This window comes from Ostrinia nubilalis, chromosome 14, assembly GCF_963855985.1.
Source record: "Ostrinia nubilalis chromosome 14, ilOstNubi1.1, whole genome shotgun sequence".
Lineage (NCBI taxonomy): Eukaryota > Metazoa > Arthropoda > Insecta > Lepidoptera > Crambidae > Ostrinia > Ostrinia nubilalis.
In genome coordinates this window covers 11,512,283-12,627,714 of record NC_087101.1, presented here as the reverse complement: position 1 = coordinate 12,627,714, position 1,115,432 = coordinate 11,512,283, and the positions used below count along the sequence as shown (strand labels likewise).

General features: G+C 36.9%; 15 protein-coding genes, 11 long non-coding RNA genes and 2 other non-coding genes across 32 annotated transcripts; 14 read left to right on the top strand and 14 right to left on the bottom strand.

The window, feature by feature from the left end:
* Positions 1-156,015: 156,015 nt before the first annotated feature.
* On the bottom strand, positions 156,016-183,572 carry LOC135078177 (putative ATP-dependent RNA helicase DHX57). The gene is made up of 18 exons (XM_063972764.1): positions 183,388-183,572; positions 183,148-183,307; positions 178,298-178,446; positions 177,197-178,178; positions 176,774-176,983; positions 175,326-175,605; positions 174,891-174,992; positions 174,609-174,787; positions 174,016-174,170; positions 172,526-172,708; positions 171,388-171,638; positions 168,986-169,233; positions 168,353-168,427; positions 160,745-160,951; positions 158,757-158,831; positions 157,776-158,022; positions 157,193-157,281; positions 156,016-156,909 (listed from the first exon to the last, which is right to left on the bottom strand). Exons 1-18 carry the CDS (start codon positions 183,453-183,455, stop codon positions 156,766-156,768), a joined length of 3,804 nt encoding a protein of 1,267 aa, XP_063828834.1. The 5' UTR covers positions 183,456-183,572; the 3' UTR covers positions 156,016-156,765.
* On the top strand, positions 178,463-181,552 carry LOC135078178 (uncharacterized). The gene is made up of 2 exons (XR_010258579.1): positions 178,463-180,638; positions 181,348-181,552. It is a non-coding gene; the product is annotated as an uncharacterized LOC135078178 (long non-coding RNA).
* Positions 183,573-190,687: 7,115 nt separating the features above from the next.
* LOC135078185 (uncharacterized) lies at positions 190,688-193,228 on the top strand. Its single transcript, XM_063972772.1, has 5 exons — positions 190,688-190,725; positions 191,518-191,712; positions 191,823-191,969; positions 192,277-192,356; positions 192,485-193,228. The coding sequence occupies exons 2-5, from the start codon at positions 191,649-191,651 to the stop codon at positions 192,839-192,841; spliced, it is 648 nt and encodes a 215-aa protein (XP_063828842.1). The 5' UTR covers positions 190,688-190,725; positions 191,518-191,648; the 3' UTR covers positions 192,842-193,228.
* Positions 193,229-202,740: 9,512 nt separating this feature from the next.
* Positions 202,741-225,837, top strand: LOC135078341 (uncharacterized). Its single transcript, XM_063972939.1, has 6 exons — positions 202,741-202,885; positions 221,237-221,416; positions 221,822-221,943; positions 222,459-222,699; positions 222,958-223,220; positions 223,630-225,837. The coding sequence occupies exons 1-6, from the start codon at positions 202,741-202,743 to the stop codon at positions 225,835-225,837; spliced, it is 3,159 nt and encodes a 1,052-aa protein (XP_063829009.1).
* Positions 225,838-226,455: 618 nt separating this feature from the next.
* LOC135078190 (inositol-trisphosphate 3-kinase B) lies at positions 226,456-341,390 on the bottom strand. Its single transcript, XM_063972776.1, has 7 exons — positions 341,060-341,390; positions 297,507-298,053; positions 232,313-232,492; positions 230,373-230,445; positions 229,555-229,682; positions 228,631-228,882; positions 226,456-227,264 (listed from the first exon to the last, which is right to left on the bottom strand). The coding sequence occupies exons 2-7, from the start codon at positions 297,969-297,971 to the stop codon at positions 226,914-226,916; spliced, it is 1,449 nt and encodes a 482-aa protein (XP_063828846.1). The 5' UTR covers positions 297,972-298,053; positions 341,060-341,390; the 3' UTR covers positions 226,456-226,913.
* Positions 341,391-355,728: 14,338 nt separating this feature from the next.
* LOC135078183 (uncharacterized) lies at positions 355,729-392,789 on the bottom strand. The gene is made up of 4 exons (XM_063972769.1): positions 392,684-392,789; positions 371,306-371,359; positions 370,503-371,203; positions 355,729-355,862 (listed from the first exon to the last, which is right to left on the bottom strand). Exons 3-4 carry the CDS (start codon positions 371,196-371,198, stop codon positions 355,845-355,847), a joined length of 714 nt encoding a protein of 237 aa, XP_063828839.1. The 5' UTR covers positions 371,199-371,203; positions 371,306-371,359; positions 392,684-392,789; the 3' UTR covers positions 355,729-355,844.
* Positions 392,790-400,255: 7,466 nt separating this feature from the next.
* Positions 400,256-412,733, bottom strand: LOC135078182 (nuclear RNA export factor 1). The gene is made up of 11 exons (XM_063972767.1): positions 412,591-412,733; positions 412,369-412,445; positions 411,485-412,093; positions 411,153-411,343; positions 410,948-411,057; positions 408,946-408,982; positions 408,254-408,501; positions 405,356-405,524; positions 403,875-404,039; positions 402,623-402,780; positions 400,256-402,053 (listed from the first exon to the last, which is right to left on the bottom strand). The coding sequence occupies exons 2-11, from the start codon at positions 412,418-412,420 to the stop codon at positions 401,954-401,956; spliced, it is 1,839 nt and encodes a 612-aa protein (XP_063828837.1). The 5' UTR covers positions 412,421-412,445; positions 412,591-412,733; the 3' UTR covers positions 400,256-401,953.
* Positions 412,734-414,954: 2,221 nt separating this feature from the next.
* LOC135078189 (serine/threonine-protein kinase minibrain) lies at positions 414,955-553,976 on the top strand. Its single transcript, XM_063972775.1, has 12 exons — positions 414,955-415,942; positions 435,679-435,797; positions 438,165-438,266; positions 530,143-530,331; positions 534,957-535,104; positions 535,484-535,657; positions 538,320-538,432; positions 540,601-540,810; positions 543,010-543,098; positions 543,891-544,011; positions 545,009-545,141; positions 550,954-553,976. Exons 1-12 carry the CDS (start codon positions 415,879-415,881, stop codon positions 551,067-551,069), a joined length of 1,578 nt encoding a protein of 525 aa, XP_063828845.1. The 5' UTR covers positions 414,955-415,878; the 3' UTR covers positions 551,070-553,976.
* Positions 553,977-570,978: 17,002 nt separating this feature from the next.
* Positions 570,979-571,050, top strand: Trnah-gug (transfer RNA histidin (anticodon GUG)). Its single transcript has one exon. It is a non-coding gene; the product is annotated as a tRNA-His (tRNA).
* Positions 571,051-571,503: 453 nt separating this feature from the next.
* Positions 571,504-981,126, top strand: LOC135078176 (uncharacterized protein CG43867-like). The gene is made up of 31 exons (XM_063972763.1): positions 571,504-571,798; positions 627,450-627,469; positions 686,081-686,445; positions 694,529-694,685; positions 906,311-906,373; positions 939,158-939,253; positions 939,968-940,156; positions 941,541-941,660; positions 942,700-942,879; positions 945,340-945,439; positions 946,142-946,296; positions 947,804-947,929; positions 948,624-948,735; positions 949,025-949,273; positions 956,032-956,233; positions 957,956-958,163; positions 958,652-958,813; positions 959,343-959,483; positions 960,346-960,490; positions 962,188-962,300; positions 962,668-962,841; positions 967,766-967,888; positions 969,319-969,476; positions 970,424-970,601; positions 972,486-972,641; positions 973,107-973,281; positions 974,542-974,713; positions 976,171-976,300; positions 977,088-977,219; positions 978,096-978,176; positions 978,522-981,126. The coding sequence occupies exons 3-31, from the start codon at positions 686,294-686,296 to the stop codon at positions 978,927-978,929; spliced, it is 4,557 nt and encodes a 1,518-aa protein (XP_063828833.1). The 5' UTR covers positions 571,504-571,798; positions 627,450-627,469; positions 686,081-686,293; the 3' UTR covers positions 978,930-981,126.
* LOC135077895 (uncharacterized) lies at positions 585,477-586,789 on the top strand. The gene is made up of 3 exons (XR_010258542.1): positions 585,477-585,888; positions 586,064-586,416; positions 586,652-586,789. It is a non-coding gene; the product is annotated as an uncharacterized LOC135077895 (long non-coding RNA).
* LOC135078270 (uncharacterized protein K02A2.6-like) lies at positions 754,460-760,304 on the bottom strand. The gene is made up of 2 exons (XM_063972868.1): positions 760,159-760,304; positions 754,460-758,338 (listed from the first exon to the last, which is right to left on the bottom strand). The coding sequence occupies exon 2, from the start codon at positions 758,327-758,329 to the stop codon at positions 754,460-754,462; it is 3,870 nt and encodes a 1,289-aa protein (XP_063828938.1). The 5' UTR covers positions 758,330-758,338; positions 760,159-760,304.
* On the top strand, positions 815,216-815,287 carry Trnam-cau (transfer RNA methionine (anticodon CAU)). Its single transcript has one exon. It is a non-coding gene; the product is annotated as a tRNA-Met (tRNA).
* LOC135077894 (uncharacterized) lies at positions 838,121-838,688 on the top strand. Its single transcript, XR_010258541.1, has 2 exons — positions 838,121-838,188; positions 838,270-838,688. It is a non-coding gene; the product is annotated as an uncharacterized LOC135077894 (long non-coding RNA).
* On the bottom strand, positions 872,872-874,892 carry LOC135077893 (uncharacterized). The gene is made up of 2 exons (XR_010258540.1): positions 873,538-874,892; positions 872,872-873,451 (listed from the first exon to the last, which is right to left on the bottom strand). It is a non-coding gene; the product is annotated as an uncharacterized LOC135077893 (long non-coding RNA).
* LOC135077892 (uncharacterized) lies at positions 876,465-877,733 on the bottom strand. The gene is made up of 2 exons (XR_010258539.1): positions 877,131-877,733; positions 876,465-877,044 (listed from the first exon to the last, which is right to left on the bottom strand). It is a non-coding gene; the product is annotated as an uncharacterized LOC135077892 (long non-coding RNA).
* On the bottom strand, positions 980,535-1,016,715 carry LOC135078174 (uncharacterized). Of its 4 annotated transcripts, none has more exons than XM_063972759.1 (16): positions 1,015,863-1,016,715; positions 993,523-993,692; positions 992,412-992,572; positions 989,795-990,186; positions 989,491-989,714; positions 989,306-989,408; positions 988,979-989,106; positions 988,413-988,703; positions 987,736-988,020; positions 987,111-987,601; positions 986,850-987,033; positions 986,378-986,573; positions 985,488-986,257; positions 985,035-985,227; positions 982,336-982,449; positions 980,535-981,641 (listed from the first exon to the last, which is right to left on the bottom strand). In XM_063972759.1, the coding sequence occupies exons 1-16, from the start codon at positions 1,015,888-1,015,890 to the stop codon at positions 981,571-981,573; spliced, it is 3,801 nt and encodes a 1,266-aa protein (XP_063828829.1). In that variant the 5' UTR covers positions 1,015,891-1,016,715; the 3' UTR covers positions 980,535-981,570. The 4 variants fall into 4 exon arrangements, with proteins under 4 accessions (XP_063828829.1, XP_063828828.1, XP_063828831.1 ...); XM_063972758.1 differs by lacking the exon at positions 1,015,863-1,016,715 and adding an exon at positions 997,355-997,437; XM_063972761.1 differs by lacking the exons at positions 992,412-992,572; positions 993,523-993,692; positions 1,015,863-1,016,715 and adding an exon at positions 992,240-992,306.
* A 4,755-nt stretch (positions 1,016,716-1,021,470) lies between these two features.
* Positions 1,021,471-1,034,525, bottom strand: LOC135078175 (uncharacterized). The gene is made up of 5 exons (XM_063972762.1): positions 1,034,383-1,034,525; positions 1,031,176-1,031,254; positions 1,028,751-1,028,933; positions 1,023,411-1,023,543; positions 1,021,471-1,022,377 (listed from the first exon to the last, which is right to left on the bottom strand). The coding sequence occupies exons 2-5, from the start codon at positions 1,031,245-1,031,247 to the stop codon at positions 1,022,268-1,022,270; spliced, it is 498 nt and encodes a 165-aa protein (XP_063828832.1). The 5' UTR covers positions 1,031,248-1,031,254; positions 1,034,383-1,034,525; the 3' UTR covers positions 1,021,471-1,022,267.
* Positions 1,034,526-1,036,783: 2,258 nt separating this feature from the next.
* LOC135077891 (uncharacterized) lies at positions 1,036,784-1,040,215 on the bottom strand. The gene is made up of 5 exons (XR_010258538.1): positions 1,040,091-1,040,215; positions 1,039,170-1,039,232; positions 1,038,264-1,038,791; positions 1,037,740-1,037,783; positions 1,036,784-1,037,076 (listed from the first exon to the last, which is right to left on the bottom strand). It is a non-coding gene; the product is annotated as an uncharacterized LOC135077891 (long non-coding RNA).
* Positions 1,040,216-1,046,330: 6,115 nt separating this feature from the next.
* LOC135077890 (uncharacterized) lies at positions 1,046,331-1,050,714 on the bottom strand. Its single transcript, XR_010258537.1, has 6 exons — positions 1,050,482-1,050,714; positions 1,049,511-1,049,589; positions 1,049,115-1,049,339; positions 1,047,951-1,048,080; positions 1,047,150-1,047,250; positions 1,046,331-1,046,436 (listed from the first exon to the last, which is right to left on the bottom strand). It is a non-coding gene; the product is annotated as an uncharacterized LOC135077890 (long non-coding RNA).
* Positions 1,050,715-1,051,306: 592 nt separating this feature from the next.
* On the bottom strand, positions 1,051,307-1,059,722 carry LOC135077889 (uncharacterized). Its single transcript, XR_010258536.1, has 5 exons — positions 1,059,606-1,059,722; positions 1,059,337-1,059,415; positions 1,053,227-1,053,448; positions 1,052,035-1,052,164; positions 1,051,307-1,051,452 (listed from the first exon to the last, which is right to left on the bottom strand). It is a non-coding gene; the product is annotated as an uncharacterized LOC135077889 (long non-coding RNA).
* Positions 1,059,723-1,060,216: 494 nt separating this feature from the next.
* LOC135077888 (uncharacterized) lies at positions 1,060,217-1,063,595 on the top strand. Its single transcript, XR_010258535.1, has 5 exons — positions 1,060,217-1,060,326; positions 1,060,780-1,060,841; positions 1,061,559-1,061,735; positions 1,062,379-1,062,508; positions 1,063,254-1,063,595. It is a non-coding gene; the product is annotated as an uncharacterized LOC135077888 (long non-coding RNA).
* Positions 1,063,596-1,065,235: 1,640 nt separating this feature from the next.
* LOC135078340 (uncharacterized) lies at positions 1,065,236-1,066,271 on the top strand. The gene is made up of 4 exons (XM_063972938.1): positions 1,065,236-1,065,565; positions 1,065,649-1,065,759; positions 1,065,886-1,065,972; positions 1,066,123-1,066,271. Exons 1-4 carry the CDS (start codon positions 1,065,439-1,065,441, stop codon positions 1,066,269-1,066,271), a joined length of 474 nt encoding a protein of 157 aa, XP_063829008.1. The 5' UTR covers positions 1,065,236-1,065,438.
* A 13,407-nt stretch (positions 1,066,272-1,079,678) lies between these two features.
* On the top strand, positions 1,079,679-1,080,880 carry LOC135077885 (uncharacterized). The gene is made up of 4 exons (XM_063972427.1): positions 1,079,679-1,079,930; positions 1,080,015-1,080,119; positions 1,080,246-1,080,332; positions 1,080,516-1,080,880. The coding sequence occupies exons 1-4, from the start codon at positions 1,079,816-1,079,818 to the stop codon at positions 1,080,710-1,080,712; spliced, it is 504 nt and encodes a 167-aa protein (XP_063828497.1). The 5' UTR covers positions 1,079,679-1,079,815; the 3' UTR covers positions 1,080,713-1,080,880.
* Positions 1,080,881-1,090,907: 10,027 nt separating this feature from the next.
* Positions 1,090,908-1,092,407, bottom strand: LOC135077884 (uncharacterized). 2 transcript variants are annotated; one of them, XR_010258533.1, is made up of 2 exons: positions 1,091,930-1,092,407; positions 1,090,908-1,091,070 (listed from the first exon to the last, which is right to left on the bottom strand). It is a non-coding gene; the product is annotated as an uncharacterized LOC135077884 (long non-coding RNA). The 2 variants fall into 2 exon arrangements; XR_010258532.1 differs by lacking the exon at positions 1,091,930-1,092,407 and adding an exon at positions 1,091,156-1,091,821.
* A 1,685-nt stretch (positions 1,092,408-1,094,092) lies between these two features.
* LOC135077886 (uncharacterized) lies at positions 1,094,093-1,094,724 on the top strand. The gene is made up of 3 exons (XR_010258534.1): positions 1,094,093-1,094,183; positions 1,094,310-1,094,396; positions 1,094,593-1,094,724. It is a non-coding gene; the product is annotated as an uncharacterized LOC135077886 (long non-coding RNA).
* Positions 1,094,725-1,100,075: 5,351 nt separating this feature from the next.
* LOC135078339 (uncharacterized) lies at positions 1,100,076-1,101,308 on the bottom strand. Its single transcript, XM_063972937.1, has 4 exons — positions 1,101,064-1,101,308; positions 1,100,855-1,100,971; positions 1,100,427-1,100,513; positions 1,100,076-1,100,221 (listed from the first exon to the last, which is right to left on the bottom strand). Exons 1-4 carry the CDS (start codon positions 1,101,188-1,101,190, stop codon positions 1,100,076-1,100,078), a joined length of 477 nt encoding a protein of 158 aa, XP_063829007.1. The 5' UTR covers positions 1,101,191-1,101,308.
* Positions 1,101,309-1,112,821: 11,513 nt separating this feature from the next.
* Positions 1,112,822-1,113,855, top strand: LOC135078338 (uncharacterized). Its single transcript, XM_063972936.1, has 4 exons — positions 1,112,822-1,113,073; positions 1,113,158-1,113,262; positions 1,113,389-1,113,475; positions 1,113,659-1,113,855. Exons 1-4 carry the CDS (start codon positions 1,112,959-1,112,961, stop codon positions 1,113,853-1,113,855), a joined length of 504 nt encoding a protein of 167 aa, XP_063829006.1. The 5' UTR covers positions 1,112,822-1,112,958.
* Positions 1,113,856-1,115,432: the final 1,577 nt, after the last annotated feature.

The window sequence follows — 1,115,432 nt, the reverse complement described above, 5'->3', positions numbered from 1 at the left end:
TAAACAACATCTTAATTTATTAATCGTGCTTGCTTTTATTGTGCTTGCACTTACAGAAATGGAGGCAAGTGACGTAATGTAACCATACTTTCGAGGCGAGGAATAACTTCTACGAGATAAAATGACGAGAGAGTAAGTGACTAATAAAATGGGAAAAAGGTGAAAGAAGGCCAACTACATAACATCTAAGACTCAAAAATAATGTAATTACTTCCTTTACGAAAATGGAATAGTGTCACTATTGTAATTGGGACAAACTTGACCTTCACTGGTTGGGTTTTTGTTGGCGGTCGAGCTGTAGACCATGGCTACACAGGAATTGCAGCGGTGGGAACGAGAAGTGGGAATAGTCCCGATGTAATTGCAGTCGTTAATTTTGATTATATATGCCTTTTGTGAAGGTTTTTACCTAAATATTTTTACGTATGCTACCCATACAACACAACATAGAGTGCTGTTGGAAGCAGGGAAAGTTGTTTATTTTTCAGACAAATAGGTTGATTCAAAGTAAGTATTCAAAATTGCATTGCCCTGTCCCAACTAAGAACAATGTAACTATTTTACACTAAGCTACTGTAATTAACTAAATTTCCAAGTCGACAGAGTCCATAATCTTTTACTACAAAGGTACTTGGAACCTATAATGGAGACAAGTTGGTAAGGAATATTTATTTCTATCGATATCACTTAACTTTAGTCCTTAATTTAATACTAACTAGCCAGAACATAAAAAGAAATCACATAATTTAGGCGGCCATATCGCTAAAAATTTAAAACTCGGGTTTTTAGTGCAACCCAGTTTTTAATGAAAGTTAACACTTTGATAAGTATCTGAGGATTTAATTCCGCATGAGGCTATTTTATGATGATTACTTGTTTTATTAGTTAATCGTAACAATAATATTTAAATACTGATAGATGGCGCTAGTGAATAATACTCGTAGTCTTTCATTATCTTAATTCCTGAATACTTATTACACAGCAAACTTATTTTTATACCTACTGACTTACAATTTTATGGTGACATATTTTTCAAGTTTCCCATTTATACGGATTTTAGTTTTTTATCATTACTAGGTACTTATCCACAATGTTGGTTTTTAAAAAAAATGTTATAATGGAAAAATTAATAACTAATATTATAACCTAATTTACATTCAAGAGGCTGGCGAGTAAATAATAATCTAAATTACTAAAAGTATACCTCTACCATTTACAATGCTATTCCACTCTACTCACCCTTGCGAACTAAGTTCCCGCCAACCGCGGCACCACGACTCTTTGACAACTAGCTCCATCTATCGCCGAGTAGCAGAACTATGTCCAAAGCTCGACCGCTTGTGTGGTCCAAGTTAAAAGAGCTTTAAAAGCTCTGGGTGTAATTTTTATTGGGAGTAAAACGTGAGGTGGAAATATAATAATATTGTTTGTGGAGTTTTACTTTAATTAATATGAAATTAAAATGTATTTTTGTTGACAATTCATTGATGGTTACATTTAAATCCTAGATCTAAAAAATAAATTCCTTGTGGATGAAATGAAATAGGATTCTGTTACTTATTTATAAGCACTATTTTTAATAGTTCATGCAAGTAAAGGAATTTTGACTTTGAATAATGAAACAATTTTTATGAAAATCATAAATTGTAAAAAAGTAGCTCAGTTGGAAGAGCAGTCGCCCGGCAAGCGGAAGGTCGTGGGTTCAATTCCCGCCTTAGGCAGTTCGATTTTTTCAAGTTATTTACAATTTTCAAATTAGTTTGAGATGCGACTCTTGACGCTAAAAATTTAATTTTTATTCTTGTCATTTATTTTAAGAGTAACCTGTCTTTTATTAACCCAGATGATTGTTTTTAATGTAATGTGCCTACATTATTTTAGTTTAATTTTTTAATTTAATTTAACGTTTGGTAACTTTTTCAAGTGACTATTTTTATATCCCGATAAGTTTTCTTTACATTAGGACTACTTAATAATTTATTATTTTAAGTAAGTAATGATATTTAAATAACGGTACTGGATTTGGTTTTAGTGTGTGCTGACATTTTGATTAATTTTGGGTCACCAATCATGAAATTGGAAAACCACTTCACCATAGTGAATTGTCTTATTGGATTTTATGAAGTCTCAATCGATTTTCTGTTTAAGTATAACTAAATTCTACTAGATGGCGCTGTATTAATTAATACTGTAAGTATGTTGTAGATGTCACTAGTAATCATAATTTTCATTTATAGAAATGGTCTGTAATTTCATTGTGGCTAAGTTTTGTATGTTTTAAATAATATTAAATTAGCTATTAAACTAATTAACTGCGGCTATAACAAATAAAAAACATAACGATAAAAAATATTTCGCCGTAAACATTTTGTCGAGTTTTCTATTTAAAGAAGACTAATTGAAAAATACGAGTAAAAACAACATGCCTGTTGTTGTTTTTACTACGACAAAGGCCAAAAAAATATGACATTATTGAGAAACAGCTCAGTTTATAGATTTGGCTTCAGGTGGATAAGGTATTAGGTACCTACTATTAGAAGAAATTGGAATTAAGTTGTATTATCCCAGCCTTGGTTAAGCATAGTAAACAAAAAAAAACAGGTACTAATTACACAAACAAATAACAGGTATTGTACTAAGTATATTATACACTTTGTTTATAAAAGAGATTAAGATAAAAATAAATCAAAACAAAAATAATGTAAAGCGGATAAGCTCAAAATAATTATTTTAATCTTTGTTTGTGTAGATAATTGTAATATTTTCGTTGAAAAGTTTTCCTGAAATCTTTAATTTAGGTAAAGCCCACTTTGGCATGATTGGTAATGTTTTAATTTTTTTTCTTATATGCCAGTAGTAATACTAATGAGTGCTGTTTCATGATCTTATAAGATTTTATAAAACCTTTTCTGTAGAACTAATGTAAAATGTGTAATAGGTACTTACTATGTTTATAAGTTCTTGCAACTCACGAAGGCGAGTGAGCTTTACTTGTGTGTGTTACACGCACATAACGATAGTGTAATTTTTATCAAAACTTTTGAAATAACGAACAGTAGCGAGCCACGACACATGTAAAGCTCACTCATCATCATCATCATCATCATTTCAGCCATAGGACGTCCACTGCTGAACATAGGCCTCCCCCAATGCTTTCCATGTTGATCGATTGGTAGCCGCCTGGTTCCACGGCTCCCCTCCTACCTTTACGATCACAACTTTACGAACAAAGCTCACTCGCCTTCGTGATTTGCAACAACTTTATTTTATCTTTTCTTTTTTTCTTCTTTCTATTGTTACCGCACACATAACACCTACAAATGAGTTCTACTAGGTAAGTAAGTTCTAATAAATTCTAAACTATTGCCCATATACAGCCAAAATACAAATTAGCACCAAAGGTTGTATTAAACTGTAAAGTAACGCCAGAAGTTTGCTCTCCCGGCGCTGGACCAGTTCATAATTCGCGTCCAAGTTCCTATTTTGTGTCCAAGTTTTGTCTTTATTATTATTAGTTATTGCGCAATGCAGACCTGCCTTATTAATGTTTAACGCCTTCTGACCGAGGCCGTGAACTGATTTTGTTTACTGAACTAGATAGACATTATTCTCTTATTTAGATAATAAAAGAGAAACATTATAAAAAGTAACAAAGAAAAGGTAACTTTTTTTTTTTACTAAAGGGTAAATGTCCGCTTAAGCGACGCGTAACAATCCCGTTGGTTATTTTATTTTTAGCTTTAAGAGTTGAATCTCAAACCAATTTGAAAATTATAAATAACTTGAAAAATCGAACTGCCTAAGGCGGGAATTGAACCCGTGAATTGAATTGAAATCGTGGGTTCAATTCCCGCCTTAGGCAGTTCGATTTTTTCAAGTTATTTATAATTTTCAAATCCCGTTAGTCCGAATTGTGCGAATTTGTGCAAAATCATGTGATGCATTTGTATCGGGGAACATGTTTCTAGCTCTTCCTCCATGAGTGTATGTCGTGCAATATTAGGTCTTAGATTAGATAATATTAAGAATAAGAATAAGTATAAGAATACTTTATTCAGCATAGAAATTTAATTACTCGTATGTTTCACAGAATGGTGCTCTACTTTTTAACCGACTTCAAAAAAGGAGGAGGTTCTCAATTCGAGTGTATGTTTTTTTTTATCCACAACGAGGAAGCTCTTGCCCTGTATCTCACCTGATGGTAAGTGACGATCAGGCCGAAGGTGGAAGCGAGCTTCACCCGGAATCCTCAACTACAGAGGAACTGGCTATCTTACCTCTAACTGCCGGAACACAACAATACTGTTTGTATATTATTATTATTATTTTTATAATACAAGGCTTAAAACTATATTGATACAAACATTTTAACTTATTATTAGTTTATTATAACTGTGTTCAGATCCATTACATATCAGTATTGCAACTTTTCATATAAGAAACATTAGAGCCCTCCTTCACTGTCCTCAAAAAATTCCAATAAGATTACACCAACCCTAAAATGCCGCACGTATTCGATGACCGGACAGTTTGACCAATCGGCACTGGGCAGTGGGCAGTTAAACCCCGCCCATGCAAGCCGGACACACGAGGGGTAGTTTAGACCCGTACCCAAAAGTTGAATACTGCTGAAGATTCAAATTAAACGTAAGTTTAGCATTTCATAAATCAATTAATGAGTTTACTTATGTGCAATTCAATATTTTGTTACGTGTGAGCGTTAAAAAATACTTTTTTCATATTTTTCAACCACACTTACCTACTTTGGAATCTCATTTATATCTCTGGACATTTATTGTTTTTTTTGCTAAAGAAACATTTCTAATAATAAAAATTCAAAATGATTCGTGTGTGTAATTTGGAGAGCTGTTTGTAAATTTTGTAATTCACTTTAATTCAGTGAGGGACAAGGAATCGCCATATCAGATATTGTAAGTAACGATTAGGACAAACAAACGATTCTTTAAAGTTGTAAATTCTTTAGATTAGATCTTTAGATTGAATTGTTATATTTATTGTTTAATATTATAATTATTGTTTAATTGCCACACTTTATTCAAAATTCATCATCATCATCATCATCTCAACCATAGGACGTCCACTGCTGAACATAGGCCTCCCCCAATGCTTTCCATGTTACCCGGTTGGTAGCGGCGGCCTGCGTCCAGCGCTTTCCTGCTACCTTTATGATGTCGTCAGTCCACCTTGTGGGTGGACGTCCCACACTGCGTTTTCCGGTACGCTATTCAAAATTGCTCATGGTCAAATAATATTTTACAAACAATTTTATTCTATCTTCAAATAAAATGCCAGCATTCGTTTTATAGAAAAAAAAAACAGTTTAACCAATGTTGTTTTTACAATAAATATTGCGTTGGTGATTACATGCATATGCTTCAAAGATAGCACTTTAAAATGGCATTTTATGCGAGCGATGACCGTTAGATGTTTTATTATATTTTAATATAATAACGTCCGCCATTATAGTTTGACCATCTGCCATTTTTGACAATGCACTTTTTGCAAACTGCATTACACTAACAAAGGGGTAAGTTTCTAAAATAACTGGTTTCAGTTTGCATTCATAAATTTTGCGAAGTTGTTTTATAAGGAGGGAGATATCAATTTTGTCGTAAGGGATTTTATCAATTAAATCATAAATGCCATACATTGTTATTTCAGCTAAATGCCATAATATTATTACAGTCTAGTATCAGTTAGTAAATTATACAAAAAATAAAGCAGAAATATGTATTGCTGTAGTACTAAAAGTCAGTCAGCTACAAGTTCAAATTCCGCTAGGGTCAAATATTTGTATTTTTGTTACAATTCGAATTATCTATCTAGTCGTATAATGAGCGCAAGTAGGTATTCGGATAGGTTCGGATGTTTATTACACTTGCTACTACTAAAATTAATTAATTTCATACACGTGCGTGATTTACAATTGATGAAAAACTCTATGCTCTATTTAAAATCCGAATGACTGAACTAATTTACCGTCAATGACTATATTCTTCTTGTTATTGATCTATGACTTTAAGAGTGGATTCGACCAAACAAGAGTAAATATTAGTCTCAGAATAAACTTGTCATTTCGACATTATTTCCCAGTGAAACTGTCAATGTGCCAGATATACCAGGAGTTATTCTCGGATAAAAGTTTGGTCGAAGTGTTTAAGACTTATTGAATGAATAAAATATCAATGTTCCAACAAATTTTATTTCTCCTATTTGGGTTCTAGTAGAACTAGAATAATGCATGCATAACATTTAAAACAATTGTGTTGCTAAGACAAACTGAATTTTGCACTCTTTCTATACGTACGTAGGTACCTACTCATTTAATGTTACTTTCACTTTAAAAATGAAAACTAAAACTGAAAACATAAAATAAATAACAAACGTATCAAAACTAATAACTTATCGGCACATCAACACAATCAATAAAAATAATAATGACTGTCGACATGTGTCTCACAATAAATAATAAAACTTATTATGTGAAAATTACATTTTTGCCCCACAGCACGCGTTGGTAGGGTTATAATTTTGAGTAAAGCACGGAAACAGGTCGGAGAGGTCACTCCGACCCGTGGGGCCGCATTGAAGGGTTAAAACGCCCTAATAATGGTCAGACGGACCCGTATTCGCCGTTGTGGGGTTGAGATGTCGTTTACAGTTTACATACAGGGTGGGTTGGCAAATGAAAAGATGCTTGTTACTTTTAGGAACACGCGTCGCCCGGTTTGCTCAAGCTTCGGACTGGATAATATTAAATGTTTTGGAGCAGCGTTGTTGGAAATAAGGTCGTTTATTGCCTGACATTTTTTGTAATTGCATGCATAGTATTTTAATTTCAAGTCTGGATTTATTATCTTTTTTAATACTGTTAATTCGCGCATTAATGTAAATCAACGTAATTCAGAGAACAATACTTTAACATAATGGACAACTATCGTTCGTTTCAGCCGAAAGACGTCCACTGCTGGACAAAGGCCTCCCACAAACGACAACTATACTTACACAAAATTTTAGTTTTAATTTTAGTACTAATGTAAGTTTTAATTAGTCCATCATCATCACTTATTTAAGTATTTAAACTTCTTGCACATAACACTGTACAGTGGCTTGATGCCAGGTGGTATTATCTACCAGTCAACCACAGGTCAAGCTTCAAGTCACTTCTTGTATATTCATGTGAACAAATAACTTCATAACAATAAACAATTTATTGTTTGTCTGGGTTTCTTCACAACCACTGTTTGAATTAAAATTTAAAACGAATGTCCAAGTGGCGAAATTTTAACCGCTTAACAAACAGAAAGCCCCTCAAACAACTAGACAATAACACTGCAACTACTTAAGACTCCAAACATCCGAGGCCACGCCTCCGACATTCAAAATCTTCATTAAAGATCATTCTGTAGAATGTAATCAAAGCAATAGACGAAATAGGTGTGCATAGTTACAAAACCACCGGCTTAAATTGACCTTCCCTGCCTCTTTCCACCTTCGAAATTAGTATGAAACCCAAGGCAAACGCCTAATCAGCTGCAGCTCTTGTTCCCTTGGTCTCAAAGGCGGCTACAATCCGAATCAAAATTCAAAACCGCGCTCTCTCTTAATCCGTGTTGAGGATCACAATAAAAGGTAATACATTTTAACTCCTGCGGTGGGGTTACGCGAATTTGAACGTTATTGCGTTGGAGGTGGGCTATGCAGAGTTGGGAAGCCCAAAATAAGATTACCCAAGCGAAAGTAGAAGGTGAAAGGGAGACATTTTGTTATAAGCCGCGGCGTACAGTTGCAGTTCTAAGCATGACAAAGTAATAATATATTTTTTGTAATTTAATTTTTATTTAATAAATATTTTAATGAGTAGGTAAATATTAGGTTGTATTTATAAAAACTTAATTTTTATTACAATATTTTCTCCCTTGGGTTAAAAGGTAAATATCGCTTCTTGTCTCTATCAATGTTGTGTCGTGTACAAATAAACATAATGGATGTATTTCCTAATTCCAAAATTAGAACCATTATTATTTTCAATGTGGAACATGAATTCATTAAGTACCTAACATTCGTCTCGTCTCTCGACTCGTCGAGTTAAATGCAAAGGGTAGGTACTTTTGCCTAGTTCCCATAGACCTTTACTAATATTAATCCAATTCAATCAACTTCTAGGATATTTTTTATTTTTAAAACTTATGTTGTCGTATAGTTATAGGACATCTAAACCCAAAGCACAAAATGAGGATTTGTATGTACTAAGGATATCGTGGATCAAATAATAATTCTGTAAAAAATCGACTGCCTTGCGATTTAAACGCAGGGTTGAAACCATGCATTATAAATTCAAAGTCTCATTTTATTACTTTACCCAACATTTGCTCTATTTTTTTTTCACTCACTGTTCAGTACACGGCGACCTTTCGCCCAGGTGGCGGCTAACGGCGGCTGAACCCCCTCATTTGTGCTTAGCAATTAACCCGCGGATCCGTGAGTGGAACACGTAAGGCCGAGTGTTGCTGTAAAATGATTTCTGGAAGTTTTTGGAAGATTCCAGAATTTGCATGTTAATTTTAAATCTAATAAAGACACAAAGTGCCTTGTGTGGTTGCGATTGGGAGCATTTTGCAACAAAACGCACAATGGACGACACTGTTATAAATTATTTTTATTAAAATTTAGGCCTATTAAGGTCTAAAATCTGATTTGACAACAAAAAATTCATGTGATTCTGTACTCATTTTAATGTAAGACATAATTGCCTCTCCATAGCAATGTGACCTTATTCCTTCTCGTTGCAGTGCCCATAGGTCATTCCGAATATGAAATATTTTAGTAGTGTACTACATTTCAGTATAGAGTAATTTACTCTAGGAATAGTCAGCTGGACAGCTTTTTTAAAGCAGGGTCTAAATTTTTTATCTACTAACACAACACACTTACCCATAACTTACAAAAGAACATCAAGAATTTTCCAAAATCGTTTTAAAATGATAGAGCCTCATTCAAATTATAGAGATCAAATTACTTGTATCACTTTTTTCAACAAATGATACAAATAACACAAAGTAAAAAATAATCTAAATGTAATCGTTGCACAAACAAAGGAAATTCATAACAAAACAATTAGGCATAAACTCCCATAAACCCCCATGACTCATTTGTAAGCAAGCAAGGTAAATAACAAAGAATATATAGCACAAAAGGCTTCCAGGGAGGGAATGTGGACAATTTTACACGACTATTTACAACCCCGCTGTCCAACGGTCTCGGAAAACTGTCGACTAGGGATGGGGCACGTGCGACAAAGTATCGACTAGTATTTATTTCGAATAAAGTATTTTCAGAAATTACGATTATTATGAAAACCAATAATTGTGGACCTCAGTTTTTGTGCATGAGATTAAATGTAACACGTAATGTCTTTTTGCAATGATTCAAATTACATTAGATAGCTATGGCAATCGCATGTAACGGTTCACAAACTCACCCTAGGTAAGTAGTAGTTAAAGCTATGTCAAACGCCTTTGATGTTTCATAGAGTCTAACCTAAGGTAGTAAGCTATGTTATAACAAACCTGCACTTTGAAACAAGAAAAAAGTCCAAAATCTACAAGTAAATCAAACAAACTGGCAGAGTTCAAGTAAAACAGGTTATTCGCAAAATAAGATTTAGCAATTGTCTTAACCTAAATATTAAGAAATGCAATGTCATTACTTTCACGCGGAAGAAAAGTCCTATCGTTTTTGATTACTCAGTGGACGACAATATAATCAAGCGCGTGAATGAAGTGAGGGATTTGGGTGTTTACCTCGATGCCAAGATGTCCTTTTGTTGCCATTTGGATGCTATATCGGCCAAGGCTTATCGTATGCTGGGATTTGTTTTGAGAACTGGAAAGGAATTTAAGAATTGTTCTACGCTTGTTCTGCTGTTTAAGTGTTATGTGCGGTCTATTTTGGAATATGGATCTGCAGTTTGGAACCCTCACTATCAGAAATATATCAATATGTTGGATCGTATCCGAAATAAATTTATTAAGCACCTTCATTTTAGATGTTCTAACAGAGGTACTTGTTCTCACTTGGAATCTGTACCCTCACTCACTGACCGTCGCATTGAAAGAGACCAGATATTCCTATTTAAATTGCTGCACAATTTAATTGACTCTCCTTATCTTTTAAGTGAAATATATCTCCGTTGCCCCCGGCTTAGTGCCCGTAATAGGTGTTAATTTGATGTGCCCCTTCGTAGGACTAATTATGCTTTCAACACCTTTCTGCCTCGCGCTTGCCGTTGCTACAACAAACAATTCCAAGAATTAGACATACTTGGGTCTAATTTAAGTAAGTTTAAAAAACAGATCCGGGATTTGTCTTGTTGTGGCAACTAAATTGCGAGCGTCAGGTGATTTTTGCAGTTCGCTCCTTTATTAATTAGTTGATGATTTTTCTTTTGTCACTTTGTTTACTTTTTTTATGTAAATTTATATTTTTCACAACAAAATGTTCATAATGGTTTGCCCAACTTTATGTGTATATTTTACTGTGGAAACTTAATTGGTTTATGTGTTGTTTTACTGCACCTAAGTTAAATTATATTGTAACTGTATGTTTCCCAAAAAATAAATAAATAAATAAAATAACATTCAATATCATTGCTGTAATCAGCTTTCTAAATAAAACAAGAGAAAATCAAAGACGAAAAAACAACAATTAAAAACAAGTGACATTCAAAAAACAAAAAAGCATCGATAACTTCCACAAGCTTCACCGCCATCAACACCGCATTCGGAAAATCTACACTTAACCAGAGAGCCAGCCCTCCCATTTACCCTTACACTCGCTGTTTGTCCTGCGGCTATGCAACTACACTTTGAAACAAGAAAAAAAGTCCAAAATCTACAAGTAAATCAAACTGGTAGAGTTCATGTAAAACAGGTTATTCGTAAAATATGATCTAAGACATTAAATACCATTGCTGTCGTTAGCTTCTTTGCATTGATTGCTACCTAAACAGAAGAATTTGAACAAAAACAAGTGACAATCAAAAAGAAAAAGCAACAATCAAAAACAAAAAAGCATCGATAACTTCCACAAGCTTCGCCGCGCGTCATCAACACCGCATTCGGAAAATCTACACTTAACCAGAGAGCCAGCCCTCCCATTTATCCTTACACTCGCTGTCCTGCGGCGGCGGGGGGCGCGGCGAGCGGAGCGGTTTGCGACTGGCGATACGTTTTTGTGTCGTTTGGGTGTCATGGTACTTTTTGGGACAGTTTTTGGTGCTTTGGTGGAGTATTATGGTGATTCAGCATACTTCAGATAGGTACTTAGATGATAGAGGCAGTTTCAGTATCTCTTATGCTTGGTAAAAATTAGTAAATCGCAAACAAAAAAAAAAGAAAAACACAGCAAAAACGATGATGTCTTGTTATTGTCATTACTTTTTTAAATTGAAATAAAAAAGTTAATTTTTTTTTCTTTTTACTTACTAATACATGAAATTAATACCAATTTAATGTATTTTATTTAAATCACGTGATACTGGTTAAACATAAAACTACTTACCTCAAAAACAATCACTTAAACCGACCAAAATAAAAGTAACCAAGACAATCCACACATCTAACATCCAAAAACAAAAACCCCCAGTAATTACAGCACACGTAGGCGGGGGCCCCCACCCAACCCCCCAAGGGGTAAGGGGGCGTTCCGGCCCATCAGTCTGGCCACGGCAATTCAGATGATGAATTAATCCAACAAATGTGACGCTATCACTTAGCCCTAATGTAGGGTATAACGTTACCCCGAATTTCGGGTACACTTTCAAATTCGGGGACTTTAATGCGGACCTTTGTTTTGGAGATTACGCGTTTTTGCGGTTGGAATTTTCCATTCTTTTGGTTTAAAGTTATAATCTTATTAGTGACGGGTATATTTTTTACTTTATGGCAGTCTACTACTCCTACAAATTAATTATTTTCTAGGAAAAACGCAAGTTCATCGCCATCAACCAAAAGAAGAAGAGTATTTTCTAGTTCTAGTTTGCCAGAAATTACAACAGGGCGTGAGAGACTAATTAATTGATATTCTATCGCACAGTCTGTTGTTGATGGTCTGATGACACATTATGTCCTTTTACCTTCATGGAATGCTGACAGTCGGTTAATCGTTGATTCCAAAATTTACAAATAAAAATCGAGTTCTTGCTTACTATGTAAGAAATTTCTAAATGTATTTAAAAAGTAGGTATAGAGCTATCGAAATAAGGCTGATCACCTGGTATGTTATGTGTTTTATTTGCTTACAATGAAAATTCAAAATTAGTTATAAAGTGAGGATAATAATGAACGACAGTAAACTGACGTAAGACTGATTGTAATGCTATCAATATTGAATATCTTCTGTAAAACAAGTAAGTATTTAATTAAGAAATACATTTTTATTATGTTTCAAAAGATTTTTATATATTCTCCAAAAAATGTCCCCAAACAATACATTTCTCAACCGCCATCAACTAAAACTCGTTACAAACGCTCCAGAAAGGTGTTGTTTTAATTACATTATCAGGCCGGCACACGCGTGGGACCCTCCTCACGGAAGACATCCAAATAATGGCCCCAGAAAAGTGGGGCGCGGGTACAATAGGCCCCGCAAGTTTTGATTGCGATTCTCCTGTCGCGGTTGAAGGGTTCGATGAATTGTCGAGATGTCTTGCTTCTTACGAAGTTCTAATGTACAGGCGACCGCACATCTGGATATACAAATTTGTTGCAAAATAACACTTAATATGACTACATAGATGTCATCTTGTTTACCTTCATGTGCCTAGTTTACTTGTCCTTAGTTTTGGATATCTAAATAACAGGGAGGGGTCAGATAGGGCAGTCGAGCGAAAATGTTATTACTTTTGGAAGAGGCACTACGTTTCTTTATGAGGTGGGACTCATGATAATAATGAAGCTACAAACCTGTCTAGTGGGTTAAAATAATATCATACTACTATTTCTCTATTTAAAAACTTTATAAGGAATCTCTCATTTTATGTCGGTTATTATGAAAATTAATTATTCTTATTAAGTTATTATCATTGAAAGGTCTGTAGAAAACCTAAATTCATGTGGCTGTAGCCATACAATGAGTTGTGCTCTATCTAGCTTAGACTTTTAGGTGATAGTTTACTGAAAACAACTTAAAATCCAAACGTAAGTACCCACAATTCCATATTTCTCTACATATCTGTGACGTTTATTACTTCAGTTAAAAATGGGTAAGACAAATTTCCTAACCCACACGAGAATTTTAATATCACCGCTCGTTATTGTCACGAAGATAGTACTTGCCAAAATTAAGTCGGGCGCAATCTAACCCCACACGGCCGGGGGACAAAACTTTCCCAACGCACACCACCGCGACAAAAGTTCGCCCGGGGCACGTTGACCAATAGCATGCATTTAACCCTTCAAGGATTAGAGAGCATTGTTTCAAATCTCCCAGTTTCGCTTTAACGTTCGAATTTAGAACGCCGCCATTTTGTTCATTTAAAATGGACGGTGTAACAATGGTCACTATTGTTTCTGGAGAACGCTAGACCGACCGGCTCTGCAGTGCAGTGACTGAACGAACGTTCCATTGTTTTACGTTTTCTAAATTTGAATTTTTTATGCCGTGGACGCCAGCTGGATTCGTGTTGTGGACTGGATAACTAGATAGGAATATCTGATCGGATTGTGGGAATAGAACAGTTGTGCTTTTTGCTTTACTTTTAGTGTTTCTTTCATATAGCAATAGCAATTCAATCTGGGATAGCGATAGAGTGTATTTCATGGCATGTTGTGTGCTGAATTAATCGATAAAAGTCCATCTCCCTATTTTTATTTTTATTAAATTCATCTTTACTTTTTTCACTTTTGTAATACATAAACTACGTAAGGACAATTTAACTTTGTATCAATCGCGATTGAAAAATATATCATACCTATTTAATTAATTAATTAGTCTTTATCATCTTTTGCCTAGATGTGCAATAACCCACATTTGTTTTTGTTGAAAAATAATGAAATTATTGCCTTTTCTAGTAAAGAAACCACGTCATATTTTATTGTGTCGAAAGTAATACCGCTAGAATCCAAAAAATATAATTTTCCCTTTCCATATAAGAAATATTAACCGTTTAATTCTATCTTCCTATCCTGCTTAATATCTATTGACATATTCCCAAACGGCGTAAATTAATCAAAATGGATAGTATTTATTTATTGAGCTTTAAATAACTTGTTTACCAATTTTACAACATTAAAAACATTTACTGCATTCGGTTCAAGCTTAAACTCTCCCTTCAACCCGAATTAAATCAAAACCAGAATTTCTAGTTCCCATTGTCGCTTTTAAAAACGTACAGGGGTCAGTGGAACTAGATCAGTCCTTTGTACGGCCGAACCGGCGGTGGGTTCACAAAAAAATATTGCCCGATTTGAGGTAATATTGTCTAATATTCGGTAATAAAGTTTTGTCAACAGGAGGCGCGAGCCCCGCGAGCTCCGGAGGGTTATTTGACAAATTATTACTACCCAAAATAATGGATCTGTTGATGTTTGGACCATCGATCATTTTAGTGTTAATGTAAACCAAGAACGGTGTTTAAAAGTTGAGTGAGTGTGGTTGAGGCGGACGATCGTACACGTGTCGGGAAAAGCGTTTACTTGTAAAAACATGAGGATATGAAGACTTATTTGTTTTTGTTTTGAAATATCCATGAAATCATTTGAAATAAGTAATTTTGTACTCATTTAACATTAGTTACAAAACATAGTATTTGATCAAAATTAAAACTTAAAATACCTAAAAAATAGCAAAAATAAAAGGAGAGTTGGGGCAGAAACTGAATTTATAGCCTTATATTTTTCAAAAAAAATAATACAAAATAGGCTGTAAATAATATCACTTACAGATTTTGTGATTTGCATATACTTACGGATAGTAATTCATTTAATTACAGGCTATCTTGACAGTCAATAAAGTAGCAAATGACAACTGAAGCCAACAAATGAGTGGATGGTGATCGGGTGGTCTCAGGTGGGCTCGGTGAGGCGTCCTCGATCCTCAAAGGGCCAATCGGCTCTAACGAACCTAGTGCTGATCGCATTTGACTCACTCGCTAAGAGGAACACCAAGAGGTGTAAGCAGATGGTAATGTGAATCATGTATAGTGTTTTAGTGGAGTTGGATATATTTTTAAGATTAAATCAAAATAATCTCCAAAAGACATATAAATTACCCACCTCAAATTAGTAGAGCGTAACCACCTGGCTTCAATTTGTTGTAAAATTAAATTTTTAGTTGCCATGAGGCTGAATGAGATGTTTTTTTATGGAATTTGACAGATTTTTTACGTTTGTCAAATTTAAAGTAAGATGAAGTGAATAACCCTAAGCTCAAACTAGTGATTAATTAACTGAGTAATTAACTGGGTAATAAAATCTAAATTCTATTTAGTCCGTCGGACATAAAATATAATAATAAAATGTTGGACACATATTTTTATTTTTTTTCATAATCGAATAATTTATAGTTAAATTTGAGTTTAAATGTCGCGTGACATCACTTTTAAGTAAAAAATCTACTCAAGCGTGACGTAACACACCATTTAAACTCGATATAGCACTGTTATTATTTAATTATGAAAGAAAATAAAACATAAATGAGTCTAATATTTTCTAATATCTGTCTGACGGACAAATAATTGAAATTTTGTCATCTAGCCTATTGTCATCTTTTTAAAACTATTAATTACTAGCTGTGCCCAGCGGTGTTACCCGTGGTCAAATGTAGCCTATATGTTAATCCAGGGTGTCAGCTAACTTCATACAAAATTTTATTAAAATCGTTCCAGCTGTTTAGACGTGAAGAAGTAACAAACATACACATTCACACAATCACAAACTTTCGCCTTTATAATATTAGTGTGATTTTTTTCTGGTGTCCTGTACTACGTATAAGCTACCAGTGCATTCTCCAATGCTTTATCTCCTGGCTCATAATAAATCTAGAGTTCCGTCGGCCAATAGTCTAGGCCGGTCGTTTATATGCTAATGCTAATTCCTGTGCACTAGTGTGTCCTACTTGCCAGTATCGGACAATCTTCTAAGCTCTGATAACGAGGAACATTTGCATCATGTTGTAACATCCAATATGGTTACAAGTTTTAACATGTGAAAACAGTGTAAAACTGTTTGATACGTCATGACTGTGTTTAATGTAAAACTTGACAATGAAAAGTCGAAAATAATTTACAAATACAATAACACACCCGTATTAACAAACGATACTTGCTTCAGTGAAGCAGCAAATAGAACGCACAGCGTTGATAGAGCTCTGTGATTGGTTCGTGTGTCACCCTTTTGTATGTTTATATCGATGTTTTATTATAATATTCATACATTTTTTTGTAAATCATTTGTCTTCAAATCGACATAAAAAATTTGCTCAAGAAAGACGAAATTTTGGAAGTCATAAAGTCATGATGACTGATGATACCGACAATGAGGATGGTTTCCTCCTGGATAAAAGGGCGTCTACTGCTGGACAGAGGCCTCCCCTAAGGACTTCCACAACGATCGTTTCTTTGCTACTCGTAATACATGAATGTATACGAGAAGCACAGGAACATGAGGTTTGCTACACTGCGTCTTCCCATCCGTGGGCACTACTTGAGAAATTTGCTGCCCTCACTTCTGCGAGCTAAGTGCCCTACCCACTGCCTCGAAAGTTTGACAATTCTGCGGGCTATGTCTGTTACTTTGGCTCTCCTGCGTATCTCCTCATCAGACTTTGGGTGACTTTGAGCCTTCTCATGAGGCCCATAGTGAAGGAACACGTCTCCGTTCCGTACGCCATCACCGCCAACACACATTGGTCAAAGACTTTCTATCAAAGGTCTTGAGACACTGCGGTATTCTTGATAAGAAGATGTCGCGAAGCTTCACGGATGTTGTCCCCCCGAGTAAGATTCAACGATTGTAGTCACGGCTGAGACCTTGGAAGACCTAGAATCAATGCTCAATGGCCTCAGTAGAGGCTCTCAATAAATGGAATTCAAAATAAATAAGACAAGACGAAAAAATTATGTCAAATATCCGTGTTACAGCACTCCTTTGAAGGTTGGAGACTCTAGACTCAAAGTTGTTCTTGGAACAAACAGTCAAGTTAGGTAGGTCTAACTTCAAGAAAGAGGTCTATGATGAGATGAGAATCAAACATAAATAAAAATACGTAAAATAAGACGCTATCTATTTTAAATTTCTTATTATAAATATAAATATTATGCTTATTGATTAAATTTCATTTGTATTTTTAGTGTGATTTGTATTTATTTTGCAACAAAAGCGTAAAATAATTTATTTCCAATATATGAGGCAAAGTATACCTTAACGCATGTAGGGACATATGTGTCCCCGACTGAAAAACACTGAAATACATAGCACTTATATTTTCTGTACTACTTTTATGTTAAATTAGACTAAAATAAATAGATATAACTAAAGAAAAAATAATTTTATGGTTTGGATTAGTTATAAGCGTGTAAGGGTTAAAACAACTGGATTACCATAAATTAAAGTATAAATTTCAAATTACATAACACTAACGATTGCAAAGAAACGTGTACTTTTAACTTTTAAACTAAGTCCCCGTAACAGAATCCTAAGCAGTGCTCGGAAAAACAAGTTAAAAACGCCTGCATAGTTATTGAGAGTCAAAAAGCAGGGCCAATAACAAGGAAGCACTGCAACAGTGTAAATTACCAATTAGGGGATGCATTCAAAGTAAAAAACTTACCTAAACGTACAAAATTTGTCTAGGTTCCGTATATTATTTTCTTTCCCTTGGTAAGATTTTATGTCATAGGCTGAGTTGCACCACCTAGCTTTAACCGTCCTTATAACGATAACCGGTGTTTTTTATTATTATTTTTTTTTTATTATTATTATTGTATGGAGTTTGAGTGCAACCCAGCAACAGAGTTCCAAAGTAAATAGATATTCTTGAAAATACAATAAAATTATGTAGATAAATTTTGTAAAATCTTGTGATTCTGAGGACTGGATTTTCATCATCATCATTTATACTAATCCGACGGATTAGCAAGCTGAAGTGGCAATGAGCAGGGCACATAATACGCAGAACTGACGGCCGATGGGGCAGCAAGGTTCTGGAATAGAGACCGCGTACTGGAAAACGCAGCGTGTGACGTCCACCCACAAGGTGGACCGATGACATCATAAAGGTAGCAGGGTAGCACTGGACGCAGGCCGCTACCAATCGATCAACATGGAAAGCATATGGAAGCCTATGCTTTCGATCTACCTATCTATGGAGCAGTGGACGTCCTATGGCTGAAATAATGATAATGATACTAATGACTAGCTTGTAAAGTCTGGAAACTGACTTAGGTTTAATCCATAGGACAGAAAAAGCCTGGAAACGATTTTACAGATCATTAAAGTAAACCTAACTGATTAATGGTAAAAAAAATGTTTTTTTTTAATTATATCATTTTAACAAGGTACTTTTGCATCGACAAAAGCTTAATTTTGTCATTTAATTTGCAGTCACCCGCCATCAAATGACCTAACAATTAGATGTCTGGCTAAAGATTACAGTTTATAGTGGCAAAAAAAACTAGCTAAGCAACCCTAAAACCGTTGCAGTGTCGGTTTTGTACACGTTAATTAGTACTAGCATTGCGGGAGTTGGCGCGAATTGCCACTCCCCGATTGTCGGGTTTTGCCACTTTCCCCCGATTGTGGGCTTTTGCCACTTAGTTTGCCACTTGAAGTGACGATCAGGTGATGCGTCGATGCTAATTAGTGCCATAAGCACGGCAGACCGTGTGCGTAGTGGTTGAAAGACACGGTTAGCGCGTGCGGTGGTAATGTATGAAGTATCTTCTCTATTTCATTGTTAAGCGTCAGATACGCGTGTCATATAGGGATGATGTAGGAGCGTTCTTTTGTATAAGCATAGGTTATCTAATTGTATGCCTTTTTCCAAGCCATTTTCAGTTTCAAATTAAAAAAAAATACAACACACGATAACAATAAGTAGGTACCTAAATTTAAAGTTTTTAAGCTATTTTACAAGAGAAGGTGAAAAAAGTTTCACCAAAAAAAGTGTCGACCTATAGTTGGGTTGGGCTGATAATTATTAAGAACACGTTTGAAAGTGCGCACATTATACTGATTTGGTATCGGCCGATTCTTCATACTTATTAGAATCGGGGCCAACTATCGGCCAACTAAAAGTCTATTTTTTTAGTTTGCGGAGTGTCTAATGTAGAGATTTTTATACAAATTCAAAAGTTATTATAGCTCTTATTCGCCCTTTTTATCTATCGGGTTTTATAGATAAGCCCTGTATTTACTTGACCTTATAACATAAAATACACATTTAAAATAATCAAAACGCTAAAGCTCTCGAACACTCTACCAACATGACATGTCACAATATGGAAATATAAATGTACGAGTGAAACAAATAAAAATCGTCAAAGATGAACGCTCTCTGAACGGCGCTCTCCGATAAAACCACCTATGGCTTTAAGAAGCGAACAGCACTTAAGGGGGACGGGACTATGCAAGAAAGAGTAAGTAGGTAATAAGAACCTACAAGGTTTTTTGCCTGAAATAATTACATTAGAGCTCGATGATTTAGGATTTGGGTAATTGCCCCTACACACACTTTTGTACATTTCATTGGATACGCTTGGAGTATGGCCCAGCAGAACTCAATTTCTGTATAACTGTGTGTGGCCTTACGGTGTCAAGCATTCATTCATAAAATAATTCTAGTTTTTAGTATGGCGAACATTCGCAATTGAGGCCACTTACCGGCAAGTGGTATGTCCACCTACTAAGTGAACAGAAGACCTCATAAAGTTTTCAGGAAAGCGCTGGATGCAGGCAGCTACCAATCGGCTAATCTGGAAATCATTGAAGGAGGCCTATTTTCAGCAGTCGACGGCCTGTAGCTGAAGTGAAGATGATGATGGAACACTTGCCGATGGTAAAATTTTCCTATGATATTGCTTACCCTTTAAACTTCCTTTACACCAAGAATCTTAGAAAAAAAGTAAACTCATCAAATAAAGTAGCATGATTACTTATGTGAATAAATAATAAAAACATTGCTCGCAGAAAAAACTTGATCTTTTTTATTAGAAAACAGAAATAAATTCGCTACTGCATAAAGCCGTCCAAAGCTGAAGCCAGCGGCGGCCGTCATTAAAAGGCTTTTAATTCTTGATGCTTTCCTATTCACATGCCCGATACACGCTCTGAAACAAAATATAAAATTGTTTGCAATTTCGCAGTGGATGGTTGTATTCGTGCTTGGACCATTAACATCATTGATTTTAGTGTAACGGTGAAGTTGTAGGGTTTTGAACTAGATTTGTAATAAATTGTGTAAATTACGTGCCCTATTGGACCGAGGTATTGCTCGGCTTAGGTATCTATCTACTTTTTGGTCAATGACTGATCATTTGGCAAATGTCTATTTGTAACAGAATAAATGTTTAGTTCGTTTCAGCCGAAAGACGTCCACTGCTGGACAAATGCCTACCCCAAGGATGTTTACATAAGGTATATTAATTAGGCAGTAGCTATAGCTGAATTTTGATACGCAATTTTCATATTTATCAAATCTTATATTTTTACTTTTTAATTTGTTTTTGAGCACATAATAGTTTCCTATAAAATAATAAATAAAACAATATAATACTGAGTTTCTTATTGCATTTATATTGAATATCATGGAAATGTAATAATTAAAGATTGCAATAAGGTTCATTTTCCATTCTTTGTCGTCGCAACTTGCATCATCCCTTTGAAAGCTCCACGCAAAAGGTCTTTTGTCACACCAATGTACAGTCTGCTACAAAAATATGCAACACTTCAGTGGTGATCAGAGGTGGAATTGTGTAAAGCAATCGTTATCATTTGACAGTTCATAACGTACGATAAAGTCAGTTAAACAAAGCGTTTGACAGAATAATCGTACGTTATGAACTGTCAAATAATTATGATTGCTTTACACAATTCCACCTCAGATTGTGTTGCATATTAAAATTTTTCCGAAGCCCGGTTCCGGCTCGAGCGTGTTCATTCTCTACTCAAATACATTCACCTATGAATTTTAAATATTAAATTGATAGGTGAATGAACCTCAGTCATATTTTACTAGCAAAATAAATAAAGCTTTTAATCGTCTTTTTCAGCGAAAAAATTATATTCGTTTTTAATTTAAATATTTTTAGATATGTTTTTGTGTGTTATATTGTATAATATAAATATTGTAGCCTTCATAGACTGAAGAGAAGACTTAAAATATAAATATTCAGACATTTGTGGAACGTAATGAAAGTGCAGATTTATTCACCCAATTATTTATCACCGAGTCACGTTCAAATATTTGACGCATGCCAAGCATACCAGCATATTTTATTTAAACGTGTGCCTGAAAAAAGTTCTTTTTTTTATTTCGTATTTGTTTTTTTTCGTGTCTGACTGTAGACACAGCCTCTCAGCTTTCACGTATCAGTCACAATATCTCTCCGCTTCATTTCCTCCATGTTTCAGCTACAATACGTTTGCTCGTATGGCTTATTAGACCATAATAAGACCCGTAAATGAACATAATGAGGCCAATGACTATTGTAAGGAGAATGCAGTTTTCTTGAAAAAGACATGGAACTGACACTGCAAAGGGAAAAAAGTAAAGTTGGTAGAGAATGATGCATAATTAAATGTTTGCGTCGTTATACTCACTGTTTATTTGATGATAAAAGTGTGCAAATAACTATAACTTTGTTTGTTAAGATATTGAAATTATTATTAACAATAAGGATAGCTTTAAAGTAAAGATCTATCTATGCGCTGGGCCGACCAAGTGAAATCGGCAGTGGGAGACGGCGTATGTGACTGCACCAGACAGTCTGCCAACAGAGAGATGGAGGGAGATCATGCGGAGACCTGTATCCGCCTCTACAACCGATGTGAACACCCCTATTCCACTGTAATCCATTGGTCAAATCCATTAATGGATTAGATTCCTCTTCTGGGTACACTTTAGTCCATCGATGGACTTGTTTCCGCATCAGAGTATACCCCAATCCATCAATGGATTTGATTCCGCTTTTAAGTACACCCTAATCCAAAAAAATTTACACAACTGTTTAAAGTAGGAGTAGAATACCAACATCTTTTATCCATCCATTGGATTATACATTTTAATTCGTGATTTATTTTATAGAAATATAAATAATATACTCGTCGATATAGAAAATACGAACTCATTTATTTTTAAAAGGAAAAGCCCAGGTATTTTAATTATTTAAAAATCAAAATTAAAATCATGACTTAGTTAATCACGTTGGCCTAAGTAGGCGCGCGGTCTTAATCCATTTATAGCACGGACAGCTCTTTTCTGTAATATAATAAATTGGCCAAGTGTGTGTCGACGTGCCACGCGCAGTGTAGGGTTCCGTAGTTGTCCGTCGTTACCACAATATATTTCAGAAGCAAGCAATTACTTCATCGAAAGACACTTTTCATATTTTTTTCTGAGGAATTTTTACTGGTTAAGAAATTGTATAATACATGAGTCAAATGACTATTTCTCTTAAATTAAGTGATCAACCGCTATAGTTTTCCTAGAAAGTTCATGAAAAGCCAACAGTTTAGTTTTTAGAGGGGGGACGCCCTACTCGAGCAAAAATTGACACTTTAAAGTTTAATAATTTGCAAACAGATCCCTAAATCGAAATATAGTCTTAGAAACCCCTAAGCCATTTTAAAAGGCCTATCCAACGATACCATCCACACGATGGGGTAGAAGATGAAAAAAATTCATCCCCACTTTACATGTAGGGCCTACCACCTAAAAAAATTTTTTTTCTCAAAATTTTATTCTACCGTTCTGTCGGCGTGATTAATAAACATACCTTCACAATTACAGCTCTCTAGTGCCAGTAGTTTCTAAGCAAAACCTAGGACAGACAGACATATCGATACTATAAGGGTTCCTTGTCAGGACTACGGAACCCTAAAAAGCTATTTCAAATTACAACCCTCTCACAACAAATAAAAAAACTTAAAGCCTTTAGACGACAAAAATAATTTACCCTTTATTATTGAAATTCTTAGTTATTTCATTTTAACTGTTCCAGAAAATGGCCCACTATTATGTACCTGGGCTTTTTCCTTTAAAAATAAATGAGTTCGTATTTTCTATATCTATAATATTATTTATATTTCAATAAAATAAATCACGAATTAAAATGTAGGTATAATCCAATGGATGGATAAAAGATGTTAGTACATATTCTACTCCTACTTTAAACAGTTGTGTAAAATTTCTTGGATTAGGGTGTACTTAAAAGCGGAATCAAATCCATTGATGGATTGGGGTATACTCTGATGCGGAAACAAGTCCATCGATGGACTAAAGTGTACCCAGAAGAGGAATCTAATCCATTAATGGATTTGACCAATGGATTACAGTGGAATAGGGGTTGTGAACCCAACGCCTCGTGACCACGACCGCTCTGCCAAGAGCGAAACAAAGAAGACGAACGAACGAGTAAGAAGAAGAAAGTAAAGGTACCATAAGAAGAAAAAAAACACTCAAGTAGGGCGATAAACAATACATAGCTGTGTGAAATTGTCCAAAGATTGTCCAAAGATGTGGAGTTTTTAATCAAAGCTGTAATCATATAACTGGCGCATAAATAAATGCAAATATAATAAAAAATCTAAACTATAAAAAAAACAATTAAATACTTTTCAAGCGCTAAAGACTTGCAGAAGGTCCACTTTTGTCGCTAAGTAACTAATTTAAGAATAATATTATACTTGACAAAATTAAGCAGGGCGATAACAGAGTAAATACAAATTACTTTGGCGATAAACAATACATGGCTTTGATGTTGAGTTTTTAATCAAAGGTGTAATCTTAAAACTAGCTCATAAATAAATGCAAATATGTATAATAAAAAATCTTTACTATGAAAAACCAATTAAATACCTTACAAGCGCTATTGAAAAACAGTATTTATCAAAAAATAGTCCTCCAAACCAACATTACATAATTATCCCTTGAAGATCGCGTTACCGCGAACAATAAAACGCACACGAACATCACTATTTACGTCTCCACGTTATAATTTATCACCACGTTACTCCATCATTAAACGCACAAAGACGCCATCAGAACCAGGCTGAAGCCTTTACCAAACTATGAAAACCTAATGACCATGCGTCACGCCGTAAAATACCTAACAAAACAATGGGAGTTTGCGACAGAAATTAATATATCATTATGTCACAGCCATGTATCGCCAGCCCTGTATATCACCATCTCTCTTACTCTCATACAAAAGATCGTGCTGTCTCTGTCGCAGCTAGGGGTGGCAAAGTTCGGGAGTGCGAATCTGTCGTGATTTGGATTTGTTAATCTTGTGAACTATGAAAGTTAAAATTCTAATGTGAACAACGCCGCAGGGCCGCATTTGTTTCATTAGGATTTGCGTGCAAAGTTCCCGTATTAGTTTTCTGGGGTTTTGGGAATAGATAATTTGGAATGACTTGAAGTTTGTTTGATGGCGGCGTTAAAATTAGAGGCTTTTGGTGTCATTTCAAAGTCAAATAAGTCGTAATATCAAATGCAATAATTATAATTATTGCATTTGATATTACGACTTATTATTATACGTCATTATTAATTGATTAATTATAACTTAACTCGTCAGTGCTGGGTATAAACTACCAAATTACTACCAAAATAATTTTTGACAGTTCGAAGGACACCTATCAACCTGATATTCCTCAATTACATTTTATGCTCCGCTTCAAAATGCAAGGCATTATGAAAATAACACACGCAGTAGAAAAATGGAAGAACGGTTTTGTACGGCGTCAAACTATATGCTAAGGTGTACCTTATAAGTACCTACTTTTTTGTAGCATTTCATGTTAAGTACCTATTAGTACCTAAATCGTAGTAACTAGTTTTAAAAATCCAAACAAATCAAGTAAATTCTATCGTCATCTAACTCAATTACTTCGTAAGAATATACCCCCATGACGGCCATGACAGGCAGTTTCGGCGAGTGCCCACCATGTGTTAATGTAGCGATTAGAAACGCTAATTATGCCAGGGAGGGGTTAATATATTATACAATCGATATGCAAGATCAGCGGTTAAGCAAGAGGCTCTTTTGAGACAAAAAATCATGTGACCTAAGTAAATAGGTAAATTTATATCTTACTAAAAAAAAGGTAAATAAATCAATATACAGGGTGTCCCGTAATGTAACGTCAAGCCGAAACTGGGTGTTGAGGCAAGTTATGCTGGTTATCAGAAAAATGTAAAAAAAAATCATTTTGTCAAAATAATAGGCATTTAAAAAAAAAACAAAAAAATCTACTCCCGGTGACGGTCTTTTTACTCGTGTTGCCACAAATCTTCACTTTTTCCAATTTTTTTTTTTGTTATGTAACCCTGAATAATGCTTCTCTAAATTGTTATCAAAATTACAAAACCAGCTGCTCCAGCTTGGATGAAAAAAATACATTAGTCCCAAAAAAATTTTCAAAATAAAAATTTTGCCTAGTTTAAACTGACTGTACTGAAAAAAAATTGTACTACGCGAGTGTGGCAAGTGACGTCATAATTTGGCGCATTTAGTAAGGATTCCAAAATGGTATAACACTTTTAAATTCTTGCTGTAATTCTCGTCAATTTTTGGTTTTTTGGAAATAATCCCGTTTTTAACTTTATGTACTTTGGTTAAAAATTATTATTCTAATGTGCCCAAAATTCAAGTTTCTGGCTTAAGTGAGGTGAAGAAGCCATTTTAAAAGGTATGAGCGGGACGGAGAGGGCCATTTTACCAAGCAGGGATGTTATGGATATCCGTAACCGTAACCGAAACTATCGGATATCCGAAATAAAAAAATATCCATAACCGTAACCGAAACTGATTCAAAAGTTACGGATAGTTTCGGATAAAGGCGGAGTCTCAAGGGTACAATTCCAAACTGCAAAACTCTATGAAATCTGCAGTATACACGCCGCAGCTGCAATGCCGCGCTGCCGATTTCATAGAGTTTTGCAGTTTGCGGTTGCGGCACGTCTTGGAATTGTTCCTTAAATCTTAATATTTGTTACCAACTTGTCTGGCATTCCCTGGCACCATCTAATATGCCAGACTGTTTTACCTTTATCTTACATAGGTGTCGTCTTAGTTGGTACATAAAGTAGCTATGTGGGTCACGCAGCATCTTGCTATTTGAATTATACCTACATTTTTGAAATTCTAATAATTCCGTAACCGAAATTATCCGAAACTTTCGGATAATCTGAAATGATTTCATATCCGTGACCGTAACCGAAACTGGTATAATATTATTCTAATATCCGTAACCGCATCCATAACCGAAACTTCATATAGGGGAGAGTTCGGTATATTGTACCGCCGGGTAAATTGTACCACCCTCATATTTCGTAAAGTATTTATTGAATGTCTGTAATTGCAACACTCAGCGATACACAACTAAAATCAATTAATATCGGCCATGTGGTTTTTGTCGTGACAACAAACACGTGTGTTTTATTTTGAAAAGTATTTTTTCATTGTTTTCAAGTAACTTTTGACAATACATGTTTAGTTTGTAATTTTGTTAAATTTAATCACAGGGTGTTTCTAATATATTATTTAGAAGCGTAAATTAGTGTGGATTACAATTATTTGAAACATTTTTCGGTATTTATAAGCTATATTTTTTACCGAATTTTTAAAAGCCCTATCACCTAGTCGGCTAAATTGTACCACATCAAGTTGTATGGAACTTTACCAAAGGATTTTGAAATTTTTTTTAGTAAATCATATTTTGAAGTTATAATAGCATAGTTATGTTTGAATAACAATAAATGAAAGCATAAGACTGGCAAAGTAGATTAGGTACAAGTGTGCGTTACGATAATTGGAATTACAAAACTTGAACTCAAAATCGTGATAACGTGTAAAACAATATGGATTGTCTATGTTATTAACTACTGTTCCTTTTCGTTTCCTAATTTGTTAAGAATGTATCGCATAATATTTTGCCATAGTTTTTTTATAGGCTTGAAATTTATTGAAATCCAATTTAGTAACTCTGTGGTACAAATTATCGAACCGGTTGGCTAAATTGGACCGAAGCTCTGAACTCGTACTTTTTTGATTTGTGCTAAATATACAACAATCATGTTAATTAATACTTATGAAATAGTAAGTTGAATAATGTATCTTTTATTATATACCATGGACATTAGCAAAAACAAAAGAAAACTATGTGTAAAATGGGATTGAAAAAAACTGGTCCAAATTAGCGGACTCTCCCTTAATTATTATCCCTGTTACCAAGTACAAGTGCAGGCAGAGCAGGTAGTAAAGGCGCGCGCGCACGGGTGACTTTTGTCACAGTATGTCAACTACTAATTTCTGTCATGATGACAAAAGTTTCTGTGACTGACTGTACGGTAGTCAGTCACAGAAACTTGAATTTTGGGCACATTAGAACAATAATTTTTATCCAAGGTAGATAATGTTAAAAACGGGATTATTTCCAAAAAACCAAAAATTGTCGACAATCACAGCAAGAATTTACCAAGTGTTATACCATTTTGGAATCCTTACTAAATGTCACTTGCCACACTCGCGTAGTACAATTTTTTTTCAGTACAGTCAGTTTAAACTAGGCAAAATTTTTATTTTGAAAAATTTTTTGGGAATAATGTATTTTTTTCATCCAAGCTGGAGCAGCTGGTTTTGTAATTTTGATAACAATTTAGAGAAGCATTATTCAGGGTTACATAAAAAAAAAAATTGGAAAAAGTGAAGATTTGTGGCAACACGAGTAAAAAGACTGTCACCGGGAGTAGATTTTTATGTTTTTTATAAATGCCTATTATTTTGACAAAATGCCACATAGATTTTTTTTTTCTGATAACCAGCATAACTTGCCTCAACACCCAGTTCCGGCTTGACGTTACATTACGGGACACCCTGTATACTTATAATATTATAAAGCTGAAGAGTTTGTTTGTTTATTTGTTTACTTGAACGCGCTACTCTCCGGAACTACTGGTTCGGTTTAAAAAATTCTTTCAGTGTTAGATAGCCCATTTATCGAGGAAAGCTATAGGCTATACAACATCACGCTACGATCAATAGGAGCAAAGCAACAATGAAAAATGTTGCGAAAACGGATTTTCACGCGTACGAAGTCGCGGGCACAGCTATTATGGATAAATGTTCCAGGACAAAATGTATCACATAATAATATTATGGGTACCCATAAAATTAAATGCGCACACACAAGCATATCTCTATCAAAGGCCCTCATTAACGATAGTCTACAAAATCTGTAATATCAGTTTCAGCATGTTATGTATGACGTAATACAATGTTCCATGTCTAATTAATTAATACTATTAACGAGAAGATATGATTTTTAAAAATTGTTAAATTGGAGCAACATTTTTAGGTTAAAACAAAAGTTTCGCTTGACACAATAATATTTTTACTGTTTTTTTTAATCTATAACTTTTTTAATTAAGTAATTCACGTGATGTTGCTAATAAAACATTGAGAAAGTCTCTCTCAAAAGAGTTAGTTGCAGTTCAGATCACCTTAACACTCTCAAAAAAAACATATAAACAAACTTTTTGAAACGCAGAAAACTTAAACAAAACGCACCAAGTCGTAATCGCAACGATTCTTCAGACCATAATCTGCTAATGTTTGACACAAAGCCGTCGCGAAAACGGGGGCAATGATAGAGCCGTCTGTGAGCTCCACATCTGAGGCTAATCTACACAAAGAGAGTGCGCTAATTAAAAACCGACTCGTCACAAAGTGTCGCCAGCGGAAAAGTAGAAACGCTACGGTGTGTGACGGCGCGCTTTTGTCGTAAAAGCAAGGTTTTCTTCTAGTTTGTCAATGACGTCAGCTAGTGCGTTTGTGGATTGATCTTTTGAAAGGACTTTAACTATCTCTGGTTGTTTGTTGTGTGTTTTAATTACGTAATTGAATAACTTAAGGCCTCAAAAATTAGAGGTGACAGTTAAAGTGTTTGTTTCCTTTTGGAAGTCCTTTTCAGGACAGTCATGGACGTCTCTATCAAATCTAAATTTGGGTATACAAAATAAGAGAAAAAGCCTAGTGATTTCCTTTAAGTTTCAGTAAAAATGTAACACTTTACCTCACGTGGACTTTTTAAGAGAATTTGAAGTGAATAGTAAGTACCTACATCGTTTATTACTTTTTACTTAGTGAAACAATGAAAAATGCAAAAACGCATGAAATTTTTCTCCTAAAATTTAATTTAAGTGATTTTATAACATTATTTTTTTATAACATTAATTTTAGACGGTAACAAAAATCTTGACTCTATTTTCATTTTCCACCAAACCTCTGCCCTTCCAATCACCCTGACGTTTTAAAACGAGCCCTTCACACATACCTTCGTTTGTACACCGCTTAATGACTTGGCTCGCGGACCTTAAAGGGTGACCAGCGCCGAAAATTTCGGAAGGGTTACCCTAAGTCGGGAATCCGATAATTATGCATTCAGAGACTATACCTACAAGTATTATCAGGCAAAATTGGACTGTAATCTGCGAGTTTAGAGATCGTTTTCGGGTGCTCCAGTAAAATACATTCGGTCCAATTTTATAGTAATAGCAAATAAGGTTCTGGAAGCGAACTTAGGGCAAGTTGTTGATGGATGACACTCAGAGGGCCCATTGCCCTTCCGATGTTTAAAGCGGGAAGAAACGTTGGGCCCAAAATGTTCAGTGTGGGTTCGCTACTTCTAATTAATACGGAAAGTTGGGACTCGAGAGATTTTGTTTTGAGTTATGTTTATAGGCACATAACTCTTCTTGTGATTGTTTATGTGTAAAGAGAAATAGTAGTACTAAAGCTAAGAAGAACTTACGAGTAGCTCCTTAAAATTCTATAGATATTTGGTTAAAAAATCAAATACTCCTTATTTGTTTTCACTTATTTTACTCATTAGGTAGGTTAATGTGCAGACATTCTGCAAAAAAAACCTGCGAAAAATTTTTACAGACTTCTTGTGCAATATTTAATATTAAGTAATTTTAAAAACTCTATTGGCTGAATTTCTTCCGCCACTTCTTCTCTGCACCAGTCCATATGTTTGTAAGCGCCCTGTAAAGGTTTGACGAATAAAATCTTTGACTTTGACTCTACAACTCGCAAACTTGTCTTTATTTTTTTTAAATTACCCACGAATTTTCTTATCATAACTGGGGTCGAATCAAACTACCCTACCTGCTACCAATCTAAACCTACCAATCCTTAAGTACCGTTTCAAGAGATCATCAAACAGACTAGCAATGCTAAGTGCAATACAGGGTGTGTTTATGCAAAATTAGTTTTCCAATACGTCGCCCCTCGGCAAGGGTACGGCTTATCTTTCTACTTGGCACGCCGTAAATTGGTCAAAATCTCATTGGCTCGACTTTGCCACGTACGTGTTAGTCGTAGTGTGACCATGGGGTAGGAAATTAGTTGTCCCCATGGTAGAAGAATTTACGATATAACTACTTGACCAAGAGTGAATCTCCAAAGTTAAAAAGAGCTTGGCGAATACGCATCAGAAAAAAAAATACGAACATCATCATACCTACAGGTAAAAAATTGAGGGCTTGACAAGAAAGCAGTCAGTCAGTAAAATTAGGCTCAGAGTGCAAATCCACTTAATGTAAATACATTAAATTATTATTCAGGTGTTCAATTCAATTCAATTCAAATGTTCCCTTTGTTAAATAGACCACCTGAATAATAATTTCGTTTATCAAACAATAACTTGGGATATCGTAAAGACATCATCACCTTCATAATGTGCTTTTTTAATCAAGATAGCTAATCAGGAAAATAATAATTACCTATAAAAATGCATAATAATTTAGCGATGAAACTTGACAAGCTTCAATGAATTGTAAAATGTACAAGTAGGTAAAAAGTTTTTTTCGTAACAAAACAAATTACACATGTTTTCAGCAGAGTTGCCCTGGCGTGGCAAGTAGTAATGTAATTATATATAAATAATGTAATGCAGGCCGCTACCAACCGTGCGATGTGGAAGTCATTGGGAGAGGCCTATGTTCAGCAGTGGACGTCCTGTGGCTGAAATGATGATGATGATGATGATGAAATAAATAATAAATAAATAAATATCCTTGGATAAGCGCGGGAAGAGCCTGGATGCGGGCAGCGCAGGACCGTGCATTGTAGAAAACCTTGGAGGAGGCCTTTGTCCAGCAATGAACGTCATTTGGCTGAAACGAACGTACGAAATATCCTTGGACATTTTACACTGCGTCCCAAACTAAGCAAAGCTTGTACTATGGGTACTAGACTAATTGTTTATAATGTCTCACAAAACATTTTCTCCGTTATGTACCTAACATGCCACTATTTTCAGGTCCCATTGTCACCCTACTCACGAGTGACTCTAGAGCGCCATCACCGGCCTCTGCTCAACGACTCGAAAGATATTATCAGGGCAACAATATGTTCTGTTATTGGCTTTAGTTGCAGCTACAAACCTTAATTTGAACCCTATACTCTAGCACATAAGACACACCCAGCTGCATAGAACAATCTTAGCTATGTATTTACAATACTATGTAGATTTATTACGTCTGACGTAGAGTGTACTCGAGATGTAGGGACGATAATGTGTATTGTAACAGGAATATGATTGTTGTTGAGATTTGCTATTGGCTGAAGTCAGAAACTATTGTTGATAGTGATATGAGGTCACCCTTACGTAAGTCAATATTCTATTTAATTATATTATTAAAATAATAAACAAAACAAATTCTTGCGCAATTGTAATAAAATAATTTATTCTGCCATTTCTTTTCGGTTGATATATTGTCCCGAACTGGTGATAGAAAAAGCTTTAACTTGGTTTTGTATAAGTGCCCTGAAATTCCTGAAAAGGACTTTAAAACTAATTAAGTTTTAATTTGAATAAACTAAAAAATGTAAATTATTATTTTATATAATTATGTCACATGGGTAAGGGTTGACAGAACATGATATTATTTGTACAGTGACGCCCCGTGAAGGCGTTGCAAAAACTTAAAAATAACAAACTAAGAAATGTGCTGTGTCCAAGAGGACATACCTAATTATGAAGTATGATATTCTCATTGTACAAAACGATAGTAAGTAAAGTATTACTTAGCATTTATGAAACAATATTTGTACCTGGATTAAGCAATTCTTTGTTTTGAGCTTCACTTAGCAAATAAATTATAATTATTTTTGCCAAGATACCAGAGTCAATTTAATAGCCTGATCATTTAACATCTATAGGGCTATTTCCCACGGAGACACCCTATTTTATGGATGATCCCGTTCAGTAGTATACGTCTTTTAATATTAACATTTACATGAACATCCCGTTTGCAGTGTCCCGCAAAAAACCGATCCGTTCCAATTCGAATTCTAAATATATTCACTTGTGTGTACACACGACAGTCCAGACAGAACCCTGCAAAACTGGACTGCATTGCCATAAGACTGATCCCTAATACGAATCAGCACGGTAAATACTTACAACTGGTACAAACCAATGACTCTTAACATTAAATTCCTTCACAAATACGTCACCAAATCCCAACACACTTAATATCAAAAAGCAGAAACTAAGACAAACCAAATACAAAGATAAGGTAACCCCACACAAAGTAATCTTTACAGAGCCCCAAAGTTCCCAACTCCAAAGTTGGAATAACTTTAGAAGACCAAGGGCTGTTTAGAAAGGACCCAACTTAGCCTGCCCTAAAATATTAATGTAGTTTCAGAGAATTCTATATGAGAGTATATGCCTTATTTGCTAATGGAATGAGGTTATATGTAATAAGTTTTATTAATAGTATCTTAGAAATATATTTATAGGTATTTTTATTGAATTACTTATTTTTTGGAACTTCTGAGATTCTCTGAGACTTAATTGAACCACCGAAAAGCCATAATGGCTTAAAGTGCTCACATGGAAACGTAGAATTTTATTTATTATAGCTTAAGCGAGAAACTAGAGCTAATATTTCCTATATTATCATAGTACTCTCACTATGAGTCGCTGGGAATCGAACCCTGAATATCTGAGAGTATCTTTAATCAATCAAGGGAAAAAGCTCATCTCCTTTTTACCTGTAATTTTTTTTTATATCATAATGAGAACGAACTCTTATTGAAAAAAAGCATCCTATACATGTACCTCTATAAGGTTAAATAAGGTACATACTCGTACAATCTTATATTTGAAACAAAAGAACACTAAAACGTACACACGCAATAAAATTATCTCGACATTTAAATCACACAGACTCTCACACACACCACGACAGTTGGAGCAAATTTTCAACATGGCACACCAAGTTAGGGGTGGACTACACTCGTGTCCTTCCTTTTGATTGCAATTAATTCGGAAACTGGGGGGGCGGGCGGTAGTGGGGTGGGAAAGGGTTGGTCCAGCCAATGCGCAGGGCCGAACTTCGGCGTAAGTTTTGCTAGTAGCGCCAGAGTTTGCCATTGTTTTAGTTCCGAGTTCGAAAAACAGTTCCATTTGAATGTCTGTTAGGTTAGGTTTTAGTTTTGGGTGTTAATGGAGATATTTTTCTACTCTACCTCTGTCTTTTATTTTTATTGCTTAGCATCGAGAAAGCTACGGAGCCTTATTTTATTAATGATCAATGAGTTCTAGAGTTCGCGTACTATTTTTTGTTCCATAAACTCTTTTCGATTTAGTGGATATTTTATTTATAACTTTTAGAAACTTTAATATTCTTTGGAAAAGAAGCTGATCAATTAGGGTTTTCGCGATTGAAAAATCCGCTAGATGGCAATACGTAGACGGGAGGTCCAAATGCTGCATGATTGGTTATTTTTGACATGACATTGACAGATATGTCACGTCTACGTATTGCCATCTGGCGGATTTTTCAATCGCGAAAACCCTCATCACCTAGACACGGCATACAAATCTACAGTATATGATGATGGTTTAAAGAACTCATTTGGCAAGAGCTTTGTATCTTTTTGGCTTACATAGATAGAGACTGTCATTGACTAAAATAATTACAATAAGGAAATAGAACCGTCAAATTACTCTGGTAAGTTGACATAAGTGACAAAGAATTTTTAAAATCAAGTGGCAGTCGGCGGACCAAATAAATCGTAGAGCTGATGGTCGTTGGGGCTTAAAAAACTCGACCAGGGGCCGGAAGACATAGTGTAAGCAGGCCCCCACTAGGTGGACCGACGACCTAGTGAAGATCGTGGGAATTACCTGTATGTAAGCAGCACAGGACCGGTTGTAATAGAATATTGTCTTAACCATGTCTTAACTTCTACTTACTCATACATGAACAGTCCAGTCCGCCCCTGCCGCTCAAACGGTAGCCGGCGCGCTCCGTGAAAAATACCCAGACGTTTTTATCTAGCGCTCATGACCTGTTAGAGCCGTTGGCTGACAATTAGCGGCTTACTTTATTTCAAAGACTGTTTACGTTTCGCAGCACAAAGGAATGTTTGATTAAAGAATTTCGAGTGCGTCTCTGGAGAGATGAAAAATAGTATGAAATCAATAAGTATGGGCAGATACTAGGTGATTGTACACTAAACAAGCATTATACGCACGAAGTACGGACTTACTAATGGTTAAATGAGTATCTTGTTCTCGATTACAATTACTAAACTAAAATAAAATATTTTTTCTAGTACCTAAAAGGACTAAAAATATACTGGCCAATATGGAAATCATACGGAAAGTGGAAGACTTACCTTCAACAGTGAAAAATATCATGATTCATGCTGATGAAACGGACTAAAATTTTATTATTATTTTATTTGAACCAGAGAATCAAATGGCTTGAATGTATTATTATTTTATCGGATGAATAACCTACTTTACTTACTTATACAGGACATTTTGGAAATCACGGGGGAAAGCTTATGCTCAGCAGTTGACGTCCACTGCTGACAATATTATGACAATATTATGAATAATTGAGATTCAATAACACAAATTAATTACTTAAAAGGCAGTGAAACTCGGCCCAATATCTCGTCTAAGAACTTGCTAATTGCTGGTCTAGCCCCCAATGTATGTGGATGCAGTAATTTCAAGTGACCTAGGAACTGATGATTTTCAAGAGCTTTCAAGTGTTTAGAGCTGTTTATAGTAGAAACTTGGGTTTTCTTAACGTATGTTTTAATTTTAAGGAACAAAGTGTAACCAAAACATTTAGTATTTCATAGAGGTAAGTCAAAAGTAGAATTATAATTTAAAACTAACAAGTCCTCATGCCAGGTTTTTTATGCATAACAAGACAGGTATTTGACCACAATCGCACCTGGTGTTAAGTGGGAGCAGTCTAGGATAGTACATTCTAGGTCTAGGTGTATATACGTTCAGAATCGAACTACCTAAAATACCAACTAAAATTGATTTTCAACCGACTTAAACTTCAGAATCCATTGATAATTTTTTCATAGCCTAACTAGCTGACAACCAAAGCTACTGCGCCTGCGTTCATTATGTCCTGAGACCAACTACCGCCAAGTTCGCCTTCATGTGCAGACAGACAGCTCGAATGCGCCCTGCACTCTCAAGCATAACATTCAGAATGGTTTTAATGGAAGAAAACACAACTTTATTGCTTTGAAACCCTTTTATGAAAAACCTCTGAAATTATTGATGAAACAGCTGTGAACTGATCGTTATATAAGTAATAGAAGACATTGAATTAAATTCTGTAAATCCTGTAATAAATAAAAAGCTGACAAAGGTGACTAATGCCCGTATTCACAAACATTACTATGAAGTCTCAAAGTGCGCGTGGACGCACAGGGTGACACACGAACCAATCACAGAGCTCTATTCAACGCTGTGCGTTCGATTTGCTGCTTCGCTTAAGCAAGCATCGTTTCTAAATACGGGCGTCAGTTATTTCTGTCACTTCATCTTAGCACCAGTCGATGTGTCATCCCAAAGTAGAGCAAGCTTTATTGGGGACGTGTAATATAACTAATACATAAAAATATTTAATTTTAATGATTCTGTCACAATTATAACATAGTTATTTCGTTTTAATTTTACTTATTTCAAAAAAGCAAAAAAAAATTTAAAAACTTTACCTCCTCCATTCTATTCTTATGATTCTGCTTCACCCTCAAATCAACAAATAAAAAAATGCCAATAACCCTTTTTAACTGAACAAATTTCAAATTCAAATAACAATAATGCGGCACCAGATAAAAATTCACCTGCAGAATATACAGCATCCCTTTGACCTGACCAGATCAAACCAGTTTGACCAATAATGGGCCAACATTTTGACCCATCACTTGACATTTGACACATCTTTATTCGTATTATAATAATACAGCATCCCTCAGGTCATGGATTGTTGGAGATGACCTTTGCACCTGATCATGTGACCGGTTTGGTCAGCCCATCTTATTTTAAATGGTAATGGAGTTTCTGTTAAAATGTTAGGGCGGAGTTTAGTTCTATGGATGGAATTTTATTACACTTTCAAGCACAAACTGCTGGACGGATTTTGATGAAAATTTGGAATGTCAACAATTACTTTGGTTCGAATATGCAACATAGAACAAGACCATTTTAAGTATCAGAAACAAAAAAAAGGAAAATTGGTTAGTTTAAAAAAAGCAGTTTCACTCAAAAGAGTTTGCGTTTCTTTTTAATATAATTTTGTGAAAAGGGGTGACCCCTCAATGTATTTTTGTGAATAAAGGTCAATTTATGTCCTTTTAAAGGATTTCTACTGTCCTTCTTTCACCGATAGGTGAAGAATTCATCCAGTGGTTTAGACCTGAAAAGGTAACAGACAGACTGTCAAACAAGCTTCATATATAGTACTATTATTCATATACTCGTATAGATGACCTTTTCATATAGTTTTCTTATCTGCAATCACCACGAGCCCCCAGTAAATTAATCCGCCGTATCTCGTAGACAGTTCTAAACTAACTTGCCGCGGGCAAGATGGCAGCTGGCTAAACAAACTTGCGTATATTCGTTACATTTATTGCTCGGATCGGTAGTTTGTGGGGTAATTAATACCCTGGACATGGACTAATGAGGTAAGAAATATTAGTTACTAGCTTTCCGACCGCGGCTTCACCCGCGTGGAATTTTGTCTATTACAGAAAAACATTAACGCGCGCGTCCCTGTTTCAAAAACCGGGAGAAAAACTATCTATGTCCTTTCCCGGGACTCAAACTATCTCTATGCCAAATTTCATCAAAATCGCTTCAGTGGTTTTGGCGTGAAAGCAAGACAGACCGACAGACAGACAGAGTTACTTTCGCATTTATAATATTTAGTATAGAAGTATAGTGGGACCAATGCATTTTTAAAATGCTTCGTTATTTTTTGCCTGATTTATGTGGGTTTTTAACGCACCTTTTATTTCTATAATACTTACGCCCGTATTCACAAACGATACTTGCATAAGTGAAGAAGCAAATCGAACGTTGAATAGAGCTCTGTAATTGGTTCGTGTGTCACCCTGTGTGTCCACGCGCACTGTGAGACCTCATTATTTTTCACAGTATTTTTTGTGAATACGAGCGTGAATGACTCAAAGCATTAAGTAGATCAATTTCAGAATTCAGAATAGTTTACTGTAAAAATGACTCCATAGCTTAGTCATCACAACAGTTCTTTCGTAAACGAATGGTTGTGGGTTCAACTGATTGTATTGTTTTTCATTATTAGAAAAAAATAACTAACTATCAATAATAATGTAAGTCAAGTTGATGTCATTAAATATCAAATAAGTAAACACATAAATAATGAATAACGTACATGCAGAATATTTAAAAATGCATTAATGCAGTCCCCACGAGGCGATCAATCACGACCCGAAACCACCCAGCTCTATTCCCTCCCAATAAAGTTTAGAATTAGCCGGTAAAATCTGCGATGGGGTTGACCGTACACACGTATACCCTAGACCCAAACCACAATGGGTAGGACAGAGCATGAATATGCGCTCTAACCCTTCAGGTCCACACGGCAATTATTCAAAGAGAATAGTTTAACAGAAAGGATTGTAAGGACTGCTATCTCCATCCCAAAAAGGATCAAGACTGTTCAAACTTAACAAAATAATCGATTCTATGTCTCAGTAAATAAAGCTGATAGTACGACGGCGCGGTCTTGATACTTGAGTGGGACTTCCAATGAGAGATAGGGGTACGAAATTTCCGTATATTTAGAATATTTATACATTTGTCCGGAGTGGCTTTGGAGGAGACCGATGCGGATGAAGCAGTAAGTACGCGATAGGTACAATGATTTAGTACGGTGCGGAGATTTCGGCGAAATTAGTCTGGTCCGCCATTTTGTTTGTGCGGTCGTTTGTCAAAAGTGGAGATTGCCTATTTGCGTGGGGACGTTTGTTTTGGTGTTGTACTTTGGGTGCATTTAATTAAGCTTAGTCTATTATTTATTAGCATACCTAAAGCTTGATTTTTATAATTTCAGTTGATATTATATATTATATACATTAATAGTGCCTTACTTTCTTAGGCCAATCGACTTAAATCCAAAAATAGCGTTTAAATAATTTCTTCGAAAGAAGCTAATTTGATTGGCCTATCTATTTTTATTGAGATTCACAATTTCGTCGAATTTCCCATTTTATTTTCTTCCCATTTTACTTACTTTCAACAATTATGTAAAAAATGAGACTTAACGAAGTAAATCCATACAAAAATCGAGAAAGGCTTAAAGGCATGCAGTCCTTTACTCAAAAAACTTATTAAATTCAATCTTAACGCTTCAAGTAACACTACAAGACCTAGTTGTATTTCACAGAACACAAATACTGTACAAGACAACATCCGAGACAATAAACCTACGCGTGCGTAGTCGTACAAACTTACATAATTACTGGGAATAATTATTCGTTTAATGTGTTACTGCCGCTTAAAACGAGTCGCGTAAAATATCAAGTGTAGACCCACATTCTGTGCATATCTTCTGCCGCAAGTGTGGAGAGGGACTTTTTCTTGGATATTTTTCATCAGTACCTACTCTTATTGACTGTCTACTCACAAGGTGGAAAGAATAAATGACCTCATAAAGGTAGCAGGAAGCCACTAGATGCAGGCCGCTGCAACTGGCGAATCTGAAAATCATGGGGAGGCCCATAGGCCTGAACATATTCAGCAGTGCACGTCCTGTGGCTGAAGTAATTTATTTCTGGAAATATATTAACTTTTTCGGTACATCAGGCTATATTATATTATTATTGTAAAATCACACCTACCAAGCATTATCACCACGGACCTATTGTAATCCGTGTTTGCTACATAATTACCTTATTGGTAGCTATTTTTTATGAAAGCCACCAGAGTAATTTTATAGTGATTGGATCAAAAACAGTGTAGATAATATATTGTATGTCAAATTTTTGCAGGTTCTCTCAACTATACCTCCTGGAACTTGTTTCCTTATAAGAAACTGAAGCCACCTCCTTACTAACTTAGCTTAGGGTTCCACTGAAATTGTGAAAATGGCAATGACCATGCGGAATAGTAAGCATCAAAATTCCATGAGCGGAACACTATTAGCATAGACCGGGAGGGGGGAGAAGGGGGTTTCCTAATGTTTTTCGCTATATAACCCGGCGGTATGTCGCAGCGGGTCTTATTGGTCACTCGGGCGAACTCATATGGAAATTTGGGCATCTACGTAGTTGACACCTTTTAAGAGAACAGACTTGTGCTTAATTTAAAAGGTTTTTTAGTAGGTACCTAATTACCTATGTGTTTTCATTAATTTATCCGTGTATTACATGAATTTAGGAAATACAGTACCGCTTTTCAGCGCAGAAAATTTATTAGTTTGGGGCTAGCCCCTCTACGCTAACGCTTCTAGAAGCGTAGTGTAAAATTTCCAAGGATATTTGCAGTAGCAGTCTTCAGAATGCATCATTCGATTTAAAAAATGGTGATTCGATATTTGTACACGATTATTTTACTTTCTTAGGTTGTTACCTACATATTTTAAGGCACATTATACATTTTATTGAAGGCCTAATTTCGACTTGCAGTTTTACGTCTATCATTCCAAAATAATAAAGCCCACAGCTGAATAAAACAGGACAACCAGCACTGCATTTCCCATGCTAAAAGTAGAATTTTAAATACACACTATCAGTCCCCTGAACGAAATTATGACAGGAGAATGACCAAGCAAAACGCCAACCACCGAATTCCTTGTCAGGGGACGTACAGGGGAAAGGAGTGAGGGGACCCCCACCCAAGGTATGTACAAATTAGTGCTACAATCTTGGACTAGGGTATTTTTTGTTTTTGGAGAGCTTGGCTTACAATAGTTTCATGGTTGGTTAACATCGTGTATTAATTCTAATAGTGATGTTTTTATCGTAGCCATTAAGTCACATCACCATCACACAAAAAAGAAAAAAGACGATGCATGCTTTTAATGCAACAGTATACAATAAAAAATTTGATTCGTAATTATTTCAATTCAACATTTAAAATACAATTTTTATTCAAGACTAGCTTTTCGCTCGCGGCTTCGCGCGCGTGGCCTACATTAGGTACCTACATATTTTACGGAACCCTATTATTTTCCAAAATAAAATTTAGCCTGTTACTCGTGGATAATGTAGCTTTCGAATGGTGAAAGAATTTAATAAAAACGGTCCAATAGTTTTTGAGTCTATTCATTACAACCAAACAAACAAAGTTTTCCTCTTTATAATATTAGTGTAGATACTTAAAGCACGGATAAGCGGGAGATTCGTTACAATAGGAAAAATGCTTCAGATTTTGAGGTTATTAGCATAACAGAAGTACATTTCCATTTTCTATCTTCTATAGGTACTTATAATAAATCTGTAGAGAGGTCAACTCTGTACATGAAATATATTTTCAAAATAACTATCAGGGGGTGATACTGATGCCAAAAATGCAATCAGTAAAATTTTTGTCTGTCTGTCTGTCTGTATGTTCCTTATAGAAACAAAAACTACTCGACGGATTTTAACGAAACTTGGTACAATTATTCTTCATACTCCTGGGCAGGTTATAGTATACTTAGGAATTCCCACGGGAACAGGAATTAGCGGGAAAATCCTTTTGTATGAAAAATCTAAACCGCTTAAGTTAGACGCTTTAAATTTCGCACGTAGGTACTTTAGTAAACTAATTCCCACGGGAACTGGAATTCGTGGGAAAATCCCTTTGTATGAAAAATCTAAACCGCTTTAGTTAGACGCTTGAAATTTGACATGTAGGTATCTTAATAAACTTAAAGCTTAGTTACAACAGGATATTGCAAAATTCCCACGTGAACGGGAAAAAACATTTGAACGAAAAAATCTAAACCGCGTAAGATAGATGAAGGGGGTAAAACGGGATCCACGCGTACGAAGTCGCGGGCGGCCGCTAGTTGCTAATAAAACTATTTATTGACAAGAATTATATGTATAATAATGCGAATTCCCGTTCCCGTGGGAATTAGTTTACTAAAGTACCTACGTGCGAAATTTAAAGCGTCTAACTTAAGCGGTTTAGATTTTTCATACAAAAGGATTTTCCCGCTAATTCCTGTTCCCGTGAGAATTCCTAAGTATACTATAACCTGCCCAGGAGTATGAAGAATAATTGTACCAAGTTTCGTTAAAATCCGTCGAGTAGTTTTTGTTTCTATAAGGAACATACAGACGGACAGACAGACAGACAAAAATTTTACTGATTGCATTTTTGGCATCAGTATCACCCCCTGATAGTTATTTTGAAAATTATATTTCATGTACAGAATTGATCTCTCTACAGATTTATTATAAGTAGGTATAGATATGTAGGAGAGACGTCTTAATTACACTTTAAATCGTAGATCGATAAAGAACCCCTTTGTCAAACCGTATGAATAGCAGCAAATAGAACTTTGCGTATTGGAAAAATAGGAATGCCTACGGAAAAGCCAAACATTTTTTAAAAAGAAGTTAATATATTTTACTTACATTTAAATCCAAAAATATCTTTATTCCGACCCAAGGGTAAGTAGGCAGTTATGTAGGTATAAATGAAAATACGTATGTAGGTACTTATTATTTATTAATGGTCATGTTCTACATTTTCTATTAAATATGGGTCCAATACATCAATGATGTCGCCATCACAACAAAGTACCATAAATGGTTTAACGAGATTCCGATATTTGTATAGGGAATAAGTTTTTTTTTTGGTATGCATAATTGCTACTTTTTTGCACATAAATGTATGTATGTACCATCCATGATGACAATAGCCTTTCTTTGTGGTAAATCGTTTCCTGGCTTCCCGAAAAGAGACTGGAACATAAAGGTTTCTTTGGGCTACTTCCTCTCTACTAATATGTTGTAACCCTAAATGTGCTGGTACGAAATGTTCCTCCATCATACTGCGTGCTTTCATTACATATTTTGTAAGAGTACTCCTTGAAATGCCAAGTAATGTAGCTATTCTGTCATCTGAATCACCGGTCCTCAGCTTCATTAAATAAGCAACAACTGTAGTAATTCGTGCTCTCTGATAGTATCTATGGCAAAGAAGATCTGAAGGACGAATCTGAAAATAAAATAAAACATCAGATTCACAGTTCAACAATAAGAAGAGCAATATTTATATAGGAAGCTTTCCGCCCGCGGCTTCGCCCGCGTGGAATTTTGTCTGTCACAGAAAAACTTTATCGCGCGCGTCCCTGTTTCAAAAACCGGGATAAAAACTATCCTATGTTCTTTCCCGGGACTCAAACTATCTCTATGCCAAATTTCATCAAAATCGGTTGCGAGGTTTAAGCGGGAAAGCGTAACAGACAGACAGACAGACAGACAGACAGACAGACAGACAGACAGAGTTACTTTCGCATTTATAATATTAGTTGGGATAACTTTCTGGTAAAATTTGATGTCACCTATATTCGATCATTACTAGGGATACCATAATAGTGACAATACACCATAATTATTGGAGTTCAGGTGATATTGGAAAATCCAAGTCCCATAAAATATGTATTTCAATAGAAACCTTGAGTATTTAAGGCTTATTTTTCAGTGGAGAAGTGAGTAGAGAAATCGGCACCACACGGGAGCTTAGAGCTTAGCTTAGGTACTCGTTGAGATGTTTCCTGAAACAAAAAAAAACAGTTATTAATTAGAAATACTATTTAAGTGAACGTGGACATGGTCTAAGAGCACTCTCTCTCTCCCTCTCTCTCTTTTACACTCCAATTTTATCGAATCCAAGTACACAGACAGTTCCGCGCTGCGTTCCTCCCACACCTTCCTATTAGTCGCACTCGTTTGACGCGCTAACCCCACAAATCACAATGCTCGTATTAATCATGCGACATCGGCAGAGGTAAACTCAAACCTTATAATGTATCATCATCGTCATTTCAGCTACAGGACGTCCACTGCTGAACTAAGCAAAGATTTCCAAAACCAGTTGGACCAGTTAGGTCGGTAGCGGCCTGCATCCAGCATTTTCCCGCATCCTTTATAAGGTCATCTGCTCAACTTGTACGTCCCAAAAGTTATTGTTAGTAAAAATAAATCATTGGAATACTGTACCGTGGTGTATGTGTAAAATGTGTACCTATATTGTTGTGCTCTACCTACCGTCTTGGCGTGCATCGAAATAAAACTGACTCGATCTGCTAATTTTATCAAATCTTAGTCGCAAATGGTACACAGGCAGTTCCTCTTTCTGCATAGCGTTCCACCCAAGTAATATATTAGTCGCACTCTTTTGACGCGCTAACCCCACAATGCTCGTATTAATCATGCGATATGGGCAGAGCTCGTTAATAATTTAGGCTAGTTTCCTAAAAATAAAATTTTTAATCCGTCAATTTTAATATAAAAAAATATTGGACACATATATTTTTAATTGTCAATCAAACCATTAATTAAAAAGTTATAGTGCGTTGAAGTTCCGCGCAACGTCACAAAGTGCTGCACTTTAACGCACTCACTGACGTCACGGGCCTTTTCTTTAGAACTTTGGCACGCTTTATCTCTTTACATTTTCATTAGTTTTAAAAAGTTAAAAATACGTGTCGAGTAGTTTTTGATAAGCTAACTGACGGACTAATTAAAACTCTTGCTTTTTTACCCAGGAAACATCCCTAGGTCCCAATGATTCCCAGATTAGGCAGATGGTAGCGGTCTGCATCCTATTAATTTTATGTTAAAGACTATACTACGAAATAAAATTGACTCGCCACTGCGTTATCAAATCAAAATCGTATATTTTAGGTAAGTAAACAGTCTAAAGGCAGTTCCTCTTTCCGCATAGCGTCCCTCCCACGTAATATATTAGTCGCACTCGTTTGACGCGCTAACCCCACAATGCTCGTATTAATCATGCGATATGGGCAGAGCTCGTTAATCGAAATTACTTAAACCATAATCATTATCATTTCAGCCACAAAATGCCCACTGCTGAACGTAGGTCTCTCCCAATGACTCCAGATTGACCAGTTATTAGCGGGTTGAATTCAGCTGCCCAGCTTGTAGGTGTACGTCTCGCAAGTAAAATTTATAAGAAATACTTTGACGTAGCGTAGGTATACATTTTTGTGCTTACCTAGACTACCTTTTTGCCACGTAATAAAACTGACTGGCTACGGCAGCGTGACAAAATTTTACCAAATCAAAAAAAAAACAAACTCGCAAATCTCAAATACACAGTCTAAACTCTGATAGCACTTCCTCTTTCCTTCGCACAGCGTTCCTCCCACGTAATATATTAGTCGCACTCGTTTGACGCGCTAACCCCACAATGCTCGTAGTAATCAAGCGATATGGGCAGAGGTTAACTCAAACCTTTGATGTATCATCATCGTCATTTCAGCTACATAATGTCCACTGCTGAACGTAGGCCTCCTCAAATGATTCCCAGATTAGGCAGTTGGCAGCGGTCTGCATCCTATAATTTGGTGCTAAGACTGCGAGTGCGAGTAACTGCCTCGAAATAAAATTGACTCGCCACTGCGTTATGAAATCAAAATCGTATATTTTAGGTAAGTAAACAGTCTAAAGGCAGTTCCTCTTTCCGCATAGCGTCCCTCCCACGTAATATATTAGTCGCACTCGTTTGACGCGCTAACCCCACAATGCTCGTATTAATCATGCGATATGGGCAGAGCTCGTTAATCACCGGCCCGCAATCAGGACCCTCTTTGATAATTAATCCAAACTTATGTATTGGCGGGTTATGTAAGCATTTTAATGGCCGACTCTCGTCTAATGCCTTTAAGATCTCCGGCTGTGGCACATAATAATATTTTAGAATTCCTATTTCACCATCACAAAAAAATATACAGGTTTTTTTAAATATTCCAGATAAATCATTTAAAATCACACTGTAAATTATAAAGTGACCCGAAATTGAATTTTTGAATTTTATTTATTCGGAATACCAATAGCAAGTGTTGTTTTTGCCTAGCTCTTTACGAGTATTCGTCGAGTACACAAATAGCAAATAAAGATTATCCTTTGATTAAAAAAGACGATTAAAATGTCGTTTATTTACGTCGATTAATAGGTATTATGCAAAACCAATCGTTGCTCCTAATGTCACTGAAATACCAATTTCATTTTTTGACATTCATGACCTTTTAAAAATCATATTAACTTTTTACCATTTAAGTAGAGAATAATCATAACATTATGGCCTTATACAGGGTGTTTGGTAAATGGGTATATGAGCCGACACTAGCCCATGTTAACATGGTCATATAAATGGTATGGTGAAGTCAGAAAATTGATATCTTCATTTTAAATTTTTTAATTTTCATACAAATCGAATTTTATAAAATTTATTTGGTATGAAAATTAAAAAAAATAAAACGATGATATCAAATTTCTGACTTCACCACAGTATTTATATGACCATGTTGACATGGGTTAGTGTCGGCTGGGGTGTCAGTTCGAGTTACCTCCACGTAAAACTGGGTTGTTACTGAATCCACTCTGACATGTCGGAAGGGATATAGTAGCGCCTGCTGCGGTTCATCCTGGGCAACGTCAGATAGTGCTGCATTGAAATCTCATAATGGGATCTCAATGACGCGGTACCTGGCGGCCGAAGACTCGATACCCAATCTAAGGTGTTATCCGTACCGTGCCGAGAGATGCGTGGCTGAGGGGGAGCTCAGTCGCTAACGGTGGGCCCTCGATACCAGGCGACCTCGAGGTGTATATAGCCTTACTCCGGCATGCGGGGCTCTGCTGGAGTGGACCTACTTTCCCTAGCTACTCGTGGGACCAACATGAATAAATGCTCTCCCAAAAAAAGTAACGGTAACCTGGAAGACCTATGCCAGGAACTTATGCCACTGATAGAAGGAGTAGAACAACCGACCCAAATATCAGAGCAACTCAGTATGGAGACAGAGGAATCCATCAGCACGGCAGAAAGGGCTGCTTGCGGCTCACACTCGCTGACTGATGAATACACCGCCTCCAAACCCACTGGCAGGAAAATGTCAAGTGCGGCAAAAAAGCGCTTCGGAGCTCTGAGGCAGCTGGGAGTGGAGCCGAATATGGCTTCAACACTGGCGGTCAAGAGCTTCGCTGAGCTGAAGCAGATGGGGTACAAGTTTAAGGCCTCGCAACCTGAATCTGGGCGCAAACCGGTAAAACGGGTTCGCTCGGAGGAGGAATCGCCAAAGGGACATATTACCAAAGTCCCAAAGGTGAGTGAGACCTTAAACACCTCAACCACCGTAGCCTACAGCGAGGCCGTACGCTCAATCCGGGTCGGCATAAAAGACTCCAAGTCCTTGATGACTAACACACAACTGGAGTCGCTGCGCAACACCATCCTGCAAAGCATTGCCAAATCCGGAAGGGGCGAAGGGCCTAAATTCGTGGGCTGCTCCTTTAAGCCAGGCTGGCTCCTCATCACGTGTGAGGACGAGCGCTCAAAAACCTGGCTTGAGAATATAGTCCCCCCCCTCAAACCGTGGCCGGAAGCAAGCCTCGTTCTCTTGAGCGAGTCTGAAATCCGAAAACCTAATGTGGTGGTGGTATATATTCCTATCTCTGAAGCCAGCAGCGCAACGCGGGCCTTAGAATTCTTCGGTGCTCAGAATGAGGGTCTGAACACCGAGCACTGGAAGGTCCTCAATACGAAGGTTGACAAGGGAGGTCTAACTCTGACCGTATCCCTAGACGACCACTCGTTTGAGGCCCTGAAGATGATGGACCTAAAGGCCAACATTGGCTTCAAAAAGGTCCAGTTCAGAATTAAGGGCCCCATACAGGACTCCAAACCCTCCGCTGAACCCCCGACCACCGCCGCAACCACCACCACCTCTACCCCCGTACCCGCATCCTTAACCACCCCCCCTGAGGGTACCGTGCAGGTCCGCACAGGACCACAACGGGTCAACCCTCCTTCCACCCCCTCAACCTCCACTTCCACATTCCCAAACAGGGGAAGGGGAACGCGGTTTCCTCCCAACAGGGGGACCACAAGGGGCGCACATCAGCCCAGAGGAAGGGGGCAGCACAGAGGACCGTATCGAGGGCGGCGGGGCACACAAGGGCGCCGCGGCTCCCAAGCACAATAGTCCCCACCAACCTCAACGCCCAAAGGGGATGGCGATACTACAGGCCAACCTACACCACGCTATCGCAGCCTCTGCGGTCATAGAAAAGATCTTCAGCGAAGGTGGCCTGGACATCGCCCTCATTCAAGAACCATGGATAAACGCCGACTCCATGGTAGCCGGTCTGAACAACGCTGGTAAGATTCTTGTATGCGAAAAAGGCCGCAAACCTAGGGCTTGTATCGTGTTTAACAAAAATACTAACTTCTTACCTGTTCCAGAACTTTGCAGCGAAGATACTGTCACCGCGTACGTAGAAGTCAAAGGGCCGAACAGGTCCAAAGTACTCTTCTGCTCGGCATATCTTCCTGGAGATAAGCAAGATCCCACTGAAGAACTGACTAACGTCCTGGAATACTCTAGAAGACAAAAGTCGGAACTGATAGTGGGATGCGATGCTAACGCCCACCATACCATCTGGGGAAGCTCGGATACCAACATGAGAGGTGAGTTACTATCCGATTTTCTTCTATCTAACTGTCTACAGGTGCTGAACAATGGCCACACGCCAACATTCGTAACAAAAACCAGACAGGAAGTAATAGATATAACATTCGCAACAGAAAATGTGTCAAAATGTATAACAAAATGGCACGTCAGCAGCGAGAACTCAATGTCTGATCATAGACATATACGTTTTGATATTTCAGGGCTGGTAGAAGCTCAATATCCAAGAGTAAGAAATCCAAAAGACACCTCCTGGGATATGTATATAACCCTGCTCAGTGAGAATCTAAAGGATATACCCAAAACTATCAAAACACCGGACTCTCTTAATGCCGCGGTCAAAATGCTCAATAATGGCATAATCAATGCCTACGAACGAAGCTGCCCCGAAAAAGAAGTAAAATCTAACAAATCACCAATGTGGTGGAACAAGAAGCTAGAAAAGCTCAGAGCCATCACACGTCGTATATTCAACCGTGCCAAACCGTGCGACTGGGACAAGTACGGAAAGGCCCTAACAGAATATAACAAACAAATCAGAAAAGCCAAAAGAGCCTCTTGGCGACGCTTCTGTGAAGAAATTGCACAAACTAACAAAGGAGCAAGAATTCACAAAATCCTCGCTAAGACCCCAAACAACTATCTTGGACTACTAAAGAAGCCAGATAACTCATTTACGAACACCGAGATGGAGACTCTGGATCTCCTTAGGTCTTCACACTTTCCGGGTTCGTACCAAATCAATACACAAAGCAATACCCAAAGGAATGATGAACTCCATAGGGCTAAATGCTCAGACTGGAATAAGGCCTCCAATATCTTTAGGCCTAACCAGATTAGATGGGCTTTGGAAAAGTTTAAACCATTTAAATCAGCGGGAGAAGATGGCATCTTTCCTGCTCTTCTACAAAAAGGTAATAACTTACTTCTCCCGCATCTGGTAAAAATATTCAGAGCAAGTTACGCCTGGGGTATTATACCAGAACCATGGAATTGGGTCAAAGTTCGTTTTATACCCAAAACGGGGAAAAGGGACTACTCACAACCCAAATCCTTCAGACCCATAAGTCTAACATCCTTCCTGATGAAGGCCATGGAAAGGATAATAGACCAGCACATTAGAGCCAAATACTTAGTGAAAAGACCACTAAGCATCAACCAACATGCATACCAAAAGGGAAAATCTACTGAAACAGCCCTGCTCGATCTGGTCGATAAGGTGCAAAAATCCCTAGAGGATAAGCAAACGGCCCTATGTGCTTTTCTCGATGTTGAAGGTGCATTTGACAACACCCCTATAGAAACCATTCTAAAAGGAATGGAGGCAAAAGGGATTGATATAAGCACCATCAGATGGGTAAAAAACATGCTCTCCAACCGAGTAGTAAACATAACCCTCAATGCTGCAAAGCTTGAATTTCTTGCCACAAGAGGATGTCCACAAGGAGGCGTACTATCCCCACTTTTATGGACACTAGCAGTAGATCAACTTCTTGCTAAGATGGCAGAAAAAGACTATGATACTCAAGGCTATGCTGATGACCTAGTGGTTATCATCAGAGGTCCCTGCCTGAGCACAATTTCAAGTCTAATGCAAGGCGCTCTCAACACCATAAGTAGGTGGTGTAGAGAAAACGAATTATCTATTAATGCGGATAAAACAGTGATAATACCATTCACGAGGAAGAGAAAACTGGAAAAACTGGTAAATCTGAAATTAAACGGAAAAACTCTTCCTTTCTCAAGCGAAACCAAGTATCTAGGGGTAACTTTTGACCAAAAGCTTACTTGGAATTCGCACCTAAACAACATCATTCAAAAAGCCAAAATGGCTCTGTGGAGTTGTTGTCGAATGGCAGGGTCAAGATGGGGACTAAAACCCGCAATTGCCCTATGGCTGTACACAGCGGTCGTGAGACCGATAATAACCTATGCCTCTGCCGTCTGGTGCGGCAAGGTCAACCAAATGACAACAATACAGAAATTGAGCAGCCTACAACGGCTAGCCTGCATCACAGCAACCGGAGCACTATCAACGACACCAGGGGCTGCATTAAATGCTCTGCTTGATCTTATACCACTGCATATGCATGTGCAAAAAGAAGCCAAGCAGAGCACATATAGAATCTGCACCCGCACGAAAGTCAGATGGGCTTCTCAAAATCTGATAAGACTCAAGGAATCAGTACTTGAAAACAAACTTCTGTGCATGCCCAGTGACGACATGCATACGGAATGTAACTTCACCAAACTATATTCCGTAAACATACCTCCTAGAGACAAATGGCTAGAAGGCCAAATGTCATTTAAGGAAGGTAGTCACGTCTGGTACACGGACGGATCCAAAAAGGAAAATAATGTAGGTTGCGGGATCTACGGAGAGAGGCCTAAGCTCAAAGTTAGCCTAAACATGGGGACTGAAGCCTCAATCTTCCAAGCCGAGGTCTTTGCCATAAACAAATGTGCAGAGATAAACTTGGAAAGGAAGCTCCAGGATCAACACATCTACATCAACTCAGACAGCCAAGCAGCACTGCTGGCCTTAACATCCTTCGAATACACGTCAAAATTGGTGCAAACATGCACCGAGACACTGAATGCACTGGGAAATACCAACAAAGTAACGCTTACATGGGTACCAGGACATTCGAATATAGAAGGAAACGAAGTAGCAGATGAACTCGCCAGAGATGGAGCCGATAACCCTCAAATCGGCGTAGAACCGTTCTGTGGCATTACCAAACAACGAGCCACCACGCTACTAACCGCCCTCTGCAAACAAGAGGCTATTGAGTGGTGGAAGTCTACATCGGGACAAAAACACTCAAAAGCACTCATTCAGGGATATAGCAATAAAGTAACTAAGGAACTGCTAAAGTTCAAAAGATACAAAGCCTGTGCAGTGACTAGAATACTGACCGGCCACTGCAAACTAAACAAACATAAATCGAACATGAACATGACCGAGGAAACTCTGTGCAGATTCTGCCATACAGAAGAAGAAACGGCCATGCATGTTCTTTGCTCATGCTTCCCGCTTATGAGCAAAAGAAGTATCCATCTCGGGCGACACATCATGCACCCGGATGAGATAGCAGATATCACGCTCCAAAGAATCTGGAAATTTATAGACTCAACGGGACTAAGCAGTGAACTTTAAAGACAAGGGCTGCCACAATAGATCAAACCTGGTCGAGTTGGCGCTAATAAAGGCCCAAAAACCAATAATAATAGTGTCGGCTCATATACCCATTTACCAAACACCCTGTATAAACCATGGAACAAGTAATAAAAAGCATACTCAACTAGCTCCATCCAATCGCCTTTTCCTCTGTTTTCGAATCGAAACTGCCTCCATCCATCCCCATAGAGGTAATCTGGAGCCCTCTGGAACTAACTCGAGTTAGTCTGCGGGCAGACACGTCATTTCCGTCAAAAATCCGTTTAGTCCCGAGTTAAAATAGGCGGTCCGCTCGGCGCGCCCATATCCGCTCCGATCGAACCGGTTTGATTTAGATACGTATGTAGCTATGAAGGGTTGGATGAGATATTGCAGACTAGCTTTTGAGTGAGACTTCGCCTGCATGAAATTCAGTTTGTTAGAGAAAAACATAATCCATTTTTCTTTAAAAAAGCGGGGTTAAACCGATTTTACCGAAGATAGTTTGTGACCCAACAAACTATCTTCGGTAAAATCGGTTTATTGGTATAATGTTGAACAGGTAACAGACAGAGTTAGTTTTACAATGTGGACTTAAAAACTAGGTAAGCATACTGTTCAAGTGTTTACACTGTTACTTTACAGCGTTTACTGATTTTATTACTCAGGTAAGTAGGTGGCACTGGATTGGTCGTTGTAAAAATCCTTGGGAGGCTTTTGTCCAGAGTTGGACGTCTTTAGTTTGAAAAAGAGAGAACAAGTAAGTACAATTAAGGACTAAAATTTCACCTATTGAGATAATATATTAATTTTGTGTTATTGCTCATTAAGCTATGCGAATTTTATTTTAGTAGAGGTATGTCACATTTCTCTCCAAAGTTTTTAGCTAAGCTATCTAAGTTTCAGCCTGATGATGCTTTTTTGGAACCTCCTGTATATTATTATTATTGTTATAGGGTTTTTTAGTATAACAAAAACATCTTAGCCATTGACTGGAACCCTGACAATGGAACTTCACCCACCTTAAGATCTGTAATAATCTCGTTAGTTCCCAACAAAGTTTTAAACCGATACAAAAGAGGGCAGCTTGGAAGTTACAGTGGCGCCCTCACACGCGAGAGGACAGAAATAATGAGGCGACTGTTCTCCACAAAGAAAATTTATTGGATAGATAGAGGACACACTTTATTTCACGGTCCGTGAGTTGAAAATTTGTGTTGTGTTTTGGTCGAAAAATAATAACCTGAGTTTGATTTATAGCTAGACCAATAAAAATGATAGGTTAAAAGTAAGAACCCCATACAGATAGGTGGACCGACGATCTGGTGAAGGTCGCGGGAGGCGCCTGGATGCGAGCGGCGTAGGACCGGTCTTTGTGGAAATCCTTGGGGGAGGCCTTTGTCCAGCAGTGGACGTCTTTCGGCTGAAACAAACGAACGAACGAACAGATTTCTGACTACAACACAATAATGTCCATTGCACAACATACTATTACATAAATAAAATATGTATAATAAAATATTTTTTTCGTATAAATATCAAATTAAATTAAAGGAAAAAAAATCGGATTCTGCTTTCAAAAATGTATTATTTAAACACAACAAGATATTAGTATATTTTTGTTAGGTATCTACAAAACAATGTTTTGCTCACTGTATGACATTCTAATACAAAATCCAATAGGAAACTATTTGTATGGAGCACGCCCATTTTAAATGGCACAGATGACGTCGGCACTGGAGGGTTAGAGTTATGTCGAATATTTTCACACTAATTGGAATCTTATTGCATTTAAAGATATTTTGTTTACATCTGTCAAGTTAAGGTGAAAATTCCTGGATTATTTTGACATGTCGTAGAAAAAATCTATTTAAAAAAGTGCAAGGTGTTTCCTTTATAGAGTGTTCTAAAAAGTGCTGATAAGTCAAAGCCCTTAGACAGAACATCCTTAGAGGTGTCCGATTAACGCCATGTTAATAGTTATTTAATAATTTTCAGTAGTTTTTAATCTATGGGCGTCTAATCTATGTTGTTAGGAAAAACTGTGTTTAATATTTTTCACCACTGTGGCTCAAAAAACTGATATATTATATGCCAGATTTTTTCCGAATTTATTAAAAACTAGAGATCTAGCTAGTCCGGAAATATTCGCATACATAACACGTTTTAATTTATTGTTTATGTATTCCTTCTAATTTATGTACCAACTCCTACTGTCCACGACAATTAAAAAGGTCTATCTTTTGTAACACCGTCGTTAAGGCTGCCCCCACACGTCCAAAACACCCCACGAATTTCGACTCTAATGCTTACATAATAATGACATCAGTATAACAAAACTTTCATCCCTGGACAGCACAATTATACGACACCGTAGACCCTTCTATTCTAACTGGGGGGAGTGTGGGTGGTATGAGGGGGACGGACAGAGAAATTGGCGGTAGTGCGAGAGGGAGGGAAGATCCTAATGAACGGACATTAGAATGGCGTCACATCTCCCGATTAAAAGTGTGAGGTCTGTACCTCTGTATGGGGTTGTGTTCGTACATACAATGCTCTATTGACGTGCTTGTACATACTACGTCATAATGCTACTTTTAGCATTACTTAGCGATCGGCAATTTAGCCGCTTTTTAGAAGCTGAATACAGGAACCACACATTCCAAAGCAAATATTTAAAAGCACTAAACGCGACTTTCCGATTCCAATACTGCATCGATACAGTAGAAAAATCGCCGATTGCTGATGCTAAAAAGTAGCATGTCTGTTGTGGCCCTTAAGTTTTTTGTGAAATACTCAACGAGGAAACTCTTGATTTGCATCTCACCTGATGCAAAGTAATGATTAGGCTGAAGGTGGAGGCCAGTTTCAAATGAATACTCAACCACAGAGAAACTGGCCTCTACCGGACCGAATACAGCAACGCTGTTAACATTATTATTATGGCGACAGACTCAAGTAAGAAGACGGTGGTAGCTAGCCAGGCGTACTCCCGGCGAACGGTAGGACAAGCCTTACCAGCAATATACCGAGCAGAATTTTTCCCCCATTGGGAATCGAACGGATTTTTGGGTCAGGTGGACTTACTATACTAGACCACAGAGGTGATTAAGTAGCAGCTGTAAAAGGTACGCCATCGCAATAAAATTTTATGGCGCTTAAAATTAGACAACTAGTAAATTTAAATTATTTTCCTGGTTTTTCTAAGCTTGAATACAAATTAATAAAGTTTGCCTTTAAAATTTCATACGTTTGACCTATGTCAGTGTGGGATACACGTGTGGGCGTCCGTATGTAATATAGTACACGAGACTTGACTGATGGAGCAAACCCACTCATATGTTCTGCAAATTATACACAGAAAGGGTTTAGGAAATGTAAAATGGCTATTTTTCATTTGTATAAGTTGAAAATTGGAGTGTGGGCTTTTAATAAAAACTTATCACTAATTTCTGCCCATTGCTCCCGTTGACTCGGGTCGTGGTTCACAATTTCATAGGTTTTTTCTGGAACCTTAATTTAATAATCAATTTAATATTTAAATTTAGTTCGTCTAACATCCGTTAAACGTATCAACTTGATAGTAAGAGATATATCACAGGATTATGTCTCAATCATCATCATCAGACCCTCTCTAATTTACCAGAGGTGAGTGATTGGTGAGATGATGAGTCTACTCTACACTCCCCGTTCGTTCGTTTTCAGCCAAATGACGTCCACTGCTGGACAAAGGCCTCCCCCAAGGTTTTCCACAATGAACGGTCCTGCGCTGCCCGCATCCAGGCTCTTCCCGCGACCTTCACCAGATCGTCGGTCGTCGATCGTCGATCGCTACACTCCCCATGTTATGTTTATCTAAGAACAACATTTAATGCAAGGAAAAGCGGTCTTAGTCATCGCTAATCGCTACTTTTGTACTTGTAATCGTAGCTCTCAACAAACTTTCATGAAAAAAGATATCAAACGCTTGAAAAGATTGCTCAGTTTATACTATAAAGTTACTTTGAAAGTTCGTAATCCGTTAAGCAAAAAAGTTGAGCCCTAAGACTTTTAAAATACTTACGGAACAAGGTTGAAGACAGGGATGTGACAATATCGATTGCTTTTATCGATAATATTCAGTAAAATTAAAAGTCTAAACCTATTATTAACCTATTATACCGCGAATAGGTTTATTAGTAAGTAATATAATTTATTGAGGTGAATCTGTCGAATTGGAAAATAAAAATCTTATAAGATTTTTCCATAACTAAATTGAAATTATTATCATCCTTTAATTTCAACATAATTTACATTACATTATTTACGATTTTAAAACATAAACATTTGTATGCATAAATGCCTTGTAAATCTAAGAGTCATAATTCTATTAATAGCCATGTGTGTATTTACGAAGATCATTCAAATACATTATATTATTATTTTAAAATCTAATCTCGAAAGAGTTTATAAGTTAGAATAGTGTGTTATTTAAATAAATTGATTAATAAATATAAGCGTTTTACTTTATTAATCGTAATGATTAATGACTTATGAATATTATTGCTGTAAACATTTCTAATCACGATCGCTACATGTCGCAAATTACATAGGTACTAAACAAATATACTTTTTGTGTAAATTTATAAAAACGTTCTTTTACAACTATCGATATTCAATACTTACTCCATTCAAGGTCACCAGACTATCGACATCTTCTTTTCACGTCACTAGTCAACGCTGAAGTCTGCCTTCACTCTCGCTTTCCAAGTTCGTTGCATTTTTCACTTCGTCCAAGAGAACTTTCGCCCGCGAACTTTGAGCTTTTAAAAGCTTTCATAATGTTTTTATGAGAGTTGACCGCGTTGGAGATTGAATGTTTGAAGGCTGCTGATCGGGGTCATTGACCTGCAGAAGATAGAAAAGAATATCAGACAGTTATCAATATCATTAACACTTTTGTATCAACACGTTAATATTATTAAGTAATAAAAATTGTAGACTCTACTTAATCTAAATCTAGCTAGATGGAAATGTTACAGAAGATATTTACATAAAATGTATGCATTTAATTTACCATATAAGCAATAGGATTGTGTTTACATAAATTTTCAATGTTCACGAATTTCGATTTATAATATAATTTTATAAGATTTATTATAATTTATTTTAACAAATTCATGTTTTTTGCGTAAATGTTAACAAAATACATTATTATCTTTACTTTTAATCGCTAAAACGTATTTTCCAATAAGTAAAGCATCAAAACGTACTTGGTTTCGTTCTTTTACAACATTATAACTTAGCATTGTAAGCTCTACACAACGATACATAGCGCCCCTTGCGGCTACGAAGGACAACACAAACTATTCCGGCGCGCTACTCACCGATAGATGGCGTTAAATCACAACAATATGCGAAACTAATAAGACTGGTCAAGTTCAGTATTATTTCTTATTTGAATTTGATAATTGATTGAATAAAAATTGAAATTAACGTTTTCAGTGTAAAATAAAATACCAGTTGTTCCATACACTTATGGTTATGTATTAAGTTTCTTTAAGTACCTAGGTGACATTTTGTACAAATGGTTTAAATATCGAGTTGAATTACTAGACGGAGACTTTAATAGTGAAAATCACCTTGAGTTATTATTTTATTCATTTTTATCGTAGATAAATCACATTTCTGTTAATATTCGCGTACTTTGAACCAAGCAATTTTCTTATAGGAACTAATTTCATAATTTCATCAGCCATTAATAAGTGTTTATACATTCTTAGCATTATTTGATTACCCACAGTACATTACCATGCCAGATTGAAAGTTTTCGTTAAGATCGTTAATCACAGCAAAGCTTCTAAGGTACTTGAAACTAAAAAATAAACTCTACAATTAAACTTTTCTCTCTCTTGATAATTTCTAAACAGTCGTATTGTTATACCAACGTAGCTTAGTTAAGACAGCTTATCCACAAAAAACTAAGCCTCCACCAAACACGACCGTCAAACAAAAAGTGTCCGAGCTAAAAAGTGAAATTTCTCCACGTCCGGGCTCGGCTCGTTTGCCGCAAATAAGGTGACAGTCGGCGAAAATATCTATTTCGGACCGCGCCGGACCCGCGTCACAGTGACACCCGCCGGGAGTCAGGCCGCGGGTCTACGTCAGATGCGACAGCGTGTAAGTTTTTTGATTTACTATCGTTTTCGGCGAAAATATCTATTTCGGACCGCGCCGGACCCGCGTCACGGTGACACCCGCCGGGAGTCAGGCCGCGGGTCTACGTCAGAAGCGACAGCGTGTAAGTTTTTTGATTTTACTATCGTTTTCGGCGAAATTATCTATTTCGGACCGCGCCGGACCCGCGTCACGGTGACACTCGCCGGGAGGAAAGCCGTGGGTCTACGTTAGAAGCTGCAACGTTTAAGTTTTTTGATTTTACTACCGTTTCCGGCGAAAATATCTATTTCGGACCGCGCCGGACCCGTGTCACAGTGACACTCGCCGAAAGTCAGGCCGCGGGTCTACGTCAGAAGCGGCAGCGTGTAAGTTTTTTGATTTTACTACCGTTTTCGGCGAAAATATCTATTTCGGACCGCGCCGGACCCGCGCCACGGTGACACCCGCCGGGAGTCAGGCCGCGGGTCTACGTCAGAGACTGCAGCGTTTAGATTTTTGATTTTACTATCGTTTCCGGCGAAAATATCTATTTCGGACCGCGCCGGACCCGCGTCACGGTGACACCCGCCGGGAGTCAGGCCGCGGGTCTACGTCAGAAGCGACAGCGTGTAAGTTTTTTGATTTTACTATCGTTTTCGGCGAAATTATCTATTTCGGACCGCGACGGACCCGCGTCACGGTGACACCCGCCGGGAGTCAAGCCGCGGGTCTACGTCAGAGACGGCAGCATTTTTTTTTTTTTGATTGGGTTAAAAGAGACAATAATTTTAGTAAATTTCATAATTACATAATAATCAATTAAAATTCCATAGTTGGAAGAAAATCTTGTATATGTAATTGTATAATATTGTCTTATTGGACTGAATCTTATTGGAAAAATACGATGTTCCGATTTGCTGTTATACTAATAGGTTAAGGACTATTCTGTGACACAGATGTTGTCTATTGTGGCAAAAAATAACCATTACTAATTGATAATCTTATAATAATTGTATTTACGTTTTCTCAATTACAGTCGATCTGCAGTATAATATGCATAAGACAAAATCCAATAAGAATATCTCCGTTTTACATTTTGGTCAATATTTGCTTTGGATCCTAATATAAAATATTAAACAATTTGATTGCTGAAAACAACAATTTTATTACTTTATTGACAAAGAGAGTGATTGTTATGCAATTTTTTTGGCCTCAACAGAATTATTTTTAAGATGTATATTGGCATTGACAAACTACAAACTCGCCAGCAGCATTCGAGCAGTTTTTGGGTAGTTATTTATTAGAATTTTTATCCAGAACTGGACTGGAGAAAACCGAGACACACTCGTAGTCTCCGATCAACAATACCAATTGTGTTTTTGTTAATCGAAACTCGTAATCAAGTATCGAAACATCGAAACCGAAATATCGAAACCTCTTTTAACTGTACCTATTTTTATTTTATTCGCTTACATCTTGTTCCACACCGTACGAGCAAAAGTTAACGTCTCCGGGTTATTTCTCAGCGGCCGCGGGTGTACTATGCTTGTGTACTGTAGCAACTTCGACTCCCATGTAGACACACGTCACTGGCCCTTCTTTTGGATGTTATTTTGAAAGTCATGTTCAATTTTGTTAGTTGTTACATACAACCATGGCACCAACTTGTATGGATACCTATACAAAACAGACTTTCGGGGTACATAGGTGAATTGTAAGAACTCAAAATAGCATGGACTTATTATGATTTGGAGAGCACATAAGTAATACATTGGTCCTATGACCACTATGACATCTGAAAATGAGGTCTTCTTAGTTCCTGTAACCCATACGACATAAGAAGAAGGTAGCCACCCACGATGTTGAATATTACTATCATGGGTCTACAATTATTAAATACCAATTAATTAAACTAACCTACAATTCCACGTGAATGCTAATTCGTTCAATGTTGGATAGTCAGACGGTAATTTTCCAAAATGATTGTTCAGCAAAATATTTACTTACTCGGTCAAGTCCTGAATATCAATTCAAGTAATTTGCATTAGAACTGGCATCTTGAGAGAGCTGAACTAAAGCTATTCGTAGTTCTAGACATTAGTGGTTATTCGTTGGTACAGTCTACAATAGTAGACTCTACATTAAAATATAACTGGATCCCCAAAGAAAAAGGGTTGGTTAGAAAATCTTCTAGATAATCTTTAAATAAACCTAGCTTTATAAAATAAACATACCTACTGGAAAAACTACGCATTTTTATATAATTTGAGGTCCAGTGTATTTTACATTGTGGTGAAATTCTTCAAAACTGATTCGAATCTCATTACTATTTTAGCTATAAAATAATTAATGTCTGTTTATCTTATAATGTAAATACGTAGGTAAATTAAAAAATGACACTGCCTTCTAAGATTGTTAATTAGTGTCATTTTTAGACAGCATTTTGCAATATTTTTCCAATATCTAGTAAACTTATTAAATTAAAGACAACAGTTATTGAATCATAATGTTAAATAAAATAACACAGACTGTAAAAATAACTAAATCAAGTAGGATCATAATATCAAACAAACAATCGTCAAAGGTCGAAACATCTAGTTAGTTTAAACTTCACTAGCTTCTCTCGCCTTTATCTAACTCAAACCTCAACCACGATTTAATGTTACCAGAGAGGTAGAAACTGTTTATATTTAGCCCACAGAAATAAAATATTAACAAAAAAAAGTATCCTAGTGGTATACTATTTTCAGTAATTGTGATAATTAATTTTTCAGAGCAGACAACAACTACCATACTCGTATTTTAGATTTTAAAAAAGATGACAAGTTCAAAAAACTAAAATGAACTACTAACTATATTTTGTTGTAGTTTACGAAGGGTAATAACAAAACAATCCTCGCCTGTCTAATTTGCATCAGCTGTCCTCCGAGTCCAACTGGAGTAGAAACAGGCAAATAAGTTAACTAATTTGATCCCACGAAAAGCTTTGTGATATCTGGGAGTAATGTATGCGAGGCGGATATACCCGGTTTTGTGCCTGGTAATTGGAGAGTTCACTTGACTGAAAATGGCTTTAATTATTAGATTTTAAGTGTTAATGCAAAGAAAATAATGCCTCTAATTATTATAGATCCTTAAGTCATTTTTGTAAATATTAAAAACTTTTTCAAAAAACATAACCCTCCTGCTGGCGCAGGAAAGTAGAAAAAAAATTTGGCTGTGTCGATGCGTCTTTCAATAGTTTTAAAAAGATATATGTATAAATATAGTATTTAATTGACTGTTTAATATTACCTTAGATATCATTTTGCCACTAGCTTAAAAGGAAAACTGTTTGTCCGACTGCTACTGTAATTTACTTTTAGAGTTGTGATATTTTTCAGCTGCGATACAAGTGTGAGCTTAGTGCAGAAGCCGCTGAAAATGTTAAGTCTGTACTACTTCTTAGAAATAAAGCTATTATTTATTTATTATTTATAATTATAGTCATGCTAAAAATAAATTAATCATTTTGAACATGCGATAAAAACATTCTAAAACTATTAAAGAAAGAAATAAAGAAATATTATTTAATTGTTTCAAACAGTTATTACGATCATTTTTATTTATCACGATGTTTTTCTATCGCATTTTTACGCTTCATGATGTAAAAGGAGACCTGCGACGATAAAACTCTAACTGTAGTGTTTCAATAATAATATTTTTTTAAAGTTTACATCAAAGCTAGCATCAAAAGACTGTCAAACTCCATACAAAAAACTCCGGTTATGGCTACTCAAAAAAAAAGGTGCAACGCAGACTTCATTTTATTTTGTTTTTATGATTCCAACGATATTCTTTTCTTCTCAAACCCGGTTCTAAAATCCAAATTCCGACTTGCCAGTTACCACCGGGATACCTTCATTTGTTTTTATGATCAACGATGTTATTTTCTACTTGAACCCGGTTTTAAAATTCGAATTCCAACTTGCCAGTTACAACTGCGTCTAAACGAAGCACAAGCCGGCCGACCCTTTGCGGGCAGTCCACCCTAACCGTGGGCAGTTCCCCCCAACCTTGGGGCACAAAAAACATTACAACTCCCCCCTCCACCCCAAACTAAACCCAACCCTAACACCCAAGTGTAAAGTTTAAAATGAAATACACGATACATTGTGGGCAGTCTACCCGGGGGACGGCCGAATCGACCGGTGCGTACGATTTTGTAGTTTTGATTTTCATTTTGTTATTCTGTGTTAGGATTTGTTTGATGTAGGTGAGCGAGATTATGATAATTTAAGTAAATGTTGTTAATTTATTCATTGAGTATACATAGGTGAAAAATGTGTTACGATACCCCAATACACATTATGAATATAGTGTGGTTTAAGAAAGTAAAATTTTAAGTTATTAAAGAAGATGTATTTTTCATGATGGAGTCGAGTAACAAAATACAAATTACTAAAATATTATTACCAATTTAATTATTTGAATAGATAATGCTACAATACCTGGCATAAAGCGAAAGTGTAATTTAAAACTTTGTTCAGTGTGATATCATCAACATCGGCTATAGTGAAGAACATAGCATGATGTTTAAAAAAGATATTAAAACCCTGTTACCTAAAACAAGGCGTACTTTCCTCATAAAAACAATAGCGACAAAAAACAAATACAGACCCTTTATTTTATTTAGCGGAGGGAGTGACCGTCCGTGTGTTTTAATAAAAACAACATGTTTTGCGAGGAAATGAAAAAGGCCCTCCGCCCCGAACTGGATACGTCTGGTTTCGAGTAGTGATGTAGACTAAATAAATCGGCGACTAAACTAAAATTAAGATTTTTTTACACTATCTTAATTTTTTTTCACTCTCTATTTTTTATATTGTGTATTTTTAGAAATCATTATTAATATCTTCCTTAATTAACTCTATATATACTTAATACTAATCCTTGGGGGTGGCCTTTGTCCAGCAGTGGACGTCTTTCGGCTGAAACGAACGAACGAACGATGCTTAATACTAATTTTATAAATAAAGGACATCCATGTAGTTACAAATCCTGTAACATAATTTTAAAAACCAAGCCATATTGTGTGACTACTTCGTACCACTGTTTATGAAACTGAACTTTTAATAAAACTTGAATTAAACTTAATTATATCACAAAAAATTCGAACACATTTTTTTCGTAGCCAGCGTATGTCACAAACATAATTTCCAGTGTTTTGTTATTATCTAAATATCGTTAAATTAAGTAAGTAAAAAAGAAAGAAAGTAGAAAGAAAGAAAAATAAATTATTTGGTTCAAACACAAAAACAAAATAATATTATAATTTGACAGAATTTACTGAACCAAATTGGCACCCACTCACCGTGTGTCATGCTTTACAGAACATGACGCTGGTATTCTGTAGGAACCATCTTGAAAAGATCTTGAGTTTAGTTGTTGTGAACGCACATCACTATTTCAACCGGTCGTCTGGTAAATAACACGGCGGAGGTGGCCGACGAGGCCGTCGTCAGTTTTTATTACGATTTGACTTGCCCAGAACGCCGATGTGGGACGCTATATTACGCGATATTAGTATTCTAATATTGTCTAAGTTATGCCAGGCTTTGGTGGTTTGTATTCCTAGTGTTGTTGATTCCTACATTAATAAAAGCTATAGGTATATAAACAATTTTTGTACGTTAAGACCACAAAATATAACAGAAGGTAAACTCATGTATGTACCTCGCTTTGCATACCTCTCTCGCTCGCACGCTCGGCCGTCGCGCTAGGGTTGTCTTGTCATGTGTTGCGTTTATTTCGTTATGATAGAAAAATGTTACTCTTAATACTATGCAAGAAAGACAATAACAGATATCCACGTATACTTATTTATATTTAGTACGTTATTATAGTAATAGTTTGCGGGTTACCTACGCCATATCGAATGACAAATGATCGAAAATCAAAATATCGAATACGTTTCATCGAACGATCAAAATATCGAACGATCAAAATATCGAATGCTCAAAATATCGAACGTTCAGAATATCGAACGTTCAAAATATCGAACGATCAAAATATCGAACGCTCAAAATATCGAAAGTCGATTAGACGTTTTTATTTAATTCATCTACCTTGCTCGGCTCCGGTGCATGGTTGTGTTTGGTCGTACAGTTTTGTTTTGCCAGTTAATGTGTGCCTTAAGTATTTTTGTGCCTGAAAAGTTTATAAATTTGGAGAATAATGTCCGTGGGGACCTATTATAAGCCTAGCCTATCCCAAAAAGGAAAATCAGTCCTCATTTTGGAGGGCTTTGTAATGGCAATGAACAAAAATGTTGATGAAACATTCTATTGGTATTGTACACAAAAATATAAATTTAATTGTAGACGGCAATAACAACGCTTCAGCAAGGAGCCGAGGAAGGTAGATGAAAATAAAAACGTCTATATCGACTTTCGATATTTTGATCGTTCGATATTTTGATCGTTCGATATTTTGATCGTTCGATATTCTGAACGTTCGATATTCTGAACATTCGATATTTTAAGCATTCGATATTTTGATCGTTCGATGAAATGTATTCGATATTTTGATTTTCGATCATTTGTCATTCGATATGGCGTAGGTAACCCATAGTTTGCAAACAAATACACGAGAAGGAAGTACCTAGTATTTAGTTGAGTGGTTGACACTATTATCCAACTAATAAGTATTATAAATGCGAAAGTTTGGATGTCTGGATGTTTGTTGCTCTTTCACGCAAAAACTACTGAACGGATTTTGATGTAACTTTACAGTATTATTGTTTATAACCCAGAATAACATATAGGCTATAATTTATGACGATCTGTGACAAACTGAATTTCACGCGGGTGAAGCCGCGGGAAAAAGCTAGTTATCCAATAATTCATAAAACCTCTCTAAAACAATTCGATATTCCTAATAATTGAGTTGGCTTTCAATTTCAATTGAAATTCAAATAAATAACTTATACTTACCTCCCCTAATCAACTGGTAATTAAAAAAATGAAAATTCGGTATTTAATGATGAGTTTAAGCAACCAAATACCGAACAATTATAATACGACTTTTTCTGTTCACTCATTTTCGTCAATTTCGCAAAACAAAATAATATCACAGGCGGTTGACCGGCGCGTGACTCAAGCGAACCACAGCGAACGTGTGGCGAACGTCTGTCGCGCTCGCGCCACGTCGCGCTCGCATTCGTCCAAGACAGTCTTGCTAGAGCGGTGTCTATGTGTGCGTGGCTCGAGCGCGTTTAGTATGGAGTTTGTCTTCTGTTATATTTTGTGTTAAGACTCAGTTAGTAAAAAAATATTGCAAAGACCTTATGTGATCTTGCTAGTGCGTAGGTTGAGAAATTTCACCAGATTGATTCTCATAAAGCAAGATGGATATTGTAACAATGAATCAACCTTTTTTTCTATAATTTCATGCTTTACATTTTATATTAACAGTCACGTCAATACCTTTACAGAAAAGGAGCGAAGAGCAATTTAATACTAGAGACTATTATTTCCTACCCAATTAAATTATGTATTGTATAAGTAAACGTGACCCAAGACTAAATTTTTAGCCTAGGCGCAGACCATCGATTTTTCGTTGTCGAGCAGTTGATCAGTATGGGCTTGTATGGAAGTGCGCACATTACACCGATTCGATTTGGCCGATTCTTCATACAATTTAAAATCGGGCACAATTATCGGCCAACTAAAAGTCGGTGGTCTGCGCCTAGTCTTACTGTTTCGGATTCAATGGCGGTCAACAGTTTAGATTTAGAAATTTGTAGATGCTAGCCTTACAATAGTTGCAGTGGTTTTCTTTTGAGCTCTTTAAATGCCTATAACACTATTAATAACTAAGTACGTCATAACAAAGACGTCCAGAACCATTTAACAATTGAACACGTAACTAGGTCCGCCAAACTCTGCAGAATATTAAACAAACAGGCCATTCCGACGGGGCCAATGGACACCGCAATTTATAAGGCCGAAGAAAGGGTAGGGCAATACTGGTGTTATTGTATCGGAAGGTGGCCCGGCCTAACGGGCTTACACTTCATAGAGTTGGACCGGTTTAGACATGGCATATTTTTATTACAATTAATTTAGAAAGGAAAAACTGAAGCTCAAATTGGAAGTTGTGAACATTTAAAGTATGTACACACGGCCACAGTATTAATTACTATCCATTTCGGTTTTTGCTCTCGCTGTCATCAATGGTGATTCTTTGCGATAAAACGAGACGACATGACCGCCAATGGGTAGTTAACACTGTTGCCGATATTAAGTAGGAAATATTTTTATAGAGCAACAGTAAAGTGTGAATTATTCAATGGCGATAAAAGCATACCTAAAACCTTTTGCAAGATAGAAACATTGTGCATTAGTTAGATGTTTAAAATAACTGAGTTTCTAACTGACTGTCACTTTGCTCACATCATGTTATCCAGTTCAGCCACATAGTTTCCTTTGACGAGGGACAAACTGGCATAGGTAAAAGCTTCATTTTATTTGTCTGTATATTTTAAGTAAGTACTACATACAACTCTGGTCTTATTGTTTCTGGTATTATCTTCGTGACTAAAGATAAATCTTACTTTTAAGCTGAGTTGCACTACGTTACTTTGACCGTAAGTTTAACGTTTAACCGGCGTTTTTTGTATGGAGTCCGACAGCTTTTTGACGTTTGTCAAAGTTAAAGTAAGTTGGTGCAACCCATCCGTAGTTGCGAAAACAATGTTCAGAATCTTTAATTATTTAAAACGCCCAGTCTATTCCATATCTCAGTCTACAGGGTCACATTTGCAAATACAAACGTTCCTTAGTGTTAGTGTGTCCGGACGAGCGACCCTTACGCACACAGCCTTAAAGGGACAAAGGTCACTCCCGCGGCTTTTCTTATATTTGTTTAAGACGTGTATTGTGCCCTAAACCCTTATTTTACTATACATTTGTGACTACCTGACTTTGTGTATCTGTTTTTCCCTTGCTCTAGTTGTGTGGGAGTTTTTTCGGGAGGTGGGGGTTGGTTGTGTTATTTGGTAACTAACTGGACTTTTTTGGATTTTTGTAATGGAAGACATTGAATGGACACTTCTAAGATTAATGATTATAGAAATGTAATTAAATCTAATGTTTCTTCCGTGAAACTTTTGATCGACGTAGGCCGGGTTGCACCATCTTACTATAACTATAACAAACGTCAAAAATCTGTCAAACCATACAAAAAGCACCGGTTATCTTTATAGTTACGGTTAAAGTTAGGTGATGTAACTCAGTGAAACCTTAATGTAACCAGACGAGAGTAAAAGGCAACCCATTTTTGAATTTCAACAGAATTTAATAAATAGACTAGGAAGACAGGAGAAATCAGTGATATGAAATTAGTATGTTGTATGAAAAAAACTTAACTACTACCTGTCTGCCATTGCATGCGCTTTGATTCAACACTCAATTTACCCAACGACTATTTACCTACTTATGTTTTCACCATCAGCCCTTATCAAGTGAACCATATACCAAACATTTAACGCATCTAATAAAATTAAGACTAACCTCTGGGGTTCCATCAGACATATCAAAAGACCTCCACGTCTCAAACGTCTGAGTTAACTCCGGTTAAATAAACAGCATTTGCTAACCGAGTTACAGCAGGGTCATCCTACAGGAGCTACTTCGATACAGGATTAATTAGGGAATAGGGGATATGTGCTGGTCGGCTGGGACGTGGGTAATCGGGAAGAAAAGCGTTTGAAAAAAATATCAAAGAAAATAAGGTTATTACTTAACTAACTTCATTTCTATTTTGCGTAGGCGTAGATATCTTGGATGTACAGTTTAAAAACATATATATTTATTGGCAACAAAAACACTTACATGCACAAACATTGTTGCGTTAGCAACTGTATTAGTCAAGGACTGTGTCGCAGTTGCTAAACAGTTTTTAAATTTAAGATTACGTGATAATAGTGCAGTGATAGTGACAGACAATATGTCTAGTTGTCCAGTATTCTCAAAGGAGCGAAATGATGAGTTAAATGATTTTGTAAATAATGCATTAGTTTTATTTCAACTGATTTTCATATAAAATGCAAATACCGATGGATCATATCTGTAAGTAAAACTAGAGTTTATAATGTAGTTACATATTTGTAGTCCAGTAATTTGTAACTGTACCATCTCCGAGAGGTTCTAGTTTCGATTTCTTTGTGCCTTTGTCCTCCGTTTAGTTTGTGGCTCGAAAAATCTAGCACCTACGGATCAATCTCAGTTACAAGACAACAGAAAAAGTAAAGCCGAATTAGAAGGACTACTAGAAGTAGAACGAACAATACCTTGTAATTATGGAATTTATATTCTAGCATATACAGGGTGTTAGGTAAATGGGTATATGAGCCGACACTAGCCCATGTTAACATGGGCATATAAATGGTATGGTGAAGTCAGAAATTTGATATCATCATTTTAATTTTTTTTTATTTTCATACAAAATAAATTTTATGAAATACGATTTGTATGAAAAATAAAATAATTAAAATGAAGATATCAATTTTCTGACTTTACCATACCATTTATATGAACATGTTAACATGGGCTAGTGTCGGCTCATATACCCATTTACCTAACACCCTGTAGATGACGCCATTACTATTTACGAGTATTTTTATTTATCAATCTATATTCGCCAATCACTTTTGCCATCACCAGTACATTCTTGCAAGTACTCGTCCGGCGGTCGGTAAGCGAATCACCTATCATTTTGATTGAGAGGGCGCCTCCAGGGCCTACCGTGTTTACCTCAGGCTTCGAACTTGCGATTGATTGAATATCTATAATCTACAATGTTTGTCTACACTTTTATTATTTTATAGTCTGGGTTCTGAGAATAGCGAAATTTTATAGATTGATGAGTCCATAATGTCAATAGGTCGTACATAAGTTTTGCGTTAATAGAAACAAAACCACTAGGTAATATTTTCTGAGGTTTAAGTATATGAGACGCTACCAGAGATTTTATCAAACTCAGGTAAGTAGGTAGTAAGAGAGACACGAGAATGGATGCGTGGATGAATACACTTAGTTTGCAAATAATCAATGTGAATTTGAATAGTCAATTGTCTGCATTAACCTTAACCCTCGCTGTACGAGGTGGGGTGTGACACACCCCAGTCCTTTAAAAATAGCCACAATTTTAAAAATTTGCAAGTGCTGAATTTGAAATTCTCAGTAGCTGGAATTATGACACTGCTGCTTCGATCAGAGTTGCAAAATCAGTCCAGCGGTGACTACCAACTGAGTTACATGCCTTTAAAGTGCGTGTGGGTGTCACACACCCCACCTGGTACGGGACGTTGTTAAAAAGTTTAAAAAAAAATCTGACAGTTTTGGTGTAATTTATATATTTTTAGCTTTGTAAATTGAATAAAATTCAATACAAATAATATTTTTCGTGATTTTTACGGTATCTGAAATTTTCAAGCACTTTTAGTCAAATGAGATGACTTTTAGTGCGAATCTGGAAGTTTAGTACTGAGATCCGAAGATGTATGTGAACATACACTTATGGGCTACAATTTATACTTGGTGATACAATTTATGGGCTACTGAAATGGAATAACATATTTTATAAATTTCACATTTAGGCCTACGCGCAGAGTGCATAATGTCGACTCAACGGACGCCACCACCTACAAAATCGACAGAGGGTGCCCTAGGGCAACAAACTGATCCCAAGGCCGACTTGGAGACCGAGCCCCAGGCCTTAACGGCAGTCCAGGACGATCACACTCCTCCTAGCTATGTTTTCCTTCGAAATAGAAGGCCGCGAGAAGAGGAGTTATCACCGTCCCAGTTCGATGACTTTAAACAAGAGATGACTAAGCTTATGACGTCATTTATCGGTGTACAACAAAAGTCTAGCGAGGCCATCACAAACTCACTAAAATCCCTTCAGCAAACGACATCTAGCATCGAGCAGAGCATTTCCCTGTTAACAACACAGAACGAGGAGTTCCATAAGAAAATAGAAAAACTGGAAACTCAGGCCAAAAAGGATCGGGAGTATATAAATACGTTAGAAGAAAAACTAGAGGACTTACAGAGGACATCCCGTAAAGCGAACCTTGAGTTAAAAAATGTCCCCCGCAAACCCTCAGAAAACAGGGGTGACTTAATTAATATGATAACCTGCCTCTCGAAAACTATAAACCTCGATTTGTCTGCGCGGGACATAAAAGATGTATATCGTTTAAAGGTGCGTAATGACAGGGAGACCAGCCCTCCTATCATTGTGGAGCTAGGGTCCACGATCCTCAAAACTGACTTTTTAAAGAAAACAAAAGAGTTTAACATCAAAAATAAATGTAAACTACAAGCAAAACATCTTGGATTCACTACAAGTGCGGACTCCCCGGTCTTTATATCGGAGCAGCTGACTGCTAAGGGTGCTCGGCTGTTCTTCCTTTCTCGAGACCTCGTCAGATCAAACAAGTTTAAGTACTGCTGGACTGCTTTTGGAAGAGTTCTGGTGAGGAAAGACGATCAATCCAAAATTATCTGTATTCAGCATGAGGCCCAGGTAAACCAGCTCCTGCAAGAAACCTGACTATATTTAGCGATTTCGCCTTTTACATATTTTACATACTACTGCAACTGCATGTATTATTTTGAAACTTTTCGTAATATATTACTCATAAATACTAAAACTATTGTAAGCTCGTTTTACATACTTTCACTCACACTACACATCACTATTACTATTTACAAACCCCAACTCTCATACATATTCATAACCACATACACCCACCTCACACTCACACAAACACTAAAAATACTTACTCTGAAAAAATCATGCACACAGTATAACTTAGCTTATTTACTCGTGGACACAGATTGGAAACTGTCTCTTAAAATACTAATCTATTTTACATCTATGAACAACTCCAGTAATGTCCTATGTCTTGAATATTTATTGTATGGATAGTCAACGCCATGCCTCTCAAGAATTAGACAGCATGCAAATATCTCATTCTGTTAGCTGCAATATGAAAGATCTGACTAGCCACTGCCAAAGACTAATGACTAATAAAAACTTAACAGTGGTAACCCAGAACATTGCAAGTATCTATAAGAACTTGGACGATCTACAACTAAATCTCTCAATGCTAAATTTTGAAATTGATATATTAATACTCACGGAATGTAGACTAGACTTAAATAAAAATATACCATCCATCGACAACTATACTTCTTATCAATCAACTAAACTCTTAAATCAAAATGACGGTGTTGTTGCTTATATTAAAACCAACCACAGGGCAAAGGTTACTGACTTACACCTTTCAGATGCCACTGGGCTCCAGATATTAATAGATAACTATGTCTTCCTGGGCATTTACCGTTCTCCCTCTTTCCTAAATGCTGATAATTTTACTAGCTCACTTAACACACACTTAGAAACTATTAGCCATTATAAAAATATATCTATCGTTGGTGACATTAATATCAACCTGCTCCCAACTGACAAAGAAAAGCCTCAATATCGTCGTAATAGGCTTAGTTACTTAGACGTACTGTCTCTGCATGGTATCTTACCTGGGCACAATCTATCTACGAGGAAGGGTTCATGTCTGGATCATATTATGTTGAAACTCGATGTCCAAGCTCATACTGCTTTCGTAGCTGTCGTTAACACTACAATTACCGACCACAACACGGTGTTACTTAGTTTATCTAACCCTACTGCTTGTAAACCTTTAACTAGATCTAAATTATTTACCGATTTTGATGGAACCTTAAAAACCCTTACATCCGCCGATAATACCTATTTAGAAACGTGTACTGATCCTGAGGATTATGCTGACTCACTTATTGGCATGATTATGTCTGCAATAAAAGCGAACTCTAAGCAGATTTACTTTTCAAATAATAAAAAGACATTAAAGCCCTGGATAACTGCTGGCGCACTGAGATGCATTCAACTCAGAAATAAAATGCAACTGAAGCTTGAAAAAGACCCCCACAATATTATTTTGAAAATCACCTACAAACGTTTTCGTAATTATTGCTCAAATTTGATAAAAAAACTAAAGCGACTATACCATAGAGATTTAATTAACAAAACTACTCATAACCCACATAAATTTTGGAAAACGGTCAACGAAATCACTAAATATAAAGCGCCAAAAACTAATAATGTAGCCCTATTAGAAACAAAAGCCGAACCTCAGGCCTCAGTCAACTTTGTTAACAATTTCTTCGTCTGTATTGGCGCAAACCTAGCAGACATAATTACAAAGCAATCCAGATATAGAGACTTCAGTACTTGTTACGAACGGCCTCTTTTGATAGCGTTTACCGCCGACGCGGCATCTGTTACAGGATCGTCATCTTGTTCATCGGCCACCGTTCGAGCACGCATCCTCGCTGTGCAAGCTAAGTTCGCTCGCAGAGCTGCCGACGCAGAGCGAGCGCGCGTGGAAGCGGAACGCGTGCGTGCCGCTGAAGAAAGAGCGCGGTTAGAAGCTGCCGAAGCCGTGGCGAGTGAGCTTGAGCTGCAAGCGGAACTCGCCCATATAGAAGCCAGCTTCAGCCGATCTCGCTCCAGTCGTCACAGCAGCCGCAATCTTACGGAGTGGTTGGAGGATACGGCGCCTTCAAATCAGGCATCGTCTACCAGCAGGTTTGCCTCTCCGGGCGCGCCTATCTCTGCGTGCCCAGGTAAATCTGCTCTTGTTAACGTGCCTATTTCAGGACAACCTGGAGCTGCCACCGGGGATGCGCCTACCTCTGTGCATCCCGGCCGTTCCTTATCTAAGGTTGCTGCGCCCCTTGACCCAACCCTCCTGCCCGCCGGTCCCAGTGTCCCAGAGTGGTTGGAGGATACGGCGCCTTCAAATCAGGCATCGTCTACCAGCAGGTTTGCCTCTCCGGGCGCGCCTATTTCTGCGTGCCCAGGTAAATCTGCCCTTGCTAACGTGCCTATTTTAGGACAACCTGGAGCTGCCACCGGGGATGCGCCTACCTCTGCGCATCCCGGCCGTTCCGTTTCTATGGTTGCCGCGCCCCTTGACTCAACCCTCCTGTTCGCCGGTCCCAGTGTCCCGCAGGAACACCTGTTACCTGTCCGCACTTTATCTGAACGGCCCATAAACAAATCGTTGTGCACCACAGCCATCGGTTCTTCGCCATCTGTAAATAATCATCCATCACAATCTGTAATTATTCTACCAAATTGTGATTATTGTCAACAACAACATTTGATTGACAACTGTCATAAATTTCGTCATCTAGACATTATGTCAAAATTAAATTGGGTCCGTAAGGAAAAAGTTTGCACTCGGCGTTTGAAAAAAGGTTTACATACATATAAGTCGTGTAATCCAAATACTTTGTCAAGTCTCCGGTTGTAAATACAGACATCGACATCGATATCATGAAAAATTACGCGCAGTCGACGTCTCTTGTGCTCCTTCCAGTCTTAATTCTCCTCCATTATCTGGCCCAGGTCTGCTGTCTTCGTACGATGTTTTAATTTTCCGAGTTCGAGAGGATAGAGATTCCTGTTCAATTGCCATCAAGGAGATTAAGATTGGATCCCAATACAAGGACGTACGACACTTCCCATGTTGCGATCTTTCCTATTTGCCGTTTCGATCATCTTTAGTGCTGCATGAGGTGCAAAAGCCAGTGCATTTTAAAGACTTTTGGTTTTCGACTATTCCAGAGGCACCCGCTCTTGTGCCTTCTGAGCTCAAGTTTGTAGATAGTAAATAAGTAGATAGTTTTTGGTTTTATCCGGTATCCCATACCTGATCAGTAGGATTTCACTATTTCTTTTTTGAATATTTGGTTACTAAGGTCAACCAACACATTATCCCACTTCCAATTTATTTTTTTGTATTTGTTATGGCTTAGTACACTTGTTTCCATTAATATTAGAAACATTGTTATTTTTTTGTTTCATTTAGAAAGACATTAATTTATTAGTCTTCATTTTTAGTTCTCACTTTTTGTTGGAAGTCGAAGAGGTTTCGCCATTAGCAACTTCCATTTGCATATTATCGGTATTTAAACCATTCATTTCAATTATCTCACCTATATTATTTTTGTGTACGGATCCGTTCCGTTTCAGCCAATGGCTGCATTTTTTCGTTTCAATAACGATCGCGCATCAGTTCATCAGGTGCTTGTAAGGTAGAGCTAATGTGTGTAAACCTTGCACGCTCCTGGCATTTCAAACTGTGCAATCCTAAGTTTATATTTATTTTTTACTTTAACTTTGGCTACTCTAGTTTTTTTATTTGTCTTAACTTTTGCAAAGTAAAACTTCGACGCGTGGTTCTGATTTAATACCAAGATGGTTATTGTGGCTCTCGGTAACATCTAACTACTTTTGAAAATTGGATGGACACTTCTGTCGTCTTGAGTGGAAGTCTTGGGTGGAACACATCGAGCTAGTGGATTGCAGACGTGTCATGACCACCAACGCCTTGCTCACGGCATACCAATATGGTCGTTGATGGGATTATTGGATACTGAAGCTCCATCGGATTTACGGCTCGCCATCTTTAATTTCGTCATATCCAGAAAGGGACCGTTCGTAGCCAGTTGATGCCAATGGTAGCCGCTGCAGCGTTGACACTCCGAAATGGTTGGAGAATACGGCGCCTTCAAGTCGGGCATCACATATCTACAGCTCTGCCTCTCCGGGCGCGCCTATCTCTGCGGGCCCAGGTAGAGCTGCCGCAGGTTTCCCTCTCCGGGCGCGCCTATCTCTGCGTGCCCAGGTAGACCTGCTACTTCAACTGAACCCGATTTGCAATCTGGAGCTGCCACCGGGGATGCGCCTACCTCTGTGCATCCCGGCCGTTCCTTATCTAAGGTTGCTGCGCCTCTTCCTTAAACTCCGCTGGACGCTGCTTTATCTACGGTTGCCACGCCTCTTCCTTTCTGCACGACGCCTCATCTGTTCACCTGACTGCAAGACTCCACCACCCCCTGACCCGAAGCCAGCACATTTTGAACCACCACGTCACGTCGCAAAGTTAAATGAACTTTTAACTCTTTTGGTAGCCCACCTTAAGGCCGGTCGTATCATTCTCTCCCGCTCTATCTCTTTTTCTTGATATTTATATTATTCTATCATTGTTGAGAGAGAGGGAGAGATGTTACGAACGGCCTCTTTTGATAGCGTTTATGGTTTATACTTTTATATTTTTCTATATGTCATCTTGTCATCTGTCTGTCTCTTCTATCCCTGTGATCCTGTATCTTCCTTTTATCCTTCTATTATAACGCTTTCCCTTCCTTGAGCCTGGGTATCATTTATCCCTTTCTATCCCAATTCTTAACAGTACTCTTGATAGTATTTCTAATCATACCCACCTTTCATCTTTTGTTCTGCTGGACACCGATGTAATGGAAGTAGAAAGAGTCCTTATGAACCTAGACTCGGGTAGCTCACCTGGCTGGGACAATATTAGCACGGCCTTCCTAAAGCATGCTAGATTGTTTACTGTTCCCCACATTTGTAGTCTCACTAATCTTTGCTTCAAGATGGGCGTCTTCCCCAGTTCACTAAAGAGATCAGTAGTCACCCCTGTGCACAAGAGTGGGGACAGAGCGGATGCAAACAATTACAGACCTATCTCTGTACTTACCTCAATCTCCAAAATCATCGAAAAAATACTAAATAATAAATTGGTTAGTTTTCTTGATAAATTTAAAATTCTATCTAACTCACAATATGGTTTTAGGAAGGGTCTCTCGACGCAAGATGCCATTTTAGATCTTACTTCAGTAATAGTCAAAGAGGTTGACGGAGGCAACAAATGTCTTACAGTCTTTTTGGATCTTAAAAAGGCTTTTGACACCGTTTCTGTGCCTATTCTTGTGCGCAGGCTTGAGGATATAGGAATAAGAGGCACTCCACTCCTACTATTTAAAAGTTACCTGGAGGACAGAACCCAGGAAGTAAAAATTGACGGCTTCATCAGTGAAAAAGCAACAGTCAACTTCGGAGTCCCGCAGGGAAGTGTCCTCGGCCCAACACTCTTTTTAATATATATAAACGAGTTATGTAATCTCCGGGATGTTGGGGGGAGGATTTTCGCCTATGCGGATGATACTGCTGTGGTGTTTACTGGCAACACTTGGAATGAAGTTCTTGTACGGACTGAGAGGGGCTTGAATATCATATTCAACTGGCTCAGAGATAACCTCCTAACATTAAACATCCAGAAAACTAATTATATTTGCTTTACTCCATCTAACAAATCACAACCTAACAGTAATTTTCAAATAAAAATTCACAATTGTCGAAACCCTGGTAACTTGAACTGTACTTGTCCCCCTATAGATAAAGTCAATCAAACCAAATATCTGGGTGTTATACTTGACCAGCGACTCAGTTGGTACCCACACATGGAGCTCTTAATCAATAGAACCAGAAAGCTCACTTGGGTCTTTAAGTCTCTGAGACAGGTCATGACAAATAAATTAAACAACAAAATCTACATAGCCCTAGCTCAGTCAGTACTTACATATTGTATCCCAATCTGGGGTGGTGCAGGCAAAACCCACGCTCTTGAATTAGAAAGAGCTCAGAGATCCCTCATCAAGGTCATGTATTCTAAACCTTACCGTTTTCCTACGGATAAATTATATCAAATTAGCGGTCTACTTACAATTAGGAAACTTTATATTTTGAACCTTGTACTGCAATGCCATAAATCTTTAACTCATGTCGACCTTACCCACAAGAGAAGGAAAGATGCTGTTGCGCCTGCCCCCACAATACGTACAGTTTTTGCCACAAGGCAATATTTGAGCCAGTCTGCCTTTGTTTACAATAAAATTAATAAATTACTGAATATTTACCCAATGATAACTCATACTTGCAAGGAAACCTTAACTAAATGGTTATATTCACTTAATTATGAGGAGGTTGAAAACCTACTAGTACGAATTATTTAAACAAATTTCACCACTAAAACCTGACTGTAAAACTCACCATCACGATCCCTGTATGCAGTACATACATTTATACTGATCCCAAGGAACCCACTCCGTAGGGCATACAGGACAGACTCGTGACAAGACACATAGTATTTGAACATGTTCATATTATTCATGCTTTAACGAATACATATACTACACATTCACACCTTCACACTCACATTTACACATTCACACTTACACACTCACACTCACACTCCTACACACAACCACACATAACGAGCATTATCCTATTCTTTTCTTTTTTAATATACTATCATTAAGCGTAAATCTTTCTATGTCAATGAAAGAGAGTCAGTAATCAACCATAACTTATTACAATATACCTACTGCTGTAATTTTCTTACATACCAAAGTAAATGCTTACTTAGTGAACTAATACTCCTAGAATTAATTAGAGATATCCTAATGGGAAGTAGCGAGTTATTCCCAATACAAGTGTCTCTGACTACTTACCGGGAAGACTCGGTAATAACTCTGTACAAGTATATTTGGAAATAAATGAATTTTTATTTATTTTATTTTATAAATAAATAAAATTGTTACGCTCCCATTTTATGCATTGAGCATACTCATTTTCTTTCATCAGAATTGTGGTAAATTGAAAACCGATGATCAGAACAAATTTATACCCTTCCAGTTTTTAATTTACTTTTAAATTATAAGTAAATACTTGTACTTTTTTAAATAAAAACGGTTGTCATAATTAAAGGCACTAATTAAAAATTATACATAGGAAACTGATTCCTAAATTACAAGAACAACGGAAATTGTGTCTTTTTGTTTTTTTATGATAAAAATGTTATAATACATAATTTTCAGCTCAGAGCATTTCTTAAACCTAATTAGCATACGTAAATAATCAATATTAAATATTAAATTCCACCTAAAAAATGTTGAATGAAAATTTTATCACTTTGTATATTGGGGTGTGTCATACCCCACCTGGTACGGGACGTAACTTTTAGTCACCTCGTACACGGAGGGTTAATTAATTTTTAATAAACAGCCATTAATAATCTAGAATCATTATTCTAAGCTCTCTCTATTTTGTGTGCCGCTAGTTGACAAAACCTGCCATACTGACGGAGAAAATTCACAAAATTACGTGCTGTATCTTCTTTCCTTTTAGCTCTAACAATAATATCAGTTTAAACCCCACCAAGTAAAACATTAATGAAGTAATATTGATTACGTAACTAAATCGCTGCAGCCACGTATTATAATATGTGTAAGCAATTAATTCTAAGATAGGTAATCGAGTCCCTGATGCCTGCCCCCGGGATGACCCCACCTAACGAACTATATGTACCTACTTCCCGAACCTCAGGCCACAGTGGAGAAGTGTGCAGTATGCGCGCTTAGCAGTTTTTAGTTTATACCAAACTAAACGTACAATGCTAGTCGGGCTTCCCCTAGGATTTCCACAATGATCAGTCCTATACTACCCGCAACCTACAATAGAATTTCAGTCCAGAATAGCCAGAAAAGCTATTTGCTAAATAATATAATAGAAATAAAGAGCTCATAGAACGGACGACCATTGGGATTGGGGCAGAAAAGTACCAAAAATTCTATTAACTTAAAGATTGAACTGTCTCAGTGATCTTAAAAATAATTCGGTGCCAATAATTAGTCGGCTTTTGTTTTCAAGATTGCTGATTAAATGGCGCACTGAAACTTGAAAATTCCCTCCCCGCAATATTTATACGGGAGGACCGGACATAGAGTGGACATAGTCCACTAGGTGGACCGACGATCTGGTGGAGGTTGCGGGATATAAGGCACCTAGGCTGCATACGGGCAGCACAGGGGGAAGCCTTTGTCCAGCAGTGAGCAGTAGAAATTTTTTTTGAGGTTCTACTTTATCCAGTTATATTGTGGTAATACTTCTCAAACCTCTTACTAACTATTTAATGGATTATTTCGATATTAATTAACTGCGTATAAAATATTCACAGGTAGTGAGTAAAGGATAGTGATTAGGTATAATTAGATTGTTTTAAAAAACTAAGAGTAACAGAAAATGTATACTTCCAAAGTTTCTTTATTATCTTAAATTAGATTATTGATACCTATAAGATTTCTTAAAGTAAGTTGGGATTATTCCACAAACATTTCAAATTTGTAGGGACTCTATTAAATTAAAAACTAATCTTGTGCCGTTTTTATACGAGTACTTTATCGACATTTCTTTGTTAAATTTAATTAGTTCATTAAATTGGCCCAAAACACTAAATACAAAATGAATTAAAAAATTTCCAAACATCAAATAGAAAACACGATCCTTTTTTCAATTACAATAAAACTATCACACTAATGACAAACAAATCCAACGCAAAATCGAAAAGCAATTTTTTAGTTAACCCCCCAGAGACGCGAGTACTCGGTAAAAAGCACCGCTCGGTACCTCAGGCCCGAACTTAGTAATCGATACGGCCTTAGGGTTTTGGTGTTAGAAGTACCATCGATCAGCCGCCCTTTGCCCACCCGGTCGCACTTTGGAGATAGTGTGGGTAGTCAGTGAGTCGGCAAGTATTTTTGGGTCTAAGATGATAATCGGTAATTAGTGAGGAATATAATCGATGTTCACGGACGCAAAAGGGACTTTGTCCTTCGCCCTTTGAAGCGGGAGCAATTTAGAACATTCTGTTTACCCTTTATTAATAAAGGGTAATAATAAAGCCAGAACTATGTCTTGTTTCTTTTGAATGTGTATTTTCTTATGTGAGAAAAGATTATTTCCATGAACAACTTTTTAGAATGAATATTGAACAAAAAAATGCGTGGAATATATTTATTTAACACGAAATTGTACTTGTTTGAAACAATTATTGTAAATAATCCAACAATACTGGGTATTTGCGTAGTTTGTGATCAGAATAACTACCCCGAAACAATTGTATAAATGTCATAAAACTTTATGTTGGTGCGATAAATAGAGCTTTTTAAAAGTGTTTATTGCTATTTTTTTATTTTTTTTACAATTAATCTTCTATTTCAATTTACATCACATGGATTAGAACTACCAAAAGCCTTAAATCCAAGCGAATAATTTATCAGTAGATCTAAGATTTTACCTATATCTTGAGTGAAGTTCGCAGGTAGGCCAAGGAGAGCACTTAACATTTCCTAAAAGTATACATTATTGAGGAGAGCTCTAAAAACAACGTTTTTACATCCCGGCCGTCCGCCGCGCATATTTTATTGCGGGTCCCTGGGATGACCCCGTGTCGGACCATATAGAGTTTGGAACTTTTAGACAGAATAAAATATTAACAAAGTGTGCCTAGGTACATTGAAGGTTCAAAAAAAGTGAAATGAATTTACCTTTAAAATGAAAACTCCGCAAGCAGAAAATCAAAATATGATAAGTGAATCCATATCTATTCCAAAAACGTGTCTTGAATCGCATCTTCATTGTCTGTTTTTGACGACATCACTCATGGATGGACAATTTCTGAAATCGTAACCTACATCATGTTGGTCAATTAATCCTTTTTGTTCATTCGTCTCTTCAGGTCAGTGACCGAAAAGCGATCTTGATCGTTGAATTGGTTGGTCCAAAATTCATCTCTACTTCTTCCATCAGGTGACAAAGTTGACGGCTGATTTTCTAAGAAGCTTGTAGCTCGTTATCTGTAACAAAACAATTTAAATAAGAATTAATTCTCCCAAGGATTGGCTAGTGAAATGATAAATCACAACTTTTCGAAACGTATTCCGAAGTTTAGGTTTCAATTTTAATACAGTGTTGCTAAGAGTATTCGTGCAAATTCCTTAATGATACCTTGGAGGGTATCTACAAAGCGACAAGATCTGTTAGTCTTAGATATAATCTGGGTTGGATTAAAATAGTTGGTGGCAAGTTGCGACAAGTTTTCAGCGCTATTGTTAGCAGTATTTACAGCATCAAAATTGGTTGTAGAAACTAATACATACATCGATTGATTCGATTGTGTAATGACATAACTAAATGGCAAATATGTAAATATACAAAGTGACCTCACGCAAATTAAAAAAGGTCAAAAGTGGCTCCAAATGGTTCGTGTAATATTAAACACGGTGCCGCTCACCAATCCTGTTACTTGAACTTGGCTTGACATACTACCGCGTGTCTAGATAAAGGATTTGAAAAACCTATTTAAAAGCAAACAAAGAATTTGTATTTTCAAATTATGTGAGTGAACCCTGATTCTCAGTCGAGAGTATAATAAAATTGAACCACGGTAATCTACATCATCAGCCTATACTTATGAGTCAAGTAGGTACGAGCGATGATTAGTTTTACGAATTTAATCCTTAAAATTTTTTTTCTCCATAAGATGGCACGTCTATCGCATCTCAGTGCACGAACTACCTGGCCGGTCCCGCGAGACCGCAGGGTCTGATGGACGGACCTCGCCGTGCAAGGGTTAACCTAAGTCAATATAAATATTTGAGGAGCACGGTGCACGTCTTGTACGTATAGGTACTTGTACGTCAGACTTTTGCTACAGATAAAATAATGTGTGCTCGAAAGTTTTTAGTTCAAAGTTTTTGGTTTGACTTGACGTTTTATTTCGGCAAAGTTTGGATAACGTCAAGAATTTAAAAAATCTTCTAGTTTTCGAAGAGCAAAAATCATAGCGATGATGAAAATAAGTTAAATTGTTATGCCGACCAAACTTAGTTACTTAAGCATGTACTTTATATTGACTAGTTAATGCTTAAAACCACTTAATTTTATTGATTAGGAAAACACTTAAACACAAACGCTAACTTGGATATTCGAGTAGGTAAATATTCGTTTAATAGGTTTGGCTTTTTGATTAAATATTCATGTAAAATCTGAAGATAGTAAGTACATTACTTCTTTCAATACAATTAGATTCAGACCCATCACTGAAACCCAGTATCTGTGACCTAATAACCAACAAAACCTAGCCTGAAGGCAAGTTGCCTAAAACGTCTTTGGAAAAATTTCGGCTTTCAGCATACTGAAATTCTGGTTTTCAAACTATGGTTTGTAACTACTGAGTTTTAATGGGGCATTTACTGATTCAGATCCTTTCAACTTTTGTTCTGTACCTACATAATTAAATAGGTAACTATCCCCTAAAGCGGACATATTGGTCCCGTGTATGTGGTTAAGCTGACAAATGGGGGAGTACGTGCGAATTACCCGGAGTTTTATCCCGGGTTCGAACCCCGTCCCTCGGGCAACCACCGTCCGAGAAGTTTGTCCTGGACCCTTGATATTTGTCTAGAGCTGAACATTGATTGTAGACAAAGGACAATCTTCGTATGTACACTTTTACGACATTATTGGTGTAATGTTTTGAAGATTGTCCTACGAGAACGAACTCGTAGTGTTGACTTTAAAAATGTTTTTGAACTGCGTTGTGATCAATGTTGTAATTTAAGTAGAATTTTGCTATGTCTAGGGACGCTTCCTAATGAAACAACACTCAAACCCTAGCCTTATAAGCTTTTGATAAGTTGAAGACCTGTCACAGGCATGAATCTAGGCTACAATACTCGATAATATTGTATTTTCAAGTTCAAAATTAAAGATTACCCTGAGGTCGTTTCCATACCAAGACTGTCAATTGTTTTAGGCAATCGAAATAAAAACTTTTTACCCTCTTTTTTTTACTTTAGACCCTCCTCAGGTTCTCCTGACCTGCATCTTTGTCCACGATTATGGATTAATAGCATCGAATGATGACTGATTAAAGAATGACTTCTTATAATAATTCGAACCATCCTTTACTACCGCTAATGTAGAGTTCAAGAATGCGGGGTATCTACCAGCTCTACAAACACACTCGCACACTCCTCGGCCAGTATCTCCAGTTTTCTTATCTACTTACTTCGCGAACGAGTCTCCGGGGGCTTCCCCGCCTCTTTACGGCCTGTCAATGACTAGTAAATTTAGAACCGGCCCGCCATTGATATAAATGTTTTTTGTTTTCCCTATACGACCCTTCCGATTGTAATTTAGTGGCGCGAACCGATGAGATGTGTTGTTATTTCGTGTTTTACAATATTTTTGGTTGGTTTTCTTGTAAATAGGAAATAGGAAACAAAAGGGTATAATAGACCTTACCCTTTTGTTTCCTAATTCATAAATTTTTGCGCTTAAAATTTCGCTTACGTCTTTTATCAGGTATTAGGAAGAATCCTGTTACAGGCAGTTTGCACGAAGCTATAATATTTTAATCCTTCGATTACTTCTTTATTATGATACACAAATATTGAACTGATATTTATTACCCAGCAACTATAGACGCACAAAGCGCTATACAAAATTTTATAAAAATGATAAGTTTTATCCTAATAACAAACAACCGCATCCCCATTCATACAATCACTTACACGCATTATTCCCATGATTTATTTAACAGGTTTACCACGAGTCACAAAAAACTTGTTTAGGGAGATTCATCTCCGAAAACCATCATTCACGGCCGCCACTAAGTGGCCAATGATGGCCCGTGACGGACGCCCTTTGTGGCCTGAGTACCTGTCCACAAAAGGTGTTGATCCTAAAACCAACATCCGTGGTCCATTGGACATTTATACTGTCTAAACGAAACACGTTTCACGCGTGGCGATGTAATAAAAGAATGACCATTCCCCTAAAACTCGAAGACAAAAAAATCAGTTACGCGCTTTTGGTTTGAACCTTATTCCTTCGTGATAAGGTTGCCCAAAAGACACTTTTCCGGAAAAAGTCAGTTCGAACCGGTCAGTTCGGCACGCGTCTAACCGGTCAGCGATTGGTGTGGGGTGGGTTGTCCGGACAATCGTGATTGGTCAGCCGAAAATCGCCAGGTGTAAATAATTCGCCGTTTGGGTTCGGTGTGCTGTGTTTTGTAGTTTATTTTGTGATTTTAGTTAGTTTCGGTGCTACGACGATCACGTGAACTTACATAAGTCACAATAATTTGGAAAATTGATTATGTTGCGTTAAAAATGTAGGTAAGTAAACTTTTAAGACAAATGTCATGTTTATGGCTGTAATTAAATTAAGACGTCACGACTTATAACGAATGAATTTGTTTAATAGAAAAAGGTTAATGTAATCATCATAATCTTAGCTAATTAGGTTACACATACATACAGTTACTACAAAGTTTTGAAATAAGAAAGAATAAATTATCATGGAAACTTAGTTTACGAGTCTTACAAAAATGCTTGTAATTCCTTTGCCAATCGATTAAAAATATTTTCTTCAAATACCATTAAAGAGTGAAGTTGCATATCTTCGGTTATTACGAACTCTACTGGTGTGAACTCGCAGCTATATTAGCCCTGGCATTCTCCCACGCGCGTGCACGCGGGGCATCCGCGACATATTACATTTCAAGCAGACAAACTCGGTGATGCGGATTTTTTGAATGCGATATTTGTGATATTGTAGATGCGATTTTGTAGTACAGTTTATAACGTTTTCGGTGTCACTCAAATAGTGATTTCAGATCCTACAATAGAATACGTGTTGACAAACAAATCAAATTATTATTTGGACTCAAACAGTTATTTCAAACAAGCATGAAAATCTTATTTTTAATGTTATAACATAAAGTTTAACATAATATTGAGCAGAACCTACGAGTAATTACATTACTAAAATGTACATTTAAGGCAATCCAAAATGATTTTCTTGATTTTTAAAGGACAATGTTCGTTCTCCATACATTGTTCGCCGTTAGATCAACAGTGCCGAAAAAATACTTTCTAGGTTCTAAATGACACAAATCTTTATGTAAGAACAATTATTCCTGGCGGACCAATTCTATAAACTTATTGATAGCAATATTGTTATCATAACCTCTTACTTACTAGTATTGTATTATATTATTTTATGCACATCGATTTGGGAGATGTTCTGTATTGTAGTTGTCGCAGCCAAATTGTATTATAATATTGGACGGGTTTTGGAAATAGCTCGGCGTTCCACTTTTATGATTTACTTACTTACATTTTGCACGTAAATAAATAACATGAATCCTATGTTTACTTTCCACTCTTGACATTTAACACGTGACTTACCAAACTAACTATCTCCATGGTTACCGTCTTATGCTGGATTTCTATATTCAATCTTAATCCAAATTGGACGGATTTGGATTGTCAACTGTCAAATTTAAAAATGTTTTTGGCCAAAATATCTGCGGTTTTTGAAGTTTTTACATTTTTATATTGTTTATAAGGCTATTTAAACAATATTAAAGTGTAAATGCGTCGAACATTTTGGAAATATAATCTAAAATAGAATTCAATTTGACAGTTGTAATCCGGATTTGGACAAGGATTGAATATAGGAATCGGGCGTTAGTCTATGCATGACTAGGGATTGAACAACTTTTAATTGAATATTATTAACAATTCTCGATAATTATTATCGATTGAAAAATATTCGGTATTTGAATCGAAAGATATATTCAATTTTATCAATATCAAAATATTCAATTTTAATAATAAAATAAATATTATTTACTACTACCTATGAAATGTTCTGAACATTGCCTGGAGCGCTCCCCCAATCCTGGGTTTTCCCTTTCCAAGCTGAGAGGACATCTTTTTGGTTCTATCGATACATTATAAAGGTACTTAATATTTGAAATGTATTACCAATTATTGTTATAAGCATTTTGAGCGAATAAAACTTTCAATTCTATTAGAACTTTAGACATTTCTCTCACTTTAAGCGGCATTGGATTTTTCATCGGATTTTGAAACTGTTACAGATATATTAAAGATGATCCCATATTGTTGTCATTGTCTATATCAGTGTTATGATCACAATTCTTTTTATTTTATTCATAACCTTCGACCAGTTGGACACATTAGATAGCTTCTTGTAGTATCGTGCAATATATTTTTAACTTTTAATTAAAATCTAGTCATACTGTAGCAATATGGACGATTTATTTTATTTACAAGATCGGTATCTTATTGTCTATGATGACCGCAGTCAACATCACTATTACATGGATTCCTAACAATGAAGTACGGCATTGCCTTGTGCCGATTTTACATAGATTTTATCGACACAAATTATGGAACTTCATAGGATATGGAGCAGGCCACGCCCTAAAATGTCCGGATGTCGTCATAGTATTATGGAATACATATAAAAGACTTTTATTATTTCATTTTCTAATCCTCAAGTGTCCGTTACAATCTAATTAATATTTAAGTATTCAAAAAGTAAGAGATTAATTTTGATACTTTACTGCTGTGCCCAGGAATCTAAGGCGGTTTCAGACAATGTCCTTTGTAAATACTTCTTTGATATAAGTTAAGCTAATACAATACGAGTACCCTTAGTAATAGTTAAAGTTAACCTTTGTGAATTATTCAAAGTCGCAACTCTATTTTTAACCCTTGGCATCCTGTACGCATCGCGGCATGCGTCCCGTGCATCGGAGACATATTACATTTCAAGCAAGCGATGCTTTATTGATATTGATTGTAATATTTTGCAAGCGATTTTGGATTTTTAATCTAAGCAATATCAATTTTGCTTTGCTTTTTTGCATTAGCATTCATTTGAATATCCAATAAAGGTTGGTGAGAAAATTATGTGTCTGATATAATTATCCAAATCTAAATTAAGTTCGACCAAATGACCAGTGATTATAGGGCGTGAATAACGCACTGTATTTCAATTGCAACAATTCTTTACAAAGGTCTTAATAAACTCTCATTTAATATCAATAAATCCAGGACAATAGATTCCATAATGTTAATTTTATTTCCCACTAACTAATGGTGCAAATTAATCCGCATTTCCATTAGGCCACTGCCGATGCCTGGACCCCGGCCGAGGGCAGAGGGATCGAGGACCACACTCTTCATAATCCCGCCCTAGCGCCTGTCCCCTGCAAAGGACATTTCCATTTATTATTGAGCACTTAATTTATGTGTTTTGTTATGGACCGACAACTGGTGCGCTCACCTCGCTTGAATGGCGGGATTCGCAAAACCACGCCAGATAAAATTGATTCGTATTCTCTTTGCAACAAAACTGAAAGTAGATTGACATGAGCTGGCATTTAAAACTTTTGGATTCTAATTTCAAAAACTGCTTCATCGCACATTTTAAAGTACGTTCTGACAAGCTATTTTGAACTTTCTCGTAATCAAAAGACAGTGGGTTTTGTTTTAGTACCTTTACATTGTCTAAGCCTTTCGGTCAGGCTGGAAGATGGAATTTAAAAAGAAATAAAACTTTAGCCGGCGAATACTTTTGTGCATTATACCCTGAAGTTAAGGTTCAAATTAGTTTGCATGGAATGTGATGTTAGGCCGTTTTTGAGCAAAATTTGGTCACTCAAGAGTTGTTTAGACAATGTACGCAGCAATCGGTATTCGGAGGCAGATTGTTCAAGAAGGGGTGAAATGACATTTGGGATAACAGCAAATCCCTGGGAGTTTGACGGTCATTTTTCAAAAGGATTCCCGATTTGAAATTGCTGACTTTAAAGTAGTTGACGTCACATTTATTATGAAGTTCAATGGCTCGGTGCGTTTCTGGCAATTGGCAATAAAATTGATTCTGACCATTAAAACTTTGTGCCTTACTTTGTCACTTCGCTCCGGCATCATTTTTAGGTAATAAACAAATCTAGTACCTATTCTTGGGAACCCTGCTAGTTGGTCAGCCTCTAATACAGACAATAATCATAGTACTAAAATAAGGAAGTGTTGTAGCTGTACAGAGAACTCGGTGCCTACAAAGTGGTACAAAGTGTTTTGTCACCTTTAACCGTATAAAAGTGTATTATTGGTGACATTGCGATGTAGTTTTAGGACCTGAACGTATAAAAAATAATTATTTTAATATCGCATGTTGCTCGAGAAAAACCTACTTCATAGTCATAGTCATCTACAAACATCAACCTCGAAAAAGGTTTCCTTCCTATCAAATTGTATTTTTAACATGAAACGCAAAAAATTAAATCAGCAAAATAAAAGTAATGAAATAATGACTCGGCAAAAGCTCTAATTTGATATTCCATACGCGAGAGCTCTCAAACGACCGCTTACATGTACAGCTTATAAAAGCGTAAAAAATCAAGAAAATTTCATGTGAACCAGACACATGGCGAATAAACATACGGAGTAGATACTTACAAAAATATGAAATTCACCACAACATTTGCTGGGGACGGGCGGATGCGTAGCGACAGCAAGAAAATACAGAGAGATGGTTAAACTTTGTTTTTTAATAGCTACAGTAAATCTACGCTCTATATTTTTGGCGCACCTCGTCAAAGATGTGATAGAGTGGACATAATCTATACTATCTATCTATACTAATATTATAAATGCGAAAGTAACTCTGTCTGTCTATCTGTCTGTCTTGCTTTCACGCCTAAACCACTGAACCGATTTTAATGAAATTTGGCATAGAGATAGTTTGAGTCCCGGGAAAGGACATAGGATAGTTTTTATTCCGGTTTTTGGAACAGGGACGCGCGCGATAAAGTTTTTCTGTGACAGACAAAATTCCACAAGGGCGAAGCTGCGTGCGGAAAGCCAGTTAGTTATACATCGCGTAATGATTAAAATATACATATCTGCTATGCAGAATTACCTATAATTTCAATAAAAATGGACGCTGCAAGTACTTTGAAAGGTTTCGGAGTTCAAAATAAAGGCTTAGTGCTCACTAGTTAGCACTCTGAAGATTGATTCTTACTCGCCAGTGGTGCATTGTGACCTATTACTTTGAACTCTGAGTCCGACTACTAACTGAAAACATGCTCTTGGGCACGATAGCCAAACCTGTCGATGATATTATATTCCTAACCCATCATTATTCTGACATGAACTCAACGGTGTCTCAACATTTTAAGCGAGAGCCATTTAAATTTCAAAGAAGAACATATTATTATTAAATGTAGTAAATCGGAACAATGATTTTGTGTAACTTTTTTGCAGTCAGTACTTGTTCACTCGTCCATAATGTGAGTTGATAGGTAGATGTATTAAAAAATAGTATACATTAGACGCGAATACGGCATAATATCATTCAAGCACAGATAATAGTACCTACTGTCTGGAACAAGGTAAGTATACCTACCTGGTGAGATTATACTTAAAGAACACGTAATACGTTCCCTATTTGAAGATAGATAACTAGGGACTTTGTTTACTTAACAAAAAATCCCTATTTCATCAATCCATCTTTTGTAAAACAATATTTATTGATCAAAATTCCCAGAAACTTATCCTTTAAGAAGGTTAAGGTAAATCTTAACGGGAAAATGGATTAATTTACAAACAATACCGACAAAAAATCCTAATATTGACTTGTTTAAGTAAATATAATCCAAAACAAAGATTTAAAATATATATCAGCTTGTATTTCAATCGGCCACAACAACAAATTCCAAACTTAACCCTAAGTTACCGCTGAAATGGTACCCGCTCTGGATTTTTCCAGCCTTTTTGTAGTGAATTTCCAAAGCTAACTCCATCAGTCACCGGCCGGTCGTTTGTTACCTATTGACGCAACGACAGACAGACCACGCCGTTTGTCGTTTAATACCACTACCATGGGTTCTTTACTCAGTAGTACTTTCGAATTAGGAATGGTATTTGTGAAATCAACAGAGATTTTAACTCTGACACTTGATAAATTACTGTGAATAAGGTAAATTAAACTCTCTGCTTATATTTTGTGATGTCCTTAATGAAAAAAAACTTAGAATACATCTTAAAAAGAATAATTGACAGATTGTATTGTTGAACGGATTGAATGATCAACCATGACGTTTAAATACTCATTTATCCATATCATCCTAATTAAATAGCAAACTTTACCTATCGTTCGTTTTTTTATAAAATGGAGAGATAAATTCACTTACCGTTACGAAACTTACATTTTTGCTATCGTTCAAAACTATGCAAACCAATGGTATGGGATAAACAGACAACCGAAAAGATTAATGTGGTTTAAAGTTTTAGAGGAACTTGGACTGAGATAGTGAAGAAAGTTTCTCGTTTTTATTTTCATGTACCATTGCTGTGTACCATAAATTTTGTTGAATTCAAAAAAATGCAAATATTTCTAATGCTGACTGCAGAGAAGGGTGACGTACGGAGCGTATCATATTGTCTGCTTGATTGTAAGTTTTTTTAGTGTTTGCCACACTAAAAAAAATCATATTGGAAAAATAATAATGATATGGAAATTAACAAGAGAATAAGTAGATAATACAATGAGAGATAGCTCAAGCAAATAGCGAAAAATAGATTAAGTCATAATAGCCGAGTAGAAAACTTCTATGACAATAATTATTTAAGATCTAATAACCAAACTAAAATCCTTTGCCATTTTTTTTAAATACGATGAGACGAATAAACTTAATTAGTTAGGCATTGATTTAAAAGAGCCAGTAAAAATACTTTCTAGTCTTTCTACCTATTCTGATTCATCAAATTACTTTCACGTGCAATTGTTTAACATAAAACAAGATTCAACGTCAATATCTATACAGTTTATAATAAAGCCATAATACACAACGCTCGTGTAGGTGTAACCGCATATCAAACCCTGTCAGCACTCCCACAAAAACATCTATTCCCATTTTTGCAAGGCCAACAAAGGGTCCAACAGACCCGGCCCATTATCTGCAAGCCCCGCAAACTCATTCCCACATAGCCATGACAAAATACCATCATAAGCCAAAACACGAAAAACTGGACCCGTGTAACTGTCTGCCATTTATCTCGGCCGCCGAAAACGTCTACAACTTAACCCAATACAGTCCTAAGTAAACTTTAGGCCAACTTAAACGGCGCAGTCCCTTTCTTAGCCACATTCTAAATAAATAACATCTAATGGGGGGCATTCATCAGTGTTTCCACGTTTTTAGGTGGGTGCTCACTCCCCTTGCGTCTACTGTTTTGTTGCGAACATTTGCAATAAATCCTTGCACGAACCTTTGCGAGATTGAACTTTATATGTAACTAAATTAAGGCTGAATTTTAATTGTATTTTTAATGGACAAAGGGCGTTAAGGAAATTTGGAGATTAGCAGTGGCGAGTGCAAAGATATGAGGGGGAAGGACGGTGGCCGTCGGGTGGCAGGGGTCCACCCATCCCGGTTTTGTTATTTTTTGTTGCATTTTTTTGCGTGAGCGCGTGCAGGGTTAGATGCAAAGGTAAAGGTAGCGCTTTGTTAATGTACTTTTATTTTTTCGTATCATATCTGTTTGGAGAATGTTTTCATTACTGTTATTTATATTTGCGATTGAGCAATAACCTTTAAAAATGTTGTTGAAAAATATATTTTAGGAGATTTTATACAAATAAGAGGAGATTTAAAAAAACAAAGTGATAAGATTACAAAAAAGACTGTAAAAACAAAAAGGTTAAACTTATTTAAACCCTTTATGTTAACACTGCGGCGCTATTTTATTTTTGTTTTATTTTATAGGTACATTAGTAGTAATTTTCGATTTTGTTGTGAATTTTTTAATCGATTTGGTTGTCTCTATTAAGCTCATATCCCTTCTTTTTTACAAAATAATAACATTTGGCTACAAAGCTATTTTTACTTGCTACCTTTTATTATCAGCGTAATAAGCGAGCGTTATCAGGGCTGCGCCACAAACGTCGCACCGTCGTCACGGCGATAGCCCTGAAAAGGGTCAGTCCTTGTTTACATGCAACTGCGAAAGGTTGGGATTGCTACACAGAAAAATAATGTCTATTTATATTAAAATAAATCTCTAAAGGTCGTCCAAGGAAAAAGTTGAATGAACTTCATAGTTACATGACATAGTTTTGAACGATCGCGTGGCAGGTCACCTATGCGCTGGACAGACCAAGTGAAATCGGCAGTGGGAGACGGCGTATGTGACTGCACCAGACAGTCTGCTAATAGACAAAGATGGAGGGTGATCGTGCGGAGAGTTGTGTCCGCCTCTACAACCGATGTGAACAACGCCTCAACGTGACCACGTCACACAAAAAGAAATTTCTAAATGTGTTGCTAAGCCAGAACGAACTGGACTATTCTTCCATTATACGGACCGAAATCGCAACATTAGAAAGTAAGAAAGGAAAATAAGCATTTTTACCCGACTACGCCACTAGGAGGGTTATGCTTTTTAAATAACAAAATATGCATTAAAATTTTTCTTCAGTAGGTAATTAATTAAATTTTATATTTTTTACGATATTTTTTTAGTTAACTACCCGTTAAAATAAAATGCTACCGTGTTTACCTTTAAGTGCTGTGGACTGTACCGCAAAATTTAGCTCACAATGTCAAGTTTCCAGACATTGTATAGTTTATGGGAAATTCTAATAGACTTGATGGGACAGTTAGAACTTTTATGGGTTCCTAGAGTCCATACTCGATAGACACCCACTTAACTTCTTCACTATTTTAAATGAAATCTCATCATCATTATGATCATTTCAGCCATAGGACGTCCACTGCTGAACAAAGGCCTCCCCAATGCTTTCCATGTTGATCGATTGGTAGCGGCCTGCGTCCAGTGCTTCCCTGCTACCTTTATGATGTCGTCGGTCCACCTTGTGGATGGACGTCCCACGCTGCGTTTTCCGGAAAGCGGCCATTCCACCCATTATTATCAATTTGAAATTAACTTTCAAGAAGAGATCGTACTCTCATCCCAAACGCTGGCAACGCACTTTTTACTCGGTTCATTCATTCATTTGGTTGTCCCCCGGGGTTGTGGTCTATGGGCAGCGGTAATCACTTACCATCAGGTGACTTACCATGAAAAAAAATATTTGTATGTTTGTTACAGATTCACGCTTAAACTGCTTAACCAATTTTGATAAATTTCAGTACAGAGATAGATTGTATCTTGGAAAAGGACATAAGCTTATTTCTTTTCGCAAAAACTATGAGTAGCCAGCATTAAATCCCTAAACCAATCATACTAATATTTCAAACAGAAATGGACCCGAAGCAGAACCTAAACAAAACTGTGAAACATTTATTGCTAGAAAATAAGAATCGCTGTATTGCAGTGCTACAAATTATACAAGTTGCAACTACTGTTTAAATCATCTAGTACAGTCGGCTATAAAACGTGTAAAAGCTCAAAGGCAGTACGAATTTGCGCCGAAACCGACCGGTAACAAGTTGCTCTGTATTTCAGCGAGTTCCGATCACTGGGGTGACTGTGAGTTTGTGAAATAATTTAGAACAAAGGGATACGTGTCTTGTAAACTGTAGAATCATCCTACTATAAAATTATAAGTACGAGTAAATGCGAAAGTTTGGATGTCATGTTACTGTTGTATGTTTGTTACTCACGCAAAAACTACTGAACGAATTTTGTTGAAACTTTACAATATTATTATTTATAATCCAGATTCAGAGAATTTATGCCGATCTGTTACAAAAGCTAGTATATCACACAGAAAATTGTGGGTATGCTCTATCAAGATGAACTAACTGACTTACACGATTTCATGGAAATTACTTGACTTTTATTGCACCTTATCGTGACTTTTTGGATGCAGTGAGTAATGGAATCTTTGATCATAATCTTCACAGGTCCTGAGGTCGTGAGCTTCACAGCTTGAGTGAGGTAGAGAAGCCTTAAAAACAATGATTTGCTCTCACCACCAGATTTGACAATGTGTTGAATTTCTTAGTCAGATAAATATCTCAAAAGCGGCTGTTTGGTTAAGTAAATTAGTATGGGTTACCTACATGAGTGCGACAAACGTTACATCGAATTTTGTTTCTTCGAAAACCTTTCTGCGAAGTTATTATACTGCGACGCCTTGTTATATCGATGCCTTGTTATTGCGATGTTACGTTACATCGAAAAACTTTACTGCGAACGATTTTACTGCGAAGCCTTCTTGATTTGACTTAGCAGATAGATAAAAAAATGAAATTACATACATACATACATACATACATACATACATACATACATACATACATACATAGAATAAAGTGGGCGGTACAAAATTATAGATGAAATAAGTTTATAAATACCTTAAATTTTATTTACTTATCTACTATATAAAAATAAGTCGGGTTTTCCTCCCTGACGGTTTCCTCCCTGATTTTCACGGTTTTGCATTCGTTGGAAAGGTCTCGGGCTCCGTGAGGTTTATAGCAAAGAAAATTCAGGAAAAATTTCAACAGAAAAGCGGGCAAACTACTTATTCTCACGCGTACGAAGTCGCGGGCGGCCGCTAGTCTATATATATAAAAGAAAGTCGTGTTAGTTACTCCACTTATAACTCAAGAACGGCTGAACCGATTTAGCTGAAAATTGTCAGGGAGGTAGTTTAGAGCCAGGAGAAGGACATAGGATACTTTTTATCCCGTTCGAAATTAAAAAAAAAGTCTGCTTATTTATTGCCATTAAGGCGGAACAAAGTTTGCCGGGTCAGCTAGTTACATATATTTAACAGTTACATCTTTGATTAAATAACATAAGAAAAGAAACATAAATATAAATAAATTATAAAATATGAATATAAAATCGTTCGCAGTAAAGTTTTTCGATGTAACGTAACATCGCAGTAACAAGGCATCGATATAACAAGGCGTCGCAGTATAGTAACTTCGCAGAAAGGTTTTCGAAGAAACAAAATTCGATGTAACGTTTGTCGCACTCACGTAGGTAACCCATATCAAATAGCATTAAAATGTATCAATGGTACTTCAAAAAGTCTAGGTATTGAAGGGTGACTCGCACTGTGTGACTTTAGTATGTGACGAGCGGCCAGCTCTCTGACATCGTAAGAAGACTGCTATCAGGATACTCGTAATACTTAGCTGTTTCTCCGGGTAACTAGTTCTATAATCTTTCATAGGGTTTCTGGCAGGCCTCTCGAGGCCATAATAATTTAAACAGATGACGGGTGCCATCTTTGCATGATGGTTTAGTCTTAATTAAAAACCAGGAAGGAGCATAAACTTTAACCACAAAAGTAGCCAGAGGTATCAAAATTTCTATTGGATTTTAAGTTCCTACAATACAAACGTAGTATTAGGTACGCTCGTGTGATCTAACGGGCATGTTACAATTCACCAGGAGAAATTATTGGAGATTTTGTGAGAATACGCCTAATTACCGCCGAGGCAATTTTATGCAAGTTCTGCTGATCAGTACTCAGATCATTGGCCAACTTTTTTTATAACTTCAGTGTCGCTGCGGAGGCAGTTACTCTAAACCGAATTCATTAATATTTTGCATGACTTCATTTAAGCCCTAAAGGCACACACACAATTTTGACTATTACATTACAGTTATCTGAAAAAAAAAATTTTCGGTTCACCCTAATGGCCACCCTACCCATAGCAGCTGCCAAAGGCCAGAGAGGAAACGGTAACTGAATGGAACTAAATTCCGACCGTTTCCAATGGCACCGGACTCTTCGGAATGCTGTTAGAGACTCTAAACGGACTCTACGAGACTATTCGCTATTCGGAGACGTCAAGCGATTAGTTCGAGACTCTATACTTTTATCGGACAGAGAATGTTTGATGTGTATTGGTTTTAAAGGAATTTGATCGATTGCGGTTCAAAGATAGTGTGTTCTGAAGAGATAAGTTGTTGTTATAATTACAGTAAACCCTTCATGCCTCGCATAACCTAAGTACCATAGGTACGATGGACACGTATGATACTTCGGTTACACAAAAAGTATGTATATCTTCGAACGCAACCAGATCTGAGGCTGGTGGCCATAGTAAATGTTGTTCGTCTTGGTAAGACCTTTCAAATGACACTAGTAGCATATCTATTGGAGCCGGGTACCATTTTGCCCATTGTCCTTTATGGGTGAAACATTCTGTAAAAATATGATAAAAAAAATAATCAAGTGTAGAGATCACTTGTTTCAAAAAATTTGATGCGTTGGTAAAATCGATTATTCTTAAAGATAAATAAAATAGATAGTTCTTTCAAAGTTGTTTCATGTATTCTAATTTTATTTATAGTTTTAGCCCACATTCTTCTTTACAGCCCACACCCTCATCGAAAGTTAAAACGTGAAATAAAACACCGTCTTTTGTTTTCATCGTGCCTACCTATAACGAGACGAGATACGCAAAAACAAAAGAAAATAGCTCTATTATGTGAAAACAACGCGCGGGATATGCCGCTATGTTAACCCGCTGGCGGTATTCATGCGATATATTCCACCATCTACTAACCAAATACACTTGACCCCTCCAATCTGATGTCCTTACCCCTTAAAATTCTATAGTTCTAAGAACGCAAAGAGGGTGGGTGTGCCAAGTTACGGTGGGGGCAACAACATATTTTGGTTATCCAAAAGTATAAATTCAGGCATAAGCTATCGACTTAGCCGTTATATTCAGAGGTATCGCTATTGGAATGGGCGCCTGTTTTGAAGACAAACACAGCGTATGAACGTGTGTTTTTAAGAAATCAACGCATAAAGATGTGGGACGCGGGGTACAAGTAAGTTGCGCGGAATAATATACGCAATATTTTCATAAATGAAACACGGTTTTGAATACGTAATCGAAGACGTGTTTTTGGTCCTTTTTGTAAGCGGTTCGTTTAGAAATTACATAGTTTAGTTTAATAATATGGAGTTAGTTAGGTATGTCAGAAAAAAATCAAAACTGCATAGTTGATATCCTTGTATAATAAGCTCTTTTCCTAAAATTGCTCTACCACCAAATACTTAAAAACATCATATCGGCATTAAAAGAAATACTTACATGGGTAGGTAATTAATATGGGTCAGTAGTAGTCATAGTTACTACGGTGTAATTTACGTACACAGTGATGATCACCATTATTGATTTATACAAAAATTAAATTATCACTATTAACGTTTCAAAAACTTTCGTGACATAGAATTCTAGGCACTCTGAGGCCGCCGACCTGTTGCCAAAAAAATTTTCTAACTAGTGTAGCTATGTTCTTAAATTATAAAAATATAAAGAACCATCCATTAAAGCATTAACTAACTAACCCAGGTATTAAATATTAAACATTCAAGACTAAGTTTAACTATAATTTTGTGGTTTATTGATTTATTTTCCATACTAGGCTCGCAATATAAATAGGCAATCCAAAGCTATATAACGTTAAAAAATTTGGCCTAAACCAACCTAATTTCCTAGAAACATTGAAGGATCACCCATTATGGACTTCGCCCAACTGTTGGAACTCCAAACAAAGATGGAATCCCTTAATTGTACCCTGGATATTAATCTATTACAAACTTCGATAATACCTGAAACCATTTTTGATAGACGAATTGGTGCCATATTAAACTGCTTCAGTGTATAATAAGTAATAACAATGAATACACGTTTAAAAATTATAAATAACTTGAAAAAATCGAACTGCCTAAGGCCGGAATTGAATCTACGACCTTCCGCTTGCCGGGCGACTGCTCTTCTAACTCTCCTGTAGCTGATATAAAGAGCTGGTTCATCTTAACTGATAGTTAAATATTTCTGTTAGTTTAAGGGTAGGTATACCCAATATTGATGAAACAAATTTCGACGGGTTCATCCAGTGTCTAAGATCAGTCGCCCGGCAAGCAGAAGGTCGTGGGTTCAATTCCCGCCTTAGGCAGTTCGATTTTTTCAAGTTATTTATAATTTTCAAATTAGTTTGAGATGCGACTCTTAGCGCTAAAAATTAAATAACAATGAATACACGTACCTGCGAAGCTATGTAGGTACTTTATTATTAACTTCAGTACAAACTACGTGGAAATTAAATTTTAGCTTTCATTTGACTGATTCAAATACGTGATCGCAACAAAAAAGATACAGATCGCAAGAAACGGTCACATTGATTTTATTCTAATTTATTCTAGTCTAATTTATTTCCCCCAAAATGCCTATAAAACATTATTGTTCTGTTCATGGGCATGTTTTACGTGCCCGCATTCACAAACATCACTATGAGGTCTCACAGTGCGCGTGAACGCACAGGTTGACATACGAACCAATCACAGAGCTCTATTCAACGCTATGCGTTCACTTTAGCAAGCATCGTTTGTGAATACGGGCGTTAGTCTACTTGATTTCTATATTCGTGTTCTATGACATATTTCAAAAGTCATGTTTATCATCGTAGGGATGTTAATAAATGAATCATAGAACGAACTTTGCTTAGTTTGAGTTAAAATGGCGCTAATTATGTTCTAAGACATTTATTTATTTACTAGACGTGTTTCATCCTCACTAACCATTAAAAGGTCAAATCTATACCTCATAAAAATCTTCACGAACAAAACAAACGAGCAATGTTGCTGTGTAATGTCAATAAAATCTAAGTACATATGTAATATACCCATAAAACTTTCTCCACAGAATATAATATTGAGCCATATTATGGAAACTACGCATTCGCGCGTGAATGCTCGCGCGTTATGACTGCGAACAGACTTTTTTCCAGAAATCGTGATTATAAAGAATAATGCCTGATACCACTAGGGTTTCTTAAAACCATCATGTTTAGTACTTAGTAGTAGTACATACTAGGTACTTTGCTTTTCAGAACCAATACTCGTAGATATTTAAAAATAGAGACAAAATAAAATCAACTTTGTGGTTAAGATATAACAATAGTATTCGGATAAAGGCTTAGCAAAATTTTTGCATCAAACAAAAGAATGACAACAGCAAAATAAATAAGAGTCTAATATTATTAACTAAAATGTTGTACGTTCCAAATTCAGACACAACCAGAGCTAATTAATAATCAAGCTGCTCTATACTTATTTAATTACTAACCAATCGACTATACTAAAACAGTACGTTATAGTCCAGTCAAATTAGACATGAACCCTGCAATAATTCGCATACAGCTGAAAATTGGTACGAATGTTCGGAGCACCATTATGAATTAACTGTGAAAAGTCCCCATCGATCAGACATGTGCTAAAAAAAAAAATCTATGTCAAAGTAAAAAAATACGGATTTTTGAGATTTTCAGCCAAACGGTAAGTTTTATCACAAAAATATGTATGACAAGGTTTAAGACCATACAATTATCTATCAAAATTATCTATACACTTTCTCCTAAGAGTCAGCGTTTCTGAGATTCGATGATCCGAAGAGTCAAAAAAGTGTTTTCTTCATAACGGTCTTACACATAAATCCAATGTGATATCGCCTCGTTCCTGGACTCAGCATTGTATCATGATGTGTTGTCGACGTCGAATATAAAATAATCAACCTCAATGTCGTCTGTCATCTTTAATTATCGAAAAATGGGTGCAACTTTGACGAAGGACTGCACCGTGAGTTTTTAAGATACGAAGTTTTCGTGTCTATTAGGTTTAGGAGCTCTTATATGCACACGTCACTACTCTACTTATAACTCTATGGTCACTCTTTTAGCCCGGTCAAGTTAGAAAATCCAGGTTATAATAATTCGCATAGAGCTGAAAATTTGTGTGAATGTTGAGAACACCATCCTTAATGAAATGTCAAAAGTCCCCAACGATCCGTCATTTGAAAAAAAAAATTACGAAGTCCAAGTTTTTTGCATTTTTCCGCCAAACAATAAACTTATCATAAGAAATGATAAGAAATAGTAGTAGATCATAAAATTATCTATTAAAAGTGTCTTTGCCCCTTTTTCCTAAGAGTCACCGTTTATGTGGTAACGATGCAAAAAGTTGAAGAATTCGCATTCTGTTAGCTACTCCACAAGTCCACAACTTCAACTCTATTGAAATAGTTTTTAATTGAACAGGATAACAAATACATCTTAAAAAAGGCCTACTGGGGAAACCTGGTAAAAAAATGCGCCAAATAACCATCATAGGTGTTGTGGAAACATGTGCATATAACGAGAACATCTTAACTAACTTTTTGAATCGTTCTACCTCATAATCGGTGACTCTTAGGAAAAAGGGGTAAAGATAATTTTAATAGATAATTTTATGATCTACTATTATTTTTTATCTATTTTTATGATAAGTTTACTACTTGGCCAAAAAATTCAAAGAACTTGGGACTTCGAAAACTTTTTTTTTAAATGACGGATCGTCGGGGACTTTTGACATTTCATTTAGGATGGTGTTCTCAACATTCACACAAATTTTTAGCTCTATGCGAATTATTATAACCTGGACTGTCTAACTTGGTCGGGCTAAAAGAGTGACCATAGAGTTACAAGTAGAGTTGTGACGTGTGCATATAAGAGCTCTTAAACATAATAAACACGAAAACTTCGTATCTTAGAAACTCACGGTGCAGTCCTTCGTCAAAGTTGCACCCATTTTTCGATAATTAAAGATGACAGACGACACTGAGGTTGATCATTTTATATTCGACGTCGACAACACATCATGATACAATGCTGAGTCGAGCCACGAGGCGATATCACATTGGATTTATGTGTAAGACCGTTATGAAGAAAACACTTTTTTGACTCTTCGGATCATCGAATCTCAGAAACGCTGACTCTTAGGAGAAAGTGTATAGACAATTTTGATAGATAATTGTATGGTCTTAAACCTTGTCATACATATTTTTGTGATAAAACTTACCGTTTAGCTGAAAATCTCAAAAACCCGTATTTTTTAAGTTTGACCTTGAATATTTTTTTTAGCACATGTCGGATCGATGGGGACTTTTCACAGTTAATTCATAATGGTGCTCCAAACATTCGTACAAATTTTCAGCTGTATGCGAATTAATGCAGGGTTCATGTCTAATTTGACTGGACTAGTTAAATTTATACCTACATTAAAGGCAAAAATAAAGACTGGCCTCAGTAACTCAACAACTAAGGTACGAGTATATACTACGTCCCCAAATGTCCCAAAAAAAACAAAAACTGTACTGCCAACCTAAAAGCAAAAACACAACGCTCGTACAAAGACCTCACAAAGCGCAGTAATGGCCGCGTCCTCTGCCTTAATCTTTTTGTGGGTCTAATTAAATTAACAAAACCCAGGCGAGTGGAAACTGGACCGACACTAACACACACACGAGTACACGTACGCTGAGAGATTGGCAAAGATCAAGATGCAGAAGGTTATGGAATTCTTTAGAAGTGGGTTTCTGCTTAAACGAATTATAGTTGTTGCAATTCACGAAGGCGAGTGAGCTTTACATGTGTTGTGGCTCGCTACTGTCCGTTTTTTTTTTAAGTTTTGACTGACATTACACTGTCATTATGTCAATGTACACGTACACACACAAGTAAGTCGTCTTCGTGAGTTACAAGAACTAAACGCCGAGTAACTTGAGAACTCTATACATTGTGTGAATGTAATTTTGAAATTGACACCTAAAACTTTGAACGATGGATAGGTTTTCTTCTTCATGAAAATGCCTAATGGCTGTGATAAAATAGGTATGTAATAAATATCGGGTTGTATTTTACTAGGCTGTTCGGCTTTTTAGCACGTATTTTAAGGGGTTACCTACGTGAGTGCGACAAACGTTACATCGAATTTTGTTTCTTCGAAAACCTTTCTGCGAAGTTATTATACTGCGACGCCTTGTTAAATCGATGCCTTGTTACTGCGATGTTACGTTACATCGAAAAACTTTACTGCGAACGATTTTACTGCGAAGCCTTCTTTATTTGACTTAGCAGATAGATAAAAAAATGAAATTACATACATACATACATAGAATAAAGTGGGCGGTACAAAATTATAGATGAAATAAGATTATAAATACATTACATTTTATTTACTTATTACATATACATATTTAACAGTTACATCTTTGATTAAATAACATAAGAATAGAAACATAAATATAAATAAATTATAAAATACGAATATAAAATCGTTCGCAGTAAAGTTTTTCGATGTAATGTAACATCGCAGTAACAAGGCATCGATATAACAAGGCGTCGCAGTATAGTAACTTCGCAGAAAGGTTTTCGAAGAAACAAAATTCGATGTAACGTTTGTCGCACTCACGTAGGTAACCCTATTTTAAGATATCCTATTGAGATGTTTATTTATGTCTGTTACATGTTAAGTTCTCTAAGTTTTAAACAACAGCACGTAGGTTTTGAAAAGTTACGTCAGTTGCTTTTATTTACTAGAAGGCAGTGGACAGTTTTCATAAAATTTCAAGCCACTGATTTTCAGCAATAAAATACAGCATCTGTCAAAGGCTTGCATCAATTAAGTAGGCTCTCCTTTATAACCAATACACTCTACACTTTTGGTTTTGTACATCATGCAACAATGTTTATACCTAACTAGGAAGAATAGTGCGACAGCCCTACTACGACGTTGAGCATGTGTGAGTGCCGTAGTTTGCTTCATGTCTGTCCAGTGATACGATTACATTCTAACGATAGGGTTGCCTCGCAAATATAATGTTAGGAAACCGTCTACCTGAACGATTTGCACACGTGTAATTGAAACGTTAAGTTCAAATTGGTAATTACATTAAAAAGTTTTGCCTAGTAAGTAGTTTGTAATAAAGCTCTTGATAGAACAAACAACTGAAGTAACTTTGAGTAATTACATTATTTAATAAGCCGTTTAGTTAAATCAATATTTCGGTATTGTAGCGTTTCAATGGCACCTGGTCACTCATTGTTCTAGTCTCTCTCCTATAGTGTAATTTAATTAATTATTATTATTTAAATATCAATTCGCAAACAAAGCAGTTAATTTCTATACCAATGTTGCATGTTTTATGTTACTTTGTTAATTTTTTACTTTACTCCTGAAACTTACAAATGTGTGTGTAAACAAAACCGCTGCGTCAGTATTCTTCTTGCTAGTGTGCGTCACGTCTGTGGCGTGCGTGTTGGTGTGTGTATTAGTTAAGGGTCGTCATTTCTCTTGGACCCTCCCCCGTAGTGTCCGCAGAAAGGTGAGTTAAGATAGATTGGTATAGAGCTGATAAAACCACAAGTTTAAAATTGAAAGAAAGAAATACAAATGTATTACAAAGGTAAACAGAGATAAAAAGATACATAGACATAATGGCAGCATATAAGTAAAATAACAATCGGATTTAGTTTCACTATAAATTAACTGCAATAATTATGTACGAGAATCACGTCATAAACGATTAAAAGTGAACTTTCATAAATATTTCTTTCTTTCTTTCAAACTTCAGTTATCAAATCAAATCCTCTTCACTTTCTCATTCTAATTTACATAATAATATTATCATGAGATGACATAATGAGCCGTTTCGACAGAGCAGAATATGACCACTCCCATCCTTCAAATGAATTCCGTAAGAGGCGACTAAGAGACAAAATGTGCTTGGACAGCGTGGGACGTATAGGTATGCCATCCCATGGCATCCTTAATTTGCCACTGGTAACTTAGAGGATCGTTGTTCTGCAGTGGAGACTAAATGACCTAATGATGATGATGAGGTTCTCATAACGATAATTTTGCGAAAAAATTTTGCAATTTTTAATTAAAAAATCAAAGTGGTAATATCATCTCCATATGATATATTACAGACAAACAGACATCCCCCGGCATCCACCCTCGGACTTTAATATTGATCAGTGTCCGGTCGCGGTCAGGTAGTGGCGGCCAGTCTCCGCGCATGCGCTGCAGCCTGCACCATGGTGGGTGGTGGGGATACTTTATAGGATGGCATGGTCTTACTCTAGAGGGACCATGCCATTCTGCTAGTCTAGAGCCGCGATAGAGATGAATTGATGAATGAAGGCTATAATTAGGTAGATGTCAAGGACAGGAATTAAAAAGAAATTAAAAACAAAATAAAGATGTCAGACATTCGAACAAACGCAATACGACTTTTTATTATTGCTCTCTTCGTAACAAATTATGAAGAGTATCAGTAGAATTTTTAGAATGGTATAAATTACTACTTTTTGAAAACCTTTATTTAGCTGACATATTGTAAAAAAATCTTTTATCTATTGCCAGGTAAGTATTAGGTACATACTTTATTACTATTCATACGCTACAATTTACCTGTGTTACGTATTTGGAGGTAACTTTTGTATCTAAAAAATAAGTTAATACTTTTTTACTATTAAAATTTTCCATAACTATTTCAGAAATAATAATGAATAATATAACAGCCTAGGTAAACTAACTTGTTCCTTAACTTTCAAACTATAAACACTAAACAACATTATCCAAACAAAACATCAAAAAGAGCCACAACTGTACACGGTAACGTTACCATAACGAAATTTCCCCGATTTAATATCAGCCAGAAGTCCCTAAATTCCGTATCATGTTAAGGAACACTTTCAATATTGGGATTGGTATCCCTTTGGCCGTAACAAGGTTTTATTAGATCCCACTAAAGGGCATCCCCGCACAAAGGTAGTACACGGAACCCTTTTTCTACCTTACTTCAAATATATTAACTGTCCCACTACCTTTCGTGGCAGGGATACAGAAAATATGGAAGCGACACAGTTTTTAAGACTTTTTTGTGAATATTTTGAATTAAAATCATATTTAAGTATTCACAAACGGTTCTTGCTTAAGTGAAGCATCAAAAAGAACGCACCGCATTGAATAGAGCTCTGTGATTGGTTCATGTGTCACCCTGCGCGTCCACGCGCACTGTGAGACCTCATAGTAAAGTTTGTGAATACGGGTGTGAATGTTGTAACACTTGTAACACACCATAATTTTATGACTTTGTAAGGGTCTTGGGATTGTAAAGGTTTTTTTCACTGATACAGTAGATTTTTAAGTTTTCGACAAGCTCCACACTCTTTCAGACCGTTTCAGGTAGTTGCTTAAAAGCTCAATTATATCACAAAGAAGCCCAAGAGACTAGGTACTTAATGTTTTTTTACTCTGCCTTTCTAGTTGTCATAGGTTTTACCTACCACATATTTTACAACGTAAGGCCTTGTTCCTACGGAGACATTCCGTTTTTTGCAGGAGCTTATTTAGTAGTATTTCTGTTTTAATATTAACGTCCACAAGGACATCACGTTTGCAGTATCCTGCAAAAAACCGATACGTTAGAATTTGTAATTCGAATCCTGCAAAACTAGATTGCCGTAGGAACGAGAAGTAATGTATTTAAGACAATATAACATTAAAATGAGATACTTAAAAAATAAAAGAGTACACATCCAGCCTTCTTTATCGCAGACGGGGCAGCTATTTGTATCTCCCTCGGCTTTGTCAAGCCGAATCAGTTCTTATTACCATGCGTTACGAGCTAAGCAGTGTTGCCAGGTATTGGTTGCGATGGTGACCGCCACTCGTTTAGCAGTAGCGTACATTTATGATATATTTTTGAAGACGCCATGTTCTTATTAGTCTGGATTGCTCAGCTTTTGAGATGTTATATAGATAGGCAAGGTATGGGAATATTGTTGTATTAGTGTACTCATGTTACTGAGAAGGAGTACTAGGAATCAATGGTGGATATTTTAAATGGTTGGTATTTAGATAATGCAGCCACAAGCTTGTAAATCTTCCTTGAAAAAAAAAACAAGCCTGAATCGATAATAATTGAATAAGTTTCTACAATTTGAGAGTAGTTTCTTAAAGCCTTAATTTTATCTTATCACAAGGATAGATTTAAAAAAAATCTATTCTTTATGCTTAACAAGGCAGGTATTTAACCGCAATCGCACCTGGTGTTAAGTGAGATGCAGTCTAGGATGGTACATTATCCATTATCTGCCCTGTAAGTGCCTATTCACTCTCGCCTTTAAAAGGCTCGATGATGATTGCTGGAGCAATTAAATTACTCGCAAATTTCATAGCAAGCTATCTACAACCAGACATATGTAACTACTTATACTTATACTGCAGATGCAGCTTCCATTGCAGCAAGCCGAAGTAGAGCATACGGTCGCATATCTCAACAAGTTCCGATCAAATGGGGCATGCACGGGCATGGAATCTTGGCCAATGCGTCGGCCAGTCTGGATAACCGGGCTTGTGGAGTAATAAACATAGTATACAAGTCAAGAAAGGATTATTTAAAGTTTAAACAGTCGACATCATATTGTTATATTTTGCGGCAAAAATTTGTTAACCTACTTAATTATTTTAAACGACTCAAATGATATTTATTTATTTATTTTATTTATTTATTTGGTTTACCAATAACTGTTACACCAATGGTCACAATTACACCAAACAGGACATACTCGTAGTAAATACGAGAATTGTAGGGGTTCACATTTTTGTTATAACTCGTAGGTGTGTATTCATAATAAATTGGTCAGAAACTAATATATCTTAAATAATAAGATAACCTAGAACACATCTTGTGCATGCCCCTACTGAATCTATGACAAGTTGTTTGTTTGTCCATTGTGGCTCGATAAATGTTGCTACGACGCAGCTACGGTGTAGCAGCTCGTAGTACGAGAGAGTAATAGACTACGGTTGCTACGGTGCTGTAATTGTCATGAACTAGACATTGTATTTATTATGTGTATGGCTGTATGATATGGTATGAGTATGAGCTTTAATAATAATATGAACATAGTGTTTTATTTAATCATAGTACAAGCAATAGTGCTAAGCGCTTAGTAATAATTTCGTAGTTATTTTTGTTTGACGTGTTTCGAACTTTTTGACTACTTAGGGCCGATTTCGTACGCGTGGATCCCGTTTTACCTCCTTAGGGGTGGAGTTTCGTAAAATCCTTTCTTAGCGGATGCCTACGTCATAACATCTATGTAATCGAATCATTATTTCCCAAATTAGGGATGTGCATTATTATTTATTTTGGTAACAAATAACATTCAGGTGGGACGCGGGGCAAAGACTTTTTTTTGTGACAGACCAATATTCACTCGAGGAAAGACGCGGGCAAATACTATTTAGTTACCAAATTCTTAAAATATCAACCCAATCTTTTGTCTAATCCTTTCAGTCCAAAACTTTTCTTTTCAATATGAATGAGGCTGTCAATTCCGAACTCAATATAAGTTCGGCCAATCGTGTAATGCGAGACGAACGGCCGATTCAATTAGCCGAACGCAGCCGAATGCGTTCGGACTAGCCAAATCGGTAATAAAGCAAACTGTATGCCCGATGTTCGGGTGAGAGGGACCAGTGTAACGTGACCTCTTGAACTTTCTACCACAGATCAACATAATGCTTGAAAACGATGCTTAGAATATAGTAATTTCATAAAAATCTGCAATCAAATTAATTGAAAAAAGATTTAGAACTTAATCATATTAAAAGTTTTAGCGTAGTAAAAAAAAACTGCAAACTTTTTTTTATCATCCGGTATTCATCATTGGAGGCCAATAATGGATATACAAATATCTAAGCACATTATCTAGTTTAAATATAAAGTAAATCTGTTTTCACGTAGTTATCAGGGGATATGATGTTACTCATATAAATTAAATTACCAATACCTACCACAAGTCATCTTACGAAATTAACTTTTTAATACCGTTAATACCTTTTTAGGCCTCTACACACTAAGCCCGGCGGTTTGATATTCATTGTTTTACCAAAATATCTTGCCTAGGCCAGTAGGTACTTGCATAAATGACCAAAAAAAAACAACATACAGCCAACAATATTTACAGTATTAAAAATCTTGACTTGTCTATCACTATTCTAAAATTAGAAGGAATCGTGTCACAGAAAATACCTTTCCCCCAAAACTGGGAGGTGGGGTGGGTCAAGCTACACTGGCCAGTGTTTACGACGCTATTAGCTTGTTTGCCAATGGCCAAGCATTTTTGCAATGTTAGTTATTGGCTCTGTATGTTGTAAAGGGTGGATTTTTGCTTGTTTCATTATGTAATGGAGTTATTACGTAGTAAAATGGCCGGTGCTCTGGTACTTGTAGAAGAAAAAGTAATATTAACTTCAAGGTTATTATTTTCTTGTTTTTAAACCTACGTATGTCATGTTTTTCATAAAAGTGATATTCAGAAAAACCTAGTCGATATTTTTTACGAACTGTTGACTAGCTCCAATATTGTAACAAAAACAATGTTTACATTTCCAAAAGAAACCGTTATAATGTTCTAACTTCTTTAACTTTAACTTCACCTTGGGTAAAGCAAACATAATAACTGATTAATTTATTTATTTGCAGTTTTTTTTTTTCATTAAGGCAAAATTGTGACATTTATGTAGTAACTCGTCAGGTATAGATCCAGCACTTAACTCAGTTACACCCGTATTCACAAACATTACTTTGAGGCCTCATAGTGCGCGTGGATGCACAGGTTCCCAAAAACCTATTCATAGACGATACTTCAGTGGTGACAAGCACTATGCGTCCCTTAGAATGAACGCAAAGCTAAGGTAGCCAGGGAGCTGTATTACGCAACGCATAGTGTCTATTTACGTCAAAATTTTTAGGTTATTCTCGTTTTTGAGGTTTGTTTGCTTTATTTATGGTTGTATTCGATTAATATTGTCTTACAATGTAGTGCCTGAGGTATGGGAGTGTTTTTGTTACGTCAAACGTAAGCGAGACACATCTCTTTCGGATTTATTTATGATCTGTCACATCATGTCAATGTCACCGCTCTCGTGTCGCTCCCATACTTCAAGTACTGACTGAATTAAGCCCTATAGTAGATGCAATTGAACAAAATCTATAGTCCAGTGATGGCCAAGAGGTCGACCGCGAATACGATTTTGGTAGCCCGCGAGAATAAACTGAACTTATTTTAAAATGTACTATTCGCACCAAGAACACTGACTATCTATCTACCTATAAATATAGGTACTTACACGCTTCGGTCGGTCGTGACGTGGTAGTATTGTTGCTGCTAAAATGTTTTATTTCACTCTTCTAAACTTCTACCTTGCAGTCGACCGCAAGAAATATTTTCGAGCATAAGTAGACCTCACAGGTCAAAGTTTGGCCACCCCTGCTATAGTCTGTCCCTATTCTTAACCGTCCACTAGCTAGGTAGCTCGGCTGACAGTGTAATTTGCCCGTAGCACTGACCGCGCCATTTGTCCCCAACTAAATATTTGCCATCAGAATGTAGCGAAAAAGCAAAACATAACATCCATATTAGCGAGCACAAACATCGTCAAACGAGTACTATCTCTTTACGCCACAAATAACAAAAGGTACAGTCTGTCCCGTCCACTAGCTAGGTAGCTCGGCTGACAGTGTAATTTGCCCGTAGCACTGACCGCGCCATTTGTCCCCAACGCGAACCGACTTAATGCACCCAAGATTAACTACGGGGACTACACTCGCTGGTTACAGGGGACTGGAGAAATTACTTTGTTGCTGGAAACTTAAATACGTTGAGGTTCCTTTATGTCTGCATTTTATGTTAGTATACTCGTATAAATATGTGAATGAATGAAATTTTCTCCACAGAAATAAACAACTTCTTTGTTAACCCTAAATTGCCTTCATCATTTTTAATTCGGGAAATAATGTGTTAATTGGCAGTTTAATAATATTATCAAGACAAGTTTTATCTATTCCTTAGTAAAATTAATATTTTCAAATCATTAATTTAATGATGTCGAAGTACAGTCATATTAATCTGATAAAACAATATAACCTGCTTTTATTACATTTACCAATTTTTAATGATGAAATTATTAATCTATGGAACCAATAGAGTGACCATTGCCAGAATTCAGATAAAGTAATTAAAATTACATTAGTTGCAAAAAATAAAACAAAAACAAAACTCAATCAGAAAATAATTTGAAAATTAATTAAGAAAAAGAATTACCTTTATTACAATTCATCTGAATGCTCAGTCAACCCCCTTTCTGCCGAGGGTGGCTCGAGGGCGGTCCGAGGGGCGAACTGACCACCCCCACCCCCTCCACTTATTTATCGCGATTTATTTGCACATGACATGGCCGCCGTTTCGGCTTGTTGGTTCGATTGATAATGGCGGATTTGGTACGTATTCAAGTATTTTTATGCTGATTGTTTAACAGCCATTTGGATATTAGTATCTACCTAATTTAAAAAATATAATAGTCTCTTGATTTAATAAAATGCTATGATTTCAATTTATTAATCTACTGATATTTTAGTTTAAGTACGCCTTTACTTACTACAATGCTCTTTCAAATGTCAGAATGAGTTATAAACAAAAATATTATTCACAGTTACACCCACACTTGTGTTTTTTAACCTCGCTTTATTAGCTAGACTAATTAACTGAAGTATTGAAATTACTATCGCACTAATTTCCAAGCGCTTTGTGAGTTATCAGGTAGTAAATACTTTTAAAGTAAGTAAATGCTTGTTGTTTTTATATCAATGATCGTTTTCTATTTATCGTTCCTTCCTTCCTCCTCGTCAAATACTTTGTTTATTTCTAAAAATATTCATATCAAACTAAATATTTGCCATCAGAACGTAGCGAAAAAGCAAAACGTAACATCCATATTAGCGAGCACAAACATCGTCAAACAAGTATCTCTTTACGCCACAAATAACTCAGCTAACAAACTCGCATTACAAACATGTCTTCCATAATTGGACTATCCGAGCGACTCGGGAAAAATATCCACTATCCTCAAAATATGTTTCGTACCATTGTCCTTTGAAAAAAGAATGTCGCATGAAGAAGTTCAGTTCCGACTTTATATCAAATATCACGCATGACGCGACGCCCCCTCGCGGACTGAGGGGGCAATAAAAAATAATATATTGGAATATGTTGGAAATAACATCGTATCATCCAAGGACTGTGCTGGGACATCCGAGCTGACGAGTCCGGCCTTTTATTGTCTGAAACTGCTGACGTTTATGTCGTGTTTGTTATTTCGTTTTGTATGAATAAAATTACGGACTGTTTTGTTACGAAATGGGGATGAGGAAAACTGTTTCAGAGATGTGCGCTAACTAGCATCTTGTTGTTTGCATCGGCTTCACGATAACTCTATAATCAAATATAGATTACCATGATATCATTAGCACAGCATTTATAACTTAAGTACCTAAGTATTTTTGTCTTATAAATTAAAGTAGTAGTAGTAACCTATTAAAATAATAGCCAATATGTTTCATTTACTTAAATACCTACACTTGAGTCTCTAACTATCTAAAACTATCTTACTAGCTGCAATAATCTTCATAATTCTACGAAAACCTATAGATATACAGGGTGTTAGGTAAATGGGTATTGGGTATATGAGCCGACACTAGCCCATGTTAACATGGGCATATAAATGGTATGGCGAAGTCAGAAATTTGATATCATCATTTTTTTTTTAATTTTCATACAAAATAAATTTTATAAAATCCGATTTGTATGAAACTTTAAATAATTAAAATGAAGATATCAATTTTCTGACTTCACCATACCATTTATATGCCCATGCTAACATGGGCTAGTGTCGGCTCATATATTTACCTAACACCCTGTAGAGTAAATAGTTTAGTAATAAATTAAAATTTGAATTCTTGTCCACTTACCTCATTTCACTTAACCACAACACTTCCGAATAACCAATCGATCACTTCACTAAACATTTTAAAAATCGAACGCCAAATCTGCGCACACGCACTCCGCTTACGGTTCGCGTAAGGAATGGATCAGGAAGTGATACCGGGTCAGGTAGACGCCAAGAATTACCGCGCGTCAAGGGTTAACCCCTTATTAAAAAGGTGGTATTATTAGACCACTGAGGACAGACAAAGACGTCGCTGGGTGAGGGTTAAGTTGCACGCGTGGTTTGTTAGTTTGAATAATCACTTCTTTGGGTGAACGCGTCTTGTTCCGTAACGGACATTAAGGTAACGATTTCCAAAGACTACTTTGTGTTTGGTCTAGTTAATCTTTCTTTTATTAAATGGGTTGTCCCACTGAAATTTTAAATTAAAACTTCTATTTTTGAAAAAAAAAATACAATTCACACATGTTTTTATAAATGATCTTACTTATTAACTTAAATATCTAGAGTTTTATGACAGTAAATCATTCGTTGCGTTTGAATGTAATTTTAAAATTTTTGTTTCTTGTTTTATTAAGTGTCAAAGTAATAAAAAATCCCGCGCGAATATTACGTTTAAAACGTACAAAAAACCACTCTCTACCTGACTGCACTTTCGCGTGTGAAATTCCGTACTGTCATTTTGCACAATGTCATCTAACCCTTCACATGCCACCTAATGTACCTGAAACGTCCCGACCCAATAATTCATTATCGAACAATGGCAACACTAACTTACTTTCCTAATAATAATAACTAAACCCTTTCTCGCTGCGACCCTTGCGAATTTTTCGATACAAATAAAACACCCGTTGGAACACAAATATTTAAGAAAAAAACGCGTTTGCTTTTAAACTTTGTCTTTGGCCATAAATCAGGCTGGATACAACAAGCATTCGATATTTGAATTGAAGCGTAGGTAAATGATGGCAACGGTGGTTTAAAAAATAGACAATCTGCAATTATTATTTTTTTGTATTTTTAGTACAATTTCAGTTACGAAACAAAAAAATACGTCCTAACAATTTTATGAAATCAAAAATTATAATAAATACCCGATATTCCGCTTTAATACATAATACAATGGCAAATTCCAACTAAAAACCAACAAAACATTTGTCAAGAGCTCTCGCGCTTGTAGATAGAAGAAAGATAAGATTCAGACATAATGATTTCGTACTTGACGTGTGCCGCTGACTAGTGCACTCCAAATTACTTGCCCAATTTGACTCCATTGTAGATTCGTAGATAAGGATAATGGTGCTTGGGTTGTTTGCATATTGTATGCTTTAATTGATTTCTTTGACTTGTGAAAGCATTTAGACCTTAATTATTACCTTTTGATTTACGTATCTATGTACTTATTATTTAGGTAAAATATTATTATTTTGAAGTACAGATTAGAAATACATAGTACATACTAATAATTCAAATGTGTACTTACTTTACAGGGCGCTCATTATAAATAATCTAATTATTAATTTTTTTAAATATTATAATCTGCTATTGGTTGAATTTTTAATAATATTTTTAAATAATCGCCAATTTCAAAAGAAGAAGTAGTCGTACTACAGTTCAATTTCTACTTACAGCTAAAAATACTTCATGGTAAATATCCACGAACATTTCATAATAACTAACACATCTGCCTCTACTACGTGCTCTTTTTAAACATTCTAACAAAACATTAGAATAGGACCCTCTATGCAAAAATTGAATAGCGGATTTGGCGAGCGCTCTATGCCCATTGTCATAGATCAGGTATACGCAAAAATCGCAACATTCAAATTAATAAAATAATAAAACTAGTTGGTGATCTATGCAAGGGTTAAGTCGGTATTGTTCGATGGAATTATCTGCGGCAATTCTATGGTACGGTTTTGAATGAGGATTGTATTTCAAGTTTAATGTAGGCATGGGTTTAATGGATCCGTTTTATATAGTATTCTTCCTTCAAAGTAAAGAATCAGATGGCTGAGGCGTAAATAGTTGTGTAGTTAAAAAAAATCTAGTTCTTAGGTAGATACCTAGATACTCAAATGTTACAAGTCGCACGTAAACCACTAATCATAATTATTGTAGTTGAAGGAAGATTCTAGAATAAGTTTCGAAAAAAATCTAAACCCAAATACAAAATATTGTAATAAATACTCACAGCAATAAATTAAATAAAAGGTCGTTTAGGGTCATGAGAACTCTCGAACCGTATTCGCGGGAATTTCACACTGTTTGCCTCTTGACACTGACAAAAAAGCTGTCAAAATCGCAAACTTCCACACGAATGGGCGCAAAAAATACCCCAATCGCGGAAATAGGGTTAAAACGCGGTGTTTTGGGGTAAAAATGTTTGCGCGATTTGTTGTTTGGTACAAAACTAATTATGTTCGTATAGCTCTTTAGAGGTGCGGGGTCATTTTCAGTTTTTTGTGTATTTTAGTAATTGATAGGGTTAACGTATTTTGTTATTAGTGTTTTTTGTGTATTGTAATTGCTGGTAATTTATTGGTTGTCAATTAAACGATGAAATTGTTAGTGCCATTTTTTTGGATTTTATTGTGTTTTATGAAATCGTTGCTTTCGTTTAGAAGTGAGTGTTATTGAAAGAGTGTAATGAGTTTTTTGTTTCAAAAAAATAACGGGTATCATTATAGAGGTGCTTGGATATAATAAGTTTTCTTCGTTAATCTACAAGTAAATTCCTACTTTTATAAGAATATCTAATCAATTTGTCTATTTTCCTAGAATGCCTCTATATTTCTTGCAAGAAAGCAAAATTACTGAATAAAATGCTTCTAAAAATAACAATACCAAATCCGTACCAACTCGCACTCAAAACTCTTTCAAAAATATTTGCCGTCGCAAAAAAATTACAATCGGCTCCATTTAGTATTTCGGTAGCTTACACTGTTCAAACTTTTTTTTAACGCCGGTCTTTTGTATCTTTTGCCAAAGTCAACGAGTGGATTTTTTTTCCCGGTTTTTTTACCGAATCCTATTTCTCGGATTTAAAGGGATTTAGACACTTTGTTGTGGCAACAATGACGTTCATGGAGATCGATATTTGTTTTGATTTAAAATGTTGTGTATTTTTTGCGATTTCCCACGATGCAACACTTTTGACAAATAGATGTGCCAGTTATCTTTTATGTCGTCTAACAATTACAAAAAGGGTGTCTTTCTTAACGATCTTATAACTTATCGATTTATTTCTTTTCCTTAGATTGAACAGATATTTCGTAAATTCCTAAAAATAAAAAAGTATCTTTAAATTACGATATTTGTCTAGGTATCTACAATATGAAATGTTTTGTGTGTCGTCGAAGCCTTTCAAATGATAATATGAATTGACTCTTATTATGTACTTCAATGTATTCCAAGTAACAGATGGCATATTTACCCGAACTATCTCAAGGTTATTACCGGGAAACATCTAAGAGTAATTTCCCACATTCTTTAGAACGATTCACAATAAAAAAATATTTCCAATCAAAAATCCCATTCAACTTCATACATTAAAAATTCCACGTACGAAAGCAATTCGCGACAAAAGTCCGCGACAAATCCTAATCAGACCACCCCAGCCAATTCCCCCTGGCTTATCAACATTCGGACACTATCCCATACATATTTTAGGGTCTCACCCCTTCTGGTCAACTGTCAGTAATGATTTGCTACCTTCCACCCTCGCGACGCCCCCGTAACTTCCAGCCAGATAACTCTGATCTCTGAATTAGCTGTTTGTGTGCTCAAAACTATCAATATATAGCTCAAGTTATGCTGGTTTATTTCTAGGGCAAAGGGCGATAGGGAAAAGTTAGATTATCTGTATTTTTTCGGACGCGCAGGCGGGGTGGTGCAGGAAATATGGCTTCCTATCGCACGGGGCTCGGTAGTTTCGCGATTTGTTGTGGGCGTTATGCCGAGGTCTGTTTACAAGAATATTGGCAATTTATTTATATTTGTTACGATTCACGATCGCAGATTCAGCTTTCGGGGACGGTGAGGTGGAAATGATAGAGTTCAGTCTAAATCAAGGCGCCTTACTGCTGAAGGTTAGGCCTGGTTTCCATCAAGGCGGAGCAGAGCGGAGCGGAGAAGTATTTTGAATAACCAATCAGATTTCATTATTTCCACTTCTCCTCTCCGCTCCGCTTTGCTGGAAAGCGCACCTTAGATGCTATCACCAGACTTTACCTGCTATTTGAAACCTGCAATGGGCATGTTCTAAGTTAGCTCAAGTACCTATCTTACTTACTTATTTAAATAATTTTAGAAAAAACTAACTGCAATTCCTAAACCTCAAGTCGAAACAAAACATAAACAATTGACACTTTCCCAAAAAGTGGGTCACAGATCAAAACTTTACAGACGGTCCACCGCCCACTTTCGCACACACTTTAATGCCTTCGCATCGGGATCAGTCTGCCATCCGCAGATAGCAAACAAGCATTTAGGCGTATTTGGATAGCGAGCAACGTGACGCCGCCGCTGGCCGATGGATTCGGCGTCGCGAATGTTTGGAGAAACGAACGGGCTATCGAGTTACTTGACGTGTATATTCTGAGATTAGGTATACTTTGGCTTATTTAAGATGGTGTGGGTGTTGAATGGTTTTCAGAGAGTAATTAATTTCGGAGTATAAAAATACAATAGGTTAAAAGTACCTACCTACCTGGACTCTCTACTTTTTTATTGACTCAAAAATAAAGATAATTAAAGATTTTAACTTTAAAGAACTTAATACTTTACGCGTAGAACTTCAAACTGTAATAAACAGTCGTGCTGGTGAAAAATATTTAACAAAAAACGAACATTAGGTCCATCTTCGCTACATTTTCTCCACATACAAAACGAAAATCGCAAGTCAGCATTGCGGCGACAACCCTATATGCTAACCTTGTATTATTGCCTCACCGAAACCGTTACAATACCACTGATACGATACACATCGACGGTCTTTTAGACCTGATAAATTGTGTTGTATAGCAGACCCAGCAATGTACGGGAAAAAAACAAGATTATTTTTTGTACATCAACCCTAAAAAGCGCGTGGTTCGACATTTTTATTGTGTCGAGCACAGCGAAATCATTAATCAGTCTGGCGAGAATCATCAATATAACATTATAGAGGATACGTCCAAGTATTCGATTCGAATACGCGATGTATCGATTACGTATCGTAATTCGATTACGAGAGTATTGTGCGGAGGCAGTTCATCATATGACGAGAAGCGCTTGTCATTGTGTTATTCTTGGATATATTCTTATGTCTGTAGTTCAAAGTCACAGACTAAACAATAAAAGAAGTAAATATGATGTATGAAAGTATCAAATAGGTATTAATTTAAGTAGTTTATAAAGTGGGTTATACATAATAGGAGCATTTAATAAAAAATGTTTGCCTTACGTTTGAATTATACTTTGCATCGTCAACTATGTTCTTCACCATTAGTTCTTTATGTCATTAGTATAGTGAAAATAAAATTACTGATTAATAAATTTATTGGGCATGATTCGACACGGTATGAACCAGTGACCGCTCACTGTGAATTTATCAAAGGGGCAAACATTAATCATAGTTGTTCGTTCACGAGCATGGAATTGCTCGCGTTCGTTCGCTAACGTTCGCCGAACTCAAGGCAGGATAAGATATCGTCTATCCGCGAAAAGACTGTTTATCTCAATAATATGTTTTTGAGTCATTATACAAACTTTTCTTGTCATTTAGTTTTGTATTTTTACACTTTATCTTTCAAAAGCTACATCAAATAAGATTTAATTTTCTTTCTTTACACAAAGCATTACAAGAGGTTATTATATGAATATATTTGCAGAGATAATATCTAAATAAATATAAGTCAAAGGTGACTGACTGACTGACTGACATAGTGATCTGACGGATCCACTGGACGGATCGGGCTAAAATTTGGCATGCTGGTAGATGTTACGACGTAGGCATCCGCTAAGAAAGGTTTTTCGAAACTCCACCCCTAAGGGGGTAAAACGGGATCCACGAGTACGAAGTCGCAGGCGGCCGCTAGTTATAGATAATATTAATAACGGTACCGTTATCTAAGCACATCCTCGCAAGTTAATACTGAGGCATCTTTCAATATTCAGTACAGGATTAATACCATATCAATAACGGCGCCGCTAAGCTTTGAGCGCTCATCCATAAAATATTAGGTTTCATATTTTGTTCCAGATATTACACGTTCCTGTTCCACTTACCTCAGATATTAGCTTAAGCTTTGGTATTTTTAAGAATACAATTTTGTGGTAGGTATCATCCGCATAATAAATTTTATCTTCAAAAGTCGTTACTCGTTATAGAATATGGATAAGTACTTACAACAACAGAAGAGGTACTTTATAAATAGATTTTTTTTAGTATTTTTTTCAATAATTTTGATTAAGAAGAAGAAACAGTTAAAAAGAAATTATAATGTAACGAACAAAAAAGCCAGTAATTATTCTCTTTTTTTTTGCGGAAAGCATCTGCGCCTCTTTTTCCAAACATTTTATAATTTAACCAGTTACAAAAAAATCATATTTAACAGAAAATTTACTAGAAATAGGTGTTAAAAATAATTTCAATAAACAATTTGGATTTGAGACCATTAATTTCCACGGAAAACTTCTATTGACTACTACTAATTTTCCGTAGAAACATGCATTCCGTGCCATTACAATGTTATTCTTAGATTTCATTTAGTCACGTGAGCGGGATCCGCGGACGTTAGTCATCCGCTGAGAGGCGTCCTGTGGGAAATTACGCGGCCGACGGCCGGCAGCGACGGGTTGCCTTTGTTTTATGTTCTGTTCTGTTTTATACGCATCTGTGTCAAAATTTGACCAGCCAAAAGAGTTTTGTTCCTGATAAAGAGACTGAGAATTTTGTATTAATTACTCATAGATTTAGTTTGGTTAAGGGTTTATTCTTAATTCCCCGCAGATTTAGCTCTACTATATGGGTAAAAAAAGCCAGAAAATAACGCTTTCGCGTCTACGTATCATTACTTACAATATTATTCTTAGTAAATTTAATATAGTCACTCTCACATTGATAATACTTACACCGTCGACAGTGGCGGGTTAACGATATGAGAACGGTATTATCAGAATCAAACCGAAGTAAGTAGTCATTTCTCATTATTTTTGGGTTTAAAATTTTTTTTATCAGCTTTTTGTAAATTTGGTTTCTTTTTATTTATCTTTATTATAATAAACATACAGCCAGCCTTATTTGATAATGTAAATTCCTTCAACTTTCGCTCTTTTGTAAGTGCCTAACTGTTTAAGAAACATTTGGCACAGTACCGTTAACATACAGACACCCAATACGCTTCGGCATTTTCCCACAACGCACAAAGGGTTAAAAGGACCGTCTCCACTATAAGAGGATATCTAATTTCCTTGAAAGCAAAATTGGCGTAACATTGCTAAGGTAGTTTTTTTACCTTTTTTGTGCCACTAACCCTTTTTGACGGCGCCTTTGTATATTTTTTTATTTTTTGAGCGCGCAAAGAAAAGGCGGTTAGTTTATATCCGGCCTCTTTGACATTTGGAGGGTTGACCGGTGTTCTGAATGAGTATTAATTATTTGAAGTGGGATTTGGTTTGTGAGTGGATTTGCGTCATTGTGGGTGGATAACATTGACGGGTATTGCGTTTTTTGAGAAGTTTCGATGCTTGGCAGATATTTGCATGTGTTTTTAGTTAAAATGTCTGCAAAGTCTTAATATTGTGGTAATTTGCGTAGAGGTCATGTTTTTATTCAAAACCTGAGCTTAAGCTGAAAAGCTTTCAGTGATATAATTATTATTTCTATTTTATATCAAACGTCCATATTTTAAAATACGATTAAGCCGTAGAAGTGTCAATGACATACATACAGGCAAATGCGCTGTAAAAATATAAATCTTCCTTCACCTTTTCAATAAACTACTTATTAATAAAGATTTACACCAAATGCTGTAGCTGATCACAATTAAAAACTAAAAAAATCACTCAGAAATTGAAAAGTGGCTATTAATTTTCACACCTCATCAGACACCGAATGATCAAAGGATAACTTAAAAAATATAATTTCACGCGAATCAGAAATCATTCGCCGCCACCTGCTTAACCCTTGGTGCATCTGACTCCGGGGTCTCTTAGACCCAAAGGGTTCCTTTGTTTGTGAACAGTTATAATACGGTAAGACCAGGTGGCAGGTAAGGGTTACATCTTCCGAGTTCTCACGATGATGATTTTGCCATTTTTTTGGTTGTGCAACTGTGTTTGCATTGAAGGGTTGAGAAAGGGTCAATCTTCCGGATGTATGATATTTTTGTTTTTAGATTATAACCCTTCGTTTGTCTACGGTTCTTCCTGGATCTAATATAACGGCATTTTAGCTTTTACCGTTGATTTATACGGATTCGAATTTATTAGTAGAATTTTTTTTTTTTTAACTTTAATTATTTTTATAACAATTACAGTACAATTAAGTCATGTTAGGCTTTTGATTTCAAATGATATAATACACTTTAGGGCCACATGGGGGACCTGGAGGCCTGAAATACAGGGTGGCCCTAGCTTAGGCTCCAGATCGCACACTCAGAACAATTATGTTAACTTCCAAAAATTTTTGATGTAGTACTAGAATGAGTGTCTGATAAAATAATAAATTTTATTATTTATTTATTTTCCGCAATATGGCAAATGGAATTTCATACCAGAGAGTCACATTTTCAAATGATCAAGGAATAAGAGTACAATGACACAGCACTTCTGTATACTCTGATTTAAGATTACTTTATCTTGGCGTCTTAGATATAAAATACTGTGACATGCTGCATTTCTGAAATTGAGGAAAATTGTAACATTGTAGGTCCAGAACTGTATATTCTAATAGAAAATAGATACAGTCAGCGTCATAGTTCGTGACACCCAAAGTAGCCAAAAAGTTCTTTGTTCCAGGTTGTGTTATGATTTTTTTTGATTTATTACAAACTATTTGGTGCTGACTGTTCACATACATACCTACACTATTAAAAATGTACCTAAGATAAAATTGTAAGATTTTGAATATTACAGATTTTATTTAAAATTGAAGAGTAGTCTAGTCTTCCTTAAATCTAAAATATAAACTTTATAATCTAAGAAGTTCCAGTCAAAATTTAACAGGTGGTTTATACACAACAGTAAAACCCATCAATGTTGCGAAGATAACAGTTGCCATCACGACTAAAAATGACCGCATAAATAAAGCTAATAAAACACAAAGACTAGACACATAACAGAAGCCATAAATCGAATGGGAATCCAAGAGACATCCATAAAAGTGTCTCGGTGTTCAGGTCATGCGGGGCTTTTATTCCGGTTGACGGAGCGAGCGGAGCGCGCCGAGCGTGCGAGATTGACTGTCTGGACTGGAGCAAAGAAGGTGAATACAGAAGGATCACTTCTTTGAAGGTTGTGAAATGGTAACGGAAATGCTTAAATAAATTAAAAAAGAGAAAGAAAGAAAAGCATTATTTGGTGCAAGTGTTTAAAGCGTTAAAAATAAATAGTAACAACTTAAAAGACTAAACAACAGAGTACAAGCACCAAAATCAGATGCATGTACGCTAACTAAGATTGAACAGAGAGAGACTTATAAAAACAGACAGTTAAGTCTTGTTACTGATAAAGGGTTTTGGAAGAGCCAGTAGTAACTCAAGGCGTAGACAAGTTTTCTTGTGAGTTATTTCACAAGAAAACTGGTATTGAAGATGTTGACTGAACACAAGAGGGAGGACTCCACTTTAGAAAAGCAATCAAAAAGATTCAACGATAAGTACTGTGTTTTAGAGCTTTTTAAGCTAATATTTTTTGGAGCTTGTGCACCTTGCATGTGATAGAAACAGTCAACTCTTGCATGATAATAATGTATGACGTTTGTCATTAAATAATAACTTATTTTTGTACAATTTCAATGAACAGATTTATCCGATTTGAATATTAATATGTTAAGTTTCTATTTCTTAGCAAAAATTAATTCATAGGCATTAAAGAAAACTGAAAAAGCAAGTCAAATCAAGCCAGACACTGAACCTAATCCCAAATAGATAATAATACAAACATGATTTTTACTTGAATCTATTACCATACCCTAAAAGGTCACGTTCAGGACTATGAGTTCTCCGAACCATTAATAATACATAACCACCCACGCAATACAAAACTGTCCTCTCTGTAATATCGTACTCTTTGCTTGTATTTGGGGTCGAACAAATACTCGCATATTTTTTCTTGTACGTTGTAACAAGTTATGATAACTTATTTGCGAAGGCTCAGTAAACTGGGTTGGGCAAATATGTTTGTTACACCAATTTACCATATCAAAGTCCAAAAAATACGTAGGCAGTGTACTATTATGTTTAGAGTTCGATATTCAAAAGTTCCTTTGAAATAATTATTCATGTCTTCCAATAGATCGCATTAGTATATTCAAGTTGGAAATGCTAGATCGCGGTGTCAAAGTTTTTGTCAGTTGGGAGAGCGATTAGTATATCTCAGCTCTTTGGACATACCTAACCAAAGTGAGGCTAGAAACCTAGTAACGAGGATGCTAACCCGCTAAAAACCCACTAATAAACGATACCTACCATGCAGTTTGTTTGCAGTCGCAGCTCGTCAAGTTACTACTGATTTGAACCTTAACTTAACGCTTAACTAATAAAGTTCCAATTAGGAGATACATTTTGCTTTAATTTAGTCTCCTGTACTGTATATACTCGGCCACAAACAAAACCCCAGCACATAGTATTATTCGTACATTATGTCCCCCACCTTATAACCGCACTATAGGAGTCCACCTAACCCGCGGTGACCAAAATTACTGCACAGTGGGTGGTGCACACCGTTCCGCACAAAATTTTTCACTAATTCAAAAGTTTTTGTTGGACTGTCAAACAATATTATTTTAAAATTATTTGGCACGACCAGGAACTGGCAGTTACACTTTATCTCAAAATATATTTCAGAGTACAGTATGACCCAGTATTAAGATAGTTTTATAACTGAAAAATATTATTTCATACATTTCATCACTGACATGGCTGGTAGAGTATAGAGAAACATACGACATTGTGGCTTTCGCGTCTCTTTTTTCGTTTATGTCCCATTGCTCTCTTTTCAAAGTAAGCTTAGTTTATATACAGGGTGTTTCTTGTAAGGTGTCAAGCCGAAGGCAGATGATAGGTGAGGACTAGACCTATCGATTTCACCCCCATGTATGTTCTACGATTTTTCGTAGTTTAGAAGTTATCGTTAATTTTGTGATTTTTTAAAATTTTATGACCTAGTAGGCTTTACATTTTTTTATCTTTTTTTTGGGTTAACTTTTCTCAGATTTCTTTTTTTTGACAGATTCCCTAGTAATTGCAGATGTTTGAAAAAAATAATCACCTTCCTATCTTTGATGCAGGATACAAAATTTTTGCTAGAAAAATAAAAAATATGCTTTTAGCAGAACATTCTAAAATTTTCAACTTAAAAGTTTGAAAAAAAAAAGAACTTCCATAGGTCCAAAATAATTTAAAAAACTGCGCAGTTTTCTACACTTTCATAATAACACAAAAAAACATGTACTTAATAGGCCATTATTTTCTGTAATCGCTCTACTAAAGTAGTAAGTCGGAGATTCCGTTACATGTTTTCGACTTTCTTAGGACTAACTAATGTTTGCAATCCACTAAGTTTACGTTACGTAGAACACGTTTAGAGACAATAACTGAACAGAACATTTTTTATCCACAACGAAGAAGCTCTTGCCCTTCATCTGACCTGATGGAAAGTTGGAAACTGATGGATGATCAGCGAGCTTCACCCGGAATCCTAAACCACAGAGGAATTGGCTGTCCTAAATAGGTAGTCTTACCACTAGACCACAGTGGTGATTGTTACTTTACGATTAAATTTGATATACCTTAGGTAGGTATATCAAATTTAATCGTAAAGTAAGAGTGTGAGAGAAAGGGAAAATGTGTGTGTGTGTGTGTGTGTGTGTGTGTGTGTGTGTGTGTGTGTGTGTGTGTGTGTGTGTGTGTGTGTGTGTGTGTGTGTGTGTGTGTGTGTGTGTGAGAGAGAGAGAGAGAATTTAATTTAAAGTAAATGTTCAAAATGTCCGCCGCTGACCTGAATGCACATTCGACAACGACGCAAAACAATTATTCGTAAATTTACAAAAGCTTCTTGCATTCTAGTATGGTTTTGTGCTTCAGTCAGCTTTGTCCGCAGTTCATCAATATTTTCATATTCCCTTTTGTATACCAGATGAAGAGCGAGAGCTTCCACGTTGTGGATAAAAATAATCTTTTCACTTATTGTCTCTAAATGTGTTCTACATAACGTAAACTTAGGGGATTGCAAATATTACTTAGTCCTAAGAAAGTCAAAAACATGTAACGGAATATCCGACTTACCACTTAAGTCGAGCGATTACAGAAAATAATGGCCTATTAAGTACATATTTTTTTGTGTTATTATGAAAGTTTAGAAAACTGCGCAGTTTTTAAAAATATTTTGGACCTATGGAAGTTCTTTTTTTTTCTCATACATTTCAGTTGAAAATTTTAGAATGTTCTGCTAAAAGCATATTTTTTATGTTTCTAGCAAAAATTTTGTATCTTGCATCAAAGATAGGAAGGTGATTATTTTTTTCAAATATCTGCAACTAATAGGGAATCTGTCAAAAAAAATAAATCTGAGAAAAGTCAACCCAAAAAAATATTAAAAAAAATTAAGCCACTAGGTCATAAAATTTGAAAAAATCACAAAATTAACGATAACTTCTAAACTACGAAAAATCGTAGAACATACATGGGGGTGAAATCGATAGGTCTAGTCCTCACCTATCACCTGCCTTCGGCTTGACACCTTACAAGAAACACCCTGTATGATTTCGTGATCAAGCTACTTTATCCCAATTTCAGTAAAAACGATAATTTTATTTTATCGCATAGAAATAGATATAAGTACCTTATGCTATACTTTATCTACTTGACAGTAGAGCTTTTAGGCCTACAGTGCAATGCAAAAAAAGGCTTAATTATTTTCTAATTACTTTCTTTTTTGTAAGCAATATTTAAATTATTTTTTATGCATACGCTAACACTAATCCGGTTGCTAATAAAAATAATTACCTCGACATATTGGTAGCCAATCAGCCCACAGATAACAAAGCATCCTATTTTACTTAAAAATTAACCGTCGCACTCGCAAGCTGTCGCTAAAATCAATGGGCTCCATTATTAATGGTTAACCCTACCGCGGGGCCAATCGATTCCCGAACCCCGCTCAATACAATGCACATTTTAAAATTTAAAATCCGATATCTGTATGGTGTTTTTTTGTGCACTACGATGCATTTTTAACCCCTTCACCGTATGTCTCTCGCAGTTGTGTCTCTCAAACTTTTTGATCGTAACGTTATTCGCGATTTACGCGTTTTACGATTGTGCAAGGTTAATTTTAATCTTTAGAGGATTTTTGTAGAGTCACTTTTGGGTTAAGAGCGATTTAAATGGAATAGAAAAGCCACGTTAAGGGATATAGCACTAGTCTAAACATACAAAACTATGTAAGGTAGCACAGAGCTTAACTTGCTCAAGTCCGTACAAAAGAAAAATAGTTGACATTTTTTTATTTATGTCTTTCTAATAAAATAAGGCATATTTTATTGTACCGTAAAGGCAAATTGAAAGAAAAATGACAAAAATCCAGCTCATTATAGAATGTTGAGCACCACTGGCCCGGATTGTGTAACCGCGCGGTGTCTGTGCGTGACAATTTAAACAAATTCTGGGCCATTTGGCTTCTGGGGCGGCTGCTTTTTTGAGGACTTATTTTTGAATAAAAAAAACGGCATTCAGCCCAGATCAGCCGGCGGATGCGGGACTACTGTGGCCGGCGCTAAAAATATGTTTTGAATATCAGTTTTAGTTTGCTTAGTGAGTAACTGAGCTTGGAAGGGTTAATATTTTTTAAATAAAAGATCTCCTATAGGGATTTCTATGGTAAGTGTGATTACTACTTCGTAGTAGTTACAACCTTCGGCTAACTCACTTTTTGCTACAACTCTATTTTAAGTGATTTTTTTTGTGTAGTAGGTACGCACATTTAGGCACACAACCACTTGATTTTAGATTCTAATTCACTCTACACAGTGGTTGCCTGACGGTGTTTTATCAATACCAGTCTTATAATACCTGTAAATACCTTGCAACCTCAATCGAAATAAAATTAATGCTCGCAACCGACTCCGATCGAACAATCAAACTGTCTCCACCTCTAACTGCCCCATCCTTTGATTATTTCCAGAAATCTTCACCGGGACTTGACTTGCAGGAGGGAGCGGGATTACTGTAGATCCGGGATTACCGGGAAAAGACTGGATGGACGCCATTGTCGGTAACGGTAACGCATATGGCGCGAATTATTAAATATTCAGTGAGTATTGAGTGGGTTGGGGGAGTGTTTATTTCGTTATGTGATATTGCGTGATGGAAGATAACATAGAAAATTGGGTGGAATTTGATAATGTAAAGCCAGTCAACAAGACGATATTCGATGAAATTTACCAAAGAATACGTGGGTAAAGTATAGTAAAGTAGTATACACTGTATAAGATGCAACAGCAAGAAAGACAATAAAGGGTATCGGAACACTTAAATGTCTTTTAAAATGTTCACCTTAGTCCTGGATCTGTCAATAGGCCGTATAGGCCGCGGCCTAGGGGCGGCAGCGTCCTAGGGGCGGCAGATTTCAGATGACGCTTACTCGATTTCAGAAGATAAAAGTTAAATAAAGATCCAACCCCACCCTAGCCTACGGGCGGCAAAACTGTTGATCCGCCACTGCTTGATTGTGTTTCTTGAACGCATCAAAACGAAAATTGTTTTGAAAGTCAGTAATTGCAGGATCAACATCAATTCGCTAAATAGCATAAAAAGTAGCGCTCTGAAAATGCAACACAAACTTTTAGTGTGTGAATTGGGTGATGCATTTCTCTATTAGGATACATGCTGCTTATAGGTACAACGAATCATATAAAAAAGAACCACCAGCATTTTGATAACCAAAACAAAATCTTATTGCCAATAAAATTACTTTTATTTGCTCTCCGCATTTTTCACCAATCGCGTCCACGCCATCATCTATCACGACCCACCCACAATGCCCTCGCATTCGTATGGACAGACCAATTTATATATGTATAATAACGAAAGTGGATACAGTAATTGAATGTAAAAAATCGGCCATTTGGCGTCGGGCCAGGGGTGCAGTCACGGTCATATAATTTTAATATTAGATCCGTAGCATACTGTACTTTAATTCGTTCGGGTATTCCCTTTGAATTTGGAATTGATGCAATTTTACAATCGATAGAATGGAATTAGGTAGGTACATATTTTTTTACAAAATTTAAAGAACTTTGGTATCGAAAAGCCAGTATCCTAAAGTCAACTAAATACTTAAAACATAAGGTTAATAAAAACTAAAATCTTTACTATTGGTAGGGGCAAAATTGGTGTACTTTAGAGAAAAATCTTTTTCTATTTATTTACCAGGGTTAAAATATAGTTTAAAAGTATGTTAAAATGCCTTTAAGATGAAAAACTTTACGTATATCAGGAAAACTAAATCAACAAACTCATGGCCACTCACAAAAATATTCATACCTCGAAATTTTATCGTAACCGTTTCATATCACAGTCACAGATCAATATCATCCAGATACAAAAAGCTGAGATCTGGCGTAGGTGCGGAACAAACTACTTTATTAAAGCATACTCTATATTCATAACGCCTCACCGACAATATCACACAAATAATATCCCCCCCGAAGATGCATTGAGAAAGAAATGTATCAGAAAATGTATAAAAAAGCCGTATTGGAGATGTAGGGGTAGAAAAGCCGCAACTGGAAGTGGTACATAACATAAGCCGTGAAGTTTAATTAGAATAAAAAGTTATTTGTCTTTTATTATTTGGAACTGTGAACGAATTCCAATTTATTTCTGTATGGCCTTATGTGGGTTGCAGATCAAGAGCTAAGCTAAGTTAGTTTAGCTTAGCTCGCATAGAGGTATTCTCCTGGAGGTGGCCCTGGTACAAGAAGACCCCCGGCCCGCCGTAACGGGTTACGGTCTGCTCCATGCCGCTGCTTAGTCAGCTATGCTGATCAGAGAAGTACCAAGAGCGGCCCCTCTAAGAATGGGCCCGGGCAAACGCCCCGCCAGCGTTAAAAAAACGTATTAGACTGAATGGACCATTCAATGGTACCAACGCCTTTATAGTACCTACTGGAAGACAGTAAATACAGAAGAAAAATTGGCAATTTCATAGATAACACGTAAGTTTAGAACAGATGTCACTTCCAGCACATTTTATCTCTATCTCTACAAGTAGGCGAGTGTGAGAGGTATGACTCCTACATGAAACAGGGATCCACACACGACCTCGCTCCCGCTGCCCACGGATCCCTAACGTTTTATTTGCTTTGATTTTAATATGTTTAACTATTATGAGGTAGATATTTTAGTTCTACTGGATTTTCAGCTGTTTTTTCCTGTTTCATTTCTGCTTAGAGAATTAATACGTACGTATTACGTATTATATGTTTGAGATTTTGATATAATATAAGTACATACAGATGACGGCAGGTCAACGTTACCACTGTAGGTTCTTGTGCAGTTGCAATAGGGGCGAGTTTGCAACAAAAATGGGTAACATGATGTGCTGTCGTGTGTACATATTCTGTTTCATCTGTTTTCAAAATAGTGTCATCTGTTAATTACATAATTTTTAACCTATAATACAATAAAGAGAAGAAAACCAAAAAAAATTTTAAAAAAAGTAAATACAAACAAGGTACCTACAATAAAATGGCTAATTAAGTAAATTGTGATCTTAAATTAATATTGGGCACCTCTCTTATTTATCGTCCATCATCGCTGAACTAAAACATTCTTAAAATAAAACTATTTTTGCATAAAACTGAAATGTCCAAGCCAGTCTGAAGTATGCTTTAAGAAAATTTATTGTGCAACCCATCGCATCCAGGTTGCCCTATTTCTCCTAGTTTTACTACATATTGGTTACATGTAGCATAAACCCCGCTTGCCAGGTTGTACACTCGGCCACAATTTATGACTGAAGCAGTTATTTATTAATAATTTTTCCCTGTCCACAAAATAACGCCCGTACTCACAAACGATGCTTGCTTAAGTGAAGCAGCAAATCGAACACACAGCGTTGAATAGAGCTTTGTTATTGGTTCGTCCACGCGCACTGTGAGACCTCATAGTAATGTTTGTAATACGGGCGTCAGTCTCGTAGTCGTATAGTACGTAGAGCTGTTAGTTGTCATGACAATTATTGTTTGCTATCACAAGAGTTATTCGTGCCTGATGAATTTTGATTCTTGACCTGTTTTTGGGGATGCAGTCAAGCAATCACTAATCGAATCCACTTAAAACATTCTCTTACGATTTAAATTGCATTGGTAGAGACATAAAAAGCTCAAAAGAGGAGAGATTTAGGTATTGATCTGTGGAGTGTTAAATATGTAATCATTTTTAGAAAGGGGAACTTCAAGGAAAATTCAAAATATGCATCACTATATAAAAATGTTTAGTGAATAGTTATTGTGTCTGACAGTACAGGCTTTGCGAGCGACTGGCCGCCCGTAATACTTACTGGATAACTGAAACTGCACTGCTAGTGTGTTTCGGATTATGTTATGAAAAATAGAATACCTAATCTTAATATACCTCACTGTTTATACAACAATGGCCAAAAGGACTAGGCCTTGCTGGGAATCAATAGACATCGCTGATTCTCTAGACTGGTGGACTATTGAATGAACCCACTCTTACCGAACATTGCTCGCTTAATTACGTTCGCAGACGTTCGCCGATTCCTCGTGCGCTTGTATGCTACTCCTCCGATCGTGGACATAGGCTTTTATCACAATCATTATTTATTATTTATTTATTTATTATTCATTATTGAGCAATTACATACATATTTGATTTAAATAGTGTCTTAAATTCTCTTTAGGTTTGTTCTCTATACAAATAAAAACAAACGTTTTAGTATAAATTTGTCATCATTTTATGTCTTAGCTTCATATTTTCATTTCAGATGTTAATTAAATTCTGATCATAATTCTGATCCAACAACTGCTTAAAGTACCTAATAGATTCTGCAATCGTTTTCCGACAGTCTTTTCTCCATTGGACTGATCACCATAGGACGTTTCGTTTTTGAGAGATTCTTCGTCAGAATGTTTCACCTATGGACGTTTCGCCGATTAGATAAGCGTATTTTCGTACTTACAAGTACCAAAATGTTACATAGCGGTGTAAAAGTGTTACGGCCAAAACACACGATAATAAAGAACTAAAATTCCGAATCCATGCGGGGACTCACTACTTTCCCCTCTTTGATATACTCGTAATCGTAAGTACATTTAGTACTTTCCCGTGACTCCGTGGTCACGTATCATTTGAAGTACCAGTCGATTCGTACTTACATACCGCTGATCGTCGATGCGTCGTAAAGAATATCGCTTTTAGCGATACGTCGCACGTGACCTGGCGACAAACGAAGCGATTTTGTTGCTATCCGTTCGCGTTTACGCCCGACTATTTATATTACGATTACCATGTGTGATTTGAAAGAAGTGTAGTTTTTATTGGTCACATGCAAAAATGGGTTAGACTTTTAGGGTTTCAAATACGCAGTTGTTGGAATTGATCGTGTTAAGAATGGGTTCACCACAAAAGTCCAGCTGACGTCATTGAACTCATCATCATCATCATTTCAGCCACAGGACGTCCACTGCTGAATATAGGACTCCCCTAATGATTTTCACATCGCGCGGTTGGTAGCGGCCTGTATCCAGCGCCTTCCTGCTACCTTTAAGAGGTCGTCGGTCCACCTTGTGGGTGGTATTGAACTACCCTTGAATCAGTAGTTCGAAATAGTATATTTGGGCTATTGCCGCCATATTTCAAAGAAAAATGAGCAAACCTCACCAAGTCCTGATCAATGAAAAACAAAAGCACATCGGAATGGAACAGCGCATCAGTTCAGTGCGTAATCAACCCCTGATGGCTGGTCCGACCGCACCTCGCGTAAAAACCGATATATTATTTTATTATCTCAAGCCAGCCAGGACCGGAGACGGCAATATCACCGTATATAGATTCGATTTTCTACGTGAATTCGTTTGACGGCCTTCATAATGCGACATATAAAACTGGGGACTTACGGACCCCAAAACCAATTTCGGGTTATGACCCGACGACTCTCTGATAATATTCCCGGGTTATTAGGTTCGGATAGGAGTTTTTACTATGGCTATTTTTTCCGCTGACGGTGGATTATTGGGAGGTGGTTTACGAGACGCTCCTCGTCGTACGGTTTTGTGCTCGCTTTTGTTTTATGAGTGACGGTACTACGGTAGGGCTGCGGTAATAAGGTAGAATTTCTGCAGCCATACTCCTGGCTTGCATGCGGTGGTTTTGGGAATGGAGGGAACGCATTATAAGCTGTCCTGAAACACACTGCTTATTATGTACTCGTATAGTGCCTGAAGTGTAGAATATATTATGTTGAGTTTCGGCACCGTCGTCTTTAAGGCAATTAGAGTCCTCAATGACCTTGGGCGTTTGACCTTCACGCCGCGAGCAACACCCGCGTACCCCGCACCAAAAACTCCGATTTGACACCGATCAAAAATACACGGGCATAGGTAGATACAGAATAGAAGCTCTTTCTTCATACATTACTGCCTATTATTTTAAACTTAAATTGATGAACCTTGATGTCGGTGTCATTTAACTCAGGCGTAAAGGTATTTAATAAAAATAACAAAATCCATGAACATTTTGTACGGGATAAAATTTTATTTTATTTTTCGTAAATTTTCTAATGCTTTTGTCGGTTCAGTCGTTCTCGAAATTTGAACAAACCCGACTTTATTACAAGCTTTTATTTAGCTTGCAATTTATGATATATGTAGGTAATTACATAAATGTTTGTTCGGGTGGAATCTTGCAAGCTGAATTAGTTAGACCAACTTCCTGACGACAACTAGGCTAGATGATAAAATTTCAACTATTTGTCCGCCAGATAGATAATTAGAAAATATTAGACTCATATTTTTTATTTTCTTTCATAATTAAATAATAACAGTGCTACATCGAGTTGAAATGGCGCGATACGCCACGCTTGAGTAGAATTTTTACTCAAATGTGACGTCACGCGACATTTCAACTCAATATAACACTAAAATTATTCGATTATGGAAAAAATTAAAAAATATGAGTCTAATATTTTCTAATTAATATCTGTCTGACATAGACACCCGCAGACCCAGGGGCGTTACAGGTGTTATTTTTAATTGTGGTCAGTGGTATTTTCGCGAAGAAACATATTGAAAATCTAATTCTAATAAATATAAACAATATAAATTGTTTTCTTCACGTAAATCGATTAAGTTACAGATTCTGACTAGCTCCTAATTTGGATACTGATTGCAAAGGCCTAGTAAATAAATAACGTAATAATTTTTCTACTTCTATTTATCTAGTGCAGTTGTTTTGGAGTCAATTATAGTTTTTTTACACTAATAGATTCTATTCAGGTAGAAAATAGCGTCTGAGCGCGTCATAATTCAATTGTATCGTCTGACTGCACGTACTCTATGAACAATTCTGACATAAAATCTATGGTCGAACAAAAGCTGGGTTGCACCATCTTACTTCAACTTTGACAAGCGTCAAAAGTCTGTCTAACTCCATACAAAAAACACCGGTTATCGCCAAAGCTACGGTCAAAGTTAGGTCACGTCAGGTGGTGCAACTCAGCTAAAGAAAAAATTCATTTTGATCGCTAATGTCAGTTTGCAGCGAGTGACACAACCTCCCCGTCTGATGGCCAGCGGCCGACTGCCGCCCTCACCCCGCGAAGGCCCCCTCAACAGCAAAACGTTCGGAATTTATCAAAAGTAAAATTTATGAATGAAAGTAATGTTCGATTGAAAAACGCAACGTGTCATTTAAAGATTAAAGAATTCCCAATCTATTCGTGCAAAAATCTTTTAAATTAACATAGCCGTTTTGGAGGAGTAGGGAATTTAAGTAAAAAAACGATGTCCCGTATTTATTTCTTTAATCCAAAACAAAGAGACTTAGCGAAAATTCAAACGTCACAAATGTAGTCCTTGAACTGTTGTATAACATATATTTTTTTCAACTATTTCTGTCCAGCAGTAAAAGAGGAGTAGGCTTTACAAAATGCCCATTTGGAGCGGATTGAGGACTCTAATCGTCTTAACTGAGTCTTTAACATAACTACAAGATGATGACATTATACACTTTAATAATATCATATTATGTAGTGCGAGCAATCATTTTATTTCAAGAAAGATATACAGAAATTACTAAGGATAGTAGAGAGAAAATTTAATGTCGTGGATCGTTGTGGTTAGTATTTTTATTATTGAAAATTGGGCAAATGTTCACCCTTCCTGCTTTTAAAAGGCCATGCATATGCATTATGCATACTTGTTAACAATCGGCAAACATTAAGTGATAATGCACACTTAATGCTTCGTTCGAGATTCTTATAAATAAGATTTTTTGCAAATTAATTTGCTTCCAAAATAATTTTCACTATCTCTTCACACAATAAACTTTTATTAGCGAAGTAAGAGTACACGAATGAAATAATATAAAATCTACATAAAACATGTTTTCGTTCCATATGTGCCACAAAAACTTTTTTCATTCCAAAGCGAGTGTTCGTCGTATGCGAGTGAAATAACAAAAATCTTAGAACAAAAACATAAAGTGCCATAAAAGAGATCTTCCTTTGTGCCACAAAAATCTCGGGGATGGGAGTAATCGGGCATTTTACATAAGAAAATAATATATTATTCAAAATCCACAGTCGGTCTCACCGCCCCATATACTTATCGGCAATAATGCTCGCTCTCCATTGCGGCTGAGTGGCATAACCACGTAAGGACGTTTACGCAAAAAGTAGATATTTATAGTTTTAAGATCGGCTGAAGAGTTCATCCTACGTACCTGAAAATGCAGCGTGAGACGTCCACCCACAAAGTGGACCGACGACCTCTTAAAGCAGGAAGGCGCTGAATGCAGGCTGCTTCCAACCGGGCAATATTGAATCTAAACCTCATCTTTACCATGACTCTATCACAGATAATGTCATTTGGTTAGTTTTACTAATTTTGCTTGAAACACAACCTGTCAAATATGTTTAAAATCTAACTGGACTCGGCACGTTCCTCGGAAAAAGTATGTTATTAATTAAAATTATTTTTTTACTTACGCGGTTTATTCTGCGGACACCTACCTTGCGGCTCCTTACAAATAAAAATAGAGACGAAGGCCGCGGCTCCGCTCGCGCCGCCTATTATGATATCTCTTGATTCTTACCACCCTTTACCTAGAGAAAGGTTGGTGTACACTGCATTTAACATGCTAATAAATAAATATTTTTTAATAATTTAAAATTTCATCATCATCATTTCAGCCGCAGGACGTCTACTGCTGAATATAGGTAAGCCTCCCCCAATGATTTCCATAGTGATCAAATTGCAGTAGCGGCCTGCATCCTGCCTGCTACCTTTATGAGGCCGTCAGTCCACCTTGTGGATGGACGTCCCACGCCGCGCAGTCCGGTACGAGGCTTTCATTCACTGTAGAACTATAATTATATGTCCTTCCCATCGCCACTTTAGCCTGCTCATGTTTATTATTTAACAATGTTTCAACAGCATTAATTTAGTTAGAGCCATTGCATAGTTGAAGAATCAGGCATGGAGTTCATTCATTCGTTCGTTTCACTCATAGGGCATCCATTGCTGAAAATAAACCTCCTCCAATTATTTCCATTATTGTCCGGCCTTTTATATGAGGTTGTCGTTCCACCTTGTGGTGCAGTGGCGTATATCCAGTATTCTAAGCAATAAAGTCTAAGTGTCGTCATCATCACTATAAGGTATTTTCAGTCTCCACTGAAGGAGCACGGCATTCTCTATTTTACCAGAGGTCACCTACAATCCCTTCCCCACGCTAAACGAACATAATATTCAAATGCTGAATAATTAAATAAAAATATTACTTTAATAATAATTACTTGCTGTTAAAAATTGATGTAGTCAGCAGTGTACACCGACCCCGTATTCTTGATACCACCCAGAAGCGCCCCCTTTAAGTCTGTCGAGAAGATTTGGACATAATATGTTCGTCCCGATGATATTTTCTCATATTACGCTTTTATACTTTAACGTACACGTGCAGAGGTTTGAAGGTACACGTTTTACTTAGCAACTATCTGGAATTATTATTCCCTTACATCTTTTATGTTTATGAGATACGAGTATGTTTCGCTTAATAAGGCTCGATTGCGCGTAGGTAGGTAGTACTTCTTTGGGGCAGAAAGGTTATGGAATGGATTCTATGTACCAGCAAGCGTAGCGTGGGACGTCCACCCACATGGTGGACAGGAAAACTTTGAATCGGCCTATGTTCAGCAGTAGATATAGCATTCTCCTATGGCTGAAATGATAAAAACAATAGGCTAGATGACAAAATTTCAATTATTTGTCCGTCAGACAGATAATTAGAAAATATTAGACTCATATTTTTTATTTTCTTTCATAATTAAATAATAATAGTGCTACATCGAGTTGAAATGGCGCGTTACGTCACGCTTGAGTAGATTTTTTTACTCAAAAGTGACGTCACGTGACATTTCAACTCAATATAATACTGTAATTATTCGATTATGAAAAATATTAAAAAATATGCTGACGGACTGAATTCGATTTCATTACTCAGTCATCATCCCTATTATAATAGCTAGCCACGTAATGGGCTTCTTCAGCACCTTCAGCCACCTTTATAGTACATTAGACATTAGGCCTTCAGCAGTAGATATAATAATTGTATTAATGACTGAAATTATGATGATAATGATAATGCCAGTAGAAAATTAAATTGACGTGATTTTTAAACTAAGAAACCTTTCAACCACATAAAAAGTCAATTGACTCTTGCTTACAATATTAGCAAGTAAGAACATAAAAAGATTCCAAAAATAAACAACAAGCCTACAGGATGGACGTTATAACACGGCTCATGTGTCCAACAAAACGTATTTATATTTAAGGCGTGAAAATGTAGACACAGAAAGCGTTAGACTACTAAATGGAACAAAAGTTTGTTCTAATAATGAAAAATAAAAATGTTAGGTTCATACATAAATGGTTTATAGCTTAATAAATATTTGCGATTGTCAGCAAATAACCCAGTAACATTAATAGAACAACATTATTGAAGCTTTTAAACACTCGGATGGATGAGAATAATGATGACCTACATTATTAAAAGCTGGACGGAGCCTGCATATTAAATTCACTTTAATATGCAGGCTCCGTCCAGTTAAACATGATTTTAAAACTGTGACCGGTGACGTTGGATTCATGATAAGCACTATCTCTCAAAAACTAGCTTGTACATAATATTGGAAATCTGTTTGTGTCCAATTAATAAAAGAAAAATAAAAAAAATGTATTGCGCAACAATTGTACGAAGCGTCTTCATTTTCTGCTTGACCATTTTCACAAGATTGGTTGGTTCTTTGAATAGCGGAATCTTTTGCAATGCCTAGTGTGGAAGTCTGTCTTAATTTGTTTTGTACTACTTGATCTGGCAATTTTTTTTTTTTCATTTTCTTCATAATGGAAGGATATTTTTTGTCAGGTCTACGACACGTGTAGCTCTACACCATAGCTCATGAGATCATGAATCTTAAACTAGGCGGTGGAATAAAAAGTGTCTGCTGCTGCTGAATTATGAAAACATCGATAAATATTCGGAGAGGATGACGCGATGTATTGCTTTTTACGGCCCGATGAATAACTTCGCTTTATTCTGATTTGGGGCTGAGAGTACCAAATATTCTTATAGAAATATGTATTAGGTGTGGCAGATGATGAAACCACACCAAAAGGTTTATAAAAGGCCAAAGAGTACATTGGTTTGCGTACGGACTACAGCTACGGCAAGTTATGGTCTTCTTCTTCGTGGCCACGCTCTTGGCAAAGTTGTCGTGGTCGTCACACCTGGTTTGGTGGCAAGCTTCACAATCCGTCGCCATTCCTCCCGCATTGCAGCCTTTAACAAGACACGGTACGGTAGCGGATTCAAATCCTGTTAGTTTGATACTTGGAGTTGGAGCTATGGAGGCTTATGGTAAATATATTTGACACACTTATTGTATCCCACTGCTGGGATAAGATCTTTCCCAAATTCTATCAAATATCGTGGACCCGGTGATACATACATATACAATCATCCCATACTTTTTCCCGTGAAATAATATTATACTTACTTAATTTTCTCACAATTAATTTTAACAATTGAAAATTAAACGAAATGAGCGAGAATCAAAATTACTTTGACACTATCAAAGATTGCTCGTTGAATATCTCTACATCATACGTCGAGATGTACAAATACAATTTGGTTTACCCAAGAAAAGTCTAATCCGACCTCTATTTGGGATGTTCTCTATTCCACAAGAGTAGCTTCCAAAATTTAACTTACTACCTATTATAATCCCAAAAATCAGTACACAACAATTAAACTGATAACCAACGGTGCCGGCAATTTGATACATTGTGTAATTGTCTCTATGGCCGCCATAACTGAGGCCTACAGCGAGGGCTAAGGCGATTTGCCCATTAATTTCCGCACGCCCGGATCAGTTTCGCGGTATACTTACGTTTAAGTTGGATAGATTTAACCTTATTTTGATGAAATTAAATCGAGATTAATTAAACTGCCGGTTCTTGTAATAAAGGTTCGAGGGAAATTACCTCATATTAATGACGATTGAAGGCATATCAAGCTATGCTCTGTGGCTTTTTTTTATAGTTGTATCAATCCATACTACGACCTACTTTAATTTTATTGAAAGCTTACTAAGTTTCTTCCATCACTTCTTCTTAGCACCAGCCCTAAGTGATCCAAGAATATATTGTATCAAGGTGATGGTAGAGCAAGCTTTATTTGGGAGAGATAAACAAGAAATCCCGGCCACCGGGCAAGCCTCCCACTAGGTGGACCGACGATCTGGAGAAGGTCGTGGGAGGTCCCTGGATGCGAGCGGCGCAGGACCGGTCTTTGTGGAAATTTTTGGGAGAGGCCTTTGTCCAGCAGTGGACGTCCTTCGGCTGAAACGAAAAAGAATAAAAAAAGTGCCTTTGCCAGAGCATTTTTCGTGTTAATTTTAGTTTGTCATAGAAAAACCCACTGAACGCTTTTCGTTGTAATTTGATCAACTTTCTATTGTTTTAACTTAGATATAGCCTATTTAGTACAAAACTAGTTTAAATCCCATCCTGAGATATTTCAGATATGTAAAGCAAAACATTCATCAGACTCCATCATCAATGTAACGCAAACCGTCTAAGGGCAGTAACTCAAGTAAGTACACGCATTAGGTGCGAGGCTGTGAATATCCGTAGGAAATAGCGCCCGACGCTATCTGGTACATCGCGTTACAAATGTGTACATCAAGACAGTGGCTACCCGTTACTTATCAACGAGATAGGGTTCAGGGCTGCCACAAATGATTTTGGAAAGTTTTTTGATAATTTGGTTTGGTTTTATTTATGTATTTTTATGGACTGTCGTGACGAGGATAGCTAGTAGCTATCGTGCTTTGTGGCTTTCCTACCGGTTGCTTATCAAGCAGAAAAACCTTCCTAAAAGGGTGTTAATTAATTTTGATTATAATAATAATTGTTCTGCTTTTAAATGGATGGCAAAAGTTAATTTAAAAGTATAGTCAAAATTAACTACAACACATTAAAAATACAAAGAACAGTGTAAAGAAATGATAACACCCCAAATAATATCATTTCAAGGATAATAAATAGATCAATCCCCCATTCAAAATCTCACTGACCTCTGATCTCGTTCTACATACAGCATCCACTCCCATCCGCGAACAGGTGAAGGTAATCATCATCAGTATTGAAGTAAAACCGGTTTGCTCTGCTTTGAACTGGTTACAGGTCAGCATCCACGTGATACACTTTTGATCTTGTCCGGTGGGGTGATCTTGTTGACAAAGGCACACTTGTCCCGTGGTTTGTGCCTTTGTTGTTTTTTATGGCACGCTCTCTGGAATTTGACATTTGAATTTGAATTAACTACTAAATAAGATGTTTACAGAACCGGTCGTTATGGAAATCTTTAAGGTAGGCCTTTGTCCAGCAATGGAGTAAATCGCCCCTTTAGCCGAATCATCGAATAAACTAAAGATGGACCGTAATTAATTCGTAAATAAACACAATTAGAAGAAAATACATCAGTAGGTAACGTAACAATAATAGTTTATAGATTTCTTATGTCTCAAGCAACTTTGTCCAGCAGTGGATGCATTTGGCTGAAACGACAAATAACTCCTGCAAGTATCCAACTCAGTAGCTACATTTACAAGAACCAAACTTCAGCTACCCTTATTGAAAAAAATCTTAAAAGAGATATATTCCAATCCACCGACCACAATGCATCTGTAATAAAATCTCTCCCTCTTTCGATTTCGTCCATATTATGCAAATGATAAAACGTGTAAATCTTTTAAAGCCGGCCATTCACAGCATCCCCGTGTCGGCGGCACGTGGGAATTATCTGGATCGAACTGGATGAAACTGGACGGATCCGGTTTGGACAGGTTAAAGGGCAGCATCCACGCGATACACTTTTGATCTTATTGAAAGGTGAGGTTGATTTTTTTTGTTGAAATGAGTGTGGAACTTGGCCCTCTTTTATGTAAATGGGGTGTGTTTGAGATCGATTTCACAATGATATTCATAATAATTTTATTATTCCGGTTGACCGCACTGAATTTGAGATAAAATAAGTATCTCTATCTACCTTCTTACCAATTACTTATACATATAAACAAAATAATTTAGATGTAATGTCTTTATATCTAGAAGAGTCTAGAGTATGAATTGAATAGTTGTTTCTTTTTTAAACTGATATAAATAAATGTTACTCTGTAACAGTCACAAATAGGCTTTTAAAAGTCGCTGTTATACGTCCCACTGTTGCACATTTTAATTTCAGCCCCACCAATAATGATGGGGTTCTTCTGGTTAATAATCTGAGTTAAACCTAAGAAGAAGTAGCGAAAGAAACAGTCACTCTTTCAGCATTGTAGGTACAATCGTTAATTATATTGATGCCAGTTAAGCAGTTGTAACGTGGTTGTAACCTTTCAAAACTGTTCTTTTACAGAATACTCTGTTTTCTCCTAACACTACGATGAAAAATAAAATTCAACTGTATTATGTGGACAGCCCTACCCGTCACAGTTAAACGCGCCATATGTATGTTTCAGGCAGTGACCAAACACCGTCCGGACCCACGGAAATAGGACGCCCAGGAACGGGACTGGGATCGAGTGGCTCAAAATGGTCTGGTATTAAAATAATTTAAATACAGGAAGAGGAAGGAAGAAAGGTTAATTTGTGAATTTTCATAAGCACTACGTTATGCATTTGTTTAATGTAGTTTTAATAAAATACTGGTAGGTATTAACTATAGCATCCAGCTTTTATTTTTTATTTATTCTTGTTTTTACAAATGGTGGACTAAATGCCAGTAGGCATTCTCTACCAGACAACCATCAGGCAAAGAGAGTACATAATTTAATCATCATTAACTGTTTTTGACTCTACCTGTTCACGAGAGCGCTATGTTTAATGTTATTATTGAGATTATAAAAGTATTGCAAATTAAATATAAAGCTTTAGTTAGTGGTTTGTTTGATGAGCTGTAAAAGTCTAATTCTCCTTTAATTTATTAGTTACAATATTTTCAGTACCTTCACAAGAGCTTAAGCAGGCATATAGCACGTTCAATGCCATCGACTAATAGAACTATGGTAAAAAACTATTAACGTTACCACTCCACGGATTCCCTGTCCCAATAAACAGGCGTCCGCACATTTAGCAAGCGGATCCCGGGCGTGTCGCAGTCACTGCTGTAAATTACTCGCCGGTTTATCTAAAAGTAAATTGATTGACCGGTATTCAGCAAAAATAAACTGACAGATTTTTATAGCAAGTAATTGCGAATTGCTCTATGCATTATGTTACTTTTCACACACGTTTTATTGTCTTACGTTAATTTTAATCATCATCAGGCCATCTAGTCTGCGCTATAGGTACCTACTAGTCCTCTTGTTTTTGAATAGAAATCCGGCCAGTACCACACCACATAACTTAAGTTTACCACTAGGTACATAATATAAGATAATGCCTAGGTTTTCCATAAATATCCTTTGAAACATGGAATCATTTGTCATTTGTGACAATCAGCTTGAAGAGGTAGCGATCCAGTGAAGTAATTTTTACTTTCGGATGCTTGAGAATCGAACCAACGATCACCGAGTTGAGAAACCCTAACCATAAAAAACAAGGATTTTCAATAAATTCTTTTAAAATAGATAGTACTATCATTTAAACAAGCTTTGGTTGTGTAAAATAACTATGTTTCGTCGTTTACACTAATCACAAAGCTTCAAAATAAAGAAAAGTGCAAAATCACTAACCACCCAACACGTTTCAGTTAAAAACTCCGAACTAACACCCAAACTAATGACACAATATAAATTATCTGGTTACATCTACATATACGGGATGAAATCTGTTATATCACTTTAAACACCGTCCCTTTTACACCCTAAAGTTTTAGGTCCGACCCGAAAACATATCCAGGGACGGGGACCGACCTCTGAGATACTATATCTGTATAGAAGTACCCCCGATAATGGAAAATGTACGATTTCATGCTCGAATTACTAAGGATATAGAGATAAGCGGACCAGCTTAATGTTAAAGTATTTTATAGGCCTTTATTCATTGTTGTGAGATAATAATATAATCAGTTAACATGTTGAATGGACAAATGGAGTAGGGACAATGTAGAGAAGCGAATGGTTCGTTTACGAGTAGATTTCTGAGTCTTGAGTCCGTATTTAAAAACAACGCTCTAAACGTGATCCACCGGTCAGTATTTAAAAACAACGTTCTAAACTCGATCCAGTTTTGGTCAGTGATTGGTAAATATTGAAATTCAACTAATTAAAAGGCCTATTCCTCAATTTGTGCTTGAAATTCAGGTTTTGAGATCTGTTAAATGGACCTTATTGGATCCTATACATAAAAACTCATTATATTGAACTATGAACTAGTAGGTATGGTTATCTGTCCACCGGGTGGGGAGGCATAGGTATGTAAGTATTATCATCCCGTACGAAATAGAGCATTCAATGGGTAGGTGGCTGTAAGTGATACTTCTGCCGGTAACTTCAACAAAAAAATACGTTTTTCCTCAAAAAAGCGGCTACTTAAATCCCACACTCCGCCTCCAGCAAAAACTACTAATATTTCATTCTGTGCACGAGTGTACAGGATTCGCCAGCCAATGGTCAAGCGGTCAGCTGAGAAAGAGACGGGATTATACAAACTGTTACTAGTTAGAATGAGATAGTAGTTAGGGGTGGCATCCCCAAGGGATTAAGGTAGTTTTTGAACACGATTGGAGTTAGGGCGAGTGTGGATTACGCACGATAGGGATAGAGGCGATTGAATTTTATTTTAATAAAACGTAGCTACATTATTAAAAATATTAAGTAGTAGGTGGGTATTTCTCCGGATCTGGATTATTTAGTTGATTACCCCGACCTTTTTTATTTTTGAATTTAGAGTAAGTTTAGGTAAAACATTTCAAAATAGACATTGTTACGTGCATATTTTTTATATTGGCCCATCTGTAGCAAGCAGGAATAAAAAGTTATGTGACATCAAAATTTTCATGGTCGGGGTAATCAAAGTTGGGAGTCAGAGTAATCAAAAATAAAACAAAATATTTTATTTTCTAAGGTTTTTTTAAGTTATGGTGAAATAAATGTTATTAAAACTAGCCATTTGTTATTCTGATGTATAAACGACAATATTGTAAAGTTTCAACAATATCTGTTACGTAGTTGTTGCGTAAAAGAGTAAAAAACTTTCGCTTATACATATAATATTAGTGACTCAATGTCCTATGTCTCCTATATGGGACAGAAGGCGTCCACAACTCAACAGTCCTCCATCGCATTCGGTTTTGAGCTTCGCGTTTGATCTCGCTCCAAGTCTTGCCGATCTTCTTCGCCTCGTCTGCTACAGTGCGCCGCTATGTTTTTTTGGCGCGACCATGTTTGCATTTTCCCTGGGGGTTCCAATCTAGAGCCTGCTTGGGGATATTATCGGGGTCCCTTCGGAGAGTGTGGCCGATCCAGTTCCACTTGCAGCGTTTGATCTGATGGCCGATCGGTATTTCGTAGCAGCGTTCCAAGAGTTTGTCGTTTGGAGATTTTGGAGAATTCGGCGAATACAGCGGCTGAAGAAGATCTGCAGCTGGTGCGAGATAACCTTAGTGGCCTTCCACGTTTCACACCCATAGAGCAGAACTGATTTGACGTTGGACCCGAATATTTTGATCTTGCGTGGGTCAATTTCCGTAATTGCCATACGGCTCGAAGTTGTGCGAAGGTAGCTCTGGCCTTGGCAATGCGCGAAATTATGTCCTTTTCGGTACCTCCAGGCTCTGACACGATGCTCCCGAGGTAAGTGAAATTGTGGACTCGTTCCACAGCCTCTGCACCAACGGTGTGCAATTCCTCACACCAGATCGCATCTCTTGGGTCTTCCGATACTGATACCCTTGCTTTACCCTTTTTTCGGCACAATAATTAGAAGCCCCTTATGCCAGTCATCTGGGAGTTCCTCTTCCATCCAGATATTTTCGGCGACAGGTGTCAGGACGTCGACGGCGGAGTTTACATCGGCTTTCAGCATTTCTGCGGTGATAAAGTCGAGTCCAGGGGTCTTGCCAATTTTGAGAGACAGGATAGCCTTGGTCACTTCGTCGCGTGTTGGTGGGTTAACGTTGACGTCGAGCAGCCTAGGTGGAGTAGTGTCTCAGGTCCCACAGAGGCTCAGGCGTGGTGGTGGCGACTGTTACACCGGTAAGGCGGAAGATAGGATAAGATATTATTATTAATAATAATATGTATTAACAGGATTTCATATTAGTAAATGGTTATTTTTGCTTATTAAACGTTATTTAGTTAATCATTCATTAGTAAAATTAGAGTTCTATTGATTACCCGGTGACAAAAGTCGGGGTAATCAAGGTCGGGGTAGTCAAAAAATTAAGGTTTATCCTGAGCCCTGCCCAATCTGTAAGTTGAATCCCAAATGTTTTAATACACAAAAAATGCGGTTACATGGACCATTATTCCTGTACATTCTCAAAAACTTTCCATGTAAAGAAACCTAAAAAAACAGGATAGAGTAATCAACCGTGCACTGAACCAAGGTCTGGGTAATCATATTCTTATCTCGATAACTCCGAAATCTTGCGACGAGTCGCATTACCGGACACCTCGGCACGGAGGCCACCACTAAAGGTTCACGGGGGAGGATAGAGCTCGTTTCTAAATTGCGTAGCTAGGGACGTAGGCGCACATTAGCGACGTGTCGGGGTAATCACGGTTAACGCCCGGACACAACTTCAAATAGTTATTTTACAAAACCTTTTAGTGATATAGTTATATCGTATTTAATTTATCAATGTTTATTTAATCAGTAATCGATTACATAAGCATTGAAAGCGGTAACAATAACGGATTAATTTATACGAGCAAATTTGTTCTGAAATCGGGAGCGCGGACACGCCGTGGTAATCAATTTTTGACGACTTACGATTTTTTTTAAATTACTTAATTAACTATTATTAACTATCTCTGTGGTTTAACAACAAGAACCAAAGTTATACTATTAGATAAAAATATTTGTTACTAAAATATTATGATATTCGGGTACTTTTTGGCCCCGGACACGTGATTTTCTTGGCCGGTGGAATGACCCAGGTATACCTACTACAATTTTATACAGCATGGACTGGGCATGAATTGAAAGAGACTTCACACTTAAGATAGGTATAAGTCCTTCTTTTTAAATAATAACCAAGATAAATCATCTTTAATAATAACTATCTTTTTATGATTTTCAATTTCTCCAAAGATAAGTATTAAATCACAAGCATTTGATGAGATACTTCATATCTTATCCCTATATCTGAAGCATTAATTTGATCAAGGTCACCTCATACTGATCACTGGCTTACTAGTCCACTCAAAAAAGCAGTTGTAAAGTGTTTCTGAAGAAATTGCTTAGATACACCTTACACTCTACACCTCATTTTGGGTAATTTTTTGAGAGATACCTATAAGCTTTTCAAAACATTGCTGGTGTTATGATATGTGAAGCTCACAGCAACTCACTTTATTGCAGTTGCCTTCACAGCACTAGGAAAAAGTAGTCATGACAAAACTTCTGGGCTGCTTCAATAGTATCATGGTAAAATAGTATGGAATAGCAAAAAATTTTCATGAATTCATACACTTTCGTGTATTTTTTCCGGTCAGAAAATTTCGTCAGTATTTCTGTGACAACGGTAACGGTAACGATACAAACTAACGGAACAACGACGTGTAGCTGTTATGTATTTTTGCGGCGGATTACCCACGGAATTACTATTGATTTGGGCGCGCGCCCGCTCGGCCGCCTTTCAAATGAGCAGGCCGTTTAGAAGTATATAGAGTTGTTAATACCTAGTTTTATTTCATTTTCAGATATAAACTTATTAGCTTCTTCCATAATGGCAATGTGCTTCTACGTTTGCTACGTCACGTGAGCATAGCCATTACACGGTACTGAACTAGACGCCCGGTTTCCACCAAAGCGGAGCAGAGCGGAGAAGTGTCGGGCTATAATTTTTTTTAATATAATTTGACAGCGGCTACGGCCGGCTCCGCTTTGGTAGAAACTGGGCCTAATAATTTATTTATTTATTTATTTTAAGGACAGCCAACAAAGCATACACCTTATCTAATATAACCTTAATACATAAAACATTATGTGGTGTTGCCTTACTTAAAGGCTGCCACGGCATGCAAATAAGTGTACTAAGTACTAATAGAAGGCAAACACAATTTCAATTTTCTTTTCTCTTTTACATAAATCATGTTTAGAGTCTACAGTTCGTTTCGGATACATAGTCCAATCTTTAGACTATTTATCCGAAACGAACAAGTCATGCAATACAGCTTTAAATTTACGAGGTGAATATGATATCATGTCGATGCTCCCAGAAGATGACCGTGACAGGCGGCTAAACTGCGATTGGATTCTATTGATTGTCGAAAAATGGCCCAAGTTAGTCCTAAACTCTTTTGCTCGGAAAGCCATATACCTAGACGGTCTAGCCAGTTTGTAAGGAGTGTTAAAATTAACCTGAGACAGTAGATCCCGGCAGTCGATTTGCCCATTAATAATTTTGTACAAAAAAAGGTGGTCATAAATTATTCTGCGATTGTCTAAACTATTTAAATTGAAGTATTTCAGTCTGGACTCATATGTAGGAAGGCGCTTTGCCAATCCACATTGATAAGATAGGTGCCAGAGGAATCTTTTTTGAATAGCCTCGAAACGACGCTTATGCACCTCATAATAAGGGGTCCATATTACACTGCAATACTCTAAACCAGAACGCACTAATGAATTATATATTTTTATTTTACTGCCAATTTTTTTGAAGTCCTTACAATTTCGCAATATAAAGCCTAAGAGTTTAAAACTTTTTTTAACTATCCTATCAACGTGGATATGGAAACGGAGCCTATTGTCTATATGGACTCCAAGGTCTCGAATAACTTCAACTTCTTTAATAACTTTGCTATTGATGGTAAACGACTTGTAGTATGGGGACTTTTTTCTAGAAAAATGTATAAAGTAACATTTATCCACATTAAGTTTCATCTTATTGGAATCACACCAAGATGAGAACCGATTTAAGTCTTGTTGAAGTAGAATCTGGTCATTGTCGTTCTTCTGTCGTTTAACTATTTTAAGGCCGGGTAGCAGAGAAAATGGCGAAAATGAGGTTTTCATTTTTCATTTTTGAGGTACTAAACAGTAAAATTAAAGGCTAAGATTTTTTTTGGGCATAGTTGAGGATATTTTCTAGGGCTATTAACGGATGGAAACACGATTTGATGAAGTTGACTCGATAGAATAAATTCCCAAAGTTACCTCTATTCGTTTTCTATTTATGGTTTTATTTTTAAAATAAGCGATTTGAGATTCTGAATCTTTTACTAAACTAAAGTTCCGAATTAACTTGAGGGCTTTTAACGGATGAAATTTTTATATTGCGTCTTATTTAGTTACTATGTTAAAAAATGTGGAAAAAATCGCCCATGACGGCTTGGACAATCTCAATCAGTCGCGCGGTGGCGCTTACGGAGGTCGGACGCGTGTCAGTTTTATGCACGTGACAGTTCGCAATTTGTCAATATTTTTGACAATGATGACTTTGATGAGTCACAGTATAATAATATCAGTGTTACTGGAGAAAGCTAAAATTTTTGATAATTAAGAATTATGAATTTTGTCTACCTTTTGAAATTTAAATCGTTGGCATCCTTTTAAACTAAGACTCTACTCATGAGACATAGTACATTCCTCAAATATGAGACAAAAGCAATGAGTTAAAATTACATTTTAATAGTACCTACATACAATCGTCTTACACTCTTTAGAAGAGCACACTGACACAAATAAATAATAAAAAATTAGGTCAGTGGGTCAAATATAGGGGCAGCTGCACGTCACTGAAAGACGATTCTGTTTACTCGGCATCTGGGCTGGAGAACATGAATCCTTGCTTACAGATGCAGATGTAAATAGAGTTATAAATGGACAAATTTTACATGAAATGTTTAACAGAAATCAGTTTTTGCGTGAAAAAGTAACAAACATCCAGACATCATGACATCCAGACATCCAAACTTTCGCCTTTATAATATTAGTAGGATATTTCACAATCCAAACTAACATTTACTATTTAGCATTTACTTACAGTAAATATTAGTTTGGATTGTGAAATATTTAAAATTAAAAAAAAGAATAAAACAAAATAGGGTTTCAAATTACCTATCTATATCTAATATTATAAAGAGGTAAAGTTTGTGTGTTTGTATATTTTTTAAATTGTAAGGGGTAATCTCGGGATCTACTGAACCGATTTTAAAAAATCTTTCACCAATAGAAAGCCACATTATATCTGATTGTAATAGGTTATATAAAAACCGAAAAATTCCACGCGGGCGAAGCGGCGGGCGGAAAGCTAGTTTATTTATAATTATGTAAGAGCATAATTATTAAAGTCGAAGTCAAACATTCTTTATTTGTGTGGACCTATATTAACGAGAGATTACAATAGATTACAAGGCGTCAAATATTTCAAGAAAAAAATTAAAAACTATTATAAAGCTAAATTTTGCTCTCATGAAGCCTTTACCTACTCTGACAAATTAAGACTTAGAGAAGAAACTAATAATAAAACTATTGAACTGTCCTGCAATGAAAAGCTTGATCGGGTACAACACCTCAAGTTATTTCAGAACTTGATTTCATTAAAAGACTCCGAATATCAAATCGCTTAGGTATCTAAAGTCAAACGATTCTGAAATGTCAAGTGGCATAAAGTTGGGACTAATGAATAACCCATTAAGATAGTAGCGCCCTCCTGTCAATGACATACCTGGAACGATAGAGTATTGGACAACTAATAAAAATGCTTTGTACTAAACGACTGACGGATATCGTAGAGACCTGAAAGTTGGAATGTGTGTTCTTTGTATGACGTAGGCATCTCATAAGAAAAGATTTTCCGAAATGGGGTCATGAAATGAAGGGGGTGAAAAAAGGGGGCAAAGTTTGTATGGGACAAAATGATTCCTTGGTTCGATCTACTTGAAATTTAGCTTAATATAATTCATTAATATAATTCATGAAAGACGTGTGGAACGGTTAGAAAGTAATTTTGGCAGTCATTTTCTTCGAAGTTGATATCAATACTACTTAGTGCCTTTGATTTAATTACTTTTTATTTTTAAAAGTGTTTGAAAACTCCATGTCAGATTGTGTTCAATGTCAAGTGAAATCTCAAATTGAAATGTCTCAATCTCAATGAGGAGACTCTGTATTTATTCCTAGAATTCCCCTAACACCGTCAAATTACCCTTTCGAATTCAAGACAGTGCAGTTTCCTATCAGTCTGCTTCGTAATGACTATAAACAAAGCTCAAGGTCAAACTCTAGGGACCTCTGCTTAAACTCCCATGAGTGCACAGAGGTACGCAGGTAACCCCGTGTGATGCTCATAGTAATTTTCGATACAGAACCCCGTACATACGTCATACATATTATAGAAAGAAAACACCCAGACCAATAGAAACAAATTGTTTCTGCAATTTTACTATGATATTTTTACTTATTAATAAACAAAGAGACTGATTAATGTTATTAACCACATGCAAAGCTTCGTGAATTGCAACAACTATAATTTATTATCCAAGCTCTAAATAATCGCTACTAAGAGTAACTTATCATAAAATGTTTTTCCAATCGCTCAAGCTCCCAAGGGCCTACTGATAGGTCGGGTGACGTAATCTTGAAATTCTTTAAGCCGGCGCAGAACTTCCAGCAGGTCAGGCGACGCCACGGCCACTTTGAACTGTGTTTACTTCTGCAGTTATATTTTATATTTATTCGATTCTAGAATATATTCCCAAAAAGTCTGAAAGGTGTTTTAATTTGTATCACTTGGATATGATTTGTATTAGAAAGTGTTGTGAGTGTGACGCTTGAAGGGAAGGAAGTCAACCTAACCTAACCAACTGCGTATTTCTATACTGTGTAGCTGGAAATTGTGGCGGGAGCTCTTTGGCGCGCTGTCTTCGGCGAAGAATTGCGCGCGCAGATTTTGACAGCACGAAATACCTACTTTAGCAGAAATACCAAGCCTTAAGATCGTCTGCGTATAAGTAAATTTGACAATGAAGAAAACAGGCTGCGACGTCGTTAACGAATATATTGAAAAACAATGGACCCAGATGCGAGCCCTGCGGGACGCCCGAAGATGTCTTAAACGCATCTGATAATATAACGCATATGATAATAACTAAATCGTTGATATAGGTAGGTACTTCGGTGTCGGTCTCTACATAAAATAGGTAGGTATGTCAACAAAGTGATGTAATTGTGTCAATACAATAAAACCATCTGATTTATACCGTTATTTCAAAAATAAATAACACATATTTTAGCCAGTTAAAAATAAACGACACATAATAATATCTGAAAGTAGGTCTGTGTAAAATTAGACTAAATTTTTTTACAATGTCCCTCCTGTACACACTCATTTAGCAAGGTATTTTTGCAGGATTCTAATTAAAGGAACCCACTTTCCGCTTGGAAGGCATCGAAAATATGTCTGACCTTCTCTTAAAATAAAATAAAATAAATTAAAGCATCTACAATAAATTACAGGCTTCATTAATCCTATTTAGCTGTTTACGTACTTAAAAAGAAAGTTACATGGACCACTGACGTAGGTATAAGTTTTCCTTCCAGTTTTCGAAAGCTGAGCACAGAATACCAGCATAATTCTCTAGCTCTCAATCTAGAGCATAACAAATGCTGAGTGGCTGCCATTTTAGTTCAAAATTAAACAAGTTATGTACAGTTGTACACGGACCTCTGTTGTAGTCTTAATAAGGACTTTGGGCTAAAAAACTTTCTTTCTTTCTTTTTCAATATAACATTACATTAAAAAATAAAAACTACTATGTAATATTATCATCTCTATAGCATATCCCCAAGAAAGTTTGCCAGACCCAACCTGAATTTATTAAGCTGGACCCTAGGAAGGTTTGCCGTATGCAGATAAGGGATTTATTTAGCGGAAAGGTCCGTCCCAGGGTTAGCGGAGGCCGGGTCCAAGATGACCAGGATTGGGCCAAATTTATTGTCGGCTTTCGGCTTTCCCGTTGATTTATTCGGCCCTGCGTGAATGGAATGAACGGGGCGATAATGCGGGTGCGTGTTGTTATTTTGGATGGAATATGGATATAAGTTTTTTGTAGGTTGGTAGGAGTTTTGTAGGAGGAGTGATAATGTGGAAGAAGAGAACGTATTTTATACAGGGTTATGATTTGTAAAGAGTTTTAACCTTCAAGAACTATGCTAATTAATTAATTATCAATCTATTGGGTATGCCAATATCCCTACTTTCCAGTCTAGTAACCTTTGGATACTTAAAACTCAAGAAAATTTGTTACCTGGAATGGAGCTTTATGATGTGAATTAATATGTGTTGTAGTAATTTAGAGTTATATTTAGTTAATGAGGCGATTTTCAATGAAAATGTGTTGTTTGGAGAGCACGTTCAATATTCGATATTTCCTTAATATTTCAATGTTGCGACTTATTTCGTTACTTACTCACTCATAGCCATGGTGATAACACCACCCCAGAAATAGTACATTTCCGCCACCGAAAAGAAAGAAGAATTTATTTATTACAATGGACATCACACAAAAAATACAGGCAATTGGTATGTTTCAAAAACTACCAAACTAGCCTCCTATAAATGATAATATACCTACTTACCTATATCTTAGATCTGATGCTAACCTAATCTCAGACCCTTACCATCTGGCGTGTTGATACCGGAACGGCCGGCCGCGGCCCGCCACGTCCCCGGGCCGGCCGTAACGGCGGCAATTACGGCCGGCCCGGACGTGACGCGCGTCAGAATGGCTGAGCGGGGAGATGCCAGGCGGGAATTGTGTGGATAAGCCAAAGAAAGGTAAGGACAAGAGATTGAAAACAGTCAGGACATTGCAAGGAGTCTCGTTGCAATTATTAAAATGATCTCTAACTACGTCTACTGAAGACTGCAGTGTATTTTACAGTAACTAGGGCCAACTGAATGGCGCCGGACGTGACGCGTGTCAGAATGGCGGATGTGGGTAAGCCAAAGGGACGTTAGCTAAATGTCAAATTGGACAAACCTAGGTTTAGATTAGACGACGACCCATCTTTTGAACTAGGACGTAGAAAGTACAAACAGGAACCTGCGAAACCTTAATGGATCTACTATTTTTTCAGTGGAAATAAGAACTGATTCTTATTAGAATCGATCCAATAATCTTATTAGACTTTAGTTTCACTACCCCTCAATAGATGGCGTTACAGACCACACAGTGAGACTACTATCTTTGTGCATGTGGAATTTTACGAAACAGAATTACTTAAATTATTTTCTGAACAATTAGCCAGTGACACGCATGACCAAGTATTCAAATAAAAGACGATTAGTTAACGGATGGCCCTAGTAGATAAAATTCCACAATTTTATCCATAAAAGAACTACTTATTCTTACAATCTTCTTACCCCTGTTGCATCACGTCTTATCCTGCCTATCTTTCGATCTCGGCCGGTCCTTCATACCCCGAAAGTTGGCCCTTTAAAGTACACATGTAGCGTGGCCAAAACACGTGCGTTTTACGATCCCACCACCCCTATTGGATCGCCGCGAATCGAGACCTTTTTCTAATTTAGGGCTCCCGGTGAGGCTGTTATGGGATGGTGAATATACTTGGAAGATGAATTTATCTGTTTGAACCACTTTTATTAGATACCTACCATAGAACAAATAAAATTGAACCTGCATATTTTATTATTTAGGTTATTTTCATGCATTTTAGTTCGATTGTCTTTTTGCGTGAGAGCTAATCTAAGCGTGAGAGTAATACCTGCTGCATTGATAAAATACTTGTTTACTTACCAACTAGCGTTTCGTTGATATATTATCACTTTCTCTTCCACTACTTTCAAGTTTATATTTTTAAGTTTATATTTTTGAACTTTGAAAAAGTTGTGGAAATGTTCTCAAAATGGTAACAGTGTACAACGCCATCTGTAAGCTTTAAAGTGCATTAGTCATTAAAAGCAGGTTGTTAAAATTAAATAGAGTACTATTATGAGAACTGATGGAAACGACTAATAGATGGCGCTGGCAGCTAATAGGTCTAATGAATTTAGCTGAAGCACAGCAATAAAATTATTATAAACTAGCTTTCCGCCCGCGGCTTCGCCCGCGTGGAATTTTGTCTGTCACAGAAAAACAATATCGCGCGCGTATTTACTCACCGTTTAGACCTACCCTGGACTACGACAAACATTTTAAAACCAAAATCAGCTCAATCGGCCCAGCCGTTCTCGAGTTATAATCAGACTAACGAACATCAATTCATTTTTATTTATATAGATAGACTAGCTTTTGCCCGCGGCTTCATCCGCGTGAAATTTAGTTTGTTACAGATCGTCATAAAATACACAGGCCTGCAAAAAAAATTTTTTTTTTGGTGCAGCTCTTTTTGTATATGTTACGGTTAATGTGATAAATTGAAAATTATTAATAATAACCGGTTATTATGAATAATTACCGACAGTCGCGGTAAAAGTGATAAATTAATCACATTTAACAGTGATTATTTAGTAATTCAACCTTAGTACCAACAAATTTCATAAAAGAGAACAACATCTTTTGTACGTGCTCGTGTACAGCCAAACTTTTGAACGTTTAGATATCATATAGTATTAATATAATTTGGCATAATGAGTTTGGAATGTTTCTTGCATAATATTACTTTTCCATGATGCCTATAACATAATGTTTTGATTTAAAGTGAAAAATAGGTTAAGGTGCGGCGGGGGTGGCCCTTGGGCCACCCCTAAGCCGCCTATTTAGTTTTATACACACATAAATGACCTCATATTAATCACATTTACCAAATCATGCGGTGATTATTCACAATAACCGGCGATTATTCATAATTTTCACATTTATCACTTTGACCGTAACATATATACGATCGATAATATGGGTAATCTACAATTACCATTTCAACTCATCAGCTCTAGTTTGTCGACTACCCTCATTTTAGTTTTTTTCCCGTCTTGTTCGCAAATAGTCTATGGATAGTACGTTAGTAATAGTGTTACTATTTAGCTATGGATAGTACGTCCAGATGTTGTGTTAACGATCCTGATTCATTTTGATAAGTTTGTGGTGAATACAACTGAAATATCAGCGTGAAACCATTAAAAACACGGCGAATTTTTAGTATTTTGCTTACTTCGGTATTGAAATTCAATACAAAGGTAAGGTGTAGGTGCCTCAAATTGTACCTATGTATAATGTACGTTGAACATCTGCGAAGATACTAGAAAGGCACACGTTTTTGAGGCTTGGAGTGCCTATGATATGGCAAAAATGGCCAATATTTCCAGTTAATTTAACAGAAATTTCCAAGTTTAAGTACTGAAAAACTAAAAGCAGGTATATTTGATGGACTTCAAATAACTGTATTAATAAAAGACTCCACTAAATTTAAGATTTCTATGAACGATGTGGAATGGTTTGCGTGGAAATCTTTTGTAGCAGTTGTACAAAATTTCCTGGGAAAGCATAAGGCTGACAACTATGTAGAATTAGTAAAGGATGTGCTGGTTCAATTCAAAGATTTAGGCTATTATATAGGTATAAAATTACACTATTTTAACAGTAAACTAGATCAATTCGAACAAAATTTAGGAGAACTAAGCGAAGAACAAGGAAAACGTTTTCACCAAGACATAAAAACAATGGAGAATAGTTACCAAGGAAGATGGGACGCTCATATGACGACCGACTACTGTTGGAGAATCATGCGAGATTGCCCAAGTAAGTTTCATTCGAAATAATCACTCAAAAGACAATTTCTTGATGTTTAATGCTAATAAAAATATATATTTATTGTGAAAATTGTTTGTTAGTTTTCTCGGGAACTAGAGCTGAGAGAGAAAAACTGATTACATTTTTGATATCGCCATGCAAGACATACTTAAAATCAGGTCTTAAATCCCCGGCACCAAAATGGCTGTAGGCCAGTGTTATAGTACGGGACTATTCCCACCTCTCGTTCCCACCACTGCAACTCCTGTGTAGCCAGGATCTACAGCTTGACCGCCACAAAAACCCAACCAATGAAGGTCAAGTTTGTCCCGGGGGAAAGTTAAACTGTCATTGGACCCGCAACGAAATTAATCAGAAGAACATAGGAGGAGTTCGAAATTAAGGTTCGACTTCCCTCCAGTGTTATAGTAGCCTATATGTATTCTGGGTTATAAACTACAATACTGCAAAGTTTCATCAAAATCCGTTCAGTAGTTTTTGCGTGAAAGAGTAACAAACATCCATTCAGAACTTTCGCATTTATAATATTAGTAGGAAGTAGGATGAAATTGTGGTAAAAAAACACCTAAAAAAATGTTACGGCCAGCTCACACTTACCTCCAGTGATGTACGACCGTTTGCGTGTGCCCGGCAGTCGTTAGCCGCCCAGTGATCGATGGCTCTAATATTTCACGCGCTCGGTCAACGCGTCTGTTCGAGATTTGTTAGGTGTGTTCCTAAAAGCGGTTCTTTGTCAGAACGGTGTAACAGAATGAATTTACTTCTTGGCGAAATTGTCTACCTGATGGAGCTAAAAATGTGGCAAATAAGGATCATACCTTCAGGTTCAGAATGTCCAATTCCCAAAATGTCCAACGGTTTCAAAATGTCCAATTCCCAGAATGTCCAATTCCCAAAATGTCCAATTCCCGAAATGTCCATTTCCCGAAATGTCCAATTCCTGAAATGTCCAGTTCCCGAAACGTCCAATTCCCAAAATGTCCAATCTCTATTATGATGGGTTTGTTAAATTAGTCCTCATAGCCTTTCTTAAAAATTAGTAATTAATATATTTATGTACGAATGCGTTTAGTTTTTGCAAAATCGTCATATAAACATAGAAAATTTGCTTTATTTGCAAAAAGTACGTAGAAAAAATTTGTAGCTACTGCATTTTATACTCGTACAAGTATGTATAGTTATTTATATTTTTTTCTATTGACCTAAAAAGGAAAGAATAATTTGTAAATAAATAAATGATTATTTAAATTTAAGTATGGTTATTTATTAAACATTTTTAAGAAAGCCTATGAGGAATTATTTAACAAACTCATCATAATAGTAGATTGGACATTTTGGGAATTGGACGTTTCGGGAACTGTACATTTCAGGAATTGGACATTTCGGGAATTGGACATTTTGAGAATTGGACATTTTGGGAATTGGGCATTCCGGGAATTGGACATTTTGAAACCGTTGGACATTTTGGGAATTGGACATTCTGAACCTGAAGGATATCATAGACATGCATTAGTGATTGATATTATAATTTGAGAAAAAGCAAGAGACCATCCGTTTGAATTTCGTACGATGAAACACTACTGCTATAATAGCTTCTGCTAGCATAATAATATAATAATGACATCACCACTTTATTTGTAAATTCGCCAATAATTACTACGGGACCCTACTTCTTAAACAAACAGACTGCTATCGCATGTAACATAAAATGAAAAATTATTTTAACAAAATAATATATTTTATTTACATTTTAACACAATTCGAATATTCAATTAATCCCAAATGAATCACATTAGTTTTATAAAATTATTTTAAATATTCTAGTTATTTATTTTATTATTGCTTCATGTATAATACTGTTTCACATCCAGATTTTTGACAAAAAATAAATATTAATACTTGACCCCATAAAAGTGGGTGTATGTTATTTTAGCATTATTTGATAACGAAATAACAAATGGAAAGGATAAGGAAAGACAAAAATATTTTAAATGACTATTAGATTAATACTAATAGGATTTTAGTTAAGTTTGATCCTTCATAAAAGAAAAAGAAAGAAAGAAATCGAGCTATTATTATATTTCATTCAGAAACAATAAGATCAACTTCTGGCAACAATATTGTAGCACTACATTCATGCTTATATTTTTCTAATGGAGGTGAAGGTACGGGTATTTAAAAAATCTAGATTCGTATAATGGCCTTGAAATAATATTACATAATATTTTCAAAAATATAATAAATTACAAATTGAATTCATAATTTACATTTCATATTTACAATAGCACATTTGATTAGAGAGACTATTCGTTTAATAAATATTTTACAATAATGTGAATAAACCACAAATATTTATACTAGATTATTGCTACTATAGTCTGGTCGCCGAGCACGTAGAATTTTGTCCAATGACCCCAAGCTACCCATTCTAAAATAAAAAAAAAACAAAATCAAAAATATTTATTTAGTTTAGACCACAAGTGGCACTTATGAACGTCAATAGAAAATAATAAAAAAAGAAAAGGTAGCCCTATGTATGGTATGGGGCACTTCACAACTTCTTGCTCGGCGACCAGACATTAGTTATTTTTAAATTTCGATATTTTTAATTATTAATTTAATTTACTTCCGAATATCCTATCGTGTAAAGAAGCTCTGATTACAGCATTATATCATAGTCATAAGAATCATTTTCCGATGCTAGTCAAGTTTAGTATCAGCCATTTTTATATTATCTGTAGTTTTACGTCATAGCTGTCAAGTTATGAATGACAGGTGTCAATTCTGGAAAGGACGTTTTGTGTATTTTTATCACCAGTTATTTTTTTCTGTAGATATTTATGAAGTTATGAAACCTAAACATACATTTTCAGAAAGTGCTTAGTACGGAAATTTTCTTTATTTGGACTTTTATAAAATGGCTGATTTTCATTCTTGACCTTGAATTACAATTGTAATTATTTCTACATTGTCTAGTCTTTGCTAATAATTTGAACTATCGTTTTAATTATTTTATTGCCCTTTTCGTAATGTAGTAAATTTAAACTGGGGTCGTTTATCTTCTCTTCTAGAAGATTGATCAGTTCTATCCTTATCGTTTTTAGCATTTCGGCCACCTGTAAACAAAAGTTATTTAAGTTAGCTTCACAATAACAACCGCAAAATAACTAACAATTTATAACACTATTTTGTCTCTTTTACAAAATAGTTTATGATAGAAAGAGACAAAGCATCTAAAACTCCACTATGCTTCAGCTTTAGTCGTTTTTATTAAAAAATAACTTTATTACTTAAACAAAGAGTTCCAATTACCAATTCAGGCATTTGTTTCACCAATAAGGATGTAACTCCAATAGTTTCCACGATAAAAGAAAAAGCGGTATATTTATATTTTCTTACCTCATGCTTCTCAACTTGAAACATAATCCAACCGTCTTCTAACGAAACGATGAATGTACCGTTGTGTAGTTCCACCGACAAACTGCAACCTACAAATAACAAATTAATAAGTTCAGTATTTATTACGCTCCGAAAGCTTACGACATACGAAAAATAACAACAGCATATTACATAGCATATAATGGCGCAAGTACACGCGGAAAATTGACCGAGACGAAGCGCGAGCCCGCACACCGAAGTATATAGACGACACACGGCGAGACTAACCGAAGTACGCATTTACACTAAAGTCTGGTCCGTGAGCACGTAGAATTTTGTCCAATGACCCCAAGCTATCCATCCTTATTGCTCGCGCGTAATTATATTGCTGTCGCGACTGTGCGACGGGCGCTCGCAGTGAGTGTGCGAGCGCGACAGCAACATAATTACGCGCGAGCGATAAGGATGGGTAGCTTGGGGTCATTGGACAAAATTCTACGTGCTCACGGACCAGGCTTTATACGCCTCGATAAATTTCCAGCATAGTGTACTTGCGCCACAACACTGAAAAGCAAACCATAGTGCAAAAAAAATCACAACCCACCTGAGAATAGCACCAAAGGCAACTGTGGAACCATAGAGCACTCCCTAATGAAGACCCTCGAAGTTTTGACCTTTTCCTGGTACACCAAGTATGGACTACCAAAGTATCCGACGCTAGAGTTGACGGACGACGGGTGTAGAGCGACGTATCCGTCCGTTTTGGTCTTGAATTTGAGTTCGTCTGGAGTTGGTTGGCGGGGTATGGCCCCACCGGCTTGCATGTGGAAGGATTTCTCTGGAGTTAACACCTGGAAATAGACATAATTATAGATAAGATATAATTTCACTGGGGTTAGCATATGGAAAAATTGATGTTATAGGGCAGGTGATGAAAGGCCATAATTCTAGTCCGAACCTTTTGGCTTTTACCAGGCCTGTTTGCATCGAATCTCCGCGAGTTTGCATCGAAAACAAAACACGCGCGACTACCCCCTCCTGAGATACCTAATCGACAGGACAATCACGAGCGAGTATTGTCGCACGCACGTGTATTATCACCCATTTGCATTGTAAATATAATAAACTGTATGCAAAAACGGTGGTGTAATTAATACAGAGCAGTATTTTAACTGCCTGAATAATAATACAAACACAAAATATAATTCATGCTTATTCATGTATTTCCTCCGCCATTTTCCGCAGTTTGGCACCTCACGTCACACACCATTTTACCGAAGTCAGCCCTATGGCTTCGGCGCAGTACCGATCACTAACGTTTGTCAATAAAATGGTGCCCGACTCTTGAGACAAGCTGAGATATTGTCGAAGGTTTCTTGTAAGTGCCTAAATTACAACGATGTTCAATAAGTGTACATCAGAAAGCGAAATCAAAACAACAAATTCGTACATACCCGCTAACATTATTCGTAGTCATAGACTTAATTTCTTACGATCATCGAACCTTGGCTGAAGGTTAAGGATATAGCTTGCAGCTTCAAAATTAAATAAATTATATTTACTGACATTTAAACATAGTATTTACCTTTACAACATTTGGGTATAATGCAGCACACAAGATGGCAGCTAATAGCTTGTCGTTATTGCCGTTGGTATTCAGCTGTAAACAAAAAAAAAGTTAAATTTAATTTATTGAAAATTATTAAATGCATGTTTTAGTAGATTTCTGACACTATAAAAAGATTCTCAATTCTACAAGGATGGAAAAATAAAATGTTCTTTAAGTTAAGAGTTCCTTAAGAATAGTCTCAATAAGGGCCACATCTAAGGGTCACCGCAGAAGGGCTTCACGCCACAACTACAAAACGCTGCTACCGGGATATTTACATGCAGTGGCGGCGCACTATGGAGCGAAATTGCGAAGCGATTTATGGACATAGCGATTTTTTTCACAATTTCTATTTGAAAAAAATACCTATCGATAGGTTACGTTATTCTGATGAATAAATGCTGCACAAGTTTTTCTCTAAAACCAATAGTTTGACTGGAAAAAAATATTTTCCATTTTCGTTGTATGGAATGAAACATAAAGTGGTCGATTTCGACTAAGCCTTGACAGATCTTGCTTTGAAACTACTTGAGCCTTGTTCTATGGCTTGTTGACTGTAATCCTACGCTATCAGCGCGCATCCAAAGTTGCCCGTTCACAAGTTATGAGGTTCTGAAAAATTAAAAAAAAGTAAGTAAAAGTGACTTTTTTTTGGAATATCTTTAAAGATTTAACAAAAATATAAAGATTTTATACGTTAATAATGTAAATTAACCTTAAATTACTGCTAAAAACACATTTTAATAAACTTAAAAGGAATTAAATCAGCGATTTTTTTTTCACAATTTCTGTTTAATAAAAATACCTATCGATAGGGTATGTTATTCTGATGAATAAATATTATGAACGTTTTTCTCTAAAACTAATAGTTTGGCTGGAAAAAAATATTTTCCATTTTCGTTGTATGGAATGAAACATAAAGTAGTCGATTTCGACTAAGCCTTGACAGATTTTGCTTTGAAACTACTTGAGCCTTGTTCTATGGCTCAAGTAGTTTCAAATTAAAATTTTCATTTTTCGGAACCTCATAACTTCTGAACGGGCAACTTTGGGCGCGCGCTGTTAGTGCAGGATTATAGTCAACAAGCCATAGAACAAGGCTCAAGTAGTTTCAAAGCAAGATCTGTCAAGGCTTAGTCGAAATCGACCACTTTATGTTTCATTCCATACAACGAAAATGGAAAATATTTTTTTCCAGTCAAACTATTGGTTTTAGAGAAAAACTTGTGCAGCATTTATTCATCAGAATAACGTAACCTATCGATAGGTATTTTTTTCAAATAGAAATTGTGAATAAAATCGCTATGTCCATAAATCGCAATTTCGCTCCATAGTGCGGCGTTTTGTGACTGTGGCGTGAAGTCCGTGTGTGGCGACCCTAAGTGATAGTGATCAAATTCATCATCATCATTTCATCCATAGGACGTCCACTGCTAAACATAGGCTTCCCCCAATGACTTCCACATCGCACGGTTGGCAGCGGCCCGAATCCAGCGCCCTCCTGCTACCTTTATCAGATCGTCGGTCCACCTTGTGGGTGGACGTCTCACGCTGCGGCCTCCACTCTAGAACCTTGCTGCCCCATGGCCGTCAGTTCTGCGTACTATGTGCCCTGCCCATTGCCACTTCAGCTTGCTAATCCTTCGGGCTATCTCAGTGACTTTAGTTCGCTTACGTATCTCCTCATTTTAAGAAAGAAAGAAAGAAAAGAAAGAAAAATCTTTATTTGACAACAACAATAGTAGAAAATAGATACATTCATTTTAGAACACAAACATCAAAAAGGAGAAAGAAAAAAGGAAAAAATAATAATAAAGTTGTCAAAAAGGCCACTCACTCAGTAACGTCTTGGCCCGTTGACCAAGACACTGATTTTCAGTTCAGTTTCATTTCTGATTTGATCTCGTAAAGAAACACGGAGCGTGATCAAATTAATAAAACTTAAATCTAAAAATTTCACTTACCACCTCCCCCGTCAGGCTTTCAACCGAGTCCTTCCGCATCTTTCTCCTCAAGTCCGGCATGTCAGGCACAAACCCAATAGACGCTAGCAGCCCTAACAGCTGATGTTTGATATCAGCCATCATCATCAGCGTCTTATGGGATAAGAAGTTCTCAGATGCAAAGACGAGAGCGGCGTGCGTGCTGCGCTTCATTGCTAGCTGCCATTTCTGGTGATGGTGAAATAATAATTAGGGTTAGTAGTCGACATTGGTGTCCCGCCGAAAATTATCGATCTACTGAAGGCCATCTACAAGAAATATTCTTGTAAAGTCACTCACGACGGCCTCATCTCCGAAGACATTGAGGTGCATGCGGGCGTCCGGCAAGGCTGCCTGCTTTCGCCGCTTCTCTTTCTGGTAGTCTTGGATGGAGTCATGTGTCGTGCATATCAAAACCAACGGCGTGGAATAGTGGGGTATAATCGGAGTCTTAGAAGACTTAGATTATGCCGATGACCTCTGTTTGCTGAGCCACACGCATCACGATATGCAATCCAAAATTGATAACCTACATCGAGAGGCGGGCATCACGGGGCTCAAAATTAACTGCCGGAAGACCCAAGAGATGCGATCTGGAGTGAGGAATTGCACACCATTACGGATTGGTGCAGAGGATGTGGAACGTGTCCACAATTTTACCTACCTCGGGAGCGTCGTGTCAGAGACTGGAGGTAGCGAAGAGGACATCACTTCGCGCATTGCCAAGGCTAGAGCCACCTTCGCACAACTTCGCCCCATATGGCAGTCACGGAAACTGACCCGAAGGGTCAAGATCAAAATTTTCGGGTCCAACGTTAAATCCGTGCTGCTCTATGGGTGTGAAACGTGGAAGGTCACCAAAGTCATCTCGCACCAGCTGCAGGTCTTCGTCAACCGCTGCCTTCGCCGAATTCTCGGCATATACTGGCCTGAGAAAATCTCCAACGTCGAGCTATTGGAACGCTGCCACGAAATTCCGATCGACCAGCAGATCAAGCGCCGCAAGTGGAACTGGATTGGCCACACTCTCCGAAGGGATCCCGATCACATCCCCAAGCAGGCTCTGGATTGGATCCCCCAAGGAAAACGCAAACGTGGTCGCCCCAAGCAAACTTGGCGGCGCACTGTGGCAGACGAGGCGAAGAAGATCGGCAAGACTTGGAGCGAGATCAAACACATAGCTCAAGACCGAACGCGATGGAGGACTGTTGTGGACGCCCTCTGCCCCATCTAGGGGACATAGGACCATAAGTCAAGTAAGTCAAGTGGACACTCTAGTCCAGGGATGGCAATTCTTTATGTATCAACGTGCCACTTTTCCAAAAAAAAAATTTAACGTAGTCATTGAGTGCCATCAAATAACACCTAATGCTGTCAGTGAAAGATATCGTACAAGTGTTGCCATCAAGGCACGCGTGCTATTGGTACGCCATCCCAGCCCTAGTCAAACGACATATTTTTAGCGACTCTCTTTTAAATTTTGAATGGCAAAAGGGACTATGTCGTCAATTCAGTCAATTTATTATGTAAAATTATGCCATTAAGGCAATTTAAAATCGGATTTTACAGCTAATCGAAAACTAATTTGATAAGATTAAATTAAAATGTAATAAATAAAAGTCAAGCTTGTCAAAATATCATGTGGAATATTAGTTAATATGTAAGGATGGGAGCTCGGGAGCATAAAGTAAACAACTTCTTCTTAGCTATCTCAGTTTATTAATGAATGATTAAATAGGGATAATCGATATTTATACATACTAATACTGTTACATGCTACACACACACTACATGCCCACCGGCAAAAAAATAAAAATAATGCATTAAGTATTATTTTTCATAACAATTGATAAAGGTTTATTAGAAATATTATTACATATCTTAATAATTTTTGATATAAGTTAAGAAAGATAAACATTTTCTTAAAACTATTGTCTATATGGTCTAGTCCTATTCTTATGTACTAACATTGGTTTCCCCTTATAATCTATTGTTAGATTTGGTTCACAATCTTCGATAACTCTAAATGGTCCTAAGTACAATGGATCAAGTTTGTTTACACTTTGTTCATTCTTTAGTAGTATCATATCACCAACTTTGTATGAAATAGGGTTAGTATAAAGATCATATCTGATTTTCCTTATTTCTTTACTTTTAATTAAATTTTGACGTGCATCATATTGCGATTTTTGTAGTCTGAATTTAAGTTGTTTAGGGTAATCGTAATGGTTGTATAATGGTTCAATGTCAGAAGTTAAATTACTTGGTAAATTACAAGGTTTTCCGAATACTAATTCGTAAGGTGTATACTTAGACTCTGTGTGCACGGTCGTGTTATAAGCGAAGCACCAATAGGGTAACCACACACTCCAATTATGTGGTTCATTTTCCGTTTGTATTCGTAAGTATGACATTAAGTTTTTGTGACTATTTTCTAAACTGCCAATCGATTGATGATGATATGCTGTTGATGTGGTTTGTTTAATTTTGAGGATTTCACACACTGCTTTCATAACTGTCGAAACAAACTCAGTGCCTCGATCAGAAACAATTTGTCGGGGAATACCATACCGTAATATAAAATTATTTACAAATGCTGTCACTACTGAGACAGTATCTTTATTTTTCAAGGGGTACGCTTCAACGTATTTACTTAAATCACATTGAAGTGTAAGAATATATGCATTATTATCACTATCCTTAACTAAGGGCCCAACTAAATCTAAATATATCCTATCAAAAGAAGAATGGCCTGTATCAGTAAGAACCATAGGCTCTTTTATATATCTAAAATGTTTATGTCTTAGACATTTCTCACAATGATTCACAAATTCGGCTACATCTTTTTCTAGACCTGGCCAAAAAAATCGTCTTTTTATATTGTTTATCATGCGCCGTATGCCAGCGTGGCCACTCGTCGGCAAAATATGATAGTCGTTTAATATTACGCGTTGAGTATCGCGATCATCTATTCTCATGACACTATTTAAAATATATAAACGTGGTCCGGACCAATTTTTTGTGTCATTTACAATACGAGTTAACTCTTTTACTTCATAATCATTACTTTCATTTTTTATAATATAAACATTATTTATTTTTAATTCATTACATGTATTTTCCAACTTCCTCACAAAGGCATCTCGTGCGCAATATGATCGGAAAGAAGGGTTTATATTTATAATTTGTTTCTTGGGGTCATAAGCAAATAAGTTACCTTTTTCTGGTGCGTTTCTCTCTATCAGTTTCCATTCACGTCCATTTGCATACCTCAATTCGACACAATCTTTTGGTTTTTTAAGTATTCCCACAACATTTGGCTGATCAGACCGAATGTTTGTAGTACTCAAATCCACCATAGGGTTGTCGCACGCGCCATGCGTATCATCGTCATTCATTCTTTTTCTTTGAGCTCTAGTTAAAACACACATTACATGTTCATTCATCTCTCTCAATTCGTCGCTTGATATTCGGATACGAGACAACGCATCTGCAGCTGCATTGTCCGCTCCCCTGACATATTCGATGACGTAGTCATATTCCTCAAGTAAAAGTCTAAATTTTGTCAAACGACTAGAAGGATTTGCCATATTAAATAAGTAGATTAATGGTTTGTGGTCAGTTTTAATAATAAATTTACGCCCATATAAGTATGGTCTAAAATATTTTACAGACCAAACAATGGCTAGTAGTTCTTTTTCTATTGTTGGGTATCTAATTTCAGCTTTATTTAAGTTCCGACTTGCGAAAGCTATTGGTTTATTGTCGCTATTACTTAATACGGAACCTATCGCGTAGCCTGAGGCATCCGTTTGTAAAATAAAGGTATTTTTGCTATCAAAATTTGGATACTGTAGTATTGGTGGAGATATTAATGATTGTTTTAGTGAAGAAAATGATTCCTGACAATCTGTTGTCCATGCAAATTCTACATTTTTACGACAAAGTTTGTTTAGTGGTAATGATTTATCGGCAAAATTCGGTATAAATTTTCGATAAAAATTTGTAAACGCCACGAACCTTTTGACTTCGTCAGCGTTTTTTGGTACCGGATAGTTTTGTACTACTTTAATTTTTTCCGGATCTGGTTTTATGCCTTCAGTTGAAATAACGTGACCTAAAAATTGCATCTCTTTTCTTAGAAAATCACACTTGTTAGGATTTAATTTCAAATTTGTTTGGCGGAGTCTAATTAGTATGTCAATTAAATTTTTGTTGTGAATTTCCAAGTTACGACCGAAACAAATTAAATTATCCAAATATATAAATAACTTGTCGTATGTTAGTCCCGACATGGCTATTGTCATGAGTCTAGAAAAAGCACTAGGACTAATTTTTAATCCCATAGGTAGGCGTGTCATTTGGTACTGTCCTGACGGGGTTGAAAAGGCAGTATATTTTCTACATTCAGGGCTTAAGTTTGCTTGATAATATGCCTGTGATAAATCTAATTGAGTGAAATACATTGCACCCGACAATGAGTCAAGAATATCGGTAATATTAGGCAGTGGAAATTTGTCATCTAATATTCTATCATTTAGTTTTCGAAAGTCTATCACTAATCTCCATTTTTTAGATTGATCGTCAGATTTTTTGGGTACTAAAAGAATGGGGCTTGACCATTCACTCTTTGCGGGCTCTATGATGTTATCTGAAAGCATTTTTTGAATATGTTTTTCGACCTCGGATCGCTGTGAAAAAGGTAAGCGATATTGTTTGACATAAACCGGGTCCGCATTTGGTTTTAACTGTATTGTTTGGTCGTATAAATGAGTTGTAGTTAATTTGTCGTTTGGTAGGTGAAATACGTCTGAAAACTTCGCACAAATATTACGAATGGAATCACTTTCTTCTTTATTTAAATGACTTAAATTGAGCTGCGAAAACATCTGACGTACTCTTTCTCCATCAACACTACTAGTCTCAAAGTTACATAAGTCGTATTCGATTAAGCTATGTATTTCCGGTCTAAAATAACTTAGGTTCACTTCCGATTCGCGGGTATTTAATATTTGTAAATAAATTTTTCCATTTTTCGGTCTACCTATACAACCGGCCATGAAAACTCCTTCACATAATTCTGCTGGTAAAACAACACAGTCGTCGTCATTACTACAATCTATTGTAAAAATTTTTTCGCATCTCGGTGGTATTGTTAAGAAACTCCCTTTTCCTAATGATCCGTGAATCATTGGTACTGTAATAATTTCATTATTCAAATTATTTAATTTAAGTGTATTATTTTCAAAGTCCAAAACAGCTTGGTATTTCCTTAAAAAATCTCGACCAATAATTCCAAACTGTACACAAGGTAGATAATCGATAACATAGAACTTGTGTTCAAATTCTTTTCCATTTAAGTTAAGTGTGACAGACACATGTCCGATTGATCGTACATTGCCCCCGATACCATTAATGTGTATGCATTCATTATGTATTGGAAGATTCCATTTCAATGCAGTTTCGTATTTCAGCGCTGACATCGATGCGCCCGAATCTACTAGAAAGCTATATTTGGCATCTCCGAATAACAATACCACCGAACTACTATAATCACATGATAATATGAAATTATTATCGAAAAAACTGTTGTAATGTATTAGTTTCTATTTCTGAACCCTGGTTTGATGTCGAAGTTTGAACGGTGTTATCGACTAAATTATTGTTGTCGTTATTCATATAATGAACACTATGACCGCGATAAAAAGACCTATTTTGTCTACCGCCGCGGAAAGGCCTATTTTGCCTATAGCCATAATTTCCGCGTGGCTGTTCTATACCTCGACTTCGTGATTGGTTGGCAAAACCATTTCGTTGGTTACCCCGTGAAAACGAAGTATTGCCATAACCTCTTGAGTAACCCCTAAAGTTACCCCTATAACTACCTCTGTTACCTCTGTGATTCCTATGATAGTTTGATCGTCCTCTTTGACCAAAATATACTGTGGCCTCTGAATTTTGACTACTGCACGAAGCTTCTTCATCTTTCGCCGCACGTATTGTGTCTTTTAAGGAAGAATAATTTCTGGCTGATAAAATGGTACTTAGTTGACGGTTACGCAAGCCGTCGGTAAAACTCTTTATCGCCAGTTTTTCATTTAAAGGTCGCAATATTTTGTGTGCCGCTTGATTACCGTCGGATTGTGATATTGTAAAATTGACAAACAACTCCTCTATTTTACTACCGTACTTATCAATTGACATTCCGTTTTGTCGCATCATTAATAACTCGTTATGAATGGAAGTGCTTGATTTCTTGGTAAGCAAGTGGTCTCGCATATCGTTTATTAAAGTTTCATAGTTATCGTACGACTCTGATAAGCGTAATTTAGCACTTTCATTCAGACGTGTTTTTAACACAAAATTAATTAACATTTTCTTACCTGCACTTTCGAGTGTGGGGCCATATAGCTCTATGGCGTCAATCAAGGATTTGGTGACAGCCTCCTCACCAGTCATAACCGGCAGTAATGATACCGCAGTTTTAAAATCAAAATTAGCCATGGTGCTCTGTGTCGCAGTATTTTCAGTATTTACGACAGTGCACTCAGCTTGGGCACAAAAATGTTCTATTTGTTCATAAATCTCTTTAAATAAATCGCAATATGATTGTACTTCTTCGAGAACTTTACCTTTTATGTTACTTAGCTTAATTTCATCTAAAATTACTAACATACATTCGTCAAAATCATTGCGTAATTGACTGGCCTCATTTAATTTTCGTTGTAAATTATCTTTAGTTCTTTTAGCATAACTTAATTTTATAAGGTTATCTTTAATGTTTTTGAGTTTGGCACATATATTCTTTATTTCTTCAGCCATTCGATTACGCAAAATAAATATATTTTAAAAAGATTATTACACATGATTATTGTTAAATACTAGTAAATATTATGTAAAGTTTATTTATTGTTCATTATTTTCACTTTGACGAGCAAAACCACAAAAAAAAAAAGTTATTTTAACACTTTATTCACCTGATAATACAATCAATGAAAAGTTGTTTCTTACCGATTCACTTAAACACTCACATTTTGTGCACACTGGGTCCTGACGGCGTTGGCAGTTGAAGCACACGCGAGGCTCCCGGGTCGGTCGTCGAAGGGACGGGAGGCGATAGGATCGCCTTAAGTTTTGCGCCAAAATCTCGTTACGGATCCAGCCGTGGTGGCACCTCTTGTATATCAAGTACAGTCCAAATAGTGCAGCAATCGCCAGCATGGTGCATATCAGCGTCAGCACGATACTTATATTGGAAATATGGTAATCTGTAGCATTTGACCCTGAGGAATTTTGGGTCAAAAACACCTCGTCTTTTTCTATATTAGACCGGCACATTTTCACTGAATTTACTTGATTTACTTCACTTTTTACTAATAATAATCGTTCTTATGTTTCGCCCGACCGAACTCCGGCAGCCCTCCAAAAATGGCAGGGTCGCCATGTAAGGATGGGAGCTCGGGAGCATAAAGTAAACAACTTCTTCTTAGCTATCTCAGTTTATTAATGAATGATTAAATAGGGATAATCGATATTTATACATACTAATACTGTTACATGCTACACACACACTACAAATAAATAACTTACCCTATATGCTCTTAACGTTGTCAGTTGATCGCTGTTGAAACATGCAAACTCTCTTCGCTTTGCGTCTGCCTCAGACTGCAAAAAAACAAAAGATTTTCAAAAACTTGTGTAATTGAAATTATTAGACAAGGTTATGTAATCTCAAAAAATCTGCATGTTGACTTTATATGAGGTTTCAAATTGATTAATGAATAGTATTTAAAATCCGACTTATAAAAATTATACAGGGTGTTAGGTAAATGGGTATATGAGCCGACTCTAGCCCATGTTAACATGGGCATATAAATGGTATGGTGAAGTCAGAAATTTGATAGCATCATTGTATTTTTTTTAATTTTCATACAAAATAAATTTTATAAAATACGATTTTTATGAAAATTAAAATAATTAAAATGAAAATATCAATTTTCTGACTTCACCATACCATTTATATGCCCATGTTAACATGGGTTAGTGTCGGCTCATATACCAATTTACCTAACACCCTGTATAGCACTAGCTATATTGCACTTTACCGCCTCCCAAGAAAGCTTCTATTTAACCAATCGTTAATTAATGCAATCCCAAAAACGAAAGTATTTGACTAATCAACAAGAAAAGACGCTTTTGCGGCTCGCATCTATAAAATATTACCTTCTTCCCAAAAGGCGCGACAAACGGGCTCTTATGGCTCAAACAAGCCGCCATAGTCAAAGCCGAGTCCACACAGCAGAATATAGCTCCGAACAGCATCAGCTTCCCTATCCGCACGTCCACTGGCAAAGCGGCCAAGTGCTTCCCGAGCGCAGTCAGGGCGAAACCCTTGTCTAGCGCGCCTACGTCTTGCAAGCGGGCGAGAGCGCCATCTATGTTCGGTTTTGTTGGCGGTTCTATTGTTTTACCTGGAAAAAATACAAGAACGTTATTTTAATATTTCGTATACTGTTAGTAGGTAGATATTCATAGCTAGTCAAACAATAGGTCCTTGTATGGTCATTGTATCTAGTGTCATCAGACTAGTTCAGTTTTGCACAAATTACTAATAGTCCCGTTAGTCTCTCGTACCAGGCCTGTTCATCTCCGCGAGTTTACATCGAAAACAAAACACGCACGATGGCCCCCTATAAGATTACTATTCGACAAGGCCTCGCATACGAGCGAACTCACGCACGCGTATTCTTGTGTATGACGGAAAAAAATAAAGAAAATGGTGTACTAAATACTGTGCAGTATTTAACTGCCTAAATAATAATAAAAACACAATGTACTTTTTTAAGTTGCCTGAAGACACTGAGAGGTAAATAAGTAGTTAATTATTCATGATAATTCATGCTAAATCATGTATTTCCTCCGCCATTTTCTGCAGTTTGGCACCTCACGTCACATCATTTTACCGAAGTCAGCCCTATAGCTTCGGCGCAGTGCCGATCACTGACGTTTGTCAACAAAATGGTGCTTGACTCTTGAGACAAGCTAAATTACACCACATTGAGCTAACATTTTTTTAAATACCTTCCTTCGCGAAGTAAAACTTCTGTACGTAGTACTTATTATTATTATTCTGTGCTCGTACTAAGCTAAATATGCTTGTGTGACCAATAGGCTCACCACAATAGTCGAGCGTAAGCGTCCGCGGTCCTCGGATGACGAGTCACCCAGTCCGATCCCTTCACCGTTCGGCCATCGTGGCTTCTATTATAAGCAAACTTACCTAACACTTCATGCACGCTCATATCTTGAAACAGCGATAGAATCTTAATCTTCAGCACTAGTTGTTCCAGCGGTATTCTATGTATTTCAGGCACGGGTTGTTCTAGTATATGATAGTTGTATCGGTGCGACGTGTACAGATGCACATAGACGCCTAAAAATGCCCTATTTTACATGCAAACTTACCTAAAACTTCATGGACGCTCATATCTTGAAACAATGACAGAATCTTGATCTTCAACACCAGTTGTTCCAGCGGTATTCTATGTATCTCAGGCACCGGTTGTTCTAGTATGTGATAGTTGTATCGGTGCGACGTGTACAGATGCACACAAACGCCTGGCATTTTCCTATTTTTCTCAGTTCTAATAAGCAAACTTACCTAAGACCTCATGCACGCTCATATCTTGAAATAGCGACAGTATTTTAATCTTCAACACCAGTTGTTCCAACGGTATTCTATGTATCTCAGGCACCGGTTGTTCTAATATGTGATAGTTGTATCGGTGCGACGTGTACAGATGCACACAAACGCCTGGCATTTTCCTATCTTTCTCAGTTCTATTAAACGCAAACTTACCTAAAACTTCATGTACGCTCATATCTTGGAACAACGACAGAATCTTGATCTTCAAAACTAGTTGTTCTAGCGGTATTCTATGTATCTCAGGCACGGGTTGTTCTAATATGTGATAGTTGTATCGGTGCGACGTGTACAGATGCACACAAACGCCTGGCATTTTCCTATCTTTCTCAGTTCTATTAAACGCAAACTTACCTAAGACTTCATGGACGCTCATATCTTGAAATAGCGACAGTATTTTAATCTTCAGCACCAGTTGTTCCAGCGGTATTCTGTGTATCGCAGGCACGGGTTGTTCTAGTATATGATAGTTGTATCGGTGCGACGTGTACAGATGCACCCAAACTCCTAAAAATGCCCTATTTTATATGCAAACTTACCTAAAACTTCATGCACGCTCATATCTTGGAACAGCGACAGAATCTTGATCTTTAGCACCAACTGCTCTAGAGGTATCCTGTGTATTTCTGGCACCGGTTGTTCTAGTATGTGATAGTTGTATCGGTGTGACGTGTACAGATGTACACAAATGCCTTGCATTTTCCTATGTTTCTCAGTTCTATTAAACGCAAACTTACCTAAGACTTCATGGACGCTCATATCTTGAAACAGCGACAGAATCTTGATCTTTAGCACCAACTGCTCTAGAGGTATCCTGTGTATTTCTAGCACCGGTTGTTCTAATATATGATAGTTGTATCGGTGCGACGTATACAGATGCACATAGACGCCTAAAAATGCCCTATTTTATATGCAAACTTACCTAAAACTTCATGCACGCTCATATCTTGAAATAGCGACAGTATTTTAATCTTCAACACCAGTTGTTCCAACGGTATTCTATGTATCTCAGGCACCGGTTGTTCTAATATATGATAGTTGTATCGGTGCGACGTGTACAGATGCACACAAACGCCGGGCATGACTCGGCCCGCGCGGCCGCGGCGTTGCTTCGCGTTGGCCCGAGAGACCCACACTAGGTCTAGGGATTCCATGTTGCGGTTTGAATCGAATCTGGAATGAAAGTATTTCTAAAGCCCGGTCTGTGAGCACGTAGAATTTTGTCCAATGACCCCTAGCTACCCATCCTTATCGCTCGCGCGTAATTATGTTGCTATCGCGCTCGCACACTCACTGCGGGTGCCAGTCGCACAGTCGCGACAGCAATATAATTACGCGCGAGCGATAAGGATGGGTAGCTAGGGGTCATTGGACAAAATTCTACGTGCTCACGGACCAGACTATAGATGTTATTACTGCAATGTTCAGAGGGCTGAGTGTGAGTTTTCATCAAACGCACTCACTAGTGAGCGCGTCAAAATATGACATTGAATGTATGACGGATTGTACAGCGCCCCTAGCGGGAAACGTTCAAAAACTAAAATTTTCATACATTTTTTAAACGCGCTCACTAGTGAGCGTAATGAATGATGAAACTCACACTCAGCCCACAGACAAACTGTTTTTGACAAGTCTGACTAAACTGGGTTATTTTCAATACAAAATGTTCATCAATGATACGAGTAATGATAATGATTACGAGTACAAATAAACATGATATGATGCATCATATCAGTTTATTTACTGTTTGTTCTAGTAGCGCCCTCTGCACCGAGTTTTGCATAATTTTGTCGACCAGGCCAGACTGGCATCGAAAAATATTCTTATTTATAGTACCCAGTACTCTGCTAATAATCGATCTTTTGTATTTCATAATAAAGTCACCTTTTCTCCTTCATCCGCCTGCAGTAAATAACGAATATAAATATACAATCTTCTATCGTGACGGAGGTTTTCGCTATGTTGGTAGAGAGCACAATCTTCTTAGCACCGAGCGAAGGCTTTATGACAATAAAAAATCAGCCCTAATTATCTCAGAATAAGTATCAAAATTAAATCACCTTTTCTCCTTCATCCGCCCGCAGTCTATAACGAACACACAGTCGTCTATCGTCACAGACGTTTCTGCTATGTTTGTAGACAGCACAATTTTCCTAGCGCCAGGCTTTGGCTTCTTGAACACTAAGGCTTGTTCTTCGCTGGATAAAGTTGAGTGTAGTGGAACTAAGACGAATTTGCCGGTCCTAAAAAAATTAAAGATAATAAACGTCGAGAGGAAAAAATCTGTATATTTATTATCTTATAAGAAATCGGTACTTGAAATAATCCGCGTATAAAATAATAAAAACATACAAAATAAAGTTAATAAACATGCGCATGAGTTCTTCTCTATTTACTAGAGATGAAACGGATATCCGGTAACTATCCGGTAGGCCGGATATCCGGCCTAAATTTACTATCCGGCCGGATACCGGATAGTAACTCACTATCCGGCCGGATACCGGATATTAAAAAACTACGACAATTTCCTATTAATAAAATGAAATACATTAATCTTTGAGGTAAACATCAATAAAATGGCATAAAATAATGACGGCTTTTATTTATAGTCCAAAAAGTTACAAAAAAGCCATATTAATTAAGACCTTTAAAAAAACTAATTTCTTTTTCTGGGCTATTCACTCTAATGACGAATACATAAATAGTAAATATCTGTTAATGTCGAAATATTGCCAAATAAAATAGGCGATCTTTTTTCACTGATGATGGTCTGATGTCATGATGCAGTTCAGTCAGATTATGCAGCAAGTAAACACACACTCACGATGGCAACCGAAATCGCCCGAATTGGTCTGCCCCCTAGACAAGTGGCAAAATCTGACATTCTATTCGAACTGATTCGATTTTCGAAGTGTGACTACTCTAGTCTACTAATAGACCCACTGATTGTGTTCGAAGCACCTGTGCGGCGCTAAACTCGTCACGACATGCAACGACACAATGGGGCAACTATCCGGCCGCCGGATATCCGGCTATCCGGCCTAGCAGCTGGATATCCGGTATCCGGTATCCGGCCAAACAACTATCCGTTTCATCTCTACTATTTACTTTAAGCTATATTTGTCTCTTTCTTTCACTTCAGAATTCTCTTACAACAAATAGAAACGCAATAACGGTAGTTTTTTTTTACACTAATATTATAAAGAGGAAAACTTTTTTTGTTGATTGGTTGTAATGAATATGATCAAAAACTACTGGACCGTTTTTAAAAATTCTTTCACCATTCGAAAGCTAAATTATCCACGAGTAACATAGGCTAAATTTTATTTTGGAAAAAAATAAGGTTCCGTAAAATATGTAGATAATGTAGTCCACGCGCGCGAAGCCGCGGGCGGAAAGCTAGTCTTGAATAAAGGAAATGAGAACAACTTAAACTATACTATTACAGATTGCGCAGAGGAGAGACGGTTCACAGAGGAAAAGTGTTGGATAAAAAAATTACCTCGTGAATAGTCTCTCGTCTGTTCTATAAATAAACTATTATACTCACTTGGGACTAAAGGTATGGCTCTCAGCAAGCTGATCGTGCAAGGACATGATTTCGGCAATACCAGGCAAGAACACTAAAATAGCGCCCTCTTTCGGCCAATTGTGGTCTCCATTCACTATGTACGTAAGCACGTGTTCAATGAGATCTTGATTTATCTGAAAATGTGAGATACATAATAAATATACAAGAGATTTTCTCAAAATTACTCTTAAACCATCTTGTATAGCAGTTTGAACTGTAACGATTGATGTTGCACAATGTAATTAAGACAATCAATATACAGGATGTCCCAAAATGGTTGAATCAAACTTCTGTGAGAAGTGGGTAGTTTTACCTCTGACTTACCCCGTAGTAGTTCAGAGGTCAAGCTACCTCCCATAGCAGCTTGATTCACCCATTCTGGGACACTTTGTATTATCAGCATTTCTCAGCCCTTGTCATTTCAATGAGGGTTTACGCGATTGAAAAATCCGCCAGATGGCAATACATAGACGCGAGGTCCAAATGCTGCATGATTGGTGGATTTTGACATATCTGTCAATGTCATGTCAAAAATAACTCATTAGATTGATTAAAATTTTGTCAAACCTTACCTTTTCACTGTCCATAAGGTACATATTCTTGCAAGTGGTTTTACTGCATTTGGGATATCGAGCCAGCATCTGAGATATTGTAAGGTTGTCGTCTCGTATAGACTGTTTGGGCGCTTCGTTAGAATCAGCCCGAACGTCAGCTGTTTCTAACTCCGTTTCGAGATCGGCCTTTTTGTCTCCTATAAACATTATTTTGACATGTGTTAATGTGGGTGTATCATAAATTAATTAAGTACGTAAGTCAAACTCAGTTTGGAAATCTAAAATGAAATAAAGTTATACCTTTTTTAACTTTTCTAGCGTAAGGACCGTTTTCTTCTAACACGTAATTCGTTAATTCCATTATATCTTCTAAAAATAATTGTTCTACAGGGAAAGTGCGACCTGAAACAAATAACAAATTAGTACACATTTCGAAAATGAATTTTGATGAAAGTTTGGTTTTATATTAGATTAAACTTTAATCACATAGCGTAGAGCTGAGAGCTGATGGGACAGAAAAGGCAACCATGGGCCGGAAGACGTAGTGTATGCAGGCCTCCCACTAGGTGGACCGACGATCTAGTGAGGCCGCGAGAAGCACTAGAATGCGGGCAGCGCAGGATCGGTCATTGAGGAAATCTTTGGGAGTGGCCTTTGTCCAGCAGTGGACGTCATTTGGCTGAATTTAACCAACGAACTTAGTAACTAGCACAACTAGTAAGAAAAAAGACATACCTGGAATCTCTAACACTGGAACCTTTTCGAAGTACTGCGAAAAGAGGTCAGCGTTCAAGGTCGCACTCATGAGTATCACTGTGAGATCTTTCCTGACTTTGACGAGGTCCCTCAGGATGAGTAGCAAGAAGTCACTCTCTTCCGACCTCTCGTGCACTTCGTCCACGAGTATATGAGTGACGGACTTTAGCTGAGGGTCGTATTCTAACCTCCGTAAGAGTATACCGGTTGTGCAGAATGTTAAGCGCGTTTTGGATGACACTTTGCTTTCTAATCGTATCTGAAATGGATGGATATAATTATTACTCAAAAATTGATGGGGCTAAAGCTTTTAACTCATTAATGACCGGACTGAGCAATTTAAAGAATGAACCAGATATATTTTCCACTTGAAAAATCACTAAAGGTGAGCTATGTAGGCAAGGCCTGCTTAATGTTAGCCTAAAATATTGCATTAATGGGGATGTTGCCTGGGTCAAAAAGCAAGAGTTTTAATTAGTCCGTCAGTTAACTTATCAAAAAATACTCTACACGTATTTTTCACTTTTTCAAACTAATGAAAATTTAAAGAGATAAAGCGCCCCAAAGTTCATAAGAAGAGGCCCGTGACGTCAACGCTTGCTTAAAAATGCCGCACGTTGTGACGTCGTGCGCAACTTCAACGCACCATAACTATGTAATTATTTGTTAGATTGACAAATAAAAATATATGTGTCCAATATTTTTTGATATTAAACATTACGGACTAAAAAAATTTTTTTAGGCAACTAGCCTATTCTAAATGTAATATTACTGTTCCACACGTTACATTAGGATCTTCAAAATAATATTGGATAGTAATTGTGTAAATCTAGAGGCCATTCATTTTATGAAAAACAAGCAATGAGTAGAAAACTGAGAAAACTGCTATTTGGCTGTACAGTCACGGAATGAAAAGGTTCGTCAGTTTTCAAATTGATTCCTTCAACGAATCGCGAGCACATAATACCTTTTGAAACTATGTTACAGAATAATCTCGAGTTAGAGAAAATAATCTTTAACTGTTGTCAGTAAAGTTCAAAATTATTCAGATCAAAGTTGTTTGACGATTTAACTTGTCAAGAAGATTATTATGATTGATAAACTAAAACCTTCTTGTTGGTTCAACCTGCCATTATCTATTAAATAAAAAAAACTACATTTTGTAACATTGCCCTGATGGGATAGAAAAATAAACAAGCAAAACCTTATTCGTTAGCAAACGTCATATTTATTTAAATGTTAGCAGCACTGTTTCTTGCACGGTTATGTTGGCAGGTTTGACTCTACCTAGTGCAAGCGAAAACCGACACTAAGGTGACGAACCTTTTCATTCCGCGACTGTACATTTAGATACAGTTAGATGTGTATTTAGATACAGTTAAATATCTGAGGCTTTATTCTGAAATTTTAATTACAGAATCCCTCACCTGATAACCAACAACTTGCCCAGTCTTCTCCACCCGTTCGTCAGCCACTCTCTCCGCCACACCAATAGCCGATATCCTCCTAGGCTGAGTGCACACTATCTCTACGTGCTGCGGTCCGTCCTTGTGGAACCGTTCCAACCAGTCGTCTAATATGTACTGTGGCACTTGTGTGCTTTTACCACACCCTGTTTCTCCGCTTATAACTACCACCTGGGGAGGGAAGGCTGGATTAAAAATAAAATGGGACTGTAACACAGTTGAAAACTTGTCATGGCATCATGATTTGTCTTTGAAAGTTTTTAATTTATTGGTATTTAGATGTCTACTTTTTTATGCAATAATGAGATGAATAGCAAATGTTTGTTTACTTTACATGTAAGACAAAGCTATTTACTATTATTGAGTTTTTAAACTATATCTTACCTGTGACTTTTTCATAGCATTCAATATATCTGTCCTTTTTTTCCACGCAGGCAACTTTCTTCTACCAGACATCATTTTGTGGTACCTATTGTTGTCAGTTTTCTCCGCCCACATTTTGGCAATGTGTTTGTTTTCTTTCAAAACTTCTTCAAAGTTCACATTGCTCCTATTATCTCTATTTTGACTTTTCTTGTAGTGAGATGGTAACTTTTCTTTACTTAAACTAGAATTTTCTATTAACTGAGGAAACAATGTATCACTCAATTCGGGGAAAGTTCTTGTATCAAACTTAATAAAGTTCAAAATATCTTCTTCATTGTTTAATAATTCGACTAAAGAGTATATGCTAGGTATTCCGTCTTGCGCGAGCGCTTTTGCTTCATCCAACAACCTGGCTGTTACTTTCAAACATGTTAATTCTGGTACAACATTATTCTTATTTTCCATTTTGAAAAACAGCAATGGAGGCTGATATGGATACCATGTTTCTTCCGGAAACCGTATTTCTAATTCGTAAGTTATTTTCACATCCTCTTTGACATCTTCAATAATTTCTTTTTCGGTGTCTTCTTTTCGTTCGTGTAAAAATTTACATTTAGCACCAAATCTACAAGGTCCTTTGAGGTAAAGCTTACACACGTCTTTAGGTTTTGCTTTGAGGTTGTTGTTATAATTTATATTTTTCTTTGTTTTTGGTAATTCAAGCTCTTTATTTTGGTACATTTTTGTTAAATAGTCTAACTCTAATTTAACAATCCATACATTATTGTCTTTGATTCTGAAACATGTGTCGTAAATTGATTCTAAAACAGCTTTTTCGTCTGATCTCATTTCTAGTAATTCTGCTTGGGACGGTATGTTATCTGGTTTTTCTTGTGCTACAATTTTAAAATACTTCATAAATAATATTTCTAGAGCTTTTTCTACGTTTTCTCCTGCTAATTCCAACGCTTCAGCACAATGCGGTTTGTGGAAATTGTATCTAGAAAGAAAATGCAAATATGTATACTTAATAATTTTCACATTTTAGAAGTAGAAGAAAGATAATTTAGATAACTTTTCAATATTTGGTTTGATGTTAAACTTGTAAGTAAAACATACTTCTCTAATTTGGCCAGAGCAAAAGCTCTTAGCCTGGCTTCCGATGACTCAATGTCAGGTTTGATGGTTAGAGAGTAATCGCAGCCTCCTTGCACGATAAGGTTGCCTCTTTCCATCCAGTATCTCTTGCCTAAGTTAGTGCCTTTGTCCTGAAAAGGGTAATTTAAGAGCCATTTTACATTTTCGTGCGAATTTCTAAGATTTTGGAAGCATGAATTACTATCTTAAGCAACACCCAGAGATTATTTAATAACTGCGAAAGATAGGTCAATCCTTGTTGTTGACCATTAATGAAACGGATTTACTAAAACTCTTTTGCTTAATTCACAGTGCCCCATCTCCCACAACCATTTTACGAAAAAATTGCCGCAGACTCATTTTCAAAGTCCTGTATCTATTATTTATGCTCATATAATAAGCTTAAAAATATATAGTAATCATCGGACATATATTCTTGTAGTCCATTAATGAAATAGATTCTTGAATTTCATTACCATTATTGAGTAAAATCTAAAAATAATTTGGCAAATTTGAAGATTAACGTCACATTTTGATCGTGGTTTTTGGTTTAAAAACACAGCAATAACTGCAATAAAAGTATCCCAAAATAAAGAATATTCATTGTAGAATTAATTTCAACAGTTATTGTTTAAATATTAGTAACCACTTTGTCAAAATATTGATGTGAATATCAGTATAAATTACAATGCGCAAGCCGACATCGATTAGTATGGCGCGAGCGCCCGTCAAGGCAGGACCTGTGTCATTTTTCCCGCCGTGACGTTTACGTGCGTTCGTGTCGCAAAGCGGTGATTTGTACGGCGACCAAATACATTTGATACTATGCCGAGAGGCTGTTTCGAGTCGGCCGGCCGAGCAGAAATTGAAATGATGAATTTTAATTTCTTTGACGGATTGGGTGTAACTATGTATAATATGGTAGGTACCATGGTATTTAATTTAATAAATAAATTATAAAAAAGTATATCCATTATGATAGCACCCTTAACACAAGCATATTGGTTGCCTACTTTTGGACTAGATGGCGCTGTGAAATTGTCCAAAGATTTGTTTATTTATTTATCCGCTTTGAGTTTTGTTTCGTGAAGAAGAAAAAGAAGCGTTTTGTTGTTAAATCTATAACTAATAAAAGAGGAAAGATTTAATTGTTTGTGTGTTTGTTTGGAGGCAATAGGCTCCGAAAAAAATTTCTTTCACGATTTAGAATCCTAATTTTTTTCTATGTAGGCTATAAAATATTTTCAAAAACTTTAGTCCAAAATCTTTGATAAAATTCGACGTTTAATAAATAAATTAGATAACATATTAATACTTTTTTTTTCAGTACGATTTTAGTACTTGTTTTTCAGAAATTCTACGATTTAACTAAACTTCTAGTGTTTATATTTTATGCATAATTTATTAACTTCTAAAATATACATATATCCTATTGATAGATGACGTGCTTCGTATTTTATTAAAATTATTACCTGACTAGGTTAAAAAGGTGTGGAATGTTATTTGATGATAACTTGGTTCCATAGAAATATAGAGAGATGCTAAGTAATGCGCTCAGTTCGAAACTCAGTGTCGTATTAGAAATTCACACACACAAAGAAATCAAATAATGTGCTCATTATCCATTGCGGTATCAGTATTCAACGTTCGAATAATCTTTAGTACTATGCAAGCAATATAAACTGTTTACACAATGACGTCGCTACTGTCATCATTGCTTTCACAAGCAATATGTTTCAATTTGTCCCTTGTCACATTTCCCTTTAGTTTCTGTGATCTGTGCTTGTTTCTAAGTTGATATCAATGAAATATTCCTTAGTACTTTTGATTTAAATTATTTATTTTATTTTGACACGTGTTTGAAAAATCAAGGTCAGATTACAATAAAATAACAAGTGAAAACGTAACATTGCATTGCAACTCGCAATTTCGCAATATTGATGAGGAGATTCCATTGGAAAGTCTGTATTCATTCCTAGGATTCCCCTAACACCATCAAATTCAAGAGAATTCAAGAGAGTGCAGTTTCCCATCTCATGCTTAGGGACCACGGTTTAAAATAGTGTGGTTGCATAGAGCCTGCAACGGGCAACCGCGTGCGCAGCTACTCATATTAATTTTCGATACAAAAGCAAGTGTTGGCGCCCTCACGAGTTTTAGCGGAGTTCCATATGGTAGCGGGAGTAGACTTAATGGAAATCTATGCTTCTCCGACGACCAGTTGTATGTGGAATACTCCAGAGTATGCGCACACAATAGCCTGGTGATTTTAGCACCTGAAGGAAAAACAAAAAAACATTGTTTACAAAGAAATCTGCGGCAGGTGTAGTGTTTTAATTTTGTTTTAGAAAGATCTCATAATTTTGTAAGTATTCAAATATTTAAATATAATGATGTGTAGATTTTATATCAAAAAATATAATCATTTAACAAAATTAATTTTCTTAGAATATTTTAATTCTATTAGAACCATTTTCCACTTCATCGCAGAAGAAGTCGCGGGCAAAAAGCTAGTATGAAATATGTAGTATTGCCCGCGGCTTCACCCGCTTGAAATTTAGTTTGTCACAGATCGTCATAAATTATAGCCTATACATTGTTATTCTGGTCGACGCCAGGGATGGATGAGCGTCGCTGTCGCTGGCGACAGAGTCTTCTGGTTCAGGGTTCATGGCGTAGGTCTCAGGCAAAATGAAATCCACTCGTAGAAATTAATAAACTCAGTGTATTCACGAAAATAATTACACACAGCACTAGAGTCGTATCGGAACTGAGTGAACCAAAGGTCTTGCGATAGGAACGTCCGACCCAAGTGATAGTTGAACACAGACTGCCTAGTACTGCTGTACTGTACTGTAAAGTTTCATCAAAATCTGTTCAGTAGTTTTTGCGTGAAAGTGTAACAAACATCCAGACATCCACACAAACTTTCGTATTTATAATATTAGTAAGACTAGTAAAAAGTAAGATAGTAAGATGAATTATTTTAGTTATTTGTTTACTTATATAATATTTATTTATTTATTTCTTAGCTCTGTCTGATAATGGATCTGGAGGAGATGCAATGGCCACCTCCGTAACAAAACAATAGAACCCTATGGAGTTTGGGCTTGTGTGATTCGCCTTGACGAATATTTCGTATCCAGGGTCCGATGATGGAGCTGTAAGGGGGCAGATTTTTTTTTTCACTATGTGACTGTCTTTATTTTGTACTTAATATATTTTACATATTATACCTATTCGTGTTTCATTATTCGTATCCAGGGTCCGATGATGGAGCTGTAAGGGGGCAGATTTATTTTTCACTATGTGACTGTCTTTATTTTGTACTTAATATATATTTTACATATTATACCTATTCGTGTTTCATTATGAATCGAAATATAAAAGACTTAATAAACTCTATTAAAAATTTAAATTAATTAATCAAGTTTGAATACCTCATTCTACCTTAAAATTAATAACTTAAATCAAGTCTTAATACGGTCACGGCTCAAGATTTTTTTGTCCATTTCAGCGTTCTTTTTACTCTTTTGACGTTGCGTTGACAGCTTTTACCTAAATTCGCGCGGAATATTTTTGTGAAATGGCTCTTAAATATAAAAACCAATGAACTTTTATAGATCATTTTAACTGTCAATGATAGTGAAAATAACAGTGTCTTTAGTGCATATTTCTTTAATTCCTTATTTTGTGTAGTGGTGTACTATATTATATCTACAGGGTGTTAGGTATATGGGTATATGAGCCGACACTAGCCCATGTTAACATGGTCATATAAATGGTATGGTGAAGTCAGAAATTTGATATCATCATTTTAATTTTTTTAATTTTCATACAAAATAAATTTTATAAAATCCGATTTGTATGAAAATTAAAATAATTAAAATGAAGAATTGAAGATATCAATTTTCTGACTTCACCATACCATTTATATGACCATGTTAACATGCGCTAGTGTCGGCTCATATACCCATTTACCTAACACCCTGTATATTATTGACCTTTTGAAAACCATTATGATTATTAAAATTTATTATAACTGACAGATACATAATATCAATATCACAATCCCTAGACTTAGAGGATGACATCATATTGCACAACATCAATTAAAGAAAGAAAGAAAGAAAGAAAGAAACATTTATTGCCATGGACATCACAAAAGACAAAAGAGGTAAAATGAAAAAAAAAAAAAAAGCAAATAAGACAGAGGTGACATAAAACATACAATGAATGAATGAATAAACTAAGCAGTGCCACCCTGTCGCACAGCGATGCCCATCGCAATGGGACCCCACTCAGCATATGCCGTGGCCCCCGGTGAGGGAAGCCACGACGCTGGTTTTCAGTGTGCCCCATGCCGAGTGAGAGTCACGGACACTAACCTATACTGCATAAAATATACATACATAAATAATAATAATAGTGCGCGAATAAATTTTAAATGTATATACAGACGTAGTAGAAAATAATAATATACGATATAGACGAAGTAGAAAAGATGTGATAAGATATTTATAAATAAAAAGATAATATTTAAAAAACAAAACTGTGTGTGTGTACATAATAATAATAATAATAAATTGTAATGTATTAAAGTGCGTTTGTGTATACTGTGATTGTGTGTGTCTCGACGTCCGCAAAACAGTCTCGATCGATCGAATCATTCTGCGTGGTTGTGGCTATTCATAGCATCAGTTAAATCAGTTTGGCCCATAATCTTGAGCGCTTTAGTCGCATACCTAAACGCAATTAACTAAACTTCTGTTTAAAAAAGTTAGAATAGTCTAAAAAAATTAGTAAAAGAAGGTCATAAAATTAATAAATACCTTGTAAAGGCTTGCACTGCCCAATTTGAAATCAGGACCATGTATAAACCTCAATGTATCTAGCACCAACTTTTGGGAGTCCGGGTTGAGGCGAACAGTTTGCATTTCCACCTTCAAATTGGGGTGAGGATCTTCCTTCGGCTCATCTTTAGGTCTCCTACTGTAAATTGAACAAACTTTTAAAGCATTCTGATGGGAAATATGGTGTAAACTACGATTGTAAAAGTTAAAAAGTCTAACCTTATCCGAGCGTCCGCAGGCTCTCTAAGGAAGTAGTCTTCAGCCAGTTGACGACTTTGGTAGTCCATGATGCTTGGTTATTGGTGTTGAGGAGGAAAATTTAAAGAAATACGGGAAATAGGACGTGTGCACAAAGTGCATGCAAGTTGTGCTAAACGTCAGATGTCAATGTCATATACAATGTCATTGTCAAAATGTGACACGCTTCGTTGTGTGATGTCATGTGCTACTGGACGAAAAAAAAAACAATTTCTACCAAAAAACGGGTGGATTCGACCAAACTTGAATTTATACACGAGTAACTATTCCAGGAATAATCTATTCCACAATCTTAATCTCGAGTAAATCCATAGTAGTTTCTCCACGTAATTTAAAGTATAGTTGTGCGAGGAATAACAATACGCGATTGGGTAAAACCCGACAAAGAAATGTTGTTTTATAACGGGATGGTGTAAAAGCTTATATGGTATCAACTCGATTTTGCAGTTGTATAGATAGTGTGGTCCCTCCTAATGTCAAAGTACATGTTTGACAGACTAGTGTTGCCGAACTATCGATAGTAAAACTATCGATATTTAAAGTATCGATTATTTAAGACTATCGATAGTCTGTAAATTTGCAATAGTATAGGGTATGTTTTAACGGGCCGTCATATTTAAAAAGAAAAAATATTGCTACCAACCTGAAAAAGAAACAAAGCCTTTTGAAATGGCATATAAAGGTAAGTATGTATAAAATAATAAAAATCCTTTATTTTACACATTTTTCCTCCACAATCTAACAATCTAAACAACTATCTAGGAGTAACCTAATATAATACGATAGATTGAGTGAGACTTGCTTCTGAGCTAGGCTAGGAAGGCTCCTAGATTAAATTAAATTATCTGTAATTCAGGCGAATTACAGATAATTTTATTACCCAAATATTGTAAACGATACTATTGTAAATTGCCAAACTATCGATAGTTTAGAACAATCGATAGTATCGATACTATCGATAGCTTTTTATTCAAAAGCGACAATCGATCATCAATCAATCGATAGTATCGATAGTATTGCACATATTCAATAGTATAGCCTCGTTTTAAGCTATCGATAAGATCGATAGTATCGACAGTATCGATACTATCGATAGGCCAATCGATAGTCTTGTGTTAGTTTGGCTATCGATAGAATATCGATAGACTATCGATACTCGACAATCGATCGGCAACACTATGACAGACACTTCTTGACACTTGGCAGACACTTGCGTTGTGACAGTTGTGTGACTTTGTGGTAGGGTAGATCCGCCGATTTTATTCCGCGGGATTTATTTTACGTTTTTTGAAAAACTTAACAGGGATGCGTGCAAACTAGCTTAAACTGAAAGGTTAAGCAATAAGCTTTTTAGATCAGTGTGAGGCCCTTAGATTCAATCGTGATTTTAGAAGTAACAAGCGTCCAAATATTTTTTCACAAAATGGTAATGACGTTTTCCTAATGGTAATGATTTTATTAAAATGGTAATGATCTTATGTTAATGGTGATGACGAAATATATTTTATAGTAATACATTAAATTAAAATTACTTAAAAACTAAAATTTAAATATAATTGTTTAGCTAAACACCAATTTTATCTATGTTATTTTCCTAGCTAAGCACGTACCTATTAAAGAATGGGTTGGAAATAAAAATAAATGTATTCAATATTTTAATGAATTTATTGAATTTGGAACAATACGGACATTAGTTAAAAATTTTTTACGTTCCTAATATTATTCAGAATCAGAAAAAATATATATTTACACCAATGAGGATTTTGATTGAAAAATATGCCTAGGTACTCTTACTTAGACTTACACAATAGTCAACATACAAGAAATGAATAAAAAAACGTCTTTTCGTAAACTAATAAAAAACCTTCTCATTTAAAAACAAAGCTTAAAGAACAATGGGACAAAACGTCCCCAGAACTGTAGCACTTTAATACCTACCTTGTATGATAGACCATGCTAATACCCGACCGATCTCTCTAGCTACAATCACGGCAAAGGTCCTTGACAGTGTGCTTGACTCTCTACTAGATAAATATTTAAAATCACATAATGCTCAATTCGGGTTTAAGCCTGGACTGTCGACCGAGAGCGCCATCCTTAGTCTTAAGCACACTGTCAGGTACTACACGGATCAGGGGACTTCCATTTACGCATGCTTCCTCGACCTCTCCAAGGCGTTCGATCTTGTGTCTTATGACATCCTTTGGGATAAGATGAGGAGGCAGGGCGTCCCGTCAGAAGTATCACAAATATTCCATTATTAGTATGCTAACCAGATTAACAGCGTAAGATGGGCTAACGTTTTTTCTGAGGAGTATGGGTTGCAGTGCGGGGTGAGACAGGGTGGGCTGACGTCTCCCAGGCTTTTCAACCTATACGTAAATGACCTCATTGTTGCCCTTAGCAGTATGCGTATCGGATGCTGGGTAGATGGTGTTTGTATCAACAACATAACCTACGCTGATGATATGGTACTGCTGGCGCCAACAATGGGGGCTCTCAGAAAGATGGTGGGTGTGTGTGAAGCGTATGCTAAATGCCATGGCTTATTTGTATAATGTGAAGAAGAGCGAATACATGGTATTTAAGGCCGCCAGTAAATGTCCAAACGTGGTACCCGACCTCTTGCTGAATGGGGTAAAGTTAAACAGAGTCACTAAATTTAAATATCTCGGACACTACGTTACTGATGACCTTAAAGATCATGTTGATATCGAGAGGGAACGAAGGGCGCTGGCAGTAAGGTGTAATATGTTGGCTCGCAGGTTTGCCCGATGTAATGACCATGTCAAGATCACTCTGTTTAAAGCATACTGTCAGAGTCTATACACGGGAAACCTATGGACCACGTACTCGCAGAAATCGCTTGGCGTCCTTCGGGTCCAATATAACAACGGTTTCAGGGTGCTGTTGGGCTTGCCTCGCTTCTGCAGTGCTTCGGAAATGTTTGCTCAGTCGCATACTGACGGCTTCTTTGCTGTCCTATGCAAGAAGACTGCCTCGTTGCTCAGTAGGATACGGGCGAGCCCCAACAGTATCCTGAAGACCGTGGCGGAGAGGTACGACTCTCCTATTATCCGACATTTCCTTCGGCTACTTCTTACCGAACGGGTTGGATAATTAGTGGTATGTTATAATAAGTAAATTACTAACATAGTTGTATAAGGCACCCATTTACTAACCATGTGGATCATTGTTATCTTTAAATGAATAAATTAAATTGAATACTATAATTTTATTATATGACAGCTCAAGTGTGACATGTCTCAGAAAAGTTATATCAAAAATAAAAATTCATAAGCAACCCTGAAAAAATACATACAAAATCACTTTTGACCAACTTCAAAGGGCACGACAGCTTGACCCCGGGACAATTCGACCCCTTTTTTTTTTTTTTTTTTTTTAGGTGGTAAAAATGCATTGAGCTGCATACCCGCCGCTGTGGTCAGGCGACGGGTTATGTGGGGCTCTCCCCTCCAGACGGGAGGGGCCTACCCACTAAAAATCCACCAGTGTCCTTCTTTCTGAGCATAGGGGAGTTGCCGGTGTAGCGAACCTTAACCCGAGTTCCACCTATGCTCAGTTAATCCGCTGTGCGGACCCACCTTATTATTACCACAGGACAACTCTAAGCAGGCGCCTATGCGCCTTCCGCCAGTTTATGTACAGCTGTACAATCTTTACAATTTATGTACACAATATATACAGAAATATTCTAAGACTGTACAACTAATTACAAATATTTACAAAGATAGTTTACAAACGACGCCAGCCGAAGGGTGTAAAGGGCCCATCGGCTGGCGCCCACCACGCCTACTCCTTAATAAATTATATATACATAATTTAACCTAACTGACTAGACAAACGACTAGATGTCAGAAACGTCGTGCAAAATCGCGACGCCTCCGACCCAATCTCTTTCGCCGAGCAGGGTCCGCGAGGGGATCCTCCTCTCTGGCTCTCTCGGCTTCCTCCTTTGAGGACATGACCGCCTCGCAGAAGGCCTTCACTGAGTCCCATCCCGTGTCACTACCGACCATAGCTTTGACCACAGCTGGCAGCCTTAAATCACTTCCAATAACTGCACAGAGCTGAGTTCTGTGCTGTGTCCATTCCGGGCAGTCTTCCACAGTATGCTCCGCTGTGTCGACAGCGGCGCCACAGTGGTGACACATAGGGGTCCTCTCGCGGCCGATGCGGTGCAGGAATTTCCCGAAACAACCATGTCCGGTCAACACCTGCACCATCCGGTAGGTGAGGGAGCCCTTTCGTCTTTCAGTCCAGTCTTTAAGGCAGGGCTGAAGGGCAGCAACCGTGCGGTGGCCTGCACTGGGCTCCTCCAGCCACTCAGCCCATTCTTCTATAATAGACTCGCGGGCCTCCTCCCTCCACTTCTCAATTTCGCGGGGTGCTGGGGGGTTCCCACTGCGTTTTGCAGCAGCGGTTCGGTGGTATACATCCGCCAGCACCTTGGCCTCAAGCTCCCAGGGGGGAGTACCCGCGAGGGCGCATGCCGCTTCTCTGGAAACTGTGCAGTATGCACGAACTACCCTCTTAGCGACGATCCGCTGCGGCTTTCTGAGCGCTGATACGTTATCCCGGCAAAGGGAGTCTACCCATATTGGGGCGCCGTACAGGGCCATAGATCTCACGACCCCTGCAAACAAGCGGCGGCACCCCATGTGTGGGCCTCCCAAATTGGGCATTACCCGGCATAAAGCGCCGGACACCCTTGTCAGTTTTGGAGACAAAGCCTTAAAATGAGCCTTAAAGTTCCACCGGCTGTCGAGGACCAAACCTAAGTATTTCATGGTCGCCTCGACGCCGATGGAGACGCCACCCACAACCATTGCGGAGCCCACCGGAGGTCTTCTTCGCGGCCCATGAAAGCAAATGGCCTCTGACTTATGCAGGGCTACTGTGAGGCCTAGGCGTCTGATGCGCCTGACTACTTCCGCCACCCCTGCTGTTGCTCGGACGGCTGCTTCCCGGTATGTCTGGACAATTCGACCCCTGTGACAACTCGACCCCTGCTACAACTCAAACCCTGCGACAACTTGATTTTTTTCAACACTCAACACTTTTAACTTACTTCAAAATAATGGTTTCACGACTGCTGGACAGTGGCGGCGTAGCATGGGTTGGCACCCGGGGCATAGCACAGCACAGCATCCCCCGTCATAAGTCCTTAATGTAAGTAAGTTGGGTATACATATAGTGGGGAGGTAAGACACCCCAAAATGGTCTGGTGCACCCCCTCTTTTGGGTTACCGATTGAATGAATGAAAGGTGTTAGTTCGAATGAGCTATATGATACTAATCGCAACACCCCCCCCCCCCCCCCCCCAATCATGGCATATCCTCGTTATACTAGCGCCAGTGAGTACTAATCTGCGTGACTTTTGTCACCCCCTGATGAGTGGCACCCGGGGCGGACCGCCCCCCCCTTACGCCGCTAGTGGCTGGACCCTACGACTGCTTAACCCTACGACCACTCGAACCCTCCGACAACTTGTACTTGTGACCCTGTGACAAGTCGAACACTGTGACACGTCAACCCCTGCGACTACTCTGAGCATTTATTGTAGATACAGTTCAGGCATTGATTGATGGAGCTAAATGGTTTACAATAAGTATCATAGTTGAATATTTTGGACTTGTCGTAGGGGTCGAGTTGTCCGGGTCAAGTTTTTGTAGGGTCGAGCTTCGTTTAAAGTAGGTTAAAATTAATTTAATCTTGTTATCGCAGGGGTCGAGTTGTCACAGGGGTCCAGTTGTCGAACTGTCGTAGGGAATCTACGACAGTTCGACCCCGATGACAACTATGATACTTATTGTAAACCATTTAGCTCCATCAATCAATGCCTGAACAGAATCTAGAATAAATGCTCAGAGTAGTCGCAGGGGTTGACGTGTCGCAGTGTTCGACTTGTCACAGGGGTCGAGTTGTAATAGAGATCGACTTGTCGCAAGGATCGAGGTGTCCAGGTCGAGTTTTCTTAACGCTCAAGCAGTCGTGATACCGTTTGAAGTAGGTCAAAAGTAATTTAATCAAGTTGTCGCAGGGTTTGAGTTGTCGCAGGGGTCGAGTTGTCACAGGAGTCGAATTGTCCCGGGGTCAAGCTGTCGTGATACCCATTGAAGTCGGTCAAAAGTGATTTTGTATGTATTTTTTCAGGGTTGCTTATGGATTCTTATTTTAGATATAACTTTTTTCTGAGACATGCATGTCACACTTGAGCTGTCATATTATAATAAAATTATAGTATTATCATGTACTATCATATTATAAGGTAGGTATTAAAGTGCTACAGTTCTGGGGACGTTTTGTCCCATTGTTCTTTTAGGAAACCATTCATAGTCATCATTACCATATACAAAGTGTCATCACCATAAGCCTAAATGATATGGTAATGATGTTAATGGTAATGACGAAAACGATTTTAAAATTATATAAAAATAATTGTCACCACTATTGGGACACCTCAATATCGCCATTTTTTTATTGTAATCACATGCTACAAAGTGCTAATTATTAGAAAAATATCGATATATAAAACTTACCAAATCGCACAAAATGGGAATGACGCGAGCCGATGACAAACTGCGAGTGTCTCTCGTTTTCGGAGTTTAAAAAGTCTCGGAGCTGCGTAAATTTTACGTGCATTCTGTTCTGTTACGAGCAACGAATTGAAGAGTGGGACGCGCGGACACAAGCGGGGATAAGTCGCGTCGCGGCCACATTAAAGAACCTTTGATGCTGCCGCGATGGCTATGACGATTTCTCGTGACAATATTTCAATTCATGATTCCATTTTATTGGCTAATACGATTTCAATATAATTTTGTTATTTTGTCACGGTAAATATGTACATTTTAAATTTATAATCAAAATCTGGTCTGTGTATAGGTAAAGTAAAAAAAATTAAAAGACAACGGCAAAGGTCAGTATTTTTACTGTGATGGTAATGACGTTTAGTGCGTGTTTTCTTGATTATCGAAATAACTTGAAGTATTTAATCAATATGGATCATGGCGCCTTATGTGGAAACTTGTATGAATCGTTATTCAGAAGTTTAATTTACCAGAACTACAACAGTTTTTTTTTTATCGATCGGAACATAAGTTTTTTACTGTTTCGCGGATTTACCCGGTAATTTAATTTTGTTTAATGATTTATTGCTTTATTGATTGATATTCGCTACGTTTGAGAGAAATAATATCAAGTCAATGATATTATATAAAAACAAAATTGTATCAAGTTTTGTTATTTCGATATATTTTACGCAAAAAAGCAAGGTTCGTCTTAACAAAATGAGTGAGGATTTAAAGCGTAAACGCAGTCCTAATTGGTTGATAACTGAAAAGGAACTTTTGTTGAGCCTAGTTCAGCTTCATTTTAATACAGTAGAACCTCGATAAGATAAAGACCAAGGGAAACGTTAAATAATTTGAGTTATAGAGGTTTTTACTTACTAAGGGTTTAAGTTAAAGAGTTTTTATCGGTTTATATTTTTACTTACAGAGGTTCGATTAAGGGCTTTGTTTAAGACTAATAAAGATAGACGAGGTAGGTTAAATTACTTTATTTTACATTTAAAGGTAGGTATATTTATTTAAGTTTATTCTGCATAAAATTCTCAGCATAAAATATGTTAATGCTTTCAGTTTTCGTTTTGAATTCATTTTCACTCACAGTGTGCAAAGAGATGCTGCCGAAACGAAGGCTAAAAGATACTGACACAAACAAACAAATAAGTTACTGTACTTACAATTTAGTCTATTGTTTACATTTTGAAGCCATTTGGTAAACACGTGTAAGCAATGGACAATAACAATGGTCTACAGGAAACCTTCTTTGATTGCACATTCGTCTCATTGACAGATGATTGAAGTTACAAAGGTCGTCGTCAGTACAACTTTGAGTTACTGAGGTGTGAAGTCCAAATTATTCGTTTAAGTTATAGAGGGTACGTATTTTAAGTAAAAGAGGTTTTGGACTCCGAGGGGAAGGGAACACAACATTTTATGAATTTATAGAGGTTATTACGTTATCGAGGTTTAAGTTATCAAGGTTCTACTGTATTATAGAAAATAAAAAAACCGATGGAGTGACCATAAAAAGAAAATTAGCTCAGTGGCAAATTATTGCAGACCAGTACAATAGCCGAACAAGCCACGGTACTCGCACAGGAGAAAATTTAAAAGCTCAATGGGAGTGTATGAAAAAGACAGCGAGAAAGGCAGCGAAGCGAAGGAATAGGAGAAATATTATGATTCAAACAAGTTAGCAATTACCTACCTATATCATGCAACAGACATACCATAGAACTGAAGACAGCTGAAAGATAATCCTATGTTATCTTTTACTACATACATTTTTTTTTTTGTTTTAGAAGGTGGATCGCCAATGCCTGAAGAGGAAGATCCTTTTCTTCAGCAAATATTAAGCCTTATATCCACCAGTGCTGTTGGGTTATTTAACACTTATAATAGTGATTCCATTGTTCCTGCAGTGCAAGATCAAGCAATACCTTATAAAAGTTAGCATCCTTTGGTCTAAGTCATCATAGCATACAATAACAAATTACACACATTATAAGTAGTACATGCAATTTCCATGTATTTTATTCTTTAATATTAATGGGCAATTCATTGTAATCTTTACAATGATTGTGCCAAGTATACTTTAATTTCCAGCATAATAATTTAATAACTATCATGGACAATAATATTTATGCTATTTGCTTCTGCAAGGCAAAGCTGCCCTATATTGCTGCCTTATGTACACTGTTTATGTGTTTAAAATTTTGAAATAATAAAGTTATTAATTATAATATACATTTGCAGATATCTCACTGCCTCCAACTGTTGTAGACAACCAGATAAGTGACACAACAGTACATAGTAATGAAGATTTTGTGACAAAGGTAATTATTGGCATCTACATAAACAGCCGTTTTAATAAAATATAGTCTACATTTGAAAGATTTCTTAAGAATTATTATTAACATCAATATTATTTAAACTATTAATAATTTTATAATTTTTGTGTTAGGATTGGGGAGATTACACACCGCAATCGTTGATGACTCCGGTGTCACAGGCCCTCAGAAGTAATGATGAAACAGTAGTGAAAAACACAAGAACAACTGAAAATATAATGAAACCTATTGAGAAGCAGGCACGAACTCGCCAGGCCTGGATTTCTTTAGAACAGCTGCATAAAAAGAAGATAGAAGCGATAGACCTACAAAAACAACTGGCTGCGGAGGAAATGGAAAGGTCAAAGGTTTTACATGACCTAGATATTCAGATTAAAAAACAAATACTGAGGCAAGAAAAAATCAAAACAAATATATTACTGATCAAGCGAAGAAGACTATTAGCTCACAAAAAAAACGCAATACTATGAATGTTTTTATACTTAAATGATGAAGATGATGCGTCTTCCAGCCGTGGGCAGGCCTCCTACTAGGTGGACCGACGATCTGGTGAAGGTCGCGGGAAGAGCCTGGATGCGGGCAGCGCAGGACCGTTCATTGTGGAAAACCTTGGAGGAGGCCTTTGTCCAGCAGTGGACGTCATTCGGCTGAAACGAACGAACAAAGATGATGATGATCCATCCGCTCGATTTCGGCCATGGCGATCGCTCTGACTCCTAGCTGTCTTGGCGGCGCTGGTGTGCCCGAAGATGGCTTACGTAGCCGATCTTCGCGGCAAACCCCCTCGCATATTGAGAGCATCTTGAGTGCGCTGCCAACATAGTTATAGTGAATAAATAGATAAATTTTAAATATTTACCTACATTTTTTATTTCTGTAAACAAATGTAGATGCCCTCATTATACTTCCAAAGCCATTATTAGTTCCAAAGCGACAAGTTAGAATATTAAAATATGATCAATTTTAGTTATTTTTAAAATTGAACGTAGTTTTTACTTGTTCGATGCGTCTTATTTGTCTACATAATGAATTGATTCGTAAAGTTCATCTATACTTATAATAAATCTGTAGAGGGGTCAATTCTGTACATGAAATATATTTTCAAAATAACTATCAGGGGGTGATTAGTGATCGATACTGATGCCAAAAATGCAATCAGTAAAATTTTTGTCTGTCTGTCTGTCCGTCTGTATGTTCCTTATAGAAACAAAAACTACTCGACGGATTTTAACGAAACTTGGTACAATTATTCTTCATACTCCTGGGCAGGTTATAGGATACTTAGGAATTCCCACGGGAACGGGAATTAGCGGGAAAATCTTTTTGTATGAAAAATCTAAACCGCTTAAGTTAGACGCTTGAAATTTGGCATGCAGGTACCTTAGTAAACTTAAAGCTTAGTTACAACAGGATATTGCAAAATTCCCACGGGAACGGGAGTAAGCGGGAAAAAATCTAAACCGCGTTAGATAGATGAAGGGGGTAAAACGGGATCCACGCGTACGAAGTCGCGGGCGGCCGCTAGTCTAAAATAAAAATAGACCGCAATCAAAATTGACTGTGACATTCATTACAATTAATTGTGACATTGTGACTTCCAATGACTCATCATCATTCACAGTAGCACAGTGATGATGAGCTAATACAAATTCCTATTTTACAGTGACCTATTTAAAATATTACTATTACGGTAAATTCTTTTTAACTTTTGTGTGATGTCTACGAACGCGTCACTTGCATGAATTCTCTCTTGGACCAATAATTTACACGTTTAAAGTACCTAAATGCGTAAATTTTGTCTTGACTGATATACCGCGTCTGGTGTAAAACCGTGACAAAATCAGGGTTCGGGTTGACACGACGTATGGATGTACGCCAAGAGCCTCTGTTAAACCTTTTCACACCAAAGTAGCTGAGTAGGTTGAAACTTAAGTTCATAAACTTTTGGGAGACTGGTGGTCTCTATGGCGGAATCAAACTCTTCGTAAATACGAAGAACAGCGTATTCATCCATTTGGTGAAGTATCACATACAATGACAAAATATAGTTTCCGAACGCCAATTTACTTAAAACTGAATAAGAAGAGCCAGCCATTCAGCCATTCAGGGCTTATTCCACTATTCCGCATTGACAATCCCCGTCAACGGGGAATAGTGAACTTTTTGTTCATTTTCAATTCGTCACGTTGACGGGGATTGTCAACGGGGAATATAGATGACCCACGCTGAACTGTCCCGCCAAACTCAATGACAGGGGGGCGCTACCATCGTTCAACTATATGGTTTCCAACACGGCAAAAATCTGAACCAGCGATCCGGTATTGACGGTGGCGCCCCACTGTCAATGTCATCGACAGGACAGTCCAGTATTTTGGAACTATAGTGGAATAAGCCAAGATTCAGTACATGTCCACTGGGACATTATTGCTAAATAATGAAATATCCTAAGTTTTAGTGACCCGCATTACTAGGGGTATCTCGAGGTGTGTGGCTCAGTATCATCTTTTAGCTCTTTGATGATCAACCACAGTAGAGACACAAAATAAAGTAGAGGTCTTGCTAGAATTTTGGTAGTAAATCAAGCTATAATATGCGTGTTTCCTGGTCTTTAATAGAGACCCAAACTCGTAAACCTATCTGCAGTTCGGGTACCTACCTAAGGTGCATTAGAACTTCGAATAGCTTTAATCTAGCTAGGTGTAAACTCTCGGGGTGTTTAGCCCCTAGACTACTGAGTCGCATTAATTACCAAAGGACGTCACCAAGTGCTAATAAAATTCACGTACAACTTTGCTGTCTAATGCAACGGGATGAACCAATTAGAGTGCCATTTACTTAGACGGCTGTACACCAGTTCTTACTGGTTAATGGTTAGATGTTTGAAATTATATTAGAACAATGTGATGTTTTTGTTTATTTATCGAAAAAAAAAAATGTTTTTGCTAATGAGAAAATGATAGGATAGAGAATGGGACTCTCAGCTCGATGCCTTAAAAGTTTTAAGGCTTTTGAGTGAAAACGACGTTTTAAGTTAATAAAAAGAACTATTGGTTTTGGTTAGTTAAATATGTATTTTTAATTTTCTATGGAAAAGATGCTTACCTACAAATTGTAACATTATTTATTTTGCTTCGATCTTTGAATGGTTCTTGATACTTGGTGCGCGCGCTAGATAGAGCTTGGTTAGATTTGACTTCAAGTGTCTCCTTTTGTTCTTTCAATGGAACGTAATGTTTAGACTTTATACTCACACAATACATATTTCTGCTTCAAACAAACAAAAGAAATATGGCAACATTTAAGTAGGTAATTACACCAAATTAACATAACATCAATATGGGCATCGTTCTAATGCCCCTATAATGACAAACATGCGGCAAAAAAGCGAAATACTTGTGCCTTCCTCCATTGACGTCTGTTAAACTATACATAATGTACGGTTATATGTATACTGTAGCTTTTCAGACAAGATAGTATCTAACCCCCTTACTAATAAAACTTACACGCTCGTTGAACAGTGTTTTAAAGTGACATTTAGTATGGAAATGTCATTTTAAAACAGTATTCAACAACTGTGTAACTTTTTATTAGTAAGGGTGTAAGTATTTAAAGATAACGTCTGGTAATTTATGTATAGAGACGCCAAAATCATCTGATTTTAACGACAGTCTTCTCTTTTTGTTGAATATTTCGAAAATATTTCAGTTTCAGGCGTGTTTGTTTGTCCTTTCTAGTTAAATTAGCTCAAACATAGTTATTTTCAAAGATGTAGTTTGTATTTTTATTGTGTATAGCTTTCCGCCCGCGGCTTCGCCCGCGTGGAATTTTGTCTGTCACAGAAAAACTTTATCGCGCGCGTCCCTGTTTCAAAAACCGGGATAAAAACTATCCTATGTTCTTTCCCGGGACTCAAACTATCTCTATGCCAAATTTCATCAAAATCGGTTGCGAGGTTTAAGCGGGAAAGCGTAACAGACAGACAGACAGACAGAGTTACTTTCGCATTTATAATATTATTAGTTGGGATGTAGTTTAACTTTTTCCTAGGGATAAGTAATCGAAGCTCGAATCCATTCGTGTTTTCAGCTAAGCTGTAAATCATGACCATAATAACAGAGTGTAAGTAGGTAGATACATTTTATGGTCACACTGAAAATTTCTCAAATAAAATTGATGATGATTCCGTGCTTTGTGAAATAAGATGCTCACTTTCTTGACTTGGATTTTACATTTTCCTAGCAACCAGTTTCAGGCTGACCTTCATGTGTCATTCGCTGACAGTTCCCTTCTTCACCGGACGTCATGACGTGTCAAATATTTGCCAGCTAACACTGCGACTAATCCACACTTAAGGCTAGATTAGTAAGAAAGCCGCTACGATCCGAAGGCTATTTATTGTCTCATCATGGCTTTAGCGGGAATGTTTGACGACAATCGGACTGTTTGATGTCAGAAAAATTACCTGTACCTACTCTCTGTAGACCTTTTTTTATCCACAACGAGGAAGCTCTTTGCCTGCATCTTGCCTGATGGAAACGGGACTCTTCCCACCTCTCGTTCCAACCGCTGCAACTCCTGTGTAGATCCACAGCTTGATCGCCTAAAACCCAACCAGTAAAGGTCAAGCCTGATGGAAAGTGATGATAAGACCGATGGAAGCGAGCTTCATCCGAAATCCTCAAGTAGGTACAGAGGAACTGACTATCTTACTTCTAACCGCCGGAACACAACAATGCTTATTGTTATGGCGACAGACTTAGGTAAAATGGTGTAGTTAGCCAGGCGGTCTTAGAACACGTCGACACCAACCAAAATGAACAGAAACTTACTTAGAATCGAACCACTAGACTAAAGAGGCGGTTTAACCTATAATGGGTAACTACTAACTATGACTATGACAACGACGAGTCATAGTTTAGCTCATATATATACTGTGTCATAGGTCTTGCCAGTTCGTCACTAAACTAACTATCAAGTAGCTTAAATAGAAATGTCACAGGCATGTTAAGAGTCAGGTTCGCACTATTGTCGTACAGTCAGCGTCAAATAGTTCGTGACACCCAAAGTGGCCAAAAAGTTGATAATACAACCTTATTTCAGTAGTAAGACGTGTTGCGATCTTATTGGCTACTCTGGGTGTCACGAACACTTATTTGACGCTGACTCTACTTCACAGTTTTGGACTGATTACTTATGTTCAGCTGAATGCATTGAATTGTTTGCAATTATTTTTTTCATTATTAGGAATTAAATGTGGTTGACTTAAATAAAAACCTTTTCGCAATAATAACATATGCGGGCAAGACGTTTAATTATGTTGACTGAAATGCATTCTTTCCCCCGTTTTCTGAATTGAGGTATTTAGCTCGAGCTCGCCAATTTTCAACTTAAATTAATGAACTTATACCTTTATAGATAGGCTTAGGTAACTACAAAATTTTCACGCTCAAGCTAAAAATCAAATTCAGACACCCGGGGGCCTTGTTACAAATAAGTTTCCATACTAGGCTGGGTTGCAACATCTAACTTTAGCTTTGACAAACGGCAAAAAACTGTCAAACTCCATACAAAAAGCACCGGTTATTGTCATGTTACGGTTAAAATAAGGTGGTGCAACTCAGCCATAATGTCAATTTTAACTAGAGTTTAACTTTTTGAAATAAGGAGGCGGGAAGTTTAACGTGTAAAGTAGGTTTTTTTCTCAACTAAATTATAAAATTCTGGCTCGCAAGAGTAATTTTCATTTTTATTTAATTTTTTCAACAATAATTTCTGTTTTGCAAAAACAAAACAATAACAATCTTATCGTGGAAGTACAGCGCAGTATCCTTAATCCAAGCACTTGTCTTATTGTCGTCTTTAAACCTAGTTAACCTAAATTACTCCAAAGATAATTCTGTAGGTACAATTCTTTCGAGACATAAACTGAAGGCCCATAAACAGAGGGTATTTACAAGTTTTTTCACAAGCTACGGTGACAAATAAGCACATGGTTAATTTGCAAGGAATACCTAAACCTAGTTTTATTTTTATTATTTACCTTATGGTGACAAAGCACATGTTTGCAAGAATTAATCCCAGTTTTATTTTTATAACTTACCTTTTGTTTTATAAATTTTGTTATAAAAAATGATAACTACAATATTTTGGGCAGCCAAAACTTAAAAAATAACAATTTTGTAAAAAAAAGCCTAGCGTGTCATTTTCATAATGAAAATGTTTTTTAAATTTTATGTTTTTTGCTTTCAGCGTTTTTTATTTTCCCATTTTAAAAATTGAGTTCGTTCTTATTTAGGTAACGCAATTTTAACGCAAAAGTTTTTGTGTCATTCATGATATGACACAAAAATTAAACATAGAGGAAATTATTCTCTAAGAAAAATTATAATGAAGTTTGATACAGTAAGTCACATAATAACTATGACTAGCTAGTTAGTAGATAATTTTATCCAAGTATCATTGATTGAAAAACATTGGAATAAAATTGCCATACATTCGAGCAGTATTAGTAGTCAGATCATACAATTCCTAAGACTACAAACATTGCCAATTGCCCTCAGCACTTCCGATTGAAAAATTAACATTCTGGCCGTTGCTTGCCATCATCTTTGGAAAGGACAATATAAACAGTTGAAAATCAAAAACAATGACAGGTAATCTGACACTTGGGGATTAAGGCCTCATGTATAATTTTCGGGAAGTTGTGACATTAGCTGAATTTTAAGGAAATTGGCAAGCGCTTTTGAATATGACCTTTTGTATGGTGCATGACAATTCTAGTACCTACATAAACCATCAGGCTTCACGCTAAAATTAAGATTCTGATTAACTCTACATAATTATTGTTATTTCAATAATTTTAATTAGAAAAGTTGTGGTCAATTAGCATTTCTGATTTCATGAGGAAAGCATTTTGACATAGCATCTAAGGTATTTCCTCAAAAATAATACACTAAAATTCAAACTACATTCAGTTTTGATTTCAAGCGATTTTCGTATCCCTGAGCAGTTTGGAAGAGAAAGAAAAGATATTGAGGTAAAGTTTTTGAAGTTCCACGCAAAGAAATTTTAAATTAAATAGATCTGTATTATAAACATTCTCGAACACAGAACATTCTAGCACTAAAGGCCTACAGACGTCCCACTAAAATTATTGCCTACTTCCGAATCTGCTTAGCATTCCGCCCGAGTAACTAATGAGCACTTCGAAGTGCAACATCGCTATTTAGCTGAGGAAATGCGGTGAGAATATTAAACTGTGACGCAGGGTCTTTATTTAAGAACAAATTGCTTTTCAATCATGATTTTTTATGCATATCAAGGCAGTTATTTGACCACAATCACACCTGATGTTAAGTGGGATGCAGTCTAGGATATCTGCCCTGTGAGTGCCTATTCACTCTCGCCTTGAAAAGGCCCGGATTATAGTTTTTGCTGTTAGATACAATTAGCATGGGAACGTAGCATAGGACGCCCACGACCTCTAGAAGTTGGTACTACGCTACGGGACCGATCTTTCGTTCCCACCGCTGCAACTCCTGTGTAGCCAGGTTCTACAGCTTGACTGCCAATAAAAACACAACCAGTGAAGGTCAAGTTTGTCCCGAGGGAAAGTGAAACTGTCATTGGACCCGCAACAAAATTAAACAGAGGAACATAGGAGGAGTTCGAAGTTATGGTTTGGTTTCTCTCCAATGCAAAGCGGATGACAGGGGACAAAACAAGAAAAGATTTATGCACCACGGACAGTAAGTATCAATTTATTATCGGGACCTATCTTAGCTATTAGATACCTGGCATAAATGCTATTAGGTAGAGTCTACTTGAAAAAGCGGGCTATCGCACTTTGAGGCGTTCCTTGAGAGGCGTACGTCCAGCTGTGGACTACTACGGGCTGAACGATGATGATTAACACGGGAATTGATCCATTTCATCGCAGGATCGATGAAAGTTGGAGCAAAAAAGAAAATAAAAGGGATCTTGAAAGGAGAACACCTTTTATAAAGGTCATTAAGGTGTACTTTAAATAAGTATAATACTATCGTAAGGGTTACTTATTAATTTTAAACATTGTCACCCAACGTAAGAACAATAAAAACTATGCAACAAAAAATGTATAACAAAGACATCAGTAGGATTTTTAAGTGAAGAAATACAGTGACGTAGGTAAAGTAACCATACTACAAACTGAATTTCAGAATATGTATTTATGGTTTTTGCTAAATCGATTGTTGTACGAGTATAGTGGCAGTACTTATCAGACGATTTTTTGTTGCAAGATCGCAACATATTTTATTCATTAAACACCAGGTCAGGCAGCAGATTATGCTTTGTTGAAAATATTTGTCCTCACTCTCACCAAGTAAGTAAGAGAGTCAGAGGACATAATTCGATGTTTATAGAGAAGGGACTCTATCTATTAGAACAAAGCCTCTTAAGAACATAGATAATTGTAGTACGAGTACCTACATAATGTTATGAATTGAATTTGATGATAGTAGAGTTATTAAACAAATCTAATTAAAAGGGACTTTGAACATCGTAACAACTGTAACCTATGTATTTTATTAAAATGCATTTTTTTAATTTAACGATTTAATAAAGAAATGACATATTTTTTCTAGATTCTGATACCATAATTGACAGGAACAACATGGCTATGTATAGTTATGTCGTAGGTACTCAAGTACGCGGATATTTCCCGTTCAAAATCGCTGGGAACTTTTGTTTCGCCATCGTTCTCAAGACTGAGGTGATATAAAACCATGTAAATGACTACATAACGAGTATCTGACCATTAACATAAATATTAAAAACAATACAACAACATCAATTGTAAAAGTATCCTAATGAGCTAAAAACAATGATCATTAAAATAATACAATAGGAACAGTTTTATTTATTGCTTTTATGATCAGGATCTTAGTTAATAATAAAGATTCTTTTGTATGACTAGAATTGCAACTTTCTGTAGATGTCTTAAGTTAAAATAATAAAATACGGGTTGGTTCTTAAATACAGGGTGTAAAATTTAGATAAGTGATTAATTCACTAAATTAAGGGAGATGAGCTCGAACTCTGTCCCGAACGCGATTTTAATTTTTGACTGAAAAAAATCATTTGTTTTTTTACTCATAAAAATACAGTCAGAAAAAGATATCACTGAAAAAAATGTTTGGTTACTGCTTACACAACAAAAGTGACCACCGAACTAAGTGTTAACTATAACCAAACTAAGTCTAGCTCACTACAGAATTATTTGTTTAATTTACACAACATTTTGTTCCTTATAACCAAAGTGTTCGGTGGTCACTTTTGTTGTGTAAGCAGTAACCAAACATTTTTTTCAATTATACTTCTCCTGAAAGTGATTTCTTTGGCTGATTTGGAGACTACGCTTGATCTGAACTCCTTGATAAAGTTTTTTCTCTACACTGTCACAGGGTGTGATTTTGTAAGAGACAGATGTTTTTGTAAGAGCCGGCTAAACGTTGATTACTGCTCAGTAGCAGTATAGTATACAAAGGCAACAGTTGCTTTTGTATACCTACTTTGCACAGGTTCAACGGTTCCTGAAAAAAAAACAATAATAGATATCTGTAACAATTTTCCTTTTTCAGCAAAGTCATACCTAGATCCGATGAATGAAAACTTTTAAATTAACTTAAAGTCCATTGGATTTAGAAATACAAAATCATTTAACTATTTTTAAAATCCCTTTTCTTCTAAACATAGCAAATAATGACTAAAAGTAATTAATGTTACGTACGTCGCAATTATCTAAGGCAGTTAAACACCACAACATTAGATTGAACTGTTGCTGAAAATTATCAGCCAGTGATGTAACTCTCACCGCGACTATAGTTTTATCAAAAACTGAATCCGAGGTAATCCCTAGTCGTAAAACGAATCTTTCCCCAGTGTTAGCATTATGTGCGTCAGACTCAAGCATATACTATGTCGGCAATAACCTTACATATTATCCTTTACGACGACTTAATGCGTCTCGTTGTCACTCAAATATTTAGAGCTCTCCGTATAAAAAAAGGACGACATCGCCCGCCGCGTACGATTCGCGTGCGCCCGCGCATCTAGGAAAATCATTCGATCGAACCAACCGTTCAAGACGAACGTCCACCTATCGGGAAGTGTCATCATGGTGTAACCTTGTTTTTTTATTTGCAATTTTCTCACCGGCCAGTGCTCGTGTTATCGATGTATCGACATGTGTTTTAAAAGCAGAACAACCGATCCGAGGATCGCGTTCCTCGAATTTCTTTTTTTAAATTGGACGTTAAGGATTCTGTGATTTTTTCACCAGTGATTTTTGACTTTTGACTGTGATAAGTGATTCGAATAGCTAGTCAAGATGATGTCCAAAAAGCAGCTCGCTTGTATGCTGGCCCTCCACATAGTATACCTCCTGGTGGGAGCCAGCATATTTTACCATATAGAGAGTCCGCTGGAGCTGGCTCAAAGGGCCGAAGAAAAACTGGAAAGACTTGAAATCCAAAGTAAGTCATTACCAATGCCTAGGTATTCCTATACGCAAGGCGATTTGACCTCAAACTGGCTAGTTTAAATGATATATCTATGCAATGAACATATATTTCAATATGCGATATGTAGGCAAGCCTCCGATCAGCCGGCGTTTTGAAATAACTTTATTTCTGAACAAAAAATATTTGTAGTAATGAAATAAAATTACCTTTCAACTAAAAGCAACTCATTTCAAATTATCCAAGTGATAATTTCACGTTTATCACTATTAAATTGATTATTTTTATAAAAACAAGCAAAGTCAAAGGAATTGTTTAGGACGTCTACCATAAGTTTAATATGAACTAGTTGTAAACCTAAAAGATTAAATAATTAGTCAAATCATAATTAACCAATCACTTCATTTCTTAGCACAAAATCAACATCCAATATACTAAATATGTTCTAGTTATCTTATACATTCTAAGAAAGCCTCTCTCAAACACCTTTCCTAATAAATCCTTGTGCGTCTCTACACTTGACACTGTCTTGTTTGTTTCCTTTATCAACCACTTAAAACTTTCATTGATCAGCTAATACAGTTCTATGGAAAAAGGACCATGTGACCGGTAGCCTATCAACCTGATAATCTGATAATAAGTAATGCAAGTAGTGTGCAACATCGATACACTTAGCGCCACTTTATGCACTCCAGATAGTCACAAACAAACTAGGCTGCAAATCCTTTTAATAAAATACACTTTTTTGCAATACCTATTTTGTTATCAGCTCAACTTTTAAAATAAAAATGTTTTTAAGTTACACTACAAAAAAATCTTAAACAATATTAACTTGAGACTCATGCGGGCCCCGACACTGATTTTCGGCGATTAATACCCATAACTGCGGACCTGACCTCAACTTAGAAGTCAATAATACCTCTAAGTTCAGGTTCAATTGAAGTCTAATCCCTGGTTAAGGCTTACTACTTCGTAGTAATAAGTGGGTACTACATCTGTCTTGTCCCTCCATGGATGCGATTAAGAGTACTCGTTAATCAGGTACTCGTATGTATTCAAGAATTTTTCATTCGTGATAGCTTACCACAATCCGTAATAAAAGAAAGTTAATATCATTTCCGTAAAGTAATTAAAGGATTACTTTGTTGTTTAGGTACTACCTCTACAAGAGGCCAATCATTCAATCATTTGCGACTGTCAGTGATCATTCGGTCAGTTGTGAAATTCCTAATGCCCGTGTAGGTAAGTACGCAAAGAATAGTAGGTACTAATATAACACTTGAATAATATTATTTCTAGAAGTAAAAGGTTTTTCAGAGCTATAGAGTTTACCCTTTGTAAAGACGGTATAAAATAATCCTGTTTCATTTAAGTACCTACCGTACAATAATCCAGGCCATTTCAAGGCGAAAGAGAATTAAGCACTTACAGGGCCATCCATCCTAGACTGCATCTCACTTAACATTAGGTGCGATTGCGGTCAAATACTTGCCTGCATAAAAAAGTTATTATTTTAAGAGACAATGAGATCAATCGTGTCTAACTCCGGTACTTAAATACTGACACTGCCGTTAGTAAATAATAGACATGTTGACACCACAGTCAATTGGCGTACTTTTTAAAACTGTCAAAACGAAACTCTCCCATAGGTTTTGTATGGCACTACAAGTGACGTCACTATTTTGTCAACACAATTAAACTACTTTTTTCAATTACAATTCGAACAAAAATCGAAATTTAGAGGTAATTTAAAATAAATTAGGTTTTTAAGACCAGAATGAAGTCTTTTTAAAGCAGTTGTGGTTTCGAATTATTGGGGTATGGTGTCAAACTGTCTATTATTATGTACACTCATATAAAAACCCTAAAAATGTCGCGTTGAGACCCGTGTTTCTCTATTTTAGTTGACGCTGAAACTTTTTTTTGTACCAAATCTAAACATGATATCGATGGTGGAAGTATCAATTAATGTAAGGGACATTTTGGCCAAAATGAGTTATATATACCAACGGATTCAGAATTTTCGGCTCTATCGATTGGTATACTTGAAATGTCGATATCTTTAAAAAAATGTCCCTTACCTTAAACATTTTTAGTCGTCTGAATACGACTTTTGGGGAAATAAATGATTTAAAGGACGTAAATTCCTTTTACTAATACAATTCAGCCCTTACCCTAAACTGTTGGTTTTAACTTTTGAACTCATTGAACCTTACTTCATTTTAAACTTTTTGATTTATCATAATTAGGCCCTTACGTTAATATGCTTATAGGATATCAATTACTTTTTTTGGTGGTGATATGCATTTAATGCCTCCCACTCCTACTACACTTATGAACACTATGTTGTCTTGTCTCTATCTTTTTTCTGATCATTTTTACGCAGTTGGGTTTTTGACAGAGGGGCTGAAGGCTCTTCAGAAGCTGTTCAATTCCGTCATCCTCGAAGGAAAAACGCCTACGGTATGGCACAGAAGTGTGGTGATACTCTTCTTCAAAAAAGGCGACAAAACCTTGTTGAAGAATTATAGACCCATCTCATCTCGTAAGCTCGATGACTTCAAGCCTCTCAAACAAGCCGGTTTCCGAAAAGGCTTTAGTACACCACATACATACGCCACGGCAGATTATACAGAAGACCGAAGAGTATAGTCAGTCACTTTGCCTGGCGTTTGTGGACTATGAGAAAGCTTCGATCGAGACCTGGGCAGTACCTACTACAGTTTCTCCAACGGTGTCAAATTGACTATATCGATACATCGAAGTGTTGAAAGGCTTGTACGAAAACGCCACAATGTCGTTCCGTCTTCAGGATCAAGACTCGAAACCAGTTGCAGCAGCAGACAGGGGGAACTGAAAACTCTGAAACTGTTCACCACCTGGAGAACTGCTTCTGGACTGGAACGGATTCGGCATAGATATCAACGGTGAGTAAATAACCCACCTTCGATTCGCACTCTTAAAGGTTGGATACTCTACACTCGGCAGTTGTTGACAATTATATACACCTAGTACAAACAGTCCAGTTAGGCTGGTTATAGTGTCACGCGGACCGTCCAGTGCGGATCCGCTCCACACAGCCGATCTGTAAACTTCGAGGAAGCGTTTTAGAGTAATGCGGTCCGCAGGAATCGCTCGCTCCCTAGCAGTTCATACAGATTGGCTGTGCGGAGCGATCCGCACTGACGATCCGCGTGACACTAAAACCAGCCTTAGGTAGGTCCAACTTCGAGGAAGAGGTCAATCGTCGAATCCAACTCGGCTGGCAACGTTCAGGAAGCTTCGCGATATTCTCACGTCTGAAATATCGCACTGTCTCAAGACAAAAGTCTTTGATAACTTATGGATCTGAGACGTGGTCGCTTACTGTGGGCCTCATAAGAAGACTCAAGGTCAAAGGCGATGGAGCGTGCTATACTCGTAGTGATTGAACCAGAAATGACGTAATCCGCAGGAGAACCAAAGTGACTGACATAGTCCGCAGAATCGCTAAAATCAAGTGTTGTGGAAATCCTTGGGGGAAGACCTTTGTCCAGCAGTGGACGTCATTCGGCTAAAACGAACGAACGATGACTGAAAAAAAAACCTAACTGCGTAAAAATGAACAGAAAAAGATAGAAACAAGACAACTTGTTCACAAATGCAGACGTACGCATCATCAGTGACTAAATGTTTTGTTGGTGATGTGTATTTGATGCCTCCAACTGCATTTGTGAACACTAAGTTGTCTTGTTTCTATCTCTTCTCTTCGTTTTGCTAATGAAAACTCGAATGCAACCTCTACTTACATCAGGTTTCAATGTTAAAATTGTCAAGTTACAATAATATTACTGTCGTATTTATTCTTAAATGTACCTTACAACATACATGACATTCCATACTGTGAAATTTCAACATTGTAAGGTACAGTCAAGCTCGTTTCTTTAATGTAAGGGACATGCTATCTTTTAAACTTCCCGTTTTTCGAAAATTTGGCGTTTATATTATGAAAGAACAGAAAATTCTAAGAAACTTTGCCATATAAACTATTTAAATCGTAACATCACATAAAAAGATATTGAGGTATAAAGAAAAAAAAAATCGTTTTTTGGCTCTCCTGAAAAGTCGTGTTTTGTCCCTTACAGTAATTGATATTTCCACCATCGATATATTAAACATTTCACATAAATTTTTCGTGGATTGCCCAGTAATTTTCTTATTCTGACCAAATTGGTCAAGCCATTCAGGATGCACCTTCACACATAAAGCTTTTCTTATTTAACTAGATAAATAGTAGAGCCTACTTATTGCCTTTTATGTCTATGGAAAAATTACTATCGATGTTTGACATACATTTGCTTACATCTACTCATTATTATATTGCCTAAACAAGGCGTAACTTCGTTTGAGTCAACAATATTGTATAATGACATAAATAAATAATTAAAAGCAATTTTCTCCAATGATAACTCGCGATAAAGGGAAAATGCATTGATGATGAATAGGAAATAATGGTTCATGAATATTAAACTACATACAGTTGGGTTTACGCCATAGTTTAGTCAGTGATTGGGGAAAATTGTTAGTTTTAACCACATTTAATAATGGTGTATATTTTATAGCAGAATGTAGGACATATTTGTTGCAAACTAGCTTCTATGGCAACTGTATTAGATGCCACTATGTAAAGCTTTAAGAGCTATCGTTCGTACATTTTCCGATAGTGATACAGTAGTGGTTATTCAACCACAATCAGAGCAATGAAATCATCAATAAGTATTTTATTAAACCTTCTTATTCATCTGTTTGAAAACTGAAAGTATCTAAGACTATTTTTCTTTCTAAGCCTAGGCGCAGACCATCGATTTTTCGTCGGCCGATAGTTTAGCAGATCAGTATGGGCATGTATGGAAGTGCGCACATTACACCGATTTGATTTGGCCGATTCTTCATACAATTTATAATCGGGCACAACTATCGGCCAACTAAAAATCGATGGTCTGCGCCTAGTCTAAAGAATAGTAAATAATCTATGCATGCACAAACTAACACGTACCCGTACCTCTCTAGTTTATTTGGAAATGTTCCTGAATCGAAAAAATCGGAAAACGAAACATCTACACAAATAGAATAGACAGTATAATAAAATAATTTCCAATTCTAATAGAACATAGTGTTCGAAAGCCTAAATACAAATCCAAGATTTACAAGCATTCAAAAAGAAGTCACTGAATTGGTTAGGAAATTGTAGGTTTTAATTCAGAAGTAACACTGACTCCGACAAGAAAATAAGATTCCGTGTTACGGAGGACATTCTTAACAATTCAGGCGCCGAAGAAGCCCTATTTAAATCTTGTTGCTGTGCATAAAAACAACAATGTCTAAGTACTTACCAATTTGGTGCTAGTACTGAATTGTTACACGAATTGCATTTAAATAGTGCAAGTTTTAGAACTAGGTAAATAAAAAGATACTGTCCAAATTCTATTGCAGAAAATCAAATCGATATAGGTACGAATCAATCGATATAAAAACTATGTTTTTAAATTATCGTGGCAGAATTTTCATAATTTTATTATTACATTTTGTTCGCAGCTCTACATTTTAGTGAAGTTCTCACTAATACTCATAAGAAAGTAGAGTTCTTAATAATATAAGTAAAAGTAGCTACAGTTAGAAGATATTAATTTTTTACCTAATTGTAAGACGGAAAAAACTCCCCTTCACTGTATGGTCTATACACTGTATGCCTAAGAGGCATGATAAACATTTAACGATTTTAGTTCTATTAACATGTCACACGAAACTTAGATTATGTAACCCATGTCTGGGCTCATATTGTTAGTTTATGTTTGGGCTAAATTCCGTGCCGTTAAGTGTAGTGACAAAAAGTTTTGTCGAGCGCGTGCCCTTTTAGAATGCTGCACTTTCTGTAGCGGATGCACAGCAAGTCAATGTGCGCTCACCTTGCTCTAGTGTGTCATCCTATTGTTTATCCATGAGAGCCGGTAAAAAACTGCACAATCGACAGACGACTGTTTAACCGCATCTGCGGGCCATTTTACATTATCACGCGTATTTTATGGAATCGATCCGTTTTCTACTTTTCCTGTGCACGTGAGCTTGTGATAATGAATGTAACAGATCTTCAGTCATAATAAATGTAACATTTATTATTGCATTGTAAGGCGCTATGGATTTTAAAGGTTTTGATCATCTTGAAAAATAGTTTTATTAAATTGAATTCATGCAACAGTCAGTAGAGAAAGTCTAGCCTGGTGGTTTGCGTAAGGATAAAATGCCAGCTTGGTGCTGGTTTGAATTCTGTTAGAGTCAAATAAATGTTACAGATAGAGGTTTTACATCTGGAATCATGGTTTAAAGCATCTAGTAGCATCTCAGACACAGCATAAAGGTATCAGTCGCCTGGCACGCTAAAAACCGTGAGTTCAATTCCCGCCCTAGGCAAATCGATTTTTTCAAGTTACTTATTTAAAATTAAATTTCTTTATCTCTATTTTAAAGCATGTTGTACAAACTTACTTAATTTACATCTAAGTAATTAAATGTTACTAACATTCAGGATTAATTAACTATAGCATTTAATCCCAGTTCATCAAGTCATCAGAAATGCGATACATCTCTGCTGATTGACACTGATTTGACATGATAGGCTTTCAAGAAGGCGCGCCCAGCAAGGATAATCATTAATCGTTATATCTTAATAGCTATGTCCACAGGACCTCAATCCAATGAGGCAAGACCTCATTCTACGCATTCTTAAAGTCTAGTGTTGCGGAAACACTTTTATCGTTATCGACAGTGATTAAATTGTTATCCATGACTAGGGTTTTTTCTCCCTTACCAATTAACTACCATGGAAAAGCTTAAAAATCGTCACTGTAGTTCTACAATTTACAGCGAAAAATTAATAAACCGAGGTCTCTCTCCTACACCTCATGGATATCATAAACCCGTCTGGCCAGCATGGGGAGGATATTGCCTCTATATGAATTTTACAGAGTACGCATTCTAAATATCCAAATTGTATTTTTGTATTTGGGTTTTGTACATAATGTGTACCTACTTATAGGTTAAATATCAGGATCCCGCAAGTATGAACCTAATTCTGCCTGCGATTAATTTCAATCATTGTCTTGCACTCTACATTTTTCTGAAATGATTGATTTTGAAATCATATCGATTCAATACGCTATAACTATCGGTATACCTCCATCACTACTCATACCTTCGATTGCCAATCGCAGATAGCGATGCGTCTCGCAAACAATTACCTCAACTGATAACAAAATTACAACCTCACACTTGAGGGATTTTACAACCCACCTGTAATGAGGTATGAGGTAAAACCAGGATCAATCTATGAAATACTCATACGTGTAATCTACGTGATTTCATTCATGTACCCGTAAATGACTGTTTCGTATTTCAAACCTGAATAATGTTTTATGTAAAAGTCATCATCTTCATTACCATCATCAAATCATTTAGCCTCGATTGAAGGACCTTCTCTAATTTCATCATCATTATCATCGTCATCTCAGCCATAGGACATCCACTGCTGAAAATAGACCGCCCCTAATTCTTTCCATGTTGCACGGTTAGTAGCACTAGCAGCCTTCTCTAATTTACCAGAGGCAAATGTAAGATAGGCCTACATCCCACACGCTACTAGACCAGTTGGGGAACCCCGATATTTACGTTTATCCCTTAGTCACATTAGACGACAACGTCCACGAGAAGAGAGTGGGAGAGATGATGTAGAATTCACTCTGACTGTGTATTTTGGTAGGTACTGATAGTCATAGAGCGGGGAATTAGCTACCTTTCTCCTAATTACTTGGCTACCTACCGGGACAACCTTGGCCTTCACTGGTTGGGTTTTTATTGGCGGTCAAGCTGTAGATCCTAGCTACACAGGAGTTGCAGCGGTGGGAACGAGAGGTGGGAGGCTATAGTGCCGTACTTGGCTACCTTTAATCAAATTAATATATTTTTCACCAAAGAGTTTTTATAAAATGGTGGTTCCATCTATGGGAAATACCTCAAAATGGTTTCCTTCCCCATTTACCATTAGACCTAGAGCCAAAGTCAAGAGTCCAACCGTCTAACCACAAGATTGCTACAAAGGAACCTCTTATGAAACCGATACCAGACATATTTCTACCAACAATTTAACCCAACTAAGAAAACAATAGGTATTACAATGCCGTAATTATCAGGCATTATAGGCAGCTTATATAGCGCCAACTAAGTACCTACGTCACCAATAGCATTATTTACTGGCTGTCGAAACTAAACGACTATTGAAATAACTTCGACTTACAAATCTATTATATTTAATTGGCAAGTAAGAACGTGACGTTCATTTTTGAAACTATGAAAAAATGCTGCGTAAGTCGCGTTGCAAAGTCCGTTGCACTAAAACTCAGTTACTTTTAAGTAGAGAGTCAAGCTTACATAAGGGGCTCTATAAAACATGTCTCCTTATTTTTTGGACCCGACTAACGTTTCGAGACAAACATTACCTATAAATTAATATAGCAAGTGCTGAGAAGAAACGCCGGAACAACCTCACTAATAAATATAGTCACTAATAAAATTATGTCAGTTTTGACTAGGAAAGATTTTTCTAATTAGTTTTTTTAAGTTTACACGCAAATCACAAAGTACAAATTAATTATGTTTTGACATTCAAGTAGTAACAAAGTCTGAAACATAGTTTTTGCTTCAGTTAAAACAATAGAATCTCAGTTATGCATAAATTATCCTGACTGAAACGGCTTCCTGGTGGTTTTAAGCAATAAATAATACAAACCAACACGAGATTATTAGACTGATTTCCGCTTAAGAATGTTTTACTTATACAGGGTGTTCCAGATACCGACACAAATTGTTTCTACCTAAATAAGATTTTTCTATTGTACTAATCAATATCGCCACCTTTCTTTCAGACTTACTGAGGTGTCTGTTATTGTTGACTCAAATTACTAATTTTTTAATGAATCGACTTATTTATGGTGATCTAACGGTCTATTCCAAAATAATCAAAGTGAACTTCAGGCGATACTTTAGTGTCTTTTATTCACCCTAAAACATAGACTGAATTGACCGAATCTAAAGTGTGAAGGTAATTATTTTTGGAAATCAAGTTGAATCAGCAAATTAGCCTTCAAAGAATAAATAATTATTAAAGAGTACCTACCTATTTATAATTTTATAATATGATCTCATTAAACACTTCTGAATGCTTAAACAGGAGCTGAAAAACGTTCAATCATTTGTTTAATTATAGTCTTCACATCACAGAAGGAAGAAATACGTTCTCAAATGGTCAATTAAGACTAATATAGAGTTCGTTAGAACCGTCATTTTGTTTGAACATTGTCGCCAAACGTTTGAAAGCGATAATTTGTACAAATGTAACGTCATTATCGGGATTGCAAAAGTATTAAGGAGCGCATCATCAGCTGACTTAAGTCAGTCATATGCTCGAATGTAATGCAATTACAGTGGCGGGTTTTAGTTTTGTTTCTAAGTAAATAGATTTTTTGAACTTGCCATTGATTGATTTCAATATAAATGCAATATTGTGCCCCCTCTAAGGCATAGTTTTATTAGCTTTCAGTTTAAGCTTACAAGTAAGTTTCTTTATTTTGGAACCCAGCAACTAAAAAGCAATTATGTAGGTACTAAACTTTTCAGTGGTGCGTAGGTAAATACAATAGTTAGTTAAATGGTTACTTAATTTAACCATCAAAGAGACTAGGAAAAGGTATACAAAAAGAGGAATTTATAATACACACAATAACGTTTTATAAGTGGAAATTTTGACGGGGATGTCGCGTCTTGGTAAATGTTTAAAATCAAATAATCTCATCTAAAATTACGCTGTTTTCAGTACAGTCGACAGCACATAAGTTAAGGGTAAACTTGGTAGTATCTTATACAGTTGTGATAGACGCTATTTTGCACCAAAAATTATCTGTTGTCTACTGTACGTAGATAACTCTACATAATTACAACTTTAACCAGAAAGCCGAAACCCAATCTGAGGAGATTACGTTTATGATTTTAGGCCGAGTTGCATCACCATATTTTAACCGTAACAATAACATTAACCGGTGGTTTAATTTGTATGGAGTTTGACAGATTATTGACGTTTGTCAAAGTTAAAGTAAGATTGCACCATCTTATTCACCGCGGTATTCACAAACTATGCTTGCTTAAATGAAGCCGCAAATCGAACGCACAGCATTGAACAGAGCTCTGTGATTGGTTCGTGTGTCACCCTGTGCGTCCACGCGCACTGTGAGACCTCATAGTAATGTTTGTGAATACGGGCCTTAGTGTTCTTTCACTAACTGCAAATATTTATTGACCACTACCAGAGATTATAAATAAAAATGGGGAAAATGATAATAATTAACTTCATTAACCTTTCCTTGTAGATTCACGCATAAAATCAATTTTCCATAAGAATACTTAATACAGGGTGAAACTGCAAGGTGATAAGTAACAGCAACTTGGTAGCAAAAAGCTCTATAAAAGTTTTTGTTTTCTTTGAATTTTTCTGTTAAAGTATTACTATGAAGAAATGCCATAATTAAATGGCAACAATTGAGGTAGAGAGGTTCTCAAGGCGAAACCACGTTACTTTAAACTATGTATATCGATTTCTACAATTGCCATAGAGAATTTTAGATAGATTTGCAAAGCTATAAAATTAAGCCTAGGCGCAGACCACCGACTTTTAGTCGGCCGATAGTTAGGTCGGGCTGTCAGTATGGAGTGATGAAAGTGCGCACATTACACCGATTTGATATCGGCCGATTCTTCATACAAATTAGAATCGGGCCCAACTATCGGCCGACTAAAAGTCAGTGGTCTGCAACTAGGCTAAAACGGATGATCTAAAAGTTGAGTTCTAAGTTCTAAGAGTAGGCGCACACCGTTGATTTTTCGTCGGCCGATAGTTTAGTCGGGCAGTTGATCAGTATGGGCATGTATGGGAGTGCGCACACTACGACGATTCGATTTGGCCGATTCTTCATACAATTTAAAATCGGGCACAACTATCGGCCAACTAAAAATCAACGGTGTGCGCCTACTCTAACTGCTGATAAATTATGACGGTTCGATAGATGAACTATCGTTTGTCGTAAGTTTTCCAACAAAATTTTAACGATGAAAATGTTTTTGGCAAAACCAAACCACAACAAAAAAGTCTACACCAAAGTCACCGACCCGACTCTTCAGTTTGACGACTCAGTATGTAAAGTATGTACCTATCAAGTCTTATCTATCCACATGCAGAAATTATACAGCAACTAGATAACGGATAAATGTGCTGTATAAGATTTTATAATCTATTTGTTTAGAGTTGTAATAATACTATTTATCTGGGAAGGTTATCTAAATATTTTGTGTGCATAAACAACATTTTATTAAGTAATTGTTAGACACAATTAAGCCTGAAAAATACAGGGTGCATTAATCTTCTATCGCCCGTATTCACAAACATTACTATGAAGTCTCACAGTGCGTGTGGATGCACAGGGTGACACACGATTTCACACGAACCAATCACAGATCTCTATTTAACGCTGTGCGTTCGATTTGCTGCTTAACTTAAGCAAACATCGTTTGTGAATACGGGCGTATGACAAATATACAGGATGAAAATTCTCAGTGCACGCTCTAAAAAAGGAAACTAATTTACACGCGCTGCTTCACACACATTTCTGTTCCTCACAGAGAACATGTAGTAACTATTTATGTTTAGGTACTTAATATTTTTTATGACGACTCATGACACTTTATATGACCGAAATAGTCTGTCAGTGACTATTTGGGATTTAACCGTGGAATGACTTCATGATTCATATTTTTCCTGTCCCCCTGAATGTTACGTCTAAACTACGTGATTGTCACGTATCTCTTATAACGTCATAAAATTACGTACCTACATATTACGCAAAAATAACAATTGTTGGTTTCATTCAAATCACGTCCATGTAAATTATTTGGTATTGAAATGACTGGAAATTACTATTGACGCAATTCTATTTTTAGCGATTTTTACATAAAAGTAAATATTATTGCAACCCGAATAAAGATACTTTTTGATGATTTTGTATTTTTATTACATTTGATTAAAAGAATAATATTTTTTTAGTAATTTTAAAATTACAACAATTTCGTTCTAAGTGTTAAATTTTAATGGAATGCCTTCGATCGATTGTTAAAATCATATTTAATTAATACTGTGTTTGTACTTGGATATTTATTTGTTCCCTAGAAAACGGATAAGTATACCTAACGGATGCTTTAAAAGATTGGCACGTGTTGTTTTCTTGATTATTGAAATTAATTAAAGGACGGTTTTAACCACTTATTAATTACTTGTTAATACTTAAACCTACTTACGTGGTAGCATGGAGGTTTTACGACGTTTAGAAATTACCTGGACAGCCTTTACATAAACTTGAGAACTAAGTTAATTATTTTAATTAAGAGGTTAAGGTTAAGAGAACCTGGAAAGTTTTCGAAATTTTTTTTATTTACAAAAAATGAAGTTGGCAAATAAATTTACTTATCTGCGAAATTATTGTCAAAATTTTACTTAGGTAACATGATGTTACATAGGCGATCACACCTTTGTTAAATTAAGGTAAGGTAAGTTAACTGTGTCTTACAACCTTAATTTTAGATTAAATTTTAGATAAAAGGTTATCTTTGTTTATAAAACGTGCTCTACATTTTATAAGTACAACATTAAAATTACCCAAAATAAGGCATATTATGGTTATCACCTCACTTTCCTTAAAAAACATTGTCCGTTATTATTGTTCTAAAGTCGGTCGTAGTGGTTGCACTATTTAAGGTAACACTCTCGATTATAAATCGTAGGGTAATAAATGAGGTAAGTAGGCTTTCATTGGCACATAATTATGGCAGTAGCAGCCAAAATATTTAGGGTGAGTTGCACCACCTAACTTTAACAGACTATAACGAAAACCGGTGTTTTTTGTATGAACTATGACAGATTTTTGATCTTTGTTAAAGTAAGTAAGATGGTGCAACCCAGCCTTAGCGACATTGATTTTGTTTAAAAGTTTTCACAGAATGAACAATATGGTCATACCTAAAGCTCTGAAAAAGGTATAATCCTTTTTAAATTACTTACCATTTGTTTTTAGACAACTCTTGCATTTGTGTAAAATAAAATCATTTTTATATAATCAATTCATTTGCATCTTTGACCAACGCGAACGCGACGATAGATACTTAATTATTCATTATAAGCAATAGGTAGGTTACCTTACGCTACTGGTTCGTCCTGGGCCCTGGCTAAGATATCTGTAGCATCATTCGGAACATCTTGAAGTAACTATATCTTCTATCATACATTTTAGGCCTACCACCAAAAACATGCAACTTCTCACGTTTCCCATAAATATTAAAAAGCCCCGGCGCCACCTCACTTGGACGCCCCTAGAATACCATGCGGTCATCAGACAGTGGTGACTGAGTTTGTTGCGGCGCTTCTTCTCAGCACTTGCCAAATGTTGGTCTCGAAGCGCTGGTAGGGTAAAAAGATTATGAGACATGTAGAGGCTCCTTAAGAGCAAAATGACGATTTGTAAGAACTATTTATTAGTCTAAACAAATAAAGAAATTTTGACTTTGACTTTGACTTTGAAGCCATAAGGAAAAAACCCACTACGAGGATGGAACATTAACGTCCTCATCACCAGGGTTTGCTCTCTGAATCTAAAGATATATCGCCGGAAAATTATAATTTTCCTCCTGTAAGTGCAAGTACGTTTACTCCATCCTTCTTAGATATGTATAACGTGTGATCATGATGAGAGAATGTACATTTTTGTTGCAAAATTGTTCTTATTACAACTGAATAAGATGAAAACTCATAAAACACATTTATGTTTGCAAATAGGCTTTTAAAAAGCACTTTTACACGTCTCGGTATTAACCCTACCACTGCATCGGGACAATAAAATGGGCCAGTGCTGAGAAGAAGCAGCGCAAGAAACTCACTTGCCACAATGATGATAACCTCAATGTGCTGGTTGACTATACGTTTGTGATATTTACCACGAGAGATCCACAAGTAGCTACTTGAAAGTGCCCACAATTGAAATTAAAAGACACGGTAAAAAACATAATAAAAGCTTGTACAGTCAATCAGAGATTAAAGCCCGTTTTCACCATCAATCCCTAATTTTTAAGTGACCCCTGTGAAAACAAAATTCATTACGTGTTACCATAGGGGTCACTTAAAAATTAGGGATTGATGGTGAAAACGGGCATAAAAATCATAAAGAGCATCAAAATACTTACGTTTAGGTATAAGTAGGTGTACTCTCGATTTATCAACCTCCGGATAACTTTTAACGATTGAATTTACCCTAAACGAAATAACCATTCAAGTTATTATAAAGGATCGGTTAACTTTTATAAAAATACTCTTCGTACCTAGCAACATTTTTCTGTCACCATTCGTACCTACAGATCTATTTTTAACGTGTCAAACAACCTATGAGCTATGGAATGTTAGTAATAAACCCAACACGTAACCTACGAAGGCAACTGATTTAAAATACTTGAGTAAATAAATTTATAACATGTAACCGAATGCCTTAAATAGATGTTTATTGTCACATTCTGTTAGGTGTTTAATGCCTTTACCTTGTTAGAGGTTAACAGATATTTGGCTTACCTACGATCCTACGAATCCTTTTACAAAACAAATAATGGATCCGAGAAAAGAAGACTAATTTAGATGTATGAAAAAAAATGGTTTTAAAAAAGTTTTTTTTTATTTTACACTTTTTAGTTGTTTCTCAATCTCAGGATCCTGAACATCATCTAGCAATAAAGTGCTCAAAAAGACAAATCCAACGAACCCAAATTCGGTGCGATTCTGTCGATTCGTTTAGGAGTTCCTATGGCCACCTCCTGACTCCATCATCAGACCAGCTCATGGTACCATAATATTTCAATGTTCCACACGAAAAGCTCCTGGAAAAGCCTTAGTCCAGCAGTGGACGACATTAGGGAAACGACACATGAATTAACCCCGTGCGCCCCAAATTTGCATACCTGCCCATCTAACTCTCAGCTTGATGCTGCATATACGACAACAGCTTGTCTCTACATGAGATTTAATAACATTTTCAGTGCGATTTATTTAAACTTAGTATCGGGATCATTTTACATGAATATGTTTTTGGTAGAATTTCTTATTCTAACTAAACCTAATTTTCCTTTTCGCGTCACCCAAGTATTGACTCAGAAAATTGACAGGCGACATCACGGCCGGCGCAAACACGGCGCACGCGTCGTGATCCAGAAATTAGGCGCAATTAGAACTGTCACATGTCGTAAGTGACACCTACAGTTTCCTAAGTTTGGAGGACGAACCGCTTGTTTTTCACGACATAAATCGTAAAACTGAATCTAATTAATTGGACACAAAACTTAAGTCACGAATTGGTGTTATTTTTGGGCATAAACAAATATTTAACCTTACTTCATGATAACAATATTATATTTTTTATTGTTACTTTACCTATATCTTGCAGGGCAGTTAACCCCTTAAAATAAATAAGATATTAAGATTATAAAGATGCGTATTCATGACCTGTTACTTGCAGTCAAATATTTTGAAATACGGCGCAATAAATTCAGCTTTGGTGTTTAATACCTAACATAAGCTGAAAGAAGTGTCAAATATTTCGAAAAGCCAAATCGTGATATTGATTTACTCGCTGTAAATTATGATCTTAAACAGCTTAACTGCACTCAGGCAGGTATTAAGATACATGGTCAATATTTAAGATAACAACAATCAATTTCACTTTTCTTGTGGTAGGTATGACCACCTGACTAAGATTCAGTGGTCTAAAGTTTAATTCCCAGTGGGGACAAAATTTTCTTACTTATTAATCAGGTCGTATGTAAGTAAATTTACCCTGATTACGAAGGTTCTTTTGGTGTGGAAATCACTCATAGAATCCAATATCACACATACTTCAATATTACTGGCTTTTATTGATTGTAAGCACCTTCTGACAACCTATGCCCTACAATGAGTAATAATCAGGTCAATATTCATTTATTTATGACGTACAAAGCAGGTTACAATCAAAATATGAATTTCTTTAATTCCTCGACAATTTCCGCACTTTCAATACGAGAATCCGGTATCAGCAAGCACTTAACGTTCAATCGAATCACTAAACCAATAACTAATTCACCGTGATTGCTGCTAATCCGCTAATCGTTATATGAATTAAGCCTATTTGCCGTAAGCGCCTGTATGTTTGGTCGCCGATCGTGACTGGCTCATGAGCCGGCCAAATATGGCAGTCGCCGCGTTAATAATGCAACTTTGTGGCTCGTTAAATCAGGAGTTAATTGGTTAAGTGATGGAATTACGGGCTGCAGATCACTTATCAAAACATATTAATATTTAGTTTGTTTTAGAAGATTTACAATCGCGTAATTAACTCGTTTATTTATTTACACAACTATCAATATCATTAACAAAATCTTTCTCATAGTTTAGAAATAGAACGGTAAGTAGCAACACAAAATATAAGATTAACCCCTGAGTATCATACCATAATAATTGTACTTAGGTAACCCATATTTTTGGAACTTACTCATTACTTAGGCTGAGTTGCACCATTTTACTTTAACTAATAAACGTTAAACTTCTGTCAACATCCATACAAAAAACACCGGCTATTGTTATAGCTACGGTTAAAATAAGTTGGTGCAACTCAGCCTTAGAAATTGTTACCTTTCATGATCATAATGATTTATTTATAGTTTTGAGACCATTTATAGTAATTCAAACTGAATTAAAGTGTCTTTTCAGTTTAGTAAAGGTTTTGGAATTATTCATTGTTCAAAAATGTAGCATGCAATGTTTACCAAACATCAAACTATCAATTTACTAATCGATAGTCCGTGATCTTGGCAATGATCGGCCTTGGGCAGAGTTCAATTGACGGTGCACTCTTTTTATGTCGTCCCATGGTAATCAGACCACAATGGCGCCGCTCCTCCTTTACGGGATTACATAAAACCAATCAATGGGCAGTTTTGAATTAAAAACCACTAATGACTTCCGCAAACCGCAAACTCGATTGTGATTGAAGTAGACCGTTAAAATTGAATTTTATTACAAAACGAATTCTGAAATTGTATGGATGATGAATATGAAATTGATTTATTTCAGTTCCTTGGTAGGTAGTTGTCGAAATAGTGAAATCATTTTTCAGTGTAATTTATTGATTTTGATAAAAAGCATTCACGCAATTTCACTTGAATTTGAGTAGAATAAAAACAAAGAAAAACGAGATTACAATACGACTTTTTAGTCAAAATGTCAATGCTCACCTCTTTGTAAATTACTTACGCACAATGAATGAAAAAGCTCCGAAAGAAATCAATGTTTTTGTGATACCAATGGGACAACGATCAGTTTTCTTCTGTCACATAATTGTCGGCAAAAACTCAAGTAATTTGTGTTGATTGGCCCGTAAAATTGCCCTAGGGTACAAAAAGCGAGCGATTCCTAATGAATGCCCTAGTATTGTTTGTTTAATTGGGATGCTTAACCGCTTCATTGACCCTTAGTGGCATACAAAATTATAGAAAACGCCTTACGTCTCCCCAATTTAGCGAAAAAAGTATTGAAATTGACCGAACTATCTTGCAATACGCTTATAGGCATCATTAAATGCTGAACGTAATTAAGTAAGTTAAAATTTAGTTACTACGAGCACCTACTTAACAACTTATACGTGTAAATCAGCCTTAACGAACGCTATGTGACATTGCCCTGTTGAATTATGTCGTTTATCGACATTGCTATGAATAGGTGGGAACTTAAATCCTTTTTAAACACATTTTTTTATTTTATAAGATTTTTTCAGAAAAGCTTCTTCACAAATCTATATATATAAAAATGAAACCAGTTTCGCGTTGTCACGGCATCACGTGTGAACGGCTGAACCGATTTCGATAATTCTTTTTTTTAAATGTTTGTGGAAGTCCAAGGATGGTTCTTACGGAAAAAAATATTAAGAAAATCTCTACGCTAAGGCGGTACGAAGTTCGCCGGGTCAGCTAGTTACTAATAGTCCCGTTAGCCCCTATTACTAAGCTAAATAATAATACGCTTATGTCACGAGTAAGCTCACAATAGTCGAGCGGCGGCGGGGACCGAACCCGCGTTCCCCGCATCACGAGTCGGCCAGTCCGACCCCTTCATCGTTCGGCTCTCGTGGCAACTTTTTTAAATAACATAAACATTCCTGTTAATTCCAGACCTTCTCTACGAGAACTACATCCCCGACGACCCCGAGAAGCAGGACAGCATCCTGCGCAAGCTATCGGACTACTGCGGCAAGTCCATGTTCAACTACACCACGGAAGACGCCGAGCCACCCTTCAAGTGGGACTTCTATCACTCCTTCTTCTTCTCCTATACCGTTGTCAGTACTATCGGTGAGTGGCGGTAAATTATAGTTATTTATACTAAAGTTTACGATACTAACTAGGCAAACGAATCACAAGAATCTAGGTATGGGGTTGAAAAACAATTTCGCGATATTGAAATGATAACATTTTTGACTAGCTGCTCCGGTGCGCCCGTTGTTTGAATTGATTTTGAAGGCTATGTCGATGAAAACTAAAGCTGATTATGATGAAAAAAGAAGTCGGTAAAGTATGAAGACAAATTATTTTGGAAAGAAACACCTCCTTTATTTATACTCTAATCAGTATTCTTGTTATCAGCATCATAACTTACTCTATAAAACAGGTTAAAATTTAGGATTCGTAGAGACAACAAAATTGAATTACTTTCAAAATGAGTTGAAAATGGTTATAATATTCTTCTTCATCTTTCAGGTTACGGTAATCTGGCTCCAACCACTCACCTGTCCCGAATCCTGATGATCTTCTACGGCCTGTTCGGGATACCCATCAACGGTATCCTGCTCGCAAACCTCGGTGAATACTTTGGGATGCAGGTAACTTTTTTACCTATTTAAATTTTTTTCTTAATAATACAAACTTGCAGTCACTTTCCTAACAATGCACTCACTCCATTTTTATTAACTTCTTGATAAAAACTATTTCATTAACTCTGACTTTCTTTTGTTCAAATTGCTTTAATCTTTTTTGTCTACCCGCATTACACTTTTAAAACTAAAAACAAAATAGGCGTCAGGTGGCGCTATAAACTAACTTTTTGCAGATGTTTAAAAATATCAATAGATATTTTGTAATTGCAGCATATTATTACAATCTTAAAAACTAACACATGTTAGTTTTTTTTAGTGCTAAAACTACGCAACAATGACAATGTAATGACAATTGCACAAAAGTTAACGGCAGGCGCCACCACACTGAATAGTATTTCGTCCAATATCTATTGTCATCATCATTATACTACAAATACTACAATGTACCTACGGACAATTTTTACGTCTAGAAAAATATTTTTTCTTTCGTGCTCTCAAACAAATCTTTTCTTCTTTTTCAGCTCATATCAGTCTACCGAAAATACAAGAAACGCAACGAGAAACGTGCAGACAACCTGGACTACTTCTTCAACAACCTTGGCATGCTGGGCCAGATCTTCCTGTACTTGGTGCCAGGGTTCCTGTTCTTCATCTTCCTGCCCGCTTGCATCTTCGTCGTCTTCGAGGGCTGGGACTATGTCGCGTCGATATACTACGCCTTCGTCACGCTCACTACGATTGGTTTTGGAGACTTGGTTGCAGGTAATTTGAAAAAGAATCAGATCTACTCCATGTTTTATGATTAGGTAATGCTTTTTGTACTAGGCTCATATCCTGTTACTACCACACATTGTGCGACCGCAAACTTTATAAATTGAATTGACTTTTTTGAGTCAAAATACAACTCCATCGATTTTCTTTCGTAAAAGTGACTAATTTTTTTATAAGTTGTGCGTATGTTGTGCTTTCAAGTAAATTTTCACTACGACTTTCCCTAATTAGTTTTTATTCATATTCCAGGCACAGTCAACAACGGGTTCAAATACGGCTACTTCTTCACGTACCAGATCTTCCTGATAGTCTGGATCACCTTCGGCCTCGGCTACATCGTGATGCTTCTCGGTTTCATCACCAGCGGTATGAGGTCCGAGCGAGTGCACCGCCTCGAGCAAAAACTCTCCAACCAGTTCAAATCCACACAGAACAGAATCTTGCAAGGATTTACCCGAGACATCGCAACCATCAGAAAAATCATTAACGAAGCAAATCTGATAAAATTAAAGGTCAGTTTTTATGAGCCGCTAAGTTCACCTTGTTTTCCGTAAAAGTAACTTTGCAAATCGTAAAATAGCGAGTTATGGAAATGTAACTGCATCCTCTTAAGTTAATAAAATTGAGGTTGCTATAAATTAGTTTACTTAGCACAATACTGACAATAAAAATCATGAACCTAATTGATTTTGAAATTCACTTAATTAGCAATAGATAATAGATATAAATCAACTAAAATAACTTTCTTATCGTAGGTACTCGATTTTTCCTCGATTTTTCTCAAATGAACAGATCTCGAAAATAATGCAGATACTATTTAATAATATAATTATGATCATCTTCTGTACCTAGTTATTTAGTTGGTTATGTAGGTATATTGTAAACATTTAAATTTTATAAATCATGTTTCTTCTATTCCAGCCTGTCTACGTGGAAGCCGCTCCATACCTTTACAGAAGTGCGAGCTGTCCAAACTTCACATTTGATGTTGAGCCCCGAGTGCCTACATTCAAAAGAAAACGAGCAAATTCAGAAAATATACAACTTTCTGCCAAGGATATGCTTCGAATACAATCCGATACAGATTTACTAGGAATTGATAAGGAAAAAACATTCACAGCCTCAGCAATCGTTAAGCCAGCTGAGTTACTGGCAAGAGTTGTGAATGTTCTTGGAGGCTTAGAGCCGCAGCAAGAAAAAGGAGTTCATATGTTTGATGATGACCACATACTCGCTAGTGAAAGACCACCAATGTTTAGTATTGGAGAGAAAAATATTATCAGCAACTCACCAAAGAGAACTCGAGCCTTGAGCGTGGCTGTTCCAAATTACAGAAAAGAATCTGTAACGTCACCTGTAAATATGGACCACGATTTTACTTGGACAAATGGAGATACAGCGGAGAAGTTTAGAAGAGAAGCTAATTATAGGAGTGGTAAACTATCTTTACCCACACATGTGGCGCCGGAGGTAACTGAGGAGCAACCGAGAAATTTACTTTCTAGACTATTTAGGAAATCAAGTTCAACGGAAAGTCCAGCGGAATATATTAAAAACACAATGAAAGGCAGATCTAGTGGAGCGCAAGAGGAACCTAAATCTAAACCTAGACGTGGCAGTATATTTCCGACTTTCAATCTGGGAGGTGGAGAAAAGACTGAAGAGCATTCTTATATAGAGAAAACTAAACGAGGCCGACACAGCATTTTCCCATCATTCGATTTTTCAGAAGACGAAGATACAGCAGCAGTTAAAGCGTATCAACAAAAAACGAAAAGGCACAGCATTTTCCCTACTTTTGATTTCAGTGAGGACGACGAAGATAGTGCTGCTAAATCTTATAAAGAAAAAACTAGATCGGGTAGGCATAGCATATTTCCCAAATTCGATTTCAGTGACCTCGAAGACTCAGATTCAGCGACACGTTACAAAGAAAAAACTAAACGAGGTAGACATAGTATTTTCCCTACTTTCGACTTCAGTGCTGATGATGACGAAGACGATGATATAATTGACGAGGATGAAGTCCAGAAATATCACAACCGAACAAAGAAAGGTAGACTCAGCTTATTTCCTACGTTTGGAAGGTCTAAAAAGAGTGACGATGAGGCTATGCCTGAAAGTTCTGATGAACTAGTAGAATACAAAAAGAAAACTAGTCATGGCCGAACTAGTTTGTTCCCGACCTTTGGCAAAGACCGCAAAACTAGCGCAGCAGAGGCCGGACCTAGTAGTGATTTAGAAGCAAGTATCAAACAATATCAGGAACAAACGAAACGAGGACGCAAAAGCTTGTTTCTATCATTTGGTAAAGATCGTAAATCAAGCGCAGCTGAAGACGGTCCCAGTGATTTAGAAGCAAGTATTAGAGAATATCAAAACCAGACGAAACGCGGTCGAAATAGCTTATTTGCAGGTGACATCGACAAGTATAGAACGTCCACAGCTGGTGGTCGTGGAAGTTTATTCGATGACGAGCTGGAAAGATATAAGAACAAAACTAAACGAGGCCGCGGAAGTCTATTCGATCCCGACGTCAACATGGCAGAGCTCCCTGAAAAGGAACAGGTTAAAGTTCTCGAACAAACAAGTGTTGCAGATCTTATACGTGCACTAGCTGTTTTAGAAACTGCCTCAGGAAGCGCTGAGCCTGCGGGGTTGTTAGATTTCATAACTGAGCCAGCTCCATCAAATACGAGAAGACGTGGTTCACTGAGACCCGACTTCGTTATGCCTATTGTGCCTAGGGAGGAGCCAGAAGAAGTGGTTGGTCCTCGACGCAGAAGAGTTTCTGCCAGGGCCGCGGCCCCTCACTTCGCGCCAACCTTACAAACCGTGGTTGCTGGGGCTGAATTGCAAATAACTGCAGCAGCTGCCAGAGAGAATCGGATGACCATGATTGCTCCTCCGCCTTACTCCGAAACTGATACAAATAACGGAGAAGAAGCACAGAAACCCCGAGTAAGAAGGTACTCCCCAGCACCTGGTGACCCATCTCGTCCCAGCACTGGGCCGGTACCCAGACTCTTTTCACGCATGCGCAAAGAAAGCGGTACTCCTGAAGAAGGGAGCTCCAGACGAAATAGTCTTACAGACATTGTGATAGACAATAATAAAGACGTAACCTAGTACAACACGTAATCTAGTGCCTTTCTAGTTCAATTGTAGTATAAGTAGGTATTTAATTAAATTATTATTAATATTAATATAAAAGAAATCAATTAAGTTAAATCGAATTATAAGCCGTCCAACCATAATGAGTCTTTTATTACGACCTACAAAACTGCAATCTCCTTTGGTTCGTCATAAAAGATATCTAATGACGAAACTGCATTATATTTGTCAAAACAAGGTTAACACTTAAAAAGTGTAAGAGAAAAGTTGACGAAAAAATTAACTGTTTTCAAAATCATGATCTAATGAACATAATTAATGTTAACACCGATACAGTCTTCGAATCGAAAATTAGCATTTCTCTTGTTCCATCTTGAAGTTTCAATACTTAAAGTAGAGGATTTAGGTATTCAAAAATACAGCGTGTGTTATGTGATATTATTTAATTAGTACCACCAGGTGTATTTAGTTTAGCTCTACATGTGCGTAATGTCCTTTTCAAGAGAGAAGTTACACAGCGGTGGCGCTAGCGTCTATGCAATAATTACTAATAATTAGGCATAGTGTCAATTCACTCGTGCCTATTTAGTTTACAAAAAAATCCGCATCCATTCTTTCGTAAAAAGGACATACAAACTAATTCTAGGCGTTACACTAATATAGTGTATTTACAACAAAATAAATAAGATTTATTTGACAATTCTCAATTACATTCGTATATTTAAATACAATTAACTTCAATTTTTAAATCAATAACTTTTATGTATTTGTGAAACTTTAATTTAACACAGTCAAGTTGATCGATACAGAACTGAATTACATTTCTATGGCAGTCCATGAGTCTAGCTTATATACAAAAAATATACTCTACATTAATTCCAAAACAAACTATAGTATTTATTGGTGGTGAATTACGTACAAACTAGTTTGAGTATTCAAAACTTAATAATACAGTACGGTTTATAATACTAACGCTATTTACAAATCAATATACAATATCGTCGTACGTGATCGAAACGTAGAATTAAATTCAGTCCATACAGACGTATGGAGATTATGTCAAGTCTCTTTCAATTTAGAGATGCTATCAATCAAGTCGCTAAACGGTCTTGTCTGACGTTATCGAGATCTAGTTTGATGTTGGTGTAGCTATCTCTGGGCAGGTCGATTCCGTCTTTGGCGAGGGTTTCGAAGATGGAGATGAGGTTATTGAGTCCGATGAGGTAGCCATCCTCGTGGTTGCCGACCTTCCAGGCAGAGTTGTGGTCGATGTTGACGTTTTCTGGGACGGGGACGGTCTTGGCGAAGTCTATCATCCAGATGGAGGCTCGCCGCTGGTCGTGGACGAAGAGGAGGGAGCTGCCGATGAGCTCGTGGGTGCGGAAGAAGTGAGACTCCTGGACGGTAGCGCGGATGCTCTTTAAGCGCTCTAGGTATCTTGGCTGGAACAAGAAATTGTCTATGAGTAATTACACAAACACTTTGATTTCATCACAATATGTTGATACTGTCTCTGATAGCTTAGAAGAAACTTAACTGTCGGTTAAGTAAAGAAAATTATTTCACAGGTCCTGAATCACTCTGTAGGTACAGTAGAAGTGACCGCGATTACGCCATTTATTCTATTTTGCATATAAAACCATTATAGAGGTAACTAGAATCAGTAGTTATTTTGTAAACATTTCGTGCAGTGAACAATAGTTTTTTTTTTAATTATTTAGATGCACAAATTGTTGTTAATAGGTAACATTGAAGTTTATGTTGCCTAGAAGTTTCTTATTGTGAATAAAATTAGTTTACGTAATTCAAGAGATCATTGGTCATTTACGTCTTAAACTGCGTTCCTTTAACCTATGTTTTGCTTACCTACTTCCATTATAATAATTTACATAAAAGGTCTAATAGTTGAAGGTATAGTTTAATTTACCAAAATAAAAGTAGCTTCAAGAAGAAGAGGATAAATCTCAATATTATTATGGCTTAACTGCTTTTAAGATCTTCAAATACCTGTAGGCTTGAAACTACGTAAGCGGACACCCGTGCGGTTTCATAGTAAACTGCCACAGATCATAGAAGGGAAAAACTGCCCAACGCGGGTGCCCGCGAACTTCGCGGAGCGAAGGAACACTTTCGTTTGAAACCGCCGCGCAGGCGTTCGCTTAAAACACAGTTTGAAGCCGTTTACTATCATACCTATCTATGACAATCTTCAATCTGTCTATCTACCATGTAAATTAGTACTTGTTGCTACTCTGTAACAACATAATTGTCTCAGATTACTGGGAAACAATCGTCTAATTAATAATGACAATAGCAGGTGTAACGTCATCGTAACAACGTAGTTTGATGCATCACATAATTACACATCTCGTGTGACTTTTATACGAGTATTATTGTACGTCTATTTTTGTCCTGTTTTGAGATTCCCGCGCTTTTATTAGGCACTTAAAGACCAGAAAAAATTGTTTACGAACTGAAATAATGCGACCAATTGAAAGCACGACAAAGACGGAGCATCCTTATTTACACGCTTGTATAAGAGCCTTTTAACTCCTCGTTGAGGGTAGTTAGACTATAAATAGCCAAAAAGGAAATTATTGTACGTCTAAGTAGGTAAAGGGCATTTTACAGCAATCCTCTAATCTATTCAAATCAGATTTAAATAATCTGCATTCTCGAGCATTGCATTCTTTACTAAAACAGGCGATTTTGGCCAAAACTTTGAGCTCTATGTAGTTGTTTTATCGGCAACCAGCACAATCACCTCCGTAAAAAATCTATCCCAAAAAAAGAAAAGAGAAAACTCACCACAGAATTTGGAAAGCTGCTGGTGAAATCTTTGAATGCCTCCACTATCTGCTCCCTGGTCTTCGTGGTCTTGAAGTCTTTGGAGCTGGTGCCGTCAGCCTTCTTCACCCCGTCGATCCTGAAGCCAAGAGTCGACGTGGAACTGATGGTCTCTCTCCAGATCATGTACCGAGGCTTGGTGACTCCTTTGCTCCGGTGCTCCTCATCGGAAGGTGCCTTTGGGTCTATCTGGATCATCTTTTCGTACATATCCTGGAATTGAGAGGATAATGAGATTAGTAATGAACTAGCAATAAATAGAGTTGCTTCTTTGCAAGCTGGGAATTCTAGCAAGAAGCATTGTTACATAATAAAGGTCCTTAATTTGGGGCTGTGTCAATTAAGAATATGAGCCATTGGAATAAAAAATGATTCACGTAATAAGATCAGATATGATGAAAAATAATACTTTTCGTAGGAATCACAAAGTTCTAGTAGGTAATGATGTTATTAAACATCAAACCAAAGAAAGTATAGTAGAGACGCACAATCAACCTAGTAAATGGTTTATCTTTAAGGTTTTTTTTGTTGGCCCGACACAATATAATGATGAAAGCCAGCCCTTCATCATCATCATCATCTCATCCATAGGACGTCCACTGCTGAACATAGGCCTCCCCCAATGCTTTCCATGTTGCCCGGTTGGTAGCGGCCTGCGTCCAGCGCCTTCCTGCTACTTTAAAGCCAGCCCTTGCTGAATGCAATTGCTCTCGGTCTATCGTTTCTATCTAAAGAAGTTTAGCAGTAAGTACTTACTCATATTTCTACACTTTGATTCTAGTAAATTAGAAAGGGTTGTTTTTCTGCAGAAAATAATCTGATGATGATGACGATGATGATTCCTACAGTAATGAAGATAAAGATTCTTATGGTTCTGATACTCACTTTCCTCAGCTTGGTCTTCTCCTTGGCCTTGGCCAGCTCCTCCTCGAGATATGTCCGCACGCCGATCTTGCAGTCCATGACGCACGGACAGTCGAAGTCGCTCAGCAAGTCTTGTAGTTGTAAGTATACTGTGTGTTGCTGAGTTAAGGAATTTTTGTGGCGAATGAAATTCGAAATACTTACTTTTGCTTTGTACGAATGATACGCAGATTTAAAGTGCTAATGCCCGTTTTCACCATCAATCCCTAATTTTTAAGTGACCCCATGAAATCAAAATTCCTGTTATGTGTTACCATAGGGGTCACTTAAAAATTAGGGATTGATGGTGAAAACTGGCATAAGACTCTGAAATTGGCTAGAGTTATGTAATAAACTACTCTGTAACATGTAATTATTATCGACAAAGCTGTTGAGTTTTCAAATAAACAAATAAGAAGATCGAATCATCTGATTAATTCAGAAAATTAGAAATGTATGCTACATAACTATGCATTATTATTGTCTCTAAATAGTCTTATGTATTGTCTTATTTATCTGTCTAGTGAATTGACTTGGAACATCCAACAGTAATTAATCACAAGCATAAAATATGTATTATAGTTATTGTTACTTATACTACATTGACTTCTGTCTAACGAGTGTCTTTAAGAAAATTTATTAAGCCTTTGTTTTTATCATAGAAAATGATTCTACTACTCGTTAGTACGTACATGTTTTTTTCTCTTATGAAATTATGAGATTTTGACTTAACAAATTGCGAGATTCGATGTTTTTTTTTAGTAATATAAAGTTTTGTATAATTATTGGTAAAAGGATACGTTCTCCATCTTCACATGTGACTTGGCCTTTGTACTCTGGGACGAATGGTCGCAGAATATCCTTCATCAGTAACTGTAAAGAAAAAAAAACACTCTTAAATAAAAATATTTTAGTAATACTACACTCAACAGAAAGACTAACTAAAGTTATATAAAATCTCACAAAAAAAGTCACGTAACAATAGCGACCTGTACTATAATAACAATGGCGCAAAAGAAAAAAAAAGACAAATTAAAACAAAATTTGACATTTCAAATCCGTTCTAAAAACAATCGAACGTGCCGTGCCGCGTGCCCAAAATTCAGTTGCAAAAAATATTAAGGCCGAGTTGCACCACCTAACTTTAACCGTAACTATAACGATAACCGGTGCTTTTTGTATGGAGTTTGACATATTTTTGACGTTTGTTAAAGTTAAAGTGAGATTGTGCAACCTAGCTTAACTTGTCAATGTTATATTTTGAACAAGGCAAGTTCTCAAGACCAACGACGGCGTCACGCATTGTTAACGGGCATCTTGACGTCAGAGTATTATCTGTTTCATGTAAATTAATAACAATTTTGTTGTCAACTTGACTTTCGCTGACTACGGTGAATGACTTCATTTATTTATAAATGACTTCATTTCTTTAAATGGTGAAGGAAGAGTATGCATTAAAAGTAGTGTTTGTTGTCAATTGTTTTACAGACAGGCTTTTTAAGAAAATTTATTTCTGCGTATCTATTTATTTAAGTAGCTAGTAATAAACTTGGTCTAGTAGACACTTAGGTAGATGATTCAAGTATTAGAGCTGTAATTTTTCTCCAAATGATATTTAAATATTCATGTCTTATTCATAATTTTGCTAAATATGGGATTTTGTAAATAAAACTTACTCGATTGTTGTACTCGATCAAAGTGCCAATTATTTTGAAAACTCAAGCTTTTTATTTAAAAAGATCAAAATCAAAAGATAGTCGGTAATAATTCTAGAAATTACTAGATAATTACAGCTTCCGATTCATTATATTAATAGTGGACATAATATTTACTGTGTATTTTGTAGACATGTGTGTTTCACATACATTATCAAATCAAAGCGTGTAATGACGTTCGCGAATTAATGTAATCAGTCAATATGTGAGCAGTCACTGCTGCACTGTTATATTGGATGACTTTCAAGCAAATGATCACGTAGATACAATATTGTCTGATCATCAATCAGAGATAAATAATATAGAGTCTCTATGACTAGCGATCGAATTTTTCATTGCTTTTCTACCTTAAATGGTGTCCAATAAGGATCATCTATCATAAGCCAAGGCTGTACAGTCTAAATTGTATGGTACCTTGTCTCATATAGGATTCGTTTAGGTAACACATTAGCAGTCCTTAAACTAAGCATATTTTTGAGCACGGGTTCTTGAAATGAGAGTGCGTAGAGAATTCGTAGTGAAAATTAAACGTACAAGTTTGACGAAAGCAGTAAGCGATGTTTCTCTACTAGGTTTATGTATTTAAATTAAATAACTTCACATGATTTGTCGATTGTTAGCAATGGAAGGTACTTCATGGAATATAAATAAACCAGCAGTATTGAGGTAACGCATCGCCTACTGCTGCATGTAGACTTCGACTTCGAACTTGTAGCTTCTTCGAATTAGAATATAGTCGACTTTCAACTTGTAATTTAAGACTGAGAAAATTCTAGGAACTAGGAATACTAGAAACAAGTAGATGTGCAGAGTGCTGATGGAACTAAGATTTTATAAGAAAAAGAAGAGAGAGATGAGGGAACGACCGCGTTCATGTATTTTTGGTAGAGTGACAGATAAACAGTGTATAAAAGTCACATTCAAATATAGCTATAATAATAATATGGAATGTTTGTACAGCCAGCGCTGCAGCGTTGTTTGATTACTTACAAAAGCAGGTTTTTACGAAAATACCAAAGTCTCACCTTAAAACACATCTCCTCTTGCGGGCACAGCTTCTTCAGGATCGTGCCCTGGTCAGGTCCCGCCTTGAAGTTGCCCTGGTGCCCTGCTAGCTGTATCCACGGGTACCTCTGCTTCTTATAGGTCTGGAAGAACGGCGTCCACTGCACTATGTTGCGGAGTTTACGCCATCTTTCTGATTGCTGGAAAGAGATAGAACATTTTTGTTAGACAGTCGTACAGCTAAATGAAAAATGAAAATGAAATATTTTATTCAGCGACACAAAACAGCATCAAAAATATGATACAAAAGTAAATTTAAATAGAGTAGGTAATGTGCTTGTCACCGAAACGGTATCCACTCAGCATCATGCCGATAAAGTAATGCCAGTCATCATAAATACCGATTCTACATTGCTTTTTTGGTTGCAAAGTAGTTCTGCTCTTTACAGAATTAGAATCCCTGATCACTGCAGAATTGTCAGTCTTTAAGGATCTTTACAGTTTCACACAAGAGAAAAAATTAAATTCTAAGGTAGAGTTGCATCATCTTGTAAATCTGTCAAATTCCATACAAAAAACTACGGTTATCGTTAGTATAGTTACGGTTAAAAAGTTATCTTTACTTTTGATGTGGCCTACAAAAATACATTTTATAGACTGCAGGTATAAGGTTTTTTACCCACTCGATCGTCCGTTGGATTTTATTGGTTTATAATGGAGTAATTCCCACATATTTCTAACGCATTTTCCTGGTTACAATTAACAGAACTACCTAAAGCGTCGGATTTTAGTGTCAATCATTATTTCGGGATATCCCGTTAATATAATTTTACGCAAATATAAAAGCCTAAACGTCATTGGTTTTTGCTATAATTAGCTTATGTTATCTGACTAGCCACCCTGTTTTTATTTATGATTTTCTTATCATTAAGGTCGACTATCTTTAAACACTTGACATTGAAGGCAGTGACCAGAGACAGATTACAATTTTTAAGGACGTAGCACATTTATCAACCCGGAAAGGGATTGTAACCGTATCAACTCAAGGCGGTCAGTATTCTTTGTATGAAACTCCATACGCTCCAATGCCTCGCCTCGCAATGAGGGATTTCGCGAATGAAAAATCCGCCAGATGGCAATACGTAGACGCGAGGTCCAAATGCTGCATGATTGGTTAATTTTGACGTGACATTTACAGATATGTCAAAATCCACCAATCACGCAGCAGTCAGACCCCACATCCACGTCCCGCCATCTAGCGGATCTTTCATTCGCGAAAACCCTCATTGACAGCGCACGAAAGGCGATGACAGTTCGCGAAAGGCGATACGGTGTTGATCCCTTTCCGAGTTGATAAGTCTGCTATGAGCTTTATAGTGTCTTTATGCGAAAGTGGAATACTACAGGAATGCTCTTCCAATAAAACCATTAATAGGCAGTTTAAATTCATATTATTTGACAGTGATAATCATCTTACACCACGTTCTTGCAATATATTATGTTCTCAGCTAGTAGGTACTAGGTACCGCCGCTTGACTATTATGGTGTACTTACTCGTAACAAAAGCATTAATTAGCTTAGTACGAGGGATTAGCGGGAATTAAGGAAATGTTTTGGATTTTTGCCGATCTTTTGCCTATCGAATTAGTAATTATGACATTTATCTTGTGAATAAACACAATATTTAACAGTTTCATACTTGTCGAATAGGTATCGTTCGTGACCCTGTTATGTGACTTATAAGCATTGTTCAAAGTCTTTGCGTGGCCATAATAAAACAATATTTTTACTATGATGACGCCAAACTAATTATGAGTTGATTAACGATTTTCCCACACATAAACAGAGCAAATAATCGCAGTAATAATATTGTGATAATAATGTGTTTAATGTTCGGTTTTAATTATTATTTTTTCAAGTTATTGCGACATCCCAAGCTTATCTAAGGAAGTAAATAATTAACAGGTTACATAATACCTCCTATGTACATGTTCAGATTACTTTAAGCCGTTTTTTAGTGAAACCTCAATTAAAAAGAAATCTAGTATCCATCAATCGTTCGTATTATAAATATAAAAACTAAATGTTACTTCTATAATAAAATATTATTTAAAACTCTTTATAACCATGTAATTTATTAATTAAAATTAATATTTAACACTAATTAGCCGAAAATTCATAACAAAACATTATCCTGCAAAGGGATATTAATAATTATTTTATCAAAACAACGTTCCGAATATAACTACATTTATGTCAGTATAAACAAACAAATTGAACTGCGTACAAACTGAAGTTATGAACCCTAATTACAACTATAGTAAACAGGTAATTAAAGTAATCATAAACTGACGTCACAAATTAACATTACTGATAGAGTGCAATAATTATTGAGATTATGTTAGTATTAAACATGATTTCCCTTCAAAATGGCTAAGGATCATCAGATTTTTTTAAGAAATAAAACAAGCGCTGAAAAATAAATTGACCAAGTTTTCAATTTACTGTAAAATTAGATTTTTCATAGAAGAAAATAGTCCATTTTTATTTCGCGAACAAGTGACATAAAAGTTTGTCATCAAAATCTATGGGAGAGTTCCGTAATGACAGCTTATAAAAAAATTCAACTAGGTACTTAGGCAGAGTTGTATTATCTAACTTTAACCGCAACTATAACGATAACCGGTGTTTTTTGTATGAGAAGTTTGACGGATTTTTGACGTTTGTTAAAGTAACATGCAGTGCCGTATTATCCATAAGGCACTTTAGGCCAGTGCCTAGGGGCCCACTATGACCAGGGGCCCAGCACTCCCGATTAAAAAATGAAAAAAAAAAACATAATAATGGTAGATTATTTTTATGCACCAAAACTCAAACCACCTCAAAACTTCGCTTTATTTTGGTTTAAACACATTCAATCGTCTTAGTTCGATATTGTGGAACTTAATTCATTTTCGTAACGTTGGCATTACTGCTTTGGTTTACATGACAAGATTGGGGGAGTCCCTGTTTTTTTAGTAGATTTCTACTTTCTTGGTAGATTAGAGGCAAAGAGAACGATGATTTAGTTAGGCGAGTAGAATTAAACACAAAAATTAATCAAATCGGAAATAATTCCTACAAAAGATTTTATTACTTTAATGGCTTCATTAGTTGCCCATTAAAACTCTCCTAGGTTTTCGACTTCGACGGAGTTATTGTGCTTAAGTGGTGGGGGCCCCCGGAAGGGTCGTTTTTTCGGTTTTCCGGTTATACCGCGTAAAGGACTTATCCTATCGAAAAGTAGTCTTCATGACGGTTGAAGAGCACTTAATCCTGCATTTTATAAGACCAAATTCACATGTTTTAGACAAACCGTTCTCGTGCTTATCTTTGACAAAGGAGAAAATGTACGTATAATTAATGACCCTCTCTACGTTCAATGGCTCGTTACCCGCAGGCTTCCAAGTCTTGAAAAGGGCCGCCTCAACCAGTGTAACCCTATCAAGGCTTACGAGTTGGATGCGCCTATCATTGTTCTTCCCAGCCGTTCCTTAACTGTGGTTGCTGCACCTCTTCCTTGCACTCCCCTGAACGACTCTGTGTTACCTACTGTGGCTGCCCCTCTTCCTTGCACCCTCCTGCACGACTATGTTGCCTAGCCGTATGCCTGGTCCAATGTTCGACGCCAAAAATCAACAACAACAAGTTCATATTAAAACGCTGAAGAGTTTTTTGTTTGTTTGTTTGAACGCGCTAATCTCAGCGGCCCTTTACAAGGCTTAGGAGCATGCAGGTAACGAGCTATTGGACGTAGAGACGGTTATTAATTATACTTACATTTTCTACTTTGTCGAAGATAAACACGAGAACGGTTTGTCCAAAACATATGAATTTGGTCTTATTCAATGTAGGATTAAATGCCCTTCAACCATCATGAAGACCACTTTTCGATAGGGTAAGTCCTTTAAGCGGTATAACCGGAAAACCGAAAAAACGCCCCTTTCGGGGGCCCCCACCACTAAGGCCTCAGCCTCGAACTTAGCGGGCAGCGGGGCGGCGGCGGCGGCGGCGCGGGAGCGGCAGGATCTTATGCGTAAAATCAAATAGACCGGTTCTCGAAAACAGCGGCGCGGCAGCGGCGCCGGAGCGGGCAACGAGCGGGCAGCGGCGAGGGAGCGGGCAACGAGCGGGCAGCGCACTCCTTCTTTTGCCCACAATAAATCGAGCGTTAGGAATAAATTTGAATCGAAATAAAATTGTCGCCGTTGTTCAGACATTTCGTTTGCGAATAAAAACAAATATCTCGACAACACAACCCCGAACACAACACTTCGCCGCTAAAGCGCCGCGCGAGCTGCCCGCTTGTTTCGAGAACGGGTCTGCGTTGCCCGCCCCGCTCCAGCGCCGCCGCCGCTCCCACCCCGCTGCCCGCTAAGTTCGAGGCTGAGGCCTAAAGCACGGGTGCGCCAAAGTTCACCTAAATTTTCAACTCCGAAAATTGGAAGTCCGAAAATGTTCTTCCTAAAATTTTTCATCCTAACAATCACAATTCCTAACTACTCTGTCTCTAATGTTCATAATTCCGAATCATTCAACTTCATAATGTCATTAGCAATAAACATCTATTACACTTTTATTTGTTCTCCTAGATTTTCTAAACATAACCATATTTTACACTATTATTCAAAGTCATATCTTTTTTGTTTAGATTTCTTTCTTTAACAATATATTAAAGTTCAAGTTTGTTGGCATTAGCACGTATACTTGAGTCCCGCTCCATTCATTCAGTCAAGTTCCAGAAACGAATCGGTCCTATCCCAACTAATATTATAAATGCGAAAGTAACTCTGTCTGTCTGTCTGTTACGCTTTCCCGCTTAAACCTCGCAACCGATTTTGATGAAATTTGGCATAGAGATAGTTTGAGTCCCGGGAAAGAACATAGGATAGTTTTTATCCCGGTTTTTGAAACAGGGACGCGCGCGATAAAGTTTTTCTGTGACAGACAAAATTCCACGCGGGCGAAGCCGCGGGCGGAAAGCTAGTTCATAATAATTGGTTTAGGTTAGAACTGTGACCACAACGCACCAGCCGAGCGAGCGAAGCCAGAGTCCCGCTCTCCAGTCATTCAGTCAAGTTCCAGAAACGAATCGGTCCTATTAATAATTATTGGTTTAGGTTAGGTTAGAACTGTGACCACAACGCACGAGCCGAGCGAGCGAAGCCAGAGTCCCGCTCCAGTTATTCAGTCAAGTTCCAGAAACGAATCGGTCCTATTTATAATTATTGGTTTAGGTTAGGTTAGAACTGTGACCACAACGCACCAGCCGAGCGAGCGAAGCCAGAGTCCCGCTCCAGTCATTAAGTCAAGTTCCAGAAACGAATCGGTCCTATTCATAATTATTGGTTTAGGTTAGGTTAGAACTGTGACCACAACGCACGAGCCGAGCGAGCGAAGCCAGAGTCCCGCTCCAGTTATTCAGTCAAGTTCCAGAAACGAATCGGTCCTATTCATAATTATTGGTTTAGGATAGGTTAGAACTGTGACTACAACGCACCAGCCGAGCGAGCGAAGCCAGAGTCCCGCTCCAGTCATTCAGTCAAGTTCCATAAACGAATCGGTCCTATTCATAATTATTGGTTTAGGTTAGGTTAGAACTGTGACCACAACGCACAAGCCGAGCGAGCGAAGCCAGAGTCCCGCTCCAGTTATTCAGTCAAGTTCCAGAAACGAATCGGTCCTATTTATAATTATTGGTTTAGGTTAGGTTAGAACTGTGACCACAACGCACCAGCCGAGCGAGCGAAGCCAGAGTCCCGCTCCAGTCATTAAGTCAAGTTCCAGAAACGAATCGGTCCTATTCATAATTATTGGTTTAGGTTAGGTTAGAACTGTGACCACAACGCACGAGCCGAGCGAGCGAAGCCAGAGTCCCGCTCCAGTCATTCAGTCAAGTTCCAGAAACAAATCGGTCTATTCATTATTATTGGTTTAGGTTAAGTTAGAACTGTGGCCTTACGTTTTATTCGCGAAGAACGTACTTCTGTACGTAGTATTTATTATTATTATTCTATGGTATGAGTGAAAATATTATGGTAATGTTTAGGGATAAAAGTGTTATGATAAAAAACAGTAGGAGTTTAAATATATTAACATAAATAATATTATTAATTAAAATTTTCGGAAACATGAGTGTTATGAACATCGCCGGTAGCACTACAAATAGTATGAATGAAAACTTTAGGATGAAAAATTTTAGGAAGAGTGATCATTCGGATTTAAAATCGTTAGGAAGAACAATTTCGGGTAAATAACTTTAGGTGAGCCAATATGGACCCCTAAAGCACAACTCAATCAAAGCCGAAAACCTAGGAGAGTCTATTAAGCCCATTAGGGCAACCAATGAAACCACTAAAGCAATAAAATCTTTTGTAGGAATTATTTCCGATTTAAAATCTAATTCTACTGGCCTATAACTAATATTAAAACATGCTTCTTAATCAGTACACCTACATTTTTATTATGTTTATGTTAGTTTTATAAAAATATGCAAGATTTTCCTATTTTTTGTTTCATTTGTAAATGACTCCGATACTTCGTCTTGAATCAAGGCGTATACTTTTGCAATGTGATGACTGAAGTCAGTTGTTGATGATGATGGTACTTTCATTTTATTTCATAATGACAGTAAAAAATTCCAAATTGCGTTGTTGTGGTATGAAAAAGGGGGGGCCCGAAACGAGCTGTGCCTAGGGGCCCCGAGATGGTTAATCCGGCCCTGGTAACATGGTGCGTTAGTGGTGGCGTTTTGTAAAATCAAATGATGACAGATCTTGATACTTTACGTGAAGTGACAATGAACCTTCCTAACTCGTCATGCCAATGTCTACGTGACTACGTTAATAGTAGCATTGTCATCAAAACAATTAGCCAAAATAGGGCATATCACACATACACATACTAAGTCTTTTAAAGTAAATTGCGTCACTGAAGCCAAAATCAGACATGTTTTTGTTTCTAGTAGTACCTGAAGCAAAGGTCAAAAAACAGTAGGTAACTATGCAATTAAAACGATAATTAATTTGGAAAGGGGAAACTCTATTTGGCAATTAAGTGGCAATGGGCAGGGCACATAGTACGCAGAACCACAGATAATATTATTATAATACAGAACTGACGGCCGATGGGGCAGCATAATATAATACAGAACTGACGGCCGATGGGGCAGCAAGGTCTTGACGCAGGCTGCTACCAACCGGGCAGCATGGAAAGCATTATGGGAGGCATATGTTCAGCAGTGGACGTCCTATAGCTGAGAATGATGATGATGATAATGAAACTCTATGTAATTTTATCGAAATTTGCCCCAAGGGAAAATACATTTGGAATTGCACTTCTTCGTAAGCGAAACGGGGAAACCGCTATTAATAAATCCACAGCGCAACTTTATAGGTGCTGATTACGTGACATTTAATAATATGATATTGTTATTGACGTCACGTCAGGTGTTGCAGTTTCCGCCAAATTGATTTTTAATAGCTATCAGTTGCAAGAATAACTTGTCATCATAGGATAGCGAATACTATTTTAGCTCTTTAAAAACCTACTAATTCATCAAAATAGCCCAAACTCAACATTACTGTAAGTAGATGATGATGAACAGCTAACTTTAGCAATATACGTCACGCTTAATAGTTTTTTTGGAAACAAAAGAGTAATTTTTCTGTTACAGGAAACAAAAACCCATGTCATTTGGAGACAGTAAAGTTTCCTAATGGTAAAAGTTATTTTTAGCAAATCATTAACTCTAGTAAATATAACTATTATACCTTCTTAACATTGCACACATAGGCACAGAAGACCACATCCACAAAATCCTCGATCGTAAAATTGCAGCTTTTTGAATGCATCTTCAATACAAAGTAACAACTGATCCCACTAAACTTCACGTATTAAAACAAAACACTGTAACCTCTTTAGTTTAAAAAAACAAAACACAAAACCTTCACGAACTTTTTAAAAATAAAAACACGTGTTTCCAAATTCAAAAGTTTGAAATTCAACGGTTCGAACTGCGTGGTGTTTGGGTAAGCACTGAGTGGAGTCACGTAACATTCGCCAATATAAGCCACGGTATCGGTGACTCAACGACCACAACACAAGTGTGACGTAAATCAAACGTTGTACTTTAAGTCAATGCAACCCCATTGGTGGATGCTACGTCTGCAGGCGTGAACTAATGGAAAACGCAGTTTCTATACGCAGACGGTTTCACAAAATTTGAGCGTGATTCACGGTACAGTAACTTATCGGTTTGGACTTTGTTTTGAACCTATTTCGTAGCTCGTGGGAACATTATTACCAAATGAGGAATATCTCTAGAGAATATTTTATGCAAAAAAAAATATGCCAAAGTATATTAATATTAAAAACATTAGGCGAATGGAATTCGGGGGATAACCCCAATGACCGACAGCGACTCGAAGGATCACGATGAGATATTTTTAAATCGAGTAATTTTGCCACTTTACCTAATCGGAAAAATTATATAAGTTTTGTAATATAAAGGTACATAATACATAAGATTAATCTACCGATTGATGATTTAACGTGCCCTCCGAAGGCTCTGACTGAAGCTTACAGAATCTTATTTCTTTTTCAGATACTCAGGTAGATGCCTGAATTATACTATTCAAACTGAATTGTAGAGACGATGCGCTAAGAACTAGAAAGAATGTATCCTTAAATTGTTGAATAAACTTTATCTCAACATTTTCTTGTCTTGTGCACATGTCAAATTCCTGATAAAATAACATATAAGCTTTAACTAATTGGTAATTAATACATGTAGCAGATACTACATAACTGTTCTTTATTACGATTACCGTTTCCTATTATTAATAGTGCCGTTACGGTACAATACATACGGACGACTGCACATCAAGCTAATACTAGTAATAATAAAGTTGTAATAGGTGTGATTTTGATGCAAAAAATTACCCGGCTATATTTAAAAAACGGGAAATTGGAAATGTTTTAATTAGTATTAACAATCTGTGCACAAACTATACATTTTTAATTGGAGTGCAGTATATCTTACTTAAATTATATGAGTAAATTCAAAAATAGCTCTAAACCTAATTTTTCAGTAGTTTGAAAAGAATTTTCAATTGTCTTTTGAAAACCTTTATCACTAAAACCTTTTATCACTAAAAAATAAATTACTTAGGTTATTGTTATCTTTTTCTAGGCCCCTAGGGCTAAAAGCACCAACAATGTTATGTACCTAGTCTACTGTTAATTGCTATTATTATTGTTTATTTTCGTTATGGTTAAATTATTTTCCTTTAATTTTACAATATTATGATACTAAAATTTATCCGAATTAAACTGCTTACACGATTACTCTAATTACAGGAAAACTAATGGAAATATTTTAGATACAAAATTCATTGGAGCGTTAGAATTACCGTTTCTGAGTAGTGGCATACGTTAGTAATAAAATGTTTTATTGTGAAGTCATCAATTTTAAAATGCCGCGCGTAAATAAGTAGACAAGTCTATTATAATTTACTGTAACAAATTTTCACAAGATTCGTCCAATATAAATTAGATTTTCACGGTCTACAAGTAATGAAGTACATCCGTATAATAAGAGGTATAAATCAACAGATAAAGCCAAGTTAATTAAGAAAATATTGGGAATCGAACATCTCTAATAAATTAATAATCTAGAGTCAGCTTCTAAGAAAATTTGGCGCAATTTTGTTTGTTCGAGATAATATTAGTAGCTGTGGTAACTATACATAAGAACAACGTCACATGTGGATCCAAAGTCAATAGCAAGCGTCAGCGATTAGGGAATTACGCTTAATAAGTGTTAAAGTCCAAAATATTTACGTTATCATCAAATATGTTCGTTAAAAACAACCGTTATCTGTTTGTACTCCACTGCCTTGGGCAGGATTTCCTTAGTTTGAAAATTCGGATCAACATTCCAGCGTTAAACTCTCTGGGGTTATTGAAAAAGGTACTTACTCATTTCATAAATAAGTAATGAGACGATTTCAGGAACTGAATTTTGAAAATGAAGGTTAAAAAGACGGTTTCTTGAAATATCAAGACTGATCGGATTCGGTAATCATGTCTGGGATAAATCAAAGCATTTGAATATAAAAGAAATAATGAAAATTCTTTATTGTTCGTTTCAGCCAATTAACGTCCACTGCTGGACAAAGGCCTCCCAAGGCTTTCCACAACGACCGGTCCTGCGCCGGCCGCCTCGCACCTTAGGCGAAAATTCTTTATAATATCCTAACTTAATCAAAATTTTGGAAGATCCGCCTTGTAAAATTTTCAAGGTTTATTAAGTGTTAAAATTTAAGATTTAAGAATACTAAGTCAACTGCATCTTGAATGTACAGCACGCTAAAGGAAGTGCGAATATTCATATTTGACTGATATTTTTGCCGATTACATAGCTGAGAGTTCGTTCGTTCGTTTCAGTCAAATGACGTCCACTGCTGGACAAAGGCCTCCCCCAAGGTTAATTACAATTAACGGTCCTGCGCTGACCGCATCCAGGCTCTTCCCGCTTTCCCGCTTCTTTTGAGCTTAGAGTAAAATTAAGATATTATATTATCTACTTGTACTTATACGAGTATTCTAGGCTCTTAATCGCCTTATGTAAAAATTAGAAATCAGGAAGGGAGATGGAGAAATCAATTTAAATATTTCGTTCAAACCGAAAGAAAGAAAATCATACATTTACCAAAGTTTTAATTTCAAGGCAAGACGCTATCTTTTTGTTAAATGTAAAATCAAACATGAGTATGTTTGATTGTACGAGTGTACATGAGTATTACCTAGTTACTGTAGTTACTGAGTATGTAAGTAGGTATTTTGATCAGTTGATCTATGCTTCAATGCAAAGTATTACATGTAGTGGTGATAACAATAATGTTTTCCAAAAAAGACTGTTGGAAAATCCCATTTTCCTCATTTTTAACGTCATTGCAATTGTACAATGCTATGTTCTTTTTAATACAAAAAAGCATTATGCCCATTCCAAATGTTCAAATACATGTGTAAGTCAACGATCTTTATTTTTTTATCAGGTACGAGTAGGTATAATAATGATCGAATTATGCACTTATCTACCTACACTTAATAAGTATTAAGACAAAAATACAGTACAGTGAGTGAATTTGAAATCAAGTGGCAGTGGGCGGGGCACATAGCTCGTAGAGACGATGCGATGGCCGTTGGGGCAGGAAAGTTCTCGAGTGGCGACCACGGGCTGGAAGACGTAGCGTGGGTAGGCCTCCTACTAGGTGGACCGACGATCTGGTAAAGGTCGCGGGAAGAGCCTGGATGCGGGCAGCGCAAGACCGTTCATTATGGAAAACCTTGGAGGAGGCCTTTGTCCAGCAGTGGACGTCATTTGGCTGAAACGAACGAACGAACTCCTGATCTTTTAAAACGAAAATTTTAAAAGATCAGGAGTATATAAAAGTGTATAATCCACCGGAAGCAGAGCGAGCCCAATAATGACTCTGTTTACCTCGCAATACAAAAACGCATAATATCTATTTCCACCAATAAAGAGTCGAGCGAAAATGACAAAGAGGCAAAAAGAGTAAAAATGAGCTCTCTCATCAAATCAGTAATCCTCAACATTTTCTCAGTGGAATCCAATCCTATTTTATGTACACGAAGACCGCTCCGCTAGACGTCCCTAGTTAGGTACTCTTTTGCAGTGGAAAACGGACTAAAAAAGATTTTCCAAAACAAGCTAAAAATCCTATCTCGTTTCAGCTGAATGACGTCCATCATCATCATCATCATCTCAGACATAGGACGTCCACTGCTGAACATAGGCCGCCCCCAATGCTTTCCATGTTACCCGGTTGGTAGCGGCCTGCGTTCAGCGCTTTCCTGCTACCTTTATGATGTCGTCGGTTCACCTTGTGGGTGGACGTTCCACGCTGCGTCCGGTGTGAATGACGTCCTTTGCTGGACAAAGAGCATAAACTCGAGTAACTACTTAAAACCACACACGTTTTTTCGTTCTTTAAACCCAAGATAATGGCATATCATCGTCATACAAGTACTAGTTTACTGTTTAACCAGACCGCAAATTATCAACCAATTACTGAAGTCGTCACCAACATCGTTTAATTATAAAGTCTACTTCACCGGTTAGTGCCGCTGTCGTTACTTTATTACGCACAATGGTTCTGAGTTAGACAATTCGCAGAAGCTTTGGGTAAACGAACAGGAATTTTGTAGAGGTAAATGAATGGCGTATTGAAGATAACATTAATGTATGGTATAGGATAGAATGAACGTATCTATACTAATATTATAAATGCGAAAGTAACTCTGTCTGTCTGTCTGTCTCTCTTTCACGCCTAGCCTAAACCACTGAACCGATTTTGATGAAATTTGGCATAAAGATAGTTTAAGTCCCGGGAAAGGACATAGGATAGTTTTTTTTCCCGGTTTTTGAAACAAAATTTTTCTGTGACAGACAAAATTCCACGCGGGCAAAGCCGCGGGCGGAAAGCTAGTATTTTAATATAGAGATAATTTTAGTGGGTTATTTTGTACATGAATAGTTTCGATTTTGGATTGAGTTTATGGAAATGATGTGACGTTTCCGAGAACTCGTCAAAAAGCAGTCAGTTAAACAGGAATACAGGACATTCCTTCCTCTATATTCCATCATTTATAATCCAGGATCTACTGCTTGAATGTCAACTTAACCCACCAAAGAAAGTCGAGTTAGAACTGCGAGAAAATTAAACTGTCATTACTTTCGTTAATTAATCGAATTATCAACGTTATTATTCGTAAGAAAATAGGTAGGAGAATGATGCAAATTTATTTTACGTAGGTACTCTGAATGTTTGGATAACTAGTCACTACTTTTTATGCTCTATAAAAATAACACAAGTTTAACAAAAACTTTAGCGGTTTCACAGATGAATCATAGTCACCTCGTCACTATGATGATGCTTTCATACTTCATTTTATGAGACCACTGATCATTACGAACCTGTGCTAGTTGTCCATTAAAAATAACCCGAGTAGAAATATGATGCGGTAATATTTTCTAGTAGGTACGATTGGAGTTATTAAGTAATCGAAGAACAGGAAAACCGTCATAGTTTAAAGTAAGAATGTTCATTACACCGATATTTATTACAACGTCATCATAGCTGATGACAGATGACAGGGTTACCTTAGAACCTAGATTTGCAGTTTCCAGTTCACCAAAAATCTATTTCGTTTTCTTTTCATTATTATTTTTTATTATTAATCCGTTTCTACTACGAGTATGTTGCAATGCAAAAAGATTCTTAATTGCATTATCGTGTAGGTTACAACGCAGTTAATATTACTCGTAGAAATTTTAATGACTAACGTTATGTAATGACGTGCATTTTTAAAGTCAACGAAAAGTGTAATTGTTTTAACATGGCGCTTGCAACAGTGCCGAAATATCGGAAACTCAAAATTAAGGTACATGGTAGCAATCCCGTCAGTAATAATAATTATGTAACGAAAAGTGTAGTTTCAAAGTTAAGCCTACAATTTTCATCAAATTAATATTCCCTTACATCATTTACTAAGCTGTCATCAAGAATCCTGACTCACAATGGCTCAGATCCACAGTCGTGACGTACTATCCTTAATAAGGGCATAGCGTAACCGGACAAGACATCGTCAGAGTGTTGGTCATAGTTTACAAGAACGTCAGCAGAGAACTTTCTTATGCAAACTTTCAGAATCAACCAATAAAACAATGAAGGATGCCCCTAGCTAGAGATGTAAATTGACTGAATCTGGCCGGTCACGATGGTCAAATACCATAAATGACCGGTGAAAAACGGTCAAATTCAGTCAATTTGACTCAATATTACTGTACAACCACCGAATAATTTATTTATTTAGGTACTCAATTTATATGCAATTTTAAATGAAGGAACGTTATATTGTAATAAATTATGAGAGAATAAGACATCATCAAACTTGACGCGAAGCGATGCGACATTGCCATTCACCTATAATGCATGTTAGCGGGGTGTGAGGCAATTGTATAGGGAAAGAAAGAAAGCACAATAAATCATTACAAACCACCTTTTTATTTCAATTATGATGTTGTAGACCTTTTTCAATCACAAAATCTAAGAAAAACTTAAAAAAGTACTTAAATATTACTGAAATCAAATTTACCGTTTTTGACAGTTTTTGACCAATTTGACCGTAAGTGACGGTCAGTCAAATTCAGCCGCTTTGGTCATTTTCAACATTACCTCTAGAGAGAAAGAAAGAAAGACAGACGGGCCTGACGAATATAGTACGCAGCACGCATTGGGTAGTAGAAAAACGGGCAATCGTGCTCTTTGGCTTTGCAAAACAATGTTTGGAATTGAAAGATTGTAGGGGAAAGATTATTGATGTCCGCGGCTGAACCATTTAAGAACCTAGTAAGGGACATGTTTTCAGATTTTCGTTTTTTATCATAAAGCTACATAATATTAAGGTACCTACCGAATACAAAGACAGAAATTGCGATCAAACAACTAGAAGCCTAAAAGGCAAGGGACTCCAAACCTAGTAACTACACCACAAACCCAATTTGACCATTTTAAAAAACCAGTAAGTAACATAAACCATTTCGAAACCTAGTAAGTGCATGAACATACTAGGTTTTATAATGGTCAATGTGCCTTACTGGGAAATGAAAATACGTGTCCACCCCCCTACCGACCATCACAAACCTAGCATCACTGGCAACACACACTGATCAAAGACTTTTGTCTTGAGACACTGCGGTATTTCGGACGTGAGAATATCGCGAAGCTTCCCGAACGCTGCCCAGCCGAGTTGGATTCGACGATTGACCTCTTTCTCGAAGTTGGACCTACCTAACTGGACTGTTTGTGCCAGCTATACATAATTGTCAACAACTTCGAGTATAGTGTCTCCAACCTTCAGAGGAGTGGGTACAACACGGGCATTTGACATGATTTTTATCTTGTCCATGTTCATTTTAAGACCCACTTGTTGAGAGGCTCTACTGAGGCCATCGAGCATTGTGCTTAGATCCTCTACGGTCTCAGCCATGACTACGATATCGTCCGCGAAACGAAGGTGGGTGATATTTATGCCAAATCCGCTCCAGTCCAGAAGCTTGAAAACATCTTCCAGGGCGGTGGTGAATAGTTTCGGACGTAGACATGGCTCAGAAGTGAGATAGTTTTTCAAGATTTTGTCGTCTTTTTTGAAGAAGAGTATCACCACACTTCTGTGCCATGCCATAGGCGTTTTTCCCTCGAGCTCTATCCTTTTACCGGCGTTCCGCCTGCTTTCAGAAGCTCAGCCGTGATTCCATCATCACCCGGTGCCTTGTTGTTTTTCAGCTGTTTGAGAGCCATTCTAATCTCGTACAGACTGATGTCCGGGATATCTTCGATGTAGTGTCGGGTCAATCTAGCTCTTGGCTCTCCGGCTAGATTTGTGACAGGTGTACATACAATCGTAGTAGTCCGTAGAACTTCTCAACCTCTTCCAATAACTCAGGCCACAACGAGATGTCTCTGCCATCCTCGGTCTTCAGCTTGGTCAGTTGGCTTTGGCCAACAGACAGATCCCTTGCGAACACTGTAGAGCCTGGTAATTTGGTACGCTCAATCGCCTCTTTAATACGATCTGTATTAAATTGGCGTAGGTCGTGAGTCAAAGACTTGGAGATCTGTCTGTTAAGATGCCGATACTGAGCAGCATCTTCAGAGGATTGCAGAACCAAGTTCCGTCTCTCTTCCATAAGTTTATTGGTGAGGTCAGAGATCTTTTTGGTTCCTTTTGAACGACGGGTTTTAAAGAACTTTAAACCCAGTCGTTTGGACAATTTCCACGAACCTGTCATTGTATCCGTCCACATTTTCACAGTCTCCAAGGCATTCGAAACAATTTTGCAACTCGAGCTGAAAGGTTTCGGGGTTTTGGAGTTGGATGGGCGCTGGGTGGAGCGTAGACTTCATCAGTCGACGCCTCTTCAGCTTGGGTCTGATATTCAATGTGCCTCTTACCATTCGGTGATCACTTCCTGTTTTGACCGACCTATGGTAAGATTGAAATGGACCCTGACCCCAATAACCATTTTAAAACCTAGTAAGTACGCTCATACTAGGTTTGGATTCTGGTTTTTTCGAAGTAAAAAAAAAAAGAAAACCATTTGAGTGTTAGTAAGGGCCATAAAACTTGCTATTTAAAAGTTAATTAATTAATTTATTGTAAAATATATAGTTAAATTATTAAGCTTCAAAATAAACATCAAAAAGTTTTCAAAAGTTTGAGTATACCAGTATGGTAAACGAAAATGTGTTTTTTCGCGCTCCTGTAAAATTTACTCCGCTGCTCTTACTAGGTTCTTAAATGGTTCAGCTGCGCTGGTAAACTATACGCTGGTTATAGGTAATATTGACTAGGGAAGTGGTCAAGTTAACATTATAGGAAACATTGAAAGTAGAACGGTTTTTGTTTCTTTCCTGTATATTTAAAGCTATTGTATGTACCAATTCAGGGTAAAATAGCACATTTTATGTATAATACTATTGTTCCATGTAACTATACTATTGTTACTCAGTTATGCATTTTTGTGGTCAGGAAAATACCGTCTTCAAAATTTCGCTTCACTTTCACATAAACTTATGCAATTATCCTTATAATCTATTAAAAGCTTCTTCCAACTAATAGAGACTGACACATATCTAAATATTGTTCTTTTCGTCAGCGAGAAAATAGTCTTTACACCACCTTATTCTCTACCATTCTCGTGCGTCTTCCTTCTTTTTTTTCAGCAAGAGCTGAAACTTAGTGTTCTGCTTCTTTTTAGAGCAGTGTCTACACTGAGCTCTTTGCTTGTTTGCGTCGCTGCGGCAAACACCTTAACGCAGGGTTTTCTTTTTTTATTGCTTTGTAAGTAAAAATAGTTTTTCTGTTACTCCTGTGTTTATTACTCTTACTTTTTGCTTATTGTGCGTCAATATGTTTTGCGAATAAACTTTTTATCTATCTATCTTAAAATCTTGGCCTGTATCTCACCTGATGGAAAGTGATGACTAGGCCAAAAGCCTAGGCTAGGCAAGGAGAGCCCCACATAACCCTTTAGCTGTCCCTGTGGCAGGTAGGCACACCATGTATTTTCCTGACGATAAAAATAATTAAAAAACTCGTGGGATGTTCACAATCAATTTTGTTAATCAATGTTGTGGGAACTGTTGTTATAAGTAATCTGCCGGTCACGTGAGCCTCAATTGAGTGCGCTGATAAGATTTTAATCATTAAATTGCTTTTAAGCGCTCGCCATGTGCTGTTGTCTATTATAGCAATTAGGGTTAAATTACATTTATGGCTGAGACCACTACACATTGTTACCGAAAAACTTTATGTATACAGGATGAAATTGCAAAGTGTTGTCAATTTTTTTTTGATAAGCTCTATAGAACAATATAACAATATAACTTTATCGTAATTATTTTTAATCGTTGTATTTTTCGAGAAAAAAAAAATAGAAAGTTTAATTCGCGGTGCCTATCGTAAGTTTTAAAGGCTAAGGCTTCTTTTCGCGCACCATAAATTATTGTCTATTAAGCTTTGCAGTTAACTATCAATGCGTATTTTTCTATGAACGAATTAAATTATCCACGTAAGTCAATTTTGAAACCGCACGCAGCGGATAAATATAATAAAATATGAAAAAAAAAATGTTTTCTTTACGTAAATCGATTATCTTACTGATCCTAAGTCGCTCCTAAAAATTTGGCAACCCTTTGCAATTTCACACTGTATGTATATCGAGTTTTTAGGGTCATCATCAGGTCATTTAGTCCACTGCAGGATCACAACCCTCTCTAATTCACTAGAGGCAATTGATGGATTTAGCCTTCTCACTAGTTCTCACCTTACGCTGGCTTAGACCGCACCAAACTAATGGGGAGTAAGGCATTAAATTCCAATGAACTTACACCTTACACGTAGTCCTTTTACCGTTAACATTTTTCAGGTAAAGCTGGTCTTTGTCGCTCATACCAGCGATTAAAGTAAGAGGGATGCCACACTTTAAAGATATCGTATCGCTCTGATTTACCTTTACACACCACCTTTTATCTTTCCAATAAACCCATATCATTAAGTCTTTATCGTGATGATTAAATTGCTATTATCAATCTTATGAAAATTCCATAAATGGTCATATGAATTTAATATCAATCTCAAGAAACCATAACAGTAATTACCCTATTTTGCTTCAGTATTAACGAGAAACGATAATGATATCTACGTGTATGGTACTCCTATTACATATTTCCTTTAATGCTTTAGTAATATTAATAACTTGGAATGTTGATTCGTCATCGGTTAGATTCCCTTAACATGCTGGTTCTTGGCAAATTTAGAATATAGTTTCAAACTAGCTTTTGTCCGTGACTTCGTCTACATTTATTATTACGGTCCATCAAATAAAGCCTTTCATGCGCCTTTTCTATTTCGAAAAATCAGGATGAAAACTATACTTGGAGTTTTTCGTTGGTCTCAAACTCTTTTTTTTTAAAGAATATTAGGAATTTGTATTGCTCAAATTACTTATAGTCCCATTAGCCCCTCGGTAGTTATTACCAAATCGGTTCAGAGGTACGTGAAAGAATAACAGACATCATCCTTCCAAGTATCCTCACAAACTTTTACATTTATTACTTAGTAGAAATACGTTAATTGTATTAACTTTTCCGGCTTATAGTTACCAAGAACCTGCAGCAATCATCGCTATTATAAATCCCAAAAATCCATACCAACATGTCACGTCAAAACTTGATGTATGATTTTCCGTTTTCCTTCCCGTTGTGGGGAAAGTTTCCTAGAAAAGTGAATGTTATTATTTGTTGTAAAACTTTCATGATAAATTCTGTTGATTTTCAGGACAAAAAAAAATAAGTATGTTTTTTGTATATTTATGAGAGTCTCTGTCCTATTGTTTTCAGCGATAACCAGCATAGTTACCTAATTATTTAAATGTAAAAATAACTTTTGGTTGCCCAACAAAGAAAGCCTATGATTTCACAACTTCTGCTATATCTACTGCGTCAAGTACGAAAATGACGCACACACCGTCTTTGAACACGTTAACAAGCGAAACCTTTCAATGCGCGTGCGCACACATATTGTTTGCTTGTTAAATTCATAAATGTGGCATCTTGATCATTTCTGGAATATCGCATACAGGTTGTGCTTTAAATAATGTATTTTGTACCACTTTAAACATCGACTTAATTTTAATAACAAAAAAGAATAAATTAATTTAACAGTTGTTTAAATTAATTCTTAATTTATTCAGCTCATTAGACTATATTTTTGTTGAAATATAGCACCTATTACAAGCACATAAAACACCATTGTGTTTTACATACTTTTTAAAACAAACATGTGCAGAGAAACAAATAAAAATTATCTGTCACGTTTATGACGGATCCTCACTTGAGTACGGTTTGATTGATTTGGCTAAATTATTTTTCTCGTAACTTTAATAACAAGCTGTTTTATTATATTAAAAAAAGTCTTCAACAAGCCAAACCCCACATATTTGCAGCCCAAAACAAAAGCTAGTTTGAATTACATAATAAATACGATTACCTATGCCTAAACTACTTGTCACTATTTGCGTCAATTTCAAATTGTTTCTCTCTAATTTATTATCTAAAATTCACGACAAGTTCAATTAAAATTAATTTATTTATTATGTACTATAGTACACAAAGTCCTTGAAGGTTCTCAATTTACCAGACAGCCTGTATAGAAACAGATGAAAGATAGGACTCAGCCTAATTGAATCGCAGGAAGTTAATTTTACGCACACAATTTTAATGAGCGTTTGTTAACATCCTTCAGTCTATATTTGGAGTCATTATTTTATTATGACAGTCACTTAAAATGACACTGGATATCTGTGAAATTATCATACAACTAAACTAGAGCCAGACTCGGGGCCCAGGTTCTAAATATGGAGTCCGGATTCTGGATGATAGAGTTAATTAATACCAAAATACCTACTTAAATTTATGTGTATTTAAAGGACATAAGTATTATAAAAGATAATTTTAATTACCATCAATTCCAGCATTGAGGTAAATGAGTGACGAAATCACGGAAACTTACCCTCTGTGCCCTCTTACTAATAAAAAGTTACACGTGTAACTTCAAAATTACATTTCCCTAAACGTTTTTTAAACTTGTGCTCAACGCGCGTGTAACGTTTATTGGTATGGGGTTAAAGTTTATTTTTTTTCTACTTACTTAATTGCGCAAAAAGTCTATTATTAGTACTGTCGTAAAATGACAGCTTAAGTCATTCACCTGTGACAGGCAACAACACATAAACATATCGTGTACTATAGTTTCCATAGGCATGATTTTACAACAGAAATGTAACATTGAAGCCACGATAGCCAAACTGTGAAGGGATCGGATTAGCTGACTCGTGATCCGAAGAACTGACGGCCGATGGGGCAGCAAGGTTCTGGAATGGAGGCCGCGTACCGGAAAACGCAGCGTGGGACGTCCACCCACAAGGTGGACCGACGACCTGATAAAGGTAGCAGGAAGGCGCGGAAAGCGCCGCTACCAACCGTGCGATGAGGAAGTCATTGGGACCTATGTTCAGCAGTAGACGTCCTGTGGCTGAAATGATGATGGTAATGGTGATCCGAGGAACACGGGTTCGAACTACTATAATAGTGGTGGATCCTCTCATAACGCAAGCATTAGCTTACCACGAGGGATTAACGGGCTTATTTTTTTAACGTAACGTAATTTGTATTTACAAATTGCTAATACTTATTCTTTAAAAAAGTGTGCTGGTGTGACAATGTACATACGATTACGTACATATTGCGTGACAACAAAAATGCGTTATTGTTAGTTCTTTTTATAGAAACTACCAAGTACCTACTTCAATACTATTTATACATAATATCTTATTTATGTCCCATGTCATGTATTTTTTTTATAATCGCTTGCGCATCCATCTAGGTATCTGAATTCACGATTTGTATTTTGATATCTGTATCACAGGTTACAATAGTAGATATCAGCAAATCAGTGTCATGTCCTTGTAATAATGACTCTTGTCATGTTACAGTGGAAATTAATACAGAAATACAACAATTTCTTAGGACAATGACCATGATACACAGAAAGTAAAAAGTTTATAATAAACACTTGACAATGATTCCCCAAAAACCCTGTGTAAATGTAAATGTAAAAATTCCTCTTGTTGATCTAAGTATGTAATTATTATAAATAGAAATAACTATCGCAAATCCTATTAATAAATGAAATAAATGCTACTCAGTGGTAATTTTATCCGCTCATGACTGTACTCATAGATAAGGACTTATTTTTTGTTTCTTTTATGTCTATGAAAAGACAAGTATGATTTAAAGTTAGGCGGGTCTGAGTCACATCCAATCCGAATTCAATAAAAAAACGGCCTTGTAAGGGTGACGACCGATGGAGCATCATGAATTCTGAATTAGTCTTTCATAGATATTCAATACAATGAAGATAATGAGAACTCAAGGATGGTGAAGTACGGGTTTTACTATTCCATGTTTTCTTAAGCTTCAATCATATTTTTTTGGGTTTTCCACTACACTACATCTAGCAGTTGAGGGTTAATTAGTCAGTTAGTTAGTCGTTAACTGTTAACTTATGTTTGTCCCCATTTGAAAGAAAATATTTATAACTAGCTGTGCCCGCGACTTCGTACGCGTGAAATCCGTTTTTGCAACATTTTTCATTTTTGCTCTACTCCTATTGATCGTAGCGTGATGTTGTATAGCCTATAGCCTATATAGCCTTCCTCGATAAATGGACTATCTAACACTGAAAGAATTTTTCAAATCGGACCAGTAGTTCCGGAGATTAGCGCGTTCAAGTAAACAAACAAACAAACAAACTCTTCAGCTTTATATTATTAGTATAGATTTTTATTATTTTAGTTGTGAACTTATTATCTTATCTTATCCTCTTATTTATTACAGAAAAAGTCTCTTATGAACATTCGTCGCATCGCGTGGGATTCGTTCGCCCACCCAAATGCACGTGCACCTTTACGCGAATTGTCAGTGTTGCAGTTTTCGTCACGTGCACACTTGACACATTTCCAAAGGACGGTACATGTCCGATTTGTAAAATTTGAACCTCAAGGCTGTGTTGGGAAATGGGAAACATCTTGTTTGAAACTTCTAAGAAACACCCATGTTTGCAAAATAGTCAAAGGAAATACTAATGAGTAGTAATTCATCATCATTATGAGTAAAGTAAATTTTCATGTAACTTTAAATGTAAATCTCATTAATTTTCCTTTAGTCCAAATATTTCAACGGCTTGTGTCATCTTGAATGTCATAGTACAGTTGAATATTCATATTATGTAAATATACTTCAGAATTCATCCAATTACTATAAACTTCTTATCATGGTTGAACATCTTGAAAACTATAATTTAACAATACATGGTGCTTTCAATTAATTATGTACTTACTTACTTATTTTTTATAGTAAAAAAATGATACAAAGTGTATGTATAAGACTATAAATAATGCATTATTTTTTGTTATATTTGCGTCGTTTGCTGCTGGATTTATTATTTTAATGAAACCAGTCCACAAACGAGTTTATGGTCGGTTTTGTGTTGATCTATTTTTATTACGCTAATAACATGTTGTAAAGGCTAAAGCGAGTAAGTATATCAAAATAATTTGTGACAGTTATTAAATTTCTAATTTCATTAAAATGATTTAGGTACTGTAAGTTTCTACTAGTTTTATAAAGTTACTTAATTTTGTAGAACGTAGAAAGAAAATGTGATGTTTTTGTGATATTAAAATAAGCGCAAAAGTGTCTTAAAGATCTTAGTTCTTTGCGAATGCCAAATTTTATGGGATTGGAACATCGAACTGTTACTCGCCTTAGGTTTAGTTATGTATTTCATTTAAATGATTTTATGTAAATCTTTGAGAAAACGGCGGAGTTGCACCACCTTATTTTAACCGTTTCAATAACACTAACCGGTGCTTTTTAAAGTTAAAGTAAGATGGTGCAACTCAGTCTAAGAATCTTTAACCGTAAGTATACGTTTCGTTTTTGTTCGACGCTTCTATGACTGTAAGAGGCCTTGGAATTTAACTAACAGTGAAAAAACAGTAAAGTACTATTGTTTAAGCAATAATGAGGGTGGCAAAATGTATCAGATTCAACTACATTATACTTCAAATTCCTCAAAGTATTCCTACACTTAATTACACGCACTAAGGCCTATCAGACGCCCATCAGTCATACAACTTATCTAAATTGATATCTGTGTAGTTACAGTACTATTAGCTGGTACCTTTTGGGAACGACTGGATGGAGGCCTGCCGCTTTTCGTAAATATAGATAGACGTCAAGATAACCGCTTATAGGGGAGTAGAGTCATAGTCGGATAAATGGGCATAGAAATATTAATAGGTAAGACCTTTATGATACGAGTGAAGAAATATCGTCTGGGAAATCTCCACCATGCATTGAGATTATTAACAAGAGCTCTAAGCCTCATCATCATCATTTCAGCCATAGGACGTCCACTGCTGAACATAGGCCTCCTCCAATGCTTTCCATGTTGCCCAGTTGGTAGCGGTCTGCGGAATTCTCGCTATACCCGTTATCCTCGCCATGCATTTTGGCAAATGTTTTCTTAAAGTAGGCGCACACCGTTGATTTTTAGTTGGCCGATAGTTGTGCCCGATTTTAAATTGTATGAAGAATCGGCCAAATCGAATCGGCGTAGTGTGCGCAATCCCATACATGCCCATACTGACCAACTGCCCGACTAAACTATCGGCCGACGAAAAATCAACGGTGTGCGCCTACTCTTACTCTATACCCGTATTTACAAACGATGCTTGCTTAAGTGAAGCAGCAAATCGAACGCACAACATCAAGGCTTTTCTCTACACTTCGGGTGTTATTGTGGTCTAAAGCTAGCCCCTCAGGTAAAAAGATTATCACCTCATTTTATCGATTTTGCGCGATAAGCCCATACATTTATCGTTTTATCACGGCGCGCATCCTAGCCCGGCTGGTTGATACCCACTACCCACGTTTGCTTAGTCATTTAATGTCCTGTATTTAACGATTGTAATGCCTCGCCGGCCCGTCTCGCCAGCGTGGGAAGTGTAGCCCAAAATTGGAGAAGGTCCTGTAGTGGAGACTTAATAGCTTGATGACGATGATGATAACTAAATAACTGACTTGGATTACATCGTTTAACGGTGGGAAAACTGTTGTGCGATGATATCATAGATTTGGTAGAGTTACAAGCAAAAGTTTAGGCTGGATTGTATCATCTTACTTTAACTTTAACTAATGTCAAAAATCTGTCAAACCTACAGTTACGGTTAAAGTTAGATGGTGCAACCCAGCCTAAGGCTTTAACTTTGACAAAAGTCAAAAGTCTGTCAAACTCCATACAAAAACACCGGTTATCGTCAAAGTTACGATCCAAGTTAGGTGGTGCAACTCGGCCTTAGTGTTTTTTAATATGCATCTGAAGTTTTTACTTACGTTTAACATATTATTTTCCTAGTTTTGTTAGACATTCTGAACCAACGTGAACAGCATATTTCGATGGATATGGCGAAAACACATTTTCCAATCACGAACCACGTCTTAACAGGTCGTCGTACCGATTGCCCTTATATGGGCATCGCCGCTTTTTATAGATCATGTAAATGTGGTCTCATGTTGATACATTTGAATTTAAATTAAGCCGATGCTTAAATTACTAGCTCGGCTAGTCTATGGATAGAGATAATTTGCTGTGTCATGTGGTACAGTTGTCTATGGGATTGGCATAAAACTTTGTTATAAATCCATCATTCATTTCATTATTATTTATAAATCATTAATTAAATTACACCATACGTCACTTACCGTAATAACAGGTACTTGAATAATGACTCATCTTGGTATTGTTGTAATTACCTGAAAATAAAAGAACATAAATTAAAAACAATCACATTACGTCGCAGGATGTAGGCACGACGAATATTGACGTGAATATAAAAATAAACTGCAGAGTAAAAATAGTATTTTGACATAAATGCAATTGCGTAAATTGTTCGTAAAATTAAATTAAATATACCTATCAACAAAAATCGCACATGAGTATACAAAAATAAATGCCTACCAATGACAAAATTAACGCTTGAAAATGATAATACCTTGAAAATAATAACCATACAAATGATGTAAGAAAGTACATTTGGATTTAAATAATTCTTATTTTTGTCAAATCGTTTTGTAAGTTTTCTAACTAAATGACGTAAATCAATACCGGAAATTACAATGAAAAAACGACCTATTGATCCCGGCTCATGCGCATCGGATTAAAAAAATGTCAGCGGAGGACACGGCAACTGTGCACTTTGAATTTGAACGTGTAAAGTAAAAAGGTAAAATAAAGAGGATTATAATGTATGTATAAAAAAGATTTGACTTTTGCCCACTGTGCACTTTGAAATTAAATATAATATTAAAGAGGAAAGTCCTGGCAAGGATTTGTCTGTATAAAATGGATCTCTACACGTATGTGCTGGCATAGGCCAGTCCATTATGCGATCTTTTACTATTTTTACTTTTACCCCTTTATCCTCTACCAAAAAACCATGGTTAATGTTGCTTAGCGTAGAGTGGTTAAAAGAAGTCGAATCTATTACTTAAATTGGTTTTAAAAAATAAATCCTAGCTACAAATATCCTAGTGCAAATAACAAACATAAAATAATTTTAGATCAAAACTTGTTTTGTTTGTGTTAAATTCAAGTTTATTTATAATGCCTTGTTTTACATGGTAATGTAATGATACTACGATAGAATGTTTTTCACTTTAAACAGAAGCCTTGAATGGCCAAAACGACGCAATCTAGATGCAAGCAATAAAAATGGAAACCATAAAATAAGAATAATACATTTATTTGTTGAAGACCTTAGTTAAAATATTATCATCAGTATTACGTGTTTTATGCAACAGTGACATTGGTATCGCACGCGGTATTCGTATTTATTGAATAACAGTTTTTCAAGGATTTTATTTAAATAATGTGAAGTCGGCAAAGGTTAATAAAGGTTGAACTTTGTGAATATGTTACGGTCAAAGTGATAAATGTGAAAATTATGAATAATCGCCGGTTATTATGAATAATTACCGCATGATTCGGTAAATGTGATTAATATGAGGTTAATTTATGTGTGTATAAAACTAAATAGGCGGCTTAGGGGTGGCCCAAGGGCCACCCCCGCCGCACCTTAACCTATTTTTCACTTTAAATCAAAACATTATGTTATAGGCATCATGGAAAAGTAATATTATGCAAGAAACATTCCAAACTCATTATGCCAAATTATATTAATATATGATATCAAAACGTTCAAAAGTTTGGCTGTACACGAGCACGTACACAAGATGTTGTTCTCTTTTATGAAATTTGTTAGTACTATGGTTGAATTGTCAAATAATCACTGTTAAATGTGATTAATTTATCACTTTTACCGCGACTGTCGGTAATTATTCATAATAACCGGTTATTATTAATAATTTTCAATTTATCACATTAACCGTAACAAATATATTGACAGCATTTGTTTTTTCGCTTTGCATTTTATAGGAAGTAGAGACAAACGAATAGTTTATGATACTCATTCATCCGTATGATATTAATACGGTAATTTGTATAATGTTTTAATTTATTTAAATACTTAATTATTATTAATGCAAAATTACTGGTTTTTATTTATTTTTGGTTTTCATGTTATTTTCGTGTAGAGATAGATACAAAGGATTTGTAGCAAAAATAATATTATTATATTAATTACTATTCCGTCTCGTTTGTCTGTTTCTGAGGTGAAAAATTGTTTCCATGACAATATAAATACCTGCAGTAAAATCCGATGAAAAATTAGATTAAACTGGTGGTTGGACACCGGCAGGTAGACCATCCTTTTTATACTAGGTACTAGGTACATACCTACTTAATATTTTTTCATTCTTTTTTTATGTTTTTTTATACCTTTTGTATTTTATTTTACCTTTGTTCTTTGTATTTCTAATTTATTAACGTGTTTATACGATTTTTCTTATTCCCGCGCTAGGAGTCTTCCAGCGACTTGGCTCACTTTTAGCTTGGTCCACAAGCCAAAATATTTCAAAATTCAAGCCAGTGCAGTAACTTGGCCCGTAGACCAACCAAAAAGTGATGGGACAGGCACAATTTTTCATCACAGGACCTAACGTCTCTAACACTATGGTTGACATTGCATTGACAGAGCCCTTCACGGTTTAAGCACCAAATCGCATTATTAGGGCGACAATGACGAACTAGGTCACCGATGACGTCAGCGACAGCGTGGCGTAACGAAGCGATCGCCGGCGGAACATTAACATTGTTTAACTTACAAGTGAATTTTGATTGAGGTTGAACTATTTTTTTGGACATCTGTAAGAGGACAGACTGTCTGACGGCTAGCAAACACTCTACAGTGATTCTGTCTTGTTTTTGCAACGTTACCTACGTTATTTATTTTTTTAGCGTTAAGAGTCGCATGTCGCATCTCAAACTAATTTGAAAATCATAAATAACTTGAAAAAATAGAACTGCCTAAGGCGGGAATTGAACCCACGTAAGGGTAGGTATACGGTATGACCCAACATTGATGAAACAAACGCTGGCCGTAACAGCGTATTACACTTGAAAATTTCGACGGGTTCATCCAGTGTCTAAGTAGCTCAGTTGGAAGAGTAATCGCCCAGCAAGCGGAAGGTCGTGGGTTGAATTCCCGCCTTAGGCAGTTTGATTTTTTCAAGTTATTTATAATTTTCAAGTTACCTACGTTAGTTTCAGACAAATGACGTCCATTGATGGACAAGAGATCTCCGCCAAGGATGTCCTCAAGGACAGGTCTTGCGCTGTCCGCATCCAGGTGCTTCCCGCGACCTTTACCAGATCGTCTGTCCATCTATCGAGAGCCGCCTACAGTACTTCTTAAAGACAAACCTTGACATCTCCACTGCAACGTGTTTTGGTTGATTTAAGCCAGTTTATATTAACAGTAACTTCTGTAAGTAAACAATAAATGTGTTTAAGTGTAAACAGCAATGCTTGTTTTATTTCTACAAACTTATAGACGTCATAGCATGTTATGCCTAATTAAAACGTTCCACTTTGAGTCATAAGAGCTGACAAATAATAACAAATAGTGCAGTTTTGAATCCTATTGCAATCGCTATAAGGATCATACAAATCGGAATGTAGAATAAAATTTTAAGAATTAAAAGTGCAATAAGCTGAGTAAATAAATTGTTGTAGTACAGTCAACCACATATTATGGCATTTAATTCCGGTTATGTTGAATAATATCGTTTAACTTGTAAGGTACATTTTTGCACACTTTAAGTACTAAGTAGGTATTTAAAACCATATAAATTCAGACAGGTGTAATATAGTTTTCAAAGAAAGAACCCAAGTAATATAGTTTACTCAATATTTATGAATAAGTTTTATAAGTATTCAGTTTACATTAAGGCTGGGTTGCACCATCTTACTTTACCAAAAGTCAGTCAAACTCCATACAAAAAACACCGGTTATGGTTAAAGTCACGGTTAAAATAAGGTGTAGCAACTGCCTTAAACTATATCATAGATTTAGATGAAAAAGAAATCGTTCTAACCGCTACAGACAAAAATTTAAACTTCATTTCACGGACATAAATAAACAAAAGAAAAAATATCTTTCAACGTATTCATCTTTATTGTTCGGCAGCTATTAAAATAGAAATAAAATAGGCACTAAATATTATCTAAATAGAATAATTACATGAGAATTGTATGTGTGTGTATTTAAAGGAAGTATGATACGACAGGTCAGATCATTGGTCAAAAGTAAATCTTCTTGAACCGGATTTATCAATTGCCCATACGCTCGTATATCTAGACTAGCGGCCGCCCGCGACTTCGTTCACGTGGATCCCGTTCACGAACACGATCCCGGAGTTTCGTAAAATCCTTTCTTAGTGGATGCCTACGTCATAACATCTACCTGCATGCTTAATTTCAGCCCGATCCGTCCAGTGGTTTGGGCTGTGCGTTGTCACTATGTCAATCAGTCAGTCAGTCACCTTTGAGTTATATGTATCTAGATGACTTCAATCTATTTTCTTTGCTTGTGCTGTGGTTAAAAAAATAGGTGATAACTATTCGAGTTATAAGTCTAGCACTTTATATTCTAGGTTAATTGCTAATACTGTCATACAGTTTTCCACATTGTCACCTGCCTCGATAGCCGACTAAACTGTGAATTAAATCTTGTTTATAACTTTGAACTAAATAAGGCGTTTGTTCATAAAATCAATGTAGAGTTTCCGATATAAACAATTAAAAATTCCAACTAAAATGTTATTTACAAAATCCTTTAATCAATCTTAAACTGACATCCGGATGTTGCTACTGGTCAGTGATTCACGAAATACCTAAATGATAGAAATTAATCGATTTTATGAAAGGATCATAAAAACCCGCAGTTAATCAGTTCTTGGAACAAAAACCACAAAACGATCTTTTCATCCTTGGGTGATTTACTTACATGTTTGATGATTTGATTAGATGATGATAATGTTTAGATGTCTTATTCTTAATATTTTCCCACCTTTTTAAATTTTCTCCCTGATAACTTTTATCGACGTCAAAACGTATAGGCAAAATCGATAAAATGGCGTGATAACCGATATCGCGGCGCATCCTAGGCCTACAGGTGAATGTTTCCTATCTCGTCGATATAATGTAAGGATAAATTGATATCGTGTCGTTAATGCTAGTGCTAGGGCAGGGCGAGAGAAATATTAATTTGATCCTTAATGAAATCATTGGGCAAGGTTGTTTTTTTGTTGTTTAGCAGTATAGCTGAAAATAGAACAACTAATCGCAAAATATTGTCAGTCTCTTCAAGTATCATTTGTTGGAAAGACCTACCGCCAAATCCTCTCTATTTACTGTCCTACAAAAAAGTCATCAAACCCTATCACTCTAATCTTCCTGCATTATCATGGCGCTAGTACTTCCGGTGATGCGCAAAGGCAGCCATTCATTAAAACAAGCTTTCTCCTTTGTCGTCATGGTTATGCTCTTGAGCATTAAGACCTATTAGTCAATCAACGTAGGATATGGTCATATCATTATATTGTTCGAAAGACTTAAAAGGACCTGTCGCCAAATTATTTCTTCTCCGGTGATACACGGTCAGTGGCAGATAATTTAGTACTGACGACAGCGTTGCAGTGCGGTGCTTCATAGAACATTGTGTTCATTCGTACGCTCGACCGATGTACGCGACCGACGTCAGCGTAGGAGGAAATCAAGCCTTAAAAGGACCTGTCGCCAATTTCTTTCTATTTACTGACCTACAAAAAAGTCATCAAACCCTCATCATCATAATTTCAGTCATAGGACGTCCACTGCTGAACATATGCCTCCTCCAATAGCTTCCACAATGACCGGTTGGCAGCGGCCTGCATCCAGCACCTTCCCGCCACCTTTATGAGGTCGTCGGTGCAGCTTGTGTCGGTCAAACCCTATTATAATATTCCGCTGCATTATCATGGCGCTAGTGTACTTCCGGCGATCCTGCGCCATTCATTAAAACAAGCTTTCTCTTTTGTCGTCACGGTAATGCTTTTGCGCATTAAGACCCATTAGTCAATCAACGTAGGATATGGTCATATCATTATATTGTTCGAAAGACTTAAAAGGACCTGTCGCCAAATTATTTCTTCTCCGGTGATACACGGTCAGCGGCAGATAATTTAGTACTGACGACAGCGTTGCAGTGCGGTGCTTCATAGAACATTGTGTTCATTCGTACGCTCGACCGATGTACGCGACCGACGTCAGCGTAGGGGGAAATCAAGCCTTAAAAGGACCTGTCGCCAATTTCTTTCTATTTACTGACCTACAAAAAAGTCATCAAACCCTCATCATCATCATTTCAGTCATAGGACGTCCACTGCTGAACATAGGCCCCCAACGACTTCCACAATGACTGGATGACAGCGGCCTGCACCTTTCCGCCACCTTTATGAGGTCGTCCGTCCACCTTGTGTCGGTCAAACCTTATTACCCTAATATTCCGCTGCATTATCATGGCGCTAGTGTACTTCCGGCGATCCTGCGCCATTCATTAAAACAAGCTTTCTCCTTTGTCGTCACGGTAATGCTCTTGCGCATTAAGCCCCATTAGTCAATCAACGTAGGATATGGTCATATCATTATATTGTTCGAAAGACTTAAAAGGACCTGTCGCCTAATTCTTTCAATTTACTGACCTACAAAAAAGTCATCAAACCCTCATCATCATCATTTCAGTCATAGGACGTCCACTGCTGAACATAGGCCTCCTCCAATAACTTCCAAAATGACCGGTTGGCAGCGGCCTGCATCCAGCACCTTCCCGCCACCTTTATGAGGTCGTCGGTGCACCTTGTGTCGGTCAAATCCGTATATTATTCCGTTGCATTATCATGGCGCTAGTGTACTTCCGGTGATCCTGCGCCATTCATTAAAACAAGCTTTCTCTTTTGTCGTCACGGTAATGCTCTTGCGCATTAAGATCCATTAGTCAATCATCATTGGATATGGTCAGTGTCGCCAGTAATTAGCGGGGCCTAATTAGATTGTCTTTGGAAATACACCACAGATAAGCTGTCGAAACTTTTTGGTTTGACGAACCCAGTGGCGGCGTAGCATGGGTTGGCACCCGGGGCGATCTCACCTCCCCCACCCGTCATTAGTCCTAAGGCACCCCTTGGTACCCCCCAGGATTTTGGGGTTACCTACCGATTCGAAGATGAAAGATAATCGCACCCCCCGTATCATGACATAGATCGTAGACTTGCCATGCAGATGCGCCAGTGAGTCTGAGTACTAATCTGCGCGACTTGTGTCACCCCCTGATGCTTGGCACCCGGGGCGGACCGCCCCCCCCTTACGCCGCTACTGGACGAACCCAGTTCGTACGTTTCAGCCAAATGACGTCCACTGCCGGACAAAGACCTCCTTCAAGGATTTGTTGATTGTTGGTCCAAAACGACGGGTCTTGCGCTGCCTGCATCCAGGCACCTCCCACGACCTTCATCAGATCGTCGATCCACCTAGTGGTAGACGAGCCTTGACTTTTAGTAAATTTCCAAGAAGACTGATGGGAACACTTTATTTAAGGCATTTAAAAACATTTTTTTCGTCGCTCATGATAAACATTTATGCATCGTTTTAGATAATCTTTTAACCTCGCACTCTCCTATGTTTTTGGTCTTAATACGTAACCTACGTCATAAAATACCACAATGACATGCATATTTTGATGTGTCTTTTAAATAAACCTATTTTAAACGAGGTCGTTGAATCCGCTAACCACCTTGTTACTCAAATAGTTTTATTATATTTGTCTTATCAATCTAAAAGATACACGGTAACATAGTCATAAAATGTTAAGAAAATATTTGGATACGTCTAGGTTGGTTGATGTGACCATCTCTACATATTCAATGTAGATCAAAATAGTTTATGACCCAACTAGAAATTACATTTTTATACAGCCAGCTACATTTTCGACCTTAATTTCGAACTCCTCCTATGTTCTTCTGATTAATTTCGTTGCGGGTCCAATGACAGTTTAACTTTACTCCGGGACAAACTTGACCTTCATTGGTTGGGTTTTTATGGCGGTCAAGCTGTAGATTCTGGCTACACAGGAGTTGCAGTGGTGGGAACGAGAGGTGGGAATAGTCCCGTACCTTTTCGAATCCGTGCTGTTAATATCTTTAGTATATTAATGACATTAAAGACGCTACATCAATACAAAGTGGGTCCAACGGCCACCCTGGAGAGCTCCATATCCGAACACTACGTGACATATGTCACAAACGACCGCACATCACTTGAAAGGAGCGGGCAAAAATAATAACTAGACAGTACGTATGAACTGCATTGTACTCGTAGGAGTACTTGGTACGACGTAGTTAAGATATCATCAATCAAATGACGTACTTTTTGAACTGTCAAAACGCAATACTACCTATTTTGTATAGGAATAATATGTGACGTTACTTATGTACAAACTCAATTTAAGTCTACTTTTTGAGTCAAGTTTAAACTCTACTTCAAGAGTTAGTGCGACTGCGATATGGTGTGAATAGAAATAGTAGATATTCTCTAAAATAACGGACTTTTTCAATCAAATAAATGTTCATTTATTGATTTTGCCAGGAAATAGTAAACCAACTATAACATTTCCAGTTTAACAAGTCTTAAAATACACTCAAATGGACCGTTATGTTTCATGAAAATAACTCAGGTAGTAGTTTACTTAAAACAATTAGCATTAAGCTGACTAGTTCACTCTGATTCACGCTGTTAAACATAGACTATACAAACAGAAGAACATCTAAATTTTCCGCTGTAAATAGTGCCGCCGGTTTATCGGAATTCGGGACAAATACTAAAAAATTGGGACAACTGATAAGTCTTAAGCTTATTTAATAAATAGCCAGTTATTTCATGACTAATCTATATCACACTACTTACAGTCATTACATCATTAAAGAATAGCGGGTGTAGTTTTATTTTATAAATCTTCATTCACTAACGCTCTGTGCATGTATTTTATAAGGATTACTAATGTTTGGCCAAAAAACGTTTCCCAAATTATCACATCGCAAACAACGTTTCGCAAATTTTCATTTGGCAAAACAACTTATTGCAAACTTTTAATTCGCAAATGTCGTTTTTGGCATATTATTGTTTAGCAAATTATTGTTTGGCAAAGTATGTTTTGCCAAATGTTTCATTTGGCAAAAATATTTCACGATAAACTATTTACAAAACAATTTGATTGGTGCATAGAATGGAATACAAATTAGCTTGTGGTTATTATTTTGTTTAGTGGGTAGTTAATATAAAAAATTTTCTAAATTTTTCATATTTCATTCTTTTTATCGAAATTTCCAAATGATTCATTAACAATAGAGATGATTCTAGCGCTCGGCGGCCGCTGCCGCGGCACGCTTCGCTCGCCTTCGCGCATTAAGGGTCACTGTTCTAACCTAACCTAACCTACTATTTTCTACAATACCTACTTTTTGCAACCATACTATTTTCTGCAATCTCTCTGTTTTACATAAAATTATTGTGAAAACCATGACCATGTGCCTTATGCTTTGATTTGTGGGTAACGGTGGGTACTCGTAAGTATGTGAAGTGTCAATTTGACCAAGCAAATTATTTGGGACATAATATTTGGCAAAATAAAACATTTGCTATATAAACATTTGCCAAGTAAAATTTGGCCAAATGTTAATTTGACCAAATGAATTAGTTGCGAAAAGTACAGTTGCTAAAAGTTTATTTGGGAAATGAAACTTTGGCGATAAGTTGTTTGCGAAGTGAAATTTGGCGAAAAGTAATTTGGCCAAACGGAAGGATACCATTTTATAATCATCCAAAAAGTATATGCAAGATGTCATAGCTATCAAAAAAAGACAATCTATACTTCTCAACTTGACGTGCCTCCTGACATACGGAATCATTTATCTAATCAGACTATTGATCCAAACCCGCATCATCATCAAACTCAAGAATCATTTCATAGTTCGCAATCGAACAGATTCCAATCACTTCGATCCGATCATTGTAAGTTTCGATGAAGCCAATTTTAAAATATTCTTATTTTTGTGTTGCTATTGTGAATTTACCAGCTCCTACTGGAAATCGGGACAACCTGAAATTTATGTGAACTCAGCATCACTACAAGAATGTACTCTTACATTGCGAATAAACAGATATACTTCGGACTGTGTTTATATGCTGCAGTGAACTATGTACCGTAATTAATACTGCTTGCGAAAATAAGCAATAATTGATAGTTTCGAATTCCTTTAACGTTATCTATTAGATATGGAGGTATTATGTAACGAATGGAAATTATATACATAGTGCCGTATGATTCAAATTCATATTAAGTGTGATATTGACACATCCCGAATAGAACTGAAATACCTACTACCATATTTTCAGAACAATAGTAGGTAATTGTATCTGCTGGTGAGAGAAAAAGGGTCACAAGAAACTCTTCTTGTCAAAATACATATTATACTACCTCAAGTAAAGTCCACATCGATTTCGTTAAGAACTACTTTTCTTTAGTTTAAACCTTATGTAATAGGCATTTAACAAGAGAATATGAGAGATAGAGAATATAAGTAACAGAAAACAAGACATATGTGTGTTTTTAGCATGCAACTATTCATAACAAGTATAATTAGCTCATTACATTATCTCCTAAAATACAACTGTAATCTAAATGTTTCCTAATCTTGTTCTCATAGCTAAGTGCATGCAAATATGCTGCTGTAGATAATTTCTATGGTAAACAGGCTCGTTTCAGATACCAGCAAGAGTAGTTAAAATCGATTTTGAATTCTTTTACCATGTACATAAGTAAAAAGTTTAAAAAATCCAAACAAGAAGGTTGATGAATGTATTTGTTACAGTCAAAACTCATAATCGGTCAAAACCACTTTTGACCGCACAAATCAGTCAGCAAAAGTGGTTTCGCTTGATTTAATACCAATCGGTCCAAAATTCATACAAAGTAATGATTCTACTTATCTGTCACCTGATGAATACCTAGATTTTTTTAAAATATGAGAAAAATTAAAAAGAACATTTACTGGTTTACCTAAGGTGGTTAGGTGTGATAATTTTGATTTTGTTTTTTGGCTGATTTTAAAATAATATTCCAGGTTAAAGTGGTTTTGACTAACGCCCTTGGTCTATATCACTTTTGACTGATTTTTCCAGTCAAAAATAGTTTTGAACGATTATGACTTTTGACTGTAACATAAATAAGTAAAAAAGTAAAAAAAAACTCCAAACAAGACGACTGATGAATGTATTCATTGAATAAACCGTGTATTTTAATCGCCTACGCCTACATACGTCAAGTAAATGTTCTTGAAGTGGTCTGACCATTTTGAGAGCACAATCTCAATTTAAACGTGTATGAATACTGACACCTCCATATAAGATGTACTGACGTGATTCTGATAATATTTTTATAAGAAAAATGCTTAAAATACTCTCTCGGAGTGCGAGCATTGGATTAAGTTATGTTCCGTTAAAAACTGTCATTTAGCTGTATAAGGCGAAAATATAATGTGCAAACGTCATCGGCTTTAACTGTAAAAAGAAACAACTGACAGTCTGAAATTGGGTTTCGTTGTCATGTTATTTTTTAATGTAGAGCAAAACCACAGAACAAAGGTCTCACCCAAACTATGGAATGATTTGGGCAGCAGTTTTATTTGGTGCAGGTTTATCCAAAAAGATGTCATTTAACCCAGTGTTCATCGCGGGTTTAACTTTTTGTAATAATAAGTAAAGCACCAAATCCTTAGTCATTATAACAATTAGAGCTACTAGCACCTCTTATAGTAGTATCATACTATGCCTAAATGTTGTTTGACGTAAAACTTTTTTCGCAAAATCGGCAAAGGCGTTATGACGTGCGTCTTTGACGTTTTTGATCCGATATTGCAACCGCAGTGATTTTGCCAATGTCAAGTGAGACACTTGGAAATATGAAAAGGCTGCGCAACGACATAATGTAGGCATCATCACAATGTTTTTAATGTATTGACATTTTTATATTATGCACTTATATCGCACAGTTAGTGCCTTATGGATATCTATGTGTTGGTCATCCATTAAATTAATCTAAATATTATGCAATCATTTGAGAGTTCCTATTTTATTTTGATGAAACGTAAGAAAATGACCCAAATGCCGAGACTTTGTGATATTACTGAGCAATAGCAGTAAAATGACGTAGTAGAAGAAATAACTTGAAAAATAAGCCATGAAAATTGAACCCGGCTTCGGTTTGTGTAATTTTACTTTACTTTTATTATTATCGAATTATTTGACATGTGTCAAGTGCATGTAGTCTCGCACAATCTCGCAAGTCAGGTCATGACGCACATAACCTCAGTTAGGCACGCGGCATGCGCTTTCACCGCTTTCGATTAAAACTCAAATATTTGGAAGCGTGGGGCCAATTTGGCACTCACTTATCAAAAGGATATGATAACACATAAAAGAAAAGCTTTCTTTTCTTTAGTGGCTCAAATGTGGCATTTTTTCCATACATACATTATAGAGGTTTTTCCGGAGCCGGAAATCCACAGTTGAAATGCTAGCTACTCTAAAACCATTAATCGATTTATTTGAGACACTAATAATAATGAAAGTAAAGTTATTTCCTGCAAAAATAGGTTTTAAGAAGCCCTTTCACCTGTCCCAGTATAACTTTAGCCCACCAAAACTTCAAAACATTAAATAGACCAGTAATGAGTAGTAGCGCAAGAAAATCAGCTAAATTACCATGCCCAATGTTTGATACGAACGCAAAAGCTAATTAAAATTTTGATACAAGCTTATCAAACAAGCTATATTTGTAAAGATGTAAAATAACAGTTGAATGTTGTTTGACATTTTCACGCGCATTCTTTGACGCTTGAAAGTGGTTTCAATTGTTTTTTTGACATTTAATTTAACGAATTTGTATTTTGAGCATATTTTATTAAATTGCTATCTCAACAATGTTATTAAATGCACTTAATTGCTTGTTCCAAAATGGAGGCAATTGACCTTATGCAAACCTATTTCAAAAGATTTAAGATAATGATCAACAAAGATCAGTTAAACATTGTAACGGTTCGACATTTAACTGTCTGTGTGTTTAACTATTGATTGCTTGAAATTATCTTGTTTCAGTTAAAGAAGAACGGTCATCTGTGACCCAGGCCCGACAGAAACGAGACATACCTCAGTTTTTTTGTCATGTCTTAATTAGTTAAATTATATATTTTTTATATTCGAAATATATGTACAACACCAAAATATTACCCTTTGTTTTTGTTCAGGCGTTATACAAAAACTAATACAAAATGCCTATTTATCACCAAAATTGGTACCTAAATGTCTATTACAGCTGCTATGGAATGTATCTAGGTGACCTGGAGATACAACCGGATTATACAGGGTGAAAACAATAATAAGTTACAAAATCCAAAAATTCAATGTTACCAGCTTCCATAATCTGTACTCTATTATTGGTACTATTTGAAAGAGCTCGTGAAGCACTTTCAGAATCAGTTACTAGTTTTTCGATATCTTGTATAGTTTAGAAATAATCGAGTGAGATCACTTATCGTTTCCACCCTGTATAATCCGGCTGTATCTCCAGGTCACCTAGATACATTCCATAGCAGCTGTAATAGACATTTAGGTACATACATTTACCAATTTTGGTGATAAATAGGCATTTTGTATTAGTTTTTGTATAACGCCTGAACAAAAACAAAGGGTAATATTTTGGTGTTATACATAGATTTCGAATATAAAAAATATATAATTTAACTAATTAAGACATGACAAAAAAACTGAGGTATGTCTCGTTTCTGTCGGGTCTGGGTTTTTTTTGTATGGGGCGTGACCGTTCTTCTTTTATCTTTTAAATCACCAAAAATCACCAGAAAATGTACTGGTATATATTGTAAATTAATTAAGTAATTATGTAGTTAACACTTGGCATTGGCAAAATTAATGTTCACTATTAAGTAAACAACTTTGTTGCAATAATAGTTACCTACTTAACTAAATATATTTCCATTTACAAATCAAGAAACTAAACATAATCCTGCTAAATCGATGATATACTGATACTCAGGCTGGGTTGCACGGTTGCACCATCTTACTCTAGCTTTAACAATCGTCAAAAGACTGTCAAACTCCATACAAAAACACTGGATTTTGTTATATGAGTACTTACGGTTAAAGTAAGTTGGTGCAGCTCAACCTTAGACTTAGTTGCATCATCTTAACTTTAACCGTAGGAACTATAATTATTACAACCGGGATTTTTGTATGAAGTTTGACAGACTTTTGACGTTTGTTAAGTATACAGGGTGTTAGGAATCGGACTTTATAAAATTTATTTTGTATGAAAATTAAAAAAATTAAAATGATGATATCAAACTTCTGACTTCACCATACCATTTATATGACCATGTTAACATGGGCTAGTGTCGGCTCATATACCCATTTACCTAACACCCTGTATAATTATACCTAGTAAGATGGTGCAGGGTTAGTTTGCAAATTTATACTAGATACTACTTTAACATTGTAAAACAAGGTTTAATTTAACAAATATAGAGCTCACTGCTTTATTGTTCTGATTTTTAATTTATTAAGTACATTAAAATTTTAATAGTAATTTTGTGTTCTGGATTAAACCACGGATTTGCTCTCCCTTATCACTTTACGGTAAATTATAAATGCTAACTTACTGCAGACACAATAAGGTCGACTTTGCACTGGCTAGCTGGATGTAGACCAGACGGGGTCGGGGGTTATCAGCACTGATAAGGTGCAGACGACATTGCGCAATGTAGTCTAGTGACACTTTGATACTTGAGTTATTTTAGCGTCGGAGATAAAGTCAATATCTACGAGTATTTACTCAGAACGAGTTGTAACTACACTTCACTGCTCTACACTTAGAAAACCATCATCATCATCATCATCAATCCCCTCCTCCCCCAATGACTTCCACATCGCACGGTTGGTAGCGGCCTGCATCCAGTGTCTTCCTTCCCACACCCGAACCGTTGGACCGAAAAACATCTCTGAGACAAAAAGGTATTTTGACGACAAACTAAAATTGAATCAGGTGAATTCCGCGGGATTCAGCCAGAACCTACCAGTTTGGTGTTTTTCTATTCATAATTTGAATACCAATACCAATATCTAAGCTGAGGTAAAAACACTTTTGCAAAATCACACGTATAATAATTACTTCAGTAAGGTGCCAGACTTTACTTTGATGTGCCGTCCTCGTCCATTTTAAAGTACAGTCAACGCCAGCATCAACCTACCACCTTTATCCAAGAGGATTACGGTTTAAAATCCACTACAGAAATCTGTCTTATTATGGCAGATTGATCTTAAGGCGACCGTAAATGCAAGCTAATAAAATGTTTTAGTATAAGTACGTGACAATCCATAATAATAGTCATTAAAGTTAAAGGCTTGGTTTTTATTACCATGCCAACTAGCAATTGACTAACGAGAAAATCTTTACAACATAGGGGACGTGTTTTGGAAACGTTCGAATTTTATTCTATATCGCATACGAATTTGCACAATTTTCATACGATTCCCTGAAAAAGAAACCTTTGTAATTATTAACACTTACTGTAAATCTTTTACATGAAAACTAATGAGATCTCTGGTTTTTTATTTCTCTATGTAAAATGAAAACTGTCAGGAAGGTGCTAGAGTTCGATTTGAGAATCTAAACTACTAGCAATACCTAATTACGGCTTCTGTGTTCTAGTTATTGTCCATCGGGACCTTGCCCTGGATTCAATTCCCAGTCAGGTCAAAGATTTAATCAGAATATTTGAGACATTATTCGAAATTGTTTACAAAACATACAAATTATTATACGTAATTGGAATTAATGAAGCCTGCTATAATTAATTGTAATTAACAGCTTTGCCATTTAAACTCGACAGTGCCAAAATTATGTTTCGCCTGTCAATCGCGGTCATACACCGGTATCGATTTCGTCTAGGTGTAATCGATTGCCCAAGCTCGATCAAACTGGTTTCGCATGTTCATTCATGTCGGTTAATGTCAGAGTCATTTTGAATGAAATATATCCTTTGATGGCAAAAAAGAAACGTGAAAAAAAAAGACTTTTTAGCGTTCATTTATATAGTAAAAACCAAGATCTCTGATGTCAAACTTTTTGAATCCCTACAGTAAGCTGACATGATGACTTAACCGAACTATACAGATTAACATGCCCACAAAATCACGCGATTATTTTTCTTCTCAAAGAGACAAATTGAAATAAGCAATATCCTTATCAAATTGAGGCATTCTTCGAAGCGCACCCATTTTGAGGCGCACATAATGAAGCGCACCTAAACTATTTCTTTTCAATCATCATCATCTCCTGGATTCTTCCAGGAGATTATAGTAGATTCTTCCAGTTCAGTTCCAGGAGATTCTTGTTGTAGCGTAGTTTTAGAGAAACATGACACTGCAATGATCTTAAAATTCAATCAAGTCTCGCCACTGGATCTCTACAATACCGCATCATGGTTAATCATGACAAAGCATTGACTCGTTCTGACAAAGACAATCAACTCTGTAAACACGGCTTATTTATGGTCAATAATAATACACTGATGATTTCATCTCTCGAACTGAACACAATGTTTTCATTATTTTTGTAAGAAACCTTCTAGAAGCTCTTCACCAGCATCTAACATGATAGATAGAAATGACCAGGCCAAAGATGATAGCGATATTCATTCGCAATCCTCAAGTACAGAGAGCTATCTTACTTTCAACTGCCGAAACACAACAACACTGTTAAAATTTTGTTATAATACCTATGTATTAAGCGCTTGGTCCTTGCCAAACTGTGCACTTAGACCCGATAGTATCTACTATAAATACATCTATGGACTTATCTACTTTATAGCAGACTAGCTGTGCCCGCGGCTTCGTACGCGTGAAAATAGTTTGAATATAATTTCCCGTTCTTGCAACAGTTTTCTCTAATGCCCCGCCCCTTACGGCTGTAGAGTGATGTTATATAGCCTAAAGCCTCCCTCGATAAATGGGCTATCCAACACAAAAAGATTTTTTAAAATCGGACTAGTTTCCCTTCAAGCAAACAAACACTTCAGCTTTAATATTAGTGTTATAGATCTGAAACAAACCCATTTTGTGTGTAATTACTATAATCGAATGTATTATATCAATTAAAGCAAACAAAGTTGTCACAATCAATCTCTTTTCCAAGCTTTTTGTGATAGCATCGTCTCTCGCTTCTGCCGCAAAAAACTGCCCACGCGCATTTTAATTGCAAGTAATTATCAGATGTGAGGCTAATTATAAGGCGTACAAAAACTCTTTTATCTTCACTCCCACTGTTAGCAAGTAGTAATTAAATACTCTTTGTAACGGTGGGTGGATACTGGATATGGCAAACGTTAAACATTTTCTTCGATATTATTTAGACTGAGTTGCACCACCTTACTTTTACCGTAACTATAACTATTATAAGAGGTGTTTCTTGTATAGAGTTTGACAGACTTTTGACGTTTGTCTAAGTTAAAGTTTACGTTAACCTTAACAAACGTCAAAAATCTATCAAACTTCATACAAAAAGCACGGGTTATTGTCAGTGTCACGGTTAAAATAAGGTGGTGCAACTCAGCCTTAGACTTTTTATAATGGTTTTTCTACCAGTGTTTTGTGCCACAACCCTAATATACGAGTAGAAAAGACCGACCGATAGCTAGAGAAGTTTTGTGTTTGGTTCAAATACATAACTAGTCTAGATATTTAAAATAAATAATTGATAAAGTTTTTGACAGTTGTTGACAACATTTGTGTTATCAAATTTAAATTTACAGATGTAATAAACATGTCTGCAATCTGCCCACATACGAAAGATAAAATGACTTTTAAAGGGCATTTGGACAAATCTGCAGATAATAAAAAATATTTTACTCTTAATACATAAAAAACATGTTTTTACGTAGTGTACCTTGTAGGTACTTATTAAAAAAATATACTGTTCCTTACTTTAACAAATATTGAATATTAATTCGACTCGATAACAAAACATCTGTTTTATAGTCTTCAAAATGCACATGTTTAAAGATGACGTCACATCAACCTGCACACTGTCATCTATGTCGCTAGTTGTGACAGGTGCTATTTTTCGACAAAATTTAGTCAGGTGCTGGCAAAAATACCTACTCTACTGTCTTATCAAACTAACTAGCAGTTTTCATTTCCAGTAAAAAATAAGAGTTCATTCACACTTAAGCTATCAGTCGATATGACGTCCATGTTTGTCTCTATTACGTTTACTAACAACCCAACATGAGTGAAGAGACTGGAACCGATAACTCTATGAAATCGAAATCGTCTTTTAGAATTTGCACAGTGTTTGCACAGTCAATTGTCCACTTCTAGCGTTACAAAAATGTAGTCCAACATCTATGTTTATCCCTCTTATTTTACCAGCAACCCAACTTGAGACAAAAAGACAGCTGGAATCGAACTCTATGAAATCGAAATCGTCTTCTCGAAGTTGCACAGTCTTTGCCCCGTCACTTGTCCATCTACTCCAAAGTCTATGTTTGTCTCTCTTATTATTTGAAGGAAAGGGGCTGCTGAAATCAATCTTTATGATATCGAAATCGTTTTCAAGAATAGGTCCACAGACTTTGCACAGCAAGTTGTTAACACTTATCTGCGTTACACATGTAGTCCATTACGTATCACGATTCACGACATTCGAGATCACCAATGATGACCAAGAATAGACCAATTTGAATTCATTTGAGGGACATTGAGTCTTGAGACTCGACCTCTACCCAAATGGCGTGGGAAAACGAGTTTTTGATAAAAATCTAATCATGATGAATTTGTTTTTGTCTACCTCAGTGTCTTCTTTCCGTGCATTTTGCACTTTTGCTTAGAGCAAATAACTGCTCGTCTTTTTGGATGATTTGATGTTGGTAATAGTTTTAACCCTTCATTTGGCAGTGATGCTTTTAAGCAACAACCACTTTGAATATTTCTACAGCACTAAATAATAAGTTTTGTGCAAATCATTCGATTTTGTTACGAAGCTTAGTTCAGCAAAATACTAGTAAATCGGTCGTCGACTGAGTTTTGAGTGATTTCATATCCATATTTCTGTCAGACGCCAAGATGACGCGCAATGAGAATAACAAAGACTTTATGATTATGATTTTATACTATTTTATGATCTACAATTGTTTTTGTTTTGTCTAAATTTTGTTCATAATAAATCAAACTAATAATATAAAGCAATATTTGGCGTAGAAACTGTGTTTTCTAATACATGACATGCTTCCGAACCTCGATGTTGCCTAGAAGCATCAGTGCCAAACATCTAACAAAATAGGTTTAGCTTTTTGTCAATACAAAAAAGTGTCAATACCCAATAAATCAATCATGTATTACATGAATAATGTTAAAGAGATGGTGTGGTAATTACTTTGGATGCAATTATGGACCCTGTCGGGCACAGCATCTTAGGAGAGAGGAAGAATTTGCTGTCTGTCTCTGTGTTGTCTGTCTGCACGCTTATACCGCTGAACTGATTTAAATGATAAACACATTTTTCTTGCGTTGAAGTCGACAACTATATCAGATAACGGTAACATACCAGTTTCAGAAGCTTAAGAGAAAATAAAAAGCCAACCTTGGCTCGGTATATTGATCGTGAAGTATGATGACATGAGTCATCTATCAAATGTTGGAGAAAAAGGTTGCTGTCGACTTTGCGAAAATTGCCAAAAAATATTTTAATGCATAAAATGTGAAATACGATTGTTTTTTTTATGATTTTCATATTAAAAAATTAATTCTATAATATATCTCAATGTTTCATTTAAGTACCCCTATTTGGCAATGTGGTAAATAAGCAACAGTCGTTTTTCGCGAAAATACCAACCGAATATTTTTTTTATTATTTTTCTTAACTTTATTTGATAGTAAAAATTAGGTCTAAATAGATTTTATTAAAAAAATCAAACAGTTTATGTCTTGCCAAATGAAGGGTTAAAAAAATGTTTTGCACTCTACTACCTATTTGTTAATTTAGAAATTCTAGTCTTTTAATGCTTCGTTTGGCAAAAGGATCCGTATTTTATAATTATTTAATTCGTTATAAACGTAGTGACTCTATCATTCCAAATATTGCAATACTGCACTGTTGCTCATAAAACCATTAAGTATGTGCAAAGAAAGACATTAAGTTACGAGTTTTTTCATTAATTACAAACTAAAAACTCATCAAGTAACGTAACAATAATGAAAAACTTAATTACGCCCAAAAATAATGCTTTGTCTGACGTAAAAGTGCATTCACTAATGGAATGACATTAAACGAATTCAATTAACTAAATCACGTGCTATAGTGACGTGGGGACAATTCGATAAGTATGTAATTAGAATGTCAAATTAGACGAATCGGAAATTAATGGATATATAATCGATTACATTGTAGTGTCTGACGTCGGTGATGCAGTTTGCTTAACGATGTGCGTTGTTAATGTTGTACTTTATAATGATAATGCTATTGTTATAACAAAGGAAATAGGAAGAACATTATTTATGCACTTAATTTACAAGTTTAAGGAAAGTTCGTGATGTAACAACAAAACAATCGCTAGCAAAAAATATTTATTTGTTGCTAAAAATTTGGAGAGTATCTTTAAATCTTTCGGGAGTTTAACTTTTTACCAAACCATATTTTTGATGTCTGTCGAGTTAATTTAGTATTTTAAACAACAGTTCCAAAGGTAATTGAGTCAGTCATATCTATGACAGATGTAAGAACAATATCTTGATTCAAAACCACAATGTTATGAACGTGTGTTATTCGCACCGCTTCAGAAACGTATGTTTGTATTCACACTACCTACGCTAAATATAACGCGCATAGCAAACAGATAATGGAGTTGGTCTAGAAATGTTACAAAAGATCGATAATTTCACGTGTAAGATATTCAAATGTTAGAACTTTAGTTCCACTGTCTGAAAGAAGAAGAGGCTATTTTAAGCCAGATTATTATAAAACTTGCGAAACCTTACGAATGTACATTGTAAAGAAAAATCAGTGGAAGGCTTCCTTTGCTTTGAATTTTGGAAAAAGTTAGTTAGGTACTTCTCTTCTCGCCTAAAATATTTTCGTCAAATGAAATACATATTCATGGCACAGTCCTTTATTTCCACAGTCGTGACCCAATTAGATACAGCAGTTTGGGGCCAGTACGCAAAAAATAAAGTATATCAACGTTTCGAAATGCGAGCCACATAAGAACTTAATGTGACAGGATTGACAAGTGCAGCTACTGGATTGGTTAGTGACATAGACAGTTACGACGACGCAGAGATATTTACGACCGAATGAAAATGAGCAAACACTGGTAGTGCATGGTAAGATGTCAATGATGAAACGAAAACAAATCAATAAAACTTTAAACTAGCGTCTACGTAAAATAGAGAAAACGTAGGTAATCTACATTAAACCAAATTGTAACAGATACGAAACCCAATTACCAACCTAGATCTACATATAGAACTAGAAATCGATGCTAGATGGCTAGCTATGGATGGATTAAGCAAAACAATAGCCATAGACTTTCAAATGAACCAGCTAATTCAACCAAAGCAAAAAAGGGTAATAGAACGATTGTTTGGCGTAGCAGTAGGCTACGCTACTTATCTGCAATATGAATGGAATACCATACACCCATTCAACATGTCTAAACAATGGCCGCCAGATGCATGACCATAATAAGGTTACTAGCACGCTTAACCGGGTAACGATATAATACGACAATTTGAAATCTGCAGCGGATAAAACAGGGAACTAACATTTGTCCGTACTGGAGCTTGTCTTGCGCGTTGATGGTGGCGCCCCCGATTTTGACGCACCCATAGCAGTGAAAGCTGTACTTATCACTGCTATAAATGATCGATAGATTATGTCGTCCACTCGTCCGATCGTGGCTCAGCAGGTATTAATATTGCTTGGACCGGTTGATAAGTATTTTAACGAGTCGACTTGTACTGTAGATCTGTACTAAAAGCAGCCGACAAAATCTACAGCATCTCTAAATTGTTTCTTGGAAAGTTTGTGGCTTGCACCAAGGTATACAAAATCTTTGTTTTGCTACCAGTGCGAAAAACACAGCGCTATAAGAAAACGTCAGCGAAATTAATCAATAAACGCATATTACGTATGTTTTTAAAATAAATGACAAACGAGTGTGTTCTGAAGTAATTTTTTATTGAATCATTTCTCTTACCAAAAACGAAACCTAGAGAGTTGTAAAATAAATCATTATTATTCATCTTCTTTTGTAAAAGATATGCCGAATTGGATTCCAATATTTAATTGCATAGACTTATAAAGAGTGCCAAATGCGATAACTTGTTTGGAACACATCAAATGATACACAAACTAAATGTACACGAACAAGGTTATCTTCGAGCAAATAAAGAGAAGTATTTTTGAATGATTGGACTTCCAATGAATGATTGGTCCAAAAATATGTCTTCTGATTGACAAATATGTAGTACTGTTCTTTTAGATGGATCAGCAGCTACCTTACCTCTTTATTGACGGTAACTACAGTATATTTTACTTGTATGTAGAATACCTAACCGTAAAAACCATCTCAATAAATTTAAATATTTAGGTGACATTATCTAACGCATGGCAAATATTCTTCACCTTTTTTATTGATACTATCATCAAATACGTCATTCCCATTAAACTAGTTTATTCAAACAGATATTTTGGTATTCAAATTAACTGCAAACTGGTTTGAATGATTTAAAAGGTTCATAACATTACTTATTATTTTCCAGAACGTGCAGAAAACTACTAGACATCGTAAAACGTGTCGTTTGTAAACAATACAGCTGTGTGTGTTTTGAAATTTGATATTTTGTTTTTGCCATTTTAGAAAAATGCTCTACATTTTTGACGTAACTTTTTCAATGATCTGTTTGCCTCAAGTCTTCCATGTGTATGGTATGTTTAAATTATTTACATTCAGTGTGTATATAATTTGTTTTACACACTATCCAAGCAAATAACCTCTGACGCTGATTATATTATTCATTCAAACGCTTCCAAGGATGGATCTCAATATTCAAAGAAATGTTAATATCTACGGTAGGTAGGTAGGTTTCACACGAATTTGTGTAAATTGTGTATCCTAAGCCTGATTACATTAATTTCTGTTCTGACGTCAAAGTCACGAGTACCAACATGAGCCTTTTGTAACGGTGTTTTCAATAAGAAATGTTACCTAATTATTTCAATTATTTCGCTTTCCGCTCTTGATAGGGGTTTATATTCTGTTTCCTGAATTTTTACTAATTTCACTAACCGCTATTTTTACTTAACATACATATTTGAGAGAGAGTTTTAGGCTTACCACTAATTCATCTTGTAAACACAATTTTAACACAAAAACTGTTTTGTTTCTTAACATCATCAATATTTAACAAGAAAGAGTGACAGCATTAGCTAAAACGGTGTCCTAAGACTATTTAAATGTTTTTATGAATAAGAGAGCTAAATAACAATAATTTTATGCTTGTTTTCAAAATTGTTTGAAAAACGGAACTTGACAGATGTTTGTACAGTGGTTTGGAATGAAAGTAAGAATATCGAAATAATCACAACTGAAGATCGCCGGCTCGAATAAACGTGATGTCGCAAAAAGTGGAATTCCAATGACCCAAATCTAATTAGTAGGTTTATAAATAGTAATTCACAAGGATAACGCAATAGCTTTTAAAACTGAAGGTCTTGTAATAGCAGGATACAATCATTACGACGTAGCTATAGATAACATAAAACAACAAGTTGTAGTTACGGAAATTCTATCAAAATAAATTACCTTTTGAACAGGACGCGGGGGCTCCGGCACGTCGGAATCCCACTCGGAGCTCAGATCATCACTCGAAGCTTCGGTGTAATCCTCTGTCCACGGCACTTCTAACAACGAACTCTTCATCTGATCGTAACCAGGAGACAGCGTCTGAGGCCCATACCCTGGCGGCAGAGGACTCGACGCTCTACAGTCCTCACAATTACACGGCTTAGGGCCTAAAGTGTCCTTGGGAGGGGAATCATCTTTCAAATCAGTCTTAGAATTTCTCCTGTTATCACGCTTCCTCGCACTCCGGGGAGATAGTCTGTTATTGCACTGAGGAGGAATGTAATATCTGGTGGGCTCCGAATTCCTCCTGCCGCTGTCAGGAGTCTCTATCTTTACAGGGGTCAGCAGAGACATCTTCTTCGTCATAGGCTGCTGCCTCTCGCTCTCCGATTGGTCTTCGGGCTCCATCGTGTAGCGGATGATCGGTATGGTGAAGGTAAACTGATCCGTCCACTCTGGCATTATGAGCGTTTATCACTTCCCGTGGAACTGCCTCCGTAACGTTTGGAGGTATAACATCATTTTATATAAGATTATTACTAGTTTTCGCAAAACACGCACCGTTTTTCCGACAGAGCGACGCGGGCGCAACGCAAGCGAGCGCCGAGAAGACTGCGCATGCGATGCCTTGCGCGCGTGTTGCACAGTTACAACAACATCGTTAAATAATGTGCTTTACGCGTATCGTAATAGGGATCATTAATTGATGATTTAGATGCGTTGTACGTTTGAATGGCGCATGGCGCCTTCGCGTTTTATTTTGACCTTTATACATAACGAGATAAGAACATCCAAGTCCTCATATCTGCGAGCTATTAAACACTAAAATACACTCATTTGTGAAAACGGTTTGCGATGATGCTATTTTTGATAGCGGTTTAATATTCAGCAGAACTCGTCCGAACGCTAAGTCTCTAATAAAAAGAAACATGACACACAGTTAATTAAAATCTTACAATGGGATTGTTAATTGTGATTTATTGTTTGTTAGTAGCCTTGAAAATGGCGTAAGAATAATATTTTGATTGCGATGCGGTTGCTATGATCAGGCCTTATTTGTTGAAATTAATTGAGCATTTTAATTGAGATGACAGTGGGCTTCTGATAAATGATGGTAGGGTAATTGCGCCGGTTTTCCGTCCAGCTCCTGTTTTCGTCCATTTGACCGACTTGCCACAAACAAATACGGAAAATTAGAATACAAACCTAACTTTCCGTGCAAGTTTGGACTTGTTACAATCTATATTATCTAAGTAACAGTTCTGCCTGCATGAAAATGTAATTTGACAAGTAATAACTCCAAAAAAATCTACGGAAGTTGCTGCTGCACACAGGTGAATGGAAAACGTCGTCAAGTTAGAAAAAAAACGTGCCGGTAGGGAACTTTCATGATATGTTTAATTACTGTTTTAGCTACTTTACGTAATGTTTTTGGCACGTATGTCTAATTATTAGCATAATAAACACTATTTTAAGGGTTTATTAAAGTTTTTGTATATAAATCTTAGATAATTAAGTGGACTAATACTAGCATAACAATTTTGCAAGATTTTGGTTTTCGTCCACGTGGACGGAAACCCTGACACCTAGTTAATATTTTTAATAATCATTTTACTTCAATGGACCTACAAAATACAATGTTTTTTCTTCCAATATGATCTTTATTGCTATTACATTAAACATTTTAGTTTACGTCCACTTTTTAACAGTGATAAACCCATAAAAACCGTTAAAAAGATGTGGACGAAAACAAAAAACAGCTTTAAACGTTGTTGTGTTTTCGTCCATGACGTCATGAGCAAGCACTGGGGTGGACGAAAACCAAAATTAGCTATTCCTGTAGATTAGTTTTCGTCCATTTGTCCTTCGACCTATTGCAATATTTTCCTAAATTTAGGTAAGAAACTTATTTAAATCTTTTTGATATCATTTGAAAGCTAACAAAATTCCCTTTCAAATGATATACCACAATCCATAGTTACTGTATTGTAGAATTGGTTTTAAGTTAATAATTCAACTGCAACCTTTTTTCTACACAGTGGTCGAAAAATAGCGTACACTAGGACGAAAACTGATTTTTTTGGACGAAAACTAGTGAAATCGCCTCTTTTGCATAAAATATTTTTTATAAAAAAACCCGTGGTATTTACTTATTGTTATATAATATTAACGTAAAGTAGACTATATAAGGACTAAAATGACATATGATACATATGAGTAAGGGTATTTTAAGATATTCATTTCGCATCACAAAGTTGGCAACTCCGATAATTGGACGAAAACTAACGCACTTACCCTACCTACCCATGACCATGATGCCAAACTTTTTTATAAATTTCGATAAATTGATTTTTCCCATTTGTTTTTTGTAGACGATATCAAATGATAAAATATCTAAATTATGAAATGTAAAAAAAATGTTTAAAAAATTAATACCCTGAACTATAGTAGTAGATGGCTTGTCTAATGAAAACGCTCATCATCTTTATAGCTAGTAGCAGTCCACTTTATTGTAGGTATGTCTGTCTTCTTAATCAAAGAGCGCCACAAAGCACAAACTCTTGCTTTTTTAATCCAGCTACTGCCACCAGCTACCGGCTATCTTCTAACTAATGGATTACCATATCAAGCATCTTCATAAACTTGGTCTTGATATATTTTTGAACTACTACATACTCTTAAAAGTACCCCTGCTTCTTCATTGAAAACATTCGCAGAGCTCTAATTTTCAGCTCTATAATCTTATTAGAAGACAAAAGTGGTTTCAGCTTGTAAATAATGTTCTGACATAAATAGGTACCAATAAATATTTCGCAACAAATTAAAGTGTGTTTCATATTTTTATTGCATAATGGGAATAATTATCCGATTGTTCCTCCCTCATTTACCTACTACTTAAACTATTCATAAAATAATTGAAAACATTTAAATTACCTTCCTAAGTAGACACCTAATTTATAATTACATGCCCTAATGAAGAACTGCTGCGCGTTGCACTGACCTATGCAGCCGATGCGATGACGTCAATCTATCAACCGTGACCGGCTGCGAAGTTTTCCTTTTGTTTTGAACTCAATTGTTTTCTAATTTATTTGTTTCCTTTAATTGTTTTACAATCTACCTGACCCTTGAAGGTTTTTATGGTTTTTCTTACTTATTTTTACGAATTATTTAACAAAATTGATAAAACTACAAATAACGAAAGTCAAATGGACTCTATTAGGTATATGCCATTATGAATTCACAAACTTCCTTACTAGAAATAAATAGCGAAAACCTGTTTAGAAGCAGATAAGTATGCGCGATAGTAGACTAAAATGATAATAACTAGAAATAAAAGGAGGACGTTATGGTACACAGAAATAGATAAGTGTTTGAAAAGCACCACCAGTGCGCATTCTTCACTAGAAGTAAAGAGAAAATAATGAAAATGACAGAAATGGTTCCTATATGAAATCACGGTCACCATTTCAAGAAACAATGGCCTTGGGAATCCTGAGGCAAAACATTATGGCCCACGCGAAAACACCACACAAACAACTCGCCTTTTTGTGCACTAAATTCGCTGGAATTTTCCAAACTAAGAAGTCAATAAATGCTTAACGTAAGTACGAGTGCTCGCAATAAATTGAACTTTCTCGTTAATTCAGCAAATTCCGGGTGCATTGCTTTCGTTGCATTCGGAATGAGACCAACGGGCGCCTGCGCATGCTGAGAATACAAAATGAAACATTCTGCTGACATTATTGTATTTCAATGCGAAAACATAATAAAATACTTACTGAATCATGTTGACAAATCATGTCATAAAGATTTTGCTCTATAAATGCATATCACTTGGAAAAAAACTGGCGTGGTGACTGAGAAGAAAGAAACAGAAAAATCTCCATGTGTGATATGTATTCAAAATCTGATGTATCCTTAAAATATCATGAAGATTTTATAATTGTAAAATTATACTGTGATGAATACCATGAATGATTTATGAAACAAGTGTCGGTATTAATTACATAAATGCCATCATGCCGATCTTGTATTAAACTGACTGATTATTAAAACTTTGGTAACCTATGAAATGAAAATGTCTTATTTCCCCTCTTAGGCTGAGTTGCACCATCCTACTTTAACTTTGACAAACGTCAAAAATCTGTCAAACTCCATACAAAAAACACCGGTTATCGTTAAAGTTACGGTCAAAAATAGGTTCGTGCAAAGTTTTTCTGAGCGGCTGTTCTAGTTCAATGCAGTCCTAATTCCAACCGGTATCGATTTGTTGTGATCGCCACCATATCACAGTTTGAATCCGAGTCCTGCATCTATTAGGTTGTGCAGTATCTTTTGGGAGCAATATGTTGTACAGGGTGTTTTTTTTTAGAGGTATACAACTTTAAAATGAAATAAAATATGTAAAAATATGTTTGATTCACATGGTATTGGTTTTGTTTAAAGGATGTTCTTATGCCATTTATGCTTCAAAATGATTTCGGGCCAAAGGGCGCCACGGTTGGCTCAAATGTAGCGTAATCGAGATGTCCAATTTTCAATTTCTTTTTCGAGCAACTGGGGCCATACATCGGGAATAACGCGACGAATGTTGGCATTGAATTCCGTACTTTATCTGCGCAGTAGTGGACTTCACATACCCCCAGAGAAAATAATCCATATGTGTGAGATCATTCAATTGTGAAGGCAAATTCAAAGATCCATCGAGTGAAATTATGCGCTCATCGAATGTTTCCCGCAATAAATTGAATGTGTCGCGTGCTGGTTGGATGGTAACACCATCTTGTTGAAACCATAGCTCTGCCACATTAATATCATTCATCTGAGGAATGAAAAGTTACGAAAATTACGTCGACCGTAATATGGACGTTTGTATGGAAAAGTGAACCATGATTTTTAAAATACATTTTTGCACAATTTGCAAACGTTGTTCTGAAGTAATTCTATTTAATTATGAAATGGCAAAACATACTGTCCACATATGTACCACCAACTATCAATTTAAATATCACTTGAAACAGTGTAACCAATTTAAAGTTGTATACCTCTAAAAAAACACCCGTTATATCCTGAGGGCTTAGGATATGTTTGCTTACGTTAAGCTACGCTTGCGCATCATAGGTCCACAGTCTGTGAGTCCGCATGGCGTTTCACCCCCCTCATGGGACATCCTAAACATTCTTGGTTTTTCTAGAGCACTTCGTTCGTTCGTTTCAGCCGAAAGACGTCCACTGCTAGACCAAGGCCTCCCCCAAGGTTTTCCATAAAGACCGGTCCTGCGCCGCCCGTATCCAGGCCTCCCTCGACCTTCACCAGATCGTCGGTCCACCTAATAGGAGCCCTGCCCACACTACGTTTTCCGGCTCGTGGTCGCCACTCGAGAACTTTTCGGCATCAGACAAGTAAGTAGGTATAGTTACTTGTCTTTTTCTCTATCTGTTCTATCTAACACAGTTGTGTCATTCGTCCGTTCAGAAGTACACAACCTGAAGCCAATCGGTTTCAAGGTCCGTCATAAGAACATGCTCAAACGTACATCGAGTCTGTTTTCATTTTTTGCCTGCTTAGCGACGCTGTGCTAAGTGAAACGAATGACGCACGGCCCGTTCGCAAATTACTTATTTTATGTAGGTATCTTGCTATCAATAAATCATTAAATTAGGAAAAACAATTCGTTGTTATTTAGTATGTGGGTACTGTTTTGGTTATTGACTTCTATTCCTTCTTCAAAGTGATTCCACTTCTTTTTCTTTAAAAAAAGTTGATTTTAAACTAAGCACAAAATATTTTGTTCCAGCGAGCTTAGGATCTCATAAAGGGAAAAATACTGAATTACGTTATTTGGCCGAAGACCAAAGTAATGGACACAGTCCAAAAAACGTAGCAAGATCAAGGAAGCGAGCAGAACCGATGTAAAGTAGAGTTAAGGTTTCTTGAATGGAGATGGAGACCACGTCTGCCCAAACGTAGATAAATAGATACACTTTATTATACGCTATACAAGACAAGAATAAAGAAGAAAGTAATACACAAAAGAAACAGCACAATTTAGGCGGTCTTATAGATATGAAGCTATCTCTTCCAGACAACCTACAGGATTTAATAGGGAACAACGTAATGTAGGACACAAAACTTATTTGTACGATGGACCCATGACTATAAAAAGACAAATAATATAAAAAAGCTTCAAGAATAACAACAATATGCCATAGATAGACTTGTGTGATGCTGATGAAGTAAAAAACAATTTATTTAGTAATTTGTCAAAGTTGGATATTTACACTTTTTATTAACGCGAACTGTAGAATGACAAACTCGTGTGAGCAATAGACGCAAACAACGCAAAGCAACGCAAACGCAAACCTACCTGTGCGATGTGCTCTAATTTCTAAGCTTCTGTCTAAATATTACGAATAAGTAATAATTGACTGACGACCTGATAAAGGTAACAGGAAGGCGCTGGATGCAGGCCGCTACCAACCGTGCGATGTGGAAGTCATTGGGGGAGGCCTATGTTCAGCAGTTGACTTCCTATGGCGGAAATGATGATGATGAAATAATAATCCAAAGTGATCTGAAAACAGCATGACTCGACATTTTCTTACAGCAATATTTACTCAAATCAATATTGGACTTCAATCTAATTAATACCTTAGAATTATAATTAATTAATTTAACCCCTTGACGGGCGCAGTCCAGACTTCACAGATAGGTTAAATACCGTGATTATTTACAAAATCCGTGATCAAAGATGTCACAGTAATTTATACGAGTAATATAGCTGTAATTAAGTGTAATTTCCGAGATTGGCCGATAATGGCGCGTCTTCGCTTAATTCGCGCTAAATTATCTCTCGCCCGATGAAAAGCCGCTGGCGGATTGTTTGCTATTTCTCAATTCTCGGTATGGTAGGTGTATTCGATGCTCCTTTATTAATTCGACTAATTTAATTTCTATAAGCGCGCGGAAGCGCTGGACGCAGGCCGCTACCAATCGATTAACGTGAAAAGCATTAGGGGAGGCCTATGTTCAGCAGTGGACGTCCTATGGCTGAAATGATAATGATGATGATGAATTTCTGTAAGTACATAGCTAAAACCATTAACCCTCCTTCTGGCGCAGTCGGGTATGCTCCCGATTACAGTAGAGCGGTCACATGACAATATCAACTCATTGGTTAGAAAAATAAACAAGAGACTGTAATATTTTTATACTTAGGTACCTAAGTATAAAAACTTATGTCTAAATAAAATAACTCTACTCATAATATCCATGACAGCTGATGACGTTTTACCAACATAATAATACTTATGTAAGTTACTAATGAGATATTCAGTATCATAATTGAACACGGACGTGCGTGGATGGCTGTGGTTGCCGCTGGTAGTAGGTATGTTACTCTTTCACGCAAAAACTACTGGGGAGGTTAATGAAATGAAGGTTTTTGAACTTCACGCAAACTAACTCACGCGTCAACTACATGTTATTGCCTCTAATATCTGAATAAGTATAAACAAGTATTAGTTACCTATTTATTTCTCACTTAGTTTCTTAAACAAATTTATTAATAGCATCATCTTAGGCTGTAGTTTTATCCAAATCATGCTTGAAGTCTTATGATTTTTTTTACCTCTCCTTTTTTAACAACCCACGTGTCTCAAAACGGGACTGTTCCCACCTCTCGTTCCCACCACTGCAACTCCTGTGTAGCCAGGATCTACAGCTTAACCGGCAATAAAAACCCGACCAGTGAAGGTCAAGTTTGTCTCAAGGAAAGTTAAACTGTCATTTGACCCGCAAAAAAAAATCAGAAGAACATAAGAGGAGTTCGAAGTTAAGGTTTGACTTCCCGTGTCTCAAAAGTGTCGAATGAACCAACATAAACGGAAAACCAACCGGCGAACTATAATTTGAGACTTTAGTTCTTTTTTGGTTGTAATTTTATTGGCATTTCATCGCCAGTTTAAAGACAGGCGCCAATTTTCACTTATTACCGCGCCCTTTGCGTCCGCAGGATACAAGAAATCACGAATTGCTGAATGCCTAATTGGAGATAATTTTAACTTTAAATCAACGTAACAATGTTCAAGTATTTGAGGATCGTTAAAGATATAAGTATTCCTTTATAAGCTTTCGCAGATAAACACTGAATACAGGTTTCAAAAGATGTGGACGAAACAAAAATAAATAATCATTTTCCATAGAAATAGTTTAGTACATAAATGACTACGATAACTTAGTGTGTGTGCTCCAAATGTTTAAAAAAATTAAGAACTCTGAATTACTTAACAAGAATTCTGATAGAAATACGCCACGATACAATGTCTTTAAAAACATTAGCATCGTTTTAATATAAGACTCTACTCATGAATGATACGTTCCCAAAATATGAGGCCAATGATTCAAATTTTACCCTCTACAAGGTTATCATAAATATTCTACTCTACTACATAAGTACATAATTTTATCACGGTAACTACCTACATATGTGCTTACTCTCACAATCCTATCAGTTTGCTTAAACACCCCAAAGATAAACTCTATCTACGACTTCTTACATCATTTCTCCGCACAAAAATCAACATTCAGACGAAACAGATATCCGTGACAATTATGCTAAGTGGGCAAAACATTGACTTTCATACATTTTAAGTATAAGTTTAGAGAAGCGTGTCCTTCGAAAGTTCTAAAGGTTCCGTATCAAAGTTCTATAACATATGTATTACAGAATGTTACAATCCAATGTATTTAATTCTTCCATCGGACAGTGGTTTCCACGTTACTCTTACTCTTACTGTAGCATGGTTTTCGTGGAAATCTTCAACACCTTCATAAAGGGAGGTTGCACATCATTAAAGTACTCCACGAACTCCTCCTATGTTCTTCTGATTAATTTCGTTGCGGGTCCAATGACAGTTTAACTTTCCCCCGGGACAAACTTGACCTTCATTGGTTGGGTTTTTATGGCGGTCAAGCTATAGATCCTACACAGGAGTTGCAGCGGTGGGAAGGAGACGTGGGAATAGTCTCGTATTAAAGTATTCCACGAACACACAAACACACTTACAAAAGTGGGAAAGCTATAGCTTAGTCCCTATGGACTTAACTTGTTTCTTTCCCAGGAATTAAAAAATACATAGACCATATTAATAACTTACAAAAATTGAATCTTGTCTTCATCTCTCTATTTATAAGAAACCAAAAGGGGTTTTTTCTACTCCTTTCAAAATATTGAACACAAACCAAGAAGAAGAACCAAAAAAGTAAATCCAACAGACCAAAGTAAAATATTATCCCACCAAAAACATTGTGTAAAAAACTAGCCAAGTCTCGATGGAGCTGCTTGTTTATCTCTAAAAAGTAATGAAATCTAGACAAAGTCGTGCCAAGTCTATGGTTCCTTACTGCGATTTCTTTATTATTATAGTTAATGTTGTGTGAGTTGGCCGTTGAAGGGTGACAAAACCAGGTGCTCCATGCATGACACCATTGCACCAATCTGTCGCCAGAACCGCTACTCATTGAAGATGGAAAATTTCCACTTGGAAAACGTTGATTCAACAATAACCAGTCAATTGTAGGTTTAATAAAGCTGCGTATTTCAATAATACTTATGTATGATTATCTTAATAAAGATTGTTCAACGGCCAAGTCACACAACATTAACTATAATAATAAAGAAATCGCAGTAAGGAACCATAGACTTGGCACGACTTTGTCTAGATTTCATTACTTTTTAGAGATAAACAAGCACCTCCATCGAGACTTGGCTAGTTTTTTACACAATGTTTTTGGTGGGATTTCACTTCTTTTTGTAGAAAATTATTTAACGTCGTCGTTTTATAGACATTTTTTTACGATATTAAACACAAATAAACTCAACGACATTTAAAATCAGAATTGTTTTAATAACATAACCTTAGCGAACCTTACAATATAATAAACGAAATCAACGAAATGCAAATTACACAACATTCAACTTAATCGACGGGGGGCTCTAGAAAGGAAAATAATCTGGACACCGCTTGCTAGTGCTAGCGCCATCTAGCGGTGAGCGATACAGGCGAACACCACGGTGCCGGAGTAGTATTGATCATGAATGTGGTGTTACTTCAGATCTTCGATTTTCCTAGTTTTTATAGTTTTCCCTTTATGTGGCCATTAAACCCTAACTCTGTACCAAATTTCAGCTCTCTGAGTTTATGGGAAGTACTAGTTCTATTTTGATGATCATCAGTGAGTGAGTGAGTGTCGTAAATGCGAAACTTTGCTGTCGCTTAACTTCGGAACTAAATGACCTACAGACTTGAAATTTTGGATTTTAAGTATGTGATTATAGCTTACTAGATGACGAAAATTTCTGCGTTCTGGTTTTATCCAGAGGTTCTCAAATAGGGGCCTGAAAATGCGGCGAAATGGTTCCAGTAAAGGATGGTACGGCAGTGTTTGCTTCGCGCTCGACTTGGCGGGGGCACTGCCGTGCCCCCAGATATTGACGTCTCTACATCGACCTTGCAGAACAAACACGCGCAGCAAGTTCAACAAACTTTAAATCCATAACATCCATCTGGATGTATCTACATCACGCCAAAACTGAAGAATCCCAAAAATGGCGCGAGAAAGGCCTAAAAGGAAATGCATTACGTATCATCCAATGACGCACTCGCGCGCCGCTCCAGCGATCTGACGTCACTGCGGTCGTCTGCGACAGTTTTGAGCCACTCCAAAGCAATGTGGTCCTTGTGGATGAGCATAAAGGGCGACTTTTGCATGGGTTAGGGGAATAGGTAGGCTCCGTTGGATCTATGTGACGTCAATGCGTCAGATCACCGAACCATATCGTCTAGGGCTGGTGATCTAACTAGCTAAAAATTTCGAACAAGATAAAATTTAATTTTGCTGATAAGTTGCTCTTTTCAGAATAAGTTAAGTAATACCTTATGAATTTTCATTCATGTCAAAAAAATATTTTCATTGAATTGATTTGCTTCGAATATTCATCACAGTGCATGGTAAGTAAAAAATGGGCTTAGTGAATATTCATAAATCTCTCTCCAACCCGTCTGATCAGCGTAGAGTTTAGCCCAAATTGTCTATTTGCCTCTGGCAAAGAGGGTAATTATGCGAAATCGTCGGGTAATATGGTTTCTCACTCAAAAAACCTAAACCCTCAATTTTTCTGTTTCAATCATCATCATCAACAGCCCTTTACAGTCCACTGCTGGACTGCTGAAGAGGAGGCTCATATCCTCTACTATAGTGGAGGGTTTTGCCATAATCCCCACGCTTGGCAGGCGGGTTGGAGATCGCAGTTTAAAAGATTGATGTTTTTCAGAGAGCGCTGCTGCCCGTTCTCTGTTTGATATGTAGTCCCTAAGTCGCCTTTTACTACACCCGCGGGAAGAGTGACAAATGTATTCTTTTCTGCCGTCACACCACGGCTTCAATCATTCTTCTTTTATTGCAAGTTCATTATCAAAAAACGTAGTCATATTAAATAAAAAGTCTCTTGGCTCTTTATTAGAAACTTAGAAAGATATAAAAGACACAAAAGAATCCCAATGATACAAAACGTTATAACACATATGACAAGGAATGTGGCAGCCCTAAGTTATAGGAAACGCATTTTAACAACTTAATAAAAGTTCCGTGACTGCCGCCGATTGCGTAAATGAATGCAATCGGTCTATCTAGAGACACATTTACATTCAAATTGTGGTAGAGTCATAGTTTTGTAACTGTTGGACTCACAAAATGACTTAAACTGTTACGGTGTCCGATTGATAGCATTTTTCTTGGTATTTTGGTCAAACTATGATTTAGGAAAGATCCCGAAGAAAAAAGAATGATGTGATTCATGCTTGATTTTTTCAAAATAGCTGTATGATTTACCTTGTAAACAGAAATAATAGTAAGATCGATTGAACTGATAGTAGGTAGATCGTTATAAGGAGGTCGATCTGACTATATTATACTAAAATTCTTAAAACATGGGTACAAACATTGCGTATGTTGTCCATTGTCATTGTGAATAGCTTTCTCACTATTATTGTTGCAAAAATGTTTGCACTGAAGCGAAAAAAATTACTTTCTATCAATACTATAACGACAATATCGTACGTTTTCTATACAGTTTTACTAGGTAATAACGACCATCTATCCAATTTTATTTTATGATCCATAGTTGTAATTACATTTGGAGTAGGCAGCGCGTGCGCATCCTGCTCGGATTGACGTCACGAGCGGATGCCACCTCACAATGCAACTTAATTTATTTTACGTACATTTAGAATTATAATTAGCCCGTATTGACTCGGAATTCTTAAAATCCAAACGAATTTTGTATACAGGATGTCTTAGACTAATGTTTACAAAATGGGTAGAAGGAAAACTTGTTAAATTATTTAATTTTAAATCTATTTTCATAATAGGTTAAAAACTTTTAAGGTTTCAAATTAAATAAAACCTTTTCAAAAAAGCTTCTTATATCTGATTATTTTCAGATTTTTCTATTAAGTTAATGTTATAAAACATTTTTTTTTCTGGAATGTTACTTAACTAATTACTCAAAGTGTAGTTAGAGTACGAGTATTGCAAGTTTGATTAATTAATCCAATGATACCCTGTCAGTCAAGTTTAGTATGACAGAAACCTATAGGTAGCGGCTCTTAAAATAGTCTGACATGACAACAAAATTGTGAACTCAGATGTTAACAAAACAAAAAAGACTCCATAAATGTCTATATTTCTACTAAACTTAATTTAGGACACCCTGTATGTTCCGTGAAAATCTACATACAATAGTTTCATGTAATTTATCGCGTTCAGTTTGGACAAACTAAATTCGTTTTGCACGTTTGACGTCACAGCAATAAATCATTGTCATTTGCCCAATGGGAATTAACAAAAAGTTTGTTGCTATGTGAACATAAAACATATAAGTATTTAGTAGTCAAATAAAAAAGATTGGTCGGGAATTTAAAGTGGTACCTATTTTTCATTTTCTATAATGACTAACCTACCAAAGTAGGTAAAAAAGAGCTCTGACTTAAAATATAATATAAGTAATACATAGGTACATGGTACATACATAAACACAAACGTCCATATCTCCAAAATGAGGATTTGAAGCCTCGATAGCCGAACGGTGAAGGGGTCGGACTTGTCGACCGTCGCACAGTAGTTTGATTTTAAAAATAGGTGGACATACGATCGAAAATCATAATTTCACCGAAACAAAAATTGTTTTGGATAGCATTTTGAATGCTGATCAACATTTGTTATTATGTATTTTTCGTAAAAACGAGCTTTTCATGCTTAAAAAAAATATGACAAAAAAATTTGTATGGAGAAAAATCGTTTTTATTTTTTTTCTGGCCACTGTTGCAAACTGTAGCGGTCAAACCTTTGTAGTCGTAAGTACCTATGGTGCCTAATATTACTACATAAAAATTTTATGCGGGCACGCGCGGCGAAGCGAGTAATGGACATGCAAAATTTTAAATATTTTTATTTATGGATTATTGATTTTAATGCACTGAAAGTAATTATTAATAGGAAAATAGACTTAGTCTAACTAGGTACAGCCCCCTATTACCTCATTTCACACTAAAACCTTTCAAACTAGAACCTAAGTTTTTAGGTACTAGGTAGCCTAAGTCGATTATTGACATTATAATATTCACTACTGGTCTATTGGTTATGGTGTAAGGTGGATTAGGTAGATATGTACCCTTTTACCAAGGTATATACCTACTTCTTGGCACGTATAATACCGACAGACATGATCAAAAAAAGTCTTCAAGCAAAAACCCTTGACTTCAATGGTTATGAAATATATTTTAACTTTCTAAAGTAGCCCTGAATAGATCTTTATATCATTTTGACTGTCATAATCGATTACAGTAGGTAGTGGGTTCAGTAAGGGTTGAACGGTTATAGTAAACAATACATTTTTATCACTCTCTATAAAAGTTAGTCGAATAATTCTAGCATAAATGGGAATACCCGCAACCCTGTTCCACACATTATTCATCATCCATCATCATTTCCACAATGGCCGGTTGGTGGCGACCTGCATCCAGCGCCTTCCTGCTGTATGAGGTCGTCAGTCACCATGTGGGTGGACGTCTTACGCTGCGCTTTCCGGTACGTGGCCTCCACTCCAGAACCTTGCTGACCCATCGGCCGTTAGTTCTGCGTACTATGTGCCCTGCCCATTGCCACTTTAGCTTGCTAATCCGTTGAGCTATGTCAGCGACTTTAGTTCGTTTACGGATCTCCTAAAAAACGGATCTCGTAAAGAAACACCGAGCATAGCCCTCTTCATAGCACGCTGTGCAATTTTGAGCTTATTTATAAGGCCTATATTGAGAGGCCACGTTTCCGAGCCGTATAGCCACACATTATTGCAGATCCATTTTGTTCACCTCTACCTATAGTTTTATATGCCAGCTAACGTACACAAACTGCTGATACATGGTGCAGATAATGTGATAACATTTTGGTGTACTGGCTAAATGCCTATTGGATTCTTTCGGAAAAAGTATGTGAGTGACTTAGATTATTTTGAACACTCTGTTCAAGATAAGTGAATAGGTTAAAATATATTTTTTGATTGTTTTTCGAACGAAGATAATAATTGAAGACATGAATGGAAGAAGGTGATAAATGTCGGATTTCAGAATTTTCTCTGTTCGATGCTTGGATAAAGGTGTTAAATATTTCAAACCTTAATATGTTTGAGGCTACTTGATGAAGGTGTTATGTACGTTATCTTTTTTAATAGACGAAGGAAAAGGAACTTACAACTCTTTAAAGGAGCCAAAAAAAAGAATCACTTTTTGCGAAAGTATAAGTTTATAACTTATCAGAAAACTGGAAATTACAGTTATATCAAAATTGAAACTATCCCGCTACCTACTGTAATCGATTATGACAGTCAAAATGATTTAAGGATCTATTCAGGACTACTCTAGAAAGTAAAAAAAATCTTTCATGACCATTGAAGTCAAGGGTTTTTGCTTGAAGACTTTTTTAATCATGTCTGTCGGTATTATACGTGCCAAGAAGTAGGTATATACCTAGGTAAAAGGGTACATATCTACCTAATCCACCTTACACCATAACCAGTAGACCAGTAGTGAATATTATAATGTCAATAATCGACTTAGGCTACCTAGTACCTAAAAACTTAGGTTCTAGTTTGAAAGGTTTTAGTGTGAAATGAGGTAATAGGGGGCAGTACTAAGTTAGACTAAGTCTATTTTCCTATTAATAATTACTTTAAGTGCATTAAAATCAATAATCCATAAATAAAAATATTTAAAATTTTGCATGTCCATTACTCGCTTCGCCGCGCGTGCCCGCAAAAAATTTTTATGTAGTAATATTAGGCACCATAGGTACTTACGACTACATAAGGTTTGACCGCTACAGTTTGCAACAGTGGCCAGAAATAAAATAAAAACGTTTTTTCTCCATACAAATTTTTTTGTCATATTTTTTTTAAGCATGAAAGGCTCGTTTTTACGAAAAATGCATAATAACAAATGTTGATCAGCATTCAAAATGCTATCCAAAACAATTTTTGTTTCGATGAAATTATGACTTTCGATCGTATGTCCACCTATTTTTAAAATCAAACTACTGTGCGTCGCGACTCGTGATCCTGGGGAACGGGTTCGAAACCCGCCGTCACGACGCTCGATTATAGTGATGAGCCCACTCGTAACACAAGCATATTTAGCTGAATACTAGGGGCTAACGGGACTATTAGCAATTTTTGAAATAATTAATAATGTTCTTAAAAAAAGATACTCGTGCTTATCATATCAAACAACGTCTAATAAATTAATTGGATTAAAATATTTGCGTTTTATAGACATTATATTTTCTATAGTTCAATTTTATAACATTGACGCGAGCGCCATCTGTTCGCCACTCACCGAATTAAGTTTCATCGCGAAGCCTTCAAGCCTTATGATTCATAGATCTTTCAGACCGAACGCCAGCACAAAGTTCCCAGTGGTGTCTCTAGATGGCGCTACTATAGAATCGATTTTCCTAAAGCTACGTAAATGAAAATACAAACAATGGAATTGCCTTATCTGAGTAGGAAGATTTTATGCATAACTCATACAAAAGTATGTCATTAGAAATGATAACAATATTCATAAAAGATAATAAATATTCTGAGGTGACTCTACATTTACAAATTAATATGACGAGCGTAAAATCAGCTGACTCTTTGTTTAGGAACTAAGATAATTGTTGTAAGTAGTAGGTACAGTGTAGAAAAATTTATGGCCATTTTTAAATATTTTCTTATTAATTACATGAACCTATGCATAAAAAAATAAAATATTACCTAAAAATCCAAAAAATATTTTTAGAAATTCAGCTGCAAATTAATATCATATGAACGTACCTTTTTCAATCCTTTACTAGAATCAGGACTTGGCATATAAAAGTCCACGATGCCAAGCAGACAGTCGTCACAGCGGCACACATCACTTGGCAGCGACGACATCGACCCGAAACTGCTGCAGCTATCCATAGAGTCGGTCCTGACCAGCTTCCCCGTGCTTAGAGCTTCCATTTTGGCAACCAGCAGCGACTCCATCAGCGACCGAGGTCTCCCAGGAGAGCGCGACCGTCTCGCAAGGTCAGGAGAAAGAGGTCGGTAGCGGTCGACGGGAGACAGAGTCCGGTGGCGCGCGAAGTCGATGACGTCAGGGGACAACGCGCGTCGCGAGACATCAGGAGACAGCGCGCGTCTCGACACGTCAGGAGAGACGGGAGTTTGACAGCCGACGAGCTCGGTCGACGACGCGCGCGATAACGGCGGCGTCACACTACGACAGTGCGACGACGTCATCTTCGTAGCCCGCATTTGGAAATCGTTCACACTTAAACCAGCATTAGTCTGTTGACAGTGTTTTGTTTCGCTCAATGGGTAACTTGGTTAGCGTCCACTATGGAATAAATTTAAATTCTAATTAGGCTTTTGTGTGATTTGTAAAGAATTTGTTTTGTGTATGAGCTGATTAGAAAACCTTCATACAGTAGCAAAGATAAAAGTTAAATGAAAATAATTTATAGGCACGTTTAGTTCACTCATCGCATCGATTCTAGTTTGTACTGCTGTTAGCGGATGACCTACTAGTATCTATTGAATGAGAGCTCTTACAGGCAAATTACATACCCCCTTACTAATAAAAAGTTACACAGTTGTTGAACACTGTTTCAAAATGTCATTTCCATACAAAACGTCACTTTAAAACACTGTTCAACGAGCGTGTAAGTTTTATTAGTAAGGGGGATAGAAAGCATATACCTACCTAATGCAATGTTAGAATGTTCACGAGTAATCATGAAAGCGAGCGAATATTGTAAAAATATTTAAATTTTCAGGTACATATTTTCTCGACTGACTGTACCGAGTTCTCTGTCGCGTTGCTTGTTTATGGCGCAATAATTAACATGTTCTAGCATAATATAGAGACTAGAGGTTGCAATCGAATTTTCGAATATTCGAATATTCGAATTTAGATTCCAAATTTAATATTCGAATAGTAAATTAACATGTATTCGAATATTCGAATATTACAAAAATAAACAGAAAAGATAGAACGAAGACAACTTAGTGTTTGCAAATGTGGTCGGAGGCATCAAATACATATCACCAACTAAAAGAACTAGTCATTGATGCTTTCGACTTCATTGGTGAACACTAAGTTGTCTTGCGAAACCAAGGTTCCAAATTACCTGAAAGAGACAACTTTATTGAGCAAAGTCAGCTAACGATGCTGAAGACGGCGGACGGTAATGTCAACAAAAGCCGAGGTTCTGGGTGAGATCGAAAAGATTTATGGACAGTTACATACCTCCAAACCTGTTAATAACTTAGCAACAGATGCAAGTGCTAGGTTAACGCGACACTATACCAAAGACATCCCGTATATCAGCCTATAGGCTATTAGGAAGGCTCTCAAACAGCTAAAGAACAACAAGGCACCGGGTGATGACGGAATAACCTGGGTCCTGGGAGCTTCTGAACGCGTGTGGAACACCGAAACTTGTCCCGTCTTACTCTAAGGAACAACGCCAGAGGCATGGGATAGAAGCGTGGTAATGCTTTTCTTGGACTATGAGAAGGCCTTTGATTCGATCGATACTACAGTTAGGCAGTGCTACATTCTCTTCAGCGGTGCCGTATTGACTATCGGTATATCGAGATGCTGAAATGCCTGTACATAAACGCTACCATGTCGAGCCGAGTACAGGAGCAGAGCACGAGGGCGATTCCTCTGCAGCGAGGCGTGAGGCAGAGAGATGTTATATCTCCGAAACCGTTGACCGCTGCGTTGGAAGACGCTTTCAAGCTCCTTGAATGGAAAGGATTAGGCATAATAATTACCTTTCAATAGCGAATACTTGAAGACCTCGGCACAATGCTCGAAGACCTTAATCGAGTCTCTCAACAGACAGGCCTTCGGATGTACGTGGACAAAACGAAGCTTAGGTCCAACGTCCATGTTTCGGTTGGAGCTCGATTCTTGAGACTGTTGACAAGTATGTCTTCCTCTGACAAACGATTCGGGTAGGTAGATTAAATTACGAGAAAAAGGTAAATCGTCGAATCCAACTCGGCTGGGCAGCGTTCGGGAAACTATACAACACCTTTTCATCCAAAATACCTCAGTGCCTAAAGACGAAATTCTTCAATCAGTGTGTGTTACCTCTACTCAGTGATGGCACACGGCTCGGAAACGTGGCCTCTTACAAAAGGCCTTATAAATAAGCTCAAAATTGCACAGCGTACTATGGGGAGGGCTATGCTCAGTGTTTCTTTACGAGACAGAATCAGAAATGAGGAGATCCGTAAACGAACTAAAGTCGCTGACATAGCCCGACGGATTAGCAAGCTGAAATGGCAATGGGCAGATTACATAGTACGCTGAAATGATGGCCGATGGGGCAGCAAGGTTCTGGAGTGGAGGCCACGTACCAAAAAGCGCAGCGTGAGACGTCCACCCACAAAGGTGGACCGAATACCTTATATAGGTAGCGGGAAGGCGCTGGATACAGGCCGCTGCCAACCAGTCATTGTGGAAGTCATTGGGAGAGGCCTATGTTCAGCAGTGGACGTCCTATGGCTGAAATTATGATGATGATGAGAATTTTATAACTGTTTTAAAAACTATATTGTTAAATAGTTAAAATATATAACTTTATTATAGTTATAACCGCCTCTGTGGTCTAGTGGTAAGACCACCTGTTTCAGACGCAGAGGTCCCGGGTTCGATTCCCAGTGGGGGCAGATTTTTCTGTTCGGTTTGGTTGGTGGTAGGGCTTGTTCTAAGTCCGCCTGGCTAGCTACCACCATCTTATCTAAGTCTGTCGCCATAACAACAATGTTAACAGCATTGTTGTGTTCCGGCAGTTGGAGGTAAGATAGCCAGTTCCTCTGTGATTGAGGATTCCGGGTGAAGCTCGCTTCCACCTTCGGCCAGATCATCACTTACCATCAGGTGAGATACAGGCCAAGAGCTTCCTCGTTGCGGATAAAAAAAAAAAAAAAAAAATATAGTTCCTAAAGCAATAAAACCAGCAATAAAACATTGATAATTTAAGTACTTTTTATTTTTTTTGAAAGTATTCGAATATTCGAATAATATTCGAATATCACTGAAAAAATATTCGAATATTCGAAATAGAAATCTATCGAATATTTGCAATCTCTAATAGAGACATAAGTAGTTCTCGGAAAACGCCGTTGTAAGTTTTCAGCCGGAGGCTGTAACTCACGCGGACTATACGTGCGCGACCACACCTGCGTTTAGCAGCTTGCACTAAAAAGACGTTTATTTAATTATGAGTAAAACTATTTTAATATTAGGTAGGTATATCTACATTTAGTTTATTTTACAAGGCATTTGTCTATTATCACACCAAATTATAACAGTGTAAGATGTAACCATATACCGACATAGCTCGCAGAATTGCTAAAACCAAGTGGCAGTGGGCGGGGCACATAGCTCGTAGAGACGATGGCCGTTGGGGCAGAAAAGTTCTCGAGTGGCGACCACGGGCTGGAAGACGTAGCGTAGGCAGGCCTCCTACTAGGTGGACCGACGATCTCGTAAAGGTCGCGGGAAGAGCCTGGATGCGGGCAGCGCAGGACCGTGCATTGTGGAAAACCTTGGAGGAGGCCTTTGTCCAGCAGTGGACGTCATTTGGCTGAAACGAACGAACGAACGAAGATGTAACCTTAGGCGTCCAGTTAGTGAATATACTGTATAGGCCCAGCAGATCTTAGCGTTCGGGATAAGTATCAGCAGGCAGCTAGTTTCAATACAAATCTGTTAGTTAAGTACTTTCAATAGAAGAAAAACTTAGAGATCGATTCAAGAACCTCTTGAAGTGGGTCACATGCAAAATTAATTTAAAAGTGAGCTAAAAAGAGAAGAAAAGATTTATTAAGGAAAACTCACGCCAGGAAATAAAAATAAGTAGAGTTCCAGAATAGTAAACCATGATTTTGGAAGTCTAATGCCCGTTTTCACCATCAATCCCTAATTTTTAAGTGACCCCTATGGTAACATATAGCAGGAATTTTGTTTTGATAGGGGTCAAAACGAACATAAGCTTGCCGATATATGTATTTAATACGTAGCCGCTGTCAGAAGGTAGTTGTAAATAAGTAATTAATATAATTGTTTTGTTGAGCCCTACAAATAATAAGACCTTGCTTAAATTGTTTACGTCGAGTCCCATGTTGGTATCAGTCAAATTACGTGTTGTCTTGTCAATCATGCGCAGGAGTCGATATTCCTCAGATCATAGAAGGGAATAGATGTGAAACGGGGGCGTGGCGCGTGTCTCCGCGATATGCCCAGAAACGAACATCGCCCGCGACGCCAGGTTAGTCGCGATTCAGTCGTACTGAGGAAATGTTCTCCGATATTGTTGGATAATGCGTCGTAACGTGCAATAACATAAGTGAAACGAAGAACTACAGGAACAATGAAGTCATTTACCACATGTAAGTATTGCAAATCCATTGGTATTTTGCTTATAAATAAAAAAAACTAAACATTTTTACGAAAGAATTCAGTGCCGTGACATTTACTGCGATATCGAAATTAGTGGTGATAAAAATTCAAACACGTTGTACATTGACGATTTAGTTAGCAACCACTTTATGTCATGCGTAACTACTGCGCAATGTATTTTATTTCTTCCGATATCCACTGACGCGTGAAAATACACAGTACGGCCGCATGTGCCGGTCGTAACATAGTGCAGGGCTCGTGTTCTAATACGGTTTCCTATTATCGATAAATAGAAGTAAATTATTATTTTCTAATTTTGAATGAAAAAATCATGAGTTGCTTGCGATTTTTAAGTTTTTACAAAATAAATAACAATAGTAGTAGAAGGGATTAGTAACTGTCAACTATGTAATGACTATAAGAGCTAGTTGAAAGCCTAATATAGGCATTATTTTTGATAAACATAGGCGGTACGAATTTCGCCATAATTAAAAAGTTAATGCGCGATAGTAGTTAATAATAATTACAGTGATCCTGTTAATACTGGTAAAAATCGCAAGTACCTACTTAACCCATGACTTTTCGTACAAACTTTGTCAGTCTATAACTTCTATACTCCATCGATAACGACATTGAGCTTTGGTTGGGGTAAATTAATATAAGGTAACTTCATTTAGTCCCAATAATTGATTCTGAGTTTTTCGTCCATACAAAATGGAACTGACTCCTTTATGCAAAAATCGTTAAAGAACATAATAATAACGTATAATAATAAAAAGGTTTTCATACAAGCATTTTTTAAACCAATTTCGAGCCTTGCCCTCAGGATTTAAAGTATCGATATCTTATCGATTCCATTTTATCTTTCTTCTCTCTAATTGCTTTTTTCAAAGTGTGCGTCACGTCACGCGACCATTGATTGGCCATAAGGCACGCCTTCTGGCCAATCACAGCACTTTTAAGCCGGTTGCACATGTTGTCGTAGACTCTCAGTCGCTTTGTTTTTACACAGTTGAATGTGTGTGTGGGAGCTGTGGTGGGGGAAATGTGGGGACACTGGTTCTCGTTGTAGTTACGCGCGACTTCATATCTATTCTCTTTCTATGATCTGAGCGATATTCTGATGCACAGACGACGGGACATCATGTTAAACACTATGACATCTTATGTAGTCGTAATAGGAACTATTTTTCAACAACATTGTACAGTTTTATGTGCTGTCAACTACACATTAATGAAGCAACTTATTTTTTATGTAAATTCACGAACTGCCTCTGCCAATTTTAGCAATGGATGGCAGTCGTTAACGTTAATGTTTATATTAAAAACTTTTTGTCTTCTTAAATGACGTTTCGTAGAACAACTGAATTGTTTTGTGAATCGTATAATAAAGCTACTTTCCTGTTGTACAATTTATAGGTACAAACTTACTTACAATATGTCTATTTCGGATGATAACATTGAAACGTTACGTTTTATAATCTTGTTTTTATGTTTCTAGTCTCATAAGAAATAATGATAAGAAAGACTAGGTTTGAAAGGGAAAAAACTACTTAAATAGTGTAGAAAAAACTTTAAGGTGGTGAATTAATGGGTAGAATTCACGGGTAATACACTAAAAAGAACTTAAACTTTAATTCAAAAGTTCCTTTGAAGCAAATGATGATGATGATAATAGATTCGTAGTCGCTACTCGCTACTGTATTTTATTTATCGATTCATAATTTAGCTTCATAATAAGATTAAACATCAATGCCTTCTCGTAGAAAAATCAATAGTTGTGCAATTAAAAACCTCGTAAATTTTCACCTCATTGCCATGCGTCGACTCACGAGGTGGTCGGCCCACCCATAGCGTTGATCGGTTTATTAATTGCATTCTGCTTAATTGAAACTAATTAATTATAACGCTTTCAACACTCCTAAAACTAACGGCTCTAAATAATGTGACAATCGTTACTAAATTGTCGTGTACGTTTAAGAGTAAAGTAGGCGAAGGGAAATCTAAAACGAAGGTAAGTAATTATTACTTTAAAACGTTCGCGATGCAACCTGATCGAAACATCTCATAAATTAAAGGTCTTTTTCCTATTCCCCAGATCTTTAGGTGCGTATTTTCTAAATACGGCCCTGCTACAAGCTATAGGAACATTTTTTTTTATGTGACAGGAGGCAAACGAGCAGACGGATCACCTGATGGTAAGTGATTACCGTCGCCCATAGACACCCGCAGACCCAGGGGCGTTACAGGTGCGTTGCCGGCCTTTAAGGTGAAGATACGCTCTCCTCTTGAAAGCTTATAGGTAAGTATAGCCCTACAATAGAATAGAAACACCTGCCTCTCGTGAATATCTTAAGAGGTGAAAAGGGATCACGCCAACCCGTCTGGCCAGGGGTAAGTGTAGCCAGTTCCTACAGTTGCATTCACTAAATTATCTAGAGTACTAAATTATCTACAGTACTAAAATTATGTAGGGATTGTCCTTTTGCAGTTGAGACTAAATGACCTGATGATGATTGCTCAACAAAAATCTTTAGGAGAATCACCTCTTACGAGTACAATCCTTTACTTTGTTTCTAGTACCTTTACAGCTAGTTAAACTAAAGTGCTAATTCACGTTTTCCCAACTTGGAAACATACATATTTAAGCCCCCGATTGTGCCTTTGTTTCGATAATAAAACATTTGTATTCGGCTCTGTAAGGAGAGACTTAGTTTGTTACAAGCGCGTAAATTAGAATACAATGTTGGGTGTTAACTTGGTGTATTGCTTCAGAGCTGTTGTAAAGTATGAGGAGATTTTATCTTATGGCTAGTAAACCTAGATTCTAATCATGTGTAGAATAAGTTTTATGTTCTGACGGTCCTTGTCGGTTTGACGATATATTGACGATCGATTTAGAGTGCTTATTTTAAGTGCTACTTTATAGTAAGATTATTTAATGTGGTGAGAGAATTAGGTAGGTACGCATGAGTTGGCGAGTTCGATCACAGTGCTGTATAAACATGGCGCAGGTGTAAGAACATTTCACGTGTGCAATTTATGTATGATGTATAAAATTAAAAGCATGAAATAATAACCCTCTAGGTAGGTTATTTCAAATGAAACCTGTTAGGTTCTCTTTCGCATTCGCAGCTTTGGGTATGTATTTCTGTAATTTTGAACCTATTTTAGAACCATCATACTGATTTGCATACGGAATCACACAGATTTTATACGAGTTCCATACAATTTGTACAGATTTGAATTCAAATTTGAATCCTGGTTATACTCAACCGATGAAATGACCAAGGTCCAATTACTTTTCTTCGCTTTTACTGGTATAATCGAAGAACGATAATAATCTGAGGAAGCCCAAATCGTCTCTCTTTCATGTCAATTTAATGTTCGTTGAATTAAGTATTTCACAATTTTAGAAAGCATAACAAACTGGAAAACTAGAATGCTCACAAAAACATATGGGAAATATCCCACATACGCCGGGCGTTTAGGCTCAATTAGCCGAGCTCAGAGAATGCCCACAATATTCCATTAATTAAGCCACTTCCAGCTAATTATTGCAGATTTAAGTTTCCTTATTTCAGTTAAACTTGTTAAAGCTCGTAAAAGAGAATCCTCTTAAAATAAAAAACGCCTGTGTCCCCCTATTTACATTAGTTTTACTTATCCTAAAAACCGGGAGATCACTGTTTTACTGAATAGAATAGAATAACTACTTTTATTTGACAGAAAGGTTACTAAAATAACTAATGCTTAATATTTCAATAATAATTAACACTTCAACTTAACTTTGCATTAGGGAAAACAAAAAGGAACAAAATGTCTCAATAGTCCAGTCAATGAATGCCTTAACGACGGTGTAGAGAGAAATCCGTGGAACACAATTTCTGACCTCGGGATTTTATTTAGCCTAGTTAGGTGGTGAACATAGCAAAAGTCCCCGCCCTTAGCTCTTGAGCCGGCGGGGAGAGGGGGGTTTAAAGGTACCACTTTTCGGTTTTTCGCTTAATCCTCGGAAACTATGCGTCCTAGTGACATGACTACTATGAACCAAAAAAAGCTTATTCAATTTGCTACAGGTGAGACCGTCAAGTTTTTCTATATCTTGTATAGTTTTCGCGGCATCTGCTCTAGAAGGTCTGTAAAATTGGAAATTTCATTGTTGTCTTACATGTTCCTTTCAGGAGAAAATCAACTAAATCAACATTGAGCAAACACTATAGACATGCGGGAGCATGTTAAGCCTAGTTCCATGGAGGGGACTGCACCGTGCGTATATTTAGACGAACCAATTAGAGCCACTTTTGACTCCTCATCATTCAAAAACTACTGTGCATTAACACTTCAAATTTGGCTCATGTATTCAGAATTGCCAGATATACATCAGCTTCAAATTTCATAAATATACCTCAAACGGTTATTTAGGTATTGACGTTCAAAAATCGATATTTAGAGCACTACTATCTATCTATAACATGTGAAATGTTAAAATTTACTGGTTTTTTATTTGTTCCTTTGTATTTACATAACTACCTTTCTGGATGCCAAATTTGAACCTTCGAGGTCATCTGGAAGTGGTTAGAATTTGGTCTATAGGTCAGACATGTAGATTTTTGGACGTCAATATCTAAAGAACCGTTTGAGACATATTTATGAAATTTGAAACCGATGTATATCTTGCAAGTCTCAATACATGAGCCAAATTTGAAGTGTTAATGCACAGTAGTTTTTGAGTGATGAGGAGTCAAAAGTGGCTCAAAGTGATTCGTCTAAATATACGCACGGTGTAGTCCCCTCGCTGGAACTGGGCTTAACATGCTCCCGCATGTGTAGAATGATTGCTCAATGTTGATTTAGTCGATTTTCTCCTGATGGGAACATGTGAGACAAAAATAAAATTTCCAATATTACAGACCTTCTAGAGCAGATGCCGCGAAAACTATACAATTTATAGAAAAACTTGTCTATCTCATCTGTAGCAAATTGAATATGCTTTTTTTGGTTCAAAGTAGTCATGTCACTAGGACGCATAGTTTCCGAGGATTAAGCGAAAAACCGAAAAGTGGCACCTTTAAACCCCCCTCTCCCCGCCGGCTCAAGGGCTAAGGGCGGGGACTTTTGCTATGTTCACCTCCTAACTAGTCTAAATAAAGTCCTGAAGTCAGAAATTGTGTTCTACAGTTTTCCATCTATAATGCTTTATTGACTGGACTACAATACAACCCTTGCTCTTACAAATCAGGTTTTAAAAATATTCGACGGAATCGACCTAAAATGCTTTTAACCGTTGCTGCTATGTAATGTATGCATAGTAGTTTATTTTAATTAAGTTAATAAGGTAACTAGACTTAAAAATCCTACTAATATTATAAATGCGAAAGTTTGGATGTCTGGATAGATGTTTGTTACTCTTTCACGCAAAAACTACTAAACGGATTTTGATGAAACTTTACAATATTATTGTTTATAACCCAGATAGGATAACATATAGGCTATAATCGGCATAAATTCTTCTGTGACACTAAATTTCACGCGGGTGAAGCCGCGGGCAAAAGCTAGTGATTTTATATTTTGACTAGGTAGCCTGTTCCACATGTGTCCCTCGATACGGCACTGCACTGCTATGCAGTATTGCAGCAAAACATTATGGCAGTTATATTCAAATTACAAGCCTTATTTAGGTCACATCACGTGTTAGTTAAACAGCTGCGAATATTATAACGCAATCATATATTTATTAGCACAATCATATCAGACGTAGAGCGCAGATAAATAATATGGTACCCACATACATACTTTATACGAATTTATTGGAAGGCTGTTCTATTTCAATTCAACTTAGTTAATAAGATATAGAAATAATAGTATTTTAATATTGTGTTAACACGATCAGTACGATCACTGCTGAAATCTTTTGTCGGCCGTTTGGTGTAGTCAGTGTAGTGGTTCGAAACGGACTACTATTCCGGTTCGATTCCCGCACAGTACAAACATTTGTGTGCATGAACATATGTGTTTTCTATGTATAATAATTATGTATTTACAAAAAAAAAGTATTTAAGTATGTTTATATCCGTTGTCTAGTACCCATAGTACAAGCTTTGCTTAGTTTGGGACTAGTATTATATTATCTGTGGTTTGGGACTAGAAGCGCAGTGTAAAATGTCTAAGGATATTTATTTATTTATTTATAATCACATACGAGTGTGTTTTTTTTATCGCAACGCCTGTGCGGCCGAACACGTTTTACGTGTTTTCTTAATTTTCGTAGTTAAGCAAGACGAATTATTGGGAAATTGAGTAAATTATAATATGTACGTATTATTTCATTAAATAATTTTCACTTCTCTTACTTAATACATAGGTACGTATAGTCTACTTTTAGAACTTTTAACTGCTGTAAAAAAATTTCATGATTCAGAATCAATAAAGGCTATGGTGGCACATTTTGTGCCCATTTGTATTTTAAGATACAGGTTCTCGATATAAATAGGAAGACTGGACGATTGACTAAAAATCAATTTTCATTTGTAAAATAATAATAATATGCAATATCTTCTTTTAAACTAGTTATCTTCACAAAATATCTTCAAAAAATAACTTGAAAAAACTTAAAAATCTGACAAGCATAACTTACACTGAGATTTTTGCGATTTTTTCTTCTACTAAATCTCGATGTTCCAAGTAAAGTTAAGCAGCTATGAATAAACATCTGCTCGAGCGGTTAATGTAAGAATGTTAATCGTTCAACTCGCGCCGGTTAAGTAACACTAATTACCCAACGTCGTGACCATACGTTTGATTAACTTTGGTTCCAAGCTTGGACCAACTAGCCAATGATGAACCAAACTACTACAACAGAGTATAGCCAACAGGATTTTGAGGTAGATCGCAAATAAAATTCAAGTACAGTCACGGAATGAAAAGGTTCGTCAGTTTTCAAATTGATTCCTTCAACGAATCGCGAGCACATATTACCTTTTGAAACTATGTTACAGAATAATCTCGAGTTAGAGAAAATAATCTTTAACTGTTCGTCACTAAACTTCAAAATTATTCAGATCAAAGTTGTTTGACGATTTATCTTGTCAAGAAGATTATTATAATTGATAAACTAAAACCTTCTTGTTGGTTCAACCTGCCATTATTATTTCTATTAAATAAAAAAAAAACTTGTCAATTGGTCAATGTCATCATTGCATTGCACTGATGGGATAGAAAAATAAACAAGCAAAACCTTATTCGTTAGCAAACGTCATATTTATTTAAATGTTAGCAGCACTGTTTCTTGCACTGTTATGTTGGCAGGTTTGACTCTTACAGTACCTACCTAGTGCAAGCGAAAACCGACACTAAGGTGACGAACCTTTTCATTCTGCGACTGTACATTATAACCGGAACAGCTTTTACATTATGTCTTTAAACTTAATTTTTAATAAACAACTTAAAAAATCGAACTTCCTAAGGCGGGAATTGAACCCAAACCCTTTCGCTTGCCGAGCGACTGCTCTTCCAACTGAGCTACTTAATAAGTAATAGACACTGGATGAACTCGTCGAAATTTTCAGGTGTTATAGCCGCTATACGCTGTTATGGCCGCGTTTAATTTCATCAATGTTAAACATCCAACAGAAATACTGTTGTCTTTAAACTTGAATTGCAGCTTTTAAATAAAAATTATCCAATGATACCTATTTATTTATTAAACAACATCTGCTTCGTTTTGGACTAGAAATTATGTATTTAGATTTACTCATTAATTTATTGAAGTACATTATATGCACCAGCCCGGACTGTACCTATTTGCTAATACCAGTGGTTTAAAGGACTTGGAATTTATTCCAAACAAGCCAGTTTCGTTGAATTAAGTTTTTGTTATAAATTGACATAATGCCACCCTTATTTCAGACTCAAACATTGGTATTTTGGCTCCAACAGGCATTGCATTGGTTGCAACTTGCAATAACCAACGTGTGGCCATCGCGTTAACACTAATTGAGATGGATTGGACACACGCCGAGCTTTTATTGGCGATTCAACGTGTCGTTAGATAGTTTTCTAGAAAATCATTTATTTCTATTTCGGCTTTATTTGTGCTGTTTTCCTTCCTTATTCATAATTAAAACACAAAAAAAAATTTGCAACAACAATGTAAAGGCTGATTTGCTGTGTACAATCTAACTTTATGTAGAGTCATATGGGTATCTCAAGTAATACTGCATTTATAATAGGCACTTTCGTTCAGATAGATCTTCAAATCAGGCTAAGTACCTACCTTATGTCAATTGTAGTAGATTTTTTTCACTACTCACATTATAAACAGTACAAAAAAGTTCAAATAGCATTCTAACTAACTTTTTGAGATAATTGTACGTTGTATTTTGTAGTTGACTATATCCACATCTTTCACCGCTTGTCAGGTCTCGTTCTCAGCCAATAAACACATAAAATGTATAACGAAGCCTGTCACATTCTATTTAGAACGAAAATTAACTGCTAATTAATAACTAAGCATTCAAACTAATTATCTATACAATGAGAATCTATTATTAAATTATTATGTATCAAAACATGTCAAGTGCGAATCGAATTTTAATTAGGTGCTTTTAACGAATATAATGCATGTTACCCACCTGTACCTCTAGCATGAACAACTTTCGTCTTCGAATCGTTTGCGTATTCGACAAAATTCGAATTTAACACACTTCAATGTTAATTTAATGTGAAATGTGTCATTAATTTTTTGCTCTACTTATTCTTTTATTTTTAGTAGGATGGTAAAATCAATAATTTGATATTACGATCTTATACAAGACAGAGTCAGCCTAGAAAATATCTAACTGTTCTGTTAAAAATGTATGGCGTCATACTGTCAATATTTAATTAGGCTTATTTTTTAATTCTACATACATAATTATAAACATTTTTTAAGGACATTGTTGACAATTTAATTAGGTACATTTGTGACAAAATTTTATGCTGTACTTGTTTTTAATGCACTTGCAGACGGCTGCAAGTCATGCTATGAATAACAGATCTTGTGAATGTGGTGTGCTGTTATTGTACAAAATACTTATTTGGGTTTTCTTCCACTCCAATGATCTCCAAAAACAAGTTGTTAGTGTGAAGGCGGACACCAGTCCAAAGATATTATTACCATAATTTAGACGTCATAAAGTTTTTATGGCGTTATCGTTTATTATACTAAACCGACTTTTATTGTTATCGCCCGAAAGACACGGTTATTAAATAACCATTCGGCAAAATACACGTTTAAATCAATTTCTTTAGATATAATTCATGAAACAAAAAATATACGAGTAGTTTATGCACGAGCTTTTATCAAGTAACTGTAGCTATTGAGATTTGTTTTACTTTTCTAAATAGTGCTGAAAAACTACATAACACAGACGATGTATTCGACAGTATATTTACTCATAGTGTGAATTAATTTCTTTTACGTTTAGAAATTTTTCAGGAACCCTGTAAAATCCACTTTGAACCCTATGTCAAATGGACATTCGATAAATTTATGTATGCTTTACCCTAGAATGCCAGCCTACTTGCATAAAATATTAATTGAAATAGTTACGTATGTAAGTATTATATCTTTTACAAAACTCTACATCAACTAAATTATTCCTGCTTTTCCATTGGTCAAGGGTCTGTCGCGTCGTATTTAATACGCTAAAATGGTTCTGAACTTAAACTTTTCACTCACGAGTACCAATTACACTTATCTTTTAATTGGTTTTTGCATCAGGCAATAAACTGGAGTACCTCTTATTACCCCGCCAACTTGCAAAACATAAAATTTAAAGGCAATGACATTTTTCGACTGGTAACCTAATTGACAGAACTTCAAAGAACCTCTGATTAACTGTTTTTAAACTAAAAGCAAATGAATTAATAAAGTAGCAATAAAATTCAAAACGCGTTGAGTTTCACAAATAAATCGAAATAAATTGTCGCTTGAGGCGCAAGATCGTTTTGGTACAGTCAGGAGGAAAATTAGTCATTTAATTTCCGATGCATTTAAGTTTGTGCAGTTCGTATTTATTTCGTGATCTACCCCTAGTCTCTACGTTAGATCATACTGACAAGCTGAAGTAAAGAAATATTCTGTTTCTATTTAAGTTTGTGAATTTGTTGCAAATTTTAGTTTAAGAGTACTAATAATAACTATTATTAATTGTCTTCCCCGGGCGGATTTGTAAAAGAACTAACATTTTATATAGACACAAATCGTCTGTCATTGAATAAACTGGGGCATAAATCAAGTAATTAAGTGTTTTTATTTTATTTGGAATGGTTTTATAGCACTTATCATGACGTATAATGTACACAACAATTATTTTTTATACTTGCAAAGAACCATGTATCTGAACGAACGCGTTAAATCAGGCTGTCGTATTTCTCTGTATAAACAAATTAAGGGCACCTCATTAAATATTTTACTTTATTTATCTTTAAAAAATAACTGGATTTGCATTCGTATGATATTTTCGCAATACCTCGTAATGAGTGGCCAATGTATTTTTTGCACACCGGCCTATCTGTCTGTCTGACATCGTATAGTATTTGTGTTAATCTTTACTACTAATTAAGACCGAACCAGTTCTGTGTTTACACGTAATGACGTTGATTATGTCAGGATTATCAATAAAATAGCAGTTCACAGTTGTAATAGACATTATAAAACTAATTAATGATTTGAATTGAATGTTTTTTGTTTCCTGCTTTTATTTACATATTCATATGAGATTGAATGGCTGAATAGAATAATTTATGCACAGACTAGCTACTGTTTGCGACTTTTCCTGCACAGATTTCGATCTGACTCAAAAATTCTTTCGTTTCAGGTAAACGACGTCCACTGCTGGGCAAAGGCCTCCCCCAAGTATTTCAATTACGACCGTGAGGCCCGAAACTGCCCGCATCCCGATACTTATCGCTTACAAAAAGTCTTTGTCGCACGGTAATTACAATCGAAAGATTCCAGCTAATGTAAAGTACTCTTTTATAATCTATCAAGCCTAAATAAGAATTTCCACTTCTCACAAGTTACACAAACTTGACCTTCATTGGTTGGATTTTTGTGGCGGTCAAGCTGTAGATCCTGGCTACACAGGAGTTGCAGTGGTGGGAACGAGAGGTGGGAATAGTCCCGTATAAGTTACACATTTTAAGAAACTATGAACTTTCCACCATATGTAGCTAATCAATGCAGATTTCACAAGATAAATAAATCTTTAATTGAAATAAAAGTAACTTGGATTTGTATATTTGTTAACTTTTATTTATTAACCCATTAGGATCGTGTAAAAAGTCTATTACCTTTTAAAGCTAATTCAATTTGAAGATGCGGAACGAGTATTCGAAATCAGATAAAGTAACTCGCTTCTCGTTCGCTATAACACTTATTTGGCACGTGGAAACTGCCTTTTTTGGATTGGGCTAGTATATTTAAGTATATCTATGGGTACATCACTAACAGCCACCTGAGGTTAAGGGGTCTACACTGTAAATGATTTCGATCTATTTGTGACTCTCTACCACATGAAGGGGACATGCAATTTTTTTTCTTTTTTGTAGTTATCGTTAACCAGAGATCGGGTGAATGACTCCTCCAAATGTTTCCAGTTATTAGCTAGAATCTTGGTAAAAAAAAACCAATCTAACGTAAGGTCTATTTCTGCTACTATACATACAAATATGGGCAATGGTCAATGGTTAATGGTTATGTTATGAAAAAACTTCTTTCTTCTCTTGCTTTTCCCAGCAACTGCGACCAAATTATTATGGTCAACTATACTATAGTGCTTGGCCACACAGGAGTTGCAATAGCAGGAATAAAAAGTAAATAGTCCAATTTCTTAATCAAAATAATTCGAAGAGAGAGACAGGTACAGCCGACATTGGTTTTCGCAGTAGACCTCACACATAGGACGACTGGTTTTAAAGTAAAAAAAAACTATAATAAATCGCTTGTCAATTATGGGTGCTAGATCTGATAGTTATGCTAAAACTAGCTTCTGAACATGTTAATGTCGTTGCTTCTAAGAATTTAAAACAGCATTCATAAACGTACTGTTCACATTCACATTTAGTTTAATATACTTGATTGGTAATAATGAATGTAAAGACTAATAACGAAGTGATATGTTTAAAGTACACAGGTAGAGTTAATATAAAAAATGAAAGACACGTTTGGCATGAAGTACAAAATGGCGTAAAAATAGCTTAATTGCCATAATTATATTTGCTATGGTACGAGATTTTTTGAGATACACCAATTGAATTTATTCTAATGTCATCATGTCATTGATGATACAAATACCTATATTATCACTAACTTCAAAAGACAAACTCTTGCAGACAAGGTTTAAACACCTAGTATGGCAAGTACTCTAAAATTAAAAATCACCATTATTCAAACATTAAAAACAATAAAAAACCGCAATTGCTCAGTTCGACTTTTTACTGTCTTGTTAATCTGTTCGCCTCATTACATACAATAATGTAATCGGGGAAAGTCGCCATTTAAAGTTCAATTTAATCGTAAAATTATATGACAATTGCAATGACATTTAAGTATGCGATTCTTCGAATAAAAACGCCTTTTCGAGGCGGATTAAAAAGGGTTCCGCGTCAAAGCCGACCAATTATGTTTTATTGCCCATTGACGTGCTCGTTATACATTTTAAGGTTTTTGCACGAAGGGTACTAAATAGTCTTTATCGAGAGTTTAGATTTTTAAGACGCATAGTAAAATATTACACATAGCCCGACGGACTAGCAAGCTGAAGTGGCAATGGGCAGGGCAAATAGTACGCAGAACTGACGGCCGATGGAGCAGCAAGGTTCTGGAGTGGAGGCCGCGTACCGGAAAACGCGACGTGAGACGTCATATCATAAAGGTAGCAGGAAGGCGCTGGACGCAGGCCGCTACCAACCGGGCAACATGGAAAGCATTGGGCCTCCCCCTATGTTCAGCAGTGGACGTCCTATGGCTAAGATGATGATGATGATGGTGAGTAAAATATAGTTTCTATTGTCAGGTTTTGAGACACTTAAGTGGTTAACAGAATATAGTTAAGTAGTTCATTAATTTGTAGAGACAATCTAGATTTTATCAATACAAAACTTGTTATGCACAACTGTCATTTACATTTTTAATTATACAAAGATGAGTAACCATGACTAATACGGATCTGAAGTAGACGAGTCCGATTCACGCTTGACGTTATTTTTCAATCAAAGGGTATGCCAAAAATATAACAAAAAGAACGAGTCTCAAATTGTTTGAAAGCAAATCGCTACAATGAGGATCATTTCGATTTTTAGCTGTGAATGCAGATTTATAGGGCTAAGAAATCCTTAATACACAGTGCAAAAATTTTTGTTCTACGACAAAAATTGACGAAGTTATGGCCAAATTACTAAAAAAGTTCACTGACCGCCCGGCGCGGGGACGATGACGTCATTATATCCGATCCGAACGCTGCCGGCGTACTGCGTGGATAGAAAATATTTTTTTCTAGCCAAATTATTAGTTTTAGAGAAAAACTTGTAATGACATTTATTCATCAGAATAAAGTAAGCTATCGATAGGTAATTTTTAAAAATAGAAATTGTGAAAAATAACGCAAAAAATCCATACGCTCATACAATTCAATGGCACGCAGAGACGCGATTGGGGTCTCTGCGGTGGTATATTTGGCGATTTATTCAAATAAAGTGTTCATAAGTGTTGTTAGAGTCATATCTTCTTCCTAGTAAAATATAAAAATGTATAAGTATTAATTTATTTACTTCTAACAATAAGGTATAGCTGAGGCAGATACACTCTGCCTAGGCTAAAAGACATTGCTATGAAAATCATTTCGATGTACACGCAATACCTACCTGTTATTTAGTTTTTCTGAATTAAACCTACGCACCTACCTATCTATTCGCCGTTCCCATGGGCGGGCCAGCTGCTGCAGGAAAGGACAGCCGCTCCGTGCTGGAAATCTATTTGATCTTAGCCTAGAAGCTGGGTATGACTACCAGAAGTTGGGTATGATTTACCCCCCCCCCCGGCCCGAAACTGGGTAAGACTTGACCCCTCCCCCTCCCCCCAGGCCAGAAGCTAGGTAAGGCTTGCCCCTACCCCCAGGCCATAAGCATAAGTTGGATATGACTCCCCTTCGGCCAGAAGCTGGGTATGACACCCCCCCAATGCCAGAAATGACAGAAACTGGGTATGACTTGACCCCCCCCCCTCCCCCAGGCCATAAGCTGGGTAAGGCTAGCCCCTCCCCCCAGCCCATAGAAACTGGTTACGACTTGACCCCTCCCCCCCCAAGCCAGAAGCTGGGTAAGGCTAGCTCCTTCCCCCAGTCCATAAGCATAAGCTAGGTATGACTCCCCCTCGGCCGGAAGCTGGGTATTACTTACCCCTCCCCCCAGGCCAGAAACTGGGTATGACTTGCCTCTCCCCCCTCCCACCAAGGTCAGAAGCTGGGTAAGGCTTGCCCCTCCCCCCAGGCTATGAGCTGGGTATGACTTATCCCCCCCCCCAGGCCAGATACTGGATATTAGCATCATATTATGTATTATTATGTTCAATACAAACAATCATTAAGTTACACTCACCCCAACCGCGTCTCCGCATTGCATCGAATCCTATGAAAATGTGGTTTTTGGACATAGCAATACTTATTTTTCACAATTTTTATTTTTAAAAATTACTGGTCGATAGGTTACTTTATTTTGAAGAATAAATGTTATTAAAAGTTTTTTTCTAAAACTGATAGTTTAGCCGGAAAAAAATATTTTCCATCCCAATAGTATGCCGGCTGCGCTCGATTCGGATATAGTGACGTCACGCGGCCTTGCGTACGTTGACTTTTAGCGGCAAAAACGGCCTATGTTTATTACTTAATATCTTCGTAAGTAATGGTCCGATTTGGATAATTCAAAAAGATATATCTTTCTTATGTCTTAAAGATTAACGTAGATACTAGTTTTATTGAATTTTCTACAACAGTACTGATCCTCATTTGTACGGAATGGTAATGTTGCAAGAAAATATTGACAGTGTAATAAATATTTGAAGTACTTTTTAAACTGGAATTTCAGTTATTTGTTTAAAGAAGTAGAGACTGAGAAACAATAAATTGAGTAAGGAATTTAAGCCATTTACTAAAATAGCAAGATAAAATATGTATGTATGTATATCCGAATCAAACTTATGTATAAGGTAGCTTATGTAACATACGAACATAGATAGATCTCTTTTCTCAACTCTCAACAATTCCTCAGTATAAAGTCTACACGCATATTTAAATTAATAAAACCAACATTAAACAAATTAAAACAAACACGCTCGTTGAAACAGGTTTGCGCGGAAGTTATAATGGATGTTGGTAAACAAAATTATCAGAAACACAATATTAATTGCGCGCGCGCTATCTTGCGGTGATTGATCACGCTGATCAAATTCCAGTGAATCAAGGTCACTGGTGAAATTTGTAGTCTACATCAACCTACTACAATGTATGGAATATCATATTTGGAACCTTTATCCAAAGATATAAAAGCTAAAAATGATAGGGGAAAATTGTATTTTTTCTAGTACGTTTATTTGTTCCTGACCTTACCATTTTTACGTCGGGAAATGAATGAAAATGCATACGTACTAATCCGCGAAGAACACCTTCCATCTACATATACAAGAATTGAGAGAATTACTTAATATAAAAGATTCAAACAACAAAAAAAAATAAATGGTACTACTACTCGTAGTAGCTAACGCGTTGATGTCGTTTGGGAGACCAACGACGAAGACTTGTATTTTCGCAAATAGGCTAGTCTCCTAAAAAAAATTTTTTAGTCCGTCAATTTTAATATAAAAAAATATTGGACACCTATCTTTTTAATTTTCTATCAAACAAATAATTACAAAGTTATAGTGCGTTGAAGTTCCGCGCGACGCACTATGTGACGAAAGGCCGATCTAGATGGACAATATTATTTGACAATATTAATTAGCTTTAAAGGCGGTATCTATTGATGATTTGACTATATATAGCAAAAACAGTCATAATTGCATTCAGTTTTGGTACATTTAACGCTATAATACATAAACCAGTATACGTTGATACACGGTTATAAAGAATTACTACCTGATAGGAGGTCAGCTTAAAATGGACATGTTTCTAAGAAGAAAAACAAAGCTGAATTCTTTTTGGCAATTGAAAATAAATAAAAAGGATGAGTGAATAAAAATATAGAATGCCATGCCAGCCACTTTCCAGCCAATTTTTACAACAAATTCGGGAAATGTTCATTTCAATATTTCATAACTCCTCCGTTACCTCGTAAGTTTCGTATTTTATCGAAATATTCATTCCGCTTATTTTTTTCATTTTTGGGATATTTTATCCATTGTTCGTAGAACTCCCTTCGGGATATAAATATTACGTATTCCGAAAAAAAAAAGAACGTAAAAAAAATTTTGGCATCAGCTTTACTAAAAAAATTGACAAGGTTCCGCACCAGTCCGCACTTTCTAATTTACTTTGATCAATAGAATATGAATGAGACTACAACATATATAAGTTGCAGCCATGGTACAACAAAGTACATGTAGTTTCTGGTCCAACAAACACAAAGTTCGCATTAAAAATGTAATATCCATCACATTCGACAGCTATGTTTTCGGCAACTGTAAAGTTATTTGCAATGTGAATGAATAAAAATGGTAGTTCTTACCATCAACCTCACGATCCATCACTAACTTTAGCACAATTAATTTTATAAACACTTTAAAATAGCGACAGACCAAATGCAGAAAAGTGAATGATTTCTTCATGAATTCCACCCGTAATGACACTTCAAAAATATTTATTAATTTATTGGAGGGTACTTGCACAAAATTATCACCATAATTGTGACCTCCAGATTGTCGGCTATCGATCTTGCTAGTATTATTGGAGATTTGAGTTAACCCTTTTTGTCCATCTAGATCGGCCTTTCGTCACATAGTGCGACGTCACAAAGTGCTGCACTTTTACGCACTCACTGACGTCATGGGCCTTTTCTTTAGAACTTTGGCACGCTTCATCTCTTTACATTTTCATTACTTTTAAAAAGTGAAAAATATATAAAATATAATTAAAACTTTTGCTTTTTTACCCAGGAAACATCCTTATTTTAGTTTTTATTTGAACTCAAGCATTGATTATGTAACTAGCTTTAGCCTGCGAAGTCACAGTAAAATAAAATCCTTTTTGTTTCAGCTCTAAATTCACGCACCTACACTTGGCAACTCACAGTAACCTTTTGTAACTTTTGCATAATGTAACTTTTGGTTCATAATGTAACTTTGGTTTTGGTTCAACTTTTAACCCCATAATAATTTCATATGATTCATAATAATTTGTTGAAATATGGTAGTTCAGCGATTTAGATGCGTTAAAAAGCACACAGACAATTTCATAGTTACTTTTGCTTTTACATTGTAAGTAGGTATAACAAAAAACTTACCAGTTAACATGTTACATTAAATCCACAACTAAATAAACCTTTATTTCGCTCAATCACTACATTTACTTTTAAGAACAAATACTTCACATTCCCCAACTTATCCATATACGGTCATACCCAACTAAACGTCAATTTGTATTATTAAAAAAACCTTTAACTGCACAACGTAGCATTCCAACCAATTAATTTTCCCTTATGTTAACATTAATCATTGTTGTACAGATATAGCACATCAAGCTTGACACTGTGGTTTCTTATGTAGTTGTGATAAGGGCTATTTTCCAACTAAACAGCTTGATGTGCTACAAAATCTTTTTTTGCCACAACCATGCGCCGGCGGCGAAGATATTTGTAAATTGACAGCCGAATGTATGGATCCAGTTAAACAAATAATTCATTAGAGTAACCACGCCCAGTCCAATAAAACAGATAAGTGTCAGTTATATTGATTTCCATAAAATGAACGATATACAACTAAACATTTGAATAGCAGGTTCTCACCTACTTACATGTGTCAAGTTTTTTTGTATAGGAAAAAACACAAAAAGCTTTTGTAATTACTAAAGGAGCAAGTGTCCAATGGACCGGCATATCTGAGTGGAGTAGTACAACTTTCTTACATCTGAACCTCGGTAATAAAAAACTTATAAAACTCATTTATTTGCAAATAGGCTTTTAAAAAGCACTTTTACACGTCCTAGTATTAACCCTACCACTGCTTCGGGACAATAAATGGACCAGTGCTGAGAAGAAGCAGCGCAAGAAACTCAGTCACTATTGTCAGCCTCCTTTTCAAGGGTTTACAGTCTTTAAAATATACAAAAGTCATAAGTATTGATGCGAGCTAGGTAGTTAAACATTCCAAACATTTTTATCTTTTTTATAATCTTCAACTTTATAGTAGTATAGCCCTTTTCCATTAAGGTGTAATATAAACTTAGCCACAGTAGTATTCTTCTCTATTTTTTTTTTTTTTTTTTTTTTTTTTTTTTCTTTGTACCTCTGACGTTTGCTTATCAGAGCCTTTTGTATTATGTTTGGTTCATTTGTTTACTGTGTTGTTTAGGGTTTTAAAGTTAGTTGTGTGAGTTTTTGCGTTTCTTAATTTTCTTTTTAATTTATGTTTTCTTTTGTAAAGATTCTCCAATGTGCTGTTTTAATTTAGATGTTTTGAATTTTCGAAATAATACTGTTTTCTTGTTTCTAAATTTTGTGTTTGCTATTTATTTTTCTGCTATTTTATATATGTTCCTTGTTACCTGTTTTATTATGTTCAATGTGTATTTTTAATTTGCTAAAATGTTTTATTTCCAAATTTGTTTGCTATCGGATTTTGTGCTAAAATGTTGATTTTCTATATTATCATAATATTGAGTCAACATTTTCTCATTTTCTTTGCTATCCAATTTTGTCATTAAAACGGTTCAGTTTGATCATCAAATTGACTCCGGTTTGTGCTATGACTTGAGGTGGTAATTTTGAATTTTGAATAATACTATGTGGGGTAGGGTGTCCCATAATTTTCAAAGTTTTAAATTTGTAACGCATAGGTCTTAGTTTTGTTTGTTTGCCTCTAAAACACTCGGAAATAAATTTTTACTTTATTTGGAGTGCGATAACCCGTGCCGACTTGCTTCGAAACATGTTGCACGGCAGTAGCGTCGCGTATTCATTTGTTCTCAATTAATCATCACGACCAACTTACCAGCTCTGATGAAAGCCTTAAGGAACTCTTGACATCCACTTTCCAAAAGGTATATGAGAGTGTTGACAAATTGATTTCCAAAGCAGCCTTGAGCAAGTTTAGTCAACATCTTTGTTACTTCATGTCAGAAGAAATTGCCGTTTTATCACTCTTTGATGATGAAGGTAATGAACAAACACCGTCAATACTGTAGTAAAAGTACAAAGAGAGAGTATGTATGATTCTGGGAAGATATACATTCCATCTGAAGAAGGTATGTTATTTCTATGGTAAATAGGACTAGTACTAATTTTTTTATCATGTTTTTAATGAATTGATAATAATACTGCCTTATTTATTGTTGCTGGAAACCCATTGAGTGATTTAGTGTCTGTCAAGACTATACATTTATTTTTCCCATTGAAAATTGATAAGAATTTTCCCCTGAGACCCATTTCTAAATGAGATGAAGATGTTGCCTATTTTAAAGCAAAAAAAGTGCTTTCTTTAAGGGTAGTTAATGATACAGCTGAGAGAGCTATAAAGCTTATGCAAGATTTTCATTGTTTGATCACTGCAAAGGAAGAGAAAAAGCTATTTTTGCTACGCACAGTATAGCAAAAATCAGGCCAATATTCAGGAGCATGGAAATCTGTAGCCAGAATGTAAAAAAGGGACCCAAGGGGGAAAATATATTGTCTGATATCTTCTTTATACAGTGTGAGTCACGTTAAAGTGTACATATGAAAATAGATGAAACTAGACCTATTTTTATCGACAAAAAAGAGGTCAAAAAATTTTTGAGATTTTTTTTTTAATTTTTTATAGAATTTTTTTTCTTCCAATTACTTATTGTAAAGAAAACGTAATAACTTTTAAACTAAGCGGTATATCCTGATAAAATAAAAACAGTAATAATGCTAAATAACAGGCAATACTAAAAAAATACATAAAATACACAAAAAATGCCAAAAAATAATAAAAAATGATACTTTTTGAAAAAAATCTGCTTTTAAATTCGTGTTTTTTTGGTTATTTGATAAATTTCTCCAAAAAATGCCCCTATAACTGGTGGTTTTTATTACTTTGTATTATTTTTTATCGGATTATCTTTGTAAAACCAAAAATTGCATGTCTCTATCCCTATCACAACATTTGCTATGATCGTTTGAACAAAGGCCTGCCACAACATTATTCTCCGCTACAGGTAGAGACAAATTTTAATTTTAACTAAAATGCTTATTTTACTTCGAAATCTTTTGTTTTTATTTGAAATCTAACTTGTCTATCAAAATAACAAATCTAGAGCCATTTTCAGTTTCGTTGTTAACGAAGCGTTGAATGGCGCGCCCGGAGAGGCTTAGTTCAAACGATCATTGCAAACGTTGTGATAGGGATAGAGACATGCGATTTTTGGTTTTACGAAGGTAATACGATAGAGAATAATACAAAGTAATAAAAACCACCAGTTATAGGGGCATTTTTTGGAGAAATTTATTAAATAACCAAAAAAACACGAATTTAAAAGCAGATTTTTTTCAAAAAGTATCATTTTTTATTATTTGTTGGCCTTTTTTGTGTATTTTATGTATTTTTTTAGTATCGCCTGTTATTTAGCATTATTACTGTTTTTATTTTATTAGGATATACCGCTTAGTTTAAAAGTAATTACGTTTTCTTTACAATAAGTAATTGGAAGAAAAAAAATTCTATAAAAAATTAAAAAAAAATCTCAAAAAATTTTTGACCTCTTTTTTGTCGACAAAAATAGATCTAGTTTCATCTATTTTCATATGTACACTTTAACGTGACTCACACTGTATAAATATTTTATAAAATTTAAATATTTTAATTGATTAAGCTACATAACCAAAGGGATAAAGTAGTATTCTTCTCTATTGGGTCACACTCTCTCTTGCCATGGATTCCGAAAAAGCCTAAAGGAAATAATGAGAACATCAGTGTGCTTACCATGAGGTAGGTGAGCTCGCTAGCGAATACGTCAAAAAATTCTATGAAGATTTTATTTCTTGAAAGTAGCCGTTAGGGGCGCTGCACAATATGTCATACATTTAAATGTCATTTTTTTACGCAGTCGCTAGCGAGCACACCTAACGTAAACTCATGGTAAGCACACAGGCCAACTCCTCTAACCAGTAAAGGCTGATTCCTCCATTTGCCTCTAGCACCTAAATAAGGCCGAGTCCGCACTACAGCTAAACGGCTGGGGTTTTTAACCACGTGATTTTATAACCAAGTAAAACTAATGCAAGCGTCCACACTCTGGCTTTTTCCCGCGGTTTACCGCTTGCGTGAAAAAACCGTAGTGCGGACTCAGCCTAAAATAGGGTCGTCCTTCTCCAGTGGACACTACGTGACCGAAGATCATGATTATGATGATGATGACGTATCTCAAAGGCATACAGTGAGATTACTGTATTTACATGTATTATGGCTTCACTTTTCCAATTAACCACAGTAAATCAATCGAAATCGACGTCTAATGGCACCAGGCCAATAAAATCCTTATACCTAATCACATATGTAAATGTGAGCGTGACTCAAAATTTATCTATTACACTTTTAAAAAATCGCAAATAAATTAAGATTTAATGACACTTTCCGTGATATTACGGGTTGATTAATTACCTACATAAGATAGTGTACTGTCACTTATGTAAGGAACTACTATTAAATAAGTAATTGCTACGAGCAAACTTTTGGCGAATAATAATAATTTAGTTTTTCACTTCCATACGTTTCCAAACGTTTCATTAAAACAGACGTGAAAAATCGTATTTATGCTTTAACGAAATAACTGAAGACTGTACTCTACAAAATCATGCACTTATACATACGAGTACAAAATGTGAAATAGTACCTTCATTCCCTTAAACAATCCCAATCCGTTTGTCTTTTAATCTCAAGTGTTGATGAGGTGAAACCTCGTAGGTTATATTGTCATAAAAGCCAACAATAGGATTCCCTTTCAATAGCGATGTAAGTACTTCAAACAAAAACTAATCGGTAAAGTAGTGCCAAGTTCTTATAATTATGTTACTAGCTTTCCGCCCGCGGCTTCGCGCGTGTGGACTACATTATCTACTACATATTTTACGGAACCCTATTTTTTCCAAAATAAAATTTAGCCTATGTTACTCGTGGATAATTTCGAATGGTGAAAGAATTTTTAAAAACGGTCCAGTAGTTTTTGAGCCTATTCATTACAACCAAACAAACAAAGTTTCCCTCTTTATAATATTAGTTACAACAACCAAACAAACAAAGTTTTCCTCTTTACAATATTAGTGAAGTAGATGATGGAAGTAATCAAATTCTTTCAAATTCGTCACTTACCTTACATAAGTTAACATTACCTTCATATATTAATTTAAATTTTTTTGCGTCTAAACACGGGAATTTTCTCCCACACCACATTTTAAAACTTGCAGACAAATCCAGATTCTAAAGTATGGTCATAACATACAATTGTTTCGTCTTGGCCTATTATATCAATAGACGTTTCATAGAAAAACTTGTATCACCTATTTTTAGTGACCGATACCAAACATGGCCCAGCTCTGCCGTGCGCCGCATAATTATGTCGACAAAGCATACCTACCGATCCGATTGCGAGTTCATCTCGATTGTCCTCACGGCGCGTCTCGATTTTTATTACTCGATTGTTCAAACTGCCATCTCCTGTGGTCCGGGAATACTAATTTGAAAGAGTATTTTCGTGGAATTTTGTCTGTCACAGAAAAACATTATCGCGCGCGTCCCTATTTCAAAAACTGGGATAAAAACTATCCTATGTCCCGAGACTCAAACTATCTCTACTTTCGCATTACGATTACGATTAAGTTACAGCTAGGTTCGGGGTACGCGTTAAAGATTCAACATTAACTAGGCAGTTTCCCTTTTCTACTCCCGTACATCAATGCTTAGTTGCATTTTCTCGTCACCTAGACCTGAAATGCACAGTCTAGCATGTTGCAATGGTTATTTATTAATTTATAATATCAGAAAATCCCTTTGATTAATTTTGTTGCATGCTCAAAGACAACTTAAAAGGAAACTACCAATCATAAGTGTATAATTTGATCTAGAGCAGAAACATGCTCTACACGTTGAAATATTAGCTGCTGTCGGTACAAGTAGTACGTCCATAACCAGGCTGTATGGGAAAAAATACGGTCTGCACACAACGTGTACATAGCCTGTGCGAGGCAGCCAGGCCAGCTCATTTTTAATCTGTTGTCTAAAATCTCTAGGTACAAAAATAAAACAAGGATGTACGAGTATAATAATATGACCCCAACATTTGTATGCATTATTTTTAAAGGTAAAATTTTGTAGAAACGCTTAACATGCACTACTTTCGTGCATGTTAAGCGTTTCCACAACAGTTTCGTTCCACACAATTTCTGAAAAATTTAGGTAGCTCGTCGGTTTTCATAATATTTAGTTACACTAAACCACCATATAAACATAGTTATGTAGAGTTTAAGGTTATTTGGCTGTTTTAACTTTGCCTGACTAGAAATTAAAAAATTCTGAGTGTTATTTTGGTTGATACAAAAAATGTATGGAGTTTGACAGATTTTTGACGTTTGTCACAGTTAAAGTAAGATGGTGCAACCCAGTCTAAATCATCGCTTTGGCTTTTGAAATTAAACTACGAACAAAAATAAGGAGTTTTGAGTTAGTAACTTGAGCTAGAGCTAAAGCTAGCGGTTCTATTTACGCTATGACATCGTACGGTTCGTGTAGAATACATTCCTGTCGAAAACCTTAAAGGCATGTCTCATAGAATTCAGATGATATCGCCGATAGCTACTAAGGGCTCGCTCGAGCATTCGAGTGCGAATGCACTGAAAAGGGAATTGTTTGGAATGCTACTGGCAACCCTGACAGACGTTTGTTTGCTAAATGAGGATAATAATAATGTTCCCATAATAATACATAGGGTTAAAGTACATGAAGCCCGATCGCGTGGCAGTGGCAGGTCACCTATGCGTTGGACAAGTGAAATCGGCAGTGGGAGACGGCGTATGTGACTGCACCAGACAGTCTGCCAACAGAGAGATGGCGGGAGATCGTGCGGAGAGCTGTATCATCCTCTACAACCGATGTGAACAACGCCTCAACGTGACCACGACTGCTCTGCCAAGAGCGAAATTAATAAGAAGAGACATGAGGCCCTTTAGCAAGGTGGAGTGACCACTTGCAAAATATCTCTAGCAGAAGCTGGAGCGAAAAGCCAAAGACAGGGAAAAATGGGGAGTGTTGAAGGTCTATGTCTAGCAGGGCTGTGGTGTATTACCACCTTATACAGGTTGTCCCAAAAATAGCTTTCTAAAAATGGGTCGATCCAACTATTGCAATATCGTTTTTATAATTATCTTGTTTCAAGACCATTTAAAAAAAATTAAGGGGAACATATTCTCATGATTCTCATAGTGACCAGTTTGTCACTGAATTATTTGCAGTAGGGACCAATTCTAATACTAACTTTAATTTGAAGGGTAGCATTTGCCAGTCGGCCTGGATTTATGTCTACACCGTGACAGGTAATTGATCGCTGTGCAGGAGTTTGTGCGCATGATAGGCGCGGGAGCTCAAAGCGTTTTTTGTTTTGCCCACTTAGCGATATCATATCAGGCAAGGCCTATGGCTTATTGATTTATCAATGGTTTAGTTACTTATGAATATAGTTATTTATTTATCTCCTAAAGTTTCAATCACCAGATAACTTTTTCTGCATACCAATTATTTAGTTTGGCATAATGTATGGGAAATATGTCGATATGACTATTTTTCGATTAAATATAAGTTATTAAGAAATCTTATAAGTATTTTTTAGGAAAAAACCTTGCAAGTTTTTATAGTAACTAAATAATAAATTAACAAAACTAACACGCAGGTGCTATCTAAAATTAATAAATCATTCAGTCAGTTCACTTAAAAAACAGAATGTATACAAGTGACGTCAAACACGGTTATTGCAAATTATATGGAGAAATAACGTTTTGATAGCTCATCCCTACTAATATTAAATATAAAATTACTGTCAGTCTGTGTCGCTTTCACGCCTAAACCACTGAACCGATTTTGTTTAAAGGCATAGAGATAGTTTGAGTCCCGGGAAAGGACATAAGATAGTTTTTATCCCGGTTTTTGACAAACACAATTTCACGCGGGTGAAGCCGCGCGCGGTAAGCTAGTATTTTCTAGCGAACAGACAGTACAAGCGCTTCAATTTCCAAATAATGTTGCAATAAATCAACGTCATGTCATACGACAACTTTTCGACATTGGCTCGAAGAGATTTCCCAGTTCAGGCCAATTAAATGGTAATCCAAACCTATTACATAGCGTAATTAAAATTCAAAAGCTTAACCTCAATCAGTTCTAATTTATATCTTAATTTCATTAAAATAAGGATCGAATTAAAAGAGCTTGAAACGTATAAATATTCATAAAACATGAGCTATTCAAGCAATTTGTCCAAACCCTTTTCCAGGTAAGATTGATAGCAAACTCATAGAAGCACTTTTCCATTATCTAGCTGCCATATTAGAGAGTGATTGCTTTATCTTGTCTAGATCAAAAATATGCTATAATGATAAATATTTAGCCAGTCTGAGCCTGGACTTTTAAGGTTGTAAATATGTCCGCGGAATTCAACGCTGGTCTACCATTTTGTTTTGCCTCAATTTTCCAGGGGAATGTTGGCCGTTTTAATTTATTTAGGTTTATTACCAAATCAAATAAGCGCACGCGCTAGTTATTGGGACGTATACTAGGATACTCATAGCTTTGAAGATCAGTTCTGGTATGATAGAGTCAAAATCTACAATCTTCAAGCTTATGACCATACCCTTGTAAAAGAGGTTGACAAAAGTGACTGTGTTTCTTACGCTGCTTCTTCTCAGCACTGGGCCATTAATGTCCCGAAGCAGTGGTAGGGTTAATACTGGGCCTAATTGCATAAATAAAAAATAAGTTTTAGTTTTTTTTAGTTGTATGTTAGGAAGATGCTATTCGGGATGATGTTGATGATTGTTTTATTATATTCCAGGTACCTATGTGTTTACAGTAACCATGGTACAGTAGCATTGCTTACACAGTTTACTTTTGAAGTGGTGAGTAATTGGAAAAAAATATTTTTGTTATTTTTATTTCATAACTCGACAAAGCATTGCACGTACATATACCGTAAAGAGCATCAGTTTCAATTGTAAAAACACTAATTGACAACTCGCATTCAGTTCCGAGTATCGATTTAAGGCCGGGTAGCAGAGAAAATGGCGAAAATGAGGTTTTCATTTTTCATTTTTGAGGTACTAAACAGTAAAATTAAAGGCTAAAATTTTTATTGGGCATAGTTGAGGATATTTTCTAGGGCTATTAACGGATGGAAACACGATTTGATGAAGTTGACTCGATAGAATAAATTCCCAAAGTTACCTCTATTCGTTTTCTATTTATGGTTTTATTTTTAAAATAAGCGATTTGAGATTCTAAATCTTTTACTAAACTAAAGTTCAGAAATAACTTGAGGGCTTTTAACGGATGAAATTTTTATATTGCGTCTTATTTAGTTACTATGTTAAAAATGTGGAAAAAATCGTCCATGACGGCTTGGACAATCTCAATCAGTCGCGCGGTGGCGCTTACGGAGGATGGACGCGTGTCAGTTTTTTGGCCGTGACAGTTCGCGATTTGTCAATATTTTTGACAATGATGACTTTGATGAGTCACAGTATAATAATATCAGTGTTACTGGAGAAAGCTTAAATTTTTGATAATTAAAAATTATCTATTTTGTCTACCTATTGAAATTTAAATCGTTCGCATCCTTTTAAACGAAGACTCTACTCATGATACATAGTACATTCCTCAAATATGAGACAAAACCAATGAGTAAAAATTACATTTTAATAGTACCTACATACAATCGTCTTACACTCTTTAGAAGAGCACACTGACACAAATAAATAATAAAAAATACTGTCTAAGGTCTGTAGCTAAAGGTCTAAGCTGTAAGATAGAAGAATCTTCTAGCCAAAAAGATGGCAGATGCAGCAGATGTCAACGGATTTAAAACTGGAGTTCATATGACTCCTTGTAGACTTGAGTCTCTAGAGCGTCCCTTCCTCCACCATGCGTAAGAATTTTCACAAAAATACTGTCTAAGGTCTGTAGCTAAAGGTCTAAGCTGCAAGATAGAAGAATCTTCTAGCCAAAAAGATGGCAGATGCAGCAGATGTCAACGGATTTAAAACTGGAGTTCATGTGACTCCTTGTAGACTTGAGTGTCTAGAGCGTCCCTTCCTCCACCATGCGTAAGAATTTTCACAAAAATACTGTCTAAGGTCTGTAGCTAAAGGTCTACGCTGCAAGATGGAAGAATCTTCTAACCAAAAAGATGGCAGATGCAGCAGATGTCAACGGATTTAAAACTGGAGTTCATATGAGTCCTTGTAGACTTGAGTCTCTAGAGCGTCCCTTCCTCCACCATGCGTGAGAATGTTTCAAAAATACTGTCTAAGGTCTGTAGCTAAAGGTCTAAGCTGCAAGACAGAAGAATCTTCTAGCCAAAAAGATGGCAGATGCAGCAGATGTCAACGGATTTAAAACTTGGAGTTCATATGACTCCTTCTAGACTTGAGTCTCTAGAGCGTCCCTTCCTCCACCATGCGTAAAAGTTTTCCAAAAATACTGTCTGAGGTCTGTAATAAAAGTCTAAACTGCAAGATAGAAGAATCTTTTAGCCAAAAACATGGCAGATGCAGCATATATCAACGGATTTAAGACTGGACTGGCACCACCTTGCAATGTCATCCTCTCATTGTTATCTGTAATGGAAATTATTTTTAAAATGTATTTAAAAAATAAAATGTTCGTTTTATTATTTCAATAATCTGACCTCTCAACTCAACTACACTACACAAACACCTTTGTTCGCAACTGTACTGACGAAACCTCGATATTATACCGTTCATTTAAGATGGCAAGCTTTTTGCTGCGGTAATGCACTCCAGGTAACCGTGTGTGATGCTTATTGCTCATAGTGATTTTCGATACAGAGCCCCGTACATACGTTATACATAAATTATGGAAAGAAAACACCCAGACCAATACAAACAAATATGTATGCAATTTTAGTATGATATTTTTATTTATTAATAAACAAAAAGACTGAACAAAATTGATGCATGTACTGATTAATGTAATTAACCACATGCAAAGCTTTGTGAATTGCAACAACTATAATTTATTATCCAAGCTCTAAATAATCGCTACTACGAGTAACTGATCATAAAATGTTTTTCCAATCGCTCAAGCTCCCGAGGATCTACCGATAGGTCGGGTGACGTAATCTTGAAATTCTTTTAGCCCGCGCGGAACTTCCGGAAGGTCGGGTGACGCCACGCCTCTTTGAACCGTGTTTACTTTGGCAGTTATTATTCTATATTTACTCGATTCTAAAATATATTCCCAAAAATTCTGAAAGTTGTTTTAATTTGTATCACTTGGATATGATTTGTATTAGAAAGTGCTGTGAGTGTGACGCTTGAACGAAAGGAAGTCAACCTAACCTAACCAACTGCGTATTTCTATACTGTGTAGCCGCGAGAGCTCTTTGGCGCGCTGTCTTCGGCGAAGTATTGCGCGCGCAGATTTTGACAGCGCGAAATACCTACTTTAGCAGAAATACCAAGCCTTAAGTATCTTGCTTGTGCTTCATTCACTTAAACAATACCGGGCTGGGACAGTAGTCTCGTATAGTCAAGTAACCTCCGTTATTCGGCTTTACTTCTATCAACCAGCCCTTCTATGCTGTAACAACGCAAAGGTCAACCTCTAGGTAAACACTTGAAACATGCCTTGAGAAGTACGGAAGCATTTTCATTCTTCTGTACAGAAAAATCGAATTGATATTTATTTACAAGCAACATCGGCTCATGCAAACTGCAACAATCACTTTAACTATCTACTTTCAGCCCACTAAATCCTCCTAAAATAAGAAAGGATGATGGGAGATCTTACCTACACTACCTACTCTTTAAAGTTATTTCTCAAAGATCTGCCAATCAGAACTTGCTGAATACACATCTATTATGTGGCAAGTATCTTGTTGATTCGCTTAATTGTTGGCACGGTATTTATTGATACTTTTATTATGTTTTTGCCGACAACATCGTGGGAGATCTAGGCATTGACGGAGGCAATAGATGGAATGCGCTCGCGCATACCTCGCACATCCTTGTGACGATCTATTTCATTGCATTTTAAGTCCATTTATTTATTTATTTATTTATTTTATTTGGTGCACAAAACAGGGATACAACCATAACATACAAAGCTTTTAAAGCAGGCTATACAGTAAAACTTGTTGCAGCTCCAATAAAAAGTGCACACAACATACAATGCTATTCGAGTTAACAATAATTATACATAATACATAAATTATAAAAATAATTATTTAATGTTAATTAATAATGGAAACAAGTTATTAATAAATATAATGAAATTTAAATCAATAATTCTCTAAGAAATAAAGATGCAATGAAATGTTAAATACAAATGTTGAAAATGCAAATGAAAATGCAAATGTTAAATACTATGCGAGTCTTATGAAATGTTTTAGATGTTTGTATGTTAATAGATACAATAGTTATTCGTTACTTGAATAAAACTCATACACACAGTTTTTGAAGGATTAATGATAACTAGCGGAAAAGTATTGACAGCAAATGAAACTACTGGATTATAAGTTCGTATAGTAAAGTGTCGTTTGAGTATTGTTTGTGTATGAAAAGGCTTGCCATATGGAGTGCATTTAGGAATGTTACTTCGCGTAGCGTTGCTGCTTCACATAAGCAAGCATCGCTTGTGAATACGGATGTGAATATCAAAACTATTTTATAAAGGAACAGTAGTAATTGCGTTTAAAAATTAAAAAATCGGAAGGAACTATCATAATCTACTTCTACTTGAAACTTAAAACTACGAAGACCATTCTGCTGACCAGTTTTCAACAAGTTTCTTTATTATAATTCAAAATCCTGCGTCATTCTTCGACATTGTTGTATTATTTAATCATAACGCAGCTGATTTAAAATCAAAAATGGTAATCTTACATCTGAAAGTGCTTTATTTCTGTGCAAATAAAGTCCTCAGTGCTCCTGCAAAGGCCACAGCGATTGCGGTTGCTTTATAATCGCCATATAAACCGACCGGTCGCCTTCAAGGGAACCGTCGTAACTTCATCAGATCTATATCGTGTGTGATGTAATATGCCAAAATACTTGCGTTTTCACTGTTAAAGTAACTGCTAACTAAGGCTGAATTGCACCATCTTATTTTGACTTTAACAAACGTCAACAAAACTTCATACAAAAAGCACCGGTTATTGTTAAAGTTAGGGTCAAAGTAAGTTGGTACAACTCAACCTAAAAGTTCTTAAATGATGAAAGATATCTTTTGTGGCTCTTTTCATATATGATTTTTTTCGGTTCCTGCTGTCACAGCACATCCATTATCATGACAATAAATTATTCCTAAACTAAATTTAATTAAACTCAATTTTAACCGACTTAAAAAAAGAGGTTCTGTGTTCGACTGTACGTATTTTTTCTATGTATTTTCACCGATTAGTGATAGTATTAAAGTGATACCTTAAGATCTTACTTAATTTTAAGGATGTTATTTATGTATCGAAAGCCACATTCATCGCGATTGTGTTCGAGTTGCCATGTAAATTAACCGGTCGCCTTCACTTCAAGGGAACCGCTATAACTTCATCTGATACGGCTATGGTGGTTTTATCTTTTGTGTTGTCATTCGCAAAACATACTTGCATTTTATGAACATGTCCCCACTGAAAGTATCATTGTCACTTGAATTATGCAGTTTTTGGTATTCTCAAAGTGAATGGTGGATATTTTTTTAATTCGTTTGTACAGTGAACAGCTCAACGGCAGATCTTTTTGTTTGTTGCGAAACAAAACTTAATATAACAATATAAGATTCTATGTAGCTTTATGCGCAGTCGGACTTGACTGCATTTTGCATGGTAGAACCAGTTTTGACATTTATTTGTTATTATTAAACTGTCTTAATAATAAACCACGTCACACGATGCATTACTTATGAGTAGAATTCACATAATTTTTAAATAAGCTAAATAATTTATTTTACATTCTTCTAACCCACACAGTGTCAGCCCAAAACTCCGCTACAAGAGTGGCGTTGTCAGTAGCATTCATTAAATCTTCCTGCGTGCAGTTGTTTGGGCACGCAGGGCACGACATCATGTGCTTCCGCGACTGGGGAACACAACCAAAACTTGCACTCCGAGTTTGAGCCATCCGAAAATCCCCTGAACTGATTGTCCAGGACAGGGCAGCGCAGGACCGTTCATTATGGAAAACCTTGAGGGAGGCCTTTGTCCAGCAGTGGACGTCATTTGGCTGAAACGAACGATTATCCATGCTACAGCCGACCTGCCTTAAAGATTTCCAGAGTTCTACTTTATTACTTTATTTTACATTGAAAACACAAAAGTATCTTGTCAGATCGATCACACACCTATCATTCCATCATCGTAACTGCAATCAACATAAAAATGTTTTAGTTATGTGTTTGAATTATTCATTGATGTAATTCCCACTTAATTCAATAAAAAATCTACATGCGTATTAACGGGTCTCAAAGATTCCATATGATCATGCTAATAACGTGCGTACATTTAGACCTGTATTGATAAACGCATCTTACTTGTACTATATCTTTGCACAGATGAGATGAATCTCAAATCGTTCCTTGAAGGAAAGAAAAGGAAAATCTTTTGTTTGTTACCAAAAGACAGTCATCTGCTAACATTAAGCGATGCTTTAATAAAAACGTGTTTTCCATATTAACATCCTAAACATTTCCACATTTTCATAACGAGTTTTATTTTGGAACAAAGTAATAATTTTTGTTGACATATGACATCATCAAAATTTTGTTGGTATTCTTTTTTCCACAATTGTGTTATTTGTAAGCTTTTAGCCTTATTAGCAATATTTATGATTTCAATCTTACAGAAAATGCTTTCATCGTACTTTTACCTTGTTATAGAAATGGACTACGTTTTGTCTCTCACAAAACACTCTGTGTTGAATGTGAACTGCATATACGTAGAAAAAATAACGAATGTAGATCACAGCTTGAGTTATCCTTTAAGATCATCCCCAAAAGCGTGATCGGCTTATCAATACGGGGTGTATAGACAAAAACTTGCAAAATGAACATGTCCGTACGTCAACCCTACCACTGCCTGTCGATTGTCCGACCCAGTGGAGCAAAAAGCTGTTAATGTCATTCTGGGCTGCGAACAAGACATGTTCTGATAGACCATAGACTAACTGGATTTGAATTGGTGCATTAGTTTTGCATTTGGGGAAAGTCATGACCTAACGGTACTTCAAGCTAAAGATGATGAAAATCATCATCATCATCATCATCAGGTCATAGTCTCCACTGCAGGAGAACGGCCTTCTCAAAACCAGAGTAAATGGAGAATTTGGCCTACAGTCTCAACTCCACGCTGGCCAATCGGGTTGGGGAGGCCTGATGTTTGCATACTTGGAACTTAGTCACCTCTTACGATATCCACGGGAAGGGTGGTGGTGACATCCTAAATAAGGTGCTATTATACGATATTTTGCCGTGTTGTTGTACAATACTGTCGCTGTATGTTTTACAATAGTGATGGCGCATCAAGAAAAACTTATTGACCTTGCGACCGCGATTTTTGCTGTGGAACTGTCACTCTTGATGTGCACCTGACAGGTGCACTTAGCAAGTAATAAACATCATGAATAGTTAAGTGGCATTATTAATCCAATGTCAGAAAGATATCACTTTATCGGAGTACCACGGTTTGATCTAACTTAAATAAAAAGTTTGTCCTCAGTTTCTGTTACTAAAATCGAAAAAGATACAACTGGTTCTGTTCATTTTCATGCAGTAAGTATGTAAATGACATCAGCTATCTTAATATTTTTGTTTAGAATAAATATTATGATTGAAAAAACGTTTCTGTATACATAAACGATATACAAGTATATGGAAGGTGTTAAAACAATTTGCATGTTGTATTTGGTAGTGTCACACTCGGCATTTTGATTTATTTTTGTCTGACATACAGCAAACTGTTTACAAATACGAGGTGCAAAGTGCGTAGGAGGAATTGTTTAAGCACTGATAAAAATATTGTTATTCTATTTCCTTGTGTCAAAAATTAAAAAAAATATATTATACCTACTCACTCGATTAATAATGCAATGTATATTCAAGGACCGCTCTAAATATGAAAACCCAAAAAAAGGTAAAAAATTCTTGTTGTTTTTCCTCCTGGCTTGAATTTCAGAATACGGGCTTTCTGAGCAAGAAATATTTTTCAATAAAAAACTTGATTGTTCAAAACCCTAAAATCATCTAGGAACCTCTACATAGAATCCAAACCGACTATAACTTGTCAAAAGCCAAATTTATGTTTCAACATCACACCATTATCACGGTCGGTTGATGGAGCTATTGTCAGTCCATTCAGCTTATTATACTCGTTAAAATACATGATTCGACTCGATAGACGGAGCATTGTGGCGTGATCCGTACCCGTGACTTAACACTTGTGGAGGATAATTCCTTTCTATTTGAGGATTTGGTAATAGGCACTTAGCCAATGCATTTATGCATTGGAAAGCAAAGACGAGGGATTGACGGTTTGGTGGTGAACCCTAAAGTCTGATTGAATTCTTGATCGAGTTTACTTAACTTTTTTATTCACGAGGAAGCTCTTGGCTTGCATCTCATTTTATGGAATCCTCAATCGTAGATGTTAACAAATTAGCTTGTATGTATAAGATGTAAAATGTAACCAAACGCAATATTTTACTTATGAAGTACACGAGTACCTACTTACAGACGTTTTGAAGAAGCATTTTTCAGTGCTTTTCAGAAAGTTAACGCCCCAATGACATTAAATTATTTACTTTAAACATTTCAAGTTCAATTTAGTCGTATTCTCAAATTATTTATACATTCAACCTGTGGAGCCTTAAAGTGGTTTAAACGTGAAACGTTCCCTTTGAGATTCGTCCGATAGCTCGAAAACATTATTCAAGGATAACTGGAGTTATTTGGAATGTGAAATGTCAACTTGTATATTGTTTTGTTGTGATGTTAAGTAAAGCAATAATTTTTAAGACTAAAATGAAACTTTTTCCTTATAGTATTGCCCATTTATCCATACGGAAAAGAAAGGAAAGATTTGTATTTTTGTATTGAATAGGCTCAGAAACTTTCGGGCCAATTTAAAAATATATTTTATCATTATAATTTTACATTAGTTCTTATGAACATAGTTATTTTAAGAGGTACGAAGATCGCCGGGTCTACGGGCAGTAAGTTAATTGAACCTGGATGATCATTTTAATCTGATTTTATATTAAATTTCGTTTCCGATTCATTTACCCAGGTAAATAAGTATAGATTATATTTTTCGGCATATTTCATCGATTTGTACTACAATGAATAGCGTAGCAAAACGTCCAATAAAGAATATTTAAGAGAACCCGAATTATTCTGTTCCGACTATTGTTTACTTGTCCGAGGTCTTCAACCTTCAAGACAAAAAACATTAATTTGTTTAATAAAATGTAAATAACAAAGTAATATAACTGTCATTGGAAGAATGAAATCAATTTATAAATAACAACGTCATCTATCTAAACCAAGATCTGAGTAGGATAATAGAGTCATTAAAAAGCATGTCACACTTTTTGCTCATAGCTCATGGTTTAATTGACTGATGCTATTGCCCTCTGAGCCTTTGACTCTTTGCAAACCTCAATTATATATTCGTAGAGAAAAAAGTCGCAGTCGAATTGAGAACCTCCTTCTTTTTTGATGTCGGTTACAAATATCTCAAAAATGTGTTACATTTCTGTAGGATCGGATAAAAGGCATCAAAGCTCTTTATTATTCTGTTGAAATATTATGATCCTGTTTTGCAACAAACATAGTATATTTTCTGACGTGCATTGGCTGAAAAAAGGAAAAATATTGTTTTTAACACCTTGCAAAACATAAATGAGTATTTTTTAATTTCATTGATCCCAAGAAATAGCTTGGTTATTTACAAACATAGCTATCTTGGTTGGCCGGTCTGATCGCCCAATCTCACATGAAAAATCGAATAAAATCATTACCTTATCAAATAAGTTTTTAAATCTTTCCAAAGTTTCAAAAGGAGCTCCTCATTTGAATTACGTCCGTATTCACAAACTTTACTATAAGGTCTCACAGTGCTCGTGGACGCACAGGGTGACACACGAACCAATCACAAAGCTCTATACAACGCTGTGCGTTCGACTCGCTGCTTTTCTGAAGCAAGCATCATTTTGTGAATACGGGCGTTAGACTGCAAAATAAGTCCGACTGCACCAAGCCTCGATCTATCATATTATTGAGAGCACTACAAAATATTCGTGACCCTACAAGTATATTAATTACCAGGTCACACTGGTTGCATTTATCCTGAGTATGATTTACGGCCCGCGGCCATGTTGGCCAGACATGGGCCATAAAACATCCGACCGCTTGAAAGGGAAAATTATATTAACCAGGACGTGTTTGATATCATTCGTATATCTAATATGCTTATAGAAGTACGAAATTCGCATATAAATCCCTAGGAATACTATCTTTTCAAATGTTTTTGATACATTCTGCAATGAATTCTCAATACTGTTTTAAAAATGTCTAAGTAAATGTAGAGGCCGCAGGTATTTTAATTTTTCTGTAACAAGTCAAGTGAAAACCGTTGATTTTGTCATTCGCCTTTCTTTATGGTTCCACATAATAACTTGTAATTTTCTTCAGGCAATAGGCATGCCTAATGCAATTTTCCAAAAAAAGGACAGGGCTTTAAAAAATAAAATTGCTTAGGATATTTAGGATTTTCAGTCAAACATAGCCGTATAATATAAGCTCTCAGTCGAGTGACTGTCAATTTAATTAAGCACGAACTATCAACTAACCAAAATTGGTAAGTAAATTGAGAATACTGGAATACGAAATCTAAATGGAGTCGGTCGTACATATCTTGTACTTTTACTTTAATGGTCACGACTCTCATCATTGAAGGACTTGACTACTGATTTTAGAGCGACTGGTTGAAGCTTCGTGCAACTGTTACGAACATACAGTATGAAGGAAAAGCTTAATATTAAGTTCAATTATTGAAATCTAGCCTACAGTATTGTAACAATTAGCCTTATGTATATTAAGATCACCGCAAAGCCAATTTAACATATTCGTATTCCATTAGGAATGTAGTAAAGCAATTATTGGGAATATGTACCTACAAACTGAATATTGTAAACAAACAAAATAGACTTACATTTTAGGGTTGTCAGAGGAACGGAAAACCAAAGTTTTTTAATTTTAAGTTAGGTTTTATATGACATTGAAGAACATGCCAATGCATGAAAGGAAACTCAGAATAAGGAGGGATTGAGAAAACAAAACAGTGTAATTATAACGATTGACATAAAGGAATCAAATCGAGAAAGTAAAAAAAAAACTAGTAAAAGCTCTGTTACAGGTTCTACGAAAAAAGTTTTCACTATTAACCTTATCACTGCCGCGGGACAAAAAATAAAATCAACATTAATTTGTAGAAAGATCCAAGTTCGTGTTAACCCTAAATTGATTCTGACACATGTGCAGATCTGTGTACACACTGAAATTCGTGTACCCCGGATAATTTATAGGCTTGTTTACACTGCGGCGTACACGGCGTTAATTACTTCAAAATGGGATTTGTGAGACCATGCTGTAGTTATGTCGTGTGATTAATTGCTAGTTTATGTTTTCAAGACACTAATCCTCTTAGTCAAATATTCGGTATAACGATATAAACTCAAAATACTGTTTTTCAACAAAAAATATTTTTACCAAATGCTTGAAAAAGTCCTGAAATTGTAAGCAAAATCCGTGACAAACCAAAATCTACGTGAGCGAAGCCACCGACAAAAGAAAGTTGGAAAGATAAAAATCTGTATAAAATGCACACGATCATTATTCTAACAGTGTTTAAATTCAAATTTTTTATTAGAAAATATCGCTATAATTAAGTGCTCTGAAGCACTTATTAAAGCGTACGTTCCAATATGGTTCTCGTTACCAATAGTTCAGGAATATTTACCTACGGTGCTGACAGCTTGTTTAGAAACATAGTTTACAAGATATTTAGTACATTCAAACCCGGAGCCCTCAATACTAAGGCATTGGAATTACAATTTGCCAACTGCAAACCAAGTGAGGCGTCACACTCCATCATAACTTGAAAGAATCTGATTGAGTGATAAAACAGCGCTTTTCAGACGCTTGCGCACCTTATCATCGATCTTATTAGATCATTCACACTCGATTCCCGAGCTTCCAGTACCGATTAGAATCGAGATGTGGCATCGATATGCTCGGCAATTAGCGTCATGGGCAGCGCGAAGATCTATCAATCGATAAAATCAATCATAGTGATAGTCGCGAATCTGACATGCGCAATAGTAATTAACAAGGCTGTTTGTTTATCATTAACGGTTGTAGTTTTTTGCTTTTTCTTAATTTAACAGCTGAGTTGGCTAGTATAATATGTTGAGATTGGTACACCATGAAAGGAAATAGGAAACAGGGTGATCCAAATTCTTAAAATTATTAATTAAGTATGACTATACTTATTTTCGTCGCTATATAAAATGTGAGCGTCACTAGATATTGTAGCTGATTATTATGTAACAACTAATTATAGTTACGTGACACAAAATTGAAGAAAAAATTAAATGAACAAAATCAAAAAATTACATATTTTTAGAACTGCAAAATTCAAACGGTATTAGTTACTTACAGCAGTCATATCTCTTACGGACAACTCAGTTTTTAAAAATTTTGATAACAATCTAGTAGTAATGCAAAAGCATTCATAGTCATATTATTGAATTTATTGTCTAAAGTCAATAAGAAACCATAAAATCAATATTCAATAGGTATTATGTCCACTGCATTAAAAAATTAAATTAGGTATTTAAGCTTTTGGAAGGCTTATAAATTCTTCAAGGTGAATATTGGTTTGTTAACTTAATTTTAATTTACGAAGTATCACTTTTAATTAACATGAATAATTAATGGAGTGTTGTTTAAGTTGTTTTAGTATTTCTTTTAATCATAACAATATTTTTTTATGTGTGTAGGTCATTAACTTAATTAAGTTTCAGACCTTATTTAAATTACGCAGACATATTGATTTGTACTCCTAAAGGACAACTTTTACAACACAAAAATAAGTCTGCGATATTTTTTTATTGATTGAATGATTTGCTGTTGATTTTGAAATAATGCTTTCAGTAATCTGAATATATTGTGTAGTTATGAGGAAAAGGTATTTAACACATTACATTGCTGGTATTACCAACGTAATTAAATATACCAAGGAAAGTACCTGCATCCTATATGAATTATATATGGTAATACATAGTACATTTTGGTATTCAGATGCCATTTGCACACTATGAAGCATCGATACCTATTATTAACGTTAACGTTAAAAGAGCAGCTCGACATTTTGTGTTTTATGCTAACCTGTTACCCATAAAGTTCACGGAACAACTTCAACTTGAAACACTAGCACTGATTCTCACTCACTGACACTTAATTCACAATTTAATTAATCGGTTTATCGATAACACACACGTCACTACCGAAAGCATATTCGATTTTCAAAATGCCCAATCCTGTCACAAAAAAAGTCCGCTTTCATTCTAAATTTGAAATTCGAACGACGGATTCTAGTCAATAGTGTTGTGCAATGTTTTTATTTGAAGTTTATAGATATTTATGAGTTGGTTTTTTGTCGCAATGATCGATTGATATTTGATTGTAAGCGACAATCTAGAACGTGTAAGCGGTTCGCCGGTTTTTACACTACTGAGACGGACAGGCCGCGTCGTAAGCTGCGGACAACACAAATAAATAAAGCCGGTGTACAGACGGCTGGTCTGCGATTTATGTCAAAAACATACATGGTTGTATGTGAATTTGGTCGGAATTTTCATGGAACTAAACTCAAAATGTGGCACGAATAATAAATAATCTTCATTCATTCATGATTACTGAAAGAATGCTTTATTAACACGTTACGTATTTGAAGCCGAGGCGATCGAGGCTCTATTACTGTGTAGAGTGTAAATTAAAATAATTAAATTTTAACAAAATTGAAGCAACAATTATTAAGCTTACATGAACTCAGCTACAGCAGGATCCAAACAGGCAAAAGCAGTTGGCATCATTTGTCGCGTAACGCGAGTACTGCGATTCGAATCATCATCATCATCACAGCTATAGGACGTCCACTGCTGAACATAGGCTTTCCATGTTGATCGATTGGTAGTGGCCTGCGTCCAGCGCTTCCCTGCATTTGAATGTTCTCCCAAATTATGACCTAACTTTTTTCTTTATTTTCTTCCGCACATTGTTTGTTGGCCGTGTTTAACCGAAGACCTTTGGACTAGAAAACACAATCAAACTCTGATATTGCGGTGATAGTAGATTGCAGAAAAGAGAGTACAAAAAATTAACAAAAAATATCCAATTTAACTTAAAGGGTAATTTGTCTGCTGTGACCCAACCAGACACCGAACCATCAATTTGATCGTTAAATTTAATATTGTCGCCATAAATCGTGCGCCTGCAATGCATAATGTGAGAGGCATCATTCGAGTGCAAATCAACAAGTTAATGGCTTTTGATTTTAGTGCTTTTACGGAGACTTGCATAAGGTCTAAAATATTAAAGAACATAACATAGTTGAAGGTGGACCTACGATCTGGTAAAGGTCGCGGGAAGAGCTTGGATGCGGGCAACGCAGGACCGTGCATAGTGGAAAACCTTGGGGGAGGCCTTTGTCCAGCAGTGGACGTCATTTGGCTGAAACGAACGAACATAGTTGAAAAGGCGCTCTCAGTATAAAAATTACAAAAATCGAAACCTTTCATAATGTTCATCATAATCATTATTATCAAGTCATTTAGTATCCATTACAGGACCACGCCTCTATCGTAGGATTCGCTTTGTACATTCCCTACGTAATTATCTCTCACTGAATCTTGTACAATAATGTTTAGAAGAATTCAGTAAAAAGCTGCTTAAATACATCATATTTAGATTTTAAGAAAAAAAAATATCTTTAAGTGTTTAGGTCCCACGTTGCTTTTTCCGGTACGTGGCCTCCACTCCAGAACCTTGCTGCCCCATCTGCCGTCAGTGCTGCGGACTATGTGCCCTGCCACTTCAGCTTGCTGATCCGTCGTGCTATGTCAGAGACTTTAGTTCATTTAGGGATATCCTCATTTCTGATGCGATCTCGTAAAGTCTCAAATATTAATTAACAGTCTCAAACAGTAATTTGGCTCCAAAAATCTCTACATTGGTCCACGCCCATAATGATTAACTGCCTCATTAGTACGCCAGGTGATTTGCGGTTTTTGCGCCAGTCCGTTTGTGACAAATCCCCGCCATTGCGATTAACAATGTGCCAAACGTAATTACCGTTATCAGAGGCTCTTAACACCTTTGCTGCGGCAGTAACTTTCTAATACTTTCCATTCCTTCGGTACAAGGTCAGTAAACCTGGTATTAAAACTTACATTGTGGCGGCACAAGGCTTAAAGACCTTGTAATATTTAGGATATATTAATTTTATTTTTGGCTTCATGTTAATAGATATTGTGTTTTTTTTCTTTGAATATTAATAATAATGCATTTATTGACATACACCTGAAGGCGTTCGTGAATAACTTGTTTAGTATAAAAATTATAGCTATATACAAAATACAAGGCTTATGCACCCTGTGCCGCACTGAAGTAGGGAAGTATGGTGGGTATTCTAGGGATGTGAAATACAAATATCGATAGTTTAAATTAAGTTTTAATAAAAATTTAAAACAGTAACAAACAAAGATGTTTTAATAATTTAGTCTAAATATTTTACAAATAAGACATACGTGCATAAATACTTAAATAAGCTATATTTAAAGAAAACATAATATTTAATAACATTTAGTTACAACTTCAAATGTTTGTCACGAAAAACATTATTTAAACGTGAAGCAAATTAAATAATAATCAATTTGCAGTTTTGATTTTGTTTGTTTCTCTTGACGCCATGTCGACATGTGCGTTTCTTACGAATGCGAGGCAACACTGGCTGCACGAAGCTAGCGTGGGGTGCGGTACCAGGTGCGCAGGGTACAAGGTGCTTCGACCTGGTTTCGCATTGTGAAGACATTTTATTACTTCCGTGCGGTACCAGGTCTAAAAACCTGGTATTAAGGTAGGTACATCATTGGATTCTATTTTAAGAATACATCATAGATATATATTCATCACTTTCCTACACCGGACCCAATTGAAGTTATGCCTTTCGCACGACAAGGAAGACTATAATTTTCTTAGCCGCACGGTAAGCGAGACGTACACAAGGTCTATAGACCTGGTTTCGCACTCAACGTGTTAAAAGCTTTTTTACGATTATTTCTTATAGGGTCAAGTCACCTGTTTGCGTCCACTTACTTATACACTTCCAAACGACTAGGTACTCTTCAAAATAGGCCTGCCGAAACGAAACCGAAAGCCTTATGAATTTCTGTATGTATGATTGGGTGATGCTCCCAAGTATTTTCTACTAGACTTAACTGCGGTGACTTGACCCCACGATTCGAGTTGATTTTGGGTTTTGCGGTTTGACAAGAGTGACCAAAATGAAAAGAAAACTGTAGACAGTTTGGATTATGTCTTTTTTTGTTTAGTACGTCAAGCTAAACACTATACTTTTCGAAATAAGTAGGATAATAGTAATAACGACGACGAGTAAATAGAATTGTTGTATTTTGCATTGCGGGTAAAAGACAAAAATCGTGCTTATTTTAAAAAATGCCAGTGGTTTTTACCTTAATTTTAGAAAATATTATTATCCTACTTTTATTACATAATCAGTAGTTTTGGTCATGTTTGTTTTCCTGTATAATCTTTTATTACGAGTATGTCAAGCAAGGTCTCTTCATAAATTATTCATTTTAAATTCTTTTCAAATTAAAAATAACGTTAACAGTGAATTAATAAATGATGTGTCATATTAAAGTAACACATGCGACAGTCATCAATAATACAAAAGAATAAGATCTCTATTCCGATACGTGTCTGTTGAGATTTTTTTATCGTTATCTTCGTCTTATGATAGACAAAGGAACAATCGATCGATGCATCATAAAATCGATTTAATCAATGGATGCGGAAGTCGTAGAGTATTTTGATAAAGGTACGATCGATTATGTGTACGAAGTGTAGTGAAAATACAGCTGTAATTAAATCAGTGACGCACTAACCGTAGGCCATTCTCAAGGATAATTTAAAACTAAACAGAAGTTAAATCTATGCGAAAGTAACTCTGTCTGTCTGTCTGTGTTACTTGATTAGACATAGAGATAGTTTGAGTCCCGGGAAAGGACATAAAATAGTTTTTATCCCGGTTTTTGACATGGGGACGCGCGCGATAAAAAGTAGTATCTTATTTCACAAAAAAATTTACCTATCACAAAAAAAGTAAACGATTATTTAATGTCAAGAGTGCGTGGACTTTACCTGCCTAGCTTGCACTTATTACGTGTCATGTAAGCTGTTAAAACTGTATTTGATTGAAAAAGAGGCTGACAAAGGTGACAGAGTTTCTTCCGCCACTTCTTCTCAGCACCAACCCATATGTTGTCCCGAAGTGGTGGTAGGGCAAGCTATATTTGGGACGTGTATGAGTGCCCTGAAAAAGGGCCTTTGTACTGAATAAACTATTTTATTTTGTTTATTATTTTTTTATTGTAAAAAAATATAAAAAAAAAACAGAGAAAGCTATTTTTATCCTACTTTAGGACGATTTTGATGTCACTCACGTTACGTTTACGTTAAGAAAAAATTGACGGTACATAAAGCTTAATTGTGTCACCTTTCAAAATCAAAATCAAAAAATATTTATTCAGTTTAGACCCACAAGTGGCACTTATGAATTTAGTAAGTGAATTTTGGCAATAAAAAAAATAAATGGTCTGATATGTTATCGACGGTACAATAATATATTTCAGGAGAAAAAATAATCAAAACGTTCTCTTTTTAATTAACTATGTATTTAAAAACAAAGTATATAAGTAGTATATCCGTTAAGCTAGCACCCATAACACAAGCATATTAATTGCTTACTTTGGGGCTAGATGGCGCTGTGTGAGATTGTCCAAAGATATTTATTTATTTATTTAACTCCCGGGTGGTCCGCAAAGAAAGCCTTTTAATTGTGAAATAAATTAAGTGGAATGTTTGGTAGTGGCCGTATCTTATTCAGAATTTTTCCTACTTATTGAACTTTCACGAAAAATAAGCCGACAAGTTCACGCTCTGGCCCTATAAAGCTTTTGGTGACATTATGCTATCATATCACTACCACTCCTACTAGGTGGACCGACGATCTGGTAAAGGTCGCGGGAAGAGCCTGGATGCGGGCAGCGCAGGACCGTGCATTGTGGGAAACCTTGGAGGAGGCCTTTGTCCAGCAGTGGACGTCAATTGGCTGAAACGAATGAACGAACGCATGAATGCTATCATATGGAGCTATCTCCACTTACACTTGTAAAAGCTCAAATGAACAATTTTTTATTATCTTTGATAAAATTATGGTGAACAGTTACTTGTATGTGAAACGAGTAACTAAAAGTTAGAGCATCAAACATCTTGTTCCAATACGAATCAAATAACACTTTTTTCCGTATTCTCGGATCTATCAATCTCTTACTCATGGTAATATTCTGGCATGAGCTATAGTGATCGTTAAACGCGAAATAACAGTTAACCGCGTTATAGCAGCCTTTTTATCTAGAACTTATTTGACCGTAATCACAACAGATATTAAGTGAGATACATTGTGGGGTTACAATCTCTATTCATGTAGGATTTCATACATTTTGTGCGATTTCCAATGCTACGAAAATATTTTACATCATAACCACAAAGGCAACCAGTATTCCTGACAACTGCCAAAATAATCATTAATTAAACCCAGTTACAGTTAACTTACAATATTACTTTTTACATGGCCTCGTCAGAATTGTGTCAAAGTGGATCGCTCGGTATCGGTTCGGCAACTTTCTTCGCTAGCTGCGCGTGCGCACGAGGTAAACTCGACTCCATCAAATTAATTACATGCATGCACTAGCAACGACTGGCTAAGAAAGGATGGAAGAGGAATTTGTACAAGAATATTACCAGCATTACTATAGGGAGAGCAGAGTTTTAAACATCATGAAAATAGTTCAAGGTTGAAAGGCTTTGTCTATCTCAGAGCTAATTTTGAATCTTGAAAGCTATTTTAAATTGTAGAGTTTCTTTGAGCCTATGATAGACATAACCCCCTTTTAAATTATAAAGTTCCTACAGGCCCATGATAGAGTGCAATCAAGCAGTCAATGAAATTTTTTAGGCTTTATTTTATCCATGAAATTTTATGTCTTGTGTGAGTATTTACGTACTGCGCATTTCAATGTTTAACTATTGCACTCCTCTATATGCCAAAACATCGTTTCTTCTTTCTTGTTGCTACTCGTAGATAACGTATTTAGAAGAAAGATTGAGTATAGAATTTTGCCATACATTATTTTATTTTCTTTCTTACCCAAAGTTAACACTTAGGCTGAATTGCATAACCGTATTTTAACCGTAACATTAACATTATCCGGTGCTTTTTGTATAGAGTTTAACAGATTTTTGACGTTTGTCAAAGTTAAAGTACAATGGTACAACTCAGCCTTAGTATAGTAGAGTTATATTAAATAACATCTAATGTACCACATTCTGCAAATAAATAATTTGAATTTGAATTTGAACAAAAATGCTTCAGCAGTCCATTTTAGTAGGTACTTTTTTGCTACGTTTCAATAAAGCCACCTCCACACATTCGAGCGTGCGCGGACGCCGTGCGTGTCGCAAACGGCACAAACCGAACCGCGCCAATAAATCACACACTGACACCTCATATATCTCCGCTACTGACTTTGTTTTGGATATCACAGGACCGGTGCAGGAGCCGCATTGGAGAGAGCGAGAATACTCTGATATACCTATTTGAAAAAATAACGTAGGTAAATAGGGAAATGTTTTTCGTAAGAGGAGTTCTTTGTTGTGTACTTATGATTTTGTTATGTTCTATAAGCAACAATAAATCTATAATAACTTTTTATAATATGTCTTCGCTATTGACAAATTAACATTGGAAACTTTTTTGGCTTATGAATAATCTAAACTTTTCATGTACCTATATGTGATATAAAAGCTGTATGTTTCTTTCATTAAATAAATAAATCTATACTTAATATTATAAAGCTGAAGAGTTTGTTTGTTTGTTTACTTGAATACTTAATCTCCGGAACTACTGGTCCGATTTGAAAAAATATTTCAGTGTTAGATAGCCTATTTATCGAGGAAGGCTATAGGCTATACAACATCACGCTACGACCAATAGGAGCAGAGCAACAATGAAAAATGTTGCGAAAACGGGTTTTCACGCGTACGAAGTCGCGGGCACAGCTAGTTCTACAATAATACGCAATAATTATAATGTACACTGGCTGCGTCTACGCTTATGGAGACAAGTAAAATTGGTGTCAAATACAAAAAAAAATGTTGCAAACTGCTGTAAATATTTAAGTGATGCCTGATTTTAAACAATTTATTTCGTAGTGACACATCGATAATGTTAACAAATAATAATTATAATGATTAAAGAGAAACAGCCACTAAGAGAAAGCTTTCCTTACTATTTCCCTATAATTTAAATCACCGAAATTCGAAACAATTTACCTTCAGGCATTTTTGAGTAGGTAACTCGTTTGAAAAGATTTTTTTTTATCCACAACGAGGAAGCTCTTGGTGTATCTCATTCTCACCTGATGGTAAGTGACGATCAGGCCGAAGGTGGAAGCGAGCTTCACCGGAATCCTCAACCACGGAGGAACTGGCTATCTTACCTCTAACTGTTACTCAAATTTTTCCAATGCCGAAAACTAAATAATTTTAAACAAATAAATCGATTCTTAAAAAAAACTTATTTATATTCTAAATTCGTTCCTGGACATATCATCAATATTCTCAAAGGATCTCCCAATATGAATCTGCGAACCGCATACCAATTGGCATTACTAAAGTCTTGTGTACTTTATGTTTTTATTATTTTCAAACTTTTATGGAAAGGCTGACAAATATAACATACTAACTTCTACCCGCGGTTTTTGTCAAAACGGTCTATTTTCGATTTCGACTGAGACTTTTTACTACAAAAAACTACTGAACAGATTTAGATGAAACTACAGTATTACTTTATGTATAAACATCAGAATAAATAAAGGCTGTAATTATAACGATTTGTGACAAACTGAATTACACGCGGACGAAGATTTTAAACTTTTTTGAAACACTATTAATTTTCTATCAAAAGCATTATTTTTACAGGCATAAACTAACAACTTGTATAATTTTCTCATAAAACCTTTTCCCGAAAAGTAACCATATTACGTAAGTTCATCCAGGTTTAACCTTATTGTTATGTCAAACATTTAAGGCGCGAAAACCTTCAAACAGACTAAGTGACTTACTTTCCCAGTTATTAATATGAGTCTCTATCACTAGTTTCGATGCATAATTCATATTACCAAAGACCAAATTAAACATACCTAGTATACTATGTATTATATCTAATGCCCAACCTATCTCTGACAAATTGAGTTGCGTTTAGGCGCCATGTTTGGACAATCCATAACTCTAGTTTGTTGACTTTGATATAGTCATTTCATTTATGTTCATTTATGAATTTTGTTTATTATTGACAAGTATGTATTAGGCTGGGTTAGTTAAGTTGTGATTACTTCAATTTAAATGTTGGTTAAAAGGATATTTTGTAAAACAGGCTATTAAACCGACAAGTTTAGACTAAATTAATAAGAAATAAATATTAGCTCTAGGAAAATTGGTTGGTTGCACTCTATTTCACTGAACAAGACTCACTCATTAAACAAGTGTTTAAAAATGCCAAATTGTATTTTATTTGTGATTTTTACTTTTATACTCATAATATTAATTTCTCCACATAAAATATACAATAACTGATTAATAAAAGCTAACTATTTACTCAAAAATAAATGTGAAATAACTCTACATTGCCTTTCACAATGTCAATATTCTTATGGCCTGAGAGTAAATCGTTGCAGGTCTTTATAGTTCAGGCGTTTAGTAGCCTATAATAATATTGTCAATACCGTTAATTTTCCATTCCTTACTGTAATCTTTGAATCGTTTTCTATAAACCAAAATTAAGCATGCAAAAAGCACCTCGCCACAAAAAACAGTAAAGCTTCCATTATTTTTCAAAAGCTAGGTAAGTAGGTACTCAGCGCTTAACAACAAACTTCTTTAGTAAAAAATTAACGATTAACAGAGCAGTTATGACTGTTTACTCGTAATAACTTTGCTATGATCCTTAAAAAGCAGTTAAGGCTTGGTATTACTGCTAAAGTAGGTATTTCGCGCTGTCAAAATCTGCGCGCGCAATACTTCGCCGAAGACAGCGCGCCAAAGAGCTCTCGCGGCTACACAGTATAGAAATACGCAGTTGGTTAGGTTAGGTTGACTTCCTTCCGTTCAAGCGTCACACTCACAGCACTTTCTAATAAAAATCATATCCAAGTGATACAAATTAAAACAACTTTCAAAATTTTTGGGAATATATTTTAGAATCGAATAAAAATAGAATATAACTGCCAAAGTAAACACAGTTCAAAGAGGCGTGGCGTCACCCGACCCTCCGGAAGTTCCGCGCCGGCTAAAAGAATTTCAAGATTACGTCACCCGACCTATCGGTAGATCCTCGGGAGCTTGAGCGATTGGAAAAACATTTTATGATCAGTTACTCGTAGTAGCGATTATTTAGAGCTTGGATAATAAATTATAGTTGTTGCAATTCACAAAGCTTTGCATTGTGGTTAATTACATTAATCAGTACACGCGTCAATTTTGTTCAGTCTTTATGTTTATTAATAAATAAAAATATCATACTAAAATTGCATACATATTTCTTTATATTGGTCTGGGTGTTTTCTTTCCATAATTTATGTATAACGTATGTACGGGGCTCTGTATCGAAAATCACTATGAGCAATAAGCATCACACACGGTTACCTGGAGTGCATTACCGCAGCAAAAAGCTTGCCATCTTAAATGAACGGTATAATATCGAGGTTTCGTCAGTACAGTTGCGAACAAAGGTGTTTGTGTAGTGTTGTTGAGTTGAGAGGTCAGATTATTGAAATAATAAAAAGAACATTTTATTTTTTAAATACATTTTAAAAATAATTTACATTACAGATAACAATGAGAGGATGACATTGCAAGGTGATGCCAGTCCAGTCTTAAATCCGTTGATATATGCTGCATCTGCCATGTTTTTGGCTAAAAGATTCTTCTATCTTGCGGTTTAGACTTTTATTACAGACCTCAGACAGTATTTTTGGAAAACTTTTAGGCATGGTGGAGGAAGGGACGCTCTAAAGACTCAAGTCTAGAAGGAGTCACATGAACTCCAAGTTTTAAATCCGTTGACATCTGCTGCATCTGCCATCTTTTTGGCTAGAAGATTCTTCTATCTTGCAGCTTAGACCTTTAGCTACAGACCTTAGACAGTATTTTTGAAACATTCTTACGCATGGTGGAGGAAGGGACGCTCTAGAGCAGTGGTTCTTAACCGGTGGTCCCTGGAGGCATTCCAAGTGGTCCACGATGTGCACTTGCACACCTTGGTCAAAACCACTTTTAACTGATTTTTGCAGTCAAACTGGTTTTGACCGATTATGAGGTGGTCCCTGACAAGACAGAAATTTGGTAAAATGGTCCCTCATGACTTAAAGGTTAAGAACCACTGCTCTAGAGACTCAAAACTACAAGGATACACATGAACTCCAGTTTTAAATCCGTTGATATCTGCTGCATCTGCCATGTTTTTGGCTATAAGATTCTTCTATCTTACGGCTTAGACCTTTAGCTACAAACCTTAGACAGTATTTTTGTGAAAATTCTTACGCATGGTGGAGGAAGGGACGCTCTAGACACTCAAGTCTACAAGGAGTCACATCAACTCCAGTTTTAAATCCGTTGACATCTGCTGCATCTGCCATCTTTTTGGTTAGAAGATTCTTCCATCTTGCAGCGTAGACCTTTAGCTACAGACCTTAGACAGTATTTTTGTGAAAATTCTTACGCATGGTGGAGGAAGGGACGCTCTAGACACTCAAGTCTACAAGGAGTCACATGAACTCCAGTTTTAAATCCGTTGACATCTGCTGCATCTGCCATCTTTATGGCTAGAAGATTCTTCTATCTTGCAGCTTAGACCTTTAGCTACAGACCTTAGACAGTATTTTTGTGAAAATTCTTACGCATGGTGGAGGAAGGGACGCTCTAGAGACTCAAGTCTACAAGGAGTCATATGAACTCCAGCTTTAAATCCGTTGACATCTGCTGCATCTGCCATCTTTTTGGCTAGAAGATTCTTCTATCTTACAGCTTAGACCTTTAGCTACAGACCTTAGACAGTATTTTTTATTATTTATTTGTGTCAGTGTGCTCTTCTATAGAGTGTAAGACGATTGTATGTAGGTACTATTAAAATGTAATTTTAACTCATTGGTTTTGTCTCATATTTGAGGAATGTACTATGTATCAGTAGAGTCTTCGTTTAAAAGGATGCGAACGATTTAAATTTCAATAGGTAGACAAAATTGAATTGAAGCTTTCTCCAGTAACACTGATATTATTATACTGTGACTCATCAAAGTCATCATTGTCAAAAATATTGACAAATCGCGAACTGTCACGACCAAAAAACTGACACGCGTCCGTCCTCCGTAAGCGCCACCGCGCGACTGATTGAGATTGTCCAAGCCGTCATGGACGATTTTTTCCACATTTTTTAACATAGTAACAGACGCAATATAAAAATTTCATCCGTTAAAAGCCCTCAAGTTATTTCTGAACTTTAGTTTAGTAAAAGATTTAGAATCTAAAATCGCTTATTTTAAAAATAAAACCATAAATAGAAAACGAATAGAGGTAACTTTGGGAATTTATTCTATCGAGTCAACTTCATCAAATCGTGTTTCCATCCGTTAATAGCCCTAGAAAATATCCTCAACTATGCCCAATAAAAATCTTAGGCTTTAATTTTACTGTTTAGTACCTCAAAAATGAAAAATGAAAACCTCATTTTCGCCATTTTCTCTGCTACCCGGCCTTAACATACAAACTTTCTGAAGTAGACAATACCACGTGTAGGAAGTTATTTACTTATCTGACTGCATTAATTTTATTTATTGCATTACGTAAACTTACGTCAACAGTATTGTAATTACATCCCAATGATGTAACCGAGCACAGAACTGTATTTTCCGTCAATATTAATCCTTACTAATTTAATATTATAAATGTGAAAGTAATTTTGTCTGTCTATGACGCTTTCATGCCTAAACTACTGAACCGATTTTGATGAAACTTGGTATAGAGATATTGGAGTCTCGGGAAAGGACGCAGGATAGTATTTATGCCGATTTTTGAGATGTGGAAGCGAGACATTAAGGCTGGGTTGCACCATCTTACTTTAACTTTGACAAACGTCAAAAATCTGTCAAAATCCTTAAAAAAGACCGGTTATCGTTAAAATTACGGTCAAAGTTAGGTGGTGCAACTCAGCCTAAGTTTTTCTGTGACAATCTAACTTTGACATGATCACGTTAACTTTGAAAGTTTAGTGTTTTTAAATTATTTAGTACACAATAATGTAATGAAATCGTTATGCAACGGCTTTAAGCTCACGTATACGTAACTAACAGACACATAAACCATACTTATGTCAACTCCAATTCATAATTCATAATCCCCTTTGTACAGTTAAAAATAGCTTTCGTACTTGTGATAAATAACTGGGACCTACTTACGATCGAACACAATATCTACTTTTTCTATACACGTCCCTTTCACACTGTGAGCGTTGAAGCGAGACGGTTGTTCGAGGTCGATTCGGACGTCATAGTTACAAGCATTTTGTTGTAAAGGGCATCTCGATTATTTACCGAAAACATGTTCGATTGGTTAACATGGATAAATTAGATAGAACACACAGAACAAGACAAGAAAAAAAGAGAGAAATATACAAAAGATACAGCACAATTTAGGCGGTCTTATCGCTATAAAGTGATCTTTTCCAGACAACTTAGAAGACAGTTGTTTAGAATAGGTAAAAAGGGAAGGCGGTAAATTAGGTAGGTATAATTAATTATTCTTTGCGATTAAGCGTTAAGAGCTTTTTAGACGTCTCAATACAAAAACAATGATTTGCACTTTCAGGACCACTTCTGAGATGAAGCCTAAGAAAATCATGTCATATGGTAATAATACAGTGTTACTAATTTTAGTAGTTTGGCTATATTGTTTTTAAGTTATTTTCATTGTCCCTATTTTATTATTTTATTCTGTACATATGTACCTACTAACTTTATATTTACACAAAAAAGAAACACGAACAATTGATAAAATTTATTCAGCATACATACAAGTATGTAAATTAATTAAAAGTACAATCATAATTGGATTTCATAATTGATAATCTGACGTCACAGATCATGCTTATTAATTTATAGCATTATGGAATGTTTTCACTGGTTATGAACAATATTAATTAATAATCATAATAAGTAGGTAATAAGATTCACGTAAGATTTCAAGCATTATTATAGACTTTAAACCTACATCTATGATAATTAGTTTCAAAATTATGAGGAAAATAATCAACAGAAACAGTCATATAATTTAAAAACATAAGTTCATAAATGTAGAAACTACAAAATAATCATAATTCATCCTCTCATAATTTTAACAGAACTTATTCCTAAAAGCAATGATATGTTAGTATTCTTCAAATATTCTTGATTGTTTTATCTTTGGAAATAAGTAATTAAATAAAAATATCTACACTAACGCATAATACTTCATTCGGTAAACGTAAGTATGATAAACAATAATCATAATAAAATTAGCGACTTAACTGTGCTATTATTAAACAATTATGAGAATTATAATATTATTTGGATTAGTAAACAATTCTAGTAAAAATCTAACGAGTACATGTAGAATCTACATTGCCATTAGTTAAATGTACATTTTAAATTACTCTCCAAACAATTAAAATAATAATAATGAGTGTTTATTTATATCTAACAATGAATTAACATAAATAACAACCTCACTTAAGTATTTAGATAGTTTAAACAAAAACAATAAGAATGTCTTTGAATATCACATGCTGATTAATGAAATTACATAGATATTATGGGACTCTAAAATTAATTATAATAAAAGAAATATCTTAAATAAATAAATAAACTAACATAATAATAAGAACTGAGTCATAATAATATATCTAGAACTGAGTAAAATTTTAACTTGCGTTATTACAAACATAAGATCTCATATTTTTATGACCATGTGCATTGTGCATGACATGAGAAAAGCTGCAAACTTTAAAATAATCTATTAATCATTTTAACAGATTATATTTTTTTAATTTTATGCAAGAATTAGAATACATAATAATGAACAACAAACTAATTAATTACCAAGTAAACCTTGGAATAAATAAATTAAATTTAAAGATGCCATACTCAATAATACAGAAATTCTTTTTAAATTGAAGTAGGTATAATAACTAAAAATATTTTTAGGTAAAGTTAAGGAAATTTTATTCAGGAAAAGTCACAGCAGTAATTTTCAGTGATGCTTTTCCAAGATCAAAAACGAAATGGTCATCAAAGTCATCATAAATTATGGGTTACTTAGACATAAATACAATTATGATATCCTTATTAAGATAATGCGTCTTGGCAACCTTTTTAAACAATCAAAAATAAAATAACACTGTCCACAGTGTATGTTGTTCTTGAAAAACAAAAACTAGTCAAAGAATTTTTACTGATGCGTTCTCTTTTCCAAAGAAATTTCCTTTCTTTTCGGATTTTTACAGCAAATTACTTTGTAAAAATAGACCCTTTTTATACTGCCGAATTAGAGAACTATACAATGTTGGTACTTACAACATTAATTACTCTACTAATTAAATGTTTTTAGCAAAGTTTCCCTGGAAAATTTTCCCTGAAATTGCCAAGGCGCATATCCCGTCCTACACTGGTCCCGACACCCACCCAGCAGCCCTGCCTCCCAGGTCGCTCAGGTCAAGGTGCCCTCAGTCCGTGCTTATCATCTGGAACAAGTAATTTTACTCTTTAAGTCAATGGAACAGGGTAGAAAGTCCTGAGCGACCTGTTTTAGGAACCGAAGACAAAGATTACCAATTTTAAATTCCAGTCAGTAAAATGACATTTAAACTTTTTTAAGTTTAAGGCCGTTAAATATTTCTATACAGCCAGTACTCTATTATTTTAAATTCGATTCAGTAATATTTCTTTTTTTTTTAGTTTACCGGCGTTGGATGTTTCCATGCAGCCAGTTCTATTTCTTGCTGCAGTTTCCACGCAGATATTAATATATTCTATGTATTTAAACGTCAGTTTACTGACTCAAATTAAAAAATAATTAAGTTAAAAATATTCGTCATAAAACAGCAATTCGAGCATTCGATCTTCTTTGTCTTCGATTCTGTTTGAGAACATCGTCGCAAACTAAAAAGTTAGTAAAATAACTAAATAAAAATAAATACTGTTAGAGGTTATGTTAGTATCATTTTTGAAATAAAAAATATAGGTACACTATACCCTATTCATAAAAATAAAACGTTCCAAATGGGTTGAATGTTGATTAAAATTATGACATTCTATCAATTTTGATAGAGAATGTTCCCCAATCCTTATGAGATAAAAATAGAGCTTAGTAAAAGGAGTATTCTATTTCTGTTTTCGTATTTATAAAAATAAGGAAGTATTTAGTTGTTGGACGAGTTTTACTTATACATAAGTAAATAAGTACAGTGACATTACATCAGGCTATAAAAATAGTTGCAAAATCGCACCAATTAGAACCACATAGAAACCACATTGTAAAATGTGGCGTCGAGTCCAAAGGGCCATTGACACAAAAGTTTAATTTGACTTTTATGCCAATGCATTTGTGTCACAGTTATTTTAGGCATGCTGTTACGTTTTACGACTGCATGCAGTTTGCATGTTAGTTGTTTATTAACTGTCTCTACACGAATAATATAAAGTACCTACTTTCAACAAAGTGGTAAGTCAAGTTCCATTACAATGTGTTTTACGACAAAGGTTTGTATAGTGTAACAAAGAGCTATTTTAAAATAAGGCAAACATATTAAACTATCTACTCGTGTAACCGGATTTGCCTCACGAATAACAGGATCTGTTCAAAGTTTAAAGCTAGATAAGGCTAAATATAGCTATCAGTTGCCAGAACTTTCCAGAACCTTTGATAAAAAAAAATGTAAAAATTTCCGTTCTAAATTCAAATTCGTGATTTTAATCGGCCTTCTACTAGAATTTTGCAGTTTTCGCACGCAGCTGTACAATAGTTACATTAGATACGACGAGAACTTAGGCTGGGTTGCACCACCTAACTTTAACGGCAACTATGACGATAAGCGGTGCTTTTTGTATGGAGTTTGACAGATTTTTGACGTTTGTCAAAGTTAAAGTAAGATGGTGCAACTCAGCCTTATTGTATGTACAGTCACCAGCACAAGTCTAAACAATTTTAGAGCAAAATAGTGCCTATTACAACAACGAATTATGACGTCATAGTGAGCTATCTGTACAAACTAAATTGCTTCATGATCATAGTTTTAACATAAAGCACTCCTCTGGTCGTAAGCTTCCACAAGGAGCGCCTTTCTCCCGCCTTTTTCATTCAGGCTGGATGAAAATGGACTTCAGCCTTTGCCTGGATGATTCAGTTAAATGTCAATGTGTATGTTACGGTAAATGTGATAAATGTGAAAATTATGAATAATCGCCGGTTATTATGGATAATTACCTCATGATTTGGTAAAAGTGATTAATATGAGATCATTTATGTTTGTATAAAACTAAATAGGCGGCTTAGGGGTGGCCCAAGGGCCACCCCCGCCCGCCGCACCCTAACCTATTTTTCACTATAAATCAAAACAATATGTTATAGGCATTATGGCAAAGTAATGTTACGCAAGAAACAGTCCAAAGTCATTATGGCAAATTATATTAATATATGATATCAAAACGTTCAAAATGTGTGGCTGTTCTCTTTTATGATATTTGTTAGTTGCATTATTAAATAATCACTGATAAATGTGATTAATTTATCACTTTTACCTCGACTGTCGGTAATTATTCATAATTTTCAATTTATCACATTAACCGTAACATGTACGCTTTATAATTTTCACATGTTATACCTAATTTATCGCTTACTAGTCTAAATACTTAATTTAATGTTTAAGTAAATGCAAACTGGGTGCAAAAGAGCAATTTCCAAACGCAAATATTTCAACTGCCTACTAGAAACTTAAATATTTGTCCTAACTGATAAGTCCGTCCAGCCGGTGCAAGCGTTCGGTGCATATTTGCATGGTTACCGGCGCGGGCGCAAGATTGCGCGCACACATGCAAGAGTTTAACTGCCGCAGTCCGTGTTTGGTGATTTGACACTCGGCGGCTAGGGTTGCCAGTGATGGTCACAGAAATTAATGTTCTATTCCAAATGGCTTTTTAAACCAATAAAAGTAACAATGATAGTGATTAGTTATTATCAAATTAAACTCCAGTCTAACTGGCAATAATTTTTAACGAAATTATCTACCTAATGAAATTCCCAGACATCATAGTCAGTTACTACAGAAATAATTTTCCTAATCATTCCAGATAACTTCGAGAATCGGGGGACATACAGAAAAATATAACTAAATGAGAAACCTCCTCCTTTTTTAAGTCGGTTAATAAAATAAGTTAATCATGAAAATAGATTCCGAACTGTGTAAAATTCATTCAATCGATTCTGATTCGATATAAGCAATCACAAAGGAAACAAAGGTCAGATTCAATCGGAAAAAATAAATCAATCTGTCGGATCGGCCAACCGTAAATAAAATTAATGTTACAAAAGCAACCGGTAATTTTGAACAGCCTTCGCTACTGAAAAGGTGTGATAAATTACGATGATTCTTAAAAGGGAACTTATGGAAAACATACAAAGATTTGTATCATAAATAATCATAAGGTAGGGTTAGTTATTTCGATATTTTTCTTTTGTGTATGTACATAGATGATGTTACCTATATTCCACATCCTCCAGGGTTCGCCGATAGGTTTTTTCTTGCTACTTATTACATTTATTTCATCGATATTATATTACTACCATAGTCAATTGAAACACTCTTTATGAGCAGTAAAAGAGCGACTCTACCATAGATTTTGTTTAAGGAATAATGTCACTAATTTGCGAACTTAACTACTGATGTCAAAGGTACTGAAAATCCAACTTTACAGCAGCTTTCGGCTAAAATGAGTGTATAAGTTCCCTAACTCGCGTTTTTAACTGCCTACTTATTTATTAAATAGATTGTAGTAAAAGCTAGAGCTACTTAAAATCTAATGTTCTTCGAAATCAGTGCTTTAAAGTGTCTGGAACTTACTGGAAAATGGTGACAGAAACCCAATTTATTAGCATACGTATTGGGTTTAAATTCGTGTGCGAATTTAAATTCATACGGATCAAAGATAGCGTCCTGCCGGCCCTGCGCGAGCGCACACAGCCCGCATGTGAACCGGTCGATTGACGTCTCAGATCATAGAAGGGAATAGATGTGAAACGGGGGCGTGGCGCGTGTCTCCGCGATATGCCCAGAAACGAACATCGCCCGCGACGTCAGGTTAGTCGCGATTCAGTCGTACTGAGGAAATGTTCTCCGATATTGTTGGATAATGCGTCGTAACGTGCAATAACATAAGTGAAACGAAGAACTACAGGAACAATGAAGTCATTTACCACATGTAAGTATTGCAAATCCATTGGTATTTTGCTTATAAATAAAAAAAACTAAACATTTTTACGAACGAATTCAGTGCCGTGACATTTACTGCGATATCGAAATTAGTGGTGATAAAAATTCAAACACGTTGTACATTGACGATTTAGTTAGCAACCACTTTATGTCATGCGTAACTACTGCGCAATGTATTTTATTTCTTCCGATATCCACTGACGCGTGAAAATACACAGTACGGCCGCATGTGCCGGTCGTAACATAGTGCAGGGCTCGTGTTCTAATACGGTTTCCTATTATCGATAAATAGAAGTAAATTATTATTTTCTATTTTCTTATTTTGAATGAAAAAATCATGAGTTGCTTGCGATTTTTAAGTTTTTACAAAAACAATAACAATAGTAGAAGGGATTAGTAACTGTCAACTATGTAATTACTATAAGAGCTAGTTGATAGGCATTATTTTTGATAAACATAGGCGGTACGAATTTCGCCATAATTAAAAAATTAATGCGCGATAGTAGTTAATAATAATTACAGTGATCCTGTTATTATTATTAAAGTAAATAATAATATTACCAATATTGTAAATACTGGTAAAAATCGCAAGTACCTACTTAACCCATGACTTTTCATACAAACTTTGTCAGTCTATAACTTCTATACTCCATCGATAACGACATTGAGCTTTGGTTGGGGTAAATTAATATAAGGTAACTTCATTTAGTCCCAATAATTGATTCTGAGTTTTTCGTCCATACAAAATGGAACTGACTCCTTTATGCAAAAATCGTTAAAGAACATAATAATAACGTATAATAATAAAAAGGTTTTCATACAAGCATTTTTTAAACCAATTTCGAGCCTTGCCCCCAGGATTTAAAGTATCGATATCTTATCGACTCCATTTTATCTTTCTTCTCTCTAATTGCTTTTTTCAAAGTGTGCGTCACGTCACGCGGCCATTGATTGGCCATAAGGCACGCCTTCTGGCCAATCACAGCACTTTTAAGCCGGTTGCACATGTTGTCGTAGACTCTCAGTCGCTTTGTTTTTACACAGTTGAATGTGTGTGTGGGAGCTGTGGTGGGGGAAATGTGGGGACACTGGTTCTCGTTGTAGTTACGCGCGACTTCATATCTATTCTCTTTCTATGATCTGAGATTGACGTCAATGGTGGGCGGGCGTATAAAAAATAAAACTATCGGTTTACTACGGAAAAGAGACATATATACATACATACATAACCATAACAGACCATTGTTTCGACTCAATCGCAGATAATGGATGCTTTAACCACTGTAGCGTGATACGCGCAATTAGAATACGCAGTTAAGGATAACCAGTTTTTGCTGGTTAGGATTAGAATGTTGATAGATTTTAGACTTATTAGCCTAGCTTTTGCCCGCGGCTTCGCTCGAGTTCTGGTTGTTATAGAAAGACTTTATTGCGCATTTGAAAAGGTGATTTTCTTACATTGAAACCCGGGATTTCATAAATCAGGATAAAAACTTTCCTATATCCAATTCCATTTGAATTAGTACAATGGTTAGGTTTAAGCGTGAAAAAATATGGGGCAAACAAACATAGCTACTTTCATAGGTATTTATGATATGAATACCTACTTCCACGGTAGGTAACCAGATCACTGGCAATATGGACATTTAATTGATCTCTTATTGTTTATATCTGTCACTCGTCTAAAATACACGGTTCCATCTTCATCATTCTTCTTTTTCTTCAAGAACCTTAATTCCTCATCTGCACTCTGTAACTGGGAACCTGGCTCCTACCTACTTTCTAGTATTACGGACTTATAGCACACAGTAACTACCTATTACATCTTAAGCTACGACCGTTACAAAAGATGACGTTAGTAAATATTTAATCGGTTGTAGTATTTAATTTAACGGTGTAACCATAACTCGAGACGTCACGGTATTGTTAAACTTCACACCAACACTGCGGTTATGTGGGAAAGGCAGTGTGGTTAGACATACGTTATCATTGAATATTTCCACTGGTATTGGTAAATAATAACGTATTTAGACAAAGAACCACGATGATAGTTCATGGATTTTAACTTCAGCCAGTTAACTGTAAAATAAATGAAAATGCTTCAGCAAAGAAAGCTTGGATTACTAAGTAAAGCAGTTCTTAAATCTGAAAGCAGACAGATGTGTCAGGCCCAGTATATTCCTCCAAGTTCTCCAAAATAAATAGTAGAGGAAGCGAAGTACCTATTCATAATTCTCTGAGGCGATTTTTAGTTATAATTAAAGAAATCAATGTGTTTTTTAGCACAGATCTAACATGATTCTAAGTAATCGGGAAGTTCCCTAAAGTTTTTGATACCCTTGCCAGTCACAGAAAGAAAGACAGTTGAACAACGAACTGACCCTACATGGCCTTTTTTTCCTGTTAAAGTGCATTATCCCAATAACAATGCAAACAAGCTAGTTTTATTAAAAAATGCATTACATCATTGCATTCCCCGGTCACCCGCGGTCATTGCTTTTGCCGCGCCTTACCCAATTCTTATGTTCTGACGCATTTCGCGTACAAAAAGAGCAAAACGCAAACCCAATGACTCCTGCACAATACCGACGCCGGCGCATCTGTCCTGACCACCGAATCGTGACGTCAATGCCGTCCATTACTGTCACAAGTTTTGTGGGCTGTGACATTTTTGTGGTATATGACTTCCGTATCAATATTAACTTAACTTCGCGTCTCTACATGCGTAACTGATCTCAGTAAGCATTCTAAACGTAGAATAATTAATTACACTAAGGCTGATTTGCACCACCTAACTTTGAACGTAACTGTAACGATAACCGTCGTTTTTTATATGGAGTTTGACATATTTTTGACGTTTGTCAAAGTTAAAGTAAGATGGTGCAACCGAGCCTTAGTAAATCCTACTTATATTATTATTATAAATCCTCCTAATTCTTACTAATATTATAAATGCGAAAGTTTGGATGTCTGGATGTTTGTTACTCTTTCACGCAAAAACTACGGAACGGATTTTGATGAAACTTTACAGTATTATTGTTTATAACCCAGAATAACATATAGGCTATAATTTATGACGATCTGTGACAAACGAAATTTCACGCGAGTGAAGCCGCGGGCAAAAGCTAGTATAGAATAATTACATTAAGTAGTAATTGTGTATAAATTATTCTAAGCTGAAATGTGAAAGAACTGTAGCCTGGAAACCAAATCTTGGTGCAAAACTGGGGCCCTAATTAAGGTTTAACTGTAAGTTAAACTGTAGGTTTTATCGAGTCACAATTTCTATAAATAAGGTTAATTTTTTTTTGAGTTGCTATGTTTAAAGACGTGTTACACCTAATTTGTTAACATTCCGATGGTGGGACCATTTTTAGGTGCTTAAAGGGTTTTTTAGCTGATGAATTTAGCAAAATTCGAACAAACGTCGCTGTCTGCGTATGATACACAATCTGACTGAACTATGACAGATAGGTACTATCGGGGACTCTTCCGCCTGACCACTTTGTAGAAATTTTAGCGTAAGCGCATCGCTCCGGTCACGTGCTCACCCCGTCTCTAATTGGTTACGCATTTTACTATATTTTTACTACGACCAATAAGAGACAATCAGGGCTTAGGTTGCAATACGAAATACCATTGTGCACTTTATTGTCATACGGTTAAGGTTTAAAACGAAATGTTTCTTTTTCTTCAATCTTTCTTAGTTTTAGGCTGAGTTGCACCACCTAACTTTGACCGTAACTTTAACGGTAACCGGTGCTTTTTGTATGGAGTTTGACAGAATTTTGACGTTTGTTAAAGTTAAAGTAAGATGGTGCAACTCAGCCTTAGAATTTTAATAATAGAATTTGGTTACAAACAAATAGATATGTATTTTTTTTAATATTGTGTTTTTATACGAGGTCTGTCTGCTTTTTGCTTTGGCGATCTGTCGACATATTCTCTCCTTTGTTTTTTTGTGAAGTTTCGTGATCAATAACCGATTGATTTGTGTTGACCCGTGCTAGTAATTGGACTGTTTGATTGCCTTTTTATTGACCTCCGCTCGATTACTGAACCATGCCTCTCAAAATAATTCTTATATTTACTTACAAACTTATCTACATTGTTAACTGTTTAAGTATTATTTAGTTTGAAGTTTAATTGTTATTGATTTAAGACCTTGTGTAAAGACACTTAATGTGCAATAAAAAATTGAATTTGAAATAAATAAAACTGAATATTACAATATTTACGATAACCAATTACCTGGATGTGAGATGTTCCGTTTTAAAGATAAGTGTTTCTTTAAAACGGAAAACAAAATATGCATTAAAAATAAATAGAAACCTATTATAAGTTTTTATTTACATTCAAGGATTTAAGAAAGTTATAGCCAGATCTTACAATAATTGTTTTAAGCCACAAATATTCCTTAACTCTTTGCTAATTAATTCAATAACATATTGTTTAAATAAGTTCCGAATAAATTAAATACCTATTAAATAAGTAAAATTCGAAAGCAACTGTATGATTTTGTATTTCTCGCCCTAACTAGCTAAACTAATATCATGAGATTTACACTCATAATATCAACAATAATTGTAGAAAGGGCTACTTTTTTCTCGGGAAATTGCATAGTTACCTCGGAATGTGCGATAGCAATTTTGTGACCCGAGCGGGCAATCGCTAGTTCAAATTTTACACGAAGCCTCATATAATATTTTGTAGCGATTCTTTATTGGGTTTCAAATTGACTAAAATGCGACGTTGCCAAACGAGCGCTACGAATGCGGGTAATAAGCAATACTCAATCCTAATTGCTTTACATAGAGCTTGGTTTGCTAGGGCAAACATCTACAGTGGTGCGCCGACGCTGCTTAGACCCGAAATATGAATGAACGGGGGCGGAGCATAATCGAGCGTGTGTGTGCAAACAATTTAGGCCCTTAAGGTGTCAAGGCGTTCGAGTCCCCGATAGTACACTTGTGTGTTTTGATATGTTCATAATAAGCAATGTGGTTTGCGATTGAATTACATTATATTTTTTTGTTTTGTGGACTTTCTGGTAGTTTCCCTAATCATTATTATTCTGATCACACTTTCCTATGAATAAAATACGTCGAATTCCCCAGAATTTTCCAAACATTCAATATTTATGACTGCACCCAGTGGAAATTCACGGGCAAAACCTACATATTTGATTTGACGAATTTACATGCGCGTACGACTGACAATGTAACATTCATCTCGCTTCGGTGACGTCTTCGCGTGACATAAATCACATGTGAAACCATCTCGTTAGTAGACATGTTGAGATGTGTGTGACACGAATAATCGATGTTTCATTTCATTGTGTTCAAAAATAGCGCCACTAATCACATCTATTTTGCTCAAAATAGGTAAGGCATAGCTTTTACTATTCATTAGACATGGAACATTTCATGAATAGCAGGTGAAAAATCATACGAAATGAATTTCATTAATCACACCTGCTATTTTTCTTCACATAGACTGCTATAATTTCACAGTCAACGAAATCACGAATCACATGAATTTCATTCATTCATTCGAGCGAAGTCCGAGCGAGTAAGAAGGAATGATTTGATCATGTGCGTGTTAGAAAAGGACGAGAGATGTGATGACGGACGAAACTGGGCATTTTAAATATGAACTTTAAACTCAAAGGTGTAAGGTTTAGATTTCCTTGTCATGATTCGTATGATTTCATTAGATAGCAGGCAGATGAAATGAATGATTTTTCACTAGTCGCGCGGTTAATGATTGTTGCATACGTGCTGTGAAACTGTTTGTTTTTTGTTGTGTATAACATGAAACAAACATAAAATGAAACTGATATTATTATTGTTACATTTCATATTTTAGTTAATTTTAGTTAATTAGCAATCGTTCATCATAATTCATACTTCATTAAAAGTAGATGAAAGAGCTATATTATAACACTGCGAATAAAAATCATTGTCTGTGAAATTTCGCATGTGAAATCATATGAACAAAAATCATCATTTCATAGAATGAAAATGAATGAAAAATAGCAATCATTTCCATGCCTACTATTCATTAATATTTGAGAACTAAGTACCTATACAGGGTGGAAACGATAAGTGATCTGACTCGATTATTTCTAAACTATACTAGATATCCAAAAACTAGTAATAACGAGTGAGATCACTTATCGTTACCACCCTGCATACAAAAATGTTGACCAAAAAATTATTAAGAAGTATATCATTTCAGCTGTCAATACACACTACTACATTATTATTATCCTAATGATCTACAATATTTTATAAGAGACGCTATTTATACGAGGAAATTCAAACACCTATTCAGTTTGGAGGGCTTACCCAATTTCCAAGTAATAGTTGTTGTGCGTAAAAGAACACAATGGAAAATCTAACTTCAAAATCGGGTAGGTGCAGAGCAACCTTGGTCTCCAAGAGACGGATGGATGACTGCTATATTTGGGTCACCATAGCACTTTTTCCATTCAAATCTATCCATTATAGTTTCTGGGAAAAGTTTCCGTGAAAAACGATCTGAAAAAATGCCACCTGGCATTAAGTCCGCCACTGTACAGTTTTATGTGAAAAAGTATAAATAAATAAAATAATAAGAAAATGTTAGAGGAGTTCCGTTTGCCAAATAAGTGCGGAACCCTAATAGTGCTAAAAATTTCCACGTTATTTAAATTATGCAGTTTACTACGAAGTCAGTTGTATCTGAATGCACATAATTTGGAAAGGTTTGTTTATAACATTGGATGTAAAGCAGCTGTTGCGGTCTCTATCAATGCCAACTTGAATTTATTGAGACTTAGTTAGAGTCCGTACTTTCGTTTTAATATTGTATTTATCTGTCCTTACAGATACGATCATATTTATATTAAGATCATCATTCATCCTGCTACTGCTAGATATCTTCTCGAGATTATCGGTTCATCTAGCAAGAAGACGTCCTACGCTATATTTTTCAAGGTGTAGGCTAGATTCGAATATATTTAATCTTTTACCCCACAGGCCACAGGCAAGCATTCGCGACACGATTTTATATTTTAATTTAATTCGCGGCCCCATAAGTAAAAATATCCTACAAACACGACCATGGTATTAATTGAAATTACCTCCTGCAAAACTCATTAGCAAGTCAACGCTGTTATCTGCGAGTTTATCGGGACAACTGCACCATAGCAATACAGGATACCGTCGACAGCATAATATCAAAGTAATCGTTTGTTGCAAAATAAACTAACAAAATATGAGTAGGTACCTAAGGAAATTACACGATAGTTTCACTCTAAATATTAAGTAACTTGACTGACTAAAGACTCATAATGGTAAATTTTATGATATTTGTGGATGCATAAATATATGTGTCTAAATCGAATTTGGGATTATATTTAGCCCATTATAAGATTCTTTATTTAGATTTAACACATTTCTTCAAAGGAAACTCTATTGGGTTGCATTTTTTTCGAAGGAACTCTACTCCACATAGACGGCGACTATTTCATCGCTATGCCTATAATATTAGTGAAACAAAACTCAAAGTTTAAATCAAACTCTCAAATCTCTCTATATGCTTGAGATTGATACTAGCTTTGATGGTCTTTTCATAAAATGAGCTTATATAATATAAAATATATTACTTAATATTACGCAGTAAACTTTGCAAACCCAACTCATGTTTTAAACATGATTTGTTTACATCGAACCACATTAAAATACATTACATTTACATAATATTTTCTTCGAATCGTAGCACAATCTCCGAAGTAAATCACAGAAGTAAAGAAGCCTTCTGTATTCGTTTCTAGTATGCTTAAAACTGCACACATGAATGGATCAGTTAAAATAGACCAGTAATTATAGCCCGAGTCTACTATTATGTCTGTTAAACTACAGTATTTATCAATTCTCAGAATTAGAACGAGTTTAAAGGAAAATTTTGAACGCACTGCCCATCAGTTTATTGTATTATAAGTTATTGATGTGGTCCAGATGTTCCTATTTTCTATGCAAAGCCGTAAAATTAAGTGCGATGATGTACGCGCGAAAACACTTTTGAAGTACATCGAGTAGATGAGAGGTATGAAAACAAACATTATAATGATGATTACAATCTCCAGAAAAGTTACGGTTAAGCCACAGAATAAAGTCTGTCTACAGATAGGCACTATGTTTGACTAAGGCATAGAAAATGCACAATTTAGATTGCTTATGGTGAACTTCTTTGTAGATTTTTACGGTAATACAGTGATGGAATTAAATTATCATCGATAGGATTCCATTTCTTACTTGGTGTTCTGGTAATTTACAGAAAACAATAAGATTTTTTAAAATAAATTTTGGTCTTAGGTAATTCTTATGATCCGCAGTTTAATTGTCATTCATTAAAGACGTTGAACACGACATTATATTTGGTACAGAGTTTGTTAAGTCAGCAAGTTCATCAATATGTAGAGCCCTGCAGAGTCAGTAGCTGATTTGGTTTCTTCAAAACTTATCACCTAATGTAGCCATTGCAGTCTGCCCAAGTGGGCGTTACGCATACGTCACCAGTGTCTGGTGTCAGAGTGTCACAGCGAATGTCAGCAATAGTAATCCACTCCGCTCCAGTTGGCCCGCACAATCAACACGCGCAAATGACGGATGTCGACATCCGTCCCTCATATAAAATAACTACACGTCTGTCTGTTTATCCAGCTCCATAACTATGCTAATGCCTTTAAGTGGAACAAGCGGTCGCAAGTTTTATGAATGCATTTGAGCAGTTGTATGTTGGGAACTGAATTATTCACGACGTAAAGAAGAGTATTGTAGTTATGTGAGTTAAGTGACATAATAATAAACGATGTCATGGTAGAATGATTATGAAATATTGGTATTTAAAGGTGTTCAACATAAATATCTGAATTAATGAATGTTATTTAAATCCTCAATTCAATAATCGTAGCTTTACACTCAATAAATTACTTGTGTTTAAGAGTCTATTCATATTATTTACCGAAACTTATTATTTTATGGCTAATTATTTTCCAGCACTTTCAGCAAAAGTCATTATTCAGCGTAATTTATGCCATTCATTAAAAGAGCATTCGTAAATATCGCATTTTTTACCCATGTCCAGATTCTATCAACTGGTGTAGAATGACCATCATCTCTCATAGACATTGGCAACACAAGGAGATTGGTAACTCCTGGATTCTTTCAAGAAAAATAGCTCTATAATAGGAGCAGAAGTATTTTAAACCATATTGCGCAAGGTTAAAGGTCAAGTTTGAATGTGACCTTATCTGGTCAAAACCAGGATACAGTTGACAGAGCATCAACCGATAACAATTATCATTATTATTATAGTGATGTAATGGAATTTTTGCTGTGAAGCATCCTGTGTTTGTATTCTATTTTATTAGTTTAAATATCCTGCTAATTATGAGACACATAAACCAAACGATTGAAGACTATTATCCTTCTACTTCTTGGGAAATTTTAATGAATGTTTTACCTTTCGATGGGACGATATTACGTATAAGGAATACCAGTACGTAAAGATTTTCTGACATCACAAAAATTTAAATATCAGAGTAATAATTACATACTGACATCACCAAAAATTCAATAGCAGAATATTTTTTCCTTTCAAGCTAGTATTTAGTTGGTATTTTCTGCAAATAATAAGTTTTACGTAGATACTTATAAGTAAGTAGTTGGAGAAAAATCATAACCCATTGTAATAAATAAACACTAGCTGGTTCTTCAACTAATAGTTAGCGATCTAAATGATCCATAGCTTTAGATTTAGCTCCATTATATTTTGGTCTTAACTAGTTTGTCGTATATCCTATAATAACGCAAACAGTATAAGTGAATCAATACAATAAGTAACACGAGGTTAATTTGTGCTGAGACAATTTAACCAATGAGTTCGTTTAAACAATACCGTCATAGAATACTGTGTACAGTCAGCTAACAAAACGAAAGAACAAAGCCAAACAAACTTAACTCGTATCTCTTAAAGCACAGAGACAATTTTTGTAATATATTCGTGGTCGACTGTCCGTTGATGAGCAAAAACACGCTTCTGGTGCGTGACTAGGAAATAGAATAATATAGAGTAAAATTTCAGTAAATGGCTACCAAAAATAGAAAATAAACGTACTGTTTAAGTGGATAAGCTTCCAATTTGAATGACAGACGATGATGATACAGGCGAATAATATCCAAAATTAGTAAACTGCGTGATAAAACTTAACGAAAAAAGAAAAGTAATTGAGCCTAATGATAAAGCAAAGATACCTAATCCAATAGATAATGCTATTGCTGATCACATCGAACAGGCCATTAATAGTTTAATAAATAATAATTATAAATTATGTTAATAGAAACAACCAACACGAATTTACTTGACCGTTAAACTCATAACAAAACTAAAGATGATAAATATCAATAATTTGTAGCTTTCATAAAACTAACATTCTCAATAGCTATGTTTATTTTCGTTATCGATCGTATTATAACTAACAATAATAATATTAATAATCACGACGAAGAGAGCGCATTTCATTCCATTGACGTAGGTAACGCTCTTTAATGACGTAAAAGCTTTTGCTAATTTACTTCTGACAGTAAATATTCAAACCGATGTCAATGTGTATTTGAAGAGATTAGCATCCAAATAGTAGAATTATTCGTTGTATGTATTACTATAGTAATGGAATTATACTTAGCAGCACATTTAATAAATTTATAAATTACGAAATGAAATCAGACGGTAACATTTAATTATAACTACTAATTGGTTAATTTCTACTTCAGTAAAACTGCATCAACAATCTTAGCTAAACATACTAAACGATATCATTAAAACCAAAATACACAAGAGAAAACTGACCTTTTTTGGCATAGTCGGGGACTCGAACTCCTCATCGTCGCGACTGGATAACGTGGAGCACGAGGAACAGGCGGAGTCGGCTGACAGGGACCTGGACCGCAGCCAGTCCACTTCTTCTTGAGTAGCACCGACGGCCACGCCATCGGAGTAGTCGCTGACGACCACGCTGGGCGTCCTCACGCATCGCCCTCTGGTCTCACACCCCTCACTCCCCCTCCGTCCCAACTCCACCACGTGAGCCTCAATCAGAGTTCTCTCCCGTCTCGGGGACATGGCGTCAGGAGGCGGAGTGATGTCCCTCGGATGGGAATGCCTCCGCAGCCGCGTCTCCAACTCCACAGCGGAGTCGTCGCTCAAGTCACGGCTTCGCCGCCTGACAGCGGCTCTGTCGTCGTCATCTGATGATGAGATGTCCTCGGGAGGAGACGTGGCCCGCGGCGGGCGGAGATACTGCATGGGTCGGGGTTCGAAGCGCCGCAAGAGCTCGGAAACGCGGGGCTGCGCATGCCGTGTGACGCGGCCAGCCGGCGGCGCGCGCGCAACCGCACTGCCGCTCATCCTGCGCGCTTGCGACTCCCGCGCGTGCTGCGGCGACACTCCTGCGCCGAGTTTCAGATAAAACAGACTGTGGCTGAGCGCTTTCTCGCGCAGGACCCTACGGAAATCCTCCGGCGGCGATTGTTCTAGACGAGGCATTGTTTCTGAAAAAAACAACATAAACCATGAGGATAATATAGGTGACATTGATTTATTGATGACACTATAATGCAATGACGTGTGAAGTGAATTAAACGTAAACAAACCTGTTGTGAAGACTTGTTTTTATCTGATTCAGTTGCTCACCATCTCCAAGCGATCTGAAACAAAGAACAATTAGGTATTTACAATTTTTCTTACTACACTTCATAGCTAATGTTTCCTTCTTTATTTACGCTACTTAATTTTGAACTAACTAGCTTCGGTTTGCTGCAGACGTGTCCAGTTTATTCCGCAATCTCCAAAGGACTAAAGAAAGAACAATAGTCGGTCGAAATTCAAATTCCCTAATCCATGTAAATAAAATCTTTTTCGTACGTCATTTAAGGAAAACAGCAACCTGCATGAGTGGTACGCGTCTATCCTGCAGATTTATTGAATAATGTTTGTGATCGCATGATGCAGAATAATTTTGAAAGAGATGTATTCAACGTTGTGCATCATTTGACAATTACATGAACAAGACAATTTGTAATCATCAACGTAAATCACTGACAACTAATTGCGATGTACCATGTCAATACCGTATTAAAAATAATTTTGTCGTTTCGACTGCATTTCATTATGTTTGATTGACATAATAACTATTAATAACTTCCTGCTTGCATTCAATTACATAACTCGTGTTATCTTCAAATGTATCCCTACCACTTTTAGTTACAAACGTTGTCATACATTCGCGGATCATGTTTTCCTAGAACTAATCGGGTAACTGAATGGAAAGCCTTTCCCGTGTGAACTGTTTACAAATAATCTCGCTCACAAACAACTCGTTGAAACGCAAATTAACCATGCAACAGGCTTATTTGAAAACTGTCTTCGCCATTCGAATCTTGTAAGCAAACAGAATTAGAATAATTTACCGTTCCAAGGTCTTTGATTTCATTACGATGTTTGTCAGAAAGAATAGCATAATTTTGGAATTCCATCGGTTGGGATTTGCTTTTGGGAATTGGCATTTTCAAAAAATACACATCATTATGAACATCATCAGAATTATCTATGATGTAATCCGTAGTTCGGATAGTCCCAGGAAAAAACCGGTGTTTTAGTTGTTGTTGCATTTAAGTGAAATATGGGTAAATTTGAACTACATGACGTTTTGCATAAAGAATGACTCCAACGATATTGAAGTTTTGTGTAATATTTGAAACAAATAATAATTAAATAAAAAACCTACATTCTGCAATGACTAATGTTAATAAAAAGATTACATAATTTAATTCGTAAAAGAATGCAGAAACTAGCTTTGAAACTTCTAGATAGAGATAAAAGGAAAATCCAGGCCAAAGTTAATCAGCTCCACATTAGCTGAAGATGTTTACTTTAAGATGAAAAGCGCCCACGAATTTTTATGAATGGATTGATTGATCGAACTAGATCATCGAAGTATTAGATCCAAGGTTTGTTTTCTTATTCACATCTAGTTTAATGGTGTTGATAAGAGTAATATTATTGTAATATATCAGTCCCTTTAACTAACATAAGTATTGTTTCAATTTATAATTCTATAACTATAGAAAAATATACTTTGTAATAACTTTCTTGCCGATGCGTTCAATTACTTTAAGTAAGAGATCATTAACATTTATGTTTATTGCGTTTTATCACCTGAATAAAACGACCTGACTAGATAAGACAAAGACATCACAGTGCTAAGCTTGATGTGCCTCCATTTAGACTTTGCTTGGTTTAGGACCAGATAGCACTACAAAAAATATTAGTAATGACTGCTTCCTAAAAAAAACAATATTTACATTCCAAACAATTTAAACTATCATCTAAAGCTACACTATGTAAGAGCACGTACCTAAACTACCAGGAATAATTATTCCGCTTGTTTATGTGTTTTGCCATAGAAAAAACCACCGTGTTATCAGCAAGTACCGCATCAGCGGGCAATCAGTATGGGAGGCGTGTTCTGCTCATTACACAAGTACGTGCAGTGTGCGGCTACCTTTACTGCCGTGGAGGTAAGATATATGGATGTGGTATCTAAAATTATGGGATTGGAAAATCTACCACCATATACGGTTTGGGTATCAGATGAAAAGTAATTAAAATTTAATAATTATGAAACCCTTTATCGAGTCTCATGTTTTTCTTCTTTCTTACTTATTCGATCTTCTAAACAAAGTGAAATTCGTGAATCTCTGTTACTACTCTAACTTAGGTAGGTACTTACAAATGCTCACGCAAAAAGTAGCACTTTAGAAAAAAACATTGGCTAATTACTGACGGAGAAAATCTTAAAATTGGCTATTGACGGAGGCTATTTCATGACAGAAATTTCCGTGAGCGAAGCTGTGGGCAGAAGCTAGCAATCTTTAATCGCTTTCTTATCCATGCTACAAAAACTTGGTAAAAAGATCTACGAATCGCGAGTCAAGCGTAGTTGTCCGTTGAAACGGAATAGTTAATCGGCTGGAAAGGACCGTGGCCGTGACTTCGACGCTGCTCAAGTCAGGTGAAAACTTTGGAAAATATACTGAAAATACTACTTAGAAAGTAGGAACAGTAATCAGTCCATTTATTACTTTGGCCATAAAAACGGTGTTAAAGAGATTGATGATGATGATGACAGTAAAATATTGGCAATTAAATTCATCGATGCATCACACTCATACCTAATTGATTGCATGAAAAAATACCTTCGTAGAAAAATTCGTAATAAATTAGTAGCGGGTTACAAAACATCCCCTGGGTAGGGTTACAAGGTCCAAAAACACAAAAGCCGGACAAGTGACCGGGGGGGGGGGGGGGGCAATTAGTTTCATAGCTCACGAGTGAGTACTATCATCGGTTGCCCAACGTCCTGATGCGTGCGCTTCATATTCATATTATTCTGTGGCTTGTCTTTCGCCTGGCGCGGCAACCAAATAAAAAGCCTAACAAAAGCCGGACAGGCCGGACAAGACAATATTTGGCCGGACAAGACCGTAAAAAGCCAAACATGTCCGGCTAAAGTCGGACACCTGGCAACCCTACCCCCGGGACTACTCAACGAGGCCAAACTTCTTGTAAATGAGTTACAGTAATGGGAACGAGAAGCATGATTAGTCTATTTTAATAAGAAAGTGACTTGCTATTCGTATCATCATCTTCATTTCAGCCCTGTGCCATCATCATCATCATTTCAGACATCTACCATTGAAAGCGACTTCATTCAGCACCTTTATGCAACCTTTAAAGGACATCTGACGACCTTATGAGTAGACAGATGTCGACTTTCTACCAGCTCGCAGCTACTAAGCGTTACGATGACTCTTTTATAAGACTGGAATTCGCTGCCTGCTGGAATCTTTCCCGAAGACTTATAATCCGGATCTTTTCAAGGCGAGAGTGAATAGGCACTTACAGGGCAGATATGTACCATCCTAGACTGCATACCACTGCGATTGTGGTCAAATACCTGCCTTGTTTCGCATAAAAAAAGATATCGTGTCCATTATGTACGTAGGTACATTCCCCCAGAGTGACTTGTAACCACTTCGTTAAGTGTCGTGTCCATATTCCCCCAATAATAGAACATGCATGGCGCAATCCCGCCACGCGACCTCAATCGCTTGTGACGTCAACGCCAGCCTTGTCGCGTGGTAAAGGCATCACCGAAAACTTAATGTGGACTAGCCAAAGGTGCTCAAACTTCTATTCCCATTAAGATATTTGTCACTCAAATAAACAAAAGAAAACTTTGAAGTACAATGCGGGACTCCACGAAGAATTTTTTTTTACGTAGCATAATTTTCATTTTAATTGGGCACACAAAATGAACGAATTTGTACAAAAATCACAAGCTACAATAAACGTCATAATACAAAGATCACAATCTGTCCTTCAAGGTTTGACTAATTGGCAAATTGGTTAAACTACCTTTTTTGTATACTTAAACCTACGTAGGTAAGTTTATAGTTTCTGAGTTTCATGGGAAGTAACGTGGCCTCTCACCATAGGCCTCATAAAGAAGCTCAAAGTTGCACAGCTATGGAAAGGGCAATGCTCGGTGTTTCTTTACGAGATCAAATCAGAAATGAGGAGATACGTAAACTAACTAAAGTCACTGACATAGCCCGCCCGACGGATCAGCAAGCTGAAGTGGGAATGGGCAGGGCACATACTACGCAGAACTGACGGCCGATGGGGCAGCAAGGTTCTGGAGTGGAGGCCACGTAACGGAAAATGCAGGGTGGGACGTGGTGCTACAAGGTGGACCGACAACCTGATAAGGGTAGCTACTGATTCAATTTGGCAAACGCGGTGAGGTGAACAGTAAGTGCGAGGTAGAGTAGCATTCCAGCGAGGTGCGCAGTTGGCTCAATCGGGTTGTAGTCATCATCATCATCATCTCAGCCATAGGACGTCCACTGCTGAACATAGGCCTCCCACAATGCTTTCCACGTTGCCCGGTTGGTAGCGGCCTGCGTCCAGCGCTTTCCTGCTACCTTTATGATGTCGTCAGTCCACCTTGTGGGTGGACGTCCTCATGTAGTCATCAATATAACCTGTATTTACTACCTTAAGCAGTTTGAGAGACTACTATAATAACCAGTTTGGGAGACTATGGCAGACGTTTCCCCAACAGATTGTCTCGATTACCGACCACGCGGCTCCGCATGGGTGTTGAGCGTTTCCGCGGTCAAGCAAAATGACGAGAGCTATATTTGGAGGCAATTGTTGATACTTTATCTTATGCTCTTAAGGTCACATGCAATCCTCTTGGTGCAATTATCTAAAGAGGTTTTTAACTCGATGTTACCTCTGTAGACGAATGGTTAAAGGTGCTTGGTTCGATTTCCAATTCATACACACTGATGCGTGCTATGCTCGGAGTTTCCCTGCGTGATCGAATCAGAAATGAGGAGATCTGTAGGAGAACCAGAGTGACTGACATAGCCCGCAGAATCGTTAAAATCAAGTGGCAGTGGGCGGGGCACATAGCTCGTAGAGCTGATGGCCGCTGGGGCAGGAAAGTTCTTGAGTGGCGACCACGAGCCGGAAGACGTAGCGTGGGCAGGCCTCCCACTAGGTGGACCGACGATCTGGTGAAGGTTGCCTGGATGCGAGCGGCGCAGGATCGGTCTTCGTGGAAATCCTTGGGGGAGGCTTTTGTCCAGCAGTGGACGTTTTTCGGCTGAAACGAACGAACGAACACACTGATGAGGTTGATAAAGAATACAATAAGAATAGAAGAAAGAAGAAGGAACCATACTGAAACGCATGTGATGTGACCTAGTAGACACAGAAAACTAAATATTCTGCTCAAATAATAAAAGGATTATCCTAGAGACTCCACCGGTGACGATAACACCTGTCGACCCAGTTATCAAAGATAAGGGCGAATCACTAAGTGTAAACACGGTGACAGATTAACGCTGCCTATCTGAGCTTTTAATAAGCTGGCAGATAAACGCCTGATTAATTGTTTAGACCTTGCCAGTAGTTAGAGACTTGACAGTTAAAATTATCGTGTTATCTACTTCACACCACTGAAATTACACTGTCAGAGTGGAATATGACATTTCTATTCTTTTTGAGACCTCTAAGAGTAGGCGCACACCGTTGATTTTCAGTCGGCCGATACTTTAGTCGGGCAGTTGATCACTATGGGCATGTATGGGAGTGCGCACACTACGCCGATTCGATTTGGCCGATTCTTCATACAAATTAAAATCGGGCACAACTATCGGCCAACTAAAAATCAACGGTGTGCGCCTACTCTTACTTTTAGTGATGTACAGAGGTAAAAAGAATACCTATAAGCACGCATACCTAATGTTGGTGGTGGTGCAATAGGCTAGTTTCCTAAAACAAACTTTTAGTGCGTCAATTACATTATCAAAAATTATTGGACACGTATATTTTTTTTATCTGTCAATCAAACAAGTAATTACGAAATTATGATGCGCTGAAGTTCCGCGAGACGTCACAAAGTGCTACACTTAAGCACGCCTTGATGTCACGGGTCTCTCCTTTTGAATTGGGTTATTGACACAATAAACAAATAATTACAATTATTTCCATAGCATACTTAAATTTTCCAAAAATCATTTAATTTATTGTCCCAATCAGTTCTACATTAAATCAATTAATTTAGACAATTGAGTTCGCTAAAAACCTGTTATTTTCTGGTTCTGAAAGCTTTAATTGAGTCAACCACACCCTTTGAAATTTTACTTTTCACTAACTACATAGTTTCTGAAATATTTTCGCTCTCTCAGGTCCCATCCAACAACATAATAATTAATTAACACAAGGCAAAATTAATTAGAGCATAGAATAACTTGCGAAGTTAATTAATAACGGAGGTCAAAGGAAACTAAAATTGCTAGAAAGGTGCCGTCAGTCTTATTAACTTTTAGCCTACCTATGACGCAAAAAGTTTGACACCGTAACTTTATCAGTAAGATATAAGAATCGTCCATTTTAACAATAAACATAGCTCCACAAATTCACAGCAAAATATTATGAATGCGAAAGTAACTCTGTCTGTCTGTGTGTCTCACTTTCACGCTTAAACCACTGAACCGATTTTGATGAAATTTGGTATAGAGATAGATTGAGTCCCGGGAAGAGACATAGGATAGTTTTTATCCCGGTTTTTGAAACAGGGACGCGCGCGATAAAGTTTTTCTGTGGCAGACAAAATACCAGGCGGGCGAAGCCGCGGGCGTAAAGCAGTATGACTAATGACTATATTTCAGTAGTCGCTATTGAATTACTGAAATTAGACAAATACTATGTCATAGACAAAGATCTATTAGAAATTGGCAAAGTGTGTTTCCACGGAGGACTATTGCACTAGGTATTTTAATAGGTATTTAATTCTGCCCTGTGTCGTAAACAAAACATTAATTAATTAGTCCCCCGTTTTGATAATGAGCGTAGTTATAATTAGGTGCTAATGCGTCAAAACATAGTTGATGTGACGTCAATTCATTTTTCAGTTTCCAAGTATTGATAACTTTAGCTTTAAATGTAGATCTAACTAGTGTTTTTACACAAAACCATTATTTCCTTTTAATGTGTATTGAAAAAAAAAGGGCTAATTATTACAACTGCAGTTGTGCTATAGACTTCGCACATTGTTATTTGAAAAAGAACAAAATGTGTATGTTACTTAATTACCTACGTACTAATCGCCAATTCAATTAACTATTTATAGATACACGTCAAAGTAATATCTTATTTTATAGTTAATTGAAAACTAATTGGACTTTCGTGGCTAAAATTGTGTTTGAAAAGTTGTTCCTGAAAATTATTATAATGGCGTCAAATACGCAATATTGAGGTATTGCCTAAAGAATATTGTTTTATTATTATTATTTCTTGCGCTGCTTCTTCTCAGCACTGGCCCATTTATTGTTGCTTCAGGAAGCAGTGGTAGGGTTAATACTGGGACGTGTAAAAGTGCTTTTTAAAAGCCTACGTACATAAATAAATGAGTTTTATGAGTTTTTTATTCTATTCTAAAATAATAGAGAACAACTGGCCTGATCTTAGAAAGGTGTCAGTATTCTACGAAGTACCTCGTATGCAAGTGAGCGAGGCGTTAAACGTCACGGTTTCTAGTTTAGTTAATGTTAACAAATGTAAACTAATTTACGCGTTAACATCGCTATTGCAAGCCAAGAACATGTGAAAGTTGAGTAATTTTAATGTAAAATTATAATAGGTGTTATAGTCAAAATAAAACTACTAGTAATGAGAACCCGAATCAAATCCAATTTATTTCATTAATACGTAGGCCCTTTTAGAATATTCTAAATGTTAGTAGATCTACTTTATGATATTGCATTATTTAATTTAACTAGATTAATCATGATATATTTTCTTTTAAATTTTCTCTCAAAATACAGCTTTTTCAGTCGATAAAGTTAGATTCCGAGTAGGTATACCAAAATTGGAAAAATCAAACAGACATATATGTATAACTTACCTACGCAAGTTGTATGATGTTTTAATATAACATGTCGAGTTTTATGACATTTTAATTATACTTTAACTAATTATTAACAAAACATTAAATTACGTTTAACGTCACCACATTTGATAACAAATAATAGAATTGGTGATAAAAGTCCTCATTAAAAATGCAACTGATCATTAGCTGGTTTGCGTCATAACGTAATCAATTAAAAGTTAATATCAATTTTTATTCACAGAACTATGTAAAGAGAAATTTCTTCGAATACAGTCTACTCGATTCTTATAATCTCTAAAAGATTCTGCAAGCGTGCTCCGACAGTCGTTTCTCCAGGACTGATCACCGTTTCGTTTTTGAGAGATTTTGGAAAACATGACGTAGGTATATTAACTTGAGAAGCACCCTGGTTTTGTACGGGTTCTATAAATCTTTCCTTTTGAATCACTCGATCTATTGCTGAAAACTGCATTAAAATCCGTTGTGTAGTTCTAAAAGACAGCGTGTTGTGTAGTTCTATTAATACCTATGTAATGATTAGCAATAACATTTTATTTAAATTAACAATGAAACAATTAACTATCTGCGATTCATCTATTCTCTTTTCACCACAATAATATAAAACCTTCTACATTTTGGAGGACTTTTACGCTTCTAATGCTTTTCCAGCATCGTTTGTTCTGACAATGAGTGATTTCATCACACACTCGCATGTCCAGAAACAATGAGTTAATTGCAACACCCAGACGAAATATTAATTGCCCCAGATCTTAGATCGATATTGCACTCGTATGCATGACGGATAACTGCGAAGTTACTCAAGGATGGAGAAACAAAGAACATTTAACTGAAGTTTGTGAGCTCTTTCCGACACATTATTATTATCTGCTATTTCAGTTATTTTCCATTATGGACGTCGCAAAACAATATGTGCTCCTATTGACCATTAAGCTCAGAGATGCTCTATTCCCTTGTAATTTTAGCGATTTTCCATTATGGACGTCTCGCAAAACAATATGTGCTCCAATTTTATTGACCATAAACGCAGAACTCCTGGACGCCTGGTTGGAAATTGATAATGATTCATCTACATTCCTAAGATTTCTTGACGATCTTTAGAAAATCTTGCTATTTTGGGACAAGGTCAAGGACGCTATCATCATCATCATGAGTCTCCACTGCAGGAGAACGACTCTCCTTAAGTTACCACCGACAAAAGGGGGGATTTGAGTATTTGACCTACACTCCATATTATTATACTGGCCAGACGGACAGACGCAGTCTTAAGTCGTCAATTACGACTTCCATGGGAAGAGTGGGGATGGTCTTATTCTCTCTGCCGGAACCACAACAATACAAAAAAAATAGATCACAAATGCATCTGCTTTCTCTGGCCTAAATATCCAGACTGAATAGCCAAAGGACTTAGAAGACAAAGAATTAAAGCAAGTAGAACGTATGAACCGCATCTGAAAAGGTAAATTCCCTTTTCCGTGAATTCCCTTACCGTTATCTCGCGACAAGTGCTGACGTCACATGTGGCGCAACGCCCATTATTCAATGCGCGGGCGCAACGTTCGCGCTCAATTTTAGTTTGATTCGCCACACTTATGGGAAATGCGTGTGGTACGGGTCACGATGTGTTGGGAAATACTATTTACATGTGTAATTGGCACATGAGTGCATGTACACGTATACTGGATCAATACCGAATTTCATCAAGGCATTGTTGTTGTTGAATCTGCTGATCACCAAGTTGGCAATAAAGAGCCACGTCGAAGGTACAGGATGAAAGTTTCTTAGTGGCGACCAGGGACTGAAATAAGTGTGGGTAAGCCTTGAAACCTGATGGAACAATAAAATTGTGGGAATTGCTGGATGCATATTCCATGGGAAATGCCTGTGTCTAGCAGTGAATCGGAAGTCCCTTCAAAAGAGATCCTATAAAAAGGAAGAGGTTCAAAGTTTACCCACTTCATATTAATCACGATTACTTTTAACTTGTTTGTTTACGAAGGTCCTCGTGATCCAAGTCACATTTTACAACACTACACACGATGTCGTTATGTAGTTAATAGCTGATAATTGGTGAAAATTACTTCCATCAAGTAATGCGAATTTAATCCGTATGACTATAAAGTGGCAGTATATGAAAAGAGAGTTAATTTTGAAGTTTACCAGCGCTAAATTAGCTAGGTGACGCCTACCTACATCGTTTGTTTGCATCAAGTAGGTATGATATACTTAAGTTCAGGTTCATTACTGTATTAGAAAAGGGACGGCTGTTAAAGCCTTAATATTTAGTGATATTCTAAAAATAAGCGCTTCGTCAGTGGCAGTTGTTGCAATCTTTCCATCAGAGCTTCTGGTCCAGATGGAAACACGAATACCTTAACTCTTTAACGCAACGCGCTAAATGGACAAATATTATTAAAAAGATTCAAAACCATTAGCTGTAGGATCGATGGTCATCATTAAGGATGACAATCGTGCGCCGTTACACTGGACCCTCAGTAGTAGTAATTATAACAAAAATCTATTACGAGGCGATATTTTTCTAAATAGTCTAGCAGGTAATTTAGTCGTTAATAGTGTTAACCATCTTAAATATGTCGTTTTCTCCTAGTTCAGTTAATAAACTGTAAAGAAAAACCAGCCGTTTAACTTAACGACGGCCATACAGCACGTTACGCGATAACCACGTAAGTAAAGTGCGGAAGTAACACAGTTTCCCAGGGAAAAACGCGGACAAAGTCGATGCTGTCGCTATCGAGTATCGAGTAGAAAGCCGACGCATTAGTGCTCCTAGTTTTTCTCGAACGTCACACGAGTCACGGTGAGTACGTTTGACGATAAGTGTAATGTATTGATTAGATTGGTTTTAATTTATGCCAGACTTGAATGCGCTTCTCTTGGATGTGAAAAACAGTCACGAATAATGTGCAACTTAAGTGCAAATATAACCAACCGGGCAACATGGAAAGCATTGGGGGAGGCCTATGTTCAGCAGTGGACGTCCTATGGCTGAGATGATGATGATGAAGTGCAAATAAAACATTGACAAGGATTTTTTGTATCTCTACCTAGAGATAGAGTAAACTTACGAGTATCTTAGTTTACTGCCGTTCAGTTTGGAAGAAATTGTTCCCTGTCGATGAAAGCATCTCCAATTTTGTATTGCTTGTAATTGCTAGGTATATGAGACGATAGCAAATTGTTATTTATTGCATAATCACACCAAACCAAGCTACCTAGATTGATGTGATAAAAGAGAATCTAGATTAACCGCCTCTGTGGTCTAGTGGCAAGACCACCTGCTTCAGACGCAGAGGTCCCGGGTTCGATTCCCAGTGGGGGCAGATTTTTCCGTTCGGTTTGGTTGGTGGTAGGGCTTGTTCTAAGTCCGCCTGGCTAGCTACCACCATCTTATCTAAGTCTGTCGCCATAACAACAATGTTAACAGCATTGTTTTGTTTCGGCAGTTAGAGGTAAGATAGCCAGTTCCTCTGTGGTTGAGGATTCCGGGTGAAGCTCGCTTCCACTTTCGGCCTGATCATCGCTTACCGTCAGGTGAGATACAGGCCAAGAGCTTCCTCGTTGTGGATAAAAAAAAGATAAATTACATTTTAAAATGCAATCCGGAACACGTTGGTATCTATTGAGATAAAAGGTTGTCGTCCGTGGATGTCCATAAACTATGATGATAACTGTTACGATTCACGACGTAACCGTTTCACGATTTAAATCAAGACAAACAGCGTTTAAATTGGACGAATCGCTGCAAACGGTACGAAATACCTAAAATGATGCACTTCCTGCCCACTGTGCAGCTCATTGTTATTTATAGTGTGGGGTCGGATTAGCGTCGCCAAGCTAAATTGACGAACCACGCGTTAAGTGGCAACACAAGGACGTTACAAGGGCTGAAAGACACAATCATCATTTCAGCCATAGGACGTCTACTGATGCGATGATGGAAGAGACATAAATGTACGTCTATAAAAATGTAGGAATGTCAAGTCAACAAAGTTAGTGTAACATATTTTTAATTTCGATTTGATAGGTTTATGTAGAGTTGGAGAGAACTTAGGACTTTTCACATAAGTACTCGTAAAATATAGTCTTTATTTCAAGGAAATACCTAGGTAGGCTAGGTACTTGTAGTCTTGTACAAGATCCATCTATCATTGCCTTTAACGAAGAAAGTGCTGCAACATGGCTGCACGAGCAAAAATCGTAACTTTGACATTTCGTAATTACCACCAATCATGCTGCCACTGCCAGATAATCATTGAACTAAAGAAGAGCTTGACGGTCTAATTGACGGATTCAATAGAGGTTCGTGTTTATTTATAGCCTGGGACACGAGATTAGTGTCAGTCAACTAACTGAGACGACTCAATTGAGGGACTGTAGAGGCTGAAGTAATGGTTTAAACCGCAATGATGCGGGTCACAAATAGTTACAATTACAACGATATTATTGGAATATCAGTGAGAGTGGCGTGGGAGTAGTCCCGAAGATTGCGATTATTTTGACATTACAACAAATGCATGTACATTCTCTACCAAAAAACTTAAATCAGTCTTTGATTAGATTGGAAATTATTAAGAAAACAAACACAAAACTTATGTTTTCCACTAATAATTATAAACATTATTGCATACAAAGAAAAGAGAAATTACACTTTCAGGTATAAATACTCAATTTATGCAGTTAGAATTTATTTCAGAGCTTGCACGAATAAATTTCAAAGGCAGTATCTGAATTGTTCTTGCAAAATAGGTACTTATCATTAATTTGTGCTTTATGTAGAGCTTCCAGTAAATAGATACTACTTTTACGCAATAGAAGAATATCGTACACATTACCAAAAATTAACTACGTGCATTGAAAATATTTTTACATATTTTAATTTAAGCGCTGACCTTTGATAATATTGTTCATTAATTATGATAATAACAAGGTGGAAGCGAGGTTTCCCCTCCAGTTGCAGTAATTTATCTTTGATCATATCTGAATAATTACCTAAATTACAGATACTTTTGCTTGATATTGCGCATCCTTTTCCTGCTTTCGCGAGCACTCAAGATTTTTAAATAATTTAATTCTTGACCACTATCATCAACACAGGTTATTTAGCCTCTACTGCAGAACAACGACCCTTTCTAATAACCCTCCTTCTGGCGCAGTCGGGTAAAAATTTTGAATTTTAAAATAATTAAAAAGTAATTTCGAAAAAGAGTAAAAATATCTATTTTAACTTTCAAATATTTACCAAAGGTAAATGAAGCATGAGGCCTACACCCACGGCTGGCCAGATAGGTTAGAGAGGCCTGATGTTCGCATGATTTTTTTATCCACTATGGGACTATTCCCACCTCTCATTCCCACCGCTGCAACTCCTGTGTAGCCAGAATCTACAGCTTGACCGCCAATAAAAACCCAACCAGTGAAGGTCAAGTTTGTCCCGGGGGAAAGTTAAACTGTCATTGGACCCGCAACGAAATTAATCAGAAGAACATAAGAGGAGGTCGAAGATAAGGTTCGACTTCCCTCCGTTGCAAAGCGGATGACAGGTGACAAACAAAGGTTTAGTAACCTTTATGAAAAGATATTTTTATCCACTAGAACCACGCGTCAAGGTCAGGTCAAAACTGCACTCCTATTGAGTGCATTGAGTCCACTCTCAGATCATCTGAGAGTCCACTCCATGAGTGTACAAGGAATGAAAGGAACAGGAATGGCGACGGATTGTGAAGCTTGCCCCCTAACTAGACATGATGACCACGACCACTCTGCCAAGAGTGTAGCAACGAAGAAGAAGAGAGAACCACACGTTTTAAATATTATTATTAAACGTAGATTATAATCCTCGTAATAGTAGCAGCATGTTAAACTTTCCAGCTATAAATCGAGCTATTCCGTGATTTGCGCAGGCGCATCTGGAAAGTACGAGAGATTTCATCTCAGTTTGAATTACGAGCAGATGAATATCAATAGATGTACACGCTACGCTCATTATGCGGACGTGTTTAGCGCTTTTAGGGTTCCGTAAAAATTGTGAAAAAGGAACCCTTAAAACAACGTTCGTTCGTTCGTTTCAGCCGAAAGACGTCCATTGCTGGACAAAGGTCTCCCCCAAGGATTTCCACAAAGACCGGTCTTGCGCCGCTCGCATCCAGGCACCTTAAAACATCAATTAAAAGTATGTTTTATTACAAGTACATTTTCTAATTATTATGTTTAACGAAAAACTGCGTTATGCTTCCACAAAAAAAAGCATTTAAAAATGTTTATTAATATAAAGGCCCTTTCTGTGGCCCGGTTTCCACCAAGGCGGAGCAGAGATGTGTTTTAGAATAATAAATAATAATTAATAATAGCAAGAGTGTTTCAGAAGTATTAAAAGTCATATTGATTTGTTTTCTTATTAATGTGCTTTATCAATTTGGAGAAAAATACTAATATACCTCCCATATCATGTAAAAAGTATTCTCATTCGTTCATTCGTTCGTTTCAGCCAAAAGACGTCCACTGCTGGACAAAGGCCTCCCCCAAGGATTTCCACGAAGACCGATCCTGCGCCGCTCGCATCCAGGCACCTCCCGCGACCTTCACCAGATCGTCGGTATCGGATCGTATTATCATTAATTTAATCTAATAGTATCAGAATAATATGTAATGCAATGAAAATGTTATACGGAATCCTCTTTACACAAATATAACTCACTCACGAATGCTTTCTTTATTATGCATACCATTTGTTATTGTTTTAATAATAAAACTTGTTTCGCTTTTCTCTTCAGCAATTTCCAGAACTGTATTTATACGATAATTTGTAGTCGTAGACGCGTTGCGCGTAACTTTTCCTACATAAATCATGTATGTAGGTACGAGAACAGAATAGACTACAATATTGTTATATTGTTGGTATTGTGAAGTTGTTCCTTAGAGGAATAGGTAATTTTATCCATTTGAGTATCAGGTGAATTAATTCAATGATTCATCATCATCATCATATCAGCCATAGGACGTCCACTGCTGAACATAGGCCTCCCCCAATGCTTTCCATGTTGCCCGGTTGGTAGCGGCCTCCGTCCAGCGCCTTCCTGCTACCCTTATGATGTCAATGATTAAATACTTTTTAATCAAACATCCACTATAGGTACATATTTAGGGGATACCCACTATACTATGGGAGAACATTACACTATACAAGGTCTATTTCAAGAGGATAAACAAACACTAAGTTAACAATAATTTAAGTTCTGAGAAGCAAAATCTGATACGGTAAAGTACTGGACTTTTTTCCCCTGAAATTACACAAAATTCTGACAGTGCTATAATGCTATCTAAGTGTCACAGTGTATTTTATGTACCTACTGTAGTTTTTTTTCTCTATTACATGTTTTTTTTATAACTGTCTTAATTTTACGTCAAACCATCACTATTAATTTTTATTTACTAATCGGTGTTTACCTTAAATTAATTGTGCATTTAGTTATTACCACTATTGCTGGTACACTGTGTAAGCATCAATGTAACAATTTCTGGTAAACCAAATAAAATAAATAAATTTAAAAAATAGTTTTATTCTTGTCTTTCTCTTTTACTTCGCATTACAGGAAAAGACGAATTCCAGTACAACCAGTATTATCAATCAGACAATCATAGCCGTAAATTAAAGCATTACATAGCCTTTATAAAAAAGATATAGGCTATAATATAATGTGATTGATAGCCGTAAATATCAGATATAGGCTTAAAATAGACGGAAGGACTGATCGACAAACCGTCCAGTTTCCGTCGCTTGCGCACGCGATCCACAAAACCACCGATTCACACTTCCGTACGTGCTGGTTATCTACTACAATTTGCTTAATTGTTATTCGAAAGGTGCCGTGAAAAATTGCCCGAGCTTTTTGCGAAACAATGACTGTAGAATATTCATAAGGTTTTTTGTTAAGTAATTGGACTCAAAAAGATGTGGTCATTGTACGAACGGTTTAAAAGTTGCAAAGGTCAACTCTTGGAATAGGAGCAAAGTTCGTAATAAGTAGTGGTAATAGCTATAAATTCTGATTTGATTAGCTAAACGTCACAAAAACTATAAATTCTTAATTGAATTAACGTCGCAAAAATTGAAGTGTTTTTTAAATGTTTCTATTGTACAAAAGGAAACAAATAACTACCTACATATAAAACTGTCATTAAAAGATGTTAAAAAAGGCTGTAATAAATTGAAAAAAAAAGTTCTGTTCACTTGTTTTAAAAATGCACTTACTTAAGCTTTTTAATATTAAATAGACCTTTAATATTATTTTATACCAGCCAAACGCTTCCATTATTCTCCGCTGAGAAAACTCATGGAAATGTATGGAAATACGCCTTGAAAAGGAGACTTGTTCAATTCCAAGAAATCACACTTATTGCCTTCTTAGTTGTTTAAGGAGTTAATGAGCAATGAGCATGATAAGATTTTATTATTTTGGATATTGTAACATTATGTTTTCAACCTAAAACCAAACAAATCTCTCAAACTTACAGGCACCCGGGAAAACCGGGAAGACAGGAGTTGGGAATTAAGATACGAGTTCTATCCAGGTTATTAGAGAAGTTTTGAGAGATCTATTTCTTTGTAGATCATGATAAAATCTCTGTCATAAACTGCACCGATATTATTATAGGTACCTAGCCTAGGTCAAGTCATTGTCATTGACGCAGAATGTGTGAATTATCAGGTCATTCATAGTCTCCACTGCAGGGGCACAATCCTCTGTAATTTCAAGAGGCAAATAGCTTAAGCAAGAAAGGCTCATGCATAGGCTTACACAAGAAAACTAATTTAACCCTTCACGCACCAATCTACGAGTCATCATCATCATCATCATTTCAGCCATAGGACGTCCACTGCTGAACATAGGCCTCCCCCAATGCTTTCCATGTTGATCGATTGGTAGCGGCCTGCGTCCAGCGCTTCCCTGCTACCTACGATGTCGTCGGTCCACCTTGTAGGTGGACGTCCCACGCTGCGTTTTCCGGTACGAATCTACGAGTATGATAGAGAAAATAACGATACTTAACGGAAAGTATACGACATTACGACAGTTCCTTATTCGCACGCATAATCTAAATATCTCCGATCTGTTTCCGATGCGATGGAGAAACGCAACAATCGCTCTCGTAGAGTTTTCCGTTAGATTGTATAATGATATTGATTCACAACAGTTTAAGCGGTTTAAGTTGTCGTTTCGGGAATCTGGAAAATGGAAATTCCCGGGATAAAAAATAGGGAAAATTGCTAGAATACTGTATTTATTTCAGTCATAAGTAGTCATTAGCAGTGGACGTCCTATGACGGAAATGATGATTGATGATGATGATGACTGTATTAATGTGATACTTTCTGCAGAGATAACATTTTTGAAAATCTGTTTGCAACTTTTTCACTCCTAAACTGCTGAACCGATTTTGATATAAGATAAAGATAGAGCTGCGGAAATAGACAATAAAGTAGCAGCTGCTTATGTCAAAAAAATCTTGAAGGAACGACTTTTTTGCCAAAAAATTTACGTGACATACCTACAATGTTAAAAAATCATTAATTACTTACGCACACTAACCTTAATTTTATCGAAACCAAACTTGTACGTGTTTAGGCTAAGTTTTTATACAGTAATAAATTTATTCTTTATTCTTTAATGTTAAAAAATCGTAACCCAGCATGCGCTAACATTGGCTACAAACCATAAATCAATGACGTCAAAGGTCATAATGTAACATTTCTGTAGCAGCTTTCTAATGGACAACAAACAATTTCACTGATGTATTCGGGTCTTTAGAAGAAAATGATACTTGACCTTTTTCCGCTCTATGATTCTCTACAATATCTCACGACGTAAATCGTCGGTAATAGTATGTAATTCACAAAACGTGGTCATTAAAGTATCTAAATCATTTGAAGAAATGCTTAATGGGTTCCAATCCACGATCCGCAAAGCTTATGTTATGAGTAGGTAATACTAATTGCAAGTCAAGAAGGGAATTATTATTTACCAATTTATCTGACACAATAGCGACTGAGTTTCTTTCGCTTCGTCTTCTCAGCACTGGCCCATTTATTTATTGTCCCGAAGCAGCGGTAGGGTTAAAGTAATACAGGGACATATAAAAGCGCTTTTTAAAAGCTTAATTGAAAAAAAAACAAATGAGTTTTATGAGTTTTTTATGAGTTCAATTCCCAACCAAACTTAAAAACCCTAGTGAAACGTAGGTAGGTATAGGCTTAATAGAAAATATTGTGTCCTACTTTTATTGTTCCTATAATTTGTATAGATATCTGGATTAAGAGTGGATTGACTGACACACACCTCGTTCTGGTGTCCATGTACGCGACCGTAGGCCTACATTGCAAAGGGGCAATTATAGAAAACGGTACACAATTAAGCAATTACAGAAAACCCAAAGTGGAACGGCATACATTTAGTAACCTTTATTCTGTCACATTTCAACCAATTGTTAAATTCTGGTGCTTATTGGAATGTATCTGGTAGAAAATTGAGAGGAGGGAAATTTCCATTTTATGGCAACTTCCCAGTAATTTTTAGCATCATTAAACGGGAGGATGTAAAGATGACTGTTACTTTTTCATATGAAAACTACGGGACGGGTTTTGATAAAACTTTGAATTTTCGTAGCTTTTATACATCAGAATAACACATCTTAATCTAAGACTGAAGCTGGTAATAAACATTATTCATTGCCTTTTTAAAATTAATGCTTTTCGCTTTTTAAAAATAATGACTAATGGGCTCATAAATAATAAACAAAAAAAGATGAATAAATTGTCAATATCTCCTTTACATTAACAACAATCCACACGAAAAAATAAGAAAAAAATGGTTACTGCTACGTTTTTAGTAAATACACTCAACATCAAATAAACCGCACCTTCCGCGACGCGAACTTTAAAGATTTTCTTCTGACACCATCATGGTGCCCCAACAATATTGGTGTTATTTGAAAGCCCAATAAATATCCTTAAAGAAAAACACATTTAATTTCTAAATAAATGATTATCATATAGGTACCATAAATGTGACTTGAAAAGAGACCTCACTTTGGGCTCACCTCTGGGATCAATTAGACCAAATTGTATGGTTATAAAACCAAATAATGATCACACGTGTCCTCTTTAACAGATGTATACCGATTAATCCCAACTTAACAGTTTTATAACCATAAAAGTTGGCTCAAGCGTAATAGCCTATTTTTTGAAGAAGTGCCTCTGGATCCTTCTAAAGACACATTTTTGGGGTAAAAACCTTTCCTTTAATGAAATGAAGCTTAGAACTAGGCTTTTAAATGGTGCCAATATTGGTGGGAAGTGGGGATGCATACGTTTGAAAGTGCTTGTTGCGGGAGGTGCGATTTATTTGATGCTGAGTGTATTTTAACGTAAGTATTTTAATAAATCTTTTAATTATTCTGAGTCGTGAGAAAAATCTGACATATAGGTATTAATTAACTCATAAAATATTAATATTCAAACCACTTTTGTTGTAACTTAATCCGATAATATCGTCATCATCAGAAAGAAAGAAAGAAAAAAAAAATATTTGGTACTAAATGATACACATTGATATTACAAAGTAAAAATAATAAAATTGTTGTACCAAATTGGTCTCTGCTCAGTATGAGGCCATAACGTACTCGGGAGCACGTTACCACAACGTTACGGCCACTGGTATTCTGCAGAAACCATGAGAGAGGGGCAGGTCATTTAGTTTCCATTACAAGACTCTCTCTAATTTCCGAGGGAAATTGAATATTTCCCTACACTCTCCTCGCTCTGGCCAGACAATCCGAAGGAAGTAACTTTTTAACTAATTAGCAATTACTTATTCTGTGCTTATAGCACAGAGTAAATACTAGTCCTTTAGTCAACCCGTTCAATTCCCGATGGATCACAAGGAAAAGAAAAAGTATTTAAATCCCCTTGTATCATGAAAAATTTATAATATAGTATGATGTAGCTGAATAATATTTCATTAATAAATTGTGTGATCTGTATTACGTACAGTATGCAATAAAAATATTTCATTTGATCCTCCTAATTTATTTTTCACTAGCAGAAACGGGAAAAAGGCTAGCATTAATCCATCAACACTTTTTTTATAATGGCTGGCGCGGCTTAACACTCAGTTTAACTACACGTTATAGTTGAGTAGGTAATGTAATAACGCCGTTAAATATACCGTAATTCCGGAAGAAAAGTAATAAACACACTTACATATTCCATTATTTCCTACACTGGTCATTTGCTTGAACATTCACATGCATATTTTATAGCATGTTTTAAAAAACGAAGTTGGTGTGAGTAAAATGATTTTAAAAAACTTGATAAAACATTTACTATCGAAGACTTCCTTAATACTTAATGTTTATGTTAATAATGCACTTTAAATGTTTTTTTCATGAAATAAAAATTAGTAAAGTACTGATGTTATTGTCCTGAAGCAGTGGAAGGGTTAATGGAAAAATGTATTGGTACTTGAAGGAAGAAAGAAAAGAAGCCTAACTGCTTTGAAATCACGATTGTGGAAAATTGGAAATGATTATGAATGACTTATGATACAATTCCTTTTTATATTAGGTAGGGTAAACTGCCAGTCATTGGACACTTAAGAAAGTTATTGGACAGTTATTTACTGAATTAAAAACAGCATTTCTATTTAAACAACTGAGAGATTCCGACTGATGGAGATAAAAGGGGTTTTTTTTAAAGGAATATTCATTGTATTTGAAGGAATATTCATTGTAAGAAAATTCAATGTTGTTTTGTCTAATGACTGGCAGCGTCCAATGACTGTCGGTTTACCCTATTTACTATTTTAATGTCCATATAATCGTTATCGGGTACAAAAGTGATAAAATTAGTATAAGTACTACCCTCTTCAAAATTATCAATGACTTATTTATGTATGTGCATTATTTATGATTCCTTCCTATGATAGCATTTTTCACTGATAAAGATTGTTTATACTTGGTATTTCTACAGTCATAATATGCATAAAGTAAAAATTAGAACTCGGACCATTTCGTTTGGTCCAAATATTTAAATTGTAGTTCAAGCAGTTAATACAATTTGCAACGATAAGTGCAATACTTATTCAAGTAGGTAAATATCGCTTGAAAACATGTTGCACTTGACCAATATTAAGTTCGATATAGTAACACCATCATTAATCTGTAAAATCAATCAAATATATCTCCACACATCAATGAAAACTTACTGATTTACGCGTTACCTGTTCCCTTAATTTTGGTAATTACCAATTGATTACTTTTGCATTAAATAACGGTGTACATTTCGTAATTTATTTACAGCTTGGACAGCATAAACTGGTGAAACGAGTAATTTGAAGTACAGAGGTCACAGACCGAGATGAGCGACCCAATTCGAGATGCGAAAGGGCTGCGCTTGCGCATCCAATCTCACCTGTAGTGCCGACCGCTTCACTTATACCGTTAACACTTCACTCACTCACAGCACTAGAACAAATGACGGTGCGACCGCCAACGACCGCTGGCAAGCAAGAACTGCCAGTGCGCAACGCACCCACCTTAGATAAGTAAGTCTAGATAGTGCAAGGTAAAAGCATAGCAATTTGCTTTAGGCCGGCCTCACAATAAGGAGGGTACATAAAGATTTGTTGAAATTGTGTATTGCAAACTTTTTAATCACAAACAAGTAAGTTACATTGGGCGATGAACTCTTTTCATAAAAGTAAAATTGCCAATATTGCATGTGCATACCTACTAATTAATTTGATAAAGGAACTCATTACAATTGATCAGAACTAAAATAAAATTACAAACAGCAATATTTATTTCAAACTTAGAATATTGAATTAATATTTATCTAGACTGTGCCTAATTGGGATTGTATTAATTATTATTACTTTCAATTTTGTATTCTACTACATAATTATTTGGATTCTTTACATTAGCTGGAGCTCGATTTAAAAATAATCACGAACTAGTTAAATTTACTTCAACTAATTATTATCTCAAAACAATTTAAAGTATTTGTAAGTAAGTAATGCACCAATTTGAAAGTTAATTTAGAATGAATTATCTTTTTACGAATAATATAAAACAAAGAACATGAATATAAACCAATCTGAAAGTGAATAAATATTATTTTATTACAAATAAAATAAATATGTTACTAAATAGTTACTGATATATATAATATTTTCTTTATTACAATAAACCCGCTTTCACTTTTCGTGCTTTTAACAAATATAAACAAAATTAAACAAATAACGTCTTGTTTGTTTTGATTTGTAGTTTTCCTGTTGTTTTTATTTCTATTTCCTTGTTTTTAATTTGAATTCTATTATAACAAGCTTTAGGGTAGTTTTTGCATATTTTCCGACGTTTTTGCAATTTTTCGCAGTCACGGAATCCGAGATTGCTTCTTCGATGCGCACGCGTCGGTCGATGACTCGATCGCCGTGGAAAATGTTAACCCGATGTTCGAATGTGCAATTCTTCTTGAAAATAGTGATAAAGCGGTTGTTTTATTATTGTAATGGTAACCTATATTTAGCTATGAAATAGTAAGTGGAATGTAAGTTGGTACGTGGTAACTTTGAGCGGTTAGGATATTTGATTGTTCTAATGTAAATTAGTTTCATTTTTTTGGCCGTCAACATGTTAAATTGTTTTTTGTATTTTTGAGAAGTGTCTTGGGATTTTCATCATATCTTTTGTAACTAATAACCCTTCCACTGCTTAGGGATTACCTAAAATTAACACAAGTAATGACAAAAAGTAGCGCAACAAACTCTTTTATAATTTTACAACCTCTATTTTAAGAATTTTTATTATATGGTTTTATTAATCCATGACTTTTTTTGCTATTCAAAGACGATCAAATTAACACACGTCGCAGTCTGAAAATCATGTGTTTTTACATTACATAGTCTCCTGCACATGGTCTCCTATTGATGTGTAGGAAGGTAAACGATATTTTATGCCTCATCAAGATCAGGGAAAATACAAAGATGAACCATCTGCAAAATGCGTCAGTCCAGGACACTGTGCAAAGTAAGTAAACTGAGGCAATTGTCAAGCTTTAGCCATAACCGGCATGTGCAAAGAAATTTGTAATAAGGTACTTGATACAAATAAGGCCTACCTAACTTTAAATGCTTATATTTCAATAAATATTAACGCCAGTCAACAAAAACAAGGTTTATTAACTTCTTCCATCCTTTAATTTTTATAATATTACAAAAAATAACACAATTTTTAACTAAATCTATTCAAAATAAGCAAATTACGAAACCACTGATTTTGGCTTTATTAAATCACCTACACGGAATAAGGCCTATATGATTCAAATGCCTGTAGACCTTAAAATTGAGGTTGTATTAAACAAAATGCGGTCTTATAATATTAAACACGTCGATTTGTTTGCGTTATCAAAATTTTACATACCAAGTAAACAGAAATATACTGTATATCTCTAGATAAACTTAAGTTCTACTTATTAAGAATAATACATAAATTATAGATAAAATTAAATATTCATAGTAACAACGTAATGATTCTTTACTTAAATTATCAAAAATAATATCAAAAACAAGCAATATTATTTTTTTGTATAGGGCTTATTAAAACACCGTGTTCGAATAAGGCCTACACATAAAACCTTTTAAATAAATCAAGTTAGGAACATCATTTAGTCTTGATTTTTTGTAAACAAAATGAGATCTCAATTTTTGTTAGAACCAGGGCTTATAAAGGCTTCTGAATCATCTTTACGAACTCCTACACGATCTTTATGATACCACCAAAAGCAGTCCTTTATGGTAGATATCTGCTACATTGTCTTCGAGACAGGCATGATAATACCAGCTTTGATTCTCCTATCCTTTAGAATTATACATACGGCTTTTTTTTCTTATTTTTTATTGGTTTTGTATTTTGTTTCATTTTTTTACAGGTTTAGTAATTTTTTTTTACTCTGTTTTCTTTTTATTTTCTGTGCTGTTAGTAACATTCTTATTAAATAAATATTTAGTTACTCTTTGACTCATTTAGTTTAATGAATTTGTCCGTAATCAGGTGTTGACATAAGTATCCAATATGGCCTACCATGCTGAAATAAGGCCTAGGCCTTATTAGATTCTCGCTCTTGTTGTCTTTAAAAATTTACAAATAATGCATCTATAGCCAGTAGTACAAATTAAGGTAATTATTAGCTAGTAAGAAATATTTAGAAACGATTACTAAGAAAAGATTAATCTAAAACAGCGTTATTTTACCGATAATTTAAGATGAAATCGCCAGATTTTTATAAGAGAGCACGACATCACCCACCACCTTAGAAGAACGCGTGCCAATTGGTGCTGGGATCGTGGATCGGGACACTCTTGCACTCTACCGGGTTGTAGGGCATATGAGTACGTGTCCTTGAAGTATTTTTCCGGTTGGATTTATTTATCTGTGTTTTCTGATGTATAGGCCTTATTAGAACGTAGGCCTTATTTGTATCAAGTACCTTATTATCATTTAAAAAAATCAAAAGGTAACCATCCTGCGCCAAAAACATACTAGGGCGTAACCATAAACGTAGATTTCTAATCAATATTTTGTTGGTGTTTTCTGTGTTGGAATACTTCGAACTAGGTACATAATTTTTACTAAGTAATCTATGAACTGTAAAATGTTGAGTGGGTGACATCTAGGTTTGATGCTTCAAGAATTCGGAAACCTCAACTCGTGACGCAGGGTAATGTACAATATTGTACTTGTTAGTTGACTATTTACTTACTTGATGTAAGTACTGACACGTAATTTAAAGTAGTTACGTAGGTACTAACTAGAAAATGACTGTCATTGCGTCAGAAATTTGCGGTCAGAAGACGCACTTTGACAGGTTTACCTACTACGAGTACATAGGTATACTTACTTGATTTCCTAAGTAATTAGTGCAATAATTATTAAGCATATTTTTAAGTTAAGCCACCGACGTATAAGGCCTAAGTAAGTAGAGAAACTAAAAATTGTGCCTGCCGAAAACGGAGGATACAGCAAGATTTATATTTTTTTCTGGTGCATTTCTTGGTGTTTCCAAAATATTTTCTTTAATTAGCAAAAAAATTGAAAGGTTTTCTACTTAAATCACGTTAATTAAAGTGCTTACTTTAAGTATGAGGTTCTAATTTATGTCCCACGAATCACTTTTCCATTGAATTTTAGCAATTCTGCGAGCTATGTCGGTCACTTTGGTTCTCCTGCGGATCTCCTCATTTCTGATTCGATCACGCAGGGAAACTCCGAGCATAGCCCGCTCCATCGCCCTTTGGGTGACCTTGAGCCTTGATCTGGTGAAGGTCGCGGGAAGAGCCTGGATGCGGGCAGCGCAGGACCGTTCATTGTGGAAAACCTTGGAGGAGGCCTTTGTCCAGCAGTGGACGTCATTCGGCTGAAACGAACGAACGAACGAATCACTTTTCTAATTATGTTCTTACAATAACAAGTGCAACGACCCATAGCTATATTTTGAAAACACCACTTTTATCCGACTTATCTGGCGAGGTATCTACAAAAGCCGACGATTGCAAGTAGCGCGGGCCCGTTACGTTTCTTTGTTTCGCAGACACGTATTGTCTGCGCCAAATGAGACTGTCAATTGTGGTAACCCAATGCATGAGGCATTTCGCACCACGAGTGGTTTGAACCGCAGTGTGAAATCGCCCAGGTGGTATTTTTGAAGTAGTCCGTTTAGTTCTATTAGTAGAACTAAACGAACTTTTTCGTCCGTTTAGTCCTACTAGCAGCACTAATTGATAGATCTAAACGGACTACTTCGTATTTTTGAAGGGGCTGGGGGTCTTCCACAGCGTCCATGTGAATCGTCCAAGGAATTTTTGTAACGGGTCGATTCAGACCGTAACATTAGCAAAACAGTTCTCTTTTGTATGGGTTGATTCGAAGAGAAAGTACTAGGTACCTGCTAAGTAGTAATACTTAAGATCTACTATTAAGCGACAGGAGTTGACAGGACTCTACATTTTTCTCTCTCAATATCCATAATTTTACGTAACATTGCAATCCAAATTAGGTTTTAAGGTTTACTTAAGTCACAGGTACTTTTACTACTATTATTTGTTGCAAAAATTGCCAGTTTCTATTGGCGCGGACTACAGATGCATTCAGCCACCGGAACAGTTTCTTGACTCTTGCAGCAAAAACTAGTGAGTATTTAGCCAGTTTAGACGATTTTTTACACCTACGGACAACAAAAGCCGTATTTTTTACCTCAACCATACGAAGTCAATCATCTAGTAGGTACTTAGCTAGCCCCAAACTTTTTAGGCTTAGACTTAACCAATACCTATGTCTGTCTGTCTATCAATAGAAGCTATTTAGAAGAAAATGTAGAGAAAATAATTACCATCTCTTGGCTTTTAGACAATCTAGAAACGAGAGAACTACTTAGGTAGGGTGTTTGTATGTAGGTATTTGAATTGAACCAAAACACAAGTAAGAATCGGTAAATTTTATTACTGTCCTATGACAGACTTGCCTATGCAAGTAACATTACAAAGAGCGACGAGGATTAAACTCATTAACTCTGCTTTATATGTATAAATGTAAAGAAGAGTTAAGATTACTGGGGAAGGAAATCCCCATCATGAGATTACCTAAGTATAGAAAAGGCCAGTCATCCAACGGATATCTAATGAAAATAAACAAAGCTAGAATCTTAGGTGCTTCACCTATTAAAATTTGGCTTCCATCAAATTATTTGCGAAATATAAGATAGGTAGGTAGGTAAGTGGTCCTACTTAATTGATGATTAAAAACTAAAGGACTTCAAAGACCGATCTTTCTGTACGTTCGTTTCAGCCAAATGACGTCCGGCCTCCCCCAAGTTTTTCCACAATGAACGGTCCTGCGCGCGCTGCCCGCATCCAGGTTCTTCCCGCGACCTTTCTGTATCGTATTATATTCATGGAAAAACTGACTTAAGTATTTGGCCATATTATGATAGTCTAATACGTGGTAGGTATTAGTTTATAAAAATTGTAGACTTAGAGTAAGTACTAGACAGATAAAATTCCACCCAAGCCCGTAATGAAGTGACGCCAAACAATAGTTATCTTGTTTACAACTGAATCAGTGCGTAGATACCTTACAAAGACCTAGTTATTTCCCATGATGACACCATGTCGGCACTTGTATAATTACCGCGATCAAATAAAAATCCGGGTTAGTCAAGTCATTGAGGTTGATTAGCGGCTATTAAACACAAAAAACTGCTATGTAATTAAAAGATAAGTAAGTTATTTTCGGTAGCTTCCAACTAATGATTTTACTTTTGCATGTTGGTGTGGTAGGCTTAGATCAAGAATTAACTGAATTGAGGAAATGGTCCATACATAACTAAACACCAGTTTCCAAATAAAATATTTTTTTCTTCTTTTGGATCTTATTCGCCTAGTTAAAAACTCAAAGTCATTTATTTTTGCAAATAGGCTTTTAAAAAGCACTTTTACACGTTCCAGTATTAATCCTACCACTGCTTCGGGACAATAAATGGGCCAGCTGAGAAGAAGCAGCGCAAGAAACTCAAGTCACTATTGTCAGCCTCCTTTTCAAGGGTTTACACTACAGTCCATATCTGTGGTTTACAGTATTTAAAGTCTTCATGAAACAAAAATACGCCTGTACAATCTACTGAAACTGAGCTGAACTCGAGGCATAAAGTAGCGTAACCCTTTTCTATCTCACTGAAAAATGAAAAAAATAATAATCGTAAGACGCTCGATCAATCTAGGTAAGAAAGTAATTTGTCTGTATGCGCTTCTTACAAGTTGGAGGACAAATTTTCAGAAAGCGATGAAACTGAAATTGTTTCCTCGCTAATAAGGCTCTCACAGCAATAGGTACAGTGCTAAAATTACATTTCCTCAAAATCTAGCACAACCTCAATCTAAACTCAACAACGCCGTAAAAACCGTCGAAGATTTATTACAGTGACGTCTGTGTTGCTGATAAGAGCAGCCTTATAGGCTCCTGTTATCAGGGAGAGTAAACAGTTCATCTCGTGATGGGATGGTAAACAGTGCTATCAAATTCTACTTTACCTAAGACAGTGTTCCAATTAAGAACTTTATTCATCAATGGTTGAAATGAGTCTTTTTGCTTGCAGGACAACCAATGAAAGAATGCCAGTAGAAATTATTAGGACGTCAATCAGGAAATAAAATAAGTTTGGACTAAGAAAAAGATCTTGTTTACGAACACTATCTAATGATAACATTATATCATAAGGACAAAAAGACAAACTTATCACAGGAAATTAACAATGCACACGTGTTGTAACTCAGACGATATTATCTTTGTTTTCCAAGCTGAATTTACTTTCCTATATGTACATTTCATGAGGAAAGTTTACAGTCGCAAATATGAGGGGGTGTTGTTCTAGGAACCATGGGGTTTACCGAATCCATTTCCTCTATTCGTCTTTTTCACTCATCCAAGGCGTCAGTTTGAAAAAGAGGGAGCGATAAATCAAGATGAATTAACGATCACGCTCGAGACAAATCCAAATTGAATAGCTTAAGTTTTTGACAAAATTAAAAATATGTAAAAATAAATAAATTAGAGAAAGATCATTAGTATGATGTAGGCGTTCATAAAATATAACAAACTAGCTGACCCCGCGAACTTCGTACCGCCTTAGCGTAGAGATTTTCTTTATATTTTTTTCCGTAAAAACCTTGTACAGAGTATTAGAAAACTACAAAAAAAAAATCAGCCAAATCGGTCAAGCCGTTTTCATGTTATATCGTGACAACGGAAAACGGGTTTCATTTTTATATACATATATAGATATTATATAGATTATAGGACATTCTTTTGAAACCAGACAAAATATACAGCCGGTTTATTTTTTTGCCACAATGTTGAACACCACTGGCGTAGTCTCAAAGATAGCGTTTATCAAAGTAATCACCGCAATAAAAGTAAACAAATAAAAAACATGTTGGAATTAATATTTAACATTTATTTTATCTAATTTATACAGTCTTAATTCTTACTTCAATGTGCCCTAAGCCCCCCCAGAGACCAAAGTCAGGACCGACCTTTCTCCTTATAGAAAAATCAGCGGAGTTCTCGTCAAAATACGTCCATGGTCCTCCCACAATCCACGCGACTAGCCCACAGGGGTCTTCCTCAGGGGTTCCGTCGCGGCACGGTCCACACAACGACCGCTAGCGACCATGGAACGGCACTCAGGCCCTTATGGAACCCTCATTGCCAATCTGAACCGAGAAACTCGCTCCTCAATGGATACCAAGCCGTGCACCCGACAACTAGTCTCTAACACCCTTTGCGAAAAAAATATTTACAAAATCCAGTGTATAATCCAAATTGCTCATTCTTCTTACTTTTATATGTACATTTTTTTTTCTTTTCATTTGGTTGTATTCTTTTTTAGAGCATTTTCTTTTTTTTAAGTATATTGTAAACTAAATAAATCTTCTCAATAAACAGAAAACTTAGACTACAATCAAAATATGCTATTCGAGTAGCATTCAAAATTATCCTATTTCCTTAAATGGCTCACATTATTTCGACAAAGATTTTATTACATTCAAAATCCCTAACGCTAACAAATTGATAATATGCATCTTTTTTCGTTTACAAATATCTATATACAAAATATTCGAAGTAAATAACAATAACACGTTATTACGCACGAGTTTTGAGTTGATTTGAGTTTCAAAGAACGCTATGACATCGTAAAATTAACAATCAAGTTACACAGCTAATCATGACTACAGAGCGGTTGAATATATTCTACAAAGTGGTTGAATATATTCTACAAAGTGGTTGAATATATTCTACAAAGTGGTTGAATATATTAATTCTGTAAATATTAAATAAGTTATCTTGAATGCAAAAATTATAAGTACCAATAAGGTTCACATTCTGAAACGTCTTTCAAATATGAATTTATTCACGTATAAACCTGTGATTGATCTAAATATTGAAACCAATCACAGATTTGAATCATTTTTTGAGTTTCATCCAACTTCAGAATACGAACCTTAAAAATTCCAGAAATACGTATTAGTAGAAACCTTACAATTTAAAGATTAGTCGTACGTTATTTATAAACAAACATCTGCAGATACTTCTTAACGAATTATTTTATACAGAATTTTAACATTGTATATGAAAATCAAAAATCCTTTACATAATATTATGTAATCTTCGAAATAAATACTATCATTTTACTATGCCAAAATAACTAAGTGACTTTTTCCTGCGATGCTGATTTCACGTTTCATTATTTCATACATGTTTTTCATCTTACGTGGGCTACAAAAACGTAACCAGCAGCGTGATACGCACGCCACAGATTAGAGAGACAGTGCCGAAATCCGCAACATAGGAAAAAGGTCCTTACAATCATTTTATTAGGAACAACCAATCAATTACAGAAGCCAATCCCAATAGATTATTTTAAGAAAATTCTCAAAAGGAAATCCTCAAATATTTGATTAGATACAATGGGAACTAGTGACAGTCTCACAATAAGAGATAAAATACAACAACCAACACAAATGTGCTCTTAAATCAATGCAAAGTCTGGACACAAACCGCGTTGTCTTCTCACAAGTATATCTTCTTAATTAATATGTACAGAGGCCAGCCCGGATTCTCCGAAAAATGATCACTTCACGAAGGCATCTGGAGGTATTTTGCCTTCTGAGTTCAGTTGGTTGAAGATGAATAGCGCCCTTTGTAGGTCCCAACCGGTCTCTTGAAGGCAGCTGGAAGAGATATGAAATGTTATACTCATGTTGGTTCAAGGTTTTGGGCAAGCTTGGTCTATTGTAGGATAATATCTAAACCGTGAAATTAATTCCTTATAAAGTTTCTCTGGCTCGTATTATGAAACGAAGTTCAAAAGATGCTTGAATGAATATCAACATTTTGAGATTACATGACGTGTTAGGTGAGGCCCTCATATTGGAAAAGAAAGGAAAACATGTGAAAAGTGCCTAACCAGTCAGCAACACAAAAAACATAATATAGTACATAGCTAACCACAAAAGTAAAAATCATTTAAACCCTGAAAATGTCTTAACATTTTGTCCAGTCTCTTTTTATCGTTTTTAAAACCGGTACAGTTGAATTTTTATTGGAGATCAAGCTGTAGATTCTGGCTAAATAAGGGGTGGCAGCAGTACGACATGTGGAAATACGCCCGTATTCACAAACATTACAATGTCTCACAGTGCGCGTGGACGCACAGGGTCACACACGAACCTATCACACTTAAGCAAGCATCGTTTGTGAGCAAGTTATAAGCAAGTCTCGTGACAAAGTTAACACTTACTTGACGCTCCAATGCTCGTTCATTCCAGTCTGCTGGCTGAGCATGGCGAGCATGGCTTTCTGGGCGTCCGGCGCACCCGGCACCGCCATGGGAACAGCCATCGCCGCCGGCGCCGGTGCGGGCGGCTCGGGAGCACCCGTTGCGAAGGCTTTCTCCTCCTGTGGGTGATGAGCTCAATTAACAATTTGGCTACGAAAAAGACCATAGTCGAAACCACTGATCAAATGACATCATTCGTTTCAGCCAAATGACGTCAAACAGTCTGCCAATAGAGAGAGATGGCGAGAGATCGTGCGGAGAGTTGTATCCGCCTCTACAACCGATGTGAACAACGCCTCAACATGACCACGACCACTCTGCCAAGAGCGTAACGAATAAGAAGAAGAAATGACGTCCACTGCTGGACAAAGGCCTCCCCCAAGGATTTCCACAAAGACCGGTCCTGCGCCGCTTGCATCCAGGTACCTCCCGCGACCTTCACCAGATCGTCGGTCCACCTAGTGGGAGGCTTGCCCACATTACATCATAAAAAAAAACTCATAAAACTCATTTATTTTTGCAAACAGGCTTTTAAAAAGCACTTTTACACGCCCAGTATTAACCCTACCACTGCTTCTGGACAATAAATGGGCCAGTGCTGAGAATTAGCAGCGCAAGAAACTCAGTCACTATTGTCAGCCTCATCATCTCATCATCATCATCATTTCAGCATTCGCAGCATTTCGAAGATTATGATACCGATTGAAAGACAATCGGTATCATAATCTTCGAAACCAACCACAGACTTGCCATGCAGATGCGCCAGTGAGTACTAATCTGCGCGACTTGTGTCACCCCCTGATGCTTGGCATCCAGAGCGGATTTCCAAAACCTAAATCATTGCCAATAAAAAAAGAATGTTTGGCTTTGGTTTGGCGCCACGTATCGCCTCCAGTATTCTTTTTTCCTGTACCTCTACATGTATTAGATATTATATTAGAGATATTTTTCCTTATTTGTTCCGTTTTAAATATCGTTTCGTTCGACATCGTTCTAGAAAGAAGAAAAATTGTTTATTTGGTTCAAACATAATAGTTTTACACAATTTAAATAATATACAAAATTTATTGAACCAAAATGGCTCCTACTCAGTGTGTATCATGTTCCATTCAGAACATGATGCTGGTATTCTGTAGGAATCATCTTGAAAAGAGCACACATTTCCCGTTCTTGACCAGCTCCTAAAGGCACTGAAGAAAATAAGTTTACACACCTGTTCTTTAGTAGTGTTCGTGATGAACAGCATATCGTTGATGATGCTGAACCCGCCGGCGGCGTTGGGCACGATGACGAAGGTGCGGTGGAACGAGCGCGTCGGGTTGCCGTTGGTGGTGGTCTCTTTGAACACGCCGTTCATACTTAGCACGATCATCGCCGGCTGGAAGGTTAACATCATGATTAGCATTATCCATCATAGGTAATAGCACAGAATAATAATAAGTACTACGTACAGAAGTATTACTTCGCGAAGGTATTTAAAAAAATGTATGCTCAATGTCATTAACAATATGGTGTAATTTAGCCTGTCTCAAGAGTCAAGCACCATTTTGTTGACAAACGTCAGTGATCGGCACTGCGCCGAAGCTATAGGGCTGACTTCGGTAAAATGATGTGACGTGAGGTGCCAAACTGCGGAAAACGGCGGAGCAAATACATGATTTAGCATGATATTATCATGAATAATATTAACTACTTATTTACCTCTCAGTGTCTTGAGGCAACTTAAAAAAGTACATTCTATGTTTTTATTATTATTTAGGCAGTTAAATACTGCACAGTATTTAGTACACCATTTTCTTTATTTTCTTCCATCATACACAAGAATACGCGTGAGTGAGTCAATTTTCGCTCGTATGTGAGGCCTTGTCGAATAGTATCGTGTAGGTGGGCCATCGTGCGTGTTTTGTTTTCGATGTAAACTCGCGGAGATGAACAGGCCTGGTAGTATCCAAGGCCTGGTAGTATCCACAAGTCTAACCCTCGCTAATCGGGATCCACACTATGAATTTATACCGTCGCATGGTCTTTTGTTAAGAGTCTTGCCTGTTTTCACCATCAATCCCCAATTATTAAGTGACCCCCTATGGTAACACATAACAGGAATTTTATTGTCACAGGGGTCACTTAAAAGTTAGGGATTGATGGTGAAAACGAGCATCTTGCTATTAAAAATTAGGTTACATTTACAGAGCGACCATGGCGCCATCTACGAAATTTACCAGAGGAAAATGGAGGAGGACACAGGACCGATCGTTGTGGAAATCCAACAGTGGACAGCATTTAGTGGCGTACGCTGACCAGACCAGGCGAATAAATAATGTGGGAACTCTCGATAACTGTCTACGTGGTCCAGTGGTAAGAGTATAAGGATTTTAATTAACACATACCTATGAGATATAGTCTGGTCTGTGAGCACGTAGAATTTTGTCCAATGACCCCAAGCTACCCATCCTTATCGCTCGCGCGTAATTATGTTGCTATCGCGCTCGCACACTCACTGCGGGCGCCCGTTGTACAGTCGCGACAGCAATATAATTACGCACGAGCGATAAGGATGGGTAGCTTGGGGTCATTGGACAAAATTCTACGTGCTCACAGACCATTCGTATTCTCACAGACCGGGCTTTAGCAGAATACATTCTGAATGCAAAATAAAGTACCTATACAAATAAAAGTTTATCCTTATTAACTCACAGTATAAACCAGCAGATCAACAGCGAATCCCATGAGGTCATGGGTGGTCTTGGGGAACTCCGATAATAATGTAACAACTTGTAGCCGTCCGGTTTTGAGGTAGCGCCGCCGGTACTCGCGCTCCGTCATCCGGATGATGTTGCGACTGTTTGGTAGGTAGGAATTCAGTCTGGAACAAATTATTATGTTAAATTAGAACGAGCATTTCTAATAAAAGAAACCATTTCTCCTAAGGATCTACTTTCTGATTCGATCACGTAGGGAAACTCCGGGCATCATCAGTGACTTTGAGCCTTCTTATGGGTCCCATAGTAATAGAGCATGATAATGTCTCCGTTCTGTACATCATCACTGGCAACACACATAGGTCAAAGACTTTAGGTACTACTGGTAGGGTATAAAGATTATGAGACACGTATATGTTACGGTTAAAGTGATAAATGAGGATCATTTCGATTTTTAGCTGTGAATGCAGATTTATAGGTCTAAGAAATCCTTAATATACAGTCCAAAAATTTTTGTTCTACGACAAAAATTGACGAAGTTATGGCCAAATTACTAAAAAAGTTCACTGACCGCCCGGCGCGGGACCGATGACGTCACTATATCCGATCCGAACGCTGCTGGCGTACTGCGTGGATAGAAAATATTTTTTTCTAGCCAAACCATCAGTTTTAGAGAAAAACTTGTCATGACATTTATTCATCAGAATAAAGTAAGCTATCGATAGATATTTTTTTAAAATAGATATTGTGAAAAATATCGCAAAAAATCCATACGCTCATACGATTAAATGGAACGCGGAGACGCGATTAGGGTCTCCGCGGTGGTATATTTGGCGATTTATTCAAATAAAGTGTTCATAAGTGTTGTTAGAGTCATATCTTCGTCCAAGTAAAATATAAAAATGTATTAATTTATTTACTTCTAACAATAAGTATAGCTGAGGCAGATACACTCTGCCTAGGCTACAAGACATTGCTATGAAGATCATTTCGATGTACACGCAATACCTACCTGTTATTTAGTTTTTCTGAGTTAAACCTACGTACCTACCTATCTATCGTTCCCATGGGCGGGCCAGCTGCTCCCTCCTGAAAATCTATTTAATCTTAGCCTAGAAGCTGGGTATGACTCCCCCGTCCTTCTCCTCTCCCCAGGTCATAAGCTGGGTCTGGGCATGACTTCCCCCTCGGCCAGAAGTCGGGTATGATTTACCCCCCCCCCCCCCCCAAGCCAGAAGCTGGGTAAGGCTTGCCCCTCCCCCCAGGCCATAAGCATAAGCTGGGTATGACTCCCCCTAGGCCAGAAGCTGGGTATGACTTACCCCCCCCCCCTAGGCCAGAACCAGAAACTGGTTATGACTTGACCCCCCCCCCCCCCCCCCCCTCTCCCCAGACCAGAAGCTGGGTAAGGCTAGCCCCTCCCCCCAGTCCATAAGCATAAGCTAGGTATGACTCCCCCTCGGCCCGAAGCTGGGTATGACTAACCCCCCCCCCCCCCCCCCTAGGCCAGAAACTGGGTATGACTTGCCTCTCCCCCCCTCTTACCAAGGCCAGAAGCTGGGTAAGGCTTGCCCCTCCCCCCAGGCTATAAGCTGGGTATGACTTATCCCCCCTCCCCCCCCCCCCAGGCCAGAAACTGGGTATTAGCACTCATATTATGTATTATTATGTTCAATACAAACAATCATAAAGTTACACTCACCCCAACCGCGTCTCCGCATTCCATCGAATCCTATAAAAATGTGGTTTTTGGACATAGCGATACTTATTTTTCACAATTTTTATTTTTAAAAATTACTGGTCGATAGGTTACTTTATTTTGATGAATAAATGTTATTAAAAGTTTTTTTCTAAAACTGATAGTTTAGCTGGAAAAAAATATTTTCCATCCCAATAGTACGCCGGCTGCGCTCGATTCGGATATAATGACGTCACGCGGCCCTGCGTACGTTGTCTTTTAGCGGCAAAAACGGCCTATGTTTATTACTTAATATCTTCGCAAGTAATGGTCCGATTTGGATAATTCAAAAAGATATATCTTTCTTATGTCTTAAAGATTAACGTAGATACTAGTTTTATTGAATTTTCTACAACAGTACTGATCCTCATTGAAAATTATGAATAATGGCCGGTTATTATGAATAATTACCGACAGGCGAGGTAAAAGTGATAAATTAATCACATTTACCAGTGATTATTTCATAATGTAACCTTAATACTAACAAATATCATAAAAGAGAACACCGGCTCGTGTACAGCGCTCATGTACAGCCTCACATTTTGAACGTTTCGATATCATAATATAGTTATCTATTCATATAATTTGGCAAAATGAGTTTGGACTGTTTCTTGCGTAACATTACTTTGCCATAATGCCTATAACACATTGTTTTGATTTAAAGTGAAAAATAGGTTAAGGTGCGGCGGGGGTGGCCCTTGGGCCACCCCTAAGCCGCCTATTTAGTTTTATACACACATAAATGATCTCATATTAATCACATTTACCAAATCATGCGGTAATTATTCATAATAACCGGCGATTATTCATAATTTTCACATTTATCACTTTGACCGTAACATATAGACTCCTTAAGAGCAAAATATTTGACGATTAGTAAGTACTATTTAAAAATAGTCTAACAAATAAAAAAAATTGACTTTGACTTTAGTCGTGTTAAATGCACTTGCTAAATGTCTTTTCTTCCTATTACGCATAATATGCGTGCCAAAATCCGCAACGGGAAAAAGGCTAAACTTTTACTTTTAAAATCAGCTAAAAAAATAAAGATCCAAAAACCTTTTTAAAACAATAAATAGCTATTATTTTCTCTTCAAATCCAACAATAAAGAAAACCAAACCTACTACAGACAATGTAAATCAAGCCACACTAACCTGGTGATATTAGAGTTCCTGTTATCATTGCTCAAGTAACTACAAGTCAAGGACATTATCGCATGCTCATGGTAAGCTTCCAAAAGCGCTTGCCGCGACTCGGAATCATATATCGCGTAGTATTGCGTGAGGAACTCTCTGACCAGGTCTTGGCCTGATGGGTTCACTAAGAATGATTGCTGGCGAGGGGGCAGGTTGACGTCATCGGCCACGTCGAATCCAATCGATGGGGGCAGGTCCGCTCCGTCCTGTGGGAAGAATGGGGATTATGTCGTGGAAAAGGCTCAAAAACTGAACTCCGACAAACGTTACTTCGACATTACGTTACTCCGACACTACTGAATATCGACATGACTTTACTTCGACACTATACTACTTAGACAAACGCTAATATCCTTTGTCGGAGTAGTGTAGTGTCGAAGTAAAGTCATGTCGATATTCAGAAATGTCGGAGTAACGTAATGTCGAAGTAACGTTGTTTGTCGGAGTTTACTTAGGTAGCCCGTGTAATTTAATAGAACTCTAGATATTATAAAATCCTTTGCAGTAGGTACATAGTTTGATATGAGACAAAGACAGGTGATATGAAGCTACTGTGTCAACTATGTAGTTGTAATTAGTGTCAGTTTTCAATAACAACAAATTATAGTCTGATGAGACATACACATTAATTTTTTTCAACAGGTACTCACCAGTCTGGTCAGCTTGGGGAACTTCTTCCGCACATCGCTGGAGACAACAAACAATATGGCAACAGAATGCAAATGTACCTCTGAAACTCACATGGACACGTTAGTTTCAGCACAAAATATTGACGTTGAAGTACCAAACCCATTTATCTTACACAAAATGTTTCAACAAATCTGTTTTGAGTTATGAGTGCATCGTTCTTTGGATCTTTTACCATGGGCTGTTGCTTTTTTCATAATAATACAAAAAAAAATAGAAAGTTAAAACAATTTGTGTTACATAGGAGATATTAGTAGGTACTTCAATGTCCATATGAAAGGCACTTGGAAAACTAAACGTGAAAATAATTGTGTAGTTCAAAAAGTAATGAGATTTTTTTCAAATATGTTTTGTCTTTTATAAAATCTAATTTGTAGGCCCAAGATTTAATAATCTATGTAGGGTTCTTTCTAGGCAGAAAATGTAAGACAGCATTCACATTATGACTAGACTAGGCAATTTTATCTTGTATGAAATTAAATTAATTTTAAGTATTTTTCACTGAATATTGCTGAATATAAACTGAATTAATCTTTATATATCCAGTCAAAAAAACATGAAAAGGTCCATAATGTGAACGATGTTTTACATTTTAATCGATTTTCACCACAGAACCACAGAATATTTTCATTTTAGTTCTTCCAAGTGCAATTAAATTAAATACATTCAATTATAAAACAAATATGGAAAATATGCTAACACATACACATATTTATACAGAAAATACAAATAAATAATGTGAATAAAACAAAAAGATAAAAAACACATCCACACAATTTCAAGTTGAGGATCTTAGACAGTTATAATATAACTTGGGCTAAACATAAAATTATGTAGATGTGTTCATTACTAATTCGACAACACATTTGTACATACTTGTATTTATGTCACAGATTACTATTATCATATTAAATTAATAGAAAAATCAAGTATAACTATGTTGAATTTTACAAAAAAAAATCTTATAAAACAATAATAAACCAACAGGATCCATACTGTCCTTTATCATGTGGAATAGCAATAAATTGAATTTAAACAAAATTAGTTAAGTTCTATTTGACCTATTTCTGACAATGAATCACTCTACGTCAAAAAAAAATATAATTCGTAATCTGTGACAAACAAATGGCACACAGGATACTGAGTCCTGCGATTGTAAATGCAAATGGGATATCGCAGGTGTAAAGTTGGCACCCACCCACTCCTAGCCTAGTGGGTAACCCAATAGGTAGAAGATAGTGGTTTCTGAAAATAACAACAATAAACATAGAAAAATAGGAGCAAATATTTTACGTTAAGTTACAGTAAAATTGATAAGACATGAAGTAGATAGGCAAGCTTGCTGCGTTGATGGAATTGTTAGCAAGCCTATCAATACATTAAAAATATTTTTATTATGTTATAAAAAAAGGTTTTAAATAAGTTTAAAAAACATACAAAAACTCATTCCTTTGCTCCAATTTTTCTATGAACATAATAACAATCACATATGGTAACAGGAAATACAGTGCATTCTCAATTTTTAAAATATCGTACATTCATCTTCACACACAAAATTCAATTGAGTTAGGTACATATTACATAATATTGATTACTTTGATAAATATAAAGCCCCAATATATTGTTGTAGTCCCAATATTATTGTTCGATTAAAAATATTGACAATAAAATGCCCAAATATTGTTGTTCGATTAAATATGCACCCAAATGTGTGCTGACTCTTTATAATTACTTACAAATTGTCTGCTTCCCAGCCATACCATGTCATGCAAGGCCTGTCTCACTTTCTCAAACGGAACTGACTTACCATAAAGATAAAGACAAAATAGTTAGTGTAGCACTTGAATTTAGCTTTTTTTTCTTGTTCTCTAGTATCTAGAGTTCCGAGACCAGTGAAACAGGCCATTTTCTTCTCTCATGCCTTTGCTAAAGCGCTTCCATCACGGTTCACAAGATGTTTATTACCTGACATAAATTTCGTGATCATTAAACCTGTTCACCAAGGGATTCCCTTTCAGGTACAGCTCGACCAGAGGCAACGCTTTCAGGGCATCCAGTGACCCCAGAAATGGTATCTAAAATATTACAAAAGCTCGTAATACAAAATTAATTCTGTAGTGGTATTTTAATCGTTGAACTATTATACAAAAAACTGTTCACTAATACTTACCCTGTTGTCTCCCATGTATAAAATCTTCAAGCTCTTGAATTTACTTGATAGAATCTTGAGATGTTCAATTCCATGCAGCTTGTTGTCATTCAGATTCAACGCTTCAAGATCGGGAATGTTCTCAGCGATAATGTCTATTGCAGCCAGCATTATCATTGGACGGGAGAGGGCACAGAATATGTCCGACAAGTCTGCAATAAAAAATTTTTTGATTGCAGATTAATAAAGTTGCAGCAACTCCTTCATAAATAGAGAAATTGTGAACTAGAAGAAACCTATGTATTACAGAAAATGCTAATAAGAGAATCATTGAATAGAAAAAGAATTCTTACCAGGGTCAGCATGAAATTTCGTCAAGTCCAAGGCCTTTGTAGCAGGATTATATCTCTTGGCCATCGTAAGTTTCATCTTCTCTTTCATGTCATCATCAATGGACACATTCGGAACTGCATTCCTTACAATCACCACCAGTTTGAACCCATCGGGCATAGTGATCTTTCGGTCTGCGTTGAACAGCTTTTCAGCAATCTTAACATCGTCCACATAAAACACAGCCGCATTTCCGTTGATTTTGTAGTAATGTGGAATAAATATTTCCGGAGAGATGAAACTCAATAAAGTCTTCAGTATGACATCTTTGTCATGCTTGGCTCCGTAGGGGATGATGATCTGATACCAAGGTAACAGGCCAACAATAAACCTTTTCTTGGGTACACCGCCTCCTCTTGGTATTGGCGAGTTGGCTCCACGACCTCCCCGACCTCTATAATGACTCTTCCTGTTGTTAGGACCTTGCCCTGAATTTGCTCCCATATCAATGTCATCGTCCAAGAGATTTAGTTTCGCATCATTCCAGTTACGAAACTTCTGCTTTCCTTTGTTCGTACCAGGCTTGAAGCTGACTCTCCTTGTATTGCTTGTTTGTATTCTATCATCATGTTCTGTACATAAAAAGGCTAATTTGAAACATTTACATACTTTCACTCAAATATACTGAACATTTATCAAGACATGAAAATGCTTCACATGTATTTTGAGGAGAAACAAATTATTCATGGACTAGAAAGATTCACAAACCATACCAAGAGCACGAATTACAACATCATATCTCATCTTGCACAATAAAATTAGATAATTATTTTATTGTGTTACAACAAGTGACACGACATACATAACAAAAATACCATGCATGGCATTAATGAAGTAATAAACTCACCAAAGTGTTCATCCTTCCAGTTCCTAGGCCTTCCTCCTCCACGTTTAGGCATATTTCTTCAGGTAAAATGCGATTTACTAGAACCAAAGCACCAATAATTCACAATGAGTAATCAAGGTTACAAAGGAGGAAAATGAACATTGCTCGCACTCCACACCACACAGACGTGCGTCACTGGCTTGAAGGGTTATCCGATTTAGCACACATTTAGTTATCAATTACCTCACAAGTTTTGGTTTTGATGAATATTTGTTATATACGTCTGCACAAGCTCAATTCTTTTGATAAATAACTTGCAGCATTTAACTTTTTTGGTTTTACAAAATTCACACGTAAAACGTCACGAAAAATACCACATTTGTTTGTTGACCATAGACACAAATATGTTGCCAGATGTAGAAATAATAATCTACTAAAATTAATACCTTTCGTGGATGAAAGAGGGTGCTGCAGTTCTGTAAACTTATTTATTTATTTATTTATTTATTCATAATTAATATTGTTTAGGAATTTTTATGCTGACATAGCCTTAAGCAGTAAAATCTTCTGTAGGAATTATTTCTGATTTAATTCATTTTTGTGTTTAATTCTACTGGCCTACAGTAGTGTTTCCAAAATATTAATTTGATTGAGATAAATCAAAGTCAAAATCAGTATTTTTTTATTTATATGGAAAAGACTAGCTTTCCGCCAGCGGCTTCGCCCGCGTGGAATTTTGTCTGTCACAAAAAAAAATTATCGCGCGAGTCCCGATTTCAAAAACCGGAACAAAAACTATCCTCAAACTCAAACTATATCTATGCCAAATTTCATCAAAATCGGTTTAGTGGTTCAGGCGTGAATGCAAGACAGACAAATAAATAAATAAATATTCTTAGACATATTTTTACACTGCGCTTCTAGTCCTAAACTAAGCAAAGCTTGTACTATGGGTACTAGACAACGGATATAAACATACTTAAATACTTTTTTTTTGTAAATACATACTTATTATACATAGAAAACACCCAGTCCAATACAAACAAATATGTTCATGCACACAAATGTTTTTACTGTGCGGGAATCGAACCCGCTACCTCCGGAATAGTAATCCGTTTCGAACCACTACACCAAACGTCCGAAAATTATCGCGCGCGTCCCTGTTTCAAAAACCGGGATAAAAACTATCCTCAAACTCAAACTATCTCTATGCCAAATTTCATCAAAATCGGTTTAGTGGTTCAGGCGTGAAAGCAAGACAGACAGAGTTACTTTTGCATTTATAATATTAGTATAGCTAGTCTATAGTAGTAGTAGATAGATAATAAACGTTACGGGACTATTCTCAGTTCTCACGCACGTCCCACCTCTCATTCACACCACTGCAACTCTTGTGTAGCGACAGCCAGGATCTACAGCTTCACTGGTTTATCTACCAGTGAAGATAAAGTTAAGCCTGCAAAAATTTTAAGGTTCAATTTCTCTCCAGGGCTAAGCCGATGACTGGTGACAAATTAAAGGTTTCAGTAACTATAAATATGTAAGTAGATGATAGTGTTTACAAATTGCCAAATATTTTAATAAAAGACCATTAATATTAAAAAAAACATACTGGTTTGGAGCCTTACTTAATTAAGGCTCTTCGAGACCAATATTTGGTTTCTTTCTGCGATATAGGTACCAACATAGTTGATACTTAGTAAACTGGATGAGAATGCCTTATGGCATTAAGTTCGCCTAGTGTTAAAATTTTGGCATTTAAGTAATAATAATAATAATAAAAAGCATTTATTTCTTTCTTTCACAATCCAATAATACAGTGAAACACAAATTGCTATGTACTAATTGAACAGGGTAAGATTGTGAGAGAACTGGAGTCTGAACTAGGCGTGAAGCCTGTACTACAGAGCGCCAGTACTCTCCTCTCTCGATAATGGCCGGAGCACATAGAATTTATTAAAGTTATTTTAAAACTAGACAAAAAACTAGACGAGTATTGAAAGAGTGTTTATAAATAAATATTTAAATAGTTTTACTTTTTATAAACTATACGCGCGTTTTATACTTTGATCTCATGGTCCTTCGAGCTAGATTATAGTTCGAAAATAAAATTAAAAAGTAACCAGGATGAGGAAAGTTAAGAATCAAAGAAGTTATAATACATAAAATACATTCAATAATTAATTAGAATGAAGTACTTAGAATAGGTACTTGTACCGTAAAACATCTATTGTCCCTCTATGAAAATAATACACTATATTTCGCAAATGTAAGAAAATCTACTATTCAAACATAATTTTCATGAAACTAGCAATACTAACAAAAGACGCATCCATTTTTTTCATAGATTCTTGTCTCTGGTTTTGCGCTGTGAGATCCGTTTTACGCAGCACCACCTTATAATTTAATATTCAGTCGTACAATAATATCACTTAATTTTAAAAAAGGCTTTTGATACTATTTCGTATAAATAATGTTTATTGCTCAAAGTTTCACAAAAACTGATAAAACTATGGCTACTGAAGTTATATTTCTAAAATATAAACACAAACAAAATAAAAGTCTTAGAACGGAACGTATTAGAAACCATAGCATTTAAAAATAAAACGATCACAGACAAAGTTCGTGTGCTTTTCGAGTCTGCCATGTTTTGTCCTATTTGTCGCGCTTGATCAACGCGTTCGTCGCGTTTACTGTTTTAAAACTGTTATTTTCTGAATGTATTACGGGCTGTGTTTTGTTTACAAATAGTGTAGTTGATGGTGTTGTAATTAATTTACTAAAACATTTGGTCAATCGATCATTTTGTTACCTCTGTGTGCGACAGTGTAATTCGAATTTCAACAATTTTATAATCGTCCGCTAGCTTGCTTGTGTCTGTATTCAAAGAAATTACGTCGCGTATTCGAGACATTCTCATCAAACGCAGTGATTTCTTAGCAAATTGTGTCGAGCTGTGACGCAACCCACGTGCACATAATACAGTGAGCATCTCATGCACATTTGTTATTATTTTGTTCACGAGTTCGTGGTGCGTCGCCCGCCGCCTTCGCGTTCGCCCGCTCGATTAGGCATCTGAGTATTAGACGGTGATTTCTGGTGCATTATTTTGTGCGGGCTAGTGTTGGTGTCGTCATTCGGTGCAACGCACACGTGACTCGGGACGAGTGTTTGGGTGTCAGTCGACTGCGGTTCGCGAGCGCACGGGCACGAAACAGTCCGGCAGCACTCTGCAGTGCGGAGCGCGCGATTCTGAGGTGAATCACCGCGCGTTGTTGACCGTGCTTCGCCGTGTTTACCCGCGAGTGCATAAGTGCGTGTAGGGAAGTGAATCAGGCATGAGCGGCGCGTTGCGGCGCCGATGACACCGCCGTCCGGAGAGACGGCGTTTTGATCCCGTGTGTGTGCTGTTATGGTTGTTGGGTTATGAGTGTGTGACAAATTTGTAGTGCAAGGACACTGGAGCCCCTAGACGGAGTTGGGCCCGCCGGGGCGGCCCTGGTACTTTTGGGGGCTCCTCACGAAGGCAAGATGGCTGCGTGGAACCGCCACCACCACTTCAACATGCTCATGGATGAGAATGCCAAAAATAAATGTAAGTAGCAAGATTTATTTGTTATTTTTTTCAGTCTCCATTAGTCATTTTCAGTGACATGAGTTCGAACAGGTTTTTGCATTGATTTGAAAAATCTCTGTAAATAATATAACTGTAATATTTACAATTAAAAAAATCTATTCAATTCGTAAAAATATTGCTTAAGAAAAAATTTGTAACAATCCTAGTAGGTACCTACATCTCATTTAACTAATAATTACCCACATAACTCTAGACATTGTCTACTTTAAAATTATTAAATGCGATACACTAAAAAAGTGTTTCTACATGCGATAAACATCCATCTGGCCTTCTTAAAATATTACCGAACTCTTTTTTAACGCTCAATTAATTCAATCACTAATAAAGTCTATCTTACATAGCAACATACCTATTACCTATCAACTGGTAAATCTGGAAATCATTGGGGGAGGCCTATGTTCAGCAGTCGACATCCTGTTCCTAAAATGCTGATGAATTATGCTCAGTCGTTTGGACAATCCATGCTGCATAAAAGTAAACAAAAATGTAGTTCCTTCCATTAACATTGAATGCATACCCAACAATGTTCATAACAAAATTGATTTGACAACCTTATTCTTTATAAAACAAGTTCACTAGCATCAATCACTTTCATTCATTTGAAACTATTCAACATAGGAAGACTAGTGCATCATCCGAGACCTCTCTATATTCCTGGAATCGAGAAAATAGCCTTAATTTTCCCGAATTGCAATCAGAATTCTCAGTAATCCAGCAGCAATTCCAGGTATTGGCTGGTACAAGCCTATTTACAAACAAACTCATTCTTATTTCTTTAAACTTATGTGTTTATAAACATTTCACTTGGTAACTTCTAGTTTAGTTAAATGTTTTAGTGTAAGACAGAAATCTAGGTACAAATGTTATGTTTTGATTTTCATCGTGCCACAAATTATCTACCTATCTAGTACATCTATTATATTATTGTTGGCATGTGCCACAGATTTAGTACTGTTACTATGTGATAGGCTATCTAAAACGTTACAACTAATCACAAACCACAATACAAAAGGAGATAAGCAGCTGAGCTGACTTTTCAGTTAGGTACTAATAATATTTGATTATTGTTATTGTATTGTTATTACATAAGTTTCTTTGGGTAGGTTATTTAATTAGTTTTAAGTAACGTATTATTAGGTAGGTTCCTTCAATATCCCACCATTTCAAACTTTTATCTCATAATGCTTAGAAACTGTTGAAGCTAATAATTTCTTCCTCTTCCTACAATTATACATCTTGACCCTTTTGGCTGATACAAGGGCAATAGCTCCTTTTGAAGTGACCACACCATTTGTAACAATCAAAGCACCTAACACGGCCCTTGATTCAATGGACACAATACAATTTTCCGCCTATCACCTTTACGTGCGATAGGTTTCCATGGCCCTGTGTGTGTATATTGTTGAATGCACACAACCCTCTGTGACCTACCTGTGGAATACACCCGCTGCCCTACATCCCTTCACCTTTATTTAACGTTTGTCATATTTAAAATTGATATTTTCCCGATATTATTTCGACCGTGCGAAAAATGCGACGCGCAAAAATGCTATATTCGGTCGCCTGAAAGGACAAATTTCTACAAAACTCTTTCACTGAGTCAAAACTTTTACATCGGTGTTTTTTGAAACTTTATAATGACAATCTATACTAAGAAATAATGCGATATTATCAAAATATAATTCTGCTACATTAGACATGAATAAAAGTTGAAAAAAAGTTTTGATACTGCACTTGGGTTTTGGCTTACCCAAGTTTCTTTCTAGCTCAGTTCATATCCACTTATTAATGTCGTCGTTATGTATTCAAAAACACTGAATGAATACAATGTCTAACTTATGATTACTGAATTCCGTTGTTACGTTTTGTATTGGATATTATTATGACATTATGTCCATTTGAGTCTTATTCCGAACCATCAATCACCAAGTTTACATAACGGTGGACTACAAACATGCAATTTGTTGAAAAGCAGCTATTAATGATACGGTAGCCGACGTTGTCGCGAAGAAAATTGTATTGACGTAATTTGTGGTTTATTATCAGTTCATAGCGTCGGCCCTAAAGTTGTTTAACGGACGGTGACGACCCCCTAATCTTCGGACTAATTATGTTCAACCCTCACAGATGGGTTCCTGCATTGACGCTTTATTAGATGTAATACGTCTTTTATGTCCCTATTCAAATTATTTGTCAATATTCAAATTCAAATTCAAAATTCAAAATTTATTTATTGGAAACAAGAAAATTTGTACATGAAAAAGCGTGTACGATAATAGCCGCAATAGTTTCAGAGAACTGTGGTGCGACTACTAACGCCCACTTCCGTAAAAAATATTCCATAAACATACTACTTTAGGCGTGCTGTATGTATGTGTGTGATGTGTGTATGTGTGTGGTGTGTGTATGTGTGTGGTGTGTGTATGTGTGTGGTGTGTGTATTTGTGTGTTGTAAGAGTGTGTTGGCTTTAATAATATAGAATAGAAGGAACCCAAGTTACCCGTTTAAGAAATTTTCAATCTCCTGATAAGTGAGCGTATGAAGCCATTTATCAATCACAATTTTACATTCACGCAAGGTAAGTTTGTAGATGTTGAGAAGTCTATTAATTTTATTATATAATTTAGGACTCAGGAACCGATATTGTCGACTCGCCACTCCAAGTACGCAGGACTCCAATCTGCACACTTTGTCATGTCTTCGGGTCTTTTCTTCCCGGTTAGGTTCGAATACCAGACCAGCGTGTTTGCGGAGTACAGTTTGCATGATAAAAGAGTGTCTTACTCTTGGTAACCTACACAAAGCATATAGTTCGTCAGTTGGAAAACGAATGGGGTTGTGAGTCATGACTTTTAAGACAGCTCTTTGTGCCCTTTCCAGACGTAGGAAAGAGGTCTTACAAGCGTTACCCCATGCTGTGATACAGTAGGTCAGTACTGAGTGGGCAAGAGCATAGTAAACAGTCCTGAGGGTGGTGAAGTTGGCTGAGGTTCGTAAGTTTCTAAAAACAAAAATCAGCTTTCGAACCCTTGCAACTAGTGATGTGATCTGACAGTTCCAGGACAACGTACTATCTATCATTACGCCTAGGTATTTAATGCTATTAGTTCTGGAGATACTTACACAGTTGCAGCTCGCATTTACAGCAGATATTCCACACTTGTGTGCAGTTATATCAAACAAAGAATCAGGTTGGGAAGCAAGTCTAGGAGCAAAGGTTATAAATTTGGTTTTGTCAGTATTGAGGGTAAGCAAATTTACTGATAACCATTCCATGACTGTCTTCAAAGCAGATTCCGCACGAGTACGCGTTTCTGACCAATTAGATCCCTGAACCAAAATCGCAGTATCGTCAGCATACGTAATGATTCTGGAGTGATCCAGTGACATCATACAAAGGTCGTTAATGTAAATTAAAAACAGAGTAGGGCCAAGAACACTACCCTGAGGAACACCATAAGTGATACATACATCTTGACTGGTAAAGTTATCAATTTTTACTACCTGAGAGCGTTCACTTAGATAACTCACGAAGATGTCAAGAGCCAAACCTCTAACACCTATCCTCTCCAGCTTTTGAATCAAAATCGGGACCGAAACAGTGTCAAAAGCTTTTGACAGGTCAAGGAAGATAGCAATAGTCTTTAATTTTTTATTTAAATTTGATGCCACATCGTCAACTAACGCCAGTACTGCGTCTTCAGTACTTTTGCCGGACCTGAAACCAAATTGATTATCTGCTAGGATATTATGTGAAGTTAGAAAAGCAACGAGTCTTTTGTTGATGATTTTCTCTAAAAGTTTAGACAAAATAGTAAGCACAGATATGGGTCTGTAATTATTAACACATGACGCATCTCCACTTTTGTGTATCGGATGTACAAGTGCTTTTTTAAAAACTGAAGGAAAAGTACCGGTCAAGAGGCAAAGATTAAAAACATGGCATATAACAGGCACCAGGATGTGTCTAGCGGCCCTGATGAGTTTAGAAGGGATCCCGTCCCACCCCGTAGCACAATCTAGGTTAAGTCCAAGAATCAAACACTCAATTTCGTTATTATCCGTTGTGAAAACAGCCATGGAGTCAGAGGGTGAGGCTAGTGAAGACGGTTCAGGTACAGTAGGGCAACGTCTGGTGGCCACGATTCTGGACGCCAGGTTTTTTCCCACATTAGCGAAAAAGGAGTTTACAAAATCTACCGAGCGAGATGGACTTTCGTTTACGGATAACAGTTTAGTGGCAGTTGACGATGTCTGTTTCAAATTGGCGATTGATTTAATTAGATTCCAAGTGGCTTTGGGATTTTTGCTGTATTTCTTGAATTCTGCACTTTCAAACTCTCGTTTAATTTTTTTAAGTAAATTGTTGCAAAAGTTTCTATATCGTCTGTAGGTGATTTTCAGGTTGTCGTTATAGGGGTCCCTCTTAGATTGATGGTGAAGTCTATCTCGATTTCGTATACAACGTAACAGTCCCGGCGTAATCCAGGGTTTGATGATAAGGTTTCTACTTGAAGTCCTATGTGTACGAGTGTTATTTCTGACCACTTCGGATAAAATACCAACCAAAAGAGTAGCTGCTTCAGTTGCAGTGTTGGTGGCTAGGACTGGTGAGAAATCAGTTGTTTCGAGGTCTGTTACACATGCAGGGATGTCAGTACGCGTAGCAACTCTTTGGGTCCTTGAGGTTACTGATTCAATATTACAAGCCATGAGCATTGGAGCGTGGTCAGTTATAAATGAGTCAAGGATAAGTGTAACAGCCGTTGACGCTTTATTAGATGTAATACGTCTTTTATGTCCCTATTCAAATTATTTGTCAATATATTTCAATTTGTATTAACAATGCGTGCACGTGCCTGGTATGTTTCTTTTGTACTTTAGGTGATTCACTGACTTAGATAGCTTAGCCGCCCTGACTGTACACGAATGATTGTTCGTAAATAAAATTTCATTCGGATGTGATTGTGATCAAGAGGCTATATTCACATACGTTTTGAAATTATCACAGTTGCAGATATGTAAGGAAACCTATTATTTCTGTATATTATTAACCCATCGAACACCAAGCGGTCGCATAAGACCACATACATTTCTATCGTCTCGATTCGCGAAGGATCATATCATAAAATACTTTATCATAATGCCTGCCTGACCCGATGAAAACCCATACATATTTTACACTCCGCCGCTTGAGATGAAACTAAATAAAAAAAATTTAGTTTCCTTGTTGGGTCCACTAAGCCGCGAAGATCCTGAATCTACTCATAAAAAATTTCCTTGCAATTTTCCTTCCATTTTGGTCAGATTAACAGTCACGTTCTAACATATCATAGAGTCATAGACTGTTGTCATTATTAACATTTTATCCTGTGGATAAAACCTGTTACTAAGCACAGAAGTGTGGATTCGTTGGAGTGACGAGCTGCTGAAACTCGTACCCATCCGTTTATTCAATTTTCCGGTAAAGCCCGCCGTATCACTTCCCACGCTTTTGGCACTACACTGGCGATCGTTGCATTCGCGAGTTCTAAATAACACAAAGATACTGCTCTTAATACCCAGTTCTGGGGTATCCGGGCAATTTCTCGGTATTTTATTACATAATTGAAAACCACAACACTTGCTTTCATATAAATTCAGCTCATTACTTGTTAATTTGCACCCCAATCCATGTAGTTACACGCTGAAAAGGCGTAATAACTTACTCGCCTCTCTCCTTTTTCTTCAGTCTTTACTGTGGTCACTAATGAATTGTGACCGAATCTCTTTAACTTATGAGAATAAGGATAAAGATCTCTGACAATTTTGTTAACAACCTCTTTGAAATTCATGAATTCAGAATAAAACATGCTAATTTATTTCAGTATGGTCGAGGAAACAAAATTTTACTCGAATAAATTAGTACAAGGAGCGAATTCACCCCGCGCCATAATGTTACAAAAACTGCTCAGAGCTGTAATGTTGTTTTTAAAAATTCGGTGCCCGTGGAATGGCAATGAAAATTACATGGTGGCGGCTTTGGGTCACGGCGGGAGGGGTCGGAGTGCCAAATATTTACGACGGTCGACGGCGATGCCGGAACCATAGGTGAATTCGCATTTTTCGTATCAACTTTCATTCACTGTCTGAAAGCTGGTTGCTATGCGGATGCTGGCCTCACTCTGTCATTAAGCCAGTGCTCGTGCAACGCGGCGTTATGTAGATAATATCGTACTCTTTGGAAAGTATTTTGCTTTATCTACTTCGGAATATAATAATTCTTATTATCTTGTCATCTATTATGATTTGGGATACTCGTGTTTGCGATTTATCGCGACATGCTATTTATTTTGTATTGCTTTATTGCGTTTCCTTAGCGATGACGAAACTGTGTTTGATTGGTTAATTGGATTGAGTTTGTTTATTTATTTATTGTCAGTAGCATTGCGGTTAGTAAAGTTTATTCGCTATGTATTATTGGATTTTGTGTCTAATATTATTTTTCAGTCATAGAAGCAGTTGGCACAGTATTGTTTTGTCATAACGATCGGCCAAAATGGTGTGATGACTGATAGTTATTTAAAATGAATCGTGGTGTTATTTATGGTCTTCGACTCGCTAACGGTTGGTGTTCCACAGTCAACCAGTTATCCCCATGTCTGCGAATCGAGTGCTTCGCTGTGGCCGGTGAATGGTCACCTTTCACCGACACACTGTCTAGACGACTTCGTTTCGACTCGTGAATGAATTTTACATCGGAATGCGGAACGACAATTCATCGTGCCCCACCAAAATGTTCGGTGCGCTTTGCGAGTGAAATCTCGAACGTTTAGCGAAGCCGGCTCTCGGACGTCGTCCTCGAAACTACAGGAAAGGTTCCGCAAGTTACTCGAGTTAACATTCAAACAAGAGTTGTTATTAAAATGTTAGTATCATTTGTTCAGGGTGCTTGTTCAAACACCTGGACAAAGCGTGGGCAGCGCCGGGCGGCGCTGTGTGGGCATTCAGGTACCCTATGCAAATTGTTAAGATTTCTCCGGCGAGTACTGAGTCGACCCATTATTTCTGAAGCCGCCACGATTTCATTGCGCACCAACAATTTGCATTTTAATTGGACGAAGTCTCGCTTACAGATCATAAGCGCGCTTTGTAGTACACCACAAACCCCTTTGTACCGCGATTATTGAGCTAACAACTCTCAAATACACACAATACTCATATAATTACTTTAACTTTCACTCAATTGTTGTTTTAATTAGAAAATTATTGAAATTATGAAGTAAGTTCCACAATCGTAAACACCGGGGCATTATAATGGAGTATTATTTCTAGTGGTTTCCGCCTATCAACAGTTTTGGAAGGAAAATAAAAACTTATTTTTATTAGTCACGAAGTTGTCGGAGTGTGACGCCTGACGAGCCAGCCCTAAAGTGCCTCTTGGTGTCATCGACCGGCTGTGAAGGTTTTTGCACGTCCAACGGTGCTGTTATTTTAATAATTGAATGAGTATGGAAAGTAACGTCACAGACATTCCTTCAGTTAACGGTACGCCTGTTGTACTGAGCACATACAATGAGACTAATTTAAATTGACGATCTATGTTGGTACCTTATTATTGGTTGATGAAGCACTTTGCCAAAACTAAGTCCCTAACATTTAAAGTAAAATGTACAACTAAGTAAATATGTGGACAACAACCCCGTGTTTCAGATTTCCACGTAGTTCCAACGCATATTTTGTACAAAATAACTTATTGCTAAAGGCGACAGACATTGGCTGGCGTCGAGGTTACCTTATTTCGTAGCCATTGGGTTCATTAATGCTTTGTCCTTAACCTTGAGGCTAATCGATTTCGTTGTATTCCGTTCTATCCAGCTCTTCTACTCATTCTAACATGAATGGGATACTGATAATATAGTCCGGATATCAAACACTTCTTGGTAGTAGAGTTATTCAGTATTGAATACAAATGAACTTCTATGGTTGCTTTGCTTGTATGTGACTCCCCAATATATCCTAGAAACCATTTTCAGCCTTTACATTCCGCTTAATTTATTTTCCGATAAAAGGTGAAACGAAGACGCCCAAAGACTTCGAGAACCTCCAGGGAAATAAGTTATTCTCGATCAAGAGCTGCCTTTTACTACAGGAATCTCACCATCATTTCACCGATTACCCAACGTCAGAATCTAAATATCTAAAGTTGCCATGGCCACACGCTAATTGTTTTGGCACAGAGAACATCAACAGAGCGCTAGGAAAACCCGTCGTGCTATAAAGTATTAAGTTTGCGATTAATGTCGAATTTGGTGGTTCGCACCCCCATCGGGCCCCGCGTCGTTGACCTGTAGTTTTTGCACACCCAGTTACTGCCGGCCCCGCTAACTAGATCACCACGCAAGTCTACGTCGCTCGTTGAACAAAGCAAATTGCCCGTGGATTTATATCTCAACTGATTCTTGCCTTAGTTACGGAGGCAACGTGATACTCGAATCAAGATGAGCGGTGAAGATGTTGCTTGAAAGATTTGCGTTATGTGCTTGTGCAGCTTTCAAGCATATTGTAAAAGTCGTATTGGCTGAAGGTCTCAATGAAAACAAAGGAAGGCAGACGAAGGTCACAATGATTAAACGACAGCAAATACACTCATAAAAATCTGTTACCAGATTTATGAATTGGCCACTAAGGAATATTTATCTGATCATTATTCCTATTTAATTCCACAAGAACAAGTCCGAAGATTCAGCTCAGTTACGTGGGTGAGCTAAATAAAGTTATTTCCAATAGTCGACTAGTAGTTTAGTAGGCAGATTACGCAAAATGAGACACGTTTCAAACATAGAATCGCTTCGTAGCTGGATAGATAGGGGTCATTCCATCGTTTCGGGTGTTACGTTCGTACACACATATTCAACAATTTCATGTATTTTGAAATAGTATTTTAATAATGTTAGTGCCTTAATCTGTCCGTTTTTAGTTGTTTCATCTAAATAATAAAGTTTGTACAGCTTAGAATGTAGGATAACGAAAATATAAGTCGAAAAGTGTGCGTTTCGGGCGTTACGAGATTTTGCCTCTATGTTCTGACTGTTGCTGCATTTACTCGAAATTTAGCGAATTTTCTTAAGGAATCATACCTAAAACTTACAGGACTTCTAAAGTATGAAATTTACAAACCATGTAACATACAATCAATGTTAAATAAAACCTTTTACTATTTTTTTATAAATTTTTTCTTTGTTTCGGGTGTTACAATGGTTTTGTTTCGGGTGTTACGAGTACGAAAATTCAAAGCGTTTTATCGATAAAATCGGTGTTTTATTAGTCTGTAGGTACTACAAAATAAGGAGTACAACAAATAAACACAAATGGAGCGAATTCTGGTTTGAAATTACGAAGCAGCTTTTTTTCAAAAATATACAAAGTTCATGTTTAATTTTTCCTCAGAATATAGCTTTTTCTATTGTTTTTGGCTTGAAATAGCATTACTTTAATTTTTAATTACGATATTTATTGGAAATGTCAAACATCGACACTTTTTGGCAATACCTTAATTTTAGTGTTAAGTCGACATTTCAAAAAAGTCTTAAATTGAGAAATATGACTCCTTTTCCGATGCCAGCGCTAGTGGGAGGTCAAAGGACCCTCACAGTACATAATACTTTTTCACTTCTCCAAGCAATATACACACAATATCGACATATAAATAAAAATGTAATACCCGAAACGTTTCGGGTGTTACAGTTTTTAATCAAGAAAGAAACATACTAAATTAGTATCATGCTCAGATATTAGTTAGTATTTGAAATCATTACTACCATGACCTTACTTTTACCAAATATTGTTACCCTAATCCATGTGTAAGGTACAATAATAAAACAAGTACCTGTTTTTCTGTTTCGGGTGTTACATCGCCGAAGTAACAAGAAAACACACTTAAAACTTGATGATTATCATTTTTTTGGGACTATGACGCTATCTACCAATACTATGATAAATACCCTCGAATCATATAGTGGCAAAACGTTTCACAGATTGATAGTTTTTTTAAAATCGTATTACCAATAATTAGAGAGAAAATGATCATTCAGACAGTTGACTTAAGTATAGACTTTGAAGACTAATAACTTAAAAATTACTTGTTTCTTTCAGATTTTTTTTGTTGCACATTATAATTTGGAATGTTTACTTTCAAAATTCATCAGATTTAATGCGAATAGAACATATTTAGTTTTTCACCCTCGGTAACATTTGTCATGGAATGACCCATAGGTATTTTGGCAAAGTTTGCATTTTTCGTGGCGCCATCTACTGTTACGCTTTGTAAGTTCCCAAACGTTGGTACTGATAACGTGTTTGTGTCCTTCTTCAGTTTATTGACCTCCGAAGGTACGTGCGAATTATCATAATCGTATTTTTTACTAATTCAATTAGTAACTTGAAGCAATGTGCCGCATAATGAATCATTTGGATATTTTATCAATTTATATTTAACCCATGTGGTTATTGTGGTTAAGGAATCTGGAGCACAGAAAAAAATGAATACAAGTTAATTGAGCAATAAAACACTAAATTGAGACAACTTCGATAAGTTTTGTGTCAATTATTTCACAAGAACAGAATTTAGTTAAATTCATCTCTGAGAAATCATTTAATACTTTTATGGTCACTTAACTGTCATAAATAAAAGGTAGTAAAATATGCATTTCAACTTGTATTTGCAGTTTTCTTTTACAAAATCTATATAAATAAAAATGAATTGCTGTTCGTTAGTCTGATTAAAACTCGAGAACGGCTGGGCCGATTGAGCTGATTTTGGTTTTAAAATGTTTGTCGTAGTCCAGGGTAGGTCTAAACGGTGAGCAAATAAGGAAAAATTGCGATGGCTTATTTATTGCCTTTAAGGCGGAACAGAGTTCGCCGGGTCAGCTAGTTGAAAATAAAAAAGTTCATTACGTTGGCACACGTTTCACGTCATAGAAAGGTCAGCGTGCATTTCGTGTGCGCTGTTGCCACCGTCGCGAGCGCAATAACTCTGTTTACATTATATCAGTGATACGCAATGCTATCGTGCATCTAAACTCGAAGGTATCGGCCGATAGCGGCGCGGGCGCGCAGTTTTCGCGCACTCGCGTCCGAAGCGCCCCCGCGCGGGCCCCGGGTGAACGGCCAGACAGGCGGGCTGCCGGCCGTTAAACCTGACTCGGACCAGTCCTGCGGCCTCGCAAACCCAAAACGCTGCGCCAATGTCACCTCTCACACCAACACAATAAAGACACACCAATCATCCTCATCTAGTTGTAAAATCCACCAATTTTACTGCCCAACAAATTATTGTTTATTCCAAACTGAATTCCATAAAATTGCAGTATCGATTTTATCTACCGCAGATAAATTACATCGATCATTTTATCAAACATTATCAATTTTTACCTACTTTTGCTAACCGTTTCTAGGAATACTGTGGCTGGCGCCAATTGATATCAATTGTTATCAGTCAAAGAATGCGAATTTGTTTCGCTTTGTGATTGGAATTTTTGTTGCTAATCGGATATGATTTTCATTTACTTATTTTTCTAAATGCTAATTGGGTTTTTTAAGCCGCTTTATTGGTAGGACGCATTAAAATGCACTCGATTGTATTTTCTCCTCCGGCCGAGTGCCATTCGGGCCAAGGTGATGCAAATCGGGTCTCGGCGACTTCCCTGTGTGTTTATGTGACGACCCGACCGTCCCAGGCACTATGAAAATCTGCTAGATGCATTATTCTTCTGCCTAAGTGCTTAATAGAAAACGTGCTGAATAATTCACCAGTTGAAGACTGCTAATAAAAGCGTGCTCGACAAGATGGTGGCGGTCGATATGTAAAGAGATGAGATCTAGGAATAATATCCTGGTGAGATTGTTTACGGTGCGGCTCTCGCCGGATTGCGCCGTAACGGTCGCTACTTGTAGTTCCCGCAGCTCAGACGGGAAGGGAGCACACAGGTGGTGCGGGCGAGCGTCTGCGTCCTCGGTGCTTTTTCATTCTTTGTTTGCGCCGAGGATTTGCATACAATCGGAGAAATTGCGTGGCTGGCAGCAACCGGGAAAAAAGGAATTCGTGTAGTTTTATGCATATGACTGCACTAGGTGCGAGCCCTGCGCTTTTTAATACTCCACCACTCACACTTCAATTGATGGGGCATTGTGACACGACCGAAACGACGTAGTACTTACGTCTACGACGTATACTCGATCTCAGTGCAGAGTTTACCATCGACGTGTTTGTCATCTGAATCACGTGGCCTTCCGCTCGGTTATTACTAGTCGCCGCTGGGTTAGCGCGTTAGTTGTGTCGGACTGTCCGCGCAGGCATACCGTCCTTATCGGCGCGAACTCAAGTACGCATCAACAACGCCACGTGTATAAACATTGTTTCACAACAATAACACGCGGTGACGCGCGCAAGGACGCGCCGGCATCGAAGCGGACATACCCCGTACCAGCCGATTGATTCTCTAACGTTTACTGCGCATCAAATCTGTAAAAACACAATGTCTAGCCAACACCAGACACCAAAAAAACTTGAAGAGCGCGCTTGCTGACTTGCCTCGGCCGACAACAAAATGAATTTTACCAATGCACGGATGCTACAAGTGCCCCTTTGTTTTAATAATCAACTATCCGACTTGTGTGGTCTTTATTGCTCTTTTGTTTTAAGACACAACAATCGTGTTTAGTGATAGTGTTTTTAAATATCAGTTTAGTGTTGTTAAGTGATGTCAGCTCCGACAGAAGACGAAACGGGCGACAGTAAGTAATTATTAAGATCAATAGTAGATTCTATTTTTCTAAACTGGTTTCTAAGTAGCATCACCAGCAGAATGCGTCAAGGAGACCGTCTTAATGGATTCCTTGAAGACTCGGTCAGAGAATTACGCAGTTACTTTGCATCGAACAACCATCGCTCGTTGTAGAATTTACTTGAAACTTCAGGCCATGGCTTTTATCTGGCCTTGTGCCGGTTACCAGTTGGCAGTAACTAACAACGTACATAGGTTTTTACTGGGTTTTTTGTTTTGTGGCTAATACTTTGTTTGATATTAAATCTTTCTTACCGTTTGGTAAAATATAAATGCTACAGCTGTATCGTTTGTTTCTTTGTCTCAAGAGTTGCTATCAAATCAGCGCTGAGCGCGCGCGGTCTGTTGTCATCTTACATAATAATCTCAATTATTATGACTGTGTGCTATGACTGCTTCGCTTTGCAAGCCTAACTTCTTTATTGGCATAACAATCACATTATCATTGTCGTGATTACATTAGTCATACACGTACTATTACTGCTTACTCACCAATATGATCTAATTATCCAATCATCTCAATCTAATGTGATAAGTAAACCTGATACGTATTTACATAATGGCGGTAATTGATTCTAGTTGGGCGCTAAACTTGGAATGTTTTAATTTCGCGAAATACATTACGTTTTTGACTTGTTTATTGTTTAACTATTAATAGAACTGTAGCGTCACTGTTTCTATGCCAGAATTTATGTGTTACAAATAGTTTTCCTGTTAGTTTCGAGATAAAATGATACTTTTGGTTTTAAATTATGCCTTAATTTGAACAACAAAGGGTCCTTTTAAATAAATAAAAAGTACCAAATCATTAGCTAAATATTATGTGTAAATATGTCCCTTAGTAGATTAGATGTCTTTGTTGGTGTTATCACTAAAAACTGCATTGCGGTTCGTAAACAGTGAGCATATCTTGCACCTCCCACGCCAATCGCCGGCGACTAGTCGCATTCCTCGCATACCTGACGCAGGTTGTCGGCCGGACCGCGGCCGGTTCCGAACGGCTCTGACGTAGCGTTAGAGGCCTAACGACTCCGCCGAGTCTACGCGTTCGAAATTCGAACTGTGATTTGATGTTCTACGATGTTCCATCATGGCATTTTGCGGCCATAAAAATTTATGACAGACACGTCATCGCGGACCAAAATAACCACATCATTTGTACATTAATTATACATAATACACCACTTGTCAACTATAAATAAACCCATTTAAGCTATTCTGTGATTGTACAGTGAATGAAAATTATTCTACGTCATCTACGCACTTCTTCACAACTTGTTCGGACTTATCCACAACTACCGAGCAGTTCAAAATTATCTGCCAATTTTTTTAATAAAAATCTTTTCCTATGGGGTTCTTTTCGCAAGAATTACACACTCTTTCTTTGGTTTTGACATTGTTGCCGTTAGTTTACCCGCCATAAAACAATGGTTCCCCCTCCGGCGACGAGTTATCTAGCGGAGGGTCGTCACTTCGCATACCTCCCACGATTGCTCTATCGAGACCACTCAGCTGACTAACTGTTTATTTAGTCTGTGTATTACATTATTTTCTATGACGCCGTTAACGCAGACGCGCCAAGCACTCTGGCCCGAATAGTCCTTAGGGTGGACGCATTTGAAAATGATTTTGTATTTTTTTACTCTTAATTGTATTGCTATTTCTCATATAATTTTGTGCAATTACCAATGAAAAGCGACAACCATTCAATTAGAATATAATATGCTATAATAAAATAAGCTTTGCATAAGGTGTTAATGTCCGGCTCGAAGGACCAGAAATAAATTTTATTTTCAATTCTAATATATTATGTTTTCTGAAATATTCTCTCTTTACAATTTGGTAATGTGAACAAAATAGTATTATCTGGAGTAAAATAAACATTTAGTTGTATTTACCTACGTAAAACATTGTTTACACCACTATAAGCCCCTTAATTATTCAGTAGCGTAATTACACCAACAAAGAACAGTGCCGATAATTCCATATTCGGTATTGTTTCCATAGACAAACAAGCGCCACGAGTATCGATGTTCCTGAGACATTCAAAAATAGATCTCTTATTTGAGAACGCACAACGAAAACGTTTTGTCCTGAACACGTTTTTCGTCTAGATATTTTTTGGTACAGAACTATAATTAGATTTCAATAATGGTGATTCACTGGTAGACTTTTTAAACCCAGACTGGCTACACAACTTTTCAGAATAATTAACTGGATTGTTAAGAATTTCCAGTTAAGATCAAAGTGGGCGATAGACCGACAAACAGACAGTGGTTAACCTGTATCCGTTATATAACGTACGGAACTCTTAGTACGTTTATAATGCTAATAGGCGGATGCGGCCTGATTTTCAATCGGCATCGCTCAGTCATACCCTAGTTATCTTGTGTTCATAGGAATAAAGACTAGAATCGATTAAGAAATGGTTACCATTTGAACGTTCTATTCTTGTTTCTTCTGCATAACTCAGTATTATCCGGATGTTCATCATTGTATGTTTGGGGCTGATGAGCTGTGCTTTTGGGAATTGGGTTATTCTGTAATTTTGTATTGTTTTGGCAGTTGTATTTTCATCACGTAATATTGATAATCCATCGTTGATACTCTAACGATTGCACTGCAGTATACAGTGCATCTAAAATTTTAATTTGGTAACGTCTCCGAATTTTGCTCGGGTATCCCAATCCAATAGATAACATTTAGGTATTCGTGTTGTGGTTTTCGAATGATAATGTTTACCTGTGGTCAAAAAGCCTACATGTAGGTTTGTTTGTAGATCCCTTTTTCCCCATAAAAGACTAAAACATGGCAGTGGCATGCTATCAATTTGAAGGGAATCGAATATTGTCAGAAGGCGGATCATCCACTTTAATTCCAATGCTACATTTGGCGCCCAAATACATCAATTTTCCTTTGTCAATATTACTTACTTCGCGCAACTCTGAAACCGTTACCTCCTGCACCGAGTATTGCGCTTCAGTTTCACAACAAACTACGCAGTTGCATGCGGCCCGCGGTGCGCATGTGTGCATGACGATAGTACAGCGCGTGTTGAGCGCATGTGCTGCTTGTTAGCGAGGCCTTCGCACTTGACGATTATAGACTTGTCATACTTTTTGGACATTGTTTACGTCTAAAAATAACTTACATTTTATTCCGTTGCGTTATTTCACTTTCTTTTTTATTCCTTTACATTTTGGCATTTGGTAATTTCGTTGTGTTTTCTGCAGTAGGTGCAGTAATTTATGTTTATAAGTTCAATCAACTGAGGCGTGTCAATGACTGGGAACTGCGTTGACAACATAATATGTTATAGCTTTATAATCAGAACTTTATAACATTTGGAGTTCAAACCCTTATTCGCGTTTCCAAATCATAAACTTTCATTTGTAATTGAACTTTGTTTTAATATTATTAAAAGTAAAATCTAGTATCGCGCGTATTAACATCTTGTGCTTACTAATTATCAAAACTTATTAATCAGCACTAATTTTGAACTCTCGAGACGTTCAACAAACTTCGCTACACAAAAGTCGGCATGAAACAAATAAGTGAGGCAAGTGAGCCGCTATTTTATTATGAAATGTCACGTTTTGCCAGACGGTACATAAATAAGACTGAATTAACTTGTCTGCGACCTCGGGAAAGTTCACATTCACACCTTGGATTACGGGCAAAATACAAGTCTTCGAACAAAGTTTATTTGCTGCAAGAATTGTGTGATTTGTTCAAATTAGTTTTCACAAAAAAATGCGTCAATGTTGCTGGTGTTTTAAAAAAATACTATCGATCGAAGCACGAATACATAAATAAATGTAACACTGGATATTTTGCTTCCAACCCCAGAAAAAATATTATTTTCTTACCTAGACCCTTACGTAATTGAAGACTGAAGTCGAAGTACTCTTCTTTATCAATGTATTATAATTATGTCATATGTATTATAATTATGTCATATGATGACACAATAGAGCCCAATTACGAGCGTCTGATTCTAAATTTAACAAATTCAGTCATTGAGACAGCCCCGTAAAATGTTTCACCTTTTCCAGACGAACATGACGAAATTTACTGTCTGCGACCTTTGAATTTCAAGTACCTAGTAAACGTTCATTGATTGGTTAACCCGTTGTTTGATAAGATGGTTCAAAATGTGGTGGCAAACAACTACATGGCTACACACAAATATCTTAGAGGCAGTTGTTGTTTCCACTCTGGTTAAAGTACTTATGAACTATTTCGTCAGCAATTCAACATGTTACGGGTACCTAACTCTGGTATGTACGGTTTGCGGCTTATCAATACACACTTCTGAATTTTAAGTAATTGTAATAGACCTTATTTTGCTACAGAAATGTATAATTGTACACACACCGAATGTTATGTTCCACATTACTTATTTACTCACAGAAAATTACGGGATGTATGTCAACCGTGAAATCGTTCTAGTAATTACAATTTAATGGAAATCTTTTACTGACAATACGAAACTACATCGACGATCAGAGCAGAAGCTGTTCTTGTTTTTTTTTACTTTCATTTGTCTTTGTAAATATTTTAACAAGAATGAACGAGTGTCAATTAATTTATCAACATTTGCGCTTAAAAATTAACGACTATCCGATCAAGTTGTAAAAAATGCGTACCCATAATGTTGTCGAGGATATTTTAAAGCATCCTCATTGCGGAAAACGTTTTATTTCCTCGGGGCACTTAAAATTACACTCACTGAAATACATTTTTATTGCGTGACGAAGTTAACGTCAGAATTTACCATGTGTGTTGAAGCAAAATGAGTGCCCAATTTACGTGTTTGAGCGACGGTTTAATGATATTCAGTACAGCTTCTTTAACATTTCATCAGATGAGTTTTACTTTAAAATTGAGAGTGTTACATTAAATCACTTTTACGCAGAATCGGTGGTATTTGTGTCACGATAATTCAGGTTTTTGATTAAATTGTTCATTATTAACCGTTATGATTCTTTTAACCAGCTTTTGTGGTACTAATGTGTGGTGTAATTTATTCTTCACAAGCGATTCGGTATCTTATTTTGCTTTACTGCAATTAAATAAATTGTATTTAGGGTAGGTACTATAAAACACCCTATATCCATCCCAAGTAACGTTGCTTACCTACGTTGCTATGCGAAAACTTGTCGACCTACCGGTAGTTACCAAGTCGTTCCTATATTCCTTTCAAACAAGCTGAGACTACAGGCAGCGTTGGGAAAGTTTGTTTTAGATAAAGTAATAGCAACACGAAATGGCGAAATCGCTGCTTGTAGTGAAACTTTAAAAATGAATAGGAAAACAAACATAACATTCTCCCACATTTTAAAAGGAAATCTGCTATAATTATCGCTGTCTGAAATCATCACGGAATTGGCGTGACGTAGATATTAGTCATAAAAATCGTCCAATGACTCATGCGTTTAATATGCAACATAAATGGAACCAATAACCAATGTGTGGGTGAACAGGTGAAAAAGTTTGTTCACATGGCAATTTGGGCTATTATGACATCAAGTGGGTTGAAATGCCCGCTCGACGGACAATCTCCTAACGACCGCAATGATTAGTTGCCAGTTTGTTAACACGGACCGATAACTTTGGGTGAACTCAATCATTTATCTCTTAAACACAAGACAATCGCATTGTTATGTAAACGTTGATTGATACAACGTAGTAGTATTCAAATCATTCATATTACATTAAATTATCTATCTAACTCCGCATTGTTTATAATTTGGCGCCAGATAAAGTTGACATTAAAAACTGGTTCACAATCTTATCTGTGAACTGTACTCAATGTAATTCACATTTATATTTATTAAGCATGTTATCGTCACGTGAATCCTAATACTTAGTTATTTTATTTCAGAGAAAGAGCGAATAATGTTATTATGATACGCAGAAGTTATAGTGTGGGACGATACCTGGAAATTCATTATAATATTTTTAGATGTAATCAAGCAAAAATTTAGCTAGGTTCAGTGGCTAAATGAGCTTTTATTTCACGGCATTCGCTTTAGGCAAAAAAGTACCTACGTAAAAAGGCTCATCATGAGCAAAACATTGATCTATTTCGTTTCATTCAAATCATAAATCGATTTAATAAAGGAGCTCTACTCTTTGTAAATTCAATCTAATCTAAATATTTTGATTTAGAATTTAAATCATCAAAAGCAACAATTCTTACCAATAAAATGACTTGATTTATTGGATAATTAAAGTAACACACAGCATGACACCATTTAGGGATTTATTCGGATACATTTAGCCGCGGCATTGTAAATCAAGTTGAAGACAGCCGACTGGTCGGCAGTTAAACTAGAAATAAATAATATCTTTCACCCAAGATCTGATTGATATGGAACAAAAGCAAAATGTTGCCTATTTTGCTTTTGTTCAATATCAATTACATCTTTTTAAGTACTCACGACAGGACATCTAGCTAAACACTGTGGTATCTTATATTGTTGTATTAGGGGCGAATTTGCAACAGAAATGCAGTCTGGTGGTGTATGTTATGTCGACTGTATGCCTATTTTATCCAAAGACTAGCTGTGTCCGCGACTTCGTTCGCGTGAAAATAGTTTGAACAATATTTCCCGTTTTTGCAACATTTTTCCTTACTGCTCCGCTCCAATTGGCTGTATGGTGATGTTAATAGCCTAAAGCCTTCCTCGATAAACAGCCTATCCAACACCCTATTTTTTCCAAATCGGACCAGTAGTGACCTAAGATTAGCGCGTTCAGTCAAACAAAGTCTTCAGCATTATAATATTAAGTATAGACTATGGTATAGATGTGTTCTATGTAAACGACAACGACATTAATCTATGCTTGTATTGTTACAGTGGGCGTGGTCGGAGGCGGCATGCCGGAGGCCGGTGGCGAAAGGCGGCACGTTCCCCTCTACGGGAGACTGGTCGCCGAAGACCAACTGGCCTCGATGAGCGCCCCCTCAGACATTCAGGTGAGCTCCAACGAGCGCACCCAGCGGGCTTTCTGCCGCTACTGTACCCCTAAGGTAAATGATGCACGAGGCAGTTTGCCGGGCGCGGTGACGTCACTAACTCTAACTCGGACGTAGGTGGTGCAGTAGGCGTGTGCGGCTGTGATTCGTCCTTCAGTTATATCAATTTCGTAGGTTTGATTTGACTACTAAAAATATGGACTTATCAAACTATAACTGTAGAAAGTAAAGCTTTTTGGTTAACAGATCGGTGAAGATAATGTAGCTAATATATTATTATTGTATATCAAAGAAAGAGTCTTGGCCCTTGACAAGATATCCTTACAAATACAACATCACTGTTATATTTGTTATCATAATATTTTATCTCACAAAAATTGATTTTATTCGGTTAACATATCGGTGGAGTCGTTCCTTATACCGATTCAGTACTATTATTAGATATCAAAATAGCTTCAATAGGCGAATCACAGTTGCCCATTTCACTAACTCCTCCGAATACTAGGAATCCGTGTACATATTATTACAATGCCACCATCAAGAAGCCTTCCTTCTAAATAAAAAAAACTAACTGGTGGATAATGTTCTTCTTCAGCTCTGTCCTATTTACCCAAAAACCTAAATTATATTGTAAGATACTTTTGTGACATGAAAAAAGATCTTTGTATTTTTTTATGAAGTGGCAATACAGGGTTACAGCCATTTTCCGGCGTTGACAACTTTACGACCGGTTACAATGTAGTGCATACTCGAAGTCAGCATTCATTACAGTCGGACAGACAGTTACAATGTGCTAGCTTACTGAATTAGGAAACTTTGATGGGAACACTTCAAAAGTGAATCAAACCCGGTGCGGACGTGTGTCTTGCTTCATTTATAACTCGAGGGAATAGTTTACACGTCCTTTACTTTGTTTAAAATTTAGAAATTAAAAAGGTCTTCAATTACTTTAGAATTTGTTCTGTCACCCCTGCTCACCGAAGTTCAGTATAAAATCCAGCATGAAAGCTTTAGTAACTTTACTAACGTAACGTTTAGAGTCCCAAAAACTGAAAGTTTTCAATCCTTACGTTAAGAGTTGCCTCGACTAGTAACGTGTGCGCCACGCCTATTGTTTTATTAAAAGGGCCATTAACTACCCGCGTCTAGACATTACGGCAAGTAAATAAATTAGTCCGTAAACTGTCACTAATTAAACACTCACTGGAACTAACTTTTCTTTCAGTGAGAGCTAAATGTACCGACGGCCCTTTTCTGTGACATGGGAATTGTTTACCTTTGGAACGGGGTTAGAAGTAGAACCTATTTATTGATCACTTTGCTTGTGGTTTGACCGTTTACGTGTCTTTTGATACAAAACAAATTATAATATTTATGTTTAATAAGTTTCTCACAACTTGTACGTAATTATATTTTACACGTCTTTTACTCGTACATTTTAAAACAATATGTTTTTGTTTGTAGACATTTCTTATGACATCGAAATCCTCCATCTTTCAGTACTTACCATGAGGTGAGATTGAGATCAAACCCATAGTCAGTTCCAAGTAAAGAAAAAAAGATTTTTTCAAGGGTATATTCGATTTTGATCGTGGCAACACTAAAATTTCTCACGGAAAATGAAATAGAAACATTGTTAGACTTTAGTAATGCTGTAGGTGCGGGTGCGATTGTGTCAGCCAGTAGTACTTAGTGCAGATATACGGTTAACTCCGATGATTGCCTCAGGCAAATAGGGTTGCTATCTTTTATGAAGTATATTTTATCTGTGAACTACAGAATAAACAATATTGTATTTTTATGTCAAAAAATCGTTGCTAAGAAAGAGATAATATGGCGATTCGTTTTCCGCTTCAAAATTTTGACGTATATTTTCATAATGTACTAATAGATGCCAACCCTACTTATTACGTACTTACCAGGGGGCTACTCCGTAAGGTGATACCTGTATTTTGGACTCTACCTTTCTCCCTCACCTAAGAAGTTTGTGCAAGAGCGACGACAAAAGACTCGAAAATTTTGCAATCCCTAATACAAACTGTCTCGTGTCTCAAAGTACCGCACACTTGCTTTCCTTTGATGTACTACATCTTGAACTTAAGTTTTGCTTTAGTCCGTTAAGTCTGTTTGTAGTTTAGATTGATTTATTGTTTATATTTTGAGATCCCGCATGAATCATTCACTCGTCTTGTTTTAAAGTTCCATATTTTATTGGAATTTCCAGTTTGGGTATAATTTATGTAATGTTTGGGTGTAGGAATTGTGTAAATATATTTTAGTGTTTATCACATGCTTAAAAACTTTGCTTATATGTTTCCAACATGAGTACTTATTTCGGAAACTAACGATATTTTCTCACTTGCCCAGGCGATGCAAGCTCGAATACCACATCACTTTCGGGACCCCTCCACGGCGCCGCTTAGAAAACTCAGCGTAGACCTCATTAAGACCTATAAACACATAAACGAGGTAAGTCCATTCACAATATATTTTAATTTACTACCTATTGAAAACACCACCACGTTCTGCAGCTCGGCCGGCAACGGATAACAATCGATCATATCGAATAACACCCGATTGTTCGATTAATCCGGAATTAACCGGTGTCATCTGCGGTTATTAATTAACTTCATATGCAACTGCCATTGTCGATTTTCGCTCGCAGCGATTAAACTACAAGTACAATACTTTTGTAATTATTGTTTACATGTCCCATGCGGATAAATCGGTCGTACGTAACGTTTTTTAATGCTGTGGATTTTCCGCCGCGTGTCGGTATATTAGGTCGCGTTTAAAAACAGCACTTTGCAATATCCGCACATTATAAGCGATGATGGTGGGTGTACAATGGTGCCCACATCGACCTTTTTCGATAACCGTGGGTGCCCGTTGCTAGGAGGCGGCCGGCCGCGTGGGAGAAAATTTATGGCATCGTAAATAAAAAACTTCTCAATGAACCAGCGAATGCACTACTCAATGAAACGTGTGACCGTGTTAATCATGTTTCATATTAATATTCGACCCACATTATTATGTACAGTCAGCAGCGTAATTGCAAAATAGCGTCTATTAAAACCGAATAAGATGTTACAATGTTGTCAGTACATTCCACTGAAAAGTCGAACTCGTATCGCATAACGCTTCTAGTCGCTCTCAGTCGGCGGCCACTTTGTAAACGGACCGTATTAAATGTTATTAGCTGTTTTATAATGTTTTCGGAATTTAAATAAACACGTAAAATTTTGCTGTAACTGGACGTTGAGGAATTCAAAAACAGTTGCCGACATGAAAAACAAGCAATTCGTTATTTGCTTGAAGGAAATTACGACAGCTAAAGAAAACAAGTGGCAGGATTACGTTGAAATTGACAGCAGCTGTATTTTATAGCTGTAGGAGTTGCCTTTTATCTTTTATATTATATCTGTAATGAAATATACCTTCTAAGAAACACTACGGGAATAATGCTTTAGACATATTCCCTGAATTGTTTGCGCCAAAAAACTAGATCAGCTTGAAGAAAGAAAAACATTGTGTTGCGAGGGACCACAATGGTTTTTACTTGAAATTCATATGCAAACCAATTTAGAAAAGCTCAACCTGACTAGTAATCGAACCCTGTCGAGACATAAAGCTCAAGGCTACCCACCGCGCCACTGCGCCATGAAGCCGTCTCCACTAAAACAATAAACCACTTAACAACGTACATTTCCATGAAATGCCCTTGGAAAAATTCGCGAAAGAAAGAATACAAGTGGAAATAGAACATTACGTTTGTTTCAACCTTCCAGCATTGTTGGTCCGACCTTTGGTCACGTGGGGCAATTTTCATTGACGTGTCGACGCCGGCGCCAGTAATCACAATTTCCAAGTACAAACGGCACATCAAGCTTACAATGTGGTATCTTATGCCGTTCCAATAAGCGCGGTTTTTCAACAAAAATGGTAAGTCTAATATGCTGGCTGAACAGTCGACAGCGCATCAGACTATTATTGCTGCAAAATAGGTGCTATTACGACTTTATAAGATTCTTTGGTGGTTTTCATGAGGTGCTGTTGTTCGTTCTAGAAAAATGACGTCACTAGAAATTACATGGAAATCATTATGTCATAATACTAGCTAGAAGACGAATGGCCCTGATTCCGTGACCTTTAGAAACATTAGGCGATACTGTCTCTTTCCCGAACTAAGTAATGAAAAGGACAGGCCACTGTCAACACGATTGATGTTTTCATCCAACCGGCATTAATTAATTATGCTAATAAGGCAACTCGCTAAGTTTGACTGTAACGTAGTCTTGTCCTTTTTCATTTTCTTTAGAAAGACAGAGCTGATGTTATATAGGTTGTGAATGTCAGGCAATTGAACTCATTATATTCACTATCGCACGGGTCAAAGTTGTTCAAAGGTATGTGTGAACGATCGAGATCTTTCGCGAACTCCAGTAGTGCGTCATAGACGATCATAGACTCATAGTGGACGCGTCATCTAACTATGACGATGATACTGCTGGAAGCGTTACGTAAAATGTGCTACGGCATTTGTTGGTGTCGAGTCAATATTCCAATGCTACCGGTCGAAGTCTACGATGTAGAGTAGTTTTCATTACAAATATGACGACACAGTTATTTCTATTATGGATATTAAAAAAAAAGAAAAATCATTACTACGACTTCACTCAGTAGTATCGTCCCATGTTGTAACTTATCGTTTTTCTAAGAAACACGTTTAAGCAATTATTACGCTGCTAAAAACTGAAAAAAATATGGCTGAACGAACTATTTTCGGTATGATCCAAAAATAACTCGAAAATACGAAAAATATTTGTGGTGAGCTCAATACTCGTCAAGTTAATTGCCGGTTCGCAAGTATTTTTTTCTAATAGAGACCTCTAATTTTTTTCGGTCTATTATACGAAAATAATATAGTTTTGCTTGTCCATATTATAAAAATAGCCGTTTGTTTGTGTTGACAATTAAAGTAGTTTAAGTGCGGGCGACCTTAGTCACGTGGGCAGTTTTCACTGGTGCGCCGCTCGGCTATCGCGTCACACTTTCCTACACGCGCTGCGAGAAAACGCGGAAAACCGCGCGAGATGTGTATGTTTACGGTCAACAACTTCGCCGCTATGCCACAATATACGGGGTGTCAGGCAATAGTAATAGTAATTAACAAATTCTTAAAAAATACATTTTATTGGTTATTCTTTTATTACTCCTGAATATCAAATTGTAAATAAACATTTCATATTTCACAAACAATAATAACTCCGTATAAATATACTGACGTAATACATTTTGCCCGCGCCCTAAAAATATTAACCGCCTCATTTTTGGCGTCACAAATTCTCTTCCATTACCTCTAATAACGCTTTTTTTAGACCACTCTATTTTTATGTAAACGACACAACAAAGCAATTGCATTTTATGTTTGTTTTTATTACGTCATAATATTTATCTAATGAAGGTAATGTTGATAGTGTTTCATATTGAAAACATCAAAGAGTATATAGAATGTTATTCCAGCTTCTAAAATACTTCTCTTTGTGGGGTAATTAATTTGAAAGACACGTGGAGCCTCCGTCCCCTCCACAACTCCACATGCGTTTAAAATTAAACTGTTTATTATTAGAATATTATCTAAGTGCTATTTGCGTTTCGTTCGTGGTCGTTGCCCTATTTGGTGGTATGTTTACATGGCTTTCTGCCAGCCAAGTGAGCTATGACGTGTGAGGTGAGCGCGTGAAGTGGGAGAGAAATAATGACTTGCAAGAGTTGCAAGTATCCACATAAATTCAACTTGCAACTTTTTACAAACACGCCCTGTATCCTTTTTCTGAGAAGGTCTACAACAATAAGATTGCCAGACGGAAGGTTATTCCAAGTAATATTTCTTATTCATGGAGCATTAACGAGATAAACTATTTTTAGCGGATTCTGAATACTGATGTTTGCTTTGTTCGTTGGATCCGAGATTTATAATAATAACATAATAATATTATTACGTGGATGCTTATTTTTTTGGATTTAAATAAACGAAAAAATTCGTAGAAATTTCTAAAAATATCCGTAATTTTCTTCACGCATTAGTAGTATTCCATTACTGCACTTGATGCAATTTCTGTGATAGAACGACTTGCATGGATCAAACAAATAAATTGTATGTTATTTTATGGGCAGAGATAAGGCAGTCATTAAATAGGCAATATGGACATTAATTACAAGACATTGTCCAATAAAGCAAAGTTACAGCAAAATGTATTGTGAGACAACGTAATTTGAAGTAGGTTTACCCGCCATATGATTGAAAAACCTTTTTAAAGTTTAAAATTCGAAAAATTTGCCTTTAATTTAAGTAGATTAAACTAAAGCTTTCGTCTGAAGGCTTTTTTGTAGATGATAATGATGTAGCATCTTTTAACAAGTCTTGATATGTTCGTTTTAACCATTATTAGTTAAGTTTTAAATCATAATTTTTTTACTGTTGAACGAAGTAATATTGGTTTTATTCTTGGAAAAAACATTCAATTTATTATTCCTACGTCAATGAAGCCTGCTGAATGTTTTTCTCTTTGTCCGCGTAAATTACCAGTGCATTCGCATTATGCAATCCTTTGGCGCCACTAGTACCGACACGATGACTGTACTCGTTGCAGTTCTAAATCGAACAAACATCGAGAAACCATGATTTATTTACACGTGGAAAACTACTTCTTACGATACATCATAATGTAATTTGATTCCATTTTAAAACTTGCCTTTTTGCACCTTCAACCGATCGTTATTTTACCTTAAGGTTTATTTCCTTAGTCTTCAGTCCAATATTGTAAAAAAGCACAAGCAATATTATTTTAGAACAAAAAAATAATCCATAAAATACCCAACAGCATTCATTATAAAATCGTATATTATGCATAAGAAGTTTCTAAGGTCAAGCTTTATGTATAATTGTAGTTATTGATATAAATAAATTGCCGGCTATTTTGGTTAATTATCATTGGAATAGAAAGAAGTATATAAGTTTGTCATTGGAATAGAAAGAAATATTTTATTCCTTTTCTGAATAGTTATTACTATTAGTGTTGATTACTCTCGATTCCCCTTGTCTATTAGTAGCCGTCAACTGACCACAATGTGGTTTCGCCGACCAACTTATTGGTTTCAAATGACCTGGTTGCGTCATTGGCATTCCAGTGACAATAGATTTGCCTGGCGTAACGCAAATCGCCAGTTGACAAATATTTAATCGCCTATGATTGACGTTTGCACAACTAGTTTTTATAAATTGGAATTACGACACCCAATTTTATGCCTAATAATCCAAATGCAATCAAACGCGTGACAGGTTTCATGTACTTCTACTGAGCTCGCAGCTTAGTTCAACTTCCTCATCTCAAATTGTAAAGTTTACATAGCGTTGTTTTGTGTTGATATCCCCAAATTATACCAACGCTATTTCGGGAGATCTTCTTCGTCGCTACACTCTTGCCAAAGTGGTCGTGGTCGTCACACCCGGTCCGGTGGCAAGCCTCACAATCCGTCGCCATTCCTCCCGCACTGCAGCCTTTCTTGTGCACTCGTGGAGTGGACCATTGAGTGCGGTTTTGACCAGGTCAGTCCAGCGCGTTGCTTGCGACTGCTCTCCAGCGTGCAGTTATATTTCGGCATATGGATACAATCAAGACCAAGATGATAACTAAGCTATCCCGTGAAACTGATGGTGCAGCAAGATCCAAAACTAGTTCGCAACAATGTCAATCAAACGAGGTCGCGAAACGGACTTACAAATTACATTGCGTAATATAAAATGATCAACAAACATGCATACATTGAATTGAAAAGTGCATAACTGGTATGTAGCAACACATGCACTAGATTCGACTGCGACAATGACTAACGCGCCAGCGCGGGCGCACTCGTTTCGTAATACGTCGCCTATGCCAGCGCGATTCGAGTCAAGGAGATCGGAATACACGGTTCGGTCAACTGTTGCAATCGCCTTATCTTAATGAGCCGTCTGCTGATAAAGGATTTGGTTTTTTAATATTTGGTTCTGATTTATGATAAGGTCTCTAATGTGTACTGAATGATTTGATGAATTAGGAAGTAAAGCAGCAGGATATTGGGTGTCTCTTTTGCTGAAGAAGCAGGAGATTCTTATGATCTTGATGCTCAATAATATTGTCTGAATGAATTTTATTCTTCAATCTATGTAATTGCGATCCAAGTAAACAATTGTTTATCATTGTTAATAAGAGGCTAGCAAGATCACAACTTTCCAGATACCAATCGTTAAAATATCTCAAGCATTATCTAGCATCACGCTTTCGCCCCATGAGTATCGTGTTGATACGAATGGCGGAGCATCAGCTGTTCGAGTTATCTAGCAATTAACTGCAATATCGCCCATTCATAGCAACGGTTAGTTTCACAAGAAAACATTCATGCTCTTTCTAGAACGCACGATAGCCCCGCTAGTCGCTTTCGTTGTACACATTTATATGTTGCTCGTTATGACAATTTTAATGTCAAGTTCATGGCAGTTTCAAGTGTTACTATGTTGTAAACAAACCTTCAATTGTTTCCTACAGTATACATCTTTCAAACGTCACCTTATCGTTGCTAACCGCATCTAGAACCTTCTTCAGACGATGATTAGAGACCGAGTTACATGACTGGGAAACTGCGGTGCACCGATAAGTACCCCTGTAACTGAGCCCACGTATCACGTAATCACGCGTTGATACCTACGCGGTTGCAGCCGTCTGTGACTATCTAAAGATGCACGCATACATGTACGCATCACACGCGCAAAGAATTTTCCTTGTTGATTTTTCTTTTTTGCGCTAGGAAAACGCGTCACAGCTTACTCCATGGGCGTGGGACCTCTATGGATTCCTCCAGCGATGTGTTTCCAGTGTGTGTGCTCTTGCTTTGATCAGCTGTGACGCTTGTGACAGCACTGGCGCCATCAAACTGTTCAGCCGGCAACGGCACCGCAAGTCATGTGATGAGAATTACGTACGGGTTCTAGACTAATCACGAGTACACGGCTAGCAAACAGTGTAATGCAAGCGGGCCAACTAAAGTGAGTCAAGGTGAGTGCGCGACGTCACGCCCGTTGTTGCCACCCGGATTATTGTGGCCGCCCGCCGCCTGGCGCCGCCTGGGCGGGGTGCGGTCTGCCTCAGACTACAGTTTTCCATCTAGCGCAACGATCTGTTGTCAAGCAAGCATCAATCAGAAAAAACTAACGCAGTCTCAAATAAAAAGTCACCCGTTTAACAGCAATTGCTCTACTTTTACTCCCAACTGCTCAGGTGACCACATCCTACAGGATATTATTTGTCACTACATAGAAAACATGACGCATCCACTGATTCATATTGCACCTGACCACTAAATGACATTTTAAAACAAGCGCAAAAATATTTATCTTTCCCACACATATGATTTACCAATTTTGTCCATGTAGCTATTTTAGTGTGCTGATAAATTGTTAGAAACAATTGGCTTGGTGATATCTAAAAACGTCCAATAAAAGATATCAGTATTATCGCAGTCAGGGCCTCAACTAATTGAGACGAAATTTGATAATAACACCCAATCATAACAGCAATAAATCAAAAATAGCATCGGCAACAATTAAATTATTTAAAAGAATTGGCGTGGCAACGACGAAGTTCGGTCGTAGTATCGCAAATTGTTCGTAACCGACAGATTGCGTGCTAAATAATGATCTGCGTTTGTTACCGAAAGGCCTATTACCGAAAAAGAGCGCGTTAAGCACCCGACAATAAAACTATTCGCGGCCTCCTTAAATATCGTATCCGGGCCCTGCGTCGGTCTGCGGTGAACGGACTATGGCTGTAAATGTTACTGGAGACAAGAGCGTCCCTGAGCGGCCCAAGCGATCGGTGCCAAGGTGTTCGCCGGGTTACTAATTGCGTGTTAAAATTTACTTGACATCGCTCAACCTTCGTCAGCTGCCGGCTGCCGACCTACCTGGAGGTCCATTGTTCTCGCGCTGTACAGAGCCACAATGAGCGCTTGTGGCTCTTCGGATGCTGGTCATCGGGCACACGATTTACTCGGAAACGTTGACGATTACGTCGTTTCTCAGACTGTCCTCTGCCTACAACCTTGTCACAGTTAACCCCGATACGGCGGTATTGAAAGTTACGCGGGAATGGGGACGCGGTTGTCGCTTCACTTCGTATAATTACTGTATCTTTGGCCGGTCGCTGTGTTTAATCAAACTGAGTTGATGATAAATCTTCAACGTGCACTCAATGCTCTCTCTCTGCGTTTACAGTTGTTCCTTGCAGTATTAATTATTATGACGTCATAACTGTCTCAGTCTTAAAGAGTTTACGCCACTTCCTTGATCGTTTACTGATTTATTGATATCTCTCTTGTAAAAATTAACTCGCACAGTCAATTCGTAATAAAACTTTTAACCCAATTACTTTGACCCACAACAGTGAGCCAAAACAAATAATCAGATCAATAAACAACACGCAAAACAATTCGGCTTTTCTGATGAAACTTTTTTTAAATATTTCAATATTCCCTGACATTTCGTACAAAACCGGCTACGTCTACAAAAAATGTATGTCGCGCCCATCGCCCATAAGCATGTGATAATAAAGTGTTTCAAGGAGACGATTAAGTAATTTTATGACTTGCAGCGCTTGCGGGCAGTTTAAACAGTTGTTTATTACCATTTACTCAAAGTCCATTTTCGGCCATTTATTTTTCAGATGGCTATACTTATCTGTGTTATGTAATGTCATAATGACAATACAATTAAATAGAATCGGGAAACACATGTCAACTGATTGTGGGGTACACTGCTAAGTTTTTAACTCTGAAGGTAGTGGGTACTTTCAAGTAATCTATTCTAACTAAAGTATTCACTATTGTAGTAAAGCATTCATGTTTCTGTGTTGGTTTCACAACGCTCGTAATTATTTGTAAGGGCATTTACAATCTCACGTCGGAAGTAGAAACCACTAAGAAGTTCTAATGATACATTAATTACCATGTAAAAATTCTACTCTGTAATTTTACAAGGTTTGCGTAACGAAAATTGAAATAAATTGTACGTATCGCTGGCGCAGATGAATAAATGCCGTGTTATTAAAACAAATAACAGAACACGGAAACAATTACCCAATCAGCTCTTGGTGTACTACTAAGTAACTATAATCATGCAGAGCAAAGCCAAGAACGAACGATATCTTGACGGTTTTCTAATCACAATTAAATAGGCCAACGAGCTTAGTAACCGCTGAAGTTGTACACTAATTAAACTGAAAATACTTCGCGAAATGTAATACGATAAATCATCCGGAAAACTTAGCTACATTTCCCAGTCTCCACAAATTAACGTTTATAACATCATTGCAGCTTTTATTTCGCCCCTCCGTAAATGATGTCTGTATTAAATTCGAGAGAAATATAATTTGTCCTACCTTAATTAATTTCTAAGTTTGTAAGATATTATTGTTCCACTGAGTAGCGTCAATTCAAAATTGTCGACCTTGAGACAATAGGAAATTCGCCCCTCAAACTGTTCGCTGCGGTAAAATCATTGTTTGATTCATTCAGTTTGATGTGTTCCGATGCTAGGTAATTATTTGCGTCGGTTATAGTCCATTAATTGGATTTTTAATGTGCCTTTGAAATAGACCGCTAGTCATTTTATTTGAAGCCTTCAAAATGCCGTCTCATCGACATCATCAATATTTTACAAACTGTTATTTCAATCATAAAACGTATGCTCAATGTATTCACGGTTAGAAATACTGTGAAACAGAAAACCCTTCGAAACGCAGTTGCCCATTAGTAATTGGATTGTGTTGGGAATTATTGAGCTCACTCCCGGCGATAAAGGTATCTATCTCTACATGGAGGGAAATACAGCAAGCCTTTTTGTTGGCCTAAAAAGATTTACGCACCGTCCGATTTGTTACGAAAGACGTACAGAGCGATTAAACGATACTCTGGCCGACTGAAACCAGCTTTACTTATTTGCTTCGCTGAAAGCACTAATTTCTGCTAAATTGCCTTAGATTTGAGTAGTTGTGGTAATTAAACAGTAACTAATGTTTTATACCTGTTCCGGTAACTTAAAGACAAGAAGCACACACCTGAAGAAGTTGAATAAAGTCTTACAAAAAAATCAAAGGAACAACTTCCATTACTGCAGCATTATTAATTGCTCAAAGATTTGTTCATACAAAATGCCATTCAGACCAAAACAAAAACGTGGGGAATACAGCACGAATAAGAGGGCTCAGGTCAGCGTCCGAGCGGTAATCTAGTTGGATGGTTACCGGCAATTAACCACCGCCGGCCCACGATCCGACCGGCACCCCGATGTTGTTCCGCACTTGTCTCCGCCGATTAATTGTGACTAGCTCTTAGCCGCGGATACGCACGTGTACGTTTGGATTCGTCAATGTCACTCCGAACTGAATGTTCTCTGGTTAACCACCTGTGATGATTGGCAATGGTGTTATCTGGTGGTGGTGGAAGTGGCGTCCGAGCGGTAATCCAGTGGGATGGTTACCGGCAATTAACCACCGCTGGCCCGCGATCCGGCCGGGACCTGATGTTGTTCCGCACTTGTCTCTGCCAAATAATTGTGACTAGCTCTTAGCCGCGGATACGCACGTGTACGTTTGGATTCGTCAATGTCACTCCGAACTGAATGTTCTCTGGTTTACCACCTGTGATGATTGACAATGGTGTTATCTGGTGGAAGTGGCGTCCGAGCAGTAATCCAGTTGAGATGGTTACCGGCAATTAACCACCGCCGGCCCACGATCCGGTCAGGACCTGATGTTGTTCCGCACTTGTCTCCGCCAATTAATTGTGACTAGCTCTTAGCCGCGGATACGCACGTGTACGTTTGGAATCGTCAATATCGTCAATATCAAGTTCCGAGTGTCATTATGACACTCGGAACTTAATGTTCTCTGGTTTACCACCTGTGATGATTGGCAATGGTGTTATCTGGTGGAAGTGGCGTCCGAGCGGTAATCCAGATGGTTACCGGCAATTAACCACCGCCGGCCCACGATCCGGTCAGGACCCGATGTTGTTCCGCACTTGTCTCCGCCAATTAATTGTGACTAGCTCTTAGCCGCGGATACGCATGTATACTAGGGTGGTCCTTATTCCTACGAAAAAAAAAATTTTTCTTATATTTTGCGGGGCACCACGTAATTTGAATATATACCATATGAAAGTCTTTCATTATTTTTTTTTTAATTTTTAAAAGACATTTAGGGGTCGCTACCAAGGTTTGAATTTTAAGTAAAAACACAAAATCTATATTTGTTAGATTCATTTATTTTTAGCCAAAGCCAAATAAAATATTACAAAATTATTGTTGTTGCTATGAACTAAGATATTATGTACAATGTACATTATTTGAATCAATTATTTTTAAGATATAAGTGTTTACTTGTTAGTATCTCGACACGTCGGTACCATGGGTCGGTACAGAAGAGGGGTTGAGGGGAGAAGGGGACAAGAAGCGATTGTCTATTCTATCTATGCGATGTTCATTTGCACCTAAAATGTGATATAAACACTTAAATAAAACATTTCTGAAACCATGATTTAAGATCTTCAAAGCTTTTTGTAAATATTTTGACAGCTGGTAGCGACCTCTAAATCTTAACCAAAAAAAAAAACAAAAAAAGCTAATTTCATATTTGGGTGTTTCTCTGCTATTTGGAAAATCGTCCATACAAGGCTGTCCTGAAGTAATTTTATTAAATGTTGAGAAATTTTGTTAACGAAATTCAGGGCAATAGTAATTTAAATACATATCTAAAAAAAGCCCACACATTTTCTTCTTAGTTTTTGAGTTATTGGTGATTTTTCGCAAAATTGCGACAGGGGACTGTTGCATTGCAACCACCCAGGGGAATGTATTATGGACAAAAACAATTAGTATTTTTCTTTGAGTAAACAAACTCTTTATTTTTCTTTGCCATTATAAAAATATGTAAGTTTTTGAAACAAAAAATATTATTATTAAAACAAATATTACTAATTTATAATGACTTTTCTTAAGCCTAATAACAGTAGCATTAAACTTAATGAACAATTAAGTTTTAAGACTTAAATTGTATGACACTAAAGTCAGTCTTTATAATAATCAAAAATGTAGTATCCTGCATTTTAAAACAGAACCAAAAAAATACAAAAAGTAATAAACAAAAAACATTATTACTGCAAATTTTTGTTTTTTGACCCCGTTTCTGGTGAATGTAATATTGAAACGCTATTCTTGTTATTTCGTGTTGGGTCAGATGATCTTAAAGGCGCCTGTTGTTCTTCTGCGAAATCTTCTGAATCAGATGTAGGTATTTTCCCTTCCGAAATTATTTGTTCATTATCATCATCATCATTTCAGCCATAGGACGTCCACTGCTGAACATAGGCCTCCCTCAAAGACTTCCATGTTGATCGATTCGTAGCGGCCTGCGTCCAGCGCCTTCCTACTACCTTTATAATGTCGTCGGTCCACCTTGTGTACCGTAAAACGCAGCGTGAGACGTCCACGCGGCCTCCACTACAGAACCTTGCTGCCGATGGGCCATCAGTTCTGCGTACTATGTGCCTTCCTATTGCCACTTCAGCTTGCTAATCCGTCGGGCTATGTCACCGACTTTAGTTCGTTTACGGATCTCCTCATTTCTGATTCGATCTCGTAAAGAAACACAAATTATTTGTTATGTCTTCATGACTTTCTTTTTTGCACGAAACTTAGCACAGTACTCCCTCCAAACCTTTTTTACAGCCTTATGCTCACGACAACTCATATCTTTAACTGATTTTATTTAAAGTTTTTCTTTTTTCTTCTTTTTTTCAATTTTTCTTTTAGGGTAATGTTTCAAGTCGATGATATCATAATTGCAGCAGCTATACGTTTTTGTTCTAGAAATTCTTCTCATGTTTCGCGTAGCCTCTTTTTTGGTGAAATTTTGAGATAATACCTACTAAAAAGACGTTATTTTAGTGGTCAAAACCTAGGAAAACAGTAGTATGAACAGTCCCCTGTGGTATGAACAGTACCCTGTGCTATGAAATGACAGGGGAATGTTCGCCAGGGGAATGTTATTTTTACGTGAATACTTCATAAAACAATATCATTTAAAAACATTAAAATAAACGCAACTTATGCGGCTACATACTAGAAGATTAATTAATTTAAACAAATTGTCGTTACTAAAACTCTTAAAATAGTAAAAAAAAGGCTCACCAGGGGAATGTTTTCACTGACGGCCGAGACGCGTGGTTCACCAGATGACGCAGTAGTAGCATTAAACAAAATAGCGGCTGTCCACTAGCTACACAACTGAACAACCTTAACACCTATTGCGTTCCGTTTCGCGATCTAAGTGCTTTGCGCCAAAACTAAATATGACTTTAAACCGGTTTTAAAATTTTAACAGGGGAATGTTTTAATAATTTGAGGACAGCATTCTCAGAAGGATATTTTGATTAAAATTATATTGTAAACATTGTTTGTGATGTATTAAGATGCTAACTGTTATTGTTAATGTATTTGGATATTTTTTATTCAAATATCAACAGCAATATAATAAACATTTGTAACAAAATGTGTAATTCTGGAAAAGGGACGTACCAGGGGACTGTGATTTGAGACGTTTGAGGTTATTTATTCGAATATTCCATGATTAAATTACTAAATATGCTATGTCATGCTAAGAATACCTAATTCTATGTCGGTATTGATACAAAACCTGAGAAATTTTAAGGTTTACTACATAAATTTAGCTTGGGACAGCGATTTTCCATTTAGTGGAGAAATGCCCATTTAGAGGTATATTATTATAATCGAATGAGAAAGTGCCCCGGGGAGAATTCAAAAGTCGAAAAATAAGGACCACCCTAATGTATACGCTTAGATTCGTCAATATCACTCTCCGAATTGCATGTTCTCTGGTTTACTAACTGTGAAGATTGGCAATGGTGTTATCTGGTGGAAGTGGCGTCCGAGCGGTAATCCAGTTGGGATGGTTACCGGCAATTAACCAGCACCCCGATGTTGTTCCGCACTTGTCTCCGCCAATTAATTGTGACTAGCTCTTAGCCGCGGATACACACGTGTACGTTTGGATTCGTCAATATCACTCTCCGAACTGAATGTTCTCTGGTTTACCACCTGTGATGATTGGCAATGGTGTTATTTGGGGGAAGTGGCGTCCGAGCGGTAATCCAGATGGTTACCGGCAATTAACCACCGCCGGCCCGCGATCCGGCCGGGACCTGGTGTTGTTCCGCACTTGTCTCCGCCAATTAATTGTGACTAGCTCTTAGCCGCGGATACGCTTGGATTCGTCAATATCACTCCCCGAACTTAATGTTCTCTGGTTTACCACCTGTGATGATTGGCAATGGTGTTATCTGGTGGAAGTGGCGTCCGAGCGGTAATCCAGTTGGGATGGTTACCGGCAATTAACCACCGCCGGCCCACGATCCGGTCAGGACCCGATGTTGTTCCGCACTTGTCTCCGCCGATTAATTGCGACTAGCTCCGTGCACTAACACTTGGTTTTGTTAGCAGATATCACACCCCAGGTCTGGTTTACTAACTATAATGTTAGGGAACTGCATTAGGTACTTGGGATTGGGCCAGTTTTTTATTCTAAATTAAAGGCTAGACATAAAGTTGAAGGAGAAGACAAAATTACGATTATAATATCGGTATAATTACGAGAAGTGCGATAGATATCAATTCTCGAAAATGAAAATGTAAAAATAATATATTTCTCGCGCTCAAATCAAATCTCTTAGAACGAAGCGATTCCAAGAACTTCCCCAACTAAAACAATATTCGTTCAGTATTTCCCCCGCATTCCAAGCTGTTTAATTAGTCCAATTGAATCATGTTACGACAACTGACACAGTAGGCAGAGTTTTATGGTGTCGATTTTATGATGATTACTTAGTTGCTAATATACGTAACTGTTATCTCGGCGTATCTCTCTAATAAAATAAGTCTATTAGTGGTGTTGTAAAAGGAATGGCGCAGCGGTGGTAAACAGAGAGCCATCCTCGTTTAGTGCCTCTACACTGAGCGTTAATCTCGTTTTTCGCAATTAGTTCGCGGCTGCCTCTATTGCCCACCCCGGTGGGGTAAATTCGCTTCATCTTTTTACTCTTATTTTATATTTTCTTTTTAAACCAAGTGTTTTTCATGTCTGCCGCGTCTCGGCTTTGTTTCAAAGGTTTTTGTTCCGTTTGCAACTCGCAGCTCTAAATGCTACTAAAACTTTGCAACGTTTTTCCACCATTCAGTTTCTTATCTTCCAGTTTCCTCCAAGAAGCTGCTGTCAAAGATTCCTATTCAAATATCGTCGCTCACAAACTTCCCGATGATTCGACTTAACGAATTTGGTGCCCGTGAAATTTTTAATGTAGCAATTTTTACTTGGCGCCATTTTCATGCCTGTTTGGTGTCGATAAAACTTTTAATCCTTCTTTGACTTTCGTGTAAAGTACTTCGCCGTTGTTGAGTTTATAAACTTAGTGACGAAAAGGTGACGAAAAATAATGTTGGGTTCGACGAACTGTTTATTATTCAAACGTGGGTCACCTTCGGGTCGCCGATGTCACCTTGCTTCCGAAACTTAATCGACGACAGTTATCGCATGTGCTCACATAGACGCTGACTTTCATTCATCATTGTTCTGTTACGTTCGTGTTCAGTTCATTTGTCAATTTGTTGTTTAATATTATTCTAGATGGCTGAATACGTTTTTTAATTCTCGCTGCAGACGTTTGAGGGACTAGGAGGTAATTAGTACAACCACTTAGTCTCGCAGTCGGTGCATGCAAGGTCGCTTACCCGTCGAATGAATCAGATGGTAGACATTGACTCACTCCATGCAATGCCACCACACCTTGGATTGTTTTAACAGCTGACTGGACGATTGTTAAATTCTTAGAACGCGTGTCCATTTGGATGTTATCAAAATATACACTTTGAATGTAACCAGTCATTGTTTTTAAAATGTATTTGGTCATATTCGACTGACTTGTAAGGAAAATTCCAAATGTTCGAGAAGAAAAACTTAATCTATTAATATCACGCGTAGTATCAAAGGTCGTTCCAAACATCTATTTATAGCCGGCACTGCAACGCGCACTAAACAAACAATTGCCGAGGTAAATGATTACAATAAATACATACACGCGCCGGCAACATCCAGCGCAAAGCATGAAAATAGGTTTGACCTAGCCGCTACGTAATCGCGTGGGACTCCGGATGTGTCACACGGGCTTACCCGGCCGGAAAAAAATTGTTACACACCGCTCTATTGCCGTAATAAAACGTTGAGGCTTACACTAAAATTGAATTCAGGACTGGCCTTGTCAGAAGTATCATCAACAACGTTAATTACAAATAGCCTGAAAAAAAAATGTCGGCGAGAGCGAACCGGGAAGTCATTGAGAGCAAGCCAAGTGAAACAGTGAAGTAATTCCTCATTATTATTCCCAATAGGCCCGATAACAGTAGCTGATTTGTGTGTAATTTGTTTATATTTAGCGTGCAAAACGTTTTCACGGCTTGTGTCTTGATTAAATTGGAGGACGTAGTGGGAAACAATAGATTTCCCATTCCCACTCGCCGCGGTGCCGGCAGTCAATGAGTCAGCTGATGTAGCAATGGCCTCTAGTGACTCATTGCTGATTTCGCAGAGATACGAAATTTGAATGTGGAGGCGGCATCCAAATAAGATTCTTTAACAAAAAATCCCAGATGAAATGACATTTTATTGGCGAAGTTTATTGTTTGTTATATTTGAACTAAAAACATCTCCGGAACATTAAAAAAGAAAAATCTACATTTATCATCTCGTTTCCTAAACTTTAGTTTTATTTTTAGACAAATAAAAACCTGTTTCGTTCAAATTTTCCTCACAATAAAGATTGACGCTAAGGAGTGCTCAAAGACCCCTGGCAGAATCAGGTTTACGTTATATTTCGATACACTGTCAGCCTGCGAGCTATATTTAGCCTTCCCGGTTTCGTGCACCGTCATTTCGCAACAGGCGAGTGCGTCCGCAGATTTTGCCGCGTTCTTGCTATGCTTGTTGTTGCGTTGCTTTGGTTTTTTACTGTCTGAACCAAGGTCTTTGATAATCTCTGTTTTAGGTACCTCAACATATTCCTGTTTAATTTGTTAAATAAAGCATTTGAAATATTCGCATTATGTCTTCAATGGACTATTTTTATGCTTTTCATGCTACAACAGACAGACTAGAATGTCCACAGTTTTTGTCACGCCTGTCGGTGGCGTTATTTGAACTGTGAGCCAATTGATTTGTTTACCAACAAACCAATCGGCTCATATCGAACAGTTGTCTATTTGTTCAACTTTAATTAAATAACGTAAGTACGACTTAAATGATTTAGCGATAGTTTTCTATTTTAGTTGTCCGCCACCTAACCTCCACTAAGTCTTGCAGCTTTGTTAATTTATTTTTATTTTCAAGTTAACCCATCAGAACTAAGGTTCACTTGTGTAAAGTCATAGCAGAATTTCATCAGCATGATGCAATGATGCAATATTTGCAAGAAAATAAATAGTTTAGTTTGATTTGATAACACCACTACATAAAAAAATTATCAACGCTCTAGAGTTACGTTAAATCTTTCATAGAAACAGTTGACGTTTGACGCAGCGTGACGCCTGCGCTCGCGCATAATATACTCCACTTTCGTTAGTACGCGCATACGTCACTGATAACTTGATAAGCTCGAGTCGCTAGCCAAAGTACCATTAGATTAGAATGGCATGTTTACACTGTCTCTAACTTCTGGCACGTAGGCACGTTTCGGATTTTCCATTTCTGAAGTTACGCAAGATTAATTTGTAATGAGATTATTTAATCAGTCTTATATTTATCATGGATGGATGAGTGGGTACTGGATTTAAGTAGGTGCCAGATTTTTACTGATTATAACACTAACGTAACATTTATTCTTTAAGTCATCAATTAAATATCGATTAATTACGCAATAGTGACTAGTTCTTTTTAGTCTGATAAGTGTCGGAAACTTCCAGTTTAAAAATACACTTCAGTAAAGGAATTTCCTGTCCAGACATTCCAACGGTCGTCGAGTGGTTTATTTTTGTCAGTGTGGTTTTCTCTTGCGGGATATAACGATATCGTGATGATTGAAGAAGAAATTGCTATTGGTTCAACAAACTTGAGATCTGCGTTATCTTCCACAAACATCCGTTGCGAGCAGACCACCTTTGCAGCGATTGGCGGTACAAGCAACGGCCGGGGCGGACCGATAACCGATAGCGTCGTATTTACATTTATAATGTGCTAACTATTACCGTCACAGCTCTTATCGCCTCTGATGCTAATACAAGATGAGGGCCTCAAATTCACTCATTCATAGCTGCATATGCTGTAAAAACAATCATCATTCCTTCAGCTAATTGCAACTATGACGGTCAGGTCACTGCTGGAAGCATTCCATATAAAGCGCTAAAGAAACTATTTTCTATAGGCCGTTGGCAGTTTTATTGAGCAAGGCCTCGGTCATGATCCTCTCTTAGATTACTTGCAGAGACATGGTCTCCTGTTCTCCACCCGAGAACTCTTTTACAGATGTACTCCTTTCATCCGTTTTGCAACCGAAATAGCCGGCCCACTGCGTATTGCTGACTGAGTTTAGCATTATTTTCAACATTATATTGATCATTTTGGAAGCTAGTAGATAAAATATGTCCAGTTGACCGTATTATAAGGATCAAAAACTTTAGTATATTGAAAGAATTTGAAAAAAAAAAGACACCCATGCTTTGTAATGTGGTAATTATTCCAGCGCGTGAAAGAAACTAAAACGTATGTTTATTTTATGCGGCGGCGCTTGAAGTTACTGAAAGTCGCCAAGATAATACAAGGCAATTTCTTTATCTTGTTATATTCAACACTGGCGCCCCTCCATTAACAACACGTATTCCAATGAATGAAGAATACCTACATAATAGCCTGCCCGTCTGCGACAAACTCGTTCTATCGATAAATGACAGTTAATTCGTATCCGCTTTATACATACCTTTATCGGCATTTCGACGAAACATTAGTTTTAGCCAGACATCCGGTAGGTGTTGTTGCAAACCGGTACTAGTTCAATTCAATTAGTGTCTGACATTCGCGCGTACTTAACCGATAGGTAAATGTTTTAACACGCAACGCGGTCTTTGAAGTAGATAAATCAGGTTTTAAGTAATACATACCACACGGTTCACCATTTTCTGTTACTGATACTTTACATCCAACTATTTTTCCTTTAATTAAGGAGACACTTTCTATTTACTTTTTTTTTCTTTTAGTTTAACATTAGATAATAATTTATTGTCTTCATAAACCTAAAAAAGGGGTTACTGAGCTTTCTAGCAGGTACTATTGCAATGGTAGACTTGCGTCAGACCATCAGAGCAGTGGAAATGCTTCAAAAAACTGTAAATTTTATACGCTGACCTCAGAAAAGGGGCATTAATAACTAAATGTTACTGAAACATACATTTTCTGAATTCAAATTTGTTTAATCCTATTCCAATATTGGAACAATAGGACACATGGCCAAACATCCGGTGCGTTATCGCGCGTAAAAGTTCGATAGCAAAAATGACGTATAGTAATCGAGTATGAATGAACGGATTTGCTTTTTCAGTTTTTTTTTCACCAGATGTTTTCTTTCTTGCAAAATGTAACACATTGTGTTTGATTTCATTCATGAATTCACATTGCAGTGCAGTTTTGTACCGAATGATTAATCAAATACTGGTTGTAAAATATTATTTATTTTGACAGTCACAAATGTCACAAATATCTAAATTGATAATAAGTTACCCTTTGCAATACTGCTGTGTTTTCTGGTGTGCCCAAAGTTTGTCCAAAAGTGGCGCTATGTCTAACTGTTGTACGTATCAATAAATATGCAGTTTTGTGTATGTTTTCAGCTCGTTCAAATAATGAATAATCCCCTTAATTAGCGTTGATTAACGCCAACGATCAAACGATATGAGTTAATTAGTATAATCAAACAATAACTCCCTTTTGTAACGACGGTGTATATCTAACTAACGTTTGGTTGGCAACAGCTGACGAATATGATGGCCGTTGGTATTCGGAAGCGCACTAGAATCGGTTGCCATGCGCACAGGCGGATGAATGGCAGCCGGCAAGCGCGCGAGTGGTTCGCGTCGGCCAGTGACGAAACGTCGCGTCGCGCGGACCGTTGCCGACGCTGGACGCGGACGGTATGCAAAATAAAATGAAATATGCGCCGGCGCGCAAGGTATTCTGAACTTACGGTCTTGCGCTCTTGATCGGCCGACCGATATGTGTATGTTACAGGAAATGTATGAATTCTAGGAATTGTATACTATTCCTAGGAAATGTATACAATTCCGAAGCTATTTAGGAAATGTATAAAATATTGCTTCAGAGATTTTTTAATACGCACATATCCTAGGAAATGTATACTTTTCCTAGGAATTTTATAGAATTCCAATATTGTATTAGGAAATGTATAAAACTAAGCGGCACAAGCGCGGTCGCGTGATCGGGTGCCCCTCGGTACGCCTAAAATTTCATTTAGCCAAACCACATTGGCCGGTAGGTACTTTTAACTCACAATTATTATTGTTTAGCCTGACAGTTGTTTTCGCACTTATTATACATTGGCTGAAAAAAATATTTGCCTACTGGCATCCTTTCTTTCGGCATCACGCATATTACGCTGAAGTATTTGAAATCCCTAATTTTAACATCTCTTTTATTAAACTTATTGGCATGAAGGTTTTAATACTTCTGTAGCTGGATAACAAAGTCTCGGTTAGGTTAGGTTAGACTTGCGACCTTACACATACACAGCTGCCGCGGTGCGGCAGCGCCATTTAAGTTTCGGAGAAAAAAAAGTGGCGTAATAAAAATAATTTTGTGTAAAAAAAAATTTAGGCTTAAAATTTGTGTGCCATAGACAACTAGGCGTGAAAAAAATTTACGATTCGATAGAGATCCCGCGTAATCGGATGATGCAATATCCTCCCCTCGCACCGTATGTCCACGCGTATTCATTAAAATCTTAATTACATTTCCGATTGCTGTTTAGGAAATGTGTAAATTTCCTAGGAAATGTGTCTAATATAATTTACATCACACATTTCCGGGTGATTTTAGGACTTATACACAATTCCTAGGAATTGTATACAATGACGGATTTTATACATTTCCTGTAACATGTACACTTTCATCGGCTAAGTTTACTAAGTATACACATGGAAAACAGAATTTCAAAATGAAAGGTTTCTCATCATAGATTTCTTAAAAGATGGCCTTATCATTGTTGCTAAAGCGCATAAGCGCTGCGCACATACAATGGTCCTAGTTTATTTAACTAACGTACAACAAATTGAGTTAGAATTTGTTACAAATATTCGGAAAGATTGGAGGGCCTATGTTCAGCAGTGGACTGTGGACTGAACGTCCTTTGACTGAAAATGATGATGATGATTCGGAAAAACCTTCTTCATAATCGTTCTTTTGATAACGAAAAAAGTTTAATAAAATACAAATTGACAATCGCAATTTTTAATGCACATCCTATAATACTTCACTCGCTCACACCAAATAACTTTTCCATCCGAAAGTTTCCTCATCAACATCGATTGTATGACGAGAGTCGACGGTGTGACGATCCGAGGCACCTTCGGCCCCCCTAAAAGGTCTGAAGTTGAAATGTGGATTTCGGCTTTATACTTTTACAAAGGAAACCGACGGATTGATCTTGATTAATCCACTCTTTATTAAATTCCAATCCTACCCTCTGGATTAAGGACAGCTGAACTCGCGGTGCATTTTTCCTTACTCACTGCCACTACCTACCCTCTTGCCCTTTTCAGCAACGCAAACTGACAGTAATGAAGCGGTTTATTAAATGAACACGATAAAGCTATTGGTATAATTGAATCTTGTTTTCGTTTTATTCTACACCTTTTTTTGCTATTACACGCATGTAAAAGGTTACTTGCCTGTATCTTGTTTACAGCTAAGTATTTTTCGATACATAAAAGGAGCTTACGTATGTCTCCGCCCTACGTCTCGTGATTCAGTGATAATGTCATCTTAAAACTTGAGTTTTATGTGACAGTCAGTAAGTCCCTACTGGAGGAGATTTCTCACGGCCCGTCAAATTTTATACTCATGTGTGACATTTTAAAGTGTCTGCCGAGAGCGGAACTCTATCGAATGTTTACGAACAACGCGAGCACGCAAAAGCAAACTTTGCACTTTATTTAGTTTAACTGTTTCGCTCGGGCCAATAAAATGCATTATGTACGACTAACTAGCAAATGTTTATCATTGTTTAATATTTGTTTATGAAAACCAGTTGTAATTGAGTCAAGTTTACATCGAGAGGTTACACTCAACAATAAGTTGTAAAAATTTCTAATTTTCGATAGATCATTCTTTAAATGCGAGCACAAGTAAATTGTGTGTGACATGTAACAAATGTGCTGAAAAGAAAATCAAAGATTTATTAACCGTATTAAAATGTAATATTAAAATTACTTTTACGCTCTATTCCGAACACAAAAAGCAGGTGTAATAACCTCTTGGTCGTTGCCGTTTTGGGGCCCAGGTAGCAAAAACAGGTCACTCGCAATCCAATGGTGAACATTACTTCACCATCAATGCGGGCATTACCATAAAATCACAATGTGTGTATATTCAATACCATCTGGACTCCTATTGTGTTATAACGACCATTTTTATCCGTGAATCTTTTGTGTTTCGTTTGCGTTGTGACGTGGCTAGGGTACCAGGAAAATATGCGCGCCAAATTGGCACGCTATAACACAAAAATATTGCAAAGGGGGCCGATGCATTCCTGGAACTGCATTGACGTGGACTGTATAGGATGCCCGATCGGTCTATCTTACCGCAGCCGTGCCGTTTTCGAACTTGCGCTCTTTACAATTTGGACTTCTTTTAGCTTGCAATGTTAGAACTCGCAGTGGGGCGTTGGCCTGTTGAGAATGTTTGCCGCTGACCTAAGTGGTCAATAATGATCTGGTTATATATACCTCGTGTTTTCTTCACTCTTCGATAAAGCAACAAAAGGTTTCGTGCATTTATAAGTTTCAGTCATATTTGATTTAGTGACATCATATTTATTCGTGTTTTCAATATACGATGCCGTTACCTCCATTTCTCGGAGTTCGTCTGTAGTAATTAAAACGGCATTGCGAGCGAACTTCATTAAGGAACTTAATCAGTGCACAACACAAAACTGCCTTAAAATGAGAGTCGGCGGCGATGGCGTCTCGACTGATATCAGTTCATTTTGCAGTGAATAATGTGCTTAATTAGGTCTTGTTTAATTTTTGTGACGTTGTTTTTATTGCATCTGAAGCTCAAGGAAGAAAAAAAAAGGAAATATTAAAATGTTAAGTTGGTACAGCATTTTATCGCAAGTGTACCGCAAGCTCCGCGTCCTAGATTGTCCGTGGTGGGTGGCCATTCGATCAGAGTGGGATTGTTCTCGATTCGCCGGTTTTTACTTGCGACTGCACCGCCGATGAAAATTCCGACAATGGCCGCCGCCTCCGACTTGGCATATTTTTACTGCTCCACCTCACCACTAACTCAAGACAAGTGCATAGGAAATTAAAATCCAACGATTCCTAATCAAAACTATAAAAGTCGAAGTATAAAAGGCTATTTTAATAACCTTTATAGTTCGACCTGTATTTGTTCGACGTCCGACGGTAAATTAGCGGTTAGTTGTTCTGTCGTTAACATTCTGATCGTTTCCTTATAGCGAACGCTTTTATCGTGCTTTACGGTGTATTTCTCGTTATTTATTAACTGTAATTATTATTAGTTGGCGGAACAGGTTTCGTAAGAGCACCCGTGGTAAATATGCCCATTGTTCATTATACTTACAAGAAAAGTCAAGGCTCAGTGTTTTCTACATCATCATGTTAACTGGCACGCGGGTCAGAAACAATTCTATTTCCATTGTTTTGTGACCTGTTGACGCCTAAACTTAACCATTATATTACACGTTCAACCCTTAATTAAGAGTTGACGGAACTCTACATTTTCGTATATTATCTTACAAAGTCATGTGCCCCAAAATCGGATTGTAACCAGTTATCAGAATTTTCGATACGCTTCCGCCTCCACAGAGAATTATCTTAACGATAAAGTTGTTCCACAATTCGCGAAACGCTCGTGTAATATAGCAACTTTCCTTTCGGGGAGCAGGCTTTTCTGGCGTACACTTGTTGAATTGTAAATAAGCTTCAATATCCTCAATGTTATTCTTCAATTCACCCCTCTTATAAACAAAGTACTTTCTAAGTAATTTAATTCTATGGTATACTTGCGGTCTGAAATAAAATTTACACGTTCTATGTCACGTTACTCTTATTTACTTATACATTAACAACCTTAAAGCCTAGGTAATTTAGATTAAATATTCAGATGACAGGGTAGTGAGAGTGACTCGCACTACCTAATTATCCGATCCGTCGGCTCTCATTTATCATGAACACCAAAAGGTTTATTTTCTTATTCAATCCAGCCATCTAAGGGGCACGTTTTCATCCCATAAATAGAAACTGCCCACAGGATTTTTTTCAAGGACGACCTTCTGATTGAAACAGATACTGAACTGTAACGAACGAGAGCGAAAATATCCAAGTAAACCGAGCCATACAACGCGTGGGCGTTGCCATGGGCTACCTTTTCTGTACGGAACAAACATTTTTAGAACTGAAATCGCAAAAATAGATTAGCTGTGGTGGCATTTGTCTATTTTTGCACGTTTGACTGTCTTATTTGGGTCTAAATTAGGTCTACAATAGAATGAAATTAGGTCTAAAGTTACAGGTTAATTACAGGGATAAACGCCCACCGTCATTAGAGGGTTCAGCGAACTCGTAAAGATTGGTGAAACGCGTATTTTTTGCCTAAATTATTAGGAGGAATACCGTCCGTAGCTTAACAAATTAACCCCTGATCTCTTCATAATCATAAAAAATAGACTATCTCGGGGCTCTACTCTGACATTTCGGTTTCCTTAACTAAAGAGATGTAGGTATCTCCTGTGATTCTGTATATTCCTACTCATTATTATCCTGTTTAGGTACTCTTTGTCTAGATTTATACATTTCATTACACAGAATTGAACTGTCATAGAAATGCCGAGATACCCCTCCTCACAACATGCAATGTGACCGAGTATCCTTTTGAAGGCCATTGAGGGACAACCACGTGCTTCAACACGTGGTTGTCTACTGAAGTTAAGTGACTGAATCAAAAGATGATAATTTATTCACTTACTCGTAAAGACACGTCAACTGCTCTGACCTTCCGGTTCCACCAGACAGAAGAGCCAATAATGACTCGGCAGGTCATTTGACGGTCAAATGGTACCCTCAAACCGTCATTGACCGCCTTCTAATCCCATTCACAGTCGTTGGTGTCGTTCCGTCGAAACACAGTTAGATAGTCACACAGTAGGCTTTTACTAATAAGCCAAGTTTTTTCAAACGGATCAATATTGTGCCGAAATGATTGATTTTTTATCGATTAATTGTAACATTTTCGTTTTCATTGCATCGATCTTTTTATGTTCAATGAAATAAAAACCTACACGATGATTTTGGAATTTACATGGTATGAGTCACATGCAATATTATTACATTTCCAATTGTTTATAATTTTTTTAGACAAATAACAAATCAACGAACAACGGTTGTCAGAAATCCATTGTAATTGAAAAAAAAAATCACAATGGACACTGGCCGCAAACATGGCGCTAGCAGTGGCGTTCTTTTTTTAATTTCGGATTGTTCTTGTCCAAAACAAGATAAAACTGCTTTGGTAGATAGCATTTGGCCGCACACACAGCACTGAGCCCGGAGGTTTCCGGCGACTGGGACCGCAATTAACTAGGACCGCGGTCCCAATCGCTGGATCCGTTAAAATTAAATAATTTTCTTCCGGCGACTGGGACCACTCATAAATTTTAGTACTGTACCGATTTTGGCTCGAATAATATATTTTTAAGTTATCTATGAGTGGTCCTAGTCGCTGGAAGAAAAATTTTAAATTTTTATGGATCCAGCGACTGGGACTGCGGTCCCAGTAGTCGGAAACCTCTGAGCCCGTGCTGTACTGTGCCGAAGGAGCCGCGTGGGCGCGTGTAGGCTTAGCTTCCGATTTCGAATGTGCGTCATCGCGTCACACTCGATAACGGTGACGTTGGAGCTTTATCTTCCATTGCCCTTTCATTGACAAGGGCGATACTTTGACATTGAATGGGGCCTGAAAGTTTAGGACAGAAAAACAATGTTGATGACACCTATTTTGATATTTTCCTGAACAGAAAAACAATATCGATTCCAAATAGAACATTTTATTTTGTAATGAAGTACGATAAAAAATTCCTGTTTACCAGAAGTTTTTACCTAAGTGTGGAAGAAAACTAGTCAGATAATAATTGGTCATGTTATTGATGGTCGAATCCTTTCAAGAGTGACGTCATTTTATTTCTCATAATATAATGATAAAAGTATAATGATTGTGTTTTCTGCTTCGACAACCAATCAACAACAGCAACTCTAGGAGCAGTATGTCGACTTTGAAAGGCGGCATGAACCTGGAGTGGTGTTCGTCCGCGATCGGCGGATAGTGAAGTGACTGCATTCTTAAAAAAAATTATATTATGTACAATTTATTGCTTAATAAAATTATTTTGATTACGAATAGTCGTTGATTGTAGTTTTGATAAAGCTATAAAATATTATAAAATAACACTTTGATAGACAAGTGATTTATTATAATTATATGCATTATGCAGTCCGGCCAATGTCATTCACTCGCTTCCTCGTTGCACAATTGACTCATCATACCTACCTATTTAATTCTTTGCGTTTCTAATTCAATCTATCTACAATTAACTGGCTAGTACGGCAAACAGAATACCAAACCAACCCAACACAAACTATGTATATTACTTATCCAACGACAAGTATTAAGTTCAAAATCAAGGTTAATCGTGATTTTGATGTAACTTACAACGGATCTGCTATTAAAATTTCAGAAGATGCCAATGTTTAGTTAGCTTGATCTGCCTCCTTCAATACAAAATCCGATTACATTCCAAGTAGAATAACAACAAAATATAAATTGTCATCATTTCTAACTATTTTTAACTCAAAATTACTTGTCATCGTTACGTCCCTATCAGTATCGATAATGACTAAAAATCGGGTGATATGTGCAATCTGATGATTAGCTTTTTTATCTAATAACCAGACGAACACGCGTAAACTAAAAATGCGCTTAGTCACTGCTATTATTATTTAAAAAAATAAGCTCTATGTTAATAGTAAACCAATAGAGTAATAAGATTTGCATCTAGTCCAAAATTGCAGTGTTACCCTAACGTAGGTTTTAGTCAATTATCCAGTTGCCATCCCTGCATTCATTGACGTCACTACACCTTTTTTGCGTTGTATTTTTGTCATAACGTATTTATGTAAAAGGAAAATTTACGACCAACGCAAATTGATTCGCAGAATTCCTAAAACAATCCTTTGATAACTGATTCGGTCTCCTGGAATAGGGTGCGTATTACGAGTATATGTGGATGGTGTGGTTCAACTAATATCATTTGTAATGATTGTGCACTATAATTAGGTTATGGGGTAAATGACGAACACGTCATCAGGGTTGACAATCAATGAAAAATCGCGCTATATTTTATTTTCTCATCACGAGTAGCTCATTTTATCATAGTAGTGTTATAGTGGATAACAAACAGTTTACTATTAAAAATAATTTAATATGTTTTTTAATCCTGTCAAGGTGATAACCCTGCTTCACCCTCCTTTTATTGTGTACCCTAAATGGACAACACTTATCGATACTGAGAAATCCAGAATTCACTGAAATCGCACAGTTGGTTTATTTTAACAATAAGTAGTCTCGATACGATATCACACCGCTCTACAATAAAGATTTCATATGTTTTGTTACCCACCGACAATTTATTAGTTAGATAATAATACACTTGATAATTATACTCACAAAACAATTACATTTTCCTTTTAAAACTGGTTTTCCTTTTGATAACGAGCTCGTTATTATTGCCTAGTAACAGGACGTCACTTAGTAACACGTTCGCAAAGTCTGATTTATCTTTAGCACCCTACAAAGTAGCGGTTATCGAGTGCGCGTTCTTTTCACTATACAGTCAACAGTACATTTTAATATTTCTTGTAAAATAGCTCTTATTACAACCAAATAAGATGCTACATTTTTAGCTTGATGTTATCTCGTCTGTACATTTACTGTCCATTGTAACAACAGATAAGCCACCCAATTAGCTGGTCGTGAGCATTGTTTAATTTAATCAGTTCCTCCACCCCAATTTGATGACGTAACGTGTAAACATTGGCCACCAGCTCGTTGGACACGAGTCCAGACGGGGCAATGGCTAAGATATGCAAATAGTGATGTAAACGCGGTATTGTAAGATAATTGTTCCGCATTACTCTAGTTCGCATTCGACCGGTTGGCCAAGACAAACACTACAGTGGGGCTGCTCAGTAATGTTGTCCACACAAAGTGTGCGCCGTTCACTGGTTCCTTTTACGCTAACACTTCTAGTCCTTGCACACTCTCCCTTTAATCGCCTTGCATTTGATCCGATAGGCGTTGATTACTGAACGTAGGCCACGATATTATGGCCAAGGTTTGACCAAGATCGATACACATAATGGTTTATTTACTCCAATAGGTACTAAAGCCCGTATTCACAAACATTACTATGAGATCTCACAGTGCGCGTGGATGCACAGGGTGACACACGAACCAATCACAGAGCTCTATTCAACGCTGTGCCTTCGATTTGCTGCTTCACTTAAGCAAGCATCGTTTGTGAATACGGGCGTATATCTTCGTAGAAATGTTACCAATTTGTGGACACGGCATAGGCATTTCCGTATTTTCGAATCTATCTCTTTCATTCCTAGAATTACTTTGAAGAGTGACAGCGACAGATTGAGCAGAAACTGTCCATGGCGTCACGAAGTATCCTCGCCGAGACTCACAATAATAGCGTGTCAACGTTTCACCAATGATGCGAACTTTACGGCTAGCACGAAAAACTTTCGAGTTCAAATCGTTTGCGTGCTCGAATCGTCATCAAAAGATTTAGTTAGAAAACTACAACAGCGCCCTTGTGAACGTGTCGGAAAGTGAACTTAGTATGAGATGTGGTTGCACGAAACTTATTTTGAGAATCAAAATTGTCACGTTATCGTTTAATTCGAAGATTGAGTATCGAATTTTATCGAATACGCAAGCGATTCGAAGACGAAAGTTGTTCATGCTAGAGGTACTGCTCTAGTTAGTGAATATCGCGAACTCTACACACAATATACTAGAGTCAAGGTTATAATATTGTACCACACTACTTGAGATAGGTAATGTAACTGTGAGTGAATTACAGATATACGTATCTTACTAGATAATAATGGAAAGTCGTGGGAATGAAATGATCTGATTAAAGTAATTTATATTACACGAGATTATCGTTTTAATACGCCGCGCGGTGTTTGTTCTCCGAGATACGTACTTAATTGATCTTGTTAACATGTTTGTTTCTTTACTTTTATGAGATATCGCCAGTCATTTGTCTTGGAAGACTGTTGAGATGAGCTGTTAAACGATAATAATATTTAGGCGTTCCGATTTGTTGGTAACCGTTAACGGAATTTTGTTGTTGCTATGTGCCCCATCCCCTTCCGAGCGGCACATAGCTGAAATCCGTACATTCGTTTGTTTATTCCGTGAATTATTTAGATACCCCCCTCATTTAGAAGCCACGAGAGTCTGTCGCTAAGGATACAGGATCAAGTCGTATTTACGCGTGATGAAAGCCGAAAGCGTGACCTTTCGCTGCGGTCGTCCGGCGCTGTGGACGGAGTGTGACCTTTGCTAGCGATGTGCGATTCACCTGATTCGAGTACCGACTCGATTAACTAACGCCCACTACGCAGGATCGAGTGCTTCACGAGTTGTACACGTGTGAAATTGTTTAGGTGGATTTAATTAATTGTGTAAATAATCACTGAACAGAGACAAAGTTAGTGACAAAAATGTTTAGATTAATAGCGTCGATGAATTTTCTTTTTTTAATTAGTCAGACTCATTCGGCTGTTCGCAACATTCTGGCCATTTCATCTTGAATTTAAATATCTACACTCGAATCAGAAAATGGCGAGTTTACCACATCACTACTTTATGCGGCCACGACCAGGCACGGGCGCTACATAAATAATAAAAAAATATGATACATAAGCACATAGCACAGCCAACGGACTCTGGTGCAATGGCCTCGCTTAGGATAAACGCAAATTCGAAGCTTGAAAATGTAATATTTAAGAACGAGCCGTTAGAGTTTCGGTGGTTTGCGAAGTGAACTCATTTTAAAGAAAAGTAAACAGTTTTTTAGAAAATGCATTTAACTGGAAAAAGGCTGCCTAAGGTTTGCTAAATCATGGCCTATGCGACTGCTCTCTCTCATCTTTGTTGCACTGAGCTACCAAAAGATTGGTTCCTCTGTCAACATTGTCTCGTTCGTTTCGGCCAAATGACGTCCACTGCTGGACAAAGGCCTAATAATATAATATAATAATAAATTATTTATTTTTCTCCCATACATAACAAGCTTAATACTAACATTAATAAATACTACAGATATGCTATAATATTGTATATGGGAGACTGGTACCCAAACTAGGAAAGACCTGTGTCTTGGGCTACCAGGCTTCATCCCTGCCAAGAAACAAATAAATATGTATACCTACATTAACAAGTCTGCTATGTAATTCGTGCCTAAAACAAAATAAAGCTTTCAAAAAATGTCCATTAGAAATTTCACATATGTGTGTGAGTGTGATATTGTGTGTGAGTGTGATATTGTGTGTGAGTGTGATATAAGGATTCCCATAACGATCGGTCCTGCGCTGCCCGCATCCAGGTTCCTCCCGCGACCTTCACCAGTTCTTCGGTCCACATTCTCTATAAAAAAATTATTTAACCGTTCAAGTGACTGTAAAAGACGACCACTAGACAAGATGTATGAGAAAAAGCGTCGTCTAATCGTTCCATCACAGATTTACATTTCATGCTGTTTACAATAGAGACAACTATTAACCCATCCACATTACGAGCATTTTAATTAATCCAGCTTAAGATATTCGTTAAGGCCTATTCAAAAGTGGGCAGGTCGTCCGGAAATTCTGCGAACGGGCCTCGACCGCGGTGGTGTGGCGTTAATATTGCACGCCCCCTGTTACTCCGGCGCCGTGGAAGGAATAATGAAGTTGGATTTAATCCATAAACTACCTTTGTGTACGGTTCTGTATTTACGAACGGTTTCATAATATACCACGCGAGATCTGGGAGATCTTGGGAATTGGCGCCGATGTTAATCTGCTAAAGATTCTATTGTTAAACTTATTAAGCTATTAGATGATAATAATTGCAATTTACACGAATTACTGCAAATCATTATTTGATAATAGTATTTTGCTTAATGGCAGTGAATTTGTTAATTGTTTTCAAACATACTTCTTGACAATTAATTAATTTGTTCTGCAGCAACCTTTTTCACTAATTTTGATTTAATCATCAAGCAATAAATAATAAGTATGGTATACTCAAAATGATTTCCCTTACCTCAAGTAATTTACCTAACTTTTTGTGTAAACTTATAAAAAGTTGACAATCAAATGCGCGATGTCACGGATTGTAGTGGTGGTAGATGCATTTGCGTTCTAGGATCTCGCGGTCTCATTAATTACTTAATTGATCAAATACTTAAGTATTGTTTTAGTTACAATTCGATTTAATTAACAATTTTATCTTTGTTTCAGGTATGTGCATATGACAAATACGCAATAACATCTGCTGATACTGAAGTCTGTGGTAACTAACTAGTTGTGAAACTTTCCTATTAGTTCACTGTTCCATAGATGATGTTTTGTACACATGAGGTATGTAGGAAGTAGGAACTGCGAAGTTACCGTCCGGTGAATTTCCACCGATTAATTTTTCAATGAAATCCTCTTTTGTTTCCTTAACTGGAAGGTCTTAGTTATCGAAACAAAAGGGTTTAGCTTCCTTATCAATTGTTTGGTAGTTAGTGAGATTTGGAACGCTCTCAAACATACCTTTGTCCTCCAATATAGGATCTGTCTAGTACTCGACGACAATATAATCACAATCAGTGTTGTTGCTATCGTCTTATCGCTGCCATTAATTATTCCGGGAACTCGTAACGCGGTCATTTTTATACAGATATCAATAAATTCCGGTCTTTTGTCGATATCGATAGGCGAAAGATACGACGTGACTCACGGTCGTTTGTGTTTATCGACTGAAACCGCGCCCTGTCTCGCTCGTTTGGACTCTAGGGCCCGGGTCACATTGATTCAGTGCCAATCCAATGTAAGCTTTGATAGTTCGTTAACCTGTGTGCACTGTAATATCATCAGTTCATCACATTATTACGCATTTCTTTGGCCCTGATTTGCGAATACAAACCTTATCGTCATTAGCAATTACGACTCACAATACATAAAACCGTAATTAATTACGATATGTTATTAAAGCACAACAATCTTAATGACATAAATCTCAAGTGATAATTGGGGAACTACTAATTATCACTTACAGAGATAATTAGTAGTTCATGACAATGCATTTATCTTGTGTAATGTACACACGTGGCTCTGTTTTCATCACTTTCTCAGACAATAATTTATTTCTGAACATTCATCATAATTTAAAGATGATGTAAGATATACACACAGTGCCGTAATTTTCTTTAATGGCACATCTATACTGACTTTTACTTGGCCAAAACACATTTTTATTTTTTAAATTTCTAAATCAATTCATTAAACTTCTTCGTATTTTTTTCGCAATAAATTCTTATAGATTTATTATTAAATACCGCTGCATTCCACCCTTTCTAGGCGCGCTGCGTACTCGCTGTACGTCAAATCGCCCGAGGGAAATTACGTGCCACCAAGCAATTCCTACGCGCGGCACTATTAGAAAATGTAATTAATTTCGTACACAAAACAATGAGCGATTTTCAGAGTATGACTTCATTGTATATTAATTAGATTTGTTACTAAATTATTGTCTTTGATCTCGTTCTGCGACAAGTCTGTTCTTGATTGGATTTTTAAAGCAATAACAAAAATATGTAGTTAAACAGCTCTTGGAATAACACACTGCGGTTGCCAATTTGGGATAATTAGACGTCAACTTAAATGGCCGAGGAGAACAGAGTTAAGGCAGTTGCAATTTACTGAAATAAACATAAAAAATGCCTCCCGTAGCTCTAGAGACACCTGTCTCTAGGAACAGGTTTGGTGCCGCGACCGTGTGAATGGACGTGATGGGTCTTCTCATATCCACCCAAACTGGTTTTGTGTGAATATAATCAGCATCTTTAGACAATAAGCTCAACGGCCAACAATGTTCTTGATAAATCATTCTGCTATGGCTAATGTATGAATGAGGAAATATGCAGAAGTTTAAAATATTATTTTAGTTTTTGATTTATGTTCGACTGTCATTGCCGGCTTCTAGTATCGTATCGTATGAACACAAATAGGTACATTTATCAACAAGTATTCGTATCACCGATTTCCCAAAACAAGAGCGAGTAGTGGTAAAGAAAAAAACTAAAACCCATAATTACCACCCAAGCCTAAATACCAAGCACTTGGTAATAAACGAAAGAAATTAACAACATCGACCGCCCAGCTTTCAGATCACATCGTTGGGACGCGGCATTGGCCCTAATTACCTTTTCGGCGGTGTTACACGTGGGAGAAAATGAAGAGAGACCATCTATCCGTCTTCCCGAGCGGAATACTAATTGTCGCACCGTACAGTCGACGGCACATCAGACTATAATGTACATTTTGGTTCCAAAATCACCCCTATCACAAGTCAATAAGAGGCAGATAGTTTAGCTTGATGTTCTGACGTCTGTACAAATTAACTCCGCATGCACCGGCAATTGTACCGGGTCACCGAACGTTTGGTGTCAATTTAAGTAAATACTGCCATGGGAAAGTGCGATTTTGTTTGTAAGCATTGTTTGGGCCGAACGTGTGTGAATCTGCCTTATTTAAGGGACTGATTAACTTTCTATGTCATTCTTTTACTTCGTAGCGAGCTCACAGATGTATTCTGTGAAATTCTTCCTCCAGTTTGACACGAACATAAACTTGATCTTACGAAAGACTTAAGTTTGAATTCTGAGAAAAGTCGTCAAGATGGCTGTCGCAATACAAACACTTCAGATTATAACGTACACAACATAACAAACACAGTCGTTAATAAACCACAGAGAGGTAAAATGCACGTGCATCACATAAAATACCTTCAGGGAATCCCCTAGCTCGCATTCGTGGCGTGACCGCCCTATTCTGGCGCACACCGCACACGCAACGTGTTTCCAACCGTAAAATTAATATATATCACCGCACAATCGTGCTTAATTGCCAGAAATTATATCTTGACACAATTAGTATTATGAAAGAAACGGCCAATTTGTGCGTAGAGTACGGTACCTCGGTACAGTTGGACTCTGTCGCAATCGTATTCTACACCGGGATGCCTTATATTTACAATGTGAGGTAACTAAAATATCTGACAATCTTCTGCATATTCGAGTTACGTATTTTCTTTCTTTTATGTGATTCAGTCTCTCTCGTAACTTGTAAGCAAATAGTCTGTCATATAGTCTTATCATTGTCATTTCCAATTTTTGAATTTGTATTGAAAAGTTGAGTTATTCGTCATCTCGCACCTCTAAAGATGCTAGTTGGCACCTTCTGTTTTTTATGTCATCAACTCGCACCTTTTTGAAATCTGACGTGTTTATGTATAGTCATCTACAAAAATGTTTTAATAAATGACTTAAAGGAATGTGTAAGCCACTTGCAATGAGTTGAGTTTAATAATAAAACAAAATGTACTTTTCAGGTAGGTTTATATTCTAAATCAACATGCTAATAAATATAAATCGGGAAGAAACAAATTATCAACAACTAGCGACCGCGTGAACCTCGTTTAATTACTAATGATGATGATAGATGGAGTTTCATGGCTTCCCCCGCATGAATAATTTACGAACGTCAAATTTTTTGTCCAGCGCTGTAGATTTTGACCAGTGACGATAGATGGCGCTTTTTACCCACGTCTTATTTATTTATTGAAATTTGTCACATATCGTCATAAATTATAGCCTGTATGTTAATCTGGGTTATAAACAATAATACTGTAAATTTTGAACAAAATCCGTTCAGTAGTTTTTGCATGAAAGAGTAACAAACATTCAGACATCATGACATCATCCAAACTTTCGCATTTATAATATTAGTAGGAAGTAGGATATCACAATGTCCTGAGGATACCTAATACCTAGTATGTAAACTGTCTACTAATATTTAAGTAGGTATATTTAAAAACAAAGCTAGATTTCTAGCTATTTAGTAATGGCGATAATTAAATGCCACCTAAATATCCCAAAGAAAGTGTCAAATGAAGAACAACAATTATTATTACCAATTTTACAATTAACTAACAATTTACATTGTACAGCTTTAACAAACAATCCTAAAAAAATAGTTCAAGCTTGAACTAGAGAACATCAAATCTTATAAATTTAGCTTCTGAAATAATACATTCGTATTCTTTTAACATGAAAAATGGCCAGGCAATGAAAATGTACAGAGGGAAATGCTTGGAACATAATTTTTTACATTGTAACTTTGTTTGGATTAGCTAGTTAGGGGATGAACATTATCAAAAGTTCTCCACCGCAGCCTTTGAAGGTCCCATTTTTGGGTTTTTCGCTTATATGTCAAAAACTATCTAAATAAAAAACCAAGCATCCTAGCGATGAAGAGAGAAGATGATGAGAAGTATTCACTTCTAGAGAATTAAAATTAATTTAATTTGTAAGTCAAGTTTTGTATATCTTGTATAGTTTTCGAGATATCTGCTCTTCAAAGTTTTGTAAAACAAACATTTTTGCCTTACATTTTCAAACTATGAGGAAATAGTTGCCATAATTTATTATTAGATGACAAGTTTGGGTTAGGGTTAGGACAATGTTGTTTTAATCTACCCACAAAATTTAATAAAATTTGAATTTGTGGTTCCTTAAAAATTCACAAAAAATGTTAGTATGAAAATAATCAATTTTCGAAAATGCCCGACACACTGAAAGTTTTTAACTTTTTAGTTTCAATTCGTTTTTATTTGACTGTACTTTTGAAAAGGTGCGAGTTGACGAACAAAATAATAGGTAAAATCGGAATTTCCCAACTCGCGCCTGCTAGCGAGTTTGACAGGTGCGAGATGACGAACAACCCGAAAAGTTTTTTTAAATAATAAAACTAAATAAGCACCAAGAAGTCGTATAGTTAACACCCCAAACAATGGACCCTAAAATGCAATGAAGTAAAACAGTTAATTCGGTCGTATCACTTACCATCAGTATAATAGGGTAACATCACGTGTCGCCATCTCACCGATATACGATATCGACATCGATATTTTTTCGACAATGGCCTCTCACGTTACGTGAATATTTATTGGGGCTTCTCTATCTATTCGGTAAGCGTAAGCCATCGTTATAACAATAAAAATGCGTTGAATATTAGGAATAATGTTACTTCATTCCCGCCAAATGGAAACTTGAAGCATCATTCCAATAAGTAGGTGCTTTACCATAGCCTACAATTAAAAGTATTTGTTCGTAGAAGCATCATAATATCAATATCTCCATCATCGTTAGTCTATAGTTTTCCATCTGGAGTGGACATAATCCTCCCCCAATACGCGCCCTTTTTATCTGTCCTTTAGCTTTACTTTTGGCATGCCTCTAGGTCCTAGAGGGAGTCTTATCTTAACTACCTATTTATAAACACCTATATCGAAGCAATGAATTAAATTTGTGCTCCATAAACGCCCTGAAACCCGAGTTCCACTCTCGACAATCTCCAGAATGCGCCTTTTGCGGAGTGGTCCGGCGGCCACTGGGCAAACACTTCCCTTCGCCCAAATTGCCTTCACTTGTCACACCGAGTGTGTGCTCGCGTGACTTACCGAAAAAAACCTGTATTACCTCCCTTTATTGGCACAATTAGAGACCCATTTAAACACAATTCGGCCTACTGGCAACGCATGACGCGACTCAATGTTGGCCCAGTCGCGTGTGTTGAAATAAATTTTGGGAGAAAAAAGAAAATGTTTATTTATTTTGGTTTTACCTTAAAGCTGAAATTATTAATAGGCTACCTGCGGTTGCGGATTCGAATTCCTTAACAATGGATTTATTTAAATACTCCTAATAGTGACTTAGTTTAGAGCTTGGTACATAAATTGATTCGTTTCTTGGAAGAAATGTTTAAAAACACAACGGTCTCAAAATAAGCCATCATGGCATGGCATGACTAAGAAGATTATAACTACTTATGACACTTACCCTAAAACTCTTTAGAAGTTTTGTTAAATTTTGTTGCACAGTTTTTGTAACATTGACACCGGCGGCAAGGAATCCCGATTGACCAGTTTTTACTTTCGATTACCGATGACAAAAAAAACGTTTTTAACGTCTTTTTTGGCGTTTCAAGACCCAGACCGACCTTCATGAATCTTGTGAATGGAATTTTACCTTATGACTGTTTACACCTTTGCAGACCTCTACAACATTTTACAATACTGACTTGGTATTGCTCTCGAATTCTGTAACACATTGCAAAATGTCAGTTAAAAAGTTTTCCTCAAATCTTTCAAATTCCTGCGGTTAAATATTCTGTGAATAATTTGAATATATTTTCCGCAAATCCTGTTGCAATATTATTATTGGTAAGACCTGCATTCGCTCATCGAAATATTAATAGCCAAACCGGATGTACGTATCAATAGAGCGTTGACATGGCGACACACAGGTGCGTCGCGCTATGTGCATAATAATGCCGGTTGATTGGTGACACAAACTGTTTGGGTACAGTGGGCGCGATCACAGCGGAGATAAACAACTACATACCACGTTTTGTGAAGTTTTTACGATAGTTTTCTTTGCGGTTTACTCCCTATTTATTAGTATTGATGTTTTATACAAATTACCGACGCTTTGCTGGTCATAGCAAAGAATGATCTATGACAGAGACGGGGTTGATGAGAATTGTAGGAAATCCATGACCATAAAAAATGTAATAATTTGGAAAGTTTTTGCATTTATTTTAAACCTGTAAAACGAGACATAATCAGCATCATTTCATCATCTTTTATTTATTTGCCATTACTTCACCGAGAGTATATTAATTTAGCCTTAAAAGTGGAGCCTAAAAGCCTTCATACCCTAGTTTGTTTGGTGTTACCGTGCGAGTCTACTACCTAGCATTCATTTGGCAATAACGACCGTGACTGTGATGTTCAGAGCCAGACGCGGAGACTACTCGAAGATTGTTATTTTGAATTCCTGATTTATGAGAAATAAATTACAACCGTCTTAGCTATATGAATATTGTAATTAATAGTGATTTGTAATTTTTTTCTATACTTAAAATCACTGGTAAAAAATGTATAGAAAACAGCACTTTTGAAATAGTGAAATTCTTTGAAATACAGACTCTACACGAACATCCTTTAATATAGAATTCGTAAATTTTATTAACAGAACAATCATTATATTTTTATGGACAAAATAAAGCAATTTTAATTCACGCTAGAGTGAAGATAATGCTTATTGTCTTAATACATAAGTCTTACCGATTTTTTGGACCTTGGAAGCCTCATATTAAAAAAACGTCTCTAGATTCCCTAGTTGATGAACACATAGATCTTATACTAGTTTAGCATTTACAGAGCAGTTTAAAATAAAAGGACTATAAGACTAAAACGGTACCAACTACCAAGTAGACGGGTCTGTCTCCCGCAGCGTATCGATCTATCGCGGGCACATTCTGACAGAAGCGGTTTTATCACTTGCCCTTGACTGGCCGGGGTCGATCAAATTCAGCACACAGACATGTAATTCTTCAACTGTACAAATATTTTATTGTAGACGAAATTCCGCTCAGTAAAGTATTGCAGATCTTGCTTGAACAGGCGCTTGAAATTATACCTGTCAAATTCAAGATCTTCTTTTATTTTTTTTGTCAATGATTTGAGTCTTGTCAATTCGAGCTCTTCAAATTCAAGATAAAAATCTGTCAGTTTCGAGCTCTACATTCTAGAATATTCGATAAGACCCTCTAACTAGTACACGTCGACCATATCCATTAGCTGGAGTGCCCACAGCATTCGTCAAAACTCCCCAGCGAAAGCAAAGGCCTGGCCAAGAGCATCCTTCAATAAAAAATGATCGAATCGAGTGAACATCTCCCCGTATCGATCTTTCGCTCTCACATTCGAATAATGGCGCGGTCACACATTTGACATTACTACAACCATAAACTATGTGCGTCAAATCAATTTGTACGTGGTGGGTGGTGACCATGGTGCCCAATGTTGATGGAACGGTGATTTGGTTTTTAATTATGTGGTACATATTTAGATGAGCTTCCGCGCACTTGATGCCTCTTTGATCCAAAGATATGGTGAATCAATGTTGCTATGAACCGCTATTGATGAAACAGATGTCTCATCTTAAAATTCCTAAAATCCACGGTGAATGTTCTCCGAAGGTGACGGTCAGTTAGACGAGCAGGCGCCAAACAATTTCCGACGTCCAATACGTCAATACTGACCAATTAATCTTGGCGCCAAACTTGGCCACAGTTAATCCCCAATGTGTCCGCGGCATAACAGTTTGTATCTCTGTCGCTGGGCGCGCGCGTCCTTGACTCGGCGGGGTCGTTGACGCGGCGCCGCGGGGAGGCGGGCCCTACATTATGCACACGCGACACCGGCACAGTATATATATGAGCTAAAGCAGTACGGAAACTTAGCCCTTTCGGCGAGTTAAATACCTACACTTCGACTGAGTGTTAGGGTTGGCACTCTTAATCTTTATAATATTAATAGGGTTCTTACTTACTTATTTATTAAAACGTTTATTTAGGTTTTTTAATTATCAAATACCTAATGGAATAAATTAATTGACTAAGTAGTTAACAAAAAAATAAAACGTTCATTAGGTTCTATAATGATCGAATACATAGTCGAATAAATTGATTAAGTACTATTAGAGGCCGTTAGAAGATCTATTCTCATAAATAAAATACTGGATACTTACTTTCACATAGTACCTATTGCCTCATTTTAAATACAGTTCATCACTTAGTACAAAAGCGTGGTGCGGAGCAAATTACTTTATCAAATAGAACACATAAATTGTTAAAAAGCATAATTACGTAATTTAAAAAGAACTATTACAAATCAGATGTAAGCACTTTATTTAAAAAGTAATATTTAATCATTTTTACAATTCAGAATTATTACGAAGTTTAAAAAATAAAAGTTCTGGTTTTGAAGATGCCGAGTTCAAGCAGCCGTATACTACGCAATACACTCGTGGCATATTTTTAAAAATACAGCGGACAGTGCATGCAATAAAATTATTATTAAAAACTCAACGCGCGCGACACTCGCGACGGATGGACTGCGAGGTTCGCTTAGAGCTCGTGTAAAGCGTGCGTCTGTGTGCGTGAGTCTGATTTCGAGCGTTTGTATGAAGCTTCCGTACTGTTTTGATTTATCTACTGTGACACCGGGCTCCCTACAAGACACGCGCCGAACCCTATCAGTAGGGTTACTGCAAAAAAAGACAATTCCACCGATTGGTGGAATGGTGGCCCGTGTTTTGAAATTTTTTTGCGAACCGCCACTCACATTCTCGTTCAATTTGGACCCCGTTGCACAATTGAGTTTGTTTTGGGGGCAAGTTGTGAGTGAGCATACGTAAGGTTGTTTACTGTTGTGAGCGAATTGCAACATAAAGTCACTTGCAAAATAGGGGGCTACTAAACGTATTAGCAGATATAGGCGCTAATAAGCACTAATTTAGGCTCATTGTGACAGAGCTCTCGACAGCCCTGTTAACCCGTGTGTGACTTAGCTTAGAAAGTGCATTGGCACATAAATAAATACGCCGCAACGGCACGCGTAGCTTTAGAGACGCGAAACGCCGTAACCACGTCTGGGGCATTGTATTGTTGCAAAATATCAGTATTGCGAACTAGCGTGACTGAATCACGGTGTCTGCATCGATGCAAAACAGATATAGACGGTGGTGTATTTTAAAAATATTCGATATTCCAACGGCGAAACCACTGAGACGGTTGAACAATGACGATGCAGACAAGATAGAAATGTTTACGAGATCTGTCTGTAATGCTCTCGGAATTTGGTATGAACTGAGGACATCGAACGGCTTAACAATATCTTTATTTGTTAAAAACAATACTTACCGGTACTTACTGGTTTTAGATATGGCTAAAAACAAGTAACTGGACCTTGGGCTTTTTAACTTGTTTACTGTTTAGCCATTGAAATGTGTACTGTTTACACATCTTAGTGGATTTTCTTGTTGCATTTTGTCTAAAAAGTACACCTGTTAATGTGAAAAATAACATCAGGCGAATATTCCGATACATTTAAATAAACCGCGAAATAAATGTTCCTCATTTATTTGCACAGAAATGACATGACAATAAAACGTAATTACTGTTTAAACTGCAAACTAGTTTTTAAACCTATTAGGAACATTGGTGCATTCTTAAAATAAAAAGTGCTAAAGTGCAATCGCGGGTAATAACTCTCGGAATGTTAATGAAACATTCAAGGCAAATTGCCCGTTCGTGGTCCCCTAAGTAATGAACTAACGACTGAGATGATTGAAGCGTGGACATCGGTGCAAACAAAAACACAACTCTACATAATGTGTGTACACTGATATTGCTCAGGATAGACAAGGACTTCCCGCCACCATCCCAGAGGAAATTAGCTTCTTATGTTTCACGCGTCTTCCCTCCCTCCCTCCGCTGGCTGACAATTGAATCTCCACGTAAATTGGTATTTTTTGCGACTAGGATTTGCCCGCTGCAATTTCTTTAAGGTCCTGAACACACGGCCTGCGTTAAGAAGTGACGCTGGCGGGACTGCATCGCGACGCGCTAGCGATACTGCAGTCGTGACGGCCCTGAAAGGGTTATTATCAATTCGTCACAAGTTTTTATGTGTGATGCATTGATAGTAAATTCGTCATTAATGTGAAAACGCGTCTATTCATCGCGAGAAGTACCTATATGACCGAGTTATCGTAAAGCCTCGTAAGATGCGTCAAAATACCTAATAATTTTGACTAAGGTAAACCTTTTACTTCTAAACCAGATCACTCTGTGGGTAGATTAAAGTCCAAAACCACATCATAGTTGCCCTACCGTGGGATACCATCAGTTTACTCGCAGTTTCTTCACAGGTTCAGTAGTGTAACATGCTCAAGTGTGCGAACCAAACTTGCTACGTCATTGGCCACTTTTTTCGCAAACTTCTAACCTACATCGGCGTAACGGTGCCGAGTTCAGTTAGATAGCGATTCCATATTGAATTGAATCTTTGACAATTGACCGCCTAGATGTTATCCGAGTCAAAGCTCGCAACACGATTCTTTTTAACGCTGGCTGTGATCGATTGTGTCTATAAGGAAAATAGTTAAAATAATTATTTAACTGTCTTGAGTAGATAGTCTTTCTCACGCTTATACTTTTTTATTTAAGTATCAACTCACATCAACGCTACTTGCAGTCATCGCACTTTTTTGTAGCGGAGCGGAGGCTTCAATCAGGTTACTCGGGCGCCGAAGCGTTTGATCAATGCATGTTACATACCTCATTTTATGGTTAATAAATTATTTTTGTTCCGTGAACCGTCTCAAAATATCGAAATAACCATACGATAATCGATTCAGTGCGCATGTTACGTGTTTCAGGGACCTCGTAAAGCTGTGTTTCCGCACTGCGCCTATTATAACTGTTTTACGACTGTCGAGTAGGTATCCTCGTGCACGTTACCCACCAGGTTTCGAGTGCCCGATGTCTTGATGCTAAACATGTTGCAGTTTAAAAGTATAATCACTCGTGTTTTATGACGGTTATATTCTGGGTAATTGCACCCCGCAAAGCCTTAACCCGACCAAGAAAACGCTACCTAATACCGCCGCTGCAACGATTTCTTTACAGCCAAAATTAGATCCACTAATAAGCTTCAACAGCGATACTAATCTTTTAAACTAGCTTCGATTATACAAGCTCCGTTAGAATATTATTTTACATTGTATGTGGCTCAGTAACAATATATTCTGTTTGAAATATTTAACCCTTTCACGGCGAGGAGGGCGTGTTATGTACCTGATATTTATCGCGAATAGATCGAGGTATAATGGCTCTTGCAGGGCCGGCGTACACGTTTGACCGCCCGGGCACTATATCAAAGTGATTGCTGAAACATTAGGTCGGGCTACGGTCAAGTTTCCCCCGTCTAGACACTTACTAACTTTTAACTTGATAGCTGTTTAACCGTGTATTTGGCCTCACTAAAAATTGTTACGTAAATCTTAATTATTCTTTCGTCGCTTTTGGATTGTCGGACGGGTAATGTATGCGACAAAAAGGTTAAAGAAAGTTCGGCAGCTATTTATGGCATGCCTATTGGGAAATCCTGTACAAGTCCGAAACAACGGTAGGGATTACGCACACACCATTAGCATATAATGGTGTTATTTGCATTCCAACACGGCGGCTTATTTTACGCCCGTTTATTTTTCAGAAATCCAACCAGTTCGCTGCAACCTAGTAATGTATGCAAAATACCGCACATGATTGGACGTCGGCCGCTTTTTTCATTTACTTACTTCTCCTTTTTGACTTGTACAATTTTTATTAATGAATTATGTTGTTAAACAAATGTATAATATGGTCATTAAGTAAATAAGTAAGTTTAATTCTGAATAAATTACTGATTTGATTAGCATTCATCGTTTGAATTAGAAACGAAAATATCGTAAAAAACGTTCAGTCCAAACATAACAACAGCGTGTAATCTCTTAAAACAGTAACTGTCCCCATTATTACAGTAATGCCATCACCCAAACTTCCTTAAATCGATTTAATAACTCAAAATTCTGAATTTCATTGTCAAACGAATACGATATCGAGTAACTCGGACGACTCTAGGCGAAGACGAAGGCGGGAAAGAATTTCAATAAGTTGTTTTCATTCGCAAATTGCGCGCCACTGCGACACCTAATGGAATAAGAATCTAGGGGGCGCATGCCGGCCGTCTGTGGAGACCCAGCCTATATTGGATTATAAAGAGCTTCTATATGCACTAGGGCATGCAAACCGGTTAACCGGATAACCGAAAAACCGGATAACCGACACAATTTGGAACTCGGTTTTTGTCAGTTATAAATCCGGGTTTTTCGGTTATTTCGGTTTTTCTTCTACGATTTTAGATAATTTAATAACTCATACAAGAACATGCTTCTTTAGTCATATCAATAAAAACAATTATTGTAATGCAATGTGAATGAGTAGAGTATAGTCTATGGCTACGGTATTGAACTAAAGTACCATGTATCTTAACTAAAGCTATAAGCGCGCGGGCGCAAAATGGAACGCGCTTTGTATTTGACCATTGCCGCCATTATTTTTGCTTTGCTAGTCTCTGTCAGTGTCAACTTACATATTATTTAATTAAGCATAACTATGACCAAAATGTTCTTCTTCTTTTTTGATGATGTTGGCAATACACGTCAAGGTCGACTTGATTTGTGCCATTTTCTAGTTACAGAGTGTTAGGTAAATGGGTATATGAGCCGACACTAGCCCATGTTAACATGGGCATATAAATGGTATGGTGAAGTCAGAAATTTGATATCATCATTTTATTTTTTTTAATTTTCATACAAAATAAATTTTATAAATTCAGATTTGTATGAAAATTAAAATAATTAAAATAAAGATATTAATTTTCTGACTTCACCATACCATTTATATGCCCATGTTAACATGGGCTAGTGTCGGCTCATATGCCCATTTACCTAACACCCTGTATAAGTGATACGAGTTACAAAATGAGATCAAGTAATGATATAATGAAAGATGATAGATGATATACCCTTTCCCACCCTTTGAGTCTCAGTAAACTTGTGGTGCTTTACTGAGACCTCCTATGGACAACTTGAGAGAACCAGAAGAATCACGATGCACTGTTTTGCTTCACTTGCCCACACCCATGGACGTTCACGAACACTCAATGGTTAATAATCCACCATTATTACACATTAATAGTCGCCCACACACGAATTTGAGGAAATAAAACAAAACCGCTAACATGACGCTTCAGATTCCCGCCAAGAAGTCCTGACCAAAGGTTTTGCTTTGCTAATGAGCGAAGTATCCTATTGTTGATCTCTTTATATTTGATTTTTAAATAAACTATTCAATTGATCTCACAATGTATTATGTTCAGAACATGTAACTTCATCTTGTCAAACTAAAATATAAAAGAAATAAAATGATTTTTATTATAATTTGCAGCATTTTTATTTACTTACAAACAGTCGACCCGAAAAACCCGAAAAAACCGGTTTAGTTCGGTTTTTAAAAATAAAAACCGAAAAAACCGGTTTTTCCAAACCGCTCGGTTTTTGCATGCCCTTATATGCACGATCTTGTTTTTGAGAGGCTGTGGCCGGCGCCGCGGCGGGCCCGCTTCCTTTTTACTTTTAAAACTCTTCTTCCTTATTGAAAGTCTCTGGAATTTTTCGCGTCGGTTTTGTTTATCTATAACGGTCGAAAATAATGATCCATTGGTCTTTCTTTAACGTCTATCTTATTCCCAATCCTGTCGATGTATTTCAAGACGTTTTTACTTTCTAAATGAGTCCTCTACAATATAATAGTGCACTAAATTACTTGTATGAAATATGCTTGGCTGATAATTGCTCACTAAAATACAAAGATAAATGAACGGTAACTATTAGTTTATTTCCACGAAGGCATTAATTCTCGCGTTGCCGTCACTATGGTGTCGATGAAGAAGGATCTCTGGGACGGTGGTGAAAAATGCGCCTGCCGCGTTATTAGCATCTTGAGGACAAATTGGTATGCTGGAGTCGCTCTCCTCAACCGCCATTATTCATTTATTCATGGGCCCCATGTAGTGGGGGTCGCTCGAATTTACTTTGATATATGAAATTACATTGTCGGGTAAAGTTGGAGGGCACTGAGATGCGAAAGAGTTGGAATTACACGGTACTTTTTACGTAGAGTTCAATTATTTCAAATGCTATTGAATGTTTGTGAATATACTCGTGTGGTTGTTGGCTGGTTGGTTACATAGTTGTGTTACTAAAATTATCACAAAGTTTATCTCTCTTGAGAAGTTCAGTCTCTATCAGCAATGAATATATTTTACAGTCTATTTATAACGTGATTAGATAATTTTCAGTGCAAAGTATCTTTGACCGTATGACGTAACTTCGCAACATCGGTAATAACCGATTTTTGTTGCGAAGTGCGTAGACTGATAATGACCTAAATTCCATTGCGGTGTGGTCACTAATTAACACTCGGCAACTGAGCACAGTATGCTGCATTCTTTCACATGTACTTGCTTCGTTGTGTACCTAAATACATTTTGATTTGAAAAAATAATAAAATGGTTTCGTTACTTTTGAGTTAAGATGAAGTGAAAGCCTGAAGTAATGTCCTAAATGCTACATCATTGCTAAATCTCTCATACTCAATATAGGAGTACACAATTTACTAGTACAGAAATCTCAATTCAATAGTCACGCATATCCTTTTTTGGTAGAAAGGCGTAAGATGTTAAAATAGCCTCAGAAAGCGGCACAAGACAAACTTAGCCACGGCTGTTCCGAAGTCTTTGAGGAAACTTAATCTATGAATAGTAACCACTGCCTGAATATAATGAATTTACCAAAGCATTATCCGTCTAAATAATCAAGGCCAGCCATACATTTGTCAACTATTATGCAAATACGCTAACGGTATTCTTGGTGCGAAGGAATGCGGAAGCGTGTTTTCCAATAAAGCGGGCAATAAACGCGTTCTTGCGACCGCGAGCATTCAATATTTGAAACATGTGGATAGTGGCTGAAATGAAAGAATGCACACACACACAGAGAGCTCCATCAACATTGTCTGGTAATAAGTCGGTGCGCTAAGCTCATACTCCCTACTATTAGTCGCTGAAATCAAAACCGAGCCAAAATAAAACAATTGAACAGTCAAATCAGTCACGGTTCGTTGAACTCTGCACTTTATATGGTAAAATTAGCAATAAACTTTTAATAGACGACATTAAACGATCACCATGACAACTGTTGATGTTATATCACCGATCATCAGACGACATTTTATGTTTATTGGCTTCTGAGGACGTAATTTATGGTATCTATTTAATTCAACTCTCGTCTATCCGTCTTGTGTCGTTTCGTCGCGTTGGCATTACGTTCAAAAATTTTAAATGGTCTCTGCTGTTTCATTCTCTAATGAATTTAGTTGGTAGGCTTACGCTAATTCATTCATTACATTTTAGTAACTGTTATTTGGTCCAGCCAGCCTACCGTGAAATTCAACGCCGAAAGTTGAAATCTCTCATATATTAACGTATATTCTTGTAACAAACTATTTGACTTTATACAAGTGTAAAACGGTATTTTTCTGCTTTAACACTAATTGAGTTTCTTGAATATGTGTTGACGAGCGGCTGCTTTTTTTACATTAAAATGAGTCCGCGTTTGACCTCAATCTCACCTGATAGTTAGTGATGATGGGGTCTAGACGATACATGTTTAATTACAGTCTCGCCTACTAATTGATTCACTTTTGCCTGTAAAGTCATTATAAGTTAGATTTTATTACAAAGGGAATTATGCACCTTTTCATTAATAAGTTTCCGATTTTTCGGCTCAATTACATGCGCTATGAACACAGATGAACTGAAGTAACAGCGGGTGGGTATTTATTGGCAGATCGCTCTCTGCTCCGTCTAAGTCTTTTATTACTTTCGAAAGCTCTACCACTGTTCACCAACTCTCTTCTCTACACACCCCACTTACGGTATTCGATCTAGTAGTGGTAGTGCTCTTTGTTTGGGGTGTGCTTTCTTTTGGGAATGCGGGAGGTCAGTCAAAAAAACATTACTATGCCGAATTAAATAATAACACATAAAAGCAATCTACAATAATTGCTATATCAAAATGTACATCAAGGTGATAGTCAATAAATGCTAATGCTATACCCAGAAAAAAAGCTATCGTGACAAAAACAACGCGTCCTTATGTAAAAACGCTATCAAAACACGATCTTTTAAGTCGAACATTGACACACAATACACCCTTTTTATTGTAGTGGCCATGTATTTTTCATAACATAATACGGGTATATCAGGGGCGGGCCGTAAACATGTCTTCAATAAGGTCCCGGAATGACCCGCGCGGCCCCGGGCGCCGCATTGTTCCCGCTTCATAAAATTACGCGGCGAAAGAGTGAGCTCCTCAAAGACTTATACATAGGGATGCAACTGTATCGGCCGGCCAATAATATCGATAATACCCGAAATAACGGTATTTTATCGATAGTTACTGAAAAAATCAAAATGTAATGGGTTTTATTTAATTTCTTTCTTCTTAGAAGTTAAAATTCTTAATGAAAATTTTGGATAAATGCAACCAAATTATCAATAAATAATATAGATGATCGCCCCGTTTCGAGATTACCCATTATTATTGTTATTTTGGTGGGGTTGAAGAATATCGATGTTAAAAACATCTCGCATCACTAACTACACCGTGTACTACAACAGTGTAATATGTAAAGCGCCGGCACCGTGTTTGTAAGCACGCCGCATAAAACTGTTGTTGTTCTCCTCTCCTCTACTGTTTAAATTCTTTAAATTCCTTTTATGAAGTGCAATGTTCTGCGCTGTGTATAAGCAAGCTGCGCTTTTTCTTATTTCGTGGCTTTTAACTCGAGTCTTTGAGCAGCAAACGGCGTTAGTTAACAAACACCATTTTCTCCAAGTTAGATTATTTGTATCTAGAAGTTTAATTCAATTTTTATACAAAATTATTAAAGTTGCATCTTTTGATAGTATGTTTCTGCGCTAAAATATTGCTTAAAAGCTTTCTGAGCCACGTATTAAACTAAAACATTCAATGGAAAATTACTCTGGATAAGTTCAATACCAATAACGTTAACAAAATATGCGCACCTGCTCTACAACATAGCCCCGCTAATTAATTAACAATGTCTGGCCACAACGCAAAAGGCCACCACTTAAACCCGACTGCATATACCTATGTAAATAAGAACGCTCTTTTTGCGGTGCATCGTCGGCAAACAATTTCTCAAACGTCGGGAGCTGACTGCATTCTATACTGACCTCTGCCAGCTGTCAACATAAATCATGCATCCTTATGCGGTCTGCGCAAGATTCAATATCGCACATTAACAAACGTTATCCCGCTGCGTTATTCAATAGAATAATTTAAGATTTCCTCCAACCAGTCAATGTTATGCTACAATAAGATCACGTCATATGCCGGTTCCGGGCCCCTACAATACAACTTTTATGCAGTTAACGAGCTCGAATTATAATAGATGTTTACTCGGGTTTGCTTGCACTTGGTGCGAGATAAATTTGTCGAACAGGTGCGTATCCCTCAGATATAAATAAAAACCGGTCGTCCACCAGCCGTCAGGGTCATATACGACCTTACACGGCGTGCACTTTATTAATATTCACAAATATAGTAAACAATTTTATGCTGGTTTATTTTTAGGGCTCAGAGAAATAAATAAGTACAGCCTTATTTATTGTAAGTATTAAAATGTTAGCTGTTAAACAGTGTGTGATCGAAGTGAAAAAAAGAGTGCACAGAATAAAGTGAAATGTAGAGCGCTTATGAATTTTTACGTCTCAATGTGCGTTAAAAAGCTAACAAGACACGCACCGGACCCGTATTTACACGTCCACATTTATTATACCGCATACGGTATAATGATCTGGGAGTGGATGACGTCCAGCCCTACGGAGTCCCGGCTCTATAGCGGCTCCACAAAAACGCGCAATAAATTACCAAAGGGATGTCGTTAACGATATTAACACCCATCACCGTATAATAACCATCTCTTATCGGTATCAATCGAATGTCGTTACTGTGAAGTGTCAACAATGAAGTCCGGCATCTTCGCACATGTTAATTTATTAACATGTTTTACAGCCCTTAGCAAAACATCAATACACCGAAGCTGTATGAAAATATATTCTTCCATTTATTTATTCTCTAAATACGTTTAATCTTTGAAAGTTAAGTAAAGTAAACCTCGGTTTATTCATTTAACGAGGTAAACATTTTATTGAAATCGGTTTTTGAATTTTTTCCAATTATAGTCTGTACCAGATTCAAGGGGAGCTTTCGTGCTCTCGCATAATATAATTTATTTCCAAATAAACAAATGGTTGTCGGCGTGAAGATAGTAAATTCTCTGCAGGTTTGTTAAAAGTAGACAATGCATTTTGTCTTCAAGATGTAGATTTTAATGGGTGCCTTGTGACTACTGTGTCTCGAAGACGTCGGGGTTGCGTGACATTCGCGGCGGCTGCTAATCGCCGCTGCGGTCGTTACCGGAGCCTTGTATCGAGTGTGCTTTGCCACGGATTTCTCCGTCTGCATCTGATTTGAGCCGATGCAACTTTCGCTCCGGGCACGATCTCGTTCATCGTCTAACAACGCCGCGCTGCAGCGCAATTTCTTTTTAATCTCCTACCAGCATTGTTTTCCTTTTAGCGGTATATTAACTTTTCTAATACCGCTAAGCTGTTTACGTTCAGAGTAGCCGGCCAGTTTTCAGTTGGGCAATATAAATATTAAAAGAGTTACAACACTCGTCCGGGATTGTTTGATCGGCGAATACGGATATGGTTTCGCTCGACGCAAAGTTGAGTTTTATCGCAAATTCGCCGGCGGTCCTTGTTAATTTCTAGGATTTCAGGTAACAGACCTGGAAATGAAAATAACGGGAATTCAAGTTCAGCACGTCCTCATACTTTTCGGACTATGTACCGGGCACGTTTAAATATTGACTTGAACTTTTCCACAAGGCCAAGTTTAAATAAAAAGATGATAATCACGTGGCCAAACATTCGGCAGCCAACACCGGCTGAGGTACGCGACTCTGTCCAAGAATTTCGACAGCCCTTGCCCAACCGGCTCAGAATGCAACTGACCTCTGAGACGGTTCTCCAAGTAGGTCGTGACGAGTGCCTAAACACGTCAGAATATAAGCCATTTGGATATGCTCCCATATTCCACATTACTAAACACCAAACCATTACTCGATAGTAAAATAATTTATTTACTTAGGAAACGTATGATTAAACACAGTCGAGCAAAGCAATTATTCACAAGATATTCTAAAAGGGTAATAAGTAGTTAAGCCGAGCTTCCTATTTACTCCGAAGCGTTAAGATAAAAAATGCCAGCACCTTTGTATTTAATTATCCATCTGATTAAATAGCCGCTTAATAATCCCGCTCGTTTCTTAGTTAAAAAGCCATAATCCGATTTGCAATATTCCTTGCTATTCGTAATTAGTTCCTGTATGATAATGAGTTCGATAAATTACAATATTGTTTCTAAAGGCCAGCGTTACGGCTCATATACTACACGCCAGGTTACCAGCCGTCTAGCAACCGTCTATTATTATAATACGGTGCTCACTTATAAATAGATTGTAAATAGATTCGCGCCTCGGTTCAGACAACCTAGCTAAGCTAATTCTATTCAAATTAGGAGTTCGATAATCTGTAAGTGGGTATACTCGTATTCATTGCGGTGAGAATTGCCCGTGTATCGGTATAAATTAGCGGCTTGCTATTGAGTATTGACACCCGATTGGGCTTTTATCTTTGACATATCTAAACTTTCACTAGCGAAAGCAGGTGATTTCGTTCCCGGGAAGCCCCAAATTTTAATTCCATTTTCAGAGGGAAGATTTAATTTGAAGGAAACCCTGTAAAATTTCAAGTTACTATTAAAATAGACGAATTTTCATATCCCTAGAGTGTGATTGGTCCACGGAAAAATTAATCCCCCATTTCCTAAAAGCTCCAATTCTCTAAGTAAAAGCCCGAAAACGTTACTGATAAACAGAGTTACTGTCGTATTTATAATATTAACCCGGCGTCAATGACGCTGGGTCATATTGACCCGAGGCATTTTCAAACGTTCATAATTTTTTTTTGCGTTCATTTTGTGGTTCGATCGTTCGTATAGCTGGAGATACAACCTCCCTAAGTCCATTCCGTTAGTTAACTCAGTGTGACTTCGCTTGCGTAGCAAGATACACAGGCTTCAAATTAAAACGGGTCATTATGACCCGGCGTCATCGGTGGCGCGGTGATTTTGTGGCTTACTTTTATTCGCTTATTTTGTGTTTAGTGCTAGCTTATGTTGTTATTTTTTAAGTTTTGGTCAAAATGACTTTGTTAAATGACCCAGCAAGAATGAAGCGCTGCTAGAAGAGTCTGATTCCGAAAGTGAAGAATTTCAGGCTGTTATAGCCAAAACTTAGAAATGGCAACGAATGTGAAAAATACGCAAGTAATGTGGACTCAGTCTTCGGATAATCTCGAACTTGCATTAGTACGACGTCGGCAAGTGCGTCATGCCACTTTTACATGCCCAGACCATTTGATTACATACTGCACCAGTTGCAGCAGTTCCATGACTCTGAATGATGAAGTAGGAGACTGATCTCATTGTATCTGCATATAAGAAGTTGATTTTCGGCCGAATACTGAAACGCCATTTAAATATTTGACGGCTTCTCAAATAGTTAAGCAGCTCCTAAACTTACATTTCGCATACTCAAAACAATATCTGAGCAGTTCTCAATTTTTAAGCACCTCTCAAATTAAGTTGCACTCAAACGCCACTTAAATGAATTTTCGCATACTGAAACGCCATTCAACGCTAAGCATTACTCAAACAACTGTCAAATCGTCTTAAGCAGCTGTTAAATTTGAGAGTGCTTGCGCGGTATCTTAAATCCTATTGTTATACCTAAAACGACCTAAATAGTGGTAAATAATGTGTGTCATCGTTATCATTTCTTTCGAGCCTCGAGGAAATACCTAGATCTAATCGCAGGAACGCAATAAGGCTGAACGCTATTGAAAAATATTATTATAATGACATGCAATTCCGAGCGAGGTTCCGCGTCTCTAAAGAAACGGTGTTGTTTCTGGATTCATAATTTGGAAGCTCTTTGAAACCCCTCACCAAATGCCATACAACCAGTGGACCAAATACTTATTATAACCCTACTGTTCTACGCAACGGGAAGTTATGAACGTGTACCAGGTGATATCTTCCACATCTAACAGCCAACTGTGCATCGTATAGTGCACGAAGTAACAACCAAAATAGCTGCTATGAAATCGCTTTACATAAACATGCCTATTTCTGAGGATTAAGGGGACATCGCATAGCAGCATTTCCAAGAGTTGTTGATTTGTCAATTTGATGCTCTGTCAGTCAACAATGATAAATGTCAATTGTGGTTACGTTTCGGTCCACGATCGCCACTTAATAGATTTCAACAATAAAAAGTATCATATTTAAAATTATTTTTTTAATTAAATAAAAATGCAAGCATTATTATTTTTATATGATAAAACGAGATTTATATATAATAGAAACTAAAAATAAACTGTTCTATGTTAAGTTGATTGAGTATATTTCCATAAAAGACAATACATAACCAAACGATGCTGCGTGTAATGGATAAAAGACGTAAAGTTATCATTTGTGTAAATGAAAACATACTTTTTTTGGTAAATGTTGCCATTATGTAAACATTTGAGAGCTGCTTAGCTGATCACGGCTTCAAATCCGTTGAGTAGCGTTTGAGAATACCATTTAAAATTGAAGGATACTTAAATTTAGGAGCCCGTCAGCTGAGTGACAGATTTGAGTAGTGTTTCAGTATTCGGCCGTTTGTCTCTTTTTCTACTATATAACATTGTTGATTCCTATAAATACTAAAAATATTTACCAAAAACAAAAAATATAGACTCATTGTGTTTTTATACATGATTTTTTCATGTTTTGTTTAAAAATTTATAAAAAATTGATCTATATTATGTATTAGTATTATTTTTGTTTTATTAGCTCAGTAAAGAACCCTATAAACATAGACAGTAATTAAAATTAAGATTACTTGTTCAATTTCCTGAAAAATGATCGATGAAGTATGGGTCAATATGACCCGGGGTCATCGTCTTTGCAATTATTTTCACGTCATTGGCGCCGGGTTAAGAGACGTATCGCTGAAGACATCTTGTATTATGTCATCGATCATCCCACTTATGTCTTTATTCGAAGATTTTAGTAATCAAGTAGAGGGCCTGATTAAACTATTTACTACTCGTAGCACATTTCGAATTACGATCAATAGAATCTATTCAAAAGGTGAGATGTCGCTGAACTAAAGGACGCTGAGATTGAAATGTAGAGGTAAACAAATATAGATGGAGGCGTATCGACGCGATACAGTTTCATTGTGAATATTATTCCTCGGGGAAAAACTTAAACGACGTAGCTTGTACTCCTCAAGGAAGTGATTGAAAGTTTCTAGTTTTGATATCGCAAATCGGCATCTCTGCCCGGGGCGCGCATAAAATTCGAATATTTAGTAGTCCCGTCGAAGTTTGCTCACTTAGCGCGAACATTGTGCTTCCACTCCCGCGTCCGTATCTCGGCCAATAATGTTTTTTTCTTCCCCACAATCTTCAACGATAATAATTTAAAACGTGTTTGTGTACACAGCGATCGTAGCGCCGCCGACCGGAAGCGAGAGGGAACTGCCCTCAGGTCCACCAAGGGAGGGATTCTTTAATGTTGGGGAATAAATTTTAATGATATTAATTTCCAAAGAGCCTCCATCAGAAGGTTCGTTTATCGGAGGAATGTTTCATAACGACTTCCTTTGAACCGTAAATGTAAATAAATGTAATTAGGTGTTTCTGTTTTGTGTTTTTATAGCTGTAGTTGTTAAATGCTTGATTAACTGTTACGATTACAATATTTAATTTATCTGCTAATTGGTCTTTTAACATTGTTATTCTAGTCACACAAAACAACATAAAGATACTACAAAATCCTCATAAAAATGTACAAAAAGAAAAGAAATAAACTCAACATCAGCAAATTTAATTGCGTAGCGTACTACAGAAATGTTTTTTAATAATTCTCCATCGGAAAGTACGTGTTTACTTTGTTTTTCTAACACGGCAAGTGCGAATTCATAGAAAATTAATTATCAGCACTCGTATCGAGTGTCAATATTATTGATGATTCCCTGAATATTCACCGGGCGGTGATAAAACTTGGTTTCCGCCATTTCCACCGATTACACTGAATGCGCGCCCGCCACAAATGCATCGCAGTTTCTCGGAAACGGCGCTTGGACTGTTATTATTGTTTCAAATCAACCTACATGTCGGCGCGGACATTCAAAGAAATTAAATAAACTTTATCATTTTTATTCCGTACTCGACATGGCTTATTATTTTCCGACGTGTGTTCAATTAATCAAATCAGTGGCAATTAAAATGTTGTATTTTTTGTAACCAGTTGACTTTTGTCGGCTTTTCTCTCGCGTTTCGACTACGTTTGCGTTGAAACAGTGAATGAAGTGTGTAACTGGTTTTTGCTCGAGATTCAACGAGGTTTTTTATTCGCCAATGGAAAAGATTTATGCATAGCTCAGACTTTGGGTGTTCATAGAAGAATAGGTGAAGGAACTATCAATTGGTGATATCAGATCAAAATCTAGAGGCTTAAACATGTTTATAAATAAAGTCCTATACATTACTTACATTTTAAACTGTTCAGGTGATCATTTATTGTATTTCAAGAGACAGTTAAATTATACGTTGTTAGTTTGTATGTTTATGTCACACGTCTATTGTAGTCGACCACAAGTTGATGTATGTAGAAAAAGTAATTGAAATCGAATCCGATTTTTTTGCCTGAGCAGTTAATTACTAAAGTTAGGAATAGCATCCCCCGTATTCTGCCTCACGGACACACGTAATTGATAGATGTGTTGGAACTTTGTTTTCGTCACTTTGCTTTGTCCTTTTAGATTAATTTCATTACGAAGCAAAAAATATATCTGTGTATTCATTGTGTAGGGTTTAAGTTGCCAGACTCTTTTCGTCTTGACTTCAAATTCAAAGAATATTTCTAAGATATTCAATTTAAAAGATTAGTTTTTCTAGACTCAGCATCTAGTTTTACCAAATTTCAAATAACCCAACCATGCGACTGTTATTGCTGATTGCAACCGCTCACCCGTTTCGGTCGATCCTTTATTTAAATTTAAACAATAAAAGATAATGAATTGTAGAAAAATAATGGCGTCTAAGGACTAAGTCCCGACTTGTGTACCTGCATTAGCATAATTAACTGGTCCCAGCTAGCAACAACAAAGCGTGTCGACGCTGCTGCGCTAATAACTTTCTCATTGTGGCGGACTGACCGTACGAGACTGGGTATAGTGGGTATCTGGGGGCACGGCAGTGCCCCCGCCAAGTCGAGCGCGAAGCAAACACTGCCGTACCATCCTTTACTGGAACCATTTCGCCGCATTTTCAGGCCTCTATTTGAGAACCTTTGGATAAGACCAGAACGCAGAAATTTTCGTCATCTAGTAAGCTATAATCACATACTTAAAATCCAAAATTTCAAGTCTGTAGGTCATTTAGTTCCGAAGTTAAGCGAAAGCAAAGTTTCGCATTTATGACACTCACTCACTCACTGATGATCATCAAAATAGAACTAGTACTTCCCATTAACTTAGAGAGCTGAAATTTGGTACAGAGTTAGGGTTTAATGGCCACATAAAGGGAAAACTATAAAAACTAGGAAAATCGAAGATCTGGAGTAACACCTCCTTCATAAAATCACTCGCCTGTACTCACCGCTAGATGACGCTAGCACTTTGAGCGTCGATTTTCTGCATCGTGGTGTCAAGATTTTTTTTCCTTTCTAGACCCCCCCCCCCCCCCGTCGATTAAGTTGAATGTTGTGTAATTATTTGCATATCGTTGATTTCGTTTATTATATCGTGAGGTTCGCTAAGGTTAAATTATTAAAACAATTTCTGATTCGTTGTCCATTTTAAAGGTCGTTGAGTTTATTTGTGTTTAATATCGTAAAAAAAATGTCAATAATATTAAAAGAAAAGACGACGACGTTAAATAATTATGCCACTTTCTACAAAAAGAAGTGAAATCCCACCAAAAACATTCTGTAAAAAACTAGCCAAGTCTCGATGGAGCTGCTTGTTTATCTCTAAAAAGTAATGAAATCTAGACAAAGTCGTGCCAAGTCTATGGTTCCTTACTGCGATTTCTTTATTATTATAGTTAATGTTGTGTGACTTGGCCGTTGAACAATCTTTATTAAGATAATCATACATAAGTATTATTGAAATACGCAGCGTTATTAAGCCTACAATTGACTGGTTATTGAATCAACGTTTTCCAAGTGCAATTTATTTCCATCGTCAATGGGTAGCGGTTCTGGCGACAGATTGGTGCAATGGTGTCATGGAGCATCTGGTTTTGTACCCTTCAACGGCCAAGTCACACAACATTAACTATAATAATAAAGAAATCGCAGTAAGGAACCATAGACTTGGCACGACTTTGTCTAGATTTCATTACTTTTTAGAGATAAACAAGCAGCTCCATCGAGACTTGGCTAGTTTTTTACAGAATGTTTTTGGTGGGTGTTTATTGTGCGTATTCTATTAGCCGCACGCTAGGCCACCGGTGGCTGCTACGGTGAACCAATGGCCACCAATCATTCATTTTTAGGGTAAAAACGATACCCTATCACTAAGGCTGAGTTGCACCACCTAACTTTAACGGTAACTATAACGATACCCGGTGCTTTTTGTATGGAGTTTGACAGATTTTTGAAGTTTGTCAAAGTTAAAGATGGTGCAACTCAGCCTAAGACTTCGCTGTCTGTGTACATCATCGACATATATCCAACGTTCGAGTGGCCTTTTGCGAGTAACTTCGAAATCAGATTTTATGAGGTCTTAAAATAATATTATCACAGGCACGTCACAAAAATATAAGATTTGTATGACTGCAGCAGTGTTAGCGTATGTAATGCGGGTGTCATATCCTTCACACAGATTTTGAAGAAATTGGGTCATACAAGGATGAAAAAATAAGTGGCTCTCACTTATTTTGCATCAAATGCCAAACCTAGGTGTCCGCCAGTTTATAGAGATGGTGGACGTCAAGGTTTATGTTTTAATACCATAAAATTGAAACGCGTGCCAGCACCACTCAGTAATATTCATAAGGAAAAAGTAATTTATAAGCTGTATGTGTGATTGGGTAAAACCTATGACCTACAGCGTTTTATAAGGGCGACAACTTTAACGACGTACTTACTTATTTCTCGTACAGAGTTGGAATTTTACTAAACATGGGACACCACGCAGGAGTTTTATTTTTGTTTCGACAAATGATGGGAGAATACAAATCTATAAATGTTTACGTACACACAGGCGCGTCGCCGTTCCCATAAATCTCTGGTGATAAATTAGGCAATTCATAAGATAGGGTGTGCACGCACGCCTTTAGGCAGGCCTGGCTCACTCCGCGCGGTACATCCGATAATTACCTACAGCGAAGCGCCCCGCCGGCGGGTATTATATCAGTCGAGTGTCACACGCGCGCTCGTCAGGACGCTGGCGTGCGTTGTAGTAGATACCTAATTCTATAATCGAAGTATTATTTAAAAATGGACATAAAGAGAAAAAAATATTGTGCGGCGTTCGGGTGTTTAAATTCGGAAAGAAATCTACCGGATTTATCTTTTTTTTTCGCTTCTCAAAGATGCTGAAAGGTATGTTGGCCATGTAGGTAATCAATAATTCTTAGGATAGTATGGAACCTAACCTACCATGACTACTGCTCAGAATACGTTCGTTCGTTTCAGCCAAATGACGTCCACTGCTGGACAAAGGCCTCTCCCAAGGTTTTCCATAATGAATGCGTACTTACCTACATACGTACCTCATTACAAATAAGCAGATTAATTATTTTTTCACTAGACAGCAACCCTAACAGCGTAAGAAGAGTTCAGAGGCACGCGATAGAAAGAGACAAAACTTGTAGGTGAATAAAATTGTAAGTACGTAGTGCTGTGCGAGCTGAATTCCACTGTATCGCGTCGTAGCAAGACTCGCATTTATTTAAATCGTCTTGCGGAGTAATCCTTCTGTACCTGTACTATTACTTATTCTGTGCTTTAGGGCAGGCGGATGATTTGACGCCAGTGCAGGACTGTGCAGACAATTTAGGGAGAATCTATGACAATGCCACAATTTCAAATGTAATTCCACCTTTACGCGGTCAGAAAAACTAACTAGTAGCAGACCAGATAAACATATTACGTAGATACGTAGTATCAAACATAATTAAATCAATGAACTACGTAGCTAAATTAAATTTTAATTATGATAATTTAATGATAACTAATAATATTTTTGCTTAGAACTAAAAGTAATAAAGCTTACACGTGTCTCTATTATCAATTACCGATTGTGATACCTTTCCAAAACAACCAAAACCTTGGTGTTCTCATTTAACTTTAATTGTAACCTGTACAATTTCCGCTTTAAATTTTAATGTAAACACAGCGGCCACTTTTAAACAGTTTCACAACAATATGGGCTATAACAAACTTCTTAGAATTCCTTAAATTACCCGCAGTTTTAACGATCACACCATAAACCTATTTAGTGTTAATCCTAACAACCTAAAATACGTTATTGCTTGCTTAATCGTTAATTATTTTATTACCAATAATTGAATGTATCGCCATTATTATAGTTCGGAAGCTTTTATTGCCAACGAAGGTGCGAAGATGATTTAGGTAAGGGACGAAGTTAATTTATCTATTGCTTCGTTTTTCTTACCTGGAATAAAGTTAACTTGGGACCGGCTTACTCTTTTATTCGGAGCGAATGTTCGTAGAGCCACGCACACATTTAACGTTTGTCCCATCTTTATTATTATACTATTTCTAATCTAACAAGTTTTCAAAATGATTAATAACAATTTTAGACTGGATTATCGGATTAGCAGTTTACATCACAAAATGACCCTAAAATAGATGACCCCTAGATTAGAATATAGTGATGATGTTAATACCGTCCTGTTTCCAACGGTATTTGTAATTTGTATACGATTGATTGTTTAAAGACACCCGCGACACGGGCACCGTTTCTAATGCCGATACACTTACGTCACGAACAGCTGGGACTGACACGATTTATCGTAATGCGAACGTATTCACACTAAACGCTATTTAATTCGATACACAACGCCGTACAACGGTTCTGATGTCGCATTTAAATAATTATTTTTCTATGTGAACGAAATTGTAATCGGTAAATTCATCGATAATTCGGGTGCTTCTTAGAAATCTTTATCACGTGAACATCGACATTTTGTATTCAAGGAGGGAGAGAAGTGTACTGCCGTTACAACTTTTAGTTGAAAAGTTTATTTTGAAAGCTTGATTACGTTTGTGTCAAACCTGGATCTTGTTTATGTTTTTCCTTCTCCTCAGTAGGTGCCAAATCAATGATTGTATTTTTAAGAATCACCTTTTTATGCCTTTCCAAAAAATTGTAGTTTGGTCTTCCTCCAAATCCGACAGTGAATTTCCCACGTATTTTATAGCTGTAGAATTTACGTCATTTTACGCGGTGCGTCAAAATGTTGACGACCTCGATGACTTGCAGGAATCGCCTCGTGCTCTTGTATTGAGGCCGATAACCCATTCTTCATACCCTTCCTGAACATAAACATTAGAATTCTAAAGAACTTACGAAATTGTTTGTTTGTTTTCAGGTAAGAACAATATTTTTGGCTGATATTATCGCGTAAGGATATTGGTATGTATCGAGGAATTTGACCTCTGATTCAACGTTGGAGGAAAACATTATTGTTATTCATTAATGTTTTATTAAAACTTTAGGTGTATCTTTAAAAACGAATACGCAAAAGAGCGCTATAAATTTTTCTAAAATCGTTCCACTGAAACGGTTCCTGAACCCAGTGAGAAAGGAATATGACCCCTAATGGAGGAATACAACGCACCGTTTAAGGTCGTTTGGGGTTATTTCGGACGAGCATGTCACGTGGTGAGCCTGGGTGGATATTTCAATCAGCCGGTCAAGGAACTATTACGTCGCAGCACCATTATCTTGGCAAGGAGATTGATGGCCCAATATTGCGATGGACTTTGCCGCGTACGGCCATCGTCCAGAAAGTATCCGACCTGCACCTAGTGCCTTCATACAAATACAAATATTTTACCTATTTAACAAACACTGTTTACTCATACACATTCAAATACAATTAGAAACAATAGTGGGAGCTTTATTCGGTAAACATTATAATATCATAATCACATTTGCCCATTATGAGATTACTTACTGGTTTTATGAAAATGCAACATCAAATGTGCAGAAAAAGGTACTCCCTGTACCTTATTAAATTTCACGGAATTTAAAAAAGACTGGGAATGCACTTTTGATGAAATATTTCTTTGGCAATTAATAGAAACTTCGAGCTTAATAAGTAAGATTCTTCGTATCAAAGCCTACGGAAAAGTTCGTAGAATTTCTAATCAATTATTCGGATTCTTTGCGGACAGTCCTCCGAGCACAAGGTCTAATGTGCACTAATAAAAGTAGCCTTGTTTTGTCTTTCGTATGCTCTATGCATCGGCTAGATTGTTTATGGTCGTAATAAAGCGGAGCGAAATCAATCTAATGGATTACAGGATTTATGTTCCAATCCGAGCGATAACGTGAAAATATTTGTGTTGTCTTTATGCAAACAAATCTCTTGTTGATTGTTTCGGCCTGCGATATAATTGGGTTGTTTGTAGATGCTCGGGTTCCTTAGGGCTGTGCCAAAAAAGTTTCCAAAACCTTTTTAATACCGGTCTCTAGCTCGTTGTCATAAATGGCAATTCTTAAGATTTGTTTGAATGACGTTTCTTCTTTTCTTTTCATAAATTAAATAACTTCGTTACGAGGAAAGCTTCAGAAATCGTGTATAACGAATTCCGCCTAACAAGCCGCTTTCATTCCTAATAAACCGAATTAAAAATTGTGACACGTACGTTAATTTCTAGAGATATTGTAAAAGTTTGCTCGTTTTAAATTCTCAAGAATTCTCCCAAGTTTCTGGACTCGTGCCATTATAAAAGCGTCGTTTAAACGGTGTATGCTGTAGTGACGTCATCAATCAGAAAAGTGCACTGCGGGTGCGACACATTCTTCCCGCTATCCGAATAAAATTTATGGGGAGGCCAATACCGTAATGCGAAACACGGGGCGTACACTCGCTGGACGTCTATTTCGAGACCGTATCGCCCGACCGATCTGTTTGATGGACTCGCCAGCGCCGTACGAAATAACCCTATGCATTTGCTAATCATGTAATGTGATCTAACTGGACGTTTTTTAGTCATTTCGAAAATTGACCATTCGTCGTATAAACTATTACGTTCCCATTTCGCGGCTTGAAATGTCACATGTCAACTCGTTTGAGCAACACCGCCAACTAATCGATAAATAATGCATAACGCAATCAATATTGTCTTGCAGCCAGTTCAGCCGTGCAACTTATACTTTATGAAATTGTATTTACAGTTGGCGATTTAAATTTCAAAATAGACGTGTTATAATAAAGTTAGCGGTAGAGTGGAGCGGTAAACCACTGGGGAACAATAAAACTGCGCACGCGCCTGGCGCCGAGACGCTCCAGTTGCGCGCGTCTGAGCGAGATGCGAAATCCTAAGCTTACAGATAAACGATACGCTGCGCTTTAAAATGTTCACCGAGGTTATTTTTTTCGGACGAAGACAATTCAAGTGCCTCCAACAGCTGACTGTCGTGTGTATTTCTTGTAAAATGACTGTATTTCGTTCGTTTAATTTGAGTCAACGAAATAAAATCACATACGGTACAAGTGATAAAAATCGAAGTGAATGGTAATTAAGAAAAGAATCAAGAAAATCTCCGAACTAAAACAAAGGCGCTCTATTTACAATAATAAACATTGTACGCGAGTGTGGTGTTGCTCAAAAATAGCCGGGCGCACGTTGACACGTCTAATTTGAGAATTATCAGTTTAGCATCTTAGTCATCAGGTGTGCATGTCCCTCGTATATTGTACACTCAACGCCCTCTGTCATACATCGCTACTCCTGACACCTAGAGATGTTGACCTATCTGAAAAACGTAAGAACTCTTTCAATATAATAATTCGTCGCTTTAAACAACCATAAATCACAACATAACAGTCGCCTTTTAATGAAAACATATCGCACCACATAACCATTTCGAATTCTTGACACTACAAAGAAAACACATTATTAATCATTTAAATTACTTGTCATTGTCACTTAAACTCCATTGGGAAATTCTGGACATAAAAAAAAATAGCTGGAATCATAGTCAAGTCAAGTCAAGTCAAAATTTCTTTATTTGTTTAGACTAATAAATAGTTCTTACAAATCGTCATTTTGCTCTTAAGGAGCCTCTACATGTCTCATAATCTTTTTACCCTACCAGCGCTTCGAGACCAACATTTGGCAAGTGCTGAGAAGAAGCGCCGCAACAAACTCAGTCACCACTGTCTGCCGGTTAATATAAATAAATAGAAATAGCAGTAGTAGGTACATTCGATTCAGGAGCAGTTCACTGAATTTACCATGCATTCTTGTATAGTGTATCTTATAAGAATGGGTATACAAAATTGCGTGGTATATTAAACAAGGTAGTGACGTGCTAATATCTAGACTTACAGATTACATACTTAAAAACTTGTAGAAATGACTCGCATACATAAGTTGGAATAACTTGGATTGACCAGTCCCCGAAAGCAGCGCCTGTTCACAGACATGACGAGTGAACCAGCCATCGCTTCACTCGACCATATTAGAGGGAATGTAACGACCCGCCTCACTACGCCACCACCCCAGAGACATTTTAGTGAGAATGACAATACCAAGTTATCTCTTAGAGAAAAAAAAAAAACAATAATAAAGCTAAGTAACAGTTACAGTAACATAATTTTAATAACCCATTAAAGCATTTTGGATCACGCTTAATAATATGAAGTCGGTTAATAAAACGGACGCCACACGACAAGCTTTAAAACTATAAAGGAAGGTGGTGAAATTGCTCGCACAAATAAAAATAAGCCGCATGTTTGCGTGTGTCATTTTTCGTAACAAAATATTTTTGTTCCGCACTGACCGCGATACGATTTTAATGGACTAGACTCTGCTCTCGTTTTTTAGCAAAACAAAAGTTAAATATTAAGAAACCTGCACGTAACAAATCTATTTGGAACACGGCTCATATGACGCTTACTTGATTTATCTTTTCCGGGATTTAAACAGCTTTGCGAGGAGACGGAGACTTCGCTCAATTAAACGGTCGTTGTGTGAGAAGTATTAACAACTCGCCAACTGTGCATCGTTATTATTGTTTGCGAATTGTTGACACAATTTGTAGCCAAGTTCCGGCTCCTTGTGCACTTTTTTGGAGTCGACTTCAAAGGAAAGCAAGCCTTCTGCTCTCGAATCGCATCGGCACAGCATTGAGTGCATTTTAAATCATTACTGTTTCAGTTTGTGCTAACGGTTCTTCTGTAAATTGTTGCATGTCCTAAATGCCGCAAGGTGCTTGCCGCGGACGTTGTAAAAATTAACTAGTGCTATTTATTGCCTTGCCCAAACACTTTCATAACACTACATCATGCATGATCCCTAAAAGATACCAAGCTACGTACATTGTATTGTGTTAATGCAAAATTAAAATATTTCAAAATTGTTTACAAGGAAGCTATTGAATTTAAGTTAATATAACATGGTTCAAATAGGTGACAGTGTGGCGCTTTCCCAATGACTTTTGATCTCACAAATCCTAGCTTTTCAATTCCAATGCAGTTCTCGAGTGTTCTCGATCGGTCTTTCATGAGCAGTGTCGAATGTGCGACATATAATAAAGAGGGCACAGGTCGGCTTGCGACCTTGCGGGTGTATTCTGAGCGGGCGCGGGCTCTATTTCGGCTCGACAGCACATCGATCCGACGAATCTGGAGCAGCCACTTTGGCACCTGCGATGCACCAAGCCAGGCCAGTGATTGCAAGATCGATCCTCGCCGATTTTGTGATCGTGACTATTTTCGGTTGTACTGACGTGAGCTCAGTTCACACAATCTCAATTTGCTTAATCGAGAATACCTGCTCAGACCTTCCCACACCCTTTCAAGGTCTGGGACCTGTTACGTTTATATACCTGGCACATATACCTACTTACTATGTTGAATTGCCAGCGGGGTGCCACATAAATCAAGTACCAATAAGATACCATACAAGCCCTCGCAGCGTCGCACTCGTAAAAACATCCGTGAGAAGTTTTATAGTCGTACAGAAGCACCTGTAGCTTGTAGAATACCGACTTCTTTGCTTTTCAAAAAGTGGTTAGCGTTCCGCGGGTAATGAAAATGTTGAAATCCTTCTACCCTGAAAGCGTTACGTGTGAAACCTAATTGTTTGAAACCCGAGTCCGCCGGCTTTTAATCCTCTTAACCATTTACGAGCCGATCGTGTGACGTAATTAGCTTAAAAACCGTGTTAGCATGGCGACAATGGCACCTCAACGGCCAGGCGTCTTGTAGCGGCCTGGTAACAGACGCGCGGAGACAAATTAATAATACAAATAAGAATCGTCGGCTGTGCGGCAACGCGTAAACGTGACGCAATGACGATTCCATGGACGACTCTAGGGTCAGTCACGGCAATTGATCGTTCTAGGTTGTTACTTTGGAAAACAATTCCAGCACGCTCCCAAATGATCACTGGAAGCGAGAAGTAAATTATCCAAGTATGTCGAAAGGGTGATTGAGGTCGCCCTAACGAAGTACCACTTATTTCTTCCAATTCCAAAATGTTCATTTATTTTAGGAATGATACCTACTTTCACCGTGCGATATAAGTAATACAAGATGATAAAAAATATAAATTACGTTTCTGGTATTACTGGAAAATACAAAATAAAGAAAAATCTTTCTTTTAAAAATTTTTAGTAAACAAATATAGCTTGTACGTAATAGGTCATGTTAGTCTCATTGTCACAATGTTATGTTATTTGCTTTAGCCGTGGGAATTACGTGCTCCGCAGTATCAAGATTGTCTCCCGGCCGATGAGACGGTATCTACGTTGAATACCATTATTCATTTGTATATTGAGTGTGAATTCGCTTAATACTGGGCAGATACGAATTATTGTCGTTTATCTATAATTTAATCCAGTCGCCTGATTACGATTTTAATTCCAGAATTGGCCCTGAAGAATAGCCTTGTTTTTCATTACAATACTTAACCGGACCGTACTTGTAGTGTATACCGTAGATCACACTAATGTGTGGTATACCTACTGGTAGAGTACCTAGACTGCACAGACTAATCCATTAAGTGTGATGCCCAGGACAATTAACTTTGTGGAAAGATTCTTGCGTTAAGTCCCGCTAAAAAGTTAAGAACATGTGACAAAGTTAAAACAATAGCATAAAGTTCAACGCCTCAAAGAGATTCCAAAATTTCCAAATAAAATATTCCCGTCGCTTCCACCTTTACATGGTTAGGGCATTCGCACTAGCGCACGTAAACCAAACTTCGTTAAGGCGATTAGTGTCCTCAATCCGCGCCAAATGGGCATTTTGTAAAGCCTACTCCTCTTTTACTGCTGGACAGAAATAGTTGAAAAAAATATATGTTATACAACAGTTCAAGGACTACATTTGTGACGTTTGAATTTTCGCTACGTCTCTTTGTTTTGGATTAAAAAAATAAATACGGGACATCGATTTTTTACTTAAATTCCCTACTCCTCCAAAACGGCTATGTTTATTTAAAAGATTTTTGCAGGAATAGATTGGGAATTCTTTAATCTTTAAATGACACGTTGCGTTTTTCAATCGAACATTACTTTCATTCATAAATTTTACTTTTGATAAATTCCGAACGTTTTGCTGTTGAGGGGGCCTTCGCGGGGTGCGGGCGGCAGTCGGCCGCTGGCCTTCAGACGGGGAGGTTGTGTCACTCGCTACAAACTGACATTAGCGATCAAAATGAATTTTTTCTTTGGCTAAGTTGCACCACCTGACGTGACCTAACTTTGACCGTAGCTTTGGCGATAACCGGTGTTTTTTGTATGGAGTTAGACAGACTTTTGACGCTTGTCAAAGTTGAAGTAAGATGGTGCAACCCAGCTTTTGTTCGACAATAGATTTTATGTCAGAATTGTTCATAGAGTACGTGCAGTCAGACGATACAATTGAATTATGACGCGCTCAGACGCTATTTTCTACCTGAATAGAATCTATTAGTGTAAAAAAACTATAATTGACTCCAAAACAACTGCACTAGATAAAAACAAGTAGAAAAATTATTACGTTATTTATTTACTAGGCCTTTGCAATCAGTATCCAAATTAGGAGCTAGTCAGAATCTGTAACTTAATCGATTTACGTGAAGAAAACAATTTATATTTTTCATACTTATTAGAATTAGATTTAAATATGTTTCTTCGCGAAAATACCACAATTAAAAATAACACCTGTAACGCCCCTGGGTCTGCGGGTGTCTATGGGTGACGGTAATCATTTACCAACAGGTGATCCGTTTGCTCGTTTGCCTCCTGTCACATTAAAAAAAATTAAGATAAAGTGGTAGGTATTGAATTGTTCTATAGAGCTTATTAAAAATTTGGATACTGATTACAAAATTAGCCATTTTCGGAGTCGGTGTCGGTGTCCTACCTTTTGGTGATTCGTTTTGGAGTTGGTTTTAATTTTTAGTGAAATTAATCTATTTCATGCCTTTAGTAGACTATAGGTACCCAGTAGACCTTGTTGTTGCCACTGAAGGTGCATAGGTACTCAGTACATTGATACCATATTTTTCATGTTAAGTGCAAATAAACTTCCCTAAATTACCAAACCATGAAACGTACCTATATATATAAAGTTTCGCAGATAAAAACTGAAATCCTCTTATAAGGTGATGAATTTTAGGAGCATGTCATGAAACCAAAATTATTAGCATACAAGAGCTTGTTTTAAAAAAAATCTTTAGCGGCGTAGTAGGAGAGATTTTCCGTTTGTAGATCGTAATAATTTCGAAGAATAGGGATGTTTCGTGGATAAAGCAAGAAAGTAGCAAGAGTTTGAATAAGACCGTCGGTGAACTTACCAAAAAAAACTCTAAATGTATTTTTCACTTTTTTAAACTTATGAAAATGTAAAGAGATGAAGCGCACCAAAGTTCAGAAGATGAGGCACATGACGTCAAGGCATGCTTAAAAATGTGGCGATTTGTGTCTTCACGCGGAATTTCATCGCATCATTATCTTCGTAATTACTTGTTTAATTGAAAAATAAAAATATCCTGTGTCCAATATTTTTTGATAATGTAAAATTGACGGACCAAAAGTCTTTTTTAAAGAAACTAGCCTATTCCTATGGCCACATTCCAGCTCCATCATCAGACCTTGCAGTTTCCCTTAGAGAATTGAAGACTCATGATTTTCAAAGTAGCGTAGGCCTACTTACATAACATTAGGTACTTGCTTATACAGGGTGTCCCAAAAACAATGGATAACCCTTTAACCATCGATAGGCCTCGCCATGGTCTCCCTAACGTCCAATTTTGACCCCAGTAAAAATATCACCGTTTTCAAGATTTTTAAGTTTTTGTGCATTTTTAGAAAATTGTAATGAAATTATTTAGGTATAATAATAAATAAATACAAATCAAACGAGCCTAAACTCGATGGAATCGTTTATTCCCGGAGTTGCTATGGGGCCACTGGCATTCCAGCTCTACCATCAGATCAGCTCCATGTCATCACAATATTGCATTGTCACCCGAATTACATGTACATATATCCGAAATTTGAACTCAATCAATTGATGAAGGATTTCTAATAAAAAGACAAATACATTTTCAGTTTATTCTTCATAAGTGATAGACAAAAGCAGAAACATTTGCTTTTTTAGGCCATAGACAATACTAGGTAGGTACTAATGCGTTCCAATAGGGATGATGACTGGGTAATGAAATCGAAATTCTATTTAGTCCGTCAGACAGATAATTAGAAAATATTAGACTCATATTTTTTAATTTTTTCCATAATCGAATAATTACAGTATTATATTGAGTTGAAATGTCGCGTGACGTCACATTTGAGTAGAATTTAAACTCGATGTAGCACTGTTATTATTTAATTATGAAAGAAAATAAAAAATATGAGTCTAATATTTTCTAATTATCTGTCTGGCGGACAAATAATTGAAATTTTGTCATCTAGCCTAGTTGTCGTCAGGAAGTTGGTCTAACTAATTCAGCTTGCAACTGAATTAGTTGCAAGCTGAATTAGCTTGCAAGATTCCACCCGAACAAACATTTATGTAATTACCTACATACATCATAAATTGCAAGCTAAATAAAAGCTTGTAATAAAGTCGGGTTTGTTCAAATTTCGAGAACGACTGAACCGACAAAAGCATTAGAAAATTTACGAAAAATAAAATAAAATTTTATCCCGTACAAAATGTTCATGGATTTTGTTATTTTTATTAAATACCTTTACGCCTGAGTTAAATGACACCGACATCAAGGTTCATCAATTTAAGTTTAAAATAATAGGCAGTAATGTATGAAGAAAGAGCTTCTATTCTGTATCTACCTATGCCCGTGTATTTTTGATCGGTGTCAAATCGGAGTTTTTGGTGCGGGGTACGCGGGTGTTGCTCGCGGCGTGAAGGTCAAACGCCCAAGGTCATTGAGGACTCTAATCGCCTTAAGGTTACATGACATTGGGCACATTACGACCGCTGGATCTAGCTAATCTCCAAGCGCGGGGTGACCGACTGGTGCGTTGACTTGACATCCAGACGACTTTAGCGGCCGTCGGCACCTGCTTCGACTTCGAAGTTGTACCACGCGACCTAGCATTGTTTGAGAAAAATGTTGGCTAAATAGGTATCTTCCAGCTCAGCAGGCTTGATTGCGGTCTGAAACGAAGTAGTAAGGCGAGCTTAGGCTCCTGTTAATGATAAGAATATTTTTAAAGGAAACTACGTGTCCCCATCTTCAAATGATTTAGACACTGTCTTACAAGAATAAAATACTGTGTTGGTATTTTAACCGTAAATGGTTTGTTTTCAAAACAAACGTAACATACATAATTTCAATAGAAATTACAATATGTATCTACTGTCAAGAAATCAGTCGCCAATAAATCAAAATAATGTTTATTTATTTACGTTGAGAACAGCCGCTCTTCCATGATTTGAAGAGATCAAGTAAACAAACTCACTGAAATTACCTATTATTTTGCACCAAGTGTCATGAAGATGTCAGTTTTACATAATAGTTTCCCGTCTATGACGCCTATAATTCAGGCCATCGTGCACGGAATCCGCACCGAGCCCATGGAATTCGGCCGTCCGGAATTATAATCGTCTTGTCCGAACACTGTCCGGCCCGAATTGCGGATCTGTCGTGCGACCCGCCCGATTGGACGTCAAGCTACCAGACTACCAGTTGCCACAGTTCCACGACAGAAGTTGGTAGGGTCGGCAATTAATATTTTCACTATACCATATTCTATTTATTGCTGTAATTCTCTTATCATATATCTTACATAATATGTTTTATTCATACATCTTAATTTATATTTTCCATATCTTGGATCAATAAATGCTTCCTATAAAATATCCCTCCTGTCTGTTTAATAGAGGAGGTATAATGCAGCAAAACTCTTTGAAATGTCCGACACATTGATCTCGGAATGGTACAAGATTATTATTCGCACGCGTTTTTCTCCGAGAAATACGTAATTTCGCGACAGATGTTCGCCGCACGCACGCGTGTGTAATCGCGCGTTTTCGAATAACGCCACGCTAATATATGACGCGGACAATCGTAGCATTGCGAATATGCGATACAAAATTATTGTTGTACTCTACTCTGAACATAGCATTCAATTTATGTAACTCCAATATATTTGTAAATTGTTAAGTATAGTTTTCCCAGTTTGTTTCGCTCATGATGAGCCACAATGCCCACAATACGTCCGAAGCCATATTTCCTGAAAATAACATCAACCTAAAGTATGTTTGGGCCTGAGTAATAAAGGCTGTTTCTTTTGCCAACCCTAGATTTGAGAAGACCCGTCGTGGCCCGAATGTCCGAATATTGTAACGGCTTGACTTATTGCATTCTTGTCATATCGCAATACAAATGGTATCTCCCGAAAATAGTCCATCACAATTATTACTGTGGGCCTTGCTTGAACCAGTTCGTTTGAACTTTCAAAGTTCAAACTTTAACCTCCTATTAACGAATAATTAAGGACTGTTTATCTTTCGAAATACGATCGGAAGTTTTTTCTTGGCAGCTCTATAATTGTCGCCAACTTTAGTGCGCCTTTGGCCCGAATTCCATGCGAATCGAGGCTGATAAAATCGCGTGTTAATTTAAAACAGCTTTCGGAACGATAACTTCATAAACAACGTTGTACATACCCCGAAGGTTTATCTCCGAATGCGAGTTGTCTCGGTTTCGTGTCGAGAACTGTGATTATCGCCCGTCCGACTCAGCTCGCCGGCCGGGTGCAGCGAAGAACTCTATTAAAACCCAGATGGTATCTCGGTTGTCGCGTGATCCGCGACGGCTATCCGATTCGCATCGCTGTTGGCTCCACATCGATGGCTATCGATAGTAATGGACAGACTTAAAACATAATTTCGTCTTAATAGTTGGAACCTAACAATTTGTAGAGGTGTATCATAGAGATACTTTTCATAATATGAGATTCTGAATTAAATTTTTGTCTTTGCTAAAAATATTATGTGATTCGTCTATTGGAAACAAGGATTGAATTCGTCCCAGTTCAAATTCAGGTTTTTAATATTACCTTCACTTCAATACTGATTACCTTTTTGGCGGCTATAATGCAACCGCTTTCGGAATTGATAGCAAGTGGTCTTTTTCAACGTTCTTGATGGCAACCCGGTTGTCTTCGTCAACACAGCCGGGGGCGTCGGTCGCGGGTAAAGGGAATAATGGAAATTACACCGCGCGTCGCGATCGCGAGCGGTTATCGACGGGGCCAATTTGCCGAATAAATGGCCCGGTAATGATCGGCCCTCTTCGCCGGGGACTGTTTGCATACGCGGGAATTGGCCCTAATCATACACCAGTGCGCTGATGTCAATCGCAGATTGATTCATATGTCGAACGCGAATGCAGTGACCGCTTGCATGAGTCATAATATTATGTATATTTTTATTAAAAAATACTGTTCTTTGAGTTTGCTTTTCATTCGTATTTGTTATTTTTCAGAGTTTAGAAAAACATTAACATGACAACAAACAAAAAACGAGCCCTAATTTGGTTATGACTGGTTTCATATGCCTAAATTGCCCCGATAGAGAGAGACCCATCATGTGGGCCCCCGTACGATGACGCGGCGGCACGTCAGCCCCCACCAAATATTTTGACACTAATTACGAGTTATATCCGCCGCGGAGCCGCCGGCGAAACGGACATCGTTAAGCTCACTTCCTTGTGTGGACACGCCAATTGTTCACGCGACGCCATAAGCCGACTAATCGTTTTATGACAATCGATAAATTCACCGCGTTTGACTTTGTGGGCCAACCAATTTAAATGCTCTGACATTTGGAGGTAAGAAATATTTTTCAACCATATTCACTACTCCATTGTTCGGTAAAATTAGAGGTCGCCGAGTCAATACAGACAATAAGAAACGTCGAAACGAAACAAACATTAGTTACTTAGAAACGATAAGTGATTTATTATTGTCCTTTTTTATTGAGTGTCTGAACACAGTCTGAAGCTAACCCACGTTTTAAGACAAAAATATTATTTTTTCTGTTGTATGTTATAATTGAAATGGCAGACTTCATTGACCAGTCGATAGAGTAAATAAAGCTTCTCAAAAACAAGTATTTTACAAATAACTCCGAATTCGAAATGTCTCCAGGCACGGAGCACAACAAAACGTGGGCAATATCTATTCTAGATCAATTGCGCTTCGATTATGTTCCGCGGCGACTGGGTCTCATCGAAAATTGGAATCCGTTTAATCTAACGCGGGTGGAATGAAATTCTCTTAACTGCGTTCTTTATCTGCGATGGTTGTCGTTGCAATACACCCCACTGTGCAGGCCATTCCTGTTTATGCACCGTGTGGGCGCTGTAAAACTAGTTACAGACCTTGTAACTCCGATGCTAGACTGGAAACTGCTGGAATTACATCATGAGATCGGAAGAAAATTCCCCTCAACTTTGTTATTTATCTGCGATATACCCAGTTGCAATACGCTCCACTGTGCACATATCCCTGTTTGTGTACGTGAAATTGCACAGCCGCAGTTGTAAAAACTTGCTAACCTTGTAACTCTACTAAAACAGTGTTGTTGTTACAGCTTTAGATCGAAAAATAAAGTTGTAATGATACAAACTGCAGAAGTAGTTTCACACTCGGAAAACGTTAAATTCCGCGGGTTAAGGGATGTATGAAGTTATTTATCTGTCGTTTACATTTTGGTACTTAAACAAACATAGAACCCGTGCAAAAATTTAAATTACACAAACTCGCGACACATGGAAATTTAAATACGTCTCCGTATTTGTTATCGTGTCAGTGTAAATAACATAACAGAGCCCGCCGGAGTCAAGTTCGCCGCGATCTCTACTCAACTTTGATCGTGTGAAGTGGGAAATATTTTGTTTACAAATAATCCCGCGGTAAAACAATTTCGGCAAGGCGGAACACGCTTTGAGGGCACGAACGCTACATAGATAAGGGAGAGGAGAGGTTCAAACGCCGGCAAAAATTCCCAGAATTTGATTATTCTCTAACAGCATATTGTCGTTTAGTCGAGAGGTGCGCGGCTTTAGTGATGGAACCTCTTTGTATCCTTGGTATTAGCAAGCTTTACTCTAGTGACAAATATATTTTAGTTAGCGACAACGTTATTTCGTCACACATTTACAGCTCTATCTACTTAAATACATAATTAATTTTACGTATCAATCAACAGAAATAATTAAATTACGTAATATTTACAGTGCATTGCATCAACACATCAAAATATGCACAAATATAGCAAACTAGTAAATTAACGGTAAGAATCAACGTAACCGAACAAGCAAATACATTGTTGCACGAAAAACAACCCACATGCACCAGTTAGTTACCCCTTCGTATCCAGTTAGCCATGTCTGTAATTTATCTCCGCCTGCCCACATTTAACCATACAGTTAAAAACAAACAAAACGGTGATAAAGTCACGTGAAACGATTGCAAACAAAGTAAGCTTGAGCTGTGTACTTGCACCGCCGAATGACAGGCTAATGACTCGGCTACAAGCACCGGTGCCGACTTAAATGTTATTATCGCCATTAAAAACATAAGGCTGCATTTTGTGCACATTTAGAGCCTTATTCTTAAAGAAAATGGACGTAAATGTCCTTTTATGGGCTTACTTAGCTTCGGAAATAGTAACTCTAGATCACAGCACAGCTCTGCAGTGTCTGTTCAAAATCAATTAACAGCAGTTTCAGGAAGAAAGGCCATGATTTGTGTCCTAATGACACTGGAAAGAAAATTATTGTTTTTTTTGTAGAGACTATGTAAATATCGACTTAAAGTCTTTGAACGTCATTAAATCCTATAAACAACTGTAACTAAAAAGTTAAGCCCACAAAGACAAGTAATACAAGTTGTGTTTCCAAAGAAAACACCGATTTACCTCACAATTTCCATGAAACATGGACGTGTTTTGACGGAATGCGGATTGCATGCAATTCCGGAAAAATGCCCCTGTCAACGACCGGACACCAGATATAGTGCGGACCCGTTACCCGAGTGATCGACCTGGACTCCTGCCACATCCCGACGCGGCGGCTAATTATAACAACGACACATTATACAATAAACAATTCCATGCTAATTGTCACAAGGGAGAAATTCCCTCACCCGCGCTCTACTAGGATACGATAAATTAGACTTTAAGGACCGATGTATCAGGTATTATGATACAGACGCGCTAACGTATCCTATCCGATGTCATCTTTTATCTTAACGCTATCGAAGATAACCGTCAATGTTTGTGGTCACTCAAAAAACAAATCAATCCCCCTTGACGCAAACACACAAAAGAAATGACTGAGCAAGAACTGTCAGGGAACCCCGACAGTAATTTGTGTCTTCTGGAAGTGATATACGAACGCAAAATTAGTCAGCGGTATTTTTAACAATAATCTCTCCACAACATTCCTTCCTACTATTTCTGGAGCGGTAAAAGCGGTGATGTAAAAAATGTGCCTTGATGCTGGAGTAGGGGAGTATTTGGGACGCACGTCAACAGATCAACGAGGTCGGATTTATTCACGTATGTGGAATAGTCTACTCGAGCCGAAGAATAGTTATCGTGCCGATAAAAGGCCAGTCGTTTTCTCGCAGCCGATTATTGCGGTCCTGTACCGGTGAGAAGCTGAGTACGTTTTGCTCGCGCGTATTTCAACTACTAAACAAACTGTCAGAGCATTGCCAGTTTGTCCCAACCTTGCGTTTAAAACTGTCAAGGCGATCGCTTGAGTGGTATCATGTGGCGTGTATGAAGCTCGGGGGAGCTGGCCAGTGCAGTGACCCACCAGCGGTGCGTGAAGTCGGGACGATGGTACGCAAAGGGGAGAGGTCCACGCTCGCCCTGCTCAGGACTCTGGCCGACACGCTTCGGTGGCAATCTCTCCGCGTCGTCGCAATGGTACGTTTGGCGAGCAACTAATGTTTTGCTTGGACGCACTGCCCTGATGCAAGGCTGTTCTCTGTACACGTGTGGGCAACAAGTAATTCCAGCAATTAATTATGACGCTTATTTTTTAATAACAATAACAATATGAACGTAGAAAACTAAATGATCACCGTATTTAACATTAACCGTGAAGATGTGTACAATATTATCTTGAAAATAATCAAGTTTCAAGATAAGAAGCACCTAAAAACATCCAATCACTTTTTATTATAATCTATATTTTCCTCCACTTTGGTTTACTTTTCTTATTATTTGTGAATTTTATAAAATTGTGTTAAAGATATGTTACAATTCAGGTTAAATCAACGATATTATCACTACGTCGCATTCACAACATCGTCATAGATAAAATATCAGCAATAGTGTTCATAAACACTGCGCTTATCGATAGACGTGTGCCCTAGACTGTTTTGACATGTGCCCGACTCACGATGCGATCGTGTGACCGGCTCTTTGGTACACGTGCCGTTATCGGAATCCATCGGAATCTGTGACCCCAAGGCCAGAGGTCACGTTGTGACACGAAGCCGATAGCTCGCACCTCTTCCCGTATATAGCCAATGTTTGTAAACGAACCTTTGATGTAATTGCCGCGATCAATCAATGTTTACTCCTGTGAAGTTGCGCTTAAATAAATACCTCCAGATGAAAGCTGCTTTCGGTGTTATCGTGAAAATATTCCATTGTAAGACTTTGCTGTAATAAAATTTTAATACGCGATAAATTCAAGGAACATCAACCTATCACAAGCTAATAACCTATCCGTCGGGATGTACTCGGCGGGAAAACAGAAGCATTGATAAGTTTATAACCAAACAATGATAAAGCCGTAATTAGCTCTTTAAATGTGTAGACGTCACAAATTGTGATATACATAGCAGTTTAGCAGCGAACGTATGCGTGCAACAATATTAACTGCCGTTTAATACATTCGCCACACTTAATTACACATTTAACATGCCAAAATCCGAATAATCGTTAATTGAAGAAATATAGCTTTTTGAGTAATTTAACGAACCGATAAATTGGGTTAAATAAATATCAACAATGCAATAAAGTAAAGAGACGCATAACAATTTGCTTACGTGCATAAAGTGCAAATACACAGGTGCGCCGAGTGTTGTGCTGTTTGGCTTGGCGTTTCGCTGACCCACTTCTTGTATGGGTGGCCGCAAAGACTTATGTGTACCACTAGACAAGCTGTATTTAATATTGCCAACCAAAGTAACTATGCTGATTAGTGATTACTATCTCACAACCTCATTTAGCCAATCGCCAACGAGCGGGAGTAACAAATATGCCGTGAAGCTCGCGAAGATTGTAGTTGACAAACACTTGATATTTTGTCGTGATTTGATTCTTTAGTAGTTGATGCCGTTGATCAAAGTCACTTTACGTGACCGGTACAAGCACGCCCTTTGATAAAATTTCAATTCTAAAAAGCTTTTCTAGTAATAACACACTCAGAATTAGAAGTCTTTATGAGGCTATGTCTTATAACTTAGAAGTATTTAGCTGGCCATATCTATCCAACTTAGCTGCACTATGCATGTACGGCCACCAGACAAGAACTACTCTTCTTTTCTCGTCCAGTTTGTCGGCTAATCATGACAGTGCTATCTCCCCGATGTTACCGGTAGCTTTGCCCATTGTCACTAATCATATACGAGTAATAGATTCATACAAGTCTTATACGATCGTATCTATACGATTAGCTGCACTATGCATATACGGCCACCAGACAAGAGCTCACCTATGCCCAGCCCCGAGGGGCTAGTCTTCTTTTCTCGTCCAGTTTGTGGGCTAATCATGACAGTGCTATCTCCCCGATGTTACCGGTAGCTTTGCCCATTGTCACTAATCATATACGAGTAATAGATTCATACAAGTCTTATACGATCGTATCTATACGATTAGCTGCACTATGCATGTACGGCCACCAGACAAGAGCTCACCTATGCCCAGCCCCGAGGGAGCTCTCTTCTTTTCTCGTCCAGTTTGTGGGCTAATCATGACAGTGCTATCTCCCCGGTGTTACCGTTAGCTTTGCCCATTGTCACTAATAATATACGAGTAATAGATTTATACTTAGAAGTCTTATACGATCGTATCTATACGAATAGCCGCACTATGCATGTACGGCCACCAGACAAGAGCTCACCTATGCCCAGCCCCGAGGGGCTAGTCTTCTTTTCTCGTCCAGTTTGTGGGCTAATCATGACAGTGCTATCTCCCCGGTGCTACCGTTAGCTTTGGATTGTTTCCTCATTGTCACTAATTACATAATGGATTGAGCGTCACCTATTAATTAAAGGGTTACAATTTGTTAGTATTCTAGCTTCTCTGCTTTTCTTTGAACCTGCGTTTTTAATACTATACTTACGAGCAAAAGTATGGAACCACCCCCTTGTGTTTTGTTCCAAGCCATCCTAAATGCCTATGAATGTATCTATGGTATCAATTTAAAGTATATAATATTACCTTAAAATGGTACATATAATTTTTATTTATCTTCTATTAGTCATTTAGTTCTTACGGTCGTTCGTAACAAAGAGGGTGATTCCATACTTTTGCTCGCGAGTGTAGATCTGCTTTACATTAACAAATTAATAAATTGCTCTGAATATTCTATAGTAGGTAAATATTTATGCAATCAATGACGACTTTTCCGTAATGAAATGGAGTTCAAGCATGTTTAAAAATTACGTAAATATGTTGATAGAGTAACCCTAACTTTGGTTATTGATAAATATAGAAATACGGCTGTTTACTTGGCTTCAAATAGTTTGTGTCGTCTCATAAGCATAATAGGTGAAGCTTATCCTGCCCGATCAAGTGGAAGGGAAGCTCAGTAGAGCAAGAGTCCCGCCAAGGTAGAGCTATGTAAAACATCAATCGATGGGCGTCTGTGTGTCTTGGAGGGTAGTAGACGTAGTAGTGTAGTATGGTAATGAATGTTGTTCGAATAGTTTACTAGCTTAAATGTGTATACTACTTACCCAAATTGTACTTGAAAACTACATACCAATTTCATAAAAATCTTACTTGATGGGAATGCAAATATCATTAATTTCTCTTGAGAGCAATAAAATAACACAATTAGATACTATACCTTACTGGGAAGACTTCTATTGAGTATAATAATTGTCAAGCCAAAGTTATTTAAAGCGTACCTGCTTAGAATTTACATTGGCTTATTCCAAGAAGCTCAGTTATCCAGACTTTGCCTGTAGTGGCATAAAGTTTGGAAATACGCATCTTATACCAATTGAAGGATTATTTGGAAGAGCAATCAATGTCAGTTTTGGTAAACTTTATGGTAGAAACAGAAAACGTTTCTCGGCGGCATTGCTGAGTAATAATTTATGTATAGTTTAGATAATATCTAATTAAACTTGGCGCTTTTACAAAATTTGATAGGCAACATTACAAAGAAACTATAGACATAAAAATCTCATTTTTATTTTTTTTGTCATTGGTGGTTCTTCCAAATGACCCTTCAATTTCGAGTTAGAAAACAAAAGAAGATCGTGGAAGAGCAACAAACATGCTGCATCTACCTCACAATTTTGCGCTTACGAAATTAGTAGAAAGAACGCATCATTTGCGGACGATTGTTTTTCTCAGAACGCTGTATGAAAAACAGCGTCACTGTCCTCATTATAGCCTGTAAGCAGACAATAACATATGAATAGTGGATGCCGTCTCAAAATACGCTGTTTTCGCATAGCAGCAAGCAGCGCCGGGGCTCAGCTGTTGTGACGTCGCCGACGAGACGTTGTTAATACGGCACTTAGGCGTTTTGCACACCCACGACTTGCTTCGCCGTTATTACACGTCTATTTGAAGACATTTATTAATATGGAACTAGTTTGATAACCTAAATTGTTCCAATAATCTAGTTTACTTACCCCTTTATTCATAAGAAAAATTGACACACCTAAAGCCGTTTCTAAATAGAGCACTGTTTTCTCTCTGGTCATCATAGGGACATTAATAATTGACAGAAAATTACTAATCATTCAATGGTTAAAATTAGGTAAGTAACCACGAAAGGTTTCTCCTGATTCAGGAGCTTAGGAGTCCTGAACTCTAAATAGAATGGTTGTGATGCCTATTGGAAAGAAAAGAAGCAGGGGCTTTATTAATGTTATTGTTGGAATACGTGGTGACCAGGAATAAAAAGGCATCTACTTAATAGATAGTTTTATAACTCTTCCTTCTCACAGAGTATTGTCATAAGCACTTATCCAAATATTTACAATAAGTTTACGGAGACTGTGTATTGTTCAATTTTATTATAATATCATTGCTATTCAACTGAAACAACACGACACAGATGTTGTGACGACGCCAGCGCGCCCTATTAATAAAACTTAGGCCCACTGCACACCAACAAAAAAGTCGCAACTCTCAAAGATACCATGAATTTGTTCAAATAATTGAGTAGGCATGGCAATCACGTGTATTGTAGTTAACAGAACACTTATTCTTTCGGTGTATAATATCCTAAAAAGTTTTGACCCGCGCGACTTCTAAACGTGATCATTAGCAATTACTGAATTAAGAAAAGTTAGTATTTAAACTTCAAATTACACTTAACTGTTAAAACGAAATTTAATTCCGTTACGTAAAAAGAAGTAGGTCATGCGCATTGAATGCATATGCAAATATGGAACAAACAATGACTTGGACAAGCGGCGAAAATATCGGCTTTCGAAACCATGAATATATCGAAATTTACGAAGTCATCAATGAATAATTGCTACTTATTTTTTTCTTTTCCTCTCCTATTACAATATTATGGCATTGGTCTTTGCGGAGACCGTCTATTAGACCAGACTACATCTCTTACCTTCTTAACTAGATCTTCATTTATTTTCGGATCATATTCTACAGCATTTGAGTCTAAATACTTTGCTGTACCGATGTTATTATTCTCAACAATTTGTACTCAAATTTAATAAGCATGACAAGCCTACAGTAATTTGTAGTAGTTTGATAAATATGGGTTGTGGCGACATGTACCCTGGCTAGAGGCTAGACGGAAAAAGTAATCACAGTAAGTTTTGTTGTACAAAACGAATTACTAATGCTCTTGGAAAGCTTTTTCAAGGTTTTCACGAAAATTGGTGGTAGTTTATATCAAGCTTCGTTATGTAAAAATATGTGGATTGATGGTGATTGAGCCTAACTTAGGACCAAAGTTATGTATGTGACTAAAATATAAAGTTAGTACAAAATATTATGTTATTGTCTTTGCGGAAAGATGTCCCCTTTTTATACTAGAAACAAATACGCAAACAATAGAAAAACTTGTTGATACAAAATGCTTGTTCTTTTAACGAACTTTAATAGTTCCGACCGACTGAATAGTCTCCTTTAAATTAGTTCTGTAAGCTCTCCCCTAACTTCATCCGTAGATTTTCCGCTCGCAATTGCAACTTTCCTTTTTATGTAAATTGTAAAATGTGAATCCAATCTACTACGAAATAAAACAGACGACTCCGTTACGGATCTTTGATGGTTGGCAACAACGCAGAAGTTGTCCTTTCATTCGTGTAAGTTGTAGGATCGACTTTACTCGTGCCATAAAAGTGTGCAAGCTTAGAAGTGGTATATTGGAATTGCATCGGGGTGATCAGTGTTCGCTTCGTTATCGTGTCGCACAACGTCGCGGTAGCGCTGCGGAGTCTCGCCGGGACGACGTCGGCGGCGTGTCGTATCGGAGCCGCCATCCGCAGAGATGACTATGCCCGCTCTCATTCATTAGAGGGGCGGAGGGGCCGGGGCAAGACGTCGCGCGCCGCCCGACTATATCGATTTTGTACCACCAGCCCTCCCCCCAGCACCACACGCCCGCGCTCTCAGCATCCGACCTCGAGTGCTCTTCTCTCGCGCCTACTGGACACCTCCGACAGAAACTACGCCTTAACGACATGACGCCACAGCTCAAAATTCCGATCCCCGACCTACGCTCGGCGGCCTCCCGACGATCCCTAATGGACCCTCCGAGCGAAAGTCACTCGGTCGAGATTGCAACGGCGCCGTCACCGTCCACACCGATGGAAAAAATCAGCTTTTTGTTACAATTAAAATGGTAAATCAAACCAATTTTAGTAATTGCGAGGTCAAACTTTCAAGTGGCGGCGCGCGCTCTAGGAAAGATTTTAAACGCGCATGATTATTAAAGGGAAGCTCAGCATATCCATTAGGACACCTGAGATACTCACCGTTCAAACATATTATCTTGGCAATTTCAATAAAATGATAAAATTCAACCCATTTTTTCTTCTCCCTAAAGAAAGAAACAGGTTCGATTTTTATACATTTTATTTTGGGAGACTCAAAAATTTAATTAAAATAGATGCCTCTTATTACGCACTAAATTACATTTCATCTTGAACGTAAAAATAAGGAGCTGTATGTTAATAACATTTTGTATGAAGATACAAGTCACGTGGATGCCTTAGAAGATCAGCATTTGATATTAGTTCAGTTCCGAAAATCCTTTCTACCAGCCGCACCGTCTTATTGTTGCCCAAAATAGATCTTCCGGGGTCCCTATTTATGTTTGTGTGTAGTCAAGTGTACGTATAACTTTGTACTTACGGTCATGATTTCCAAATTGAACCTTATTTCTAAGTCCGGTAAGATTGTCCCCCATTGAAGTTATCTAAACTTCTATTATCTTCCATGCTTGTACAATGTACATAAAAGTTTTGGTAGGAAGGATAATTCCTTGATTTAAACAGACATTCAAGCTGACTCAGATTGAGCCATGTCATAAAGCTATGGTGATTGGTGGTTTATGAAATTCAATGGTTATCCTTGTAAATGCGGTCCCAATAAAAGAGATACAAAATTCTGGCCATGATTCCTTGAACATAGGTAAAACCCTCCTATACCAGTATGTTAGGCACCATTCGACTGCATCCAGGAAAAGCAACTTGCATCAAATATGCAAAACTTAAAGCTCAAAGCCGAGCTCGTGATTACACATTCACTCCACGCAATGCAATTCTTATCTATACTGCATTTTCTTAACGAGATCGGAACGCATCGAAGATACACGAGTGTGTATCTTTGCACTGCCAATGTTTATCGCATCGTATAAAACATCTTATAAGTTGAGTGATTACAATAGAATAACAGTTCAGCAGAGCAATTTTCTATCATGTGGGCTGTAACGATGTCTCGTTGTTGACCGTGGTCAGATTTTATGACCGATTCTGTAATATATTCCCAGTCCCATTATTTCAAATATATGCTTTAGGGAATCTAATTTAACTCACTATCTCTATTTGGGAAATTTATTTCATGTAAAAATCCGATCAATGTTTACAATTATTGGATATAGACTGGCTTTGGATTTCTGCTGCCGTCGACAATTGATACTTTATTCAAGATGTGGTCATCAGACCTTCAGATATTTATCAGAATTTCACAACCGTTTCAATTTCCTAAGACGTACATTTTCCGAAGTTATTCATGTCACTTATAATGTTCCTAATTTGTCCCCCTCAGCTGCAAACGCTAACGATGTAATTAAAACATGCAATATTAGTAACGGACCAGTAGCGTAAATTGTAAGTTTGGTATCTGACCTGAGGGATAAGGTGGACAACGTTGCGGTAGGTCTGGCATTCTGTGTACATCCTTTGCTGATCGGCACGCAGCGCTGGGTGCGTTTTGCATGTATGCAGCCCGTCATTGTGTGCGGCACTGGGTGGATCAGGCCCATACAAAAGGAGGACTGGACGGCGCCCGATAGCACTGATTGCAACGCTAGATTATGTATTATGCTTGTACAAATGTGGATATTAACAGCTGGTTTGTGATTGATTATGGCACGGTACTGGATCTTTCGGAATTAACCCATTTACAAGTTTAAAAACTTTGACATTTTATGTTGTAACAAGTGCTATTTTGCAATTAATTTTGCACTGTATTTAATTATGTTTAATTGTTAAATTCATTGTTCTGCGGCAGAAATCTTTCACCATTCCGATTTCCTTATTAGAGTGATCGTTAAATAGTAAATTTTCCAAAAAGCTAGTAACGTAAGGCCTAACGTTACTCGAACTATTTCCAACAAATGCAACTCCGTCGTATCCCGGACCAACAAATACAGTCGTATATGACACAATTATAATAGATTATAATAGTTTCTAGTTTGTTACCTTCACAATGTGTACGCGGCGCGCTTCCACGTGCGACGCAATAAATGTAAGCCTGTTACTTCCGATGCCGACTATAAACATCCTATTGATCTCCTGTCACTGGGACACACTCGTAATCCTGTTAGCCAACTTCGGTTTGTGCAAACAAATCGTGCTTTGTTGTTGATTAGTAACGAATTTGAGTAAAAACCTAATAAACTTAGAGCTGGTGAACGCCAGACCTACGTCGTTTTGTAAAAGCTGAAAGTTTGTCAGCACATGCTCCCAATGTTGGTGCATCATGAAGTTTGTGTCATCGTGGCTTTGGCAGCTACCCTCAAGAGATTGTCTGGCAAGGAGTTACAGTTTTGACAGTTTCAAATCCTTGCACTGAATGTGCGCTAGGTCAACCTCTAGTTGACACTTGATCATCATCAATTGACGGCACATTGCAATACCCTGAGGCATTTTATTTACTCTAGGTGTGAATTTGCCCCAAAAATGTTGTGCTTACTCGGAGGTCTACTCCACCAGAAGTTAAATGGTGCGTAATGAACCCTATTACAACTATTATTGTTTCGATTATCGCTTAAGGGAAGGTATGATTTATTATCTAATCTCTTACTCTTAACATCATTTTAAACGATACCTTTATTTAAATACCATTAAACTAGGTTATTGCCATCATCATCCATCATCATCATCATGTAAAATTACGGAATCTCGTAAAAATAAAAGCCTTAGATTGTTTATTATTTACTGGTGAATAGATCGAAGTTATTTATGAAAAAAATCCATTTGACATCGTTTGCATTTATTTGACTTTAATACAGCTCTACATTGGAAATGACCCCTCATTAAACAATTTTCTAGGCGTTGGTAAACTTTTTAAAGCCGAGTTTCAACACGAACTTTCAAAGTATGATAACTAAGTAATGTAAACGTACTCTGTGATTTATGAGCTCTTCAATATATTAGACGTAAGAGCTTTTAATGTAGTTTCAAAGACTATATTTACATACACTCGACGATAATTTACATCAGATGAAATCAGATCAGACAATCTGTAACGTGTTATTCAACGCACATAATTGAATAACGAATCAATTACACATTATGATCGTAAATGTTGTGATTAATAATTTCATTCCCCGACGTGTTTACAAATGAAGTGTAAACAATGTGGCGTACCCATTTTATTTATTAGCGAGTGATAACTGGTCGCTTAGTTATTATGGAAATGGCCGATCAAAGGCGTCTGCAGATCGGCCTCAACGAGGGGAAAGCTTGGGGTAGGTTATGGTATTGCATCCGACGCTTTGCAGGCTGCAAGGGTGGTTTGGCATAAGTATAGCCCGCCTATAGCACGCAGCCCTCAATATGTCTGTCTAGCCGCTGGATTTATGAATGCCGCGCAGTAATTATGACGTTATGTGCGTGTGCTTATATCGCCGCCGGTGATTTACAAACACAAACGTACAGTCTTCGTTCTTTGAAACGCCGTAACGGCGTGATACTACACGACACCCCACTTTAAAGTTGTCAAGTATCGATCACATAGCCATTTTAGTTTGTTATACATTTTTAATCGGTTATCTCGACCTGTGCCGAGTCGAAAATAAACCTGAGATCGATATGGTCCCGTCCGGTCCAAACTCAAGCCGCCGTTGTTTCTGTTCCATCGCATCCGGACGTCCGGCGGAATTTACGAGCGTCTCCATCTAAATCGGTGCGTTCTTCGTCGAGCTATTGATGTGTCGCTCCCGGTGTGCTCGCGGGCTAATGCCTGGTGATGATTAAAAAAGCGTGCGTGCCCACTTGACGCAGTGTGTTAGCTTTTTGCATCGGTGTGCGGTGCGGTGCTGTGGCACTAATGAAACGGGCCCGCCGTGCGTCGGCCGCGGCCTACGTACGCGGGCCTTGCATTGGGTCGGGTCAGTGAACCCGCCCGCCCACTATCGGGGTAAATATGCCGAATGCACACAGATGCGCGCGCCGCCCTCAGGCCCCGTCGCCGCTCGCTGCACTCGGCACGCATCCACCCCCGACCCCTCTTAAAACTCCTAATTGATTGCACAAATTTTCTCGCAATAACTGTCTTTTTATAGTGTTAATGATGTAAACTTGCGCTGTTCCGACGCTTTAATTGATACTACGCTGCGGAGACGGCTGTAAACCACGTACAAATGCATAACGATGCTCGTTTGCCTATCGCGGTGTCGCCGGCTAGACTGTGAAAAATTAATTAACGTATAAACTCGCTTTACGGGATTCCCCTTCTCCTTCGACTGCGACTGCAAACACTTCACAAGTTTCGAAGTCTTATTCAGCGGTTCAAAGTGTTTGTACTAGCAGGCTCTGTAGGGCTTTAACATTTTTATTTGAACACGATTGATGCTCTTTTTTACCTGATTAACCTTCATTAAATTATTCATCTCTGCTTATTGTAGTCCACTTTCATTGGTGAACATTATGCAGGTCCCAGTTCAATGACCGTCATCGAAAACAATTGATAGGGAATCCAATATCTCCCTGCAGCTATCTTGGTAATGGTCAGTTCTATTGGGTATTCCCTGGAACTTCAAAATGTGAAACCCACGCCGTTTATCTGCATACCACCAAGAGCAATACTCCTTCTCAATGACGATGATCTCGTCGCTCGCTCATCGGGTGCACCGGCTGATGTCACGGTGACGTCACCGCTATAAACACAAACACCGCACGCCGCCATGCCAACAGCCCGATCCGCACATAACAATAATTCACTATACAAAGCTAGCATACAATTGCAGCACATCATAACTGCGCGCTTTTGGCATCATTGCCTCACAATGCCGCATCTTTTTTGCATCCCCTGATTTATTCACTACGCCAGCTACCATTAATCCGTGGAACGTCTTTATACAATTTTATTTATTAGGTGCACTTAAGATGTAGTTGACATTGGGGAATTTAGGATCGAATTTATTGAGGCAGTTTTAAATTCTCATGAAATTGGCCTTTCTTTTAGAATGTAATCCAAAATTTTATATTATTTTTGGTTTAACAAAACATTTTCCGAGAAATGCAGTTGAAAATTTTCTTTCAAATATAGTAGAGTAGCAAAAAATTGCATTGCAGCACTTAGATCAAATCTAAACGACTGCCAGTGAATTTATGAAACAATTTTCAGCAGAATTCAGAAAATTCTTGTATTCATTTCTAAATATACTTCTTGTAACAAAAAATAACAAGCCACTTCGTTATTAGAGTGAACACAAAAAACCCTTTTGAAATACAATTATTAATCTAAAGGTCAGTCAACCCTCACCACGTGCAGGGCTTTCGGCTAATATTAAATCTTAGACAAACTAATATGTGGAATGTACAACATGAAACTTTGAACAAACTACAGGTTGCTCGGGCTCATACAAAATAACATAAGTTTATATTGCTTTTGAACGTTTTATGTTTATTTGCGGATAGTACGGATAAGCGTTTGCTTGCTTTTATTAAATTCTTATTATACTGTCCGTATTCCAATAACAATTAGTTTAAACCGTAATGTTTTTATGAAAAAATGTTCTTCGTTAGAAAGAAAAGATTCAACTGAGTGCAAAAATTCTGAAAAGCCCGTAACGATATCCACAAAAATTCAAAACAGTCCAGGAAGTAAAGGAAGAAAGAGAATAATTAGGACACACAATAGCATGACGCGGCCACGTCTCATTGGTGGGCCGTAATTGAATAACCGACGACAGAGGAAACCGCGGAATAAGCGGTAGCTGGAAGTGCCCTCCGATCACACCTCGATGGTGCTGCTCCGGTCACTTACCTGCTCGCGACACCCTGAGTAGCCACTTGCCACGGCGTACACCTAAGCGTAGCCACGTTTACGTGCACGGAAAGCCTAGTACACACATTTACGCCACACGTAAACCAGTTGATGCACGGACGAGATTTTCATTCATTAAACATTTATGTAGTGAGCAAACATTTGAATTTACTATAATGTAACTTTATTTGATGTTGCGTTTCGTTTGCTTCTATTTACATTCTTTTGAGATATTTATACCGGTGAATAATGGTCGGGTTTCCCTTTTAAAATAGATTCCATAAATACTTATTCATTGATCTCGACTCGGAGTTACTCGGGTTGTGTAACCTGTAAGTCTACAAACGCTGTACCAATCAAAGCGTATATACCGTGTTACGAAATGGTGATTGTTGTTACCGAAATAGTATCACATCTAGTGTCACTCTATCAGTCGGGGAAACGATTTCGCCCACACGAGGACGCGATCTCCTCCGCTGATGATGCAATGTCGGAACACTTTAGTTAAGGTGCGTATTTCCAGCTAATAGGTGTAACTTAACTGGGTATTGCCTATTACAGTTTAAGCACGAGCGAAGTTTGCAAAGGATAAATGTTATTGTCTTATGATAGAAGTTTTCCAGGATGATGGTGGAAAATTTCTAAAATTGTCGATTACAGTCAAAACTCAAAATACCCTTACCCTTACTCTACTTAAAGTATAGTTGGAAATATTAAGCAGACATAAATCGATCAAACTCAAGAAGTGACATTACCATCGCATACTTCTATTTCGTTGAATTGATGAAATTAATAGGATTATGTTCCGCTGCCTTAGCAGAAATTTCTGTTGTTGGATCGAGTTCAGTTTTTATGGCTTGCTCGGTATACATTTTCCCTAAATATCTTGGACTTAAGGGGAGTCGGATGTTTACATTTTATTACAATCCATATTTTTACGAAATAAGGCTTCACATTCTTTCTAACAGGTTTCAAACTACAAAAAAGTTTATAAAATCGAATCAAAGTTCATACTTAATACTTCGTTATGGCTTCTCGATGACAAAAAGCTCTGTTGGAGCTAATTACGTTTTTATCATTAATTTTCCTTAATAAGTCGTTATCAAGCTAGATTATCTAATAAAAAACATTGCACACACTGAACTTAGTCGTGGGACGGTTCTCTGCAACTTATTCACTTCTTGCTCCTCTAATGGCTGTGAAGTGCATTGGAATAATTATGCACGGATAGAAAATACTTTCCTCACGTTCACTACACTTGTTATCTGCAGTATCTAGCAGATAGGTTGCGACAGTCTTAATTGGGTGTTGGTATAACACGGGGCTATAAATCACGCCGCACAGTGGGGCGGTAATGGAGAGCTCAGCTTATATGCACTGCTTATTTCATCGGTGCAAAAAATATATAAATAAAGTCTTCTTGAGGCAGGCGATTGCTGCAGTTTTCCTGTTCGACTTTGGTCAGTTTTGCAAACTTCGTCATTTAATGTTCGTTATTTATTAATTGGTAAACTTCCTAAGATTTAGAGTATTTTATGATCAGTGTGTGTTTTAAGTTACATGTTTGATAATGAGAATTAGTGCGAGAGAGAATTGTATCACCCAATGAGGCGCCTCGCTTATGAAGCCAGTTATAGTTCGCCGATTTGAATTGAGCCGGAGTTACGGCGACAACTCCGCCGACTATGTAGGTGTACTGTTCCATCTCCGACTTCGTTCATTAGATAGTTAACCGGCGACCGAATAGTGGATCACGTCCCGCTATCAGGTGCGCTGCAAACAAAACGTTGAATAGAGGCCGGGTTAAACATGCACGACGGGTGTACGGGTATAATTAAAGTTTAGGAGACGCTCACGTCGCCCGTTAACCTCGTTATCGGGCGCTGGAAGTGGGTGAGACGCGGCGGGGCGGGAGCCAAGCTAGGGGTAGGGGCGAAACGGGGAAAATCAATGACAGCCGCCGCGCGCCGTCTCTCCCCGGCCCGACGCGCTCATCTCGCGACCACGTGCCGCGGTCACTGACTCACCACCACCACCACTAAATCCCTCGCAGCTACCCGCGCTGATTGATCATCCTCAATCATCCCACGCACAACTCTCCTTTCACCCCCACCCAATAAAAATACCCACGCCACAACTACACGCGGAAATCAAATACCCACTCCGTTTAACCGCACAAAACGACCCGTTATTTTCTTATAACCAATTCTGACTTACCAAAGCACCGGTCAACAATATATTGGCGCGCAACATATACCAAGCCGAAGCCTCGCCGGCTGTCGGGACGCGCTCGGTCGCCTGTAAAATACACTCTCTAATATGTAGGTCGCTGTCAGAAATTTGGGTTATCGTTTGGCCGCGTCGATATGCGACGCTTCCGCACCACCAGGCTGCGAATGCTATGCAGTCTATATTATTGCCCTAACACATCCCGAGTTACGTAAAGGCCGCTTCTGAATGCCAGATATCTGATCGCGTGACGACGCTCTGACGCGACGCCTCTCTTGTTCAGTTTCATGTTCCCTTCCAGATCTTAATTCAATTTGTTATTTATGCTCCCCAAGATGATCTCCTCGCTCATTATGCTTGTGTAAAGTTTTAATTGTTAATACAAAACCATAAATCAGAGCGTTCATTACATCCGAATTAATTGTTTGATCGATGCCCATTACCGAGGACATTCACACGGCATACCCGTGTTACCTGCGCCAGTGAGTCATATCTAGGCGAGTCTCGCGACAGCGCGTAAAAAACCCGTAGCAACGAACTTCCTAGTCCCCGATCCGTGCGTTGTAATGTTTTATTATGGGCATATCGCGGCCGTCGTCGATCAATGTCAACCGCATATTTGGGTCAACGGCCGTCAGCCGAATTCCCGCGCTCGTCTACTCTTCATTTCCTGTAACTATTTGGATGACTTCATTGTGCTTGCCCGTCTAATGTGATGCTATGCGGAATTTTGGTCACTGAATTATGATCAGTCGCAGATTTTAGAAACCGATTAAAATTATTTTGCAAAACTTTCTCAATAACTTTCTAGTTTATGGACTAGGCATAAAATAAATAATATGGTCTTCTGAAAGTAGGTGAAATTAGTAATGTAATAACAACTTTTTCAATATTTGCATGACACCATGGATCTCTCTCTGTCATAAAAATAGTTGTCAAAAATGTCAACCACTTCATGATTTTTAATAAATAAACAAAAACTGGGAAATTACATAAATAAATCAGCCGTTTCGTTGTATGAGGTAATGTGTGCACCATAAAATGCAGTCAGTAAAAAATAGCAGTCGATTAAATCAACTATCTTCAAAGTAAACCATTAATCTTTGTTATTTCATAATAGTGAGATGGAGTCGCTTGTTAAAAAGTGTTTAGTATCACATTAAATTCAATTAACCGAACTTACGTTCAGCCTACGGCCCATAAAAACCGTGTTGCAAGAAATCCCGCCACAAAATACGTATGAAACAGCCGTACTTTCAAACTTATTATGGATTCCCCAACCAAATGTCTGATGAAGATGGAGTCACTGTCTTCAGCCTCGGAGCTATTATGAATATTGCGTAGTCAATAAATAATATACATAGCCAAATGACTCAATAGCTGAAGAGTCCAAAAGGGGTAGATCTATTGACACAACAGATAATGCTCATGGAAAAGTGATTCTCCTAGATGACGCAGATTAAAGCCAAAATCTTCCGAAAGGTTATGCAAGCTACCACCAGATCACTGCAGCGAAGATTGCATACGATGTCCTTGGAAAGTTACGAAGAAAACAATATATCAAGATAAATGTTACTTAGCGGTCACTGTTTAACAAAGGACTCCTCTCATGTAATTAGATTTTTTTTTCTGAAAACATCACCAATGCAATTGGGTAACCAAGGTTTTTATTACCACCAGGTTCTTTTGCGTAATCCTTTCAAGGAATTCTAGGCTGCATGGTATATTTTGATATGACCCTTCTACAGCCTCTTTGCTTATCGAAAAGCCAGAACCAAAAACCGACATCTGGTGAAGTAAAGATTTGCATAATTTGCATCCGACTAAATTTTCCTTTCAAATTGTTCCAGGTATATTATGCAAAGAAGAAACGGAGAGCGCAACAGTACCTGGGCGAGGACGGCTCGCACAAAAAGGAGAGGAAGCTATACAATGACGGGTACGATGATGACAACCACGACTACATCATCAAGCAGGGAGAGAAGTTCCTCGATCGGTACGAGATCTCTTCACCTATTGGGAAGGGCTCGTTTGGACAGGTCAGTTACATTTCTAAGTTTGTTTTCCTTTTGGTTAGCAAATATAATTTGATAAAGTGGGCATAACCACTTAGTATGGGACCTTTGGCCTGAGGTGGACAGACATTACAGCATGTAATTTCTTACTTATTAAATAGTCTATACCAGTAAGAAACAGAATATAAATATCATTTTGTATCCAAGTCCTTAAAAAATTTTTTTTTTGCTTAAGACTGGAAAGGTTAGAAGCAAAATAAAACATCATTTATTTTAATCTGACTCATGGGTCAATAAAATATTGTCTAGGAACTAGGCAGGTGGAAATACATGTTCCTGATACCTTGCCCAGCTCAAAAACCACAAAATTGTCATAACATAGCACAGCAACCTACTGTTATTCGGCCAATATCAGGGCAAATGAATCCTCGTCCCATCATGTGTTTGTTGGGGCTCCACAGCATGTGTAGCAGCTCGATCAGCTCACTGCCACTTAAGGATGACATATTTGGTCAGATCCCCGCAGCTGAAACAAAGAAATTAATTATGGTATCATTCAAAATTCATTCTTTAAGATATTGAGATGTGATGTCAATTTTTATCTATCAGTAAGAAGTATTTGTATAGAAAAAAATATACACTTTGTTCAAATATAAGGTGTTATTTTTTGTACTGATCATACTTTACCAACGCATCTAATAAAATCATACAAATACAACCCAAGTGTTTTTAAAAAAAAATTCAGGCTAGTTTTTGTTTTTACTTTTCCTAACAAAAAAAAGATATTATTTTTACAACCATCCTGTCTTCACTCACTGCCTCTCTCTCTTTCTTTACTCATTTCATTCATACGAGTACGAACAATGGCCGCGCGCATTCATTCAACGTTCACACACATAAAGGTTAGATTACACTAAACCTACGTTACCAAAAATTATCACTCGTGAGTATGTACGATGTTACGTCATGTTAATAGGTACTACGCGCTGGGAGAAACAAAATCTAGCTACATAAGTAGGTAAATAAGTGTATTTTCATTAGTGTAATAGCGGGGGACTTTTCCAACGAACCGAGGCGAATCATCCGCGTTAAACTAGAAATTTAAAAAAGGATAGAAATTGGAATTCAATATCTACGGTTTCGTAATGCCTACGCAATTTATTTAGAGACGTAATAAAAAATTGATAGGTACATACCTATTAATACTTCGCTTCGCTTCAGTGGAAATGCACCCTAATATTGAATATGAATAGGTGTTGTAAATAAAACTCACTGATCAATTTTCCTGGTTTTAATTCCTAAATTATGATTTGCCATCACACTTTAGATTCATTGATTTTACTTATTCACACATTTACCTATTTTGAATGTTGTTATTTAAAGTTCCTAGGTTATTATTACACTAATCACAATACATTTTGAACGTCAAGCCTTTGTTGAATGTTCACGTAAACACTGTCTTGCACTGTCTAATCTAGCCACGATCGAATTGAGGTAATGCTTTCGGGCTGCACACTTGCTTGCTGTTCACTAGACACCACGTCGGATGTTGTATTCACAATTCGCGCACTAACTTTTTTACGGAAAAAGTCCCTTTCGCGTAAACAAGCACTCATCTGTCCAAATCACACTGTAGGTATGTACCTAGGTAGACTTCCGCAATAACCATCGATAGAACTAGGTCGCGGTCGTGGCCCTTTGGCAACAACTCCTTGATAAGGCATTCCGTATTTTTACGCAAAAGCCGCCGTCTGCGGCGCTCGCATCTGGGTACCGCCAGCACTGTGCCGGTGATTGAAATTGAAATCCAGAACTTCGTCCTCGAAGCGCACGGAATCTCGTCAAGTCAGGATACGGCTGCGCTCCCTGAAGCGCTGCGCGGCTCCAAACAAGCAATGAAGGTTTTCGACTCGTCAATGTTTCTCGTCGGCCAGTTAGTGTGCCCGAAACATAATTTCACCTGCGTTTTGTTATTGATCAAGCGCGGCATTGTAATAAATCACACATACACTGCAATACGTTTGGGCGCATTGGACGGACTGGGACGATTATTTATGTTGTTGCGCTCCCGCATGCCGATCGGCGGCTCGGCGCGGGCTGTGGGCGCGGAGCGACTGGCATGGCAGCGAGCGATATCAATATGGCCGACTCACGCGGCGCGGCACGTGGCAGGTCGTTGCCCTCGGCCGGCTACTACGATAGTGCGTACAAACGAATACTCACCGCGCTCAAAGGATGATTTATTTTTTATTTTTTTCGAAACATTCTTTGTCGTTTTACTCGAAAACTAGCCTGATTTTTTTTTTAAAAACACTTGGGTTGTATTTGTATGATTTTATTAGATGCGTTGGTAAAGTATGATCAGTACAAAAAATAACACCTTATATATCAAGCCAATGTCTTTAATAAAATATAATGAAAATAATTATAAAAAAACTTACTTGACGAGGTGAAATCTGTTCCATTATTACATTATTTTCGAATATGTGATTCTCTTTCCGTGTTAATATGCAGTCTATGGAACGTATTTGTAACAAAGACAATCCACGTTAACTGTGACCAGTGCTAGTGGTTGCTTCTTCATTTGAAATATTATTTGTCCTTGATTGGTGCAGAACCACACCGTGGCCACTATCCAACATGAGTGACAACATACACTGTTGTTATCAATCTAAAAAAAAAGTTTTTTTAGGATTATGGTAATCTACGGTGAAGGTAGTTGATCAAATACATTGTAAAAGGTATTCAACAAGTCCACACGCTCATTCAATAACTTACCAGCTGAGGAGTCATCCACTGACATTATAACCAACTGAACCTAATAAGCTCTAGGCTATGTCGCCTCCTCTGCATCATGTCAGCTATACAATTGATACATATCATAGGTTCTTCATGAGATTGAGGAATTGCTAGTTGCATTATCCAAAATCGGGCTGGGGTTAACATTGGGGCTCGGGTCGGAGTCCATACGTAAGCCGTGGTCGGCGTTTAGGCAAGGTTCGATGCCCGAAAGTGAGCCATTGGTCATTGGTTGAGTGAGATTCGTAGTTCGAGAGTATGCCAGGGTCATCGGGAAGGGAAGCATCGAGGACCATGGTCAAAAAAATAAAGACGTCAAAAGGGAAACTTATACAACACTCTTCTGCTTTTATTTTGGCAAAGACTTGGTTTTGAGAACTAAACAACACTCACGATGAAAAATACAAAACAAAGCGAATGACAGATAACAGCTGTGACAATATTTTCAGTGTTGCCATGCTAATAATGTGGTAATGAATAAAAATAATCGATATAAAAATCGATTGTATTTTTTGATGACTCGAAATAAGGTGTATAATAAGGTGTGTGTGAAATAAGGTTTCATTTAGTAATTTAAATATTTTTGGTAGTGTTATTAGAATATTAAAAAGGTTTTATAAACGTCATTTTAATGAATACGTATTTAAAAAAATAATAATTGTCATAGTCGAACAACAATCGATATGAATCGATTCTTACCGATAAGATTCATTTTGGCAACACTGAAATGAGTGTTAAAGACAGGAAGTTGTAATTATCACATAAAGTACTATTTAAATTGGATTTTTATAAAGGCAAATTGATACAAAGTTAAACTAAGTGAATACTTTAAAAAATAATTAAAAATTTTTGGCAAATTCATATTTTCATTAGCAGCTTGTCCACGCCAGGCCAGAAATGAACATTGTCCTTTGTTCTTTGACCATTCATTTCATATTCATCATTCATCAAAGAAGCGTATCTAAATGTTGGCTTCATATTGCTCTGGCAATAACATTTCCATTTAGAATGACAATCGCCTCGAAGCTTCTTTTTCATGGAATTTTCCATCTAATTATTGGTATTCCGTTTATTTTAAGATCTTGCTTAATTCTTGATTACCTGAAGTATTTATAAATATAAATCCTCGGTCTCCACTAGCTTATGAAATAAGAATTTTTAAGGAAATTTCCATCTAATAGAAAAGCTTTTTTGGCGCGGGATTCCAGTAATTTATTTTGCATATTTTTAAACAACACTAGACAGACACGACCTAGACGGAACGTTGGCGATTATGAAAGTAATCCATTGGATGAAGGTTAACTGTCTGGTTGTGATGGTAATCTTTGGGTCATCAGTTAAGCGAAGTCTGAGCATAATTCAAATACCCAACATTATCATGCTCACAATCAGGGACCTTAATACGGGGCTTTCCATTTAAAGTTGAAACCGTTTTCTTTGTTCGGTATTTTAATAGTATCAGGATATATTTAACCGAACCACATGAAAGGACTATTTTAAACTTTCTTGGAACAATAATTTTACGACGGAGATATCGGGATTCATGCGTGGGCGGGTATCAGTTGGCCTTTAGATACAATTTTTCCAATAATTGTAAAAATACACTTTGGTAATTCTATCAATAAAAGTATTATGAAACCTTTGATTTGCGAATAGAAATGTAAGTAAACAAAAAATGGACATTGAAATTTCTTTTCGTCATTATTTTGGTTGGCAGTGGGTTGTGAGTGGGTATTGCTTAGTATTCATCTTTTTGTTTCATGATATTACCTACCTAAGGCCAATAATACAACTTGTCGACTAGATCACGGTTGAGTACTTGTTAATGAATCTATTGTTTTCTTTTCCAGGTTGTGAAAGCGTATGACCATGAGGAGCAGTGTCAAGTAGCGATTAAAATAATTAAGAATAAGAAACCCTTCCTAAACCAGGCACAAATAGAAGTCAAGTTACTAGAAATGATGAACAGAGCAGATGCAGAAAATAAGTATTATATAGGTAAGAGATTTCTATTAATAAATGTAAGTTAAGCGGTAATAATCGGCCCTTGAGATGTTTACGTATTGAAATAACTTCTGTTATACAAAGTTTCACTTTATCTGGAGCGACCCAGTTAGATATAAATATTATAATCTTATTAATTGAAGAAGCTTTACTGGTCGATCAGTCTAGCCAGACAATTAAGATTATTTAATTTTATTAAGATGACCTTTTTAGTTAGACGACGGCACATCCAGCTAAACACTGGATCTTATGCAGTTGTAAATAGATGTGATTTTGCAAGCAAATTCAAAATAGTAACGTGCTGTCGACTCTACTATCTGGAAGGCAATAGCTTGTGAACGAAACGTATCTGATCGCCGTTTGTTTGTTGCAGTAAAACTGAAACGTCACTTTATGTGGCGGAACCACCTGTGCCTAGTGTTCGAGCTGCTCTCGTACAATCTCTACGATCTCCTGCGCAACACGAACTTTCGCGGCGTGTCGCTGAACCTCACGCGCAAGTTCGCGCAACAGCTGTGCACCGCGTTACTGTTCCTTAGTCAACCTGGTGAGTGTTCTTCGTGGTAGTAGAAGAAGTGGTAATGGGATGAACGAACGTCTACTGATAGTTGGTGAGACAGGAGGACTACGGGACTATTCCCACCTCTCGTTCCCACCGCTGCAACTCCTGTGTAGCCAGGATCTACAGCAAGAAGTGGTAATGGGATGAATGAACGAGGGATGTTATGGATATCCGTAACCGTAACTGAAACTTTCGGATATCCAAAATAAAAAAATATCCGTAACCGTAACCATAACCGATTCAATGATGACGGACAACTATTGGAATCTACACTATTGTATTCTATACATAGCACAGATATCGTAACCGAAACTTTCGGATATCCGAAATAAAAAAATATCCCTAACCGTAACCGAAACCGGTATAATATTATTCCAATATCCGTAACCGTATCCATAACCGAAACTACATGTCCATAACATCCCTAGAATGAACGTCTCCTGATAGTTGGTGAGACAGGAGGACTACGGAACTATTCCCACCTCTCGTTCCCACCGCTGCAACTCCTGTGTAGCCAGGATCTACAGCTTGACCGCCACTAAAACCTAACCAGTGAAGGTCAAGTTTGTCCCGGGGGAAAGTTCAACTGTCATTGGACCCACAACGAAGGGCGAAATTAATCAGGATCAGAAGAGACAGGAGGACTGTTTGTAGTGGCGTGAGTTTACCATACGTGATGACAGCTGCAATCATGTTCGATACATATTACCTACTGTATGTAAGAACGTGATCCGTAGTCGCGACGATTTTTAAATCTTAATAGACTTTATAATTAAACTTTGCCAAAAGGACACGCGAAATATTTTCGGCCAACATAAACTTACTAAGAAAAAAGCTTATTTGTACAGTAAGGTAATCAGAAATGCAATTAGACACTTCGACCTTTCGCATGGTTAGTAGACCACTGCAAAAAAGCTAAGGTTGAACTTGTTATTTCTGAACTACCGCAGTACTGTACCCATTAGCCAAAAATAGTTCCAACTAGGCAGTTAAATTGGCTTCCTTTAACCTTTTCATATTCTCCAATTAAGGAGAGGTTATTGTTTGTCTCTTTCCACTAACATTCGTGCCCGACTGTGTGGGTGTTTTACGTCACGCGTGATGTGTTTCTTGGAAAATTGTTGTTATGTTTGAATTAAGGTAAACAAGCGAAAAATTGGTAAAACAAACATCTACATTCCGATATGACGGCATTTTGTTATTATACTTCGCTTAATTCAGCATATTATAAGTGGAACACACAATTGCATAACGCAATACAATGCAACATCAGGACGTAATTCGATCTAAGGTATCATGTAAGGCTGAGGCTATACAACTTCTGGATTCGTGCTTAGTCTAGCAAAAAGCTAGTGGACCTAATCTTGAAAGAGATCTACCCTACAACCTTGAGGTCCATAAGATGAAAAATTGTGTTTCGTATTGATGTGCTATCATAAGGTGTAGCAGATCACAGCAGATGTGTTTTTCTGGTGCTTCAGACATAAACGACGCTATTCAATAGGCATTGTGTACATCATACTTTTGCTTGGTCTCGTCACAACATTATCAGATGTAAAACAAAAAGCTGTCCGCTACACATGATAGCTAATACAAACTTAGTATCATCATCATCATCATCATCATCATCATCATTTCAGCCATAGGACGTCCACTGCTGAACATAGGCCTCCCCCAATGCTTTCCATGTTGATCGATTGGTAGCGGCCTGCGTCCAGCGCTTCCCTGCTACCTTTACGATGTCGTCGGTCCACCTTGTAGGTGGACGTCCCACGCTGCGTTTTCCGGTACGCGGCATCCATTCCAGAACCTTTCTGCCCCATCGGCCGTCAGTTCTGCGTACTATGTGCCCTGCCCATTGCCACTTCAGCTTGCTAATCTGTCGGGCTATGTCAGCGACTTTGGTTCGTTTACGGATCTCCTCATTTCTGATTCGATCTCGCAAAGAAACACCAAGCATAGCCCTCTCCATAGCACGCTGTGCAACTTTGAGCTCCTGAACTTAGTATGATCGCTCCTAAATTCCTAATGATCTATCGCCTAGCTTCTAGTCAACAATGGCGCAGTGTCCAACGCGAGTGTGACCATGGCTTTAAGAGCAAAGACCACTATTGTGAACAGTGTCGCAAGTGATCTGAGCAGGAACTGCGGTGTCCATAGTGCTAGCCCCAAATCAGTTGCCGCCGTTGCAATTATGCAGATATTGTGTCAAAACAATGACCTATCGACGCAGTTAGTCAAGACCCTTGAAGGGAGATTTCGTTTACTTGTAAACTACAGAGCTCTTTATTGAGCATTACAATAGATTAATGATTGCTTGATTGGTGGACCATTAAGTCAATCACGGCTAACATGAAATTCAATAGGTTGGACCACCGTGATTCGTCGTAAATGCGGACCCTCGGTGGTCTACTAAATACGATTTTTTGTGTATGTAGTATGTACTACATATATTGAAACTTGTGGCACTAAATTAATGACCACACTAAGTTCTCTTGCGTAGATAAACAAATACACGTATTAAAATATTATTGTAGTCGTAAATTCGTAATAGTCATAATGGTTAGTAAAGTGGAGTTCACTATCCGCATTTAGGTGCTGTAATTGCATTCTACCATATTAATGTTAACCTTCTTTTTTTTTTCAGAACTAAATATAATTCACTGTGATCTAAAACCCGAGAATATACTACTATGCAACCCAAAAAGGTCAGCCATTAAGATTGTGGACTTCGGAAGTTCGTGTCAACTAGGTCAAAGGGTGAGTCTGGCTATTCCATTTATATTCCACTACTGTTGAAACGTTAGCGTAATTTATAAATAACATACTACGGATGCGATGCTAGATACACTGTATTAACATATGATGCAACCAAGGCTCTTTTTTCTGGGCCGAACAAGTTAAGAAATATTATCGTAGGTATGTATTCTGTTTAAAGGGAATATCAAGTATCCCCAACCTGTCTGGCCAGCGTGAGGAGTGTTGGACAAATCCTCCATTTGTCTTTGTTAAATTATTAGTTCTTATAATGACGATGCATTTTGAAATTCGTTCAGAAAAGAGTCAAGCTTGTGGTTGGTCCACAGGACGTCCACTGCTGAACATAGGCCTCCCCTAATAGAATTTCCATATTGACCGGTTGGTAGCATTTGTTTAAATTCAACCAATGCTTAATAAATTGTTCGATTAGCGTTAATACATCATACGGTCTGGAGATCCGCAGGAGAACTAAAGTAACCGACATAGCTCGCAGAATTGCTAAAATCAAGTGGCAGTGGGCGGGGCACATAGCTCGTAGAGACGATGGCCGTTGGGGCAGGAAAGTTCTCGAGTGGCGACCACGGGCTGGAAGACGTAGCGTGGGCAGGCCTCCTACTAGGTGGACCGACGATCTGGTAAAGGTCGCGGGAAGAGCCTGGATGCGGGCAGCGCAGGACCGTTCATTGTGGAAAACCTTGGGGGAGGCCTTTGTCCAGCAGTGGACGTCATTTGGCTGAAACGAACGAACGAACGAACGGTCATAAAACCAAAATTACTAAGCTATCTAGAAAATATTTGACAAAAGGTAGCACCTATTACCATAACATTAATATGAATTGATTTCTTTTGTCTCCCGCTCCCATATCACACCATCAATTGCAATGTCTCGTTAGCAAAATTAGTCGTACACTAAAAGCTAAGCGATAGCAGAAGCAAGAGAATAATACACTAATTTCTTAAGATAATAAATAGAAGGGCTTTCTGAAATATGTACACAACTTCTTAAAAAGTCTAGCATGCCATATAAAATCTAAGAAAGAATGCTTTATAAAATTTGAAGTCAAAATTTTACTTTTCACCAGGACTTGCAGGCTAGGTGATCTATCGCAGAGGGATTACCCTAGTTTAGACGCCAGTCTCTCACAAAGAAGAGCAAAATAAGCATATATTTATTATTATTATTCATATTCAGAGCAGTTATGCATTCCAATGAAATTTTCCTCATGAAAAGGGTATATTTTAGCTTCCCATATGGATCAGATCCTAAACGAATGTGCCGATTTATAGAGTCGGTACCCGGCATAGGCTAATTGCGCGTATAAATCACACGGGGGGCGTGTGATTCAGCGCCCGGGGTTATCGACTATTGCGTCTCAATTATAATTATGGCAGGGGTGCCAATTTGGGGAAAAAAACTATCGTCCCTAGCAGATTTCACTGACGGATTAAGTGTTTGGCATATTTCTACTAGCAGAATTCACTGACGGTTTAGGTTTTAGGGCGTTTTTCTGCTAGATGATAAGGGCAAGGTGAAGACAAAAAGGACGTTGACATCTGACAACAAAAAAACATTAATTTGCATAACTAAAATATTATTAACTTATTCGCCTTTAATGAAATACAATTACAAATCTAATATTTTAGTAATTTGACGTCTTATATCTTAGAACATAAGATCCTTATATCTTAGTCAAAATTCATAATAGACATAGATAATCATGAATGACGCAAGAGCAACTCCTAAATTGACAGCCCTAATACATTCTTAATAATACTATTGTGTACTTGGAAATGGATAAATCTTCGCTATCAGCACTGTTCAACGTCGAAACGATACGAATTCGTGTGCGAATATTCTATCAGAAGACAACAGCGTTCAATGAAACGTAGCCCCGAACTTTAGATTGTGTTTAGGCTTTGATTAACGACTCGTCTGTCTCGATGAGTTTGTAGAATGAGAAATCCATTTCAGATAAGCTAGGATGTGACGCAAACGCTGACACTATTGTGTTTACAAGTTTAGAGCAGACTAATGGAACACGAATTTGTGAATGCTTGTAATGAGAAATAATATTGAGAGAGTCATAGATAAATGACACCAGCAATGATCTCGAATATTTTTAATTGCTAGGAGAACTATAGTAATAAAATTGACCGTTCTTTTCCAGATATACCAATATATCCAATCAAGGTTCTACCGATCACCGGAGGTGTTACTCGGCGTACCCTACGACCTAGCGATAGACATGTGGTCACTGGGGTGCATACTCGTTGAGATGCACACTGGCGAGCCACTGTTCAGTGGAGCCAACGAGGTCGACCAGATGAACAAGATCGTCGAGGTGCTAGGCATGCCGCCTGATCACTTATTAGACCAGGTGAGCGAGTGTAGTCTACTCTCTTAGTGTTACTCGTTATGCCGTATGACCTAGCGATAGAAATGCGGTCACTATGGTGCATACTCGTTGAGACACTGGCAAGTCACTGTTCAGCGGGGCCAACGAGGTTGACCAGATGAACAAGATCGTGGAGGTGCTAGGCATGCCGCCTGATCACTTATTAGACCAGGTGAGCTCGTGTAATCTACTCTCTTAGTGTTACTATGCCGTATGACCTAGCGATAGAAATGCGGTCGCTATGGTGCATACTCGTCGAGATTCACACTGGCGAGCCACTGTTCAGCGGGGCCAACGAGGTCGACCAGATGAACAAGATCGTGGAGGTGCTAGGCATGCCGCCTGATCACTTATTAGACCAGGTGAGTGAGTGTAGTCTACTCTCTTAGTGTTACTCGTTCTGCTGTACAACCTAGCGATAGGCATAATGGTCGATGGGGTGCATACTCGTCGAGATGCACACTGGCGAGCCACTGTTCAGTGGAGCCAACGAGGTCGACCAGATGAACAAGATCGTCGAGGTGCTAGGCATGCCGCCTGATCACTTATTAGACCAGGTGAGTTCGTGTAGTCTACTCTCTAGCTGTTACTTGGCGTGCCGTAAGACCTAGCGATAGACATGTGGTCACTGGGGTGCATACTCGTCGAGATGCACACTGGCGAGCCACTGTTCAGCGGGGCCAACGAGGTCGACCAGATGAACAAGATCGTGGAGGTGCTAGGCATGCCGCCTGATCATTTATTAGACCAGGTGAGTGAGTGTAGTCTACTCTCTTAGTGTTACTCGTTATGCCGTATGACCTAGCGATAGAAATGCGGTCGCTATGGTGCATACTCGTCGAGATTCACACTGGCGAGCCACTGTTCAGCGGGGCCAACGAGGTCGACCAGATGAACAAGATCGTGGAGGTGCTAGGCATGCCGCCTGATCACTTATTAGACCAGGTGAGTGAGTGTAGTCTACTCTCTTAGTGTTACTCGTTCTGCTGTACAACCTAGCGATAGGCATAATGGTCGATGGGGTGCATACTCGTCGAGATGCACACTGGCGAGCCACTGTTCAGTGGAGCCAACGAGGTCGACCAGATGAACAAGATCGTCGAGGTGCTAGGCATGCCGCCTGATCATTTATTAGACCAGGTGAGTGAGTGTAGTCTACTCTCTTAGTGTTACTATGCCATATGACCTAGCGATAGATATGTGGTCACTGGGGTGCATACTCGTCGAGATGCACACTGGCGAGCCACTGTTCAGCGGGGCCAACGAGGTCGACCAGATGAACAAGATCGTGGAGGTGCTAGGCATGCCGCCTGATCACTTATTAGACCAGGTGAGTGAGTGTAGTCTACTCTCTTAGTGTTACTCGTTATGCCGTATGACCTAGCGATATAAATGCGGTCGCTATGGTGCATACTCGTCGAGATGCACACTGGCGAGCCACTGTTCAGCGGGGCCAACGAGGTCGACCAGATGAACAAGATCGTGGAGGTGCTAGGCATGCCGCCTGATCACTTATTAGACCAGGTGAGTGAGTGTAGTCTACTCCTTAGTTGTTACTTGGCGTGCCGTAAGACTTAGCTATAGACATGTGGTCATTGGGGTGCATACTCGTCGAGATGCACACTGGCAAGCCACTGTTCAGCGGGGCCAACGAGGTCGACCAGATGAACAAGATCGTCGAGGTGCTAGGCATGCCGCCTGATCACTTATTAGACCAGGTGAGTGAGTGTAGTCTACTCTCTTAGTGCTACTATGCCGTATGACCTAGCGATAGAAATGTGGTCGCTATGGTGCATACTCGTCGTGCACACTGGTGAGCCACTGTTCAGCGGGGCCAACGAGATCGACCAGATGAACAAGATCGTGGAGGTGCTAGGCATGCCGCCTGATCACTTATTAGACCAGGTGAGTGAGTGTAGTCTACTCTCTTAGTGTTACTCGTTATGCCGTATGACCTAGCGATAGAAATATGGTCGCTATGGTGCATACTCGTTGAGACACTGGCAAGTCACTGTTCAGTGGAGCCAAAGAGATCGACCAGATAAGATTTTTTGAGTTTCCAATGTTGGCCCCATACATAAACTAGTTCTATTTTAGTACCAGATAACTTTACAATACGTTACCGTATAAATGGTATGAAACAGGTGGAATATTAATATGTATTTCTTTTCTTGATTTCAGGCCCACAAAACGAGAAAGTTCTTTGACAAATTACCAGCGTCAGAAGGCGGTGGTTATGTATTAAAGAAAGTCAACGGTAAAGATGGCAGGTAAGTGTTTGACGTAATATTCATTTGTTTCTATGCAAAATGCACGTCAAAATATGCATAAATAATGAAGTTTTTTGCTAGACATCTAACGCTATAGGCTTAATGCCTATAACCTTTGACTTTTTTTTGGTAAGACGTCAGGCGTCTTTGATAATAAGTTTCTCTATAGTCTGTTCACCTAAGACACGTAACATCAAAATTCATATTTAATTTTTATTAATTTTGCATATCCAATAAGTTGGTTTACCTTACAAAATTACCGTTCTCAGTTGTGCTGTGTATTCGCATTGCTACTAAGCGTGACTATTTGCACCCCTTAGACACCGCGCCGGTGGGGTTATTACGAATCTTAGCAACCAGTGAAGAATGTACCAATTTATGGCATTAAAGATTAAATAAATAAAAATGTACGGAAACTAGCGCCACCTGTAATTGAACGCAACGCTATCATTGTTGGCGTAGCATTCGCGTTGCCGTACAACTAGCAACTGGTTCCTAAGATTCGTAATATGCATGCCAGTCGGTCGGTGCAGCTTCTCAGCACTTGCCATATGTTTGTCTCGAAGCGCTGGTAGGGCCCAAAAGATAAGGAGACATGTAAAGTGCCCAAAGGGCTACCTTTTCTTTTTATTGTTTGCTATATTTGACGTTCATAAGTGCCACTTGTGGTCTAAACTGAATAAATATTTTTGATTTTGATTTTGGTGTCCTTACAAATTGCGGACGCTATATTTGCAACGTATCAGTACAAATACACCTTTAGTCCTGTACTAACGTGAGCAGTGGTTACAGAAAGTACCGGGCGCCGGGCACGCGGCGATTACACGACATACTGGGAGTGGAGGGCGGAGGGCCGGCCGCGCGGCGTCGCGGCGAGCCCGGCCACTCCGTGTCAGACTACCTCAAGTTTAAGGTACGTGTCAAGTTACCTCTAGTATAAGGTGTGTGTCAGACTACCTCTAGTTTGAAGGGGGGTCGGCCGCGCGGCGTCGCGGCGAGCCCGGCCACTCCGTGTCAGACTACCTCAAGTTTAAGGTACGTGTCAAGTTACCTCTAGTATAAGGTGTGTGTCAGACTACCTCTAGTTTGAAGGGGGGTCGGCCGCGCGGCGTCGCGGCGAGCCCGGCCACTCCGTGTCAGACTACCTCAAGTTTAAGGTACGTGTCAAGTTACCTCTAGCACGAGGCATGTGTCATACTACCTCTAGTTTGAATGGGGGCCGGCCGCGCGGCATCGCGGCGAGCCCGGCCACTCCGTGTCAGACTACCTCAAGTTTAAGGTACGTGTCAAGTTACCTCTAGTATAAGGTGTGTGTCAGACTACCTCTAGTTTGAAGTGAAAGTACCGGGCGCCGGGCACGCGGCGGTATTAGACCACCTCAAGTTTTAACGCCTGTTCGCGTCCACCACCCTATTGACGTCTAAGTGACGGACCACTCCTCAAAACCAGTGGATAATTACCGTGCCGATGCACGTACTATGCTGGACACGAATAACCAGTTCCTCTGTGGTTGAGAATTGTAGATGAAATTCGCTTCCAATTTCGGCCTGATCATCACTTCCCCTAGCTGGCCAAGACCTTTCTCGTTGTATACCACAACAAAAAGAGGCAGGTTACCTCAAGTTTGATGTGTCAGACTACTTTCATGTTAGGTATAGTTCCAAAATACTGAACTGTCCTGTCCATGACATTGACAGTGGGGCGCCACCGTCAATACCGGATCACTGGTTCCGATTTTTGCCATGTTGGAAACCATATAGTTGAACGATGGTAGCTCCCCCCTGTCATTGAGTTTGGTGGGACAGTTCAGCGTGGGTCATCTATAGCAACTCTTTTGAATCTAGTTACTTTTCAGTGTCACATTACAAGTTGCAAATAATAGCTAACATTCTCCATTCGGCACATTCCAGGACCTAATCCTCCGCATGCTGGAGTACGAGCCGAAGCAGCGCGTGACGCCGTACTACGCGCTCCAGCACAACTTCTTCAAGCGCACCGCTGACGAGGCCACCAACACGCAGCAGCAGCAGCACCATCAGCACGGTACGTTACTGTAGGAGCACTATTAAAGTGGTTTAGGGACGGGTAATATTGGCAATACTGGTCGGGAATACTGGCAATATTGATCGGGAATATTGGTAATATTGCTCAGGAATGTTGGTAATATTGCTCAGGAATATTGGTAATATTGCTCAGGAATATTGGTAATATTGCTAAGAATATTGGAAAATATTGGTTATTGGTAACAATCAACTGCAATGGTTACTTGGAAACGAGCAATATTCAACGATAATGTTGATAGATAACTAGTAGCGATCAAGTAATAATATTGAACATGACATTGCTTGGCAACATTGTTATTGTGAACAGTACGTTTGAGACTCTTATTTTCCCAAATGATTAAAGAAGTTAGCATTGCTTGCTGACAACATTGTCGCAAAGATATCGCTCGTTTAGAAGACCGTTATGATAAATCTTTCTCTTAACATCTCGGCACTAACCGGTAAAAATAAGCCAAGTTCATGGTTCACTTAGCCCGCGCGCTGTTTACCTTTGAGAGGAGTCAAAACGTTTCAAAACATTGCATTGGCGATCATTCTGTTGCGCACTTCATTATATTGGTATTCTTCCTTTTACTCATCAATGAGTGAAAGAGACAGCTATTAAAGTTGTATTGTGGTAGCTAAATTCCATTTTCATTGACCTATCTTAAAAGAGTCTAGTGCTAAGATGTTAAAAAGGAGATGAACCTTATTCTTGAACTGCTGGGGTTAGGTTTTGATACCGAACACAAATAAATCTTCAACCACACCAACGCGTCCAGATCGCCATTGCCGGCGCGATCAAAGGCCAATGACAGGTCGCGCGACCTTTGACAGTTCACCCGACCTGTCATTGGCCTTTGATCACGCCGGCGATAGCGATCTGCACGCGTTGGTGTGTTTGAAGCATAACAAAACATTTACAAATATTTCATTGGGTACTCACCACACACGTTAGTAATATTGATACAAGATGCACATAACTAACTTCAATTTCAGATATAACTCTTTCCTAACGATCAAAGTTTTCTGATTAAAAATAATGATGACATTAAACGGGTCCATATTGGCTCACCTAAAGTTATTTACCCGAAATTGTTCTTCCTAACGATTTCAAATCCGAATGATCACTCTTCCTAAAATTTTTCATCCTAAAGTTTTCATTCATACTATTTGTAGTGCTATCGGCGATGTTCATAACACTCATGTTTCCGAAAATTGTAATTAATAATATCATTTATGTAAATATATTTAAACTCCTACTGTTTTTTATCATAACACTTTTATCCCTAAACATTACCATAATATTTTCACTCATACCATAGAATAATAAATACTACGTACAGAAGTACGTTCTTCGCGAATGAAACGTAAGGCCACAGTTCTAACCTAACCTAAACCAATAATAATGAATAGACCGATTCGTTTCTGGAACTTGACTGAATGACTGGAGCGGGACTCTGGCTTCGCTCGCTCGGCTCGTGCGTTGTGGTCACAGTTCTAACCTAACCTAAACCAATAATTATGAATAGGACCGATTCGTTTCTGGAACTTGACTGAATGACTGGAGCGGGACTCTGGCTTCGCTCGCTCGGCTGGTGCGTTGTGGTCACAGTTCTAACCTAACCTAAACCAATAATTATGAATAGGACCGATTCGTTTCTGGAACTTGACTGAATGACTGGAGCGGGACTCTGGCTTCGCTCGCTCGGCTCGTGCGTTGTGGTCACAGTTCTAACCTAACCTAAACCAATAATAATGAATAGACCGATTCGTTTCTGGAACTTGACTGAATGACTGGAGCGGGACTCTGGCTTCGCTCGCTCGGCTCGTGCGTTGTGGTCACAGTTCTAACCTAACCTAAACCAATAATTATGAATAGGACCGATTCGTTTCTGGAACTTGACTGAATGACTGGAGCGGGACTCTGGCTTCGCTCGCTCGGCTCGTGCGTTGTGGTCACAGTTCTAACCTAACCTAAACCAATAATTATGAATAGGACCGATTCGTTTCTGGAACTTGGCTAAATGACTGGAGCGGGACTCTGGCTTCGCTCGCTCGGCTGGTGCGTTGTGGTCACAGTTCTAACCTAACCTAAACCAATAATTATGAATAGGACCGATTCGTTTCTGGAACTTGACTGAATGACTGGAGCGGGACTCAAGTATACGTGCTAATGCCAACAAACTTGAACTTTAATATATCGTCAAAGAAAGAAATCTAAACAAAAAAGATATGACTTTGAATAATAGTGTAAAATATGGTTATGTTGAGAAAATCTAGAAGAACAAATAAAAGTATAATAGATGTTTATTGCTAATGACATTATGAAGTTGAATGATTCGGAATTATGAACATTAGAGGCAGAGTAGTTAGGAATTGTGATTGTTAGGATGAAAAATTTTAGGAAGAACATTTTCGGACTTCCAATTTTCGGAGTTGAAAATTTAGGTGAACTTTGGCGCACCCACATTAAACAAGAAGGATATAAATAAATAAGGCTATGTGCAACATAAAATGCAAGGTTTCGTTTTGGTCATTATAATTATTCCTTTTTTCCGTGGTATATGGCAAATTGACAAATAGTCTCCATCAAATCAAATTGATATGTGATTGTTCATCGAGGTGAAGCTTCCTTGTATCTTTATTTGATTGACTTGTCTAGTGGCTAAAATGAAGTCTTGTATAATAAACTGCTCTTCAGAAGTTGTTTATTTTATTGATCGATGTTACAATATATCAATGCAACAAGACGAATGTGAAAATCAGACAAATCTCAACCCCAATAATATCGTTATTATACTAAAAAATATCCAACAATAAAGTTACAGATTGTATTTATTTGGCCAACTATTGGGTTTGTTTTTTGAATGAACTGAATGTCCCGATGTGTATTATATTTAAGTACATACAAAGAATACATCGTCAGCTTGTGTCGTGTTCTTCGCTAACACATAACGCTTTTGTCATCGCATTTATTCAATTAACACAATACTCATAACTTGTTAAGAATAATCATGGAAGTTACCTAATTATGTGTCTGTCTTAAATATTTGTAACAAAACACAATGCTCTTGTAGTTCCAGTCAGTATTTGTTGCGTGCGAAAGAGACAACGCTACTTATACAGAAACTGGTAGCGCGCCGTCTCTTTCTCTTATACTACGTCAACATAACTGCTGGAACCTATGTGTATTTATTTTATGCATAATATGTTCATGGTTACCGTTAACATTACGTCAATTTTCGTCAATTAACACATTCAAATTTAATGTTTATTACACAAAAAAGTAGATATGATATTATGAAATATTTAACGGTAACTACAACAATAAGAGCTCATACTAACAAACGTTTTGAAGTAACTAACATGGCCGTATGGTCTTGTTAAACGTAAGCATTATTCGCTATCTCTATAGGCAAAACAGTACAAATACTTGACATACCCCCACTCTAAAGTAGAGGGGCGTGACTTAAACATTCTAATTATACGGGTTGCAAATCGAGAGCTAAGCTTAGTTTTAGCTTGCATAGCTGTCGCAGGTTTCCATAGTTGTGTGCTAACTGAGAACTATACAAACACCATGGAAAACTGCATTAGCTATGCGAGCTGCTTAGCTGTAAAGATCTTTTATATGAGTTACCAAGAGCTTTCTTGGTCTGTAATGGTGCGTCCACACCGGGCGAACAGGCTCGCGCGGCAAACTCGACGTCCTGCTTACTCTGCTCTTGAGTGAGCAAGATGTCGAGTTTGCCGCGCGAGCCCATTCGCCCAGTGTGGACGCACCATAAGGCCCTTTTCACACGTCCCGGTTGCCGGCTAACCGGCGCCGGGTATCCGGTGGTCAAGTGTATGGGCATGGTACGTAGCTTTCACATGTTCGGGCGTAATTAATCCGGCATGCCCATACACTTCACGACCGGGTACCCGGCGCCGGTTAGCCGGGAACCGGGACGTGTGAAAAGGGCCTAAGACTGTAACTCATATAAAAAATCTTTACAACTTCATTAAGTTGCCTATAGCATCAGCGAACACTGCTCACGTTCCCGGTAACTTCCATACGAATGGTCCATAATAACCGTGTGTTCGATGGCAGATGGCCCGTCGGACCCGCGATGACTAGAACGGTCCGGCGGCCCCGCCGCGAGGCACTAACGCCGCCACATAACGTTACCTGCCAGGTCTGCGTCTTGTTCTGTCGGAATGTATTACCCTACCCTCGTCCTACCGTACTCCCGCCGTGCTGGGTGGTTCCCATTCGGTCTAGACGTGACGTCAGCGACATACGTAAATAAAACGAATGAACTCTTTACATATTAGTCGTGAGGTTCTTTCACAGGACTGTTGAGTTAATACCAACACGGGACTATTCCCACCTCTCGTTCCCACCACTGCAACTCCTGTGTAGCCAGGATCTACAGCTTGACCGCCACAAAAACCCAACCAATGAAGGTCAAGTTTGTCCCGGGGAAAAGTTGAACTGTCATTGGACCCGCAACGAATCAATTAATCAGAAGAACATAGGAGGAGTTCGAAATTGAGGTTCGACTTCCCTCCATTGCAAAGAGTTAATACCAACAGTTAAATGACAAAATTGGTATATGCGAGCAAAATACATTCCCAGAGGGTTTAGTGTGAGTTTACATCAAATCGTCACTAGTGAGCGCGTAAAAAAATGATTGTACAATGTACAGCGACCCTAGCGGATACTTTCAAGGACTAAAATCTTCATAGATTTTTTTAAACGCGCTCACTAGTTATGACGTTTGATGTAAACTCACACTAAGCCCTCAGATTTCATTACCAATAGCAGTTTTTGACTCATTTGTCAACTGAATTGAAGATCTATTTATTGATTTAAAATCATACAGTTTTCAGTTAATTTAAAAGTAATTGGGTTTCAGTTTTTGAAAGATGTTTGGTCTGGAAATTATTGGATGTCACCTCCTAACCTACAGCAAAATATTTTCATAAATTATTCAAATACATTTATAAGAGTAATAATACATTAATCATAAAGAAAAAAATACTCTTCTGATTCAATGACGTCACGTTCCATAGCACAAATGGGAATTACCCCGAATATACCACTCCATTGCATGCGGTTCGATGTTGTTCATGCATGGTCTTGTTGAAATCTGTTTGTCTACCATTTTTTAAGTGTTCATCAATAAAAATTTAAAGAACTCAAAAACTATACAGGGTGTAAAGTAAACTGATACATTAAACTCTCAGAAATTAAGGCAAAAAAAGTATTCGATGTAGATCGCAATAAACAAAATTATAGCAAATTGCTTTTATTAGACATACAGATTTTAACCGTAGGTTGTCCTAACTTTTGTCGTTTGATTTCCGCCTTCAATATTATTTTAACATTCTAGATCTGTTTAATATTTTAACGCTTTTTCTCGACACAATATTGATTTTTACAAACAAATTGCTATTTCATTCATAACCAATTGATATAATAAATTTGTGTTGATAAATAATGCTCATAGATGTAACAATAGCTTGATTAGATAATGGTTCAAGCAGTGATCAGTTTTGTTAAAAACATACAAATTAAAATGTTGAGACTTAGATGTGAAAAGAGGAATGTTGAGACTCGATTCAAACTCAAGCATAGACCCGAGTTTGTGATTGGTCAAATTTTATTTTAACAAAACGCAGTCTGGAATCTATACTTGAGTTCTAATCGTTTAACGTGAAACATTATTTATCAACACAGCGTAGCCTAGTATAGCTCGTAGCGACCTGCCTACCGTCACCTTGGTTGCCGTCGCCAGGCGTCTAACGTGACCTTTTGTACGCAGTGGGCGGCGCGCGACTGTGGGGCGGCGCCGAGCGAATGGACGTCGAGAACGTTCGCCGCGACGACGAATTGCTGCCCGTATGCACGCTGCAGCACAGCCCTGTCGCCATCCACTAGCCCACGGCGACTCGGTGGCTCGGTGGCTCGGTGGCCCAGCGGCGCGGTGGCCCAGTGGCTCAGTGGCTCAGACTAAGTGGCAGTGACCAGTGACCCACAGTGCCCCACGGACAACTCGTTAGCGCGCCCCGGGGCCCACCCCCTGGACTGAATGAACCGTATTTATAATTCTATATTTTTATTTAATGCGATAAGTCTGACTGTAAAAATATAATGGTACGATTTGTTACGTTGTAACGTGTATTTTGTTCTTAATCGCTTCACTCGACCGTACTTATAGAGCGTATGATGACCGCGATCCCGTCACACTCCGGATGCGTATGGGCATGAAAGCTAGGTTTTTTTATTGTTACGCAATGCATATCAAGAACGCAATATGGTAGTAAATAAATATTGTATATAAAATTTAGGAAAACAGACTAATGGATACAGACTGCAATTTAAACTGGATAATCTATAGTTTAGTTACGATCTTTGCTAGTTAGGCTTTCATTCAGTTTTAATTATCGCAAGCTTTATATTTTTAAAGTGTCGGCAACTGATGACTGAAATTCAAAGGGCCAATGAGAATTTGTTTTAACACAGACAGAGAAATAGAATTAAGTATTTTTTGATGCACAAAATGATTAATTTGACACCACCCGTTTGACTGATTCGTTAGTCGGAGTCATGAACAGCCCTCGCGCCGATTGTACATAGACGATGTTCACGACCTCTGATGCTTGTGATCCGAGTCTCAAGTATTATTTTAAAGCATATACGTTATTTTTGACCCATTGGAATATTCAGACGATGTGTAAAACAGATAGTGTATAGGTAATTCTATAAAACACAAAATGTACTTGTAGGTTACGAGAATGTTGAATCATATATAAAAATTTTTGGGTATTTCAGATAGGAATTAATAAATTGAATTACATAACTGACTTGTTGAACGTTTTTGGATTTGAATCTACAATAGACTAACCTCATTGCAACAGACTGGTCGAAACTTTGTAACGGAGATATTTTGTATAGCAATACACTGAATCACTGCCTTATTGTGCCGGAACTTTATACGATAAGACCCGCTACTCATGGTAGGCTTTTTGTCGCAAGTGACGTCATCCGCTGCCGCGAGTGCGGCCAACCGATATTGTGACAGCAAATGTGATAACTATACATTGTATGCAATTACTATTTTACTTTACTAATAATTAATTACATATCGATTTGTGTAACTCGGCTAGAAAGTATTGTATTTATTCAATGGTACTGACCTGACGGAGAAACTCACATGAGCGCTTACACGACCGACGACGAGCAAAGCTCTAAAAGTTTGAGTGTCCGCGCATATTACCGTTCGGTAATACAGCATTTTAGACAAGTAACTGCACTTCGAATATATATTTTGACAGTTGTCTATCACGTTGGGACCATGCTGATATAGGATAAAATATTCACATAATTAAAATGTCCAGTTTGATGTCGATGAATCCGTACAGACCTTTTGTTTCGTGTGCGCATAATGGAATGCACACTGCGACGTCTTGTAACATTTGACGTTCACATTTCCGTAGGAAAATGTACTTGTGTATGTGGGTCATGTTTTTATATAGATAAATATTGATTGTATTGTAAATATGGACGGCAAAGGTTACAGACTTGTACTGCAATAACGGGGAAGGATTGGCAGGCGGCGCGTACGCCTCGATCAGAGCTTACTCGGCTCTATTTAGTTGAAGCTTGTGATACATAGTTTAAAATTTGCACATAGTGTTAGTGCAAGGTTTAGTTTAATAAGGTATTAGCTCGGGAATACCTAATCTCTTCACTATATTAGTGTAATTGAATGGCATATTATGGTGATGTCCAGTTAAGTGTATATGGTACAGAAGTCACATAAGTAGCGGGTCCACGCTTAGCAACTTTATTCTGAACTTAAGCTTAGGAAAATATTTTTATTTGAAATTATTTTTAGTTAATTGTCGACTGAATGTACGCAAGTTCAGAGTGGAGCGGCTAATGAGACGAGGCAACATTACCGCGATGCTGCGTAATGTTGCCGTGAATTTTTATAAAAACACCCTCGATTATGTAATTATTTTAAAATTTAAATAAAGCGTTTGTAAGGTAAAAGCTATTTGATTTGGTACATGAAGCATGAAAGTATTTTTCCTCGTTTGTTTCTTATAGTGCTGACGAATAGGTTCACCCATTTCATTGTAGATTTGAATCTATTTCTAATCTTGCTGTTCTGTACTATAAATTTTTGAATATCTGTATAATATTTACTGTAATACTTTTCTGCTTCATGACGTTTATAGGATTGTTAGAAAGAGTATAAGAAATAGGTATGGGACATGTTTAATTTTGATGATAGAGCAATAACATTAATCTACCGGCGGGTTTCCAAATGTTAGAGAATAATAAAATATATTTTTATGTGACTATGTAAATTACATGTTATATGAATATTTTTGTCAGTTTCATTTGTATTAGAACATCAAACAGTATTAGATTCTGATGTTAGAATTTTAATTAGTTTGTATGTTTTTGATATCAAGCATGTATTACCTGTAAAGTCGGAAATCTGCCGCAACATTGCTATTTTTACATAACAACTAGTCGGAGAGTTAAGTGATAACCAACACGTAAAACACCAACCTATTTGAATAGTTCTAACTAAATCCATTACTCAAGAATGGCCCTAGATGTTTGCGCTTGAGTATGTAATATACTATACTTACTATTTATTTGTACTGTGACAGTATGGAGTTATGTGAAGTGTGTGACATGTGCTGATGCGCGATAAGCTAAAATGTTTATTTCCTATCGGATTGTCAGTTCGCAGGCACTGTAACAATAAAAGGATAGAGCTTTATGTCACTAAGTTTTGTATTTTAAATCAATAAACAATAGCAATGATCTGTGTATATTTTATTCCCTTATCCCTTTATCCCACAACATTAAAAAAAGAGTCCTTGAACACAGTATATTTGATTCTAGGCCAAGTCTCGGCAAACGTAATGAGGGTTGTTCCTCTAGCTTCAGTAGTACGGTTGTTTTGTCCGGTCCCGGACACTGATACTAATAAAGTCTCATCAGTTCGGTTAGACGTCATAACCTAACTGAACTGAACTGTCCTATCCATGACATTGACAGCGGGGCGCCACCGTCACTACCGGATCGCGGTTCCGATTTTTGCCATGTCGGAAACCATATAGTTGAACGATGGTAGCGCCCCCCTGTCATTGAGTTTGGTGGGACAGTTCAGCGTGGGTCATCTATACCAGGCCTGGCTCACTCCGCGCGGTACATCCGATAATTACCTACAGCGAAGCGCCCCGCCGGCGGGTATTATATCAGTCGAGTGTCACGCGCGCGCCCGTCAGGACGCTGGCGTGCGTTGTAGTATGATTATAATTCTATGATTGAAGTATTATTTAAAAATGGACATAAAGAGAAAGAAATATTGTGCGGCGTTCGGGTGTTTAAATTCGAAAAGAAATCTACCGGATTTATCTTTTTTTTTCGCTTCCCAAAGATGCTGAAAGGTATGTTGGCCATGTAGGTAATCAATAATTCTTAGTATAATATAGGAACCTAACCTACCATGACTACTGTTCAGAATTCGTTCGTTTGTTTCAGCCAAATGACGTCCACTGCTGGATAAAGGCCTCTCCCAAGGTTTTCCATGATGAATGCATACTTACCTACATACGTACCTCATTACAAATAAGTAGATTATTTTTTCACTAGACAGCAACCCTAACAGCGTAAGAAGAGTTCAGAGGCACGCGATAGAAAGAGACAAAACTTGTAGGTGAATAAAATTGTAGGTACGTAGTGCTGTGCGAGCTGAATTCCACTGTATCGCGTCGCAACAAGACTCGCATTTATTTAAATCGTCTTGCGGAGTAATCCTTCTGTACCTGTACTATTACTTATTCTGTGTCTATACTAAGACTAGACTCAGAGGATGTTGTTGTAGGCCGTTATAGGCAGGGGTCTACAATTTTTTCGAAAGGCCTCCCAGCGTTTGAGATGGCTAAAAATAACTTGCGCTTGTAAAAAACAAAATTTTTTTCAAAAACTTTCCATTTGGCGCCCGTCAGGCTGCTGTTCCGGGGCAAACGCCCCGATTTGCCCCCCTCCCCTAGGACCATGTCTGGTTGTAATCCTAAATTCTTTAGAAATTTCCATCGATGCACAGTATGTTATGAGACTGTATAATCGGACATTCTCATTTATTTGATGAACCGTATAGAGCTCAGTTATACAAACATGATAGTAAAACTCCCGTTTGAAAATTCCAAATAGTTTTCGCGGTATAAAAATTCAAAGTTACCTATTTTTTTACTTCAAAATTATGCAAAAATATTCTCACTCGTTAACTAATAACATTTAATTCAGAATTGTTATAATACTTCATAGAGCTCTTAAAACTACACGTAATAAGCGTATTAAGTGCTTCGTAAACGCATTCAGTTAATTAGGAAAAATGATTTTAGTGATTTTTGTTTTTATTTTTTTTCTCAATTATACCTTAATATATGCAAACATTTTTAATTGCAAGATATAGTCTGATACTTAATCTAATTGTATAAAAAAAATCAGCTTTAAATTCCGTGATATATTTGAGGAAAATCAAATTGAAAATATGCGCCATATAGAATTGTAAATTTCCCATCACTTTTTAATAGCAATATTTCTTTTGGATGTTTAAATATCATCAGCTCGATTGTACCAAATTATTGTATTGACATTCGATTTACATAGGTTTCAAATCGATGAGAAAATTATAAAAGGTAGGATAAATTCGACTTCCTAGATTTGTTTACATACTTTTTTAGTTAGTTACTTACATACAACTTAAGTTAATATAAGAGTGTTAAAAAAGAAAAAAGACTCGACTTGAGAACCTCCTCCTTTTTTTTAAGTCGGTTAAAAACAATGTGAATGTGACTTTTTAGAACCTTCAACACTATGCACATAACAGGCGGGATTTGAAACTTTTTAGACATGAATTATTCCTTTCAAAATTGTCGACCCTAGACTCGTAAAAAATTTATTAAGACGTTTTATGTTTTTTCTCAAATATATCACGGAGTTTAAAGCTGATTTTATTAATACAATAAGATTAAATATCAGACTATATCTTGCAATTAAAAATGTTTGCATATATTAAGGTATAATTGAGAAAAAAAATAAAAACAAAAATCACTAAAATCATTTTTCCTAATTAACTGAATGCGTTTACGAAGCACTTAATACGCTTATTACGTGTAGTTTTAAGAGCTCTATGAAGTATTATAACAATTCTGAATTAAATGTTATTAGTTAACGAGTGAGAATATTTTTGCATAATTTTGAAGTAAAAAAATAGGTAACTTTGAATTTTTATACCGCGAAAACTACTTGGAATTTTCAAACGGGAGTTTTACTATCATGTTTGTATAACTGAGCTCTATACGTTTCATCAAATCAATGAGAATGTCCGTTTATACCGTCCCATAACACACTGTGCGATGTAAACAAACACTTGTGCATACAATTACACTATAATACTCACGTTTTCTTAATATCATACACATTATTTCACAAGCTCATGAAACCAACTTTATTCTCATGATGAAACAAATATGAAATCTAACATTGAAAACTAAATATTTTAACAAAATATTTGGATGGTGAAAATTTGTGCTTCATGTTAAAATGTCAAATTGACATTTGACGTTTAAATTTAGGTCCTATCTCTGGAAAATCTGTAAGTCATAGACAATATTCATAGATAATAATCTGTAAATTTTATCGATTTTATTTCAAGTATTCAATTATTTCAATTACCAATTACTTTGATAATATTAATTTAAAATAAAATATAAACGAGGTTATATTCAACAATGTATTTTTTCTTCATTGAATGCAACAACACACTTTGCGAAGAAGTCTTTGAATTCAGCTTTATTATACAGACGAGTGTCACATAAAAAAATTATAATAAAAAAAACTTTTTTAAAAACAAGCTTTATCCTGAAATGCAGTTGTACTAAAACGAAAAAAATATTTGTATGCTTGGTTCAAAGAATTTCGAAAGCTTGTATCGCGCATGGAATTTATTCCTCTTTTTTTCTGTTTGCGCTACAAGCTTTCGAAATTCTTTGAACCAAGCATACAAATATTTTTTTCGTTTTAGTACAACTGCATTTCAGGATAAAGCTTGTTTTTAAAAAAGTTTTTTTTATTATAATTTTATTTTACACTTTTTAGTTGTATCTCAATCTCTGGGTCATTATTTAGCACCAAAGTGCTCGAGAAGTCGAATCCAACGAACCCAAACTCGATAAGATTCCGCCGTTTCGTTTAGGAGTTCCTATGGCCATCTCCTGACTCCATCATCAGACCAGCTCAATGGTACCATAACATTGCATTGTCATCGTACTTACATAAGTATACCAAATTTCAGCTCAATCGGTTGAGGAGAAGTGGTCTTAAATTCAGTTGCAAGATTTGTCCCACACATACTAACAAGTGAAGTCAATATAAAGCTTGTAAAAAGAGGCCTTTTCGACTGGTTTACAATTTATTGTGCACTTTGTCTAGCTAGACCCACAGTATAATTTAAATTATAATTATTTCCTAAACAAGTAAAAAAGGGAAAATAAAATTTTCTTTGATTAAGAAGATCCTATTTTGACGATCACATTACTGATCTCAATATATCAAACATAAGAGGGATTGATCTTAATAATTATACAAACGATCTTTAAAAATCTAATAATCGTCTGTTGCAGTCAATGATGACATTTACAGAATTGCGATTAACGAGAGATTTTGTCGCATCACTAGTAGATCAACTGACATAGACTAAAAATTCGTCAATGTCAGTTGGCCATATTTGTTTACATTTTCCTATGTATTACTTTTCTCTATGGTTTACATTTAGGGAAATTTCTAAAGAACTAAGGTATAGGAAGGGACTACTTACTATGGATAGTTGTCTCGGCAAACGGGCTAATAGCGAAGAGCTTCGACCAACATCTAAAGAAGCTCTCGCTAGATGGTTGGCTCAAGGGTCAGATTCAAAAGGCGGTGATCCTCAGCACGGCACGCATTGTCCGGAGGTTCCTCAGCCTGTGACCCTGACCACCGGTAGCTTGGGCCCTGCTCCGCTACCAGCGGATTAACTATTTTTAAGTTTTTTTTTTATAATGTATTTTTAGTTTTTTTTTTTATAATTTACATTGTAAAAAAAAAATTAAAAATAAGAAGGAAAATGATAGTACTTATTATTATTCTGTGCTATGATTGTGAATGTGAACCAACGACCTCGAGAGATACTCTTAATAATATACTCAACATCAAATAAACCGCACCTTCCGCGACGCGAACTTTGAAGATCTTCTTCTGACACAATCATGGTGCTCCAACAATATTGGTGTTATTTGAAAGCCCAATAAATATCCTTAAAGAAAAACACATTTAATTTCTAAATAAATGATTAACATAAATCATAAATGTGACTTGAAAACAGACCTCACTTTGGGCTCACCTCTGGGATCAATTAGACCAATTTTTATGGTTATAAAACCAAATAATGATCTCACGTATCCTCTTTAACAGATGGATAACGATTAATCCCAACTTAACAGTTTTAAAGCCCTAAAAGTTGGCTCAAGCGTAACTACCTATTTTTTGAAGATGTGACTCTGGATCCTTCTACAGACACATTTTTGGGATAAAAACCTTTCCTTGATTGAAATGAAGTTTAGAACTAGGCGTTTAAATGGTGCCAATATTGTTCGGAAGTGGGGATGCATACGTTTGAAAGTGCTTGTCGCGGGAGGTGCGATTTATTTGATGTCGAGTGTATTATAATCTTTTGTTGATAGTGATTGAAATGAAAAAAGCGGGCTATTTTGTGCATTCCTTGGAACAGCATCCTAGGAATGCTTTAGAACATTCAAAAGAGTTAATAAAAACTCTTAGGCCGGCAATACACGGACAGCTCGAGCAGTTAGTCAGTGATCAACATACACGGGCCGCTCTTGCAGTCAAGAGTCAACAGCTTGAAGCTGCCAGTGATAACTGCTCGAGCAGTTGGTATTAAATGCTCAAAAAATCACAAGCGCGCGCGCCGTGGAATGAAGAAAGTGGGCGGAGGTAACTGCGCGAGAGCTGTCGACAGCTCGAGCAGTCAGTGTATGGCTGGCGACTGCTTGACCGCACGATGAAAATTCCCCGTGCTGTCGACCGCCCGAATCAGTTGCAACTGCTCGAGCGGTTCGTGTATGTGCGTCCATAGAACTCTGCAGTTCACTGTGCAGTCGCAGCTTGAAGCTGTCGACCCTGACTGCTTCAAGCGGTCCGTGTACTTATTGCCGGCCTTAGGCTGTGTTGCACCACCTAACTTTGACCGTAACTTTAACGTTAACCGGTGTTTTTTGTATGGAGTTTGACAGATTTTTCATGACTTTTGTCAATGTTAAAGTAAGATGGTGCAACCCAGCCTTAGATATTGACTGATCTCTCGACTCTCGCTCAACTTCAAATGGGGGAGCTAAAAAGAATTTCTCTAAAGTACCTAGTTAGTAGACGAAATAAGTTTGGGAACCATTGTGACTGTGCATTATCACAGATATCTGTGGGTGTTATGATTTTAATAATAATAATTGTTTATTGAATGAATTTAATCTCCTATTTATGGGAAAATAAAATGCATTTAACTCTTCTAAAAAATGTGATCGCAACTTCAAAATATTAAAAATTAAAATCACTTATAAAATTATAAAAAATAATGTATTATCAGTACCTACATAATGACTAGTATTAGGGCCAGCCAGCACTTATTTGCCAATGACGATGAGTTTATACTCATCGTCATTGGCAAATAAGTGCTGGCATGAGGAGCCCTACTATTATTAGTAGGGCTCCTCATGTCTATCAATGTTCCATACAATTAATGATATTACTTTTTGTAGTTGACTGAAGTGACTTATTTTGTTTTGTTATTTCGATTTATGTAAAAGCATATTATTATTACTTGTTTCATTTCATTACCTACCCTTAAATTTTAATAATTACTTGGCTAATATAATAGTGTTTCTTCAAATATCATTTTTAATGTGAGCTCATAACACTTTGTTCATTGTAGTATTTTTCAGTGGTTTTTGTATTTGAAACACTTCATTTAAGATAAAATGCCGCTCAGTATAAAAAAAACATTTGCCAAATATTGAAAATAATGCAGGACGTAACGTTGGCGCTCAAACAAATATTAGGTCGCTCAAATATTAAGAAGCATCTCATTGTGTATTTTATGTACCTCAAATTAATGTTTGTTAGTTGCTGTTCTGTTGATTTCTCATCTTTCGCAGTCAGTCTCTCACTTAGTAATACTATAACCTAAATTAATTATTTTTGACACTTAAAACTTTAATTTACAGTCACTCGTTTTAATACTACCCTTATATTATCTGTGATAACGATTATCCTGTTTTCGCCTCCGAGATTTATTATACCGTGTAGTACCCCTGTACGACAAGCCAATCCGCACACAATATTCAGCGTAGTAGTAGTAAAAATCAAAAGAGCGGGCAACCCCACCCCTACCACGCTGTGGGCTCGGTGTCCGAGCGGTCTCATTCCTTTGTGCGCACGCGCAACGACCGCACGCAGTATAAGAAAAATGCTTAAGTGACGTCACCAGGACGTTTTTACCGACAAAAAACGTAATTATTTTAAGTTGTGCAGTGTAGTGACGAGAATTAGACCCAACACAAGGTTGGTTGTAACAACTATTTTGTGCAAGTGCTCGTACATTTTTATTATAAGCGTTGTGACACGACGCGTAACTTTGACCCATTTTTAGCTCCAAGTTAACGTGCGATGTTAACCAGTAGCAATTTTTTGCTCCGAGGTAATGCGAGATGTTACCCAGTAGCCATTCTTTTGCTCCGAGGTAATGCGAGATGTTACCCAGTAGCCATTTTTTTCTCCGAGGTAATGCGAGATGTTACCCAGTAGCCATTTTCTGCTCTAGCGAGTTAATACGAGATATTAACCAGCAACCACTTTATATTCGGTCATTTTTGCGGGTCATTTTTTAACCAGTAGCGTTCATACGAGATATTAACCAGCAGCCACTTTATGTTCGGTTATTTTTTAACCAGTAGCCGTTTTTTGCTCTAGCGAGTAAAAACGAGATATTAACTACCGAGATAGCCAGGTATTGTAATATTATTCACTTTTACGAGTTAAGTATCTTCTTTTCGGCCATTTTTAAAAGCCGTAAAAACAGAACATAATGAGCTCATACAGAAAAATGTTGCGTTTGTACGAAACTACCCACATTAAGAGCTTGCCTTCCCTTACACCTTATGAACCATCAACCGTCTTGGAGCATGATGACCCGGCGCCGCGGACGCACTCGCCCCAGTCGAGCCTCCGCCTGTTTTTATAACGACCGATGACCCTGTGGCCATACACATTGTTCAATGCTACAAAGGGTAACTGAATAATTTTGTTGTTTCGTATTTTTATACATTACACCAATCGATATTGGTCTAAATACAAAGGCTAGTAAGAAAGAAATAAGTATCAGATCAAAATTCAAAGTGCATTTATGTAGATTCATTACTTGCTATTATAAGGTCAGAATAAAAGATCCTAAATAAACCTTAGGCCGGTTTCTTGACCGAACCGAGTTGAAGTGGAAATAAATGCCTACTTTATAATATATGAAGTATGACAATATGTCGTTTTTTCTATGCAACGACTCATATTAACTGACATTGTGATTGTGAGTACTTATCAGTCTCACATTTTTTTGTTGGAAACTTACAAAGATCTTTCTACATTTCCGGTCGGTCGACCAATTACATCGACGGTCGACAACTATAACTCATTATAATCCTCTAAAACGGGAAAAGAGGTATTTATTTGATATGACAACTAATCCAGGCTGCTGCACTGAATATATAATTTAAGCTTTAGCCGTTCGCATAACTGTGTGAATCAAGGCTTTATACAGAGGCCGTACCGACAAGCTACGCCCTGCTGTATGGTATGATGGGCTAAGACCTATCACCCGCCCGCGGCGCAACCACGCCGCCTTCCACAAGCGCAGGCGCCGTTATTTACGCCGCAGCGCCGCGCCGCCGCCGCCGCATGCCCAGCGCTGCCAGCGCAACGCGGGAAGCGCCATTAAAGACCGACCAGAACACCAAGGTAACCCGCGTCCCTAGACGACGCGCCATCTATGTACACAATGTACAGGTATGTGCTGGCCGCTTAAAATATTGTTATTTTAAATGCAATGTACCTATTATCCGGTTACATAATTTATTGTACCGAGATACCTATTCGATTCCCGATTCGAACCCAGATGATTTTTTTCATAATCATCATAACCATGCGAGTAAACATAATTAATTATACATAACAAATAATTATACACGTCGGCGCAGAGACGTTGATATTAAGAATATTCTTAATCGCATCCGTCGACACGAGTACATTCTGAGATTACCCACTTGTTAAAAAAAAAAAAAAAAATGTTCCTAGATGGTGGACTTAGATAGCGTCTTAAGATGCTAAACAAAGTTTATGTGGTTTAAGCACTTCAAAAGGGATGATATTTTAACCGCAATTAAACTTTTACCAAAAGATTCATTTATGGTTTAAAGAAACTTATTAATATAATAATATGTTTATTACATAAACACGATAGCCACTGAAAAGCAAATAGAATTATGGTCTTATTTTAACGGATGTTTGTTTTGTATCTGAACAAACAGGCAACATTTTTGTTTGTCTCTTTGCGGCCTTTCTTTAGCCCTGATATTTTTACAAAGTTTATTTTTTTATTCATGACGTCTCACCAGCTTGTATCTATAAATAATAGATAAAATCTAAGAGCTTCCTTAAACTGTATCGGTATCGGTACATAACATGACGTAATTTTTTCTTGTATTGGAAAACATTATTATGTAGGTTTGTACCTACTAATCAATGTATGATTAATGCTAATTATACTATTGATAGTCTTACAAAGTAAGGCTTCATCATCATTATTATTATTTATTTACTAAAAAAAAAAAAAAAAAAAAAAAAGGTCAGTTTTAACTCCATGTACTGTTTTACAATTGGTTCGTATAAATTATTTATGTATAACGTTAGAATTCTCATAAGAAGAGATGCGACATCATGAAATACATTGAATCATTTCTTATCTTGCTAAATCTTTTAGACAAGCAAAGTATCTTATTATGCGTTAAAGCGATAATAACTATGCCTTTATAAATATAACACAATAATAATTACATTGTAATCAATGTAATATAAAATTATTGACACATCAAAAAAGAAATCGGGCCGCTTGTAATAACAACCGGACTAGTGGACTTTGGTCAGTCAAAGAACGAATTAACCACATAAAATAAACTATGTATTATGTAGGTACCTATCAGTACTACCACTACTTGTCACCTTTAGTTTAGATTAAGGACATTTTTTAATAATACCAAAAAATAATGCGATATTATTTTACGAATCGATAACGCTGCCACAAACTCATAATAATGAATGAGTCTTTCTTCCCTTTCTATGAAGTATAAATTGAGAATTAGTATTTTGTTATTTTTTCTTAGCATGATTATAAAAATTCAATCATCACAGTCATAATACTGAAGCTGACTGAATCAAGGTGTCTGAATAAAGACACGGAGTAGGAGCTTGGTTTAATATTGTCTCAGAAAATGTTAGACGCTTTGGTTTCAGTACATGACATAAACCTATTTTTTGTTTCTTGAACTTTGTTTGATATTCAGTCATAATTCATATTTTATCGTCTGGCGTAGAGATTTCTACACGATTAACATGAATTAATTCCAATTAATTCGCCTTAGAATGGCGACCATTTTTTTTTAGACGTTAATACGTTTTTTCACTAAAAAAAAAAAATAAAAAAAAAAAAAAAAATAGAATGCTGGGGCAACAGGTACATCAGTAGTACCATATTGCCCATTTAAGCTTACCTTTCCCTGGCAGTGAGTTTTGTATTTGGCAGTCGTGGATCAAACAAAACGTACCAGACTCCGCTATGTACACTCCGCAAATAATAAATAAATATCCTTCCTTCGACATTTTACACTACGCTCCTAGTCCCAAACTGAGCAAAGCTATGGGTCCTAGACAACGGATATAAACATACTTAAATACCGTTTTTATATTGTACATATCGTCACCGTCGTGGCAGAATTAAATAACTGACACTTTTTTCAAAAATCACTTTTTCCACTTTTTGTATAGCAGAAAGTGTTACCTATATTTTGGTCTTACTCTCGTGCCAATATCTACGATATTTCCAAAGATATCTTCAGTTTAGTGAAACTATTGACCATAAATTACAACTCTGTTTGTTGTAGAATTTACGTGGCAAAACTGAATAAGTGACGTTATTTAATTCTGCCACAACTTAATGCAAAACATTGCTTCAAAATACTTGTACTAAGAAAGTCAATAAGTGACTTTATTTAATTTTGCCACAACTCAATCCGAAACATTGCTTCAAAATACTCGTACAATTGTGTTTTTGATTTATTTCATCTTTGTAACATTACTTTAAATGTTACTTTTAATTTCAATGTTCATTACTCAGATGTTGAATCTGGATAGTTACCTTCATCATCATCATCATTTCAGCCATATAGGACGTCCACTGCCGAACATAGGCCTCCCCCAATGATTTCCAATATGACCGGCTGGTAGCGGTCTGCATCCAGTGCTTTCCTGCTACCTTTATGAAGTCCACGTTGTGCTTTCCGGTACGTGCCCTCCACTCCAGAACCTTGCTGCCCCATCGCCTGACAGTTCTGCGTACTATGTGCCCTATCTCTTGTACAGAAAAACTGAGCATAGCCCTCTTCAAAGTACGCTGTGCAACTTTGAGCTTATTTATAAGGCCTATAGTAAGAGGCCGCGTTCCCGAGCCGTCATCAGTGGTAACACATACAGATTGTAGATTTTCGTCTTTAGGCACTGAGATATTTTGGACGAAAGGATGTTGTGTAGTTTCCCGAATGCTGGCCAGCCGAGTTGGATTCGATCTTTTTCTCTACCTAGCTGAAACGTTTGTCCGAGGTAGACATACTTGTCAACAATCTCGAGATTCGAGCTCCTAACCGAAACTGGGTAGGGCGCAACATAGACATTCGACAAAAGCTTCGTTTTTCCATGTTGTTCACCCGAAGGCCTACCTTTTGGGAGATTAAGGTCTTCGAGCATTGTGTCGAGGTCTTCCAGTGATTTTGCCATGACCACACAATATCGTCGGCAAACCGAAGGTGAATGATGTATTCGTCGTTGATGTTTATGCCGAATCCTTTCTATTCAAGGAGTTTGAAAGCGTCTTCCAATGCAGCGGTGAATAGTTTCGGAGATCCGGAGATATAACATCTCCATCGCGCCTTGCTGCAGAGGAATCACCCTCGTACTTCACTCCTGTACTCGGACCAACATGGTGGCGTTTCTGTACAAGCACTTCAGCACCTCGTTATGTACCGATACTTTTCAGAAACCGGCTTGTTCGGGAGGCTGGAAGTCATCGAACCTACGCGCGAGATCATTCGTGATAACTTTCGAAAACAGCTTGTAGACATGACTCAGAAGCGAGATGGGTCAGTAATTCTTCAGCAAGGTTTTATCCCCTTTCTTGAAGAAGAGTACCACCACGCTTCTATTCCATGCCTCTGGCGTTGTTCCCTGGAGTAAGACGAAGTTAAATGGTCTCTGAAGGACTTGACTTCAATGTTCAGAAGCTCCGAGGTTATTCCATCATGACCCGGTGCCTTATTGTTCTTTAGGTGTTTGAGAGCCATCCTAATCTCGTATAGGCTGATAATGCTGATATCCACAATATCTTCGTCGAGGTATACAGGGTGTCCCAAAAACAATGGATAACCCTGTAACCATCGATAGACCTCGCCATGGTCTCCCTAACGTCCAATTATGACCCCAGTAAAAATATCCCTGTTTTCAAGATTTTTAAGTTTTTGTGCATTTTTAGAAAATTGCCACCTGCGATTACTTTTTCTCATGCCATTTCTACAAATGAGGATACTTTTCAATCTAGTTTTTTTCCTTATCACAAGGGATAGTTGGGCTATCAAAAGAAAACATTAAAAATCAACAAACTAATTTAAAAGGATGAAAATTTTAAGAAATTACAGAAAAGAAGGAAAAATTAATTCACTATCTTGCACTTTTGATCAGCCATCGTGTAAAAAAAATGTAGGAAGACCATCGTGCCCATTAGCTTAAAAACTTCCTTGGTTAATTGAGATTCTAAAAAGGTATCACAAGCCAATGTATTCTGTATTATTTTTATCTTATGGCTACTTGAATAGCAACTAGTATGAAAACTGCAAAAATGAGTTTTTCTCGGAATAGTTAAACTAGGACTGCATAGTGGCATTCAATACAAATGGATAATTTTTAGCGTAGGAATTTAAATAAAGCAACATTTTATCATCATCAGCATTATCATTTCAGCCATAGGACGTCCACTGCTGAACATAGGCCTGTGCCCCAATGATTTTCATAATGATCGCTTGGTAGCGGCCTGCATCCAGCACCTTCCTGCTTACCCTTATGAGGTCGTCGGTCCACTTTGTAGGTGGACGTCCTACGATGCGCTTTCCGGTACGTAGCCTCCACTAGAACCCTGTTGCCCCATCGGCAGTCAGTTCTGCGTTTTTGTGATTACTTATTTTTTGTTTTAAACCTTATAAATGTGCCTATAGACAGATACCCGTGATGATACACGGCTCGGAAACGTGGATTTTTTGCACAGCGTGCTGTGGAAGGGGCTATGCTCGGGTTTCTTTACGAAACCGTATCAGAAATTAGGAAATCCGTAAACGAACTAAAGTCGCTGACATGGCCCGACGGATCAGCAAGCTGAAGTGGCAATGGGCAGGGCACAGTAGTTCGCAGAACTGAGGCAGCAGGATTCAAGTGGAGGCTACGTACCGAAAAGCGCATCGTAGGACGTCCACCTACAAAGTGGACCGACGACCACATAAAGGTAAGCAGGAAGGTGCTGGATGCAGGCCGCTACCAAGCGGTCATTATGAAAATCATTGTGGTACAGGCCTATGTTCAGCAGTGGACGTCCTATGGCTGAAATGATGATGATGATGATGATAAAATGTTGCTTTATTTAAATTCCTACGCTAAAAATTATCCATTTGTATTTAATGCCACTATGCAGTCCTAGTTTAACTATTCCGAGAAAAACTCATTTTTGCAGTTTTCATACTAGTTGCTATTCAAGTAGCCATAAGATAAAAATAATACAGAATACATTGGCTTGTGATACTTTTTTAGAATCTCAATTAACCAAGGAAGTTTTTAAGCTAATGGGCACGATGGTCTTCCTACATTTTTTTTACACGATGGCTGATCAAAAGTGCAAGATAGTGAATTAATTTTTCCTTCTTTTCTGTAATTTCTTAAAATTTTCATCCTTTTAAATTAGTTTGTTGAACTTTAATGTTTTCTTTTGATAGCCCAACTATCCCTTGTGATAAGGAAAAAAACTAGATTGAAAAGTATCCTCATTTGTAGAAATGGCATGAGAAAAAGTAATCGCAGGTGGCAATTTTCTAAAAATGCACAAAAACTTAAAAATCTTGAAAACGGTGATATTTTTACTGGGGTCAAAATTGGACGTTAGGGAGACCATGGCGAGGTCTATCGATGGTTACAGGGTTATCCATTGTTTTTGGGACACCCTGTATAGCTTTCCATAAAACTTTTCAATCTCACCCAGAACCTCGGCTTTTGTTGACGTTACACCACCTTCCGCAGTCTTCAGCTTCGTCAGCTAGCTTCGCCCAATAGAGCTGTCTCTTACGAATACTTTTGAGCCTTGGTTCCGCTCTATCGCCTCTTTAATATTATTTGTATTAAAGTTGCGAACATCATGTCGCAAGGACTTCCATATCTGTCTATTGAGCTGCCGATGTGCCTTAGTGTCAACGGAGATCTGCAGTGACATTGAACGTCGTTCTGCCATGACGTTGAGGGTAAGGGATCCCTATGGATCCCTAGGGAGAGATCCCTATTACAGTTTTATTGTTTTTGGATTATTTTTATTTGATATTCATTTTGATGTTGGTTCTTTCAATTTAATTTCAATGTTATAGGAATCTGATGTTGATGATTACCATACCAATTTGTTAAACATTTATAAGTATTAAATAAGTAGTATAGGCGTATAAGTAGGTTTTAACTGGTTTATTCACTATAGACAATATTATAAACGTGACACAAGTAGATTTTACAAATTACAAAGCAGAAAAGACAAAATAACAGTGAGAAACAAAGCGCGCCGGCCCCGCGGCTCGTGACACGCGCACCGTTTGCCTTTCTGAGACGGACTGGCCGACGAGGGGCGCCGGAGTTTATGAGCGCGGTGTGCGTAGGCGGGGCGAGCGGCGGAGCGGGCTAGTGGCAGTCACGGGAGGCACAGCACTCCCAGTTCGCGGTAAAACATCGCGCGCTATAGTAGGTATATTCTAGTATTATTTAACAATTTTACAGATTTTGACTAAAATCGCATTAACAAAACAAATAAAATAAAATGAATAAATCAACATTTGGGTTTATAAAAGTGTGGCAAAATTAAACAAGTGTACTTATTCAATGGAAATATTCGTTTTTGTAATACCTTGGTTGTGACAAAACTAAATAAGTGACATATAAAAACTAAATAACTGCAACTTAGTTGTAAAATACGGTTGTGGCAGAACTAAATAATTACATTTTTATTTTTTTTATTTAAAATAATACAAAGTAACATCATCGAAGAATATTGAATTAATAAAGGTAAATTTTCTGTATAAAATATCAAAAGACCGACGGTAAAATATTTTTAACCTTAAAAGTTATCGCCATTTTTAACGAAAAAAAACACAAAAACGTGAATATCTCGCAACTTTGGTTTTGTCAGTTATTTAATTCTGCCACGACGGTGACGATATTATACATAGTAACACCTAGACCCATCACAGAAATTAAAATGTATCAATTCAATTTCTGCCCGGCCGGGGATCGAACCCGGGACCTCTCGGCATAGTAGTCCGTTTCGAAACCACTACACCAAATGACTGACAAATAAATATTTTTACAATGCTCAATTACATCATTCTACCTACCTTACTCTATTTTCTTAGCATATTCTAAAGTCGGGTGCATCCTATAATAACATTAAATAACCACCGCTTAGCAATATCGTTATTGAAATCATATAATTTATTGAAATATATAATTATTTAAATAAATATTATACTTTATAGGTCAGGTTTCAAGAATCAAAAGATTGCTATTAAATAGAAACCAAACTTTTTCCTCGCAACAGTGTTACTTGGAATCCAAATTAATACTGTTTTGGAATACTGGTCAAACTGTATCCAAATAAATTAATAAGTTTGAATTAACCACATTATTTATTTATTTAATTAAAATGCAAGTGAGCTTATATTTTAGAACAATCAGCTGTTAGCCTTGCAGTCACTGTGATCGATTCGGTGTTAACCACTACCGTCGTCAAGCTCAGTTCTGAGATGAAACTGGATAAATATAGGAAAGGAGTGTCGACACGAGGGTGTTCGGCCCACACAGCACGCGACACGCACGCGGCAGTATTGCCTGCGATTTGCGCCGCTGTCAACGTTGACACAATTAGCCAGTGTGCTGGATAGACAGGATGCTCTGTCAACTGTCTTGGCAACTTTTTACAATCAGTAGTCGTACTTAACAGTTAATAGAATTACAAATAAATTTATATAATAATACTCTATAATGAACAAAATCTTGTTGAGACCGTGATACTTGTTATTGTTATGAATAAGTGATGCAATACGATTGTAATACAAAAATATTGCTTTATTATGTATTTAGTACATTGACATTTACTCTCTTAACCATTTAACATGGACATTGATCCATGCTCTAAACATCTACACGGTAAAATAAATCTCGGAGGCGAAAACAGGATAATTATATGATCAAACGAACTTACCAAGTGAAGTTCGATCTGAATTATCCTGTTTTCGCCGAAGAGATTTAAGGTCCCTCCCAACCCGAAGATTTCTATATCTTCTTCCCTGGAGGTAAACGTCAATGTCATCTCTTCTCTAAATATAATGAGACCGCTCGGACACCGAGCCCACAGCGTGGTAGGGGTGGGGTTGCCCGCTCTTTTGATTTTTACTACTACTACGCTGAATATTGTGTGCGGATTGGCTTGTCGTACAGGGGTACTACACGGTAAAATAAATCTCTTCGGCGAAAACAGGATAATTCAGATCGAACTTCACTTGGTAAGTTCGTTTGATCATATAATAATAAATAATTAACTTTAAAAAAAAATAAAACCGACTTCAAATGCGTGAACACAAAAAAAACTAAAAATTAAAAATATTGCGTATAAAAAAGTTCATCCCCAATTTTCCACCCTTGGGGGTGAAATATTTTCTTCAAATTCGCATGAAACCACCCTTTTGATAATACCTATTCAACAAAAAAATAATCAGTCAAATTGATTTATAATCGGCGGAGATATTGCGTATAAAAAAGTTCATCCCCAATTTTCCACCCTTGGGGGTTGTTTTTTCTATTATTAAATTTAAATGGGACCACCCTTGAGGTATTACCTATACGCCGAAAAAAGATTTGTTCAAATCGGTTCATAATTGGCGGAGTTATCGCGTAACAAACATAGAAAAAAAAAAAAAAAAAACATACGGGTCGAATTGAGAACCTCCTCCTTTTTTGAAGTCGGTTGAAAATAATCTTTTACTTATCCACTCTACCTAGAAAAGTATCCACAATTTCGCCCTCACCTCCATGTGCTCCGATAGCCGTGATCGTCTAGTGGTTAGGACCCTACGTTGTGGCCGTAGTAACCCAGGTTCGAATCCTGGTCACGGCAGTGAAAAGTCACTGTTACGGCGGAGCCTACTTTTTGTGTTTTTTTTAAACATACTTAATAAATATTACTGCTGTTAATTATGAAAAACAAAACAATTACGTGAGTAGACAAAAGTATTCCTTAATGAAGCATTTAATTTTATTTATTTGGAATGTAAGTAGGTAGGTAGAATACACAAAAATATAGTTTTTGCTATAAATATTAAAATTGTAAAGTCAATTTTTTTTAAAATAGAATCTTCTTTGTAAAATGTAGGTACAGTCGAACTATATTTTTCTCTAGCTTTTTGTAAAACAGCGCCCTCTAGGCTACGGTTGCCATATTATCTTTCTGTTTGATCCGTATGCAAAGTTACGCTATTTTACTTACAAGGCCACAAGTTTGTCCAGCTGTGCCAACAGATGGCGCGAGCAGTTTTTGTTTTGGTACAGTAACCACGCAGCTGTTCGCTATCACAGAAATACGTGAGAGAAAAGGAGTGGTGATTAGGCCTGTCTTTGCCAAAAATTACGTTTTTTATATGGTTCGCGGACGTTTTACACCTTGTGCTTGTGCGACATGCATTTAGAAGTTGTGTTACATGTCTCATATCGTTTGTAGCTTTGGAAAACAACGATTATTGGTGCAATTCGCGATGTAAACGTTGGTTATGACGTTTACTACGGTGTTTTTGTGTGTGTGTGTCGTGACAGCATTGGCGCTGCCGTTGAAGCGAATCTTGTAACGGAATACTCGGTGAATGCTTTCGGTAAGTTAGAAAATATTTTGTTTTGACATAATAATATTAAGCGGCTAGCGTTTGGTGAAATATTGTATGCAGGCGTGCAATGACCTCGTTTCATCAAGCCGTAATTATTTTTCTATTGAGAGGCGATTTCTCGCGCTCCGTATTATGTTTTTTAACTGTAATAATCAGTTCCGCATCTGTGCGTTATTTGATTAATTTAATTCCTTATTACTCTTGCCTTCCTTAATGCTTTTAAACAGCGAGTCAATTAAGGCTATTCTTCGTGATTGAACTTTTTTATCACCTTTATGCCGGTGGTAATAAGGTCTACAAAAATGTGTTATTTACAATAGATAGGACTAATTTGTTAGGTCAACATATTAATCAAAATTTAATTTAAAAATAATTTTCGTAGGTAATAAAATTTGTTACTAAGGTTTTAACTTACTTATAAAAGATAAATAGGTTAGGTAAGTAGGTAGATAGGTCCTACCTACCTACTCTCGTAAGTCGTAAGCAAGAGGATGGGAATTTAAATAGTAGGTCCCTAGCTCAGGTCCTTAGTCACTACCTAAGGTAGATAGGTAAGTAGGTAGGTAAGTAGGTAGGTACATATGCAAGACTTATGCCCGTTTTCACCATTCTCTAATTTTGAATGTATTGAAAGTAATATTCTTGTTATATGTTACCATAGGGCACACTTAAAAATTAGGGATTGATGGTGAAAACGGGCATTACTTACCTACACAACCACATAATTATTAGGATTGGTAACTTTTTTTACGTAGGTAGGTACCTACCTACCTACCTGCCTACATAGTAGGTAGGTAATTATGCGGTAGGTAGGACCTACATACTTCTTGGTAGGTAGGTAAAGAACATAACGTAGGCTTAGCCAAGATATTTTTCAAGATGCATTTATAATCTCACGAATCTTAAGAGTAAATAGGCTTATGCCCGTTTTCACCATCAATCCCTAATTTTTAAGTGACCCTTGGTAAAAAAATACAGGAATTTTGTTTTCAAAGGGGTCACTTAAAAATTAGGGATTGATGGTGTGAAAACGGGCATTAGTTCTTATTGTAGGCAGGTAAGTAGGTATCTAGGTCCTACCTACATCTTAATTAGGTAGGTAGGTACCTACCAATAAAACATAGCCAGTGAAGTCAGGTTCCCCTGGGGGAAAAGTTAAACTGTCACTGGACACTGGACTTGCAACGAAAATAGAGGAAAACAAGCCAGAGTTCACAGTTTAAGATTGACTCCACCAGACCTAATTCATTGAGATCCTAAATAGGCCTAGGTATTTTTTACCCGACTGCGCCAGAAGGAGGGTTATTTGAGTACGAGTAGAAGGTCTTGATGGTACGGGTAGACGAATGATGAGTTGAAGGACTAACTGATGTTGTAAAGTCAAGTCTCTGAATCTTGCTTAAAAATATCAACTTTTGCCAACTTATAAAATATTTTCGTAGATAGAGTGAAAAGTAGGATAATCTTATTATCTAGATACCTACCTACCTACCTACTTGATTAAAGTTCATACAATCATCAGTCATCCACGTAAACGATCAATCAAGCTGTGATTGATGGGATTGCAAGAAATTATAGAAAGAAAAGAAGTTAGTATTATTTCTGGATAACAAAGGTGAGAAGATAAAATATAACGATTAAAATGATAAAAACATACCTAACTACAAACGATCTAGGAGAATCGTATTGAGAACGTCATCCTTCTTGAAGTCTTGTCTGTCTAGATAATATTTTATGTTAAGTCCACCCTATGGACTAGGTAGGTACCTACTTACATCACAACTACACACACACAACTACACAAGGGTGAGCAAATAAATAATGCATGTCGTTGCCAATCTCCATAAATGAAAAAATAATTATCTCTTGTGTTTGTGACGTGCACAAACTTAAGCAATAAACAATAAAAATTGGGAAATAATTAAAAAATAATCATTTTTATATGGCTGACTGTACTTCTTAACCCACCTATTGCGGTGGAGATGAAAAGATCCGTTACTCATTGCTCATGCATAGATAGAAACTCATAATAAACCTGCGCACCTCATTTATGTATAATAGGTAGGTACTGCTATGATGTATTCTGTGATGAGTTCATTGAACTGCAAATTATCCAAAAACGTTCGCAATGTAGTATTTTTAAGTATGACTGATAGATTAATCTTAGCAAGTAGTGTCGCATAACAGTTCAGCTCTAGTTTATTATTTATTATCTAGACATGTTACCTAATAAATTATTTTGCAATTTCTGTCGTAGTTAGGCTAGTTAAATTTTTTATCAATACAGCATAGTCCTACTTCGTACATACTTTCTTCAGTTGCATTTATGTATAAACAGGTGCGACATAAAAATACCTTTTGCAGGTTTTATTCAACGTTCGTCTGTCTATCTTTATTACGGCGTACCTATTTCACTTAGTCCTATCCTATCGTAAATACCAAATTAAACTCATCAAAACAGCATAGTTATACGTAAATACTTGCTTCAGTTGCATTTATGTTTTAACAGGTGCGACATTAATACCTTTTGCAGGTTTTATTCAACTCGCGGAGGTTCGTCTGTCTATTTTTATTACGGCGTATTTCACTTAGTCCTATCCTATCATCTACCTATAGAGCTTTATCAAATTGGCGAGTGGGTGCGTCAATCGGCTTACGTGGGACTTGGGAGGAATGATTGGCCGTAATGCGACGCGGGTACTCCACAGTTCCACACTCCTGACACTATTTTGATGTTTCAGAGAAACGGAAAGGTCGGTCAGCTTCCGGCAGACCCTTAGCTATACATTGTCATAATGAATGTACTTAAAAATTAACATATACGCATAAAAGTAGCTGTGTATAGGTTAAGTAATTATAATGCAAGCTAATGATTCTGGTTCACGGTTCTGCCATGTTCTGTAACATTTTTCATTTAGTATTCAACCTTATTTTTGAACATCAAAACTTGCCAAGGGCATAAATAACACTAATGTAAAACCTCTACGGAGTTTCGTAATGAAGATTTATTTTTACAACAGTCACGCAAACGGCGCAAACTTCATTTGGAAAATGACAAACGTCACCAAACAAAATTAAACTCCAGTGTTATCCTAAACCAGCAAAATTTTCCGTAACAGGAGCAAGTACTTTACGGGCGTCGGGAGAAATGTTTTAAAGTTGTTCAAGCGGTTGTCTGTTACGATGGCTTCTAAGAAGCCTTCCGTAAAACGAAGCCGCGAGCCAAGCGAGAAGAGTGTTGACGCGCTTCCCGACTTGGCGTTAGCGGCTATTGCGTCATACAAGAAGCAGAAAGAAGTGAGCGATTTCATAAACTTCCTGCTGGGAGCTCTCGAGCGGAACTCCGACTGGCTGAATACAGTCGTCAACAAGCAGAACAACTTCCGGTGCGCCTTCATGGCGGGCGCGGGGCCCAACAGATTCCAGCTTCAAGAAATTATCTATCCATCCAAAGAAGAAGACATTAAACTGGAGGTAGAACTCAAAGATTCCGAAGATCACGACAAAATCGCCATCGCCGCACTCCTGAAACTGTCCAATATGGACATAGACAACTTGTTGAAGTACATAAAGACACGTTTGTTTGAAAACCCGATGTTGAAGGAAGATTTGTTGAAGGGCAAAGCCATGGGTGTGAGTTTCGCGGTGCTCAGACCCTTTTCTGAGAAGCAATACCGAGTGATGGAGAGAATTGTGATCGGGAGCGTGATGAAGTGTCCCCCGTCCCCCATTAAAAAGCGGCGACGCGATGAGAAATTATTCCTTGGCCCTCCAATAAAGAAAACAAGGCGGGTAGTGTAGCTGCTCATTACTGCTCGACCATCGAATACCAAAATATCGCGCGGCAGAATGGCCAGTCGTTATGGTGCACCACAGTGTCATGTAGAATGTAATGGCAGCAATTTGGAACGACTGTAAAATGCGAAGCTCACAGTAAATTATACTCATTTTTGCAATGATCGTTTCCGATTACCTATGATGGATGGGGACGCATTTGTGGCGGAATGGCACATTTTGACGAATACTCTACCGTTATTACTTTTATTCCTCGTGCTATTGTTATTAAAAGAGCTATACAAACACATTTGCATCGTTTTAGTACCTGCTTTGCGGTGGAGGAAAGGAACGTTAATACATTTCTGTGGCGTAGTCATTAACACTGCGGTAGTATTCCACCTTCCTGTTTGCTGAGAAACTAACTTGTAAGTTGTTAAATTTTGAGTCGATTTATTGCATATTCTTAGTTCGTGAGGTAAAAAATTAAAGCAAGTGATATTGTAGAATAACAAAGCAAATGACTATGCGTATTGCTATCGGCCGCTCTCGAAATTAGTTCTGCCCGATTATCAGTAATAGTGTTAGGTCTATTTCATCGATAAATGCCTGTGAAACTCGTCGATAGCTAATTAAGTTCAATAGTTGTGCCTGAGCCCATGCCCGCCTGCCACCGAGCGCGGCCGACCAGCAAAGATCAATATCTCGGGAATCAGGGCAGCCGTGCGCAAACTTACAGCCTCAAATCCATCCACCAATAACTTATTACAATAGCATTCGCTACTCGACTGTGAAGAGTGAAACAATAGTTTTTCCTGCTTGCTTCGTGGGATCCGGCCTTCCGAAAACGGCCGCGTAACTTCCAAAGTTCTCGATCTGCTTATCGGTAGGCATAAATCAATTTGAATCATGGCAGAGGCTGAGTATAAGTTCGGTCCCTCCTGAGCCCTTTTTCTAACTTGGGCCCGACCATACGGATTAAGGGACCGCTGACCGTTGCGTAATTGGCGTAATAGTTCTGTGATTTATTGGATTTATGGAATTCATGTTCCGCGTTTGCAATATTTTTATTGTATTTGTATCCTTTGCTGAATGGTAGTTTCTTCAGAGAACAATGGCCCGGAGGATAATTTCGATCTTGTTACGAAATAATGTTGCTTTCTAGGAACTTTTATTAGTATTATAGCTGCCAAACAAACATCCAATACACAATGCATGCTATTACTTATTAAAAGTGGGTTACACGATGTCTCAACTTCAATATCTGGAACAACAAAAGGTAAAAGCTCTAAAGTACCTATACATGCATCAACAACGTGCGCTTCCCTCACAAGACGTACGATTCTTGTTTTACTTCGTCTAAAGATTGAAAACAAACTTGATGTACCATTGTGGCGAGTTGCAATTCCTTCAGCGTTGTCTGGGGAGCGATACATTGTGTTGTTGTCGTCGCTGTGAGCATTCTAGTTCTTTATGACTGCTGAAATATGATGCATTGTCGCCTCTGCAGCAAATATTCGCTCTCTAAAAGTGGTATTAACCCTTCACTGCTAAATAAACTTTATTGGGCCCGCGCGGCCCCAATCAAAATATTCGTTTTAGATCTTTATCTTTTACAGTCGTGTTATTGAAACTCATTAATGTAACTTTAAAAACATGTTATCCGATATTTTGAATGTGTTCCTAGGTAGGTCCTATAATGTAATACTTAGTCGAAAGTTTCATTACATTTTCTAATACCTGCTTGTCCATTTACGAGAGTTATTAGAGATTAGGAAACTTTTTCAACATTTTGCTGTCACAAATATTCGCAATTTAAAGTTTGACTTCGAAGGAAGGAAGGAGGTATACATAATTAGAATTTTAGGAATACAGGAAACATAACGCGCATGATACCAGTTGAGGGTTAAAAGAGTTTCAGGCAACTGCAATTTGTGCGGAATAAAAAGTGAGCCAAGTTGGATTCCCAGCGGTCTGAGGCGCCGAGATTCTGACCACGGTCCAGATTTAATTTACATCTGCGATTCACGTCCAACATTCCTTTTCCTACGAAATTTCAAGCATTTTTCTCAGCGGGCTGTTAAAGGCATGTATTTTGCGGTTATTCTATTTCGCCGCTGAAATATGGACTTAACGATTTCTATTGGTATTTGAGAAATGTTTCACCATTTCACAGAGTTTACAGATTCTTCCTGAAACTTTATAGACGTAAAGCTCTTTCAATATTAAAACAAACCCGAAGTTTAATGGCGAACATCCGAGGACCTGATATAAACGGGGTCGTTGAAAGAAAGTACGAAATTGTGTTAGGAGGTTATAACAATGTTAAAAGCAGAAATAAATGCATCTACGATACCGGCGGACATAAAGAACGTTCATAAAATGAAACTGGTTTTAGGGTTAAATTTTTATTTTAAACATAGGAAGGGATTCTGATGGCCCTCCCACGTCGCTGGTAAGCATTATCTTGAGATTTAGGGCTGGTGGGCAATAATCATACCGGTGGTTTTGAAGCATGGCGGTCGCGGAGGGAATGTGTCATATCTGTGATTTAGATGTGGCTTCTCCAGGAATTATGGCAGACATCGATACGGGCAAGTGAATTCGTATTCTGGGAGAGACAGATGATGATGTTGTTTTGGACAAGTATTATAAATGAAGTAAGTAGGTATATAACTATAAATACACACTAATATTTGCTAATGCTACAAAATACGGTGTAATAGTCCGCGCCAATACATTTGGATTGTGCGCAAAATATGATGAAAATAGTTTCAAAACAGAAACTGAATTAGGTATGTGTGATCTTAACAATATTTCAATATGGAAGGCCTGGAACATATTATACCTATTCTACTTTTGTAATTGCGTGGGCTGTTTGAGCTGTTTCATTGTAAAATACTACGTTCTAAGTAAAATTTTAATCAAAATCCAGGCACAATAGCTATAACATTTCATAAAAATATCTGTCTGTAGGCGTCAGACTTCTTGAGAAAGACGTCTCGAATTCACAATACAATACGCCCACAGATACTTCTTACGCAATTCACAAAAATATCTAAAAAAAAAATGTGCCTTAGCCTTCCAAATAATGCCAAGGATATTTTTATACGACATTGGCTATTCGAAATATTCTCAAGTTAAACTCCCGGCACAATTACCGATACGTCCCCGGACCCCTATTCGACCCCCGATCCTCCTACAATTTTCATAACGACACTTGTTTTCGTAAATAACTCAAGTTAATGTGCCCTGAGTGACGCGTCCCCTAATAAAACTCTACTAGATTCAGATTAACTGCATTTAAGTGTGTCATTAGGCACACCTAATACGATAATTTCAAACATTGAACGTTATCTGGAAGGGTGTTTAGATATAAGTAAAAAACTGCAATTTTTTCCATTTCTCTTGAGGTTTAGAAAATTAAATCTTCCCCCTTTCTTCCTTCCTCTAGTGAGGTAGGTACCTATATGATAAATTATTTCACCTGATGTTATATTGTGTGTAGATATTGTATTACACAAGACCAATTCAATCAAAATATTGTAATCCTACTAATATTATAAATGCGAAAGTTTGTGTGGATGTTTGTTACTCTTTCACGCAAAAACTACTGAACGAATTTTCATGAAACTTTACAGTATTATTGTTTACAAACAAACAAAGTTTTCCTCTTTATAATATTAGTGTAGATAACCCAGAATAACATATAGGCTGACGAATACTGACGATCTGTGACAAACTAAATTTCACGCGGGTGAAACCGCGGGCAAAAGCTAGTTTAAAATAATAACACCCAGATTCCCAAGTGTGTAACCTGAGGTTACAGGAAGGTAATTATAAAATTTTTGTTCGGAAACTTCATATCATTAAACATCACAATTTTTTACTTAATGTGATGTCGTCCTTTTGTTTGTTACTGTGGTTTGTTTGTACAAAAGTTAATTATGCCTTAAAAATTCGCCTCCATCACTGAGTTTGTGGCCATTAGAGATTAATCACTTGCCCTTTCTTTCTCACCCAGGTGATGATCCCATTCCCGCTAATGTATTGCTTATTCGCTCACACGTATGACACCTTTCCGCACTTCCATAAAAGTTGGATGAGCGCGGTGACCATGATTAGTGACCGACCGAATATTCGTTTTCGGCCATTTTCGGCCAAAAAATGGACATTCGGCCATATTTTCGTTTTCGGCCAAAAACCAGCCGAAGCTTCGGCCAAACCGAATATCAGAAATACGTGAATAAGATGGTGACGTTTATCGTTCCGATATCTTCGGGAGTGAATCTGATGCACTCATGGTTCCAATCAGACTTGAACGGACGCGGTATTGTCACACTCTTTTGAAGTTTTATTTATTTTATTTATTTTATTTTTCTTTATTCAGAAAACCACAGCTCTTTATAATAATAATACAAACAGGTATTTTTGTTCTTACAGCCAATAATGGATTCTATATATTATTACAATCTCGTAAAAAACAGTCAAAGGGGCAAAAAAAAGAAACATAGGCTTGAACATTGAAGTGAGGTTACATTGTAAAGGGTGTCCAGCGAAAATTTTCCAAGTTCAAAATTGAATACAAATAAAACCAAAGAGTTTTCATTAAGTTTAATTGTTTCAAAATAGAGTCTAATGCGGATTTGAAATACGCCATGAGTCACTGGTCGATGTGTATTGCTTCACAGCAAGAAGGTGTCTCACCACACACGGAGAGTACCTCGATGGAGACACTGAGGACTATTTTTTCTAGCCGCCTCGGTCATCAGATCTCACACCATGCGACTTTTTCTTGTGGGGATATCTCAAGTCAAAAGTTTACAGCAAAACAATCCTTAAATAATTCAGGTTCTGTAAGAAAATATCCGCCGTAAAGTTGCAGGAAAATTATTAGCGCGATTTGCTCTCGCATAGTTGCGAATGTAAGGGTCCGGCTGTGAGAGTGCCTATAGTAAAACGGGCATCATTTAAAAGACATTGCCTCTAAAAAAATAAATCCGCATTGTTAAACTCCAGTTTTCATTAGTAATAAATAATAAAAAATCATTAATTTATTTGTATGAATCATTTTTGAAGTTGAAAAATTCCCACTGGACACCCTTTATTTCTTCCTCACTTCCCAATATTTCAATATACACCGGAAATAATATTCTACTAAGAATTCATAATTCAATTTTTTGTGTTTTAATGCCGGTTTTCTTTAATCAATCCTTATCAAAAACAACTGTCAAACATCATTATGTTTTTGGTCAAAACATTAACGGTTTTCAAAGTTTTTACATAATTTCAGATTGAAATTTGAGAGTTGAAGGTCATTTTCGTTTTCGTTTTCGGCCGAAAATGAGACTGCAGCCGAAGCTTCGTTTTCGTTTCCGTTTTCGGCTGAAAATCCATATTCGGTCGGACACTAAGTATTTAATATATTTGGGATAAAAAAAACGCGTAAAATAATGCCGATGGCCTTTAAAATAATTTAATTAGCTGATAATAATTACCCAAAAGGCAGTGAAAAGAACAACCTTATTTTACTAACATTTATAATAATAATATGAATTTGTTACAGAGTTACCAAAACATTAAAAGAATCAAAAAACCTCACACCTAATAGTTACACACAACGGTCTACAGAGTTTTTTTTTATCAATCATTTTTGTCTCCATCTTATAAGTTTTTTTCCTTTTTTTTTTATTAGTTTCTTAAGTTAATCCATTTTGCAAAAATATCGTAAGTCACGTCTTTTCTCGTCGCCTACTTGGTCACCGCGGCCGCCATTAAAAACCGGGCGATGTGTCGGCCCACATCTGTCGAGGTAATTCATCGGCCCTCCAGCTGTCCACCTGCTCCCAGCCCTCAGTGTGTCAGCCGGCTTAAGGCGAATAAAAACGCTCTGTTTATTTATTAATATGTAGGTCTGCGAAAATGGCTTGTGAATATGACGTGGGAGATTTTGGGGTTGAATTTTTGAGACATAATTTTTACTGGATACCTACTTGAAGGTGCTGTATAACATGTATAACATGTATGGATGCAATAAAGTATTGAGTATTGAAACATGGTTCTGTCAACCCAAAAGTAAATGTCGCCTAATGTTTTCTATTCAGCATTTTTTTAATTAACTTACAGTCATCATCATAATCATCATTTCAGCCACAGGACGTCCACTGCTGAACATAGGCCTCTAACTTACAGTATTAGTTAGTATTTCCACCTTAGGGAGTTCGATTTTTTCAAGTTATTATATTTTAGTTTGAGATACAATGTTAATAACTATATATTACTTTTCAAATAGCTCATCGATAATTCCTAATGTGACTGTCCTTTACATACATCAAGCTTAATGACTCGAACCTGATTGACATTCACACTCAAGTTTCCCCAAAACAAAAGTTCACCCTCACGCCAATTTCACCCCACATAACCTTTTCCATTTTTTGATAAACGGGTCGCTTGATCGAACCGAGGACGGATCCAGTTTGATAATATCTCGTGGTCGGACAAATTTGTATGTTATGTCGGCTCAGGACGGCCTACAGATAAAAACCTTCAGGAACTTATGCTCCGGAGTGAAATAGGCACAGTTTGGGAGGATTTTTAGGATTCTATATGACAATCTCGTGAATCAAGCAAGATACATGGAAATGGAAGAAGTAGGTATTGCGTTATGTCACCAAGCGCGTTTCGCACTTTCGAAAACAATTTCTTGACGACTCTTCTTTCAATAACATTTTATTTGCCTTCTATTCGAACCTGTCTAGCTTCCATTACTTTTAAAACTGAATATTTTATACTATCCATCATAAATAAAATGCGAATAAAGACTTCGCTCTAATGCCGATTATGTGTTTTCAACGAAACGAATACCATTTCACATAAACATCTCCACGAAAATGGTTCTGTTATCGATTCCGTGCGTCGTTCGGCAATCTGTCCCCCATAAAACATCCAAACTTTAAATATGAAAGGAGACAAGAAAATCGCGGTGCTTTTTCAGGACAGCCATAAATATTGTTAGATAAATATGTATCATTGTCCGCTGTCACGCTCGCGCAGCGCCGCTATGAAGACGTGCTCGTATGGGGTTAAAATTCAAATAGTTTCCGAGTTCAGAATAAAGGGAGAGAACTCTCTGATTACATTCCTCAAAGAATACTCCTCCTTTCATGTTACGTGTCGATTTGATGTTACTCAACACCTTGTTTTTCGTGGTTCCCCACAAAATAATGCTTATTTTCCTTTATACAAAACGGGTGATTTGTACCCGTGTATGTAATGGGCCGACTTATAAAAATAGTGCCTGACCTACATACATTCTGTAGAGTCACGTTTTTAATTAAACCGATTCTGTTAAACAGGGAACAAAAGTGGATTCTTTATGCAAGTCACATATTCGTATGTGAGTTCGCTGAACGTTTTAGCGCCCGTATACTAGTCTGAATTGGCGCCCAACGTGGGGCTTAAAATGTTTATGTATTTTTTTTTAGTATTCCCTTGGCCTACCTTTTTTTTATAGAATATTAATACATATGTCCTAACCTCATGAATAAACCAGTAGAATAAGAAATGTTCGTGTAAATAAATCTGTAAGCGGATACAAGTTTATCCATCCTTTCAAAACAGGGTAACACAGGCGCGTCCGTAGATCTCCGAAGTCAGATGACGAATGCCCACATCTTCGCCCCGGGACGGGATATATAATGCGTAAAATTACCGGCTTCAACTATCTTCATATATTTCACGAATAACGTTCGTGCAATGCAAAATACATGTTTGATTTTATTACGACCATCTCAATTTTGAGCGCACTTTAAATTAAACATACTAGCGCGTTTGTTGTATTATCATTATTGTTTTAATAATTTGTTTGAATAATAACTTTGCTATACTATAACAGTCATCTTCAGAATCTCAGAAACGTTTTACACAGAATAATTGCTTCATAAAGCGAGGCTCTTATTTTAAGATTAAGTTGTATCGTTGCTCTTAGTGCGCGCTGTTGTTATTTAAAGGAGATAGTGTAAAGAAATTACAACCATATATTTTATCTTTCTACCGCCCGTTGAGATATCGCCTGATGCATGCGGGGCGAGCCGGGGGTGGTCACGTTCAGCTACTCGAGTTTAATTACGCGGTGATTAAAGTTCTAGAGCGGACTACAACGGAGCACAGTCACTCGCGGACTCCGAGTCTTTGGCGCCCAACGTGGGGCGACGGTTGTTATTTAACTGAGCTAATAGATTACAGAAGCTGAGAAAACTTTCCGCCGAAGAATTAATCAAGTAAGACGAGTTACAAAGACTTTAAAGTCTTTTGTTTCGTAATATCCTGTGTCGTTGGAAATATAAATGACAGGTTTGTATTATGCTGCATGTATAAAAAATATTTCATGCAAATGTTTGTCTGCTGTAAGCTTGGGTGCGGCTCAAAAATGTTGATTAAGGTGACTTCATTATCACGCAGTACATTTTGCCTTTGAAGGGCCTTGTTAAGTGCATATTTGATGGATATTTGGCCCAAAAAAGGCGGTAGCGTCGCACGTAAGTCTTTATTAAAAATTCAAATGCCGGGGATGAAGTCGCTCGTGGGTGAGGGATGGGAGTTGATCTCCGAGATCATGATTGAACATTTTATATTCACTTCGGCAGATCGATGCGGCAGATACGTGAATTATGGAGCACTATATTAAACTTAAACAAGCTTCCTCAGTGTCGGAAGGAATCTGTGGGCTTTAATGTTTATGAAATTCATGATAGTTTTACCAAAACGACATTCTGCGAACATGTTTTGAAAGATATCATCGCTGTGAATCGATAAAAGTAAAATTATTCTAATGGATTCCATAAAATTACCAACTTACAGTCGCCGTAATCAAAGATTCGGCCAAGAAATAAAGAAATTGCCCTAAATTAATGGGGAGGCAGTCTTTGAACATTTTATTTAATAAGGCTTTGTGCAGCCCTTCGTACATAATTGTAAATTAATTGCGATCTCAGGAAAAGGGACCTCCTAATAGCTAATTAGACAAACGATAAATTATATTTTACAAGCTTGTAGGTGGCACCTCAAGGTCCTACGTGTTCTTTGTGTAAAGCTAATATTATATTTTAGGTTTCCACTTTTGTTCCCAGCTGAATGTTGAAAGGAGTTTTCGACTGTAATACTTTTGTGACGTTAGCATTTTTTAAAATGAGTTTCCCAGTATTTCTCAGTACAATCTAGAAGTTTTCTCATCTACCATTCGTACCACGGAGCAATCTTAATAGACAAACAAGAAAAAGGATGAAATATTAGATTTCTCACGGCGGTGCGAGGTTTCAATCGCGGCTTGATTTAATTAAACATGCCTCATGGGGTTTCCTCGTTGCTCTTTTATATAAAATGCTTTATTTTCTGGTCTATTTTCACTAGACGCTTACGTCGAGACGCGATCTATATTGCTGAGGGAAATATCGTCTTATGACGAAGCTGAGCTATTAATATTCATAACAGTATTAAAGCTACTGAAGCTCTTTCATGGTCATAAAATGAGAGTTTTCTATGTTATTTCTTTTGGTCGGTTTTGATGTCTTCCGCTTGGTAGGTCAACGATGGCTTACGGCCAAAATCTTATTTACCCTCGTTCAATATTATGATTGGTATTTACCTACCTACTTACCGAATCGCTCTCGTAAAAGGTTTAAGGTTTTTACAAAGCAAATAAATTGCTGCAGGATTTAGAGACTACGTTTTGGAGTTAAAAATGTACAGATTTGGCGATTTATTTTCCGGCGGTATAGCGCCATCTGTCCTGTTTTGCGCGCAACGTCGCGTTTATCTTGCTAAACGTTTTTCGTGCGAATGCATTCGCGCACGACTTCCGGGGTTCCGTGTTCAGTAAGGATGTCAGTACCTCTAGTACGAAAAACTTTCGAGTTCGTTTCGTTTGCGTATTCAAAGTGCCATCGAAAAATTTTGTATGAAAAATTAAACAGCGCCCCCTATAGGTCATAAAAAGAAAAAAACACCTAACTTTCGATTTTCTTTCGTATCGAGTTCAAATACTAGGCGTGACGAAAGATGGATTTTGTATGAAATAACGTAGTACGAACCTAATTTTGACAATCAACGGTCGTTTCGTTGTCGTTGAAATCATCGAATGTTGTGTCACTGTCAATTTTGTTGTGAGAAGATTACGTTGATATAAATTTTACGTGTTTTTGAGGCTTACATGTGGAGATTATGTGGTCGGCGAATTTATTTCCTTGTTTGGCATCATTTAGATTGTTTAGATGCTTTAAGTTAAGAGATTAGGAAGCATCCCAACAGTGAGTAAAAAAATATATTTTGTGGACATTTTTCCTAATGTTTGTTTATTTCATATCTAATAGGGCAACATAATAAGGAAAAACTTAAATCCTGATGTTGTGGTTGTTGCAGCGATACCGCCTCAAAGTCAATAAACCTGCATTTTAGTAGATTTTTTTTTTTATGCATAACAAGGCAGGTATTTGACCACAATCGCACATGATGTTAAGAGGGATGCAGTCTAGGATGGTACATATCTGCCCTGTAAGATACCTACTTATGTGACAAATTGCCGGAAAGATAGTCTTATGGCAACAAAAAGAGTGTCCTTGGAACACAAGGCAAGTACATAATTTATTCATACATTCTGTCTACTCTACATACCACATGATTTCTTTGTCATTTGATAGATAATAATTATTACAGGTTATATTATGTGCTATGCATTAAGATGCATCCAGTTCATACCAAGGCACTGATGGTATGAAGAAGCATTTGGAATTACTTAACCAATGCTCTCAATACCCCCAACATACTCGGAGAAGTAGGTAGGTACTCATGCCTACATAAGATTTATCCATGAACTATTTTATACAAATGTCATAATATGCATTCAGTTCTTAAGATCATACAGAACAAAACACAACAGGGTGATTCCATACCTTTGCTCGTAAGTGTTTTAGCCAGAAAGTTTTAGATCTTAATAAACTTATTTACCTAAACTAATAACTATAAAATTAATGTTATAGTATTCTACTCATCAACATTTATTAATCATTACAGGTACCTACCCTACCCAAACCTTACAAAGATCCAGCTCCGGCACAGAATAAGTAATAGGACTAAGGTTCCTAGGCACACTTAAGAAATACCATCAACACTTGCGGGCAAATAGACATTAATGGGATTAAAACAAAATATATGTGTAACAATTTATTTAATAAATACTTATAAAACATTAAACAATATTTTGAATTTCAATTAAAACATAGGTACCTAACAGTTTTAATTTTCTATTAATAGGTATGATACATGATTGGTAATCAATCAAAATTGTTATTCAAATTGCTGAGAGTTTCAATGGCTGGCTGCTCATGGTTTCATATATTATCATCTGGCTACTCGAGTTTCCTCTGTAAAAGAAAAAGTAATGTTAATTAAATACTAATTTAACTTGCCATCCTAACAATCAATATGAAAGGGCATAACATTTCAGTTTGTCTAGAGAATGAATAGGTAAGTACCTACTTAAATAATAAAGATTCAATTATTGCAATCAACATACCTTTGACTATTCTTTTCCTGTCTTGTTAGGTCCAAAAAAGTGAGGCTAAGAACTGCAAACCGCTGCACTTTGCCTTTGGACTTCCACTCGCCAAAAGCGAGATCTCGATGCTCTTGCAGGATTTTTGTTAATTTCTAGCTGTTAAATCTTCTCCTCCATTCCATAAAATCTAAAACAAGATAGAATTACAATATACATATTTAACTACATGATTTAACTAAAAAATCTTTTCACTTGCTAATTTAATTTACTTACCGATGTCTCATCATGTTAACATCGTTAAAAGGTCTTTATTTACTTTAAAACATAGCTTTATATTCAAATTATTTTATTACGACTTCTAATAACATTCTAAGAGGTTAGAAAATACGTCAAAACAAGAAAAATCCCTGTCTTTTCAATGTCAGACGTGTGTGAGCGTGTGGCTGAGTGTGATTTTACAGTAGAAAAATAGAAGATAGATTTGTCCACGAAATTAATTTATTACAACAGTAGGAATACACAATGGATAGCTCTTTTTATTTTCTATGACACAAGTGACAATCAACAGAACATTGTTTCTATAGCAACTTAAATTTATTCATAACGCCGCTTTGCTTGCCAGCTACATTAACAAGACGAAAGATGTTCCGAAATTTGTTTACCCAACAATATAAATATTGATTGGTAATAAATAATAATGGTTTTAAATACTTACATATTAAACAAACAATAACACAAAAACGTATAAACAATTAATGAGGCGTTATGAGCATTATTCATCTTTGTAACTTATTTTTTAAAATTTAATAACAACATCTTAAAATAACGCAGCATGTTTCGGACGGAACACACCATTCCATGTTAAATAAAAAAAATCTTGTAAAATACTCTATGACTCGTCGAAAGAAGCTTCTTGGCTTGCGTGCCGACGAAAGAAATTAGAAAGTTAAGCTAACGAGTACGATCCTTAATAAAACAAGAATGAACGTTTCGAGTTCGAACTCGAAACGTACAAAAATTCGTCCTCGTCTTGAACTCGAAAGTTTTTCGTACTAGAGGTACAGAATAAAATGATAAACGTTACATTAATTTTTATCGATATCATTATACTCTTTAATGCACTATGGACTATGTGATGTGCACTATGATATGATGCATGCCACTCAAAATCGAAAAAAAAATAGTGGAAATATTTATTTATGCTATAAATTAATATTAAGTGCGATGAATTTACACTTTTCGTGACGAACCGACTTTGTGGCAAATCGACAATAACCCAATTTAGGCGGTCTCACATTGATTTGTGATGTAGTCAGAACCAGAACAAAGATAGAATATAGGCACTATTTTCGAAAGTAAATTAAAAATCATTCTTGCATAATTCAGATACGGTTGAAAAATAAATTGTAGTAGGTATATTCAGTCATAACGTCACGGCGTCGATAAGTCCGTACGTCCCTAGTTCCGTGTTCAGGGCGGTTATTTCAGCTGCAAAATGTTTATAGCCGCTGGATGCAATGTTGATTAAGTTGGAGTTACGACCTCTGAAAAGACGAATTAAACGGTCACGAGGACTGTAACTGCCGGTTACAACGGTTCGTGTTAAAAGTGAATCAAATTATATTTTTAGGAACGTGTGAAAATGTTTTTACTGATGTTTAATGCAATTGCCAGTGTACTGCAGGAAATGAAGCATGAAAGTTTCAAATAATTTCCTTTATTTAACAAAATATGCCGACGATAAAATTTTTACAAAAGAAAAATGAATTGGTTACCAATTTGTATGATTTTTTGTAGTGTTATTTTAAAGTACACACAAGATACATGAAAATTTTGTATTTCGTATTTCGTATATTATAGTGAACAATTTAGGCAACTGTATTTTTAACCACGAGAAGCTTTCTTCAGGAAGCTTTCGATTTTTTCTATGCCGGCTTCCCTAAAATCAACGATGCAAATTAAAAACTAACATTAATAAGCCTGTGCAAACTAAATTGGTTTGCAGCTAAATGGCCGTCTATTAAGAGGGTATTTTTACTCCATTTTTAGGGTTCCGTAGTATTGATCTTACAGGTTTTTTTTTCAAGGTCTGCGGTCAAAGTGGATGGGATGTTATTTTTTAATTTGGAGCAGGATGGCAAGTCTTGTTTGATTTATTCTTATTATTGAATGATGATGAATCAATCTTGGTAGGTTTTTTGGTTTCTTTATTTCTCAATAAACTGAGGCTTTTGGTTGGTTTAATTTCAATATTTAGACCAATCATAGGACAGGCAGACACATCTAATTTTTAATCCAGCTTTGAGCATTTTTTATAATAAGGGCCTATTTAAGCTCTTGTTGAAGTCTTGTTTTTGAAAACCCGGTTTTTCCAGTATTTAAATAAAATCAGCACGTCTGGGTCCCCTAGGCCAGGGTTGCGCACGCTATGAGTTATTGTAGCGGCGTTTGTGGGGTTGGGGTATTACGTAATTGTGAGGAGCGTTTTGCATAAACTTAGCACTAACTTTACCATAAATAGCTTATTCGAACGCAACTGGCGAGGAAGAGAAAAAGCTATGCAACGAAAATAGAAGCTCTACAATACATAATGGGTCTGACTCTGAATACAATTCTTCTTTTCAAGTATGGGTGTAAGAAAGGTTAGTTCACTAATTCTGTAGAGTTCAGTCCCGAAGAGTGTCTGTCACCTAGAGTTACCTGTTAGAGTAGGCGCACACCGTTGATTTTTCGTCGGCCGATAGTTTAGTCGGGCTGTTGATCAGTATGAGCATGTATGGGAGTGCGCACACTAAGCCGATTCGATTTGGCCGATTCTTCATACAATTTGAAATCGGGCACAACTATCATCCAACTAAAAATCAACGGTGTGCGCCTACTCTTAAGGTTCGACGTATCAGGTCTGATACAGCATAGCTTTGTTTGTATACTCACATTTCCCTTTGTATCATGTATTAGACAGATCGCTGCATGACTGGTAAATGTTTCATCTTGAAGGCAAGGGGTTCATATGATAATATCACCGATTGAGATTAAATATTATTTTTTTCGGTAACCCTTACCCTAGCTACAATGAAAGCTACCTTTCTCAGGGGCAGACGGATTCTTATTTTAAAAAGAATCATGGATAGTACACTAATGAGGATCAGTACTAGTGTAGAAAAGTCAATAAAACTAGTATCTACGTTAATCTTTAAGACATAAGAAAGATATATCTTTTTGAATTATCCAAATCGGACCATTACTTACGAAGATATTAAGTAATAAACATAGACCGTTTTTGCCGCTAAAAGTCAACGTACGCAGGGCCGCGTGACGTCACTATATCCGAATCGAGCGCAGCCGGCGTACTATTGGGATGGAATTTTTTTTTTTCCAGCTAAACTATCAGTTTTAGAAAAAAACTTTTAATAACATTTATTCATCAAAATAAAGTAACCTATCGACCAGTATTTTTTAAAAATAAAAATTGTGAAAAATAAGTATCGATATGTCCAAAAACCACATTTTCATAGGATTCGATGCAATGCGGAGACGCGGTTGGGGTGAGTGTAACTTAATGATTGTTTGTATTGAACATAATAATAGGTACATAATATGATCCTAATACCCAGTTTCTGGCCTGGGGGGGGGGATAAGTCATACCCAGCTTATAGCCTGGGGGGAGGGGCAAGCCTTACCCAGCTTCTGGCCTTGGTGGGAGGGGGGGGAGAGGCAAGTTATACCCAGTTTCTGGCCGGGGGGGGGGGGGGGTAAGTCATACCCAGCTTCTGGCCGAGGGGGAGTCATACCTAGCTTATGCTTATGGACTGGGGGAAGGGGCTAGCCTTACCCAGCTTCTGGCCTGGGGGAGGGGGGGGGTCAAGTCATAACTAGTTTCTATGGGCTGGGGGGAGGGGCTAGCCTTACCCAGCTTCTGGCCTGGGGGGAGGGGGGGGGTCAAGTCATACCCAGTTTCTGGCCTGGGGGGGGTATGTAATACCCAGCTTCTGGCCGAGGGGAGTCATACCCAGCTTATGCTTATGGGCTGGGGGGAGGGGCTAGCCTTACCCAGCTTCTGGCCTGGGGGGAGGGGGGGGGGGTCGTCATACCCAGTTTCGGGCCTGGGGGGGGGGGTAAATCATACCCAACTTCTGGCCGAGGAAGAAGTCATGCCCAGCTTATGACCTGGGGAGAGGAGGGGGGCGGGGGAGTCATACCCAGCTTCTAGGCTAAGATTAAATAGATTTCCAGGAGGGATCAGCTGTCCTTTCCTGCAGCAGCTGGCCCGTCCATGGGAAAGGCGAATAGATAGGTAGGTACGTAGGTTTAACTCAGAAAAACTAAATAACAGGTAGGTATTGCGTAAGTACATCGAAATGATCTTCATAGCAATGTCTTGTAGCCTAGGCAGAGTGTATCTGCCTCAGCTATACCTTATTGTTAGAGAAGTAAATAAATTAATACTTATACATTTTTATATTTTACTTGGAAGCAGATATTATGACTCTAACAACACTTAATATGAACACTTTATTTGAATAAATCGCCAAATATACCACCGCGGAGACTCCAATCGCGTCTCTGCGTTCCATTGAATCGTATGAGCGTATGGATTTTTTGCGTTATTTTTTACAATTTCTATTTTTAAAAATTACCTATCGATAGCTTACTTTATTCTGATGAATAAATGTCATTATAAGTTTTTCTCTAAAACTGATAGTTTGGCTAGAAAAAATATTTTCTATCCACGCAGTACGCCGGCAGCGTTCGGATCGGATATAATGACGTCATCGTCCCCGCGCCGGGCGGTCAGTGAACTTTTTTAGTAATTTGGTCATAACTTCGACAATTTTTGTCGTAGAACAAAAATTTTTGGACTGTGTATTAAGGATTTCTTAGCCCTATAAATCTGCATTCACAGCTAAAAATCGAAATGATCCTCATTGTCTGGGTTGACTGACTCGGCGTCTTCGCGAGACTTTTATTCGTTTGAACGAAATTATTTCATTCTGTAGTTGCTACAGTCCTTTGGCTGTAAAATTTTCCAAGGTTGAGGAAATGTCACGGATTACCTTACCTTTTCTAATACTTTTCGTACACAATAGCATTTATATTATGGCTTTTATAATCATTTTATATTATGGTTTTCATTGTATTTAATTTGCCGGAAAATTATTTTTATCTGGAACTTATCTAGAAAGTTTTCTCAAATTGTCTCTTGAACTCCAACATACAATGAATTAACAACGCAAATAAATATCTTTGTAGGTAGGTTCTCTTACGCCGAAGTATGTAACCGAATCCGAGGGATCTTACACGGAACCCTAAAAACATAAACTCCATGAAGTCACAAATGTTGTTTGTCCATCGTAAAAACTTTAGTCTCCACTCCTGCTATCGGTTTGTATCGAATGTGATACTTCGCTGAAAAATGACCATCCGGGGCCTATTCACTAAATTCGTTTCAGTTTAGTGAGATAAACGAGCTGTTGTAGGCTTGTGACCTACATAAGTGCTAAGCTAAAAATATTCTTAAACTTTAAAAGTACTTTTTATCTTGTTTTTGTTTCATTTTATATTGAAAAATTTTGTAAGTTGGTAATACTTTCTCTTTCACTTTGTCAGATTTTTGATAATGTGATATTTAATTTTGGGGTAGAAACATTCTTGATGGGCAGGGATCTCGAAGTTAAAGATGCAGTGTAGGCCGACTCTATGGACTGATGATAGTTGGGGTTGCGGGATCGGGAAGCTTCTGGAAGAAAATGCAGATTATTATTTAAGTAATTCTACTTGCATAGGCTAAAACTTTGCACATTGACAGGCAAATTAGTAATTGATACGGAGATGTGGTGGGTAATTTTTTACAAGAATACTTTCTCTGGTGAATTTACAATTTTTAAAATCAGTTCAATTCTGGAGATTACATTTCTACAAACAAACTCACTTACGAACTTTACCTTTGAACAATTTGCGTGATATTTATAAGCCATATTTAACTAATAACTATTTTTTCTGCATAACCCGAAGGTAAACTGGATGAGAATGCCTTATGGCATTAAGTTCGCCTAGTGTTAAAATTTTGGCATTAAATTATAAATAAATAAATATTATATCTCCCCCTGTGCTACATACCCGCATTTATTAGGGCTGTCCTCTGTGTCCAGCGGGCCTCAGGTGGACCAATTGTTTTAGTCGGGAACATTTACTACGAGGTGCTCCCTCAAGGCTACATTAGTTTATTTATTTAGCCGGCCTTTTTATTCGGCCCTTTGATTGATAAAGCCTTTGTCGTGGACCGTTGAAGTAAGGAAGTTGTGAAGCGATGTGAGTTTTATTGTTGTCTTGAGGATACACGAGGAGGTACGGGTTAAAATTGCACGTGCCAGCGGCTGGCATTTGTTTTGTTCGAAGTAGGCAGGAGATTCTTCTTTCATCATACAAATATTACCAAACCTAAGCAAACTTTCCAGATCACTGATACTTATAATATACTTTCTTATTAACAGAAATCTATAATAATTTAACATATAGAGAAAACACTGACCAATACAAAGCTTAATATTTTAATAGCATAGAGACTAGCTTTTAGGTACGATAGCTACCTTCCGAAGCACTCCATAAAAAACCGCGTTTTCATAACCCATCCAACTTCTAACAACGAATACCCATGCTAAACCATATTATTAATATCAAAAGTATTCGAAAATCTCAACCGAACCACTCATCTAAAAAATGGAAGGATTTATAAATTTGTATGTTCACCTGAAATCGAAATATAAAATATGTTTGCACATCATCGAATCCTCTCATCCATTCGATTAACCTCTCAGGAGTGCGGGATTGAAATGCTTTATATCTTTTATTGCCATTATATCTCGATTTTTCGGTACATACGCCTCGAGTCCTATGTGCTCCTTCAGCGGGCTCTGAGGCCCTGAGAGAACTCTTCAACTGAAAGAGGAAGTTTATGCCAAAATCACCTGAAACACCACTCCTGAAAGTCCATTTTACTGCAGATTGTAAGGTTATGAAAAGCGAAGATTATTTCGATTTGATTCCTTTGTGAATTGCTTATGAATAGTATTGACAATTTTGGGAGAAGTTCTAAGTTTTGTGTGTATGAAAAAACCGAATTTTCTATTTGGGAGAGCAATTTAATACCGATTGTGAGTTCACAAAGGATTCTTACCTAACTTGCTCTAGAGATGCATGTTTGGTTGGGATATTTTTTTTTATCCCACATTTTCTACTTAAACCTCTGTGTGGCTAGTGAGCTAAAAATTAAACGTTCCTGATTTCATGCTCTTTTTTCAGTTTTTAATCCTTTTTGTATCTTAAAACCAAAGTAGGTAACCTCATCATCCGAATCATCTACATGAACTCGGAAACACTATTCACCCTTTTGATTTGAATTCCACTGGAGATACCAGAAAGGGAATCCCTCCAAATGAATTTCGACCCAAACGCTCTCAAATAGCAATACATAAGTTATCGAATATCGTGCGGGTTTACCCGCGGTTATCGTTTGAATGTATGTCACATCTGTTTATTCTACCCCCTTCTAGCGTGGAGTGGTTTGGACGAGTGTTTACTATTTTTTGATGTATCCACGCGGCTGTTTCCACATATTTTGACTCGCGTTTTGGTATGATTTGTTTTGGCGTTGATCAAAAATATTCGTGAAGGGATATTGTCGTACTTTTGCCCTCAGCTTTGCCCGCGTGAGGACAATGTATTCTATTTTGGCCTTAAAACGACTATTCATGCCAATTTAAAATGTCTCAACTTTTTTAAACATGTAACTTTGTTGTCATTTATAGTTTTATTCTTCTTTTAAGTTCTTTATAGTTCTCACCGTGTCCTTTAGAGAGATATAAAGAAATGATCGCATATTATATTTTATAAAGGCGACACATTCCGAATGTGCTGTGAATTTCATTCAGCTGCGAATCTTTTGTCAGGACTTAGTCGAGTGTCGCTAATGGGTTCTTTTAGAGAACCTTTTTGGAACATGGATGAATTATTTTGGCTCGACGCTTTTCAATAAGTCTTTAAAATTATTTTCGAACAACATATGAAAGTATTTTTACTACTTGATATTGAAAATTGTAAGAGTATGTCCAAGAATTCATCTGCGCTAAGTTTTGGTTACCTTGATTTAAAGTTTTTAATTTTAAGTAAACGAAGTTTCGTCCGTATTGTAATTTTTTGGTATTTACGGAATTTATTACGACATTTTAGTTTATTAAATCTTTCGCTACTTGACTCATGATAGGTTAAGGTTAAAATAGGTCATTCAACTCGCTCCCCGAAACATTTGAATGAGACTTTATATCTAATCTAATCATTTAAAATAAATCCTCGCTCTGTCGATGAGAGCGAACTTTAAAAACTTTTCAATACTATTCTCAATAGCCCTCATTGCCACAGAAAATAAGTTTTCTTTAGCCCGAGTTTAAAATTGGATTTGCTACTCTATGGACCCGAGTTGGCTCGTCTCTTAAAAATATTAGCTCTATTCTAGAGACAGCTCGGAGATTTCAATATCTCCAGCTTTCTTTTGCGGTTTTCAAGCAACCATTGTATAAATCCTTAGAATGGACGCTTTTATCTGTCTTCCAAGTAAATATCGGATTCTTTGAAACGAGATTCTTCGTTTGATAACCGATGAGGAATTAGAACTTGGACACTATTCTGATAGGGAGATGAATCAATTTTGAGGAGCAGCGGCGATTGTAAAGTGTGGCCAGAACCAGGGTTATCTTTTGTCAGGGTTCGTTCACTCATTTGTCGGCTAAAATTGTCCGAGAACCGACTATTGTGTGGAGATAGTGGACTAGTGTGAACTGGGCCTTTGGTCGTCCATTAACTTATTATTGTTGTTCTACTTTCAATCACTATCGAAGTGTGAGATGAAAGTGGTTTGTAAATAAATGAAATAGATTTTCAACCGACTTCAAAAAAAGGAGGAGGTTCTCAATTCGACCCGTATGTTTTTTTTTTTTTTTTCTATGTTTGTTACGCGATAACTCCGCCAATTATGAACCGATTTGAACAAATCTTTTTTCAACGTATAGGTAATACCTCAAGGGTGGTCCCATTTAAATTTAATAATAAAAAAAACAACCCCCAAGGGTGGAAAATTGGGGATGAACTTTTTTATACGCAATATCTCCGCCGATTATAAACCAATTTAAACGATTATTTTTTTGTTGAATAGGTATTATCAAAAGGGTGGTTTCATGCGAATTTGAAGAAAATATTTCACCCCCAAGGGTGGAAAATTGGGGATGAACTTTTTTATACACAATATCTCCGCCGATTATGAACCAATTTGAACGATTATTTTTTTGGTTAATAGGTATATCAAAAGGGTGGTTTCATGCGAATTTGAAGAAAAACTGGTCATGGTAGGTACAACTCCTTAATGCTTAGGAGTTGTAGGATAATTCTTTAAATATTATAAGTACAAATAGACCAACAGTTGTATTCTTTCATGTTTTTAAGGTGGGCTGACGGTTTAAGGTCTTTTTAGGTTTCCTATATGGTAACCTGTATTTTGTAGGGAATATTATTTTACACTAGACATTAAGACTATGGTCTCAATGTACTGCCTACCTTCAGTGGTAACATCAAGGTAATAATTAGTTAACTAAAAAGCAAGAAATAAGTAAAATTTTATAAAAAAAAATAAAACCGACTCCAAAAAACCTACACTAAAAAGTAGAAAAATAATTACTAATTACCTACTTATTTATTAGGACGAATTATTAATATTTATGTAGGTATACCATGATTGATACTTTTGGAGTCGGTGCAGGCAAACTTTACATGTTTCTTAATCTTGGCACCGACTCCAGAAGTATCAATCATGGTATACCTACATAAATATTAATAATTCGTCCTAATAAATAAGTAGGTAATTAGTAATTATTTTTCTACTTTTTAGTGTAGGTTTTTTGGAGTCGGTTTTATTTTTTTTTATAAAATTTTTCGTCATGCAATCGAACTTGGAAAGTTTAATGTTTTTCTTTTCCAAAATCAAGTACCTATGTGCATATTACTTTCTCTTTCAGATTTTTGAATGTATGTTCTTTATCTTAAGATCTAGAGTTTTTTTTCTAAATAATTTCTATCATATACCTACCTACTTGCTTACATCTATCTTTTCGAGGTCTTGCAATTAACTGTTGAATCTAATAGGTACACTTTTAACTTTGTACAACATAATATGACAGTCTCAGCAGTCCTCAATTTGACCACCATTACGTATGACGTAACAAAACTTTTATTTCGTGATATTAAATCATGATATTCATGACTACGGTGTAATCTCCGCAATGGCGGAATAAAGAACTGTTATGGACCCTCTGGGAGGCCTAATGACCGAGGCTAATGATGAAGGGAGATAAACAGGTATAAATATCGTGCCACCTTACTTTTGGGGCAAGCCATTAAATTTTTTAATGTTTTGTGAGGATTTTTGTACAGTTTGTAATGAGTGTGACTTTTCTTGTCTAAAAGCTTTGTTTGTGATCTCTTCACAACGTATGTTAGAATGCACTCAAAATTACATAAATTTCTGGAAAAGTAAAGCTGTCCCAGAATGATGCCAGTGACATCCAGTAGGTCTACCAAGCAAAATGACATACTCGTACGACATTGCGGACGAAACGATACAGGATACAATAATGATAGTGACTTATTGTTACATTTAATACTCTATACCTACTTCAATTGGGTCCGGTTTACCTACAAACAATGGTCTTTTCAATGGGTTTTGTTTAGTTACTTATACAGGGTGTTAGGTAAATGGGTATATGAGCCGACACTAGCCCATGTTAACATGAGCATATAAATGGTATGGTGAAGTCAGAAAGGACATTGTCAGAAACCGCCTAAAAAACCGCCCAAAAACATTAACCCATCATAATTATTTTCTATTTTTTTTAATACATTAAGCACCCTTTCATTCTAATGGACACTTAAGCATTGAAAAATTAAATAAATAAGTCTTTTAACGTTTATTCTATAATACTATTACAACTTCCGGACGTTTTGGTGCGTGGCATGGTCTAAAACCTATCAAGTTCCATAATTTTTGCCGATAAAATCTGTACGAGGCATTACCGTACTTTATTGCTGGGAGTCCATGTATAGTGATGTTCCTGCGGCCATCATAGACAATAAAATATCGATTTTGAAAATAAAATAAATCGATTAAACTGCTTTGAAGACTAGATTTGCGTTAAAAGCTAAAAAGATATTGACAGTTTGACACTATTACAAGAAGATATCTAAAGTGTCCAACTGGTCGAAGGTCGTAAATAAAATAAAAATAATTAGGACCATAAACTGATATTCATGGTATCATAACTGTAAAAGTGTCAGAATCCGATGTTGAATCCAATGCCAGTTGAAGTGTGAGAAACATATATATTTTTTTTTTATGTGACAGGAGGCAAATGAGCAGACGGATCACCTGATATCAACCTAGTATAGTTGCCAGTCTCTCATAATCTATGCCAATGAGGGTTTTCGCGATTGAAAAATCCGCCAGATGGCAATACGTAGACGTGAGGTCCAAATGCTGCATGATTGGTTATTTTTGACATGACATTGACAGATATCCACCAATCATGCAGCATTTGGACCTCGCGTCTACGTATTGCCATCTCGCGGATTTTTCAATCGCGAAAACCCTCATTCATAGCACATGTATAATAATAGACCAAATGAACTTTTATAGATTGTGAAAGAGAAGATAAAGATTTTATTATTTTATTAAAATCTTGCCACGAGGTAGTTTTTCAGTAGAAACCAGGATTGGATAATCGCTACAGGCAAGTATCAGAACATTTTATAAATATTTTTAATCGATTATATCCATGTGAATCGTTTTAATAAATTGTCATTTTACTTTTTCAATTAAAACTTTTTCAATCCCTAGTCTTGTCAAACTGTCATAATGTCAACAAATTATAAATGTCACGTCAGTTGACTCAATTTCAGTCTTCTGTGCGTTTATTGTATTTTTATTTCAATGAAATAGTGCTAAAGGGTTAGTACTAAAACTGAAAGCCTTTTTTCAGAAAGAAAACCAATGTGGTGCCCTTATTATTCATGCTGTTTGAAAGTTACAAGTCAGTGATACAGAGTTGCCGACATTATAACTCCGTAGTGATACCATACCAAAGAAGAAGTTTTCCTAAACACTTGTGTTGTTTTTATATGTGATCGAATAAAAAGGATTAATTCTACTGCTCAAATGGAATAACTTATCCCAAGAGACCGAATATAAAAAAAACCTCTCCATAGAAATTATCACCATCACGAGGATGTGAATTTTTTTGAGAATTTGATATTGGTCCTGTAAGAAAAGTAGTTGTATTTCAGTAGTAGAATCAACCCTTCTTGTTTCATCAGCAAGAGTAACTATAAAAACGCCCTGTAGGTAGGTATTATTAAGCTGAAGAGTTTGTTTAGTGTCAAAGACTGTCACACAGTGTAACTTAAATTGGCATATTATGATAATGAACATAAAAACTTAAATAAATATTTATGTTAATATTTTTTCTATTTATTTATTTTCCCAAAGCTTCACAGTGACAGCTGAAACAGCAATACTGTTAACAAAACAGTAAAACTAAACTTGGAACAAACTGTTACAAATATGAGGGGTTTAATATTTTACAAATTAAAATAAAACCGCATGTTGCTTTACTTTCTCGTATAGGTAATAAATGTAATTAATGGCTAGATTATTAATGTTACTTTGTTACCCTCAATAGTGAGGAAATCTTATAAAATGGTAACCCTGATTTTTATTGTCATTCAAGTGCTCTTTCTTCGCATAGGCTTCTGTGATTTGGCCAAGGGCCACACACATTGCGATAACATTATGCGACATTGATTTGACAGCAGCAGAGTGAAGTCTTGCGACTATGCAAAATGATACCCTGTTATCGTAGCGCATACAGACATAGACGGGGCGGGGCACATAGCTCGTAGAGCTGATGGCCGCTGGGGCAGGAAAGTTCTTGAGTGGCGACCACGAGCCGAAAGACGTAGCGTGGGCAGGCCTCCCACTAGGTGGACCGACGATCTGGTGAAGATCGCGGGAGGTGCCTGTATGCGAGCGGTGCAGGATCGGTCTTCGTGGAAATCCTTGGGGGAGGCCTTTGTCCAGCAGTGGACGTCTTTTCGGCTGAAACGAACGAACGAACGATACGTATTACCACTATTTACCAGACATTACTATTTATTGCATACTCGCCGGATTACACGTAGGAGCACGCGCGTAACAGCTTCGGCCTTGCATTATTATAAGATCTTGTTCCGCCCTTTTACGAACTTCCTCCGTAGGATATCCCCGCCGAATTCTATGATGAACCTATCAAAAGTCATATTCTGCAATGTCAACCCACCACAAGGTGGACCGACGACCTGATAAAGGTAGCGGGAAGGCGCTGGATGCAGGCCGCTACCAACCGTGCGATGTGGAAGTCATTGGGGGAGGCCTATGTTCAGTAGTGGACGTCCTGTGGCTGAAATGATGATGATGATGAAGAAATGAATGAAAATGACAAATCTTCGAACGTGTATAATACCGTGCCAAAGTAATCATATAATTTTGGCACCTTAATAACTATTGCCGTTTTTGTTGTAAAGATCATGCAGCGCTACTTGCGGATATTATTGGAAAGAAAACTATGTGGGCTCTAGATCTGAAGCCGCTTTAACGAACACGAAGTGCTCATACAATGCGGCGTATTTTCTTCCAGTCTTTAGTCAGGACTTTAGTCGAATTAAAACCCCGGTTGAACGTGATATAGCCGCACTAGAATACGATGCTTTTTTGCATAATCGCAAGACTTCGTTCCGGTGTCGACCGAATGTTATCATGATGTATGTGGCCCAGGGGTTACCGTAGCCGCTAAGGTTTGAAACTTCTTGCTTAAAATATTGTAGTCTTTGGCATTGACTACGATGGTAGTCATGGAGATAGGAGTTTGTTATCTCGTGTCAGATGTAAATGGTGAAAAGAAAACTCATGATTCGTGGTATTTTTATGTAATATGTAGGTATTTTATAAAAGTGGAACCCCGAGTGATCTCCAAAACCCATTCTATTATTATATACGATTCGGCTTCGATATCTATAATACAATAGGAGTTTATTTCATGTGTCAGATGACAAGGGTGGAAACAACCTACGATTCATGTTGTTTATTTACGTGCAATATGTGGGCATATTGTAAAAGTGGAATGCCGAGTTGTATTTCTAAAACTTGTTCTATTATTTTATACTATTTGGCTGCGACTCGGCGTGACGACAGTACAAAACATTTTTCGCGAATCGGTGTTCATACATTCACACAATACATTAGACGCCATGTTGTCATAAACGACATATTATAAAATCGCTGTGATTTAATATTCTTAATCATTAATTTTATGGCAAGTGTCCATCAGGAATCATTGTTCTTACACACAGAATCGTATTATTTCGCTTTCGGGTAGTAATATGTCAAAATTGTTGGTTCTTTAGGCGAACAATGTATGGAGAACGAACATTGTCCTTTGATATCATCACTTTAATTTTTTTAATTTTCATACAAAATCAAATTTATAAAATCAGATTTGTATAAAAATTAAAATAATTAAAATGATGATATCAATTTTCTGACTTCACCATACCATTTATATGCATATTTTAACATGGGCTAGTGTCGGCTCATATACCCATTTACCTAACACCCTGTATACCTTAGAAAAAGTTCGTTAGATCGGATTAAGGTAACTTCAAACCATGTACGACTTTTTGTATTGTGAAACTTTTCTATCGAACTTGTTTGTACTTGTTGGAATCTAGGTGCTCCTGTTTCTGTGTAGTTTGTTTGATTCTAGAATAGCTGAGCCCGCAGCTTTTTACGTGAAAATCTTTCTTATCCTTTTCCAATTAGTTGCTCAGAGAAACAAGTTCTTATTTTTGGCTTGAGTGTCCGCACATCCAGACATGATTCTAAGAACTGAAAAAAGACAGCGCTACATTTTTCTCTTTTCAACCAATGTACTCGTACAAATGACGGCACATCAAGTTAATTTTACCATTTTTATACCTATCTTGTTCGGTGGTAATAAGCACACTTTTGCAATAAAAGTGTGTTGGTACATACTGTTCTCGAAATTTTCATTTTGTAAACAAACTGTAACGACAATAGCACGGTAATACATATTATCGTGACAATATAATCAAACTAGCAGCCGCCCGCGACTTCGTACGCGTGGATCCTGTTTCCCCTTTGGGGTTGAATTTTGCAAAATCCCGTCTTAATGAGCACTAAAAGGAACCCCCATGCAAAATTTGAGACTTTTAGCACTTGTAGTTTCTGAGATTTCGTGTGAGTCAGTCAATCAGTCAGTCAATTAGTGACCTTTTGCTTTTATACAGGGTGACTTTGAAATCGTTGGCATCCTTTTAAAATAAGGCTCTGTTCATGATACATAGTACATTCCCCAAATATGAGACAAATCCAATGAGTTAAAATTTCAGTACCTATTTAAAATCTTGTACAGACGACAGCACATTAATTTTAATACTGTGGCATCTTATTTCGATGTATTAAGTGTTATTTTGCAACAATATATATAGGCTGATGTGCTGTTGACTGTACAATAGTTTTAAATTCTTCTTAAGAGCACAATAATACAAATGGATAGTAAAAATAATGACAAAAAATCTCATTGGATTAGTCTCATATTTGGGGAATGCACTATGTATCATGTGTAGAGTCTTATATTAAAAGAATGCCAGCGATTTTAAAGTCACTCTGTAGATAATGTCATTAACAGCTGCAGCAGTTCAAAATATCTAAAACCGCCCGATTTCAGCTCACCGCTCTCTTGAAGTTTCAACTCGCTACGGAGCCTGAAATCGGTTGCGGTTCGTAGCAATAAGCAAACAAGTCAGATGCCTCCGGCTACGAACTGCTACGGACTACGGCCGACTACGGGGAGTTACGAACAGCCAATTAGTACGGACAACAAGCGGTCTGGGGTCATGGGCCTTTTGATGTAAGGAAACCATTTTGGATTTGTAACATTATTTACGATATTTATTACATATTAGCCAGATTATTTGATGTAACAAAATAATCGGTTGGCCAGATAAGGTAAGTTCCTTATGGGCTATAATGAAATCAACATTAAATAACCTTCCGTACTTATCTTGCTTCGAAACCCTAAATATACTAGGTACTTACCTATACTCGTAGTAGGTAAAACGACTGTAATGAACACAGTCATCGTGATACTAAAATGATAACAATAACTCAATTTATATGTAGACAAATGTCTCATAAAATTATAGCGACGCGAATTGTTCAAATTCTTTTTAAATTATTAAAAGCAAAAGCTTACCAAAAAATACCGCAGCAAAGATCTTGCCACCCTCAAAATTCACCTCTTTCATAATATCATACCCTGGGACATACGTAGTTATAATAAGTCCTGGAACATTTGCCTCTACCTAAGTTAATTTAATATTTGCAAGTATGTAAGTCAGCTGCCGGCGCAAGTACGAACTGCGAACCTTGGGCTGATTCCACACTGCTGAACATTGCCTTAATAAGTAGGGCGACGAAATATTATGAAGGAGTAGAGACTTTATAATTAGACTAGCTGTGCCCGCGACTTCGTACGCGTGAAAACCCGTTTTCGCAACATTTTTCATTATTGCTCTGCTCCTATTGATCGTAGCGTGATGTTGTATAGCCTATAGCCTTCCTCGATAAATGGGCTATTTAAAACTGAAAGAATTTTTCAAATCGGACCATTAGTTCCGCAGATTAGCGCGTTCAAGTAAAGAAACAAACAAACTCTTCAGCTTTATAATATTAGTATAGATTTAAAATATTATGGAGTTTAGTTTTCATATGAATGAGTATTTACTTCATCTCCGTCAACAGACGCATCTATTTGCAAATCTCATTCTTATTTTCACCAGGTAAAATTACTATTCGCTGAACGATACCTTTATTTATTTTGGTTAAAACTTCAAAATTTCGCTAACCAAGATGCATTCATGACTGACTGTGACAAATAAAGAACCAAATTGTATGAATGAGGCGCTAAATATTAACCATAACGATCAGGCATTGTTGACTTAAAAGGTATACAATATTGCTCCGCTTGCTAATTTATTATTTAAAATAACGTCATACAGCTTTTCAGTGAAATACACGAGTCTCCTGTTATGAAATTTGAATTGCCATTTTTATTGAGATAGGTGTTAATCCAGTGTTATCTCAGAAATTATTCAAGAAGACTTGAGAATATTTTTGAATCCATATCATACTAGTTCGTCTGTGCATCCTACGTCGACTTGAACCGAGGTGAATTTGCGTTAAATTATGAAGCTTATTAGCCATTGTTCCCCAGTGTGTCGTACTGGCACAATGAAAGCGTTGTGCCTCATCTCCGCCGCTGGTGAATTATTTACGTCTCACCATAACTCCATAAGCAACTGTGGTGAGATCGTCTTGATTAATTTCGCCATGGACAGCTAGGGTTCGCGACAATCAGAGATTACAAGGGGTTTGTAATCTTGGAAGTGAATGCAGTTTTTGTGGTGAGGTTGTTTGTATGCTAATGATTCTTTTGATGCGCTATGCTTGATGAAGTACCTAAATTCATCTCTGTTGGGCTCAAAATTTTTCTTCCACGCTCTTAATATATTTAGCGTACTAAATATTGGTCAATGTATTCTAGAGCTAGATATTTATTGAGAATTTTGTTACATTATTTTGACCAGTGGCTGTATTTCTTTATCGATTTCTTTATTTCTTTTCAATCCATTTTCAACGAATTTTCTATCTCATCCGTCCTTAATTGTCTTTTGATTTGGTCAGCATAGTCGTTTTAGTATGCAAATAAATTAATTTATTAACACACTTAAAACTACTATAAAGTTTCAAAGGCAGTTTGAAACGCCATTGATTTGAGGATTTCAAGAACACTTTACGTGAGAGATCTCAAAACTCCGCAACCTTCAGCGAATCGAGCAAAGCGTTTAAAACTTTGAAGAATGTATTAAACCTCCTTGAAATAAAATAAGATTTAACTGCGCAACTTCTCCTTTGTCTATGTAATGGGATCGCCTGACGTTTTCAAACTTTGATTCTGTTTACCTAAGATGTTTTTATAGTATAGATACGTTATACCCGCTCAAGAATGGCAATGCAAAAGAGATACAATTGGACCTCTTGCATTCAGTCGGACATGATCGGTTGCCGCAAACAGCCACGAATGCACTTCCCGATTGCCTTCCTGATTGATTGATAATATGCCTTCGTGTGTTTTTAGTTGATGTACAAATTACACTGCCACTATTATGAACCAGAAAAATGTGTCATTTCATTCTTAAATACAGTTTAATTAGTAAAAAATTAAATTTTTATTTTTATTCAATTTGACAAGGGTTGACGGTTGAATTTGACATGTGAGCTAAAATCTAGAGACCACTGCCAGGGGAAGTTGGGGCGAATATCTATCACTTAAGAACTCTGCATTTAACTCACGGAATTGTTTTTCTCTAGAAAAGAATATTATTATAATTATGTATTCCTGTGTTGACACGTATTCATCCGAAATCGATAAAATCAATGCTATGGCTATTATTACTGTATGATTATAATGATTTATGATCAAACGAAAAAGACTTACTCGAGGAACAAAATTATAGCAGAAACGAATAATAATAATTATTTATTATCCTTGGACATTTTTACAATACGCTTCTAGTCCCAAAGAAATTTGATGTACCTGTATAAGTTTACAGTCTGCTAAATCAAAACTGTGGTTAATCTGAAAAATATGGGCGGACTATGTTTTCCTATCGAGGATTACATTTCAAAGCCTACAGTCAGAAATGCTACTTCCCGATCCCAAAAAGATTGCAATTTGTATAAATAATCGAATTTTAATGTCTTTTTAGGGTTCCGTAGCCAAATTGCAAAAACGGAACCCTTATAGGTTCGTCATGTCTGTCTGTCTGTCTGTAGCTAGCTAGAGAATATTCCACTTTTAATCTCAGGGTACAACCTCATAAATTTTGCACATAAAAATAATCCGGATTTGAAAACTCATTATAAAAGACAAAAAAGGCATAAGACTCAAGTTGATTTAAGGGAAAATAATAAGTTACGTTTTTTCTTGCTTTTGTTTAAATATTAGTTTGATAGTTCGTTCGAAAATACAATTTAGGTTCTCTATATCTGTGAGGTTCACTCTACCCCATTCTCCTTTTCTGTGCAAAATGTCAAAATGAATAGCTGTCATAAAATAGGACTACTTGCGCCATTTTAAAATACAATAATGTAGGCGCATAACGTGTCTATTTATATGATATGTCATTGCTGTTTACTTTGTAAAATTTTATAATTTTTTACTGTTCCGTACCCATTTTTGTGATGTCTCAGGATCAGTGTGGGGACGGCAAGCATGATGACTCTGATGATGAGGACAAAGCAGATGGAGAGCCGACCACGTCGAAACTGGACACACTGCATCCTGAACAAACGTCTCATAACATGAACGATTTGAAAACACTGGATTTTAATTCTGCTGATGAGATCAGGTTTATATTTTAGTTACATTCTGTTCTTGTTGGTAACACAGCAATATTATGTTACCTTTCATTGATGATACCGATTTTTAGACCTTTAGTTTGAGGCCAATTTTTTGACTGATGTAGACCAGACCACAAAGGCGTAGATAATCTAAAAAGCTAGGTTTTTCACTATTTTTATAAATTGCAGACAAACAATGAAGGCCGTGTTTGCTTCAAAAGGACCTCACGAAGACCCAGACCACACCACGTGTCTTAAAGCCAACGTTGGCATCGAAACGAACTCAGTCAAGCGAGCCCAAGGGTCCACCCAGAGTCCGAGCATCAACCAAGCAAGGCAGAGAACTGTGCAAATCGAGGCGAAGGAAAATCTATTCCAGTGTATTAACCCTAAAAACGAAAAGGGGAATTCGAATATCCGCAAGAAAAGACCGGGGAGACCACCCAAAGCGGGGACTTCGAAGAAAATTAAAAGGGCTAGTGTGAGTGCTTTGTATGTGGGAAAATTGTCCAACGTAGTGCCGTTTAAACGATGCCGGTATGCATCAGAAAGCGAGTCCGATGACCTGGACTCTCTTGTCATTATGTACTGATCGTGAAAAATATTTTTTTGTAATCTTTTATACAATTTCCACCTTTTTTTTTTAATTTTAACAATAAAATCGGTGGCGTTTATGAAGTCTTCTCTGATTTCATTAAGATTTATCAGCGTTTAAGTTCATGTGTAAGGTTTAAGTTCAGAAATACCATGAAAGCGGTTTAATTACGACTCTATAACATTTTTGATAATCGCGTGTAAATCAAACAGCAAATTTGAAATCTAGCTCAGTTTTCAGGACTAAATTGAAGTGTCTTTTTAAATAAGTTGTGTCTAGGAATAACTACTTAATAGTGACGACTGTCTGACTAATAGGAAATACTTATGTCTTCAAGTTTGTTTATATCCATGTTTACTTACTTATTATCTTTCTTACTTATCCAGTGAAAGTTCCTCAAAGGGCTTCGGGTAAATCTCCCAAAGATTTCGTTTAGCAACTTGTGTACCAATCTCTTAGCAGATCGTATCGTGGCGGATATTGAATGTCCGACCAGATCGCACCAGGCTGCCGTTACGGTGATGTGTACACTCGGCGCAGTATTTCAAATAGGCTGAAAGAAGTATGGTTGAGCAGTGTTTATGATGATGCTGTTTTGTTTTGATAAAACCTTGATACTTGAAGTTGTGGTTGGATGTTGTAGTTTCTTAGAAATAAAATGAGGTGATTGACGCTCTAGTCAATTGACAATATTGACATACTTTTAGTCGGCAGAAAGCGAATTAGCCATCGATTTCGTATGGTAAAGATTAATGTCACCAGTTAGCGAACTCAATTGACAGCAAAACGACTCAATTTTCAGGATCCAATCAATTGGGAGTGTTTTTTTTAAAGAAGTTGTATCTTGGGATTATTGGGTAATTGTGTCAATTACTCAATTAAATTCACTTGGGTAAATGAGTCATTTCCACTATCATACCAATTTGCAGCTCCCAACTAAGGTAGAGCGTGTCTAAGACTCTAAGTAGCTCAGTTGGAAGAGCAGTCGCCAGGCAAGCGGAAGGTCGTGGATTCAATTCCCGCCTTAGGCAGTTCGATTTTTTCGAGTTATTTATAATTTTCAAGGTAGAACACCTTCCTCTATTAAAAACAGCTGTCCTCTCTGGGCTGCCTGTAAGAGATGTTTTGTAGCGATAGAAGAGATATGGCGACTTTAAATTACGAACTCAATAATCTTAGAAAAATCGACATTATTTTAGAAATATAGAATACAAACACTTGGGTAATTCTAACAATGCACGAGCACGGAGACTCAAAACTGAAAGTGTCAGGCGTTCCGGTTGACGGCACTCTAGAAAGTCTCGTGGATATTATTTACAGATACGTGAATCGAGTCTCACCCACCTTCATCTAGGGTTTGTATAATCGATCCGGTTTCTGGAAATTCGGTTACCGGTACTGGGGTCTGGACCCAGTTTTGTACCTACCGGCACTCCCGGTAATTTTTGTAAAGAATAAGAAACCTCTCGAAATGAAATAATCCTGATCAAATTTTTGGCCTAAATTGTAATATTTTTAACACCACAACCTTATTATTTTACGCCCGTATTCACAAATATTACTATGAGGTCTCACAGTGTGTGTGGAGTGTGGACACACAGGGTCACACACAAACCAATCACAGAGCTCTATTCTACGCTGTGCGTTCGATTTGCTGCGTCACTTAAGCAAGCATCGTTTCTAAAAACAGGTGTTAGACAACTTTACAGATATTATTATGCTTCATCGGTTTTACTTAATATCAATAGATAATACCTATTAGCAGGACCGGTCCTTATCGTTATGGAAATCCTTGTTGGAGGTCTTGGTCTAGCAGTGGTCGTTATTAAGCTGAAACGAACGAACTACATATTCTATTAGATAATCTCTATTTAAGAGGACCGGGACCACACTATAACGGTATCGGTTTTGATTGAAGTACCACGTTAGTACCGGGATTTCCCGGAAATTTTAGATCCGACAATTTCCCAGGAGCAAGCCCTACTCGTGAACATGGCCGTGCCTGTCCCGAACATGTTTTGACGTCTAATGTAATATACTGCCTGTTTCAGCCGAGAGGTGTGATGGCGGGATGAACAAATTGTTGCGTTAAAAAGATTGGCTACGTGTTTGTTATCAACCAGCGATATGTTGTTCTGAGGTTGATGAGACTGAATGGATACTGAAATAAGATTTTTTCACACATAAATATTTATTTATAATCGGACGATGGACCGACGACCTCAGGATTATGTCTGGCAGCGGCTAAATGAAAAAGTGGGATATCGTGCTTTTTGACGTTCCCTGTAGTAAGTATTTATTTTATGAGCTTAAAATTCTATTTTTGAGTACAAATTCATACTTCAATCTAGCCTAGATGACAAAATTTAAAGTATTTGTCCGTCAGACAGATAATTAGAAAATGTTAGACTCATATTTTTTATTTTCTTTCATAACTATATAATACATCATCGTATATCGTATTGTATACATACATCGAGTTGAAATGGCGCGTTACGTCACGCTTGATCTGTCTGACGGACTAAATAGACTTTCGATTTCATTACCCAGTCATCATCCCTATTATCGTATTTATCTTTTTTAGGATTACCTACAGTCTCTTATACGAAATTATTAGAAATATACTTGCGGTGAAAGCCATAGAAGAAAGCTAGCAGTCTAGCTCCACTTTGTCTTGTCTATGCCCAAACTTTAGCCACAGTATTGACATGATGCATCGCCTCATACTCTCTACTCTATGCACCCCGCGGTGGTGTTTACGAGTCGCGCCTGCATCTAGCTTTATTAATTATTTATTAATTAATGCATCAGACAAGTTTCTAGACTGCCGGAAAGTTTAACCTCTAGACGATTGGTGCATAATGTATGCTATTGCTACCCTTAAACATGGCATAATAAACCCTAAGTTTGTACCAGTAAGGTTCAAAAGTAAATGCGGTATGAGCCATGTTTCAACTGACGAGTTACTACCCTTTTGCATTCAAAAATAACCAAATTGTTGTAAATGAACCGTGAGCTTAAAGAATAACTTACGTGGACTTTTTATCTATTTTTATTTCATAGTTATCTTTTTGATAAAATTAATGAGTAAATCTTTCTTTGTAATCGTGATAATGAAACAAGCGAACTTATTAGGAAAACATTAAGATTCAGCACCAACAGTAGTAAATTCAAGAATTGGGAAAATAATATTATTATTTAATTTTAACTGTACAAAATACCTACCGATATTTTCAGTAAATCCATCGTTCATTTCTAGGAAATATTACTCCCGATCTTCTGATTGGATCTGACCTAGATAATGTCGAAGAAATTATTTTCGACGAACTATATTACTTGAAGCAACAGGGCTATATCTGGGCCTGGGATTTATCTATAACAAGGAAGTGGCTTCTGACCTAAAATGATTATTTTTGGATTTACGTTTGGTAGGATTTCAGCTTCGACCCATTTTTAGGTTCTATGCCTTTAATAGACTTACTCATGCCCGTAGTCCGTAGAAGTGTCTAGATCAACTATTTTGGTTATTTCAATGTGCTCTAATACACTTAGTCTCTAATGTATTCATCACAGTGGTAAATACTATGTTTAATTACCTACTTAAAAAAGGGGCTTGATAGAATATAGGTATTACTTAGGTACTTACTTGTATGCACAGTATTGCACAGACAACCCATAATTCGCTACCTGCTGCTGTCTTAATCCGGGCCTTTTTAAGGTGAAAGTGAATAGCCACTTTCAGGATAAGTAGATATGTAGAATCCTAGACTACATCTCATGTAACACCTTGTATTATTTGATTTTTCACTACCAAAATACAATTTCTTCTGCGGTTGTACAAGACAACAAATGACTTCCCAACCCGTTACATTGACCCCTGCAGGCCTAATACCTTATGGTCACCATAAAACATTCCATCAAGTCACATAATGCTGTACTCAATACAGCCTTCCCGGGATATGAAAAATTGTTTACTGCGACAGCGACACGCAACGGGTTCCGTACTAAAAAACCGTAATTTCCTTCACCCTTTCATTTATACCCGCCAATCTGAAGGCCTGCGCCTTATTTATAGGGGTCCGGGCCTTTGATGGGTGGGAGTCAGAATGTGTAATGATAAAGGTTGTAAAAAATTGCCGGGCAGACTTGCGACTGAGGTGCGATTTGTCGCACGGTGTTTTTGCCAGCTTAGTGTTGAGCCAGAACTGGTATAAACGCGGCTAACCATAGACGACTAGCATGATTATGTTTTTTACATATGATTGTTTTTTTTACCGGTAGTTCTAAATGTAATGTAAGTAGTTATTATGCCTGCTAGCTGTTAGCAAGGATATTTTTTGATATCAATAGTAAATTGTAATTAAAATTAGCATAATTATCAATAATGATACTTCCACCTGAATGGGTTAGATAAGGAAAATTTAAAACTCCACTACTGAAGTAATAAATCCCCATGACAGAAGGCATAATTGAAAGACTAGTTTATAAATCTCTGTGAACTATTTACAGGTAAAATGAGTGTTAAGTAAAGTGACTGAAATTTTAAAATCTTTAAAATAAGTCGCTCGTCTGCCCTCGCGGAAGGATAGCTCTGTTTCTATGAACGACTTTACGAGTGTTGTACGGCGCTTGTATGAGACTATGATGTGTTATCGGTGCTCTCAGGGAATCCGGATGCCAGTCTTATCTATGGGCTTTTGTCAGGGCATGGTTCGCGATAACACCCTAAAATCTTTTGCTATTTGTTTACTCGTGAAAGTGGCTCGAAACAGAAATTCTTCATGATAAACCACCATGGAACTATCGTCAAAAGCTATCGTCAAAACTTGCGTCAAAAACCTGGGACTAAAATTCGCTGCCTGCGCAGCTGCTGTCTTCCCCAAACACTATAATCCGTGCCTTTTCAAGGCGAGAGTGAATAGGCACTTACAGGGCAGGCAGATATGTACCAGGTGCGATTGCGGTGAAATACCTACCTTATCCTGTATAAAAAAAATCTGTATTTAAGTAGTATCTCCACCATTCCTTTGACTATGGATTATTGTGGAAGTGACGCCTTTTAAGACGCCTTTTTCGTCTGACATAGCTTTTTGACTAATGTTTTAGCGGACCTATATTCTTTTAGGTTGGTTCTAATATGTTCTTCATTTGACCAAAACCCAATAAACTGTTTCTGATGAGTCTGAACCATACTAACACTATAATTATCTTACTAATAACTGTTGTCAAGGCTTAATTTTATTGAGTAAAATAAAGAACACACAGTAACGAATACACTTAAAAAAGCTGGCGAATGATTATCACCTTTATTGCCCAACAAAAATTACTGGCAAAGTAAAAACGCCGGGCGTTATCCCAAACCCTTTCCTTTATCCCCCGGTAAACATAATTAAATCCAGCTTTTAAATTTTCCTCGACCACCCTCAAATTTAGTCTGAAAGTAATTTGAACGGATTTCGTGAAAAGGTCGCACTTAATACATTATAGCGTGAAGACCGAGAAAAAACGAGTAAATACGGGGCTTAGCCCTAGAGAAAAATGGCTTTAAAATTTATAGTCGTAAAGAAACGGATTTGCCGGTTTTAATTTGGGCCAAATAAAATATGATCAAACGGCGGAGGGCGCAAGATGTTCGTGATGAATTTTTAATTTTCGTGCTTTGTTTTTCACCAAGTTTGTGTTTGAGACGCGTAGTTATGTATAATTGTAACAATACGTCATTGTTCGTAAACAGAGGATTCTACATCATCTTGTTGATTGATCGAAACGTCATAGCCACTAGGCGAGTACTTAATTAACTCAAAACATTTGCCATATACAAACTCGTACACACTATCTTTGTCTCTTTAATCTACGCTTGTGTTTAGGACCCATTTATAGGCTAGGCTGTAATGTATAGTTACAAAAAACCCATCAAATATGCATCGTAGGCAGTAGTAAGCAGGCACGTCTCTACGTTCTTGAAGATTAGTTTACAAAAAGTATGGAACTGCCAATAGGTACTATTAACTTTCTTTCTATCTTACCTGATCTAATTTAAACTAAAACGAGAGTCAAAACGAGTATAAAGGTACAGGGAGTAGGCATAAATTTTTATCTTCTTAACTATTCTGATCTATTTTCAGACGCCAATGTACTCTATCTTCGTTTGAAGTATTTTGATCAATGTTCGGAGACGTCAAAAGCTCTATCGATGAAAGGGCTTTGTATACAGGTGTGTATGCCCTTAAGGCGATTAGAGTCCTCAATGACCTTGGGCGTTTGACCTTCACGCCGCGAGCAACACCCGCGTACCCCGCACCAAAAACTCCGATTTGACACCGATCAAAAATACACGGGCATAGGTAGATACAGAAAAGAAGCTCTTTCTTCATACATTACTGCCTATTATTTTAAATTTAAATTGATGAACCTTGATGTCGGTGTCATTTAACTCAGGCGTAAAGGTATTTAATAAAAATAACAAAATCCATGAACATTTTGTACGGGATAAAATTTTATTTTATTTTTCGTAAATTTTCTAATGCTTTTGTCGGTTCAGTCGTTCTCGAAATTTGAACAAACCCGACTTTATTACAAGCTTTTATTTAACTTGCAATTTATGATGTATGTAGGTAATTACATAAATGTTTGTTCGGGTGGAATCTTGCAAGCTGAATTAGTTGCAAGCTGAATTAGTTAGACCAACTTCCTAACGACAACTAGGCTAGATGACAAAATTTCAATTATTTGTCCGCCAGACAGATAATTAGAAAATATTAGACTTATATTTTTTATTTTCTTTCATAATTAAATAATAACAGTGCTACATCGAGTTGAAATGGCGCGATACGCCACGCTTGAGTAGAATTTTTACTCAAATGTGACGTCACGCGACATTTCAACTCAATATAATACTGTAATTATTCTATTATGGAAAAAATTAAAAAATATGAGTCTAATATTTTCTAATTATCTGTCTGACGGACTAAATAGAATTTCGATTTCATTACCCAGTCATCATCCCTATTGGAACGCATTAGTACCTAGTATTGTCTATGGCCTAAAAAAGCAAATGTTTCTGCTTTTGTCTATCACTTATGAAGAATAAACTGAAAATGTATTTGTCTTTTTATTAGAAATCCTTCATCAATTGATTAAGTTCAAATTTCGGATATACATGTAATTCGGGTGACAATGCAATATTGTGATGACATGGAGCTGATCTGATGGTAGAGCTGGAATGCCAGTGGCCCCATAGCAACTCCGGGAATAAACGATTCCATCGAGTTTAGGCTCGTTTGATTTGTATTTATTTATTATTATACCTAAATAATTTCATTACAATCTTCTAAAAATGCACAAAAACTTAAAAATCTTGAAAACGGTGATATTTTTACTGGGGTCAAAATTGGACGTTAGGGAGACCATGGCGAGGCCTATCGATGGTTGGTGCGCTTCATCTCTTTAAATTTTCATAAGTTTAAAAAAGTGAAAAATACATTTAGAGCTTTTTTTTGGTAAGTTCACCGACGGGCTTATTCAAACTCTTGCTACTTTCTTGCTTTATCCACGAAACATCCCTATTCTTCGAAATTATTACGATCTACAAACGGAAAATCTCTGCTACTACGCCGCAGTAAATTCCCCATCATAAATAAAAAGTTTTTTTTTAAAACAGGCTCTTGTATGCTAATAATTTTGGTTTCATGACATGCTCCTAAAATTCATCACCTTATAAGAGGATTTCAGTTTTTATCTGCGAAACTTTTTAATAATATAGGTACGTTTCATGGTTTGGTAATTTAGGGAAGTTTATTTGCACTTAACATGAAAAATATGGTATCAATGTACTCAGTACCTAATATGCACCTTCAGTGGCAACAACAAGGTCTACTGGGTACCTATAGTCTACTAAAGGCATGAAATAGATTAATTTCACTAAAAATTAAAACCAACTCCAAAACGAATCACCAAAAGGTAGGACACTGACACCGACTCCGAAAATAGCTAATTTTGTAATCAGTATCCAAATTTTTAATAAGCTCTATAGAACAATTCAATACCACTTTATCTTAATTTTTTTAAATGTGACAGGAGGCAAACGATCAAACGGATCACCTGTTGGTAAATGATTACCGTCACCCATAGACACCCGCAGACCCAGGGGCGTTACAGGTGTTATTTTTAATTGTGGTATTTTCGCGAAGAAACATATTTAAAATCTAATTCTAATAAGTATGAAAAATATAAATTGTTTTCTTCACGTAAATCGATTAAGTTACAGATTCTGACTAGCTCCTAATTTGGATACTGATTGCAAAGGCCTAGTAAATAAATAACGTAATAATTTTTCTACTTGTATTTATCTAGTGCAGTTGTTTTGGAGTCAATTATAGTTTTTTTACACTAATAGATTCTATTCAGGTAGAAAATAGCGTCTGAGCGCGTCATAATTCAATTGTATTGTCTGACTGCACGTACTCTATGAACAATTCTGACATAAAATCTATTGTCGAACAAAAGCTGGGTGGCACCATCTTACTTCAACTTTGACAAGCGTCAAAAGTCTGTCTTACTCCATACAAAAAACACCGGTTATCGCCAAAGCTACGGTCAAAGTTAGGTCACGTCAGGTGGTGCAACTTAGCCAAAGAAAAATTTCATTTTGATCGCTAATGTCAGTTTGCAGCGAGTGACACAACCTCCCCGTCTGAAGGCCAGCGGCCGACTGCCGCCCGCACCCCGCGAAGGCCCCCTCAACAGCAAAACGTTCGGAATTTATCAAAAGTAAAATTTATGAATGAAAGTAATGTTCGATTGAAAAACGCAACGTGTCATTTAAAGATTAAAGAATTCCCAATCTATTCGTGCAAAAATCTTTTAAATTAACATAGCCGTTTTGGAGGAGTAGGGAATTTAAGTAAAAAATCGATGTCCCGTATTTATTTTTTTAATCCAAAACAAAGAGACGTAGCGAAAATTCAAACGTCACAAATGTAGTCCTTGAAATGTTGTATAACATATATTTTTTTCAACTATTTCTGTCCAGCAGTAAAAGAGGAGTAGTCTTTACAAAATGCCCATTTGGCGCGGATTGAGGACACTAATCGCCTTAAGCCGGTATGCTCCAGTGTTCACCTTTCTTTGGCCTAGATACCGCGTCCTTACGTTTTGTGGCGCGAAGGGCGCAGACGTCATGGCAGATAACACTCGAGTTTGGAAACATACGGCGGTTTAAACCGAGTGAAACTGGTGCGATTTCATTAATTTTAAATTTAAGAAGTATTTTTACATTGAAATCCTTAAGAGGTAAATAAGACTCGGACATTAATAAAATAACAAAATTCCACTTTTTAAGGTTTTATATGGCATAATGTCGGCAGTACCCAGTCTCTAATAGATTATTATACTTAGAACGGATCGAATCTCTAAAATCTTATGGGTGTGGTGGGTTCCAAGAGTGTTGAATATTTTTCAGGACAAGTCGTTGACGGATTGGGTTTCATTTGGTTTTCATTGCGGCTAAATTGTGGGTAGATCCTAGCCACAAAGGAGTTGCAGTGGGGGAAAACAAGGTGGGAATGATTAATTCCGTAATTCGCAGAACATGAAATCCATAATTCCTACTTCTCGAAACAACGGACAGTACCAATGAAGTAGTTTAAAATAAACACGCCGCGTTCGCGGACGCAACATGCGCCCGTATATTTCCCCTGGGGGCGCAGACATGACAGGTCTAAGATAAGGCCCTGACAGACAGGAGGGTGATTGCAGATAGCCTTCCTCTTCGATAGGAGGTTTTCTCTATCGTGACGTTTTAGAGTCGCGACGGAATGCCGACGTGTGCGCATTCCGAGGGTTTATTTTGGAGTTTTGGAGACGATCGGACTTGTCTGTCAAGATAAGAACAAAGGTTTTGGGTGTTTTGGTCCTTTAGTTGGTTTTGGTTTGATTACTTTAATGGTATTTGAAAAGGTTTGCAGTGTAACATGGGATGGTTTCTTCTTACGACTGGTTCTGAATATTTGGCTCTTGAGAAACTTTTTGTCTACTAATATATCCAATAAAACCGACTATAATTGTATTAGTTAGCAACAAGCCTAACTTCGTTGTTTTTGGATTTTGCATATTTTCAACAATCTGAAAATGAATTTAAAAAGAACCTAAGCTTCATTGGGAAAAATGCCATGGGACATAAAATTTACCTTGCGCTGCCATACAATAAAGTTTAGAAATGTATTTTGTCGATTTTCCTTATTAGCCGTCAATATTGCCATAGAAATTGTGCTTCTATATTCTTGCCCGTTTCTAAAGGTATTGAAGGCATCATGCAACAAGTTATTGAAAACTCTTTAGAAACTGCTCGCTTGAAGTTGAAAGATGAAGATACCATTATTCCTAAGTTGGACGGCGCTGGTTGTGTGTCTTTCGGACCATTAATTGTTTCCAAGACAAACTGCGACTTGCAGGTCTTGGCTAGTGTCTGAGGCAATATTTGGTTAAAATATTATTCAAGTTTTAGACAGACTAGTTACAGACTTTTTGACGGCCGATAGTTTGATCGGGCTGTTTATAAGTAAGGATGAACTTGAACATGTATAGAAGTGCGCACATTATACCCATTTGGTATCTGGCGATTCCTTATACAAATAGGAAACCGACCAAATTAAAAATTTCACATGTACCTAATAAAAGTCACCTAAGTACTTCAATCAGTACTCGATAACTCTAAATTCCACTTGTTAAGTACTGCTTAGAGATTTATTTAAAAACTTTTTTGAATTACTTTTAAGAAGTAAAAATTAAAGTAATAAATTGGGTTTTACAAATCTTATGTTTCACAAATTTTGGTTTTAGGTTGTCAAAAGTTATTGTAAATAAATGGAGTAGATTTACTTAAGGTAGCTTATTAGATTTTACGAGAGACGGGAACCTTATGAAAGGTAATAAGTAGAGATGAGACGTATTTACTAGAACAGATCCACACACTAGGTATTTTACAGTACTAGGCGGCACCTATTCCAATTTTTTAAATACTTGATCCACCGTGTAATTTATAGTATTTTATAAATTACACGATTTCCGACCCTACCATCAAAGTAATAGAGGTTATTATTGCGTAATCCGTAGTCGTGTATTACGCGCACCTAGTTTCTCGCTAAGCTTATGTGCGAACGTAGAGATTCGCTCCGTCTCTGTCTGACCAAACAAATTTGAGCGCGACGAAGCAAACGCACACAAACGTAGTCAAACCATATTCATGTAAATAAGAAAAAATATGTAAATATTTTTATGAAATTGATATCTTTAAAATACGCCAACTTTTAAGTTGACAGTCCAAAGCCTGTTGAAGTATGAAGGGAGGAATTATTATTCAATTTCAAATTGCATTATTCATTGTATCTTTAAAAAAAAAATATTTTAAAGTCATATTACGTGGATTAGTCCGCACTAGACGCGTCAAGTATGCTAAATTACTACGTACTAGGTGGAATAGGTATTTGGATCGAGTATTAATAAATACTAAACTAACTAATAAATACTCGGAACAGGTGCACCTAGTATCAAATTTACCAAGTATAACCCATCTCTAGTAATAAGACTTGTAATATTGTGTAACTTTATGAAATAGTTGTGTAAACAATTGACGAGCGCAATTACTTGTTACAGCATTAAAACACGTTATTCTACTAACTTTAGTTCTAGTTCTAAACCACATCATACTTTAGATGGAATCACGTACATTTATGTTGCAAATGATAGCAATTTTCTGCAATTCCATTCCTCTTTGTGTTTGATTGAAGCTCCAGCTCATTTCGCGTGAATGGGTTTAATCAACAGCTTTTAATGAAAGCCCTCTGTGAACGCTTGTGCAGCTTTTCAACCGACTTCAAAAAAGGAGGTTCTCAATTCGACCCGTATGTTTTTTTTTTTCTATGTTTGTTACGCGATAACTCCGCCAATTATGAACCGATTTGAACAAATCTTTTTTCGGCGTATAGGTAATACCTCAAGGGTGGTCCCATTTAAATTTAATAATAGAAAAAACAACCCCCAAGGGTGGAAAATTGGGGATGAACTTTTTTATACGCAATATCTCCGCCGATTATAAATCAATTTGAACGATTGTTTTTTTGTTGAATAGGTATTATCAAAAGGGTGGTTTCATGCGAATTTGAATAAAATATTTCACCCCCAAGGGTGGAAAATTGGGGATGAACTTTTTTATACGCAATATTTTTAATTTTCAGTTTTTTTTGTGTTCACGCATTTGAAGTCGGTTTTATTTTTTTTTAAAATGTAATTATTTGTGCACCGTTTGAGCTGTGAATGAGCTTATAAAAGCTCTATTTTTAGTATGTAAAAGGTTATCGGAACTGCCCACTTTATGTACTGTAAAGTAAATACACAGTGGTTATTATTTCTCTAACATAAATCAAGTATAGGTGTGTGAGTAGTGTTACAATCTTTTCCGGAAATCTAGTTTCAAATGAATAACTCTGCGATGTTTATTTAAACTGGAAACTTAACAGCATTTTCACGTTTAAGATCATTTGGGAATTGTACTTACCTAATTTGAGAATGAGTTGTAGAATCGGTCGAGCTATATACTCCTTTATCAATTAACGCATTGAAGCGATGCAGCTGCTGGCATTTTGTTGTATCTATCGTAGAAGCAGAAACCTCCCGACAAGAAGAACAAACAATTTCGACGATACTCAGAAGCTTTAAAAAATAAAAAAAATAATTAAATGTCTTTATTTGACTAATGAATTAGTACAAGCAAATCGTCTTTGGCTCTTAATTCATTAACGCCAGCCGTACTATAAATATTATAGTACTTACACAACTTTACGTTACGATAAAAATACTTAAGGAGCCTCCAGTACTATTTGTCTGTTGTGCCTTTACATCTATCATAATTTTTTTTCCCTATAGGTAGTCTTAGTATGTATTATAGTTCTCTTACCACATTTATTTTAAAAGACAAGGCAACTAGATTGAACAAACAGTATCCATTGTCATCCACAAACGCGGACAAGGTCATTTCAATAGCTCCAATTGCACCAGTAATATAACCCGTCAGTTACATATGGTCGTCTAGATCTTCCTTCTTTTCTTCGGCCAGTGGCATATGGTCGAAATTCGTATTACGATTTGTTAAGTTTATGATAGCCGAGAAAAGTTATTAGAATGGTTTTGATAGAATTTGTTTGAGTTTGAACCGTAACCATTCCCATCCATCGATCAATCATTAGAAAAAGACTACACAATAATTTTCACCCTCGTAATTGTCCATTAGTTGTAACAATGTGATCGTTAAAAGTAAGATATTTCAGAACGTGAGGTTTTCCTCCATTTCTCATTCTGTTGTTCTGGTGTTTCTTCTCAGGACTTGCCATATTATGTTTTCTCGAAACGCTGGTAGAGTCCAAAAGATAAGGAGATATAATAGTGCCCCTTAAAGGCTACCTTTTTTATATAATTTTTGACGTTCTTAAGTGCCAAAATACGGGTCAAAATTGAATAAATATTATGGATTTCATTAGATTAGATTGTGGAATGTGTAGTTAGGAGTGACGGTTTAATTAAGTTAAAACTAATGCATCCTATATTGTTCTTATAGCTTCTATTATTATTAAAATTTCTTAGCGATTAGTCGCTTCACAAACTAAATTATAAATAATTTGAAAAAATCGAACTGTTTAAGGCGGGGATCGAACCCATTACATACACCTTTCAATGAGGCAGTTCAATTTTTCAAGTAATTTTTAATTAAGCTTCTATTTTGTTACAAAACTGTGACGTCCGTTGTGCTGGTGAGACCAGACGTCGTTGTTTCCAGACTTCTATTAGCCAAATTACCTTCAAAGGTTACCTTAGATTAATGAAACCTTTCTGTGCTAAAACATTTCTAATTTTCAGTATAATTACATACAAAATTAACTCCAGCGACCCTAGTACCTTTTATATTCCCTAGATTCCAATGTAGAGTGAAAAATGAAAAACTTGATTAACTCATTCGGTTTATTTGTGGACTGGGAGAAGGTTTCAGTGGAGTTGTGCTCTGTTATTTATAAAATACCTTACTTTAAGCATCCGGTTTTTGGAGTAGCATTGTGGAAATGAAAATGAGTATTTGATTAATTAATGGAAATGTTCAATTTTGTACGGCTTATAGAGTTTGGTCTTGTCTTGTCCTGAGGGATGATTTATTTCCAATATAAATAATAATATAAATACATAATTCTCGTGATATATTTTCGAAGTAATCTACGAGTATTCGATTCGCACACGAACCTGCCACATATTCGTGAGCAATTGAAATTCTAGTGTTTCAATAATTCATGCCTTGATTGATATTAACGTTCCAACGATGTTATTTGAATTTACTTAGATATTGGAATGTAGAGAGTCTATATTATGATGCCTCTGATAATAATCAGATATAAACAGTATAACATATTTATCCACGTTAGTGTGAGGCTATGATTATAATAATGTGTTAATAACCTCTATTTTACATAATAAAATAATGACCATTTATCCTTCATATCCGCTCGATTAGCATAGAAAGAGGCGTGAACTGTTGACACAACTCTTCCAGCTGGTGTGAGAAATGGGCCCGATGCGTGTACTGAGGGTTGCCAGGCGTCCGGTTAAAACCGGACAGGACAGGCATTCTTTTGATCGAGTGTCCGGTCTGGTGGCTTTTTACATTTACCATTCACTCACGCACGATTCATTAGAATTTAAGAAGTTTTATGGTTATGATAAAAATTCTAGTAGAGTTTTACGTAAAAAAATCTCGTATTTATTATTAAGACACAAAATCCTTAATAATTTCTGGTGTCCGGCTTTTTATAAAAATGTCCGGCCAAACTGGCTGGTCTGTCCGGCTATTAAGTTGAACGATCTGGCAACCCTACGTACAGCACTTTTGATGTACGGTGGCATGCGAGACACGTCCTTTAAATAATATATCCGTGACGGTACAGACAGTGGCACTTCAAGCTAACCACTGTGTCTTAGGTAGAGGTAATAAGAGCGATATTGCAACAAAAGTGTGGATTCTGATGGGCTCTGTGTAAATTGTACTTACTGTTTACGCCTGCCTAAACGTGTAATACATTGTGTGCAACCAACCTGGGATGTTTGCGCCAATGTTGGTAAAACGCGCCAAATGTTCATTTGGAGTTGGACCAAGTTAAATTAACGGGGTGTAGGCGGGGTTTAACTATCTTTAGTTTATTAGTATACTCGTTCTTTAACTAATAACTTATGTACTGCTGATACAATTGAAATACGTACATACTATCGTAACTATGAAGTTCGAAAAGTCCGTTCTGTAAAAACTGATTCGCAACTAAGGAGTTAATTAATGTGTTGTAGATTTTATACAGTAACAGTTGATAAAACATTAAGTATCCTCAAATTAGTAAAACAATATAACTTTATCGTGGGCCTATACATTCTTAAAAGATGCATATTCCTATTTTTAAAAAAATCTACATGATTTATTGTGAAAAAAATCATTATTAGAAAAAATCCTTCGTAAATTTTATGAAATACATATCAGCTAAACATACACAATATAGGTCCTTCACCTGTAACTCTAACCTTCGTTTACCCAAACAAAGCTTTGCATTCTCATATGAAAGTGTAATGCGTATACATTTTACATGGCGGTTTCTTTGATCCTTCCATTTGTCCCTTGTCCGCATTAACTCCGAAGGATTGCATAATGTTCTTGCGGGGCATTAGTGGTCCACAGCGTTTAGTCCCTTCAACACTTTAAGGGTCACTGAAGATGAAACTGGCACTATAATTGCCTTTAAGTCCACTTTGAGAAGAGAAACGACTTTCGAAAAGGCCGCAGTCAATAACAACTAAAGAACAGTCCCAACTTTAAGCATGGAGGGTTCCTCAAGCAACAATTATGGAGATGCAGTGCTATCCAAGATATCAAGGAAGACTTCAAATACGAGTATTACATATGCTATTGGAATCTAACTAAGAAGTACCTTTAAAATTTTATATTTTGAATCCTAGACGCTGTAACATAGGGTGTGATACATTATGAAGATACTATTTGCATATCACACAAAACTAGCAGCATGTACAAGAAATATCGATCAAGAGCGATTATTTCTAGACAGAACCTTGAAAAATCTTCCAAAACTTCACAGCTGATTGTCAAAATAAAAGTATCAGATATTTACCAACAGCCAACAAACGACTTCTCAAATGGTTATGTCACAGTTGCCCTCCGCATAGAAATAACAAATGTCCCCGCAGAACTTTCATACAACTTGCACATTATCTGAGATCTAGGCCATTTATATTCCGCGGTATATTGTCAGCTGTAAAAAACTTTCTACGACATCTGCCAAATGCCTATCTGATTCGTTTCCACGCGATGCAATCCTATCCTCGTATAAAGTTTTTATTCCCCCAAATCCCTTTAGCCCAACTTTTGCAGGGCATAACCGTACATGTATCTAATATACAATTTAAATTTTGTCCCCAACACGTAAATGTAGCCCTCGAGTTATTGGACCCTATAGTTTTTACGGTTCAATCTAAATAACTTGTGTGTTGAAGTTTGATGAACAATTTACATTATTTGCGGTCATTTTGGATGGGTTTGCAATAAATATGGGATATCAGATTTTGGGGTTATTAAGGACAAATCGACGATAGAGGGGGAAATAATGGACAGATATTTAAGGGAGTTCGCCGAAGGTTATCGGTTGGAAAAATGCTGCTTATTTTGGGGGTACAAATTTTATCGCACAAGGAAAATGCTTTTATTATTTTTAGAAAAATTTTTGGTCGTGTTTCGTTAAGTTAGGAAGTTAGAAACTGTTGTATGTTCTTAAGATAAGGACAAAGTATCATGCTGTATTTTTGATAAACCAAGCAAGTAACAAGTTCGGATTATATTATGAACTTTCTCATTTAAAGTTCAAGCTACAGGGAAACATTTAACTAATTGGAAATTGGGGATCCAAGAATTCCCGGATCCTCTATGGCCATATTAGCTATCCCACGGGAACTAATAGGGGCCTAATAATGCTAATGCAGAGTGCATCCTGGCCGTGAACTTAATAATTAGTGGAACCGCGAAACTTTGTCCTGATAGCCGGAATAATTAAAATATAGTTCTTGCGCGCTGCCTCCTTGTTTCAAATATATGGCCCAAGATGTAACAACTAGAGGAGCTGAAGATAATGTTTTTCGTTTATCTGGCGTGCCATCTAGTTCCAGTCTGATCCTGGTACGAATGGAGTCATATTCGGGATCAGGACCAAGAATTGTGGTTTCTTATCTGACTTTAAGAACGTTTTCTTCATGCTCAGTAGCATAATAAGCGTAGTCTAACTTAAAGTAGGATGGAGACTTGCTTGTATAATATAACAGAAATAAAGCCGTTTATTTAATGAGACTCAAATTCAATTCTTCTCATAGTTTCAGTGGTTTTAGGTAACGACTTCTGCTACATTGTACAAATAAATAAAACAATTAAATCTTTTGACGAAATCACTCCCTTTAAAATGATCATAGAGACAAATAATGCATAAAAGGCCATTTAAGTACATAATATATTGTTTAAAACTTTACAAAAACGCTGCTGCTTCCAACACGAACCCTCAAGAAAAGGGTAATCCAGGACCCTTTCGCAAAGTTCGTCAACTACATCCCAGGGAGCGATATCTGGAGTTCAGTAATTTTAACTAATGACACTTTCTGAAGCTGTCGAGAGCCGTGTTTAGACTCCGGCCACAGCTCAGAGTGAACGGTAAAGCAATGTAGACAACATTGCATTGTATTATTAGCAGTTCACGGACTTTTGCTACGAAGTCCAATTTACTACATGCTTCAATTTTTGGTGCAGAAGGAAATTTGTTTTTCATTTATAGGTTCTTAGGGATCATGATAATTGGAGTTGATTTACGAACGATATTTTTTATCCGCCTGCGCGACGTAGAAGGTAATGTGTATTATGTTGCTACATCAATAACTCATCGCCATTCGTATAAAAAATACTTGCATTATGGTAAAACGTTGCTTAAAGATATTTACATAATATCAACTTTGGCATAGCGTACACGTAAGTGCTTCTGTCTCTTTTGGTCTGCCTGTTTTAGTCTAATTTTTTAATGCGAACAGCTAGGAACTGGAATTCGCTGCCTGCTGCTTTCTTTGCTTACAGGGCAGATATTATGTACCTTCCTAGACTGCATCTCATTGAACACCAGGTGCGATTGAGGTCAAATACCTGCCTTGTTATGCATAAAAAATATACTTCTTTCCCGGGCATAGCTTTTGGTCTGTCTGTTATATTTCGGCTATGCCCCATCGTGGTCCGTGGGTTTGAAGGATTTGTCTAAAGACTTGAGATATGGCGGCGCGCTTGTAACTCCGAGCCGAGTCACAAATTGTGCTTCAAGACGACTAATGTGTTCATTAGAGGAGGTACACGTGTCAAAGAAACTTGTTTCAGCTAGTTCTGCTCTACGTAGTCATGAAGGTAATAAATTAAGGGTTACAATTCGTGAAACTTGCCTGCTTTGTACATTTAAGTATGCTTAACGTTGAGATGTGTTGCATCGTGGTTTTGTGTTACTCAAGTATTGCAGTGTTTCGACTTTATGATAAGTTTGTTAGTACCGTAATGATCTCAAGAGTAAAGCTCGTTGGTTTTCAAAATCTTGCACAAAAATATGATTATTTCGTTTATTGAAATAAGTGAGGTTCATTTGTTGTAACCACATTACGATACGATACGATACGATAGTGCTCACCCAGCCAGGACGAGGCCTGCTCCGGTCAAACCGGCATACCAGGAGGCACGATTTTAAGGAAAGACGCTCTGGGATGGGAGAGGACGGCCGACTAGCCGCTGCGTCTTTAAACCGCAACCGGTCGACCACAACCAAGTAGATATGCATCCTGAGCCTGGTCTAGGAAAATAGGTAAAGACGGGTTATCGTTGATAGGACTGAGCGTTGATGCGATGAGATGGGCGGTCTGGCCTTTGATGAGATGGCTTTGGTTGTTCTTGGTTCATGTACTGCTGCTAGACTAGCCTCGTTGTTCTCTTGATATCTGCGGTACTACGTTTTTGTCGTCTCTGTATCTTCCAGATTAAATATTTCTTCTACTTCTTTTCGTAATGTCGTTGGAAGGACTAAACGCGTGGTGCGATGAGATGGGCGGTCTAGCCTCAGACTTTATATACCAGTAAGACAATGGCTGAATCGAAACGATTGCCTGCATGGTAATTTTGTATTTTATTTTTGTCGATTATCAGGTATTCAAGCCTGCGATGTAAGCTTTTAAAACTGAAAATACCGGAATGAAAGCTTAAATGAGAAGATACCACTCTTACGAAAGAAAATTTGACAATTAAACTGCGAAATCTCTTTATTAACTTCAAAATTTAATTTTAATAATATTATTGTATAAGTATTAAATATTCAATATAGCCTTATGAATATTCAGAGAGCAACTCAAAATGTCATTAATAGCAGAATCCAGATGTTATACCTCGAATTGGAGACACGGCTAACCCGTGATACAATGAACTTCGTCAATTTACATGCAAATAAATCGCGACAGACCGAGGCCAGTTTGCCGAGTTCTATTTGATTTAAATACATAATTTGATTCAGTTGTATCACTTATGTTGAGGTAACTAGGTACAATTTTGGACTCTATCATTTAAAAGGCCCATCTCCAAAGGCTTTTCGTGCTAAAAATAACGAGTATTTTTGTTGATATCCAGTTTACATGCAAAGAAATCGCGACAGACCGAGGCCAGTTTGCCGAGTTCTATTTGATTTAAATACCTAATTTGATACACACGTTTCGGTTGTATCACTCGAGGTAAGAATAAGGATATACCATTTTAGACTCTATCAAAACTTAAAAGGCTCAAATCAATTTACTCGTTATGTTTTAAAGCAAGTGCAAGGCGTGAAAACATTTCTGAGAAACTCAAAGTATTTTTGAGATCTAATTTTATTAGAATGAGTTAGAATGTAGTTCTCATTCAATTAATGGTGGGTCTAAATTATTTGAGAATTATTCTAATTTGGGGCTTTGTTTGTTTCAGATGGACCCGTCGCGGTTACAGTAAGTGCAGTTCTTTTTCTTTACTGATATTCTTCTTTAATCAATACACATTTGTTTGTAATCTTTAAAATTAATACAGCTCATGACAGAATTGTAAACTAATTAAGATTCTCCAAGCCCTTCAATAAACAGAAAAAAGAGTAGTAGTTGCAATCATAAGTTTTGAAATGCGTTTAATGTTAATTTTAACTTGTAAACTCCTGATTGGCAGATAGACTCTCCCTAATTGCCTATATGCACCCCTGGAACATTAATTAAATTATATTTCCCGCCAATTTATCTAATCCAAACAAAAGACGACCCGGACCGGACTTCAATTGTTTACCGCAAACGTCTCCGTTTCCTTTGTAATGAAAAATGTCCGCAGTTGTCCCGTTTTATGGCGCAACTTCTTGGCTTAAATTATTTTAAGTGCGGCCATTCCGCGCACGGCTTGTGGTTATCGTCGGTTGATTAATGCGGATTCGCTGGATCTTCCTTATTAGGAGAAAGAAGGGGTATTTTGTCTGGCTTCTAACTGTTGCATATCCATTTATACTAGGTATACTTCTTGGTTTACTTAATTTATTACTATTAAGTAGCAATTCACTAGAATGAAAGCAAAGATTATTAATTTTACTTGGTCAACTACTTAAGTTCAACCTTCGCGGGCTCAGCGACTTTATCTATCAATATTGATCGCTTATCCCAAACTTTGGTAATCGGACCCAGAGCTTTAAGCTGCATATAAAGATCTAAATTACTAATTGAAATAATATTTGGCCCCGAGTTTCTCGAAGAAGTTTATTGCAGATTCCAAAAAAGTTTTCTTGGACTCAACTGGCCCTAAAATAAGACCACGTCTCTATTTTCTTCCAATTAATGCACACAATCGTTTCGTTCCGTTGTAATTACAATGTGTAATTGTAATTACCTATCCCTAGAGTTCAAAACAACATCACCTCCAAAGCGAATTTAAATTTAAATAATTCCATTTCAGTTTCAAATGCGGGGTTCGTAAATATGCATTAATTAAAACAACAAAATAAAAACCCGACTGCGCTTGCTTCGTTACTGGAAGTAAATGCACCAGCAGATAAGCGAGTTTCATTTAAAAAGCTTTTTAAAACCCACCGTAATATTGTTTCTACTGAATTCTGGCGTTATCTAAAGGTTTTTAATTAAGGCTCCCCCGTAAGCGAGTTTCTATACAAACGTCATGCTTTAATTTACAAACAATAGAGATCTAAATTAGATTGTCAAAAGGCTGAAAAGAATGAATGAGATGTTGTTTAATTTTTCTGTGCAATAAAAAAGTAAAAAATCTTGTGAATTTATTTTAATTAAGGCCTTATGTATTTTTTTTGTATTGACATTTAGTGATAGGCTACGCTTTTCCTAAATTATTTTAAAAGCCAGGGATAAAACTAATAATTCAATAAGGAAACAGGAAATAGGATCTGCCTAAAGATGCTTTCTTCAATCCTACAATTAATAAAAATCGACTGTCAAAATTGTTATTGTTACATACGTTGTTTCAAAATTGTAGCGAACGGAAGCCTCTTAACCATTTCAACTATCAGATGAAAATGGGGACTTTCTGTAAAAATACGACAGTCGTAAATTTTTTGTTTCTTTTCTATTACCCGCGTTTGAGCTATGTAAATATTCTAAATTAAACTGTGTGTCGTAAAATCTCGCTTTTCCCAAATCAGGTGGACTCAGTGGGCTTATACCACGTTGTCTCTGACTTATGATTCATTTGGACAAAATGGCTACATGTTTAGAGTTGTGAGATAAAAAATCAGGATACTAGCGATAGCTGATATTAAGTCATCATCATCATCATCATTTCAGCCATAGGACGTCCACCGCTGAACATAAGTAGGCCAATGATTTCCATAATTGCCGGTTGGTGGTGACATAATATACGAAGACAAATCAAGCTCAAATCTGCGACATCTTATGTGAATTGTATTTACCCAGTAGGCTATATTTTGAGGCAGAAATGTGTAGTGTAGTCTAATGTTCTGTCGACTGTGTTTGGACTAGAGGTTGCAAATATTCGATAATTTTCTATTTCGAATATTCGAATATTTTTCCAGTGATATTCGAATATTATTCGAATATTCGAATACTTTCAAAAAATAAAAAGTACTTAAAATACCAATGTTTTTATTGCTGGTTTTATTGCTTTGGGAACTATATTTTAACTATTTAACAATATAGTTTTTAAAACAGTTATAAAATTCTCATCATCATCATCATTTCAGCCATATGACGTCCACTTCTGAACATAGGCCTCCCCCAATGACTTTCACAATGACCGGTTGGCAGCGGCCTGTATCCAGCGCCTTCCCGCTACCTATATGAGGTCCTCGGTCCACCTTGTGGGTGAACGTCACACGCTGTGCTTTTTGGTACGTGGCCTCCACTCCAGAACCTTGCTGCCCCATTGGCCATCAGTTCTGCGTACTATGTGATCTGCCCATTGCCATTTCAGCTTGCTGATCCGTCGGGCTATGTCAGCGACTTTAGTTCGTTTAAGAAAGAAGGAAGAAAGAAATATTCAGGATCTCCACATTTCTGATTCGATCTCGTAAAGAAACACCGAGCATAGCCCTCCCCATAGCACGCTGTGCAACTTTGAGCTTATTTATAAGGCCTATACTATTCTCGGTTGCCCAGTCAAGTTGGATTCGACGATTTAGCTTTTTCTCGAAATTTGATCTACCTAGCCGAATCGTTTGTCAGAGGTAGACATACTTGTCAACAGTCTCCAGAATTGAGCTCCAACCGAAACATGGACGCTGGACAAAAGCTTCGTTTTGTACATGTTCATCCAAAGGCCTACCTGTTGGAAAACTCGATAAAGGTCTTCGAGCATTGTGCCGAGGTCTTCAAGCGATTCTGCCATGACCGCAATATCGTCAGCAAACCGCAGCTGAGTGATGTATTTGCCATTGATAGTTATTTATGCCGAACCCTTCCATGCCTTGAATGCCTTTCCATTCAAGGAGCTTGAAAGCGTCTTCCAATGCAGCGGTCAACGGTTTCGAAGATATAACATATCCATACTTCACGCATCGGCGATGCGATGCGGCATCGCTGCAGAGGAATCGCCCTCGTGCTTTGCTCCTGTACCCGGACGGACCGACATGGTAGCGTTTCTGTACAGGCATTTTAGCACCTGGATATACCGATAGTCGGAGAGACTGCAGCAGTGCTTAAGTCTTGATCGAATCAAAGGCCTTCTTATAGTCCAAGAAGAGCACCACCACGCTTCTATCCCATGCCTCTGGCGTTGTTCCCTGAAGTAAGACGGAGCTAAAGAGTCTGAGTATCGGTGTTCCACCTGCGTTCAGAAGCTCTGAGGTTATCCCGTTATCACCTGGTGCCTTGTTGTTCTTTAGCTGTTTGAGAGCCTTCCTAATCTCGTATAGGCTGTTATACGGGATGTCTTTGGTATAGTGTCGCGTTAACCTAGCTCTTGCGTCTGTTCCTGAGCTATTAACAAATTTGGAGGTATATAGCTGTCCATAAATCTTTTTGATCTCACCCAAAACCTCGGCTTTTGTTGACGTTACCGTCTGCCGTCTTCAGCATCGTCAGCTGACTTTGCTCAATAGAGTTGTCTCTTTCAAGTTATTTGGAACTTTGGTTTCGCTCTATCGCCTCTTTTATACTATTTGTATCAAAGTTGCGAATAATAAAAATATGATTGAAAAAACAAAAAACACAACTACGTAAAAATGAACAGAAAAGACAGAAACAAGAAAACTTAGTGTTCACAAATGCAGTTGGAAGCATCATGACTAGTTCTTTTAGCGGGTGATATGTATTTGATGCCTCCGACTGCATTTACAAACACTAAGTCGTCTTTTTACTATCTTTTTTGTTTATTTTTGTAATATTCGAATATTCGAATACACGTAAATTTACTATTCGAATACTAATTTGAAATGAAAATTCGAATATTCGAATATTCGAATATTCGATTGCAATCCCTAGTTTGGACACGAGGCTTGCTAAGCGTGGGTATCGCTGTGACCACTCTTAAAGTAGTAGTAGTATAGATCGTTTCATCCACGAAGACGCGCCCCACCACTTTTTGATCGAGAGAAGCATGGGGCGCAGGGAGTTTGATCCGAGCAATCCGAGCGTCATTATTATAGTGTGTGTGTGTGCACTGGATAATTTAGCGTGTACCGATAACACTCAAACATTAGCGGAAGAATGGTGGGGCGCGTCTTCGTGGATGAAACGATAAATAATCGATATTACATGAAAAGGTCCACCTGTTGCTGTACTAGCAAGGACCTTCTGAATCCCACTGCATTACGTCATACCGTAGTACAAGCGGATCGAATTAAATTTTTATTCCTGCAATTCGTCGGGGCCCATATTATGCCGTATTTTAATAAAACCGGATTGCTAAGGACGGCTGTAAAATGAAGAGAGTTAATGTAGGAAAGTAAATGAGGCTGAGGGTTTATGGGGCAAGTTTCGTTAGTGTATAAAACGATTATTTCCTTGAAGGAATCGAGAAAACTTTAAAGGAGAAAACCTGGAATAGATGCGTCATAAAATTTAGATTTTTTTTCTACCAACTCAAAAAAGCTTTTACTTAATTTCGAATCAAATTAACGTATTAATATTCAGGGTTTTATTCTTATGAAATGTTACATCCGAACCAACTTAATAATTTTACTAAATTTTGAATTAAATTACCGTACATTTTTGTTTGTTTTAGAATGTCAACACAGTGTTTAATAACACTATGAATTGTGCATGATTTATTTTTGAAAACAGCTGTTATAACTAGCATTAGGTAGTCATTCATAATGTGGATGTTATGGCCTAGTATGATCTACTACTATGGGGCCAACACTGTTATTAACCCTAGTGCCAGCTACCATAAGCATAAGGTCTATTTGAAGAAATTAACAAAAGTTTTGAATATTTTCTTCGTAAATGTTGAGAGGTTTCACCTAAAAAATACGGCGCGAAGTTAGCGTAACTGAATTTGGCTGTAAATACGAAATTTTAGATTTTTCAGTAATTTTTCTTAGGAAGTGGCCCATATTTCTGGCTATAAATTAGAACAGCCGTAACACATGTACTGCAGCGCGCTATTACGGAAGTTGGCTCGTACGTCAGCCGAACAAAGCGCTACACGGTATTAGCGTAGCGCGACGAGAACGGCCAGCTCAGTGCTAATTAAACGGATGCTGGTGTTATGTAATTATAATATAATTAAAATACAAATTAGTCAAAGAAACAATGCTTAGACAAAGAAAAATCCTTAGTCAAAGAAACATTGCTTAGTCAAACTAAACTTTTAACTTTAATTATTTAAAGAAAAAGTTTTTTTTTGGTAAATGTCTTAAATTATATCAGATACAACAAGATTCCAGTGTTTTGCTATAAGCAGCTATAATTGGTTAAGATTGAAGAAGTTTCGTTCAGTAACAAAAGCGCGAGAAGTTTTTAGGAACTTTCATGTTCACCAAAATAAGTTAGTGAAATGAACATTTTGTTACATCTAAAAATGTAAAGCACTATTCCTCCTATAATTTGTAACTCATTAATCCATGTAAGTAACTATTTGAACAGATAATTATAATACATTTGTGCTGGCTGTGTTTATTAGCCTGTGTCACTGGTCCTTTTTATCATCGCAACTATTCAGAGCAATTTACCGACTCCCCCGAGACTGGGGGCAAACAATTATGGCTTTTCTTGTTTTGTTCACACAAACTTCATGCATTATTTACTTTGGATGGCTGTTCTGTTTAACACCTATTCATTGTGCCGTTTAGTTGATGAGTGTGATCGAATAATCCTATTGTTTGGTAGGAAATGTGTTTGGTAACACAAATAATAGTAGATTGAGTCAAATCAAGTGTTGTGTAATATTGATAAGTATTTCTGTTTGGTTAGTCCAATTTTTGAAGATGAACGATGATGATTAACCCTCCTTCTGGCGCAGTCGGGTAAAAATTATAATAAATTTTCCTTTCACAAACTTTAATATTATGTAATAGTTATAATAATTTGTTAAGAAAAAATTGAATTGCCTAAAGTGGGAATCGAACCCACGACCCTTCGATTACCAGGCTACTGCTCTGACTTCTGAGGTATTTAGAAGATTTGAGTTTCAACTCTTAATTCATGATAAAATTTTTAACTATAATAATATTTTGTTCACCCACATCACTTTTGAGTTCAAACTCTGACACTTAAAAGTTGAAACTTTTAATTGGAGTTTAAAAACTTTTTGCTCCAGCACATGTGTAGCCAAAAAATGCGAATTTAAAACTGTTTCTTGTAAACTGGCCACCAGTGGAAAGTTTCCAGAAGTTTCCAGCCGAGTCTGGAACTCGCAAGTTGTGCAGTTTCGTAGGATTTCCCCTTATTGTTGCACTCGCGATGCATGTAAGAAATCTTATGCTGGAGTTAAGGTTTAATATTAATATTATAAATGTGACAGTTAGTGAGGGTGGATGAATTTTGTTCTTATTCATGCAGAAACTACTGACCGGATTTTTATGAAACTTTATAATAATATTAAGTATTTCTGTGGCGGACTGAACGCGGGTAAAAGCTAGTTTTGGGTAAATATTAAAAAGTAGTTTTTTTTTGCGTTAACGAGTCGCATCTCAATCCTTTCATTCTCATGAAATCTCGATTTTTTCAAGTTATTTATAATTTTCATATTAAAAAGTAATTTATAGATTTTTGTCGTGTATGCCGTTATGATACCCAAGATTTCTTTTTTTTTCGTAAAATATTTTTGTCACAAAGCTCTTTCTATGTAAGTTAAACGTAGGTCACGAGTTCACCTTCAGAACACAATGCCAGTACGTTTTCACGAATTTATTTGTACAATCTTTGTAAAATCATACTTCAATCGGTGAAACATGTTTACCAAACCACAATATTACACATTTTTAGAAAACCAAATCGCAAATACCTATTCAACCCACAACAATACAACGTACGTGTATTGTGTAGAATGTATACGCGCTAAAATTGTTCTACGTGAAAAATCAACACAGCCCTCCCAAGAATCACAAGGTCCTTTCGGTACAAAAGCGTCACAGTAGGGGTGGATGGAATAGGCTCTCTTGGTAACAAGGGTTAATGTATAAACAAAAAATAAGAATTTCTCTCTCTCTCGCTCATAAACTCGCTGATAAACATAATTATATGGAATTTAAACTGCTCTCAAACTAGATTCGAAAATATGCTGACAGTAGAACCTGAGTTTTTTGTGCTACTTCTTCTTAGCACGGGCCCATATTATAGTCCCGAAGCAGTGGTAGAGTTTATGCAAAAAACTCTATTCATCATTATCTTCATTTCAGCCACAGGACGTCCACTGCCGTACATAGGCCTCCCATATCGCGCGGTCCACCTTGTGGGTGGATGTCTCACGCTGCGTTTTCCGGTACGTGGCCAGACTCCAGAACCTTGCTGGCTCATCGGCCGTCAGTTCTGCAATGATTAGTATAATCTTAAGAAAAGAGCTACTGAGCCAATGTCTGTTGCAGAATTACGTTTGAAATGTACAAAGTAAATTGTATGAGCTCTGCCCGCCATTCGCAACATTTTAAATTAATAAGGGAACGACAAATTAAACGTAGTTCAGAACGACTGGACTTGACATACGAGTACAGTGGTTTATTTGTGCTTTACGAGCTTTGTGGAGTTTATAAAGTGTTCTTTTGCAGTCACATAGAAGTCTAAGCTATAGGTATATATGCATCATAAAAGATAGAATTTAGAAGTATACGTTTAGTAAAAAGTGAGTATTTACATCTTCAAGCTTGTAAAAATATTGAAAAGGAGCCTAGGGAGAGATCTCCTTAGCCAAGAATTTTTTTGCGCTGCTTCTTATCGGTTAATATTATTGCCCCGAAGTAATTTATTTATTACCAGCTGCGATACATTAATGTTAGTTCAAAATTTAGATTGATAGGTACTGGGGGGTTTATTGTTAAAAGAGTTAGGACACGTAAAATATAGTGGGAATGAAAAATTTGAAAGAAATCATGACTATAAAAACATTTACATGTGGTAAACGACCACAGTTACAATCGTATGATTCGCTATCGTATCTAACTTATTATATGTATAAACTGAGCTGAATATACTGTTTACTGACATTCCAAATCTACCTCCAAGACCAATTTGTACCCTGCAATCGTATTGTAGCACCAAAAACGTTCGAATAGCAACAGATTCCCACCCGGTCGGAATAGAAGAAACAATGGGGTAAAGTTCCAAATTTATGCAAAATACCAGCGAGATAAATTATCCAAATTGTTGTTCTGCATGAAAATGGAGTAGTGGCAAGTTGGCGGGACATAGTACAATGAGGTACACCAGCTCACTACACAATGGAGGTACAAAATTGCTACTATGCTGCTGTGAATGCTTCAGTCTAGTTGCGATGCATAATACAGGCGCAGACCAAGAGCTAAGCCAAGTAAGTAAGCTTAGATCGCATACCTAACGCAATTTCCCATGGTGTTTTTAGGTATGATTTGCAGAAAACTATTGAAAACTTTTATGCAATCTAAGCTAAACTAACTTAGCTTAGAATAGGTGAATAATTCTAACGAATTTTAACGTGGATTTGGTTTCGCACTAACAATTTACTAAGGTTTTATGTTTCGTATAAAACAATAAATAACGTGCATATACAGGGTGTTAGGTAAATGGGTATATGAGCCGACACTAACCCATGTTAACATAGGCATATAAATGGTATGGTGAAGTCAGAAATTTGATATCATGATTTAATTTTTTTAAATTTTCATACAAAATAAATTTTATAAAATCCGATTTGTATGAAAATTTAAATAATTAAAATGAAGATATCAATTTTCTGACTTCACCATACCATTTATATGAGCATGTTAACATGGGCTAGTGTCGGCTCATATACCCATTTACCTAACACCCTATAGAGCACACCAGAGTAATATTTTGTTAAAATAACATTTAACTACATAAAATACTACAGTGTTAGCAGTTTCGGCTTTTAGAGGGTCTTATTATGTAAACTGGCGTTTTTATTTTAACTGTATTCTTTCGCATGCGCTACATTATGTGTTCATTATGATTTAAACGTTGCTAGAACCACAGTAGATAAATCAAACAGTACGGAAGCTTCATACAAACGCTCGAAATCAGACTCACGCACACAGACGCACGCTTTACACGAGCTCTAAGCGAACCTCGCAGTCCATCCGTCGCGGGTGGCGCGCGCAAGTCGCGCGCGTTGTGTTTTTAATTTAATAATAATTGTATTGCATGCGCTGTCCGCTGTATTTTTAAAAACATGCCACGAGTGTATTGCGTTTAATGAAAGGTGAAAATAGTTTGATATTACTTTTTAAATAAAATGCTTAATTAATTACGTAATTACGCTTCTTAACAATTTATCTGTTCTATTTGATAAGTAATTTGATTCGATTTTGATTTGCTAGTTTATATGTAACTTCTTATACCTAACTAACAAAAAAATAAAGACATCGTATTTATGTTGAATTGTTGAACGTTTTTTTTATTACCTTACACATTTTTTTAAAAACTAAGTACTGTTAATGGAGAAAAATCTAAAACGTTAAAAAACGGTATCGTTATAGCCAATGAGCTGAATGTCTAGTCACTCTAAAAACTTCAGATAAAGGGACGCGCGCGGACGATTCCGCGCGACAACCCTCACACTCAATTGAAGTGTAGGTATTTAACTCGCCGAAAGGGCCTAGTTTCCGTACTGCTTTAGCTCATATATATACTGTGCTAGAACTATGCTAATTGCCGTGTAAATTGATCATCGTGCTGGAATGAAGTTATTTTTCAACATCAAACTGAATATGGAAGTCGGATCGCATGTTCATTCACAAGCACGTCAGATTATACAGTTTTGTTGCAAAATAACCTCTATTGCAACGTCTTAAGATGTCACTGTGTTTAGTTGGATGTGCTGTCGTTCATTAACACAGCATTTGCATTTGTTTGATCTAGAACAGTATCATTATTTATACATTTTCTGAGGTTTTAAAAATCAGGTAAAGTTATTTCAAATATGAGACTCCAACACATCAAAGTATGTATAATTAATGTTTTTTGGCGATGGGGCAGCAACGTTCTGGAATGGAGGCTGCGTACCGGAAAACGCAGCGTAGGACGTCCACCCACCACAAGGTAGACCGACGACCGCGACATCATAAAGGTAGCAGGTAAGCGCTGGACAATCAACATGGAAAACATTGCAGAATAGCCTGTATTAAAACGAGATAAGACGCCACTTTAGCTTGATGTGCATGTACATTGTAGTTTTCGCATTGTACTCCACTACATGTAGCATTTTAGAAACTTTTTACGTATTTACAAAATGGCTTTCGATAAAAGGTCTATCTAGGTCCTCCATCGCACCAGCAATTTGGTATTGAATTGTTGATTATTCGTTTAATTGTCGTGTTTTTATCCACGTTTCGGGCGATAAAGCGCGCGCGCCGTAAACACGCGTATCGTGCGTAATGGCCGCGTAATTAAGCGAGCGATGTCCGAATACGGCCCACGTTGCGAGTAGGACACACAAAGGACACTTACGCCCGTATTCACAAACATTACTATGAGGTCTCACAGTGCGCGTGGACGCACAGGGTGACACACGGACCAATAACAGAGCTCTATTCAACGCTGTGAGTTCGACTTCGCATAGCGTCGCTGCTTCAGTTAAACAAGCATCGTTTGTGAGTACAGTTGACAGCACATAAGAGTAGGTTATTGTTGTAAAATCACCCATGTTTCTTATTTAAGATGTACAAATAAAGGTTGTTTGGTTTAGGCATTATGCGTTCTTTGAGTATTCCGTAACAGTGAAAGACAATTATTATTTAAATGACTAGAAGGTTACTGTTCATAATGGGCTGTATGTGATGTAATAATTTAACTGAATGTGGTGACATTGACTGAAAACCAATGCGTGTAACTATATTTTTTTGTATAAAATCTAATCTCTCGCGTATTTAAATTAATACAAACAAATCAAAAATACTTCAGACTTTTGCAAGTCATTTAAATAAGTGCCCAACTTAGTTTTCTTACAAGTATTTAATTCAATCTTATTAAATTTTAATTATAAACCAAGATTAAAGCAGTCGAAACCCTTTTCTTTGTTAAACTTTAAAATATTCAATTAAAAATGGCACGAAGGAATTAGTAAGTAAATGAGTCTGCGTTTAAAAATGCTTTTGTTAAAGGAGTTAACTGAAGGTTTAGTCTTCGGATAAACAGGGACAAACTGAGGAAAAGTTTAATTGTGTTACTGGAGGTGCCTCCGGCTTGCCTTGTTTTCATTGTGACAAGAGAGTCAAATAAAAATAGACAATCTCCTTTTCTAGTGAGAGTTGTTGCAATTTAGCTCACAATCTTTAGTTAACTCGGATTCGCGTAATTCATAAAAGTTTTGATCGTTATGTGAATTAAAAATGCATTACTCTACCTACTTTTTCGTAGCACATAACTTACCAGCCGGACTAGGATGCGCACCGTGATAAAATTCTTATCGATGATTTTCGACGACAAATTTATGGACTTATCGCGCAAAATCGATAAAAAGACGCTATAAAAGGTTATCGCAGCGCGCGTTCTAGGCCTACAGATTGCAAAATATCATACTCGTACTAATGATATTTTGAACCAACTACGACATTCTAGGATTGGATGCAGATGCAGTGCATAATCGCTCTTACATTCGTCATTACAAATAGGTACTGATGGATATTTAAAAAAAATAACATGATAAGATAGTTGTTAAAAGCAGCGACGCCTCTAGGATTTGGTAGACAATGACGGATGCGCGTCTGCGGGCTTATCGTCTCCTTAACTTGATAGGAATTAGAGAAACATTTGCCTTTTGTTTACGATAAAACATTTTTGCATTAACGGCTTAAGATAGGTTACTTATGAATAGGAAATAGTTTACTCTAGATATATTTTGGTTGAGATTGTCGTCGCTTTATGACTTCATCTTCCATACGTTTGAATTTTGATTGTTATAATACATCATCCGCTTACAAAAACAAGGTATACTGTAACACTTACTTAATACTCGAACAGTCGGAAATACATAAAATTAGTTGCCCCGACAAACATTGTCTTGTACAGTCAATGTTTGTGATATTGGATTCCGTGGTAACAAAAACCCTATCGAAAAAGGACGTAGGTACTTATAGTTTTTTTCCGAATTTGAAACTTTGCGGGACGTAGCACCAGATCCTATGGGCGCATTAGAGAAGCCAAATAAATTGTGCTTGGCTGATCGCTCTTAGAAATATTTACTGGTCTTCCTTCTACGTATTTTCCAAAATTTCCACGTCTTGACAATCGGAAAAAGATTGGTCTCTAACTTCGGACCACAGGAATAAATCACGAATCCACAGTTCTAAGTTTTGGAATAGATACTTAACAATAGCTTAACATTTCGTATGCAGAAAGTGCACAAAAGTTTTGTGCATTTCCATCAATAGTTTGGGTATGTATGCAAAGTGGTGGTGGGTTTGTTCAATCGCTGTTATAGTTAGGATAAGTATTATTTCGTAAGTAGAACAGCAATGTTTTTATTAAGCCTCTTGACCTTTTGAAAAGCTTGTAGAGGTCAGTGCTATAATTGAATATTGGGTTTTAACAACTTTGTAGTTTAGGGTCACACTACAGTCATATCTTTAAAAAACACATGTCATATTGTTCCTGGAATATAACCAGCAGGCAGATAATTTCAGTAACTAGTCATCAGACGACATCCGGCAGCAGGCTGGAGGGAATTGGATGCGTGTGGCCAGGGACAGAAGTCGGTGGAGGGTTGAAGAGGAGGCCTATGTTCGAAGGCGAACCCCCTAAAGGCTCCTATAGGTAGATAAATAGATAGATAGCTAAATACCGACTGAGAAGCCACTTCACTTATAGTATTAGTACAGATCCTTACTTTTTATCTGTCTTGTCTTTCAAGAACTTTCCCTCCCTGTTCATGCTTCGTCAGCAGAAAGTTTAACATTTTCCTGCTTCGAGATTCAGTGAAATCTGAGCTTTGTTTGCGCGCAGTTTTTCCGAAGATGGCGTCAAAACAAATTTTCTGTCTTTCAGGGTTTCATATGAAAATGTGTTTTCCTATTTGTTGGCATTCTGTTTGAATTTTACAAATCTTTGCTGTAACACACATAAAATTTAACAGTCTTATCGATTTTGAATCATTTAAACTCTATCGGAATTACAAATGCTTTCGCCAGTGACGCAAAATGAATATACTTACATATTTTAGATACTCGTACCTTACATAATATTTATTGAAGATGAATGAATGAAAGATTTTCTACGTAATTATTTATAATACTCTACTAAAGCGTCCATAACTTCAGTTGTTAGTGTTTAGGTATATCATTCATAACACTATCGTTTGCCCCCAGCGGCAATTCCAATCTGCTAGCGTCGTAGTCCAGTACTTACTTATGTGAAAGACTGTACAGTAAATATCAGTTTTTAAATTCATGACTATTTGTACCGTAAATTTTTGCATTGCTCACATTTTAGTTCATCCCTCCAAGGCTTTTACTTTGTTTGACAAAGCCCTCTAAACAGTCGACTAGACAATAAAAGGATAACGCGTCGGGAATAATTCAGTGACGTTTATGCAAAGTGCGTATGTTCGCGCCTGTTCGCCGCGCCGCCGCGAACATCTTGAATCTCGCTCGTATTCAAATTGTTTTGTTCCACAAGTTTTAATATTCAGATAAGTCGGTACTACAAGTTCGCGATTAGATTTGTCGTTGTTATGAAAACAGATTGCCAAGCGTAATTGTTTTGAATTATTAAGACGAGTGAGTTTAACTTGTTTTGGAGTTTTGACGCGGTTTGTTATAGGATAATACGTTTGGGTGATGCGATTGTTTTATGTTTACGATGCTCTTTTGAGTTAGGATAGGAAACAGTTAATTCGTTTTTATCTTTCCAAATGGGTGCAATTTTACTAATGTTAGATTAAGTTCGCGTTTTTAACTTACTCCTAGCGAGTTAATTAAGAATGAAGTCTAAGATAAAACACGCTAAAGCAGAAAGTACATATTCTCTGATAAAGACACAAAAAAGGACGCTATGAGAGAATTTCAACAACAATAGAAATAACATTTGTAGATGAACCTGAAGAAATGGATAAGGCACTGATCTTCACGACTGAACATTCTTTTGAAAGCGTGGCATCTTCATTGTTCTCAGGTACGTTGAAATATTTGATTATAGGAATGTAATAATATAAAGAGTTCTAAAGATCTCTAGATTATTATTTGTCGTATTTGTGGTTAACCCATTACGTAAAAATTCTGCCAATACATAAAGTCACACGATTCTGAAACGTAAAGTGGCAAAAACTGGAACTTAAACTCAGTATTGATAGTAGGGCCCTCTTATCAATGTCATACTTAGTTGGGATGGTTCAGTGTTCGACAACTATAATAATAATAATAATAAGAAGAACTTATGGACTTCGAGTAAAAAAAAGCCTAAGAAATAATAATAATAATAATAATAATACACGCCGGAACACCCCTTCAACTGAACAATATCCAATACGACCCAAAACTGAAAATGCTCAAAGACGAACAGAAAATAGAAAACTGGAAGAAAAAAGCACTACATGGCAGGTATCCACATCAGTGTGCCTACCATGAGTTTACGTTAGGTGAGCTCGCTAGCGAATACGTCAAAAAATTCTATGAAGATTTTATTTCTTGAAAGTAGCCACTAGGGGCGCTGCACAATATGTCATACATTTAAATGTCATTTTTTTACGCAGTCGCTAGCGAGCACACCTAACGTAAACTCATGGTAGGCACACAGTTAGAACAAGATCACGTTGACCAATCTGCATCATCCACCTGGCTTACAAAAGGTAACATATTCGGCGAGACTGAGGGCTTTATGGTGGCAATACAGGACCAAGTTATAAAAACCCGCAACTACTCTAAATATATACTTAAGGAAACAATTGAAACCGATAAATGTAGATTATGCAACCAAACCACAGAAAACATAGACCACATCACAGGAGGATGCAGCGTACTGGCCCACAAAGAATATACCCACCGCCACGACAACGTCGCTAAACATATACACCAACTCCTGGCTCTTAAATACAAACTGCTCGACACACATACTGCCTACTATAAATACAAACCAAGAAATGTCTTAGAAAACGAAACTGCAAAACTTTACTGGAACCGAGACATCATAACCGACCGAACCATACTAAGCAATAGACCGGACATCACGCTTACCCTCAAAGACTCAAAAACTACTTACCTCATAGATATTGCCGTCCCAAACACCCATAACCTGAAACAGAAACACACAGAAAAAATCCAAAAATACCTTCCTCTAGCTGATGAGATAAAACAAATGTGGCACCAAGATATCGTGAGAATTGTTCCCATTGTTATCTCGTCTACCGGCGTAGTCCCAAAAACCCTCAGTGCTGCTCTTAAATTACTTGAACTCCACAAAAACACGTACATATCGCTCCAAAAATCAATAGTTATAGACACGTGCTCAATAGTACGGCGCTTCTTAAACCCATCCACGCTTACACTACAAACCTCCTAAGACATCAAATGAACCAGGATACTTGGCATAAGCCCGTACCTGTTTCATTACTGCCGACTACGGTCGAGATCAAAATTCTTTTGAAATAATAATAATAATAAATATTTATTCACTTAAACAACCCAGTAATTTACAATATAAAGTAATTAGTAAAACTACGTTACTCTAGGGTTAGTTTTAATTTTTAGTGTCACAAAAACTTGGACCCCTGACCCGGAAACTAGTAAAAAACTGTATTATCAGGGTCAGTGATTCCTCAAACGGATTTAATTTAAAAAAAAAAAAACACAGGACAGTGTTTAAACAACCAGGAAGTGGGTTACTGAGTTACATAAAAAATATTAAGATAACTAGGTATACAAAGAGGGAAAAGATAAAAATAAAAACAAATCATTAATTACCAAGGCTGAGCTGCACCATCCTACCCTGACTTGGACGAACGTCAAAAATCTGTCAAACTCCATACAAAAAGCACCGGTTATTGTAACTGTTACGGTAAAAATAAGGTGGCGCAACCTAGCCCAAGTATACATGAGAGGATATATTTGTTAGTGTGAATGTGTTTGTATGTGTGTGGTGTGTATGTGTGTGTGGTGTGTGTATGTGTGAGTGGTGTGTGTGTGTGTGTATATGTGAGTGATGAATACTACGTTCTTTTATTTATTTATTTTAGAAGATTTTCGGTGTCTGCATAGGATAGGTTCTGGAGATATGTTGTGGCATTCTTAACCACTTCATATCTATTTAAGTTGTATATGGATGTGAATTTATGCAGTGTATTGTACAGTTTACAGGAAAGGGCATCGTACTGGCGTACATGCTCGTTGATTCGAGTTTCATTCGTGTTCGATTGCTTTCTCAAGATCGAGTTTAACAAGTACGGTTCAGGGACCTGCGTGACTGTTCCGTTTCGCTGCCATGTCTTGAATTAAATTAATTGGTGTCTATATTTTACTCCTAAGACGCTCCGAAATATTTATTATGTCGTATTGTACAAATTTGTAAGTTTACGAAACGTTGGAATTGTTTTATTGGCCTTGTTACGCGATTTCGTAATGTTATCATAATTTTAGAGAACTGTTTAGACTTTAGAACTTTAGAGAAAAATTGTTTTGAAAAGTTTATTGTACAGCGCAGCGTTTTGTGTAGTTTTTTTGGCTTCTGAAACTCTTCTTTGTAAGGTTTCCGAAATTGCAAAGGAAGAATTCTTTGCCAGAAAAAGCACCTCTTTTATGCTTTGTTTCTATTAATAGGTTTTTAAAATTACGTGCGCATAAGTCCTTAAATAAATGTTGATTCTTCTTCTTCTTGACGAATTTAGTAAGTTAGAGGCAATAACATAATTATTGCTCAGTAACAGCAGTGCATGAAATTGGACAGAATTGATTAATGATGATTCATATGAAAGAAAGATTGATTATTTTACTAGTGTAACGGACCGTATACTTATTGCTTTAGAATTGATAATATTAACCATGCGTAAATTGAAATATGAGCAATATACATTCAGATGGAGAAAACAAATAACTGGATTTTTCCGGTTTGAACCAGTAAAATCAAGAATTCACGCGATTATAATAATATCTACTTTCTAGTTTCTGCGCACGTAATGTTTATTTTTATTCTAGTATATTATTTAACTCAGCCAATGCGTTGTTGTCACGGCCCGATTGCTATCTGGCGGTTATGACATCCGACTTTTACTTCGCCCTTCGTGTCGTGCCGTAGCGTCGTTAACACAAAAACAATTATAGTAATTTGTGGGCAATATCTAGATACGGACCCACATTTATCGGTTATTTGTGTCCTGCCAGCGAATAATTAAATAATTTTTGGACGCTCGCGTGAATACGGCACCAAATGGCACTCAATTTGATTGAGAGTGCTTTTAGAGTTTGTTTTGTGCATTTCTGATTATGATTGAAACTGTTGGAATAGTCTGTTTTCAAATATCACTGACTGACTGACTGACCATAATTCGTATCATATAATATCACAAAACGATACTCTTTAAATGTAAGCTCACCCATATTCCAGCTTGCATCTCACACATTAGACGAGATTTCGGTCATTGTTACCTCTCTTGCTGCTTAAAAAAATGTTAATGCGATTGGTAAACCAATAATTTGACTTGAATTTTTCTTTGATTTTTATTCGGACGTGGAATTTCAACTGTTATCTTAAGTTATAATTTCTTAGTAAAAAAGCTTTATTAAATAAAACGCTTTGTGTAACCTCATGTTATAAATTGATGGGTTTTATGACCATCATCAATCATAGTTAGACATATATCTTTATCGTCAAAATGAGGGGGTGTATGGATCAATTGAGTAGTTTATACGGTTAATAAGCCATTGTCTTAATGATACTTTGTATGGAATCATTAATCATCTTTAATGAAAAAGCCTGTCATCAATTTGTATTGGTGAGCGATAAAACTAACACGGTTAATATTTAATGCGTATTTTACGATGTTAAGTGATTTGTCGTTTACGTCAGATTTCCTATGCAAACAATTCACTTAACCATTTCACTGCCGGCTCTAGAACAATGATCTCAACAACAACAATCAAACAATTGAACGGTTCTGCGTTAATACATATTACATCAGACGTGGTTAGGGTTGAGAAAATGGTAGTTAATTCTTGAATGGAAAATTTAGTGGTTTTTAAGCATGAGTTGTCGTGATGGTAGCTTGGTCCACCGTAGGAGAGAAAGGAACGAGCGCCAAAGAGCGTGATTTCCCGCTTTTTTCATTCAGCCTCTGTATGTTAAATCACTATCATTCAATGGCACTAGAAAACTAAAAAAAGGTTTTATTTTTAACTAAATCCTCAAACAGTTTAAAATAACTGTAAAAACAGATACAGTTACTTTGCAATCAGGTCAGATAGATGATATTGCCAACAGGTGCCGTCACGGTTACCATTATACAAAATATATGGTGGAATCGCGTTATGAAAGTTCATAATACAAAATTGGTGATTGGTGGTGTTAATTACTTAAAAGGTTTCCAATCCCAGGTTCTTATGGATTAAAAAATATCCTGGATCATAATATTTTCGACCAATCCTAGTCATTCTTAACCCTTCAGCGTCTGAGTGGTATGAAAATATTCGCCGCGGCAAATCTCAAAATCGCGTATTGTATTGTACTCTGATATTTCAATTCGTCTGCGTCCCGGGGGCCCGTTCCAATGCTCCCTTTGTTTCTTATGCGAATAATAAAATCAAATGGATGCGGTGTGTGATAATGTCGTGTTGTGCCGTTAGACGATCGTTTTTATGGTACAAAGGCTTTTGGATGTGACGTACTATTCGAGATACAAATGTTTGTGGATGTGGCATATCTACTTATTGTTCTTGCTCACTGAGACATCCCGTTTTTTGCAGAAACTGTTTTTGCAGTATCCCAGTTAGTAGTATACGTGTTTCGATATTAATATTCACACGCACGCCGCAAATTACCTTTGCAGTGTCCCGCAAAAATCAGATCCCTTCTAGAATTCGAATTTCAAACACACACGAATTCTAGAACACACGACAGTTCACACGACAGTTCAGTTTTGCGGAATCACTACTGGATCCCCCAAACTGGATTTCCGTGGGAAAGGGCCCTTAATTATTAAGAAAAGGTTCCTTTAACATCAGTCCGCGACAATATGCTTTAGTTGACACCTTGCAAATTAGTGCCTGAACATACGTAGCATTCAGATGCCACATCCTATTCTTCGTCACTGAATGTCAATTCTATTATCGAGCGAAGCCTGCGCCTGACTGGTGATTAGATGAGCGGAATCGTAATGAATCACTGACGTTCTGTTGTTTAAAACACTTCTCCTATTCATCCTTTGGTTCCGGCCTAAATCTAATCTACCAGATACTCTTTAGGGTTAGGGGAGTGATGCCACAAAATTAAGATGTAATCGTTTAGGAAGCTGAAAGTCTTAAATGTTGACGGTTTATTGTGATCAACAAGTATTTTTTAATTCCCAAAAAATATTTGGTGGAATGATTTCTTAGTTTTCTATTCTTCTTTTGTTTCTTTTTGGAATCGTTATTGTTTGTTGGCTTTAAACTTAGCGCTTCCAAAAATTACTTATTGTTTTATTCATATTCAGCCAGAAATACGTTATTTAGGTGTAAAGCACAAATTCATTAAACATGATATAAAATATGTAGCTGGTTTAATGTTTTATGAATTTCTCATTACATTATTATCATAGTTAAACTACGCCAGGTAATGTCAGGTTTATCCCATGTCTGGGGTTGTGTTACACCGCCAAGGCAGGTCCAATTTGTGCCAGGATTATGCTCCGCTTCGCTAGCCCTTGCAAATTGCATATCTGTCTAATAGTGAAATGATAATTGTTATTTAGCATATTTTGGATGTAGAAGGTTACGTTTTGTTAATGAAGTAGGGTTCAAACATCATAAAAAATATGCAGACTTTCTTGTAAAATATCCGTTAGTGAATAAAAAACAATCGAATTAAAAGTCTCCTCTTTTTTTTAAGCCGATTATGAGGGCGATGAAAATGTTAACCAAACCACAGTTTTTTACTGTATTGGATTCTAGATACTGCCTCTGTAGTAAACACATGTCAAAACCACAACAAACCAAATGATCTATGCAGATCCGAACACCTGCTTTCCCATCCTATTAGCGTCTCCTTCGCCATTTTCACAAAATTGCATAAAAATAGCTAACCCTGCATAAGACCATCGCGTGGTGTATTGCACCTCAAAGGCAGCGTCAATTTGTCTCGGAGATTACGCGCGCAAATTGTGCAGCTGCCGTGCGCTTGCGGTTGCTGCGTGCCGTTTCTAGAATATTCTTTTATAATATGCAAACTGCAAACAAATGCTTTATAGCTTGAAATCACGCGCGATGCTAGTGTTAAAGAAGAAAGTCGAGCATTGTTGAAACGGTTGGATCAAAGTGAGTGTGTGTGCAGTTATACTTGGTAAGTAAGTAGTTGGTACTCATTTAGTCTGAAATAAAAATGCGGGAAACGAGATAATTTCAATGAATTCAGAAAGTTCATTAATTATTGATAACGGTAAAGTACTTGTACCTACTTGTACTCAGGTCCTTGCTTTAAAGAGATTTTGACGAACTACACACATGAAAACACAACATATAAAACAAAACATGATTTTGAACAGCAATGAAATGTTTGTACATATATACAGTACCAATGAATTTCAGTGTCATAAAAAACCAACTGCAATTGAATAAACTTTTTAAATTCGCAAAATACGAAACGGCCGGGCCGAAATGACCAATTTGACAGTGCCGATCGCGCGCGGTAATGCGGGCAATTCCGCGCGCGAGGGGTTAACAAACGAGGGCCAAACAAATGTCATGCATTCGTCAACGCGTTTATTTGCGTCGGTCTACTCGACCACTTTGTCATAGTGTTAGGCACAGTGTAATTCGGGGTTAAGTATTTTATTATGGAATTTTTATTAGCTTAAATGATGTTATTTGCATTAACTTCTTTGTTAAAACACTTTAAATCTAATTAGGTGAAAAATAAATGGCTGACCAAAAAATCATAGCGAGTTAGTGTTTCTTTTGTGTTTTTTTCACCAGAGATTATATTTTCCTTAAGTTATAGGTACATTACTAACCCGGGCAAACTTGGCGGCGCACTGTAGCGGACGAGGCGAAGAAGATCGGCAAGACCTGGAGCGAGATCAAGCGAGAAGCTCAAGACCGAACGAGATGGAGGACTGTTGTGGACGCCCTCTGCCCCATCTAGGGGACATAGGACCATAAGTCACATTACTAATATAATTTACAGATGAATTTGGTTGTGAGTCGGTGCAATAGACTGGGTGCCTCTATCAGTGACATCTTTTGAGGTCAAAAACTCCCTGTATATCAATACAAAGGAACTCCAGTGTACAAAGTTTCCGAGTTTCCACTTCAAAAACGCATGCAGCCTGAAAATCTCTCACTACCTACTTTGGAAACGTAAGAATTCCGAAAACATTTTTAATTTAGAAACCGGACGCGTAATGGAAACGTCGCTTTAAACTTATTTGCCGCTTTTGTGTTTTTACTACTCTGTGCCGGCCGTAATAGGCTCTCGTGTAGGGCTGCTAGGACTGGAAGATTAACTTATGCAACTTATTTCATTTATTTATTTGAAAAGTTTTATTTATCACGTTAAAGAACACACAGTTCTTCTTCTTGTCGTGTCGACAACAAACCTACAGCCCAAAATTCTGCTACAAGAGTGGCGTTGTCCGTAACATTCATCAAATCATCCTGCGTGCAGTTTTTTGGGCACGACGATACCATGTGTTTCATCGACTGGGGAACACCCACACAATTGATACAAGTAAAGAACAGAGGAAACTAATAAACTAAACTATAGGCTTTGACCAACTACATTGTATCTATGCAATTTATATATTTGTAAGCTGTTTGTTTTCTGAATAAAACAAAATAAATAATAATAAAATAAAAAAAGTAAATAATGATAACTAAATTGTCGCATTTCAAAAGAACGGCGTGGTTGTCGCCTTATCAAAATAGTTACAAAAACTACTACAAACTTTTAGACTCATGAAAAGAAAAGTTAGCGGACTTCAATCGCCCAGCAAACGAAGCTCTAGGGTTAACGTCCGAACGGTGACACAAATAAAATCATACACTTGATATAAGTAATTAAATATGCCACTACACTTAACGAATTTAGTCTCTCTGAATATTCAGCAACCCTAGCTCGCGAAATATAGCATTATAATTTTTCATACTACACAAAATGCTTCCTCCATAACTTACCGGCGATTTTTGTAATGCGCTTTCATATTTTAAAATTGCAGCTGTATTATTTTATAGTTTGGTTTTTTATGATATCTGAATTTAGTAAATAATATTTTAGCAGACGCAAAAGCTACAATATCCATCGGGAATTTTTTATCCTTTTCCAATATACAGTGTATGAAAGAGACGAATGTATGCAATTAGATGACCGGATGGCTGTACACGTGCTTTTGTCTTCTAGAAGGTAAGAAAGGGAGCAATAAAAATTGCATTCAAGTTAAATAGCGCGTACACTGTACTCCTATTGTTCTGGACTCTACTTTTTGCATCATTTTTCCTTTGTTCAGCCGAAAAATGGATAAAAATGGAACTTAAATTTTCACGAAATTAGTTGTTAATTACCGATGCGTTTCTTCATGTACGGATTCATCACGGATTTCTAAAACAATAACACTTTCCCGTTTACGAAAAAACGACCGTACAGTTAAAGGCATGTTAGCTGCACACTGAGGCATCTTTTTCAGTCGTAATAAGGGTTATTTTTCCACAAAAAAAAATGTGCTGTACTGAACATTTACTTTTTACCCATATAGCCGACAAAAATAATTATAACCTGGGACCTATTAGGGAGTTAGGGACTCTATTACCCTCGGCGTTTCCGATGGGCCATAAAACCGATGATTTTTCCTGCAGACAAGTTACATATAGACGCCAAATCTTTGTTTAAAAAGTGTGAATTATAAATACACACTGGAAAATAATAAATGAGTACTAGTATTTAAAATGAGATAAGTTACACGACTTGGACGTTATTATTTCACATTCATGATGGTTGTAGCTCTGACTGTATTTATTATTAATTAAAAATATTTTCATAGTAATTTGTTCAAAACAAACAGGAAAAATGCTAACTAAATACATGAATAGTTTGGATTTTTGGATGAAAGGTTTTCAGACGGTTTTTTGGTTGTTTCTCACCTATTCCATATTTCCTTGGCCATTCATAGAAATTGAAGATACATTTATTTATTAATAAAATAAAGGAGAAAAATAGCACTCGTAGATATAAATTTTGAAAGATCTTTCTATGTTATGTGTAATGATATTGAATAAATATTATTTCTATTTTTCTAAATAATTTCCATTTATTACTAAACCGTCTGTCTATACCACAATCTAGTCTGCGTTCGTTCCACAGCTGGGCCTGAGGGCTAATTAAAATTCCCTCAGTACTCTACGGAGGAAAAAGGAAACTATTTTCAGGTCGCCGTCGTATTTTCACTCGATAGCATCGCGACATGATTATTTATGCGGACATTAGGGGAACTAACCCCATCGATATGCCTCTTTATATGCGGTTTGAGGACAGTCGGCGGCGAAAGTGTTAAATTTTTTACTCTGTACTTTAAGTGCTTTATTACAAAAAAGTTGTTTGAAAAAAAAAATTAACACTGGTTTAAAATGACATTTTCAAACCAAATGTCAAAGCGAGTTTAACTATTAGAATAAGGGGCCATACTTACTGATCCTGAAAATGCTTCACGAGCTCAAAGGTTTTTACTCCAATGTAATGTCTTCTGTAAATTGTTTATTTTGGTGAGCTTAAACTGCGTTTTTGGTTTTATAAACTTTTAAATAAAATTTAATAATTTCCGTTAACACTTTCGCGCCCGCCTGCCCCCAGGCCTAAGAGTCAGATAAGTTTTTCAGTTCATTCGCTAAGTGGCCCTGAAACGGTTATTTACGGCGTCTTAACGGCCGACTGATAGTGGTTCCCATTCGAACAGAAACACCCAACAACACAAATCAACCATCCACAGGAATGTGTTTGTTTACTTCGAATAAGGGTAGCAATAATAGGCTCTCGCGGGTTAAATTGAGGTGGTTTTTACTCTTTAGATAAAAAGAAAGAATGAAAAAAAATATATGTACTTATTTGACAAAAAATTTTAGATAGGTACGTGTCCTATAAATTCAATTCCAAATCAAATTATCTTTTTTTATTATTATTAATCAGCGAAAAATCATCTCCTCGTCTAATTTCGGCGGCCTGAAAAATGTATATGTAATTAATTAATTGTTTTAATTTTAACTGAAGGTCCAGATATGTGAACATTGTAGGTTAGGTACTTAGGGTGAGTTGCACCATCTTACTTTAAGTTTGACAAAACAAACCAACAATCCACAAGTACGTTTCGTTGCTTCAAACTTTAGAACTAAGTTCAGTAAAGTCGTTGCATGCGTTTTGTTTATAAATTAGTTTCTAACATTGGCATTGGGGATCGAGGATGAACATGCAATGGAGTTATTTAAAAAAAGGGTGATTATAATCATTATTATGATCACAATGAACAATAAAGTGTGTTCTATCTATCTATCATTATTTGATAGATTAATGAAATTATTTTTAAAGTGTGATGTGGCTTGATACAGTGAAAATGCATAAATTATTAAACTATATTCGTCCCATATCTATTCTGTTTACACGCTTTTATAATCGTTTCGTTATGTCTCTAAGATAGGTAATAGAAGAGCTTACTTCAAAAAAATGTTGTCTTACATTTTGTTTGTCTGTAAACAATGCCACATTATTTACAGGCACAATAATTCACATATCCCATTTTCAGATCAGTATTTACGATATTTGCTTTTTAATTACGTTTCGTATTTCCTCATTGTATTTTATATCTTATTAATTCCTTCCACAAGCCGATCGTAGATAATATTCAACATTCGCCTGAACAAAGGAAAAAGTAATTAATTGCTTTATAATTAATTGTTCTGTCAAAAACATTTCGCTGAGCGTTGTTGTTTCACTTGTAATCAAAGCACGAATGTTGGTTTTAATTTCATATCGGTGGAAATTTCTGGGCCACACGTAATTTAAGCAAAACATTTCGGTACAAGTGTACTTAGATAATAATTTAACGAAAGAAAAATTTATTACCTACTATTTTTTTATTATTTCTAGCGTTTTTAGGGTTGATATCGCATTTTGCCGGCCTCTCAACTTTTTTTGTGAAAATAAAGGTTTCAAAAAATAATTAAATAACATTTTCTGCTATTAACTAAGAGAAGCATACGAAATCTAGTATAAATTATTCGATAAATTAATAAATATAAACGATTCTAGGTACGTCAGTAATCATTAGTATTTGAAGTCTGAGTTATCGAAAAACTATTTTCGCGTTCAATTACTACGCAGCAGCGTTAACCCTTATAATATCTTGGGGTACAATTTTCACACCAGCTCATAATCTATTGAAAAATGATGCGGTACATTCATTAATTTTCTGTTATCTACTGCCAATATTTTTGTTCTTCGTGAATTCTTATGAGAAACTGCCTGTTCATACATCTAACATAGGAGTAGAAATTTACAGAAAAAGCAGAGTGTAGAATAAATTACTCAATCCACGAGAACAATGGCGTCCTGGAAAAAACTAATCTTCGTAATGAATACTTGTTCATGTTGTTTTTTGCTGGAAAATAGGGAATAGATGGGACCCGACAATTGTCTTGGGATAATGAGGGGAATCATCGGGGGCCGGGGATTGTGAAGGCAAAGATGCATAAACTTCCACTAGGGGCAGAGAAAGTACTCGTATACATCATATTATGGAAGTATGTATATTATTATGTCAACGTAAAATTGTGAACTCTGTGAGTTTATAATATAACGCGTGAGATTGTAAACTAATTGCGTCAGATTATAATTTGACGGAGTTTACAATTTGACAGTGACTTGTCTAAAACACGGGCAAATAACCTGAGAACGTTGTATTCTTGAATGTAATAGCTCCGAATTTTTTTATAGTATAGTAGTGTCCCTGGCCTACATTACTCCTATAAGAAGTGGAAGGGTTAAGTATTTACTGACAGGTAAAACAGCTAGTTCTAATTAAATGCATGTATCCTTAGTAGATCATTATTTTATTAACTTTGATTGATAGCGTCACAATACCTGAATAATAATTCAAAGGTGACTGACTGACTGACATAGTGATCTATCAACGCACAGCCCAAACCACTGGACGGATCGGGCTGAAATTTGGCATGCAGGTAGATGTTATGACGTAGGCATCCGCTGAGGGTAAAACGGGATCCACGCGTACGAAGTCGCGGCCGGCCGTTAGTACTTACATAATTTATTTAGCGTCACAACATACTCACATAATTACTTGAATTTAACTTCACCTGAAGTACTATCTACCTTACAATACTTTGCAACAAGACTATCACGAAACTCAAGCTAAAATCAATTTACTGAAGTTACCTGGAGATTTGCGAAGTTGGCAGACGCTTAGACGTGTGAGATACGAGTACGTTCCGTTCGGGATGCGACACTTTTACCTTGTTACCGGGGATGTCCCTAATTAATAGGATGGGTTTATGCCAAAGTGAGCCCAAAAATGTCTTAATTTTATTAACAAACTATATAGTTAACTACATTCTTTCTTTTCGTGTCGACAACAAACCTACACAGTGTCAGCCCAAAACTCCGCCACAAGAGTGGCGTTGTCAGTAGCACTCATCAAATCCTCCTGAGTGCAGTACATTAACACAATGAAGTTAGTCTGCTAGTGACCATGGAAGTTTACATACGCAACAATATACAATAAAATCTGTTTCTTATTATATCTTAATAAACTCTGTTTCTTATTATATTATTGACAGGGTCAATGCTTTTGATGAATGAATTAGACAAGAGAAAATTTTTCGTTTCAAAACATAAAGTTTTCACTTTAAAACATAAAGTGATCACAATCTCGAATCTACTGAAAAAGAATCGTTATAAATATTTTATTGTAGCTACTTTTAAAAGTTTCAAAGTTTGTCTAAATCTAATCGAATTAAGTCAAGTTATGGCAATTTAGATCTATTTAGGTACGGAAAACTTTAAAACTATTTCTATCTTGTGCTTTTTATTAATGAAATGCTTCATTTCTGAATCTTTGATCGCCAAAGTTAGTAGACAGTCTGATGCCTGCGTGTCTAGACAAAATTCTTAAGATTAATCCAAAAGCAATGAGACAACTTGGCATTAGGTGGTCGTAAATCACTCTAATGACATGACATTCCTAAAATATATCCAAAGGCGGTCAACCTCTTAACCTTTCTATCAAAAAGGTACAATAGCATTGTCATTCAGCTGAAAATATCGTATCCCTGAATGAATAAACTCGTCGTAAATCATCTTTATGCGTAAGTTAGAGGACACCTGCGGTTTTACGCGTCCATTTTTCGTGTTTTCAATTTCTTGTCGCCGCGTTTTGTTGGGTTGAAAATTCAATTTTGCTACAAGCCTGTTTGACTTTTAGAAGTATTGAAGTATTGATTGCTTTTAGGAGTCAAAATGAGATGAAATCATTATCGAAATCGTGTAAAAGTTACATTTTTTGCTTTTTTGACCTTTTGATTGTAGCCAGAAATATAGATTTTATTACTTATCTTTGTCTTGTAGGTCTGTATTCGCACACAGAACCTCTTAATCAAAGAATAATAGCTTTGACTACTGATTCATTGAGATAAAGTTAATTTAGAGATTCACTTTAAAACTTCAATAAAACGCCCTTTAGCTATGTTTTAGTTTTGCCTGAAAAACGTTATTATTATACTGACAGTTCTTGGCCATCCCTTTCGCTACGTTATGTCAACCTATCATTTTCATAACATTTAATTCGTATAATTAATTAATTGCTCGTTCTTGCATTACACGATCACAGAATCCGTAGAGTATAAGAGCCTTGCAGATCCTCCCCCTATAAATTACCGAAACTGCTTTAAATAGAGATGCTAATTTCCTCTCTACATTACGCCTGCTTGCACTTTTGTCTTGCTCCATGATTTGTGGAATTGGTCTGGAATAAAAGTTCGCTTTCTGGAATTTCCTGGAATACTCCTAAATGGAAAAGCGGTGGGATGGATTCCTTTTGTGGGAGCGGATTGTTTGGTGTAAACAACTAAAGTACTTGACATTCTTTTGTTTCTTTCTTTCGGTTCTCTATTATTATTTTGGGTTGTATTGTTAACTTGTTGTTTTAGAGAGGCTTCCGGCGACTGGGACCGCAATTAACTGGGACCGCGGTCCCAGTCGCCGGATCCTTAAAAATTAAATAATATTCTTCCGGCAACTGGGACCACTCGTAAATGATAACTGAAATAAAAAAATGTACAGTCACACGTAAAATTTTTTAGGTGAAATAATTGAAGAAAAATCCTTTTTAATTTAAAAACATCATTTATTAATATAAAATGTTTATTTAAAAAGAGCTACTTGACCTTTAAATCGACGAAGCTTTATACGCCATAGCTTGGTTATACTGATTTAATAAAAATATCAGTCGTTTGATTTATAGTACTTATAGTAGATTTATAGTGGATTTATAGTAGATTCTAAGTGGAAAAATAATAAGCATTAAAATACATGAAATTCAGTAAATAATAATTTACTGGTAGAAAATGTTTTAAAGTATTCGGTCCAATAGGTACATATTAGTATTTGTATTAATGTATGTAATATGTAAAAATGGCCTAGCTTAATCTACTTATTGCTAAGCGCATAGTATAAAATCATGTCTAGAACAAGTCAATGATGATAATCCAAATAAATAAGTAATTTAGAATTTTTTTTTCGTATGACTGTACCGATTTTGGCCTGAATAATATATTTTTCTAAGTTATCTATGAGTGGTCCCAGTTGCCGGAAGAAAAATATTTATTTTTTACAGATCCGGCGACTGGGACCGCGGTCCCAGTTAATTGCGGTCCCAGTTGCCGGAAGCCTCGTTTTAGACAAAATATGTATATACACTTGCGAGCAAAAGTATGGAATCACTTACATGAAGTTGTTTCCATGCGATCTTGTGTACTAACCAATTTGTTAGTAACAAAAAAAGTAGCACCATTTTAAAGATTAAATTTTTAACTTTAAATTGATACCAAAATCATTTAAATCACACCAGTATTTAAAAAGATATCCCGGCTGATGTGAAGAAGTAAGGAAAAAGACATGTATGAACTGTTTGATACGTCGCGAGTTGTGGCCTATTTACCCCCCATAAAAGCAAGTGTTTTCGGATTTTTGCTTTCACACGTTGATCCATACACATCTCCGCTTCTTTTGACACTTTACCTGGGATTCTACACCTTCAGAAGCAGCACAAATCGTTGCACTATTGCAAGAAGGGCTCAGCCAGCGGGCTGTCGCACGTCAGCTCCACATAAGCCAGTCCTGGGTTTCGAAAGTTTGAAGACGCTTTCGGGATACCGGTGACTTTATCCCGAGACCAAGTTCTGAACATTGCCGGTGCACATCGCAGAGGGAAAACCGTTTTTTCATGTCAACTTCTCTACGAAATCGTCATTTGACTGGTATCGACGTCCAGCAAGAGCTCAGAAATGTTCGTAGGATAGCTGTTAGCAAGTGGACAGTTTGTCTAAGATATAAACAATAGAATTTGACTCCAAAAAGGCCTGCCACAGGCTTGAAACTGACGGCAGGTCACCGATAAGCACGCTTTCAATTTGCTCCTACACATCTCGATGGGAAGTCGAGCAAGCCACCCCCAGAAGCCAATGTTTTAGCGAACCAGCACTGCACAAATCGCTCCCCAGGCCGTCTATAGACTCGACCTCTTCGACTGCTGCACTGCAAAAACAGTCTGCATTCATCGGAGAACAAAACTCGCCTCCATTACTTGCCTTCCGAGTGCGACCTAACTGAAAGCGTGCTTGTCGGTGACCTGCCGTCAGTTTCCAGCCTGTGGCAGGCCTTTTTGGAGTCAAATTTTATTGCTCATATCTTAGACAAACTATCCACTCGCTAACAGCTATCCTACGAACATTTCTGAGCTCTTGCTGGACGTCGATACCAGTCAAATGACGATTTCATACAGAGGTTGACATGAAAAAACGGTCATCCCTCTGCGATGTGCACCGGCGCTGTTGAGAACTTGGTCTCGGGATAAAGCCACCAGTCTCCCAAAAGCGTCTTAAAACTTTCGAAACCCAGGACTGGCTTATGTGGAGCTGACGTGCGACAGCCCGCTGGCTGAGCCCTTCTTGCAACAGTGCAACGATTTGTGCTGCTTCTGTAGGTGTAGAATCCCAGGTAAAGTGTCAAAAGAAGCCGAGATGTGTATGGATCAACGTGTGAATGCAAAAATCCGAAAACACGTGCTTTTATAGGGGGTAAATAGGCCGCAACTCGCGACGTATCAAACAGTTGGTACATGTCTTTTTTCTTACTTCTTCACATCAGCCGGGATATCTTTTTAAATACTGGTGTGATTTAAATGAATTTGGTATCAATTTAAAGTAAAAAGTTTAATCTTTAAAATGGTGCTACTTTTTTTGTTACTAACAAATTGGTTAGTACACAAGATCGCGTGGAAACAACTTCATGTAAGTGATTCCATACTTTTGCTCGCGAGTGTACTTATAAACCATCATTGTCTTATTCTTATTCTTCTGCTTCAAGCTTTAATTTAACTTGCACTGTTTTCGTATTGTGTCACAACAATTGTGGTCACACCTGTCAACAAACAAACAACAAATAAATAAATAAAAAAGTGAACGCCCCTAGCGGAAACTTTCAAGAACTAAAATATTCATATTTTTTTAACGCGCTCACTAGTGACGCGACGACGTTTGATGTAAACTCACACTAAGCTCTCTGTTCTCAGACTATGAGCACTAGCATGTCTTGGCTCAATTAGGCCGATGGCTTAACTTAAGCTTTGTTAAGCTATGCTAAGCTTAGCTTTTCAAAGCTCGAACTCATGTTTTTTCTTGAAATTTAGTTCGTTAAGAACAGTAGATAAAATATACTGTACTAAGAACCTACATATTTCAAAATCCCAAGGATGCCATTATGCGGAATTAAGCCCGTTCAATACATTTTTTCTTTATTTGCAAAATACTCGGTAGTTTTTATCGACGATATAAAATAATGATAATCTGTTTATGAATGAAACATGGGCGAGCGCGTGTGAGTAATTACCCGCTCGGTAAGCTGCACTCAGACGGGATTAGTGCTGCTACGCCACAGCTGGACGAAGACAGCCAGGTTGATCTGCGATAAAAAGAAATAAATACAAATTATAAATACTCTACTTATCGTTCGTTCGTTCGTTTCAGCCGAATGACGTCCACTGCTGGACAAAGGAATTCCTCCTGGATTTCCACAACAACCGGTTCTGCGACGCCCGCATCCAAGCACCTCTCGCGACCTTCTCTACTTATATTTGCAATAATCTAGTCACCTTGGACGACTGCATGAGATTTCGTCAAAGGGCTAAGCTCACGAGTACTTTCTTCGATTTACATTTTACTACGTTTCATAGCTGTTAAATTAGACAAAAATATACCATTTGGTGCAGCACATCAACTATGAATTGAGTGAGATTTCAAAGAGAGTAGTAATTTGCTGTATTGTTTTGGGCCGTAACGTCTGATTGAGTGAGTATTGTAAAACCCGTACGAATGTGTTTTAATTTTGTGCTGAATGTGATGGTCCAAAATGTGTATGAGCTGTCTGAGCCATTTTGAGATGTGACCTCAGGATTGGACAGCTTCAGCTTAATTGAAAAAAAAAAGTCAATAATTATTTTGTAACAGCACAATACGTGTTTCATTTGTTTTTCATGAAAAAAATATTTATAATTAACAAAACGAGAGTTTTGTGGCCTAATTCACGTAGATATTTGACACAGTCAAAATTTCGCTGACGTTCAGAAGTCGTCCCATTGAAAAACAGTTCTAAATCCGTATTCACAAGGGTCATTTCGATAGAATGATTACTCGATAGGATCGCAACTCAGCGATTTGTTGTCGTTGAAGTTTTGTTAGGCTACTGGTCGTTTTTATGATTTGTATACTACCTATCTATTTTTACATTTTTCTATTTAATCAGTTTTTCTCGCTAATTTTGAATTTTCTCGCTTCTCCCAGTAAATGATCGAATCCAATTCCATCAGATTTTCTTGGAAATTTTCAAATTCTCGCTATTTTACTAATGCACTCCAACTCAAGGCATTTCTGTATTTATTCACTTCAAATATTATTCTTGGGCACTGAACCCAGACGTCTCTCAGGCAATCAGCTGAAGTTTCCATCGTAGCTTTCATTTTACTTCGTGTTCAATTTATTATAGAGCTTTCTAATAAATACTTGTAAAAAGTATCGCTTTTAAGTTTCAATAAAAACCTTCTGGTGATTGCTCAGTTGCAAAAAAATACATTGAAAAGGACTTGTATGATTGAAAAGTGCTACGTGTTGGAAAAATTTCCAGCGAAAGATTTCACTTCTAATACTAATAACAAATTATTCTCATACTTACTATGTACAATGGGCCACAGTTCTAACTACCCATTTCCAGTCATGTCGTCTCGTTCTATCGCAAAGAATCATCATTTGATGAGAGCGAGAGAAACAACGGAAATGGGTAGCTGGAACTGACAGTGGCCCTCTGTACTGTTTTTGTTTTTTTTCAAATTATAACTTTTTACCTAAAAGTATCTCCTATTATATTTCAGGAATAGAAACAATAGAAATAGGTAAACCAATCCAAAAACAGATTACTAATGATAAGAATAATAAGAAATGTACTATTAAGGAAGCAATAAACGTATTGAGTACCCCACACCCCGCCTAGCGCTTCCGTTTCAACCTAGATCCGTTTCCGGTGTATCAGCTGTGCGGCTGAGCTTAATTTTCGCGTTTTAATTCGGCATTCTATATTTGAATGTGTTAGAAATAGTTGGTGACGTGGACAGGTCGATGACCGATGAGAAACCGATATTGCCTTGAAGGTCGACTGGTCTAATCACTTACCATCAGGTGATCCGGCTGCTCGTTTGCGTCCAGTCACATAAAAAAAAAGTAAATGTGGACCGACGACATCGTAAAGGTAGCAGGGAAGCGCTGGACGCAGGCCGCTACCAATCGATCAACATGGAAAGCATTGGGGGAGGCCTATGTTCAGCAGTGGACGTCCTATGGCTGAAATGATGATGATGATGATGATGAAATGTGGAGAGTTGACGATTTTAATTGTAGAGTCAGCTTCACATAATTCGTGACACCCCAGGTAGCCAATACGTTCGCAACACGTCTCTGTTACAATTGAAATAAGGTTTGTTATCAACTTTTTGGCCACTTTGGTGTCATGAACTCTCTGACGCTGACTGTACCTAGGCTTTTTTGATTAATTAAATGCTGATGGTCTGATCCTAGTAAATCTGAAAGTAAAATGACTATGTGAAATTACGTAGTCGGTACTAACATATGTAAGACGATTATCACACTGCACCGCGCTCCGCCGCGGTCCGCGTGATTTCATATAAAAAATCCCGCGCGCAGACGCGTTGTCAGTGTGTTGTGCCGCGCGTGTTTTCTATACAAACTGAGGTACTTGCATACAATGATTAAATCTGTCGTCCCGCGTACCGCGGCGGAGCGCGGCGCAGTGTGATAATCGCCTTTCACTCTCCTCCGTTTACCTACCTGAAAATCAAATTGTAGATCTAGCGCTTAATTCAGTACCTATAATCAGGTACTCTACAGCATAATTATGCTCTGTCACGTCATAATATGTCAATGTCACCCATCCTGTGCCGCTCCCTTACCTCAGACACTGGCTGAGTTAAGCACTGAACCTGTCTAGTTTTCAGTCTTTTTTTTCACAGATTTTTGTTTATCTGAAACTAATGACTGAATGGCGTTTTGAAAAGTTCTTGAACGAGAATGTAGTTAATACTCAGTTCTTCACTCACTCGTCAGCAGTGGGGCAACGGCACAGCTTACCAGATTAACCAATCTGTCTTGTCATCAGTAAAATACAATCCATCTAAAATCCAGGCCATATTTATTTCCGCTGCAAATTGGAGCAGATGGCCGCCATTCCGTGCGTTGCTTAACTCCCTTCTGCTGGCGATGCGGATTCAATTAAAGTGGCGAAATTCGTTAATGTATCGGCCGGCATTATCTGCCAGTTGCCTGTCAAACGCTGGTGCCCGTAAACTTTAACGCTCGGTCGGTGGGGCCATTGCAGTGGCGTTTTATTCCGCTTAACTATTAAGTAGTTAAAGCCCGTTTTTACTATTACACAAAATTTCTGTTTTGTGTTACCATATGGGTCACGTACAAATTAGGGATTGATGGTGAAAACGGGTATTATTGTTTTATTTGAAGTCTAAGCTTTTATTCAGTACTTAGGCCCTTTCAGCGCTTATACACAGCCCAAATAAAGCTTACCCTACCACCACTTCGGGACAATATATGGGCTGGCAGGTACTGAGAGTTACGGAAGAAACTCAGTAACCTTTGTGTGTGTTTTATAATGTATTGGTCGAATCCGCATCTGTAACAAAGCATATGTATACTTTGGTCACAATATAGCACTTATTGCAACTATATAAGATACTGAACTAGAACTAAGGACTATCAATATTTTGCTGCTCACAAAGTACTATAATCATTATCACAATTCATTAACCAGCCGCGCCAATGAAACATCTAAACCCAGTAGGAAATTATGTGACATTGATCTCTCCATTAAACTTCCGTTATTTTAACGAGCAGTAGTTATCTAAATTATTACATCGTTTTGATCTTAAATTAATAATGAATGTTGTACTTATTATTTAGAGGCCCAATCGTCGATTTTAACTGAGATATCACAGATTTTTTCAGGGCATTTAAATGTACCGGATGTAAAACGCGTCGCTCTTTTCGTGGCTCCGCTATAACGGGCACCCTCATCAATCAAGGCGTCTCGCGGACAGTGTAAACGCCGCTTAATTTTAGCTGTCGCCCAAATTAACTTTTACTCGGAACAGAAACGTTATTGGCTTTATCATTTCGCATTTAACGGATTTGTATGGATTTTTCAAATGGGTAAAATCAATTTAATGAAAATATCTAAATTAACTCGTTTTATTCCCGGAATGTCTGAAATAGATCGCTCTCTAGCGATAAGACTGCGTGAATTGTATCGTTCCAATTCATTTCTTTCTGTATCTTTTCAGTTTTGTGTGGAAAAAATAATATAGGGAGAAATATGTACAGGGTTGGCCGATGGGGCAGGAAAGTTCTCGAGTGGCGACCACGGGCTGGAAGACGTAGCGTGGGCAGGCCTCCTACTAGGTGGACCGACGATCTGGTAAAGGTCGCGGGAAGAGCCTGGATGCGGGCAGCGCAGGACCGTTCATTGTGGAAAACCTTGGGGGAGGCCTTTGTCCAGCAGTGGACGTGATTTGGCTGAAACGAACGAACGATGTACAGGGTTGAATGTTAGGCATACATCTGGCTAGACTATAAAAACCTACAATCTTGAGTTAATTTTTCTCACAAATACGTACCGCTTTTCTTACGGTACCAATTACGTAGTGAAATGAAGAAAAAGAACACAGTCTCAAACATTAGGCATGAAATAATTAGGTAGTTTTTTTTTCTAAATAAGTACGAGTGCTACTTATTTAAGAGGCCGCCTGCTGCAATCAATGACGATTTTTACTTATTATTCAAATTGAGTTTTCACTAGCAAATTATTTCTATATAGCTTCGTCCGTTTTGCATTTGTTTTTCATTAACATGGTTAAGATTAATGTTTGCATAAACCGAGAGTTCATAAATCCGAACAGGTTTTACAATTGAGTCAATATTAAAACTTTAATCATGAATAAATTGATATGGAAATGTCCTGTTTGTCGGTCTGTGGGTAATCAAACTTACAAGTTGAATTTGACCCACTTTCCGTAGTCGATTTCGCTGAGAGTAAACATATACGCTTTTGTTAGGCAGACAATGTAGTACCATAACAACATATTTTCGAAAACATTAGATAAATTATCGAATTCGTAAGCGAAAACAAAAACACATAAATTTGTAGTCTAGGGTTGCGTAAAAGTTTTAGCCTAGACGCAGACCACCGATTTTTAGTTGGCCGATAGTTGGGCCCGATTTTAATTTGTATGAAGAATCGGCCGATATCAAATCCGTGTAATGTGCGCACTTTCATACATCTCCATACTGATTAAGAACCCGTCTCAACTATCGGCCAACTAAAAGTCGGTGGTCTGCGCCTAGCTAAAAGTGCTTTATAAAATACAACGAATTGCAAAAAATAAATAAATTTTATTGTTTAGAGAAGATGAATTCTAGTCCTTAGTTGATAGCAATAGAAAATAGTTATCGACACTTTGTGCGGGCAGGTGCAGGGCATCGAATATTGTCTATCTTTTTCCTTTTTGTTTATGCGTTATTTATTTCTACTAGCCTACTGCTCGATCGTTTTGGGTATAGTATGCGATTTTTGATAACGATCGCTCTAAAAATAACTTCCGTTGGGCTAGGATTTGTAAACGGTAAAATTTTTGTCCTGGTATTTTATTATGCCTTTTTGACGACAAATGTATAAAGCTTATCATGTTTATCGACAAACGTCTCGATATAATATTACTAATATTATAAATGCGAAAGTAACTGCCTCTCTGTTTCGCTTTCACGCCTAAACCACTGAACCGATTTTGATAAAATTTGGCATAGAGATAGTTTGAGTCCCGGGAAAGGACATAAGATAGTTTTTATCCCGGTTTTTGAAACAGGGACGCGCGCGATAAAGTTTTTCTGTGACAGACAAAATTCCACTCGGGCGAAGCCGCGGGTGTAAAGCTAGTAAGATATAGCATAGCCTTGCTGATCTGAAAATGAACCCAGAAGGTGGCTGAAAAACCTTTTATCTGTGCGTAATTTAAAAAGTATCGACAACCTCTCGCCGGCACGTGCCAGCACTGCCACCTAGCGGTGCGCCGTCACGTTTTAATTACGACGATGTGTATTAGTTTAGTACCTACAGTATGTACTTTAAAGTATAATAAAGGGACTACATCGTCGCTTGCCTCTCTAACTGACGTAACTGACATTTTGCAAAAATTTCAGGTGATTAGACAGATCGATTCGTCTTGCAAAATTGATTATAAATGTGTAGATAAGTCAGTTTCGAAAAAAATGTCAGATACGTCAGTTAGAGAGGCAATTTCAAACAGTACCAAAAAGCGTCTCTTGGTCTGATGAAGGTGGCTCAAAATCCTTTTCATATGTGCGTAATTTAAAAAGTATCGACAACCTCTCCGGCACGTGCCAGCAGCGCCACCTAGCGGTGCGCCGTCACGTTTTAATTACCGCCATGTTTGAGTTTCATTTGCTGCGGCCGTACGACCGTACTATTAGTTAGGGTTGCCAATCTTTGAATCACGAGAAAATAGTCATTGCTAGAGGAAAAATAAAACAGAAAAGAGAATCGCTAAGCTCACTGATCGTAACAAAAAAAACCCGCTTTCTATTTTCATGTATCATCTCACACCTATACCATAATATCTACAGAACGTAAAGTATTGTCTACGAGTTCTGAAAAAAAAAACAGTCCTGCATTCAATGATTTTCATACTTTCATTACCAACTGATAGAATCAGCTTCAGCCGTTCAGTAATTAAATTGCGAAAGCGCGGTGGACATGGTTCGTGTTCACGTGAAAATCAAAAATAATGTAGGTATTCATAGTAAGTTAGCTCTTAAAATGCACTTTTACACATTTCAACGTCGCAGTGTACTGTCGGCCGGACTGGTATTACTTTAATTATTCATTTTCAATGCTGTCAGTCAATAAACAGGTTTGTAAACCTGAGTGTGAACATAATTATTTATGTACAATTAGGTAAGTAACCAGTATTCTTTGCTATATTTGTTATGTCTATAAATGTAGTCTTAATTAAATAGTGGTTTCTAGAAACTTTTGAAATAAAGTCAGTCAGAGAATGACTGCCTTACCTTAAGTTAAAATTGTTGTGTTACGTGTTCACTAAATTGATAAGTATAGGTAAGTAGTTTTGACTGAAATTTGGACGGATATTTAGACAAGATTTAAAACAGTAGATCGCTCCAGACTGAAATGATGACAACGCCTGTTTAAGTAGAATCTTCGAGGAAAACAGTCAACTGCCACCCCTAGACCTTATGTACGCAAACACGCGCTAATTGTCGTGATTATTTGCTTTGCACTACTCTGTCATCACCGCCGTGCCTCATTCAGACAGGCTGTACTCAAATATCTGCTAGATACAATCGTTAATACGTTACTTTGCCTGTAAAGTTTGCTTTTCATCTGCGCTTTCAAATTATTATTTGTTCGTGAGTGGAGATCACGTTTTAGTAAGACTCAAGCAAGATAGAGTTACGATATTATTCCCAAATACACTTAGTATTATAGTACCATAATTTATTGTGACATAGGTACTACATAAAACATAAATATGCACCTATTGTAAATGGTTTGAAGTAAGTAGAGTCATCGTCCAGCTCATTTTGTCTACCCCACATGTGGTCTACACTGCAGGAGCATTCCTCCTAATTTACCAGAGGCAAATATGTAGGATATAAGTATACTTTTGATAATTCAGAGGTTGATCAAGACGCTAAGTTGGGAAAACTTGCACATCTTGTAAAATCAGACGAGAAAAAAAAATCTCATTTTACCAAATCCAAGAAATTACATATTTGACCAGGTGCTGTAACAACCCTAAACTTCTGTTTTACTTTCACAAAATAAACAATTTGCAAAGTCGGTACATAAAAAGTTACAATGTTTCCCCACACTACTCCGCAGTACACAAACATACAACCCAACATTAAATAAACGTTTCCAAAACTAGATTGATACAGCAAAACCCTTGACGCAAACGTAACTCGGTAATACAGTTAACTTTAGTTAACTAAGCTACAATAAACTTGTTCGCAAACACAACAATACGGGATCTTTGCTGAACACACTGACTCGAAATGCATAACTCGGTGGTAACTCCCCTACTATTAAAATAATGTGTTCGAATATCTTAATTGATCAAAACGTCACTAACGTTACAAAAAGCTGTATTTCATAAGTTACATCAAATGAGTTAAGCCTATAATATGGTAATAGCGAAGAAAAAGTTCATCTTAAGCAAAATTTCGTCAGTAGCTTTCCCTTCCCTTTCCCCAATTTCTTATTTATGATTGCAATACAGTAAATAAATGAATAATTCACATTAATACCTAACACAAAAAATAGTAACATGGACAAAATATGCTCGTGTCTACCACAGATAACATAATAGTAGGTCACAATTTTTCCTAGCAGAATTTTATTCAAACCTGCAACCGCGCACGAGATGATCTAAGGGCTTGTGTCTTTTATTATTATTGAAAATACTTAAACACTATTTATATCATTAACTTATTCAAATAAACTCAATATTATAATATTTTAAGCCTGTTAATTTTTTTCATAGAATTTGACAGACATTGTTTCGGTAACAACTACACTTACAGCATTTTTGACGCCCAATTTTGCGACATTTCATCCACACTTGCTCGCATTATGAATTTGTAGTAGGGCCCTTCAAAACTAGCTGGTACAGGAAAATAGAGAAACACAATGGCAGACTGAGGCTCGCAATGCCCGGGGCAGTTCTCGTAATTAAAATCTGCCTTTTGGGCTGGGGTTACCGTCTGGTTGTGTATGAGATACAGTGATTAGTGATGGGCATTAACTTGTCGATAGTTCTTTTGCAGAAGAATTGGTTGGCGTTTTAAAAAATCCTAGTTTAATATCTCGCTTTGTGGTGGATGAAAAATGATTCCATGGTTTGCATATTGTTTAAGTTTTGTAACATAAGTTACAAGCAATGATGATATTAACAAATCCGGAAAGCATACTATTATTTGGAAATTGTACGACGATAGTTTAAGTTTAAGATACCATATCTTTTTACCGATATAGTCTTGATACTGTTTAAAGATGCAACGAACAACGATCGCTGCATAACAAACATTAGAAGATAGTCACTAGTAATCTAAAGGCGGTAACGACGAGACAAGTTAAACTTGTGTTTCCTATCCCGAAACTTAATATTCATTTACGTCAAAGTTCCCTTAGGCCAGATAAGATTACAGCAGAAGTAGGTCGCAGACTCCAGGACATGGCGTCGTGCCAAATCGATTGCTTATGGCGTCCTGTCGTGCCGGGCCTAGCTTGCGGCTTGATTAAATTGTAAATTAACCTCTTTTTGCGATCGCACGAACGCCGTTTTGGTTGGTGAAACCATTTGTTGTAATGGGTCCGCTAGGAAATTGTTAGGCGTTCGGTTGAAGAACTGGATTTTAGGTTACGTTAGTTTTTACCTTTCTTAGATGATGTTTTTCAGATTTCCTTTTATTTTATCTAGATCTTGATATCGGGACATTTAGGTTACAAATACAACATAAACGCTACAACATTCGTAATAATAATTGAATTCTCAGAAATCAAGATATAAAATATCGATATACAAAAGCATCGACAACCCCATCCCCAAAAATCAGAAACATGTAAGCGAAGATTCGATGGAAACACGCCTGTCCTGCGGTAGCCCGTAACCTTACCTATGTTTAATTCATCCGACATTCTGACCCTTTGAAATATTTAATTAAGGCCTGTCCCCACAAGAAAGATTCCTGTGGCCGTTGTTTACATGTTAGGGTCACTTTTAATTTGCTTTTAAGGGTTAAATCTGATTGACCGAATCTTTGAGTTTTGTTGTAATTGCCGCGTGCGGGAATCTTGTTACTTTTGTTTGTATTATTTACATAAATGTAGATAACAAAAACCTCTGATACTACACGTAGAGTCGCTACTGTCGGTTCTTCTTGCGTATGTTTTTGTCATGAATCTGTCAATTCATTCGTTTAATTTATATCATCCATAATCCGTAATTATAGGGTTATCTCGATAGGACTAGAAATCAATTAACGGTTTCCTAATCCTCAATTCTATGATGAAGCTTCTCCACTATTTAATAATATCATATTGAAGCTGGGTATCAGCAGATACATCAAAGCTATGTCAAAATTTAGCTCGTTCACAGCCGAAAGAAAAGGCTCGTTCCAAAACAAAAATAGAACGTTTTTCCGCCATCCAAGTCCGAGCCGTGATTCCTGCGTCAGCGGCAGCTATCGTCAATCTCCCAGACGTTTTGTAATGGCCGCGCCCTTGTTCATTATCCGCCGGTTTTGTCAAATCGAACCTACGGGCGCTATTTAAGGCACATGCCACACTGCTGTTAGATTGGCTCGCCAAATATTTTCTGAGCCACATAGAAGTATAAGACGCAGACAAAGGTTAAGAAATTACGCTTAAAATCGCACCCAGTTTGATGAATCATTTGAGGTTTGAGTGCCAGAAAATAAAAGAAAAAGAAGAAGAACATTTTGGACTTTAAAGTTTGATATGGTACTAAAAAAACTAACTTCTCAAGATATTTTTTTTGCACAAAACAATAAGTTATTGATGGAAAAGATGAAAATAGTGTTTGGGAGTATGTATTTTAGATTGTACAAACATTAAATTATCGAAATCAACCCGGACAAAGCCGCATCGCCAGAATTAGTTATTCTTATGGCATTTGTAAATGGGTATGCTTTTCTAACTTGATACTAGAACCAATTGAAAAGTATAGACAGCACACAGAGCCGACAATTACAAGACACACAAAAGGTATTAAAACAAATCGGTGCACTTTTCTCAGATCGCCTGTAACAGCTGGAAACAGGTGTGCAATCTAGTTCTCAGCGTGAAGCCATTAAAGTCGTGCCCAGGGCTTGTGCCACCTCTGATCGGACCACCTGTGCGCCAGTCAAGTGGCAAATGAGCTTAGGCAACCAATTGAGCATAGGATGTAAGAACGATATAATGCTAGGATTACGTGGGATAGTGTTGTAACATTGGTCTTGAGACAATGCTCGCCAGACATTGTGTGTTCACATTATTAAAGTGCGAACGGTTGAAAAAAGGGTTAAAACTGAGACGCGGTTTCGTTAGCGGCTTTCGGCTTACTTTTCAAAAGCATGAATTACTTAACGTCTAGTTTGCGTAAAAAGTCTCTACAGGGTGTTAGGTAAATGGGTATATGAGCCGACACTAGCCCATGTTAACATGGCCATATAAATGGTATAGTGAAGTCAGAAATTTGATATCATGATTTTATTTTTTAAAATTTTCATACAAAATAAATATTATAAAATCCGATTTGTATGAATATTAAGATAATTAAAATGAAGATATCAATTTTCTGACTTCACCATACCATTTATATGGCCATGTTAACATGGGCTAGTGTCGGCTCATATACCCATTTACCTAACACCCTGTATAAGTTGTTTTTTGTTACAAAAAGTGACTAATGCCCGTTTTCACCATCAATCCCTAATTTAGACCCCTATGAAAACAAAATTCCTGTTCTGTGTTACCATAGGGCTCACTTAAAAATTAGAGATTGATGTTGAAAACGGGCATAATATTCTTAAAACAAACGAATCCTTTCAAACACTATTATTTTTAACCACTCACCACGAGCAAACATTGTTCGTTCTTTGTTCAAAAACCCCGTTCAATCCTTAAACCCCAGCCATCCACAATCGCTTATTAGTTCACTCACGTTATCGTCAAAGGTAAATGGGGGGCAAGATGCGGAGAAAAATAGACTCCCCGTATCGCCAGATATTTAGCCAGTTCTAAAATTAGGGTAATCGATCCTTCAGATGGGGTAACCCGACGTAATGTGGGTAATTTGGAGGGATCCATGACGGCTTTATCGGGGTCTTTTTAAGCTGTATGAAATGACGGCCTGATGATGTTATATGCCTTCGCATAATTATGCCATCAGTTTTTTAACGTGTTTAAGTCTGCAGTGAGTGATGTTCCACCGACTCCGAAAATAACAATCATGGTCTATAAATGATCTAATAAGTAAATAATTTCAATTATTTGTTTGATAAATATTGACAGGAATTATGAATCCAATCATTATTTTCCAAATCATTTTATTTATAACCGAATTAATAATACCAATTAGTCTTAACGATTAATTATCTTCGTTTCCTCAGTTTTCTTTCCGTGTTGTCATACATCAGTACAATGAACAGGAAAATATTATTTTTGTTTTACTGAACTGTAATCGGAAAATGCGGGCACAGTCTGATAGCTGTACGGCTAGCACGAAAATTTTTCGAGTTCGAATCGTTTGCGTATTCGAATCGCCATCAAAAAATTTAGTACGAAAACTGCAACAGCAGCGCCCTTGTGAACGTGTCGTAAAGTGAACTTAGTATGAGAAATGGTTGCACGAAACATATATTTTGAGAATCAAAATTGTCACGTTTTCATTTAATTCAAAGGTTGAGTATCGAATTTTATCGAATGCGCAAACAATTCGAAGACGAAAGTTGTTCATGCTCGAGGTGCTGTGCTCAATGATAATAAGTCACTTTTATTTTCGGATGTACTTTTATCGTATTCATTAGGAGAACACACGAAACGTTATAAGTAACGACTCGTGCCATACGTCGGCCATTTTGGCGTAAAAAAGGCTCGCCAGCCATTACAAAGACGTAACGAGGAGCATCCTACTAAGGTTGGCAACTTTGGCTGTACGCGATGTGTTATGTTTTACGAAAAAATATTGCAGGCATCTTCCACAAAATATCTTAAAAAGTTGTTTCGTTCGTTCGTTTCAGCCGAAAGGCGTCCGCTGCTGGACAAAGGCCTCCCCCAAGGATTTCCACAAAGACCGGTCCTACATAAAGTTGATTATCAAATTTAGATTGGCCTAATCCTGGTATCAATTTCTCTGTATGTATTTATCCTCGACTGCATACTTAACATTAAGGTTTCATTGCAATAAAAAAATTGTGGAGTAAAACACATAACAGATATCTCTGTGGTGTTAGAGTTGGTGTAATAAATTAAGCAACGGAAAATATTTTTTTTTTGCATCAATCCAATACTCAAGTAAAGCTGTGAGTGTATAACATTTTAGATTCTAAACTGAATTAGTGTTAATATTGCAATTTATACCCTTTTGTCAAAGACATCACTATTAGATTTGATTTTCTCGAGCATCAACTTGAAAGACAATAACAAACAAAAAAAGTTTTCCCAAAAGTGCCAACCCTAATCCAGACAGACGTTAATGAGCTGTTAGCGGCACAAAAACGCCCGTCACAATGCGAGCGATGATGTCGACAATTAGGTATAAAATAGTGATATACGAGGTAAATACCCACTAAAGAAAACAGATGTATTTTTGCTTACAGAGAAGGCGAACACTCGGTCAGCAGTAAAAGTAACGGTTGAAAATTACCGCCGCTTATTCGCGCCTGGCTGTAGCGATTGTAATGCTGGGCCATAATTTATTTAAAAATCAAACGTTATGTAAAAAAATAATTGCACGTTTTATAATACCTGTGGCGATACGTCAATTTTCAAACGGAAATTAGCCGTTACTAAAATTGAGTAACACAATTACTTATTATATAAAAAAATACTAACGTATTGTATTTGTAACGCAAGTCGCCTTTACAGACGAAGCATAATATTACGAGCATGCTATTATTGTTAATAATAATCTTCTATTATGTAAACTTATTATTATTTATGTTCATGTAGTTACATGACATATTGCTTATTTCCTCCGTCAAGCAAGACAAACCATGTTATACAGGGTGGCCCAGAAGAAAATTCACTTTTGAAAATGTAAGGAAACAAAAACTATAAATTTTTGTAGAACTTTAACTATTGCAATTTAAAGGAAATTTCATGCAAATTATTTTTAAATTTACTTTCTTTTTTAAATTTGATCGTACATGTGATTCCCTTGACGTTTACAACATTCGGTCAACATGCACAAAAATTTTGGAAAACTTTCGTTAGAGTTACCTCGAAATGGATTCAGGATGGATGAATGCTGCAGAGTTTTTGGATTATTATTAGAGTATACTCTGCTCATAACGTAACCCACAAAAAGAAGTCTGCTGGAATAAGATAAGGGCTTCTTGGTGGCAATGAGATTTCACCCCTGCTTAATTGGTTTGTTGCATCGAAAGCATGATTAATTTTTCAGAGCGCTATACTGGCATGCTGAAAAGCTTTTTGATTTCAAAGTGGCAAGATTCGCAAGGCTATGACAGGAGCACTTGGTTTCATTAAGATGGGGCTACGTGTCACACTTCAAATGAGAGCATTTAGTTGGTAAAAGACATATTCTCACAAAAAAATAATTTCAGGCAGGGGTGACATCTCCTGGCCATCAGGAAGCCCTGACCTCACTCCCGAAAACTCCTTTTTGTGTTGTTACCTCAAGAATAGAGTATACTTTTATAATCCAACAACCATGCAACAACTGAAGCTCAACATTCGGCAAAAAATGGAAAATAGGTTTCGAGGTAATTCTAACGAACGCATTTCAAGATTTTGATGTAAGTTGATCGAATGTTGTAAGCGTCAAGGAAATCTCCTGGACGATGTAATTTAATAAAGGTAAATTTCAAAATAAATTTCATTTAATTTTCTTTGAATTGTAATGAATGAAGTTCTACAAAATTACATAGACTTTTTTTCCTTGAATTTTCAAAAATGAATTTCTTTCTGGGCCACCCTGTACTAAATACGTCCCAAGCTGCCTTTCCTGAATGGCAGAATATTTTTTCCCATTTACCCAAATCGGTAAAAGCTTTGTCAATACGTCATTATAAGAAGGGACCGGAGGCTGATTTTAATGAAAATGTCAAGGAAATGCCCTAAAAAGGAATGTGATTGGATCCGAAATACGCAATTAAGAAATATTGTTTTGTTAGTAAGCTCTCTGGGCTAATTAAAAGCTCTTATCAGTGATGTAGAACTTAAAAACTTTGTTGTAGGTACTTTTCAGGAGATTTCCAGTGACTTGGCCCACTTTTAGCTTGGTCCACGGGCCAAGTCGCTGTATTGAACTTTTAAATATATTTTTTACCATTAATTGTCGCTGGAAGACTCCTTTTCAATAGGTACACAAGATAAGGATTTTTTTAACACGCGTATCTCATAATTCTGAGCAAACCTTTTGTTCAGAAATTCACAACAGTGAATTCATAAACATTATTTTTAACTTTTCCAGCAAAATGTCCAAACAGTTGATCAACTTCTGTGTGCAATGTCCAGATTTTTGTGAACTCTCTAAAGTTGTTGAGCGAATATTTTTCAGGGTGTAGTTCACTTACTTCCTGAAAATGATAAAAAAATCAAAATTATCTTTATTCGTGTAGACTAATTAAGTAAATTAGTTTACAAATCGTCAATTGCTCTCTTTCTGCGATAAAAATGTAAAGTGAAACTGTCAAAATACGAGTACATAATTATGCTGATAATCTAGGCTCTAGTATTTCTTATAGTACGAGAGCCCACGACCAAAACCATGTGTCATAGCAATACGGCAAAAACCCTATAAAATCGTTAGATTGTATGATTCTGAACCCGACTAGGTGTGTAGTAACGGTCGAAAGTGTAGCAACTGAGTGGGAGGCCATTTCTGCTGTGTCAAAAAAAAAAGACAGTCGGTATTATAGCAATACGTCTGATAGTGAAAATGTACATAGATTTTATAATTGTATTACGAAAAAGTTTGTTTTCAGACATTTTGCGCGTAGCATATAGCCTGTGCGCATTTTTGAAAATGTCAACAAATTTAGCCGACCTGTATCATAGCAATACGGATAATTATTTTTTTTAACTTTTCGTATTGCTGCCATGATTACCAAAAACCTGTTTTCAGACACTTTAAGTGTATCAAAAAGTTGTATGATAGAGAAGGTGCTACACTTAATTTGTCTGATATAAATTTTTTGCACATGTGGACAACTTATTTTATCATGTCCAACAATTTTCAGACATATTGCTATGATACCGATCGGTAAAATTTGTTAACATTTTCAAAACGGTCTCAAAATTTAATGCGTTCACATTTCCGTCTGAAAATTGTTTTGTTCGCATCAAATAACCAAAATTTACTAATAAAAAAGATTTTCAGACGTATTGCTATGAGACATTTTTTTTGTCTCATTTTTAATTTTTTTAAGTGATTTTACGGGTTTGCGCTACACCACTAACGTCTGAAAATAATGTTTCCGGTATCTCAGAACTATCATTCAACTACAGTCTGCAAATCAGACATATTGCTATGATGCAGTTCGGTAAAATTCTTTGACAATTTTGAAAATTCGGTCAGATCAAACGCTACGCGGAAAATGTCTGATATTGGTATTTTCGAGTTCAGGATAATCGTATCTATCGATTTGATGCGGTTTTGGCCGTATTGCTATGAGACAAAAATTTTGGTCGTGGGCTCTCGTACTATTAGGTAAGTCAGCCATTTTTAGATCGGAGCCATACTTATTAGCTGCTTTTGTGGACTTCATTCCGTGATGGATTCCATGGCCTCAGTTGGTGCAAGTGCAATCCATAATATGACGGATGAAGAATCATTTCTTAAGATATCTGAGATGCAACAGTACAATGTAATGATGCAAATAACAAAATTGATATTGGTGGCAAGTTATTAATTAGTAATTGTGCTATATAATACCTACTATCAAATAAGTTAAAAATATTTATAGTTCGTCTATCTATCTATATCTCACGCGACAGTCTCGAGACCACTCAACACTGCAAGTCGTAACTAGCAAACTTCGCGATGGATAGTTCCCACTTCCCACATCCAGTCTGGGAAGTATTGCCTACTTATTTCTAGGGACAGTGCAGTTTTCTCTTGGAAATAAAGTTTCAGTCTTCACAGTAATAGCTGGCGAAGATTTTGATACTTCCAGTGCGGTATATTCAGAAGTTTCTTATTTAAGTGTCTCTTGTCAGAAAATCTATTTTGCTTTTGAAATCTTACAAATTCTGGAAATTTTAATTTCGGATTAATGAAAGGGTGTAACGCCCGTATTCACAAACGATGCTTTCTTAAGTGAAGCAGCAAATCGAACGCACAGCGTTAGATTTGCTGCTTCATATATAGATAGAGCTCTGTGATTGGTTTGTGTGTCACCCTGTGCGTCCACGCGCACTGTGAGACCTCATAGTAATGTTTGTGAGTACGGGCGTGAGCCGCTGTGGAAATCCTTGCGGGGGGATGAAATGAAGAATTCATTCGTAGGCACGTTTTTAATTAGTTTTACCGTTAATTTAGATTATTTATTTGTAGTGTAGTTATTTTTAGGTATCCTACTTCCTACTAATATTATAAATACGAAAGTTTGTATGGATGTTGACATGTTTGTTATTGTTTCATGCAGAAACTACGGAATGGATTTTGATGAAACTTTGCAGTATTATTGTTGCAATAATCTATAGTCTTTCTTGAATCATATAGGCTATAATTTATAATGAACAGTGACAAATTAATTTCACGTGGGCGAAGCCGTCATCAAAACCTAGTTTGTTTGTTTGCTCCTGTTCCAAATTCCTCAACAGTTTTCGATCTAATCCTTTCTAATTGGGATGGCACAGACAGCACCCGTGACGTCAGCCGGGCAGGCTTACCGCAAGGCCCGATCGGAACTTATGGCGGCAAGATTATTGGCTTTGCCGCGCTGGAACTGCACTGGACAATTATGGCCGCGTTTTGCAAAGCTTGTTAGTTGTAGGCACGTTCACAGATATAATTAGTTGGCTGTACCTGTGGCTGTACTGTATATAGTAGTGGGCCTCTGTGTATAGTTCCAAAATACTGAACTGTGTTATCGATGACATTGACAGTGGGGCGCCACCGTCAATACCGGATCGCTGGTTCCGATTTTTGCCATGTTGGAAACCATATAGTTGAACGATGGTAGCGCCCCCCTGTCATTGAGTTTGGTGGGACAGTTCAGCGTGGTTCATCTATAAAATAAAATGGCAAATGAAAACTTCAATGTACCATAATTATGCGCTATGACTATTACACTACAGAGTACCCCCTACAACTTCACAAACTCACAAATCTTATTAAGTATAAATAAGTTTTGATTTCAGGACAAGATTGGAATCGCTTCACTACCTGCCCGTATAGGGCCGTATACAACTTCATCACAGTGTAATAATAGCAAATATTATTACACTGCATAGTCAAGTAGAGCCAACGCAATGCATCGACAAATTCAATAAAAATGTTTAATGGTGGCTTCATCTATGAAAATGGCCTAAAATGTTGACTCTGAAAACGTGAAAAAGCTTTTAAAACTTTATTTAATAATGTCATTTCAATTCTTGGTCTAAAATGTTACTTATTCAAATTCAAATCATACTGATATCAAACTGCCAATGTATCGAGTTAATAAACTCTAGTTAGTGTATATTAGTCGCCTAGTGCTCATGATACGTGCCAAGCAGCGCGGGAATCGGCTCGTTGCGCAGCTAATAAACTAATATTGCAGTCTCAGCACAGGGACGGACTAAGGCCCGTATTAAAATATTTTAGTATGAAGGCTGTTTTCTGAGCAGTTAAACACGTTCTAAATATTTGTGGTTTACTCTACTATCATTTCGAAACGTCAATCGGATTCTTCTTCTTGTCGTGTCGACAACAAACCTACACAGCGTCAGCCCAAAACTCCGCCTCAATAGTGGTGTTGTCAACTTTGTCAGTAGCGTTCATTAAATCTTCCTGCGTGTAGTTGTTTGAATACGCAGAGCACGACATCATGTACTTCGTCGACTGGGGAACAAAACCACACTTGCACTCCAAGTTTGAGCCATCCTAGAATCCCCACCTGAAAAGATTCAGATACAGAACTACAATCGGCTGAATAGTAGCGAAAGAAACTTAATTACCTACATTTGATTGTTTTTTTTTTGCCCGTTTAGTTTAGTTAACCTCTCGTGCTAAGCTACATTATATGCTTGTGTTACGAGTGGGTTCTCCACAACTGTTCAGCAGCGATTGGGTTCGAACCAGAGTTTCTCGGATCTCGAACTTTTCTGCCTTATCGGCCATCAACTCTCCGAGCTATTTGCCCCGTCCACTGCCACTTTAGCATTCTGCGGGTTATGTCGGTCTCCTACGGATCTCCTCATTTCTGATTCAATTATGCGTACCTATATTAATAGAAAATCATAATCATCCCAGGTCCGGCCCTGTCGTCAAGATACAAACGGGGATGTAATAAGCCGTAGTACACACCGCTGCATGTAGCATCTCCCAGATTGTTGAACTTCGCGATAAACTTCGAATGCACTGGGGCTACGGTGTTCTGTGTCCGACGCATAATTGACGGCTTGTATGCAGGCTCTTGTTTCCCCGAAATAACCTAATTAGCAAACGAACTTATAGAGTTAAGCTACTGTGTTTCTGTGACGTATTAATTGTATTATGGACAATAAATGATTTATTATTATGTAAATCTGTTAATTACAAAGAATACTTAAATAAAATGCAGTTACTTAAAAGTCGATAGTATAAAACTTTGTGCAACGCAAAATTTTACAGAATAACATACTGTGCTACCACCACGGCACCACGGGATAAAATATCGACTGATCAGTCACTCCAAATAGTTCTGTGTGCTTAGTGCGAGTTTGCATTGAACGTCTTCGCTAGCGAGTGCGTCAAAAATTTTTCTGAAGAATTTTAGTTCTTGAAAATATCTTCTAGGGACGCTGTATAAGTCTCATCAACAGCCCTTTACAGTCCACTGCTGGACTATGAGCCTCCTCCACTATAGTGGAGGGTTTTGCCATAATCCCCACGCTTGGCAGGCGGGTTGGAGATCGCAGTTTAAAAGATTGATGCTTTTCAGAGAGCGCTGCTGCCCATTCTCTGTTTGATGTGTAGTCCCTAAGTCGCCTCTTACGACACCCGCGGGAAGAGTAGGGGTTGGTGACAAATGTATTCTACTCTGCCGTCACCATACGGCATACAAATGTATTCTACTCTGCCGTCACCATACGGCATAAGTCAGTACTTATGTACTGTATAAGTCTATCATAATTTAATGTCATTTTTATACGCAGTCGCAAGCGAAGACGTTTGATGTAAACGCCACTAAGCCCCCTGTAATGTTTATTATTCTAATTTGTATGAATTTTTAAACAATCTCAACCAAATTTTATCTTTCCATCTCGACCTCCAAAGGATTAAATAAGGTTATCAGTTACATCTAATATTGTTAGAAAGTTAAACAAAATACAAATTATTGTAAATCACGAGTTGGGAAAGTAATTAGAACGAAACGTGCCTGAGTGTCCTAAAGCATTTTTTATCTCAACAGCATCGGACCATTCACGAAAACATTGTCAAAGTACAGTCAGGTGAGAAAAAATCGGTGTTATCATTTCTTTTATTTAACCTCCGGTTTCTGAATACAAATTTTAGCTTGAGCGTGCTCATTTTCTACTTATGTATGAACTTAAAGGCTACTTCAGTACCTAGCATGAAAATGAGCATGCTTGAGTATGCTAAAACTCTCAATACAGAAACTAATACTGAGCATAGCTAATAAATACATACATAAGGCAGAGTTGCACCATCTTACTTTTACTTTGACAAACGTCAAAAATCTGTCTAACTCCATACCAAAAACGCGGGTTATCGTTATAGTTACGGTCAAAATAAAGTGGTGCAACTCAATCTTACTGTATAAATAATTTGAAAAATAGTTTTGCCTGTATTTTTTTTTTATTTTTTTTTATTTTTTTGCCTGTATTTTTTTTTGCCAAGTTGGCTAGCGTGGGGAGTGTAGCCCCAATTCTTCTTTCGTCTCCAGTAAATTGGAGTGGATTGTGGTCTTGCTGTCGATAGCAAGATCAAGGCGTTAAGGCGACCAGGGTTTTCCAAACTATGGGTTGCGAGCGAACATTGAGTGGGCCCTGCTTGTAGAACGACACACCACCCTACAGATCCGAGTCCTTTATTTAGGCATAATGGTAACGGTTAAATTTCCTATAGGTGGGTCCCGAGTTTGGGAACTTGTATTAGATGAGTCGTAGCCCAGACAACTTTGGGAACCACTGCTCCAGACTATAGCCGTGATAATATGATGATGATAAAGATACAAAAAAAAATCCAAAAAAAACCTTGATCTATTTCAGATAAATCTTCACAAACTAATTTCACCGACTGTACAAAACAAACCTCGCAGATAATAAGCTGATAGATAAAAATGTCTACGTAGAAAAAGGGTTTGACCCCAATTCGGCCCCCAGATAGCCTGATAACATTAATCAAAGCGTAACTCCTGGGCAGGGGTCTGTCGCCAATTTTCTGGTCAACGACCTTTTAATTTTCGAAGTTAAACGGTTTTCTGTCGAACTAACGTGGAGCTAATGTGGAGAATTGAAAACTAGTACTCAATGTGTGGCCCAGTGACTCCTGTTCCTACTACAATGTGCTACTAGTCTGTATTCTTTCCAGTTTGGTTCACATTTTGAAAGCGTGAATATAACTCGAACTAGGTAGTTCGAAAAAAATAAGTGCACGTAAATAGAAAACCTTAATCCCGAGAATACCCAGATTTTATTGGCAAATGTCACTAAGGAGAAAAGGTACCAAAACTACCAATATAAATTATTAAAAATTAATATAAAAACATAACCCACCTTCTGGTGCAGTCGAGTAATAAGAGGAAAACGTGTTCTTCAGGAGGAAATTTTCGCTGTTTATCAACCAAAACGTAATCTGAACTCTCAGTTAAAGTTTTCGACATCCTGTCTACTACAGCCTGTATAAGTTGATTGAAATTCTAAGCTACCCCAACTTGGCTTAAGTTAGGGACGCTTTGGGATGTTTTGTTCAATATGGATAGTATTTTCAAATGTTTGGATTTCCTGACTTGCTGAAGGTTTTGCTTTACGTTGGAGATCCAAATCTCTTTTGAAAGGTTTGGTTTTATATTATATCAAACAGCTGCCTTGCTCAACCACAGCGAGGTATAAGGTTTGAATCTTGCTAGAGAAAAGAAATGTGTGATGAAAGTTTATTACTTATTTTTATGTGCAGAGTGCAAAGATTGAAAAAATAGAACCAAAAGTAAATCTATTGTAAAATAGAGTATTAGAGCAGCTACTATTTTTCTAGAGACGTACCTAAGTAAGGAGTTGTCCCCTACTTAGATAAAGTAACATTCGTGTTCGTGACAGGTTAAATTTCGCGATCGCTTCACGAAATGAAAAAGTTAACAAAGAACGACGAGTTCATCTTTCAAAGCTGTCACAAATATTACTATAGGTAGGGGTATAGTAATATCAATACATTGCCATTCCTGAACAAACTGTTTTCGTATCCACAGCTTCATAACAAGATATTTAAAACTTTTTTCCTAACCCGTCTTCCACACTAATTGCCTTTTCATTCCAGTTCTCATTTCATGCTCCTCCACAGTTGTGTTCCATATATCATATTTTCATTTGCCATCAAAGACCTGACCTCGCAATAAAGGATGCAATTTATTCTGCTTTTACAGTTTTAACTTTATTTTATTCCTTTTAAAGCGCACAGCGAACGGATGAAGCATTTATCTGTTATATCGGTTATTTGAAATAGTACTTTTTATTCAATACTGGCACCAAAAGAAATAAAAGCCGCTTTGAAATACGCTACGTTGGGATATCTGTGAAAACATAGAAGAAACTTTGTAACACATTTTATACTCTGAATTCAATCGAGTCATCGTAACATAACAAACATACCTTTTATTAAAATAGTAAGACACGGGTCTAATGTTTATTAATGAGTTACGTTATATTAATATTTTAGTTGAAATGGAACGCGAAAGTTTAAAATCTTATAGCTTTTATTATTTATCAATTACTCAATTGTGACAATTCACAATTGAGTATTGCATAAAATTATACTCATAATATTTTTTCGCAACTATTATTTCTCTTGGCAGATAAATTACAGACAAGAACGTTCGAAAGAGAATACTTCCCGTTCATCAAATTGCTCTATCTAATGATAGAGAAATGCTAGGCAAGGTTGTTAAACTTACTTATAATCTTAGTTTTTGTTAAGAACCTACATCATAGTGAACAACTTTAACTTGAATTTCTTAATTTAATTAACTTTAACTTCAACATCTAGTGCCTCTATCACCTCTATTGTTTTTAGGTAGGAAAAGATGTCTTTGCAGCGATGATACAAAAACTATAAAAAGCTTAAGACGTAGATTAGACAATAGGAAATGTAATAACATTTCCTATTGTTTCAATATCTATGCTTATTTCGTTCTCGTGTTCACGTACGTTTTGGATATGTGCTTGTGCGTATAGAAATGAAAAACAAAATGGGCATTCAAATTCCACTTCACAATTTCAGCGTTGAAATTTTTTGTGTCGACAAGAATTCAATAGAAAATGGCTGCTGTTTGAAAATTTGTTTCGATTGTAAATAATCGGGCTTTTCAAAACCTATTTGTTTGTGAACGTATCCAATGTAAACTAGTTTCGTTTTGTTTGAAAACCAGTATGAATTGTGATTGCCTTTGTAGTAAACTGAATGCTAAATCATATCTTCTTTCGCCACTTCTCAGCACCAGCTGATGTTGGTATGATGTGCTACCAGCTGATAGCACATCATACAAGGCAAGCTATATTTGGGTCGTGAATAAGTACCTATCCTCAAAAGGGCATATACATATTTAATATCTGTAATTAAATTCCAAATCGCCCTGTTGATAGATCTTGATAGTTGGTCGATGTGGAAATCATTGGGTATGCAGTGGACGTCCTGTGGCTGAAATGATGATGATGATGATCTGTAAAATTTTCTTAAACTGTAACTGATATTACTACAATCGCGGCTGACCATCGTTGTCTATTTGATTCCTTGTAATAATAGTTTTTAGGACGTGAATTTCCACTTTAGAGCATGGATTTTCAGCTGTTTTTTAATAACATAGTCAATATTTTAAAACAACATTATCTTCTGATCTGCTTGATATTCAGGAGGGAACAGTTGTGAAACCCTTTACCGAGAATTCAGAAGCAAATTTGAGAAGCAAACTCATCTAGCGATCTAATTTGAAATATCAAACAGCTGTATGCTGCGCTGGTGTTTTTATTTATCGGTGCTGACTCTCATTTACGCCATTTCCCGTCAGGTTTCGGTATTTCTGTCCTTTGAAACGTAATGATTTAGATGCTTATTAACATAATGGTGCGGCAAAGTTTCGTGTTTTGATGTAAATTAGTGTTGGGAATGTAACGAGGTAGTATCGATATTTTTTGTGGATAGGATGATCATTAATGGATTTTTGGTTTAAGCTTATTTGCTTAAATTAATGAACTACTTTCCAAAAATAAAGAACAGACTGGCTGATTTCATCGTCAGTCGATGTCGAAACTTAGCACGTCCTCTAGAAAAGTGTTGTGAAGAATTATTAAATCCTGAACTAAGATGACAAATCTTACTAAAGTCCTATGCTTCTAATTTGAATTCAGACCTTGACCCTCTGGCACACTCACAGTGTAAAATTAATGTCATCCCGCGCTGCATTAATGCCAGAGGTTTACAGGTGATTTACACTATCATCAAAGTCTGAATAATATCGATATTACGACTGATTAGAAACACAACACTAGTAAATTGCGGAAGAAGACACTCTGTAGTTATCATTAGTGTCGGTTTTATGTAAGCGTGAACACCACGAAGATTTGTAAAGACGTTCCTTTTGATGGATGGCTGTGTATGATACGTATGGTCTCGTTAGATGAATTATTATCCCTACTTCCTTACTAAAATAATTAAAATGGAAAGTAATGTATAAACTAATAATAATTTCTCAAATGTTATAGTGTCATGCTTCTCAATCTGGACTGTTACTTAGCTTTATTATTAGTTTTTTTTTTAAAGAGATAACTTGGAATTGTCATTCTCACTAAAATGTCTCTGGGGTGGTGGCGTAGTGAGGCGGGTCGTTACATTCCCTCCAATATGGTCGAGTGAAGCGATGGCTGGTTCACTCGTCATGTCTGTGAACAGGCGCTGCTTTCGGGGACTGGTCAATCCAAGTTATTCAAATTTATGTATGCGAGTCATTTCTACTAGTATCTTAATATGTAAGTCTAGATATTAGCACGTCACTACCTTGTTTAATATACCACGCAATCTTGTATACCCATTCTTATAAGATACACCATACAAGAATGCATGGTAAATTCAGTGAACTGCTCTTGAATCGAATGTACCTACTACTACTATTTATATTTATTTATATTAACCGGCAGACAGTGGTGACTGAGTTTGTTGCGGCGCTTCTTCTCAGCACTTGCCAAATGTTGGTCTCGAAGCGCTGGTAGGGTAAAAAGATTATGAGACATGTAGAGGCTCCTTAAGAGCAAAATGACGATTTGTAAGAACTATTTATTAGTCTAAACAAATAAAGAAATTTTGACTTTGACTTTGACTTTAATATTATAAATGCGAAAGTAACTTTGTCTGTCACACTTTTACACCTGAACCACTCAAACAATTTTGATGAACTTTGGCATAGAGATAATTTGAGTCCCGGAAATGGACATAGAATAGGTTTTATTCCGGTTTTTGAAACAGTATTTCTTTGACAGAGAAAATTGTACGCGAGCAAAGCCGCAGGCAAGAGCTAGTTAGAAATAAGTGTTTATAGAACTCGTTTGCAGTTCGCTTTTATCTTTTGGGAAGCTTAAATGCGTTGTAGTTCCGGTGATAATAAATTAACGAACTGCGAAAGAGTCTATTCAAAGAACATAAAGTATCTAATCATCTTCCCAGTAGAATTCTATTTATTCACGTAAAATAGTTTTTACTGGTTGACTAACTTATCAAGGCACAGCCAAAACTATAGAAAAACATAACCATTCCTTGGCAATCGGGTGAAAAATAACAGTACCTGACATGATTTGATGAACTTCCTATATTGTATAGGTCCTGCGACATTTTAATAGTAGTCACCATAACAGCTATAAAGCGAGATATACTCGTAAATCTAAGAAATTTAAATAAAACGATATGAAAACTACTTTAAACATTAAAAACAGTGGTAGAAACAAGCTATAAATGGGAACCGTAGATTAAATTTTTATTGCCATAGACAATAAAACTCGATTTCGGTTAACGATCATCTGTTTAGAACATCCGGTAAGCTAACTCTCCGAACAGTTGTGATTTACCCACCAAATTGGTATAATACAGGGTTGTCACTAATTACTAAGTCAGGTAAAAAGGTACTGTCGCATTTCTGTTGCAAAATCGTACTTATCTAATATTTGGAAGTAGTAGATATGTAGATAATAATTCGGCCATTGAAAAGTAGGTCTAAAATATTGCATGATGCGTGTTATTAATATAGGTATTTATAAGTAAGGCATTATAAAAGTTACAAGATAAATTGTCATTTGTAATCTATACTTCATTTGTCTATTTTAATTAAAGTTATGTGCTTCATCATCATCATTTCTGCCATAGGACGTCCACTATAGAATAGAGGCCTCCCCCAGTGATTTCCATGTTGATCGATTGGTCCAGCGCCTTCCTGCTACCTTTATCATGTTTTATGATGTCGTCAGTCCACCTTGTGGGTGGACGTCCCACGCCGCGTTTTCCGGTACGCGGCCTCCACTCCAGAACCTTGCTGCCCCATCGCGCATCGGCCGGCAGTTCTGCGTACTATGTGCCCTGCCCAGGTCATGTGCTTATCTGGAAAACTTTTTAGAAAATCTACGATTTTTCAAAGATGTTAGATCTGGCAACCCTATCCCCAGCCAAAAGTCGTTAATGTACTCCAAAATAGTTTTACGGCTGAGTAGGAGTTATTAAAACTTTGGCGGTGATTGTAAACGGTTTTATTGTTAATTATATTGTCACTTTGTTGTTATATTAAACGAAATACTGCTTTCTTATTATGTTTTGATACTGAAATTCAGTTGTTTTTTATTAAGTCATTCGCTGTCCACATCAGTAAAACGTTGTGTTTTTATTTTTTATTTTGTAAGGAATGAGCTGTATTAATTTTCATTTTGAAGTTATTTGTAAGAATGAGTCCTAGAAAATGTGCCTTTATAACACTAAAAACCAAGCGGCTTTTGTTAATAATCCTTTTAAAACGACTCATTTACATAATGGCCACAAAGAAGTCATGAAATCCTATACAAATCCACGCCCCGTTTAAGGTAACTTCTTTTCTTAGAGCTGTCAACACTACTCAAATAGACTTCCGTTAGACGCCGCTTTTGTGTTGACATTAATTTTGTCGCGTCCAAAGCTATTCCGTCCTATTGGCGACTAATTGCCTCACCTTGCCTAATCTCTCACCTACTCGTCTAACCTTTGTTTTTCTTTTTCAGCGTTCTAAAAACGGCGCGCGCAAAGCTGTGAAAATCACAATATGGCCGCCGCGTCGTTAGCGCGCCAAAAGAAACGTCAGAGCGCGCGACATCTACCGGGCGTAGGCGCGGAGTGTGTTCCAAAATCGAAATAGTTCAGTTGTGATTTAACTGTGACACTGTGGTGTCGTGATGTGATATATTTGTTAGTGTTGTGTAGTGTTAAGTGTTATAATGTCTGAGGAGCGGTCGAGGCGGTTGTCGCAGATCTTCGACCCTCTGGCGAGGTTCACCGACCTGAGCGGGGCTGGTCACTCGGCCAGTACGCCGAACAGCCCGCGGCTGATGCCGAGGCGGTCGAGGGAGCCGCCACCACCGCCACCTAGGTAAGTTGTTGCGAACTAGCTCGTTGATCGTCAATAGCGCGTGATGATGGTATGGTTGAGTGGATTGTGACGTTGACTGAAGGTAGTGGTTGAGGGTTCGATCTCCGCAAATCTATTGTTTGTTTTCTTTTTTTTAACAATGACTTGGGTTTTGGAAACTACGATTTCACCAATGGTTTTTAGAGTGGTGAGAAGGTCAACTTTTTCAAGTAAAAGTCATGTTTAAAATGCTAAATACCTATGTGATTTTTTAGCATAATAAATGCAGGAATCCTCACAAACATCACCTAAAATTCTATTTTGTAATCTTAAGTGTAAGAATAATACTTGTCCATTTGTCCAGTCAAGTTTATCGGTGAGTAATAGGTTTTCGAAGCCACGATAAGCGTGTAGATAATTTGCATACTTTTAACTTGAAATGTTTTTAAGTATGAGGATGATTAGCTCGTTTCCCAAATTAGTTACGTGATGTCAGAAGAATGTACGGAGTAACAGTGTTATTGTAGAGGTATGTTTGTCAAGATATTATTGAATATGATATGGAATAAGACGGTTTAACCACAGTAATACTTTTAAGGCTGCAGTTACGCGATTTATATGAAGAAATAGTTTTAACCTATCTCTACTAATATTATAAAGCTGAAGAGTTTGTTTGTTTGTTTATTTGAACGCGCTAATCTCAGGATCTACTGGTTCGTATTGAAAAATTCTTTCAGTGTTAGATAGCCCATTTGTCGAGGAAGGCTTATAAGCTATAATACCATCACGCTAAGAGTAATAGGTGCAGAGCAAAAATGAAAAATGTTGCGAAAACGGGTTTTCACGCGTAGGAAGTCGCGGGCACAATTAGTCGCTATATATGGTGTAAACAATAAGTGAATCTGATTCAATTATTTCAAAACTATTACTGATCCTAAAAGTTGATTGAAGTTTTGGATATATCCAGTTTATTCTGTAACCTATTATTGATACCGTTGGATAAAGCTCGTGAAGCATTTTTAGGATCAGTAACCAGTTTTACGATATCTTGTTTAGATTAGAAACAATCGAGTGAGATCACTTATCGTTTCCACCCTGTATACAGTCCGATCGTGATTTGCTATGACGCAATGTGTGAAACAGTAATGTTGGTAATTAAATATGTTACGAAGATTAACTTAAATTGGTTCCTCACTCCATAATTGTAGTGATTGTCTAGTGGTTAAACAGCTGAAATCCAAAGGGCCTTAGTTGGTTTCCCAGAGGAAGAACATAATAAATTACACTATCTAGATAGTTTGGATGGGTCGCAACTCCTGGCTCTTAACAACCAATTGTGTAAATTGTGAATAATCTGACACCAGGATTGCAACTTAACTTCTTAAAACCCACACGTTAGAAGACGAGGATTTTTTTACTATTTGAAAGTAAAACCTTGGAGGGAGGTGGACGTCTTTCGGCTGAAACGAACGAACGAGTGACTTGTCACAGGTCATTACTTTTTTCATAATACCGTGCGTGTTGATTGAGTACCTATTTATTACTTATATGGCAAATTTACTGACACTTCTGTGTTTACAACATACCCTCTCCTCTTCCATCAAAACTTTCACCTAACTATAGGCCCAGTGACATAAACCAGTTTATATTGAAACCGTCAGTTAACATGCTGTTAAACAGTTAATTGATCGGGCTGCACTTCCATCCAATTAATAGAACATATTGCTTGCGAGTTGAATTATGCACAATGTCCTGCCACCTCTATCAGGATTATCATAATGATAGGATACACATATTATTATAATAGGATCATATTACAATACGACAGCAATACCTACTATTGATTTAGTAGATGCCAGGCTGCATTGCACTTAGGCTGAGTTGCACCACCTAACTTTAACGGTAACTATTACGATAACCGGTGCTTTTTATATGGAGTATGACAGATTTTTGACATTTGTAATAAGATGGTGCAACCCAGCCTTAATGTAACGTTTCCGTAGCTTAGCAACATCAATTTAGTAGCTTAACTATGACTTAACTAACTTAAAAGTAAAAAAATATATTCTGGGACATTTTGCGCATCTTCATTTAGTCCCAAACTAAGTAGAGCTTGTACTATGGGTACCAGGGAACGGGTTAAACATACTGAAATACTTTTTTGTTTATACATATTTTACCTAGTAGTCCAGTCAATAAAGCATTATAGATGGAAAACTGTAGAACACAATTTCTGACTTCAGGACTTTATTTAGACTAGTTAGGAGGTGAACATAGCGAAAGTCCCCGCCCTTAGCCCTTGAGCCGGCGGGGAGAGGGGGGTTTAAAGGTGCCACTTTTCGGTTTTTCGCTTAATCCTCGAAAACTATGCGTCCTAGTGACATGACTACTATGAACCAAAAAAAGCATATTCAATTTGCTACAGGTGAGATAGTCAAGTTTTTCTATAAATTGTATAGTTTTCGCGGCATCTGCTCTAGAAGGTCTGTAATATTGGAAATTTTATTTTTATCTTACATGTTTCCACCAGGAGAAAATCGACTAAATCAACATTGAGCTAATATTCTAGACATGCGGGAGCATGTTAAGCCTAGTTCCAGGGAGGGGACTGCACCGTGCGTATATTTAGACGAACCAATTGGAGCCACTTTTGACTCCTCATCACTCAAAAAGTACTGTGCATTAACACTTCAAATTTAGCCCATGTGTTGAGACTTGCAAGATAAACATCAGCTTCAAATTTCATAAATATACCTCAAACTGTTCTTTAGATATTGACGTCTAAAAATCTACATGGCTGACCTATAAGACCAAATTCTAACCACTTCCAGATGACCTCGAAGGTTCAAATTTGGCATCCAGATAGTTAGTTGTGTAAATACAAAGGAACAAATAAAAAACCAGTTTTTAACATTTCACAAGTGATTGATAGATTTTAGTGGCTTAATGTCGATTTTTGAACGTCAATACCTAAATAACCGTTTGATGTATATTTATGAAATTTGAAGCTGATGTTTATCTTGCAAGTCTCAACACATGAGCCTAATTTGAAGTGTTAATGCACAGTGCTTTTTGAGTGATGAGGAGTCAAAAGTGGCTCCAATTAGTTCGTCTAAATATACGCACGATGCAGTCCCCTCCCTGGAACTAGGCTTAACATGCTCCCGCATGTCTATAGTGTTTGCTCAATGTTGATTTAGTCGATTTTCTCCTGATAGGAACATGTAGGACAAAAATAAAATTTCTAATTTTACAGACCTTCTAGAGCAGATGCCGCAAAAACTATACAAGATATAGAAAAACTTGACGGTCTCGCCTGTAGCAAATTGAATAAGCTTTTTTTGGTTCATAGTAGTCATGTCACTAGGACGCATAGTTTCCGAGGATTAAGCGAAAAACCGAAAAGTGGTACCTTTAAACCCCCCTCTCCCCGCCGGCTCAAGGGCTAAGGGCGGGGACTTTTGCTATGTTCACCACCTAACTAGGCTAAATAAAGTCCCGAGGTCAGAAATTGTGTTCCACGGATTTCTCTCTACACCGTCGTTAAGGCATTCATTGACTAGACTATAGTTATTAGTAAACAAATGCTTGTATTTATTATCTACTATCACTACTCAAAATTACATTATTTATCTGTCCTTGTCATTTGGTGAATAAATTATTCATAAACCTAGATAATATTTTCAAACTTTCACCTACATTTGAAACATTTTCACCAAATTGCAATATAATTTCGGGACTAAAGTCCCCATAAATTGGTTTAATTTCTCTATCGCAAAACCAATGGTACATTCGACCGTCCGAATTAATTATTGAAAATTAATAATCCCTCAATTGTGTAGGGTTAATCCAACATGTAGTGGGCCACGGTTAAGCCGTGTGCAATGAATGGCCAAGTATATTGGATTTTAAATGAAAATGGGCATTCCGTAAAATACAGGGTGGAAACGTTAAGTGATCTCACTCGATTATTTCTAAACTATACAAGATATTGAAAAACTGGTTACTGATCCTGAAAGTGCTTCATGAGCTCTTTCAAACGGTACCAATAATAGGTTACAGAATAAACTAGATCTATCTGAAAATTCAATGTTTCCAGCTTCCATACTAAATGTATGCCAGACACACAATTTAGGAGTGTGTTTTTTTTTATTGAATAATAAACTCTTAAAATAAACTCGTAAATTGTATTCTTCTTTAAAATTATTCATGGAAAACATTAGTTTTAGGCTTTACTTGCTATAATATTGTCAAGAGATGAGTGTCATGACTGTGGTAGTACTAAATGTATGGAAGACGGGAACATTGAATTTTTGATAGATCCCGTTTATTCTGTAGCCTAATATTAATACCATTGGATAGAGCTTGTGAAGCACTTTTAGGATCAGTAATTAGTTTTACGATATCATGTGTAGTTTTTAAAATAATGTGACTTTACCAAATGTATGGAAGCTGGAAACATTGAATTTTCGGATAGATCCAGTTTATTCAGAAACCTATTATTAATACCATTTGATAGAGCTCATGAAGCACTTTCAGGATCAGTAACTATTTTTGTGATATATTGTATAGTTTAGAAATAATCGAGTGAGATCACTTATCGTTTCCACCCTGTATAATTAATGGGCTTGCTGAATTTATATCAAACAACAATTTACTGGGTGAATACAATAACAAGCAGTAAATTGATGGTAAGTTAATGATCGTGTTTGTTGAATTAAGTTTTCTTTGGCATATTTATGTGTTACCTTAAATATCCAGTGCTTAATGTTTAGCTTGAATTGTTGTAATAATGAGATTAATTTACCGTAATCTTGTGGCTATGGATATTCATATATCCAAAGCAAAGAGGGTTTAAAGTTGGGCTTTGGATCTCGGTCCTAGATTTCAATCCCATGAAGCGGAGACACGCGGGTAAAATAAGTGATTTGCAATTGTTTTTTAGTCAGGGCATTGCTCATCAATCGTATAGGTATAGTGTTGGAACATAAATACGAATATGATTCTAGGAGAACAGCCTAGATCACATAATAATTTAGTAGTAACTACACACAACTTAATTTCGTAGAGCTGACTGGGCCACGTCAGACGAATGTGGCGGCTTATGTGACGTTTGGTACCAAGTCTGAATTCTCAGTTACAACCTCAATGCACAGGACAGAACACTAGAACTTAAGGTTTAACCTCACCAAAGCGTGCAGATCGCCATTGCCGGCGTGATCATAGGCCAATGACAGGTTGCGCGACCTATGACAGTCCGCGCGACCTGTCATTGGCCTATAGGATCGCGCCGGCAATGGTGATCTGCAGGCGTTGGTGTGGTTGAAGTATTAACGTTTGGAATTTCAGACTACCATATTTTGCGGTAGCGTTCCAAAGGGCGTAGCAGGATAGTCTTGGAAAAAGTGCCCCCAAAGCCTGAAGCTCGAAACTGTGGTCAAACGATACTTCGTATAAAGATAGTATATTGTGCAAAATTTCGCCCCCCCAACACCCCCCAGAGAGCCACGCCACCCATCTATACCTAAAACTGTTTTATTTTTTTTCTCCAAAACTATGTAACTGACGAATTTAAATTTTTGCACAGGCATAGTTGTGTCTCATAGTAATAATATAAAAAAACAACAGCTCTATTACTGCCTTCCATGATGGAAAAAAATAAAAAAATAAAATTGTAACACCCTGTATAATGATTTCCTTTAACTGCTTAAATTACCCATTTAGGTTGTTATCATTAAGGTTAACATGAAGCTCAGTGAACAATATATTGGTTGCATTGTGCAAAGTGGCTTACTAATTATTGAAATTTAATTAATAAGCTTGCATTTGAAGTGGGCTGACGCCGCAAAACCGGGGCATGCTGAACTATGAATAAAGTTTGCTGTTGACGCACAGACTACTCTGTACAGATACTATGCTTCAACTTCAATAATTGTTTTTATAAGAAATAGAAGTTTAATTAATAAATTATATTATACTTTTTCGTTGCTGGCGGTTCTCTATTATTTTTTTCTATGAACTTTTGGCCAAGTCTTTTCTCTTGGCAAACGGTGTTTATCAGTGCCCTGAAATATTTTTCTATCCGTCTCCAATAGTGGTCATACCACAAGATATACGGTGACCGAGCCCTCTTTCTGTTTTCAAGACTTTGATGGTCAAAGCTGTCAATGTTCAATCTTCAGTTACATCTGTTATATAGGATCATTTTAAAAACACATGACACATGTGTGTCATTCTGAAAGATATAAATACGTCGTCTTGCATTGTACCAGTCGTACCGTCCATGGCAGGCTTTAAAAGCATACCGTAGACGAATATTGTGATATTTAAATTAATGAACTGTATAGAATATTTATGGTGGAACGTTGTAGCGGCATCGATGCATTTTTGAAGCAAGCCCGCGTATTTTACGATTCCAATTTATTACATTGACAGTGTTAATGTGTCTACTTCACAATGTATCATCGATATTAAGGCTTTATGGTCATTGAATAGGTGTCAACTGATAAAATGATATTTATGGCTTGATCATGGATTAACGCGTAAAAGCTCGATTTTTGAGATGGGTGTGAAAATTACTGCTGTATGTGAGAAATTACAACTTTCGAGTCAGATTCAATTACCCTTGACCTAGTCTAGTGGTTATGGGAATTCCTGGAGGTCCTATGGGTTTAATTCCCAGATGGCAAACATAGTCCCACATGAAAGCTTTTGTTACAACCTGACATGGTGACAGGCTATAAGTATTCGTGTTTTAATTGTATGTAATTAATTAAAGCTTTAATTTTACCTCTTTAGTAGTTCGGCTCCTTTGTTTAAAGAAAATATTTATTAATTCCATATTTTGTCTTTTTTGGCAGAAAAACATGCACAGTTTTCTGAAATGAAAAGTTTTCTAATTGTTCCTTGTGTTACCTGTCAAAACTACTGTTATTCTTCAAATATTATGAGTATGATATTATTCTTTGGTGGTGGTGTGGTGTTCGTCTCTCACTACACCTGCCAAAATTGGTCCGTAAAAAGGAACTTTTTTCAATTACGTCCAACTTGTCAAGGTTGAACAACCCTTAATTGTATGAAATGACGAAAGAACAGAGATTATGCTTCAATATTGACGTGGGTAATTGTATTTGGTTGCCCAGGGACAAGGTTTATTGCACCCGAGTCACTGAACGCGGTTGAAGGATTTCAGACGAGTTGTATGACTTTTTGAGTTTAATAAGTTTGTGATGGGTTAATAAGGGGTTTCATGTATGCATACTTCAGTGGCTTCAGACGTTGCAATTTGTAAGTAATCACTGAAAGGTGCATTGTTTTTAAACTTACATCTACCGCAAGCATAGGTACTTGTGTGAATTCGAAAGTCAAATGATTGATTCTAATTTTAGCGATGAACTTTGACAATGCCTTAGGTAGGTGTAATCGATTTCACAATTCACTGAAAACAAACTTACGCCTGTTTTCATCATCAATCCAAAATTTTTAAGTGACCCCTATGAAAACAAAATTCCTGTTATTTGTTACCATAGGGGTCACTTAAAAATTAGGGATTGATGGTGAACATGGGCATTAGGTACGCATACCATACTTAGGCAGTAACCTAAACTAAACAAATGAAAGAAATAAAAATATAATAAATGTTTGGCATCAAATAACATAAACAATATAAACAAATGATTGAATTGTACTTTTTTTTAATGCATAACAAGGCAGTTATTTGACCACAATCACATGATGTTAAGTGGGATGCTGTCTAGGATAGTACATATCTGCCCTGTAAGTGCCTATTCACTCTTGCCTTGAAAATGCCCGGATTATAGTCTTCGGGAAAGACAGCAGCAGGCAGCGAATTCCAGTCCCTAGCTATTCGCATTATAAAAGAGTCATCGAAACGCTTAGTGCGAGCTGGTGGAATGTAAACAATATAGGGATGGTACGCTAACCTGCGTCTGGTTCCCCGATGATGGATGGTGGCTGGTGGAATTAGTTTGTGTAATTCTTTCGCACATTCTCCGAAGTGTAGCCTGACTTTCATATTATCCTTCTTCCACAACATTTAATATATTCTATTATCTACGTACATGACCATGTTTCTCTCCTCCAGACCGATCGCCCACTCCTCCCGCCTGGACCCCTTGGAGTACGAGCTGGCGGCGGCCGACGCGGCCGTGAACTGGCAGGAGCGCTGCCTGGAGCTGCAGCTGGAGTTGCACCGCAGCCGGCACCAGGCCACCAGGGTGCGGGACATGCTGCGAGACAAGGTCAGTGAACTATAGAATAATAGAGATCCTATAAATAAACAACATGACGTGGTAATATAGTCATGAGGAAGATCCGCAGGGATGTCGTAGTAATACATAAACCGTAGAACAGCCAAACTTAAGTGGTAGGTAGGAGGTAGTGAGCGGGGCACATAGCTCGTAGAACTGATGGCCGTTGGTAAAGAAAAGCTCTCGAGTAGCAACCATGATCCGAAAGACGTAGTGTGGGTAGGCACTAGGTGGATAGGCAATCTAGTGAAGGTCGCGGACAATACTTTGGATGCGGAATTGCGGACAGAGTAGGACCGGTAGTTGTGGAATGGAAACCCTTGAGGGCGATCTTTGTCCAGCATTGGACGTCATTTGGCTAAAAAGAACGAACATACGAACGAGTCGTGTAGCTCCTGCAGTGTAGAATAGACCCGCTTCCACTTTTTGTACATAAGTTGCCCACCCCTCCCGCCTGGATCCCTTGGAGTACGAGCTGGCGGCGGCCGACGCGGCCGTGAACTGGCAGGAGCGCTGCCTGGAGCTGCAGCTGGAGTTGCACCGCAGCCGGCACCAGGCCACCAGGGTGCGGGACATGCTGCGAGATAAGGTCAGTGCACAATAGAATAATAGTGATTAGTCGTTTGGCTCCGGCAGTGGAGAATAGGCCCCCTCCCACTCTTAAGTGACAGTAGAGCTCGTAGAACTGGTGACCGAATGGTGGAAAAGTTCTCGAGTGGCAACCATGATCCGAAAGACGTACTTTTTTAGTGTGGGCAGGCACCAGGTAGACCGGCAATCTGGTGAAGGTCGCGGACAGTACTTGGATCCGGGCAGAGTAGGACCGGTCATTGTGGAAACCCTTGAGGGCGACCTTTGTCCAGCTATGAACGTCATTTGGCTGAAAAGAACGAAACGAGTCGTGTGGCTCCTGCAGTGTAGAATAGACCCGCGTCCACTCTTGGTGTGTACGTCACCTGCTTCTCCCGCCTGGACCCCTTGGAGTACGAGCTGGCGGCGGCCGACGCGGCCGTCAACTGGCAGGAGCGCTGCCTGGAGCTGCAGCTGGAGTTGCACCGCAGCCGGCACCAGGCCACCAGGGTGCGGGACATGCTGCGAGATAAGGTCAGTGAACTATAGAATAATAGTGGTTAGTTGTGTGGTTCCGGCAGTGTAGAAGCCCCCTCACACTCTTAAGTGACAGTAGGACGTAGGGAGTGGCAGTAGACGTAGTTCTTAGAACTGATGAACGAATGGTAGAAAAGTTCTCGAGTGGCAACCATGATCCGAAGATGTAGTGTGGGCAGGCACTAGGTGCTAGGCAGTGTGCACTCTACTACGTTCAATTTTTGACTCTCTATAATTTAATATCTCCTCGTCCATTGTTTCCCTATTACAACTCTTCCCCTTTTGGGGCTTACTGCACGTCGGCACTGTCCGGTGTCGGATCCACCGTCGTCGGTCTGGAACCAAATCATCGTCCGCAGGACGTCTGCTGGATAAAATATTTACACAACGAACGGTCCTGCACTGCCCGCATCAAGGTGCTTCCAGCAACCTTCATCATCAGTCCACCTAGTAGGAGCTCTGCCTATAACTACAATAAACTAATTTTATAGAGCAAATCTACCAAAATAGAAATTAGAATAAACTCTCGCTTTTAACTTTCTCTCTAGCTAATTTATTCTAGTAACAAATACTCACAATCCCAAGGGTACTACAATAGCACATCAGACTATACATTTTCGTTCCAAAATAGGGCCTATTACAACTAGATAAGGTATCACAGTGTGAAGCTTGATGAGCTGTTTACATTGTTAGACTTTAAACGCTGACACTGAGGCAGGGAATTCACGTATTCCCTTTAATTACGAGCCTCCGTCAAGTAACGTTTGAAATGTTTGTTTATTCAGGAATACCTACATGTTACCAGCCAATTGCTATTTGGCTAAACTAGTACCTACTTAATACATTAAATACAAACCTTAGAGGCTTACAGGCTTTAGAAAATAACATACTATCTGTTTAAGATGAATCGAAAATTAGGATTCAGAGATCAAAGTAGGTAGGTACCTAAGGAATATGTACTTCTCTAATTTTGTAGAGTTACCTAAGGTGGCATTCTCACTTCTACCTCTCACCATATTGTAAGTCTAGCCGGGCTACGTTGCGCGCCGTGATAAAATCTTATCGATCCTCGATAAATGTATGGATTTATCGCCTAAAATCGATGTAATGGCGCGATAAAAGGTGATCGTGGCGCGCATCCTAGACCTACTGGTGTAGCCAAGGATGTAAATTCGGTTGAAGAGGGCTTTTGTCTTTGTCCCAGGGGAAAATAAAACTATCAATGGACCAGCTACGAATTCTTTTAACCAGAAGAAAATTAGAGGAGTTGGTAGTTAAAGATGAGTTTCTCCAAGCGCAAAAATACAGTAAGGGATTTAAATTCAATTAATTGTTTTGTTTATCAAAAGCCTATTATTAAAAGAAGTAGATTTATGCGTCAGTATTTTCTTGTGTAGCTCTTCCTATCAATGGATTAGTTAATTATGTACCTTATATAAATACGATTTTCCTTCTTAGCCAAATAACAAGCTTATTCATCTCATAGACGTTTTACCGAGAACTGAAGATAGTTGTTACGTCACTAATTAATCGCAAATGAAACTAATTTACCACGTAATCTCGTGAAATATCTATAGTTTTGTGACGTTATCTGACGTAGCGTTGATTTAGGTAGATTATCTGATTAAACTGACAAAGTAATATTATTACAGTATGAGTAATTTATCAGTGACACATCTCGTGTGATATCAAAAGGGATGTGACAAATGTCCTGAAGCAGTGGTAGGGTTAATACTAGGACGTGTAAAAATGCATTTTAAAAGCCTACTTACTTGCAAAAATAAATGAGTTTTTATGATGTGAAGAAGTGCGAAGGAATTTTATATCCCGGTTTCCACCAAAAAGGGGAGGATAGGAATCTGTCACCGATCGATCTGATGAATCATTCAGGATTTCATAAGGCAGTAAGTATGGTTCAAAGATTAATACACGAAATAAGTTTTCACGGTGACAATGTAAACCGTCATATTTTATGCATCGCCTAATCTCTCTTATTGACTTGTGGTTGACTGGCCGAGAATGCCACCTGGCATTAAGTCCGCCACTGTACTGTATTATGTGGAAAAAATATAAATAAATAAATGTCGAAATTATATTAATTTAGGCTCTTTCTGGATATAATATCATTGCATTTGGACTATTTCGGGCTGACGAAGCTCGGAGAAAACCAAAAGTTGTCGCGGAGTGTGGCACGTCATCTGTTCTTTATAGCCCTTTAGTTTAGGGGATAGGCTGCTTTTTATCACATGATACACAAAATCACAAGATAAAGTAATAAAACTTATGAGTAGGCAATTAAAATTGATTCGAGAAAAATAAATAAATAGATATCCTTGGACATTTTACACTACGCTTCTAGTCCCAAACTAAGCAAAATAAAAGAAATATTTCAAAACATTCTTACTCTTATGTATAAATCGATTTTAAACTAAACAGTGTGCTTACCATGACTTTACGTTAGGTGTACTCGCTAGCGACTGCGTAAAAAAATGACATTAAACGTATGGCATTTTGTGCAGCGCCCCTGGTGGCTACTTTCAAGAAATAAAATCTTCATAGATATTTTTGACGTACTCGCTAGCGAGCACACCGAACTTGAACTCATGGTAAGCTCACTGAACTCCATTCGAATTCACTTACCTATTTCATTGAATGGCATAATTTTTAATGCTTCTCTATGTAATTTTTAAGCCTGCAATTACTCTTTTTGTTCAGTGTCGAAGGACTTGGTGCCCTAGCCTACAGGATTTAATTTCGCATGACATTATTCACGTCGCCGGTAAGTTTTTGCAGGATCCGTCGAAAAGAGTTTATGATAGATGACTGATCCATTTTTCATTGCGTTCGCTTCGCCCTAAATGCGGCTGATGTAATAGTTGGCCAGGGTTAGATAGAAGTTTTCCGTAGATTTATGCTGTGCCCCATATTTCGTTAGTATCATTTTAGTTCGGACGTCTAACTTGATTGTGTCTGAGTTGCAATAGCAAGAGAATGTACTTACATTTTCGTTTTTTATTCTCTGATAGATTTGGCTTTGTTATCTTTAAATCATATTAATTTATGATATTGCATGGTGTTACCAAAAATGTTACCCAGAGATATCAACATGACACATTGCTATTGCTACACGACCACTAAGATTCACAGTGGTTGTACCCAAGTCTCTGAGTTTGTTTTTAAGAAGTAGGTTCGTCATAATTATCTGGAAACTTCAGATCTGATTTTGTTATTTTTCCCCATTGAAGTAATATTACATTATAACTCAATGTTTTTCCCAATAGAAAGCTAAAATATTTCAAAGTGACATTAAGCTATATATTTGTATGGACTATGGCAGACAAAAATACACGTGCACCAAGCCGTAGGCAAGAGCTTTAAAAATAAATTAAGCAACTTTAACTGGCGAGTATTTTGCGGTCTATACCGTAAGCAGGTGGTTTGTCCGCGCTTGCAATGCTGACCGCCGCTTAATGTAAATAAAGTATAAAAGAATCTAGGATATTGCTTTAGAATTTTATACTATAGTCTCATAAGCTTCGAAAGCGCTGCATATGCTTTACGGTATCCCCAGAATTTTCGTTGAAGAATTTGTTCATACGCTCGCTAGCAGCCAGATTTTAAGACTGGGCAATATATTACCAAAGTGCGGAATAAAGCCCGGTTTCCACGGAGACGACAGGAGATGTATGGCGAAGCTGGCAGGCTATTCCACTAAAGCGGAGCGGAGAAGAGCGGAGCGGTGAGGAAACGAGAGGAGATTTGTGGCAAAGCTGGCAGGCTATTTCCACCAAAGCGGAGCGGAGAACAACGAAGAAGAGTGGAGCGGTGCGGAGACGAGAGGCAATGTGAGCTGCGCGTAGCTTTCAGCTGTCAGTCAGTCTATTGCTATCTATGAAACACCGCACCGCTCCGCCCCGGCCCCTATCAAATTCTGTAGAAAAATTTCTTAGTGATTAGAGTCGCTTCTCAAACTACATTTTAAATAAATCTAAGTAGCTCAGTTGGAAGAGTAGTCGCCCGGCAAGCAAGTCGTGGGTTCGATTCCCGGCTTAAGGCTTGGTATTTCTGCTAAAGTAGGTATTTCGCGCTGTCAAAATCTGCGCGCGCAATACTTCGCCGAAGACAGCGCGCCAAAGAGCTCTCGCGGCTACACAGTATAGAAATACGCAGTTGGTTAGGTTAGGTTGACTTCCTTCCGTTCAAGCGTCACACTCACAGCACTTTCTAATACAAATCATATCCAAGTGATACAAATTAAAACAACTTTCAAAAATTTTGGGAATATATTTTAGAATCGAATAAATATAGAATATAACTGCCAAAGTAAACACGGTTCAAAGAGGCGTGGCGTCACCCGACCTTCCGGAAGTTCCGCGCCGGCTAAAAGAATTTCAAGATTACGTCACCCGACCTATCGGTAGATCCTCGGGAGCTTGAGCGATTGGAAAAACATTTTATGATCAGTTACTCGTAGTAGCGATTATTTAGAGCTTGGATAATAAATTATAGTTGTTGCAATTCACAAAGCTTTGCATGTGGTTAATTACATTAATCAGTACACGCATCAATTTTGTTCAGTCTTTTTGTTTATTAATAAATAAAAATATCATACTAAAATTGCATACATATTTGTTTGTATCGGTCTGGGTGTTTTCTTTCCATAATTTATGTATAACGTATGTACGGGGCTCTGTATCGAAAATCACTATGAGCAATGAGCATCACACACTGTTACCTGGAGTGCATTACCGCAGCAAAATTTTTATAAATGTTGTGCTTTAGAGAGTCGAGAGTACAGCAGATAATTAGTCCATCGTAAGCAGAAATTTGTCCACTAATAGCAAAATTCGTTCAAATTATAGTTTTAAAGTTATTGGCTAGAAGATTCTTTTATCTTGCAGCTTAGACCTTTAGCTACAGACCTTAGACAGTATTTTTGAAACATTCTTACGCATGGTGGAGGAAGGGACGCTCTAGAGCCGTGGTTCTTAACGGTCCCTGGAGGCATTCCAAGTGGTCCACGATGTGCACTTGCACACCTTGGTCAAAACCACTTTTAACTGATTTTTGCAGTCAAACTGGTTTTGACCGATTATGAGGTGGTCCCTGACAAGACAGAAATTTGGTAAAATGGTCCCTCATGACTTAAAGGTTAAGAACCACTGCTCTAGAGACTCAAAACTACAAGGATACACATGAACTCCAGTTTTAAATCCGTTAACATCTGCTGCATCTGCCATCTTTTTGGCTAGAAGATTCTTACAGCTTAGACCTTTAGCTACAGACCTTAGACAGTATTTTTTATTATTTATTAGTGTCAGTGTGGTCTTCTAAAGAGTGTAAGACGATTGTATGTAGGTACTATTAAAATGTAATTTTAACTCATTGGTTTTGTCTCATATTTGAGGAATGTACTATGTATCATGAGAAGTCTTCGTTTAAAAGGATGCGAACGATTTAAATTTCAATAGTTAGACAAAATTGATAATTCTTAATTATCAAAAATTTAAGCTTTCTCCAGTAACACTGATATTATTATACTGTGACTCATCAAAGTCATCATTGTCAAAAATATTGACAAATCGCGAACTGTCACGGCCAAAAAACTGACACGCGTCCGTCCTCCGTAAGCGCCACCGCGCGACTGATTGAGATTGTCCAAGCCGTCATGGACGATTTTTTCCACATTTTTTAACATAGTAACTAAATAAGACGCAATATAAAAATTTCATCCGTTAAAAGCCCTCAAGTTATTTCTGAACTTTAGTTTAGTAAAAGATTTAGAATCTCAAATCGCTTATTTTAAAAATAAAACCATAAATAGAAAACGAATAGAGGTAACTTTGGGAATATATTCTATCGAGTCAACTTCATCAAATCGTGTTTCCATCCGTTAATAGCCCTAGAAAATATCCTCAACTATGCCCAATAAAAATCTTAGCCTTTAATTTTACTGTTTAGTACCTCAAAAATGAAAAATGAAAACCTCATTTTCGCCATTTTCTCTGCTACCCGGCCTTAAGCAGTTCGATTTTTTCAAGTTGTTTGTTAAAATCTGTAGAATAAGAATTGCGCTCGACACTTCTCCGCTCGATCCATTTCCACCGAAGCGGAACGTGCGGAGTGGATATGTGCAAATAATGGAATCTGATTGGTTATTCAAAACACTACTCTGCTCCGCTTCGCACCTCTCCGCATTGGTGGAAACAGAGCTTAACGGTGCACCTAAAATCTCAGGCTGAGTATTCAGAGCGATATATCGCCGCGAGTTGTTATCGCGGCTCCTAGTGACTTACTGCTTTGCAAAACCATACTTTACGTTGACGTTTATGTTGGAGAAATGAGCGGGAAGAATTTGGGTATCGTGTGTCTTGTTTTTGGGCTATCATCTTCTATCGTGCTTGTGGTCTGTCAGTTCACGTGATCACACAATCATGGAGTTATTTTGATTCACGCCTGTAGGTAAGCTCTAAACTTGGAACAGTTGATTCTTTTACCGTTTTTACAGTCAGACTATCTCGGTTATGGTGATAAATGCCTATTTGTCTATTGTTATACCTAATTTTTTAAATGAAACCTCTCGTTGTTTTTTAACGACAGATTTGTCCATTGATAAGACCGAAAAAAAATCGTTCATAATTATTTGCTTGTGAACAATAAAAAAATTCATCAATCCATCTACCCTTCCAAATATTTACGATAGAGATCCTTATTTAACAAAAAGCAAAAAAACAAAAATAATTAAATACCTACATTTAAAGTGTGTAAAGTAAAATCTGACGTCATCAAATCGCTTTCAACTATCGATTCAGCACAAAAACAGCCCAATCGAGAATCGACCAGAAGTCGCTAAGCAAATTGCCGTCTGTTGACAGTCGTTGAAACTTTACAACCGGTCCCAAACGACGTTGAGAGAAATACCCCTTAGTTAATTAAAAGTTCCCTCTCAATCCATAAGTTTACGACTTTGCGCTAGTTGCCATTGTGTTGCTAAAAGGTCACTTGAAATAGCTGTAAACTATGTATTGTAAAATTGATTCAAACTTAAGTAGAGATCCGATATTACTAGTAAACAGTTACTTAGTTGTACACAAGTATTTATCGTACCTGTTCTGTGGTTGTACAAGCAATATCAAATAGTTCTTGACAAACTTAATGGCTTCTTTAGGTGTACGAACTATTTGACGCTGACTTTACCACCATTTTGAGCTTTACGGAAATTATAAATCATTCCTTTGAAAACTCCGCCTTACCCTTTATACTGAGAACAGAGGAGACCAATCCTAAAGAATCTACCGGAATCGTAGGTATTTATAGCACGCCGTTATTGGCAAACATACACATACATTTTTCGTCTAAAGCTCAAAATAATGCAACGATAAGATAATATCATGTCTTCTTGTAGGGCTGCATCACAGATCACAGAAACTAAAGGGAGATGTGACAAGGGGGCGGGGCCGGTGTCGCAGCAATATGCCCAAAAACAGAACACATTGCTGCAGACATCATAATGAAAACAGTTTACATTGCTAGCGTAGTACTAAAGATTATTCGAACGTTGAGTACTGATACCGCAGTGGATAATGAGCACATATTTTGATTACTTTGTGTGTGTCAATTTCTAATGCGACACTGAGTTTCGAACTCAGCGCATTAGTTGGCATCTCTCTATATTATCCCTATGGGCTGTACAGATGATAACCCTATATTTCTATGCAATATTCCTCCTTTCCCACTCAAAAAACTCCATTATTTTTACGCGATCGTGAATCCAAGTGAATAGTTCTCCTCATTTCGTGCTCTTATCTGAAGCTTCTAGATGGGTGGTTTTTATGTGACGTCACAGGCTTCAGAACTTATGGTGTGACGTCTTCACGCGCCATTACCCTTGAGACCCAGAGCCTTGATAAAATTATGCTCTATGCATGAACGAAGTTAAATTAAATCTTTTGACGTACGGTAATATTAAGAACCATTTTAGTAGTGCATTTGAAGATAGGTAATTTTGCATTTATAAGGTTTTTTAGTGAGTCGTCTAAATGTTTCTAAATGATTAACCAAATCCTAAATTGGCTTTTTGCGCATTTCTACATGATGATTCATCGAATATTAATTCAGTGTTAAACGTAAAGCCTTCCTCAAATATTTTATCAACCAAAAGTAAATATGTTTTCAAATTAACATTATAACGTCATCATACAAAATACATACAAAATCATCAGTATAACAGGCTTTTTCAGGGCACTATTACTCGTCTCACAAATGCTTGCTCTACCACCATTTGGGTCTTACCAAGATTTTAATTTAAGCATGTTACGTCATCAATAATGAGGCATTAAACTAGCAATTTATTCACACATCCAAGGATAACTCATCAAAATGCAACACAAAAACCTAACGAGATCATAGAGCCAGCGAGGACAGTGCAGCGCCATAACCGTTTCAAATCTCGTGCTAGAGAGATACTGCAAATGGAATAGAGTTCGACCTGCTTCATAGAGCCGGGAGATATTGCTCGGTTACTGGGATGCTCTATATTGGCTAGGATTGAGATTTTACTCTGTGTTAAACTTAAATCGGTATGTCTCGTTTGGTTTTAAGGATGAATAAGGAAGGATACAGTGTGCTATCACAGAATAATAATAAGTACTACGTACAGAAGGTTTACTTCGCGAAGGTATTTAAAAAAAATGCTCAATGTCATTAACAAACGTCAGTGATCGGTAATGCGCCAAAGCCATAGGGCTGACTTCGGTAAAATGATGTGTGACGTGAAGTGCCAAACTGCGGAAAATGGCGGAGGAAATACATGATTATGCATTAATTATCATGAATAATATTAACCTCTTATTTACCCCTCAGTGTCTTCAGGCAACTTAAAAAAGTGCATTCTGTGTTTTTATTATTATTTAGGCAGTTAAATACTGCACAGTATTTAGTACACCTTTTTTTCCATCATACACAAGAATACGCGTGCGTGAGTCAATGTTCGTTCGTATGTGAGGCCTTGTCGATTAGTAATCCTGTGAGGTGCCATCGCGCTTGTTTTGTTTTCGATGAAAACTCGCGGAGATGAACAAGCCTGGTGCTATGTAGAGGCAAAAGCATATCAGACTATACATTTTTGTTGCAAAATCATACCTATTACAATTAGGTAAGGTTCCACAGTGTTTACCTGTATATGAAGTCGTCTTTACAATAGTTTGACTAGTAGTGAATGCAAGTTATCCATCGATCATCATATTAGTAAGATCGATTCGTCCATCGAGCAATCTTCCCACTTAAAATTGCATATCAAATTAAACAATGTCACATCTTATCCAGTTGCAATAGAAGCTATTTTACGACAAAATTGTACACTGTAGGTACATTATGGTTAAATGTAATCACTTATATCTCCCGTTACGATCAATAAGTATACCACCATGCCAAGTGTAGGTGGAAATATATTGCCATGACTTAAATGTCGCACATAATTATAAGATTTACTCTGCGAATGTATTGAACCTTATAACGGTAAATAACATAATCCCACGGGCTTGCGGTTTAATTACGGTGCTATGATTTACGTTTTTTTGATTTACAAGATGCGAATTAAACAGATGACGCCCGTAATTTCGCCCATGTGTAGTTCAAAAACTAATTTCATTTTGTATTTCTCTTATTTGTCAGTTTTGTGTCGTGCAATAAAAATAATATATTTTACATTAAGCTAGGACGCTGTGAACTTCGTATCGCCTATGTTGATCAGAAATAATGTAGGATCCAGATTTCGGAATTGAAATCTGTTTAGTAGTTGCGGAGATTATCTAAATATAATATAACTCAAAGGTGACTGACTGACTGACATAGTGATCTATCAACGCACAGCCCAAACCACTGGACGGATCGGGCTGAAATTTGGCATGCAGGTAGATGTTATGACGTAGGCATTCGCTAAGAAAGGATTTTACGAAACTCCACCCCTGAGGGGGTAAAACGGGATCCACGCGTACGAAGTCGCGGGCGGCCGCTAGCTCAATATAAACAAACAATTAAAGCTTTCCTCTTTATAATATTAGTATAAAGAAGTATTTTGCAACACAACGTGACATGTTCCAACCAATCAGTCTCAGTGGCACTGATTACTGTTGCAACGTTCCTTTGACACAGGCTGATTGACCGCAGATGGAATGCACTTGCCTGACAAGCCTGTCTCGCAAATTGATGGACGTATGCTGACTGTACCTATTGATAAATTAGTACCTCAAATATATTGGCTGACTATACCTATTGATAAATTTGTACCTGAAAGAGACACGTCACACATGACACGTAATAAATAGCTAATAGACTCGCATAAAAATTTAAGATCTTATAAACAAAATAAACCTCTGAAAGATATCTTTTCGTTTATAGTTTCAACCATTTTTGTTCTAGTTACCAATCTTATAGTCAAGAATAGAGTAATATTAAAAGAAATTTTGGTATAACTTCATTAAATAATTGCTGAAAACCCCATCGCAACTTTCTTCCTAAATTTCTCATAGTCCACGTAACGTTGTGAAGATTTCACCGATATTTGCAGGTGCAGGTTATTTCCTGACTCGGGCCCATGTTGCAGCTTCAACAAATCGCACCTCTATCGAGGTTAAGCTGTGCAAGGCATAGAGCAGCTAGGTGTACAGAGGTTACTTGAAATACAACTATTGGAACTTTTTCAAGGATTCGTTTAAATATTTTAAGCACATTAATTTCACAAATATAGGTAATGCAATTAAGGCACGTTCATCGTGGATTACTTAAAGGTGGCTTATCAGTGTTTTTTATGAAGTATTTTTCAAGTAGATAAGTTGTCCTTAACTTTGGTGTTGAAAATTTTATGTGATCCCGGAAAGATTAGCTGGATACCTTCATCACCATCTTGACGAAAGCCAAAAAGCTAAGATTAAGTAAACATGGGAAAAAACCATAGCGTGTTAGAATGACTAGAACTAAATTCGAATCTTGAACATAATTACCGAAAATCCTGAAGGACTATCAGTGCTTCTATCCTGAAAAAATAACGTACTGTTTAATACAAAGCTAAATCCACAACGACGCACAGCTAGGCCAAAAACAAACTGTACACTCTGTCCCTAACTACTCTGCCCAAATCTCGCCTGGGCCATAGATCAGCCAGTACTCACTCGCAGGTACGGATAAATCAATCGAGCGTGTATGACCGCTGTTGTATGGCGATGACTTATGTGAGCGGGGTGAATAAATTCGTAAGGGTCTTGAATTTTTTTTGGTAATGTATATCACGTATTTTTCTCACGTATTTATTGCGGTAAGATGTCTGCCAAGATGACCGTAGACTGTAGCTTTATGAAAAAAATCATTTTTAGATATTTGTACATTTAACTAATTTAATGTTTAAAAAGTTTGCAATAGTACGCAAAGGAAAATTATATAAATAATTGAGGCTATTGCCTCAAGTAACATTTTTATGAACCTAACTGTCCCATTTCTTGCTTTTGAATACTATAAATGCAGGGTACATTTGGTGGACCTTATAAAAAATAACGTTTCACCGAATCACGTTTGACCGACACAATCGTTCATCGAATACTCTATCAATATTAGTCCACCTTATATTCCAGATTTAAGGTCCAATTAATTTATAGTTATTGTCCATTAATGCTACATTTGGGGACAAAATATATCCACCAATTGTGGTAAATTGATAGCTCATAACTTGCGCCACAACTGTGTGCCGGCCGCTGACCGCACTGTATGAAAATTTATACGTCCTGCTGTTTGTATTGCCCGATGCACATTGCACATATTCTTTTACGAGTAAAGGTCATAGCACACTTATCAACCTGGAAAGGGATCAACACCATGTCGCCTTTCGCGGCGCTGTCAAACGGGAGGTGAGGTAACGTTACGATGCGGATAAGTGTGCGTTGCAGTATGGAGTTTCATACAAAGAATACTGACTGCCTCGAGTTGATACGGTAACGATCCGTTTCCGGGTTGATAAGTGTGCTTCGTCCTTAATACGTAATGAGGTTGTGTCGTATAGTCGTAGCCGCACGATGCGTTGTGGCCTGCTCAGAACGTCGTGACATTTTCCATATTATTTGGAAATGGCTCTGAGAAAAAGGAATGGTGTGCCCGTTTATGTTGTTATTATTCCCCCTTTAGTAAGTTTTAACTACGTTTTTAAACGCCAGTCGTTTTCACACACTAATTTTCGTGGTATCGTCGGGTAAATACCATCTGTACGAGGTAGGAGGGTACGAGACAATGGATAATTGTGTGCTGCAGCACTATTTCCTATATTTTTAAAATTGCGTTTTATATTTAAACTAAACACAGCCCAATATAATTTATGCTTGAATTTACGTACAATTCTTTAGATTGTCTAAAATTTCTAGTCTTAAACAGATACGAACTTTTTTTCTCTAAAATAGCCAGGCCACAGCTGAGACTGGGACTTTATTCGTACGTTCACAAAATGTGTTTTTTGTAGCAGGAAAAAAAATCCTAGCTAACAAGCTTGAAATTGTAAATTTTTATCGGGCTTTTATACGAATTTCTTTCGTTGTTACAGATTTTGGAATACTTATATTGAATTTCCTCCCCAATCGAAAAAAAAATATCGTTCAGATTTCAGATGAATTAAAATCAAAGATCTTCCTAAGAGACGAATTAATAATTTAGTTTTTACAAATCATTGAATCAGTAATTACTCGTAATAATTATGAAATAAACTTATCATATGCCACAAACCATTAAATATATATCAGACAATTATCATACGTCCTATTTCATTCAAAAACAAGTGGCAATCTCTATCAAATCGTAATCGCCATCTGCCAGTATCTATCAACACTGCTAGATTCTATCAAAACCCCCGCCGCTTGTGCCTCGAGTCACCCACGCGGCGACTGCGCTGACCGCAGGGCATGCAAATTTATACGTGGTGCGGCGCATACCCTCTTAATTACAGCGCTTAATGCTTTTTCGATGGCCGCGGCGGGCCTTCATTAGAGAGGATAGTTTATTGATTAAGAGTTTAACGCGGTGACGTGTTTGAGACACGTTAAAGGTATTTACGCCCGTATTCACAAACGATTACTGCTTAAGTGATGCAGCAAATCGAACGTTGCGTTGCGTTGAATAGAGCTCTGAGATTGGTTCGTGTGTGACCCTGTGAGTCCACGCGCACTGTGAGACCTCGTAGTAATTGTTAGTGAATACGTGAGCCTTGTAAGACTAGAAAATTACTCCTTCATATGCATAATAATGCATCAAGTAGGTAGGTAATTGATTCATCATCATCATTTGAATCACAGGACGTCCACTGCTGAATAAAATTGCCTGTAGGAGGGGCTAAGTGTGTAATTGGTTAACAATAAAGTAAGGTATTAGTTTGGCAGCAAAATATTTGTTCGATTGGTTCTATTATCTGAAGAACGTACAATAGCACAAAACAGGTAGTGTCAGGTGATTTCGGCCATAACAATTAAAATTAGTATAATAATTAGAACTGACGGCCGATGGGGCAGCAAGGTTCTGGAATGGAGGCCGCGTACCGGGAAACGCAGCGTGGGACGTCCACCCACGAGGTGGACCGACGACATTGTAAAGGTAGCAGGAAAGCGCTGGACGCAGGCCGCTACCAATCGATCAACATGGAAAGCATTGGGGGAGGCCTATGTTCAGCAGTGGACGTCCTATGGCTGAAATGATGATGATGATGATGAATTACAATTAGTAGGTAATAATGAAGTCTCGTATTATTTACCTATTTGATCTCGAATTAAGCAGGTATGCTGTAATTGCCTTCAGTGCCTAATTAATGTATTTATTCGTTAAATACTTTGTAAATTGTTGACATATTAGACTCTTAATTAAAGGTGCTCTAAACGTTACTAATCTCGCTAGGTAACGCTTAAGTTCAAGGCTAGAAAGCAGTAATTAAGTCGGTTATTAATGAGCATCGTTAGTATGGGGTCACGTAAGAGAAAATGGCTAAAAGTGATATAAGCTTTATACTTTAATTTACACCCGTATTCACAAATGAGGTCTCAGAGTGCGCGTGGACGCACAGGGTGACACACGAACCAATCACAGAGCTCTATCGATTTGCTGCTTCACATAAGGAAGCATCGTTTGTGAATTACGCCCTTAGTGTGATAAAGTGTTTGTTCCGGCGTTTCTTCTCAGCACTTGCCATATGTTTGTCTCGAAGCGCTGGTAGGGCCCAAAAGATAAGGAGACATGTAAAGTGCCCCATAAGGGCTAACTTTTCTTTTTTATAATTTTGACGTTCATAAGTGCCACTTGTGGTCTAAACTGAATAAGTACTTTTTGATTTTTTGATTTTGAGTGTGTTAATGTATAATAGACATAGGTAAAGACATCATCACATAAAGGTAAACACTGTCACTATTTGCTGCTGTAATATGTGAGGTTCTTCTTCTTTTCGTGTCGACAACAAACCTACACAGTGTCAGTATATGTGAGGTGCTATCGTGCAAGAAAAATGTACTTATGGCCTGATGTGCTGTTGACTCCTACTATCATTTTCCCTGCTGTGCAAAGACAAACTTGGAAGTAGAAGTCTGTGGTTAATAATAGAGTCGTTGACATCACCAGTCAATTTACTGTATAATATTTTGTTTGGTCAAGCTATGACGTCCGTTTTTGCCTCTCAAGTCTCAGTTGAATAACTTTTGTTGCTTACAAAGCCACTGAAAGTCCTATTTTACAGTTATTTGCATCTTCAGTGCTACAATTTTTTTTGTGTTAAGACTTTTGGCTTGAAATTATTGGTTAACTCTGTGATCTACATAATGGTATTTATTCATGTCAGTTGTTTGAAAGTTACTTTATCAAGTGACCAATTTAATTCGTTCTTTTTACACAAACACCGCTCAACATTCCAACTTACATTATAATCTCACCATCGGTGGACATAATAAATTGGCTTTGTCAAACACTCGTAATCTAATCGTTGGTTTCATAAGTAACGGTTAGCGGTACATTAATTACAAAAATACCAGTCGCTGGTGAAATTAGCGCTATCGCTATGGTGTGACAGTTATTTATTGTGCCTGAGCTTGACCTGGTGGATTAAATACAACTGTCATAGATATAGTAGCGTCTACAAATAGCGCAGGGTGAAAATTACAGGACGTAATAGGAACTATTTTTGTTATTTAACAAGAAGTTCGATTTTAGATATGAGTAATCTAATTAGTGTGTGTAGCATGAATTGATACATGTGAACTTAAAAAATATTGTGTTTGTTAAGTAATTTTTCCAAAGATTGTTAGTTTATTTTGTCGTACTTTTTGTTAAAGCAATTAGGTAGGTTAGTCAGCGTCAAATAGTTCGAAACACCCAAAGTGGCGAATAAGTTTACAGCACAACCTTATTCAAATTGTCGGGTGTCAAATCAAATCAAATCAATAAATCATTTATTGTCTTAGTTATAGGTATTACAATAACACAGATCTTAAATGTATATGTCACCGTAATATTGTGAATTCCGTCAGATTATAATCTTACGTAGTTGGATTACAATCTAAATTCTAACCTAACCTAACCCACTGTTAGTTTACAATCTCACGCGTTATATTGTAAACTGACGGAGTTTACAATTTCGCGTTGACATATACATAAGTCCGCTATAACCTGCCGATTGGGCGTACAATATTTTATTCGTATGAATACAGACTACGTAGTTGCAACATATTATAACTACATAACAAAACAATAAACACATAACAAACTTTAGAACAAGTAACAATCTTACATTTTAAAATCTTGTAGCTTAAGGTAGGCTAGTTAAGACTAATTAAATAAATAACATCAATAACTAATTTTATCTTGTAAATATTCATTTAAAGAGTAATAACATTTTTTGACTAAAATTTCACACAGTGCTGTCTTGAAGTTTTTATAATTTAACTCTTTTAGGCTGTCAGGTAAATGGTTAAAAATTTTAGGTGCTAGGTCATGAACTATTTGACGCTGACTGCATAAAAGTTGACCTAATAAGAAGAATTTTGCCATGTCACACCTTTTCACTGAGGTGTAGAGTTAGAGTTAGGGCATGTAGAGTTATACTATAAGCTTGGGTCTTGAACTTGACTTGACTCTACATGAGATCTATTTACTTTTTTACTGTGCGAGCCGTATGGTTCGTCTTGGCAACATAATTTTCATGGAAATAATTTTGATGGGATCCTACCGTTCGTATTTTTGTTGTGCAATGATGTCCTAGACCTCACATTCTTTTAATCTAATGTCACAATGAATTTATAGTATTTTTTTCGACTGCTGCACCGGTTTCGGAGAAATGTGTCTGACTAAATTAAGGGGTCAAAGATCTAGATTTTGCTTATGAATGTCTATTTTGTGTAGCTGGTTTTTTGTAGGTGGCAGGTTTATTGATTAATAACTTTTGTTTTGTTATAAAATCAAAATCAATCAAAATTATAAATATTTATTCAGTTTAGACCACAAGTGGCACTTATATGAACTAATTATAATTTAAATAGACAATTAATTCACTGTGTCTCCTAAAGTAACGCCTGTTATGATTAAAATGAATGTTACACAACAGATTCAAATCTATGTGAAAATTGTTAAAAACTATCAACACATAAGATCACAATTTTACCGGTTTTTCTCCTGGAGCATGGCCTGAGAACGACACACGTGATAAAGTAAAATCCGGAAATTCTGTAACACTAAAAACATTTTAAAATGGAGGTAACATTTATAATTGGTCATGGCAAGTCCGCTTCGTGTCGCTGTCATGTCGCGATGTCATGTGAAGATCGCGATTAGTGACTACACACGGACATAAAGAACAAACAGCAATTATACTGTCGACCGCAGATGTAATATTGTCGTTTAAAGCATTCGTAGAGACGATGGCATATCAAGCTAAACACTGTGGCATCTTATGCAAGTTGTAATTGGTTCTATTTTGCATCCAAATCATCAAGTCGAATGTGGAGCACATAGAGTCATCATGATTAGGCTGCTCGTAATCCGTAATGCCGTTTACATAATTTCAGATCGATCTGACATTGTCGCTTAAAGTTCGGCGAAACCAACGCGTGCAGCCTGCGTGCGCGATGGCGATCAGACGTTGTGAATGAATTTGTAGCGATGAGTTTTCTTGTAGCTGTAGGTAGCAGCGTCTATGCACGCGCAGTGATCGCCATCGCCGACGCGAGCCGAAGCTTTACGTTGTCATAATTAAATAAATACTAAGAAGAAAGCAGGAGTCCTATTCCTACAAAATAAATAACAGTAGCAGTACCTATATTTATTTTATACTAGCGTTCCTTACTACGTTAATTATTACGACGAGTACTTTGTCGATGTTTACTATCCCTTACAACCTTATGTCGCCTTTGTAGGCCCGCACGAATTTGTGCCATAGCATGCCTTTATATTCCGTACGGCTTTTGAATACTAATTAGTTAATCTAAGTTTAATTCTTTACAGGTCGTTAATCACTGATGACGTGCTTCATATTTTTGTATGGAAATTACAAATGTTTACAGCTGAATGAATTACTGATTCTAATTTAGTGGAAAGGAACGTTTATTTTAGCTAATACCCTAAACATAGTTCATGGCCGTGTTAATTTTAATTATTATATTATATTAACCGGCAGACAGTGGTGACTGAGTTTGTTGCGGCGCTTCTTCTCAGCACTTGCCAAATGTTGGTCTCGAAGCGCTGGTAGGGTAAAAAGATTATGAGACATGTAGAGGCTCCTTAAGAGCAAAATGACGATTTGTAAGAACTATTTATTAGTCCAAACAAATAAAGAAATTTTGACTTTTGACTTTTGACTTTTGAATTTTTGATAAAAGGTTAGGGTAAGATTAAAACATAATCTATACTAATTTTATACAAAAAATATCATAATATCTAAAACGTTACCTAGCTTGCAAGCAAGCCTTGTTATTATGTCAAAAAGCAAAAAAAATCCTATAACGTCCACTGCCAAGTGTGCAAGGTACGTGCCATACTCCAACTGTGGATAGATTAGATAGACATAACACACTTAATTGTATAGGTACACGGTACACCACACAAGACAAGAAAAGAAAGAAATAAACAAAAGATATGGCACAATTTAGGCAGTTTTTAATTATTTATTTTTGCATTTTGTTTGTGCTGATTTCATAATTGTCCAATTAACGTGTCATTAACATGGCTCCTGTAATTACCTATTTCATTCTACCGCCTGCAGCTGTTTGGCACAAAAGAGACTAATTTCCCCCAAAATTCCTTTGATCTGCTAATTAATGTGATTTCAGATCGTTTTATAAAGGAGAAGGACAATTTATAAGCAAAATATCATTTATTCTTTCAGGTCTTTTAACAGGTTTTCGTAAAAACTGAAAATTACTTTTGAATAAAACTGAAAATATAGAAACAAGACAACTTCAGTATTCACAAATACAGTAATAGGCATCAAATATCTACTACGTTCCATCATCAATGACTAGACTAGTTAATTAAAAAAAACTTAAGCTTAGGCTGGGCTGCACCATCTTACTTTAACTTTGGCAAACGTCATAAATCTGTCAAACTCTATATAACACCGTATTGTTACGTTTAAAGTAAGATGGTGCAACTTAGCCTTACTATTAGAAATGTGTGACTTACCTATTACTTAAATAATAATAGATTGATTATAAACTAGCTAAAAATCTTTCAGCGGTTTCCATTTCCAAACTCAAACAGTTTGCCACGTCGAAGAAACACGAAAGTCCTAAAATCCAGTTTTCCATCCAATCACACCCGACCGTGAGGTGGGAGAAATTAAAAAACACGCCAAAAGAACGTTCCCCCGTCAAACGTAAGCCAGCTCACGCTGATTGAATTAGCACAACTTTTAGGCCTGACAAATTTATCGCCATAGGATTTTTGCCTCGTAAAAACCAAGTTTAACTTTCGAATTACGTTTTTATTTTATTGGGATACCGCCTTTTTATGGTTTCAATTTAGGCGGTTCTGCAACGCGGGTGTGTTGGTCAATGTTATTATGAAATTTTTTGGGTTTTGGAATATTATGCTGATATTACGGAGCAGTTTTGAGATATTTGCGTAAAAAAAAAAGCATTTGAATACTAACGAGTTATGTTTCACGATATTGTAATAGTTTTACGAGTTGTTACGAAGCTTGCATTGTAAAAATATCATTAAATGAAGTACATTTTTTACATCATAATAAAAACGTCTTCAAAACTCCAATAATTTGCTTTAACCACTTTCTGCTTTGAATAATACCGCGTAAAAACGCGAATAATTCTAAAATCATCGTGTTACACAAAACTTAGTTAAGTTTTTAACAAATACTCGGAAAATAGCCATCCATCTATGTTGACGATGTTCTGACAGTAATTACAGCTGAGGGTAAACAAATAAACAAGTCAACCTGCAATTGCTAGCTACTGTATAAACAAATTAAGCGATTAGAACCACAAACCGACCCCAGTTGTCAGGCTAATCGTCGAAAATAATTACCAATCAAACCGCCCTGTCTTTGTACTTTTGTACTGACGTAACAGCTCAAATATAAAAGCCAGCTCAAACCTCCTATTATCATTTAACTGGGTATTGTAATATTTGGCTTAGAAATTAACCGCTTGAGTCCCAGACGGCATTAATTAATGTCATAACAATTGATTATTATCTATTGTGTCTAGATTCGCGGGCCTTGAAGGATTAAGAATCACTTTTATACTGCTACTCTTTTGATAATTCGTGAATTAAATAAAACTCCTAACATAAAAAAAAATAGCTTACGACAAGGGGTTAGCAAAAAAAGCATTGCAGAGCAACTTTATGCTATGCGAAACCAATTTTAAGGATGCTCTATTAAAATGTATGGTTAGGTGGAGATATTTGGAGCAGTTTAAAAGAGGCGTGGTTAAAGGCAAAAAATTTACAAAGCAGAGCGCAAGAAATTAAATATGAATGTAGCTAAGAGAAGTGAAATCTAAATTTACGCTTCAGGAGTAAAATGCAAAAAGATAATTTACCAAAATATTATGCTTTACTTGTGATTATTGTTCTTGTTGATCTACATCGTAACGGAGGGGTGACTTTTTTAACTTTTTCGCGTACAACCAATTATGAAAATTTATCAATCTTTCCACGACATTTGAGTCGTTCAAATCGTGCCTCTGCTTTCTTTATTTCGGGGAGATGTCCCCCTCAAAGGGAGAGGATATAAAAAAACGCTCCTTGCTTTAAGAGGTCGGTCATTAAACAAGATCGCTATCATAATTGAATTAAAAATTCCAACACGCGGCTCTTTTAAAGGGGACGTAGCAAGAGGATTGCAGTTTTCACGAGCTTCTAAATTCTTTGGATAGCAAAAGGTAATAAATGTTGATAAAAATCGGACTGAAGGCTAAAATAGGCACAACATAAAAATAAAAATTACAAAAGGTTTTTAAATCATTACCACGCTACGACCCATCTATCAATCTATATGCTACACTTTCTTTGACAAAAGATAAACAAAATAAAAAACCTTTTAAATCTATTTGATTGATCATCGTCACTTATAGTTTTGATATAATTTGAATTTTCAATAATGTCCACTTGATGGTTACATGATTCTACAAGTAATTTATCAGACCCTTTTCATTGTACTCGTACTATCGGCAACAGTGTTAACTGCCCATTGCCAGTCATGTCATCTCGTTCGATCGCAAAGAATCACCATTTGATGAGAGCGAGAGCAAAAACGGAAATGGATAGTTAACAGTGTGGCCGTGTGTGTGTACCTTTACAATCACCGCACCAAAATATTAATACGAAAAAATTTCGCTACTTACGAAATACCTCCAAAACCCCAATCATACTTGTTTTGCCTAATAAATTAGGTTCAAAGAATCTCTCTCAAAGAACCAGGGCCAAGATATTTACATATTTCGCCACACTATATGGAGGGAATATTGTTAAGGCGCTCAAGGGTCGGCGGGTTGTGCAAGTTATGAAAATTAGATTGCCCTCAGCTTTTATGCAGTGTAACAGCCCTTTACAATGCTGGTACGCTTTAAAGTTCCTTCTGAGCTAACTTTGACTTGATCGTGCTTTGGAGTTTTGGTATATGTGAGCTTGAAAATATTTGGGCAGATTATAATCTACTTAGTTGATAATACCAAAAGCAACCAAACTTTTGGTATTTTACGCCTCCCACAATGTCCGGTTGGTGGCGGCCTGCATACAGCGCCTTCCCGCTACCTTTATGAGGTCGTCGTGGAGGACGTCCTACGCCGCGCTTTCCGGTAGGTGGCTTCCACTCCAGAACCTTGCTGCCCCATTGGCCGTCAGTTCTGCGTACTTTATGATGATGATGATGGCATGTCCACTTCGAGAAATAGTTTAGGTGCGCTTCAAATGGCTTCGAGGTACCTCGTTATTTTATAAAAGCTGAAAGTTTGTCAGCACATGCTCCCAACATATGTAGGTAAGAAGAACGATGGACGACCATGAAGTTTTGTTTATCGTGTACCATATCGTAGTAGCTATGTTTAACTTGCTCCTTACGAATATTTTTGTGACCTACAAAAAGAAAATTGGCTAAATTAACAGCTGCCCTCATTTTTTCTAGAACCCTTATTTTCTCCAACTTACAATGTGAACCAGACTATTGAAGTATGGCTTTACATTGCCCTTACAGTTCGGTGGCCATTTTGTGCTTGTTCAGTCATAAGCACAAATGTAAAACCACTCTATTTCAAACCTTCCTACCTTGACTTAAGGACTTAGCAATTATTTTGCGCAACGAATCGCGGAGAGTTCACTGAAGTGTATGTTATGACTAAATGATTTTTCTTTCGGCTAGCCTCGTATTTTACAGAGTTTATCAAATAATTTAGAGTAAGCAAGGATTTTCACGTGCTTATATTTAAAGTCTCTAGATGCAGAGGTTCAATTCCCATATGGGTCACAAAAATTGAAAAATTATCTTCCCAGTTTGCTTGTGACATTGCAAGTTAAATTCCATTATACGAGAAGAAGTTTACGTTGTAATCCTGTAGGTACTTTTGTAGGATGATTAGCCTTCGATTAAATGAATTCGTTGCATACCTACAGTGAGTTTTTCATACATGAATATGTCAAGTATTTATTTTAAGTCTAAGGGTAAAAAAGAAGATAAAGTTAAATAATTAATTATTTAAGTAAATTAGTAGATTAGAGACTATGACCGTGACAAGCCGAAAATAAGGCGTAGCCGCGGCACAAATCTAGTTGTTTTACATTGTAACTTTCAAACGAACATTCTCTGAAGATAAGAAAATTAATTTTCACCGACCTGACTTTACCTTCGTTATCAACGATTCATATTTCGATATTTAATTAATTACTTCTAATGCTTTTGAAAGCTTTACCGTGAAAATGATTTTGTAAGAGATTTTGAAAGTTCAGAAGCTTGACCTCGTTTTAGTTAATTATTTAATAATAAATCGTGTTGTTAGAATTTTCATACGATATTTTACTTGAAAGTTTTGTGATAGTATTGAAATAATATAAATTCTATGTTTAATTAAGTAAGCTTATTAGTTTATAGCTTATAATATGTACTAATAAGGAAGCAATAAACATTTTGAATATACTTATTATATTTAAAATAAATGAATTCTTTTATTATATTTACTCTGTTCGATTTGATAATGCGTAGGAATCAGCAACGTCAAAGATTTTAATGCTTCATAAAATATTTATTAATTACTTTTAATAATTACCGAGAAAACATTATATTTTTGTTTTATAAGCCAGCTATTTAAAAAAAATAGTGACACATTTGTAACTTTACAAGTTATCTAAAGAGTAACCACTATCATCTAGCTTATTGTGCTTCTTCTTATCCTTATATTAATAAGATTTATTACAAAAATAACCATTTATTTTTTAATGTAAATAATCTGAATAAACAGGTAGCGCCTTCAATATTGTTACTCCACCTCCATCCTAATCAATTAAGCCGAATTTTTGACATCCATCAGATCTCTCCCAATTACTTTCCCGGAGCGTTGGCGGGCTTCTAAATACCTCTCCAGGAAATTCACTTTCAAGGATTTGTGACATTTGACGCAGCTAACAAATTCCAAATGGAATTCGCCAGTTCCAATTAGTAGGAATATTCTGGAATGTCGCTCCTTACGTTTGGCTTAACGTAATAACAATTTGACGTGGCGCCCTGGTATGGTGTGGCGCCACCCTTGCTGTGGATTTCATGATGCAGGTAGTGTGTAATCTCCTTAGGTGACGCGTTCGGACGAAAAGTGTGCAGTTTTGAGATTATTTATTGTAAGATGTCTTCTCAAGTGATTATAATTTTAGAGTTTTAGTTAGGTCCTACCTTTCTCCAGAGAAATGGGAAGGGCAATTTTGAGAGTTGCCAAGGAAAATCTCTAATAGACAAAGTTACAAACGAGCTATTTTTGTGTAGCTATTTCGCTACGTGAGATTATTTCAAAAATAAAACTATCAATAAAGTTTTATTTTCTAGATGTAAATCTATCGGCGGCAACGTCGACATGTACTCATGTAAATTCTGAAACCATAGCGAAGGTGTTTCTTCAAGCGTAAAACCATAGTAAAATCTAGATATAATAGTGTTCCATTGAAGACATTTCCCTACCAATGGCCTAAGGCGTATAGCCTTAATAAGTAGGTTTATAAGAAAACTTTGAGAAAATCATTCTTATGCCTCTTTTGCTAAGTCAAAAAAGTAGTGACTCCATAAGGGTGCACTCTCACCCGTCCTATCAACTGTAACGGTGCTCGCGTCACGTGTACGTGTTAATTTAGGGCCGAATCAAAGGGCCTTGCTCGAGTTCGTTTGGGCTGCAATAACCGAACTTTTGTTGCTCGCTCATTAACGTGGTGTGTTTTGTTTTGCGAACTTTTTTATTGGTTGAACAGGACATTGGGTGAGAAGGGTCTTGGCCCTTGGGCTATGTATCTACTAACACCCTTTTTCTTGAGCACACCGTACCAAAATTGTGCAAAAAATCTTTAAATGGTGTCTAGGAGCACATTCTATATGAAGTATTTCATAAGTTTATATTGAAACAAGATTAGCAATTGTTACTTATTTGTGAAGAAAATAAAGATTTATTTATTTATCGATAGATTTATTTATTTATCGATTTAATAAAGTTATACTTACATTAGGCTTCGATAATTACATTTAATTTTTAATAACCATAATTACATGTAATGGAGGATCAGATTCGGTCAATTATTTTAATTTACCCAAATTATAATGCAATTTAATAATAACATAATAATGAATGTAGCTTGACTTCAAACTGAAAATCATTTAAAACTTAGGGTGTGTACACACGTGCTTTTGTCATCTAACTTGTCCTGACCGCGACTAGTCGCTTGCCCATTGTACTGTGTTTAAATTAAATTCCCCTATTCCCAGTGTCCACTGTTCACTATCCAGTTTAAAGACAAAGTAATATGTGCGAAGTTTCTAACTTTTATTTTTATTTTGTTTTTCTTTATTCAGAAAACCACAGCTCTTAATAATATTAATACAAACATTAATTATGTAATCATTAATGTCCAATTCAGTATTATTTCAGTCACTTTTACAGTTGGTTTTGTTCTGTATTTTTTAATTTTGTTTGTCTTGTTTTTTCATATTTTTATTTACGGGCCTTATATTAAACTAGTTGCTAATAATAATAAAATTATTAAATCAAACGTTTCCTTCGAAAAATCTTATCAAAATCTGTGTGAATTCATTCAAACACTATTGCATTCATTGAGCCAAAAGAAAAATCGGAAGCTATCAGACAACAATTAATAAAACTAAAACCATTAAGCTCTCTCCTTTAAAAGCTACTCAAGATCCAACCTTCTATAAATTACCACTTCAACGCGACCGTCTGACGTTTTAAATTCTAGAACCAGATTGAGAGAGTATTCTTTCAGAGATTTTCTATTTAATCCTTCGTTCTAAAATAAGGACCTTTCCACGTTCATCTATTAAAGATTTCAGACTGTATTTTGGCTACGTGGAAATCGAGATGGGAATTTCAGTTTAACTTATACAAGATTTAGTGGAAATCGCTACTCGATTAAATTTTTATTACTGTCTCAAATTATTCCTGCTTGTATTTTGAGAAATGTTAATCGATAAAATTTATACAAAACAATCACTGCCATTTTTCTAAGGATTGAGATCAGCTGCCAATGAAAAAAGTTAGTTTACATTTCGTTTCCAAAGGTTACAAAGTTTTTGCTTTGTTCGACAAAACTTCAACCAAAAACGACTAACGCAATAGTTTAGTAAGGATTTAGTTGTTACTAAAATAGTTGTCTTACTTAATAGTAGTAGATAGGCAGGAATAGTCAATCTTGTCATGCCACAGATGAAACATTTTTCCTTTTTATCATAATTGTGCGGGGATCTTACCCGTGACCGTGACCTCTAGCATAGTCAGGTATGCCATTCAGATTATAATAATTATAATAATGTTATGTGTGTGTGTTTAATATCAACGCCACGTAGACTCCTACTTGTGTGTAATATTTGGCCAAAAGACTGTCTAAGGGCGCCCGCACACAACACGATTATCCGCCGAAGCCGACACGTTCGCTCGGGGCGTTTGGCTTACAAATTGAATTCTCGGGGCGTACGCCGCGTAAACTACGCCAAGTGAGATTGGGTTATATGAGGTTTTAAACTTTTGCGTAGATTATCTTATACTACTCGGAGACACGGATTCTTTGGCGGTTCGGGGTTGACAATACCCGTGTAAATGACAGTCCCCTGAAGTAATTTTGGTAAATCGACTTTGAAGCTCGCGTCTGTAAGTTGTCACGCTGAACGCGGGCTTGGCATTGCACGAATTGTCTTCTTCTTTGCCTGGCCCATTCCCATTTTATTTGGGGTTGGCCCTCCGCGTCATGCGCCTCCAGTATAAGAAATAAAATAAAAAAATAAACGAGTGTACTGGAAGTTTAATACGTTTAACCTCTTGCATTAATTAATTTAAATGCATCAAAAAATAACATGAATTTTTTTTTGACTATTATTGCATCGTCTGTCGCTATCATATCTAAATAAATAAATATTTGTTGTCAGATTTTTTTTATTATTATAACATTGTAAAGTTCCTATCTGCTCCGAATTCTTTATTTGCGTAAGAATGATAAATTATAATAGGTAATTTATAAAGGTTTAATAAATCAATTCCGTTTTCTTAAGCTCTAAAACTAAATACCAAACCCCGTCATCTCAGACCAACCGCAGTGTTTAGCTTCCAAATTGAATTCCACGTTGAGCGCGTAAACTATCCTCGGATGAGGTTATGCAAATGCTGCAAGTCAACAAGTTCGTAAGTTGTTCGAATTAAGTTCGAGTGTCCTATCAATTAGGTTGTTTACACCTTTGATATTCGGGCGACCGAAGGCAGTGAAAGTTAGTAAATATAACCTAGAAATTAGAAATAAAATATTTAAACTACCACGTAGATCATAACGGCGATTTCTTTATCACGGAAAAAATATTGTTAGGTACCCCTATTGACACTTTATTTTAGAACCAGAGAGTGGTAAGTTGACTGAGTTTGTTTTGTTGTCTCTTCTCAGGTCTTGCCAAATGTTTGTCTCAAAGCGCTGGTGAATGATAAAAGTCTAAAGGCTGCTTATGAGCAAAATCTGATGATTTTTGAATTTGAATAGTAAACCTTCTACCACAGCGCAGGCAATCTGGCAATAAATCATTTGTAATTTTATTTTGTACGTTACTCTATCACACAAAATAATGTAAGCTCGTTTCGCTAAGAGTAGTCGATGGGCCGGCAGAAATCCTGCAAAAATGGTCAACACGCTGCTATCATTCGAATTCAAACAAAATCAAAAAAATCAAAATGAAAAATATTTTTTTCAATTTAGACCACAGCTGGCACTTATGAACGTCAAAATATAGTAAATAAAAAAAGGTAGCCCTTATGGGGCACTTTACATGTCTCCTTATCTTTTGGGCCCTACCAGCGCTTCGAGACAAACATATGGCAAGTGCTGAGAAGAAACGCCGGAACAAACTTAGTCACCAGAAACGCCGGAACAAACTCAGTCACCGTCAGTTAAACTTTTCTAGTAATAAAACCTATTATTTTAACCTACTCTGTCAAGTGATACCTTTAAGGTAATCATTTGTAGCTTAGTCTTGGAATAGATTGAATTTCATTTAGCACTAGAGATGTGTTCGAACAAAGCTTATTTCTTAGTCTACCTACATCTCGATATTCGGCCCAAGTAGAATCCCTTCTTAAAGGCGCTTACACATCGCATTGTTTAGCTCGAAATTGAATCCCACGTTTCGCGCGTAAACTATCCACTAGGACGAGGTTATGCAAACACGAGCCTGTAACGTAATGAGCTGCACGATTTGGGAACGAGAGGGCGCCACCTGTTCCTGATAACTATGTAAATGGTTCGAAAAGCATGCGGGCATTGGAATTGTATCGCTTAGAGATAATGACGTTTTCATCGATATGTTTGAAAAAGAAAATTAACATTTAATAGTGTAAGGAAAGGACGGAGTCGAGGCGAGAGGAGTATATTGTGTTTTAAACAACTGACATTTCTCTCATATTCAGCATCGGTGGAAAACATATATCATACTAGCTTTTGCCCGCGTCTTTGCCTACGTGAATTTTTGACTTTCACAGAAAGTACATCATGCGCGTGTGCCCCATCCAAAAACCGGGATAAATATCTTCTTGTAAACAAGTATTTCATTTAAATCGGTTCATTTGTTTAAGCGTGAAAAACTGAAAAGGTAACAGACAGGACCGAGTTACTTTTTCATTTATTATTATAAATACGGATTTGTATGGCGCGATCGAAGCGTGGATGTTTTCTGTGCTTTTCAAACCTGAAATATCCCAACCACAAATTCCAAGCAACTCCTAATCAAGTGAAAGTATTTTAATATGCACTTTATGGCTTCAATCACTCATCAATCTCCCCTCCGCCATTCAAATTCGAAATTCGAATGTCTTATTCGTAATTTGAATTTGCATTCCGTCACGTCAGCCGTTCATTTAATCGCCCGAGTGTGACTCTGCATAATGAGAGGGTGTAACGCACGTGTGTATGCGGCTTTATGTCCGAATGTTCATGTATAGACAACAGCTCTTCAAGCTTTATAACAAATGTATGGTCTGATGTACTTACTTGTCTGTACTATGCTGTATCAGCCAGCATTGATATAACGACATGTTATGGCAAGGAAAAGGAACATTTTAATCTTTCAAATAGTGCCTTAAAGACCTTATTTCAAGTTTGATTTGATTTGATTTGAACTCGTAACATGACAAGTGCTATTTCCGATTATAGGTAGGTAGCCTGTCCGATGTCATTGAAAAAGCTGTAGCTCACTATATTTCATGAACTTATTTAATAACTACAACCAAAAGTCTAAATTGCAGGAACCTGTAGAACCAATTATTTTATTTTGAAGTTGTTACCTAAGTTACTAAATACCTTGCAGGACGATATACTTACTGTGTTTAAAAGATTAAATGCACACAATCGCCATTTTGTCATTCGGACATCGTTCGTGTCTCGCGTGTGACTGCGCATAATGAGATCTATCATCCAAGTGTTCTCTATTGAGGGGCATCTCTATGTGATCTGACCATTATACAGGGTGTTAGGTAAATGGGTATATGAGCCGACACTAGCCCATGTTAACATGGGCATATAAATGGTATGGTGAATATTTTTTTTAATTTTCATATAAAATACATTTAATAAAATTCGATTTGTATGAAAATTAAAATAATTAAAATGGAAATATCAATTTTCTGACTTCACCATACCATTTATATGCCCATGTTAACATGGGCTAGTGTCGGCTCATATACCCATTTACCTAACACCCTGTAGACGCTTTTAAAGGGGGATTAAATGCACTTAAAGCTTTTAATACCTATAGCATTCGATATAAGTAGGTATAAAGATAGTAGTAACGAACTTCAATAATCTTGTAATACAATTTGGCCGACAAATATTGGCACCGAACTTTGAGGGTTTTCTGACGATTTTAGTAAACTTTTTTAGCAAGTGAGGTAAAGTTGAAACATAAAATATGTATGTCTCAGTTTTATTTCAGTTTCAGTCTATTTTTATCAGTTGTTGTTTACAATTTATGCAATAAATAAAAATCTGCTTGCTTTATACTCTGTTGCATAACGATGAAGAAAATTTATGCAAGAAGTCTAAGCCTAGCCTAAAGTTTCAATGTTTCTAATGTCCGTTTTCACCATCAATCCCTAATTTTTAAGTGACCCCTATGGTAAGAAATAACAGGAATTTTGTTTACATAGGGTTCACTTAAAAATTAGGGATTGATGGTGAAAACGGGCATAAGACACCTTTTTGTTAAAGTTATATTGAATTAAACGCCAATTTGTAACCCGTTTAAGCGACATATTCATTACACAAGACCCTAAATTCGTTCCCGGAATAAGGTTGACATATTTTATATTAGGTCATCATTGATCCTTTAAAGACGCGACGAAGTACCAACACTACAATCAGTAAAGTAAACCTTACTCATATGGAATACGGTACAGTTTAGCTTGGCCTAAATAATACGAAACAATGACAAGGGCTACCGACGAAGGAATTTGAACTTTGGAAGATTAATTGAATTAAAAAACGTTTTCGGTAAGTTTCATTAGCGATCTTCCTGATTGACCTGACAAAAACAGATCGTTGGCGATGTAAAAGTTCGAGGCAATTTTCTGTTTTTGATTATTTAATGGGATAATTAAACAAAAGATAGGAAAAGAAAAGTAGACCTACCTATGGAATACTTATATCAAAAATTTTCCATTGAAATATAGGGTGTTTGGAAGAGAGTTAGACAAACTTGTTGTGTGTATTTCTCATTTTTTTCCAGCTAAATAGTTAATAGGTACGTCTAAAATCTTGTAGATATGATCTTGCAACAAAAATCTACTGGTACTGTACATACTGAAAATAAAATCTAGAAAACTATATTTTTTGATTCCACTGCCTCGTAAACAAAAAGCGCTTTTTAAAAGTCAAATGCAGAAAATAAATGACTTTCATATATTTTAAACAATGTTAGCACTACTATCTTCTGACATTCATAGTACTCGCAGTTGTCTCCGCAAACAATAAGGCTCCTAATACCACTTGCAGGGAGATTTAAAGCGAATGCAGAAACGCATAATATAGTGAAATAACTTGCCCGGGGAATACGTGCATTCCGCGACACGTGGAATTCAATAAGGAAAGGATTATCTTCTTTATACCAGCACAGGGGAATTAGATGTGGTAGGTTCTTACGAGTCTTTAAAAATGTCGTACCTACATATCAAATGCTACGAAATAGTGTTTTTTTAATCTCAAAATATCAAATGCAACAAATAGTATGTTTGAATCTTGCTAGGGTCAAATATTTATGGCTCAGTTGCACTCGGCTTGCTTTGAACATAGTAAATGTCAAAATTTCGTCAAATTCCATACAAAAACACCGGTTATGGTTAAAGTTACGGTTAAAGAAGGTGGTGCAACTCAGCTTGCTTAAGTCTTGGTCCGTTTGTTAGTTTCAGTCAAATGACGTCTACAGCTGGACAAAGGCCTACCCCAAAGATTTTCACTATTACGTCTTAAGGTTCGGCCAAACCAACGCGATCACACGCGATCAGCCGGCGTGCAGCGATGGCGATCAATGTATTTAGGTCTGGTCGTCATCGCTTCGGTCGGGTTTGGCCGAACCCTTAGAACACAATAAAAGTTACGATCAGTTTCAAAATCGCTTTCAATGATATTTAATTTTTGTGCAGTTTTAGGTCGAACTTAAAAGAACATAGAATTTTATCAAAATCGGTCCAGTAGTTTTTCAATGAACTGTGAAGAAGTACAAATATCTACCCGTCCAACTATGATTACTAGTAGATACAATATGGTGGACACTAGGTGAAATATAAAACGGTAACTGCTAACTTTATAATTAAGACAAATCGTTCTAACAAGTAGCCACCCCCACTATGGGGATCCCACTGTATTTTTTTACGTTGTGTCTACAACACATCATTTTATATCTACTATCAGGACAGCTCAGGCAGTTCTCTGCCCTATCCCATCGAATATAATGCTGTAAATCGCATGATCGGAGCTGATTGTTATTAAAATCAATATTCGAGGAATTATGGCCCTGTGTGCCCGTATTTAAAGTTGCGTCATTGTTCGGAAGAACCAATTTAAGTACATGCACGGAGATTACGTTTTAATCAAAGAGATTTGAGCTTAGATCAGAAAATGTTCGGAAAGTTGGTATGCTTGGAAATTTTTCACTTATCCGAATGCGTACATTTTACATAATACGTACATAAATTACCGTAGGTAACACGGCCACCATAGGTAGGTACCTAAGTAGTAAAAACGACGTTTTGTTTATTTAATAAAAGGCTGTTTATTTAACTAGATTTCTGAACTAGAAGTTTTGAAGTGTACCCTATTGATTAGACACTATTCCCACCTCTCGATATCGCTGCAACTCTTGTATACCTATCCAGGATCTGTGACTACTACTTGACCGCAAATAGAAACTCAATTGGCTCTCCTGGGAAAGTTTATCCTTGGACCCGCAACGAATTTTTTTTAATTCAGAATCACACCTGATGTTAATTGAGAAGCAGACTAGAATAGTACCTAGCCACGTGCCACACAGTGCCACGTATTCACTCTAGCCTTGAAGAGGTCCGGATTAATCTGGAGAAAGCCATTATGACCAAGTGTTTTATTTGTGAAGCATTCCTTCTGTCCAACTACAGAATTAATTTATTACGAGTTACACATCAATAAAATACCCTATGCCTTATACATCAGTATACCCACTGCACTCAAACGCATAGCCCGATAAATATTTCAGGCGGCGCGATGGGCTGTAATAGGGCCCATCCGTCACTAGAGCCGTGTAAATCGTCTAGAACTTTCGATTGGTGCCCGTGGGATGTGGGGGACAAGTCACGTGACTACTGAAATGAGAGTAAGAGCGAAAACAATTGTATTTGGGTAATAACATTGAGTAGACGCCTTTTGGAAAGAGGTAAGTTCTCTCGGAGGTCCTGGGTCAGGATGGCCACATACCGTAGCGTAGTGTAAAATCACTGACTATTATTTTCCCGTAATGGTTAGGATATTATAAGTTCGAGTGCTTCTGAAGACAGAATAAGCTGTCGGTCCAGTGGAGATGTCAGACGCCTACGTCGGCCCATTGAGTCTGACATTAGGTTTGTGTCCTTAGTTTCCATAAACAAGCTCATCAGTACTCATTACTTTCGAAAAAAGGAAGACTAATTAAAATCGGCTTACAAAGCTTTCCAATAATGGCCTTTATCGGAAATAAGGCCCACGCAGCGTTAAAACACTAAGAACTGTGAACTTGAGATTCGTTCTGAAACTCGTTTCATAAATCTAAATGTTAACATTTTTGTGACAAAACAACACCTATAACACTTTATAAAATGCCTGATATCTATAACTATTTTATAAAACATTTTAACCGTGAAGTTAGCTGCTTAGCTGTGTCCTGCTTTGTAGATATCTTTAACAAAGTTTAAACTGTATTGTTTTTTGCTAAAAGAACACCTTTGTTGAACGAAAGTAACAGTAACAGTAAAGTGTATAGAAAACGGCAGAGCGATTAACACCCTCTCGTGGAGTCTACCTCCTATAATAAAGAGGGATGCGGTTGAGGGAAACTTGTGGGAATATTGGAGGAAAAACTTTGTGGGCACTTGATAAATATACTACTCAAAGACACTTTATATTCTCAAACATGAACGTGTTTCGACAACACATTGATACATTTTTGTCGGATAATATTACTTACTAATATTATTTATTTATTTATTTCAAACTTTTAGTGCCAAATAAATTTGTACTTAAGGCGAACTTAATGCACTAAAGCATTCTTGACCAGTTTACCTTTGGGTTGATGAGAAAAGAGTTTATAAAGCTGACGTATTTGTTTGTTTGCTTGAATCTCAGGAACTACTAGTCTGAATCGAAAAAATCATTTTTCGGATAGCCCATTTATTGAGGAAGGCTATATTAGAACATCACCCTACAGCCGATAGGGGCGGAGCAGTAAAGGAAAATGTTGCAAAAAGGGGAAATATTATTCAAACTATTTTCACTCGTACGAAGTCGCAGGTACAACTAATTACAGAATAATGCCACAGTGTCTAACTTGAACTCCCGATGGGACAGCAAGGTTCTGGAGTGGAGGCTGCGTACCGGAAAACGCAGCGTGGGACGTCCACCCACAAGGTGGACTGACGACATCATAAAGGTAGCAGAAAGGCGCTGGACGCAGACCGTTACCAACCGGGCAGCATGGAAAGCATTGGGGGAGGCCTATGTTCAGCAGTGGACGTCGTCCTATGGCTGAGATGATGATGATGATGATGATGATGTCAAATTTGATATGCTCGTCACACTAATGATTCATGTCTAAAAGGACACACTTTTTGGCTACTTCAATGGCCGAGTTCACTATTTAGAAAACTCGTTCTAATTCACATTATCGTATTTCACCCTACTTTCTTCAACCAATAAAACTACACTTTACATAAACACGAGTGCGTTCTCTACAAACACTTCAATCTCTATAAAGGTGCATGCAATCACCCTTTTACCGCCTCGCTTGCGTAAATATACTGCAGAGTGTAGCACTTACGATAGTATTTACTGGCGTGGCCGTTGTAGATCTAGCCTTGATTGCGAGGTTTAGTGCTCAGAGAAGACGTTGTTGAATTGGTTTTAAAGCCTTGGATATACGAGTATTATGGGGATATGTCATGGAATATGGATTGTATGTGAAAGATTTTGCACGTGCATAGCAACTAGAAACATGGTCCGAAATTCACGGCTTGTGCTCATGCACATGATGCTGACAACGTTGCAGCGTCATGTAAATGCGTTGTGCGTCATTTTAGGGAACCTTTTGTTTGGTAGAATCTTTGTTCTACTCAACATTTACATGAATAATCCTCCTTCTGGCGCAGTCAAAAAGGACCGTATAACGCCATTCCGAATAACGCCTAATCGATAAAACTGTTCATCGAAGCCACAATTCATCGATTAACGTAAGCACGAAATAACTCCAGGCCGATATACTTTCCCTCCTGTGGTGGCATTACAAAATTCCCTGTAGAATAGAATCTAAGTTTTAAGCAAAAAGTATTAATAGTGCGAAAAATTGTAAAGTAAAAAATCGCTTGTTCTCCCTTTTAGTGTGATTTAAAATTCATCACAAAATTACCATTCCTTCAAGATACTAAAATCACTATTTTCTCTTCCTGGAGCCTCATTACCAACACCAACCCTTGAGTGTATCTCAAACTGGAGCTTTCAAAATTGATAACTGCCATTTATACGATGCACCCTCCTGTTTACATGGAGTGAAGTGCTCTCAATCCAGAAACAATATAGCTAAAGTATTCATGACAAATCGCGGTGTAACGAAGAGAAATAACCGCATAAACACCCAGTATCTTTAGCTTGGGGTGCGTGGTGTGGGCTGAGTTGCAGCGATTGTACAGGTTGCGCCAAACGTAAAAAAAATACTAAAATACACAAAAAACACGATGTTTCATGAAGCTTCATGAAATTATGCACAATTTACCATCACCCACGTCTGTATCTCGAATCGTTTTAGAGGAATCAATTGTTGCTATTTGTAAAATTTTTTGACCCAGCCTGCTGTATTTTGGGATTCAAACGTTTTTTCAGATAATGTCTAAACTATCATTACGCTGGATTCAGTTTTATTAATTTCTGATCATACTCACATGTCGCAGATTAAAAAAACCTATCTGTATTTTGAAAAAAGTAAGATTGATGTGCAAAGCAATAGTGCTTTGTGAATTGAAGAGCAGCAGCAGAGCAGCACCACTTCTACATATTGGTTTACTTATAGTTCAGAAAAGATTCTCTTTTGATTGCGCTGATTTGGTCTTCGAAAAAGTCGTTGTATTATTATTTATTTATTTATTTGAACACCAACAAGGTTACATTGAGGCTTCACAAAAGTAACTATAAAAAATGACACTTGTTAAATGCAATCTTAATTATAGGTGAAAACATCATGCGTTAGAGACTAAAGCAACAGCAATTAGGGGTTAAAAACTAAAAATATTTAATATGGTGTAAAGAAGTCCCTATGCTTGTTCAAATCGGTGAGATTTGTCCAAGCATGTGGACTTGTATTTACGTAAACTAAGGAAAAAAATATCAACATTAACATTATTGGACCTAGACAGGGCATTGTATTGATTAAACATTCTATTTAAAGTTTATGTTTTTTTCTATGCCATTTAATGCAGATTCTCTTAGTGACCTCATTCAAGAATATTTGTTTAACAAATTACTTCATTAATTTTATCTTTACGATACTTGCGCCAAGCCCCAAAATGGCGACCCCAAGTGGGGTGCGTAACTACATAACGCCGTTTAGATTGATGGCTGATGCAATTTGCGACCGGCTTGGATTTATCGACGCTGATAAAGCTGCGGCGTGTTTTGATAATGCGCCGCCCGGTGGCCGTCGTTAGGGCAGCCGCAGGTGTGTTTTGTTTGGTCTGTTATTGTTTTTGTTTGGAAAAGAAACGAGATAAATGTAAGGGTGCGGGCGCCCTAATGAAGGGACGAATGTTTCTTGATCTGTGGATGGCTGAGACTGGCTAATTAGTTGAGGTTTTAACGTAAAAAATAAAAAAAATCAAAAGATGAGAGTATTAAGTTAAATGGCAACACAATAAAGGCTAAGTGGGCTCAAACTGGCAGGTATCAAAGTTTCATAAAAGTAAGTCTGAGAACGTTCTTCGCTTCCCTAAATCTTCTACTTAGTAGTAATATTTTTTAGGATTCCTATATTTGAACTGTAAAATAATTAAATATTTATTATGAAACTCGGAATATTTATGTTTTTCATTTCGTTGTCTCTCTTGACTTACTCTTTGGGTATTACATTTTCATTCAAATAAGCAACTCATAAAAACTGCACATACCATAACCACCTCATAAAACAAAAAAGTGCAATAAAAAAGCAATCGCATCAATTCGCCTGCATACTTAATCGTCCCCTTCAATCCGGTAAGTAACATTTCAATTCAGTAGTAACGTAACCGTCGCCCCCATTACCTGCGGCTGCTACTATTTCCTAATCGTTACTAAGGGAAAAGAGACAAATCACCAACGTACCGTGCAGTCGGAGTTCCTTAGGGATATGGCGAAGTGTCCACTAGAGTTAAAAGGGATAGGAGATAGCGGGCGAGAGTGGACCAAGATTATTCATTGTTTACTATTGCATTCAGGTGCTATTTTGCGGTCAAATATCTGCCTTGTTCTGCATAAAAAAACTTCCAAGTGTCTTTTTGACTGTATTGTGTGTGTTATATTTTATTGTCGATCAGTTTTCAAAATGTGTGCGATTTTTTTATCTGAAACTGGGCATGTAGGCCAGTAGAATTAAACACAAAAATGAATCAAATCGGAAATAATTCCTACAAAAGATTTTATTGCTTTAATGGCTTCATTGGTTGCCCATAAAGACTCTCCTAGGTTTTCGACTTCGACGGAGTTGTGCTTAAGTGGTGGGGGCGTTTTTTCGGTTTTCCGGTTATACCGCGTAAAGGACTTACCCTATCGAAAAGTGGTCTTCATGACGGTTGAAGGGCACTTAAAACTGCATTAAATAAGACCAAATTCATATCTTTTGGACAAATCGTTCTCAAGCTTATCTTTTTTCGATAGAGTTAGTCCTTTACGTGGTATAACCGGAAAACCGAAAAAACGCCCCTTTCGGGGGCCTCCACCACTTAAGCACCACTCCGTCGAAGTCGAAAACCTAGGAGAGTCTTAATGGGCAACCAATGAAGCCATTAAAGCAATAAAATCTTTGGTAGGAATTATTTCCGATTTAAAATCTAATTCTATTGGCCTATTAGGCTGAAAGAAATTTCATAATTTTGCATTGCATACTTGGTGATCATCATCAAGAATCTATCATTGTGATGTAATTATTCACAAAAAGAACTGTTCCCTTAACAAGAGCTGTACCTAACTTGTCTTCTGTGACATCAGCTTTTAGTAGTCCACTGCTGGACCCCCAAAAGGCACCATTTTACCTATCTTCGTCTTAAGAACTTGTTGAGGTACTCCAGCGGTAATCGAGGTAAAAACAGTCTAGGATAACTCCATTTCTAATTCTATACCAATAAATTATAATTGAGTTTTTTGACTGAAAAGAGATCAGGTCACATTTTCTACGACTACCAATTGATGTCGCTTCTGACCTGCACCACCCACCTCTGGGACCTCAGCAAATTGCGGCAAAATGGGTCGGCAAGCCCCGCTGCAGACTGACGGATGCACCCTGCAGGTCTGCGCCCTGATGCACCGCCCTTATTGATGACTACCAGATTTGGCAGTTAGTGCCCCATTACGAAGATTGGGGTCTCGGTGGTTAAAAATTTAGCGCGGGGGGTTTGGAAACATTATGGTGGTATTTGAGCAATAAGATCAATATTATCGGATCTAATCTTTCGTCATTGGGATGGCGTTTGGTGACTCCTGTTAGATGCCTTTTGGTCACATAAGACACTTGAAATTCGTTTTAACCATGACATTCTAGTCCTTTACCTTCACAGAAACATTACTGCTTCGCTAACTTAATACTCTAAATAATTATTTTAAAGCAATAAAAGTTAGAGTGGCCATATTAACATTTTGTCCATATTTCACATACATAGTTAACTAAACTGTGTGTCGTATTGTGTCAGCCTAATTTAGTTTTAGAGTTCAGAAAAGCTGTGTCTAAGAAATACTGGTCTAAGCTGTGAACCATTCAATTGTCATTAAACGCTATAGAGCCGGTGGAATATCACGTCACAACGCCCCTGCACGCGCAAGACATTGATTGATGCACCTCAGTGCACCCCCAATAAGGTAATGCGCCGCCTTTATTGATGTACAACAGATTTGCCATTCGGTGCCCCACGGACATGCGGTCGGATCAGCCGGAGTTAGGACCAGGGATGTTAAGGATATGAGGTTTCGGTTATGGATTCGGTTACGGATATTAGAATAATATTATACCGGTTTCGGTTACGGTTAGTACGGTTACGGATATGAAATGATTTCGGATTATCCGAAAGTTTCGAATAATTTCGGTTACGGATATTAGAATTTAATAAATGTAAAACTCATGTAGCAAGATGCTGCGCAACCCACATAGCCACTTTATGTACTATGATGACACCTATGATAAAGGTAAAACAGGCGGAGATACTATATGGTGCCAGGGAATGCCAGCCAGACAAGTAAAAAATATTAAGATTTAGACTGCGCCTTTATCCGAAACTATCCGAAACTTTTGAATCGGTTTCGGTTACGGTTACGGATATCCATAACATCCCTGGTTAGGACGTATTTGTTTAACGCCAGGATTATTGGGGATTTAATCTTGTGGGGTGTAAAATTGGACGTTTTATTTGATAGTTTAGTTAATAAATATTTAGGGATGAAATTGGTTCTGCCTAATAGTGTGCTAATAGTCTATTAGGGATATACCAGTCAGATGTAGACGGAGTAGCCCGTGCCAATAAAAACTATAGTATATGTGTTATAGTCAAACCTCGAAGTTCCGGCACTCCTAGGTTTGACTAGTCAATCCTCAGGTCTGACTAGAAGTCTTAGTCAAAGCCCAAACATTTCGGCCTTTGACTAAAGAATGTTAGTCAAACCTAGGAGTAACTAATTTGGTCAGGCAAAGGTCGAAACTCAATTTAATGAAATCGGGGTTTGACTAGTCAAACCTCAATTAAGACTTTAAACTAAACTAAACTTCATTCTGATCTCGAATTTATTACATAGGCGTTACGGTCGGTGAAGGTACGAGTAACTAAAATTATTTACTGCGGTTCTTTGTCAGTGTTTCTAGACCGATCTTGAAATTACTAATTTTTAGGGTTCTGTTACCTTAATGTTGTCTGTCACCAGGCTCGTATCTCATGAATCATTTTCAAAAGATTTAGTTTTTTAATTAGATACTTTAAAAATAAATAATTCAATAAAATACTTAAATATTTAAGGGGGCTCCTATACAGTAAACGTGACTTTTTGCAGTTTTCTGCTCGATATTAAAACGTAAACATGTGAACCCTTGAAATATTTACATAATATTTAGTTGCATATCTACTTTAAAAATAAATCATAAAATTAAAATAAAATAAATATTAAAAGGGGGGCTCCCATACAAGAACAGAGTCGCACGGAATCCTTCGTGAACGAATCCGACTCGCATTTGGCCGGTTTTCTATTTGCTGTCTACTTCTGACCGAGTCTGCCAGTCGTTTCTAGGATTGACTAGGCAAAGCCCGATACAGATTATTTTGGTTTCGACGTTTGACTGAACTGTTTAGGCACTTCTAGGTTTGACTTAGTCAAAGGCCGAAATTAGAATTCACTTCGGGGTTTGCCTGAAGGCCTTGGTCAAACCTAGGAGAAACCAGTCATTCCGCGAAGAGACTGCATATCGACCTTTGACTATGACATATGTATAATATGTATTTATTATAATTTAAAAAAATCAAGTCAATGTAAATTTCACTGGATCAATATCCGTAACATTTATTTAGTTTGTCATCAAAGATTTTTCACTAAACCACTAGATGAATCTCGGTGTTATTAATGAAGTATGTACTGTCCCCTTTTTCTATTATCGTGAACTAAACTAATAAATTTTGGTTTTTAAGGTGTCTTAACGATCTGGCAGATATTTATAGGAAAGTTTCTGTCTTATAAAACTTTACCATAGTTCGACAGAAAAACGCACACGTCTCATTTCTTGTCCAAAATAGTCGATAACGAGGACAAATGAGAGACAACGTTGAAAAATCATCGGAACAATCACCATAGACAAGCGCATCGCTGATGCATCGTTAGGGTGGCAGGTAACAGGGTGTTTTACCCTAAGGGGAGATGGGGTAAAAGCGACAGATTACGTGTTCAAAGTAAATTTTGACGAACACCGTCGGTGTACTGCGTTATAATTTACAAAGCTCATAGTGGTAGATTAGAATCTTTAGGCTGGGTTGCACCATCTTACTTTAACTTTAACGAACGTCAAAAATCTGTCAAACTCCATACAAAATGCACCGGTTATTGTCATTAACCGTAACGGTTAAAATGAGGTGGTGCAATTCAGCCTAAAAGTTTTGTGGATGCGATGACCGACAGTTATAAATGGACTAGGTTTGATCAATTATAACCTATGCTTAATTATGAAAAATTGTAAAGATTGATCAAATTGCACCTTGTTTTTGCGTTAAGATAAAACATCAATATTGTTGCTCATGCATGACTTCATACTTTTTAAAATATTATAATGGTGTATAAATCAATTTAAAGAAAAAGACACAAAAACCCTGCAAAAGGATTTGTTTACATCTGAAATCTTAAGGTTATTTTAAGAGTAATTTAAGTAATTTATTAAAGTACCTGTACACAATTTGTTTATTAAACCGAAAATAAGTCTGCCCGACCCTCATCCACAAAGCCTAACCGTCTTGTTATTTCCCTTTTAAAAATACCTTTCATCCCTCACCGAGCAATTTCCCTTTAGGGTTCCGTACCCAAAGGGTAAAAACGGGACCCTGTTACTAAGACTCCATTCTGTCTGTCACCCACCAGGCTGTATCTAATGAACCATGATAGCTACACAGTTAAAATTCTCACAAATTATGTATTTCTGTTGCCTCTAAGTAGGTACTCTAGGTAGGTACATAATAACAACAAAATAATACTAAAAACAGAATAACATTAATATTTTTTTGCCATCTTTTCCTAAAACCCTAATTCCAGAAACAAACTATTTACTTACCTACGGAACCCTGGGTGCGCGTGTCCGACTCGCACTTGGCCGGTTTTTTCCACCCTTTTGCCGGGCCGTTGAAAAATCATCGAGACAATCCACACGGACAAGTGCAATGGGCTCAGGTGCACTTGTAAATCAAGCCCAGCGTTGGGCGTGGGCTCAGCTTGACGCATCGCTGTGAGAAAAACGATTGCGAGGCTTGAGCGATGATGCAGGGTAGTAAGGGTTTGGTGGTGGGAAGTGAACATGAGTAAAACAACAAAGTAGAATATAGTATCGCTAAATTACTAAAGGTCCCTAGAAGCCACCAAGTTTTAAAAATGGTAAGGTGCATACTGAAGTAGAGTCCATGTGACTTTTAATGGTGTTTTGATACCTGTTTTCTTCCTAGAAATTTTAAAAACGTCCGCCGCTTAATTTATGGTGGAGAAAAGGAAAACAGTATTACTGTCATTTTCTGTACAAGTGGCTGAAGGAATGTATTTTATAGTGATGGGCCAACTCGGGAAAAACAAAACTCGATTTAACCCGAGTTAAAATCCACGTAACTCGGGTTGAACTCGAGTTACGTAACTCGAGTTAACTGGATGGACAAGTCCGTTTTTTACTTATTTTTACCAGTTTATTCACTCAGATTCGTATTAACATTTAAAAACATATCATTTATAACTAAAGTAAGAAAGAAAAAATTATTGTTTGAAATATAATAATTTATTCATGGATTTTTGGCTTGAATTTTAATGTAAAAAAATATTTATATTTATTATCACTTGGCATTTTTCAAAAACAGAACATAAAACACGAAAATCTACAACAATAACCGGCAGTTTAAAGTTAACTTCAAATGAACATAGTCTCAACACTCAAATGATCGGCAATCTTCGGTCCATGTCGGATCCATTCGGTTTACGATACGAACTCGAGTCAGAGAGAATTCAACTCGAGTGGATTCGAGTTACGCCCAACTCGAGTTAACTCGAGTTACTTACTCGAGTTGACCATCACTAGTATTTTATTTATAGGTAGCTTTCGGTCTGCTTAAAAGCAAAGGATTACCTTGTTACAGTAAAGAAACTTATAAAACTGTAAGGTTTTCCTGTACTGAAAACACATTCAAACAAGAATTACTAACATCACATACTAGGAAAATCCGAGATGCCATAAAAATGTGCTTTACTTCATTAGTTTTTACAGCTGGTTGCAAATTGTTTGGCCTTGCCTAGAACGTTTAATTAACTTTGCAGAAAAATCTAGACCTACATTTTCTAGCTTAAACCGTACTAAACATTATATCCAAGTTATGGTTCTATAAAATTAAACAGCAATATTGTAAATTAACTCGCCTGGACTGTAACAAATGATTTTTCTGTCGCTTACGCCATGTTGCTTTAGGTTACGGCCACACTGTAGTAGTAAGTGAAGGTAATAGGACACGTGTGACATTCAGATGTGATAATGTCAAATGTCACAAGAACGTGACATGTCAGAGTATGCCAAGTAAGGCGATTAGCGAAGCGTAATGTGTCTGATATTTATTTTATCCGAGAAAGTGTGTTGCACTTACCTGAAGTACTTAGTAGTGGCTAAATCTTACGCGAGTTACTTATATTCTTGGTCATCTGTTAAGTTAGTTGTATGACCTGATGCTAAGTTGTCTCCCAAAGGATGCCATAAGAACAATGCATCCATCTCTACGGATGGCCTTGGGATGAGTCTTTTGGCAACTAGGTTCATCTCCCTCATACCTTACCAGAAATATCTAGGTCTCTAGTCAAGTTCTGGGTTATGCAGCTGATGAGTATTTTGGCAACTAGGTCCATCTCCCTCATAACGCTAGAATCCTAAAATGAGTGACTAAGACAGAGTTTAGACCTGATTATCACCAGCTCAGAGAGTATTGGTAACTTTGAGTGAATCATCGACATAGAATCAGATGTTAGGTAAACTCTAGAAGGTTTTTCCAATAGTGGAAGTGCATAGATCCTTATCTTGGATATGGTGGTCTAAATGTCCAGCGATTGAGTCCGATTCCTTAAGCGCCCAGCTGTGTGCCCTCAGCTTTACTTCCAGCGGCTGTGGGTCCCGTCGCCATGATGTATAATGCTGGCAGTTTGTTTTATCGTCCATTAGTTAACTGCTGCACGCCAGAGATATATTTGCGGATTTACTGTGCACTACGTGTTTTAGTGACGTCTGGGCTGCTTGTCAAGTGATCCGGGTTGACCTTTTTTGTCTGTAATCCTTTTACATTGAACTATTTTCTTAGTGTTACATGTTTTTGCAATGAGGGTTTTCGCGTATGAAAAATCCGTCAGATGGCAATACGTAGACATAAGGTCCAAATGCTGCATGATTGGTTAATTTGGACATGACATTGACAGATATGTCAAAATCCACTAATCACGCAGCAGTCAGACCCCACATCCACGTCCCGCCATCTAGCGGATCTTTCATACGCGAAAACCCTCACTGTCATCGCACAAGGATGACAATTGCTGCAGGGCTAACATGCGCGCCATGATAATTTCTTATCGATACATTTATATCGATTTTAGATTTTATCGTGGTGGGCATCCTGGAAACATTACATTTTCGAATAGATCCAGTTTATACTGTAACCGTTTGATAGAGCTCGTGAAGCACTTTCAGGATTAGTAACCAGTTTTTCGATATCTTGTATAGTTGAGGAATAATCGAGTGAGATCTTATCGTTTTCCACTGAGCTTCTTGCGCTGCTTCTTCCCAGCACTGACTTCTTATATCCACGTTTGGTAGGGTTAATATTATTCTAAGTCAATGGTGTACTCATAAATGGGTTATAAAATTCTAAGGCTGGGTTGCACCATCTTACTATAACTTTGTCAAACGTCAAAAATCTGTCAAACTCCATACAAAAAGCACCGGTTATCGTTATAGTTACCTAGAGTTCGGTGGTGCAACTCAGCCTAAATGAAGATTTATACCTAGTTTAAAGTTGCTTCTGGTATATTTTTATCTCAAAAATCAAAGTTAAGGCTTGGTATTTCTGCTAATGTAGGTATTTCGCGCTGTCAAAATCTGCGCGCGCAATACTTCGCCTAAGACAGCGCGCCAAAGAGCTCTCGCGGCTACACAGTATAGAAATACGCAGTTTAGAAATACGCAGTTGGTTAGGTTAGGTTGACTTCCTTCCGTTCAAGCGTCACACTCACAGCACTTTATAGCCTGACCAGGAACATAAAAACCCTGGCATAGAGGCGCGTCAATTGCATTTGATAGTGCAACACTGGGTACAGTCGTACCTGTATTAAATTAATAGGCTAACTTTATGTATCAGGATTCAGGATTATAGGCTAATTTAATATTTTCATAAATTAACAAAAAAATATTATATTATAGGTAAACTGGTTTAAATAAATTTAATGAAACCATCAATCGAGCAAGTAGGATTTTATTATTATTGATCAATAATCAAATTCTGAACTTGAATATTCAACTGCAATGTTTGCTCATGAACGCTTCAAACTCGGTACTTCTTTCCCAATTCCATAAAATTCAACACTTACAAAGTGACAAAAAACTTTAAAATAGGTAGTTGAAACAAACCACAGCTAATTTTCATAGTTGACTGTACTATACGATAAACATGTCAGTCAATTTGACAACCTTTGTCGGAAACATTATTCAATGAAAACATATTTTTTTTTTTTTTTTTTTTTTTTTTTAAATAAAGATTATTAGTAATTTGTTATTACACAAATTACTAATACTCCCGTTAGCCCCTCGTACTAAGCTAAATATGCTTGTGTCACGAGTGAGCTCACCACAATAGTCGAGCGGCGGCGGGGACCGAACCCGAACCCTTAGTATTTCTCTTCGACAAATACTTTAACACATTGTGAACCACTTTTCTTTCACGACTATAAAAGTTTTTAGCAATTTAATTCAGAAAATCAATTGCACACATTTAAAATAAAGTTTGTTTACACTTTGACAGCAATAGACTGACATGCAAGGTGACATGTCAATGAAGTTTTCAGTTACTGTTGCCATTAAAAGAAATTAGTACCATTAATTTTCCGCAACATGGCGAGGGTTTTTATGTTCCTGGTCAGGCTATAATTCTAATACAAATCCTATCCAAGTGATACAAATTAAAACAACTTTCAAAATTTTTGGGAATATATTTTAGAATCGAATAATATAAATATAGAATATAACTGCCAAAGTAAACACGGTTCAAAGAGGCGTGGCGTCACCCGACCTTCCGAAAGTTCCGCGCCGGCTAAAAGAATTTCAAGATTACGTCTCCCGACCTATCGGTAGATCCTCGGGAGCTTGAGCGATTGAAAAAACATTTTATGATCAGTTACTCGTAGTAGCGATTATTTAGAGCTTGGATAATAAATTATAGTTGTTGCAATTCACAAAGCTTTGCATGTGGTTAATTACATTAATCAGTACACGCATCAATTTTGTTCAGTCTTTTTGTTTATTAATAAATAAAAATATCATACTAAAATTGCATACATATTTGTTTGTATTGGTCTGGGTGTTTTCTTTCCATAATTTATGTACGGGGTATGTATTTATATAACGTATGTATGTACGGGGCTCTGTATCGAAAATCACTATGAGCAATTATAAGCATCACACACGGTTATCTGGAGTGCATTACCGCAGCAAAAAGCTTGCCATCTTAAATGAACGGTATAATATCGAGGTTTCGTCAGTACAGTTGCGAACAAAGGTGTTTGTGTAGTGTAGTTGAGTTGAGAGGTCAGATTATTGAAATAATAAAACGAACATTTTATTTTTTAAATACATTTTAAAAATAATTTACATTACAGATAACAATGAGAAGATGACATTGCAAGGTGGTGCTAGTCCAGTCTTAAATCCGTTGATGTATGCTGCATCTGTCATGTTTTTGGCTAAAAGATTCTTCTATCTTGCAGTTTAGACTTTTATTACAGACCTCAGACAGTATTTTTGGAAAACTTTTACGCATGGTGGAGGAAGGGACGCTCTAGAGACTCAAGTCTAGAAGGAGTCACATGAACTCCAAGTTTTAAATCCGTTGACATCTGCTGCATCTGCCATCTTTTTGGCTAGAAGATTCTTCTATCTTGCAGCTTAGACCTTTAGCTGCAGACCTTAGACAGTATTTTTGAAACATTCCTACGCATGGTGGAGGAAGGGACGCTCTAGAGCAGTGGTTCTTAACCGGTGGTCCGCGGACCACTGGTGGTCCCTGGAGGCATTCCAAGTGGATGCAATAAAGAATTGAGTATTGAGTATTGGTCCACGATGTGCACTTGCACACCTTGGTCAAAACCACTTTTAACTGATTTTTGCAGTCAAACTGGTTTTGACCGATTATGAGGTGGTCCCTGACAAGACAGAAATTTGGTAAAATGGTCCCTCATGACTTAAAGGTTAAGAACCACTGCTCTAGAGACTCAAAACTACAAGGATACACATGAACTCCAGTTTTAAATCCGTTGATATCTGCTGCATCTGCCATGTTTCTGGCTATAAGATTCTTCTATCTTACGGCTTAGACCTTTAGCTACAGACCTTAGACAGTATTTTTGTGAAAATTCTTACGCTTGGTGGAGGAAGGGACGCTCTAGAGACTCAAGTCTACAAGGAGTCATATGAACTCCAGTTTTAAATCCGTTGACATCTGCTGCATCTGCCATCTTTTTGGCTAGACGATTCTTCTATCTTACAGCTTAGACCTTTAGCTACAGACCTTAGACAGTATTTTTTATTATTTATTTGTGTCAGTGTGCTCTTCTAAAGAGTGTAAGACCACAGAATATTAATAAGTACTACGTACAGAAGTTTTACTTCGCGAAGGTATTTAAAAAAATGTATGCTCAATATCATTAACAATATGGTGTAATTTAGCCTGTCTCAAGAATCAAGCACCATTTTGTTGACAAACGTCAGTGATCGGCACTGCGCCGAATCTATAGGGCTGACTTCGGTAAAATGATGTGACGTGAGGTGCCAAACTGCGGAAAATGGCGGAGGAAATACATGATTTAGCATGAATTATCATGAATACTATTAACTACTTATTTACCTCTCAGTGTCTTGAGGCAACTTAAAAAAGTACATTTTGTGTTTTTATTATTATTTAGGCAGTTAAATACTGCACAGTATTTAGTACACCATTTTCTTTATTTTCTTCCATCATACACAAGAATACGCGTGCGTGAGTCAATGTTCGCTCGTATGTGAGGCCTTGTCGAAGAGTATCCTGTAGGTGGGCCATCGTACGTGTTTTGTTTTCGATGCAAACTCGCGGAGATGAACAGGCCTGGTAAGACGATTGTATCATTGTATGTAGGTACTATTAAAATGTAATTTTAGCTCATTGGTTTTGTCTCATATTTGAGGAATGTACTATGTATCATGAGTAGAGTCTTCGTTTAAAAGGATGCGAACGATTTAAATTATAATAGGTAGACATAATTGATAATTTTTAATTATCAAAAATTTAAGCTTTCTCCAGTAACACTGATATTATTATACTGTGACTCATCAAAGTCATCATTGTCAAAAATATTGACAAATCGCGAACTGTCACGGCCAAAAAACTGACACGCGTCCGTCCTCCGTAAGCGCCACCGCGCGACTGATTGAGATTGTCCAAGCCGTCATGGACGATTTTTTCCACATTTTTTAACATAGTAACTAAATAAGACGCAATATAAAAATTTCATCCGTTAAAAGCCCTCAAGTTATTTCTGAACTTTAGTTTAGTAAAAGATTTAGAATCTCAAATCGCTTATTTTAAAAATAAAACCATAAATAGAAAACGAATAGAGGTAACTTTGGGAATTTATTCTATCGAGTCAACTTCATCAAATCGTGTTTCCATCCGTTAATAGCCCTAGAAAATATCCTCAACTATGCCCAATAAAAATCTTAGCCTTTAATTTTACTGTTTAGTACCTCAAAAATGAAAAATGAAAACCTCATTTTCGCCATTTTCTCTGCTACCCGGCCTTAATCTTAGATTTTTCTTGAAACTCAGTGTATTGAGACGTTGCGTTATTGCTCCGTGGATATTATCAAGTGCAGGCGGTACGTGGTTCTAGCCAGGGCTGCTGCTTTCTTATGTCTAATTTGCAAATATTGTTCTTAATTTTTTGTACCATATGTCGCAATCTGATTCAGTTGCGAATTGTCGAAGTACGATCTAACAAAAGCTCGTAATTTGAACACAGCGATTATTTCACTTTGCAACTAAAATAATGTGCAAAAGAAGTAGTTAGATAAATGCCTTTTTAATTATCCTTTCGTAATTTTTATTCTTAGGGAATTAGAATAAATATACTCTTTTCAGAATTACATCTCCATTCTAAACGTAACGTGCAACTTTTGTAAATTAGCTTTTTATTATTATTGTATTTTTCGCAATGTTTTATTATTATTATTTTAGTTTACCTAATCAGAGGCAGCCCTGTAACGCGGCGTATGTTTCCCATACGATCCCGACAAATTGCATTTACGTCACTTGCCATCGCACTGATTTAGCCGCGAGAACGCTATTAAATATCTTACAGGATCTAAACTTGACTTTGCCTTGGAAAATTGGCCACAATAAACGGTTTATTCGGATTTTTTCCCATGAAAAATATGAAATATAAAGAAAAATATCGACATGGTACACTAAGTTTTTTTATTAATTTCACCTACTCTTGAGTTAATGAACATTTGAGATGTTTGAATAAATAAAAATGTGAGTTCTCGGAACGCGATTCTTCTACATTAGTCTGGGTTGCACCATCTTACTTTAACTTTGACAAACGTCAAAAATCTGCCTAACTCCATACAAAAAGCACCGGTTATCGTCATAGTTACCGTTAAAGTTAGGTGGTGCAACTCAGCCTAATTGTCTAGATAAATTAATAAATCTTTGGACGATTTCACACAGCGCCAGATGTAGAAGATGAGTGATTATTGAGCGGCCATACAATGCGACTTATTTACTAGTTTTGAGGAGGACTTCCACTACATAGAGCCACTTCTTCTGTATCCTTTATTACATTCTTGCAAAAAATAAATATTTCAGTAAACTCAAAGTGGAATTTCCCAAGTGCAGAGAGTGTAGCAACACTGATTCGATATTCACCTCTATGGCTTCAGATGGAGGTCCTTTGAAATTGCAATAAAGGTGCAATCACACGTTCGAAGCATTTTGAGTGTTATAAAGCCGGCGACGTTTTGAAAGAGGTGACGTGAGAGACATGAAGAGAGGTAGATGAGGTATTGCAGATGGGAGAGGTGATAAATATTACCTTATTGTATATGAACTGCTTAGAGGAGTTGTGTACTTCTCAATCATAGCGTTTATAAGTCGTTCGCTCTACAAAAGTAGATGTTGTTTAATCACAATTTCAAAATAATATGAACAATATTATGGTGTATCCGTTTCCAAGCGTTTAGCTAGAAGATAAAGAAGCTAAACGCTTGGAAACGTTCGTATTTTTACTAACCTGTCTCTGTATGTATTTCAGAAATATCTCATGAAGGTCACGTTTCTAAAATACCATACTTACCATATCCAAAATTCGTCCATCGTTTTTCCCATCCGGCTGCTTTTGGCATGGTAATGCGAAGATGCACCAAAGAATTGCATACCAGATTGCATGTAAAATGCTGATCCAGCTTTTGTCATCGCAGACTTTCTCCGACGTCCACTTTAATATACATTAATGACAACGCGCGTATTCACAAACATTACTATGAGGTCTCACAGTGCGCGTGGACGCACAGGGTGATACCCTAAGGGCTATATTTCACCGGGACACCATGGCGGCGTAACCAGTCGCCGCTACCAACAAAATGTATTCAGCTTTGCGCAACCAAAACGGACACCAGGTGAGTAACTCTCTGTAGAGCTGAATACGTATTGTTGGTAGCGGGCGACTGGTTGCGCCATGGTGTCCTGGTGAAATATAGCCCTAACTGGCAAAAGAGAGCTATAAGGTACGGACCTACCTACTACAAAGTAAACTCAAAACTCGTTTTAAAATAAGTCATAGATTCAGCTCTATGATTACATTTTTAAATTGATAACCAAAAGCCTCAATCCACCTTGAAATTGAATATAGTTTTGACAATTTAAGACACAGCATGAAAATGAGATTTAAAACGAAATTCAAATCAAAACAAACCATTATGAATAGACTCGTTATTAAAATTTAACCCTTTAATAACGGGATTAGTAAAGACAAGGCAACTTAACGAGCAAATTCGATTTTATTCTGATAAAAATCTACCTGTTCATTACGTTTTCAGACTATCACAGACATTAACCTATTCTTAAGAAGTAAGCGCCCTCTCAGAGGATTTGAAGTCGTTTTTGATAAAAAACACTAAAGGAGATAAACCGTATTGAAATATTTCAAGAATACTAAGAATATAATTTATTGACCACAGTAAGCACAAATTATAAACAATAACAACACAAAACGAATATAGAAAATAGTGGGCCACTGCGTCAATAGGCTCCCGCTCAGTATTTATCATGACATGCTCGTAAGGGCATGTCAAGAAACTGGTCTTCCGCGAGAGCTTAGTTTTTATTTCGCTACCATGTGGAGCCGTGTCGCAAGTTTCTTATTAACGTAATAAGATTTATTGACTTAAAATTGTTTAAATTCATTGCTTACGTCAAGGTCTAAATTTCTAATTCCTCTGGGTCCTATAACAGCCCTTCGGCAACTTGAATTAAACTTGTGCGAATACCAGTGGCGCCAGTGTCGCGTGTCATTCAAGATTGAACTGTATGTCTTTGGAGTAGGGGTCATTAATTTGGTCTGGTAGCATAGCTTTTGAAACTGGGTGTAGAAGTCCATAACTCGAAAAGTTTGGAATGCCGCAATGGAAGATAATGTAGTGGGGAAACATAGTAAATGCGAATTAAGTATCTTACATGCTTACTTTGATTTCGATTTTTCTCCACGCATTGGCTTGCTTAAATGCCACAACTCACTAAATTGTTAGCTCTCCAGAAGACATCATCAGTAACATCAGTAACTGAAATATACATTGTTTTGTTTATTGTACAAAACTTATTTTTTTAAGTAATTAATATATCTAGCTGTCCATCTAGTCTAGATAACGTGAGCCACCCGCTTAGTAGAAAAGCGATTTCTAGGTCTTATCTTGGAGAGAGGGACCTATAGTCTTCTGGAGACGGATATGCCGACCCCAGAAGACCCATCCTTGTTCTAGCTAATGCTCAGTAACTTTTTCATGAACTCCGCATGTTCTCTGCATGCTCGATTGCGCCCATTTTTGATTCGTGGCATAGTGCCCTGGTTCCCGGGTCTACTTCAACCACTTCCCCTGTGCCAGTGCGTTGTTTCGCTTGACGAATCGCTCCGGAGGGTTAACTCAATTTACTGTTAAGATTTCGCGTAAGTGTGTATTACGGGTTGATCGCTCAATTCGCTCCCCATTCAGTTTAAAGTCGCTTAATTACTTCCTTTGAAACAGTTCCATTTCTTTCCAGGAGATTTAAGGCTGTGACCCTTTTATTGCCGTAGAGTAATTAAAATTGTTTATCGGTGCTCGGTGCCAATTAATTATTTCCTAATCTCACAGCTGAAGAACTAGCGTTTTCCGCAATTTAAATTTTCGACTGCATTTCTTTAATTAACTAGCTAGGGTTGCTTTGTATTTGCAATCGTTTCCAATTTTAATGGGACTGATTCTGTATTTGGGTCTTGGAAAATAAGGCTTCTATCGGATCGAGTAAAATGGTAAGTTTCGCGTTGCTTTGAAAACCAACCACTAAACTGTATTATAGGTAAAAATCACACGGCAAAACGAAGACACGCAAAAACAAGAGTGTATTTTCAGAAATATCTATTTTGGACAAAATGCAAACCAGTTTGTAAAAACAAAGCGCGCCCAATAATGGGAGATGTGCTCCTAAAACAAAGATTATATGGGAAAATATCGAAACGTGCGGATATTCCCATGGAGCCCCACAAACAGCGGGTTATTGAAAGCAAACACCATTAGACGGCGGCCTCCAGCGTTATTCTTTCAAGCTACATCTTCAGTGTGGCTACGAAAATAGCGAATCTTTTCTCGTATGCTGAAACTCGAAAACAGAATAGAATAATATTTTTGGGTTCCAATAACAATACAAAAATGGTGTCAAAATCCATTCAGGTTCATAAAATCAGGGCGCACCCAAGTCTGTGTGTGTGCAATGAAAACGGGACTCGAGCCTGGGAAATCGTGTATGGTCCACTTGACACTCTTCTAGTACCCTGAACATGGCCTAGTAAATTCTTGGTAAAATTTTCCGCACTTTTAATTCAAATTCTTTAGGGCGAACTAAGTAGCTATTGTAATACCTTCACTTTTACCACCAAATAAATACTATTACCAGAAAATGCATAGTTACTTTTACTTTTTGACTCAATCTAAGCTCTTTTCGAAAATTCTGAGATAGCGTCTATTCAATAGATGGACAAACTAGTCTTTTAAGGGTTGGGGCTACAAGACCAGCGTTTTAATATAGTGCCTAAACATCCACAGGCTGCAGCATCGTGCATACTTTTGACGTTATATTTATCAGTTAGTAAACAAATAAAATTTGTAAAACTTGGATTTTTTGGTGTCACAGCAATAATAATATTAACAAACCAATTTCATTCCCAGCTCGCCCTTTACCCTACTTTTTAAATACAGGGTCACGTGAATCTATGATGTCAACATTATGCAAATGGAGACATAATTAATGTTCCTTAGGAGGGTAATTTGTAAGTGAGTGAGGGCAACTAAATTTAAGTGATATTCGCGTTTTTGTAATGGCCGGCGTGGGCCGCAAACAGCGTGGACGCACGACATTGTTAAATAAGCTGTCGGAAAAGCTGAAATTGTGACGGTAGATGTGAAAAGTCAATTAAAACGAAACGGTAAAGGAATGTGGAGAATTTCAAATTTCAATGTCTTAATTACGGGTACAGTTGACAGCATTGCAGACTATCCCCCTTATTAATAAAAATTTACACCTAGGACGACCTCTGGATTAAAATTACATTTTCATACTAAATGACAATGTAAGCTAGAGTTCAGGGTCAAGCTAGGGTGTAACTTTTATTAATGAGGGTTTATTAATAATAGGTACATTTTTCAAATGTGCAAAATGCGTAATACTTGTTGAATAAGCCATAGTGTTGAGCTCAATGCTTGAGCTGATGATCTTCACCCGTAAAAAAAATTTAAGCAAATAAATTATTTGTATTTCGATTATGAGAAATGAGTTTGTACTTTTAAAAATTGTGGAACATTTAAGCTGAGTTGCACCATCTAACTTAACCCGTTGGATGGAGTTTAACAGATTTTTGTTATAGTTAATTAAAGTAAGATAGTGCCACTCAATCGATTTGATTTTCTCGAATGAAAATCAAGCTACGCTATACGAATGGTGCGGGTGACGACTCTATTCGAATCGAAAGTTTACTTACCCTCCAAAAATATCGACTCAAACTCTTGAAATAGCCTCATTAAATGAGTTACCTATTGCATTTGTATCATAACGTATAATAGGCTAGTTTCCTAAAAAAAATTTTAGTTCGTCAATTACATACCTACTTAAAAATATTTGACAAGTAAACACTTATTTTTATTTGTCAATCATTTACGTTTCCGCGTGACGTCACAAAGTGCTACACTTTTAAGTACGCATTGTCGTCACAGGCCTCTTCTTATGAACTTTGACGCGCTTTATATCTTTCATTAGTTTAAAAATGTGAAAAATGCCTATGTGTCAAGTATTTTTTATAAATCAACCGACGGTCTAATTCAAACTCTTCCTTTTTTACCCAGGAAGCATCCCTATTGTACAATATTCTGAAAATAAATAATGATACTGAAGAATAATAATAACATCATTATTTTAGCCACAGGACGTCCACTGCCACAGGCCTGTCAACGTTCGTTTAGTTATATTTAATTGGATTGGCTAATATTTTATGTATGAATGTCATGCACGAAAACTGCCTAGCAAATAAAATAGGATATTTAATTGAATGACAGACAATTTATGACTTGTTTTTGTCAAGTGCTACTGGGACTTGTTTAGTAAAATGACAAGACCCATGGGACTCATTATGGTGTACATGACTCGCACTGTACTACTGTCTGTTGGCTTATTAGAAATTTACCTATTGAATAGGCACGTTATACTCGCTATGTATTTTTTGTAATTTCAGGTCTCTTAAATTTTGTTTCGAGCCTTCTATACTCCTGTTAGAGTCTGTGTGTACGCTTACTCAATAAAAATTAATAAAATTACTTTAAAAAATAATAAATTACCAGCTTAGGCTTCATTAACCAATGATTTTATTGGAGGAGCAGCTGTAGAAGGCTACACTGGAGTTTTGATAGAGTGGAAATAGTCCTGTACCACCCTAGTTAGTAAGGGTATCTATCAAATATATTTTTTACAAAACACTTCTGCTAGTTGAATATCAAACACACAACCTCAAGGATTTACGTAACGTTTGGGATCCGCAACATCTGTCAAAAAATTGGTTACCGAAAGTAAAGTTTGCTTTCCAAAAACACAATATTACATTTTATCCTGTATTTGTTTCGCATAGATCTTGTTTGTTCAAATAATAAGTAGATAAAATCTGTTGTCACAGAGACTTCCTTGTTCCTTGTTGACAGTTGGAGCTTTAAACATTTTTTTGCCTCGAAAACTGAGCGTTTGAACTCAGCCTATCTGAAATCAATAAAACTTTCGTCAATTTTGTAAGTAATTGTCAAAACTCATATAATCGGTCAAAAGCACTTTTTCACTGATTTTTTGAGTTTTTACTGTTTGTTGACACATAATATCAATATCAGAATTACTTGCAGTGTCATCGCCGTAAACACCTACTTAGATGAAAGTATTCCCCGTAAAATTTTCACGCGACCACACCTTAGGCGCAAATGCGTTTAAGGCGAAATTTCGTCTGAAGAGTTTAACTCCCTTAACCACAGATATTAATCAACGGTTAGCTGCCAGAGCTTTATTGCACACAGCATACGGAATTATGAGCCGAAACAATTTCGAGTTGAGCTGTGTGCATGCGCCGAATGCCGATAGGGATGTGCGGTTTGAGAAGTTGGTCCGATTTTCGAAAGATCGATGACGAAAATGCCCACTACGTTACCCAAATCTGCTGCCTACATGCCTGTTCGGTGCTTTAACCAAATTGCATCGCTCTTGTGTATGAAACTTTCAGATGATTAATCAACACAAAAAGTGATCATAATTCGAAATCGATTGATAGGTACATTTTAAGCTCAAGTCCTCTACAGTGACGCATTCAACTTTGTGATTACTTCGCTATTCTCCCCGTTAGTTCCAAAACAGTAGACTTATGTCGACCACTGTACAAAATGTAGTGTTACATTTCAGATACATAATTAAGATATTGACTGGTTCATTTCCCATCGATAGAGTCATTAGATTTAGAAATAATCATAATTTTAGTCTATCTTCGTCGATTAAATTACAATGCTGTCTCTGATACATCTTTGATATGCCAGACAAATAATCGTAGTTTAATCGATCCGAAAAATCGTAATATCGGTTCAGGTAGGCGCATCCCTACAGCGCACCCCGTTGCCTCGTAAAAGCAAATTGTCAATTTAAATTTAATCTACTTTATGGGGCGATGTGACGCCCTACATACACTATGAACACTTGGTAACGCACTTTTATTCGAGAGATATGTAGATGGTATGCTTCCCTAAATCGTTGAAGTTTTTATGTCATTCGCAGAATTAGTTTATTCCACTATAAAATAAGATGAAAACTGCATTTTTTATTGTGTCCTATGTGTCCATTTTTGTAAATGCTTATAATTATGTTTTTGTTTGTTACAGGTAAGAAAATTATTTAAACCAGTCAGTTATTGAAGTAAGAAAGCACTTTTTAGTAACTTTACTTATTAGTACTATAGTTTAACCAAATGCTGAAGCTGAGTTACATCACCTTAACATTAACCGCAACTAAAAGCTTAGCCGGTGTTTTTGTACAGAGTTTGACAAACTTTTGACGCTTGTAAGTTAAAGTAAGATGGTGCAACTCATGCTTAGTTAAATATTTAAAGTATAGTAAATAAAAAAAATATTAGCAGTTATTTTTATGACGCTGATATTTTAGCAGTTATTTTCATGACGTTTCCCTCCTTCAACAAATCATGTTTCACTAAGGCTGGGTTGCACCATCTTACTTTAACATTGACAAACGTCAAAAATCTGTCAAACTCCATACAAAAACCACCGGTTATCGTTAAAGTTACGGTCAAAGTTAGGTGGTGCAACTCACCCTAAATCTTGTTAAAGTAACAAAGAGAGAAAGAAAATGCTGTTTGTCAGTCTAAATATGACTTGGCTGCGATCTCACAAGTCAGTACTTACGTAATATATTTGACAAATGTGGCGCCGTCGGCTGAGAGACACTTCGATCGTGGTTTTGTTTGCTGGCAATATCTAATATTATTTAGGATAAAACACGATAAATGTGAAATTTACTTATTACACAAACAGACAGTTAGACCTATACTTACTTTCGTAATAAAAAAAAGACATAATTGAGGTTATTAAGTTTTAAAACTTATGTTGTTGAGATGCCTCTCTATAATGCAAAAATCTTAATAAAATTATTATGTAATTCAATTGTTTTCCAATGTAAGAGAGGTGAGAACATTCTTCGATATGTTCTGTATTACTGTTAGTACGTATAATTAATACACTTTTACGACATTAGCATTGTAATATCGACCCAGGCAGCCCTGAATTTCAACAGAACTTTCAGCTTTTGAAGCGAACAAACAGATAAAAAAGTGGTGTCTCTATAAACACGTAGATAGTCCCTTCGCTGGAAATAATCGCTACTCAGTGTTACAGTGAATTATAATTATCCTTAATGGAATAAAAGATTCTGAATCATTCTGCAATAATAAATGCCAGAGCCAGAGAGCCTCTCAATTTTATCCTGTACCCGACGACTGCCTGCGTTTTACGATCCTATGGACAGAGGCGTACTGTGCATAAGTATAGGCAGTTAGTGCCTGGTTAGTAAACTTTTTATCGATAAAATCTATGGTTTGAAAGTGACACCCGTATGCACAAACGATGCTTGCTTAAGTAAAGCAGCAACGCTATGTGAAGTCGAACGTACAGCGTTGAAAAGCTCTGTGATTGGTCGAGTATTGTCTATGAATAGGTTTTTGGGACCCTGTGCGTCCACGTGCACTGTGAGACCTCATAGTAATGTCTGTGAATACGGGTGTAAGCCTATCACTAATAAGACAAATGCCTGCCTCTAAAACATTCAAAAATCGAACAGTTTATAATACGATCTATTAATTAACAATTAGTTATAAGTAAGATAAGTTAATTTGTTATTTTATTAAACACACACATCCCAGTCTCACCAGTGTGTTGTCGGGCACTTGTGCAACGTTCCCGAACAATTCGCACGTCAATTGTTTCGCATTTCTTTTATTTTTTAAATCTATTTTAGCATTATCTTTAGCTTTTGACATTCCTCTTCCCCAAAAGCAAAAGATCGAGTTTTCACTGCGTCCGACCTCATTATGCTAATGAGTCTCGATTGCCCTCCCCCACGATTCCTGGCCCTCATTGAGTTACCTGTAAAATTGATACACCTGTCTTAATTAGTTTCTTTTACATTTTAAGTGGTAGGCTCTAGGGGACAGGAAGGTATCATTGTTTTTGGCGAATTCATGTTTCACTTGACAGCACAGAGTACAATTTTGTTGCTAAGTAGCTCGTATTACAAATACAGAAGATGGCACAATGTTTATTTGACATGCACCAAGCTTTAACACTGATTTTAAACACACTGTTGCACTGTTGTCTACTCAATACCTGGTGTAAAATAAGAGGTTGGAGCATTGGTACGAAAAGTTGCTTACAAATAGGTTCGATTGTTATTTGGTGTCACCATAGCGCATAGCATAACCAAATAATAACATAAATCCTAATAGTGACCATCTTTGTCTACATGTAAAATACAAGTACTTTCTTACTTTTGTTCCAAAATAATATTTCCAACTCATTCCTTAGGTACCTACACAAAATCAAATAGAACTAGGGTTAGTTCTAACTTCTAAGTTATTTGCTTGCTCTAACTTCGGGTTTACTATGTGTAGTGTACACTATTGTATGTTATGTTGAATTGGTAAGTCGAACCAATAACACCAAGCAACACTGATAACACGGATATCGGCTCGCAGCAAGCAACAACGCGTCTTCCCTTACGGCGGTCGGTAGGTCTGCCTCACAGCTCCCTCCCGCCCCGCGACCCCGCGCGCGTGCTTCTCGAGACGACAGAGTTAAGGTCATAGCATACTTATTCACAACTATAAATGTCTATACACTACATCCCTCCCTTGTTATTGTTTTTCATAAAATAATTATACCTAATGAAAATGACAAGTTAAGGGCCAGGGATAAGGTTAACGTACAAATGAAATACATTCATAATAATCACCAAACTGTATTGTCATTAGATGAACATTTTCATTTTCCATAAGTATCTATGCATCATCATCATTACCAAGTACAATCAGAAAGTCCTTATTCCAATTATATTTAATCTCCCATTATTCCTCATTATCATCCCTCAGTTTATCCACCCGAGTTGTGATTGATTTACATCGCCACTATCATTTGTCTGAGCATCACTGGCATTATTCTCCTCATCTAACACCTTCCATTGTCCTTCCACACGTTTGAGGTGTACGACGTTTCGTCTGATCCGCTGACCAGTTTCATCGTTCCGGAGACTTACGTCTCCTCCTTTGTTCTCTTCGACGGTATGTGTCTCGGGTTCGTAGTTCAAGCTCAACTTGTTTTGTTTAGTCATATTTTTGACATATACCTTATCTCCAACTTCCAATTCACAACCAGTAGCTCTCCTCTTCATGTCCGCATATTCCTTCCCTTTTTCTTTTAGTTCTTTATCTCTATCCCTCATTTCAAGGTCCGCCGAGGAATGCGTCATGTCTTGAATCATAGGCAGCTTGTCTCTAAATTGTCGTCTAAAGAACAGTTCCGCAGGTGTTTTTCCTGTAACTGTGTGAGGTGTACTGTTGTACATCGCCATGTACTCAAGAAGAGCCTCCTTCCAGTTCTTTTTTTGCACTTGAGAAATTTTGAGGCGTTTGAGAATGTCCCTATTCTGGCGCTCCACCTCTCCATTCTGTTGTGGCCAGTAGGGAATGGTATTATAAAGCCGTATGTTCCTCTCTGCACAGAACCTCTTAAAGTCTTCGCTGGAAAATTGTCTCCCGTTGTCTGCTGTAAGGGAGACCGGATTGCCAAGCCTGCTAAAAATATCTTTAAGCATTCCGATTATTTCAGAGCTTGTTATGGTCCTGCATGTTTTTACCTCTTTATATCGGGTGTAATAATCCACAACAACCAGGATATAATCTCCACTAGGCAAGGGGCCCATGAGGTCAATTGCTATGTCAACCCACGGTTCGGAGGGTAAGTCTCTTCTTTTTAATGGATTTGGGGCGCTGGGTGCAGAGACCAAGATGCATCCTTTACAGGCTTTGCATATGTTCTCAGCATCTTTGTCGCACTTAGGCCACCATACCTTGGTCCTCAATCTGCCCTTCATCGCGACTATCCCTGGGTGGCCTTCATGCGCAGCTTCCAGAACTCTTCTGCGTAATTTGGTTGGGATTACAATTTTCGTCCCCCTGAGGAGGATATCGCCATGGAAGCATAATTCGTTCTGGAAAAGTTTATAGGCTTTAACTGTTTCATCCCAGTTTCCATCGTAAAGGCCCTCTTTGACCTTCTGTATCTCTGCATCTCCAAGGGAACTTTCAGTAATATCTTGCAATGGGATGGCTACTGGTCGCGCAGATTCGGTAACCGCCTGAACATAGTCTCCAAATATAGCCGTCGGGTTTGTTGCCACTTCACAGAGTCTCGATAGTGGATCGGCTATATTGGTCTTCCCCGGGCTATATTTCACCTTGAAGTTGTAGGATTGTAGTCTTAACACCCACCTTTCAATGCGAGCGCACGGTTTTGCCTTTGGACCAAATATTACCTCCAAAGGCTTATGGTCCGTTACTAGATCGAACATCTTGCTATACAGGAACATGTTGAAATGTTCGACTGCCCAAACTAGGGCTAAGGCCTCTTTTTCTGTTTGGCAGTAACGACGCTCGCAGCTGCTGAGGGTTTTATTGCCAAATGCAATAATTCTCGGTCCGTTCTTATTGATCTGCACCAGTACTGCACCCAGACCCACTGGGCTTGCATCTGCAATCACCACAGTCTTATCATTTGGGTTGTAATAACCTAATTTTGGTACCTTCATTAGCGCCGCTTTCAAATCATTAAATGCTTTCTTTTGGGCGTCTCCCCAGTCCTCTTGAATGTCCGTGTTTCTTCCGGTTCTTTTGCGTAGCAGTTGTTTGAGGGGTTCTGTGACTGTTGCTAAATGAGGTATCCATTTTCCCACATAGTTTACTAAACCCATAAAGCTCTGCAATTCAGCGACATTAGTCGGGGCTCTGAATCCTTTTATAGCCAAGATATACTTATCTAGTGGTTTAACTCCCTGTTCCGACAGTTCATGTCCTAGGAAGTGAACTTTCTGTATTCCAAAAATGCATTTGTCGTCTCTCAACATCACGTTATTTTCCTTTAATACTGTCATAACTTTTTTAAGCCTTAATTCGTGCTCTTTTGCGTCTTTGCCAAACGTTAGGATATCATCTATAAAGTTGATGACTCCTTCGCAACCCAAAAGGATTCGTTCTAGTGTTTTCTGGAAAATCTCCGGCGCACACGAGATACCGAACATCATCCTCTTGTATTGATACAATCCCTTGCTAGTAATGAAGGTCGTTATATGTCTTGAATCAGGGTGAAGCTCGATATGATGAAACGCGTCTCGTATGTCCAGTTTACTAAATATTTTGGCTTCTCGAACTTTTGGCAACAGTTCTTCCATCGTTGGCAGTGGATGGTTTTCACGTTGTATGGCCGCATTTGCTCGGCGCATATCGACACATAATCGGATGTCCCCTCCGTCTTTAAGCACAGGAACTATAGGCGAGATCCAGTTAGAAGGCCCTTTCACAACTTCAATAATGTCCCTTTTCAGTAGTTCTTCAAGTTTCCTCTCTACTTTTTCTTCGAGAGGGATGGGAATCCTCCGATACGGCTGAGCAACGGGTTTCACTGAATCGTCAATCGGGATGGTAACTAAGACGTCTTTGAATTTGGGAAACGCCTCAATTTCAACCTGGTTGATATCCAAATTGATTTGGAGTACTCCCAAAGCGGTTGCCGTCTCACGTCCAAGTAGGTCCCGTGTGCCGTTTTCGATCACGTAGAATGTTGTGCTGTCCTGTGATGTTCCGGAAAGTTTTATCGTAGCTTTGAATGATCCTAAAAGCTTAAGCGGTGTGGCACTCCCATAAGCTACGAACGTTTTCTCAGGATTCGGATCTTGGTTGGTGACTTGGGCGTTATCTTTCTTCATTCTTTCCCAGGTTCTGTCCGTTATAAGATTGTGCTTGCAGCCGGAATCTATCAACATCTCTACGTTGCTTCCACCTATGTTACACTTGGCTTTTACGTCGTTCTCAATATTGAAAATGTAGTCAACTTTTCTTTCATCCGTGCTTATGTTTGCAGTTTCTTCGATGTTATTTGTTGTCCTGCTTTTCTTCTTTATTCCCTGGCTGTTCGCTGATGCCTCTCTTTCCATTTTCCTCTTCTGAGTTGTTCTCGTCCGGCACTGATTTTTGAAGTGTCCTAATATTCCGCATTTAAGGCAAGCCTTTCCTATTGCCGGGCAGATGTTGTCACGGGCCATATGTCTAGTACTTCCACATCTGCTACAAATAGTTCTGGGTGGCTTCTCTTTCCATCTCTCTGTACTTACTTTATTGATTGACTCGCTTTCTACCGGTTTCCTACCAAAGTTTCCTAATTGACGATCTATGGCTTCCAATGCATTCGCTTCTGCAACTATTTCATCCAACGTGATCTTGTCCCCTGTTTTCAGTATCTTCTTTCGGAGTTCTTCTGTCTTGCCCTTTTCAGCAATTTGGTCTATGATATGCTCGTCTTCTTTATCCTCAAACTGACACTTCTTGGCCTGAAGTCGAAGTCTGACAAGAAATTTTTCAAATTTCTCATCCTGTTCCTGTTTTAGGAGACGAAACAGATGTCGCTCATACACTTTGCTCTGCTTAGGCGCGAAGTAGTTGTCCAATTTTTCAATCGCGATGTTAAAAAGTTCGCCTTCAGTTGCATTAGCTCCCGGGATGTTGTAGAAGATTTCTTGTAACTCTGTACCACCGAAGTGTAAAAGACTGGCTCTTTTCTTTGTCTCGGTGTCTATGCCTGCCGCCTCGAGGTAAATGTTCAGACTTCTCTTCCATCTTTCCCAACGGACAGAGACTGAACCAACTTCTCCTTCACATTCAAACTTCTCTAAGGTGTACTGTGCCATTGGAGGTACCTGTTGACAATGTTGGTTATAAGCTTTTTTTTTCCGCAATTTAATGCATAGTCGCAATTTAATGCACAGTCGCAATTTAATGCTTAAGTTATAAATAACTCTCCGCTCGCAATTTAATGCTTAAGTTATAAATAACTCTCCACTCGCAATTTAATGCTTAAGTTATAAATAACTCTCCACTCGCAATTTAATGCTTAAGTTATAAATAACTCTCCACTCGCAATTTAATGCTTAAGTTATAAATAACTCTCCACTCGCAATTTAATGCTTAAGTTATAAATAACTCTCTGCTCGCAATTTAATGCTTAAGTTATAAATAACTCTCCACTCGCAATTTAATGCTTAAGTTATAAATAACTCTCCACTCGCAATTTAATGCTTAAGTTATAAATAACTCTCTGCTCGCAATTTAATGCTTAAGTTATAAATAACTCTCTGCTCGCAATTTAATGCTTAAGTTATAAATAACTCTCTATGCGCAATTTAATGCTTAAGTCATAAATAACTCTCTCACCACATTACCTACTCACCGCACAATACCTACTTCCTGTAATTATCGAAGAACATTAATTATTTTATTAGCCATAGTCCTAGTTCCTTTATTTCATAAACAATAATAACCGTATTGGAAGTAGGTATGTATGGTTTGGTTGACAAGTATTGAGGTATGTCACTCTCCTGAAATAAACTAATAGAAACCACAGTTACTTAGAATGCGAAGTAAGGAATACCTACACAACTCAAAGCCAAATGGATACCGGAAATAATTTTCAAATCAAATCAAATCAGTTTCAACATTTTCAATTCCTTCTTTCTAAGTCAAAAATAATTTTTTTTTCAACATTAGGTAACTATAATAACAATAAACATACACTTTATTTAAAGTAGGTAAGTAAGTATTATTATTAGTACTTAAAGACTAACTGATCTGTGTGCCGTTAGATAAGGAATTTTTTTTTTTTAAATTTAATTAAAGTAAACGGGATTTATATTTATTGACAATATGTCATTTATTTTATTGTTTTTATTTTAACCTTAATCAACTGTAAATAAATTTATTTGTTACTGTGAATGTCACAACATGTGACATTCTTGAATAATTTACATACTATTTGAACTGATTCTATTGACATCCGGCAATTGAACATCAATAATTCCAATAATTCCATTATAAAAATGTTTCTTCTTGTGACTTCATTATTTGACTGAAGACATAAATTATTACTATTATTATAGGCTTAGACAAAAATTTAAAATTCAAATTAAATAATTTGTTACAGTTTTAACTTTGTATATTTCATCACATACATATTTACATTACACTGAAATTAACCTTCCTAGTAGCAGAGTAAAAATTTTATAGGAATCTAAATTACCTAGGTAGGTAGGTAGGTAATTCGTGAATCTCTTGAGATTCGTTTTACTTATTAACTTTCTTTTGCAGTTATAGGTTATGTATTTTATTTATTGGTATTTGGGGATCAAATAATCCCCGCAGACTGCCAATAACCGGTCACATAAAACAAGGCAGCTAGAAATCCGCAAAATTTCATGTTTATGTTTAGTAATTACTGAGACTCGAACTCAAGTAGGTAGGCACAAGTTAACTTGTAGGTTACGCCGGTTACTCGCCGGTCACGGTATTTAACTACGAAATAAGATTTGTGACGAAACCCAAAGGGTACCTAGTTACTTACTTAGTAATAACTTTGCTTTACCAACGATTAAAATCGTGTTCCTAGTTAAATTTGTTTATTTGTAAAACTTTTTCCTCCATTTTGTTTTGTTATTAAATGTATAAAAAAATCCTTAAAACTCACAGTTTACCTCGTCGCCATATGTAGTGTACACTATTGTATGTTATGTTGAATTGGTAAGTCGAACCAATAACACCAAGCAACACTGATAACACGGATATCGGCTCGCAGCAAGCAACAACGCGTCTTCCCTTACGGCGGTCGGTAGGTCTGCCTCACAGCTCCCTCCCGCCCCGCGACCCCGCGCGCGTGCTTCTCGAGACGACAGAGTTAAGGTCATAGCATACTTATTCACAACTATAAATGTCTATACACTACACTATGTAACAAATATTGTAGCAGTCATTTGGGTTTTATGTGTGTGCCCAATAGTTGAGCTTTCGCAAACTTTGCTGAGCCAATCGCGAGCAAACAAACGCTTTCAGTTTGTTGTTTGAATTTGAACTATAACTGGTACAGCAGTAGCTACAGCAAAATTAAGTTTGGTTCAGTGAATTTTAATACTTTTGAACAACAAAGGTTCAAACTTGCTAGACTCCTTCACTGAAATTGTCGTGTAGGTTGGATCTATTACCTGTCTGCCATTTAAAAATATTTAAGATAAAGTAGTATGTTAAATTGTTCTTTAGAGCTTATTAAAAAAATGTTAATACTTTTTACGAAATCAATGTGTGTTTCAGCCAAATGACGTCCACTGCTGGACAAAGACCTCCCCCAAGGTTTTCCATAATGAAAGGTCCTGCGCTGCCCGCATCCAGGCTCTTCCCGCGACCTTTACCACCCTGTATAGGTGTAAATTAACTGCATCACAACTCATTACAATTTTACATAAGGTAAGATTTAAACCAAAAGTACACTTCATTCTACAAAACTCAAGAAAGTGTCTTCACGTTTTCGCTTTTGTATCAGCACGACCCAATATCAAAGGCAAAGGTAATACAAACGCTAACGATTTAACCATTTCAATAATCTGTTTTCAAAGCTAGTCCATAAAATGGAAATTTAAATCCTGAAAATAAGTCATTTCGCGGCACGTCTAACTTTAAAATCCTTGACATAGTTCAGAGAGCAAGGGAACTGTACACACTGACTCAATTTAATTTGCCCGTAATGAGAAAAACTTCGGCGGCGCGGCCCAGACCTAATCGGAGGTTTTGGGGTTCTGGTGGAAAATAAATGTTTTGATTTTTTTGACAGTTGGTTGGGAAATATAGAATATTTGTGTTTCTTTAACGATCAACCTAGTGATCTTATTGCAATGCATACGAGTAGTCTAGGAGGCTGGATGGCTGTATAGAATAGAATACATCAGTAATCGTCTAAATTTACATTCTCTCTCACTTTTCTGCCCTATTTAGTCCTCAGTTTAGGTCATGGGCTAAATATACGAAAAAAATCCTCGATCTCAATTTTAGAGTTGCGACGTGATAATGCTTCAAACAAACAACGGTACCTACTCACTGTAATTTTTCGCAGGTCAATCATTCATAATCTCACCTGGAAAATGATCATTAATTTCAGCTCTACAGAACCAATTATCCTAAGAACTAGCTCTTTCCTTTTAGTTACGACATCGCGCGGGCCCAGCCGGCCTACAATTTTCCGAATTTATAGAGATCTCACACGCACGAGTGTGACTCGGCCCTGTTTGTCATTTAACCTATTCGCCCATTGGACGGAACCCGCCAACTTTTACAATAATTATGCCCGTTTTGGGGCCCAAATTTTTGTGTAATTGGTGTCTGTGTGGTGGGGTTGGAACGGATATTGGGCGGGAACATGCATGGGGATTAAATTTTCTTTGTTTCTTTACACGGGGTAAAGATTTTGTTAATAAGGATATACTTAATCTGCTAGAAAATCCAAAATCAATCAGTGAAAATTATTCACGTAGAGATAATCAATAACTTGAATCAAAAAGAATTATTATGAACGCTGTCACATAAACCTAATAATAACCCTGAAAAAGCTGCAAAATTCATACTTACACAAGTCTTTAATATTGTGATAATAATTATTGTCTAGTTAGCATTAAGACTAAAACTAAAAAATTTCTACTTTGGATTTTTTTTTAAATTAGGTTCAAAAACACGAATAACGCTACATCTAAAAGCTACTCGGATTCCACTCAAGGGCGAGGACAAAAGAACACCCCAGTAATTCCATGGAATGGCTGAGATATGTCTTGGAACGAACTCGGCTAGGTGGATCATGGTTGGAATTTTTCACGACGTAATCCTGTGAAACTAGAAGCCGCATATGCGTTCTTCCCTAGTCTTGAGATTAGGCCTCGAGGATTTGAGTGACCCGTTATGGATTTGACTTTTTGTGGTGTGTTATGAATGTTTGAACAGCATTTATTCAGGCCGAAAACCATTAAGTTCAGTTCTTAATACGTTTCTAAACTCACTATTAGAGATGTAAAAATTACATTTTTTACAATTAGCAACGTGCAAATAATGTGTAGATTTACTGGGCATTATCTGAGAACTTATGAACACCTTATTCCAAGCAATACAGAAGATCGTCAGAAACACAATTTGCTAATCTTAGTGTCAGTTGTTTCAATAAGAAAATAGGCCATTTATTGGAAGGTATTTGGTATTAAATTGAAAAATACATGTTTAGGTAACATGAAATAAAAGCGATGCCTCCACTGCAAGGATGACAGTATTTCTAAATACAAAAGATAATCACCATTAAAAGAGGGAAAATCTCAGCTGTATACCTGTAATTATACCTCTGTAGTCACCCCCGGGTCTGCCGTTTGTAGGTTTATTTGATCGAGTCGTCCTCACTGCCATTCAATCTTCCGAAATCCTGCACTTGCGTCCTGTCGTCTACCTCTATTAATAAAGATTTTCTTACCAGCGGTCCCCTAATGCCTTCCGGCTGGGGCTCCACTGAGAGCGATTGCTGGGGCAAACAAAGTGACGTTGTAGCCATTGTTTGGAATGTGGATACGTCGCACTTGCAACTTGGAATCGGAATCCTTTGTCACTTTGTAAATACTGATTTCACTGAAATAAAAAATACACTGATTTTCAGTCGTCGGTTAACCTACTCAAGAATAAGTTTGGCACATTGACAATATCAGTCTGAGAAAAGTTAAAAAGACATACGACGATTGAAAAAATCGTCTTTAAAGTCAACTATGGAACTTTTAAAATAAATAGATAAAGTAAATGTTTAGCATTTGATTTGATTATCAACTTGAACATTTGCATTTCATTGAGCTTGATAGATTGTTGATTGAGCTACTATCTGAAGTTCAAATTACTACCTACCATTTTAAACTCGTAGTTAAATGTGAGGATAAAAAGTTAGAAAACGTAAAAATTAAAAACCAAAACGATATTTAAATTCAAAAGAACATCTGTCCCATCTGTCTACAAAAGTCATTATCACCTTCGACCTCAACAAAAGGTATTTCAAGAAAGGGTACTTTCCCAGACCGCAGACCGTTAATCATCCCAGTCTATTCATGTTATTCCTCTTTTTCCATCGATTCGAAATTCCACATTGAAAGTTCAACGCTCCGAAATGTCCACATCTTAATTGGACGCAAATTCCAGGCTCATCTTTTTCTGGTGTAAAACCTGGAACGTGGAATTAGCAGAAAGTTTCTTGTTTTTAGAAACAGAGCTTTGTGTTTTTAATGTATCAAAAATGTGAGACTGTTCTCGATTTTCCTAATTAATTTATTTTTGTCTTGTTTCCGAAACTCTTGAAACGTTCTGGCTCTAATTTTCTTTAGACGCGATTTTTCTTATGTGCCTTTATCTACTTACTAGGTATTAAACTTTTGTTCGCCGTCTGTCTATTAATTTATTGCACATAAAACAGGGTACAAAAGGTTTTAGTTCCTAGGATTGCCTTGATCTGACCATTGGGTCAGAAACAAACCTGACAAGATCCCACCCTTAATTTCGTTAGCATGCGATCTTCATGATTTGTGATCTCTTGTACAATTAATAAAAATTATTAGCGGTTTGAGCGAGAATTTGTTAAGTAAACTGAGAGACAGAAAAAGCATTGGCAAAATTAGTAAATCTATAATGTCGAACTGATGAAATAATATAGCAATAAGTCTCCTAAAACCCATCGCTAGAATCCAAACCACAGCCTTTATTTCTAAGCCAGTCCCCCACTTATCTGATTGTGCTAGTGTTGTTATGTTATTTACTTTATGGTTTTACCACAGTGGGGACCTGGACTTAAATACGGTCACCCGGCGGTCCTGGAGTGCAGTCAACAATAATCCTGGCTGCAATTTGAACTTTATTATCATTACAATAAGAATCACTGTTATAAGCTCCTGTAAATATTTGGTTTGCAATACTGAAGCGGAAGCTCGCAATTTATGTTGCATTTTATTGTTCTTGTTTTTGACGTTATTTATGAACTGCCGTGGAAATTATTGACTGAATTTTCCGATCGTATATTTGGTTAATTCGCAGCTGCATAATCTGTTTCAATTTGCTGTTACTATGAAATAGAATTTATTATGAAACTGCGTTGTAATGGCCATTAAAATTTTGTTCGTTTGGACTACTATAAGAGTGGCTTAGTTGCAAATCCCCATACCTTATTTTTGATTCCGTTAAATCAATAGAGTTACATATATGAACCATGATACAATAATAGTACGACAACAATAGTAGGTCATTAAATTCAGATAATTATTTAATTAATTACAACAGTCATATTATTATTATCAGTGGATTCAATGAACTACGAATAGGCAAAATAATGGTATTTGTGTTTATCAATGTACTAAATGCTAACAAATCAATACTTTAAATTAACTATGACTTTGATTGCATCGTATTTGTTTTTACAACGATTTATTAAATAGACATTTTTTTGCTTAGGTGTTTCATCTATTTAAATTTTCATCAATTTTCTTTAATCCTTCAAGCTCCGCGAATCCAGACACAATAGATAATTAATTGTTACGCAGTAGCCGGCTACCGCTTGGGGCTGAGAGGTTAACATGCCGTAACATCAATTTATTTATGTGAAATAGTTTTAAAAGAAACAATTAAACAACCTTAAACTTTATTACTATGGCAGTACTTATTATTATTCTGTGCTATGGCGCATACCAATTTTCCTCTTGTACAATTTTTTCAGCTGATAAGTTATTTAGTTTAGTAAGCAATCGACCATTACAACATCTTTGCCTCTTTAACCTTTAACCAGTGACATGACTATTTTATAACACTATAAGGGACATGACGTCTCACAGGCTACTACTTCGAAATCAAAAAATTGACAAAATTGCATGTGGATTACTTTAAAATTGTATTTGTATTTAACTATTGGTATGTCAATAAAACAAATGTAAATGAATTCAATCATTTTTTTTATAATTACATAGAAAAAAACTATAATTACCAATTAGTGGTAAATTTCAGCCTCAATTGATATGAGGTTCTTTTTTAGCATTTTAATAGACTTTATATAAATTCTATGTCAAATTTAATACTTTTTACTAAAAATCTAATAATACAGAAACCGAAAAAACATAAAAGCCACTTCTGAAAACTGAAAATAAAAATTCTGACACCCGCTCAATTTGGCATAAAATCAATGGCAATTTTTGCAGAAAAGGCGAGAACATTGCAAACATATGGGATTGCAACACCCCAACACAAGTGTACTGTGGCGGCGTAGCATGGCCTGGCACCCGGGGCGACCCCTTCCCCCCCTCCTCACCCCTCATAAGACCATAAGTTGGATGTTCATATTGCGGGGGGCTAAGGCACCCCAGAATGGTCTGGTGTCCCCCAGAATTTTCGGGTTACCGATTTGAAGCCGAAAGATTTTAGTACTAAGTCATGAGCTTTATTATTATGATGAGATGATACCAATCGCATGCACCCCCTTATCATGACATATCAGATGCGCGACGTCCTTGTCATGCAGATGCACCTGTGGGCACTAATCTTCGCGACTGAGTTGTCACTCCGTTGTCACCCCCTGATGCTTGGCACCCGGGGCGGACCCCCCCCCCCCCCCCCCCCTTACGCCGCCACTGTCCGCTGTGTACACTGTCATTTTGTGTAGTTTAGGCAGACAAATACTGCATGCCCTTTGCTTGGCTTGACTTGTTTCAGAATGGAACAGACGGTCCATCGTTTGAACCTTGACGAGGTTCAAAAGGTTCAAACGATTGACTGACCGTTCGTAATATTTTATTATTTGATGAATTCGTGGGCTGGAGTTATCATTTCCTAGTCTTTTCTGCCATTTTGCACTTAAAATAAAAAGTAGAGTGTAAAAGTTTTTGTATGACAACTAGGGACATGTAGCCTCACAGGCTACGATCGATTTTCTAATTCGTATAACTTACGTGCAAAACAACCGATAACACGTCTGCCTTCTTCTGTGGTCGTTTTAGCACTAAAATAAAAGCTACTAAGACGCTGGGTCGCTGCAAGCGAGGGGAAGTGGTCAATTCTAAGAATTTGAAAAACATGAGACGCCTGTGAGACTACGTGTCACTGGTTAAAGGTTAAGCCGCCTTTGACAGCTGACGTTTAAAAAGAGTCAACAAGTCTCAGGCCACAGAGCAAGAATTTGTTTTACAAATCGCAGTGGAAACGTCTCACCTTAGCTGTTAAGTTATTTAATTAGTTTAGTAGATTTATTAAACTACTACAACATCTTTGCCACTTTAAGCCGCCTTTGACAGATGTCAGAGTCAACAAGTCTCTCAGGCCACAGAGCAAGAATTTGTTTTACAAATCGCAATGGAAACGTCTCACCTTAGCATAGATAAATAAGCAGTCGAGCTCCAGTCGTGGCCGTAAATCCCCAGTCTCCCTCAGGACAGTTTACTGTTACGGCCGCTCAGCGCTCTCTTACGAGCTCCTAAGGAATTCACACGTTCTCGTGATGCATAGATGAGTGGGGAAAAGTTTGAGCTAGATTTTACAAGGTTTTATCTGGGCTACGTTTGGTCTGGACACCTGTATGTGGGGAAATAAATGGTTGTATTTTTGGAGTTGGATTTGTACGGCTTGTGCCTTTTTCCATGATGGAAAGGAAAGGTAAATACATCCTTAAAAATAAAGTGTTGATTCTTTAAGGCCCAGAACAGACGGTGAAACGCAACTGCAACGAAACTGCAACTTTCTGATGATTCTGATGAATGAAACTGAAACTGAAAGTTTCAAACTGGTTGCGTCATGTGTGGTCTCTCAACGGTCGCTATGGCAGAAACTTAGATGCAACTCAAAAGTAACTAGCAGTTGCAGTTTCGTTGCAGTTGCGTTTCACCGTCTGTTCTGGGCCTTAGTTTTTTAAATAAAAATAACGTTAGTTTGTATTTTCGTTTGAAATAACATTTACTACTGGTAAAAAAAAGCCTTTCTCAATGATTTCTACGACCGGTCCTGTTTTGCTCTTATCTAATCCAGGTGCTTCCCGCGACTTTCACCAGGTCGTCGGTCCACCTAGTGACACTGCCTACAAGTTTATTTCCATTATTCCATACATTCAAATTTATAGTCTGTAATTCAGAGTCAGTATACTTTAGTGTAACGATAGATGACTGATGTGTTTTTAAAAAGCAGTTGCTTATACAAAATACATTATTTTTCATAAATATGTATAATTATTATCTTTTACTCTCATTAATCATCTTCTTAATTAGTTCCGGGTCTCTCGGCCTTCATAATGTAGTCTGTAGCTTTCAATCTTTTGATAGATTACTCAAAATATTACTAAAGATAAAAACTGTGTCATCTTATTTAGTTGCATTAAGTGCTATTTTTCAACAAAAATCTGCTGTCGCCTGTACCATACAATAACTTATTATTTTCTTCCTCACTATTAAGATTTTCGGAGCTTCTTAGAAACTTAATATTTTTTCCTATCTCAATAAGCCTCATAAAATATAAGGAAAGCCGCGATCTTAATTATTTTGCTATCTTCTCATATTTATTATATTCCTGGAAAAAACCAGTCTTCGTTATTGTGGAGTACGTACTTCAGAACCTCTGGCTTATTTACTTGCAAGAAAAATCAAGAGCTCTTAGAAATTTGGAGGACAGGTAAGGTTGGGTATTATAGAAGTTTGTCTGCTGTGAGATTAATATTAATACGATGTTATTAACTTATAAGTTCTAAGAAATATAAAAAAGTCTACGTAGTTAGTTATGACCTTTTCATTGTCACTAGCTTGTAAAATCGTAAATTGAAGTACCGTCTAAAGCAGTGCTAAAGTACCTATCCGAAGATTCGTGATCCAAGGAACGCGGATTCGATCCCCTTGTGGTGAACCCACTCGTAACAAGCATATTTAGCTTACCACGAGGGTTAACAGGATCATTAGTAATTTGTACTTACAAAATGCTAATTTCTTAAAAAAGTATAAAAAAATTGAGATATCATGAAACAGGTAAACACAATATTAACTTCTAAAACGTCATTTTTCATCATATTTTTTTTCGTGTGAACATTCTGCATAGTTCAGCGCAATTGTAGTGTCATTGTAACAGCATACAACTGAATATACATTCAGTTAGTCAGATATTGTCATGTATCATGTATGTTTTATCTTGAAGAAAACTCATTCCGTTTAATCAAGATTACATAACAAGCGGCAAATTGAATCACAAGGCCACTTGAACCAAAGCAGCCTTCCAATATGTCCCACTCTCCCCTAGTTCCAATCGGAAATCTATATTAATAGTGGAATCGAAATCCTGTGACTAACTCGGCCAGCTTAGTTGGACCCCTGATCATTTTATCGAGTTACGAGTTAGATACCAGTTTTGGATGTTCGCACAAAGGTGCAGGGGTCAGGTTATGGTGGTAGATGTCTTTATGCCTGACGATGCATTCGGCAGATTATTGTCCAGGATGAAATTTACTGGCAAAATCTCGGGGCATCGTTGGAGAGAAGTTAATTTAGGAATAATTGGTGCTTTGGTGGAATGGAATTATTGGATGCTATACCTTGCAGGCTAGAGGATAGTTTAGTGGTCCATTCTGCGGAATGGAGTGCACTCGGATGCTCTTGAAATGTGGATGCGCATATTCTGGAGATTCGAGATGATAATGTTATGGAGTCGTAAGGTTTTGAGAGCTAATATTTAGAGCTAAGTATGGTTAAAGATATTTATTTCTCAAAAAGATTACAATGCAATCACTTACAGAGAAACATTAATTTGTCTTAATAATAATAAACAATACTAAGTATAAATATTATTCAGCTGGAGTTCTAGTATACCTATCTACCTATTGTGTTTTTGATTTGAATATGACTCTTAAACTACCCTCATGCGGTTCGAACCTATGAAAGTTTTTTTCAAAGAAGTAACCTAATTTTAGATGTTCAAACAAATTCTAGATATATAACATTTTACATAGATCTAAGAAAAGTCGTTATTCTAACTAAAGTTCGCTTTGATTTTCAAATTCAAAAGAGTCTCATTTTCACTTGTTTTTAAAGCTTATTTCACCGAAACCTTATTTGAATGCGGAATTTCCACAAAAGTTTGCGGTAAGCTATTCTAAGCGAGCCACCGATTCCTAAGTTGGCCAGTGGCCGTCTTACGCTTTTCTTTGCTTTGGAACCAACTTAGAAACTCTTCAGACTGCTTGTTTGGAAGCCCTTTGTTGTTTTTGCGACTATATTTGGAATCCGAAATGTATTGTTAGGAATTTGCGACGATACGGCATTGTTGAAAAATGTTGTTGAATTTTACCCGTCTGCGCGAAGGAGGGTTATTTTTCACAAAATTATTTGTACAAAACTTCTAGATAATAAACTACTGATACGAGTATAATTATAACAATTAACTTGAATTAATACTTCAAAGATAATTAAGAAAAGTTGTACACGTTTGGTATTTCTTAGCTCACATTCTATCATTATCATCATCATCATTTCAGCAACAGGACGTCCACTACTAAACATAGGCTTCCCCCAATCATTTCCACATCGCCAACTTGGTAGCGGCCTGCATCCAGCGCCTTCCTGCTAGGTAGCAGGAAGGCGCTGGATGCAGGATAGGGATGCTGGATGCTGGATGAAGGCTAGAGGTATAGCAATTTGAAGGTCAGTGTATAAGTAGAAGTCAGAAGTTTACTGTTTCAGTGTTTGTATCTCCATTAATAGCTTTGTATTTATCTGACCTACTGAGCAATGTAAACAAAATTGTAATTTGCTAAACGCTTAAAATGATCGCATTAATGAATCACCCGCGACAGCCACTTCAGGGATTGTTAGCAACTGTCATTTCAATAATACAAACAACTTAAGTCCTCCAACAGACGGAAATTCGACACAACTTTCAATTTGATTTACCCGTCGCCATTAAGGCTCATTCAACTGATTATCAACCTTAACAGGCTGTAATAAGATTAAGAGTGGGACGCGAGAACAATGCGCCCACTTCATCCTAATGTCCTGTAGCATTATTTGTGTAAGACCTTAGTCCCAAGATTTTGTTAGTGAAGTCTATCCAGTGAGCGTTGACCTCCCCTGCCGCTTGGAAACTATGGGTTGCCAGGGTTTTCGGGTGGACGTTGATGTTGTTAGAGGGGTCAAAGATAATGGGTGATAATGTAGTATCGTGTGTATCCCTTAGGGGCGTTTAACACGGAATTTGGGCCTTAACGTCGGCTGAGTAATTACGAAGCATTGTTGGTACGTACTTAAAGGGCATCGCACTGTGTCACTAAGTCCTACGAATTGCGGATCCCCAGAGCTTGGCTTTGGTTTGGTTCCGTGTAATTTATCGTTTGAATACCTCACTGACCTTAAGGGTTCCTTGAAATGTTAAGAGGGAGATCAAAGGCTGACAGGGTCTTGTTGACTTTGATATAAATTTTCAGGTGTCTGTTACATAAGGTGGCTTTGAGGTAACATAAACTTGAGCATTTTCAGCGTTCCTTGGTTATAGATAAATCATGATAGTTGTTTTGTTTATGTACTTGTCAAAACACCTCTAGTTGTAGTTAACTTATACATTTCTAATGAGTTTACATCAAACGTCCTCACTAGTGAGCGTGTTAGAAAAAATGTATGTAAATTTTAGTTTATGTCTATCCAATATAGCTTGATTAGAATGACAGCTGCCATCAAAAGTAGGTAACGACATAACTTTGTAGTAGCGATCAATGAGAGCTAAATATTGGCGGACGTCAAATAATTCACGTCTGACCTACAAGCAATAGTTTCGACGACAGTGCTTCCAATAAAAATGTTAATTTCGTGTAAATGCAGCGTTAAATTACACCAATAAGTAGTAATTCGAAATCATAAAAATCAAGCTAGATTATTAACGACGTCTCTACAAGGTTATCTCGAGTTACAAAAATGTTAGTGATGGGACATATCGACAAATGTCATATTAAAATTAAAACTAATTTTTTAACATATTTAAGTCAAGTTATACGTTTTTCTAAATGTTCACTATTAAAAACCATAAAACATTTCATTCTTAAATAAGCAAACATCGGAAATCAAATAGCATGAATACCCAAAAAATTACCGGTGATTGATTGTTGCTCTAGAAGAGATGTCCACCGCCCTCTAGCGAGAGGAAAAAACCACTGAAGAACACTGATGATGATGACTACGACTTAGGTTGTACACCCTTGACATGCATTTTAAATTTTACTGTCTTTAAATATAAATTTTAATTTTAATTTTTATGAATAAAGATATGAAGAAAAATTGGGTGCATTTTTTAATATAATTTTTTCGAAAACTTATCGATACATCTATGTGAACCGTACGAAACATACCCAGCACTAGTCACATTCGTTTGAAAGCTGTCATTCTAATCAAGCTATATTGGATAGACTATAGTTATGGCGCTGTACAATCCGTCACATTTAATGTTATTTTTTACGCGCTCACTAGTGAGGACGTTGATGTATACTCACACTCAGCCCACTTTGTCTTTTGACAATTTAATAATCTCCTTTTGGATGTCCGCAACTAAACATATAAATAAATAATTAAACCTGTAATATAATTCAGATAATTGCAGAATAACACAGAAAAAATATTGACTTATTTTGTCCAAACATAGGAGTACTTCTTTCTGAAGCTTCCGTGTTGTGTTTCCTCAAACCTCGCAATTATTTGTCGTTGGGTAAAACAAACCACATAAAGGAGGTAGTTACATAATGTTGCTAAGAGGATTGTCAAGATAATGTGTATTGTGTCGGGCACAATCAACGGATTACAGCTGGCGTTTTTATCTAATTCCTTTAAGCGCATTAGTGGCTTTGCGGAACTCATAGACAAACGTATTGAGTTGAACAGACGATTCTTCTAATTTTCTACTCTCATTGTATGTTTTTTATTTATTTATTTATTTTTTATCCACAACGAGGAAGCTCTTGGCCTGTATCTCACCTGATGATACAGAAGTCTGAATACAGAAGAAGATCCAGTTAGACCCTGTGGCAGCTTATGTAATTGAGGATATATTGTTTGTAAGCACTATTCAATAGTCCATACAAATAAATAAATTTTTAGACTTCAACAAAAATATTGTATAGTTGACATAGTTTACAGTTCATAAACTGTCTATCATCTTTTATCGCGACTTCGTTCGAGTAGAGTAAAAAGGAGTCCAACTAAATATAGCCTTAGAATCACCTTACAATCTGAATAGGTCACCTGTATTATTGTAAAGTTACATCAATCACAGAATAATAATAAGTACTACCACAGAATAATAATAAGTACTACGTACAGAAGTTTTACTTCGCGAAGGTATTTAAAAAAATGTATGCTCAATGTCATTAACAATATGGTGTAATTTAGCTTGTCTCAAGAGTCAAGCAAGTTTGTCAGAAGTTTTGTTGACAAACGTCAGTGATCGGTACTGCGCCGAAGCTATAGGGCTGACTTCGGTAAAATGATGTGACGTGAGGTGCCAATCTGCAGAAAATGGCGGAGGAAATACATGATTTAGCATGAATTATCATGAATAATATTAACTACTTATTTACCTCTCAGTGTCTTCAGGCAACTTAAAAAAGTACATTCTGTGTTTTTATTATTATTTAGGCAGTTAAATACTGCACAGTATTTAGTACACCATTTTCTTTATTTTTTTCCATCATACACAAGAATACGCGTGCGTGAGTCAATGTTCGCTCGTATGTGAGGCCTTGTCGAATAGTACTCTTGTAGGGGGCAATCGTGCGTGTTTTGTTTTCGATGTAAACTCGCGGAGATGAACAGGCCTGGTACTACGTACAGAAGTTTTACTTCGCGAAGGTATTTAAAAAAATGTATGCTCAATGTCATTAACAATATGGTGTAATTTAGCCTGTCTCAAGAGTCAAGCACCATTTTGTTGACAAACGTCAGTGATCGGCACTGCGCCGAAGCTATAGGGCTGACTTCGGTAAAATGATGTGACGTGAGGTGCCAAACTGCGGAAAATGGCGGAAGAAATACAAATTATCATGAATAATATTAACTACTTATTTACCTCTCAGTGTCTTGAGGCAACTTAAAAAAATACATTCTGTGTTTTTATTATTATTTAGGCAGTTAAATACTACACAGTATTTAGTACACCATTTTCTTTATTTTCTTCCATCATACACAAGAATACGCGTGCGTGAGTCAATGTTCGCTCGTATGTGAGGCCTAGAGATGGGTAAGTGCTAATAATCCGATTAATAGCAATTGGCTAATAACGGATTAAAAGCAGTTATTAGCCATTAATAGCCAATAATAGCCGATTTCAGATGGTAACCCTGCTATTAATGTTATACTAATGATTAAACATATCCCTTCATAGTTTACAAATTTAGCACTTGAAATTTGGAAGGGACGTAGCTTAGGTACCGTAGAGGTGCATTAAGAAAGGAATACCCGAAATTCCCACGGGCACGGGAATTAGCGGGAAAATCCTTTTGTATGAAAAATCTAAACCATGTAAGATAGACGCTTGAAATTTGGCATGCAGGTACCTTAGTAAACTCAAAGCTTAGTTACAAGAGAATATTGCAAAATTCCCACGGGAACGGGAGTTAGCGGGAAAAACATTTGTATGAAAAAATCTAAACCACGTAAGATAGACGCTTGGAATTTGGCATGCAGGTACCTTAGTAAACTCAAAGCTTAGTTACAAGAGGATATTGCAAAATTCCCACGAGGACGGGAGTTAGCGGGAAAAAACAGTTGTATGAAAAAATCTAAACCACGTAAGATAGACGCTTGAAATTTGGCATGCAGGTACCTTAGTAAACTCAAAGCTTAGTTACAAGAGGATATTGCAAAATTCCCACGAGAACGGGAGTTAGCGGGAAAAAACATTTGTATGAAAAAATCTAAACCACGTTAAAAGGAGAAACTGACTGACTTAGTGACATATCAACACACAGCCTAAACGGCTAAACGTATGCACTTGAAATTTGGAAGGGACGTAGCTTAGGTACCGTAAAGGTGCACTAAGAAAGGAATTCCCGAAATTCCCACGGGCACGGGAATTAGCGGGAAATCCTTTGGTATGAAAAATCTAAACCGCTTAAGTTAGACGCTTGAAATTTGGCATGTAGGTACCTTAGTAAACTGAAAGCTTAGGTACAACAAGGAATTCCCGAAATTCCCACGGCAACGGGAATTATCGGGAAAATCCTTTTGTATGAAAAATCTAAACCGCTTAAGTTAGACGCTTGAAATTTGGCATGCAGGTACCTTAGTAAACTTAAAGCTTAGTTACAACAGGATATTGCAAAATTCCCACGGGAACGGGAGTTAGCGTTAAAAAACATTTGTATGAAAAAATCTAAACCGCGTAAGATAGATGAAGGGGGTAAAACGGGATCCTCGCGTACGAAGTCGCGGGCGGAAGTCTTTCTCAAGACTCATACTGTACTAGCGGCCGCCCGCGACTTCGTACGCGTGGATCCCGTTTTACCCCTTCATCTTTCTTACGCGGTTTAGATTTTTTCATACAAATGGGTTTTCCCGCTAACTCCCGTTCCCGTGGGAATTTTGGAAAATCCTGTTGTAACTAAGCTTTAAGTTTACTAAGGTACCTCCATGCCAAATTTCAAGCGTCTAACTTAAGCGGTTTAGATTTTTCATACAAAAGGAGTTTCCCGCTAATTCCCGTTCCCGTGGTAATTTCGGGAATTCCTTGTTGTAACTAAGCTTTAAGTTTACTAAGGTACCTACATGCCAAATTTGAAGCGCCTAACTTAAGCGGTTTACTTTTTTCATACAAAAGGATTTTCCAGCTAATTCCCGTTACCGTTGGAATTTCGGGTATTCCTTGTTGTAACTAAGCTTTAAGTTTACTAATGTACCTACATGCCAAATTTCAAGCGTCTGACTTAAGCGGTTTAGATTTTTCATACAAAAGGATTTTCCCGCTAATTCCCGTTCCCGTGGGAATTTCGGGAATTCCTTGTTGTAACTAAGCTTGAAGTTTACTAATGTACCTACATGCCAAATTTCAAGCGTCTGACTTAAGCGGTTTATATTTTTCATACAAAAGGATTTTTCCCGCTAATTCCCGTTCCCTTGGGAATTTCGGTAATTCCTTTCTTAGTGCACCTCTACGGTATTTAAGCTACGTCCCTTCCAAATTTCAAGTGCCTACGTTTAGCCGTTTAGGCTGTGCGTTGATCTGTCACTAAGTCAGTCAGTTTCTCCTTTTATATATTTAGATTATTTTTTAACTACAATGTCGTTTATATAAATTACATTGATGTTTTTTAATATTTTAGTTCTTTTTTGTTTCTTTGAGTAATATTTGATTTTAAAGGTGGAAGAAAAAACGTAAGAAACTATTAATAGCAGGGTTACTAGCCAATGGATGGCTAATAATGGCTATTAATAGATAATAATCAGTTATTATCCAAACTAGCTGGCTACAAACCCATCTCTAGTGAGGCCTTGTCGAATAGTATCCTGTAGGTGGGCCATCGTGCGTGTTTTGTTTTCGATGTAAACTCGCGGAGATGAACAGGCCTGCATCAATATCCATCCAATACTTGTAGCGTGATTTGAAGGAGTAACAAACATCCATCCATCCTCACTTATCTAACTATTCATAATCAATATTCGTTTTTATCTCTCGAAATTGCCAGAAAAAACTCTTAAGAAAATGTTGCCAGCAAACAAAAATCTCCAAGTTGGCAACATCAGCTCTCGTGCACGCACAGCCAAGAGTCCTAAAATCCTCAACACGTAGTTGAATTAAAATACCTCGTGACCCTTTTTCATTAATAAGAGATCTTCGCCCCCACACTGAATATTTATGCTGGCTTTGGGTGGTGCAAAGGAAAAGCGGCTTTCGGGAAGGTTCTTTGGAGATCTTAATGAAATATTGCTATGTAGATAATTTTTAAATTCAATGGGATCTTCCGATCACTGGTTTCTTAAAAGGCAGTTTAGGCGACTTCAGGTAAAGTGGCACGGCAATCAAATGTACGAGTAGACATAAATGGTAAACGCTGAATTTAGAATTAAGGCACTTCATTATTAATATTTAATGAACCCTTGTGGCTTGTTATGAAGTTTCTAGGTGTTATTTTGCAGTAAAGTGATGTAGTTTAGTTTCATTCATCACGTCTCTAACAGTGAAAATTTTTGATGCAGATGCTAAACTTATTGTCTTAGGTATATCTTCAACTTATCATTATTTCTAAATTAACATTTAAACAAAGTTCATAAATTCTTTGTAAATTATGGCTTTTGACGTCAAGAATGTATATGTATCATCTTAAGACATCACCTTGGACCACACGTCCAAATTGGAGACGTGGAAGCGGTTACTTGATTTTTCTGATACATTTTCATGAGGTGTGTATGGCCCTTTCTGTTAAGATTGGGCTTCTAAACGTGTTAGAACAGGGCTCGGCAACTAGTGGCTACATGAATATAGTGGCTCATGTTTATTTAGGAGTTCAAGGTGCTTAAGGGGTGGATGTATGTGAAAGTAAAGTTTTCTATCACTAATTTTATTCGATTTGCAATAAAATGTCATTGTGAAGGTTTCCCACACCTGTAAGGTAAAAACTTAAAAAGCAATATTACTTTTTAAAGTTCGAGATACAATATAAATAGCATTTTTTTCACATGCTACATTAGATTCTCTTGTAGAGGGACTAGATAACTGATAGATATGTATTACATAAACAGATACATAAAACTCAGAATTTCCAAGTGTTACAATACCGATTCCCTAAATCCTAAACCGAAGAGATCCTAAATCCTTAAGATGACAACTGATAAGTAATCTACTTTGATATTATGTCAAGTTTAATGATTTATCGATTACCGTTTATACGCTTAATCGAGCAATTTTAATAAGTACCTAAATAGGTTTCTTAATATCTATTCTCACACCAAATTCGCTTAGATATTTAAGTCTCACGCAATGAGGTCCATTGTAAATAATAATCTTATCCAATAAGCCCAGTAGATGAGGGATGACACTGATGTATTATATCTAGTGACAAAATAAGCACTAGTAAAACATACAATTACTAAATTCCTACTCCTTTTTGCAATGTTCGGCCAATCTAAAAGTCGGCTGCCAAACGCTAACAAATAAACAAGTAGGACCCTACAACGTTCACAGGCTTGCAGGTGCAAAGCGACTTAGTTCCAAAACTGCACGAGTATTGGCGCCCCTTTCGCGTAAACGAGTTAGCGCTGTCAATTGCAAGTTAAACATTTGCAACTTGCGCTGGAGTGCAATGACGACGGTTCGAAATTTGAACAAGAATTCGGTTACCTTTGAACATTTTAGACAAGCATTTATCTGTAGTGTTTTGTTTATCTCTACATGAAACAAATGCTCGCTACTTTTTCTTCTTCTTTTCTGTCCTTTCGCTTTTGGCAGAGTAGTTGTGATCATGTTGAGGCTACTTTATATATCACAATAAACTGTAGTTCATGCATCTACCTCATCTCTATGAACTAAATATTTATTAATCTTATTCACAAGTAAAATGTACTATCTTGCAACAAAAATGTTTGCCGGTATTTTTTTGGGAAATACAATCACATATTTTGCAAGATTTCAAAATGTCACTTTTCCACCACCATCGAAAAATATGGTCTAAGTTTAAAAAAATACCTGGAACTGGAATCGAATCTTTCCTCTGAAACTTCGTTGGCGATAAAGCACCTTCAATCCAGTTACGAGTTTAAAGAGTTCCGAACTCGCATTAAAATGAGATTGGCGATGACTAAAGCGACAAATAGAATTTTATTTTGTCTCGTGGTACGGGAAATTGGCAGTTGGGTTTATTCATGACTCTAATTGAAAATATGAAAAGGTATTTAGGAAATTTTCAAGGCACTCGTACATGTCTTAAACATATCCTTAGTCATTACATTATTTCAGGACGACATAGAAATTTATCATGATTCGTTGATAGATATTAACATCATAATTAATGTTTATTTTTCGACGTCAAAAAGCTAGAAATTGAATGATGATCGTTAGTTTATACGCGGTCTCGTGGTACGGGGTAATTTAACCAATCATGTACGGATGACGGACGACACGTGAAGCTAAACAATATGGCATCTATGGAGTTGAAATAGGTGTTGTTTTGCAACAAATATTTACAGTTTGGTCTGCAGGCGATTTTACATCGACGAGTGATCGGGATACCGCGAATTTGCAAGTTAACGCTAGTGGCGTTGTAATGGTTAAGCCCACAGGTAAGCCTTTGTTCAGTGCACGTGTACCGGTTAATGAATCATGCATTAGGCGTATCAAAACATCGACGTTAGGCCGTTGGTTTAGGCGGTTTGTCTGGTCTAGTGGTTCGCAAAAGCGGCTTCGGGACCGATTCAGACAGGGGTTAATGATAGTAACAATTTTATCAACGAGTTATAAATGAGGTTATGTTTAGTGGTTATAATTTTTAATGCAATTCAGGTGCTTAAATTAATTTTCTCGTTATAAGCGCTCGATCACACTATAAACGGTAACTGTCAGTTGGCACTAACAACGAAATAAGTTCTGTTTTCTATGTTGTCTCTCTACTTTGCCTAACTCAAAAACTAACCAAACCAATACTTTTTAACAAAATTTCTCCAAAATAAAAAAAATTACAACATAAAAACCATTTGACAACGTTTAAATATTCGATGCTATAAATCCAAAGAGCGGACGCAAGAAATATATCACTGCGGGCGCAATCTCGGCCCGCTCCAAGTTTTCATATTACTGCCCGAACTGCTGGATGTAGCCTAGATAAAGGAGCTGGACCTACATTCTGTGCCCTACCATTGGTTCCACGATACTAGTTCCACAGTTTTATTAATAGACATGCTTGATAAGCGGGGCAGTTGATCAGGTGAACACCAGAGATACTCTACGGAGCCTAATCGTGAATTGAACTTTACATGTGTGGTGGCTCGCTACTGAAAGAAAGAAAGAAAGAAAATAACTTTATTTTGGCAACAACAAATTCAGGCAACATAGACAATTAGACATACACAAAAAAAAAACTAAGTTGCCAAAAAAGGTCACCCACTCAGTAATATCTTGACAGTGTGACTGACAAGACACTGATTTTCAGTGTACTGTTTGCTTTTCAAAAGTTTTGATAGACATTACACTATCGTTATGTAGTCCACACGTAGTATATCATTGCGGTCTCGAAAATAGAAAGGGCTGGATGAAAAGAAGATACTTAGTGCTTGGTGACGTTTCTTGGAGAAGGCTTAGGTTCAGCAATGAATGGAGTGATAAAGCATAGAAATAATTGACCTAGTTGTATAACAAACAAAGTTAGGATCGGGAAAACTCAAGAGTCAATTTATTTGTTTTGCACAAAACAAAATGGCATCTCTCAAAGGGAAACAAACCCATTAAAATATAAGACAAACTACCATTCACTATTGGTGTGTTGCAGCCTTGCAGCTAAATTATTATTTCTGTCGTTTTAAAACCGCGCCTTTTTGATAAACTACAAACTGTAGTACTTAGTCGAACGTTTAACGCATTTTTACAAACGAAACATAATAAGTAAGGAAACTTATGAATAACTAGCGGCCGCCCGCGACTTCTTACGCGTTGATCAAGTTTTACCCCCTTTCTTAGCGGATGCCTACGTCATAACATCTACCTGCATGCCAAATTTCAGCCCGATCCGTCCAGTAGTTTCTACCAAGATGTCAAATTGCCTGGTTTTATATTCTGTCTGCGACATTTAAATGACAAAAGAAATAACCAACAACAATTTGCTCACGCGCAATTAAACCCCCTTCCGATTCTTTCGGTTTTACCAACTTTTGTTTTACACGAGTTGCGATACTTACAGTTTATTTCTAAATCGGTTATTTGGCGTTTGGCCTTTTTAGGTCAAATTTACGGGTCACAAACGTTTGATCCAATTGTTTTTATGTGTTGTGTCAAGAAAGTTTTAGATGGAGGTTAGTTATTTGTCTGTTAGTGGGGTGATCACAACACGATCTTCGTAGGTACTTACTGATATTTTAATTATACAGGATGAAAAAATCGTTGGCATCCTTTAATATTAAGACTCTACTCATGATAGGTACATAGTACATTCTCCAAATATGAGACAAATCTAATGGGTTGAAATTCACTATCTGATATTTGGGGAATATACTATATGTATATCATTTGTAGAGTCTTATATTAAAAGGATGCCAATGATTAAAATTTCACCCTGTATACTTTTATTTGTTTCATGTTTAAAAATTCCATAGCAACAAGTACATGTATTAATATTGGGATAATAGAATACAATAGGAAAACTATTTGAAGTCAGCTTAATACCCATGTTAATAATTATTTAGTTTCTGGTTTTGACTAAATTTTAATGTAAAATCAATGCAAAGGCATATTGAAAAAAAAAACTGAAATTCGCAATATTCAGGTAAAATACCGTGGTAAGGGCTCCGATGCATTTCGGTCACATAGCCGCTCCGGTCTTATTCCACGGTAATGTTTTAAGACTCCAGCCCGAATGGAGTTCGAGTGGTAAAAATGGGGCCACTTTGAATAGGTATGCCATTCTCAGCTGCACTAAATGGGACATGCCATCTAGGCGTACAGGTAACTTATAGGTCAGATATCTAGCCAAATATGTGCCACAATTTATTTTGGTATTGTATTTTTGTACAATTTGGAAAGAGTTCGTGGATAAGCTACTTTAAACTTATTTCTATAATATTACTTTAACTTATTTGCAAATCTTTAACTTCATGTGGAATCAGGGCTTGTGCTGCAATTATGCAATCAATTTAACCCTTTTAACACCAGAAGAATTATCAAAATAGTTGAGAATTTGTCACAGAATGCTAATCAAAAGCTCATTTACCCTAAAACTTTCAACAAAAGAAAACCACCACAAATGCTACTGAAAGCTGAACATCAAATATTCGCCAAATCACAGCCTCCAATACCCGCCGCAAACACGCAGTATACAGGCTGTACAAACAAACAAACATGCACGTAATAATCACTCGTTAGACCCGGCTTCCATCAAGGCTGAGAGGATCAGAGAAGTGTTTTGAATAACCAATCAGATTTCTTATTTCCAGGGATGTTATGGATATCCGTAACCCTAACCGAAACATTCGGATATCCGAAATAAAAAAATATCCGTAACCGAAACCGGCATAATGTTATTCCTATATCCGTAACCGTATCCATAACCGAAACTACATATCCATACTTATTTCCACATCTCCATTCCGCTCCGCTTCGGTGGAAATGGATCGAGCGGAGAAGTGTCGAGCGGACTTGTTTTTCTATAGAATTTGACAGTGGCGGTTGTGCAGAGCAGTGCGATGTTTCGTTGGTAGTTAAACGATTTTGAAACGTCAAATGGCAAAAGTCGGAAAAGTAACCCAGCTTTGATAGAAGCATCCTCCTGCAAATGACATTTCAGTGTTTTCCAACGTGGCTAAAATCGGAACTGGCAATCCGGTATAGACAGTAGTGCCCCCCTGTCAGTGTCACGGGTGGGACGATTCAGTGTAGGATATCTATTAGCAAAAGACTGACAGCTAACAGCTACGCATAGCTCACAGTCATCTTCTCTCGTCTCCTCTCCGCTCGGCTTTGGTGGAAATAGCCGTTCAGCTTCGCCGCACATCTCCTCTAGTCTCCGCACCGCTCCGCTTTAGTGGAAAACAGGCCTCACATGCGTGTCGCTCCAGCATTTACATTTCAAATGCGCGAATCTATTTGAACTGCGCGCACCTGTATTCGTGCGTCGGCGAATTTAGTTACACGTATTTTAGCACAATTAGTGGGGTAATTATTTGTTTTCCTTTGATGGTTTATTTGGAAACAGTTAATTAGGGTTTTAGTTACAGTAATTTCAAAAATACCTTTTGAATTGAGGTTACTCATTACGTTTCTACTTCACATCCACAGTTTTTAGGGGTGTTTTGTTGTTGATTGACATACTTATGTCTTTTAACTTCTGCGAGATCAATAATATTTAAATTGGTACTAAAAAGAATTGTTACATAATGGCACTAGCACTAGAAACATATTGTTACATAAAAGCACAAGAATGAATGCCTTCATCTTTCTATGTATAAATGAAGCCTATTTCCTCCGCGTATTATTCAACGTTGCCCTTGTTAATACTAAGATAACATTGTCTAGATTGGCGCCTAGACTACATCAATGCTAGTCTTGATAAATGTGTCTTGTAACTATAATTCCGCCATTTCTTATTCCAGTCGGCTCTAGTCAGATGGAACGCAAGAGTAATGGGTATCGCTTATGATACTTTTGGACACGAGCGAAGATATTATGTACCTACTTGGAATCGTGTCAAGTGTTTTTGTTGTTACATTTGTGATATCATCACAGCTTGCTATTTATGAAAAGTAGACGATGCGTGCCAAATGACCCTTATCAAAGTCCTTAATAGGACGAATCGTCAATAACTTTTATTTTAATAATGCCTTTCCAACCCGTCTGGCCAGTCATATCCTTAATTTGTTTCTGGGTTTGAGGGGGTTGTCCTCCTGCATGCACTGACGATGATGATGCTGATGGTGAAATGACATTATGATGATGATAATAATGTCAAGATGTAGTTATATGTTATTAATTCGATCTCGCACTGACTGATTTCCTTTTTATAGAGGCTATAAAACCTCTAGGTTTATTTTACCCATGTGAAGAGGGAGATTAATAAAATTATTATTTCTGCCACCTTACCTACGTCTACGTCATGTCACACACCTAATATGGCATTTCATAAAGTAGACTACAAAAAGAGTTGCTAATGAGTGAGAGAGAAAGAAGAAGAAGCGCTACATGTAATAAACTCCAAGAAATCTTTGATTCAAGTTAACCAAAAATTAAAGCAGGTAAAATTAAAAAGCAAGCCTTTAATGTCAAAGAAGATTGCACGGAGGGTAATGAGAGTGCCTATAAATATTCAGATACGTTTATTCTAACGAAAACGGCTGTTTCATTCAAATTCATGTGAGGGCCGCCTTAATGACTCGTCTCGTAATCAAGTGTGCGGCGGCCTTTAATTCTTTGACATGGGAAGTAGGGTGGCTTGTCCTAAAGGGGTCTTTTGCATTTTGGGTAAATAAATTAGGAAAACATAAAAAGGTCACGTCCTTGGCAATCTGAGAAGAAATCCGAGTCCTAAAAATTCTTCTTCATCTTTATTTCAATTTTTTTTTCAATCTGAAATTTCTTAGTCTTTAATAGGTACTTATTTGGAACACAGGAGGATATTTGTTTTATTTCAAGGCAGTTTTCTAATCTAAGCACCGAAAAGTTCAGGCACTGCACCGCACACCTCTCTAAAACGAGCTTAAAATTCCATTAAATATTGTTACGGAACGAAAAAAAGGAAAAAAAGTATTATCAAAAGTGAACATCCCAACTAATATTATAAATGCGAAAGTAACTCTGTCTGTCTGTCTGTCTGTCTGTCTGTCTGTTAAGCTTTCCCGCTTAAACCTCGCAACCGATTTTGATGAAATTTGGCATAGAGATAGTTTGAGTCCCGGGAAAGAACATAGGATAGTTTTTATCCCGGTTTTTGAAACAGGGACGCGCGCGATAAAGTTTTTCTGTGACAGACAAAATTCCACGCGGGCGAAGCCGCGGGCGGAAAGCTAGTCCCAATATAAAAAGAAAATTTCCAACTCACCGTGCCTTATCCTCAGCCCTAATCAGATCCTCCTTAAATTATAGATTAAAGAGGTCCGTAAGCGGATTACCCCAATTTCACTTAATCATCCCCAGAATTACTGATGTGGAGGCAAAACGTTTTCTATTGTGCGATTAAGGTGACATTTCCTTATAAAATAAGAAAATAAGTTAATAGAAATATTGCCTCTAATAATGTGGAACTGTTAAAAATACATTACATAACTCGTATTACTCGTATCAAATTTGTCTAATAAAGGACAGATTAATGCACATCAAGCTTAGAATTGAGGCATCTTTAATGAAGCTTAACTGGTTATTAAATAATAGCTGGTTTTAGCTACGATACCTATAAAAATTTACCCACAAATATTACTTCGTATTTATAACCCTGCCCGTCGCCGAGATAGTAAGATATTATTATCATTACAGCAATATTAGAACCTTAAAAATGCCCGTAGAAAGCCCCTATACAATATAACGATCTATAACTCATCATGAATGCCTTGAACGGCTAGATGGCGCTAGCGTCGTAAACAAGCAAAATGGCCGACAGTTTCCGGTGCACCGTTGGCGCGCGTCACTTCCGCCCCACGGCCTTTCATAAAATACATGCAGCATCTGAATGAGTTTTAGAATATGTTGTTGGTAATTTTATAGCAATATGTTATCCGCCAGTCTTTGCTATTTTGAATTTCAAGCGATCACGACCTCGTACCCATGAACTTTAAAACGAAGATATTTTACTTAAAAAAATAACCCTGGGAAAATAATAAAATATAAATTAATTAAATATAGGCTTACTTACACTGTATGAATAAATATTTTTTTTCAACTCCACTGATAAAAGTTATTATTACAATGGGTCTTATCTTTTAACAATGTTGCTAATAATTTAGTCTTATTTCTTTGTGGCATTTTCGTTATTCGTATCCTTATTTCAAATGTTTCTAGCGATTTTTAACTTTAAGCCCATTGACATAAATAGACATATTCCTGAACTTTTCTGTTCGCTGATAAACAGATGATTCATAATAGGATCTAACAATATTACATTAGGTACATTTGCTGTTTTATACAAACTTCATTCACAACTAACTCATACGGCGAGAATATTGTGTATTATTCCGTGATACAGAGTAATATTACGGCCATACAAAATGTTCTATAACCTAGTTTTCGTTCTATTAATTCCAACAACAGTGACGTGTTTTCTAAATTGGGGATATACAGAAGAAGCTTTCACTGTAGGCGGCGATCCGTGTATGACAGATTGTGTCAAACGAAAATGCGTGGTCAATTGGAAACAGCACGTGAAGTCCTGTACACCTACAGGAAAACCTTCTCCTATTTACTTCACGAGTCAGAAGAAAGACAGAAGCAACAATCGATGCTTGAGCAACTGTGGCTATTTCGGATACAGCTACGAGTGGTGTATCACGACTCAGCTCAAAAGGTGGGACTACTGCAGTTCAAACGTTCGGGGAGACATTTATACCTTGGGTGTTTATCCTAGAGCGAAGACCACTCGAGGTGTGCTGTGTACTTCAGACTGGAGAGGGTACAATTACTGCCTAAAGAACCAGAACACTCCTTATTATTGGTGCAACACAAACGGGAAAGGAAAATGGGACTACTGTGCTCCAGCAGCGTCTACCAGGATTCCTACGCTGTCGACTGACTTCAGAATAGGATCTTACGTTTCTAGAGATGAATGCCCAATTAACTCTAATTCCGATAATTTGGACTCCTACACTTCAACTGTGCCGGACGATTATCTGGAAAACACAGTAAAAGTGTTACAAGAGGAATTCACGACATTGGTGAAAGTGATCAGTGACCCAAACAATACTGTGACCAAGTATAAGTTGACTACAGTTGATATGCCGAAACGTTCTTCAGTGCCAGTAGCAATTCAAATAAAAATTAACAAAGATACATTGAAAGGCAAAAAGTTTTTGCTCTTAAGAGAGATTATTCTAAAGCATTTGAAAGAAATGAGAGCACCAGAAAATAGTCGTATAGAACCGGGAGATCTAGAACTTGAAACCGATTTTAAAAAAGAATGTCGAATGTTTCTCAGTCTTCATTGGCTAGCTGTGGAATTGTATGTCAGTTTGTTTGGCGAAACGGTTGAAACTGACGTTCTTATAGTAATATTCTATGAGAATTACGAGAATCCAGTACCTCAAGCGATAGGAGTGTCTGCGAAGAAAACGTATTCCGATGGGAAGAAAGAATATTGTTATGGAAAAGTGTTCTTCAATGGACGCCCAGATTCGCGATATGTTGTATAATCTTCATTTGTGAAAATTTCAAAAATCAATTCAGCCCTTAATAATTTATCTTCTTTTTATAACATTCAGTGTACTTATTTGTCTCTTGTAAATTATAGTTTGGCAATAAACTATGTTCTAGTTTTTTTTTCTTACTGTGAACGAGTACACTCTTGAGGCCGGGTAGCAGAGAAAATGGCGAAAATGAGGTTTTCATTTTTCATTTTTGAGGTACTAAACAGTAAAATTAAAGACTAAGATTTTTATTGGGCATAGTTGAGGATATTTTCTAGGGCTATTAACGGATGGAAACACGATTTGATGAAGTTGACTCGATAGAATAAATTCCCAAAGTTACCTCTCTTCGTTTTCTATTTATGGTTTTATTTTTAAAATAAGCGATTAGAGATTCTAAATCTTTTACTAAACTAAAGTTTAGAAATAACTTGAGGGCTTTTAACGGATGAAATTTTTATATTGCGTCTTATTTAGTTACTATGTTAAAAAATGTGGAAAAAATCGTCCATGACGGCTTGGACAATCTCAATCAGTCGCGCGGTGGCGCTTACGGAGGACGGACGCGTGTCAGTTTTTTGGCCGTGACAGTTCGCGATTTGTCAATATTTTTGACAATGATGACTTTGATGAGTCACAGTATAATAATATCAGTGTTACTGGAGAAAGCTTAAATTCAATTCAATTTTGTCTACCTATTGAAATTTAAATCGTTCGCATCCTTTTAAACGAAGACTCTACTCATGATACATAGTACATTCCTCAAATATGAGACAAAACCAATGAGTTAAAATTACATTTTAATAGTACCTACATACAATCGTCTTACACTCTTTAGAAGAGCACACTGACACAAATAAATAATAAAAAATACTGTCTAAGGTCTGTAGCTAAAGGTCTAAGCTGTAAGATAGAAGAATCTTCTAGCCAAAAAGATGGCAGATGCAGCAGATGTCAACGGATTTAAAACTGGAGTTCATATGACTCCTTGTAGACTTGAGTCTCTAGAGCGTCCCTTCCTCCACCATGCGTAAGAATGTTTCAAAAATACTGTCTAAGGTCTGTAGCTAAAGGTCTAAGCTGCAAGATAGAAGAATCTTCTAGCCAAAAAGATGGCAGATGCAGCAGATGTCAACGGATTTAAAACTTGGAGTTCATGTGACTCCTTCTAGACTTGAGTCTCTAGAGCGTCCCTTCCTCCACCATGCGTAAAAGTTTTCCAAAAATACTGTCTGAGGTCTGTAATAAAAGTCTAAACTGCAAGATAGAAGAATCTTTTAGCCAAAAACATGGCAGATGCAGCATATATCAACTGATTTAAGACTGGACTGGCACCACCTTGCAATGTCATCCTCTCATTGTTATCTGTAATGTACATTATTTTTAAAATGTATTTAAAAAATAAAATTCGTTTTATTATTTCAATAATCTGACCTCTCAACTCAACTACACTACACAAACACCTTTGTTCGCAACTTTACTGACGAAACCTCGATATTATAGCGTTCATTTAAGATGGCAAGCTTTTTGCTGCGGTAATGCACTCCAGGTAACCGTGTGTGATGCTTATTGCTCATAGTGATTTTCGATACAGAGCCCCGTACATATAAATTATGGAAAGAAAACACCCAGACCAATACAAACAAATATGTATGCAAATTTAGTATGATATTTTTATTTATTGATAAACAAAAAGACTGAACAAAATTGATGCGTGTACTGATTAGTGTAATTAACCACATGCAAAGCTTTGTGAATTGCAACAACTATAATTTATTATCCAAGCTCTAAATAATCGCTACTACGAGTAACTGATCATAAAATGTTTTTCCAATCGCTCAAGCTCCCGAGGATATACCGATAGGTCGGGTGACGTAATCTTGAAATTCTTTTAGCCGGCGCGGAACTTCCGGAAGGTCGGGTGACGCCACGCCTCTTTGAACCGTGTTTACTTTGGCAGTTATATTCTATATTTATTCGATTCTAAAATATATTCCCAAAAATTTTGAAAGTTGTTTTAATTTGTATCACTTGGATATGATTTGTATTAGAAAGTGCTGTGAGTGTGACGCTTGAACGGAAGGAAGTCAACGTAACCTAACCAACTGCGTATTTCCAAACTGCGTATTTCTATACTGTGTAGCCGCGAGAGCTCTTTGGCGCGCTGTCTTCGGCGAAGTATTGCGCGCGCAGATTTTGACAGCGCGAAATACCTACTTTAGCAGAAATACCAAGCCTTAAGGTAATGTTTAGCGAAATAAATAAAGAAAATCTGTAGGTAGGGTGCAGAATCCAATTATGGGGCTCATCATATCGATGCATCTTTCATTCATAAAGCGTTATTAATCGCGTCGAGAATTCTTTGGTTGTCATGAATCGCGTGCAAGGTGCAAGAATACATAGGTTTAATTAAAAGACCCTAGTTTGGGGAATACACCCTTAAAATACTCGTTATTGTTCTGTAAGATTTCTATGGGGTCGAATATAATGCGATGCTGTAAAGAATACCAGTTACCTATTTGATAAACGATTTGTTTTCACAATTTCTGAGTATTCTTTATTTATCTTTATCTGACATTTGAACAAAAACATGAATATTTTTGTAAGAGTTTTTTTTATTTGTTACAGGTAAACACATTATCATATCAATCCAACCGAATTTTTTATTCGTAAGTACAAGATTTAAATGCCAACATTTTCTATTCTGCTATAGGAGCAATGATAAGTAGTAATCTTCTACGAGTACTTACTAGTATTTATTCTCCTTAGAAGCGAAAACTGTGGCTTCTGATGTAGTAGTTTTCTGTTTTTCCTCGGGTCTTAGGCTGGGTTGCACCATCTTATTTTAACTTTGACAAACGTCAAAAATCTGTCAAACTCCATACAAAATACACCGGTTATCGTTAAAGTTACGGTCAAAGTTAGGTGGTGCAACTCAGCCTTAAACTATCATCTCTATAACATCGAAATCGTTTTAGCGTAGAAGGTAACATTAATATTAGTACTGATGTATAAAAACCTCAAAATCCAATGGAACATGTTCCGTTGCAAAAACTGAAAATAGCAATTTATCAGTGTTTCAACGAGGATTTATTGTTCTGCCGCGGTAATAATGAGCTCAACATTGCTATTCTCTTTTTAATAAGGTCGTAATTCGCGATGATTCATTATTCAATTAACACGTCCCGTATGATGCGCATGTGTTTTGTGACAGTTAATGATCATTGCTCGCTTGTTTTATTGAATTATTTTTGTGTAATGGCAATTTACTCACAAACTGATTTACTCAAATCCAGTTTTTGCATTACTGGATCCGAACTGAACCAAAATTCCAAGTTCGATCGAATCTGTTTTTTCTGCTGGACAGTGCGAACGCCTACTTACATAATAAAAAAATTACATGTGGAAACAATTTTGACCTTTCCTCCTTGTCTTTTTGCGTATCTACCGGACGACGAAAGAAAGAAAAAATCTTTAATTGACAACTAAAATTTTAAATTATACATTATACTCGTATGTATAGATGAACTAAACTGAACTGTTTAAAGATATTTTGGACTCAAAAATGACAGACGAAATCGTTGACTGTTCAGATACACTAAAGTTGTTTTGTCTACTCTTATCGAGACCAAAGCAGCTCCTCACATAATAATAACACAAATGTTTGTAGGTATGTAAACACCGTGGATCTTATGTACTTTCAATAGGTGCTATTTTCGCAACAAAAATGTATGCTATCAACTGTACCTACGTACAAGCCATTAGCAATGTATTCGTATTCAGTCTGAAGCAATAACACGTTCGCCGTAAACTGGCGCGAACGTTCGCGGCTCGTTCGATTCACCGCTGTAATGGGAAAGTGCATATGGGGTATTGTTGGGAAGATAACTACAGTTTTAGGTCTTTTCGATGCAGCTAAACTATTTATTATGTAGCTACAGTATGAACTAACACAAAATATCTGGGTATTATACTTTTGAAGGTTCCAACTTGTAACCGAATGAAGTCTTTATGAATTTGAAATTTTTAGCTTGATTTCAGATTTTCAAGTTAAACTATTCGGAGAAATCGGCGGTCAGATTCTTATGAGCTTCCTTAGGTCTCTTAATTTATTGAGTAAGCTTCTGAGACATGGTTGATTGAAGCTTCAACCAAACCAACGCGTGCAGCTCGCCATCGCCGGTGCAATCAAAATCGCGACCCATGAGAGTTCACGCGTTAGTGTAATAGGCTAGATGACTAAATTTCTATTATTTGTCCGTCAGACAGATAATTAGAAAATATTAGATTCGTATTTTTTATTTTCTTTCATAATTAAATAAACAGTGCTACATCGAGTTGAAATGGTGCGATACGTCACGCTTGAGTAGAATTTTTACTCAAAAGTGACGTCACGCGACATTTCAACTCAATATAATACTGTAATTATTCGATTATGGAAAAAAATACAAAATATTTATCGAATATTTTCTAATTATCTGTCTGACGGACTAAATAGAATTTCTATATAAATTTCTATTGAATAAAATATATGTAGCAAATAAGGTCCTGTATTGCAACAATAAATAGTACTTTATCTAGTGCTTAAACATGTTAACACTTCTATCAAGCGATTTGTTCAGGAAAACCTCACTTCTTCCCACCACTACAACTCTAGTACTCCCAATGACTTCACCGCAAAAAATACCAGCACTCATATTAATGTCAGACATTTAAGAAACACTTTCTCCCCATTTACCAGCCTCTGCGCTTCGTACTTACACAAAGCGCTTCGTAATTGACGTCACCTCAACCTGTCAAAGGGTAAGCGAATATCCTATTACATGAAGGAAGACGCAAAGTGCCTCTTTGCGAACGCTTAAGTGATAATAATTCTTGACGTTATTATGAGAAAGATTAAAATTAAATGACGTTTCTGGAGTGAAAATAGTGTCTTGCTTGAACTTTCTTGCGTACCTACGTGACTCTACCTTCGTAACAATTTAAAGAATAGAGTGGAATGGAATAATAATAATATTGTTTTGTTTGACAGAAAGCCGTACAGGGAGAAATAAACAATGATGCACACAAATGCTTATATGGCTCTCTAACAAAAAAAAAAATACCCGCTCGGCACACATCGAGATTGACTGAAGCATGTCTTGAAACTGATTTTCAGCGGGGGAACTTTATGCCTTTCACTTACCACTTTATGGTCGAAATTCGTCGAACATTAATAGGGTTGAAATGGACAAACTATTCTGCTTGCTTATAAAGTAGTATCTAAACTACGAAAATTTGTAACTGATTTCGGTTTTATATTTAATTGTGGCAATATAATATAGTAAGTACAGTCCTCCCCAAAAAGACTTTTCTGTACAAATCACCCATTTGCTTAATCGAGGAAAATAATATAAAATGCCGTTCTAGCCCAAGCAGTGTTGATTGATACTAAAATATTTATGTAGTTAGGTACAGTTGGAAGAATAATATGATTTAAAAAATGCATTTTATTCGCCATGACAAAACCAGATACTAAATCGATACCCTGAAACCCATTAATGTACATAAATGTATTTACTTTTTCTTTTCGCTAGCACCTCTAGCTTCCTCAATAGATTTCAAAGATTGGACTGTAAAATTACATCAAATTCTCTATTTTTGTATGTTATCTCACTATGGGTGGATACGACCAAACAAGAGTAAATATTAATCTCAGAATAAATCGTCAGTTTTGACGATGTGGAAGTCATTGGGGGAGGCCTATGTTCAGCAGTGGACGTCCTGTGGCTGAAATGATGATGATGATGATGATGATTTGACATATTTCCCATACTGAAACTATCAATGTGCCTATGAGTTATACCAGGAGTTATTCTCGGATAAAAGTTTGGTCGAATCGGGCCTATATGACTTTTCTACGAAAATGATCAAAATTAGCATCACGCAGTCGGAAATGACACTTTGTTAGACGTTGATGTCATACTGTATCTCAGTGGTTTTGCTACGAGAAATTTGAACCAAAATCTAGGACATAATTATCATTAAAATATTACGAAAGGATAATGTTGAATCGTACATAGTAATTATGAACTCCCAGGTCATGCCTTTCCAGATGACCGCGCGTTTTCTGCCGACCGTACCATTAACGGCCACCATTTTTCCTCCTCGCCATCACTCAGTCATCCAAACGCACCTAATTCCACACATCTACGTTATATCGTCTGTTGATGCGATTTACACTGTCCTACTGTGACAGATTTGGTGACAGGCAGGTGGATTGAAAAGACATTCCCGTGAACGAAGTGGATTTCATTCGTTTTTAAAATGTTGTGTTTACTTAGTCTCTACAGTCTATTACATTCTTGTTACTTGTTTTAATAAGCAGTAAGCACTACTTAAGCAACCAAATTATTAGCTCGACGTGCTGTTGAATCTCAGATTCAATTTTTGATAGTTATGACGAAGTAAGATTAAAGACTCAATACTTTATTGCATACCGTATGACTCGTTTCTTACTTTAGAAATCGTTTTTAAAAAGTAAATTTTTTAGGCTTCAGATGCGACCAATCAGGGTAACCAATGTCTCTGTAGTTAGTGGTTTGGTTACATACACAGTAAGCTTATGGTATAGTCGTAGGTGCTGCCACAATGATTTTCAATTGCAATAATCCCATTAATTAAGCAATCTACAATCGATAAATGGTCAATATAAAAAACGCCTTAATGTTTGGCGAAAAAGAAAAAGCAAATCATGGCGCGACTCAAACGGTGTCTCGACATCTAAACAACAAACACTCGTCTCATATAAAGTGGATTTCGGATAACACATCGATCGTCACATGTAAACAGGCCTCCGTGGATAACACCATTAGTTAATGTCGCCCTCGGCCTGTGACCAAGATATTGATATTTCGAGTCCTATGATAAATGGGACTGCGAACTACGAAATACCGGCTATGACGGGGCCGGCCATATTTTCAAGATTTTCGCAAATCGTGACGTTTATTTGTCACGACCTAGTTTTGGCGAACTTTCTCGTTTTTGGATAAGTCCCGATATTTATGACGGCCAGAATGGATTCCGGAGTTCAACGGCTGATCGTTTTGTCAATTTCCGCGATACTTTACGGATTTATTGATACTTTGCCGAAAAAATGGTACAAATGATTTGCCGTGTCTTTGTGAAACAAACTGCTTTGTGGAACGAACTGAAAGCAAAAATGGTTCATAGATTTTCTTAGACTAAACACAGTAAATATACGTGAAGTTAAATAATTTATTTATTTGCCTTAATTGTATGAAATTTACCATTATTAAAAAAAATTGGAACAATTGTGAGGCGTGAAATTGTTAAATAAATAATAAAAGTCATGTCGATATTCAGTACTTTCGGAGTAACGTAATGTCGAAGTAACGTTTGTCGAAGTTTATTTAGCTAGCCCAAATTTATGTTGTTATTGGCATTGACATACGTAATATCTATCGATCTTTCTATTAGGATAGCTCTAATAGCTCAATTTTATAGCGCCTTTTTGTTTTAAGTAAGTGTGTAAAGTTTATTGTGTGTAAACTTCAATCACAATTTAGTTAACTTCGTAACAGCAAAACAGTTTGGCTCAAGATGAAATACTACACGGTGCTATCTGATCTTGCTAACATGCTGCCGTGTTGTTCTGACATTCGGAGATTAAACTACTGATTTATAGAGAGAGATGTTTACCACTAACAAAAACAAACATAACCACTAACAATAGGGCACAAGAACTATCATTGTTTGTCCTTCGAAATCTTGGTTAGAAAATTATACAGGAGAGAAGATGACAAAATCGCAAAATAACTTGGCTTTTACGGCCTTTATGTTAAGGTATTTTAAATTGTATTTGGCGATATCGTCGCGACAAAGAAATATTTTCGTGCTTTTTGATCATTTTTCGAGTACGTTTTATCAAGGCAAGGAGGCCTTTTAATATGCTACCAACCGAATCATAACTGTAACACTAAAGTGAAAATCCTATAGTGGCTGAACAAGTTTTTATCAACAAAGGCAAGGATATAAACTAGTTGTTGATTTCAATCAATGTATTTGGGTTGGATAAGCCTGCAGATAAAATATCAATTTGATACCCATCTGAAACAAAAAATGTATTTAATGCATCGCGTCCATGTATTCATCAGGCAACATTTGTTGATAAACACTGTTTATAAACTGTTTCATAATGTTATGATACATGTAATTGTTTATGATACATGTTGCCGTGCTCCCCGCTATGAGTGGAGATCAAGTGTGGAGTGGACGGCCAAGTTTCAGAAACCTGTGATTATGGTAAACTTGTTTCACACTAGTCATAAACAGTTTATCAACAAATGTTGCCTAATGAATACATGGCTTTAATGTCACTAATGTTTTGCACTGACAAAATAAAAGGTAGCTTTAGCTAACTAAGCGCATAATCACTTATTTATCCGGGAAGTCTTCGCTGCTAAGACAGATTTGGAGTCGTATTTTCCACTGCATGCACAATGCCACAGCCTGTATAGAACAGCATAAGTGTAAAGTTTAGGAAGACTACTAAACAGTAATTAAAATTACTGACGGCATTCTTACTTTTCAACGTGCTCTGAATAAGAAAGCATCTTGATTGCTTAGTATTCTTGTTCAATGTAATTGCTATGGTAGTCAAAGATGTGGCTCCTTGAAATTAAAAATAAAGTTGTTTTTTAGTCTCATATAATCCACCCTGCACCTACACCGATAATGGTCGTAAGAATAAATTAAACAAAAATGAACAGTTTCTTTCCAGTTACTGTTTGACTATTTCTGTTCTATATTTACTATGACACAGCTCAACTTCTCACTCTCCCCTCAAAAGAAACCATCCGAGGTACTTAATCAACACAGAGATTTGCCAGCAGGGGACCGCTGATCTACAGGCTGTTCGGAATATAACGACCGAGGAGATTTCGGTAAGCGTTTCTTATGTGGCTGCAGGAAGGGAGGAGAGACTTCTTGGGTCTTGCCTACATCTCGAAAAGCCAAAACAAATGAAAAGTCACTGTCGTGTCGTGATGTGTGTGACTGTTTGTAGATTATTTCTAGTTACCCGACTGCGCTAGAAGGAGGGTTATGTTTTTTCAGAAAATATTCTTTGGAAATGTAGTTGTTAAATCAAAAAATAACTGCCACAAAACAAGTATTAACGATGTATTGTCTTAAACTTTCGTGGTCACTAACATTAGAATTAACATTATTTACGAATTCACCCACTAGATCTTCAGTTTTTTTTCTGGCTCGATCTAAATATTATTAAAATAACTTGAAAAAAATCGAACTAAGGTGATTAGTAGGTAAGCTAAGTAACGCCCGTATTCACAAACGATGATTGCTTAAGTGAAGCAGCAAATCGAACGCACAGCGTTGAAGAGAGCTCTGTGATTGGTTCATGTGTTACCCTGTGCGTCTACGCGCACTGTGAGACCTCATAGTAATGTTTGTGAATACGGGTGTAAGATTAGGCAGTTCGATTATTTCAAGTTATTTAAAAAATAATTAGATCTTCAGTTACTCCGTGATCATGGCGCTTGCAACAGTGCCGAAATATCGGAGGCTCGTCAAAAAAAGGTACAAAGTATTAACCCACAATAAAGCCAAACAAACATCTTGACCGCCATCACCCCGCAACCGTAGGTAAGTTGTAACTAAGCAATAAGTAAATAAATAGGCGAAGTTAACCCCACACAACTTGCTAATGAGATATCCTGCACCGGATTTGCTGTTTGGAAATACATTCGGGTAGTTGATAAAGCCGGGAGGAGATATGAAGATATATTAATTAGTAAAGTTGAATCTCATATGATCTGAGAATTGAATGTGATTCGTAGGACTCTCAATAACGTACCCTGCGTGCCCACATTAAATAAGCTAAAGGCAATCGATGTTGTCATACCTATAGCAATAGTTGGTCACCTTAATTATTATCTAGCTTTTGCCCGCGGTTTTACCCGCGTGACATTTAGTGTCACAGATCGGCATAAATTATAGCCTATGTGTTAATCTGGGTTACAAACAATAATACTGTAAAGTTTCAACAAAATCCGTTCAGTAGTTATTGCGTGAAAGAGTAACAAACATACATTATGACATCCTAACATCCATACAAACATTCGCATTAATAATATTAGTAGGATTATGTAGGTAATCTTATGGCAATGCTTAGTAGTTTTAATTTAATTAAATAATCATGCTGTCTGGTAATTGACTGGAAGTGTATAATTCTGTGTTACGGACAGTTTAATCTAAATTGTTCAAACCTCCACGCTATGATTATCAACAGGTATACTGAACCTGCAATCACACGGAGTACTGCCATAATGCAGAATTGCACCGAAAGTTCAATATTAATAAGATGAATAAATTAACTATCAATCCATACTAATGTAAGATTTTATGAAAAAGGGCACTGCTAATAGGCTGATAATGATGATGTTACTTTTCATGATTCTTAAATCATATCGCTTGAAACATTGTTTCGAATAAAATAACCTAAAGCACGATACACGGCTGACAATAGTGACTGAGTTTCTTACGCTGCTTCTTCTCAGCACTGGCCAATTTATTGTCCTGAAGCAGTGGTAGACTTAATACTGGAACGTGTAAAAGTGATTTTTAAAAGCTTGCAAAAACTAATGAGTTTTATGAGTTTTTTAGTTTTTATACGCTCATCAATTGTCTTTTGACATAAGTATGATATGAATAACGTATACTTCTTCTCAGCACCAGCCTATATCTTGGCCTGAAGTGGTAGGGCATGGCAAGCTACTTGGGGCGTGTTTATGTGCCCTTAAAAAAAGGCCCACATGCTTTTTTTTTTTAATTTGTATCTTTTGGGTACACATAGAGTCAATACTGTGTCTCTACTGTTGTTACGGATACTGTGGTACTATTTCCATTAAACATTCCCCATTGAAACTGGACGTACATAGTTAACTACCTCGACCATAACAAAATGACGTAAACGCTATGCATTCTAAAATGTGTTTTAAAACATGCAGGATAAGGCACGCATTTTAGATTTTTTTTTTGTTATAAAGTAAAGCGCTCTCGCTGCATTTCGTCTGGAAACATGTACCGTGCGTTATGCAGTTTTTAACTTTGTTAATATTGCTCCTGAAGCATTGTTCCCGTTCTGCTTGTCGGTACAATATACATAGTTTTTCAAACAATGGAATATCCAGTCTGCTAGTCAGCAAGGTTCTGGAGTGGAGACCGCGTACCGGAAAACGCAGCGTGCCACGTCAACTCAGAAGGTGGACCGCCGACATCATAAAGGTGGCAGGAAGGCGCTGAACTTTGTGTGTATTATAAGCTGTGTCGGTGCTGTGTCGGTTATTCGCTTTTTAAAGGCTATTTATTAATTAGCAATTTCAAACCACAGGCACAAATTTAAGATACAGTTGGTCAAGCAGGACAATCTGCTGTTCTCCAGTGAAATTGAAATATCATTGTGAATGCATTTTAGGCTAAATTTTTTAACAAACAGAGAACTACCTCGCAAAGGGATTCGCACTTCAAGGATTCAATTACAATAAAGTTCAGTTAAATGAAAAAAAATTGGTGCTAGGTTGCACCAAATAGAAAAACAAAAGAATCTCAGTAAATCAACATTCCCAGATTTCACTCAAGTCAAATTGGGGGAAAAGTGAGAGTTATTTCGAAGGATATTATTGCTTGAATTCGTCAGATGCTTTCGAGGTGAATTCTTTCGATTTCCTTCAAGTTTCCTAATTTCGAAACGCTCAAATGTCAGAAATTTCATTATTGACAGGCGAATGTGCCAAAAGTGGCAATTACAAAGGGTTTCCAAAGTGGGTTGGGATCATTTAAGTGTTTGGGATGCTGATAGATGGATTACCTTTTCCAATTTTCTATTGCCCAAGGAGGAAAATTGTAACAGTGGACTGAATTTTTCGTAGTTATTACATAGGTGTTTCATTTTGTAGTACAGGAGCTAAAGCTGCATTCAAACGCACTAGTGAATCTCCAATAAAAAAAGACGCGACACTAACTAAAATTCAGAACAGCAATTTATACAAGTATATTAATTTAAGACACATTCATGAATGTGTAAAGGTATACATATTTTCTCGAACAAAGCTAATATTCTATCTGATAAACATTTTCCCCATTATTTTTGTTTCAAAGTAGACCATACACCAACAAACTTTAAACCTTATTTTCATCAACAGCCCACCCCTTTTCTGGTAGGCAATAACTGCCTAAATGCAGCACGCCCATGATAACAAGCGCCCAAGCACTTTGCATACTCTACGTCGCTTTTTCTTTCAGCCCAGTAATGTGAAAAATATGTCGGTGGGTGTCCATCATAAATCACTGCCTACAGGTCTGGACTGCCCAAAACCGGCCCAAGAGGGTCCCATTACTGAATCACTCGATATTATGACGTGCGGTCGTTAGAGTAAATTATGTGCTTGGGAAAACTAACAACATGTTTTTATTTTATGTATTTACTTAGTTTTTATTGGTTTGATAGAAATTAGAAATCTCTTATTTTTATTATGCGTTTTTATACCACTCTGTTTTATCAGGTTAATTACTATAGAATGTTTGGACAATTCAGATTTCGTTATGAAGTACCTAACTAATGAAACTGTTTAATTACTGATAATGTCAAACAACTTTTAGTTTTCATCATGCAATAAAAACATGCCGCATTTAGTTAACATTTAACTAATGGGGGCTATCGTTTTTATACTTAACAGTTGGCACCCCTGGCGATTGACAGGAACTTACTCTACAGTGGCGCCATCTTGATGAGTGCAAATGCGATAGTCCTCCTACCACTTTAGCGCTTACCAGTTGGTGCCACTGTCTTCGCGACTAGCAAGTGACAGGACCTTACTCTACAGTGGCGCTAACTGGTGAGCGCTAAAACGATAGCCCTCATTGAGCTGTAGTCTAGCTACTCGGCCGGTCTAACTACTATAATATTTTCATTAATGTTGCTAATCGGGCTAGTAGCCTGACTTTCCATTACTTTCAATATCTATACTAATATTGTAAAGCGAATATTATAAAGAAGAGTTTGTTTGTTTACTTGAACGCGCTAATCTCAGGAACTTTTGATTTTTTTTTGTCCTCGATAAATGGGCTATCCATTTATCGAGGACGGCTTTTTAGGCTATATAACATCGCCCTACAGCCAATAGGAGCGGAGCAGTAAAGAAAAATGTTGCAAAAACGGGAAATATTATTCAAACTATTTTCACGCGTACGAAGTCGCGGGCACAGCTACTCGATGATAATGTTCCATTGCGAGTGACTTTGCCCTTTGGCCCCGGGCGCCTAAAATGAATTTTCAAATCGATGCTACCTGCTCCCAAATATTCCGGCGAAATCCCGACCGGCCAGGGTTTTATCATTGGAAATGCGCGGATTTATTTCGTGAAAACCTTTAACATTGGTGACTGTGAACTTTTTTAGGACTTTAGTCTATGTGTTTTTGTATACCTGTGTTTTTTTAGTCCCATTAACCCCTCCTGGTGGTAAGCTTAATATGCTCGTTTGCTTATGAGTAGGTACAGGGTTGGGTTCAAATATTACTGGCAGCGCTTGAAAGTTAAAAGGTTCAAATTAAAAAAAAAATTGTGGATATAAAAAAAAAATTAAACGAGTTCACGTTTCCATAAAACTTGGTTTAATCCTCCTTAGTTTACCGAATATTTTATCTTTTATCGCAGTAGCTTATCTTTATTATTTCCAAAGCTTATTTTCGTTAAATGCCACAACACAAAACTTTTAAACTTCAACTATTCCAGCATTTGTTGAAACGAACCGTAATTTGCTAACATTTTTATCGCGCGCTGCCACGAATAAATATCGTCGAAATTCAGCCAACATTTCATGTTAACACCATACTAAAAATAAACTCTCGTTTGCAAAACAAAAACCGTACCCACTACACATTTCTTATGAAGCGGTACAGCGCATTTTGTTAAGGTATCCGACAATTTTGTCTTGAGCTGTCGCGCGTGTTTGTTGAGCTCACAGACGAGCGACAGTATACAGAGTGTTAGGTAAATGGGTATATGAGCCGACACTAGCCCATGTTAACATGGTCATATAAATGGTATGGTGAAGTCAGAAAATTGATATCTTCATTTTAATTATTTTAATTTTCATACAAATCGGATTTTATAAAATTTATTTTATATGAAAATTAAAAAAAATAAAATGATGATATCAAATTTCTGACTTCACCATACCATTTATATGACCATGTTAACATGGGCTAGTGTCGGCTCATATACCCATTTACCTAACACCCTGTATAGTCGACTTCTTCGCGAATACCGCCGATGGTCGCTGACAGTCGCCGTTGCATCGCGACTCTCGAAGAAGGGCAGTCGCTAACGTATAGTCAGAGTGTCAACATATTATGACAGTGAAAGTTACGATTCAGCGACTGTCGCCTACAGTCGCTGATCGTCGCCTACCACAATCGCAAGCAGCCGAAATATTGCTCGTCTGTAAACTCTCTAACACCTATGGCTGTACAACAGCTCTCTTTAGATCCTCGATGGGTCAGGATAAGACGGCTTCGTCGAAGCAGACGCAGTACCATAACTAACCATCAAACACCCCTCGTACTTAGAATAAATTTTCAATACTCTTGAACACGGGTCGTTAGCTACAGTTGCTTATGGTAAGCTCCCGCTCTCTATCTCTCTGGTAAAGCGAAATGATCCATAGATACAAGAGTTATCTCTTAATGGCATTTTAATACTGTGTTTTGAAGTATGATTGATTTGGAAGGGTGCTTTGGAGCTTATGATCGCGGGCAGATGGGATATTTCATCGCTTATTATTTTTAACGTAGTTTTTGAATGGTCTTGTTTAACTCTGTTAAAGAGCACACGATTTAAAATCATATCATCAATTACACACTCATACTCCTTTTATAAGACCTCTGGTGGTAGCCTTTACAGAAAAAATGTTTTTCAAAATATTTCAATTTGTTGTAGAATATTGTCTATTTATTTGTTGTTCCCGTTTTTAGGGTTCCATAGTCCTGACAAGGAACCCTTATTATGAACATAGTGTGTAATATTCTCATGCTGGCATCCATTATCAGTGATAAGCGTACAGCCAAGTCTAGCGGGCGTAAGACGCGCCATAGCCATATTTTGCATCAGGTGTGTGGCCTCGTTAGTGGGATTTACATAGGACGATTTGTGCCGCATCATTAGCATGCTGGAACTGGATTTACATCCCCTCATAGACCGTTGCATCTAAATCGCAAATGTGAGTGCGTTTAACATTGTAGCTGTGACAAATAAATAAATAAATAAATAAATAGCTGTGTTCTTTGTGCGTAAAGAAAAACTAGGAAACACATCGTCCATTTGCGACGACACTGTGATATATCAAAAACAGTGGTTTTCCAGAAAACGACTTTTTAACTTTTGAATGACCATAACTCTTAAAAGAAGGTTAGGATTACCTAATTGTGTATGAAACGTTTAAAGATTAACTATTAATGAATATAAATATTTATAGTAAGGCATAAATTTGCGTCTAAATTGATAAAATTATAGCGATTGAAAAAAAAAGAGACAACTTATCACGTTGTTCTAGTAAAAACATAATATTTTGAAGATGGTAAGTTCAGTTGTCACGTTGAAGATGATGTAAAAAAATAAATTTATATAAGTCATTATTTAGATAAAAAGTTGATCTTGAAATTTTTTTTTTTATTTTAAATACATTACAATCAGTAAAAATGAGGTAATTATTGGAACAGGCGAATATTTCGCTTTGCTATGTTAAATTGCACTTATAAAAAATATTATCTAAGTAGACAGACAGTTGTGTAAATACAATATTTAAGCTCACATTAAGTTTTCTTATTCTAAAAACTAATGCTTATCAAAATAAACGAAAAACTCTCAAAAGTAAAATCTCGTAAACTACTACAAAAAAAACCACAGTAAGAGAAACTGTACTAAGTAGGTATGTATGTATGCAGAAGAAAAAATTGTAGGTACCTACTAGGTTAGTAAATAGATATTTTATAACAGACTAGTTATGACAATCTAATCGTAAAATTATCAACGCAAAAATCGCCGTCCCCGGCGAATAAAATGGCAAAAAAGCGACATGTTGGTACCTTTTAGGGTGTTTTAATTTTTTATACTTATTTAAAATTAAATTTATAAAAGATAATTATTTAAATAATGTACCTATTAATAGAGAAAAATAACAACCACTATTTATAAATAATGTAGCCATTTTATTGGCGTAGTTTTTCTGAAATAGTTATATTGCAATATTATTATACAAAACAATGTTGCGCCCGCCAAAGTATATTTGGGCAATAAGCGATAAAATTCAGTCAATTGCTGATGATCTGTAATTATATTAAACATTAAAATACCTTTTTTGCAGAAAGCAAAACATAGCCAATACAGCTAAGTAACATTGAATAATTACATAATAATAAATAAATGAATATCTGGGGTCATCCAACGCATTACTATTCTAGCATACTTCTACTAATAGATAATTTTGTTAGCTATCGTCTTAGATTAAGCTAATCTAAGGCTATCGTATGATAATATAAAATATTTTGCTTGTTGTGTTGTGTCTGTAAAAACAGACAGTCGTATAAGTATGTTTTATTTGCACTGTATTACTAGTATTTGAACTATTCTTCAAAACGAATGTATGTTTATCAGTCTACATCTACTCGTATTAGTTCCGACGGTTGTAGCTCAAAGAGAACCTTTCACAGCGCTCGCATAGCGCTGTTAGTCATGTTGTCGGATTAGGTTGTGGAATTCCTTCAGGCAGTTCATCGCCACAAATGTTAACCTTTGCTTTTTTGCATTGCTAGTCCCCATCTGTAATGATATCTGGAGTTTAGTATTACTGTTTAGCGTATACAACGTGACAAGTAGATATACCATTCAATTTCAATAACATGCATTCTGCAATAACAGAACATCAACAAATGACCTACAACATATTTCCAAGATAGGAAAAATTTTCATCATCTACAACGTTACTAGTTAAGATGTCCCGATGATACTTCGATTTTCTTACAAGAATAACGTGACATATAAATAATTTCTCTTTTACTTTGCTTTTTGTTTTAGAAGAACATTGTGATAAGTATGACGTGCCACATTGTCGAATAAAATAAAAATATTTTAAAAACTTACCTTTGTCATCAATACCGCGGTATCCTCGAGATGTCACGTTTTTCTTAAAAACGAAGAGCACCTCACATCTCAAAGCGCAGGTGGCAACTGAGCTGTCACAGTGTCGAAGCCAACTAGATCGCCGAACGAGCCAGCGCTATAACGTAATATTTTGTCTCTTTCTCTCATAGTATTGTTGTTTTTGGAGTAACAAATACCCTGTTTTTGGAGATAAAAGAACGCAAGATTGCGGTTCAGAATTTCGGTAAAACAAAAAATCGTATATCTCGAGATGTCACAGTGTCGTCGCAAATGGGCGACATAGTCTTAGCAATAATTCAGGTAACGATTTTTTTACTTAAAAGAAAGAAAGTTATCCTCCTTCAAGTATGATAAAAGTGTCGATCGACTCTGTCCATGGTTTGTTTAGAAGATTATTTTCGTAAATGATATTATTCTATTTTCTTCAATCACACTATACGATCCGAGGCTGACAATGCTGACTGAATTTCTTGCACGGCTTCTTCTTAGCGCTGGGTTATTATTGTCTTAATTAGGTTAAAATAATACTGGGACGAGTAGTAGCGCTTTTTGAACTCCTATTTGCTGCAAATAAATAACTTTTCCTGTGGAAGGGTCACTTTGGTTCTCCTGCGGATCTCCTTATTTTCGCCTCCTCCTCATTGATTTGATCACGCAGGGAAACTCCGAGCAGAGCCCGCTCCATCGCTTTTTGGGTGACCTTGAGCCTTCTTAATAAGGACGCTAACGCTTAGGGACTTTTATTAAAACGCCACGTATCTTTCAGTAATAGTCATACAAAAAAACCTACAGCAACTTAAACTTATATCGCGCTTTATAAACCCCTCTTCGCGGCAGGAGTGAGGCAATGAGACGGAATAAGGGCACACCACGAAGTTTTCATGTTATGACGCAGTAACGAAGGCGGGACGTATGAGACTTGTCTTAGAACGTGTTCAGGAAATATTGCTGAGTTAGTAAGAATGTATTTTTCGTATTGTTATAAAAGGGTAGTATTTAAACGAGTGACTGTAAATTTATGTTGTAAGTGTCAAAAATAATTAATGTGGGCTAAAGAATTACTAAGTGAGCGACTGAGTGCGAGTGACGAAAAATCAAAAGAACAGCAACTTACAAAAAAAAATTGAGTTCCTTAAAATACAAAATGAGAAACTTCATAATATTTGAGCGACCTAATATTTGATTGAGTGTCAACGTTAGGTCCTGCATTTTTTTCAATATTTGGCAAATGCTTTTTTTATACTGAGCGGTATTTTTAACTTTAATGAAGTGTTTCGAATGCAAAATCTACTTTGAAAAATACTATTATGAGCAGCGTATTATGAGCCCACATTTAAATAAAAAATGATCTTATGAAATAAATATTTGACGGAACACTATTCTAGTAGCGAAAAAAATAAATCATTAAAATTTAAGGGTAGGTAATCAAATGAAACAATGTACCTATTACGAAAAATGAAATAAATTTGTATTTTCTTAAATCGAATCAACAAAAAAAAAACAAAATAAAATAAGTCGCTTCTGTCAACCCAAAAAAAAAAAGTAATCTTATTAATAAGGTTCATTGATTGGTACCTATGAGGATTGAGGAGCTCTACCTACTCATCGTCACTGTATGATAAGTGCTGGCTTGGACTTAGCGGGCCGGCCTCGTTTTCTTTTTTGTCCAATAGGTATCAGCTTTGCTTCCAGTGGCGGTGTTGTTAGTTTGAGCCGAATTGCTAGACCCAAAACGTGTTTGCATACATATTTTGTTAAAAATTCGGGACAGTCGCCCCGCCCCCATTCGAATTCGCGCGCTGTAACAATCTGCAGTTTTCATTAATAAAGCGTATCAAAATAAAAAACATGAGACCTCAAATATAATATCAGTAACCAATAATCATTAATAAAGCAGCTCACAAAACTTTGCTTAGAATTAACTTTTTTGTAGTTCGTTCAGTAAAACCTCAATTAGAAAAATCTAATGTATCTTCATATTAAAGTTGCCCTCTCTGTATTTCTAGTCGCTCACTTAGTAATTTCGTCGCCCGGATAGTATTTTTATGTCTGAAATGTAATAATCAAAACCCACATTTTGTAAGCTCGTTCTGGATTTTATTATTGATCAATATTCGTCGTTAGTTTGGTTAATTTTTCGCTTACTTAAATTCATACCGCTCAAGGTATTAAAACAGTAGGCCATCATCAGTCGCAAAGTTTTTTTTTAGTCGCTCGTTTTATAATTCCCCGTTATAAAACTACTAAGTATCTGGACCGACAATTTGGTGAAGGTCGCGAGAGGTACCTGGATGCGGGCAGCGTAGGACCGGTCGTTGAGGAAATCCTTAAGGCAGGCCTTTGTCCAGCAGTGGACGTCGTCGTGGCTGAATAAAACGATAAAAATACGAGTTCGGGCATAACCCAATGCCCAATACTAGCAAGCGATAAATGGATACAGCGTGAGGCAACGTCTTGCGTTTCATTGCGTCTAATATAATGTATGATGGGAATGGGACCCAATGGACGGATGACTTCTTTATAACATGCATAGTAAATCTTCTAGAAAATTCTTTATTGATTTTTGAAATGTTCTCAGGCGACTTATTCAAGGCTTTAATATGTATCTTATTAGTATAATCATAATTTTAATCAGCGCTTGAGATTAATAAAGTTTTACCACACATAGATATTACCTAATATGTCTCTTATTAACCCAAGAGTTAACGAGTATTAAATCGCTGTTAAGATATAACTGAAGTTGAACTATATCGTTAACAAGTTTCACTTGCAATTTCCGCTATACATGCTAATCAAAGTTAGTAAACTGTCAAGCGCTTGCTGAGATAATTGCTCACGTTATAGTAAACTCACATTTAGACGGATTATACATATACAAGAGAGAGAACATTAGACTATAAGTTTTTGATGTAAAATAGTCCTTATTGCAATTACATAAGATGCCACAGTGCTTGGCTTCATGTGCTTTTGTCTGTACTTCAAGTACAATTTCCAACCGCAAACTATACTATCAATTGAAATCCGCCCACCCGTGAATCCTTCACACTACCCTACATTTGAGTAACGACCTACTCAACTCCAAAGCAAAAGCGACTTTAACTCAACAGTGGTGTAAGTCCAAAATCAAATGGCTAATTTGTGAGATGTGACGCTCCTCTATGGTAGGGGAATCCCGGCTTGCTTGCTACATTGTTTGCTTCGTTACTGTTTTGTTTTGATATTAATTGTTCGTGATTTAGCATCGGTTTCATAGTGCTGGGTTTAAATCTGTGTTACGAATGGGAAGATATTGTTACATTGTATATCTACTGTATTTGTAACAATAAATGAATCAATTAGACTTGCCTTAAGGAAGAGCAAATAAAACAGGAGAAATGCCATTCAGGTTGTGTTCAAAGAATACTTTGACAGAATAACTAATCTTGTCTTTTTAATGGATTCAAGGCCCCATCTGGCAAACTTATAAACACAATTTTTCTAATTGACCATTATCAACTTAAGGCGAAAGCTAAGTCTGGCCACAAAATAGGTATATTTTTAGAACTTAGATGCTTTTATGCTAAATTCATGATGAATCATGATGGATTTCATGTTATTACCCAAGTTATTGTCAAACAGGCAGGCTAAAAATAGTATAAGTACAGACATTTACCAAATAAATACGCCCGTATTCACAAACATTACTATGAGGTCTCACAGTGCGCGTGTACGCACAGGGTGACACCCGAACCAATCACAGAGCTCTATTCAATGCTGTGCGTTCGATTTGCTGCTTCATTTAAGCAAGCATCGTTTGTAAATACGCGTTGCGTATGCGGTATGCGTTACTCAATCACATTCACAGTACTAAGTAAGTCACATTCACAGTACCTATCTCTAGTAGGTAATAATGTTCCTTTGTTTCTTCTACTAATTACATTCAGTATCTCTGCATTTGTTTAATCTATGACACAGAATTGTGGATTCAGGGAAACGTTATTCCACGCTATTTGCTTTAAAGGGTACGTAGTTCCTAACGAAGTTGAGTGCATCTGCATTTATGAATATACTAGCTGACCCGGCGAACTTTGTTCCGCCTTAATGGCAATAAATAACGGGATAAAAAGTATCCTATGTCCTTCTCCTGGCTCTAAACTATCTCTCTGACAATTTTCAGCTAAATCGGTTCAGCCGTTCTTGAGTTATAAGTGGAGTAACTAACACGACTTTCTTTTATATAATAGATTACGCATTCATATCTGAAATTAATTATGCAGAATATCTGACCGTGTTATTGCTACTGCTGAGCAAATGTACCGTTGTTTATTTGATTAAGGCTGAGTTGCACCATTTTACTTTAACTTTGACAAACGTCAAAAATCTGTTAAACTCCATACAAAAAGCACCGGTTATTGTTACGGTTTAAATAAGGTGGTGCAACTCATCCTAAGTTACGCTGTTAGTAATTGTATTAATACTCGTATATCACAATGAAATAAAGACTGTATGTGTAGTAAAGTAAGTACCTAATATAGTAATTCTTAGCTGCAGATACATTTTAAAGATTTTTTCCTCTACTCAACATAAGTGTACCTAATTTAATCATATTTCTTGACCAACAACACTACTACTACAGATTACTGCAGACCATGAGCTTACTCATTAGAACTGCCACTAACGTCTTCGTTTGATAGTTTCAACCTATCTCTTACTAAAATTTAAGAAAACAGTAATTCTAAAACTTTATTACTTGGTACAGCACATCAAACTACACATTTTTGTTGCAAAATAGCCTGTATTACAACCAGATAAGACCCCCCTGTGATTAGCTTGATGTGTCGTATTAAAGTTGCTATTTAATTATTTGATTATAACCATAACATTTTAGTCCCTAAACCAAATATTACCGTCCAGCTTTCCAGCAAATTACTTTACCGTACCCTTTACCAAATGAAAGCAATAACTCCTGAACATCCCCCGTGCTGTCAACCGAAGAAAATACGAGACAGCGAATATATCACGCGACGAAAACCATTTGATTGCAGCCCTGATAAAACTGCAATCGGAATGCACCGCATCGGGAATGTAAGGCTGCGTTCAGCTTGGAGGGTAGAATTGGTTAACAGATCCTTTCGTCCTTCTAGAAGTCCCGTGCAAGATGTAGAGTTTAAACGATGGAACGCTACAAATCTCGGTATTATAAGTCCTATCATTGATCGCGCGTCCTGTCATTGGCCTATGCACGCGCAGTGATCGCCATCGCCGACGCGATCTGCACGCGTTGGTTTGGTTGAAGCTTTATGCATCCAGTACCTTATAGTATATCTAGGCATATAAGCCATTCTCACCAGGGATACTCATGGTCTATACTAGCTATTTTAGCAGATATTTTTCGCTTTTGTGAGGAAAATGCCATAATATCATTGCGTTTACTTAAATGGTTTTAACATCTCGATTCTCATCGCAAGCTGTGAACGTCATCGCACTATAATTAGATTTTGATAATTTCTTGGACGAAAATAAAATAGTACCTTACTTATTCTTTTTGCACATCACACAAAAAATCATCACACTCCTGAAAATCGGGAAAAGGGCAGTTGTTTAAAATAAGAAGAAAGGAAGGTGGGCGGTTAAGAAATAGGACCATAAAATTAGTACCTAGGTATGTGTATTTCTAGAATCTAGGGCATTATTCATTTGTTTGCTAGCTTTAGTTAATCCTTTTTTCTCCAACCGATTATTGCCTTAAAAGTACCAAACAGATTATTTTCGTTGTCACTGTAAATCCCGCAGACGAGTATAATCAAACATTAAAGGCAGTGTCCAGGCATTGTCTGCCGCCGCCATAATTCAGGCTATGCAATTAGTGGTTTAGGTGATAACAGGGCATTGGGCGTTGGTGGTCCGCTTAAAATACATTATTTAAGGGGCGAGTAGGATTCCAACTTAGGTATTCTATTTTTTTTATTTCTTTCCTAAAATAATGACCTCAACGAAATATGACAGCCAAGAAACAAAAAAAAGGTTAGAGAGACATTTTTTGTCAATTTTAAAGCCGTAGAAATTCGAATTGACTGACTGATTGACGAAAAGGGTTTCAAGGCTAGATCAAGGACTGTTTTTTAGGAAAGTTGGGCATTGAAATCATCAATTTGTATGCACAAACATGATCATTTATGTAATAGATCATAATAACCCACCATCTGGTGCACTCGGGTAAAACATAGGACGTTTATTGTTGTCACAATGTCGATGATTTTGATTTTACCGTATTCTTCTCTAGCTCTACAAAAAACTTGTTACGTATTTTATTTATTTATACGCCATTATTATCAATGCTTTGTAATTAGCATGATGATTGTTTTATCCACAACTCACAATACAATTAGGGTTAGGTAATAATAACGAATTGCTGTTCCGCGCAAAATTCATAATTAGTGATTTATAGCTGGTTTTTCGATTATTTATTTGACTGTGGATTGGATAACATGAAAGGCATAATAGGATCTTTATACACATGTAATATGTACATAATAATATGTGTATTATAATTTTAGTAGATGACTCTACAAACGTCATTTACGCCTAGGGGTATGAAAAATAGAAAACTTAGAAAGAATCGGTCAAGCTGTTTCGTTATAAACGCTGTAACGAGAATTCTTACAGATATATCATCTTGTAAAAAATCATACCAACCGAATTGAGAACCTCCTCCTTTTGTTGAAGTCGGTTAAAAAGGAGACAACAAGACCATAATGTCAGAATATTATGAAAAGTAACTAACATATTCTCAGAAGAACAAATCAAATGAATAACCAAAAATAAAATACTTACAGACACTACACTTTTTAGCTCATATTGCAAAGTTCATAAAAATCTTTAACAAGTAGCTTTTGTAATGCTCCAATAAACTTACGAGCACAAATTGATCGCGCGAAGACTGAACCTTCAACCTTGCTCTAAAAGTAAGTGGGACGGCATTATACGAGAGGGAAACATGACACCTCCATTAGTAGCTGCTCGCTGTAGATGGCGCACTAAGCGGCGACTCCTTTCTAGTGCTCCGAGAAAAATGTGTACCTAACTGCACGACAGTTGTTGAATATTGTCACTTGACTTTTGGTGAATAGTGAATAGCTGGCACTTTTTTATATTGCTTATTAGAATAAAACAATATTAATTTTAATCTAATAAAATTTTACACACAAAATGTATTATTAGGGTGGTTAAAATTTACTATTTTATTCATCATTGTTATGGTACTCCATTATAACTAGACGATTCCGCATTAAAACTGTCTTGTAATTTTGCTAAATAAAATTCTTTATTATTAGTATGCAAGCCCATTTAAGGGCATTTATACGAGTACACGTCCTAAATATAGCTTGCTTTAACAACATTGTTCCACATTGTTCAAATACAGATTGAACTGCCTCTGTAGGTATCCTCAACTTTATTTCGCTTTTTGCAATACAGATTTAAATGACTGGAGACATAGTATTATGAGTCTACTATCATATTTGGGTTTCGTTCGTTCGTTCGTTTCAGCCAAATGACGTCGACTGCTGTAGCTGGACAAAGGCCTCCCCTAAGGATTTCCACAAAGTATTTGTGTTTATTTGTAAACAATATTGCCAGTTTCTATTACCGCGGTGTATGTATAACCCAAACAAACGTGTACCACAGATTACTCAATAGTTAATCCTACTCCCATTCTCTCAAGTGGCGGGTCTTTGAAGCTGGACACGTCCGCGAACAATTAATATGCTAATCCGATTAGTGCCAGGTGTGGGGCGCTAGTGGATCCACAATAATCTGCAAACAATCATGTTACGGTGTTTTGAGGCACCGGTTATACATTAGGGTGAACTTGCCGTGTGTAGTTGCGATTGGTGTCAGTTTGCAAAAAATAGTTTTACCTATGGTCAGGTCGTCAGTGTATTTGTGTTGTTGTTGTTGATGAGAACACGAACAATAAGAAAAATTGATATGTTTTACTGTAGTTTAATGCTCGTAATGAAATATCGATTCATAATATTATTATATGAATCCTTTACATACTTACTCGAATTCCAATGGGTTATTGTCGATTCGCCACAAAAGATTCCTTATATTGAAAGTAATAAGACGAATTTACACTTGCTTTTTTCATGTATCGATTTTTTTTTGGCAAATCGACAATAATCCATTCCAATAGCTCACCGACCCAAAGTGTGTCTTGGCCTCAGATAGGAGATGTCGCCATTTGCTACGGTATTTTAAATAAAAAAATGAAAGTGTAAAAATATACCATTGACTTTATGATTTATTTTTGTACAACCAACTAACCCCCCTAGCGCACAAAAATTTATCAACCGAGTTAAAACGCGCGGAAATCATAAAACTTAATTTACATGGACGCCATATCGCACATATTGGGCTATATATTTTTTTCATTTCTATTGCTACGGTCGGTTAAAGCCTTGTGTAATTGGGAGTTATGGAAACGCCAAATTTTCCCTTTTACGACTGGGGGTGCACAGTTAAAGGATTTTGTATGCGTAACGAATATAAAATTAAACATTCGGATTTTAAAACGGTGGCCCGCTTTACTATGGCAGGGGTGCGAAAGGCTCGAGTGACGACACGTTCGTCTGACACCCCTGGTTGGAAACAAAAGAGGAATATACCGCCAGAAACTTATTCGACTTTTAAAATTACTTACGCCTAAATTGTTATGTTCAATGTGTTCACGCAAAGAATAATTGCGTGATAAGATATTGCAGGCGTTTTAAAGACTCATGTCTATTATACATATTCTTTATCTATATTTTATCGACATGGATTTACTTGGCATTAGCCGTCTTTATTACCTTAAAACAAAAGATTCCAATCAAAAAATACTTTAGACGTACATTCATCGTGATAAAAAAGATTTTAAATATATTAGGACGTGGGATTAAAGTACCCAGCATTATCTTTACAGTTCAACTACATTATCGCAAATTTCTGAATCACTGGTCACTAAACGCCAATATCCGTGGACCCATTTGACTAAATACATTCTACGTCATTCGCCAAGTGGCGGGGGGTCTGCATATTTTGGTTGTTTTCTGACCAGTTTTATTAGAACTATTTGAGATGTATTTTTTCAATGGATACTGAACGTAGTGGTGGGTCAGTTGAAAGTGGACGAGCATTGGCTGGGAATGACACAAGAAATGAAGTGGAAGTGATGTCTACCAATGGATCCGTCATTTGCAGCGGTCAGCGCTACGCTAAGTACGGTTCGTTGCATATTTCATAACAGAACATAATGTAGGTACCGATTTACAACTGGCACAATAAAATTAGATGTCGTTGCAAATTAGACCTACCTTAAGAATGGTATTTTACGCAGACGCATAGTCCATAAAAAAGTGTGATATCAATGACTATGAATTAGGTGTCAGTAAGAAGTACCAAAAACCTTTATCTGTTGTTTTCTATACTTATAATAAATCTGTAGAGGGGTCAATTCTGTACATGAAATATATTTTTAAAATAACTATCAGGGGGTGATTAGTGATCGATACCGATGCCAAAAATGCAATCAGTAAAATTTTTGTCTGTCTGTCTGTCTGTCTGTCTGTCTGTCTGTCTGTCCGTCTGTATGTTCCTTATAGAAACAAAAACTACTCGACGGATTTTAACGAAACTTGGTACAATTATTCTTCATACTCCTGGGCAGGTTATAGTATACTTAAGAATTCCCACGAGAACAGGAATTAGCGGGAAAAAACACTTGTATGAAAAAATCTAAACCGCGTAAGATAAATGAAGGGGGTAAAACGGGATCCACGCGTACGAAGTCGCGGGCGGCCGCTAGTCTTTAATAAGCTTAAGACGAGTATCCTACTGTGTTCTTAACAGACGATTTCCAACACCTCTCCCAAACCTCTTAATAACCACTAAAAGACTAACAATGTCTGCAAAAAAGTTAAAAAAAAGGCATAAACAAAACCAAACAAGAGTGCATCACGTTGCCTATTCGCATTACCCGGACAGAGCCATTAAAATTCCATGTAAAGATATATCTTCCCATTACAGAGCGGGACAGGTGTTGTTATTTTTGCGCGGGAAATTGGACGGCCACTTTAATTTTGGATACATTACCTTGATACATGTGTCCTGCGGCGGGAGGGGCTTATGCTAGACGGAGCAATCTAAATATAACTCAAAGGTGACTGACTGACTGACATAGTGATCTATCAACGCGCAGCCCAAACCACTGGACGGATCGGGCTGAGGTAGATGTTATGACGTAGGCATCCGCTAAGAAAGGATTTTACGAAACTCCACCCCTAAGGGGGTAAAACGGGATCCACGCGTACGAAGTCGCGGGCGGCCGCTAGTCTACTTATAAACTGGCACTTTTGTAAATGTAATAAATAGGGAAAAAAATTGACTTAAAATGAATCTCAACTGAACTGTCTCAGTTTAACACTGACTATATTATATTTGTGTTTGAAGTGTAAAAATACTTTTTCTCAAATCACTAGATAGATTCAAGCCTGTGTCAATGTTGTATTTGTCATAAGGATTTATCTATTGGCACGGACTACTATGGGTAGTGGGGTGACTGGTGATAGAGTTATGGTAAATGGCATGCCTACAGATTACAAAATTTTATTCCTTTCTGGTTTATTTTGCGCCAAAAAGTAGCCTAGTCCTTCTTTCTTCCTACCCCTTGTACAAAAATTTACGTAAATTATTTCAGCGACTCAAGTGAAAAATTGCAAACAGACAAACAAATTAACTTTCGCATTAATTTTGGTATCGATAAATTATTTCGAATGACAATGCATTATTTTACAGTTTTTTCATAATGCTTGGCTATTTACGGTATAAACCCTTCCCTGCCTAAAATCGCATCCGAAGTCCTGCTGGCCGACTGAAAAACAACACGTCATGCTCACTCTTGAATTCTCACTGAACTATTTTCAATCTTATGTGTTTGTTCATAGAGTTCAAAAATGCTAATGTATTTATTTGTTTGACTTTGAGCGGGAATTGAGAAAATATGAAAAACATACTTTGTGCTCATTGCAGTAAGGTTTATAATTGGTTGTTATTTTTGTTGATTGTCATAAAGTAGAAATAGTGCGGATTTAGATTTTTTCTGTTGCTTGTTGTCTAAATGATATATTACTGAGGTATTCCATTGCTAAATATTTTTCTTTCTTTTCAGGTAAGATATCCAAAACGAGTTGTAAATGATCGCACCAACAAAATTACGGAAGGTAATAAAAAACACTAAATAAACTATTAATTATATTTTTTTTAATAAATAGGTAGGTATTTCCTTTTTAATAAAATTCTAAAAATAAACTTACCACCAACTTGGGCTTGGCAAAAAATTGCTTACGAAACGTCGCTGTGACGTCACACTCGCCGCGCGTCTATCAATGGCTGGCGTTAGATAGTAGCGTACTATTTCGCCCGCTCTCACAACAGCAGAGTGGCGCAGTGGAAGCGTGCTGGGCCCATAACCCAGAGGTCCGTAGATCGAAACTACGCTCTGCTAAAAATGGTGGATACTTTTTGCTTTTGTTTTTATTTTTGTGTTCTCATAATTTATTATTATTTAGATTTTTTTTATTTTGTCAAAATTTAAAAAAAATTTAATGAACTAAACATATTTTTTTAAAACGCTTACTTTTACTGCAAGTAAATTATAAATTGTATTTATTTAGGTATAAATTAGATTTTAGAACCTAAATGGAATTTAACTTTTTTTTATTACACATAATATTAAATATCATTTTGCAAGTACGGACGACAGCACATCAACCTAAACACAGTGGTGTCTTATCCCGTTGTAATACAGGCTATTTTGCAACAAAAATGTATAGGTCGATGTGCTGTCGACGTACAATACTCGTTATGATAAATTTTTATTTAAAATCAACTAAACTCAACAAAACAGTTATAAAAACCAAATAAATACATACGGAGCTATGAAAAGATTGTGTATTTTTATGTGTATGTATTATGTGTATCTATGTATCTAGGTATTTATGTAAATAACTATAATTGCAAGTTGACAATGATATTCACGAAAGCGTGCCGTTGCTAGGCAACCGGTCGGAACTTCTAATAAGCTCTCTCGTTTGGATTGATCAATGGATTTGTTTTAAATTGTTACCTAATCCATACTCTTAACGCCCGATTCCCATATTCAATCCTTGTCCAAATCCGGATTACAACTGTCAACTTGAATTCAGTTTTAGATTATATTTCCAAAATGTTCGATGCATTTACACTTTAATATTGTTTAAATAGTCTTATAAACAATATAAAAATGTAAAAACATCAAAAACCGCAGTTATTTTGGCCAAAAACATATTAAAATTTGACAGTTGACAATCCAAATCCGTATAATTTGGATTAGGATTGAATATAGAAATCCAGCATAAGAAAAACAAAATTGTTAATGTCATCTTTGAATTTTCTTACAAAAAGTATTCAAGTATGTTATTCAAGTGATAATAAGTTTGGGATCATACACCGTTATGTCTAAGGATGTTGATTTACTAATCAATTCTAGATAAAGGCTAATAAGATCTACTCATTCAAATTCAAATTCTTTATTATTATGTAGCGCCTTTGATCACTTTTATTATACTACTTTCCAAATATACTTAGCTTGCTTGCTTTGCTCTACATACCACTACTTCGAAACAACATAAATTAGCTGCTGCTGAGAAGTTGTGAAGGAAGAACCATAGTCAGCCTTTTTACATTGACATAATGTAATAATTGCGAGCTAGGCAGGTAAAGTGCACTTTTGTTATTTTCCGCATATGCTTTGACGCTGGATCTCTTGTCATTTAACGACTGATTACCTATGCTTTGTCTTTGGATTAAATACGTTGTTAACAAACATCTGTTTAGTTAACTAACCGCGAACCTGGTTTAGATGGCGACAGATTGGTTCTGTATTAACTATGAGCCTGTAATAAGAGCTTGGCATATACATACATACACACGTTACATGAATATACACAGGTTTTGGAGAACAGCCAACACACCATCGTTAGATATCAGGTGTTTTTTTAAAGCTTTTAAAGGCAGTTATCTCATTATTGAATCGCAAATAAAAGAAGAATTGGATGTTCATAAAACCTTTAAAAAAATTACGAAACCATTCATAAGTTTTATTTTATGAAAACGTTGCATAGAAGTCAGATCAAGAGTGAATAAAAAGTAAATTACTTTTATTTAACCTTGTTCTGGGCCATATCTCACATTTTCATCCTAGTGATACGCCAGTGTGCTTACCTTGAGTTTACATTAATCAAACTCACTAGCGACTGCGTAATAAAATATAGACTGATTGTATAGCGCCCCCGGCGGTTACTTTCAAGAATTAAAATCGTCACAGATTTCCTTAATCTCTCGCGTTTTGTGAAAGCTCATAGTAAAGCTACTGATCTCCTTTAGCTGTGACCAAACGCGCTAATGGGAATTGATTTCAAGTTGCAAATTCATTATTAATGACTAACCAACGACTATCGTGCGATTAACATTCGGTTACACAAACTGTTAACTTGATAAGGCTGGGTTGCACCATCTTAATTTAACTGTGACAAACGTCAAAAATCTGTCGAACTCCATACAAAAAGCACCGGTTATCGTAATAGTTACCGTTAAAATTAGGTGGTGCAACTCAGCCTAAGTGTCCGTAGGATTGGCCCTTAGAATGTCTAGGTCCATTAGAAGGCTGGGCGGAATCTGGATTACAAAGTTTGCTGTCAGTGTGATAGAGACGCAAGATTCTAATTAACGCTTGTGTGGTATAGTGGTTAGTTCGACGAGGTCTTGAGTTCGATCCCCAGATGTTACACAAATTGTAATATCAGTGAAGTAATTGTACACAGTTCGATTAGGACCTCTCAAAAGAGATTTTGTTACCATGTTTTATGTTTAGCTGTTTGTCCTTTTAGGGTATGTTACACCCGTTTTCACCATTAATCCCTAATTTTTAAGTGACCCCTATGCTAACACATAACAGGAATTTTGTTTTTATAGGGGTCACTTAAAAATTGGGGAATGATGGTGAAAACGGGCATTAGACACCTAAAGTACAAGTAGTGTGTCAAACAACTTGATTTCTTTTTGCACTTTATAAGGAGAATAAAGGAGATCCAATTTGACATAATGTATAGACTTAAAACAGCATTTCAATCGCCCGTATCCAATACAGCGAGTCTGAACAACTATTTCAATAAAAAAAAATCGTAAATATAGACGACGGCAAGCGAAACAGTTTGCAACCTTATCCAGTAGTAGTAAGTGCTCTTTTGCGACAAAAAAGTATGATCTGATGTGCTGTTGACAGTAATTTAGAACAAAAGTTTGGGAACCACCAGCATTGTACTAGTTTCCGCGCCACCTATCGCCAATCACTCGCTCGAATGCGTGACCAGATGTTGACAGGCCTCTGCATGCATTAATTATTTATCGTCATGTATAAAAGCGGTATGTATAAGCTGTAGGTACTAAAGCTATCCTCTTGTATAAAGGTAACGATACTAATTAATTAATAAATAATTCTGAAATTAAAACAAACGATTTCCCATGACAGAGGTAACATTAATTCACAATGATTGGATTGGAACAGTACTGGTCTGTCTCTGACTCTAGTCTATGTTTACTTTGAATACAATACTTAGGCTTAGTATTCGGTAAAAGCTGTTTGTATCTAGGCAGTGATCATTAACAATTAATAATATAATAAGCATCATACGTTATTGGAGGATCTTGTATTTATACAATAACTTTAGCACACCGTTGTCTATAAATGAAAACATGCAAGCAACATCCGAAATTCTGGAAAGTCAACACTGAAAATCGTCGAGACGAATCGGGAAGTTTGCTCAGACAGACTGTTTACGAATCAAACGAGATGCGAGCTGATGAATGAAGGCTGCATAAAACAACCTTCGAGGACTCTCATCAATTTAAACGTAACATCACGCGTTCGCAATGTTACAGTCAAAACTCATAATCGGTCAAAACCACTTATGACTGCAAAAATCTGTCGAAAGTGGTTTTGACTGATGCCCTTCAATATCGCTTTTGACTGATTTTTCCATTCAAAAGTGGTTTTGACCAAGCGCGTTAGTCAAAACCACTTTTAAGTGCAAACATGTTATTCATCCGATCTAACAAATTGATAATCTACTTATCTTTTACCTGATGAATACCCAGATTTCTTAAAAGTAGTACCTAAGGTAGGTCTGATCATTTTGTATGTCACACTTTATCACAAAAATGTTACACTTTAAAATGATTTTATAACACATTTTTATGATTTCCAAGTAATTTTCACTAATCCTAGCACTTTGTATAAATTTTGACTGATTGGTAAAATTTTAAATCAGGTAAACCACTTATTGACTGATTTTTGCAATCAAAAGTGATTTTGACTAACGCGCTTGGTCAATATCACTTCTGACTGATTTTTCCAGTCTAAAGTGGTTTTGACCAAGGTCATCAGTCAAAACGACTTGACTGATTTTTGCAGTCAAAAATGGTTTTGACCGATTATGAGTTTTGACTGTAACAGCAATACAGAATACACCCCGGTGGCTACGAGCGAGCGCATGGCTACGCCGTAGTCGTCGGCTGCTATAGTAACGGCAGTCTTCGCCGCGACACCGCTACGCGTAGACGCGTCACGCTACGAAAATCCGCGGACTCCGACTCAGTCCGCATTATCGCGAACGAAAATGCTTTATGAATCCGGATTTAATTAATGTGCCGTGTTTTTTTTGACGTCGTGTGAATTCGACTTTGCGATTTCGGTGTTTACAATTTTTAATTTGTACGTCGTACTCGTGTAGTGCTGTGTTGTGACGGTACGAAATTATTTCGCAAAACATAACGAACTAGGCATTTCGTGTTGAGTTTTTCATAACCGTGTGCAATTAATGTGCATATTTTAAATTAATTAGTGCCATAAAATATTTAGTCAACCAATATTTTGATGAATTAGTGCTAATGGGAGTGCATAATTAATTCTGCATACAGTGCAATAATAATCCTGGGTCTCTACGTAAGTGGTTAACAATAGATTCAATAACCAACACATAACGTAGTACGCGTTAATAATTTAAGATGGCATTGTGTACAAAGTTGGGTGCTTTATGAAGGCTTTGACGTGTCGTCTATTTTGAGCTTACAACGGGCTTTATCTGAATAGCTTTCAGTTATGTCACGTATGAACTCCAGATAGCGTACCTACTCGAGATATGAAGTATGAACTGGCAAGGGGCAAATGAATATTAAACATTTTGAGTTAAGAGGGGTTGGTATGAGTAGGTATAGTTGGACATTGCAAATATCGTAAAATTATAAAATTACTTACTGAGCTAATAAAATAATTATCTGAACTTATTAAGTATACTTACAACTACTTAGCAGTATGTTTCGCTTAAAAATCTAATGCTATATAATATTATATTGTAACAAAATTTAAAAAAATCATATCAATATTTTATTATATTAATTAATGCCATTTGATGATAAAAAAGCTTTAAACTAAGACAATAAACAGTTCAAGTGAAAGAGCGTACGTAAATTAGTCATAAACATTATTTTCTCTAAAACATTTTAACATACACATTGCAGGAACGGTAAAACTGTGTCACTGTCATTAGATCTTCAGTCTTACTCCCTCATCTTTGTTTACTTATTTTATGCAGAACAAGGCAGGTAATCGCACCTGATGTTAAGTGAGATGCAGTCTAGGATAGGACATATCTACCAAAGTGCTTATTCACTCTCGCCTTGAAAAGGCCCGGATTATAGTCTTCGGGAAAGACAGCAGCAGGCAACGAATTCCATTACCTTGTTATGTTATGAATTCCTCTCTTATATATTTTGATCAGTTGTAATACCAACATTATTAGTAGGTATACAAACTATTATGTATTCTGTGGTAACTAGTCTACGCCCCCGCCTGACCTGGCCTTAACAGAACTGTGTCGTAATATCCTGTCTTGAGTTGGATTTGATGGAGTAATCAATGTGATTCCATTGATAAGGTTTAGGTTTGTATATGTCAACGTGAAATTGTGAACTCTGTCAGTTTATAATATAACGCGTTAGATTGTAAACTAACAGTGGGTTAGGTTAGGTTAGATTGTTTTTTTTTTTTTTTATGTGATAGGAGGCAAACGAGCAGAATTAATTGTAATTTAACTACGTCAGATTATAATCTGACGAAATTCACAATTTTACGGTGACATATACATAGTTCACAATGAGATAAATATTATTTTCTAGACTAATATACTCAACATCAAATAAATCGCACCTTCCGCGACGCGAACTTTAAAGATTTTCTTCTGACACAATCATGGTGCCCCAACAATATTGGTGTTATTTGAAAGCCCAATAAATATCCTTAAAGAAAAACACATTCAATTTCTTAATAAATGATAAACATATTTACTATAAATGTGACTTGAAAAAAGACCTCACTTTGGGCTCACCTCTGGGATCAATTAGACCGATTTTTATGGTTACAAAACCAAATAATGATCTCACGTATCCTCTTTAACAGATGGATAGCGATTAATCCCAACTTAACAGTTTTATAGCCATAAAAGTTGGCTCAAGCGTAACTACCTATTTTTTTAAGAAGTGACTCTGGATCCTTCTAAAGACACATTTTTGGAGTAAAAACCTTTCCTACAATGAGATCAAGCTTAGAACTAGGCTTTTAAATAGTGCCAATATTGGTGGGAAGTGGGGATGCATACGTTTAAAAATGCTTGTCGCGGAAGGTGCGATTTATTTGACGACGAGTGCATTATAAAGAGGAAAACTTTGTTTGTTTGGTTGTAATAAATAGGCTCAAAAACTACTGGACCGTTTTTAAAAATTCGAAAGCTACATTATCCACGAGTAACAGGCTAAATTTTATTTTGGAAAAAAATAGGGTTCTTTAAAATATGTAGATAATGTTAGTCCACGCGCACGAAGCCGCGGGCGGAAAGCTAGTATTTGATAAAATTGTCTTTTGTACTTTTACAAATTTTAATCTGACATTTATATTGCTGAGTGATGGAAGAATGAGTAACGATGACATCTAGTGTGATAGACTTTGTTCAGTAAATATTTATTTAATTGTAGCTTATCTAAAGAGGTAATGACACTGGTTTTAAAGGCTTAAGAGTTTTATAGGATAATTTCATTCCTTTGCAGTTACGATTGATATTGATAAAATTAAGATCTACATAGTTTTGAGAGTTTATTTTGATCTTATACATACGAGTAAAGTGGTAGGACGTATCACTGTAGTGTTTGATTTTTCTTGACAGCTAACCTGCAGGCCTTTTAAAATACTTCGTGTTGAAAATGTGTTGTGTTGATTGCAATTTTAACATACTGTATAAGATAATATAATTTAATCTATAAATACTTGTGGAAATTCTTGTATAAGCTTATCGTAATAGAGGTCAAAATTCACCAAAAGAAAGCAGTTCTAACGTCTGAAATTTCGATTTCATTACTAAAAGCCGCTTACTCGGAATCCTTCAATAAAACAAAGGGTGCCTCAACAATAGGATTCTTGCGGTTCCCAGCATAATGGTCCGTCTGATTCAATTCAGACCATTCTCGGACTCTTTGAGATATTTTTAATCAATTGTCTAGGAGAGGAAATGGTAAACAGGCAAAGACAATGAGGAAACAAAAATCACAATATTTTCTGTAAAACTTTTTTCTTTTGTCATGCTTATTGCGCGTCCGTGTTCGAAGTAGGTACTAGTTGTATAGGTAGGTACTACAATTATTGGTTAGCATCGGTAGATTTTGCTTCGATTCCCAGTTAGGTCAAGCATAATCAAATCAATTTAATTATCAATGGCCCATAAGTATGGTTATTGGTTCAAGTAAATTGCGTTCATAACAAAACTTATGTTCCAACTTTTGTATCGCCTCAATTAAACCACAGTGAACAAGTTCACAAAAACAATAAAAATCCTTTCAAGACACAGAACAATATCATATAAAACCTTATATGCTGTAAAAAGGCCATTTTCTAGTTGCAAAACCGTAAAAGCCAATAACTGAAGTTAGCAACATTATGCAAACACACTTAGAAGTCGAAGTTAAAAGTTTAGCTGTAGTTTTATAGCTCCCACACATGCATTTCCATTTGTTTTAAATGTAATGGTCTCATGTTAACAGACTATAACCTTTGTTACTTCAAATACAAGAAAACTATAAGATACCTATGGAACGAATTTTGTTATAATAACATGTAGGTAGGTCTGTTTAGGTACATATCGCCACTAGTAACCTTTTCAGTACTACGTCTATACTTCTACACTTTAATAATATATTATTAAGCTGAAGAGATTGCTTGATTAAACGCGCTGATTTGAAAAAATCTTTTTGTTTTGGATAACCCTTTTATCGAGGAAGGCTTTAAGCTATATAGCATCACCCTAAAGCTAATAGGGGCGAAGTGGTAAAAGAAAATGTTGCAAAAACGGGAAATATTTTATTCAAAACTAATTGTTGGTATTAAAACAATTAGTTTGCTTGCGTTAGCTGCCATTGTATTATAGTAACAGCGATTTAATAATGAAAAAAATGCATAGAGTAGCTATGTCTACCTACTAGATTATGACTTATTCTTATGAGTAAAATAAGTTGAAAGTAAATTAAAATTATAACAAGTCTAACTCCACGCCATTTCAACTATATGAACTGTGTACGTTATTCACACGGATGTCTTTTATAAGAACTTCTAAGTTAGGGACTTTTGAACTTTAGAGGGTTCCGTAGTCGAAATGACGAACTTAAGCACACGCCATGTAGGGTTTGTATTATTTCGTCGCGAGGCAGCAGGTATGCAGTTTGAGTGCTAGGATGACCAGTAAACGTTATTCATGGATAATAATTTATGTATTTATTTATAATTGGCAACCTGCCCCTGCTTCGCACAGGTGCAAATTATACTTAAAAACCTTCCTCTTGAATCATTCTATTAAAAAAACCGCATCAAAATCCGTTGCGCAGTTTTAAAGATATAAGCATACAAATTCAAATTCAAAATTCAAATTCAAAATATTTATTCATAGCAAAATACATTGCGTTGAACAAGTTACAAAAATACATTACATTATATTTCAATTAACTAACATGTCATTTTAAATAATCATAATAAAAATAAAAAATAAATAAAAATAATTCAATTAATATACGATAAAAATGTCATAATTTTTTAAATTGCAATTAGTCAAAAATATGTCCAGCTATTAAATATTATACTTATCATTAATATATTCCGCGACAGAGTAATAACACTTTCTCAATAGAAATGATTTTAATTTTCTTTTAAAAACCGATAATTTGTTTATGGTCTTCAGTTCCATCGGGAGCCCATTATACAGACGTGATGCCTGATAGTAAGCACTGTGTTTAAAAATGTTAAGTCTCGGCCAATCTGTGTTACCTCTAGTAGGAATGTCTTTCCTCCTGGTGGTAAGTCTTGTTTCTCTTTCCAGGGGAGTCTCCACTTTGTTTGGGTGTTTAATTATGTCGCAGAGCGTGACGAATATATAGAGGCATGGGACCGTAAGAACTTCCAGTCTAATAAAGTAATCCCTGCAGGACTCTAGTTGGGGAAGACGAAAAATTACCCTTATCGCCCTCTTTTGTGCTACAAAGGCTTTATTGATGTTATATTGGTAGCTATTTCCCCAAAGTTTAATGCTGTAGCGAAGTCTTGAGTCCACTAAAGCGTTATATGCCATCTTTAGCTGCTCAATCGTAACCTCATCTCTAAGGCTCCTTAACACATAGCAGGCAGAGCTAATTTTACTTACAACATTCTCTAGCTCTTTCTTCCAATTCAGAAGTGAATCGATGAAAATCCCCAAAAACTTGACATCTTTCACTGCTGCAATGTCTACATTATTCAATGTGCATTCCACAGTATCATTTTTTCTTGATGTCGATTGGAATAACATTACGTTCGTTTTTTGGCTATTGATGAGTAAGTCGTTTACGCTAAACCACGTCGAGAACGCTGATAGTGCCTTATTAACTTTAAAGTTTAATTCTAGTAAATTGTCAGCTGTGATAACAGCGTTTGTGTCATCTGCAAATATTATTGGTTTGACATCCAGCATCTCTGTACTTATAAAATCGATAAGGTCATGGGGACAGACAGCGGAAAGCAACTTTGTTTTATACTATGTAGTGATTCGCGAAAGGTCAAAAGTATGCCTCAATTTAAAGTTTCTAAAAAACGCGTTAACTCATAATTATTTGTAGGGAACTTCAGACAAGTATTTAATAACATTTTGTGACCACTAGCTGATATTTGTACATATCGCCAGTAACTAAGTAGACACAACAATAACAAACAATATTAATCTATATTTTGATTCAATTAACTTAACATTTTATTTTGAAATTGGCTTGATGTAGTACTAGATTTTGGGATAGGGTAATGAATAGATGGTATGGTCCGCCATAGTTAATACAATTCTAAATGTAGGAATTACTTCTAAATAGGTATAAAACTTGTAAAGATGTTATTTTGCGTAGCTAGCTAAAAAGTAAAAACTAACGCTCGTATTCACAAACGATGTTTGCTTACGTGAAGCGGCAAATGGAACACACAGCGTTGAATAGAGCTCTGTGATTTGTTCATGTGTCACCCTATGCGTCCACGCGCACTGTTAGACCTCATAGTAATGTTTGTGAATACGGGCGTAACAGTCAAAATAGGTCTTACAAAATCTTGTACAAGTAGATTTCGTCCGAACTTTCCCATAACCCGTGGCCACTCTACCAAGAGCCTACGAACTCTAGCTACTAACATTAATTGCAGTGCTGAAAGTTCCACTGCACTTCCCAGTCCGTATTTATTGTGCGCTCCACAAACGATTCCCAACTAATTTATCCTTTCTTGATATTTTCAAACTGCATAAAATAAAAACTGTATACTGAGAGAGTTTTTCTCAGTAGGTAATTAAATTAAAGCTAAATGATATTATGATTAAAATGATGGTATTATTATTTTACTTAATCACTTCACTGTATAGATGAAAACCGCGAAAACGCTTGAGCTGTGAGATTTGTGGAATTTATTGTGCTGTACAAAATAGATGGAGCAAAACTAATAGCAAAAGTATGCAGGCCTAATTAGCCAATACTATAAGTGTGCCGACATCTATCAACGTGCCACTACAAACTGGTGGTAGTCATCATCTAACTAACAGATTCCCATATAAGTAAATCAATATGTATAAAAGCGAAAGGTCACTGACTCACTCACTTATCACGAAATCTCAGAAACTACAGGTGCTAGGAGTCTCAAATTTTGCATGGGGGTTCCTTTTAGAACGTAGGTGCTCACTAAGACGGGATTTTGCAAAATTCAACCTCTAAGGAGGTAAACCGGGATCCACACGTACGAAGTCGCGGGCGGCTGCTTGTACGAGTAATAAATATAATTGTCTGAGTTTTTATAAATGAAGATACCTTGGTTCAACATGTTTCTTCCTTTCCCTAACTGTGTATTTGAGCCTGTAATTCTTTCTCAATCAATTAATCTCTTTTTGAATGATTGCAAGAGTATGATTTCTTTCTCAAGTGTAAATGAATAGTCCTGCCCAGTTCGACTTCAGGCACGTAACTTGCGAACAACCCTCCTCTGATTAGGATCGGGCCTACATAGTACAGACGGCATATCAAGCTATACCCTATAGCATCTTATGTCGTTGATGTAGAAGCTATTTTGCAACAAAAATTTATAGTCTGATGTGCTGTTGATTGTACGAGTACGTACATAGGAAGGTACTTGGTTGGGTGCGTTTGTAACCGAGCCAAATTCCAGATCGATCGTGTATGGTTAACCGACGTGATATTTATTAATTCAAATGTAGATGTAATAATACCTCTAATTTAGACCTTAAAGTCCAAAGTTGAGTTGTGAATGAAATGAGAAAAACTCGCATTATCACAGCCTGCATTAATAAGGTAGTACCTATCTAAGTTTTTACTCATGAGCGTTCCAATCTCGCTATTTAGTTAAAAATTAATGGACTATTTGTATCTACACCTGCATGAACACCGTATACCTAATATGACGTCTCTAGAGATGTAATCAAATCTACATTTGCTATCAAAAATAAAAGGACACCGTTGAATCTGTCACAGTAGATTTTCGTCCAACAAAAAATGTGTCCACGCGAGCAGAACCGCGGGAAAGGTCTATTTATTCTATTCTCAGAACAATGGCTGCCGTTATGAATGGTGGTCAATTACAACACTACTTAGTAGTCGGGCAGTGTGTGACGCATCCTGACCACGTGTCGCATACGACATCGTGTTTGAGTTAGGGCTTAATGGCATAATAAACACCTGACGCGTATGATAAGTGATGTCGAGCGATTTATTTGCGAGTAGTCCAGGCTGGGACGTTTTCCAGGATAGATAGAGGATATTGACCAGTTAAGCAAGAGCTCTCATTTGTTCGAAGCTGTGTCCAGTAGAGGGGTCTAGTTATATCTCAGGTTCTAGGTTCGTTCTTTCGTTCGTTTCAGCCGAAAGACGTCCACTGCTGGACAAAGGCCACCCCCAAGGATTTCCACAAAGACCGGTCCTGCGCCACAGGTCAGGTTCTACGTAACTATTTTAAATAAGAGGTACCTTTTAAGTTAGGTAATGTGCTATGAAACAATATTAATGAAATAAAAACCGCATAGAGTATAGTTTCGCACTATTTTCACTAAAAAGGAGACGCATTCAACTTTGTTAAAATTAAATGGAATCAAAACAAACCATCGGAATCACACACGAAGGGTGTCGTCCCATCGAATGAAATTGAATCTCCTTTAACCATTCTTTTATTAGCCCAAAAATGCAGACAGTGGAGACTTAATACCTACCTTTCGGGCCCCGTTGGCAATTCTTACTAACAAAACCCGAAAAACAATGGAAAATCTGTATGTTAATCCGATGGGTCAGTCAGCAAACTCCTGCCTAATAATTCACAGGCCAGGTTATATTGGTTCTAGCTGTTTATTGCCCATGTAAACACATTTGGCAGGCGCCTTGGCCTCCGTCCACGCACATGTGAGCTGCATTACGGCATTGGTTTAGAATCGCCCACGACACTTGCTTAATACTCGCCAAGGCTGCTGCAAGTAACGTCTGGCCTATAAACATTAGTAATCAAACGATTAAAACGTTATGTACCGTTTTATAAGGTTGAGTAATTAAAAACCTTTGTGCTTACCATGAGTTTACGTAAGGTGTGCTCGCTAGCGACTGCGTAAAAAAATGACATTACTTGTATGACATATTGTTCAGCGCCCCTAGCGGCTCCTTTCAAGAAACAAAATCTTCATAGAGATTATTGACGTACTCGCTAGCGAGCACACTTATCGTAAACTCATGGTAGGTACACTTATCAGAATTACGTTGTCACTTTTATAATAACAAATTATGCTTGTTCAGAGTCGCGACGGAATCTTGAGACAAGATATTGGTTTTAGTTTGAAATAGGTTTTCAATATAAGGCTTATGTTATGCTGGATTTGTTACCTTAAGCATTAATAATTTACACCAAACTTAAGCTTGCAACTTAAATAAAGTTTTGAAATGTTTTACAGTAGAAGCTTTAGTTGGATTGCCATAAGCAAACATACATTATAAGAGGCATGTAAATACTCGTAAGATAGCAAAAGTATAAGGGCCGATTTTTCAATCTTCAGATAACTTTTAACTGAAGATTAAAATTGGCACATTGACAGTTTCAATGTGGGAAAAATGTCAAAATTAACAAGTTTAATCTTTAGTAAAATTTCTCTGACGATTGAAAAACCAGCCCTAAGTTAGGCTTTTTAAGTCCTCATTGTTTATTTTGTATGTCAGCAAAACAATCGGCTATTAAATTCTAAACATTGCCAAAACCAGTTCAACAAATTTAATGCAGTATTATGTCCATCTCACATCACTATCAAGCCGACATTACAAGTAATTCAATATGTTTTATTCAAAGTTCATTACCACGTCGGTTACATAACGATCCATTGTCACACACAATAGTGTCGGGTTTCCTTTTTAGCGTGACATTAGAATTAGAGACGTGGGCGTGCGCTCATTGAGTGTAACTGTGAGTAACACATGCTAGGTTACAGACTGTTTATATGACTGGCAGAATAGAAATACTTACTATAGTTTTTTTCTTTGCTCTACGTGACCAACGCCCGTATTTACAAACATTACTATGAGATCTCACAGTGCGCGTAGACGCACTGGGTGACACACGAACCAATCACAATGATGTGCGTTTGGTTTGCTGGTTTACTTAAGCAAGCATCGTTTGTGAATAGGTACGGTCGTATGAGTAACACATGCTCGGTTACAGACTATTTTTAAGACTGGCAGAATACAAATACAGTTTTTTTTAATCCTTGCTCTTTTCGATAACTAATTTAGGTTGACCTTTTAGGTTGACCTTTTTTTGGTAGAGCAACTTTTAATGCGGTTCTGAAGATTTAGTCATAGCCGTTACGTTTAAAAATGCAGCAACTCTTTCTAATAGTGCAGTGATAACGCTTATAAATAAATGGTTTTATGAAGGGTAATAAATTGTTTTAAGTAATTTATCTGGGCCTTTGCCCAAGTGTAATTTGTATGCTTTATAAATCGGCTACATAATATCGTTTACTTGAGCAGTCCCGTAGCAGTTCAAATTTCAGAAAGAATTAGAATTAGAGGAAGAAGATTTCAGTTAAACATTTCAGATTGTATACCTGTCCCTTTTATTTAATGCAATATCAGACTTATGAAATTCAAGGAGTTTAATAGAATTCAATAATAACTAATCGGAAAGAACTTCTACCGCAAGATTTTCTATGCATTTTTAATATTTTCACACCTTGTTGCCCATATTACTTTGTGGCAAACATTTCATAGTTGGATTGAGATATTCCGTGCAGTATGTATGAGATGGGAGTCGCTATCATGTGAACAACCCATTCCTGGTTCCAGATTCCGCATGGGAAATTATGCTTCACTCACTCCTCACATAATCAAAATAGACATACATCTTTGTATGGAATAGAGACACAACTTTGGCGGCACTCTTTTAACTCATTAAACTCTATAAAAAAGGAAGTGTGATTTCCATATTGACTTTAAATCAAGTCGGGAATCTATTTAAAACCAATAAAGTTCATTTTTCCTTTTTCAAGATGGAGACTAAACGGGACTATACCCATCGAATTCAAATAACTGCAACATCTTGCTTGTCTTTTCTATTCTTCTTATCAGGGTTATGCAACTAATCAGTAGCAAGGTCAAACCCACGTATCCAGACGGAGAAACTGTTTTATAATATTACGTAATCAGTTTGTTTTAATACTTGTATGTATTTGTTTGATCAGTGTTTTTCAACCTGTGGGTTGCCTTTATAGGGGGGTCACAAAGTATTTTTTCTTGCTAGGGGGGTCGTGTCATGAAAAAGGTTGAAAAACACTGTGTTTGATAAATGAGTAACATAGAAGATATTGCCAGTCAGTTGTTATTTTAGATATTATGTCAAAATGCTATTCCCTCATAGAAAAGATACAGACGAGCAGACTAGCGGCATTGTTGCTACAGAAATAAACTTGTCATAATTAATTATTACAAATTAAATGTTTTGGAAATGTAGTGTATTATGAATGACTGATTAATGGTATCTACTACTAAGTTCATACTGTACCAAGTAGGCAAGTTGGTAATAGATATTACAAGCTACTGACAATATTGTGTGTCAAGCTGCAATTCAATCTGTGCATTGCATTGACAAAATGCATGTCCGTGCGTTGCGTGCCACTCGGGTCGATGACCTTTGGCACGACTGGCGTAGTGAAGGTGCTAGCTCACTAGGGCTTTATTATGGAACCTAGAGCTATATAACGCTGGGAACGAATCAACTTGAATGAGAATGCTCGTAATACAGTTCTGATGTCTCCTTTTAATTGTAATTTTATCAACCTAATCGTAGTAATATGTAATTCTATAAAGGTTTTAATATCTATCGAATACTCAGCTTTGTTAGGATACAAATCCAATATCATGCTTTTAAAGTATTAGGAATCCCAAAAAAAAGGTTTTCGCTTTTTGAAAATACCTGAAATTACTTGTACTGTACCCTTATTTGAGACAGAAGCTGAAGCTGGAAACATTGAATTTTCTGTAACCCTTTACTTATCAATACTCGTGAAACTTTCAAGATCAAGATCACCAGTTTTTAGATATCATGTATAGTTTAGAAATAATCGGGTCAAATCACTTATCATTTCCACCCTGTATAATTCACAAAACATGCTGCTGACATGAACCGTCATTCCTGATTAGCCTAACCATGAATCAATATGCAATTCGGCTTTCGTCGAAATAACGCGGTATTTCATTCTATTCTGTTTCATTGGCCGTTATTAAATTCCTATTTCGACCACAAATTCTGATTTCTAATTCATTTCACTGGTCGGGTCAGCCATTTGTTGGACAAATGACGTTATTATGCGTTCGTTTGTGGCTGTAAATCATAGAAAAGAGGTCATATTAGTTTGTAAGATTGTAAGTCATCTATTCTACATTCTTATTTCAAAAAGCTTTTCACAAATAGAAAACTGCTTTTCCTCTGCGAAAATTCCTGCTGATGTATAACTTTGGTGTCTTTCTTTTATCAAGTAGCTCAAGTATCTGTTTATTTACGGATCCTCCTCCATCTTAGATCTCATAATAACTTCCCATAAAATAAGTAGGTAGCAGTAAACTTGCGGATAAGACGAGCTTTTCGTGAAAATTCATTGAAATTTTATTTAAAGTTGGTTTAAACAAGTTGGTTTGAAAATTATTAAACTTGAAAACGGTTTGTCCTAATGTCATTCGATACTTTGAAATGTCAATTCAGAAAATCATCTGGCGATTATTGTTGCGTAGGGCTTTATTCATCTAAGTTTCGTAGTTAGATCGTCATTTGTCTAATTTATAATTAATCATCCTTTGTTCTTCGTCCCCAAAGTATCACATCCACAAGAGCTCACCTCAGGTGGAGATCGTCTGTTTGCCCAGGAAACCCTCCAGTGTGCGCAGCATAATTGTATTTGCCCAGCAAAGGGTTGTTTGCCGGAGCCAAAATGGCCTGGGAAAATGAACTTTTACCGTAACTTTTATCAGCGTATCTTTCTAAAAGTAAAGAATCCAGAAAGAGTATGGTAAACTTTCCTAACAAACAGCCGTTATATTGGCGCCGGTTTCTTGCAATTTGTTTTCCTTCCGACTGTAATTTTCGTTTGAAATGTCTTGGAAAAGGTTATACCAAAGTGGTTGGCAATTGGACTGGTTCAAAGAAGTGATGCTCAAATTTTAGTAATTATAGCAAATTGCTTGTGTTTCTAGCATTTTTACAGTACCTACATCATACAAAACTCGCTTTCAACGTGACTTAGCTCGCGTATAATATCGATTGATCTTGAGAACTCTATGTAAAAATAAGAGCATTATAATCTGGACCTCTTCAAGGCGAGAGTACATACAGGGCAGCTATGTACCATCCGAAACTGCACCTCATTTAACATCGAGCATCGAGGTACGAATGCAGTCAAATAGGTAGGTACCTCCTTATATAAGTGCTGCATAAATGAAGTCGGTTAAAAAGTGGTAGTATTGACGCCCAAATAAACATATTATTTGAAAACGCCACAATTCCATCGTTCCCATCTATGATGATCGTGACAAACTGACACGTTTCCATTTCTGTTCAGTATGTGCTGTGTGGAGCGCAGAGATAAGGTCACGGCAGTCCCCGGAGCGCGGGTAATCTGCATCATAAACGGAGTACTCAGTATTAACATACCGCTCAAAGGAGCATTACAAATTGTCTTGGATGTAGAGGAAAAATACGAGCGTTGTGTGATTGCATTAAAAGAATTAGTTTGTGGTTTTCACGTGGCAAGATAGGGCACTGGTTATGACACAGAATAATAATAAGTACTACGTACAGAAGTTTTACTTCGCGAAGGTATTTAAAAAAATGTATGCTCAATGTCATTATCAATATGGTGTAATTAAGCCTGTCTCAAGAGTCAAGCACCATTTTGTTGACAAACGTCAGTGATCGGCACTGCGCCGAAGCTATAGGGCTGACTTCGGGAAAATGATGTGACGTGAGGTGCCAAACTGCGGAAAATGGCGGAGGAAATATAGTTCCAAAATACTGAACTGTCCTATGCATGACATTGACAGTGGGGCGCCACCGTCAATACCGGATCGCTAGCTCCGATTTTTGCCATGTTGGAAACCATATAGTTGAACGATGGTAGCGCCCCCCTGTCATTGAGTTTGGCGGGACAGTTCAGCGTGGGTCATCTATACATGATTTAGCATGAATTATCATGAATAATATTAACTACTTATTTACCTCTCAGTGTCTTGAGGCAACTTAAAAAAGTACATTCTGTGTTTTTATTATTATTTAGGCAGTTAAATACTGCACAGTATTTAGTACACCATTTTCTATATTTTCTTCCATCATACACAAGAATACACGTGCGTGAGTCAATGTTCGCTCGTATGTGAGGCCTTGTCAAATAGTATCCTGTAGGTGGGCTATCGTGCGTGTTTTGTTTTCGATGTAAACTCGCGGAGATGAACAGGCCTGGTTATGATTCGATTGAAGCGTTTCATTTAGGACTAGTCACGGCTTGAAAATGTCCTTGATTGTATGACTGTCGAAATATTTGATATTATGGTATTTCAATGTGAAACTGAGGTTGGATAGTAGTCGACGACGATCGTAATACTGCTTTCCAACTACTCATTAAATCCCAGTTAATGTGAGTTCATTTGAGTTTATTAACTTAAGCACAAATAAGTGTAATTACAATGTCATATTATTATACAAAGCTACCTTTGTAATTTCAGAATATCTAGTTTCACAAAATACATTGTAGTCGTACAACTTAAGCTAATGAAATCCCGTTGCAATTTTCAAATGCAATTATTACAGCAACAATGTTCAGAGCTTTAGCATCGTGTAATTTCATTCAGAATATCGCATTAAACATTTAATATATCGTATAAGTATACCAATAATGTTAATACCAGTTTTGCATTTGCCTCATTTAGAATGTTTTGAACAGAATTTCTTATTCTGAGGATTTAGCTAGCCCAGGCTTGTACAGGCAACCTAAGCTTTTGCAATATAGCCTAGTTTATATTCACAATTAGTAGAACCTAGGTTTTATGTAGATTTCATTATGTAGACTTGTATAGACCAACTTAATACCGTTGATTAGAAAGGTTGCTCTGTGTGGGAGTGTGAAATAAAAGTAGGTACCTAATAGGCATTTTGTATCACAGGGTTTTATACTATTAATAAAATACAATACTCTATTTATGAAAATACAATCTTTAATGTATACTTTACACTAAAATAACTACGAATAACTAAAACTTGTTACTACTGCTCTCTCACTCAGGCAAACGTCCAAAAACATAATGAATATTAATGAAATATTTAATTTGTTTGTCGAATATTGCAGAAGATTGAATACTGTAGGTATACTGACAGTAGGGGTAGGATCTGACACCTTAAGTTTATTTTTCAAACATTATAATAATTTTGTATTTTTCCACTTTCCGCCATCCCAAGAGGTGCGAGAGAGATGAACGAACCAGATTATACAGAAATTCAGTTTTCTGGTCAAAGAATCTACACTTTACACATTTAGATCTGTGTTCCCTTGGAATAAAAAATATAATCAATATTGAAAAATGTTTATTTATACTTCTTTAAGGCATTATAGGAGTGTGCCTTCTGTGCTCATTTCATTTGTGACGTACTCGTCCATCAAATTTTCGGCAGAACGTCGAAATTTCGGCAAACACAATCAAGCAAGTGAGCGCTCACAGAAAATGTAATTACATTTTAGAGTTCGTTAACGAATGTGGGTAAAGACAAACAGCTATGGCGGATTGGGAGCGCGTAATGGGAGACATTCGGAAGATGCATGCATTTGCATGTTTATTTTATAAAGAATGAAATACCTATATGGTTAAAATTCAATGTTTTGGACCATTCTGTCTATCTGTGAGTAGGTACCTTCATATTAATACTGATTTGCATAGAATATAACAGATTCGCGTTGTTAGAAAAGTTAATTAAAAACGCACGAGTGTAATCTGGGACGTCCACCTACAAGGTGGACCGACGACATCGTAAAGGTAGCAGGGAAGCGCTGGATGCAGGCCGCTACCAATCGATCAACGTGGAAAGCATTAGGGGAGGCCTATGTTCAGCAGTGGACGTCCTATGGCTGACATGATGATGATGATGATGATGAGTGTAATCTGAACTTAATTGCAATGATACTGCAAAATCGAGGAATCGTATTTAGACAGGTTATAAAGAATATAGTACTTGTTTGTCAGTTAAGTGGTTACTACAAGCTGCAAGCAAGGATTTTTTAATTTGTCTAACTACAAACAAAAGCAAATCAATATTGACATTAAAATGTTCCCTAAATAGTGGCTACATACTAGACAGATACCGATCATTATGCGTTTCCAATCTGTCATAGTCATAAAGCAGTATCACCTAGTATCACTCGTCACTTAACGCTCGTCACTTATTTACGGAGCAAATGTATGCGCAGTCACGCCTGTCCTGCCACGTAGCTATCGCTGTTTGAACAGTTACCACACTTATTTCAATGGGGGAGGGGGTACATTCGTGTAATTGATATGACGGGACACAGTGTATTGTTAGTTAAAATCAGAATTAATCCGAACATGGCTGGCTATCTGTAGGTAATTCTCGTAGCGCGTTACGACCTCTTTCGTTTGACCGGGTTGTACTTACCAACTGTTTTTTATTAAAATTCAAATTACAGTCTTCTCACAAAATATTTCTACTTTGTGGACTTCTGTAGATTCTCTATCTTAGATGGACAATCAACTATAATTTTATTGCGATTTATCGCCGATATGAAGATTTTTGTACGCTCTTTCTGCACTGCCATCATCCAACAGTTCAAAATAACTTGATTACATAAAGAATCCTTAGTATTTTAAGCCCTTCAGTCAAAAGAACCAAATTATGTTATGTAAGTCTTATTTAATTTAGTTTATTTCGTTCCGAACATCAAAGGTTCCAGACGCAAATACTTTGCTGGAGAATTTTATTTTAAATATACCTTCATATTTTGCGCAATATTCTTAAGCTCCTTGTTACATAATTCAGACGCTTTCATCTCTGAAATTAAAGTATTCTTAGTGCTTCAACTCCTTTCGTATACTTAATTGATTTATTCCAATACAGATTTCTAAGTCTTCCGAAGATTCTAGTCAATAAATACCTAGTCCTACATCAAAAAGGCTTAAATCAGTGAAGTGCGTTTCCACTACGTCGAATGTGACACGAGTGTATTGTGAGTGGAGGTCTACCTAAGTGGAATTCACATGTGTCCGAGTGGTGCGAGGTGGGGTGCGGCTCACCTATGACGAATAACAATAACGGTGTGAACGGCAGCGCGGGCGGGGAGCCCGCCTCCGCCGATATGGATTCCCTTGAAGAAATGCTTCGTAAGGTAAGCAGTAGTTAATGTGTAAAGCTTCGGCCAAACCAACATGTGCAGATCGCGTCCGCGATAGCGATGGTGATCACTGCGCGTGTATAGACCGCCGCGACAGTTACTATAGTTTGTATCCATCATTGCTGTATACTAGAACATGCATAGAGCCTAAAAGAGCCTCTTTGAAACATTAACATATTATAGTAAATTCTGGTGAAATTCTTAGATACTATTATAAAAGGATGATAATTATTTGAATATAATAAATTACAGTTTTTTTTTTACGTAAAGCCTTCGAGCTAATCATCTACTTATAGTGGTAAAAGCACTTTAAAAGAAAAACAGAAAGTGTCTTTTACTTTTTAACATTGCAATTATTGTCTTTACAGTGCTTTCAAAATTACAAAAAAATAGAATAAAAAATATCATTTCAAATGATAGTCAAGGTCTTTATACGACGAATATCAGTGACAACGGTGTCACGGTGTGCTCGGTAGCTTCTGAAGCGCCTCGTCAGGTAGCGAACAGAATTTTCCCTGTTATTTAATATCGCGAGCGCGCTTAAGAATTCCTCCTTTATTTTTTACGTCGCCGTCGAAGTTACTCTGTCTTCAAAAGGTTATTATTCTGTAAAACGTCTATTTTTGTTACCGTCCAAGTTTCGTGTATTTTATGTTGGGGACTTGACATGCAGTTAGATAAGTTTATTACTTTGATAAACTAGGAAAAGTCCTAGGTACCTACTATAAATTACCTTTCGTTCCCACCGCTGCAACTCCTGTGTAGCTAGGATCTACAGCTTGACCGCTAATAAAAACCCAACCAGCGATGGTCAAGTTTGTCCCGGGGGAAAGTTAGGAAACTGTCATTAGAAACGCAACGAAATTTAGAAAGAAAGAAAGAAAGAAAGAAAATAATTTTATTTTGACAACCACAGATTCAGGCAATAAAGACATTACATAAAAAAAAAAATATTACTAAGTTGCCAAAAAAGGTCACCCACTCAGTAATATCTTGACAGTGTGACTGCCAAGACACTGATTTTCAGTGGGTGCCTTTTTGCAGCGCTATTTATCAAAAACAGAAGAAAAAAGAGTAAAAAAATAATAATAAAAATCATAAATTAAGCATTCAATACATTGATCAATTATAAAAAATTTAAAATTAAATAATAACAAGATGCATAACTAATTAAATTAAAACATAAGTAGCAATATTAATAATACATACATAGACATGTCACAAACAAAAACCATTTCTACTGCACGGCCATAAAAGTCGAGGCAGAGACAGAAGAGAAAAAAAAAAAAAACACATTAAAAAAAAAAAAAAAAGTATCACTTGTCAAGTTGACTTGACATTTGCCACGTCCACCAGCCACGTAACAAAAATAAAATTAACAATCGGTTTCTAATAAGTAATCTGTGATCGGTTTTAGCAATAATGTACATAGTTATTAACTTAACTTTTATAAAATTGTGATTAAATTCCATTGAGTAGAAATTATAATATTGTGGTTAAAATAAATAAAAATGTCAATCAGGTGCCGAAAATTGATGAACATGATAGGTGAGTGGATTTTTCTAACCTTGACGAATAATCCCGCGTGTCTAATTAAACAATTACCCACATAAATGACATATTTTCAGGGTGTTCAGTAGGGGAGACCTAAATACATTTAATTGGGATCTCATTCAACCACCCAACGAGAACATCGGAACGACTAAGGGCATATGGTAAAAGGGAATTAAGAAGAGCAGCGTTCTCAAAGCCGGAACGACGCCAAAGCCCAACGAACGACGTGCGTGCTCCGATGGTATGCAAATCAGTAGATTTCATTTTGTAAATCTAATAAATGCTTCTTCAACTGTATTTTAAAGGTGTGTCTCACTTTCAGTGCACGCAATGGTGGGGGCAAATCGTTCCAGCATCGAGACGCTGCAAATCTAAACGATCCTCGAAATGCCGCTGTACGATGTCTCGGAGTGAGGAAGACGTGAGTAATCACCCTTCTCTTATGCTCACTGCGACAAGGTGCACGGACTAGCTTGTCCAAGAGATATTGCGGCCGTCCTGTATTAATGACGCCGAACAACATTGTCGCCAAGTGCAACTTTCTACGGGCCTCCATCTTCATCTGATTGGCTGCATTGAGGAATGGCGTAACATGAGACCGTGGCGGGACATGGAAGCAGAAGCGAGCACATGCATTTTGAACCCGCTGCAACAACTTCGCTGAACTTGCTAACAGACAGGGCCCATAAACTGTGTCACAATAGTTTAGCTTAGACAATACAAGAGCCTCACAAAGAGTTATCCTAAGCTTTTCACTCAAATAAGGTCTTATTCTGTACAGGAGCTTCAACCTATAAAAACAATTTCTTGCACATTCAGTCACATGTTTTTCAAACCTGAGATGGCTGTCAAACACCAGTCCCAAGTTCCTGGCTTCCTCAACCAACATTATGGGCTCCCCATTTAGTTTGACAGTGAAGCTGTCAATCTTAGCAGTGTTTTTTGGAGTCCCTATTAGCATAAGCTTGGACTTTTTGGGATTTAAGGTGAGGCAGTTGTCAAAGCACCAGGCCGAAATGCTAAGTAAATCCTTGTTTAGCATAGCCATAGCTTCGCACTGGTCAGAAGGAGCGAATGAAAGGTATAGTTGCAAGTCATCTGCATACAAGTGATAGCGACAGTGCGCAATATGTTTTACAATATCAGCACTGTACAAGATGTAAAGAATTGGCCCCAAGATCGAACCTTGTGGGACCCCGCGACTTACCGGCAGAGAGCGTGAACGAACTTTTTTTCCATTGCTCAGCCTCAGTTCGACATATTGACTCCGTCCGCTCAGATAACTATGGAACCATTTTACAGTGAGGTGATCAAGACCGTAGTAGCTGAGTTTCGACAGCAACAACGATGTGTTGATTGAGTCGAAAGCCCGAGAAAAATCAAGAAGCACTAATGCTGACACCATCCCCTGATCTTGACCCGCAAGAAGGCTATCCACAACGTCCGCCAAAGCGGTCGCCGTGCTGTGTCCCTTGCGGAAACCTGATTGTGAACCAGGTAATATGTTGTACTTCTCCAAGTATGTGGTTAGCTGCTTGCATACTATTCTCTCCAAGACCTTGGAAAGGCATGGAAGGATACTAACAGGTCGAAGATCCTGCACTGATGCCGGCTGGTTGGTCTTAGGTAATGGTGTCACCGCTGCCACTTTCCAGTCCTCGGGAAACGTTCCTTGCTGTAGTGAGCAATTAATAATAGCTGTCAAGGTCTCGAGTGAGTGCGGCAAGGTGAGCAGCAAAGCATCCAGTGCCAGGCCATCGTTTCCCTGTGCGTTCGACCTCAGCCCCCCAACAACCTCCATCACCTCCCTGCTAGTTACAGTTTGGAGTGAAAAAACAGCCTTGGCATTATACCTATTATGCTCATAAAAAGATAATGTAGAAATCGATACTTCGTTAGAGCCTGGTATGTGTAGAAAGTGCTGATTTATAACATTAGGTTCATTGAACTCTGGTGGCAGCTCATTGGTCCTCTCATTATTTGGAAGCACCGTATTTTTTAAATTCTTCCACAGTTTCTTTGAGTTACCTATGTTAGTATTTATATATTTTTCAAAGTAACATTTTTTCTCCCTTTCCATCGCCTCAAGTACTACCCGTCTCATTCTTCCGTAACATTCTTTCAAATTTGATGTTTTGAGTTTTTTATATTTATTGTGATACTTATCCCTAATACGCATCATTGTTTTGACAGTGTCTGTTATCCACGGGTGGGGAGGATGTTTAAACTTTTTGGTAGTTATTGGGGCATGTAAATCCATCAATCCGACAGTGCATGATGTGAATGCCCGTACCAGATGATTAACCTCATTAATTTTCCTAAAATTGTTCCACTGAATGGCACTGAGGTCCGAATTCAGCCGTTCAAGCAGAATGTTCTTAAACGGTCTATATGTCACCCATCTAGGACTTGGTATGTTCACTTTAATCTTGACTTCTGCCAGTATCATGGCATGCCCACCTCGATCTGGTGAGTGCCTAACTGTCAGATTTGGAACCCGAACATCCGTGCACACAACATCTATTAAAGTGGCACTATGGTCTGTGAAGTGGGTGGGTTCTTTGACAATTTGACTTAAATTCAGACTCTCAATGAATTGTGCGAAGGCTCTATACCCACGGCCGCTGACATCAAGGAGATTGATGTTGAAGTCTCCCACCAATATCAAGCCGTCAGAGTGCGAGAAGGAGGTGACCGATTCAGTGATAGCGTCTAGGAATATATTTACGTCTAGCCAGGGTGGTCTATAAAAAGTTAAGTAAATTAAGTCTATTTAAAGTTAAGATTCGACTTCCCTACAGTGCAAAGCGGATTACAGGAGACAAAACAAAGGTTTCAAATTCAAATTCTTTATTGCTCCAATGTTGGTATACAAAGGTTCATACATAATACATATAGACATAGACCCAAACCATGGACCCTGCTAGGGTATTGCAAAAAGGTACCTATAAATTGTCTAAAAGATTTATTCATAGATTGTTTGTAATATCATAGCTTAATACTCTACAAATATGCACATACTACTAAAAATCCTTAGATCCAGCCGCACTGAGTGGCGGTCTGCCTACGCCGAACCAAACTGGATTAATTAAACACATGTTTGCCTTAATAATTGGAGTCCTGTTTGTCTAGGCCTCGGAAACTAATGCCTTACGCCTATCAGGAAGCACTAGACGATCTAATGCTGTGCAAACGGTTCATTAGAGGGTCTGGTAATTTAATTAAAGTTAACTGTGCAGTTAAACTAATAATGTAAATGCATAATGTATTCAAAAGCTCAAATGCGAATAATACATGCAAGGGAAAATATAGGGTGTTAGTTCTATTTCTGATAAAATTACGTATTTAAACAGAATTAAAGCTAGAAATATTAAAAGCTGGCAATTAACTAGATTCTTAAGAAATAAAATAGTACAGTTAACTAAAAAGAAGTCAGTTAATTACAACCTGAAAAAAATAGAGTTTTTAATTTAAAAAAAACTGTGCTGACTTTTTAATTAGTTCATCTATGTATTGGCAAGTAGGTATGGCAAGCAAAAATAACAAACCACATGTGCTTACATTATACATTGCACACTGTCCTCGCGTCGCACGTCAAAATGAAAAACTTCGCAAAAAACGAGAGGAAAGTCTGCAAAATGACAAAATATGGATCAGTTTTTGTTCATCCGTTCACAGCTACGAGTACAACGGACCGAATGGAAAGAGCATTTTAATGACGCCGGGACAGCTCGTGATTTATTGAAAAGCTTTTTTGTTACTTGCTAATGTTTGTACTGTCTAAAAGTGAGTAAGAATCCGACTATATTACTAAATGTAAGTACAAACATTAATAGATTTATTCATTTTGTAATACCATATTTTACATATGAGTTTACATAACGTAAGTTTGACAGCAGTAAAACTTACGCTGTAATTTTTATGTTAAAATTCATTGGACTTCACGAGAAAAATTGAGCTTCTCACGAACATCAATTACATCTGCAGATATTATTTTTTCTCAAATAACAGTGAAGATTTCAAAAATGTATTTTACGTAGGTAAATGAGTTGCCTCACATACATTTTATTATGTTAATTCCATCACATTCTCCTTTTATGTCTGCGGGTACAGTAAAAACACAATCCGCTGTGCATGCCGTACTCACTCGTTAAAATGAAATACGTCGCGTTGGGTAAAAAATAACGCAGTGACGAAATGCATGGGACGCATCGATACACTGAATGCTGATGTACAGTCAAGGCTGTACCATTTTGTTAAAAATCGCACTTGATACAACTACATACGATTTTGGATGCTTACCTTGTTGTATCATTTGTTCTCACCCTGTATAGTCGAACTACCGAGTAGATGAAAATTCTTTCTGGCAAGGTATGACGACAATTTGTGTTTAATTTTCTTTGCCTGAATTTTTTCGGCTTTTGTTTTTGGGATTTCCTCTCCTTGGAGTTCGCGACATGGTGACGTCTTAGGTCTTTTATCATAATCATCATCATAATTTCAGATCATCATGCGTCTGCGACGAATATAATAGTCGGCCGTTTGGTGTAGTGGTTCGAAACGGACTACTATTCCGGAGGTAGCGGGTTCGATTCCCACACAGTACAAACATTTGTGTGCATGAACATATTTGTTCGTATTGGACTGGGTGTTTTCTATGTATAGTATGTATTTACAAAAAAAAAAGTATTTAAGTATGTTTATATCCGTTGTCTAGTACCCATAGTACAAGCTTTGCTTAGTTTGGGACTAGAAGCGCAGTGTAAAATGTCTAAGGATATTTATTTATTATTTATTTAATAATAGCACGGTAATACAAGGGTTGAGATTTGGCTCTAATTGATCTACATCGTCTTGTGCACATTTTTAACGCTAGCTCTTCAGTACAATACGAACAATATTTCCAGCTCATATTTGTAGAGTCCCGATCTAATTAGCGCCGCGAAACAGTCGGGCTTTTAGCTGATGAGCGCTGGATTTTTCTATTTTCTTTATTCTCGATGCGAGGAGTTTGTTTAATAAGCTGAACGGGGCGAAGTGGTGGCGCCAGTGACAGCGGGAAGCGGGCTGCAACAGTTATCGTAGTTTTTTTAGAGATTAAATAAAAATTAAAAAAATTGCCAGGCACCAAAAACATTCTTAGGAGTAACAGATAATTTTAATTTCACTGAATTAATGGAATATTCATACAAAACCATACCCAAAAAACAGCAGCAGGATCAGGTACCCTTGGTATTTTAGCAAACCATTAGCCTCAAATCAAAAGCTTGTATGAACGTTGCATTGCGGTGCCGCTGCGGTGACGTTCCGCAACGTCAACGCCCGTGTAGCATCTCACTTCTTCTTCGTCACTTGCCAGAGTGGTCGTGGTCATCACACCCGGTCCGGTGGCAAGCCTCACAATCCGTCACCATTCCTCCCAGACTGCAGCCTGTCTTGTGCACTCGTGGAGTAGACCATTGAGTGCGATTTTGACCTGGTCAGTCCAGCGCATGATCGACCTGCCGCGCGCTCATACTGCTATCCTTTTTCTAACTATACATTTTCATCCGCTGATCGCTGCGCTCATGGACACACACGAACACCTTTTTTGCCGTACTCTCAAGAGGGAAATAATACCTGTATGTGAACATAATTAAGATAGTTAATTTTAAATATTACTGCGCTTGTAACAATTAACTTTAATAGAGTTGCGAAGAGAGCAATTTTGCAGTTTACGGAATATAAATGGAGTTGGAAAAATTTTCACTTAGAAAATACTTCGCTATTCGCGAGTCTCGTGAGTTATTGTTCCATAATAATATTATAAATGCGAAAATAACTCTGAGGAATATATTCAAGCTTAAACCACGGAAACTTAACTTTAGCGAGACGAAATTTGCTAAAAGTAGGTAGGTTTTGGAAAGAGGACAGGCTCGTAGTAAATATTCTTTCTGTATATTACTGAAGCAGAGTGTAAAAGGTATTTCTACCCAGGTATTTAACTTGTATAGAAGATTCACTTGCTAGCGAAATACCGCTAAAATTAGCCGTTTAAATTTTTGGGTTTTCTTTGACACCCTTTATTGTATGCATTGAAGTATTTGAGTATTGTATTGAAAATTTAAAAGTATTGAAGGACCGGTCTTTGTGGAAATCCATGTGGGGGGCCTTTGTCCAGCAGTGGACGTCTTTCGGCTAGAACGAACGAAGTATTTAGTTGCTATTTTTCCCCAAAAATGTAGTATGATGTGTTGTCGATAGAGAATACAATCCCGGGATCCCGATTCCCGGGATCCCGGGATCCCGACCCTTTTCTGATCCCGAAAATCCCGGGACTGTACTTGGCTAATCCCAGTATTTTCGGGATTGATTTAAACAGGTCTATTTTGCATTATCCGATCCGTTGCGCCTTGACTATTACCTTGCCTAGATTATACCTTAGCATAAAATTATATAACGATAAAAAACAAACCTAAGGTACGATACGGATACGGACTATACAGGGTACAGCCCTAATAATATCTTTTTCGTAGACCTTAGAAGGACTTTCCCAATCGGAATACTTTAATAAGGTAATTCCCCTTCTCTTAAGGTAACTCCCCGACGGGCTAACAGGGGAATCACCCGATCACCTCGTTTGTTGTCTCTATTGTTGCGGGGTAATTCCCCTTTTCGGGGATTCCCTGTACGAAAGTATAAATACGCCAGGCAATTTTTTTTTCATTTATTATTCTGCCAGTGACAAGTTTACGTAGGTGACGTCATTTAAATTTAAAAGCAAATTATCTGAAATTAAGTATTTTAAACGGCGGCCATGGCGGGAGACTTTGTTAAACATAAAAAAGACAGTGATACGTCATCAGTGTGGAGTAATTTTTTAGTTGCGAAAGACGGGAATAGTGCTAAATGTAAGCGATGCCCAGCCATTCTCAAGACTATGGGTGGATCAACTAAAGGATTACATACACATTTGTCATCAAAACGTAACATCAAGATTGTATCAGCTAACGTTATTCGTACAACAGCTTCAACAAGTCAAGCTTCTGAAAATCTGAACTCGGCACCTCCGCCAGCCAAGCGAAAGTTGGATGATTATTTTACTAAAAGTACCAACGACGATAGCCTGGATGATGTTTTAGCAAAAATGACTGCATTAGATGGATTTCCATTCAGTGTATTTATAACTTCAGACGATTTGAGAAAATTGCTGTTAGCAAAATACACGGATTTACCAAAGTCAGCCGTCACGATTCGAAAACGTGTTATGAATTACAGTGAAAAAATTAGAAAGCAAGTAACTGCAGAACTGAAACATTTGAAAAGTGCAGGTGAACGATTCAGTCTATCTTTCGACGAGTGGACTTCAACGTCCAATAAACGATACATGGCAGTCAACGTTCATTCATATAAAAAATTTTGGAGCTTAGGACTTGTTCCTATTTATGGAAATATGACAGCTGAAAATTGTCTTTGCATATTAAAAGAGCGTCTAAGTAAATTTGATATTTCCCTGGAAACTGACGTCGTTGCTATTGTAACCGATGGACCGAACGTAATGTTAAAGGTTGGACGGCTTGTTTGCACTGAACAACAATTGTGTCTCGCTCATGGTATCAATTTGGCCGTCTGTGATGTGCTTTACAAAAATAAAAATTATATGCAAGACAGCCCTACCGCAGATGATACTATAAATGAACCAGCTGTGACTGCTGATTATATGGACGACAGTGATGATGATGACCATTTAGAAGACTTAGAATCAGGTTTAATCTTAATGTCATCAAATGATCTTGCGCGAGAACACATACCAGAGTTAACAGAAGATGAAAACATTAATGAGCTGATAAAGAAAATCCGCAAAGTTGTAGTGTATTTCAAAAGATCACCATTAAAAATGAAACAGTACTTCAAAAATATGTGAAGATTGAACATGGAAAAGAGCTGTCACTCCTTTTGGACTGTAAAACCAGGTGGAACAGTCTTTTAACCATGCTGGAGCGATTTTCTCTTTTAAAAACCTGCATTCAAAAATCTCTTATAGATCTCGATCATCCAATTCGTTTAGAAGATGGTGATTTTGAATTGTTAAATAAAATTGTTGATGTGCTGGCCCCAATTAAATTGACAGTAGAAGCAATCTGTCGGCGAGATGCTAATTTATGTACTGCTGATGCCGCCTTAAAATTTATTATAAAACAACTATACAGCAAAAACTCAGCACTTGCCAATAAAATGAAAACGTCCTTAGTAGAACGTATAAAGCAACGACGAAGTAATGATTTAACTGGTGTGTTGAATTATTTACAAAATCCACGAAAAGAAGATGACGATCAGTCATTATCGGATTTCGAATGGCTTGACTTATTTCCAGCTCCTACACAGGCTTTAGTGAGGAAGCAAATAAAGAGTGTTGTTAAAAGACTTCATGGACGAGATGACACGGAAGAGGAGGAAAGGTCAGGATCGCAAGGTAACGAGCTAACTCCACAAACCTCCCAACCCCAATTGACACTAAAGGAAAAGTTGCAGCTAGAAATTGATAAGAGTATGAAATGCCCAGATCCTGAAGTACAACTACAAAGTGAATCGGGCTTGACAAATAGTATCAGACGTGAAATGAGCCTGTTTGAAAATGGAGGAGTTCGTGGATATCACTTAGAATTAGCATATAAGTATCTATTATCTATACCTCCAACGAGTGTAGAACCCGAGCGAGCGTTTTCAGCTGCTGCTTTTGTTGGAAATAAATTCCGAAGCAGGCTAGGAAGTCAAACATTGGATGTTTTGATATTTCTAAGATTCTATTTCCGAAATTCTAAATAGTGCTTTTGATTTGTATATTTTTTAATTTTATTAACCGACTTCAAAAAAGGAGGAGGTTATTTTAGTATTATTGCAACTAACAATATTAAAAACATCTTTTGAGAAATTATACTAAGTTTTTTTTTATTAGAACTCAATTCCCACATAAGGCTGATCCCGGGATAGTCCCGGGATCCCGGGATTACGGGATTTAAAATGGGTAATCCCGGGATCCCGGGACTATCCCGGGATCAGCCTTATGTTGTTTGAAAAACATGCTCGGGATTGTATTCTCTAGTTGTCGACTGTACATAATTAAGTTTTTCAATTGGGTCATAGGAACGAGTAATAACATTTAAATATCTGCGGTAGCCTGAGTGTACGTAGCACGGTTTTCGAACAAAGGACGTAAAAGCTGGTCATTATAAACGTCGTAAAAGTGAAATTAAAAAAATAACAGGCGTGCGGAAGGCATGAAAAAAGTAGTGATGCGATAGACCGAGTCGAGTATTATTCGTTATTTCATCTGTAATTCGATTAATCTATTCGACGAGTTACGACTAATAGAAAGAAAATCACAAAATAAATATTTATTAGACCCAAAAAGTCACAAACTACTCAAATCACTAGAAATATCTTGAAGAGAGCTTATTTTTAACAAAATACGAGAAAAATATTTTCTTGATTTTCATTGATTTAATAAATTACTGGGTAACTTCGTACGCATAGAATCGTATTATAGCTTGTCACATACAGACATTTTTGGAATTTGGATGCTAAATTACGACCAGTGGCAGTGATTATTTTTGAGTTTCATATTTATAGAGAAATCTGATTTACATCTATTGGATATACCATTCATATTTTTGGGTTAGGCAATCTACACATTGCAATAACTAAAACCCATAAAAATTGCACACTATAAATATTATTTATGAATCCGATTTATGTAACATCGATTGCCAAAATTGCATTTCCCGGTCACCTAGGGCGGGCGAGGGCGCAAAGTAAAAATTTCCATGTAAATAGTCGTACGGTTGAAAAGTTGCAAATCACCGCCCTGGCCACACACGGAGGTTTATTCTGGAAAGGGTATGAGCAAATATTAGAGGACGTGACTTTTGGAAGTAAATACATTTTGGATTAGATCATGTGTATGACTTACCTACTTTATGGGATATGCTATAAATATAGACACGTACTTCCAACACAAAAGATCCGGGTTTAGTCTAGACTAGACTAACCGCTGCTAGTATATCTCTCTGGCAGATAATCTCTACTTTTACTCTAATAAATAAGTATTTAAGATCTATCGAGCATGCCAAATCTATACTTATAATAAATCTGTAGAGAGGTCAATTCTGTACATGAAATATATTTTCAAAATAACTATCAGGGGGTGATTAGTGATCGATACTGATGCCAAAAATGCAATCAGTAAAATTTTTGTCTGTCTGTCTGTCTGTCTGTCTGTCTGTCTGTCCGTCTGTATGTTCCTTATAGAAACAAAAACTACTCGACGGATTTTAACGAAACTTGGTACAATTATTCTTCATACTCCTGGGCAGGTTATAGTATACTTAGGAATTCCCACGGGAACAGGAATTAGCGGAAAAATCCTTTTTTATGAAAAATCTAAACCGCTCAAGATAGACGCTTGAAATTTGGTATATAGGTACCTTAGTAAACTTAAAACTTAGTTACAACAAGGAATTCCCGAAATTTCCACGGGAACGGGAATTCGCGGGAAAATCCTTTTGTATGCCGTGGCAACCTATAATTAAGGCAGCACTTAGATTAAGTTAAATACGTTGTAAATATTGATTGTCTTCCAGTGTATGTCTTGTTGGTTGTCCTATTAAATAAATAAATAAATAAATAAATAAAGTATGAAAAATCTAAACCGCTTAAGTTAGACGCTTGAAATTTGGCATGTAGGTACCTTAATAAACTTAAAGCTTAGTTACAACAGGATATTGCAAAATTCCCACGTGAACGGGAGTTAGTGGGAAAAAACATTTGTATGAAAAAATCTAAGCCACGTAAGATAAATGAAGGGGTGTAAAACGGGATCCACGCGTACGAAGTCGCGGGCGGCCGCTAGTAATAACTAAATTGCTACATATTATAGCCGATAATAATTTACAACCTGTTTTACATCTATTGAGGGAAAGACCATTTTCCAAATAAGTAAACATTTAAAAAGTTTTTGTTTTAAATAAGCTGGAAACATTGAAGTTTTGGATAGATCCCATTTGTTTTGTAAAGTATTATTGATACCGTATAATAGAGCTCTTGAAGCTTTTTTAGGATCAGTAAACAGTTTTTCGACATGTTGTATAGTTTAAAAATAATCGAGTGAGATCACTTATACACCTTGCATAATCAAGATACCTAAAAAGCAAGGGAAAGTTTACCTGTGTCCAGAATAGGTGCGCCAACCGGCCGCCATCGATTTTCAGCTCAAATGAACAATTTACCCTTCAAAATATTCAATTTGTTGGGCGAACGCTTAATTTTTTGCATGATTAAAACTTACTCATAATTGCATTAATTATTGCACATAATAATGCGGCTGGACGAAACGATGAACGCTGATTTTAATTTGTAATTAATTATAATTTATAATTTGGGACGCATTGGTATGTGTTATTATGTAGTATTTAACAATGTATTTAATGTTTTTACTTTTTTGATTCAAAAATCTATAATAGGGGAGAGTTCGGTATATTGTACCGCCGGGTAAATTGTACCACCCTCATATTTCGTAAAGTATTTATTGAATGTCTGTAATTGCAACACTCAGCGATACACAACTAAAATCAATTAATATCGGCCATGTAGTTTTTGCCGTGACAACAAACACGTGTGTTTTATTTTGAAAAGTATTTTTTCATTGTTTTCAAGTAACTTTTGACAATACATGTTTAGATTGTAATTTTGTTAAATTTAATCACAGGGTGTTTCTAATATATTATTTAGAAGCGTAAATTAGTGTGGATTACAATTATTTGAAACATTTTTCGGTATTTATAAGCTATATTTTTTACCGATTTTTTAAAAGCACTATCACCTAGTCGGCTAAATTGTACCACATCAAGTTGTATGGAACTTTACCAAAGGATTTTGAATTTTTTTTAAGTAAATCATATTTTGAAGTTATAATAGCGTAGTTATGTTTGACTAACAATAAATGAAAGCAAAAGACTGGCAAAGTAGATTAGATACACGTGTGCGTTACGATAATTGGAAATACAAAACTTGTACTCAAAATCGTGATAACGTATAAAACAATATCGATTGTCTATGTTATTAACTACTGTTCCTCTTCGTTTCCTAATTTGTTAAGAATGTATCGTATAATATTTTGCCATAGTTTTTTTAAAGGCTTGAAATTTATTGAAATCCAATTTAGTAACCCTGTGGTACAAATTATCCAACCGGTTGGCTAAATTGGACCGAAGCTCTGAACTCGTACTTTGTTGATTTGTGCTAAATATACAACAATCATGTTAATTAATACTTATAAAATAGTAAGTTGAATAATGTATCTTTTATTATATACCATGGACATTAGCAAAAACAAAAGAAAACTATGTGTAAAATGGGATTGAAAAAAACTGGTCCAAATTAGCGGACTCTCCCTTAAGTAAGTACAATCAGCGTCAAATAGTTCATGACACCTAAATGGCCAAAAAATTGACAACACAACCTTATTCCAATATCGTAACAAAGAAGTTGAACTTTTCGCCTACTTTGGATGTCACGAACTGTACCTAATCTAAATATGTACAGTCGCGGAATGAAAAGGTTCGTCAGTTTTCAAATTGATTCCTTCAACGAATCGCGAGCACATTATTACCTTTTGAAACTATGTTACAGAATAATCTCGAGTTAGAGAAAATAATCTTTAACTGTTCGTCAGTAAAGTTCAAAATTATCAGATCAAAGTTGTTTGACGATTTAACTTGTCAAGAAGATTATTATGATTGATAAACTAAAACCTTCTTGTTGGTTCAACCTGCCATTATCTATTAAATAAAAAAAACTACATTTTGTAACATTGCACTGATGGGATAGAAAAATAAACAAGCAAAACCTTATTCGTTAGCAAACGTCATATTTATTTAAATGTTAGCAGCACTGTTTCTTGCACGATTATGTTGGCAGGTTTGACTCTTACAGTACCTAGTGCAAGCAAAAACCGACACTAAGGTGACGAACCTTTTCATTCCGCGACTGTACATACTTTAAAAATTTTGATTGGAAAATGACTCAGATCTACAGTTAAGGACATCTACACACCGCTGACAGCCAGCGGCTTGGTGTCGGCGGCTTTATTTCAAAATAATTATGTCGACCACTTGTACATACTTTCTACGACTTTTGACAACATGTCCATAAGTAGTCGACGAATCATGTCATGTGGTAGCTAACTTGGAGCCGTAGTCGTAACGAAACATCCACGAGCTTGAATCGAAATCTCATTTTCTACGGGCGCCATTATGTTACGGCTTTCATAAACTCATAATCCCACGGGATATTTATTATATACAACTCGCGTAATAAGCGCTTTATTTGCTTTTCAACTCGTTAAAGATTCGGCCCAATTTTGAAAATGTCAGTTAAATATTCATTTAAACACGTCAGTCGGTTAAGCCAGTGTTTGATCGGTGGATTGAATTTTTAACTTCGGGTTAGCGGTTTTAAATTTTAACAGGTGGGTTTGTTTATTCAACGCAACGAAGTGGTATTGAGTTGCATGGTGAAACTTGAATGGAACGGATTAATTTTCATTACTTTTGAAAAGAAGTACGGGTCATGTAAACCAGGAAAAAGAGTGTTTTTTTCTGTAATTTACTGAATTATAATTATAAAGTTTTGTTTTTTATTTTGCCTTTCTATTACTTTTCTGTGTTTTAAGAACTTTGTTTTTATGTTTTATCGTGTTCTAAAGCACATTTAAAACATCTTAAATTAAGAGATTTAAGAACGATATCATGCACGAGAGTATTATGTTTATTAAAAATCCACATTTAGGTAGGTATATTGGATGTAGTAAGTACACCTGTAACGGTGTAGCAAACGACACAAAATTAACCACTTGAATGGAAAACGTTTCCATATTGCCGTATTTAGTTCCAACTTCAGCCACAAGACTAGATAACTTTGTGGCGCTATAAGCCCTTAGACTCTCATCTTAAGTGCCACGACATTGTTTTAAGTTTTTTACGATCCAGGTTAAAACCTTCGTTAGTCGGCAACTTTGTAGTTTATGTTTGTGCTCACGGCATAATGCTGCGATTAAACGTAAACTTAACCGCGGTTAAAGTGAAACGGTATTTCGGAAGGTTAGTCTGCAGTTTACCTTAAAATTAACCTTAATTAATTGATGCTAAGTTAATGTTTAAGTATTACAGAATTGAATCGTGTTAGAAGGTGGTAATATCTGGAGTATTTTAGTTGATGGGGTTTTGAAAACATTAATTTAGATTTTTTTAGATGAGACAAACTAAATACATTATGTTTTACTGATACTCGTACTAGTAAAACGTTGTTATTACCTATTTATTTACTTGTGGTTTTTTAACACGTCGATTATTTATTTAATAAACCATAGTTCAAAGTTATTGCCTCAAAAAACGTCAAGTTTTCTATGGAAAGGAATTATGAACTAGCGTGAAATGGCTGTGAAATTTTTATAAAGGAGCTAGACTAAAATTTCCTTACTTCCACGAAGTTCTTGTCTTAGATACGATATAATTGGAAGGGATTATCGGGTAATATACTACCCTGCAGTGCAGCCCAAAATGGGGGGAGGGTAAATCGCAACCCGCGCACTTGGCGTAAAAACCGATTAATGTTTTCAGTACACGCAACGGTGCAGTTAGGGAAAATAAAAACAGGTGAAGGGTGGGCGTTGTAAGGGTTAAGGGTCCTGTATAGGTTTGTTATGTTACTTAATCCCAGATTATGAAGGCGTTTATACGTAGGCGTAGATGTATGTTTATCTTATTCTAGTCATTTGTCGTAAGTGCACAATTTACATGCATAATTATAATTGATAAGTGCATGTGCGTTCATGCCACACTGATATTAGAATGAAAACAATAATAAAGTGTAAATACTTACATGTATTGTTTTTTTTCCTAGATAATAGAATAGAAAAAAAAAGAACAGAACAGATTTTTGACGTTTGTTAAAGCTAAAGTAAGATGTTGCAACCCAGCCTTAGTTATTTTAATTCATCTTGTACTGGAAAATGTAATCTAGGAATACTAAAAAATACGCTTGTCTTATATAACATACAAACCTTGCGCGATTTTGATAGTTAGATATTAAAAAATATAAAAATAATTGTTTTATTTAAACAGAACCCTAAAATCTACCCCCGGCATAAGTTACGGTCATTTGGTCATAACATTATTATGTCCTGCCAAGTTTTTGCCTTGTTCTGCGTGCTTGGCCAGGTGTCGTTACTTGGCAAGACTAATGATGTTATAATATGCAGACGATGTGCATATAGCGTGAAAAAAGTTACATTAAATAATTATACAATGTGCCCATATGAGAAGTGACCAGCCAGTCTTAAACTGATCTCATATACATAAATTAAGCGATAAATAAAGTATAAATATACTGAGAAATAAGTTTTACAAACACAAATTACTAGATATTAGGTACACCTACATAATATGATCTACAAATATTTTATAAGAAGACATAGGAGAGCCGTCGAAAGATATAAAAGGTGTTAAGCACGGAAAGCATAAAACATTCCATAAATATTAAATCTTCTTTATTTATTTTCATAAACACGTTATCATAAAAACTGCTTAATAAACATATCTCCCAAAATGGCCGACGTGGCAGGTCATCAGGATTTTACGGAGTCACCAAATGACTGGCAGGCATTTAGTGAAATTTACGACGTTCTGGAAATCGATGCTCAGTATCGATAAAGTATCGAATGGTGGCGATTCGATACCGCGGCGATCCCTCCAAAGATTGCCGCCGTAAAAAGTTAATAGGCGTTCCAATTTATGTTACTTTTACGTTCCGTTGCGCGGAATGCAATTTTTAATTTCGACGCGAAATGTGTCGAGTGTGATGGTAAAATGTTTCAATGGTTATTGTTCGACAACATGCCGCTATTAACAACATCCAACCAAAAGGTTAAAAAAAATTAAGGACTACTAGGTTGCCTTAATCTATGTACGACCTCTACGTGCATGTTTATTTATTTTATTTATTTAAACTTTAATGCCAAAATAAATTTGTACATAAGGCGAACTTAATGCACTAAAGCATTCCAGACCAGTATACCTTTGGGTTGAGCAGAAAAGAAATTTGTTTGTTTGGCGGTACTTCTAGTGCAGGAAAGAAAAACAAATAATGCTACATACATACATAAATAATATATAAAATATACAATAAATAAATACATACATAAAATAGATGATTGAGTTAAACTGAAATTACAATTCATGATTGTTTATATGTGGTCATTAATACGAATGCTTTTATCCTAGTTATCTATTCGCTGCTCTGCTTATTTTCGTATTAGTAGATGATCATAATATACCTTAGTACACTGACGCATGGAAATCCTTGGAGGAGAGGCTTGTCCAGCAGTGGACGTCATCGAAACACTGAAAAATAGTTGCAAAAATATTTTGTGATGTTTTTCTTTTTTCTCTGTTACTCTATTTTTAACTAATTGTACTGTAACAAGTCGTTTGCTGCAATGTAATTAATCGAGCGTTTTCAATAGACCTCGTCGTTTTGTTTTTTTATCTGAGCTTTGTATACTATAATTAGCGCCAAGGAACTCGTTAGTATGCACCAGATAAATAATAAAACTACATAATTTGCATGTGTGTTAATGCGGTTGTGGGTATAATGTTCTTTGGGGCTTAATAACTAGGTCACTTTCAACGCTGTGAAGATGTAAGTTTTTATGTTAAGAATACTTGTGAAATTATTCCAATAGAATTTTACAGTTTTGTAAGAAAGTGAAAATCTAATGAGACAGATAAGAATCTGTCTCAGGCGCGTATCATGAACGACACTAACGCCCGTATTCACAAACATTACTATGAGGTCTCACAGCGCGCGTGGACGCACAGGGTGACACACGAACCAATCACAAAGCTCTCTAATAGCAATGCTGTGCGTTCGATATGCTGCTTCACTTAAGCAAGCATCGTTTGTGAATACGGGCGTTAAACTCGATTCAAGAACAGATTCAAGCTTACGATAACTTGATAAATCATTGCGACTGATGAAAATTGAGACCATGAAGTTTCACTTACCCTACGACTGCTCAGAGCCCTTTGAAAAAAACCTACTTAGCTTCAACTAATAGTTTATTTTACCCATAATACCATATTTTTGTAGCTCTGTAAGTGGAAAGCAGTTTTTCGATTCCCATAAGCGATTCCTTACATCATGGGTTTTTTAACATATTTTATTGGAGGGCCAAGTCATCAAATAGCGACAATGGGGCGAAACCAATTCCATATTAGTTTATGTGGCACTTACTACAATTATTTACGACGTTATATGGGATTGCAATGGCTTTCTGTGACATTAGACGCGATGGGACCAAACTTCAACCGAAGTAAAGTCAGCATTTCAGACATTTTTGTTGCAACATAGCACTTATAACAAACTTAAGTTATATGAAATAAGCTTTAACCTGTTGGTGGAAATTATTCATGAATATTTTGCATCATTTTAAGGAGCTGTGGAATTTTTGACCTTTTCATCTTTAATTATTATTGCACTGCATACTTATTACGTTATGTCTAATAAGACACAAGAATGCAAATATAGGACTCGGTGGCATCTTTCATATCGTTCTGTGAAAATGCTGCATCGACACTACTGCTGTCATTGCTTTTTATCAAAGCATGTTTTCAATTGAACTGAAAAGATTTTCAAATATTTTCACGTGCAGACCATTGCTATCAAAGACTCAATATTGCAGCCCAAGCCGATTCACACAGTCCGACTCCGTTGTAATATTATGGCCCCGGGCCGATTCACACTGCCCGACTCTTTGCAGTAATAGCCCGCGGTAACGGCGATCCGGCGCGCTGCCGATATTAAAACCGTACGTTTTTACCGATCGATATAGGATGTTAAGTTAGAACGACCTTTTATGCACTTTTATGACTTTGTCTCGTTATTAAAAAGAAGGATATTGGAATATCAATTAATAATGTACAAAAGTAGCCCTGCGGTCCTGTGATGTATGTTTCTGTACTCAATACGCAATAGTTTAAATTTTGAGTCTAGCTAGATGGAAGCGTAGAAGAAATAAGAAGTAATGTAACTTCAGTATTTTTTAAAGAATATGGTTATCTAATTCAAAATAACAATCACTTAAAATCACCCAAAACCATCTACTTACTCGGTACAATTATAGCTTTCTTGAGACCGCGACCGCGAAAATTTTACAGCTTATTTCCACTTAACTCCGTTCGCGGTCTGACTCCAATTGGCCAGTTTATCAGGCCCGGCGGGCGCGTAAACGACTCGAAGGTGAATTTACACTACCAAACATTTAATCGTTTCGTATGAACGCCAGTAGAAAGAAGTGCCTAGTGATGATAACTTAATTTTACCTTTTTATTTTATTTGTTATGGGAAATGATACATTAATTCATCATTAGTGTTATGGTTAAGTTACAATTTGTAGATAATTTATATTAAAATACAGTGAGAGTCACGTTAAAGTGTACATATGAAAATAGATGAAACTAGACCTATTTTTATCGACAAAAAAGAGGTCAAAAATTTTTTGAGATTTTTTTTTAATTTTTTATAGAATTTTTTTTCTTCCAATAACTTATTGTAAAGAAAACGTTATAACTTTTAAACTAAGCGGTATATCCTGATAAAATAAAAACAGTAATAATGATAAATAACAGGCGATACTAAAAAAATACATAAAATACACAAAAAAGGCCAACAAATAATAAAAAATTATACTTTTTGAAAAAAAATTGCTTTTAAATTCGTGTTTTTTTTGGTTATTTGATAAATTTCTTCAAAAAATGCCCCTATAACCGGTAGTTTTTATTACTTTGTATTATTATCTATCGTATTACCTACGTAAAACCAAAAATCGCATGTCTCTATCCCTATCACAACGTTTGCAATGATCGTTTGAACTAAGCCTCTCCGGGCGCGCCATTCAACGCTTCGTTAACAACGAAACTGAAAATGGCTCTAGATTTGTAATTTTGATAAAGACAAGTTAGATTTCAAATAAAAACAAAAGATTTTGAAGTAAAATAAGCATTTTAGTTAAAATTAAAATTGTCTCTACCTGTAGCGGAGAATAATGTTGTGGCAGGCCTTTGTTCAAACGATCATAGCAAATGTTGTGATAGGGATAGAGACATGCGATTTTTGGTTTTACAAAGATAATACGATAGAGAATAATACAAAGTAATAAAAACCACCTGTTATGGGGGCATTCTTTGGAGAAATTTATCAAATAACCAAAAAAACACGAATTTAAAAGCAGATTTTTTTCAAAAAGTATTATTTTTTATTATTTGTTGGCATTTTTTGTGTATTTTATGTATTTTTTTAGTATCGCCTGTTATTTGTCATTATTACTGTTTTTATTTTATCAGGATATACCGCTTAGTTTAAAAGTTATAACGTTTTCTTTACAATAAGTTATTGGAAGAAAAAAAATTCTATAAAAAAATAAAAAAAAAACTCAAAAAATTTTTGACCTCTTTTTTGTCGATAAAAGTAGGTCTAGTTTCATCTATTTTCATATGTACACTTTAACGTGACTCACACTGTATAACAAGCTAAACAATAGTAGCTGAATTAACATAAGTTAGTACATAGTTTGAACGAAATGTCTTTCTAAAACACAATTTTCAATGATAAAATTGCAGTTTATTGCTTTTCTTTGCATTAACATATTTTTTTGTGAAGTAAAATAAAAAGGATGTAGAATCTACCAGAATCATAATATTACTTAGACACTTAGGTATTTCATTCTCAAAATCGTAAAAATGTTCCCACTAACTCCATTTTTGCTTTACCTTCAATTGCCATTAAAGTAGAGTTTACACTTGCGGACGCAATAAATCGTTCCGTGTGAACGCCACTTAAAACGAGTGCTGAAAGGTGCACGTTTTGTGCGCTTAAGTAGAAAAGGAGGTATTAAGTATCAACTTAGGTATGTATTTATAACCTGAAAGTGCCTTATCGGGTTTCAAGGAAAAACGCTTTTTAGGATTTTGCAGTGAAATTATTTTTAGTATCAGGCAATCGCTAGCAGCCTTTTAAATTGTTCTTTAGTATATTTATTAGAATTTTGGTATTAATGATGCAAAATAATTTCGTTCGTTTCAGCCGAAAGACGTCCACTGCTGGACAAAGGCCTCCCCCAAGGATTTCCACAAAGACCGGTCCTGCGCCGCTTGCATAATTTATTCATTCCAAAAAATAATACCTCAGATGAGACGTAAATCAATCATTGAATGTCTCCATAGCTCAGTAGTCAGAGTAGTAGCCCCGCAATCAAGAAATTGTGGGTTCAATACCCACCTGAGTCAGCTGATTTCTTGAAATGAAACATGTACTCAATTAAATGTGCCTATTAGTTATATGGCTAAATAACTTCCTACATTTCATGAACATCACAATGTGTCTTTACTAATTTTATTCTTTCGAATACAAAAGGTAACTTGCTAATAGTAAAAAATCAGCGTTTTCCTTTTACTTAAAACTTCTATCTAGACTGAATTCCAGGTAATATTTCACCGAGTCCGCAGAAAGCTCAACCGGCTTCGTGATTGCTAACTTTTAAGCTCTTTAATTTAACTACATAGATAATAGTTCTGCTTGTTTCATATAATTTACGTTCATTCGCTTTTAGCTCGGTTTGTGCTTTGCTGTTTCTATTTGAAAATAGTTAAAGTTGTTTTATGTTTCTGCGAATAAAATTGTCTTAACGACATATCGATAAGGGGAGAGCACTTAGTATTATTTGGTTTTACTTTGTGTAGTTTTTGTTTGTATCAAGTTCTCATTTCAGTATGTCAGATTTATATGAAACTAGCTTTACGGCCCGCGGCTATGCCCGCATGGAATTTTATCTGTCACAGAAAAACTTTATCGCGCGCGTACCTGTTTTAAAAACCGGGATAAAAACTATCCTACGTCCTTTCTCGGATTTAAACTATCTCTATGCCAAATTTCATCAAAATCAAATCGGTTCAGTGGTTTAGGCGTGAAACCAAGACAGACAGAGTTACTTTCGCATTTATAATTTTAGTAATTAGTAATAGTATAGACTAGCTGCGCTCGCTACTTTGTACGCGTGAAAATAGTCTGAATAACATTTGCCCCTTTTGGCTGTAGGGTGTAATGTTACACAGCCTAAAGCTTTCCTCGGTAAATGGGCTATCCAACACAAAAATATTTTTTCACATCGGACGAGTATAGTCCCTAAGATTAGCGCGTTCAAACAAACTCTTCAGCTTTATAGAGGTTATTAGTATAGATAATAACAGAAAACTATCTCCACAACGTAACGTATATCTCAAGAAAACGCAATTCTGCGCTGTTAACTCGATTTAAAACAATTGGATGGAACCTTCGGCAGGGCATAGTTACTGGCTGTCGGTCCAATCGGCGCCACAATCGACAAAGCAAATCCTTTTACGTCGAGTATAGTGCCAGATTGATTTGCTGTGTCTTTGCTATCAGCCTGCACTGTTTACCAGCCATCCAAGTTGGTGCTTAGAATGTAGGCAGACTTCCACCTAAGCGTCCTAAGCTGAAAAGGTGTAGAAAATCCATTACTTAACTATGCATGAAGCTTTTGAGAATGGATTGTTATTAAACAATTATACATAGCTTTCTCTCTCACTCAACTCAACGGGTTCTCTTGATCTTAGTATGGATCAGCATGTATTAAAATGTTCATGTACAAATTCCAGAGTGCTTGCGAAGAAGAAGTATAGGTAAAAATATTTTTCGATAATTTTGAAGTAATGAAATAAACCAGAGAGTCCAAATCTCTCTTCTCTTAGGGCTGAGTGTGAGTTTTCATCAAACGCGCTCACTAGTAGTGAGCGCGTCAAGAAATGACATTTAATGTAACCTATAACGGTTTGTACAGCGCCCCTAGCGGGAAACGTTCAAAAACTAAAATTTTCATACATTTTCTAAACGCGTTCACTACTTAGTGAGATGTAAATTTTTGTTTTTAAAAGTTTCCCGCTAGGGGCGCTGTAGAATTCGTCAACTGTATTTCTTCTCTTTTCTAATCGTTTAGAATTACAGTCTCAAATATTACCTATACAGATGTTTAGTCAAAGTCAATATGATAAATGCGTAAACCCCAGGTACGCTGTATTTCGCCGGGAGATTGGTCCGGAATAAATCTGAAGTTTTGATCGAAATCACTTGCTGACGAGAACTTTTATAAATGAAAATATTGCCCAAGTTTGCAGAGATTTCATGTCAGGTGATTTGTTTCGGAGAACGTTATCGTGGTTCGTAAAAAAGTTTCCGTTGCTTACTTTAGTAATTGAGTAAGCATATGACGTCAAATATTAAGGGTAGCTAAATAAAATCAATGCTTATTTAAGGACTTCGTGATTATACACATATTTTTGCCTTGTCACATTAAGTTTCTGCTAGCACATTTTCGCAAATCGTGACTTCGCCAAGTTTCTATGTAATGATGATCGTTTATGAAGTTTATATCAATCCACTTTTCATTTCCTTTCTTAAGTAGGGGAAGCCCGGGCAGCACGGATAACTTAAGAAAAGTGGCAAAAAAAACACATAAATATGCAATCAACAACAGTCTCTTAATTAATAATTTGTATCTTAGGTAATCATCTTTGGAATTGTAAAGAATAAACTTGGAAACTTAAACAAATTCTACAATAAAAATTAGAGATGAAACGGATATCCGGCAACTATCCGGTAGGCCGGATATCCGGCCTAAATTTACTATTCGGCCGGATACCGGATAGTAACTCACTATCCGGCCGGATACCGGATATTAAAAAACTACTACAATTTCCTGTTAATAAAATGAAATACATTAATCTTTGAGGTAAATATCAATAAAATGGCTTATAATAATGACAGCTTTTATTTAAAGTCCAAAAAGTTACAAAAAAGCCATATTAAGGCTTTTCAAAAACCCAATTTATTTTTCTGGGTTATTCACTCTAATGACGAATACATAAATAAATAGGCGATATTTTTTTCACTGATGGTCTGATGACATGATGCAGTTAAACTAATTTAATTTTCGCTATTCACACACGATCGCGATGGCAACCGAAATCGCCTGAGTTGATCTGCTCCCTAGAAAAGTGGCAAAATCTGACATTCTATTCGGTCGGACGGATTTGATTTTCGAAAAGTGTGACTAGTCTAGTCTAGACTAGTCTAGACCCACTGATCACGTTCGAAACACCTGTGCGGCGTTAAACTCGGCACGAAATGCAACGAGACAATGAGCCAACTATCCGGCCGCCGGATATCCGGCTATCCGGCCTATCAGCTGGCCGGATATCCGGTATCCGGTATCCGGCCAAACAACTATCCGTTTCATCTCTAATAAAAATGTCATTAAAAAAAAAGTTCCAATTATCCATTTTGCCCGACCCCCCTGGGCAAGACGGATATGTACAGTAATAACTGCTTTAATCATTGCAATCATCACAATAATAACTGCTTATGCCTGAATATAAGGTACAATTCTCGTGAGGCCACTTTTTGCATTGATTGCACTCTATCCAATCCTCGGTAGGTGGTTCAGTGTATTCTTCTGAGCACACAACATAAATATTTTGTTTTCTCCATCTGATTTTTGTTTTTGGTAATTTTTCCTCTTGACAAGTTTTGTTTGGAAGTTCTTGTTTTCAGATGTGTGGTTTTGTTAGGGCCTGCTATTCAGTTATGGCTGTCTTTACCTATCCGTTTTGCCCATATCCGTCTTGCCCAAAGCACCAATATTTAAAAGTTGTGTACCCACCCGTTAAATTACTACCGGTGAAAAAAAGCAACACACACAAATTAAACTTAATTTAACATGCAGTCAACTAAACAGAGTCTATAAGTCAACACTTAATACGTAATACAAGAAATCAACACATATACCTTGCCAAAAATCGTAAGAAAACAGCCAAAAACTTTTGATTTCGAATTGACAAAAAGTTCATACACGTATTGTTTTGGTGGAACTATCATGGCGTAGCTGTGTTGCTGTTTTACAGACCCGCAAACGTCCAGTAGCGCCATGTGTTGTAGGTTTTTAGTAAAATCGATTATTCTTCTTACCCACATTATGCTTCTTGCCCGGGCTTCCCCTAGATGTGATTGGCTGTCAATATTATGTTTTAGCTAATCATCTAAACTAAAGTGGTAGCCATCTTAATATTCATTTCTTCCATCTATGAAAACAAACGATTTAAAAGATTAAAAACAAAACACGACCGAATTACGAAGTAACCAGAAAATGCGAATAATCATGCGCGGATACCGGATAAAACCGGCCGGGGGCGGAAAAGACCGCTAATGTATTCGCGCCACGTCGAACGACAGCCGGTAAACCGGTTAAGGTGAAGATATGCCCGGTTAATCTCGCCGCTCTTTGATTTATGAGTGTCACATTCTTTTGTTGTAACTGCTAATTTGTAGATGACGTCATAATGAATGGACAACAATTTTTTAAGAAACATTTGAGGTTATTTACCGTGTACGTAATCTCGGTCAGTGGGTCGCCGGTGAACTGTGAGAACAAATTGCGGGGAAAAGAGGGAAAACAAAAAAGTTTTAAAGGTTTTAGCGAAAGTCGAAAAAATACCGCACGATTTCGCGGGCAGTTTTTCAAGGTGTCAGGAATTTGGGTGCCTTTTGCTGTGTCGGCGATTCCTTTTGGTTCAGCGTTTTGTTATTTTTACAGTCACTTCATTTAAGGTTCTTATTATTAGAAGTGATTGTGTAGACGTAGAATAGAATTGTTTTAGAAATACAAAAATGATGGTATTATATCAATAGGTGATTATTTTAAAACGTTGTCTCTGAATCATGAATCCAATACTTCATATCCTTAAAAAGCACATACAAAGTTATATCCTGTAAAAGGATGCTCTAACTAACTAAGAACCACCTATGACCTAGCCTAAGGTAGATAAGTCAGACTTAGGTACTTGCTCTCTAGGTCATAAGCAGACTCAATGACTTGACTAAATGCATTTTTACTTGCAAAATATATTTGATTAACCCCTTAACTTCTTAACCAAACTCAGAATCTCTGACTGGTAAATTCCGACTAACCTCGGCCACAAGAGATCGACCTCAATTCGGAATTATAGCAATAGGCGTGGTATAGATCCTTCGATCTATGGCGTAGTATTAATTTACGGTCGTTAAGCCGCCATCAGCCGGCGGGGCACATTGGTCTTGCAGTCCGCAGTTCTTGCTGGCTTCTATTAGCTCCAGATTGCTAATGGACGTGTTAATCGATTTCGTGACGTATTGCGAAGGAGATAAGAATTGTTCCTGATGATTGGTTTATCTTACAGGAACATGCCTACTGGCCACTAATATCCTATAATGTATGTACTAAAAAGAAACATCTTCCGATAAAGTTACTTACCTAATAAGAAAGAAGGACCGACCAAAAAGTAAATTAATAAAAAATATTGTTACGTTTTATACATTAATGCTGTTGCTATTTGCTAAAGTAAAGTTTATCTTCATCCATATTGATTAAATCCCCATACCTATAAAACCAATACCGCTACTATTTTATATAGGTATTTGAACAAAAAACAATTAATATCGCTTGCATGATTTAAGCCGCGTTCACGCAAAATTGATCGGTACTTTTGATCAAAGTTGTTTTTTGTGCGGCACAACGATAAATACAGGTTTAACCTTCATAAACGGTTTGGAATATTCATGAGAGCAATAATGCGTTATGAACTGAAATGTACAGAGCGTTCGCGGACTAATCTGGCCCGGTTAATGTATGCGCGCGGCATCGCAAGGGTTAAGGCGTACCCGTTTTAAGGTTATGTAATCTACCTTCGCTTTTGTGTGGAATTGCTGTTTCGGTGACAATAGTAACAATGTAGTATTGTGGGTAAATTGGTATGATACTCGTAGATTCATCATCTGAACTGAATATATCAGTTTAAGTACTTACAGAGGTCTAACTGTAGGTACTCTCGTATTTATTATATGACATTATTCTGAAACAAATGAAGAATTATGTAAATAGTGACTTAGTTTCTTGCACCAAGTTTCTTAATGACACTTTTCTTTGTCCTATAATTAAGTAAAGAAAACTATAATAAAGCAAATTAACATTCTTCTCGGGCGTTTGGTGTAGTGGTTTGAAACGGACTACTATTCCTGAGGTTGCGGGTTCGATTCCCGCACAGTACAAACATTTGTGTGCATGAACATATTTGTTTGTATTGGATTGGGTGTTTTCTGTGTATAATATGTATGTATTTACAAAAAAAAGTATTTAAGTATGTTTATATCCGTTGTCTAGTACCCATAGTAGGTACAAGCTTTGCTTAGTTTGGGACTAGAAGTGCAGTGTAAAATGTCCAAGGATATTTTTTTATTATTATTTATTCTACTGCTACGAGTATACTGAGTTCATTGTTATTTGTTGTAGTAGTAATTACCGATATCATAATTAACACACTTGGAACGAACTAGGTTGTAAAATCTAAGAATCTACACACGCACTTCTAACTATTGTAACATAATAGTTAATTGTGATATGTGAGAAAATCCATTCTAAAAATCACACACGTAGGTATACGAATAATGTGAAAAAAAAAACGTCACCATTTTATATTATTACACACAAAATGCCAACACATTTGTGTAACAAACAATATGTGCATGTTCAGAAATTAAAATAAAGCGGAACGAGGTAAGGAAATACTCTGAAAGTTTCCTCCGAGCTCAGTTTCAGCCCTCCGGCTGCTCTTTGATCAAAAGATTGATTCAATGTAAAATGCACGAAGCATTTTTATTCTTTGGAAGTATAGAAATTCGCAAACAGAGGGTTTTGATGTAGAGCACCTCGGGCTATTCATTTTTTGTTGGAAAATAGCTCCTATTACGAGTACATAAGATGCCATGGCATTTAACTTGATGTGCTGCTTTTACCAAGGTTTTTCCTATACCTCTTGTCATTTTGCTGAAACATTCTGAAACTGACGATAAGATTGATAGGGGTTTGCCTGTCAAGATTACATGGGAATTTCATAGGAATTTTGTATTCCTTTTGATCACATTAATTATTTCTTAACTTTAATCAACAAGCAGTTTAGGGAATTGTACATTTACGGAACCAATTTTTTTTTTAAATCATGATACCAATAAGATCTGTCGTTAAATAGTAAAAACAGTAGCCGGGCAAGCCACATATAGATTCTAGACCCACATCCCTATGGCTAACATGAAAAAACTGAATGCCCTCATTCAGTTTTTTCTAGTGAAAAATAGTGCTAGCATTTTCAGGTCAAGTTATAGTTTTCCAGTTAACCCCATTTTCATATCTGATGTAACTTGACTACAATATTTACTGTTTCTATGACATAATATCTCATTATAGTTACTTACTTGACTTATGGTCCTATGTCCCCTAGATGGGGCAGAGGGCGTCCACAACAGTCCTCCATCTCGTTCGGTCTTGAGCTTCGCGCTTGATCTCGCTCCAAGTCTTGCCGATCTTCTTCGCCTCGCTACTATTTCACTTCCTTTCTTCGTTTATTTAGTTACTTCCTTGATTATTATTATTTATTTCTTGTTCGACCTACTTCGCCAATTACGCCATCTTTCATAATAAACGTACCGTAATGACATCAGCTTGAGATGGATGGCTCGGACCATAAGAAAGGTGTTACACAATAACAATGCTGACCTGCGATACGCTGTATATCTAATATTCTTCTGTGGTTAACATTTGGAGTAAATAAAAAGAAATTCATAATATTATAGTTGATAGTTGTATCGGGCTGTTAATCAGTATGGACATGTAATATGAAAGTGCGTTCATACACCGATTTGGTATCGGCAGATTTTTCATACAAATTTGAATCGGGCCCAACTATCGACCAACTAAAAGTCGCAGTCTGCGAGAAGTCTTAGGTAATTTGTACAATTTGAATAATAAATCCTTTTATTTTCTATCACATCACTGTTAAACCGTTGCGACGTTGCAAACAAACTTACCTGAGCTATCATAGCTCCAAAAATAAAACGTCATACTGCAGCAGGCTATTATAATAAACTAGAAAATAGACAAATACTACGTCTGGAAGAAATATCGGTTGCTACTACCGGCACCACGGGAATTAAGTGTTCCTATTTGTTCCGATATTGTCGATTTACCGGGGATAGAACCCCTTGGCATCGTCGATGGAGTAATTTAGATCCTTTGTGTGTGAATATAAAAGAAATATTACGATAAATATTACGTAAGGCCCTCAATTAGGATGAGCATTTTTTGAACTTAATACAACTTGCCGTGATGTCCTCGTATAGTTTTAATCTTGTAAGATAAGATTTAAACTTATCTTAGATATCAATGAGTGTTACGTGATTAAACTAAATAATTAACATTTTGCAAGTAAGTAGGTATACAAATATTGTTTTATCTTCAGCTTGAGAGATTCCTTATTTCTTAACCTCAACATTTACGGGCAGTTAATGATAGATCGCCCGGTGCTTTGTCCTGCTGGAAGCTCTTCTGGAAGGACTGGTCTTTTGTTCTAAACGTCCTGCCAGAAGATTATCGCAAGTCCTGCCCGCAGTACGCAATTTGTACGTGTTTGCTTGCTGGTCCTTCCAGCAGTACGGTGACCTTCAAATTTGAACTCATCCTCACCAGAAGTAGTAAACACTTGGTTAGTGTTTATTAAATAAAAAGTCATGTCGTAGAATCATTTTGTTTAACCAGTATTTTACTTTTCTTAATATATTATAAACTTGTTTATCTTCTTTCAACTTAACTAATAGGAACTATAATAAGGAACTTTAAATTAATTACTTTGGTACGTCACTTTGTATTAGAAATTACACCTATAACTTACAAATACACTACAAATTAAAAACAAAAACAAGAAATAAATTATAAATGTTTGATTAGGCTGGAATACTTCACATTCATTATAATATTATCGCCAAAATGTTGCCGACTCCACGCCCGGCGCGTCAAAATGTGTCGCGCGAGCGCGAACGCGCTGCCCCCGTGTATACTCGTGCGCCATCGGGCTCCGACTAACGGTTAGTCGCGTTTTTCGATCTTGGGCACTATTGGGTGAAAGAGAGAGAAACACTCTATTTTTTCGTGTAAATATGAAATTTGTACAATGTATACTTACGAAACTGTGATCTTTTAATTTTGCGTCCTACCGGAAGTACTTTAAGTCCTGCTGGCAGGACTCCGGGCGATCTATCATTAAACTGATAACTTGAACTGTCGTAGGTACATCCAAAAAACTGACAGTGTAAGTGTAATTGAATGAGAACTTACTATTTCGCACACATGGTCTTTTGGATGTAGGTACTTGAGTTCAACTCATCAATTTGACTAACCGTGTGTATCCAGCTTTATTTTAATATTTATTGCCATATTGTACACTCCCGAGCTTACACAAGTACTTAAAAGACTTAATTAATTCGAATTGAGAACCAAACAAACTGGCAGCTAACTCGTCTCAACAAAACATTTGAATTTCATATTTAGAAGTAAAACAAAACAGGATCGATTACCAATTAATATTTTACAGAAACTCAGGCTCGAACTTCTGAGTTACGAAACTCTCCCAAAATAATGAAACCACGCAAGTGAAATTCAATGGAATCGAACAATTGGGTGTTAACAAAGCAGTTTTAATGACTTACGTCATAAGAGTGAATTTCGAGTGGAATTTTGGGGGAAACTAGAAGTTTGCATCATGAGCCCAAGTTACATGGCTCGACTAAAGTCAGCTGCTCCGAAGTTTTCCTCGTGAAAATTAATCACCGTAATAATTCGTTAATATTCAATACTTCTTGTGAATTAGGTAATTCGTAGAACATCTATTATTCTTTTGTTTTTCAAAAAGGTTTAGGACTGATTTTTCAATCGTCAAATTACTTTTAACTGAAGTGTAAGTTATTTTTTATTCATAGCAAGGCAGGTATTTGACCACAATAAGCGGCACATAGACAGTTTCAGCCGTGGTTTCAGTATGGGAAATACGTCAAAATGACAAGTTTATTCTTCAGTTATAAGATATCTGACAATTGAAAAATCAGCCCTTAGTCAAGTTTTATTTTTGTTTTAGGTTTAGACAATGCAAATTAATAAGCATTTTGTTGCCTATTGAAAACAAATCACCATGAAATATTTATAATTACCTACTCTTATTTCTGTAATATCGAAGAGAAATCAATATGATTCGGTTTTCATCGCACCAACTGAGATAGTCCCAACCCTTCATAAATCAATAACGTTATCTCATAAAGACGTCCGTCCTCCCTGACCGTCAGATCTTTAATGACGCGCTGCATAGGAAATTGGGCTGGAAATTACGTGACGCGACCGGAGGTGACGTCACTGAGCGCGTTGCGAACTAGCCAATCACAGCGATTCAATTACTTGGCTCGCGTTAATCCGATTTGATCGTTTGCTAACACATGTAATGTTGTTTGCAGGTACGAACGATGGGTGTTTGGACGCTCGCACTATGGGTAAGAAGTAGCTATAGATTTGCAGAAGGGACATAAAACAAATTCTAACGAAAATATTTATGTTGTGTACAAAAGTATCTACTTACTTATCTCTATTAAAATTAATCAAACAACAGAAAATTATATTTATGTCATGAAACTACATTAATGTGGGATCAAGACTGAAACAAGTTTTGCCCGTGGAAAAGGTTTATTGTCTTCTTCAATAACTTTTACAAAAACTACACTCTTCTTATCGTTCTATAACGGCATCTTTTAGCAACTCACTAACCATTCCTCAGTCATACATTCCTATCGTTTATTCATCGTTAGCCTCACTTACTCCATACGTTCCATTCCACATAAATGACATCATTATCATCATTTCAGTCACTCCTGTGACTGAAACGTCCACTGGCCTCTCCCAATGACTTCCACATCGCCCGGTTGGTAGCCCGATTTTTATCAACCGACTTCAAAAAAAGGAGGAGGTTCTCAATTCGACCCGTATGTTTTTTTTTTTTTTTTTTTTTCTATGTTTGTTACGCGATAACTCTGCCAATTATGAACCGATTTGAACAAATCTTTTTTCAGCGTATAGGTAATACCTCAAGGGTGGTCCCATTTAAATTTAATAATAAAAAAAACAACCCCCAAGGGTGGAAAATTGGGGATGACCTTTTTTATACGCAATATCTTCGCCGATTATGAACCAATTTGAACGATTATTTTTTTGTTGAATAGGTATTATCAAAAGGGTGGTTTCATGCGAATTTGAAGAAAATATTTCACCCCCAAGGGTGGAAAATTGGGGATGAACTTTTTTATAATATACATTAAGAATATGGTCTCAATGTATACTGCAGGCACCTTCAGTGGTAACATCAAGGTAATAATTAGTTAACTAAAAAGCAAGAAAAAAGTTAAATTTTATAAAAAAAAATAAAACCTTGATACTTCTGGAGTCGGTGCCAAGATTATGAAACATGTAAAGTTTGCCTGCACCGACTCCAAAAGTATCAATCATGGTATACCTACATAAATATTAATAATTCGTCCTAATAAATAAGTAGGTAATTAGTAATTATTATTCTACTTTTTTTTTAGTGTAGGTTTTTTGGAGTCGGTTTTATTTTTTTTTATAATTTTACAAATTACTTTACGTTTTGTAACATTTTTTTTGACAGTTTGTTATATGGTTTGACTGTACCATGTGCATCGTGCTGTTTGTACGAGCACAACGACAAAAACTTCCAATCCAAACATTTTACACGTAATCCGTTTGAAATCGCCATTAGTACCGTCCCACTTATTTCATTAAGGCTTGGTATTTCTGCTAAAGTAGGTATTTCGTGCTGTCAAAATCTGCGCGCTCAATACTTCGCCGAAGACAGCGCGCCAAAGAGCTCTCGCGGCTACACAGTATAGAAATACGCAGTTGGTTAGGTTAGGTTGACTTCCTTCCGTTCAAGCGTCACACTCACAGCACTTTCTAATACAAATCATATCCAAGTGATACAAATTAAAACAACTTTCAAAATTTTTGGGAATATATTTTAGAATCGAATAAATATAGAATATAACTGCCAATGCAAACACGGTTCAAAGAGGCGTGGCGTCACCCGACCTTCCGGAAGTTCCGCGCCGGCTAAAAGAATTTCAAGATTACGTCACCCGACCTATCGGTAGATCCTCGGGAGCTTGAGCGATTGGAAAAACATTTTATGATCAGTTACTCGTAGTAGCGATTATTTAGAGCTTGGATAATAAATTATAGTTGTTGCAATTCACAAAGCTTTGCATGTGGTTAATTACATTAATCAGTACACCCATCAATTTTGTTCAGTCTTTTTGTTTAATAATAAATAAAAATATCATACTAAAATGGCATACATATTTGTTTGTATTGGTCTGGGTGTTTTCTTTCCATAATTTATGTATAACGTATGTACGGGGCTCTGTATCGAAAATCACTATGAGCAATGAGCATCACACACTGTTACCTGGAGTGCATTACCGCAGCAAAATTTTTATAAATGTTGTGCTTTAGAGAGTCGAGAGTATAGCAGATAATTAGTCCATCGTGAGCAGAAATTTGTCCACTAATAGCAAAATTCGTTCAAATTGTAGTTTTAAAGTTATTGGCTAGAAGATTCTTTTATCTTGCAGCTTAGACCTTTAGCTACAGACCTTAGACAGTATTTTTGAAACATTCTTACGCATGGTGGAGGAAGGGACGCTCTAGAGCAGTGGTTTTTAACCGGTGGTCCGCGGACCACTGGTGGTCCCTGGAGGCATTCCAAGTGGTCCACGATGTGCACTTGCACACCTTGGTCAAAACCACTTTTAACTGATTTTTGCAGTCAAACTGGCTTTGACCGATTATGAGGTGGTCCCTGACAAGACAGAAATTTAGTCCCTCATGACTTAAAGGTTAAGCACCACTGCTCTAGAGACTCAAAACTACAAGGATACACATGAACTCCAGTTTTAAATCCGTTGATATCTGCTGCATCTGCCATGTTTTTGGCTATAAGATTCTTCTATCTTACGGCTTACACCTTTAGCTACAGACCTTAGACAGTATTTTTGTGAAAATTCTTACGCATGGTAGAGGAAGGGACGCTCTAGACACTCAAGTCTACAAGGAGTCACATCAACTCAAGTTTTAAATCCGTTGACATCTGCTGCATCTGCCATCTTTTTGGGTAGAAGATTCTTCCATCTTGCAGCGTAGACCTTTAGCTACAGACCTTAGACAGTATTTTTTTGAAAATTCTTACGCATGGTGGAGGAAGGGACGCTCTAGACACTCAAGTCTACAAGGAGTCATATGAACTCCAGTTTTAAATCCGTTGACATCTGCTGCATCTGCCATCTTTTTGGGTAGAAGATTCTTCCATCTTGCAGCTTAGACCTTTAGCTACAGACCTTAGACAGTATTTTTGAAACATTCTTACGCATGGTGGAGGAAGGGACGCTCTAGAGACTCAAGTCTACAAGGAGTCATATGAACTCCAGTTTTAAATCCGTTGACATCTACTGCATCTGCCATCTTTTTGGCTAGAAGATTCTTCTATCTTACAGCTTAGACCTTTAACAACAGACCTTAGACAGTATTTTTTATTATTTATTTGTGTCAATGTGCTCTTCTAAAGAGTGTAAGACGATTGTATGTAGGTACTATTAAAATGTAATTTAAACTCATTGGCTTTGTCTCATATTTAAGGAATTTACTATGTATCATGAGTAGAGTCTTCGTTTAAAAGGATGCGAACGATTTAAATTTCAATAGGTAGACAAAATTGATAATTCTTAATTATCAAAAATTTAAGCTTTCTCCAGTAACACTGATATTATTATACTGTGACTCATCAAAGTCATCATTGTCAAAAATATTGACAAATCGCGAACTGTCACGGCCAAAAAACTGACACGCGTCCGTCCTCCGTAAGCGCCACCGCGCGACTGATTGAGATTGTCCAAGCCGTCATGGACGATTTTTTCCACATTTTTTAACATAGTAACTAAATAAGACGCAATATAAAAATTTCATCCGTTAAAAGCCCTCAAGTTATTTCTGAACTTTAGTTTAGTAAAAGATTTAGAATCTCAAATCGCTTATTTTAAAAATAAAACCATAAATAGAAAACGAATAGAGGTAACTTTGGGAATATATTCTATCGAGTCAACTTCATCAAATCGTGTTTCCATCCGTTAATAGCCCTAGAAAATATCCTCAACTATGCCCAATAAAAATCTTAGCCTTTAATTTTACTGTTTAGTACCTCAAAAATGAAAAATGAAAACCTCATTTTCGCCATTTTCTCTGCTACCCGGCCTTAAGGGCCACTTCACACCGCACGTGCGTGCACTCTGAACAAGGATGACAACTTTACAATTTTATATTATTTAACTTGCTTTGCTTCGTGTAAGCAAAACATGACTGAACATTTTTCTGTGTAACATCTGTATATACCGTGTTTTAAGCAAATAAATGTATTCTTATTCTTAACCGAATTCAAAAAAGGAACTTCGATTATTTGGACCACAGATGAAGGTGGTTTGCTTATGAACTGATTTAAAAAACAACTTTTGATTAAAAGGAAAGTTAAAGCCCTTTTTAATTTTATGAAAATCAACTTACAGGTTCAATTTTAAAACCCAAGTAACTGGAAAAACTTGCGGAATTCGCTTTTCTGTTGCAAGAAAAGATTTTTTCCTGGCGGCTTGGTGACTGGAATTGAACCGCCACCGGTGCAGACGGAGAAGATGGTGAATTGTCTGCACGTGAAAAAAGAGGTTGTCCGGCTTGCAGAAATTTATATAAGTTACCGTTCCTTGTGTGTAATTAGAAAAATGTAAATAAAACAGCTCCCTCTCAATTGACACAATTTATTTTTATCTCGTATGCTCGTATAAAGTTAACAATTACGATATTATAATAACTACTGTAATAGTGCCAATCTCAAGGGATTCAGGGTCGTTAATTAGGTTCGGTTTGGTGAATATTATTGCCACTACAAATTTCTTAAAACTCAGCCTAAATATTAAAAGACTCTACTAGTTAAGATAACTGCGCGATGTCAGGTCGGAAAGACTCCTACTTGAAGGATGGAAAAGTGGGTACCTTGGAAGCCATGCGGTTATAAGCCGTTACCCTGAACGTTCCTCTCTTCTTCCGGGGTCCAACGGGTCTCGCACACTTTTAGGTTACAAGCAGCGTCCTCCACGGCCTCAAGCGTGCAGTGCCAGATGAAGCTCTTGCATCTCTTTGACAGGAAAGCGTTCAAACTCTTGCAGAGACAGAGGTTTGATGACAAGGAGGAAATGCGAAGAGATCAGCAGTTCAGAAAGGAGTAATAATTATAGAAATCAATATGAAATATTGAAATATCTAAAATATGAAATGTAAAATCGTAAAATATGAAATATAAAATATAAAATTTGAAATCCCGCATCTGAAACGAAAAATACACTGTCAGCATCACATGTGGAACGTGGCATGAGGTTATGAAAAACCCCGCAATGGGAAAGAAATACTTACGAAGGCTGTTCACTAATTTGAGCTTCGCTCGCAGCCCTCAGCAACCCAATACCCTCATCCGAATAGAATTTAGGGAATTTCTGAAAGAAACCATCACATAAAATACCACGTACTGGAATACGAAAAATATCAATCACGAAAAAATAAATAAATTCTCCGACGGGAACTTACCTCATGTGTGATTATTTTAAATTATATTATGAAATTATCGTGGATGCATTCTGCAACACACGATTTAAAACACAGGGGATTACATCCCCGAAAATAATAAAATTGCGGTTGCGCAAGATCGACCAAAATTCCAAAGTGATTTGACAGCTCAACTGACAGCCTGCGAGTCATCGACATCGCAAGACGTTTCGTTTCGCCGCTTAGGTAAAAAGCAAATACTAATAAAAACCATGATGAAAACAATCTCCTGAACACTGAAAATATTCTATTAAAAAATAGAATAATCAAAACAAAAACATTAGGAAATGTTTCAATAAAATATATTTGAATTGACTGAGCAAAAAGCGCCATCTATTGCAAATTAATTCAATATCACGCCAATAGATGTCGCTAGTGGTATCCTAAATCCAAATATCCAGTAAGAAACTAAATTTGTGAAAAACAGCAAAACTGCAACGCTACAATACCCTCCCCCCTAGACATTCGCACGGAGAAAGAATCTGAGCTGCCCTCAGCGAACTACAAACTGAAAAAGAAAAAAAAATGTGTCTAAACGCAGAAAGACCTCAAAAAAAAAAACGTTCCAGCAGAAACTTCAACTGAAAAAAAAAATCGAGAAAACAAACAACGAGTTGTAGGGTATGCTGACATAACAGGAACAAAAACAAACTGACTTTTCACTAAGCAAAACAAACCAGATGAAAACCAACTACCAGGACTGATGTTCTTCAAACCTAAAACAATCTCTGCTGTCCGAGCATAAATGAAACCCAACACTAACATACAGTCATCTTTCATACCTCTCTTTCATACCTGTAAGCATCAGTTTCAAATTATACTGCTTGCCACCTGCATTCAAAATTCCCCATAGAGTCCCAACTGTGAACCAGTGGTACTCGAATCCCCAGTAACGTTGTAAGGCTATTTCGGCCATTACGAACATATTTTCTGGAATAGCCATCCAGTGGGCCCTAGGGAAAGTGTATATTTCAACACATGTCATCCCTAGAAAAAATGTCTGGGTTAAAAACCACAGAACAAAAATGTCGCTGGCCACAATATAAATTGGACGTCATCGCAACAAAACACAAAACACAGGGAATAGTGCATAGAAGCACATGATGTCATCCCTGGAAAAGACAAAACAAACGAGGCATGTATATAGGAGATACATAGCACTCAAACAAAACTAAACAAAAAACACAGAGATAAAATCTCTGGAAAAAAATTTCTGAACTATAAGTTACAGAATAAAGCACCGAGGCTAGTAAGTATGTGACAGTTACCCGACAACTCGATTGTGTCCTAAGAAAAAAATTTTTGCTATAAAACAATCTATCAAATTCCCAACAGAAAAACTACACAATACGATTGTGTCCAAAAAAAAAAAAAAACTAAACTCATAAGTTAGTTACCAAAGGAAAGTACCTACCTACCCAGAAATAAAAAAATCCTAAGTCCTAAGACTGAGAACCTTGGCATAACAATAATTTAAAAAAAAAAAAATTCCTTAAAGAAGGTAGCCTAATAAAATTATTTTTGAAAAAAAAAAAAACTGTGGCAAAAATATTTTCCAAAAGTTAGTTGAAAATTTATTATTATTTATACAAATTTTAGAGAATGGCACTTTACTAAGAATTAATAACTTTGAATTGTTATCACTATCAAAACAATAATCAATTAGCTAAGTTATTCCCGTATAAAAATTAACAAGTTAGTAAGTGTACCCACAAACAACTCACTAGCCAGTAATAACATTATGTACCAAACCTTATAATACACTGCAGTATAATGCCTAAATAACTAATAGGAATATCTGCCACAAGTTATCAAAATTAAGCCAAATTAAATTAATTAAAGGTTATAATATTATGCTAACATTATGTAATACAAAGTAATGTGTACTAAGTAACATGAAATAAAAGTTATATGTCCATGGTGACACAAAAGCAATTTGTTACCTTAGTACATAAACAACGTTAAAGTTATCAGTTAGCATTATGTAACAAAACATCCGGGTAGGCACTTTAAAATACATTATGTACTCACTTATTATGAGTACAAATTAATAAACACTAAAATTAAAATTAAAACTGTGTTTGTCTTGTATGAAAAAACAAAATAATTAAAGTAAGTAACTAAAAGTTATAAGCTATAAAGCCCAAAAGCAATGTAGGTATAAAATAAATATAACCTAACAAAAAAAATGTTACTTACTTGTCCCAACATAATGTAAAAAATAAGAGTTGCAACACAAAAAATATGTAACCTAACATCATGTAAACTAACCTCATATAGAGTAGTACGCTCTGTTATAATGGTTAACATAATAATATGTAAGTTGACATCCTAAATAAAAAAAATTATGTGGGCATCACAAATAAAATAAACAACAAAAAATAACAAGACAAACAACAGCACACACATGAGAGATTCCCTAATAAAATTTATTAAACAATAAAATAGAAGTGTATGAGCGGATAGTCAGCACACAATGTTGCTTCTATTATTGGCTTTCCACCCATAAACTTCATAAAAAAAAATGTGGCAATAATAAACATCAAAAGATGGGCGCCACTGCAAGAAAGGATTTTTTCCTGGCGGCTTGGTGACTGGAATTGAACCGCCACCGGTGCAGACGGAGAAGATGGTGAATTGTCTGCACGTGAAAAAAGAGGTTGTCCGGCTTGCAGAAATTTATATAAGTTACCGTTCCTTGTGTGTAATTAGAAAAATGTAAATAAAACAGCTCCCTCTCAATTGACACAATTTATTTTTATCTCGTATGCTCGTATAAAGTTAACAATTACGATATTATAATAACTACTGTAATAGTGCCAATCTCAAGGGATTCAGGGTCGTTAATTAGGTTCGGTTTGGTGAATATTATTGCCACTACAAATTTCTTAAAACTCAGCCTAAATATTAAAAGACTCTACTAGTTAAGATAACTGCGCGATGTCAGGTCGGAAAGACTCCTACTTGAAGGATGGAAAAGTGGGTACCTTGGAAGCCATGCGGTTATAAGCCGTTACCCTGAACGTTCCTCTCTTCTTCCGGGGTCCAACGGGTCTCGCACACTTTTAGGTTACAAGCAGCGTCCTCCACGGCCTCAAGCGTGCAGTGCCAGATGAAGCTCTTGCATCTCTTTGACAGGAAAGCGTTCAAACTCTTGCAGAGACAGAGGTTTGATGACAAGGAGGAAATGCGAAGAGATCAGCAGTTCAGAAAGGAGTAATAATTATAGAAATCAATATGAAATATTGAAATATCTAAAATATGAAATGTAAAATCGTAAAATATGAAATATAAAATATAAAATTTGAAATCCCGCATCTGAAACGAAAAATACACTGTCAGCATCACATGTGGAACGTGGCATGAGGTTATGAAAAACCCCGCAATGGGAAAGAAATACTTACGAAGGCTGTTCACTAATTTGAGCTTCGCTCGCAGCCCTCAGCAACCCAATACCCTCATCCGAATAGAATTTAGGGAATTTCTGAAAGAAACCATCACATAAAATACCACGTACTGGAATACGAAAAATATCAATCACGAAAAAATAAATAAATTCTCCGACGGGAACTTACCTCATGTGTGATTATTTTAAATTATATTATGAAATTATCGTGGATGCATTCTGCAACACACGATTTAAAACACAGGGGATTACATCCCCGAAAATAATAAAATTGCGGTTGCGCAAGATCGACCAAAATTCCAAAGTGATTTGACAGCTCAACTGACAGCCTGCGAGTCATCGACATCGCAAGACGTTTCGTTTCGCCGCTTAGGTAAAAAGCAAATACTAATAAAAACCATGATGAAAACAATCTCCTGAACACTGAAAATATTCTATTAAAAAATAGAATAATCAAAACAAAAACATTAGGAAATGTTTCAATAAAATATATTTGAATTGACTGAGCAAAAAGCGCCATCTATTGCAAATTAATTCAATATCACGCCAATAGATGTCGCTAGTGGTATCCTAAATCCAAATATCCAGTAAGAAACTAAATTTGTGAAAAACAGCAAAACTGCAACGCTACACTGTGACATTTGAGAGGCGTTTATGGTTATTGTTACAGTTAACAATAATTAGTTGAAATTAATGAATATTTTATTACACAGTTGTTATGTTATAATTTATAATACCTTCACTTATTTCTTGCGAATTAAAACTTCTGTTGAAAATATTATTTAAGCTGATAACCCTGGCCCCGAACAGAGAGCCGCTCTCAGAGGCTGTTATTAAATTTTCGCGAACGTATGTCGCTTTGGCAGCTTTTATGGCGACTGTCTTCTATAGCAGCACAAGGAACGCCCGTGGCTTTGTCTGCGTCAAATGGGTAGAAAGAACGGAGATAATTGGGCTGAGTGTGTCAGAACTGTACATATTTACTTGTCTTATGCCCGTTTTCACCATCAATCCCTAATTTAAGTGACCCCTTTGAAAACAAAATTCCTGTCATTTTGTTCCCATAGGGTCACTTAAAAATTAGGGATTGATGGTGAAAACGGGCATTATTCCAGTTTCTAAGTAGTTCAATTTGTGGATATGATCCCAATATGTGTCCAGTATTTTTTATTTTGTGTGTAATTTTTTCCAATGTAACACAATATTAAAGATTTTAAGATATCTGGACTACTTCCATGACAATTTAGATTACGTTGTTAAACAATTGACAGACTATAGTAGCGGCTTATAAAGACCCACGCGATAAAAAAAAACAAAGATTTCGCAAACTCTGTCTCAAAACCTATCAGTCTAATACACAGTTGGATTAAATTTTAAAACTCGTATACAATTCCAACCGCTAATACCTCGAATAAAAAGAGCACTTTGCATTCTCCTCGACACAAAATGAGCAGCTTAAACCTATTTCTCTAGCCACAAAAGAGCTTGATACCAAGTCCGACCGGTATAGCACTCCCGTGCTCCTGTAATAAACACGGTATTGCGAATTCAGCTCACAAGCGTGCTTGAAAATTTTCAGCCATTCCCAGAAAATAGTTTTCCTTAAACCCTCGAAGACAAATAAGGGATTGCAGCGATTTGATGGGCCCCGCTTTATTTGAACTCCATTCAAGGTGTATTGAGTTGATCATTTTTATTGAATGCGCTGTTTTGTTCATTGTCAGCGTGTTTGCAATAGTAGAAGTTTATTATTGACATAACAAAAAAGGGATTGGACTATTTCTTTTGTTCTTACAAGAGGAAAATGTTTTCGTATAACAAAACGTGTTTGCGAAATAATTGGATACGAATTTCATTTTAGATACATAGGTACGGAACTTAAGTACTATTACAGGATTAGAGCTTTCAAGAAGAGAGCGTATCTTCACCTTAAAGGCGTGTCACATAAAAAAAAACTTAGCACAAAAGCGCGCGGAGTCGCCCGCTCGCGTCCCTCTAATCTGACGTTTCTAGTGTGACAATGACAGTACTCAGTACCTACATAGTTACCGAGTTAATGGATGTTGAGGCGACTTCTGAAAAAAAAATGTCTCAAAACCATAAAATTAAAAATGATTGTTTTGTCGGTTCATCCTAGTCCATCTTATTTCTCGTCACAGACCGATTCTGACAAGATTTGCGGTCGGTCAGTCCGTTGACATTCCATATTCTGCTAGTTTATACCCTTGATAAATTCTCTTTGACACGCCGAGGAGAAAATTCGGCGGCCTACATCGCACAAAGGATAACGTGGCGATCCGTGACCGGACTGTAGTGTAGTGTAGTGGTCACACTTGACGAATTTAATTGAAATCTTGCAAGTGTTTGTTGGAAATAAGTCGACTATTGTATGGTTGGAAGTGGTGAAGTAAAACAACTGAACTTCAATTTATAGGAGTGTATCATGCAATCAAGGTTCAATCAAATCAATAAAATAGTAATGTAATACCAGCAACAGCTTCTCTTTCTACAAGAACACTTCATTGTAAGCCTGAAGACCTAAATATTTTTCAGTTTATTAAATCTAAAAAAATATATTTTTAGTTCGAAATCATTAAAATTAATTATTTAGTCAAGACATGTTAAAAAAATTACGTCATACGTTTGCAAAACGAAACAAATAAAAAAGAGAATAGCGTTTTAACAGGAACTTTCCATCACCAATACCGATGTGTTTTGACAAACGCAAGTGTTAACCCAAACGTCAAGTAGTTAAAACGTCAAACTTTTGGTTAGCCCTATAAACCCCGATGAAACCACTGTAACCGCTGCAATATCCATGCGAACCACTTCAGTTACGGTCCTATCGGGCACCTAATAGGTGTTTTACAGCATCGAGCTGTAAAAAGGCGCCATTATTCCATGCTTTATAACCCCGTAAAGTTTATAATAAACGACCAGCGGTAAAATGGCAGTAAACTCTTCATATTGCGTGCGAGTCCCACACTTATGATTTCGGATCGATAGTTTATGAAACGAATGTTTGCTTATATTAAAATTGAATCCAATGAAATGATTTGAATTTCATTTGGTTTTGATTCCAATTAGATTCTAGTCAAAAATGGGATCAAAGAGTAGATTCCAATTTAATACAGAAATCTGACCTAATTACTATGAAATAGAAATAAATTCCCGCAGCAATTAAAGGATTTAAATATAGTAATTGATGCCAATTACTTCATTTTTCCTTTGGTAAAATAGAAAGGCATTCTGCTGCAAAAGAGATTAAATGACATGATGATGACAATCAGACTTTTAAGGTAACCAAACGTGCTTTAAGTATTTTATTTAGCTATACAAAATACATTTTTAATCAAGCATATGTTTGAATCCCACAATTCTTGAATATTGTAAAACATGGCGACCCAGGACGTATTAAAGCGCAGATTTATATTTGACACGCGCCGCCTGAGAGCGGGTTTGCATTTTAACGCCCGGTATTACACGGGGTATTAGTCCGCCCGCACACTGAAGACTTTAGATTTAAGGCTAAACTATTTCAATAATATTTTATCGGCTCTACCCATTTGTTAAAAAGTCTGCAATATGAATAGAATCGAAAAATGTATGAGATAGATGATTTCGCTTCAAAAATCAGACAGGTTGAGTTGCACCATCTTACTTTAACAGTAACTATAACCATAATTGGTGTTTTTGTATGGAGTTTGACCTCTTTTGTAATTAAAAGATGGTGCAATCCAGCCTTAATCTTGTTAAAAATCTTAATATGTGACCAAGACCTTAATCCAACCTATGTAGTTCTCCGCTAAATATACCCCTCGCGTATTGGATGTATCTTACATCAAATTTATTTATTTTTAATACAGCTCTAGTTTCAGATATTTATATTTTTTATTTAGTTCTCTATTTTAACAGACAGTGACCGATTTTCATGATTGTTTAAAATTAAATAAAAATATCATTAACTTGCGACTTTAATCCATCACTTTTATCCGTAAGTGTGCGGTGGGCGCTCGATTATTTATTTAACACCCGCAATGCCGCTGCTCTGATGGATCGGACGGGACCTCTAAATTGAAATAATGAATTGAAAGCCTTTAATGAACAGTAAGGTGTCGCTACATAAGTTATTAATAAGGTAGAGTTAATTTTAAATAAAAGCCATTTCTCTTCAGTTTCCTTTACTGAAGGCGAGAAAAGTTTAAATAAGGCAGGTGTCCTTTTTTAATCTCAATTTTCTTTTAAAATTTATTTTACTTCTGTTAAAAAATAACACTATTCCGCACGTGTAATAATGTAAAATTCGTTAAAGCACTTCTCTTCTTTCACACTGCTGCGACTCTTGCATAGCCAGGATCTACAGACAGATTCTACAGCATGACTGCCACTATAAAAACCGAAACTAGAAACCTAAGGCTGGGTTACATTAACTGTAACAAACGTCAAAAGTCTGCCAAACTTCATAAAAACAACGGATGGGTCACGGTTAAAGTAAAGGTTAGCCAAATGTCTCGTGCAGGTAAAGAAAAATATTTCTATAACCCAAAACAACCCAAAACTTGCCTCTACATAATTGGAAACAACCACAAACATCCAATATCCACCATCGGATACAAGATTAATCCACCGTCAAAACACTTCGAAAACATCCTGTCAAAACCTCCCAGCGATAGGCATATTTTTATTATCGTCCCTCAAAACGAACCCAATCATAACATCAAAGGCGCCGGCGACTCGATCCCTCTGTCTTGAAAATCAACCTTGTTAAAAATTTATCTCAACCCCCCAAATCGGATATGGTAACGCGATCTTATGATCTGAAAAGAAAGCCCGAAGGTTCGACAGGGAAAGGGTTAATGTTGTTTCCATTTATTGAATTGTAACCCTTCCAAAGTTTTGACTAAATTTAAATATCCTACTAATATTGTAAATGCAAAAATTTGGATGTCTGCATGTCTGGATGCTGGATGGATGTTTGTTACTCTTTCACGCAAAAACTACTGAACAAATGTTGATGAAACTTCACAGTATTATTGTTTATAGCCCAGAATAACATATAGGCTATAATTTATGACCATCTGTGACAAAATAAATTTCACGCGAGTGAAGCCGCGGGCATAGCTAGTGTAATGATAAATTACTTAACCCTTTACCTACGGGGCCCTTGGAAACCAAAGTCGCCTCTCAATACGGGGTATTTTAACCTATAAAATTGTTTGCTCCACTTTACATCAAGATATTTTAAAAAGTATGAGGCTTGCGGTATTGAAATTTGGAATATTATATTTTGCAACTAATGTAGTTTCATAATTACAAGCGCATTTTACACTTAATTTGCAATTTTATTGTTTTTTTGTCGTAAACCGTGATTTAGTATTGGCTTTGCTAAAATAACAATAGATGCCACCCGTATTGAGAAGTGACTTTTGACTTGGCAACTATATGTGCCTCCCGTAGGTAAGAGGTTAAGCTATCACACCAATTTTCTAGCCTCAAACTAATCTAGGTGATTAGATAAAGAATAAATATGAACACTTTGACTGCATGTGAGACCTAGCTAAGATTAATAATTTACATTTAATTAGCGAAACTGCAAGATCGTGAATAAACTAAAAGGTCTGTCCGTCTAACATAATAACTACCCTAACAGATATAGGTGTACTCCTAGGTATTAAGATTTAATTTCAATATGAGAATAAACTCAAACTTATAAATAATGTTATTACAGCGATAGAACACATATTTTTTTACTTATGTAAAAATATTGTTATTTTGACATGTCAAAGTATAAAGTACTGGCTGTAACTTTGTGCTACGAATACATAATGTACTTCATACGTATGTAAGTATGTACTTCAAAACATGCTACGAATTCTACGAATGCTACGAATCTCGTAGTCAGTAGTCATTGTTGTAGGCGACTACGAACGCTACGCTTTCTGTTGAAAAGCGACTTTCACAGTTAGGTAGACCGATATTTCTGCCCATAACATCTCACCAGGTTCCTCAGTTACTCCGTGACCATGGCGCTTGCAACAGTGCCGAAATATCGGAAACTCGAAACTAAGGTACATGGTAGCAATCCCGTTAATAATAAGTATTAGACTTTCTTAGCTACACGGTCATACTACACCGTAGCAGTTAATTTGCCCACCTACCCTCATGTTCAACTCACCACTTCGCCGATTCGGCTCATAACTCATTTCATGCGCTGATGAGTATGGGAACCCACGCCAATGGGCCGTGTGTTCAAAGACAAAAATAAACTGCCTATTTACATTACTGTTGGAAACTCATAACTAAATTAGAACCGTCACTCATTAACCGACTTCAACAAAAAGAAGGTTTTACACCGATTATTTTCGGGTTTCAAAAAGAAATCTAGAATTCAGCGTTTTCACTTGATGCAACAAGTAGGAATGTGCTGAGAAATATTTAGAGCAAATCGTGAAGCGAATTAAATTATTATGAAACTTTTATGCTGTGTATTTTGTAGTTAGACTTCAAATATATTCTCTCTCTGATTTCTGTAGGTAGGTATCTTTCGCCCATATTCACAAACGATGCTTGCAGTGAAGCAGCAAACCGAACGCACACCGTTAAATAAAGCTCTGTGATTGGTTCGTGTGTCACCCTGTGCGTCCACGCGCACTGTGAGACCTCATAGTAATGTTTGTGAATACGGGCGTTTCGGTTAATAGCAGCAGTTTGCCTTGAGATGCGCTGTTAGAAGAAGTTGACGAGTATACAGAATAATTTAAATTTGGCTATTTGATATTATTTTAAACTATAATAAATCAATTACAATTTTCACAAATACAATCGTTTATAATTTACATAATATGTTCTTATGAATACAGTCCATCTTAAGATTGCAATGGACTGGCGTATCTGCCCTAGCCATGGCCAAGTCGTTTATTCAGCCTTTGAAGTCGATCAAAGTATCTCGTTTTGGCGACGTCAAATCCCTGATGACTATGCTAATTTGCTATTGGCTGACTCTGCTCTCTTGCTTATCTGAGTTTCCCATTTCTTTTTGTCTTTGTAAAATAAATACAAGTGATCTTACATCTAATACGAAAATCGATGTTTTGTGAGTTACTGTTATTGCCATGTTTATGTTTATTTATGCGGCATTTGAAATAGTCTTTGTCATCATCATCATCATCATCATCATCATTTCACGTCCACTGCTGAACATAGGCCTCCGGCCTCCCCCAATGCTTTCCATGTTGATCGATTGGTAGCGGCCTGCGTCCAGCCCTTCCCTGCTACCTTTACGATGTCGTCGGTCCACCTTGTAAGTGGAGTCCCACGCTGCGTTTTCCGGTGCGCGACCTCCATTCCAGAACCTTGCTGACCCTTTGGCCGTCAGTTCTGCGTACTATGTGCCCTGCCCATTGCCACTTCAGCTTCAGCAGTCTTTATGTAAGTTTAACTTATGTAAGCAGCAGTTGTATTTGCAAAATTGTTTGTTATCCCAAACTAAGTAAAATAAGGGTCTGTTTCGCCACTTTGCTTATAAAATCCATGATAATAGCCTATCAGGAACTTATCTTACAGCTTAACTACAACTTTACAGGTGTCGGATAGATCGTCAATAGTAAGTTTCTAAGTTAGACAGAGATAAATGCAAGATACATTATGAACATTATCTGAAACTAGCAATAATTGATAAAACTGGTCCGTATTATGCAACAAGCAATAACTTCCAAATACAGCTCACTGTCTTCACCTTTAAGAATATACTTAAATATCTTTTCCCCACTGTACAAGTACTAGACACTAAGTGTTGAGATGAGATGTGAACTGAGCGCAGGTGCGCCTCTGAGTGGCCGCATGATGGGCCAACTTTCAGATTTACGGTACTACTCCGCGGAGTAACTAGCAATTTTAAACCTTATTATTACAACCTTAAAAGCGTCGAGATAACTTTGTTGCAAGCTTGAGTTCGTCAATCGTGTTAAGCTAAGAACTCACGGTACGCCTTCGCGCCCTCGGCTGTGCACGTAAATAAGAAATGCTGAAATGTTTTGTCAGAGTCAAGACAGCGGCTGTTACGGGCTGGAAATAGGTTGTCGTGAGTGCTTCGCTTTATTTTTATATGAAAATTCTCATCGATGAGGAAAAATTGTTATAAAGTCGCATGATACTTATTGAGAAACTTTGTTTTATTTGATTTTAAAAGCCTTTTTAGGCACTAACATTTTCAGTTTTACTAAATATTAGGAATGGTAAACAGAGATGGAACTACCGACCCTCGAATCAGCAGTCCGATGTCGGCACTTGTGCTATTTTCATACTACTTCTGGCACATTATTATTCTGCGCTACTGGGTAGAATATATTTAGCTTCAGAATTAGTTTATGTTTAGAAGCGAGTCTATTTTTCCCTTAGCAGTAAATTCGTGGAACTACTCCAAATTATCTGCAAACATGAACAGAACAGCGTACATTGTGATCCCACAAGTTCCATAAAATCTTCACAAATCCTCTCGAAACTGATTATTGTCCCATTCCATCACCGTTATCGACGGGGCCTCATATGTCCCGGCGCGTTTCCGTCCGAATGTGCCATCGTCGTAAATGGGCGTGTATTTATTAGGGTCCCAGCCCCAGCGGTGGGTTGACGCCACTGTTACAGTCCATGACGTCATCGACGGTCGTTTGTCACGGACAATCGAGTCACGCCTCCATCGCGTTTGGAAATCTCATCGGTTCAGGCTAAATCGTAACGTCTTGGAAAAACAAGGAAAGCTTTTCGGGGAAATGATGAATTAAGTAACTACTGGCACTATTTATTAGAAGCTATACTCACTAAAGAAATCAAATCAAAGCAAATCATATATTTTGCGAAAATGGGTTTACATCAGTAGGTGTTACAATTTTTCAAGTAGGTATCTCCATCTTCCACCTTTAGGCATGCAATATTATTACTGTAATTGTCATTTACATTCATTAACAAAATAGAATTCACATTTATAATAACTAATGTCAGACAACTCAGGGTCAATAAATACATTAATGTCAATTCAAGAACTGAGTTATTGAATAGCTAGCTCACCTAAATGGAAATATGAAAGCTAACCGGAAATATCATGAAAGATATGTTTCAAAGTTTCACTATTTTTGATTGAAATCATTAAAGAATTTTAAAAGCTTGTAAAATAAAATTACCTAGACTAATCATGTCATATTAGTGCTAAAAACAAAGCTGCAGAATAGGTGTGGGCAATAAATCAAAAGTTTAAAAATAAATGGCAAGCAGGCAGACATTTACCAAAAAATATGACAGCAGTTGAACATTTTTTTCACGAATGAAAAGATTGTAAGCGTTTTCCTCTCCGCGATAAATGATGACGTAACTGACAAGCTTGTTTGGTGTTACTCTATATTATGTTAAAAAGGTACAGTCGACTAGAAAATTCTAATGAAATTGTGCTAAATTAGGATAGGGATTAGGACCTTTTTGGATTTAGGTTTAGAACTGAACAGGCGTCCGATATAATAAATTTTCGGTGGAGAGACCATTGCTGAAAAACAGCACCTATTGGATTAACATCGAAATTTCATTAAAACTTTACCTAAAATTTAATTTAAACTTCACTCATACGGACTTCTCAAAATGTTAACGGCATTACCTAGTTTGTCAACAGTTTTGAAAATCAATCAATCACAAAACATCGACATGTTGTAATTTTGTTTCGATTATCCGGTGCGAAGTCTAAGGTAATGAGTCTTAGGTATACTTTTTAGATGAAACCATATTTCTTAGATGAAATTTAATTCATTTGACAGTTCAAGGAAGTGAACTATTTTATATTTTACTGGCATTTCAATTGGTATTATTATTTTTTTTCATGCAGCTTGTCCCCTAAATTTCTTTTAATTAGAAAGAAAGGAACACAATGTCATACATTTGACGGAATAAAATTTAAAAATTTAATTAATTTCAAAGTTAAATAGACTGACAAGTATTTAATCCTCTAAGCTCCGTTTCTAATATCTCTATTTTCGTCCCTAACTCTATTTTCAGTAAATAACTTTATGAATGCTAAACACATTTCCCCACCTGACTGTCCTACCCACGCGTCAGTTTGGCCTACTTTTTAACTAATTCATATTACAGGGGCGCTGCGAGCCGGGGATGGAACACTTGGAACACTTCAACCTTGTACGGAACACTTCAACCGTACGGAACACATGTTTATTAGCGTGTAGCCAAATGAGATATGTGTGTACTAAGCCTGGTGAGCTGGAAAGTGGGTTAGAACATGCTTTTGTAGTATGGGGCTTTGTTGTTTTATAACGTAGTCCACTCATTTAATATTTATACCTAGTACTAGTTGTGCCCGCGACTTAAAATATATTAGTTTAAATAAAATTTTCCGTTTTTGCAACATTTTTCTTTACTGCTCCGCCTATATTGGCTGTGAGGTGATGTTAAATAGTCTAAAGTCTTCTTCAATTAATGGGCTATCCGACACAAAAATATTTTTTCAAATCGGACCAGTAGTTCCTGAGATTAATAAAACAAACAAACTCTTCAGCTTTATAATATTAGACATAAATTAAAGTACTTAGATTAACAACTTTGATAATATTTCAACGTTGGACTTTAATAATATTCTCACTATAACAACCCTGATGTTCCAATTGGGTTTCGAGTATAAGTTGGGTTTAACAAAAAATCATTCTTCTTAATCTTACTTAGGCATTTAAATCTCCACACTAAGGGCTGATTTTTCAACCGTCGGATAACTTTTAACTGAAGAATAAGTTTGGCACATTGACAGTTTTAGTACGGGAAATATGTCAAAATGACAAGGTTATTCTTGAGTTAAAAAATATCTGACGATTGAAAAATCAGCCCTTAGAAAATAATCAATTAATCAGAAATAATTAACAACGCTTTTAACACCAGTAATTATACCAATGTATCATTTCCCTACCAAACCACTACTTGTAATGCATATTCAAATTACCCAACCATAGGTGCGGTCCTAATTAACACAAGAAAAAACATGGCCGCCAGCAAAGTTGAAAAGTGCCGCCAAAATGGCCGATGCGCCTGACAAATGACGCCGGGGCACAAAGGATACCGGACAATTATTTAAACAGCTAGTGATGTGCTCGTTCACATATTAATTACAATCGGACAATGCCGTTTTTGTGACTGAATTGATGGAAACAATTGACTGCGTGTTTAAATAAACGTTAGCTAACACGTTTTTTTGAAAATTCAATGGAGACTTTTTAACAATGGAGCGGTGTAGTTTTTATTGAAACTATCCTAATAGGAAGGAATGTTTGTGATGTGACCCGTACGGGCCTTGGCGAAGGAGAGTTCCTATAGCATTAAATTTAAATAAAATACGTTTATGTATCTTACCTAGCATCTTACAAACTTCCCTGCAAATGCTATAAAGGTCTTAATGTTGTTAAATTCCTAAAGAGCAGTAAGTTTGTCTGTGGCAAAATGGCTTCATTTGGCAAATAATCTAGTAAGATCAGTCTAACAGTGCTTAGAACCGTATATATCAATTACCTTCTATTTCTGAGAAATATTTAGAAATAAAAAGATCTCCGTAACTTAACAAATTTACGTAAAGCGTACCCGAAAATACCATGAAACACCCCTAAATACCGTAAACAAAAAAACGGAAGAACAACGGGATATGTCCTGCTGAATAAATCGTCGCGGGTACCTACTGCTTAAACACAACCCTCGAATGCAGGGACGGTCCGGGGTTGAAATAAAAATCCAACTTCAATTGAAGTAGGCACCACCGGAAATCGAACCCTGGTCTTGCGCTGAGCGCGACAGCACGCCACTGCGCTATCTGTCAATGTAAATCACAAAGCGCTTTCAGATAATAAGTAAAAAGTTGCATTGACCATCAGAATTCAGTACTTAATGAAATTTAATTGATGAACTGTTTTTTTTTTTTATAAGCCAATGAGCGCCCAAAAATATTATACGCCAAGATGATTCTATCAACTTATTAAATCAATTTACAATCGTTATAATAATGAACGAAGCCTTCAAAAAGTTTCAAGAATAGTTGATGAGGTTCAAAACTTTTTTATTTCAAACCCTTAAATTCATTAGTTTAAGATTTGCTGCAATTTATTTGTATATTTCAATTAACTTTTCAATGCCAGTAGTTAACGCATTCTAATGCGAGAGTATGTATTATTTATATGCTGCCTTTAAATTTAAAGGATATGTTTTATTAAGTTAAAACGAACATTGATAAATACATTAACATAACCAAATTGGCCATCATGTTGTCTCGCTGATGTAATACCTAACGAACGAACAATACGGTAAGCACCCTATTGTCTACTCCGAGGAGGAAATAAGGCTAAGCAAGCGAAAACGCGGTCCTGACACAAAACAGACAGTAACAGAAGACAATCCTGTATGTATGTATACCTAGTTCTTATAAGATTTTAAACTTTCGCGTTTCATTTTAACTAAAATAAAGACCGTTTATTAATGAGTTACATTATGTACTCACGGCTTGACGTTTCGGCTGCTATGGTCACAAGCAGACTGGCGGCTCGCGGCGTCGTCCGTTCGGGCGTTAAGACCCGTGTCTTATTTTACCTAGTTCTTGCAACTCACGAAGGCGAGTGAGCTTTACTTGTGTGTGTACGTGTACTACATGCACTTATCTATAGTATAATGTCTGTCAAAACTTTTGAAAAACGATCAGTAGCGAGCCACCACACATGTAAAGCTCATTTGCCTTAATGAATTGCAACAACATGCGTCTTAAGCGGGCAGCATTTGCGCTCGCACTGGTTTAGACTGGTTTGTTTTGTGACACTACGCGCGTGTCGTATCCGTGGCCACTGGGAAATGTCTACGTGTGCGTTGCCCGAGCGCACTTTGTTTTTTTTTATTTATTTACTAGAGTTCCGCGCCCGCGGCTTCACCTGCGTAAAATTTTGTCCCTTTTCCCTGTTTCAAAAACCGGGATAAAAAAAAAACATCCCATGTCCTTTCCCAGAACTGTACTATATTATCTATGTCTTTCATCAAAATCGGTTCAGTGGTTTAGTCGTGAAAGCGACACAGACAGATAAGAGTTACTTTCGCATTTATAATATTAGTAGGGATGGTGCACTAAACAGAGATACAGCCATACCATAACATAGTACAAAGCAAGTTATACAATTTATTGTTTCAGTATGTAGATTGTCTTCTGCTCCTATCTACTTTGTGGTCCTGACGAGTCTCTATTACGTCCTAATGAAGTCCACGACGCGTTTAAATTTCCCATTAAAAGCTCTCAGTAGATAACGGAAAGCTTTTCTGTGTGAGCGGAAGCTTAGCGTTATTGAATACGCTTTGCGGAAGGTCATTTACTATGCGTTTAGTTTTCTGTCTAAGCTTTTTATAAAAGCAATACCTATTCATATTTATAAAAGACTTTTCTGTAGGAAAAAAATTAAAAATTTAATGGTAGGATTAGAGATTCATTTTTACCATATTAAATTTTTTTGTTCGTTCAAATAAATATTCTCACCTTCGGTTCATGCATGTCTACATCACATGTGTATTGTGTATTGCAAAATAAAAGTCATTTATTTTATTGAACAAGTAGCGTTGCATTCTTATATAAAAATCATTATTGATACCTACTCAATAATTAGGTAACATCTCCTAATTAACTAAAATCAATTCCGAATACCCACAACTCAAGTAACGTCACAAAACAGCAAACGTCCATTCATAAAACTATGTAATTGAATCACTAATTAATCATTTTCCAGTGAAAACTTAAAAACTAACGACCACCATCGATCATAGGGACTATGACACACAGCAGATGCGCAAAAGTTATTTTAATTGGTTTTAGCCAGGAGTTGCCAGTTGATGGATCACCCACTCCGGTGATTGGCGGTTAGATGTGACTTCGGTTTAGGAGTTAGGGATCCGCGGTGAAATCTGAAAACCGTTTGCGATTTTTCTAATATACATATTTTTGATGCGCCACAAACATAGCGATATTTTGGTCTTTTTGGTGTGTTTGTGTGTAGTTTTGGTGTACTTTAGATTCCCTAATAAGGTTTTTATTAATACTTACAGTATTTAGTACTTTAGTGCTACTTGTTTATCTAAAAGCTATGTAAAGAAGACAAATGGCATACCTAACTAATAACTTATGGTAAATTTGCACAAAATGCGATTTTATGCCATTTTAATTGAACGAGCTATAACATTTTCTTCCCGATGTTATTTTCAACTAATTCACTCCTACCTAAGTGAATCAAGTTAAAATTGAAATAGTTACTTTGTTGGCGCGTGCGACCATCAATGTCAACGTTTTAAACAAAACTAAAAACAAGTATTTCTTCGAAGAGCCAAGATAACTCCAGAGAAACTGCAGAGAAAGTTGACTAAAATCAAGAATTCTGACAACTATTACAGACCCACAAACTTAGACAGAATCACGCTTGAAGGCTTTTACATTATCTGACTGCGTCTCACCGCAATGGAACGCTCTTAAAGTGCTCTGAAAAGTTTCTCAAAGGGACGTGCATTTAGTTAAATGGAGAAAACTGTTGGTGAATCATATAGATTCTCATTTTCAGGACCAAAATGCATTAGCATATTTTTAGTAGAACTCCACTGGTATGCAATTTCTTTGCATTTTGAGTACGAATACGAGGTGTAGTTTCGGTTGTAGTTTGTGAATGTTATGCTTTGAGGAGGTTCCATTTCTAATTCCTTAAAAGGGTCACCACTAATCTGTGCACTTTTATTGCTTTTCTCGTGTCATGTTTTATTTATTTTAACAGTTTTTTCACTTTTAAGATAAATTCCAACAAAAAATATAGAGATTACTTATCAGTGTTTAATATACATTAGTGTATTGTATTTGCTTTGTAACATGGTTTTGTGATTAACTAAAGTTAAAAAGCAACAAGAACAAGAAAATAAAAGTACGGAACAGTATTATTTTTCGCCTTTTCAATTTCACCCTTTCTAGATCGGCGAAAATGTCCGTCATATACATTTGTAGATTGACAGTTCAGTTGATTGGCGGTCGCACAGGACCGGAGCAGGTTTTTTAGATTAGCTTTTACAAAAGAAGTTAAAAATGATGTGCATATTGATTAAACGAATGACTTCTTTGTTTTATATGCATTTAAGAATGAATTAAAGCAAAAATCGTAGTTGTAAATTAATTTATCTGATTATTGTTTTAGAACACGCTGTAGGTACTTATAAAATCACTTCATATTACCACAGTTTCGAAAATGTAAGCTCTGTAAGCGGGAAGAGCCGTTATAGAAATCGTTAGGCCTCCTTTAAAAGGCCTCCCGCTTTTGTCCTAGCAGTGGACGTCATTTGGCTGAAACGAACGAACGAGCTCTATAATGTCTTCAGACTTCTTCTTTCTTGTTGACATTGGACTCACCACCAACTTGGTGAGACTTTGTGCCATCTCTACAGTTGATCGATTTATAGAGTGATAAATTCTCACACTCATATCTATTCTACAACATTGACCTACTGCGAAGATTCAGCGCGAAATAACGCTTTATATCTAGCTTTATCCATGATTTTAGTCCTTCCATTACTAAGCTAAAGGTCAGATCCTGTCACATCTCCCAACGCTCCGGAATCAGTTGTCGAACGGATCTGCCCGTAATGGGTGGAAGCTAAACTGCAGCAGGCTTCGGGAATAATTTATTAAAAGCCCGACGCCTTCCGTGGGCCACGCTTAGGGCTGGCAACGAGAGAAAATGGGTATTGAAAAGGCCATTTTCACTGACATAAAGTTTCAGATAGGTAAATGTCAGAAAGTGCTATCTAACAAATAAAGCTCATATTAAGTTAGGTACTGTCAATGTCACTCGCTCGGCTTGTGGTCGTGAATCGCTTGAATGCAGTGGGTTCTGGAGCCGACTTATACAAAATTACTATGCAAGAAATATTATTCTTAATATCATCATATTGTTATGCTAAAATCAATATCTATCAGACATTAGTATGACCACTGCTGGACTTAAGCCTTTCCAAAGAGAGATGTGTTGGTGTTGAGTATTTCGAGTTTTATTCGTATTATAGAACTATAGTTTAACAAACTTTCTACAATACAAATACTTGAACTCACGTATCTAAAACATACCCGTAAAACTTACATAAAACACAAACAAAGATAAAGGTAAATCTTGGTGCTGAAGGATACGGTTTTATTCGTGTAAACTTTCTCTCTAAACATGTTTTACAGCGCTACAAAACTAAAACTATAAACCAGAACTATTAAAACAAACTATTTGCTAACCTTACCTTTTCATTTACAACTTAGGAGCAGACGCGGGGTCGTTAAATCTAACTTGACTAAAACTAAATGTAGGTGTGTCAGATTTAACTAGGAATGTGTGTTTGAGTACTCTAGGCCACACACATTTCATCATACTAATAATATACTAATACTTACTAAAATATCGTAGATATAGGATTTTTTATGAATGCCTATAATGATAGGTATAGATCATTTTCCTTATCGTTATTTATAGTAAGTTGAATTTTTAACTCGTTGAATGTCATTGTCTCTGTCATTGTCAAACCTACTTTTCCTTCAACCCATTCAAAAAGAAATAAATATTAGATACAGACACAGTACTAAAACATTGAAAGCTGCAATAGTTCCAAAGCCGTTTCGATTCACCACAGACTTCAAATCAAATACTATTACACTTGCACCAGACAGAGACCAGTAAAATCAAAATTAACCGAGTCAGTTATCTCGTAACGTTTACAATCGCGGGTAGTTGCTGAATAAACCATTAATCCGATTTGAATCGCAAATCAACGGAGGCAGCCCTGCGGCTTTGATCAATCATTTAAAGATGGCGCTAGCGCAGCTGGTTTAGTTGGTAGTGACGGGAAAATTGCTGGTCTTTAAATGGTAACAATAGAACCATTATTGTTTATCAATGGATAGGAAATATCATACTAAATTATAGTGAAATAGTTATTTATCAGTCACAGGTTACACCTTTAGTTTCGCGGACTACAATCCTGCCAGATGCTGCAAAACATTTGAATTGAGAAATATATGAAAAATATGCGCATTGTTAGCCGGACATTCATGAAGTACTAGCAAATATTGAATGATTGTTTTTTATTCATTGCAAAGTTTCGGTTAATAATTCAATTAACACTTCAACAGATATAGGTGTACCTACTACCAGGATGTACATTTTCTTCATTTGAGCTTGCTTGTTAGTGGGACACATTTTTTTTTGCAAAATGACTGACAATAATAAAAAAAACTATAATTTATGGCAGCCAAAGCATTGGTTGCATTATGTTGTCAACTGTATTTTAATGAAACATTTTCATTTTTCACTGTACAAAACAAATCGTGGGTTGAATCACGAAAAGGCGTAACTGATTTTTGTCAATTTTACAGGAGCGACGTTTAAAGATAATTTGAAGTATGGAAAACTGCATTTCAGGCCCTTTTTACCTTTCAATACTGGCTTCTTGAAAAATAATTCAGTTACGATCTTTTGTAAGGTTGCATGTTTTTTAATAACATGGTGTGTTCAACTCAAAATCGCCATTTTGTTAGATACACCTTTTCGTGATTCGACCCACGAAATGCAAGGGCTGCGGAGTGGACGACACTTATGTCAGCGCCATATTGCTTGTCGCGAGTGTCATTCGCGATTAGGGTTGCCATCTGACCGGATAAAACTAGCTTTGTCTTTTAATAACCCTCCTTCTGGCGCAATCGGGTAAAAAATAAATAACGTAAATAAGTAGAGGGACTATTTTATAGACTTGGTTTGTTTTAACTCGACACCCCATTTTTGCAGAAAAAATAAAGGGTTTTAAACATTTTATGACCGGGTGACCGAATTGTGACCCTGGTTACCCTATAAGCGCTTAGTTGATTGATGTTCGCCGAAACTGCGCAGGGTTGCCCTTCTCAAGTTGCGCTTTATGCAATGATTAATTAAAGTTTTGACAAGTTTATAATGCTTAATTTGCGCGATTAAGTTTCTTTACGAATTTTTATGTTGGTGAAACATTTTCTGAAGCAGCAGGATTTTGGTTTGGCTTTACAATATTAGGAACTGCTTAGACATTAGAATAACATGTCGCTTATAATTTATAATATTTAGTACACATCGCGATAAGAGTCAAATTAGTCCGTCTCTCTGTGACAAACGAATTTTCCCGGGTGAAGCGAGCATAAGCTAGTCAAAAGCCCAAAGTTACTGAAACAATAGAACATTAAACTGCACATTTATCTATGCATACAGAATGAACACAATTTAATACCGGACTATTTGTAAATGTCACGTAGACAGGTGTCCAGCCGTGGATGCGGCCGCGCGATGTCAACGCGCGCTGCTCACAAGCCTACGTATGATTGATGTGACGTTGCACAGGGTTATCACTTGTCATAATATATTGCAGTAGATGACCTCGCGAAATATGACACTAGCCAAGGATGCCACTTTTCACAATTGCACACTAGCTAATCCTGCGACTTCGTACAGTCTCTCAATGTATGTTCATACATACTATAGTATGTATGTAGCTGTAGCTAGTTGACAGGCCGTGGATGCGACCGCGCGATGTCAGCGCGCGCTGCTCGCAAGCCCACGCATGATTGATGTGACATTGCACAGGGTTATCACTTGTCATACATTGCAGTAGCTGACCCCGCGAACTGTGACGTTTTTCAGTGCTGCTACTTGTCATATATTTTGCTGTATGTAGCTGGCCACTAAATCCCGCTAGCTTCGTACCGCCACAGATAACATAACACTAGTGTATCGCTTAACAATTAATTAATATCGTATTGTTATAGGTGTGTAGAGGGCGTTAAGTGTGCTATAAAATAAGGAAGATGGCATAGTTGGAAATTAAGAAAAAGCTTTTCTCTTTAACTTGGAAGTTAGTCTGCCATTTGTTGCGGAGACAAATTAAATAACGTCCTTAGGTTATGAAGAACCATTTTCTTTTTCTTTTAAAAGTACGAAACACCTTTTACAAACTCGTTCGGTTATACTAAATGAATGAAAATTTTCCGTAGTAACTGAACCTTTAAAAAAAGTTCAGTCTCCGTTAGCAGGTTGGCAAATAAGATTTCCGGGGAACTCAAAAATATGAAAGTTGTTTCCTTGTTTGCGCGACTAACTCCATTCATTAGTCAGCTTTCCCTTGGCGGAGAAAAACATATTTTTCGTATAACCACAGTGAAAACAGAAAGGGGCTTCTGTTATAAATGGAATAAGGAATTTATAATTAATGTAATTTCTTAATCCGGATCCACACCTAAAAGTATTAATAATACAGGAGCCTAATATAAGACCTTAGTTAGGCTGATTTAATTTTGTCTACCAATAAAATATACCAAACTGCATTCGCTTCAAATAACCCGTGATGATGGAAACATCAGTAGGTATCATTATAAAAGTGTTACTAGAAATGTTAGTCACCTAAGAAAATAGAAGGTAAGATACAATTTTCTTTAGCTGAAGTCACTTTATTGTAACCTATAATGTATTAATTGCAAAGTTCCTTCTTGAAGCAATGAAGCAATAATGCAATTTGTTAATTGCTATCAAGAAGTACCTAAGTATTAAATGTGTTTAGTCACAGTTATAATATTTTCATCCAAAACACAATGGAATTCCATTCTTCCATTTCTTGAAACTTCTAAAATAACAAAATTGGGGTGCTCAAAACGTAACCCGAGCCGGTGCAGCTAACTCGATAAAGTCGCTAAGTAGCGCCCGCTTCACCTGGGAAATGAGCCGTGGTCACATAATAAAATTAGAGACAAAAGCAAGCGCTTGGTGGCTGGCTGCTTGTAGTCGTTGATTCTCAAACTTTTTGGACGCCCACTAGGCGTTAAGCTAGGCAGCGTTCGCTTCACCTGGGAAATGAACCGTGGTCCTAAAAATTCTGAGACAAAAGCAAGCATTCTTTGGACGCCCACTAAGTATTAAGATATGCAACGGTAAGTAGCCCTCGCTTCACCTGGGAAATGAGCCGTGGTCACATAATAAAATTAGAGACAAAAGCAAGTAAGTGCTTGGTGGCTGGCTGCTTGACTTCGTTGGTTCTCAAACTTTTTGGACGCCCACTAGGCGTTAAGCTACCTACAACTCTAAGTAGCGCCTGCTTCACTTGGGAAATGACCTGGGGTCACACAATGAAATTGGAGACAAAAGCAACTGGCTACTCAAAATCGTGTGTTGAAACAAATTTTATTGATTCAATTTAGATGGGGTCTTGGGGTTTCAAACAAACAGTTTGGGAAGCGCTGCCTTTTACGGAATTCGCTTTGTGAACAGCGCTGCGACTGTCAAGAATCCAACCAACAGTGTGAACTGAGGGAGGTGGAATGTGCTGGTGTGTTGCTATGGGTGGTATACTATTTTGCAGTAATTAGAGTTGTTACCAAGTTTACCTGCATTTACGGTATCTACTCTATGCAACGCTGCGGTAACTTTTGTGAAATTAATAGAGAACTTTGTTAACTTTTGTTCTTAAATATTTTAGCTACTTTAACAATTTCAATTGCACGATTGCTGAAATCGTCTAAGGCATTATTCGAAGTCTGTCAGATTAATTTAAAGCGTATGGATATTAATTATTTATTGACCTAAACCCTTTAAAAGAAAGTCCATTAAATGTGAAACTTTAGTCTGTATCTACTAATCTACTTACACTTTGTCTCTTAAAATGAATCGCTGTAAAAATAACAATACGACAAATTCAATGAACCGATGCGTTTAAAAGATAAAACCGCACTCGAAAAATAAATACGAGTAGGAACTGCACTAAACCAAACCACTCCACAAATATCGTTAAACAGAGACAACGCCGCAAGATCGTACTAAAATCAAAGCGGGAGACATAAACCGAAAGTGTAGGGATCCTTGCGATGGCCGGCCACATTTAAATCGCCATAAAGGAGGGTAGTTTGTTAATATTTGAGCGCGCCAGTCGCGTTGCGCCTTTACAGCCATTCGTTGTCCGGCAGTCGAGAGGAGCGGACGTCTCAGTAATGTTATTGTTAAGGTTATTGCGGAGAAATAAACGGGAGATGGGAGTTAATATTGTTTGGGAGAACGCTGCGCTGCTCATCTTAAATGTATTTTGAGATAGTGTTTGCGGAATTGATAAAATAATTTATGGAAACGGACTTCTGTTAGTATAAAATAGCTTACTTATCTTTGATGAAATGTTCGGTTTAAAGAATCTTTATTCTCATAAGAACAGGGTAGTTCACTTACATGAGATTATAATAATTTACAACAATAAAATTGTCTTGTGACGAAGCATGCGCAAAGCCCACAAACAAAAAATAATGTAGGTACATAAATAATCATTAACATTATTTCGAATAAGTAAGCATCAGATCTGCAACTCCGTTGACACAGAAATAATGGCCCTCAAACTAACTATCATTTACTCAGTCAGGACTAGGTAGGTGTGACTAGGTGTAGTGAGTAAGTATCCACCTACTAAATAAATAAGATTGTAAAAGAATACGAGATTTTATTTTTATTTTTACTGTTCGGGTACTCGTAGAAAACTGTGCGGGAGGGATAGTGTTTGGTTCGCCCAAGTTGGCAAGTTAACAGTGAGCATTGGAGTTGTGTAGTGTAGGAGACAGTGTACCAAAATTCATATTTACAAATAGTTGTTTAGTTATTATATTTTTGTAGTTTATATTTCAAAATAAGTTTATATATTTAATTTATTAATTAATTTATTTATTTATTTAATGTATTTTATGAGTCTTTCTACAGATGAAAGTTTCATAATTAGATTGCAAAAAATAATAGAGGATTATGTATTTTAATTTATTGTTTTACGTTTTATTCACTTTATAAGTAGGTGTAAGATTTAGTTTTTAAATTAATTTGTCATTCAAGTAATAGTTAGTATATGTTCTTTGAGTTTTCGTTTGTAGATTTGTATACTTTCACTATTTTTGATTGAATCCGGAAGTTTATTATATAGTTGAACACCTTCATATATTATATTCTTTTTTCCATACCTTGTTGTTCTCGGTTGACGAAGAAATAATTTGTTTGTGTTTCTTAAACTGTGTGTGAATGTTGACCTACCTACTCGTAAATATTTTAATCTAATCACGCTATAATTGTAATCTTAACATAATATCATATTTTTTCTTATTAAAAAGTAAATTAAACAATACACAAGCACAAAGGGCTGTAACTGAAACTTGTTCTTTTAATATCTGTCCAACAAGTTTTTTCTATAAACATTTTATACTATTTGTTTGAGATAAGGATTACTGCATTTCATAAAGCACCATACATTTATGGTAACATTTGCATTATTGAGTTAGGAAGGCATGATTGACGCTCGGGTGTAATTGCGAGTGATAATTACTTTATCGCCACTGCCCAGTCCTGAGGGTGACATTATGGGGGTGATTATGGAATTTGACCAACTGGTGACTATTGATAGGTGAATTATTCGGATTGATAATGCAGGTAGGCTGTGATCTCACTGTGTTTTCCAAATGAAGTGATTTCGCGTTGGTGGTAACAAATGTAACTAAGTACAAGTAGAAACGAAATGTTAAATAAACCACTTAAAAAATCGAACTGCCTAAGGCGGGAATCGAACCTACGATCTTTCGCTTGCCGGGCGACTGCTCTTCCAACTGAACTAACTTAGACACTGGATGAACTTAAATTTCCACGGGTTGAGTTTGAGAAGCGACTCTTATCGCTAAAAAAAAAATTGAAACGGACCTAAAATTACTCGTTTTAGTGTAGATTTTGGTAGTTTCATCGCTTTCATCAAATCGTATTGGAATTTTCGTTTGTTTTACTTCACGGCACATCAAGCTTATTTCTACATTTTATTGCAAAAGCATCTCTATGACAACTGCATTATAATAGTGTTTAGCTTGAAGTACCGTCGCCTGTACCTGTATATACCAAGCCTGAAATCCAGCTATCCATGCGGTCTTTGAACAGACATCGTGCGGAAAATAGCTGGGATTGAGTCCGCTCGCTTCGGGGACTGCGGTTTCGAATCACAGTATTGGAGGCATGAACGAACAAGCGGTTATTGTAGGTTCACTTGACATAGACTAGCCTTTTGAATTTGATTCCAATAGCTGTTTGAATTTGATAACAAATAGCTGGTTGTAGAGCTCTTGCGGCTGTGAGAGAAAACTGAGTCTTACCTAATCATTATTCAAGCGAGAATAGTAATTTAATGCAGGTAATTTAGAAAAGAAAGCTCAACGTTTACTACCTAGGTACCTACTTCGTGTCTCTCTAGTAGTAAAAGGTTTATTTATTGATCCAACTCTATAAATAAAATTGCAAAACTCACAAGTTATTTACATAAGTAACATAGGTACTATAGCATAACGTATTTTCATAGAATACTCATACAAAATGATACACTACGAATACGTGACTGAAAAATTATAATCTTGAAATTGTAGGTACGTATTTTTCCGAAAAGAAATCTACTGCTCTTGTTATAAAGGTTTTTGCCAACATGTGCCTTAATCCTACCTACCTTGTTCTCCACATTTTTCATTATAGAACTTCCTATCTCTTCATTTACACATATAAGCGAGTAACTAAGGAGTATACTGTAGATTCTCACTCGCCAATTCTATCAAGTATTGTACACGTTCACTGAATAAGAAACAAATTGGTCACACCTATTGCAAGTGTGTGGCTAAACCCGCCCGATGAAATCTTAAGCCGGGCCACCGTGTAGAAAATCGAAATGGATTGAGTCGACGTACGGTCTGCTGGATTAAGCTCGATTCACACATATCAGTGAAGCCACAGTTCCGTCACAGTGTCCGCTCAGTTCAGTATCAGTGCTACAGTGTTGCGTCCGTGATCCGACAAAAAATATGGTCCTCAACAAATACGTCCGTGATTGCCGGTGTCGGCACTGACACTGGGAGCACTGTGTCGTCACTGACACTGACAAGTGGGGATGCGTTCATAGAAACTGTATGAAAGAATATTTCGCACTGTGCCGGTACTGAGCCTGAACTGTGACTTCACTGATATGTGCGAATCAGCCTTTATGGTATATTACGGTATCGGGGACTCGATGGCGAACACTGGAGTGTCTTTGGATGATTTGTGTTCAGTGTTCTGTCTGAGGTTGGAGGTAGCAGAATTGTGAAATGATAGCGTTTGAATGGACTTTCACAGTGGATTGAGGTACCCCATTCTTTTATGCAGAACAAGACAGATATTTGACCGCAATCACACCTGTGTCTAGGATGCCATATCTGCCCTGTAAGTGACAGACAGTAGGTGCAACGAATTAAAATTACAATAACTGAATGCAGTTTCAGTGGTTAGGTATATCTGTACTTTGTATTTCACTGTGTTTTACTTCACATTTCAGTATCTTACTTAGGATTAAATGCGTTATTTACATAACATTCTGTCTGGTAATAGATTTGGATTTACCTACTTATCTTAAAATACTTAGATAACCTTCGATGGTTACACCCTGAAGTTAAGTGTACATGTAAAGTAGTCACAGTTCTTGCAGATCAAAAGGTTTATATTTTACACAAATTCAAAACACGTAAACTAAAATCTTTGAATTCTGAGTTATTTTAAATCTTAAACCAATACAATCCAGTTCAAAACCTTTCAAGATAAATCAAACGTCTGGTGCATGCACTCGACGCCATCCAAATATTTGCTTTTCATATATTTTGTATCGCAACACATACAATCTGCCTCACTTCAATACAGTCCTAATATGAAAGAAGGAAGACGTAAAATGGGATACAGCTTTTGGTGGACTGTATCTTATGATTTGATGCACCAGCGAGCAAAGATTTAAGCTGCCCGCCGATGGAAGCTTCACTCGGGCATAAGTTCTGTCAAAGGAAGTTAGAAGCCTCAAAGAACTTTGAGCTTTCGTTACAAGATAGAGCTTTGATGTCGTGTTGAAAGTGCTATTCAAGGGAAGTGAGAAATTATTTTTAAGTAGATTTTAATGTATTGCACTTCAATTAGCTACTATTTTATTACACGGTAAAATTGAAATTACATTTAATTGCCTCCTTACATACTATTTCTTGTATTAAAACAAGTCTATGTAGCCTGGCAGTATACCTAGATGGTTATCTATGTTTTGTATGATTATGTTGTTGGACTACCAAAATAAACACGTACAATTACTTCCTTATCCTGTTGCCACAATAATAAGTCATTTCTTTTTAATTGGTTACCAAAAAACAACAAACACTGCGTAAAATTCAGCAGCAACCTTTTAATCTTATGTTAAGGAGGATAAAATTGTAATGTGACGTCAAAGTTCACTCCGTCCCAGTGACCTAATAAACTGCCTCTGTCGTCATGCTCATCCTAATTTCCCTATACAATATCTCGATTTTAAGGAAATTAATCCCTGACATAAATAAAATATTCCATTAAGGGTGGATTCGACCAAACAAGAGTAAATATTAATCTCAGAATAAATCGTCAGTTTTGACACATTTCCCATACGCATATTGAAACTGTCAATGTGCCAGTTATACCAGGAGTTATTCTCGGATAAAAGTTTAGTCGAATCGGGCTTTAATTAGATTTCAGCAATTAAAAGGCTTTGCAACGAGATTAAGTTTACGTTTGAATCTGTAAATTAATAACCTACGCATGCAAGTAAAAGATAACTCTAACCAGCTCGTAATAAAGCAGTAAACGTTACAACATTCGCTAAACCAAATATCAATAAAAGTGCCATCACACTCGAAAATTGTCACTGACCCAAATGTTGATGCTGTAAATACACCGACCGATGTAACATGAGCTCTCAAGTTGTAACAAAACCTAAAGGATTGTAAGTCCTTCGAGGATCAAAGCAATTGGAGTTGTCAACGCATGTGTCCAATATAAAAAGACCCTTCAACTGGCAAGGAAAATGTCTCAACTGAATGTCTTAAAGAGGTCTTGTTATGTGGTGTTGCTTGGTGCCATCAGGACGATTTGGCGGTGATATGTGAAGGGCGAAGTCACGTGCGACGCCTAGTCTAGCAGCTCGTAAACGTTATAGATTTATTAGGGCTCTAGATCTCTTCTTAGTTTATTATTTGCATATTAAATACGATAGCAGAAATTCTTCAAATGAGGTGATTATTTTCTAACTACATAACATTGCGATAGTCACGTCTATGATATTGTCCATTATTGTATGTTATGAAAGAAATTACCTATTATAGTTATCAGAATGGTTCTATTACTAAGCACAGATTTTGTTTCCTCCTATGGCTTATGTAGAAGTGCTTTTTAAAAGCTTATAAACTTGCAAAAATTAAATCAGTTTTTTAAGTTTTTTTTATAATCACCAAAATTATCATAAAGACCCTTTTATAGATACATTTGATGTTTGTCTGGCGCTAATAAACTAATATTATGAATATGTTTTAGTATCTCAAAATTGTTTATTAAAGATGTTGTAGAGCTTATTTCAAAATGTTTGACGGTATTAAACTTAACCCTTCAAAGCGAAATCCCCGTATCGACGTGGTCCGTAAGATGAGATAGGCATCATAATTACGTAGGTATCTCGTATTGACGTTCCCTTTGAGGGCTCTATCAACCCGTTAATTGATTGCTCAGGATACAATCGCGGTCGATGCACTGTGATCCGTCTGGGGTTAATGAAATTGCCCACTATAGGTACCTAATCTTGGGCTAATGAAGAATCTGTCTTGTTATTTTACTGTCCACAAGATCATTTTATAAAGCATGTAGCTAAAACCCCGTAAACATAGTTCAATTTTGAATCAGGTAATATTTGTGGCAGAAATTAAAATTGGCCTACTTATTCGATTTTATTTTCAACACACTAATCATTTACCCAAATAATTCGGTAGTTGAGACCATTAACTCGAAAGCTTAGAATAGCCCTGAAAAGAATACCCAGATTTTTCTTTGCCTTGAATTCTAGTTATTAAGATGACCAATAAATGATTCGACAGCTTTCTATTCGTATTCTAATCTTAGATATAGGTAAATTGCGTTTTGGCAGCTCATTATAAGTACGTCAATTGAATGTTGGTGAACAACCCCATGTTTCACAGCAATTTTCTTATACATCGAAAGTAACTCTGTCTGTCTCTCTTTCACGCCAAAACCACTGAACCGATTATGATGAAATTTGGCATAGAGATAGTTGAGTCCTGGGAAAGGACATAGGATCAAGGACGGTTTTTGAAACAGGGACGCGCGCGATAAACTTTTTCTGTGACTGACAAAATTCCACGCGGGCAAAGCCGCGGGCGGAAAGCTAGTATTTGTATACTCTTACACTTGGTCGGTATCCAACACAAGGGTCCCAGTATCTCGGCTTATCAGCCTTAAAGGCATCTTCGCAATTCGACTAAAGGGGTTAAATAAAAATCTCAACGTTCTCAAACACATTTTTTCGTTTGAAACGAGATCTGTTACATTCCCCAGCTTTTTGTTGGACTTTTAACGGTCGAGTTACATAGGATACGGCCTCTGGAAAAGTTCAATGGTTTTGTTATTTTATATTTTTTGTAGAATTCAGCCGTGTTCAAATAGGACCGCTACAGATCTTCGTGTATGAATGTTGTAAAATGCGACTAAGGGGCAAATAATACGAACATCAGGACTCCTCAATCCATCTGGCCAGTGTGATATCCTATGCCTCTGGGTTTGTGAGAATCTTGCTCCTTCAATGGAGACAAAATTACTTGATGATGATGATCTATAGAGTGCAGTACCCGTAAAAAATTCATGAAATTGTCAGTTGATAATCACAATAAAAAATAAGTTGGGACGGAATAGCTACATACTACGGACCAATGCACATCAAGGTATCATCTTATGTATCTAGTTGTAATAGTTTGCGACCATTACGTTGTCTGATGTGCTGTCGACTCTACAATGTTAGTGTCACGTATCCAACTTTAAAGCAATTGGAAAACAAAAATGCAATATCTCTACATTCTACATTTCTCTTCCATCTTTCCACTAACGAACGAAGCAAAGCTTTGTGTATTTTACATTACCCGTATAGAAATTCAGCGTCGGATGTCAAAGGAGAACGTCGGATATGCAATAAATCAAATACAACGTTTTACTCCGTCTTGAAAGATTCGCTTTGTGTATTTTAAATGGAACGAATTTTGAGCCGCCATGCGAGGCACAATTCAATAAACTGACGGTACGACTGTTCAAGCTCATGGCTTAGGCTTGAGGATATAAAGACAAATGAATGGTAATATTAATTTTTACTTACAACTTAAGTATTTTCAAAAGATATGTCAAGAAATTAAAGAAAACAATAGTTCATAAAATGGTTAAAATAGTAAAAATAAAATAAAGTCATCTGCTGTCTGTACGCTAGTAGCTCTTTTAAACTACGCAACAGATTTTGATGCAGTTTTCAGCAATAGGTAGAGTCATAATTTTAGTAGAGAATCTACGTTGGGGAAAATGAAATGACAGCACAATATACCACACTCTGAAATTATTGAAATGACTCATTCACCCCGTTGTATTAAATCATGGATGAAGAAATTAAGTACAAAGTATGTTTACTGCCAATTAATTTGTTTCATTTCAAAGCTAACAAATAAAAACCTCCCTAAAGTTACAACTCATAAGGGCTACGAAAGGCGAAAATAATCCCGGCGCCTCACAGAAATAAACCTTCAATACAATCTAAGTCCTGTTTTCACGCACATATATCACAGCTATAACATTTGCAAGTAGCATACACCCTTTCACGAACCGATTCGCCTCCCCGCGCCTCAGAAACCGCACGAATACTCTCTCTTACATAACAATAATACCTTTTCTACAGGCTACAGCCTCTCTGATAAATAGCTCGATATACAACAGTGCCTATAGTTAGCTACCCCTGCAAAGTAACCACGTGGTTCAATAAAGTATGCGCGTCGTGACAACGCCATCTGTTGGGTGGTTGCTGAATTAAATACTCGCGCGAGCACGCGGAAAATGGTCCGCGTAGACTCTACACTGTACTTTTCAGCGATACAACTTTTTGTACTGAGTAAGCTAGAGATGGCGCTGCCAGTCCCGTTTTAAATCTAAGTTTAGTTTCTAGTATTACTATACTAAATTATGTTGTTTTTCTTTGTTCCAGCTCTCAGAGCTCGAGCAACGGGTTCTGGAGGCAGAAGGCCGAGCCGAAGAAGCGGAAGATAAGGTAATTTCATTTTTAGTATAAATTTTTCTTACATCTTTTTCGTTTCAGGCAGACACTAGGTATTATAATTTTGTAATGTTACTCGTACATGTATTAATTTCTTCCAGAATAACACTATTTAAATCACTGTTTTTTATATTTGATTAAGTGAATCTTTATAAAAGAAACACTTAACTACATTGACATGAATTGCATGGTTCTAAAAAAGAGGAAAATCAAAACACTGTAAATAAAAGTGATTTTCAAAAATCATCGACCCCAATCACGTACCCTGAGTAATCCCAAACTTGTTTTTCGCGAAAGCTGTTTTTCACAAAAGCCTCCTCACGCTGAATAGGGCCTGTATTGTGCAAGTCAGAGAGGTCAGCAAAAACGAACCATTAATAATCTGGAGGTCTCTGAACATACCGTCGTCAAATACATGGGTCCATTAGTTTTAGAAATGAAACTATACAATTACTAAAGGTACTTTTTGGCATGACTCGTAAACATTACTTAACCTTTAGGGCACAGTATGTTAAAAGATTTCATTGCTTTTCGATCTTATTATAAATGAAAAAGGTTCAAAGTTTAATGGATAGCACTGCTCTCTGAAGTCTTAGAAGAACGCTACTATTAATAAAGTATTATTTTTACAAAATTTATTACAAAAATATTCATATTTTACAGTCAAGAAAATCATCGCCAGAAACCCCATATATTTTACCGATATCAATATTCAAGACTAATTATTAAATTATGCAGTGGCTTTCCGTCGCAATACGCATTTAAAGTTTCCCAATAAATTAATTAATAAGCCATCTAATTAATTAAGTACGGTCGGCAGTGGATTACAGTTCAGTGCATTAAAACGGCTTTAATAACATCGTTAGGGCATTTTAATTACTGTTCTCTTGCAGTCTGTATGGGGTGGAGAGTAATGATATATGGACAGATACATACTTAACAATGCAAGGGTCCAATAAAACGATTCGTACGATATGAGATATAACCGTAGTTAGGATTTTAGTTAAAGTTTGATTGGCGCTGTGGTGCATCTCGTAGTTGTTAATTATAAAACAAACAATGAAGTCTTAAGACTATAACAAGCTTAATATTAAATAACACTGATATAATAATGTAGTTCCAGTATCAGTTTGATAGTATACGAACTTTTAGCGTAAAAACGCGACTGAAACTGTAATCACGTTGATGCAACCCCTCCATAGATGGCGGTACTAGTTTTGTATAGGTGGTAGAGCTAGTGTTTATGATAATTCAGTGAGCTTTACTTATACATTTTTACAATATTTTATTTCTTAACAATTTAGGTATCACTATTCAGTAGAGATATCCGTTTTTCAAAATTGTGTTCATTTATTATTCAGTGCAAGATTACCTATGCAGAAATTGCAAAATTATACTCAGTTGCAATGATTGGGTAAGTAATTAACACTAATCTAAGCCTGAAAACTGCGTTTTTCAAGAAAAGTTCAGCATTAAACTGAGTCTCACCTTTCTAACCGCTAAGTACCTAAACAATTGTTATAAATAACAATGTTTTGAATAGGTAAACTCTGAAAATATTTATTTTCAGATTTTAACATTTAAATTGATGAAAATGGTAATACATAATTCTAAAGTATATTTTTGTGTTAGCATAAAAATGAAAAAAATGAAAAATGGCACCATTTCATTTAAATTACATCAAAGCCCCGCCATTCAAATTCGGCCAGTAACGTTTTCGCGGCGTCAGAGGGGTCATAAAGCACCCTCATTTGGGAACATTTGTTAGAATACACGCTGACAACTGAGATGGGGATCGAAATTATGGGGTGGGTGTAGCGATAGCAAAATAATCATTAGAATTTACGAAAATAAGTTTTAAAGATCAGTTGGTTCGACAAGCTGATCGTGCGATTTGTGTGAAGCTAATTATAATTCGTTTGTGTTTGTGGCACAGAAACGAAATAAGCCCAAAGATTTTAATTGCTTTCCCCAAAAACTGCGTGAAAATAAATATTCACAATCCCTTAATTACCTGCTTACTTAGTCTACCTAAGTTATCTTCTATCTAAATCTGGCTAAAAGGCTATCTTAAGCACTTTACAAAGGACACGGTAAAAAGTAATTTTGTAATGCCTTTGTTTCTAAAAGATTAACGCAGTTTTCTAGATCTAATTAAAAAGATTGCTACATTTAACCCAGTTGTATGAAAACACATAGCCAGTCTAAATATCAAAGTGGCCTATTGGGTAATTTTCATAAGCTCTATATTCAGCTATCAGAACTCCATCAGATTCTCCGAGAGAGGTAGATAAACATTTTGAGCAAATAAAATCATGTTTTTTAATAACCGTTTAATAACTTTGTTTGCTATCGCTCCTCAGTCGTACGAGAGCAGTGCACACAAGTGCACCGCTCGGGATGCCTCTATCGATTTTCTCAATTGCAGGATTATGACTCATTCCGGATTTTTTGCTTGTTTTGCTAAACTAAGCTGATTGGTATTAGCCTGTTTGCTGTTCAGGCGAGCTTCTAACTAACTCTGCGTTATTTGGAAGATACAATGAACTTAGCAAAGAGAAACGTTTTCAATTTTGTTTCTTTTCCAAACAATTATGGACAAGGCGTAATACAACTATAATACCCAAGGAATAATGGTATTTCAGTTTTTTCATAGGAAAACGTTTGTGGATATTTATAGGCATGAGATACGCTAGATCGTCTTTGAAATTTTTTAAAACATTATTACAGTCAGCGATTACGCTTACTTAAACCTACTTATGAGTACCTAGACGAAGTACTATGCCTAAGATTTCCCAAAATCAGAACGAGGTTTATATTATGTACATATCTCACGACTCTTTGTACCAAAGTCCTTTATGGAGATAGTGTGAAATCTGTACTGCTCCATGTAAAGATAAAATTAAGCAACAGTCACACGTTTATCGTGTTTTACCAGAACGATGACATAATAGCCTCTGGATTATGGCCCTCAGGTACAAAAGTACAAAGGTCCTTGATCAAAAGGACTCCTTTACAAACAAACCTCGACCCTACCGCATTGTAATACAAACGATTGACCTTTTTGTTAGTTTTATACGATTTTTTCCATCACACGTCTGGTCGCCGACAATAGGCAAGTTCGCCCTTCTTAATTCACCCTTCCACGCATGCGTACGGCCGGCTGCAACTTCACAGCAGTCACCCAAGCTATGCGTACCAACTTCAGCTCGCTACCTGTATATACATAACAATTTCTCCTCGAATAAACTGTAAAATATAAAACAAAAAGTAACCCAAATCCGTCTGTAAACATAAAAACTAAAACCCTAGTGTGTAACAGTTAAAAAACCGCGTTCATCATAGAAAACAGACCTCGGACCTGCCACACAAGTGATACTTTGATCAATAGGAGCTATTTATTAATTTATTTGTGTTCTAGATAAGAGAGCATCGCTTTATACAGAGAGCGTTTTGTGATATCATTATAGTGTTACAACGAATATTTTGTAAGCTTTAAGTGTAAGCTATAGTGTTTATTTTCGTAAGTCAATTGGCATTTGTGTGATTTTGGGTTAGTGATAGTGGTACTATGTCGAAGCCTAACACTTTGAAGGCGCATAGATTGAGTGCTGAGTTCGCGGAGAAGAGGAGCCAGGCCTTGAAGAAGGCAGATCCGACGAACTCATAGCAGCCACCCGTGAGTACCTACTCTAAGACTATTGGAGGTTAATCGACCAGGTCCATCAGATGTCAGGAGGCAGTAGGATCTTAGCCTTCTCTAATATCTGTCTTTCTAGAGTTGGATGAAGTGTAGCCCCATTAGTGAATAACATTTAGAGGAGACTTAAGAAAAGATCGACCATGCGCTTTCATTTATAAAAAATCATCCAGTTATGTTTATGAATCCCTCGTGCATGTTGACTTTCAAGTTTCATGATATAGGTATGTAGTTTCCTTTCAATTACATTCTAAAACATCGTAGTCTCAAGCTGAAAAGGAATATGAAAGCTACAATAAGCTTATCAAAACCAGCCTGGTCTGTAAAAATACTGAAAATGTATTCGAAAGGTAGTACTTTCTACATACTTAAGACCTAGTAGTGCCGTATTTCTTATACCCCAAAAAGGCATAAAGTTTGTGCATGTTTACTATTTTATGTTCTAACTTGTAGATAATGTTTTATTAGGTAATTAGAAAACAAAAAACAAAGAACGCGGCTATAAATCGCGGCTGCAATGTTACATTCACACGCAATTATTCCTATAGCCTTATTTATTAACTTCTTTAACACGAGATCAGATTAAAAGTGTATATTAATTAAGTTTAGTGACCTAAGGCTCCGTATTGCCGATAACATTGTTAATTTAATTCCGTTTTATATTCTTGGTCAAAATTACGTTCTGCCTTGAATATTTTCAGAAATAAAAGTGCCTTCAAATTATTTTCCACGATTGTCACGATTTTTAAATGGATCCTTAATGTTTTTCATTCAACATTTAAAGGGTTTCTTTGTGTAAAGCTCAAAAGGTGCCTCTACTCGTGTTTCGTAGTAATTTTGACAGCTCTGTCAACAGTGGCGCCACCTCTTTGTTAACCTTGAGTATTTACTCTATGGATAGTATCATTTTCAACCCCTTTTACTCGTACTGACTTTGGTTTTCTCGTACATTAGTCGTTTATTAAACAAAAACAAATGAAATTCAGGAATATTTGATTCGTGAATTCAAAAATCGAATGATACTTGAAAATACAAATTCCAACATGGCTGGCAGGAGCCAGCTGTTCCTCGTACGCATGCGCCATGCGTTTCCCGCCATCTTTGGATTTCGTTCTTTTAGCGTGCCCTACAAAAGAGAGGTCACGTGGCTAGTTAAATTTTTAATGAACGACGAGTTTTCGGATCCCTTTAATATGCTATGATAGCGTCGAAACGATATAGGTCGATAAAATTACTGCTGAATTAATAATGAACTTAAATATTCTGTTTGGTGGCTAGCAGTTATCGAACTGAAACTAGCAGACATTTCTACAATATTTTCATAATGTTTTTGTCTATCTTCTCCTGATCTTACATTACCTTGAGTCTATTGAATCATTATTTTTCTGTCATCTATTTAGTTCAAGCAACAAACATAAATCGTAGTTTCATCCAAGATTAATAGGCCCTCTTACCGACACAAACTAGCAATGTCTACGTTTAATGACACTTTTTTGCATTATCCAGGTTATCCTGACCCCTACCTTCCAACAGATTTGTTTCAGGTTCAGCTCTATGCATTTTTGACGGTGTTCATTACTAAGTTGCCAGGCACTCCTTTGTAAAGTTAATTAGGTATTTGTAAACGTACTAAGCACGAAACACGCTAGTCCTGTTGCCTAATTGCCATGCACGACATGTTTAGCTTGTTAAACTCGGAATAACATACAATAATACATGCCATCTTACACATGTAAGCCTTTGATCTGGAAAATATGGGCTACCTTGCAAGTTGTTCATTAAAAGTAGCCTTGAATGTGGATGGATATTCTTAATTACCACATGTTTCTCTTACCATAAAATCTCCCTCTAAAATATTATCTGCATTTCTAAAGAAAATACATATAACTAGAAGGTTTTACGTAATAAAACGGTAAAATTTTTGGAAGATTAGATTTTGATTGTGCTATATCCATGACCTTTACAGCCATGAGATGACGTTTTAATTTAGCACAGCTCTGAAAATGTGTCGTGAAAACAATAGAGACTGTTTTAGAAACACTTGTCTACAAAGTTAATTGTGAGGTCAGAGTACGTTGTTATACAGCTTCGTTAAAGTTTTCACCTTTAATAGAACTTTTAAAGAATGTCTTGGGCTCATTTTATATTACCAAATATAGGTAAAGCTTCTTTTCTGTGGTAAGCTTTGAAACGTTTTCATATACTAACGTTTTAGTTAAAAAGCAAGTCTTTAATCATTCATTTTCTGTAACGTAATTAACGCGAGGACAAATTAAAAAGAAAACTGTATTGGATTGATTACTTCCAGCTCTTACCAATCAGCTTCATTGATCAATTGATCACTTGATCGGACGGCACTGAGTTTCGCTGGAAACGCGTCTCTCTCGTTTGTCAGAAATGATTTAGAAAGTTCGTGATGCCCAATCAGGAATTACACTTCAGCGCTTATTGCGTCTCACCACATGTTACACTACCTTTTTATCTTTCTTGTAACGTTACTCATATACTCATAATAACTTACCGTAGGCGGTCATCTATCACCCTACATTTTGAGTCATAAGTCAGGAATAGTATTCTGCTTATACTCGTACAGTCAGCGTCAAATAGTTCGTGACACCCAAAGTAGCCAAAAAGTTCGCACACGTTTTTGTTACGTATGAAATAAGGTTGTGTCTGTCTTTCTTGGTCACTTTGGGTGTCAAATAGTTCCCAAACACACTTTGGGTGTGTTTGGGAACTATTTGACTCCGACTGTACCCCGTCTTAGGTGCGATTTTAGGTAAACTGGCGAACAGAATCGATGTGGCGGGTTGCGTAGTGAGTCACGGTGCATTAACCTCCCAGACGGATGGCCGGGATCGTGTGGACTGTGGACTGTGGACTATGAGTACGAAAGGCAAAAAGCGAAACTTAGAACATAACTTGGCTCAAAGCAGGATTAAACTTCCTGGGTTAGAATGGTCATTATTTTTCCGTCGGTAAAGTTTTTCATCGCTTATTTCTCGTTATACCTTTTAATGGAACATTCGGAATATTTTGACCACATAAGCACGAACGGCAGAATTTGGAAATGATGTTTTATGGGTGGTGATAAATGCAATGGATTTGGTCATCATTGTCATAAAATCTAATAACTGAGGAAACAGATTCTACTTAGTTTATAAAGTATCTCTGAATTGGTACATAAACTCTCGACCTACTCGGATTCACAAATTATAAATTTTGCTTAAGTATACGATTATGAGCCAGTCAACAATACCTACTAACCCTTTGGAGCGCTTTTTATCAAATGGTTTCCATTTAAGAACTTTTCTTCGTCGGCCATAAACAAATGCATTCTATTCCAGACACCTGATTGGAAATGAGACAGTCCTGAGCTGAAACGGGGCAACTTTCAGGAACCTAATAGCTTCATTGCAAAAGCCATAGTGTACCAAATACGCTGGAGGGAACTTTGACAGTTCGGAACATTCAGCTAGCTCACATTAGTCGGAACAAGTTTGGGTATGCCCGAGGGTGTTCACTCATTTCGGAATTTCATATCAAGTAAACTTATGTTGACTCCATTTTCAAGCATTTATTATCAAACGTTGTTAAGGTGCCTTGTTTCCCCTATCGCCATATTTATTGTTGACCCTATCACCATAATATAAAATATTGTTGTGTAAAAAGCCGAAAGATTTGTCATCATGATCACTTTTACAGTCATATATACTTTGATTATTGTTTTAATAATCAACAAAATGAGTGTAAATAGGGTTATTATCCTTCAGCGCAGTCGTCGGGTAAAAAAAGAAAAATAAGGTGATTGCTTGTTACGAGTTATTGCAAAAGTTTGAATAGATCTAGGCTTTATGGCTTTATTGTCCACATTTCTCTTGATCCAGTTAAAATCTTCTACCTCCTTTATTTCGTCTTTAGTATACCACAACAAATGACTGTTTACTATGAACGTTTCCCATAAACCTATCAAACCGTCGGCGCGCTCAAAGCCGTTTGTAATGACGTCGTCTGCATAAACTCTGCTTGCATTGACAGGGTTGTCTGTCAACATTTGATAGGAAAGATGCATTTGATAGGAAAGATGCATTTGATAGGAAAGATGAATTTGATGCCAGGCTATAAACAAGAGTGAGAGCCAATTTGGGTTGACCGCTTATACTCTATACAACAACTCGCATAGGTAATACCTGAATCTCACATTTGCAAAAACAGCAGAATTTAGTTACTGTAATATTAAAATACCTACATTTTTAGACAAAGTCTACAGACATAATATTTAGCCCAAGTACTAATTACAGTTTCATTCATTTAAAGAATCTTCAGTGATTTAAAATTATTTGATATACCTATGTATACCACCTACGATTATCAAAATGGAAAACTTGAATTAAATGCGATTCTAGCTACATTATTATAGCATTTATACCACAGAATAATAATAAGTACTACGTACAGAAGTTTTACTTCGCGAAGGTATTTAAAAAAAATTATGCTCAATGTCATTAACAATATGGTGTAATTTAGCCTGTCTCAAGAGTCAAGCACCATTTTGTTGACAAACGTCAATGATCGGCACTGCGCCGAAGCTATAGGGCTGACTTCGGTAAAATGATGTGACGTGAGGTGCCAAACTGCGGAAAATGGCGGAGGAAATACATGATTTAGCATGAATTATCATGAATATATTAACTACTTATTTACCTCTCAGTGTCTTGAGGCAACTTAAAAAATTACATTCTGTGTTTTTATTATTATTTAGGCAGTTAAATACTGCACAGTATTTAGTACACCATTTTCATTATTTTCTTCCATCATACACAAGAATACGCGTGCGTGAGTCAATGTTCGCTCGTATGTGAGGCCTTGTCGAATAGTATCCTGTAGGTGGGCCATCGTGCGTGTTTTGTTTTCGATGTAAACTCGCGGAGATGAATAGGCCTGTTTATACCTTGATTTAGATTCGATAAAAATCATAACTGAGACGTAGCGAAGTGACTACGATCTCGAAGCTACATTGTCTAGTCTACCTACAGGCTCTGGTAGCCCTGGAGGTCTCCATAATTCATGAGTATACTGTGTAGTATGACGCATTGCGCATTTACATACATTTCCACACTTGCCCCGTCTCATCGGACGCATCTGTGCCACTAATACATTTTTTATTATTTCTTCGTGAACTGAAAATAGATTTTTTTTCTCTCCTCTATCGGCGAAAACGCTGAAGGAACGGCGAAATACATTACGTGTAATGTCTGTAGGAAATAGGGCATCTGACAATAAATTTTCTGTTAGCAATGTCTATCCTTCCTACCTAATACCTACTTTGGATACGAGTAGAATAATTATTGAGTAGGTATAATAATAATTATGATAGCATTAAAGAACCATGTCACATTTTACCAACAAATGAACATTACAAAGAAAGAGCATGAAAACAATTTCATGACTTTATTATCCGAAAAAATCGTCATATAATTACGAATCGACTATTTCGAATTTTAGGAAAATACTAGAAGCATGCCATAATAAGCATCAGTATCATCAACGAATTTCCTAGTAATTAGCTAAGTATCTTATCGTACCTACAAATTATTAGTAGGTACCTAGGTACCAACTTACTGTAGCACAGAAAATCTTAGTAATCCGTAGTATCGTGAGAAGGAACCTAACCCTAAATAAAGTAGGTAAATAAAAAGACAGACTAGATTGCTACAAATTACCAGAGCTTTTGCTTTTGTTCTTATTCGGTAAATGTATCGAGTCAGCATTTCTGAGCAAATTGACTTTTATTTGGAGTTTTTTTACTGTTACCTACCTAACATCTTTCTGGCGGGAAACCAGTGTTCTGGAATAATCTATTGGCTATTGGATTTGATTGATTTGTGGCGGTCTTGAAGAATAAGTAATATGATTTGGAAAAGATTTATGCAGGCATCTACGGGTGGGATCAAGGATGATTTAGTTTATTATTCCGTTCAATCGAGCCGGATCAAGTAAGCTACTGTTTTATAAATTCCAATGTCTTGCTAGCGCTCGTGAATTAATTAGGTATTTAGGAACGAAAACATATTTTTGAATGTTTAAAGAGGTTTGACAAAATATAAAATAATTACTTCTTGGATTTCCTCAAAAAATAACTTTTAGTAAAGATTAAAAACCAAAAACCTGACCTTAACAGTTAGAACCATAACCCTAACCTAATCTTGCCTTGTACGAGTCGAGTATTAGGTATTTAGGTTCACCTAGTAATTTTCTAAAATGATTTTCCATATTTTGGCCTCATTGTAACTATCCATGTTTTGATTTTTCATATTCATCCACTTTAATTGACAGTCAAGTTTGCGATCTCAAGAGAGTCCAAATGATACAAGTTAGACGGTAAGTATAACAATTATGTAGATAATGATTAAAATCTAATAGGTACCTACTTAACTTACATCATCATCATCAATGCATGTGTCTCTTACGACATAAATGTTTTTTTAGATGTAAGTAGGTACATACGGCATTTTTAACATGTCTATTTATGTTTATATTCATCAGAATGTGTTTATTCCTAAATCTCATATTCATATTATGCAATAACGCAGTTTCTGACAGGAAGTCACGTATTAAAAACTAGCAGGAAACTTCTCGATGCTTCCTTTGTCTTCCTAATCTATATTCGGCGGCTGTCCGTCTGTCTGTCACTCGTAATGAGCTATGTTAAAGCTGTTCTAGGTATGACACTTGAAACTTGTTTAATCGAGCGATATTGTTTTCAGTTAGGTAGAGAGCGATTTCTTATTGTACCCTAATGTTAACAGATCTCTTGATATGTTTATTTAGGAAACTTATTTTATTTAAAAAACATATTTCACAAAAATGATGCTAAGTAAATGCATTCTCCGCCTGTTTGGTTGAAAAACTTGGTAGTGGTCTAATAAATTTTCTTCTACTTATCGTCCGCCTTTGAAGAATGTAGGAGGCTCTTCTTCTTTTTAATTTTCTTATTTTTATCCTATAAAGATTTTGCTTTCAAACTTTCTCAAAAGGTTTCAATCAACCGTACACGCATGGTTGAATTTTCACAAGAAAATAGATTAACCGTGTCTAAACAATTTCCCAGACAAAAAAAAATCGTGTGCGTGTTATGGTGCCATTACACGGTTTGAGGACCCATTTTATACACCCATGACTGCAGCCATATGTTTTTTATCGCTAAAATTCGCACCGCATGTAAGTTTCCCGCACATCAGAATATAGTTGCAAAATATAATCTATTCCTACTATAATAAGGTGCCACAGAGTAAGCTTGATGTGCTGCCGTATAACTCTGGAGGATACCTCAGTTGCGGCATAAAGTCGGTGTTGGACTCGCGCCAACCACTGGCGCCAAGCAGTTGTCTTTTTGCCGATAGGTACAGATTAGCGATATTGCTTGATCAATTATTGGCGGTTGGAGACGTAGTCGCACTTCGGTATGGCTTTATTTTAGTCTGCCTGGATTGCTTGTGACACGTTTCTGTAATGTAATAAGATAGTGTACACGATTAGATGTATTGGATTTGTACCATAAGCTCTAACTATAAATCGTTAGAAGATGTAGAGCTATACTTTACCTTATTTTGACTGTGATTGGAATCACGAGCTTCATGACACATGATGTCCTTTAAGTACTTACTAGCAAGCAAGAAATGTTAGCACTACAGTTAATACTCGTTGTAATAGTAATTTAAGCTCTCCAAATTGCTTAGATGCTACTTACAGGTTTATAGTTATTATCCTTTGGTCAAACATCAATATAAATAACCAGATATTATCTGGTTTATCTAAAAAGTATTGGTATGATGGATTAAATAAAATACCCATGAGATATCAGAAAATTACACACTGTATGCAAGACAAAATGCTGGCAAAAATAGGCACCATAGATAAATTAACCATAAATAATGAGCGCAGCATCCATCTCATACAGGATACAGGTATCCAAATCAAACAAAGCAAGTCATGCACAGGACTAAAACAAAGCATAGACAAAACAAAGCATAAGCACACAACCGGGCAGCTGAAACTGAGCTACGCCAAACTATTCTCGTAGCCGTGGCGCAGGTAACCGCAAGACTCCGTTGCCGCGTTGCACAGACTAAACGTACTGTGACCAAACCAGAGACTTCTATGTTGTATTAGACAGGCTAGCTGCTACTGAAATGAGGTAGTACCTATTGTTCACTTACGTTGATAAATTTCAACATCTCACTAAGACGATTGCGAGTGAAAGGAGCAAACCCGCTAACGAAGTACGCGAAAGTTTTTGTCGAAAACTGAGGGTCAGTTTAGATGAGTCATGAGGTCATCATCATCATCAATCATCATCTTTATCTCTAGATGATGGGAATATGAGATGGTATATCGTTGTCAGTTTACGTGCGCATTTAAAAAAAGCAATTTTTAGCACAAAGGGGATACTTTAGCCCTTTTTGGTTGCGGGTAGAAAGGAGCTAGGTACATCCGGAATCCTCATTTTAAAGTTTATTTTATTACTGGATTTAAAGTTATTTAGCACACCTGCTGTGTTACATTTATTATTCAGAACAGCTGTTCTAGTAGTTTAACTAGAACTCTTTGACTGTGACTAGCGCTTTGTGGCGTGTTGGAGCTTTACCGAGCCGAGGTATGTGGCGGACAGGTATTAACTATTTACCTACATAGTCTGTCGTATCAGTATTCATTAAGAATACTAAATCGTATTATTAGGTACACAAGTCTTCACCATACGTTCCATCACTAAAACAACCTGCATGGTTTACTTAGTTGGTTTTTTGGACATTTTTTGACGGACAAACCTTGACGTTTTTCACAATCTTATGTGAACTTATTAAGTTATAACATAACAATTAGTTCATATTCATTTATCTCTTGTACCGGAACATCCACACGTAAGTAGGCAGGTATTTAAAAGGCTAGGCTTTGTAAGTCTAACTTTAGCCAATGCAACCAACATATAAAAGAAAACAGAAAGATGCTTACATTGCTTACCTATCTGGACATTGTAATACGTCTTCCGTAATCCCAGTGCTCTGTTTCTAACACTAATTTGTCACTAGCAGTCCTAGTGCCTGTTTTGTAGTCGTGTAGCAGCAATTTAAGCTTAACAAGCCATGCTTCTTGACATGACTAAATGGACGGGTCTGACTAGCTAATAATGTTACAGAGGAATAACAGGAAATATTAAACATTGATTCAATAAAGGCCGCTGAAACACACCGTCTGATTGAAATGGCACAGCATTTAAACTCGTTATGAGCTGAGAAGGTTTTAAGCAAGAACACTACATATCCAAATTGATTTACCATAGAAAACTTACTTGGAAAAATCCATTCTGCATTACCTTCTCCTGCATAAACTTCCAATGTAATTCCCAAAACACAATGAAGATGTTGGTAGTCTCAGGAAACTTGCACCAAGTTCGTAACAGCACTTTTACAAAGTACCTATCTTCTAAAGTCATTTGTACTTTTTACTAGGTATTCCCAGTTCACTGTAGAGCGCAAGTTCGGTATCTGTTGGCTCTAAATAGAGTTGTCCTGCGAGTTATTGAGACCAAAGTTTGGGCGCCATTGTTATATCCGTAGTATTGACTCGAAACCTAAAGTTTCGAAGTTGATTTTGTCGATTTATAAGCGAAGCGTCTCCGATTAAATAATAGTTCCGACATTCAACTGCGCTCTAAGTAGCAGAAGTTGTAGGACGAACTAAACAAGAACTTCGTGCGAATTTCGCTAAACGATCAAAACTTAAACAATACTTCTACATACCCTTCTGAAGGCTAATAGGTGATATAAACTGGTACCTATATTCGTTGATTGTTAATTACCGAAGTCAAGTACGAATGTTAGTTAGGTATATACCTGTATCTCGAGATATTTTACTAGTCAAATACAATATGTACTACCAATTCTAGAAGTACCCTCATTTCCCCAAAAAGCTTTCGACAACGTTACATCTCTACTTACTCGTCGTTTTTCACTCTAACACGTCTGCAGTTGGAGCCGGTCCAAATATGCCCCTTTTGTTTCTGAGCTAATGTTTCAGGCTATCGGGACAACAAAACATACCAAAAACAACGATATCGCACCGGTGCAATGCGGTTTTGGAAAGTGATCAAATTCCTTATCAATGCATGTAAATAATACGGTTGGAAATGGCATGTAGTTTTTCGGATTTCCCTGTGATCAGTTCATTTGTTTATATTCTGGTTTATTGCCCCTATTCCCCTATAACCGTTTAAAAGTCGGCATCTAATATTGTTTAATTAAATAAATAAATAAATCTAGATAAGATGAGATGATGCTTACACTAACGTCTAATACAAATACTCAGTTTTTAAGTAGAGTCAAAAGAGTATTTGTATTTTACTGGACAATCCAAAAGATATGGGTTCCTATATTAATTCTTTCGTCATATGTCATGGGTTTCCCCTTTAATGGCTTCATTTCCTATTACTACGTGAAATGGCATCAAATGAGTCACCATTCTTCGCCTATCAATTTAATTAACTTTAATCTGTAACAATCAAATATTTAGGTAAAAGTGTGTTAAACAAATCCGATATGGTCCAAAATTGTGTACCAAATCAGAATCAGTTTTCAGAAAAATTGCGTGTAATATCCTTAAAATCCAGGCTATAAGGTTGAATATTGTGGAGATAAGTTTTGGTCAACCAGGTGTTAGTCACACTTCCTTTAGTTCCGGCCATTAGTGTGAAACACCGTTTAGGGCGCCACAACAAAACACAATTTTTCATCCGGCTTATAAATATTTTGTTTTTCTTTTCAGTCGCCATTTACCTCGGTCCACTTTTGATTTATTGGGCGTTTTTGAGGTTACTTACAAGAGTTTTGTGAGATAGCTACTTACCTTTAATATAACAAGTAAATGTTGCAAGAAAATCCTTATTAGTTTAAAAACTGAGGTGGAATTGTGTAAAGCAATCGTTATCATTTGACAGTTCATAACGTACGATTATTCTGTCAAACGCTTTGTTTATCTGACTTTATCGTACGTTATGAACTGTCAAATGATTACGATGGCTTTACACAATTCCACCTCTGTTCTATAATTACTTTCTTAAAGATCCAATCTATCTTAGTTTTCAAATTACATACCTACTTCATATTAGTTTTGAAGTTAACGCATGTAAATGTAGCTTTAAACTTTTATCGTGGCCGATTCTCATTCTTCAGACTTTAAGTAGGTAGGTATTTATTCAGTATCGCGCATTGTCAATCTTAATAGCAATATTTACTAACCACACCGAGCGACAATCAGAGCGTGCAGACGCATCGATTGGAACGATCCACAAGGGCCAATAAATCGATTGTTGCTGCAATCGATAACCTAAATGAGAACTGTACCTTTTATGTTCTTTTATTAAAGTCTGCCCTCTGCACAGCAACTTGCCACACAATAAAGTTAGGCTTCATATACCTGAGCCTGAGGTAGTCACTTCATTTTGCTTAATAAAACTCTACATCTGCGTTTTTTGATTGCTCTTGTATTGTAGGAGATAAAGATAGGTCTCAATTTGTACAGTCAACAGTATTTTATTTCAAAGTAGCACCTATTTCTAGTAGAGACATACGAATAGCACAAAAAGGATTCCATTCTAGGAGTCAGGTAACTCGTATACACTAGTAATACTTTAGCAAGCACTAGCTTGCTAAACCCATAGTTTATTTCATGAATAGTTTTCAGTCACACTCGTTTCATGCGAGTAATGTGATATCCATAAACTTTTTATCCTTTGCACGCGCTTCAACTTGTACAATCTGTCCTTTGGAAAAATTAGATTTTATGCAGTCCAACAAAGTACAGTCGCCTCGCAAAGTGATATTACTTTCGCAATTTATGTTCAAAGGCGGTGCAGGTGTGAATAAATTTAAAACATCCCAGTGGCTCTCTTTGACTATTAATGAGACCTATAGAATATTTGAAACCGAAAGGCTTTAAACACCTGAGCAGCTTGTGCGTTTGATTTCTGTGCCACCTTTTGTTTTAAAGGGTCATCTTTTATGACAATGGGTCATCAAGATTTATGATCTCTGACTTTATTTTCGAACAATATGATTATATCTTTTTGGATTTCATGATTTTTTTTTAGTTCGAAAAAACTTACTATTGGGTGCCGTTTCTGTATTGCTTCTACGAGGAAATAACATTAAATAATCACAATGTAATCTATAACGGGGTCTTGGTAAAACTCCTTGGGTTACTTAATGCATTTTGGCTTCTAAAATGTCAACAACTACAGATTGAGACAAACACATTATGCAGAAACTGAAGAAATGTTTATGTTTCTAGACTTTTAAGGCAAAGGTCATCTTCATAAACTTAATATGTATTTTCATACAGTTTCAATCCTCAATACACAACGTGTTCTCGCCTAGCTGGCGCCGTGTAGGAGGACAGTGCGTGGGTGAAAGAACGCATTACTGTCTTCGCCATTAGAGGGATTTACAGGGTTCGATTTGAGCTAATAATTGTCAAAGATGGAGGAAGCAGGATGAGGTGATATGATGTGCAAAGCATAATGAGATCCTCAATAAAATGGATTAAAGTTCTAATAAACAAATTATACGACTAATTAATTATACACTGTCAGCAGAAATTAGATGCTTTTCTGTTCATCACTTGCACACTATGCTCGAAATTTCCATCGCTTAAAGTTCAAAAACTCCAAATACCTAACTCAAAAATGTCCAAACAAGCAAATACTAGCTTAGTTAGTCGAAAAGGCAATTAAATAATTTGTTTGTACGAGTCCGTAGCTTTAACATTCAGTAAATCACACAATATGCAAAACATGAAAACTATTATAAGTTATATTTAATCGTTTCATGTAAATGGTACTATCGGGTAGCCTTAGTGGTTAGCTTCAACTAAGCGTGTGTGGTTTAGAAAATACGCAGCCAAGGTTGTACGCAACTGAACCTACGTGAACGAGACCATTCGTTGGCAATAACCTGAAATAACTTTATTATGCTTTGCAAACCAATAAGATAAAAACGCGACTGTATAAAACGTGAAATTCTATTGATAAATGCATGTACCTATAGTAAAATTATGAGGTGTCTTCACTTCAAGAGAACTGCTGCCGACAAACTGTGTCTCAGTTTGGCAGAAGACATTAATGTACCTATACCTACTGTGTAAATAAATAAATTAAAAAATAATAATAAAAAAGAAATCAGCCCGCCTAGACAAGTTGCACTTTTTAATCGAATCGAAATTCGAATCCGTCAAAACAAAACTCCATACAAAAAAAAGCTTTTCGACCATTTTTCGACTAATTTGCGATTAAAAAGTGCACTTTGTCTAGACCCACAAAAGATATATTTCTACTCTTCGTTAAATTTATCTACCTACCGACATTGAGTCTAGACTCTAGCTAGACAGAGTTTGTCATAACTTAATTAAATCAACAAACTCCAAGGCATGTGGAGCTGGACGTCACCAGATCCTAGCCCACTTTAATTAAACAATTCCAGGAGTTTCTCCCGCCACAAGGCCAGGGGTATTAAACATTTATTAATATCCTGTCTACCTTGGCATTCCCATCGGTATTCTCAAAGTAAAATTATTTTACATTTCCTGAACTGAAGACGCCGTTAACGCTAACAACTCAGCCGGAGGAGCCCCTTAGGCAAGATGCTTACGCACATTTTTTATTCGTATTTTCACTTTGCTATCATTTTCCTTCTTATCGAATGTGTGTGCATTCACCTTTTGCATCTTGCAATGCCACAGGTGAAGTATCGAAACATAAGTAAGTCTAAGTATAAGGTGACTGACTGACTGACATAGTCATCTATCAACGCACAGCCCAAACCACTGGATGGATCGGGCTGAAATTTGGCATGCAGGTAGATGTTATGACGTAGGCATCAGCTAAGAAAGGATTTTACGAAACTCCACCCCTAAGGGGGTAAATGGGGATCCACGCGTACGAAATCGCGGGCGGCCGCTAGTAATATTATATGAATGTCAACGATATTACGGTAGATATTCATTTTTTACTTGCAGTGCCGAATACGAGTACTTTAAAATCTATACTTAGGGTTTTTACCTATCTATCGTAAATGAAATTGCGTGTGCTCGAAACAATAAAATATTAATAAAACCGCAAACTTCGTCATGTCCAAATATTTAATCACCTTGCTAAAACCACTCACTTACACATTATTGCAAAGGAAATCGAACGACCATAATAATAGAGTTGAAATTATCTTAGCATTTAATTGATGCCTTCAAGTGAGTCAGTGTGGCATCAAAGCAGGGGTGCCACACCCTATGTTATAGGGGTAGAGAGTAATCGATAATTCGGTTCCATATTGTAATACTAAACGAATTTTATATGGGTCATATGCGATACATTTTATGTTGTTAGGTATTATGTTCAGATTAGATTAGTTTAAGAAAAAAAAATGTCGTATTTTTATGAAATACCAACCCTAATTTCTTCCAAAAATTACGAAACTTCTGCTTATAAAAGAGTTTTGACAAAGGGCTACATAAACAAAAGTGACTCAAATTGTTTACAATTTCTGATAAAAAAAGTTTCTAGCCTATTATTGAACTGTTGCTACTAAATTTGAAACTCATGCTACGCTAATATTTTACTCTAAATAAGCTTGCTTCCAAACTTCCAGTATAGATTTTCGATGGAGTTTTAATTGAAAACAAAACAAACGGGAAACAGGGGAAACTTCTATAACTCGAAAGACATTTGCACTGAATGCAATCAACTTGTTAAAGTAGCAAAGAGAAAGCAAGCATTCCTAATTGGCCTCTAAAACCAAGGTGTATGCTTTCCAACTATCTATCGATGAAGATTAACTTCACTTTTGCGGATTTCCTTTCTTTTTCAGTACATTATTTATGTATGTACTCCCCAAACTTTAATAAACATCGCTTGTCCTGTTACCATTACATAGAATGTTTTTTTTACAACATGAAAATGAAATTTGCTGAGTGAAGAATGCTGAAAATAGTTGATACCGAAATGCAAAACTAAACATCTTGTGCAGCCAACAGCAAGAATAGAACTTTTTTGTGGCAAAATAGCACAATTTGATAAGACGCCGCGCCACTATGGAGCCTTATTAAGCCTGACGATAAATAGATCTTAGTTTGTTTTGTTGATAGCACAAACTAAGATAAAATACCTACCTACATTTCCCGCTATGCGTACCTATTCGGTCGAGGTCCACCAAAACAAATAACTTACTCTTGGCACCGGAATGCCTCATTTTTAAGATTATTTTCAAGGCGAAGCTAGCCTTGGCACAAGCCGTCCTCGATCCCTGGACAGTATCCAACGCGTCACAAGCTCGTGTATATCCACCCTATAATAAAAATTGCGGATAGTTTTCCATTGTGCTAGACGCGAAGCAATAAAGAAGATGTGACGCCATTTTAATGTCTACGATTTAAATCTGTGGACTTCAATATTTTTAAAGAATTATAGTGTTGTGCTTTCGTTGAGAGTGGAAGTGAAGTTTTTGGAGTAGTTTTTGTTTTAATTAACACTGAAAAGTCACATTCAAGTTACTCCGCAACAATAATTGCCAGTTATGTTAATCTGTGTCGTTACTTCGTTCGTATAGAAAAAAAAATCTAGTCATGATTCAACATTGCGTCATTATAATAATAATAAATAATAAATTGTTTATTTCTCACCACATACAATACATATAAAACAATAAGAATATTATTAACAATTAAGAAATTGTGGCAGGTTAATACCTGAATTAGGAATATTCCTGTTGCTCAGGATATTAACCCTCCACCCCATACAAGAAGTACCTATTAAAGTTTATATACCTAATTTACTGAGCATGAAATAATCTTTACAATAAATTAAATTAAATAAAATTAAATTAAAATCTTCCAATCTTATACTTAATATATATATAAGACATTAGATATTCACATTTAACACATTTACAAATAATTTTACACATTTACAAATAATGAGGGTACTTAGGTACTATGCAATTTTACTAATTAATTATTAATTTTACTCGCAGCATATCAAAATACTTTCTGTTTCGGTATAATTTAGTTCATTAAGTTTAGTTTTTAGGGTTGACTTCAAGCTTGTCCTACACATGTTTAGAATTTTATATAAATCATTAAAGTGTCTATATAGAAAAGGCCCAGAGAAAGACGTTTGTCTTCGACCAAAATTTGTTTTGCAAGTGGGTACTTGCGTACGCAGACGTCTCTTATTTTGCGGCAGTTTTGCAACATCTACCGTCTTATGGTATCGTAGAACCGAGTTGAGGTAGAACAACTGTCTTACAGTCAGTAGGCTCGCTTCCTTATAAAGATTTTCTGTTGGGTATCTCCTCGGTTTACGACGCATGACCTTAATTACAGCTCTCTGTGCACGCTCAAGTTCTATGAGGTAAGATTTAGCAGCACCACCCCAGACCGGTATGCAGTATGTTAGGAGAGATTGGCAGAGGGCAAAGTAAATTTTGGTTATGAGATCATCGTCAGCTGAATCTCTCAGATTTCTGAAAATGTGGAGCAATCTGCGAATTCTGGTACTAACCATTGAAATGTGTGGTCCCCAGTTTAAGTTCCTGTCAATGATAACTCCAAGATATCTATGGGTGTCTGTCTGGCTTAGGAAGGGGCAGCCACAAGAGGTCGTCGAATTGATGTCTAGGGTACAGTGTGAGGAGTGAGCTACAATAGAAAAAGAGTTTGGAGGTTTTGTGGCTTCGGAAATTCTAAAACAAATGTATTTGGTTTTTGGAACATTGATTGTCAGTAAGTTGTTATCTAGCCACGTCAAAACGCTTTTTAGACCACTTTCAGCCGATTTACGAACCAGAGACCAAGAGTCGCCACCAAAAACCAAAGCGGTGTCATCAGCAAAAGCAAGCGTGCGACCATTGTCAATTTTAAGTTTACATAGATTGTTTATATAAACTGAGAAGAGTGTAGGTCCAAGAGTGCTTCCCTGCGGCACGCCGTAGTTAATAGGCAAGCTAGAGCTGGAATTATCAGCGACCCTGACTGTCTGGGTTCTATTTTTCAGATAATTCCCAAACCAATCCAGCGCCACGCCACGAATCCCAAGGTCTTCCAGTTTGAGTAACAGTAGGGGGATAGACACGGTATCGAAGGCTTTTTTGAGGTCAAGGAAAATAGCAACACACTTAGTACCTGCATCAAGGCTTTTCGTAACCAACTCGGACAGTTTCACTACCGCATCTTCGGTATTTCTACCAGAACGGAATCCATATTGGTTGTCCGCTAGTTGTCCCGTACTTTCTAAAAAATGAGTAAGGCGAATGTTTACGACCTTCTCAAGAATTTTACTTAGTGTGCTAAGCAAAGATATTGGCCTATAGTTTGACACCGAATCCTCCCCACCACCTTTGTAAATAGGGACTACGATAGCTCTCTTGAATATAGCTGGGAATATCCCAGAGGAAATGCTGAGATTGCACAGGTGGGCTATCATAGAACAGAGAATAGAATGTGAATTTTTTAGTATAACGGTGGGAATAGAATCCAAGCCTGGTGCGCAGTTAGTTTTAAGGTTGCAAATTATTTTGTCTATTTCAATAAAATCAGTTGGATACATAGACATTGAGTGAATATTCCTATCCCTCTGAGCATGCTTTATTAGCGAAGCCTCATTCGTCTTTAGTTTGGTCATGATATCGGTTGCGAGCTCTTCACCAATGGAAGTGAAGTAGGAGTTAACAAGATCGAGAGACTCACTTGGCGATGGCAACAAAGTAAGCAAAGCAGTATCTGGGGAAGGTTTTCTTCTGATGTTGCACAACTCCTTAACTACTGTCCAAGTTCCTTTATTGTTTTTGTGATTTAGATTGAACTTGTTCCTATAATAATTAGCTTTTAGGTCTTTTGCTAGTTTATTGCAAACATTACGATATTTTATAAAAGTATTTTTAAGGCTAATATCATCTGGATTTTTTCTCACCAATAAATGCATACGGTTTCTCCTTTGGAAACACTTAACGACCCCCATTGTAATCCATGGTTTCAGTGGTCTTTTTCTTTTGGTTATGTTAAACGTATTGGAATGACGGGCCACCAATTCCTGGAGAGAGTCTACTAATGTAACAGCAGCAAGATCAGGATCCGTAATAGCCAGAAAAGGATTCCAGTCAACTGTTTTTATTTCATTAGCAAGCGATTCATAATTTATTCTTGTTCTGGAAGTTAGAGTGGGAACTTTAGAATTTTTAGTGGGTGGTGATAAGATGGATAGCAGCAAGGGGTAATGATCAGTTATATCTGACATTAACACATAGGATTGAAATGAGTCGTCCAATTTACACATGATATGGTCCAGACATGTACGTCCATGAGTTGGGATATCAATAGTATTTTGCAATCCATGTGACCCCACTACCTCAAGATAGTCTCTGACATAAGAATTAGAAGTATCAAGTGTATTAACATTAATATCGCCTGTGATGACAACGTTACGTGTTTTAATATTAGTTAGATGGAAATCTAAGGAATCAAGAAAGGCAGTTGGATTCTTGAAACAAAAGGGTCGATAAATACCCAAAACAGTCATGTCTAAAATTTGAGCAGCAAGACAATTAGCCTCGCTTAATTCGAGTTCATAGACAGTAGCTTTTATAGATTCATGAATATACATGATTACTCCATCGTTCTGATTAAAAGTTCTTTGGCTATAGTAAATGTTGAAACCATTAATTATTGGAGGAACTGAGTTTCCGTCACACCAACATTCAGAAAGTACTATTATTTGGATATTTATGTTTAGTGTAGCAATGTAAACAAGAAAGCTATCCAAATTTTTGTTTACACTCCTTATGTTAATGGAAATAATGTTAAGTTTGTTTGCATTTGTTGGTGTAGAATTGATATCTGATTCAAGGAATTTGGGGTCTTCGATAAGTTTACATAGATTGGAACAGGATTTGTCTATTTCGTCGAATAAGCTATGATTATCCATTATTATTGGTACTAATAACTTTTTGGTTTGATAAATGAGGATTGTAAAACAGAACATAATTGTACATTGAAGTCACCCGAATTACAATAATGATAGCTGCAAAGATAATAAAATTACAATTTGCAATATGATATGCAATAACAATAAGATACACGTGTAGGTTCATTTTATGTGAAATGACAACAAAATAAGATATGTTGACGACTTTGACAAATTTAGTGTTAAATTCGATCTTTGATTGGTGTGCTAAATTACCAGGTTGGCTAGATAGTCATTGTTTTTTTAAGGCCTGAATTTGATCCTCGGATTTAATTAGTATGTAAGGCTCACCTTGTTTTTTACGCAGGTAAACCAGTCCGTTCGAGGTCCAACAGTAGTCGTATCCCATACTTTTACGGAATTCACGTGCAAGAAAATATAAACGAGAAGCAAGCGGCGTTAGATGCTCCGATAGATATATCTCCGTCTTGGCACCTTCAAGTCCGATGTGTGAAGAATTAAGTTGTTCTGTTTTGTATCGGTTAGCCGTCAATTTGTAATTCTTCGCAGCCGTCAAAAAGTTTGACCGAAGAAGAGTTGAAGAAAATTCAGCAACTATGGCTGTAGTGGCTTGTTCGTGTTTTGCGGGTAAACGATATACGTCTCGTAGCTGGGTTGGTTCCATATTTACTCCAATAGTAGACGATAGCTTTTGGATCATATTGAAGAGCATTTCTTTACTCTCAGCTTGTTGTCTTGGTACGTTTCGTATCTGGATACTGGTTTTACGAGAAAGTCTTTCTAAGTTATCGCACTTGCCCTCAATATTCGATATCTGGGATGTAAGTTGTTTCCGTTCCTCTTCCAGGCGCCCAATTGTGACCTGAATATCATCCACCTTTGCTGTGACAAACTCAATCGATTTCTCAATGTCACAAGTTTTCGTATGGGTTGAATTGTTTTGGGCTTTTATATCAGCGATATGTTTCTCTAAGACATCCAAACGCGAGTTTTGTTGAGATTGCAGGACTCCTAGCATTTCTTGCAGCTCCTCTCGTATAATAGTGCGAATGTCTGGAGTCTGAGGGTCGGTGTCGAGGTCAGGGTCGGACAACTCGAGGTGCCCTTCTGAAAGCCGGCGACGCTTGGAATCACGTTGAGTTATGTGTGACGTTTCCACAGTGGGGGTGTACACCATCCTGTGAACGTCTGTCTCCGACACACTGTGCGATTTATCAAGAGGTGAGCGCTGAAGATTAGGCATTTTGTATCGATGACACTACTGCACCGTAGACTACACTGTGGCAACGAACCTGTGTACGAACGGCGAATGTTGCTCGACGCGATGACGTAAGCGCAGCGCACGGAGCTCGTAAAACTATTGCGGTCGCTGTTTGTGTCCCTTTCGCTCGTAAGTGTGGGGACAGCGCGGATCGGCACGTCCTATCGCTTCCGCGGTCCGGGGTGAAGAGGAGATTATAGAGAGCAATCAATCAGCTTTCGTAGACAAACTCCTTATTGATACGAGTGTATCGAATCTAGTGATTGTAGTGCCTGTAGATTGTAATGAAATGTATCTTGATCAGATCCTAGATGTAGTCATCCAGGATTTGATGAAACTACATTTCAGGTTGTTTAAGCATTTATTACGATAAATTTCCACTATATTTTTGGACTAATGTTAATTTTCTAGCCACTCTACAGAATCACATTTCATAAAAGACGATTTGATCGTATCGGAGGCGACTAAAATATCTTTACAGTAAAGTTATGGTAAAACATTCAGCCCTGATAAACATTGTAATTAAGCGTGAAATTTCCCTGAATCATGTATGCAGTATTAAAATAAGTTCATTAATATTTCAGGAATGTTGTTTACATACATCAAATGTAATTTCCATAAACGACGTCTGTAACGTGTGTAAACTCCCTTGTGAACAGCTTTTACTTGAATTATAAATTATTTTAATATTGCCATAATGCGACCATGTTTGTGTCAGCATGTCGGGTCGTAAAGATATCAAGAGATGCGAATATTTAAATAACTTGACTTCATAAAGTTAGAGAGGGTGTTTATTTGACGCTTAAATTTTCATGCGCAAGGCATTCCCCTGTATTTAATTAATTATGATGAAATATAAGGAGGAAAGTTAGGTTCTAGTTTTTTAAGTTCATCGAGTTATTAATAGATGTCTTAATTAACTTACTAATCAAAAAAATCCAATAAAAACATCTCCCATCCGGTAAGAAAAAAGCTACCTAACTTTTTTAACGTTCTAACAAGCTTTTTAAACTTAAACTTTAAACATTTTAAAATTTTCAGTCTTCTTCTCCTTAGTCCTTAGGAAAAAAATTACTACATAGAAAAAAAGAACCACTGGGGCAAACCGTTCCCTTTGGTCCTCCATGGAGTAGCACCATTTCATCGAATTAGTTATTCACAAAGCGAGGATTACCGTTTCCAGTCCACGCGCATTATTGGTATGCAGCATTCAACGAGTCTTGGGAGTTCTTTGTTTAGTCGGCTGGCTAGTTTAATTTGGTCACTGGTATTTTAAGCCCTTGACAAATTAAGAAGGATATAATAAGCTTCTAAACTTGTAAAAAGAAAATACGTGTTCTTAATGGCTAGCCTAAAGCACTAACTAACATATTGGTTATCATTTATTGTACAACTTGGTAGGGGAACGGTAAACTAAAAGAGTAAGATTTTCAATTTTAAAACTTTATAATCGGTCGGCGAAACCGCCGAAGTTCTCAAGTAATAAACGACACGCTAAAGGAATGTGGCGAGCAACATCAGCCTACAGCTCACGTCTCGTATTAAAATAGTTTTTAACGACCAAACAGTTGCATATTAAAAGCACTATGTAAATATCGATCCTCATAAGCAAAAGCGGTACGTCCTGTAGGATATCCTCGGTCGGTTAGTTCGCTTCCGCGCCGCGTGGAACGCGCACGTTTTCGTCCCGGGAAAAATGTACGGTCCAACAAAAAGATCGTGGTGATTGCAACTCTATTGTGTGTGCACTAAGCTGAATGTGTGATTAAAAAGAAAAACTTTTCGCGCCTATTTGGTGACAGTTTTATGTTTTAGTGATTAGTGGAAAAGACTTGCAAAGATGTATGTGGATAAAGTATTTCAATATTTTTATGAAGTTTGGCTTCTTACTTTTTATTTGTGTATCATTTTAGGCAATATCTTCAGTGCTTTTCATGAAATTATGCAATTTTGAAATACGGTTAGATTAGTGTTTCTACCATAATGTAATTAATCTATACTTATAATAAATCTGTAGAGAGGTCAATTCTGTACATGAAATATATTTTCAAAATAACTATCAGGGGGTGATTAGTGATCGATACTGATGCCAAAAATGCAATCAGTAAAATTTTTGTCTGTCTGTCTGTCTGTCTGTCTGCCTGTCTGTCTGTCTGTCTGTATGTTCCTTATAGAAACAAAAACTACTCGACGGATTTTAACGAAACTTGGTACAATTATTCTTCATACTCCTGGGCAGGTTATAGGATACTTAGGAATTCCCACGGGAACGGGCATTAGCGGGAAAATCCTTTTGTATGAAAAATCTAAACCGCTTAAGTTAGACGCTTGAAATTTGGCAAGCAGGTACCTTAGTAAACTTAAAGCTTAGTTATAACAGGATATTGCAAAATTCCTACGGGAACGGGAATTAGCGAGAAAAAACATTTGTATGAAAAAATCTAAGCCACGTAACATAGACGCTTGAAATTTGGCATGCAGGTACCTTAGTAAATTTAAAGCTTAGTTACAACAGGATATTGCAAAATTCTCTCGGGAACGGGAGTTAGCGGGAAAAAACATTTTTATGAAAATATCTAAACCGCGTAAGTTAGACGCTTAAAATTTGGCATGCAGGTACCTTAGTAAACTTAAAGCTTAGTTACAACAGGATATTGCGAAATTCCCACGGGAACTGGAATTAGCGGGAAATTCCTTTTGTATGACTGACTCACTGACATACCCACGCACAGCCTAAACGGCTAAACGTAGGCACTTGAAATTTATAAGGGACGTAGCTTAGGTACCGTAGAGGTGCACTAAGAAAAGAATTCCCGAAATTCCCACAGGAACAGGAATTACCGGGAAAATCCTTTTGTATGAAAAATCTAAACCGCTTAAGTTAGACGCTTGAAATTTGGCATGAAGGTCTCTTAGTAAACTTAAAGCTTAGTTACAACAGGATATTGCGAAATTCCAACGGGAACGGGAGTTAGCGGGAAAAAACATTTGTATGAAAAAATCTAAACCGCGTAAGATAGATGAAGGGGGTAAAATGGGATCCACGCGTACGAAGTCGCGGGCGGCCGCTAGTTAGTAAATAAGAACAGTTAGTTCGATGTCTTCTCTGAGCTTACTTCTCAAACACAGATCATGCCCAATAATGGTGTTATCGGTGGACTTTGTGGTCTCAAATAAAGTTTTGTTTTTAACTTCTAAACGTAAAGTGAGACGGCGCGTGCAGTCAATTCACTTAATGGAACGACTATCGTCCATCGCCCATTTGCAACAAAAGGGGGCTGCCAATGCACTCCTGTCTTTAAGGAAACTTTACACTTGCTTTAAAAATCGTTCGTATTTTGTATTCGCCACGGTAACGATAAACTCCAAAATCACTATACCGGCCCAAGTTTTAGCTTCTTATTATGAGCATGAGTGTAAGTCTTCTTACTAATACCACTAATACATCCTAAATTCCAAAGTTGTTTATCCCTGTAGAAACAAGGAACTGGTTTTACTGGTATGATAACACCAACACTACTCCGTAAAACTCTAAGTTAAACTCCAAACTCGCATAAATCCTCCTTGGCTAATTGGACCGTATGTGTAGCTCTTGGCACCGAGGTAATATTAATTCCGCTGTATACGAGCACCCTTTTATCCACAACTTCTTACATCTCAAGTTCTAATTAAGTTTACCTAAGTAAACCGAGCTCGGGCGCCCACAGATAATAAATTAGAAAAGCGCAGCTCGAGACTGCATGGTATTGTAGGTAGGTACGAGTAGGTAATGTTATGCGGGAACTTTACATTTGCAGTGGCCATTAATGTGCAGTAACATAAAGACACTTTTAAAACGTTTGTTTTTATTATGCCGTACTTTGCTAGTTAGTATTTTTTTTAATAAAAAATCTGTGTGGCTTTAGCTAGTATTTTTAACAAACGAAGCAACAAATAAGTTTCTGGATTGCATTCGCCCGAGTGTACTTTTTGTCACTGTTTGTGATGTAACAACTGTACATAAATGGAAATTACAGAATATGTTTACTTACCATCATTGATGGAGTTTCTCTTTCGCTTCCGAGTGAAGCATTGGTCCGATTAAAAAAGACGATGACAGAGAAAAGAGAGATGCCTTAGCCATGATAATGAGTTACTTCTTGAATCCTGAAACCTGTCTCAAGGATCAATTAGCCATGCCAGAAACGAGGTGCCGTTTTGTTATACGGGCCGTACCGTGCTTCTTGCGATCCATCCAACTTTTGTTTGTTTGCCTGCCTGTAACAATCTTGAGTGTTCACTGTTTACCGGTGTCGCACACGTCTCCCGAAATAGATCAAAGTCGTTGCGATCGCCATCGAGATTGGAGCGGACTCGGATGCGAGACATCCGGAGTTCCTTGTATTTGGGTCGCCAGGAGTTATAAGGAATTCGACGCGTGCGGCATTAGCACTTGATGATGTGAAGTGAGGACTTGTTTATGGATTTACTCGGTTATTATTACCATTTGCTCGGTCCCATAAAAGCTGTTTGGACAAGAACAAGGACAACTTTAGGTGTAGTCTGAGGAGAGAACTTAATATATTATTCGCATAATCGCATTGCATTTATAATTTAACTTTTTGATTTTATTACTGCAATTTAGCATTTACTTTGGTACTTACTCACTTAGGTAAGTAACATACCTACTTAGGTACCTATTTTTTTATTTTGTACAAACATTACTTATTTACTTCCTTATAATAATATTATGTAAGTAATAAATGTAGGTACCTATTATCTTATGGCGGATTTACACTGCGCGGAAATTTGCCGAGTCAAGTCAAAAAAACAGTGGGGTGGGGATGAAAATCTTTCATTTTTCATCCCTACCCCAGTTTTTTTTACTTGACTTGGCTAATTTCCGCGCAGTGTAAATGTGCCTTTAGATTAACTTCATATTTTCTTATTAAACTTGTACTAAGTAACTTACCAATTTAGGTAGCTTCATTAAGCTCTAATCTACCAAAAACAACCCGCACACACAAAAATAATATTACACATTAAAAATCTCAAAAAGAAAGAAAGAAAACCAAACTTAGAAACAAAATAATTAAAACAAATAAAACAAAAACAAAAGATGGCTGAACCGCCTCATCCGGTGGCGCTTACCGATGCGTTCAGTGGCGAGTTATTTTCAAAGCACTAAATCAATGCGGTTCGTTTGGTCCGATGACTAATCTGTAAACTGAATTGTTGATCACATTATTGATATTTTCGAAGCTAAGTCATTCATCAATAAGGATTTTTAGGCAGACGGGGCTTTAAAGCTCAGTAATAGTATAAAATGTTCTTGGTCCATATGAAAGAATCACTAGGATTACTCGTACTCACATTTACTGTTACCTAATTAGGTAGTAGTTTCTTATGCAAAAGCTTTGCCTCTTGTATTTTCAAAATAGTCACATTAAAAAAAAATGTTTTTAAGTTCTCCGAGAAAACTTAGAAGCATACATTGTTCGTTAAATATAAATAATAACAACATGCTAATTATAATTATGACTATGTAGAACCCATTTCATTAATTAGCTCCATAACTCTATGAGTAACACAGATGTCACAAAATTAAGCACTGTTAACTACTGGTGTTACAAGGAAGTTGGTTGGCCAACAGTTTAATTAGACAGCGCTTGGTAATGAACCGAGTCGAGTTAACTCGCACGCGCTATTACACTTGACCGCAACATGCGCTAGTCATTTCATGACCGGCGCTTTCATGTCGGTTTCATAGTCAATTTATTGTTTCTTATTATAATCTATCAGTGCTAAATGAAAGAAAGCTTAAACTATGAACGGTAGGGATTAAAGGACGAAGTTAATTTATTTTGATTTGAATTTACTACTTATGCGTACCTAGGTATAACAAACGAAAATTTTTAATTGAAATTTTTACTTGGTTCTTTTTGTGGTGTTTGAAACAAATATTAGTTTTTTAATGTTTTTGAATCACTATCACTGTTTGTGTACCTACTTATCTAGATTGTTGTAATCCATTATTGTGTTGTATATTTTAGTGTAACACTTTATGTCAATAAGGAATTTATTTATTTATTTGAAATTCATACTGTGGTATGCAACCACAGTATGAACAAAAAGTCTCAATGTACCTACTGGACCACTGTAGCATGTCTCTTGTTTTTTAGCTGCTCCCTCAGCAAGTGCTAACTATTGCTTATTTTTCCTCGCCCGTCTAAGTGTTACCCGATTTAGAAGCTCCGCTCCCGTCCCCTCGTGTCGTGAGTCAAGCAAATTACGGCTTTTGTGATTAATGCGTGCTATTCCTGGATAGATCCTTTGCCCATTGCTTTACCTTTCTTTGTTCCGAAACGGTTATTATAATAGATAAAAATGGTGTATCGCTATAATGCATGACGAGTATTAGCAACTTACGTTTCGTGTAGCGTCTAAAACCTCAAATAATCGTGAATTGCGTAAATTTACAAAGCCGAAACCTTTTAACAGCTGATAAGTATAGGGGCATAATGTTGTTTAAGAATTGGTCAAAGGGTTTAGTTAAACCACACATGAATTCGAATTGCTTTTAATTTGACGGATAGATAAAGCGCTTCAAATTATTGACTGTAAACACTTTATAAGCTGAGATAAATGTTTAAGTACGAATATAGTAGCGAAGCGTCTGGGACAGTGACTAGATTTCCAAATAAGGTGAAATCGGTCAGTGAACTGAGGTAGTAAAGTAACTTGTGTTTAATGCCCCGGAAACCATGTCTGTGTGTGATGAGGATTATAGCCTGTAAACTGAGCTAGCGTCGATGATTCACCCTCCAAATTCTGAGACGTGAAGCCAACGGAATGCTGTTGTATAATCGTATACTATGACAATCTATAATGTTTAATATCACTTATTTTATTTGATGAATTAAATTACACCATTAATACCTTCAATACCCCTATAAAAATTTAATAATGCTCCTACATAATCAAGTCAGTGTATATTGGATTCAAAGGACATCATCCATTTTGGTCCAAAATCAAAAGTGCCGGCCAAAAAATAAAAGTGCTGTATTCTGATAGAATACGTCCGCCTTAGTATTTATTACTATGGCACCAAAGCTGTAGCACCACTGTGCATCGTAGTATTTGAGCTCTAAAAATATATGAAACGACTGACTTTGATCTCAAATACTACGACGCACAGTGGTGCTACAGCTTTGGTGTCATAGTAACAAATGCTAAGGCGGACGTATTCTGTCAGAATACAGCACGTTTTTTTTAATTGGCCGACATTTTTGATTTTGAACAAAAAATGTATGAATCGTCGATGAATTTTAGATCTCAAATACTCGACGCACAGTGGTGCTACAGCTTTGGTGCCATAGTAACAAATGCTAAGGCGGACGTATTCTGTCAGAAGACAGCACTTTTTTTTATTGGCCGACACTTTTGATTTTGAACAAAAAATGTATGAATCGTCGATGAATTTTAGATCTCAAATACTCGACGCACAGTGGTGCTACAGCTTTGGTGCCATAGTAACAAATGCTAAGGCGGACGTATTCTGTCAGAATACAGCACTTTTTTTTTAATTGGCCGACCCTTTTGATTTTGAACAAAAAATGTATGAATAGTCGATGACTTTTAGATCTCAAATACTCGACGCACAATGGAGCTACGGCTTTGGTGCCATAGTAACAAATGCTAAGGCAGACGTATTCTGTCAGAATACAGCACTTTTTTTTGTTGGCCGGCACTTTTGATTTTGGACCAAAAATATATGAAACGTGGATGATGTCCTTTAATAATGCAACGTATCGTTGTGAAATAAAATTCCATGAGTTCATTTGTGGTAAAATTTCATAACAGCATTGAAGCAGGTGTTAATAACTTTCTCACTATTATACAAAGACGTGCTCAAAGAAAAGTAATTTGCTTTAGGCATAATAATATGCCTTACAGACAGCTAATGAACAATATTAAAAAAGTTATGGCCGTGTCATTCCTAAAGTCCAGTGCTTCTGTATGGTGTGTGGACCAACCAAGGGTGGACATAATCCGCATGGGGCGAATCACTGCTTGTTTCAATTACAAATATTGCTAGTTAAGCCCCTCATGCAACGTGCCCGATTGCCTAGAGCCAATCCCTATACCCCGATCAAATTGAAAGCACGATATTTCAAATTGTTTGCGTTGCCGACGTGGTACTTTGGGCTGTATTGATTACTGTGGAATACTGTGGATTAATAAATTGAATTGACGAAGTGCATAATTGGTCAGATTTGTGCACCTGCGGTTACTAATAAACTGACACTACCTCGAAAACTACATTAAATTTAATTCTAAGTTTAGTTACAATTTGATTATTTTTTAGACCAAGCAAACAAACTTAAATATGTAGGTATATTAGTATTCTACGAGTTTAATCGAGATTCATATTTTGATTAGTTTAGATGGTTGAATTTTATTTCTAAACAGCTTTAAATAATATTCTTCGACAGTTAATAGTTAGTGGTGTCGAATCTAATCCTGCAACGCGATACGTGTTGTAGCAACATGCGGTTAGCTTAGCTTTGATATTTGTCACTCATGGACAGAAGTATTGCAACCAGTAAGTCGGCAAGCCTTGCGGTTTGTATTTGCCTTCTTGTTTCATAATACTGCGGTTTGGTTGCAGTCAGCCTTTAAAATGTGCAAACAAAAACAGTTTTGAAAGAGACTGAGAATGTACTTTTTTTAAGAAATATGTATAATATGGTTTAATTTAATTTTCATAAAAAAGGTCTTTGTCCGTTACTTAATAGTGTTTGTTGATTGTTTCAGGTCCGCGCCATGGAGCAACGGCTGTGTGAGTGGCCAGCGGGCGCTGAGGGCGCGCCTAGGGCCATCTCGCGGCTAGAGGGCCAGATTGAAGAACAGGTTTGTAATAAGGTAGCATACTTGATTAATGTGACATAACTAGTCCGCTTGATTTAAGGCATATTTTTAATTTTGTTTTAATGCAACTTAATGCTTTGGTTTTAAAATAATCGTAGAGATATTTTTTTAAATAAAATTTAGATAATATGAACGTATTACTTTTAGGACGTCACTTCCGGAGTTTGATAGACGTCACTACTACTGTCAAACTTTTGTTGTGACGTGCGATTACGATCAATGTTTTTGAAGATGTTTTTTGTAAAATTAAATGATTTCTGACTGAATATGGCAAAAAAATCGATGCGAAATGCAAATATGCAGAACAATTTACTTATCTACAACTCTTTCTGATAGATATGATCAAAAATATGTGGATTAATTTTGTTAGAAAGTAAAGCGTCTATTTAACTCAAAATGAAGGTAATTTGTGAATAAAAACTATTGTTTAGCTGTACTTACTTAATTGGGTATTTGTAACATCTTATTATGTAGTTTTTGATTTTAAGACATGCCTATTCTTGTGATAATCCATTCAAAAAAGTATTTTTAGTTGGATTTTATTGGAATCATAATATGCTTGCCTTAATCAACTAGCTTCAATCCATAATACTTTTCCTTTTGTATATCGCACGTTGTAATAAATATTACTTAAAGAATTGCTAAAATATGGACACTACTTTTCTCTGTTTTTAAAATTTTAAAAATGTATTCCAGAAACAACTAAGACTCCAAGACGCGAAGCAGGTAGAAGCGAAAGCGGCCCGAATCAAAGAGTGGGTGACGAACAAACTCCGGGAGTTGGAGCAGCAGAACCAGCTCCTCCGGGAACAGAACGACCGCTGCAACCAGCAATTAGAACTGTTAAGGAACCACATAGCAGCTCAGGGAAGCAGGAATTGTGCTGTAAGTAATAACCATCTCTATTATAATTACTATTGTACACAAAGACTAATGAAAATGAAGATTAAATGAAAGGACATCATCCATTTTGGTCCAAAATCAAAAGTGCCGGCCAAAAAATAAAAGTGCTGTATTCTGATAGAATACGTCCGCCTTAGCATTTATTACTATGGCACCAAAGCTGTAGCACCACTGTGCATCGTAGTATTTGAGTTCTAAAAATATATGAAACGACTGACTTTGATCTCAAATACTTCGACGCACAGTGGTGCTAAAGCTTTGGTGTCATAGTAACAAATGCTAAGGCGGACGTATTCTGTCAGAATACAGCACTTTTTTTTTATTGGCCGACATTTTTTATTTTGAACAAAAAATGTATGAATCGTCGATGAATTTTAGATCTCAAATACTCGACGCACAGTGGTGCTACAGCTTTGGTGCCATAGTAACAAATGCTAAGGCGGACGTATTCTGTCAGAAGACAGCACTTTTTTTTATTGGCCGACAATTTTGATTTCGAACAAAAAATGTATGAATCGTCGATGAATTTTAGATCTCAAATACTCGACGCATAGTGGTGCTACAGCTTTGGTGCCATAGTAACAAATGCTAAGGCGGACGTATTCTGTCAGAATACAGCACTTTTTTTTTATTGGCCGACACTTTTGATTTTGAACAAAAAATGTATGAATAGTCGATGACTTTTAGATCTCAAATACTCGGCGCACAGTGGAGCTACGGCTTTGGTGCCATAGTAACAAATGCTAAGGCAGACGTATTCTGTCAGAATACAGCACTTTTTTTTGTTGGCCGGCACTTTTGATTTTGGACCAAAAATATATGAAACGTGGATGATGTCCTTTATTACTTAGTATTGAATTAAACATATTAAATGTAATCAGTTAAATAATAATACAACCTACTAAAAGTAGAGTTCATCAGACATTTAACTAATAAAGTTAACTGGTGATGACTAGTATGGCTACTATTGCTCCATTAAATAGTCAACCCTTAAGGGCTGATTTTTCAATCATCGGATAACTTTTATCCGAAGAATAAGTTTGGCACATTGACAGTTTCTGTATGGGAAATAAGTCAAAATGACATGTTTATTCTTTAGTTTAAAGATATCTGACGATTGAAAAATCAGCCCTTAATCATCTTAATTAAAAATTAATATTAAAAATAACTAATATTACAACAATAAAATGCCTAGTATAGACGACGGCACATCAACATTAACACTGTGGCGTCTTATTTAATCATAATAAATGCTATTTTGTAAAAAAAATGTATAGCCTGATGTGCTGTTGACTGTACATCAATAACATATTATATAACTTGCTTCTAATTAGATAAGTCCCTATAACAGAAATTAACTCCTCAGTTTCTGCCAACTCGAGCGAGCCTATCCCTCGAAGTGAGGACTGAGGAGGGCTCGCCCCGATCCACAGCGAGCCTCTTGGCATCAAATCGCAGGCGTTCAGAGAGCCTCGAAGGGCCCCAGGTAGCCTAGATGTCCTTAGGCGTAATGTTCCTGTGTTAAATTCTTTTGCTAACCTTGTTTCTGTTAATCTATGTGTTGCAAGAGCGGACAGCAAATGTAAAAATCTTTGTAAAAAAAGTCATATGGTTAAAGCATTTAAAAGCACTGTAAAAGTTTTCAAAGTATAAATGATAACTTTTCGATTCTGCTGCCAGCTCTAAAGGAAAATCACTTATTATTACGAATTTTTTAGTTTTTCACAGCCTATTTGGTAGCAGGGTAAACCGACAGTTATTGGGCGCTGCCAATCATTGGACAAAACGCCCTTTGAATGTCCATAAAATGAATGAATACTTATTCCTTCAAATGCAAATTACAACTTAACACCCTTTTAACTCCATCAGTCGGAATCTCTTAGTTGTTGAAATAGAAATCCTATTTTTAATTCAATAAATAACTGTCCAATAACTCCTTTAAGTGTCCAATGACTGGCAGTTTACCCTATTTTAAACTTATTCAAATCTAGTTCTTTGGTTTTGTATTTTTTATAATGACTTGATTTATGTGTTTTATATTTTTCTTTTGGAGCACAAGTTAATTGTTAATATTAATTTGAAACTCTTCCTAAGCTTTAAATAGGAAAATATGTATCTCTAACATTAAACACACTTAACCAGTAGAGTGCACGCCATCACGAATGCCTTTAATTTGTCTTAAAACTCCTACAGAAACATAATATTTTTAATAAACAATCCATGTAACCACTAGCCTTTCTGCCCTGTATTACCTCCTACATTTTGAATTTTTCTTCTTAGACTAGAGTTGGTTGTTTGTTTAACTTTAACAAATAGATGGTATACACCAGATCTTATTAATATTAAATACTTTAGGTAACATTTCCATTATGTTGATTGAGTTGTTGCAAGACAATTTTGTTAAAATGACAGGGGTTAATGTAACTTTCACTTATTAAAGTTTTCGAAAGAGACTTCTCATAATAGACGGCATTATTCGTGTCTACAGTGACGGATCAGCTTTTAACTTACCTCCTCTTTGCCAGCTTCCAATCAACTCATCGGAGCCCCACTACAGTACGCCAGTGAGGCACAGGCGGAACCTTTCCATCGGTACTACCAACCTAGCCACCACCGTCAGCACTGCCAACCAGACGGCCTTGAACACCATGAATAGAACTATGGATGAGAGGACCACTGCCAGTCTACTGGCCGATGATTTAGCGGTAAGTTTGTAGAGATAACGCTGTATTTAGTAAAACACTGGAAACATCATTTTGATTTTAACATCTTGCAGCTGAGTTTCTCTCTTGTTCTAAGATACAAGAAGATGCTTACTTCCATGCTGCATTCCCTATGTGTATTTGTGCAGGAAATAAACATTTGATATTTTCTATTATACATATTCAGCAATAAAGTTTAATTTTTGCATTAGGTCTACATGTATCGAGTTACTAATCTATTTAGACTAGATATCTAGAAACAAAGGTATTTTAAATTACGTACTGTTCTATAAAGTACATGATTGTAATAGACCCCAAAGATGTTGATCGCGTAATATTTAAAATTTGTTCCAATACCTCCACCCCCTTGGCACGTCGTCTGCAGACATATTTCCGTGTCCTCCCCCCTCTTTTGAGAGCGTGACGTAATTTTTGGATGACCCTTGAGCCGTTTGACTCGCTGACACGCGCAGCTTTTGGGAAATAAATGCCCCATGAGATATAAACATGGGAAACGATAAGTTTTATTATGATTGTAAGTGTTTAAAGATGCGTTCTTTTGGCCTATTTAGACAAATGAGAACCTTGTTAATTTGTTTCACTACATGGTATAATAAAACAAAGTCGCTTTCCGCTGTCTGTCCCTATGTGAAGTGAATAAAATGAATATGAATATGTATACTTAGATCTTTAAAACTACGCAACGGATTTTGATGCGGTTTTTTTAAATAAGAGTGATTCAAGAGGAAGGTTTATATGTATACTTAGCACCTGTGCGAAGCCGGGGCGGGGCCTAGTTAAATTATATTAATCTGCATAGACTAGGTATCATAACACTGGTCAACAAAAAAAATAAAATTGTTTGTTTCCTGTGATTTTTTTTCTGTTTCTATCTCAAATTGACGCATATTTTTTAAATATGGCAACAGTTTTTCTCTAACAGCTTTTGTTTTTAAGTTATAGCTCTCTACCCTCATTTAATATTTTTACTTAGATTTTTGATTTAATTGGACAAAAAAATATATTTTGTTGGTGTTTTCGATATTGCTTCGTTATGAAGATGTTGTGTACTTAATCCAGATGGCCTCTGCTATGTTTGTGGTAAATATAATATTTGAAAAACATCGAAAACCTCTATCGGACTTGATGAAAACTGCGTAACATCGACACTTTCATATAAATATTTGAAATTAAGTAATCAAGACCACAAATGGGTCATTTGTGTTCTGAGAATAGGTAACATCTTTTAGGCCAACAAGGGGGCTACACAAAATTCTCGTTCCATGTGTCTCTGGAATAGTCGTAACAAACAATAGCATTGGTTATAAAAAATTTGACCAGTGCGGCTTCCCGCACACACAACTTTTAGCTCTTCAGCTAAAGTTGATACAAACAGTTTTATAAACGTGCCTTTAGTCAGCCAAGACCGTATCACAGTACTTCCACCACTTTATATTAAGCTCGGCATCTTGAAAAGTTGAAACAGTTTGTGAAGGCGCTTGACAAAAGTGACGAATGTTTTAATTTTCTTTCACGCAGTTTTTCAGGATCAAGCACAGAAAACTTAAAAGCTGGTAATTTTTGAAGGGACTCACATTAGGCAACTGGTGAATGATCGTAATTTTAAGAAATCAATGAGTGAAGTCCAGTCCTAAGCTTAAAATGATTTTTTTTGGTTATAAGTAATTTCCTAAGCAAAAAGAGATTGTTGAGAGCATGCTATCCAACTTGCAAGAGCTAGGGTGCAACATGGGCATAAAAATACACTTCATGTACTCGCATTAACACCGATTTCCACAAAATGTGGGTGATTTTAGTGAGGAGCAGGATAAAAGTTTTCATTGGAATTTTCTGACAATGGGAGAAGGTTATCAGGGGCGTGGTGCTCATATATGAATGGCAGACCATTGCTGGAGTTTGCAACGAGATCTACTCAAACTTGCCTATTCAAGGAAATCATACAAAAGATCATTTGCAAGTGTTCAATAGAAATTTTATTAGCACAATGTATTAATTTTTCGTATTTTTTTGTCAAAATAATAAAACTCTATATTTTAAAAAGTAAAGCTGTTGGCGATCTCCCAGTATTATTTTCATAATCAGGGCCATAGAAATACCCAATAACAGAAAAAAAATTAAAGGAAAAAAACCATGTGTTGACCAGTGTAATTAATGAATAGTTTGCACTACTTTGTGGATTTTGGGACTAAGATTTTCTCGTAATTCATGTAATGTGCACATTGACTTTATGCTGCTCAATAAAAGCTGGGTACCAACAGGTTTTATTATGGAACTATGTAAACTATACGTAATTCATTTCGCTCGTAAGTCAGGCGCCAAAATGTCAGAAGGATAGTCAGTGAAAGAGTCGTTTGTCTGACTATACAAAATGGCAATGTTTCGAGCTTATACCCAATACTACCTAGGACCTATAGCTAATTTAGTTATTCTTCTTTTCTTCAGACGGCAGTAGAAAACTTAGTCGTGCTTCCAACGACGCCGAATACATCTACAGACGGCGACACAACCCATGACTATGCAGAGATATACACGCCAAGCAGAGGTAAGTTTTGAAACATACAAAATCTGTTTCAAACAATTTCTAATTCCTGATGTCATCTTTAGCATGAAACCTTGCTTATGAACTATGAAGTGATCAATTGTAAGATCTGTAGGCCTAAGATGCGCGCCGTGATAACTTTTATCGACGTCAAAATGTGTGGGCAAAATCGATAAAATGGCGTCATATCCGCTTATTGCGGCGCGCATCTTAGGCCTACTGGCCACAACATCCGTATATCATAAAATTACTACATCGACCTGACAGTCTATTTTTTTGTTTAGTGTTACTGCATTCAACGATTTCCCGAAAATATTCGAACATTCACTAAGTACGAGTACCATACTATTTTTTCTACGTAAATAAAATAATTTAAGATTTCATGGTTTTCCTTTCATTTGATTTATCAAGTTTGTTTGAGAGATTTCATCCTTATAATGAACCCTAACGATCCATGCGTTAAAAATACAGAGTGTAATTTTTAACAGATTTTAGTCGTTTCGTTTCTCGGGAGTAGCAAGCGAATTTTCGAAAATCTTTGAATGCAGTCCTTTCTTTTCAAAAATATAAAAATTTTATTTTCTTTGAGTAAAATTTTCTATCTACAGTATTATGAGTACTTTCCCTTAAGGTGGCATTACAAAATTCCACCCTGTATAACTACATGGGTAAGAACTGTATTACTATCATGTTATGTGTCCACAGAACGCACGCCCGCCTGGCAAGGGGCGGTGAACGTGGTGGTGCAAGGCAACAGTCGAGGAGGCTCCTCCACCGGGGACAGCTCGGCCTCCGAGCAGCCGCGCCCGCCCACGCCGCCGCTGCACCGCTTCCCCAGCTGGGAGGCCAAGATCTACCAGGTACCTACGGTGCTGCTACAGCCCTTTCTGCTTGAAGATAAAGTGCAAATTGGCTCGCTCCTAAGGTACCAGGTATAAATCAACCAGCACCGTAGGTAGCTGCTCTTTTTCCTTGGTAATTGTGCCGGACGGTATTGGGTTGCAACCGTGCGGACCCTCAAATCCGTACGCCGGCACGGCGCGATGCGGGGTGCAGCGCGAGCGGGAGAGCGAGACGAAGGGGGCGAGGAGCGCAGAAATGAAAACTCTGGGTTGAGTCTGTGACCGGTTCCTCGGAGCAGTGGAGATAGCTTGGTGTTGTTGCTTGTTGAGGAGAAAACGCAGAACTGTATTTATTTAGATTGAGATAAACTATTTCTTAACTTTAGACAGGTAAATAAAGGTACACAGGTACAAGGTTAACTACAAATTATGAATCCTTACACGAAATTGGGCTCATTTGGCCACACTATTATACACTAATTGCCTTTATGGCTAATTACGACTATTAATACTTAAAGGTAAATTACTATTAGAAACTATACATAATTAACTTTCTTATGTACATATTACGAATACGATCACTTATACATAACAATATGAAATTACACGTTTAATTGTTATACATAAAACAAATGGCTATTAGACTATACATTTCAACTGTTTTCTAAAATAAACTATTAATTATACACCTCAATCATCATCCATGTGCCTACTAATTACTATTTACTACTTAGAGACCTGATACGTTAACAATTACGAACAAACCATAAGAGAAAGTGGACTGTATTACGAAAATATCGAAATTTAACTATTTACAAAGATTTTACATTATGTTTTCTATTCGGAGGCCGTCCGTCGTGCACAGTAATAAAGGGCAAAATCGCCCGTTCAAAATGCCGCCGCATGCTCCAACGCCGCAGAATCGTCAATTGTTACTAGCAACAGAAGAAGTCACTAAAGAAATAGATGTTCTTTCTGCTTGGCCATAGAGTGCAAACTTGCTCGCTCAAAATGCCGCCGCAAACTCCATCAACCAATTCCATAGCATCGTCAATTTTTTCTAGTGAGAGAAGAACAGGTATCCTCCATCCTCCTAACTGATGCCACAGGATCGTCGTTTGTTTCTAGCAACCGATGATATTGCATAAGGATAAGCAGCACTTTCTTCTTGGCAGTAAAGTGCACACTTGCTCGTCCATCTTAGCCACTGCATAGGTGGGAGACTAAAACATCAGATCGTCAATTGTTACTAGCACTACAAGAAGTCACCTAAGAAATAGCTGCTCTTTCTGCTTGTCTATAAAATTCAAATTTTCTCTTTTCAATAGAAATATGTCTAATGCTAGACAAAGACCTCGGGCTACCTCACGCCGCAGCGGAGGTAACAAGGTTTGGGAATATTTCCAGTGTCCTCGCGCTTTTTATGACATTTACAAGGTCAACTTGTTGCTGTGTAGTGTCAAATACATAGAACGTTTGTTTCACATAAGATAGAAAATTATAGTGATTGAATTTTTGTTCCCAGGTTGCAGACGATGGCCTCCAACAATCGGTGGAAGGCGAGCTAAGCCCGCCGCCGTGCCCGCGGCCCATGCACGAGTCAACAAGCTACCAGGACATATCCGTCCCTGTATACGCCACTGTTAAAGGGGTGAGTGAACTAATGTCATCGTATTTTGAACTTTCTTCTTCTTCCTTGGTCTCTCACTTATGAGGATCACGACCACATACATACTTTGAACTTTACATAGATTTAATAAGGTGCTAATATAACTTTTCTATTCAAATCTTCTATTATTATCGTTGAGTCCATCATCTACCTACGCCATAAATCTGTCCCTGTATATGTGACTGTCAAAAAAGTAAGTTGACTAAAGCCTGGTCCGTGAACACGTAGAATTTTGTCCAATGACCCCAAGCTACGCGGTCGCACACTCACTGCGGGCGCGCGTCGCACAGTCGGAACAGCAATATAATTACGCGCGAGCGATAAGGATGGGTAGCTTGGGGTCATTAGACAAAATTCTACGTGCTCACGGACCAGGCTTTAACACTCAATCAGGTAGTGGCTGAACCATTACTGTAGTATGGATATTTATCATAATCTGGTCATTTAGTCTATTGTGCAGGCAGGATCACAAACCATAATTTACCAGACGTTAAGGCTAAACGGGTTTGGGAGTCCTGATGTTCTATTTTTTGTCCCTTAGTCGCCTTTAAATCACATGCATGGGAAGAGTAGGTGTGCTTCTTTTCAATTGTGCCGGAGCGACAAGCCTAGTATTAGCAGCAAGTTGATACTTAACTTGAACTACGATTTAAATACATACTATCTTTTGTTCTAGCGCGCTAGTCAGATAAGGTCAATGCCCTTCACGGGCGATTCATCAGACGATTCGTCGGATGGCGAGGAGTCAATGGGCGTCACTGTACATAACACCCCACACCATCAATTTGGTAAGTTCAATATAAATGTAACTATATTCATTCGTTGTTTGTATTTGTTTTTGAATGTTTTTGGTCAAATAAATAATTATGTGATGTCGTTTGATGTAAAAAAAATAACTTAATCATTACTATCTGATATCTAAGACAGTATCAGTCGCCGCATTTAACTTTAAATCTCTTAGAATCACCAATTTACTCACCTCAATTCTTATTTAAACAAATAATAATCGATCATTCAATACTGTCCGAATCAGTAACCGTGTTTTACTCATGTAACTAACAACTAACATCACCCCAGGTGCGCAAACATCAAGCCAAATGAACATGCCTATCAACAACGTGAATCTCACAAGCGTATTGCCAGCCTCCATACAACAAACGTCGAGCCATCCTCTAGTACTGACCAACAGTGCTAACGGCCAGTGCAGTTCGTCGGACACCAGTTTGAGTGCAAGCAGTCCGTCGAAAAGCGTCAAAACAAGTTCCAGTTTGAGTCCAGCGAAAAGGTCTAGCAGTGGATCGCCAAGTAAACAAAGTAAAACTAGAGGTAAGTGTCATTTTTGTATATTTTCTCTATACAGCAGGCTTCCAGCCATTCTCTAGTACTGACCAACAGTGCTAACGGCCAGTGCAGTTCGTCTGACACCAGTTTGAGTGCGAGCAGTCCGTCGAAAAGTGTCAAAACCAGCTCTAGTTTGAGTCCAGCGAAAAGGTCTAGCAGTGGATCGCCGAGTAAACAAAGTAAAACTAGAGGTAAGTGTTTTTATATAATTACCTCATACAGCAGACTTCCAGCCATCCTCTAGTACTGACCAACAGTGCTAACGGCCAGTGCAGTTCGTCTGACACCAGTTTGAGTGCGAGCAGTCCGTCGAAAAGCGTCAAAACAAGCTCCAGTTTGAGCCCAGCGAAGAGGTCTAGCAGTGGATCGCCGAGTAAACATAGCAAAACTAGAGGTAAGTGCGATTTTGTATATTTATCCCATACAGCAGACTTCCAGCCGTCCTATAGTACTGACCAACAGTGCTAACGGACAGTGCAGTTCGTCGGACACCAGTTTGAGTGCGAGCAGTCCGTCGAAAAGCGTCAAAACAAGTTCCAGTTTGAGTCCAGCGAAAAGGTCTAGCAGTGGATCGCCGAGTAAACAAAGCAAAACTAGAGGTAAGTGTCATTTTGTATATTTATCCCATACAGCAGACTTTCAGTCATCCTCTAGTACTGACCAACAGTGCTAACGGCCAGTGCAGTTCGTCGGACACCAGTTTGAGTGCGAGCAGTCCGTCGAAAAGCGTCAAAACCAGCTCTAGTTTGAGTCCAGCGAAAAGGTCTAGCAGTGGATCGCCGAGTAAACAAAGCAAGACTAGAGGTAAGTGTAATTTTTGTATATATTCTCTATACAGCAGGCTTCCAGCCATACTCTAGTACTGACCAACAGTGCTAACGGCCAGTGCAGTTCGTCTGACACCAGTTTGAGTGCGAGTAGTCCGTCGAAAAGTGTCAAAACCAGCTCTAGTTTGAGTCCGGCGAAAAGGTCTAGCAGTGGATCGCCGAGTAAACAAAGTAAAACTAGAGGTAAGTGTCATTTTTGTATATTTTCTCTATACAGCAGGCTTCCAGCCATTCTCTAGTACTGACCAACAGTGCTAACGGCCAGTGCAGTTCGTCTGACACCAGTTTGAGTGCGAGCAGTCCGTCGAAAAGCGTCAAAACAAGTTCCAGTTTAAGTCCGGCTAAGAGGTCTAGCAGTGGATCGCCGAGTAAACAGAGCAAAACTAGAGGTAAGTGTTTTTATATATTTAACTCATACAGCAGACTTCCAGCCATTCTCTAGTACTGACCAACAGTGCTAACGGCCAGTGCAGTTCGTCTGACACCAGTTTGAGTGCGAGCAGTCCGTCGAAAAGTGTCAAAACAAGCTCTAGTTTGAGTCCGGCGAAAAGGTCTAGCAGTGGATCGCCGAGTAAACAAAGCAAAACTAGAGGTAAGTGTCATTTTGTATATTTATCCCATACAGCAGACTTCCAGCCGTCCTATAGTACTGACCAACAGTGCTAACGGCCAGTGCAGTTCGTCTGACACCAGTTTGAGTGCGAGCAGTCCGTCGAAAAGCGTCAAAACAAGTTCCAGTTTAAGTCCGGCTAAGAGGTCTAGCAGTGGATCGCCGAGTAAACAAATCAAAACTAGAGGTTAGTACATTGACCTTACAGTTGCAAACGATTCTTCATAAGTGTCACAATATAATTCTTCCCTCTCCTAGATTAAACTCAAGTAAACAGAACAAATTGATTTTAGTTCCCCTCTTTACCCAAACTACGTTAAGAGCGTTTACGTCTAGCGTGGCATGTCAAGTTTAGGTATTTTCGATGCTATTTTTATTCACACTAAAATAATTGTGACTGTGTGCGTGTTTTCACGCTCTATAGTCAAACCAAAATACTTTGATCCACCATCGTAAAAGTGTGCCAGGCTTAGGGTTGCCAGGTCCAAAATCACAAAAGCCGGACTTTGTGCTTCATTTGGCCGGACATTTTACCCTAAAAGCCGGACATGTGACGGGGGGGGGGGGGGGTGCAATTAGTGTCAGCTCATGAGTGAGTACTATCATCATCGGTTGCCCAACATCCCGATGCGTGCGCTTCATATGATTCTGTGGCTCGACTTTCACCGCGGCAACCAAATAAAAAGCCTAACAAAAGCCGGACAGGCCGGACAAGGCAATATTTGGCCGGACAAGTGCCTAAAAAGCCAAACATGTCCGGCTAAAGCCGGACGCCTGGCAACCCTAGCCAGGCTGTCAAGTGACAGCTCAAGGAAACTATAAAGTCTTCAAATCTTCCAACACCGACTCCATAATTATAAATCATGGTATACATTAGTCCTAATCAATAATAAATACGTAAATTCTTTATCAAATAGTAAATTGTCAAAGGTTTTTTACTATTTTGAGAATATTTTATACAGCCTATGTTCAGCAGAAAAAAAATTGAATTTTATTTATTTATTTATTTATTTATACTTCAGCACATAAAGTAACAAATGCACTGTGGCGGACTTAATGCCGGATGGCATTCTCTGCCAGTCAACCACGGGTCATGCAGAAAGAGTAAGGCGGTGCAAAAAATTAACATTTTTGATAATAAACCTACTTACATAAGATTACATAAAATAAATAACATAATACAAATAAATATAATAGACATACACATAAATACATAAACATAATAATATTATAGATGTACACATCACTCATGTCTGAGATAGCGAGAAAATTGAGAAAAAAAGGTCATTCCTTGAAATGTTTGCGCAGTGCCTTTTTGAAAGTAAATTTGGAAGAAGGTTTGCGTAATTTGGCCGGAAGGCCGTTCCAGAGCCGTACAGCGGAGACTAAGAAAGAGTTGGACATGAAGCCAGTGCTGTGATGAGGGGTGGCAAGCTGAAGAGACTGACTAGAGCGAAGATTTCTATTGTGAGTGGAGTGGAGGTACTGAAATTTATCTTTTTAATTTTAATGGTGAGAGATTTTTTCAAATCGGTTCTATTCAAAATAAACTTTTCCTGTTAACTATTCTTTTTTTATCCGGAAAATGCATAACATTTCATACCCACCAGCTGCGGGGGCAGCTAGTGGGTTATGTGGGGTTCTTCCTACCAGAAAAGGTGGGTAGCCCCTACACCCACTAATAACCTGACTGTTTCTGCCATGATCCATATGAGTGATATGAGGGAACGCGGGACATCGCCGTTGGTTGTTGCCTGTAGCATTCGTCCTTAGCCGCCACCAGACACCTCCATGTCTAGCGACCGAGGCCTGTTAGGAAGGGACAGTTGGAGACCATAAGCTGTCCTCTTGCGCCCAGGGCGGCGGAAAACCGGAGTGTCGGCTGAGGCCTCTCGCTCCCCCTTTCCACTGCACACTATACCATAAGATTATTTGTGTCAGAAGAATATATTTTATACTAATGTAGATATTGTTTCCGAAAGCGAGCGGGTTCATTCCGTACCTGTACGCTTTATGCGTTCTCTAGCAAAAGCTGAAAATCAGTGTTCTGCCCTTTTGAGGGTAGTGTTTATACTGAGCTCTTTGCTTTTTACATCGCTGCGGCACACATCACTCTGATGCAGGGAACTATTTGAAACGCTAGTCATCTTTATCTTATGTTGTTTTTTCACTTTTGTTATGTTGCAACTGTTGAAATTATTACTAACCTGTGTAACAAAATACCAGTGTGTCTGTGTGTCACCTAGTGTGTTTCTTGACTAACTAACTTTATTTCGATATTGAATTGAATTTCAATAGCAACTATACATAATGTGTGTGTTAAAAGCATTAAAAAAAGTGTGTTAGAACAAATAAACAATTTATCTATCTATCTCACGCCTCTTCCCGATTGGTAGGGAGAGGTCATTTCCAACCGCCACTCGTTCGCTTAGGCTGGGCACTGTTGGAGCGTGTCAGTCTGCTGCGGTGACTCACGTGCCAAGACTGCAGTGTTAACTGACAACCATCTACAGGCTCTCGGCCTATACGTTGGAGGAATGGCCCGAAGCACCCATGGCCCGGTAGAACCTGGGTCGCCCTATGTGTGAGGCGATCATGCCGTCGCACCCACTCCTCTAATACAGGGAGAACTGCCTCTATGGTGCGACGTAAAATTTGGCTGACGGCCAGGCGTACCCTTCAGCACTCTAGGGCCTAGATCCTCAAGCCTCTACCTTTTGGTTTCCACCTCTCGTGGTGCACGTACACGTACATTTCCCCTTGGGACCTATGGTCACCTCGCAACTGGCGTCTATTCTCGGTTGTCGACACTAGCTTTGTCGCCACTGAGGATAAATGGCATAAATAATATCGATTGTCACCAGTGGCGACACATACTTTCCCAGTTGTAGCTACAGGCTTTCTCACAATTTATGGCAAATTAGAAAAATACATCCCAATTATGCCTAGTGGGGACGTACACAAATATTGACGCAAATGTCATCGTGCATGACATACGTAAAGTAAAAGTCAAGTAAGACCAGATAAATACAAATATTATTAATTTTATTTTGAACTAGCGGCCGCCCGCGACTTCGTACGCGTGGACCTCGTTTTACTCCTTAGTTCGTAAAATCTGTTGTTTGACATCATGTTGATAGATGGCGTTTCACGGCTTCCCCCGCATGAATATTTACGAACGTCAAAAACAGTAGTTTGTCCAGCGCTGTAGATTTTAACCAATGACGATAGATTGCGCTTTTTAGACACGTCTTATTTATTTATTGAAATTCATTTGTCACATATCATCATAAATTATAACCTATAATTATGTTAATCTGGGTTGTAAACAATAATACTGTAAAGTTTCAACAAAATCCGTTCAGTAGTTTTTGAGTGAAAGAGTAACAAACATCCAGACATCCAAACTTTCGCATTTATAATATTAGTAGGATTGTTATACGTCGCCACTAATGACAATAATTTTTTTCCCATTTATCCTCAGTAGGGACATAGTCAGTGTCCACAACTGGGAATAGACGGACTGCGGATACTATGCGGTATTCACGAATTACCTCAGCCTGTGCCTCAGTGATATCATGCGTTGCGCTTTTTTCAACAGTAGGATGCTCCACGACTACACAGCACTGTGCCATAGTTGAGCCCCATATAGGACCATATAACGCGCGACGCAAAAGTATAGTCAGCGACTCAGTGCGGCCGGGCCTCCGAGATTAGGCATCAACCGGCTTAGTGCGCCGGCGGTAGCCAAAAGCTTAGGGGTGAGACGATTCAAGTGGCCGTCAAATGACCACTGACCAACTAACTACAATCCGAGCTACCTACCGCAAAGATTTTCCGACTGTAATATGTTGTGTACGTTCCCCCTACAACTAGGTGGGACCCTGCTGGCAGAGCATTCCTATTAACTATTATGTAACCACCTATTTATGGCAAATAAATTATTAGTATTATTCCTCTATAATATTAGTAGGTATACATACATAACTTGCTGTTCCAAATTTTCGTCATTCGTTTTCGTTTCATCGCTAAAAATAACTTAATTTTATTTTTCACTAGCGGCCGCCCGCGACTTCGTACGCGTGGACCCCGTTTTACCCTTAGGGGTGAAGTTTCGAGTTTTTTAGGGTTTACCAGGAAATTATTCAAACTTTTCTCGCTGTAAAAACCATCCTTGGACTTCAACAAACATTAAAAAAAAAGAATTGGTAAAATTGGTCCAGGCGTTGTTGAGTTATGCGCTTACCAACACATTTTGCGATTCATTTTTATATTATAGAAGATTACGTCTGAAATAGAATTTGTAGTAAAAATAGACTGTAATGAAAAATAACAATAAAATATTTTAATTACCACGTGATCGCAAAATCTACCACCAAGATTTTGCGGATACACTATAAAAGTCCAGCTACCTGTCAAAGATCAACGTACGCGTGACACATGTCAGCAGAGCACCGAGCGACGTGACCTCACTCTGGAACGCCTCGAGGCGGACTGAATTTGAACGATTCGTGCGCGGCGATTTATAGTAGTTTTCAAATACTCATAGAAAAAAAATTACAATGAATTATTTTAAATTTCAAAGTAAATATTTTAGATAAGATATTCTTCTATTATATTAAGCTATTTTTGTGTTGAATAAAGGAAGAATATTGGTGAAAAAATCACTTTGATTTTTGGGTATTTCACGTTCTTTTAATTTGTGATTTCTTATTGTAAAATGCTTAAATCTAAAAATTTTCTCAGATAACTATTTGCCCAAGGATCTATGCTATAGGATATAAATGTTTGTTAAATCGTTTTCACAGTATTTTTATAAAAATTTCAGCTTGTAAACTGACGCTAAAGTGGAAATTTACAAAACCTGTGTGGACTTATCTTGATAGAATTCTTAAATACTAAACTAATCGCAATATTTTCTCAATTAACTATTTAGACGACGAAATTGCCTAACTATTTATGCCTATAACATATTTGTAATATTGCTGGTTAATGATTGTAACGAGTTGAAAAAGTACTGTTTTTGCGCCAAACGGCGTAAACGCTCTTAAGCTCTTACTAAAAATCCCTACCAAATGCCAGATACGAGTACATTTTCTTAAATGTACTCGTATGTATTTGTATAAACCACCTAGAATAATGCAAATTACAATATTTTTAAAGGTCACGTAACCAAAAATTACGATCAAATTAAAATACAAAATGACACTTGAACCTTGATAACACTACTAAATTCACACCCAATTTGGTATTCACTTATGTCTTCACCATCATACCAGGTGCTCATCATCATATTTCTTCCCCAGACACATCATTCGAGTCCGGAATGTCTGATGACTATGCCATCCCACCTGACGCAGTCTCGTGTGACAGTATGGCGTCACCATCTCTGGCATCGTTATGCCGGGCCCCACCTGCCACTGACTCGCCAAGACGACACGACGCGTTGGAGAAGAGCGGCCATCTTGCCAAGCTTGGCGGGAAACTGAAGACTTGGCGGAAGAGATGGTAAGTGTTACCTAGGCTATACGGGTCGGGTGACTATGCGGTATCACGCAGCAATATGACGTCACCATCGCTGGCGTCGTTATACCGCGCGTCGCCCGCCACTGACTCGCCAGACGACACAACGCGTTGGAGAAGAGCGGCCATCTTGCCAAGCTTGGCGGGAAGCTGAAGACTTGGCGGAAGAGATGGTGAGTGTAACCTAGGCTATACTAGTCGTGCGACAGTATGGCGTCACCATCTCTGGCGTTGTTATGCCGCGCGCCGCCCGCCACTGACTCGCCAAGACGACACGACGCGCTAGAGAAGAGCGGCCATCTTGCCAAGCTTGGCGGGAAGCTGAAGACTTGGCGGAAGAGATGGTGAGTGTTACCTAGGCTATACTAGTCGTGCGACAGTATGGCGTCGCCATCGCTTGCGTCGTTATGCCGGGCCCCACCTGCCACTGACTCGCCAAGACGACACGACGCGCTGGAGAAGAGCGGCCATCTTGCCAAGCTTGGCGGGAAGCTGAAGACTTGGCGGAAGAGATGGTAAGTGTTACCTCGGCTGTACTAGTGCGACAGTATAGCGTCACCGCGCCACCCGCCACTGACTCGCCAAGACGCCACGACGCGTTGGAGAAGAGCGGCCATCTTGCCAAGCTTGGCGGAAGAGATGGTAAGTGTAACCTAGGCTATACTAATCGTGCAACAGTATGGCGTCACTGCGCCACCCGCCACTGACTCGCCAAGACGCCACGACGCGTTGGAGAAGAGCGGCCATCTTGCCAAGCTTGGCGGAAGAGATGGTAAGTGTAACCTAGGCTATACTAATCGTGCGACAGTATGGCGTCACTGCGCCACCCGCCAGTGACTCGCCAAGACGACACGACGCGTTGGAGAAGAGTGGCCATCTTGCCAAGCTTGGCGGGAAGCTGAAGACTTGGCGGAAGAGATGGTAAGTGTTACCTAGGTTATGCTAGTCGTGCGACAGTATGGCGTCGCCATCGCTTGCGTCGTTATGCCGCGCGCCGCCCGCCACTGACTCGCCGAGACGACACGACGCGTTGGAGAAGAGCGGCCATCTTGCCAAGCTTGGCGGGAAGCTGAAGACTTGGCGCAAGAGATGGTAAGTTTAAACGGCATGGTGTCACCACGACATGAGCATTCCCGCAATCATGGAGTCGTATCCGAAAGTCGCGGTCGTATCCGAGAGTCGCAGTTGACAGAAAACTAGAGGCTTTAGAAAAAATTGGTAAAATCTTGGTACATAAGTCAGTATAGACCAGCGGTTCCCAAACTTATTTAGTCTACTGCCCACTTTGAGAATAAATTATTTTTTAGCGCCCCCCATTTTTGTAGTCAAGAGTCAAGCTCAGTCGGTGTCTAAGAGTCCTCCTAGTAGATGACGCCTCCCAAGCCTTTTTTTTGGGTCTCTTACCGCCCCCCTTTAAGCCTGCAGCGCCCACAAAGGGGCGTTATCGCCCACTTTAGGAAAGACTGGTATAGACGATCCTGCTTATGCTACGACGAGGTGGAAATGGGAGTTACATCTGTCATAATTTGTCTCTTTTTGGATTGATGTTCCAGCACCAACAGGGTTACCCAGCCCCCTGCTGGTTAACAAATAAAAGGTCTATTAAAAACTTGACTTTGAATTTTCTTTTAGTATTTTTACCCCTTTACCTTTTTTGTAAAACCTAAATGAAATTAAATACTCATATAAAATCATTACTTTTTACAGGTTTGTCCTCAAAAACGGCACGCTATCCTACTGGAAGTCTCAATCAGAGGTCAACAGGAAGCCGCAAGGTCAGATCGGGCTTGGCGAGGCGTGCAAGATATCCCGGAACGAAGGCGCGGCTACCTTTGAGATTTTCACCGGGAGTCGGACCTACTACCTGACTGCTGATAGTATCGCCACTATGGAGGATTGGATCAGGGTGCTACAAGTAAGTTACTTTGTTGAATGCTATTAACTCGTTAGTAGGTACCCTATAAAATTGAACCAATAATAATAAGAATGTAAAAGTGCTTTTTAAAAGCCTATTTGCAAAAATTTATGAGTTTTATGAGTTTTTTATGATGTTCCATCATGTTAACTGGATTCTATACCCCTAATTTGTTTTGCTCGTGCTTGAAAAATGGATGATATCAATTAACGACGAACATCAAATTATGAGAGAATACAGAGGAAATACACGCCGCAGAAATGAAATACAGGCCGCTACCAACCGTGCGATGTGGAAGTCATTGGGAGAGGCCTATGTTCAGCAGTGGACGTCCTATAGCTGAAATGATGATGATGATGACAGAGGAAAAGTAAATCTATAGACTGTATAAAATATCCTAACCACAACTTGCCTAACAAACACTCTTTAGTTTTCTATTAACTTGGCTTTGATGCCAACACTTAAACCTCCTTTTTCCATCTTTCCAGAACGTCCAAAGGCGGAACGCGACCAAACTGCTTCTCAGCAAGGAGGACAACAAGCCCACCATTCAGGGCTGGCTCACGAAAGTCAAGAACGGCCACGCCAAGAAGAGCTGGTGCGTGCTCATCGGCAAGATGTTCCTGTACTTCAAGTCGCCGGGAGACCAGGTAAAAACTACTGACTGAGAAAGAAACATTTATTACAATATGGACGTCACACAAATACAGACAATTACCATAACAGTGGCACATAGGAAATAATAAGAAAGAAAAACAAGAGCGCACTAAGCAGTGCGCCACATACTCACAATAATGATATCCACTGCAGTCGCGTCGGTACGGCATAATCTGTCCCCCCACTCAGCTTATGCCGTGGCCCAGGGTGACGAAGGTCAAACGCTGGTTTTCAGTGTGCTAAATCGTTATTTTGTAGAATCTGTCCACGAAATTATGTAGATTGTGTGTACAGTCTGTTAGATGGTGCTACCTTAAACTTGATTTTCTCTTATGTCGAAAGCTAAGGAGTAAGTACCTACGTGATTAGATATGAGATACTGGATTCCCATCCCGACGCGAGGTGAGCGAAAATTTTCGTTCCACGAACCTAAAAGTTTTTGGTGATACTTGTTTACAAGTAACTTGTTTATGTAATGTATTCAGCGATCATGCTCATCAGAGCTGTTTCCTTTGTTTCTAGAACCCAACCGGCCAAATCAACATGCGTGACGCGCGAGTGGAAGACGTAGAACATGTTTCAGACTCGGATTCAGAAGAGAAGAACGATGACACGCGCAACCACCTTACTGTGGCTATCTACCCGCAGCATCAGGTAACTGCGGTCAGTGAATAAACCATATATTATGCGTGGTAGTTCTATAGTTACTGTAGTTGTGAAAGTGGACACTAGTAGGCATGTACTCTTCTTCAAAAAATCTAGTAAGTGTATCTTCTGCACGGTTATTAGAACAAAACCTTTGTACGCACGTATGACGATTATAATAAGAACGATGACACACGCAACCACCTTACTGTGGCTATCTGCCCGCAGCACGAGGTAACTGCGGTCAGTGAATAAACCATATATTATGCGTGGTAGACAATAGTTGTGAATGTAGAAACCAGTAGGCATGTTGACTATATCCCTTCAAACAATAGCGACTTGAGCACGATTATTTGAACAGGACCTTAATTAAACAATAAGTGTGAAGACATTCGTGAGAATTTCATAGTTCTTTTTTATCCACAACGAGGAAGCTCTTGGCCTGTATCTCACCTGATGGTAAGTGATTATCCGGCCTAAGGTGGAAGCGAGCTTAATCCGGAATCCTTAACCACGGAGGAACTGGCTATCTTACCTCTAACTGCCGGAGCACAACAATGCTGTTAACATTGTTGTTATAAATATGTAGCACCTGGTAACTGTGATTAATAAACATGTCGAAGTCCTAGAAGAAATGTTAGAAAGCCTACAAAGAGCCACAAACCTTCCTTCCTTTCCTCTTAATATTACAGTGTGATATTTTAAATGTAGAGATGTGATATTATAATTTTTTAAAGCATGTTTTCAAAAAACCAGTAATAGCTGTGGCACATGGTGTTTTACACAAAAATCTTTTCAAATCAAATCCAAGCTTGCCCAACCTTCTTTCACACAATCCCCCACCACATTAAAGCCTCATTCGCCCCCCATCTTGTTGCAGGGTCCAACGTACCTATTATTCGAAAGCAAAGCAGACAAGGACTCCTGGTTATACCATTTGACCGTGGTTAGCGGAGGCGGATTGAGCCAGGGCACGCATTTCGAACAGCTGGTTCAGAAGCTGATGGAGACAGATGGTGATCCCAGTAAGTGAACTTTTAGCATCTTAACAACATGTTTGACTTTCTCATTCATTAAGCGAAAGAACCGATGGTACGCTGCATTCTAGTACGCTCCTTGAATTAATCTATATCAATGAAAGCAAAAGGTCAGTGACTGGCTCACTTACTCATCACGAAACCTCATAAACTACAAGTGCTAGGAGTCCCAAATTTTGCATGGAGGTTCCTTTTAGAACATAGGTGCTCACTAAGAACGGATTTTACAAAACTCCACTCCTAAGGGGGTAAAACAGGACCCACTCGTACGAAGTCGCTGGCGGCCGCTAGTTTTTAATAAAAGCCATGGCCAATACTTTGATTCCATCATCCCTTGATCCTTATTTTATAAATGAGGTTTTATTCCTTGTTCTGATTTCATAGTGTTGATATAGGTAGCAGTAGTCATAAAGCTACAATAATTAGTGACCGACCGAATATTCGTTTTCGTTTTCGGCCAAAAAATGGACATTAGGCCATATTTTCGTTTTCGGCCAAAAACCAACCGAAGCTTCGGCCAAACCGAATATCAGAAATACGTGAATAATATGGTGACGTTTACCGTTCCGATATCTTCGGGAGTGAATCTGGTGCACTCATGGTTCCAATCAGACTTGAACGGACGCGGTATTGTCACACTCTTTTGAAGTTGTGAAGTGAGGTTACGTTGTAAAGGGTGTCCAGCGAGAATTTTCCAAGTTCAAAATTGAATACAAATAAAACCAGAGTTTTCATTAAGTTTAATTGTTTCAAAATAGAGTCTAATGCGGATTTCAAATACGCCATGAGTCACTGGTCGGGAGCCTACAGAGCGTTCGCAGTTGAGCAATAAGTATTTAAATTGTATTATCGAATGATCGATGAATGTCTGATACCACACCTGCAACTGCATCCCGGACAACTACGGAACTTTATTTCAGCAAGGTGTCTCACCACACACGGAGAGGACCTCGATGCAGACACTGAGGACTATTTTTTTTTTTCAAATAAATGATCAGCAAGTACAGGGACATACCCTAGCCGCCTCGGTCACCAGATCTCACACCATGCGACTTTTTCTTGTGGGGATATTTCAAGTCAAAAGTTTACAGCAAACAATCCTTAAATAATTCAGGTTTTGCAAGAAAATATCCGCCGTGAAGTTGCAGGAAAATTATTAGCGCGATTTGCTCTCGCATAGTTGCGAATGTAAGGGTCCGGCTGTGAGAGTGCCTATAGTAAAACGGGCATCATTTAAACGACATTGCCTATAAAAAATTAAATCCGCATTGTTAAACTCCAGTTTGCATTAGTAATAAAAAATCATTAGATTTATTTGTATTCATTTTTGAAGTTGAAAAATTCCCACTGGACACCCTTTATTTCTTCTTCACTTCCCAATAATTCAATATACACCGGAAATAATATTCTACTAAGAATTCATAATTAAATTTTTAGTGTTTTAATGCCGGTTTTCTTTAATCAATCCTTATAAAAATCAACTGTCAAACGTCATTATGTTTTTGGTCAAAACATTAACGGTTTTCAAAGTTTTTGCATAATTTCAGATTGAAATTTGAGAGTTGAAGGTCATTTTCGTTTTCGGCCGAAAATGAGACTGCAGCCGAAGCTTCGTTTTCGTTTCCGTTTTCGGCTGAAAATCCATATTCGGTCGGACACTAACAATAATACTTTTAATTTTGTAGATTGCGTGCTATGGCGGCATCCAACGCTGCTGTATTCGAAGGAGAACATCACATCCCCTCTGACGTCACTCAACTCCGAAGCGCTGCAGGCGGAAGCATTAAAACTATTTAAGGTAGGTTAAGATTAACTGTTTTCACGTGAGGTTGAAAATTTGAAATAGAGGGAAACTATCAATCAATCAATCAATAAACCATTAATTGTGGTAGTTATAGGTAATACAGTAACAGTAACGATAATCTCACTACGTTATTTCTAAACTATACAAGACATCAAAAAAAAAAATTTTGCTGGCCTGACAGACCACGCATGTTTACGCTCCATTTTAATAGATGGTGGCGCTTTAATGTCATCCAGAGCTTCGTTAGTCATAAAGTAGTTGTGGTTCTTTCTTAAAACGCTCGTCACAAGTGTCTTAAGATCATTTAGATGGCGTTGCTTAATTTTGGCACTGACTATACGGGTACTTTTTGCCATTCCAGTGCGTCCAACTCTTCATGTCGGTAGCCGTAGAGCACGCAGGCATCGACTACCACGTGGTGCTCGCCCAGAATGCCCTCCAACAATGCCTGGAAGTAGCCGAGCTCCAAGACGAGCTGGCGTCAGCGTTGGCCCGTCAGACCACGCCTCACACGCACACCAAACACGGCGTGCAGGTAACGCCCGCGACTGCGCGACGTAACATAAACGTTAAGGCCGCCAAGCTTAAGAATGTAAGTTGGGTTTCAGTTTGTTTGTGTGGGGGTGGCGGTTGATGGTGTTGTTATTAAGTATATTTTTTGTTAAGAGATAGTACACAAACAGTACACAAATAGTACACAAACAGTCAGAAGATAAAATATAGTACTCGAAAAGGCACAATGTAGTAAGATAGGTGTTATTTATTGCATAGCACACAATCTTATAGGCCAAATCTCTCATTTGCCTGTGTAAATCGTTCTCCTGTAGTGTCGAGATTAAATGACGAGGTGGAATAAAATTGTGTAAAGCAATCGTAATCATTTGACAGTTCATAACGTACGATTATTCTGTCAAACGCTTTGTTTAACCGACTTTATCGTACGTTATGAACTGTCAAATGATTACGATTGCTTTACACCAGTGTTTTTCAACCTGTGGGTCGCGGACCCCCATGGGGGGTCGCGGTACCTCTTTAGGGGGGTCGCAAGAGCTCGTAAAAACTACCTCAGTAAAAAATCAGAGAAGTTTTAAAGCTAGATTTATCCGAAATCTAATTATGCAAATGCATAAATGTTGTATAGATTGAAGAATTCGATCCCTACAACATCTTTGTAAGAGGCATGAAAAAAAAAGCGAACGGTCGGATGGTCGCAAAAAATTTTTTCATACTAGGGGGTCGCGTCATGAAAAAGGTTGAAAAACACTGCTTTACACAATTCCACCTCAGATGAGCTGATAAAGAAATAATCTAAAGTAATGAATAGGCAGTAGACAATGATTGAATACGTAAACTTTTGCTGTTTGCTTTAGATACTGATTGAATGCGATTGCATCTTGTATCTTTTATAGTTATAGCATAAAAATATGATGGCCAGATTAAAAAACAATAGAAATGTTTTAGCATCCAATTGGAAGCATTATAATTTATGCTGTTTGTTATGTTTTATTAACGTGTCTCAGATCAGTTATTAAAGAGTTATACTTTTTGATTTCCCCTATATTTATAAAAAATATTATGCATCAACCGCCACTTCCATTTCTATAGCTGTTATTTGGTTGATTCTTGGTTCTCCTAAAAATATAAATACCTACTTACTATAATTTTGAAATTAAAAGTTAAGTATTTTGATCATAAATTAATTAATTAAACAGAGAACCAGGATTGAACCAAAGATTTATGTTTTTATTTGCTGTCCGTCCCCTGAACATTTTCTATTCAATATAGAAATTGTTCTTACTATCGAATAAAATGTAGCATGGCTTTTGGTGTTTCTAAAATCATTGTAGACAAACACCAATAACTAACTTCTAGATTTCAAAAATAGCCTTTGGTATTGATTTCCAGTAAACAAATAAGTTTTTTGCCTCATTCCTATCCCAGTCTAATCTAAATCTAATAAAAATGCCCAATTAAGAACTATAATAATGTGCCGACCTGAGTAAAAAAGAACTAAACCTAGTTACACACTGTTCTTATTTGAAAAACTGATTTAAAATTAAAAAAATATCCATGAATTTCGTTGGTGTGTGACATTAGTAAATTTCTAAATCGTTAAGTATTTTTTACAGAATATTAGTAATTATTTTCATCGTATTTAATAACAATTTAGTGTTTTATAGTGGTATAACGGTAACTCCGGTATGTATCATGGTATAATTACAACAAAACGCTTCATTTCGCAAAAGCTTCAGCTAAGCGATACGCTTCTACGCTTTTCTCATATGTCGGTACTATACAGGGTGTTAGGTAAATGGGTATATGAGCCGACACTAGCCCATGTTAACATGGGCATATAAATGGTATGGTGAAGTCAGAAAATTGATATCTTCATTTTAATTATTTTAATTTTCATACAAATCGTATTTTATAAAATTTATTTTGTATGAAAATTAAAAAAAATAAAATGATGATATCAAATTTCTGACTTCACCATACCATTTATATGACCATGTTAACATGGGCTAGTGTCGGCTCATATAACCATTTACCTAACACCCTGTATCCATCGTTCACAAGGTTTCTACTTTCTGCATAGCACATAGTGTAGAGTGGGCATTATAAAAATATGGTTTTAGTATAAATACTCCGAAGTAACTTTCAGTCGTTATTTTTTTTATTATAACGAGAAATAAATGACGACTGTAAGTTACTATGTAAAGACAAGCAGACACAATACTATTGCAAAGAAAATTGACTGTATAAAAATGAAACATGATTCAATATAAAATCTTTGGCTATACAGACCATTTTTCTTGGCAATAGTGTGCACTGGGTATTAGTTTACCTATAAAGGTATGTTCATATTGCTACGGGGCGTACGCGGCTCGTTATATGGACTTGTTTAATTGATTTTTCATGGAAGGACCCGCACACGCCCCCAGTTAATGTGAATAGTAAAATAGCTTCCATATCTAATATTACTTTGCGTTTATAAACTGTAAATATACACTAACAAACCATAAATTACTGAGTACTAGCTTTATGTGTGGCTATTGAAGTAAAGACAAATGCTTAAAGTGTCGTGTTGATCAATTTGGAATTGTGTATGTGAAAAGTTGGCTTTATTTAATCGCAAAATTAAAATTGTTATACTCATTGGATTGTTATAATACAAAATTATGTAATGTTTGGGCAAGAAAGAGTTGTATTCCAACTTGATCTCCTAGTTATGGCAACATAAAAAAGTTAAAGGTGTTTACAGAACTGCACACTTTTTTAATCACTGTTTTATACAGCAATTTTAATTAATGGCAACATACTGGACATTGTACATTTTTTAGTGTACTGACCAGTGTAAAACTGTTATGTATCCACCTTTATAAGTAATAAGATGTTTACTACAACTAGAATTACATATTATTTAGTTGTAATTTCGTGTAGTCGAAAGTAAATGTTGCCATAGCGAAAAAAAAACAGTTTGCTTAGTTGCAATCTATATCAAATGGAATGTTGGTGTAAATTTTCCCCGATTTTTAGTTTTTTCCGAAGTTTTCTTCCAAGAATGTCTGACCCATGTCCTATAGTTTTAGGGAATGATCTTTTTGTTGTTATATATCATCCATACTCTATCATAGCTAGTGTTTCCTACGCACTTAAACTCCTTTGTTATGAAAGGTTGATGTTGCAAGTTTTAGTCTTACCCATATTTAATCAATACTTATAAGATATTTAAAGGTGAGTATGTAGGTGTAAATAGGTTAAGTTGTGGTATAACTGCATAATAAATAAGCAAGTGATAAATCATCGTGAGTGTACAAAACATCAATATCATTCAAAATTCATAACGTGACTACATTTTAACTATAAATATGTGTGTCCGTGTGTAAATATTGAGCTTACAATTCGCTCCGCTTTACTTTCAACCATACTTTGGTGAACTTACTTCTACTGAACTATGGCAAAAGCTTTTTGTTCTGATTCATGAACTTATTTTAAACAATCATCGGCTTTGCTCTGGCATATCAATGTTAATGTATTCGATGGAGCTGTACATTTATATTGACCTCCCTTTATCGTACCTACCTATATTCTTCTTCTTTTTCAACCAAAGCCGTCCACTGCTAAATAAAGCCCTTTTCCAAAAATAAATCTTATAAAGCATGTCTGTTTTCTCTTTCAACATTTCTTATCTAGTCTAGGACACAAAATCATAATTTTCTTGTAATGACCACTATGAGACGGACTTATAATTTCAGTTGCAAGAAATGATTACATAAAAGTTTTGTTTTATACATAAATCATTGCAATGGAATACCATCTACAAGATTAGGCGCACACCGTTGATTTTTCGTCGGCCGATAATTTAGTCGGGCAGTTGATCAGTATGGGCATGTATGGGAGTGCGCCCACTACACCGATTCGATTTGGCCGATTCTTCATACAATTTAAAATCGGGCACAACTATCGGCCAACTAAAAATCAACGGTGTGCGCCTACTCGTAAGACGTGTCTAATACAAACATATTTGAGTACTCACTTGAATGCTGGAATTATTATGCAGTTGTACTACTTGTAAATGTTAAGGATACCTATTACCTACACTGCACTACAGATACTGTATATACCTTCAGGGATGTCTTTCAGGGTTCTTTCCACGGCTGGGATATAATCTACACACACATATGCAATCGCACGTGCACTAACAAAATATAGATCAGCAGATGTGTATAGCAAAATAGTATGAACTACGATTGTGTCTTTTGTTCTTCAAAATTAAATGAGTCAAACTATTTAAGCGGGCCTAATGTATCTATTTCTTCAGTATTTACAAAGGATTAAAAATAAGGTGGGAATCATATGCTATTGCCTATTAGCGGTCAAAGAACCAGAATAATTTTGTACATAATAAAAATGCTAGTCATGTCAGGTGGTAAATTGTTTTTTAAATGTACAAATTTCAACTTATTCATTTTATCACCATCAAGTAAGAGTTTGATAAGTATTACAATCAGAATGTAAAGACACTGTTTCCTATTTACAATTTTATACACTTTATGAAAAAAAGGCACAAAACACCCCTACTTTTTCTGATACAGGTTCAATTTAATTATTTTTTCTGAATTTTATCTACAGCTTGTTGGAAAGTATCCCTGTGACTTTTAATCCCAAATTATTAAATTCTCCCTTAATTATTACCAAAAGAGTGTAAATTAGATCTTATGAGCAAAATTTTAAAGGTCACTTTCCTCCTACTCAAGTATTAACAGAACTAAAAGCTAACCTCCCACAAATCTATAATTCCCCTCACAGTCAACTCAACCCAATCAGAATTTTTACTAGATCTTATGACCAAGAAATTAAAGTTCAATCTCCATCCCACACAGTAAGTCCCCACACAGTTATTAGAAATAAAGCCCCCCGCATACGGTCCGACGAACACCAACATTTCATTTGTCCAGCAACTGCTACTGTGCGCGACTCAGTCGCTGTTCACTTGCGACACGGGTGCATCGTCGGTGGGCAGCGATAACAAGAGCGGGGACGTACAACCTAACGCCGCGGGCTCGCCCAGCTCGATACAGGTAATGTTTAAGACAATCCGCAGCAAATATGCGATTAATCGCGCTTTGAGGAGCTGACGAAAATCTTATCGTGGTTCTGTATCGATTTTAGACGGCAAATGTGTAAGTTAAAGGTCTGAAATCGGTAAAATGCTTCGATAAGATTATGTCGTAGCGCATCCTAGCCTTGCTGGATGTATTTTGAATTGATATTTACAAAGTAAGCTTTATCTAAACCCTCATCACCACTTACCATCAGGTGTGTTTGAGTTCATATTATTATAGTGTTCTGAGGAGTATATTCCTCTCCTTAATCAACATCATCATCATCATCAACAACAGTAATTATTTGTAACGAAAATTGTAGTATCAAATAAATTAAAGAATACGGAATTCTTAAATAGGTATGTAAGAATTCTACAAAACAGAAAATTCAAATCGCTGCGGATTGTCGATGGATGTCTTAGTTTTGTTTAAGGCAGAAATAGGCTGTATTAAGGTAACTTAAAATTGTTATTATGTATTTAGTTTATTTGTGATAATTTGTATTTTAAAGGAACAAGTTCCAAGAGACCACTTTCAAAATTATAAAAGACATGTAAATAAATAAAATAAAATTCTACCTTTAAATACTTAAACAAGTTGTCCATACACAAATGATAGTTATTTTTGGTGCAACATTTTTGATTACTAAAAAAATTGTTTAGTTTCTACAATAAAAGTATTCCTTGTGTGTAGGTATTTCACTTGATAAAGCCACAAAATATTTCGATAGAATTTTGATTCGGGCTGTATTTGTGTTAATATTATGCTATCTAAGTCTTATTTTAAATTAATTTACTATTGAGGCAAAAGAGATCAAAATTGTATCGATATAAAATCCTATAAAGAACTGTAATGCCCTTGTTCTAATGATAGACGATGTAGACACACATTTTAGCTGTAGGCAACTATTTAACAAAACATATGAGAAATGTGTAAAGGTATTGTAAGTTTCATCAGTTTTGTAACAGTTCGTTATGTCCCGGACATTGTATTTACTTTTATGTATCCAAGATAGTAACTGCATAGTACTAGATACGACACAATTTATATGATGTTCGAATATCTCTGCCTGTGTAGGTATCATTTTAAATACATGTGCATTAATTAAGAAAAACTATTGAGCTGTATAGGTACATTATCGTATCCTATTCAATGGTTTTTTAATGTAAGTTAGTGCGATTTGAAACTAACCTGTGCGTTCTGATATTACTGTGTCACCATACATTTTGTGTCGGTCTTTACATCCAAAACAGTTTACAATATTGTGAGATAATAGAATTCAAAGTTATCGGTTATCGCATTGACAATCGTAGGTCTTCAACATTACATAACATTTTTTTATAGCCTTTTGTAGTCTATAATCTAGTTTCTTTTTCCAATTATTCGACGACTCCGGACAATTCCAGGCTCCGCTCCTATCTGTGGACTGCAAAAGCAACCCGCCCACGTACAGCTTCGTGCAAGGCTGGCAACTCCTGGCGCTGGCGGTGAGCCTCTTCGTGCCACGGAACAATCGCTTGCTGTGGTACTTGAAGCTGCATCTCAGCAGGCACTCAGATTCCAAGTGAGTTATAGAATAGAGCTTATAGGACAATAAGCTGGTAAGTCTGATTCCAAATGAGCCGAAAAGATTATTACTTTTCGATCTATCAAAATTTTTGATCCATACCATAGACGTAGCCGCTACCTATAGATAAATACGATTGCATATTAGCTATTCAACCGAAGTTTAGAGAGTAAACGAACTTCATTCATAATGTATAACTTCTGTTACTAAATAAAATTAAAGATTTTCTTCGTTTTTGTCTTCAAAGGAAACAAACATTTTTGGACCAAAAGTAGCCGGCTGAAGAAAATTAATTACATAAAAATTTTTACGAATATATCGTCAACACAACTCTCCAAGGCTTATTTAACTCCAGATTCTTTTGGAGGAAACAAATAACCTATGAAAATAAAATAAATGACGCTAAACGTCCTCCTTCTCGTAAAAACTGCGAAGAAGAAACGTTTCGATCACACATTATAATGTATCTCAATGTCTTAGTGGTGTCTAATAGAAAGATTTACCTTCGAAAAATACTAGAACAGCCTTTTGACAGCTCATGAAAAAGTGTTTTAGTTGACCATTAGACCCTTATAATAGGGATGATGACTGGGTAATAAAATCGAAATTCTATTTTAGACCGATAATTTAATTAGATAATTCTAGTCCGTCAGACAGATAATAAAATAATTTTGGAGGCCTTTTTTATTTATTTTCATAATCGAATAATTACAGTATTATATTGAGTTGAAATGTCGCGTGACGTCACTTTTGAGAAAAAATCTACTCAAGCGTGACGTAACGCGCCATTTCAACTCGATGTAGCACTGTTATTATTTAATTATGAAAGATAATAAAAATATGAGTCTAATATTTTCTAATTATCTGTCTGACGGACAAATAGTTTAAATTTGGTCATCTAGCCTATTATTACTACATTCTTATAACGTCTCCCCTCTTCCAAGAACGGAGTGCGGCAAATACGCAGCGTACTGCGCGCGCGCACTCGAGCGCACCATCCGCAACGGAGGCCGCGAGGACAAGCCCTCCCGCATGGAGGTGCTGTCCATCCTGCTCAAGAACCCCTACCACCACTGCCTGCCGCACGCCATACCGGTGCACATGCTCAACAACACCTACCAGGTATGTGTACGACACTAGAGGTAGATAAAACGCGACACGGACAGCTTAGTGACTTAAGGTGGCGGTTCGCAGCGCGACAGAGACACGAGACCGAGACGGGAGACCGCGACAGTTATTTGGCTAAGGCAGAGACCTGTGTCTCTGTCCGCTTGCGAACTGTCGCTTATACATTGTCTAAAGTCGTAATTTGAGCGCACCATCCGCAACGGAGGCCGCGAGGACAAGCCCTCCCGCATGGAGGTGCTGTCCATCCTGCTCAAGAACCCCTACCACCACTGCCTGCCGCACGCCATACCGGTGCACATGCTCAACAACACCTACCAGGTCTGTGTACGTCACTAAAGGTAGACAAAACGCGACAGGGACAGCTCGGTGACTTAGGGCTATATTTCACCGGGACACCATGGCGGCGCAACCAGTCGCCGCTACCAACAAAACGTATGCAGCTTTGCGCAACCAAACGGACACCAGGTGAGTAACTCTCTATAGAGCTGTATACATTTTGTTGGTAGCCGGCGACTGGTTGCGCCGCCATGGTGTCCCGGTGAAATATAGCCCTTAAGGTGGCGGTTCGCACCGCAGCAGAGACAGGAGACCGAGACACGAGACCGAGACGGGAGACCGCGACCGTTATTTGACTAAGGCAGAGACCTGTGTCTCTGTCCGCTTGCGAACTGTCGCTTATACATTGTCTAAAGTCGTAATTTGAGCGCACCATCCGCAACGGAGGCCGCGAGGACAAGCCCTCCCGCATGGAGGTGCTGTCCATCCTGCTCAAGAACCCCTACCACCACTGCCTGCCGCACGCCATACCGGTGCACATGCTCAACAACACCTACCAGGTCTGTCATCATCATCATCATTTCAGCCACAGGACGTCCACTGCTGAACATAGGCCTCCCCCAATGACTTCCACATCGCACGGTTGGTAGCGGCCTGCATCCAGCGCCTTCCTGCTACCTTTATCAGGTCGTCGGTCCACCTTATGGGTGGACCAGGTCTGTATACGTCACTAAAGGTAGGCGACGCACAGGCCCCTCTTTCCCACTGGGCACTTTGGGCACGTGCCCAGGGCCCCGCGACCGAAGGGGCCCCTGTCTACTCAAAAGACCTTTCTCCAGATGATATAGGTCCCCCTTGATCCTTAAGTGCTAAGGGTCCCTAGTAGGTTAAAGACGGCCCTGGCGACGCAGGACAGGGACAGCTCAATGACTTAAGGTGGCGGTTCGCACCGCGACAGAGACAGGAGACCGAGACGGGAGACCGCGACCGTTATTTGGCTAAGGCAGAGACCTGTGTCTCTGTCCGTTTGCGAACTGTCGCTTATACATTGTCTAGTAACGGTCGCGGTACCTTTAGACATGACGACAGGACGACAGTTCAAAGCTTCGCATACTTGGCGTCTAGTCGCCGAATCGCCTGTCGCGTGTCGCCTGGTGTACGCCTACACTGCACTGTAGGTCGCGCAGGGAGAGTTGAGGCGATCAACACAAATATTTGTGTCTGTATACGCTCGCCGCGCCTCAGAGACCTCAGTCTTGCTTATTCTGATTGACAAGTTCTTTCTGTCTCGTTTGCACACTTAGCACGGGCGAGGTAGCTAGGGTATTCGATATTTGCAATTTAAGTATCTTGTGTGATCTATATTCTTCAGTGTAAGTACCGTGTTCGCCTCAACTTTCGCTGCGCGTACGAGTATGGATGGGATTCACTCTTTCACTTCGTATTGTGAACAATTTTTACTTTAGGATCACCAGTTACAGCGAGAAAATTGTCTTGAGTAAACTCTTCAATAGTGCAAGCAGATAGCATTCGTGATTTTCGTGATTAATCGGTAATAAATAAATAGTTAATAAAATTTTTAATTTAAAAAAAATATTACAGGTCATAAGTTTCGACGGGTCAACAACAGTGGAGGAGTTCCTATCGACACTAAGTACGGAGCTGGGCTGCAGAGAAACGGGATTGTCCGGATTCGCACTGTTTAGCGACGACCCCATCGAAAAGGACTTGGAACATCACATTAAGCCTGATAAAAAAGTAAGTGTTGATTATTTAAATTTAAAACATCGCATGATTACGTCAGAGTCCTTGGTTGCTGTAAAAAGTATGTATGTAAAAGAATGAAATCTCTTTTGAAAGAAAATTCTAACCTCTTTACTAATAAAAAGTTACACAATTGTTGAACACTGCTATAAAATGACATTTCCATACTAAACGTCACTTTAAAACACTGTTCAACGAGCGTGTAAGTTTTATTAGTAAGGGGGTAAGCCTTTAAAGGTACTACTCTTAATTTCGGATTAGATGACGTTATCTTAAAAGTACAAAGATACTTATTTGCTCGATTCTGAATTGTGTTTCCCAATCTCAGTGGTTCAGTTATATCCATTGGCAATACCATAAAGAGTTCAGTATAGTCTAGTCTAGATCATTCCAGAAAGATAATTCAATGAATATGAAAAATTAAAGCCAATCATCACAATATACACTTTATTTTTCCAGTTATGTGACGTCATATCAAAATGGGAGACGGCGCTCCGCGAGAAAGGCTCGGGCAAGTTCGAGAATTCACGCGTGATCCGGCTCACGTATCGCAACCGGCTCTACTTCAAGCATTCACTGCGGACTGAAACTGACAAGGAGCGGTTACTGCTCTGCTATCAAGTCAACCAGCAAGGTATGTTAAGGAATGAAATAATGATTTTTATTTTCCACTAGCTTTTGCCCGCGGCCTCACCCGCCTGAAATTTAGTGTCACAGATCGACATAAATTATAGCCCTTATGTTAATCTGAGTTACAATTGTTACAAACAATAATACTGTAAAATTTCAACAAAATCCGTTCAGTAGTTTTTGCGTGAAAGAGTAACAAACATCCAGACATTCAAACTTTCGCATTTATAATATTAGTTAATCTGAGTTACAAACAATAACACTGTAAAGTTTCAACAAAATCCGTTCAGTAGTTTTTGCGTGAAAGAGTAACAAACATCCAGACATCCAAACTTTCGCATTTATAATATTAGTAGGATTAGTAGGATAACCAGACCTAGAGAAGTAAGCGAAGCGAAGAGTGTTAAGACTCAAGCATTTATCTCTCCCCTAGGTGATTACCACAAAAGTCCTAGAGATATCAATACCATTGTTTTTATAGCAACATACTTAAGTAAGATGGAAGTAGCCAGCCAGACGGCCTCAGAACAAGCTCTACTTACTACCTACTAAGAACTAAAATGAGTAGAAAACTATTTTTTTTTGTGTCTAAGTTCTCTGCTGGTCTGGTTGGTTCTTTTTAGTGGCTCAGTTGGAAGAGAAGTCGTCCGGCAAGCGTAAGGTCGTGGGTTCAATTCCCGCTTTAGGCATTTAGATTTTTTCAAGTTGTTTATTTAAAATGTGCTTTTATAGACTCAAAATTGAATTAATCTTTTTTTTTTAATAAAGAGTTGGAACTTAGAATGTCGCTACCTGTAATGAATGCAGTAATATTGATGCCATTATTACTGACTAGCGGCCGCCAGCGACTTCGTACGTGTGGATCCCGTTTTACCCCTTAGGGGTTAAATTTAGCAAAATCCCGTCTTAGCGAGCACCTACGTTCTAAAAGAAAGCCCCTTGCAAAATGTGAGACTAGCACTTGTAGTTTCTGAGACTTCGTGATGAGTAAGTCAGTCAGTGACCTTTCGCTCTTATAAAGCCAGGTCCGTGAGCACGTAGAATTTTGTCCAATGACCCCTAACTACCCATCCTTATCGCTCGCGCGTAATTATATTGCTGTCGCGACTGTGCGACTGGCACCCGCAGTGAGTGTGCGAGCGCGATAGCAACATAATTACGCGCGAGCGGTAGCTTGGGGTCATTGGACAAAATTCTACATGCTCACGGACCAGACTATAGATATAGATGGTGTGTAGTTGGCTAATATTTTTTTTTTACGCAGTGGTGGCGGGTCGCTTCCCGGTCACGCGTGAACTAGCAGCAGAATTGGGCGCGTTAATGGCTCAACTTGATATGGGAGATTACGCGGCCGCCAGCTCGCAACACAACCAGCCGCTCGCGCACCGCTTCTACCCCTACCGCTACCGGGCCGGCCTGAGCAACGACGAGCTGAGGTTTTTTTTTTTTTATGTGATAGGAGGCAAACGAGCAGACGGATCACCTGATGGTAAGCAATTGCCGTCGCCCATGTACACCCGCAACATCAGTGAAGTCACAAGTGCGCTGCCAACCTTTTAAATCCCATTCCCCCCCAATTGGGCCTCCGGTATCCTCACTCACTCGGCGAAACACAGCGCAAGCGCTGCTTCACGCCGGTTTTTTGTGAGGCCGTGGTATCACTCCGGTCGAGCCGGCCCATTCATGCCGAAGCGTGGCTCTCCCACGGATGCATAGGTGGTACGGTGTCGTGACGTCACGCGCGAGCTACATGGGCACTACGCGGCCGCTTCTACCCCTACCGCTACCGGGCCGGCCTGAGCAACGACGAGCTGAGGCACGGTGTCGTGACGTCACGCGCGAGCTACATGGGCACTACGCGGCCGCTTCTACCCCTACCGCTACCGGGCCGGCCTGAGCAACGACGAGCTGAGGTACGGTGTCGTGACGTCACGCGCGAGCTACATGGGCACTACGCGGCCGTACTAAAGAACCAGCTACTGCCAAATTATTCAAAAAATTCAAAATTATTTATTTATCGATAAATGTCTTAACAATGATGTTGTGAGTCTCATTCTTTTAAGTTTGTAAAACTTGTGTTAGAATGAGACTGCAAATTATGTTCCCCCAAAGAGCGTGATATTATGCTTTTTTCATCTTATTACCAGCTCATAAGCTCAAAATGAGGGCTATCGTTTTTATACTTAACAGTTGGCACCCCTGGCGATTGACAGGACCTTACTCTACAGTGGCGCCATCTTGATGAGTGCAAAAGTGCGATAGTCCTCCTACCACTTTAGCGCTCACCAGTTGGTGCCACTGTCTTCGCTACTAGCTAAAACGATAGCCCTCATTGGACAGCCTGCTATGGAGAGGGCTATGTTCGGTGTTTCTTTACGAGATCGAATCAGAAATGAGGAGATCCGTAAACGAACCAAAGTCGCTGACATAGCCCGACTGATTAGCAGGCTGAAGTGGCAACGGGCAGGGCACATAGTACGCAGAACTGACGGCCGATGGGGCAGCAAAGTTCTGGAGTGGACGCCACTTACCAGAAAGCGCAGCGTGGGACGTCCACTCACAAGGTGGACCGACGACCTCATAAAGGTAGCAGAAAGGCGCTGGATGCAGGCCGCCACCAACCGGCCGTTGTGGAAATCATTGGGGGAGGCCTATGTTCAGCAGTGGACGTCCTATGGCTGAAATGATAAACATCAGTTCAGCTAATAAAGTCCGTCAAAGAATGCCAAGGAACCGGCCACAGCCAAATTATCTTTCCCCAAAGAGCGTAATAACCTGCCTTTCATCTTGCTCTTACCAGCTATTTTTTTTACATCAGTATATTGGAAAATTCCAGTAGTAGTCGTTCAAATTACTTGTAGATTTCTCATTGTAATATTTGATGTTTCAACAGGGACGTTGAAGAAAAACTGCGGTCCAAATGGATAGCGCTCAAAGGACGGAGTACTGCGGATTGTGTTCGAATATACCTCAACTGTACGAGGAAATGGCCTTTCTTCGGTGCTACGCTGTTTCAAGCTAGGGTGAGTGTTTTCTGTAATACGTTCCCAAATTCGTAACTCGAATAAAACATTTGAAGTGAATTCCGATACAAATTACAGTAACTGGCCCAGCACCATCATTCAGTTGGTTCACTCACTCATTTGAAGTTCAATTACTCACTCGCTCGTTCACTTTATTATGATTCGAGTAGCAGACAGTCGCTATCTAACTTCCAATGCGAACGGGCGTCTCGAGGCAAAGTTTCTAAAGTGTTTTGTGTTGTGCACACACAACGATCATAAAGTATTATTAGTTGTCGTTTAATTGCGAATGGCGCTAGTTTCCATACCTAACCAGACGCAGTCGTGTTGATATTGTGTAAGTAATTAGCAACCGGTTAGCAAGATCGGCAGTCTTATTAGACTGCCGATCTTCGTATTTTTGTGGTGACGTATGTGTGTGTCCTTAGATAAGAGGTCTATGGTGTGGCTGGCGGTATCTATTAGTTGGTGGATCCCTTTATATTCCTCTATAGCTGTTCCCGCGACTTCGTACGCGTGAGAATAGTTTGAATAATATTTCCCATTTTTGTAACATTTTTCTTTACTGCTCCGCCCTTATTGGCTGTAGGGTGATTTTATATAGCCTAAGCCTTCCTCGATAAATGCTATCCAAGACAAAAATATTTTTTTCAAATCGGAGTTCCTGAGATTAGAATTGCGCGTTCAACCAAAGAAACAAACAAACTCTTCAGTTTTATAATTTAGTATAGACTAGTCTTAACTATCCGCCCTATGTTTGTGGTGACGTACAACTTGCTGTCCATAGATAAAGCAGCCGGACTTGTCTATGGTGTGGCTGGCGGTGTCGGAAGAGGGTGTGACGGTTCTGGAGCTCGCGTCCATGGCCGTCATCGGCCGCTACGCGCTCAACTCCATCGGGCTCTTCGGGGGACTACAGGTGAGCACCTGTTCAACGTCTAAATAAATAGGCAACAATAACTTAAAAGTATGTGTCGCACTCCGCCGTCCGCTAGACTTGTGGACTTCTAAGACTACCATGATTCTCTACCTCCCTCCTAAGACCCCGCGTACAAAATTTTGCACTAAATAAAATGCCTTTGTCAGTCACAGCTTTGTAATAATGTTGTAGTCCTAAAGGCCCACTGTGCAATTTTTTGGACATATTCTTTAAAGATTTCTATTGTTTTTTCAAATCTTCCCGCGACTAGTTTCACTCAAAATTACTTGATTAGTCTATATTGCCTATGGCATCAATGCCGCCAACCAAAAAAAGGCAAAAACTGTCAAAACCAGCTGTGACGAACGAAGAAACATGCCGTTTTGCATGCCGCGGCCTCATGGTAGAAGAAACTTTCTGAGTCTGACAGCAATAAATTAATTTGTGCATAATTTTGTACAGTTTTAACGACTACCATGTTATTTCAAGTCTGGGTCTTAGGAGGACTTCAGCTTACCCCAGGGTAGCATACTAGGCCCCACATATTTAGATAACAGCTAAGCTAGCTGGATGAGTTAGTTAACCAGACTACAAATTACTATTCTTTAAAAAAAACAGTACAGTGTTGAGAGCGCCCTTTCGAAGTGTCAATGATAATCGTATGTCAGCCTCATCATGTGTTGGGTTTCTATGGATGCTCTAAATATTTTATCAAACTACTTATGTATATTATGTCGGCCCGTGTCCCCATAAAATCTAATATAATTCATGTAATTTAAATTAGGTATTTTTATAACTTTTTATTCCAATATTTAAGTAATTTATACTTTTTCTGCTGCTACATGCAGGATATAACATGCTTGTTTCTTCCACCAGGATGATCTTATGATGCTGATAGACGGGGATGACGCGGCCAGTCCGGTGCACAAGATGTTGATCAGCCTCAACAAGCCAAAAGTAAGTCATTCGTATATCCTTTACGTAAATAAAGCTGTTTTGATCCTAAAGATCATTAATAATTTTTGATTCATACTGTCAGTCAATTAACAAATAGCAATTATTTTACTCGTTTTGTTAAAGAAGCAAAAAAGAAACTGGGGCAATGATAAAGTTATTTAAAAAAAATATTTCCAAAAAAAGTACACTTTAGTTGCATCAGTTAACAAAGTAGGTATTAAGAGGATTTCATGTGACTTATTAGTAGTCCCCAAACTAGGTAGTCCTGTCTTTTGGGGACTTGAGCTTGGTACATTGTGATTGATATAGTATATTATAGTAAGCAACCTCAACTATCTCTCCCAGATGGCGGAGCTTACACACCTAATAGCGGACTACAAGAACGCGGCCTTACGCGCGGCGCCCGGCACTCCTCAAATGAACTCGCTAACGCGCCACGCCTCCCACCGCTGCCTTCGAAAACCCTCCACATTACCCCATTCCTCCCCATCTACCCTCCCCCACCATGCCCACACCCACCCCCACGCCCACCACACCACCGGTCATAACACCTTAAACTCCCACGCGACCACCATGACGCTGGGATCAGACCGCAACGCTACCCTAACCCTCAGCTCACACACTTCTACCTTCAACCAACACGTCGACGCAAGAGTCGTCTCCCATGGACAACCAGATATCCTAAAATCGACCCCCGACCACCACAGATCAGACAAGAAACGCAGCCACACCCAAGACAGCGGCGTCGCGTGAAAATAAACCGTATCCGTAGGTGAGTAGAGACGATAGTGTGATACCTCGTTTGTAGCGTCTGAAGCTCTTATGTTTTGTTACGGGAAAAAATACTCAATCGACCGTTTTTAGAACCGACTTTGCCTTACATTTTTTGCTGTACGTTTTTAGTGACACCTTCGTTTGTTCGGTTGCGTCTTTTTTCTCAACTTCGACATGTATGGATGACGTAACGCCAATTTTATAGTAGCTACGTACGCATATGTGCAGGGTATGTTTAACGCTATGTAGGGATCGATCGTAGAAGTCCACTCAACCAAATAATAGACGATTTTAAAGTATAATTTATCCAAATACATACAAAATAGTGTAAAATAGGTACACACGTTTTATAAACTATTTATTTTTAATGATCTTTAATATTATTATTGTAGTGATTTACATCAGAAACCAAATTAATTCAGATCTGATAGTGTGAATCTCCTTTTTAGTAGCCTTTACAACTATTTAAGTTTATTTATAAAAAGTTATGTTTACATTTAATTCTTAATACTCTTGTATACTCCATCCAAATACTACCTACCTATCATCACAAATGACATCAAAATGAAGTTACTGTTTAGTTTGACTGTGTACTCATCTCAAGTAACATAGGAAATTATACACTTATGTAAGTATAGTACATTTCGCTAGTGTGTACTGGGGCTAGCGGGGACGATCTCGGACTGATACTAAATAAGTCCTCAACGAATAATAATATCTTCGGTGTCGATAATATAGGTTGCTATTGCTCACTCGTAATAATAGTACTACACGTTAATTTAAATAATTTCATAATAAACACTCATCAAAACAGATTATACAATGAAATATTGTCTATCTGACATAACTAATAACATTTGATTGATATTTAATTTCGTAATTGAAACGGCCTTTTAGTAATTTTTGTTTTTATAGACTTCAATAAAAAAATTACCACTGTGGATTTATACTCGTTAGCGAAAACTTCTAAAAATGCGTTATCATCATAAATAATATCTAGGCTACATTTAATCAAATATATTTTATTATTTTACGGGCATTTTATATAGTATACACAGCGGATATTTTGTATATTTTTGCCTTTCCTTTTTTGGGTTCCGCCACTGTAATAGAAAAATATACTCAAGACTAGGGATTTTCAATTTTGTATTCTACTTAGTTGTATTATTGAGATGTCTAGTCCACAGTGCGGGGCCCGAGCTAAATCGGTGTATAATTTTGTACTAGACTAGCTTTGATAACTGTCAATTTTATACAAAGACGTTACCATCTTACTATTTTGTGATTGTTTGATTACTTCTTTATAATAAAGAAGGCAGCAATAATCAAATCAATATTTTCAATTTGACATTCCAATTAATTGCAGTTAGTGTTATTTTATCAGTTAGATTGAGTTTTAAAACCTTCTTTATTATCAAGGAGCAGCCATTACGGGCTAAGTAAAGAGCTACAGAAGAAACTGCAACAGAGTAGAGTAGATGTATTACTCGTAGGTTTAAATAGTCCATAGGAGCTAATCCTTCAGTAATATTGTGTAATATTTTGACCAATTCGCTTCAATGGCCAATCTAGCCGTGCAAGCTGTTTGGGACGCGCAATTATAAACTCTAACACAGAGTAGTTTGATTGGAAATCAATGATTCGAACTGTAAGTTCTAATAACTATGTATTTAAAAGTTTACATTTAGTTGACAATGATTCAAAGTGAAGAAATAGTTAGGAATAATTTAAATTAGTTTGTAATTGCATGTCCAAACAGCGCACAGTCCGCTACCTAGTTAATAATAATATTGTGTATAATAATGACATTTTGGATTGCACTTTTTGCATTACACAACTGTTGATATAATTGTATAGACTATTATAATGTATATTTTACATTTAAATCGACGAATTTTCTTATTTAAACGTTTAAGTGAATTTAATTTGTATAGAATCGGTAATAATTTAATGAATAAGTATTTATTTTTTCAATGGTTTATTGTTTTGATCGGTTGTCTGTTTATAAAATTAACACTCGGTGTCGATTTTTCGGTATTTTTAATTTTTTGATAATTCAGGCCTAATTCAAAATGGATAATACGCGATGGGCCTAATTATTTTTAACTGTTCTGTAATTTTGATGATTTACTAAATTATTTGTTTGAAGATGCGAGAATAAACATGTATTACTGAACTATGACGTATTTTATTCTAAGGATAGAACGAATTACAATTCAAATAAAATAAAATCAGAAATACAAATCAGTAGTAAATAAATACAAATACTTATCAGTAGAAAATGTATTTCATAAAATGACACCTTTGTAAATTGGTTTCTCAACACAATGGGCCGTAGAAATTGATTATAATGACGATAAAAAAAGATGAGATGCGACTCTTAACGCAAAAATTTAAATAACTGATAAAAAAAACTTATAAAATTACACCCATATTTAATAAGTATTTAAGATATCAAGGTGTTGAGTTTGATGTGCTTTCTTTATTTTGAAGAAGAAACTTGCAAACAATTAAAGTTATCCGACGCAACGTAGCATAGTAGAGCAAAGTGTAATAAAATTGAGAGAGTTAAATCCATTTTAGAAAATTTTGGAAGATTTGATCATCTGCAATGATTACTTCATGAAAACACCATCTCCTCCAACTTCACATCCAAAGCTTTTACTATGGACTCTGTGTCGTTTGGTATTGCTGAAACAAAAAAATTATGTTCAATGAATGAAACAATATAATATCCTACAATTCTGTGCAGTTTTTACAATCGGTGTGATGTCCACGTGCAATAATATTGCTATTACAATTTACAATTCTTTTTAAATCATTAGTCTATAGCAGGGTTTTTTTTATAAGGAAGTGCTATTGCAATGAGGGATTTCGCGAATGAAAAATCCGCCAGATGGCAATACTTAGACGCGAGGTCCAAATGCTGCATGATTGGTTATTTTTGACATGACATTGACAGATATGTCAAAATCCACCAATCACGCAGCAGTCAGACCCCACATCCACGTCCCGCCATCTAGCGGATCTTTCATTCGCGAAAACCCTTCATTGGAACTAGTGGAGTACTCAAATTGTAAGGCAGTGATTATGATTATGATTGATTAAGTTTTGTTAAAATCTTTTAGACTGTTAACAATGTATGATAGTACGTAGACTTTAAAACTATGTTGTGTCTTCTTTCCTGGTAATTTCTTTAAGATTGTAGGGGTAAACATAGGCGGCCAAAGTGGCATGTATTTAGGCACGCTACAGGCTTTCGCTAGCGACCTTTTTCAAGTTACTCTACGCTTACCGAATCACTGACCCCATCCAAAAAATTGATTAGCCCAGCGGTTACTTATTGGTTCCTTTTTATAAATGGTTGATAAAATTACTGACTTACCAATATTAACCCATTTTGAATCGTCATATCCAGAGTCCTTTCTCGACTCGTGAATGCATTGCCTTAACGCCTGCGTCACTCCGTGCGCGGTGCAAATTCCCATTTCTCCAACCGCTGCGATAATTTAAATACATATTATTAAAATGTCCATGTCTCCTGAAGATAAATGGGCAGGTTTGTAATAGCTGTCCCCATGAACTCTGACATGACTGAACCTTGTAATGCCTTATATCAGGGATGGCCAACTGGTCGATCGCGAATATTACGAGGGGCGGCTGAAAAGTTCGCGGCCTAAGGTACTAAGCGATGAGTAATTAGCTTGTTACTCATGTCACTAGTTGCGACACTCAGTAGTATTATAAAAAGCAATCACTAATAATAATTAAGTTTGCACTGATAGTTCAATTTCTATCGAACAAATGACATCACCATGTCCGCCGAATCTGGAGATTTGCGGAATTTTGACACCGCGCGCCGCGGACGTAATTCCTCGTAAAGAAGGAAAATAGACCGAAAGAAATTTTTGAAGAGATGTCATTGGTTCTTCAGGATTCTAGACCTTCATATACCATGGTTAAAAAATGGGCCCGACTATTTCAACACGGACGAGAGACCTGTGAAAACGACCCCCGCTCTGTCACGATACTGAGTGAAGGAAACGTTCAAAAGTCGAAAAAATCGTTCCGGCATTAAATCGTGGCAGATAGCTGAAGAATATTTCTTTATGTTCGCGAGGCTATTGTACAGAAATGACGTGGGAAACTGACACGCGCATTGCTCTTTCTGCAAGACAACGCGCCCGTTCACGCCGCACGTGTTGCGAGGCCAAGCCCTGAAAGACACCGGGTTCTCAGAGATTGACCACCCACCATATAGCCAAGACCTATTACCTAGCGATATTTTCCTGTGTTTCGATTTAAAAAGGACTTACGGGGCCGGAGATATGCAGATGACAACGAAATTAAAGCTGCGGTTGGTCTTCATTTTGAAAAAAAATTTTTTGGGTGGGTAAAAGGCATTGTATGCGAGATTTAAGAAATGTATTTCTTTTGAGGGAGATTATATTACAAAATAAAAATTAGAAACCATTTATTTTATTTCATTAAGTACCTTAGGCCGCGGACTTATCAGCCGGCCCTCGTAGTCCAGGCGATCGTGGCAAGGCAAAAAATACTACATGATTGTGTACTAAATAGGGTTTCTGATTTCTCGACCTATTTTTTTTCTCGAGTTTCGGGAATTCTCGAGGCCAAAGTCTCGAGTTTTCTCGGGTCTCGAGTCTTTTAATTAAAACTGTTGAAATCGGTTGAAATTTAATAAAAATCCAGGTTTTACAATCGAATATACCTACTTTAATGCATAACAATCAATATTAGAATTTAGTACCACTTATTTTGGTAAGGAAATAACAAAAAATTAAATCTTCTTTCATAATTAATATTAACTAATAATCATAACTTAGTTATTAACTAAAGGAACTAAAGTCATAAAGTCGCGTGTACTTAAGGATAAATAACAATAAAAAATCTGGAGCTACAATTGAATCACTTGTTTTCCAAAGAACACAAGTCCAAATAGCAAAATTACGATTAATAGTTTTTTTTTATAAACAAAAAAACACTTCTTAATAATTTTTTAAATTTCTTAAGGATAACGACTTGAATAAACTTTACGAGCAGGCACGAGTACCTAACCTAACAGACAGTTAACAAATTTTTCGGTCTTTAAATCAGTCAGAGTTAAACATAGGCATAATAAATAGGTATACCATACTCATAGGTAAACATTATTACTTAGTTTCGATTGAGATCCTTACTTGCAAATCAAATCAGTTAAAAAAGGAAAGACTAGGCCAGTCTAAAAGCAACGTTAACCTATGAAATAATCAAAATTAAATAATGAAACAAAAGTAAGTTTTTTACTTTTGTCTAAGAAAACAGGCTTTCAAGAGTATTAAAGCTTCAAAATCGAAACTCGAGAATTCTCGAGCTCCGGCAATTTTTTTCTCGTCTCGAATGAAGCCAAATTTCTCGAGTTTTCTCGAGTTCGAGAAGGCTCGAGCAGAAACCCTAGTACTAAACTATGCTGTTTCATTTAAGATTTCAAGAAGTATGTAAGTGGTAGATCGCCCTGGGTTTCGTTAGTAAACAGTAGATCTTATGTCTAATCAAGTTGGCCACACCTGCCTTATATGGTCCTTCTTCTTCTTCTCAGTCATTACACTCTTGACAGTGTGGTCGTGGTCGTTAGGAGTGTGTGAATAGTTGTGGGCGGATGTTGCTCGCCTTACGATGTTCGCCATGTTATTATGGTTACTTGATTGCCAATAATTATAGGTTTGATTATTATTGGAAATGTAAGGAAGGTATCACTCAAAACTCAGTTTTGCGAGCGTTTAAAGTTACTTGGGTAATATTGTTGAAATCGCGTGATTAGCCCACATTAACACATGAACGGATTTTATGTTAATTAGGTGATTACAAAAAGTATTGTTACCTATGTGCGAGCAAGTCGTTTAAATACTATAAGAAATGTGCACGATTTTCAACTTCATAAAGATCCTTTTAGAAGAAAATTATACGTAGAGAATATGGCTTTGAATCAGAGTTTAGAATTTCAGTAGGTACTACAATTGTTATACGTAGGATTTGAATACTTATTGTCAGCAGAAGATTATCTTTGAGAACATTTTGGTTTACCTTTAGAGCCCAGCACGCCCTTGGGGTTTTTAGAGTTGTACCGCAGTTTGACGTTGAACTGAGCCGGTATGTCCCGAGCTAAGGGCACGTGGTACGTCAGCGATCGGTTGGTGAGCAGCTTCCCTGTGACCTGGTTGTAGACAAACTTCTCGGTCGTGTAGTACCCAAGTCCTTGGACGTAGCCACCTTCCACCTAAGACATGATTAGGATGTATAATGCTCTTTTAAATAAGTACTGCCTGCCCCAATGGTTGGTATAATCTGTCCAGTATCCATGTTAGAGACAAAAAACTTGTTAATCGTGTGCTAATCTTTCAAAAAAAACCCAAGATTTAAAAAATCAATACAAAAACTAGCTTGATTTGAGCTTGCTAAGTTCGACCATAAGAGTCAAGGTTTCTGATACGATAGCACATAAAATTAGTCATAGGTATCTAAATATTGAAATCTTACCTGACCAACATCTATGTTCGGATTGGCACTCAACCCGACGTCTTCCAAAATATCCACTCTTAGTAACTCGTACCTTCCCGACAAAACGTCCAATTGCACCTCCAGAATGGCCACTGCATACGCATTGTACCCAGACAGATCTGATTCCTTATCTGTCATCATGTATATCGCCGTCAAATCCACTTCTTCATCGCTAGCTTTTGTGATCAACTCCTGCCATGTAGGATTCGTCATTGTGCTCTTTACAGGCTCCAATCGATCTTTCAGCATTTCACAAGCTTTGATCACAGCGTAACAAGTAGACTCACTCGTGATGCTAGAGCCTGAGAAGACGTTATTAGCGGCAACAAAAGAGTAGTGGGGTAAAACTGAAATGTGGTCCAAAGGGATTCCAAGCTCGTAAGCGCAGACTTGGGCAACTTTGGTGTTCACACCTTGTCCCATCTCTATACCTCCAGTAGTGACCGTCACGGTGCCATCTCCTCTGTAAATGCTGACCATGGCACTGTAGTTGCCATAGAATATCACGGGGAAGCTCATGACAGCGATGGAAATTGCCTTCTTCATCCATCTGTTAGCGTTGTTGAACTCCTGAACCTCTTGTGATCTTTTTTCGTAGTTTGTCTCCTTTTTGTAGTCTGCTATGAGGGTTGGTAGGTCATTGTCGTCTTTTCTCATGTTGAGTAGGCGCACCTCCGTTGGATCTTTCTTTACTTCGAATGCTATACGTTCCATAATATGTTCGATGCATGAAATGCCCTCCGAAGTTCCTAAAAGTATCAAAAATGCTTAGTATAGTCATATGAGGTGATAGCAGTGCAGTCCTAAAATGAACATGTGTTATTTCCAAAGAAACTGTATCTGAACCTTATATGTAATTTCTCAAATACCTGGTGCTCTCGCAAATGTGTTGGAAGGTAGATCAGTGAGGACAGCAGCTGTAGTGACATTGTAGGTGCTGACATCGTAGCAGTTCGGAAACCCGCCGACAGTATAGGCGAGGATGTTCTCGTTGTGCGAACAACCGTCGTCTTCAATAATCTTCGCATTCAAGTACTGAATCTTGCCTTCTTTGTCTACCCCCACCTACGTAAGAATAGATAACTTGATGAGGGTTGTTCTAATTCAGTTGAGTCCTTGCAGACTATTGACAATTCTGGCTAACCGACACAAATCTTTAAAGTAGTTATTGTAATTAGATTTTGTCCAAACTAGTAATCTGGTAAGATCAGGAATAAGGCGAATTTCTATATGTCGGATTTCGTATGGGAATTAGAATTTGAATGCTTCAAAAATACGTCTCAGGACCTTAAGCGCTGACGACAGCCAAATGAAATTATAGCAAGATAATATTTGACATACCTCGTAATCACATTGGCATGGCAGTCTCCTCCCAGCGATGGTGAGGTTAGTTTGCAGGGGCAGCACGAAGCGACATGGGAGATTCATCTTCTTGGCCACAAGGGCGCAGGCAGTTGACGCTTGGACGTTGCGACTGATCTTACCTCCGAAACCACCACCGATTCGGCGGACATACACAACGACACTAGAAGTTAAAAAGAAAATGTTATTTACATGACGATGAACATTCTCACCAAAGTGATGCAGTAAGTAAATACATACTCGCTTTCTTTTATAGCCAAGCATTCGGCGATAGCAGCTTGAGTGAGATCCATCCATTGCGTAGCATCATACACTTCTAGCCCCCTGTCCACAGGCACCACCACACTTGTTATAGGTTCCATATAATAATGGTACTGTGCCTCGATTTCATACACACCCTTTATTACTTTATCAACATTTTCCCCTTTCGCTGTGGGCGTGATATTATCTGGATATGCTCTGTATCTATTACTATCTTTTTTTGCTTGATCTATTGTTAATACAGGTCGATCTTTGCTCACGTTCTTGTATTTCACTTCAACTTTTTTGGCAGCACTAGCTGCCAACTCTTCGCTGGTAGCCACGAGTATTGCTATAGGTTGTCCGTAATATTTGATATCGGTAGCTAGAATTTCTTCCACTTCAGTCTGTAGTTGGAATCCGGGGCGGGAGAAAGAATTTTTGCCAGGTATGTCGTCCGGTGTTAATATAGCTAGAACTCCTGGAGTTTCCTGTAATATAAGTGTTTTAATTTAAGTTTTTGGATTTTACCTCACAATACCTCTATGATCTGAGCAATACCCCTTTGTTTTTGGATTTTACCTCACAATAACCTTAGCCCCGTGATACTTGTGACTAAACTCACCAAAATCTTCTTCACATTAATTGTATCAACGTTTCCTCTATGCACAGTCGACTGCACGAACGCTCCGAACACTTGTTTAGGGAATTGTGGTACATCGTTGGCAAATTGGGCCTCACCGGCACTTTGTATCATAGCCTCTAGTTTGGGCACTGGTTTATTCAAAGGGTACAATGAGGTGTCGGTAGTGAAGTCTTGAGTTCCATTCGAGACCGGCCGAGCAATGAGTAGACCGCCTGAAGAGTTGCGATCAGAGATCTGGTTCGAAGGAGCGATGCTCAAAACGAACTGCAAATAGAACAAGACTATATCGTCATCACGTCAATGCTACTGCAACTTTTCCAGTTGTAGCGAATCGAAACATATTCGCAATCAAATGTTAGATCGCATACAGCTAACAAATGCTTTTCTGAAAACCGTATCAATATCATTCACCAACCGCGAGATAATCGCGGACAAGCACAGGTCAAACTGAGAACGTCCTTCTTAAAAGTCGATTAAATGAGTCAAAAACAGTTTGTTTTTTCAGTAATCAATTAAAAACAAGTGGTTAACGATTTACGTTAAACAAATTAACTTATCACTTAATTTCGTTGAAACTTACCTATACCTACTTTTTATTTACGTCATTTATTTACCAGAGTAGACAGTTACGTTAGATCATGGAAAACTTTACCAACCTTGTAAAAGAGGCCTATTGCCAGTTTTTTCCTGCACTCCTTCGAAGGGTTTGGAGGATTGTCCACAGGATTCACTTCTTTGTTTAGCAATTGGATTGCCTTTTGTAAGACATCATTGTTGAACACATTCTTCCCAATGAGGTATTTCTCAGTTTGTGTGGCATGCACGAAGCTAGCTGATATGTTACCATAAACGATCCTCGCATCGCTGATTATGTTAGTGCTGGGATTCTTTACTAAGAGGAAACCAGCGTTTACAATAGCGAGAGCGTTTTGGTTGCGGGGCATAATCTGAAATTTTAGGGTCCTTAATAATTATGCATCTACTTGTTACATTTTATGGAATCATTCAGATATTCGGTTATTATTACTTCATAGTTGATTAACAGCAAATTAGTAGAGATGGAATAAGATTTCCTTGATCTGGTTCAGATTGAGCAATTTATTTTATTTACTGCTTACCTAAATTACCCTTGAGTGTTAAGTTCTTCTAGTATTGAAGGTGCTCAATATTGTAAAGTGTGTTAGCTAACTCGAGTAATTACATAATGTGGGTTTGATATTACCTTGTAACTTTTAAATATGTGCGAAGAACTAAAAGGTGGCAACAAAAAATTGACGATGAGCTTCTTTTTCATGTCGAATTTGAGGAAATCTGTCATGCTCAGTGTCTTAGTTCTAAGTCTTGAGGTACCTACAAACATGAAGAACGATTTAAATTAGTCATAATCTGCAGGAGTGATACAAACAAATAAGTAAGGCTGAGTTACACCACCTCATTTTAATCGTAACTAACCATAACCGGAGTTTTTGTATGGAGTTTGACAGTCTTTTGACGTTTGTTAAAGTAAGATGGTGCAACCCAGCCTTAATGTTTTGCTGTTTTTACTTACGAACAGTGACATAAGCTCCAACGGTCTCTAAAAGCAGAAATATATCAGATTGATAATCTGGCATGGCATGCTTCAGCATCACATTTCCAGCAAGCGAAGCGATCTAAAAAAGAAAGAAACAGGTATGAAAGATTTACCCAAAACCTACACTATTAGTAAGTACCTATTACATTTAGATACTTTACCTTTCTTACAGGAATATGGGCCACCAATTCTAAATGCTTTGCCATTGTCTCCAAATAAGAAAAATCTGCATTCGATTTGGCTATATCTTCAAAGATGGTGATGCAATCCTCTATGGATATATTACCACCTAACACCAGATTTTGGTCGAAACTGTACTTCTTCAGCGATTTCACTTCACTTATATCTATTAGTACGCGGGGATATTCGAAGATTTCATATACTCCTAAAAAACAAAGCAAAAAAAAAATAAAGTGAGTTAAATCTCCAAAATTCCTGAAATTCGTATTTTTAAAGAAGCTCTACCTTTTCCTGTATTTCCATCAATGAGCATGTAAGAATCATCTCCATTGTTATTCAAAATTCGAAAGATTTCCTCTTCTTTGTAGACCTTGAAGAATTGATGGGATTCTGTGTCCAGAGATATTGTGTCTTCATTCGTTTCTTTGGGCTCATCTAGGACAATACTCCAATCACTGTCAATGCTCCTGACAGAGCATTTTCTGTTACAGGGTTCTTTGGTTTTCTTGCAAATGGTAAGTTCTTCAATGTCGAGGGCTTTCTGGCAGAGTTCTGGACTAGCGTCCACGGCAAAGGACTTGACTGTGTCCATGATAGGCCTAAAGCCGGTACATCTACAAGTGTTGCTGCCAAATGACTTTTCCATCTGTTCCATTGTAAGGCCTTTATCTTGCAAGCTAAAACAATTGGTAATAGAAGTGGTAGAGTTAAAATAAGGTAGGTATTTTTTTAAACATAATTGCAAACATGGAATTTGACATTCAACTCGTCTCTCATCTGGTTCACCTCATTAATTTTCCAAGTAATTATTAGCATTTTAAATTAGTGTAGTAAATTGATTACACTTAATAATTTCGTATTTTGTTTTTGTAAATTTTCCCAGTTTTCTAAAGTAAAAAGTTTTGTTTTGTGTGCTTTGAATAATTATAGAATACCTCGATATAACTTACTTTAAATTATCTACTATTTTACCTACTTCATTCCAGTGGATTTAAAAAACGTTAGGTTTTTTATTGTAAGAACGTGAGTTCACCATGTTGATCCTCGTGACTCAGTGATACTTATTTATTAGTACAAATTAATAGATATAAACTGTCGCATCTAACGCCCGTACCTATTCACAAACATTACTATGAGGTCTCACACTCCCACAGTGCGCGTGGACGCACAGGGTGACACACGAACCAATCATAGAGCTCTATTCAACGCTGTGCGTTCGATTTGCTACTTCACTTAAGCAAACATTGTTTGTGAATACGGGCGTTAGTTTCTTTGTAACATCATCGTGTTTACCACAATTTGAATACTATTGTGTGAAAAGTAGAGACTAGAGTGAGGCATGTACTATATTTTAATTTTCTAGAATACTAGAACTTCTAAACCATTAGCCATTCTAAACACCAGGTTATGCAAATTCAGCGGTTCATTCTTATGGAAATGTAGATACACAATGTTTAGTAATGTTACTCATGCTACAAACAAACTCTTGAAATACTTAAATTCAAATGTCGAGAAGATAATACTTGTGATAATACTATAATTGGATTTGAATTACAATGAGACAGAATTCACCTGATTAAATATATTGTAAACTGAAAAAGTATGGCTGACAAAGGTGACTCTTCCACCATAATTCCGCATTGATCTAAACCATTTCTGAACTTATAGAGAAAAATAATTTCTTTTTATACATATGTGCATACTGCATACCTACTCGTATACTCGTAATGTTGTCATAGACATTTAAATTGTGTTGACACAGATATTCAATGTTTTAACAGTTGCAATGTAATATTATGTAGGTTAACACTATAGCTGGTTGTTATTTTATAAGTAGGTAGTTACAGCTTACTTTATTATTGACTGCACAAACTGCACATTACCTGTATAAGTACGTCGCCCTTCAAGGAGTGCAATACCCGCACTGGGTGGCGTTGAACCCCGCGATTCTTTTCTATGTGTCGCTGTACCCTCGGGCGCGGTATTCGAGGGCCTTTATAGTGCTGATGTCTTTTATTAGTACCTACCTACAGCTTTCAGGTCACCGAGTGCTTTAATCGTACTGTTGTCTTTTATACAGGGTGTTAGGTAAATGGGTATATGAGCCGACACTAGCCTATGTTAACATGGGCATATAAATGGTATGGTGAAGTCAGAAAATTGATATCATCATTTTAATTATTTTAATTTTCATACAAATCGGATTTTATAAAATTTATTTTGTATGAAAATTAAAAAATTAAAATGATAATATCCTATTTCTGACTTCACCATACCATTTATATGCCCATGTTAACATGGGCTAGTGTCGGCTCATATACCCATTTACCTAACACCCTGTATATTACCTGTACAAGTGCATCGCCCAGCCAAGAGTGCAGTACCCGGCATGGTATGAATTCTGCGATCCCCTTCTGGACTTAAGGATCGCGGGGTTTAACGGGGTTCCAGAAGAGTCTGGATGTTTCTGTACCCAACGTATGCAATCGCCGAGGGCTTCGGTCGTGATGTCTTTAATTAGTATAGCTTAGTTTCGTTCGTTTCAGCCGAAAGACGTCTACTGCTGGACATAGGCCTCCCCCAAGGTTTTCCACAAAGATCAGTCCTGCGCCTTCCGCATCCAGGCACCTCCTGCGACCTTCACCAGATCGTCGGTCCACCTAGTGAGAAGCCTGTCCACACTACGTCTTCCGTCTTCGTCTACAGTTTATTATTGTCGGAATATATTACCTGTACAAGTGCATCGCCCAGCCAGGAGTGCAGTACCTGCAATGGGTGGCGTTGAACTCCGCGATTCTCTTCTGGATGTCCCTTTACTCTCGCGCGCTGTTTTCGAGGACTTCGAGGATAGTGCTGATGTATTTTATTAGTACAGCTTATTTTATAATGTCTTCACAAGTACCTGTACAAGTGCATCGCCCAGCCAGGAGTGCAGTACCCGCACTGGGTGGCGTTGAACCCCGCGATTCTCTTCTGTATATCGCCGTAACCTCGCAAGCGGTCGCCAAGGGCTTCAATCGTGCTGATGTCCCAGCCATGACAAGAGTACACCAGCACCAGGCACTGGGGAAATGAGAAGTCTAATTAAATATTTGAAATTTCGAGCTATTTTGGCAAACAGGTCCAAATTCTAAAAACATTTTTTTCCCGTTTTAAGAACCGAGTTAGTAGACAAGATCGAAGGTAATCTACTGCAGTTACACGACTGCCAAATGGAGAATGGATGCACTTCCCACCCTGGACAGGTGGGTTGTGTTTGGGGCAGCCCGATGCTCCTAAAGTTGGCATTAGTCACTTTTTATAGCATCCATAGTAGCTATGTGTACGTATAGCGTGTTTCTTTAGGAAATCGAATCAGAAATGAGGAGATCCGGAAACGAACTAAAGTCGCTGACTTAGCACGACGGATTAGCAAGCTGAAGTGGCAATGGGCAGGGCACATAGTACGCAGAACTGACGGCCGATGGGGTAGCAAGGCTCTAGAGTAGAGACCGCGTACCGGAAAACGTGGGACGTCCACCCACAAGGTGGACCGACGACATCATAAAAGTAGCAGGAAGGCGCTGGACGCAGGCCGCTACCAACCGGGCAACATGGAAAGCATTGGGTGAGGTCTATGATCAGCAGTGGACGTCCTATGGCTCAGATGATGAGTAGCGGTGGTCTACTGTGCTGGAACCATACGGCTAATTCATTATAGAATAGAATAGGACTACGCTCTTCCCGTGGATGTCGTAAATTATGTTCCTGCAATGGAATGCCACATGGCATTAAGCTCGCCTGTTGTACCACTGTATTTTTATGTGTGCAATAAAGATTTTAAATAAATAAATGGAGACTAAATGACCAAATAATGGTGGAATTGGACTATCCACTTACAAATGACGTCCACTGCTGGACACAGGCCTCCCCCAAGGATTTCCATAACGACCGGTCCTGCGTTGCATCCAGGCTCTTCCCGCGACCTTCACCAGATCGTCGGTCCACCAACGAACGGTAACGAAACCACTTACAGAATTGACAGAGAACAGCTCGACTCTCCCGCTAGGCTGGCGGCGCGCGCGCACTGCGACGACGCACGCGCCGCAACCGCCCTCGCGGCACATGGCTTTCGTGCCCGGCAGCGCCAGCGCATAGCGAAGGTACGCGCTCAGCGTCGTCAGGCATGGCACTCGCTCGTCCACTGAAAATGCAACATTTGAAAGATTCATTATGTGGATAATCTTTTCAAAATCAAAATCAAAAGTATCTTTATTTGTTTAGACTAATTAAATTAGTACTTGCAAATCGTCAAATGCTCTTAAGGAGCCTATACATGTCTCATTCTTTTTTTGCCCTACCAGCGCTTCGAGACAAACATTTGGCAAGTGAGAAGAAGCGCCGCAACAAACTCAGTCACCACTGTCTGCCGGTTTGATGACAAGAGCATAACTACTTAGTAGCAAATGCGTCCTGCCAGGGATTATTCCACTTTGTTCACCTGAGTGAAAAAAGTGGAATTTTTAGTGTCCAAATTTCACCTCGGAACCATTTCACATAGTTTCTATTTCCAGGTGAATGGAGGCGACTAAAGTGGTCGCCCCTACGGGGAAATACATTATGTGGCCCTCTGTAGGACTCTTATACAAAGGCCCTACGGGGAAAAACATTATGTGGCCCTCTGTAGGACTCTTATACAAAGGCCTTAGCGCTCCTGCACACGACGCCGCTACCGTGCCGCCGCTAGCGGCGTCGTGTGCTGGAGCGCTTACCGGGAAACACATTATGTGGCCCTCTGTAGGACTCTTATACAAAGGCCTTACAGAGAAATATTCTTATGTGGCCCTCTGTAGGACTCTTATACAAAGGCCCAACAGAGAAATATTATTATGTGGCCCTCTGTAGGGGTTTTTACATAGGCCTTTCGTTGTCGGCCCTTCACCAACACATGCGGCCAAATCTAACCGTCGTCCAATCAAAGACTAAAGACATATTTTCGGCCCAACCAAATGCCTACCAAAAATGCCAAAAAACCTAATTAATATCAATTTATTGCACCTCATGTATTTAAAAGTAAACGTTTAATAAATAAAGCTAACCATTTATTTAGACTGTTAAACTATTACCTATACTAATAAATTATTAGTATACCTACTATGAAATAATTACTATTATTTAATACCAATTAAGAATTAGGATTATTAGAAAAATAACAGCATAATGTATTATAATGGAATAATTACCGTTATTATTTAATGCCAATACCAATTAAGAATATGATTATTAGAAAAAAACATCCACTATCCGTATCCACTATCCACGAAATCTATGAACGCACACAAGAGCTCACCACATCGTAAAATTAATCATTTCAATTTCTACAAACAGTCGACTGCACATTAAACTAACCATTTTTGTTGCAAAATCACCCCTGCTACAACCACATAAAATGCCACAGTATAAGCTTGATATGCCCCCGTAATAACCGCGCATTACACGTGATTCGCTTCAACTCAAGGGCTACAAAATTACACAGTCCGTACGAAATAGCAGCAATCATATTGTCATAAGTCTTACAACGTTAATGACTTAGGCTGAGTTACACCACCAAACTTTAACGGTAACTATGACGATAACCGGTGCTTTTTGTATGGAGTTTGACAGATTTTTGACGTTTGTTAAAGCTTAATTAAGATGGTGTTACCCAGCCTTAGTATTTACAGTAGATAGCACGTAAACGTACCACAAAATACGAATTTTTCCAGTAGATTGTTTACTGACAGACCTAAGTCTTAAGGCTAAGATAACGATGCAAAACAACGACGACGCAGATGCGGATTAATTTGCTTATTCTATAGGTAGGTAGGTACTTCCCTTTAAACCAATTAGAGCGGTTTTTACTTAACTATACGAAAAAAAAATTAAACAATAAGTTGTTTTTTTTTTATTTCACAGTCAGATTCATACTTGTCCATGGCAAACGCAATTTTCTTGCAGATCTCATTGGTGGTATGTTGATAAATAAATATACATTTTAGGTCTACGGCGAAATATGTATCTACGTACACCACCGTTACTTAGGTAGGTACTAATAACTTTAAATAATATTATGTAGCGCTAACACACCTGTGTACACAAAAAAATTATAAAGCACTTGTTATTAAACTTTATTGTTCAAGAAAATGTGCTCCAAAAACCTGTTTAAAGTATGTTTAAAGTTTACTAACTTAATCTTAATATTCATTAAATAGGTACTAAATACTTTTTCTACGCCGTCACTTGTTTTGAACAATCCTTAGTAGTACCACAGAATAATAAGTAGTACCTACAAAATAATTTTCGAAGTAATTTACGAATTTTTGGTCGACGGGTTCATCCAGTGTCTAAGTAGCTCAGTTGGAAGAACACATTCGCCCGGCAAGCGAAAGGTCGTGGGTTCGATTCCCGCCTTAGGCAGTTCGTTTTTTCAAGATGTTTACAAAGTCATGATTCTACAGTATAGTTATTATTACTTTAGGCTCGATGTCTATAGTATTTGCTGTATAGTAAAGAAATGTCTAAAATTTTCAAAGCAAGGATACGTTACACATTTATTTAACTAACTAGCTTTCCGCCCGCGGCTTCGCCCGCGTGGAATTTTGTCTGTCACAGAAAAACTTTATCGCGCGCGTCCCTGTTTCAAAAACCGGGATAAAAACTATCCTATGTTCTTTCCCGGGACTCAAACTATCTCTATGCCAAATTTCATCAAAATCGGTTGCGAGGTTTAAGCGGGAAAGCGTAACAGACAGACAGACAGACAGAGTTACTTTCGCATTTATAATATTAGTTGGGATGTGTACTCTATTTCCATGTCAAGGATTTCGGTCTACACGTTTTTGTGCTACTTATCTCGTAAGTTCTGTTTCCGTAACATTAAAATAAAATGTAATGTAAATAATAAATATAATAAAATGTTAAGTAGCGTAGATTAATATAAGAGCAGTAGAGCATGTGCATCACATCAAGGCATATAATTCTATGTACCTATGAAAAAAGTGTTTCCGTTTTTCAGTATAAGCAATGGCGGAGCAATGTCCATTCATCCATGCCTCTGTGTTCCCGAACACAATGCCTTGAAGACACAAGTAAAAAACTGGGTAAACTCGCTCTATTATATTCAATTTAAATAGATAACCTAGACATAATAATGGAATCGGAATTATTTGTATTTTTAATTACTGAATAGAATAGAATAGAATAATTGTTTATTTGCATAAAACATGGTATACAGTTGAACTGAAATGTACTTTATTAAGTACCTATATTTCTACGCTTACAATCAATGGCAGAATATGTTGAACTATGTACCTATTTATGATCAAACCACTGTACCATCTGCGAAGATCAATAGGAGTAGATTCTTATCAAGAGCAAGTCTAAATTAGGGAAACTATAGACTCTACCAACCCCTTTTTAACCCTTAGAAGAGGATACTTTGCTAAGTATTTTCCTCTTCTACCTTCAACTTAACCTTCCAGAAACCAGAAATGTTTTTGATAATAAAATGTCTGTATGTACTTATTTAATGTAGCATAAGGCTTTTTTGGTTTAAGTCTAAGTATTACCGATGTCTAAAAATAGAAGTGAATGGACGTTAGTATTGTTGAACAGGAAGGAACCCATAATTTCATGATTTCAAAAAGCCATATTTTTCTAAATAGTTACCTACTTGTTATTTTAGACTAACTCCCTGAAACTAACAAAATGCTTCCAATACCCTTTTCAGTACTAAAGTTTTTCACCTCTACACATCTTTTTGCACTGTTAACAAATATTTTTTTAAACTCTTTCTCACTTAAAAATATTAGTTCACCAAAGACTCACCGACACATTTGTTTCCGTTAACTGTGAACTCAATACAAGTCATCGCGTGCGCTTCTTTAGAAGGCGCGTGGTGAATGATGAAATGATCCAACCACCAACACCAACGACGCTCTTGACTTGAGCGCCTTTTATTATCACTATTAAAACCTGTTGTTTTGTACGTTATCTTCATTTGTTTTACCTACCTATTTACCTACTAACTTTGAAATTTGGATAAAAACAAACTTGATGTTTTCAAAGTCGTCTAGCATTTCCTTGGAACTTTACTACTACTAATGTACCTTTGTAACTCGGAGCTCTATACCTACATCTATTAACTGATGTTTTTGTGAAAATAGATGAGTAATGCAATGCGAGAAGATAGATACTTATAATGTATTGTTAATGTGATGCCTACTACGTGTGCCTACTAGTGTAGATTGAAGGAATAGTCGATTTCATTTGTGTATTATACTCGTATAAATCACACTAACACTGCGGACTGGAAGACGTAGCGTGGACAGGCCTCCTACTAGGTGGACCGACGATCTGGTAAAGATCGCGGGAGGAGCCTGCATGCGGGCAGCGCAGGACCGTTCATTATGGAAAGCCTTGGGGGAGGCCTTTGTCCCGCAGTGGACGTCATTTGGGTGAAACGAACGAACGAACGCTACTAAGTATAGATTGTAAGAACGCCTCCCATGGTCATGTTTCATTCTTAAGACGGGTCGAGCGCGTGTTTTGCTCTACATAATCAACATAAAAATTCCAACATTAAAAAAATGTTCAGTGTTGACATCATTTTGTTGATTGTGTTAGAGCAAAACACGCACTGAAGACCCGGCTTTATGTTGAGTTTCCATCAAAGCTGCAAATATGTGTTGCGAAGATGAGGAGCGAGGATGTGTAGCGACGCTGTGAAACGAGTGGGTTTAATCCTCCGTAAAAATTATATATTTGACCATTGGCTACTTGTTTAAAAATTCAAGGTAACCAAGTAATTCAACATGGAAAATATTGAGGGAGGCCTATGTTCAGCAGTGGACGTACTATGGCTGAAATGATGACGATGATGAAGTAATTCAAAGTCAAAGTTTATATATTATTATCATTAAGTTTATTGCATATAAAAACAGTAAGTTTATATTTTTATTTTGTTTAGAGTTAAGTTTGCCTAAGTTTTAAAAAAATATCTTTTTATCTACAGGGTGGAAACGATAAGTGATCTCACTCGATTATTTCTAAACTATACGAGATATCCAAAAATTGGTTACTGATCCTGAAAGTGCTTCACGAGTTATATCCAATGGTACCACCAATAATATGTTACAAAATAAACTGGATCTATCTGAAAATTGAATGTTTCCAGCCTCCATACATTTAGTAAAACCACATTATATTAAAAAACTATACAAGATATTCAAAAACTGGTTATCTACTGATCCTGAAAGTGCTCCTCGAGTTCTATCCAACGGTGCCAATAATAAGTTATAAAATAAACTGGATCTATCCGAAAATTCAATGTTACCAGCTTCCAGACATTTAGTACTGCCACGGTCATTAGGGTGGAGCGTCATTGTATTGTTAAAAAAAAAAGTTACGTAAACGAACTTGAATACCTGCTAAAAGTTGCATGAGAGCAAGATAATAACAAGGATATTTTTATTTTATTTTTAAAATGTATTTTTTAGCCCTCTACCGTCGTTTTAATTTAATTATTTTTTATTGTATGGCAATTTTCTAAAATCTCTGTATTATTAAACAGAATAATAAAAAAGGAATTAATTTAAATGTGTTTTGTAAATAAAAAATAAATTTTATGAATTAAAAAGTTTTATTCGAAAAAACACTATTAGAAATAATTAAAAAATATATGGAAAAATCACAAAATTTAGATTTTTTTGAAATTTTATTTAGAACATTGCAATTCTATTGGTATTGAAAGATGCCATTATATTGCTCGTTCAATTGTTTCCAAATCCATCTTTTGCTTTAGAAACATTCACTATTTTAAAATTAATTCATATCAATGAAAGGTTAACTTCGGATTTTTGAATGCTCTAATACTCCAGGTACTTTGTTGTCTTTTCTTGCTGCCATTATTTGTCTCAAGCTCTCTGATATGCATAATTGTTTTTCATAGTACATCAAAGCTAACAAAAGATGCTTATGGAGTGCAAAAAACGTGACTCTTTGAATAACTCGTTTAATAATTTTCTTAACATTTGATTCCAAAGACTAATAATGTAATCAATTTCAGTCTTGCTTTGCTTGATCTGATCTAAACTTCCTGTTGCTATTTTTCTAAATTTTTGATCTAGTGAAAATGCTCTTTCTAATAATGTTACTTCTCATCTTTTGGACAATTACAAGTGCTCAAATTACTAGATTTATAAGAAAACTATCTAATAGTTCTTGTATGATTTTTTTCCATTGCTGTAGTTTAGCGTTGAAGTTATCTGATTGTTTTGGTTATGGAAAGCGAATGAAATGTGAATACTTACCTATTAGAACAACACTTTAACAATTGTTTTATTCGTTGTATCGTAACAACAGGCTAAGAAGTCTTAGTTTCGACTAAAATTTGAGAAATACAACGGGCTGTTTACCTTTTTTTTATTTTATTTCCGATTATCGACCCGCCCCTGCTTCGCATAGGTAGGTACAACGTAGGTAATGTATTATACTTAAAAACCTTCCTCTTGAATCACTCTATCTAATTTAAAAAAGCAGGTGTCAAGTGGTAACACTGTTTAAGGTACAAAACAAATAAGGAGATCCTAAAATAGGTCACTACGAGTGCTTAATTTCGATTTTATTTTGACTTTGGAACAATAAAATTAGACAACGCAATTACGAACTATCTACTTGATTAATATCAGTCAACTAAAGATAAAGACATAAGACAAAGGTAGAAAGAAGAAAATAGGTAACTGGACTAATTCTGATGTCAACAGTTCAAGTTGCAAAGTTACGCGCTGACTGTGAGTTTTGCTTAAAATCGGCACTTTTAATAATGTATTGTTTTAAGTTTATGACAAGCTTATAATGATATACAATTATTTTTTACGATGTGTATTAGGGTGGTCCTTATTCCTACGAAAAAATTTTTTTTTCTTATATTTTGCGGGGCACCACGTAATTTGAATATATACCATATGAAAGTCTTTCATTATTTTTTTTTTAATTTTTAAAAGACATTTAGGGGTCGCTACCAAGGTTTGAATTTTAAGTAAAAACAAAATCTGTATTTGTTAGATTCATTTATTTTTAAAGCGAAATCCAAATAAAAATATTACAAAATTATTGTTGTTGCTATGAACTAAGATATTATGTACAATGTACTACATATTTGAATCAATTATTTTTAAGATATAAGAGTTTACTTGTTAGTATCTCGACGCGTCGGTACCATGGTCGGTACAGAAGAGGGGTTGAGGGGAGAAGGGGACAAGAAGCGATTGTCTATTCTATCTATGCGATGTTCATTTGCACCTAAAATGTGATATAAACACTTAAATAAAACATTTATGAAACCATGATTTAAGATTTTCAAAGCTTTTGTAAATATTTTGACAGCTGGTAGCGACCTCTAAATCTTAACTAAAAAAAAAACTAAAAAAACCTAATTTCATATTTAGAGGTATATAATCGAATGAGAAAGTGCCCCGGGGATAATTCAAAAGTCGAAAAATAAGGACCACCCTAATGTGTATTATATTTAAAGTTACAAAAATATATTATTTATCCAATAAAAACTATTCTAAGGTAATTTATGATTTTTGCAATAAAGTCCTATTTTTTCATTTTTATGAAATATTCAAAAGCCAGTAGAGGGCTAAAAAATGGTCGCAATATTTTTTTATTTATTTTTCTCGTAACCGTTGCAACAAGATGCAACTTTTAAGAGGTATTCACAAACGCAAATGTAAAAAAAAAATTTTCGCTCCACCCTAACGGTCATGGCACTCATGTCTTGATAATATTTTAGCAAGTAAAGCCTAAAACCAATGTTTTCCATGAATAATTTTAAATAAGAATGCAATTTACGAGTTAATTTTAATTGTTTATTATTTAAAATAAAAAAATAGCACTTCTAATATTGTGTGGCTGGCATTGTGAGTAAGATAGATGATGTACTATGCACATTTAGTATGGAGGCTAAAAATATTGAATTTTCGGATGGATCCAGTTAATTCTGTAACCTATTACTGATATCGTTTGAAAGAGCTCGTGAAGCACTTTCAGGATCAGTAATCAGTTTTTCGATATCTTGTATAGTTTAGAAATAATCGAATGAGATCACTTATCGTTTCCACCAAATATCTGTAGAGAGGTCAATTCTGTACATGAAATATATTTTCAAAATAACTATCAGGGGGTGATTAGTGATCGATACTGATGCCAAAAATGCAATCAGTAAAATTTTTGTCTGTCTGTATGTTCCTTATAGAAACAAAAACTACTCGACGGATTTTAACGAAACTTGGCACAATTATTCTTCATACTCCTGGGCAGGTTATAGTATACTTAGGAATTCCCACGGGAACGGGAATTAGCGGGAAAATCCTTTTGTATGAAAAATCTAAACCGCTTAATTTAGACGCTTGAAATTTGGCATGCAGGTACCTTGGTAAACTTAAAGCTTAGTTACAACAGGTTATTGCAAAATTCCCACGGGAACGGGAGTTAGCGGGAAAAAATATTTGTATGAAAAATCTAAACCGCGTAAGATAGATGAAGGGGGTAAAACGGGATCCACGCGTACGAAGTCGCGGGTGGCCGCTACTTCATTCAAGGCCAACACAAAAAAAAAAAAAAAACATGTGTGAGCTACTCCGTCAACTCTATTTGAACAGCTGTTCTCAGTTTAAATAATATTTCGCGTTTTTGCGACATTTTCTTTACTGGTTCGCCCCTATTGGCTGTTGGGTGATTTTATTATAGACTAACGCCCGTATTCACAAACGATGCTTGCTTAAGTAACGCAGCAAATCGAACTCACAGCGTTGAATAGAGCTCTGTGATTGGTTCATATGTCACCCTGTGCGTCCACGCGCACTGTGAGACCTCATAGTAATGTTTGTGAATACAGGCGTAAATAAACTCTTCATCTTTTAAATTAGTAGGTAGGTAGGTTCAGGTAGGTTCATTACTTGTTAAAAATTCGCATTATTAATTGTAATAACAAGTTATATCGGTTTGTTTAATTGTATTATCTATACTATCTATAACTTGTGTGCCTACCTACATCTATACTAATATTAAAAATGCGAAAGTAACTCTGTCTGTCTGTGTCTTGCTTTCACACCTAAACCACTGAACCGATTTTGATTAAATTTAGCATAGAGATAGTTTGAGTCCCGGGTAAGGACATAGTTTTTATTCCGGTTTTTGAAACAGGGACGCGCGCGATAAAGTTTTTCTGTGACAGACAAAATAACACGCTAGCGAAGCCGCGGGTGAAAAGCTAGTAAATAAATAAACAGAACATCGAATTGTTATCGAGTCACGTTTCGTGGAAATTAGTTTCATCAAAACTAAATAAAATTCAAAATGTAAAATTATTCGTGGAAAAACAAAAATAATGTTTGATAAGACGTTTGATGAAATTTAACAGTACCTACACAGTATTTGATAAAACAGAGGGGCTTCAATGTCAAACTGAACAAAGAAAAGTCTGTATAATAATCTTATAGCGCGCGATGTTTTACCGCGAACCAGGAGTGCTGTGTCTCCCGTGACTGCCACTAGCCCGCTCCGCCGCTCGCCCCGCCTACGCACACCGCGCTCATAAACTCCGGCGCCCCTCGTCGGCCAGTCCGTCTCAGAAAGGCAAACGGTGCGCGCGTCACGAGCCGCGGGGCCGGCGCATTTTGTTTCTCACTGTTTTCTTTTGTCTTTTCTGTTTTCTAATTTGTAAAATCTACTTGTGTCACGTTTTTTCAATTGTCTATAGTGAATAAACCATTTAAAACCTACTTATACGCCTATAAATGGCGCATCCAACGAGTGGCTTCGAACGGTGAATTGAACTGTGTTGTGAACTTGTAAAAACTTTACGAACATTATTAACTGTTTACGTCTTTCCACTGAGAAGTCAGTCTAGTGCAAGTGTGCGTTTATCAGGCTCGACTTACATTATCCAGTGCACGTAAGAGTTTTGTACAGACTGTGACATTAACTGTTATTGTTTTATAGTGTGTATATAGTAGGTTAGTTAGACTATAGACCAAGTGACTTTTGTAAATCTTTTGTACATAAACATAAACATTAAGTGAAACTGTGAGTCTGTGAAACAAACAATGCTTGCTTACAAGTTTCCGCGCGTAAGTACCTCGTACGTCGGTCGACGCTAGGTTCGTCCGGTACAGGCGTGACTGTGACGTCACGCGAGTCATCGTCGCGCAACCCGCTCGCTCAGGCGCGCTTCGTCCGGTACAGGCGTGATTGTGCATGTTAACCGTCGACGTCTTCGGCCGCCGCGAGTGAGTTTGAGCGCGTTTTGGACAAGTTAGCTCGCAGTGACTATTTGATTTTCTAAACGCATAAACAATTTTAAAGTAATGGTGCTAACGCGTTCGCGTGCAAACAGTATGAACCGAAGTGCTTCTACTACCGCCACGTCGGCGGATGTGGCTTCGCCACCGCTGCCTCGGCAGGACTATAGTCCGCCAGGCGCTGCTGCCGCGACGTTGGAGGGCATGCACGAGCCTTCTTATGGGGCAACCACTACTGTTGCCGCGCCTCCTGCTGCTGCTGCGGGGTCAGTGACCCTAACCAACGAGCAGTTCGAGTTCCTAATCAGTAGGTTGACGCGCGATCCTGTGAGTACAACACCTTATTCTGGCAATTTTGCGAAGTGTACTGCGCGGTTTGACGGAGAAAAGTCAAGCGACGTGCGCACGTTTATTGATGCCATTACCACATACAAAGAGTGTGTAGGTATGGAGGAGGGCATAGCTCTCAGAGGCCTGCCTATATTGTTAACCGGCCTAGCTGCGACATGGTGGCTTGGTGTGAAATCCACTGTACATTCGTGGGCACAAGCAGTAGAGCTGCTTCAGCAAACTTTTGGTCCACGCTTACCTCCATACAAATTATACAGGCAGATATTTAGCAGAGAACAAGGCAATAATGAATCGACGGATGTTTTTGTTTGTAACCTTCGGGCGCTGTTCGCTCAGTTGCCGCCACGCTCGTTGAGCGAAGAGGTACAACTTGATATGGTCTATGGATTATTGCATCAACGCATTAGGGAGAAGGTTCCTCGTAACATGTTTTGCACATTTGGCGAATTATTAAGCGAAACCCGCCGAGTAGAGGACCTTGTGGATGAGATTCGTCCAACAGTCTCAAGTAGTAGACCATCATCATCATCCACATCAGCAACACATCCTGATTTGCCTCCTTTGACGGAAAGCAAACGCCGTCCACACTGTGCGTATTGCAAGCAATACGGTCACTTGAAGGAGGATTGTCGACGGCTTGCCACCCGGCAGCACTCTACCGACACTTCGGACAGGAGTCAACGACCCGGCCCTAAACCTGGGCCGTCCTCAGCGTTGACGTCGCCGCCTATTTCGTGTTTCGGGTGCGGCACTCCCGGTGTAGTGCGTTCAAAGTGTGCTAAGTGCTTAAGTTCAGTGCCTAAATCAGTGAAATCAGAGACAGTTTTTCAATCTATTGATGTTACAAAAGGTCTTGATTCACGCATGCGACCTGTAATTGACATTAAAGTGTTCGGTGAAATAGGACAAGTACTTGTAGATACAGGTGCTAAACATTCAATCGGTAGTAAAAGCCTAAGAAATCACTTAACAAATAATGGTCAATGTTTTGAAAGCATTCTAGTTGAACTAAAATTTGCCGATGGGCGTATTTGTACTAATTATGTTGATGTGGCCACGGTCAACGTTACAGTGTTAAACATAGTACTCCCAGTGAAATTTGTGATGTTGCCTGATGCAACTGAGAGTTTGCTAGGTATGAACTTTATTAAAGACATTGGCATGATACTTGACTTCAATGAGGGTACGTATTCTATTCGGAATGTACGTACAATTTTTCCGATGATATTTGAGAAAAATACAACATCTCAACAGGTATGCAGCTCGTCGTTAGGTCTTCGCGAGGATGAGGGCACTAATTTGGGTCCGGGTGACCGTAGCAGATTATCTGAACTCCTTAGTGTCAATGAAGATATCTTCAAACCAGGGGGAGGACCGACGAGTTTTGCTGTTCATCGCATAGATACGGGAAATGCGCTTCCTATTTCAGGCCCGCCTTATAGAGTATCACCTGCTAAGAAGGAGATAATACGGGCTGAAATTGACAAAATGCTGGAACTGGAAATTATAGAGGAAGCAGAGTCCGAATGGGCTTCTCCGGTGGTACTAGTGCCGAAAAAGAATGGCGAGACTAGATTTTGCGTCGATTACAGAAAATTAAATGCGGTGACTCGTACTGATAAATATCCGCTTCCCTTAATCGACGACATTTTAGCTACTGCCAAAAGCAATTGCGTTATGTCCACCATAGATTTAAAAGCTGGATATTGGCAGGTAGAAGTAGCTCCTGAAGACAGACACAAAACTGCTTTTGTTTCACCATTTGGAACGTTTCAGTTTCGACGCATGCCGTTTGGCTTGAAAAATTCACCGTCGACGTTTCAAAGATTAATGGACCGTTTCCGTTCGGGCTTAAATGACATTCGCAATAGTGGATCAAAAGGCATGACAGTCGTGGCATATCTTGACGATATTTTAGTTATCTCGGACGACCTTGACTCTCATTTGCGTGACTTGCAGTTGGTTTTCGACCGTCTTCGTCTGTTTAATCTGAAAGCCAACAGAGAAAAGTGTGTTTTTGCCAGAGAAAGGGTAACATACTTAGGACATGTAATTACCACTAAAGGTATCGAACCGGATCCCATGAAAATCCAAGCTATACAAGAAATGAAGCCTCCTACGAATTTAAAAGAATTACGGACTTTCTTGCAAACCTGTGCGTGGTTTCGGAAATTTATTCCAAGGTTTTCAGAAATCGCACAACCTTTGTCCGATTTAACCAAGAAAAATAAACCATGGAAATGGGAAGAGAGAGAGACTGCAGCCCATGAAGCTCTTAAGAAGAGTCTTTCATCAAGTCCAATCTTACGACAACCAGACTTTGATGAACCTTTTATTCTGCGTACAGACGCCAGTGCCTATGCACTTGGTGCAGTATTAATGCAAGGTCCAACTCCAATGTCTGAGAAGCCTATTGAATATGCCAGTAGGTTATTATCGTCAGCCGAGCGAAATTACTCGACCACTGAAAGGGAAGCATTGGCTGTGGTATGGGCCCTTGAGAAGTTTCGAGGTTACCTCGAAGGTGCCCAAGTTCGCATTGCGACAGACCACCAACCTTTAAAGTGGCTGCTGTCTTTGAAAACCCCAAGCGGGCGACTGGCCCGGTGGGCTCTGAAGATTCAAGCTTTTAACCTTGATGTTGAATATACTCCAGGAAAAGTGAATGTAGTAGCAGATACTCTTAGCCGCCCTGTGTGTTCTGAACTCGAAACTGACGACAACACCACTTGTGATATCTGTCCAGTGTCCATTGATCTACCTCACCGTAGTTCTGAAGAATTACGTAAGTTACAACTGGAAGATCCGGAAGTTCAGAAAATCCTTTTGGACTTTGAAAATAATGACGACTCTTCTAAATGGACGGATCGAGGTTATTATCTATCACAAGGAGTTCTTTTTCGTTTTGATCCAGATGGAGAATCTGAGGAACCACAATTGGTAGTACCAGAATGTATGCGTGCAGAAATTATGAAAGAACTGCACGCTGCTCCTACAGCTGGACATTTAGGCTTAGAGCGCACATTGAAGAAAATCAAGGAAAGATTTTATTTTCCCAATATGCGGCAATATGTATTCAAATACCTCAAAACGTGTGACCTTTGCCAGAAATTTAAGCCGACTAATCTCAAACCTGCTGGTCTTCTGCAGACACCCGCCCTACAACAACGCTTTGAAGTCCTCGCCATGGATTTGTTTGGTCCTTTGCCTGAAGGCAGCAAGGGTGAAAAGTGGATATTTTTGGTGGAAGACACAGCGAGTCGATGGGTTGAACTTTTCCCCTTAGCCGAAGCTACTGCTGAAAACTGTGCCAAAATATTGATTGAAGAAATTTTCTTGAGATATGGATTTGCACGCAGAATCATCTCTGACAATGGCACCCAGTTCGTATCGGCGGTCATGCAGAAAGCAATGCATGTCTTGGGAGTTCAACAGAACTTAATACCAGTGTACCATCCTGAGGCCAATCCCGCTGAACGGAAGAACCGCGAGATGAAGCAAATGTTGGCAATTTTAATTGATCCCGAGCATCGTCGTTGGCCGGAAGCATTGCCAGCAGTCCAATTCGCGTTAAATACTGCTCCTAACCAAGGTACTGGTCATACCGCCGCATATCTAACTTTTGCACGTGAGTTTCGATCTCCAATCGAAATTAATAATGATCTGCGAGCAGTCGTAAATCAAGAAAATTATGTGCCTCAGATTACACCCTACTTAGAAGATTTTGTACGTCGCCTACAAGATGTAAAATGGCGAGTTGAACACCAGCAAGATCTTCGCAAGGATGCTGCGGATAAGAACCGACGAACTGGACCCATCTACAACGAAGGAGACCTCGTTCTTATAGAAAGTCATCGCCTTAGTCATGCAGCAAAAGGATTTACGAGTAAATTTGCTCCTAGGCGCGAAGGTCCCTATCGTATTTCTAAAGTAGTTTCACCTACCACCTATGAAATTGTAGATAGAGATAGTAACCCTCGAGGGAAGTATCATGCCAGTCTACTCACACCTTATGTCGGTGATTCGAATACCGCAATCGTGCACGGCCGTAAGAGGGGAAGACCGCGGCGTAAAGTAACGGTTGCCAAGCCATCCTCGATGTCTTCTGATGGCTTGGAGGGGGAGGATATAGCGCGCGATGTTTTACCGCGAACCAGGAGTGCTGTGTCTCCCGTGACTGCCACTAGCCCGCTCCGCCGCTCGCCCCGCCTACGCACACCGCGCTCATAAACTCCGGCGCCCCTCGTCGGCCAGTCCGTCTCAGAAAGGCAAACGGTGCGCGCGTCACGAGCCGCGGGGCCGGCGCATTTTGTTTCTCACTGTTTTCTTTTGTCTTTTCTGTTTTCTAATTTGTAAAATCTACTTGTGTCACGTTTTTTCAATTGTCTATAGTGAATAAACCATTTAAAACCTACTTATACGCCTATAATCTGCCTGTTAATTTAAGAATGTTATGTAATAATGAATTTAAAAATGCACTATCTAAATTACTAATTGACAAATGCTATTATAATATTAACGATTATTTAGATGATATCTTGACATTCTGATTTATTTATATTTTAATTTAATTTAATGTAACGTAATGACTGACTAATAACGAACGGACGAACTATAATTTAATTTCAATTGTCAATTAATAATAATTGAATTTGATTATGTATTCTGACGGAAGTCACAAAATAATTCATGTACCTGAATAGGTTAAGCATAGAGCTCACTAATTATAATTATCACCCTTTGTACCTATGTTTTATGAATAAATATATTTGAATTTGAATTTGAAAAAAAATAAAATATTTATTGCCAGATCAACTAGTAGGTACAGTACAGGGTTTCTCGAAGTGGGGTATTTGACGGCACAAGATGGCACGGGTTAGCTACAAAACGGCAGAATAAATGACCAAAATTACTCCTAAAATTGACTTCATTTGTGAGAAAAAACACACCATCAGCAACAGCATCAATATTAAAAAGACATTTCTTTGGCACTTTATTTGGTAAGTAGGTACCTTTTATTGAAATTAAAACCTGATTTTCTTAAATAGTAACTTTTATTATTTTCTTTTGGGTTTTGATGATCTAGTAAGGGGTTCGCTATCACTTGAAAACTTGAACAGGGTTTCGTGGAGCCGAAAGTTTGAGAAACCCTGAAGTACAAAAACAAAAAGACAGACCTCCACACAGGCATTGTCTGTCCTGTGGAGGAAGGAAACTCCTAGATTTCTCCCACGAAGAGTTATAGAATTTCGTTATATTGGCCGTAGCGTGAAGTTGTGAAGTAACAACCTTTCTTATTATTTAGGATATTAATATCATCAAACACAAAAATATTTTTTCAATTCGAACCATACGATACCTGCTACCTTCTGATACCTTCCTGCGATACCAGTTGTCCCCCTCTAGCGCAATTCGCAAGGGAAAAAGGGAAGGTCCTTGCAACAAATAAATAAAACTAGTACGCCATCTACACTGGTTTTGGAATGGAAACCGCTGGGAAGGGGTATCTTTATTCAACAATTAAGTCGAAACTAATAGACGTAGACTAATAAATTTACATTCGTTTTGTAGAATAGCTCAAATACTAATAATACAATGCAAATAAATCATACCTCACCGACCTGGTTTTTCTTGTGTTGGAAAATAACTGAAAAAGAAGTGAAAAAAGTAATATATTTTTCTAATTAAATCCAATCTTACTCCCATAAAATGTATGAAACTTGTGTCTGCTTTCTTCTTCTACTAATAGATAATTTTAGTGGCTATCGCATGATATAAAATATTTGCCTATTAATGTTAAGCTACCCACGCTTTCACTTGTTTTTTAAAGAAGAGGTGTAAACTAAAAATTAAAAACTTAAATCGATGTAATTTTTCGAGAAATGGGTCAGGCCCCAAATTTGAAGTATTTTCATCGATAAAATTGTCCATAGATTACGCCCTTAAAGTTTGATCACTACATGCCCGGACACACTGTATAACTGTTTTAGTAGGGTAAATGAATCATACTGTAGAGTGTAGGCAATGGATTCTTTAATTATATACAGTTGGCTCCTGAAATACAGTTTACACAAGAAACCAACGTTTCAATATAAAATATACAGGGTGTTGATTTCAATCCTCGCCATATTTAGGGAGTTGATTATGTAGCTTATTCTGATCACGAATCAGTAAAAAAATTTAATACTACTAATATTATAAATGCGAAAGTTTGGATGCCTGGATATCTGGATGTTTGTTACTCTTTCACGCAAAAACTACTGAACGGATTTTGATGAAACTTTACAGTATTATTGTTTATAACCCAGAATAACATATAGGATATAATTTATGACGATCTGTGACAAACGAAATTTCACGCGGGTGAAGCCGCGGGAAAAAGCTCGTTTTGTAATAATCCAGTTGGCGCCACTGTCGAGGCCTATCACTCGCCAGTGGCGCCACCTGGTGAGCGCAATAGGGAAGCCTTCGTTGTTGGCTTCTGAGAATGTTGTATGAAATTAATCTTAACTGATTGGAGATTCAGTTTTTATTTAAGAAATAACTACGATAGTAGGGAATTTAGTGCAAGAACCCCTCCACTTTGGTATAGAAGGCTCATTTTTACAACAGTGGTTCTTTGGGTGCTCCTGAGTGGATTTCCGTCGGTAGACATCGGGAGCCCCCCCTGTGGTAGCAGGGGGAGGGGGGGCAAGTTTCCTTCCGCCGCGCTTCACTTTAAGGCCCATATCTTCAAAACTATGGGTATTATGGCAAGTGTGGTATCATTTTCGGATAATTAAAGGATGGCGAATTCATTTCTAGAACAAACTTTTTGCCTTTTCATACAAAAAAATTGAAATATTGAGTAAAATTCACAAAAACCAAAAAGTATTTTTTTTAATAAACGTCGTCTACTTTTAAACCACTGGAGATAATCTAATAACAAAAATATGACCTGAAAGCTACATTTATCAGGATTATAAAAATATAACATTATATGGTACTTTTTTCGCAAAAAGTAGGTGAAAAAAATTTTTTCTTCAGGACACAGCGGGCGAATTTTATTGCGCATCGGAAAAAAATATTTATTTTATCCATGAATTCATACTATTTGGTTCATAAGCAAGCAAGGATTATTATTTTAGAATTTATTTAGAGTTGCTGGCACATCAATCTACCATAATTTGTATTTTTTCGTCAATTGATTTTGAACTCTATGTGTGAGACATAAGGTTGAAAATAGCTTAAATACATTTTAATATTGAAAATATCATAAGAAGAAAGCACTATATAAATAACTTTAATTTGTCTAAACGTCTTAATGATTATTATTATTTTAATTAACACTTTTATTTCTACATACAATTGTACCAGTGATTTAACGGAAAGGTAAGTGTGAGGAAAATGATGTTTCACAATCATAGTACAGGAATATTTTTAGCACAAAGGTTACGGCTGTGACCTTTTTAGTTGTTTTTTTCAGACAGCACCAGCTTCTGCACTAGTCTACTTCTTGCACTTACATCTCACCATTTCCAGGCGAGCCTCGGCAGCTACGGGAAAACCGGTCCATGTAGGCTCCATCTTGCTATCGGCTCTGGTCCACCCCCAACCAGTCGGGTAAAGGGAAGACTGAGTCGGTTGCTTGCAACTAATCCTATACGCGAACCCCTTGGATTGATCTAATAAGTAAGTGGATAGATCTTGAACAAGGGACGACTAAAAAGAGGACCAAAATCCCAACAGAACAGCCTAATCTGGTTTACTGATAGCTCAAAGTCACGAAGACAAAGAACGCCCCGGGTGCCAAGCATCAGAGGGTGACACATGTCGCACAGATTAGTACTCACTGGCGCATCTGCATAGCAAGTCTGCGGTCTATGTCATTGTCTTTCAATCTTGGAATCGGTAGGTAACCCCAAAATCGTGGGGGTTACCAGAGGGTGCCTTAGGACTTACGCCGCCACTGTAAATATGGCCTTGGGAACGGGAACGGGCGTCTACTGTAAACACTTCGAACATAGTGAACGCTTAAGGAGGTTTGCTACAGTGTTTCAAGCTGAATTCTACGCTATGATATGTGTGCACTAAAGAACAGGGGTGTAAAAAACGCAATATTTACATAGATAGGTCTAACAACAGAAGACAGCTCTCGAGCATGTGGAATACATGTGGGGTCCATGAATCAATACTGTAAGGATGGGTCTGCTTGGGTCAGCATATCCGGCATCAGAAGACTTAGAAGGCTTTCACTCAGACGCTTAATTCACCTAATGGATAGGAATTTTTTGGATGATAGGGAATAAAAAAACGGAGCATAAAGATACTAATGGGTCGCTGTGGACTACGCTTAGATCTAGCTTAGCTTAGGCCCTACATAAGATAACCCAGACAGCAGCAGCAGCTTTGTATCAGCCTTGGCTACTGGCAGTATATCAAGGGATTCGCGTATAGGATCAGGTGCAAGCAACCGACTCGAGTCTTCCCTTTACCCGACTGGTTGGGGGTGGACCAGAGCCGATAGCAAGATGGAGCCTACATGGACCGGTTTTCCCGTAGCTGCCGAGGCTCGCCTGGAAATGGTGAGATGTAAGTGCAAGAAGTAGACTAGTGCAGAAGCTGGTGCTGTCTGAAAAAAACAACTAAAAAGGTCACAGCCGTAACCTTTGTGCTAAAAATATTCCTGTACTATGATTGTGAAACATCATTTTCCTCACACTTACCTTTCCGTTAAATCACTGGTACAATTGTATGTAGAAATAAAAGTGTTAATGAAAATAATAATAATCATTAAGACGTTTAGACAAATTAAAGTTCTTTATATAGTGCTTTCTTCTTATGATATTTTCAATATTAAAATGTATTTAAGCTATTTTCAACCTTATGTCTCACACATAGAGTTCAAAATCAATTGACGAAAAAATACAAATTATGGTAGATTGATGTGCCAGCAACTCTAAATAAATTCTAAAATAATAATCCTTGCTTGCTTATGAACCAAATAGTATGAATTCATGGATAAAATAAATATTTTTTTCCGATGCGCAATAAAATTCGCCCGCTGTGTCCTGAAGAAAAAATTTTTTTCACCTACTTTTTGCGAAAAAAGTACCATATAATGTTATATTTTTATAATCCTGATAAATGTAGCTTTCAGGTCATATTTTTTTTATTAGATTATCTCCAGTGGTTTAAAAGTAGACGACGTTTATTAAAAAAAATACTTTTTGGTTTTTGTGAATTTTACTCAATATTTCAATTTTTTTGTATGAAAAGGCAAAAAGTTTGTTCTAGAAATGAATTCGCCATCCTTTAATTATCCGAAAATGATACCACACTTGCCATAATACCCATAGTTTTGAAGATATGGGCCTTAAAGTGAAGCGCGGCGGAAGGAAACTTGCCCCCCCTCCCCCTGCTACCACAGGGGGGGCTCCCGATGTCTACCGACGGAAATCCACTCAGGAGCACCCAAAGAACCACTGTTGCAAAAATGAGCCTTCTATACCAAAGTGGAGGGGTCTCCATACAAATCATTGCACTAAATTCCCTACTACGAGCATATCTATACTAATATTATAAAGATGAAAAGTTTGTTTGTTTGGTAGAACGCGCCAATCTCAGTGTAGGCGATGTAGGTCGATGGGTGAACGTAGGTGATGAATGAAAATGAAAGTCCAGGTAGGTACGTTGAAAATGAAGGCGCGTCCGGGTGTGCGCACTAGTACGTTCGCAGAGGGTGAGAGTTCGACGACGACTGGCGGCTCTCGGCCGCGTGTGCGGCGCGGTGAGCCGCTAGAAGCTTCTCACCATAAAAGGCGAGAGGCCTCCGGCCAATCAGCGGGCCGCATTGCTAACGGCTAGCTCGGAATGTTCTAGGCGCGCGATAATATTATTACCTACGCGCGCACCCAGATTCGCTTACTTATTTAATTATGCCATAACACAACAATACAACATTTAGGTAAATGTAGCAAACATTTAGACATTATTGGCTTAGTTAGATATAGGTAGGTAAAGATATAGATTACACATTTAGGTATTAAATAGATTTCAGGTTATAAACAAAAATACTATCAGGTAAGTCACAGGACTTAAGATCATATAACAGTCAGTAGTTTATATTATAATGTACAAAAAGTATAACATTACGTCGTTCTAGTTAGTTAGTACCTACTCTTGGTGGCCATCGTCAACATCCTCCCCCCTAGTGTCGCTTTGCGACACTCATAACCAAAGTTAAAACTACGCGCGTCACTCACTGGTCACTTCATCACACCCGTTGTTGGTCCCAGACCATAGTGCCAGTTGCCTCAAGCGTGGCTTAGCCAAACGTCGCGCGGTTCTAACAAAGTCTCCATAAGTAGGTAGGTATTAGGATAGGACGATGTCGTAAAAAAACAGTAAACTATAAATAAAGTAACATTTTCAGTAGCACACAAAGAAATTCTTACACAACTAGTAATTAAAATGTTCATCAAACAAAGTAACATCAGTAGATATTTCCGTTAAGTAGGATCTTGCGGCCACAAGGCGCTCTCTTTACGGAGGAACAAATGACTTAAAATGCCATTTTTCAAGCGGTTAACATTTTGATACGAGTTCAGCAATCTAGTAACGTCAAAGTCATGCTTCCACAGGAAGTCCTCGGTAAAAAGACCGTCAACAAGTTTACCAAAAACTTCTAAATTATTAATCACATAAGTAAATCATCTTTATATTTACACTGTTTAATTATTCCTATCGATTCCAATGAGACATAATTTCTAACTAACTCATGCAACTGAAGCAAGTCATGTACACATAATATCGATCATGTTCCAAAAAAATTAACAAAGCTATTACTATTGTTATTACTACATTCGACAGTATCAAATGTTCGCGGCAACGATTCTCCGTTCGTACATTTCGTAACTAAACAAGTTGATAAATTCTCTACATTGCCTAAAATCTCGTCGTCGCAAGTAAGATCGAGCGCGCGCGCCGCCGCGTAGGTATGTAAGCGGCGTCCGCAGACGCGTGGGGCCCGAGTGGGGGCGGCTCGTACGCAACGAGTGCGAGCGGGACCGCGCTACCACAGTAGAAGCTCATATATATGTTACGGTTAATGTGATAAATTGAAAATTATTAATAATAACCGGTTATTATGAATAATTACCGACAGTCGCGGTAAAAGTGATAAATTAATCACATTTAACAGTGATTATTTAATAATTCAACCTTAGTACTAACAAATTTCATAAAAGAGAACAACATCTTGTGTACATGCTCCTGTACAGCCAAACTTTTGAACGTTTTGATATCATATATTAATATAATTTGGCATAATAAGTTTGGAATGTTTTTTGCATAATATTACTTTTCCATGATGCCTATAACATAATGTTTTGATTTAAAGTGAAAAATAGGTTAAGGTGCGGCGGGGGTGGCCCTTGGGCCACCCCTAAGCCGCCTATTTAGTTTTATACACACATAAATGACCTCATATTAATCACATTTACCAAATCATGCGGTAATTATTCATAATAACCGGCGATTATTCATAATTTTCACATTTATCACTTTGACCGTAACATATATACTGTGGCGCTACCGGCCAGCGCGTCGGTATTATTACAACAGGCGGCGACGGTTTGAGTTGGTTCACGGGATTCAAAACACAAGTTTGTGGTAAAGCAAACAGATGAATCAATTACCTTTTTTGTTGTCCCGTGCACGCACCATCCTAGGCACGTCTTTGTCATGTATGGCTCACCTGGATTTCCCCTTATGCACTCAATAGGAGCAATTAAGTCGCAATTGTCTTGCCCGATTAGTAACATAGGCTGGGCAATACACTTACACAAATCAATATTTACACATTCATATTTACAAAAATCAACATTAACTACACTTTGCATTGGCAAATTGAGTTGGGAAATCTTTCTAGCTTGTAAACTGAAACGCTTATTGTCTCTATTCGCTATTTCAAAGTTCACTATTTCCGTATCACATGATAGTTCATTGTCCCATGCACCACGAGCGCGCATGGTATGAGGCGCTCCGTGCAGTCCAACCTCATCCGCGAGTCGCGACGCGATTAACGAAACGGTCGAACCGTCGTCTAGCAAGGCGTGCGTGTGCATACTGCCTTTCGGACCGTACACTGTAACCGGCACTATTCTCAGTAGTACTTGGGACTCGTCGTTGCACTGAAGCGCGGTGGTATGGTTTACGGTTTCGCAGTCACTCTCACTGAGACGCTGTCCGTCGCGTTCTGATGCCGTCTGCTGCTGGGGTCGCGGGTTCGACCAATGTAGAAGGCGATGGTGGCCGAGTCCGCAACCTTCGACGTCACACTCGGGGGCTGTGCACGTAGTATCGGCGTGTCGTGGTAGTAGGCATTGAAAACACAGTTTCTCTGTACGTGCGAAACGCCAGCGATCCTTTCGTAGGGCTCGCTTGAACTTTATGCATTGTTCAAGTGAGTGTGTTTGTGTTTTACAAAAGTTACACTTTTCGTTGTGGTCGTAGTTGGTAGACACAAGTACATTTTTGTGAGAGCTTCTGATGTACCTACTCTGGCTTACGTCTGGCTTCGTGTTGGTTGTGTACGAAGCTAACACCGGCCGCGGCTACTTTTTGTGCTTCTAGGTATAGAAAGTCTGATAAGCTTAGGTAACTTAGGTTTCTCGTGTAACTCGCGGTTGGTGTAAGCGTAGTCAGCCCACTTGGTCACGAGTAGTGTAGGTAACTTAGACACGATGATGTTTACGAGTTCGGGGCTCTGTAGGTACTCGCGTTGCTTTATCGCTCGGGTGGCTGCTACGTGGTTTTTGATGGTTATTGCGAACTGCACCAATTCAGTGTGGTAACTTTCAGCTAGTGGTTTTACTTTCTTCAACTGTGACACAATTTTGTTTATTATAATTTCGGGTCGGCCAAACCGAAGCTCTAACATGTCGATTATTTCGTTAGGTGACGTACAGTCAATAAGTAGCGATGACACTGCATCTTTAGCTTCGCCTCGTAGGCATTTACGAAGGCGCCACATGTTTTCCGTGTAGGTATATTTACAGATCTCGGTGGACTCGAAGTATGCGTTCCGGAACTGTAACCAGTCGAGGGGGTCACCGTAGTAAATGGGTAGGTCTTTAGAGGTGGCCAATCTTGACAACAGTTGGTCGTTTTGGTTCATTGCAGCGGCGTTGGAGATCGCAACCCAAGTAGCAACAGATTATCTTCATAAGGCATTGAAGATATCTTGAAGACTAGTAGCCTAATTCCAGCCGTTGTCTTGGCCAAGACAATAGTCGCACTCAAGAAATCTTGAAGTTATGCCCCAAGACAATGGTAAGCAAAAAAGGGCACAATCCTTTGGAAATCACTGAGACAGAGTTAAGACAACGCTTAAGGCAGACTTAAACCCTAATTAAGAGTGTAGTTTTAAGAATTTCTAAACAAGTACTATAATATAACTTGTAGTATGACTGTAGACAAGGAAATAGAGTTGAAGATATCTTGAATACTTATTTAAGAGTAATAATTATTTTTACAGCTAACGTTTATTTAACTTCATGAAGAACTATGTAAGACACTTTTTATTAAAGAGGAACTTTAATTTAGTAAACATTGTGATCTTTAACACTAAATCAACTTAGATAAAGGTTAATGAAAATGGCGATTAAATTATTTTAATAACTAATTTATATTATGTCTAGAATAGACAGTGAATGTCATTTTTGCATAGGAAATATAAAACGCATTGGGGTTTCTCGTGTAAAATCAATGGATAATGTTATAAAACAGGAGGGCCTTGAAAAAAACCTAATAAGATAAATAAAATATTACGAAATTGTATTGTATAAAGAAAACTTTGAGGTTATAAAATAAGATTTTATTTTATGCAAACGTTCTTAGACATTTATGCAACTAGAAAAAGTGTTACAAAGACGTACTTCAATTTAAATGTCCTCTTGTTATGATATTATTGGTCAATTTCTGATTTATTTTTTGTTACACATAGCTCATAATGGCGGTAATTCTAATTTGTCTTAATGTAGCAAGAGTATAGAAGATTTTTAATTTGTAAGTTTAGTGAAGAAAGAGTTGAGTCAAGTTATACTTTACATAGTATTAGTTTAGAAACATTAGATTTAACTTACACTTAAAATTCACTTGATGAAGTATTACTTAAGTGCATATGGTATCAAGTAGATCTGTAGTTTTATTTAGTTAAAACTATATAGTTTTCATTCTGTCTCAGTCTTGCTAAATTATTGGTCCTGCTATACATTAAAGAACAATTCATTTACTAACTAATTTATTAATTACATGATTTCTCCCTCGGATTGTCCGTGTGGAAGTCGAAAATGGTTCTAATAGGATTTTAATTGGTTTTTACGTTTTTAGTTTTGTTATAACATATAGGGCGGGTAAATTGCACCGCCCGCATATTTCGTAAAGTATTCTTTGAAAATTGCGACACTCAGAGATAAGCAATGAAATTTATTGAATATCGGCCATATGATTTTTGCCGTATTAATGAACACATGACGTTTTCATTGTGAAAAGCTTTTATTTAATTGTTTTTATGGAATTTTAACAATTTGTGATTTTGTTAAATTTAATCACACAGTGTTTCTAATTTATTAAATGAGAAGATTGAGAAGCGTAAATAAGTGTGGATTACAATTAATAGAAACATTTTTCGGTAGTTATTATGTTAAGATTTTTTTAAAGGTAGGCCTACTGTCACCTAGTTAGTTAAATTGTATAATATCATGTTGTACCCAACTTTACCATACAATTTCGAAAATATTTTAGACAATATTTTAGTAAATCATATTTTGAATTTACTTATCTATAAATCTGTAGAGGTCAATTCTGTACATGGAATATTTTTACCTATGTAATTGAAAAATATGAAAAATCTAAACGGCTTAAGTTAGACGCTTGAAATTTGGCATGCAGGTATCTTAGTAAACTTAAAGCTTAGTAACAACAGGATATTGCAAAATTCCCACGGGAACGGCAATTAGCGGAAAAATCCTTTTGTATGAAAAATCTAAACCGCTTAAGTTAGACGCTTGAAATTTGGCTTGCAGGTCTCTTAGTAAACTTGAAGCTTACTTACAACAGGTAATTGCAAAATTCCCACGAGAACGGGAATTAGGGGGAAAATCCTTTTGTATGAAAAATCTAAACCGCTTAAGGTAGACGCTTGAAATTTGGCATGCAGGTATCTTAGTAAACTTAAAGCTTAGTTACAACAGGATATTGCAAAATTCTCACGGTAACGGGAGTGAGCGGGAAAAACATTTGTATGAAAAAATCTAAACTGCGTAAGATAGATGAAGGGGGTAAAACGGGATCCACGCGTACGAAGTAGCGGGTGGCCGCTAGTAATAGCATAATTTAGTTTGCGGGCGACCGCACGTATTTTGTATCATAAATTACTACAATAAGCTGCGCACGCAGGTGCATTACCTTGAATTAATAGGCGTTATCCTGTTTTATCGAAATCGTCCCGTTAAGAGTATTTTTTCTCAAAATGTACTAATTCTAGTCAAAAAGTAATTAACTTAATCTTCAGAAAACTATTTCTAAGACAATGGTCTTTAAAAAGTCTTAAGTAAATCTACGAATACTTTATTTACTTTGCAACACTTAAATAATACTTTATCTATACTATTTAGTATTAAGTGACCATACAAAAAATCTTAATTTAGTAAAATAAGTTTTTTTTAACTTAAGCTAAGAATAACTTAAGACCAAATTATCTAAAGAATACTTAACTTGGTTTTGGGTATTCTTAATTTGCTTAAGTAGCGCTCGATGAAGAATATAAAGTCTTAAAGAAAAAAATCTCTATTCTAAGTTAATTTGGTTTTAGCTTAAGTGTAAATTTAGATAGGGTTAAGACAAGTAAGATTTTGCCATTAATACCAATTGCTACTTGGGAACTGTGAGTGCAGCCGCCAGCTCTTGTATTTCAGTACGCTGCTGGGGCGCGGTGCAGGTGACTTTCTCCTCCCGATGTGCCGTTGCAATGTGTGATGTATCAAGCCAGGCCTGAACTTTCTCCGACGATGATATCACACTCCTCCCCTCCGAGCCCAGCTCGGCAAGGTCGGCGTTCAATTCTATGTCAATGAGCGACTTACGAATTGCCGCTATTTTAGAGGCGGCTTCCGCGGTGGCTTTCGCGGCGGCTTCCGCGGCGGCTTTTGCGGCTGCTTCTGCGGCTTCGATCGCTTCGATCTCAATTTCCGCCCTCTTACGTGCAGCTTCAATTGTGAGTCGCCGTGCTGCAGACGATGTGCGCGTGGACTGGCTGCCCTCACTCTTCAACACTTCACTAGCGACTTTCACTTTGTTTGTCTTGTCTTCGTCCATCATTTGTCGGCGTGTTTTAACAGCGGCGCCGCGGGGGGAGCGAAGCAAAGACATGTTGGCGGATCACTGTGTTCACAATTCACAATCGATGATTCGGCTCGTAGGACCACTTTGTAGGCGATGTAGGTCGATGGGTGAACGTAGGTGATGAATGAAAATGAAAGTCCAGGTAGGTACGTTGAAAATGAAGGCGCGTCCGGGTGTGCGCACTAGTACGTTCGCAGAGGGTGAGAGTTCGACGACGACTGGCGGCTCTCGGCCGCGTGTGCGGCGCGGTGAGCCGCTAGAAGCTTCTCACCATAAAAGGCGAGAGGCCTCCGGCCAATCAGCGGGCCGCATTGCTAACGGCTAGCTCGGAATGTTCTAGGCGCGCGATAATATTATTACCTACGCGCGCACCCAGATTCGCTTACTTATTTAACTATGCCATAACACAACAATACAACATTTAGGTAAATGTAGCAAACATTTAGACATTATTGGCTTAGTTAGATATAGGTAGGTAAAGATATAGATTACACATTTAGGTATTAAATAGATTTCAGGTTATAAACAAAAATACTATCAGGTAAGTCACAGGACTTAAGATCATATAACAGTCAGTAGTTTATATTATAATGTACAAAAAGTATAACATTACGTCGTTCTAGTTAGTTAGTACCTACTCTTGGTGGCCATCGTCAACACTCAGGAACTATTGATCCGATTTGAAACTTTTTTTATCATCACAGTCAATAGGGGCGGAACAGTAAAGAAAAAACAAAAAAAAATATTCAAATTAAAATGTTAAAATATTACATTTGTTAAATATTCATAAAATAAAAAGTTTAATAATAAATGTAATATTTTTCAAAATACTTACGGTGCCATGTACTTGTAATCTAGTTAAGTACGTGCTGACTCGATTTAAAAAGAAAACAAAATAAATATAAAAACATATTATTTATTAGTACACAAACACAATCGAATTATACCTTCTAAATAAAAGGAAACTAAAGCTAGGTTTAATCATAGTCAAGAATGCTTTTCATTCTTAGAGCGATATACGCAGTCACACAAACAAAATATGGCATCAGGCACAAAATATTATATGACTGCTAAAACAATGAGAATTCAATGAGATTCTTTATTTGGCGCCACTTGAAGGTCCTATCACTTACTTGGCTAAGACACTGGCGCCAACTGGCGAACGCGGTGAGAAATGGTTAAATTATCGGCCATTTCGTCAAATGTTGAGTATTGTTGAGTTTAAAAAAATATAAAGAGTAGGTAATAGGGCATTTTTGTTTTAATGGCACATGTTTCTGAACTGGCTAACCGCTCATTCAACTGGATTTGCAAAAATATTCTTTTTTACACAAACTTATTAAACGAATTAAAGTATTTCGGCGCAAAGAATACAAATTAGGTCGCCGCTTATAAAAAAGACTATAGACTTTTAGTAGGCCGATAGTTGGGCCCGATTCTAATTTGTATGAAGAAACAACCCAATGTGTGCAAATTCATACATGTCCATACTGATTTTTACAGCCCGACCCAACTATCGGCCGACAAAAAGTCGGTGGTCTGCGCTAATAGGTAATATGAAAATATAGCATATAGGTTATATGAAAAAGGAATAAGTAAGTAATGCTCGTTTTCACCATCAAATAGGGGTCACTTACACTAGGGATTGATGATGAAAACGGGCATAAATGCCTATCCCGAGACCCGTTTATGGTCCCTTAGCAGTCAGCGTTGTAGAGAGGCCTGTGCCCGCCGGCCCCGTAGACCTCACCCGCCAACATCTTCTGGTGAGTCAGGTTGATCATGTGCAGTATCAGCGCATACACACCTGGAACAAGTATACATTATCTAGATCATATCGAACTTCGTATTATATGTTTTTATTCATAACTAGCTTTCCGCCCGCGGCTTCGTCCGCGTGGAATTTTGTCTGTCACAGAAAAACAATATCGCGCGCGTATTTGCTCACCGTTTAGACCTACCCTGGACTACGACAAACATTTTAAAACCAAAATCAGCTCAATCGGCCCAGCCGTTCTTGAGTTTTAATCAGACTAACGAACATCAATTCATTTTTATTTATATATAGAAGATAACCGGCGATTATTCATAATTTTCAATTTATCACATTAACCGTAACATATACCTACTCAAGCCTTTGTTTATTGATATACTAGCAGCCGCCCTCGACTTTGTACGCGTGGATCCCGTTTTACCCCCTTAGGAGTAAAGGTTCGTAAAATCCGTTCTTAGTGAGCACCTACGTTCTAAAATGAACCCCCAAGCAAAATTTGAGACTCTTAGCACTTGTAGTTTCTGAGATTTCGTGATGAGTGAGTGAGTCAGACAGTGACCTTTCGCTTTTATAGATAGTTCTGGGGCCATGGAATAATGCCCGGCAGCGAAGGTGTCGGTACAATACAGGAAAAGATGCTCATCACGCCTCCAAGTTGTTAGTCAAACCAAAAAGTAGGAATAAGCGAACTGTGCTATCTGTCTGCGATAGGTACCCCTGAATAAATACACAAATACTAAAGCCCGGTCCGTGAGCACGTAGAGTTTTGTCCAATGACCCCTAGCTACCCATCCTTATCGCTCGCGCGTAATTATATTGCTGTCGCGACTGTGCGACTGGCACCCGCAGTAAGTGTGCGAGCGCGATAGCAACATAATTACACGCGAGCAATAAGGATGGGTAGCTTGGAGTCATTGGACAAAATTCTACGTGCTTACGCACCAGACTATACCGTGCAATAAAGAATTTTAATTTGAATTACTTATTTATAAAAAAAATCTAGCGTTAAGTCGCATCTCAATCATCTACCGTTAGTGCGATTAATTTATCGGAGAAACAAACTCACCGATGACAGCAGTTGCCATCGCACCAATGATGAGATTACCCAAAGAAATGACGACGCCCACGGCAGCCAAGGACAACAGCACAACCACCACCACGCCGTAGATGAAATACGCCTTGACGTAAGCCGTCTTCTTCTGCAATTAAAATTACCAACTATAAAGGAATCATCGGTCCTGTGGTTCCAGCAGAGTAGAACATGGAGTGCAAGTGTGGTTTTGTTACCCAGTCGACGAAGCACGCACGCATCATGTCGTGCCCTGCGTGCCCAAACAACTGCACGCAGGAAGATTTAATGAACGCTAACTGACAACGCCACTCTTATGGCGGAGTTTTGGGCTTACGCTGTTAGGTTTGTTGTTGACACGACAAGACGAAGAAGCAGAGTAGAATAAGTAGGTAGGGCAACTCTCACTCGTCATGTGGATTTTCATCCAAATTATGTATTAAGAATAAAAAAAAATATGCGAAGACTATGTATTAAGTAGATACGGTTGATCCAACTCAACAAAGAAATGTCGCTAAGGGACTCCCCACACTAGCGTCTTATGAGCGTCGTAGTAACGACGTCGTCTCGCCAGCGCCTACGCACTGCGACTACTGCACTGTCGACGCGGCGCACCAACTCTTTTACTAAACATCGCGACGCCAGACGCCAGCGCTGCGTAGATCCAGCGTTTGGCAGCCGCTAAGCATTGGCTGCGTGGACACTGGCAACGTCGACGCTCGAATGACGATAATGTGAGGGCCCCTATTTTTTTATTTTTTTAGATTAGAACGAATATTGTCGAAAATAAGTCAGGTTGCGAAGAAAAGCCACAGAACAGTGCATGCAGTGTGTTGCAAATCTGAGTAGCTTCGTGTGGTAGTGGAGCGGTGCGGGACCCTGACATGTGATGATTAAGAACGCTTTCACATTTAGGCGACTTTAGCAGCGCGACAAACGCGCAAGAGATGCGCTACCGATAATTCCATACTATATGACAGCGGATGCCTACCTTCACATTATAAAAACGTCGCTGCCGCGCTGCTGTCACGTTTCTCAAGCCCTAATGTGAAATCGGCCTAACTGTCACAGTTGTAGTACATCTAAGGTATCCATCTTACTTTAACTTTGACAAACGTCAAAAATCTGTCAAACTCCATACAAAAAACACCGGTTATCGTTATAGTTAGTCCCAGAACATACGGTGAAACGCAATTGCAACGAAACTGCAAGTTCTAGTTACTTTTGAGTTGCATTTAAGTTTCTGCCATAGATTCCGTTGAGAGACCACACATGACGCGACCATTTTAAACCGGTTTCAAACTGGTTTCACCGTGTGTTCTGGGCCTTACGGTCAAAGTTAGGTGGTGTAACTCAGCCTAAGACTTGCAGCATTTGACTTGACTTAACAAAAACACAACTCTCCAGCTCACACAGCTCTACTAGATATTACCCAGTTATTCACTATGACTGTAATGAGAAAATCATTTGAGGATTGGATAGTTGACATCGCTTAATATCCATTCTTTTTTAGTTTACATAATAATACACTCGCGAGCAAGTATGGAATCACCTGGAATCACTTACATGAAGTTGTTTTCACGCGATCTTGTGTACTAACGAATTTGTTAGTAACAAAAAAAGTGGCACCATTTTAAAGATCAAACTTTTAACTTTAAATTGATACCAAATTCATTTAAATCACACCAGTATTTAAAAAGATATCGCGGTTGATGTGAAGAAGTAAGGAAAAAGACATGTATCAACTGTTTGATACGTCGCGAGTTGCGGCCTATTTACCCCTTATAAAAGCACGTGTTTTCGGATTTTTGCTTTCACACGTTGATCCATACACATCTCCGCTTCTTTTGACACTTTACCTGTGATTCTACACCTTCAGAAGCAGCACAAATCGTTGCAATATTGCAAGAAGGTCTCAACCAGCGGGCTGTCGCACGTCAGCTCCACAAAAGCCAGTCCTGGGTTTCGAAAGTTTTAGGACGCTTTCGGGAGACTGGTGGCTTTATCTCGAGACCAAGTTCTGAACAGCGCCGGTGCACATCGCAGAGGGATGACCGTTTTTTCATGTCAACCCCTCTATGAAATCGTCATTTGACTGGTATCGAAGTCCAGCGAGAGCTCAAAAATGTTCGTAGGATAGCTGTTAGCAAGTGGTCAGTTCGTCTAAGATATAAGCAATAGAATTTGACTCAAAAAAGGCCTGCCACATTTAGAGAAGCATCGCACTAAATAATTTAATTTACACGTGTTTTCATGCGATGGCCAAGTCAATATATTTATGTAAAACGTTAAAGATTTCCTGGCCTGGACTTGGTATTACATGGATCTCACAACTTTTTACCGTAGAACAACTGAGTTGCGAGACTTGGTTTTTTTGACAAGTATTGTTTTTAATGGGATCTCATTTCTTTTTGTATTTTGTAGACAGCAGTTATGTATCTAGAAAACTGGACCGAAATTGAAAAATTTTACTCGACTTGGCGGTTGCACTACCGTGCCCCCAAATCTCATTTCTTTTTGTAGACAGCAGTTATGTATCTAGAAAACTGGACCGAAATTGAAAAATTTTACTCGACTTGGCGGTTGCACTACCGTGCCCCCAAATATTTTAGTTATTCCAAATTTGAAGCTTCTAGGTCTGCTAGAAGTGCCTTAGAATTTTGATGATCGGTGAGTCAGTCAGTCAGTCAGTCAGTCAGTCAGTCAGTGAGTGACAAAATTAAGTAACTTTGACCCGTTATAATTCTTAAACTACTGGTTCAAATTGAATGAAATTTTAAATATACTGTGTCTTTACAATGCCTGCATAGCTAATGAAAATTCAGCCTTCTAGTTTTATCCACAACGAAGTTACAGGCGGTCGAAAATGGCCTGAATTGCTTCGAGAAAAGGATGGTACGGCCGTGCCGCTTTTTTGCTCGACTTGGTGCAGATTCAGCGTTACATAACAAAAAAAAATTTTGAAAAAGTGAATATTTGTGGCAGCACGAGTAAAAAGACCGTCACCGGGAGTAGATTTTTTTGTTTTTTTTTTAAATGCCTATTATTTTGACAAAATGCCACAGATTTTTTTTTTATATTTTTCTGATAACCAGCATAACTTGCCTCAAAACCCAGTTCCGGCTTGACGTTGCATTACGGGAAACCCTGTAGGTATGTCTTCTTATGTGCTTTGGTTATTGAGATGTTGTCAACTTCATAATGGAACTGATAATAAAATACTTGACCTTTTGAACCACAGATCACAGAAACCAAAGGGAGATGTGTGATAAGGGGGCGGGGCCGGTGTCGCAGTAATAATTACTAGTATGTCCAAAAACACAACACATTGCTCGTGAAAGCAATGATAATGATGTTGATGACAGACAGCAGCGACGTTTACATTGCTTGCATATTACTAAAGATTATTCGAACGTTGAGTCAGTACTCATAACGCAGTGGATAATGAGCACATTGATTACTTTGTGTGTGTGAATTTCTAATGCGACACAAAGACTGGGTTGCACCATCTTACTTTAACTTTGACAAACGTCAAAAATCTGTCAAACTCCATACAAAAAACACCGGATAAGGGCTCCTGCCCTGATAATTTCGCCAGCGGCGCGGCGGCGGCGCGGCAGCGGTGTTCACGCGGCTCGTATAAACAGTGTAGCGGCGCGGCGACGGCGCACTGTGGTCAATTTTCAAACTTTAGCGGTAGAAAATTCAACTTTATCAATGTGCAGGTAATCCGAAAAATAAACGATATTTCTATTTTAAGGTTAGTTGTTTACATTATAAAGAAATATCATCAGTGTACTCTTATCGGTTCCTAAGATTCATTAATTTAAAGTTAATAATCTGTGTGTTGTAGTATTTCTATTTTAAGATAGACGGATTTGTGCGAGTTTTCTTTTGTTATTTGCTAAATACCTATCCAATAGTAAGTTTAGTAAAAAATGGTGATAATTAGTGAAGGTCAGTACATTCTATTTTCATATTAACAATTTAAAATCTGGCAGATTTTCATATCATAAATAAATAGGGAATTTGACTACCGGTTTTATACAAATTTAGCAGATAAAAAGGAACATACGTTTTTAGGAACTAATTAGAAATAAAAACTTTTGTTATTTGGTCATAGGCTGAAGTGTTACCTATTCAAAAATATCAGTTTTATTTGCAGAAATTTGCAGTTTCATTTGATTTTTTCAATTTTTTAGGCAATGGAAGTGCTATCAAAAACATGGAATTATTTGAATTATTATCAAAAAATCCTCCGATGAAGCTGATGTCCCAGAATAGCAAAGATTTATTGTTCAACTTTATTTTAGACTCTATTGGAGTATCAGAATTGAACATAACAAACCAAAAAAAATTTCAAAATGCAATTCATAATTTTTGTACAATTACTTCAAGATTGTGGCTGAAATCAGCTCAAAACAGTAAAAAATTGCGAAATATCACCTTCACATGCCTTCATAGGATTTTATGAGTGTCTGTTACATATTTCGTAAAAAATACAATAAGAAATAAACAAGCTCGTGGCGAAATAAACAAGAAAATTGTAGCAGAAAGAAAAGTACACATTCAAACTCAATTCAAGGAGTAACTTGGTTTGCTAGTTGATGTTCCTAAGCCTGGGTTCGGGAACAGCAATGATGGCAATACTGCTAGATGCTTCTTTGCTAATCCGGGTAAGTATATCGTCAAATATTACCGGAATCAATAGCGATCTAATTGAGAGGTTCGGTATCATCTTAAAAACCCTTATCTCTGGTTACAAAATAAATAGCGTCAAATTCGGAGAATATGCCAAAGACACTGCTATGAAATATGTTGATCTTTATAATTGGTATTCTATGACACCAACCGTTCATAAAGTTTTAGTACACGGCAAAAACATCATAGACAATTTCATACTACCAATCGGCATGCTCGGAGAGGACTCGCAAGAAAGTCGCCATAAAGACACCAGAAAAATGACCAGACAACTAAACAATGAAGATCTCATTAAAATACTGCTTCTATCTTCAGATCCCATCATGTCTAATATGAGATCTATAACCGTGAATAATAAGAACACCTTGTCAGCTGAAGTTCTAAATTTGTTACAAGAACCAGAAGTCGTAATCATTGAGGGATGACTTTCACATACCTAAATTATGTATAAAATAAAAGTATTTAACGTTTAAGCATGATATTCCATATAATATAATTAAGTACCCCTAAATTCTTAAAATTGACCACTGTGCGGCGCGGTGGCGGCGTCGTGTGCAGGAGGGCTAACGTCAAAGTTAGGTGGTGCAACTCAGCGCATTAGTTGGCATCTCTCTATATCTCTATTTTGAACCTTACCTCGTTGACACCAATGCAGAGTAACACAGAAAACGTGAAGGCTATCGCCGATTTCATCAACCCGAAAGCCAGGCCCACGTTCACTCCTGCTTGACCATAATTTCTGTATTCACTACAAGAGTTGGCAACGTTAAATCCTGTGATGTAAACGATGAAGAAAAGAAATGCTGCCGCATTTATAACCTGAAATAGAAGAAACATTAATTTGGCATTATTTCATCCACGAAGACGCGCCCCACCAATTTTTGGTCGAGGGAAGCGTGGGGTGCAGGGAGTTTGACCCTAGCAATCCGAGCGTCATTAATGTAATGTGCGTGTGCACTCATGGATAATTTAGCGTGTATACGATGCGATAACACACAAACAAACATTACTGGAAGAATGGTGGGGCGCGTCTTCGTGGATGAAACGATCTAATAACGTTAATGCAAGAGAAGAGATTAGGTCTATCTTCTACTATATAAGGTGTTATTTTTTGTACTGATCATACTTTACCAACGCATCTAATAAAATCATACAAATACAACCCAAGTGTTTTTAAAAAAAAATTCAGGCTAGTTTTCGAGTAAAACGACAAAGAATGTTTCGAAAAAAATAAAAAATAAATCATCCTTTGAGCGCGGTGAGTATTCGTTTGTACGCACTATCGTAGTAGCCGGCCGAGGGCAACGACCACTGCCACGTGCCGCGCCGCGTGAGTCGGCCATATTGATATCGCTCGCTGCCAGTCGCTCCGCGCCCACAGCCCGCGCCGAGCCGCCGATCGGCATGCGGGAGCGCAACAACATAAATAATCGTCCCAGTCCGTCCAATGCGCCCAAACGTATTGCAGTGTATGTGTGATTTATTACAATGCCGCGCTTGATCAATAACAAAACGCAGGTGAAATTATGTTTCGGGCACACTAACTGGCCGACGAGAAACATTGACGAGTCGAAAACCTTCATACCTTGCTTGTTTGGAGCCGCGCAGCGCTTCAGGGAGCGCAGCCGTATCCTGACTTGACGAGATTCCGTGCGCTTCGAGGACGAAGTTCTGGATTTCAATTTCAATCACCGGCACAGTGCTGGCGGTACCCAGATGCGAGCGCCGCAGACGGCGGCTTTTGCGTAAAAATACGGAATGCCTTATCAAGGAGTTGTTGCCAGAGGGCCACGACCGCGACCTAGTTCTATCGATGGTTATTGCGGAAGTCTACCTAGGTACATACCTACAGTGTGATTTGGACAGATGAGTGCTTGTTTACGCGAAAGGGACTTTTTCCGTAAAGAAGTTAGTGCGCGAATTGTGAATACAACATCCGACGTGGTGTCTAGTGAACAGCAAGCAAGTGTGCAGCCCGAAAGCATTACCTCAATTCGATCGTGGCTAGATTAGACAGTGCAAGACAGTGTTTACGTGAACATTCAACAAAGGCTTGACGTTCAAAATGTATTGTGATTAGTGTAATAATAACCTAGGAACTTTAAATAACAACATTCAAAATAGGTAAATGTGTGAATAAGTAAAATCAATGAATCTAAAGTGTGATGGCAAATCATAATTTAGGAATTAAAACCAGGGAAATTGATCAGTGAGTTTTATTTACAACACCTATTCATATTCAATATTAGGGTGCATTTCCACTGAAGCGAAGCGAAGTAGTAATAGGTATGTACCTATCAATTTTTTATTACGTCTCTAAATAAATTGCGTAGGCATTACGAAACCGTAGATATTGAATTCCAATTTCTATCCTTTTTTAAATTTCTAGTTTAACGCGGATGATTCGCCTCGGTTCGTTGGAAAAGTCCCCCGCTATTACACTAATGAAAATACACTTATTTACCTACTTATGTAGCTAGATTTTGTTTCTCCCATCGCGTAGTACCTATTAACATGACGTAACATCGTACATACTCACGAGTGATAATTTTTGGTAACGTAGGTTTAGTGTAATCTAACCTTTATGTGTGTGAACGTTGAATGAATGCGCGCGGCCATTGTTCGTACTCGTATGAATGAAATGAGTAAAGAAAGAGAGAGAGGCAGTGAGTGAAGACAGGATGGTTGTAAAAATAATATCTTTTTTTTGTTAGGAAAAGTAAAAACAAAAACTAGCCTGAATTTTTTTTTAAAAACACTTGGGTTGTATTTGTATGATTTTATTAGATGCGTTGGTAAAGTATGATCAGTACAAAAAATAACACCTTATATAAAAATAAGTCGGGTTTTCCTCCCTGACGCTATAACTCCAGAACGCACGAACCGATTTCCACGGTTTTGCATTCGTTGGAAAGGTCTCGGGCTCCGTGAGGTTTATAGTAAAGAAAATTCAGGAAAAATTGAAAGGGAATAAAACGGGATCCACGCGTACGAAGTCGCGGGCGGCCGCTAGTATGTCATAAAAATGCAACATGAAAGTTTAAAATATCATAAAGCTTACAGAGGCTACGATTCCGAAGACCAGCGATCCTGTCTCCAGTTTCATGCCACAGTTATTTCCTTTGAGACACATGTTTGTTCTGAAATTAGAAAAGCATTAAGTAGTACTTCGATAAAATAATACATAAATAAATTGATGGTGTACTTATTAATAAATTTACATAAAAAATGTATTAGGTATGTATGGGTAGACGGATCCAAATCTGTGACCTGTTTCCTCAGATCATAGATGATCTGAGGGAGAGCCCCATACACGGCATAATAGCTTAGCGTCAAAGGTTAACTTTACATATTCACAGTAACAAAATAGGCTTTTTAGTTATACATATATCACTTTTAGGATGTGTAACAATATTGTAAATAAACGTTACAAACGCGTGTTAGCATAAATTCCCATCCACAGAATACTTTTAAAGGTACTAGGTAGGTAGTGTAGGTACCTACCTACCTAGTACATAAATAAACTTTCTTTCGGAAAATCTTTGAATGCAGTTCTCTTTCTTTTTAAAAATAAAGTAGGTACCTAATGTTTTCTATGAGTAAATTTTTTATCTACCTACAGCCTTATGAGTACCTACCTATCTACTTTCGTAGTACCTACTTTCCCTTCGGGTGGCATTACAAAATTCCACCCTGTACCTATATTTTAACAGAACAATACCGTCAATTTTCAGATAGGTAGTTGTCAGATATAACGGGATATGTTACACACACACATTTACCTACCTACCCTACCTCCAAATACGCCGTCTATTTTAATAATGCTAAACATAATGAAATGTTTTCTCTTGGAGCACGTAGTTCTACCTACTTATAAGAGTGTGAATTTCATGGAACTACTTAATAATGATGTTATTCAACCAACAGTTAGTTCACTCATTCGATGTTTCACACAAACAGCACATCCGTCGTGTTAATGTGGGTGTGTCATGCTGATAAATAGGTAGGTACAAAGTACAATATAGATAATATTATTGTGTCCAAAACAATGCAATTAATATATTCATGGTTTATGTGATGGTTTACAAAAGTATCGCCTCACAGTCACACTTATTTGCTAAGTTGAAGTACATACCTACACCTAGGTACTCTTTAAAAATTACCAACCCACTAAAAGAAAGCTTGTCTCTCAAACGCATGGGTGACTTTTTCCACCGTGACAATAATGTCTCTTTTTTTTTTAAATGTGGTGGCGACAAAAATATCACCCGTGTACCTACACGCGCCTTTACTTTCACGCCTGAACCGATTTTGATGAAATTTGGTATAGCGATACATAGTTAGTTTGAGTCACGATTTTTTAAACACTGACAGCGCGCGATAATGTTTTTTGTGCCCTCAAGTGCGCTGTTAATTTCACGAATAACGTAATTTTTGCGCTGACCCGATATTGATCGAATAGAAGTAAGTAGGTACCTACGTAACCTAATAAAATAAGAACCTAGGTACAATTTGGCATCGCCACTTATCGTTTCGGGTTACCTTCTTAAAGACGGTAATGTGAATGTGTTACAAACAACTTCTCAGAAACTTTAAAGTGGAATGTCCGTGGATAAGTAGGTACCTATTATTCATGTTACCTACACTATAATCCGCCTTTTCAAGGAGAGAGTGAATAGGCACTTACAGGGCAGATACCTATACCATCCTAGACTGCATCTTACTTAACCCGGCGAGGATGTGGAGGGGTCAATTTGACCCCAACCTTCCTATTTTTGAGTACAGTTATTTATCCCGTAGCTGTGTGCTGTTGAAGGTCTCAGTAGCTGGAGTAATTGAACTCTGCTCCCTTTTGAACACCACTATTCAGTCGATAGTCGCCGGTGAAAGAAAATAGACGTCCGCAAACCCAAAAATGTCGAAATTTTGCCAAAAACACATTGCTCTATTTTATTAACAATGAGCCGATTTGTACCTTACAAGACTAATTATGAATATTTAATGATATAAGATAATGATTAACAGAAAATACTAACTAATATTTGAAATATGATGAAATTGCTTTTTTGTTACAAATTAACTCAAATTTCACAATTTATTAGACTTTTAGAATAGCTGTATTATTTAAACATGTAAATGGCTATTGGTGAATTTTTCGATTTAAATCCTTTAATTACTAACTATTAGGTACCTACTTAAGTTTCTTGATAAATATTATTTAAATTATCACTTAGTAGGCAAAAATCTACAAATCAAATACAGGGTCATAAAGACCCTCCACATCCCCGATGTATACTTTTTGTACCACATCCTCGCCGGGTTAACACCAGGTACCTACCTACCTACCTACGATGAAAAAAATGTCAAGGCTCAACCCCAGGCCCGCGGGCCACTGCGAAAGAATTTTAAGTGGCCCGCGCAAGTACTGTTACGTTTGAAAATACGCAGCAAATACAAAAATCACAGTACCTAACTGAAATAGGAAATGTAAGTGGCCCGTCGTTAACGACTGAAGCACACTGTTTGGCCCGACTGTTAAATTTATGTGTCGCCAGGCCTACGAGATCGAGTGGCCCGTGGTCGACTTGGCCTTGTTATAAGCTGACTGGATAGATATCCTTTATTCAAGTGTATGGAATTAGAGCTAATTAACCAACCTTTTTTTGTTTTTTTAGAAAGTAGGTATGGAGGATCTGAGTTTACATAAAATATTAAACGGGGCTCTTTAGTCTACTGAGGCTGGTCGTAATAGTAGGTACCTACTTACCTATCAAGGTAAGCAAAACGACGAACAATGCAAGAACCATGCAAAGAAACCGTTCTTGGTTTCTTTACTCTTAAAGAGCCTAGGTACCTAATTTAAACTTAAAATGTAATTGATACCTACATCCCGCCTAGCAAAGCAAGCACCTAATGATGCACAGATAACTCTAAGATAAGTAGATTTTATCACATATGAATTAGGACCTTACTTATAGGTAATTCAATGTAAGAATCTTAGATTAATAAAGGTATGAATATAAAAAACTTAGGCAGTAAACGTAAGTTCCTACTTACACCATACTTACACAAACAATATCAGCTGGTAGTTAAAACAATTTAAAGTTTTAGCCTACCATAAAATAGGACCTACATATTTTGATCAACAGCAGAGTCAACACAAAACACACATCCCCATTCCTCACTATCGAAATTATCAATCCACAGGTTATTTCACTAAAATGTCGTTACTTAACTACAAATATTAAGTCAAATTGATTAAACTTACCAACAAAGCTTTCCAACACAACTAAACTGGTGAAATACAAATCTAAAATCAAGTTAAACTGAACGGATACAAATTACAAAGCTCAAGCACAGGCTCAACGGCTCAAGCGTGCAGTGCAGCATAGAGAAAAGTAATACATAGGAAACAGTGCAGCGTTGTGTGTGTCACAGATGAGACATGAGACAGGGACAGATAGGAAACGGCCCTATGATTGGTCCGTTCATAGTAAAAGTTCCGGCATCTATGGACTTCCATTGGGTAGCGCTAAAAAAAAAAAAAAGATCATAACTTTTTAATAACGACTGCCTTAGCGACGTTGCAGTACCGCTTTAATATATTTTATAACGGGTAACGTTACCGCACCAATAACGGTACGGATACATTATTATTTCAAATTATTTATAGAAATAAAAAACCATAAAATAAGTTTTATTAAAAAATTTATTTCATAAAAATACAACTTAAAAACAAATGCATACAACTATCGACAAAATTACAAAGGTGGTCCTATCTTTTGAGCACTTGAGTCTGAACATGAAGTACATCTTAGAATTATCTACACGTTCGAAGATAAATACCAACCGGATGATTTCTTATTCCGTAAGGAAAATTACAAAATAATAATGGAATAAAAAATCATCCGCTTAACTCGATAATTATAAGTAAGCACCATAAACTTAGGAAACTACGAAATACTATTAGTAAGTAAAACTATACAGCCATTAATTCACAGAATCATCAACTGCGGGTTTTTAAGAAAAATAAAAGAAAACCTACCGCGCCAATAGAAAATAAAGTCTGGTTGGGCTTTATTTTCATCAATAACATTGAGACTGAACTATTTATGAACATAATATTTAGTAACTAGCTGTTGCCCGCGGCTTCACACGCGTGTAATTTAGTTTGTCAAATATCGTCATAAATTATAGCCTATACAGGGTGGAATTTTGTAATGCCACCTGGAGGGAAAGTACTCTTAATACTGTAGATAGAAAAAAATATCTCAAATGAAACATTCCTTTATTTTTGTAAAGAGCATTCAAAGATTTCCGAAAAATTTTGCGAAAATTCACCACCATACCATACAATTTTCCGTAAATAATTACAATAATTTAAGATTTCACCTTATACTTAACTTTAACGATCGGTACAATAAAATAAAGGGTGTAGTTTTTTCGCAGATTTTAGTGTGTGGCAAGCTAAGTTTTGGAAATCTTTGAATGCAGTTCCATTTCTTTTAAAAAATAAAGAAATGTTTTCTTTGACTACAATTTTGTATCTACAGTATTAAGAGTACTTTACCTCCGAGTGGCATTACAAAATTCCACCCTGTATGTTAGTTATTTTGGGTTTTAAAGTATAATACTGCAAAGTTTCATCAAAATCCTTTCAGTAGTTTTTGCGTGAAAGAGTAACAAACATGTTAACGTCCAGATTCCAGACATCCATACAAACTTTCGCATTTGTAATATTAGTAGGAAGTAGGATTTGAGGAAATCTATCTTTAATTGCCAAGTAAGTAAATGTTAAAGATTCTTAGTTAATTTATCTCTGTTTGAGTCAATTTTAGTCATAAAACCCATTATTACAAAAAAAATTAAGCCCGGGATGAACCTTAGAGAATTAAACCTCCTCTATGAATGGGATGAACACTGGTTTAAAATTACAATTCCATACTAAATATCAAATTTTACCTAGAGTTTAACTTTTTGTAATAAATAGGTACCCACCATTGAAGCCAACAGAACAGAATAATATAATTATTAACTTTTTGCAATAATTGTTTACAAAATTTCAAGCGAGCGAACATTTCTATTGTCGCAGACTATAAATCCTACTAATATTATAAAGGTCAAAGTTTGTGTGGATGTTTGTTACTCTTTCACGCAAAAACTACTGAACGGATTTGGTTGAAACTTTACAGTATTATTATTGTATCCTTTGATACCCTATTATGTTAATCTGCATAATAGGGTATAATTTATGCCAATCTGTGGCACTAAATTTCATGCGGGTGAAGCCGCGGGCAAAAGCTATTTATAAAATATAAATGGTACCTAATTAATTTATAAAATATAAACGCTGTTTACAATAAAAATGATGATTACCTGTAATTGCGTAACACTAGACAGCCATTAACAAAATGAATCATATTTACCGTATTTGCATGTTTATAAGAAACTAGCTGACCCGGCGAACTTCGTACCGCCAGTAAAAATCCGGTTTTAGCCTATCTTCATTAGGGAAAATGAAGGATTCTAATTGTGAAATAATTTTTCAAATTGGTCCAGTACTTAGTTTCGGAGCCTGTTCAATATAAACAAACAAACAATCATATGTCCCCTTATAAGTAAAATTTGTGTAGAAAAAAATATACTACGATTTTCTTTAACTTGCGTAAAACTACAAAAGACCTACTTAACAGTACAATTTTCCATAATAAATTATGGTATTAACAAGTAATTATCAGTTTCCAAAAAGTGAATAATGTACTGCAAGTTTCTAAGAAAAAAAAAGACGACAATAAAATTTACCCTAATAGATTTATAAATTATTTGTTTATACAACAACTACGATTTTCTTTGACTCAAGTAAAACTATACAGCCATTAACAAAGAAATTCACAATAAGTACATTCTTGAGGCAAAAATAACAAAAAACTTTAGTTGAAAAAACTATACACTGGGCCGGAATCTGAAACAATATGAATTACATTATTATGATTCTTATTACAAATCATAACAGACTGAAGAAGCTGTTTATAATAATAGAAAAAGAACTCAAATTGGCGACTTGTATCCACTGTGTGCACGTGATGTCTGTCGACGCTTATTCCATTCATATTAAACCAGATTAAATTTGGTGTAACATTTACAATATTATTAAGGATAATACCAATAATACTACTACATACTGGGTGATTCTTTTAGGTGTTGCCATTTTTTTATCATTAGACTCACTCAGAATTATTAGTAACTTAATCGATTTACGTAAAGAGCAGATTTTTTTATTTATTTCATAATTTATTATTATCAAAACCAGCATGCGTGAACTTATCCATGAAATCACAGTCATTATGGCGCACGAAAATAAACCTTATAGCCTTTACAACTTAAGGTATAAAATATGCACACGCGCATTATCAACAGATTATAGCGCAGTAGCGTAGTCAATACTGCGTTACCGCAACATATTTATGAACAGCTTATGATTACATTTGTCTGAATTTGTTTTAGATTTGTATGATCGTTAAAACACTTACAATATTTTTTAAAATTGGCACTGTGCTTATATTTATGAACTCGACTGTACATAATTTATATTTAAATGATATTATTGAGCGTTTGTCAAACCTACCAAATTTGGTGCTGTATGATTGGGGCAGTTTTTTCACTCAATACCTTCATTTTCTTGATCGTTGCGCAATAGCTCATACGCTTTCGGGCTCCGTTTTAAAAAAAACAAAGAGTCCACCTTTTGTTTGTATGTACCGCCTCTTGACTTACTTCACTGCAACAGTTAACTACTTTACTACAACAGTCCTCCATCTCGTTCGGTCTTGAGCTTCTCGCTTGATCTCGCTCCAGGTTTTGCCGATCTTCTTCGCCTCGTCCGCTACAGTGCGCCGCCAAGTTTGCCTGGGTCGACCACGTTTGCGTTTTCCTTGGGGATTCCAATCCAGAGCCTGCTTAGGGATGTGATCGGGGTCCCTTCGGAGTGTGGCCAATCCAGTTCCACCTGCGGCGCTTGATCTGCTGGTCGATCGGAATTTCGTGGCAGCGTTCCAATAGCTCGACGTTGGAGATTTTCTCGGGCCAGTATATGCCGAGAATTCGGCGAAGGCAGCGGTTGATGAAGACCTGCAGCTGGTGCGAGATAACCTTGGTGACCTTCCACGTTTCACACCCATAGAGCAGAACGGATTTAACGTTGGACCCGAATATTTTGATCTTGACCCTTCGGGTCAATAAATTTTCCGTGACTGCCATATGGGGCGAAGTTGTGCGAAGGTAGCTCTGGCCTTGGCAATGCGCAAAGTGATGTCCTCTTCGGTACCTCCAGTTTCTGACACGACGCTCCCGAGTTAGGTGAAATTGTGGACTCGTGCCACATCCTCTGCACCAATCCGTAATGGCGTGCAATTTCTCACACCAGATCGCATCTCTTGGGTCTTCCGGCAGTTAATTTTGAGCCCTGTGATACCCGCTTCTCGATGTAGGTCATCAAGTTTGGACTGCATATCGCGATGCGTGTGGCTCAGCAAACAGAGGTCATCGACATAATCTAAGTCTTCTAAGACTCCGATTATACCCCACTCTATTCCACGCCATTGGTCTTGAAATGCGCGATTCATGACTCCATCCAAGACAGTACTGCCTCTGCTTGATGAGTTTATTTGCAAGCTGAACCTGAAATAATTAATAACAATAGTATAATACATGTATTAATCATATTATAAACGCTTTCTTTTAAAATTAATTATCTACTTTGAAAAAAGCATCAAAATGAGACTGAAATACTTAATATTAATAATTGTAGAAGAATACTAGCGGCCGCCCGCTACTTCGTACGCGTGGATCCCGTTTTTCCCGCTAATTCCCGTTCCCGTGGGAATTTCGAGAATTCCTTTCTTAGTGCACCTCTACGATACCTAAGCTACGTCCCTTCCAAATTTCAAGTGCCTACGTTTAGACGTTTAGGCTGTGCGTTGATATGTCAGTCAGTCAGTTTCTCCTTTTATGTAATTAGATTTGAAATTTAATAAATTAAATACATTATTATGATACCTTAGGACGCAGCAATAATATTATCCATAATGTGGCTCTGATGTAGATGGCAGGATACAGTTTCTGAAATATTTTAATAAAACATAATTAAAATTTATTACATAATTAAAAAATTAGCATAAAATAAACCTATAAAATTAATTAAGTATGATGGTATAACCTGTGGTATAACTATCTAAAATTAATTAAAAAAGATAGTTTTGTAAGATAGAATACTGCAACCTTTACTAAATATAAAGTATATTGGAAAAATCCTGTAAAACTTAATGTACAATTAATTATCAAACAAAACAATATAATTTAAATAACTTAAGAAAGTTTTCTTTGCAGAACAAATTTAAATGTTCATCATAATAAATACTGCTTACAAAACATTACAAAAGAAAAATTACTATCACAAAAAATCTGTTTAAATTACATATTGAAATTATAAATTATGTTCGAAGAATATTGTAGGTGAATTTCAATTTAAAAGTACTTAGGTATATTTACAACTGAGTTGAACACAGCATTATCTAGCAACAACATTGAATTGAAGTTATCTCTATTAGCAGCTAGAAAGAAAAAAAAATTAACAATCATCTATTGCAACATTCTGTATTTAAATCTTAAATGTTAAAATTAATGTTTCAATTTTTAGTGGTAAGTTACTGTGTTAATAAAATAATTTATGTAGGGTGCCTAATCCAAACAAATAGAATAAGGATAATTTGTTTTACTGATATGTAGTAAAATATCTCTTTCTATTTTAGTTTTATTAACTACGTAGATTGATCATCAAATAAAAGTAATGCTTATTAAGAACATTGTTTACTTTTTTAGTCAAATTAAAAAATTAAAATATCTTTATTCGTATAGACTAATTAAATTAGTACTTGCAAAACACTTTATGGTTGAATCTAGGTATATACTTTAACTTACTGGATGAACTGATCAGCAACAGCTTGGATGGTCGCCGAGATGTTATTATTATCTTCATGGATGAATAAAAAATAGGACATCCATTCATCATAACCAATAGATTGTTTTGGATTTATTTATCCTCAAAATGTAATTGGCAGACCTGAAACAAAAATCAGTCAGTTCAGTCCTAAAGAAATTGCAGCAAACTTTATAGCAATTTGGAAGGTTGTTTAATAACCTAAAATCACTTGCCTTTCTTTGACGAAGTTGCTCCTTTGTCATAGATCCTGATAAAGGATTTGCAGGCAGGAAGTACTGCATCTTGGTGTGTGTGTGGGTGGAATGAAATCAGTGTTGCCAGTCGGGTCTTGTCAGAAATAACCAGAAATATAAAAAAAAGTAACCTTCATACGGGGGGGGGGGGGGGGGGGGGGGGGGGTGCGGAGCGATTGTGTAAGGTTGTTCATGCATGGAAAATGAATACAATTGATCATCAATCGTTTACCTAAATTCGAAATTTTGACCATTCCATGACTGAAAAGTGACCGGTCGTATAAAAACGTTTCATGGATTTGCGTTTTATTATCGAAAAACATTCACTAAAACTCATTTTTTTAAACAAATAATAAATCAAATTCATGTTTAAATGCAGTTTGACATGATTTTTAAATTGTCACTCTATTAATATTTTTTACTGAATAACTTGTAAAAGTTAATTCTACAATTTCTGAAAAATCACCTAAAAGTAACCTTTTCATTAGTGTAACCTAAAAGTAACCAATGCAGTTCAAAAGTAACCTTCTGGCAACACTGAATGAAATTTTAGAACTATAAACATCATAACAAACTTTGTTTTGTGCGATTTGGTTGGCTTCTGGTTTCACGACGATAGCCGAGAGTCGACCCGAAGTGCGCCGAACGATGACGTAAGAGGATGCAGCGAGCGAGTGAAGAAAAAATAATATCGAGTACCTACCTGGGTTCCGCACTTGTGCTTAGGGATCATTTTTACTCTTGGTTGCTCGTCGCTTACAAAAAAAATTACAAGTGTGCCCTTGCATCACATACTTTAGTAGGTACTTAACCATCTGTAAGTTTGTTGTAAAAATATCTGTATAATTTAATAATTTGTAAATAAAGTCCTTTGTAAGTCAATTTATTGATATTTTGACGTAGGTACCTGACTGATGCGACAGTGTTGGGCGTATTTAATTAAATAGGTAACCTACCTAATAATTTTAATAAACATAAATTTATACAGTTAACTAAACTAAGTAGTTTCTGATAAGTTTAAGATAACCAGTGATCGGTCGGATGCATAAATTTACCTAAAGTTGAGGTATTGACTTTTGTATTGAAAAAATATTTCGCAATATAAATCGGATGTAGTGTAGGTATATTTACTTATTTAAATTTTGAAAAATCTTTTAAGAAGCCGCTTCCAAGATTTCTTAGCAAAAAATTGACTTTAGGTAGGTAAATAAATATGCATCCGATTATCCGATCACTGAAGATTACAAACAATGCATGCAAATTGTTTTACTGCATAACCCTTACACTCACACATGCAACAAAGGAATGTAACGCTTTAAATGAATGGACTTTTGGGAATCCCCCAGCATAAAGTCGCTCACCAATAATAAAGCTGGATTCACTTCGCTAGCATGTTTCGTGTCGTGTGTGATATGTGATGATTTCCTCGTATATTAATTGAATACGAAAGGTTTAAATTTAAATAATTAAATATTGTCTTTATCTTTATTAGCAAAATATAATTTACTAATAAGCCCGTGGGTTTACCCGCGTATCTATTATTATTATCGTTTAATTAATAATTACCTAATTAATACTATTTACTGTACCTACAGTGTGCATGTTATGAATCATATGTTCATTAAATAATATGATAAACGGACCAGATTATCAGTAATAAAGTCCATTCAGCGTAAGACAGTTCATTTAGTGAGGCGCTCCTTTTAAACCTAATCGATATTTTTTAGAATCGAGAATATTTTCTTAAGAAATATAATCGACTTTTTATTTTTTTGATTTTTATTTTAATATGTATTGATCAAATTCAAATTCAACATTTTTATTGCATATTAAGTGTTTACAATTGGGTCTTAATCTAAACAATGAGCTTATAACTTAATAATAACCCGTTAATGGGTATTGCAATATTAGTGGTGAGAGAGGACTAGTCTAAACTTAGGTCTAGAAACTTACATTATGAGATACTTATCTTAAAAGTGTTTGTTTACTATTAAAGAATTCATCTACTTAATGTGTAAAAGCAGTTGGGAATTAAATATTTTTTTAATTGGTTCTTGAAAATTTTGAATTTAGTTTGGTTTTTTATCTCTATAGGTATTTTATTATAAATTTTTACCGACATAAATAGTGGGCTGCATCAAAATTATATCCACGAATTTTAATTATATGGATATGGAATAAACGTTGTTACACAATAAATCACAAATAATTAAATATTATGCATTTTATTCTATAAAAACAACAAATAACAATAACAAACAACTCGCGTAGAAATCGCTTAAAACACAACCGGCCATACAAGGAGGCAAACGCACACGTGCTGACTGACCTTTGACCTGCCTGAGAGTAGGCTTGTTTTTACTCGGACACTGAACGGATCGCTCCGAACTAGTACAATCGGTCAAATGTACTAGTTCGGTCTTCTAGTACTATTAGTTCATTTTAGTACACTGATTCTATTAGGTAGATCGAACGAAAAAGTCTTTATTCCTATGTTTTTATGGTCCAATATCGAAAAATACTCGTAACAGAGTTACAGAGCCATAGCCATCTCACTCGCGCTCACATGTCACTAATCTCACGTCTCATTCTAGCACTATTAGTTCATTTCAGTACATCGATTTTTTAATCAGATCGGACGAAAAACGTCTTTATTACTATCACCTTATAGTACAATGTCGCAAAATACTCGCAACACACTCACAGAGCCGAATCCATCTCGCTCGCGCGCGCTTGTCACCAATTTCACGTCTCCTTCACACTTATTCATTCGTGATCGGCTGTACTAAAGTGAACTAAAAGACCGATTTGAACTACCAAAAAGGAATAGTTCGTTCTCGTTCACTTAAAGGAATTGCTTCCTATTAGTACATAGTACATGTAGGTACTACACAAGCCTACCTGAGAGGATAATTGTGATTCGATGGTGAGATGACCACCATACCGATTATTGATTGGTTGCGATTGTTCTTGTCCATCCCTATGAGCAAAAGTTCCGATTGACGCATTATGCATTTCATGTAATTATTTTTTCACAAATTTTAATAAAAAGTAAACTAATTATAGCCTGACCAGGAACATAAAAACCCTCGCCATGTTGCGGAAAACTAATGGTACTAATTTCTTTTAATGGCAACAGTAACTGAAAACTTCATTGACATGTCACCTTGCATGTCAGTCTATTGCTGTCAAAGTGTAAACAAACTTTATTTTAAATGTGCGCAATTGATTTTGTGAATTAAATTGCTAAAATCTTTTTATAGTCGTGAAAGAAAAGTGGTTTACAATGTGTTAAAGTATTTATCGAAGAGAAATACTAAGGGTTCGGACAATATTTTCATTGAATAATGTTTCCGACAAAGGTTGTCAAATTGACTGACATGTTTATCGTATAGTACAGTCCACTATGAAAATTAGCTGCGGTTTGTTTCAAATACCTATTTTAAAGTTTTTTGTCACTTTCTAAGTGTTGAATTTTATGGAATTAGAAAAGAAGTACCGAGTTTGAAGCGTTCATGAGCAGACATTGCAGTTGAATATTCAAGTTCTGAATTTGATTATTGATGAATAATAAAATAAATTCTACTAACTCGATTGATGGTTTCATTTAATTTATTTAAACCAGGTTACCTATAATAATATTTTTTCGTTAATTTATGAAAATATCAAATTAGCCCGTAATCCTGAATCCTGATACATAAAGTTAGCCTATTAATTTAACACAGGTACGACTGTACTCAGTGTTGCACTATCAAATGCAATTGACGCGCCTCTATGCCAGGGTTTTTATGTTCCTGGTCAGGCTATAATAAGTATTTGAAATTCTTGTTTAGGTTAATTGAGAAAGATTATTTATTAATTGTTATTTTGGAAGGATGAAAGCACAAAAAAGTGATTGATTTTTACACCTCAATATTTTTATTTTTAGGAAGTTGGATTCATGAAACGAAATATTTGAACTGTCTAAATCACCATCATAAGCTGAACGAACCTTTCAGTAATGATATTTTAAATCTTCCAACATAGGTACAAAGAAGAACGGTCATCTGTGACCCAGACCCGACAGAAACGAGACATAGCCATTGAGTTAGTTAATACGTTACTTCAATAGACATAGCTCAGTTTCTTTGTTAGTTCTTAAATAGTTAAATTTACATATTTTTTATATTCGAAATATTATGTTTAACACCAAAATAATGCCCAATGTTTTTGTTCAGGCGTTACACAAAAACTAATACAAAATGCCTATTTATCTCCAAAATTCGTGATCACTTATCGTCTCCACCCTGTATAACCCAGCTCTATCTCCAGGTCACCTAGATACATTCCATAGCAACTGTATAGACATTTAGGTAGATAAATAGGCATTTTGTATTAGTTTTTGTGCAACGCCTGAACAAAAACATAGGGCAATATTTTGTTGTTAGCCAGACAAAAAAACTGAGGTAACTATGTCTCGTTTCTGTCGGATCTGGGTTTTTTTTCTATGGGAAGTGACCGTTCTTCTTTTATTGTATATCATTATCACATTAGCTTTTGCCCGCGCCTTCACCCGTCACAGATCATCATATTATTATAGCCTATATGTTATAAACAATAATACTGTGAAGTTTTATCAAAGACCGTTCAGTAGTTTTTGCCTGAAAGAGTAACAAACATGTTAACACCAGACATCCATACAAACTTTCGCATTTTTAATATTAGTAAGAAGTAAAATCATTGTTAACTGTCATTCTTTCATTCTAACAACCACATTTTGTCAGTAGAGTAATAAGTAATTTAATAATTATAAATTCAATTGATGTCATTAATTAAATAGTGTCTGTTTTGCTTTCGTTCGTTCGTTCGTCTCAGCCGAATGACGTCCACTGCTGAACAAAGGCCTCCCCCAAGGATTTCCACAAAGACCGGTACTGCGCCGCCCGCATCCAGGCACTTCCCACGACCTTCACCAGATCGTCCGTCCACCTAGTGGGAGACCTGCCCACACTACGTCTTCATGTTTCGCTTTCATTGTTTATGTCTCGTTTACGTGTGAACATTGTACCATGTCTTATTTTTTCTTACAAAGGGGTGGACGTAAGAACACAAAATTGGGCAAAGTTAAAATAAATACTTTGAAAACCGCCTCTGTGGTCTAGTGGTAAGACCACCTGCTTCAGACGCAGAGGTCCCGGGTTCGATTCCCAGTGGGGGCAGATTTTTCTGTTCGGTTTGGTTGGTGGTAGGGCTTGTTTTAAGTCCACCTGGCTAAGCTACCACCATCTTACCTAAGTCTGTCACTATAACAATAATGTTAACAGCATTGTTGTGTTCCGGCAGTTAGAGGTAAGATAGCCAGTTCCTCCGTGGTTGAGGATTCCGAGTGAAGCTCGCTTCCACCTTACCATCAGGTGAGATACAGGCCAAGAGCGTCCTCGTTGTAGATAAAAAGAAAAACCGCGAGCAACCGCACGAGTGCCGACTTTTGCACGGATCCGTTATAGCGACACTTTATTTTTTGGTTTTCAGGAGATAGAAAAAAATACGTACCTACCTAAAGGGTACAAAAGGAATATTACTTGCGCATATAGCAGCTATTTTCACAAAGTTTGATTGCTATCTAAAAAGAAATATCCACGCGAAATATTTTAAGCATATTGTATGTAGAGTTTGTAGAGGTATTGTCACTTCACCCATTGGACCCTCGCCTCCCGGGAATTCCCCGCTTGTGTAGGTACTAGTCGTCAAACATGTACCTATTATTTTTTTCCTTTAGATTCTTACGTAATAAAATATTAAACAGGGTGGGGAGGGGCTCGGTGTATTCTTATTTTTTCTTATAATAGGGGGGAGGGGGTCAACAACTAGCGAAAATAGTCTTACGTAAATAAATTATTGGCCCCTACTTATTCAGGATTCAGGGGTTAATCAACTCAGAGCGAATGTAGACTGTTATTAAAATAACTAATATTTTAATACACAATTTTATTTTTTTAACTGTAAACCAAGGAATATTACAAAGTAGTACTAATAATACAAGAAACTATAATAACTATATTATAGGCCAGAATTTCGCGTAGCACCGCGCAGAATTTTCCCTCCTATCGCACTGCAATAAAATTTTTTGTTACATTAATATTATACAGGGTGGAAACGATAAATAAGTAATCTCACTCGATTTATTGTAAATATTTCTAAACTAAGTAGGTATACAAGATATCGAAAAACTGAATATTGATCCTGTAAGTGCTTCACGAGTTCTATCAAACGGTATCGGTTACAGAATAAACTGGATCTATCAGAAAACTTTATGTTTCCAGCTTCAATACCTACTAAATGTACATGCCAGCTACATATTATTAAAAGTGTATTTTTTTAATGAAATAAACTCTTGAAATAAACTCGTAAATTGCATTCTTCAATTGAAAATATTGATGGAAAACATTGATTTTAGGCTTGACTTCATTATCAAGAGATAAGTGTCATAACTGTGGATGTGGTTGTAGTAAATATAATTTTTGGATAGATCCAGCTAATTCTGTAATTTATTATTGACACCGTTTGATAGAGCTTGTGAGACACTTTCAGGATCAGTAACCAGTTTTTCGATATCTTGTTACCCTACTTAGTTAGAAATAATCGAGTGAGGTATATTATCGTTTCTACCATGTAGAGTCACCGTCGTTAACATTAAATTAACTATAATAGGTACTATAAATTCACGTAGTTTTGAAAATTTAAAAAATAAATATTAAAAATTAATGTAAGTACAAAACTTATAACTTATTATGATAGACGGCTGAACATTAATTAACTACGTACCGTTAAATTGTAAAAACTTAGTCGTCACTGAGGTGAGGTGGGATTCGACATCGAATTCCTCAGCCTCCTAACCAAGAAGACAAGTATGAGAACATAGAGAACTGAAACAAGTCATTCAAAATTAAGTATCATTTCAGCCGTAGAACGTCAACTGCTGAACATAGGCCTCCCCCAATGACTTCCACAAAAGCCGGTTGGTAGCGGCCCGCATTAATATTTTTTTCATACTAGGGGGTCGTGGAAGTGGACGGGACACCTAATGAGGGAAAAGAAAGAGAAATGGACAAGAGCCGTAACGGAATGGTATCCCCGTGAAGGAAAAAGAAGCAGAGGCAGACAAGCAAAAAGATGGGAGGATGATATCCGCGAATTAGCAGGGCCATTATGGCCACAAATGGCTAGAAACAGAGAAGCATGGAGATCATTGGAGGAGGCCTATGTCCAAGGACAAACTGGAGATGAGTGCAACTAAATTGTAAAATGAAATGTTAATGTTAAAAAATACCTTGTAATTCAGTAGGTAATAAAGGCTTATATTATTATTATATTATTAGGGGGTCGTGTCATAAAAAAGGTTGAAAAACACTGGTGTAGGCAAATTAAATCAAACTCCAAACCTAGTAAAGTAACCACTTTTTTACTGAAACTCAAGAAAAGTGGAGCGATAATCATCTATCATTCATTTTAATATCAGCCATCACAACATGACTAGAATCTCAGATCATAGAAGAAACAAAGATTTGTTTTAACTACTACGACACAGGCTATGTACAAACTGCTCAAAATCATAAAAATACTCACCGGTTATTATCAAAGCCGATATTGCCATAATTATTTGGCCTTGAACGAACATCAAAATTGCACCAAGACACAAAAAAATCGTCAACACTATGCCAAATATATAGTAACACGTGACAAATATTTTCTTTCCCTGAAATCAGAGAAAAGGATGATGGGCATATTGGGCGTTAAACCAACAGAAACAAAAAGTGTACTAAATTAAAACTTAATACTAGTACTTTATTTAATTTTCATAGTATGACAACAATCCTGAAATACGCGGGGATACGGAGATAGAGGTCATTAAATATGCAACCAGATTGACCAGGCTGGCTGGTCCGTGTGTGTAGTCCGTTTAATAGGAAAAACATATCGCACCATGAGAATGAAAGCGATTCATTTTAAAAAGGATAGTGCCAATCTATGCATGGAAGTTGGACCAAGTGCTGTCCAGAATCAGTATCGAATTCCATACTCCACATTTTTTAAATCAGTCGCTTTCATGCTCATGGTGCGATATGTATGAATGAAATGTTTAGATTCAGAACTCTTTCAAATTAGACGATTTTTTCGTCCATTTGCAGGACCGCACACTGAAAATTGTATTACAGCTGCGTTGAAATCTCAGATCATAGAAGGGAAGTTGAAATAGATTTTTATCAATTACTTACCAACCGAACGCAAACGCACGATTGACGTCCTGCTCAAAACGCCTAATTAGAAAGAGCCCTTATGGGGGGCTTTAGTAAGTGAAAATGGCAACATTGACTGCTCTATTAGCTGTTACCTAAAGAATTGACGATAATAATTTCGCACTGAAATTTTCAGCCTCTGTATTATTTACAGAACGTATGTGTGGTGGACACAGATATGGATGACGTTTAAAAACGGCACGCTCGTTTTCATACTTTAACCATCACGAAATCTGAATTTTCGCTGATCGCCTAACCCCTCTTAATGTTAAATTACGGAGCGGAACCGCTGCAACGCCCGCTGCGAACGCCGCAACGTCAACGCCCGTGTGGCTTAGTATGCCATTTTATGGAATTGGAATTGAATTGAACTATTAAGGCCCAGAACACACGGTGAAACGCAACTGCAACGAAACTGCAACTTCTAGTTTACTTCGTTGCAGTTGCGTTTCACCGTGTGTTCTGGGCCTAAATGTTTATCTGATTCAATTACCTTTTTAATTCCAATGATAAGTAGAATAGAGAATATAATGGCTATTACAGATACTACTATTTCCCCTATGATTTGTGGTTTGGATGCCCCGCTTGAACCATCTCCCGCGTCTTTATTGATCGGGCCGATAACCATCATTCGATATTTCTTCCTACCATGTTCTCCACCACCACCCGATCCAGACATTAATATGAAATTAGCAATTATGTCGTAAAGGGACCATATCTGAAAAAAAGTGATTGATAAACCGATTATGAATTTCGATGACAATGACCGTATACCAGAATGGATCACAACGGGCAAGTTAAATTTGTTTAGTCAAATTGACAAATAAATCTTCATAGATTGAAATTGATTAAGTATGAAAGTAATAATATAATTAAATTTTAAACTTACTATATGTACTACTCCTAAGACATAGCCCGCAATTGGCAATTCCAGATAACAACATTTTGTTCCAGTACACATCCTCAATCTGTTAAAAGAGAGGGAAAAGCAAAAGTTACAGAAAAACACCTTTAAAAAAATTTGGATCCAGATACCAAATTTTTTTTTCTTTCTTTCAAAAGTTACCGTAAAAGCTAAGCTAACGTTATACTTATACGATCAAAAAATATGTTTTTATACCTACAAATAATTGCCATTAAATGGTGTGGGGTGTATAAATAGCCACACCAAGGCAACGGGAGGAGAAAAATGCGGGGGGCGACTGGTGACTCCACCAAACAACTCAAAATTACAGCTGCATAAAATGGTAACCACCAAACTGCGGACCTGGAGAGGCACGAGAGTCGAACCGTCGAAATATTTAAGTAGGTGCGGTTTTTTCCAAGAAGAAATTCACAACAGTTTTTCATTTTATGTCCATGACAACCACTCAAAACATAAGTGCGCGGTTTTGCCGCGCGGAGGGTGCACATTGGCCAGTGAAATTGGCTCCAGCGAAGGTGCTGGTCCCGAATATACGATAAACAGATCGGCGTGAAACCAATTTATGCTGCTATTAAATAATATATTTGGAGTCTATTGAAGGAAAGGAAGTTTAAGAGAAAGAAAAAATGTTTTGGACTACTTTGGGCATAGGCCCAACCAATAATATTTGGGCAACAATTAGATATTGTTCCCATCAGCCAGAAAGTTTTGATCGTTCTATCTCATGGCAGACGAGTATATAAGGGTGGCTGCCAAAACCACGTTATTCCAAACTTTATAATGGTCCAATGTTCTTACTGGTGTTGGGTAGCACGTTCTGAGCCTCTGAAAAACTTTCAGCTTTTTAAAATAACGAAGTTCTGGCGTACAGGGAAGAGCCCTTAATGTACCTTATCACATCTGGTCAATAAAAACATAATAAGAAATTGTCTTACCAAATCTTTCTGTGCCTGTAGTCAATTAATGTTTTTATGTAAATATAAAATCAAAAACTGCGCTGAACTCTTTGAATTGAACTATCAATAAAATGTTTAATTTATTAAAATCATGTATATCGTCATGCTGTCAAAATATTATGCTCCTTGCTCTTTGATTTATGGCAGACTATGAGACTAATCAAGGAGAATTAACTATAAAAACCTACACTGAACATATTTTCTTTGCACTGAACCGTCCCAGCCCGTATCCCAGCTATGTCATTGACAGGAGGGCGCTGCTATCTATGCTGGCTTATTAGTTCCGATTATTGCCACGTTCGGCAACCTTTGTGACATTTACGGGAGGGCGCTACTGTCAATACTGGGTTGCTAGTTTTTGATTTTGTTTTATTTCAACGTCGCTATAATTGGGGCTAAAATACAGTAAGATAGAAAGCGCCCTTCTGACAGTATCATAGCTGGGACGGTTCAGTGTAGGTCATCTATAGCAAGTGTATTCGTTATTTTTGAACTTAAAATGTTATTATGTTTGTGTCATGAGCGAGTTCACCATAAGTCGAGCGGTGAGGTTCGAACCCGCGTTCCTCGGATGTCGAGCGGCCAATCTGACACCTTCCCTCCCTATTACCGTGCCTTCACTGTTCGGCTATCGTGACTTTAAAGTTTTGTAGTTATTAGTGTTGTTGTTTGTGTTCTATAATCAAATACCTACATATTTTATTATTACATCAGTTTCGTTGGTTGACCTATACCTAGCTACTGAACAGTGAAGTAAGAACTTAGTTCATACCAAAAGTAATGTTATAAATAATACTATTTATTTTAATCGTTATTTTCCTTTATTAATCTTATTCGAAGAAATACAGTTAAGTTGAGGCTCACTTCTCTTGACCTGCATTGCATATTTCAACCGCCCATCTCATTCAAAAACCCCTTGATAACGAAATGAAGTATGATCACATAGACAACTGGAACAAATAATTATTAATTTTTATGCAAATTAAATATGAAACAATGCTAGTTTGAAATGGTAAACTAAATACTGCAACAGACAAGTAGATAAGTGCAAACTGTTTTGTAGATAATATTTATAATTACCTACTTAGGTTTTTCTTTTAAATGTTTTATCTTGTAAATACTATGCCATTTGCCATAAGGTAAGATGGTAGAAGCTAGACAGAGGGACCTACCTCTAAGCGATTCGAGTAGAAAACTTTGAAACCACTGGGAATCGAACCCGGGATCACCTGGGTCTGAGACAGGTGAAGAACATCTTCAGTTTTGTGATCTCAACTATATTAATATTATAAATGCGAAAGTAACTCTGTCTGTCTGTCTGTCTGTTACGCTTTCCCGCTTAAACCTCGCAACCGATTTTGATGAAATTTGGCATAGAGATAGTTTGAGTCCCGGGAAAGAACATAGGATAGTTTTTATCCCGGTTTTTGAAACAGGGACGCGCGCGATAAAGTTTTTCTGTGACAGACAAAATTCCACGCGGGCGAAGCCGCGGGCGGAAAGCTAGTCACAAATAAAAAATAGTAACTCACTCAGTGAAATAAGTGTAAAAACCGCGGCCAAAATTTCTCCTGAATAAAACCAGACTGCAACAAATACAACGCTGGCTATCACTGTCAATATGCCATAGACATAATATGTCATCACCAAACACCGATTGTCCTGTAACCAAAGATTTAATAGTCAGGGCTAGTTTCGTAGGCTTCTGATAAAGTTTCAGATAGGCTATAGTGCAACGATTCTGAAAAAGTGGCAAAAATCAGAACTAATAACCCAGTGATGGTATTGTTAATAGGGGTGTTACCTGGGTAAAAAAGCAAGAGTTTGAATTAGTCCGTCAGTTTACTTATCAAAAAATACTCGACTTTTTCAAACTAATGAAAATTTAAATAGATAAAGCGCGCCAAAGTTAAAGTTCATGAGAAGAGGTCCGTGACGTCAAGGCCTGCTTATAAGTGTAACACTGTATGACTTCACGCGGAACTTCAATGCACCATAACTTCGTAATTACTTGTTCGATTGACAAAATCTATACTTCTATACCTACTATAATAATAATTATAAATGCGAAAGTAACTCTGTCTGTCTGTCTTGCTTTCACGCCTAAAGCACTGAAGCGATTTTGATGAAATTTGGCATAGAGATAGTTTGAGTCCCAGGAAAGGACATAGGATAGTTTTTATCCCGGTTTTTGAAACAAGGACGCGCGTGATAGTTTTTCTGTGACAGACAAAATTCCACGCGGGCGAAGCCGCGGGCGGAAAGCTACTAAAAATATAGGTGTACAATATTTTTTGATAATATAATAGACGGACTAAACGTTTTTTTTATAGGAAACTAGCCTATTGATAGTAGCGTAGCGCCACAAAACAGATTTTGTGGTAGCGCCTGTAAAGAATTTGCCACACTGGAATGCGTTCTGCGGTTACCGGTCCGGTCAAATAAACCTCAGATTTATCTACTGTGAATAAACGCAGCCCGCATCGTGTAGAACAACATTGTTGGTCAACTTTCCGTCATCCTAATGTGATAAAGCCCGGTCTGTGAGCACGTATAATTTTGTCCAATGACCCCAAGCTACCCTCGCACACTCACTGCGGGCGCCCGTCGCACAGTCGCGACAGAAATATAATTACGCGCGAGCGATAAGGATGGGTAGCTTGGGGTCATTGGACAAAATTCTACGTGCTCACAGACCAGACTATAGGTATGAATAGTACTTGCCGTCGCAACACCAATGATGAGCAATAGCGCCATTAGAGCGCCTATCGCAGCTGGCACCAAGAACATCACAACCATTGTAGCTATCGAAGTGGTTTTGTCCACCGAATCCTTCTTAAAGATTGGTGCGATCGGTGACATGAGGCTTTTACTAGCATCATCCGGTTTTTGTGCTATTTGCACTATCATTACAGTGATAATAATTCCCATCGCAACGTTTAAAATCTGAAACATCGATGCACGTTAATGGTATAGTAAAACGTCTTAGTCATCCCCCTATATTAAATAGCATTAGTACCTAAACAATACGTAGGTTTAATCACGTTTAAGTTAGTAATGATCTGGCTGATTTCTATTAACACCTTCGCTGCCAGCCTAAAAATGGCACTGTTCCGTTCGGGCCATGGGGGACAATGATGGGCGACACTTTAACTTTCCGTTCGGGCCGCGTCGGACAATGATGACCGCGAGTCAGACCTATGTTTAAACCTCTGTATTGAGCCGATGGACAGCATTTCTTCAATAATTCTCATATAAGCTGACCCGCGCGGCTCCCAAGATTAGTGTACGTCACTTGGTTCTCAGGTAAAGCTCGGACTTAGAAAAAAAAATGTGGATAACGGTAGCGCAATGAAACATGGTAATTATACAATGCATTTTTGCAAATTTATCAACTTTTTAGCAAGATAATAACGGTTTATTAATTAAAACATATCGTTTACTTATTTTATATAATTTATAATATGCAGGACAATAAAAAAAATCACTTTCATTGTTGAACAACCACTTTGTATGAAGGGTTGGTACAGGTACTAAGTTCTTTGTACAGCTACAAAACTTATGCCATTTAAAACCTTATTAGTGGCATAAATTATTGTACTTATTAGATGCTTACACCTAGCAGGATTGTCGAGAAAAATAGATTTGTTTAATGTATGAAAAAACATTTTTTCTCTTATCGATACTCTATTCTAGAACTTTTTTTATTATTCATGTAGGTCAAATTATTGGCATGTTAAATCAGCTATGTCATTATAATTATTTTTAATTTTAAGTATATTTTTAAATAATTATTATTTGTAGATATACTGACAATTCAATATTGTTTTGAAAAAAGAACCGATCGAAAGTGACACTACAGTGATGGATGAAAAATTCAAAATACAGTCAAACAATTTCTAAAACGTCAAGTCGCAAAAATTGGATTAATAACCCAGTGGTTAGTAGCACCTTCCTGTAAATTTCATAATTATATGGCTGTCCAACGAGGCAAAAATGGGAACTAATAGTTCAGTATTGATAGTAGCGCCTTCCTGACAATGCCATAGCTGGGACGGCTCAGTTTTGGACAACTTTTATACGAATTATTGATAAATTAAATTTTTTAAATAAATTTTAAACCTTTTTTAATAAAAACAATTTGAAAAAAATCACTTTTAGCGTTCCTTTTACGGTATCATCGATTTATTTATTATTATTTTTAATCACTATTTAAGACTTATCCTGCTAGTTTCGTTTCTCATTTTATACCTTATAATATTCCTATTTATGCGTAATATAATATATCAAAAACCTACCAATGTACAACTCTTTATTTTTTTGGTTGTTCTCCTTTTTTTTTGGATGCGAGCGGGGATGGTCGACAACATGACCGCGCGGCCCTACGGAACGGATTTTCGAATTTTCGCTCGCTGGGGCCATGGGGGTCAATGATGTCCGACGCTTAATAATTCGATGTAGAGACTCAAAAACAACTATATGTTAATAAAATCCTTTATTTATGTTTATAATGTAACGATTTAACAAAAAAAAACAATCGACGAAAATTGAAAAAAATTGAAATTTTTACTTGGCCTGGTAGGAAAGTGCAGTGTCGGACAACATTGACCGCGTTGGCGTTCAATGTGTTAAGTTAACCTGTATGGATAAGATGCGCGCCACGATAAGCGGTTATCACGCCATTTTATCGATTTTGCTCATACATTTTGACGTCGATGATGCCTAAGATGCGCGCCGTGATAACGGCGCGCATCTTAGGCCTACTGGTCGTTGTATTAATTACAAGCTTTGCTTAGTTGAAGATAGTTAAATTGGCGCTAAATGTAAGTTTCAGCACGTCTAAAATGTCGTGGTAAGAACGCAGGATGTATTGAAATAGTTTCACTATTCACATGGTTCACTGTTAGGGCATGAATATCGGAATCTCGGAATCTCGTAATATCGGAATCTCGGACTGCGAGATCCGATATTTCAATTCCGATATTGAGCGACCCAATATCGTAATATCGGAATCAGATAAAAGTTTTAATTGAGATTTTAAACAAAGCGTTTAAACTCGCCACAACCTGCCACAAAGCCCAAAGTACATGATTAGCAAAGACCAATGATTTTCTCATGTCTCTCACCATCACTTTTTGTTCCACTGCAAATATTTTAATATCTTTACTATTTATGGTAAATTTAACTTGTTCTAAATCAATTTTAGCATTTGCCATAGGTACTTGGTCAACAAAGAACGACATCTCAACTCCCTTTCAAACATTAATTTTACTGGACTATGGATCGTCAGTCCTGCCCATTGCCACTTCTGCTTGCTAATCCGTCGGGCTATGTCAGCGACCTTAGTTAACGGAGCTCCTCATTTCTGATTAGATCTCGTAAAGAAACACCAAGTTTATCCCTCTCCATAGCACGTTGTGCCCTATATTCAAAGGCCACGTTTTCGAGCCGTATATCATCACTGGTAACACACACTAATTATTCGACGATTTACCTCTTTTCCAAATTCATCTAACTACCTAGCTGATCGTTTGTCCGAGATAGACATACTTACTTGTCAACAATCTTTTAAAAATTAAAAAAAAAAACTGGGTAAGGAGCAACATGGACATTCGACATAAGTTTCGTTTTTTCCATATTCATCCGAAGGCCTACCTGTTGGGAAACTCGATTAAGATCTTCGAGCATTGTGATAAGGTCTTCCAACGGTTCTGCCTTAGTACGCAAAACAGACGGACGATGAGGCAGCAAGGTTCTGAAGTGGAGGCCACGTACCGGAAAGCGCAGCGTAGGACTCATAACCACAAGGTCGACTGACGACCTCATAAAGGTAGCAGGAAGGCGCTGGATATAGGCCGCCACCAACCGGCCATTGTGAAAATCAGCATCGGAGCCTGTGTTCAGCAGTGGACGTCCTATGGCTGACATGATGATGATGATGGCTCGTGGTTTTGTGAGTTCATCGATAATCAAAAAGGAACAAATTACAAGCATATTCAAGTTTTTTACCACTCTCTACAATTTTTGTAACACGTGATTTGAATGACTCTAAAATTCGTTCCGCAAACATAAAACAGGGTAGGTAATATAATGAAGGAGTAAAAGTTTGTTTGATACCGGTGATTTTCAAAAACACTAATTATATGCTAGTCAATATAGGCTCATTATCAGTTACCATTCATTATCAGGTGATCCGTCTGCTCGTTTGCCTCTTGTCACATAAAAAACCAAATGCAATGGATACCCATAACGTAAAAATGGTTTTAAAATACTTCAATTTTATGAAGTGCTGTTTTGTACCAAATTAAAGATTTTAATTAAACTCATTATATTGTAAACAATCCAGAATTCTTACGAATATAACTAAATATTAATTTTATAGTACATGAACTCAATTCCGATATTAATATCGGAATTCCGATATTGAGATCTAATATCGGAATCCAATATCGGAATTGAAAACCTTCCGATATTACATGCCCTATTCACTGTCAATGTTTCACAATTATGAATATACACAGTGTCCCAAAATTTAACGATAAGCCGGCGGCGTAGAGTGGACATGGTCAAGACTACTTATCTTTAAAAAAATAAGAAAAAAAAATCTATTCATCGATAAGCCGGCGCCCTAGGGTGGACATGGTCATGACTACGTGGGACACTATTTAAGTTGTGAGCCTAACTATGAAAACAAAGTAGTTTATTATTAAAATGGTATTGATTGCGTTTATTGGTATTGTCTTTTATGATTTATGTACTTTTCAATGTGTCCGAAACACTTTTCATAGCATTTTTTCCACTCAGCTTGAGGCACCTCCAAAGCATGGTTTTTGACCGCACCGACAGTTGCTTTTGGCTACATAAATCGCTGTTCACGCATTTAATTTTAATATATGGGTACCAAAAGAAGTGTTTAGATTCCAAGCAAGAATTTTGTAGCGTTGGACCTGTTTATTTCATATTTTGAGTGTTCGTATAATCCGTTGTTTGACGAGACGTGTAAAAGCTCACATTTTCGTCACGAATGGCGATTCGACTAAGCTGGTCAGTTTCCCTTATTAAACTGAAGACATTTGGAAAAAAAGTGGCTGTTTACTATTAAGAATTAACCATTCTAAATTTCTCTAGTGACGTTTCTGTCATACAATCGGATATTTCGGAAAAATAGGCGACCGTAAGTTTCAAAGTGTTCCGAGCGCATGGGACGTTTGTTGGAATTGGTTCATCTTAAAACACCTCCATAGTCGATAGCTGTTTATTTTCAGGATCATTATGCATAGATCCTTAATTCGTCAACTGTCACAATTTTAAAAACGGCTTTTAAAGTTTCTTAAACGTATTTATCAAACATTTCCAAGGACTAAACGACACAAGCGTCCTATTTAGCGTTTGAAAAATTTTGTGACATCCAGCGAGAAAAAAACGTATTAACCATAATTATGGTCATACAATATTTTATTACTGCTAGTGGAATTAATGCCTAGAATTATCTCAATCATACGATATATCACATGACGAGGTTTCTCTTCCATTTTTCTGACAACATCAATGTTTTCCGCCACTATTAGTCATTTTGGACGACTTTCGCAAAGTTCACTGGTGAGCCAATGACATACAATATTATACTTCTTAAACTAGCGTTTTACAATGGTAAAGGACAGATCTTTATCACCAAAAGTGAAATTTAGCTGACCGCTTCAGTTTTGTACTGATTAACCACGTCGAAAGTCATAATAAATCTTCGCGCGAAAATTTCCGCAAGTCAAACCATGTTTTTGTAGTCAAGATAATTTTCAATTCAATGTTAATAATACAAAACGTGCTCAAATGATAAAAAGTTTTGAATTTATAAGGTAGTAGTAAAAAATTTCAAACTTTTCATTAAAAGTATCAGATGTCGTCTAACAACACGTTATGTTGTCGAGGCTCACAACTTAAATAGTGCCCTAGTACTTTAGGAAAATTAAGAAAAAATCTTTTTTTTTTCTTATTTTTCATACGGTATGTATGTAGGTACCTACCAATACACTCGACATCAAATAAATCGCACCTCCTGCGACAAGCACTTTCAAACGTATGCATCCCCACTTCCCACCAATAAAAGCCTAGTTCTGTAGAAGGATCCGGATTCCAGAGTCACTTCTACAAAAAAATGGTATTTACGCTTGAGCCAACTTTTATGGCTATAAAACTGTTAAGTTGGGATTAATCGTTATCCATCTGTTAAAGAGGACACGTGAGTAATTGTGAACGTGAAACGTGAGTTAATTGATCCCAGAGGTGAGCCCAAAGTGAGGTCTGTTTTCAAGTCACATTTATGGTATGTTAATCATTTATTTAGAAATTAAAATGTGTTTTTCTTTAAGGATATTTATTGGGCTTTCAAATAACACCAATGAGGGCTATCGTTTTAGCGCTCACCAGTTAGTGCCACTGTAGAGTAAGGTCCTGTCACTTGCTAGTAGCGAAGACAGTGGCACCAACTGGTGAGCGCGAAAGTGGTAGGAGGACTATCGGATTTGCACTCATCAAGATGGCGCCACTGTAGAGTAAGGTCCTGTCAATCGCCAGGGGTGCCAACTGTTAAGTATAAAAACGATAGCCCTCATTGATATTGTTGGGGCACCACGATTGTGTCAGAAGGAAATCTTTAAAGTTCGCGTCGCGGAAGGTGCGATTCATTTGATTTTGAGTGAATTTTACACCCTACGGCGCCGGCTTACGGAGACGATGTAAATTCACAATTGTGAAACAATGACAGTGAACTACGTGAACAGTGAAACTATTTCAATACATACTGCGTTATTTATCTACTATGCAATAGCATTACTTACAAGGTGTATGAGTCCAACGACTACAGCTGCTGTTCGCAGCGACATGAAACAGAATCCATCTGCTGTGCACATCTTTAACCTGATTTTAAAAGAAAAAAAGTGTTTTTAACTAGAAGAAGACATTTTATGTGTAATGAATTATATTAATAGATAATGTTTCAATACAGGTGAATGTATTGTAATCATCAATTGTAATGACTCAAATATGTACCTTGTACCTACCTAATGCAATTTTTTATTAAAAGTCAGTTAATCACACAAAATCTTACCATCATAAAATAAATTATCCAAATTTTCTTTCTTTCTTTCAAATATGTTTTTATATTTTGTCCATATTTTATTTAAATTAAACAATCTTAGATTAAAACAACAAAATAAGCCTAAAAATTATCAAAACGTAGAAAAAATCAATCAAATCAAGATGACAATGTCAAATCAACAGGATCAGCCAGAGCCTGTGCCAGAGCGTTGAAAGTCCAAAGCAAAGAAAATAAAGTTCCAAAATACTGAACTGTCCTATCGATGACATTGACAGCGGGGCGCCACCGTCAATACCGAATCGCTGGTTCCGATTTTTGCCATGTTGGAAACCATATAGTTGAACGATGGTAGCGCCCCCCTGTCATTGAGTTTGGCGGGACAGTTCAGCGTGGGTCATCTATATTTACTTTCTGACTTCTTTTAAGTCTTTATTTTGGTCCAAAGCCGTTATAAATTTGACAAGAGAAATATTTGTCCAAACCATAGTCCAATGTCCAACGATTTTGAAACGTCAAGAGGTAAAAATCAAAAACAACCCATAGTAGCGCCCCCTGTAAATGTCATAATTATATGGTTGTCCAACGTGGCAATAATCGGAACTAATAATCCAGTATATATAGCGCCCTCCTGACAATGTCATACAATGTCATAGCTGGGATATATTTTTACGATTTAAATAAATAAATTACTAACTTCATTGTCGCCGTGCGTATTTTACTAATATTGAACGTAAGTTCTTGTTTTAATACTGTTCTGATTGATAATTTTATTTATCCCAAAAACTCTTACTTAAGTTCCTGGGATATTAGAAAAATTATGGCTTCTTGTACACGCTACACGCTAAGAAATTTTACCGTATAGCGCGTGTCCCTGTTTCAAAAACCGGGATAAAAATATCCTATGTCCTTTCCCGAGACTCAAACTATCTCTATACCAAATTTCACCAAAATTGGTTCAGTGATTTTGGCGTGAAAGCGTGACAGACAGACAGAGCGAGTAGGAATAGGGATTTTACAAGCTTTGTAGGTACGTTTGTCTGTGCAAGTTTTTTGTTACTCATAGTAGATACACTATAACTAGGTACCTACACTTTTTAGGAACCCCGGTGAAGCACGAACCTTGTTTAGAATCACTGAATACTTATCACCAACAATAAAAGTTTAATTTAGTTTTAATTCACAGACATAATGGAAAACCAGGAGCACATTTTGAATTATGCTCGTTTTGAAGCCATTGCGAATATTGTAAGTATTATTATTTTCGTTTTGATGTGACAAAGCAGGTTTTGGTTTTCAAGTAGTAAAAACTGATGCTAAATTAATGCAAACTCGTGAACACACACATCAGACTGTATTTTTTATTGTAGAGACGCTTCAATTACTTATAGGTAACTACTTACATACATTACGTACTACTGAGTTTGTACAAACGTATGTACCTACTTACATAGAGTTCGTACCTACTTAGAACGCCAACGTGCTGTGATGTGACGATTCGTAGTTGGCTCGGTGTACGTACGATTACTTGGTGGGTCATACGGGTGGATCCCATTTTATCCATTGCGTAGGTATATCTGTTTCAGTTAAAACTCATAATCGGTCAAAACAACTTTTGACTGCAAAAATCAGTCTAAAGTGATTTTAACTGATGCCCTTAGTCAATATCACCTGTTTGACTGATTTTTCCAGAAGTGGTTTTGACCAGCAAAAGCGTTAGGCGATTATCACACTGCACCGCGCTCCGCCGCGGTACGCGGGACGACAGATTTAATCATTGTATGCAAGTACCTCAGTTTGTATAGAAAACACGCGCGACACAGCACACTGACAACGCGTCTGCGCGCGGGATTTTTTATATGTAATCACGCGGACCGCGGCGGAGCGCGGTGCAGTGTGATAATCGTCTAAGTCAAAACCACTTTTGATTGGAATCGCTTATCGGAAATCAAATTTTATTTTCAGATCTTGGGCGTCTGTGCTGTTTTACTTAGCATTGCAGTCTTAGCTGTATATGCTATGTACGAAGCAACGCCTGCACTGGATGAGGAATTTATGAATATTTTGACGTTGAGTGTAATTTTGGTAACTGGAATAATTATGATTGTAGTCAGTGTGCTCTTCCTGAAAGGAGTTAAAGAGGTAAGTATAATCATTTCATTTTTTTAGTCCGCGATGTAAAGTTTAGTAACGCTACTAAGTTCGTTACCCGCCGAAATCTATATATCTTATCTATATATACAGGGTGTTAGGTAAATGGGTATATGAGCCGACACTAGCCCATGTTAACATGGTCATATAAATGGTATGGTGAAGTCAGAAATTTGATATCATCATTTTATTTTTTTAAATTTTCATACAAAATAAATTTTATAAAATCCGATTTGTATGAAAATTAAAATAATTAAAATGCAGATATCAATTTTCTGACTTCACCGTACCATTTATATGACCATGTTAACATGGGCTAGTGTCGGCTCATATACCCATTTACCTAACACCCTGTATATATAAAAGAAAGTCGTGTTAGTTACTCCACTTATAACTCAAGAACGGCTGAACCGATTTAGCTGAAAATTGTCAGGGAGGTAGTTTAGAGCCAGGAGAAGGACATAGGATACTTTTTATCCCGTTCGAAATAAAAAAAAGTCTGCTTATTTATTGCCATTAAGGCGGAACAAAGTTCGCCGGGTCAGCTAGTATAGTATAATAATGAAATTACTTCTAAAGCTTTTTCACTCTTTGTGGGTGAATTCACTTAATACATAGTGGTTTTTTTTTTCAGAAAAGTGTAGGAAAAACGAAAGCCTACCTGTACGTTACCATCGCGCTATCTGTTGTTATCCTTGCGTTGGGTGTCTATGGTCTCATAATGAAAGAATATCTTGTAGGTGTATGTTTTATAGTCCTTGCTCGTAAGTATGACCAAAAACTCTTATCTGTGGAAATACACTCAACATCAAATAAACCGCACCTTCCGCGACGCGAACTTTAAAGATTTTCTTCTGACACAATCTTGGTGCCCCTACAATATTAGTGTTATTTGAAAGCCCAATAAATATCCTTAAAGAAAAACACATTTAATTTCTTAATAAATTAACATATACCATAAATGTGACTTGAAAAAAAGACCTCACTTTGGACTCACCTCTGGGATCAATTAGACCAAATTTTATGGTTATAAAACCAAATAATGATCACACGTGTCCTCTTTAACAGATGGATAGCAATTAATCCCAACTTAACAGTTTTATAGCCATAAAAGTTGGCTTAAGCGTAACTACCTATTTTTTGAAGGAGTGACTTTGTGGGTAAAATTTTATTGGGGTAAAAACCTTTTCTATAATGAAATGAAGTTTAAAACTAGCCTTTTAAATGGTACCAATATTGGTGGGAAGTGGGGATGCATACGTTTGAAAGGGCTTGTCGCGGGAGGTGCGATTTATTTGACGCCGAGTGTATTTTATTTTATTATTTGTAATCTAGGTATTATTAGCATTAGTATAGATTTGGTACAAAATACTGAAGAAATATACAAAGTTCATTCTAGGTCGTAAAAAATGCATTTAATACTTGACATAAATTGTTAGCTTAACTTGTGTTATGGCTACGCTAACGCTTGTTCCTGAAATAATTAACCGTTGAATTTTCTTGTTTCAGTTCTCTTAATTTTCTGTACGTGGTATTACAACTGGAAGGTGGTGAAAATGTTTTCCGGTAGAAATTAGCTTTACATCTAAAGTACACCAGAGACTTTACTAACGTCAGTAGTCGTTAAACCTGTTCTCTAACTTGATATCCTACAGGGTAGAGAGAAAAAAGGCAACGGTTAAACAAATCATTTTGTATGTAGGATTCTGTTTATATTTTTATTTACTGTGAACTGTTTTAATGTTACATTATTGTGGTCTTAAAAATGTGTTTCATTGATTGATGATCAACCAATATATTTTGGGACCTGATGGTACATTGGACAGTAATTAAACACTTAAAGAATTAGGCAAACTCACCGGCTACCTACTTAGGCGAATATCCTTTGCCTGAGTAGGTAGTGTAGTGTCGAAGTAAAGTCATGTCGATATTCAGTAGTGCCGGAGTAACGTTTGTCGGAATAGCATTTTATAGCCGATAAGCTTCTTTTCTCAAAGCTTACTAAAGTAGCCTCGTAAGAATCAGGTACTTAACTCTTTCACTACATGTTACTTGCGTCGTTAAATGTCAATTATTATACAAACGACTTGTTTTCGTCGAAATCTGTGCACAATAAATCGTTTACCTAACGACGAAAATATAACACGTCTTAACGATTTTAGCAACAAACTTTCAACTAGAGTTTTACTTTTTGTGATAAGGGGGTAAGTGTATTTGGATGCGATACGAAAATTTTAAATGTGGTTGCGTTTCTTAACGCTGTAGCTTAATTTTGTAAAATCATCTACACTGTGTAGGCTACGCCGCGTAGCGTGTAGTTAGTTCGTAGCGCGTCAAGCAAGCAACTACTGACGTGAAGTTATTCCAGAAATGTTGTTTATTAAGTCTACTGAACAATAACTGAGGTCTCCCAGTGATCATAACATTATGTATTTCATTTTATAATAATTTTCTGTTCCAGTGAATTTGCCAAGTTGCTTATTGATAACAAACATTGTAAGGCCAAATGAGGAAGTATAGTTGTAAAACAATTGGTTTAATTAACGTTGGAACGTTATTGTTTTATTTCTTCCTTTTAAGCGGCTATATATTAAAATTTCTTTAATACACAATTAATATTGATTTTATAAAAATTGTTTGATAGCGAAGAACTTACTAAAAAGTCCTGTAGAAATATCAAAATCATCCTAAATTAGTCCGATTTTTAATTCGACGGAATTCTGACAGCTGTCATTTTTTGACAATTCAGATGTAATAAGCCTTTTTTGCTTTGAATTAATAATAAATAATATGAAATGAAATTTCATCAAGTACAACTTACAAGAATGAACTCTTGTTTGTATTGTGAATTCAATGTACACTAATTATTATGTACATTTTAGAGATTAAATAGAAAAAAACGTGTTTTTAACACAGTAAAACAACATATTAACATAAACGAAAATATGTATTGATCATCAATCATCATTGTCGTCATCATAATCAACTTGGATTATAAAATTGGCATCTTGTTAAATTGATTATTTTATGAAGCTAAGATTTTATTAACAAAAGGATTTTCATAAAAAAGGTTTGTAACCCATGGATTATTGGCCAGGGATTCCAGTAATAGAAAAATAATTTCCCAATTATTTTTGTAACTTCCAAAATATGATAATAAAAATTCAAATAACCATTTTGAAATTATCAGTACATTTTTCAGCCTTAGTTTTTCAAGTGAAACCTTAAATTCAAGAAAGGATTATTTTTTAATTTGTGAAAATGCTCTCCATTCTTAGTGGGAATGTTTCAATGTTGACAACACTTCTGAAATGTCAAAATTCCGTCGAATTAAAAATCAGAGTTTAGTCATTGAAAGAAAGAAAGAAAGAAAGAAAGAAAAAATATTTATTTGGTACTAAAATAATGATACACATTGAGATATTATACTAAATAGGTACTTATTTATGATAATTTATAAAAATAATTGCAGAACATTTATGCTAATTACTTTATTCTTGAGTAATCGCTTATTGACAATATTATTGTTAATGAAGTCATGTCCATTAGGGTTCATGCTTTGTTAAGTCAAAACAATAGTGACTCAGCCTAGCGCCGGGGCAGGCAGAGACGCTCCGTTGCAGGTACTTAAGCGCCGCGAGGAAAGCTTGTCAGCCAGTCGAAGCGCAGAGTTCAGAGTGGAAGGTTGTCCAAAATGTTCCCCGATTACGAATATTTCTTTTACCAATACAAGGGCATGTGCCCTTTCACGTGCCTGCCCTTGGAACTGGAAGATTTCCAACCGCATGATTTGGCCGTGCCCGCCTATAACGTTGTGGAAGGTAATATTTTTTTATACTTTAACACTGCATTTTTTATGTTGCAATACGTTTCTCATTCTTTAATTTTTATGTTGTGTTCGCAGAATGTGAAGTGATAACAACGGAGTCTTATCAAAGCTCTGGAGATGAGCCTGATGAAGATGACACGTGGACCGAGACCTACCCTGTCAGTCCCGTTGCCTCACCTATCAACGGTAAATATTACATACTTTTATATTATTAATTTTATGATGCGCAAGAGGTTAAACTAGTGCGAACCTTGGCAAGTTGCGTATAGTGACTACTACTTATCTAATGTGGTTATTTTAATTCATTTTTAGAGCCGCCGTATCATTGGACTCAAGCAGTTGCCACGAGACTCGTGCCTGTGGCAGCTGACTTCAAATTCTCATTCACGAAGACATTCAGTAAGTATTTTTCACAATTCACAATGAAATTTTCGCCTCTATAATCTTATTAGAAGCTCTTTCGACCCGGACGGAGGTCCTGTGTTCGATTCAATTTCCCAAATAAGTAGTTAGTCCATGTTGTCTAAACAAATTGAATTATTGTTACAGGTACTGACAGTGACGGTACAGAAACCGACGGTGACGATGTATGTGAGCATTGCGGTCCTCTTGGCTCTACGCCGAGGAGGCAATCCCGAAGGAGGCTGATTATAATAACCAAAATAAGGAAAATTGACTTCGACGTGCCGGAGGAATAATTAGAACGAATTTTTCCATGTGTGAACCTTAACTGTTTAAGTTAATTTTAATCGTATTGAATGTAAATATTTGTGCTATTTAGTGTGTTAGCTTCTTCTGTTGTAAAGTTTTTAAAAGTTGTATGTTTAATGGTAAAATAAAATTAGGTATTCATAATATCTGCACTCTTTTATTTTATTAAAGCTTTTAAATTAGAAGTTATCCTACACTAGAGTTGCCAGTAATAGGTACCTTTAAAAGTCCCTCAATGGGTTTTCAACTTTACAATTCAATCAATGTCTAAATAGATTAAATAAAAAGAGCTAAGTACTGAGATTGTTACTGTGAAAAGCATAATTGCACATTATTATAATTGTTTACATATTATATAAAAACATAGCACTAATTGAGTAAATCGAAAAAAGGTATGTTCTTTATGCATTTCTTTTGGACTGGCTACAAAATCTTATATTAAATCGAATCATTAAATATCAAACATAAAACAGCAACAAAGTAAAAAATGTTGGTGTGTACCAGCCAATACCTAAAATACAAATTATATTACAATATTATCACTAGCTATAGTAACCACTTGTTTATCTACCTACCTAAGCCCGAGACAAAGATTCAAAATTCTTAGAAACACCAGTAATCACTTTTACTTTTTGTATACAGCCCTCGTGCTATTTTTGAGAGAGCGATAAGGCAGCTGCTGTGCTATTGTTTGTTTGAAAAAGATTAGTTGTTTGTAGTACCTTGCAGCACTAATTTTGTGCTTGCAGTCTTTTAGACATTACAGGTGTAAAAGATAGTAGCGAACATAAACAATAAATATTGTGACCCATTTCCCACACACAGATTAGCGATAACGAAGGTTCTATAGTTTATGAAGGATTCCGTAAGCTTGGGGGCAACAAAGATTTATTGTTTAACGGTAATTTCTGCTAACAACTGAGTGATAAGAAAGGTTATTTTTATGACCAATTTATTTTTTATATGCTTAACTAAAGCGATTACATATCGTCGACTTAAAATCCCCTTATAATTACTCAATAATAGACATTAGTTTAGTAAACATTCTAAATCTGACCAGTAGCCCAAGTTGAGTGTTATTTTGAAGAATAAGTTGGCGTAGAAGTGCTGCTTCAAAATGTACCGTTCAACAAACAAGGCAACCAACCCAGACATTAGTAAAGCAGGCGAATGAAGCACTATAACTACTCGAAGACGTAAGGATGATGACGACTTCTCGAAAGTTTTCAATACTTTTACCACAGAGGGAAATTCCAAAAGAAAAAGTACCAAAAGATCTTAACAATAAATGAAACACATTTGTGAAGGAAAGTAAAATCATTCGGGCTTTTATTACGTGTGTATAAAATGATTATTACCAAACACAAACAGAAGGATTACCTACCAGGTAAGAGTTAAACATGTAGAAGGCAAACAATAGAACAATAAAGACCAATGGAAACAAAAGATGCTTGAATATAAAAATACCACAAAATAATAATAAAATACTTAAAGTGAAAACTTATGACAGGATATTGGTCAACCAACTTCGACAAGACACCCATTGAAGGAATACAACTTTGTTTCAAGTTTGAAATATTTCTTATCTTAAAATATTAAAACCGACTCCTAAAAACACATCACGAAAAAGTTTTTTTTTTTTTTTTTAATCTCCGGCTGAAATTGCCGGAGTTCGGTTTCAGACAAAACAATTTGTTGAATATTAAATCAATAATGTATTTTTTTTTTTTGGAGCAAATGGTGGTAGTTTCTCGCTAATGTCTACGAGCAAACTTGTAGTCTCCATACTTAAAAAGTAGAAAAATATTTTATATTACGACAAAATATACTAACTAACAATGCAACTAACTAGCAATGTAAGCAATGTAAAAAATGTTAAAGTTGTTAAATAAACTTTTATTTTATTTTATTTTATTTATTTTTAACTAAAAAGTAGAAAAATATTTATATTACGACAAAAATATCAATCATGATATTTTTGGAGGAGTTTTTAACTTCAAAACCCATTGATGGGAATTTTTTTCCTACTATGTTCTAATTGAAAGGTTTTAATAAAATAAAAGAGTACAGATTTTATGAATACTTAATATAATATTATCATTAAACACACAACATTAAAAAAATACAACAAAACAAACTTACAAACTAACTACAAATTAATATTTACATTCTAATAATATGTTCTAAATTAACTTAACCAAGGATAATTATAGCTATTCCTCCGGCACATCGAAGTCAAGTCTTCTGGTTTTTGTTATTATAATCAGCCTCCTTCGGGATTGCCTCCTCGGCGTAGAGCCAAGAGGAGGCAGGGGCGCCGGTTTGACCGGGGCTGGAGAGCTTGGACAGCTGTCAGTACCTGTAACAATAATTCAATTTGTTTAGAGTATGCAATAAAAAGGAGATTTTCAACTCTAAGTACGACAAACAAACAAACAACAGGGGAATTGAATCGATCACAGGACCTCCGGGTCAAAAAAGCTACTAATAAGATTATAGAGGCGAAGATTTCAATGTTATTGTAAAAAATACTTACTGAGTGACTTCCTAAATGTGAATTTGAAGTCAGCTGCCACAGGCACCAGTCTCGTGGCAACTGCTTGAGTCCAATGATACGGCGGCTCTAAAAATGAAATAAAATAACCACATTAGATAAGTAGTTGTCACTATACGCAACTTGCCAAGGTTCGCACTAGTTTAACCTCTTGCGCATCATAAAATTTTTCTTTATTTATATTAGGAAGACCAGGGTTTACATAATTAATTATTTTACAATTAATAACACTTGATAACCACTTATACGAGTAGGTCCCCACAGAAACAAATGTGGTGGATGAACCTAATGTTATATTAAAGAGAGTAATTTAACCATATTAAGACTTCGCGTAACCTCAAATTAATAATATAAAAGTATGTAATATTTACCGTTGATAGGTGAGGCAACAGGACTGACAGGGTAGGTCTCGGACGTGTCACTTTCATCAGGATCTACTCCAGGTATTTGCAAACATTCCGTAAATTCCGTTGTTATAACTTGATATTCTGCGAACAAAACATTTTTAAAATTAAAGAATGAAAAACATAAATGCAACATAAAAAATGCAGTGTTAATAAAGTATACAAAATAAATTACCTTCCACATCGTCATAGTCGGGCACGACCAAAATATCCGGTTGGAAATCTTCCAGTTCCAAGGGCAGGCACGTGAATGGGCACATGCCCTTGTACTGGTAAAAGAAGTACTCGTAATCAGGAAACATTTTGGACAACCTTCCACTCTGAACTCTGCGCTTCGACTGGCTGACAAGCTTTCCTCGCGGCGCTTAAGTACCTGCAACGGAGCGTCTCTGCCTGCCCCGGCGCTAGGCTGAGTCACTATAGTTTTGACTTGTGAAAGCATGAACCCTAATGTGCATGACTTCATAAACAATAATATTGTAACCAAGCGATTACTCAAAAATAAAGTAATTAGCATAAGTGTTCTGCAATTATAAATTAGCATTATAAAGGACTTATAAAGTTTACGTTACGTAAGTTCTTCGCTATCAAAAAAATTTCATAAAATCAACTTTAAAAGACTAAACATTTATTACATTAAAACTTTACAAAAAAAATATAAACCCAGAACCCTACATAACAAATGATTTGTTTTAGCCATAAATAATAATTATATGTAGGTAGATATACCACATGCCAACATGCCAGCGAACTATTCGAAAAAACTTCACACCTCAAACAGATTGTTTCACAATTTTATTTCTTATAAAATGTTTGTTATTAATAAGCAACTTGACAAATTCATGAAACCGAAAATTATTACAAAATTAAATAATGTTATGATCACTGGGAGACCTCACTTGTTTAGTTTAGACAATACAACATTTCTGGAATAACTTCACGTCAGTAGTTGCTTGCTTGACGCGCTACGAACTAACTACACGCTACGGCGTAGCTTACATAGTGTAGATGATTTTACAAATCTCTACAGCGTTAAGGCGATTAGAGTCCTCAATCCGCGCCAAATGGGCATTTTGTAAAGCCTACTCCTCTTTTACTGCTGGATAGAAATAGTTGAAAAAAATATATGTTATACAACAGTTCAAGGACTACATTTGTGACGTTTGAATTTTCGCTACGTCTCTTTGTTTTGGATTAAAAAAATAAATACGGGACATCGATTTTTTACTTAAATTCCCTACTCCTCCAAAACGGCTATGTTAATTTAAAAGATTTTTGCACGAATAGATTAGGAATTCTTTAATCTTTAAATGACACGTTGCGTTTTTCAATCGAACATTACTTTCATTCATAAATTTTACTTTTGATAAATTCCGAACGTTTTGCTGTTGAGGGGGCCTTCGCGGGGTGCGGGCGGCAGTCGGCCGCTGGCCTTCAGACGGGCAGGTTGTGTCACTCGCTGCAAACTGACATTAGCGATCAAAATGAATTTTTTCTTTGGCTGAGTTGCACCACCTGACGTGACCTAACTTTGAGCGTAGCTTTGGCGATAACCGGTGTTTTTTGTATGGAGTTAGACAGACTTTTGACGCTTGTCAAAGTTGAAGTAAGATGGTGCAACCCAGCTTTTGTTCGACAATAGATTTTATGTCAGAATTGTTCATAGAGTACGTGCAGTCAGATGATACAATTGAATTATGACGCGCTCAGACGCTATTTTCTACCTGAATAGAATCTATTAGTGTAAAAAAACTATAATTGACTCCAAAACAACTGCACTAGATAAATACAAGTAGAAAAATTATTACGTTATTTATTTACTAGGCCTTTGCAATCAGTATCCAAATCAGGAGCTAGTCAGAATCTGTAACTTAATCGATTTACGTGAAGAAAACAATTTATATTTTCAATATGTTTCTTCGCGAAAATACCACAATTAAAAATAACACCTGTAACGCCCCTGGGTCTGCGGGTGTCTATGGGCGACGGTAATCATTTACCAACAGGTGATCCGTTTGTTCGTTTGCCTCCTGTCACATTAAAAAAAATTAAGATAAAGTGGTATTGAATTGTTCTATAGAGCTTATTAAAAAATTTGGAAACTGATTACAAAATTAGCCATTTTCGGAGTCGGTGGCAGCCTACCTTTTGGTGAGTCGTTTTGGAGTTGGTTTTAATTTTTAGTGAAATTAATCTATTTCATGCCTTTAGTAGACTATAGGTACTCAGTAGACCTTGTTGTTGCCACTGAAGGTGCATAGGTACACAGTACATTGATACCATATTTTTCATGTTAAGTGCAAATAAACTTCCCTAAATTACCTAACCATGAAACGTACCTATATTATTAAAAAGTCTCGCAGATAATAACTGAAATCCTCTTATAAGGTGATGAATTTTAAGAGCATGTCATGAAACCAAAATTATTAGCATACAAGAGCTTGTTTTAAAAAAAATATTTTTATTTATGATGGGGAATTTACTGCGGCGTAGTAGCAGAGATTTCCGTTTGTAGATCGTAATAATTTCGAAGAATAGGGACGTTTCGTGGATAAAGCAAGAAAGTAGCAAGAGTTTGAATTAGTCCGTCGGTGAACTTACCAAAAACAAACTCTAATAAATGTATTTTTCACATTTTTAAACTTATGAAAATTTAAAGAGATGAAGCGCACCAAAGTTCAGAAGATGAGGCACATGACGTCAAGGCATGCTTAAAAATGTGGCGATTTGTGTCGTCACGCGGAATTTCATCGCATCATATCTTCGTAATTACTTGTTTAATTGACAAATAAAAATATCCTGTGTCCAATATTTTTTGATAATGTAAAATTGACGGACCAAAAGTCTTTTTTTAAGAAACTAGCCTATTCTTATGGCCACATTCCAGCTCCATCATCAGACCCTGCAGTTTACCTTAGAGAATTGAAGACTCATGATTTTCAAAGTAGCGTACTTACTACTTACATAACATTAGGTACTTGCTTATACAGGGTGTCCCAAAAACAATGGATAACCCTTCAACCATCGATAGGCCTCGCCATGGTCTCCCTGACGTCCAACTTTGACCCCAGTAAAAATATCACCGTTTTCAAGATTTTTAAGTTTTTGTGCATTTTTAGAAAATTGTAATGAAATTATTTAGGTATAATAATAAATAAATACAAATCAAACGAGCCTAAACTCTATGGAATCCCGGAGTTGCTATGGGGCCACTGGCATTCCAGCTCTACCATCAGATCAGCTCCATGTCATCACAATATTGCATTGTCACCCGAATTACATGTATATCCGAAATTTTAACTCAATCAATTGATGAAGGATTTCTAATAAAAAGACAAATACATTTTCAGTTTATTCTTCATAAGTGATACAGAGAGAATGACAATAGACAAAAGCAGAAACATTTGCTTTTTTAGGCCATAGATAATACTAGGTACTAATGCGTTCCAATAGGTTTGTTAAAATTTCGAGAACGACTGAACCGACAAAAGCATTAGAAAATTTACGAAAAATAAAATAAAACTTTATCCCGTACAAAATGTTCATGGATTTTGTTATTTTTATTAAATACCTTTACGCCTGAGTTAAATGACACCGACATCAAGGTTCATCAATTTAAGTTTAAAATAATAGGCAGTAATGTATGAAGAAAGAGCTTCTATTCTGTATCTACCTATGCCCGTGTATTTTTGATCGGTGTCAAATCGGAGTTTTTGGTGCGGGGTACGCGGGTGTTGCTCGCGGCGTGAAGGTCAAACGCTCAAGGTCATTGAGGACTCTAATCGCCTTAAGAAACGCAACCACATTTAAAATTTTCGTAACGCATCCAAATACACTTACCCCCTTATTACAAAAAGTTAAACTCTAGTTTGAAAAAATTGGCCAAATACCAACCCAGAAGCCTACATACTAAATGATTTGTCTTAGACGTTCAAAAGGAACGAAATATTACATTAACATACCAAAGAACTATTCGAAAAACTTCACACCTTAAACAGATTGTTTCACAACTATAGTTTCTCATTTGGCCTTAAAATGTTTGTTTTCAATATCGGTCATTCTCACGATTAGGCGTTCTCAGCCTAATTACCATATTATTTTTGAAATTTGGCTTAATTGACTTAAACGCATTTAAATATAAAACACATGAAAAGTACGAATTTAACAATCGTAAAGGCGTCAAATTATTCAAAGCGGTTTTCGCGTAAATGAGATCCAAAAATTTGATGGTCACGGTAATTAGATAAGGCTAATACTTAATCTAACGGTAATTAGACAATATATGTAAAATAGCAAAAAAACAACATCATGCATCGATACATTTGTACACAAATAATAACGTCATATAAAAAGCTGTAGGTACTCTTAGTAACGATTTGCAAAAATAAAAACACTAATTTCTATTATTTATTGTATCATTATATTTTCAGTACACTGCAAGAATCGAGGCTAAACAGGAACACTTAGTTTCAGTAAGAAGGGGCTATGTGTCACATTTAAAATGGGATCATTTAGCTGAATCAGAATCTGAATTTTGCAATTTGCTTTAAATGTGGTACAAACGATGGATACAGATAATGGATCAGGAAATTTGACTTTTTGGATATGCATATATCGAAAAATGTATTAATGATACTAGTGTTTTTTCCTCTTTTTAATTTATCTGTGAACAGCCATCACCCATTATCAGATTAAATTGAATTTGTAATAATGACAGTTCCAGCTCTGCATATCCCATGATTTGTCACCTCGATTCTTTTACAATAAGTTTTCAGATTGATGCTATTCGCTTTCTCCTGCGCCTGAATGCAGAATTCTCAGAATTTAGAAGGGATGCAGCAAATAGATTTCATGACGGTCTAGTCTTTGTTTGTAAGCTTTACAGGAATTTTCTACACCCTCTTTAACGTTTGGTATCACTTCAGTGGACTTTGTAAACCCGTCGATGCCATATGTCTACATGGGTCTTAGGATGCATTTGTATTTCGTTTGTTCTCCAAGCTTCTTCTGCCCAGTATCCATTGCATATCACAAAGTTTTTTTTCTATGCATGCATAACAAAGTGCCTAAATACTCTCGTCTTGAAAAGGCCCATTGTCTGTTCATTTGTTCCCTTTTGTTCTTAATGACGTGATCACGCCAGGTAAGTGTTACTGTTGGACAATCTCATCTTCTTAGGGCAAAGTTAACATGGATAGATTTTAATGGTATTATATTAGAATTAATTAATGATTTAACATGTTAATATCAATTATATTAATAGTAAAAATAAATATCTGGTACGAGACATGTTTCACGCAGGGGACATCTCCTGGCCATCAGGAAGCCCCGATTTCACTCCAGCTAACTTTTTTTTGTGGGGTTACCTTAGGGGTTAAAATATACTCTAAAATTCAACAACCACGCAGCAACTGAAGCTGAACATTCGTCATGAAATTGAATCTATTTCGAGGTAACTATAACGAAAGCTTTTCAAAATTTTGATGTCAGATTGGAAGAAAAGTCCGTAAAGTTGTTATGCGAAAGTCTAGGTATTTTATAATCATACTTATTCAATCGTGAGTGCAATTTGTAGGCAATAACTTCATACAACGGTGATTATAAATACAGGGTGTCCCAAAAACAATGGATAATCCTGTAACCATCGATAGGCCTCGCCATGGTCTCCCTAACGTCCAATTTTGACCCCAGTAAAAATATCACCGTTTTCAAGATTTTTAAGTTTTTGTGCATTTTTAGAAAATTGCCACCTGCGATTACTTTTTCTCATGCCATTTCCACAAATGAGGATACTTTTCAATCTAGTTTTTTTCTTTATCACAAGGGATAGTTGGGCTATCAAAAGAAAATATTAAAGTTCAACAAACTAGTTTAAAAGTATGAAAATTTTAAGAAATTGCAGAGAAGAAGGAAAAATTAATTCATTGTCTTGCACTTTTGATTAGCCATCGTGTAAAAAAAATGTAGGAAGACTATCGTGACCATTACCTTAAAAACTTCCTTGGTTAATTGAGATTCTAAAAATGTATCACAAGCCTATGTATTCTGTAATATTTTTATCTTATGGCTACTTGAATAGCAACTAGTATGAAAACTGCAAAAATGAGTTTTTCTCGTAATAGTTAAACTAGGGCTGCATAGTGGCATTAAATACAAATGGATAATTTTTAGCGTAGGAATTTTAATAAAGCAACACTTAATCATCATCATCATCATCATTTCAGCCATAGGACGTCCACTGCTGAACATAGGCCTGTACCCCAATGATTTTCATAATGACCGCTTGGTAGCGGCCTGCATCCAGCACCTTCCTGCTTACCTTTATGAGGTCGTCGGTCCACTTTGTAGGTAGACGTCCTACGATGCGCTTTCCGGTACGTAGCCTCCACTTGAACCCTGTTGCCCCATTGGCCGTCCGTTCTGCGTTTTTGTGATTACTTAATTTTTGTTTTAAACCTTATAAATGTGCCTATAGACAGATACCCGTGATAATACACGGCTCGGAAACGTGGATTTTTTGGACAGCGTGCTATGGAAGGGGCTATGCTCGGGCTTCTTTACGAAATCGTATCAAAAATTAGGAGATCCGTAAACGACCTAAAGTCGCTGACATACCTCGATGGATCAGCAAGCTGAAGTGGCAATGGGCAGGGCACAGTAGTTTGCAGAACTGAGGCAGCAGGGTTAAAGTGGAGGCTACGTACCGGAAAGCGCATCGTAGGACGTCCACCTACAAAGTGGACCGACGACCTCATAAAGGTAAGCAGGAAGGTGCTGGATGCAGGCCGCTACCAAGCGGTCATTATGAAAATCATTGGGGTACAGGCCTATGTTCAGCAGTGGACGTTCTATGGCTGAAATGATGATGATGATGATGATTAAATGTTGCTTTATTAAAATTCCTACGCTAAAAATTATCCATTTGTATTTAATGCCACTATGCAGTCCTACTTTAACTATTACGAGAAAAACTCATTTTTGCAGTTTTCATCCCAGTTGCTATTCAAGTAGCCATAAGATAAAAATAATACAGAATACATAGGCTTGTGATACCTTTTTAGAATCTCAATTAACCAAGGAACTTTTTAAGGTAATGGGCACGATGGTCTTCCTACATTTTTTTTACACGATGGCTGATCAAAAGTGCAAGACAATTTTTCCTTCTTCTCTGCAATTTCTTAAAATTTTCATACTTTTAAACTAGTTTGTTGAACTTTAATCTTTTCTTTTGATAGCCCAACTATCCCTTCTGATAAGGAAAAAAACTAGATTGAAAAGTATCCTCATTTGTAGAAATGGCATGAGAAAAAGTAATCGGAGGTGGCAATTTTCTAAAAATGCAAAAAAAACTTGAAAATCTTGAAAACGGTGATATTTTTACTGGGGTCAAAATTGGATGTTAGGGAGACCATGGCGAGGCCTACCGATGGTTACAGGGTTATCCATTGTTTTTGGGACACCCTGTATATGGTAATTAGTACATGGAAATTAGAAAACGATAGTTTTTCTTCAAAATTTCCAAAATCTGCAGGATATGCAAATACTGTCTTACTATAACGTATGAAGGCCAAAGTACTGATTCTATTTAAATCAACAACGTGGATCTACCTTCAAAAATCTAGTTTAAAAATAAGGACATGGTAAATAGAAAAATTGAAAACCAAAGACATGGTAATTATACTCCTACGCAATTCATCGACGGTACGCCAACGCAATAGACGTCTACTTGCTTACAGGTCATAGAATTAACTAAGGGCTCGCGCCGCACGCGTAAATGGTGTGTCAAATATTATTATTTAGGCTTGTGTGCCCAAAAACAAAAAACGTCACGGGAATTAGGATTTTCGCTCGGACAAGCAGTTTTTTAATTCTAATTATTTACAGAATGGTTCTATTGAATAGATATTTTGCTATGCATAAGACAATCTTTTATACTCTTTAAAATGTTGAATGGAGTAAACCAAATCTTTACGACATAAAAACTACAGCCAACTTTTAACATTAAGTCGGTGTGCGGACACGTCACGGTAATTAGAGAACAGGGTTTCATGAAATTAATTTGGACACAAATACTTAAAATAAAGGCCTATGATTTAATGCACAACTGGATATGGTTGTTAAGTAACATATAAAAATACTTGCATATCTCTAATTTGTCATTTTTAACGATTTAACAGCCCGGACACGCAAAAACTAGCTCATCTGAGAATGGCCGATATGCAACTTGGCAAATTCTGGAATAACTTCACATCAGCAGTTGCTTGCTTGAAAAGAGATGGAGAGCCTTGGTAACTACCAAGCAGCATTCCTAGAACACAGATCCACAGAAGACCACATCTTTACGCTTTGAAGAATTCTTGATGAAAAATGGAAAGAACACAAAAACGTACATTATGGCAATTGACATAGAAAAAACATTCGACACTGTAGATTTAAATGTCCTTAAAGATATTCATGTGTCCAGAACCAATAAGACCCTGACCAATAGGATCATTAAAGCTTGCATGAATTAATCCACATGCATCAAATGGTACGGGCAGCAAACCAGGTTCGTCACCAAAGGAAAAGGAGTAAAACAAGGCTGCCCACTGTCACCCCGTTTATTCACCATAGTAATAGATGACGTCCTTCAGACACTCCAAGAAGAAATATCAATACTCCGGCTAAATCAAGATTCGTATAATATTAAGCTTCCCATTTGCCTAAAATCCACGACACAAAAAACAAAAATCCTTCTCCTGAATTTCAGATAAAGACGGCCTCGTGAAGTATCCACGAATTTAGCCAAGAGTCGAAACTTATTAAAGGTACCTAATTAACGACAATCAAAATGTCTTTGTTTATTCCCTACGATATTTTGACAAATGAAATAATATTTATTCCAGATAATTATACTGTATTGTCTAGTAGTGTGTAGTCGACCGACGTAGTATGTAGGCTTCTGGGTTTGTATTTTTATTTTGCTGTAAAGTTATAATGTAACAAATGTATATGGTCTGGAAATAACTTGAAACAACGCCGCCTATAATTGCAATATTTTTGTATTCCCATTCAATTATTATCACCTTGTCATAGTGGATTGACCATAATCTTGTCATAAAAATCACAAGAATTTTTTAGGTATTCATGCCTCTTCTTTTGTTTTCATTGTTGTTCTATTGTTTGCATACGTATTCATATTTTTATCTCTTACCATTACATGTAGAAAATCCTTATCTCTCTATGCGTGGTAATTACCAGTAACATAGAACTTTCTTTTATCATTATTTACTTTACAATGTTTCCAACCATTTGTAGGTGTTCGTTTGCTTTTCGCTAATACCAAGTAGTACTAATTCGTAAGTCTTCAACCTAAGCTTCTGTAATACGTAGTTAATTCAATAGTTTATTCAAGTTGATGAATACGAAGTCAAATTCCTGTGCTAATGAATTTAAGAATGGGTGATTAAACAATGATAAGCTCTTTTTCTCAAAACTTACTAATGAAGCCTCGTAAGTGTCAGGTACTTAACTCTTTCACTAAATGTATTTGCGTCGTTAATTATCAATTATTATACTAACGACTTGTTTTCGTCATGCAATCTATGCATTATAAATCGTTTACCAATCTACGAAAATATAAAACGTCTTAACGTTTTTAGCAACAAACTTTCGGGGCTTTATACAGATTTCCCTTTTTTAAAACTAGAGTTTAACTTTTTGCAATGGGGGTAAGTGTATTCGGATGCGTTACGAAAATTTCAATGTAGTTGCGTTTCTTAACGCTGTAGAGATTTGTAAAATCATCTACACTGTATAAGCTACGCCGTAGCGTGTAGTTAGTTCGTAGCGCGTCAAGCAAGCAACTACTGACGTGAAGTTATTCCAGCAATCTACTGAACAACTGAGGTCTCTCAGTGATCATAACATTATTACATTTTATAATAATTTTCTGTTCCAGTGAATTTGCCAAGTTGCTTATTGATGACAAACATTTTAAGGCCAAACGAGAAAATAGTTGTGAAACAATTGGTTTAATTAACGTTGGAACGTTATTGTTTTATTTCATTCCTTTTGAGCGGCTAAAACAAATCATTTGGTATGTAGGCTTCTGGGTTTGTATTTTTATTTTCTGTTAAGTTTTAATGTAATAAATGTATGGTCTGGAAATATCTTCCTACGTCTAATAAATTTCTTTAATACACGATTAATATTGATTTTATAAAAATTGTTTGATAGCGAAGAACTAAAATTTAAACTTACTAAAAAGTCCTGTAGAAATATCAAAATCATCCTAAATTAGTTATTGAGATATTATACTAAATAGGTACTTATTTAGGCTAATTTATAATAATAATTGCAGAACACTTGTCTTATGCTAATTACTTTATTTTTGAGTAATCGCTGAGTTGAGTCATGCACATTTGAGTATGAAGTCATGCACATTAGGGTTCATGCTTTGTTAAGTCAAAACAATAGTGACTCAGCCTAGCGCCGGGGCAGGCAGAGACGCTCCGTTGCAGGTACTTAAGCGCCGCGAGGAAAGCTTGTCAGCCAGTCGAAGCGCAGAGTTCAGAGTGGAAGGTTGTCCAAAATGTTTCCCGATTACGAGTACTTCTTTTACCAGTACAAGGGCATGTGCCCTTTCAGTTGCCTGCCCTTGGAAGTTTTCCAACCGGATATTTTGGCCGTGCCCGCCTATGTGGAAGGTAATGTATTTTTTATACTTTAAACACTGACTTTTTTATGTTGCTTTATGTTTTTCATTCTATTAATTTATGTTTTGTTCACAGATTATGAAGTGATAACATCGGAATATTTGCAAAAAGATGAGCCTAATGAAGATGACACGTCGATCGAGACCTACCCTGTCAGTCCCGTTGCCTCACCTATCAACGGTAAATATCACATACTTTTATATTATTAATTTTATGACGCGCAAGAGGTTAAACTAGTGCGAACCTTGGCAATTTGCGTATAGTGACTACTACTTATCTAATGTGGTTATTTTATTTCATTTTTAGAGCCGCCGTATCATTGGACTCAAGCAGTTGCCACGAGACTCGTGCCTGTGGCAGCTGACTTCAAATTCACTTTCACGAAGACACTCAGTAAGTATTTTTCACATTGAAATCTTCGCCACTTTAATCTTATTAGAAGCTCTTTCGACCCGGAGGTCCTGTGTTCGATTGAATTCCCCACATAGTTAGTCACTGTTGTTTGTTTGTTTGTAGTACTTAGTTGAAAATTTTATTTTTATTGCATACTCTAAACAAATTGAATTATTGTTACAGGTACTGACAGTGACGGTACAGACACTGATGGTACAGAAGCCGACGGTCACGACGAGCATTGCGGTCCAAAACCTCCAGCCCCGGTCAAACCGGCGCCCCTGCCTCCTCTTGGCTCTACGCCGAGGAGGCAATCCCGGAGGAGGCTAATAATTATTACAAAGGTCAGGAGAATTGACTTCGACGTGCCGGAGGAATAATTAGAACGTCCACTGCTGGACAAAGGTCTCCCCGAGGATGTCTCACGCCTGGCCTGCGCCGCCGTACCCAGGTGCTTACCATGGCCTTCATCGGTCCATCGAGAGGAAGGGCCTAGTGGAAGGTCTTCTGGTCCGTAACGGAATATTTTGTAATTATTGAACCAAACAATTGTAATACTCGTACGTTTTTCCATAAATTATGTGAACCTTAGTTAAGTTAATTTGAAGCGTATTAGAATGTAAATATTTGTAATTAGTTTGTAAGTTTGTTATGTTGTAAATTTTAAAAGTTGTAAGTTTAATGGTAAAATAAAATTAAGTATTCACAATATCTGCACTCTTTTATTTTATTAAAGCTTTTAAATTAGAAGTTTAGAGCTGCCAGTAATAGGCACCTTAAAAAGCCCCTCGATGGGTTTTCAACTTTACAATTCAATAAATGTCCAAATAGGTTAAACAAAAAGAGCGAAGTACTGAGATTGTTACTGTGAAAAGCATAATAATTGCACTTAAATCATAATAATATAAATAAATAAAGAGTAGCACGTAACTTTTGAGTAAATCGAAGGTAGGTGGGTACTTCTCATTTACACTCAAATTTGATGGTCACACAATAATAGTTCATAAACGGTATAAGTTACAACAATGACTTTGAAATCAGATGATAAAATATCTATTTAGCTACATACAAAAGAAATTTTATCGTAATAGAAGCAAAAATAATACGAAAACATCACATGAAACGATAAAAAACGGGGTCATTTTTCGCGTTCTCATCGTGTCACACCCTCGGTTGCAATGAAACATTTGGTTACTGCATTCACAAATTTCATTCAATTTGTGTGTAGCATATACTAAAATCATCGTAATTAAATATACTTTCCACACAATAGTAAAAAAAATATCTTCTTATAATTATTTCGAATTGAGAAAGCGAAATACGTTGGTCACACGATTTTAGGTACCTAAAATTTTGAGTAATAATACAAGATTGCCGTTAAACCGAACACCAGTAACCAATCACATCATTCTATTCGGTTAACGTCAGTCGCGCTCCGGCCTTTGGGAAGGTGAGATAGGTCGATCGTCGCTCAGCGAAAAAAATACGTAACTTTTTGTGATTATCCATAGACATACCGTCGCTTGCTTGAATAATATTTTCTACCTCTAAAATTTAAACAATTTAATTGAAACTTAGGCCATTGAAAACTTAACATGTTAGACTTATTTGTGTAGTATTCGACTTGAACCGTTAAATTCAAATTTAAGGATAATTCATAAAAAACTAAAATTTTCGTCACCTTCGTGGCATCACCTTCGTGGTGTTTTATACACGAAGGTGATTTTAGGCCACGAAAGTGATTTCTTACTTTGGTTTATTTTAAAATATAGTGACTGGTGTTTATGTTTTTACAATATTTTAATAACTAATAAATTATACGTGGTAAGTAGAGTTCAGTACATCAATAAAAAATAAGGGCCTCGTATTTTTGTTGTCTGTCTGTATGACTGTATGTATGTCTGTATATGTGACTGTGTACCTGTGTATCTGTTTGTAAGATAAATTTAATCTGAAGTTTGAGTTAAAAGTTGTATAACATCTGGCCTCAATAAAAAATATATTTTTGTTGAAGGACTGATAATCAGTTAGAGTTCTTTTTTATTGTGGTACTGATAATCCTTTTTTTGCTTCTTTAGCATTTCAGAATGCCACCAGTGTCACCCTTAAAACCAATTGCGTAGAATCTTGTAACTTAGTAGGTGACATTATAGGTAAAATTTTATCTTGTAAAGGTAAAGTTTTATTTTATTTAGGTAGGTACCTATTTATTCTCGACAAGGAAAAGTGGCGTAAGATTTATTTAAACAATATTCTATACATATATACCACTAAATATTAACAAATAACTACTCAACTAAACTATAACTAAATAAAAAAGGGTAAAAATTAAAATATGTACAAGCTTTAAAAATAAAAAAATTGCTATTTATATTATGTTATTGCTATTTATCTATGAAAATAAGACAAAATATATGTTCTATAAACACTTAAGAGTCATTTACAGTAGTAAAGTTTGAAAAAAATTATTGCTGTGAAGTAAAGAATCACTTTCGTGGCATCAAAAAATTCAAAACGTTAAAGCTTCCAAACGAGACTCACTATTTGACTGATTTACTGAGGATATAATCTTCACATCAAGCGCTACAATTTTTGTTTACAAAAAGTTGAAATAAGTTAGAAATAAAATTTGCCACGAAGGTGACGATGAGAACCGTGGCGATGAGAAATACCCAGGTATATTCTATTAGTATATTCTATTAGTATTAGTATTCCGTAAGCTTGGGGGTAACAAAGGTTTATTGTTTAACTCTAATTTCTGCAAACAACTGAGTGATAAGAAAGGATAATTTTTATGACTAATTATTATTTTTATGCCTAAAGCGATTACTATCGTCGACTTAAAATATAAACATGCCAGCGCCCTAGTATTAATCATAGATTTATCAGCTCGAGCTCTTTTGAGAATGGACGTGTTGTAGGTTAAATCCTCTTATAATTACTCAATAATAGACCTTAGTTCAGTATACATTAGCTCTCAATTTGACCAGTAGCCCAAGTTAAGTGTTATTTTGAAGAATAAGTGTGTAGAAGTGCCACTTCAAAATGTACCGTTCACCAAACAAGGCAACCAACCCACGACATTAATAAAGTAGGCGAATCAAGCACTGCATAACTACTCGAAGACATAAGACTGATGACGACTTCTCGAAAGTTTTCAATACTTTTACCACAGAGATACGTAGTACTTTAAATGACTGGAAGAGGGAAATTCCAAAAGAAAAAGCACCAAAAGATCTTAACAATAAATTAAACACATTTGTGAAGGAAAGTAAAATCGGGCTTTTATTACTTGTGTATAAAATGATTATTACCAAACACAAACAGAAGGATTACCTACTAGGTAAGACTTAAACATAAATGTAGTATGCAAACAATAGAATAATAAAGTCCAATGGAAACAGAAGATGCTTGAATATAAAAGTACCACAAAACAATAATAAAATACTTAAAGTGAAAACTTATGACAGGAATTATTGGTCAACCAACTACGACGAGACACCCATTGAAGGAATACAACTTTGTTTCAAGTTTGAAATATTTCTTATCTTAAAATATTAAAACCGACTCCTAAAAACACATCACGAAAAAGTAGAAAAATATTTTATATTACGACAAAATATACTAACTAACTAAAAAGTAGAAAAATATTTATATTACGACAAAAATATCAATCATGATATTTTTGGAGGAGTTTTTAACTTCAAAACCCATTGATGGGAATTTTTTCCTACTATGTTCTAATTGAAAGGTTTTAATAAAATAAAAGAGTACAGATTTTATGAATACTTAATATAATATTATCATTAAACACACAACATTAAAAAAATACAACAAAACAAACTTACAAACTAACTACAAATTAATATTTACATTCTAATAATATGTTCTAAATTAACTTAACCAAGGCTAATTATAACTATTCCTCCGGCACGTCGAAGTCAAGTCTTCTTGTTTTTGTTATTATAATCAGCCTCCTTCGGGATTGCCTCCTCGGCGTAGAGCCAAGAGGAGGCAGGGGCGCCGGTTTGACCGGGGCTGGAGAGCTTGGACAGCTGTCAGTACCTGTAACAATAATTCAATTTGTTTAGAGTATGCAATAAAAAGGAGCTTTTCAACTCTAAGTACGACAAACAAACAAACAACAGTGACTAACTATGTGGGGAATTGAATCGATCACAGGACCTCCGGGTCAAAAGAGCTACTAATAAGATTATAGAGGCGAAGATTTCAATGTTAATTGTGAAAAACACTTACTGAGTGACTTCCTAAATGTGAATTTGAAGTCAGCTGCCACAGGCACCAGTCTCGTGGCAACTGCTTGAGTCCAATGATACGGCGGCTCTAAAAATGAAATAAAATAAACACATTAGATAAGTAGTAGTCACTATACGCAACTTGCCAAGGTTCGCATTAGTTTAACCTCTTGCGCATCATAAAATTTTTATTTATTTATATTAGGAAGACCAGGGTTTACATAATTAATTATTTTACAATTAATAACACTTGATAACCACTTATACGAGTAGGTCCCCACAGATACAAATGTAGTGGATGAACCTAATGTTATATTAAAGAGAGTAATTTAACCATATCAGGACTTCGCGTAACCTCAAATTAATAATATAAAAGTATGTAATATTTACCGTTGATAGGTGAGGCAACAGGACTGACAGGGTAGGTCTCGGACGTGTCACTTTCATAAGGCTCGTCTCCAGGTATTTGCAAACATTCCGTAAATTCCGTTGTTATAACTTGATATTCTGCGAACAAAACATTTTTAAAATTAAAGAATGTAAAACATAAATGCAACATAAAAAATGCAGTGATAAATAAAGTGTACAAAATAAATTACCTTCCACATCGTCATAGTCGGGCACGACCAAAATATCCGGTTGGAAATCTTCCAGTTCCAAGGGCAGGCACGTGAAAGGGCACATGCCCTTGTATTGGTAAAAGAAGTACTCGTAATTAGGAAACATTTTGGACAACCTTCCACTCTGAACTCTGCGCTTCGACTGGCTGACAAGCTTTCCTCGCGGCGCTTAAGTACCTGCAACGGAGCGTCTCTGCCTGCCCCGGCGCTAGGCTGAGTCACTATTTTTTTGACCTGTGAAAGCATGAACCCTAATGTGTATGACTTCATAAACAATAATATTGTAACTAAGCGATTACTCAAAAATAAAGTAATTAGCATAAATGTTCTGCAATTATAAAGGTCTTATAAAGGTTACGTTACGTAAGTTCTTCGCTATCAAACAATTTTCATAAAATCAACTTTAAAAGACTAAACATTTCGCACCCTTAATAATATAGGGGCACAACTCAAAATTTTTGGTTTTTTACTTTTTGTACTAGAGAGGCATATTTTCGTCAGTTCTACAAGATGGCTTTCACAGAAATCGAAAACAATGATCAGATTAAAGAGTTCTACATTTTGTGCCCCTTCCATACTTTCATCTATCTTCCCGCTAGAAGGGCTGAATCAGAGACATGCCGATATTTGTCGAATCCGGCCCCCGCGACTGTGGTCCAATTTGGAGTTGTGCCTTTGTGTGACAAACTTTTAAGTAAGTGTTAGTGAGCTAAGTCTAATTAATTCCATATACAGGGTGACTTTTGTATCAGTATCCAAATTTTAATATAATAATCTATGAAGCGAAAGACAAAACACGTATTTTTTATTTTTGTATCGTCCAGTACAAAAATGTCAAAATAAAGCACCCAGAAACAGTCTGAAAAAACACTTACACCGTGGTCACGGCTCACTCGCTTACGCACGCACACACGTACGCGCCTGCCCGCGCCGCATTTCATTCATTGCGATACGATTTATAAGTTGTCGATTTTCCCTTCATACTTTCACGGGCTTAGGACCGTCAAAATGCAAAAGATTTCAAAGTGGTAATTAGTTTTAATTAAACAGACTTACTAATTTATGGTAAAAAAATTAAATACCTACGACAATAATTACGCTATCAAAAAGAAAATAAAATCACCGAGAGCTAACACTACTTTTCTTGTGTACCTATTCGGGGGTATTTATCGTTATTTTCATGTGCAATAATTGAGATTGCTTACCAAATCTACCTAACCTAACAACAAACTAACAAATTATGAGTACCTAGTTATTTTAATAATTGCCCAAAGTGCATACCATTTTTCTCCAGACAGACTTGCACGCTTTTGTACATTGTCTTTGAGTTTATTTAAAACTACAGTGTCATTTCGCACTTCGCGTCTCGTGTAGGTACTTACCTACTTGCTCGCGGATCTCGCTTCAGTTTGCCGCTAAAATCGTTCACCGGTTTGGCACTGTTGGGTTTAGTCCTTGGTTACGAAGTCGAGGTATTCCTCTGGGCCCGGTTCAAACTCTCTCCACTTAAAATGTAGCACCGAATCATTTCATAACACTCGCGCTGCGAATACATCGTTACGTTGACCGCATGACGGAACGATCGGCGCGCGCAGCGATACGCGCGTCTCGTAATGGGTTGCGCGGGCGACTGATTGAAGCGCCGCGCCACAGCCGCGCGGCCAGGCCGGCCGGTCGAGCGTTGCCACACGTTGCCAGCTCTCCGCTCGACCAGCTCTCCCGCAAAATGTTTACGCGCTAAGCGCGGTAACCACACTACGTGATTAATTGGTTAGGAAAAAAATAGTTGATGTTAAAATTTGACCTACCTATTTTTTATTAAAAATGTCGTCTATAAACGATACCTAATGTCAGGAAAAAATTTGGATACTGATACAAAAGTCACCCTGTATTTCTAATAATATGTTACATTTTCATTTTTATTACATTGATAAAGTCCCGTTAATCATAGAAAATTATAAAATATAACTTTAACTTTAGTTAGGCGGACCATGGATGGGTGTTTGTAGTTAAATTTATAACTCTCCTATAAAAGTAATTTGCTTCTTGGTATTAATTTTCATACCTATTGGTTGATTAGGAGCCTATAGAATGTTTTATCGCGATGCTAAGAAATAAAGCGGTGGTTATGAAATACTTCCCGACAAATAAACTAATGATTTATAAAATAAGAGACATACCTACGTGTTAAGGCTATTAACGTTCGCTCGGGGCTCGGGTTGGCTTTTTTCTTTGTTTATTTCATGAATAAACGCACTAGTCAGCCAAAAGGTGAATTACTTTAATATGTTAGTGTTATAATTTATAATTATATTCTTTAATTTATTACGGTCACATAAATTGATGCTAATTAATCACTCAGATTCTGAGGACTGAGGATACATCGAATTTATTTTAAAATTATCTTTTCACGTATTAAGTTACTACAATTTTACTGATCAGCTATTAGACCTTGAAATTTTCAGTTTGTCTAAATTTAAGTTCTAAAGTGCTTTTTGTCTTAAAAATGTGAGTTCGTAATGTAATCTTGTGTTAACACCAGTTTTTATTAATATGTGGCAAATATTGTACACAAAAGCAAAGAAAAAAGATCACGGAGTTTGTGATAACAAACCAAGCATACTCTGGGATAAAAATTGTACAAAATAATAAATATTGGGTGTCCAATATCGTCGTAAACCTTGTGTACCTAGACTCTTTGCAATACTGAAGTCAAGCAGGACGTAAAGGGCTTCTATTTGGAGGGCCAAAGATATGTATTGAGCTTTCTAATCACTAAAATGATCAAAAGCAAAATGATGATGAGTACGAAAAAATTAAAAGCAGCTATCTTCGATGGACTGCAAATCCGTGCTCTTATAAAAGACTGTATTTGTAAACCATATAACACAAATTGAATCTGAAGTATGGCTAAGGTGCTTTAGTAGTAAAATATTTTTGGGGAATGTTAGAACACCAGAATAGATATTCTTGTGTTCAAAATTGGTTGCTAAAATCCTTCAAAAATTACACACGCCAATTTGAGTATTAAATTGTTTTTTTTACAATAGCCATTTGAACTGATTCCCACATAATGTGGGTGATTATAGTAAGGGACAAGGAGAACGGTTCCTTCCACCAGGACAGCAGGATAGTGGAAAAAAGATACCAAGGTACTGGCTGTTGGACAAATCCATAACAGAAAACCTTACAGAAAAAGTTTTTGTAGGTTTTTTCTTTATTTGATAAAAAGCATATTTTTTATAGGGTAAGAGTCCCTATCTGTCTTAGTAAAAATATTTTGAATGCATAAAATTAGTATTTTCATGTCGGTTTTCTCAGAGAAATAGCTAATAGTCTTTTATTTTAATCTAATTCGACATATCTAATAATTTTCTAGTATTCAGCACCCTACTCTTATACTGAATTGGCTATAAGCTACTATACCGCACAATAAACTGTCCCCAATGTTATTGGGCGTAAATCAATATAAAAATCGAATAATACACTTATTTTTAAATATTAGAGAGCAATATTAGGGATTATGCCATATAAAACAATTCAGCCTAAGGATTAGATGGGCACAAGTACAAGTAATACCCAAAATCACAACAACAGAAATAGTAAAATAAAGGCCTAACTTTGAAATATTTTTTTAAACAATTTTTTTACATACTCATAATCAATATTTTCAAAAACGTCTCATGTCAAATTATATAACAGATACCAGTGATGAAGTATGCTTAATTTGAAAGTTGTAGCTGATAAAATAAAGATTTTAGAGCCAATTATGTAAAAAACCGGGATCTGCCGATTGGTTTTTTGGCTTTTCCCAAAAAACTGAATTTTGGAGTTGTGCCCATTCATTATTAAGGGTGCGATTTATTACATTAAAACTTTACAGAAAAAAAATATAAACCCAGAACAAATGACTTGTTTTAGCCATAAATAATAATAATATAGATATACAATGCCAACATGGCAGCGAACTATTCGAAAAAACTTCACACCTCAAACAGATTGTTTCACAATTTTATTTCTTATAAAATGTTTGTTATTAATAAGCAACTCATAAATTTGAAACCGAAAATTATTACAAAATTATATTAATGTTATGACCACTGGGAGACCTCACTTGTTTAGTTTAGACTATACAACATTAAAATTTCTGGAATAACTTCACGTCAGTAGTTGCTTGCTTGACGCGCTACGAACTAACTACACGCTACGGCGTAGCTTACACAGTGTAGATGATTTTACAAATCTCTACAGCGTTAAGAAACGCAACCACATTTAAAATTTTCGTAACGCATCCAAATACCTTACCCCCTTATTACAAAAAGTTAAACTCTAGTTTAAAAAAATTGGCCAAATACCAACCCAGAAGCCTACATACTAAATGATTTGTCTTAGACGTTCAAAAGGAACGAAATATTACATTAACATACCAAAGAACTATTCGAAAAACTTCACACCTCAAACAGATTGTTTCACAACTATAGTTTCTCATTTGGCCTTTAAATGTTTGTTTTCAATATGCAACTTGGCAAATTCTGGAATAACTTCACATCAGCAGTTGCTTGCTTGAAATGAGATGTAGAGCCTTGGTAACTACCAAGCAGCATTCCTAGAACACAGATCCAAAGAAGACCACATCTTTAGGCCTTGAAGAATTCTTGATGAAAAAAGGAAATGGCACAAAAACGTACATTATGGCAATTAACATAAAAAAAGCCTCCCTCCTCCGTTAATGTAACAAATGTATATGGTCTGGAAATAACTTGAAACAACGCCGCCTATAATTGTAATATTTTTGTATTCCCATTCAATTATTATCACCTTGTCATAGTGGATTGAACATAATCTTGTCATAAAAATCACAAGAATTTTTTAGGTATTCATGCCTCTTCTTTTGTTTTCATTGTTGTTCTATTCCCAAGTAACACGCAATCTGTATATTCACTGAAGTTAAGATTGATTTACGTTTTAAAGTCAGACTATCACTTTAAATCAGTTTTGACTTAGTTTAAATGCTTTTGAGTAGAATGCGGTAAAATTTACAATGCATGAAGCTATTATATGGTCTAAAAAAATTAAGTTAATTGGCTTATAATCATACTAAAACATTAATTACTTTTAATATACAGCACCTTTAACAGCATTTACACTAACACAAAGGTTAAAACCGTATATTAGTAAATAAGAAAACCTAATGCATTAAATAAACGTTGTCGAAATATTCTATAGTGCATTCAGATATATTAACACATTTTACAGATTGAACGCATTTTTATGATCTTTTCTTATGCTTATTTACTGCTCAGCATTAGCCAAACATTTACTAAAGTTTTAGCTCTGTTATCTTCTTATTTTATTGTTACTTTAAAGCTTTTAGCACTATTTAGATAAATTAAAAAAATATTTTATTACTTTAGGTCATAATTTGGCCATAAAACCACGAGCCGTATGATTATATTCATTTGTGCGTTAGTAGGTCCTGTATATTCATTAGAAAATTTATGTCGAACGTGTCACGTTATTGACATGAACAAACAGTGGAAAAAGACTTAAGGCCGGGTTGCACCAACTTACTTTAACAAACGTCAAAAATCTGTCAAACCCCATACAAAAAACATCGGTTATCGTCATAGTTACGGTCAAAGTTAGGTGGTGCAACTCAGCCTAAGAGAACAGGTGGAGTAAAGAGAAAGATAAAGACGGAATATTCAAACTTTATATTTGGTTTAAGAAATGCAAAACGTGTTCCAAAAAATGATACACCTCATACACAAAATACAGTACAATCGGTTGTTGTGTGAGTCAAGAAGTTCCGTAGAACATTCCTTCATCCCTTTCGGTCGTTTGCACTATTTTAAAAGGCATCTGAAAAAAAAACAAATAAGCTTATTTATGACTTAATAGAGAAGTAGTTACCTGAAAACTAAATAATTACCCGTATAACGCATACCCTTAAAAAAACGACTACAGCAACACTACTAACTAGTTACAAAAAGTTCCTTTAAATTATTACTATTACAATGAGCGAAAAATAAGATAGGTAGCTATATCGTGTTTCATTACAAATTACATTTGTAGTGATAATGATTTTATACTTAACACTTGTCAAACTAGGTACCTACCTAATTGGAGACAGATAAAATTGAAAGACGTGGAGTAGGGGATCATGACGTGATTAAAGGATTCTAAATTATTGTTTCGGTACCCTGATTAACACTAAAGCAATCCATTTTTATGACGTTTAAACCTAATGAACATTATAACATACCTAAAAAGTGTTACAGTAATGCTAAAGATATCACTTAGATATTTTATATGTAGGTTGAATGACTTAACCATTTTCTTTTTACTATAATAAGACTGACAACATTAAAAGACACTAGTTGAAAGTTTAAAACATTAATATTATCTGACGCCATTTGCTTTCTGTTTTCTCTAACATAGAAAATAAAATTATAATACACATATGCATGAAATACTACTTATTATCCTTTTCTTACAAGCGGAGTATCGATAGAAGCAATTTTATAAGTTAAAATTAATCAAATCGTTAAAAAAATCACAAAAAGTGTCATATGTCGATTCTAAATTTGTCCCTATTTTATTAAAAAAAGGATTTCTGCGAGGGCGCGTGAATTATAAACCACAAACATATATATATTTTCACATAAGACTAATACTCCCAGCTCATTTTCATTCTTGAAACAAAAAAAAAGATACTTACCTTATGATAAATTATTTTAAATAAAGACATTAAAACATCTCCTCACAACACCATTGCACTGCAATACTCTAAACGAAAAATAATCAAATCGGACAATAAAATGCGATAAGTTTTTTCGAATACTTTCAAACAAACAAAATAAAACGTTCAGCCTTAGAATAAAACGTAACTTTGGCATTGTAATTCTGAAAGCTGTTTCAAAGCTGTACTAACATCTAATAAAATGCTTTTTACATTAGAATATGCTGTCTAACAACTTTACTAATGTCTGTCTTCAATAACATTATAAGCGCTGGTTAGCAGCACTAATAATATTTAATAATGCTCAAAGCCGTATTATTTGGGGCCCAAATTGCGCTTACAAGACACTTATAGACTTTTATACGGCTGATATAGTGCTACATATGCTGCTCATATACTGCTCTGCACGTAGGTTCATGCTGTTGTACGCTTCTTATAATTGTGTTTTGTGTTACTTGGGTTGTTCATACGTATTCATATTTTTATCTCTTACCATTACATGTAGGTAATCCTTATCTGTCTATGCGTGGTAATTACTATTTACATAGAAGCTTTGTTAGTGAAGAGGTTTAACTTTCTTTTATGAATATTTTACTTTACAATGTTTCCAACCATTTGTAGGTGTTCGTTTGCTTTTCGCTAATACCAAGTAGTACTAATTCGTAAGTCTTCAACCTAAGCTTCTGTAATACATAGTTAATTCAATAGTTTATTCAATAGTTTATTCAAGTTGATGAATACGAAGTCAATTTAAGAAAGGGTGATAAACAATGATTAAGCTCTTTTTCTCAAAACTTACTAATGTAGCCTCGTAAGTGTCAGGTACTTAACTCTTTCACTAAATTAATGTATTTGCGTCGTTAATTATCAATTATTATACTAACGACTTGTTTTCGTCATGCAATCTATGCAGTATGCATAATAAATCGTTTACCAATCTACGAAAATATAAAACGTCTTCACGTTTTTAGCAACAATCTTTTGGGGCTTTATACAGATTTCCCTTTTTTAAAACTAGAGTTTAACTTTTTGTAATAAGGGGGTAAGGTGTATTCGGATGCGTTACGAAAATTTCAATGTAGTTGCGTTTCTTAACGCTGTAGAGATTTGTAAAATCATCTACACTGTGTAAGCTACGCCGTAGCGTGTAGTTAGTTCGTAGCGCGTCAAGCAAGCAACTACTGACGTGAAGTTATTCCAGCAATGTTGTATAATCTACTGAACAACTGAGGTCTCTCAGTGATCATAACATTATTTCATTTTGTAATCATTTTCTTTTCCAGTGAATTTGCCAAGTTGCTTATTGATAACAAACATTTTAAGGCCAAACGAGAAACTATATTTGTAAAACAATTGGTTTAATTAACGTTGGAACGTTATTGATTTATTTGATTCCTTTTGAGCGGCTAAAACAAATCATTTGGTATGTAGGCTTCTGGGTTTGCATTTTTATTTTCTGTTAAGTTTTAATGTAATAATTAATGTATGGTCTGAAAATATCTTCCTACGTATATTAAAATTTAAAGAAATTTTAATATACGTAGGAAGATATTTATACACGATTAATATTGATTGTATAAAAATTGATTATTTGCGAAGAACTTACTATTAAAAAGTCCTGTAGAAATATCAAAATCATCCTAAATTAGTCATTGAGGTATTATACTAAATAGGTATAATACTTACTTATTTATGCTAATTTATAATAATAATTGAACACTTATGCTAATTACTTTATTTTTGAGTAATCGGCATTGTTTATGAAGTCATGTACAATAGGGTTCATGCTTTGTTAAGTCAAAACAATAGTGACTCAGCCTAGCGCCGGGGCAGGCAGAGACGCTCCGTTGCAGGTACTTAAGCGCCGCGAGGAAAGCTTGTCAGCCAGTCGAAGCGCAGAGTTCAGAGTGTAAGGTTGTCCAAAATGTTTCCCGATTACGAGTACTTCTTTTACCAATACAAGGGCATGTGCCCTTTCAGTTGCCTGCCCTTGGAAGTTTTCCAATCGGATATTTTGGCCGTGCCCGCCTATGTGGAAGGTAATGTATTTTTTATACTTTAACACTGACTTTTTTTTATGTTGCTTTATGTTTTTCATTCTATTAATAATTTTATGTTTTGTTCACAGATTATGAAGTGATAACATCGGAATCTTTGCAAGAAGATGAGCCTAATGAAGATGACACGTCGACCGAGACCTACCCTGTCAGTCCCGTTGCCTCACCTATCAACGGTAAATATTACATCCTTTTATATTATTTATTTTATGATGCGCAAGAGGTTAAATTAGTGCGAACCTTGGCAAGTTGCGTATAGTGACTACTACTTATCTAATGTGGTTATTTTATTTCATTTTTAGAGCCGCCGTATCATTGGACTCAAGCAGTTGCCACGAGACTCGTGCCTGTGGCAGCTGACTACAAATTCACATTCACGAAGACATTCAGTAAGTATTTTTCACAATTCACATTGAAATCTTTGCCTTTATAATCTTATTAGAAGCTCTTTCGACCCGGAGGTCCTGTGTTCGATTGAATTCCCCACATAGTTAGTCAATGTTGTTTGTTTGTTTATAGTAGGTACTTAGAGTTAAAAAACTCCTTTTTATTGCATACTCTAAACAAACTGAATTATTGTTACAGGTACTGACAGTGACGGTACAGAAACCGACGGTGACGACGCTGTATGTGAGCATTGCGGTCCAAAACCTCCAGCCCCGGTCAAACCGGCGCCCCTGCCTCCTTTTGGCTCTACGCCGAGGAGGCAATCCCGGAGGAGGCTAATAATTATTACAAAGGTCAGGAGAATTGACTTCGACGTGCCGGAGGAATAATTAGAACGTCCACTGCTGGACAAAGGTCTCCCCGAGGATGTCTCACGCCTGGCCTGGGTTGCCCTACCCAGGTGCTTACCATGACCTTCATCGGTCCATCGAGTGGAGGGCCAGTGGAAGGTCATCTGGTCCGTAACGGAATATTTTGTAATTATTGAACCAAACAATTTGTATTACTCGTTTTTCCATAAAGTAATGTGAACCTTAGTTAAGTTAATTTAAAGCGTATTAGAATGTAATTATTTGTAATTAGTTTGTAAGTTTGTTATGTTGTAAATTTTAAAAGTTGTATGTTTAATGGTAAAATAAAATTAAGTATTCATAATATCTGCACTCTTTTATTTTATTAAATCTTTTAAATTAGAAGTTAGTCTACACTAGAGTTGCCAGTAATAGGTACCTTAAAGAGCCCCTCAGTGGGTTTTGAACTTTACAATTCAATAAATGTCTAAATAGATTAAACAAAAAGAGCTAAGTACTGAGATGTGAAAAGCATAATAATTGCACTTAAAACATAATAATATAAATAAATAAAGAGTAGCACGTATCTTTTGAGTGAATCGAAGGTAGGTATATTCTATAATATGCATTTCTTTTGAATTGAATTGGCTATAAAATCTTAGCTTGAATACCTAAGCCCGAGACAAAGATTTAAAATTCTTAAAAACACCAGTAATCACTTTTACTTGTATACAACCCTCGTGCTATTTTCGAGAGAGCGATAAGGCAGCTGCTGTGCTATTGTTTGTTTGAAAAAGATTAGTTGTTTGTAGTACCACAGAATAATAATAAGTACTACGTACAGAAATTTTACTTCGCGAAGGTATTTAAAAAAATGTATGCTCAATGTCATTAACAATATGGTGTAATTTAGCCTGTCTCAAGAGTCAAGCACCATTTTGTTGACAAACGTCAGTGATCGGCACTGCGCCGAAGCTATAGGGCTGACTTCGGTAAAATCATGTGACGTGAGGTGCCAAACTGCGGAAAATGGCGGAGGAAATACATGATTTAGCATGAATTATTGTTGAAGTCACATATGTGTATAAAGTGACATCTAGTATCAAAAGATAGTACTGTTGTTTATGTTGGGTTTTAGTTGTTACAAAGTGATACTAGATGGCACTGAGGGTAGATTAACACGCGGTTCAATTTGATTTTTTCCATTTCCTTGGGTCAAGAGGAGCCCAAAATTATGTGTCTGTCTAGGTCTATCAAAGTAGAACAATGTAGTAGAACTAGTTTGAAAGCAAAATAGAATGATATAGTACATACAGTCCACGGTTTTATTGTAGCTACCTAGTACAGACCTGTTCAATTATCATGAATAATATTAACTACTTATTTACCTCTCAGTGTCTTGAGGCAACTAAAAAAAGTACATTCTGTGTTTTTATTATTATTTAGGCAGTTAAATACTGCACAGTATTACGGTCATTCTCCGGATCTGGATTCTTTTGTTGATTACCCCGACCTTTTTTATTTTTGAATTTAGAGTAAGTTTAGGTAAAACATTTCAAAATAGACATTATTACGAGCATATTTTTTATATTGGCCCATCTGTAGCAAGCAGGAATAAAAAGTTATGCGACATCAAAATTTTCATGGTCGGGGTAATCAAAGTTGGGAGTCAGAGTAATCAAAAATAAAACAAAATATTTTATTTTCTAAGGTTTTTTTTAAGTTATGGTAAAATAAATGTTATTATAACTAGCCATTTGTTATTTTGATGTATAAACGACAATATTGTAAAGTTTCAACAAAATCTGTTAAGTAGTTGTTGCGTAAAAGAGTAAAAAACATACATATACATTTATACATATAATATTAGTGACTCAATGTCGTATGTCTCCTATATGGGACAGAAGGCGTCCACAACAGTCCTCCATCGCATTCGGTCTTGAGCTTCGCGTTTGATCTCGCTCCAAGTCTTAACAGTGCGCCGCTATGTTTTTTTGGCGCGACCACGTTTGCATTTTCCCTGGGGGTTCCAATCTAGAGCCTGCTTGGGGATGTAATCGGGGTCCCTTCGGAGAGTGTGGCCGATCCAGTTCCACTTGCAGCGTTTATTCTGCTGAACGATCGGTATTTCGTGGCAGCGTTCCAAAAGTTCATCGTTTGAAGATTTTGGAGAATTCGGCGAAGACAGCGGCTGAAGAAGATCTGCAGCTGGTGCGAGATAACCTTAGTGACCTTCCACGTTTCACGCCCATAGAGCAGAACTGGTTTGAAGTTGGACCCGAATCTTGCTTGGGTCAATTTCCGTGACTGCCATACGGCTCGAAGTTGTGCGAAGGTAGCTCTGGCCTTGGCAATGCGCAAAGTGATGTCCTCTTCGGTACCTCCAGGCTCTGAAACGATGCTCCCGAGGTAAGTGAAATTGTGGACTCGTTGGACATCCAACACCAACGGTGTTCAATTCCTAACTCCAGATCGCATCTCTTGGGTCTTCCGGTACTGATACCCTTGCTTTACCCTTTTTTCGGCACAATAATTAGAAGCCCCTTATGCCAGTCGTCTGGGACTTCCTCTTCCATCCAGATGTTTTCGAAGACAGGTATCAGGACGTTAACGGCGGAGTTTACATCGGCTTACAGCATTTCAGCGGTGATAAGGTCGAGTCCAGGGGTCTTGCCAATTTTGAGGGATAATATTATGTATTAATAGGAGATAGGATTTCATTTTAGTAAAGGGTAATTTTGCTTATTAAACGTTATTTAGTTAATCATTCATTAGTAAAATTGCAGTATTATTGATTACTCGGTGACAAAAGTCGGGGTAATCAAGGTCGGGGTAGTCAAAAAATTAAGGTTTATCCTGAGCCCTGCCCAATCTGTAAGTTGAATCCCATATGTTTTAATACACAAAAATGCGGTTACATGGACCATTATTCCTGTACATTCTCAAGAACATTCCATGTAAAGAAACCGAAAAAAACAGGATAGAGTAAATCAATCGTCACTGAACCAAGGTCGGGGTAATCATATTCTTATCTCGATAACTCCGAAATCCTGCGACGAGTTGCATTACCGATCACCTCGGCACGCAGGCCACCACTAAAGGTTCACGGGGGAGGATAGAGCTCGTTTCTAAATTGCGTAGCTAGGGACGTAGGCGCACATTAGCGACGTGTCGGGGTAATCACGGTTAACGCCCGGACACAACTTCAAATAGTTATTTTACAAAACCTTTTAGTGATATAGTTATATCGTATTTAATTTATCAATGTTTATTTAATAAGTAATCGATTACATAAGCATTGAAAGCGGTAATAATAACGGATTAATTTATACGAGCAAATTTGTTCTGAAATCGGGAGCGCGGACACGTCGTGGTAATCAATTTTTGACGACTTACGATTTTTTTTAAATTATTTAATTAACTATTATTAACTATCTCTGTGGTTTAACAACAAGAACCAAAGTTATACTATTAGATAAAAATATTTGTTACTAAAATATTATGATATTCGGGTACTTTTTGGCCCCGGACACGTGATTTTCTTGGTCGGTGGAATGACCCATTAAGTACACCATTTTCTTAATTTTCTTCCATCATACACAAGAATACGCGTGCGTGAGTCAATGTTCGCTCGTATGTGAGGCCTTGTCGAATAGTATCCTGTAGGTGGGCCATCGTGCGTGTTTTGTTTTCGATGTAAACTCGCGGAGATGAATAGGCCTGGTAGTACCTTGAAGCAGTTATTTTGTGCTTGCAGTCTTTTAGACATTATAGGTGTAAGAGAAGCGAACATAAACAATAAATATTGTGACACATTTCCCACACACAGATTAGCGATAACGAAGGTTCTGTAGTTTATGAAGTATTCCGTAAGCTTGGGGGTAACAAAGGTTTATTGTTTAACTCTAATTTCTGCAAAAGGATAATTTTTATGACTAATTATTATTTTTATGCCTAAAGCGATTACTATCGTCGAATTAAAATATAAACATGCCAGCGCCCTAGTATTAATCATAGATTTATCAGCTCGAGCTCTTTTGAGAATGGACGTGTTGTTGGTTAAATCCTCTTATAATTACTCAATAATAGACCTTAGTTCAGTATACATTAGCTCTAAATTTGACCAGTAGCCCAAGTTAAGTGTTATTTTGAAGAATAAGTTGGTGTAGAAGTGCCGCTTCAAAATGTACCGTTCAACAAACAAGGCAACCAACCCAGACATTAGTAAAGCAGGCGAATGAAGCACTATAACTACTCGAAGACGTAAGGATGATGACGACTTCTCGAAAGTTTTCAATACTTTTACCACAGAGGGAAATTCCAAAAGAAAAGGTACCAAAAGATCTTAACAATAAACGAAACACATTTGTGAAGGAAAGTAAAATCATTCGGGCTTTTTTTACTTCTGTATAAAATGATTATTACCAAACACAAACAGAAGGATTACCTACCAGGTAAGAGTTAAACATGTAGTAGGCAAACAATAGAACAATAAAGACCAATGGAAACAAAAGATGCTTGAATATAAAAATACCACAAAATAATAATAAAATACTTAAAGTGAAAACTTATGACAGGATATTGGTCAACCAACTACGACGAGACACCCATTGAATAGGAATACAACTTTGTTTCAAGTTTAAAAGATTTATTTATTTTATTGGGCGGCGCGCGGCAGGGCGACATTGATATAACTCAAAGGTGACTGACTGCCTGACTGACTGACTGACTGACTGACTGACTGACTGACCGACATAGTGATCTATCTATCAACGCACAGCCCAAACCACTGAACGGATCGGGCTGAAATTTGGCATGCAGGTAGATGTCATGACGTAGGCATCCGCTAAAAAAGGATTTTACGAAACTCCACGGGTAAAACAGTATCCACGCGTACGAAGTCGCGGGCGGCCGCTAGTAAAATATTATGCTGTTTATGCTGTTTATGCTAAAAGTGGCCTCATAAATTACGTGCATCATTTGGTCAATTAACTCCAAACAAATGCCACCGTACTGTTAGAAAATAATTTTAACAAAATATTAAAACCGACTCCTAAAAACACATCACTAAAAAGTAGAAAAATATTTTATATTACGACAAAATATACCATGATTGATATTTTTGGAGGAGTTTTTAACTTCAAAACCCATTGATGGGAATTTTTTTCCTACTATGTTATAATTGAAAGGGTTTAATAAAATAAAATACATATTTTATGAGTAGGTACTTAATATAATATTATCATAAACACAACATTAAAAAATACAACAAAAGAAACTTACAAACTAACTACAAAATAATATTTACATTCTAATAATTCTAATAAATAGTTATTCTTCCGGCACGTCGAAGTCAATTCTTCTAATTTTGGTAATTATTATTAGCCTCCTTCGGGATTGCCTCCTCGGCGTAGAGCCAAGAGGAGGCAGGGGCGCCGGTTTGACCGGGGCTGGAGAGCTTGGACAGCTGTCAGTACCTGTAACAATAATTCAATTTGTTTAGACGTTTAGAGTATGCTATGAAAAGGGGCTTTTTAACTCTAAGTACGATAAACAAACAAACAACACAACAGTGACTAACTATGTGGGGAATTGAATCGATCACAGGACCTCCGGGTCAAAAGAGCTTCTAATAAGATTACAGAGGCGAAGATTTCAATGTGAACTGTGAAAAATACTTACTGAGTGACTTCCTAAATGTGAATTTGAAGTCAGCTGCCACAGGCACGAGTCTCGTGGCAACTGCTTGAGTCCAATGATACGGCGGCTCTAAAAATGAAATAAAATAAACACATTAGATAAGTAGTAGTCACTATACGCAACTTGCCAAGGTTCGCATTAGTTTAACCTCTTGCGCATCATAACATTTTTATTTATTTATATTAGGAAGACCAGGGTTTACATAATTAATTATTTTACAATTAATAACACTTGATAACCACTTATACGAGTAGGTCCCCACAGATAGAAATGTGGTGGATATTTAAAGAAAATATACAAAAAGATATAATCAACACGATACACCTAATGTTTTATTAAAGAGAGTAATTTAACCATATCAGGACTTCGCGTAACCTCAAATTAATATTATAAAAGTATGTAATATTTACCGTTGATAGGTGAGGCAACAGGACTGACAGGGTAGGTCTCGGACGTGTCACTTTCATAAGGCTCGTCTCCAGGTATTTGCAAACATTCCGTAAATTCCGTTGTTATAACTTGATATTCTGCGAACAAAACATTTTTAAAATTAAAGAATGTAAAACATAAATGCAACATAAAAAATGCAGTGATAAATAAAGTGTACAAAATAAATTACCTTCCACATCGTCATAGTCGGGCACGACCAAAATATCCGGTTGGAAATCTTCCAGTTCCAAGGGCAGGCACGTGAAAGGGCACATGCCCTTGTACTGGTAAAAGAAGTACTCGTAATCAGGAAACATTTTAGACAACCTTCCACTCTGAACTCTGCGCTTCGACTGGCTGACAAGCTTTCCTCGCGGCGCTTAAGTACCTGCAACGGAGCGTCTCTGCCTGCCCCGGCGCTAGGCTGAGTCACTATTGTTTTGACTTGTGAAAGCATGAACCCTAATGTGTATGACTTCATAAACAATAATATTGTAACTAAGCGATTACTCAAAAATAAAGTAATGAGCATAAGTGTTCTGCAATTATAAATTAGCATTATAAAGGTCTTATAAAGGTTACGTTACGTAAGTTCTTCGCTATCAAACAATTTTCATAAAATCAACATTAAAAGACTAAACATTTATTACATTAAAACTTTACAGAAAAAAATATAAATCCAGAACCCGACATAACAAATGATTTGTTTTAGACATAAATAATATTTATAGATATACCATGCCAACATGGCAGCGAACTATTCGAAAAACTTCACACCTCAAACAGATTGTTTCACAATCTATATCTATATCTATATATATATAAAAGAAAGTCGTGTTAGTTACTCCACATATAACTCAAGAACGGCTGAACCGATTTAGCTGAAAATTGTCAGGGAGGTAGTTAAGAGCCAGGAGAAGGACATAGGATACTTTTTATCCCGTTCGAAATTAAAAAACAAGTCTGCTTATTTATTGCCATTAAGGCGGAACAAAGTTCGCCGGGTCAGCTAGTTTCTTATAAAATGTTTGTTATCAATAAGCAACTTGACAAATTTATCAATTTGAAATCGAAAATTATTACAAAATTAAATAATGTTATGATCACTGGGAGACCTCAGTTGTTCAGTAGACTATATAAGATTTCTGGAATAACTTCACGTCAGTAGTTGCTTGCTTGACGCGCTACGAACTAACTACACGCTACGGCGTAGCTTACACACTCTACAGCGTTAAGAAACGCAACCACATTTAAAATTTTCGTAACGCATCCAAATACACTTACCCCCTTATTACAAAAAGTTAACTCTAGTTTAAAAAAATTGGCCAAATACCAACACAGAAGCCTACATACTAAATGATTTGTCTTAGACGTTCAAAAGGAACGAAATATTACATTAACATACCAAAGAACTATTCGAAAAACTTCACACCTCAAACTGATTGTTTCACCTATAGTTTCTCATTTGGCCTTAAAATGTTTGTTTTCAATATGCAACTTGGCAAATTCTAGAGTAACTTCACATCAGAAGTTGCTTGCTTGAAAAGAGATGGAGAGCCTTTTTAACTACCAAGCAGCATTCCTAGAACACAGATCCACAGAGACACAAAAACGTACATTATGGCAATTGACATAGAAAAAACATTCGACACTGTAGACTTAAATGTCCTTAAAGATATTCATGTGTCCAGAACCAATAAGACCCTGACCAATAGGATCATTAAAGCTTGCATGAATGAATCCACATGCATCAAATGGTACGGGCAGCAAACCAAGGTTCGTCACCAAAGGAAAAGGAGTAAAACAAGGCTGCCCACTGTCATCCCGTTTATTCACCATAGTAATAGATGACGTCCTTCAGACACTCCAAGAAGAAATATCAATACTCCGGTTAAATCAAGATTCGTATAATATTAAGCTTCCCATTTGCCTAAAAATCCACGACACAAAAACAAAAATCCTTCTCCAGAATTTCAGATAAAGACGGCCTCGTGAAGTATCCACGAATTTAGCCAAGAGTCGAAACTTATTAAAGGTACCTAATTAACGACAATCAAAATGTCTTTGTTTATTCCCTACGATATTTTGACAAATGAAATAATATTTATTCCAGATAATTATACTGTATTGTCTAGTAGTGTGTAGTTGACCGACGTAGTATGTAGGCTTCTGGGTTTGTATTTTTATTTTCTGTAAAGTTATAATGTAACAAATGTATATTATGGTCTGGAAATAACTTGAAACAACGCCGCCTATAATTGTAATATTTTTGTATTCCCATTCAATTGGTATCACTTTGTCATAGTGAATTGACCATAATCTTGTCATAAAAATCACAACAATTTTTTAGGTATTCATGCCTCTTCTTTTGTTTTCATTGTTATTCTATTGTTTGCATACGTATTCATATTTTTATCTCTTACCATTCGTTCGTTCGTTCGTTCGTTTCAGCCAAATGACGTCCACTGCTGGACAAAGGCCTCCTCCAAGGTTTTCCACAATGCACGGTCTTGCGCTGCCCGCATCCAGGCTCTTCCCGCGACCTTTACGAGATCGTCGGTCTTACCATTACATGTAGGTAATCTTTATCTGTCTATGCGTGGTAATTACCAGTTACATAGAACTTTCTTTTATGATTATTTACTTTACAATGTTTCCAACCATTTGTAGGTGTTCGTTTGCTTTTCGCTAATACCAAGTAGTACTAATTCGTAAGTCTTCAAGCTAGGCTTCTGTAATACGTAGTTAATTCAATAGTTTATTCAAGTTGATGAAAACGAAGTCAAATTCCTGTGCTAATTAATTTAAGAATGGGTGATTAAACAATGATAAGCTCTTTTTCTCAAAACTTACTAATGAGGCCTCGTAAGTGTCAGGTACTTAACTCTTTCACTAAATGTATTTGCGTCATTAATTTTATACTAACGAATTGTTTTCGTCATGCAATCTATGCATAATAAATTGTTTACCAATCTACGAAAATATAAAACGTCTTAACGTTTTAAGCTACAAACTTTTGGAGCTTTAGAAAGAAAGAAAGAAAGATACATTTGTCACTGTCGTCCATACTACAGGCAAATGCCTATTTTGGAAGACAGAAGACTCACTCAAAATTGTAACACTTTTTTCTTGCAATAAAGACATTGATTATTATTATTTATTATTATTTATTACAATGGACATCACACAAATGCAGGCAATTACATAGACAAGACAGTGGCACATAATAATGGAAGAAGAAAAAATAAAAACAAGAGTAAACTGAGCAGTGCCACCCATTCACCAACAAGATGCCCACTGCAACGGGACCCCACTCGGCGCTGGTTTTCAGTGTGCCCTATGCCGAGTGAGGGTCACGTTTTATTTTATCACGCTTTATACAGATTTCCCTTTTTTAAAACTAGAGTTTAACTTTTTGTAATAAGGGGGTAAGTGTATTCGGATGCGATACGAAAATTTCAATGTAGTTGCGTTTCTTAACGCTGTAGTGATTTGTAAAATCATCTACACTGTGTAAGCTACGCCGTAGCGTGTAGTTAGTTCGTAGCGCGTCAAGCAAGCAACTACTGACGTGAAGTTATTCCAGCAATGTTGTATAGTCTACTGAACAACTGAGGTCTCTCAGTGATCATAACATTATTACATTTTATAATAATTTTCTGTTCCAGTGAATTTGCTAAGTTGCTTATTGATGACAAACATTTTAAGGCCAAACGAGAAAATAGTTGTGAAACAATTGGTTTAATTAACGTTGCCGCGTTGGAACGTTATTGTTTTATTTAGTTCCTTTTGAGCGGCTAAAACAAATCATTTGGCATGTAGGCTTCTGGGTTTGTACTTTTATTTTCTGTTAAGTTTTAATGTAAATATCTACCTACGTATATCTATCTGGGAATAAAAATTTCTTTAATACACGATTAATATTGATTGTATAAAAATTGTTTAGTAGCGAAGAACTTTCTATTAAAAAGTCCTGTAGAAATATCAAAATCATCCTAAATTAGTCATTGAGATATTATACTAAATAGGTACTTATTTATGCTAATTTATAATAATAATTGAACACTTATGCTAATTACTTTATTTTTGAGTAATCGGCATTGTTTATGAAGTCATGTCCATTAGGGTTCATGCTTTGTTAAGTCAAAACAATAGTGACTCAGCCTAGCGCCGGGGCAGGCAGAGACGCTCCGTTGCAGGTACTTAAGCGCCGCGAGGAAAGCTTGTCAGCCAGTCGAAGCGCAGAGTTCAGAGTGGAAGGTTGTCCAAAATGTTTCCCGATTACGAGTACTTCTTTTACCAGTACAAGGGCATGTGCCCTTTCGCTTGCCTGCCCTTGGAACTGGAAGATTTCCAACCGCATGATTTGGCCGTGCCCGCCTATGACGTTGTGGAAGGTAATATTTTTTTATACTTTAACACTGCATTTTTTATGTTGCAATACGTTTTTCATTCTTTAATTTTTATGTTATGTTCGCAGAATGTGAAGTGATAACGACGGAATCCTTGCAAAGCTCTGGAGATGAGCCTGATGAAAATGACACGTGGACCGAGACCTACCCTGTCAGCCCCGTTGCCTCAACTATCAGCGGTAAATATAAAATACTTTAAAATATTATTAATTTTATGATGCGCAAGAGGTTAAACTAGTGCAAACCTTGGCAAGTTGCGTATAGTGACTTCTACTTATCTAATGTAGTTATTTTATTTTATTTTTAGAGCCGCCGTATCATTGGACTCAAGCAGTTGCCACGAGACTCGTGCCTGTGGCAGCTGACTTCAAATTCACTTTTACGAAGACACTCAGTAAGTATTTTTCACAATTCACATTGAAATAATCGCCTCTATAATCTTATTAGAAGCTCTTTCGACCCGGAGGTCCTGTGTTCGATTCAATTCCCTACATAGTTAGTCCATGTTGCTTGTTTGTTTGTAGTACTTAGAGTTGAAAAACTTCTTTTTATTGCATACTCTAAACGAATTGAATTATTGTTACAGGTACTGACAGTGACGGTACAGACACTGATGGTACAGAAACCGACGGTGACGACGAGCATTGCGGTCCAAAACCTCCAGCCCCGGTCAAACCCGCGCCCCTGCCTCCTCTTGGCTCTACGCCGAGGAGGCAATCCCGGAGGAGGCTAATAATTATTACAAAGGTCAGGAGAATTGACTTCGACGTGCCGGAGGAATAATTAGAACGTCCACTGCTGGACAAAGGTCTCCCCGAGGATGTCTCACGCCTGGCCAGGTGCTTACCATGGCCTTCATCGGTCCATCGAGTGGAAGGGCCTAGTGGAAGGTCTTCTGGTCCGTAACGGAATATTTTGTAATTATTGAACTAAACAATTGTAATACTCGTACGTTTTTCCATAATTTATGTGAACCTTAGTTAAGTTAATTTGAAGCGTATTAGAATGTGAATATTTGTATTTTTGTAATTAGTTTGTAAGTTTGTTATGTTGTAAAGTTTTTAAGAGTTATATGTTTAAAAGTAAAATAAAATAAAGTATTCATAATAATTAGCTGCACTCTTTTATTTTATCATAACTTTTAAATTATAAGTTAGTCTACACTAGAGTTGCCAGTAATAGGTATCTTAAAAAGCCCCTCGATGGATTTTGAACTTCACAATTCAAATGCCTTAATAGAAATAGATTAAATAAAAAGAGCTAAGCACTGAGATTGTTACTGTGAAAAGCATAATAATTGCACTTAATACATAATAATATAAATAAATAAAGAGTACCTACCTAGCTCGTATCTATTGAATAAATCGAAGGTATATTCTACATGCATTACTTTTGAATCGGCTATAAAATTTTAGCTTGAAATGTAGGTAGGTACTTACCTATAACATTCTTTAAATATCAAACATAAAACAACAACAAAGTAAAAAATGTTGGTGTGTACCAGCCAATACCTACAATACGAATTATATTACAATATTATCACTAGCTATAGCAACCACTAGTTTATACCTAAGCCCGAGACAAAGATTCAAAATTCTTAAAAACACCAGTAACCACTTTTACTAGTATTTTCGAGAGAGCGATAAGGCAGCTGCTAGCTGCTGTGCTATTGTTTGTTTGAAAAAGATTAGCAGCACTTATTTTGTGCTTGCAGTCTTTTAGACATTATAGGTGTAATCTTTTAAAAGCGAACATAAACAATAAATATTGTGACCCATTTCCCACACACAGATTAGCGATAACGAAGGTTCTATAGATTTATGAAGGATTCCGTAAGCTTGGGGGTAACAAAGGTTTATTGTTTAACGCTAATTTTTGCAAACAACTGAGTGATAAGAAAGGTTATTTTTATGACCAATTCTTTTTTTATATGCTCAACTAAAGCGATTACATATTATTGTCGACTTAAAATCCTTAAAACTCAATAATAGACCTTAGTTCAGTATACATTAGCTCTAAATTTGACCAGTAGCCCAAATTAAGTGTTATTTTGAAGAATAAGTGTGTAGAAGTACCACTTCAAAATGTACCGTTCACCAAACAAGGCAACCAACCCACGACATTAATAAAGCAGGCGAATCAAGCACTGTAACTACTCGAAGACATAAGACTGATGACGACTTCTGGAAAGTTTTCAATACTTTTACCACAGAGATACGTAGTACTTTAAATGACTGGAAGAGGGAAATTCCAAAAGAAAAAGCACCAAAAGATCTTAACAATAAATTAAACACATTTGTGAAGGAAAGTAAAATCGGGCTTTTATTACTTGTGTATAAAATGATTATTACCAAACACAAACAGAAGGATTACCTACTAGGTAAGACTTTTAACATAAATGTAGTATGCAAACAATAGAATAATAAAGACCAATGGAAACAAATGATGCTTGAATATAAAAATACCACAAAACAATAATAAAATACTTAAAGTGTAAACTTATGACAGGAATTATTGGTCAACCAACCACGACGAGACACCCATTAAAGGAATACAACTTTGTTTCAAGTATGAAATATTTCTTTATTTTATTGGGCGGTTGATATAACTCAAAGGTGACTGACTGCCTGACTGACTGGGTGACTGACATAGTGATCTATCTATCAACGCACAGCCCAAACCACTGAACGGATCGGGCGGAAATTTGGCATGCAGGTAGATGTCATGATGTAGGCATCCGCTAAAAAAGGATTTTACGAAACTCCACGGGTAAAACAGTATCCACGCGTACGAAGTCGCGGGCGGCCGCTAGTAAAATATTATGCTGTTTATGCTAAAAGTGGCCTCATAAATTACGTGCATCATTTGGTCAATTAACTCCAAACAAATGCCACCGTACTGTTAGAAAATAATTTTAACAAAATATTAAAACCGACTCCTAAAAACACATCACTAAAAAGTAGAAAAATATTTTATATTACGACAAAATATACCATGATTGATATTTTTGGAGGAGTTTTTAACTTCAAAACCCATTGATGGGAATTTTTTTCCCACTATGTTATAATTGAAAGGGTTTAATAAAATAAAAGAGTACAGATTTTATGAATACTTAATATAATATTGTCATTAAACACACAACATTAAAAAAAATACAGCAAAACAAACTTACAAACTAACTAACTACAAATTAATATTTAAATTCTAATATGTTCTAAATTAACTTAACCAAGGATAATTATAGCTATTCCTCCGGCACATCGAAGTCAAGTCTTCTTGTTTTTGTTATTATAATCAGCCTCCTTCGGGATTGCCTCCTCGGCGTAGAGCCAAGAGGAGGCAGGGGCGCCGGTTTGACCGGGGCTGGAGAGCTTGGACAGCTGTCAGTACCTGTAACAATAATTCAATTTGTTTAGAGTATGCAATAAAAAGGAGCTTTTCAACTCTAAGTACGACAAACAAACAAACAACAGTGACTAACTATGTGAGGAATTGAATCGATCACAGGACCTCCGGGTCAAAAGAGCTACTAATAAGATTATAGAGGCGAAGATTTCAATGTTAATTGTGAAAAATACTTACTGAGTGACTTCCTAAATGTGAATTTGAAGTCAGCTGCCACAGGCACCAGTCTCGTGGCAACTGCTTGAGTCCAATGATACGGCGGCTCTAAAAATGAAATAAAATAACCACATTAGATAAGTAGTTGTCACTATACGCAACTTGCCAAGGTTCGCACTAGTTTAACCTCTTGGTCATCATAAAATTTTTCTTTATTTATATTAGGAAGACCAGGGTTTACATAATTAATTATTTTACAATTAATAACACTTGATAACCACTTATACGAGTAGGTCCCCACAGATACAAATGTGGTGGATGAACCTAATGTTATATTAAAGAGAGTAATTTAACCATATTAAGACTTCGCGTAACCTCAAATTAATAATATAAAAGTATGTAATATTTACCGTTGATAGGTGAGGCAACAGGACTGACAGGGTAGGTCTCGGACGTTTCACTTTCATCAGGCTCTACTCCAGGTATTTGCAAACATTCCGTAAATTCCGTTGTTATAACTTGATATTCTGCGAACAAAACATTTTTAAAATTAAAGAATGTATAACATAAATGCAACATAAAAAATGCAGTGTTAATAAAGTATACAAAATAAATTACCTTCCACATCGTCATAGTCGGGCACGACCAAAATATCCGGTTGGAAATCTTCCAGTTCCAAGGGCAGGCACGTGAATGGGCACATGCCCTTGTACTGGTAAAAGAAGTACTCGTAATCAGGAAACATTTTAGACAACCTTCCACTCTGGGCTTTGCGCTTCGACTGGCTGACAAGCTTTCCTCGCGGCGCTTAAGTACCTGCAACGGAGCGTCTCTGCCTGCCCCGGCGCTAGGCTGAGTCACTATAGTTTTGACTTGTGAAAGCATGAACCCTAATGTGCATGACTTCATAAACAATAATATTGTAACCAAGCGATTACTCAAAAATAAATTAATTAGCATAAGTGTTCTGCAATTATAAATTAGCATTATAAAGGACTTATAAAGTTTACGTTACGTAAGTTCTTCGCTATGAAACAATTTTCATAAAATCAACTTTAAAAGACTAAACATTTATTACATTAAAACTTTACAAAAAAAAATATAAACCCAGAACCCTACATAACAAATGATTTGTTTTAGCCATAAATAATAATTATATGTAGGTAGATATACCACATGCCAACATGCCAGCGAACTATTCGAAAAAACTTCACACCTCAAACAGATTGTTTCACAATTTTATTTCTTATAAAATGTTTGTTATTAATAAGCAACTTGGCAAATTCATGAAACCGAAAATTATTACAAAATTAAATAATGTGTTATGATCACTGGGAGACCTCACTTGTTTAGTTTAGACTATACAACATTTCTGGAATAACTTCACGTCAGTAGTTGCTTGCTTGACGCGCTACGAACTAACTACACGCTACGGCGTAGCTTACACAGTGTATGTAGATGATTTTACAAATCTCTACAGCGTTAAGAAACGCAACCACATTTAAAATATTCGTAATGCATCCAAATACACTTACCCCCTTATTACAAAAAGTTAACTCTAGTTTAAAAAAAATTGGCCAAATACCAACCCAGAAGCCTACATACTAAATGATTTGTCTTAGACGTTCAAAAGGAACGAAATATTACATTAACATGTTACCAAAGAACTATTCCAAGTACTTCACACCTCAAACAGATTGTTTCACAACTATAGTTTCTCATTTGGCATTAAAATGTTTGTTTTCAATATGCAACTTGGCAAATTCTGGAATAACTTCACATCAGCAGTTGCTTGCTTGAAAAGAGATGGAGAGCCTTGGTAACTACCAAGCAGCATTCCTAGAACACAGATCCACAGAAGACCACATCTTTACGCTTTGAAGAATTCTTGATGAAAAAGGGAAAGGGCACAAAAACGTACATTATGGCAATTGACATAGAAAAAACATTCGACACTGTAGACTTAAATGTCCTTAAAGATATTCATGTGTCCAGAACCAATAAGACCCTGACCAATAGGATCATTAAAGCTTGCATGAATTAATCCACATGCATCAAATGGTACGGGCAGCAAACCAGGTTCGTCACCAAAGGAAAAGGAGTAAAACAAGGCTACCCACTGTCACCCCGTTTATTCACCATAGTAATAGATGACGTCCTTCAGACACTCCAAGAAGAAATATCAATACTCCGGCTAAATCAAGATTCGTATAATATTAAGCTTCCCATTTGCCTAAAAATCCACGACATAAAAACAAAAATCCTTCTCCTGAATTTCAGATAAAGACGGCCTCGTGAAGTATCCACGAATTTAGCCAAGAGTCGAAACTTATTAAAGGTACCTAATTAACGACAATCAAAATGTCTTTGTTTATTCCCTACGATATTTTGACAAATGAAATAATATTTATTCCAGATAATTATACTGTATTGTCTAGTAGTGTGTAGTCGACCGATGTAGTATGTAGGCTTCTGGGTTTGTATTTTTATTTTCTGTAAAGTTATAATGTAACAAATGTATATGGTCTGGAAATAACTTGAAACAACGCCGCCTATAATTGTAATATTTTTGTATTCCCATTCAATTATTATCACCTTGTCATAGTGGATTGACCATAATCTTGTCATAAAAATCACAACAATTTTTTAGGTATTCATGTCTCTTCTTTTGTTTTCATTGTTGTTCTATTGTTTGCATACGTATTCATATTTTTATCTCTTACCATTACATGTTGCAATCCTTATCTGTCTATGCGTGGTAATTACCAGTTACATAGAACTTTCTTTTATCATTATTTACTTTACAATGTTTCCAACCATTTGTAGGTGTTCGTTTGCTTTTCGCTCATACCAAGTAGTACTAATTCGTAAGTCTTCAACCTAAGCTTCTGTAATACGTAGTTAATTCAATAGTTTATTCAAGTTGATGAATACGAAGTCAAATTCCTGTGCTAATGAATTTAAGAATGGGTGATTAAACAATGATAAGCTCTTTTTCTCAAAACTTACTAATGAAGCCTCGTAAGTGTCAGGTACTTAACTCTTTCACTAAATGTATTTGCGTCGTTAATTATCAATTATTATACTAACGACTTGTTTTCGTCATGCAATCTATGCATAATAAATCGTTTACCAATCTACGAAAATATAAAACGTCTTAACGTTTTTAGCAACAAACTTTCGGGGCTTTATACAGATTTCCCTTTTTTAAAACTAGAGTTTAACTTTTTGCAATGGGGGTAAGTGTATTCGGATGCGTTACGAAAATTTCAATGTAGTTGCGTTTCTTAACGCTGTAGAGATTTGTAAAATCATCTACACTGTATAAGCTACGCCGTAGCGTGTAGTTAGTTCGTAGCGCGTCAAGCAAGCAACTACTGACGTGAAGTTATTCCAGCAATGTTGTGTAATCTACTGAACAACTGAGGTCTCTCAGTGATCATAACATTATTACATTTTATAATAATTTTCTGTTCCAGTGAATTTGCCAAGTTGCTTATTGATGACAAACATTTTAAGGCCAAACGAGAAAATAGTTGTGAAACAATTGGTTTAATTAACGTTGGAACGTTATTGTTTTATTTCATTCCTTTTGAGCGGCTAAAACAAATCATTTGGTATGTAGGCTTCTGGGTTTGTATTTTTATTTTCTGTTAAGTTTTAATGTAATAAATGTATGGTCTGGAAATATCTTCCTACGTCTAATAAATTTCTTTAATACACGATTAATATTGATTTTATAAAAATTGTTTGATAGCGAAGAACTAAAATTTAAACTTACTAAAAAGTCCTGTAGAAATATCAAAATCATCCTAAATTAGTTATTGAGATATTATACTAAATAGGTACTTATTTAGGCTAATTTATAATAATAATTGCAGAACACTTGTCTTATGCTAATTACTTTATTTTTGAGTAATCGCTGAGTTGAGTCATGCACATTTGAGTATGAAGTCATGCACATTAGGGTTCATGCTTTGTTAAGTCAAAACAATAGTGACTCAGCCTAGCGCCGGGGCAGGCAGAGACGCTCCGTTGCAGGTACTTAAGCGCCGCGAGGAAAGCTTGTCAGCCAGTCGAAGCGCAGAGTTCAGAGTGGAAGGTTGTCCAAAATGTTTCCCGATTACGAGTACTTCTTTTACCAGTACAAGGGCATGTGCCCTTTCAGTTGCCTGCCCTTGGAAGTTTTCCAACCGGATATTTTGGCCGTGCCCGCCTATGTGGAAGGTAATGTATTTTTTATACTTTAAACACTGACTTTTTTATGTTGCTTTATGTTTTTCATTCTATTAATTTATGTTTTGTTCACAGATTATGAAGTGATAACATCGGAATATTTGCAAAAAGATGAGCCTAATGAAGATGACACGTCGATCGAGACCTACCCTGTCAGTCCCGTTGCCTCACCTATCAACGGTAAATATCACATACTTTTAAATTATTAATTTTATGATGCGCAAGAGGTTAAACTAGTGCGAACCTTGGCAATTTGCGTATAGTGACTACTACTTATCTAATGTGGTTATTTTATTTCATTTTTAGAGCCGCCGTATCATTGGACTCAAGCAGTTGCCACGAGACTCGTGCCTGTGGCAGCTGACTTCAAATTCACTTTCACGAAGACACTCAGTAAGTATTTTTCACATTGAAATCTTCGCCACTTTAATCTTATTAGAAGCTCTTTCGACCCGGAGGTCCTGTGTTCGATTGAATTCCCCACATAGTTAGTCACTGTTGTTTGTTTGTTTGTAGTACTTAGTTGAAAATTTTATTTTTATTGCATACTCTAAACAAATTGAATTATTGTTACAGGTACTGACAGTGACGGTACAGACACTGATGGTACAGAAGCCGACGGTCACGACGAGCATTGCGGTCCAAAACCTCCAGCCCCGGTCAAACCGGCGCCCCTGCCTCCTCTTGGCTCTACGCTGAGGAGGCAATCCCGGAGGAGGCTAATAATTATTACAAAGGTCAGGCGAATTGACTTCGACGTGCCGGAGGAATAATTAGAACGTCCACTGCTGGACAAAGGTCTCCCCGAGGATGTCTCACGCCTGGCCTGCGCCGCCGTACCCAGGTGCTTACCATGGCCTTCATCGGTCCATCGAGTGGAGGGCCAGTGGAAGGTCTTCTGGTCCGTAACGGAATATTTTGTAATTATTGAACCAAACAATTGTATTACTCGTTTTTCCATAAAGTAATGTGAACCTTAGTTAAGTTAATTTAAAGCGTATTAGAATGTAATTATTTGTAATTAGTTTGTAAGTTTGTTATGTTGTAAATTTTAAAAGTTGTATGTTTAATGGTAAAATAAAATTAAGTTTTCATAATATCTGCACTATTTTATTTAATTGAAGCTTTTAAATTAGAAGTTAGTCTACACTAGAGTTGCCAGTAATAGGTACCTTAATAAGCCCCTCAATGGGTTTTGAACTTTACAATTCAGTCAATGTCTAAATAGATTAAATAAAAAAAAACTAAGTACTGAGATTGTTACTCTGATAAGCATAATTGCACATCATTATAATTGTATACATAATGTATAAAAACATAGCACTAATTGAGTAAATCGAAAGTAGGTAGGTACATTCTTTATGCATTTCTTTTGGACTGGCTACAAAATCTTATATTAAATCGAAGCTTTGAAAAGTAGGTACCTACTTACCTATAATATTCATTAAATATCAAACATAAAACAACAACAAAGTAAAAAATGTTGGTGTGTACCAGCCAATACCTACAGTATGAATTATATTACAATACTAGCGGCCGCCCGCGACTTCGTACGCGTGGATCCCATTTTACCCCCTTCATCTATTTTTCGCAGTTTAGTTTTTTTCATACAAATGTTTTTCCCGCTAACTCCCGTTCCCGTGGGAATTTTGCAATATCCTGTTGTAACTAAGCTTTAAGTTTACTAAGGTACCTACCTGCATGCCAAATTTCAAGCGTCTAATTTAAGCGGTTTAGGTTTTTCATACAAAAGGATTTTCCCGCTAATTCCCATTCCCATGGGAATTCCTAAGTATATCTACTATAACCTGCCCAGGTGTATGAAGAATAATTGTACCAAGTTTCGTTAAAATCCGTCGAGTAGTTTTTGTTTCTATAAGGAACATACAGACAGACAGACAAAAATTTTACTGATTGCATTTTTGGCATCAGTATCGATCACTAATCACCCCCTGATAGTTATTTTGAAAATATATTTCATGTACAGAATTTACCTCTCTACAGATTTATTATAAGTATAGATATTCACTAGCTGTAGCAACCACTAGTTTATCTACAGATACCTAAGCCCGAGACAAAGATTCAAAATTCTTAAAAACACCAGTAATCACTTTTACTTGTATTTTCTAGAGAGCGATAAGGCAGCTGCTGTGCTATTGTTTGTTTGAAAAAGAATAGCAGCACTTATTTTGTGCTTGCAGTCTTTTAGACATTATAGGTGTAAAAGATAGAAGCGAACATAAACAATAAATATTGTGACCCATTTCCCACACACAGATTAGCGATAACGAAGGTTCTATAGTTTGTGAAGGATTCCGTAAGCTTGGGGGTAACAAAGGTTTGTTGTTTA

What these genes read in the sequence shown, in the direction of transcription:
- LOC135078177 (XM_063972764.1), bottom strand. Translation starts at nt 183,455, where the DNA reads ATGGACTACCAAAGTCGTCAACTGGCTGAAGACTACTTCCTTAGAGAG. An exon ending in TATACCCAAATGTTGTAAAG is followed by an intron (nt 158,023 to 158,756) that starts GTAAATACTATG and finishes GTCTATTTCCAG; the next exon opens with GTGTTAACTCCAGAGAAATC. An exon ending in GCCTTTGGTGCTATTCTCAG is followed by an intron (nt 157,282 to 157,775) that starts GTGGGTTGTGAT and finishes TGTTATTTGTAG; the next exon opens with GTTGCAGTTTGTCGGTGGAA.
- LOC135078185 (XM_063972772.1), top strand. Translation starts at nt 191,649, where the DNA reads ATGAAAAAGACAGCGAGAAAGGCAGCGAAGCGAAGGAATAGGAGAAAT. An exon ending in TCAAGCAATACCTTATAAAA is followed by an intron (nt 191,970 to 192,276) that starts GTTAGCATCCTT and finishes ATACATTTGCAG; the next exon opens with ATATCTCACTGCCTCCAACT. An exon ending in ATGAAGATTTTGTGACAAAG is followed by an intron (nt 192,357 to 192,484) that starts GTAATTATTGGC and finishes TTTTTGTGTTAG; the next exon opens with GATTGGGGAGATTACACACC.
- LOC135078341 (XM_063972939.1), top strand. Translation starts at nt 202,741, where the DNA reads ATGATGTCCAAAAAGCAGCTCGCTTGTATGCTGGCCCTCCACATAGTA. An exon ending in GTGAATACTTTGGGATGCAG is followed by an intron (nt 221,944 to 222,458) that starts GTAACTTTTTTA and finishes CTTCTTTTTCAG; the next exon opens with CTCATATCAGTCTACCGAAA. An exon ending in CAAATCTGATAAAATTAAAG is followed by an intron (nt 223,221 to 223,629) that starts GTCAGTTTTTAT and finishes CTTCTATTCCAG; the next exon opens with CCTGTCTACGTGGAAGCCGC.
- LOC135078190 (XM_063972776.1), bottom strand. Translation starts at nt 297,971, where the DNA reads ATGCGGGCTACGAAGATGACGTCGTCGCACTGTCGTAGTGTGACGCCG. An exon ending in CTAGTAAAGGATTGAAAAAG is followed by an intron (nt 232,493 to 297,506) that starts GTACGTTCATAT and finishes ATCTCTTTCCAG; the next exon opens with CAATCAGAAAGATGGCGTAA. An exon ending in GCAGCTTTCCAAATTCTGTG is followed by an intron (nt 227,265 to 228,630) that starts GTGAGTTTTCTC and finishes TTCTTGTTCCAG; the next exon opens with CCAAGATACCTAGAGCGCTT.
- LOC135078183 (XM_063972769.1), bottom strand. Translation starts at nt 371,198, where the DNA reads ATGCCTCGTCTAGAACAATCGCCGCCGGAGGATTTCCGTAGGGTCCTG.
- LOC135078182 (XM_063972767.1), bottom strand. Translation starts at nt 412,420, where the DNA reads ATGCCTAAACGTGGAGGAGGAAGGCCTAGGAACTGGAAGGATGAACAC. An exon ending in TCCCCAAGCTGACCAGACTG is followed by an intron (nt 408,502 to 408,945) that starts GTGAGTACCTGT and finishes TTCTTCCCACAG; the next exon opens with GACGGAGCGGACCTGCCCCC. An exon ending in TTGATCTGCTGGTTTATACT is followed by an intron (nt 404,040 to 405,355) that starts GTGAGTTAATAA and finishes TTAACCTTCCAG; the next exon opens with CCGGCGATGATCGTGCTAAG.
- LOC135078189 (XM_063972775.1), top strand. Translation starts at nt 415,879, where the DNA reads ATGGCTGCGTGGAACCGCCACCACCACTTCAACATGCTCATGGATGAG. An exon ending in GCGCCCCCTCAGACATTCAG is followed by an intron (nt 435,798 to 438,164) that starts GTGAGCTCCAAC and finishes TCACTTGCCCAG; the next exon opens with GCGATGCAAGCTCGAATACC. An exon ending in CAGACTACCTCAAGTTTAAG is followed by an intron (nt 544,012 to 545,008) that starts GTACGTGTCAAG and finishes GGCACATTCCAG; the next exon opens with GACCTAATCCTCCGCATGCT.
- LOC135078176 (XM_063972763.1), top strand. Translation starts at nt 686,294, where the DNA reads ATGTCTGAGGAGCGGTCGAGGCGGTTGTCGCAGATCTTCGACCCTCTG. An exon ending in CGCAGCATCAGGTAACTGCG is followed by an intron (nt 959,484 to 960,345) that starts GTCAGTGAATAA and finishes ATCTTGTTGCAG; the next exon opens with GGTCCAACGTACCTATTATT. An exon ending in CTGAGCAACGACGAGCTGAG is followed by an intron (nt 974,714 to 976,170) that starts GTTTTTTTTTTT and finishes ATGTTTCAACAG; the next exon opens with GGACGTTGAAGAAAAACTGC.
- LOC135078270 (XM_063972868.1), bottom strand. Translation starts at nt 758,329, where the DNA reads ATGGCACAGTACACCTTAGAGAAGTTTGAATGTGAAGGAGAAGTTGGT.
- LOC135078174 (XM_063972758.1), bottom strand. Translation starts at nt 997,397, where the DNA reads ATGACTTGTATTGAGTTCACAGTTAACGGAAACAAATGTGTCG. An exon ending in CAATAGGCCTCTTTTACAAG is followed by an intron (nt 988,021 to 988,412) that starts GTTGGTAAAGTT and finishes TTCTATTTGCAG; the next exon opens with TTCGTTTTGAGCATCGCTCC. An exon ending in TTGGCTATAAAAGAAAGCGA is followed by an intron (nt 987,034 to 987,110) that starts GTATGTATTTAC and finishes TTTAACTTCTAG; the next exon opens with TGTCGTTGTGTATGTCCGCC.
- LOC135078175 (XM_063972762.1), bottom strand. Translation starts at nt 1,031,247, where the DNA reads ATGTGTCTCAAAGGAAATAACTGTGGCATGAAACTGGAGACAGGATCG. An exon ending in TCTTCGGAATCGTAGCCTCT is followed by an intron (nt 1,028,934 to 1,031,175) that starts GTAAGCTTTATG and finishes CTTCTATTTCAG; the next exon opens with GTTATAAATGCGGCAGCATT. An exon ending in TCTGCATTGGTGTCAACGAG is followed by an intron (nt 1,023,544 to 1,028,750) that starts GTAAGGTTCAAA and finishes TTTTAATTGCAG; the next exon opens with AAGAAGACGGCTTACGTCAA.
- LOC135078340 (XM_063972938.1), top strand. Translation starts at nt 1,065,439, where the DNA reads ATGTTCCCCGATTACGAATATTTCTTTTACCAATACAAGGGCATGTGC. An exon ending in CGTTGCCTCACCTATCAACG is followed by an intron (nt 1,065,760 to 1,065,885) that starts GTAAATATTACA and finishes ATTCATTTTTAG; the next exon opens with AGCCGCCGTATCATTGGACT. An exon ending in CTCATTCACGAAGACATTCA is followed by an intron (nt 1,065,973 to 1,066,122) that starts GTAAGTATTTTT and finishes TTATTGTTACAG; the next exon opens with GTACTGACAGTGACGGTACA.
- LOC135077885 (XM_063972427.1), top strand. Translation starts at nt 1,079,816, where the DNA reads ATGTTTCCCGATTACGAGTACTTCTTTTACCAGTACAAGGGCATGTGC. An exon ending in CGTTGCCTCACCTATCAACG is followed by an intron (nt 1,080,120 to 1,080,245) that starts GTAAATATCACA and finishes TTTCATTTTTAG; the next exon opens with AGCCGCCGTATCATTGGACT. An exon ending in CACTTTCACGAAGACACTCA is followed by an intron (nt 1,080,333 to 1,080,515) that starts GTAAGTATTTTT and finishes TTATTGTTACAG; the next exon opens with GTACTGACAGTGACGGTACA.
- LOC135078339 (XM_063972937.1), bottom strand. Translation starts at nt 1,101,190, where the DNA reads ATGTTTCCTGATTACGAGTACTTCTTTTACCAGTACAAGGGCATGTGC. An exon ending in CGACTATGACGATGTGGAAG is followed by an intron (nt 1,100,972 to 1,101,063) that starts GTAATTTATTTT and finishes TTTTGTTCGCAG; the next exon opens with AATATCAAGTTATAACAACG. An exon ending in TGTTGCCTCACCTATCAACG is followed by an intron (nt 1,100,514 to 1,100,854) that starts GTAAATATTACA and finishes TTTCATTTTTAG; the next exon opens with AGCCGCCGTATCATTGGACT.
- LOC135078338 (XM_063972936.1), top strand. Translation starts at nt 1,112,959, where the DNA reads ATGTTTCCCGATTACGAGTACTTCTTTTACCAGTACAAGGGCATGTGC. An exon ending in CGTTGCCTCACCTATCAACG is followed by an intron (nt 1,113,263 to 1,113,388) that starts GTAAATATCACA and finishes TTTCATTTTTAG; the next exon opens with AGCCGCCGTATCATTGGACT. An exon ending in CACTTTCACGAAGACACTCA is followed by an intron (nt 1,113,476 to 1,113,658) that starts GTAAGTATTTTT and finishes TTATTGTTACAG; the next exon opens with GTACTGACAGTGACGGTACA.